The sequence below is a fragment of the Triturus cristatus genome, chromosome 11, assembly GCF_964204655.1.
Source record: "Triturus cristatus chromosome 11, aTriCri1.1, whole genome shotgun sequence".
NCBI classification, from domain to species: Eukaryota; Metazoa; Chordata; class Amphibia; order Caudata; family Salamandridae; genus Triturus; species Triturus cristatus.
Window position 1 is genome coordinate 1,135,577,293 of NC_140594.1, and position 1,153,433 is coordinate 1,136,730,725.

The 1,153,433-nt window shown below is 46.3% G+C and overlaps 1 protein-coding gene and 1 long non-coding RNA gene across 3 annotated transcripts in view; both read right to left on the reverse strand.

Moving 5' to 3' along the window:
- Nucleotides 1-233,404: 233,404 nt before the first annotated feature.
- On the reverse strand, nucleotides 233,405-880,904 carry LOC146786204 (cytochrome P450 2J5-like). 2 transcript variants are annotated; one of them, XM_085635780.1, is made up of 9 exons: nucleotides 880,379-880,904; nucleotides 769,010-769,172; nucleotides 745,429-745,578; nucleotides 688,315-688,475; nucleotides 644,390-644,563; nucleotides 460,780-460,921; nucleotides 394,697-394,884; nucleotides 300,349-300,490; nucleotides 233,405-233,723 (listed from the first exon to the last, which is right to left on the reverse strand). In XM_085635780.1, the coding sequence occupies exons 1-9, from the start codon at nucleotides 880,553-880,555 to the stop codon at nucleotides 233,509-233,511; spliced, it is 1,512 nt and encodes a 503-aa protein (XP_085491906.1). In that variant the 5' UTR covers nucleotides 880,556-880,904; the 3' UTR covers nucleotides 233,405-233,508. The 2 variants fall into 2 exon arrangements, with proteins under 2 accessions (XP_085491906.1, XP_085491907.1); XM_085635781.1 differs by lacking the exon at nucleotides 880,379-880,904 and adding an exon at nucleotides 846,310-846,584.
- Nucleotides 880,905-1,079,983: 199,079 nt separating this feature from the next.
- Nucleotides 1,079,984-1,153,433, reverse strand: part of LOC146786205 (uncharacterized) — a 198,272-nt gene continuing 124,822 nt past the window's right edge. The window contains exons 2-3 of the long non-coding RNA XR_014970575.1: nucleotides 1,088,156-1,088,305; nucleotides 1,079,984-1,080,106 (exon numbers count right to left, since the gene is read on the reverse strand). This is a non-coding gene — a long non-coding RNA (uncharacterized LOC146786205). The remainder of the gene's footprint in view (nucleotides 1,080,107-1,088,155; nucleotides 1,088,306-1,153,433) is intronic.

Below are 1,153,433 nucleotides of genomic sequence, written 5' to 3' on the forward strand. Positions count from 1 at the left end.
AGTTTCCCTTCTCTCCTTTATGTCTTCTTCTAACTTTTTAGCGGCTAGGTGAGCTGCCTTTCGTAATTCCTTTTCTGCTTTTACTTCTTCCCTCTTTTTCCGTTGCGTCGCTTCTTTGCGCCACATGCCAATACTGTCAAGCATAGTAGGCGTCGTCTTATTGCTACGCAGAGCTACTTCTAGCGCTTCTATCTTGCGGTCGTCGAAGGATCCCATCAGTGGCCACTGACTTTCGGGGTCCTTCTTGGTATATTTATGCCACAGCTTGCTATAAGCTACGGCGACTAGTCCATATTTAGTGAACATGTCCTTATTAGGGGTGCCTTCCAGTGGAGCCGGATGGTTCACCTCTAATAAGCGGTCCGGGCAGAACCAACTACCAATCAGTGGGGAGAAGATAGGCATGACGGGTTTCAACGGGGACAAAAGTCAGCACTACCTATCTTTTCACTGCTTGCAAAGACTAGACAGAATATCTCTATTCTTCGTTATTTGTAAGCAGAGAATACCTCCAAAGAACCAATATCGAACAACTAGTGTTCGGACAATCAATCAATCAATCAATGGGGAGATAAAGATAGGCACGACGGGTTTCAACGGGGACAAAAGTCTGCGTTACCTACCCTTCACCATCTGCAAAGGGAGAGAGAGAGAGAGTATTTCTACTCCTCCCCGTTTGTAGACAGCGAATATCTCAAAGAGAACAATCAATGAGCACAATCAATGAGCAATACTAGTATTCAAACAATCAATCAATTATTTCGCACTTTTGTCGTATTTCACGACCTTACCCGGACCGCGTGGACAGTTTCTCGTCTTCCGCCTCCAGCGCCCGATCGTCCTCTATTCTCCGTATTTGCCGCGGCACTCCTGATGGTTCCCAGTCAGGACCGTAGATCACTCGAGAGAGGTCTGCTCGGAACCAGTGAAGTTCGGATGATCGGCTGCCAGACGAGGGTCTATTGGGCAGGAGCTCTCCCGATCGTTGCAGTCGTTCACTCTGTCGTCGGGACCTCTCCCACTGGATCCACGTGTCGCTGATGGGCCCCACGTTTGGGACGCCAATTGTTAAATGGTAGCGGCAGTTTCAGTCGATAATCTTTCAAGTATTTGCCCGGCGGTAATCGCCTCTCATACCACTCGATAATTTACCAATAAAAGAGGCAGGCGCCGGAGACTGGAAGGCAGGAAACAAAGTTTTATTCCGTCGGAGCAGAACACATCAGATCAGACAGCAAGGTATCGTCACGAGGTGCTCTAACTGCATCTCTGAGACCTGGTCTCTTATACACTGGTTTATTGCTTTATTACACATAGTATATTCTTGTGATTCCCTTGATGTGCGGGGAAATATCCCCTGAAGCCCCGGCTCAGATCCGATCCCACACATGGTTACAGTAGAGGTTCCCACCCTACCCGCAGTGGGAGATGGCTATCGCGCAGCAGGGAATTCCGCTAATTCCCGGGGGTGTGTGCAACCGGCCGGGTCTCAGGGGGTAGGGGCTTTGATTCTACTGTAATCCCTTTGATGTGGGGTGTTTCCCTTACAGTAGGGGCAATAAACTGCATCCGCAGGGCTAGGTGATGGCCTGGGACCAGTTCAGACAATGGGGCGCAGAGGAAGGGGGTTATCAAAGGAGAGGCATGACCATGTATGGGTTGTCGGTTGGAAGTGGTTCCGTAGCAGGGTCGCGCAGAAGGAGAGGGTTTATGGCCTGTATGAGAGAGCGGGGGTGGCCGGCGCGCGGGGGATGCTTGCAGCGCCAAGGGAAAACGCTGGCGGTCGAGAGTGAGCGGGGAGAGAGCGGGGTGCCTAAAATGGCGGCCGTGCATTCGTTGTGCGTGGCGCTGGGGAGAGGCAAGATGGCGCAGATAATGTTCAGTTTGCACGCTAAATTTCCACAGTGGGGCCAGCAAACACTCACTGAGAGACACCAGCAATGCCTTTAGGCTCCGTGCCAAAGCTCTCAATCATGGCTTATTATAACAGTGCTTATAGCGAGCCACGACCGAGATCTCTGGACTTGAGACTGAGGGCAGTGCGAGTTTCTCGCAGTGCCTATCAGATGGTCAAAAAAGTAAAAAAAAATATTAACTTACCCATGCGTCCTCGTCCTCAGTGTCCTCTTCTGCAGTTTCAGCACAAGACTTGGCGCCTCAGCCGACTCTCCTGTACCACTTCAGATGCTTTTCTCATGCTGCTGATAATGTTAGCAGCATGAAAAAAGTGCCAGGATAGGTTGGAGCTGGCTGGCTTGACGCTACTTTAGGTAATGGTGATCTGTGCTTTTTTTTCACCCAGCTCGGATTGGAGAGGTTTAAAGTGTACATGTCAGGCTGGCTGTCGCAAGACAGCCAGCCACAGTGACATGCAGCCTTTAAACTGCTGTTTCCACTCTTCTCTGGTGCCAATCTGTAGCAATGACCCCATCCTGCCCTCTCAGCTTGGGCTGCTAGAGGAAAAAGTTAAATGGTAATACATTTATTACCATTTTGTTTTTCACTTTGGCTCCAGCGAGGCGACACTCATTTGTCCAGACACATTTGTTCTGGATGTTATCCAGTGCAGGACATGTTGAAGTTTATTCAACATCTCCCATCAATGCCACCTGTCAGAGTAAGTTATATAACAATGGGGTAACCCGAAATACCACTGGACCCGGGTAAAGTAGAGTACAGCAGAAGATGGTCACAGTGGAAATACATTTTGCATGAAAAGAAAGTAAAGCATTAAAGCATTACCACGACAAATCAAATAAATTCAACGTATTCTCTAATCATCGCATGATTATAGAGGACAGCATGATTGTACGTTTCTAAAAATGGTGCTCGAAAAAATGGGGATAGAGTGCTCAGGAAGGAATGTGCTTTACTCGCCCTCTCTGACATAGGAGCCTAAGGGCCCACCTTCTCTGATTTACCAGCCTGATTCATCTCGCTGCTGCTAATCGGTAAACATCTATTGTCATTAGGCATCTTTGTTTAGAATAGCACTCTTCATCACTATACTAATATGAATCATTTAATTATCTCTAGGTGCTTCCCCCCTACCCATTTTCGTCCTGATGAAGACCCAGGGCTAAGGAACACATAACCTTTATCTCACATAGGGGTTGAAACATTGATGGTCCTTCACAACCCTTCAAGCACAGACGACAAAAATTAACTATCTGTGTTTGCATAATGGTATGTTTGTTTTGTATTAATTTGCCTTCACTAGGCTGGATAGATTCCCGCAATCTTTGATGTATATATTGCACATTGCCTTTCCTTTTCTACAACCCTCATAAGCACACATTCCTTCCTGAGCACTCTATCCCCCCTTTTTTCGAGCACCATTTTTAGAAATGTACAGACAATCATGCTGTCCTCTATAATCATGCGATGATTAGAGAATACATTTTATTTATTTGATTTGTCGTGGTGATGCTTTAATTTCTTTCCATGCAAAATGTATCCCGACTGTGACCATCTTTTGCTGTACCTCTCAGAGTAAGGCGCAAACACCTACATTTGTTGAAGGGAGAAATTTTAACTATGCTATGAAAGATGGCTATAGAAATAGCCTGAAAACATCATCAAAATATAGGTTTTTACTCCGGGTGCTTTCTAGTAAAGACCAACTGCAAAAGAATGGAGGTCCTTCTTTTTTTTATCTGTAAAAAACAGGCATTCTAAATGGTTTTATTCCAAGACATTGTGCCCCCTTTTAATGAAAACGAAATAAATGGCATCATTGGATCTCAAAGTCGCATACTTCCATAATTCCATTTCCAGAAATCATCAAAATGCCTATGATTCGAGATTGCTAGTTGCTACTACCAACTCCAAGTACTCCTGTTCGGCCTCTGATTCTCAACCAGAATATTTACAAAATATGTCACTCCAGTAGCAGCCCACCTTTGTTGTCTAGGTCATCAAGTTGACCCTTGCAAAGATGACTGGATGCCCAAAGGCTCATTAATCAAGTCTATCAAAATCTCAGTCAAAGCCTTATCGAGCTCTTCTGGCCCTTAGGCCTTCAGCTAAATGAAAGCAAGTCACTCTTAATTCTAACAAAAATTATTCATTTTTTAGGCACTAAAATAGATACAACAACCGCAAAAAGCATTCCTGTCATAGGACAGACATGTATCTCTATAGCCACTAGCAAAGCCAATACTTAAACAAAAAGAAGCAAAAGTATGCCTCATCAAGAGATTATTGGGCATGTTGTCTTCTTATATAGTGCTAATACTGCAATGTAGACTTAAAATGAGGCCTTTATAAGAAGAGCTGGGCAATCGATGTACACAGCTATTAGTCCTGCCCCTTGATATACCTCCGTATAAAACTGTTGTCCAGAGATTTTTATTTTTGATTTGTGTTTTTGTATCATTATAGAAGTAATTTAGGTTGGGTAGACATTCCTCAATCCCTTTGGCCCTTGTTTTGGCTAAACCACAGATAACACATTGAAGATCCTCTGCTTTCTGATCAGTTGTTGTAGGTGGGTGACGGGTAGCCATTGATCTTGTACGTGGATGGGCATTGGGTTTGGTTGTCGTCGCTTTCTAGGAAGATTCAGATTCTTGTTGTGATTTACTGGTTTCTGCCATTTTTTGAAAAGTTTTTTCCAGGCTTTTTTCCATTGTATATGTCTTGTAGTACTTGTTGTTACAATGATAAAATATTTGATCCTATTCACCCATAGTTTCAATCTTTTGTGAATTTCGACTTGCCGTATTTCTCCAGCATCTAGAACTCTCTTGTGTCCAGCCACAGTTGATGTTAGCTTTTCTTTCGGATCAGGAACACTCTGTCAGTCGGTAAAGATCCTCTGCTACCACCTGCTTCGCAAATGTTTAGGAATTTGAACAAACGGAAACCTGAAACAAAAACAATATTAAAATAAATTACCAATATGGTGTCTAAAACACATCATTATAGAGCTGCCAGTTTGGAAAATGGCAGACGGGTTGCTCTGAGCAGTTATCTTCTGTCTCTATAGATTACTTTACCACCAAAACCTATGTTTTGACACCAGCATGTAGTATATAGGTCTCATGGTTCCTGAAATATTACATCATCACTGTAACATACGCCATTTTAAAAAATGTAATCCAGGAAAATTTAGCTCGGATCAGCAATGTCATCCTAAGTTAAATTACTTTTCTAATGATCCAAAAACACAAATCAAAAATGAAAATCTCTGGACAACAATATTTTTACAGAGGTATTTCTGGGGACCGAGATTATATCTGGTTCCTTCGACGACAGTAGTAATAACAACAAGATGGAAACAAGCACTTCCTTGGTGGACAGCTTAGACAAACAGGCACAGGACTTACATTCCTTTAACTAAACTTGAGAATCTGCACCCACCGGCAACTAAATACTGTACTTTCACAACTTATGTTGGGTCCTTTCGAGCGGATTCATAAAGCTGCTCATGTTATTTTGGAAAACTGGAAACTCACCCAGGATTTTTAAAGAAAGTTTTGTCTTCAACTATTAGTACATTTTCGAAGAAACTGGTTGCACAGTTCAAAGGAGCTTGCTCTGTTTTTGTGTGCAATAGTACGTCGGCGTGCATCTCTTCAGAGGAGGAGACATGTTTGTACCTCTCTGAAGAAACCTACCATGCCTTGCTCCAGTTCCTTATATGGAGGTTAGGTTGGACAGAGGAAAACACAGGCTCATCTCCTCTTTCTCATTCTCTCCCTTCAGTTGTTTGCACATTCAGGAGGCCAGACAGCAATTACGTCTCTTTAAAGAGGTTTTACAAAGTTTAAAAACAGTGGTGGCCCTCAACATTTTAACAGGTGCAGCCCGAGGCTGGGACTGCAACCTGGTGAGAGCCCACATTCAGAACCTTTTCAAAAAGGTTGGCACCTGTGTTCCTGCCTGGAGCATAGTTACTTAGGCTATGGCTGGGCTGTCCCAGATAGACCTATTGGGTAATGGCTGCTTCCCAATATTTGGATAAACCAAGAATCAATGCGAACATCACGATTCTGAATGACAGCAGCAAGGATTTTGGAATGCTGACATAGAATATCACCGAAGTGAGAATGCTGTCAGAACTCACAATTCACTCACTACTCCACTTATACATTCCTCTCAGTGAGTTAACACCTGCCACTGAAATCTGTCTGTAACCTACATGTCAACCATGCTTAGGTGTACATGTTTTGTGTGCAATGAAAGCTTGCACTAGTCTGCCCAACTGGATCTGTTCTGCAGGGAATGGAAGATTTCACTTGCTGCTTTCTGTGAGAGAGCAAACTTGCTTTCCTACTGCCGTGCTGGATCAACTCTGTGCGGAAGAAAAAAAAAAAAGTGTTGCCCAATCAGTATGTGTCCTGTGATTGTAAAAGCTTGCATTGCTGCTGCCCTACCTGCATCCATCCTCTGAAGGAGCATGTGCACTCTTTCTGCCCGATTTGTATCTGTTCTATAAAGAGGGGTTGACCCCTTTGCTGTTGACTCATCTCTTGAAAAAAACAAAAGATATATTGAATACGCTCCATCCTCCAGTCTCTATTCTTCTGGTAGGGGGGTGCTAGTAAAAAACCTTTTCAGTACATCCATGAAACTTTATTGCAGGTTAAACAGTTTAAAAAAGGGAAAGATCGATGTTGAACATAATTTGACCCAGGGTAGAGAACCCACAAATAGAGAACTGTACAGGCAGTGAAGGGTAGCACTCTTGATGCTTCCCAGTGCCAGATGTGGAAACCACTGATGAAGCATACCACACTAGACAGGGAAGGCTGTGTCAACCTATATGAGTACATTAATGTTTTAGGATTCCATAAGATGCTTGGGATGTTTATCGAAGGGGTTTTGTACTTCTTGTACTTTTAAGTCTATTTTTGGAGAGCACACAACAGTCCTTTAACTCTGTTTGATTCTTTTTTAGTGTGTTAGCAACTATGTGTGAGAGAATAGTGTGTGATGTTGCTCCTGCTACTGCTACCTGTCCTTTACTTATTCTTTGTTTTAGAGAAGGTTTCACTGCAGCTGTCCATACTATATTTTTGCTGCGAAGCGCAGCATAAAACGTTCTACTACACAAAAGACAAAATTATCTGCATTTCCAGTACTTGCTATAATGCATGAAGTGGATCAAAGAGTGAACCTTCAAAAAATATGAGAACATTTAGTTTTACATGTGAACATTGTAAACAGACAAGAATACTTTGTGCAATTTTAAAATACAGCTGACAAGTGTCTCCATCCCATGTGTAACACCTTCGGCCAGTTCTAAAATTTTAGCCCACATTAGTTTGCCATCTAGTGTTCTGAATCCATAATGAAAGTGTTAAAAGCAAAGTTCTGAGCTCCATAGTGAAACATGCTGTTGGTTGAAAAGCCATGGATGGCTGATCGTACCATATATCATAGTGCCACCTGGCAGATTTTTGAAATGCAAAATAAAACATAGTTCCTAAGATAGTGCTAGTGCTGTCTATTTTAAGACACATTGTTAGCTTACAGTGGGCTAGAGCTCTTCCATTTCCTACTACAGGTTGGCTTCATTATTACTCTAATGTGCTTGTTTCTTCTTTGTCAGCTTCTTTAGGCTTTCCTTCCTCCCCTAGAGCTTGGATGCATTACTTCTGTCCTTCCACTGCTCATTTTTCACACGCTACTTTTTCCTTTTGCTTAAGCACTCTATGAGAGTGTGTGTGTGTTAACTAGCTGTCTACCTTGTGTACTTCTCTCCCCTCCACGTTGCTCCTTTTTGCCCTCCCCCAGTTGTCATTCTTACTTCCTACCTGCCCACCCTCCCGTGCCCTTCTTGCTTCCCCACTACCCGTTGTCCTTTTGCTCCCTGGGCCCCAACCCCACCTGCCCCACCCTTGGTTATCCATTTGTTTCCCCGGCCCCTCCTGCCCATTCTATGTTGTATGTGTGTTTCCCCATCCTCCCCACCTGTCTTTGTTCCTGTGCTTCCCAGTCCCCTTCGGCCCACCCACCAAGTGCTTCCCCAGCCACTCCCGCTCACCCTCCATTGTTTGTGTTCTCTCCATTTACCACTCAACCACCCTTTGTTGTCCATGCGCTCTACCACTTTCTCCCACCCACCCTCCATTGTCAGCTTGCTCCCCTGCTGTACACCCTCTGTTGTCAGTTTCCTCTCAGCATCTCCTGCCCACCCTTTGTTGTTAGCTTGCTGACCCATCTCCTCCCGCCAACCCCACATTGTCTGCTTGCTGCCACAGCCCTCCTGAGCACCTTCCATTGATAGTTTGCCACACCATCCCTCCCCGCCCACCATCTGCAGTCAGTTTGATACCCCATCCCCTCCTGCCCACCCTCTGTTGTCTGTTTGCTTTCCTATTCCCTCCAGCCCACCTTCCATTATTAGCTTCCTACCCGACCCCCCTCACCCACCCTCTGATGTCACCCTCCACTCCCAGTCTTCTCTATCAGCCCCTCCTGCTGACCCTCCATTGTCAGCTTGTTGCTCCATATCCTCCCACCCACCCTCCATTGCCAGTACACTGCAATATTGTAAGAAACTGGTTCTATATATACTACACCAAAGTGAGGTACAATGTGTATAGAGTCCAAGCGTCCCAGAGGTAGGCAGAGGTTAAAGTTAGATAGAACCTTACTCTCTAATAGTGGTAGCTTGGTCGAGCAGTAAGGCAGTATCAGAGGACAGTGTTAAGCATTTGCTGTGCCCACTCAGTCAGCAAATGAATTCACACACTCAAGAACTGAACTCTAGGCCAATTGTGTTTGTATAAAAATATACTGTTGTTTATTTTTAGAACCAAGCAAGCCTGGTACAGGTAAGCATTAAATACTTTTCAGTAATAAGTTACTGGATATAGAACAGTTTGAAAATGCAATAGTAATTGTACTTTATCCAGTATTGGGGTATCTTTCATAGATTCACATGCCTGAATCATTCCCCGTCGCCGAGGCGGGAGTCCCCGGTAAATAAAAAAGTAGTGCCAAAATGCTAGTAGTAGTAGTAGGCCCAAAGAAAAGGCCAAAAGCCTATATCTTAGCAGCCTATCTACCTCATTATCCAAAAAGAACCAAGAATTTGGTAACAACCAATCAGACACCAGCACCCTTCTAGAACCCTCTCAGCAGGGCCAGTTCTCCTCAGATTTTCACCGCACGTCGTGTGGAAGGGAGTCTCCCTTAGTGCCTCTCAGTTTTGTTTCAACTTGCTTCAGCATGTCAGACAAGAAGGCCTTGTTTAAGTCCTGCAGGACCTGCGCCAAGAAGAGAGTCCATGTTGATGATCAACATGTGGACTGCATCTACTGCCTCTACCCTAAACATGAGGCAAAAGATTGCAAGATTTGCCGCACCTTCCCTACAAAAACTCTTAGGGATAGGGAGGCGAGAGTGCTTTTGTGGCTTAAATCCTCTTCGGCTGAGGAGGATGACAGAGCCTCTACTTCTAGCAAGAGAGCTAGATCGCAGGACAGCTCTTCCAGTGAAGGGAAGAAGCGTCAGAAATCGCATCATTCTACTTCTGATGCGCACTCTCCTCAGGATTCTACAGTCAAGGCTAGCGCACAAACTGTGAGTAAAAGCCTTTCAAAATCTTTGGCTTTCTCTCAATCTTCAGTTTCTGTCACCTCGTCTGCTTCTTCATTGACGCAAACCTTCACGACGACGGCACTTACCTCTCCTATTATGTCTACGAGGATTACTATCCTCACAAAGAAGCCCGCCGTCGAGGTGTCGTCGACGAAGTCCTCGTCGACGAAGTCAGCAGTACCGCCGTCGACGATTCCGCCATTGAAAAGCCTGTCGACGTCGAGCTCGTCGACGAAGAGCTCGTCGACGAAGATTCCATCGTCGAAGACCCCGTCGACGTCGAGCCCGTCGACGAAGAGCTCGTCGACGAAGATCCCATCGTCGAAGACCCCGTCGACGTCGAGCCCGTCGACGACGGCTCCGTCGACGTTGAGCCCGTCGACGACGGCTCCGTCGACGACGATGACACCGTCTACGATCCCGTCGACGATCCCGTCGATGATCCCGTCTACCACAGCCCCGTCGACGATGGCCTCTACTCCAGTTTCCACCAGGACTTTTCAACTAAAGTCTTTTCAAAGGCAGGACATATCACCGCTTACTCCCTCGCATCTCCTGGAAACTTATGTGCAGTGTGATGATGATGATTATGTGGACGACGAGGACGAAGGGCCCTTTGGGATTGCTCGCCATCCTTCGGAACTGCACATCAAATGTCAGGAGGACGATGATGATGAGGAAGAAGACAATTATCAAGGGCATTACTATCAGGAAGACATAGTCATTCCGCATCATAGACCCTGCTACACACAACCTCGTAGGAACGAGATGTCACATCTGCCTCCTACTTTAATTCAAGACCTACAAGCCATGCTTGCAGATTATAAGCAGCGTTTTCCACCGCAGCCAAACGTTCCACAGGTTCCACAGACTGCGCCGCAGCCGGACACATTGCCTCTGCCTGAGGATCCAGCCCCAATGCCTCAACTGCCTGATCCTCCACAGGACCCGCATCAAGATACAACCTCGGAGGAGGAATACGAAGAGGGCGAGCTGCCAGACCCAGCAGACCCTTGGGATTCATATATAATCCCTATGCCTTCGCCACCTACCGCTCTACCATCTGATTCGCCCCCAGAAGATATAGGGGGGTTCCATAACCTTATGCAGCGAGCTGCGACCAGGTTCAACTTGCCGGTCACCATTGAGCAGTCTGACTGTTTTCTGCATGACTTTAAAGAAGAGTCAAGAAAGGTTACGAGAGCTATCCCTATCATTGACTATATTTGGAAAGAAGGAGTTAAAATCATGAAAAACCCGGCATCAGTGCCAGCGGTGCTTCCACGGATTGACAAAAAATACCGTGCTCCAGCCGACAGTCCCTCTTGTCTCATTGGCCAACCGCGTCCAGACTCGGTTATATCTCAGGCAGCCCAACAAAAGTCTAAGAATCCGGCAGCACCGGTCACTACACCACCGGATAGGGAAGGACGCCGACTGGATCTAATTGGGAAACATTTTTCAACTATGGCAGCTGCTTCCATAAGGGCAGCCAACTCCCTAGCGATAATAGGGCGTTATGACCGCCAGATGTGGTCAGAAATGGCAAGCTTTATCAACCTCATCCCAGAGGACAACAGGCAAGATGCTCGAAAGATTTTGTTGGAGGGTGAGCGTGCAGCCTCAGAGACTATCGACTGCGCTCTGGATATTGTGAATACTAACTTTCGCCAGTTGGCTGGGGCTGCGGTTCTTAGGCGCCAGGGTTGGCTGAAAGCTACCACGTTCAGACCAGAAGTCCAGACAAAAATATTGGACATGGCCTATGATGGCGAATCATTGTTTGGAAAACACATAGATGACGCACTCCAAGCAATTAAAACGGATACTGATACTGCAAGATTGTTGGGCTCCTTGCAATACAAAAGAGGTACCTTCAGAGGAGCAAGGGGCCGTGGATTTTCATCCAGAGGAAGTTATCATACCCAACAAAATGGGTACCAGCCTCAGTATCGGCAATCATATCAGTCTTCCTACAGACAGACCAATACATCTGGTTTCTCTCGTCAAGGCGGACGAAAAAGATCGCAGAATCAGGGAAAAGACACCTCACGGAAGCAATGATTTCTGCAGGGCGCCTTCCACTCCTTTTCCCCTCCCTGTGGGTGCGAGAATTTCAACTTTTGTGACCAAGTGGCAAGAAATTACGTCGGACCAGTGGGTTCTGGACCTGGTTCACAATGGTCATACCTTAGAGTTTGTCACCAAACCACCCAACAAACCACCCAAGGGACCCCCTCCCCCTCGTCTTCACTTACTATTCAAAGAAGCTTTAACGATGCTCCTCAAGAACGCAATCGAGAAGGTTCCTGCGCTTCAAAAGGGGACAGGTTTCTATTCCCGCTTTTTTCTCATCAAGAAGAAATCAGGGGAGTGGCGCCCAATCTTAGACCTTCGCAATCTGAACAGATTCCTCAAGAAGCAGGGATTTCGCATGGTCACTCTGGCAGAAATTCTAGGTTGCCTCAACGAGGGAGATTTTCTAGCTTCCTTAGATATGGAAGACGCTTACTTTCACATCCCAATACATCCAAAGCATCGCAAGTATCTTTGCTTCACAGTGGCTGGCGCCCATTACCAGTTCAAGGTGCTCCCGTTTGGGTTAAAATCTGCCCCAAGGATCTTTACGAAGTGCCTAGCTCCAGTGGCAGCAGTGTTGCGCTCCCAAGGAATCCAAGTCTTTCCGTATTTAGACGACTGGTTAATAAAGGGTCCTTCGGAAAGATCAGTCAAGACTGCCGTGACAACATCTCTTCGTCTGTTCCATTCTCTGGGGCTTACGATCAACAGGAGGAAATCTCAATTACAACCAAGGCAGATCCTTCTTTTTCTGGGCGCTCTGTTAGATACCGTCCGCTGCAAGGCATTCTTATCTCACGAACGGCAGGTTCGTCTTCAAAACTCAGCAATCCGAATTTCCAAAAGAAAGTCAGTTTCTGTCCGGATGTTCGCGTCGCTCCTAGGGATGTGCTCCTCTGCAATACACCTCGTTCCTCTGGCGCGGCTCCGCATGCGACCCTTGCAGGAGGAGTTACACCTTCAGTGGCAGCAGGTGATGGGCTCCTTCGACGACATCATCAGAGTCACTTCAGGCATGAAGAGCGCTCTACGTTGGTGGTCCCATATTCCCAACTTATCAGAAGGGCTTACTTTCATTCAGAAGATTCCAGACTTTGTCCTCACTACCGATGCTTCCATGGAAGGATGGGGAGGTCATCTCCAAGATTTACAGATACAGGGGAAATGGTCTCCAGAGTACAAAAACAAACACATAAACAGTCTGGAATTGCGAGCAATTTTCCTGTCTCTGCAAGCTTTCCTTCCAAGGATTGCAGGTTCTTCGGTTCTGATTCGAACCGACAATACCACCAGCATGTTCTACGTGAACAAACAAGGAGGAACAAGATCAGCAACTCTGTCCACGGAAGCTCAGGAGTTGTGGGAATGGGTCACACTCCACAACATAACCCTCAGAGCAGAACATGTCAGAGGTCTCTGCAATACATTAGCGGACACGCTCAGCAGATCCCAATCAGATTGCCACGAATGGGAGCTAGAGCAGGCTCAGGTGCTCAGAATATTCAGAGCTTGGGGAACACCACCGCTGGATTTGTTCGCCACGAAGGGGAACAAGAAATGCCGCTTCTATGCCAGCAGATACCCTCAACAGGGCTCAAGGGGGAATGCCCTGTCCATGCGATGGTCAGGGATTTGTGCTTACGCTTTTCCCCCCGATACCCCTGATACCGAGGGTCATACGCAAGATGAAGTTGGAGGGCTGTCGTCTCATCTTGATTGCACCCAGATGGCCACGCCAATACTGGTTTCAGGAGCTCCTATTGCTATCACAGGACCAGCCGATCCGTCTTCTCCCGACACCCACAATGCTGTCAAGGAACAGAGGTCAGGTTCTCCACCCTGACCCTCAGTCCCTACATTTACACGCATGGCTCCTGACTTCTTAGAGTTTAAGGACCTGGATATTCCTCAAGACTGTAGGGATATATTAACAAAATCACGAGCTCAGAGCACGATAAAAACTTACCGTCTAAAATGGAAACGGTTTTGCTGCTGGTGTGAAGCAAACCAGGTGCACCCGGTGGACGATCCTGCAGAAAAGATCCTTCCTTATTTGTTACACCTGGCAAGATCTGGACTTTCTTTCCCTTCAGTCAAGGTCCATTTAGCTGCACTTTCCAGATTCAGAAGGGGTGCTCATGGCCCTTCTCTTTGTTCATCCTCTTTAATTAAACAGTTTATGAAAGGACTATTCCGAGAGTTTCCTCCGGTCAGACTTCCGCCACCGGAATGGGAACTCAACACAGTCTTAATGCAATTAATGAAGCATCCATTCGAGCCCATCCACAAGGCTGACCTAAAATTCCTTACCTGGAAGGTTGCTTTACTTCTGGCTTTAACATCAGCTCGACGAGTGAGTGAAATTCAGGCGTTTACTGTAAAGGAACCTTTTCTACACTTCACTCAAGACTACGTGCACCTCCGAACTAATCCAGCGTTTATCCCTAAGGTGCCTTCACAGTTTCATCTTAATGAACCAGTGACGTTAAAAACTTTCTTTCCTAATCCATCTACCCCAGTGGAACGAGCCTTACATTCTCTCGATATCAAGAGATGTCTTAAATTCTATCTTCTGAAAACAAAGAACCTTAGAAAGTCCGATCAATTATTCGTGGCTTATGGCCAAACAACTCTGGGAAAGGCGGTTACAAAATCCACCATTGCCAGATGGATAGCATCTACAATACTTTTCTGCCATGACAAGGCTCACAGGCCTTTGTTGAGGAAACCCAAGGCCCATTCCACGAGGACAGTAGCAGCGTCTACAGCATTGTTTGCTGGTGTGACTCTAGAAAATATCTGCCGTGCTGCGACATGGAAAAATGTCCACACTTTTACAAGACATTACTGCCTCCAATCTACGCATCGTGATGATGCAGCAGTTGGGCAAGCTGTACTACGACATCTGTTTCTTTGAGATACCTTCAGGTCCCCTTTTTTCATATTTTAATATGTAAGATGTTGATATCTTTAGTATAACAATGCAATGTGTTACAATAATGATTTGCTTTCATTTTACATGCTTTTTCTCTTTATAGATTGCATGTTTCGAATTTTAAGATCTTTTCTTATACCTCTTGATAACAAGCTGTGGATGCAATTAGGGAGTATCAGCACTAGTCTCTCACCATCCGCAAACGACTGTATACTTGGTATACTGCTCGCTATTCTGATTCAGGCATGTGAATCTATGAAAGTTACCCCAATACTGGATAAGAAAACAAGTTACTTACCTGTAACTACAGTTATCCAGTATTGGTATCTTTCATAGATTCACATGCACCCACCCTCCTCCCCGTAGAGTCAGTTCTATATAATTTGGGACGTTCACTTCCCACTTGTGCTACGAAAATCTGAGGAGAACTGGCTCTGCTGAGAGGGTTCTAGAAGGGTGCTGGTGTCTGATTGGTTGTTACCAAATTCTTGGTTCTTTTTGCATAATGAGGTAGATAGGCTGCTAAGATATAGGCTTTTGGCCTTTTCTTTGGGCCTACTACTACTACTAGCATTTTGGCACTACTTTTTTATTTACCGGGGACTCCCGCCTCGGCGACGGGGAATGATTCAGGCATGTGAATCTATGAAAGATACCAATACTGGATAACTGTAGTTACAGGTAAGTAACTTGTTTTCTTATTTGATTTACTGGGGAGCAGTAGTATGCAACACTTAGCAAATACAGTACATTTAAATGAATAGGCTTTTTCAGGAAATTGCAGGTAAGTTACTTTGTACGTTACTTTTCTAACTCAGTGCTGAATACCTAGATTCAGCACTGGGACATTTCCTTGAAACAGGTAAGTAATTACATTTTGGTTATTCGCATGATTTTTAAAGAATATTTTCAGTTTTCAAAACTCCACACTTAGAAACTTTTTGGTGCAATACTTTGAAATGAATAAGCTTCTACAATAAGTTGCAGGTAAGTTACTTTTTACGTTACTTTTTTAACTCAGTGCTGGATACCTAGATTCAGCACTGGGACATTTCCTGGAAACAGGTAAGAAATTACATTTTGGTTATTCGCATGATTTTTAAAGAATATTTTCAGATTTCAAAACTCCACACTTAGAAACTTTTTGGAGCAGTACATTGAAATGAATAGGCTTTTACAGTAAATTGCAGCTAAGTTACTTTTCACGTTACTTTTCTAACTCAGTGCTGGATACTTAGATTCAGCACTGGGACATTTCCTGCAAACAGGTGAGTAAACACGTTTTGGTTATTTGTGCGATTTTTAAGGAATATTTTTAGATTTCAAAACTCCACACAAAAACTTTTTAGAGAAAAAGTGTCAATATTATCCTATGGAGGGAAAACAGGTTAACGGTTCTCAGGTAAGTAATCGGCTGTGGGAGTTAAGGTTCTGGGGTTAGACTCAGCGGTCTCCCAGGGTCAGTGATGTACTTTGTTGCACCCTCAGCTGCACTAGGGCGGCCGGGTGCAGAGTGTTGAGGCCCATTGTTATCCAATGGGGGATAGGGGGCCTCCGGTTGGTGGCTGCTGGCAAGCAGGCCACTGGGTTGTGGGAGCAAAGCTCCTAGGGTTAAGTTCAGGGCAAGTTGGGGACCAAAGTAGCACCAAAGGTGCACCCTCAGCGGCACTAGGGCGGCCGGATGCAGGGTGCTGTTTTGAGGTCGGGTGCCCCGTTTTCAATGGAGAACCTCTAGGACAAAAATACTGCAGGCTCGGGGACGAGGATCTTCTGGGTGCGACCACCACTTCGAGGGGTAAGTTGGGATGTCGTGAGTTGGTTAGCCACCGTTGGTTTGGGCACATAAGGCTGTGGGACGTCGGGTGCAGGGGTGCCTTGTGACGTCGGATTTTCTTACCCGCTCTGGTCGCGGTAGGGGGGTCCTCTGTATTGAGGCTGCAGGCATCGTCTGGAGGCTTGAGGCAGGTCAGGGGTCACCGGATCTCGTGTCAGGATTGCTGGGGGGACCTCCTCGTGGTGTTTTTACATTCGAGCTCGGGCCGGGTTCGGCTGGATGCAGAGTGGGCTTGATTCGCGGTCTCTGGCTGGCACCAGAAGCTGCTGTTTAAACACGTCTGGTGTTCTCTGGAGAAACAGTCTGGGAAGTGAAGGCAGGCAGGTCCTCCGGGGTTTGTGAAGTTGCTGGCTGCTGGACACGCCGGGATTTTGCAGGAGCAGGTCCGAGGGGAGACAAGCCTGTAGGGCTGGGGCCAAGTCAGTGGGCGTCATCTTCTTGTTAGCTCTGCATGCCTCTTCGTCCTTCTTCTTCTTTTCTTCCTGTAGGTAGGCTGGATCTGAGGAAGGAAGGTTCAGGGTGCCCCCTAAATACTAAATTTAGGGGCATTGCAGGTAGGTAAAGGGCAGGGACCAATGGGGGGTTCTGCCACTCTCCAGTAGGAGGGGGGCAGGACCCTGTCCCTGGTTGGCTGAGTCCCCCATCCTCAAGTTGGCGGGGACTCAACGTTGTGCTTCACCTCGCCTCCCCCACCTGAGGGGTGGAGTTGGCAGATGTGGCACACCTCTTTTCCTCACTTATTTTTCCCGCCGGTTCTCCTGCCCAAAGTGGGGGGTAGAACCAGTGGGGACCAGTTGCTGAAAGCAGCAAATGGTCCGGAGAGGCTCACAAAGGCGGCATGCCTTTGAAGCGTCTCCTTCGTGAACTCTGCCCATCATTGGGGAGGAGGCTTGGCACCTCGTCCCAAGATGTGCATTGTTTCAGGCCCCCGAGAGCAGCAAGCTCTCAACCCAGGGGTCCAGAAACATATCTGGTGGTGGTAGTCTAAGCAGCCAGTCAGTCAGGTCACTAGGAGTTGGTCGAGTTTCAGAAACATCTCTAAGATGCCCTCTGTTGTGCATTTTACATTAAATCCCACACTGGAAATGTGTAGACCTTATTGCTTGGTTAAAACAAGTGGTGCTACTAAATAAAAGGAGTCAGGTTTATAAATAATGTATGACTTATAGGTTTAGGTCGAATGACCTGAATACCGTACTGTTTTGCCAACTTCTGCTGGGATTTTTTGTTCCCTTTCTTTTTGTGAAACTCTTTAATCCTTTCCTACTTACTCTTATATTCTTTCTTTCTCTTTTTTATTTTGTGTGGGATTGTGGGCATGTCTAAATGAATTGTTTATGAATGTATCTTGTAAATTTTGTTTTATATGTTGATCATTATTGTTTTGAAGTGTAAATATTATTGTTAGGTCCATTGAAAATGTTTTTTTACATCTTTAATGACAAATAAAAGAGTCATAAAAAATATATTTGAAAACGAAATATAAAATAAAATAAAAAATATTTTTCTAATAAGATGGTTTCAATCACCATGAGGGGCACAAGTGATTGTTAAATTTGTTTGTGTAATTTTAATCAGTACTGGCACTTTTTTGTTTCTTGATTATTGAGTTGGCCTAGCCTTGCTGATTATGGGCCAGAACCCTTTATTGATTATCATGAATGGACTTGGGCACTGAAGGGGTACAGGGCTCATGCATCTGTACCCTCACCACTGACATAGGGCACCCAGGTAGAGGGGTGACTGATGTATGCCAGGGTAGTGGTTTGTGGGCATGGCACACAGGGATGTGTGCGATGTCGACTCTTCACTTTGTTCTGCACCAAGACATACAGCCTGCAAAGGCAGTGTGTGAGTGTCAGGGTACAGGGCCTCTAAGGGTGGCACAATATGTGCTGCAGCCCTTAGAGGTCTTCCCTGGTCACCGTGCCCTGGGTACCTGTGGTACCATTTACCAGGGGCTGACCTGTGGCCAGAGATGCCAATTGGTTTAGTTTGGGGGAAAGAACCCAGGCCCTGGGAACCTGATTGGCAGGGACCCAGGGCACACCAAGAAAAAGTGCATCAGTAGTCGGGCAAAAAGTGGGGGGGTTACTGCAACAGAAACCCACTTTGCTACAAATACAGTGAAGCACTTGGGTACACAAAGCGGTCACCCATGTTTATTGAGCACGTGGAGTTGCCACCCAGAGCTTGCAGACTCACTCTCCAGGTCCGAGTAGCTATAACCAGGTGTGCAGGAGGTGCTGTAGTAGAAAAGTGTATGTAGAAAAGAGTTCAAATGGAGAATGAGTGTGTGTTGTATTTTCAAAGAAAGACTGGAAAATATCAGGCCACTTCTTTTAGAAAAACTGTGTTTTATTTTCCTTTCTCTGAATACTAGGTGTGGGGATTTTGTACCTTGAACCTAGTAGCACTCTGCTGTCATGTGTGAAAGGAGAAGGCTAGAGCACGTGGAAGGTTTTCTAACACTTATATAAATAAATTCATTTGTTAGATTTCCAAACTAAATTTCAGAAGTGTTTTCCAAGACCTGAGAAGCACATGAACTACAAACAAAGGAAATGCACTCTTTGGGCCCAATTGAAAGTCATTTGTGTATGTGGGTCAAAATCAGTCCTGGATTGCTTGAGCTCTACTTCTGCGAGAACCTTGTCTGGCAGTTCAACCTGGACACTGTTCCTATTGTAACATGACCATGGCTGATGTGCATTATGCTGGGTCTAAACTAAAGTGGGATGGTGGGCAAGAAAATGATGGGTTGGATTGCTACTACAAGCGATTGCTAATGGTTGGACTGTTTGCAAACATTTCTACCATCACATTGTGTGTGTTTTTTTAAATTTACATGCACAGATGGCTAGACTTGTGAGGTAAAATCAGGGGTCTTTAACCTTTTCTGTAGTGACAGCTACTTCTGATCAGTGAAAATCATCATGAGCTACTGAAGGCTAAGCAACTTGTGCATTGTTACCAGACGCCACCACTCCCGCTCCAGTGACTTTAAGCCTAATGTCCATAGAATCAGATACTATGGTTTGAATAAAATACTTTGACTAGGGGCATTATAACAGGACTGCCATGTGTGTCAGTGACAGTGTGGTATTTGGGGATGTATGAATATGTGTGCCTATGAATGGGATAAATGTATATGGGTGACTTAGAGCCTATGTCATATGTGGCACCGTTACATGTATAATACAAACATATAAAAAAAAAATTAAATGGGAGAAATTTAAAGTTTAGAAAACGTTCTGCAAAAGTGTTCATGATATGGAACATTTTTCTGCACTTTACATTTCTCCCGCTCAAAATAGTGGCTGTATTTTTCATTTATAAATATGGTACACTGTCTACCAGCCACTGGGAGCAAGATGCCTGCTGTGTGTAAAGGTGAAAATTGGAAATGGGAGAAAATTAAACTGAAGAGTTAACTTTATGTTTATATGGATATGCAGATTTTTAAGTGCACAGCTCCCTGATGCTGCCACTCGGCAGCGCTGGCCCCGCCCCATCCTGACACTTAGTTCAGGACGGGTCAGTTACGAATAGGATAAGTTACAATGCAAACTTTTACAACGCATGCCTTAACAACGCTGTTATTACATCGCAACATCCATTACAATACTTTATTTTACAACGCATGCCATTACAAAGCATTTTTAGAAACTACACTTACAATTACAACGCATACCATTACAACGCATAATACTTTTAGGGCAACAGTAGTGTAAGTGTTGGATAGTGTAGGGGTAAACATTACTATTCCCACTCCAGTGAGTGCAACAGTAGGGTAAGGGTTGGATAGTGTTGGGGTAAAAATTACTATTTCCCATCACTTACCTTATAATGCGTTGTAATGGCATGCGTTGTAGTGACATGCGCTGTAATGGCTGCGTTGTAATGGCATGCGATGTAAAGGATGTTGCGATGTAATGACTGCATTGTAAAGGTAGTGCGTTGTCATGACTGAGTTGTAATGGTTATTTTTCGTCGGTTACTGAAAATAAAACGGTAATAAATTGACTTTATTGCCATTTTATTTTTCAGCTCTGGGGCTTGTTGGGCGACGCTTCTCCAATCAAACGGAGGAGCAGCCCCTGTTAATGGGGCCAGTGTTGTAGCAGTGCAGCAGTTGTAAAAGCACTGCAAAGTACTTTGTATATTCAGCAGTTTTCATGCAACAATAAAAGTGTCAAGATAACTGGTGATTAACGTATCTGCTGGAGAGAGATGGGAGTTTTGTCTAGTGGCACTCATCTAAGGTAGCACGCAACAAACGTGTACCATGAATATCAAAGAACAATATTTTATGTGCTTAGCTCAGTGGGTTACTGCTTTTGTCACAGAGATTCTTTTGTTACTGTGCAGTTCATAAATTACAATCGTAATCTAGCACAGTGAGCTATGAAATTCCATCAAAGAGCAGCATGCAAACTACATGGTACAGATTAGAAAGTTATGTTTTTTCCCAGTCTTTCGTTAATCTGATGTTGCTAAAAGGATTTGTTTGGGTAGAAATACATTCTTATTGTTAATGTCAACCCTAACCACTGTGTTATTTTCTGAATCCTGAGTTTATGTTTTTCCAGACAAAGCACTCCTAAAAATGTCTATCGGTATGGATGACATGTGAATCCTACACCGTGTAGTCCCCTTTGCCTTATGCAACTTTACACTAATTTACACACGTATGATTCATTGTCTCTCTGACACCCTACATTGGAATGAGAGGCACTATAAAGCAAATGAAATGCACGTGTGAGCGGCCATGGAGAGATGAGAGGCATTGTTGTAGGGTGATAGTGAGGGAATTATCGAAGAGCCCCAATAAAGATTGCGTATCCTGGGGCACTGTAAGGTCATCATTTACTATGTTTCAAAAGCTAATTCAATTGAATATATAATGACAAATGTTTTGTAGAAAGCGCCATTTTTGCCCCAGTGTTTCTTTGGGGGGAAGAACGTCCCCACCCAATCCCCCAACACCCCTTTTGCAGTAGTCAGGCTCGCTCGCTGTACTCACAATGCACCGTACGGGGCTGCTCTGCCCAAATTTGCAATGGCTGCTTTGGATTGCCAGTCCGGCCCAGAGGTTGTGGAGGCTGTTGTGCACCAGTAACTCCACAATACCGTGTGTGCAGCCGCTTTCAGCGTTAATGTTCCTGTTCTGTGTGCAACCACCTCCAAACATGGGACAGACGTTGAGTGTGTTGGTGAGTCGAGACTGAGCCACCCCACGCCCTGCTGTTCAAGGCTTGCCTTTCACCAAGAAAACCAATCCTCGCATGTTCTTCCTTCTAACTCTCCACAGATATTGCAACGTAGCTGACCAGTCACTGAGTATTCTGCCGCAAAAAAGTTACCGAGGCATCTTGGAAGGTTGGCACACCTGCTGCTTATGCGCTCGCAAGTGTGAGCGTAATGCAAATCCTGGGCTGTTGTAGTCCGGTCTGATGTGTTCAGTCATTGATCATTGTGATGCCGAATAATGCAATACGACTGCGTGCTACTAGCCCTCAGAGGTAGGCGCGTGATACTAGCGCTAGAAGTAATCCGTATGCAATGGGGGAAACTTTAAAAGTTCAGTACTGTTTTCTGAAGCAGAAAACATAGGCATCTGACGACTTGTTGAAAGTCCAGCGAGTTTGCTAAAGTGGCACCGGCAACTTTAAGGTAAAGTGCTAACAATGTTATATCAGTCAGTCCTAGGGTCCCTCCCTACCGAGTGAGTCGGTGAGCCTGTTGCCTAGGCCAATAATGTATATATCAATATTAGGACGGGGGATGTAAGTGGAGTACACTCCATTTGAGGCCCCGAGAGGGCAGTGCAGTGCAAGGCAGAGTGGGGAGCGGGCGTAGGAAGGAGGCTGAGCTGATGGGGAAATACTAGCATACGAGAGGATAGACTGTTTCTGCTGTGAGCGAGTGAATAACACAATGAATACATGGAAGTCTCAGACGTCTGGCCGAACTAGCATTTTCTCAGACCTTTAAGTGGGGCAGGTCCTGCCAGTGCTCTGGCCTAGTAGTAATTAAAAAGACATTGAACAACACTCGACCTGATTCTCTCCAGTACCTCCAGCATTGTCTTGTTTTCAACGTGCTACAGGCTCTGAAGATCAGGCTGTCTCTCCCCTCTGCCTACCTCTACTTCACAGACAGGGCCGGCCTTCAGCATGGGTAAGCTGGGCCCAGGCCGCCAATATTTTGAGGGGTGCACTGAGCTGTGTGCATTAGGTTATGCCAACAACAGCGCCCTTCTCATCTTGCTTCAGCTTTGTCCTTGTCCCTGCCTGTTCCTTGCCGTCTGATTTGCCAGTTTAAAGTTGTTTTAGTCCTTCATTATCATACGGCGGACCATGTTTTCAACACCGTTTTAGCCCCCTTCATTGCCATGCCCTCCCTGTACCCTCTGACCCCTGCTGGCACACATCAACAAATATCATGTGCTTGAGGCAGCCAAGCTATCGGTGATTTAGGTGAGCTGAGGGGATGTATGGATGTTTGTGTTCAAGGGCCAGTCCCTGCTTATCCAGGTACTGACCAGTGAACACAATGGGGCCCCTGTGCCTCATTTAATTCACTCTCCAGGACTCCATAGAGGACCTAAGCAACGCTTAACTGTGGGGCGCTCGGATGTACCTAGTGACTTGAGGGAGGATATCCCTGACTCTTTGAGGGGAACGCCAGTGGACCCGTGTCAGGTCAAACCACACAGGAGCAGGACAACGCTAATTTCCAATGCCCCAATTGAAACGTTCCTGCAAAGCTAGAGTAATCCTTCACAGGTAAGTTCCAATGGGGAAGGGGACTTGGGTCAGAGAAGAGAAATCTCCAAGCTCACTGTCTGTTCTGTTTCGTCTTCTTCTTTTGAGCGTTAGACAGCACTGAGAACATTAACATTGATGACTATTAGTATAGTACCAAGAATCTTTGACTTACTTTCTTAATGTAAACTAGCTTGCTCGCCTTACCTGTATATGCCTTGGAGCTACTTCTCTTCTTACTTCTCAATTAGTGTTTAATGTTATTTGAGAAGATGCCACTTAGTTCTCTTTTCTCTTTTCTTGTTTCAGGAACCACAGACGCAACTCCAGTTTCAGCTAAAACGAGGAAACACTTGGGTAAGTATTGCTTATTACCTACTTAGCTTGTATGTGCGAATAAGAATTAAGTACCCACTATACTCGTACTCACAGTGAAGGAACTAAAGTGGGCCTTGTAATGTAACCGTTGTCAGACTTCTCTTCTTTTTTCTCATTACAATTCTTTAGTTTATAATGCTCTATTTGGTAAGCGTTTAATTTTAGATCTTGCACCGTTTTTAAGGACCTTAGGTAACACTGTGCATGAAGCGTTGAGCCTGCATTACCCAAATCTAGCCATCATGACGAAAGAGTAAGAGGTTTAACCTAATTAGCGCTTGATAGAGTTTTATGAAGGAAACTGAAGACTTGGGTGTTTTCAACTTCCAAGAATTGGAAGGGAGAAACTTCTTCTTTTAATTTTTTATTTGGTAGCTTCAGATTTCTTTTGGTTTCTTTATGTGGGGAATTTAGGTTTTAGTCGAATGGTTAGTTACCTCATATTTTCTAGCCTGTACACGTATTCAAGAAATATTCTGAAGTAAATATATGCGAGGGGAATAACTGTGAGTGTTTCTTTTAATGTTCAAGAAATAGCACTGACCTCATCTCTGGAACGTTTTAACCGTCGGAACTAATCGCGTTTTAAATTTACAATCGCCACTAACCTGACTAAACATGCGCGATGCCCAAACAGCTCCTCTTCAGTTGAATTCTTCGGTGAAGTGCTCCTTAGAATGTTGGAGCGCACTTCACCAGACGGGGATTAGCAGTGAGAATTAGACCGCTGAACAGCGATGTGCTGGAGGATGTTGGCGGCCAAATTGGAATTCCGGCGATGCCAACAACCTCGCCAGCTCAAGGGAAAATCTGTTTGTGGGTAAGTTTGGTGGGTCACAAAGGAGGAAACTAGGCCACAGTCAGGTGAGAGGGAGGAAACCGCCCGCGATTCCTGAGAGTACCCCCTCTCAACGGGGTTTCCTCCAATCGTGGTTTTAAAGGATATTTGGCGTGGAAGGCTGCGAGCAAACGAGGAGCATGGACATCAGAACTTTTTTCCCATGAACGCTCATCCGGTCCATAGCCCTTCCAGTCAATAAGATAGAAAAGTTCATTACGGACCTTTTTAGAATCTAAGATACGCTTCACCTCGTATTCCACCTCATCATAAATTAGTAAAGGATCAGGAGGAGTGAGCCTACGCAAACATGGTTGAACTGGTTTAAGAAGAGAGACATGAAAGACTGGGTGAATTTTAGTGGTACTCGGTAGTGATAGTCGATAAGTTACTGAACTAATGACCTTTTCAATTTGATAGGGACCCATGAAACGAGGTTGGATTTTACAGGGGCCCTTCAGTTTGAGATTTTTTTGTACATAGCCACACTAAATCCCCTACATGAAGATCAGGTTCTTTTTTACGTTTTCGGTCAGCAAACAGTTTGTAACGATCTTTCGCAATCGACAAATTCTGAGTTACAGATTGATGAATCTTAGTTACATGTCGGGCAATGTCTTGGACTGCAGGAACTCCCACATCATCAAAAAGTATATGCAAATTAGGATGCCTGCCAGAGTTGATAAAGAAAGGGGAGTGTCCAGTTGACACGTTGAGAGCGTTATTATGCGCATATTCTGCAGTCCATGAATGGTCTGGCCAGTCCCCCTCGTCGTTCAACAAATAGAGGCGCAAGTACTGTTCTAACTCTTGGTTTATGCGCTCTGTCTGACCATCAGTTTCCGGATGGAAACTGGTGGAGTAGCGATGATCAACATTCAACCCCTTGATATACTCCTTTCAAAACCGGGATAGAAACTGGGACCCCTGTCTGAAATCAGAACCTTTGGAATGCCATGCAAGCGAATTATGTGCTGATTGAAGAGTTGAGATATTTGTTTAGCAGTTGGGGTGCCTTTGTAGGGTACAAAATGCGCCATCTTACTAAATGCGTTACAACAAACAATTGATGGACGGAATGCTGACCATGCAGACATTCTCCCCCAGTCAAGAGATCTGGGTTAAATCCATCGTTCTTTTGCCAACTACGCCACCCCAGTTTAGACATGGCCATATGCAAATCAGTCTTGACCCTGTGCCTCATGGGAACAGTCCAGCCCGAACTGCCAAGCCATGTCTTCCCTGGACCGGAATCAAGCATCCTAGGACCGGTTTCTGGCTATCAGCCGTCATCAGCCAGGATAGCTTGACTCCAGTGGCGTAGTGAGCACGGGTCCCACGTCTGGGAATACCCATCCCACTTAGGGCGAAAAGCGTTACAACAAACAATTGATGGACGGAATGCTGACAATGCAGACATTCTCCCCCAGTCAAGAGATCTGGGTTAAATCCATCGTTCTTTTGCCCACTACGCCACCCCAGTTTAGACATGGCCATATGCAAATCAGTCTTGACCCTGTGCCTCATGGGAACAGTCCAGCCCGAACTGCCAAGCCATATCTTCGCTGGACCGGAATCAAGCATCCTAGGACCGGTTTCTGGCTATCAGCCGTCATCAGCCAGGATAGCTTGACTCCAGTGGCGTAGTGAGCACGGGTCCCACGCCTGGGAATACCCATCCCACTTAGGGCGAAAAGCGTTAAAACAAACAATTGATGGACGGAATGCTGACAATGCAGACATTCTCCCCCAGTCAAGAGATCTGGGTTAAATCCATCGTTCTTTTGCCCACTTCTGCATTCTGTCCATCAATTGTTGTTTTTGCATTTGTCACCCCGAGTGGGACGGGTATGCTCAGACGTGAGCCCCGTGCTCTCCATGCCACTGGAATCAAGCTATCCTGGCTGAAGAGGGGTGAAACCCCGAAACCGATCCTAGGATGCTTGTTTCTAGTCCAGGGAGGACCTGGCTTGGCAGTTCGGGCTGGACTGTTCCCATGAGGCACAGGGTCAAGACTGATTTGCATATGGCTGGGTTCAAACTGGAATGGCATGGTGAGCAAAAAAACGATGGATTTAGGCCCAGATCTCTGTACTGGGGTGAAGGTATGACATTGTTCTGCATTCTGTCCATCAATTGTTGTTTTTGCATTTTTCACCCCAAGTGGGACGGGTATGCTCAGACGTGAGTCCCGTGCTCTCCACGCCACTGGAATCAAGCTATCCTGGCTGAAGAGGGGTGAAACCCCGAAACCGGTCCTAGGATGCTTGTTTCCAGTCCAGGGAGGACCTGGCTTGGCAGTTCGGGCTGGACTGTTCCCATGAGGCACAGGGTCAAGACTGATTTGCATATGGCTGTGTTCAAACTGGAATGGCATGGTGAGCAAAAAAACGATGGATTTAGGCCCAGATCTCTGTACTGGGGTGAATGTATGACATTGTTCTGCATTCTGTCCATCAATTGTTGTTTTTGCATTTGTCACCCCGAGTGGGACGAGTATGCTCAGACAGGAGTCCCGTGCTCTCCATGCCACTGGAATCAAGCTATCCTGGCTGAAGAGGGGTGAAACCCCGAAACCGGTCCTAGGATGCTTGTTTCCAGTCCAGGGAGGACCTGGCTTGGCAGTTCGGGCTGGACTGTTCCCATGAGGCACAGGGTCAAGACTGATTTGCATATGGCTGGGTTCAAACTGGAATGGCATGGTGAGCAAAAAAACGATGGATTTAGGCCCAGATCTCTTTACTGGGGTGAATGTATGACATTGTTTTGCATTCTATCCATCAATTGTTGTTTTTGCATTTGTCACCCCGAGTGGGACGGATATGCTCAGACGTGAGTCCCGTGCTCTCCATAACACTGGAATCAAGCTATCCTGGCTGAAGAGGGGTGAAACCCCGAAACCGGTCCTAGGATGCTTGTTTCCAGTCCAGGGAGGACCTGGCTTGGCAGTTCGGGCTGGACTGTTCCCATGAGGCACAGGGTCAAGACTGGCTTGCATATGGCTGGGTTCAAACTGGAATGGCATTGTGAGCAAAAAAACGATGGATTTAGGCCCAGATCTCTGTACTGGGGTGAATGTATGACATTGTTCTGCATTCTGTACATCAATTGTTGTTTTTGCATTTGTCACCCCGAGTGGGACGGGTATGCTCAGACGTGAGTCCCGTGCTCTCCATGCCACTGGAATCAAGCTATCCTGGCTGAAGAGGGGTGAAACCCCGAAACCGGTCCTACGATGCTTGTTTTCAGTCCAGGGAGGAGCTGGCTTGGCAGTTCGGGCTGGACTGTTCCCATGAGGCACAGGGTCAAGACTGATTTGCATATGGCTGGGTTCAAACTGGAATGGCATGGTGAGCAAAAAAACAATGGATTTAGGCCCAGATCTCTGTACTGGGGTGAATGTATGACATTGTTCTGCATTCTGTCCATCAATTGTTGTTTTTGCATTTGTCACCCCGAGTGGGACGGGTATGCTCAGATGTGAGTCCCGTGCTCTTCATGCCACTGGAATGAAGCTATCCTGGCTGAAGAGGGATGAAACCCCGAAACCGGTCCTAGGATGCTTGTTTCCAGTCCAGGGAGGACCTGGCTTGGCAGTTCGGGCTGGACTGTTCCCATGAGGCACAGGGTCAAGACTGATTTGCATATGGCTGGGTTCAAACTGGAATGGCATGGTGAGCAAAAAAACGATGGATTTAGGCCCAGATCTCTGTACTGGGGTGAATTTATGACATTGTTCTGCATTCTGTCCATCAATTGTTGTTTTTGCATTTGTCACCCCGAGTGCGACGGGTAGGCTCAGACGTGAGTCCCGTGCTCTCCATGCCACTGGAATCAAGCTATCCTGGCTGAAGAGGGGTGAAACCCTGAAACCGGTCCTAGGATTGATTGTTTCCAGTCCAGGGAGGACCTGGCTTGGCAGTTCGGGCTGGACTGTTCCCATGAGGCACAGGGTCAAGACTGATTTGCATATGGCTGGGTTCAAACTGGAATGGCATGGTGAGCAAAACAACGATGGATTTAGGCCCAGATCTCTGTACTGGGGTGAATGTAGGACATTGTTCTGCATTCTGTCCATCAATTGTTGTTTTTGCATTTGTCACCCCGAGTGGGACGGGTATGCTCTGACGTGAGTCCCGTGCTCTCCGTGCCACTGGAATCAAGCTTTCCTGGCTCAAGAGGGGTGAAACCCCGAAACCGGTCCTAGGATGCTTGTTTCCAGTCCAGGGAGGACCTGGCTTGGCAGTTCGGGCTGGACTGTTCCCATGAGGCACAGGGTCAAGACTGATTTGCATATGGCTGGGTTTAAACTGGAATGGCATGGTGAGCAAAAAAACGATGGATTTAGGCCCAGTTCTCTGTACTGGGGTGAATGTATGACATTGTTCTGCATTCTGTCCATCAATTGTTGTTTTTGCATTTGTCACCCCGAGTGGGACGTGTATGCTCAGACGTGAGTCCCGTGCTCTCCATGCCACTGGAATCAAGCTATCCTGGCTGAAGAGGGGTGAAACCCCGAAACCGGTCCTAGGATGCTTGTTTCCAGTCCAGGGAGGACCTGGCTTGGCAGTTCGGGCTGGACTGTTCCCATGAGGCACAGGGTCAAGACTGATTTGCATATGGCTGGGTTCAAACTGGAATGGCATGGTGAGCAAAAAAACGATGGATTTAGGCCCAGATCTCTGTACTGGGGTGAATGTATGACATTGTTCTGCATTCTGTCCATCAATTGTTGTTTTTGCATTTGTCACCCCGAGTGGGACGGGTATGCTCAGACGTGAGTCCCGTGCTCTCCATGCCACTGGAATCAAGCTATCCTGGCTGAAGAGGGGTGAAACCCTGAAACCGGTCCTAGGATGCTTGTTTCCAGTCCAGGGAGGACCTGGCTTTGCAGTTCGGGCTGGCCTGTTCCCATGAGGCACAGGGTCAAGACTGATTTGCATATGGCTGGGTTCAAACTGGAATGGCATGGTGAGCAAAAAAACGATGGATTTAGGCCCAGATCTCTGTACTGGGGTGAATGTATGCCATTGTTCTGCATTCTGTCCATCAATTGTTGTTTTTGCATTTGTCACCCCGAGTGGGACGGGTATGCTCAGACGTGAGTCCCGTGCTCTCCATGCCACTGGAATCAAGCTATCCTGGCTGAAGAGGGGTGAAACCCTGAAACCGGTCATAGGATTGATTGTTTCCAGTCCAGGGAGGACCTGGCTTGGCAGTTCGGGCTGGACTGTTCCCATGAGGCACAGGGTCAAGACTGATTTGCATATGGCTGGGTTCAAACTGGAATGGCATGGTGAGCAAAAAAATGATGGATTTAGGCCCAGATCTCTGTACTGGGGTGAATGTATGACATTGTTCTGCATTCTGTCCATCAATTGTTGTTTTTTCATTTGTCACCCCGAGTGGGACGGGTATGCTCAGATGTGAGTCCCGTGCTCTCCATGCCACTGGAATCAAGCTATCCTGGCTGAAGAGGCGTGAAACCCCGAAACCGGTCCTAGGATGCTTGTTTCCAGTCCAGGGAGGACCTGGCTTGGCAGTTCGGGCTGGACTGTTCCCATGAGGCACAGGGTCAAGACTGATTTGCATATGGCTGGGTTCAAACTGGAATGGCATGGTGAGCAAAAAAATGATGGATTTAGGCCCAGATCTCTGTACTGGGGTGAATGTATGACATTGTTCTGCATTCTGTCCATCAATTGTTGTTTTTGCATTTGTCACCCCGAGTGGGACGGGTATGCTCAGACGTGAGTCCCGTGCTCTCCATGCCACTGGAATCAAGCTATCCTGGCTGAAGAGGGGTGAAACCCCGAAACCGGTCCTACGATGCTTGTTTTCAGTCCAGGGAGGAGCTGGCTTGGCAGTTCGGGCTGGACTGTTCCCATGAGGCACAGGGTCAAGACTGATTTGCATATGGCTGGGTTCAAACTGGAATGGCATGGTGAGCAAAAAAACAATGGATTTAGGCCCAGATCTCTGTACTGGGGTGAATGTATGACATTGTTCTGCACTCTGTCCATCAATTGTTGTTTTTGCATTTGTCACCCCGAGTGGGACGGGCATGCTCAGACGTGAGTCCTGTGCTCTCCATGCCACTGGAATCAAGCTATCCTGGCTGAAGAGGGGTGAAACCCCAAAACCGGTCCTAGGATGCTTGTTTCCAGTCCAGGGAGGACCTGGCTTGGCAGTTCGGGCTGGACTGTTCCCATGAGGCACAGGGTCAAGACTGAGTTGCATATGGCTGGTTTCAAACTGGAATGGCGAGCAAAAAAACTATGGATTTAGGCCCAGATCTCTGTACTGGGGTGAATGTATGACATTGTTCTGCATTCTGTCCATCAATTGTTGTTTTTGCATTTGTCACCCCGAGTGGGACGGGTATGCTCAGACGTGAGTCCAGTGCTCTCCGTGCCACTGGAATCAAGCTATCCTGGCTGAAGAGGGGTGAAACCCGAAACCGGTCCTAGGATGCTTGTTTCCAGTCCAGGGAGGACCTGGCTTGGCAGTTCGGGCTGGACTGTTCCCATGAGGCACAGGGTCAAGACTGATTTGCATATGGCTGGGTTCAAACTGGAATGGCATGGTGAGCAAAAAAACGATGGATTTAGGCCCAGATCTCTGTACTGGGGTGAATGTATGACATTGTTCTGCATTCTGTCCATCAATTGTTGTTTTTTCATTTGTCACCCCAAGTGGGACGGGTATGCTCAGACGTGAGTCCCGTGCTCTCCATGCCACTGGAATCAAGCTATCCTGGCTGAAGAGGCGTGAAACCCCGAAACTGGTCCTAGGATGCTTGTTTCCAGTCCAGGGAGGACCTGGCTTGGCAGTTCGGGCTGGACTGTTCCCATGAGGCACAGGGTCAAGACTGATTTGCATATGGCTGGGTTCAAACTGGAATGGCATGGTGAGCAAATAAACGATGGATTTAGGCCCAGATCTCTGTACTGGGGTGAATGTATGACATTGTTCTGCATTCTGTCCATCAATTGTTGTTTTTGCGTTTGTCACCCCGAGTGGGACGGGTATGCTCAGACGTGAGTCCCGTGCTCTCCATGCCACTGGAATCAAGCTATCCTGGCTGAAGAGGGGTGTAACCCCGAAACCGGTCCTAGGATGCTTGTTTCCAGTCCAGGGAGGACCTGGCTTGGCAGTTCGGGCTGGACTGTTCCCATGAGGCACAGGGTCAAGACTGATTTGCATATGGCTGGGTTCAAACTGGAATGGCATGGTGAGCAAAAAAACGATGGATTTAGGCCCAGATCTCTGTACTGGGGTGAATGTATGACATTGGTCTGCATTCTGTCCATCAATTGTTGTTTTTGCATTTGTCACCCCGAGTGGGACGGGTATGCTCAGACGTGAGTCCCGTGCTCTCCATGCCACTGGAATCAAGCTATCCTGGCTGAAGAGGGGTGAAACCCTGAAACCGGTCCTAGGATGCTTGTTTCCAGTCCAGGGAGGACCTGGCTTGGCAGTTCGGGCTGGCCTGTTCCCATGAGGCACAGGGTCAAGACTGATTTGCACATGGCTGGGTTCAAACTGGAATGGCATGGTGAGCAAAAAAACGATGGATTTAGGCCCAGATCTCTGTACTGGGGTGAATGTATGACATTGTTCTGCATTCTGTCCATCAATTGTTGTTTTTGCATTTGTCACCCCGAGTGGGACGGGTATGCTCAGACGTGAGTCCCGTGCTCTCCATGCCACTGGAATCAAGCTATCCTGGCTGAAGATGGGTGAAACCCTGAAACCGGTCCTAGGATTGATTGTTTCCAGTCCAGGGAGGACCTGGCTTGGCAGTTCGGGCTGGACTGTTCCCATGAGGCACAGGGTCAAGACTGATTTGCATATGGCTGGGTTCAAACTGGAATGGCATGGTGAGCAAAAAAACGATGGATTTAGGCCCAGATCTCTGTACTGGGGTGAATGTATGACATTGTTCTGCATTCTGTCCATCAATTGTTGTTTTTTCATTTGTCACCCCGAGTGGGACGGGTATGCTCAGACGTGAGTCCCGTGCTCTCCATGCCACTGGAATCAAGCTATCCTGGCTGAAGAGGCGTGAAACCCCGAAACCGGTCCTAGGATGCTTGTTTCCAGTCCAGGGAGGACCTGGCTTGGCAGTTCGGGCTGGACTGTTCCCATGAGGCACAGGGTCAAGACTGATTTGCATATGGCTGGGTTCAAACTGGAATGGCATGGTGAGCAAAAAAATGATGGATTTAGGCCCAGATCTCTGTACTGGGGTGAATGTATGACATTGTTCTGCATTCTGTCCATCAATTGTTGTTTTTGCATTTGTCACCCCGAGTGGGACGGGTATGCTCAGACGTGAGTCCCGTGCTCTCCATGCCACTGGAATCAAGCTATCCTGGCTGAAGAGGGGTGAAACCCCAAAACCGGTCCTAGGATGCTTGTTTCCAGTCCAAGGAAGACCTGGCTTGGCAGTTCGGGCTGGACTGTTCCCATGAGGCACAGGGTCAAGACTGATTTGCATATGGCTGGGTTCAAACTGGAATGGCATGGTGAGCAAAAAAACGATGGATTTAGGCCCAGATCTCTGTACTGGGGTGAATGTATGACATTGTTCTGCACTCTGTCCATCAATTGTTGTTTTTGCATTTGTCACCCCAAGTGGGACGGGCATGCTCAGACGTGAGTCCCGTGCTCTCCATGCCACTGGAATCAAGCTATCCTGGCTGAAGAGGGGTGAAACCCCAAAACCGGTCCTAGGATGCTTGTTTCCAGTCCAGGGAGGACCTGGCTTGGCAGTTCGGGCTGGACTGTTCCCATGAGGCACAGGGTCAAGACTGAGTTGCATATGGCTGGTTTCAAACTGGAATGGCGAGCAAAAAAACGATGGATTTAGGCCCAGATCTCTGTACTGGGGTGAATGTATGACATTGTTCTGCATTCTGTCCATCAATTGTTGTTTTTGCATTTGTCACCCCGAGTGGGACGGGTATGCTCAGACGTGAGTCCAGTGCTCTCCATGCCACTGGAATCAAGCTATCATGGCTGAAGAGGGGTGAAACCCGAAACCGGTCCTAGGATGCTTGTTTCCAGTCCACGGAGGACCTGGCTTGGCAGTTCGGGCTGGACAGTTCCCATGAGGCACAGGGTCAAGACTGATTTGCATATGGCTGGGTTCAAACTGGAATGGCATGGTGAGCAAAAAAACGATGGATTTAGGCCCAGATCTCTGTACTGGGGTGAATGTATGACATTGGTCTGCATTCTGTCCATCAATTGTTGTTTTTGCATTTGTCACCCCGAGTGGGACGGGTATGCTCAGACGTGAGTCCCGTGCTCTCCATGCCACTGGAATCAAGCTATCCTGGCTGAAGAGGGGTGAAACCCTGAAACCGGTCCTAGGATGCTTGTTTCCAGTCCAGGGAGGACCTGGCTTGGCAGTTCGGACTGGCCTGTTCCCATGAGGCACAGGGTCAAGACTGATTTGCACATGGCTGGGTTCAAACTGGAATGGCATGGTGAGCAAAAAAACGATGGATTTAGGCCCAGATCTCTGTACTGGGGTGAATGTATGACATTGTTCTGCATTCTGTCCATCAATTGTTGTTTTTGCATTTGTCACCCCGAGTGGGACGGGTATGCTCAGACGTGAGTCCCGTGCTCTCCATGCCACTGGAATCAAGCTATCCTGGCTGAAGAGGGGTGAAACCCTGAAACCGGTCCTAGGATTGATTGTTTCCAGTCCAGGGAGGACCTGGCTTGGCAGTTCGGGCTGGACTGTTCCCATGAGGCACAGGGTCAAGACTGATTTGCATATGGCTGGGTTCAAACTGGAATGGCATGGTGAGCAAAAAAACGATGAATTTAGGCCCAGATCTCTGTACTGGGGTGAATGTATGACATTGTTCTGCATTCTGTCCATCAATTGTTGTTTTTTCATTTGTCACCCCGAGTGGGACGGGTATGCTCAGACGTGAGTCCCGTGCTCTCCATGCCACTGGAATCAAGCTATCCTGGCTGAAGAGGCGTGAAACCCCGAAACCGGTCCTAGGATGCTTGTTTCCAGTCCAGGGAGGACCTGGCTTGGCAGTTCGGGCTGGACTGTTCCCATGAGGCACAGGGTCAAGACTGATTTGCATATGGCTGGGTTCAAACTGGAATGGCATGGTGAGCAAAAAAATGATGGATTTAGGCCCAGATCTCTGTACTGGGGTGAATGTATGACATTGTTCTGCATTCTGTCCATCAATTGTTGTTTTTGCATTTGTCACCCCGAGTGGGACGGGTATGCTCAGACGTGAGTCCCGTGCTCTCCATGCCACTGGAATCAAGCTATCCTGGCTGAAGAGGGGTGAAACCCCAAAACCGGTCCTAGGATGCTTGTTTCCAGTCCAAGGAGGACCTGGCTTGGCAGTTCGGGCTGGACTGTTCCCATGAGGCACAGGGTCAAGACTGATTTGCATATGGCTGGGTTCAAACTGGAATGGCATGGTGAGCAAAAAAACGATGGATTTAGGCCCAGATCTCTGTACTGGGGTGAATGTATGACATTGTTCTGCACTCTGTCCATCAATTGTTGTTTTTGCATTTGTCACCCCAAGTGGGACGGGCATGCTCAGACGTGAGTCCCGTGCTCTCCATGCCACTGGAATCAAGCTATCCTGGCTGAAGAGGGGTGAAACCCCAAAACCGGTCCTAGGATGCTTGTTTCCAGTCCAGGGAGGACCTGGCTTGGCAGTTCGGGCTGGACTGTTCCCATGAGGCACAGGGTCAAGACTGAGTTGCATATGGCTGGTTTCAAACTGGAATGGCGAGCAAAAAAACGATGGATTTAGGCCCAGATCTCTGTACTGGGGTGAATGTATGACATTGTTCTGCATTCTGTCCATCAATTGTTGTTTTTGCATTTGTCACCCCGAGTGGGACGGGTATGCTCAGACGTGAGTCCAGTGCTCTCCATGCCACTGGAATCAAGCTATCATGGCTGAAGAGGGGTGAAACCCGAAACCGGTCCTAGGATGCTTGTTTCCAGTCCACGGAGGACCTGGCTTGGCAGTTCGGGCTGGACAGTTCCCATGAGGCACAGGGTCAAGACTGATTTGCATATGGCTGGGTTCAAACTGGAATGGCATGGTGAGCAAAAAAACGATGGATTTAGGCCCAGATCTCTGTACTGGGGTGAATGTATGACATTGTTCTGCATTCTGTCCATCAATTGTTGTTTTTGCATCTTACTAAATGCATCCACACATACAAGGATGGTATCGTAACCGTGGGATGAAGGCAGATCTACAATCAGGTCCAGGGAGACCGTGTGCCAAGGATACGGGGGAGTTGGCATACGTTGTAGGAGACCTTTAGGAGCCTGTCTGTCCGGTTTTCCCAGAGCACAGGTTTCACATCCCAAAACATATTGACGGGTATCTTTACACATATGTGGCCACCAGAAGCAACGCTTGAGTAAGTCTTCCATTTTCAATATGCCCTTGTGCCCAGCCAAAGGGTTGTCATGACATTCTTGCATTGCTTTCACCTGAAGTTCTTTAGTAGGTAAATACAAAGTGGTTCCTTGATAAGGTAGACTGTGGCGGATGAAACGTTGTGGATCTTCTGAGGCCCAGTTTTCCATGTCGAGAGTAGTCATTGCTTCTCGACCGTGCTTCTCAAAAGGTTCAAGAGAGATTGTTCCAATGAATTTGTCTTCAGGGATGATTTGTTGATTCTCAATGACTGAGGTTTGGTTTTCTGTGTCTAGTCTTGAAAGAACATCAGCTTTACCGTTCTTAGAACCTGGGCGAAAGGTGATTACAAAATCGAATTCCGTGAAATAAAGTGACCAACGCAGTTGGCGGGGTGTGAGTGTACGAGCAGATCATAGGAATTTCAGATTACGGTGATCTGTAAACACTGTTACCGTGTGTTTTGCCCCCATTAAATAATGTGTCCAATCCTTGACGGCATCTTTAATTGCCAGAAGTTCCTTCTTGGTGATGGTGTAATTACACTCCGCAGGATTGAGTTTACGGGAACGATAAGCCACCGGATGTAGTTGCCCTGTGTCCTTGTGCCTCTGTGAGAGTATTCCCCCTATGGCCAGATCCGAAGCATCCATCTCCAGATAAAAGGGTTGGGAGGGTCTGCATGGAGTAGAACCGGCGCCGTGGTAAAACTTTCCTTCATCAGTTTAAAGGCCTCTCTAGCTTTCTCAGACCACTCGAATGGTACTCCTTTCTTCAGCAAGCGTGTTAGCGGCAGGATTTTTTGGGAGAAACCATGAATGAATCGTCTGTAAAAGTTCGAGAATCCAATAAAACTTTGCACTTCTTTTACTGTGGTTGGAGATTTCCAATCCGTTATGGCCTTCACCTTCTGTTCATCCATTTTTACTCCTTCAGGTGATAACACGAATCCTAAAAACTCCATGGAACAGACACTTCTTCAACTTGACAAATAGGGAATTCTCCCGTAGACATTGAAGCAAGGCTCGAACTTGACCTTGATGTTCTTCCTTTGTGTTAGAGTAGATTAGTATGTCGTCTATGTACACTATGGCGCATTGATCTATGAACTCACTTAAGACATCATTGATAAAGTACTGGAAGGCCGCCGGCGCATTGCAAAGACCATACGGCATTACCAGATACTTATAAAGGCCGTATTTTGCCCTAAATGCCGTCTTCCACTCGTCACCTTCCCGAAGTCTAATCAGATGGTAAGCTCCTCGTAGGTCTAAACGAGTGTAAATTTTGGCTTCCTTCACCTGGTCAATCAAAACTGAAATGAGAGGTAAAGGGTATCGATTCTTGATTGTTATTCTGTTGATTGTTTTAAAGTCGATGCAAGTTCTGAGATCTCCCCCCTTCTTCAGTACGAAGAAAAGAGGGGATGAGACTGGGGATTGTGAAGGTCTAATAAATCTATTCTCTAAGTTTTTAGCCAAATATTCTTTCAAATGGACATTTTCCTTCTCCGTCAAGGCGTAAATATGACTGCACAGCAGATTAGCCCCTGTTTCAATTTCAATTTTGCAATCATAGGGTCTGTGGGGAGGTAACACCTCTGCCTTGACCTCATCAAATATATCGGCGAAATCTTGATATTCTTCAGGTATCATGACTGTTTAAATCACGCATACCGAGTTCTCATTTTCACATAACAGGGCTGCAGCTCTGGGTCCAGGAATATCCAGTTTTTTACTGTAGCAATGCGTTGAGCAATAGTCTGAATTTAACTTGATTGTGCAAGCTCACCAATCGATTAACTGATTATGCTCGGTAAGCCATGGTAAACCTAAAATCAGTTGGAATTGGGGTGCATCAATTAAATTAAATTGCAAAATCTCTTGATGTCCTTCTATGGTGGTCATCTGTATTGGCTCTGTGTGACTAGATATTGGTCCTGAAGTTAAATCCGTACCATCAACAGCTCTGACCTTTTCACTTTTTTCTATCTTGATAGACTGCAATCCAATATGCCTTGTGAATCTGTGGTCGCAAAAATTGCCTGTTGCTCCCGAATCTACCACAACCATGATTCCGGTCAAAAAATCTTCCCTGAATTTTAATGTCACTGACATGACCAAATGGGGCGAGGAGACCTGCAAGGTGTTGGCCAACTGATGATTAATTGGAGTTGTTTTCTTAATCGCATCCACCAGTCCAACTCCGTCTACCGGTAGTGCAACTAGTTTTCCTTCTCCTTCATAGATATCTTGGGTCTTTTTACACACGTTTTAACAAAGTGTCCGCTGCCTCCACAGTACATACATAATTTGTTTAATCTTCGCCTTTCCTTCTCCTCCTTGGTTAGCGGACCTCTGATAACGCCAATCTGCATTGGTTCAACTCCTGAAGATCCTTCTGTCGTCCGCGTGTTTTCGGATTTGGCACGATCAAAACGAGGAACACTGGACCTGAACTCTCTCCTTCGTTCTCCTTTTCGCTCATTTTGTCTGTAATCGATTTCCAAAACCAAATCCACCAAAGCTGAAATTTCAGTAGGACGATTAGGAATTTGGGACAAGGCATCCTTTAACTCTTCACGTAACCCTCGGTAGAAAACTGCTGCTCTCTTGTTTTCGGGCTAATTCGTCTCTACCACCAGTTGGGCTAAGTAAGCCACTAGTTCTCTGTTGCCTTGTTTTAATTCTAACAGTTCATTGTCTGAGGCTTAAGAAGCTGTTCTCCTATCGAAGATTCAAATAAATTCTTTTTTGAAGTCTTCGAGATTGTATAGGACAGGATCATCTTTGGTTACCAGTGGCATTGACCACGAAGCGGCATCCCACTGAGAAAGGACAAGATGAATGCTACACGGGATTGCAAATCGGGGAAAATCGTCAGACCTCACATAAAATGCAGAGCATTGCGTTAAAAAAATGTGTGCCTTCTGCGGGTCTCCATTGAATCGCTCTGGAGGTACGAGAGGAATTGCAGGGGATAAGGAATGAATGACTTGTGTGGGAGTCAAGGGTGAAGTACTGGTATTAGTTCTCTGGTTGTCAAAATAAGCAGTTCCTTGGCTAGTTCCCGGGAAAGCCCTTTCTGATTTAAAGCTCACTATCTCCTGTCTTGAAACTTTATTCTCCTCCCGAACTTCCTCAAGGTCTCTTTGTATATTTCCCAGTATGTCCCCTAAACTTTTTAAGTCTAGGCCCTCCGCCATTCTGCTCGGGTGCTTACACCAACGTGGGCACATCACTCTGTCAGGTCAAACCACACAGGAGCAGGACAACGCTAATTTCCAATGCCCCAATTGAAACGTTCCTGCAAGGCTAGAGTAATCCTTCACAGGTAAGTTCCAATGGGGGAAGGGGAATTGGGACAGAGAAGAGAAATCTCCAAGCTCACTGTCTGTTCTGTTTCATCTTCTTCTTTTGAGCGTTAGACAGCACTGAGAACATTAACATTGATGACTATTAGTATAGTACCAAGATTCTTTGACTTACTTTCTTAATGTAAACTAGCTTGCTCGCCTTACCTGTATATGCCTTGGAGCTACTTCTCTTCTTACTTCTCAATTAGTGTTTAATGTTATTTGAGAAGATGCCACTTAGTTCTCTTTTCTCTTTTCTTGTTTCAGGAACCACGGACGCAACTCCAGTTTTAGCTAAAACAAGGAAACACTTGGGTAAGTATTGCTTATTACCTACTTAGCTTGTATGTGCGAATAAGAATTAAGTACCCACTATACTCGTACTCACAGTGAAGGAACTAAAGTGGGCCTTGTAATGTAACAGTTGTCAGACTTCTCTTCTTTTTTCTCGTTACAATTCTTTAGTTTATAATGCTCTATTTGGTAAGCGTTTAATTTTAGATCTTGCACCGTTTTTAAGGACCTTAGGTAACACTGCGCATGAAGCGTTGAGCCTGCATTACCCAAATCTAACCATCATGATGAAAGAATAAGAGGTTTAACCTAATTAGCGCTTGATAGAGTTTTATGAAGGAAACTGAAGACTTGGGTGTTTTCAACTACCAAGAATTGGAAGGGAGAAACCTCTTCTTTTAATTTTTTATTTGGTAGCTTCAGATTTCTTTTGGTTTCTTTTAATGGGGAATTTAGGTTTTTGTTGAATGGTTAGTTACCTCGTATTTTCTAGCCTGTACACATATTCAAGAAACATTCTGAAGTAAATATATGTGAGGGGAATAACTATGAGTGTTTCTTTTAATGTTCAAGAAATATCACTGACCTCATCTCTGGAACGTTGTAACCGTCGGAACTAATTGCGTTTTAAATTTACAATCGCCACTACCCTGACTAAACTTGCGTGACGCCCAAACAGCCCCTCTTCAGTTGAATTCTTTGGTGAAGTGCGCCTTAGAATGTTAGCGCGCACTTCACCAGACGGGGATTAGCAGTGAGAACTAGACCGCTGAACAGCGGTGTGCTGGAGGATGTTGGCAGCCATATTGGAATTCCGGCGATGCCAACAACTTCGCCAGCTCAAGGGAAAATCTGTTTGTGGGTAAGTTTGGTGGGTCACAAAGGAGGAAACATTAGCCACAGTCAGGTGAGAGGGAGGAAACCGCCCGCGATTCCTGACAACCCGCTACATATTCGGTCCACTATTTTGGCCATTTCGATCTTGACTGGCCAGTCTAAATAATTTTTTGCATTGTAAGAGCACATTGAACAGAGTGACTAATAAATCAAGGTCCTGATGAATGCCCTGGAACCCCTTTTGAGGCCCGCTAGTGGGCAGAAACATGTTGACCACTGAGAGGGGAATATTTGGTTAAAAGAAAAACCCAGTCATCTTTTTAACTCTACCCCTTTGGACCTAAAGAATAAAGAGAATTTGGCCCTCTGGAGGTAGTTTCAACAAACACCACATATTATAGTTTCACATGCACTCTGTCCCTCACTGACTCTTTTTCCATCTCATCAAAACACCTCTGCTCCTCCCATTTTGGGAGTTGTAGCCCACACCATGGACCTTGCAGTCCGGGTGTGAGGAGGGGACCCAATGATGAAGCATTTCCCCCTTGGGTGAGTGAGGGTTCCTGTCCTTAAAAAGGATTCCTTCCACGGAAACAATTTAATTACATCACACACCTACTTATCCTTTTTGATAGGGCATATCTTTAGGCAGTGAGCTAGCCTCTAGCCCTCTTAGTATAACAACACCAGGCATACTTGGGTGTACAGGGTGCCAAATTTCTCTCCACCCACTCCCAGGGCACTATCTTACCAAAGGCCGGCTCTGTCCACAGGCACCTGTATTGTTCCTTCTTGGTCTGCCAATCCTTGCCCCTCTCATTGGGAGGAGCAGATGTGCATCGCCTTGTACTGGAACAGCAGATCTCGCTACCTGTGTACACAGCTTCAGATTTCAGTGGTCTTGGTGGGTGGAGCGCCAGGGGTCCAGTTCCTCATTTCTCTCTTCGGCCTCAGGAAGAATAGGGTAAGGTGGGCTTCCCAGCGATCCTTTGGCATTTCTGCCACGTCTGGTGTGTGTGGGGAGGGTTGGGGTTTGTGGCATCAGGCATTGCTGGCGTTGAAGGAATTAGGGCCCCACAGGAGCCTATATTCTGCTGAGGGGTTGTTGGCCTGGTCGTCAGGGCACGAGTTGCTCCAACACCCTTTGTCGGTAAAGAGCTGTACCCAGCACTTGGAGTGTGGTCTGCGTGAAGGGCCCAGCCTTCGCCCTGAGTGCGCACCGTGGGGGTTTTCGAGGTCCGCCGGGGTGGTTGAGGGGTACGAGGTGGGAATGGAGTGGGTGTACAAAAAGAAGAGGCAGGCAAAAGGGTTAATTCCCCATGGGGTGTAGGGTCAGGTGTGGGTGCTGTTTCAGGGGGCATGTCCAGGACAAAGAGGCGAAGGTGATCTATCCGCTGTCCTTGTCCCTGGCTACTCCGATGGCTAGTGTCCGGTTGCCGGATATTGACAACAATGCAAAAGACAAGCAAAAGACACACAGATGATGGATGGAATGCAGAGCAAATCAAACATTCACCCCCAGTCAATAGATCTGGGTTAAATCCATCGTTCCTTTGCTCACCATGCTGTGAGAAGTTGGCCTGGTATATGCTGTCCACTAGTTATAGGGGGCACCTTGCACCAGTTCAAACAACCCCTATTGATGATTAGGTAAAAGACAACCTTTATTGAAAGCTATCCTAGTGGTAGCTATGGAGAGCAGCCTTCAGGCTAAGTCTCGAAGGAATGTAAAGCAGCTTGGTTTACCAGATTATAACCTCCTGAATGACCAAATGAAAGGTGAACCATACAAGATATATACAAAATATATGTATTTATTACTAAACATTCTCTACTAACCTCTTTATGAGATTAGAGCACAAGGCACACAATATTACAGTACTAGAACGACAGTAAATAGCACAATACACAGTGGGCCCCAGGGGGAGACCAAACCATATATTAAGAAGTGGTATAAAAACCATGACTTGACTAGATACAGTGCCTAGAGCACGTAGAATCGCTGGGACCCCAAGGAACAACCCAAGGTAGTGACACAGGGGACCCAAGAGGGGCGCGTGCAGTGTAAGAACACAGTTGCGAGCTCCGTACAATCCTATAGGAAACTTGCGGTTGGAATTTTAACGATTAAGGACACTTAGGAGAGGACTTTGAGCAAACCCTTTCAAACTTAGAAGGTTCTAAGGCCAGCACCCATGTGAGCACCGGAGTACTCGTGTTACCTAATCCAGGGTAGCCGGGTGCATAGGTATCAAATGGTGTCTGGAATCTTCGTCGTTTTCAATGGCGTGATGCTGCAAAATGCTGCTGCCAGGAAGATGAGAAGTGTCCGGTGTGATCCAAGCCTAGATCCGAGCTGGGAAGAACCTGAAAGCAAAGGGGACAGAGTCTGGGTCACTTCAGGGTGACCAGGGGCTCGGTAGACGAATGCCCACAGATGTCGGGTGTTTCAGTTGCGAAGAGGTGAAGCTTGACTCTGTAGCCACTGGGACCAGGAGACATCGACAACAACCAAAGTCCGCAGGCGAGCTGTCCCACAAAGGATGTTGAGTGCTGGGGGGGGGTCAGTGTCCGGATTGGAGACCAACAAGCCTTGCCAACTGCAACCCACGCGGTCCGAGAAAAGATGCTTCGGTGTGGACCAGCAAGGTCCAGGGGACTCCCCAAGCAATGGAGAGTCAGGGCACATCTGGGGCAACCAGGAAAGCCCACTGAAAGTTAAAGTTCACAGAGACCCACAGGTCGACGGACCAGGGATCGCGAAGGGACCTTGAGAGGAATCACAAAATACCAGCCCACGGAACACTCGTGGAGTGTAGGCCGGTGATCTGCGGTGGAATCACTGCTTAGGGTCTGGACTACAAGTAGCCCAAAGCACAGCCTCAGGGATCGCCAAAAAGCATATGCTGCTGCAAATGTGCACGGTGTCCAGGGGTACGGGTTGCACGGTCCCCACGAGGGTTGCGGGTCTCAGGTTTGCTGAGATCACTAGTCGACCTCAGGGAAGCTTGGGAACCCACCTCCTGTGGTGCAAAATCTTCGGAGTCCTTTAAGAGCTGCATAGATGCAAACCGGTCAGATGCGTTTCAGGTGCCTGCCTTGCAGGGGAATAACTCCTTTACTCCAAGGGAGATTCTTCGGTCATTCAACGAAGTGTAGATAGTTGAAGTACTTGGTTCTGTAGCAGAGTTTCGTCCAGGTAAATTTAAAGTCCTGTAGCCAGGGGTTCCTACTTTATACCCAAGGAAGGGGTGGGACAAACTCTGGGGACCCACCTATGGGAGGGCCAGGACCCATGTCCTTTGTCCAGTTTCATGCCAGAGCAGGGGCTGACAGCCCCTGAAACCGGTTTGAGCTGGTCTATGCACAGGGACACCAAATGTGACCCCAGTGCAGACATCAAAGCACTCTTGGAGTGCACCCACCCAGCCCCAATCCACTAAAGTCTGTCTGGGAGGTGGTCACACCTCCGTCTGACAGGAAACCTATTGTCCAGCCGTACCCTGCCGGAGTTTCGTCCAGCAGCAGGAGGGCGGACTCGTGTCTGTGGCTGGCAGCATCCATTTTGTGATGCCAGGGTTTGTAAAGCTGGTACTGGGTGTACCGGTGTAGTCATATTTCTCCCTCTAGTAGGGTGGAATCATACCTCCCACACCAGTTACTGGTGTGGAGGTATGATTCCAAGGTGTTTGACACCAAACACGATATGTTTCCATGCAGCCATTTTAAAGTTATCATTTACCGCGAGGTTATAATGCACTTAAGAGTATATGGTTGGCTGCATCTCACACAACGCCGGAATCAAGTCTCTGAAAGTTGCAGAGGGGCCCTGCTCTTGCATGGGCACCCTCTCACATAAAACTCAGCACCTGGTCTTCAGGATTGATAAGGCCTGCCATAGGGGTGACTGATAGCTTTATATGTGCAGTGATATGGATAGATATAGTGAACCTATATCTAAGAAAGGGGTGCCTGCACCACCTTACACAGGCTGCTGTAGCAGAAGGATACCCCAGAATCCAATCTGAAGTGTACCTAAAGTAAATGCAATCAATTTAGAGAGAAAGCAGCTAGGCTGGTGTCCTGGATAGCAGGATCCCAGCCAGACTAAGTCGAAAACAGTGAAACATCTGCAAAAAGTGGGGGTAACTATAAGAAGCAGATCCTACTCTGCTACACCAACGTCATCTCTGCCTTCTGCTCCACTCACAGAGCGTCCAAGATCATCTTCTACAGACTCTGTAAGTTGAAAACACCTAAAAAAATCTGTGTCGACGACGACTGTTACCTCATCGTCGACGTTATGTGTTATGTCGTCGACGCCATCGTCGACGGCAACTGTTATTACGACGGCTATTTCCTCTCCTATCTCGTCGACAAGGATCACTATTACGACGAGACCATCGTCGAAGTCCGTCGACGACCCACCTTCGATGAAGAAACCGTCGACGAGGCTACCGTCGATGAAGATTCCTACGACGACGACGACACAGTCGACGGGAGAGACATCGACGACGGCACCACCGAGGACGAGCCCATCGACGACGAACCCGCAGATGACATCGTCTATGAACGCACCTGTTACTCTACCACCGATGATGGCAGGACCGTCGACGAGAGACCTTCCTACCATACTTATTTCTGCACCGTCGACTCCCCAGTCGACGCTAGTTTCTCAATTTAAGACATTTCCGAGGCCTTTTTAACAGACTTTTCAGGACTATAGAAAAGTCTCTCCTCTACTACCATCTTGCCTTTTAGAGGGCTTTGTAGAAGATGAGGATTATGATGATGAGGAGGATGAGGGTCCATACGGAGTGGCTCATAGTCCATCTGAGCTCAACGTTACATGCCAAGACATTGATGATGATGATAATTACCAGGAAGAGCCTTATTGTCATGAACACTATATGGCTCCACGTCATGTCTATCAGTTCCATCACAGGCAAGAATCTTGTCATAGAGAAATGGCTCATCTTCCTCCAGCACTTATTGGCGGATTATCGTCAAAGATTTCCTCCTCAACAAATTACGACAGAGAACCCACTTCCGCAAGCAGAGGTTCCTGTTCTAGTACCAGAGCCTACTTTACCTAGTACACCGGCTCCTGCACAGCGTCCACCTGACACTGGACACCAAGACAATTCCTCCTCGGATAAAGAAGTTGAGGAAGGAAAATTGCATAATCAGGCAAATGCTCCAGATCCTTGGGACGATTATATAATCGAAACACCATCTCTGCCTCCGCACTTACCCTCTGATTCTCCTCCTGAAGACATCGGAGGATTTCATAATTTGATGCAGAGAGCAGCCACTAGGTTCCAGCTCCCTATTACTGTCAAACAAACATACTGTTTTTTTGCATGATTTTAAGGAGGATGCTAGAAAGATCATACGCTCTATTGCTATCATTGATTACATCTGGCAGGAGGGGTAAAAATCATGAAGACGCCAGCATCCATACCGGTGGTGCTACCTCGTATAGAGAAAAAATACCGGGCTCCAGAAAACAGTCTATCTTACCTCGTTGGACACCCGAGGCCAATTTCGGTCATATCTCAGGCTGCACAGAGGCGTTCGAAAAGCCCTGCAACACCTATTACCACTCCTCCAGACAGAGAGGGACGTCGTATGGACCTTATGGGGAAGAAATTCTCTTCTTTGGCAGCTGCATCAATTAGAGCTGCTAATGTTTGGCAATCATTGGCCGCTATGACCGCCAAATGTGGTCTGATATAGCGGTATTGATTGATCGTATCCCGGAGGAACGATCCATATCTCGACGATTGCCTGCTCAAAGCTCCGTCGGAACAGGAAGCCAATATTGCCACTACAACTTGTCTCCATCTGTTCAATACGCTGGGGCTCACTTTGAACAAGGGCAAATCGAATTTGCTTCCAACTCAGAACATTTTATTCCTAGGAGCATCCCTGGACACCGTGCAGTACAAAGCATTCTTGTCTCAAGACTGTCAAGTGCGCCTTCAAAAATTTCAAAAAGAAAGTCAGTTCCTGTTCAAACATTCAAATCGCTCCTAGGGATGTGCTCTTCAGCAATCAACTTGATCCCTTTAGCTCGGCTCAAAATGAGGCCTCTTCAATAAGAGGTACAGAAACAATGACAACAAGCATTGGGTTCTTTCGAAGATGTTATCCAAATAACTGCACGTATGGTGGACGCACTCCATTGGTGGTCCCAAATAGCAAATCTTGCGCAAGGTCTAACCTTTCTGCAAAACATCCTGGATTTCGTATTGACAACAGACGCCTTCATGGAAGGATGGGGAGGTCATCTGCAGGATCTGCAAATCCAGGGAAAGTGGTCTCAGATACAGGAGCAGCAACACATTACAAGTTTAGAGCTTCGGGCCATATTTTTGTCTCTTCAGGCCTTCCTTCCACGGATAGCAGGTTCCTCAGTGCTGGTCCATACTGACAATACAACCAGCATGTATTACATAAACAAACAAGGAGGAACAAGGTCCATGACGTTTTCCTATGAAGTGCAGGAATTGTGGGAATGGACAACTTTCCACGGAATATCCTTGAAGGCCGAGCATGTCATGGGTCTGCACAATACCCTAGCAGATTCATTAAGCAGGTCTCAATCAGGCTACCACGAGTGGGAATTGGAAAAAACTCAGGTGAACAAGATCTTTCGGACATGGGGCAAACCAGCTCTGGATCTGATTGCATCTCAGGAGAACAAGAAATGCCAATATTATGCCAGCAGGTTCCCTCAGCCGGGGTCAAGGGGGAATGCCCTTCCAATGAGTTGGTCAGGGATCTATACCTAGGCTTTTCCCCCCTTTCCATTAATCCCCAGGGTGATCAAAAAGTTGGAACTGGAGGGCTGCCGCCTGATTCTGATTGCACCCCGTTGGCCTAGACAGTATTGGTTCCAGGAGCTTCTTCTGTTGTCACAAGACAGACCCATTCGTCTTCATCCAACAACGACCATGTTATCACGGAACAGGGGTCAGGTAGTCCATCCGGATCCACAATCCCTGCACTTGCACTCATGGCTTCTGAATTCCTAGATCTTAATATTTCACAGGACTGTCGGGACATACTGTCTAAATCCTGTGTTGAAAGCATTGTCAAAACGTATTGTTTAAAATGGAAAAGATTTTGTTGTTGGTGTGAAACCAATAAAGTTCATCCAGTTCAAGCCCCTGCTGAACAGATTTTACCTTATTGACTCTCACTGGCCAAGTCTGGACTCACTTTTTCTTCAGTCAAGGTTCACCTGGCTGCTCTTTCCAGGTACAGGAAATCTCTGCAGCTACCTTCTTTATGTTCATCTTCTCTTGTAAAACAATTCACGAGAGGACTTTTTCGCACTTTCCCTCCTGTGTGTTCACCTCCTCCGGAGTGGGAACACAATGTGGTTTTAGCACAACTGATGAGACAACCAGTTGAACTGGTCCATAAAGCAGAACTCAAATACCTCACATGGAAAGTAGCCCTCTTGCTGGCTCTTACTCCTGCAAGGAGGGTTAGTGAGATTCAGGCTTTTACGAACAAAGAACCATTGTTACACTTTACACAGGACTACCTAATCCTGCGGACAAATCCTAAATTCATTCCAAAGGAACCCACACAATTTCACTTGAATGAACCAGTAATGCTACAAACTTTCGTCCCGAATCCATCCAGTCCGGCCTAAAGGATCTTGTATTCATTGGATGGAAAAAGGTGTTAGAAGTTTTATCTTCAAAAGACAAAGGATATTAGAAAGATGGATCAACTGTTAGTGGCCTACGGTCAAGGAAAACAGGGAACAGCTGTAACAAAAGCCACAATAGCCAGATGGGTCGCATCTGCCATTCAGTTCTGCCAAGAAAAAGCCAACAAACCTCTCAAGGTGAAGGCTAAAGCACACTCCACCAGAACTGTTGTTGCATCTACAGCTTTGTTTGCTGGAGTTACATTGGACAAGATATGCAGTGCTGCGACATGGAAGAATGTCCACATGTTCACAAGACACTACTGCCTCCAATCTGCACAAAAGGAGGATGCAGCGGTTGGACAAGCTGTGTTACCCCATCTCTTTCACTAAGGTAAGATTCTTTACATTTCCTTAACGCATGTCTATTATTAACTTTCTTTACTGCGACATTGCTTACAGTGTTCATGCTCCTACGTTTCTCAATTTATACGTTTCTCATGCTCATATCCACTATCTCTTTTTATATGATTATTGCTTTTATGCTTTGTCATTGCAATATTTCAAGGTTGTGGATGTATATTGGGAGTTTTTAAATTACATGTCTCCCACCATCCGCTAACGACAGTACAATTCGGGTACTGCTTGCTATTCTGATTCAGGCATGTGAATCTATGAAAGATACCCCAATACTGGATAAGAAAACAAGTTACTTACCTGTAACTACAGTTATCCAGAATTTGTATCTTTCAGAGATTCACATGCACCCACCCTCCTCCCCGTGGAACCAGTTCTCAGTGATTTTAGGGATATTTACTTCCCACTTGTGCTTGGAAAATCTGAGGAGAACTGCTTCTGTTGGGAGTGTTCTAGAGGGTGCTGATAGCTGTTTGGTTGTAGCTCACTTTTAGTCCTTTTGCTATAAGGACGTAGATAGGATACTACGATATAGCCTTCGGCCTCTTTTGGCCTATTTATTACTTATGGCACTACTTTTGTATTTTACCGTGGAACTCCCATCTCAGCAGCAGGGAATGATTCAGGCATGTGACTCTATGAAAGATACCGATACTGGATAACTGTAGTTACAGGTAAGTAACTTGTTTTCATATCCCAGGGTATAAAAAAAAAAAATTACTTTTCTTCCCGCGAACGACCCATTCATATCTGGTGACGGTCGTCTACGACGGCCTCATCTACGACTGTCGTCGACGGCGACCTCATCTACGACGGTCGTAGTCGACGGCTTCATCTACGATGGTCGTCTATGACGGCCTCATCTACGACGGTCTTCTATGACAGCCTCATCTACGACGATCATCTATGACGGTCTCATCTACAACAGTCGTCTACGATGGTCGTCGGTGACAGCCTCATCTATGGTGGTTGTCTACGACGGCCTCGTCTACGACGGTGGTCTATGACGGACTCATCTATGATGGTCTCACCTACGAACGGCCTCATCTACGATAGCCTCATCTACAATGGCATTGTCTATGACAGCCTCATCTCGACGACAGCCTCATTTAGAATGGTCATCTACGACGGTCGTCAATGACAGCCTTATCAATGATGGCCTCATCTACGTATGGCCTCATCTAAGAATGACCTCATCTATGAATGGCCTCATCTATGATTGACTCACCTATGATTGCCTCTGTAATAAAAGAGCCACTCCTGTGGTTTGGCACCCTATGATGACCTTCAACTACCACCATTTTAACTGACTTTAGTGTGTTATTTTACCCTAGCCTGGATTTATGAGACGGTCCTGCATATTGTAAGAAACTGGCTCTATATATACTGCACCAAAGTGAGGTACACTGTGTATAGAGTCCAAGAGTCTCCAGAGGTTTGGCAGAGGTTAAAGTTAGATAGAACCTTACTCTCTAAAGTGGTAGCTTGGTCGAGCAGTAAGGCAGTATCAGAGGACAGCGCAAAGCGTTTGATGTACATACTCAGTCAGCAAATGGTCTCACACATTCAAGAACTGAACTCTAGGCCAATTGTTTTGTATAAAAAAATATACTGTTGCTTTATTTCTAGAATCAAGCAAGCCTGGTACAGGTAAGCATATAAATACTTTGCAGTAGTAATTTACTTGTATGAACACAGTTCAGAATTGCAGTATAACTTGGACTGGTTTTGGTTACAGTTTTAAGAAAGCAGTTTGCAACACATTGCAAGTATAGCACATTCAATTGAATGGGCTTTTTAAGTAAAATGCAGTTAATTACTTTTCAGATTGCTATGGCTAACACAGGACTGGATCCTAGATTCAGACCTGGGACATTTCCTGAAAACAGGTGAGTAAATGCGTTTTGGTTAAAGGTACGATTTTTAAGGAATATTATTGTATTTTAAATGTTGACACAAACTTTTTCACATTGAATGACCTATGTTATCCTATGGGAGGAAATTCACTTAGCAGGTAAGTTAGGTTATTGTTGCTTTTTCTTACTCAGTGCTGGATCCTGAATTCAGCACTGAGACATTTCCTGAAAACAGTTGAGAAAATGCATTTTGGTTAATCGGCTGATTTTCAAGGAATATTTGTAGTTTTCAAAAGTCGACACTTGGAAACTTTTTGGCAGAAAAAAGGCCAATGATATACTATAAGGTAAAATGAGTTATCGGCTTCAAGGTAAGTAATCGGTCTTTTGAGTTAGGGTTCTGGGGTTAGACTCAGGGGTCTCCCAGGGTCAATTGTTGCACCGTCAGTGGCACTCGGGCGGCCGGGTGCAGAGTGTTGAGGCCCAATATTATCCTATGGGGGATAGGGGGACTCCGGTTGGTGGCAGCTGGCAAGCAGGCCACAGGGTTGTGGGAGCAAGGCTCCTAGGGTTAAGCTCAGGGCAAGTTGGGGACCAAGTTAGCACCAAAGGGGCACCCTCAGCGGTGCTAGGGCAGCCGGGTGCAGGGTGCAGTTTTGAAGTTGGGTGCCCTGTTGAGTACAATGGAGATTCTCCAGGACAAAGAAACACTGCAGGCTCGGGGACGAAGATCTTCCAGGAGTGACCACCACTTTGAGGGGTAAGCTGGGATGTAAAGGGATGGTTAGGCACCACTGGGTTGGGCACACAAGGCCGTGGGGTGTCGGGTGCAGGGATGCCTTTGGGCGTCGGTTTTTCTTACCCGCTCTGGTCGCGGTAGGGGGGGTCTCCTGGATTGAGGCTGCAGACGTCGTCAGGAAGCTTGAGGCAGGTCAGGGGTCACCGGATCATGGGTCAGGATTGCAAGGGGGACCTTCTTGTGGTGTTTGTTCACTCAAACACAGGCCGGGCTCGGCGGGTGCAGAGTGGGCTGGCACCAGAAACTGTAGTTCAAACACGTCCGGTGTTCACGAGAGAAGCAGCTTGGAAAGTGAATGCAGGCAGGCCCTCCAGGGTTTTTGATGTTGCTGGCTACTGGACACGCCAGAGTTTTGCAGGAGCAGGTTCGATGGGAGACAGGCCTGTAGGGCTGGGGCCAAGTCAGTGAGCGTCGTCCTCTTGTTAGCTCTGCACGGCTTCTCGTCCTTCTTCTTCTTTTCTTTTCTTGTGGTTGCTGGATCTGAGGAAGGAAGGTTCAGAGTGCCTCTAAATACTAAATTTAGGGGCGTTACAGGTAGGTAAAGGGCAGGGACCAATGGGTCCCTTCCCTGGGGTGGGTACAACCCCTATTCTGCCACTCTCTAGTGGGAGGGGGCAGGAGCCTGTCCCTGGTTGGATGGGTCTCCCCATCCTCAAGATGGTGGGGACTAGAGGTTGTGCTTCACCTCGCCTCCCCCACCTTCGTGGTGGAGTTGGCAGAGGTGGCCAGGTCTCCCGCCCAAAGTGGGGGGTAAAACCAGTGGGGACCAGTTGCTGAGTACAGCAAGTGGTCTGGAGAGGCTCACAAAGGCGGTATGCCTTTGAAGCTTCTCCTTTGTGAACCCTGCCCGTCCTGGGGGAGGAGGCATGGCACCTTGTTCCAGGATGTGCATTGTTTTAGGCCCCGAGAGGAGCAGGCTCTAGACCCAGGGGTCCAGAAACATGTCTGGTGGTGGCAGCCTGCGCAGCTACTCAGTCAGGTCACTGGTAGTTGGTCGTTTTTCAGGGGGCATCTCTAAGATGCCCTCTGTGGTGCATTTTACATTAAATCCCACATCAGTGAGGGTTTAATGTGCTGAGAAGTTTGATACCAAACTTCCCAGTCTTCAGTGCAGCCATTATGGTGCTGTGGAGTTCGTAATGACAACCTCCCAGCACCATATACTCTTAATGGCAGCACTGCACTTACAGGGCCCAGGAATGGACCTGGGCACTGTAGGGGTACAGAGCTCATGCACCTGTACCCTCACCACTAGCATAGTTCACCCAGCTAGAGGGGTGACTGATGTAGACCAGGGCAGTGGTTTGTGGGTATGGCACACAGGGATGTGTGCCATGTCGACTCTTTGTTTTGTTCTGTACCCAGACACTCAGCCTGCAAAGGCAGTGTGTGTGTGTCAGGGTACAGGGCCTCTAAGGGTGGCACAATAACTGCTGCAGTTCTTAGGGGCCTTCTCTGGTCACAGTGCCCTGGGTACCTATGGTACCATTTACCAGGGGCTGACATGTGGCCAGAGATGCCAATTGGGTTTAGGCTTCAATGCAGTTTTAGGGAAGGAACACAGGCCCTGGGCACCTGATTGGCAGGAGCCCAGGGCACACTCAGTCAAAGCACATCAGCAATTCAGCAAAAAGTAGGGGCATACCATGCAAGAAATAGGGCACTTTCTCACACATATGCCTGCTTCTCTTCTGTCCTGTAATCTTGCTGTCTTTCAGTGGGAGCTGTCACGGAGTAGAATAATCTTGCCAAGAAAAGAAGGTGTGGCATATGCATTTGAAAGCGTATGAGGGAGAGAGAGGTGTGGAATATATTCTTTGGTTTCGAAGTGCAGTTTTGTGAGCGGTGGTGCACACATGTGCAATGTGTTGTACAATGGTGAGAATTATGAGTTCTGACTATTGGCTTTGGCATGGCTTCATGTCATCTTGTTCTCTGACTTTGACTATTGGCTTTGACATGGTCTCATGTCACTCTTGTTTTCTGACTTTGCCTTGCTTCTGCGTGCACAGAACTATGAGTTCTGACTATTGTCTTTGACATGGCTTCATGTCATCTTGATTTCTGGCTTTGACAGGGCCTCATGTCTGACTTTGCCTTGTTTCTCTGCGTGCACAGCAGTGGTTGCAAGTTGTTTGGGTTATTCACATTCAAGGTCTTGCTGTTTTCCTGAGCGATTGTTTTTGTTTAATGTACTCTTGAAGGCCTTGTGAGAGCTTCGTCAAGATAGAGGCTGGAAGATGTGAGAATGGAGGAAGGGACGTGAGAGCTCCTTACTGCCATGGGGATGCTTGCTTTGAACTTGACCAATTCTGGTAAAATTCCTCTGGCACTGGGAGGTCTTTTGCAAATCTTCTAGTGTGTTTAAAGCTGAGGGTTGCAGACTGAGAAACTGGCAGTTTGGAATCCGAGTAAGGGCCGGCGTGTCTATCTCGGAGTTACCCTGGTTGCTGAGCTCTGAACCCCGGCTGTGAACTTCCCCGGTCAGAAGTGGGCTAAGATGCAGATGCAGTGTTTGCACCAGGTGATGTATTAAGTTTTGGTTATTGCCATTGTGATGTATCCAGAGTAACCCTCTGCTGTATGTATGTATATATATATATATATATATATATATATATATATATATATATATATATATATATATATATATCAAACCGCACAAGTTGCCTGCTGAAGGAGAGCCCACACAAGGAGGTAAGTGTGCCTTTCTTTATTAAAGGATGCAGCTGAGGAAACAGAACGTTGCCTTTCAAAAATTTCAAAGTCCCGCCCGACGCGTTTCGTGCTTTCATCAGCACTTCTTCATGGGCTTCTGGCAATCACACTGCGAGATGGCACAACAGTCTTTTAAACACCTTGTGATTATCAAAGTTCCCGCCTCAGTGGGCGTGGCCACATCGTGTGGCATCATGGTACTTGTGGTGCCTCTTGTTCCCCAAGTGGGTCTTGTGTCATCTCAGCAGAAATAAGAGTTACGTTTTACCCCAGTGGGTTGCAAGGCACAACGAAGCTGACTCCCCGCCTCCGTAAACACCTTCAATGGCTTCCTCGTCTCAACGCCGCCTCGTAGCTTGACGGGGCAGCAAGACTGCACGAAGTGCAGCGGAGCGTCTCCTGCGGCTCAGGCGAAGCCGCAAACATCAAACCGCACAAGTTGCCTGCTGAAGGAGAGCCCACACAAGGAGGTAAGTGTGCCTTTCTTTATTAAAGGATGCAACTGAGGAAACAGAACGTTGCCTTTCAAAAATTTCAAAGTCCCGCCCGACGCGTTTCGTGCTTTCATCAGCACTTCTTCATGGGCTTCTGGCAATCACACTGCGAGATGGCACAACAGTCTTTTAAACACCTTGTGATTATCAAAGTTCCCGCCTCAGTGGGCGTGGCCACATCGTGTGGCATCATGGTACTTGTGGTGCCTCTTGTTCCCCAAGTGGGTCCTGTGTCATCTCAGCAGAAATAAGAGTTACGTTTTACCCCAGTGGGTTGCAAGGCACAACGAAGCTGACTCCCCGCCTCCGTAAACACCTTCAATGGCTTCCTCGTCTCAACGCCGCCTCGTAGCTTGACGGGGCAGCAAGACTGCACGAAGTGCAGCGGAGCGTCTCCTGCGGCTCAGGCGAAGCCGCTAACATCAAACCGCACAAGTTGCCTGCTGAAGGAGAGCCCACACAAGGAGGTAAGTGTGCCTTTCTTTATTAAAGGATGCAACTGAGGAAACAGAACGTTGCCTTTCAAAAATTTCAAAGTCCCGCCCGACGCGTTTCGTGCTTTCATCAGCACTTCTTCATGGGCTTCTGGCAATCACACTGCGAGATGGCACAACAGTCTTTTAAACACCTTGTGATTATCAAAGTTCCCGCCTCAGTGGGCGTGGCCACATCGTGTGGCATCATGGTACTTGTGGTGCCTCTTGTTCCCCTAGTGGGTCTTGTGTCATCTCAGCAGAAATAAGAGTTACGTTTTACCCCAGTGGGTTGCAAGGCACAACGAAGCTGACTCCCCGCCTCCGTAAACACCTTCAATGGCTTCCTCGTCTCAACGCCGCCTCGTAGCTTGACGGGGCAGCAAGACTGCACGAAGTGCAGCGGAGCGTCTCCTGCGGCTCAGGCGAAGCCGCTAACATCAAACCGCACAAGTTGCCTGCTGAAGGAGAGCCCACACAAGGAGGTAAGTGTGCCTTTCTTTATTAAAGGATGCAACTGAGGAAACAGAACGTTGCCTTTCAAAAATTTCAAAGTCCCGCCCGACGCGTTTCGTGCTTTCATCAGCACTTCTTCATGGGCTTCTGGCAATCACACTGCGAGATGGCACAACAGTCTTTTAAACACCTTGTGATTATCAAAGTTCCTGCCTCAGTGGGCGTGGCCACATCGTGTGGCATCATGGTACTTGTGGTGCCTCTTGTTCCCCAAGTGGGTCTTGTGTCATCTCAGTAGAAATAAGAGTTACGTTTTACCCCAGTGGGTTGCAAGGCACAACGAAGCTGACTCCCCGCCTCCGTAAACACCTTCAATGGCTTCCTCGTCTCAACGCTGCCTCGTAGCTTGACGGGGCAGCAAGACTGCACGAAGTGCAGCGGAGCGTCTCCTGCAGCTCAGGTGAAGCCGCTACCATCAAACCGCACAAGTTGCCTGCTGAAGGAGAGCCCACACAAGGAGGTAAGTGTGCCTTTCGTTATTAAAGGATGCAGCTGAGGAAACAGAATGTTGCCTTTCAAAAATTTCAAAGTCCCGCCCGACACGTTTTGTGCTTTCATCAGCACTTCTTCATGGGCTTCTGGCAATCACACTGCGAGATGGCACAACAGTCTTTTAAACACCTTGTGATTATCAAAGTTCCCGCCTCAGTGGGCGTGGCCACATCGTGTGGCATCATGGTACTTGTGGTGCCTCTTGTTCCGCAAGTGGGTCTTGTGTCATCTCAGCAGAAATAAGAGTTACGTTTTACCCCAGTGGGTTGCAAGGCGCAACGAAGCTGACTCCCCGCCTCCGTAAACACCTTCAATGGCTTCCTCGTCTCAACGCCGCCTCGTAGCTTGACGGGGCAGCAAGACTGCACGAAGTGCAGCGGAGCGTCTCCTGCGGCTCAGGCGAAGCCGCTAACATCAAACCGCACAAGTTGCCTGCTGAAGGAGAGCCCACACAAGGAGGTAAGTGTGCCTTTCTTTATTGAAGGATGCAGCTGAGGAAACAGAACGTTGCCTTTCAAAAATTTCAAGGTCCCGCCCGACGCGTTTCGTGCTTTCATCAGCACTTCTTCATGGGCTTCTGGCAATCACACTGCGAGATGGCACGACAGTCTTTTAAACACCTTGTGATTTTCAAAGTTCCCGCCTCAGTGGGCGTGGCCACATCGTGTGGCATCATGGTACTTGTGGTGCCTCTTGTTCCCCAAGTGGGTCTTGTGTCATCTAAGCAGAAATAAGAGTTACATTTTACCCCAGTGGGTTGCAAGGCACAACGAAGCTGACTCCCCGCCTCCGTAAACACCTTCAATGGCTTCCTCGTCTCAACGCCGCCTCGTAGCTTGACGGAGCAGCAAGACTGCACGAAGTGCAGCTGAGCGTCTCCTGCGGCTCAGGCGAAGCCGCTAACATCAAACCGCACAAGTTGCCTGCTGAAGGAGAGCCCACACAAGGAGGTAAGTGTGCCTTTCTTTATTAAAGGATGCAGCTGAGGAAACAGAACGTTGCCTTTCAAAAATTTCAAAGTCCCGCCCGACGCGTTTCGTGCTTTCATCAGCACTTCTTCATGGGCTTCTGGCAATCACACTGCGAGATGGCACAACAGTCTTTTAAACACCTTGTGATTATCAAAGTTCCCGCCTCAGTGGGCGTGGCCACATCGTGTGGCATCATGGTACTTGTGGTGCCTCTTGTTCCCCAAGTGGGTCTTGTGTCATCTCAGCAGAAATAAGAGTTACGTTTTACCCCAGTGGGTTGCAAGGCACAACGAAGCTGACTCCACGCCTCCGTAAACACCTTCAATGGCTTCCTCGTCTCAACGCCGCCTCGTAGCTTGACGGGGCAGCAAGACTGCACGAAGTGCAGCGGAGCATCTCCTGCGGCTCAGGCGAAGCCGCTAACATCAAACCGCACAAGTTGCCTGCTGAAGGAGAGCCCACACAAGGAGGTAAGTGTGCCTTTCTTTATTAAAGGATGCAACTGAGGAAACAGAACGTTGCCTTTCAAAAATTTCAAAGTCCCGCCCGACGCGTTTCGTGCTTTCATCAGCACTTCTTCATGGGCTTCTGGCAATCACACTGCGAGATGGCACAACAGTCTTTTAAACACCTTGTGATTATCAAAGTTCCCGCCTCAGTGGGCGTGGCCACATCGTGTGGCATCATGGTACTTGTGGTGCCTCTTGTTCCCCAAGTGGGTCTTGTGTCATCTCAGCAGAAATAAGAGTTACGTTTTACCCCAGTGGGTTGCAAGGCACAACGAAGCTGACTCCCTGCCTCCGTAAACACCTTCAATGGCTTCCTCGTCTCAACGCCGCCTCGTAGCTTGACGGGGCAGCAAGACTGCACGAAGTGCAGCGGAGCGTCTCCTGCGGCTCAGGCGAAGCCGCTAACATCAAACCGCACAAGTTGCCTGCTGAAGGAGAGCCCACACAAGGAGGTAAGTGTGCCTTTCTTTATTAAAGGATGCAGCTGAGGAAACAGAACGTTGCCTTTCAAAAATTTCAAAGTCCCGCCCGACGCGTTTCGTGCTTTCATCAGCACTTCTTCATGGGCTTCTGGCAATCACACTGCGAGATGGCACAACAGTCTTTTAAACACCTTGTGATTTTCAAAGTTCCCGCCTCAGTGGGCGTGGCCACATCGTGTGGCATCATGGTACTTGTGGTGCCTCTTGTTCCCCAAGTGGGTCTTGTGTCATCTCAGCAGAAATAAGAGTTACGTTTTACCCCAGTGGGTTGCAAGGCACAACGAAGCTGACTCCCCGCCTCCGTAAACACCTTCAATGGCTTCCTCGTCTCAACACCGCCTCGTAGCTTGACGGGGCAGCAAGACTGCACGAAGTGCAGCGGAGCGTCTCCTGCGGCTCAGGCGAAGCCGCTAACATCAAACTGCACAAGTTGCCTGCTGAAGGAGAGCCCACACAAGGAGGTAAGTGTGCCTTTATTTATTAAAGGATGCAGCTGAGGAAACAGAACGTTGCCTTTCAAAAATTTCAAAGTCCCGCCCGACGCGTTTCGTGCTTTCATCAGCACTTCTTCATGGGCTTCTGGCAATCACACTGCGAGATGGCACAACAGTCTTTTAAACACCTTGTGATTATCAAAGTTCCTGCCTCAGTGGGCGTGGCCACATCGTGTGGCATCATGGTACTTGTGGTGCCTCTTGTTCCCCAAGTGGGTCTTGTGTCATCTCAGCAGAAATAAGAGTTACATTTTTTTTACACGAAACGCGTCGGCTTTGCGGACTAGATGCTTGTGATGCCAAGATGTTTCCTCGTTGTGCCTTTCAATAAATGATTTTGGCTACAGACTTACCTGGCGTGGGCTTCTCTACAGCAGGTGTTCTTGATGGATGGATTTATAGCGGCTTACGTCTGAGTCGCAGAGAGAGCTCCAGCGTTGCTTGCAGCGCTCCTGTGGCGACACCAACCGATGCCGTTTGTCAAGGGCCAGGTGCCGATTTTTTGAAAGCAAGAGTGCCAGCGGGGACAAGATCTGGTGCACCACCACCCACATGGGATTATTTGTGAACTAATCATGGGTCTGAACACGGCAACTCACTGGAGTATGAAATCGGCACTACTAGTACCAGCAGGCCACGGGAGTGGTCACGCCCACGGAGGCGGGGTACATCATTGGATAAAGCTGGTGCCGAGATACTGCTGTGTGTTACGACTTCACATCCGCTGCCTTTGAAGAAGTTATACACGAAACGCGTCGGCTTTGCGGACTAGATGCTTGTGATGCCAAGATGTTTCCTCGTTGTGCCTTTCAATAAATGATTTTGGCTACAGACTTACCTGGCGTGCGCTTCTCTACAGCAGGTGTTCTTGATGGATGGATATATATATATATATATATATATATTTCTGATCTCTTGCAGGACCTCCGATGTGTCTTATCTAATATCTTGTTTATTAATCAGTATTATTCATACATTTGATGAGTATTAATCAGTATTATTCATGCATTTAGATTATAGTTTGCTTCATATATTTGAATCCTGTGCATTTGGCATCTGAGACACCCTTTGTTTAGAGAACATTGTGTAATAAACCCCAAGCCTTATTCTAAAAGAGAGAGAGTTCCTGTATTGTATTTTATTTGTTCATTTAAAAGTGTTTGATACCTAATGAATCTGCATTTCCTGATATATTTGGCTTACCGTTCATTAATAAACTTGTTTGTGTTATTTCAAAGCACCTGAATGTATCTTTTGCCTCCAAAGTGGGAGTGCTGTGCAAACGTGTATGATTTAAAGGTGCAGTGATACATTTGCCTCTCTTTAGGGGAGCGCAGGGTTTAGGTGCGTCCTTTTTGTGAAAAGCAGACTCATTACATCTTGGCGTCATTCTCACAGGATTCGAACATTGATTTAAAAAGGGAAAGAAACATATTTTTTTAGAAGTTCAGGGCAGATTCACAGATACAATTGATATATTTGGATAGGAGGTAGTCCCATATGGTGCACTAGGCCATGACTGGGCTAATTGTGCTGGATTAAGTGAGAATTGGAGTGTGTGTTTAGCTGATGCTGAGCCAGCATAATTGTTTGTGTGTTTACAAAAAGTGCCTATAAATAAAGGAGAGGAGCTTGCTACATTAGGCAGAAAGGGGCTGGATCCCCTTAAGTGTTTATTATAAAATGCATACAAAATATGTTCAGCTGCAGCATGGATTTTAAACATTAGAGAAAGTTTGTTGAAGCTAAACATACCTCTACACAAGAAAAGTTGGAAACCTACCAGACTGTGGCAGAAAAGGCTGCAGTTCGTATTGTGAGAAAAGTGCGTTTAGCTATTACAAAGGTAGGAATTGACTGGGACCCTGAAACGTGGGCAGACAGAGACAGCGGTGTCATTTTGAATGCTTTCTTTAGCATGTATCACAAATGTGAACACTTAGAACAAGAATGTAGTGAGTTGAAAGGAGAGTTGGCTGATGTTCAATTTGAAAATACGTCTTTGAAAACAGATTTATCCATGTATCAGGCTCTGAAGCCTTTTGCTTTGACCAGCGATGAGTCATAGGTGGAGAATGTGAACTTAGAGAATGTGACAGTTAATCTGCAGGCTTCACAGACGTTCTTAATTAATTCTTTTGGAAGGTAATTCAGCCAGAAAGGAATGTAAAGGGAGATAAACAGACCAGTTTTTTAGATTTAGCGATTGCTGGTTCCAGGTATAAATCAGACATGGCAGTGAACGATGAGTTTTAATTTACATGGAAAGATGCTATTTTAAAAAATGAAATGCAGCAATGTGTTTTTGACTCTGCACAGCATTTTGTGCAGAATATTTTTAAGACATGGTCCTGAGGGAGTGAGCCTTTTCAGGGGCCCACCTGTGCAAGGGATTCACCCTTCTTTATGCTTAAGTCCTTAGACTAATAAAATAGAGGTTGGCACGGAAGCTGTAATATCAAAGAAATAGTTTATTATCACTCATAAGTGGGACTACATCGACACAGAGCCCTCAGGCAATGTATGAGGTAGTACATGGAGTACAGAAACCATGGACATTTTATGGCCAGTTTGTAGCATGAAGACTCAAAAAGAGGCAGTACAAGTATACACAAGAATAGCTATTCAAATATATGGACAATTAAAAACTACTTAGTCAACAGAATGGGAGGAGTAACAAAAACCCTACCATCAGTTGGAATAGCCTGACAGTTCTATTCTAAAACAGGTGTATTCTAGCAGCTACACGCCTTTCTGATCATACATTGCTCTGGCTCAGTGCTGAAGGAGTTAACTGTAACTGATGACTCAAGCAGAATTGAAAAGCAGGCAACAGTAAAGAGACATGAAGCACATGGGCAGCACATGGCTAACTAAAATGGCTGCCACAACCAAAATGTCTTCAGCTCACGCTAACAGCGATTTCTGTCGATTCCCACAGATACCCTTTTAGCATTAGCTGAAGACATCTCTATGATTTAGAAGGAACAAGGAAAACATCTTGCACATCAATTTTCATCTTATCGCTAACTTCTTGGTCTAATACATATTGGGCGTTCTCATTCGTAACGTTGCGTTTGGTGGGTATACAAGTAGAGACACAAAGGGAACAAACCATCAGGCCACATTGTATACATAGACAGCATGACAGTAGGATCGCAAAGAATATACATAGAATTGTCAACAGTTTCCATCCCCAAGTAACAAACTCTGGGGATTATCAAGACAGGCGATAGCATTATCGCCGCTTTAGCGGCAGAAAACTGCCGCTAAAACGGCGATAATGGGCTTGATAATATGCTCTATGGAATTCCAATTGAAGCCCATGTTAGATGTGAAGGACGTCTAACATGGGCTTCAATTGGAATTCCATAGAGCATATTATCAAGCCCATTATCGCCGTTTTAGCAGCAGTTTTCTGCTGCTAAAGCGGCGATAATTTTATCGCCTGTCTTTATAGTATGCCCCAATGTCCCTAACCAGCCAGTTAAAGTCCAAGTTCCTGTATAGGGATGAATTTCAGTGGTTGATATAGGCCGATTGGAAATAGCCAACAGCACATGTTTGATTAAATGTATAAATAAAAACATTTTTAATAAACCTTCCATTGTTGTTCTTTATGAGGGCTAGGGTACCAATGATATGTTCAGGAGGAGGGCAGAGTAGTATTTATCAAAGTATGTACAAAACGTTTCTCTTGCAGAAAAAACAATATTCCAAATCCGAATATTAAAGAGAATACACAGATTATCACAAAAACAATTTTCGCTTCGGGGGACCAGGAGGACCAAACGACGCCATGGGAATTAGGACGAGGAGCCGCAAAGGGCTGCTCCTCTTCTAAAATGAGATGACCAAAGGGATACTTTGCTAACAAAAAAAGGTACTTGGGGAATTGAAGCCGCTGTACAACCAGCCAGAGGGGAGTCTTCTCCCTGTGTCCGTCTGAGCCTCACAGGCAGGCTCTTATCGCTCATCAAGTGTTCACTTCTCCCACGGTGGAGTTGCACAACTTGCAACTCAGGAAAAACAATCATGGCCCAGGCTTAAGGGAAAGGTTTCTTCTTTCAGGATAGGGCAATCACCTTCCAGGGCAAACACCCTCAATGATCCTGTCCAGTGTCTCAGACAGTGCACCAGTTTTCTTCACTTTAATCTAACAGGCACCAGAGACACAGCACCTGTACCCTAAACTCAAGTCCTTCCCTAGCTCCTGTGTTGGTCCGCTGGCTCACTGTTCTTTCATCAGGGCCAAAGATTGTACCTAGTATGCCCAGGCACCTATTGATCAACAAACAGAGGTGCAGACTTGCATTCACTTGGGGACCAGGACTCAGAGGCCTGATGCTGGAGTATCTGAAACAACCCTTGTTTCAGAGGGGGTCACCTCAAGCAAAGCCTCTTTGCCGTCCTTGTTGATCTGTGACTCTCTCAGCTGGGCATCCAAAAACTGGATGAACACTAAGAATTTTCCGTCCTGATTTGTGACCCCGTCTTTCGCCCAAGACAGTGGTAGGGGTACACACTTCACACCGTTTTCATGGACCCAGTGCTTCCGGCCTTCTACCTTCACTGCGTTCCTAGTTGCCAGCAACGCCTGTGCTGGTTCCCTTTACCTCGGCTCCAAGCTGGACTGGAGCTGACTCCCCAGGCTGGATCTGATGTCCGAGCCCCTCTGGCAATGGTTGTAGGGCAGCAGATATCTATTGGTGAACAGAACAAAAGATCTTTAGACAAGACATACAAATAATCTATCAACAGAGAGGATACTCTATTTCAGAAAACTTCTTTAGTCTCGGGCGCCCCATACATTAGCAGGACACCCAAGAACCACTTCATCTATCTGTGAGTAAAAAAAACACTCTGGACCTATTAGCGAGTATAAAAGGAATTTTTGGTGAACTAACAAGAGTAAAACGTTACACAATTTGATTTGTTTCTCTCAATTCAAAGCCGCCAAGGAAGTCTGTGTTTATTTACTAAATTCTGAGGGAAAAAGAAAAACAATACGGACATACTCTGAATCCTTACATTTGTGTATTCCTATATTATTCATCTGAAGATCCTCAAAAAAGGGAATTTTCTGAACTATTCTTTTGTGCTTCTTGTCTTAGCCAGCTTGTGTTTCATAAGTCATATAGTTCACAACATTTCTACTTATGAACCTTCCACTACTTGTACAGGACTGCAGACACTTCTAAAATTATTTTTCGTATGTAAAAACACCCACATTTTAGACTTATAACCATGCTCTCATGTTATAGGCACAGTGCGAAAATCTAAAAACTGCTAATTTAACAGGGATCCTTACTACATAAATAACTAACAAACCCTCAACATAGTGGTCACATGAATTTCTCCAGCAGAACTTGTTGTGGCAAACAAACTCCTATAAAGCTATATTTTCCTTCCAAATGTTTGCTGAGGATCACACAGGCATCTTTCCTAACATTGTGAACCTTGTGCATTCCACTTTTCACAATCTGGACTATGTGATGTCATATTCAGAGAAAAACAGTATTACTTAATTGCCAATTAGACATACACTGGTGAGGTGCTTTGTCTCTATTGATTCAAGAACATATTCACAGCATCTTGTGAAATGAATGACTAAAGCGAGCCAAACCAATTTGTCTCATGGCCGTTCCTAGACAGCTTAGACAAGCTCAAGAGAGAGTAAGAAAAAGAGAGAGAGAACACAACAGCAAGCTTAATTTTGCTTAGCCTTAATTTGTCCAGGAGCTAGTCTACCCCCCTTTGACAGTAGGTGACCTAAACAGGTGACCTCCTGTCGACAATATTCACCCCCCTTTTTGGCAGCTGGGCACAAACAGACTTGTAGGAGGTAAATAGCTAGGGGAATCCATATCAAGGAGGCTATATCCAATACTATCGGACTGTACCACTTTGTAAATTTTGGTGTACAAGCATATTGAGCTAACTAGAAATCATTAATAACCAACTATCAATTCCTGTAGCAATTGTACTAGTTAAACATGAGGGCGCATGAATGCAAAGTGTCATTGCCTCCTTATTTAGCCCTTGCACAGTAATCTTTAAACTAAAACCATTATTTCTGCATATATGGCAGAGCTATTCTCTGCACAGGGCCCACAGACGCTACTGCCTCTCCTTCTCTCATGACTTTGCAGAAGCTGCCTGGTCTTTTGCCAAAAATAATAAGCAAAGCTTCTCTTTCTCGCTCTGCGCTGTCATCCCCTCCTTCGGAATCTTTTCCGAGGTCGAAGTGCCAGAGCAAGCCTTGCCTTTAGTCCTGCTAGTTTGCTAAATATAGAACTCGACCTCTGACCCTTAAACCGGCTGTCCCTTTTCTGAGCAAAGTCATTCCCACGTGGCCTTTACAATTCAAAGTAACTCTTGAGAAGCATGGCTGAAGAGCATTCCTGCTCCGTGCCTGTGTGCTGATAATTTAAAGGTAGGATGTAACTTGTACTCTTTATCATTTATTCATTTCTTGTGCACTGTGCGTTCTAGCACCTAAAGAACTAGTTTTCATAATGCCATAATGCGCCCAGAATTCTTGTGTATAAAAGATTGCATAAATGCTTGCAATGTAATTCACATGTCTGTACAGCTACTCTTTACATAACTTGTAAGTGCATTTGAGACTGCAGCCAGTAGGCCATACTAGGAATCATATTTTAAGTTTGTCCCCGAGATTCAGTAATATTGTCATTGCTAGAGAAACTAATATTCACCTTTTTAATTTTGATGCACAGTATATTTAACCATTTAGACATTGAAATTTTAATGCACACTTTGCACAGGATAATTTTCTACAGTGCTAAATATTATTGAATTTTCACAATATTGGTATTGGACATTATAAAGATCATAATAGTGCAAAAAAGATTTTAATACAATGACTTTTAACAAAACTTTTCATGTAGTCATTTTTCTTGAATAATGATCACTAAGGGCCCGATTCACAGAACTAATTTAAGACAAAATCCTAAACTTACTACTTTTGATATTCACAGAAGTTAGGATTTTGTCTTAAGTTTGTCTTAAGACAAACTTTAGACAGACTTAAGACAGACTTAAGTTAGGATTTTGTCTTAAGTTTGTCTTAAGTCTGTTGTGGAAATATGGATTTTTCTGGTCAGTTATGTCCCCTATCTTGGACCCCAACGGTTCTATGTGCATGTTACAAGTACATGTATGTCCCCTCCAGTTCCAGTTATGAAGACGCAAATACATGTGCGTCCACCGTTAACATGTCCTCTTTCAGATCCGCCATGAATGGGCCGGATATTCCATTCCTAAGTACAAAAGGCCACCGCCTTTATATGGTTCACTTATGCCATTTTTACAGTCCAGGCAAGTAGGCCCTGATTCTGTCATCAAGCTTTTCTTGCTTTCTGTCTCTGAAGCTCCAGTCCGAGCCTGCATCTGTGACCATGAACTTTGTCTCATTCCCTGCGCGGCTCACGAAGCCTGACATCAGCTTGCTGCCTGCCAAGAACTGTATTTCACCTTCGAAATTATCTGCTCCGATCCCTGCCCAATGCATTCCTGTCTAGTAGTTTAAGTAAACATTCTTCCAGCTACCGAGCAAAGGCCCGGTTTCTCTGTCTTCATGCAAGTAATTCATAGCCCTGTTACTATGGAAGATTCCTGCCCTCGCATCTAGTGTACACACTTAGACGCTTGTACACGCACTAACAGTCAGTATAGTCAGTATAGAATAAGATTCTACTCTAAGAGACCTCTCTTTTGGATAACATAGTTCTTTAAACATAGGATGTTAGATATGATTTGGGATTAGGTTGACTTGACCCTCCAGACTTCTGTCGCCACATGTAGAGCTAAATGTCAAGTCCCCTCCACCCCCTAGATGCACGTCAATCACACGTCATGCTGCTGCGCGCGCATTTCTGTCAAGTATTTCTGCTGACATTGCGAAATTCCTTCATGTAACCGCCCTCTTATGACATCACATCTGATGACGTTCTTTAAATCACTCCCAGTTACGCCTATTTTTGCTACGCATGTGAAATGTTATCTTTGCTATCAATTGTTACGCCTCTTGTATTGGCCTCACTGTAATGCCTATTGTATAAAAGTAATTGATTGTCAATAACGTATGTACTTCACTTCCTGAACCTTCGTGGTAATGGAACCTGGAGCAACCGATTATAATCGACCATTGGAATAAAGCCCATTCCGAACCTCTAATACCACGGATTCTGCCTCTTATTTACTGAGCTATTTTATTATGTTTCTGTATCAAATTAAGTCCCGGTAATTAAATTATTTACCACATGAATGGCGCCCGAACAGGGACACTTTCTCATCTCACGCGCCGGCGGTGCGTTGCAGGCCCGGTCTCCTGCCACAGCTGGACGGACAATAACGCGTACCAGCAGGATTTCCTGTATCTCCCTCCGGTCAAGCGGGGGCGACTGAGGCTGCAATCAACACCCAGACGAGGCGGTGAGAAGTGCGAAGTATCCCGACCAGAGCCTAGCTGAGAGAGCAAGATCCGAGGTATACAGAGGCCCACCAGTTTCCGAAGTCCCAAGTCGAGTCCGGTGTCCGAAGTTTTCGAGTCGAGTCGAGTCCAGTCCGGTTCAAGTTCAGTTCAGTTTCCGAGGCCTTCCGTTCCGAGCTACCCGGTGAGTACCATTACTGGGGAGGCGTTCTGGCGTGCACATAAGTTGTGCCGGTCCAGACGGGTTTGGGTACACAAATCCGGTCTGCACTGTTTCAGCAGTGTATCTGTACTGTTTAGCAGTATATCTAGTATATCAAGTATATAAATTCAGAATAATTCAGATAATGCCGAGTATTATGTTTAAGTGATTAAGTTTTCCTTAGATCGTCATCATCATTGTTTGCTCATTTAAATGTTAAATGTTAAATGTGTTAATACGTTCTGCATATTGTGGTATGAATGACTGTTCATTATCGTGTTTATTGTATTAAGTTTGTTCAAGATCAAGTATCAGATCAGTTCTCAATATGCCGCTCTTTTCGAAATTAAGACAGATCACAACTAGAAAAGGGGTACTCGAAGAAGCTGTTCCTATTCCTCCTAGGGACACTCCAGGGTACTTCATGTATCATAAACATGGCCTAGATGCTATATTATTTCTTGATTTATGGGTAGACTACACTAAGGAATTACCAGAAAGTCAGAGGTGGCCCGCAGCTGGGACCTGGGATGCAGAGTGCATCGTGAAAGTAGAGGAAGAATTATGGAAAAAGAAAGCTAGACAATCACAGAAAGACGCCATTGAGTTATGGCGTAAAGAATCGTATAGACGTACAGAAAAAGCACGTAGACAGGAAGAGAAGAGTAAAGAGAATTCAAGTGAAGTCCGAGAAAATCTATTAATTGAAGAAGGTGCACGAGTGAAATCAGAACAAGTAGACAGACAAAGACATGCCCTTATGAAAGGTATGTATCCCCTTCTGGCCGAAGGATTACCTAAGGCTACTGCGGGGATACCAAAAGACTTGCCACCCCCATTATTTCCAATAAAAGTACATCCCAAGGGGCATCCTAGAACCGCAGAAGATGTTTTTCTTTCCTCATATTTAGATGACGCAGCTCCCGAGTATGCTAACCCCGCCCCACATAGACCGTTGGCCGGGGAGGTTCAACGCCAAGATCCTGTATCTGTATCTCTACAGCACCAAATTCCGACACAAGTTCCGGCAAGCACATCTGTTTCCACATCTGCTCCTACAGCTACTTCCATAGCTGTGTCCACACCTATAGTTGCTGTATCACATTCAACGAATCCTTTCACGCCCGATACCCCAGATGGGGCTACGGGAGGTGCTACCAACATTTTTTCTACGCCACCCAGAATAAATAAACTTACCTTTCAAGAGTCAGCACATTCACGTACCCCCAAACTCATAAATGCCCGTACGCTTAAGGAACTTCTTATAGATTGTAGATATGACCCTGTGCCCGGCAAAGAGGACGAAATGATCATGGCATCATTACGTATCAGACGAGCCGCGGTGTATTTAGGGAAGTTACCAGGAATGACTATGCATCTAGATAATATATACCATTTTGTCCAAACAGGGCGAGATTCTGAAAGTATTAACAGAGCTATGGAATACCAGAAAGTGGAAATACAGGGGGAACTGTTACGTTTCCTCATAAATTGTGTGATCAGAAATCAAGACCGACTGGGGGTAGACCCGGAAGCAATGCAAATTCTTACCAGATGGAGCCAGAATATATCAGAAGGGAGACATGATAAGCAAAATTGTATAATAGCCATGTGCCGAAAGATCCGTAAAGAAATAGAACGCTTACACGAAGAAAGATTAGCGGTAGACCAGTTCGAGCAAAGCGAGGAAGAAGGATCAGGACTGCCCACAGGACAGTCAGAAACTATAGCCTATGTAGGTAGAGGAAGATCTTGTAATAATACTAGATGTCTTACTGACCCGATACGTCCGATATGTCTAGAAAATAACAGGAATTTTCAAACACCTAAAATAAATATAAGGTCCCCCGAGCATTCGTTCCAAGTCGCTGACAAATTACTGCGAGAACGAAGGGGTTATCATTTTCTTGATTCTATGGATGAACAAGAATTAGCCAGGTCAGCCGTTCATTGGATTGACAGTCCCGGAAAGTATGATGATGATACAGTAGCACACACATTTTTGAATCTCATCCCAGATGAACAGCGTTTAGCTGGGATTTATATGATTCAACAACTTCTTATACTATATAAAAGCCAACATTCAGATCCTGGTCCCTTACCTGATATATTGACTGAATTACTCACGAATAGATGGAGAGGTTCAGGTACTAAGTTAATTAAAGAAATACTAGAATCAAGAAAGCAGTACATTCTTTTTATATGCCCAGAACATGTCTCACTGCCCATCAAGGAAAGAACCACGTATTACATGGACAGACAGAATCCCTTACGAGAAGTGCACCCAATAAAGGGCGAGGACAATGAGTTTAAACGTGTATATGTATATACGCCCATATCGAAAATAGAATTGTTAGAAATGAAGAAAGTGGTACCCAGTCATGACAAAGACCCAGCGGGTTTCCACCGAGAAATTAAAGACATGTTACTCATGGGAGAGTATACCTATCCCGACATTATGACCATATTAAAGGTATTGATGCCTGCTGGCATTTACGAAAAACTCAAGGAAAAAGAGTGGGAAGTGGGAGACCAAAAGATAGATTGGACAGCATTAGAAAATGAAGAAAAGGCCCGAGGTCCAGGTTCGGGGCTTGGGGACAAAACTAAAGCACTACCAGGTTTACTAGTACAGGTACTGCCACGTTTATTAACCACGAAAAAGGAAGACTGGGGTGCAATCTCAGCCTGTAAACAAAAGCAAGACGAAGACACTAGTGATTTCTATGCCCGATTCGAAAAATGTTTTGGTATAAATAGTGGTATAAAAGCAAGTAGCGAGTCATACCCACATCTGTTTGTGACAAAATTAGTTGAAAATTCTTTGCCCCAAGTGAAGAATAGAGTATTAAAATTCGAGAGTACCTGGCAAGGTAATACCCCATCACAAATGTTACAAATGTTACAGTACCATTACAATAGAATTAGAGAAGAACAAGATCATGAACAAAGACGCATGAAAGACACGAAAATGAAAATGCTAGTCTCCCAGACAGTTCCAGCTGAAGGACATAAAAAGGGTACGACACATTCCGGTGATTCAGCAGGACCTGTAAAAGGGACATGCAACTATTGTAAACAGCCAGGTCATTATGTACACGATTGTCCAGTTCTGAAGCGTAATATCGCCACAGGTATTACAAAAGAAAGACCACGGCCACCTAGACAGGATCAGAATGAACAAGGAGCACCGCAGCATGCACAGACCATGCCAGCTCCACAACAGTCTATACAGTTTGTGCCAGCCGCACCAGCGTTGCCTGCTGCTGCCACACAAACCACGACACGACAGCTGTACCAGACCGCACAGTATGACTATCCTGATTACCAACGATATGCATGAACAAGCCTAGAGAAGGAAATTGACTTACCCCTTATCGAGGTCCCTGTAGACCAAGAAGGACCTTATGTACATAGTGAATTATTAGGTCAAGACAGAAAATTTTTACTCGATACAGGGGCAAGTCGAACAACTATAAAACGTAGTGAAGTTCCAGGGGTACCCCTCTCAGGCTCACAGAATATTTCCCTTGGTTTTTCAGGAAAACCTATTGTTAATGAAGTGTCACAGCCTCTTCCACTTACGATAGGACCTTTGACCCGAACTACAGATTTATTGCTTACTAAATCATGTCCAGAAAACTTGTTAGGAATAAAAACACTGAAAGCTCTAGGAGCTATAATATGTTGTTCCCCGGAAGGAGTAAGATTGTTTTTACGTGATTTTAAAGGTCATTATGTGTCTAGAGACATGGATCCCCGATTGCAGACCTTACCTACACATCTATGGGCACAAGGCCCTACTGATGTTGGTTGCATGAATATTACACCATATCGAGTCACACTGAAGGCAGGAGTGGTACTACCACGAATGCGACAATACAAGTTACCCCCAGATGCTGTAATGGCTTTACTGCAAATCATTGACGAGCTCATTGCCCAAGGAGTGGTTGTAGAAACAGACTCCAATGTATGTAATTCACCGATAATTCCGATTCTTAAACGAACAGATCCGAAGGCCCCGCCAGTATATCGATTGGTTATTGATTTGCGCGAATTAAACAAATGCATTGTGCCACAATTCCCTGTGGTTCCAGATATCTCGTCATTACTGACAGCTATTGATTCCGAAGCAACATTCTTTACTGTAATTGATCTCAAAAATGCCTTTTTCAGCGTCCCAATAGGTCCGGAAAGCCAATATTTGTTCGGATTTAGTTTAAATGGACGTAGCTTCAAATTCTCACGCGCACCTCAAGGATTTACAGAAAGCCCCAGCATCTATAGCCAAGCACTGAAACGAGAACTCGACAGTATACACATGCCAGTCAACACTGCTTTGCTTCAATATGTCGATGATCTGCTGATCACCGCGAGAAGCGAACCCGAATGTGAGAAAGCATCACTGACAGTTTTACGATTTCTAGCCGAAAAGGGGCACAAGGTGTCCCCTTCTAAGCTGCAATTCTGTGTCCAGCGAGTTGTTTATCTTGGACACTCGCTGTCCAAGGAGGGAAGGCAGCTTACACCCGACCGCATTCAGTTAATAGCTAACATGCCAATACCCAAGACACAAAAGGAGGTGCGGGCTTTTATAGGCCTCACTTCATATTGTAGGCAGTGGATCCCTCAGTATGCATTTCTAGCAAAACCACTCATTCAGTTGACAACACAGGAGGCAGCCACATCGACTGTTCTCCCTTGGACTCAGGAACATACACAAGCTTTTGAAAGCTTAAAGAAAGCTCTATGCCAAGCACCTGTTTTAGCAACACCATGTTACAGTAAACAGTTTACACTCTTTGTTACAGAACGCGAAGGTACTGCTTTGTCAGTACTCACACAGGAACAAGCAGGATCACACAAACCATGTGCTTATTTTTCTAGTACATTAGATCCCGTAGCTCAGGCTCTGCCTGCGTGCCTGAAATCAGTGGCAGCGACAGCTTTAGCAATCAGACAAAGCGATGCCATAGTGTTAGGACATCCATTGACAGTACAAGTACCACATGCAGTGGAGGTTCTTGTGAATCGAACGCAAACACAACATTTGACTATAGCAAGACTTACAGGGTACGAACTCACATTGTTTCAGCCACATATAGAAATCAGACGTTGTAACACATTGAATCCTGCCACACTTTTACCTGTAAATGGAACAGACCCACTAGCTCATGACTGTATTGAAGTTATTACAATCACGACGAAACCCAGACAAGATTTAACCGATGTTCCATTGTCAGACCCAGAACTGACGTTGTATGTAGATGGTTCATGTATGAGAAAAGGTACAGGAGAACTAGTGGCCGCTTACGCAGTCACAACAGACACTGAAATTATTGAAACAAATTGCATAAATACCTTGTCCGCTCAAGCCGCAGAGCTCGTCGCTCTGACACAAGCCTGTATTCAAGCCACAAATAAAAAAGTCAACATATACACTGATTCACGTTATGCATTCGGAGTTGTACATGACTTCGGCGTGCTGTGGCGAGAGAGAGGTTATTTAACTTCTCACGGTGCCCACATTCAGCACGGACCCCTCATTCATGCTTTATTAGATGCAATACATCTACCCACTGCAATATCAATTATGAAATGTAAAGCTCATACGAAAGTTACTGATATCATTTCTCAAGGCAATGATTTAGCTGACAGAACAGCTAAACAGACTGCTCAAACTCAAACATCCGACATGACAAAGACAATAGTCCCGACGCCAGCACATTGTATGACGGTTAAAGATCCTACTCTTGACGTAATTGATATACAGACACATGCTACACCAGAAGAAATAAGGAGATGGACTGAATTAGGAGGGATCCAAACGGATCAAGGATGGATGATGAAGGAAAAGTCTGTGTGGTTCCTTCCTGATTCAATGGTCCAAGTCATTATTAACACTGTCCATAGTCCCGCACATCTAGGAGAAAAAGCTATGCTAGATAGCATTCAACACATTTGGTTTAATAAACATTTACGAGCAGCAGCCAAACAAAAAGTTCGTACCTGTATGATCTGTTGTCAGTTCAACCCAGGAAAAAGCGTTCCCGTAGAACAGGGTGGATTTCAGCCTCCTGATCACCCTTTTGAAGTCCTCCAGATGGATTATATCCAGATGGAATGATGTCGAGGATTCAAATATGTTCTCGTAGTTGTTTGTGCTCTTTCCCGTTGGACGGAAGCATACCCGGTTTCAGATTACACTGCCCCGACTACTGCCAAACAGTTAGTTCGAGAATTCTTCCCACGATACGGTTTACCACGTGTTGTTCACTCAGATAACGGCCAGCCGTTCTCATCCGAACTAATGAAACACGTTTCACTTTTGTTAGGATATCAGTGGAAGTTTCATTGTGTCCGACACCCCGAAGCAGCAGGTCTCGTAGAAAGACATAATCAGACTCTGAAAATTAGATTGTCCAAAATATGCAGGGAGAAAGGTGTCGACTGGGTAGTAGCATTACCAGTTGCGCTCTTTTACATGAGAATGGTAGCACACTCTCGAACAGGGCTATCCCCGTATGAAGTGATCTTCGGCAGACCACCAAATATGTGGGGGACGCCTATACCACGTAAAATAACTGATATTGACTGTAATATGCTGACAGATTATTTGGCTTCCTTGATGTCTGCACTACAATCTTGTCGTTCACAGGTAGCTGCAGATTTTCCTGACAACACTGAGGTGAAACCCCATGACGTAATTCCGGGGGATCTCGTTTTAGTGAGGAACTTTGATTGAAAGACTCAGCTGGATCCTAGGTGGAGGTCGCCTCAGCTCGTGTTATTAACGACAAGGACAGCCGTGAAGATCGAGGGCAGAAAAGGCTGGATTCACTCAAGTCATATCAAGAAATTTCATGGACTACAATCAGATGTGAATACCACACCTCGTGTGTCTTCACCCATTGACTCAAAACTTCCTCTTGTTGAAAGAAGTAATTCCGAACATTATAAACTAAAACTCAGGCCCAATCAGTCAAGCAATTTGATTGTTTAAGTCCTCTCCGAGGTGAAGCGGTTGAATTGTCTCTGACATGTATCCCTTGGACCTGAATAGAGATAACACCCGAAAAATGTTGAAACGACAGGCGTACTGTAAATCACTGCGTAGTCATTGTACAGTGACGTTATTAATTTTATTTTCCTTAAGTCTTTTAATAATTACTGCAAGTATATTGTTGCACATATATTATCCTATTTCTAGACATGTTTATAATGTTACTGCTGAACATTCTTTTAGTGAATTACCTCCGCATGAATTGTCATATAGATTTGCGCTGCGCAATAACACGTTTATCAAAATGTTACATCATTCCCATCAGGTTAGCAATGCTACAAATTGTTGGATATGTGGCCGACTCCCTCCCTATCAGAACTATAAAGGAATTCTACCTCTCTTTCCATATCCGTTCACACACAACGGCTCCTGTGGAGCATGGTTTAGCTTAATCAATTCCCTAGATTCGAATTCTGCAGTTTATCAAGATAACTGGGTATGGGGAAATCTGAACTTAGTTTTACTTAAAGTCTGCCACCCCAACAAGGAGGGACTTCCCCAGAGAACAGGAACTGATCTAGAAAATGAAGTATATGGATTAGGTAATTTTACGCTTAATCTCCTGATCTTGAATGTCGAATCCGAAGCTAATCCAAGTTTGCCCGCCATGTCAGTATTTTCAGTAAAAGGTGAATTATGTGTGAGAAAGAATGGTTCCATACATATGGGCCATAGTAGATGCACCACTGTAATAGAATTTAGTGATCAAGGCAAGTCTACATTTAGAGCTTCCCGCCATTCCTATTTCATATGTGGTCAGACGGCATATGTACGTTTGCCTCTAGATTGGGATGGTACCTGCTACATTGGATTTCTTTTGCCACCTGTTTTCCTAGCTCCTCCTGATTATCACAGAAATACTCATTTAGTACACAATAGAGAAAGGAGAGATCTCCCAATAGTCGATTACACTGAAACAGCATGGGAAAAATACACAGATTTCAATAAAGGTCTCTTTCCCTATATAGGTACCGTTACTAATAGTAAACTGATACGTAGATTAACTAGAACCCTTGAAGCAGTAGTGAACGAAACTATTTCCGCCTTAGGCAATTTAACAGAAGAGCAGTCTGCTATGCGGATTGTTGTGCTTCAAAATCGTCTTGTCCTTGACGTCATCCTGGCCGATAGGGGCGGAGCTTGTAGGGTCATCGGATCAAGCTGTTGCATTTTCATACCAGAAAATTCGCCATCTGTATATAAAGCCATAACCCGCCTCCATAAGATTGTAAGCCAGATACACCAGAATCCAGGCACCTGGACTTGGTCCGGTTGGTTTTGGAGCGTGTTATCAGCCTGGGGATGGAGAGTTCTATCCTTCCTAGGTATTGGCCTTCTCATACTATTCAGTTGCTGCTTATGCCTGCAATGTGGACCAGCGATCTGTGGTCTGTGTGCCACATCGTGCATTCCACATCAAGATTTTCGTTCAAAATCTCGGAAGAAGAAAGAAGAACAAATGATGCTATACGAACAGATCAATGGATTGATGAAGATTGATGTCTCTTGACGGGCAAGTAGGGGACAAGGAGGGAATGTGGAAATATGGATTTTTCTGGTAAGTTATGTCCCCTATCTTGGACCCCAACGGTTCTATGTGCATGTTACAAGTACATGTATGTCCCCTCCAGTTCCAGTTATGAAGACGCAAATACATGTGCGTCCACCGTTAACATGTCCTCTTTCAGATCCGCCATGAATGGGCCGGATATTCCATTCCTAAGTACAAAAGGCCACCGCCTTTATATGGTTCACTTATGCCATTTTTACAGTCCAGGCAAGTAGGCCCTGATTCTGTCATCAAGCTTTTCTTGCTTTCTGTCTCTGAAGCTCCAGTCCGAGCCTGCATCTGTGACCATGAACTTTGTCTCATTCCCTGCGCGGCTCACGAAGCCTGACATCAGCTTGCTGCCTGCCAAGAACTGTATTTCACCTTCGAAATTATCTGCTCCGATCCCTGCCCAATGCATTCCTGTCTAGTAGTTTAAGTAAACATTCTTCCAGCTACCGAGCAAAGGCCCGGTTTCTCTGTCTTCATGCAAGTAATTCATAGCCCTGTTACTATGGAAGATTCCTGCCCTCGCATCTAGTGTAGACACTTAGACGCTTGTACACGCACTAACAGTCAGTATAGTCAGTATAGAATAAGATTCTACTCTAAGAGACCTCTCTTTTGGATAACATAGTTCTTTAAACATAGGATGTTAGATATGATTTGGGATTAGGTTGACTTGACCCTCCAGACTTCTGTCGCCACATGTAGAGCTAAATGTCAAGTCCCCTCCACCCCCTAGATGCACGTCAATCACACGTCATGCTGCTGCGCGCGCATTTCTGTCAAGTATTTCTGCTGACATTGCGAAATTCCTTCATGTAACCGCCCTCTTATGACATCACATCTGATGACGTTCTTTAAATCACTCCCAGTTACGCCTATTTTTGCTACGCATGTGAAATGTTATCTTTGCTATCAATTGTTACGCCTCTTGTATTGGCCTCACTGTAATGCCTATTGTATAAAAGTAATTGATTGTCAATAACGTATGTACTTCACTTCCTGAACCTTCGTGGTAATGGAACCTGGAGCAACCGATTATAATCGACCATTGGAATAAAGCCCATTCCGAACCTCTAATACCACGGATTCTGCCTCTTATTTACTGAGCTATTTTATTATGTTTCTGTATCAAATTAAGTCCCGGTAATTAAATTATTTACCACACTGTCTTAAGTCTGTCTTAAGTTTGTCTTAAGTTTGTCTTAAGTCTGTCTTAAGTCTGTCTTAAGTTTGTCATAAAACAAACTTAAGACAAAATCCTAACTTCTGTGAATACCAAAAGTAGTACGTTTATGATTTTGTCTTAAGTTAGTTCTGTGAATCGGCCTCTACCTCTTTTGTTGTTCCACATATGAAAAGCAAACCTTATTCCTTTCGTTTTGCCTTTCCATGCATTTATTTATAACACTCAGCACAGAAGCTTTACTGAAACATAAAAAGTTTGTGTCACTTTTCAGAGGGCAGTAATTATTTACCATCAGATCCACAGATGTGCTTATTAGGAAAACAACAAGAAAGAAAGTCCTTACTTGTTATCCTTTCTCTTTTATCCAAAATAATGAAGCTGTATTTCTAACTTTCAAAATCAGTAGTCTTTGATGCACGTGCCTTCATACCATGTTGTATAACTTAAAACCTAGTCCCCACAGCTTCATCTGTAGCTTGTGCCTGGGCATAGCCATGTGTTATTTACTCAGCTGTCTTTTACGACCAGCAGGTGTTAGCTTCTACGCTTTTTCAGGAGAAAAAGGCCTTGCTGTATCCTAATGTCCTCACAGAAACCCCAAAAAGTTGATAAACCATTTATTACCTCCGTCTGTTCTGCCAGACAGCTTCCTTCAGACAGACAGCTTTGAACAGCTGCTAAAAGCTCTCTTTCTGGTGTTGGGAATTGAGCACAGTTCAGTCTATTTAAAACCCAGGCATTCCAAGCCAGTCAAAATCTATCGTTTTGCAATGTGGTAAAAGAGACACTTTTATTTTAGCAGCAACTAATTACTCAGATAATATGAATGCCTTTTAATATTTAGTATAATGTATCTAAGTAGAATGCTGTAACATTTTGGTGCTGATTCCGATCCTGTAAAACCCGGGTACGAATGGTCGTACGGAGCGTATTCTCCGTCCGACTCGTACCCGGGAAAACCACCTTACAAACCCGCAAGTACGATTCGTACAGAAATACCATTTCCGTACGAGTCGTACAAAACACCGACCGGCAAAAAATACCCACAATTCCGATCCGGAACATCGCGTACGTGATGTCCGGACGGAGTCAGGCAGCGTTTTACGGACCAGCAAGTACGATCCGTGCCCACGTCACTCCGCACCGCTCATTTTTTACGGCAGCCAAAAACTCCCGGGAAATCGAGGACGACGCGAAGAAGGAGCACCGGTACGCGACGGACAGCCATGGACCCCATCCTACGTGTCATCCCGGCCCTCCTAGCCTACGACCTGGTGCACAGAAACCGACGCAGACGCGCACCCGTCACCACTCCAATGGTGGTACGGACCGTACCAATGCCCCTAGAGCGTGGGTACGGCCCCTACCACCATTGGAGTGTTGATGTAGGGGTACGTGCCGTACCCACGCCCTCAGAGCGTGGGTACGGCCCCTACCACCATTGGAGTGTTGATGTAGGGGTACGCGCCGTACCCACGCCCCAAGAGTGTGGGTACGGCCTGTACCACCATTGGAGTGGTGACGTAGGGGTACGCGCAACGGAAGTGGACGTGGATGCGTACCCGTCACCACGATAATGGTGGTACGGGCCGCACCCATACACTGGGGGCGTGGGTACGGCGCGTACCCCGACATCAACACTCCAATGGTGGTACGGGCCGTACCCACACTCTGAGGGTGTGGGTACGGTGCGTACCCCTACATCAACACTTCAATGGTGGTACGGGCCGTACCCATGCCCCCAGAGCGTGGGTACGGCCCGTTCCACCATTGGAGTGTTGATGTAGGGGTACACGTGGTACGGACCGTACACACACCCCCAGAGCTTGGGTACAGCTTGTACACACCATGAATGTGGGGGTACGGTCCGTCCCACCCGTACCCTTACGGCACTAGTACAGAATGGATACAAGGCGTACACACGCCACGAATGTTGGCTTAGGGCCTGGTGCAGCATATACGCAGTATATTGGTGTGTGTGTATGCACAGGACAGCAGTGTACTGCACCAAGGGTGCGGGTGGGTGGGTGGCTGGGTGGCTGCAGAGGACTCCCAGCAGTGGACAGAGACATGGGGGTGGGTGCCCAGGACTCCCAGCAGTGCCCAGACATATATGGGGTGGGTGCAGAGGAACACCCAGTAGTGGACAGAGACATGTGAGGGGTGGGTGCCTATCACTCCCAGCAGTGCCCAGACATATGAGGGGTGGGTGCAGAGGAACACCCAGTAGTGGACAGAGACATGTGAGTGGTGGGTGCCTATCACTCCCAGCAGTGCCCAGACATATGAGGGGTGGGTGCAGAGGAACACCCAGTAGTGGACAGAGACATGTGAGGGGTGGGTGCCTATCACTCCCAGCAGTGAACAGAGACATGGGGGTGGGTGCCCAGGACTCCTAGCAGTGGACAGAGACATGTGAGGAGTGGGTGCCTATCACTCCCAGCAGTGCCCAGACATATGAGGGGTGGGTGCAGAGGAACACCAGTAGTGGACATAGACATGTGAGGGGTGGGTGCCTATCACTCCCAGCAGTGAACAGAGACATGGGGGTGGGTTCCCAGGACTCACAGCAGTGGACAGAGACATGTGAGGTGTGGGTGCCTATCACTACCAGCAGTGCCCAGACATATGAGGGGTGGGTGCAGAGGAACACCAGTAGTGGACAGAGACATGTGAGGGGTGGGTGCCTAACACTCCCAGCAGTGCCCAGACATATGAGGGGTGGGTGCAGAGGAACACCCAGTAGTGGACAGAGACATGTGAGGGGTGGGTGCCTATCACTCCCAGCAGTGCCCAGACATATGAGGGGTGGGTGCAGAGGAACACCCAGTAGTGGACAGAGACATGTGAGGGGTGGGTGCCTAGCACTCCCAGCAGTGAACAGAGACATGGGGGTGGGTGCCCAGGATTACCAGCAGTGGACAGAGACATGTGAGGGGTGGGTGCCTATCACTCCCAGCAGTGCCCAGACATATGAGGGGTGGGTGCAGAGGAACACTAGTAGTGGACAGAGACATGTGAGGGGTGGGTGCCTATCACTCCCAGCAGTGCCCAGACATATGAGGGGTGGGTGTAGAAGAACACCCAGTAGTGGACAGAGCCATGTGAGGGGTGGGTGCCTATCACTCCCAGCAGTGCCCAGACATATGAGGGGTGGGTGCAGAGGAACACCCAGTAGTGGACAGAGACATGTGAGGGGTGGGTGCCTCTCACTCCCAGCAGTGCCCAGACATATGAGGGGTGGGTGCAGAGGAACACCCAGTAGTGGACAGAGACATGTGTGGGGTGGGTGCCTATCACTCCCAGCAGTGAACAGAGACATGGGGGTGGGTGCCCAGGACTCCCAGCAGTGGACAGAGACATGTGAGGGGTGGGTAATTATCACTCCCAGCAGTGCCCAGACATATGAGGGGTGGGTGCAGAGGAACACCAGTAGTGGACAGAGACATGTGAGGGGTGGGTGCCTATCACTCCCAGCAGTGCCCAGACATATGAGCGGTGGGTGCAGAGGAACACCCAGTAGTGGACAGAGACATGTGAGGGGTGGGTGCCTATCACTCCCAGCAGTGCCCAGACATATGAGGGGTGGGTGCAGAGGAACACCCAGTAGTGGACAGAGACATGGGGGTGGGTGCAGAGGATTCCCAGAATAGTCCTGACATATGAGTGGTGGGTGCATCATCCTCAGATGACCACACCTCCATGGGTTCATTAACGCATCCCCAATGTGTGAAAATTTTGAGAGTGCCATATCAACACATCACTGACAGCACTGTCCCACTCCCATGAGGATGGACGTCTTTCCCCCAAGGCATGACACACCACATGTGGGTGTGAGGACAAATGACACATGCATACCCACCCCTGGCGGCTGCAGCACAATACACACACAGAGAACATGTCACAAGACAGCATAGTTATGTGAAAGCCCACTAAACTAAGAGAGCTAAAGGGAATACACACTGTCACGCACATTCCAGGACTGATAGGAATGTACAGGTGCTGGCACAGCCACCAAGTAGTTGTCTCCCATGGAAGGAATAGGGTGGACTTCCCACAGATACAATGACCACAATTGTCAGTCAGGTGACCAAATACCCTGCAGAACAAGTACCAATTGCGTGCTAGGCTGGGAGTACACACATGCATAGTGTGGAAAAGTGACAATTTTAACATGGAGGCATGGCAACATACTCTATACACAAGTACAGTGACTACCAAGGATGGCACAGACGATGCAGCCGGAGACATTGTTGAGCAGGCATGGGCCTAGTTCAAGTGATCCGTCTGCCACCAAGGAAATGTAGACACAGGTCAGCACAACAATTTTGCAACTCCCTGCAGGGAAGATGTCAGGTGCCACAGAGGAAGGAACACTCCTTGGGACAATGTCTCCAATCACAAAGAGCATACACGAGCAAAGAATCTTTGCAGAGACCTTGTGATGGCACGCAGATACCAGGGTCCACCCCATGAGCACCATACTACAACATTTCCCAGACACCTAACACATGATCACCACCTCAACTCATGGAGCATCAGCACCAACATCAATACCTGAAAAGCAATCGTGTTCAAAGGGGAAAACAAATGCTTTATTCAGCAGTAAAATAAAATGTATGAAAGGACCCTATGTACAAAGGCCATAGGCCAGTCCAGATGCGATGTCCTGGGGGGGGGGACACATGTCCATGCATCTCCCCTAGCTTGCCTGCACATTCGAAACCTCTGGTTCATCGACTGGGGTGGGGGCATCATGTGGGGAAGGACCAGGCACCGCAGGGACAGGAGGGGGAAGGGTAGGTGTTGTGGGTGCAGGGACGGACGACTCCACCACAGGGGGTGGGGCAGCGGCAAAGGTGGAGGTCAGTATAGCGCTGCACACGTCCGCAAGCTCTGCCAGCGTCTCTCCTGCACCCGAATGAACCACAGGCCCCAAGGAGGGGGGGGGTGCGGAGGGATGGGTTGCAGCGCTACTGGGGGAGGTGGTGGACAGGGGGAGGACTCAACTCCCCTACCCGTGGAGTGCCTTGCCCGTTTTCGCGCGATGGTGAAGCTGTGGGGCTGAGGCCCAGCACAGCCAAGTAGGCCTCCTTCTCAGACTGTGGGGCAGGGGAGCCGAGGGGAGTGACATTGGAGGGACTGGGGAGTGAGGCATGCGGACTCCGACTGTGGCTGCGTGTCTGCCTGTGTGCCCTAGACCCAGTGGGTGTGCCTTCCACCCCCTGAATGTGCGTGACTGGAGTTGTGCGCTTGCCCTTCCCTGTTGGTGTGCTGGCTGTGTCTGGTGTGGTGCCAGGCTGGGAATGTGTGTGTGTGCTTGGGACAGGCATGGGAGTGGGAAGTGTGGATGGTGCAGGGGTAGGTGGGGGGACCAAGCACTGCAGGAGACCCACTGCTGCCATCAGTGACGAGTCCATGGACCTCAGCAACATCCGTTGGTCAGACATCACTGATGACATGCCCTCCATGTACGACACCATCTGTGTCAGCAGTGTGGTGTGGCCATGGAGGACAGTCAGGATCGATGTCTGCCCAACCTGCAACTGCCGCTGAATGTCCACAGGCTCGGAAGTGAGGGCAGCAGGGGAGACAGGGGCAGGGGGTGCGGTGCCTGGCACGAAGGAGACACGTTGTTGCCGTACATGGACAGAAGGGACCGGAGCAACTGGGAGGGCGGTGATGGGAGTGGAGGGGGCGGTGACAGTTGTAGTGCTGCTGCCAGCTGTTGGAGCAGCCTCCGCCCCCTCAGGGAGTTCAGCCTCGGACCTGTCAGCGTCGTAGTCTGTGTTGGTACTACCCAGGTCCTCCGCCACACTCCCCTCGCCCTCCGTGCCACTTGATGCTGCCGACTCGCCAGGAGTGGAGGCACTGGTGCTGGATCCCTCCTCCACGTCCGTGCAGGTGTCTCCCTCGGTGTCCCCCGATGATGCTGTGGGCAAGGTGAAGAGACAGGAAATAATCAGTCACCTGTGTACATCTGACACATGAGTCCAAACATAATAGGTCACAGTGCATATCATGAAATGCATCATGAGTAACATCTAGATGACTCCGCACATATGTAAGCCCTGCACTCCCCAGTTGGTTCACCCACCATGCCACCTTAAATAATGAAAATCAGGACACAGCAGCAAATAACTGGAGATCAAATTATACAGAGAAGCTAGTGTCTGTGAACAGTGGAGCACAGCCAGACTATGAAGGCATGCCACCCCTTGCTCACTGTGAACGAAACAGTATTGGTGCACCCAATGCCAAATTACATACGCCAATGCTGAAGGTCTACCCACACTCATAGACCTGTGAGTCCTTTAGAAAATCCAAAGAAATACTTTCTGATTCATTGGGAATCACAAAACATCCCAAAATTGACAAGTTTGGAATGTGTGAATGTTCCACTTGTGGAACTGAACACACATGTGCATGAATATCAGAAGTCACACAAGGAGGTACACACAAAACTACATTTACACAGTCATTGTATGAGCTGCCAGCCTAATGCCAAGAAGCCATTGTTAAGAAGAAATGTGGTATCAGGAAGTACATATACATGGCACCACCGTGGTCCGGATGACTGGACACCGGTAAGTTGGCATCAGCAACAACCAAGGACTACCCCTAATGCAAACACACTGTGGGAACATGGACATGTATAATTCCAGAACAAAATTTGGACAGACATGTGCCTTTGTGTGAAATGTGCCAGCGTGTTCCTCCAAAGTGTAAAGGTGGTTTCTTGTGCACTTCCTTGGGAGACATCTGTCATGCAGGCACATTATTGCCCTTCACAATGATCTGACTGTAACTGGAACAACCGTCCCGGCCCTATGCATATCTCCCACTCATGCACATCATGTCTGAGGCGACTACATTGGTCATGCATGCTGCAAGGGTGTGTATTTAAAACCACACACTCCTATGTGGAGCCTCAGGACAGTGCCAACAATTAAGGACCCCCAAATGAGTGGACAGGACAGGGCACAGGCAAGGTACCAACACATGTCACAGACCACCCCCACACATGATGCAGAAAGCATTGTGCACCGTGATGAACTTGCAGCTTAGATGACAATGTGCAATATTGATTACACACAGACCAGGGAACACATGTCAAGGAGGGGAAGGGAGGAAGAACAGCAGCGGTTGACTAGGGGGAACAGGAGATGCACTGCACATATAAACCCTGTGAGTGTATCCATGCAACTGAGCACTTCCAAAAGCTTGTGACACACAACAGACACACATGTACCTACCCCCTTGCTGCTGCTGCTTCTCCTGTAACCCGCTATCCATGTCAGGGAAGACCACCGCCAGGACACGCTTCATTTGGTGGGTCAGGCGCCGGCGCCCAACGTGTTTTCGTGCTGGTGAGTCCCCCAACAGGACCCGGGCGATCCTCCTGGTCCAGCACCGGATGTCCTGCCAGCGTTTCCTCACCTGGGCCAGGCGCCGACTACGACCCTCCACGGAGATCACGGCCCTGACGGCCCGCTTCCATATCTTCCCCTTCTCGTAGGCGGTTACCTGTGAGGATGACAAAGTGAGAATAGATCACTACACCTGCTCCATGTCACAGAGACACACATTAGAACATCTTTGATTTGTTGAACAGGGCATAGCATGCTGCAAACTAATAGCACCTTCGTCATAGGGAATTTCGCCTCTGTGTAAGCCCCAATGCACTACATGGCATTGAAAGTACACAGGTGGCATGAGGGGTGCAACACACTCCGTGATCATGGCACACACTGTACATCACAAGCAACACAAGGCTGATGGACAGCACCTCCAAGCAGTCACATGCCCCAGGCCACTGACCCAACCTCAGCAGAGTACACTGACACACACAGGCACAGATAAATCACCTGCCAGTGGCAACAGCGGATACAAACCTCACTCTGTACATGTGCCACTTGCCTGGAGGGTGTCACAGGCGTGGGGCTAGCCCAGTTAGTCAGACACACAGCACGGCTTACTACTTACATCATATGGTTTGAGCAGTTGCCTCCTCCATGCAGCTGTGGTGCAACACTCCACATAGACACTCACCCACATGACAAGGAACATTCACACACATCAATGTCCAGGGGGCGTACACATCATTTGGTCACTCTCACCACAGCTCCACTAAACTCACACACATCTGTGGGTACAGTCACCTGTCACACCGGGGGGAACACTGAATCACCTCAGGACTATAGAACAAGAATGGCCAAGATGATTAGGCATGCAGAATGTGCCATGCACCATGCAGTGAATGTCACAGTAAGCACAATGCAAGTGAGGAGTGCACACATGAACCACATCATGCTCTGCATGACACACCTAAGCCATTCCCCCCCCATCCCCCCCCCCCGGGACCCACTCTAAACAACATTGCATGTCTGTCACACCTGTACACAATGCCAGAAGTGCCAGTCACAAAAAGAAGGGGCACAGTCAAAGGGAGCGGAGTCAGCACTCACCTGCTGCCCTGGTCTACCATACAGGCAGGGGAACTGTGGGAGGATGACGTCCAGCAATGCCTCATTCTCCTCCTGGGTGAAAGACTGGGCCCTCTCCACAGTCCTTGACATGGTGCCAGGGGAAGCCAAACAGCAGGAGTGGTGTCGATGAAAGGTTGTGCAGGCAAGTGCCCTCTCATGGGTTGTGGCTGACTTATATCTGCCTTGCCTACAGTAGTACCGAGTGATTGGTCAGACACATTAGCATCCTACGTTTCCTCCAATCCCTTTGAATATACACCAGTGACAGCATTAGCACTTTTTCAAATTTGATGCATCATGTCAAGTCAACAACCACTGCAACAATGTATAAGCTGGCCAACTGCTTTTTCCAGGCCACATGATGGAAAATGTTGATCTTGAAACTGGGCATCCATGACAACCAGCATGCATTTTGGCCCTAATACTTGTCCCTTATGTGTCCCCATTGTGATTTTGAAATTCCCACACCGGTACGGTGCGTTTCACACGTACCCCTAGGGCATCACTACTCTAGTGATACGGCCCGTACACGCGTGTGTAGGGGTCGTATCCCTATGGGAGTGTTGCCGTAGGCGTACGCCATAGAGATATGGCCCGTACACGTGTGTGTACGGGGCATATCTCTATGGCGTATGCCTACGGCAACCCTACCATAGGGATAGGACCAGTGTGTACACGTACGTGTGTACGGTCCGTACACACACGCGTACTCCTGCCCAACCCCTATATAGTGATACAAACGTACACACGCACTCAGAGCGTGTGTACGGCGCGTTTCACAGCTTACACTGGTGATAGGAGGCGCACAGGAAGGGAATGGAGGTGTCAGACTCGCCCAGGAATGGACATCAAGTAATTGTCAGTGCAGTCCTTCATGTGTAGGGCCTAGGTGTGTTAGGCTGTGATGTGGCACATGTCTCCTCATGTTTTAAGCCAACAGTTGTGTGATGACCTGTGTACACATGTCATGTGTGATGGGGCACTATGTGGCACACTTCCCCTTCACACCTTTTACATGTGTGCATATAGTGCAAACTTGTCAAGCACTGCATCACTGGCATGGCACAGTCACCAACACCCGCAACTGTCCCCTGATGCCAGGTACACGGATGATGACACCTGACATCTAACTACCAGCGTGCCACGATGTGAGTATGTCATGTGTGTGTCATGTGTTCCCATGAGCTTGCTGTTGGTGTTCCGTCAACTGCATCTGCTGTAGCTGCATCCAACATGTGTCTGTGTGTGGATGCCCATGTCACACTATTACGCACACCAGGCCACATGTGGAATCACACGTAACGTGTGTCTGTATGCATCGAACAGGGACTTGCGAGCTGAGGAAATATCTGCGTAGTCTCAATGTCTGTGTGATCAGTTTTGACATGTACCCCTTCATGGCAAGGTGTGTGGTCTTTCTTTTTTCAATGACATGTGACCTGTGCGTCTAGCTTGCCGCCAGCTGTCTGTATGAGATAACATCCTTCAAATGCACATATGTGGATATATGTCACTCCTGTAATGTGTCTGGCTGTTCACTCACACTGGCCCACAGCTACTTTCATGGCATGTCATGTAGACCTTGACAATCCACGTTTGTAGCTGGCTCTTGGTAGGAGTATCACCTGGCTGGCATACGTGTGCAGGATGTATTGCACAGAACAGACTCTGTATGTAGCATATGTGTATTAGCTGTTGAACATGTTCTCAGTTCATTGACATTGGTGTAGTAATGTACTCAATCTTCGTTATTCCTTCAAAATTTCTGCAGGGCACCGCCTCTCCCCCGACCAATGCCAGACTTGGCTGCCATGAGGGAACGTGACTGCATACACCGCTACAGATTCCCCCAACAGTTAATTGAGGACCTGATAAACAGGCTGGCACCACACCTCCAACCGCGACACAGTTATCCGACTGCGCTGACCCCCAAGATGAAGGTGATGTCAGCCCTACATTTCTTTGCCACCGGTACGTTTCAATTCACCATAGCTGATGTGGGTGGCATGTCCCAGACCATGTTCAGCCGTGTCCTGCATGATGTTTTAGAAGCCATGTTGGAGCACCTGGATGAATTCATCCATTTTCCAACTCGTGGCAGTTGACAGGTAACAAGGGTGAGTTCTATGCCCTGGGAGGGATGCCCCATGTAATTGGGTCCATTGATGGGACACATGTGGCTTTGGTACCACCAGAGGCACAGGAGGTAGCCTATCGAAACCGTAAACATTATCACTCCATTAATGCCCTTGTGGTGTGTCTTGCTAACATGCTGATTTCCCATGTCTGTGCACATTTTCCAGGGTCAGCACACGATGCCTACATCATGAGGCGTAGCAGGGTGCCAGAAATGATGCTGCAGCTGCACAACGAACGAGCATGTCTTGTTGGTGAGTAGACTCTGTTTGTCCAGTATTTAGCGGTATCTTAGTATGTGACGGCATCTCCTGACCCACTTCTTTACATGATGTTTCCATGTAGGGGACTCTGGCTATCCCAACATGCCATGGCTGGTGACGCCTCTCCGCAACCCGAGAACAGCTGCAGATCACCGTTACAACAACGCCCATGGGCAGACCAGGCGAGTGATTGAGAGGACGTTTGGCCTCCTGAAGAGCCGATTACGTTGCCTCCACACGACAGGCGGGTCCCTCCCATATGCACCGGTGTAGGTCTGCAAAATCTTCCTCGTGTGCTGCATGCTGCACAACATGGCAGTGGAGAAAGCTGTGCCACTCATCCTGGATCCCGATGAGCAGGAACATCCACCCGTGGAGGATGACGGCCTTGGTCACGAGGCAAGTGAGGAGGAGGAGGAGGAGGAGGAGGACATCCGGAGTCAGCTCATACGCAACTTTTTCTCATAATGGTGAGTCCCTGGGTCTGAGTGTGCACGCTTGGAGCCTTCTGTGGCATGTGTTGCAATGTGTGTGTCCAGCTGACTGTATGCTAAGTGACTTTGAGGTGTGTTCTGATGTGTCACTCGAGTGCTGATGTTATTCCACACATTTTAGCTGACACACTCAATTGACAACTAGCATGGTGTCAACCTTAGTCATGTAGAGTACATGACCATGCATGCGGATGACTATGTTTTTCCTCACTTCTTGTGTGTCTCTCATCCCCAGGTAGTTGCGCATGCTGTCTGCTCGTGGCATCGTTGTGCTCCTGCTATTCCTCATGAGTAATGCAACGTGTGCTGAATCAGCGTTACATGCACGGACATGGTGAAAAGTCTCCTTTGGGTAAGGATTGCAGCAAGGCCGTCAACACCTTCTGGGGTGTGTTTCCTGTGCGCAGCTCGGCCTTCAGTTTCATGATCCGGTGTCAGTCATCTTTGGTGATTGTGCATCCTTTGTCTCTGGGTGTGCCATTGAAAACCGGTCACTCCTTCCTTGACATACACCTGTTGCAGTAGTCCTTTCTGACATCCTAGTCTTTGTGTGGAAATTGAGGCATAGTTCCCAGGACATGCCGCCTGCTGTTGCATCCACTGCAGCAAGGGCACACAAAGTTTCCTGATTTGGCAACACACACACACATCAAAGATGCTCCTCCCTTCCTCCCTCAACCCATTCATTTGGCTGTCATCAGCTTGTTTGTGCCACAGTTGCGGCCACGCGGTGCCAAAGGCTGGACCGTCTGCACATGCAACGTGCACATTGCACGAGCCTCATGTCCTTGCATGACCCACATCACACTACAGTCTGATGTTGCAGCCACCCTCCAAGCAATGTCCATCCACACATCTCCCGCCAGCTCTCAGGCATACACTAAGTGCACACACAACACCTTTGCAAGATGAGTGTGCAACTCCGACTGCCTACACAGTGCTGCCACGCCTTCCAGGCCCTGTCACACCCACCAGGTCATGTCCCTCCTACTCCCCACCGGCTCTGTACCCCGGCAAGGCCATGGGAGTGGGACTCAAGGCTTCTGCATGTAGTATGCTGTTGTCGTGAGGCACATGGCACAGGTATCATCTCTCAGCGTGTCAATCTACAATGTGTCCAGGACCCCCCTCTCCACCATCACATGCGCACACAACCTCATCATCAACTCGTATACCATTGACAGCCAGGTGCTCCTCACCCTCACCAAGGACGCAGACATTGCCAGTTCCAATATTCAAGACTGCATGAGATCCATTGATGAATGGCAGAACAGCAGCCACCTGAGGCTGGACTTGTACAGGACTAAGGTCAACATCTGAGGATTGTCCCCTTACAGCTGGGTCAACTGCTTGTGTCCCACCCGCAGAAGCCCCGCACAAGCACCCAGTGTCCACGCACACAAGATGGTGTGCATCATGGATTGCTTGCTCACATATGCCATGGTAATCACCAGCATCTGTACCTCAGACTGCAACACCCTCTGCATTATACACATGATCTCCAGATAGATCCACTCCAAGGAAAGACGGACCATCCCCCAGGTCCACGACAACATCTGTGTCAAATACTGCCCTGCCCACTACGGGGCAGCCGCATCCAAACTCCCGGGACACTTGTCCACATCGGGGCTGCATCTGCACACCTCAGCTGCAACATCCCGTGCCCCAGCCACATCACTGTCCAGCAGAGATAGCTGCAGTGGATCACTGTGTACTGCAGGATGACCTTCAGACTCCCCACCCACACTCAGGAGGCAGGCTACAACCCCGACCCAACACCAACCTTGTACCACTGTCATCCGAGACCCCGTAGTGCCATCTCCGTGCATCCAACCTTGACCTGGCCACCATTCTTCAGATCCACCATACTCCAGCATGCAGGACATAGTTCTCCCACCTGGGAAGACATACCTGGGACTCCCTCCCCGGGAACCTCCAAATGAGGCATGACCTCTACGCCTTAATGATACTCTTCCAAATAGATCTGTCCGCACAGTATTGCAAGCACCCCATCAGCAGCTTGAGGCCATCACAGGTGAGTATTGTGCTCCATGTCTGCATTGACTGATAAATTGTGACCCATGTGTGTCCTGTACCAGACTCAGATCCCAGGGTATGGGTGGCTGGAGTTAGTTCAACACTAGTTTGACATTTACACACACATATGTTGTGGACTAATGCCAAATGACAGCAACATCTCATGACAAAAAATGAGATTTTATTTTTGGTGGGGTAAGTATTTTGGTAGATGTACTAAGGTGCTCTACCGGGTGCATAGAATCCAAAGTTCACAGGGGGAGATGGCATCCTTGTCAGTTGGAGTCATCAGAGTCCAGACCACAGTGTTGGTCATCATTGGTTAGACTGTGACCAGCAAGTCCATGTGGCAGAGAATGTCATTGGGTGAGGTGCTCCTGTTGCGCCAGTGGGCCAGGTGCCAGGCCAGGTGACCTGGGAGATGTGGATGGTCCGCTGACTCTCACGGTCTTTTCCGTGGACGACCCACCTTCCTGGGGGGACCCTCAGATGCAGGCCTTGACGATGTCTGTGATGCTCCGTCGGACGAATCCTCCTCCTCCTCCCTCCCTGTGGCTGGTGGTGGTCTTCGCCTGGTGTCACAGGGAGGGTTGCCCATGTTGTCGGCGATCCGACGGAGTGAACGGCTCATGTCCGTTTGCACCGCCAGGAGCTCAACCAGTCTTGCCTCCATCCGTCCTTGGTGTTGTTGTTGACTGGCATGTTGCTCGGCCTGCAAGTTCTTCATCTCGTCGAGGGTGCCCTTCATCTCTGTGAGGCTCGACACTACCTGGCTGATGCCCCTGGTGTCACACCGGTAGTTGTCCAGGATGTGGCGTATGTGTGACATACCGGTTCCCTCAGCTGGCTGGTCAGGTTCTCGTCTCCGCCTGCCTCCACTCCCACCATCCCTGCCCACACGAGCCTGGCCTGCCGTTGTGGGCACATCGGGTCTACGGGACCCCTGAGGGATGGCATTATCGGGGTTGTCTGCCTCCTCCTGGGTGCCCGGAGAACCTTGTCCCTCCTGATCAGACTGGCTGTGTTGTTCAGTGCGAGCAGGGCTCCTGGGTGTCTCCTGGGATGTGGCAGGAATGGGGGTGGTGGTTGGCACAGATGTACCTGACGCAGGTGCTGCAGGGGCTTGGGCACCAGACGGTCCAGGTTGGTTGGGGTCATCCACGGAGTGGTGAGAGTCGTCGTTGCCGGTGGGATCATCTTTACGCTGAGCCTGGGACTGTGATTGTTCCCCCCCATTGTTGGGGGGAGGTCGATGATGTTGCCCTGTGTGTGAGAGAGAGACAATGTTAATGCTGTTTCATGCCACATCCATGTTTCGTACATATTCAAGTTGTCACAGATCCTCCAGGTATTTGGATTTGCCTAGCATTCGTCTCAATGTACACTTGGGGATGGGTATGTTGCGGGGGACAGATTGGTATGTTCTCCTGAGTGTTTGACCAGTAGAATTTGGGCTCGGATGCTTATTTGGCGATGGATTGGTCTTGTTGTGTCACATGTCCATTGTGAGAGTGGGTAAATCCGTTGCCTGCCCCTGGGGTGTGTGCTTGTGTGAGGGGGGTGTGACCGGGCCTGCTGTTGGGTGTAGTGTGATTTATCATTGGGTCTCCCAGGTGATGTGTCTGTCCCCTCATGGTGCATGCTGGCATGACAGTGAGTTTGAGTTCCTGTGCTAGATATCTGAGCTTGTGGAGGTGGTGTTTGAGTGTACAGTGGTCACAGGACAGGAGGGCCTTGTGCTGCCTACAGCAGGGCCAAGTGTCAGCTACGTTGTCAGTACTTTGCCAGTCCCTGTGCATTGGGCATGGTGCATGGGTATGTACCTAGGCCATATGGGCTGAGGGCATTGGTGTCTGCTTCTGAGTTGCACAATGTGTTGTGTGAGCCCCACCCTCCCAGCATCCCGGACATCCAGTCTTGGGTTTGTGGTTGGTGTGGCCTGGGACATGGCATTGCCTTTATTTGTGAATGGGGCATGGAGACGTTAGTGGCATGAGCGTGGTTTTTGAGTGTGGTTGTGTGCGGTGAGGGCTTGGGGGAAGTTGCATGCATTTGGTGTATTTGTGGTGTGAATGCCATTCCCCCATGTTACGTGAGTAGTTTGTGTACTCACCAGGCTCTGCGACTCCTTCGACTCCGTGTACTCCCACCGGCGGAAGCATGGCCATCACCTTCTCCTCCCAGGGATGGTAATGTACTTGTCTGCGGGGCAGCCCACCTACAGTGATGTTACTCTGGGCGTATTCCTCGTTCATTTTCCTCTTGACTGCCCTGCGCAGATCGTACCACCTGGCTTGGCATTCATGCCTGGTCCTTCGGATGGGCGCAACAGCATTCACCTTATCGACGATCCTCTGCCACAGGCTTGTTTTTTGGGCTATGCTGGTCTGTCTGACCAATGTTCCAAACAGCTGTGGCTCGACTCTGATGACTTCGTTGACAAGGAGGTCCAGCTCCGCCCTTGTGAACTTTGGATTCTTGTCTGTGTGGGTGTGAATGTGACGGTGTGTGTGTGAATGTGAAGAGGGGGTGTTTGTGAAGGGGGTTGTGTGAAGGTGTGTAAGTTAAGGTGTAGCTAAGGTGTAAGTAAGGTGCAGTTGTTTGTCTGTGGGGTCTGGCAGCAGTGGGTCTGTTGCAAAGGCTCATGGGTTGTGTGTGTGGGCCCTTTTTATTGGTCCATTTGTGGGTGTGGCTGGATTTGAATTTGTGGTGGGTGTGTTATAAGAGGTGGTTGTGATTTAGGGCCTCTGTTTGCCTGTTTGGATGTGCCAGGTCAGTCATAGAGATGTATTTTGTTATGTAGGCGTGTTTTGTGGTGTTGTGCGAGTCGAATTGACCCTCCTTGTGCTGTTTTACAGTGTCCTGGTTCTGTACGAGTATTTTTCGCGTAGGTAAGGTCTGTACCTACGCGATGCTGGGTGAGGGTGCTGGGGTATGGTGTTGGGGTACGGTGCGTACAGGTAGGGGGCTGGGGTACGAGCCTGGGGTGCTGCGCATACAGTTGGGGGGCTGGGGTACGGTGTTGGGGTACGGTGGGTACAGGTGCGGGGCTGTGCTACGGTGTTGGGGTACGGTGCGTACAGGTGCGGGGCTGTGCTACGGTGTTGGGGTGCGGTGCCTACAGGTGCGGGGCTGTGCTACGGGGTTGGGGTACGGTGCGTACAGGTGCGGGGCTGGGCTACGGTGTTGGGGTACGGTGCGTACAGGTGCGGGGCTGTGCTATGGTGTTGGGGTACGGTGCGTACAGGTGCGGGGCTGGGCTACGGTGTTGGGGTACGGTGCGTACAGGTGCGGGGCTGTGCTATGGTGTTGGGGTACGGTGCGTACAGGTACGGGGCTGGGAGACGGGCCTGGGGTGCGGCGCGTACAGGTGGGGGGCTGGGGTACGGTCCTGGGGTACGGTGCGTACAGGTGCGGGGCTGGGAGACGGGCCTGGTGTGCGGCGCGTACAGGTGCGGGGCTGGCGTACGGTCCTGGGGTACAGTGCGGAGGGGGGGTACGGTGCTGACATACGGGGGTACGGTGCTGACATATGCGGGGTGAGGGGGGGCTGTACGACTCATATCCGGGCACAAGTTTACCCGTGTACATGTGTGCTACAGCGTTCGCTCCGTACGAGGCCTTTTACATGCGGTTGTGTATTCAGACGGGCGGTACGTATCGTACTTGCGCGCTCTGACTTGTTTTACGATTTGCACGTAAAAATATCCGGCTCCCTATCGTACACTTTTCCCGACGCTATTCGGACGTAAACATTTCTGGCTCCCTCTCGGACCATTTTCCCGACACAATTCGTTTGTATTTTTCACGTACGAATCGTACTTCGCAGTTTGTACGGTACTTTTACGATTCGTACGTGAAAATATACGGATACGAGTCGTACACAAAAAAATTTTCCCCGATCGGAATCGGCACCTTTGTATTGAGTCCTAGTTATGTAAAGCACACGAATGCATTTTTTTTTCTTTCTGTAAGACCTATTTTTTTTCCTATTCAGTTTTAATTCTAATCATTTTTTTACCATTGTGGGAACATAATAATTGAACGTTTACACATCTTATACTTTGTTACTGCTTTACTTTTAATAGTAGCGTGCAGCTACTTAACATATGTTATATAATTAATTCCTTGAATTTTAAAGCGTAATTCTTCCAATGGCATCTGCAGAACACAATGACGACAACAAACCAAATTGAGCTTATTCCAGACATTTTCAAAAAAGGGCCACACACTCAGAACACACAACACTGCTTGCTAAGGCAAGCCATTCTTACACAAAAAACACAGTCGCTACTCACTCAAACAAGTACTTCACAAGCATCACCACCGGTGTCAGTCCACAAACGACAAAGACACTTAAACACAGACTCAACCCACAAATCAACACTTAGGACAAAAACAGGAGGCAGCCCGCAGACTGTACTCAAACCAAACAAATTGTAAATACCAATTGTAAATCATATTTACAAAAAGAACTCTCAAAAGTAGTCCAGAGACTGCACCAAAACAAGCAAACAGCCCAAAGACTGGGCCATGTTAAAAAAGACAGGCTCTAGCCCCAGACCTTTTCCAAAGTACACCGAATTACCAATTGAGCTGGCGGAACACTCAAAAGCGCTCCGTATCACCATTTACAAAGTTTACTATGTGCGTAGATCAGGATCCTTTTTTATATATATTTGTCCCACAGTATACTATACATTATGGAAGAAATACCGTAGTTGACATACATATGTCTGTTGGGTATCCCCTCTGGGGGAGCAGGCTGATTTTGTTTTTAAATCCATTGTGGTACCACCAAGACAGCGACACATCCTACGAAGTTCGCTACTAGCAGGCATGCCAAAAATATTTTAATAAATATAATATTATCAGTTAAATAGTACTATCCCCAAATATAGTTCCTATCTGAATATACCAAAAATAGAAAACAATCTCCTCATTACCTGCCCCTTTTTATTGCAATAAAAAGAACCAAACCAAACCAAAATCTTGGCCAAGCAAATCCAAACTCAAGAGTGTCGCATCAGCGACCTTACCAAACAAAAGTCTCCAGCTTCCAACTGCCAAGCTCTGGGTTGACCTAATGGTCACTGTAAAACGAACGCCAAAGGGATCTCAGTTGGGACCGGTCACCACCTGGAGGGTCAAATCGGGAAAATCGGAAAAGCACTTTGGTCTGCAAAGACAAAGGTCTCCTTGTGCAGTATACATTCTCAGCGAGATTCCAAACCTCTGTCAAGACCACTCCTTCGGGCGACCGCGTCTCCGATGAATCCCATGTTGGGCGCCAATTTGTGGGAGTGAGCCTTTTCAAGGGCCCACTTGTGCAAGGGTTTCGCCCTTCTTTATGCTTAAGTCCTTAGACTAATAAAATACAGGTTGGCACGGAAGCTGTAATATCAAAGAAATTGTTTATTATCTCAGATGAGTGGGACTACATCGACACAGAGCCCTCAGGCAATGTATGAGGTATCACATGGAGTACAGAAACCATGGGCCTTTTATGGGTAAGCAGACATAATATCGAATTAAAAATATCGACAGGACAGAATATCGAGTTTTTAATATAGAATGGACAGAATATCGAATTGCCAAAATATAGTGGCGAAGAATATCGAAAATCAGATGAGAAATATCGATTTAAATAATATCGAAGTAAGTAATATCGACAGTAATAATATAGTTGTTAAAAATATAGAATTTTTTTATAGTGTTTTAAGTGTTAGTATATGTGTTAAAAAATGTATTAATTTTGGAATGTATGTTTGAATATTTTTAAAGTAATTAATTTTGTTATTTAATTTTTGTGTAATTTAATTTGTAGCGGGTTGTGGGTTTACAGGGGATTAGGGTGGGAAGTAATTTAATTATAGTACATAAAATAATAATTTTTAGGAATTATTCATTATTTTTCATGTAATTTGGTGTTTTAATTCTGTAGCGGGTTGTGGGTTTATAGGGGAATAGGGTGGGAAGTAATGTAATTATTTTGAGGTAATTATTAATTGGTATTGAAAATTAATTGGTTGTTGATTAATTATTAATTGTTAAATAATTTGTATTAATTGGTAATTAATTTGTATTAATTGTTTAATTGATAATTATGTTAATTGTATTAATTTATTATTTGTAGCGGGTTGTGGGTTTATAGGGGAATATGGTGGGAAGTAATTTAATTGTAAATAATTAATTATCTAAATATTTTTTGTATATTGATAATTAATTTATTATTAATTAATTATTAATTGGTATTAATTGTATTTATTAATTTTTGGTATTGAAAATTAATTGGTTGTTAATGAATTATTAATAGGTCATTGATAAAAAAAATATTTGTATTTATAATTAATTAATTATTAAATATTGTGTAATTGGTAATTAATTTTAATACTTTTTTTGGTATTAATAATTAATTTATTTTTTAATGAAATATTAAATTATTATTTTCCCTACTATTGCACTCACTGGAGTGGGAATAGTAATGTTTACCCCTACGCTATCCAACGCTTTCCCTACTATTGCATTCACTGGAGTGGGAATAATAATTTTGACCCCTACGCTATCCAACGCTTTCCCTACTGTTGCACTCTTTGGAGTGGGAATAGTAATTTTTACCCCTACGCTATCCAACGCTTTCCCTACTATTGCACTCACTGGAGTGGGAATAGTAATTTTTACTGCTACGCTATCCAACGCTTTCCCTACTATTGCACTCACTGGAGTGGGAATAATAATTTTTACTCCTACGCTATCCAACGCTTTCCCTACAGTTGCGCTCTTTGGAGTGGGAATAGTAATTTTTACCCCTATGCTATCCAACGCTTTCCCTACAGTTGCACTCACTGGAGTGGGAATAGTACATTTTACCCTCCCGCTATCCAACGCTTTCCCTACTGTTGCACTCTCTGGAGTGGGAATAGTAATTTTTACCCCTACGCTATTCAACGCGTTCCCTACTGTTGCACTCTTTGGAGTGGGAATAGTAATTTCTACCCCTACGCTATCCAACGCTTTCCCAACTGTTTCACTCACTGGAGTGGGAATAGTAAATTTTACCCTCCTACTATCCAATGCTTTCCCTACTGTTGCACTCTCGGGAGTGGGAATAGTAATTTTTACCCCTACGCTATCCAATGCTTTCCCTATTATTGCACTCTCTGGAGTGGGAATAGTAATTTTTACCCTCCCGCTATCCAACGGTTTCCCTACTGTTGCACTCTCTGGAGTGGAAATAGTAATTTTTACCCTCCCGCTATCCAACGCTTTCCCTACTATTGCACTTACTGGAGTGGTAATAGTAAATTTTACCCGCCCGCTATCCTACGCAAAAAATATTGAATATTTTTAATTATTATTACGTTAATATATGTATAATACATTTTTTTTAACTTACATTAAGGTTCCGATTCCGATCCGTTAAAACCCGGGTACGAACCGTCGGACGGAGCGTTTTCTCCGTCCGACTCGTACCCAGGAAAAATACCTTACAAACATGCAAGTACGATTCGTACGCAAACACCATTTGCGTACGAATCGTAAAAAACACAGACCGACCTAAAAATACCCACAATTCTGATCTGGGACACCGCGGACGTGACGTCCAGACGGAGTCAGGCAGCGTTTCACGAACCAGCAAGTACGATTTGTGCCGACGTCACTCCGCACGGACAATATTTTACGGCAGCCAAAAACTGCCGGGAAATCAGGACGACGTGCAGAAGGAGCACCTGTACGCGACGGACAGCCATGGACCCCAACCCACGTGTCATCCCGGCCCTCATAGCAGTCCACCTGGTGTACAGGAACCGACGCAGACGCCGCAGAAGGTCAGAACAACACCCAGGGGCAAATGGGGGGCAGGGGCATGAAACATAACCCCCACCCAAGTCCAAAATCACACATGCCCTGTACATACCTGACCCCCAGGGCCTGGTCACTTCGGGGGTGGGGGTGTCTCCACCAAGGCCTGCGTCCGCCACAACGGAAGTCAACATGGACGCGAACCGGCATCACAACAATTGTGGTACGCACCGTACCCACGCCTTAAGAGCGTGGGTACGGGTCGTACCACGCCCACCCCAACGTCACCCCAACAATGGCGGTACGGCCCGTACCCACGTCCCAAAGGCATGGGTACGGGCCGTACCGCCATTGTTGGGGTGATGTAGGGGTGGGCGTGGTACGACCCGTACCCACGCTCCTCATGGCGTGGGTACGGGCCGTACCCCTATGGCACCCCAACAATGGCGTTACGGCCCGTACCCACGTCCCAAAGGCATGGGTACGGGCCGTACCGCCATTGTTGGGGTGATGCAAGGGTCCGAACCGTACCCACGCCTGAAGAGCGTGGGTACAGCCCGTATCACGCGTACCCCTACGTCACCGCCACAATGGTGGCACGGCCCGTACCCAGGCCCCCCGAGCGTGGGTACGGCCCGTACCACTATTGCAGTGGTGATGTAGGGGTACGCTTGGTACGAGCCGTACCCACGTCCTAAAGGCATGGGTACGGTACGTACGTCCTAAAGGCCTGGGTATGGGTCGTACCTCTACGTCACCGCCACAATGGTGGTACGGCCCGTACCCACGTCCCACAGGCATGGGTACGGTCCGTACCACCATTGCAGTGGTGATGTAGGGGTACGCTTGGTACGAGCCGTACCCACGTCCTAAAGGCATGGGTACGGTACGTACCCCTACGGCACCCCAACAATGGGGGTACGACCTGTACCCACGTCCAAAAGGCATGGGTACGGGCCGTCCCGCCATTGTTGGGGTGCCGTAGGGGTAGGGCCCATACCCAGGCCGTAGGATGTGGGTACGGCTCGTATCACGCCAGTGGACAGACACATAGGGGTGTGTGGCCATCAGCCCCAGCAGTGCCCATACATAGGAGGGGTGGGTGCAGAGTCCCCCCAGCAGTGCCCAGACATAGGAGGGGTGGGTGCAGAGTCCCCCCAGCAGTGCCCAGACATAGGAGGGGTGGGTGCAGAGTCCTCCCAGCAGTGCCCAGACATAGGAGGGGTGTGTGCAGAGTCCCCCCAGCAGTGCCCAGACATAGGAGGGGTGGGTGCCTATCACTCCCAGCAGTGCCCAGACATAGGAGGGGTGTGTGCAGAGTCCCCCCAGCAGTGCCCAGACATAGGAGGGGTGGGTGCAGAGTCCCCCCAGCAGTGCCCAGACATAGGAGGGGTGGGTGCAGAGTCCTCCCAGCAGTGCCCAGACATAGGAGGGGTGTGTGCAGAGTCCCCCCAGCAGTGCCAGACATAGGAGGTGTGGGTGCCTATCACTCCCAGCAGTGCCCAGACATAGGAGGGGTGGGTGCAGAGTCCCCCCAGCAGTGCCCAGACATAGGAGGGATGGATGCAGAGTTCTCCCAGCAGTGCCAGACATAGGAGGGGTGGGTGCCTATCACTCCCAGCAGTGCCCAGACATAGGAGGGGTGTTTGCAGAGTCCCCCCAGCAGTGCCCAGACATAGGAGGGGTGGGTGCAGAGTCCCCCCAGCAGTGCCCAGACATAGGAGGGGTGGGTGCAGAGTCCTCCCAGTAGTGCCCAGACATAGGAGGGGTGTGTACAGAGTCCCCCCAGCAGTGCCCAGACATAGGAGGGGTGGGTGCCTATCACTCCCAGCAGTGCCCAGACATAGGAGGGGTGGGTGCCTATCACTCCCAGCAGTGCCCAGACATAGGAGGGGTGGGTGCAGAGTCCCCCCAGCAGTGGACAGAGACATGGTGGTGTGTACACCATCCTACAATTAGCAAAACACCATGGGTGCATGAAGGCATACACAAAGTGCGAAAATGTTGAGAGTGGCATGCCAACACATCACTGACAGCAGTGTCCCACTCCCATGAGGGTGGATGTCCATCCCCCACTGCATGACACACCACATGTGGGTGTGATGACAAATGACACATGCATACCCACCCCTGGTGCTGGCAGCACAATACACAGAATGAGAGCATGCAACAAGACTGTATACTCATGTGCCACCCTACTAAACTAAGAGACCCAAAGGGAACACACACTGTCACGCACATTCCAGGACTGATAGGAATGTACAGGTGCTGGGGCAGCCAACAAGTTGTTGCCTCCCATGGAAGGAAAAGGGTGGAGTACCCACAGATACAATGCCCACAATTGTCAGTCAGGTGGCCAAAGACCCTGCAGAACACGTAACACATGTGTGCGAGGCTGGGAGTACACACATGCATAGGGCGTAAAAGGGAACATGTCCACATGAAGTCATGTCAATATACTCCATACACTAGTACAGTGACCACCATGGATGCCACAAATGATGCAGGTGGAGACATTGCTGAGCATGCATGGCCAAAGTTGAAGGGATCCGTCACACACCCAGGATATGTAGACACAGCTCAGCACAACAATTGGGAAACAGCCTGCAGGGAAGATGTCAGGGTCCACAGAGGAAGGAACACACCTTGGGACAAAATCACCATACAGTAAGAGCACACATGACCAAGGATTATTTGCAGAGCCCTTGTGATGGCACACAGATACCAGGGTCCACCCCATGAGCAGCACACTACAACATTTCCCAGACACCTAACACATTATCACCACCCCAAATCATGGAGCAGCACCACCAACAGCAAGTCCAGGAAAGCATTAGTGTGCAAAAGAAAAACAAAATGCTTTATTCAGCAGAAAATAATATTTGCTAAATGAATGTCCAGAATATAGAGGGCCCATAGGCCAGGCCATGTGAAAAGTCCTGGTGGGGGACACTTAGGGACGTGTCTCCCCTAGCTTGCCCACACAGTTCACTGTTCCATTTCATCCACAGAAGGGGGGGCATCATGGGGGGGGGGGAAGGACCAGGCACCGCAAGGACAGGAGGGGCAAGGGTAGGTGTTGTGGGTGCAGGGACGGACGACTCCACCGCAGGGGGTGGGGCAGCGCCAAAGGTGGTGGTGAGGATGGCGCTGCATACGGTGGCAAGGTCTCCCAGCGTCTCCCCTGCACCCGAATGAACCACAGGCCCCAAGGAGGGGGGGGGGGGTCGGAGGGATGGGTTGCAGCGCTACTGGGGGAGGGTGTGGACAGGGGGGGGACTCAACTCCCCTGCCCGGGGACTCTCTCGACCGCTTGCGGGGTGGTGTCACACTGGGGCTGAGGGACAGACTGGCCATGAAGGACTCCTTGTCCGACTGTTGGGCAGGGGAGCTAAGGGGAGTGGTTTTGGAGGAAGTGGGTCTTGAGGACTGCGGACTCCCACTGTGGCTGCGTGCCTGCCGTTTGCCCCCAGACCCAGTGGGTGTGCCTACTTCCCCCTGTGTGCATGACTGGAGGAGTGCGCTTGGCCTTCCCTGGTGGTGTGCTGCCTGTGTCTGGTGGGGTGCGTGCATGGGGACGTCTGGGTGTGCGTGGGACAGGCATGGGAGTGGGAAGTGTGGATGGTGCAGGGGTAGGGGGGGACGCAGCGCTGCAGGAGATCCACTGCTGCAGTCAGTGTCGAGTCTATGGACCTCAGCAACTGTCGTTGGTCAGACTGCGCAGCTGAGATGCCCTCCATGTATGCCTCCATCTGGGTGAGCACACGGGTGTGGCCATGGAGGACATTAAGCATCGCAGTCTGACCAACCTGCAACTGGTGCAGGATGTCCACAGACTCGGCATTCGCGGCAGCAGTGGCGACAGGGGCAGGGGGTGCGGTACCTGGCCCGAAGGAGACCTGTTGGCGCCTAGCACGGAGGGAAGGGACCCGAGCAAGTGGGAGGCCGGTGATGGGAATGGAGGGGTCGGCGACAGATGGAGTGCTGCTTTCAGCTCTGGGAGCAGCATCCGCCCCCTCTGGGAGCTCAGCCTTGGACCCGTCAGCGTCATAGTCGGTGGTGGGACTGGACAGGTCCTCCGCTTCACCCCCCTCGGCCTCCGTGCCACTCGCTGAGCCAGACTCGCCAGCACTGGTGGCACCGCTGCTGGATCCCTCCTCAAGGTCCGTGCCAGTGTCTCCCTCGGTTTCCCCCGACGATAATGTGGGCAAGGTGAAGAGACAGGACATAATCAGACACCTGTATACATATGACACATGATTCAAAACTACATAGGTCACAGTGCAAAGCATGAAAGGCAACATGAGTAACATCTACAATACTACGCACATATGTAGGCCCTGCACCACGCAGTTGGTTGACCCACCATGCTACTGAGAAACAATGGAGAGCATGACACAACAGCAAAGAACTTGATATCAAATTAGACAGAGGAGCTAGCCTCTGGGGACAGTTGAGTACTGCATCTGGAGCACACACCGTAGCCAAAAAAGGGATGAGCAGGAACCATGTATTTTAACTTTTGGCACATGCTGCTTAGCAAATAAATTAAACCCTGCCCAACATGACTGGGTCACTGCATGTTGAGTGTATGTTCAGACAATCATCACACACAGGCCAGACCTGGCAAGGACACATACGGTTTGGACATGTAGGCCTTGCTCGCACAAACCCCCCCCCCTACCTGAGACAATGTGAGTGACACAGAGAAAGTACTTACACCTCTTATTCGGGGATTACTAAAATGCCCTTCAATGAATCCTGAATGTACACGAACTAACCCTCGTGCGCCTGTCCACACATATAATTGACAAACAACCATCATCAGATAGTTGTACCAAAACACACAGGCACCGGCCACTGTGAGTATGCACAAGCCAAATTGGGTCACCCTATACAGTGGACACATGTAGCACACTTAACGTAAATACAAATGGGGCCAGGGTACAATGCCACAGAGCCCAACCTATGCTGAAGACACAGAGAATGTCCACATTGTTGGATGACACACATGATACCTAGGAAAAGGTGCCCCAGGGGACTGTAGTGGCCACACTCCTCCATGGTCCTGGATGGATATGACTGCAACAGAAGCAAACGTCCCTGCACTATGCATATCTCACACTCATGCACATCATGTCTGAGGGCACAATATTGGTCATGCATGCTGTAAGGCAGTACACTTTTCAGACACATTCCTATGTCGGGACAGCATCAGTGCCAACTAACATGGACCCCACATTGACTGAACTGGCCAGGGCACAGGCAAGGACCCAACACATGTTACACACCACCCCCACACATGATGCTGCAAGCATTGGGCACTTGGATTAACTGGCAGCCTAGATAACCTTGTGCAAGAGCGACTACACACAGACCAGGGAACACATGTCAAGGAGGGGAAGGGAGGAAGAACAGCAGCGGTTGACTTGGGGGAACAGGATATGTACTGCACATATGAACCCTGGCAGTGTATCCATGCAACTGAGCACTTCCAAAAGCTGGTGACACACAACAAACACACATGTACCTACCCCCTTCCTGCTGCTGCTTCTCCGCTAAGCGCCTATCCAAGTCAGGGAAGACCACCGCCAGGACTCGCTTCATCTGGTGGGTCAGACGCTGGCGCCCACGGTTCTTATGGCTCTCTGGTGAGTCCCCCAGCAGGACCCGGGCGATCCTCCTGGTCCAGCACCGGATATCCTGCCAGCGTTTCCTCACCTGGGCCAGGCGCCGCCTCCGACCCTCCACCGACCTCACGGCACTGACGGCTTGCTTCCAGATCTCCCCCTTGGCATAGACGCCTACCTGTGAGGATGACAAAGTGAGACAACATCAATACACCTGCTCCATGTCACAGTGACACACATTTGAACAATTTGGCTGGTTTGAACAGGGCATAGTATGCAGCAAACTCATTGCACCTTTGTCATAGGGACATCATCCTCTGGGGACGGCCAAATGCACTACGTGGCATTGAAAGTACACAGGTGGAATGAGGGGTGCAACACAATCACTGATCCCGGCTCACACTGTGCATCACAAGCTACACCACGATTATGTACAGCACCTCAAAGCAGTCACATGCCCCAGGCCACTGACGCAACCTCAGCAGGGTACACAGACACACACAGGCACAGGACAATCACCTGCCATTGGCAACTGCGGGTACAAACATCACTCTGCACATGTGCCACTAGACTGGGGTGTGTCACAGGTGTGGGGCAGGCTCAGCACGTCAGACATACAGCACTGCTCCCTGCACACATCATATGGGTAGGGTATATGCATCCATCATGCAGCTGGGGTGCAACACTCCACATAGACACTCACCCACATGACAGGGGACTTACACACACACCAATGTCCAGGGGACGAACACATCATTTAGACACTCTCACCACAGGTACACTCAACTCACACACATCTGTGGGTACAGTCACCTGTCACACTGGGGGGACCACAGAATCACACCAGGACTGTAGAAACAACATTTCCAAGAGGATTAGCCAGGCTGAATGTGGCATGCACCATGCAGTGATTGTCACAGTAAGCACTATGCAAGTGAGGAGTGCAGACATGCACTACAGCATGCTCTGCATGGGAGACATGAGGCATTCCCCCCCTGGGAACCACTCCAAAGAACATTGCATGTCTGTCACACCTGGACACAATGCCAGAAGTGACAGTCACAAACAAGCATTGGCATAGCCAATAGGTCTCGCCTTTGGGACCTTGTAAGTGTTTAGCCATGCAACAGTTGTTGTTGCACCAAGGATATTGTGCTGCATAACTAAATACTTATAAGGTCCCAAAAGTGAGACCTTTTGGCTATGGCAATGCTTGTTAATAATAGGAGGTGCACCCGTGGAGCTGGTGAGCAGGACGTTTAAGTGACTTGTAGGCTGTCTGGGAACAGTATCAGTGGTGGAAGGAGAGTCACTGGTGTACATTGTGATATCTGAGATATGATGATGTAGAACTATAAAGTTGTTATTCGCCTCATTACTTTGTAAGTCTTATTATTATATTCAACATTTTGGGACAAGCGTCCTGTGCAACAGCATGAATGGAATTTAATTAGAGTAGGAGCTGCAACGTTCATCACCTAACTCCGAGAGTGGGAGTTGATCTGATGACGGAAAAAGTGGGTGAAGACTGAAGAATTAAAAGCATACCCAGTGGTGCAAACCATGAAATGCGAAGGACAGACCTCAGAGAGAGTCGCAGAAGTGACATGAAAAGAACATAGGACCAGGAGAGCTGCAAAAGAAACACCTTCCCGTCGCTAACTGATGCTCTGCAAATGAAGCACGCTACAAACAAAACAGAGGGGGAAACCTCAGGGGCTGAAGAGAGAAGAAACACCTTCCAGCAGTTATGAACAGAAAAGGAAGTGCACAAAAACCTTACCAGAAAAACAAACCTCAGAGGCGGAAGAGGCACACAAAGCAAGTGCCAAAATAAAGTGGATGACAAAGACAATTGGAGGCATTATTTTCAAATAAACGCATCAGAAACTAAGTAAAGTTAATCAAATAAAAAAATATTAAATATCAGACAACTGTGTACTTTGAAGATGGGGCCTCTATCAGCTCGTTGGATATGCCCCACAGCGCATGGAAGGGTTACTACTCCACAATGGCAGAGAGGAGTGTTGCCGCACCGGCTCAGAGCCAGAAGCAAACAAGCATTGGTCGCGGGGAATATAAAGATCGGGGCTGCAGTGGGAGAGAGAGGCGGAGGTGCGCGCGCCGGCAAACATGCGAGTGGTGCGCACGCAGCAGCGCCCAAAGTGAAAGTAATTGCACGTTCACGCGAGCGTGAACGCAATCATTAGGCCAGCAAATGCCAGTGGGAAGCACTTTTGAATCCCACTTACAAAAGTCGAGCAACAGCGCATGCGCTGCTGAAGGCTCGACCTAAAAAGGGGCACAGTCTAAGCTAATGGAGTCAGCACTCACCTGCTCCCCTGGTCTCCCATACAGGCAAGGGTACTGTGGGAGGATCACATCCAGCAGGGCCTGGTTCTCCTCCTGGGTGAATGGCTGTGCCCTCTCCACATACCTGGACATGGTGCCAGAGGAATCACGAGCAGCAGCAGTGGTGTAGAATGAAAGGTTGTGCAGGCAAGTGCTCTCTCATGGGGCCTGGCTGCCTTATATTTGCCTTGCTGGCCAGTTTCATTTACAGGAGTACAGAGTGATTGGTCAATCTCATTTGCATCCTACGTTTCCTCCAATCCCTTTAAACCTACCCCAGTGGGTGCCTTTGCATGTTTTAAAAATGAGCATGATGTCAAGTCAACAACCACTTTCCAACTTTGTATATTGTCTCCAACCGACTTCTGCTGGCCACCTGATGAAAAAATTTGAACTTGAAACTGGGTCTCCATGACAACCAGCCCTTATAATTGTTCCTCATGTGTCCCCTATGTAGTTTCACTATACACACACAGGTACGGAGCGTTCCACGCCCCTAGGGCACCACTACTCCAGTGATACGGTCCGTACAGGCGTCTGTAGGGTCCGTATCACCATGGTTGTGTCGCCGTACGCGTACGCCATAGGGATACGGTCCGTACACGCGTGTTTAGGGGCCGTATCACTATGGTTGTGTCGCCGTAAGCGTACGCCATAGGGATACGGTCCGTACACGCGTGTGTAGGGGCCGTATCACTATGGTTGTGTCGCCGTACGCGTACGCCATAGGGATACGGTCCGTACACGCGTGTGTAGGGGCCGTATCACTATGGTTGTGTCGCCGTACGCGTACGCCATAGGGATACGGTCCTTACACGCGTGTGTAGGGGCCGTATCACTATGGTTGTGTCGCCGTACGCGTACGCCATAGTGATATGGCCCCTACACACGCGTGTACGGACCGTCTCACTATGGTTGTGTCGCCGTACGCGTATGCCATAGTGATACGGCCCCTACACACGCGTGTACGGACCGTCTCACTATGGCGTACGCCTACGGCGACACAACCATAGTGGTACGAACCCTACAGACGCCTGTACGGACCGTATCCCTATGGCGTACGCCTACGGCGACACAACCATAGTGGTATGGACCCTACAGACGCCTGTACGGACCGTATCCCTAGGGCGTACGCCTACGGCGACACAACCATAGTGGTACGAAACCTACAGACGCCTGTACGGATCGTATCCCTAGGGCGTACGCCTACGGCTGCACTACTATAGGGATACGGACCCTACACACGCATGTACGGACCGTATCCCTATGGCGTACGCCTACGGCGACACAACGATAGTGATAAGGATCCTACACACGCCCTCAGAGCGTGTGTACGGTGCGTTTCACACCTTACACTGGTGACAGGCGGCACACAGAAAGGAATTGAGCTGTCATACTTGGCCGAGGCTGGACATCAAGTCATTGTCAGTGCAGTCCTACATGTTATGTTATGTTAATGGTTTTTGTACAGCGCACAGCTGCCCCAGCAAAGGGGCGTCCTGGCGCCAAGAAAGGTGAACACAACATCACAAAATGCAGCAAAGTCAGTTAATGTTATTAAAAAGGAGCGTTTTGATGACACGTCTGAACCTGGTTAAGTCTTCCAAAGCACGGATGTCATTAGGGAGGGAGTTCCAGAGCTTGGCGGCTACTACTCGAAAGGAGCGGCCTCCAGTCCTGCTCAACAGAAAACGGGGAACAACAGCTAAATTCTGGCCCATCGATCTCAAAGAGCGAGAGGGGATATATGGAGTCAGGAGATTCATGAGAATAGGTGGAGCCAGGCCTTTCAAGATTTTAAAGGCCAGGCAAAGCACCTTAAACTCGATCCGCCGCGCAACAGGCAACCAATGGAGTGTTTGCAGTGTTCCGGACACTGAGCAACGCTTGGGCAACCCAAATATCGCTCTTGCGGCGGCATTCTGCACTCGTTGTAACCGCAAAAGTTCAGCCTTGTTCGTGCCTGCAAGCAGAGCACTGGCATAGTCTATCCTGGATAGTACCGATGCCTGGACCACGAGCTGTCTAGTGCTGGCATCAAAAAATTTAAGCACCGGCCTGATGCTCCTAATAATGCCAAAGCAAGACGCAGCCACCTTCTTAGTATGGCAAATAAAACTAAGTGAAGGGTCCAGCCAGACCCCGAGGTTTTTTAACTCCATAGCAGGAGAGGGGATCATTCCTAACTCGGGGGGCCACCAGCTGTCATTCCAACATCCAGGTTGCTTCCCAAACACCATCACCTCTGTCTTCTTTGTGTTCAATTGGAGACAATTCTGGTTCATCCAATTGGCCACCGAGCGCAACCCCTCACAGAAGTTGAGGGCGTCCAAAGCTGAGTCCCCACTTAGTGTGACCGCCAGCTGCGTGTCATCAGCATAGGACACCATTGTCAAGCCCCAGCCTTTGACTACCGCAGCCAGCGGCCTCACGTAAAGATTGAAGAGAGTGGGGCTCAGAGATGAACCCTGTGGGACCCCCAGGGTGAGCGGGTGAGAGGTGGATTTACCGGGAGGTATCGCAACCTGAAAGGATCTGTTGGAAAGGAAGGAGCGGAACCAGCCTAATGCCGACCCCCTAACCCCAGCTTCCTCTAAGCGCCGCAACAGGATATCGTGTGACACCGTATCAAAGGCGGCACTCAGATCTAACAGCAAGAGTGCCGCTGTTTGTCCGGTGTCCAGCACGGAGCGCAGATGTTCAACCATGTATAACAAGGCAGTCTCCGTGCTGTGGGCTTTACGAAAACCATTTTGCGTGGGATCCAAGATGTTAGCTTTATCGAGATGGTCAGCCAGGATCCCATTCACGTGGGCTTCGATGACTTTAGCAGCCCACGGCAGCAAAGAGATGGGACGATAGTTTTCAGGTTTTGTGGGGTCGAGGGTAGGCTTTTTTAGGATGGGGGTGACTACCGCTTGCTTCCACTTGGTGGGTACAGTCCCTGAACCCAGTGACATATTGATAAGGGCATGCAAGGATGCACGACATATGGCCTGCATGTTTTTAAATAGGGCCGGTTTGAGGGCGTCTGCAGGGGAGCCAGATTTAATTTTTTGGCTCAAAAAGTCAAAGCCCTCCTCAGATAGGGGGGCCAAAAAATCCAGGATCCTATCATTGAACTTAGGACAATCAAGTGAGTCCAAGCAGTGCACGGTAGTTGGAAAAGAGTGGTAAATTGCTTGCACCTTATGAACAAAAAACAGAGCCAGACTCTCGCAATGAGAGTCAGTGCAGATTTCAGCCGCGGAGGCCCTCTTAGTTATAAGGTCCTTTAGGACCTTAAAGATTAATTTGGAGGGATTAGGGCTGTTCTGAAACTCCTGCGCATAAAATGCGGCACGTGTTCGACACACCGCCCTGTGATATGCCTTGGATAGAGTGAGGTAGCAGGTCTTAAGCGCGGGATCATAGGCTTTCCTCCATCGCCTTTCCGCTTGCCTACACTCTCTCTTAAGAGACGCCAAGGTCTCATCATACCACGGGCTATGTGCCTTGGTCCGGCACTTAGAACGTACGAAAGGAATAAAGACGTCCAAGGCCGTGCCAATCCAAGTGCAGAATGACTCATACCCACCGTCAACATCAGCGAGGAGAGGTAGGGGTGTTTTTCTTAATAAAAGGTAGAAGTCTTCAAGTTTTAGTTTACTCCACTGGCGGGAAACAGACGTTTTGTTCAGTGCCACAAAAAGAGGATCTACCACAGTGAGAGCTGCTTTCACCAGCATATGGTCTGTCCAAGTCAGCTGAACAGGTTGGCATAAGGTAATCTCCTCTAAGGAGGAAAAAAACGGGTCCAGAATATGTCCACCCGAGTGGGAGGGGGACGTCACTCTCTGTGTGAGCTGCAAGGCTTCTAGATCTGCTAAGCAGCTCTTAATGGAGGATTGGGAAGGACAGTCGAAGTGCAGGTTGAGATCACCTACCACATTAAAATTTGTACAGCCAAGAGCTTCTATACTAATGACGTCCGGGAAAGCGTCCCTAAAGGCCGCATCGCAGCCCGGAGGCCGGTATATTAGAAGACCTGAGAAGCTAAAGCAATGAGACAGAGAGATTCTAAAACGAGCACATTCACAACCTGGGAGTTTCAGTTCTTTCCATTCACAAGGAAAGCGACGTTTCACCGCCATTGCAATTCCGCCCCCTCTCGAACCACGGTTGAGAGTAGCCACGGTATAGTCAGGGGGGAAGGCGAGGTTTAAAATCGCAGTATCAGCATCTTGAAGCCATGTCTCGGTCATAAAAAACACATCAGGGGAGTCATTGGTGGCAATATCAAAAATCTCCGCCTGATGTTTGACCAGAGATCTGACATTAAGGCTATATATACTGACAATATTCACCCCCGACACGTTAATCTGCCGGGACAAAATTTGCATAGAGCGGGCGCGAGACGGGGGAGGCAGGCGCCAGCAGCAACAGGTGCACCGATAAGGGCCCCTTAGCGGTGCTACAAGTGGAAGTGGACAGATGGGAAAATGGTCACGTACGGTCAGTAAGTCTGCTCTACCGTACCTGAGAGAGAAAGTAGCCATAGTGGTGATGTAAGAGTCTGCCGCACCCCGCACTTCCTTAGCGCTGACGGGCGCAGACGGGCAGACTCTGGCTTGACTCAGGCGAGAATCAGGCGCTACCGCTGCGCGGCCCGTACGAGCATTAAGTACCGGCTCACCTGGAGTCCTGGCAAGCGCTAGAGCGCTCGAGCCGATGGCCCAGTAAACAAAGCACCCCCCAAGATGGCGGCCAAGCGCCACGCGAAGGAGCACAGGAGCTACCAGAGGAGGACTACAGACTCCGCAAAATGCGGTGAGGGCACAATTTAAATGCAAGAGTGTGGGCAGAGTAGTTGCAGTATTGCAGTTGCAATATTTAAAAGCAAAACGTTTTACAGAAAACAAAAAAACGCTGTCTAAAATGTAAATTAAAAGCGCACCACGCTTCACTAACTAGCAGCAGAAAGCGCGAGCATGCACCTTTCGCCAAGAGCGAGCTAACCGAGTGCTCGACTTAAGTACCGGCTCACCTGGAGTCCTGGCAAGCGCTAGAGCGCTCGAGCCGATGGCCCAGTAAACAAAGCACCCCCCAAGATGGCGGCCAAGCGCCACGCGAAGGAGCACAGGAGCTACCAGAGGAGGACTACAGACTCCGCAAAATGCGGTGAGGGCACAATTTAAATGCAAGAGTGTGGGCAGAGTAGTTGCAGTATTGCAGTTGCAATATTTAAAAGCAAAAAAAACGTTTTACAGAAAACAAAAAAAACGCTGTCTAAAATGTAAATTAAAAGCGCATCACGCTTCACTAACTAGCAGCAGAAAGCGCGAGCATGCACCTTTCGCCAAGAGCGAGCTAACCGAGTGCTCGACTTAAGTACCGGCTCACCTGGAGTCCTGGCAAGCGCTAGAGCGCTCGAGCCGATGGCCCAGTAAACAAAGCACCCCCCAAGATGGCGGCCAAGCGCCACGCGAAGGAGCACAGGAGCTACCAGAGGAGGACTACAGACTCCGCAAAATGCGGTGAGGGCACAATTTAAATGCAAGAGTGTGGGCAGAGTAGTTGCAGTATTGCAGTTGCAATATTTAAAAGCAAAAAAAACGTTTTACAGAAAACAAAAAAAACGCTGTCTAAAATGTAAATTAAAAGCGCACCACGCTTCACTAACTAGCAGCAGAAAGCGCGAGCATGCACCTTTCGCCAAGCATGTCTCTGGCCTAGGTGTGTCAGGCTGTGATGTGGCACAAATCTCCTCATGTTTGAACCCAATAGATGTGTGATGAGCTGTGTACACATGTCATGTGTCAAGGTGCACTATGTGCCACACTTCACACCTTTGACATGTGTGCATGTAGTACAGACTTGTTGAGCACTGCGTCACTGGCATGGCACAGTCGCCAACACCCGCAACTGTCCCCTGAAGCCAGGTACACGGATAATGACACCTGACATGTGACTACCGGCGTTGCACGATGTGAGTATGTCATGTGTGTGTCATGTGTTCCCATAAGCTTGCTGTTGGTGTTCCGTCAAATGCATCTGCAGTTGCTGCATCCAACATGTGCATGTGTGTGGATGGGCATGGCACACTATTATGCACACCAGGACACATGTGGAATCAGACGTAACGTGTGTATGTATGCATCAAACATGGACTTGCGAGACAAGGACATATCTGAGTAGTATCAATGTATGTGTGATCGGTTTTGACATGTACCCCTTCATGGCAAGGTGTGTGGTCTTTCCTTTTTTCAGGGACATGTGACCTGTGCCTCTAGTGTTCCGCAACCTGTCTGTATGATAAACATCCTTCTTCTGCACACATGTGGATATCTGTCAATCCTGTAATGCATCTGCCTGTTCACTTACACTGGCCCACAGCGAGTTTCATGCCATGTCATGTTGAGCTTGTGAATCCACGTTTGTAGCTGGCTCTTGGTAGAAGTGTCACCTGCCTGGCATACGTGTCCAGGATATATTGCACAGACCTGACTCTGCATGTAGCATATGTGTATTGGCTGTTCAACATGTGCTCAGTACATTGACAGTGTTGTTGTACTGTACTCACTCTTCGTTGTCCCTTCCAAATTACTGCAGGGCTCCGCCTCTCCCCCGACCAATCCCAGACTTGGCTGCCCTGAGGGAACGTGACTGTATACGCCGCTACCACTTCACCCAACGGTTGATTCTGAACTTGGCAGCAAGGCTGGCACCACACCTCCAACCGCTACACAGGTATCCTACTGCACTGACACCCAAGATGAAGGTGATGGCAGCCCTACATTTCTTTGCCACGGGTACGTTTCAAGAGACCTTAGCTCATGTTGGTGGCATGTCCCAGACCATGTTCAGCCGTGTCCTGCATGATTTTTTAGAGGCCATGTTGCTACACCTGGATGAGTTCATTCATTTTCCAACTCCTGAGCAGTTGACAGGTGTCAAGGGTGACTTCTATGCCCTGGGAGGGATGCCCCATGTCATTGGGTCTATTGATGGGACACATGTGGCTTTGGTACCACCACAGGCACAGGAGGTAGCCTATAGAAACAGGAAACATTACCACTCCATTAATGCCCTTGTGGTGTGTCTTTCTAACATGGTGATTTCCCATGTCTGTGCTCGTTTTCCAGGATCTGCACACAATGCCTACATCATGAGGCGTAGCAGGGTGCCTGAAATGATGCTGCAGCTGCGCAACGAACGAGCATGTCTTGTTGGTGGGTATACTCTGTTACTCCTGTATTTAGCGTCATATTTCTGTCTTACTGCTTCTCCTGACCCACTTCTGTCCATGATGTTTCCATGTAGGGGACTCTGGCTATCCCAACATGCCATGGCTGATCACGCCTCTCCGCAACCCCAGAACGGCTGCCGATCACGGTACAACAACGCCCATGGGCAGACCAGGCGAGTGATAGAGAGGACCTTTGGCCTCCTGAAGAGCCGATTCCGGTGCCTCCACAAGACCGGCGGCGCACTCCCATATGCACCGGTGAAGGTCTGCAAAATCTTCCTCGTGTGCTGCATGCTGCACAACATGGCAGTGGAGAAAGCTGTGGCACTCATCCTGGATCCGGATGAGCAGGAACATCCACCCGTGGAGGACGAGGGGCTTGGTGACGAGGCAAGTGATGTTGAGGAGGAGGAGGAAGAGGACATCCGGAGTCGGCTCATACACAACTTCTTTGCTTAGTGGTGAGTTGCAGTGTCTGAGTGTGCACGCATTGAGCCTTGTGTGGCATGTGTTGCAATGTGTGGGTCCATCTGCATGTATGGGAAGTGAGTCAGAGGTGTGTTTGGATGTGTCACTCGAGTGATGGTGTAATAACAGTATGTTTTACCTGAGACACTATTTTCACCTAGCATGTTGACAACCTTATACATGTCGAGTACATGCCCATGCATGCGGATGTGCTTCTTTTGGCTCACTTCTTATGTGTCTCTCATCCCCAGGTATTTGCGCATGCTGTCTGCTGGTGGCATTGTTGTGCTCCTGCTATTCCTCATGAATACAGCAACGTGTGCTGAATCAGCGTAACATGCACGGACATGTCGAAAAATCACCTTAGGGTAAGGGATGCACCACGGCTTTTTGGGTGTGCTATTTGTTTGGAATGTGTGTGCACTGCTCCTATTCATGTTTGGTTACTTAGCATACATGTAGAATCACCATGGGTCATATGACATGGAGCTGGATTCACCTGAATTGATAGTCACACTTGGTGACAGTCATCTGTAATGTGATTGTGGATTGTGATGAAGGCATCAAAGTGTGTAACACTGCCCTTGGAAACATACGGGATGAACCGGGTTGACATAGTGTGGGACATCCCCATTAGTGGCTCAATGGTGAATTGCAGCCTCTCCGTGAGCAGCACGGGGTGTTTGCCTCAAACCCGTCACTTGTGTGCCAGTTCTATGGGTTTCCTGCATCTGTGGTGCAAAGGGGGGTGCCAGTGTAGGTTCCACATGTTCATCCACATGACCTGTGCATCTGTTAATATAGATGCATTTGCCTTCCGGCAAACATGACTAATAAAGGTGTCCCCCAGCCTCCAAGGTGCCTCATCTCTGTCAATGCAGGTCTCTTGCCACTGTGCATTCGGCATGTCTGGCATAGTTGTCACAGATTGTGCATATGAGTCTATGTGTAGAGTAGCAAGATGCAAGCTGTTTGTCAGGGATTATGATATGTATTGTGCATGATGTACATGGCTGTGTAGGTATTTTGGCATCTCAGTCCCCACAACGGCCACTTTGCTGCATGTGCATCCATTGTCTGTGTGTGTGCCATGTTGAACCAGACACTCCTCCCTTCTCATACACCTTTTGCAGTAGTCCTTTCTGACATGCTTGTGTTAGTGTGCAACTTGTGGCATGGTTTTCAGGACATGGTGCCTGCTGCTGCAGGCCCTGCAGCAAGGGCACACAGAGTTTCTATATTTGCCCTCACACACACGCCTCTAAGGCGCACCCCCCTTCCTCCCTCCACCCATTCATTTTGGTGTAATCTGCTTGTGTGTGACACAGTTGCGGTGGGAAAGGCTGGACCGTCTGCACATGCTACGTGCACATTGCACGTGCCTCATGTCCTTGCATGTGCCACATCACGCTACACCATGATGTTGAGGCCACCCACCAAGCAATGTCCATCCAATACATCTGTTGCATGCACTCAGGCATGCACTCATCGCCCACACAACACCTTTGCATAATGAGTGTGCAACTCCAACTGCCTACACAGCGCTGGCACGCCTTCCAGGCCCTGTCACACCAACCAAGTCATGTCCCTCCTACTCCCCACCGGCTCTGTACCCCAACATGGCCATGTGAGTGGTACTCCAGGCCTCTGCATGTAGTATGGTGTCGTTGTGGGACACATGGCACAGGTATCATGTCTCAGCGTGTCAGTCTACAATGTGTCCAGGATCCCCCTCTACACCATGACATGCGCACTGCATCTCATCATCATCTGGTGTCCCATTGACAGGCAGGTGCTCCTCACCCTCCCCAAAGACGCAGTCCTTGCCAGTTCTCATATTGAATAATACATGGTATCCATTGGCAGATGGCTGCACGTTGGCCACCTGGTGCTGGACTTCTACACGACTGAGGTGTTCATCTGCGGATTGTCCCCTTACAGCTGGGTCAACTGCTTGTGTCCCACCCACAAGGGCCCTGCACAGGCACACAGTGTCCACGCACACAAGCTGGTGTGCATCATGGAATGCTTGCTCACATGTACTATGCTGATCACCAGCATCTGTACCTCAGGCTTCAGCACACTCTGCATTATGCACAAGATCCACAGTTCAATCCACCTCAAGGCAAGACACACCATCCCCCAGGTCAACTTCCACATCCGTGTCTAATCCTACCCTGCACTCTAGGGAGAAGTACGTTACAACTCCCATGAGACTTGTCCACATCCAGGGTGCATCTGCACACCTCTGCTTCAACATCCGGCGACCCAGCCACATCACCGTCCAACAGAGATAGCTGCAATGGATCACTGTCAGCTGCAGGATGACCTTCACAATCCACGCCCACACTCAGGATGCAGCCCACGCCCCCAACACAACCTTGTGGCACTGTCATCCAAGACCCCATTGTGCCATCTCCATGCATCCAACCTTGGCCTGGCCACCATTCTCCACATCCACCTGACTCCTGCTTGCAGGACATAGTTCTCCCACCTGGCTACACATACCTGGGACTCCCACCCCAGGACACTCCACATGATCCCTGACCTCTGCGCATGACTGTTGCTCTTCGAAATAGGTCTGTCCGCACAGTTGTGCAGGCACCCCCTCAGCTGGTTGGGCCCATCACGGGTGAGTATGGTGCTCCATGTCTGTATTGGATGATACATTGTGACCCATGTGTGTCCTGTGCCAGACTCAGTCCCCAGGGTATGCATGGTTGGAGTTACTTCAAAACTCAGGCATGGTTTGACTTTCCAACACACACATGTAATGGAATAATGCTAAATCACGGCATCATCTCGTGATTTCTAAGATTTTTATTAGTGGTGGGGTACGTGTTTGGGGGATGTAAAGTGGTGCTCGCCGGGTGTCTGTAATCCAACGTTCACAGGGGGAGTTGGGATCCTTGCCATTGGAAGTCATCAGAGTCCATGCCACAGTCTTTGTCAACATTGGTCAGACAGTGACCAGCAAGTCCATGTGGCAGAGAATGTCATTGGATGAGGTGCTGCTGTAGCGCCAGAGGGCCAGGTGCCAGGCCAGGTGACCTGGGAGATGGTGATGGTCCGCTGACTCTCACGGTCTTTTGCGTGGACGACCCACCTTCCTCTGGGGACCCTCAGAAGCAGGCCGTGACGATGTCTGGGATGCTCCGTCGGACGAATCCTCCTCCTCCTGATCCCTCCCTGTGGCTGGTGGTGATCTACGCCTGGTGGCACAGGGAGGGTTGCCCATGTTTTCGGCAATCCGACGGAGTACACGGGTCATGTCCGTTTGCACCGCCACAAGCTCAGCCAGTCTTGCCTCCATCCGTCCTTGGTGTTGCTGTTGACTGGCATATTGCTCGGCCTGCACGTTCTTAATCTGATTGAGGGCCTCCACGGCCTGGCTGATGCCCCTGGTGTCACGCCGGTATGTGTCCAGGATGTTGCGGGCGTGTGACATAACCGGTTCCTCAGCTGTCTGGTCAGGTTCGCGCCTCCGACGTCCTCCACTCCCACCACCCCTGCGCACTTGAGCCTGGCCTGCCATTGTGGGCACATCGGGTCTCCGGGACCCCTGAGGGATGGCATTTGCGGGGTCGCCTGCCTCCTCCTGGGTGCCCGGGGTACCTTGTACCTCCTGGTCAGACTGGCTGCGTTGTATGCGAGCAGGGCTCCTGTGTGTATCCTGGGATGTGGCAGGAATGGGGGTGGTGGTTGGCACAGTTGTACCTGACGCAGGTGCTGCAGGTGCTTAGGCACCAGAGGGGCCAGGTTGGTCGGGGTCATCCACAGTGTGGTGAGAGTCGTCGCTGCCAGTGGGATCATCGTCACGCTGAGCCTGGTCCTGTGATTTTTCCCCCCCAGTGTTGGGGGGAGAGCGACGACGTTGCCCTGTGTGTGAGAGAGAGACAATGTTAATGGTGTTACATGCGTCATCCATGTTTCATACATATTCAAGTTGGCACAGTTCCTCTGGGTAGTTGGATATGTCTAGCATTCCTCTCACAGTGCACTTGTGGATGGGTATGTTGCGGGGGACAGATTGATATGTACTCCTGGTTATTTGGCCTGTCTGATGAGTGTTGGGATGCTTATTTGGCTATGGATTGGTCTTGTTGTGTCACATATCCATTGTGGGAGTGCCAATTTGCGTGTGCTTGTGTAAGGGGGGGGGTGTGTGTGACCGGGCATGCTGTTGGGTGTGGTGTGATTTGTCATTGGGTCTACCAGGTGATATGTCTATCCCCTCATAGTGCCTGCTGGCATGACAGTGAATGTGAGTTCCTGTGGTAGGTAGGTGGCATGTGGAGTTGGTGTTTAGTTGTACAGTGGTCACAGGTTTGCCTTGTGCTGTCTACAGCAGGTCCAAGTGTCATCTACCTTGTCTGTACTTGGCAAGTCCCTGTGCATTGTGCATGGTGCATGGGCATGTCCTTTGGCCACAGCTGTCAGCACTTGTCCTATGTGTGACACACTCTTTGTTGTTGTATCAGTTTTGAACGCAGTGAGCAGTGTAGCAAGCGTGCGTAGCGAGCGCTGCAGAGCCGACGTACGTGTTGCACTGTACGTGGCCAAATGTTGCTTTGTCATGTCTTTTGGAGAATGCAGGTAGGTAACTTATGCATTTGTGACTGGGTTCTAACAAACACAGTGAGTGGGTATACTGGGTGTGAGGTTAGGTTTGTGCCTGCAGTAAGGATCGACTCGTGCACAGTTTGACACATGGCCCAGTGCTTTCCAAATGAATGAGGGGTGTTTCACGCACTGCCAGACCTTGTCAACATGCACACAGTCCACCTGCTGATGAGGGGACATTGTCACACCACCCAAGGGTGATTTTGTCTCCCTCTGTCTCCCTCTCTCCCTCCCTCTGTCACCCTCCTCCCTCCGTCTGTCTATCACCCTCTGTCGCCCTCTGTCACCCTCTGTCTCCCTCCCTCTCTCTCCCTCTCCCTCCCTCTGTCTGTCTCCCTCTGTCTCCCTCCCTCTCTCTCCCTCTCCCTCCGTCTGTCTGTCTCCCTCTGTCTCCCTCTGTCGCCCTCTGTCTCCCTCCCTCTCTCTCCCTCTCCCTCCCTCTGTCTGTCTCCCTCTGTCGCCCTCTCCCTCCGTCTGTCTGTCTCCCTCTGTCTCCCTCCCTCTGTCACCCTCTGTCTCCCTCCCTCTCTCCCCCTCTCCCTCCCTCTGTCTGTCTCCCTCTGTCTCCCTCCCTCTCTCTCCCTCTCCCTCCGTCTGTCTGTCTCCCTCTGTCTCCCTCTGTCGCCCTCTGTCTCCCTCCCTCTCTCTCCCTCTCCCTCCCTCTGTCTGTCTCCCTCTGTCGCCCTCTCCCTCCGTCTGTCTGTCTCCCTCTGTCTCCCTCCCTCTGTCGCCCTCTGTCTCCCTCCCTCTCGCTCCCTCTCCCTCCGTCTGTCTGTCTCCCTCTGTCGCCCTCTGTCTCCCTCCCTCTCGCTCCCTCTCCCTCTGTCTGTCTGTCACCCTCTGTCGCCCTCTGTCTCCCTCCCTCTCTCTCCCTCTCCCTCCCTCCGTCTGTCTGTCTCCCTCTGTCACCCTCTGTCTCCCTCCCTCTCTCTCCCTCTCCCTCCGTCTGTCTGTCTCACTCTGTCGCACTCTGTCGCCCTCTGTCTCCCTCCCTCTCTCTCCCTCTCCCTTCCTCTGTCTGTCTCCCTCTGTCGCCCTCTGTCTCCCTCCCTCTCTCTCCCTCTCCCTCCCTCTGTCTGTCTCCCTCTGTCGCCCTCTGTCTCCCTCCCTCTGTCTCCCTCTCCCTCCGTCTGTCTGTCTCCCTCTGTCTCCCTCTGTCGCCCTCTGTCTCCCTCCCTCTCCCTCCCCCTGTCTGTCTCCCTCTGTCGCCCTCTGTCTCCCTCCCTCTCTCTCCCTCTCCCTCTGTCTGTCTGTCTCCCTCTGTCGCCCTCTGTCTCCCTCCCTCTCTCTCCCTCTCCCTCCGTCTGTCTGTCTCCCTCTGTCGCATTCTGTCGCCCTCTGTTTCCCTCCCTCTCTCTCCCTCTCCCTCCGTCTGTCTATCACCCTCTGTCTCCCTCCCTCTCTCTCCCTCTGTCTGTCTCCCTCTGTCGCCCTCTGTCTCCCACCCTCTCGCTCCCTCTCCCGCCGTCTGTCTGTCACCCTCTGTCACCTCAGCCCAGCTTCCTGGGCACACACACTTTGCAGGTCTTTCAAAGGCCATTGGCTTGTTCATGTGGCTTTGTTTAGAATCTCCCGGACCCCATTGGGCAGAGTGTCTGTGAGTCTGCGCTGCAGCGGCGGTGTGTGCTGACACTCTTTCACAGTGATGCGTCTTCATTAGCTGCTGTTATGTGCAAATTGGGCCTTCATACCCATGTCATCCTGCAACGCGGCCGCCATTTGCAGGCGACACAGTACAGTGTCGGGACACACTGTTTGTATAGCTGTGCCCTAGGCCATATGGGCTGAGGGCATTGGTGTCTGCTTCTGAGTTGCACAATGTGATTTTGGAGGCCCCCCCTCCCGTCATCACGGACATCCTGTCTTGTGTTGGTGTTTTGTGTGGCCTGTGACTTGGCATGGCCTTGCTTGGTGCATGGGGCATGGAGCCGCTAGTGGCATGTGCGTGTTTTTGGAGTGTGGTTGTGTCCGGTGATGGCTTTGGGGTAGTTGCGTGCATTATTGTGAGTTGGGTTGTTGATGCGGTTCCCCCCATGTGGGGTGAGTTGTTTGTGTACTCACCAGGCTCGGCGACTCCTCCTTCTCCGTGTACTCCCACCGGCGGCAGCGTGCGCATTACCGTCTCCTCCCAGGGAGGGTAGTGTACCGGTCTGCGGGGCGGGCCACCTCCAGTGATGTTCCCCTGGTTGTATTCGTCTGTCATTTTGCGGCGGACCGTCCTCCGCAGATCGTACCACCTGGCTTGGCATTCATGCCTGGTCCTTCTGATGGACGCAACAGCATTCACCCTGTCGACGATCCTCTGCCACATGGCTGATTTTTCGGATATGCTTGTCTGTCTGACCAATGTTCCAAAGAGCTGTGGCTCGACTCTGATGATTTAGTTGACAAGGATCTCCAGCTCCGCTGTTGTGAACTTTGGATTCCTGTCTGTGGGCATGGTGTGGGGTGTGGGTGTGGATGGTTGTGGGTGTGTGTGTGTGGTTGTGAAGGTGTGTGTGTGAATGTGATGAGGGGGTGTTTGTGAAGGTGGTTGTGTGAAAGTGTGCAAGTGTAAGGTGTGGGGTCTGGCAGCAGTGGGTCTGTTGCAAAGGCTCATGGCTTGTGTGTGTGGGCCCTTTGTATTGGTCCATTTGTGGGTGTGGCTGTGTTTGAACTTTGGGTGGGTGTGTTATAAGGAGTGGTTGTGTTTTGGGACTCTGTTTACCTGTTTGGCTGTTGCAGGTCAGTGTATTGGATGTATTTGGGCTTGTTGGACGTGTTTTGTGGTGTTGTGCGATTTGAATTGACTCTCTTTGTGGTGTTTTGCAGTGTCCTGGTTCAGTACGTGTGTTTTTCGCGTGTGTGAAGTGCGTACATCGGCCATGTTGTTGTACAGTGCTCACATTTGCTATGGCTTGGTAGGACTCGTACATGCGCAAGGCTGGGTGAGGGTGCTGGTGTAGAGGCCTCGGGTAGGGTGCGTACAGGCACGGGCAGGGTGTAGGGGCCTGGGGGTACATGCCGTACATACGTGAACCGAGGGTAGGGCACGTACATGGGGGGGCTTGGGGTACGGCGCGTACATATGGGGTGCTGGGGGTACAGTGTGTGCCCCCACCTCCGTATGGTCGGTGCGTACCCCCAGCCCCCGTATGTAGGCACTGTCCCCCAGTCAATACCCCCCGTATGTACGCGCAGTACCCCCAGCCCCCGTATGTACGTGCCGTACCCCAGCACCCCCCCCATGTCTGCACCGTACCCCCACCCCACCCCGTAGGTACAGAGCGTACCACCACCCCCGTAGGTACGGAGCGTACCCCCACCCCCCCCAGGTACGGAGCGTACCACCACCCCCGTAGGCACGGAGCGTACCCCCACCCCATAGGTACGGAGCGTACCCCCACCCCGTAGGTACGGAGCGTACCCCCACCCCCGTATGTACGGTGCGGGGTCCACAGCGTACCTACAGGGGTGGTGGTACGCTCCGTACCTACGGGGTGGGGGTCAGAGGTCAATTAAACAAAATGTGATTTGTCAAGGGGATGAAGCAAATGTTATTAAATGGTGTATACAGACAGAGACTGTAGTTTTGTATAAACAGTTTGCGCAAGTCTCAATAGAGGGTCCAGGGGTAGAGTTTGAGACACAGAATTCCCCGGTGGAGTGGCAGACTGTACTGAAAAGCGCAGCTACTATGACAGAACATTTAATTTCCCTACAGATGAAAAGGCTAAAATCTTGGAGACAGATGTGGTGACACACGATTCAGATTTGGTGTACATGATTAAATTCGAGGACCTATGAGATAAAGACCATACAAACAGGTGGGCTGAAAATGAAGGGATCCATATCCCCCTAGATTTACTCAGAACTATGATTTCTATGTGTCAGGATGCACAAGTGCAGACTCAGTTAGACAGGATTGTGGAGCATTTGTAGAGCAAGTGATGGGAGGTAAATCCCGCCAAATTACAAGGACCCTCTCAAAGTGTGAAGTTTTTGGGTATTCAGTGGCATCAGGGACACCGAGAGGTGTTGCATGAGCAGGTGGTGCAGCTGCTAATGGAAGAGACCGAGGTGTTGCATGATGTACCTGAAATACAGGTGTCTTCTTTAAAGTGGGTTCAGCCATTTAGTGAATTATCCGTGGAGGACAAGAAGCATGTGTGGTTTACTGATGGTGCAGCCAGGTATGTAGGGGCTAAGAGGCATTGGAAGGTGGTGTCATACAATCCTGTGACCCAGAAATTGTTGACTACTACTGGAGAAGGAAAGAAGAGTCAGTTTGCAGAACTATATGCTGTGTATCAAGCTTTGAAACAAGAATTGCCAGGAACATGTCACATTTACACTGATTCGTGGTCCACTGCCAATGGGTTAGAAACTTGGCTTCCTATGTGGCATGCTCATAGTTGAAAGGAGGTGTGGGGCAAGGAATTGTGGAAAGAGTTTTGGACCATGTTGACTCAAAGTACTGTTACTGTGTATCATGTAGATGCTCATTGCTTCACTGACTCACTTGACCGCTGGTTTAATTCCCTCACAGATGAAAAAGCTAAGATTTCAGAGGCTGAGGTGACAATGCAGGATTCTGACTTGGCTGGGATTGTGAAGTGGGCACATCAGAAGTGCGGACACTTTGGAGAACAGATTAGTAGCAGGTGGGCAGAGAATAGAGGGATACACATTCCGCTAGATTTGATTAAAACTGTGACTTTAAAGTGTCCTGTTTGTCAGAATACACAAGCCAGACCAGTCTCATGGAAGGTGAAGGGCGAGTTAAAGAAATGAAAACTACCAGAGCAGACAGAGAAGATGGAGTGCCTTGGGCTTCTGCCAATTGATAAAGGGAGCACTTATCCAGCAGTGAGTGGAGAAATCGTCAGGAAGGAGACTGCCCCAGCCCTTCTTACTGTGCAGGGAAAAAGAGAGTTTCACTCCAATATCAAGAATGCAGAGGCTAATGCATGGGTAGAATTCTCAGACAATTCCCCAGAGCCAGCAGTGAACCGTGCCGACAGGAATGATAATATTGTACTTTCAGAAATGCAAAACAGGGACAGGAAAAACGTGTGCTTTTTGAAAAATGTTCTTTTCAAGAAGAGTGATGCTTGTCTATTTTTCAGGTCATCATACTGCGACGTGTTGATATGCCTGCCCGTGTCCCTGTATTGGTGGGACCCTCCCCTCCCCTCAAGCCTAAAGTGATCACCGGACGAAGAAAGCTGACATCCTGTGGCTGAACGAACCAGATGGGAACTTACGTTGCCAAAACCGGACAGAGCAATGAACTGTTTAGTGACGATGAAGTTAAAATGCGAGAAGGCTGTGTGTCTTTCACACAGAAGGACTATTTGTTTAAAAGAAGGAGAACGACAAAAATGTGTTGCTATTGAAGAAAATGCTTTCTGAGTTTGAGACAACAAAGAAAAGAAACTGTTGATGTGGCTTTTATTTTTTGGTACAAAATATATAAGTTTGGCTGCTTCAACAGTAGAAGTTCCAGTATTAACCATTAGAGACATTAGGAGCATTACTGAGTTCATATGCTTGCATCATTTATTTTGCGTATCCATCAAAACATGTATTCTTGCTGAGTAGTGATTATCACATGCTTTTATAATTTCATAGTTTTATATTTGTGTCTTTCAGTTATGAAATTAGGTTTTTCACTTGTAGTTGTGTTTTCAATTAGGAAATGTAGTTTTGAACAGTTTTTGTGTCTTTCAATTAAGAAATGTAGTTATTCTGCTTTCAGTTACGAATTGCAGTTTTTCACAAGTAGTGGTGTCTTTAGGTAAGAGGTTCAGTTTTTGATATATGTAAATTGTGATAGTCAAAGGTCATGGGGTGGAATGTAATAAAAGAGCCACTCTTGTGGTTTGACACCCTATGATGACCTTCAACTACCACCATTTTAACTGACTTTAGTGTGTTATTTTACCCTAGCCTGGATTTATGAGACGGTCCTGCATATGCCTGCTTCTCTTCTGTCCTGTAATCTTGCTGTCTTTCAGTGGGAACTGTCATGGAGTAGAATAGTCCTGCCAAGAATAGAAGATTTGGGATATGCATTTGAAAGCATGAGAGGGAGAGAGAGGTGTGGAATGTACTCTTCGGTTTCGAAGTGCAGTGTTGTGAGCGGTGGTGCACACGTGCATTGTGTTGTACATTGGTGAGAATTATGATTTCTGACTATTGGCTTTGGAATGGCTTCATGTCCTCTTGTTCTCTGACTTTGAGTATTGGCTTTGACATGGTCTCATGTCTGACTTTGCCTTGTTTCTCTGCGTGCACAGCAGTGCTTGCAAGTTGTTTGACTTATTCACATTCAAGGTCTTGCTGTTTTCCTGAGCGATTGTTTTTGTTTAATGTACTTCAGAAGGCCTTGTGAGAGCTTCGTCAAGATAGAGGCTGGAAGAAGTGAGAATGCAGGAAGGGACGTGAGAGCTCCTTACTGCCATGGGGATGCTTGCTTGGAACTTGGCCAATTCTGGTAAAATTCCTCTGGCTCCGGGAGGAAATCTTTTGCGAATCTTCTAGTGTGTTTAAAGCTGAGGGTTGCAGACTGAGAAACTGGGAGTTTGGAATCCGAGCAAGGGCAGAGGTGTCTATCTCGGAGTGACCCTGGTTGCTGAGCTCTGAACCCCGGCTGTGAACTTCCCCGGTCAGAAGTGGGCTAAGATGTATTAAGTTTTGGTTATTGCCATTGTGATGTTTAGCCAGTGGCTTTGATCATTTGAGGTGTTTTCTTTGTGGTGTGGGAGGTGCACATCCAGAGTATTCCTCTGCTGTATGTATGTATATATATATACCAAGTGGTGGGAACAAAAAGTTTTGGCCAAATATGTGGCGGCAGGAAGAGTCCCACGAAGTTTAAGGATTTTATTGGCACCGAGCTACGAGAGCCCCAACCCAAGCATGTTAAGGGAATGGGGTGAAAGTAACTTACAGGCATCAATGAACTTGGTTAAAATTTTGGTGAAATATGCAGACATCGACAGAGAAGCCCTCATGTGAGAAATTGAACAAATTAACGAAAATTTGAGCAAATTAGAACCCAATGAGTTTATTTCCAAAACACGAGCGGAGATAAAAGATCGTTTAATCAAACAAGAAGACAAAATGAAGGCCCATAAAGCTTCCAAATTTGCCAGAGATTAAGCTGACTATGAACAAGGCCGCATCTTCACTTTTGCTCGAAAATATGAGACAGCCAAAAAGGTTAAGTTCAATAACAAAGGAAACAAGCCGCAAGAACAGGGCGCAAGTATAAATCCCAACATTGAAACAAGTGAACTAACATGCATTTCAGATGTGGACTCACTGACTAGTGATGTCTCATCCGACAGAGGAAGTAGTCTGGAAGATCAAGCACACAACAAAGTGTTAGATCTTGGAGAGGAGGTGGATTTTTTAGCACTGGATCATCGCCAGACCCGAAGACCGAGACAACCAAAAAGGAAAGAAGAAGGAGAAAAAACATATGAATGAGGGAGAGGCGCAAAAACAGGAAACGCAAAAGCGCCAAAAAAAACATACTGGCACAGAAAATGAAAATGAACGATAACACTATTATCAATTTGTCCACCATAACTCTCACGGAAGCTGAAAAACAACTATTAGCTTTAGGACTTTCATTCTGTCCCATCAGTGATTCAATTATACTCGCACCAGAGTTGATATTTTCTGCTTCATTCGCAAGCTCAAACTAAAAAAGTTCTATTCCATAAAGGAGGGCTTGAAGGAAAGACAAATCGATGAGAATATCACCAAGGTCAATGCGGAGCTCGAAGCAAAGGATGTTCCTGCCCTTTTAACCTTGCATAATTTGTTTGAAGATAGGCCCAATGTAGTATCAGAGAACATTGAAACACCAACTACACAGGAAAGACTTGCCTCATTTCAGATTCAACAAAGTGGAGCAGGTATTAGTCCTTTCAAGCCCAAATCACATTTTATTCCGATGATGCCAAAGGATGCCATCGATATTTTCCACGAGGTTATAATAGAGGATATTAAAAAATTGCATCATCAAATCAAACATAAAAAGCGCCATAAGAGCAATCATGAAGTACAGTACTGCCAGCTAATGAAAAAACTTGGGACCAACCATGAAATTATAATTACCAAATCAGATAAAGGGGGCAACATTGACATCTGGCCTCAAAAAGACTATAAAGTAGAAGCTCATAGACATCTCGAGGACCAGTCTTGTTATGAAAAAGTAGACTTGAAGAAATACAATACAGCCAAAAACAATTAAAAAAAAAATTGCTGCAATGGAAGAGAGATGGGTGTATTTCATCTGAGGAATACCATTTTTTACATGTAGAACACCCAATATTACCAAGGCTGTATTTAATTCCCAAAGTCCACAAACAAACACCCCAGTTCCAGGTAGACCTATTATAGCAGCAGTTGGCAGCGTGGGGGACCACGTAACACAATACGTGGACTTTTTTCTACAAGATTTGGTGAAAGAACTTCCTACTTTTATAAAAGACACCGAAGCATGAAACGGGTCTGAATGCCTTATCTCATTTCTTAGGCACCAGACCATTGGTACTATATACTCACAACAAGATTGTCTTAGACTTAACAACTTGGTGCCTTTTTAATAATTTCTTTATGTTTGGTAATGAAATCTTTTTGCAAAAGAGGGGCGTGGCGATGGGGGCCTGTTTTTCCCCCAGCTATGCATGTTTACATGTTGGCTGGTGGGAAGAACAGGTCCTGAAGCACACTTTTCATTCTGAGTTCTGTAACCATGTAGTACAATGGTGGCATTACATTGATGATGTTTTTATTGTTTGGAGGGGAAATGAGAAGAGTGCTAGCGATTTTATTGACAAAATTAACATCAATACTGTCAATCTAAAATTCACTTCACAGATAAGTAAACAACAAGTGGATTTTTTGGATGTTAAAATTTACATCAAAAATGGACACAAAGCAACCACTTCATAGGAAGGTCACAGCTGGCAATACTATCTTACACGCCAGCAGTGCACATCCTCAGCACACAATAAAAAGTATCCCATTTGGAGAATTAATATGCCTCAAACGTATATGTAGCACAGAGGAGGATTGCGCTGTATGCAAACATGAGGCCCTAGAAAGATTTAGAGATAGGGGCTATAGCGAGTCCACCCTGGCAGAGGCAGTACAGAAAGTAGATATGAAATCGAGGGAAACACTCCTATCTACTAATGACCAAGTGGAACAGAGTGATACCACTATTAGTACGCCAAGACTCATTACTGCCTTTAATAAACAGGAGAGAAAAATCAGATCTATTGTTGGACTTGGCCCTTCTGGCAGGTTCACCCCCGAAACTTTTTGCTTTTTATTGGTGACCTGGTGTAGTGATTTTTGGTTTCTGCGCACTTTACCGCTGTGTCCCAGGGTAAAGTGCGTGCGTGTAGTGAGGTTGGCCTGCCCTCCCATAGGAATGAATGGGGGAATGTATGTGTCCTGGTAGTTTCTGATGCGTGGGGTGTGCAGGCCCGAGTTTGGTATGTGCGGACTCGTGTGAGTGAATGCTGCGCGATGATGTGTGCGGCGTGCATGTACCTAGTGTGGAAGTGCCACTTCTAGACGTGGGCACTTCGGTGTGCAGTATGAAATGTGTGGCTTGTCTGGCGATTGGCTGGTTGAGGTCATGTGACGGGCTAGGGATTCCCCAGAGTCAGGAGGAGTCACCCAGTGGTGAATAGGGAGCTTAGCATACTGATGGCTGGGGAGGAGTACACCTGGGTCCTGAATAGGGCAGGGCTTTCCCCACACAATGCTGGCTCCGGCCCCTGTGGTGCGTCTGATGACCCTGGCCTGTCCAGTGAATAGGGAGAGGGGCTGAGCAAAACAAAGTGCTCAGGAACCTGTTGTAACTGGTTCGCCCCTTCCCTGCACCTTCAGACAAAGGGTTTTTTACTGTATAAAAATGGGGCTGTGTCCCCACAGAAACTGTTCTCTTCCAGGATCCGATCTGAGGGGGCCTGCTGCTGCTGGGCGCCAGGAGAGACCGCCACTGGGGACTGCCTCCCTGCTGGAGGGCCCCGTGAGCTGGCCCCTGGGCCCAGTCTGTGCCCCCCTGCTTCTGAAGACTTTTTGGTTGCTGGACTTGTGCTCCCTAAGCGCCTGGGAGCGCTTTTTGGCTTTATAGCGCTAGGAGCGCTTTGATTCTGACAGCGGGTGCGCACCCCGCCATTCTGCCGGTTTCTGCCAAGTTCGGCGGGTGCCCACCCCGCCGTTGTGCTCGTTCCCGAGGGAGCCCACCCCTCTCATTGCCGACAAAATCACCGCCGCAGCCGGGCTTCAGTCGGAAGTCAGGCAGGCCGAGGGCGGTCCTCCGGGACATCCGCAACTTAAAATAGGAGGGCGGGAGCCTACCCCGCCTCCTACCGAAGCGTCGCGGCTGCTCAGAGCCCCGGAGCAGGCAGGAGCCTACCCTGCGCCCCGGGGCACTCTGCCCAAGAGAGAAGCCGACGGGAGCCCACCCCGTGCTTCGCTGCAGCTGCGCAAGGAGTGAGGATCCAGGCGGGAGCCCACCCCGCGCTGGACTGTGGGGAGGAGTGCGGCCGGAGCTGGTGCGGAGGGGGCGCGAGGCACATTGTCGGTGCCTGCCCCTCCGCGACACTAGAAGCCTCGGAGTCCCCCCCCCCCTCCAACCCAGAACAGTCGACACGGGAGTCTCCAGAGCAACAGCCCGGTGAGTGCAGAAGGGCTGGGGGACTGGGCATTTTCCTTTCTGCTGAGAAGAGCGGCCCCGGAAGGCAGCGGTCCGCTCCAACGTTGCCCCCACATTGGTTACGGAGCCCCCCGAGGCTCTAGGGGGCAGATTATTGCGTGGCTGGAGCCCAGAGAGGCTCCACGAGAGCGACAGATTTGTTTGGAAGGGCACAGTGGTGCCCACGCTCATGCCTCCAGCTGCCCAGCACTTAGTGGGCAGCTGCCACGTTTAGGTTGGGGTCTTACGCTTGTGGCTTGCGCAGCTGGCGCAGCCTTACTGGACAGGGAGTCCTAGCCCCGACAAGGCCAGTTGACCTAGGGACTGCCACAGATGGTGGCTTATGTGAGTTCTTGCGCAATTGTGTTCCTACCTGCACCTCTGAATGTGTTTTTATGCGTCATGTGCCATTCTTTACACCGCTGAATGTATTTTATGCATCATGTGTTTTCCTTCCCTACACCTCTGAATGTTTTAGGCATCATGTGTAATGTGCGTTTACCCCTACAGGTATTGTGATACTTAGGTGGTTGTTTGTTTTCTCCTAGTACAGGAGGTGCTAGTGAGGTCCTAGTTCCCTGCGTGCCATTTTCCTAAGGTGATTAGGGTTGCGTAGGTGGTACTTACCTGATACCAGTAAGTACTGGTTGTGTGCTATATATGTTATTTTGTGCTACAGTAATTTTATTCCTATGTTCTAAGTGCTATTTCTAAAAAGGGCTAATTCCTGACAGTGGTCCATGTGGCCCTGTCCCCTGTACATATAATCCCTTGTAAATTCTGCCCGTGCCTGTTGGCACATTGTAAAGTGTGTGTTTTTATCTAATGTGTTTTGTATAATACAAAGGCTATTTTTAGAGAATACCTTGTGTGGAGTTTCCTTTGTGGTGGGCCTTGGGTGTTGTTGCTGGGTGCGCGCGCAAACGCTTTACACCTTGCCTCAGAGATAAGCCTGACTGCTCGTGCCAAGCTACCAAGGGGGTGAGCAGGGGTTATCTTTGGCGTGTAACTTCCTTGCCCTGACTAGAGTGGTAGTTTCTGCCTGACTTTGGCGCAAGCCTTAGCCAACCAGAAATCGCCATTTCTAACATTGGTATCAGCGGTGGGATTTGGACTTGCGTTTGCGCTGTACCGCAGCAGCGACTGGCTGCACTACAAAACTCTGCATTAGATAATCACATTTTAGGGATTATTGTTTTGGAGTTCCATTATTTCCTCTCCTAAAGGTGTCCTTTGTGAATTGTGTACTCCTGTGTTAGCTCAGATACCTAGGTCCCTTGTGTTGCACATGTCCCTGAGCGTCTTGCCAAAATGGAGTCTGCTTTTAATTTCTGTGGTCTGTTTAGATACAGTAGGTTAGAGTTGGTTGAGTTTTGTGAGGAGAGAGACATAGCAGTGAGTATGTCAGACTCCCAGTCAAAACTCAGGGAAAACTTGATCAATTGCCAGAAGGATGAATGGGAACGTGAGCGCAGTGAGGAAGATAGGGCCCGGGCCGCACGCCGAGAGGGTGGTGGGTCTGAGGGGAGTCCTGAGGAATCTGAAGAGGAGGAAGATTACCTGACAGGGACGCCAGTAGAGAGTGAAGACCCATAGATAGGGAGTCCCTTGCTGGGTCCAGTGTCAGGAGCAGCACCCCATCCCTTTCCCTGTCCCCAGAGGAGTGGATAGATAGGAGGGAGGAAAGGGAGCATCAGCTGGCCATGGAGAAGCTCTGGTTAGAGCATGCCAAGGAGATGGCGCAGCTGGGGGTGGAGGAGAGGATGGCGGAGGCTGAGAGGGCCTTCGCCAGGGAGAGGTTAGCTCTGGAGGGTAAGTTGTCCCCTGAGCGCAGTTTTAATTTTCTGGGCTCCCCAGGGAGGGTTGAGTCCAGTGGTGGCAGCAATAGAGAGACCAGTGCAGAGAGTCCCATTCCCCATTCCCAGAGTATGGTACCTGTTTTCCAAGAGGAGGAATGTAGGTTGAAATTCAGGGGCAGTAAGAAACTGCCTCACCAGTCTTGGGAAACGTTTGTGGGTGAATGTGAGGATGCACTGGATGATTGGTTAAGGGTAAACACGAAACAGGATTTTGACGGACTGTATGCTCTGGTTATCAAAGAGCAGCTGCTCGGTAGTTGTTATCCCGGGTTGCGCCAGCACCTGTTGAGGTATGGCTCTTTTTGCCCATGGGAGCTGGCAGATGAAGCAGACCGTTGGGAGAGTGCCCAAGGTCCTGATAAGGTATGGGAGAGTACTTCCAACAGCAGTGGCTTAGGTATCTTCCCGTCCTGGATGGGGGTGGAGGCTCAGAGTAGCCCAGCTAGGTCCCAGAGTAGTGAGAAGGGTGTTGGGGCTCACGGCCTATCTCAGTGGAGTAGGAGTGAGCGGGTGACTTTGAGTCCCCAGAGGCCCGAAACCCAGTCTCAGAACCTGGATGGTTTCTTCAGGGAACACCAGGTTGGGGGCCTAGGCTGTCCTGTTAGGCCACTTAAGGAGGATCGCCTAGTGTATGGCGGACCAGGAGCGTCTGTAAGCAGGGCTCCTGTGGTTCTAGAGTCTGGCAGTACAGCTCCGGTAGGGAGGGTACAGGAGTCCAGCGTGAGGAGTGATTCGGGGATGAGTTTCCCAGTGGATGCACCAGTGGACCAGGGACTAGCTAGTTGGGCTAGATCTTCTTGGGGGGACCGGGGTGGCGCCACTTCTGTTCTGGGGGATCTTCGCGCACTGTCAGGTGGACAGGAGACGGGAGATCTGTGCCAGACAGACAGTCACACAACACATTGGTCATGTGTCAGCCTCAGGGGGATGGTGTGTAAGTCCCCAGAAGTCCTGGAGTGCCAGGCAATTATTCCACCGAAGGTTCTAGACCAGAGGTTGGGAGGCCAGGTTCAGGGTCAGCCTGACCTGAAGGGTAGGACGACTGTAACCAGTGTCCTGACCGGTTCTTCTTCCAGAGGTACCACCCCAGTTGGTAGGGAGCAGGACTCTGGAAGGGGGTGCAGAGGGTGGGAGAGCCCACCTCTGACCCCGGTGCAACCTGAGGGGTTAAACCCTAGGTTGGCAGACCAGTTCTCAGGGAGGGGTCCTGAGCTGGTAGGTGAGTTGCGTTACGGGGTCGCCTCTCAGAGGAAGAGAGGGCGGAACCCTAGAAGAAGAGGTAGGGGGAGGAGAGCCTCGCCCGTGACTTTTGGTCAGCTTGAGGGTACAGACCCTAGGCTGGAGGATCAGTGGCAGTTTAGAACTGCCCTGATGAGGGGTAGAGTGGAAAATGGTCACTATGTGCCAGGGGTTACTACCCCCCACTCTGTGGTTGGGCAAGGACCAGTGGCGCCTAGATGGTCTAGGGCCTGGTCCTGGCCACGGACAGCTGAGGAGTACCAGGGGGGTAGCCCTGTTGGTCCGCCGAGTTTTTTCAGAGGAAACCATGTGAGTTCAGAGTGGCGTAAAACCGGAGAGTGTCCCTGCCGTTGCGGGCCTGCGTCCGTGTTTTATCGCCCAAAGCAGGAAAGACCATCACGGTGGTGATTGGTCTGCCTGCGTTTTGGCTGGAAGGGGGTTGTGTTGGACTTGGACCTTCTGGCAGGTTCACCCCCGAAACTTTTTGCTTTTTATTGGTGACCTGGTGTAGTGATTTTTGGTTTCTGCGCACTTTACCGCTGTGTCCCAGGGTAAAGTGCGTGCGTGTAGTGAGGTTGGCCTGCCCTCCCATAGGAATGAATGGGGGAATGTATGTGTCCTGGTAGTTTCTGATGCGTGGGGTGTGCAGGCCCGAGTTTGGTATGTGCGGACTCGTGTGATTGAATGCTGCGCGATGATGTGTGCGGCGTGCATGTACCTAGTGTGGAAGTGCCACTTCTAGAAGTGGGCACTTCGGTGTGCAGTATGAAATGTGTGGCTTGTCTGGCGATTGGCTGGTTGAGGTCATGTGACGGGCTAGGTATTCCCCAGAGTCAGGAGGAGTCACCCAGTGGTGAATAGAGAGCTTAGCATACTGATGGCTGGGGAGGAGTACACCTGGGTCCTGAATAGGGCAGGGCTTTCCCCACACAATGCTGGCTCCGGCCCCTGTGGTGCGTCTGATGACCCTGGCCTGTCCAGTGAATAGGGAGAGGGGCTGAGCAAAACAAAGTGCTCAGGAACCTGTTGTAACTGGTTCGCCCCTTCCCTGCACCTTCAGACAAAGGGTTTTTTACTGTATAAAAATGGGGCTGTGTCCCCACAGAAACTGTTCTCTTCCAGGATCCGATCTGAGGGGGCCTGCTGCTGCTGGGCGCTAGGAGAGACCGCCACTGGGGACTGCCTCCCTGCTGGAGGGCCCCGTGAGCTGGCCCCTGGGCCCAGTCTGTGCCCCCCTGCTTCTGAAGACTTTTTGGTTGCTGGACTTGTGCTCCCTAAGCGCCTGGGAGCGCTTTTTGGCTTTATAGCGCTAGGAGCGCTTTGATTCTGACAGCGGGTGCCCACCCCGCGATTCTGCCGGTTTCTGCCAAGTTTGGCGGGTGCCCACCCCGCCGTTGTGCTCGTTCCGGAGGGAACCCACCCCTCTCATTGCCGAGAAAATCACCGCCGCAGCCGGGCTTCAGCCGGAAGTCAGGCAGGCCGAGGGCGGGCCTCCGGGACAACCGGAACTTAAAATAGGAGGGCGGGAGCCTACCCCGCCTCCTACCGAAGCGTCGCGGCTGCTCAGAGCCCCGGAGCAGGCAGGAGCCTACCCTGCGCCCCGGGGCACTCTGCCCAAGAGAGAAGCGGACGGGAGCCCACCCCGTGCTTCGCTGCAGCTGCGCAAGGAGTGAGGATCCAGGCGGGAGCCCACCCCGCGCTGGACTGTGGGGAGGAGTGCTGCCGGAGCTGGTGCGGAGGGGGCGCGAGGCACATTGTCGGTGCCTGCCCCTCCGCGACACTAGAAGCCTCGGAGTCTTCCCCCCCACCTCCAACCGAGAACAGACGACGCGGGAGTCTCCAGAGCAACAGCCCGGTGAGTGCAGAAGGGCTGGGGGACTCCGCGCATGTGTTGGGGGTGCGGGGGCAGTGCTCACGAGCCCCGTGGGGCTCCATCGGAGGGGGGCTGTACGTGGTAGAGCCTGTGAGGCTCCAACGGGGCACATTGTTTTAAGAGTCCAAGGGGACTCCAACGAAGGGGGCATTTTCCTTTCTGCTGAGAAGAGCGGCCCCGGAAGGCAGCGGGCCGCTCCAACGTTGCCCCCACATTGGTTACGGAGGCTCTAGGGGGCAGATTATTGCATGGCTGGAGCCCAGAGAGGCTCCACGAGAGCGACAGATTTGTTTGGAAGGGCACAGTGGTGCCCACGCTCATGCCTTCAGCTGCCCAGCACTTAGTGGGCAGCTGCCACGTTTAGGTTGGGATCTTACGCTTGTGGCTTGCGCAACTGGCGCAACTGGCGCAGCCTTACTGGACAGGTCGTCCTAGCCCCGACAAGGCCAGTTGGCCTAGGGACTGCCACAGGTGGTGGCTTATGTGAGTTCTTGCGCAATTGTGTTCCTACCTGCACCTCTGAATGTGTTTTCATGCGTCATGTGCCATTCTTTACACCGCTGAATGTATTTTATGCATCATGTGTTTTCCTTCCCTACACCTCTGAATGTTTTAGGCATCATGTGTAATGTGCGTTTACCCCTACAGGTATTGTGATACTTAGGTGGTTGTTTGTTTTCTCCTAGTACAGGAGGTGCTAGTGAGGTCCTAGTTCCCTGCATGACATTTTCCTAAGGTGGTTAGGGTTGCGTAGGTGGTACTTACCTGATACCAGTAAGTACTGGTTGTGTGCTATATATGTTATTTTGTGCTACAGTAATTTTATTCCTATGTTCTAAGTGCTATTTCTAAAAAGGGCTAATTCCTGACAGTGGTCCATGTGGCCCTGTCCCCTGTACATATAATCCCTTGTAAATTCTGCCCGTGCCTGTTGGCACATTGTAAAGTGTGTGTTTTTATCTAATGTGTTTTGTATAATACAAAGGCTATTTTTAGAGAATACCTTGTGTGGAGTTTCCTTTGTGGTGGGCCTTGGGTGTTGTTGCTGGGTGCGCGCGCAAACGCTTTACACCTTGCCTCAGAGATAAGCCTGACTGCTCGTGCCAAGCTACCAAGGGGGTGAGCAGGGGTTATCTTTGGCGTGTAACTTCCTTGCCCTGACTAGAGTGGTGGTTTCTGGCTGACTTTGGCGCGAGCCTTAGCCAACCAGAAATCGCCATTTCTAACATCTATCGTCAGACGTAATTGGCCCATCATCATGACAGATGGAGTTCTGGCTCCTATTCTACCATCTCAGCCCACGATCACACATAGGAAGGGACCTTCCATGACAACACAAATTGTGAAGACTTTTCCCGAACTTGCTACAGCAAGAAAATGGTTACAGCCAAAGCAGGGGTGCACTAAGTGTTCCTCCTGCAGAGCGTGCAGGTTCGGTGTTAATACTGCCTCATATTCCACTCCTTTCAGTCCAGACTTGGTTATGATTCGGGGCAGTTTCAATTGCAAAACTGAGTTTGCAGTATATGTTCTGAGGTGCACCTGTGGCTTAAGATATGTGGGTAGTACCAATCTGCAGGTGCACGTCAGAATTTTGCAGCATTTGCGGGCCATTGTTAATAACGATTCCACGTATCCAGTGGCCTGGCATTTTAAATCTATGCACAACAATGATCTCAGTTGCTTGCAATATTTTGTCGTGGCAGCCATTCCCAAACCCCGTCGGGGAGGGAATAGGGAAAGGAGGTTGAGAAAGTTAGAATCTAGAATGATTTTAGAGCTGGACAGCAAAACACCGAATGGCCTCAATAACACAGAGGATCTGTATCATTGCCTATAAAACATTCTTATGGACATAGGAACCACCTAAAATATGAATGGCTAGATTGTGTTTCTTGAATTAGGACTGAATTAAAAACACCTTTAGTTTTTATGGCTTTAGCCCTGTTTTTAACTTTGTTGAATAGGGTTTTAACCTTTTTTACTTAGGTGATTTGAGCCGCAGCACATTTTAACATATAGTTATAAGCACCAGCACTTTATGGGGATCTATTAGGATCTTTTCTTTGCACTTTAGAATACATAGGCAGTATTTTTTGCGAGTTTTGCACATTCCAGCCCTATTATTAGACTTGGCAATATCCAGCATTTAAGCTACAATTTGAAGATAACTCAGGTCTATGCAAAATTGCAATAAGAGGGTATTAAATATAATGTTTACACAACAATTGTAGCTTTTTGCATAGCCATAATTTGTATGAAAAATAAGGAGCTTCATGTCTCTATTAAGATTTAAATATGGGGTACATGATTCCTGTTTGCTTTATTTGCACTTTTATAATGTGAATTTTTAAGCATTTTTTATGGCTCAGGTATATATGTTTTTATATATATATTTTATTTATAATGTATTTATACATTTATAATATATATTTATTTCCTGGAAAAGAAACTGCAATACTTTTAACATTACATTTTATGCATCCAAGCAGCAATTGTATGTCTTTTGTCAGACTATGAATTCTTTGTTGGCTGTTTTCTGCAATGTTTGAAAAACAGACTCGCAAATGCCTTACAACAGCTTAGTAGTATTTTTTCTATGTTGTTTAATCACATGGTGTTGGCACTTGAACACTGTTATGCATTTAAAAATGGCGACTTACGTGTTTCAAATGACTTGTGAGCAAGGGTACTTGTTACCCGAAACGCGTCAGGTTCGAGGTCCTTAATAAATTATCATCTGGCCTCACATCGCTGGGTTTGTGTCTCTGTTCGCCAGTTGCTTGGAAGTGCAGAGAGTCAGTATCATTTTATGTATATATATATATATATATATATATACATATATATACATATATATATATATATAGCAAAAACAAGGAGTTCATGGTACTCCCAAGGTCCGGTGCACTCACGGGGTATGTGTCGGCTATAAAACATCCGCTGACGCGTTTATATATAGATATATATATACATATACATAGATATGAAATCCACAACATTCTATTTGGAATAACTTTGGCGCCGGTTGACGAATCCTCGCAAAATTTTCAAAATAAGTGGGGCGCTCCGCTCCGCTCCTACCCTAAAAGTCTCGGGGTGATTCGTCAAGCGGGGGCCGAGAAAAAAGGGGGGTCCCAAAACGCGTTTTCCCCATGCATTTTTCCATAGGGAACTTTAGTCCAAGGTACAGCCCGAACGGCTGAACAGAATTACTTGAAATTTGGTAGTCCTCAGGTCAGGGAAGTGCCTTTTGCAGGTCTGGTGTCAATCTGTTCAGTAGTTCCTGAGAAAATCAAAAGTAAAATCATATATATATGTGGGCGGAGCCTAACCACACATCTCATCCTGAGATCTGATTGGCTGTCAGCACTTCATCCAAGAAGTGTTGGCAGCCATCTTGGGACCAATATACATGATAGCACCTGTTAGACCTGTCAGCCCTTTGGGTGGTCCCTCCTCATCATTATTTATTTTGTCCCACTTTTGCCTCAAACCCTGTTAGTATTTTTTTCCTTTTTGGGAACCACCAGACTTTTTCGTATTGATGCAGATTCAGGGAGCCATTTTATCTACCTCTGGAACTTCTGTCTGAGGGCCTGGAGCACAAAATGGTGGCCACCTGTGACATCATCAGAACCCACTGGAACCTACCAGCACCTTCCAGAACATTCCAGAACCCTATGACAGTTGGAGGCGGTTTGGAATGTTGGGAAGCTAAGCCAGAGTTGACAGTTGGAGCTGGCAGTTGGCACCTGACTGGTGAAGAGAGAGGAGCAGAAACCTGAAGGAGGAAGGAGTGAGGCAGCAGGGGTGGAAACTTGTGCCTGGAGTGGGGTCCATAAACCCACCCTTGATACTAGTCCCTACTGACTGAGCCCAGCCTGGAGCCCTGTGTGGGAAAAAGCAAGAAAAACCATCTTAAGGACCTGGACAGCAGGAACAGGCCTTAGAAGTAAAGAAAAGCAAGAATCTGACCTGTTTATTGGTTTCCCTGGAGTCCGACGTCGAGAAGCCTGAGACCTGGAGCCCGAGGTGGAGAAGCGGCGCTGACTGGAAAGCAGACGTCGTACCCGGAGCCGCCAGAGGTCGAGAGAGGGCGCCGACGGAGGTCGTGGAGAGTACCAGAGGTCGAGGAGGAAGTCACCCGAGGTCAAGTGAGCGGCGTCGACGGGGGAGTGAAGTCCGCCCTCCGGAGTCGCCGGAGACCGAGGTGAAGCGTGCCGGAGGTCGGGAGTGGAGATCGCACTCCGGAGTCGCCGGAACCTGAAGGGAATCGTGCCGGAGGTCGGGAGTGGAGATCGCACTCCGGAGTCGCCGGAACCTGAAGGGAATCGTGCCGGAGGTCGGGAGTGGAGATCGCACCCCGGAGTCGCCGGAACCTGAAGAGAATCGTGCCGGAGGTCGGGAGTGGAGGTCGCACTCCGGAGCCGGCGGAAGTCGACATCGAGCCAAGACAGCCCGACGTCATCGAATCGGAGATCAACATCGAGCCGAGGCCGCCGACATCGAACCGGAACCGCCTACCGGCGTCGTCAAGAACTGACATTGTGCCGAGGCCGCCGACATCGAACCGGAACCGCCTTACGGCGTCGACACGACTCCAGCGGCGTCTGAGCTTCATAAAAAAGGGCAGTAAGTGGAGTAGAGGGCGCCTAAGGCCCTGTGGAGCTCTAAGAGACCATCCGAAGGGATAAAGAGGTGTTAGAACCAGCCTGGAAGTGCCAGGGGTGGACTGAGACTGATACAGTGACCTGTGTGAGGGGTTGTGTAGTTTGGGAGAGCCAGATTCCTAGATTACCCTTGATCTACCTCAGTTTTAGCCTCAGCCTTACCCAAGCTAGGTGAGACACCCACAGGCCATCCACCTAACCACAAGCTGTGACTGGGCCAAATCAGCCCATAGTATTTTAAATGTGATCTGATTTTACAAATGTCATTGTTGGCTGGTATTATTTATTGTCCTGAGCTAACTTATTCCTGTACAGTATTTATTCCCTCACAGTATTTATTTGACCTGAACCTATTTATTGCACCTGTAAAGTATTACTATTTATTTGACCTGCACTTTTTAAGGAGAAGCTTGTGTTCTGTGATTGTATTATTATTTATTTAATCAGCAACTAAGAGAAAAGAAGATAAACACAGAGATATTTTTCATAATTTTTAAGGTGTAGTGTCGTTTTTGGAATCGATGCACGCATGGTTATTGTATGGGTATTGCGTATGCTTAACACGGTGCCTGACCCCTGACCACTCGAGCCAAGCTACCACAGTGTATGTCTGGGAAGACCCCATTACCACCACCCTTTCCGGTGTGGGAGTGGGGTTTTTCTAACATAATTGGTGTTCAGCGGCGGGATAGAGCTGTGCCTACGCATACTCGACAATAACTGTGGGTAGTCCATAGGCCTACACCTGGAGTTTTCTCAAAGCGGCCTTCCTAATTGTGAGTTTTTGTTTTTTCCAAATTTACTCTGGTGGTGGGAGGAGGTATTATTAAAGGTACCCCCCTGCATTGCTTCTGTAAAAACCTGTCTTCTGTTCTGAGTGGGCAAAATGGAGTTTGTGCTAGAAGACCTAGAAACGTACACTGTGGCCCAACTCAGGGAGTTTTGTCAGCGGGAGGGGGTGTATTGTACCCCAGGAGCAAAGAAGGGTGCACTCCAAACCAGCTTAAGGGCTTGGGGGGAGGCACGACGGGAAAGCAAGGCTGAGGAGGAGGACAGGGATAGAGAGCCCGACAGTGAGGGAGCTGGTTTGTACCAACCTGAGGTGGGGAACCTAGTAGCGGGGCCCAGAACCATTTCCAGGAAGGGCAGCAGTGCCTCTAGCGGTGGCTTGTCTGAAGTGGAGTTAACAGACCGGAGGGAGAAAAGACAGCTCACATGGGACTTAGCAAGGCTGGAGAAAGAGAAGGAGGAACAGAGGATGGCTCATGAGCTAAGGCTGAAAGAGATAGATCTTCAGATCCTAAGAGTCGGGGCACACACTGTTCCTAATGGTGGCAGCAAAGACCAAGAAAGAGAGTTCACCAGGGAACCAAAACCCTACCTGCCAAAGGACATAGTAGCTAGCTATGGAGCGGGTGACGATATCGCCAAGTGGCTAGCGGCCTATGAGGTCTCGTTAAGGGCCCATGGGGTTCCAGAGAAGTACTGGGGAGCGGGATTGTACAAGTACATGCCTCCAGCTGGTAGGGATGCTTTATTGGCCCTAGAGGAGGATGAGCAGACCCACTACCCCACCATGAAGGTGGCGCTCATAAGAAAGTTTGGACTAACACCCGAAAAGTACAGACAGAAGTTCCGGGGTAGTCACAAACTGGGCACACAGAATTGGGTGGACTTCCTGGACTATGCAAAGAAGGCACTAGAGGGTTGGATTCAGGGCAGTGAAGTAAGGAACTACGAGGGGTTGTTTGATTTAGTACTGAAGGAACACCTGCTCGAAAAATGTTTCCCTGAACTGCGTCAACACCTGGTGGATAGCAAGCTGACCAATCCCCGGAAGCTTGCTGAGGAGGCGGACATTTGGGCTAGTACCCGGGTGTCCACAAGGGGGACTGGAGGGGATACTCAAAAGGCCGGACAGGGCGCCCCCCAGAAGAAAGAGGGAGGGGAAAAGAAAAAGGAGTTCTCCAAAGGCCCCCAAAATAATTTCCAAGGGAAGGGAACAGGATTCACCCCTAGGGCTAACCCACCCAGAAACCCTAATCCTGGCCAGAGTCAGCAGCCAAGGGTTGTCCATTGCTACGAGTGCGGTGGCGTTGGACACTACAAGGGAGACGCGAAGTGCCCGAAACGACCACCCCCTCCCATTGGAGGAAAGACCCCCGGAGTAGCTAGTGTAGTGCTCGGGGAGGAGATGCCCTTAACTAAGGGAAGGGAGTGGGCGGGTGTCACTTTAGTGTCCCTGGGAGAACGGGAGATGGTTCCTAAGATCCAGGTGCCCGCAAATACTGTAAAGTATGGGCAGTGGGTCACCATCAACGGCCAAAGAGGGAAGGCTCTGAGAGACACAGGAGCCAGTATGACTATGGTGCGTAGCCAACTGGTGTCTCCAGAGCAGGTACTTCCCGATGTACTCCACCCAGCCGCGATGGCTGACGGCAGAACAGGCCACTATCCAGTGGCCGAGGTTCCCTTTGAATGGGGGGGGGGTTGCAGGTTCACTTCGAGTTGCCGTAAGCCCTGCCGTGCCAGTCGATTGTCTACTGGGGAATGACATGGAGCACAATGCTTGGAAGGAGGTGGAATACCGGACTCATACTGAGATGCTGGGTACACCTGACTGGGCCTGTGTGAGCACAGGCTCCGCGACTACCCGGAGAGGGAGTTCGTTTCGGCTGGAGCCTGGAACAAAGGCCCAGCCAGCTGCCAGTCAAGGGAAGAACCGAGGACAGGAGGAGCCTGCCTCGGCGTCCACACCCCGTAGGACGGATAGGCCACCGGAGGTGGTGGACCAGGAGTCTGCGGTGGGGGACGATACCAAACTGGAGGACCTACCCATCCCGGCCGAGTGGCACGTGGAGGGAGGCCCGTCCAGGGAGGAATTCTGCCAGGGCCAGAGGGAGTGCCCTACCCTTGAGGGGCTGAGGCGACAGGCCGAAGCCCAGGCAGCAGGGAACGTTGAAGGGAACTACAGTGTTTACTGGGAGGATGGCCTCCTCTACAGTGAACCCAAGGCACCCCTACATGGATCGTCACGAGCCTTGGTAGTCCCTCAACGTTATCGAGCCTTCCTTCTGGAGTTGGCTCACGAGATACCATTGGCAGGACACCTGGGGCAAGACAAGACCTTCGCCCGTCTTGTTCCGCACTTTTATTGGCCTCAAATGAAAGTGTCGTCCGATACCTACTGCCGGACATGTGTGTCTTGCCAAGCCAGTGGGAAAACAGGGGTGAAGCTGAAAGCTCCCCTGGAACCACTTCCTGTCGTTAGCACCCCCTTTGAAAGGGTGGGCATCGACATTGTGGGTCCGTTAGATCCGCCAACATCAGCTGGTCACAGGTTCATCCTGGTTCTGGTGGATCATGCCACACGGTACCCAGAGGCAATACCTCTGAGGACCATAACATCACCTGTTGTGGCTAGGGCCCTGATGGGAATCTTTACCCGAGTGGGTTTTCCCAAGGAAGTTGTGTCCGACAGGGGGACCAACTTCATGTCAGCGTACATGCGGGCGATGTGGAAGGAGTGTGGAGTGACATACCGGTTCACCACTCCTTACCACCCCCAGACCAATGGTCTGGTGGAGAGGTTTAATAAAACCTTGAAAGGCATGATCAGAAGTCTGCCTGAAAGCCTGCGGAGGAAATGGGACATCCTCCTACCCTGTTTACTCTTTTCTTACAGGGAAGTGCCACAGAAGGGAGTGGGCTTCAGCCCCTTCGAGCTCCTGTATGGGCACCCTGTACGTGGACCTCTCAACCTGGTGAGAGACGGATGGGAAAGAACTCCCAGAAAGCTTCCCCAGGATGTGGTGAGCTACATGCTGGCCTTCCGGAGCCAAATGGCTAAGTTGTGGAAGCAAGCTTCTGACAACTTGGAAGCCAGCCAAGCAGTGATGAAGGCGTGGTATGACCACAATGCTCACCCGGTGGAGTTGGAGCCTGGCCAGAAGGTGTGGGTGATCGAACCAGGAGAGCTTAGCGCCCTCCAGGATCGCTGGTCAGGACCCTTTGAGGTGTTGGAGAAGAAGGGTAAGGCTACCTACTTGGTGGACCTGAAGACCCCTCATCAGCCCCTGCGGGTGCTGCATGCCAACCGCCTCAAACCCCACCACGAGAGGCCCGAAGTCATCTTGATGATGGTGACTGACGGAGCAGAGGACGCGGAAAGCGAGCCTCTCCCCGATTTGTTTGCGTCTCAAGAGAAGGATGGGTCGGTGGAGGGAGTGATTCTCTCCCCATCTCTAACTCCTGAACAGCGGGAGGACTGCCGCCAGGTCCTGGGGCAGTACTCTTCGTTGTTCTCCCTTGTCCCGGGTAGGACTCACCTGTGCGTCCATGACGTGGACACAGGAGACAGCCCACCTGTGAAGTCCAAGATCTACCGGATGTCAGACAAGGTGAAGGCCAGCATTAACAGTGAAGTCACTAAGATGCTGGAGCTAGGAGTGATCGAACCTTCTAGCAGCCCCTGGTCCAGTCCGGTGGTGTTAGTACCAAAAGCTGCACCACCGGGTGCCCAACCGGAACTGAGGTTCTGTGTGGACTACCGGGGACTGAATTCAGTAACCAAAACTGATGCTCATCCGATCCCTAGGGCGGATGAATTGATTGACCGGCTGGGAGCTGCCCAATATCTAAGTACCTTTGACCTTACTTCTGGGTACTGGCAGATCTCTTTGACTGATGGAGCAAGGGAAAGGTCAGCCTTCTCCACGCCCAATGGCCACTACCAGTTCTGTGTGATGCCCTTTGGGCTCAAGAACGCACCTGCCACGTTTCAGCGCCTGGTAAACCAGATCCTCACCGGAATGGAGAGTTTCTCTGCTGCTTATCTGGATGACATAGCCGTCTTCAGTAACAGCTGGGAGGATCACTTGCGTCACCTGCAAGCTGTTCTCCAGGCCCTGAGACAAGCTGGATTGACGATCAAGGCCAGCAAGTGCCAGATCGGGCAGGGGTCGGTAGTGTACCTTGGACACTTGGTGGGTAGGGGAGCGGTGCAACCCCTCCAGGCGAAGATCGAGGCCATCATGGCCTGGGAACCCCCCAAGACACAGACTGAGGTCCGAGCTTTTCTGGGCCTCACGGGATACTACCGCCGCTTCGTGAAGGGGTACGGTACCATCGTAGCCCCCCTCACGGAGCTTACGTCCAAGAAACAACCTCGACGGGTAGTCTGGACGGAGGCTTGTCAGCAGGCCTTCGTGAAGCTGAAGCAAGCCATGTGCGAGGCCCCGGTCTTAAGGGCCCCAGACTTTTCCAAGGAGTTCATTGTCCAGACAGATGCATCAGAACATGGCATTGGGGCAGTGTTATCGCAACTCAATGAAGAGGGTCTGGATCAACCCGTGGTCTTCCTATCCCGGAGACTACTTCCCAGGGAACAGAAGTGGAGTGCAATAGAGCGTGAAGCCTTTGCAGTGGTATGGGCTCTGAAGAAGTTGCGGCCATACCTGTTTGGCTCGCACTTCCTGGTTCAGACCGACCACAGACCCCTTCGTTGGCTGATGCAGATGAAGGGGGAGAATCCCAAGTTGTTGAGGTGGTCTATTTCCCTACAGGGAATGGACTTTCAGGTGGAACATCGGCCTGGAGTGGACCACGCCAATGCAGACGGTCTCTCAAGGTATTTCCGCCTTAGTGATGAGAACTCCCAAGGGGTTGGGTAGCTCTCCCCACTTTCAGCTGGGGGGGACGCGTGTTAGACCTGTCAGCCCTTTGGGTGGTCCCTCCTCATCATTATTTATTTTGTCCCACTTTTGCCTCAAACCCTGTTAGTATTTTTTTCCTTTTTGGGAACCACCAGACTTTTTCGTATTGATGCAGATTCAGGGAGCCATTTTATCTACCCCTGGAACTTCTGTCTGAGGGCCTCGAGCACAAAATGGTGGCCACCTGTGACATCATCAGAACCCACTGGAACCTACCAGCACCTTCCAGAACATTCCAGAACCCTATGACAGTTGGAGGCGGTTTGGAATGTTGGGAAGCTAAGCCAGAGTTGACAGTTGGAGCTGGCAGTTGGCACCTGACTGGTGAAGAGAGAGGAGCAGAAACCTGAAGGAGGAAGGAGTGAGGCAGCAGGGGTGGAAACTTGTGCCTGGAGTGGGGTCCATAAACCCACCCTTGATACTAGTCCCTACTGACTGAGCCCAGCCTGGAGCCCTGTGTGGGAAAAAGCAAGAAAAACCATCTTAAGGACCTGGACAGCAGGAACAGGCCTTAGAAGTAAAGAAAAGCAAGAATCTGACCTGTTTATTGGTTTCCCTGGAGTCCGACGTTGAGAAGCCTGAGACCTGGAGCCCGAGGTGGAGAAGCAGCGCTGACTGGAAAGCAGACGTCGTACCCGGAGCCGCCAGAGGTCGAGAGAGGGCGCCGACGGAGGTCGTGGAGAGTACCAGAGGTCGAGGAGGAAGTCACCCGAGGTCAAGTGAGCGGCGTCGACGGGGGAGTGAAGTCCGCCCTCCGGAGTCGCCGGAGACCGAGGTGAAGCGTGCCGGAGGTCGGGAGTGGAGATCGCACTCCGGAGTCGCCGGAACCTGAAGGGAATCGTGCCGGAGGTCGGGAGTGGAGATCGCACTCCGGAGTCGCCGGAACCTGAAGGGAATCGTGACGGAGGTCGGGAGTGGAGATCGCACTCCGGAGTCGCCGGAACCTGAAGAGAATCGTGCCGGAGGTCGGGAGTGGAGGTCGCACTCCGGAGCCGGCGGAAGTCGACATCGAGCCAAGACAGCCCGACGTCATCGAATCGGAGATCGACATCGAGCCGAGGCCGCCGACATCGAACCGGAACCGCCTACCGGCGTCGTCAAGAACTGACATTGTGCCGAGGCCGCCGACATCGAACCGGAACCGCCTCACGGCGTCGACATGACTCCAGCGGCGTCGGAGCTTCATAAAAAAGGGCAGTAAGTGGAGTAGAGGGCGCCTAAGGCCCTGTGGAGCTCTAAGAGACCATCCGAAGGGATAAAGAGGTGTTAGAACCAGCCTGGAAGTGCCAGGGGTGGACTGAGACTGATACAGTGACCTGTGTGAGGGGTTGTGTAGTTTGGGAGAGCCAGATTCCTAGATTACCCTTGATCTACCTCAGTTTTAGCCTCAGCCTTACCCAAGCTAGGTGAGACACCCACAGGCCATCCACCTAACCACAAGCTGTGACTGGGCCAAATCAGCCCATAGTATTTTAAATGTGATCTGATTTTACAAATGTCATTGTTGGCTGGTATTATTTATTGTCCTGAGTTAACTTATTCCTGTACAGTATTTATTCCCTCACAGTATTTATTTGACCTGAACCTATTTATTGCACCTGTAAAGTATTACTATTTATTTGACCTGCACTTTTTAAGGAGAAGCTTGTGTTCTGTGATTGTATTATTATTTATTTAATCAGCAACTAAGAGAAAAGAAGATAAACACAGAGATATTTTTCATAATTTTTAAGGTGTAGTGTCGTTTTTGGAACGGATGCACGCATGGTTATTGTATGGGTATTGCGTATGCTTAACACGGTGCCTGACCCCTGACCACTCGAGCCAAGCTACCACAGTGTATGTCTGGGAAGACCCCATTACCACCACCCTTTCCGGTGTGGGAGTGGGGTTTTTCTAACAGCACCTCATTAAAAAGCATTGCAGTTAATAGAAGGTTTTAAGACTTTAGTTACATTATAAATCATTTGTTGATGGTACCATACTCATTTTAGGAATTGTGGTATGTTCTAAGGTGATTTCACCATGTGAAAAAGCATTCTGCTGGGATATCATAATTGAGAGAAAACTATTTTCTCATGCTTTTCCCACAGAGGTTTGGAAGGTGATCTATAAGCTAAACTGAGAGCATATTTTCTGTAAATTCACATTATCTTTCTCAGTCATGTGAGAATGAAGTCTGACATTCTCAGTAAAACATGTACATCCAACAAGGGCAGAGACTGTCAGTTGATTCCTTTGTGTTCTACTGCAGCTTCCCAGAGTGTTCCAAAGAACAACTAGAGCGCTAACAGTCCTACTTGTGATAAACGTATGGCACACCTGAAGCCATCTTGCTTGGATTAAAGTGGTAACTCTTAAAACATTTAATTTAAAAAGGAACAAAATGAGGGGGTTCATTTTTCCATAAAAATTATGATTAGTGCTGCAGAAAGAAAAATTAGGGCACATTTTGAGTGACTTCTCAAATCCTCTTCTATTTCATTAAAAAATTCTGACATGCAGACTGAAACATGCACTTTCAATACCAGCAGCAGTTTTCCCTGCTGAGCAGTAGCGTTACTACAGTGATCTAATGAGCAAAAAGAGTGCTAACATTCTGAATTTATGGCAAATGTGTGACACATCTGAATCCCTTCTTGATGGAATCAAAGTAAAAAACTGAAAGTATTTTCTACTGAGGAGACTGCAGTAAATGAGGAAATTAGGAAACTTCATAACAAATAAGTCTCCCAAGATGGCCACCAGAGACAAAAGAGCCCAAATGTAGCCCAAATATCACCCAGATGTAGCCCAAGTATAGCCCAATGACAGAATGTCCCAGAGTGTTCTTAAAAACAACTAGAGCGCTTACTGTCTTCATTATGACAAAAGTATGGCACACCTGAAGCCATCTTGATTGGAATAAACTGGTAACACTTAAAACATTTAATTTAAAAAGGAACACAATGAGGGAGTTCATTTTGCCATAGAAATTATGATTAATGCTGAAGAAAGAAAATGAGGGCACATTTTGAGTGACTTCTCAAATCCTCTTCTATTTCATTAAAAAATTCTGACATGCAGACTGAAACATGCACTTTTAATACCAGGAGCAGACTTCCATGGTGAACAGTAGTTTTACTACAGTGATCTAATGAGCAACTAGAGTGCTAACATTCAGAATTTATGGCAAATGTGTGACATATCTGAATACCTTCATGATGGAATCAAAGTAAAAAACTGAAAGCATTTCCTACTGAGGAGACTGCAGTACATGAGAAAATTAGGAAACTTCATAACAAATAAATCTCCCAAAATGGCCACCGGAGACAAAAGAGCCCAAATGTAGCCCAAAATCACCCAGATGTAGCCCAAATATAGCCCAATGACAGAAGTGTGCAAAACACTTATTATTTTGTGTTTTTGCAGTGTTATATAGTGCAGACTTGTCAGGTATTGGAGTGCTTTACATGAGCATTGGTTACATCACACAAGAACAAATTCATTTTGGTTGTAGACATGGGGAGACTAAGTGATTTGACCAGAATCACAGAATGTCGAGCCGAAGCAGAAACTCCAACCGGGTCCCCAGTTGCAAAGTCTGCAGTTCTGGAAGTAACACCACATCCTCTCCCCAAAGTGCAACATTTAATCAAGTGGTCAACTGGATAAAAAATCATAAAGATAACAAATAATTTAAAAGTGCTTTGTCGCTATTTGAAAACTCAGAAAATATGTCCTTATTTTAGTCTTTTAGAGCACTAACCATAATTTTGATGCCAATAAGACCCTCTCATATATGTAATTTCTAAAGGAAATGCTCTAGGTATTACAGTTTTGATTACATCAAGATGACGTCAGGCATTCCACACTTTTGTAATAAATATAGAATGTTAGCAATCTAGTTGTTCATTAGGATACTGTTGAGAGGCAGAGGCCAGGGGCACGGACTCTGAAAATTGAAGGCAGGTAGGAGGGTGCAAAGGCAACAATTTAACCACACTGAGCAGGCAGGAAGGGCCGTGGCAGCACAACAGACTATGGAGGGCAGTGGAAAGGGGGGCAGGGGCAACAAACCAACAATACAGGACTTGCAAGAGAGGCTGTGGCAATGTAATAGACCATTGTGGGCAGAAGGAAGAGGCAATGGTAGTACAACCATACATGCCAACAGACCCGATTCAGCCAGGAAACGTCCAATGTTTTTAAGCTCAAATGGGCTTTATTTGATCTGCCTCCTGTCTTAAATCTCCTCTTTTTCAATGTAACTCAAAGGGGAAAATCAATACCCCAGTTTTTTTTCAAAATCTCCCTCTTACCAAGTTCAAAATGTTCGCAAATATGGTACATTGGATCATGGAAGGAAATGGGGTACGGACATGGACTTGGATAACAGAGGACAGGAGGGACATGGAGAGGAGCACCAAACTGACCCTGCAGGGCAGGCATCAGGGTTTGCAGCAGCACAATACATCACACAGGGCATGCGGGATGGGAGTGCAGCACAACAATCCATAGAAAGCAAGAGGGAGGGGACAGGACCATGCACATGGACAACAGAGAACAGAGGGGCAAGAGGCAATGGTAGCTAGCTGACCATAATGGACAGACAGGAGAGAAAGCTGCAGCATAACAGACCATAAAGGGCAGGAGGGACGGATCAGGGGCATTACAATGGAACAGACAAGCCAGGAGGGAGGGAGTAGGGGTCTGCACATGTAAACAGAGGGCTGGGGACAAGGGGGCAGGGCAGGAGCAGCAAGATAGCCATGGAGGTCAGGCAGGATGGGCACTAGAAGCAAGACACACCATGAAGAGCAACAGTGAGACTGTGATGGCATACACACAGACCATGGATTGTAGGTGGGAGGGGGTCAGGGGCAGCTAACTGACCACACAGGGAAGGTGGGAGGGGCCATGGCAGCACAGAAGACCATGCATGGCAAGTGGGAGGGTTAGTGGCAGCACAATGGCTATGATGGGCAAGAAGGAGGGTGCAGGGGCATGCACAAAGGACGATGGAGGATAGAAGGGAGGGTCAGGACCTGTGCACAGACAAGAAAGTTCAGGGGAAGGGGCCTCACAACAGACCGCACGGGGCAGGCAGGAGGAGCAGTTGCAGCACAACAGACCAGGGAGGGTAGAAAGGTGTGGCAGTACAATGGACCATGTGGACAGGAGGAAGAGGATAGGGGCATGGCATGTGGACAGGCAGGGTGGAGGTGGCAGGGACAAGTTACAGCCATCTGACAATGCTAGGCAGGTGGGAGGGGAGTGGCAGCTCAACAGAACACTCAGAGTAGATAGTAGTGGCAGGTCCATGGAACATGGTGGGCAAAAAGGATGGAGCAGGGGCATGCACAAAGACATCGGAGGGCAGGGGGAAGGAGAATAGGGGCAGCAAGCTAAGCACAGAGTTTAAGCAGGAGGTCAATTATGGGACATAGAATTGGGCAATGGAGGGCAGGAGGAGTGGACTGGTACATCATACTAAATTGAGGGCAGTGGCAGCACATCAGACCATGCATGGCAGAAGGGAGGAGGCTAGTCCATGGATTCACACAACAGAGGAAGGGAGGAGGGGGATGGGGCAGCAAGCTAACTGTTCAGAGAAGGCGGGTATTAGGAACTTTATTGTTTTTAAAACGTGTGTCTGTGCGAACTACTTAAAATATGAACAAGTATGCAGCATAATCTCACTTTTATTCAGGAAGAAGAGGACGTTTGTGACTGTGACTCCGGGCTCACTTGGCAGAAACACCCCCTGACCCTCCACCCCCTATCGCATAATGTAATGCCCGTGAAAAGGGTAGGTGAACACAGTGTTATATAGAACATAGTCCTGAGAGCACGATTGAAAATGAAAACTAGATATAGTGTATGGTATAAACTATGCACCAAAAAATGTGATATAAGATGAACCGGGCGTGAAATATAATATGCAATACATTGTGCGCTATGACAGATTCATTGGAGAGCGCGAGATAGCACAGGCACTAGCGTGTGCTATGCGATATGCGCCTTGGAGTGTAATATGCACAGGGCAGTGTTGTGTAACCTAACTAGTCTCTAAAGTTGTAATATAAAATATGTGCTGGGGAGTGTAACGTTGCATATGCACTGTGACAAAGATATGGATCCCAGATTGTAATATGTATGGCATAGCACTGTGCGTTATAACATAGGCATCGAGGAAGGCACGTTATATGGGGCAATATAACCCGTGCGAAGACAAGTGTGGCATGACATATTCACGGGGTGGTGTTACAGTGCACATGGGCTAGAGAGTGTCATAGCATATGCACTAGCTAGTGGAATACAACACAGAGGTGTGTGGCACTCAGCAGGCAATGGTGGGTGTAACACAGCATTGGGCTCTGCCAGGAGTGCGCTGTGACTCTCAAGTGATGTTCGTCCCCTTTCCAGAGAGTAAAATAAAAAGTATTACACATCCGGCAGTGGATGTGTGTTTTATTAATCGTGAGGGGGGTTTCTTGCATAGTTTTGGTCGAAGTTTTGTCGAATCCCCTTTGAATGGCTTGGTGTGCATGTGTATTAAATGTGCCCGTCAATAGCTACCCATGTTTGTATAAATAAACGACAAGGGTGTCTACCGGGATTAGGCACGGTAGGGCATCAGACATGTCAGAGCTTCACTAGTGGTGTAAATACATTCCACGTGGATTCATTGTATGCATAGTCGCCTTTTAATCAATATCACGCAAATCGTCATGGTGATAGGTACGTACGGTTTGTCCAGCATGTCCTAGGTGTGTCTATAAATATATATTTTTTAAAAATAATAAAAAACAGTGGCCGGCCCTGGGGATTGGGGTCAAAAAAATATAATTAGGAGACAGGCCCTGGGGGATGGAGTCATCAGGGCCAATAAATTAGAATAAGAAGGGGAACCACACAGCCCCCCTTCTTAAAAAATTAAAATAAATAAAAGACTGGCATCGTGCCGGAGTCGACGCCCCCTCCTTGCAGCACTCTGCAAACGCGCCCCCTGGCGAGTTGTAAGTTGAGGAATTAATTACTCTTCAATACTGAGGGTCCCTGTGGGCCAACTAGCCCAACAGGCATCTCCAGTATGCGCCAGGGAGCTGCGCTGCAGACAGGTGTTCTGAGGCCAAGCCCCTTTTTACACCTCTCTGCAACGCAGCTCTGTGGCGCTTACTGGAGGTACCTAGTGGTCTAGTGACCCTAGGGACCCTTAGGATTCAAGGGGACTTAATCTCTCAACTTAGAACAGCCACAGGGCGCGTTTACACAGTGGTGAAGGGAGGGGATGGGGCCTGAGGTGACGTGTGCAAACACGCACTGTGGCACGTTTTAAATTGGGGATATAATTTCCCTTCAATACTGAGGGCCCCTGGGGGCTAACTAGCCCACCAAGTGCTTCCAGTAAGCGCCACTGAGCTGCATTGCAGAGAGGTGGTCCAGGCCGTGCCACTTTTTACACCTCTCTGCAACGCAGCTCTGTGGCACTTACTGGAGGTACCTAGTGGGCTAGTTGGACCCTAGGGACCCTCAGGATTCAAATGAACTTAATCTCCCAACTAAAAACGGACACAGGGCGTGTTTACACAGTGGTGAAGGGAGGAGACGGGGCCTGAGTTAACATGTGCAAAAACGCCCTGTGGCCTGTTTTAAGAGGTAGTTTTAATCCCCCTGCCCTATTATATACTAGGGGCTTACAGAGGAGGTCATGCTAATCACAGGGGGACCCCAACGCATAATGTTCCCTAGTGTATGTAGGTGTTTTCACTGTATTCTAAGTGTCTTTTAACATAGCACTGGCTCTAGGACTGGTTAGTCAGACTCAGTTACCACCAGTATCCGTCTGAAAAAGTTGAGGGTACAGGATGATTTTGCAACAAGGCTTCTTTCTGCTCTTCTTTTTGTTCTTTCTGCACGTTATCCTTCTTCCTGCACTTTTCTTCGTCTTTGAGGACTTCTGTTGCTTCTTTCTGCACTTCTTTTTTTTCTTTCCGTGCATCTTTTCTTCTTTCTTCACATGTCCTATCTCTGTAGGCATAGTTAGAAATGAGCATTTAAAAAACCTTTGAAATTCACAGAAAAAACCATAGGTTTTAGGCACGTTATAGTTAGGAATTAGCATTTGAAAAACCTCAGAAATTCACTGAAAAAACCATAGGTTTCAGGGGTGTTATAGTTAGCTGGACTTTTCACTTGTACAAAACCATTGAAATTCCCCTGTTATAGTTAGTTCAGCTAACTATAACTCGCGCGCCCGCAATGCACTGCTGATGACGTCACATATTACATCACTCATGACATGGTCAGTGACATCACTCATGACATCACTGATGACATCTCAAATGACATCACTGATGACATCATCCAGTGAATGTGTGTTTTTCTGAAAATGAAATATGTTTTATATATGTATATCTCAAGGTCGATGGAAGAATAAATGGGTATATAAGTGTCTAAATGGATGATTTGTTTTTGAAAAATTGATTGTGTAACTGACTGATTAAGTGTATCATAGTGAATACATGGCTTAGTGAGTAATGTTTAAATATGTAAATATCTGTATCAGTCTCTCACTTTGTGTATAATTGGCTGCACATATATATATATATATATTTCTACCTAACTTTGCCCAGAGACGAAGCCGCACTCCGCATCATGTAAGTGACAGACTTTATTGATTCAAGGCATACAGCTACTCATCCCGTTTGTCTTCTTTGGCCCTACGCGTTTCAAAGCCTCTTCGCTTCTTCGTCAGGGGCCGTGTCAAAGGTCCATTATCACTGCTGCTGCATTTTCCCACGTGTGCCTTTCGAATTTATGGCTTCCGGTGCACCTTTGAGAAAGTCTCCATTTTCTGTTGCACCTTGGGAAATGCAGTCTATTGCATGCTCATACCCTCCAGTGGGCTGGAACTCTGGCACATGCTGAAAAGACAAATTAACCCTCCATTAGGCTCCTGGATTGGACTCTGCACGCCTAAATTAATGTCCTGTTGCGCCCATATTCAAGTAATCAATTCACCATCAGGAACCCTTTCACTGGTGTGTGGGCGGTGCGTCGCTTCCGCGGCCTGGAGCCGCCGCGATTGTATTTCTACCTAACTTTGCCCAGAGACGAGGAGGAGCCTAGCGCGCTACCAAGATGGCCGCGTAGGCACAGGGCTCCCGAGGGCCTCCGCAACCTCTCTCGTCTATCCTGAATAAATCCTGATTCTATCGACGGGCTTCTATAGGCGAACATAAGCGGAGGTGATCCCCGTTGTCCAAATTTAAATCGGACTTCAGGAACCGGGATAGCATTGGCTTCAAGTTGGCGGCCTACTCCTGGCCTTGCCCCGGATTCGAATTGGCGTGGTGCCCGGGCAGAAAGTGAACAACAACGGCATTCAGGACCTGGGCTGGTGTGCACCCCGCACTTTCACTTTCGGTTTTGGGTCTCCTCGCTGAAACTGGCCGAGAGACCCTGGCTTGTCAACGACACGTCGATAGTGGGAAGATTGGGAATCCTGACTGGATCTTGGACACTAGCCTGGCCTTCACTTCGTGATCGCCGAGGCTCATCAGATCGGCTGTCCAGAGATTACTGATCGTGTTGGTGGACGACAACCTTGGTGGCCCTCCGACAATGGCAGCTAAATCGGACGGAGATAAACAAAAATCCAAGACGACTAGGCGGGGAGGCTATACCCAAGCAAATAACATGGACCGCTATGCTCAGTCAAAAGGATCCCCTAGTGGACTGCATAAGTCACCGGAGAGATCCAAGGAGGACCCGGGATCGTCCACAGAATTAACGTTGCAGGAGGTCATGGGTGCCATCGACGAGATGAAAGCTGCGGTTAGTCAGCAATTCGACACCTTGGCCCATAAATTGGACACGGTTTTGATCGACGTTAATCTAGTCAGAGCGAACCTTTCCAAAATGAATGAAAAGGTCAAATCCTTGGATCTGCAAACGTCGAGCCTGACAACAGACGTGTCCGACCTGCAAACCGAGGTCCGTAATCAGCGGACATCCAATGATTTATTTGTCCGTCGGCTGGAGGACTTTGAAAGTAGGGCTCGGCGGAATAATGTGCGCATAATAGGGGTGCCGGAGAAATCGGAGGTTCCTGCAGCCGACCGCTTCGTGGAAGACCTCGTGATCAACCATCTTGCACCCAAAGGGCTGAGTAAATTTTTTGCGGTCGAGCGGGCCCATAGAGTTCCAGGTGGTAAGCCGAAAGCGGGCGCTCCCCCACGGCCTATTATTGCCAGAATTTTTAATTTCAGGGACAGGGACGCTATCCTGCAGGCCTCGAGGGTGAGTGGGCCGACGAAGTTTGAGAACACTAATATAAGTTTCTACCCGGACTTCACACAATCAGTCCAAAAGCAGAGACAGGGATTCATGGGTGTTAAACGGCGCCTGAGGGACATGGAGCTGAAATATGCGATGCTCTTTCCGGCCAGGTTGCGTGTTGAGTTTGATGATCGGTCACATTTCTTCGATTGGCCGGAGGTGGTTGGAGATTGGCTTGATACTTTGACCCAGCGACGCAGTCGAGAGGAACAGACTGAGGAGAACGGAGGGGGCTTGACGGGGCAGAAGGTTCCCGGTGACTGAACATTGCGATGACACTTCAATACCTTGGTTCGATGTTTCTATTCAGTGCCTTATTCTTACATGCCCGGGCGTTGTGGGGTGCTTAGTGGGACTCTTTCCTCTTCTGGGGTTTCTTTTTGTAGATTAGTCAATGGTAGGGCGACAGGCACACTGCAAGTTGGGGGGGCTACATGGGCTCACGCAGGGGTGCAGGGAGGGGGGAGTTGTAACGGGAATGTTGGTGGGGAGGGGGGGGTTGGGGAATGTTTGAATGTTTTACAAGGCAACGTAACGCTATATGACTGGTGGTTGGGGTCGTGTTCTCTGTGCGCGAGGCTGGGATGGGGGGTAGGGGATTGAGAGTACTCTCATGGAATGTGAATGGATTGGGGGACAGGCTTAAACGTGGGGTAGTGCTGCAGTTTTTGAAACGGCTCTCGCCAGACATTGTCTTTCTGCTGGAAACGCATCTAATTGGGAATTCTTGCCATGCTATGAATAGGCGGGGATATCGTCTCGCTGTTCACTCCGGTTTCACTTCTGGCTCGAGGGGGGTGGGCATCTTGGTTAGAGCCTCTCTCCCGCTGGAGGTGGACGATATAATCCATAATGACAGAGGGCGGTATGCTGCACTCGTAGGACGGTGGGAGGGTAGAACTGTCTCGCTGGTTTCTGTGTATGTCCCACCAGGATTGCAGACTGTAACATTTGCTGATTTAGGGCGCATGGTCCTGGGACTCCCGGGGGGGGTTTCTGGTGATGGGGGCGATTTTAATTCTGTCGTATCCGGTAGAGCGGATCGTCACCCCCCCCAGGGATCTCCCTGGGGCGCAGACCTGGCTGAGTGGGTTTATAGATACCCTCGGACTTATAGACTGCTGGAGATTACTGCACCCGGGTCAGGCGCAATACACTTTCCACTCAGGGGCTCATGGAAGTCTATCGAGACTTGATTATGTCCTTATGCCGGCGGCCCAAGCTGTGATGGTTAGGGAAGTAAGACATCTGGCCCGGGGTATTTCTGACCACTCCCCACTATTGTTGCATATGGAGGTCGCCCCCGGGGCTGAGGGGAGGGTAGCGCCGATTAACCCTTGGTATCTGCGTAATCCTAAAATCCGGGCGGAACTGGTTAAGTCTCTCGAACACTATTTTAATGAAAATGTGGGGTCAATATCATCTGCTGTCTCGTTGTGGGAAGCCTTCAAAACGGTGATCCGTGGGCAAGCCCTTTCCCTAATTTCCCACACCAAGAAAAGCAAGATCGAGGAGGTGGTTCGCCTTGAGACTGAAATACCTGAGTTGGAAGGGGACCTGGAGCGGGGTGTTACGAATGATAAGTTGCACGTTCTCAGTCTCAGGCAGCTTGACTATAGAGCGTTGGTCACTGATGCTGCCAAGGTGATGAGTAGAGAGCAACAAGGGCGCTTATACGATGTGGGGGATAAGGCTGGTAAGTTGATTGCATGGTTAGACAAGAAAGAGAGAGCGAGTCGAGTGGTACCGGTCATTGAGAGAGCGGATGGTGCGCGTGTGACTGACCCTGTGGAAATTGTTGAATGTTTCGCGGATTATTTCCGCGAAGTATATTCTCCAGTCTCGGATCGCTCTGAGGATGACTCTCAACTACTGCTGAGAGATATTGCGTTGCCGTCTTTGTCAGAGGAGGACAGGATACTGCTGGACGCGACGTTGACGCCTGATGAGATTGCTTTGGCCATTCGCTCGGTCGCTTCCGGCAAGGCCATGGGTCCTAATGGCCTTCCCATCGAACTGTATAAACTGCGTCCGGACAAGATGGCGCCTCATCTACGTGCAATGTTCCTTGAAGCACGAGAAGTGGGCTCCCTCCCCTATGATCAGCGTCTTGCTACAATAGTCGTGATTCACAAGGAGGGGAAGCCGCGGGATCGATGTATTTCTTATCGACCAATCTCACTGTTGAATGCGGAGCCCAAAATTCTAGCTAAGGTTTTAGCTAATCGTCTGATTAGGGTCGTTGGAGACTTGATCCATCCGGATCAGTCTGGTTTCATACCTCACCGTAACACGGCTCTGAACCTGAGGCGTCTCCATGGAGTGCTCGCCAGAGTGGCGCACATACGTGAGCCTGCCATTTTGGCTTCTCTGGATGCGACAATGGCGTTTGACACTCTAGAATGGCCGTATCTTTGGACGGCACTCGCGAAATTTGGTTTTGGCCCTGGGTTTATCGGTTGGGTGAAGTTGTTGTATGATGAACCATTGGCTCAGGTGGTAGTGAATGGCAGAGTGTCGACACCCTTTGTGTTGGGAAGAGGCACGCGGCAGGGTTGTCCGTTGTCGCCTCTTCTCTTCGCACTCGCCTTGGAGCCTCTGGCTGCCTGGCTCCGATGGCAGCCCTCATTGCGGGGCATTCAGTGGACGCCTGAATTTGAGGACCGCATCTCTCTTTACGCGGACGACATTCTCCTGTACCTCACATCTCCCCGGCAGTCTTTACTTGTGTTAGTCGATGTTCTAAACTCATTTGGTCGTAACTCCGGCTTGGTCATCAACTGGACTAAGTCATGCGTCTACGTTCTCTCGGGTGATGCTCCTCTCCTCCCGCGTGGCTGCCCTATCCAGATTTCGCAATCGGGGTTTAAATATTTGGGAGTCTTCATAACATTAGACCCTGTGGCCCGTTATGAGCGGAACTTGCTCCCCCCACTTCAGCGACTAAAGGCCGACGTTTTGGGTTGGCGACGGCTTCCGCTTTCACCGCTCGGACGTGCGGCGTTGTTTAAAATGATGTCACTACCACGATTCCTGTATGCACTACAAAACACGCTTGATGTTATACCGGCCCGCTATTTCCGTGAGGTGGAGAGTTTGTAGAGGCAATTATTCTGGGACGGGCGATCGCGAATCGCTCTCACAAAATTGACACTCCCTTGGTATGATGGGGATATTGCACTCCCCGATATCAAGCGATATTATTGGGCGTCCCTATTGGCGGCGGTGAATCACGAGATGTACGGACCGGCCCTGAACCCGGCGTTTGCGATCGATAAAATGTTATTGCCTGGTGGGGATTACAATAGGGCACTTTATTCGAAGTCTCCTCGTGTGCAGTTGACAGGCCCAACAAAGATAGCAGTACGTGTGTGGCATGCTGCGAATGCTGCGATGGGATGGAAGGACCGCCTGACTCGAGCGACCCCGCTGTATGCTTCAGAAAGGCTGGGCCGTTTGTGGAAAACAAAAGGATTTGAGAAATGGGATATGATTGGCATATGTAAGGTAAGTGATTCTTGGGTGAAAGGGTTGTTTAAAACGTTTGACATGCTGAAAGTAGAATATAAGCTGAACGATAGGGAGTACTTCCGGTATGCTCAGGTCCGCCATGCGTTGTGTTCGGTTTTTCCTGATGCTACTGCTATCCAGGAATTTTCCCCATTGGAGGACAGGGTGCTAGATGGCTACGTGCCTGACAGCACAATCTCCTTGATTTATAAAAAGCTTATAAACGACCGGGCGGACCTGTTGACCCACCTGAGGGAGGTCTGGGTAGCTGACGGTTTGGTATCAGACGATGAGGACTGGGTATCGGCGGTGGCCTCCCCGAGGGAGGTGGCATTTCCGGCCCACCTTCGGCTCGTACAATTGAAGATACTCCATAGAGTGTATATCACTGGACCCCGCCTGATGCGCATGGGTCTTTCCGTGGATGGTCTGTGTAAGCGTGGCTGTGGTTTGCTGGGTACTTTCCTTCACGTCATATGGGAATGTCCTGAGGTGGCTCGCTTTTGGAATCGGGTGCATGCGGTAATGGAAGAGGTCACACACGTCGCTCTGTTACCAGAAGCTAGAAGGTGTCTGCTGAACGTGTGGGAGCCAAATGATTATGATGTGGCGCAGACGCAGTTGGCGACTCTGGGGAATATGGTGGCTAAACGCGACATCGCACAGTTATGGGGTTCTCAGAGGTCACCCACGATCTCGGTATGGAAGGCGAATATGGACTGGTGCATGTTTAGAGAAAAGACGGTGTATGTGGCGAGAGGCAAGCTCAGTAAATGGTCTAAGGTGTGGGGCCCGTGGAATTCTTATCGCGGAGACATCTGCGCCCCTCCTCTTGTGATAGTATTGGATGTTCCTTTGTCCCCCTAGCTGAACATTCCTAATTCGCTATGTCATGAGTATGTTACAGTTTGACTTTTTCTCCACTCCCGGGCCCCCCCCCCTCCTCTGTCACAGACCAGTCATGATTACTATATGAGCGGGACTTTCCTACCCCGGGGAGCACGTCCAGATACTTATAATTCTTATTGCCTTGTTCGTGTGAAATGTTTATAAGTTTTTGAAATTAAAAGTTGAAACTGTTTTTATATTGGTATTCGGATACAACTGCTGCCTTCACTTAGAGTGCAGACGGACTAACGGGATCTCTTGATTGACATGTCTGTATAACAATAAACTACCTCTTCTCGTACTACTTAGCGGCCGGCCCAAGTGGTTGTAGGCCCATGTCTGTAACTCTTTGAAGTCAAATAAAGGTTTCTTTTTAAAAACAAAACAAAAAAAAAAAACTTTGCCCAGAGACGAAGCCGCACTCCGCATCAGGTAAGTGACACACTTTATTGCTTCAAGGCATACAGCTTCTCATCCCGTTTGTCGTCTTTGGCCCTACGCATTTCAAAGCCTCTTCGCTTCTTCGTCAGGGGCCGTGTCAAAGGTCCATTATCACTGCTGCTGCATTTTCCCACGCGTGCCTTTCGAATTTATGGCTTCCGGTGCGCCTTTGAGAAAGTCTCCATTTTCTGTTGCACCTTGGGAAATGCAGTCCATTGCATGCTCATACCCTCCAGTGGGCTGGAACTCTGGCACATGCTGAAAAGACAAATTAACCCTCCATTAGGCTTCCGGATGGGACTCTGCACGCCTAAATTAATGTCCTGTTGCGCCCATATTCAAGTAAACAATTCACCAGCAGGGACCCTTTCACTGGTGTGTGGGCGGTGCGTGGCTTCCGCGGCCTGGAGCCGCCGCGATTGTATTTCTACCTAACTTTGCCCAGAGACGAAGCCGCACTCCGCATCAGGTAAGTGACACACTTTATTGATTCAAGGCATACAGCTTCTCATCCCGTTTGTCTTCTTTGGCCCTACGCGTTTCAAAGCCTCTTCGCTTCTTCGTCAGGGGCCGTGTCAAAGGTCCATTATCACTGCTGCTGCATTTTCCCACGTGTGCCTTTCGAATTTATGGCTTCCGGTGCGCCTTTGAGAAAGTCTCCATTTTCTGTTGCACCTTGGGAAATGCAGTCCATTGCATGCTCATACCCTCCAGTGGGCTGGAACTCTGGCACATGCTGAAAAGACAAATTAACCCTCCATTAGGCTCCCGGATGGGTCTCTGCACGCCTAAATTAATGTCCTGTTGCGCCCATATTCAAGTAAACAATTCACCATCAGGGACCCTTTCACTGGTGTGTGGGCGGTGCGTCGCTTCCGCGGCCTGGAGCCGCAGCGATTGTATTTCTACCTAACTTTGCCTAGAGACGAAGCCGCACTACGCATCAGGTAAGTGACACATTTATTTATTCAAGGCATACAGCTTCTCATCCCGTTTGTCGTCTTTGGCCCTACGCGTTTCAAAGCCTCTTCGCTTCTTCGTCAGGGGCCGTGTCAAAGGTCCATTATCACTGCTCCTGCATTTTCCCACGTGTGCCTTTCGAATTTATGGCTTCCGGTGCGCCTTTGAGAAAGTCTCCATTTTCTGTTGCACCTTGGGAAATGCAGTCCATTGCATGCTCATACCCTCCAGTGGGCTGGAACTCTGGCACATGCTGAAAAGACAAATTAACCCTCCATTAGGCTCCCGGATGGGACTCTGCACGCCTAAATTAATGTCCTGTTGCGCCCATATTCAAGTAAACAATTCACCATCAAGGACGCTTTCACCGGTGTGTGGGCGGTGCGTCGCTTCCACGGCCTGGAGCCGCCGCGATTGTATTTCTACCTAACTTTGCCCAGAGACGAAGCCGCACTCCGCATCAGGTAAGTGACACACTTTATTGCTTAAAAGCATACAGCTTCTCATCCCGTTTGTCGTCTTTGGCCCTACGCGTTTCAAAGCCTCTTCGCTTCTTCGTCAGGAAAATGCAGCAGCAGTGATAATGGACCTTTGACACGGCCCCTGACGAAGAAGCGAAGAGGCTTTGAAACGCGTAGGGCCAAAGACGACAAACGGGATGAGAAGCTGTATGCCTTGAATCAATAAAGTGTGTCACTTACCTGATGCGGAGTGCGGCTTCGTCTCTGGGCAAAGTTAGGTAGAAATACAATCGCGGCGGCTCCAGGCCGCGGAAGCGACGCACCACCCACACACCAGTGAAAGGGTTCCTGATGGTGAATTGTTTACTTGAATATGGGCGCAACAGGACATTAATTTAGGCGTGCAGAGTCCCATCCGGGAGCCTAATGGAGGGTTAATTTGTCTTTTCAGCACGTGTCAGAGTTCCAGCCCACTGGAGGGTATGAGCATACAATGGACTGCATTTCCCAAGGTGCAACAGAAAATGGAGACTTTCTCAAAGGCGCACCGGAAGCCATAAATTCGAAAGGCACACGTGGGAAAATGCAGCAGCAGTGATAATGGACCTTTGACACGGCCCCTGACGAAGAAGCGAAGAGGCTTTGAAACGCGTAGGGCCAAAGACGACAAACGGGATGAGAAGCTGTATGCCTTGAATCAATAAAGTGTGTCACTTACCTGATGCGGAGTGCGGCTTCGTCTCTGGGCAAAGTTAGGTAGAAATACAATCACAGCGGCTCCAGGCCGCGGAAGCGACGCACCGCCCACACACCAGTGAAAGGGTCCCTGATGGTGAATTGTTTACTTGAATATGGGCGCAACAGGACATTAATTTAGGCTTGCAGTGTCCCATCCGGGAGCCTAATGGAGGGTTAATTTGTCTTTTCAGCATGTGCCAGAGTTCCAGCCCACTGGAGGGTATGAGCATGCAATGGCATGCATTTCCCAAGGTGCAACAGAAAATGGAGACTTTCTCAAAGGCGCACCGGAAGCCATAAATTTGAAAGGCACACGTGGGAAAATGCAGCGGCAGTGATAATGGACCTTTGACACGGCCCCTGACGAAGAAGCGAAGAGGCTTTGAAACGCGTAGGGCCAAAGACGACAAACGGGATGAGAAGCTGTATGCCTTGAATCAATAAAGTGTGTCACTTACCTGATGCGGAGTGCCGCTTTGTCTCTGGGCAAAGTTAGGTAGAAATACAATCGCGGCGGCTCCAGGCCGCGGTAGCGACGCACCACCCACACACCAGTGAAAGGGTCCCTGATGGTGAATTGTTTACTTGAATATGGGCGCAACAGGAAATTAATTTAGGCGTGCAGAGTCCCATCCGGGAGCCTAATGGAGGGTTAATTTGTCTTTTCAGCATGTGCCAGAGTTCCAGCCCACTGGAGGGTATGAGCATGCAATGGACTGCATTTCCCATGGTGCAACAGAAAATGGAGACTTTCTCAAAGGCGCACCGGAAGCCATAAATTCGAAAGGCACACGTGGGAAAATGCAGCAGCAGTGATAATGGACCTTTGACACGGCCCCTGACGAAGAAGCGAAGAGGCTTTGAAATGCGTAGGGCCAAAGACGACAAACGGGATGAGAAGCTGTATGCCTTGAATCAATAAAGTGTGTCACTTACCTGATGCGGAGTGCGGCTTCGTCTCTGGGCAAAGTTAGGTAGAAATACAATCGCGGCGGCTCCAGGCCGCAGAAGCGACGCACCGCCCACACACCAGTGAAAGGGTCCTGATGGTGAATTGTTTACTTGAATATGGGTGCAACTGGACATTAATTTAGGCGTGCAGAGTCCCATCCGGGAGCCTAATGGAGGGTTAATTTGTCTTTTCAGCATGTGCTAGAGTTCCAGCCCACTGGAGGGTATGAGCATGCAATGGACTGCATTTCCCAAGGTGCAACAGAAAACGGAGACTTTCTCAAAGGCGCACCGGAAGCCATAAATTCGAAAGGCACACGTGGGAAAATGCAGCAGCAGTGATAATGGACCTTTGACACGGCCCCTGACGAAGAAGCGAAGAGGCTTTGAAACGCGTAGGGCCAAAGACGACAAACGGGATGAGAAGCTGTATGCCTTGAATCAATAAAGTGTGTCACTTACCTGATGCGGAGTGCGGCTTCGTCTCTGGGCAAAGTTAGGTAGAAATACAATCGCGGAAGCGACGCACCGCCCACACACCAGTGAAAGGGTCCCTGATGGTGAATTGTTTACTTGAATATGGGCGCAACAGGACATTAATTTAGGCGTGCAGAGTCCCATCCGGGAGCCTAATGGAGGGTTAATTTGTCTTTTCAGCATGTGCCAGAGTTCCAGCCCACTGGAGGGTATGAGCATGCAATTGACTGCATTTCCCAAGGTGCAACAGAAAATTGAGACTTTCTCAAAGGCGCACCGGAAGCCATAAATTCGAAAGGCACACGTGGGAAAATGCAGCGGCAGTGATAATGGACCTTTGACACGGCCCCTGACGAAGAAGCGAAGAGGCTTTGAAACGCGTAGGGCCAAAGACGACAAACGGGATGAGAAGCTGTATGCCTTGAATCAATAAAGTGTGTCACTTACCTGATGCAGAGTGCGGCTTCGTCTGTGGGCAAAGTTAGGTAGAAATACAATCGCGGCGGCTCCTGGCCGCGGAAGCGACGCACCGCCCACACACCAGTGAAAGGGTCCCTGATGGTGAATTGTTTACTTGAATATGGGCGCAACAGGACATTAATTTAGGCGTGCAGAGTCCCATCCGGGAGCCTAATGGAGGGTTAATTTGTCTTTTCAGCATGTGCCAGAGTTCCAGCCCACTGGAGGGTATGAGCATGCAATGGACTGCATTTCCCAAGGTGCACCAGAAAATGGAGACTTTCTCAAAGGCGCACCGGAAGCCATAAATTCGAAAGGCACACGTGGGAAAATGCAGCAGCAGTGATAATGGACCTTTGACACGGCCCCTGGCGAAGAAGCGAAGAGGCTTTGAAACGCGTATGGCCAAAGACGACAAACGGGATGAGAAGCTGTAGGCCTTGAATCAATAAAGTGTGTCACTTACCTGATGCGGAGTGCGGCTTCGTCTCTGGGCAAAGTTAGGTAGAAATATAATCGCGGCGGCTCCAGGCCGCGGAAGCGACGCACCGCCCACACACCAGTGAAAGGGTCCCTGATGGTGAATTGTTTACTTGAATATGGGCGCAACAGGACAATAATTTAGGCGTGCAGAGTCCCATCCGATAGCCTAATGGAGGGTTAATTTGTCTTTTCAGCATGTGCCAGAGTTCCAGCCCACTGGAGGGTATGAGCATGCAATGGACTGCATTTCCCAAGGTGCAACAGAAAATGGAGACTTTCTCAAAGGCGCACCGGAAGCCATAAATTCGAAAGGCACACGTGGGAAAATGTAGCAGCAGTGATAATGGACCTTTGACATGGCCCCTGACGAAGAAGCGAAGAGGCTTTGAAACGCGTAGGGCCAAAGACGACAAACGGGATGAGAAGCTGTATGCCTTGAATCAATAAAGTGTGTCACTTACCTGATGCGGAGTGCGGCTTCGTCTCTGGGCAAAGTTAGGTAGAAATATATATATCTATATTCACTTAAAAGACCATAGGTTTCACACATGTTATAGTTAGCTGGACATTTCACTCGTAAAAAATCAATGAAATTCCCCCGTTATAGTTAGTGCAGGCAACTATAACTCACGCGACCGCAATCCTCTGCTGATGACGTCAGATATTACATCACTGTATTTAGACACTTATTTACCCATGTCTTCTTCCATTAATCTTTAGCTATACATATATTACAAATATTTATTTTTCATAAAGACACATATGTCATCAGTGATGTAATATCTGACGTCATCAGCAGAGGATTGCGGTCGCGTGAGTTATAGGGCACAAGGGCGTTTTGGTGGAAGAAGTATGCGCGGCTGCCTGAGCCGCGATAACAGGCGGTGCACCATTTCTTATTGTGAAAGACTGGGAAAGGCACGAAAGCCTTTCAGAATGGTACGATGTTCCTGGGCTAAAGAGAGCACACAAAGCCATAAGTCACTCCCTACTAAAGGATGTTATAACGCTGTAAAGGACACGTAGAGGCATGGAGCCTACTAAAGATGGACACTGTAACTCACTTGTTGAACTGCAATTACCAGCATGCAAACGTGGCAGCTACTGTGAGCCACGCCCACTGTAGGAGGTTGCTCTTAACAATAATAAAAAGGAGTTAACTAACAAGTGAGCTTTTTCATGCCTCTACGTGCAGCTCATGATTAAGAGGCGTTGTCCTCGAAACGCGTCGGGCATGGTTTCATTTAAAGACAGAGGTAATGTGTGCAGCCTCGAGGAGATTACTGAGGGAGCATCGAGTGCAAGCCTGAGCGCAAGGGCGTTTTGGTGGAAAAAATTATGCGCGGCTCCCCGAGCCGCGATAACAGGCGGTGCACCATTTCTTATTGTGAAAGACTGGGAAAGGCACGAATGCCTTTTAGAATGGTACGATGTTCCTGGGCTAAAGAGAGCACACAAAGCCATAAGTCACTCCCTACTAAAGGATGTTATAACGCTATAAAGAACGCGTAGAGTCACGGAGCCTACTTAGGATGGACACTGTAACTCACTTGTTGAACTGCATTGGCAGCTACTGTAGGCCACGCCCACTGTGGGAGGTTGCTCTTAACAATAATAAAAAGGAGTTAACTAACAAGTGAGCTTTTTCATGCCTCTACGTGCAGCCCATGATTAAGAGGCGTTGTCCTCGAAACGCGTCGGGCATGGTTCATTTGAGGACAGTGGTAATTTGTGCAGCCTCGAGGAGATTACTGAGGGAGCATGGTCGAGTGCAAGCCTGAGCGCAAGGGCGTTTTGGTAAAAAAAATAATAATATATATATATATATTTTTTTTGATCAAGCTCCCTGCGTGGAGCGAAACGCGTCATGGAGGACACTGGTCCGAATTTATCTTTGTTTTCTAACTTTGGGTATTAAATCTTTGCTTTACCCACTTCTGATTGTGGACTGACTAATTTTGGGATTGGAGGCGAGAGGTCCGTGCCTACATCTCCGCCGTGAGAAGAGCGGATTGGACTATTTCTATTTCTATATATATATGTGTGTATATATATATATATATATATATATATATATATTTATATATACAAAAGATTCCGCAGGGGTTGAAACCTCCTTATCAGTAAATATATATTGTGCTATAGATATAGCCTCAAAAGGTATTTCACAACTGGCAGGGCCAGTGGTCCTTAGACGCCAATTCTGGTTCAAGACCTCTGAATATAGAACCTCAGGTGCAAATATATCTAATATTTTTACCATACCATGGCGATGTTCTATTTAGCAAGCACATGACGACGCCTTGCAAGCAGTCAAGAATAACTCTGACACCGCAAGATTTTTTGTCACATTCAATTTCAAAAGAAACACCCTTTTGAGGCACTTGTGAAAGAGATACTCATCTGTATCAAGAAGGATGCCAAAGGTATCAGACTCAACAATGCTATCAGTAGCCCTTAAGCTAGCTTACCTACAGTGACAACGTTCTAGTGCTGCTTACGCCATCCTGTGGGAGAAAAAGTTCCAAAATGTTGTCATCTATGGCGGAAAATAGTTTCGGATAAATAAGACCTGGCTCTCAAAACTTATGGTCAGACGTTAGAGTTCACCAAGATTCCGCCCACTACTCCACCAAATGATGGTGCCCCCTCCCTTATCTGCATCTGCTTCACAAAGGAGTGATGGCTACGCTAACTAGAGGTTCCATAGAGAAGGGAATACTTTTTAAGCAAACAACAGGCTTCTATTCTCGTTTTTTTCTTCATAGGCACAAAAATAAAGGATTGGCTATCCATCGTAGACCTCTGGAAATCAGGTATTTCTGAAACCAATACTGTTATGTGGTCACCCTCTCCAACACCACATGACAACTCTGAATTTATAGGATTCATACTTCCACATTTCCGCCCACGCATTAAAGCCCTCCCATTTGGCTTCATTTAAACTTCCTACATTTTACCTACTGGCAGTTTTTTTTTCAGGATGAAGGGTCATCAGGTATTCCCCTACCTCGGCAACTGGTTGATTAAAGTACCGAAGGCATTTTAATCGTCCACGGCCACAGAAGCTTGCCTAAAGTTGTTTCACAAACTAGGTCCCCTTGTAAACTATCTAAGATCATCAACTCATTCATCTCAGAAGATTCTGTTCCTAGGCCGCAACACTTGATACCGTCCACGACAAAAGACTTTTTATCTTAAGCCAAGCAACTAACGCTGTAGCAACTGGCTCTCAAACTAAAAAAAAAGAAGAAAAAAAAAATCAGTGCGGTGGTTCAATTAGCTTCTGGACATCTTGTCCTCAGCTATCAAAATGATCCCTCTTGCGCACCAGAAAATTAGACTCTTACAGGAACAGCTACAAAACAATAGATTCAATCTAAAGAATCGTTCAGGGACCTAGTGATCTTTGCACATGTATGATGAAAACTCTAGACTGGTGGTCCCAGATCTCCCACCTATTAGAGGACCTCATGCTCTTACCCCAAATACCTCACTTTGTGATAACTATGGATGCCTCCCTGGAGAGCTGGGGTGGTCATCTACAGACCCTACAAATTCAAGGAAAGTGGTCTCTGCTCCAAAAGAACATGCATATCAATCGCCTGGAGCTCAAATCCATCTAACTCTGTCTCCAAGCTTTCCTGCCAATGATATTATTATTATTTTATTTTATTTAGTGAGCTTATATAGTGCAACAGCTACCCGTAGGTTTCCCGGCGCTCTGGACCAACGCTAATTTAGGAGGGATCAGGAGGAATTATTGATTGAACAACCATGTCTTAATACCTTTACGGAATTTTACGTAGTTCTGTTCCAACCATAGCTGAAGAGGTAGTGAATTCCACAGGGCAGGAGCCAACTGAGCGAAGGAGCGGCCACCCATCCCATTTAAATCTGGGGACTACAAATTTAGCCTGATTGGATGAACGAAGATGACGAGAAGGAATGTATTTCTGGACCAGCTTACAGAGATAGCTGGGCGCTATTCCTGTGTTAATCTTAAGCCAGTGTAGGTCGCGTAAATAGTCAGAGATATGGGTCCTTTTAGGGAGGCAAAATAGTAGTCTGGCTGCGGCATTCTGGATTACTTGCAGCCAACGAGTGACCTCTTTGTTGATTCCTAAGTATAAGATGTTCCTGTAGTCCAATCTGGAAACAATAAGGGCCTGGACTACTGTCTTTTGGGCCCCTTCTGGTAGCTACCAAAGGATTTTCCTCAGCCATTTTAAAATGGCAAAGCATATAGAGGCTGTCTTTGCTACTTGTTGTTGCATGGACAGTTTGTCATCAATCATGATGCCCAAGTTACGAACAGCCTGCACTGGTTGAGGGGTAGGACCCATTTCCATTGGCCAATGCATAGGGCCCCAAAGCTCTTTTTGTTTGCCCAGGATCAGAAGCTCTGTTTTGCCGCCGTTGAGCTTCAATTTATTGGAGTGCATCCAATTCGCAATCCTCTGGAGTCCATTAAGAAGGGGCGACACCTCAGTCTTGTCAACTGCCGATAAAGAGAGGACAAGCTGGGTGTCATCTGCGTAGGAAAATATAGTAAGTCCGGCTTCCTCTGCTATTGTTGCCAAAGGACTTATATATATATTAAAAAGCAGCGGACTTAAGATAGACCCCTGAGGTACTCCATAAGGGGAGATCAAAGTGCTAGAGTTGTTATTCTTAGAGAAGACCTGAAAGGAACGATTAGATAGAAAACTCACTAGCCATTTCAGGGCGAAACCACCCACACCCTTAGATTCTAGAGTCTGGACAAGGGTTGCATGAGAGATGGTGTCAAAGGCGGCACTCAAATGCAGTAATATGAGTGCCACCGTGCCGCCCCCATCCAGTCTCTAGCGAATCGTTTCTGTCACTCCCAGGAGTGTAGATTCTGTTGAGTAACCTACTCTGAACCCGGATTGAGACAGGTGCAAAAGATTGTTGGCATTGACAAATTCCGACAATTGGCTATTCACGTGTTTTTCCAATATTTTGGAAAAAGCCGGTAATAGTGAGATGGGGCGAAAGTTAGAGAAAACTTCTGGGTCCCCATTAGCTTTCTTCAGTAATGGTAGGACCATGGCGTGTTTCCATGAGTCTGGTATCACTGCTACCTCCAATGAGGCATTAAGTAATTCCCTTATTTTGTCTAATATGCGTGAATTCAGTTGATTTAGAATGCCTACCTGAATAGGATCCATCGGGGAACCTGACTTAATGCTCTTTAAATTCTCCAAAAAGGATGTTGGATCTAGCCGTTGCCGACTGGTGAGTAGATTCCCGGATGATTCTGCCAGCTCATTAATGTCAATGGAAGTTGTGAGCGTGGGTACAGAGCTCTGTTCTTCATTAGTCCTAAGGTCAGTGTAAATTTTTGCGATTTTATCATTGAAATATTTTGCCAGCTGGTTACATTGGGTTACCGATAGTTTAGGGGGTTCTGGTTGAAGTGTTGCGCCCGACAAATCCTGTACCACCTTAAAAAGGAGTTTAAGATTATTTTGTGCTGCCAAGATGTTATTTTTCGTAAATTCTGCTTTAGCCATCTTGCATGATAGTTGGTAGTCCTTAACAGCTTGTTTATATGCCGCTTTTTCTACCGGTTCATAATGTGTCCTCCATTGCCTCTCCAGCACCTTGCATCTACTTTTTTGGGTTTTAAGTGAGTCCGAAAACCAAGGAGCTGGAGGATGACAATACCTTATTTTGTTCTTAGTTAGTGGGATGATCGTATCTGTTGCATCAGTTAACCACTTATTAATTATGTTCATATCTGCAACTTTAACCTCATCTAAATCTGGCATTGAGTTCAATAATTGAGCATTTAAACGGTCCAGGTTAAGCCTTCTCCAATTTCTGGACCAGGTGACATCGGCACCAGCTAGCACAACATTCTGCGGCATTGGTTCACATATGAAGTTGTAAACATTGGAAAAACGGGGTCTAGCAAATGTCCTGCTTTATGCGTGGGGCCGAGATTACATAAAGGTAAGTTAAGAGCTTCAAGATCTGAAATAAGAGTCGAACTGGTGGAGCAGTTTTGGTCCTCCAGATGAAGGTTAATGTCTCCTAAAATCGAGAAGTTAGTGGCTTCCAATAAATATGGAGCAATAAAGTCTGGAAATGCAGCCACCCATGCTCCTGCTGCACCCGGGGGGGCGGTAAATAAGCATCCCTGAGAGCGTGAACTGGGGTGTGGGAGTGAGTTTAAATAATCCGGCTTCACAATTATTTAGCGGTAATTCCTCCCATTTGCAGATGAACTCCTTTCTAAAAATAATGCCTATACCTCCCCCAATTCTATTCTTACGGTCCATTCTAATGATCGTATAGTTTACCGGGATTGCAGTGGCTATATCAGGTCCAGAGCTCTCATTAAGCCAAGTTTCCGTCAGGAAAATGGCATCAGGTTGGAGCTCATTTATTAGATCATGAATATCCTCTTTATGTTAAGACAACGATCTAAAATTTATATTAAAAAATCGATATTCTCTGAACGTAGTGTTTTCTTTATGCTTGCCATGAAGATTGTTATTGTTATGCAACAGAGTACTCCCTTTCAACATTTGCGAATACAGAGAAAAGGAGAAGCTGCAACCAGGACAGGAAATCGAAGAATTTTCTAGATTCAACAACTTACAGTCCTGGTGGCTATTGGGTCTCCATTTAATAAGATCTCCCTGCGAGTAGCTAAGCGGAAGCATATTTCGAGCAGGGGGGGAGGCCCCTGGTCCCGGTCGGGCACGGACGGACGCAGATGGGCTTGCCTTTGGCGTGCCTTCGGCGCACGTCCGCTGCGCGTCGCGCTCATGAGCCCTCTAAGTACCGAGGCAGAAGTAGTCCCGCCCCCTGTCCTCTAATCCGGAAGAAGACTGTACCGCCTTCACTCCCTCCACAACAACCGGGAAAAACCCGTGGTGGACCGGGGAGTTGGCGGACTGAACTTCGGGAGTCCAAGGAACAATGATAGCAGAGTCTTAGGTGTTAGTTCGCACAGGCAATACCACCAGCATGCAATGAAGCAGCCTCCACGAAAAAAAGTTTGATCGGTCGGCACCAAATATGATCTTCTCGTTCTGGGACAAACTGGCTCTAGATTTCTTTGCAACAAATGAAACACGCAAATGCCAATTCCATGCAACTTGTCATCCACATCCATGATCATGAAGGAAAACTTTTCGACACATGGTCCAGGATCTCTGTTTAACCTTTTCCCTGATGCCTTTAATATATAATTATGAAAGCGCTATTACAGCACACCCTTATTAGTTACAATAAATCCAAGATACGTGATCAAATACTAAAGTCCAAAGGCAAGTATAGTATATTCCACTCCCATACAGGTTTTCAGGGGTAATCCACGAACATCCTCTATAGAAAAATTATTTTATTGAAGTAAACAAAGTTCCCAGCAATTACTGAAGCCAACACATGTTTCGTCTGAACATATCCGTATTCAGACTTTCTCAAGGCAATGTAGCTATGTTGCAAGCCAAAGGTCCAAGGCAAAAACGAGTACTCCGTATGAATAGTCTTGTGGTGTGTACAGTAAGTTCCTAAAGACAAGTCGCAACTCACACGAAATTACTGGCGAGTCAAGAGCTATAACACGTCCTCAAGCATCCGTTGAAATCCGTGCCCTGTTGTTCTTAATTAATTACACCATAGTCCCCAAATATCAGGCAATAATTTGATGGGGACTGATGTGAATCGGTCGTGGTGACGTCCTAAATGAAATACGCAAATGGTAACCCTTACTCAAGCGTCCATTTCTAAATTGACGATGTAACATCAAAAGGGTCTGACCCTGATAAGACAAAATAGTGGACACCACACTGCTCATGTGTGACAGTCCGAAAAACGACTGGTTTAATATATAAGGTTCTCAGCAACCGGAAAGTGGAGCGGGGTCCTCTCATCTTGATAGCCCCCACTAATTTCATGCGTGGCTCCTGAATTCTTTCAATTTAAAGATTTGACTATTACACAGGAGTATGAAGACGTTATTGCCAGGTCTTGTGCGGATAGCACCAACAAGACTTACAGACTGAAATGTAAGCAATTCTGTCTCTGGTGCCGTCAAAAAAACGTGCATCAGTGTATCTCTGCTCCAGAGCATATCCTACAATACCTTCTGTCCTTGGCAAAATCTTCAATTAGAGTTCATCTAGCAGCTATATCTCGATATAAACATCTGTCTCTTTGTTCTACCAGAATTGTACAGCAATTCATGAGGGCTTGTTTCGCACTTATCCACCTGTTAAGACTGTCGCAATTGATGAAGCAACCCTTTGAACAAATCTATAGGGCTGACATCAAATACCTGACGAGTAAAGTGGCTCTTCTACTTGCCCTAATATCAACCGGAAAGGTTAGTGAAATTTAAGTGTTCACGATAAAACATAATTTTCTTCTTTTTTCAAATAAATGAATATCCTCAGGACGAATCGAATCCCAGATTCTTCCCTAAGGTTCCTTCACAGTTCCATTTAAACAAACCTGTCATTCTCAGAACTTTCTTTCCTGATCCTACTACTCCTGCGGAGTGAACTATACACACTCTAGACATCAACAGGTGTCATAAATTCTACCAACGAAAAACGGAGTCTATCCGTAAAACAGATCAACTGGTTTTAGCCTATGGGCAAGGTCGTCAGGGCACTAAAACTACCATCGCAAGATGGATAGCAGCCACAATTCAGTTTTGCCACACAAGCCAGACAAGCTTTTGACAAAACCAGTGAGAGCCCACTCCACAAGAGCAGTCTCTACATCGTCTGCTATGTTCGCAGGGGTGCCACTAGAAAAAATCTGCAGAGTTGCGACGTGAAAAACAACGCAGACATACACGCAGCATTACTGTCTGAAGTCAACGCAACGTGCTGATGCAGCCATGAGACAGACAGTGCTACGTCATTTGTTTCAGTACGGTGAGCCTCTTTAATTAGAGGATTTCTTTTCTGTTTTCAATATTGACCTACATTTTAAAATGTCCCATAATTGTTTATAGAAGATGGTATGTATGTTTAAGTTTATGGTAGAAATGTTTATTCTACATGTCCATGCGTTTATATGCATATAATTATACACCAGCGCTTTCACAGAACATTCCTTTCTGTGAATACATTTTGATATGCTATTGCTACTACCCACCATCCACTTAGGGTACTTGTTTTAGATTACTGCTTGTTACTCTGATTCAAGCATGTGAATCTATGAAAGATACCCCAATACTGGATGATAAATAAGTTACTCACCTGTAACTGCAGTTATCCAGTATTGGTATCTTTCATAGATTCACATGCAACCCACCCTACTCCCCGGAGAGGCTCCTTTGGCATTACAGTACTACTAACTACACTTGTGCTGGAAAATCTGTGGGATTCAGCCTCTCTTGGTAATGTTCTAGAGGGTGCTGGTTGCTGATTGGTCGTGTTATGAGTTTGGTCCTTTTTTATAGAAGGAGGTTGATAGGGTATTGAGTGCATGGTTACCTCCATGATAGCCTATGGAATTTACTATTTACTGCTTTATTATATGTACCGCGGGACTCCCACTTCGACAACGGGGAATGATTCATGCATGTGAATCTATGAAAAATAACAATATGGGATAACTGCAGTTACAGGTAAGTAACTTATTTCTTCTTTCTGAAATTTTGCTTTCTCTTGCGTCCTGCAGCCTCCTTTGCCGTCTCCTGTGAAGCCATACTGGGTATTTGTGCCTGTCTCTGCACTCTGGATGTTATCCAGTATTGGGGTATCTTTCATAGATTCACATGCCTGAATCATTCCCCGTTGCCGAGGCGGGAGTCCCACGTAAATACAAAAGTAGTGCCAAATAATAATAGTAGTAGTAGGCTCCAAAGAAAAGGCCTGAGGCCTAGATCTTAGCAGCCAATCTACCTCATTATGCCAAAAGAACCCAAAAAATGGTACCAACGAATCAGCTAGAGCCAGTTCTCCTCAGATTTTCACCGCACGTTGTGTGGAAGGGAGTCTCCCTGAGTGCCACTCAGTTTTTTCATCTTTATCCCATGATGTCTGACAAGAAAGCCTTGTTCAAGTCCTGCAGAACCTGCGCCAAGAAGAGAGTCCATGTTGATGACCAGCATATGGACTGCATCTACTGCCTCTACCTTAAACATGAGGCAAAAGATTTCAAAATTTGCCGAACCTTCCCTACTAAGACTCTTAGGGATAGGGAGGCGAGAGTGCTGTTATGGCTTAAATCCTCTTCGGCTGAAGAGGATGATAGAGTCTCAACATCCAGCAAGAGAGCTAGGTCTCAGGACAGCTCTTCCAGCCCCAATATAGACAAAATTACCAATCTTCATACCGGCAATCCAACACGTCTGGTTTCTCTCATCAGGGCGGTCGAAGACTATCTCAAAATCAAGGACGGGACGCCAACAGAAAGCAGTGACCTCCGCAGGGCGCCTACCACACCTATTCCCCTTCCCGTGGGCACAAAAATGTCAGCATTTGTGGACAAGTGGCAAGAAATTACCACAGATCAATGGGTTCTAGACCTGGTGAACAACGGTCATACCCTAGAATTTGTCACCAAGCCACCCACCACTCCACCCAAGGGACCCACTCCCCCTCGTCTTCACTTATTATTCAAAGAAGCTTTAACGATGCTCCAATAGAGAAGGTTCCATCACATCAGAAACGGACAGGTTTCTATTCCCGATTTTTTCTGATCAAAAAGAAATCAGGGGAATGGCGCCCGATTCTAGACCTTCGCAATCTGAATAGATTCCTCAAAAAACAAGGATTTCACATGGTCACACTTTCAGAGATTCTAGGTTGTCTCAACGAGGGAGATTTTATGGCTTCTCTGGATATGGAAGACGCTTACTTCCACATCCCAATACATCCCAAACATCGCAAATATCTTCGCTTCACTGTGGCTGGCACCCATTATTAGTTCAAAGTGCTCCCGTTTGGACTAAAATCGGCTCCAAGGATCTTCACAAAGTGCCTAGCTCCTGTAGCAGCAGCGTTAAGATCCCGGGGAATCCAAGTATTCCCGTATTTGGACGATCGGTTAATCAAAGGTCCTTCGGAACGAGCAGTCAAGATGGCCATTACAACGTCTCTTCATCTTTTCAACTCTCTGGGGCTAGCTGTGAACAGGAGCAAATCTCAGTTACGCCCGATGCAGGTCCTTCCATTTCTTGGAGCTCTGCTGGATACGGTCCAGTGCAGGGCGTTCTTATCTCACGAACGACAGGTTCGTCTTCAAAAGCTGGCAATTCTGATTTCCAGAAGAAAGTCAGTTTCTGTCCTCATGTTTGCTTCACTCCTGGGGATGTGCTCTTCGGCAATAAATCTCGTCCCTTTGGCAAGACTCCGAATGAGACCTCTACAGGAGGAGCTACACCTGCAGTGGTAACAGGCCGTGGGTTCCTTCAACGACATCCTCAGAGTCACACCACGCATGAAAAACGCTCTGCATCGGTGGTCACAGATGCCCAACTTAGCAGAAGGACTCACTTTCATACAGGATATTCCAGATTTTCTTCTCACAACGGATGCCTCAATGGAAGGATGGGAAGATCATCTCCAAGATTTACAGATACAAGGAAACTGGTCTCCAGAGTACAAAAAAACAACATATCAACAGCCTGGAATTGCGAGCAATTTTCCTTATCCTGCAAGCTTTCCTTCCAAGGATTGCAGGTTCATCAGTACTGGTTCGGACCGACAATACCACCAGCATGTTTTACGTAAACAAGCAAGGAGGGACAAGATCGGCAACTTTGTCAAGAGAGGCTCAGGAGTTGTGGGAATGGGTCACACTCCACATCATAACCTTCAGAACATGTCTGGGGACTCCAAAATACCCTGGCGAATATGCTCAGCAGGTCCCAATCGGATTGCCATGAGTGGCAGCTAGAGCAGATTCAAGTGCACAGAGTGTTCCGAGCTTGGGGCAAGCCGGCATTGGATTTGTTCGCAACGAAGGACAACAAATATGCCGATATTACGACAGCAGATACCCTCAACAGGGATCAAGGGGGAATGCCCTGTCCATGCGATGGTCAGGGATTTGTGCTTACGCTTTTCCCCCAATACCTCTAATCCCGAGGGTAATACGCAAGATGAAATTGGAGGGCTGCCGTCTCATCCTGATTGCACCCCGGTGGCCACGCCAGTACTGGTTCCAAGAGCTTCTGTTATTATCCCAGGACCAGCCGATCCGTCTTATTCCGACACCCACAATGTTGTCGAGGAACAAAGGTCAGGTGCTTCACCCGAACCCTCAGTCTCCACATTTACACGCATGGCTCCTGATTTCTTAGAATTCAAGGACCTTAACATCCCTCTGGACTGTCGTGACATATTGACAAAATCGCGAGCTCACAGCACAATTAAGACTTACCGTCTAAAATGGAAGCGTTTTTGCTGTTGGTGCGAGGCTAACAACATTCAGCCGGTGGAAGCTCCTGCGGAACAGATCCTTCCTTATTTGCTACATCTGGCAAGGTCTGGGCTCACTTTCTCATCAGTCAAAGTCCATTTAGCCGCACTTTCCAGATTCAGAAAGGGTGCTCAACTTGCTTCTTTATGTTCATCCTCTTTGATCAAACAATTCATGAAAGGACTTTTCCGAGCGTTTCCTCCGGTAAGGCTTCCTCCACCGGAGAGGGAACTTAACACTGTCTTAACTCAACTAATGAAACACCCATTCGAGCCAATCCACAAGGCCTCACCTGGAAGGTTGCCTTACTTCTGGCTCTGACATCCGCTAGAAGAGTGAGTGAAATTCAGGCCTTCACTATAAAGGAACCATTTCTACATTTCATACCTAAAGTACCGTCACAGTTTCACCTCGATGAACCGGTAAAATTAAGGACTTTCTTTCCAAATCCGTCTACACCAACGGATAGAGCCTTACATTCTCTTGAAGTGTGATGTTTAAAATTCTACCTTCAAAAAACAGAGCATTAGAAAATCCGACCAGTTGTTCGTGGCTTACGGCCAAACTACTCTGGGAACTGCAGTCACAAAAGCCACAATTGCCAGATGGATAGCATCAACAATCCATTTCTGCCATGACAAGGCTAACAGGCCATTGCTAAGGAAAGCCCAGGCCCACTCCACAAGAACGGTGGCAGCGTCTACAGCGTTGTTTGCTGGGGTGACTCTAGAAAATATCTATCGTGCTGCGACATGAAAGAATGTCCACACGTTCACTAGACATTACAGCCTTCAATCTACACATCTGGCGACGCAGCAGTTGGACAAGCTGTCCTACGTCATCTTTTTCTTTGAGGTCAGTTTCAGGTACCTTTACTGTCTTTTAAATGCTATCTATGGCTCGCATTTTTTCATGACGCTGACATTTTACTGCAATGATGACATGTCTGACATAGAATGTTATTACGGTGCATGTTTCATTTCCCTGTGTATGTTACATGTTTTTTGAATTCTGAAGTTTGGTTTATTATACCTTTTGTTAACAAGTTGTGGATGCAATTGGGAGTTTATCAGCACTGGTCTCCGACCATCCGCAAACGACTGTATACTTGGTATACTGCTTGCATGTGAATCTGTGAAAGATACCCCAATACTGGATAAGAAAACAAGTTACTTACCTGTAACTACAGTTATCCAGTATTGGTATCTTTCATATATTCACATGCACCCACCCTCCTCCCCGTAGAGTCAGTTCTCTATGTTTTGAGACACTTACTTCCCACTTGTGGTAAGGAAAATCTGAGGAGAACTGGCTCTGCTGAGAGTGTTCTAGAGGGTGCTGATAGCTGATTGGTTGGTACCAATTTTTTGTTTTTTTTGGCATAATGAGGTAGATAGGCTGCTAAGATCTAGGCCTCAGGCCTTATCTTTGTGGCCTACTACTACTATTATTATTTGGCACTACTTTTTTATTTACCGTGGGACTCCCGCCTCGGCGACGGGGAATGATTCAGGCATGTGAATCTATGAAAGATACCAATACTGGATAAATGTAGTGACAGGTAAGTAACTTGTTTTCTTCTCCTGAATGGTGTGCTCCTGATCTCAGCCTCCTACACAGCCTCAGGCACTCAGAAATAGCATGGGATTGCTCACTTCCTGGTTGTGAGGTCATCAAGCTGCATTGGCTTTGCAAATTCACTATTTTGCTATTCTTTATTTACCAAATTCGCTATTACAGAATCGCTAATTCGGAATCTGTATTTGCGAATAAGAATTTTACCGAATTGCTGTCTTTTTGCACTTTTTTACCTGCATTGCAGTTTGCGATTACCAAATAGCAATTCAGTAATAATCGCTATTTGGGAAATGCTTTTATGATACATCTGGCCCTTAGACATCTTTAGAAATTCAATGAAGCCTTTTTGCCAAGAGGGGCTGCTGATTAGCCTTCCTCTAGCACTGCCATTTGGTAGAAGGTGGGGGTAAAGGATGGGACTGTGTCCTCTGTTGGTAAGGTAAAAGGGACACCTACCTTCAGGTGAGGCCACCTTTTAGACTCTTCATTCATCACTGTTCAGTGTGGTTATTGATAGACAAGAGGAGAATGCCCACACCTTTGTTATGGGTACTCCAAGCTGGAGAATACCCTGCAGTGAGGAACATCACTCAAATCAAAAGGCAGTGTATGGCAAGCAGCCGGGAAAAGACACGTGAAAGAAGAACCACCCCAAAGTGGTTCTGAAAATGCAGATATTGAATCCACATCTGTCTGCTTTCTCTGTATAAAAGTGGGAGGCACTGATCCACATGTTGTTCTAGTTCCAAATTCTCGCTTACCAAGAAAGGGAGTGCTCTTCAGAGTACTGAGGGCGTGTCACCTGAAGACTACTGTGGCTGGAAGAATGTATTCCTCTGATCTGAAGTTCCTAGAAGGTAGATTGCCTGCTGGAACATGAAGTCAGCCTGCTAGCCGTGCAGGAGGTGTGACTGTTCAAGGAGTGTCAGCAGCAGTTTGACCCCGGTGGTGTGTGGGTCAGCCAGAAGAAGGAAGACTGTGCAGAGCAATCTGCATGTCCTAAGGATTGTGGGTGCAGTCTTTCTGGGCTAGTGGGTCTGGGTGGGAATTGAGGACAGCAGTTGTTGCTGCTGTGCACAAGAAATGTGCCCCGAGCGGATTGTGAAACCCCATCCAAGAACTATTTCTGGGGCAGACAATACCACTTCCAAAAAACTATGCCCAAGGCGGACTGTGGCACAACCCTCAATAAATGGGCTGAGGCAGATTGTTCTGCCACAACCAAGGACTGCACTTAAGGTAAACCCTGGTGCTGCAACCAAAGATCCTGCTGTGGCCGTCCTCATGCTGCTTTGACGCACAACTTTTGGCGACCTATCTTCGGCACCTCACGTGAGATCCATAAGTAGGTCTATGGACCACTAAAGTCCTCAGCTTATCCAGAAATCAGCGCCTTTTGGAAAGAACATGGTATCCCCCACCACAGTTTGCCTGCTGTGGCCCTCCTTGGGATCACGGACTGTACCTCCAGCAGGCATGTCTTCTTCCAGAAGTGAGAGATAAGAGAGACACACGCAGTAGGTCTCCACCAGACATCGACAAAGGACTCCACACTGTAATGAGACTGATCCTAAAGGGTCCTTTGGATTAATTGATCACTATGTACTAAACTAAACGGTAATCTTCACCTTAGACAGGATATACACCAAGCGAAACTCTAAACTTAGGTAATTTGTATATTAATCAGTGGAAGGACCTGCCTACATTTACTAAAAGGGTGAACGTCCATGAGAAGCAGCAAGCTGAAGTAGAGTTAAAGGTGTGGTAGCTCAGGTACCAGAGTGTTATTTGTTACCTGTTCTGTGGAGTATTATGTTTCTTTACCTAAAGTAATGCACTGGCTTGAAGTCCTTATAATGTGAGTGGGCATTCATAGTGTAGTTCTGTAGTGCTTTCTGAAAAGGCTGTGTGCTCACTGCATTTTACCTTGTGGGCGAAATCGGTGCCACTGCACAATTTTGCTGTACTTAGGCCTAGAGGTACTTGCTTGGTTTGAATCTTAGGGTGAACATGTAGCCCGAGTGCAGACCCACTGTTACTTTTATGATAACTATATTCCATATAGCAGTTTGAGAATTATCATATTTCCTAGGTTCAGCCATAATCAGATTCCAGGTGTTTGTCTCCTCTACTGGGCTAGTTAGTTAATTTGCTGGGCAGCAGGTGACTCAATGGCCTCCCCACACAATAGCGCCATTTGGTAGTGCTTGGCCAATTCCTGGAAGAGGAAATGGCAGGAAGGAAATCTTCTTGTGCTAATTTACTCTTCACACTATACCTTGCCTGGGCAAGCCCAAGCCCACAGATACAAAGGTGGAAGGCCAGACCTCTGGAGACAAACACAGGAGGGGACGCACCTTTGAGGTTTTAGTGGGGAGATATCAGGCAATAGTGTCAGCTAGGAGAGGGCTGAGGGTCTTTTGATAGACCACTTGAAGTCACCATCTTTAAATGTTCCAGAATGCTGTGTATGAGGGTTAGGATAGGGGAGGAGTGATAATGTGGCACCCTAAGGTTCGGCAGAGGTGCCGACCTTCCAGAATTTTCCACTCCCATTTAAAAAACCCTCTACATGGGAGAGACACTTGAAAAGATGGGGTCTGCCAGGTACAATTCTCAATGCAGGGCCCAATGCATCAAGAATTTCCTGGGAAACCCCATCCCCCTGAAACCTAGGAGCAATGCAGGTGCTCTCCCACCCCGCTGGTGCCTGTGTCTGGAAAGGGGCAGGTAGTTCCTGCGACAGCACAGTGTAAAGATAGCTGGGCAGGGACCCGGCTGGCCAGTGCTGGAATAGACTATCCACACTGCTGAAGAGCAAGCACATGCATGTTACCCCAATAAAGGAACATGTCACATGAGTGCAGTAGAAAACAAATGCCTGTGGTGATGCTGCCAATAAGTTATTTACTGTTGAGGAAAAATGAGAGCCCCAGAATCCTCTGGGGTGCTTCCAAAGTGTGACTACTTGCTTCTTGTGGTGCCCCAAGAGTGACAGGGAGATAACCAATGGTTTGAAAGTTCGTTTAGAGTGGCTGTCTGAGGTACTGCAGACCCCAGGAGATTACCCTAAAAGTGGCCCTAAATCTCCCAGTGGCTTACAATTATGCCGCTACTAGATGTTTCGATTGGATGTAAAGCTCTCCATGAGCCTGCATTTCCAGACATGGGCTCTGGAGTGCAGGTACCATTGTTGGTAAGTTCTTAAGCTGAAGTAACAGCAGTATAAAGGTATAAATAAGACTCTTGTGCACATATTATTTAATATAACGCTGTATTGACAGTCTTGATGATTGGCAATACAAGTTTTTATATTACAATGAGTAGTATTGAATGATGGTATACTCCCATTTGGTTACACTGAAAATCAGTCTTTACAGAGCAGGTCTTTACCCGGCATGCTGTGTGAGTATTACAGCTCGTTGATATTTTCAACTTATTGTAATACCTGGCAGAACTTTACAACATATACCTTTATCCCACGTTGTAAAGGCCGACTGATGTGGTCCTGATCAGTAGTTATTTGATGGCCAATACAGGTACCACTCATGCATGCTTGATATCAGTTCCTTTCTTTCCGCGTCACCAGATATAGATCTGGAGCATCTCTCATCTCTCAGAGACTGTTTCCTCATCATTTTTTCCACAAAAATTCAAATTCATTTCTATTCAGGGTGCAAAGGATGTCACGTCAAAATCAACAGCTATTAAACCCTGTAGGGAGTGTCGCAAGCAGATGTCAGTGATAGATTCCCACCAGGTATTCCTGTGGTGTTTGGAGACGGACCATGACACAAGACCTGCGTAGACTATGTGTCAATGGATCCCAAGGCCATCAGGACATGCAAGGGGAAATTCTAGGTGGCCAAGCACACAGAAAAACATTGCATCGGATCCATACCAAGTCCCGCTACAAGTCAAAGACCCCGCCCTCATCTCATTCCTGGAGTCACAGGGGCAGCTTTCAAGGCCATTTTTGACCATGCTCAAAGTCTTTGGGTAAGTGCAGGAAGAACAATAAAGCCTTCCCTTCTATCTCACTCCCCTGACGTTTCGTAGGGGCCGGTGACTTCGGAGCTGATTCCGAAGGTGGTTCCAGCACGACCCAATTTCCTGGGGCCTTAAGCCATGCTACACCAGATTGAAGAGGTTTGCGCAGCCATGCTGGGGCTCTTTGGATATTTCTGACTCCCTCTGGCATGCCTTTGGGCTCCACCAGATCTGAGGGGCCCTCCATCTGGGTTACCGCCAGAGGGTTTTCCTTTGGTGCCAGCTGGACCCTCCAATCCTATTATGACACCATGCCCGGTGCCTATTCCCACCTCAGACACACAGTTTGATGCTGATACCAACTTCCTCCCCTGCGAAGGTGGCCCTGTTTATCCCATCTGAAGTCGAGTCAACCCCACTCCGAATCTGACTGACGTTGTGCTTGATTCTGACCGAGGTGCAGTTGACTCCCCTTAATTTCCCACAAGGCAGGCACCATTCCTTGCATTAACTCTTTGGCACAGATTCAGATAACGACTACGACCCAGGGGATGATTTGGCTTAACCCTAAACCGAGGATAATTGGTTTGAGGAGTTGCAAGAGGCAAGTTGTCTTGACACCTTGCTCTAGACACCTCTTCCTCCCCCGCTGGCCCAGCCACAGAAGACGACCAAGGTCCTCGACCTCTTGCTCCCCACCATGGAGGTGAAAACAAATGTTCTCATGAAAGTTCTCTAGCCAGGTCAGACCAAGCCCTGTGCCAGCTCCCCCCACTCCATTTATCGGTTCTGTCTCTTCCCTGTGTTGGCACCCTGTGCACCGCTGTGCACTCTTCTCTCTCACCTCCGTTCGCTGCCTTTGCTGATTAGTATTGCTGCTGCCGGACTACAACAGCCCTCTGTTCCTGTCTAGCACAGCGTCAGTCAGTCAGCCTCTATTCTTGTATTAGTTAGCTCATCCTGTTGATTTTCTGAGTGTATTTGTGTACTATTTTCCTGCTCTTGTGCTGCATTTACCTGTGTAATAGTTTTTTGCATTTCTTTTCTCATGCCGCTTTTGCACTCAGCTCCCGCCTCCTGCTTCCCACCACCCAGCACCATGCCCCCTTCCCAGGATCTACTTAATGGAGGCTGCAGTGTGGCCACACTGCCGGTGTTCCAAATGTGCACCAAAGGCATGCCCGTCTGTACCTGAACCGCACCCAGCACCAGGAACCCTGGTCCTCCAGCCACCCACAGATACTCCTCTGCAGAACTCCAAGCCCTGGACCCTGGACACGGACACCTCAACAATTGCTGCCTCATACTCTCACACTTTGCAGCAGGACCATTCACCTGGCACCGCTGTCTCTTTGCCGGCAACTCAGGAACTCCCGCCCTCAGAGAAACCTGTGCCACGCCCACTTTACTGACTGCAACCTCCCCTGAACTACTCCGACGCCTCCTGCTCAACGCCGGATCACGTTGCAAACACTCCACCGAAGTCTGGGACACCATCTCCACCCTCTCCCCCAACATGACCTTCATTACAGAGACTTGGCTCAACTACTCCTCTGCAATCGCCATCGTAATGCCCAACGGCTACAAGATGACTCACCGGGACCACGCCAACACAGAGGACGCATTACCATCATCCACAGAGAAACAATCCGCTGCACCATCACTGAAGACGACACCACACCAATTATGGAGCACCTCAACTTTGAATTCCAGACCGAATATAGAACAATCATCAGAGGCAACGTTGCCTACAGACCCCCAGGACTACGTGCCGGTTCCTGCAATGACATCACTGACTTCATCTCCCCTCTGGCCATCAAATCCACCCATTACATTTTCCTCAGAAGCCTCCCACGACCAGCCAATCACCGCATGGGAACAGCTCACCACACAGAACACCACAGCCATCATGAACTACGTCCACTTGGGAGCACCCATGGCCCCTACCCCACCACCTCTTCAACCTCAAAGGTAAGAACATCAGCCACACTCACCACCATCCACAATGCTTCCATCGCCATAGCCACCAGTCCCAACTCACGGAAACACGCAGAAGTCAGACCTCTCCTTAAGAAACCCTCTGCATACCCCTGCGAACTCCAGAACTACAGCCCCATATCGCTACTCCCTTTTCCCACCAAAGTCCTCGAGAAGGCCATCAACCAGCAGTTCACAGAACACCTGGAAAGAAACAACCTGCTTGCCTCACAATCCGGTTACAGCGCCAACCACAGCACTGAGACTGCCCTGAACACAGCCTCTCATGACATCTGCACCCTCCTCGACAGGGGAGAATCGGCACCCCTGGTCCTCCTCAGCCTGTCTGCAGCAGTTGATATCGTATTCCCCCACACTCTCATCAAGAGACTGCACCACATTGGGAATCCAAGATACGCCCTCTGATTAATTGCATCGTTCCTCACGGGCAGCACTTAGAAAATCTGCCTAATGCCCTTCAACTCAGAACCCAAGAGCACCACCTGCAGCATCCCTCAAGGTTCACCCCTCAACCCCTTCCTCTTCAACAAGTACATGACACCTCTAGCCAAAATTGTCAGAACCCATGACCTCAACATCATATCCTACGTCGAAGACACCCAGCTCATCCTCTCGCTCTCTGCAGACCCCACAACCAAGAAGACCTACTTCCATAACTGCATGAAGAACGTTGCCAACTGTAAGAAGACCAACTGTCTAAAGCACTACACTGACAAGACTGAAGTTCTCATCTTTGGCATCAAAATTTCTTCTTGGAATGACTTCTGGTTGCAAAACTCGGGCCCATTCGCACACAGACAGATCAAACCCACAACCTCGGCATTAACCTGGACAGCAAGCTCACCATGAAGTGATAGATAAACACAGTCTCCTCCGCCTGCTTCTACACTCTCTGCATGCTCCAAAAAATCTTCAATGGCTCCTCATCGACATGAGGAAAACTGTCACTCAAGTCGGAGTCCCCAGCCGGCTGGACTACGGCAATGCACTGTAGGCAGGAACCACCATCGAACTCATGAGGAGACTGCAGATGATACAGAACTCAAAGGCCAGACTCATCCTCAACCTGCCTAAATGAACTCACTTCTCCCCACAGCTTAGGAACCTCCACTGGCGTTGCAGAGTGGTGGTCCGAGGCCACGCCCCTTTTTACACGACTCTGCAATGCAGCTCTGTGGCGCTAACTGGAGGTAGCTGGTGGGCTAGTTGGCCCACAGGGACCCTTAGGATTCAAGGGGACTTAATCACCCAACTTAAAATGTGCCACAGGGCGCGTTTGCACACTTGTCACATCAGGCCCCACCCCTCTCCCTGCACCACAGTGCAAACGCACCCTGTGGCGTGTTTTAAGTTGGGGGATTAATTCCCCTTCAATTCTGAGGGTCCCTGGGGGCCAACTAGTCCACCAGGTACCTCTTGTAAATGCCACAGGGCTGCGTTGTGGAGAGGTGCTCCGAGGCCACGCCCCTTTTTACACCACTCTGCAAACGCGGCTTCTGGTGCACTGCTGGTGGGGCGATAAGGTCCTCTTGTGTCCTGAGGACCTCAAGACACAAGTGAACTTAATCCTCTAAGCAGCAGTGCACCAGAAGCCGCGTTTGCAGCGTGGTGTAAAAAGGGGCAGCTCTGTGGCGTTTACTGGATGTACCTGGTGGGCTACTTGTCCATCAGGGACCTTCAGGATTCAAGGGGACTTAATAGGGATGTCATAGTTAGAAATTAGCATTTAAAAAACCATTGAAATTCACTGAAAAAAACCATAGGTTTCAGGTACGTTATAGTTTGAAATTAGCATTTAAAAAACCTTAGAAGTTCACTGAAAAAACCATATGTTTCAGGGACGTTATAGTTAGCTGAACATTTCACTCTTACAAAACCATAGAAATTCCACCGTTATAGTTAGTTCAGCTAACTATAACTCGCGCACCCGCAATGCACTGCTCATGACATCACATATTACATCATTCATGACATGGTGAGTGACATCACTGATGCCATCTCAAATTACATCACTGATGACATCAGTGATGACATCATCCTCGTGAAAATCTGATGCACCTCCTCACACTCTAATATAACCTTTGATACACCCACTGTAAAATACAGACTACTATTTTCTAAATCATTAACACACCAATACCAGTTACTACATACACACTCACTGATTCCTAGGTCTACACACACATCCACTCATACATGCAGTCACTCATCAATATAATAACATCATATGCACTCATACACCTAGACAGACACACACACCGCCACTCATCCATGCAGTTACTCACACACCTAGTCATGCAAAGAATCAATCACACTTCCATTTACTCACCTATACTATTATACACACACCACCTCACTTATTCATATAGATACGAACGCATACTTACTCTCTTATATAATCAGTGATACAAGTACACACTCATCCATCCAGCCAGTCTCACAATCACTGACTATCATGTATAGACATTTATATACTTCAACTCACAGATACACTGCCTTTTACATATGTAGTTACTTGGACATGTACCACTGAGACATCCATTCATTCACCAATACACCCATACATACACTCACACACCCATACAGCTGTTTCCACATGCACTCTTGAACCCATACACCCAGTGAATCAACCACTCACATCTATGCACAGAGTCAAACACCTCCCACCCACCCACACACACTCAATCTCCCGAAGAAATACTCAGACACCAATCAATAACCTATATAGACACTGATGTAGCTGCTGACCAACCCATGCAGCAGCTTGCACAACAACAGACAGACTGATACAGAGATTCACACGGTTTAGTCACTAACCCATGCATTCAGTAAGACACATTTAATCACTCACTTATACAGTTAGTCACGCACCTACTGAATCTTCCATCCAGACACTTATACACCCACTCATTCTTCAATACACCTTGGAATATATATAAAACATATTTAAACTTTACAGAAACACACAGTCACTGGATGATGTCATCAGTGATGTCATTTGAGATGTCATCAGTGATGTCACTGACCATGTCATGAATGATGTAATATGTGACGTCATGAGCAGTGCATTGCGGGTGCGCGAGTTATAGTTAGCTGAACTAACTATAACGGTGGAATTTCTATGGTTTTGTAAGAGTGAAATGTCCAGCTAACTATAACATCCCTGAAGCCTATTTTTTTTCAGTGAATTTCTAAGGTTTTTTAAAAGGTAATTTCTTACTATAAAGTACCTGAAACCTATGTTTTTTTCAGTGAATATATATATATATATATATATATAATATATTTTGAAAAGATCGCAAATATGGAAATGTTCAGGTTGAAATACCTCTGCCGACTGATAAGAAGGCTGATACAGTTTGAAATGCCGATATGTATTTCATTAATGAATTGTTGCATGTTACAAGATGGCGCTGGACTTTATGTAAATTTAAGTCCTTTAACACTGTCAATTCCCATGTTGGAATACTAATGAAATTGACATTAATATGGCTGTTTCCGGCGCGCCTGGTTACCATCGAGAAAGGAGTCCGTAAATAAATGGATTTTGGACTCACCCCCGTGAATGCTTTTCCTTTGTACTAAAGAGTGCGAGGTTGGAAGCGGTTACTATAGCGGGTGCACCTCCCGCTGAAAAGCACCCGTTCTTGAGTGCACGAAGCCAGTGCAAAGGTTTGGAGCTACGATATATATATATATATATATATTCACTTAAAAAACCATAGGTTTCACACACGTTATAGTTAGGAATTAGCATTTAAAAAACCTTGCAAATTCACTGAAAAAACCATAGGTTTCACACATGTTATAGTTAGCTGGACATTTCACTCGTACAAAACCAATGAAATTCCCCTATTATAGTTAGTTCAGCTAACTATAACTCGCGCGCCCGCAATGCACTGCTGATGACGTCACATATTACATCACTCATGACATGGTCAGTGACATCACTCATGACATCACTGATGACATCTCAAATGACATCACTGATGACATCATCCAGTGAATGTGTGTTTTTCTGAAAATTACATATGTTTTATATATGGATATCTCAAGCTCGATGGAAGAATAAATGGCTATATAAGTGTCTAAATGGATGATTTGTTTTTGAAAAATTGATTGTATATCTGACTGATTAAGTGTATCTTAGTGAATACATGGCTTAGTGAGTAATGTTTAAATGTGTAAATATCTGTATCAGTCTCTCACTTTGTGTATAAGTGGCTGCATGGGTTGGTGAGTAGCTACATGATTGTCTATATAGGTTATGAGTTGTTTTTTTGAGTATCAGTACGAGTGTCTGAGTGTCTGTATGGTTCGGTGGGGGGTATTACGTAGTGCATAGGTGCATGAATGAGTGACTCACTGTTTGTATGTGTCGAAGACAGCATGTGTGCAGGACTGTATGGGTGGATGAGTGTGTGCATGGGTGTGTTAGTGAGTGAATGACTGTCTCAATAGTGTCTTTATGAGTAACTACATATGTTTTAAACTAGTATATGTGACTATTGGTGTATATAAGTGAGTATATGTGAGAGTGAGAGATTGAAAGAGTTCCTGTATGAATAAGTATGTGTTTCTATAAGTGATTGTTTAAAAGTCTAAGTATGTGTAAGTTTCTGTAAAAGTAAGTGTGGTGGTGTGTGTATAACTGTATATGCAAGTAAATGGATGTTTGATTCTTTATTAGCATGAGTGACTATGTGTGTGAGTAACTCAATGGATGAGTGGCATTGTGTAACAGGATTTATAGGTGTATGAGTACATATGATGACTGAGTGCATGTATGAGTGACTCTATAGGACTGTTGGTGAATGAGTGGATGTGGATCTTAGAATAATGAATAGGTTGTTGTAACTGATATTAGTATGTTCATTGTTTTGAAAATTTTAGTTTCTATTTTTGAATGTGTGTATCAAAGGTTATATTAGGGGGAGAGGAGGTCTGCCACTCTATCACAAGGATGATGTCATCAGTGATGTAATTTGAGATGTCATCAGTGATGTCATGAGTGATGTCACTGACCATGTCATGAGTGATGTAATATGTGACGTCATCAGCAGTGCATTGCGGGCGCGCGAGTTATAGTTAGCTGAACTAACTATAACAGGGGAATTTCATTGGTTTTGTACGAGTGAAATGTACAGCTAACATGTGTGAAACCTATGGTTTTTTCAGTGAATTTGCAAGGTTTTTTAAATGCTAATTCCTAACTATAACGTGTGTGAAACCTATGGTTTTTTCAGTGAATTTGCAAGGTTTTTTAAATGCTAAGTTATGTATTTTTTATTTATATTTTTAAAATATTTGTTTTTAAAAAAAACTCCTATGTATTCATTTATATATTATCTTTATCCTTTAATTTTGTTTGGCTCATTTTTTAAAAAATTTACAATTAGGATAAAGTTGAACAGCATAGTTAATATTTTCTATTAGGTTATGTCCTTTTTTTTGTTTTTTTTTTATTATTTCTTAGGGTGCGCGCTCAGAGCGCGCACCTAGTACGTTTGCGTAAGTTTATTAAGAATTCTGTTTTACGTTAGTTACGTACCCATACATACGTTTTCTTTCACGCTCGGAGCGCGCACCCAGTACGCATGCGTACGTACGCGTAAGTACGCATGCGACCGTACGCATGCGTGCGTACGTATGCGTACGTACGCATGCGTGCGTGCGTTGTACGTGCTCCACGCGGTACACTTCCGTATACGCGTAGAGTACGCGCGCTGTCGTTCGCGTATACGCGTGTGCTACGTATGCGCGTTACGTACGCGCATACCACGTATGCGCATGCGCTCGTACGCGTTTGCGCATGCGTAATTGCCGGGTGCGCGCTCCGAGCTTGCTCCGTGCGCGCACCTCGGGTTATGTTCATAATAAAACAACACTTCTAATTGGTTTTCATTACTTTCAGTTTCTGATTGTTTCAACACCACACCCAATCCCCTCATTGCAAGTCATGTGATCCACAATAATGACTTTTGATTGGTTTGAAGTACTTTCAGTTCCAGATTCTTTCAACACCACTCCCACTTTCTTCATTATTAGTTCTGATTCCCTTGGAGAAGGAGCTAATCTGTTGTTGAGAGACAATGGCTGAGCAGCAACCATCTTCAGACACTCTTGAGAAACAGAGGAACAGGAAGCAGAAAGACAGCTTTATATGGCAGTTTTTTACTTTCCCTGAGGGACAAAAAAAAGTGAATGCACCGAAAGTTACTTGTGTATTGTGTCAAAAAGTCTTATCATGTGGGAATGCTAACAAGAAGTATTCTTTTAGCATACACACAATGACGAGGCATGTTGAGGCAATGCATCCAGTATCTTTTCGTCGAGCTTCTGGAGCAAACCCTTCACCTGCTCAGCCGATGACATCTGCAGCAGCTCAGCCGAGCACTTTTTAGGCAGCTCAGGCAAGAACTTCTACTGCGATGGTGCCTTCACCTTTTTCTACTCCTCTTGTTGGTCCACCTTGTTTGGCGAGGTTGTCTACACGGTGCACTGATTGCGGTAGTCTTATTTCTGTGGGGGAGACCAGTCTTGATCTCCTTCAACGAAAATTTGATGCGCATCACTGCATTAGGCCATAGATGTTTTTTCTTTTTTTCGTTTTTCTCTTCCTGTTTCCCTACATTAACTCAAGGGCTCTTTTCAGAGCCACCTAAAAACTAAGCCCAAAAATATTTTTGGGGGATTTTTGAAAAAAATTTTTTTTTTGGGGTGCGCGCACACTGCGCGCACCCAAGGAGGTTTTTTAAAATTATTATTTTTTTTTTTAATTTTAATGAACAAAGAGAGGTGAAGAAAAGGAATCATGAAAAGGAAGGATTAAGAAATACAAATATTTTTTACTTATCTTATTTTAAAAAAAACTTATTTTGATAAAAACATTTTTAATAATTTGCAAGGAAACAGAATTTCATTTTTTAATTTTTCTTTCAAGTTCTGAAAAAAAAAGAAAAAAAATATTAATATTCAATCATACATTTTATAAAGCAGTACATGTTTTTACATATTTTACAAAGCAATTTTGTGCCCTTTTTTTCTGTTTTCAGAATTTTTTAATTTTCACTTAAAATAGTGAAAACAATTTTATTCATCATTTAACAGCGGGCAAAAACCTTTCTAGATTAATATTTTTTTTTTAGATATTCCGTCTTTAAACCTTGTTGCAAAAGCACATATGCCAAAATAATATCTATCAAAGAAGTCCACAATTGTTTTTATTACTTTTCCTTTAGGCCAAATAGTAATTTCAAAATCCTTTTATTACTTTTCCTTTAGTCCAAATAGTAATTTCAAAATCCTTTTTAAGTGATATCTTCAATTATAATCCTTTAAAATTGCAAAAAATGCTTTCTTCAGATGCAGTTTTTATTTTTTAAAATTTAGGTTTCAGAAAAATTAAGTAAGAATTGGGTAAATCATAAGGCAAACGTTGCTTGAAAATCAATTGGGAATCATTACACAATGTCCAGCCTTTTTCACATTTAAGATAAACTGTGTAATGTCCCGAAGTTACAGTAGGTCCTTCATGAAAAATTATTGCAACTGTAACAAAAGTTTTTCCAGAAATTGATAATTGTTGTCCTATAAACTTCTTTATTAAAGTATCCAATTTAGAACCATCAGCTCTACAACGTTGCATCATTAAAATAACATACTGACCGTATTTCTGTAAAAATAACGTGGAAAACATGTCAGATTTACATTCAGAACATTCCATGTTCTGATTGGCATCTTTAACTAATTTACTAAAAGTCACTGATTTACTTTGTGGTAATGGTAAATATATGAACCTTTCAGAATCAACATTACTACTGCATGTGTTCATACAGTTTTCACAGCAATGTTCCCATTTATAAGAGACACCAAATAAGTTTTCTACTTCTACTCCTTCATCTTCAAGTACCATCAGCATATATATTAAGAATTCCTGTGCATCTTGCTGGACATTTTGACTAAACTGTGTACTTCCTGAACATACATCTAAAAGATTTCTAACATCAGAAGCACTTTCTATTTTAGTTTTATCATTACTCAGCTTCTCATAGAGGAGACTCAGCAAAGAACAGAATCTTTTTTCATGATTTAGTATTATCTGCTCTTGCAAAAAATCAAGATAAAATACAACATTCAGCACTACATTTGCGTAGCAGTTGACACCAGAGCTATTTTCAAAATGACAACCAACAACCTCTTCCACACTGTCCTTTTTCTTTTTGCTTGCAGTCTCATCACTCTCTTTTTGTTTTCTCTTCTGTACATCCTCATTACAGATATTCTCAAATCTCCTTTTCCGACAAACAACACGTTTTTCAAACACAGGATACTGACCTAAATGAGGAGCATAGCTCCTTCTTAATCTATTATACTCCTTTACACAGTTTGCATCAGCACTTACTTTTGAATCATCAAAGTCTATCATGAATAACCCAGATAATTTTTTCACGCGTGACAAAGCAACATATGCCATACCTTCTTTAAACACAGTAGATCCAATGTTTACAAAAGCACTGTCAACAGTTAATCCTTGAGATTTGTGAATAGTTACAGCATATGCTAGAGAAAACGGAAACTGCTTCCTACGCACATATAAGTCTTTCACAAGCAAGAAACGAACTGAACAACGACAAATGTCTTTAACCTTTTGTGTCTGATCAAATTTTATTTTTAAACATTCAATTCCAACTTTTTTCTGGTAATTAATAAAACCCACAACTCTTCCCATAGCTCCATTCACTAAACCTTTCTCTACATCCAAATGACATCTTAAAATTACTCTACAGTTCATACACACATAAAGATTCTTTTCCAAACCAGCTGTTTTTGAAATGTTTTTCTCCAGAGAATCCAATTTAGTACCCAATTTGCCTGTCAATATAACAGTTATTCGTTCATGTTCTATTTTATCCACAGCTTCCAGTTTTATGATCTCTTCATTTTCCAATTTCAAAAGTTCTTCATTGAATACAGAGCATTCATGTAGTGTTGGCATTAAGCAGATTACAGTATTTTTTTCCGCAATTTCCTTGTATATTTTCTCTGGAACTATTTGTTCTGTTGGAAACAAATTACTCAGCAATCGACTCTGTAATGCTTTTCTGCCATGTTCTGTGAGTAGTCCAATTCTTATATCTTTCAGAATACTTGCATAGTCCTCATCATTGGCTTGCCTCATATTGGTAATGAGTTCCTTATACTCAAAATATGTCCAAATATTTACATTGCCTATACTTCCTAATGACTTTTTCGTGTCTTCATGTGTAAGAGTATGGAATACTGGTTGTCCTTTAACTGGAGTAAGTTGCAAAAGATCTCCAAAAACTATGACGTGTTTTCCTCCAAATAGGACGTCAAAGTCTGTCTTCAGAATTTGCTGCATTCTTAAATGCACAAAGGCAAGCATTAAGTTTGATACCATGCTTACCTCATCAATAATAAGTACTTTCATTTTCTTCAATACTCTTGAAACTTCCAAGCATGCTTCTCCTGCTAGTTTGTGGTACTGTATTTTGTTCTCATGCTCTACTGGTAACATTAGCAAACGATGTAAGGTAACTCCTTTGATGTTATACGCTGCTAACCCAGTTGGAGCAGTAACAACACAAGACAAAATGGATTCCATTTTCTTCTGTAGGTAGCTTCTAATTACATTAATTAAGAAACTTTTTCCAGTTCCTGCTTGTCCACTTACATACATTCTCATTGGTTCAAAAGATGTACATGAGCACTCTTTATTTTCATGTAGTAATCCGTGATCAATTTATTGTCTGACTTCTTCATAAATTTGTTTTTGTTCTTCATTCAGTTGCTCCTCCAAATATGTTAAGTCTACTAAATCTTCTTGAGCTTGATTCATAGCTGTTTCCACTTCGTTCATAGCTATTGCTGCTTCATTTTCGATGATCGGTTGTCCTAGAGGATCTTGACTGAATGTCCCAGAACTTTGACTGTCTTGAGAACTGTCTCTAGCTACTTCAGCTGCAATTGTTGCTTCTTGTTCAATTTCTTCATTTAACATTTGAACATAAGTTGTGAAAGTACTACATTCGATGCTGTCTTTCCTAGCATTGAAGGAATCTTCAAGGCTCTGAAATTCTCCAAGAAGTTCGTCCTCTGAACGCCATGGTTTAAACAGCTGCAAAAGTGCCAAGTAGTAAAATTCCTTTTTATCAGGGGTGTCGCAACTCAGCTTCCGGTGATTTATCAAACTTCCTTTTGTTTGCTTCACCAAACATCCTTCCTCACCAATGACTTTATATTTTCCATTGTTGATATCTTCTGTGACATTCCGTTTAAACATAAAGTTCTGCAGCACTTCATAGAGACACATGTTCTCAAGGTGATGACTTCTTTGTGGGTAATATGTGTCCAACATGTTTGTTCTTAAAATGTCTGTACTTTCTGGTTCAAACTCTGCTAGATATTCAATTTCTCGAATATATTTCAGTACCCGATTTCGCATTCCTGCAAGACCTACACTTGCCCAAATTATTCTTCTGGATTTCGAGTAAACACTTGCAGATGATAACCTATCTGAACATTCGTAGGATCCAATTTCTCGATGCGATAACATCTTTAAACTGAAACTGTATAGCTTCTTACTGACAGTCTTCTCATGAGAAATCTCTTCCCACATTTCCTTCAATTCTGTTTTCTCAGATTTAGTGATGTATGATGTGACATACCGAGCAACAGCAATAGAATTGTCTGCCACATACTGAATATCCATGTTAGCATTCCACATGGATAAAATGACTGGGTTGTAGTCATTTATGTATTTCGACTCTTCTTTTCTTCTTAGGTTATAGGTATTTTTTGGCGATTTTCTTGTAATAGTATGTTGCACAGCTGACATAAAACTGTTTACCCTTCCTTTTGAAAGGACAGGTCTTGGAAATCCAAATCGACATTTTGTGTAGAATTTTTCTTTGCTCTTGTACTTTCTTCGACAGTATTTTCCACACCGATGATTTTGAAAACGTAGAACTTGCTCTTTTAACTTTTTCTCTTGTGTGCTTTTAGGTATAGCACATGTTGCATATTCTTCAATAAAGCTTAAAACTGCTTCATCTGCATCTGTTCCAAATTTTGGGGCATCCTTGATCCACAACAGCATATGAATATGAGGAGCACCTCTTGCTTGGTACTCTTTTCTCCAAAAGAAATCCATAACTTCTCCAAGAGGTGGATTTTTTTTATTGCAGATGAAAGACATCATAGCCTCAAATCTGTGATTGAAATATCTGCAAACATTAACCGGATCCAATGAGCACAATTCTCCTGCTATCTTGTATTGGATGTTTTTAATGTTAGAATTTGCCTCTCGAAGAAAATCCAGTAAATCATCCCAAGCATACTCGGCACAGCTTAGGGTAAGAAACCATTTTGGAGTTCCTAAATTCCGTAACATGCATTTTAATTCTCCATGGCGTCGGTACCAATATTCATTCGTCCCACGCTGACAAGCCATCAGATTGATCAATTGTGTTTCCAAATGATCATCTCGGTGCTGCACTTTGTCCATAAAATCCTTAGCAGACACATTATGTAGATGTACTCCACTTTTTAAAATGTGATTTACTGCATAAGATAGTGCAGACAAGTCGCTTTCAAATAAAAGATGAAACAAATAAGGAATACTTTGAAGAAATCTTGAATCTTCTGCATATAATCTTGTAGTCTGATACTCAGAAGCTGGAATCTGTTCTGGGCGATCATCGTATCGTCCACCTTTTCCTGTAGGAAACAGCTGGGGAAAACATCGAGCTTCCAAGCTCTTCTCCCATACACTAACGGGAGTTCCTTTTGCTTTCTTCATCTGAAACAGATCAATAGTGTCTCCCATAACTTCTTTAGAATGAAGAGGATGTATGCTAAAATGTTCATAAATTTCTTCTTCTTTTGACATGTCCACTTTTTCAATTTGCCCAGTTGGTGTTTCTGTGTCTTCTTGTAAATCTTCTTCGTCTTCATCTATATAAATTGATTCATACCATTTATTATTCCTTTTCAAATATACTTTTGCTCTTTGTACTTTCCGTACATCTACCAGCTCCTGCCAAATCTTCTTATTCTTTGTAGGTACACCATTAACCAGAATAACTAATGGTTCAGTTTCCAAACTATCTACATCAATAGTTTCCATATTTTTTTTCAAATCCAATGGCAAATACACCACTCTTCCTTTTAAACCTCTCATTTAAATCTGAAGGAGGTAATTTACCAGTTTTGGGCTCCATACGTACTATGGTCTGGAACGGATGAACACATTGAATGAGTATAGACTCATATGTATTTAAATCAGAAAGTTCGGCAGGAATAGCATCCAATTCTAAATTATTATGTACAGCTCTGGTCGGCATTCTATTTTCTTCTAACTTATTATAACAGTATTTACAAATACGCTGATCTTCACCCAATTCAAAACAATTTTCCAGAAATATATATGTTGCAAAATCCTTCCACTTATAATTATCTTCATTTTCACTTTTTTTATACAGATCAACATTCCTTGTTTGAATTTTGTAATGGCTTCTCCGGCAACAAATACAAGTAATATTTGGTCTTTCATTGGAGATGATAGTAAATTTTGTCATTTCATCTTCAAAATGTTTAGTAACAGTGAGTTCTACATTCTCTTCCACATTTTCCTCATTAACTGTGTCCTTTTCTGCACTTTCTTGTTCTGGACCGAAGTAACAAAACTGAATCTCATCAGTAACCTTCACTACATCTGATACAGATCCACGGAACAGAGCATTATTTAACTCATTTAACTTTACTGCTGGACTTTTAGCAAAATACAATGTTCTCACAAACTTTCTCATTTCAGTATGATGAACAGCCAGCATCCTAAAATGGTGAAAAACCCTTTGACACACTTTCCTAGATAGACAAGCCAGAGAATGTCCTTGCAAACCAGTATTCTCTCTCACTCTGCATGGATCTAGTCTTTGAAGAACCTTAATCTTCTGTTTTACACTCTTTTTACTATATTCTTTTAGAAACTCATGTAATTTATCAATAGATTCCTGACGCACAGTACAAATACTACTACAATTCCAAGTGTACACTGGGGCTTTTGGACGTCTCCCCATAGCCTCAGCAGCCATCACTTCTTCCTCATTTCTTGGAACCATTTTCTCCTTTTCCATCACACAACCATCTCTAACTTCATATGCTCTACCATTGGTGTCAACTGCAAGCAGCAAGCTATTACTTTGAAGATAACTCTCTTCATTAAAAAATGGTTCAGTACTTGATCTGTGCTTCCATTCTCCCAAGAACACTTTACAAAAGTTACTTTTTTTCACTTCTCTTTTCCTTTTGCTTTGTGACTTCATTGCATTGACTAATTTATCTAATCTACGCATCCTATTCAAAATTAAAATAAAAAGTTTTCTTTTTATTTCCAAAGCCTTACTTACAATATTTTCTATAAATTTTTTTTCTTAATAAATGTTGTTTTTTTCTTATATTTTTTCACATCCTTTAGCAAATTTAACATCACTCTTCTCTGAAACATTTTTCGACAAATGTTTTTAAAATCTAATTTTCGTGTTAAATCACTTTTACTTACTTCTGATTGTACATTAGCTTTTGTTTTTTGCTGTTGACTCTGTTGTTGCTTTGTACCTAAAACACTGTTTGTTTTACATTTATTTTTTCCATTTTTTTGTTTTTTGAAGATCTTTTTTAAGAAATCTCTACTCTGCTTACCAGTAGACTTTTTCTTTTTGCCATCACCAGCTTTTCCTCCTATTTTTTTTTTCCAGTTTTGTCCAGATATAGTTGTTGTTGCTTTTCTTTCCTCTTTCTTGTCCTTAAAGGCATTTTTTTATTTTTTCACTGTTGCTCAGCAATACCTGCAAGAAACTGTAAAAAAAATACCTTTTTGTAATTATAATTCATTTAATTTTTTTTTTAGCTTTTCAATAATTTAAAATGTTTCAGCATTTGACTCTCATTTGTGATTTACTGATTTCTGCTGAGTGCTAACCACCACTTTTGAAGAAAACAAGCTGTCCCTTTCCTGCAAGTGCATGTTTTACAGAACAACTGCAACACAAATTACAACTCTGGCCACAATTCCTGTGCGCACACAGCCTCATGGTGTGATTCTAAGCAGAAAACAGAATTTGATTGGCAATTTCAAAGCACATTTACTACTGTGGTAGAGCAAGTGATAATTACTGTTACAGCCTGACACATTTTCCTTGTAGATTACAGAGGCAGAAAAGAGCACATGTCCTAACAGCTACTTCATACCATGAGCATGTGCAACCTGGGTGAGTGACTACACTAGAGCAAAGGAAATGAGCCTTGGTGACGTTGAATGTGTTTGCGTTACACAGTGCTATCTGAAACAGCACACAGAGCTGAGTACTACGCATGGGAGTGTTAGAGAAGCTGCTGCGTGTGTGCCAAGAGTGTGTTTCTGGAGACTGTGTATTGTCTGGTGCAAGACAGATGAGCAAAGAGACTTCCAAAACTGCATGAAGACTGCTGGGATGTATGTAACAGTGCATGTGTGCTAAGGGTTATTTTCAGTTTTGAACATATGGCAACTACCTGTGCCTTTGCTATTTTGAAAGGAAAATCTACCCTGTTGGTTTCAAATGTTTTAGCTTTTGCCTCTCATTTGCGATTTAGTGATTTCTGCTGAGTGCTAACCACCACATTTGAAGAAAACAAGCTGTCCCTTTCCTGCAAGTGCATGTTTTACAGAACAACTGCAACACAAATTACATCTCTGGCCACAATTCCTGTGCGCACACAGCCTCATGGTGTGATTCTAAGCAGAAAACAGAATTTGATTGGCAATTTCAAAGCACATTTACTACTGTGGTAGAGCAAGTGATAATTACTGTTACAGCCTGACACATTTTCCTTGTAGATCACAGAGGCAGAAAAGAGCACATGTCCTAACAGCTACTTCATACCATGAGCATGTGCAACCTGGGTGAGTGACTACACTAGAGCAAAGGAAATGAGCCTTGGTGACGTTGAATGTGTTTGCGTTACACAGTGCTATCTGAAACAGCACACAGAGCTGAGTACTACGCATGGGAGTGTTGGAGAAGCTGCTGCGTGTGTGCCAAGAGTGTGTTTCTCGAGACTGTGTATTGTCTGGTGCAAGAGAAATGAGCAAAGAGACTTCCAAAACTGCATGAAGACTGCTGGGATGTATGTAACAGTGCATGTGTGCTAAGGGTTATTTGCAGTTTTGAACATATGGCAACTACCTGTGCCTTTGCTATTTTGAAAGGAAAATCTACCCTGTTGGTTTCAAATGTTTTAGCTTTTGCCTCTCATTTGCGATTTAGTGATTTCTGCTGAGTGCTAACCACCACATTTGAAGAAAACAAGCTGTCCCTTTCCTGCAAGTGCATGTTTTACAGAACAACTGCAACACAAATTACATCTCTGGCCACAATTCCTGTGCGCACACAGCCTCATGGTGTGATTCTAAGCAGAAAACAGAATTTGATTGGCAATTTCAAAGCACATTTACTACTGTGGTAGAGCAAGTGATAATTACTGTTACAGCCTGACACATTTTCCTTGTAGATTACAGAGGCAGAAAAGAGCACATGTCCTAACAGCTACTTGATACCATGAGCATGTGCAACCTGGGTGAGTGACTACACTAGAGCAAAGGAAATGAGCCTTGGTGACGTTGAATGTGTTTGCGTTACACAGTGCTATCTGAAACAGCACACAGAGCTGAGTACTACGCATGGGAGTGTTGGAGAAGCTGCTGCGTGTGTGCCAAGAGTGTGTTTCTGGAGACTGTGTATTGTCTGGTGCAAGACAGATGAGCAAAGAGACTTCCAAAACTGCATGAAGACTGCTGGGATGTATGTAACAGTGCATGTGTGGTAAGAGTTAATTTGTGTTTTGAAAACAGACTGCCCCTTTCCTGGGTCTGCAATTCTTACAGAACAACAACTTCACAAATTAAATCTCAGACAACAATTCCTATATGCACACAGACTCATGCTGTGTTTGTAGGCACAAAACACAGACTGCCCCTTTCCTGGGACTCCAATTCTTACAGAACTAATGCTAATTTCAAATGTGTTGCCATTTTCCTCTCTTTTCTTTCAAAGTGATTTCTGCTAAATCCTAACCATCACAATTAAAAAAAAGCTGTCCTTTTCTTTCAACTGCAAGTCTTACTTTTCAACAGCAACACAAATTAAATCTCTGTCAACAATTCTTCTCTGCACACAGACTCATGGTTTGATGGTAGGCACAAAACAGTATTCCTCATTGTTACCACTACACATTAACTTATGGTGAAAACATACTCCATAATATTTAACTAGTTAAAGACAGTTAAATATCTCCCAAACCTCAAAATGTAAAACATAACTTTTGAAGAAGATTCACAATTCTAATATTTATCTAAAAAATCACCACATACTTCCCCTCTCAAACTCATAACTCACCTTTAAAATTAGTTAGTTGTGAAAGAAATGTGCCACTCAAACAGCAGACTATCAGAGTCAGAATATCAGAGCTCTACACCTCTCTCCTCTCTCCAGAACCAGTAAATGGCAATGTTTCCCTCTCTTTTTTCACACATATACATGTTAATTTCAAATCTCAGTGCTTCCCACTTTTTTTCAAATGAAATCACACATTTCTATTGGTTGAAAACTTCAACCCCTTTCCAAATGTACCCTTCCCCCAACTTGACTTCTGCCTGCTACCATAGCAACAGCTCATGGAACACTGCTGTGAGGAGAGAGGTCAGAAGTTCAGCACACAATGTTTCAAATCCAAAGAGCAAGAGTGGTTCACCTGTCCAACCTAACAGCAAATCCAATCTAATCTTCTGTGGGAACACAATTTTCTGAACCAATACAAAACATGCTTCTAAAAATATACACATACAGCCTACTTTTTCTGTTAAAAGATTTGAATCAGCCAATGTGTTCTTTTTATGTTAAAAAAATATGTATGCCTCCATTTTACAACTGTCTTTCATTTCATATTGCCTTTCTATTGAAAGACACCTCCTGAGTGCATCCAGATCTCCTTGGAAGATGTTCACAGTGTGGATTGTAGGTCACAGCTATGTCTTCTGGAGTGAAAAGTTTGCAGAAAAAAGAGGTATGGTGAGAGACCTTGCTTTGCCAAATGTAGACATTAAATGGATTGGTCAGAGAGGGTTAAAGTGGCACCAATTAATGCCTTTGGTGAAAACCTTTCTACATCTCCCACAGCCTAACGTTATTATTGTGCACTGTGGTGGTAATGACCTAGGCACTCTAACTGGGGTAGGTCTGGAAATGCTTATTAAGGACACCTTTGTGCAATTGATGTCGCTTTTTCCACAAACTGCCTTTGTATATTCTAATATATGCCAAAGGCAAAAGTGGAACTGGTCCAACCAATTTTTTCCACAGATTGACAAAGCAAGGAAGCACGTCAACAAATCTATTTCTGCTTTCCTCAGAGACTATGGTATGGGTTCTATATACCACAACAACTTGCGTTACAACATGCAAGACATTTATAGAGGAGATGGTGTACACTTCACTGATGAAGGCAACAGAGTCTTCCTCTTGAACTTTAGACTCTGCATCGGTACTTACTTGTAGGTACCAAAAAACACACAATGAACACAAGGGCTCTTTTTAGAGCCACCTTATATCTAAACACTTAAATGCGATTTTTTATTCTTTTTTTTATTAGTTTTTTTTTCGGGTGCGCGCTGGGTGCGCGCACTCGGCGAATTTTTTTAAAAATATTAATCTTTTTTTTTGCCCTACAAGGTCCTACTGTGACCCCCTTACAATGCCTAGTGGGTCAATATCTCCCCACTCTGCCCCCTTTACACGTTCTCCCCCTTTGTTTCTCACCCCCTCTTTATGCGAGAGACAAAATGGCGGCCGCCGCTTCCTGATTTCCACTGATTCGAATGTTTACTTACTTCTAACAACCAATCAGAAGTGCGCTCGCGCTCTGCCGAGTACGCGCACCCAGCGCGTACGCTGCGCGCTTACAGATATATATATTGTTTTAAATGCTTTTTTCTCTGGAAATACTGAACAGATTTACACCAAACCTGCAAAAGGCACTTCATGGACCTTTTAGCTACCTCTCTGCCAAATTTCACATAATTATGTTAAGCCGTTCAGGCTGTAGCTGCGACTAAAGTCCCTATGGAAAAATCCATGGGGAAAACGTGTTTTGGGACCCCCCCTATTTCTCAGCCCCCGCTTTACGAATCACCCCGAGACTTCCAGGGTAGGAGCTGAGCGGAGCGCCCCATTAGTTTTGAAAATTTCGCGAGGAATCGTCAACCGGCGCCAAAGTTATTCAAAATAGAATTTTGAGATTTCCTATGGAAACTCGGTCCTAACTATAACTATCTACTGGCGACCGCCAGTAGATAATATATATATATATATATATATATATATATATATATATATATATATATATATACACACACACACATATATTTATATATATTTCACTGAAAAAAACATAGGTTTCAGGGGCGTTATAGTTAGCTAGACTTTTCACTCTTACAAAACCATTGAAATTCCCCCGTTATAGTTAGTTCAGCTAACTATAACTCATGCGCCCGCAATGCACTGATGATGACGTCACATATTACATCACTCATGACATGGTTAGTGACATCACTCATGACATCACTCATGACATCTCCAATGACATCACTGATGACATCATCCAGGGAATGTGTGTTTTTCTGAAAATTAAATATGTTTAATATATGTATATCTCAAGGTCAATGGAAGAATAAATGGGTATATAAGTGTCTAAATGGATGATTATTTTTTGAAAAATTGATTGTATAACTGACTGATTAAGTGTATCTTAGTGAATACATGGCTTAGTGAGTAATGTTTAAATATGTAAATATCTGTATCAGTCTCTCACTTTGTGTATAAGTGGCTGCATGGGTTGGTGAGTAGCTACATGAGTGTCTATATAGGTTATTAGTTGGTTTTTTGAGTATCAGTATGAGTGTCGGAGTGTTTGTATGGTTCGGTGGGGGGTATTACGTAGTGCATAGATGCATGAATGAGTGACTCACTGTTTGTATGTGTTGAAGACAGCATGTGTGCAGGACTGTATGGGTGGATGAGTGTGTGTATGGGTGTGTTAGTGAGTGAATGACTGTCTCAATAGTGTCTTTATGAGTAACTACATATGTTTTAAACTAGTATATGTGACTATTGGTGTATATAAGTGAGTATATGTGAGAGTGAGAGATTGGAAGAGTTCCTGTATGAATAAGTATGTGTTTCTATAAGTGATTGTTTAAAAGACTATGTATATGTAAGTTTCTGTAGAAGTAAGTGTTATGGTGTGTGTATAACTGTATATGCAAGTAAATGGATGTTTGATTCTTTATTAGCATGAGTGACTATGTGTGTGAGTAACTCTAAGGGTGAGTGGCGTTGTGTAACAGGATGTATAGGTGTATGAGTACATATGATGAGTGAGTACATGTATGACTGACTGTATAGGACTGTTGGTGAATGAGTGGATGTGTATGTAGATCTTAGAATTACTGAATAGGTTGTTGTAACTGGTATTGGTATGTCCATTGTTTTGAAAATGTTAGTTTCTATTTTTGAATGTGTGTATCAAAGGTTATATTAGGGTGAGAGGAAGTCTGCCACTCTATCACAAGGATGATGTCATTAGTGATGTCATCAGTGATGTCATTTGAGATGTCATCAATGATGTCATGAGTGATGTCACTGACCATGTCATGAGTGATGTAATATGTGACGTCATCAGCAGTGCATTGCGGGCGCGCGAGTTCTAGTTAGCTGAAGTAACTATAACGGGGGAATTTCAATGGTTTTGTACGAGTGAAAATGTAATGTAATGTAATGTAATAGTGTCTTATAAAGCGCACTGCAACTCAACGAGCATCCTGGCGCTAAAGAGGGAAAAGCAAGGAATTAAAAAGCAGATAGAAGGGCATTAAGTTTTAGGAAAGAGCCAGGTTTTAAGTTGTTTACGACAGACCATAAGGTCTTTCACCTGCCGCAGCTCCAGGGGCAGTGTATTCCAGAGTCTCGCAGCTGCGACACTAAAAGCTTGACCCCCAAGCCTAGCTCTATTAATTCGAGGTACTCCCACGCAGCAGGCTGTGGAGGATCGAAGGCATCGAGAAGGTGTATACCAGCGAAATTTACTCTGCAATGGTATGGGACCCAGACCATGCAGTGCCTTAAACACGACACAGAGGGACTTAAAATAAATCCTCTGTGCTATGGGGAGCCAATGCAGCTCCGCAAGGGCCTGATTGGAGGAAGAATGACGGGGGTGCATCAGTGCCAACTTGGCTGCCATATTCTCAACTCTCTGCAATTTCCCGATCACAAATCGAGGGGATTCCAGCAATAGTGAGTTACAATAATCCAATCTGCTCAGGATCACACTCCTAACTACCAAGGGGCGCACATGAGCTGGGAGCTGGGGGAGAATCTTCCTTAAGATTCTTTCAAGAGAGAAACAAGTCCCCAGAGTCTTATTGACATGTGATTCCAAAGACAGCTTTTCCTTAAATATGACTCCCAAATTGCGGACTGCCCCAGCAAGTTGTAATGGGGGGTCTGCAGGAAGAGGCCAGAAGTTGACCGGGAGGGGAAAGGGAACTTTCCCACCCTTAGTACAAAGGATTTCAGTTTTGTCTGCATTAAATTGCAGCGAATTAGTTCTTAGCCAACAAGCCACACTCTGCATACATGCGTGAAAATTCTCCAGGGAAGATGACTGCTCTCCCTCCAGTGATAAAATCAACTGGGTATCATCTGCATAGTTTACCATACCTATGCCATAAGATTTAATAATATCCACCAGGGGACGCATGTAGACATTGAACAGAATGGGGCTTATTGCAGACCCCTGCGGTACACCATGCTGGATTTTGGTGAACTTAGACTGAAAGGGGGGGAGAGCTACGGCCTGGCTTCTATCCGAAAGATATGAGTGGAACCATTTCAATGCCAGACCAGTCACCCCCACTCCTTCCAACCGCTCCAGAAGAACCCTGTGATTGACTGTGTCAAATGCGGCAGACAGATCTAATAGGATCAAGATGGCACGATGACCCTTGTCTGCATGCAAACGAAGATCATCCAACACGGTCAGAAGGGCAGTCTCTGTCCCATGCCCCGGGCGGAAACCAAACTGGACCTCGTCCAGTAGGTTATTTGCCTCAAGGAACTGGGAAAGTGCTCGACTCACATGATTTTTACTGGGTAAGGGAGGAGAGAGATAGGTCTGTAGTTTTTGAGACACTCCGGATTAAGTGAAGGCTTCTTCAGGAGGGGGGAGACAACTGCTTGCTTCCAGCAGGAAGGGACCGTCCCATTAAACAGGGATTGATTACACAGCTGTCTAAGTGGAGGAAACAGTTCAGATTTGAACGCTTTCCAGACCTTATGTGCAAAAGGGTCTAAGGGTGAACCGGAAGAAACCCCCATAGCAAGTTGCTCAAATACCTCCGTGGAAAGAACATCAAAATGGTCCAAAACGGAAATGACAACCGGAGCCTTTCTCAGCGCTCTTGTTTCCTCCTGTTTATCCTGTATGGGACCATCGGTCTTAGCAGACCTATTATTTTCTTCCAACCCTTCAATAATTTTTCTAATCTTATCATTAAAAAAGTCAGCTGAGCTGTCACAGAGTTCCTGTGTGGGAAGGACCTTATTTTTTGTGCATATCGGATTAGCAATATCGTTCAGAATATTAAAAATGCTCTTGGAGCTATTTGGAGCCTTCAAAATTATCTCAGCAAAGTACTCAGCTTTAGCAGCAGCAATACTTTCCTTGTAACTAGAAATGTTCTCTTTCCAGAGAATTTTGTCTACATCTGAATACCCCTTCCTCCATTTTCGCTTAGCCTGTCTACATCCCAATTTTAACTTTTTCAGGGCAATATTATACCAGGGCGCAGAGGGTTTACCACCTCTTCTGATCATTTTCTGCGGAGCGATCCGATCAAGATGATTCTTTATATGTAGACAGAAAGAAGTGTAATTATCATCCACATCTTTTCTAGGATCGGACAGACCTTCCAGACGGAATATCGGGGAGGAGCTAATATTCCTCAACAGGCCTTTCCAGTCCCTGCCAAAAAAACATCTTACCTCCTTCCTAGCCATATTACTGCAGTTAATATTAAACACATCAAATTTTATCAAATGATGATCAGACCAGCCAACTGGGGTCACACTTACAACTTCCATTGAGTCTTCCCTGGCAAATATCAGATCCAGGATATGCCCACCCCCTGTATAGGCTCCACCACCCACTGGGTAAGGGACAAATCCATACATGATTGTAAAAGATTGTTATATCCTGGATCCATACTTCCATTGGCCCATAGATTAAAATCCCCCAGTATAAGGAGCCTAGAATGCGCAAGAGCCATATTACAAAACACATCTACCAGGTTTTTTTGTTGCAAGAGACTGGCTACTCCAGGCGGCCTATAGCAGATAATACCAGTCAACACCTGGTGCCCAAGAGTGTTTAGGGCAAAGCCCAGTAATTCGACCCCTTCAACCATGTCAATATCTATGGGCGACACATTCCAGAACTCCTTAAAGAAAATCCCGACCCCTCCGCCTCTACCGCTTGGACGAGATTTATGGAAAGCTTTATAGCCCTGCTGGCAGGCTAGGCCGAGTTCTAGATCAGAATCCAGATGGGTCCAAGTCTCCGTCACTACCAAAACATCCAAATCATGGAGTTCCAGCAACATCTGTGTTTCTAAGTGATGTTTACAAAGAGACCTGACATTAATCAGACCACATCTTAAGGAACTTGTTCCAGTCGGATCAGTTTCCGTCTCTGCACCTACTAAACCCACTAGTTGAGCATCCCCTTCAGCCCCTTCAACCTCGACCTGTGCTCCCATTACCTGAGAAGATGCAAACAGTTCTCTGGGAGCAGGAGCAGCGGAATGTTCTACCCCTGCATCAACATAGTGTCCGGCGCCGGACGCGAACGAGTCGCGGACGGGCGCAGGCGGGCTTGCCTTAGGTGCGCCTTTGGCGTGCCGACTGCGCATGTCCGCTGTGCGTCGGCGCCATTGTCAATTTTTTTGTCTGCAGTGGGTAGGGAGAACTAGTCCGTCACTTCACCAAATGGCTACCCCAGATATGGCCAACCGGAAGTGAGGATGAAATGTATCGCAATGCCAATCCCTCGACTACAATCAGCACGAGCTGCGGTGGAACGGGGAGGAAATGCGGGCTAGACATAAAGTGAGTGCTAGCGCTGTGCTTCAAACAATAATAGACTGCCCCAGCATATGAAAATTAACCTAAATAAAGCGGCGCAAATTAGGTTTAAGTTTTAAGTTTTTAAAAGAAATAAAACGACAAGAATGCCAATAATCAAAGATTTAGCCAGTACAAGTGCTGCCTGTGCACAAAAACCCACAGTAGAGACTCAATTACCGCTTTTACCAGCTAACTATAACGCCCCTGAAACCTATGGTTTTTTCAGTGAATTTCTAAGGTTTTTTAAATGCTAATTCTTAACTATAACGTGCCTGAAACCTATGTTTTTTTCAGTGAATTTCAAAACTTTTTTAAATGCTAATTTCTAACTATGCCTACAGAGATAGGCCATGTGAAGAAAGAAGAAACAACGCACAGAAAGAAAAAAATGAAATTCAGAAAGAAACAACAGAAGTCCCCAAAGACAAAGAAAAGTGCAGGAAGAAGGATAACGTGCAGAAAGAACAAACAGAAGAGCAGAAAGAAGCCTTGTTGCAAAATCATCCTGTACCCTCAACTTTTTCAGACGGATACTGGTGGTAACTGAGTCTGACTAACCAGTCCTAGAGCCAGTGCTATGTTAAAAGACACTTAGACTACAGTGAAAACACCTACATACACTAGGGAACACTATGCGTTGGGGTTCCCCTGTGATTAGCATGACCTCCTCTGTAAGTCCCTAGTATATAATAGGGCAGGGGGATTAAAACTGCCTCTTAAAATGCGCCACAGGGCGTGTTTGCACACGTCACCTCAGGCCCCGTCCCCTCCCTTCCCCACTGTGTAAACACGCCCTGTGGCAGTTTTAAGTTTGTAGATTAAGTCCCCTTGAATCCTGAGGGTCCCTAAGGTCCAACTAGCCCACCAGGTACCTCCAGTAAGCGCCACAGAGCTGCATTGCAGAGAGATGTAAAAAAGGGCATGGCCTAGACCACCTCTCTGCAACGCAGCACAGTGGCGCTTACTGGAAGTACCTGGTGGGCTAGTTGGCCCCCAGGGTCCCTCAGGATTGACGGTGAATTATTTCCCCAACTTAAAACGCGCCACAGGGCGTGTTTGCACACGTCACCTCAGGCCCCGTCCCCTCCCTTCACCACTGTGTAAACACGCCCTGTGGCAGTTTTTAGTTGGGAGATTAAGTTCATTTGAATCCTGAGGGTCCCTAGGGTCCAACTAGTCCACTAGGTACTTCCAGTAAGCGCCACAGAGCTGCGTTGCAGAGAGGTGTAAAAAGTGGCACGGCCTGGACCACCTCTCTGCAACGCAGCGCAGTGGCTCTTACTGGAAGCACCTGGTGGGCTAGTTAGCCCCCAGGGGCCCTCAGGATTGAAGGGGAATTATTTCCCCAACTTAAAACACGCCATAGGGCGTGTTTGCACACGTCACCTCAGGCTCCGTCCCCTCCCTTCACCACTGTGTAAACACGCCCTGTGGCCGTTTTAAGTTGGGAGATTAAGTCCCCTTCAATCCTGAGGGTCCCTAAGGGCAAAATAGCCCACTAGGTACGTCCAGTAAGTGCCATTGCAGAGAGGTGTAAAAAAGGGCACGGCCTGCAACACCTCTCTGCAACGCAGCGCAGTGGCGCTTACTGGAAGCACCTGGTGGGCTAGTTGGCCCCCAGGGTCCCTCAGGATTGAAAGGGAATTATTTCCCCAGCTTAAAACACGCCACAAGGCGTGTTTGCACACGTCACCTCAGGCCCCGTCGCCTCCCTTCACCACTGTGTAAACGCGCCCTGTGGCCGTTCTAAGTTGAGACATTAAGTCCCCTTGAATCCTAAGGGTCCCTAGGGTCAAACTAGCCCACTAGGTACCTCCAGTAAGCGCCACAGTGCTGTTTTGCAGAGAGGTGTAAAAAGGGGCGTGGCCTCAGAACACCTGTCTCCAACACAGCTCCCTGGCGCATACTGGAGATACTTGTTGGTCTAGTTGGCCCTCAGGGACCCTCAGTATTGAAGGGGAATTAATTCCCCAACTTACAATTCGCCAGGGGGCGCGTTTGCAGAGAGCTGCAAGGAGGGGGCGGGCCGGTCTTTTATTTTATTTTATTTTTTTAAGAAGGGGGCTGTGTGCCCCCCCTCCCCTTCTTTTTCTAATTTATTGGCCCTGGGAACCCCATCCCCCAGGGCCTGCCCCCTAATTTCTTTTTAGAAAAAAAAAAATTTGGAAGGGGGCCGCGTGGCCCCCCTCCCAAGGCCTTTATCGGCCCCAGGACCCCAACCCCCGGGACATGGCCTTTGTTTTATATTTTAATTTTTTTAATATATTTATAGAAACACCTAGGACATGCTGGACAAACCGTACATACCTATCACCATGACGATTTGTGTGATATTCATTAAAAGGCAACTATGCATACAATTTCTCCACGTGGAATGCATTTACACCACTAGTGAAGTTCTGACGTGTCTGACGCCCTACCGTGCCTAATCCCGGCTCCCGCGCCGGAGGGTCCTCTCCAAGTAGACACCCTTGTCGTTTATTTATACAAACATGGGTAGCAATTGACGGGCACATTTAATACACACGCACACCAAGCCATTCAAAGGGGATTTGACAAAAATTCGACCAAAACTATGCAAGAAATCCCCCTCACGGTTAATAAAACACACATCCACTGCCGGATGTGTAATACTTTTTATTTTACTCTCTGGAAAGGAGACGAACCTCACTTGAGAGTCACAGCGCGCTCCTGGCTGAGCCCAATGCTGAGTTACACCCACCAGTGCCCGCCGAGTGCCACACACCTCTGTGTTGTATTCCACCAGCTAGTGCATATGCTATGACACTCTCTAGCCCATGTGCACTGTAACACCACCCCATGAATATGTCATGCCACACTTGCCTTCGCACAGGTTATATTGCCCCATCTAACGTGCCTTCCTCGATGCCTATGTTATAACGCACAGCACTATACCATACATAGCATATGCAACGTTACACTCCCCAGCACATATTTTATATTACAACTTTAGAGACTAGTTAGGTTACACAACACTGCCCTGTGCATATTACACTCCAAGGTGCATATCGCATAGCACGCGCTAGTGCCTGTGCTATCTCGCACTCTCCAATGAATCTGTCATTGCGCACAATGTATTGCATATTATATTTCACGCCCCGGTTCATCTTATATCACACTTTTTGGTGCATAGTTTATACCATACACTATATCTAGTTTTCATTTTCAATCGTGCTCTCAGGACTATATTCTATATAACACTGCGTTCACCTACCCTTTTCACGGGCATTACATTTTGCGATGGGGGTGGAAGGTCAGGGGGTGTTTCTGCCAAGTGAGCCCGGAGTCACAGTCACAAACGTCCTCTTCTTCATGATTAAAAGTTAGATTATGCTGCATACTTGTTCATATTTTAAGTAGTTCGCACAGACACACATATTAAAAACAATAAAGTTCCTAATACCTGCCTTCTCTGAAAAGTTAACTTGCTGCCCCATCTACCTCCTCCCTATCCTCTGTTGTCTGAATCCATGGACTAACCTCCTCCCTTCTGCCATGCATGGTCTGATGTGCTGCCACTGCCCTCCATTTAGCATGATGTTCCAGTCCACTCCTCCTGCCCTCCATTGCCCAATTTTATGCCCATCATTGACCTCCTGCTTAGCCTCTGAGCTAGCTTGCTGCCCCTATTCTCCTTCCCCCTGCCCTCCGATGTCTTTGTGCATGCCCCTGCTCCATCCTTTTGCCCACCATGTCCCATGGACCTGCCACTCCTATCAACTCTGAGTGTTCTGTTGAGCTGCCACTCCCCTCCCACCTGCCTAGCATTGTCAGATGACTGTAACCTGTCCCTGCCACCTCCACCCTGCCTGGCCACATTCCATGCCCCTATCTCCTTCCTCCTGTCCTTCATGGTCCATTTTACTGCCACACCCTTCTGCCCTCCCTGGTCTGTTGTGCTGCAACTGCTCCTGAACTCTCTTGTCTGTGCCCAGGTCCTGACCCTCCCTTCTATCCTCCATGGTCCTTTGTGCATGCCCCTGCACCCTCCTTCTTGCCCATCATAGCCATTGTGCTGCCACTAACCCTCCTGCTTGCCATGCATGGTCTTCTGTGCTTCCAAAGCCCCTCCTACCTTCCTTGTGTGGTCAGCTAGCTGCCCCTGACCCCCTCCCACCTTCCTTCCATGGTCTGTGTGTATGCCATCATAGTCTCACAGTTGCTCTACATGGTGTGTCTTGCTTCTAGTACCCATCCTGCCTGACCTCCATGGTCATCTTTCTGCTCCTGCCCTGCCCCCTTGCCCCCAGCCCTCTGTTTCCATGTGCAGACCCCTATTCCCTCCCTCCTGGCTTGTCTGTTCCATTGTAATGCCCCTGATCTGTCCCTCCTGCCCTTTATGGTCTGTTATGCTGAAGCTTTCTCTCCTGTCTGTCCATTATGGTCAGCTACCTACCATTGCCTCTTTCCCCTCTGTTCTCTGTTGTCCATGTGCATGGTCCTGTCCCCTCCCTATTGCTTTCTATGGATTGTTGTGCTGCACTCCCGTCCCGCATGCCCTGTGTGGTGTATTGTGCTGTTGCAAACCCTGATGCCTGCCCTGTAGGGTCAGTTTGGTGCACCTCTCCATGTCCCTCCTGTCCTCTGTTATCCGAGTCCATGTCCCTACCCCAATTCCTCCTGCCTTCCATGATCAAATGTACCATACTTGCGAACATTTTGAACTTGGTAAGAGGGAGATTTTGAAAAAAAAACTGGGGTATTGATTTTCCCCTTTGAGTTACATTGAAAAAGAGGAGATTGTAGACAGGAGACAGATCAAATAAAGCCCATTTGAGCTTTAAAACATTGGACGTTTCCTGGCTGAATCAGGTCTGTTGGCATGTATGGTTGTACTACCACTGCCTCTTCCTTCTGCCCACAATGGTCTATTATATTGCCACAGCCTCTCTTGCCAGTCCTGTATTGTTGGTTTGTTGCCCCTGCCCCCCTTTCCACTGCCCTCCATAGTCTGTTGTGCTGCCACTGTCCTTCCTGCCTGCCCAGTGTGGTCAAATTGTTGCCTCTGCACCCTCCTACCTGCCTTCAATTTTCAGAGTCCGTGCCCCTGGCCTCTGCCTCTCAACAGTATCCTAATGAACAACTAGATTGCTAACATTCTATATTTATTACAAAAGTGTGGAACGCCTGACGTCATCTTGGTGTAATCAAAACTGTAATACCTAGAGCATTTCCTTTAGAAGTTACATATATGAGAGGGTCTTATTTACATTAAAATTATGGTTAGTGCTCTAAAAAACTAAAATGAGGACATATTTTCTGAGTTTTCAAATAGCGACAAAGCACTTTTAAATTATTTGTTATCTTTGTTTTTTATCCAGTTGACCACTTGATTAAATGTTGCACTTAGGGGAGAGGATGTGGTGTTACTTCCAGAGCTGCAGACTTTGCAACTGGGGAACCAGGTTGGAGTTTCTGCTTCAGCTCGACATTCTGTGATTCTGGTCAAATCACTTAATCTCCCCATGTCTACAACCAAAATGAATTTGTTCTTGTGTGATGTAACCAATGCTCATGGAAAGCACTCCAATACCTGACAAGTCTGCACTATACAAAACTGCAAAAACACAAAAAATAAAAAGTGTTTTGCACACTTCTGTCATTGACTACATGTGGGCTACATCTGGGTGATGGTTGTGCTACATTTGGGCTCGTTTGTCCATGGTGGCCATCTTGGGAGATTTATTTGTTATGAAGTTTCCTAATTTCCTCATTTACTGCAATCTCCTCAGTAGGAAAATTCTTTCAGTTTTTTACTTTGATTCCATCAAGCAGGTATTTAGATATGTCACACATTTGCCATAAATTCTGAATGTTAGCACTCTAGTTGCTCATTAGATCACTGTAGTAAAGCTATTGCTCACCACGGAAGTCTGCCGCTGGTATTAAAAGTGCATGTTTCAGTCTGCATGTCAGAATTTTTTAATGAAAGAGAAGAGGATTTGAGAAGTCACTCAAAATGTGCCCTAATTCTTCTTTCTTCAGCACTAATCATAATTTCTATGGCGAAATGAACCCCCTCATTGTGTTCCTTTTTAAATTAGATGTTTTAAGTGTTACCAGTTTATTCCAATCAAGATGGCTTCAGGTGTGCCATACTTTTGTCATAAGTAACACATTAAGCGCTCTAGTTGTTCTTAAGAACACTCTGGGACATTCTGTAATTGGGATATACTTGGGCTACATCTGGGTGATATTTTTGCTACATTTGGGCTCTTTTGTCTCTAGTGGCCATCTTGGGAGACTTATTTGTTATGAAGTTTCCTAATTTCCTCATTTACTGCAGTCTCCTCAGTAGGAAATTCTTTCAGTTTTTTACTTTGATTCCATCAAGAAGGTATTCAGATATGTCACACATATCCCATAAATTCTGAATGTTAGCACTCTAGTTGCTCATTAGATCAGTGTAGTAAAGCTACTGCTCACCAGCGAAGTCTTCTACTGGTATTCAAAGTGCATGTTTCAGTCTGCATGTCAGAATTTTTTAATGAAATAGAAGAGGATTTGAGAAGTCAAAATGTGCCCTAATTTTTCATTCTGCAGCACTAATCATAATTTCTATGGCAAAATGAACCCCCACATTTTGTTCCTTTGCAAATTAAATGTTTTAAGTGTTACCACTTTATTCCAATCAAGATGGCTTCAGGTGTGCCATACTTTTGTCATAAGTAGGACAGTTAGCGCTCTAGTTGTTCTTTAGAACACTCTGGGAAGCTGCAGTAGAACACAAAGGAATCAACTGACAGTCTCTGCCCTTGTTGGATGTACATGTTTTACTGAGAATGTCAGACATCATTCTCACATGACTGAGAAAGATAATGTGAATTTACAGAAAATATGCTCTCAGTTTAGCTTATAGATCACCTTCCAAACCTCTGTGGGAAAAGCATGAGAAAATAGTTTTCTCTCAAACATGATTCATGATATCCCAGCAGAAGGCTTTTTCACATGGTAAAATCACCTTAGAACACACGACAATTCCTAAAATGAGTATGGTACCATCAACAAATGATTTATAATGTAACTAAGGTCTTAAAACCTTCTATTAACTGCAATGCTTTTTAATGAGGTGCTATCATGTATATTGGTCCCAAGATGGCTGCCAACACTTCTTGGATGAAGTGCTGACAGCCAATCAGATCTCACGATGAGATGTGTGGTTAGGCTCCGCCCAGATATATATGTGATTTTACTATTGATTTTCTCAGGAACTACTGAACGGATTTACACCATTTAACCAAAATGCACGACTCTGAACCAAGGGCTACCTTTTTGCCAAATTTGGTGTAATTCCGTTCAGCAGTTCGGGCTGCAGCTGCGATAAAAGGTTCCTATGGAAAATTGCATGGGGAAAACACGCTTTGGAACCCCCTTTTTTCTCGGTCCCCGCTTGACGAATCACCCTGAGACTTTCAGGATAGGAGCAGACCGGAGCGCCCCACCAGTTTCTACTGGCAACCACCAGTAGGTAATATATATATATATATATATATATAGATATATATATATATATATATATATATATATATATATATATATATATATATATATATATAGATATATATATATATATATATATCTATAGTTATACCTGCTGCTCAGTCAGTGTGACTGGAGCGAGGAATGTTGGTGTGTGGTGATGCTGTGGAATGTTGGCTGTGAGAGAGTCAGTTGGAGAAGGGGCTGAGCAGCAGGAGGGCTGCTCCTGGTGGGGCTCTGGATCTTAACATCTTTTCTACACTTGGACTACTGGACTTTATTTCATTTATAACATTTTGGCGACAATTTGGCAAAGAAACTACGTGTGCAAGGTGTTTAATGAAGCTAACCTACAAAGAGGAACTGAAAAGACTACAAGGAAATATTCAAGAGAACTGTTCTTAATGCGAAAAGTATCAAGATAGTGGAGCCTGCATAAACCTACTTTGCTCTGGTGATTGCCCCACCAGTGTTATATTTCATCTAACAGCCTTCCCTCTAGGGTATTAGTACAGGCATCCACATAGTTGAGTCTGTTAGCAGCCACGCTAACTGTTTCTGCCAATCAGATCTCACGATGAGATGTGTGGTTAGGCTCCGCCCAGATATATATGTGATTTTACTATTGATTTTCTCAGGAACTACTGAACGGATTTACACCATTTAACCAAAATGCACGACTCTGAACCAAGGGCTACCTTTTTGCCAAATTTGGTGTCATTCCGTTCAGCAGTTCGGGCTGCAGCTGCGATTAAAGGTTCCTATGGAAAATTGCATGGCGAAAACACGCTTTGGGACCCCCTTTTTTCTCGGCCCCCGCTTGACGAATCACCCTGAGACTTTCAGGATAGGAGCAGACCGGAGCGCCCCACCAGTTTTGAAAATTTCGCGAAGATTTGTCAACCGGCGCCAAAGTTATTCCAAATAGAATGTTGCGGATCTCCTATGGATAATAGGTCCTAACTATAACGACCTACTGGCAACCACCAGTAGGTAATATATATATATATATATATATTCACGCTCCGTAGCCAGTCCCACCAGGTGAGCAGCACTCGAACACGCACTAAGGTGGCAAGCCTTTAATTCAGGGTACAAGCAGGTTCAGTTTGCAGTTCCAATCAAACAGCCAGAAAGCGATTCGCCTGACGCGTTTCTAAAGTCAATCTTTCTTCTTCAGAGGCAGTCGCTGTAATGAATGTGTGCTCCGGTCTCCATGCTTAAATGCCAAAATCACGCCCCCAGATGGGCCGGCCAAATGACCCTCGGCATTGTGGGTGATGGAGTCCCGGTCAATCAGACCTCAGATGGTGCACCAATTTCTGTTAAAATATTTTCAGCCCACAGATGAGCCACCGCAAACAGTGCCTGCCATCAATCCCAAGCGCATGCTCCCACTTTACGGCTTGACAGATGCTCTGCCGTGTGGCCCCCTCTCTTCACGGGGTGGTGCAAGCTCGACGGCTGGGTCGCCGCCTAATATTCACGCTCCGTAGCCAGTCCCACCAGGTGAGCAGCACTCGAACACGCACTAAGGTGGCAAGCCTTTAATTTAGGGTACAAGCAGGTTCAGTTTGCAGTTTCAATCAAACAGCCAGAAAGCGATTCGCCTGACGAGTTTCGAAAGTCAATCTTTCTTCTTCAGAGGCAGTCGCTGTAATGAATGTGTGCTCCGGTCTCCATGCTTAAATGCCAAAATCACGCCCCCAGATGGGCCGGCCAAATGACCCTCGGTATTGTGGGTGATGGAGTCCCGGTCAATCAGACCTCAGATGGTGCACTAATTTCTGTTAAAATATTTTCAGCCCACAGATGAGCCACCGCAAACAGTGCCTGCCATCAATCCCAAGCGCATGCTCCCACTTTACGGCTTGACAGATGCTCTGCCGTGTGGCCCCCTCTCTTCACGGGGTGGTGCAAGCTCGACAGCTGGGTCGCCGCCTAATATTCACGCTCCGTAGCCAGTCCCACCAGGTGAGCAGCACTCGAACACGCACTAAGGTGGCAAGCCTTTAATTCAGGGAACAAGCAGGTTCAGTTTGCAGTTTCAATCAAACAGCCAGAAAGCGATTCGCCTGACGCGTTTCGAAAGTCAATCTTTCTTCTTCAGAGGCAGTTGCTGTAATGAATGTGTGCTCCGGTCTCCATGCTTAAATGCCAAAATCACGCCCCCAGATGGGCCGGCCAAATGACCCTCGGCATTGTGGGTGATGGAGTCCCGGTCAATCAGACCTCAGATGGTGCACTAATTTCTGTTAAAATATTTTCAGCCCACAGATGAGCCACCGCAAACAGTGCCTGCCATCAATCCCAAGCGCATGCTCCCACTTTACGGTTTGACAGATGCTCTGCCGTGTGGCCCCCTCTCTTCACGGGGTGGTGCAAGCTCGACGGCTGGGTCGCCGCCTAATATTCACGCTCCGTAGGCAGTCCCACCAGGTGAGCAGCACTCGAGAAGAGAGGGGGCCACACGGCAGAGCATCTGTCAAGCCGTAAAGTGGGAGCATGCGCTTGGGATTGATGGCAGGCACTGTTTGCGGTGGCTCATCTGTGGGCTGAAAATATTTTAACAGAAATTAGTGCACCATCTGAGGTCTGATTGACCGGGACTCCATCACCCATAATGCCGAGGGTCATTTGGCCGGCCCATCTGGGGGCGTGATTTTGGCATTTAAGCATGAAGACCGGAGCACACATTCATTACAGCGACTGCCTCTGACGAAGAAAGATTGACTTTCGAAACGCGTCAGGCGAATCGCTTTCTGGCTGTTTGATTGAAACTGCAAACTGAACCTGCTTGTACCCTGAATTAAAGGCTTGCCACCTTAGTGCGTGTTCGAGTGCTGCTCACCTGGTGGGACTGGCTACGGAGCGTGAATATTAGGCGGCGACCCAGCCGTCGAGCTTGCACCACCCCGTGAAGAGAGGGGGCCACACGGCAGAGCATCTGTCAAGCCGTAAAGTGGGAGCATGCGCTTGGGATTGATGGCAGGCACTGTTTGCGGTGGCTCATCTGTGGGCTGAAAATATTTTAACAGAAATTAGTGCACCATCTGAGGTCTGATTGACCGGGACTCCATCACCCATAATGCCGAGGGTCATTTGGCCGGCCCATCTGGGGGCGTGATTTTGGCATTTAAGCATGGAGACCGGAGCACACATTCATTACAGCGACTGCCTCTGAAGAAGAAAGATTGACTTTCGAAACGCGTCAGGCGAATCGCTTTCTGGCTGTTTGATTGAAACTGCAAACTGAACCTGCTTGTACCCTGAATTAAAGGCTTGCCACCTTAGTGCGTGTTCGAGTGCTGCTCACCTGGTGGGACTGGCTACGGAGCGTGAATATTAGGCGGCGACCCAGCCGTCGAGCTTGCACCACCCCGTGAAGAGAGGGGGCCACACGGCAGAGCATCTGTCAAGCCGTAAAGTGGGAGCATGCGCTTGGGATTGATGGCAGGCACTGTTTGCGGTGGCTCATCTGTGGGCTGAAAATATTTTAACAGAAATTAGTGCACCATCTGAGGTCTGATTGACCGGGACTCCATCACCCATAATGCCGAGGGTCATTTGGCCGGACCATCTGGGGGCGTGATTTTGGCATTTAAGCATGGAGACCGGAGCACACATTCATTACAGCGACTGCCTCTGAAGAAGAAAGATTGACTTTCGAAACGCGTCAGGCGAATCGCTTTCTGGCTGTTTGATTGAAACTGCAAACTGAACCTGCTTGTACCCTGAATTAAACGCTTGCCACCTTAGTGCATGTTCGAGTGCTGCTCACCTGGTGGGACTGGCTACGGAGCGTGAATATTAGGCGGCGACCCAGCCGTCGAGCTTGCACCACCCCGTGAAGAGAGGGGGCCACACGGCAGAGCATCTGTCAAGCCGTAAAGTGGGAGCATGCGCTTGGGATTGATGGCAGGCACTGTTTGCGGTGGCTCATCTGTGGGCTGAAAATATTTTAACAGAAATTAGTGCACCATCTGAGGTCTGATTGACCGGGACTCCATCACCCATAATGCCGAGGGTCATTTGGCCGGCCCATCTGGGGGCGTGATTTTGGCATTTAAGCATGGAGACCGGAGCACACATTCATTACAGCGACTGCCTCTGAAGAAGAAAGATTGACTTTCGAAACGCGTCAGGCGAATCGCTTTCTGGCTGTTTGATTGAAACTGCAAACTGAACCTGCTTGTACCCTGAATTAAAGGCTTGCCACCTTAGTGCGTGTTCGAGTGCTGCTCACCTGGTGGGACTGGCTACGGAGCGTGAATATTAGGCGGCGACGCAGCCGTCGAGCTTGCACCACCCCGTGAAGAGAGGGGGCCACACGGCAGAGCATCTGTCAAGCCGTAAAGTGGGAGCATGCGCTTGGGATTTATGGCAGGCACTGTTTGCGGTGGCTCATCTGTGGGCTGAAAATATTTTAACAGAAATTAGTGCACCATCTGAGGTCTGATTGACCGGGACTCCATCACCCATAATGCCGAGGGTCATTTGGCCGGCCCATCTGGGGGCGTGATTTTGGCATTTAAGCATGGAGACCGGAGCACACATTCATTACAGCGACTGCCTCTGAAGAAGAAAGATTGACTTTCGAAACGCGTCAGGCGAATCGCTTTCTGGCTGTTTGATTGAAACTGCAAACTGAACCTGCTTGTACCCTGAATTAAAGGCTTGCCACCTTAGTGCGTGTTCGAGTGCTGCTCACCTGGTGGGACTGGCTACGGAGCGTGAATATATATATATATATATATATATATATATATATATATATATATATATATATATATATATATATATATATATATATATAGTTATACCTGCTGCTCAGTCAGTGTGACTGGAGCGAGGAATGTTGGTGTGTGGTGATGCTGTGGAATGTTGGCTGTGAGAGAGTCAGTTGGAGAAGGGGCTGAGCAGCAGGAAGGCTGCTCCTGGTGGGGCTCTGGATCTTAACATCTTTTCTACACTTGGACTACTGGACTTTATTTCATTTATAACATTTTGGCGACAATTTGCCAAAGAAACTACGTGTGCAAGGTGTTTAATGAAGCTAACCTACAAAGAGGAACTGAAAAGACTACAAGGAAATATTCAAGAGAACTGTTCTTAATGCGAAAAGTATCAAGATAGTGGAGCCTGCATAAACCTACTTTGCTCTGGTGATTGCCCCACCAGTGTTATATTTCATCTAAAAGCCTTCCCTCTAGGGTATTAGTACAGGCATCCACATAGTTGACTCTGTTAGCAGCCACGCTAACTGTTTCTGCTCAAGTTTTGTTATCAGCTGCCTATGGGTCAGCAGGCACTCATTATTGGAGGAGACCTGCAGTATTATCAATTTTATTAAAGAATTCGGGAACCGGGTTAGGATCAACCCTTATTCCTGGCGTTCTGGCTTTCAGCTTTCATCTCAATCATTGAGTCAAATAAGTACGTGCAGGTGATGGTATTCCTACAGCATGTATTTAACTTTAAACCTGCTGCATTCGCGTGCTATCTCAGCAGTCATGCGCAGTGCATCAGCTCTGAACTGGCAGCTATTGTAATGGGGGAACCGGCAAGTGCTTCACTTTCATTCTACGTGACTTGGACTGAGGTAAGGAGGGTTTTCACTTATCCTGAACCTGCACTATTACTTTGGAGTATATGGCCTGCTTTTGTTCGCGAGTACAAGGCCTTCGGGTGCATTGATCGGGCACCAGTGAGGGTTTGATTTAATTTTGAGTCAGTTGCTCCGGCCTGATGCGCTGGAGAGTTAACCGTGTTCTAGTTGTTTGTAATTCAAAATTGTGCTTGTGGACGGTTTCCGCCTGCAACATAGAATGTTAATTTTTCCTGCCTACTCTTGTTTTGTGCACTCTACCTGACCAACCGTTGCGGCGGAGTTACACGGCCGTGAGATGTGGGTGGATTGCGCACCTGCGCATTTTCCAAGGCGTCGCTTGAAGTTGTGAGCGTGCTGCGGTGAGCTCGACGGCATCCTCCTCTTCGTTTCCAGGAGTGCAGCATTTTTGCAGCAAGTACATGCCCGGAGCCATCCGGGATATGTCCTTTTTTTTACCTAAGTGCTGCCATCTAGTAGTTTTCTCCTTTTCTTCCCCGATGCTGTACCCAGCGGGGGATATGTCCCGCGCTATTCTGAGAAATCATCCAGGGGGCACCTTTTGAACACATGCAGTGGACTGTCAGTTTCTCTGATTCAAATGCAGTCAGTCAGCTCAGTGGCATGTGTTACGCACATTAGGTATTTCATTTATTTTGCGAGGTGAATAATTTATATTTTCGAAGTACAGTGACTTTGGGGCGCTTCAGGTGAGAAGTCGCTCATTTAATATTTGAATGTAGTGACTTTGTATATATCTAATGCCATGAAATTGTTGTACATATTGTCATGAAGTTTCCTGGTTTTTTATGCTTACCACGCTTAGGGGCTATTGTCTGTGGTAGTGAGTCTTGGAAGGAATATATGACTTTGAACAAAGCTGGTGTATCAAATTTATTGTGATGTCTCCTTTTGACCTTGCAGTTCATTTTGTGCCTTTTAGCAGATGAGCTGGAGTCATGTTTCATGCTCAGAGTCATTTCAGAGTGAAGCTTATGTGCGTTTTGTAGTTCATGGTGTGGCTACTGAATTTGTTCTGTAATACCCTTTATTTTGTGTGCGGAGTAGCTGTGTCTTTGTACGTCACCCATTTTCTTGTTTTTTTTTTCGAGATGGCTGTGCCTGGATAGGTCACTCATTTCTAGGTGTTACAGTTTCTAGGTGCTATGGCTGAGATGACTGTACGTGTATAGGTCACTCATTGCTAGGTATTACGGTTGAGATGGCTGTGTGTGTATAGTTCACTCATTTCTAGGTGTTACGCTTGAAATGACTGTGTGTGTATAGGTCACTTATTTTCCAGGTGTTACATTTGAGATGACTGCATGTATATACCACTCACTTCTAGGTGTTGCAGTTGAAATGACTGCGTTTAGCTCACACATTTCTAGGTGTTACTGTTGAGTCACCATTTATGGTGTGTTGTACGTGGTTAAGTCGCCCGTTTCTGTGTGTTGTGTGGGATGTGTAGGTCATCCTTTTGCTTTATGTTCTGTATGGATATTTTGGTGTGGTGTGATCATGAGGGCGTAACCCTTCTGTGTTGCAAGTTTGAAATTTGTGTTGGTCCCTACTGCACCTTCGGTGGTTGGTTCTCTTGGCGGTGTCTTCCGTGCCAGCCTGGCCAGCTGGTATGTGTGTGGCATATAGGGTTTGGTAGTTGAGGTGGGGTGTGGTAGAGTGTGTGATTTGTTTTTTGTTTAGTGGAAAGGGAGAAGATGTGAGGGTTGTTGTGTTTATTTACGTAAAGACCTTGCGGGTTATGTTAGGCTACATTGCGCTTTATTCATGTCCTGATTTTTATATTTATCTTTGCATGCTTGGACTTTCACCATCTTTACTTGTATTAGATTGCATTTAATTTGTTGACATTTGCCATCCTTACATTTAATATGTTATTTATATGTTTTTACTCTATTTGCATTGCTAGTCTTTTACCACCGTTACATTATATATGTCAACATACACCATCCTTACATTTACTACCTCAACATGCGAGGCATCCATGAAGTTGTAGCAATGTTATTCTTGCTCCTGTGCATGCATGATCGTTTACCATCTTTACATTTTATAAGTTACATGCATGTTTCCTGAACTATATTTTGCATGCATGTCCTCTTTTATCATCTTTAAATTTTTCACATGTTACATGCCTGTACATCTGATATTTCTATGCAAGGGTCTTTCCCTCTTGATATGCACTTGTGAGATGCATGGGGTAGAAGCAATGTTATTCTTGCTCCTCTAAAGAAAGCAGATGTGTTATAATTGCTGCTCAGCCAATGTGACTGAGGCGTGGAATGTTGGTGTGTGGTGATGCTGTGGAATGTTGAATGTGAGAGTCAGTTGGAGAATGGGCTGAGCAGCAGGAAGCCTGCTCCTGGTGGGGCTCTGGATCTTAACATCTTAATAAAGTATGTTGCCTTTTCCACACTTGGACTACTGGACTTTATTTCATTTATAACATATATACATACAACACTGAAGGAATCAAAAGGATCAGGTGCAAACACCAGATCACTCTCCAGAATTTAATCAGTCGATTTCGCCACAATCCTCCCTGATGTGTTTTGACCAAAACATTTGACCTTGTTCACATATGCGCAACACCATTATTATTCCATTTAAGCAGTGCCCATGTGACTAAATGTGATGAAACAAAGACTATACCTTTCATAGTTCAAAGACACTGCCGAATTCTAGTGTAGCATTTCATTCAACTGTTACAAATAGTGCAAAAACATTTTTAGTGCAAATGAATTTTGTCTCTCAACTTCAACAATTAGAGCTCATTTACAACAATGCAAATAAATCATGATTTCTGATGATTTTTTTCTCTCATTTAGCACATCAATTTCAGCACATTAATTTCAATTCTTGATTCGTATAATATGCAAATATTTCATTCTGTTATGTCTCGGTGTCATTCACCTCTGTAAACATCACAAGAAAATATAGGCCAAGTAGGCAAAGTGCATGTTTCTACAATTACGCACCAGTGGGCTTTACACTCTAAAAATGTGAAATCCCTGATAAAAGTGCATATTTCCAGGATTTATAATCAAACAGAACCAAAATACCCTCTAATTTAAAAAACAATCTCAAAATCTTAACGCAAAATAGAAACTAAATTAGAACCCAAAATACAAAATCTAAATTAACAAAACCAGTTCTCCTCTTATCCCTGCCAACAACCATAATCAGGCACTTTATTACTGATAGTGAATACAGCAAATTCTAAATTACAAAAACGTTTATAGCTCTTCTCCAAGATTTAAACCATTTGGTGACTGGTAGTCTAAGCTGATAATGTACCTTCTCTCTGATTGCCTAAGCAACCGCTCACAATTACCACCTCTAAGTTGTTTTGGAATTGTAGGAGTGATCTCTTTTCTAATCCCCCTCGGGTGCTGCAGGATTCTTTTAAGTACCTGCAGCATTGTGCTACCAATCAATTTGCTCTCTTACGAAAATACATAGACCACAAAATCAGTCTTACAATTTTAAGAAAACAACAATCTTGATTGGTTTATCGTGGAAGGGAGTCATGTATTCTACGGTGTTTATCCCAAAACCACAGGCTTTGCATCTCTTGCACTTACGGAAGCCGTTATCTTGTTGTAACCAGCATTTCTGCTCTATAACCTCTGGAGTGCTCTTAACCAGGGCATCCCTCATGAAGTATTCTCTCCTGTAAGTGGTAGAGGGTGACCTGGGGGTAATGGGCCCAAAAATGTAATCCCATGGATTAGATGCCTGTGTTTACAGATGACAACTCACAACTCCCTTTCCTGTGTGCTGTATGTACTTATTAATCTGATAACTGGACAACATTTCTTAATTTTTTTTCAGATGTGTATTTGTAAAAAGTAAGAACTCTACTCCTCTGATTCACTGGAACCACGGTTTTCTCTAAGGAATCTCTCGGGTATCCCCGTTCCATAAATCTAAATACAGACTCATCATGACATCTCTTTAAATCCTCAGCATGGCTGCAGATTCTTCTCATACACACACATATGTATTTATATATATTTGTTTTATAGTGTTACTCTCAAACACCCCCTTTCATTTGGCCTGTTTTGGGGGGCAACTACCCCAAGCCCCCATTACAAAAAAAAACCTGATACCTTCCTTTACCTTGACCCCCTGCTGAACTCTAATAAACCATTACCGCCTTTACCTCTACCCACGCCTTACCCCTAAAATTACACCTGTACCTCCCTCTGTACAGCCCTAATCACTACATTCCTCCTTACTCTCCTTTACTTATAGCCAACACTTAACCCCAAAACCACCCATACCCCCATTGTCTCTAGCCACCCCTTACACCTAAAATCACCCTAACCTTCATTTACATCTGCTCATCCCTTAACACTAAAATCCCTCTTACCCATATTACCTCTACCCAACCCTTAACCCTAAAATCACCCATATCTCCATTTACCTCTACCCACCCCTTAACCCTAAAAACACCCCACCTCTAACCACCCCAAAACCCTTAAAAAGACCCTTACCCCACGCTTAACCTCTACCCACCCATTAACCCTAAAATCACCCCTAACCGTTTACATCTACCTGCACATTTACCCCTTTTGTCTTTAAAATAACATCAAACTAGTGTTATCATTATTATTTTTAAATACTTGCAAAGTAAATTACCACATGTGATTTTTAGTGTGGTGACACCTTGGCAGAGCCAGTCGGCCACTTTATTGATTATGGCACCCCTTTTGGTGTTTTATTGTATCTACTATAGGTGGAAGGATTCATAATTATGTATTCTGTGCTTGCTGGGGTTGTGAACTGCACCAAATATGTAATCTACCTGATTATATATATTTGTAATTAATGCATAGTATTTAATGGTGTGTGTAATATTTTTTTTTTCCTTTTTTATAACAAAGTTGTCGGTTCCTAGCCCACACTACCTCCCCTGAGTAGGCCTTCGACTGCTCTGCTTCACTAGCCTGAGAGAGTCAAGTACTACAGTGGGGTACTTGGTTCCCAGCAAAGAAAAAATGGTATCGCTCACAACACATGCCATAAATTGCACTACCTGCCATGCTCAAAATACCAGTTAGGCAAAGGTACAGTAACAAACAACATAGTGATGAAAAGAACAACAACAAGTGTTTTTTTAAACTGAATTTCATTTTTTTTCTTATGATTCACCCGCTGCAGTGGGGCTAGCATTCAGGCTCTGTTTCTGCCCCACTTCCGCCATCCTAAGCATGCTGCTCATCTCCTATTGCTGTGCACTGCTAGGAATGGCGCAGGAGAAGGTCCTGCGTCGAGCCCAACCCCCACAGCACACAACCTTCCATGTACCCAATCTGCTTGCTGCAGAGCCTTCGGCCAGGCCCTTTGCCCAACTACCTTTAATAGTGTGCAGCGGGGTTGGTTGCAGAGCTTCTCTGGACTTGTATTGGGCTTTGTTTACTAGCTGCCAAACGTCATGGAGCTTAATTGTATGCCATCCAAGTTGTCAGTGGGGAAACTCTAATTAACCTGACCCATTCATCTCCGCCCCACGCTCCTGATGGATCTACTCAAAACTTGGCATAACCAACAGTAAGCTAAGCCCACTAAACTTGTGCCACATTTTGTTTGTACACATTCATCAAACAATGTCAATTTTACAATCAGATGAACACTTCTTTTACCCCTCCTTGAAATTCCCTCCCTTGATGGTCCTGCTGAAATCTAGAAAACCAAAAGTAGGCTAAACATGTTAAGTCTCTGCCACATCTTGTGCAGATCCATCAGATGGGGTCAAGGTTAGTAGTAAACAAAATAATGCGTTGATCACCTCTTTAAATGCTCAACCCCCCCATTGGATCTGCACACAACCAGAAATGCCTGCACTGATTGTAATTTTCTAACTGCTTGCCACAGTGGGTGCAGATTAATAACAGTGTTAATGTTATAAGCAATTGAAATTTGTATTACTCCTCCTCCCCTTAACTCTGCCCCTTGATGGATTAGCGCAAAACCTGACATTGCACTCGAAATCCACAGCTTCTAGCTTCTGCCAAATTCTGTGCAGATTCATCACAGAGTGCCAATGTTATTAGCAAATTAATATTTTTTTGACCCCCCCCATTTATAACTTGGGTCCTCGTGGTGGATCCGCATGAGCTTAAAAACACTAAAAGAATGTTAAACATGGGAAGACCCTGCTACTTTTAGTGCAGCTCCATTAAACAGTGCCAAAGTTATTAGCAAATCAAAAATATACCCCGTTTTAACGTAGCTTCTGATTGGAAACCTGATGTACCTGCTCTGGGCATCACTTGATAAATTCTTGGCATACTTCACACAGATTGATCAAACAGCGCTAAGTTGTAAGCAAATGAACATTGTATTGACCCACCCCCTTTTTCTATGTCCACCCCCATATGGATTGGCAATAAACTTGCAATAGAAAATTAATCCCTCCTAGCTTCTGCCAAGCTTTGTGCAGATTAACACACAGTCCAAAAATGTATTAGCAAATTAAAACTCCCCCCCCCCCTTTAATTGCCCCACCTTCATGGACATGCACGAAGTTGAAAATACTAATAATAATTTGAACTTCCTTAGTGTCTGCCGAATTTTAAGCATATTCTTCAAAAGGTATCAAGGTATAAGCAAATTAATAAATGGCTTTTACTGACAAGATCAAAAGTGTTGACATTTTAAATCCTGACTATCACCTTTCTTGAATGTGAATATTTAAAAAAACTAGGGAACAGATTTATATGAAATCTAACAAAGCACGCTTTCTGAGAGAAGTTTTAATTTCATGCCAAGTTTGGTTTAAATCTGTTCAGCAGTTTTTCCTCCTATCTTTCAGAAAAATGTCCTATGGGAGCTAAAATTGGAAATGGTACAGTTTCACACCCGCTTATTTTTCCCGTAGACGAATTTTAATGAAACTTGGCATACCTAAACAAAGCTGACTGAATTAGTATACCGGCAAGTTCCGTGCACATCCATCCACGTGGTCAAATGTTATAAGCAAATCAAGAAATGACTTTTCAATGGCAAATGTGGCTGAGCCATAACTACACAAGAAGCCAGAGACTACGACCTACACCATTAACTCAGAGTCCAAGGGATGATATTTGCATGCATGCATCCTTTATAAATATACATGAGACATCCTTTTACAGGACAAATCACACAAGGATAAACTAGGCCCACATCCAGCCATAACATACAGGAAGGGCCAATCCATCAAAGACAGATTAGTGAGGAGTCACATGGAACTTCAGCAACTCACTTGGCTTGAAAAGAGGGGAGGATTCCACAAATGTGGGAAATGGAAAGCTTGTAGTCACAGTGAGAATGTGAGGGAAGTAACACTACACAGAACTAACCGGAAATGGTGTATTCGAAAAAACATACAGTGCAGCACAGAATTTGTAATCTACGTTATCACGTGCCCATGCTGTAAATGGTACATAGGTTCAACTACCTTCCCGGTAAAGAAAAGGATACTAGAACACTGGCGAGCCATTTCTAACAAAGACTTCAGTTATAGTACAGCTAGACATTTCTTTCAAAATCATGAGAGTGATTGGACCAAGGTGAAGTACTTCGCACTAGACACTATCCCCAAAAATCCCAGAGGTGGCAATAGGGTCCTAGCCCTACGTAGATCAGAATCAAGATTCATCCTACAAGCTGGCAGTGTCGTTCCGCGCAGGATGAACAATGATGAAGAGATGCACTTAGTACCTCCCACTGTGCACTTAGGGAACTCAAGTTCCAAATAGGTTTTTTAATTTGGATTTACTCACTTTTATGTATCATCTATATCCACCTTATACTGTGTATTTTCACAAAGTGCATACCATCTTTATTATGTATTTTTTCATAAAATTGTTTTAACATGTTTCATGCAGTATTTGCGTAAACTCGAGCCATGTTTTGACTAAACTGAATGTACAAATTTTTTCAATTTTGTGCTTATAAATGTTATTTGAGTGCTTAATAGTTGAAAAGCTATCATTGAATGATATAATGATAATAAGTATAATTATGAGACTTGATCTCTTTTTAATAAGTCTGGAGACAAAATATAACTAACCTTCTCTATCTCCCTTTTTGCATTAATATAGATTGGACCAGATGGAGTGTGTGGGGCACCAACTACTGCTTAAAGCTACGAGCGCTGAGTTTTAGGTGCTTGTGTATACAACCACGTTCTCCTTTGATAGACACTATTCTGGGCAACTCTACTATAGATACGTTATAATCAGTTATTTGACTTATTAATACATTTAACACAATTGAATTTTATATTTATTTCTATATTTACTTAGTTTCATCTACACTATAGGTACTATACCTAAAAAAGGCATTTAATCTATCCTGTAGTAAATGCTGGGTATTCCACCCATCCCAGACTGTGTTCTTTAAATACAAAGCATAATAGATGATTCAATCTATAACCAATGGGTACAACACTCGGGTTCAAAAGTCTAAAAAACAAAAAAACATCCACTGTCTAAACATGTAATAGGTTATTATAAATGGTACTAAACGTAGGCACCCCTGCACAAGATCTCTTTTCTTAAAAATTAGTATTACTTGTCCACAATTATATGTATAGGAATACTCATGTTAAAGCTGGATGATGATGTAAATCCAGAGTATTTTCTTTATTTTTCCCCTCACTATATATAAACCTTGAACTTTGAACTGTGGTCATGTGACCAAGAGCTGGATAGCTCGAAATGCATCTTTTTTGCCCGGTAAAATAGAAATATTTTCACAAATTTGGATTGGTGTGGCTCGTGCTTGGTGAAAACTAAGAAGCCTGCTGGTATATATATATATATATATTTAGTCGGCGGAATCCACTCGAGGATTTTAATTGTTTAGTGGAAAAACTACGAGTCCCAGAACACTGTCATTGATTGAGACCCACCAGAGGGCGTAACCTACCAGAAGGATGTTCAAAAAGACCAATGAAGTGACTCGGTTTCCACTAATTTCCAGCTTACAGACATCGCATGGAGCCCGTGAGCAAGGAGCAGGAGCTCTGAAACGCGTAGGGCTGTTTAATTGAATGAGCACAGTGATGTTCGGTTTTAGAGAAATAAAGGAAACTGCCTCAAAGTGCAGGACCTGCCTGTTTCTTCAAGTGCAGCCTCGCAGGGGGACAACCTTTTTTGAAGATTTAATCCGGCCAGTCCCAGCCGGGAGGCTTGCACTACCACCAAATTAAATGATGGGCTGCTTCACACGAATTGTTTGTGTTTGAGCTAGCGGGACTAAACAGGTATCTGACAAAGCAAACCGGAATCCGGTACTTGTGGCTCACCTGAGAGCATGATTTTGCAAAGACTGATGTTTTAGTCGGCGGAATCCACTCGAGGATTTTAATTGTTTAGTGGAAAAACTACGAGTCCCAGAACACTGTCATTGATTGAGACCCACCAGAGGGCGTAACCTACCAGAAGGATGTTCAAAAAGACCAATGAAGTGACTCGGTTTCCACTAATTTCCAGCTTACAGACATCGCATGGAGCCCGTGAGCAAGGAGCAGGAGCTCTGAAACGCGTAGGGCTGTTTAATTGAATGAGCACAGTGATGTTCGGTTTTAGAGAAATAAAGGAAACTGCCTCAAAGTGCAGGACCTGCCTGTTTCTTCAAGTGCAGCCTCGCAGGGGGACAACCTTTTTTGAAGATTTAATCCGGCCAGTCCCGGCCGGGAGGCTTGCACTACCACCAAATTAAATGATGGGCTGCTTCACACGAATTGTTTGTGTTTGAGCTAGCGGGACTAAACAGGTATCTGACAAAGCAAACCGGAATCCTGTACTTGTGGCTCACCTGAGAGCATGATTTTGCAAAGACTGATGTTTTAGTCGGCGGAATCCACTCGAGGATTTTAATTGTTTAGTGGAAAAACTACGAGTCCCAGAACACTGTCATTGATTGAGACCCACCAGAGGGCGTAACCTACCAGAAGGATGTTCAAAAAGACCAATGAAGTGACTCGGTTTCCACTAATTTCCAGCTTACAGACATCGCATGGAGCCCGTGAGCAAGGAGCAGGAGCTCTGAAACGCGTAGGGCTGTTTAATTGAATGAGCACAGTGATGTTCGGTTTTAGAGAAATAAAGGAAACTGCCTCAAAGTGCAGGACCTGCCTGTTTCTTCAAGTGCAGCCTCGCAGGGGGACAACCTTTTTTGAATATATATATATATATACATATTACCTACTGGCGGTCGCCAGTAGGTAGTTATAGTTAGGACCACGTTTCCATAGGAAATCCGCAACATTCTATTTTGAATAACTTTGGCGCCGGTCGACGAATCCTCGCGAATTTTTCAAAATAGGTGGGGCGCTACGCTCCGCTCCTTCCCTGAAAGTCTCGGGGGGATTCGTCAAGCGGGGGCTGAGATAAAAGGGGGGTCCCAAAACGCGTTTTTCCCATGCATTTTTCCATAGGACCTTTATATATATATATATATATAGGATGATATTATTGATATTAATGTTGTCTTGGATATTTATGACTTGTATTGATATTTATTGATATCCATGTACTAATGAGATAGTACATAACGGATAATGGAGAGATATACTCATTGTGTATATGGAATAGGCATATTCTATTACCCTCTCCAAGATGGCCGCCACTTTCATTGTTGGTAACATGCTCCTTTGAAAGTCCGTTTTCCATGTTGTTGAAAATAACCAGTGAATGACTTGTTTTTAAACCTTATGAAACAATTGTTGCATTGACATTGACGAAGGCCGTGAGGCCGAAACGCGTTTATCAAGCCATGGGACAAGAATAAAGTAATTTCGATATTTAAAGACTCAAATGTGCGCCACACTTTGTTGTTACAGAGTGTACGGAGTAAAAAATAAATAAATAAAGATATATATGCACTCCACTCCTCGGTATTATATTCCTCACCAAAGAAAACCGAGCCCAGATCCGTCAGCGTGATTCAAATGATTTATTAGCTAAATGGCAAAATCGCCTGATGCGTTTCGAAGCTGTCGCTCCTTTCTCACGGGTCATAAACATATGTATATATATATATATATATATCGCTGCTCCGTAGGTCTTGCCTGCTGCCGCACTCGTGAGCGGGTGCCCGGTCCAGCGGTGGCAAACCGCTATTTATGAAGCTCCTTACTTGCACAGTAAATTAGGGCCAGCACTCACGTTAGGTATAAACCATTAAGATTTATTAACGAGACTCGATGATAACAACAAACGCGTTTCGGCGTCAGCCTTCGTCAGTGTCGACGAGCGCCGTTGTCGTGGCAACTTAAATTCAAAACAATTGCGTGCAATGGACAAAGGACTTCTGCTCGACTTCGAGCGCCATCTTAGAATATGTTATTATTCACATATCATGCCTTGAAATAGTTCAACCTAAATGTAATCATCTGGTCAGATTATACAGTAATTCAATCATAACCACAAATTAATTAGCGAGTTAATTCACAAGCCATTTGTATTAGCGCATAAATTAAACAAAATTATACAATTTGCTCGTACTCTATAGATGACAAGATTTCGCCCTAGATGGGCTCGCGCTATCACTTCAAGCACCAGTTTATAACATGTTAGCGTATACGTTTCGATTGTGATAGATCTAGCACATAATTAATTAGAGGAATCTTTCTCAAACTTTTTGTGTTGGCGCAATAAAGTTGTGTGGTTCAATTACATTTTATGAATAACAAAATAACGCCCTAGATGGGCTTGCGTTAAAAGTTCAAGCTTCCTCTTGGGACATGTTTACATACATATATTAGCCGTGATCAATCTATCACATAGCGTATAGTGTCACTTATGTTTCTTAGTCCACTGGTGTCTGCATATCGCCCTATATGGGCATTCTATGGTCTTATCGGCATTATTTCTTGTACAGTATGACCAGATCTTTTCCAGTTCAATAATCGCATGCAAAATTGCACAGAGTGTGCGTAACCAATTTCTATTCACATCACAAATGAACTGCAAGTTCCTCCCCACTATTAAGACCACCCGGATGTTTTGTTTGTAGGTCTATAATATAGCGAGATTCCAATCTCCTCAGACTCCTCTCTCTGTAACCTCCCCTGATGCTCTTCGGGACATGATCGAGACAGAAAAATTGCAACAGAGATCTATTACTGTTGTGCTTGCTCGCAAAATGGCGTGCAACCGGATAGCTCGTGTCTCCACTAGTTATTGCCCTTTGGTGTTCTAAAATTCTCATCTTCACAGGATTTATAGTGCTCACGATATATCTTAAACTGCACGGACATTCCAAGCAGTAAACCACATATGGGGTACTACATGTCATAAATTTGTTAATCTTTCGCTGTCTCAATTCGTTCAAAATTTTATATGTCGTGACTCGTTTGCTCGTGGCACAGGCTCTGCACTTGTCACAGGGAAAGGAGCCATGTAATCTCTGTAGACCTGTGTCAGATTTGTTGGTTCCCAAATGGCTCTCTACTAGCTCATCTTTTAGAGATCTGGCTCTCCTGAAGCTGATACTTAGTTTCATAGGTAGATCTCTGCCAATGATAGTGTCAGATCTCAAAATTTTCCAATTACTCTGTAAGATACGTTTGATATCAAATGCAGCATTTGAGTAACTGGTGATCATGCGAAATTTATTCTCAACATCTGTTTTTCTCGTTCGTACACTTTCCTGAACCAAGAGCTCGGACCTTTCTTTTTGGGCTACCTTAGTTTCAGCCATTCTTAGAATATCAATAGGATATCCCCTTGCTCTGAAACGTTGAAGGCTCTCTGACGCTGCCATCATGTAGTCCTCATCCCTAGAGCTGTTCCGTTTAATTCGAAGTAATTCCCCGTAGGGGATACTCCGGATCAAACTAGCGGGGTGACTGCTCTTTCTGTGTAATATAGAGTTCCCTGCTGTTCTCTTTCTATAGAGTGCAGTATGTAATGTGATGTTCTCTACAAATACTCGCAGGTCTAAAAATGACACTTCCGTAGTACTCATCTGCCCAGTGAATCGAATATATGGAGCACAATTTCTTCTGTTACAAGAAAATTCCAGGACGCTCAGGGCTGCTTCATAAGTTTATTGGCAAGGTTGCTCAATACCAATGCGTTTCACCCCTCGGCTTTTTCAGGTTATTTTGAGGCAATGAAGTTAGATGGAAGCGACCCTCTACTGAGGCTCTTCTGCAGGGTGGTGACTCGGAGCACACCTTGGAAGAGCGCATATTTGATAAGGCAGTGGTTGCAATGTGCTTCCCATGATGAAGTCGCGGTTCACTGTCTTCAACCCCTCCGGCAAGTGGAACTTAAAGTGTCGTAGAAGATTGGAGAAGAAGATGAAGAGCTCAGTCCTCGCCAGCTGTTCTCCCAGGCAGATACGAAGCCCTGCAAAAAGAATTGGCAATCGTGGTCAGACCTGAACACATGTGATCGGCTGAGATATCAGAGTCCATCCCAAATGACTAGTGAGTGACTTTTATTTTGTTATATCATGCTCATGCCAAGAGATGTATTTTTTTAAGTTTCATTACCTCAGGATACAAAAATCTCCATATAATTCAATTGAAATAACAAAGATGTTAGAAGTGAAAAGAAGAAGAAAGGAGCAGAAATAAAACATAGTTGAGGTTAAGTAAAAAGGGAGAAGGGATTAACTTGACAAGAATTGGCAAATCCAATTGTTCTCAGTTTTTGTGAAATGACCCAGTGGTTTGGCAACTCTGGTGATGAAAGTTGTGTGAAGAAAAGTGTGCAATGAAACTGTATCTGAACAGAATGCAACGGTGTTATTTTTACTATTTATTTTTGATTCTGAGATGAAGGTGGAGTAGATAATCGTGGATACAGAGCCCCTAGGGCAGTAAGCTTTGCTGGTTACATTCGCAATTTGCTGGTAATTCAGTCAAACGGGAGGTGTCTTTGTATCTGACTCACAATTGTGCTAATTTCACTTTGCGCTACCCTAGTTTTTAGGTCGAGCCTAAAAATCACTTGTGCTGTCAGGCGGTCTGTTGTATCTACTTTGTGGGGTCTGACTTCTCTTTTGCTTAGTAATGGCTTTTGTGTGTGCCATTTAAAAATGGAAGGGTTGGGGGGGCGTGGCTGGCTGCCAGACAAGATGGCTGCTGCCTAACGGAGCTCCGGGGGTGAGGCTGATTTCCCCGCCATCCGCTCAATAATCCGCAATCAAAACGAGCGCAAAGTCCAAGCGCATGACACCGAATCGAAGCGGTGCCGATTGATGTGATCTGGCTGTCCCCCCGTGACCCACAACACAGCCCCCGCCGGATCATCCGCTGGGGCCTGCACCCTCGGCCGGGAACCGGGGCCTCGATTTTGGAGACGCGGCCCGGGTGATGTGCGCGAGACCCGGGGCCGCCGGGTGAAAAGTGCCGGAAACCCGGAAAAGCGGCGGAGGAGTCTAAAACAGGAGCGGACTACTCGGCGGCCTAGAGACGGCCTGAGGGAGGTGCCGAGGGTTGCAGCCCCGATGGAAGCCTCGGCGTAGGACTCAATGACGGCATAATAGCAGTGAGTACTGGGCAGAGAGATCGGCAAGAAACAACGGAAGGAAGGTGCATGACACATTAGACGCTGCTGTGCGGGGCATTGGAGTTCGACGGCCTGAGGGAGGTGCCGAGGGTCTGCAGCCCTGATGGGAGCCCCGGTGCAGGACTGAATGGCGGCATAATAGCAGTGAGTGCTGGGCAGAGAGATCGGCAAGAAACAACAGAAGGGCGTTGTATGACACATTAGACGCTGCTGTGCGAGGCATTGGAGTTCGACGGCGCCCGAGATGATCCGATTTGACATTGCACTGCGCGCCCACACCACCCTCGAGGCTTAAGTGCGGAGTGGAGCAGAGGTGGCCTGGGAAGAGGTGACATCCTGAATGCCCTCCCCCCCCTGCTGCGTAGGGCACGTTCAGGAGAGGCGCACGTGCAGGAGTAGCTGTGGGGGCCTTGGAGGACCAGTGAATGACCCAGAGGGGCGCCTATGAGCGAGCCTCCTGAAAAACAGCGGCGCTAACGTCTCTGGAGTGGCTGCACATCGTTCTGAGCAGGGTGCGAGGTCGCCCTCCTGGGGTTCTGCGCTCCATTACTACTGTGCGCCCCGACAAATAAAGAGACTGCTAACCGGCCTCATAATGAGCGGCAAGGGGAATCGGGCGCACCAACAAGGAACACTGGCCAAGTATGCCTATGCTAAGGACTCTCCCCTAACGCCAGACCACGCTGGGCGTACGGAGAAGGTCTCGGATGACGCAGTAACGCCGAAAGTGACATTGGAGGATATCATGGCCGCCCTCCATAGCATACAGACGACGGTGGGGTCTATCTCCACAGATGTGACCTTCCTCAGAGCTGACTTCCAGAAGATGTCTGCTGGAGTCACGGAGGTTGAGCAGACAACGGCTACCCTGGCGAAGGATTCTCGTCTCCTGATCCAAAAAGTGTCGCAACTGGAGGCCGAAAACAAGCGCATGGCGGAGAATGCTTGATGATCAGGAAGGGCGATCCCGCCGCAACAACGTGCACATCACGGGCATTCCTGAGAGCGAAGGGAATACGGCCATGGATCTGTACGTTGAAAACCTCATAAAAACCGGGATGCAGCCCAGGGGACTTTCTGCCTGTTTCTCGGTGGAACGGGTGCACAGGGTGCCCGGGGGCAGGCCTAAGGTCGGGGCCCCTCCCCGGCCAGTCCTAGCCCGCATCTTCAATTTTCGCGACAGAGATGCCATTCTCCAGACGGCCCGGGTGGCGCCGCCCTTGCGCATACAGAACTCGGCGGTGTCCTTCTTCCCGGACTACACGGCGGCGGTGGCGGCGCGCCGAAGAAGCTTCCTAGAGGTTAAGAAACAATTGAGAGCCCGGGAACTGCCTTACTCCATGATATTTCCGGCCAGACTACGGGTAGTGGCGGATAAACAAACTCGGTTCTTCGAATCGCCCGAGGAGGCCCACGAATGGCTTGAGGGGTGGCAGCAGGTGAAGAGCTCTGGACGCTCGGACAGGCGAAAGCGGCCTCCTGAGGGGATGGAGGTCCCTACTGACTATGACCGCAGCGTGGAGGATGAGGAACGATCGAGTCAGGAAGTTTGATAATGAGGCGCTGTCCGCCCACCCTTTATCAGAAAAGGTGCAGGGTAGGGGGGAATGATTGCCGGGCAGTTTGGAGTCCGTATGGCAGGGAGGCAGGGAGGGGGATGGGGGGAGATGGATTAGTTCTTAAGGGTTCTTTAAAAGTTACTGTTCAAGTTGAAAGTGATGATCCAAAATGCAGTATATACCCCAATGTGGAACGTGCTATGTGTGCTGCTGCTTCTGCAGTGTCAATTCTTTTCAGCACCCACCGCCATAATGTCTGATACTACAGGCGGGACATCTGGGGCGGGCTCTGTTGCCCGAATACCGCCTCTCTCCCTGCTCACGTGGAACGTGCGGGGCTTGGGCGACAAAATTAAACGTGGTCTAGTCCTACATAGTCTTAAGAGGTGTGCCCCGACGGTGGTCTTGCTACAGGAAACCCATCTTATTAGCACCACTAGCAAAGCCATGGACCGGTGGGGGTACAAAATGGTGGTACACTCAGAATTTTCCTCGGGGTCTAGGGGGGGTAGGTATACTGGTGCGAAAACACTGCCCACTAATTATACATCAACTTAAAACTGACGGGGCAGGGAGGTTTGCAGCGATAGTCACCCAATGGGAGGGGCGGCCCCTAAACATAGTATCAGTTTACATTCCTCCTGCACTGCACGCCACAGCGCTGCCGGCGCTTAGCAGGTTCCTCCTAGATCTGCCATCGGGAGACCTGATCCTTGGCGGGGACTTCAATGCAGTTGTAGACGAGTCGCTGGACAGGTACCCTACACGATTGGGCGGTGCAGGAGTGTCCCGCTTTGGGAGCTTTATCGAGGTGCTGGGTCTGTCGGACTTGTGGCGGCTGGATTACCCAACAACGCAGCAGTACACATATCACTCTGGAGTGCATAATAGTCTAACAAGGATAGACTACTTCCTGGGCTCAGCTGGGAGTCTTAGTAACATAGATAGCATAGAGATCAGACCCAGAGGTATATCTGACCACTCTCTGATACTCCTGCAATACACGCACTATCATCTCGCACGTCGACGTCTCCCTCCAATACACCCCGGCTATCTCCAGGTTCCTGCGGTCCGTAAGGCACTCATGAAAGCAACCAACCAACCTTTATTTTCTGGAAAATGCCCCCTCAGTTGCTTCACCGACAATCCTATGGGAGGCAAATAAAACAGTCCTTAGGGGACAGGCTATTGCTGCCATCGCGGCGCACAAGCGTGAAAAACTGGCGATATTGCAGTCGATCGAACAGGTGTTGTGCGCGGCGGAGGCTCAGCAGGCCCGGGACCCCACCCCTGGCACTTCTTGTGCTCTACATGTTGCACAAACACGATACAAGACGTACCTCATGGAATACACTAAGCACCAGCTGGCAGCCACGCGACACAAGATATATGACCTCGGTGATCAGACGGGGAAGCTACTGGCATGGCTGGATAGACGGGATACGGGCGCCAGATGGATAGCGCAGTTTAGCTCTGGGGAGGGTCAGCTGACAACCGAACCGTGCAAGATAGTGCATACTTTGGCACGCCACTTCCAAACAGTCTACACTTTCGCCTCTTCCATGACAGTGGATGAAGCACGGACGTACGTGAAAGATTTAGCGATGCCTAGACTTACCCCGGAGGCGGTGAGAGCTCTGGAAGCTGACATTACAGTGGAAGAGATACAAATGGCAATCGGTGCGCTGCAACCGGGTAAAGCAGTGGGACCAAACGGTATACCGATCGAGCTCTATAAACGGACAGCCGGAACTATTGCCCCTCATTTGCTCAATATGTTCACAGACAGTCTCCGAGTGGGCGCACTCCCGCCGGATGAACGAACAGCCACCATAGTGGCTATATTGAAACCGGGCAAACCTGCTTCCAAGTGCTCATCCTACCGCCCTATATCACTGCTCAACGCAGAGGCAAAGATCCTCGCTAAACTCCTGCCGTCTAGGCTAGCACCACGATTGCCAGAGATCGTACACCCGGATCAGTCTGGTTTTATGCCCGGTAGAAGTACAGCCCTTAATTTGAGGCGCTTGCACGGCGTGCTGGCTCGAGCGGAACGGTTACTGGAACCGGCGGTATTGCTTTCATTGGATGCGCAAATGGCGTTCGATATGGTTGAGTGGCCCTTCCTGTTTGCAGTGCTGCTGCACCTGGGCTTTGGGCCCAAATTTTGTGCCTGGGTCCGGCTCCTCTATACCAAACCGAGGGCCCACGTTACTGCTAACGGACACATGTCTGACGATTTCCCCTTGGCACGGGGCACGCGACAGGGATGCCCCCTGTTGCCCCTGCTCTTTGCCCTGGCACTGGAGCCCTTGGCGGCGTGGATACGCTGGGAACCCATGATACGTGGACTCCAATGGTCGAATGACTGGGAAGACCGCGTCTCCCTCTACGCGGACGATGTGGGGCTCTATATCTCCTCCCCGCGACGCTCTATACTGACACTGCTTAATATTTTCAAAATCTTTGGAAGGGCATCCGGCTATACCATAAACTGGTCCAAATCGATAATGTACGTACTGCGCGGCCCTCCTCCTCTACTCCCAGCAGACTGCCCACTCCAGACAGCGGAGGGGTCCTTTAAATAACTGGGTATTTGCGTCACTGTGGATTCGACAGACTTCCTAAAACAGAATTTGCAACCCCTGATGGACCGCCTTAGGCGAGACGTGCGCCACTGGGGTGCGTTGCCGTTAACTCTGCTGGGGAAGGCGGCCCTATTCAAAATGATGGCCCTGCCCCGATTCTTGTACGTACTGGAAAATACGCCATGTCACATACCACCCGAGTACTTTCGCACAATTGCGGCGCAGGTAACTAGTCTTCTGTGGGGTGGTAGACCGCCACGTATTGCGCAGGCCAAATTAACCCGCGGCTAGTACGACGGAGGGATAGCGCTTCCTAACATCCAACTCTATTACTGGGCAGCGCAGCTGAAGGTAATTAATCAATGGCTTCACGCCCCGCAAACAGACCCCGCATTCAAGGCAGATAGGGATATACTGGGCGCCAGGGGTGTGCTGTCGCCCCTATATGATGTTAAACTGGCCCCAACGCTCATCGGCCCACTCAGACAGACTGTCACCATCTGGCATGCCGCGCAGGCCAGGCTGGGATGGCACGGGGTCCTGACCCGACTTACACCTTTGTGGGACACAAAGCAACTCGGAAACCTCAGAGGCTCCAGGGGGTTTGATAATTGGGACAACATCGGGATCTCTACGGTGGGAGACATGTTGCACAAGAGTGAAATAATTACATTCACACATCTTCAGCAACAATACGAACTGGCGCCCTCAGAATGGTTTCGCTACACACAAATTAAACATGCCTTGCTATCGAAACTACCTCCTGGCATGGAAGTACCCGAAGCATCACCTTTGGAAGACAGATTATTGATGGACCACATGCCAAAGAAGGCCATGTCACTCACATACCACAAACTGGTAAACAACCTGCCGACCCAATGGGTCCCCTCCGGGAGAAATGGTCCCGCGATATGGGCGAGTTTGACAACCCGGAATGGCGGGAGGCATTGGCGTCGCCGCGAGAGGCGGGTATACCCTCAAGGCTCCGGCTGGTACAGCTCCGCATTTTGCACCGCTCATACTACACTAGACGCACTCTGCACAGCATAGGTAGCGCACTACACCCGTTCTGCTTGCGAGGCTGCGGGGAGGTGGGGAACTTTTTTCACACCATATGGGAATGTCCTCTAATTCAAGAATACTGGAGGCAAGTGATGCGCAGTCAGGGGGAGTATCATTAGTACCGGAACCTAGACGCTGCCTATTGAATGTATGGGAACCTAATGACCTCACTCACCAGGCACAGAATTGGGCTACGTTGGGGATCATGATAGCTAAGCGCAATATAGCCCAAAAGTGGGGTGTAGGGGAGACACCAACGTTAGTCACATCGGGAAAAGACATGGACGAGGCCATGCTAGCGGAAAGATCGGCCTTTATTAGGCGGGGATGCCCTCGTAAGTGGAGTAAAGTGTGGGGGGCATGGAACAAATTCAGAGGTGACATATGTGATCCGCCCTCGGATCAAGACGATGAAACCTCGGACTCGGACTGATGGGGGGATGCCTCGGAGTGAATGTATGAGGTGTTGCTGTAGAAGATGTACATTTTCAAGCGCATGTTCTTGTGGAATTGACCATAGCATCCTGTACTGTATTGTTTTATACTGTGGGGAAAACTGCATGTCCAACTGCTATTTTGGATTCTGTTATTTCAAAATAAAAAAAATTAAAAAAAAAAAAAATGGAAGGGTGCAAATGGCTGATGGTTGATGTATGTCCCACCTTTCCTTACCAGTTAACTCCCATGGAGTACTGCTGCGGGAATGAGCAGGGACGAGCACGCTGCTCAAGTGCTTTTATGTTCTTTTTGTTTGTTTGTTTTTACCTGAACGCACTTTGGCTACAAAACATGTTCACCCGATGTGAGAATACATGGGCTTTATTTGGTAATGTACTTGTGAGTGCATTTTTTTCCTTCTATTGCGTAACAGTGTTCATTGTATATTTCGTCTGGTGTAATGTAAAAATTGTTGCTAAGGTCCGTTGGGGCGAGTGCGCGCTTGTTACTATTCCACTGTACATCTGTTATTAAGCCACCCACACTTTAGGCATGCTGCTATGCTGTCTATCCGTTTGTAGCATATTTTAGTGCCTGGTAGCAAACCCCCACTCAGCCCCCACTCCATAGCATCACCGGCCTAACGTAGCCGCTGCATCTTTTCATGGGTTTAAACACAGAATGTTGTTCACCTTAAGTCACTTTATGTAAATTAATATAAAAGAAATCCCTACCTTACAGCTGAATTTCTGACTTTATGTGTATATTTTGTTTCATGTTTTAGCATTCGCTGAACACAGCACCTGTCCCGCCATAACATCAAACAATTCTGGTGATTACTACTTGCTGGAAATAGTCAGTCAAGTTTATGCGATCAATACCATGATCATACACATACATAAAAACACATAACATACAATAATTCAATGATAATAAAAACAAAAAAGTGACAACATCTTCATAGTCCTGTACATCATTCATGAATGGTGTTATAGGATCATAACTAAAATAGATTACTTTTAAAATTGCTTTAAAACCTAGAGTAAACATTAAAACATAAAAAAATGCATCAGCAATAAGAAATCAGGCCATGGCCGTCATTTTTACACTGCAATCCCTGACTAACCTCAGTGCATACTTTCCCTATAGGTTCCAGAGTCTTGATCCACTAAATTATTTTACCAATTTGGACCTCTGCCACCAGGCATAGAGCAGATATCTGGACAGTGTAAAGACAAGCCGCCTTTTCGTATCCGATCTAAATACACGTAGAGCGTCTGAGGGGCGTGAGAATGACAGCAACCGATAAACTGGGATAATCCATGTTTTTCTCAGGGCAGCATAGGCAGGACAATAGTTTCTGGATAATACTACAGGATGGACACAAAGGAGTTACAGTAGCGTTCGCCCAACTACTTTTCTTAACATTCAATGGGAGAACCCCAATCCTAAATTGTAAGTAAAGTGCTTGTGCTAGTGCCAGTTCAACATCATCCATGTAAAAATCAAACTTGAAACAACTTTTTACATTTAAGAATCTGGTGGTTAAAGTGCCAAGTGACCTAGTATCAGTGCAAGAAGAATCAATACAATTCCAGTATCTTTTTTTGATCTGGGGAACCATTTTTTTGTAATTAACTGCGGATCATCCCACATTGTCCACAGCCCCAATTTAAAAAAAACACCCCTTAACCTTTTCAAACCAAACCACACGCCCTGACTGTCTTTGAAGGGCTAATAGTTCTTCCACAGCGTCCTTTACTGGAATCTGGATATTACTAGTCCAGATTCTTATCCAAAATATGAGCACCTTGAGGACAGCAAAGTGGTTAATAGACCTTAGTCCGAAATCAAGGTATAGGGGTAATAAAGGTGTATTCACTGGAAGATTAAGAATCAATCTTATAAATGTATTTTCCGTCACCTCTAGCTGATTAAGATGCTCCAGCCGCAACAACTCCACACCATAAAGGGCTGCTCCTAATCCTTTGACCCAATATTTTTCTAAAGTGGGAGAATTTGGACAGAAGGCTGAACGTTTAGCTCTCCTAACTATTCTGCAGTCCACTTGCTAAAGTGTGAGCAAACTCTTCTGGATTTGGGAAGTCCATACCATATTGTTGCTAATTCTAATACCCAAATAGTCAAAGTCCTTTTAGCTCTCCAAACTATTGCACAGTCCACTTGCTGAAGTGTCAGCACACTCTTCTGGATTTGGGAAGTTCATACCATATTGGCGCTAATTCTAATACCCAAATAGTCAAAGACCTTGACCTGCTCTAGGAGTTGGGTACCCAACCTAAGTTTCCCCTTGGTGGATTTATAGGGATTAAAAACCATAAACTTTGTTTCTAACAGTTTATTTCAAGTCCCCAGTCTTTGTATGCTATTACAAACTTAGTTAATACGTTCTGGATGCCCATTGGGGTTTTAGAAATGAGCAGCGTGTCGTCTGCGAATAACAGAAAGGGCATCAACTTGCCTGCTAGTTTTGGTGGATCACCGCCACAATCATAAAGATCACATATGAGCCTGTTCATGTACAAGGTAAACAGAGTTGGGGCCAGCACACAGCCCTGGCGCACCCCTTTGGCAATAAGTAAGTTACTTGTTAAACTGCCATCGGAGTTCCGCCTGAGTTTCGCATAATTATCTTGATGTAAGCGGACCTGAAGTTGGAGCAAGCCATAGGGAAGTCCATGGTCCTTAAGGGCAGCACAGAGCCTAGTGCAATCGATGGAATCGAATGCCGTTTTAAGGTCGAAAAATACGACATACAGATGGCCCCTCTTGATCTTAACTTCCTTCCAGATGAGCAGGACAAATCAGAACACCTGATCTAGGGTGCTTGTGGAGGCCCTGAAACCTGCCTGCAAATGAGAGAGTATGCTGTTTTCCTCTATCCAGCTATGGAGATGGGACAGGATCACTTTGCTGAAGACTTTCTGGGATACATCTATAAGGCTAATGGGCCTGTAATTCGCAGGGTCTCCTTTATCCCGTTTTTTAAATTTTGGGGATTATTTCGGCACCCTTCCAGGTTGCGGCAATGTCCCCCCCTCGTATGATGGCATTAAAAACTGTATGTAACAAAGGACCCCTTATGTTGTGTTCAGATTTGTACAGATCACCCGGTAGTCTGTCTAACCCTGGAGCTTTCCCTGTCTGTAGTGAGCTAATTGCATTCTTAGTTTCCTCTAGGGAAAAGCTGAGCACATCTTCCACTGCAAGCTCTGAGTTACTATCCCCAGCAAACTCTGTTGGCTCCCCCACGGACTCACAGTCCTTTCCAGAATATAATTCCTGGAAGTACTCTTCCCAGACATGCGGTTGAATATGAAAATCATCTTCATTAACTGGCTGGATTGGCCCTTTAGAGAGAATGTGCCAGAATAACGGACTGTGCTTCATTCTAGACGCCTCAAGTAAAATACGGCAATTCTCTACCTCCTAGCTTCTTTTCGCTTCGACCTGTATTCTCTTATATGATCTTCTTTTGCATATTATATCTGGCCTTAACCCTTTCTTTACTGTCATGAATAACTCAGTTCTGGCTCGCCTGCAATACTCGTTGTACCATGGTACAGTATTCCGTTTGGTTAAGCTACACTGTCTACTAAAAATAGGGCTTAATACTATTAGTTAAATGCTGAAAGCCAGTCATAATGCTATCATTGTTAACATTAGGACTACCCAGTGCCATAAGAGTCTGGGTCACCTCTTTGTAGATATGAAAGAGCAGCTTCCCAACAGAGTTTACCTGGGGCCATTTGATTCTCATATTGTTATTAGTGGTAATAATAGGAACCAACGCCCGAGTGACCTGGGGGTACAGAATACGAAGGCCAGATAACCTCAGAAACAACACATTATGGTCACTGTCCTCACGGTTTAGAATAATATCAATGACTTTTGGCCAACGGTCAAGTTCTACCATAATGTAGTCAATTCTACTTTAACATTCCCCCTCTTAAATGGGAAATTTGCCTCGGCATCTGAGGGTGTCCGCCCATTACAAGCGCGCACCCCAAAAGCGAGGGTGAACGATTGTACTTGCTGTCCGACCTTAGTGCATCTTTTGAGGGCTGGTATCTGAAGCCTTTTAACTCCTGACTTGCTCTTCCTCCTGTACTATTTCCTGTATATGATCTACGGGCTCATATGTCGTATTAAAGTCAATGGCTACGATGAGATAATACTCTTTTTGTGAAGTGTCAAGGAAGTTAGAAAACATTGTCATAGTTTCTGAGGGGTTGTGGCGGCTACTAAACTGGTTGTATACATTAATTAATCTGACATGGGTATTCCCTTTAAGTGATATCAGATCTAAGCCAAGGATCTCCTGTGAACCTATGTCTAGGTGTTTGATTTTGCAAGCAAAACTAGTCTTAACCCAGATCAGCAAACCACCAGCAGGTCTACCTGCAGTTAGTGTCTAGCTTTGATACTAAACGTGGTGTACCCCACCTTGTGTTTTGGTTCCCTTGCCCAAGTTTTTTGAAGCAGTCATATGTGGCTGGAAATATTTTTTCATTAGATCGAGCCTAGTTTTTTACCTGTAAACTCTGTAAAACGCACAGCATTTGGGATATTTAGCCTTTTTTATGTTTTTACATCTGTATTTTTGAAAAATAGAAATAAAAATAAAATGTATATATATCACCAACACTATATTTTTACTACTTTATTTGGCTCTATATATAACTACAGCCGCATTTATTTAGATATTTTAAACAAATACACTGCAGCCACTTCCCACCATGGCGCATGCTCTCTAGGCTTACTGCCATGCTGCCCATTTGTCTCTAGTGCATCTAGGCACTAATTTAAAGCCCCCCCACCGATTGCACATCCAAAGCCCATACCTTTTATAGCACATACACTAGCATATCAAACTCCCACACCATTTCCCCATGCCAGGAGCTAGCTCAACACAGACGTTGCATTTATTTATGACCCAAAACAGGTCACAAGGAAAACCCATTATAACAACCCTGCCAGCCCCGCTCCCTGGCAAACACAACATCAGCAGCATGCTTCCCCAACACTCCGTTCTCACGCGGCCACATTATCAATACAGCATGTCTTCCTTTCATACAGCCATCCTCACAATAAGAGCAAATATTACCCTTGCATAATCCAAAAGTATCTCCAAATTAAAGAACAAATTACATTTGTAATATTAGCAGCGCTGTTTATATGATTTGTATTCATAAAACATATATTTATCTGTGGGCATATTAGCCTACATAAAACATATTTAATATTACCCAACAGTACTTATTATATCAATATCAGGAGGATAAAAGTCTCATTTAACCTGTCGGGACTTGAACAACTTATTTTATCAACCTTAGAAGGATAAAAGGCTCAGTCAACATGTCAGGATTTGAACCTAGGACCATGAGGTTAAACACAGGGCCCTACAGTGAGCACATTACTCCACTAAACCACCAAACCCTGCGATTACTTCTTTAAAAAAAAATGCATTACGATGTATTTGTTACTACAGTTCCATATTTGGTAATATTTTAAAGGGAATACACAAGGTCTGAATTTTATGTTTTTGCATTACATAATGCATACCTTATGGCTGTCCTTTTTTATCTTTCACTATTGTATCAGTTTTAGGCAACATTATTTTAAATCACAATACTTTACTTCATACAAGCTGCCATGAAGAATATTTGAACACATTGGGGCCGATTCCGATCCTGTATTTTTTTTTCCCGTCCGACTCGTATCGGTAAATTTTTCCATACAAATCGTACAAGTCCCGTCCGAACCGTGAAGTACGATTCGTACGGGAAAAATACAACTTTTCCCGATCCGATTTAATCGGATCGGGAAAAGTTGTACCAGACGGACCCGGACACTTTTCCATACAAATTGTAAAAATGCAGTCCAACCGTACTAGTACGATCCGGACCGGCTTTCCGATTTACGATTTGTACGGAAAACGTCCCTTACACGGGGAATGCCATTTCCCGCTAAGAAGCGAACTTTGTACGACTTGTATCCCGGGAAAAGTTGTTCCCGGGGTGCGAGTCGTACAGGGGTACGAGTCGTACAGGCATACACCCCCGTGCGTTGTGTATGTACGGTGCGTACCCCAACATCGCGTATGTACTGTGCGTACCCCAACATCGCGTACCCCAACATCGCGTATATACGGTGCGTACATACGCGATGTTGGGGTATGCGATGTTGGGGTACGCGATGTTGGGGTACGCGATGTTGGGGTACGCACAGTACATACGCGATGTTGGGGTACGCACCGTACATACACAACGCACGGGGGTGTATGCCTGTACGACTCGTAACCCTGGGGACTCTGCTTTTACAGCTGTTTTTGGCTTCCGTAAGAAAAGAGCCGTACGGAGTGCCGTAGGGACAAATCTTACTTGCTGGGCTGGAAACCGCTTTTTAAATACATACAGACGTCGCATGCAAGCTGTTCCGGATCAGAATTGTTGGTTTATTTTAGCTGTATGGTCTTTTGTACGATTTGTATGGAAAGAGGCTTTCTGTACGAATCGTACTTCCTAGGTTGTAAGAAAAGTTTACCGGGTACGAGTTGTACGGGAAAAACTCTCCATACAACGATTTGTACAGCCTTTTTCCAGGATTGGAATCGGCCCCAATATGTGACCATGGTTGTATTTATTTGTGTATTAAAAAAAATATACACTACTCTTCATATTTTAGCACAATCATATATCTGCTTGTGTTTTAAAAAAACACACCAGGCTTTATGCATGTATTTGTTTTAATTGATCTCATGCATTCATTTTCCTTTTTTTGTGTAACGCTATTTATCGTCCTATAAATGTTGCCAATTTAAACATACCTATTAAGGTACAAATCTTGATGACACTGTCTTTATAATCTGTATTTATAAAGCTTTATCACTAGTCGGTGGTCCAGCAGTCACAGAATCGTAAACAATATGTTCGGTTAGTGAGAGTTCGGCATATGTTCACCAATGATTTGAACTGAAGGCACATCCTGTTTGCATTTTTAGCGTCTGACTATATGTTTTTGCAACATCGCTTAAATGATCTGTATGAAGGACGGTTTTCTTCAACCCCAAAACTTCTCATCCTTTGAACAATTTATTTAGTTCCATCCGGCTCAAGTTGTCAGACTGGGACTTTTAGATTATATTGACTAAGCTTCTCTTTTTAGGTCGAGCATTCGAGCCCTCTTGTCAATACTTTAGTATATACTTATATGTGTATGTACTTTGTGGGCTCTGGAGATCAGCCCTAGGACTTGTCTGCTTCCGCTTAGGGACTTTTTTTTCTGTTCAACTTACTCTATTTAACTTTCTTGATAGAAAACGACTAGCAGAGGTCAGTAAAATACCAGAATCACTTTAGCATTCTCTAGATTACAGTCCATATTAATTGTCTTCCACGAGCACCCGTAGACAATAATCTTTTTTTCAAATCTTTTATTTTCAGTGATATGACCACCGAAGGCCCTGCTTTTATATTAAAAACAGAGCTTTGGACTATACCATTTCCCGCTGAAAGGCAATATTTCTCTCCATGTGTTCCCATCCCCGGCATGTCATGCAGTTTGGTGCTTACTTTCTGTCCATATTAAAGAACAGTAGATGTTCCAGCATCCAGGCTAATGTGCTGCATAGCTAAATACATAGAAGGTCTCAAAGGCGAGACCGATTGCATTGCAAATGCTTGTTTACATATGCCGAAGCGATACCAAAGAGGATAATGGACGGAGCGTTTGAGCAAATCAAACACTCACCCCCAGTCAACTGATCTGGGTTTAATCCATCATCATTCTTTAGCTCACTCCACCACCCCAGTTCAGACATGGCCATATACAAATCAGTCTGACCCTGTGCCTCATGGGAACAGTTCATCCCGAACTGCCTAGCCATGTCTTCCCTGGACCGGAAACAAGCATCCTGGGACCGGTTTGGCATGGCATGGTGAGCAAAAAAACGATGGATTTAGGCCCAGATCTCTGTACTAGGGTGAATGTATGACATTGTTCTGCATTCTGTCCATCAACTGTTGTTTTTGCATTTGTCACCCCGAGTGGGACGGGTATGCTCAGATGTGAGTCCCGTGCTCTCGATGCCACTGGAATCAAGCTATCCTGGCTGAAGAGGGTGTAAACCCCGAAACCGGTCCTAGGATGCTTGGTTCCAGTCCAGGAAGGACCTGGCTTGGCAGTTCGGGCTGGACTGTTCCCATGAGGCACAGGGTCAAGACTGATTTGCATGTGGCTGGGTTCAAAATGGAATGGCATGGTGAGCAAAAAAACGATGGATTTAGGCCCAGATCTCTGTACTGTGGTGAATGTATGACATTGTTCTGCATTCTTTCCATCAACTGTTGTTTTTGCATTTGTCACCCCGAGTGGGACGGGTATGCTCAGACGTGAGTCCCGTGCTCTCCATGCCACTGGAATCAAGCTATCCTGGCTGAAGAGGGATGAAAACCCGAAACCGGTCCTAGGATGCTTGGTTCCAGTCCAGGGAGGACCTGGCTTGGCAGTTCGGGCTGGACTGTTCCCATGAGGCACAGGGTCAAGACTGATTTGCATATGGCTGGGTTCAAACTGGAATGGCATGGTGAGCAAAAAAACGATGGATTTAGGCCCAGATCTCTGTACTGGGGTGAATGTATGACATTGTTCTGCATTCTGTCCATCAACTGTTGTTTTTGCAATTGTTTACATATGCCGGCCATTTTATATTGGCGTCTGTGCACATCTTAAAAACTCAGTCTCTGACATTGAATGCCATATAGAAATGCCCGAAAACTAGGTGATGGTCTTCACAGAGATATAATGCACCTGCCAGTATCAGAAGTGACTATGATCATTGATACACTTTGCTTATATGTCTCGTTTCTTGAGTCACTTTGTGACAGCTCATTATAGGATGGCGCTTGTTGACTGTGCGTAATAGGTCCCTACTTATTCATAATTGGTCGTGTCTCTAAATATACTCTTAGTGTGTATTCTTTTTAATATTAGGTCACATGCAATGTCCTAGTATTACAATTAATGGACTTTTTGTTTTTTAATAGAATTAACATACCACGCAGAAGGATTGAATACTGTAAAATCTCAGAACATATTTCGAAATTGTAATGAAAGACCTTTGTATACATATTGGAGGTATGATTCAATATAAGACTTCTCTCTCTGAAATGTATTAACTATGCCTATCTACAATTTTCAAAAAAAGTTACTTGAATAATAACATTGACTGTAATATGTGAAATGTATGAAAAGAAATGTGACTTTGGAATACCCATTAGGAAAGTTTTCCAACATGCATAAAATTTGTGTTTAGAGCTTCCAGTATTAATATGAAGAGAAGATGTCTAATCTTGATAGCACGTTCGGCTAGTTGTGTTACTGTGTATAGGTTTGTATTGTACAAACCCTATGACTACTTATATGTGGCACTTTCTGTTTATAGAACTTTGAGTAAATTAAAATAAGTATGTAGAAATACAGCAATGCCTGTTTAAAAAAAATTGTATATAGTTGTACATCTTGTAAATATTTTGTAGGTATTTATTATAGCCCTGAAGAAGTCCGTGTAGGATGAAACGTGTTGGCTACTATATCTACTTTGCAATGGCGTTTTTTTAAATGAAGAACAGGAATAATTGATCTGAGACACTTTCGTCAGACGCACTGATTTACGTTGTGTATCAAATAGTTAGATATATCTTCAGTACAAATCATTGGTGAACTAATGCCGAACTCTCACAAACCGGGCATATTGTTCACAATTCTGTGAGTGCTGGTCCACTAGTGATAAATGTGTTTTGAAAGTATCTTTCAAATTGGAGTAGAGAAGGGTTGTACTCCTGGTTCTGTGCACCACACATAGATTAAGAATTAACCCCACTTATTTGGTTGTTAAGTGCAAACTGTATTGTCTCAATCCCTCTGTATATAGCTGTTTCATGTATCAATAAAGGATACAATCACCCGTGGGCATTTTTGGCTAAATAAAACTTATTTAATATTGCCTACCAGTAAATATTTTATCAACCTCACAAGGAGAAAAGGTTCAGTCAACACTTTTGGATTTAAAACTATAACTATAAAGAATACATCTCACCATGGCGTGCTTCTCCTAATGTTTTAGAAAGAATATATGGACTTTATTTGCTAATATAGTTGCCTTTTTAATAATGTTTTATACAAAGCTGACCACAGTATAAGTTTTACATTTGTTATCAAATCACCTAGGGGCATATGTATCAACAACACCATTTGCGATTCTCAAATAGCGATTTTTAAAGAATCGCTATTTGAGAATTGCAAAACGGGATGTATTCAAAAAATTGCAAACTTTTTGCGATTTCTTAAAATTCCTTAATTGCGATTAGCAAATTGCGAAATCGCAATTAAGGAATACCTGCCCATTCATTTCTATGGGCCAGGAGACCCATAGGAATGAATGGGAAGTAATTCTCAAATAGCGAATCGCAATTTGCTAATCGCAATTTGGGAATAATTTCAAAGGTGCAAGGGTGTCATGATGACACCCTGATGCACCCCTGAAATGAGCATGTGTGTGCATATGGCGCACATACATGCCCTAAGGGCATGTATGAGCGCCACGTGGCACTTTGTAAAATTTAAAAAAGTGCATTTTGAAAGGAAATCGCAAATTACCATCAACTGGAAGTTGGTGGTAATTTGCGATTTCTTAAGGATAATTCGCACAACTTGGGTGCTTTTTACATCTCATTTAAGAAATCGCAATTTGCGATTTCTTAAATGCTTCCGCAAAATTAAGAAATCGCTAAATTAGCAATTCCTTAATTTTGCGATGGGATTTGTCTCATACATCCCGATTACCGGTTTTTTAATCGCAAACGCTGTTATTTTGCGAATCGCAGCGTTTGCGACTAAAAAATCGTTTGATACATATGCCCCCAAGTCACTCCGGCTGAATTTATATAAACAAACCCCTATCCCAAGGCTGCATTTGTTGCTTTATGCATACATTTCTTTTCTTACGCTATAATACACCGTGTTTAAGTTATCATGGCCGCCCACAATTATATCTATGTTTTAAAAAAACACACCAACATAAAGCTAATTTAAGCTTATAGTACTGATACAACATTAAGTTAATGTAAGCACACAGTTCCGATGCACTCCTAGAATAATTCTTTAAGATTTAATATTAGTGTGTGGGATTAGGGTGTGGTAACTGCCACAGCCAAAGGTGTCAATCTTGAAGCTGGGGAACCACCTTTAAGTTTGGGTGTTAGCTGAACTACCTTTAAGTCTAGGTGTTAGCTGAACAGCCTGTGATTCTGGGCAAATCACTTAATCTCTTCTTTCTATGGCAGGTTAACTTCTTGTAATGTGTACTAATTAACTTTGTCTTCCTTCCTAAACAGTGCACATATGCAGGTTGTAAACGCGGTATATATCTTTATTGCTATGGTGATGTCTTGCCTCATGTATCAAAGCAAAAACCAAAAGCTGCTGGTATTCTTCCATTTCGGCCTACGTCTGACTCCACCTTGGTGCTAGGTTTAAACAAAAGGTGTAAATGGTTTAAAATCTGCCAAGGTGCTCAATGTCACCTTCAGATGTTAACTCACACATTGTGCTGTTTACCACCTGCCGCAAATGTTTTCAGTTATTTTTAACTATAAACTAACTGGGTTAGACTGACAATGGTTGGGAAGATTTAGCTTTTTTGTATATACTTTTGTATTTTTGCTGAACTTTTAAAACAAATACAGTTTGCTAAATATGTATATATCTCAGCAAGGTAGCATTTTTGTTATCAAACGTTTATTAATTGTTTAACAGGTCATGCCAGAGGTGATACACAGCTTATGCGCCTACAACCTTATAGGCCGGCAGCGAACAACTTACACACAGCAGAAAACAATTTCAGAGTCAGGGAAGCCTGGGGGACTCCATGATGCCCCGGGGGTAGGTGTATGAGCAGGCGGCCCCATGCCCGGATCCCCGGTAGAGGCCCTATACCCTGCTCAAGCCCTCCATCTGACAAGAGAGTGTATAACATTGCAATATTCGCTAAGCGGAGGCAAGCTAGTCGAGCAATACTAAGCACGTCCTTAGGGGCCAATGGTCCTGTCATTCTAGAGACTTCACTTGACACCGTTGCTATGTATTTCCCTGCAAACACATCTACATACACATGCAGTCCGCCTCGTATATTATACAGTTGGGTCACGACAAGCAGTACATTGTTACATATCCCGCCCGTCTAACGGACAGCGTGTAGGGATACCCTCCATCGCGCCTTCCATGATTCCCCATTTATGGCCTGCAGTGAGTATAGCATGAGAGGGCTGGCAACCGCCAAGCGCTGTGTGGCATAGGCTCGCTAGCATCCAACAGGGTCGTATCGGGTATGGCATAGGGCAACAACCAGCATGCAAGTCATGGCACAGTAACAACATATTAGGAGCCCGTCCATCTTCCCCGTGCTGTGTTCGTGTTAAAGCTATCCACTACCGCACCTACATCAAATGGATAGAAAAGAGGCGACCAACCAACTAATGGGGAAGGGAGACAGAACGAAGGGGTAAGAAAGAGGGGGTGTGGAGTCTAGGGGAGGAGGTTCAGCATGGGGGGGGGGGGGAGTGTGGGTTCCACCAGTACCACAGGGCACATGCCGAAGGTCAAGGCCATCCAGGGGCAGGTTCCCCCCTAACCCGGGGGTGTCTGGAAGAGTCGGAGACCCCGAATTGTTTGGTTGCCTCCATAAATTCCCTGGATCAGTAGGGTCCACCACGTCATCAAAGAGTTTCAGGGCTCGGAGCCGTGGAGGCTGCAGTCTCGTATGCTCTAGTCTCCCCAGGTGGTCGATCAAGGGCTTCCAACGCTGGCGATACTTGGTATCAAGGAGTTGAAGGCGTGCCGTGAGGAACTCCATCGCCACCACATGCCACAGGCGGGTAAACCATACATTGATTGAGGGTGTGTCGGGCTTCTTCCAATAGAGAGCCACTGTTTGTTTCGCAGCACCCAGCATGTGGAAGCTAAGGTGTCTGTCACGGCCCGTCATGGCCCGTAGAGTCGTCGGCCGAAGGCCCAAGAGTACCACCAGCGGGTCCTCCGGGAGAGGATACCCCAAAACCTTTTTTATGTGACTGAGGACTTCCTTCCAAAAGGTGATCAGGAGAGGGCATGTCCACCAAATGTGGATGAAATCTCCCGTCGCCTGAGTGCAGCGCCAGCAGAGGGGGGATGTCGTAGGGAACATTTTTTGGAGCCTAGCGGGAGTGTAATACCATTGGGTCATCACCTTGTAGGCCGATTCCTGTTGGGGAATGCTACGTAGGAGCTTGGGAATGTCGCTCCAGAGCCGAGACCATTGGGAAGGGGTAACACCTGAGCCAGTGACGTTGTGCCATCTCTCCTGGTAGGGATGGGAATCCGGTCGCTGTGCGTGTTGGAGCACCTTGTATATGCGGGAAATCAGCCCCTTGTAGGTGCAGAAAGTACGCGCCAACCGCTCGAACGGGGTGTAGGGCCGCGTGGCCGCCTGCGCCAAGGCAAAGCCCTGTATCCAATGGCGTAGTTGTATATATTGGAATTTGTCCCTCTCCATAAGCCCAAACTCCAGCTTACATTGAGCGAAGGTTTTGAGACAGTCCCCAATGAACAGGTCACGAATCGTCCTGCAGCCGGTTTCCGTCCAATTCGCGAAATATGGAGGGCGATCCGCCGGCGGGAACTGCGGATTACGGGCTATCGGGGTGTGGGGAGACGGAAAAGTGGTCAGGCCCCGACGAACTGCCACCTTGTCCCAGATTTCAAGGACCGTTTTGGTGGGAACCGCCATGTAAGCGCTACGGTGACGAGCCTCCCGGGGTAGCCAAGCATGGTCCCAGAGTGGACGACAAGTGACTGCCCGATCCATGTGGAACCACACTTTTTCACTCTCCCACGCCCCCCATTCCAAGATATAGCGGAGATGGGACGCCCAGTAGTAGTCTAAAAGGTTGGGGCAGGCCAGCCCTCCCCGATCCCGAGGGAGTTTCAGGATCCGATTGGAAAAGCGGGGTTTCTTCCCCCCCCCATATGAATGTGGTGAGGTCACGCTGCAGCCCCTGAATGCAGTGCTCCGGAATAGGAGTCGGCAAGGTTTGGAAAAGGTATAATATCTTCGGCAAGATGGTCATTTTAACCGTGTTCAGCCTGCCAAGCCAGGAGAGGGGCAGGGCCTTCCATGTTCGGAGGTCGGCCATGACTGAGAGCTTGTATTCCTGCCAGTTGGCCTGCGTCCAAGTATCCAGGTCCGGAGTTATGTTAAGGCCCAGGTACCGCACCGACTTGCTCGCCCATTGGTATGGAACGGAGGCCTGGATCGCCGCAAGCTCCCCGTCCGGAATCGTAAGGTTAAGGGCCCAGGACTTCGTATGATTGATTTTCAGCCCAGAGGCACTTTCAAAGGTTTGGAGTAACGAGTGGACCGCCGGTAGCGAGCGCGGGGGGTCGGAGAGAGTAAGGAGGAGGTCGTCTGCAAAGAGAGCGATTTTGTGCTCAACCCCCCGAAGAGATATGCCACCTATATCCGGCGACTGGCGTATCCTAATGGCCAGAGGTTCCACCACAAGGGCGAACAGCAGGGGTGACAAGGGGCAACCCTGCCGAGTACCTCTGCAAATGGGAAAAGGCTGCGTGAGTTGGCCGTTGACCCGCACTCTGGCAATTGGTGAGATATAGGGGGCCATGATGCGTGCCACCATCTTAGGGCCCAACCCCACCTTCCGCAGGACCGCCCTGAGGAAATTCCAGTCCACTCGGTCGAAGGCCTTTTCCGCATCGAGTGATAGTAAGCATGCTGGGATCTTCCAGTGTTTGGCCTTCCCCACTATGTGCGCTATGCGGCGCACATTGTCCGCCCCTGGCGTTGGTGGATAAACCCCACCTGGTCGGGATCGATGAGGTTCGGGAGGTGGGTGCTAAGCCGTTTAGCCAGGATTTTGGTGTACAATTTCAAGTCGGTGTTTAATAGTGCAATAGGCCTGTATGAGGAGCAAAGGGTATGATCCTTCCCGGGCTTCGGGATGAGGGCTATTTCAGCCATTGCCATGTCCGGCGAGGGCCCCACTGATTCCGCGAACGAGTTGAAGAGGCGCAGGAGATACGGCTGTAATTGCGGCAAAAAGGCCCTATAGAAGGACACCGGCAGCCCATCCGGGCCTGGCGTTTTGCCGAGCGGAAGATCCTTCAGGGCTTCTGCCATTTCTGTGCGGGTGATAGAGTCCTCCAGGGTCTCAGATTGCCGCTTGCTCAGCGGTTCCCATCCACAGGCGTCTACGGTTTCCGATATCAGAGCCGCCGCCGGCGGGTCACTCGCATATAGAGCCGCGTAGTAGTCGCGGAACGTTTGGAGCTTTGCCGGTTCTGCAATGGCCCATGACCCGTCCGTCTTTTGCAGCTTGGCGATATGGGCTCGGGCCGCTCGTGTTTGCAGGCGCCGTGCCAAAACAGCACCCACCTTATCTCCGCCCTCGTAGTACCGCTGCTTGAGTGAAAGCAGGGCGTGCTCAGCCTTGTTGGTACGGTGCGCGCGGAGCTGCCCGCGTAGGACGGCCAAGCGTCTCTTACGCGACGCCATCGGGCGCTCTTGGTCCAGCTTCTCTAACGTCTTTACTTCACGCTCGATTTTGGTTTCATAGAGCCTGGCTTCCCGCGCCCTGGCGGCTGCTATTGCCGTAAGGGTACCCCGTATCGTAGCCTTTAAGGCATCCCAGAGGAGAGGGAGGGGAGTCCCCGGCACGTCGTTATCCGCGAAATACGCCAGGATGGCCGCCTGGACCTCCTCTCTATCCACCGGGTCGCGAAGGACGTGATCCGGGAATCTCCAGCGGCTCAATCGCGTCGGGCGAGTGGAACACTCCCGTATAAGCAATTCCACATGAGCGTGATCCGAAATCGAAATGCTGGAGTGTGACACCGATATGATGTCTTTAAGCAAGGAGTGCGATGCAAAGAGAAGGTCGATGCGGGAGTATGAGTGGTGTACATGGGAGTAGAAGGTGTAGTCCCGAAGTCCCGGCGAGTAGTACCGCCAGGTGTCCACCAAGTTTAAGGAAGTGAGGGAGCTCTTCACCGCCTCAGACATAGCCCCCGTCCCGTGGAACGCCCCCCCACAGCGATCCATCTCCACGTCCCACACCAAATTGAAGTCACCTCCAACTATGAGGTCGGTGTCTACTGGCTCAAGGTGCTCCCTAATGATCCCGCGTATAAAGGCATCCTGACCCTGGTTGGGGGAATAGATATTGCACAAGGTCAGTGGGTGGTTCCCTCTCCTGAGCTCCACCCGCAAGAACCGACCCTCGGCATCTCTGCTGACCCCAGTGTCTCCCCGGAGGAACCCTGCCCTACAGAGGATGGCTACTCCCGCCGACTTAGTGTTGGCCGAGGACCAGAACTGGTGGGGGAAGCGGGGGTGCGCCATTCGCACCACATCCGATTTGAGAAGGTGGGTTTCTTGGAGGAAAATGACGTCGGGGCTCTGCAGGAGCAAATAGCGCCATATTTGGCGTCTCTTATTGGGTGAGTTAAGCCCTTTCACATTGAGGGATACAATCTTCCAAGAAGGCGAGTCAGTCATTGACGCAGAACCACTAGCAAGACATCTTTCATGCCGTCGTTCCTCTCAGACGTTTGTCCCCCCCACCAAAAGGGTACAGAAGGAGAGGGAGAGGAGAGAAGGGAAACATGGCAAGAAGAACAACCAAAACACTTAATCGGCCAACAGGGCCAGCAAGACCTATTCCAGTCTAGGGAGTAGCCAGGCACAATGGCACAGGCTGTCCCGGAGATGTCACTCTCCCAGAAATAGGAGTGGGGGTGAATCATCGCTTATCTGTAGATCCATGATGTCGAGGGTCCGCTCCGGACCACCGCCGCAGCCGTACAGGTGTCACGCCAGCGACCAGGCAGGTGTGCGCCCCCCAGGGGGACTCCCCGGGCGTCGTGAGAGGCAGGGCCAGGGCCGCCACAAGTAGTCCAAGCCCACAGCCATCTCAGTGTCCAAGCTGCCACCAGAAAGGAGGTACCACCAAGAAACATTCATTTGGAGGCGAGCGCTTGCGAACCAGATGGTGACGGACCGCCCTCCAGGGATTTGATGTGCTCTATGATGTCTTGCTTGTCCCGGGAGGATCGGCTGCCATCCGGTGAGGAGGGGTGCCTAGGGCGGCGCACCGTGGACCACTGCGGCTTCAGAGGGACGCGGAGACTAGCAGGTCGACGCGATGGGCTAGCCGGCGGGGAGTCCGGGATTTGAAGCAGCTGAGCCGCTTCTCGATAGGAACGCAGCACACGTCGCTTAGATTCCCACTGGAACATGAGGGCAAAGGGGTGGGCCCATTGATATCGAATGTTGAGTTCCCTCAGCTTGTCCGTAATGGGCCGGAAGTCCCGCCGGCGCCGGAGGGTAGTAGGGGCCAGGTCTTGAAATAGCTGGATGGGCTTGCCCCCACAGAGGATTTCAGGTTTGCTTCTAGCCCCTTTGAGAATGGCTTCTTTCTCGACGAAGAAGTGGACCCGCGTCAAAATGTCAGGGATGAGTCCTGGCCTTCCAGACGGTCCTGAGACCCTATGCGCACGGTCCAATGTGGGCGGTGAAGTGTCATCGTCACCTCGAATATCCTGGAGTAGGTCCGCCACAAATTACATAATGTCTGCTCCTTCTGCTCCAGTTGGCACCCCCCGTATGCGTATGTTGTTTCGGCGCCCCCTATTTTCCAAATCTTCTTGCTTGATTTGCAGCTCGACATGTTGTTCTTCTAGAGTGGCGATCCGCTGCCATAGGCGTTCCTGGTCTTCCGTACGTGCGTCTAAGGTTTTCTCCAGGTCATCGACCCGGCCACCGAGCTCCCCCACGTCTCGCCGCAGCTCCCTGACACAGGCCTTGACCTCCGTGCGAAGTGACCCAATTTCTGTTTTGAGCTCCTGCATGAACGACGCCATGAAGGACTGCGTGACTGGCGCAGCAGCGGCCCCAAGGTCCGATAGTGCTGCACTCGTCGACGGTGCGTTCGGCTTGCCCCACAAATCCTTGACCGAGGCGTCTTTGGGGGCCGCGGGCGGCTCCTTCCCTGGCTTTGTGCGTGTCATGCTGTAAGAGGGTCAGAGGGCAGCGTCTCAACAGGGGGGAGCAGGGACCCCGGCACTCCGGAACGCACACTCAGCGTAAAGCTCAGGTCACTAGGTCACGCAGTCCATTAATGGCAGCGGGGCCCCGTTTCAAATGGCCCTCCAGGCGCTGCGCAGCCGGGAAAGGGGAGCGTCAGGTTCTCAAGCCCCCGCGTGGTGCCTGGCTGCCGGACAGGCGATCCGCCCCCCAAGGGGGGTCCCACCTGCTCAGTCGAACGGGGGAGGTGCGGTGGGGGCGCCGCAGCACCCGACGGCTCGCCGCTTCAGTCCCGGTCCACCCGGTGGGGCCCCGATCAGTCCATCAGCCGTGCCGGGGGGGGCCTTCACGCGGAGGCTAGCCTCTCTCCCCGCCCCCACCAGTCCGGGCAGGCTCCAAGCAGGTCTAGGCCACCGCGCCCCAGGCAGAGGCGCACTCCCGCCGTCTTCAATTAGGCCTCAATACGAGCCGGTCGGGGGTCCCAGAGCAGCCCCCAGGGACAGCGCGGCAGCGCGGGGCTCCGTGATCCCTCTCCAGCAGCTTGCTCTCTCGTCTCAGCTCTCCCCCGAGCACCACTAATCGCAGGTCTCCTGGGCTCAGCGCAGCAGGCGCCAACTGGGGTGCAGTGAGGCAGGGCACCGGACACTCCCAGGGTAGAGGCCCAGCAGGCAGCCAGCGCCAGTTCACCGGAGCCCTGCTCACCAGGGGCGATGCTTTCCCTCAGCCGCCAGCCACACCAGGCCGCCTCGTGCGCCAACCTCACCACCAGGCCGCATCCACGTAGCAGAGAAAATGGCGGCGGGCGCTCTTCAGCTACTACGCTGCGCCCCCAGTCACACCAGCCAGCCAGGCGTCCCCCTCAGGAAGCCGTCACTCTCCCTCCTCAAGTTCGGGTCGCTCCGCACACCCAGCGCCATCAGCAGCCGTCTCCGGGCCCGCAGCGAGCCCCCAACACACCCGGGAGCGTCCCGGCCTACCAGGATCTGACGCCGGTGATCACCGCCTCCGCTCGGGCCTCGCAGTCGTCACTCTCATCACCCACGCCGTCCGGGGTCGGGGGGTCCTTTACTATCGGTGCCTTCCAGCAAGGAGCCTGCAGCAGTCACCAGTGCGACGCCTCCTCAGCTCCGGACTCGCAGATCGGGTGTAAAGAAAATGGCGGCCAGCCTGGCCGGCACCCGGCTCCTCGTCTGCGCGGTATATGCCAGCCTCAACAGCCACCGCCGATCGCCCAGACCGGTGCCCCCAGTGTTCCGCTCTCCCCGGGCTGTGTCCCCGGTCTAAGCGTCGCCGTCACACCGCTGTAAGTGGCAGTTTACAACAGCGGTGGTCTGGAGCGGCCGCGACCTGCGTCCTACTCCATTCCTGGCGAGACCACGCCCCCAAGGTAGCATTTTTACTGCTTTTTTATCAGACTTAATATGTGACTATGGGCACATTTATATAGATATTTCAAAAACCATTCACCTGCTTTATATTTAGTTGTATTTATATTTCTTGCTTTATGTGTCCTCCACTACTGGTGGCTGCCTAGTCCTTTCATACAAGCACCCCCACAATAAGGAGCAAATGTGGCCCTTAGAAAATGCAAAAATGCTGCTAAGTTCCAAAATATGGACCAAAATAAAGATAAATTGGAGCACATTGCTTCACCTCCCAGCACAGTTCACCACCTAGCATTATAGTAATAGAATTTCATCAAGGGTTAAAAAGCTGTCACAATGCACCGATAAAAAATGTATCTATACTGATAACGGATAATATCCAGAAACACCTGTGTCTATAAATACACAGCACTAACCTGCACCAACATTCAAGTAAGCATTTACTATGAACTGCACTTACCATAATGCTATGAGGCGAACTGTGCTGGGAGATAAAGCGGTGCACTCCTATACCCCTTCTCTTTCTTATAAAACTGGCTAAACAGAGGTATAATTAATTGTCCCTGTGGAGTTATAAAACTACCTTTATTTGTCACATAAAGTACTGCAGCCTTAATACAATCTTTCTCTTTATAATTGAATTAATAATGCAGTACCTTATAACACTAATAAAATTGCCTTTACAACTCCACAAAAACACATACTAACAGCTTATACTACTGCGCACTTTCATTGTGTTATGCCTTTTCATTTATTACTTATAATGCTACTGCTAGTATATTTTTTAACAAACAACAACAAAAATTAACATTTGCAACGCCAATTGCTCAAACGTTCCCTAATGTTGGACCTATTGCATTGCAAATGCTTGTTTAACAAGCAGCGATTTACAGGCTAATATTTCTAAGTCCAAGCATACAGTTAAATGATAGATGCCCTGTGTCTGCCTAACCCCTTTCATTTGAATAGAGTGTGTCTCTGCATCATTTGGTTTACCTGATTCCTTTGTTATTTGCTATATCTGCTATTTGTTGGCCTTTCCTGTTTTTTGCCTCCACCCGCACCTTTGCTTACTGCCGTTGTATTATCCTATTCAATCCAACTAACAGACTTGCATGTCCATCACTCAAAAGCAACTCTTATTTCCCTATACTAATCCACCACAAATCCTCTTTAGGTTGCGGAGTAGCGTGCTACTTGCCAAAAAGCACTTCAACGCCTCATCAGGGCTAGTAAGTGCTATATAAATACAATTGCAATACAATTCAATGCATCCTAGTACACACCGTTTTTTGCCTTCCATCATCTCCTGTAGGTTCAGCCATAACTTGAAAATCTCCAATGTGAGGGTCAGATTGGGACCAAACATAGGTCCGGGCCTGAAAAAAGCAGCCCATATTTGGGGATCATGGAATAATTCTTGCTTCGGTGGTGTGACCTTTGCTCCAGTGGTGTGGCCTTCCACTAACCCTTGCTCCAGTGGTGCGACTACTACTGACTCTTGCTCAAGTGGTGTGACCTTCCACTGACTCTTGCTCCAGTGGTGTAGTACATGTCACCCCTTTAGTGTCCAACACCTCTCCAAGTTGGTTTAGATTGGAGTGGGAATAGGAAATGTCACCCTTTTAGTGTCAAATACCTTCCCTGAGTTGTTTTAGATTGGAGCGGGAATAGTAAATGTCACCCCTTTTAGTGTTTAAGATTTTCCCCACATTTAGTATAATAAAAAGATGTCATTCTTTTTAAATTTAATTTTATCTTTTGACAATTTATATTACTGTATACTTTTACATTTTGTCAAATATATTTTTAAGATAATAGCAATTTTAAAGTGAAGTAAATAAAATATTTAATTTATATATTTGTAAAAAACTGAAGTTTATACATGTTTGTATACTGTACATTCTTACGTTATTTTACAGACAATATAATTTTTACTCATTTTTTTATACATTATTTAAACATATTTATCATTAGTATATATGAAATAATTGTGTATATGTTATGCTATTATTAATTTATACTTCTCAATGTTTGTAATATTCTTTACAACATTGTTTGACAGGTTGAACATTTTTAAATAATTTTGTACATTTTGTTTAACCTTTATTAAACATTTTTACTATATTTCCCACTGATGTCTATAAGGAGATAGTTTTTTCTTTTTGTTTCATTTAGTTGCCATTTCTTTTACTGCTAGATTCTGTTTGCAGGTTATTGGTGGTATTTGGGTTGTTTTTATAGGAGGCAAGTCGCAGTTAGGTGCTACTGTTCGTTGGAACAGGGAAGTCCTTTTTTAGGGCTTTTGTAAGGGTTTTGAGGGTAGAGGGGATGCAGAATGGATGTTTAAAAATTGGGTTTTTGTTACTGCTTTGCACTATGTTGTGTCAGGTTTTTTAAAATGTATTATTAATGTATGATTATGTATTTTGCTAAAATATGCAATATTACTTATGTTTTGGTGATACTGGGCCCGATTACGAGTTTGTTGGTCCTTGAGCGTGCCGCCATCGCCCCACTCCAAGACCGCCAAACAGGTCCTCCGCCTGCCCACCAGATTATGAGCTAAATTGTGGTTGGTGGGCGGCGGGGTGGTGGTCCCACAACAGCATCTTTCAAAGGCTCCTATGGACTTCAGGAAAGCCTTTGACCTGGTGGACTGGGAGTATTTATTTACCCTTCTGCCTCGTCTAGGGATCTGGCCAAAATGTACTAGTTATGTCTGTCTACTATACACTAACCTAAGGGCCAGGGTGTGTGTCATAGGGGTGACTTACACTGGTTTCCGATTGAAAAGGTCACCCGAAAAGGCTGCCTTCTATCTCACTTGCTTGCCCCTAGGTGGCATGACTGTGGGTGGATGTGCTGTTCAGGGTCTTCCAGTGGTCTCCTGAAATTAGTGGCATGCAATGGGGTGGGGTTCCTCTTCAAATATCCTTTGGGAAATGCTGCTGGCCTGTATTCGATGGATTGATCGCTACTCCCGAGATTCTCTTGTAATATAAGGCAGCACACTTGCTCATAATAAATGAATGGTGGTTTGAAGGATTTGATGACCCAGCATATGCTATGGAAGGATGGGCGATGTGTCACTGCAACCTCCCTCACTTACTTTGAAGAGGGGATCCTCCGCAAAACCTGCCCCCTGCCAAGAGGACTGCACTGGCTGCGAAATCCATGAGTTGGGCTGACGCTGAAAACTCCACTGTGGCAAGGTAACAGACTTCCACAAGTCGTGGCTGTCCGAGGTTACTTGGCATGGCACACTGTTGGCATCTCTACATTGTGTGATGTGTTACTATAAGCGGCACTGAAGTCCTTTCAAGAATTGCAACCAAAATATCACATGCACCACACACAATTTTTTAGATACTTCCTGCTCCGTCATGCCTTCTTTCCGATTTTTCGGTCTGAGGAAGACATCTTCGAATACGCCCCTCTTGAAGCAAAAATTCTCCTTACGAAATTCAAGACCATAAACTATCTGACAATTATACAGTGCGTCTCCAAAATTGACCAGATCCGATGACTGGGGTGAGGACGGCATGGGAGGGCAACAACCAACCAATGGACGATGATGATTGACAGAAGGCGGTTGAGGCCCCCAGAGAGGCAATTATAGCCCCTCAATTTTGATTAACACAGCTCAAATTACTGCACCGCAAGTATCTGACTAGAGTTGGATTGCACCGCATGGGATTGATTTCTAAGGGATGTTGCCTGTGGTGTGACAACCCAAACGGGAATCTACCTCATAAATTCTGGCTTTGCCTCACACTTTCTCATTTCTAGAACGGGGTGTTGAGATGCTTGGAGGAGGTGCTGGGCTGGAACATACTTAGAAACAACAAATGTATTCTCCTTCATGTTATGGACAGTTTAGAGGGAAACCGGTATCAGAGGGCTTGGCTTTGGTTGGGTTTGATAGTCGCAAAACATAATATTGCGCAAGCCTGGAAGGGTGCTGAGTGGTGGGCAAAAGGCATGGATTTCTGTATGGCATGGAATGCCTGATTTGCATGGCTAAAGGGTGCCACCAGAAACACCAGAAGACAGGTGAAAAATGAGCAGGATACAGGGGTATACAATTGGAGCCGTGTCCACATGGTCTATTTTCAGGGATATGTGCTCAAATAGATCTGAAGTACAAGAGTTGCATGTGGGATCGGAGACTTCTGGCTTTACAAACAGTCATGATTGTGACATCATATTTTGAGACTTGACGCTTTGATTCTCAATTGCTCTGTTGGCTATCTGTTTCATGTTCTTTACTACTATTGGGAACTATTTGAAACGTTAAAAAAAATATATATTTTTATTATACCAGCGATTAATAATCCTTCTATTTATATAATTTTTTCACTGATGTAATAAAATATATTATTATTAAAATATATATAATTGGTTTGTTGTGTTAGAGTATGTTAAAGTCTTTTGGGTTTTTTGTAGATTAATATTTATCTTGCAAAACAACGCAAAATCAGCAGAGGAGCGCGATGACCGCATTATTTAATGTTTTGGCCACAAAAAAATGGTCTCCGGCAGACTGCCAAAAAATGGTGACATCTGATCGGCTGTACGTACTAGCGAACTTAGAGGTGGTGAATAACTGAACAAGCCTTATGGATTAGAGGGGTCAGGACACCTCATGGCTCCAGTGAGACTTTAACCTTCAAATGGGGGCACTGTTAAAGGCGGGCTTCTGACACCAAGCCTGAAAGATAAACTCGTCTGAGTTTGGCTAATGTGACCTGGGCGGGACTAAACACCAACCTAGGGGTCTATTAGGATGGCGGTCGGAAAAGACCACCCGCAAGGACCGCGGCATAACCACCGGTCCAATTAGGATGCTCCGCAGTAGAAATCTGACCGCAGCGGTCGGATTCTTGCGATTAACATTGCGGCGATTACTGCTGCCAGCAGCACCACCGCGGTGTGAAAAGGAGCATGTCATGCATGTCACGGCACTGCGTGGCAGGCACTGCACAGTGCCTGCCACCAGGTACAGGGACATGTAGGGGGTACTATAGGTACCCCCCAGTGCCAAAAAACACAATTAGTTAGAGGGTCTAAGGGAGTTTAAAGACCTGCGCGGACAAATCCCCAAATAACTGAGACTTAAACAACACAGAAGTCCGCGGGTCTACAACAGTCTACCTGAATCACGAGAGCCACGCACCAGCAAAATTCAAATATGCAAAAGTCCTTTTAAAAGGGACCAAGTCCCATCACCCACCGAAGTGGCATGCTTCATCATCTGGGACCTCCCTTAACCGCACCCAGTGCACCTACCCCCCCAACACATTGGGGGCCCGCAATGGGCCCCCGGAGACATTCTCTGCATGCCTTTCCATGGCGGTTCCACCACAGCAGAATGGCTGGCTACCGCCGGCATCATAATCGTGCCGGCGGTGCTTGGCCCTGATCTGCAACAATTGCAGTGGTCCAGCTCCGCCCGCCAGTCAAGCGGGCGGACTGCAACCAGCGGAAAAGTGGTGGGAGGAAAATCGCACCGCGGCGATCATGACCGCGATGCTAATCGGACGGGCGTTTTTCCGGGTTTCGATGGCGGGCGGATGGCCGCCCGCCATCCTAACAGACCCTCTAGTGAGTAGAGGCCCTGGGCTCACAGCACACACTTCTATAGCGCTGCATTACAGCAACCACAACCAACAACGTGCTTCCAGTATAGCACTCATGACAATGTCTTGCAGCTTCACTGCACTGTATTTAACTCGCACAGTTGAAAAGATGAAAGGCGGAGTTAGATCCAAAGATCAACTGCAGCAGCCTGCACACATCTCTGTGGCAGGCAGATCTCCCTTCTGTGCAAATTGAGACTCACTTATAACTCCACTCATTCCGGTTTCAATTAGGTCCTCGTGCTTCAGTAATATGTGAGTATTTCTACATTTTGAGGCATCCATCTCTCTCCTAACGTACCATGTAAGATGTTAAAAACAACGCACAGCCAGCATTTCTAAAAACAAACGCACCACATCAACAATCCGAGCCACCGGCATCCAAGAAACCTTCTCTTCTGCATGCAAAACATGTTCTTGAAGGCGGCACAAACACCATTGTAAACTGTGTAGAACAGAGTCTAGTCTAGTTGGAACTGCTTCCTCTTGCATCGAGGCAGCCTGATCCTGCTCTCGCCTTCCGATGTGTATAATGGGGCTGAGCAGGTCGCAGGTTAGGCCAGTTCATTGGAAAGAGGTCTGTCTGTATGTGACCAGATTTTATTTTGAGCTGTGCTAACTCGCTCTTTTATCCTACCGAGAGCGATTATAGGACTGAGTTTCAATTGGTTGATACGGAAAACCTCAAGCAAGCACCAAAATACACCTGAGTAACTTTACGAGTCATTTTAGCTGAGAGCTGTGTTACCCTGTGAAACAGCACTGCTTTCGGCATTGAAACGCTTAGTAATATGAAGGGGATCTACAAGGTCGCAAATAAAATAATATTTAAGGTGAGTGCACCGGGCACAGGTCATGTTTTGTTTTTGTTGTGACAGTGATTTAGATTAAAAGCAACAAGTAACTCATTTTTTTCTCAACTGTGTAGCACCTGTACTTTCTGATTAATTTCTCTTATTACTGACAATTTTATCTCCAGGTTCCTACCTCACTTTTACAGTTTTTGAAAATGTCTTTTTTATTCAGAATAAAAGTATTTGCCCATGCAAGTCGACTAGAGATAATGCTGTGGGACTGAAGGATGGTTGGGTACACATTTAGGAGTGAGATTTTGGGGCAGAAGAGGGAGAAGTGTGATCCATGATTTTAGTCAAAATATCAACTTTTCCAGTAAACGTGGTTTATCTCTTTCCTGCATAGGACGTATCGGCGTGGAAGCCCATATTTATGTTTTGTAATTTTTGGGGTCATCTCAGCCGAAAAGTGATTGTGTATCCCAGTCCAGTATTCACATTTCAAATTTGCATACCCTCTCGAATCGTGTACAGACCAGCACAGTAATTGTATTTCTGGCACAATTCAAGGTTGACTATGGTGGTTAGAATATCGATATAACAAATATTGAAAAAAAAAGTTAGAATTAAAAAATATCGACAACCATACCTACTCAGGTAAGTACAAAAATATTGAATCAAAAATATCGATGTTAAAAATATAGATGTAATAGATATCGATGTTAAAATATATATAAAATAAAATAATGTATATTAAATATATTAAATATTATTATTAATTTTAACAAAATTAATTACATTCAATATAATTTTTTGCAAAATATTACAAATAAACTTTATAAACTCAAACATAATAATTTATACATATATATATATATCGACTTTCAAATAATTGATAAACTATTATCTCTCATTTATTTAAAAACTTTAAAATTATAGAAAAATAATACATATATATAAATAATTAAAAATATGAAAAAAACATTCTACAAAAAATGTAAACTTAAATTGTCCAATTCAAGCAGTGTTACAGTAGGAAAAGTGTTGGATAGCGGAGGGGTAAAAATGACTATTACCACTCCAGTGAGAGCAACAGTAGGGAAGGTGTTGGATAGCGGAGGGGAAAAAATGACTATTCCCACTCCAGTGAGTGCAAAGGTAGGGAAAATGTTAGATAGCGGAGGGGTAAAAATTACTATTCCCTTCCAGTGGATGCAACAGTAGGATAAGTGCTGGTTAGCGGAGAGGTAAAAATTACTATTCCCACTCCAAAGAGTGCAACAGTAGGGAAAGTGTTGGATAGCAGAGGGGTAAGAATTACTATTCCTACTCCAGTGAGAGCAACAGTAGGGAAAGTGTTGGATAGCCGAGAGGTCAAAATTACTATTCCCACTCCAGTGAGTGCAATAGTAGGATAAGTGTTGGATAGCGGAGAGGTAAAAATGACTATTCCCACTCCAGTGAGTGCAGCGGTAGGATGAGTGTTAGATAGAGGAGAGGTAAAATTTACTATTCCCACTCCAGTGAGTGCAACAGTAGGATAAGTGTTAGGTAGAGGAGGGGCAAAAATTACTATTCCCACTCCAGAGACTGCAACAGTAGGGAAAGTGTTGGATAGCGGAGAGGTAAACATTACTATTCCAACTCCAGTGAGTGCAACAGTAGGGAAAGTGCCGGATAGCGAAGGGGTAAATATTACCATTCCAACTCCAGTGAGTGCAACAGTAGGGAAAGTACTAGATAGCAGAGGGGTAAAAGTTACTATTCCTACTCCAGTGAGTGCAACAGTAGGGAAACTGTTGGATACCCTAAAAAAAATATTACTATTCACATCAACACTTAAAAAAAAAATTCTATATAAAAAAATCAAAACAATAATAAAAAATTAATAAACAATATTAAATTATTTTTAAATAAAATGTATTAAACATATAAAAAGAACACATATTATAATATTAATTACATATAACAAAAACTTTTAAATTCTATAATAAAATAATAAATACGTTTAAAAAAAATGTTTTCTTTTAAACTAGAAAGTATATACAAACAAACTATAACACCACACCAATAACAAAACAATTCTTTATTTTCATTTATTTACATAATTAACATAATTATTAATCAATTTAAAGAATATTGGTAATAAAAAAACTATAAACATTAGTTTACTACACACACTTTAACACTAAAATTTCCACAACACAAACCTAAATTAAACTATAAATAATAAAACACAATTAAAACCAAGGGGTCTATTAGAAAGTCGGGTGGATCACCACCGCCCACATGGTGGTGGCGATCCGCCTGACATTCTCCTCCGTCCGCATGCCATTTCCCCATGCATAATTAGTATGGCAGAGGAGACCCCGGCGGACGGAAAGACCGTCCGACGGTTTTGCGCCGGTCACATAGGTGACCGGGCGGAAAAGGGGCCTGATATGGTGGCGGTGTCTGCTAGACACCGCCATCCATATTAGGATGGCAGCGGGAAGCAGCCTTTTTGTGGAAAAGGCATGCAGTCTTTGCTTTTGGGGGCCCGTAGTGGGCACCCAGGAAGTTGGGGGCATTGGCATGGGCAAAGTGGCAAGCACCTCGCGGTGCCTGTCACCTTGTGCATGCCAATACACGACGTGCATTCCCAGCATTGTGGTGGGCGGTGCTGTGATCACTGCCCGCCACAATTCCGGGAATAGGGGATGCCACGGTGGCATCCTAATTGCTGGTGCGGGACTGCCGCACCACTGCCGGCCGGTCCCAGCACTGCTAGGGTGCCGCCCGCTATCCCAATAGGACCCCAATTTTAAAATTAAAAACAATTACTATTAACAACTAATAATTAAATAATTAAAATGTATTTAATACCCACCCTTTACTCCTTTAAAAATAAATATAACAAAAAAGATTCTCAAAATAATTATCTCTTAATTAACAACTATGGTGCCGATTCCGATCCTGGAAAAACCGGGTACGAACCGTCGGTCGGAGGGTTTTCTCCGTCCGACTCGTACCCGGTAAAATAACCCTACAAACTTGCAAGTACGATTCGTACGGAAACACCATTTCCGTACGAGTCGGAAAAAACACAGACCGACTGTAAAAACACATACCAATGTGATCCGGGACAGCGCCGATGTGACGTCGGGACGCATGCAGGCTGCATTTCACGAACCAGGAAGTACGAATCGTACCAACACCAATCCGGACGGCAATATTTTTACGGCACCCAAAAAGCGAAGTACGGCGCGATGCGAGCGGAATTGGGGGCCCGGTACGCGCCGAACCCCCCCCCCAGACCCCGCGGATGTACGTGCCGTACCCCCACCGTGTATGTACACCCGTGTATGTACAAGTCGTACCCCCACCCGTGTATGTACGAGTCGAACCCCCACCCGTGTATGTACAAGTCGAACCCCCACCCGTGTATGTACGAGTCGAACCTCCACCCGTGTATGTACACCCGTGTATGTACGAGTCGTACCTCCACCCGTGTATGTATGAGTCATACCCCCACCCGTGTATGTACAAGTCGAACCCCCACCCGTGTATATACGAGTCGAACCCCCACCCGTGTATGTACACCTGTGTATGTACGAGTCGTACTCCCACCCGTGTATGTAAGAGATTGGTCCCCCCACCCGTGTATGTACAAGTCGAACCCCCACCCGTGTATGTACGAGTCGAACCCCCACCCGTGTATGTACACCCATGTATGTACGAGTCGAACCCCCACCCGTGTATGTACACCCATGTATGTACGAGTCGAACCCCCACCCGTGTATGTACACCCGTGTATGTACGAGTCGAACCCCCACCTGTGTATGTCCACCCGTGTATGTACGAGTCGAACCCCCACCCGTGTATGTACACCCGTGTATGTACGATTCGAACCCCCACCTGTGTATGTACACCCGTGTATGTATGAGTCGTACCCCCACCCGTGTATGTACGGTGCGTACCCTGCGCTGGGGGTATGCACCGTACATACACGAGTGGGGGTACGACTCGTACATACACGGGTGTACATACACAGGTGGGGGTTTGACTCATACATACACGGGTGTACATACATGGGTGGGGGTTCGACTCGTACATACACGGGTGTACATACACGGGTGGGGGTTCGACTCGTACATACATGGGTGGGGGTACGACTCGTACATCCGCAGGGTCTGGGGGGGGGTTTGGCGCGTATGCGGGCACATGTTTCCATGGTTGCTATTGCAGTTTGGTCCGTACGGTGTATTTTCCATACGGTTGTAAAATTGGAAGGACGGGACGGATCGTACTTGCACGGTCAGACTTCATTTTTCCGATTTGTAGGGTAAATCGTCCGAGGATGTGTCGGACACATTTTCCGACCCGAGGACGTGTGGGGATATTTTCCCAATGCGATTCGTATGGACTTTTTCCCATACGAATTGTACTTGCCAGTTTGTACGCTACTTGTACGATTCGTACGGTAAAAATCCCGGATACGATTCGTATGGGGAAATTTTTTCCAGGATCCGAATCGGCACCTAAATATTAATTAATTAAACACCAATTTCTTCCCACCCTTAATTCCTATAAACACCACAAAACACACCTAAAATTAATTACACAATTACCAAAGTTAATTAACAACCAATTATTAATTCATAAATTAAAAATAAATTACTTCCCACGCTTTACACCTATAAACACCACAACACACTCTTAAAATTAATTACACAATTACCATAATTCATTAACAATTAATTAACTAAAATAGTTAACTATTAATTAATTAATAATAAATTACACATTTAACACTATAAAATACTAATTAAACAAACACATATATTAAAAATACAAACAATTCTTATACACAAAAGAATACATCACATACATATAAAATATAATAAAAAACGGTATTTTTAACAACTATATATTTTGCAGACGATATTAAACACTTCAGTATTTTTAAAATCAATATTAATTAACTTAATTTTATATTCTTGACCTCTATATTCTTGCTGTCAATATTTCTGACCCACGATATTTGCAACTCGATATTTATGCAACTCGATATTTTGTACCTGCCCCGGTGATTACATTCTTTTACTTGCCATTGTTCTATTTAATCTGTTGATGTGTTGGTTTATGTGAGATACATTAGCAGTTTGTAAGTCGCTGTAAGAAGGGAAATATTTGCTCAAATGGTCATTTTAATCCTGTTCAATAGGGTTATTAGACTTCTTCCAAAGGTGGTTGCCAATCTTTTTTTACGTTCTATTGCATTTGTTTTTGGGCATCCCTTTTTTAAATGAGAACTGAAAATCATGTACGTCCTTACAGAACATTTAGGGGCATGATGTTTATTTGCCAAGAATTTGCTCTTGCTGCAGGAGTTTGGAGAGGCAGAAGATGATCAGTTAAGGATGGCACATTTGCAAGATGAGTTACATGGGCAAAAGTTGTTAGGAGCTTGCCCGTGTCCTTTAACAAAATAAAACTGATTCCTTTAAGATCTTCAGGTACTGTGTTGTGCTGAGCTTATTTTCAAGTACTGCTATACACGTATTAATGCCATAAAAACAAGCCTTCCTAAATCCTTCCGTATTGTATCCATCCTAGACTCATCCAATACCTCACCTTTCTCCCTAATCCACTTCTAGAGAATCTTCCCTCCTCCATCTCTCCTTAAATCATCCCAAAACACCTCCTACTGCTATCATCTCCAAATAAACACTTTTTAGATCCTTCCCTTATCTATCCCTCTACTATCCTTTTCAATCCAACTAATACTCACTTGTGCACTTCTCAAATTATTCCTTTATTTCCCTATATTAATTCACCACTAATCCTTTTTGGGTTCCGGAGTAACCAGCAATTTGAAAAAAGTGCTTTGATGCCTCACCTGGGGTAGTAAGCGCTATATAAATGCAATTACAATTACAAGTCCAAGGTCCCTTCCCTTCCAGTGACAGTTCCACCTACCCACTACTGCCACTATCAACAGACCATGCCCTATGCCAGGCTGCCCTCCGAGGAGTCTGTAGACGTGCTCAGCATGCACCAGACGTCGATAGGCCCTTCATTCCTAATTTAAAGATCCCTTCCATCTGTCCCACTTCCATCCTCAATCACCCACGCCTGATGCCAGGTTGCACTCCGAGGAGCCTTTAGACATGCTCTGCATGCACCAGGCTTCCTTAGGCTGGCCCTTCATTCGCAAGTCAAGGGGCCCTTCCATCTGTCCCACTTCCACGCTCTATCACCCACCTGATGCTAGGCTGCCCTCTGAGGAGTCTGCAGACGTGCTGTACATGCACCAAGCGCCTACAGGCTACTTCTTTCCCTTTTGGGCTTGGACTCACTAGTGCCAAGTCAGCACAGTGCACAGAAATAGGATGACTAGCAACCCTGTGCTATTGTGCTTGGCTTAACCTATGATCCAGAATGTTACCACTAAGGAGAATATAGCTAACAAAAATTCAGACACTTTAAACCAGCCTATTTCAAAGTGGAAAACTTCTAAAACAGTTTCCATGATTTAAGGCTGAAAAGGAATGATTACAAGTAAAATAAAGGGTTGCAATAATGCTGAAGTATTTCAATTTTTGTGCCGCAAAATGTGCAAATTTATGCTGCAATATCCTGGGGGGGTCTGTTGTTATTTATGTAAATTCAGACTTTACTTTGTAGGATTTTGTACCTTTTTATTAGTTTGGTTACGTTTAGGGCCAATTTCGGTAACAGCTTGGTCCATTCTCAGTTCTTGGTAGCTTGTTCTTTTTGTAATGCTTCGATAAATTTGTATAATGTACATTGAGTTCTGTCTATAGAGGATTGGAAGGCATTATGCCATCCTTCCACTGCGTTGTTTGTTATTGTATTTTTGTATTTATTTTTAAGCGCAACATTCATCCAAAGGATATCACAGTGCTAGAAAAGCCATGACATAAATGACGGTGGTGTGATATTAGGGGCCTCTGTGTCAACAATTACAACCTGGGGAACAGATAGGTTTTCAGTTTACTTCTGAATGACATATAGTCATCAGTAACATGAAAGTCCAGAGGAGGTTAATTCCAGTGAGCTGCTACCAGATTGGAAAAAGAGCGGTCCCCGCTCTAGCTTTCTTAATGCATCTGGTTTTAGCCAGTGCCTGGTAGAATGACCTCAATTTCTGTGTGGGGGCAAAGAATTTGATTTTATCTTGCAGGATTCTGGGCCTATGTTTGTGTAGAGCTTTGTGTGCATAACCCAAGAGCTTGAATTTGGCTCTCTGGCGCACAGGCAGCCAATAGAGCACCCTTAGACATTCTGATGCCGAGCTGTATTTGCCTTTGTTACACTCAAGCTTGGCAGCTGCATTCTGGACTACCTGCATACGAGAGAAGAGGTAGTCTGCCATGCCCCGATAGAGCGCATTCCCATATTCAAATTTGCTTAAGAGTAAAACCTGAGTGATGGTTTTTCTGCAATCCAGGGGGATCCATAAGAAGAATCTTTTTAATAATTTTAGTGTAGCAAAGCTTTTCCCACACAGAGATCGAACTTGGTCCTGCATGGTTAGTGCATTGATGATGACTATGCCCAGGTTTTTTATGACCTGTTTGGGCTCGGGACAGATCCTAATGATTGAGGCCACCAGGTTGCATCCCAGATTAGGTGAGCTCCTCCAAAGAGTAAAATCTCTCCCTTCTCAGCGTTCAGTTTCAAACAATGGTCTGACTCCAAGTTGCCATTTCTGAAAGGCAGTTAATCCGTTTTTTCCTAGTGTCCTCATGCCTTTCTGCGAGGGCTATCAGCAGTTGCGTGTCGTCCGCATAAGAGCAGATAATAAAGCCCCATTTCTTGCTAATTTTGGCCAAGGAGGATAGATAGGCATTAAAGAGGGTGGGGCTGAAGGAAGCTCCCTGAATAATTAATAGTTTTTGGGTTGGAGGCGAAAGGGCCCATTTGCACTCTTTGTGTGCCATTAGTTAAAAAGGAGCTGAACCATTGAAGGTCTTTGGAATGTATACCCTTTTCCTGTAAGGTGCTCAGCAGGAGGCCAGTATCGAAGGCCGCCAACAAGTCCAGAAGGATCAGGGCGCCGGCTTTACCCTGGTCAATTAGGGATCTGATATTATCTAAGACCGCCAATAAGGTGGCTTCTGTGCTGTTAGTGGCTCTGGAGCCAGTCTGAGATGGGTCCAGAATCTCATTAGTTTCTAGAAAGTCAGACAGTTGTTTGTTAACCAGCCTCTCCAGTACTTTGGATAGATATGGGAGCTGAGAAATTGGCCGGTAGTTAGCTGGATTGTGGACGTGTGTGCCTGCTTTTTTTAGTAGTGGAAATACAATGGTTTCTTTCCAAATCCCCGGGAACACAGCAGAGTCTAGGGATTTATTGAATAATTGAGTTACATGAGGACATAGGACCGGTATAAGCCAAGAAAAAATAAAGTGTGGGCATGGGTCAACCGGGGATCCCAACTTGACGTCGCTCATTGCTTTAGCAACCTGCTATTCTGAGAAGGCGGCAAAATTACTGAGGTGGGAACGTGCCTCAGGGTGAGGAGCCAGAGTTTCCCAGTCTGGCTCAGCTGAGGGGGATTGGTTTCTAAATCATGAGTAGATTTCAGAGATTTTGTCAGCAAAGAAGTTGCTGATTTTCTCACAGTAGTCTACTGAGGGGGGCAGAGTTTGTGACATGCTGGCTGGTTTGCATAGTTCCTTTACTATTTTGTAAAGCTCTTTGGGTGAATTCCTGTTATCATTTATTCACTTCACAAAATAGGTTTTCTTAGCACATTTGATGGGGTTGTGGTACATTCTCATCTCTGCTTTATATGAGTGTCTATCCTTGTCGTATTTAGACAGTCTCCATTTATGTTCTAGTGCTTTACACTTTATTTTTTAATAGCCTACGTTTGTGCGAATGCCATTTCTTGGATGGTGTTTTCCTATTAGGTTTGTTTCCTAATCTGGGGGGACATTGATCCAGTGTGTTAGTGATCTCAGATTAAAGGCTTTCAGCTTCCATTTGCACAGAGATTGTCCTTGAGGCACTTGAATCTCTTAAAGAGAAGTGGGACATGAACGAATTAGGAGTGATGAGTCTCCATGCCCTTTTTACCACTGTTGAAGATGTAATCGGGCCAGTCAATTTTTCCGGCAGACTAAGGGTAAAGGAAATTAAAAAGTGGTCGGTCCAACAAAGAGGCCTGACCTCCGAGACATTGGTAGATTCTATATTAGAAAACAAAAGATCTTATGAGGAATGGCATGGGTGGTCTGAAACGCTTTAAAGTAGATCAGTATGGCAGATGGGTGATCATTGAGATCTGCATTGATAGTAAAGTGTGGACTATATGCTCAATATATGCTCCAAATACTGATGATCCGGATATATTGAATTTTTTAAGTTTAGAATTAGCTGATTGGCCGTCTCCTTTAATTATTTGTGGAGATTTAAATATTCATTTGGAAGGGGGCCTGGATATACGGGGCACCTCAACATATTTAGGCCTAAAAAAAAAGACATTTAAGGCATTAAGAGCTTTAATTTTGGAATTTGGTCTGTGTGATGTGGGGTTTGATAAAAATCCTTTGTCACCGGGGTACACCTTTTTCTCTGCCCCCCACCAGAAGCTCCGCCGTCTGGACTATTTTTTTGTCACTTTAGGGCTTAATAACAATACCGGGTTTCAAATTTTTCCTCGAATAATCTCCGACCATAACCCGGTGTTGATAGAGGTTAAAATAGCTGTGCCAGGCATACCCTCGACGAGAATTTGGTCTTTTGAGCGGAAGCTACTTGCGGATCCCTTATACATAGAACATATGGGGAAGTGGATCAGGTATTTTCTGGAGTTTAATAGAGGGAGTGTTTCGACTCGAATAGTCTGGGGAGACATTGTCTTACTCGATTAGAAAGCAAAAAAACATTCGGAATAAGTTAGATACCTATTATAAAGCAATACAGGAATGGGAGGAAAAATTAACTACTACTATTAGCATATCACAAGATATAGAGCATATTAAAACCATCTTAGATATACATAAAGCTAGACTTTATGAGGTTCTAGCAACTAAAGTGGCTGAGCAGGCAGCAATATTTAGATCACAGATGTATGAGATGGGGGAAAATTCAGGCAGGATTCTGGCGAAACAAATTGGACAAAAAGCGGCTTTGAATGCCGTGACTGCCATAGAGGATGACACTGGTCAGATCTATAATAATTCTGAGGAAATTCTAGCGGTATTTCGGCAGTTCTATTCACAGCTCTATGAGCAAGATGCTTTACCGTATTCTAATGAGCGATTTTTGAACTATTCCTCTCTGGATAATGTCGTAAAATTAACCACTGTCCAAAGTCAGGCATTGGATACTGATATTACGTGGGATGAAATTGAGCTGGCCTTACTATCCCTTGCTGTTGGTAAAGCGACGGGACCAGACGGCATCCCTCTGGAGTTCTATAGAATGTTCAGGCATTTACTGAAACAAGATATGTTGGCCACTTTTTTAGAAGTACAGAAAGGGATAGCTCCACCTTCCTGGAGACAATCGACAATAATGGCTTTTTTGAAAAAAGATAAACCTGCAACCAACCCGGCCTCTTATAGGCCAATATCATTAATTAATGCAGACAGTAAAGTTTTTTCAAAAATTTTAGCCTCATGAATATCAGGGATACTTTCTACCATAGTCTCCAGGTGGCAACATGGGTTTATACCTGAGCGGGATACCACGGATCACGTTCGTAGGGTTATTGCTTTAATGGATTGGGCTCAAGGCACTAATAACCCATAGCAATCACCCTGTTGGATGCTGAAAAGGCATTCGACAGGGTGGCTTGGCCCTATCTTTGGGATATGCTCTCTTTTAAGGGGTTTGGACCTGTGATGATCATGGCTTTGAAAGCTTTGTATCAATCCCCCATGTCTCGTATTAAATTTGGGATAAATTCATCTGCCCTGTTTTCTATCCACCGGGGAACTAGACAGGGATGTCCAGCCTCACCGCTACTTTTTGCCATTTATATTGATCTTTTTCTTAAAGAGCTGAATCAAACTGAGGATCTATCTCTTGTTCTGGTTGCGGGAGTAAGTTATAGAGCTCTTGCCTATGCTGATGATGTGGTGGTGATTACTACAGATATTGAAAAAGCTATTCCAAAGGTGGAAGAGCTGGCAACCAAGTTCGGTGTTTTTTCTGGGTATAAACTTAATATGTCTAAAACGCAAATTCTTTTAGTGGGCCAGAATCCTCCAGCTCATCTTAATATTGTTCCTGTGGCGACATATTCGGGCATTAAGATTACTGCTCCAGTGTCTGCCATCCCGGAACTCAACTACAAATCAGTTCTTGAAGAGGCTAACTCTACACTGGAACATATTAACCATTTGCACTTGTCTTAATATGGGAGGAATAATGTGTTGAAAATGTTAATTCTCCCAAAATTTTTAAACTTATTCCGATCTGTGCCTTTAGAATTTCCTCTCACTTTCTTTAAACAACTTGAGAGAATGACGACCAGATTCCTGTGAAGTTACAAACGTCAACCCAGAGCATATAAGAAGAGGATTCTCCCTAAGGATTAAAAATCCCGGCTTAGCCACTCACGCCCAAAGAAACTGGAACAAACTGGAGAAATCTCTTTTCTTCGATTTTCTTCTGAATACCGCCCCATTGGACAACCCCATCCTTGACGCAGCCAGCGATCAGCTTACTAGTTTGCTTTTGACTGCCACTGACAAGTTTGCTCCCCTTAGGAAGTCCCCTTCCCTCCGTCCTCATGACGCTCAAAAATGGTTCTCCAATGAACTTAAACTCCTTAAACTTACCCTCAGGCAACTAGAAAGGAAATGGCGCTGCGACTATAAACCTGAAGATAAACTACTATACCTCAACTTTCGGAACTCCTACAAAAAATCCATGGCTACGGCCAAATCTACCTACTTCTCCATAAAAATCCAGTCTGCTACCAACCGCTCTAAGGAGATCTTCCGTATTGTCAACGAGCTCTCTAATCCTGAAAGAACTCTATGTAGCTCCCCACCATCTCAAACCTTCTGTAATTCTCTAAACACTTTTTTAATTGATAAAATTAAGAAAATTAAGTCCAGCATCCCTGCTACCCTAGACTTGTCTCCTTCTTCTCCTCATAGTACTAACTCCTGTTCCTTATTGCATTTCCCCTTACTAACGGACCATACTCTCGCCAAACTCCTCTCTAAAGTCAAATCTGGCTCGCCCACTGATTGCTGCCCCCCCAGCATTCAGAAAGAAATTTTCACTACACTCCCACATCCCGTTCTCAATCTCTTAAATAAATCCCTTCTTCAAGGTACCGTCCCTGCCTCTTTCAAAGAGGCCATTGTTATACCTCTTCTGAAAAAGACTGACTCAGACCCCGCTATCCTCACCAACTATTGTCCCATTTCTCTTCTTCCTTTCCTGGCCAAGTTACTGGAAGCCCATGTTACTAGCTGCCTCACCGACTTTCTGGAGAGATCTGAATTCCTCGACCCCCACCAAGCTGGCTGCTTTCGACACGGTCGACCACCACCTCTTGGTCGATCGTGTCAGGGAAGCAGGAATCTCTGGCCCCGTCCTAAGCTGGATCATCTCCTTTTTGGAAAACCGCTCTCAGGCAGTTCGAACAGCTCAGTTCACTGCTCGCAGTGTCCATACTTCTTGTGGCGTCCCCCAGGGCTCTTCTCTTTCCCCTCTACTATTCAACCTCTATCTCCGTCCTCTTGTCCGTTCCCTGCAGGAGCGGAAAGTTTGCACCTTCAATTACGCCGATGATTTCCAACTTATCTTTTCCATTAGTAACACCCCTGAATCGGTCCAAGCATTTCAATCCACCATGCTGTTTATCAGCACTTGGATGAACAAAAATCACTTGAAACTTAATCCGGATAAAACAGAAATCATCTTAACTGGTGGTACTGCTAAAAATCCCTGGGGCCCCCACTTCTGGCCCGGAGAACTGGGTCAACCTCCCATCCCCTCCAGCACAGCTAAAAGCCTGGGGGTGCATATCAGTCAAGACCTAACTTTGAAGCCCCAGATTAGCTCTGTGGTATCCACCTGTTCTCTTCCAGGGGATCCTCATCAAAGTCATAAGCACTGAATATTCCCGCCCATGTGCGGGGACCCCGGAAATAATAAAATTATATATGTAAAAAACATACATATATACAGCTCTGTATATGTATAAACATATATCATTTTTTCCAAGCAAATGCAGCTCCCATAAAAGGCTAGGCAATGTAAATATACACATCCAATAACACATATATATATATATATATAAAGGTATAACAATACACCTAAATCTCTTTTTTTTTTTTTTTTTTTTAATGAGGTAAACACTCATGAGAAAGCAAAAAATAAAGAGAACAAACTGTGGAAAAACACAGATGTATAACACATTGCCAGCCTGCAGGCTGCATTGCAATACAATACCATAGAGACTAAAAAGCCCTGTACAGGTAAAAACTGGCACCGTGCCTTTAAGGCAGCCCTGACTTCCATATCCCATCATGCCTCAGGGGTGACAGTTAGGTCAGTTGTTCTTTCCGGCTCCTTCAGTCAGGACCCTGGAATTCAGCTCTCTTCTTTTTTGACTCTTTAGTCAAGAATTATAACAACTTTAAGATTTTTTTTGGACTTCTTCTTACAATTTCTGTGAGGAAGTCAGTATCCTGTGTTTTTCTGACTGATTTTTCAACCATTTTGTCAGAAAAATGCCTTCTTTATTTGTTCCATGCCCATCTTGTGGAAAAAAGAAGGCTGCGTCAGACACACATGAGGTGTGTATCATCTGTCTGCCGGACTCTCACTCTCCAGCAACATGTCGTCATTGTGAAGACCTTTCCAAAAGGACTTTAAAGGAGAGGGAGAGGATTAGGCTGTATGGCCTAGCAGAACGGTCGACGTCGAAGCAGTTGGTCCCTGTTTGCTCCCCATCGACGTCGGGCTCGGCGTCGAAGACTCCAGCGGCGGGATCGTCGCGGAGAGGTGAGGAGTCAAGGGGAAGTCATGTTGCAAAGAGAAAATCGTCGTCGACTTTAGATTCAGCGTCGAAACGGAGGCGTTCGACGTCGACGGCGTCTAAAAGCTCGGCGTCGAGGTCTCGGCGCCACAGTTCAACGTCGAAAAAGCATCTGTCGACGTCAAGAGAAGATCGATCGACGTCTGCACAGAGATATCGTTCGTCGTCGAAAGAAAGACATCGTTCGACGTCGAGGTCGGCGAGACATCATTCGACGTCGCGAGAAGTACGTAGGCGATCTCCACAGTCGACGTCGAGACCAAGATCGCCGTCAAGATCAAGATCGCCGTCGAGGAAACATCGTTCGACGGCGAAGAGACTTTCGTCGTCGTCGGAGCATTCGACGTCGAGACAAAAGTCTCCGTCAGGAGTGACGTCGAGGCAGACGCCTCCGTCAGGGCCGACGTCGAGGCAGGAGCCTCCGTCGGAGTCGACGTCGAGGCAGAGGCCTCCGTCGGAGTCGACGTCGAGGCAGGTGCCTCCGTTGGAGTCGACGTCGAGGCAGGTGCCTCCGTCCTCACAGGTCTCCAAAGCTTTGGTGAGGTACATGAAGCCTCCGTCGAAGATAATCTCGACGTCGAGACAGGAAGCTCGGAGCCTCGAAGATTCGAGTCAAAGATCTCCGGTGATAGGCCTATCACCGTCGAGGCAGCCCTCTGTTGAGGGTACGCAGGAGGTTTCACATATTCGCCTCACGATTCGACCAGTCTCAAGGCGAAAATCTCCTCATAGACTGATATATACAGCTCCGGAGTCACCGCATATCATTTCTATCTCGCCTTCAGGGTCAGAGGGCTCAGGTTCAAGGTCAGGATCACCAGAGCCTGTACATCAATCTCCAGTTCCTGCAAGAGAAAGTTCGCAGGAGGAGGACAATGCTGTGCCTCAAAGTCCCGTAAGGGAGATGCCTCAGGACCCTGCTATGACAGACACAATAAAGGCATCGCTAACAAGAATAAGGGGCGTGGTATTCCCAGCGACACCGATCAGACCAAGATCTCGAGAAAGAGAATCCCGAAGTCACTCTCGAGCACCAAGAAGGCGATCCAGGTCTGCCTCCCTCAGAAGAGAGTCGACCAGATCAGAGAGAAGGCGCCGTAGGACCCCTTCTACCTCCCCTTCTTCCAGATCATCCAAAAGGGATTATTCACCGACACTCTCGGAGACGCCACCCTCTCGGGTATCTCCGGTAGATGACATTTCTACATTTCAAGAAGTGTTGTGTAGAGGAGCTACAAAATTAAGTATCCCTATGCCGGTTCAGGAGACCACCACATCCATAATTTTTGAAACTCTTCATGAGCGCACAGTGACACGCCCGTTGTTGCCATTAGTCCCCGGTTTGCTACAACCGGTAATGGATATCTTTCTCACGCCAGCAACCACCAAAACGGCGCCGGCGAGAATTCTAAAAAAGTACCGTCCAGCTCCGGAGGATCCGCTATTCCTTAAAACAGATCCTCCACCGGACTCTGTCATCACCGCCGCTGCCAGAAAGACGCATGCAGTAGCTGGATCTTCAACGGTGCCACCAGATAAGGACAGTAAAACGCAAGACTCCTGGGGGAGGAAAGTTTGCGGCTCAGCATCCTCAAGCTTGAAGGTGGCAAGTGCCTCGGCGCTTCTGGGGCGCTATGATAGGTCACTATGGGACTCTCTTCAGAGGTTCGTTGAAAAAGTTCCATCAGAGGACAGACGGGACTTTGAAGAGATTTTGCATGAGGGGAGTCTGGTTTCTAACCAGATCATAAGTGCAGCGGCGGATGGGGCAACACTGGCAGCGCATGAATATGCACATGGAGTCACAGCCAGAAGATCATCCTGGCTTAGATTGACGGCCCTGAAACCGGAAGCGCAGGCAAGAATTTTAAATCTGCCTTTCTCCGGTAGTTCTCTTTTTGGGTCCCATGCAGACGAGGAAATGGCCCGTATGAAAGCAGAGCTGGAGACCATGAAAGCAGTCGGGCTTGAAAAGAGGAAAGAGTTTCGACGCCGCAAGGGAAATGACAGGCGCAATTACCAACAGAGGGTTCAAACCCCTCATTGGCAAAAGAACCAGGACCAGCAAGGTCAAAAGAAACAGCAATACCAGTCCCGCAAGCCATCCAGGGGACGAGGTAACAACAGGCAGTCTAATGCTGGAAACAAAGCACCGGGGAAGCAATGAGAAACCGCTTCCTCCGATGCTGTCCACCGCTCCGGTGGGAGGAAGTGTTGCGCATCATCTTCCAGAGTGGCAGACAATCACAAAGGACAAGTGGGTACTCAATATACTGCGTCATGGGTACTCGCTTCGTTTCAGAAGTCACCCCCCATCGATTCCTCCTGTCAAGTCATCCCAGCATCTAAAGCAGCTCAGAGAAGAGGTAGCGACGCTACTACTCAAATCTGCAATAGAGAAAGTGCCCATAAACCAGAGAGGAAAGGGAGTTTACTCCAGATATTTTCTCATCCAAAAGAGGAGTGTGAAGGCGGAGTTCAGACCCATTTTAGACCTACGGATACTGAACAAGCACATAAGAAAGGAAAAATTTCGCATGCTGGCGCTCCACCAAATATATCCTCTTCTCCGGATGGGCGATTGGATGTGTTCACTGGACCTTCAGGATGCATATTTCCATATTCCCATCCTAAGGAATCATCGAAAATTTCTCAGGTTTGTGGTAGGCAACGCTCACTATCAGTTCAAAGTCCTCCCATTTGGCCTGAAGTCAGCTCCTCGAGTATTCACAAAATGCGTGGCAGTAGTTGCGGCTGCTCTGAGGCGCGCAGGAGTCTTCGTCTATCCCTACCTAGACGACTGGCTAATAAAGGGCTCATCGCCACAGAATGTGCGGACACAGCTGTCGCTATGCCTGAACTTATGTCGCAGGTTGGGTCTCAGAGTGAATGTCAAAAAGTCCAATTATTCACCAACGCAGAGGATCCACTACCTGGGTGCAACTATAGACTCCGTAGTAGGAAAAGTGTTTCCTTCGGAGGAAAGACAGTCATCCATTATGTTAAAAGGCAGACAGATTATGACCAGCAATCTGTCATCGGCAAGGCAAATCTCATCTCTGCTAGGGGCCATGGCATCCTGCATCTTCCTAGTGCCCAATGCCAGGCTAAGGATGCGTCCTCTCCAGCAAGATCTCGAGGACAAATGGGATCAAAGGAACTCTCTGTGGGAAGAAAAGGTTTGCCTCTCCTCTGCAGCCAAACAGTCAATCAAGTGGTGGCTGAAGCCAAGGAATCTGCAAGTGGGCATTCTTTTCCATCAAGAGCCCCCAACTCAGACCTTAATCACCGACGCATCCCTTCAGGGATGGGGTGCGCATTTTGGGACTCTGCAAACTCAAGGACGGTGGTCCAGCAGCGAACAGTTGTACCACATCAACATGCTGGAGCTCAGGGCGGTCCACCTAGCCCTCAAAGCGTTCCTACCTGCGATAACGACGAGTACCATTCTAGTACAGACGGACAATACCACCACAATGTACTACCTGAACAAGCAGGGGGGTACTCGATCCAGAACGCTCTCGCTGGAAGCTCAGTCCCTGTGGCACTGGATCCTAGCAAGGAACATCTCATTGAAAGCGGTGCACCTACCAGGAGAACTCAACGTGCAAGCAGACTTGCTCAGTCGGCATTTTCAAGAGCCAGAGGACTGGGTAATCAACAACGAAGTGTTAGAAGACATCTTCGGGGAATGGGGGCGCCCGCAAGTGGACCTCTTCGCGGACGAGCAAAACACAAAATGCCGAGGCTTCGCCTCAAGATACCATCGACCAGGATCCCTAGGGAATGCCCTTTTGATCAATTGGTCAATGACATTTGTGTACGCTTTTCCGCCTCTCCCACTAATTCCCAAGGTGGTGACCAAGCTACAGAATTCATCTGCCAAGATGATACTCATAGCACCGGACTGGCCGAGGCAGTGGTGGTACACGGATCTCCTACACATGTCGATCCGCCCCCACAAGCGGCTGCCGTGCAGGCCGGACTCGTTATCCAAGATGCAGGGGAAGATTTACCATCCCAGCCTTCCCTCGCTGAGCTTAACAGCATGGCTCCTGAAGTCCTCCAGTATGGCCATCTGAACCTCCCTCAAGAGTGTATGTCCATACTGAAGGAAGCCAGGAGGCCTTCGACAAGACACTCCTACTTCTGTAAGTGGAAAAGATTTTATATATGGTGTGCTCAGCATCATTATGATCCCACTAAATGCCAGGAGGATGTAATTTTGCCCTATCTTCTATATTTAGCAAGGGCAGGGTTGAAATTTTCATCCATAAAGGTTCACCTAGCAGCCATAACAGCATACAGGCGTTCGCCTTCACAGCAGTCATTTTTTAAAGTGCAGGTAGTGAAGGATTTCTTGCAAGGGCTCAAGAAAGTCTATCCCCCTGTTAGACCTCCCTCTCCTTCCTGGGAGCTAAACTTGGTTCTGTCAAAGCTCATGGGTTCGCCTTTTGAGCCTATTCATAAGGCTACCCTACAGCACCTCACATGGAAGACAGCATTTTTAATAGCCATCACTTCAGCACGGAGGGTCAGTGAGATACAGGCCCTCTGTTCTAAAGAACCCTACACTGTTTTTCATCTAAATAGGGTGGTGATGAGAACTCACCCTTCGTTCCTACCCAAGGTGGTATCGGAGTTTCATGTAAACCAAGCCATCTCCTTACCAACCTTTTTTCCCAACCCCTCCTCTCCGGCAGAGAGGGCGTTGCATTCTCTAGATGTCAGAAGGGTCCTGAAATTCTACCTAGATAGGACTAAGAATATCAGGAAATCTGACCAATTGTTTGTGAACTATGGGATTGTCCGTATGGGCTTTGCTGCATCCAAACGTTCCATTGCTAGGTGGATTGTTTCTAGTATTACTTTGGCCTACCAACTGGCTCAGAAACCATTGGGGGCGCGCCCTAAAGCGCATTCGACAAGAGGAAAAGCGGCTACCGCGGCTTTTCTCAATAATGTCCCACTCTCCGAGATCTGCAAGGCAGCCACTTGGAGATCTGTCCACACTTTTACCAGGCATTATTGTCTGGATTCGGACACCAGGGCAGACACTCAAGTAGGACAAGCCTCCTTGAGGAATCTGTTCCAAACATAATCATTTTCATGATTCTTTTTCTCCATGGGTGATACAACCTTAGTTTCATTTGCCTGCTGGTGGAAGGGGAGCTTGCTACTCTATTCAGTGCTTATGACTATTGATGAGGATCCCCTGGAAGAGAAGGGTAAGTTACTTACCTGTAATCCTAGTTCTCTTCCAGGGGTATCCTCATCAAAGTCATAAGCAACCCACCCACCTCCCCAGGCAAATGAGAAGAGGTGTATTATTCATTATGGAAAGGGTATATCTTTGTGTTTAGGACTACGGTCCCGCAAAGAACAACTGACCTAACTGTCACCCCTGAGGCATGATGGGATATGGAAGTCAGGGCTGCCTTAAAGGCACGGTGCCAGTTTTTACCTGTACAGGGCTTTTTAGTCTCTATGGTATTGTATTGCAATGCAGCCTGCAGGCTGGCAATGTGTTATACATCTGTGTTTTTCCACAGTTTGTTCTCTTTATTTTTTGCTTTCTCATGAGTGTTTACCTCATTAAAAAAAAAAAAAAAAAAAAGAGATTTAGGTGTATTGTTATACCTTTATATATATATATATATATGTGTTATTGGATGTGTATATTTACATTGCCTAGCCTTTTATGGGAGCTGCATTTGCTTGGAAAAAATGATATATGTTTATACATATACAGAGCTGTATATATGTATGTTTTTTACATATATAATTTTATTATTTCCGGGGTCCCCGCACATGGGCGGGAATATTCAGTGCTTATGACTTTGATGAGGATACCCCTGGAAGAGAACTAGGATTACAGGTAAGTAACTTACCCTTTTTTCCAACTCCGGAAAATCAAGAAAATTTGCAAATACCTTACCCATGATGCTCGCATCCAAGTCATCATTGCCATGGTCATGTCACATATCGACTACGCCAACTCATTGTACTTTGGCATTCCCCTCTATTTATCTAAAAGGCTCCAGCTTATACAAAACCAGGCAGCGCGTCTAATCACCCACCAACCTAGGCATCACCATATCACCCCCGTTTTGAAGCATCTTCATTGGTTGCCTATTACTCAGCGTAGTGCTTTCAAGATCGGCTGCCTCATTTTCAAATCACTTAATGGACCCAGCCCTAAATTTGTCAATAACATGATTACAAAATATGCCCCTGCGCGCCATCTGCGCTCTGCTCGCAAAAACTTTCTTTTGACTCCCACTTTCAAACTCAAACGCACCGGCGGCACCAGGTTTTCGACCTTGGCCCCCCCGTTTTGGAATTCTCTCCCTTCTGAAATTCGTCTCTCTCCCTCTCTTCTCATTTTCAGACGCCTGCTAAAGACCTGGCTTTTCCAACAGGCTTTCTAACTGTTCTTTCTGGACCAGATTTCGGCTTAATTCAGCGCCATGAAACCTCCCCGGTGAACGTGCGCTTTACAAATTCTTATTGACATGACATGACATGACAAGGATAGGGGTGGGTGGAGCACACCACATTTTTTGTTCTATTATCTGGCGTCTGTATTGCAGTTTATTTCCCCCTTAATAATTGGTGCTAAGACGCAGATACTAGAATCCCATACCCCGTCAATCTATGACTTTGGTTTGGGAGTTGAGGCACGTGGATGTTTGTTAAAAAATATAGAGCCTAGTTATTATAAAAAAACTAAATTTAAGATTTTGAAAGCTGTGTTTTTTGCTTGGAATTTAATCCGGCACCATGCAGGGATTCCTCAAATTTCGAGATATACTCCCTTGACGTCTTCACACATTTTTCCTTCTATTTTTAGAGATTATACAATGTCGAGATGGCGGAATAGTGGTATCAATTCTTTAGGTGACTTATGGCACAATAATCATATCATAACATTTACAGAATTACAATCTCAGTTTAATCTTATAAACGCTGACTATTTTAATTACCTCCAGCTACATAGTTTTTTAAAGAATATGACTTCTTTTGTTTGTTCTGGACTTGGGGAGATCTCTCCTATTGACTCCTTATATACTAAAAAAAGGATTGGTATTCACTACAATCTATTATTATCATTTTGCCCAGATGATATGCTAGAGGTTCAACTGAGATGGGCACAGAAGATAGACTGCGATAATAATATGTTTAAGAGTTCTATCTTGCTTGCTAATTCTGTTTTGTTGATGGGTAGAATGCGTTCACAGCACTACATGGCTATTTTTGATTTATATTATACCCCTGCAAAAATATCGAAATGGGGGTCAACAGCGGGAATTGCATGTAGTAGATGTGGGTTGTTTGCTGCTGACGCAATTCATATGTTTTGTCGTTGTCCACGATTAACATCTCTGTTATATGAAATCCAATCCTTTCTTACTGTAGTACTTGGATCTGCATTTACAATAACACCAGATTTAGTACTGACAGGAGTATCCTCGGAAATACCGAATGAGAATAACAGAAAACTGGTATTTATTTCCATGGCAATTTTTTTGGGGGTGTATTACTCAAGGATGGATAAGTCCAGAACCACCATCCTTTTGCACCTGGAGGGCACGCTTACTAGCAATGTATAATCTGGAACAGGCTATTTATAGAACAAAGGGGAGTAAAAAAAAAGCTATAGGAATGAAAATCTGGATGCCAGTCTTGCAATGGATTCAGGGGGAAGTGGGTTAACTTTTGGTCCTCTGCCTGTCCCCTACCCAGTTGAGCATATTTTTTTGGGGGTCTTTTTTTTCAGATTTCTCTTGGCTCCTGTATGTTTGTATATTGTCTATATATGTATATTCAGATTCATTTTCTTACTGGTTGTTTGTATATGCTTTCCGGCTTAAGGGCTTACTGTTTGTATTGTAACTGGCTTGCATTAAATCACTAAAATCGATAATAAAAAAAAAAAGAACAGAAAACAAAAGATCCAGTGTGTGCCCGGCAGTGTGCGTTGGTCCTTTAATCCACTGTTTTAGCTGCAGGATTTGCATTTAGTTTTCCAAATGTTTTTCCACAGGGTTAGCAGTGTTCTCAAAATGGACGTTAAAATCGCCTATTACTATGAAGTGCTTATGTTTTAAGCATGAGGGGAATAGTTGGAATAGCAGTTGAGCACTTAATTCCGGCTTATATCCTGAGGAACTTTCGATTACTGCTCCTCCAAGTGGTTTGTGGTCACCACTGGATACTTGAAATGCTGAAATCTTGTGTTCCCCTAGTGGAGTCACTGATTCGGGAAGACAGGTGAAACAGTCTTTAAAAAGAATGGCTATTCCTCCTCCCATCCGTCCCGGTCTATCCCGTTTTAGTAGTTTGTATCCAGCAGGCAGTGTGGCAGCGATATCGGGAGAATTGTTAGCGTCTAGCCAGGTCTCTCTGATGAAGGCTAGATCAAGTTTTATTTCTGCTAGAATGTCCCAGATCTCAAGGGAGTGTTTGGGCAGCGACCTTGAGTTAACGTAAATGCAGTTCAGTAGGAGCCCAGTTTTGCTGTCAGTTTTTCTGTGTGACAGTTCTGTCAGTGGCTTGCTGTCCCACTTGCAACTGAGTTTTTAAAATTATGGGCATTGATTCAGTTAAGGAACATAGAGGCTGGAATCTAGAATATATTGAAATGAAGTCATGCCTCTATGACCATAGATTTCGTTACATTGATTTCAAACTTGGGAAGAACCTCTTTCCTAAGTTGTTATTCAACTAATGAACTGTTCATTAGTTTAACAACAATGTAGGAAAGAGGTTCTTCCCACGTTTGAAATCAATGTAACGAAATCTATGGTCATGGAAGCATGACTTCATTCCACTTGTAACTGAGGCATGAGAAATTACCCTCCATGCCTTTTGGGGAGGCTTTAGCACAAGACACCTTGTTGTATAGCAGGGGCTTGGCTAGCTCAAGGAGCCTTTCCATGGAGTAGTAGTGGTGACAGCCAGGTTCTGAAACAAAAGGAACTGGGTTCCTGGCCCCTGGTACAGTTCAGGTGTGGATGGGCTTGCCTTTGGCATGCCATTGGTATGCCAGTGGTGCGCCCGCTGCACGCAGCTGCCCCGCGGCCCCGTTTTAAGGCTTTTTCCGCTTCCTGTGCCAGGGTGCTGTTGTAGACATACCACCACAGTACCCGGAATTGTCCTTGCCGTCTGTGTCCTAACCGATGCAGTCTGCCAACACATGTATATTCGAAATAGTCCATTAGGGGAGAGTTTATCTTCATTTTGTTGGTAGATAGGGCTTTCAATTAGTAAGTTATAGTGGTAGACTACCTCTGTGACAGAGACATCGGCTAGTGCAATCATTTTTTTCACTTCACAGGCGTATTGGCTGTTAGTGGCATATTCGGAACTTAGGGCCTGATCGTGAGTTCGGCGGTCCGACCACCTGACCACCGCAGCCTCTAGAAGACCGCAGTGCTGGCAATCTTCTCACCGCCGTATTACAAGTTGACCGTGGTGCCCGCGGTGTGGCTGCAGAGGTCTTGCGGAGGTGGTGATTGGTTTTCCATGTATATCAATGTCTGTGTGAGCATTCTGACTTCATATGTGCCGAATGCACATATGCATGATACAAGTGAAAAAATCCCACCTACTTACTGCCGGAGTTCGGCCATATGTGGGCAGTCCAGGCAATGTGCATATGGTACAAAAAGGACTTACCTGTACATCGCAGCAAACAGGGTCGTATTCTTCGGGGTAAAGATGCTGCTGTGAAGGAGGGACCTGAAGAAAGTGGTCGGCGTCGAACACTGATGGGAAGAATAGGAAAGGGGTGAGTGTGCCCCCCCCCCCAAATCCTTTGTTTCCGCTGACCTTCAGACTCCTCAATACCGCCCTATGGCAGCTGCTTTTCCCCGACTGCCGCGGTGGTGGTTGGCAGATGTGTTGGTGGTTCAACCGCGGTCTGTGCAAAGGCAATCCAACAATCTCGTAATATGGCAGTTGGACCATGACCGAAAGTATGGCAGTTCACAATCCGCCGAACACGTATTCAGGCACTTAGGGGCTGATTACGATTGTGGAAGGCCCGTCCCCGCCGGCCATGTGGTAGCAGTCCTTCCGCAATCGGACCGCGAAATTCCCTCTGCCACATTATGATGGCAGAGGGAATCGAGCTCGCACCGTGGCGGACGCAAAGACTGTCTATCACGGGACCGCCAAAAGCAGTCTCAAAGATTGCCTGGCGGACGGACCACATAGCCAAAAATGGTGGTGGTGCCTAGCAGGCACCGTCCACCAAATTAAGATGCTGGCTACAGCCTGCCTTTCCATAGCGACGATGCCACCATGGACAGGCTGGTGGGGATTTGTTACGGAGGCCAGTTGCGGGACCCTCTTGTGTTGGGGGGAGGTGAGGGTGCACTTGGGGGGTACATTTCACAGCACTACGTGGCAGGCACCATGTGGTGCCTGCCACGTAGCGCTGTGAAATGCACAAAATGGCATTTTCACATTGCGGCGGGTGCTGCTCTCAGGTTTAGTTAATGACTTATTAGGATGTCAATCAACTGCAAGTAAAATGTACCTATCCACATGAAGGGTAAAGACGCCCTTGCGACCTTTTCAACTTTTAGAGTATCAGATTTAACAGTAATATTAACCAGGAGCAGGAGATCTGGTTTAGCACATATGAGTGCCTCAACTTCTGATATAGCCTGTGCTCAGGATCCTGCCTGGGGTTAGTTACCGTGGTACTAAGCTGTACAGTAAGTGCATCTAAACAGATTTTTCTTTGTAACATTTACTTACCCCAGGGAGAGTAAATATTAATACTTTGAGAAAGGGTTTGCCTGGCGGTGTGCGTTGGTCCTTTAATCCACTGTTTTACCTGCAGGATTTGCATTTCATTTTCCAAATGTTTGCCCACAGGGTTAGCAGTGTTCTCAAAATGGACGTTAAAATCGCCTATTACTATGAAGTGCTTATGTTTTAAGCATGAGGGGAATAGTTGGAATAGCAGTTGAGCACTTAATTCCGGCTTATATCCTGAGGAACTTTCGATTACTGCTCCTCCAAGTGGTTTGTGGTCACCACTGGATACTGGAAATGCTGAAATCTTGTGTTCCCCTAGTGGAGTCACTGATTCGGGAAGACAGGTGAAACAGTCTTTAAAAAGAATGGCTATTCCTCCTCCCATCCGTCACGGTCTATCCCGTTTTAGTAGTTTGTATCCAGCAGGCAGTGTGGCAGCGATATCGGGAGAATTGTTAGCGTCTAGCCAGGTCTCTCTGATGAAGGCTAGATCAAGTTTTATTTCTGCTAGAATGTCCCAGATCTCAAGGGAGTGACCTTGAGTTAACGTAAATGCAGTTCAGTAGGAGCCCAGTTTTGCTGTCAGTTTTTCTGTGTGACAGTTCTGTCAGTGGCTTGCTGTCCCACTTGCAACTGAGTTTTTAAAATTATGGGCATTGATTCAGTTAAGGAACATAGAGGCTGGAATCTAGAATACATTGAAAAGAAGTCATGCCTCTATGACCATAGATTTCGTTACATTGATTTCAAACTTGGGAAGAACCTCTTTCCTAAGTTGTTATTCAACTAATGAACTGTTCATTAGTTTAACAACAATGTAGGAAAGAGGTTCTTCCCACGTTTGAAATCAATGTAACGAAATCTATGGTCATAGAGGCATGACTTCATTCCACTTGCAACTGAGGCATGAGAAAGGACCCTCCATGCCTCTTGGGGAGGCTTTAGCACAAGACACCTTGTTGTATAGCAGGGGCTTGGCTAGCTCAAGGAGCCTTTCCATGGAGTAGTAGTGGTGACAGCCAGGTTCTGAAACAAAAGGAACTGGGTTCCTGGCCCCTGGTACAGTTCAGGTGTGGATGGGCTTGCCTTTGGCATGCCATCGGTATGCCAGTGGTGCGCCCGCTGCACGCAGCTGCCCCGTGGCCCCGTTTTAAGGCTTTTTCCGCTTCCTGTGCCAGGGTGCTGTTGTAGACATACCACCACAGTACCCGGAATTGTCCTTGCCGTCTGTGTCCTAACCGATGCAGTCTGCCAACACATGTATCTTCGAAATAGTCCATTAGGGGAGAGTTTATCTTCATTTTGTTGGTAGATAGGGCTTTCAATTAGTAAGTTATAGTGGTAGACTACCTCTGTGACAGAGACATCGGCTAGTGCAATCATTTTTTTCACTTCACAGGCGTATTGGCTGTTAGTGGCATATTCGGAACTTAGGGCCTGATCGTGAGTTCGGCGGTCCGACCACCTGACCACCGCAGCCTCTAAAAGACCGCAGTGCTGGCAATCTTCTCACCGCCGTATTACAAGTTGACCGTGGTGCCCGCGGTGTGGCTTCAGAGGTCTTGCGGAGGTGGTGATTGGTTTTCCATGTATATCAATGTCTGTGTGAGCATTCTGACTTCATTTGTGCCGAATGCACATATGCATGATACATGTGAAAAAATCCCACCTACTTACTGCCGGAGTTCGTCCATATGTGGGCAGTCCAGGCAATGTGCATATGGTACAAAAAGGACTTACCTGTACATCACAGCAAACAGGGTCGTATTCTTCGGGGTAAAGATGCTGCTGTGAAGGGGGGACCTGAAGAAAGTGGTCGGCGTCGAACGCTGATGGGAAGAATAGGAAAGGGGTGAGTGTGTCCCCCCCCCCCCCCAAATCCTTTGTTTCCGCTGACCTTCAGACTCCTCAAATCCGCCCTATGGCACCTGCTTTTCCCCGACTGCCGCGGTGGTGGTTGGCAGATGTGTTGGTGGTTCAACCGCGGTCTGTGCAAAGGCAATCCAACAATCTCGTAATATGGCAGTTGGACCATGACCGAAAGTATGGCAGTTCACAATCCGCCGAACACGTATTCAGGCACTTAGGGGCTGATTACGATTGTGGAAGGCCCGTCCCCGCCGGCCATGTGGTAGCAGTCCTTCCGCAATCGGACCGCGAACTTCCCTCTGCCACATTATGATGGCAGAGGGAATCGAGCTCGAACCGTGGCGGACGCAAAGACTGTCTATCACGGGACCACCAAAAGCAGTCTCAAAGATTGCCTGGCGGACGGACCACATAGCCCAAAATGGTGGTGGTGCCTAGCAGGCACCGTCCACCAAATTAAGATGCTGGCTACAGCCTGCCTTTCCATGGCGACGATGCCACCATGGACAGGCTGGTGGGGATTTGTTACGGGGGCCAGTTGCGGGACCCTCTTGTGTTGGGGGGAGGTGAGGGTGCACTTGGGGGGTACATTTCACAGCACTACGTGGCAGGCACCATGTGGTGCCTGCCACGTAGCGCTGTGAAATGCACAACATGGCATTTTCACATTGCGGCGGGTGCTGCTCTCAGGTTTAGTTAATGACTTATTAGGATGTCAATCAACTGCAAGTAAAATGTACCTATCCACATGAAGGGTAAAGACGCCCTTGCGACCTTTTCAACTTTTAGAGTATCAGATTTAACAGTAATATTAACCAGGAGCAGGAGATCTGGTTTAGCACATATGAGTGCCTCAACTTCTGATATAGCCTGTGCTCAGGATCCTGCCTGGGGTTAGTTACCGTGGTACTAAGCTGTACAGTAAGTGCATCTAAACAGATTTTTCTTTGTAACGTTTACTTACCCCAGGGAGAGTAAATATTAATACTTTGAGAAAGGGTTTGCCTGGCGGTGTGCGTTGGTCCTTTAATCCACTGTTTTACCTGCAGGATTTGCATTTCATTTTCCAAATGTTTGCCCACAGGGTTAGCAGTGTTCTCAAAATGGACGTTAAAACCGCCTATTACTATGAAGTGCTTATGTTTTAAGCATGAGGGGAATAGTTGGAATAGCAGTTGAGCACTTAATTCCGGCTTATATCCTGAGGAACTTTCGATTACTGCTCCTCCAAGTGGTTTGTGGTCACCACTGGATACTTGAAATGCTGAAATCTTGTGTTCCCCTAGTGGAGTCACTGATTCGGGAAGACAGGTGAAACAGTCTTTAAAAAGAATGGCTATTCCTCCTCCCATCCGTCCCGGTCTATCCCGTTTTAGTAGTTTGTATCCAGCAGGCAGTGTGGCAGCGATATCGGGAGAATTGTTAGCGTCTAGCCAGGTCTCTCTGATGAAGGCTAGATCAAGTTTTATTTCTGCTAGAATGTCCCAGATCTCAAGGGAGTGTTTGGGCAGCGACCTTGAGTTAACGTAAATGCAGTTCAGTAGGAGCCCAGTTTTGCTGTCAGTTTTTCTGTGTAACAGTTCTGTCAGTGGCTTGCTGTCCCACTTGCAACTGAGTTTTTAAAATTATGGGCATTGATTCAGTTAAGGAACATAGAGGCTGGAATCTAGAATTCATTGAAATGAAGTCATGCCTCTATGACCATAGATTTCGTTACATTGATTTCAAACTTGGGAAGAACCTCTTTCCTAAGTTGTTGTTCAACTAATGAACTGTTCATTAGTTTAACAACAATGTAGGAAAGAGGTTCTTCCCACGTTTGAAATCAATGTAACGAAATCTATGGTCATAGAGGCATGACTTCATTCCACTTGCAACTGAGGCATGAGAAAGGACCCTCCATGCCTCTTGTGGAGGCTTTAGCACAAGACACCTTGTTGTATAGCAGGGGCTTGGCTAGCTCAAGTAGCCTTTCCATGGAGTAGTAGTGGTAACAGCCAGGTTCTGAAACAGAAGGAACTGGTTTCCTGGCCCCTGGTACAGTTCAGGTGTGGATGGGCTTGCCTTTGGCATGCCATCGGTATGCCAGTGGTGCGCTCGCTGCACGCAGCTGCCCCGCGGCCTCGTTTTAAGGCTTTTTTTCGCTTCCTGTGCCAGGGTGCTGTTGTAGACATTCCACCACAGTACCCGGAATTGTGCTTGGCGTCTGTGTCCTAACCGATGCAGTCTGCCAACACATGTATCTTCGAAATAGTCCATTAGGGGAGAGTTTATCTTCATTTTGTTGGTAGATAGGGCTTTCAATTAGTAAGTTATAGTGGTAGACTACCTCTGTGACAGAGACATCGGCTAGTGCAATAATTTTTTTCACTTCACAGGCGTATTGGCTGTTAGTGGCATATTCGGAACTTAGGGCCTGATCGTGAGTTCGGCGGTCCGACCACCTGACCACCGCAGCCTCTAGAAGACCACAGTGCTGGCAATCTTCTCACCGTCGTATTACAAGTTGACCGTGGTGCCCGCGGTGTGGCTGCAGAGGTCTTGCGGAGGTGGTGATTGGTTTTCCATGTATATCAATGTCTGTGTGAGCATTCTGACTTCATATGTGCCGAATGCACATATGCATGATACATGTGAAAAAATCCCACCTACTTACTGCCGGAGTTCGGCCATATGTGGGCAGGCCAGGCAATGTGCATATGGTACAAAAAGGACTTACCTGTACATCACAGCAAACAGGGTCGTATTCTTCGGGGTAAAGATGCTGCTGTGAAGGGGGGACATGAAGAAAGTGGTCGGCGTCGAACGCTGATGGGAAGAATAGGAAAGGGGTAAGTGTGCCCCCCCCCCCAAATCCTTTGTTTCCGCTGACCTTCAGACTCCTCAATACCGCCCTATGGCAGCTGCTTTTCCCCGACTGCCGCGGCGGTGGTTGGCAGATGTGTTGGTGGTTCAACCGCGGTCTGTGCAAAGGCAATCCAACATTCTCGTAATATGGCAGTTGGACCATGACCGAAAGTACGGCAGTTCACAATCCGCCGAACTCGTATTCAGGCACTTAGGGGCTGATTACGATTGTGGAAGGCCCGTCCCCGCCAGCCATGTGGTGGCGGTCCTTCCGCAATCGGACCGCGAAATTCCCTCCGCCACATTATGATGGCAGAGGGAATCGAGCTCGCACCGCGGCGGACGCAAAGACTGTCTACCACGGGACCGCCAAAAGCAGTCTCAAAGATTGCCTGGCACTGTCCACCAAATTAAGATGCTGGCTACAGCCTGCCTTTACATGGCGATGATGCCACCATGGAAAGGCTGGTGGGGATTTGTTACGGGGGCCCGTTGCGGGACCCCCTTGTGTTGGGCGGAGGTGAGGGTGCACTTGGGGGGTACATTTCACAGCACTACATGGCAGGCACGCTGTGAAATGCACAACATGGCATTTTCACATTGCGGCGGGTGCTGCTCTCAGGTTTAGTTAATGACTTATTAGGATGTCAATCAACTGCAAGTAAAATGTACCTATCCACATGAAGGGTAAAGACGCCCTTGCGACCTTTTCAACTTTTAGAGTATCAGATTTAACAGTAATATTAACCAGGAGCAGGAGATCTGTGGTAGCACATATGAGTGCCTCAACTTCTGATATAGCCTGTGCTCAGGATCCTGCCTGATGAGGGCTGCGGATCCTCCATTATCTAAAATGGCTCTAAGGTCTTCAGAGGGCGCTAAGAGTGCTGTCTCAGTACTATTTCCTACTCTATAACCAGTTTGAGATGGGTATTCTTTTCCTCTAGGTAGGAAGCCAAGGTATGATTTACATATTTTTCCAGAATTTTACTAGGTCCTGGGAAAAGGGAAATCGGGCTGTAATTTTTAGTTGTCAGTGGATTAGCGTGGGCCTTTTTTTAACAATGGCTTCACTATGGCATGTTTCCATGCTACAGGTAGAGTGCCTGAATTAAGGGAAAAGTTAAAAATATTGGTACGGGTACATAGGAGTAGTTCGCCTCCTTTAAATAAAATGTCTTGGGGGAGCTGGATTAATTGGTGACCCTGATCTGAGAAAAGAGAGAATCTCTGTTGTTTTCTCAACCATCATTTCTAAAAATGTACACCATTTCCCATGAGTTGGGTGGTGTGTAAGTAGATTCTCTTTGACTCCTTCCAGGGTTTGACGCATTTTATTAATCTTTTTCAGAAAAACAAAAATGCTAATTCATTACAGCGATCTTCTGATGGCAAAGGCCTATTGATATTCTGAGGAGTTGTCATTAGGTTATTTACTATTTTATATATTTATTAAGATTGGACGGTGAACACCGCTCCGCTTGCGGGGTTTGAAGAGTTTTCCACACTCTGCAGTACGCGGAGCTTGCAGAGCTCCGAAAAACTCAGCTTCACGGAAAGCGGAGTTTTTTCCTCGCTCGCGTTTGTCAACGTTAAGTTGGCGAGCGAGGAAAATCCACCTCCCAGAGAGATTTTACCTCATTCGCGATCGTCAACATCAAGTTGGCGAGCGCGAGCTGGGAAAATCAATCTCCCTCCGAGATTTTTCAACACGGGCGGTCAGATTTCTCATTGCGAGTGGTCGTGTATGCCTGCGACCGCTCGCGTTGAGAAACCATCTGTTCGCGATGAGAAAGCTGCCGCTCGAGTAAAAATCGACTTGAGCGGCAGAAAGGAAGCAGCTGCCACTTGCTCTGAGCATGGTGCCGTTCACGATGATTGCACAGTGCGGACAAGCACCTGGCACTGAAAATCACCGCGAACGGCATTTATCTAACGCACTGCGCTGCTCGTAGAGCTTCGCATAGGGCGGAAGAGTTTGTTTTGCACTTCGCAGAGATCCGTGTAGCATAACTCCGTGGACTCCACCCAGGCTTAATATTTATTTTGAAAAGTGTGGGGCAGTCTCGATTTTTGCTGTGAAATATCAAGTTTTGGCATCCGATTGCATAAGGATATTTTCTAACTGCTTCCTTGTAAGTGAGTTTCATGGTCCCATCAGGAGTTTTTTCTCCAAGCTCTTTCTAATCTCTTAGTTTCTTTTTCCAATTGCAACCCTCTAAATCTTGGTTGGTATTTGCAAGTAAAGTTTATCAATCTCTCAGGTTAAGCTTGTACCAGTTGCGCCTGGTATTGGCCTTATGGAATCTGACGGCTTCAGTATTGGGTTTAATTAAGCAAAAAGGTATTAAATTATAGTCTGATCAGAGAACCTCAATTGGAACTCCTAATGTTAGGTCTGGAGAGTTAGAGAGTTGGAAAAGATGTGATCTAATAAATAATCTTGATAGTGGGTACAAGGGGCGAGCCAGGCTTCGAGATCAAAGATGCAATTTTTGATAGTGTCAACCTTCTTGTTGTCCAAGTGTAGATCACTGACTCCTAGGATAGAGAAGTTGGCTAATTATAAACTGTATTCTGCCACATTTTCAGGAAGGGCATCTAGAACCTGAGTGGTGGGGCCAGGGAGGGGGGATGAGCGATGGGGGGGGGGGTGATATATGAGGAGCCTTGAGAAGGTGGAGGTAGGTGCCAATTCTAGCATGAAGCTACACTGAACACTTACACCCCGGGAGAGTTGTAGGTTTACATTTTGCCTTTATTTCTTCTTTATAACTGACAGCAAGGCCTCCTACTCTCTTCTAACCTTCTCTATCTTTTCTAGCCAGATAGCTGTAAACCAGTTTTACCATGTTTGAAGCAGAGAGCACAAGTATTTTAGCACTGGTGAGCAGTGATTAAGTTCACAGAGTTCTAATGCCAACAAAACGTATTGAGCAAACAGGAGATGTGTAGGCAAAAGGTTTGGAGGTGATCCTGCAAAGAGGGCCACGTCCTACAGCACTTGTTAAAGTGAATTAACTAATAGAATAAGCAGGCTATTAAACTGGTCAAAACTGCTTCCCTTTCACATGTACTTGCTGCAGGTTTGTTTCAGAAGCTCAGACCTGCACTGACAGGATTTAATTCATGCTTTTAAATTCAATTGGGGTGGTGTAAATCTACCCTGTAGCCCACCTCTGCTATTTACCTTTTAAACCATTGGTGCAAATCCTGCGCCATAATACAGTAACGTTATTTAAAAGTAAACTATGCCAACTGGGTTTAGTTGATCCTTCACCATGTTTAGTGTTTGGGGCACATACACTGGGAACTATTTAGCACTTTCCCAGTGCTCAAAGTTAAAGCAGGCCAGTAAATTCAGTCATAAGAGGCAGAAATACAGGTAGATCATATAGAACACACTTCTCAAGACTGCTCATTATAATGGACTTCATGGGGAACCATAGGATACATATATGTGTCCATGTAGTGGTCAGAAGAGTTGTGAAATAACATTTTGGGGACACATTTTGAATGCTTTATACAATTCGAAATTAAATATATTTACTGACGAGAAGCCTGGCAGAGAGTATGGGAAATGCACTGTGCAGCTCAGTACTCTGGAAATCATGCGATGCTCAGTAGTAGATGCTGGCATCTTTGCAGGGTCTTTCTCATCACCCAGCCTGCCTCTCCTCACTACAGCCCCATTGTGTGGAAACCGAACTGCAGACAGCTAACAAGAGCACAGAAGCAGCTTCTCTTTCCTATTTGTCACCATACTCATCTGGTCTCTCACTCTCATGTCAGACAGTGCCACTTCTGTAGATCTGAGGGTCAGAGGCAAGTGCTGACACTCAATTTGGATGTCCCACATGTGGTCTCTTTGTTCATAGAGGCAAGAGACTTGGAAGAGAATCCTCTAAAGGATGTCTGGGAATAAAGACATGGCATTGGCAGCCTGCTATCGGCTCTCCTGTGATCCTTCGAATCGACTGCACCGGCTGTCTGGGAGCCTGAACGACAAAATTAAACATCTCTACTTAGAGGAGGTAAAGATAGTTCTTAGGGCCTAACTAAACGTCAACATTCCTTAACATAGCTCTGTATTATTGGCAGATGAGTGTGTATTGATACAAATCAGTGGAACTCATATTATCAACATCAGAAGGATGAAAGGCTTGAACCTGGGACAATTGGGGTCAAATACAGAATCTCAGCAGTGTGCGCTTTAGTTCATAGAGCCACCAGACGCCGGATGGTGCTATTGGCTGTACTGTGATACATTCAACCGATATTATAGAGAATGCTGATAATTGTCAAGTAAGATATCATTACCTGCAGAGAAGGGTATAAATGCTTCCTTCTTCACAAAGTTTCCTTCTTTGTCCAGAAAGCGACTTGGGTTAAACTCTTCAGGAACCTCCCAAATAGTGTGGTCATGAAGGGCAGAGAAGAGGTTGGAGATAACAATGGTGCCCTTAAACAGAAAACAAAAGTTTGTTTATTCAAAGGAGTTGGATGAACTGGGTGAATGATGAGTAACCTAACCAGTCAGTGAACGGGCAACTGGTGCGCAAATGGGATGGGCAAATTGAAAAAATAGAGGACGGACTGGCAGACGAGTACACTCAAAGGCATGGGCGAGACAAAAGTACAGGCAAGCTGTACAGAATGCAGATGCTTGGAGGGCAGGCTACTGGACAGATAAATGGACGCACAGAGGGCAGCAGGTGCCCAGGCACGTGGGCAGGCAGTCACAGGTTACACTGAACAAGTCATTAGCAGCGGTGGACGGTGACATTTGAAAGTGGTGGGGCGTAAAATGTTTGGCATACTTCAGCATAGCGAGCGAGCGTACCTAGCGAGCCCGAACAACCTAAGGGGGATTCGGGGGGGTTCTCCCCCCCGAGAAAACTTTGAAAAAAGAGTGGAAAAATGGTGCATTTGCAAGCAAATTTGAGAAAGCAGAAAGGTTAATAAAGCAATGAAGAAAGGCACAGATGCACAGATACGGGTTATGTTAGCGCCATATAAAACTCCTCAAATCAAATAAATACTACAGAGTTACTTGCTACATAATACATGTTATGTATTATGCACCCCCCTTACATGCCTGCCAGAAAGGATTTCCATCACACATGCATTGTTTTTTGCTTATTCCTTTTTACATTTGTATGTTTAACATGTTTTCTGTTGACTGTTTGTACAGTGCACAGATATGGGTTATGTTAGCGCCATATAAAACTCCTCAAATCAAATAAACACTAAAACAGAGCCTGCACACTACCTCTAGGAGCCTCCAAAAAAAATGAAATGTGTAGTATATTCAACTGTAGCACAAAGGTGTTCCCCTGTAGACAAGACAGTGGTGGTAGGAGCAGGCAAGCAGATTATGCTGAGTGCATAATAGATACCTGCGACTCTGTTGAAAAAATATGAGAAAGTCTGATAGAAAAAAGAAGAAAAACAGGTGAGAGTCCCCCTCCCCTCACTGTTACCGTCAGAAATCAAGGCACACCACGGGGGAGGGACTCACTCACGCACACCAGCTCTGCTCTATACTGCTTAGCTTTTCTTCACCAAGGTCTCCAATTTGCTCTCAGCTAACCAAACTACCAGACTGCTGGACATCTGAGGTAGCAGAATACACACTAGGGCCGCACTGCCTTGCTCTCCACAGGTGACTCCACAATAGACAACTGCTGGGGCTTAGGCTGTAGCATGGTTGCGGTGACTCACTCACTGTGTCTGTGTCTCGTCTCTGCTCGTCGTCGGACGTGCTCGCTCCGACTCCTCGTCGTGTGAATGTGTGACTCTCTCTGACTCTGTCTCTCTAGTCTCTGACCGTGACTCCTCGCCTCGCACCTCGTGGTCGTCGTGTCGTCTCCGTCTCGTGTGGCAGGCAACAACAGGCACTGGCGCGGTGACGTGGTGCGCCGAACAGCATAGAGACTGGAATGGCCAATCACTACTGCATGGCTTCACATTGCCGCAGTGTGATTGGCCATACCATACGCACGGCGCACCATGACTGACTCACTCCTCAACTGCTGCACTGCGCGCGCTGCGGACCGCGGTGAATAAACTCAGCCAATCCTGGCGCTGCATTACCAGCGCCACTGTGCCAGCAGCGCCAGGATTGGCTTAAGAGCAGGGTTAGTCCCTGCCCATAATGAGACCCGGGGGCCTGCGTTAGGACTAGGAGAAGCACCCTCGGGTCCCAGTCACGTCGTGTAGTAGTCAAATTAAGTGCCACACACACGTCGTCTGCGCATGTTCGGGCCAGGATCCCAGAATAGAGCCCAAAACATGACATGCGCATTGCCCACCACTGCACTGCTGTCTGCTGGACTACTGCGCACCGCTATCCATGTGACGTCAGCAGCAGCCCGGCCCCGCCCCCACCCCCCACACACACCGACCCAGGCACAGACAGACTGCGATGCTCGGCTGCAAAATTTATTCAACCACAGAAGCTGCTGTGGCGGTGCGTCCATTGGCGTGGGGCTGTTCCAGCTTAGTGGGGCAACGCCCCAACGCCCCCAATGGACGCACCGCCACTGGTCATTAGACAGAGCAATGGAATATAAAGACAGGGGAAATAGTGCTAAAAAAAGAAAGCAATAAGTAGGTGTTAGGAGGATAGGCAGATGACTAGTTGGCTGCAAGAATAAAAGGATGGGAATATGAATGAAAGAAGAGGCCTGTACATATGAACAAAGAGAAAGCAGACTGCTGTTAGATGTATGCTGACAATACCCAGCATCTGCTTAACCTAAAAATATTCCCATAAAGCCGAACCCACATATATGGTCATATTCTTCCAAACACTAGACAAACAGAGCATTCATGTGGGATCTCCAGTGCCACGCTCTTCTTTACCGTCTTCAAACGGGGCTTCCAGATTGTTCCTGGCACCTCTTGTGGCTTCACCGAAAATATCTGATGTAGCTCCACAACGTGTGCCACTATGACATCACCTACCCTTATCGGCTCTGATCTCCATCTAAACATTAATTTCTTTAGCAGAGGATGAAGCCTCTAAAGGAAATGTTGAAACCCCCAAAAAACATCCTCTGCCATCATGCCTTTTTCTCAGCCGTTTTCAGCACTAGACACTTGTTCGAACCTGACCCTTCATCACTACTGCATAACTTGTTTCGACAAACTAAAGAAGAAGGAACATTTGGCAAGATTCCCTTGGAGGTGGACTGTCCCATCAAGAAGTTCCCTACTGAAGAATGATGTAGTATGTGTGAGGACACATGAAGGGACTGCCGAACGCTACTTCTTGGGTGAGGTGAGGAATTCTTTCTCTGATGGTTTGCATACACAAGAAGGCTGGGCTCCATTGCATGTACTGTACTTTCTGAAGATTTTTCTTCTTTTCTCTCCATTTCAGGAAAGCAGTAGGGTCTTGGAAATACCCCTCCTTGGGGAACACAAAAACAAAGTTTTTGTCTTGAGTTGTTTTCATACGTTCTCAACATCATCCAACTATGTTTCATTTCGTAGATAGAACAATCATATGTTAGAGAGATTTATTTTGCTTGCTTTCACACTACTTGTAATGTTTGTTTAGTTGGTAAAGTGAAGTTGCAGATGTTTTTAAAATGCAAGGATACCAAAGAGTCTTCCAGGTATTTGCTCCATGGAGTCTTATTTTTTAAGACCTTGATTGATTGCCACAGTAGGTGTTTGGAAATCCTGCTGGAGCTGCTCCTATCTTTGCACAATAGGCTAGGAAAAGGCTCTCAGGATATACTCTTGTTTAAAAAGATTGAATTCTTGTCGCACCTGGACTTGTGATGAGCAGTCTGGTGATCTGAAAAGCTGCCTATATGCATGCACTGAGCTAAATCTAGCGATGTCAATGCATTTCCCATGGAAAACTTTCTGGCCAAAAGTTAATGTGGGCATGACTTTGCTTTAGATCACTTGCAGGAATGGATTGAGGGATGGGCCTGAGAGTTTACTAAGTAGCCTGAGAAAGGATGTTTTTATTGCCATAGCTGCTGTCTTCATAGTCTAGAAGCCGAGATACCATGAGGAGCTCTCTCCCCATTGTTTGCAGATACATGAATTGCCGACTGCTGGATTTAAAAATAATGAGATATTATGGCATTAAGTACTGGTATAAAGGTGCTTGCGAAAATCTATGTTTTACTACCGAGGACTGAGCTTGATTATAACTTATTAGACCCGATGAAGTCGGTGGAAATTATCCACGAGAGGAAACATGTGTTGTCAGCATTCTGTTCTGACTGGCTGTGATAATACCTATTTGGAATTCTGACGTTTGGCATAAAACAAATAAATTACCATAACTACGGGCTGCTGGATTTACTTTGCAATAGACATATGCTCAGGGTAAGATTTTGTCAGTCTTCATAGTTGCTAACTGCCTCCTATGACCTCCTAATCTAGCCGTATACCTAGATATTTGTGTCTGAGGTGCAGTTAAGTTGGTTACTATTTACTTACCAGTTTACTTTCTTGAGAATATTTCAACTGAAGAATACCACTTTTGTCTTCTTACTGTCAATACTCAAGTTATGATTTGTACAGAATTTGCTCAGCTCATTTAGTTTCTTTGCAAGGCTATTTCCATTTTGTCTAAGATGACACATCTGTGTACTGTCGTACTGTAGTATATTAAGTGGATGTCCAAATAATTTTGGAGGTTAAGGGACCATATCATCAACGGCTGCTCCTAAATTGGTTATGTACAAATGGAAGAGTATGGGGGCTAACACACAGCCTTGTTTCAATCCCTTGTATATGCTCATCTTCTCTGTGGTAGTCATGTCAGGGGCCAATCTAATTTTCACCTAAGTGCTCGAGTACAAGGTGTTAATGGTATTCAGAAACGTTGTGGGGATACGCCAGACCAGCAGTTTCCCCCATATTTCTTTTAATGCTTTATTCATTACAATTTCATATATGTGAGCATGTCCATCTGTTACACAAAGATTCATGGTGGTAGTACATATGTGGTGCAGTTCAAATGCATAATGCACCCGACAATGCAGTACAACAGCTGGGCTGCCTCCAACCAGTACTATACCAATCTCACATTAACAAACTACAGCACAAGTTAAAGTCAGATTATAACCACATCAAGTACACCTATGAACCCATACCCTGGAACGAAGCTGCCCATTCACGTACTTTACCGATTACACCTTCCTGTCCTCTCTACCCTCTTCCCTTTATCCATATTTAATGTGCAGTGTATGTTCTGACACTCCCCTTTTGGTGCTCTCTACATTAATATTCATCCGCCCCCCCCCCCCCCCGAGTACTGGCTGTCCTCTATCGAGACTTACTCCTTTCCACCAGCTAGGCAGTGCAGCATGTCCATCCAGTCCCTGAGGTCTTCCTCTTCGTCCACCCATACCCCCTTGAGGTGGACCTTTTACGCCAGTGTGCACTCCAACATATCCGGTCGCCATTTATCCACCATGAGCCCCATAATGGCCACCCAGCGCATCATACTGTTATGCTAGCAGAAGTCGTAGCTTTACAAATCTATGTTACATCGCCATATTTTTGGGTCTGGTGATTGTGCCTAGCAAACAGTGTTGGATTGTCAGTTGGATACCTATTCCAGTCATTCGTGCCAGTCTCTCAGTCACTTCGTCCCAGTATCTCAACAACATCTTGCACATCCACGTCATGTAGGTAAATGTGGCTTCTGATTTGTGACATCTAGGACAATCTGACTACCTCTTATGATAGATGTAGCCTATCTGGGGCCATATAAGTCCTGTGAAAGTGAGTAAGTTTAAACCATGCATTACTGGCAATTTTTTTCACTTGAGCTGAAGCCATTGCCCATTGCGCATCAGTTAGGGGACTTTGCAAGTCTGTATCCCATGCTTGTCATGCTTTAATCATTGGCGTCGGTCGATCTGCAGTCAGACCCTGCTGTAACCCCAAAGCTCTCCATGGCCTCCTCAAAGATGATGATCGCTCCGCTGGATAGAGGTCTCCTAACAATAGGCAGACCCCGTCGTCCACTCCCTAAGTGTCATTATGTCTGCAATTTGTTGGTATGGCTGTAATCAGTCCAGCGGGAGGGATCTATTAAATGGTGAATGCCCAAGCACTCCACGGACCACCATCACCTGCAACCCCTCGGTCTGTCTCTAATCTCGCATTATCAAGCTACTCTCCACTATCAAGCTACTCAGGAGACATGTCTTCCAGTTGGTTTCAGATGCACACCACATCACTGCATGCTGCAGCTGTGATGCAATATGATACAGTTCAAGATCCGACAGACCCAGCCTCCCTGTCTCTGCTCAGCTTCAGTACTTCCAATCAGAACCTGTTCTGTCCCCCGGCCCACACTAAGATGATTAAGAGTTAGTCTAGCTCCAGCAGATCAAGCGTGGGACTGGATGCAGTGTGCTTTGGAGCACATAAAGGCACCTAGGAAGCAGAACCATTTTGGCAAGCGCCACCAGTCCCATTATGGAGAGGGGAATATATTCCAAAATGCGATGGAAGACCGAAGCCCCTGCAGTGTCCTTTACATGTTTAGTCTGTGATACCATGGCACTTCATCAGTCATCCAGATGCCAAGATATCTAAATGTGCCATATTTCCAGGGTATCCCCACCTCAGTCAATTCAGCAATTGGGATACTAGTCAGGGCCACACACGGATAAAGCAAAGTCTTTTGCTAATTAACGCGTGGGCCTGAGAGTTTTTCAAAAGCAGCCAATTCTAGAAACAGAATCGGCAAAAATTCCTGTGGTCGGACCAGGGTCATCAGGGTGTTGTCTGCATATATGAATTCAGCATGTGTCATGCCTCCCACCTTCATGCCCCAAAGTTTCAGTATGGTGTGCAGTCTCATGGCCAAAGGCTCCATTGCTAGAGCAAAAAGCAGTGGGAATAGGGTGACATCCCTGCATAGTATTGCGTTCCAAGGACCATACCGGCGAGAGCCGTCTGCCTGTGTGGATCTTTGCCATGGGGCTATATATAAAAGCCAAACCATTTTAGGATTTGCAGTCCAAATCCCCTCCTGGTCAAGACCTCGATCATGTCATCCCAAGTGAGGCAATCAAAAGTCTTTTCAATGCCTAAGGCCACTAGAGTGCTACCCCAAAGGGTATCTCATGCATATTTAAGGATGTGTCTAATGTGCCACAGGTTCATCATGGTGTTCTGCTCTGGTATGAACCCGCATTTGTCCTCATCCACTAAGGACTAGGGTAGATAGGAGCCTGTTGACTAGCACCTGAGCTAAGATCTACATGTCTCTGTTTGATAAGGAAAGAGATCTATGTGAGGTTAGTTCTGCCAGGTCCCTGTCTGTCTTGGGTACCCTAATAATGATGGCTTCTCGCATGGTTGAAGGGAGACTGCCATCATGTACCGCCTCCATGTAAACTTCCAGGAGGCGATCCGTGAGCATGTCCTCATAGGCCTGGTAGAATTCAGGGGGAAAGCCATCACTCTCTGGTAGCTTTCCCATTGTCAGGCCTTGAATAGCAGCCAACACTTACTCTTGTGTGATCGCAGTTTCCATCCATGCTCTGTCTGTGGCTGGGAGTGTCGCCATGAAGAGCTCATCCAGAATACCCACATCCCACCTGTGGTCAGTGTCGAGTGGTCTCTTATAAAGAGTCACCAGATATTTCAACAGTTCTGCGTTCATATCTGGTGGCATCGCTACATTTGTCCCGTCTGCTTTTATTTAGGGATTGAATCAGATGGTGTTGGTCCTCCTGCTGCAGGAGCCACACAAGCATTCGGCCCGACTAGTCCCCCTCTGCATGCAGTCACTGTCTATAGTCACGAATAGTGTGTTTATCTAAGGTGTTCCACAGATCCGCAATCTCCCCATGCAGCACTATAAAGGGCTTCAATGGGGGCCGGTCAGTTCCACTCTGGCACTGCAGTTCCATCTGACATGCCTCTTTCTGTTTTAGGTCATGCGTCATGTGCTTTCTAATACCATATGTTTTCGACATGAATTCTCCCCACACCACTGCCTTCAGCACCTCCCACTCAGTCACCTTTGTCTGTTCTGATCCCCAGTTAAGCCCAAGGTAATCCTCCAGTTCCACTTTAATGTCCTCCTGAAACAGCTGATCCATCAGCGCCTCTGATGGCAGTTGCCACAAGAAAGAGCTGGACACCTCACTGCATGCCACATACATTATCAGCAGTGGTGTGTGACCTGAAAGAAATCTGTTTGAAAACTGTGCTGCATGTACCTGTGGGCCAAGGTTGCCAATATGTGGTCCAACCTAGTATATGTATGGTGGGTGGCTGAGTCACAGGAGTACTGCATATGTGTGGGGTATAAAGTGGACCATATGTCTATACATCCCAATCGAGTCATTATTTCTGTCAATGCTGACATCATCCCTGGCTTTGTATTGTGTTATGGGGGGCACCTATATACAGTCCCATCTAGTATGCAGTTAAAGTCAACCCCCCAAATGAGATGTACAGGAGTAAAAGATCCATTAAATACCAACAGAATGTCTTGTCGTCTGTGTTGGACACGTAGGAGTTCAGGAAACATATCTCCCTATCATCTAGCAGACCATAGAAGAACACATATTGGCCCTCCACATCCGCATGAACATAACAATGATATGCCTGGGGCCAACTAAATCAGAGCTCTCCTTGCAAAGGAGGAATATGTCAAGGGATTCATTTGACCCCTCCATTTTTTATTCAGCTTACGTGCTTCCTTCTCAGTAAGGTATGTCTCTTGCTGCAGGGCCATACATATACCATGTCTGCAAAGGTAAGTCTGCACCCTTAACATTTTGTGTATGCATTGAGGCCCCTGACATTCCAAGTTGCTATGTGTAGCATATTAGTGCTTTCATTAGCCATTGCCTGATGGTATCCTGCATGCTGCCCATCTCACCTCGCCATTATAAATAGTCGAGAGGGGGTCCAGTTGTGCCACATTCAGAATCAATTTCCACCTTCACTCCCTCAGCTGGGTTCCATTTGGTGTGCATGTGTTCCCCTCTCTCCCCGTACCTTACCCAGGTAAACACCCATAAAATTGAGACTTGGTGCTTCCCCATATTATTCCCAAACACAGGATACTACAACAGGTGTATGGTAATTACAATGCAGCCCAACAGCAACCACCTAATTAACAGACAAAAAGTAGGAAGTCATGTGACCACCTCATCTGTCCAACAATCACCTGCCTACTGCAGCGGCCAGGCTACAGCCACATCCCTACCGGCTTTTCCCAGGTCTAGTGAAACCTCTCACTATCCAGGTCCACAAGCTTGCCACTGTGTACCGCTCCCACCGGCCAGCCCGCTCCTCAGCAGTTCATGTTCTCAATTACCCACCATTGTTGTTTGCTACAGGTCCTCCCCACCAAAAGTGTGAAAATAGCAAGTTGCGCACAGGGGTGTGTGACACACATGCCTCCTCCCTACCAAAACTGAGGCAGTGCCTTATAGCTTACATACATTTAATCTACAGATTACAGACCATTCCTAGTGCAGAATGGGTACATCCACACTCTGACTTTGTTCATTCGGATCACTGCTCCAGGATGTCCACTTCAGTCCTCTCTTCGCTCATAGTGGCATCTGTTGCAGTCAGTTCTGGTTCCGAGGTATCTGGGAGCGCTAGTGTACCATCTGGTTGCACCTCCACTCAAGAGCCAGGATGCTCCGTCACCATGCCCCACCTGCACCTCTCCTCCAGCTCAGTTGCCAGCACCTGCTCCCAGAAACTATCTCCCAGCATATACGTGGCTCAGTTCCACCTTTGCGGTCAGTGCCCTCAAACCAGTCCCACACCTCCCCTGGGGCTCTAAAGAAATGTGTCCAGCCATTGTATACTACATGTAGCTTTGCTGAAAAATGCAAACTGCCTCAGTTTTCGTGTTACTGCGAGGAAGGATTTCCATTCCAATTGCACTCTCTTAGTGTAGTCAGGGAAAATGCGGATGAGCTCTTTCAAACCGGATGACCCCTTGCATTCGGACCTATTTCAGTATAGCATCTCTGTTCCGGTAGTTCAGGACCCAAGCAATCATGGCTGTAGGCTGCTCCTCCAGGGGGGGCTGAAGCACCAGGGCTCGATGAGCTCTCCATAACAAACAGCAGAGAAAGTTCCTCCAGTCAGAATGTGGCCCTGAGCCATCCCTCTAACAACTGTTGTGGTGCCACTCCCTTCGCACCACCTGGAAAGCCCACTAATCTAAGATTGCATCTCTGTGCCCATACTTCTGCATTCTCCATGCTGGTATGCAGCTTTGCCTGTAAGGTTGCGGACCGCCAAGAGATTCACATATACAGATAGTGCATCCATTTGCTCTTCTAGTGTCTTGGAGTTGCGCAGTGGCTCTCTATATCTGACCATTCGAGGCCATAGTTTGCATCGGCGATTGTGTTGTATCTTCGTCATAGTCCAGTTGCGCAGGGACTCCAATCTGCTCTGTACATCTGTCCATCTTGGTTTCCTGTCCTGTGCGTGGTGCTCTGTTGCGACTCATCTTCAGCGTCAGTCCAGCTGCTTAAGGCACTCCCTGCATGGTAGGTGGCAAAACACCCCCACAGGCACCTATGTTGCAGCAGCAGTCGTGCGAAGATCAGGGAGAGGGCGCTTTCCCCTCTGACGGCTCTCAACCAACTTCAGTGCCACTCTACCTCCCTAAGATACAGTTGGCTGGTGGGGATGTTAGGCCATTGCCGACCAAGCTCAGCCCACCAAGGCCCAGGAGAAGGTATCTAGTGTATACCATCTCCTCTACTCCCTTGTGTCGTGTTGGATGGGCCCCAGTCCTACCTCCAGTCTCTCAGGTTTATCAAAGCCCAGGGTCCTCAGTGCCCCTGCCTCCTCAATGCATTGCACCATCTGCACCCAGAGCCCGTTTAATCTTCAGTCAAGTCCCCGACTGACCTCACTGCTATCCCTGCACCTTGTGGAGCCGTCGCAGCAGCACCTTCATACGCGGTAGTCTTCAACCCCGCTCAGGATCCTGCACAGGAGTGGGGAATCATTCAACACTGGTCACCTTCAGGCCCCCAAGGCCTACCAGTCAGGTCAGGATGGGTGGGGAGATGAGGAGGCCCCCCGCCGCTCTACACCCATCATTTAACCTTCTACTTCGCTTTCTGGTCCATTTCAGGCCAGGTAAGTGCTTTACTTTCTCATCACGGCAATCCCCTGGGCCACTAGCAGGCCACCTGGCCCATGGCGCTGTCTCAGGACGTATGCTTGTCAGGGCAGGGGGCACCAGTCCCCTGGCTCCGGGCACGTCCAGCGCCATGCAACCCTACACGGAGGGGGTCAAAGGGAAACCCCTGCCCTGTCGCCGCCACAGCTCCTTACAGCCCCCGGTTCACAGTGCTTTCTTCTGTCGCTGGGCCACACACTGCCAGCAAGTCTCTGGTGCTGCTCCTCACAACGGAGCCAGCGCTGACACTTCTCAATTCATCCGTGGCATCTTGATCCACAGCAAGACCATGCCTCGCCTCCTCTCCCAGTGCCACATTCTAGTTCAGGACTCCCCTGGTCTCCAATTGACTCAAGTGCATGTACGGATGTGGGGCATACCATATCTGCTCTGATTATCTGGGGACAGTTCAGGATACTGAAGAATCCAGAAGGACAGCCAGCGTAACTCTTGCTTTGTGCATCAGCCATCTTGCTTTGGCTTCCCCCATAATTTACCATAGACTCAAACACTATTTGAATAAATATAAGCTGCATACAAAATACCAGCTGATTTATTGATAGTTTAGTCAAAGTGCAATAACAGCAATGACAATATTCGAATGTCGAATCCCGTTTGGTAAATAGGTATGTTATGTTATTTTAATTTATTTAGCACACAGCTACTCGGAAGTGTCCCGGCGCTATAGACTGCTGGGGAACCCGTCCTGGCTATCCCTGTGAGATGGTCCCTTTCTGGGTATCTCCAATGTGAAACCAGGCATCCTCGGGGGGCCATTGTAGAGATGAGGCAAGCTTAATGCCCAGAGTTGCCAAGTGTGTTCCTGGTTAGAGTAGGTATCGAGGCAAGAATTATCAAGTCTGTTTTGACCCTGGTCCACGACCCTGCCGCGTCAGGAATTGAACCCTGGTCCCTGGCCGATTCTCTGCTTACGGATCTGTCGCCTCTAACCAGTGAGCCACACCACTCCACAATTATTTGTATCAATTTATTGTTCTCTTCCAGGGGATCCTCATCAATAGTCATAAGCACTTGAATATTCCTGCCCATGTGCGGGAACCCCAGAAAATATATAAAAAGTTTAAACAATCTGTTAGAATCCGGGTTCTCTGGTTGGCACAGGTAGGTACTTGTGACAAGCAGGGAACCTTTCCTCTAGTCAGGGTAAGGGGTTACACTCCTAAAATAACCCCTGCCTACCCTCTAGGTAGCTTGGCGCGAGCAGCCAAGGCTTATCTCAGAGCGTTATAGGTTAAGCATTTGTGAACACATACAGTAACCAAGTGACAACACTACAAATGGACACCACACAGGTTTTTATATTAAAAATAAGGATTCTTTATATAGAGTTACCACAAGACCATTAAACGACAAAAATACACAATACTGTTACTTTAGATGGTAGAAGTTTGCTTAGTTCTCTTAAGTTCTTAAATGCGACACTTTAAGTCAACGTACCTTAGATGCGACACGCAGGGCAACGAAAGTGTTGCAACGATGCTGATGCGATGAAGTTTTTGGTGCAAAGAAATAAAGACGTGAAGATCTTCCAGATGCGTTACGCTTCTCCGATGTTGCGAGAAGACTCGACTCGATGCGTCAGCTACAGCGGCCTTGGCAGCGGCACTCTTCTCTGACGTTTGCGAGACGCTTCCGCTCGATGCTATGCTGCAGCGGCGTCACCCCTTTACGCGCTTTTCTTGATGCGGTGCAATGCGACAACTACGATGGCTGCGATGGCGACACGCTTCTTCCTCGATGCGAGACTCTTCTCTTGATGCGGTGCAATGCGTCAGCTACGATGGCTGCGATGGTGACACGCTTCTTCGGCGTTGCGAGACACTTCCGGAATGATGCGAGACGCTTCCGTTCGATGCGATGCTGCAGCGGCGACACCCTTTGCGAGATACGTTGGCAACAGCTCCGATGGCGGCACGCTTCTCCTTCTCGAGTCGCGCTTTCAGCTCCTTGCGACACACAGTCCCTCAGAAGGCCCAACAACAGCAGCAGGCACTTCCAAAAGACTCTGGAGAGCTGGGGGTGAAGTCCACTGGTCCTGGGACTTCGTTCAGGGGGCAAGCTCAGCACAAGCCCTTGGAGATCTCCTCTCCTTTCAGCAGCAAGGCAACCACTGCAGGCCAATCCCCCAGGTCAGGGACAGTACTCCTCCTTACAGCTTTCCCAGTTCTTTATCCTCAGGCAGAGGTTCTTCTTGTCAAGCAGGATCTAATTTCTTGGGAGCAGGGTCCCAATACTTATACCCCTAATTCCTTTGTTCCTCTGGGGTAGAGGGGCCTTTGCCCAGTCCAAACCAGTTCTTGAGCACTTTGTTGACATGACTCTGCCTTTCTATTCAGGGTGCAGGGCAGAGACATCCGCCGCTCCACAGGAGGTGGAGCCAGCATTGTGGTGGCAGAGCACAGCCCTATTCAGAGTCCAGGTGCACTCCTCCCACTCATCTGGATGTCAATCTCTCCATTCACCACCAGGCTACCTAGCCCTGCCCCTCTGGGTTTCCCCAGCCCTGTCACTCACACAAACCAGACAGGCAGATACACATCATAGCAGAGGCGGGCTGAAATGGTTATTCAAGCAAATACCAACTTTCTAAAAGTGGTATTTGCAAACATAGAATACTAAAATAAACTTTACTAAAAGATATATTTTATTATTCTGAGTTCACGCATACTAAACTCGATTTTCTACCATGTTCCCTGGGTCTGTTAGGATCATAGGATGTAACAATTCTAACAGCCCATTCTGGCCTATGGAGAACAGGTAGCCTTACAATAGTGAAAAACCAAAATGGCTGTAATTCACTATTAGGACATGCCACACACATCAGGGCTTGTCCTACCTTATGCTTACAATGCACCCTGCCCTTGGGCCTACCATTGGAGTGACTAATATGAAGTTAAGGGAACGTTTAGGGACTGGGAAGTGGGTGCACTTGCCCAGTCAACATGACAGTATCAGACTGCACGCAGGTTCTGCAATGGCAGACCTTAGACACATTTTACTAGGCCGCTTCTGTGGGTGGCACAACCAGTGCTGCAAGCCCACCAGCAGCATTTGTATTTACAAGCCCTGGGCACTCCTGGTGCACTTTACTGGGGTCTGACAGTAAACCAAATAAGCCAATCATGGAATCCAACCAACATATACATTTTTAAATAGGGAGCACTTTCACTGTGGCACTGGTTGGCAGTGGCACAGTGCTCTGAGCGGCCAACACTATAAAAACACATGAGGCACAGCGACAAAAAGTGGAAGGGAAATTCACGCCAAGGTGCCAGGTCTAACACGTGTCCCCTCCAGCTGAAAAGTGGGGAGAACTACCCTACCCCAGGGAGTTCCTCATCACTAAGGCGGAAAAATCTGGACAGACCGTCAGCATTGGCGTGATCTGTACCAGGGCGATGTTCCACCGTGAAATCCATACCCCGTAGGGAAATTGGCCACCTCAACAGCTTTGGATTCTCACCCCTCATATGCATCAACCATCTAAGGGGCCTGTGGTCTGTCTGAACCCGGAAGTGAGACCCAAACAGGTAAGGTCTTAGCTTCTTCAGCGCCCAGACCACAGCAAATGCCTCACGCTCAATAGCACTCCATCTCTGTTCCCATGGTAGTAACCTCCTGCTAATAAAGGCTACAGGTTGATCTAGGCCCTCCTCATTGATCTGTGAAAGAACAGCCCCCACACCATGCTCTGAAGCGTCTGTCTGAACGATAAACTCTTTGGAGAAGTTGGGAGCCAAAAGCACGGGCGCCGTGCACATAGCAGCTTTCAGGGCCTCAAAAGATTTCTGACAGGTGTCAGTCCAAATCACCTTCCTGGGCTGCTTCCTTGAAGTCAGCGCAGTCAAGGGGGCAACAATGTTGCCATACCCCTTGACAAACCTCCTGTAGTACCCGGTGAGACCTAGGAAGGCTCTCACCTCTGTCTGGGTTTTGGGCGACTCCCAATTCAGGATGGTTTCTATCTTGGGTTGAAGGGGTGCCACCTGGCCACTCCCAACTTGGTGCCCCAAGTACACCACTGAACCCTGCCCGATCTGGCACTTACTCGCCTTGATCGTGAGGCCTGCCCTCCGCAGCGCCATCAACACTTCCCAGAGGTGGCGCAGGTGTTCCTCCCACGTGGAGCTGAACACTGCAATGTCATCCAGGTAGGCTGCACTGAACTAATCCAGCCCAACCAACACCTGGTTGACCAACCTCTGGAAGGTGGCAGGGGCATTTTTCATCCCAAAGGGCATAACTCGGAACTGGTAATGCCCATCAGGGGTGGAAAATGCTGACCTCTCTTTGGCCCCATCGGTCAAGGCGATCTGCCAATACCCAGACGTCAAATCAAACGTGCTGAGGTAGTTGGCAGCCCCTAGCCGATCCATGAGCTCATCAGCTCTGGGGATGGGGTGTGCGTCAGTCCTGGTGACCGAATTGAGTCCTCTGTAGTCCACACAGAACCGGAGTTCGGGTGTGGCTCCTGGCGCTGCACCCTTTGGGACCAAGACCACTGGGCTGGCCCAACGACTGCTTGAGGACTCAATTACCCCAAGGGCAAACATCTTGGAGATCTCCTCCTTGATGCAGGCCCTTACCCTGTCAGTCACCCTGTAGGCCTTGTGCCGCACAGGTGTACTATCCCCAGTGTCCACATCATGGACACATCAATCAGTGACACCGGGAATCAGGGAAAACAGGTCAGAGAATTGTCCCAGTAACTGGTGACAATCGTTCTGTTGCTCAGGGGTCAGGGTGGAAGAGAGGATGACACCATCTACTGACCCATCTTGCTCCTTGGCTGACAGGAGGTCAGGAAGAGGCTCGGTCTCCTCCTCCATCCCAGTATCTGTCGCTAAGAGCATGCCCACTTGGGACCTCTCCAAGTGGGGCTTGAGGCGGTTGACATGAAGGACCCTCAAGGGGTTCCTTGGAGAGCGCAAGTTCACCAAATAGGTGACAGGGCTCTCGCGCTCCACAACCTCAAAGGGACCGGTCCACTTATCCTGGAGCGCACAGGGCTCCACTGGGGCCAAGACCCATACCTTCTGTCCAGGCTGAAGCTCTACCAGAGTGGCATTCTGGTCGTACCACCGCTTCATCTCCTCCTGGCTGGCTTCCAGGTTTGTCTCAGCAAGTTCCCTGAAACGCCTAGTCTGGTTTCTGAAGGCCAGCATGTAGCTATATACATTCTGGGGAGGTTTCCTGGGAGATTGCTCCCAGCCTTCCTTGACCAGACTTAGAGTTCCTCTCACTGGGTGTCCGTACAGCAGCTCAAAGGGACTGAACCCTAGAGACTTCTGAGGCACCTCTCTGTAAGCAAAGAGAAGGCATGGTACATCGTGAGCCAGCCCCAGTAGGAAGGCTCTGAAGCGCTGGGGAACCACCAGCACACAGGCTGACCCAGGCTCAGCAACCTTAGGCTCAGAATACAGGAGGTCGTTCTCCCAGTAAATGAAATGTGTTCCAGACTGATCACCGTTGGCCTGGTCTGCAGCCTGCTGCCGCATACCCACGAGAGAAGGGCATTCTTTCTGCTCCCTGCAGAATTCCTCCCTGGAGGGTCCTCCTTCTTGCTGCCAATGGGTCAGCTCAGGCAGGTCCCCCAGTTCAGCTATCTGTTCCCCTGTAGGTTCCAGGGCATCCCCCTCAAGGCCTGCTTCCTCCTGGACCGTGGGAACTTCGGGGGCTGGTTTCCTGCGCCCCCTGCCTCTTTTTCCTAATGCCGGTTCCTGGGCCTCCCGCTCAGGCTCCAGGTCCTCTTGAGCACCTCTACTCGCTGTCATGGACCGTGTGGTGACACACGCCCAATCTGGCATACCCAACATCTCCAGGTGAGCACTCCGCGCCACCTTAGCCCAAGGTGAGCTCTCCAGATTGTTCCCTAACAGACAGTCTACAGGCATGGCGGGCCTCACAGCTACCTGAAGAGTACCAGAGACACCCCCCCCCCCCCCCCGCTCAAAGGGAACCTGAGCCACCGGGCAGTGACTCTCGGTGTTGTCGGCGGCAACAACCGGATAGAATGCTCCTGGGACAACCTGCTCCTGAGACACCAGGTGGCGCTTGACAGCCGTCACACTGGCTCCTGTGTCTCTGAGAGCTTCAACCCTATGGCCATTTATGGTCATCCACTGCCTGTATTTTTTAGTGTTCTCAGGCAGCTGGGTTTTGGGGACCACTTCACGGTCTCCTAATGAGACCAGGGACATTTCTACTGAACCCCACCCACCTTGGACACCCATCTCTCCACCCAGGGCTACACTAGCCGTCTGCCGGGGGGTTGCACCAGGGGTTGCTGGTTTACCAAACTGGCAACACTTGGGATCATTGGCAAAATGACCCGGCTCACCACATCTGTAACAGGTTGGGGGCCCTCTTTGAACAGGGGTACCTGTCGGGGCCCCAGTCGGTTTCTGGGGTGGGGGAGGCTGAGAGCCTTTCCCTTGGTTCCCTTGGGGATTACTTTGGGGCCTCCTCTGGAACTCCCTCTGTTTACCCTTGTCCCCCTCGCTCTTCTGCTGGGGACCCTGCCCACCTTTGGCGGAGTCTCCCACGGGACCCTTGTGGACCCTGGTACAGACCCAGCGGTCCGCCTCCTCAGCAAGCTTCCTAGGGTTAGTCAGCCTACTATCAATCAGGTGCTGGCGTAGCTCAGGAAAACAATTACTGGACAAGTGCTCCCATGCCATTAAATCAAGAAGCCCTTGAAAATTATCAACCTTGCTACCCTTCACCCAACCATCCAGTGCTCTGCAAAAAAAAGTCACATACTCCACATACGTACTATTGGGAATCTTAGTGCAACCCCTGAACCTCTGTCTATACATTTCAGGGATTAACCCATACCTAGCTATTAAAGCTTCCTTCATATGGGGGTAAGAGTTATACACTTCTGAGGGCAAATCTAGCAGTGTGTCCCGCCCTTCACTCAAGAACCGTCCCCACAACCCCGCTCCCCAATCCTTCTCAGGGACCCGGTGGGAGGACATGGCTACTTCGTAGGCTTTGAACCACTGCCCTATGTCATCATTTTTTTTTTATTCTTTCACTACATCTTTGGGTATGTACACTCTGGACTCTACTTGCACTGGGGGTGTGCTGCCACCAGAGGGAGTGCTTCCCAAGCCCTGGGCTTTCAACTCCAGCTCCCTCATTTTCATTTCATGCTCCATTTGGATTTTTTTCTCTTCCATTTCCAGCCTTTTTTATTCCATTGCCAGTTTTCCATTTAGTTTGGCCATCTCTATTTCATGAGCTCTGGTTCCCTTCCTGTCTGCCAACTCCTCTGGAGATAAACTTTTACTAGAAACACTGCTACCTGCAGGGGAAGGGGATCTCCTTCCTCTTGGACCCACTGGCCCATCCAGCTGCTCATCTGCATTCTCATCATCAGTGGCATTCCTTGCTTCTACCCAGGCCCTCAGCGCCTTGTAGAACTCTGCCTTGTTTTTACATCCAGTTGTAGAAACATTACATTTCCTGCAGAAGAATTTCAGCTGCTTTGCAGTGTAGTTATCCAATTTCTCTTCTTCCCATTCAAATTCAGTATTGACAGAGACTATGGATGCTGCTTTCTCCACCATGGTTTAGCTTGGCAGTGCTCAAAAATAGACAGTCCCAAAAGAAATCTACCAACAAGTATTGGTTGCGTTTAAGCTCTGCACTCACTAAGTAGTGTTCACCAATTACTGTACATGAGTCACAAATGCAAGTCCAGAATCCTCACCGCTGACCAGCAATGTTAGAATCCAGGTTCTCTGGTTGGCACAGGTAGGTACTTGTGACAAGCAAGGAACCTTTCCTCTAGTCAAGGTAAGGGGTTACACTCCTAAAATAACCCCTGCTCACCCTCTAGGTAGCTTGGCGCGAACAGCCAAGGCTTATCTCAGAGCGTTATAGGTAAGCATTTGTGAACACATGCAGTAACCAAGTGACAACACTACAAATGGACACCACACAGGTTTTTATATTAAAAATAAGGATTCTTTATATAGAGTTACCACAAGACCATTAAACGACAAAAATACACATTACTGTTACTTTAGATGGTAGAAGTTTGCTTAGTTCTCTTAAGTTCTTAAATGCGACACTTTAAGTCAATGTACCTTAGATGCGACACGCAGGGCAACGAAAGTGTTGCAATGATGCTGATGCGATGAAGTTTTTGGTGCAAAGAAATAAAGACGTGAAGATCTTCCAAATGCGTTACGCTTCTCCGATGTTGCGAGAAGACTCGGCTCGATGCGTCAGCTACAGCGGCATCACCCCTTTACGCGATGCGACGACAGCGGCCTTGGCAGCGGCACTCTTCCCCGACGTTTGCGAGACGCTTCCGCTTGATGCGATGCTGCAGCGGCGTCACCCCTTTACGCGATGCGACGACAGCAGCCCTGACGGCGGCACGCTTCTCCGTGGATGCGAGGTGCTTTTCTTGATGCGGTGCAATGCGACAACTACGATGGCTGCGATGGCTACACGCTTCTTCCTCGATGCGAGACTCTTCTCTTGATGCGGTGCAATGCGTCAGCTACGATGGATCCGATGGCGACACGCTTCTTCGGCGTTGCGAGACACTTCCGGAATGATGCGAGACGCTTCCGCTCGATGCGATGCTGCAGCGGCGACACCCTTTGCGAGATGCGACGGCAACAGCTCTGACGGCGGCACGCTTCCCCTTCTCGAGTCGCGATTCCAGCTCCTTGTGACACGCAGTCCCTCAGAAGACCCAACAACAGCAGCAGGCACTTCCAAAATACTCTGGGGAGCTGGGGGTGAAGTCCACTGGTCCTGGGACTTCGTTCAGGGGGCAAGCTCAGCACAAGCCCTTGGAGATCTTTTAAGCACAAGTTGAATTAAAGTCTTTGTAGTCTTTTCTCCTCTCCTTTCAGCAGCAAGGCAACCACTGCAGGCCAATCCCCCAGGTCAGGGACAGTACTCCTCCTTATAGCTTTCCCAGTTCCTTCTCCTCAGGCAGAGGTTCTTCTTGTCAAGCAGGATCTAATTTCTTGGGAGCAGGGTCCCAATACTTATACCCCTAATTCCTTTGTTCCTCTGGGGTAGAGGGGCCTTTGCCCAGTCCAAACCAGTTCTTGAGCACTTTGTTGACATGACTCTGCCTTTCTATTCAGGGTGCAGGGCAGAGACATCAGCCGCTCCACAGGAGGTGGAGCCAGCATTGTGGTGGCAGAGCACAGCCCTATTCAGAGTCCAGGTGCACTCCTCCCACCCATCTGGATGTCAATCTCTCCATTCACCACCAGGCTACCTAGCCCTGCCCCTCTGGGTTTCCCCAGCCCTGTCACTCACACAAACCAGACAGCCAGATACACATCATAGCAGAGGCGGGCTGAAATGGTTAGGCAAGCAAATACCAACTTTCTAAAAGTGGTATTTGCAAACACAGAATACTAAAATAAACTTTACTAAAAGATATATTTTATTATTCTGAGTTCAGGCATACTAAACTCAATATTCTACCATGGTCCCTGGGTCTGTTAGGATCATAGGATGTAACAATTCTAACAGCCCATTCTGGCCAATGGAGAACAGGTAGCCTTACAATAGTGAAAAACAAAAATGGCTGTAATTCACTATTAGGACATGCCACACACATCAGGGCTTGTCCTACCTTATGCTTACAATGCACCCTGCCCTTGGGCCTACCATAGGGGTGACTAATATGAAGTTAAGGGAAGGTTTAGGGACTGGGAAGTGGGTGCACTTGCCCAGTCAGCATGACAGTACCAGACTGCACGCAGGTTCTGCAATGGCAGACCTTAGACACATTTTACTAGGCCGCTTCTGTGGGTGGCACAACCAGTGCTGCAAGCCCACCAGCAGCATTTATATTTACAAGCCCTGGGCACTCCTGGTGCACTTTACTGGGGTCTGACAGTAAACCAAATAAGCCAATCATGGAATCCAACCAACATATACATTTTTAAATAGGGAGCACTTGCACTGTGGCACTGGTTGGCAGTGGCACAGTGCTCTGAGCGGCTAACACCATAAAAACACATGAGGCAGAGCGACAAAAAGTGGAAGGGAGACTCACGCCAAGGTGCCAGGTCTAACACAATCAATGCAGCCTTCCAGACACAGCAGGCTAAGCAATGCTGTAAAATATTGTCTTTGCACATAGACAAACAAACCAGAAAGAACGAAAGCCACTTGAACTGCTTTTAATGAACAGCAGAAAAGTAGTCCTGCAAATAGAAAAGCAGGCATTGTTAGCCCATAGGCTGCATTGTAACTCCCAATGGCATAGAAACTGAAAGCAAATGTAGAGAATTAAAAAACTGGCACCGTGCCTTTAAGGGAGCCTTGACCCCTCGCTTCCCATCATGCCTCAGGGGTGACAGTTAGGTCAGTTGTTCTTTCCGGCTCCATCAGTGAGGACCCTGGTTAATCTTCACCACAGATTTTTGAATTTTGTGTCAGAAATGATCTACTATTTTCACTTAAAACCATTTACTTCAACATTTAACACCTGTTGGGGTATTCCTTTACTTTTTATCAGGCAGTTTGGTATTCTTTCTCTCTAAGAAATGCTTTCTCTGTTTGATCCTTGCCCTTCCTGTGGCAAAAAGAAGGCCAAAACAGATTCTCATTCTGTCTGTATTCTTTGCCTTCCGGATTGCTCATGGTCCTGAGACTTGCCAACACTTCCAGTCTTTATCAAGACGCACTCTCAAGGACAGAGAGAAGATTCGCCTTTATGGCCTCTCTGAAAAAGGTAAAGCTTCTACTTCTAGAGGCAGGTCTCCTGTGAGACAGAAGAAGAAGAGACCAAGATCATCTACCAGAAGCAAAATCCCAATCGGCGTCGGACTCGGTGTCGAAAATGCCTCCACTGGTGAAGAAAACGTCGACGACAATCCCATCGGCATCGAATCCTCCGCCACCGTCAACCCGGCGACAGTCGGCATCAAGGAGTTGCTCTCCATTGGTGCGGGATCGCCCAACGCCGAGACATCGCTCTGCATCATTGCCGTCGCTACGGCGTTCGACGTCAAGGCGCAGCCCTCCATTGCTGTCAACCAGGCAGCGGTCAACGTCGAGACCTAGGTCATCAACAACGTCAATGAAGGGCTCTCCGTCAAAGCAAACCCCTCCGTTGCATCCCTCAAGACGGAGCTGAACGTCGAGGCCCAGATCTTCTGCGACGTCGAGAAGGGATTCAATATCGAGGTGGACTCCTCCATTGCAGCCCACAAGACGCTCAACGTCAAGACCGAGATCGACGATGTCGAGAGATTTGACGTCGAGAAGGATTTCACCATCACCTTCTCCTCGAACGACGTCGAGGCTTGGTACTCCATTCGGTACTCCTCTTCTGACATTGAAACACAAGTCTCTGTCGACGGTACATCGGTGGACATTGAAGCAGAAGGAATCTACACGGCCAACGTCGAGACCGAGGTCTCCTTCAATGGACTCCAGGTCTTAGTGGCGCATAGCTGCTCGATGTTGACACATTCACAATTATCAACGTTGTCACATCATTCTACCTCAGGGAGCCACCATTCCATGTCAAACGACCTCTCAGGACCTTCAGTGTCAACTGCAGGACCTCCACAAGCCATTCGAAGCTCATAAGCTTGTATTCTCCGTCTCCAGAACGGCAGGTGCAGAAATCCACCCTGCAGATCACGCCTCTGCCTACGCAACGAGAAGACCATAGATCTCCCTCTGTTCATCTCTCTTCCAGGTGGCTTCCCCCAGTCCATCACTGGCAGAAAGAGACTTCAGCACAGGTGCTGCAGCCTTTGGACTATTCAAGTCCTCTGCATAGATCTCCTCTGTCTCGGCTGGTGCAGGTAGTTGACCGATCACCCACCACATCATCCAGAGGTCCCCTCACCATAGGGACAAGTCTCCATCATGTAAATCCGCTCCTCATGGCCGTCATAGGAGACGAAGATCACCTTCTTGGTTGTCGTCCTCGACCTGCACTTCCAAGAGAGATCATCCTCCCACTATAAGGGACAGTCCACCCTCCAGAGTGTCACCTGTTGACAACATCAACACCTTCCATGATGTCTTTTCAAGAGAAGCACAAAAGTTAAACATAGAGATGTCCGCACCTCAGACATTTACATCTGTTATATATGAGACTCTGCATCAGAGGTCCGCATCGAGGCCTTTGCTGGCATTGGTCCTGGTCTTTTACAACCAGTCATGCACATTTTCCTTACCCCAGCAACAATAGAAACGGCTCCGGCAAGTATCTTAAAGAAATATAGACCAACAGAACAAGATCCCCTGTTCCTCAGGTCAGATCCTCCACCAGATTTGGTGATTATTGCGGCTGCAAAGAAGACCCATGCAGTGGCTTCTTCTTTGACAGTTCCTCCGGACAAGGAGAACAGAGCCCAAGATTCTTGGGGGAGAAAAGTTTGCGGCTCTGGAGCTGCAACTTTGAAAGTTTCTAGTGCTCCAGCCCTGTTGGGCCATTATGATAGAGCGTTGTGGGACTCCCTAGAATGTTTCAAAGAAAAACTACCCAAAGAGGACCCCCTGGATTTTGGGGAGATTCTCCAGGAGGGAGCCCTCGTTGCTAATCAAATGATCAATGCGGCAGCTGATGGCGCATCTCTAGCTGCTCACTCATACTCGCATGGCATATGTGCAAGACGATCCTCCTGGTTGCGACTTACAGCCCTAAAACCGGAAACCCTACAGCGCATCCTGAACCTTCCATTTTCTGTAAATTCCCTTTTCGGTACTCACACTGATGAAGAGATGGCCAGGATGAAGTCTGAACTGGACACTCTTAAAGCTGTGGGTGTATAGAAAAAGAAGGAGTTCAGACGTCCGTACTGGCCTTACGATCGTAGGGCGTTCCATCAGAGGGTTCAAGTCCCTCAATGGTCTCAAAGGCAGTATCACCAGTCCAAGTCTCACTATCAGGGACGTCGGCCTTCCAGAGGTAGAGGATCGCCCTGACAGTCCTCTGCAACAGCCAAGAACACCGGCAAACAATGAACATTCACTTCCTCTGATGCCGTTGTCCACTACAGTGGGAGGAAGTATCGCTGGATATGTAAAAGAGTGGCGCAACAAAACAAACGATCAGTGGGTGCTGAATATACTATGGAATGGATATGCACTATGTTTCATGCTCCTCCAAAGTGCATTCCCCAGGATAAAGTCAAGAGTTCACTAATTGCTGTTGTTGTGTCGGGAGGTATCCACTCTCCTACAGAAATTGGCCATAGAGGAGGTTCCTCCTTCACAATGAGGAAAAGGGGTATACGCCAGATACTTCCTAGTTCAAAAGAAGGGTCAAAAAGAGATTTTCAGGCCTATTCTAGATCTTCGTTCCCTCAACAAAGTCATCCAGAAAGAAAGGTTTAGTATGCTGGCACTCCATCAGATATATCCACATCTTCAGGAAGGGGATTGGATGTGCTGGATAGACCACCAGGATGCCTATTTCCATGTTCCAGTTGCACCACGGCACCGGAAGTTCCTGCGCTTCATGGTAGCCTCCAAGCATTATTAGTACAGAGTCCTACCGTTCGGCCTGAAATCTGCACCTCGAGTATTCACAAAGTGCATGGCAGTGATAGCCGCTACTTTACGTCGCCAAAGTCTGTTCGCCTATTCATATCTCGACGACTGGCTTCTAAAGGGCTCATCTCCTCAAATTGTGAAAAACCACTATCAAATCTGCCTGAACTTACTTCAACACTTGGGCCTTCATGTAAATATGGAGAAATCAATCCATCAGCCCCTCTCAAGGAATTCACCACCTAGGGGCTACTCTGGACTCCAGCACAGGAAAAGTGTTTCCTTTGGAGGAGAGACTGTTATCAATCAAGCTGAAGTGCAATCTCCTTCTTCAAGTCCTCAGCCCTCAGTTCGGCAAGATGTATCACTACTGGGATCGATGGCATCTTTCATTTTCTGGTCCAGACTGAGAACGAGACTTCTGCAGCATGACTTGGAAGACAAATGGGATCAGACGTCAGCACGATGGGAAGACCAGATTCTTCTTTCCCAGTATGCGAGAGCATTAATTCTCTGGTGAACTCATCGAAAAAATCTCCTGTTGGGAGTCCCTTTCCACCAACCTCATCCGATGCAATCTTTGATCACAGACTCCTCACTTCAGGGTTCGGGAGCACACATGGGTCTTCTGTATACTCAGGGCAGGTGGTTAAGCAAAGAACAAACATATCATATAAACATGCTGGAACTAAGGGCAGTAAATCTAGCCCTCAAGGCGTTCTACCCGTCGATACAGTCAAAGTCAATATTAGTACAAATGGACAACACGACCACAATGTACTACCTAAACAAGCAGGGGGGAGCTGACTCTCGCTCGCTGTCCCTGGAGGCTCAGGTGATCTGGCATTGGCTCCTGGCCAGGCAGCACTAATCACAGCAGTCCATCTGCCAGGGGAACAGAATTTACAGGCAGACAATCTAAGTCGTCACTTCGAAGATCAACAAGACTGGGTATTAAACGATGGAGTGGTGGTGGACATTTTTCAACAATGGGGTCATCCAACCGTGATCTCTTTGCGGACAAGTCAAACAAAAAATGCCACTCCTTCGCGTCAAGGTTTTGCCGACCAGGGTCAATAGGGAATGCCTCTTTGATTGACTGGTCAGGAACCTTTGTTTGCGCTTTTCCGCCTCTTCCCCTCATCCCGAAGGTTATAGCCAAACTCACACTCTCCAGGATGAGAATGTTTCTGAAGCACCAAACTGGCCAAGGCAGTGGTGGTACCCGGACCTGCTACATCTATCGGAGTGTCCACACGGGAGGCTTCCATGCAGACTGGACCTTCTGTCCACAATCAATGGGAGGACCCATCTTCCCAACCTTCCCTCGCTGAAGTTAGCAGTATGGCTCCTGAGGTCCTCCAGTACGGCCACCTACATCTTCCTCAAGACTGTATGAAAATTTTGAGGGAGTCCAAAAGACCTTCCACAAGACATTCCTATTCTTTTAAATGGAAAAGGTTTTATTTGTGGTGTATACTTAATGGTTTACAGCCTACCAGGGGGCAAGAGGAGGTCCTTTTACCTTATCTCCTACATTTGGCCAAATCGGGTCTAAAATACTTCCATTAAGGTACACTTGGCCGCCATTACGGCTTACAGAAAGTCTCCAAATCAATCTTCTTTCTTCCAGCTCCAGGTAGTTAAGGATTTCCTTCAGGGTTTAAAGAAAGTTTTCCTCCCTGTCCAGCCTCCTTCTCCTCCTTGGGAGTTGAACCTGGTTCTTTCCAAACTGATGGGTCCCCCTTTTGAACCTATTCACAAAGCAACCCTTCAGCACCTTACATGGAAAGCCAATTTTGGTGGCGATTACTTCAGCTCGTAGAGTAAGCAAGGTTCAGGCGCTATGTTCGAAAGAACCGTACACAGTTTTTGATCACAACAGAGTAGTTTTAAGAACCCACCCCTCCTTCCTTCCAAAGGTGGTGTTGGATTTCCATGCCAACCAAACGATCTCTCTTCCTTCTTTTTTTCCCAATCCATCTCCACCAGCAGAAAGGTCTCTCCACTCCCTAGACCTTAAGAGAGTTCTGAAATTCTACTTAGATAAGTCCAAGACCATTAGAAAGTCTGATCAGTTATTTCTAAACTATGGTGTCATCAGAACAAGTTTAACAGCCTCCAAGCATTCAATTTCCAGATGGATAGTGTCTTGCATCAAGCTGGCTTATCATTTGACAAACAAACCCCTTCTGGCTCCTCCCAAAGCATATTCCATTAGAGGAAAAGCAGCTACAGTGGCTTTTCTACACAATATACCGATGGCTGAGATCTGCAAGGCAGCCACTTGGAAATGGGTACATACTTTCACATGACACTATTGTCTCGATTCTGATTCCAGGGCAGATACTCAAGTAGGCCAAGCTTCCTTGAGGAATTTATTTCAATGCTAAAGTCATTTGAATCCTCGTCGCCAATGAAAAGAAGAAGGCACGTAGATATTGATGAGCTCCTTTATTTCAGTCCAGCAACACAGCTCCCCCGGCAGCAACTGCCATCCCGGTCCATTCCACATTCCCTGCACGGAACCTACATTCCAGGTTCCGTGCAGAGAACCCGGCCAGAACACTATACTAGAACACCCAACACATTCTTTGATGTTACTGTCTTTTATGGTACTCATTTGCCCGCAGGAAGAGGGGATGGGCTTTCTACTCGATTCAAGTGCTTATGACTATTGATGAGGATCCCCTGGAAGAGAAGGATAAGTTACCTGTAATCCCAGTTCTCTTCCAGGGGTATCCTCATCAAAGTAATAAGCAACCCACCCACCTCCCTGGGCAAATGATCCAAAATTGTCATCTCTTTGTGCCCTGACCTCCGGGTCTCCTTAAAGAACAACTGGCCTAACTGTCACCCCTGGGGCATAATGGGAAGCTAGGAGTCATGGCTGCCTTAAAGGCACGGTTCCCGTTTTTTGATTCACTACATTTGTTTTCAGTTTCTATGCTATTGGAGTTACAATGCAGCCGATAGTCTAACAATGCCTGCTTTTCTCTTTGCAGGACTACTTTTCTGCTGTTCATTAAAAGCATATCAAGTGTCTTATGGTCTTCCTGGTTTGTTTGTGTATGTGCAAAAGACAAGAATTTACAGCATTGCTTAGTCTATTGTGTCTGGAAGGCTGCATTGATTGTTTAAAAAAAGAAAAGAAAATTATATGTGTATATATATATATATATATATATATATATATATATATATATATATATATATATTCCAAAATACTTAGATACCGTGCGCTCTCAGGAACAAACAGTTCAACACAAATAGCGGAGAAACGGGTGTTTATTCACTACGTGTTTCGACTTTCACAAGTCTTGATCACGTGAATGTCAGTGCTACAGTGATAACAAATTAAATAAAGTAAAAAAAGGGCTGTGAGTACAAACAAAGGACCAAAAAACATGGTATCAATAATGCAACCCAATGCAGCAGCCATCTTGGAGTGGTCAAATTACCATCTCAAGCATAGATGTGGTCACTTGCATGTTGTCAAAATGCGGCATAACGATCAAATTGATGAAATTAACAACAAATCTTGTAAAAAATAATAACTTTCATATGATATGGCAACGTAATAACTGGCAAGTGCCTATGACGTGTTGTTCAAACCACCCCCTGTAACTCCAATTGGAGGGACAAATGTAATGTACGGAGGCAGAGATCTTCACCCGTATGTGCGAGATGTCTAATATCAGACGAGCAGAGCAACAGTAATGTTAATGTACATTATCCAGACAACAATCAAAAAAGGTTGTATGTGTTCCCCAAGTGGGGCTAACCGTGTTGACCAAGAGATGGACCAAAGTTTCTCACACGCCCATGTGTCCAGAACTGGTGATGACATCGGTGAAATGAAGGGGGAAAGAGGGTAGGCTGCCCGTGCAAAGTGAGTGTCAGTGTTGGGGCCCCTTCCTCTCCTCCTGAAAAGAAGTAAACAGAATCAAAATAAGAAAACATTGTTAAACAACAGATGCATTTGAATCTGCATCTTAACAGTTCTAGTACATGTTCTAAAATTGGAAGAAGGGAAGAACTTGCACACTGGTTGCAAAGACATGACATAATGCAACCCTAAAGACATCGTATACAAACAGGCCAGCGACAGGATCTAAATTCATCACTCTCTAAGGTGTATGGCTAGTTCTTCGTCCTGATTGAGACCGCCAGGATCCTAACTTGGAAAGTCAACAATATATTTGGATTCCCTCTGTCTCAACCTCAGTACCCTATCTCCTCCCCTGGGATTGCTGAGGACTTGTTCCAAGATAAAGTATCTGAGTAAAGTGGAGTCAGAGAAATGATGGTCCCTGTAGTGACGTGCGACAGGATATTTTTCGTCTCTATGTGTTATGGCTCTACTATGTTCAAGTACCCGTTTTTTAGCCTGGAGGGTAGTACTCCCTATGTACCACTTGTTACAAGGACATACGATCACATAGATGGCAAATGTGGTGCTGCATGTTAGAAATTGCTCTATCTCCTTGTCAACTCCATTATACGTGGTCGTTTTGAGGTATGTGCTCTGTTTACACGCCTTACAATGGCCACAGGGAAAAAATCCCTGAAGCCCATGTGTGTGTCTTTCCGGGTATATTGTCACATCACTACGTACCAACATGTCCCTAATGTTCTTCCCCTTCCTATACGTGATACTAGGTCGTTTAGGGATACTGGTGCCAATAACATTGTCAGTGGTGAGAACGTTCCAATGCTTAGTCAGGATGTGTTTGATGTTATCGGAGTTGGTGTTGTAAGTCATAATGATGCGAGTAATATCGTCATCATCCTTAGATGTCTGAGTGGGTTCATTTGCCAACGTAAAAGTTCTGGAAATACCGTTGGCCCTCTCTCTGGCTCTATCGAGTACCCAATTGGGATAACCTCTGTCCCTGAAACGTTCAAACATCTCCTCACTCACTTGCAAATAGGCTTCTTCTGAATTACAATTTCTTTTGGCCCTCATGAGCTCACCAAAGGGGATGCTCCATTTAAGGGTCTCTGCGTGACTACTCAATGCATGCAGGATGCTATTGCCAGCAGTGGCTTTTCTGAAGAGAGTGGTGCGCAGTTGGTTGTCAATGATGTCAATCTTGACATCCAGGTATTCGGCCCCTGTATTGCTGACATGCCCCGTGAGAACAATATTATTGGAATTCCGATTGAGGCATTGGATAAAATCCAGGGCTTCATCTTCATCACCCTCCCAGATAATAAACAGGTCATCAATATAGCGCATCCATCTAATGACATGCGCGAAATGATGGGCAAGTTCCTGCTTAGCCAGTATGGTCTCTTCCCAGTGACCCATAAATAAATTGGCAAAGCTAGGGGCAAAACAAGATCCTATCGCGGTACCTGTCGTTTGTCTGTAGAGTGTGCCATCAAATAGAAAAACGTTGTTGGAGAGACAGAACTCTATCATCCCCAACAGCATCCTGCTATGTTCCCTAAGTCTAAGAGGTCTTTCGTTGAGGAAATGTTCACAGGCCCTCAATCCTTGTCTGTGATCAATAATAGTATAGAGGGATTGTACATCAAGTGTGATGAGAAAGAATTTCTCATCCCACTCGATGTCTTGGATCTTAGTGAGAAAATCTTTAGTATCCCTCACATATGTTTATTATCTGGGAGGGTGATGAAGATGAAGCCCTGGATTTTATCTAATGCCTCAATCGGAATTCCAATAATATTGTTCTCACGGGGCATGTCAGCAATACAGGGGCCGAATACCTGGATGTCAAGATTGACATCATTGACAACCAACTGCGCACCACTCTCTTCAGAAAAGCCACTGCTGGCAATAGCATCCTGCATGCATTGAGTAGTCACCCAGAGACCCTTAAATGGAGCATCCCCTTTGGTGAGCTCATGAGGGCCAAAAGAAATTGTAATTCAGAAGAAGCCTATTTGCAAGTGAGTGAGGAGATGTTTGAACGTTTCAGGGACAGAGGTTATCCCAATTGGGTACTCGATAGAGCCAGAGAGAGGGCCAACGGTATTTCCAGAACTTTTACGTTGGCAAATGAACCCACTCAGACATCTAAGGATGATGACGATATTACTCGCATCATTATGACTTACAACACCAACTCCGATAACATCAAACACATCCTGACTAAGCATTGGAACGTTCTCACCACTGACAATGTTATTGGCACCAGTATCCCTAAACGACCTAGTATCACGTATAGGAAGGGGAAGAACATTAGGGACATGTTGGTACGTAGTGATGTGACAATATACCCGGAAAGACACACACATGGGCTTCAGGGATTTTTTCCCTGTGGCCATTGTAAGGCGTGTAAACAGAGCACATACCTCAAAACGACCACGTATAATGGAGTTGACAAGGAGATAGAGCAATTTCTAACATGCAGCACCACATTTGCCATCTATGTGATCGTATGTCCTTGTAACAAGTGGTACATAGGGAGTACTACCCTCCAGGCTAAAAAACGGGTACTTGAACATAGTAGAGCCATAACACATAGAGACGAAAAATATCCTGTCGCACGTCACTACAGGGACCATCATTTCTCTGACTCCACTTTACTCAGATACTTTATCTTGGAACAAGTCCTCAGCAATCCCAGGGGAGGAGATAGGGTACTGAGGTTGAGACAGAGGGAATCCAAATATATTGTTGACTTTCAAAGTAAGGATCCTGGCGGTCTCAATCAGGACGAAGAACTAGCCATACACCTTAGAGAGTGATGAATTTAGATCCTGTCGCTGGCCTGTTTGTATACGATGTCTTTAGGGTTGCATTATGTCATGTCTTTGCAACCAGTGTGCAAGTTCTTCCCTTCTTCCAATTTTAGAACATGTACTAGAACTGTTAAGATGCAGATTCAAATGCATCTGTTTTTTAACAATGTTTTCTTATTTTGATTCTGTTTACTTCTTTTCAGGAGGAGAGGAAGGGGCCCCAACACTGACACTCACTTTGCACGGGCAGCCTACCCTCTTTCCCCCTTCATTTCACCGATGTCATCATCAGTTCTGGACACATGGGCGTGTGAGAAACTTTGGTCCATCTCTTGGTCAACACGGTTAGCCCCACTTGGGGAACACATACAACCTTTTTTGATTGTTGTCTGGATAATGTACATTAACATTACTGTTGCTCTGCTCGTCTGATATTAGACATCTCGCACATACGGTTGAAGTTCTCTGCCTCCGTACATTACATTTGTCCCTCCAATTGGAGTTACAGGGGGTGGTTTGAACAACACGTCATAGGCACTTGCCAGTTATTACGTTGCCATATCATATGAAAGTTATTATTTTTTACAAGATTTGTTGTTAATTTCATCAATTTGATCGTTATGCCGCATTTTGACAACATGCAAGTGACCACATCTATGCTTAAGATGGTAATTTGACCACTCCAAGATGGCTGCTGCATTGGGTTGCATTATTGATACCATGTTTTTTGGTCCTTTGTTTGTACTCACAGCCCTTTTTTTACTTTATTTAATTTGTTATCACTGTAGCACTGACATTCACGTGATCAAGACTTGTGAAAGTCGAAACGCGTAGTGAATAAACACCCGTTTCTCCGCTATTTGTGTTGAACTGTTTGTTCCTGAGAGCGCACGGTATCTAAGTATTTTGGAACACTAAATTTCCGGTGTGCTCCGCCGGCGTGTGCGCCAGCTCCCTTGGGTCCCAGCAATCGGAAGGAGCGTTTTCCTTGGAGTTTATATATATATATATATATATATATATATATATATATATATATATATATATTATCTACTGGCGGTCGCCAGTAGATAGTTATAGTTAGGACCGTGTTTCCATAGGAAATCCGCAACATTCTATTTGGAATAACTTTGGCGCCGGTCGACGAATCCTCGCGAAATTTTCAAAATAGGTGGGGCGCTCTGCTCCGCTCCTACCCTGAAAGTCTCGGGGGGATTCGTCAAGCGGGGGCTGAGAAAAAAGAGGGGTCCCAAAACGCGTTTTCCCCATGCAATTTTCCATAGGGACCTTTAGTCCAAGGTACAGCCCGAACGGCTGAACAGAATTACTTGAAATTTGGCAGAGAGGTAGTCCTCAGTAGGGGTGGGCGGAATTTGCGTAATCGCGTTACGCAAATCTCCGCGAAACGGTAAAAAATCTCCGCGAACACGCAGAAATTCCGCGAACACGCGGAATTGCTTGTTCGCGATACTTTTTGCCTGTTCGCGATCGCTGTTTGCGTGCTCGGGGTGAAATATCTCGAGAACACGCATATTGAGAACGCGAACAAGCAAAAAATTTCGCGAAGTCGCGGAACGCAGATTTTTGGGCAATTTCGCGTTCTCCGCGGAACGCGAAATTACAAAAATTCCGCAAATTCCGCGAACGGAACGGAATTTACCGCCCAGGCCTAGTCCTCAGGTCAGGGATGTGCCTTTTGCAGGTCTGGTGTCAATCTGTTCAGTAGTTCCTGAGAAAATCAAAAGTAAAATCATATATATATGTGGGCGGAGCCTAACCACACATCTCATCCTGAGATCTGATTGGCTGTCAGCACTTCATCCAAGAAGTGTTGGCAGCCATCTTGGGACCAATATACATGATAGCACCTCATTAAAAAGCATTGCAGTTAATAGAAGGTTTTAAGACTTTAGTTACATTATAAATCATTTGTTGATGGTACCATACTCATTTTAGGAATTGTGGTATGTTCTAAGGTGATTTCACCATGTGAAAAAGCCTTCTGCTGGGATATCATGATTGAGAGAAAAATATTTTCTCATGCTTTTCCCACAGAGGTTTGGAAGGTGATCTATAAGCTAAACTGAGAGCTTATTTTCTGTAAATTCACATTATCTTTCTCAGTCATGTGAGAATGAAGTCTGACATTCTCAGTAAAACATGTACATCCAACAAGGGCAGACACTGTCAGTTGATTCCTTTGTGTTCTACTGCAGCTTCCCAGAGTGTTCCAAAGAACAACTAGAGCGCTAACAGTCCTACTTATGATAAACGTATGGCACACCTGAAGCCATCTTGCTTGGATTAAAGTGGTAACTCTTAAAACATTTAATTTAAAAAGGAACAAAATGAGGGGGTTCATTTTTCCATAAAAAGTATGATTAGTGCTGCAGAAAGAAAAATAAGGGCACATTTTGAGTGACTTCTCAAATCCTCTTCTATTTCATTAAAAAATTCTGACATGCAGACTGAAACATGCACTTTCAATACCAGCAGCAGTTTTCCCTGGTGAGCAATAGCTTTACTACAGTGATCTAATGAGCAAAAAGAGTGCTAACATTCTGAATTTATGGCAAATGTGTGACACATCTGAATGCCTTTGGAATCAAAGTAAAAAACTGAAAGTATTTCCTACTGAGGAGACTGCAGTAAATGAGGAAATTAGGAAACTTCATAACAAATAAGTCTGTCAAGATGGCCACCAGAGACAAAAGAGCCCAAATGTAGCCCAAATATCACCCAGATGTAGCCCAAGTATAGCCCAATGACAGAATGTCCCAGAGTGTTCTTAAAAACAACTAGAGCGCTTACTGTCTTCATTATGACAAAAGTATGGCACACCTGAAGCCATCTTGATTGGAATAAACTGGTAACACTTAAAACATTTAATTTAAAAAGGAACACAATGAGGGGGTTCATTTTGCCATAGAAATTATGATTAATGCTGAAGAAAGAAAATGAGGGCACATTTTTAGTGACTTCTCAAATCCTCTTCTATTTCATAAAAAAATTCTGACATGCAGACTGAAACATGCACTTTTAATACCAGGAGCAGACTTCCATGGTGAACAGTAGCTTTACTACAGTGATCTAATGAGCAACTAGAGTGCTAACATTCAGAATTTATGGCAAATGTGTGACATATCTGAATACCTTCATGATGGAATCAAAGTAAAAAACTGAAAGCATTTCCTACTGAGGAGACTGCAGTAAATGAGGAAATTAGGAAACTTCATAACAAATAAGTCTCCCAAGATGGCCACCAGAGACAAAAGAGCCCAAATGTAGCCCAAATATCACCCAGATGTAGCCCAAATATAGCTCAATGACAGAAGTGTGCAAAACACTTATTATTTTGTGTGTTTGCAGTGTTATATAGTGCAGACTTGTCAGGTATTGGAGTGCTTTACATGAGCATTGGTTACATCACACAAGAACAAATTCATTTTGGTTGTAGACATGGGGAGACTAAGTGATTTGACCAGAATCACAGAATGTCGAGCTGAAGCAGAAACTCCAACCTGGTTCCCCAGTTGCAAAGTCTGCAGTTCTGGAAGTAACACCACATCCTCTCCCCTAAGTGCAACATTTAATCAAGTGGTCAACTGGATAAAAAAACATAAAGTTAACAAATAATTTAAAAGTGCTTTCTCGCTATTTGAAAACTCAGAAAATATGTCCTTATTTTAGTCTTTTAGAGCACTAACCATAATTTTGATGCCAATAAGACCCTCTCATATATGTAATTTCTAAAGGAAATGCTCTAGGTATTACAGTTTTGATTACATCAAGATGACGTCAGGCGTTCCACACTTTTGTAATAAATATAGAATGTTAGCAATCTAGTTGTTCATTATGATACTGTTGAGAGGCAGAGGCCAGGGGCACGGACTCTGAAAATTGAAGGCAGGTAGGAGGATGCAAAGGCAACAATTTAACCACACTGAGCAGGCAGGAAGGGCCGTGGCAGCACAACAGACTATGGAGGGCAGTGGAAAGGGGGGCAGGGGCAACAAACCAACAATACAGGACTTGCAAGAGAGGCTGTGGCAATGTAATAGACCATTGTGGGCAGAAGGAAGAGGCAATGGTAGTACAACCATACATGCCAACAGACCCGATTCAGCCAGGAAACGTGCAATGTTTTTAAGCTCAAATGGGCTTTATTTTATCTGTCTCCTGTCTACAATCTCCTCTTTTTCAATGTAACTCAAAGGGGAAAATCAATACCCCATTTTTTTTTCAAAATCTCCCTCTTACCAAGTTCAAAACGTTCGCAAGTATGGTACATTGGATCATGGAAGGAAATGGGGTAGGGACATGGACTTGGATAACAGAGGACAGGAGGGACATGGAGAGGTGCACCAAACTGACCCTGCAGGGCAGGCATCAGGGTTTGCAGCAGCACAATACACCACACAGGGCATGCGGGATGGGAGTGCAGCACAACAATCCATACAAAGCAAGAGGGAGGGGACAGGACCATGCACATGGACAACAGAGAACAGAGGGGCAAGAGGCAGGACCATAATGGACAGACAGGAGAGAAAGCTGCAGCATAACAGACCATAAAGGGCAGGAGGGATGGATCAGGGGCATTACAATGGAACAGACAAGCCAGGAGGGAGAGAGTAGGGGTCTGCACATGTAAACAGAGGGCTGGGGGCAAGGGGGCAGGGCAGGAGCAGCAAGATAGCCATGGGGGTCAGGCAGGATGGGCACTAGAAGCAAGACACGCCATGAAGAGCAACAGTGAGACTGTGATGGCATACACACAGACCATGGAGGGAAGGTGGGAGGGGTTCAGGGGCAGCTAACTGACCACACAGGGAAGGTGGGAGGGGCCATGGCAGGACAGAAGACCATGCATGGCAAGTGGGAGGGTTAGTGGTAGCACAATGGCTATGATGGGCAATAAGGAGGGTGCAGGGGCATGCACAAAGGACGATGGAGGATAGAAGGGAGGGTCAGGACCTGTGCACAGACAAGAAAGTTCAGGGGAAGGGGCCTCACAACAGACCGCACGGGGCAGGCAGGAGGAGCAGTTGCAGCACAACAGACCAGGGAGGGCAGAAGGGTGTGGCAGTACAATTGACCATGTAGGACAGGAGGAAGAGGATAGGGGCATGGCATGTGGACAGGCAGGGTGGAGGTGGCAGGGACAGGTTACAGTCATCTGACAATGCTAGGCAGGTGGGAGGGGAGTGGCAGCTCAACAGAACACTCAGAGTAGATAGGAGTGGCAGGTCCATGGAACATGGTGGGCAAAAAGGATGGAGCAGGGGCATACACAAAGACATCGGAGGGCTGGGGGAAGGAGAATAGGGGCAGCAAGCTAAGCACAGAGTTTAAGCAGGGGGTCAATGATGGGGCATAGAATTGGGCAATGGAGGGCAGGAGGAGTGGACTGGTACATCATACTAAATTGAGGGCAGTGGCAGCACATCAGACCATGCATGGCAGGAGGGAGGAGGCTAGTCCATAGATTCACACAACAGAGGATAGGGAGGAGGGGGATGGGGCAGCAAGCTAACTGTTCAGAGAAGGCGGGTATTAGGAACTTTATTGTTTTTAAAACATGTGTCTGTGCGACCTACTTAAAATATGAACAAGTATGCAGCATAATCTCACTTTTATTCAGGAAGAAGAGGACGTTTGTGACTGTGACTCCGGGCTCACTTGGCAGAAACACCCCCTGACCCTCCACCCCCTATCGCAAAATGTAATGCCCGTGAAAAGGGTAAGTGAACACAGTGTTATATAGAACATAGTCCTGAGAGCACGATTGAAAATGAAAACTAGATATAGTGTATGGTATAAACTATGCACCAAAAAGTGTGATATAAGATGAACCGGGCGTGAAATATAATATGCAATACATTGTGCGCAATGACAGATTCATTGGAGAGCGCGAGATAGCACAGGCACTAGCGCGTGCTATGCGATATGCCCCTTGGAGTGTAATATGCACAGGGCAGTGTTGTGTAACCTAACTAGTCTCTAAAGTTGTAATATAAAATATGTGCTGGGGAGTGTAACGTTGCATATGCACTGTGACAAAGATATGGATCCCAGATTGTAATATGTATGGCATAGCACTGTGCGTTATAACATAGGCATCGAGGAAGGCACGTTAGATGGGGTAATATAACCCGTGCGAAGACAAGTGTGGCATGACATATTCACGGGGTGGTGTTACAGTGCACATGGGCTAGAGAGTGTCATAGCATATGCACTAGCTAGTGGAATACAACACAGAGGTGTGTGGCACTCAGCAGGCAATGGTGGGTGTAACACAGCATTGGGCTCTGCCAGGAGCGCGCTGTGACTCTCAAGTGATATTCGTCCCCTTTCCAGAGAGTAAAATAAAAAGTATTACACATCCGGCAGTGGATGTGTGTTTTATTAACCGTGAGGGGGGTTTCTTGCATAGTTTTGGTCGAATTTTTGTCGAATCCCCTTTGAATGGCTTGGTGTGCATGTGTATTAAATGTGCCCGTCAATAGCTACCCATGTTTGTATAAATAAACGACAAGGGTGTCTACCGGGATTAGGCACGGTAGGGCATCAGACATGTCAGAGCTTCACTAGTGGTGTAAATACATTCCACGCGGATTCATTGTATGCATAGTCGCCTTTTAATGAATATCACGCAAATCGTCATGGTGATATGTACGTACGGTTTGTCCAGCATGTCCTAGGTGTGTCTATAAATATATTTTTTTTTTAAATAATAAAAAACAGTGGCTCGCCCTGGGGATTGGGGTCAAAAAAATATAATTAGGAGACAGGCCCTGGGGGATGGGGTCATCAGGGCCAATAAATTAGAATAAGAAGGGGAACCACACAGCCCCCCTTCTTAAAAAATTAAAATAAATAAAAGACTGGCATCGTGCCGGAGGCCATGCCCCCTCCTTGCAGCACTCTGCAAACGCGCCCCCTGGCGAGTTGTAAGTTGGGGAATTAATTCCTCTTCAATACTGAGGGTCCCTGAGAGCCAACTAGCCCAACAGGCATCTCCAGTATGCACCAGGGAGCTGCGCTGCAGACAGGTGTTCTGAGGCCAAGCCCCTTTTTACACCTCTCTGCAACGCAGCTCTGTGGCGCTTACTGGAGGTACCTAGTGGTCTAGTTTGACCCTAGGGACCCTTAGGATTCAAGGGGACTTAATCTCTCAACTTAGAACAGCCACAGGGCGCGTTTACACAGTGGTGAAGGGAGGGGACGGGGCCTGAGGTGACGTGTGCAAACACGCACTATGGCACGTTTTAAATTGGGGATATAATTTTCCTTCAATACTGAGGGCCCCTGGGGGCTAACTAGCCCACCAAGTGCTTCCAGTAAGCGCCACTGAGCTGCATTGCAGAGAGGTGGTCCAGGCCGTGCCACTTTTTACACCTCTCTGCAACGCAGCTCTGTGGCACTTACTGGAGGTACCTAGTGGGCTAGTTGGACCCTAGGGACCCTCAGGATTCAAATGAACTTAATCTCCCAACTAAAAACGGACACAGGGCGTGTTTACACAGTGGTGAAGGGAGGGGACGGGGCCTGAGTTAACATGTGCAAAAACGCCCTGTGGCCTGTTTTAAGAGGTAGTTCTAATCCCCCTGCCCTATTATATACTAGGGGCTTACAGAGGAGGTCATGCTCGAATCTTGCCTGCTTTTTTTAAATAATTATACTTTGTGTTGAATTGAGTATTGGCACCTGCTGTGTACCTTTAAATCTCTTTTTAATTCACTTACCCCAACAAACAGCTACCAGGGCACCGACATCCCTAAACGCCATTCCGGAGAGCTCATTGGACACTCCCCTCTGAGGCCACGCCCCGTGCCCATACCATGTGCTACTACCAGAAGCGCAGCGGACGAGCGCAGCGGGAGCGCCTATGGCAAGCCAGTCTGCGCCCGTCCGCGCCAGACCGTGCCTCGTGCCACGGACCCCTGCCTCATCACCCCCGGCAACTCTGAGATACTCTAGGGAAACCTTACTTTCACTCAAGAAATCCCCCGTCCCTTCCTGCTATAACAGTATCTCCATTCCTGATGGCCACTCAGGATGTACAAGCTGTTCCTACACACTTACTCCTCAGTTCCCCCCGAAGCCACGTTCTTTGAATATGGCTCTGCTTAATTGCAGATCCCTCCCGAAACACCAAGTCGAATTACATATGTTGCTCCTGGAGTCTGAGATCGACATTCTCTTTCTCACCGAAACATGGATCAATCCAAACTCGGACCCAGATATCATTCAAACACTCCCCCCGGGCTACCGTATAAAACACATGGACAGGCCCTCCGGAATGGGAGGGGGATTGCAATTATCTACCGCGACCAATTATCGTGCCATCTTAAGGACAGCCCAATCCCTGACTGTGAAAATGCCCAATTTTCCATTCACTTGCCCCCCTCTACTACCCTCTCGGGGATACTTATTTACCGTCCACCAGGTCAACAGCGATGTTTCTGTAATTCCCTTGTGGAATCCATCTCTGCCCTTGCGTGTCAAACCCCTAACTTCACGGTCCTAGGGGACCTAAACCTTCACTTCGATGATCCTACTGATAATACAGCCATGGATCTCAAAGATGACTTAGCCTCCCTTAATCTTCACTTAAAAAATTCTGAGCCCACGCATGCGAAAGGCCACTTGTTAGACCCGATATTCACAAACCTTACGAGACTAACAGTGAACACTCCTATACCCATCCCTTGGTCAGATCACTTTCTTATCTCTTTTAAACTTCAACTTTCGGTGGATACCCCGAAGAAACCACCCCCCCAAGCTCCATCTCGTCCGTGGCACAAACTGGACCCTACCTCATGGGCCCAAGTACTGGCTGCCACCGAACCAGTGATCGACTCAGATCCCTCCAGAGCGGACATCCAACTACACGACTGGATTAATTTATCCCTCGATACCATCTTGCCTGTTAAAAATCTGCCTAGCAAGAAGAGGACTTTCAAATCTCCTCGGTTCACCCTAGAGCTACGCCTTCTTAGAAAAAAGTGCAAAAAACTCGAGCGCCTCTGGTGAAAGGATTGGACGACTGACAGCAAAGCTGATTATAGGTCCGCCTTAAAACACTACAAAACCTGTATAAAAAATACTCAGGCTACCTTCTTCGAGGGGAAAATACAGACCGCAGCAAACTCCGCCAAAGAAACCTATCGTATCGTCCGCCTCCTCTCCAAAATCCCCGACCCCCCACCCTTACCAGACCCACTAGGCACGAGATGCAACCAGCTTGCTGAGTTCTTCACGACAAAAATCAATAAAATCCTGAATTCCCTCCCCCCGTCCTCCACGTCTCAACCTCCTGATACCTCCCCCCCAGGCCCAGATGTCCCCTGCCTTCAGGCATTCACCAAGGTCACCACGGAGCACTTTCTTTCAACCATACAATATGTAAAAAGCGGGTGCCCCTCAGACCCGGCCCCGATGAGCAAACTCAAGCTGGTCGCCTCCACGTTAGCTCCGTCCCTTTCCCACCTGATTAATGCTTCCTTTGCATCAGGCATTGTCCCAGTCAACTGGAAAAGAGCTATAGTTAGAGCACTCCTTAAAAAACCTCATCTCGATCCATCTGACCTTTCCAACTTTAGACCCATCTCTCTCCTCCCGGCCTTTAGTAAAGTGGCCGAGCGAATTGTCAACCAGCAACTATCCCTGTTCCTTGAAACTAATAACCTCTTACGCCAATCCCAAACTGGGTTCAGACCAGGGCAGGGAACAGACACTGCACTATTAGCCGTGGTCGAGGAAGCAAGAACCATCATAGACGCAGGAGGATCAGTGGCAGTGATCCTCCTTGATCTCAGCGCTGCCTTCGACACAGTGGATCATGACATACTGACCCACCGGCTCAAACTGACAGGAGTGTCTGGGACCGCCCTTACCTGGATTAAATCCTTCCTGGACAGCAGAACCTACCAGGTGTCAGATGGCACAGTCACATCCAGAGCGATCCCGCTACAGTGTGGGGTTCCCCAGGGATCTTCCCTTAGCCCCACTCTTTTTAATGTATACATGTCCCCGTTAGTGGACATCACTGCCCCATTCGGCATAAAAACTGTCATGTACGCGGATGACACTCAATTGGTCGTATCCATCAATCAGTCAAGTAAAAGCCTGGACAACCTGGCAGCATGCCTAGAAAGCATCTACCATTGGATGTGTGACTCACGCCTAAAATTAAACGGAGAAAAATCTGAGATCCTCCTTCTAGGAAATACACACATACGCCCCCCTGCCCTCTCTTGGCCTTCCTGCATGGGATCACCCCCCACACCCAAACCGGAAGTCAAGAGTCTGGGCATTTGGTTGGACCAAGAGCTTAACTTTAAAGTACAGGCTAGAAAAGCGACAGGCATCTGCTTCGGCCTAATCCAGACAGCACGGAAGATCCTCCATCTTATCCCCTTCCAATCCAGGAAACTGCTCATGCAAGGGCTGGTGAACTCCAGACTGGACTTTGGTAATGCTCTTTACCTTGGAGCCCCTTTATCGGTCATCAGCAGATTGCAACGCGCCCAAAACGCAGCTGCTAGAATGTTAACCGGGACCAAGCTGAGATGCTCGGCCAAACCTGCCCTCAAAAGCCTGCATTGGCTCCCGATTAGGGAAAGGATCTCTTTTAAGACCCTGTGTATTACCCACAAAATATTACAAGGTAGAGGTCCTCCAATCTTGAGATCCCTTGTCAAACCCCATCTGTCTAACAGACATCTCAGATCAGACGCCCTTTCTCTGGCAGAAGTCCCCAGAATAAAAAAGGCCCGCTCAGGGGGGCGGCTGTTCTCCTATAACGCCTCTAAATTATGGAACTCTCTGCCACTCCCCCTGAGAAGAGAACACAATTTGCTTGCCTTTCGTAGGCAGCTAAAAACTTGGCTTTTCCCATTATAAGCCCCTTCCTCCCCTCCCCACTTGGAGTAATAGGCTGTATCAGCGCTGGGACGCCCAAGGGTAGCTACGCGCTTTAGAAATCCAAATCCAAATCCATCCATGCTAATCACAGGGGGACCCCAACGCATAATGTTCCCTAGTGTATGTAGGTGTTTTCACTGAATTCTAAGTGTCTTTTAACATAGCACTGGCTCTAGGACTGGTTAGTCAGACTCAGTTACCAGCAGTATCCGTCTGAAAAAGTTGAGGGTACAGGATGATTTTGCAACAAGGCTTCTTTCTGCTCTTCTTTTTGTTCTTTCTGCACGTTATCCTTCTTCCTGCACTTTCCTTCGTCTTTGAGGACTTCTGTTGCTTCTTTCTGCACTTCTTTTTTTTCTTTCTGTGCATTTTTTCTTCTTTCTTCACATGTCCTATCTCTGTAGGCATAGTTAGAAATTAGCATTTAAAAAACCTTTGAAATTCACAGAAAAAACCATAGGTTTCAGGCACGTTATAGTTAGGAATTAGCATTTAAAAAACCTCAGAAATTCACTGAAAAAACCATAGGTTTCAGGGGTGTTATAGTTAGCTGGACTTTTCACTTGTACAAAACCATTGAAATTCCCCCGTTATAGTTAGTTCAGCTAACTATAACTCGCGTGCCCGCAATGCACTGCTGATGACGTCACATATTACATCACTCATGACATGGTCAGTGACATCACTCATGACATCACTCATGACATCTCAAATGACATCACTGATGATATCACTGATGACATCATCCTTGTGATAGAGTGGCAGACCTCCTCTCACCCTAATATAACCTTTGATACACACATTCAAAAATAGAGACTAAACTTTTCAAAACAATGGACATACCAATACCAGTTACAACAACCTCTTCAGTAATTCTAAGATACACATCCACTCATTCACCAACAGTCCTATACAGTCATTCATACATGTATTCACTCATCATATGTACTCATACACCTATACATCCTGTTACACAATGCCACTCATCCATAGAGTTACTCACACACATAGTCACTCATGCTAATAAAGAATCAAACATACATTTATTTGCATATACAGTTATACACACACCACCACACTTACTTCTACGGAAACTTACACATACTTAGTCTTTTAAACAATCACTTATAGAAACACATACTTACTCATACAGGAACTCTTTCAATCTCTCACTCTCACATATACTCACTTATATACACCAATAGTCACATATACTAGTTTAAAACATATGTAGTTACTCATAAAGACACTATTGAGACAGTCATTCACTCACTAACACACCCATACACACACTCATCCACCCATACAGTCCTGCACACATGCTGTCTTCAACACATACAAAGAGTGAGTCACTCATTCATGCACCTATGCACTACGTAATACCCCCCACCGAACCATGCAGACACTCAGACTGATACTCAAAAAACCAACTAATAACCTATATCGACACCCATGTAGCTACTCACCAACCCATGCAGCCACTTATACACAAAGTGAGAGACTGATACAGATATTTACATATTTAAACATTACTCACTAAGCCATGTATTCACTATGATACACTTAATCAGTCAGTTACACAATCAATTTTTCAAAAACAAATCATCCATTTAGACACTTATATACCCATTTATTCTTCCATCGACCTTGAGATATACATATCTAAAACATATTCAATTTTCAGAAAAACACACATTCACTGGATGATGTCATCAGTGATGTCATTTGAGATGTCATCAGTGATGTCATGAGTGATGTCACTGACCATGTCATGAGTGATGTAATATGTGACATCATCAGCAGTGCATTGCGGGCGCGCGAGTTATAGTTAGCTGAACTAACTATAACGGGGGAATTTCAATGGTTTTGTACAAGTGAAAAGTCCAGCTAACTATAACACCCCTGAAACCTATGGTTTTTTCAGTGAATTTCTGAGGTTTTTTAAATGCTAATTCCTAACTATAACGTGCCTGAAACCTATGGTTTTTTCTGTGAATATATATATATATATATACATATATGTTTTCACATATAATTGTTATATATTTTCCAGGTTCCCCGGCGCATGGGCGGAATTATTCAAGTGCTTATGAGACTTTGATGAGGATACCCCTGGAAGAGATCTAGGATTGCAGGTAAGTAACTTATCCTTCTCTGCCCTTTCCTTTAAATGCTTTACTAAGGCTTTGGGAAAATATTTTCCATCTACATCCTGTAAAGCTTTTAGCCGATAATTACTTTGAGAAAAATGATGGTCCTTTTTGTGAATGGTCATCAGAAATGATCCTTACCAGATATCTTGAATTGTGAGCCTGATTTACGAAGGGCTTCTGCAGTCATGGCAGAGGCCCTGCAGTCGTGGGCACGTCTCTGCACTCGGGTGGAATCTCCGTAATGAGAATTCATATTGTGGACATTCCGCCCGAGTGCAGAGACTCCCTCATGACTGCGGAGGTCCTTTGTAAATCAGGTTCTCAGTTTTTAAATAATACATCTGAAAGAAAAACGTTAGTTAGATTCCTTACCTTAGAATATGCCCAGGCGTCAGGCTGGATCCGGAATGATTTTTCGTCAGCAGTACCCTTACGCGTGGGTAAGCGTCGTCTGCGACTCCGCGTCCGTCATCGGCGTCGTGATCGCCGGGATGACGTCATCGGAGTACTTAGATGCCGCCCTCGTGAACTGACGTCATTTTTTCTTTTTTCCGCGCCAGTAAGCGCATATCCGGGAAGAGCGTACCCTTAGTCATTTTTTGACTAACTTTTTGGACATTTTTGTCTCCCTTTTCGAGTCGACTTCGACTCCTGGTGCCGGTAGGGATGCCCAGGTTCAAGCCGCGTGACGTCTGTCACCGACTGATGTCGGTTACTGACCCCCACCATCGGTGTCTCTACTGCCTTGAGGTCGACCACGATGACAAGTCGTGCCCCGACTGCCGGGCCTTGACCTCGAAGGCTCTTCGGGATCGAAGTTCTCACATTCAGGTAAGTCTAGGCACAGTAAAAAGAAGTTGAAGAAGCGACATCGCTCTTCTGACTCCCCTCGCCGGTCGCGCGACTCGGCTGAGGGTTCGGGTGGCACCACCCGCGCGGCTCCGCCGGAGCCGCAAGAGTCGCATCCGGCCCCATACCCTCCGGTCCCTGGGCCTCATGCGACTCCGGGTGAGATTCGGGACATCCTCGTGGCCATGAGGAGTCTCGCTCTGCCGTCGAGGCCTAACGGCGCACCTCCGGGCCCCGCAGGTCCGACTGGGGGGCCTAGCGAGCCGGCAGCTTCGGCCCCGGCACCGTCGTCGACTTCGGTCCCGACGCCGCAGGTCCCCGTGGGATCCAGGCCTGAATCCCGGTTGACACCGGTTGACCTTACGACCCCTCCACCGGCGCCGACCCCCATGCTGCCGCTCCCAGCGCTGTCTTCGGACAACGCCGTCCCTAGTTTCAGTCCGGGTCCGGCGTCGGAACGGCGCTGCTGGGTGAGCATTTCATCTATAACCCGGCTCCGTACGTTCTGCCTGTTTACCAGGAGACGGATGAAGGGGAGGACTGGGAGGGGTCTGAGGACCCTCTGGCACAGCAGTGCCAGTTAATTCAGGACAGGGCAGACGAGTTGGGGGATGTCAGTGGTCTAGACACTTCGCCTGACACTGGTTTCATCTCTCCTCCCTCCGTGGCTACGGAGGAGGGTGCGACTTATTCTGTGGTGCTGCACAGGGTTACCGAGGCCCTACACCTGGAGCTCCCTGCAGCGGCCGTGAGGACTAACCTCCTCACTGAGGTGCTTCAACCGCCCGTAAGCTCTTCGGAGCCTCTACTGCAGTTTAATGAGGCCCTCACGGACGTTCTGATGGGCACGTGGTCCAAGCCCTCCACAGTCTCTCCTGTGGATCGGAATGTGGCCCGGCGCCACCGCCCTTTTCCGGGCAACCCCAGCTTTCTGTCGGTACACCCCACCCCTGAGAGTCTGGTTATCCAGACCTCTACGTCCCAAACCGCCTTCCCGTCCGCACCTCCAGATCGGGAATCCAAAAGGTTGGAGCAGTTTGGAAAGAAACTGTTTTCCTCCCTCAGTCTGGGGTTGCAGTCCAGTAATACTGTGTGCATTTTGGACCGTTACACCCACTCTTTGTGGGATACGGTGGCGGACGTGCTGCCCCAGTGTCCGGAGGGGGCCAGGACACGGCTCGCCCAGGCTCTTGCTGAGGGCAGGACGCAGCACGGTACTCCATTCGATGTGGACTTGACACCACGGACTCGCTGGGTAGAGCGATTGCGATGACTGTGGCAATTCGTCGTCACGCCTGGCTGAGGTCCACAAACGTGGGAGGCAGAGTTTGCCATCACCTGCTCCACTGGCGTACCATCACTTCGGACAGGTGGGTTCTGCAAATCGTCCAAAGGGGCTACACCCTCTCCTTCGAGGCGACCCCTCCTGCCATGTCACCGCAGTACCACCTCATGTCGGGGGATCACTTGCGACTTCTGCAGGAGGAAGTTACGGCCCTCTTGGCCAAGGGGGCCATCGAGCTCGTTCCTGGCCCAGAAGTAGGACGGGGTTGTTACTCTACTTTCTGGTTCCCAAGAAGGGCAAAGGGGGCCTACGCCCTATCTTGAACCTCAGGAGCGTCAACGTCTTCCTCCGGAAGGAGAAGTTCAAGATGCTGACTTTAGCTCAGGTTCTGGCTGCCCTAGACCCTGGAGACTGGATGGTAGCGTTGGACTTGCAGGACGCTTATTTCCACATCTTCGTCCTGCCGGCCCACCGGCGTTACCTGCTGTTCACAGTAGGCCACGAGCACTTTCAGTTTACCGTGCTCCCCTTCGGCCTAACCAGTGCCCCTCGGGTGTTCACAAAAGTGATGGCGGTGGTCGCAGCTCAACTGTGCAGATTAGGGGTTCCAGTCTTCCCCTATCTCGACGACTGGTTGTTGAAGGCGGGCTCGCCTCGAACCGTTGTCTCCCACCTCCAGACTACGGCCGACCTCCTGCATTTGCTGGGGTGCTCCATCAACGTGCCGAAGTCACATCTGAGTCCCTCCCAGAAGCTCCTCTTCATCGGAGCGGTTCTGGACTCGACGCAGTTTCGGGTCTGTCCTCCCGAACAGCGGGTTCGGGATATTCAGGCTCTGATTCCGATCTTTCAGCCTTTATCCAGAGTTTCGGTCAGGATGGCCCTACGGCTGCTGGGTCTGATGGCCTCCTGCATCCTGCTGGTACATCACGCCAGGTGGCGGATGTGGGCTCTGCAGTGGGACCTGAAGTTCCAGTGGGCTGAACATCAGGGCAACCTGTCCGACCACGTCCTGATCTCGGAGGGCTCTGCAAGACAGTTGCAGTGGTGGCTCACAGACCACGATTGGGTCAGTGGCAGATCCCTCTCCCTACCCCAACCGGAGCACGTAGTGGTGACGGATGCATCCCTCCTGGGATGGGGGGGCCACATGGGAGAGGCGGAGATCAGATGCCTCTGGTCTCCGGCGGAGTCCCGGCTCCATATCAACCTATTGGAGCTGCGGGCGATCTGGCTTGCACTGATGGCATTCCTCCCCTCTGTCCGGGGAAGTGTAGTGCAGGTGTTCACGAACACCACCGCCATGTGGTATTGCAACAAACAGGGCGGGGTGGGGTCGTGGACCCTTTGTCAGGAGGCTCTGTGCCTCTGGACATGGCTGGAACATCAGGGCATCAACCTGGTGGTTCAACACCTGGCGGGCTCTCTGAACGCCAGGGCGGACAAACTCAGCCGCCGGTGCATGATGAATCACGAGTGGCGTCTGAACCCAGGCGTGGCGCAAGGTCTCTTTCGGCAGTGCGGAGAGCCTTGGTTAGATCTATTCCCCACCGAAGAGAACGTGCAATGTCATCAGTTCTGCGCGTTGGAATTTCCAAGGCGACACTCGCTCAGAGACGTTTTTCGTCACGAGTGGAGTTGCGGTCTGTTGTACGCCTTTCCGCCTATACCACTTCTGCCCAGAGTGCTGAAGATCAGGAGCGACCGGGCCCAAGTCATCCTTGTGGCTTCGGATTGGGCACGAAGATACTGGTATCCCGAGCTACTCAGTCTGTCAATCGATCCCCCGATTCGACTGCCTCTTCAGGAGGACCTTCTGTCGCAGCAGCAGGGGAGGGTCCTCCACCTGAACCTGTCCAGCCTCCACCTCCATGCGTGGTGATTGAGCGGCGGCAGTTGATGACATTTGATTTGCCTCCTGAAGTTAGTGATGTCATTCTGGCAGCCAGGCGTCCATCCATTAAAACGGTATACGCCTGCAGGTGGAACAAATTTGTAGCATGGTGCACAGCAAAGGCTGTGGATCCCCTTTCCGCCCCTTTTTCTGAGGTTCTCCTCTTTCTTTTTCCCTTGCCCAGCAGGGCTCTGCTCTGGGCACCATCAAGGGATATCTTTCAGCTGTTTCTGCCTTCTTACGGCTTCCTGATTAGCCTTCTCTTTTCAAGTCCCCTGTTGTAAATAGATTCTTAAAAGGCATTACTCACATGTTTCCTCCTGTCCACTTTGTAATGTCTCAGTGGGACTTGAATCAGGTGTTAACCTATCTGATGTGCGCTCCTTTTGAGCCACTTCATAACTGTCCTCTCCGTCTTCTGACTCTCAAGACTGCTTTCCTGGTTGCCATCACCTCTGCCAGAAGAGTGAGTGAGCTCCAGGCTCTTTCTTCTAAGACTCCTTTCCTCTCTGTCCATCCGGACAAGGTTGTTCTGAGGACTCGCCCTTCTTTTCTTCCTAAGCTGGTTACTGCCTTCCACATCGGGCAGTCTGTTACCTTGCCCACCTTCTTTCCGCCTCCGCCTCCGCATCCCTCGAAAGAGAGGCTCCACCGTCTGGACCCAAAACGTGCGCTCTCCTTCTATCTGGACCGCACAAAACAGTTCCGGGTGGACGACCAACTCTTTGTTGGCTACGTGGGCGCTAAGAAGGGACGGGCAGTGCACAAGCGGACCATCTCTCGGTGGGTCGTTTTGTGCATTGAGGCCTGTTATTTCTTGGCTAAGAAGGATCCTCCTGTGGGCCCATTCCACTCGGGCCACAGCGGCTACTGCTGCCTTGGGACGGGGAGTCCCTCCGCAGGACATTTGTCAGACTGCAACGTGGGCCTCGCTGCACACGTTTGCCAAACATTACTGCCTGGAGAGACTGCTTCTTTGGCCGTTCCGTTCTCCAGTACTTCCCGGTGTGATCTTGGTTCGCAGACCCACCACCGGGGTTGGTATTGCTGGGGTATCTATTCTAAGGTAAGGAATCTAGCTAACATGTTTCTTTCAGATGAACAAGTTACTTACCTTCGGTAATGATATATCTGTAAGAAACATTAGTTAGTTAGATTCCTTACCGCCCCACCCATCCACCCGTTCTACGAACTGATATCTAGAGTTAAGGTCCTCCCTTTCAGGGCCCTAGTTTCATGGCACCAGTGTCGGTATCTTGCATGGCTCTGTGTTCCTGGCGCGGAAAGCTATGTACAGAACTGACGTCAGCGCTCGAGGGCGGCGTCTAAGTACTTAAACGACGTCATCCCGACGATCACGACGACGGACGCGGAGTCGCAGACGACGCCTACCGACGCGCAAGGGTACTGCTGACGAAAAATCTTTCCGATCCAGCCTGACGCCTGGGGATATTCTAAGGTAAGGAATCTAACTAACTAATGTTTCTTACAGATATATCATTACCGAAGGTAAGTAACTTGTTCGTATCCAAAGGTGTTAATATACCTGCTCAAGAATCTATGCTGCCCTTACAGAGCAGAGCATATCCGCTTATGGCCTGGTGCCAAATCATTGAGAATTGAAAATAGTTTTTATTTTGGTTTTAGGGATATCAACCACCTGTTGCTCAGAAATCTTAGTTGTACAAGAAAGGACCGTTGTTTGTTCCATGCAGGTGTTTTTTATGTATCTCTTCCCAGATTAAATTTCTTATATCAAGCTCCTGGTTTTTCTATTTTGAGTCTTTTGCTTTGTTAAGTAACTGGTTAGCTGTTTTCTTTAGAGCCCTTCTTTCATTTGAAGATCGAATTTTCATCAGACATCCACTTTGTACTTTCAGTTTAGCATCACCTGTCAAGCTATCTAGTGCGAGAGACATAATCCCTTTTCACCAGTCCAGGGTGTTAACTACTTCTTCCCATGAGGCTCAGTGCATTGAGAAAGAACATTAAGGGCCTCATGTAGGTAAATAAATTTTACCGGTTCTTAAATACCGAGCCGTACCGAATCGGTAAATTAGAATCGGTAAGTTATATGTAGGTAAAAATTCGGTAACAGTTACCGATTCGGTAACATTCGGTAAATACGAATCGGAATTCACCGAATCGGTAAATACCGAGGTGATAATTACCGAATCGGAAAATACCGAGGTGGTATCTACCGATTCGGAAAATACCGAGGTGGTATCCACCGAATCGGAAAATACCGAATCGGTATGTACGGATTTGGTAAATAACATCACATGACTTGACGAAACAGCTAATCCTGTGCAACGACAGCCCACCCAACCAGGAACTGCCCACACCCAGGCAGGTGTACACAATTAGCCGACGTGGCCACACCCAGGCAGGTGTACATAATTAGCCGACCCTGGAGAGGCTTGGAGTGCAGACGAGAGGCAGGGAGCAGTTGCATGTGCGAGCGGGAAACGAACAGCATGTCCAGCCAGAGAACACAGAAAGACGTAGGGGAAAGGAGGAGGAAGCTCAAATTCAGCCCCAAGGAACTCCAGGGGCTGGTGGAGGAGGTGGTGAAGCAGCACCAGAAGCTGTTTGGGAGGCAATCCCTGCAAGTGCCTGAGGCCGAAAAGCGCAACATATGGCTGGCCATCCAGGCGCAGGTCAATGCTGTGGGAGTGACCCACAGGGACATTGAGGTCCTCAAAAAGCGCTGGTATGACCTGAGGATTGTGACCAAGAGGAAGATGGGCGACATCCAGAAGGAGGCCAGCCAGACCGGAGGTGGAACCAACAGGGCACCTGCCCTCACCGAACTGGAGGAGCTGGTGGCGGCCACAATCGAGCAAGAGAGCGTCGTGGGTCTTGGGGACGCCGACAGCTCTGCCAGAGCCGCAACACACCAAGGTAAGACGAAAGCACAGCAATGTAGCCCCCCCTACCCCTATCCCACATCCCCCATTGTGAAACGAGAATCACACTGCAGTCCACACGTGTCAGTGCAGACAGGCAATGCATTCCGGGAGATGTAGTCAGGGCAACACTAACCATGACGTAAATGTCACAGGGCAACAGGGCATGTCACGCACTCGAGGCACAAGGAGACAGAGGACAGATTGGAATGTGAAATGATTTATTGTGACGCTTGCAATGCAGCCCTTCGGGGACACTGAGCCAATGTTGTTTTTCTGTCCACAGATGTGACATCATGCAGTACAGGGCATGCTGCAGGGGAGACGGCACACCTGCCACAAAAATCACCTCTAGCCAGCACGAGTTCAGACCAGGGAGCAGGCCCACTGGCAGCCGCACCACCAACACAGCCAGCCTCGCCGCACACAGAGCCAGCATCACCTCACCGAGAGCCAGCATCACCACAACCACAGCCAGCATCGCCACTCATGTTCGAATCACCGGCCACATCTCCGCTTGCAGGTGTGAGAATGAGGAGGCGTCCAGCAGCCAGGCTACGAGCCTTCGACACCTCGTCAGACGACAGCATGGGCCCAGAAGACCGCACCGGGCACCAGGAAGGGAGCCATCCCACTGTGCCCCACACCTCACAGGCAGCACAGACGGGAGCAAGAGGGCGCCGCAGGTCGCGTGTCCAGAGTCCACCAGCACCCACTGACGGCCATGGTGTCTTCTTGGGGCTCGAGGGCCAAATGTTGAAGCAACAGCGCCTGCAATCAAAGGCAGTTATGTCAGTCCAGAGGCACATGCGGGTGATGAAGACAAGCTTAGTCAACATGGACACAAACATTGGCGGCATGGCTGCGGGCATTCGGGACATGTCCCAGTCAATCCAGCAGTTGTGCAGCAAATTAGATGCTGACATCGAAGCACGGCGCCGGGAACGCCAGAGAAGGGACACTACCAGCAGGGCACTCAACCGTCTGGCAACTGCGACTTCCCTACTTTGCCGGCGCTCTGTGACGATGCAGGAGGGCCTAACACAGTGCTGCAGCGACCTGTCTCGGGGGATGGTGCAGGTGACAAGTGCACTAGGGGTGCTATTGACTAGTCAGGCGTCGACAACTGCTGCAGGGGATGCTGCGGAGCGCATCGACACCAGCAGCAGCATCACACCCCCCGTCCCAGAAGCACGCAGGAGCAGCAGGCGGCTTGGGGTTGGCTCTAGTGAGGATGCACAGGCCGTGCAATCCACCACTGCAGCGCGTATGCGCAAACATTGATGTGGCCCTGCTTAGCCACTTCCCATTGGGTGACGTAACCCTGGACATACTCCTTGTATAGATGGTATATTGCCAGATTGGCCTGTTCATGTGTTCATGGCGTGGTGCCACATTAAACTACGTCATGACTTCTCACAACTCGCTGTGTCCCCTCACTTACTCAGAAATAGTTGCATGTGATCTCTGCCCGTCTCTCTCTCCCATCGATTGCAGTTGGCACTCTAGCTGCGCTGCCCTCTGGCTGGCCTGACTCATCCTCGTTGTCCTCAACATATGTTAGTTCCACATCTGTACCTTTTTTCGTGGCAAGGTTGTGCAGCATTGCACAAGTGGCAATAATCTTGCAGCAGGTGATGGGTTTGTACTGGCGTGCGCCTCCGCTCTTGTGGAGGCAGCGGAACCTGCTCTTCAGTAGTCAAAACGTGCGCTCCACCACATTGCGTGTTGTTTTGTGGGCCACGTTGTATCGTCTCTCACTCTGGGTTGCTGGGTGTAGGTAGGGAGTGAGGATGAATGAACGGCATGCATATGCACTGTCGCCTGGATGAGTAAGAGGGAACCATCAGTTACATGCCTCTATACACTCTGATTTGCAGGTTTCAAGGGGCGTCACTGTTACTTACCCAGCAGGTATCCCTCTCCGAATTCGCGGGCACTCAGTCGTGTGTAGATCCCACTATTCTGGAAGATGTATGAGTCGTGGGTGCTCCCAGGAAACTTTGCAACAATATCTGTGATGATGTTCCCTGCATCACAGATCACCTGCACATTGATGGAGTGGGTGGACTTCCTGTTCCTGTAGATGTGCTCTGTATCAGCTGGTGGACAGATTGGGATGTGTGTACCATCAATACAGCCGATGACATGGGGGAACTGTGCCATGTGATAAAAGTCTGTTTTTGTTTTCTGCAGTGCAGCCTGTGTGTTTGGGAAGCTTATGTAGTGGTGCATTCTCTGCATCATGGCATCCAGGAACTTCCTGAAGAAACGGGACAGGCAACTCTGGGATACACCACCCACCGCAGCTATCACCACCTGATAACTGCCGGATGCCAGTAGATGTAGGCTGCAGAGCACCTGCACATGTGGTGGTATGGCGTGCGCCCTTCTTGTTGGCTGGTCCAGGAGTGGGTGCAGGTCCCTTATCAGGTCCATGATGGTTTCGGGGTGTAGCCTGTACCTCTCATGTATCTCTGCATCAGTCAGCTGTAATAGTGTGATGCGCTGTCTGTAGATTTGTTCCTCCCGTCGCCACACCCTCAGTCCTGCTGCCTGTAGACGTAGGCGCCTTGCAATGACGTACATGGCGGCCATGTTGTCCACGCTGTTGCATTTTGGGATTGCTTATGTGCATTGTTGATGGTTACCACCTGCTTTCAATCCGTGTTAATTACCGACTCTTATTTACCGATTTTCCTGGATTTCTTAATTACCGCCTACTCCTACATGTCATTTTAAGTTTTTACCACTTCATATTTACCACTTCATATTTACCGATTCGTTAATTATGTATTCGGTAAACATGAATCGGTATTTTGGAATTCGGTAACTATGAATCGGTATTTACCGCCTCATATTTACCGAAAAGTGGTTTTTGGACTCCTACATCTCACTTGTCTGAATACCGGTCGGTAACGGCATATTTACCGAAAATCGGCCGTTACCGACCGGTATTTCGCTACCTACATGAGGCCCCAAATATTTACCTATACTATCCAATCTGTAGGTAGGAGTAGCTAACTGGTAATCTTCCAGTAGACCTCACTTTCACTTTCTTTGAAAAGGTTCAAACTGAACTCTTGAGTTATCAAACAAGCACTGGCAAAGCCAATAAACAGGGTACTGGGCGCCAGCCTTTTGGCTGTGGACATTCTTGTTATGTTCTGTCATAGTTTTTAAAGCTTTATTGTTGGATAATCTGGCATGCCCTCATCAACCTTAAAGAAGTGGGTACAGGCAAAAAAATTTGTGGTCTCCAAAAAGCTCATTGCTATAGTCCCTGGCATCAAAGAGGACTACTCTGTGTGTGGATGTGCTCCTTGTGAAAAGGTAGCATGCCATAACTAACAGTGAAGTCAGCCAAGACCTGAAGATGACTGACCTATTGCCCCATGCTGCATGCTGGAAGAAAAATGTGAATGACACAACCATAGACCAATGGACACAACCACAGACTAATGGATGGGCTGAAAACCTATGTAGCTAACTGCGTTATACATATAATTTTAGTAAAATCAAAAGGTCTTGGATAGCAACAAACCTAAAAAAAGGGACAATTGGTCTGGCATTGGCTGCCCATCTCTTGCCTTTGCTAATTCTCTTTACTAATGTGTTTGTAAATCTGTATAACAAATAGCTAAAGAGGATTGAAAACTTAGATAAAGATGATTGTAAAGCCAGATAGAGAGGGTTGTATAGATAAACAGTTTTTCAAGGATAGATAGACAGACGGACAGACAGACAGATAGATAGATAGATAGATAGATAGATAGATAGATAGATAGATAGATAGATAGATAGATAGATAGATAGATCAGACAAGTAGATAGGCAAATGCAGGGGTAGAGAGACATGTAGAAAGACTGGTAGGGAGACAGATAGGTTGATAGATAAACGGGTAGCTAGACAGTAAGAGAGGTCCACATATAGAAAGACGGGTAGATAGGTAGACAGACTGGTAAATAGACAGGCAGTTCGATGGACAGGCAGCCAGCTGAATAGACAGACAGCTAGATAGACAGACACGTAGTTAGAAGGGCAGGTAGTTAGGCAGGCAGACAGATAGGGTTGGATAGACAGGCAGACAGACAGGTAGTATGGTTGACAGACAGATAGATAGATAGATAGATAGATAGACAGACAGGCAGACAGACAGACAGACAGACAGACAGACAGACAGATAGATAGATAGATAGATAGATAGATAGATAGATAGATAGATAGATAGATAGATAGATAGATAGATGGATCAGAAATTTTGAATCAAAGGCACAGCTTCAATTAGAAATATATTAGTTAAATGTCTATATGTGCATGGCAATCAAGAGCACTAAAAGCAAAAGCGAAAGTCATACAGCAGGCCAAAATTGGTTTACAAGTATAATTGCAGTGTTCAATTGAAATGCATACCAGCATGACGTACAAGAGTGCAAATATAAATGCACTTCATTGTGTGTGCATTGATAATAGTATACACTTATATAGAACAGTTTTAAAAGGGCACACTCTGGTATGTTGTGAAATAGCAGAAATAGCAGCAGTCAGGCAAACAAAGCCTGATCCAAAGGAATTTACAACAGCATTTGCAAGAGACAGGAACTGATAAGGTGGAATGTGCCCTTTGCCCATATCTAGTAGAAAGTGTTCTGCTTCCACATGCGAACACAAAGGCAGCACCAAAGTAAAAATAAACAAAACACTTGCACTGAATGGAACTATCTTGTGGACGGATGTGCCCCTTCTGAAGGCGCAAAATGAGCTACTCAAAATGACGGTAGCCAGTGGCTGAAGTAGGCTGACCCATTGCCTCATGCAGCATGCTGTAGTGGGCGGAGGCTAAATGTGAATGACACAACAACAGAACAATGGATTAAAAGGCCTGGCTGAACGCCCCTTAATTATGTATATTTTATATATATAATTTTAGGAAAATCTAAAGGTCTTGACTAACACTGGATCTGTAAAAGACTGTTTGCATAATGTGTTCTTAATTTACATAAACTGTCCAGGAGAGAATTCAGGTTTATCTTCTTACTTACTGCAGATGGTTGTTTGTAGATGTTACAAATGACCATTGTTTCTGTTTTGGTGACACTATTGATTATGTTAGGAAAGTCGATTCTTATGTATAACACGTAATTAACCAACCCACTTGGCTATAACTATATTGAAGATTGTTTCTAATATAAAATTTAAAAACATATCTGGCTCCGCTGTTCTCACTTATAGCCAATTGGGGTGTGAAGGTGATATCATACGCCGACGATACCCAGTTGGTGCTTTCTTTTAAAGAACAGTCGGAGGATTCTTTCAAGAGTTTTAAGGGCTGTCTGAAAGACAATGCCCTATGGATGAACAACAGTAAACTTAAACTCAATGCTGAGAAAACTGAAGTGTTGTTCTTCGGCAAGGACTCACCGCCAGCAGCGTATTGGTGGTGGCAGGAGAAAATAGGAGCTCCACCCGTCCCAGCAGCCACAGCAAAAAATCTGGGAGTGAAGTGGGAAGCATATCTTACTTTCTCAGCTCAAATTCGTCAGGTGACAGCCTCCTGTTTCAGCAAATTGAGAAATCTGCTGAAAGTTTTACACCTACTACCGGAGGACTGCTGCAGAGTCATAGTCCATGCCACTGTGACATCCAGACTGGACTATGCAAACTGCCTCTATTTGGGCCTGCCAGTGTACCTAGTTAGAAGACTTCAGATGGTACAGAATGCGGCTGTGAGACTGATTAGACATGTACCATTTTGTCACCATATATCTCCGCATATCAAAGAGCTCCACTGGCTGCCAGTGGCAAGAAGAATCGAGTTTAAGGCTTTGACCATGGCATTCCGGGCAATTCATGGTAAATGTCCTAGCTACCTGAAGCAACGGTTATGCCGCTATAAGCAGAACCGTCCCCTGAGGTCCAACTCTCAAAATCTGCTTTGTACTCCACGATTTATGAAAGCTCGCATAGTTGGTAGATCTTTCACGGTAAGGACGACCAAACTTTGGAACTCTTTGCCTAATAATATTCGTCATATTGAATCAGAGCCACTATTTAGGAAAGCTGTGAAAACTTGTCTCTTTAGCTCAGGCTAGTGTCTTTAGGGTCTGCTGTTCTGGTCACCTCGGCGTGCCGCCTACTGATAGAGCGCCGGGACACCTGTTTGAAGTAGCTGTTCGCGCTTTATAAATGTCGGTATTATTATTATTATTATATTTTAAGGTCTCTGGGGCGGGACTGCTGTTTAGTTTTTTCTGCTGAAATGGAGATTTTACTAAAACTCGCCGCAGGGGAAGGATTTCGCACACCAAGTTACCATTAAGCAAACTATGTCGTGATCTTTGATGTAATCCCACAGGACAGAAATGGTGTGTATGTTTGGTACTTCCGACGGCGGACGATGTGTTTGACAAGGTGTAACGGCGGTGTGGTGTCCTTGACGAATGTTTGACTACAGGACAGCACCTGAACACATGAGAGCTGCATGATGCTAGTAGGCATCAAACAGTAGAAAATCTACTGAAGTTGGAGGTAATACACGGACAGGTGAGTGCATTAGGCCTCACGTTTTGATGGGTTGCATGTAACACATGCACGGCTACACGGCAGGGACCTTATAGAATAAGGTACAGAGATATAACGCCCTGACGAAGGCCCTCAGACCCGACTGGGCTACCCATATGGGCCGAAACATGTTGGCACACAGCTGAGGGTATATTTGAACAGAATCAAATTCAAAACAACCCCAAGAATAAGTTTTTAGTGATACCATGAGTGCCCAGGAATAAAGGACTCAGAAAAGGGTACACTCATAGGTATTTTTAAATCTGATCTGGTTCCCTGCCTAACCAGTTACTCATTTATCTAAGCACTCCCATTACATCTTTGGTTGAGTCCGCCCAGAGAGTACCATCTTCTCTGGGTGTGGAGTAATTGCCTATGATGAAGCATGTCACTAGTATGTGAGTGAGGCTTTTACTTCAATATCTTTGATATTCCACCTGAGAAGTAGGTAGTTGAATAACATTCCAACACATCCTTGGATCTGGTTATTCTGCCAGTTTAACAGTGGTTGCTTTTTGTGAAAAAAAGTTGATTTGGGAGAACGCAACTACGTTGTTTATTCTCTCACTCTCTGTTTGTGAAAAATATGTTTGGTACTTCACTGAAATTCCATGAGGTAATGTGCAGTCGTCAGATCATTACTATCTTTTTCATGTTCAGGAACTAGGCTTTATTTCCTTTGACAGGCAAGGCCAGTTTTCCTCTGTATTCTGTTTGGGCAGACTCACCGTCCTCCAGTTAATTCTATTATTAACACCATTGATGAGCTAATAGCTTCTTTACTCAGTTGTACTTTCAGGCCTTTGGCCCCAGAAAGGTTGGACAGATTTGACGTGTGGCTTTGTAAGTTGAGCCTAGACAGCTCATGTGCTGTCTTCAAGACATGTAGAATATACTTTGTGGGCTTAGAGCCCACCGACTGTTTTTCATTTGTTCGTTTCATTTCAGTGTTATTTAAAATCCTTGCTTCTAAGTGGTTATTTTTCCCATTTGTCCCTCCTTTTTTATTTTTTGTTCCCTCCCACGGAGCAGGCCCCATTACTTATAGGCTTTCACTTGTCCCATTTTAGCAAACTGTAAAAGTGACTACTTTTTCCTTTGTGTAAGAGCACTGCACACAAGCAATGTATGTTTCCAGTTGCTCCAATGTCAGGCAGCCGCTTAATTCCCATTTATCAGGGCACGTAGTGTAATTACCCTCTGAACACCACAAACTCAGTGAGCGAGGCCAATTGAAGGGAGCGTAACTTAATTAATGCAGCGTTCACGATTCTCCATCCTTGTTACACAACTCTCCTCGCCGCACTTCCACATTGCTTGCCTGGTATTTGCTCTCTAGAGAGAGGCGCTTTCCATTCCATGACATTCAGGTGTCCATGGGGCACCCGCCAGGGAATATGTTCCTGCCGACCTGCTGTGTTCTTTTTTGTGACTCTTTGTAGGAGGCTGGCTCAGTATATAGTGTACACCCATGGTGAGGCACTGTGCACTGAGTCCAGCCAACCTTTAGTGATTGTGTTTAGGTCCCTGAAAACGAAAGCTCTCAAGGGGTAGCAGTGGAGAGCCGCTAATACTTATCCTGGAGGGTGTAAAGCAATTGCATGTACCAATATAGTCAATCAGTAAGCTTTTCACAGAGTTCTAGGGCCCTTCCCAAATGACCCCGTAGGAACCACTTGAATCAAGGAAGGTTGGAGAGTCACCGACCCATGGATATCCAGAAGAGTCAGATACCTGCACGTGGGAGCCCGGGTGCATGGGGTGAAGTGGTATCAGAAACCTCCATAGACACACATGGAGGGTCGTACAAATTCAGCAGCTACAGCATATCATGGATCAGGCCAATGGAACCAGAATGATGAATCCAGGCAAGAAGAACTTTACAGCAAAGGGGGCAGAGTCCAAACCATGCAGAGACGACCAGGGGGCACAGGATCACAATACCAGCCCTGGTGGGAAGTTCTTGCTGTTGCACGTTGAAGAAGAGACAGCAGATATGGAGACCAGGCAATGTTGCAGAAACCCAGGAGCCTTTCACGAGTTGTCCCATGCTGGTCGACGAGTGTAGGGAGCTCAATGGCCTTGGCAAATGCAAACAATGGTTTGTGGGAGAAGATGCTTGGTTGCAGACTAGCGAGGTCTGTGGGACTAACCCAGTAAGAGTAAGTCAGGGCCGGCCCTCAGCACGCACGCAAAAGAGCCACCAGGAATCGATGGAGCTCCTGGCAGCAGACACAGGGAGTCGCAGGGAAGCCTCAGCAGCACACAGAAGGTGAAGGCCCATGATGCAGAGGATGCAGGCAGGATAAGGTTCTTGGAGCTGTGCAGTGCTGGAGGCAGGGGCTACTTGAAGCTTGAAGATCTTCTGCGAAGAGAGCCAGCAATCCTTGGCAATGACAAAATGATGCGGTGCACAGAGAGACGGTCTACATTGGCTGGAGAGGAATTACAATCTTCCAACTTGCAGGGAAGACTGATCAGACCTCTGAAGAACCAACAAACCACCACCTGTGTTGCAGATTCGGGCGGTGTCCTTGGGACAACAGGATCAGCAAACCGGTCATGCACATTGAGGTCCCTGCGGATGCAGGGAAGTGACTCCTTCACTTTAAGGGAGATTCCTTCAGGCAGGGATGCAGGCTGAGTCCTTGGTGCCTCTGGGGATGCACGGCCACAGAGTTGCAGATCTTTGGAAAATCACAGGGAAAAAGATGCAGCAGGATTCTTCCTACCAGGAGCAGTCTTTTTGTGATTCCTGGCTTGAAGAACAGCAGTGTTCCAGTGTCCACCAGCACCAAAGTCTTTAAACAATCCTCAGATGACAGGCAGTCAGTTTCAGAAGTTGTTGTCGGGACGAATCTAAAGACCCACCCTCAGGGGAGCCCTTAAGTAACTCGATAAAGGGGAAGGACCTCTTCTCTGGCGGCCCAACTATCGAAGGGGATCAGAGACGCTACCTGGATGTCCTATGCAGTCAGATGCTCCCAGAGGCCAAGATTCAACATGGCAAAATCATGTGGCCACCTGGAGGAGCTCTGGGTCACCACCCTAGGGAACAGCTGGGCACGGAAGTGGTCACTCTCCTGTCCTTTGTGTGGTTTCGCGCAGAGTGGGAGCCAAGGGCTCCTGAACTGGGCCAAACTGGTTCATGCAAGGAGTACACCAAATGTGCTCTTTAATGCAGTCTCGTGGTGCTCGGAATGGCCCCAACCTACATAATTCTAAAGGAGAGATGGTCACACCTCTCATTTGCAGGATATCCTTTGTTCAGCTTCCCCTGCCCGAGTGAAGTTCATCAACAGGGGGGGCAGAACACTGTCTAGGGTTTGCAGCAGCGTGGGCTGGCACTCAGACCCTGTAAGGCTACATATGTAGGTATTGGGGGATCCTCTAAGGAGCCCCAAAGTACATGGTATCATGCAACTAACACTGGAATCGGTGTAGTTGCATGAATTCAACTGGTTTGATACCAAACACGACCAGGTTTGGGGCAGACATTATGTAGTTAGACATCTCAACTTGCCAGTGTCCACTACATACCTTATAATGGCTGTTCCGCACTTACAAAGCCCATAAAATTGAGTCCAGGATTTGTAGGGATACTTCTACTCATGCAGGGGTACCCACACACTTAGAACCATGCACCCTGCCCTTGCACTCAAGGGCCTACCTTAGGGGTGACTTAAAGGTTTTAAGTTCTGTGACCGGTATATAATGGGAACCATATATCTGAAGTGAAGGGTGCATGCCCCCTGCCATGCAGACTGCAATGGCAGTTATCCAGTATTGGGGTATCTTTCATAAATTCACATGCCTGAATCATTCCCCGTCGCCGAGATGGAAGTCCCACAGTAAAATACAAACGTAGTGCCATAAGTAATAAATAGGCCAAAAGAGGCCAAAGGCTATATCTTAGTAGCCTATCTACGTCCTTATAGGAAAAGGACTAAAAGTCAGCTGCAACCAATCAGCTATAAGCACCCTCTAGAACACTCCCAAGAGAAGCAGTTCTCCTCAGATTTTCACCGCACGTAGTGTAAGGGAGTCTCCCTGAGTGCTACTCAGTTTTCTTCTCTTCAAGCAAGTATGTCTGACAAAAATGGCCTCTTCCACTCCTTCAGGACCTGTGGGAAGAAGAGGGTCCATGTTGATGATCATCATAAAGATTGTCTTTATTTTCTCTACCCCAAACATGAGGCTAAAGACTGTAAGATCTGCCGTACCTTTCCCAGCAAGACTCAAAGGGACAGGGAGGCAAGATTACTCTTATGGCTCAAGTCTAAAGAACGTCCTCCTTCTTTGGCTGAGGAAGAGGACCGAGCTTCCACATCTAGCAAGAGGGCTAGATCTCAAGAAAGTTCCTCAGGTGAGGGAAGGAAACATCTTAAAACTTCCCAGGATTAACCTGTTCATAAAGAGAGGAGTTCTAAACATTCCTCTGAGCCTACCACGTCTCCGCCTTCTACTCCACTCACAGAGCGTCCAAGATCATCTTCTACAGCCGTCCCAGCAGCCACAGCAAAAAATCTGGGAGTGACGCGGGAAGCATATCTTACTTTCTCAGCTCAAACTCGTCAGGTGACAGCATCGTGTTTCAGCAAATTGAGAAATCTGCTGAAAGTTTTACACCTGCTACCGGAGGACTGCTGCAGAGTCATAGTCCATGCCACTGTGACATCCAGACTGGACTATGCAAACGGCCTCTATTTGGGCCTGCCAGTGTACCTAGTTAGAAGACTTCAGATGGTACAGAATGCGGCTGTGAGACTGATTAGACGTGTACCATTTTGTCACAATATATCTCCGCATATCAAAGAGCTCCACTGGCTGCCAGTGGCAAGAAGAATCGAGTTTAAGGCTTTGACCATGGCATTCCGGGCAATTCATGGTAAATGTCCTAGCTACCTGAAGCAACGGTTATGCCGCTATAAGCAGAACCGTTCCCTGAGGTCCAACTCTCAAAATCTGCTTTGTACTCCACGATTTATGAAAGCTCGCCTAGTTGGTAGATCTTTCACTGTAAGGACGACCAAACTTTGGAACTCTTTGCCTAATAATACGTATCATATTGAATCAGAGCCACTATTTAGGAAAGCTGTGAAAACTTGTCTCTTTAGCTCAGGCTAGTGTCTTTAGGGTCTGCTGTTCTGGTCACCTTGGTGTGCCGCCTACTGATAGAGTGCCGGGACACCTGTTTGAAGTAGCTGTTCGCGCTTTATAAATGTCGGTATTATTATTATTATATTGTAAGGTCTCTGGGGCGGGACCGCTGTTTAGTTTTTTCTGCTGAAATGGAGATTTTACTAAAACTCGCCACAGGGGAAGGATTTCGCACACCAAGTTTCCATTAAGCAAACTATGTTGTGATCTTTGATGTAATCCCACAGGACAGAAATGGTGTGTATGTTTGGTACTCCACTGAAATTCCATGAGGTAATGTGCAGTCGTCAGATCATTACTATCTTTTTCATGTTCAGGAACTAGGCTTTATTTCCTTTGACAGGCAGGGCCAGTTTTCCTCTGTATTCTGTTTGGGCAGACTCACCGTCCTCCAGTTAATTCTATTATTAACACCATTGATGAGCTAATAGCTTCTTTACTCAGTTGTACTTTCAGGCCTTTGGCCCCAGAAAGGTTGGACAGAAATGACGTGTGGCTTTTTAAGTTGAGCCTAGACAGCTCATGTGCTGTCTTCAAGACATGTAGAATATACTTTGTGGGCTTAGAGCCCACCGACTGTTTTTCATTTGTTCGTTTCATTTCAGTGTTATTTAAAATCCTTGCTTCTAAGTGGTTATTTTTCCCATTTGTCCCTCCTTTTTTATTTTTTGTTCCCTCCCACGGAGCAGGCCCCATTACTTATAGGCTTTCACTTGTCCCATTTTAGCAAACTGTAAAAGTGACTACTTTTTCCTTTGTGTAAGAGCACTGCACACAAGCAATGTATGTTTCCAGTTGCTCCAATGTCAGGCAGCCGCTTAATTCCCGTTTATCAGGGCACGTAGTGTAATTACCCTCTGAACACCACAAACTCAGTGTGCGAGGCCAATTGAAGGGAGCGTAACTTAATTAATGCAGTGTTCACGATTCTCCATCCTTGTTACACAACTCTCCTCGCCGCACTTCCACATTGCTTGCCTGGTATTTGCTCTCTAGAGAGAGGCGCTTTCCATTCCATGACATTCAGGTGTCCATGGGGCACCCGCCAGGGAATATGTTCCTGCCGACCAGCTGTGTTCTTTTTTGTGACTCTTTGTAGGAGGCTGGCTCAGTATATAGTGTACACACATGGTGAGGCACTGTGCACTGAGTCCAGGCAACCTTTAGTGATTGTGTATAGGTCCCTGAAAACGAAAGCTCTCAAGGGGTAGCAGTGGAGAGCCGCTAATACTTATCCTGGAGGGTGTAAAGCAATTGCATGTACCAATATAGTCAATCAGTAAGCTTTTCACAGAGTTCTAGGGCCCTTCCCAAATGACCCCGTAGGAACCACTTGAATCAAGGAAAGTTGGAGAGTCACCGACCCATGGATATCCAGAAGAGTCAGATACCTGCAAGTGGGAGCCCGGGTGCATGGGGTGAAGTGGTATCAGAAACCTCCATAGACACACATGGAGGGTCGTACAAATTCAGCAGCTACAGCATCTCATGGATCAGGCCAATGGAACCAGAATGATGAATCCAGGCAAGAAGAACTTTACAGCAAAGAGGGCAGAGTCCAAACCATGCAGAGACGACCAGGGGGCACAGGATCACAATACCAGCCCTGGTGGGAAGTTCTTGCTGTTGCACGTTGAAGAAGAGACAGCAGATATGGAGACCAAGCGATGTTGCAGAAACCCAGGAGCCTTTCACGAGCTGTCCCATGCTGGTCGACGAGTGTAGGGAGCTCAATGGCCTTGGCAAATGCAAACAATGGTTTGTGGGAGAAGATGCTTGGTTGCAGACTAGCGAGGTCTGTGGGACTAACCCAGTAAGAGTAAGTCAGGGCCGGCCCTCAGCACGCACGCAAAAGAGCCACCAGGAATCGATGGAGCTCCTGGCAGCAGACACAGGGAGTCGCAGGGAAGCCTCAGCAGCACACAGAAGGTGAAGGCCCATGATGCAGAGGATGCAGGCAGGATAAGGTTCTTGGAGCTGTGCAGTGCTGGAGGCAGGGGCTACTTGAAGCTTGAAGATCTTCTGTGAAGGGAGCCAGCAATCCTTGGCAATGACAAACAGATGTGGTGCACAGAGAGACGGTCTACATTGGCTGGAGAGGAATTACAGTCTTCCAACTTGCAGGGAAGACTGGTCAGACCTCTGAAGAACCAACAAACCACCACCTGTGTTGCAGATTCGGGCGGTGTCCTTGGGACAACAGGATCAGCAAACCGGTCATGCACATTGAGGTCCCTGCGGATGCAGGGAAGTGACTCCTTCACTTTAAGGGAGATTCCTTCAGGCAGGGATGCAGGCTGAGTCCTTGGTGCCTCTGGGGATGCACGGCCACAGAGTTGCAGATCTTTGGAAAATCACAGGGAAAAAGATGCAGCAGGATTCTTCCTACCAAGAACAGTCTTTTTGTAGTTCCTGGCTTGAAGAACAGCAGTGTTCCAGTGTCCACCAGCACCAAAGTCTTTAAACAATCCTCAGATGACAGGCAGTCAGTTTCAGAAGATGTTGTCGGGACGAATCTAAAGACCCACCCTCAGGGGAGCCCTTAAGTAACTCGATAAAGGGGAAGGACCTCTTCTCTGGCGGCCCACCTATTGAAGGGGATCAGAGACGCTACCTGGATGTCCTATCCAGTCAGATGCTCCCAGAGGCCAAGATTCAACATGGCAAAATCATGTGGCCACCTGGAGGAGCTCTGGGTCACCACCCTAGGGAACAGCTGGGCACGGAAGTGGTCACTCTCCTGTCCTTTGTGTGGTTTCGCGCAGAGTGGGAGCCAAGGGCTCCTGAACTGGGCCAAACTGGTTCATGCAAGGAGTACACCAAATGTGCACTTTAATGCAGTCTCGTGGTGCTCGGAATGGCCCCAACCTACATAATTCTAAAGGAGAGATGGTCACACCTCTCATTTGCAGGATATCCTTTGTTCAGCTTCCCCTGCCCGAGTGAAGTTCATCAACAGGGGGGGCAGAACACTGTCTAGGGTTTGCAGCAGCGTGGGCTGGCACTCAGACCCTGTAAGGCTACATATGTAGGTATTGGGGGATCCTCTAAGGAGCCCCAAAGTACATGGTATCATGCAACTAACACTGGAATCGGTGTAGTTGCATGAATTCAACTGGTTTGATATCAAACACGACCAGGTTTGGGGCAGACATTATGGAGTTAGACATCTCAACTTGCCAGTGTCCACTACATACCTTATAATGGCTGTTCCGCACTTACAAAGCCCATAAAATTGAGTCCAGGATTTGTAGGGATACTTCTACTCATGCAGGGGTACCCACACACTTAGAACCATGCACCCTGGCCTTGCACTCAAGGGCCTACCTTAGGGGTGACTTAAAGGTTTTAAGTTCTGTGACCGGTATATAATGGGAACCATATATCTGAAGTGAAGGGTGCATGCCCCCTGCCATGCAGATTGCAATGGCAGTTATCCAGTATTGGGGTATCTTTCATAAATTCACATGCCTGAATCATTCCCCGTCGCCGAGATGGAAGTCCCACAGTAAAATACAAACGTAGTGCCATAAGTAATAAATAGGCCAAAAGAGGCCAAAGGCTATATCTTAGTAGCCTATCTACGTCCTTATAGGAAAAGGACTAAAAGTCAGCTGAAACCAATCAGCTATAAGCACCCTCTAGAACACTCCCAACAGAAGCAGTTCTCCTCAGATTTTCACCGCACGTCGTGTAAGGGAGTCTCCCTGAGTGCTACTCAGTTTTCTTCTCTTCAAGCAAGTATGTCTGACAAAAACGGCCTCTTCCACTCCTTCAGGACCTGTGGGAAGAAGAGGGTCCATGTTGATGATCATCATAAAGATTGTCTTTATTGTCTCTACCCCAAACATGAGGCTAAAGACTGTAAGATCTGCCGTACCTTTCCCAGCAAGACTCAAAGGGACAGGGAGGCAAGATTACTCTTATGGCTTAAGTCTAAAGAACGTCCTCCTTCTTTGGCTGAGGAAGAGGACCGAGCTTCCACATCTAGCAAGAGGGCTAGATCTCAAGAAAGTTCCTCAGGTGAGGGAAGGAAACATCTTAAAACTTCCCAGGATGAACCTGTTCATAAAGAGAGGAGTTCTAAACATTCCTCTGAGCCTACCACGTCTCCGCCTTCTACTCCACTCACAGAGCGTCCAAGATCATCTTCTACAGACTCTGTAAGTAGAAAACACCTAAGAAAATCTGTGTCGACGACAACTGTTACCTCATCGTCGACGATATGTGTTACGTCGTCGACGCCATCGTCGACAGCAACTGTTACGACAACGGCTATTTCCTCTCCTATCTCATCGACGAGGATCACAATTACTACGAGACCATCGCCGAAGTCTGTCGACGACCCACCGTCTACGAAGAAACCGTCGACGAGGCTACTGTCCACGAAGATTCCTTCGACACTTCCGACGACGACACCGTTGTCAACGAGCCCGTCAACTACAACACCGTCGCCAGGAGAGACATCGACAACGGCTCCACCGACGACGAGCCCGTTGACGACGAGCCCGCAGACGACATCGTCTATTAACGTGCCTGTTATCCTACCACCGTCGACGACAGGACCATCGACGAGAGACCTTCCTACCATACTTATTTCTGCACCGTTGACGCCCCAGTCGACAAGAGTTTCTCAATTGAAGACATTTCAGAGGCCTTTTCAACAGCCTTTTCAGGACCATAGTAAAGTCTCTCCTCTACTACCATCCCACCTTTTTAGAGGGCTTCGTAGAAGATGAGGATTATGATGATGAGGAGGATGAGGGTCCATACAGAGTGGCTCATAGTCCATCTGAGCTCAACGTTAAATGCCAAGACATTGATGATGATGATAATTACCAGGAAGAGCATTATTATCATGAACAATATATGGCTCCACATCATGCCTATCAGTTCCATCACAGGCAAGAATCTTATCATAGAGAAATGGCTCATCTTCCTTCAGCACTTATTCAAGACCTACAGGCTATGTTGGAGGATTATCGTCTAAAATTTGCTCCTCAACAAATTACGACAGAGAACCCACTTCCGCAAGTAGAGGTTCCTGTTCCAGTACCAGAGCCTACTTTACCTAGTACACCGGCTCCTGCACAGCGTCCACCTGACACTGGACACCAAGACACTTCCTCCTCAGATGAAGAAGTTGAGGAAGATGAATTGCCTTATCAGGCAAATGCTCCAGATCCTTGGGACGATTATATAATCGAAACACCATCTCCGCCTCCTCACTTACCCTCTGATTCTCCTCCTGAAGACATCGGAGAATTTCATAATTTGATGCAGAGAGCAGCCACTAGGTTCCAGCTCCCTATTACTGTCAAACAAACAGACTGTTTTTTGCCTGATTTTAAGGAGGATACTAGAAAGATCATACGCTCTATTCCTATCATCAATTACATCTGGCAGGAGGGCGTAAATATCATGAAGACGCCAGCATCCATACTGGCGGTGCTACCTCGTATAGAGAAAAAATACTGCACTCCAGGGAACAGTTCATCTTGCCTCGTAGGACACTCGAGGCCAGATTCGGTCATATCTCAGGCTGCACAGAGGCGTTCGAAAAGCCCTGCAACACCTATTATACCTCCTCCAGACAGAGAGCGACGTAGTATGGACCTTATGGGGAAGAAATTCTCTTCTATGGCAGCGGCATCAATTAGAGCTGCAAATGCTTTGGCAATCATTGGCCGCTATGACCGCCAAATGTGGTCCGATATAGCGGGATTGATAGATCTTATCCCGGAGGAACAAAGAGATGAGGCCCGGAAGATTTTATTAGAGGGTGAGCGAGCTGCATCGGAAACAATTGATTGTGCGTTGGACATCGCCAACATGAGCTTTCGGCAATTAGCTGGGGCAGCAGATCCTCAACGCCAGGGTTGGGTTAAAGCGACTACTTTTAGACCCGAGGTTTAGACGAAGATCCTGGACATGGCGTACGATGGGGATTCACTGTTCGGGAAACATATTGATGATGCTCTTTTAGTAATTAAAAATTACACGGACACCGCAAAGTCTTTAGGTGCTCTACAATATCGACGTATACCTTTCAGAGGAGCCAGAGGGTGCGGATTCACTACATATCGGGGCGGCTATCAGTCGAATCAACAGTATCATCAATACCAGCCTCAATATCGCCAGTCTTACAACCAATCGTCTTACCGTCAGTCATCGACGGCTGGTTTCTCTTGCCAGGGAGGTCGTAAGCGAACATGGCAACAGGGTCGTGACTCTGTCAGGAAGCAATGAGCTTCTGAGGGTGCCAGTCAACTTTAACTCACTACCTATGGGTGCGAAAATTTCTGCTTATGCACAGTGGTGGCACGTGATCACTTCAGACCGCTGGGTACTGGACCTAGTCACCAGGGGTCACACACTGGAATTTGTCCAGAAACCACCTACCACTCCGCCAAGGGGTCCCCCTCCCCCTCGTCTTCACTTATTGCACAAAGAAGTCTTGATCATGCTCCTCAAGGAAGCGATAGAAGAAGTACCATCCACACAGAGAGAAACAGGTTTCTATTCTCGTTTCTTACTAATCAAAAAGAAGTCAGGAGAATGGCGACTGATTCTGGATCCCCGCAAACTCAACACGTTTCTCAAAAAACAAACATTCCGGATGGTAACACTTTCCAATATTCTGGGATGCTTAAACAAAGGGGATTTCATGACTTCTCTGGACATGGAAGATGGATACTCCCATATCCCTATCCATCCAAAATATCCAAAATATCTACACCCGCTATCAATACAAGGTGCTCCCGTTTGGCCTAAAATCAGCGCCACATATTTTCACCAAGTGCTTAGCAACAGTAGCAGCGACTTTACGATCCTGGGGGATCCAAGATTTCCCATATCTCGACGATTGGCTGCTCAAAAGCTCCGTCGGAACATGAAGCCAATATTGCCAAAACAACTTGTCTCCATCTGTTCAATATGCTGGGGCTCACTTTGAACAAGGGCAAATCGAATTTGCTTCCAACTCAGAACATTTTATTCCTAGGAGCGTCCCTGGACACTGTCCAGTGCAAAGCATTCTTGTCTCAAGACCGTCAAGTGCGCCTTTAAAAATTTGCGACAACCATTTCAAAAAGAAAGTTAGTTTCTGTTCGAACATTCAAATCGCTCCTAGGGATGTGCTCTTCAGCAATCAACTTGATCCCTTTAGCACGGCTCAAGATGAGACCTCTTCAAGAAGAGTTACAGAAACAATGGCAGCAAGCATTTCAAGGATGTTATCCAAATAACTGCACTTATGGTGGACGCACTCCATTGGTGGTCCCAAACAGCAAATCTTGCCCAAGGTCTCACCTTTCTGCGAAACATCCCGGATTTCATATTGACAACAGACGCCTTCATGGAAGAATGGGGAGGTCATCTGCAGGATCTGCAAATCCAGGGAAAGTGATCTCAGATACAGAAGCAGCAACACATCCACAGTTTGGAGCTTCGGGCCATATTTTTGTCTCTTCAGGCTTTCCTTCCAAGGATAGCAGGTCCCTCAGTGCTGGTCCGTACCGACAATACGACCAGCATGTAACAAACAAGGAGGAACAAGGTCCGTGACGCTTTCCCAGGAAGCGCAGGAATTGTGGGAATGGACAACTTTCCACGGAATATCCTTGAAGGCCGAGCATGTCAAGGGTCTGCACAATACCCTAGCAGATTTACTAAGCAGGTCTCAATCAGGCTGCCACGAGTGAGAGTTGGAACAAACTCAGGTGAACAAGATCTTTCGGACATGGGGCAAACCAGCTCTGGCTCTGTTTGCATCACAGGAGAACAAGAAATGCCAATATTACGCCAGCAGGTTCCCTCAGCCGGGGTCAAGGGGAATGCACTTTCAATGAGATGGTCCGGAATCTAAGCATACGCTTTTCCCCCCATTACATTAATCCTCACGGGGCTCAAAAAGTTGAAACTGCACGGCTGCCACCTGATTCTGATTACACCCCGTTGGGCCAGACAGTATTGGTTCCAGGAGCTTCTTCTGTTGTTACAAGACAGACCCATTCTCCTTCATCCAACAACGACCATGTTATCACGGAACAGGGGTCAGGTAGTCCATCCGGATCCGCAATCCCTGCACTTGTACGCATGGCTCCTGAATTCTAGGGGTGGGCGGAATTTGCATAGTCGCGCTACGCAAAGCTCCGCGACACAGTAAATAATCTCCGCGAGCACGCAGAGTTCCACGAACATGCGGAATTGCTTCTTCCGCACATTCGCAATGCTTTTTACCTGTTCGCGAACGCTGTTTGCGTGCTCGGGGGAAAATATCTGGCAAACACGCATATTGAAAGCGTGAACAAGCAAAGATTCCGTGAAGCCGCGGATCGTGGAATTTTTGGGCAATTCCGCGTTCTCCGCTGAATGCGAAATTACCCAAATTCTGCAAATTCCGCAAGCAGAATGGATTTTACTGCCCAGGCCTACTGAATTCCTAGAGTTCAAAGATCTCAATATTTCACAGGACTGTCGGAACATACTGTATAAATCCCGTGCTGAAAGCACTGTCAAAACGTATCGTTTAAAATGGAAAAGATTTTGTTGTTGGTGTGAAACCAATAAAGTTCATCCAGTTCAAACCCCTGCTGAACAGATTTTACCTTATTTACTCTCACTGGCCAAGTCTGGACTCACTTTTTCGTCAGTCAAGGTTCACCTGGCTTCTCTTTCCAGGTGCAGGAAATCTCTGCAGCTTCCTTCTTTATGTTCATCTTCTTTTGTAAAACAATTCATGAGGGTTCTTTTTCGCACTTTCCCTCCTGTGCGTTCACCTCCTACGGAGTGGGAACTCAATGTGGTTTTAGCACAACTGATGAGACGACCATTTGAACCAGTCCATAAAGCAGAACTCAAATAACTCACATGGAAAGTAGCCCTCTTACTGGCTCTTACTTCTGCAAGGAGGTTTAGTGAGATTCAGGTTTTTACGATCAAAGAACCATTCTTATGCTTTATACAGGACTACGGAATCCTGTGGACAAATCCTAAATTCATTCCAAAGGTACCCACGCAATTTCATTTGCATGAACCAGTAATGCTACAAACTTTCTTCCCGAATCCATCCAGTCCAGCTGAAAGGAACTTGCATTCATCGGATGTAAAAAGGTGTTTGAAGTTTTATCTTCAAAAGACAAAGGATATTAGAAAGATGGATCAACTGTTAGTTGCCTACGGTCAAGGAAAACAGGGAACAGCTGTAACAAAAGCCACACTAGCCAGATGGGTCGTATCTGCCATTCAATTCTGCCACGAAAAAGCCAACAAACCTCTCAAGGTGAAGACTAACTCACACTCCACCAGAACTGTTGCTGCATCTATAGCTTTGTTTGCTGGAGTTACATTGGACAAGATGTGCCGTGCTGCAACATGGAAGAATGTCCACATGTTCACAAGACACTACTGCCTCCAATGGACAAGCTGTGTTACGCCATCTTTTTCACGAAGTTCAGATTCTTTACATTTCTTTAACGCTTGTCTATTATTAGCTTTCTTTACTGCTACATTGCTTACAGTATTCATGCTCCTATTTTTCTCAATTTAAATGTTTCTCATGCTGATATCCACTATATTTTTTCATATGATTATTGCTTTTCTGCTTTGTCATTGCAATATTTCAAGGTTGTGGATGTATATTGGGAGTTTTAAATTACATGTCTGCCACCATCCACTAACGACAGTACAATTTGGGTTCTGCTTGCTATTCTGATTCAGGCATGTGAATCTATGAAATATACCCCAATACTGGATAAGAAAACAAATTACTTACCTGTAACTACAGTTATCCAGTATTGGTATCTTTCATAGATTCACATGCACCCACCCTCCTCTCCATGGAGCCAGTTCTCAGGGATTTTAGGGATATTTACTTCCCACTTGTGCTTGGAAAATTTGAGGAGAACTGCTTCTGTTGGGAGTGTTCTAGAGGGTGTTGATAGCTGATTGGTTGGAGCTGACTTTGAGTCCTTTTCCTATAAGGACATAGATAGGCTACTAAGATATAGCCGTTGGCCTGGTTTGGCCTATTTATTACTTATGGCACTGTTTTTGTATTTTACCATGGGACTCCCATCTCGGCGACGGGGAATGATTCAGGCATGTGAATTTATGAAAGATACCAATACTGGATAACTGTAGTTACAGGTAAGTAACTTGTTTTCTTCTGCAGACACAGTTTGCATGGGCACCTATGGGTGGCATAATACATGCTACAGCTCAAAGGGTGTACAAAGTTCTTACCAAGCAAATGTAGAGGGGATAGCACAGTCACTGGGGTCCTGATTAGCAGGATCCCAGTAAACCACAGTCAAAACACACTGACACCAGGCGCAAGATCATACTATCCTACACTCTTGCGTTTTTCCCAACTAGAATGTAGCTGGTAGCACCCCTACTCTGAATATTGTTTCGTCATCACTGTTTTGTTCCCCTTTTTATAATGTTTAATTATCCCAATAAAACATAAATGTATGGCAGGGCTGTAGGAGAGTAGGATCTGCTTCTTATAGTTACCCCCACTTTTTTGCTGATGTTTCACTGTTTTCGACTTAGACCGGCTGGGATCCTGCTATCCAGGACCCCAGCCTAGCTGCTTTCTCCTATAAATTGATTGCTTTTACTTTAGGTACACTCCCGATTGGATTCTGGGGTACCCTTATAAGTCCCTAGTATATGGTATACTATGTACCTAGGGCATAGGTACCCCAGAGGACTCTCAGGGGCTGCAGCATGTATTATGCCACCCCTGGGAGACCATTCAAAATGACACCACAGGTCTGCTACAGCAGCCTGTGTAAGGTGGTGCATGCACCCCTTACTTAGATATAGGTTCACTATATCTATCCTAATCACTACACATATAAACCTATCAGTGACCCCTATGGCAGGCCTTATCAATCCTCAAGGCAGGGTGCTGGGTTTTATGTGAGAGGGTGTCCATGCATATGCAGAGCCCCGCTGCTGCTTTCAGAACCTTTATTCCGGGGTTGTTTGTGATGCAGCCAACCATTTACTCTTAAGTGCGTTATAACCTCGCGGCAAATGCTAACTTTTAAACAGCTGCATGGAAACATGTCGTGTTTGGTGTCAAACACCTTGGAATCATACCTCCACACCAGTAACTGGTGTGGGAGGTATGATTCCACCCTACTAGAGAGAGAAATATGACTACACCGGTACACTCGGTACCAGCTTTACAAACCCTGGCATCACAAAATGGATGCAGCCAGCCACAGACACGAGCCCTCCTGCTGCTGGACGAAACTCCGGCAGGGGACGGCTGTACAATAGGTTTCCTGTCATAGGGAGGTGTGACCAACTCCCAGACAGGCTTTAGTGTATTGAGGCTGGGTGGGTGCACTCTGAGAGTGCTTTGATGTCTGCACTGGGGGCACATTTGGTGTCCCTGTGCATAGTCCAGCTCAATCCAGTGGCAGGGGCTATCGGCCCCTACCCTGGCGCGAAACTGGACAAAGGACATGGGTGTAACCACCCCTCTGTCCTGACCCTCCCATAGGTGGGTCCCCAGTGTTTGTCCCACCTTTTCCTTGGGTATAAAGTAGGAACCCCTGGCTACAGGAGTTTAGATTTACGTGGATGAAACTCTGCTACGGAAACCAAGTATTTCAACCATCTACACTATGTTGGATGACCGAAGAATCTCCCTTGGAGTAACAGAGTTACTCCCCTGCAAGGCAGGCACCAAAGATGCATCTGACCGGTTTGCATCTACGCAGCTCCTGAAGGACTCCGAAGATTTTGTAACACAGGAGGTGGGTTCCTAAGCTTCCCGAGGCCGACCAGTGCTCTCAGCAAACCTGAGACTCGCAGCCCTCGTGGGGACCGTGGGACCCGAATCCCTGGACACTGTGCAAATTTGCAGCAGCGTATGCTTTTTGGTGATCCCTGCGGCTGTGCTTTGGGCTACTTGTAGTCCTGACCCCGAGCAGTGATTCCACTGAAGATTACTGACCTACGCTCCACGAGTGTTCCGTGGGCTGGTATTTTGTGTTTCCTCTCAAGGTCCCTTTGCGATCCCTGGTCCGTCAACCTGTGTGTCCCTGAGAAGGGTACTTTAACTTTCAGTGGGATTTCCTGGTTGCTCCAGATGTGCCCTGACTCTCCATTGCTTGGGAAATCTCCAGGACTTTGCTGGTCCACACCAAAGCATCTTTTCTCTGACCGCGTTGGTTGCAGTTGCCAAGGCTTGTTGGTCTCCAATCCGGACACTGACCCCCCCCCCAGCACTCGACATCCTTCATGGGACAACTCGCCTGTGGACTTTTGTTGTCGTCGACGACTCCTGGTCCCCGTGGCTGCAGAGTCAAGCTTCACCTCATCTCACCTGAAACATCCAACATCAGTGGGCATTCGTCTACCGAGCCCCTGATCACCCTGAAGTGACCCAGACTCTGTATCCTCTGCTTTCAGGGTCTTCTCAGCTCCGATCCAGGTTTGGATCACACCGGACACTTTTCCTTTTCACGGCAGCAGCACTTTGCAGCATCACGCCATTGAAAACAATGAAGATTCCTGACACCATTTGATACCTATGCACCGCTTCCCTGAGTTAGGTAACACGAGCACTCTGGTGCTCACATGGGTACTGGCCTTAGAACCTTCTAAGTTTGAAAGGGTTTGCTCAATGTCCTCTCCTAAGTGCCCTTAATCTATAAAATTCCAACTGCGACTTTCCCATAAGATTGTACGGAGCTCGCGGCTGTGTTCTCACACTGCACACGTCCCCCGTGGGTCCCCTTTGTCACTGCCTTGGGTGGTTCCTTGGGGTCCTAGCGAATCTATGTGCTCTAGGCACTGTGTCTAGTCAAGTCGAGGTTGTTATACCACTTTCTTAATGTATGGTTTGGTCTCCCCCTGGGGCCCACTGTGTATTGTGCTATTTACTGTCGTTCTAGTGCTAGACTAGGAGGAGAGCAGCAGTTGTTAGTGCAGGTAATTGATTTTGCAACGGGGACTGCATGCCTCTCTGGGATGTGGGCATTTTTTCTTGGAAACCGTCTAAACCCTTTTTTTCAGAATGACTTCATGTCACAGGATAAAACCCAGCTGTAATTGCTGGAATTGTCCACCTGGCACAGTGATTTGGCTGTTGAGGACACTTGTCAGGTTCTGACTGTTTGAATGGGCCTTAATGATGTGCGTATTTGTATAAGGATTAGTACCCTTTATGAGGTGCTAATGCCCTTTGATTGGTGGCACTTTACTTTGTGGTAATCCAATCTTAAGCGATCAATCAGGTCTGGTTCTATTTTAGTGAGTTTGATCTGATAGGATGCTTCATCGTACATGTTAATAACCTTGTCATGCATGTGTGTAATACATTGACCTACCATTTGTGTATGGTTTTTAATCAGTATGCTGTGATGTCACAGTGATTTGATGCTATAAGTATATTTTTTACGTGTATGTCCCTGCCAAAATGTATTCAAGGCAAAGTTGAAAGAGCTCTTCCAAGCGAGTTATTGTAGTCAGAGAAACGTGCTTGCCAAGTGACTGCATGACTTGTGTCACTTTCAGGCACTATATTGCATTTAGGTCTTGTAATGTTGCTTGTAATTTAAAAGTATTAGCCTGTAACATTCTACTTGGTAAAATCAATAATTAGGACAAGTTCACCTTAATGTCACACATGGCATGTATCCCTTGGCCGTGGCAGCTCTAGAGCGTGTACACCATAGGAGAATATACACAACTATGAGTGCATTATATACTTCAGTGTGTTTTTGAACATGTTGATTATTTTGTATCGCTTTAATTTCTTTTACTTAGCACTTGTATCAGTTCCTTAGCAAAGATATGTCCTGCAATGGCATTTTCTTATCCAGTGGGGACAGAAAATCAAAGTCCTTGTTTATTCCATGACTGCAATCTCAAGGTAAAACACAAAATGGATAGCATGCAGCCCATCCACTGAAACCACTTCGATGCCTCATCTGGGGTTTGAAGTACTATATAAAACAACTAAAATACAATGCAGTACCTGGCAGCACCATGTAGTTGGATTTTTTTCTAAACTTAGTTCCTCAATTTGTGCTCTGGTGTCTGAATTGTCCAAAAGAGAGTGTTCTTATGCCAGCTGTAAGTGCAGTAGATGCCTTTGTGAACTCACTGTTTGTCGTAATTATACCTTATTTCCAGTCCTGGGCATGTGTGGTATTTCTATTGACTTAATATGCTTGCCCGTCACTTCACAAGTTCATCAAGAGATGAAACAGAAATAATTTTTTCAAACCATTTAGAAAAAGCAAGCATTTCAAAGGAATATATTTATGATACTAGCATAATAATGTGAGAAATCTGGCCTTCCTGGAAAGATATGTTGCGTTGTGTTCTAACTGCACATCTTTTCAGTACACTTTTGTAATGTATTGATGCTGTTTAGGTCTCGCCTATGCAGTGCGCATGCGATGCATAGGCAAAAAGACCTTTTCCGTCAAAAGCGTTCACGCGTTCCATTGCCTTCAATGGCAACGCGTGCACGTCTGGAGATTCACTTGCGGGAGCACGCAGCGCCATATGGTAGCAATTATCGCTCCTGGCGCTGCACGCTTCCCCAAGTGAAACGCTTTCACTTGCCCCCTCCTCTCACCCCTCCCCCTGGTGCTTCCTTTTAGCGCGAGGAACGCGCTTGTTAATGAATAGTCTCGGCTTCGTGTAATCCGTAACATTTATTAAAGACACGCTTGCTCTCTGGAATGGAACTGTGTCAGAAAAAACTACAAAATTCCCATAGCACCAGACGCGGGAGAGAAAAGTGTGGTGTTTCAAATCTTTATTTCAATTTGGCAGCCCTGTAACTCGCTGCCAGTGGTACCGCAGGACATATCGACTTCCCAAACAGGGCTGTAATGAGAGCCCTTTAAATTAGGCTGCGTGAACCACTGCGGATGTAATACTGCCCTCTGTTTCGCCTCCCAGGTGTGGGAAGGCAGAGAGGGAGGGGAGCTCTCTATGTTTTGGCAGGGTGAGCATCTTCCGCCTTTGACCCAGTTAACCTGGATTTGTGAAAGAGTGGTGTAGGAAGGTGGATATCTGACTATGGTTACCCCCAACTTTTTGCCTAGTGTCTAGCTGGTTTTTCGACTTAGTTGGCCTGAGATCCTGCCATTCAGGGTCTCAGGCTGTCTGCTCTCTCTTTAAAATGGACTCCATGTACCCTAGGTACATACCCAATTGGTAAGGGTCACCTTATTGGACCCTGTACAGTGTACCCTAGGTACCCAGGGCATCGGTGTACCCTAGGCCTCCCAGGGGCTGCGGCATGTATTATGCCACACCTGGCCTGGCCTTCCAATCAGACACAACTGGCTGATCACTCAGCTGGGGCAAGGTCGTGTAATCACCCCTTGCTTAGATATAGTATACCTATATCTACCCTTAAAATAGACACATGTGTACCTGTGAGCCGCTCCTATGGCAGGCCTTAACAATCCTGGAGGCAGAGTGCTTGGTAACATGTGAGATGGTGCTCCAGCATGAGCTGAGCCTGTCTGCAGCTTTCGGAACCATGTCCTTATAGCTGTTCTATGATATCGCCTACCATATACTCTTAAAGTGCCTTATAATCTTAAACGGTTATGGTAACTATGGTTTGGCTTCACCAAAACATGTTGTGTAAGGTGTCTAACACTTTGGAATAATACACCCATACCATTTCTGGTGAGGAGGATATTATTCCTCCCTTCTAGAGGGAGAGACATGTTAAAATCCTACTTTATTTATTTATTTCGCGATTTTTATTGCGCAAACAAATACCCGAAGGTGTCTCGGCGCATGTGACAAAAACGAGAGACCGAGCCGCAGGATTACTGATTGAACAGCCATGTCTTTAAGAGCCTACGAAAGCTTATCAAATTGGGGGCAGTTTTTATGGTGAGTGGCAAAAGGTTCCAGAGTTTAGGTGTGGCAACCAGGAAGCGCCTGTCTCCCCAGGTTGCCGTTCTCGTGCGAGGTAACGGAAGCAGGCAGGAGTTGGCGGATCTCAGCTGTCTCTTGGGGCTATACAACTGGAATGCTTCAATCAGAAACTTTGGACCGACGCCATGCACTGCCTTATAGGCAATGCAGAGGGCCTTGAATTTAATGCGGCCCTCTACTCTTAGCCAATGCAGGTGACGAATGGCTGGAGTAGTTGGCTGGCGGCGGGGGATGTCAAGAAGAATTCTTGCTGCAGCATTTTGTATGGACTGCAACTTAGATAGAACGAGTTTCTGAGTATTAAGGAAGAGGGCGTTCCCATAGTCGATTTTGGAAAACACTAGGGTAGAGACCAGGGTCTTCCCAGCTGAGGTGGGAAGGTAAGGCAGTATTTTCCTAATTTTCTTTGAAATAAAGAACGCAGATGACACAACCTTGTTGACATGAAGGTTGAATGACAGCTTGCTGTCAAAAATGACTCCCAGGTTTCTGGCCTTATCAACTGGGACAGGAGGAGAGCCCAGCTGGTCAGGCCACCAGACAGAAGACCAAACCGGGGAGAGATTACCAAAGGTCATGACCTCGGTTTTGTCCGAGTTAAGCCTCAGACAGTTGGAGGACATCCAGGTACTGACAGCAAGCATGGCGCTTTGGAAATTAGCTGCCACCGCTGGGCCGTCCTTGTGTATTGCCAGAACCAGTTGGGTGTCATCTGCGTAGGATGTAAGTCGCAGCCCATGGGCCTTTATTACCCTCGCTAAGTCTGCTACATAGATATTAAATAGCGTTGGACTTAGCGAGGAGCCCTGTGGGACTCCACAGGGGAGTGCAGAGACAGGAGAATAGAAGTTACCCAACTTCACTGTCTGGGTACGGTAGGCAAGAAAAGATGAGATGAGATTTCTAGCCATACCGTTTATCCCCAGGGCTGTGACAAGGTCGACCAGAATATCATGGTCGACCGTGTCAAAGGCTGCTGTTTAACTCTGACCAAAGCCTCAGCATCACAAAATGGATGCAGCTGCCACAGACACGAGTCTGACCTCCTGCAGCTGGGAGCCCTCCCAGCCAGGGAGGCCTGGACAATAGGTTTCCTGCTTGGGGAGGTGCTAGCACCTCCCCAGACAGACTTTAGTGTATTGGGACAGGGAGAGCTGAATCGAATGAGACATGCCTGGGGCACACAAGGTGCTCCATGCATAGTCCAGTTCAAACCGGTGCTGGGGCACTCCAGCCCCAGCTCTGGCGCGAAACTGGACAAAGGAAAGGGGGTGTAGCCACCCCCCTTCCTGGTCCCACCCATAGGAGGGACCTTGCAGGTAGCCCAGCCCACTAGCCTAGTATATTAGAAGGTAGCTGAGCCCTGCAGAATTGGATTATCCTGAACGTGCATCTTGAACAGAAACTCTGGACCTTCGACATTCGACTACGGAAGAAGACTGAAGAATCTCCCTTGTGGCTAAGGGGTGACCACCCTGGGCAGCCAGGCACCATCTAGCGACCGCTGCTTGCTTTGCGACTGATCCTATGAGGGACGACTGCAGAGACTGACCAGCGCCTTGACATCCAGACACCTCTGAACCAGATCCACCTCTACAGCAAAGCTGAGACCCGTGGAGTCGACGAGGGATGTGGGACCGGCGACTTGGGAAAAGTGGCTAGTAACTGACTAGCGCGGCTTCTGAGGCTTCCTCGAGGCTGTGCTTGGGGAATTGAGAAGCCCCAATCTCGAGCACTATCTGCAAAGAAGATCAGCTCCCCGCACTTCACATGTTCTGCGTGGGGCCCTTCTGCACCTGAGTTGCTCGACGTGTTGTCCGGTTGTTGGCCCGTTGGCTAGCGACCTCTGTGACGACGAACCTTTAACTTTGCTTTGCTGGTCCGGCTCCTCCAGACTGGCACTCGCTCCCCTGTGAAAGGGAAGCACCCCAGACATTCCTGGTCTGCGACAGAAGCAAGTCCTCCATCCTGCGTGGGTTACGCTTGCCAAGGCTTGTTGGGTCCTAACTCGACATCGACGCCGCTGACAGCAAGAGCCTTCGTGGGACAGCTCGCCTCCTGGTTCTGGTCGTCCTCGACGCCTCCTGGTACCCGTGGCTGCTGCGACAAGCTTCACCTCTTCACCTGCATCTTCACAACATCACCTGGTTCCTTCCTGGTTCCTTCCCGGCTCCTGGCTGGTGACCTAGACTCTGTCCCCTCTGCTTGCAGGTATCCTCCTTCCTGATTCCATCCTTGGAATCCACCGGACACTCTTCACTGACTGCCTGTCAGCAACTTTCTTCAGGCATCCATAGGAGTCGACGACGAAACCCGACGCAAGTTCACACCTATGCACCCGTAGTCCGTGGGCTAGGTAACTTGAGTACTCCGGTGCTCACAAGGGTATTGACTATCCAAGTGTCTAGTTTCCAAGTCTCTAACTCCTAGTTCCTTCCGAAGTGTCCTAAAACTCTTAATACTCATTTATTCTTTATTTCGGTCACACGGACCATAAAAGGGTTACAACATAAAACAACTCATGAAGATAAAATACATTTGTAATTTACAATCAATTGACCAGAATATAAAACAATCATTCGTTTGATGATGACTTAATGCATTGATTACGGCTGTGCCACATTGATGTTAAGAATTTTGCAACTGCAAATACAATTGGGGCCGACAAATCTCTTTTCAGGATCCTATAAGCAGGAAGATAGCGCCTGAAACCCAGATTTTTAAGTATTGGAACGAGCCAGTAGTTTCTTGCTCTTCTGTATGCTGGACAGAAGAATATTATGTGCAAGTCACACTCCTTCGCGTAGGCGCAGGCTGGGCATTGTAGTGAAGTCTCAGAATTTGTCCAGCGAGCAGTGTGCACTTTAAGAGGAAGGGTGCCATACCGCCATTGCATAAAAAGCTTCCTAGTAAGCGGGGGGCCAATGTTATCATATACAAGCTCCTGGAGATATGAGTCTTTTGTCCCCAAGAATTTACCCGTTAGGGACCTCTCCTCAGTGTTATTAATGTGAGTGCACAAATGATATTCATAGTAGGATTTTGATAGGGACTGTCGTGAAGTTCTAGGGCAGGTATTTTCTGGATCAGACCATAGATTCTGTCTGCCTATTGCCTCACATGTTAGTTTAATATGTCTGAGCCAAGGGAACCGTGCAGGATTACATAGTCTCATGATTTCCTGAAGCTCAGATCTGTAATTAGACAATTCTGGTACCGACCATAGTTTCCGCCAATTAATTAGGGGTTTAAGGCCCAATTCTTCTGTGATTGGTCTAAGGCCTAAATCCAATCTCAGTGGTAAAAGTGGGGTACTAGGCGGAAGGCCCGTTAGTTGCCTGATAAAATTATTCTCAGTGACCTGCATGGTCTGGGTGGCAGAATGCCCCCAAAGTTCAGCTCCATAGGTCACTGCCCCTTTTGCCTGCATTCTATAGATTTGTAAACGAGGGGAAAACGGCTGGTAAGACAATCCACGGGACATCCTTGCCAATCCTCCTGTCATTTGAGTTAATTTAAGTCTCGCCCTGGTGCGATGCGAATCCCAGGTCATAGACTCATTTAATGTTATCCCTAAGTACTCAAATGTAAAGACCCTCTCCAGCCTAGAGGGCCCAAGAGTAGGATTTGCGCGTGTTTTCGGGGGGGGGTTGAAGATCATGTACTTGGTTTTAGAAGCATTGATCTCCAACCCCCGAATCGCACAGAAATTTGCGAATCCGTCGAGGATCCGTTGGATGCCCATAGGGGACTTGGAGAGCAACAGGGTATCATCTGCAAAAAGAATAGCAGGTACCCCCGTGCCTCCAAGCCTAGGAGCATCAATATTTTCCAGTGCATTCAAATGGCTGATCACCCCGTTGACAAAAAGGCAGAAAAGAGTCGGTGCCAGCACACAACCCTGTCTAACCCCCCTGTCAACGGGGAAACGATCAGTAAGGGTGCCCCCCCTTCCAAACCTCACCCTTGCAAAATTACCCAGGTGCAATCTTCTTAAAATACCTAATATATCATTTGGGACACCAAGATCGTCCAGGACGACCCACAATTTATCCCTGGGCACTAAATCAAACGCGGCACGTAAATCAACAAAAATCGTATATAGAGTGCCGCCCTCTATTAAAACGGTCTTCCAGTGAATGCAATTTAAACGAAAAATCTGGTCAATGGTAGAGACTTTTCTTCTAAAACCAGCCTGGTATGTGCTCATAATGTTCGATTACTCGATCCAGTCTTGTAGGTGATTGAGAATGAGTCTGCCAAATAGTTTTTGGGAGACATCAATAAGACTGATTGGTCTGTAATTGGCTGGGAACAGAGGCGAACCCTTTTTAAAAATTGGGACAATCTCTGTGCCCAGCCAAGTGTCGGGCAGCTCCATGCCCTTTAGAATAGAATTAAATAAAAGCAAAAAATAGGGTGCCCAGACTTCGGGTTCCTGTTTGAATAGGTCTCCCGGCAGGCCATCCAAACCCGGTGCCTTTCCTGACGCCAGACCCATGATAGCTATTTTGACTTCTTTGAATGAAAAAGAGAGAGACAAAGCCGATGGTATGTCTGTTTCTACCTGGACAGGATCCGCTCCAGTCCCCTCAGGTGACATATATAGGGACTGAAAATGGTCCTGCCAGGTCTTGGCTGAGATGTTAGGTTCAACTGCAGAGACCAACTCCTCTGAACCTGTGTTTACACAACGCCAGAATTTTCGTGATTCTCTGCATGCCAAGAATTTCGTTAGTTTCTCCCATTTTTCATGTTCCCATTCAAGTTTTGCATTCTTGATTAGGGATTTGTATGCCAGTCTTCGTTCGCTAATTTCTATCCGACCTTGTCCTGTCTTAATTGTAGAGAGAAGATCGCTTTTAGCCTTCCTACATGCAGAATTATACCAGGAGGGACCGGGAGTGAACCCACAGGCCTTTTTGGATTTACTGGTTAAAATTCCTGATATAGATGTGATAAGATCTGCATGCAGCTGGCCCAACTTAGTAAATAATCCCAGCATGTTAGATTGGGTGTTTAGGACTTGGGCCTTCTCTAGCATGGGAGTAAGTAGGGTGTATAGCTTAGGTAACAGCCCTTGTTTGGCTACTAAGTTCTCCCATTTTATTCTGCGTCTATTATTTGAGAGAGATAGCCCCACAACAGGAGGCTCCCTATTCTTTTCCCTAGGTTCCAGACCGGAGCAGTGTAGCTCAAGCTCCAAAGCATGATGGTCACTATCTTCTCTTGGCAGTATGCGAAAATCACTTAATTGTGACCACAGGGCCAGTGGGACCAGAATGTAATCAAGTCTTGATGTTTTGCTCTCTCTGTGGAAGGTGCATTTTGGAGGAATATCTGATGGTAGCCTTCCATTATAGGCCCTGAGTCCGTGTTTAAGAGTAAGAGATGTGATTTGCACCGCCAGAGGAGACCACACTCTTGGGGCCGGTAGCTGGGAGGGTGGTATAGACCAGGCAAGATCCTCCTCCTTGGTCAAACCATCCAATGGACCCATGAGTGGCTCGAAATGACAGTTCAGATCTCCACCTATTATATAAGGGGTGCCCTCAGAAATTGTATTAAGGGCAAGATCGAGCTCATCGATAGTACAAGATTCTTTCGAGATACTAACTGGCCTCGAATAGACATTTATTACCAAGAGGCGATGCGAACCTGGCCACTCCAGTAATACAGCCAAAATATTCTCTGAATTTACTAGCAAAGGGGCAGCCCTACAACCTAATTCTATGGCTATCCAGATTGCAAGACCACCAGAAGGGCGGCCTTTGCCACTCCATTTAGCATTCTTAGAGAAAACGGCGAAGCCAGTGCGGGTAAGATCTTCCCTCATCCAGGTTTCTTGGAACAGACATATATTCTTATTCTCTATGAAAATGTTCCAAGCCGGGCAGTTTAATTTATTGGACAAGCCCGCCACATTCCAAGATAGAATATTTAGAAGGGGGGCTGAGGTCCTCACAGGGTTAGGAGATGTCTGTACAGTGGCCATAGGATGGACCTTCAAATTAGCAGACGGTTCATCCTGTGCTAGGCCCCCCAATACTGCACCATTAGATAGAATGGGAGCCACCACACAGGATTCCAGGTCGGTTTGTGTCTGCTGGGGTCCATTGTTCTGTATAGAAGTAGCTAACTGTACATCATATGATGTGGGCCTTTTACGATCCAAAGCCTCACCAAGGCTTTGCCTACCCAGTCAGTCCACCCTATCTAGGTGACTAAACCTGTTATATGTGGGAAAATAATTATCCTCCATGATTCTAGGGTTAGAGTAAATTTTATTTACATTGGGTCTCCACCTCCGATCCCTACTGCTAGTAGGCACGAGTTCCCAACCCCCTCCCTCCCCCTCGTGCCCCACCAAGGGGTAGAAAAAAGACAGGGGGAGAGTTTGAATGGGCGACCCGTGCATATTCCGAGGCCAGCTACAGATGTACTTGGCAGTTGTAGGGTCCCTGAAGTTGATCACAACACAGTCACCCTGGATAGACTTCCTAGTGGTGCCTACCCAGGGGACTCTTCTTACCATAAGGACCTCGCTATGTGTGCCCTCGGGCAGGGGTCTATTGATGGACAGCCAATGAATAATCTTGTTTTTTAGTGCACCCACTGGTTCTCTGGCTGGGGGGATTAATTCAGGAATACCTGCCAGAATCACCACATAAGGGATGGCCTGGGGTGGAAGATTAATTATCTTGTGCTGAGGATCCATCATTGGCGCCTCTGCAGGAGGTGCGACCGAGGCTTCTTGGCGAGTTATGTTTACACAAGTTGGATTAGGTAATGGTGGATTCTCTAATTCACTTACAGGGGATTCTTGTATTAAAATGGGCTGAGGTGGAAATGGGCCTTTTTTGGGGGGGGGGGCTCAGATTTATTCTCCCTCTCCTTGCTAGTCTTGGCACTAGATACCTCCTTCCCCTCCGCTGTGCATAGAAGACCCGTGTGGATTTTCAATAAAAGTGATTCTATCTTGGAGATGCGATCCTTCAAGGGATTAAGAATTTCCCTTAGGAGGACTCGAATGTCCAAGAGAGAGGGTGGCTCATTCCCTGCTGGACAATTAAGACTGGGGGATAGCTCAGACGTAGTTAGAGCGGGTGATAACCTGTTTTTCCCGTATTGGCTCGGTGTCTTAGTTTTGGAAGTCTTGTGAATCAACTCATTCTTAGGATTGCGTTTGAGAGTATTCACCTTGCGTCCTCCAATTGAGCCAACTTTTTTTGTAATTTTCCTTTTGGGAATTGCTCCTTCCCTCGTCCTCTGTGATGAGTCTAAATTAGAAATGGGGCACTCGGTAATTGTATCACCAATAGGGAGGGTTTGAGTAGCATTCGAGGGAAGTGATGGTGGCCTGGTACAAGGGAGAGGTAAAATGCTTAGCTCCGTGATAGCGGACATCTCGCAATCAGTAGTATTTGGAGTAGGACTGCACAGGTCGGCTAATTCAGGAGTAACATTTGACCCCCTAGAATCTACCATTTTAGGAGCACCAGTTTGTTCAGGCGTGGTAGCAAGTGCAAGGGGACCCAGTGAAGATCTTCTAACCCAGTCATTGGGATATTCGCCTTTCAAGAATGGATATTTCATCAATTATTAATGAGCCGGCTTTGGCAAAATAAGTGTCAAGAGTACCTTTAGCCGCTCCTACAGCCCGGGAGGATCTGCTTCTAGTTTCTCTGGCCGACATTCTCGTATAAGTCTTCCGATAGTAAGTGCTGGAATTTGTGATTCAATGAGGCCTTGGCCGTGCCTCGAACGGCCTCAAACGGCCTGCTCTTTGCCCGGTCTTCGCCCCGCTCTTCGTTCCGCGCGCGTTCCGCTGGCGCGACTGTTGCTGCGATATACGTAAGCCAAAATAGCTAAGGGGAGTGGCTAGGAAGAGGACCCAGCTGCGCCGATGGTGCTCCGGGCGCTAGGGAAGCTGGTCCTCGCAGTCCCGCCCTCCTCAGTATGCAGGTCCCAAACAGGCGTGGAGCGAAGCAAACAGGAATCAAAGCACACAAGAGCCAAAAGTCAGCAGCAATTTATGACAACGAGCAGCTCCCGCGAAGCGGGGGCCGCGAGTCGCTGCGCTGGTCAAGGGGAGTGGCTGGGAAGAGGACCCAGCTGCGCCGATGGTGCTCCGGGCGCTAGGGAAGCTGGTCCTCGCAGTCCCGCCCTCCTCAGTATGCAGGTCCCAAACAGGCGTGGAGCGAAGCAAACAGGAATCAAAGCACCTGGCCTATAAAACAGCAACGTAAAAACTACAGAGAATCCAGATCTATGACAGTATATAAATATAAATACAGCTGGGCAAATGTAGTGTAGCAATGTTTTTTTGTTTGAAATTGTGAAGGACTGAAGCAGGAGCGAGGACTTAGTCGAGCGGGGCTCCCAAGGTTCCCAAGGCTGTGATGCAGGCACTTGCTGTGACCGCCCACTAAAGGGCAGCTGCACTTGTCACCAAAAAGTCACTGTCAGCACCCTCTATCTTCAGCATCTATCTTCAACAAACCTCTAGCAGACCTCCAAAACGGACTTTCTCACTCCATATAAGACAGCTAATTGAAATTGTAGGATTAGCAAGGGGATTGGCGAGATTAGGCGGGATCAATTGGCAGGGTCTTTGGCGGCGTAAAGAGCAGAGCCGAGCCAAACCACAAGGAGAGGTGGAGGGTGGCAAGCTCCGCAGGTCTTCCTCGCTTGTATCCGCCCGGGCACGTCGGTGCCTTCCACCACCAGTCTCAACACACAGAATCCTGCAGAGACCCTCCTCGCTCTCTCGCTCAACAGGTCTCACAACTCCGTGGCCGCTACGCCAATAGCCTGCTCACACACTGTCTGCACACTCCGTATCAAAGTCACATGACCGGGGTCGCCCTGTCCCTAATGGGCTCCGGTAATGCAGCTCCTGTAGTGTAGCTGTAGGTGCGGTTCTTGCTCCGGAGGGTGGGGGGAAGAGTAGAATAGCGTGGTAGAATTAACAAATCTGGGGGGGCAGTAGTTAGGCAGTAGTTAGGCATGTATTAGCCTCGCAGCCTCGCACACTGCGGCACACACAATCCGTCTCCGTCACTCTCGACCCGGGACCGGTAACTCGTCCTATAAGTTAAATTAAGCTACGGGCTTTGAACTTAGGCTGAGGCTGTTCAATGTTCAGTGCTCCCAGCTGGTCAGGGGTGCCTCGGCGGGAGGTGCCTCGGTTGAAATTGAAGTGTAGCAGGAGTGCAGCCTGGGGTTTGGGACTCACCCGTGTCTCGTGGCCAATCCACTGCCCAAGCCGCCGAGCCCGCGACCTTCGCGGGTTCTGCAGGCTCCGTGCAGGGCCCGTACAGTCTCGGTTCTGCTCCGTTCCGCTCCCCCACCGCTGTGGCCGCTCTCCCCACGTGACTTCACTCTCAGTGCAATTACTAAATACTACTATTTCTATCGACTTTAACGCATTACGCGTGAGTGTTTCCACTCTGCACCTGAATCCCGTGGGCCTCCCACTGCCTAGCAACTGATAGGATAGTGTAGCCCCAGCGATTCCCTAGGCCTAGGCCTAGCCTGTGTTCGTGACAGTGGTCCTTATACCACTTACTTAGTATATGGTTTGCGTGGCCCCTAGGGCCCAACTGTATTACTTACCTGTGTGACTTATGTATGCTTGATTAAGACTGTGTTGTACTTACCTCGAATCTCATAAAGAGTGCTGAGGGTGTTTTGACGAGAATAAATACATTCTATTTTTATAATATCTGTTGTGGTGTCCTTTCATTTGGTATTCAAGGGGTTGCAAATGGTATAACAGCTGGCTTCACATGCCATACAGAGTTTAGCCTAAGACTGCTCTTGTCCATGCTACCACTAGGATAGCTGGTCTATAAGGTTGACTTTACAACCAATCACCATAAGGGTTGTTTAGACTGATACAAGGTGTACACTAGAACTAGTGACATCATATATCAGGCCCACTTCTCACAAGTGGGACATGCCGTTTGCAAATACTCAAGGAGAGCTTGTGTAGCAATACTTCCAGGCAACATAGGATTAATAGACATAGGTTTGCGAGCTATGTTTTAAAAGCCAGTATAAACCTTACAAAAAAGTTCGTACTCAATTTACGTTTCGAAAACGAAGGAAAACAACTGAAAATGTTTACCCTATTTCACCATCCAGGTTAATTCTATTAATTGTAAAAGGGGCTTTACATACTGCCCTTACTTATAATTTTGTTTGTGTGTTTCATCCGCTTTTGTGGAACTTCTTGTTTTGTTTGTCTCTTGCTCTTTACGTAATTTCTTTGTGGCTATCTTCTTGCTGTCAAAGGTAAGCGTTCTAGTATGTTTTCTCTCCAGTGTCTGCTTCGTTCTCTTGTTTCTGTTTCACTCTGCGCCAAAGGCCGCATGTGCGCCTTCCTGGAACGTTCATTTCTTCCACCAGGCTTGGAAAGCATTGTTCTCCATACCTCGCTTTCAGCCCTGAGCCCCGCCCCTGGTTTTCATTACAAAAATGTAGGCACATAGCTCTAACCCATACAGACTTCTGCTACGCACGTTAAGGAGGGTTCATGCTCCCACGTAATTCCTTTGCCCTGAAGTTTATTGACCTTCGGTGTAATGAAGCTAAGTACATGAGGGCGCGCTTTAATTTGGTTATACCTAATCCTCGCAGCAGCAGCAGCCTGGGCTCAAGATGGCAGTATTCATTATACACCCATGTTAAAACCACTCCAGCACTTTGTCCAGTTTTCTTTTTTGTTGTTGCATATTTATATAACGCGAATTCGACCAGAATGTATTGGAGCACTTTACACGAGCCCCGTATTTACATTACACATTCAGGCACGGGGAGATTAAGTGATTTGCCAAGATTTACAGGATATGGACGCGACCCCGAGGCTCGAACCCTGGTTTCCAGCACCAAATTCGGCAGTCTGGCCAACGGACCACGCCCCCTCCTCCTTGTTAGTGCTGCTTCTACAGCTAACACATGGCATGCTGCTGCAGCTAAGAGTTTGGTGCCTTAGATGCTGCTTTCTTTTGGGGTACTATACATTTTCCAGCGCGGCATCTGCTTTTATGGCGGGGATTTGTTTTCTCTTGATTTACTGCAGTTGATTCAGTTGCAAGATACAGATCTCAAACAGGACAGTACCCTGGCATCCAACTTTGTCATCTTCGAGCCCCGCTATTAACAATTAAACAAGCATTGACATAGCCAATAGGTCTCGCTTTTGGGACCTTATAAGTATTTAGTTATGCAGCACAATATCCTTGGTGCAACAACATCAACATGGCTAAACACTTATAAGGTCCCAAAGGCCAGACCTATTGGCTATGCCAATGCTTGTTTTAAGTGTGCCACGAGCTCATTATGTGCTCCAGACTTTCTCCTGAAGGTAGCTGAGGATTATCAGACCGTTTTCATTTAATTATTTTAGGCTGTGACACATTGGGTTGCCTGATGAATTTATTAAGTACTCTTCCATGGCACACTATAAGTTGAAAAGAGCCCCTTTAGGTCCTGCACATGGTAAAACCTGGTTAATAACGACTATTAAACACAATGCTAAATTACAGTAAGCATGTTGAAACTACAAAGAATAAGATAAATTAATCGTATATTTACTTGCACATTTCAGAAAGAAGTTGCAAAAATAATCAAGTAACATGCATGATATCACTCCTGCCATTAATCAGTAAAGGTTTGCTTTCATTGCATCACCGACTGGTGCAGTTAGTGAAGGCATTATTTGAATAGCATTATCTTTATTCATCACTTACATTCCTTTAGGTTGCAGACTTGTCCTATCTGGGCATGAAGCACATTTCCAGTGTTCATTAAATAGAGACGAAAGCCCAACCTTGCATGTGTGTGGCCGTTCACCAGTTGCACGTGAAGTAACAGTTTATGTTATAGCACCCCGATGTGCTGCATGGCTAAACACTTACAAGCGCCCAAAGGCGAGACCTATTGGCTATGACAATGCTTGTTATCTTTGAGGGATATGTTTTCTTAGGGCTTCACTTAGTATGTGTGGTTATCTTTCTGCCTCTGTTAGCTACCCCTTAACGTGTACATTGAGATGGAAATGAATTGGTTCTTGTTAAATCCACTGTGTTGGATTTTCTGCATTCTATTACATTGTCATTTGCACCTTCTGTTTCCAAAGGCCATAAACTAATGTTCCTTCCAGTCAGAGTTCTCTGTTTGTATTGTGACGTCAGCCACTTTCTTTGTCAGTGAGTTTAAGTTGAGTAGCACCTGTGACTGGTTTATGATCTCACTATAGCTGGGATCGGCTGATTCTGCTGTTTTTGATACTGCTGGTTTCCAGGTGAGATTGTGCTATTATTAGTGACGACTTTGATATGTTCTGTGTGACGCTTTATTTAAGATGGGCTACATTTAGTTCGACTGCCGGGGCACTTAAATTGTTACCTGTCCCCTCATCAGATTGGTGAAATATTTGCTGATTATTTCTGAAGTACCTACATCATGAGATGTCAGTAAATATCTTGTTTATTAAAGTCAGTATGTAACGTTGTTCCCTGGGCAGCTATTTCTTTTACTTCTTATTTCCCGCCTGTGGTTCATGTCAGGGACAATATGTGGTTGGGTACACCATTCTCATTATTGTAGCATATCCTTTGTGCTGATTGTAATTTTTCTTATTTTGTTGTGGTTGTCTTCATCCCGGGCTGAGCTTTTTCTTAGCTCTATTCTCGTTTTCATGCGTTGCTTTGAGCCTAGAACTATCTCTGGGAGGGTTATTAATTTGTCTAAGAGTGTGGGACAAGAGCAGTTGGCGCTTCTGTCTCTCACCTCTCCTTTTGCCCTCCTTTTTAGGTCGAGCCTGGCAGCGCACATTTGCTGTCTTCGAGACATGCAGTATTCACTCTGTTGGCTTTGAACACACCCAGCGATTTTCATTGGTTGTGTCGTCTGGTTTTCGACATTTCTTTGCTGTTGTTTGTGAATAACATTTGTCCCACTTTTTGGCTGTTTTACTCCTGGCTTTCAAAATTACTTTACTGTCGGTGAATAGTTTACATTTGTCCCACCCTTTGGCTGTTTTGTTCCCGCCCTGGAGACTGCCATTGCTATATGGATCATTTTACTAATGGCCATATGTTTAGTTTTGGCATACTCTTTTTAAAATTATTTATTTAGCCGTGGTTGCAACTTTGGTTGTCATCCGTCTGAAGTTGTCGAGTTTCCCATGATCTTTTCAAGTAAGGCAGCAGCGCTTTTCTTTTGTTCTGCATGGCCCGGCTCGCCCACCTCTTTTGTCAGCTTTTGTTTTGATCGAAGTTGTGTAAAAGACCCTATATCTTCTCCAGTTGTGATTTGTGTACTGTTAAGCTAGAACATATGTCTTCCATAGGAGGAACACACACCCTGCCAAAGCTATGGTGCCGCTGCTTGTTTTTGCCATCTCTTCCTGTTGAAATAATTAACTCTGTTGTTCAGCATGTGCACACGACCCATACATTTGCGTTTTCACATACCACTTCCATTGTATATGTCCTTGAGGCATGTTCTGATTTTATCATTGGCTCAGCAACAGATTTGCTGCAAGGCATGTAGAACACAAGCTTAATAGAGCCAGTGGTTGGAAGGCTCAAGGTCGTCCGCTAATTGCTGGAAAAAACAGAGACAGGAGCCATGAATTTGTTTCTTTGGTAGTTCTGCAGAAATAGACAAACTGATTGTCAGAATGCAAGTATGTGAGATTTTGTGCTCTAGGAATTGAGGTGAGGGGAGTTATCTAATAATTAACCTACTGGGTCATTGGAGTGGTTGGTGCCCCAACCGTGGTGATGGAGGCCAGAGACATACGCAAAAACTGCTTTTCCAAACACCCAACACTTCTCCATGTTGCTGCCACGCCCCTCCACCTTGTCGTCATTGCTTGCTGTAGCTCTGCCCTCTTACCCCTCCTTGCTTGCCTGTCCTGCCCTTCTCACCTGGAAAAAAAATCTCTATGATGCTGTACGAGCGCTTTCCCTCCTGGAAGACGGCGAGTGGGAATGTTATTGTGGAGGAAATTCCACAGTTGGATTCTTTGCTGGATTTACCACTTTCTCAGATATTGGTGGGTTTTCCTCTATTATCCAACTCTGAATCATGTCCTGCCATTACCATTGCACTAAACTGTGTTGCACCTCCCTCGCTTTCCAACACCACCACCCGTAACCTGTCACGGTCTGCCATGACTCACTATGGCGGGCAGAAGTGGACAGCAGTAGGCAGCAATAGGCAGTGATTAGTGCTACGTATGGAATTCCTTCTGGGGGCAAGTAGTGGGTGGTGGCAGCATCAGTAGCAAACTGCAGTATACTTTTCGGGGGGAAAGGTCCGAAGGGGCACACGTGCTCCCTGACACTTCTGCAGGCCTCTGCTTCCAGCCTCCTGCTACCAGATTCCCCTGCTTCAACTCCTCATCACATCAATCATTGCTTAGAGCAGCTGACAATCCTGTAAAATGAAATTTATACTTGCAGCCGTATCAGGTCTTCCCAAAGAAAACTGCAAAATACTGGAACCAGCAGTAGGGACACGTAAGCCTCCCTTGTCGGCTTCTTTCTACACTGCAAGCCAGACTGACTAGATATTAAATCTACTGACATCTCACTTTTTTCCCCGGAGTTTTATATAGCGCAAACTTGACAACAAAGGTATCAGAGCACTTTACATGAGCATCAGTTGCATTACAGACGAACACATTGTTTTTTTTGTTTTTTTGTTAGGCACGGGGATATTAAGTGATTTGGCCAGAATCACAGGATGTTGAGCGTCCCTTTTTTCCTACCCTTGGTAGAGAAAAGGGCATAAGGGAAGTAATTTGGTTATGCAGCTGAATCATGGTACAACCACTGGCCCCAGAATATAAATGGAAAATGCCTTCCTGTGCTGCAGGGGCATGAATCGCCTTCTTGGGAATGTCCCTGCGTATAGGAATCCCCTGATGGACCTGATCATCACATGGATGGAAATTTGATGTGGGATAAATCCATTTCTCCTCACACACAAATCTGTAGTTACCAAAGTCTGAGAGGCACATCAGAACTTTTTGACATTTCAGTTTTTTGCTGGGGCAAAAATAGAATAGGCTAACTTTGGACTCATTTTGCTGCTATTACAAGAGTAGAGCAGATATTTTTGCTCTGCTTTTTGATCTAGAACGGCAGGGCATGATTCAGAGTTGGATAATAGTGATAAACCCTCCAATATCTGAAGAGGTGGTAGATCCAGGGAAGAATCCACCCGTGGAATTTCCACAATGGAGGAAAATGCACCGGTGGATCCTCCTTTAAAGCATTTGCCTGAAATCAGAATCAAGCTTTAGTTTGAGCAAACTGGTGTGTCCCTTTCACACTGTGTAAGCAATGTTTTGCCCTCTGGATTTAGCACTTCTTCCATAAATGTGAAGATTTTACAGTACATCAGCACCCCAATGTTTTGAGTGAATGATCTGTCACCAAACTGTGGAGTCATAAAATATGCGGAGCAAAGCCAAAGACACAGACGCAAAGGCATGACTCAATCAAGGAGAACTAACCTTCCTGACAACTCAAGGACAAATGGCATTACCTTTTTTAGATGGAAGCCCTGAATAGTGGTGTCCTTCACACACAGATGTGGTACGCCAAGAGGAACAATACTTCTGTAGCGCTGTATCTCATGTATCACAGCATTGGTGTATGGCAGCTTCATCCTGTGTTCATATTGGATGATTTTGTTGGGTTCAAGGATGTCATCAACCTCTCTCTGGATTTTCTCTGGGGAGAGATATGCAATAGTTACTAGTGGGAGATGCACTAGAGACTACCCAGTCTCCCCTCTCCTCTCCCATCATGTTGAAGGGACTCAGAACTGTGGCATTCACACGCTCTGTAACTCCTGAATAGGAGCATATTCTTCAAGTGCAATTGTGGTTCTCTGAGAACTTGAGAAATTGTAATATTGAAAATCTAGACTTTTTGACAGAACTATCTGCAAGGTGGAAGCAGCTAATGAATCCCAGAGTCCTTCCTCATTGTCGCAACCACATAAATCCACCTCAACACCAAATGCATCTGATTTTCTTTTTTTTAAATATATATTTTTTTGTTATAAGAATTCAAACATGACATAGCATATATCATTTAGCATATTCAGTTATACAGAATATTACATATGTATGCATAAAGTTTGCAACACCTTATCTAACCCCAACTACTATCAATGCATCTTATTTTCTGATACAAAAGTAAGAGCAGCATATTTGGAATCAATAAATAAGGTGTTATGTGGCCCTTCGAGGATGGCCAGCCGTAACACCTTAATAAGGATGGACAGTTGTCACTGTGATCTAGTGGATATTGCGTGGATGACTGTCAACATCAGAGATTTATGCTGGCAGAGACAACAGTAGCTCTGCCACTGTGAACACAATGCTTCGCCCAACTCAAATTAGAGGAGAGGAACCGTGAGTGTGGCAGGCCGGATCACAGCTGGTTTGCGGTTATGGTGCCACTCTGTCAAACTCTAAATGAGGCCCTAGGTGTGTTAAGAATGTAGAAGCATATTGTGGGATCAGGTTGTGTTCCCAGCCCAACAGGACAGCTAAAGACTGCCACTTTACTGTGGTCACTGATCAAATTATAGCATAGACTCTGCTGTTAAAAAGAGGGTGGAACTTTGGTAATCCACGTGTAACCATCTCTAACATATGGACTGCATGGTTTTTCCATGAACACAAAGGCACTGTGAGGGTTGTACAATTTTCAGGCTATGTATATTAAATAGTTAACCCATGTAATGTGTTTTTTTTGTTTGAAAAAGTGCTAATAAAGCACAACAAGTTTGTACTCAACTTTGTACTTTGCACTTGTTAAACAAGTGCAGTTATGTGTCCTGGATGTGAATTACTAAAGCCTACAGCACTTTGAAATTTGCATTCAGGAGTTTTAGGGGCATTTTTCAATGTGGCTGGTTGGACCGCCAACCGCTATTGCGGTAGTCAGATGACCACCCGACAAGCGTCGACAGTCCGACCGCCAAATTAGGATGCGACCGCCATGCTGGCGTTCAAAAAGTGCACTTGAACACTGCAGCTTGTGCTGCGGCCCAGGAATAGTGGCACAGGGCACGCCGCAGTGTTAAAGGGCAAGAATAGGGCCTCAGCACAAGCCGCAGTGTTAAAGAGGTCTTTCTGCACATCCATACACCATGTGTCAGTCATCATGCGGTGCCTGGCACACAGTGCATGGATCTGTATGGGGACCCAGGGCCACTTCACAGGTGCCCACAGTGGCCCTGTGTTGCCCCCAAAGAACATTTCCGACAGCCTTTTATGGCAGTAACACCGCTATGAAAAGGCTGTTGGAAAGAGACATCATAATCCTGACGGCAGTGCCTGCCTCGGCACCGCAGTCATTAAAGATTGCGATTCCGACTGCCACCCTGTGGGGATCAGTAGATCCTATCGGAGGCTGTGTTCTGTCCCCCATCTGACAAGGGTCTGACTGCCTGCATCATTATGTGGGACCTGTCTGTCAGGGACAGTCCCACCGAAATCAAAATCAGGCCCTTAGGTTTAAAAGCATTGTGGCAAATATCGAAAAAGGATTGTGCAAGCATAAGTGTTATTTGAGCTTTAACCAATCTAAACAATGCAGTTGTTAAACTACAGTCATATGTTTATGGACATCTGGCAATGTGTATATCAGACACCAATATGACTGAACTGTTTATATATGTCCTCCAAAAAGTATGGATTTGGGCATGGTTTTGCCCATGGTCTGTACATCCCTTATTTATCAAATGATACTACACTCAACATTTGAATGGAACAGCCTCACAGTGTTGGACATTAGTTACTAAAGCACACTTTCTTCTTTATTGGGGGTATTTGTGCATCACAAACTTTGCCTCAAAGGGCCGCAGGATGCTGTACATAGCAAACACATACAAAGCAAACATGGGAGGCTAGAGGGATGGGTAGGTGAGGCAGGCACAGGTAAGAGAGGTGGGCGGGGGGGTTTGGAGGGAGTTGACATACGACGACGAGGGAAACTTAAATAAAAAAAAAAGAAAACCATGGTTTTCTTTTTTTTAAATTTAAGTTTCCCTCGTCGTCGTATGTAGAATCCCCTCCACCCCACTGCTGTTACCTGCACCGGCTGTGCCTGCGGTGAAGATGAGATAAGGGAAATGTACAAGCTAGGATTTGAAAAAGATTGTATTGTACTGTATTGTATTGGTATTTGTATAGTGCACTATCACCCTACGGGTATCCTGGCGCTCTGACAAAACAGATATCACTAATGCTGAGGGAGGGGGCAGGTCGGGGGCCATCAAGCTGCTGGAAAGAGCCAGGACTTAAGGCTCTTTCTGAATTCCATTAAAGAATCCATCTGTCTAATCCTCAGTGGGAGCTCGTTCCACATCCGAGCACCCACCACACTGAAAGCCCTCCCACCCATCCTAGTCCGTTTAAATCTAGGTTGTGCCAGCAGGTTAGCGTTGGAGGAGCGCAACTGTCTCGGGGGGAGATACCATGTAAATCTTTCCTGAAGAGGGACCGGGCGCATCCCGTGTATTGCTTTATGAACCAGACAAAGGGATTTAAAAAGAACCCTTTCTCTGACTGGCAGCCAGTGAAGCTCTCGCAGCGCCTGAGTGGAGGAAGAGTCGCGCCTACGATTTAACGCCAGCTTCGCTGCAGCTGACTGAACTCTCTGTGGCCACTGCAGGATGTATTGGGGGGCTCCTAAATACAAAGAGTTACAGTAGTCCATTCTGCTTAGTACCGTGCTCCTTATGATCGTGGCTCGCATGTCTTCGGGCAGAAGCGGAAGGATCCGGCGTAATAGCCGTAGTAGCCCAAAACATGCGCTGGCTGTCTTACTTGCCTGCAAGTCCAATTGGAGATTACTGTCAAACAGAAAGCCGAGATTACGTATTGTACTTGCTGGAACCAGTGGGACCTCATCCGGAGCGAGCCTGAGATCCTCCGGTAGATGTTGAATTTGCCTTAGCGGCGAGTAGTACAATAGCTCAGTTTTTTCTCCATTGAACTGCAGGCAGTTTCTCCGTAGCCAGTCTATAGTCAGGCTCATGCAGTTTTGAAATTGTTCTAGGGAGACTGCCTGTTCTCCTTCCAGTGAGAAAGCCAGTTGCGTATCGTCTGCGTAGTTAACTAGATCAACCCCGAACGCCTTGATGATCGAAAATAGTGGCTGTAAATATATGTTAAAAAGAATGGGGCTGATGCTGGAGCCCTGCGGTACTCCAAAAGCTACGGGGGTTTTTTCCAGAGGAGAACAACCCCAGAGTTACCACTTGATGTCTTCCCACCAGATAGGAGCGGAGCCACTGCAGTGCCCGGCCCTTTACCCCTATTTCCTCCAAACGCTCCAGCAGAATTGGATGACTTACTGTGTTGAATGCGGCTGACATATCCAGGAGCACCAAAACAGCGGTGCTCCCGTTGTCGGCCCGCATTCTCATGTTGTCCATCATAGTGACCAGGGCTGACTCCGTCCCGTGACCGGGACGGAAGCCGAACTGGTCCCTATCCAGCAAGTGATGTTCCTCTAAATAATCTGAGAGGGATCTGCTCACAGCCTTTTCCAGAATTTTAATAGGAAAAGGGAGGAGAGAGATAGGCCGGAAATTAGCCGGATTAGTTGGATCCAGGGTGGGCTTTTTAATAAGGGGGGACACCACCGCCTGCTTCCAACCCTCTGGAACTGAACCCACTTCCAGAGATTGGTTGCAGATCTGACGCAACCAAGGAAAGGTCAGGTGGCTGTATGACTTCCACACTTTCTGAGGCAGGGGGTCAAGGGGTGAGCCAGAGGAGATACTATAAGCCATAGTGTCGAAAGTAAGATCCGTGAAAAAGGGAAAGGTAGCCAGGGAACAGTGCCGACCCGACATCTCCCTGGTCACTTCTTTATCAGAATCCTGAGCAGCCACTTGGTTGCCCTTGAAAAGGTCGACGATCTTTGCCACTTTATCTTTGAAGTGAGTGGCGATCTCGTCACACAGCTTTTGTGAGGCTACTACTTTGTTCTCCAGGCAATTTGGCGCCGAAATAGTTCTTACGATTCTAAAAAGTTCCTTAACCCCATTTGGTGCTTGCACAATGGATTTGGCATAAAAATTAGCCTTACTTTCCAGAATAAGCAGCTTATACCTGCTTTGTGCTGACTTTAATACAAGCTTGTCCCTGTCCAAATATCCGTTCCTCCATTTCCTTTCGGCCTTTTTGCAGTGTAGCCTTAGCTGTCTCAGGTCTTCATTGTACCAGGGCGCTGAGATTTTATTCCTATTTTTTATTTTTTTCAACGGAATTAAGTGATCTAAAGCATCAGTGATAAACTCCTTATAGGTGTTATAGTTTGCCTCCACCGTGCTAGAGGCCTGAAATGGGCTCACTGTGGGTGGTGTTAAGAGGGCACCTGTCCTTGCTAATTTAATCCAGTTCCTACCTTTCCTACCAGCAGTTTAAGCGTGGACAGGATAATCGGCTAACTGTATTTTAAAATGGATAAGGTAGTGGTCTAAGGTAGTGGTCTAAGGTAGTGGTCTGTCCAGATTTGGGGGGTGATGTTTAAGAGTTCCGCCTCAGATTCATTTGCAAAGAGAAGATCAAGTATGTGACCTCCCTGATGAGTCGGGGAGGTGACTAATTGTTGGAGACCGAGATTTTTACATGTATACTTCAAATCTCTCAACTGATTCTTCATACTGGCGTTCTCCCACCAATTAAAGTCGCCCAAAATGACCATTTTAGAATGTGATAGAGATAGGTTAGCAATAGTGTTCAGGAGAGGCTGCTGTGGAGTGTTGCTCCCTGGGGGGCGATAGCAAAGCAGTCCTGTAAAAAGATTACCTCTAGCTTCGTGAAGCGAAAAACCCATCAATTCAAATCCTTCTAAATCATCTACCTGTAAGAGGGTGAAATTAAGTTCCTCCCTAAAAATCAATCCCACCTCTCCTCCTATGCCCCCCATCCTGAGTTTATGTATAATTTTAAATCCGTCAGGACAGGCGAGGCCAATCTCTACAGCTGATTCTGCTCTGATCCAAGTTTCTGTGAGAAACAGAGCATCGAGCTTCATATCATCGATCAATAGCGCAATTTCAGTATAATGCTTTACTAATGATCTACTTTTTATCAACCCACAGTTAAGATAGTTCGGCGTCTTCATACCCCTACTTCCTATACCCAATCCCGAGTCGGTAGCATTGTCAACCATCTCAGTACAGGCAGCGACATCAATTTCTGTCCTGCTACCTTTCTCCAGCAGCTATTTTCTAGAATAGGAATGACATACCTTATTATTTTTAAAAACGCCGCGCATCGTCCTGGGCTCGTCCGGGACGCGAACGGGCTCAGACGGGCTTGCCTCTGGCGCGCCATCGGTGCGCCCGCTGCACGCGCGCGCTGCGCGCTTGCATTGGCCTGTTTATATAGTCTGCCGCCTTGGAGTACTAGCGCACACACCAATATGGTGCCTAACTTCAATCCCAGACTGTCCCAAAAAGGCGCTCGCGAAGCGCAAATGAGGGTGGGGTCCCGCTCTAAGCAGCAGGTGAGTGAATCTGTTTTTTAAGATGCGAGTATGCGGGGGGAGAGGCCGATGAAAATTTAAAATATACACACAATGATGATGAGATAAGGGAAATGTACAAGCTAGGATTTGAAAAAGATGGCCAGCAGGAGACATACTGAGACTTTTCCTGCTTTACAACTCTGAAGGAGAAGGGTTGTGGTGCAAAGGGAGATCATTCAAGAGTCATCACACACACACATGCATGTAAAAAAGACCTGTTGGAATGTGCATTGTTTGAGAGCCTTGGATATCCAGCCTGGCAATTGAAGTGCCCTTAACAGTGTGGTTGACACTGGGCACACTGTATTTAGAAGCTAGGTAGAGCCATATATATATAAGACTGAAGTGGATTCTGGCAGAAAGAGGAAGCAAATCCGATTATTTTTTGGGTAGGCAAGATTTGCTCAAACTTACTTGGTTGGTGATTGGTAGAGATTCTGCTAAGATTTGAGGGTTTTTATTATCGACTGGCAGATGGGAAGTTGTCATGTAGGTTTATATTATTGAATCAAACACAAGGAGATTTCAGCACTTCGTCCATCATCTCCTTGTGTTTTCTTTGTTCGCCCTAAGTTGGCAGGGTATGCCCAGACTTGGCTCCCTTGCTCACTTTCCCACTGGATTCAAGCTAGCCTGGCTGGTGAGGGGTGTTAACCTAAAACCGGTCCCAGGATGCTTGTTTCTGGTTCAGGGAAGGCCTGGGTTGGCAGTTTGGGCCAGGCTGTTCCCATGAGACACAGGCTCAAGACTGATTTGCTTATGGCTGGGTCTGAACTGGGGTGGCCAAGTGAGCTAAAGAACGATGATGGATTCAACTCAGATCTGTGACTGGGGGTAAGTGTCTGAAAAGTTTCAGGCTCCCTCCATCATCTCCTTGTGTTTGCTAGGTTTATATTATTGTGCCACTGTTGGATGAGGGACTTGGGGGTTCCTCCATTTATAATGACAACTCATTCATTGCTGGTATGAGTTGTTGGCTTCATACACATAAGCACTCAGAGGTTTGAATGACATTCAGGGAGAATCTGAGTTAAGGATGGTTTGACAATGACACTGCAAAGTATACTGGGGCATCCTCAGCATACTGGGGATAGCAGTGCTGACTTGGCTGAGTTTTACTTCCAGAGCCTGTAGGTTCAGATTACATGTCATGCTATGGGACTGAGGATCAATCCTTGTGGAACTCTGCAGAAGATAGGAATCAATAGAGGGATGGAAGATTCAACCTGTACAAATAGTTTTTTTTGCCAGCGACTTATGAGGTGAACTAATGCAAGTCGGAATTGTTGGTGCTCATTGTATGAATAGAGACTTTGAAATATGACCTGGTGGTCATCAATATCAAAAGAAGCTGACTGCTCAAATAGCACCAACATACCAGGTACACTCTTATCAGTGATTGATAGAATGTTACCTACTATCAGGATGGTGCTGTGAGGGTAAAATGCAAATGAGCTGAGAAGGAGGCGGCTGAGAGGCTCAAGGTCCTCATGAGGCTGATCAGCTATTGCCCTTTCAAAAACGTCCTCTTTGAAGGGAAACGGTGTATTGGGGCAATAACTAGTAAACTTACCGAGGACTAGATAGTATTTCTTTTTAGGAGGGCCTTTTTTACCAGTTTTCAAGAATAAGGGAAAGCTACCTGTGAGAAGAGAGGACTTTATGATGTCCAAGTCATGTGCACAAGCATAAGAAGGCAGGTATTTTATAATACATTGTGCAATCAGTTCGTCAGCACACGAAAATGCTTTTAGCGATCTTAGACTAATCCTCAAGTATTGTGTTGTCAAGAGTTTGAAGGACTGCCAGGGTGAGGTAAGTTGAGAGAAGAGTGACTGAGTTTTTGTAGCATTTGTGGGGGATTCCCCAATGTTAAATCTGATTGTGTGGATTTATTATATAAACTATTCATTCATTTCAATTGATTTCTCTATGGAATGAAGGATGAGGGTGTGGAGGGGAGCTGTGTTTGACCTCTTTGAATAACACCTTATGTTCTTTGTAGCGTACCTAGATTATTGAGTGGTAGCAAGAGCTGTATGGGCCACAGGCTGCTTGTACCTGGCTAGGTCCTAACAGAGGATCTGCAAATTGGAGCTTTAGCCCTTAGCTTCCATGGCCGAACCAGAGACCCAGTGAGGGAAGGGCAATTGTGTGGGGGAAGAGTGAAAACAGTTATAAGAATGCGCCCTCTTGAAACAGTTGTACTAATGTTTGGACTGATGCACAGATGGTTGCCTCTGCTAGTACAAAAGTTCATGCAGGTGAGAAGTGGAGTAGGTTGCACACCCTGTCTGGGGTTTCAGGTGCCTCCTGTTGCAGGATGGCACTGTATCAATTTTAGTAGGCCCCATGGAGCACAAGAGGCACCTCCATCCGCCATGTGGTGCAATTTTAAAACTAAAACTAAGGAACAAAGTCCTGCTCTCTCTTGACCATCCCTTGTCAGTGATGTGATGGGCAGCCAATGACATGACAATGACTTGTGCACCCAGAAAATGTGCGAGCCAAATGAACAAGTAAAGAGTAACCATGCACCTTGTATATATTGCTTGGACCAGAATGAATCTGCTTGACCAAGGGCTGGAGAACAGTTTTGCTAGTTCAATTGCAGCCAGTAGCAAACCCATGGCAAAAGGTGTGCCATCTCACCTGCTGGATGGAAAGTACTAGAATGTTTGAGAAAGCAGATAACTTACAATATATGACCAGCTGCGGTGATTGCTAAACCGACCTCTTTCATTAAAGCTAAACATGCCATATTTGTGAGCTATTTTCTAAAACCTCACCAACTTCACGAAATTGGCTATTTTTTAACAAAATAAATCAACTGGACAAATTATGGGAAAGCAAGTTCTCTTCCGTGGGATCCTCATCAAAGCCATAAGCACTATATATTCCCGCCCATGTGCGGGGACCCCGGAAATAATAAAAAGTATATATGAAAAACATGTATATACAGCTCTATATATATATATATATATACATATATCATTTTTCTCATTCCAATGCAGCCCCCCTAAAGGAGGCTAAACAATGCAATAATAAATAACAGCTTTTGTAATCACATATTACTTATATACATATACCAAGGATAAGTATAACTTGAACTCTTTTTAAGGATTAGACTCGTGAAAGCTGCAAAAAAGCAAGCATTGGAAACCAATAGCATAGAAACTGAAAGCAAATGTAACAAAAACTGACACCGTGTCTTTATGGCAGCCATGACCCCTAGCTTCCCATCATGCCTCTTGGGTGACAGTTAGGTCAAGTGTTCTTTCCGGCTCCTTCAGTCAGGACCCTGGAATTCACAGCTCTGACTTTTTGACTTTTTTGTCAAATAATTCTACTCTGATTGTGGTTTTCTACCTTTCACTCTACGTCTTTTAGGCTCTAGAGTGAGGTACAGCCATTTTTTTGACAGAAAGTTATTTATTTTCTGTCATAATGCCATCTCTGTTTGACCCTTGCCCTTCCTGTGGCAAGAAGAAGGCCAGGTCCGGCGGTAGGGGTAGGTCTTCGTTCCTACGCGTCCTTTGACGCAGGACCCACGTTAGGAGTCCTTTATACCCGCCGGAGACTGTTGCAAGATTACCTTGCTTACAACAGAGGTGACTCCTGAGCACCTCTTCGGTACGTAGACCACACATACCTTGTTGTAGATAGTTTTCCCTGATCCTGATGAATTGCCGTGACCGATTACTGGCCTGAAGGGCAAGAAACATGTCGATCCTCCAGAGAGTAGGGCATACACAACTAGAATCATAATCACTAGTAGCTATCCCCACCTCACTTTCCTTTTAATTAGGCTGTTTACCACTTTATTAAACACAATTCTTGTGGACTAACAGTACCTATTTTATTCATACACCACATCTACACATCCTAGGGCCCCTTACCCCCACAGCACCCTTCGGCAGGAACAAAAGATCCCCGCCAAAGAGCCCCAATCTTGGGAGCCCGTCAGGAATTGCAGCGCCGACCTGACGAGGGGCAGGCTCAAATGATGAAGCATGACACCTAGCTTGCTGGGTGTGTGAGGGCCCTAGTTCCAACTAAAGGGTTTCCCCCTCCGTTTTCATGGCAAACGACAACTTGTGCTGAAATCACTACTATTTTTTCTTTACTTATCTGAGGAACTTTTTACCCTTTTTTGTCTTACAAGAAGAAGGCCAGGTCTGGCACACATTGTGTGTGTATTCTCTGCCTCCCTGATTCTCAGTTACCAGAGACCTGTCAGCATTGCTAGAAGCTGTCCAGGAGAACCCTCAAAGACAGAAAAAGAATCCGCCTTTATGGGCTCTCTGAAGGATGTAGGTCTCCAGTGAGACAGAAGAAAAAGAGAGCAAGATCAACGTCGAGAAGCAAAATTCCAGTCTGTTCTCCTTCGGGGTCGGCGTCGAACTTACTAGCGGCGAAGAAACAGAGGTTGGCGTCGAAGTCTTTCATGGTGCAGGCACACCACTTGATTTCAAGACTGAAGACAACGGTTCCAACTTTGAGTCACCAGGTAACGGACCCTCCGTTGACGTCAACCCGGTGACGATCAACGTCGAGGAGCAGGTCTCTGTCAGCGGTGGGTGAACGTTCGACATCGAGACACGACACTCCGTCGGCGCTCTCCTGCAGGCGATCGGCATTGAGGCACAAGTCTCCATCGACGTCGTCTCATAGATGATCGGCGTCGAGGCACAAGTATCCGCCGATGTCGTCTCATAGACGATCGACGACGATGCACAAGTCTCTGTCAACGTTGTCGCGACGATCGACATCGAGGCATAAGACTCCATTCGCAGCTTTGCTTACAGGCTCAGCGTCAAAGAAAAAGTCTCCGTCGCCGACGTCGAAGCAAAAGACTTCATCGGTGTCGTCTCTTAAGAGGTCAATGCCGAGGCACAAGACCTCACCGCAGAGGCAATCGACGTCGAGACAAAGGGCTCTGTTGGTGTCAACAGAGAGACGCTCAACGTCGAGACGAACTCCTCCGTCGTCTTCGACCAGGCTGCAAACGTGGTCGAGGCACAGATCTACCCTTAGAGAAAGATTGACTTCGAGGCATCAGTCTTGAGCCGACTCACGTCCACTGAGCATTTCTCGTCTCCATCACGACAACAAGGGTGGAATCTCCAGTGCTGGTTTACTTGTTGACTCCACGTTCAACGTCAAGACACTCTCACCAGTCGGCATTGACCCATCGCACTGTTTTAAGACGCTCTTCGTCGTCATCCTCAAGATCACTGGAGTTGGTTATCTCAACGCTGAATAGTCCAACGTCTTCCCCTGAACGTCCCGTTCATCTGAAGTTCATGCACAGGAAGAGAGGCAGAAATCTCCATCTATACACCTCTCTGCTAGATGGATGTTGCCTCTACACCACTGCAAAAATCTGGTACTGCACAAGTACAAGGAAATCAGGACTACTCCAGTCCTCTACACAGATCCCCTTTAACCCGGCTGGTGCAGGCGGTGGATCTTTCTCCTTCTACTCCATCGAGGGGTTGAGATCACACACATGCTTCTGCACCCTCCTTTAAGAAGGAGATCCAGGTCTCAAGGTCGGAGGAGTAGACACAGATCTCCTACACGTTTACCCTCTTCCACCCATTCTTCAAAGATGGACTACTCTCCTATGCTTACAGACATCCCACCGTCGAGGGTCTCTTTGGTGGATGACGTCAGTACCTTTCAGGACGTTCTGGCCAGAGGGGTGAATAACCTGAACATCGTTATGCCTACTCAGCAGAGTTCATCCTCAGTGATCTTTGAAACCTTGCGTCAGAGGTCAGCAGCCAGACCTTTGTTGTCATTGGTGCCGGGGTTACTTCAGCCGGTGATGGACACTTGTCTAACGCCGGCGACTCTCAAGACCGCACCTGCAAGGATCTTAAAGAAATATAGACCCCCTGAAGAGGATCCATTATTTCTCAGATCTGATCCACCTCCGGACTCTGTAATTATTGCTGCTGCTAAAAAGACCCATGCAGTGGCCTCCTAATCAACAGTCCCACCTGATAAGGAGAGCAAAGCACAGTATTCATGGGGGAGAAAGGTCTGTGGCACGTCAGCCTCCATGCAGCAGGTCTCTAGCGCCTCGGCACTACTAGGTTGCTATGATAGATTCTTGTGGGGCTCGCTCCAAAGATTCACAGAAAAGCTGCCCAGAGAAGACTGCAGGGATTTTGAGAAGATATTGCAGGAACGCAGCTTGGTGGCGAACCAGGTTATCTGTGCCGCAGCTGATGGAGAAATGCTGTCGGCACACTCCTACGCGCATGGAATCTGTGCCTGAGGGTCATCCTGACTCAGACTAACTGCTCTAACACCAGAAGCACAGTCTCGAATTCTCAACTTTCCTTTCTCAGGCTCACCCTTGTTTAGCACTCACACAGATGAGGAATTGTCAAGGATGAAGACGGAGCTTGATACCCTGAAGGCGGTCGGGCTTGAAAAAAAGAAATAATTTAGGCGCCGTTACAGGCCATAGATCAGCGGCCCTTCCATCAGATGGTTCAAACCCCTCACTGGCAGAGACAACAACATCATCCGGGCCAATCGTGATCGCATTACCAGAGACGTCGTGCCCCCAGAGAAAGAGGAACCCCTCGTCAATCTACCGCCTCAGCGAAGACACCTTCTAAGCAATGAGTTTCCGCTTCCCCAATGCCGTTTCCCACTCCAGTGGGGGGAAGTATTGCCAACCATCTAGAAGAGTGGCGTGGTATCACAAAAGACCAGTGGGTGTTAGCTACGCTGCAGAATGGGTACTCTCTATGTTTTCAGCATTGGCTTCCTTCGATCCCTCCAGTAAAAACAACGTGCCACCAGATGAAAATACTGCAACACGAAGTTTCCATCAAGGAGGTTCCTATATCACAACGTGGTCGAGGGGTATATTCAAGGTACTTCCTGGTGAAGAAGAAAGGTCGGAAATCAGAATACAGATCTATTCTAGTTCTTCGGGTCCTCAACAAATCCATCAAAAGAGAGAAGTTTTGCATGTTGGCTCTCCATCAAATATATCCACATCTGCAGCAGGGAAATTGGATGTGTTCGCTGGACCTGCAAGATGCATACTTTCACGTTCCGGTCAGTCCACATCACAGGACATTCTTGTGTTTTCTGGTGGGATCAACCCATTATCGGTTCAAGGTTCTGCTTTTCGAGTTGAAGTCAGCTCCTCGAATATTAACAAAGTGCATGGCAGTAGTGGCAGGCTCTCTACCGGCACAGAGGCATCTTTGTGTACCACTATCTCGACGACTGGCTTCTGAAATGTCCCTCTCCTCAGAGCATAAGGAAACATTTTCAACAATGTCTAGAACTCTGCTAGCAGCTGGGTCTCCACTTCAACTTCGAAAAAACGACTCAGCAGCCCACACTAAAAATTCACTATCTGGGTTCAACAATAGACTCCGCAATAGGAAAAGTGTTTCCTTCAGAGGAGAGACTGTTATCTATCACACTGAATGGCTAGCAGATTCTACACAGCAACTTGCCTTCGGTCCGTCAGGTTGCCTCTCTCCTAGGATTATGGCATCCTGCATCTTTCTTGTCCCCAATGCCAGGCTGAGAATGCATCCTTTACAGCAATATCTGGAGGACAAGTGGGATCAACGAACGGCTCAGTGGGACGACAGGATACAGCTGTCAAAAGCAGCCTGAGCATCCATTCCATAGTGGATGCAGCAGGATATTCTACTGGTAGGGGTGCCATTCCGTCAGACTCCTCCCTCTCAATCAGCCTGCCCTCCTTCTGCTGGATGAAACTCCAGCAGGGGACAGCTGGGCAATAGGTTTCCTGCCACAGGGAGGTGTGACTACCTCCCAGACAGGCTTTAGTGTATTGGGGATGGGCGGGTGCACTCTGAGGCTGCTTTGATGTCTGCACTGGTGGCACATTTGGTGTCCCTGTGCATAGTCCAGCTCAAACCGGCTGCAGGGGGCTTTCAGCCCGTGCTCTGGTGCGAAACTGGACAAAGGACATGGGTGTAGCCACCCCTCTGTCCTGACCCTCTCATAGGTGGGTCCCCAGAGTTTGTCCCACCCCTTCCTAGGGTATAAAGTAGGAACCCCTGGCTACAGGACTTTAGATTTACCTGGACGAAACTCTGCTACAGAAACCAAGTACTTCAACTATCTACACTAAGTTGGATGACCGAAGAATCTCCCTTGGAGTAAAGGAGGTACTCCCCTGCAACGCAGGCACCAAAGACGCATCTGACCGGTTTGCATCTTTGCAGCTCCTGAAGGACTCCGAAGATTTTGCAACACAGGAGGTGGGTTCCTAAGCTTCTCCGAGGCCAACCAGTGCTCTCAGCAAACCTGAGACCAGCAGCCCTCGTGGGGACCATGCAACCCGAACCCCTGGACACCGTGCACATTTGCAGCAGCATATGCTTTTTGGCAACACACTAAGGCTGTGCTTTGGGCTACTTGTAGTCCCGACTCCGAGCAGTGATTCCACCAATGATTACTGGCCTACACTCCACGCGTGTTCCCTGGACTGGTATTTTGTGTTTCCTCTCGAGGTCCCTTTGCGATCCCTGGTCCGTCGACCTGTGGGTCCCTGAGAAGGGTACTTTAACTTTCAGTGGGCATTCCTGGTTGCTCCAGATGTGCCCTGACTCTCCATCACATGGGTAGTCCCCAGGACCTTGCTGGTCCACACCGAAGCATCTTTTATCTGAACGCGTGGGTTGCAGTTGCCAAGGCTTGTTGGTCTCCAATCCAGACACTGACCCCCCCCAGCACTCGAAATCCTTCGTGGGACAGCTCGCCTGTGGACTCTGGTCATCGTCAATGTCTCCTGGTCCCCTTGGCTGCAGAGTCAAGCTTCACCTCATCTCACCTGAAACACCCGACATCGGTGGGCATTCGTCTACCAAGCCCCTGGTCACCCTGAAGTGACCCAGACTCTGTCCCCTCTGCTTTTAGGTTCTTCTCAGCTCTGATCCAGGCTTGGATCACACCGGACACTTCTCATCTTCCTGGCAGCAGCACTTTGCAGCATCACGCAATCGAAAACGACAAAGATTCCCGAGACCATTTGACACCTATGTACCCGGCTTCCCTGGGTTAGGTAACACAAGCACTCTGGTGCTCACATGGGTGCTGGCCTTAGAACCTTCTAAGTTTGAAAGGCTTTGCTCAAAGTCCTCTCCTAAGTATCCTTAATCTTTAAAATTCCAACCGCGACTTTCCCATAGGATTGTACAGAGCTCGCAGCTGTGTTCTCACACTGCAAGTGTCCCCCATGGGTCCCTTGTGTCACTACCTTGGGTGGTTCCTTGGGGTCCCAGCAATTCTACGTGCTCTAGGCACTGTGTCTAGTCAAGTCGTGGTTGTTATACCACTTTCTTAATATATGGTTTTGTCTCCCTCTGGGGCCCACTGTGTATTGTGCTATTTACTGTCGTTCTAGTGTTTTAATATTGTGTATCTTGTGCTCTAATCTCATAAAGAGGTTAGTATAGAAGGTTTAGTATAAAATACATATATTTTATATATATCTTGTGTGGTTCTCCTTTTATTTGGTTATTCAGGAGGTTATCATCTGGTAAACTAAGCTGCTTTACATTCCTTTGAGACTTAGCCTGAAGGCTGCTCTCCATAGCTATCAATAAAGGTTGTCTTTAACCTAATTATCAATAAGGGTCGTTTGGACTGGTGCCAGGTGCCCACCATGACTAGTGGACAGCATATACCAGGCCAACTTCTCACACTGACCTGCTGTCCAAGATTAGCGGGTGCATTCACCACCCCAACCTTCCCTCACTGAACTTGGCAGCATGGCTCCTGAGGTCCTCCAGTCTGGTCATTTAGGTCTTCTGCTGGACTGCATGACCATCTTGAAGGAAGCTGGAAGACCCTCTAAGTGGCACTGCTATGCCTGTAAATGGAAAAGTTTTTATTTGTGGTGTGTACAAAACAATTGTGATCCTACCAAGGGGCAGGAGGAAGTGATGTTGCCCACCTGCTTAATTTAGCTAAGGCAGGCCTAAAATTGTCTTCCATCAAGGTACACCTAGCTGCCATTAAGGCATATAGGCGTTCTCCTTCTCAGCCTTCCTTTTTTCAGCTGCAGGTAGTAAAGGACAGCTTGCACAGTTTAAAGAAGGTCTATCCTCCTGTTCGGCCTCCTTCACCTCCCTGGGAGCTGAACTTAGTTCTATCTAAATTGATGGGTCCCCCATTTGAGCCTATCCACAAAGCAACTTTGCAACACCTTACGTGGAAGGTAGCTTTCCTAGTGGCAATTACTTCAGCTTGCAGGGTGAGCGAGATCCAAGCTCTCTGCTCAAAAGAACCATACACATTGTTCCATCTCAATAGAGTTGTTTTGAGAAACCCATCCCTCCTTCCTTCCGAAGGTGGTGTCAGATTTCCATGTCAACCAAACCATTTGACTTCCGCCTAACCCTGGGCGGACAACTACGCTACGCTCGCGAAGTTTGCGTAGTTTGTGCTACTTCGCGCTACGCGAATTGCACGTAGCACAGTGCAAAATCGCGTAGCGTAGTTGGCATTTTTTGCTCGCTCGCAGTCCTCAACGTCAAGTTGGCGACCGCGAGCGAGCAAAATGACATCCCGGCCAGACTTTTTCCTCGTTTGCGATCAGCAACATCAAGTTGCCGATCGCGAGCGTAGAAAATAAACCTCCCGGCGAGATTCTCAATGCGGGGAGGTCAGGTTTCTCATTGCGAGTGGTCGCTTGCGATGAGAAACCAGTCTGCGTTGAGAAAGCTGCCGCTCGAGGAAAAATCTACTCGAGCGGCAGAAAACGACCGCTTGCACTGTGCAAGATGCCGTTTGCAATGATTGCACAGTGCGAACAAGCATCCGGCACTGTGTTATCATCGCGAACAGCGTACTACGCAGTTCGCGCAGTGCTACGCGTATCTCGCGAACTATGCCCAGGGTTACTTCCGACCTTTTTCCCTAATCCCTTTATTCCAGCTGAGCGGTCACTCCACTCCTTAAACCTAAAAAGGGTTTTAAAATTTTATTTAGACAGGTCTAAATTGATTAGGAAATCTGATCAACTATTCATTAATAAATGAGAAAAAACAAAGACCCCCTGAACAATGGATAGTTTCAATTCCTAGGACAGGGACTTGAATAGTAATGACAAAAACTCCTAGGCAATGAATCCTACATGTTTGACACCAAACACGATATGGTTCTGTGTAGCCATTCTCAAGTTATCACGCTATTGCGATATACTTATAATGCGGTTAAGAGCATATGGTATGGCTACACTACAAACAACCCAGCAATGATTTTTACGAGGGTTGCAGAGGGGCCCTATTCAGGTAGGGGTCCCCCCTCACACATATCCCAGCACCCTGCCTTGTAGGATTAGCAAGGCCTGCTTGAGGGGTGACCAATGAGAATACATGTGTTGTACATAGGTGGGATACAGGGTACCTGTATCCCTGTAAGGGGGTGCAAGCACCACCTTACCCAGACTACAGTAGTGGTCTGGTGGTGTCATTTGGTATGGCTGTCCCAGGGTGGCACAATAAGTGCTGCAGCCCTGGTAGGCCTCTGAGGGACCCATGCCCTGGGTACCTAGGGTACCATCTACAAGGGCTGACAGGGTATCCTCAGTATCCAATTGGGTTGTACCTAGGGTACTCACATCAGTTTTAGGGAGGATGCAGATAGGCTGGGGTCCTGGATAGCAGGATCCCAGCCAGACTAGTCAAAAACCATCCAAATACCAGGCAAAAAGTTGGGGGCAACCATATAGTCAGATTCCACCTTCCTACATCGCGCAAACACCAAAGTGGGTCAGGCCTCCTTAAGGAATCTGTTTCAACACTGGTTAATTCTGTTTTTTTGTTGGGTCATTCCTTCTCATTTGCCCGCAGGCGGAGGATGGGCTTGCTATTCTATTCAGTGCTTATGACTATTGATGAGAATCCCCTGGAAGGGCAGGATTAGTTACTTACATGTAATCTTAGTTCTCTTCCATGGGTATCCTCATCAACGTCATAAGCAACCCACCCACCTCCCAAGGCAAATGAGGCTGTTTTACTGTTAAGCTATATCTTCGTGCACTGACCTTTGGGTCTCCGCAAAGAACAACTGACCTAACTGTCACCCCTGAGGCATGATGGGAAGCTAGGGGACATGGCTGCCTTAAAGGCACGGTGCCAGTTTTTGTGTTACATTTGCTTTCATTTTCTATGTCATTGGTTTCCAATGCAGCCTGTAGGCTAACAATGCTTGCTTTTTTTTGCAGTTTTCATGAGTCTACTCATTAAAAAGAGTTCAAGTTATACTTGCCTTCCTTGGTCTATGTATATACGTAATATGTGATTACAAAAGCTGTTATTTATTATTGCATTGTTTAGCCTCCTTTAGGGGGGCTGCATTGGGATGAGAAAAATGATATATGTATATAGAGCTGTATATATATGTGTTACATATATATTTTTTATTATTTCCGGGGTCCCCGCACATGTGCGGGAATATTCAGTGCTTAGGACTTTGATGAGGATACTCCTGGAAGAGAACTAGGATTACAGGTAAGTAACTTATCCTTCATTGTGAAAAAACCCTATGTGTGCGTGAGTGCAGGCCTGCGCTGATGGTGAGGGCAGTAGGAGCCCGGATGGAATGCGACTGAAAGCTGCCAGGAGCCCAAGGTGGGATGGCGCAGCCTGAGGACAAGTGCACGAGGTGCCTGGTGCATATCTGCTAACTCACATGGTCCACAGTGTGACATGCGATATCGGCTCACATCACACGCTCACCCGGTGAGGAAAAGATATCACACTGTGGCACGGAAAACGAGCTGAAAACCACTGTACATAGTGTTTTTCCACCACGTTTTTGAGAGGCTTTGAACTGTCGACGTCCATTAAGGGGTGTGAAAACACCCCAGGACATCGGCACCAGCCTCAGCAAGCTTGTTTTTGGGAGGAGTGGCTGGGGGGTTCAAAAGTGCCTCCTAATTACTTCTCGGCACGAGGGCCCACCCCCTTCAAGGCCCCGCCCCTCCTCAAACTGTAAGATTGTTCTTCAAGCTAGCAGGTATGCTGATGGGACACTGGAGACTGAGTTACGGAACCAGCAGCTTAGAAGTGATGGAGGTGGGGGCTGGCGTAGCAGTTACAGACTCCCCCAGTAAAGGTAACAGAGGCTGTAACTAACAAGCACTGGCATAGCCAATAGGTCTCACCTTTGGGACCTTATAAGTGTTTAGCCATGCAACAGTTTATGTAGTTGCACCAAGAATATTGTGCTGCATAACTAAATACTTATAAGGTCCCAAAGGCGAGACCTATTGGCTATGCCAATGCTTGTTCCTTAAGTAACCAAAAACAGTATATGATCTCTCTACTTAATATTCAACATTATAGGGTTGTTAAGCCCTAGAATCGATTTAGTGCTTACATGTACCACATCTTTGCCTTTTACATACTACAAAGGTTGCTGCCAGGTTGAAGATGCCCTACTGGACAACCTGCTTTGAAAGGTCAGTGTGTGGACACATTTATGCAGTCTGCCATACCTGCCAAACCGCCTATGCGCCATGTCTTTACAAGTTCAAAACAGCCCAGTCGTGCAAATGTGGGTCACTTTTTTAGCTAATTCACTAATGGGGGGCACTTTTTTTTTTGGGTGCCCAGGTCTAGTTTCTATCCCAGTCCCTCCCTAATTCCTGCCCACTGGCTTTCAAACCTCTGATTTCAATTATATATTAGTGTGGCCCTGAGCATGCAAATGGAATTAAAGCGGTAAGTTTTTAATTTTAAGGCCCTAACATTTGGAATCTTTGAAGACACAAGGGCCAATTGTATGGCAAAAAGATGAAAGCTGGAAAGTTGCCCAAGGCAACTTCACGTGCTCCATGCGTAAAAAGTGACACATTTTAAACCATCACGATGGAAGCGACCGTGGACAATATTTAAATGTATAATAGATGTGCCCTCTTTTAAATGTATAAGAGATGTGCCCTCAGGTACAAAATCATGTACGATACCATCTCAATGCATTGGGTTGGTTGACAGAGTGACATTTTCTACTTGAGAAAAAGTGTAAACGCAAATGACGTGAAGCCCAATAATCGGGATTTATGCAGGAATATGATTGTGTAAAAAATATTTGCTCTGGCCTAATCATTTGATAGCAAATTTTAGAATAAGTACCTTGCTCACCCAAATGGATTGTTACCAATACTGGATTAAGTTCTTAGCTGCATATCTGAAGTAGAAAAGAAAAGTATTCACCTTGAGGACATTTTTCCCAGTTGGCTAGACTTGGAATGTAAGCAGCGAAGCTACAGCCATGAGTTAAGACCCAACTTTTAATGTATTGTATCCTAGGGCTTCCACAGATAACTGAAACTGGCAATCTGAAGGATTTTTTGGAGACACTTATTTATTTTATACTGATTTACAGCTTTATAGAGTGCAATATATTATCTTTTGATTACCATGGAGATCTATGGAATTCAGCACATGGACACCTTGAAGAAAGATGACGAGACCAAAGTCTAACATTTTTCGATCTAGACCCCTACTCCCTACCTGGTTTGATTAAAGAGGAGGTGTAAATAGTTCTGTTTGCATGTCTTTCCGAAATAAATTGAATTTGGGCTCAAACCTCAAGGTCAAGAGTGTTTCACAGTCTTCAACCATGCTGTAGGATGCGCTGTTCACATGTTCTCTCTATTTCTTGTTGAGAACGTGCATCTGTTCCTTAGCTGCTGACGAGCCCCGCAAGTCAAGTGTAACTTAAACAGCCAAACCTGGGCTTATATGCCACTAATCTGCAACCTGGAACCTGCAGGTCTGTCCCTATAATGGTACATTTGCAGATAGGGTCACTTCCTCGAAGCTGAGTCGGTTACATGGCAGGATTTGCCAGGCTCTGTTCATATCGGATGTGAATGTTCACTGCTGGATTCGGCTTGTCACTGGATACAGTGAAAGGATCGGCCTCTTCACCGTGAAGACACCAGTAACCTACACACGAAAGAACATCGCACGAGTGTACTTGGGGATCAGGGCGGTGCCTCTGCCTCTGAGTATGGGCAGCTTTCAGGAGGTCCAGAGGCAGGTCACTCATGGGGTTGGAGGGGACACCCGTTATGTGCATGCTCAGCTTGCAGCGGCCCCTGGAGGCAGGTCACACATGGGGTTGGAGGGGACACTCGTTATGTGCATGGTCAGCTTGCAGAGGTCCCTGGAGGCAGGCCACATATGTTGGAGGAGGAGAACCTGCCATGTGGACATGTTTCCCCAGGCTCCATAGGTGAGAGTTCACTAATGTATGTCACTCCAGTGGTCTGTCACTTTAACAGCCACTGAGCCCTCAGATGACAAGGCGCCTCTTGTAGTGCACTCTGTATAGCAGCGCTGTGTACAAACAAGAGGCATTTGTGCGCCTCTAGCTTTCGCACCACCACGTGTGCACCAGTAGGGGCCTTTCACGCTCAAAGATCGCTGTATTCTCACCACCGTCTGATGGGATGTATGTAACACGATCTTTTGTGGGTGCATCAAACACCTCCTGGTGAGGTCTGAGTGGTCTGATCTCTCCCGGACACAATTCACACCACAGAGACGACCCATTTTGCAGGCGCTAAACACATTTACGACACACTGCTGCTGCTGCTGGGGATGCAAACGCAAGTTTCATGGACATTTGAATTCCAAAAGGTTCAGTTTCATAATATAAGTAGCGGAATTATAGTTTTACATTGTTTCGCATGAAAGCAGATCAGATATGTAGAATTCTTAATGTTGCAGATCAGAAGCTACAAATACTTAATATAATTTTACTTTAAAGTAACCTGCGTTATATAAATAAGCACAATAAAATAAAAACTAAAACGGGGCACACGCGGTCACCTTGCTGCTGTAACTTGAGATCAGAATAATAAAAATGTTACTTTTCAGGGGACATTGCTGCGCGCCCATCCCTCGCATGCTTAGCACGTCATCCCGATCGCGGTGAGAACGAAAGTGATCGCGATGACGTGCTAAGCACGCGAGGGATGCGAGTGCAGCAATGATTGGAGAGGTGGTCAAGCGAGGCGCGCGTGCTTGTGCACGTAACCGCAAGCTGGTGGCCGGCGGGTAGCACTTTGAAAAGCCCCTTACTAAAGTCGAGCAAGCAGCGCATGCGCTACTCTAGGCTCGACCTAAAAACAAAAGGCCTCAGAAGCGGGTAAAAGGGCTTTCATCTACGGTGTGGAGGCTAGGTCTGTCTCTTGGGCTGGAAGCAGGGGCCCACATGGAATGCTGCAGATACAGTTAATTGCTCAACGCTTGACAAAAACAGCATTTAAACCAGCAAGCTACGACCTAACAAAAGGCACAAAAACTGTAGAAGCCCAGGGTAACAAAGGTCAGTGCACAAATAGGATATGGAGTGAGAGAGCATTGGATAGTTGACCGCTTTAATCTACGCATGCTCGTTTTGTATAAAGGATAATAGCCTGTAACAGGAAAAACATAAACTTTACTTTATAACACTATACTATCTTTTCCTTGTGTAAAAATGATTAAATTGAATGAAGGGACAAACAACCCACAACAAATAACATTATCACACTTACCAACATTTTAGAAGAGAAAATTGGGAAATTTAAAAAATGCAATCAGAAGAATGTATTTCTCTTATTGACTTCTATTGAGGTGTGAATCAGGCCTATTGGCATGTATGAGACGTTCTAGTGTGCTTCTTCGGGTTCTGAAATGAGAAATACAAATATACGTTTTTTCCTTACCTGTCCGGCGCATGGAGAAAGCGCTATGGCAGGCAGATTGAGTGTGACAAACATGTTGTGCACTGGCTCGCAGGAGCGAGTTACAGGCAGTGCAAACTCTGAGTCACACAAGTCCAGTCCCTGTTGGATGAAGCCCGTTGAGGAATCGGGCTTGCATGCAGGAATCAGGAGGCGGGAGACTAGCCTTGAAATTTGTAGTCTCCTGCCTGAATCAGGACGGTTGGCATGTATGCATTATTACTATAAAACTAGGATGATTGAAGATCATTATTTAACAAGCACTTTAAGTTCCAATAGATTAACGACTGAGCAAGTGGAAAGACACTCTTAATCAAAAAATGTTATCATTAAGAAAACAAAACTTTTTCATGTCAAGTCTCACGCATGCTATCCTAACTGGTGCAGCCCACTATGGGGGTCGGAGATGGCTTCTTGAGGTGGATCCACTTAGTCAGGGCTTTTAGTGGGATGAAAAAACTGGGTGGGGGTCTTTCAAAGGGGCGTGGCCAATGTAATGGAGGGTGTGGCTTAAAAACACATAAGCTAAAAACCTGTGCTTAGAATAGTGTGTCTCCCGACTGGTATTTGCTGTTTCTGTCATTGCATCCAGATCAGGTCCTGTTCTAGAGGGTGGACCAGACCAATTACAAAATGCACATGTTAAATTCCTCTTTCTTTTTGTTATCGGGCCGAGCGTTGTGGTGCTCTTGAGCCATTGTGGGCGCAGCTGGGCAGTGCCTGGCGTTCTATCTAGCCACACCTGAGTTTTTCACAGGTCTTTAAAAGGCCAACTTCATGCCCTTGTGAACTGGTTAACGAGGCTTTTTTTTTTTTCTTTTCACTGGTTCCAGTATCCCTTGAGTCCCCACTCTGCCTAGTCCTAACATTTCTATTTTGCTTTTACTGCCACAGAGGGAGAATGCATTAGGTGAAAAGGCATATCAGCAGTAGTGTTACCACCTTTCCAAGAGAAAAATATCGACCATTTGTTGTTTAAAGTGTCTGCATAGGCCTAGTTCTGTTACTAAATAGGGCTGTAAATAAAATCGTATGTATTCATTTGTAACATGACTCTTCTGTCTGTGTTTTCTTTAATTATTAGTTATGGCTCATTAATGCAGCTCCAGAACACATATAAAAGTACTTTCTATTTATATGTGCTGTTTGAAGTATGCACAGATAAGGGTTAAAAATGCCAGTTTTTGTGCTATTTTTACTGGCCAGGACATCAAAATAGTGGTGGTGCCGGCAGAGATCCGGTCAGCCGGCAACCCTAGTCACAAGATTGTGTTTGTTGCAAGATCAGCTAACTATTTATTTCCTTCACCCTCCATCCCTGGTTGATGCCATCATAGCAATAGTTTAACATATCCAAAACCCTACTCTCCAACCATCAATAACATGTTGAGTTACTCCAAGTACATCCTGCATTCAGGCGACTCACTTCTCATTCTCACTGCTCACCCTGCACTCACTTATTTCACTGTTTTGATACAATGTATGCAATTTTCGGACTAGATACGCACGCTTACCACCATGATTATTTCTTCCGTTGTATTTACTTTCTCGTTTCACCTTTTTTGTATACATACTTTGCTTACTGCTGCGCCAAGATAGGAATCTGTTACCTAAGTTGATACACTTACCAAGCTATCCCTCTTTTTCCTCTGTAAATATTTTTGTCTCCCTCTATAAAATATATATGTCTATGTGTATATTTGTAAATATAAGGAATACATTTTGTTTATTGTAGGTTTCCTTTTACCCGTCCTGATGAGGCCCTAACTAATGGGGCTGAAATGTGTCGACAGCACATTTTGGAGAAGCCCCCAAAATAATTGAATTAAGTGCTGAAAGGAATTGTTTAGCACAGCCTAATGATTAAAGAGGGTTTACGAATATTCTCTCTTGTTATGCCTATATAGATGGGCTATCTTCGTTAATACGGATTGCAAAAGATAATTATTGTGTTCCGAAAAATCTGGTTTTGCATCCACAATAATAGGGTAAACAGGAATTGTATATATTTCTGTACAGATATGTTTGTGATTGTTTATGTATATTGAATTTAGTGTATATATATATATATATATATATGTTGTATGTTGATTTTTCATATGTTCTATATTGATCCTTAAAAACCACTGTGTTATCCCTGTGCACTCTCAACGATTAGACAAGGTTCAAAGAATTTATGTTGGTGCTCCTTGTGTCACGCGGAGTCCTCCCGCGTCTTTAAAAGAATAATTCGTGTGTAGTGAGAAGGATCACCTTCTCGCAAGACAAGGGCACTCAGTAAACCATGAAACTGATAGAGTTTCTTCAACAATTTATTTACTTCATAGATTGAGTTTCGACAAATTCATCCGATTGAGTCTCTCGTTGAAATATCATTTCCAAATGTAATCATACATAACAAAAATTGTTCTTCTTGAGCACATTAGACATCCACCCAATGCATTTCGGGTCAATAATATCTGACCCTTCTTCAGGGGTCTACAAATGAAATGAAACAGGACCATTAAGTTCACTATCCCAAACAAATGAACAACTCTAGACAGTAAAATCAATGCATACAAAATAACGCATACAGGCCACAATACATAAACTATAATGAAGACAAACCAAATAGAAGAAAGTTAATGAAACGTGCGGGAAATAAATATTTAAGCAAGAGAACAGAAAATGAAAGAAAGTTAACAAAACATGCGGGAAATAAATGTATAATTGAGAAAATAACGAAGCGTGTACTAAGGAAAAATGCAGATAACCCAAGTCCAAAATTCAGTAAGAAAAAAACCCGCAAGCATGAAACGAGTGGAAGAATGTACCGAAAGATCCCTTTAAAACCCGGAAAGAGCGTATTTGACGTGAACTTACTGGAAACCGAACGGTTTTCACATGACTAAAGCTCTGCAGACGGCGTGAAAGTTCAACGTCGAATTTGATAACAGATCTGAATCACCCTGTGATAGGTCAGTATATATGAGCTGAAGTGACGTGATGTGGGAATGGACAGTATAAGCCAATCGGTTACGTGTTAACGTAATCACAACGAATGAGCGTCGGGCTGACAGAAATGAAGACGCAAACGGCCAATGAAGCGGCCAGATAAGTAGAAACCCAAAGAAAAGACCAAAATTTCAATAAAGTTAATGAAGAAAGAAAAAGTTTGAGAAAGGAAAATATACATAGAAATGGAAAATAATAAGTGAAAAATATAAACGAGAACAGAATATATGAATAAACATCATCATCCCGTGACATAATTAATGAATTATAAACAGTGAATTACGGGACCGGATAACACTATTTACCAGTGCAACTGTAATCAGCAGACTAGAGAAAACAAGCATATTCTATGCGGTCATTCAACCCAATCGGGTGAGAACAATTTAGCTTTTTAATCCAAAAGTATTCAGTCCTTAGTCTTTGTTTTGCAGGATCCATGTCTCGACGTTGTGTGATCTTTTCAAGTATTGTAAAACGCAGTTGGGAGATTTGGTGACCAGCTTCAATCCAATGTGATGCCACAGATGATTTTAAATTATTAGTTCTGATGTTGCTCTTGTGTTCTGAGATGCGAATTTTTACTTTCCTCTCAGTTTACTGTGGTAATGTAATGATCGGCAACAAATTCAATCACCCTACAAAAGGTTACTCCATAGCTCTACATCACACTAGCACTTGCGATACGACTAATTGTATATATGCCATTAAATGCCCCTGCGGAAAAATATATGTAGGTCAAACTGAGAGGAAAGATTCCTAGATTACCCTTGATCGAGTGGTCAGGGGTCAGGCACCGTGTTAAGCATACGCAATACCCACACAATAACCATGCGTGCATCCGTTCCAAAAACGACACTACACCTTAAAAATTATGAAAATATCTCTGTGTTTATCTTCTTTTCTCTTAGTTGCTGATTGAATAAATAATAATACAATCACAGTACACAAGCTTCTCCTTAAAAAGTGCAGGTCAAATAAATAGTAACACTTTACAGGTGCAATAAATAGGTTCAGGTCAAATAAATACTGTGCAGGAATAAGTTAGCTCAGGACAATAAATACATTACAGGAATAATTTAGATAAATACAATAAATACAGTACCCTCAATAAATAATACCAGCCAACAATGACATTTGTAGAATCAGATCACATTTAAAATACTATGGGCTGATTTGGCCCAGTCACAGCTTGTGGTTAGGTGGATGGCCTGAGGGTGTCTCACCTAGCTTGGGTAAGGCTGAGGCTAAAACTGAGGTAGATCAAGGGTAATCTAGGAATCTGGCTCTCCCAAACTACACAACCCCTCACACAGGTCACTGTATCAGTCTCAGTCCACCCCTGGCACTTCCAGGCTGGTTCTAACACCTCTTTATCCCTTAGGATGGTCTCTTAGAGCTCCACAGGGCCTTAGGCGCCCTCTATTCCACTTACTGCCCTTTTTATGAAGCTCCGACGCCGCTGGAGTCGTGTCGACGCCGTGAGGCGGTTCCGGTTCGATGTCGGCGGCCTCGGCACAATGTCAGTTCTTGATGACGCCGGTAGGCGGTTCCGGTTCGATGTCGGCGGCCTCGGCTCGATGTCGACCTCCGATTCGATGACGTCGGGCTGTCTTGGCTCGATGTCGACTTCGGGCAGCTCCGGTTCGATGTCGGCGGCCGCGGCTCGATGTCGACCTCCGATTCGATGACGTCGGGCTGTCTTGGCTCGATGTCGACTTCCGCCGGCTCCGGAGTGCGACCTCCACTCCCGACCTCCGGCACGATTCTCTTCAGGTTCCGGCGACTCCGGAGTGCGATCTCCACTCCCGACCTCCGGCACGCTTCACCTCGGTCTCCGGCGACTCCGGAGGGCGGACTTCACTCCCCCGTCGACGCCGCTCACTCGACCTCGGGTGACTTCCTCCTCGACCTCTGATACTCCTCACGACCTCCGTCGGCGCCCTCTCTCGACCTCTGGCGGCTCCGGGTACGACGTCTGCTTTCCAGTCAGCGCCGCTTCTCCACCTCGGGCTCCAGGTCTCAGGCTTCTCGACGTCGGACTCCGTGGAAACCAATAAACAGGTCAGATTCTTGCTTTTCTTTACTTCTAAGGCCTGTTCCTGCTGTCCAGGTCCTTAAGATGGTTTTTCTTGCTTTCTCCCACACAGGGCTCCAGGCTGGGCTCAGTCAGTAGGGACTAGTATCAAGGGTGGGTTTATGGACCCCACTCCAGGCACAAGTTTCCACCCCTGCTGCCTCACTCCTTCCTCCTTCAGGTTTCTGCTGCTCTCTCTTCACCAGTCAGGTGCCAACTGCCAGCTCCAACTGTCAACTCTGGCTTAGCTTCCCAACATTCCAAACCGCCTCCAACTGTCACAGGGTTCTGGAATGTTCTGGAAGGTGCTGGTAGGTTCCAGTGGGTTCTGATGATGTCACAGGTGGCCACCATTTTGTGCTCCAGGCCCTCAGACAGAAGTTCCAGGGGTAGATAAAATGGCTCCCTGAATCTGCATCAATACTAAAAAGTCTGGTGGTTCCCAAAAAGGAAAAAATGCTAACAGGGTTTGAGGCAAAAGTGGGACAAAATAAATAATGATGAGGAGGGACCACCCAAAGGGCTGACAGGTCTAACATGAGGCTTTTTACATTTGTGTTTCGAGTTTTATATTATAGCCGAACACTGTAATTTTTACTGAACTATTGAAGCTCTCATGACGTGCAAACACAGTGCACCTTTCTTAAGACTGCAGAGGGGTCGGCAGATTGGTGTAGTGGGATCGCCTGGACCCTGGAGCCAGATCATTCCCAATGGCTTACCCTAAAATGATTGGGCCCTCTTGCAGATTTTGATGAGGGGCCTCTGAGCTGCCCATATTTCACAGATATTCATTGGCCTTGGGATGACTGGGGCCCTTTGAAGGGTTGAAAGGCCAGCTAGAGGGTTTTGTGGGGGGCTGCACCAAAAGGCTGCCTTGTTACAACTCTGAGCATTCTATTATAAGCTATAACCAGTGTAGAAATATGCAGAATTAAGGTGCTCTGGGACACAGCTCTCAAATGTAAATTACAAAAGGAAATTGGAGTTTATCAATGAAATGTTTAACATACTGTGATAAGGAGAATAGACACATTTTAATCAGCTTTTTGGACTTTGATTGGTGGAGAGGCATAGATCATTTAAATCATTATCAGTTGTCACCATTTGTATGTAATTGTATATTGGAGGTGGTTGCTCGAATTTGGAAGAAGGATCCTAGCTCCTGCTTAGGGGCATAGTGTTTGATCTCCAACATTAAGCGGCAGCCAACTCTTGTGAAAGAGGCAAGCACCTTAAAGTTGATGTAAGCTGACCTGCAAGCCAGTTGCAGGCCTGATGCTTGTGTTGATGAGTTGCTTTTGGCTCTACTCCACAGCCAGCATCACTGCAAAGTGTTTTTTGTAGTTGCACTAAGAGACTAAATGAAAGATTAACCCAGAAAAAGCTACCATGCATCAGATGGCTGTGTGCTAAGCTGCCCGCAACCAGCTTTCATTCTGTCTGGGATGAAAGGTGGCATCTTGTTGAAGGGCCTCATCTTGAAATTATGATTAAATGGCTTATAGTTTAATGAATCTCATGGGATAGGAGCTTTTTTTTTTTTTTTTATATAGCTCAAACTCTGTTTTTTGTTTTATATAGCTCAAACTCGACCCGAAGAAATCAGGTATCAGAGCTCTTTTTACATGAGCACCCGTTTCATTACAGATGAACAAATTCATTTTTGTTAGGCACAAGGAGATTAAGTGATTTGCTCAGAATCACAGTATGTTGAGCGTTGTTGCCGAGGTAGACCATTGGGTTCACTATCTTCTTTTGAACTCTCAACGTTCGATCTTGAGGACTTTCTTCTGTACATATTCACTTGTTGAGTCTCTGCTTTGCCACCTGTTCTTGTAGCTTTCTGTTATTTTAACCTACTGTTGCTCATCTTCCTTACTCCTCTTACTCAATTATTTGAGATGGTTGAACTGCGGTTTTATCAGTTCCACGTGATATGGTGTCGCCAAACAGCTGTGCAAAGGACATGAGGATTGCAGCCAGAAAAATTGGTAATTTCAGTCCCAATTCCAGAAATTATCTCTAGACGTCATTCCATTTAGGAAGCTTTCTGGAGGTACCAGAAGCATTCGCTTGTGTGTAGGATGATAACTTCCCACCATGTTAACACAGACATTGTTTCCAGTCATACACTTCAAACTCACAAATCATTGGTATTCAGTGTTTGTCTAATTAATTTGATAGAAGCAAACTAAGACTACAACCCACACAATGCTTACATTCCTGTACCACTACCCACTCCTAAACCCTAAAATGAACCTTAGCTCAGTTTACCACTAATTCACCCTCTATATGCTCTGTATATACACAGAATCTACCGTTTGTTTCGTGTTGCCTGTTTGGATGTAGATATGATGCGATCTAGGACTTGGAAGCTACCTCCATAAGGGCCAAAAATCGGGCTTGCCGTAGCACACCCAAAGTCACACTTGGCCCACCTAGATGAAAATTCCTGGGGCCGGGTCTGATCCAGATATACGATACAACAAGTGACATTATACCTACAACAAGCCAGGACTATTGGCTTTGTCAATGGTTGTTAGTTGCATAGGATAAATAAGCAACAACTATGGCTTTGTTGTATATAATATTGAAAATGTTTCAGTTCTGAAATGATAAGACTGTGAAAGAACTAAAACGAGTCTCTTTGAAGTTACATGAAAGGCTTTGAACAGTGGTACTTCTGCAGTTAAAAAAAATTTCTTCACCCTGACTGTGAGGACAGAAATGGAGAGCCCGATAGAGACCCATCTCAGCACCTGCTTTTAAGAATTGCCAGTGCTGAGCAGGATCCAGTCCTCTTAAAGCCCTGCACTTACTGTATGCTCAACCTCTGGCTAGGGTCCACACAGGCAGGGTTTATTCAGACAGGTGGCAACTGCAACAGGGCACCATTATACCCAATTCTGTTTGTCCTTGCTTTTGAGCCACTGGCCTGTTTAATGAGAGCAAAGGGCCCCGAATGCCACTGGGGAACAAATATCACACAGCAGTGTGGCATGCAGACAATACATTAATATTTCTGAGGGACGCGGAGCGGTTGATGCCACTACTATTACTGATATTGTCAGAATTTGGACAGGCATTGGGACTTGAAGTTAATTGGGAAAATACCTGTGTATACCTGCTGAGAAAGCCTCCAATGGCAGACATACCTCCATATCTTGGGGGCACTCTACAATGGGAACCCACCACTTTCAAATATCTGGGTACCCAGGTTTATCATACAGAATCGGACCTGAAGGGCTGCAATTTTGATAAATGTATTGCAGGGGTGTTTGACGCCCTTCCGTTCTGGCTCCAGGTGCCATTCTCTCCTTTTAGCCGGAGGGCCACCATAAAAATTGTTGTTCTTCTCTGCCTACAATATTTCTTTATGGCTCTACCCCTATCACTTGCCAAAGACATTCTTCTGGGAGCTGAGATCCTTATTCTCAGAACTGATATGAGGGACACAAAATAAACATCTGGCACTTGATAAGGCCATGCATTCCCTGGATGGTGCCAGAATGGGAGTACAAAATCCAGAAGTCTATTACATAGCCTCTCAGCTAGGGTGGATCATGAGATGGCTGGCGATAGAGACTAACCCAGAACGACAGGACCTAGAACATCTAATAGAGGAGGGGAATCGCTTGAAACCACTCTGCGACAGGACTAAACAGAGACACACCCTAGAGCAGTAAGGGTCATTAAGGTCTGCTGGGACAAATAAATAAACAAGAGATTGGGAGTGAAATTGCCATACTTCTCTTCCAGGGGATACTCATCAATAGTCATAAGCACTGAATAGTCCCGCCCAAATGCGGGGACCCTGGAGCAATAGCCAATAATATGCATATATCTACATATATATATACATAAATACCCATATATATAGATAATATGCATATGTATATATATATATATATCCAAACGAAAATTGCCTTTACCACATCACAGAGACAACACCTTAGCCCATATCTGCTTCAAACGTGAGTTTATTATCACGGAAAAGAAATCACCCAACGCGTTACGAAGCATCACGGGTTCACGGGTAGTGGGCAAAAGAAAACAATAAAGTTAAATACAAATCATGTGACACTCAAATTCATAGAAAGTGAACACAGATTGCATCCACGATGTCTCAGTATCTCTTAGTAAATAAGACTGGTGGTAATTTCTTTTTTTTTTTTAATTTTATTTAATAACTGATAAAACATGATGACATACACAGTTATGCTACCAAGACAAAAACGGGACACTGTTCCAAGGGCAGAGTGCACACAATCACACTTGCGCTTTCAAGAAGAAGACAGAAAAAGAAAAAAGGTAATCCTAGGTGAGATGGACACATAAATCAGGGGGAGGGACACATGTTACCTCCTGTTGCCCTCACACACCCCAAAGGGTGTCATGCTTCATCATCGGGCGTTTTGCTCCTCGTTGGGCCGGCGCTGCAATTCCCAACGGGGCCCCCGAAGGGTCACTTTATCGGAGTTCTTTTGAGGTAAGCCGGATGGTGCATGCGGGTGTGTGGGGGGTTAGGTCCTAATGAGGGTCAACAAGTGTGTGCATACTAATAACTAGTGAGGGGTGACCTCAAAAAGATAATTCAACGAGGTAACAACCTTCACAAAATAAAAAAACCAAGACTAAGGTTTAATCCCAAAAAGGCTCAATGTGCCTAAATAACGTAAAAAGGTCAACATGTTTCACGCCTGTGTTGCCCTAAAGGTCGTTGGCGTTTCTTCAGGACCGGGATTAAAAATGTGGTGAAGTGCACATAATAATAAAAGTAAGAGTAAATACCCACAATGCATGTCAGGGCGGGCCATTATGCAGCTCCTGAACAAGACCTAGGACAGAAAAGAAAATGAGAAACTCAACGGATGTGCATTAGCGTTGCTTAATGCAGCATAGTGTGCCACAGTCGTGTGCACTACATACCATTGAACAAAGAAGAGACAAAAGACACGAGACCTCTGGGGGAAAGAGCGTGTCCTTGGTGAGCTCAGGACATCTGGGATGGCCAAAGACCGTGTAAGGGCAGATCAAATCACAGTGGAACCCACGTGATGGACAAGATGAAGTGCATCCATAGCTTCGTTATTACCAAGCAAAGTGGCCTCATTAACACAAAAGTGTCCAGGAAGTCATACCCCATAACTCTGTAAGTAAGGACCAGCATCTCTCACAGTATTCTTACCTCCTAGTAGAGGGAAAGTAGCTCCAAATGACTGTACAGGTTGGGCGCCCGCACCTTGCCGGGCTGGTCGGGGATATATAATAGAAGTCAGTATGAGCAAACGAATGCCACAAGGCAATCGTAATATTAAGAGCTATATGCTCCGTAGCTTCCTCCCCAATGTCCAACACATACTCACAGTATTCTTCAGGTGCCTCAACTCTTACACCTAACCTGTCCAACCGCCAGCCAATAATGCCAGAATGGCAGCGGAAACACAGACTACTTAAGGTCAGGACTGTACGTGCCTGGGCGGTCCCTCCTTCCTTGGCGCTCCATAATTCCTGTAACGGAAGTGCATGTAGGCGAACTCGCCTGTGGAGCGCATGCGCATGTGGGAAAAACTACTCCCCGGCGCATGAGCGTACCGCTAGGAGGCATGCTGTCATGGCAACCTGTAGCGGAAACTGTGGTGTGAGAGACTGTACATATGTTCCGAAGACAGTTTCACCTTCAAAAAAGGGGTAATTAAAGCCTCGTGTATGAAAGGAAAGGAAAATTAAAAAAGAAGGGATAGAAAAGACATAAGATCCCTCGGCTGAACCGCCGTGCTTATACTATATCAAAAAAGGGGGGGGGGGGGATCTGAGAGCCAGTTAAAGGTCCAGTGTCCATGCTCCAAATAATGATACCAAGACAAAAACGGGACACTGTTCCAAGGGCAGAGTGCACACAATCACACTTGCGCTTTCAAGAAGAAGACAGAAAAAGAAAAAAGGTAATCCTAGGTGAGATGGACACATAAATCAGGGGGAGGGACACATGTTACCTCCTGTTGCCCTCACACACCCCAAAGGGTGTCATGCTTCATCATCGGGCGTTTTGCTCCTCGTTGGGCCGGCGCTGCAATTCCCAACGGGGCCCCCGAAGGGTCACTTTATCGGAGTTCTTTTGAGGTAAGCCGGATGGTGCATGCGGGTGTGTGGGGGGTTAGGTCCTAATGAGGGTCAACAAGTGTGTGCATACTAATAACTAGTGAGGGGTGACCTCAAAAAGATAATTCAACGAGGTAACAACCTTCACAAAATAAAAAAACCAAGACTAAGGTTTAATCCCAAAAAGGCTCAATGTGCCTAAATAACGTAAAAAGGTCAACATGTTTCACGCCTGTGTTGCCCTAAAGGTCGTTGGCGTTTCTTCAGGACCGGGATTAAAAATGTGGTGAAGTGCACATAATAATAAAAGTAAGAGTAAATACCCACAATGCATGTCAGGGCGGGCCATTATGCAGCTCCTGAACAAGACCTAGGACAGAAAAGAAAATGAGAAACTCAACGGATGTGCATTAGCGTTGCTTAATGCAGCATAGTGTGCCACAGTCGTGTGCACTACATACCATTGAACAAAGAAGAGACAAAAGACACGAGACCTCTGGGGGAAAGAGCGTGTCCTTGGTGAGCTCAGGACATCTGGGATGGCCAAAGACCGTGTAAGGGCAGATCAAATCACAGTGGAACCCACGTGATGGACAAGATGAAGTGCATCCATAGCTTCGTTATTACCAAGCAAAGTGGCCTCATTAACACAAAAGTGTCCAGGAAGTCATACCCCATAACTCTGTAAGTAAGGACCAGCATCTCTCACAGTATTCTTACCTCCTAGTAGAGGGAAAGTAGCTCCAAATGACTGTACAGGTTGGGCGCCCGCACCTTGCCGGGCTGGTCGGGGATATATAATAGAAGTCAGTATGAGCAAACGAATGCCACAAGGCAATCGTAATATTAAGAGCTATATGCTCCGTAGCTTCCTCCCCAATGTCCAACACATACTCACAGTATTCTTCAGGTGCCTCAACTCTTACACCTAACCTGTCCAACCGCCAGCCAATAATGCCAGAATGGCAGCGGAAACACAGACTACTTAAGGTCAGGACTGTACGTGCCTGGGCGGTCCCTCCTTCCTTGGCGCTCCATAATTCCTGTAACGGAAGTGCATGTAGGCGAACTCGCCTGTGGAGCGCATGCGCATGTGGGAAAAACTACTCCCCGGCGCATGAGCGTACCGCTAGGAGGCATGCTGTCATGGCAACCTGTAGCGGAAACTGTGGTGTGAGAGACTGTACATATGTTCCGAAGACAGTTTCACCTTCAAAAAAGGGGTAATTAAAGCCTCGTGTATGAAAGGAAAGGAAAATTAAAAAAGAAGGGATAGAAAAGACATAAGATCCCTCGGCTGAACCGCCGTGCTTATACTATATCAAAAAAGGGGGGGGGGGATCTGAGAGCCAGTTAAAGGTCCAGTGTCCATGCTCCAAATAATGATACCAAGACAAAAACGGGACACTGTTCCAAGGGCAGAGTGCACACAATCACACTTGCGCTTTCAAGAAGAAGACAGAAAAAGAAAAAAGGTAATCCTAGGTGAGATGGACACATAAATCAGGGGGAGGGACACGTGTTACCTCCTGTTGCCCTCACACACCCCAAAGGGTGTCATGCTTCATCATCGGGCGTTTTGCTCCTCGTTGGGCCGGCGCTGCAATTCCCAACGGGGCCCCCGAAGGGTCACTTTATCGGAGTTCTTTTGAGGTAAGCCGGATGGTGCATGCGGGTGTGTGGGGGGTTAGGTCCTAATGAGGGTCAACAAGTGTGTGCATACTAATAACTAGTGAGGGGTGACCTCAAAAAGATAATTCAACGAGGTAACAACCTTCACAAAATAAAAAAACCAAGACTAAGGTTTAATCCCAAAAAGGCTCAATGTGCCTAAATAACGTAAAAAGGTCAACATGTTTCACGCCTGTGTTGCCCTAAAGGTCGTTGGCGTTTCTTCAGGACCGGGATTAAAAATGTGGTGAAGTGCACATAATAATAAAAGTAAGAGTAAATACCCACAATGCATGTCAGGGCGGGCCATTATGCAGCTCCTGAACAAGACCTAGGACAGAAAAGAAAATGAGAAACTCAACGGATGTGCATTAGCGTTGCTTAATGCAGCATAGTGTGCCACAGTCGTGTGCACTACATACCATTGAACAAAGAAGAGACAAAAGACACGAGACCTCTGGGGGAAAGAGCGTGTCCTTGGTGAGCTCAGGACATCTGGGATGGCCAAAGACCGTGTAAGGGCAGATCAAATCACAGTGGAACCCACGTGATGGACAAGATGAAGTGCATGCATAGCTTCGTTATTACCAAGCAAAGTGGCCTCATTAACACAAAAGTGTCCAGGAAGTCATACCCCATAACTCTGTAAGTAAGGACCAGCATCTCTCACAGTATTCTTACCTCCTAGTAGAGGGAAAGTAGCTCCAAATGACTGTACAGGTTGGGCGCCCGCACCTTGCCGGGCTGGTCGGGGATATATAATAGAAGTCAGTATGAGCAAACGAATGCCACAAGGCAATCGTAATATTAAGAGCTATATGCTCCGTAGCTTCCTCCCCAATGTCCAACACATACTCACAGTATTCTTCAGGTGCCTCAACTCTTACACCTAACCTGTCCAACCGCCAGCCAATAATGCCAGAATAGCAGCGGAAACACAGACTACTTAAGGTCAGGACTGTACGTGCCTGGGCGGTCCCTCCTTCCTTGGCGCTCCATAATTCCTGTAACGGAAGTGCATGTAGGCGAACTCGCCTGTGGAGCGCATGCGCATGTGGGAAAAACTACTCCCCGGCGCATGAGCGTACCGCTAGGAGGCATGCTGTCATGGCAACCTGTAGCGGAAACTGTGGTGTGAGAGACTGTACATATGTTCCGAAGACAGTTTCACCTTCAAAAAAGGGGTAATTAAAGCCTCGTGTATGAAAGGAAAGGAAAATTAAAAAAGAAGGGATAGAAAAGACATAAGATCCCTCGGCTGAACCGCCGTGCTTATACTATATCAAAAAAGGGGTGCGCCTACAACCCTGAGGCCGGCTGCATTAGCACTGAAGGTCGCGTCTCCCCTCAGCTTATCCCACATCCCGGAGGCTGGGCATCACTGTATACTGAAGTAGCAGTGCATTTTATTTAACAAATGTTACATTAGGGTATGTCATTTCTCGTTTTCACCTCCCTATTGGGGACACCTAGGTTTCTTTTTAAATAAACACCTTAACTCAACACCCTCCCCTCCCCTTGACTGATGGTAATTTGTTGTTTATAACATCTTTGTTCATTCCGGGCGAAAATTCATATACATTGCGGTATGTTCAGCAAGTGTATCAAATGAACATAATAATCGCAGCCTACGCGCGGTAAAATGTCATATTGCCGCGCAAGTGTCTCCTATACAAACGTGAGGTGCATTGAGCTTGCCAGTTAGTGATTTTTTATCACTATTTTTCTGGTTGATGTGAACTTTTTTTGTTTCACTCGACGTCTTTAGTACTTAGCTTACTAATTCTGTTGTTTTTTCTGGCTTTTGGCTATTTTTTCCTGTCATAATGCCGGCCTTATTTAATAAGTGCCCAGCCTGTGGAAAAAAGATGGCTAAGTTAGACCCTCACTCAGTCTGTATTGCTTGTCTACCTTCATCTCACAAGCCAGACCAGTGTTACCACTGCAGCAAGTTTTCAAAAAGAACCCTTAGGGAAAGGGAAACGATTAAGCTGCACTCCATGCAGGAGAGAGGAAAAGAAACAGCAAGTGGGCGAGAAGAACATCCCTCAAAGAAGCCCTCCTCTCAACCAAGGCTGGAGCGCAAAGAGAAAGGTGAGAAAAGGAAACATCGGTCTCACACGCCGTCGAGGGACAGATTGACATTCAAAATACCTTTGTGCTCCGAGTCGGCGTCGAAATCGACGTCGAGGTGTCCTTCGCCGTCAAAGCAACCGACTTCAGGCGAGAAGACCCATAGGACGAAGTTGAAACCAATGCATAGGCGGTCCAGGTCTGGCTCGCCCACAACGTCAAGAGGCCATGGCTCGACTTTGACCAATTAACGTCGAAGCCCGACGTCGAGAGGTCCACTTGCATCGATGTCAAGCCAAACACCGAGGGCCTCGACGTCGGTGAGGCACAGTCGTTCGCCTACGACGCACCAGCACAGGCATTCGCCGTCGAGACGCATCGCATCGACGCATCCATCGCCCTGGAGGTCGACGTCGAGAAGGTCACCATCGAGATCTCTAAAAACACCCTCTGTATCTAGGAGGTCAAGAAGATCGTGATCTAGGTCGACGTCGAAGAGATTAACGTCAAGGAGATCTCCTCCTGCAAAGAGACCTAGGGTAGCGTCGAGAGACCGCTCGACGCGGGACGCCCAGGTGGTGACGTCAAGGAGTGCCTCTTCTTCCCCAGGACTTCAGATATTGCAAGTCACTCCTGAACCCTCACAAGTGCCGACTCCAGCCCCTGCAACTAATATCTCCCCGAGATGGCTAGGGGACATAAGAGAGTGGAAGATTCACAGGATTACAAGACTGCCACGTTCCTCTACAAGATCTAGATCTCCTATAATTCAATCAGTACGCTCATCTGAAAGACATGAGTGACTTGCCACTCCACAAAGGTCCCTATCTTTGAGAAGGTGCTCATCACGTTCTCCCAGGAGTCGGGGATCCAGATCTCGCCACCGCTCTCCTAGAAGACGAAGCCATAGATCTTCCTCGTGGTCTTCAGATTCCAAGGCAGATTACTCTCCTACTCTTTCTTCCTCTCCTCCGAGTAGAATATCGCCCATTGATGATATCCTGACCTTCAATGAGGTTCTATGTCGAGGGGCTACGAAACTTCAGATTGAAATGCCTGTTTCCACCACTAAAATGTCAGTCATCTTCAAAACACTTCACTAAAGTGCTTCCTCTAGACCATTGCTTCCCCTAGTGCCTGGCCTGCTAGAGTCTGCTCTTCAAAAGTTTCTTACTCAAGCATCAGTGGGGGTAGCCCAATCTCGGATCACTAAAAAGTACAAGGCTCCTACAAGGCTCCTGAAAAGGACCCCTTTTTTCTGAGGGCTGATCCTCCACCAGACTCACGGAAGAACCAGATGGGGGTAGCATCATCTGCGGTACCCCCGGATAGAGACAGTAAGGCCATGGATTCGGTTGGCAAGAGAATGTGCACCACCTCGGCATCTTATATGAAGGTAGCCAGCGCCTCGGCCTTACTGGGTCAGTATGACCGCTCTTTGTGGGACTCCCTTTCACGCTTCACTGAGAAGCTCCCAAAAGAAGACAAGCAAGATTTCCTGGAAATCCTTCATGAAGGTGACTTAGCTGCCCATGGCTATGCACATGGGATTTTTGCCCGTCGCTCTGCCTGGCTGAGATTGACGGGTTTGAAGCCAGAGGCACAACATCGTATTCTCAATCTCCCCTTCAATGGCACATTGCTCTTCGGCTCTCATGCTGATGACGAAATGTCCAGGATGAAGACCTAACTGGATACAGTGAAGGCGGTTGGGGTCGAAAAGAGGAAGGACCTCAGGCGACGCTACCGCCCTTACGATCGGCGCCAATACCAACAGAGGGTTCAAACCCCTCAGTGGTCCTCCCAGCCACATCAAGGAAGATCACAGTCCTACCAGCGTCGTCCGGGTAGAGGTCGAGGAGGGAACTCCAGACAGTCCACACCTGCTGCCAAGCAACAACAGAAGCAGTGAGTGCTTGCTTCCCCTATCTCCGTTACCCACTTCGTTGGGGGGAAGTGTCCGTTTCTACCTGGAAGAGTGGACCAAAATCACACTAGACAAGTGGGTGCTCCATATTGGGAGGAATGGGTATTCCATCAGGTTCAAGTCCCCTCCACCTTCTATTCCTCCTCATCCATCGCATAAATCTTCTGAGAGAAGAGGTGTCCTCTCTACTCCTAAAGGAGGCCATCGAGGAGGTCCCATGGCATCAATGTCGACAGGGGATCTACTCCCAAAGAAAGGTCCAAACAAAGAGTTGAGGCCTATACTAGATCTCAGGCTTCTCAACAAGTTCATTCTGAGAGAGAGAGGTTCAGAATGCTGGCATTACATCAAATAATTCCGCATCTACATCAAGGGGACTGGATGTGCTCTATAGATCTTCAAGATGCCTATTTCCACATCCCAATCTCTTCAAAGCAGGTTTCTTATCCAGTCAGACCACTTCCAGTTCAATGTCCTGCTCTTCGGTCTGAAGTCGGCTCCTCGCACATTCTCAAAGCGCATGGCAGTAGTAGCTGCTTTCTTGAGGAAGATGCAAATTTTCGTCTACCCTTACCTAGACGACTGGCTTCTCAAGAGTGCATTTCCAATTCTTCTACAGCAGCACCTCGCGTACTGCATGCAACAACTACATCAGCTGGGTCTCCATGTCAATTTAAAAAAATCCATCCTCAATCCAACACAGGGGATACATTACCTGGGCGCAACTTTGGACACAGTAAATGCAAGAGCGTATCCTTCACAGGAGAGACTGTCATCCATTCTCCACAAGTGTCAGACTCTCCTAAAGATACCCCAGCCCACGGCCAGGTAGGTCGCATCTCTACTAGGTTCGATGGCCTTGTGCATTTTTCTAGTTCAAAATGCCAGACTTTACATGAACCTCTACAGCAGACTCTAGAGGATCAGTGGTCCCAGATCTCCAATCGCTGGGAGGACACTTTAACTCTACCTCTGTCTGTCCGGCTCTCCATCAGATGGTGGATGCGACAGACTCATCTCATCGTAGGAGTCCCCTTTCAACAAGAGCTGCCCAAGCAGACTCTGGTGACGCATGCGTCCCTTCAGGGATGGGGCGCTCATATGGGACCACTACAGATCCAAGGAATGTGGCCAGAGAAAGAGCAACTATACCACATAAACATGCTGGAGCTCAGAGCGGTGCATTTGGCTCTCAAGGCATTTTTTCCTTCCATCAAATCGACTGCTCCAGGTCCAGACCCCTGTCGCTGGAAGCACAGGCGATTTGGAAGTGGCTTCTGGCATGAGACATGAAAATCTCCGCAATTCACTTACTAGGCGTCCTTAATGTCCAAGCGGACGGCCTAAGCAGGAATTTCGCAGAAGTACACGACTGGGTGCTAAAACAAGAAGTGGCGCAAGACATCTTCCACAACTGGGGAACACCAGACATCGATCTCTTCGTGGACGCACAAAATGCAAAAAGGGGAATGCTCTGTTGATAGACTGGTCAGAGACATTACTCTACACCTTTCCACCAATTTCCCTCATTCCCATGGTGATCAGGAAACTGTACTATTCCAAGACAGAGATGATCCTGGTTGCTCCAGAGTGGCCTCGCCAGTGGTTGTACACGGACCTTCTTCATCTGTCCAAAGTACCACACAGGAGTTTGCCATGTCATCCGGATCTGCTGACCAGGGCGGGCGGCAAGGTGTTCCATCCCAACCTGCCATCCCTGAGGTTAGCAGCATGGCTTCTGAGTTCATCCAATATGGACATTTAGGTCTCTCTCAAGACTGCATGCAGATCTTGAAGGAGGCTAGGAGACCTTCTACGAGGAAGTCTTATCCTTTTAAGTGGAAGCTTTTTACATGTGGTGTACTGCTGAGGGTCTTGATCCTATTCGAGGTCAGGAACAGGTACTGTTACAATACTTACTATATTTGGCCAAACCAGGGTTGCAATACTCCTCCATAAAGGTTTACCTGGCAGCGATAAAAGCATATAGAAAATCTCCCACTCAGGCTTCTTTCTTTCAAATGCCAGTTGTTAAGGATTTCCTGGAGGGTCTAAAAAAGGTCTACCCACTCGTTAGGTCTCCATCTCCTCCCCCATTCGAACCCATTCACAAAGCTTCTCTTCAGTATATTTCGTGGAAGACTGCTTTTCTCGTGGCAATCACATCTGCCCGCAGGGTGAGCGAGATAAAAGCCTTATGCTCTACAGAGCCTTATCTCGTTTTTCACGCAAACAGAGTGGTGTTACGTACTCACCCGAGGTTCCTTCCTAAGGTGGTCGCGGGGATTCACATCAGCCAGTCGGTTACTCTTCCTACTTTCTTTGCAAACCCTGTCACTCCTGCGGAGAGAGCTCTGCACTCTCTAGATTTAAAAAGAGTGTTAAAATTCTATCTTGACAAAACAAAAAGTGTACGAAAGTCTGACCAACTGTTTGTGAATTATGGTCCATTGAACACTGGTTTCCCTCCCTCTCAAAGGTCCATTTCTAGATGGATAATGTCATATGTCATGTTATCTTATCAACTGGCACATAAGCAGCTCCTGGGCAAGCCGAGGGCGCATTCTACAAGAGGCAAAGCTGTTACGATAGCAATGCTTAGGAATGTACCTATTCAAGAAATTTGAATAGCAGCCACATGGCGTTCGGTCCATACTTTCGTACGCCATTACTCCCTTGATTCTGACACTCAAGCAGATGCTCAATTTGGTCAAGCATCCTTGAGAAATTTGTTTGGGTAGTATATGTTTTGGTAACATGGTTTTGATATGCTGGTATTCGTCCGCAGGGTACGGGGATGGGCTTACTACTCTGTTCAGTGCTAATGACTATTGATGAGTATCCCCTGGAAGAGAAGGATAAGTTACTTACCTGTAATCCTAGTTCTCTTCCAGGGGTATACTCATCAAAGTCATAAGCGACCCTCCCTCCTCCCCGGACGAATACCATGACCATATATATGTATCTGTTACCCATTCTGTGATTAAACTGTTATACGCGGTCCAAAAGAACTGACCTAACTGTCACCTGTGGTGCATGATGGGAGCCTGGGGGTTCCTGGAGGTTTTAAAGGCACGGCGCCAGTTTTCCAATTGTTTCTATATGCAGCCTTTCTAGGCTAATCTGCCTCTATGATCTTGCCTTTTTACCTTTGAAAATAAAGGTTGTGTGTTTCAAAGCAAACTCAAGGCAGTTTTCTTTATATGTATCATAAGTATGTCATGACTTATATGTCTTTATTGTTTCAAATGTAAAAGATTTACAATGCAATTGTGGCAGTTTTGAGCCTAGTAACATGTTTTCAGGCTGCATATGTATGTATATATATATGCATATTATCTATATATATATGGGTATTTATGTATATATATATATGTATATGTAGATATATGCATATTATTGGCTATTGCTCCGGGGTCCCCGCACTTGGGCGGGACTATTCAGTGCTTATGACTTTGATGAGTTTACACCTGGAAGAGAACTAGGATTACAGGTAAGTAACTTATCCTTCCCCTACCTTCCACTGTGGCTGATACTGGGATTATCAGACGTACCAGATCACCACGCTACGCAGATGTTGACATAGATGGGCATGGACACACTGGGTGACATTTACTGTGGCGGTAAACTACTTATATTTGAAACACTTCTGGACGATCTTGGCCTGCACAGAGGACTGTCCCTAACCTTCGAAGCAGTGAACAGTGTGTGGTGCGCTCTAACATTTATGGGACACAGAAGTGGTGGAACGGCCATATTTGGAGTTTCTAACTGTATTCCTGACAGTTGGGACACATCACAGGGCAGTGACATATGTGCACCATGCCCTAGCTCCCTCCTTCTCAATTTTGCTGGAACCCCTGACACTCAAATGGAACAAACACTTGGACATGCCATATCAGACAAGGAATGGTGGAAAGTACTGGATTATACTAAAACAGTGAACAGAAACCATGGTTCAAATAGTCGTAACTCAATTATTCACTCTGTACCTACCTATGCCTGGCACATCTGGCTAATATATATCCAGGGCTCCCTTCAGAATGCCCTAGATGTTGAACTGAGATGGCAGATCTTTTCCACATGGTGTGGGACTGCCCACGCATTGTTCCCTACTGGACTACTATCCTTACACTGCTGACTGAAATGTCTGTCAGTCCACTGTTTAATACGGCAGCTGTGGTACTGTAAAAATCGGAACCATGTAGGTGGCATGGTCCCACCATGCCAAGTTTGGTATCAGCGAACCGCAAATGAGCAACGCGGTATGTATGAGTGTTTTCATCATGTTCCACTGATGCATTCACTGTGTATACGATACTATCCATGGGTTCCATTTTACAGTAGTAGCCATTATTGTGGTTGCCCTCACATAGGCTGCGCACTAAGGCCATGCCTAGGCTTAAAGGACACGTACACCTTCGGTGACTTCTCTCTGACCTGTGCAAGCCGACTCCGCTGCCCGAGGTCAATCCTGTCCGGCCGGTTCCTTTCTCGCGGCCTAATGTGATTTGCATCAGGGCTCGACCCATCATAAAGCCCCTGTTCGCACACGATCCCTGACTAAGCTGTTTTCACACCTGACTCTGTTTCCTACTTTATGGCTTGTTTTACGAGCAGGAGGTGCCCGTGTTTATTGGGGTCTGCTGATATCTGATGAGGGATCTGAGCCTTGCTGGGTAAATAATTGTGGGCTGGCTGAACTGAAATGTGTTATGGTCATCATGACTCTGCCTTCTCGTTTGTAATGAATACATATGAATGACCATATCGTAAAACGAGGAATGTGTGCCTGAAGCATGATATTTTGTATATAAGAAGAAGACTGGTTTTGTAACGGGAGCAGTCTCCTGAGAGCATACATCGCGTTGTACTTCTCGGATATCTGTGATTGGTCTGCAGCCAATAAAGACGTTCTTTGAATTCACCTAGAAGACTCTGTGTTTCTGTGGGTCTGAAACAGGAAGAATCCGAAGTCTTAGGGTGTGTTCCCCTGCACCGCTGGGTTCTAAAAACCCGGTACTTCAGTTGGCGCCCAACTCGGGGCGATTTCAGTGGTACCGGTCCAAGCCAGAGGTTCGTGTGGAAATTCTGGTGGAAGGCCACCACTTCATCGACCCCTGCATGTCGACGTGGTCCGAAAGTGTTTTCTGCGAGGTTCTCCGCGTCCCGACGGCTACTAAGGACTGCTGCCCTGTTTTGGACCCTTGACGATTTGGTAGAGCGAAACAATTGAGAGAGTCTTCTGGTGAAGTCATCGATACCTCAGTTAAGTATAAGTGGAGCGTCTCCCAGTTTGTTTGGTATCCTTCGGGATTTTGGTATCCTTCGGGATCGCTTTGATTTGGGTCTTGCAAGTGCCAAAGCCAGAGGACTCGTGTATTCACGAGACTATCGTATTCGATAATCCTTTGAAGTTTGAAACTAGACTAGTGAGCAAAGATGCCTGGTTCTAGTATATTTGGAAATTTGTTTTGTTTTGGTTGTAAAAGGGACTCCCGATTGGAGGATTTGTGTCCGGTTCCTCCAATTGGAACTCCAACTTATGAGCTTTATGTGAAACATGGCGTGGGCCCCATTACGTATAATGAAGTATGGGTCCGATACACCAGAAAGGATGGTGTTTTAAAATGGCCCCAAAATGGTAGTTTCGACACAGAGATTCTAGATAATTTAGAAGTTAAATTGTTCAAGAAGAAAGCCCGGCCGGCAATGTTTGATTCCTTCTGCCTATGGCGAAAGGAAGCCAAACAAAAAGAAATTAAATTAGCAAAGAAACATAAAAGAGAGAGAGGTATGTCGATCATGCAAGCAGCTTTGCAGTTTAAGGATAATGAAGAGGACCGAATGGATGAGCAGTTGCATAGGCAACGCAAACTAGTCATTGATAAATGTTACCCAGTGTTGCCACCCCTTCAACAAGATGAGTCAAAAGAGAAAGAGAAAGATTCCCTAATGTCCCATTTGCTAAGTTCGCCACCCCCTTATGCGCAAAATGCTACAGCGCCTCCACAGCCCGTCAATGTGCAGCCTCCAGCCAATGTGCAGCAAGCTTTCCCGCAGCCGCCAGCTCCTCCCCAGCCAGCTCCTGTCCCGGTAGCACAGCCTTCCCAAGGGCCGCCGATTTTGCTACCTACCACTTCTGCGCCCCTTGCGACTTTTCCGAGCACATCAGCTGCCTCTCTTGGTGCCCTACCTACTGCTACCCCTGTATCTGTATCTGCACCCGTTTTTCTTGCCTCGACTTCTCCTTCTGCACGACAGCGAATAGCTAGTGCAGTCACTAGCCTTATACCACCCCTCTTCGGGTCGTCTACTACGACCCCTGGTCCACAGCGTAAGCAGTTACATAGTCAAATACCTGGTCCTAGGGAGAAAGAAGAACTGGACAGCATGGCACGTAGATGGATTGTTTATCCTTCTAGATATGATGTAGAGTCTGTTGTTAATGTTTTTCATCAGTGGGAAGCGCCACAACAGCGGTACGTTTTTGAGAAAATGTGTGAAATTCTATGTGAGGAATTGGAAGATAATGATGTAGACTCCAGTCCGCAAGAGTTGTGTCAAGTGCGATTTGAATTTGGAAAAGGTACGATTGTGGGTTCTGATGTTGAGAAAGCAGTTGCGACACTGCTGTCTTTCAGGAATGGGGATTGTCAGCAATCGTTGTTTGGACTGGAATTCCCTGAAGGGAAACAAGTAAAAGCGCGACAATATCCGATGCGTGAGGTTCCTCCAGTTTGGAGACCTGGTGATGAGAATGCTAATCCACCTGTTCTGGCACATTTTCAGCGTGTTTGGGTACATGTTCCCTGGAAACGATCTGAAGTTTTAGCCCTTAAACAGACATTGCCTGACCCCCGTAAGAACCCTGCAGGATATTATAAGGAGTTATCACAGACTGCAGAATCGTGTGTCATGAACCTGGCAGACATAGATATGTTGTTCGGAAATGTTGTTCCGCAGCCTTTGTGGGGATTGATTCGCAATGCAGATCATGCTGCAGAATTAGGTGACACATGGGATAATATGACTAATGTGGACAATGGACAGGTCGTGGTGCCAAGCCTGATCCCGTGGTAGCAGAACTCCCTGGTAGAATAATTAATTATATGAAAACTTTAATGCCCTCGATACGTGTAAATTGGGATAAATTATCCGCGTGCAAACAGAAGAAAGATGAAACAGTGTCCGATTTCTTCACTAGGTTTGAAGAAACATTTGTCGACCACAGTGGTCAGGACATGAGTACAGAAGGTGGCCAACGGTTATTTGTCGATAAATTTGTGCATAATTTGCTTCCAGAGTGGTGTAAGAAATTAAAAGATTCGGAGAGTTCTTGGGCAGTTTCCTCCTCAGCACAAATACTGGCTACTGCACAGTATTATGAAAATAGGGATAAAGATGAGAAGGATAGAGCAGATAAGAAAACGAAAGAGTTGAAAACGAAGGTTCTTTTACAGCAGGCTTATCCGCCACGTGCAGGTCAGAATAATTATAGGCAAACACAGGGTATCTATCAGCAACCCCAACAGTTTCAGAATAATCAGCAAATGTATGGGTATTATCAACCACGTGTCCCTATCGATCCCAATCAATGTTCGTATTGCAAGGAGGAGGGTCACTTTAAAAATAATTGTCTCAGATTGTTACAACGCACGAATAATGCTTATGGCACAAGAGGTAGAGGTGGCCAGCAAGCCCCAAGAGGTAGAGGGCGTGGAAATGTTCCCCAGAACGCGTGTCCTCTTCCGCCTCAAAATACGATGAATAGTTTTGATCAGCAAGCCAATGCGACCGGCAAGACAGCGCAGTACTGTAATAATGACTACTATGCAGAAGATGATAATACGGAAGGGGATGATTACTAGGACAGCCGTAGACAGAGAGAGGGAGTTGTTGCAGTGCCAGTGGACCAGAGCAGACCGTATGTTAAGGTGACTACAGCGGGTATAACAGAGCCCTTTCTGCTGGACACTGGTGCTGCAAAAAGTTCTATTATGCGCTCCAAACTCCCTGGCGCGCCTTTGTCTGGTGAAATGAATGTTTCCGTAGGTTTTTCTGGCGCCCCGGTTAGGAACCCGATCTCAAGTCCTATGGCCCTTTCTGTTGGACCTTGTGAGCTGAAAGCACCCCTCATCCTAACGACAGGATGTAATGAAAACTTGTTAGGATTAGACCTGTTGAAGAGATTACATGCGACATTATATTGTTCTCCCTCAGGAGTACAACTTACGCTGGGTAAGGAAGTAATTTCTCCCATGTATTTGTCAAAGAATGAATTGCCAGCCGAATTGACGTCTCTTCTAGATGCCCTTTGGGCCACTGGCCCTAACGATGTGGGCCTTTTGGAAATACCGCCTTACGTTGTCACTTTAAAAGCCAATGTTAAATTGCCCCGCATTCCCCAGTACAAGATCTCTAAGGAAGGTGAAAAAGCGTTGTTAGCAATTATCTATGATTTAATTGAGAAGGATGTCATGGAAGAGACAAGAGGCAACGTTTGCAATAGTCCGGTTCTGCCTGTTTTGAAACGTACTGACCCTTCACAGCCACCTGTTTATAGATTTGTGATCGATCTTAGAGAGGTCAATAAGGTTGTTGTGCCACAGTTTCCAGTGGTCCCTGATATAACCGCCTTGTTGACTATGATCCCAGCTTCCGCTACTTGGTTCTCAGTAATTGATTTGAAGAATGCTTTCTTTAGTATCCCGATTGCAGAGGAGAGCAGAGATATTTTTGGCTTTTGTTTAGGAGGTCGAAGCTTCCGTTTTAAACGTGCTCCACAGGGCTACTGTGAAAGCCCATCAATATACAGTCAGGCTTTAAAAGCACAGCTTGATGCCCTTGTTTTACCTAAAGGTGCTACCCTTATCCAGTATGTTGACGATTTACTAATCGCCGCAGATACTGAGGAGATTTGTAAGCAAGCTACATCATCATTGTTGCGTCATTTGTCTACCTTCCATCACAAAGTGTCTCTCTCTAAGCTGCAATATTGTCGACAAGAGGTGACTTATTTAGGTCATCTCTTCTCGAAGGAGGGAAGGAAGCTGACCCCAGAAAGAATCCAAGCCATTGCACAATTAAGCGTGCCAAAGACAAAGAGAGAAGTGCGTGCTTTCCTGGGCATCACTTCATATTGCAGGCACTGGATCCCGAGTTTTTCTTTATTGGCAAAACCATTGCTAGCATTAACATATAAAGATATACCAAATCCTGTCCCATGGTCTGAAGAGTGTCAGAAAAGTTTTGTGGAATTACGAGAGGCATTATGTTCAGCTCCTGTGTTGGGTACCCCCGACTATAGTAAGCCTTTTACCCTGTATGTTTATGAAAGAGACGGTTGTGCATTGTCAGTACTGACACAGCCTTTTGGAGACAGACCGCGCCCATGCGCGTATTTTTCATCGACTTTGGACCCTGTAGCGAGGGCATTGCCAAGTTGTTTAAGAGCTACAGCGGCAGCAGCTGCGTCTATTCGACAGTCTGCTGGACTAGTGATGAATAACACATTGATTGTAATGGTTCCTCATGTAGTGGACACATTGTTAAATAGGACCAAGACACAGCATTTAACTAATGCTCGATTGTCAAGTTACGAGTTGACGCTGCTAGCGAGTCATGTACACATAAAGAGGTGCAATACGTTGAATCCAGCCACATTACTGCCAATTTCAGCAGACACAGATGAGGTTGAACAGCATGATTGTCTGTTCAGAACAGAAGAAGAAACAAAAGGGAGAGTGGATCTTAAAGATACTCCGCTGGTTGAATGTGATGGTACCTTGTGGGTGGATGGTTCATGCTTCAAGCTTCCGAATGGTGATACGACTGCTGCGTATGCTGTCACGACTCTGCACACGATTGTTGAAACTGCACGCATACAACATAATTCGGCTCAAGCAGCAGAATTAATTGCACTCACAAGAGCATGCGTGTTGTCGAAAGGAATGAAAGTGAACATATATACTGACAGTCAGTACGCGTTTGGTGTGGCCCATAGTTTTGGGCGTTTGTGGAAAGAACGTGGGTTCCTGACTTCGCATGGAGCTAAGATTCAGAATGGTGAGTTAGTGAATGATCTCCTTGAGTCACTGACCTTGCCATTACAAGTTACGTTTGTGAAATGCAGCGCACACAAGAAGGTTACCGATGATGTTGGGCGTGGTAATGCATTTGCTGACGAGATCGCGAAAGAAACAGCAAAAGATGTGACAACCCGAATGTATGTCGCCGGCCCCGCAAGATGGGTTGGTGATGTTGGAATATGTGAAGACACGATAGGGAGTGTGAAGTCCCTTCAAGCTGAAGCCACAGAAAAAGAATTAAGTGTGTGGAAAGAGAGTAAGGGTAAATTAGATGAAAACGGTTGTTGGATTGATTTGTCAGAACACCGGCGTTGGTTGTTACCTGATGCGTATGTGCTTCCAGTGGTTACGATGGCGCATGGAATGGCACATATCAGTGTGAAAGGGATTTGTAAGTTGTTGGCTCCAGTATGGCAGAATGCTGGAATCCCTAAATGTGCAGAGAATGTAGTCAAAAATTGCATGGTATGTCTGAAATACAATCCTGGTAGGGGAACCCCAACTCCACCTGGTCATTTTGCGCCTCCATCATATCCTTTTGAAGTTCTGCAACTAGACTTCATCCACATGGAAAGGTGCAACAATTTGAAATATGTACTGGTTGTTATTTGTGCCTTTTCAAAATGGATAGAAGCATATCCCCTAAAATACAATACTGCCTTATCCACAGCTAAAGCCCTAGTTAAAGAATTTTTTCCTAGGTTCGGAATGCCAAGGATGGTATGGAGTGATAACAGGAGTGAATTTGTAGGCCGAGTGATGAAGAATGTGTGTGAGGGACTAGGCATTAAGCAAAAGTTTCCCGCTGCAAATCCCCCCAATCAGCTGGATTAGTAGAGTGCTACAATAGCACCTTGAAGCTTAAATTGGCCAAAATTCAGGCGAGCTCCGGCCTTAAATGGCCTGACGCTCTGCCCTTAGCACTCCTGTCAACAAGAATGACTGTACATTCGCGAGTGGGACTTAGTCCCTATGAGATAGTGTTTGGCCGTCCGGCCAATTTATGGGGAGTGCCAAGGCCGACAAAGTTCAGTGAAATTGAATATCCAGTACTGCTTGATTACCTGTATGAATTGACGGCTAAATTGCGTGTCTTACACCAACAGGTTCACGATACTCTGCCCCAGGCCTCTGAAGCTCCAGGACACCCTATTAATCCTGGAACGTGGGTCCTAGCTAAAAATTTTCAACGTGTAAAGAATGATGAGCCCCGTTGGATCGGCCCCTACCTAGTACTGCTATCAACAAGATCGGCAGTTCGAGTGAAAGGGAAAAAGAATTGGATACACGGCATACACTGTAAAAGGATCCCTTTGCCCCTACCGTATGATCGGTGGGTCCAGGAGGGGATCGCTGACTCCGAGGCTGAGACTGTGCCTCGTTTTGTGCCATTTAGCGATGCACTTGTAAAGGGGACAAATACAGAGCGAGAAAGTGACGACATTCTGCAGGAAGCTATATCGCCATCAATTCGATTGGATACCACAGAGCCTGAACTTTTGTTTCAAGACCAGACAGTGTCTGGCAGAAATAGGTATAATTTGAGGCCAAGAACTATGGACAAATAAAAATTCCTTTTTCCTTTGATATTTTCAAAAGTGCAGCTCTCATCTGAGAAACTTTTCGACTTTTTGTTTTTCGAACCACCATCCGGGTTCAGCTGCAGGGTCGCGGTGCCAAGACTTTGGCGTACAAGCCGAAGACGTTAGGTCAACGGTTCTGGTTGGTCTAGGGCGTTCCCTGAACTGACAGGTGTACTCCTTAGCAGAAGATACTCATCCGCCGCGAGCAGCACGATTAGAGGATGGAGTTTTTCAGGATGAAGAAGCCCACCGAGGAAATTAATTTCAAGAGCAGAATATGTAAAATAATGAATAACAAATGTTTTGTAGTATTATGTCTGTTTGTACTCTCTAGCATAATGATGTTTTCTGTAGGTTGCGTATTATTATCTTTCCAAGCGTTACTTGCACCCACTGTACAGCCCACACCACTTCCTACTGTTTCCCAACACTCTTTCCACCCTCTGCCAGAACACGAACAAGCTAGACGTGCTGAATTTGTAAACAATTCGTTCATTCAACTCCTGCACCAGCACCAACTAGTTATGAATACAACGAACTGCTGGGTGTGTGGTTTGATGCCGCACACCATTAATAAGGGCATCCCATCTCTAGTACTGCCATTCAGCTATAATGGTTCATCATGGGCATTCCAGACCATGTTTCTTTTTGCGCTTGAAACCTACTCCCAGCGACCACCGTGTTCCATTAGACCTAACTCGAATAATAAAGCCTTGATGAAAGGAGTTGCAGATATGAGTAGAGATATCGATGCATATACATCTATTCCCAAGGACGAGTTGCGAGCTTATGTAGGTTGGAATGCGACTGGGTATAGCATCAGTTTGGGTAAAAAACAGCGCAAAAGTTCATCTCCGATTTGGGTCGTACCCCACATAGGTCGGTTCTGTCTACAAGGTAATGTTCAGAATCCAAGAGCTCAACTAGGGAAGAGGAACTGTACTGAAACATACACTTTTCCATCACAGTTTTCCCCTGCGTTTTTGGCTGCCAAGGGTACATACTTTATCTGCAATGATCGAGCATATACATGGTTGCCCCCTGATTTCTCGGGCACATGCTATGTTGCGAATTTGCTACCGCCAACATTTACTGCCGCCTCTGATTATCACAAGACAAGAGTTGTGAGAGGCGTTGTTAGTAAGGAGGATACTGACGGTCAGGAAGCGGGAGACTTTTTCCTGGGTTTCCTGCCGTTTTGGGGACCAATGGTCAATAGTCGGAACCTGAGACAACTGACCCGTGTAGTTGAATCCACTGTTAATGTGACGGCTGGTGCCCTTGGTAACTTGACAGCTGAGCTTCAAGCGGATCGCCTCATGACGTTACAGAACCGTATGGTTCTAGACGTCATACTTGCAGACCGTGGTGGGGTATGCAAGGTCATCCAATCAAGCTGTTGTATTTTCATACCGGATAACGCTCCGACAGTCTACCAGGCCATTTCCAAACTGCATAAGATTTCCGAATCCATTCACGTAGACAAAGGAGATTGGTCACTGATGGGGTGGTTCTGGGGACTGATATCAGCTTGGGGATGGAAGATTCTAATAGTCATTGGAATGATCTTAGCCATTCTTTTCCTGTTCTGTTTATGTATACAGTGTGCTCCTGTAATGTGTAGCCTCTGTGTTACATCATGTGTAAGGAAACCTATATCGAAGGACGAGCTAAGCAATAGGATGATGGTACAGCAACATCTCCATGACTTCATGAATGTAGACTTGGACTCAGATTAGTATAGTTCTTGCCTATGTAAGGGCAAAAGGAGGGTCTGTGGTACTGTAAAAATCGGAACCATGTAGGTGGCATGGTCCCACCATGCCAAGTTTGGTATCAGCGAACCGCAAATGAGCAACGCGGTATGTATGAGTGTTTTCATCATGTTCCACTGATGCATTCACCGTGTATACGATACTATCCATGGGTTCCATTTTACAGTAGTAGCCATTATTGTGGTTGCCCTCACATAGGCTGCGCACTAAGGCCATGCCTAGGCTTAAAGGACACGTACACCTTCGGTGACTTCTCTCTGACCTGTGCAAGCCGACTCCGCTGCCCGAGGTCAATCCTGTCCGGCCGGTTCCTTTCTCGCGGCCTAATGTGATTTGCATCAGGGCTCGACCCATCATAAAGCCCCTGTTCGCACACGATCCCTGACTAAGCTGTTTTCACACCTGACTCTGTTTCCTACTTTATGGCTTGTTTTACGAGCAGGAGGTGCCCGTGTTTATTGGGGTCTGCTGATATCTGATGAGGGATCTGAGCCTTGCTGGGTAAATAATTGTGGGCTGGCTGAACTGAAATGTGGGATGGTCATCATGACTCTACCTTTTCGTTTGTAATGAATACATATGAATGACCATATCGTAAAACGAGGAATGTGTGCCTGAAGCATGATATTTTGTATATAAGGAGAAGACTGGTTTTGTAACGGGAGCAGTCTCCTGAGAACATACATCGTGTTGTACTTCTCGGATATCTGTGATTGGTCTGCAGCCAATAAAGACGTTCTTTGAATTCACCTAGAAGACTCTGTGTTTCTGTGGGTCTGAAACAGGAAGAATCCGAAGTCTTAGGGTGTGTTCCCCTGCACCGCTTGGTTCTAAAAACCCGGTACTTCACAGCTGTGTGCCTGTTGGGTGTTTCTCCTGACCGAAGATTCATAGATCTGGCCCTTTCTAGGGAAGCAAGTGATTGCAATGCACTGGAAGGGAGCCGAGCCCCCATCGAGGGTAAACTGGCTACGATAATTAATTAAATGTAATGTAGCAGAGATAAATGTAATGGCACACCTCCATCAGCAGAGGAGTTGATCCGCCACCACTAAATGGTTGTAGCACTGGGTCCCATAGAGCAGATGATGATAATTTAATATGTTATGATACCTGGAAGTCACTTATAGATGATCTTTATGCTAGCATTATGTTCACCACTCCTGATCTTTCTAATTACTCAAATGTTCTGCCAATTTTCCAAATGGAATTAGAAGCATTGATTAAGAAATCTCAGTCTTTGAAAGCAGCTGGCCCGAATGGGATTCTGATTGAAGCTGATCCCTGTCTTTGGAGCTTAATACACCATAACCTATTTATATGGCTCTAAGAATCGGGCAGCGTTCCATCTTCATGAAAAGTGACTGTAATGCTTCCCATATATAAAAAATGATAAAAAAGGAATCGAAAACATTACTGCCTCATTGCTCTCTTTGACGCCTATGAAAGCTTTTTGCAAAATACATAGCGGATGATTTTTATACTTCAATCAAACTAGCTGTCCCATGGCCGACGATATTATAGCTGTTAAAAACGGGGTCTCTAGTTGGCAGAGGTGTGTACCCTGTCCAAGAAGGGACCCACACTCTAGTCAGGGTAAGTGTAGTACGCACAAAACTTTTACCTGTGCTCACCCTCTGGTAGCTTGACACAGAGCAGTCAGGCTAAACTAAAGAGGCAATGTGTAAAGTATTGATGCACGCACACACACACACACACACACACACACAGTAACACAGTGAAAACACCACAAAAGAACTCTACACCACTTTAAAAAATAGCCAATATTTATCTGAGTAAAACAAGACCAAAACGACAAAAATCCAACATTAATAAGTCACGATATGAATTTTTAAATATTAAATTGATATGCAGTGTTTAGAAGTCTATAGCTACTAAGATGATGCTTACTCCCATTATTTTATACTCTCTTTCTATGATCCCTGTACCTATCCCAGGCTATTATTTTAAGAGATTAGATCGCATTTTATTAAAATTTCTCTGGAAAGGTAAACCTCCTCGAATAGCTTTATCTACTCTTAAAAAAGATAAATCAAATGGCGGGCTTAAGTTTCCTAACTTTAAATCTTATCATTATGCGTTTTCTCTAAAACAGGCCTCTTGCTGGCTTTCTTCTGACTCTCCTACCTATCCTCCGATCTGGTTACGCATAGAGAAATACTTCACTTCCCCCTTTGGCTTTCCAGAATCCCTTGCTTTCTCTGCTAACACCTCCTCTTTACGTCATTCTGTCCTCATTTCCATATCTGGGGCTGGTTTTCGCTGCGAACGGCTCATGGAGTGGGCATTCTGCCCACGCCATGGGCAAGTTCTCGAAAGCCACCAATTCTATATTGATTCTTTCACGCCCAAAGAAAATGGGCGCCACTAGAGCTATTTTAATTTTTTTTAGATTACAGTGCATTTCTGTAGCCACATATGGGGCTGAAGTCTGGGGATTGTGGAAAAGTCCCGGAATTCAGCGTGAAGAAAGTCGTTTTTGTAGGAAAATACTGGGCGCCCCAATCTCATCCTCTGAATTTACTTGTCATAAAGAACTAAACCTCCCCTATGTTTGTGACTTTATCAGAACTAGACCAGCTCTATTCTGGATTAGGATCTGGAGGAACAACTCAGCAACCTTAACACAATATATTATAAAAGACTGCCTCAAATGTGACCACGGCTTATCAATCCCTTGGCTTGCGGGAGTTTCAAAAACATTGCGTGCCGTGGACAGAGGCGATCTTTTCTCCGACCCATCCAGAATTGAGCTTAAAGACAAGGTTGAGGTCAAACAAGCACTATATGCACTTTTTTACTCAGAAAGAATGGGAAGGGAAATATTTAAACCCACTGTTGTTACATATATAGGGAATGATCTGTGTAGGCAACCACTTCCACCCTACCTTATCCTCCCCATGTCCATCTGGGAAAGATCTTTGCTATTTCGTCTTAGGGCAGGCTCTGTGAAATTTCTATTGGGCTTTCCCCTGGGTTATCACCACACAATACAATATAACCCATGTCCGTGCGATGGCACTAGTACACAGAACGATCTGCACTTCCTATTCTTCTGTAAATTTTACCTAAAATATATTAATTGTTTTTTAACCCCTTATTTTAAAAAACAAAGACCCCTCTCTTTGGGGGAGTCTTGCTCAATGTTATTTTCCCTGGATACAGATGAATTAATTTTTCGCACTAGCATTTTTTTGAAATTGATAATACGCGCACGTAGAATGATGGAAAACCCCTGAAAATTGTCTGATGAGAGCTGTATTGGTTTTTAATAATTATGAAAATGTATTTTGATTTATTGCGAAAATGAATTGTTCTTATTGTTGTACTTTTATGATTTTATGAAATTCGAATAAAGGTCTTTTGAACTTGAACTTGAACGTCATTCTGTCATTTCTTACACACACAAACTCTTAACTCCTCTTCTGCCATCTTCCTATCCTTCGCTTAATTCACTTTCTCAACAACCTATCTGGCACAATAAATTACTACGCATTAAAAATCGTGCTTTCTATTGGAAAGCATGGTATTCCAAGGGGCTGGTATGGATTTCTCAACTCTTGTCTGATAATAAACCCTTATCTTTTTCAGTCCTCAAATCTAACTTTGCTCTTCCTAATTCTTTCAAGAAACAATATGATCTTCTACTCCCTTCTCTCCACCAATATCTTTCATTACTTCCACCTTTTCCTGATCTCCCTACAACATGTTCTACATTGTTTCCATTATTAAACGCCTCCCCTTCTGCATCTTCCTTTTACAAATGTCTATTATTTTCTTCAGTAAGGTGCAAAACGAAGACTGAATTGGCATGGGAAAAGGACTTATTACAATCCTGGTCTGTCTCTGTGTGGGATAAATTATGGTTAAAGATCCACAAAACCTCACGGGCGGCCAACACTACTCAAACTCTTTATTTCGTGTATCAACGTTCATTATATTCACCTGCAAATTTAGCTTCCTTCTCCTCTAGCACCTCATCACAATGCTGGTCCTGTCCCTGCTCAAGGGCTGATTTAAAACACATGTTATTTGAATGCCCCAATATTGATAAATGTTGGCATTTAGTTTGGTCTCAAATTAACAAAATATTTAACACTAAGGTTTCCTTTTCCCTCCCAAATATTTTTCTAGGTTCTTTATCCCCTTCTTGGCCTCAATCCCCATCACATTTTCAGCTAATTGATTTGTTACTTGCTATAGCCTTACACTTAATCACCTCAAATTGGAAACATGCGGATAAAGTTACTTACAGAGCCTGGTGGAACGCCCTCTGCTTTCATCATACGCTTGATACCAATTATGTTACCCCTGTATCATTAGCAATTAAAAGAGATTTGCTATGGCTCCCTCTCACTACATATTTATCTACTTCCGCTTCTTCAAATACGTCAATTGATACTATTGTGAGAACGTCAGATGATGTTCGTAAACCGCCCTGATTTTGTTTCGTTGTCTTTTTGTCGAACAATCTAATGCTGTTTTACATATTATATTTGTACAATTATATAATTATATCTTTTTTAGAGTTTTAATTAACCCTGGGGGCGACACTACGCTTCGCCCACGTAGTGTACGTAGCGCTGCCTGCTTCGCAGTTTTCGAAGTAGGCGAAGCAGGCAGCGCCTACGCACACGCGAGGGCAAAGCGTAGCTGCCTGCCGCCCACCACCCGCCTCCCGCCCGCCCTACTTTTAAAAGCTAAAATAAATTTGTAATAAAGCAAATTAAAGGCACTTACCTGACGCGCGGCGTCTCCCGGGGCTCCCTCTTCCTGGTTTTCAATTTTCCTGACAAATGCGCATGCACGGATGTCCGCGCATGCGCATTTCTCGCAAGAAATGCGCATACGCGGGCCTCCACGCATGCGCATTTGTCAGGAAAATTGAAAACCAGGAAAAGGGAGCCCCGGGAGACGCCGCGCGTCAGGTAAGTGCCTTTAATTTGCTTTATTACAAATTAATTTTATCTTTTAAAAGTAGGGTGGGTGGGTGGCGCGTAGTGGGGCTACGCGAAGCACGTAGTGTGCGTAGATTCGGGCACACTACGTGCTGCTTCACGTAGCCCCACTACGCCCACTACGCCCACCCTTAGTTTTAATCACATACAATGCTCCTTTTTATTGTTTACATTTTATTTCAAACTCTTTCTAATGACATTTATACTGCTTCCCTCCCCCCCCATTTTTCCTCTTTTTCTTTTTTATTCTAGGATATAGTGTTTATTGTAACCAGTATGCTTTTTATCCTTTATTGTATATATTATGGTTACTTAAGTTTTCTTAATGGTTTTTGATTGCGTATTGTAATGTCTTTATGGTCTCAATAAACTCAAACTTAAAAAAAAAGAAGTCTATAGCTACAACTGGGGCTATCTGTCTGCGCTTGACCAGGACTAATCCAAAAGTTCAGTCTGACTGTGAGGGAGCATGGTTGGAAACACACAGAAATGGTACAGTACCTTGGATGCGGCAGAAATCAAAGAGGATCCGTGGTGCAGAAGAGGTGAGACGTTGTGGATGCGGGTGAGGCGTAAGTTCCTTAAGGTGGTGCAGGTTAGTTGAAGCTTTGCTGCTCTGGGATGGTGCATTACGCAGAGTAGGTGATGCGTCGGTTGCTTGTGTGAGACCTCGGTTCCAGAAGGCGACGCAGTGTTGATGATGCGTGGATGTCGAGACCACGCTGCATCGATTCTTCAGTGTTGATTTCAAATCGCTGGGCTGAAGGCGATGCATCGGTCGAAAGCCACGCAGGCTGAATCTGAGTTGGAGTGGGGCATCACAGACTTCTGTGAGGTCTTGCTTGAAACTCACGTCGCAGCGGTTCTTTGGAGGCATTGCAGCAAAGTCGGGGCTGCGTTGAAAGTCGAGGTTGCTGCGTTGCACACTCAGCGAGCGGTGTCCATGGCGCCGGTGCAGGCAGCAGCGATTCAGCAGATCTCGTAAGGTTGCGCCAGGTCCGGACTGACTCTTGGAGTCAATGCGTCAGTTTTTTGGTTGCAGCACCAAATTCACCTCCAAAAATGTGTTTTTAAATTGTGAGTCCAGAGACACCAAACTCCAATTTTCTATCTGCATCCAATTGGAAGATACACTTGTAAGGTGTTACAAGGCAGCTCCAATGTTAACCTATGAGAGAGATAGGACTTGCTATAGTGAAAAACAAATTTAGCAGTTTTTCACTACCAGGCCATGTATAACTCACAAGTATATGTCTTTCCTTTAAAATACACTGCACCCTGCCCATGGGGCTACCTAGGGTGTACCTTAGGGTTGCCTTACATGTAGTAAGAGAGAAGGTTTGCACCTGGCAAGTAGTTGAACTTACCAGGTTGAAATGGCAGTTTAAAACTGTGCACACAGGCTCTACAGTGGCAGGCCTGATATGTGTTTGCCGGGCTACTCATGTGGGTGGCACAATCCGTGCTGCAGGCCCACCAGTAGCATTTGTATTGCAGGCACTGGGCACCAGTGGTGCACTGTATTAGAGACTTATTAGTAAATCAAATACGCCAATCATGGAGAAACCAAAAGGTACCATGATATTTTAGAAACAGAGCACACGCACTTTAGCACTGGTCACCAGTGGTAAAGTGCCCAGAATCCTAAAACCAGCAAAAACAAACTTCAGCACACAGTCAAAAGCCGGAAGCTAGGCGTAAAAAGACAGGGGAAACCACGCCAAAACATTCCAGGTCTAACAACAGCCCTTAAAGTTTTGATGAGCAAAGCTTTAAAAGGAATATTACTCTATAAGCATGTTCTATCGACTATTCTTCCGCATTTGATAAAGTCAACTGGAAAAAACTCTGGGGAATTAGCCTGACAATATTCCATTTGTCGAGATCTCTGCATTATAAAACTTGACTTCAAATCTAATTAAGAAGGAGAGTTTTGTCACCTAAACCACCAACCCCAAGCAGGGCCGTATTCTAGCCCCTCTACTTCTTTTATTGTACATTGCAGATTTGTCATCATTTTACAACCACACTGAAGGCTTATCTTCAAAGCCAGGAGGAACATTAATTAGCTATCTGACATATGCTGATGATATAATTATCTTCTTGTTGACCTAATCTGGTCCACAACTTTAGTTACTGAATCTACAGGAATTCAACCCTAAATGACTTGAGAATCAAGGGGAGGTAAACAATTATATCATTTGGCAAGTCTCTAAATCAATTAGGACTAGAAATTGATACCTACAATTTATTCAAAAGCTATAACTACTTAGGGCTAACAGTGGATAATAATTTAACATGGTGAAATCCCATTTCAAACATGAAAACTAAAGCCTATGATATTACAGAATAAGTTAAGAGGTTTTCCAGCGTTTAGGGAGGTCTGCCCTTTTGTCAGTTTATTATAGCAATTAACTCTAAACTCGCACACTCTTTTTATATGCTTCAGTTGCCTTTCAGGAAAAGTCAATAAATGACCTGAATAAAATGTATGTAAAAGAAAGTAGATTTTTTTTAACCTTGTTTCATTTACTACGCACAGTAAATTAAGATTCTTATTATCTTTGACATTGATTACCGCAAGTCATACTGCTGCAATGTTGAATTATGTGTGTGATTGCATTGTGGCTGATGAAAACTCTCTAAGATTCCTGATATATAAGGAATTAATAAATATGAATGGATATACCACTGAATTGAGCATTACAGCTGCAAATAAGTTCACTTCCTAGAACAGTTTCCCGCCATTATCCGTACTTTCAAAGTTTCACTCGACCTGAGCACATAAGGCGGACTATGAGAAAGAATAGGAGACTAGTCAACCTGATAACTTTAGAGAAGTATAAACATGCACACAAGAATCATATAGCCACCTAAATCAGGAATATTTATCCTATAATGAGGAACCTGTTTGCAAACTTAAATATTTAAGATTTTGCCCGCTATTAATTCCAATATATTAATTCGAAGGGTTATGGAATACAAACCTATTTACCTTTGAAGACATGTTGCCTCTGTGATTATAAGGATGAATTTATCATTTGTCAGTGTGCTGCACTATTGAACTTGAGTAAAAAATATTTGAAGTCTGAATTCATTATTGCTAATTGCAGGACCGTTAGAGAAGCTATTATGTACTGTTTTTCAACAAATTAAAGGCAATTCATTGGGAAACTTGAGTACATTTTTAGATCTTAGATACCACCACCTTTTGAAATTTACATTTTTCAATACAATAAAAAATTACTTGCAATGGGAAAAATAAGCAATTAAACACATGATAGCTATATGAAACTAAACGTGTGAGCAGACAATCGACTATGGAAGAGGCACATTGGGACACTACCCTACTGCAACGGGAGTCAAAAGCGGTAGATCAAGACATTAAGGGCCAGATGTACGACCGTGGAAATAGCACATCGCAAATTGCGAGTTTTTTGCGACTCACAATTTGGGAGGCGCTATTTCCAATGTACAACAGTGTATTTCACACTGTTACCGATTCCCAATGGGGTCGCAAATTGAGAGGCTCATTAATATTAATGAGCCTCTCACAATTTGCAACTCAATTGGGAATGGCAGGCCCTCCTAGGTATGGTGGCCTGCTGGGATCAGCAGACCATCATGTCTGGGACTGCTTTTAAATAAAGCATTTTTTTTTAATGCAGTTCGTTTTTCTTAAAGGAAAACGAGATGCATTTAAAAAAAAAAAATTAAACGGTTTTGTTTTATTTTTTAAGGGCAGGCAATGGTCCCTGGGACCACTGCCTGCCCTTAAAAAATATTTGTGCATTACCACCCTCTTGAAGAGGGTGGTAATTTGCAAGTGTTTTGCGCCCACAATTGCGGACGCAAAACATTCTTACATAGGGTTGTTCTCGCTATTAGGAAGGGAACGCCCCTTCCTAATAGCGAGTCGCAAAACAATATTTTGCGAGTCACAAGGAATTGCGAGTCGCAAAATAGGGTTTGTACAGTCCCCATGCTATTTTTGCATGCGCAAACGCGTTCGCAAACCAGTTTGCGCATGCAAAAATGGTTGTACATCTGGCCCTAAAACACTTGTCAGGAGTGTGCAGCAAAGACTTATTTCTAGAGAAAATAAAATATATGCATTAAATCAGTGAACTGACATAATAGCTCAAAAAATTGACAAGAATGAAGGTTGCATCATATCTGCGGTACAAAGAATCTTTGATGCTGAGGATGAACATCAAACTACAAAGAAGAAATGGCTACAGATGGATAACATTCTGGCTCTCATAAAGGCAAAAAATAAGGACTTGGAGGCCAGCTCAAGAGGCAATTACTTAACCATCATTTGCATCACTGAGTCTTCGGACATCGGCAAATTGGAGACCTATGTAGAAAACATGCGAAACTCCCTATTTGAGGCAGATTAGTTCTCCAAGCTATCATCGGGAGAGTACAAAGGTCACTGGCCACTTATCCTCCGCCGGGCACGCCTGCAAAACTGATAACAGCAAGTCTCTTAAATTATAGAGAGGGGGATGCTGCCCTTACACTTGCAAGAGAGGAAAAAGATCTAAACCTTCAAGGCAACACTGTTTCTATTTACTCTTATTTTACAATTGCGATGCAGGAAGCATGGCGTGCCTAGACAGGGGTAAAAAAAGAAGCTACAGCAGTTGGAAATCTCTTATGCCCTGTTATATCTAACTCACCTGCACATTACTTACAGGGGGAAAATGTGACTCTTTGCTAGTCCACACTAAGCACCGCAGTTCCAAAAAGGCTACAACGTATGAAATGGAAATATAATCTCCAAATACAATGAGCTAACTGAGTGGGAGGTTACCTATATGGGAAAATATAGAAGGGTGCACATTTTTGGTAATTGGGAAATGCTCAAGAAAAATGCCAGCAAGCGTAATTAAAAAGTCCTCAGCAACTAACAGCATCACTTAGGGGCTAAGCAAAGATACTCCTAAGCCCAGCACTGCAGACATCATAGGGGAACTTGTAAATTATTATAGAATGCTATACTGATTGTGATGACCATCTATGTCCGAAAACATAAATTCATACTTTGAGATCATGGCCATAGCCTGGTTGGGAGAGGGATACAATTAATTTCTTTTAGAGCCCCTCACACAAGGGGAGATAAGGAAGGTGATAACTGAGCTGCTCAATGGAAAGGCCCCCTAGTAGGACAAGCCAGGGGGTCCACATTTTATAAAACATTTCCATCTGTTAGCTCTACAACTCCTCGCGGCCTTTGAAGTGACCACACAATAAGGCAAGCTACCGTCTCCTTGAACAGAGCAATACTTATCACATTACTGAAACCGGAAAAGGCCACAGATAATTGTGTTTCTTATAGAACCTTGCCTTATAGAAAGTAATTGCTAATCAGCTCCTACCAATACTCCCGAAATTGGTCCTGGCATAGCAAGCGCAATTTGTTCCAGGGAGATCAACCCTATTCGCTGTTCTCTATCAAATAAAATCTGAAACGAATATGGCCGCTATTTTTCTAGGTGCCACCAAGGCATTCAGTTCACCTGGGTGGAGATATTTATTTACCATACTAAATCAGAAGGGAATCCCTAATCGATTTGTGAACTGGATCAGCCTCCTATGTACCTTGCCTACTACCAGGATCTTTATTAATGATCAAACTACTCAAGCAATTGTAAGTGAGTGGGCACAAGGTAAGGCTGCTCTGTCTCACCAATCCTATTTGCACTGCTGGCATCGCCAAAACGGCTATTACCCCCAAGTTCTTTTACTGTTTTGTCAATATTCCGATCCCCTGACTAGACACTACTGACCAAGCTGATGTAGGCAGGCAAGCAGCCCAGATTATCCTGGAGCACACTAAGCTGTACTGGATGGAGGGCTTCGCATTCCCAGACATGGAACTATTGTGTGTGCACACAAGTGCAGTTTGATTACTACTCGTTTCACCCCCAACGTTATATTGCTCACTTAGCAGTTGATATGGATGTTGTGCACCCCACACTTCCTGCATCTGCACTTAGTAAGCTAATCAATCCTAAAACTAATTAAATCAGTACTGCACGGCGCACTATTAGAGAGTGGAAAACACTCAGAAAAAAGGTGAGAATGGAGATTTTGCACTAAAATAGATTCCCACTTGTTCACGGCCAGATCTTTACTATGAATGAGTGACGATAAGGCAGTCAAACAACCGAGTAAGCTGCATCTTAATAAGTGGCAAGATCTTTATGATGAGGGTAACTTAATCAGTGTCTGGACAAAATATTGAGTCCAAAATATCTTGTGGACAAAATATTGTGCCAAGAATATCGAGGACAACAATATTGTGAACGTAAGTTTCTATAGATAAGCAAAGTTTTACTATTCTATACTCCAAATATATGTACCTTGCCGATATATTGTCAAGGTACGTAGATGTAGAGGTAAGAACAGTAAATCTATACTCACCTATTTGCACTTACCTTCTCGAAATGTTGATCCTTCATATTTCTGACACGATATTCTGTTTGCATAATATATTTGTCCTTGATGTTCTGTCATTGATCCACCTTCATCACAACCAACAAAATTAAGTTAAATGTTGCCTTGACCCCATTAGATGTGTATATGTACCATCGGCTCAGGCGAGAGTGCAAACAAGTAACTCCAGACTCCTCTAGAACTACCCACGTTTCAAACCACTCAAGTTAAAATGGCCAGTAAGACACCCAAGCGACTAGTAACAATATTGTATTGAAAGAGGCAGAGAGTCAGCCCAAATAATACACCGCAAACCAGAAACAAATGGTACAAAGACCTAGACATCCTGTTTACAGATAAAATATAGGAATATGGTTACTCTCAAACAGGGAAGTTACTACCAAGCAGTAGGCTCAACGTAATTCGCTATAGACACTTCCACAGAACATACCACACACCCCTGCATAATTAGGGCCTCAGACAAGATTCAAGATGTAACTAATGCCGAGCAACAGATGCGTACTTTATGCATGTTAAACAACAAGAAAAATTCCAATACTGATCTCCAATCACAACAAGATCACACAAACCAATTGCTATGACCCACAAACTGAATTGTGCATTTAATTTGTCTTCAATTTTTGTTTTTTAAATAAAGTTTCTTTGATTTTTTTTTTATTTGATATATATAAAAAAAGAAATGTTTTATTATTCAATTCACACAGGAATCACAACAGTGACATCAATGTAAATAACGTACAAATCACATCACATAATACATATACAACATAAAACTAAAACAACATATAAGCAGTTTTTTGGCTCAGGTTCTTTATAATGTCAAAACTTTAATAATTTCATAGTACCCCTGACTGCTATCTCACTGGAAAATATTTTTATAAGTATTAGCAAATTACTTTATGCATGTAGCATGAGACTGTCCCTGAGTGCAGATCAAAAGATATCTGGTCACCAATTCTACAGTACCTGTTGCAGTCTTAGGAGAAACTAGCCCATAAGGAGTAATGAAAGATATATGTATCACTCAAGTGTTAAAGACAGTTACACAAGAATGTAACATTGTGTACAGGGGAATGATGTGGGGGTCTTTTAGGAAATGTCAGCTGTTTTGCAAATATTCGCATGTGTTTGTTGATGTAAAAAATAAAAGCATAAATTAAAAATAAATAAATCACTATAATAAAATATTCCTTAAAAGGAACCACCCAGTGAAATGAAAAGCAGCTATTTACTTTACCCAGTCCTGCATCTCTATCACCAATAATATGTATTCTAGAATGTCGCCTTGCTTGACAGCACCTGTTGAGTTTTGAAATGTCCTGCAATATGCTATTTCAAATGCTATAAAGGTTTTCTGTGATTGAATGTAATTGTCAACATGTTTCTAACTACAGTATCTTTTAGGTCAAATATCAATATTCTATTTCTATATCATGTTGCTTAATAATGGTTGTACTCACGTCCATCTCAAAGCTGCAATCACAGAGTACTTTTTCTTCCATGTGATAGAATTAATGATTATGCATATTGGTATACTTGAGTTTTTCTTTACTCTCAAACTCACCTTGTATTTCTTGATATTTCACCACATAAAGCAGGGCCCAAAGGAGTGTTACGGAAGCTGTGTCTGAGCCTCCATATAACAAGTCCAACACAACTTGAACCAGGTTGGCCTCGTCAAATGCAGAGCTTGGATCATTTTTGGTCTGCAGAGGAAAGAGTTTCACTCAATAAGTTGCTAGTTAAAAGTCACATAGAGCACCAGCACTGCCAAACAGCTATCTCCTGTCTTACTGATTGTGTGCCTATCATCCACAATCAGGACTTCACACTGTATAATACACTGACACCAGGCTGGCACACTTACTTCAAAACTCCTGCACCACTAAAACCCACATGCTGTTCTGTTCTTCAGCTCCAGTAACAGCAACTCCATCCAAGCAGTACCAGAGGGATCTGCACTGCTGCAGACAGAGATACTCAATGAAAAACCATTTATGTAGGATACTGCAGCAGTGCATAGAGTTAGTGCGCCATTTTGGCCTGATGAACGTTTCAAGTACCTACCATCCCCCACCACTCTCCAGCTGAAGTCAATTAACACTAACTGCAAGGCCAGCACCATCATACATATAAAAGCAGCATACATTGAAGGAACAGGTTTGGCCACAGAGAGTTCGTGTTTACAATGGCTGTACATCGCCAGAGGAAAATGGAACAAATGAGTAGGAAGAAGAACTTTACCACTGAGGAGAACAACATGCTTATGGATTACATAGTGAGGCACCAAAAACGCCTATATGGACTCCCACCTTACTGCACCAGTGGCACACAGAAGGCAGCTCTATGGCAGCAATTAGCCTCTGCTGTCACAGCATTGGGGGAGGAAAGGCGCACAGTCCAGGATATCAAGAAGAAGTGGCAGGATGAAAAGCAGGGGGTGAAGGAGAAGTACTTCAGGATCGAATTGAACAGGATCCTCCCTGCCCCACACTCCGGACCCCGCCTCTGGCTCACCCCACTAGAGGAGGATATCCTCACCACAGTCCACCCCACATGCTCCATGGGCTGCCTGTGAGTGATGTCCGCAACGTGGTACCAGGTAAATGGGATGACAAGAAAAAGTGCATGAAAAGCTTGTCTGTGTTGCACTGGCTTTGTGAGTAAGGAAGTTGTCCAAAGTGTATATAAAAATATAGTCAGTCAGAGACTCATGTGTTACCCTCTGTATGTTGCACCACATGTCCCAGAACCCTTTGTAACAGAAATGGCCAATCCCTCTCCCACTATTGAAAACATGGGCACAGTACTGCTGCTGTGTATTCCTAACTCTGCTAAGTAGCAATTGACAAAGTGGCCTTTCCACTCATCCAGATGTGTCTGAGTCAGTCAAAAATGTAAGGGGTTGCTGAGCATATGAAAATCAACTGACAAATGAATTGGGGCAATACAAGGGGGCAGATTTACAAGGACTGGCGCATCCCTGCATATTAGCAGGGATGCGCCAGCACCAATGCGACACGCAATTCTGCCCTTGCGCGACCACGGATGCGTCGCATTTATAATGTTGCGCACCGTGGCCCAGGGATAGACAGATGTGTGTCACTTCTGATGGCGTAAAGGTGGCGCTTTTCTGGAGTTGTGTCGCAAGTGCAACGCAACTCCAACAATGTTCATGGACCGCCCATATCTAACGTGCTGCGCCACTCCTTACGTCTGCTTCAAGCAGGCATAAGGTTTCATCGCAGCGGCCTCTGAAAAGTGACTCAGTGAAATCTTGTAGATTTCACTGCATCACTTTTACGAGGCATTTCACAGAGGAATGCCCACCCTGCTTACATTAAACCTGACGCAGATTTGATGTTGCACAGGGCTTTACAACTTGACGCATCTCCCTAGATGTGTCATATTGTAACTAAGTCGCAACGTGGCGCATGGTTTCTGCTGCCGCTGTGTCACGGAAGTGACGCAACGACGGCTTAAATGTCTTGCAAGGGGCCTGTAAATCTGCCACAAATTATCCAAGAAGTAACTCACCCTGTGCCAGCAAAAATCACAAAGCAGGAGGTGAGAGAATCCTCAGATCGAAGTATGTCATTCACATATTCCGTTGTTCATTTCCCACCCTGCCACACCATTACATCCCCAATGCCCCACTGCACCTACCTGCCCCATCTGCGGCAGTACTTCACAACACTGTTAGCATGCAGAAGATATGGGGAAATGCCTGAAAAGTTCCACATCTACATTTCGCATTTGGTTACTTTTCTCTCTTCTCACCTATTGACATATTCAGCCAGAGCATAGACAACCGCAGTAGCAGAGGTCTCTGCATCTTCTGGGAGGAAACGACATCGTCCAGAGCAAGGCATACCACCCTCACAAACTGGTAAGTCAAACTGGTCAGGAGGTGGTCAAAAGGTATACATTGTCAGGAGACAACAGAGGGACAAATATTGCCCGAATATGAAAGGTAACCAGAGATGAAAAACTAGCTTAATAACTATTGGATTTGTCAAAGGAAATTCACCTTTAGCAAATGACATATGTGAATAGGGAAAGATAAAATATAATATGTCTTGGCTCATCATACCTTTGTAATTGGTGAACATATCATGTATTCCACCAACAGTCCCAGACCTGGGAATTCAATCCTGCAATCGAGTGCCACAACAAGTCAAAAGGGTGTCCCCACTATATTGTAATAGTGTCTGTAGACATAATCAAGAATTCCAATGTTAACAAATACGACAATGATGAACAAGAAGTGAGCTACCATTGTCAGTAGTATTGACAATGCATCCACTGTCCAACTTAGAATGTTTTCACTATACATGAAATCGCCCAGTCCACCCAGCTGGTCATGTACTTCTTACATTGGATGGCTTGTTTGTTGGCCATCAACAAAACACGATAGTGGACCTTAGTTCAGGATTCGGAGTCATGTAATTTTGATATACGTCGCTTCTAGGTAGTGGGCCCATTATAAGTTATATGTGGAATCACTCATGATATTAAGTGACACACAATTCTGCAACGGTGGTGCCCACAACTGCTTGTGCTTATCCTTTGGGCCTGAAATTGAGTGCATCACATGTGGCAGCAGAAATGTAAAGTTGCAAACACACTTATCACTGTAGGTACAATGAGGTCCTCCCAGAATCATAGACACACACTGACTTCTGCTACAAGGTTGGCTGTGACATCTGGCATGGGACCACACACTGTGCTGGTGCTGTGCCATGGTGAGTAAACCCAATAATGATGAACTTGAATGCTCATTAAATGTAAAACCAAAGGGGATGATGGACGGAGTGTTGAACATTGCAAGCACTCACTCCCAGTCAACTGATCTGGGTTTAATCCATCATCATTCTTTAGCTCACTCCGCCACCCCAGTTCAGACATAGCCATATGCAAATCAGTCTGACCCTGTGCCTCATGGGAACAGTCCATCCCGAACTGCCAAGCCATGTCTTCCCTGGACCGGAAACAAGCATCCTGGGACTGGTTTCTGGCCAATTAGCCGTCATCAGCCAGGCTAGCTTGAATCCAGTGGCAAAGTGAGCAAGGGACCCACGTCTGGGCATACCCTGCCAACTTAGGGCTAGCAAAGCAAAACCAAAGGGGATGATGGACGGAGTGTTGAACATTGCAAGCACTCACCCCCAGTCAACTGATCTGGGTTTAATCCATCATCATTCTTTAGCTCACTCCGCCACCCCAATTCAGACATGGCCATATGCAAATCAGTCTGACCCTGTGGCTCATGGGAACAGTCCATCCCGAAATGCCAAGCCATGTCTTCCCTGGACCGGAAACAAGCATCCTGGGACCGGTTTCTGGCTAATTAGCCGTCATCAGCCAGGCTAGCTTGAATCTAGTGGCAAAGTGAGCAAGGGACCCACGTCTGGGCATACCCTGCCAACTTATGGCTAACAAAGCAAAACCAAAGGGGATGATGGACGGAGTGTTGAACATTGCAAGCACTCACCCCCAGTCAACTGATCTGGGTTTAATCCATCATCATTCTTTAGCTCACACCGCCACCCCAGTTCAGACATGGCCATATTCAAATCATTGAAACCGGTCCTAGGATACTTAATTCCGGTCCAGGGAAGACATGGCTTGGCAGTTCGGGCTGGACTGTTCCCATGAGGCACAGGGTCAAGACTGATTTGCATATGGCTATGTCTGAGCTGGGGTGGCGTGGTGAGCAAAATAACGATGGATTAAACCCAGATCTGTGACTGGGGGTGAATGTTTTGCCAATGTGCAACATTCCGTCCATCATCTTGTGTGTTTTGCTGTTCGCCCTATGTGGGAAGGGTATGCCCAGACGTGAGTCCCGTGCTCACTACGCCACTGGAGTCAAGTTATCCTGGCTGAAGAGGGGTGAAACCCCAAAACCGGTCCTAGGATGCTTGATTCCGGTCCAGAGAAGACACGGCTTGGCAGTTTGGGCTGGACTGTTCCCATGAGGCACAGGGTCAAGACTGATTTGCATATGGCCATGTCTGAACTGGGGTGGCGTGGTGAGCAAAATAACAATGGATTAAACCCAGATCTGTGACCGGGGGTGAGTGTTTTGCCAATGTGCAACATTCCGTCCATCATCTTGTGTGTTTTTCTGTTCGCCCTATGTGGCAAGGGTATGCCCAGACGTGGGTCCCGTGCTCACTACGCCACTGGAGTCAAGCTATCCTGGCTGAAGAGGGGTGAAACCCCGAAACCGGTCCTAGGATGCTTGATTCCGGTCCAGGGAAGACATGGCTTGGCAGTGTCGGCTGGACTGTTCCCATGAGGCACAGGGTCAAGACTGATTTGCATATGGCCATTTCTGAACTGGGGTGGTGTGGTGAGCAAAATAACGATGGATTAAACCCAGATCTGTGACTGGGGGTGAATGTTTTGCCAATGTGCAACATTTCATCCATCATCTTGTGTGTTTTGCTGCTCCTTAAATGTGCCTTTGATCTCCACCGTATGTTGTATGTGTTGTACAACACTGTTGTCCTGCATCACAATATGCTCTCATATGGCATTTAATCACATACCAGATCAGACTTTGGTGGCTAATGAAAGGATGACACAAAATGTATGCTAAGTGAGAGCAGACTGGAAATAAAATAGTACAATGTTTCATATGAAGTGTCCAAAACACAACTGGCTTGCAATTCAATGATATGAAAACTTCTTAGCAAAATATCTATGGTAAAATCATATTGATATTGGTATGGATGAGGCTCACACTGATGCCAGTTGTGTACCTTTGAGATGGGTATATGGGCTGCTAAGCTGAATCTCCATGCAGTTACATTTTCAAATCACTTGGCTGAAAAGCAACACGCTAATCCATGGCAGGCGGAAAGCATCAAAGCTTCTCAACTTAGCCCCAATGTAGGATCATTACTAAATGTTGCATTCTGCTTGCCTCCTTTTCTACGGTATTCACATATATAGGTGAGTGGTTGACATATGAGGTTAGGATGTCTGCTGTACAAGACACCATCCGTTGTCAGCTAAATACTACCATGATGTTGGAAATAGGGTATGCAAACAAAGGACCTCCAAAGTATGGACATAAGAAATCTGTGTTCTCTCAGTCAGAAATGAGCTTTGTGACTTCTTGGGTAAGGAAGCACAAATGACCAACATTATGTTCCTGACTATTGCACATCTCACACATGAACACCTTTTGACTTGTCAACAGACAACATTACACTCATGAAATCTGTTGGTCTTAATGGTGAAGGTGAAATCAGTGTAATGCGGAAGAGTCCGGGTCATTTATCCCCTTCCTTGCAATATCAGTAACCTTCTCATGCAAGTTTGTCTGTTGATGTGTCATCTTATTGATGTCAGTGCTGCGTAGAGGTAACAGCTGGCAACTGCTGCATGTGAGAAGGGGCCCACATGTAAAGTCCATAAGGCAAACATGCCGCACATTGTCCTGGATAATCCGGTAAATGTTTATTGAGAATGACATGTTAGCTCATAGCTATCATCTGTTGTAATGAAATATGGACTTGTATGTCTCATCACAGCTGCTGACAGGATGACACCAGTGCAGCGTCACCATCCCGGGAAATGCATGACATCCTGGCTGCGGCAGTGAAACCCTCTCACACATGTCCATCAGGTAATTCTGGCATAAAGTGTGTCACTAGCTTAGATTACTAAACCATGACAGAGATCAACATCCCATTCTGTATGGAATCAGCAGTTGTTGTTTACAAAGTGACATACATGCTATGAGTGTCACATGTGCCTGTTTGTCAATTAGTAATGCAGATCATTGAGAATGTTGCCACTTCCCTCTACAGCTGCTGGATAGGGGACAGCTATGTCAACAACATCAATGAGCAGGGAGGTTCACCAGTTGACATTAAGTGGGATCGCAAAGGGACAGAAAGTTGCAGCTGGAGCTGGTGAGTTTGCTTGTATTATGTACATCTCTGTGTAACACCTCTGTGCTATGGTGTAAGCTGTCATTTGTGGTGGTACCCTAACCAGGTCACATGATCCTCATCTGTTGATGCAAAGTACTGTTAACCACATGTAATACCAGGTCAATCACTAACACAGTTGCAACCTCTGTGTTCCAGGGGATGAAGAGGATGAGGATGACGGACCTACAACCAGTGTAGGCCGACAGGCAATCAGATGGGAAAATCCACTGATCCTCCAGGCAGTAATGTTGGCAGCAAGTACTGCGCAAGAGGAGGAGGAAGTTACTGAGGACGAAGACTTGGAAGACGAAGGCGACTATATGTCCATCCACTCCGGGGATGACGATTCGGATGCCATTGACAGCAATCGTACCACATTGCCAAAACCATTCATGGCATCACATCCTCCGCCAAGCAACGTTCATCAGCCTCCTCCAAAACAAACAATTTCCTGTCCCCAGCATAGAGCTAACCAGCCACAGCTCTCAGGCCGCCCAACACAGACATCACTCCCTCACAGCCCTCACGTCCAGGACCGACATGGTGGTTCCCCTACACGTTCTTCCCTATACAGTGTATCCCCGGCATCCTCTCCACCATCTGGAGGAAGTACCAACCCTGTTCTGATGCAGATATCCTCTGGGCACCATTCTCCTGCCCACAGGCTTCCACCTGTCACCCCTCCTGCTGTTGGACCTGCTGGTCCCATCCATGGCAGACACCTGCAGAGAGGGCCTGCACCTGGCTATGGTGGCCAGTGGGAGCAGGACTTTGTTGTGTGTAGATTTAGATTCCGTATATAGGTTTCCCGATTTATGCCCTTATATAGGTACAATTCATATTGTCCTTATTTAGGCATTGAAAATCCAGCCCTTATTTAGGGATTGTCTATGCTAACCAAATACAGGAATGGTCTCCTACATCCGTCCATCCATGTCACAACAAATTTTTGGAAAACCAGACTCTTAAGCCTTTAGGAATTTCCCTTGCTTGGATATTGATTTCTCCAAGAACTCATTTAGGAGGCATGAACATCTATTCCTTAGGGGTTCATTCATGACGTTCCGATGCCCGACTTTTACGACAATACAGGCATTCATAAACACCTTCAAGGTATAAAAATACCTGCACTTGCCCTGGTAAACCACAGTTCTCATCCAGGGGATACTCATCAATAGTCATAATCTATGAATAATCCCCGCCCATGTGCGGGATCCCGGAGCATATAGAAAATACATATATATAAATATATATATATATACATATGTGAAAACATATAAATGCAGCCTAATAATGTTCAAAACATGGCAATGCTGTAAATTACATATTTTTGCATAGTAGTGCCCCCGTAACCCGTAAGGAAAAAAGGAAGCATCAGGCAAATTATAACACAGCACTGCTTTATTGCCATAAAGCAACATGTAATTGTAGGCATTCGCCAGTAGGCTGCAGTAGAGTATCAAGAATACAAGAAAACTGACACCTTGCCTTTAAGGCATTAGAGTAGGGGGACCGTGCCTTTAAGGCCTGCCCGTGACCCCCTGCTCCCATGATGCACTACAGGTGACAGTTGGGCCAGTTCTTTTTTCCGGCTCCTTCTGTGAGGATCCTGGAGCTTGAGCTCTTCAGTTTTTTGACTGAAATTTTGAATTACAGCTTTTTCTAGCTTTTTTCGACGTTTTCTGGCTTATAAGGGCTAATTCTGCTGGTTCCAGTGAATTTTCCAATTTTTTTCCAGTCAGAATGTCTCCTTTATTTAGGAAATGCCCTTCTTGTGGTAATAAAATGGCACTGCTGGATCCACACTCGGTGTGTATTGTGTGTTTACCATCAAAACACGATCCTGACCAGTGTCCCCACTGCCAGAAGTTCTCAAAGCGCACTCTGAGGGACAGAGAGCGCATTAAACTGCATGCAAGACTGGAGAAGGAACGAAGCCGTCGTGAAGGCGAGCATTCCTCATCAAGACCACCTTCTTCAGCTACGCAAGTACAGAAACGGCGACATACCAGCTCCCCGGGCTCCAAGAAGACCAGGAGTCCAAGAGGTTCGCCGTCGACGTCGAGGATGCCGGCGAAGAGGCAGAGAACTTCGGCGTCAAGGGATTCATCCCACCATCAAGAGTCTCCGCCGCGCAAAAGTAAGTCGGCGTCGAGAGGCGGCCCTTCGGGCTCGAAGGCTGCTAGTCTGGTGACATCTGAACTGTCTCCGTCGACGTCGAGGCTTCCGTCGACGTCGAGACACTCTCCGCCACCCTCGAGGGGGTCGACGTCGAGAGATGCGGCGACGTACATTCCGCCGCGAGTGGGCCGGTCGCCGTCGATGGTTACCCCCACTCGGCGACATAGAAGGTCGACGTCGAGAGGAAGATCGACGTCAAGAAGTCGACGTCGAGAGAGGTCGCCGTCAAGATCACCACGTCGACGTCGAGAGAGGTCGACGTCGAAGTCGCCCAGTCGACGTCGAGAGAGGTCGACGTCAAAGAGTCGGCGTCGAGAGAGGTCGACGTCGAAGTCGCCCAGTCGGCGTCGAGAGAGGTCGACGTCGAAGTCGCCCAGTCGACGTCGAGAGAGGTCGACGTCGAAGACACGGCCGACGTCGAGGTCATCTAGCCGACGTCAGGTGCCAGAGAAGAGGAGATCGACATCGAGGTCTCCACGACCGGCGTCGAGACCAGAACGGCCACACTTGCCGATGGTGACGCAGACGTCGTCGACGTCAAGGGATTCGACGTCGAGGGCGAAGACTGGACCGCCCGCGGAGAGGTCCCCAGGAGAACAGTCATCATCTCCGGGACTGCACATCGTGCAAATATCTCCAGAAAGATCACCCGAGGCTCCAGAGCGGTTTGGACTGTCACCGCGCTGGTTACGAGATGTGGGCGCTGCCGCATGTCGGAGTCCGGGATCGGACTACTCCCGCATGTATTCCCCACCGCGCAGGAGTAAATCGCCTCCGAGGGATCCACGGCCAATTTCACCACGCCGGTCTCGTTCCAGGGACCGTCGCACCGCGCCAAAACGTCCAAGATCTCCGTCCAAGCGCAGATCAGGATCAAGGGCTCACCAAAGCGAACGCTCCCACAAGAGGCGACGCACCAGGTCGTCCACTGGGACTGCATCCACAAGATCCTCAGTCCGGGACTACTCTCCTACTTTTTCATCCACGCCTCCATCGCGAGTGTCCCCGGTGGATGACATTATAACTTTCTCGGACGTCCTGGGTAGAGGGGCGCAAAAGTTGAACATCGCACTGCACGCCCCTCAGGCACCCACTTCTGTGATCTTTGACACTTTACACCATCGGTCAGCTCCCAGACCTCTGCTCCCGTTGGTGCCAGGATTGTTAGAACCAGCGATGGCCACGTTCCTTACACCGGCTACAGTGGGCTCGGTCCCCTCGAGAATAGCAAAGAAGTACAAGGCTCCGACCGAGGACCCTTTATTCTTGAGGGCGGACCCGCCAGCGGATTCGGTGATAGTGGCGGCGGCCATGAAGTCTCACTCAGCCTCAATATCTGCTTCTGTCCCCCCTGAGAAGGACAGCAAGCTGATGGACTCCTACGGCAGGAGAATGTGCAACACATCTGCCGCGCACATGAAGGTCGCTAGCGCTTCAGCCCTGCTAGGGAGGTATGATCGTTCCCTATGGGATTCCCTGGCCAGATTCGTGGAGAGATTGCCTAGGGAGGACAGGCAGGACTTCACGGAGATCCTACATGAAGGCGGACTGGTGGCAAACCAAGTAATAAGCGCAGCGGCGGATGCATCAGACCTAGCCGCGCATGGCTACTCCCATGGCATCTGCTCCCGCCGTTCGGCCTGGCTCAGATTAACAGCCCTCAAACCAGATGCGCAGAAAAGGATTCTTAACCTGCCGTTTAATGGATCATCGCTATTTGGAGCTCATGCGGACGACCAAATGAGCAAGATGAAAACGGAATTGGACACTGTAAAGGCTGTGGGACTGGAAAAACGCAAAGAGTTCCGCAAGCGCTTTCGCCAGGGCGACAAACGTGCCTTTCACCAGCGCGTTCAAACGCCCCAATGGTCCTCTCAAAACCAACAGAGGTCCCAGTTTCAGCAAAGGGGCCGGGGCAGAGGAAGAGGAAATGCTAAACAGCAGCAGTCCTCTAACAAGCAACCTCCCAAGCAGTGAAAACTTACTTCCTCCGCACTCGTTCGCCACTCCGGTGGGAGGAAGTGTCACCGCTCACCTGGCAGAGTGGAATACAATTACAAACGACAGATGGGTGCTGAGTATTGTAGAGCGTGGCTACTTGCTGAGGTTCAAATCTCCCCCTCCGCAGGTACCCCCACGGAAACAGCCACTCCCTCTCAGCCAAAACAAGCTTTTAAAGGACGAAGTTGCCACTCTCCTCTCCAAAAACGCCATAGAGGAAGTTCCAAACAGGCAGAGAAATCAGGGAGTGTACTCCCGGTATTTTCTTGTTCAGAAAAGAGGAGCGATCGGAGACTACAGACCCATCCTCGATCTCCGCCTACTCAACAGATTTCTCAGAAGGGAAAAATTCAGGATGCTAGCACTGCACCAGATCTTCCCACATCTACACCAAGGGGACTGGATGTGTGCCATCGATTTACAGGATGCATACTTCCACATTCCTGTCTCAGCGAAACATCGGAAGTTTCTCAGATTTCGCATCTTTCACCAACATTATCAATACAAGGTCCTGCCATTCGGCCTCAAGTCCGCGCCACGAACGTTCTCAAAGTGCATGGCGGTGGTGGCTGCATTTCTCCGCAAACGGAAGATATTCGTCTACCCATATCTAGACGACTGGCTCTTAAAAAGTTCCACCCCGGTTCAACTCCAGAGTCATCTCTCGTTCTGCCTAAACCTTCTACACTCGTTGGGCCTTCAGGTCAACTACCGGAAGTCGATCCTCAATCCAACTCAGCGGATCCACTACCTGGGCGCCTCTCTAGACTCCTCAAGCGCAAGCGTGTGTCCTTCGGAGGAGAGGTTATCCTCCATGCTGCAAAAAAGCTGCACGCTTCTCAGCACGGAATATCCCACAGCCAGACAAGTGTCATCTCTCCTGGGATCCATGGCCTCGTGCATCTACATCGTGCCCAACGCACGTCTGCACATGCGTCCTCTGCAACAAGACCTAGAGGATCAGTGGTCGCAGAGGACCGGCCGCTGGGAAGATCACATTACCCTTCATCAAGCCGCCAAAGATTCCATCCGGTGGTGGATGAAGCGCTCCCATCTGCTTCACGGCGTCCCATTCCATCAGGCGCCTCCGACACAGACGGTGGTCACAGACGCCTCCATGCAGGGCTGGGGGGCTCATATGGGCCGGCTTCAAGTACAAGGTCTCTGGTCCGCTACCGAGCAGAGCTATCACATCAACTTCTTGGAGCTACGAGCAGTCCACCTCGCTCTCAAGTCCCTGTACCCATCCCTGCAGACCGACTATGTTCAGGTTCAGACGGACAACACCACAACTATGTTCTATCTGAACAAGCAAGGAGGGACCAGATCACGGGTCCTGTCTCTGGAGGCCCAGTCAATCTGGAAATGGCTTCTGGCGAGAAACCTGACGATCGTCGCTGTTCACCTGCCAGGGACCCTGAACGTGCAGGCGGACGGCCTCAGCAGAGACTTCGTCGAAGCGCACGACTGGGTGCTCAACGAAGGCGTCGCTCAAGACATCTTCCGCTTGTGGGGCATACCAGACATCGATCTGTTCGCAGACGCGGACAACAAAAAATGCCCCGTCTTCGCCTCCAGGTTCCCTCAACGGGGGTCGCAGGGGAACGCGCTGTTGATCAGCTGGTCGAGGACATTGCTTTACGCTTTTCCTCCTCTCCCTCTCATCCCGGCTGTGATTCAGAAGTTCTACAGGGCCAGAACTCGGATGATCCTAATAGCACCGGAGTGGCCCCGGCAGTGGTGGTACCCGGATCTACTCCAGCTGTCGGAGGTACCACAGAGGAGGTTGCCATGCCTGCCGAACTTGCTGACCAAGGACAAGGGGAGAGTGTTCCACCCCAATCTCCCCTCCCTCCGCTTGACGGCATGGCTCCTGAATTCATCCAGTACGGACATCTAGATCTTCCACCGGACTGTATGAGCATTCTTCGGGAGGCGAAGAGGCCCTCCACGAGGAAGTCGTATGGCTTTAAATGGAAAAGATTCTGCTTCTGGTGTAGAGATAACACCCTTGATCCGATCCGGGGTCAAGAACAGGTTATTCTTCCCTACTTACTGTACTTGGCGAAGTCTGGGTTAAAGTACTCTTCCATCAGAGTACACTTAGCTGCTATTACAGCCTATAGGAAGTCTCCTACCCAGACCTCATTCTTTCAGATGCCAGTGGTAAAGGATTTCTTAGAAGGGCTTAAGAAAGTTTACCCACCTGTGAGGTCTCCTTCCCCTTCCTGGGAACTGAACATCGTTCTCTCTAAACTGATGGGAGGTCCTTTTGAGCCGATTCATAAGGCTTCCTTGCAACATCTGACCTGGAAGGCTGCCTTCTTAGTAGCCATCACTTCGGCCCGTAGGGTTAGTGAAATTCAGGCCCTCTGCTGCAAGGAACCTTACACGGTGTTTCATGCTAATAGGGTGGTGCTCCGTACTCATCCGAGCTTCCTGCCCAAGGTGGTTTCGGACTTCCATATTAATCAGGTGATCACGTTGCCCACCTTCTTTCCTCAGCCGACCACACCCCCGGAGAGAGCTCTACACTCTCTTGACCTCCGGAGGGTTTTGAAATTCTATCTAGCTAAGACCCTTAATCTTAGAAAGTCAGACAGGCTCTTTGTTAACTATGGACCCACTAATACCGGGCTGGCTGCGGCCAAGAGATCTATCTCTAGATGGATTGTCTCTTGTATAGCTTTGGCTTACCAACTGTCCCACAAAGTTCTGCAGGGTAAACCTAGAGCACACTCTACTCGGGGGAAGGCTTCTACGGTAGCACTCCTTCGCAACGTTCCCATGTCTGAGATCTGTAAAGCGGCTACATGGCGCTCAGTCCATACTTTCACGCGCCATTATTGCCTAGATTCAGACGCACAGGCCGACGCCCAGGTGGGGCAGGCCTCTTTGAGGAACCTATTTGCATAACTGTAATGCAAGATGTGTCTTTTAATGTATGTTTTAACTGCTTTGTTGCTCGTCCGCGAGACTTTGGGTATGGGCTTGCTACTCTATTCATAGATTATGACTATTGATGAGTATCCCCTGGATGAGAAGGATTAGTTACTTACCTGTAATCCTAGTTCTCATCCAGGGGTATACTCATCAAAGTCATAAGCGACCCACCCACCTCCCCGGACGAGCAATGTTTTCTCTTTAAATAAGTGATGTATGGAAGACAGATCTACTCAGGTGCGGAGGCACCGCCAAAAAGAACTGGCCCAACTGTCACCTGTAGTGCATCATGGGAGCAGGGGGTCACGGGCAGGCCTTAAAGGCACGGTCCCCCTACTCTAATGCCTTAAAGGCAAGGTGTCAGTTTTCTTGTATTCTTGATACTCTACTGCAGCCTACTGGCGAATGCCTACAATTACATGTTGCTTTATGGCAATAAAGCAGTGCTGTGTTATAATTTGCCTGATGCTTCCTTTTTTCCTTACGGGTTACGGGGGCACTACTATGCAAAAATATGTAATTTACAGCATTGCCATGTTTTGAACATTATTAGGCTGCATTTATATGTTTTCACATATGTATATATATATATATTTATATATATGTATTTTCTATATGCTCCGGGATCCCGCACATGGGCGGGGATTATTCATAGATTATGACTTTGATGAGTATACCCCTGGATGAGAACTAGGATTACAGGTAAGTAACTAATCCTTCTGGCACGATCAAGCTCGACTGCCTACCTGCGGTTCGCCACAACAAGTTCAGAAGGAAATCGAGTTCCAGCCTGACGCACTGACCAGACGCTGTCATCCTCTTCGCAGAGAATCCAGCTCTAGTGTTTCTGACTCCCCTTGCAGGGTATTAGATATCGAGTCCCGGAAAGAGATTCCAACCTTGCACATTATAAAGGTATGGAGCAAACTAGAACTTAGAGAAACTTTTGGCAACTCTTGGCAAAACTAAATCTATAGGTATAGTTAGATATACTTTAGAAAACAGCACCTACTTCTTACCTCGTACCACACTTAGGGTAGGTACACTGGGGTAGAACTATTTAGAAGCATCAGATGAGTAGTCACATTTTAGCCTGTTATTTATATATGTATTTTAATGAATATATGTCATAGCTACAAACCATGCTATTGCAGTATTATTTTATCTTACTGCTAGCTCTGTACATATTGTACTTCGCAGCCTGTCTTACGATTGTAGCAGTTCATATCTCTTGCATGAGAAATACGACTGTTCAACAAACCCTTTTTATTGAAACGCCTGTCTCTCTATTTCTGTGCAACTCCGTAGAAACAAAGCATGCACGATTGACTGAGTGAAACTGTTATCTATTGTTTCCACGATTCTGAGATTGTTCCGACTCTAAGGGAAACAAAGTTTTCATGTTTATACGGTTGTCATAGACTAATCCCTTCTTGTATATTCGAGAAGTTTCTAGTGACCTCTGAGTTAGCTGGCACACACAAGTAATTAAGTTTAATGTACTTGATAGAGACATACTGACCTCAGTACTATGTCAAATCTATAGTGTATATTATTCCAATGCGCAGAGCCTATCAGGGATATAGGAACTACACTACATGGCGCCCGACTTTTAGTAAGGCACTAATTTAACGCTACATACTGAAGTAACTCAGTCGTGCTTTTCTCAGAGACTCCTACTTATAATACTCCATAAGACGTCTGGAGTGGGTAGGGATAATATCCGCCATAGCTGAGTAGGACAAAAGTCCTATGTATTAGCTGTTTGGTTTGTTCAACGTTGAAGGATACAGTGTTCCAAAAATGTTGTGCACCTTATCTTTGTTTTCTTGAAACTTGCTCTGAAACTTTCATTAAACAATGACCGAAAACGGCACAAACACCAATACTGGTGGAACTGTGGCTGACCAAGTCACAGCAGCTTTTAATCGCACAGGTTGTCAAGAAACTGAAAAGGATGCTATAACCATCCATCCAAATTTAAGGAGAGCCATCACTCTAAAACATGGCCTAACACCTAAAAGGTGGTAGATCAGTGTCAGGAAGGACATGGATGGGGACTGTATACCCCACGATCGGGGGCCCGACCCTCACCTGTTGAAGAGAAAGAAGCTGGCATCCGTAGGGTTAATGCATTCCTCCCGCCCTCTCCTCTGCAGGATGACGCGGAAAGCGTTGAGGCCGACGACCAATCAGAGATAAGGGAGGCGTGGAAAAAGGACTCCTCACGAGAAGACGGCGCGAACCAGGAAGTCAAGGAGTATGGAGGACCCGAGGACGCGAAGGAAACAAAGCGGGCGGAAACCAGGACGCCGGATTACCCTGTGGAGCCGAACAAGGAAATCCGAGGACCGCCCAATCGCCGACGCTGCCGAAGAACCGGAAACGTGGAGTGAAGACTGGTGGACGCCCCCATGAGACGCGAGTGTGCCGCCGTAACTCTGGGGAGTTACGGCTGTAGCAGTAACCGGGGACAGTTAACGGGAAGACAAGGGGTAGAAAAAAGGGGGGGGGCGAACTGAGGGTGCATGGTGAGGCAGAGACAGGCGAGGTGTTGTGAACTGTAGTTTAAATGGCACCTACCTATGTCTTTGGTTTCATTTACTTTTGGCCTCGTGACTTTTCACGGATTGTATGGTTTCTTTTGTTGTTTCTCCACATTTATCTCTGAGTATATATATATATGTTACAGCGACACAGACCCTCAAACCCCAAACCCACCACCCTTCCCAAAAGCAAAGGAAAAGCACTATTTGTCACTCAGTCTCTTATTTCGTCGATCCGCTCTATCCCTGCACCCCCTTCCAATCGTGTCTCACCGTCCTCCTTATTGTACAGCACTTTGAGCACTCATAACGGTGAAAGGTGAGAGGAGGAGCTCTATAGAGCAGCCAACTTACCACCGCTTGTTTCTTGTTCTTTTCTTTGAGTATCCCGGGGACACACCAGTGGACCTAGAGGCATCCCATATCTGAGAAACGAAGGCTCTCCATCTACGACGGACCGCCCACATCTGTATCTGGAAGGACTGCACTACAAACCCACAATTCCAACAGCGAATCAATCGTTTACTCTTTGCTTTCTTCACCCATCACGATATCTGTATTGTGAACTACAATAAATACCTTACCACAACTGCACACCCAATATGGCCTCCTAGCTTTCCTTTCCGACCCTCCCTCCGACAGGTGGTGTCAGAAGTGGGATCGGCGGAAATGGAGGCCGTATTAAAGAGAATGGCAGAAAACCTGGAGAAACTGGGTCAAGTCGTGGAGAGATTCCTCGCGGTGGCCGAAGAGGATCGTGAAAAGCTCCACAAATCCCTTATAGAGCAGAGTCAAATGCAGGAAACAGTGGTTACAAGGCTGGCCGAAACCCTAACACAACAGAGAGGACATCCAACCCTCCCCTCAGTGGTATTACAGAAATATGTACCCGGGGAGGACCCAGATTTTTTTTCGCCAATTTTGAACGGATGGCTCGCGTCGCCGCCTGGTCAGAAGATAAATGAGGTCAGTATTTAGGACCCCTTTTGTCAGGTGAATTGCAAGCCGCCTACCAGGCCGCAAACCCTCTTGGGGTCACCCCATACAATGACATTAAAAAGACCATTCTGGAACTAATGGGTTTGGACCAAGAAACCTACTGGATCCGGTTGCACCAGATTAAAGAAGGTCCCCAAGAGACTCCATGCGCACTTTATTACCGAGTACGTGATATGACGGATAGGTGGTTAAGACCCGAGCATTCCACCAAAGAAGAAATCACGGAAAGGATATACCTTGAACAATTCCTAAACTCCCTTCACCGCCCGATTCAGCGATGGGTCAGACAGCACACAGACCTCACATTGGAGAGAGCGGTGGAAATAGCCAGCACCGATAGTCGTGCACAGGATATCCAAAAGGGAAGGGACGAAGGACAATGGAAACACGGAGGGGGGAGCTCAGCTCCTCGCACCCCTCGACCTCCCCCCATGAAGAAATCCGAAACCATGACCTTGTTGCCTGGGCCTCTACCACTTCCCCCTCGACCACCCTCTTCCCTAGGCCCTCAGTGTTTTAACTGTGGGGCATATGGACACATCGCACGTGTTTGCCCCCAAAAATAGGAGCCTATGGAGGTGGGACTCACCAGGTCTTTTGTTTGTAACCAAGTTCCCCGTGGGTCCCTTCCCTATCACAGAACCGTAAGGGTGAATGGAGAAAACGGGGAACCCTCATAGATGCTGGATGCCGGCAAAGTGTCATCCAACCCCAGACTATTCCGGGGGGGGGCAGTCAGAAACAGGTACAGTGACCATTCAGTGTGTACATGGGGACCAAAAGCCCTACCCCACCACTGAGGTGCATATTCAACACAATCCAGAAGTGGAGCCCGTTCCCCTCAAGGTGGGGCCTCATCCCCCGGTTGCCAGAGCCTTTTGTTCTAGGAACAGACTACCCCCACATGAACCAGCTATTCTCTGATACAGTCCCCGAGGAAACAGAATGGAGACAAACCGCCCCCTTTTCACGGGTATCCGATCAAGAACTATGCCCTGGGAAATCACGCAAAAGCAAGAAACAGAGGAGAATAGAGAAGCGTCAGTGGGCTCCGGTGGCATTAACACACACCGCCACCACCAAGGTATGGGAACATGATCAAGACTTTAGGGCTGCACAAAGAGATGATTCCACATTACCCGAGGCCTGGAATAGGGACTCAGAACAAGAAGACCCAGATCAGATAGGCCCTCAGTTTTTCAGGAACAAGGGTCTGTTGTATGGGAAGGGAGGGAAAGGACTGAATCCTCAGTTAGGGGTTCCACAGTCCCATAGGAAGAAAGTCCTATATCTGGCACATAGCCACCTGTTAGGCGGCCATTTCGGAGGTGACAAAACCGAAAAAGCAATCCTTGAAAACTTTTATTGGCCGGGGGTGTATCATCAGGTCCGAAAATATTGTAGAGAGTGTACAATATGGCAAAAAAATAGCAGGACTATGCCCCTACGGGTACCATTACATCCCCCCCAGTAATTGAAGAACCATTTTCCCGGATAGGGATGATATTATTGGACCCCTACTTCCCTCCCGTAGCGGGTGTAGATATGCCCTAGTATTAGTAGATTATGCCACCAGATTCCCAGAAGCAGTAGCATTGAGACAGCCAAATGCTACTCAGATAGCAAAGGCAATGATCAATATTTTCTCCAGAGTTGGATTTCCCAAGGAAATCATAACTGATCAAGGTACCCCCTTTGTGTCGAATCTAATGAAACAGGTTTGCCTACAACTAAATATAAACCAGATCAGAACCTCCGCATATAACCCCAGACTGATGGCTTATGTGAAAGGTATAACGCTACACTGAAAACCACTCTTAAAAAGTTGTTGGAGTTAGAGGCCCGGAAATGGGAGGAAATGTTGCCCCTAACTCTATTCGCTCTCCGCTGTAAAAAGCAGAAGAGCACTGGGTACTCCCCTTTCGAGTTATTGTATGGAAGGCAACCCCGCACCCTTCTCGACATGTTGGAGAAAGAATGGGAGGAGGAACCCGAAGGCGCAAAACCTCTCCCTGAATATGTCCTAGGATTAAAAACTAGACTGTATAAGATCAGAAACATAGTAAAGACCCATCTGGAACAGGCCCAAGAACAGCAGAAAAAGCAATACCGCAAAAGAACAAAGGAACGGGAATTGAATGTAGATGATTTAGTATTAGTGATTAGGCCCACTTCAGAACATAAAATGTTAGGACAATGGCAGGGCCCTTTTAGGGTCCTTGAACAAATAACCCCTGTGACATACCGATTGGAACTCAACCCAAAGAGAAAAGAAACACCCAGATTTATCATATAAATCTCCTGAAATTGTGGGAGGGACCCCGGCCAGCTTTTTTAGTCAGCCAGGGCAATAGTGAACCCCTCTTTGTACAGAGCATAGACCCCGACCTCCCACTTCCCGAACAAGAGGAGTTAAGAAAGAGGTTGAAATCCCTTGAAGAAGTATTTTCCCTAACTCCTGGAAAGACGTCCCTCATCAGTCATGCTAGTCACACTGAACCCAACAAAACAATACGGTTAAGACCATACCGCATACCTGAGGCCAGGAGAGGAGCTATTGAAACGGAGGTGCAACAAATGCTAAAAATGGGCATTATTGAACTGTCCAAAAGCGAGTGGAATTCTCCAATTGTCATTGTACCAAATGGTTCCATTCGCTTTTGCATAGATTTCAGGGAGGTCAATAAAATATCTCGTTTTGACGCCTACCCTCTACCACGCGTAGACGAGATGATTGAAAAGTTAGGAAAGGCCAAATACATTAGCACCCTCGACCTATGTAAGGGATATTGGCAAGTCCCTCTTAGAGAATGTGATACAGAAAAAAACGCTTTTTCCACTCCAGGAGGGTTGTTCCACTTTAAAATGTTGCCATTTGGTCTCCACGGGGCCCCGGTCACTTTTCAGCACCTTATGAACCTGATCCTCAAGCCCCATCAAGAATATGCTTCAGTGTATATAGATGACATTGTCATCTATAGCGAGACATGGGATCGTCACTTACTTCACCTAGAGAACACTATTCAGGCCTTAAAAAAGGGGGGACTCACTATAAACCCTGCCAAAAGCCATCTGGCCACCAGGTCCGTAAAAAGTAACTTGGGTACCTTTTAGGAGAGGGATTCATCAAACCCCAAGAAGAGAAGGTGGCCGCAATATCCAAAATACCATTCCCTACCACAAGTCGAGACCTCCGAGCTTTCCTGGGTATATTGGGATACTACAGGAGATTCATGCCTGATTTCTCTGAAGTTGCAGCCCCCTTTACCGATTTACTAAAAAAGGATGTGTATACAGAGAAGCAGTTGAAGAATCCTTCTCCCAGTGTCCTGCAGGCTTTTTCCCACCTAAAGTCCCTACTCACCACCAAGCCAGTCCTCTTAATTCCTGACTAAACACTCGGCCGTTCATCTTACAAACTGACACCTCAGAAAAAGGACTCGGGGCAGTCTTGTCACAAGTAGACTCGATGGGCCAAGAAAAACCCGTCATCTATATTAGCAGAAAACTGTTCCCTCGAGAAAGCAAGTATGCAGTTATAGAGAAAGAGGCACTCGCTATTAAATGGGCTGTGGAAAACCCTGAAATATTGTCTAGAGGCAAATTAATTAATTCTGTACACAGATCACGCTCCCTTGGAATGGCTTGCCCGAAACAAAGGACACAATGATCGTATCTTACGTTGGTTTCTGGCCCTTCAGCCATTTCAGTTCACCACTCAACATAGAAAAGGCAAAGATCAAACGAATGCTGATTACCTTTCTAGATATCCTCTTGAACAGTATCCTGCTAGCAGGAATGTTAGGGTAGGGAAATGTCAGGAAGGACACGGATGGGGACTGTATACCCCACTATCGGGGGCCCGACCCTCACCTGTTGAAGACAAAGAAGCTGGCATCCGTAGGGTTAATGCATTCCTCCCGCCCTCTCCTCTGCCGGATGACGCGGAAAGCGTTGAGGCCGACGACCAATCAGAGATAAGGGAGGTGTGGAAAAAGGACTCCTCACGAGAAGACGGCGCGAACCAGGAAGTCAAGGAGTATGGAGGACCAGAGGACGCGAAGGAAACAAAGCGGGAGGAAACCAGGACGCCGGATCACCCTGTGGAGCCGAACAAGAAAATCCCGAGGACCGACCAAATCTCCGACGCTGCCGAAGAACCGGAAACGTGGAGTGAGGACTGGTGGACGCCCCCGGGAGACGCGAGTGTGCCGCCGTAACTCTGGAGAGTTACGGCTGTGGCGGTGAGTACAGCAGTAACCGGGGACAGTTAATGGGAAGACAAGGGGAAGAAAAAAGGGGGGGGGCGAACTGAGGGTGCATGGTGAGGCAGAGACAGGCGAGGTGTCGTGAACTGTAGTTTAAATGGCACCTACCTATGCCTTTGGTTTCATTTACTTTTGGCCTTGTGACTTTTCACGGATTGTACGGTTTCTTTTGTTGTTTCTCCACATTTATCTCTGAGTATATATATATATATGTTACAGCGACACAGACCCTTGAACCCCAAACCCACCACCCTTCCCAAAAGCAAAGGAAAAGCACTATGTGTCACTCAGTCTCTTATTTCGGCGATCCGCTCTATCCCTGCACTCCCCTTCCTCACGTGTCCCACTGTCCTCCTTATTGTACAGCACTTTGAGCACTCATAACCGTGAAAGGTGACAGGAGGAGCTCTATAGAGCAGCCAACTTATCACTGCTTGTTTCTTGTTCTTTTCTTTGAGTATCCCGGGGACACACCAGTGGACCTAGAGGCATCCCATATCTGAGAAACAAAGGTTCTCCATCTTCGACGAACCGCCCACATCTGTATCTTGAAGGAGCGCACTACAAACCCACAATTCCAACAGCAAATCAATTGTTTACTCTTTGCTCTCTTCACCCATCACGATATCTGTACTATGAACTACAATAAATACCTTACCACAATTGCACACCCAATACGGCCTCCTAGCTTTTATTTCTGACCCTCCCTCCGACAATCAGTTTTTGTGATAGAGGCACATGAATCTCACTAGAGGTATTCTATTCATGGATAGTATTCCCAGAATCAAATCCAGTAACACACTTGTTTCACTACAACGAAGATGATCCACCTGAGGAATATATTCCTTTCGAGGATATTGAAATTCCACTCACATACCAGGAGCATGAGCTCTGGCTTAAAGGCGCCCTAAAACATTACAATCACATTACCAAGCTCGGTACACTAGGTAGACCAGGAGCGACATGGCCAATTTTAGCGAGCTACACACCTCATCCTAACATTGAAGAAATGTCAGATGTAGAATTACTAGCTCAACTCAAGGAGCTAATTAAAATTTATAGACAATTGGTTCAATATGTCATGCGGAAATTCACAGTCCAACCACCATTAACCATTCAAATCTCCAGCCCCTCATCAGGGGAATACACTAAAAATCACTCCACAGACTTTACACACAGTCATGGGTAAAATGCCCACAAAACGTAAACAGATCGAAGCGGTATTTCCTAATACTAGCCCTTATGAGAAACACAGAATTCTAACAATCTGTTTACCAATGGGGATCACACCACATCTGGAAGACTGCACCACTTGGGGCACAGTCTTTGCTGCAATCTACACAAAAACACATGGTGTTCGGTCTATGGCGGTAATACCTGATGTCCTGAAACAGATTCAAAACGAATATGGGGCAGAGGCTGCTCTGTATTTAGGTATGAAGTTACTTAAAAATTTCGACCAGGTCTCAACAAGGAGAAGCAGCATCAGTGGCTATCCGCCAGAAATTAAGGGAATTCGATGTAACAGAACAACCACAAGAACTAGCCAGAATAATTGAAAAATCCTAGGAAGAATTAGGCAGAGACAGTTTGGGGGGGGAAACCAGTTAAATCACAACTGTCTGAAAGTCCGGATAAGGTCTTTGCTAAAAACAATACTACCTCTTCTAAAAAAAAGTGGGAAAATAGCAAACAGCATTCCAAAGAGAAGCATTCCTCAAAAGGAGCCCTCTGAAAGGAGGTACAACCTCAGGAATAGGGATAATTTGAGAAAACCTGACAGATATCAAGATACTGATACACGTTCCTCTTGTACCTTTCAGATATCATCACAGACATCCGAAAGAAGAGGACGGTCAGAGAGCAAAGAAGAACGCATGGAGGCCAAAGACGATCAACACGTTCCGAAACACAAACAAAAACCTCAATTCTCCAAGAAGAAGGTAGCAGGTCTAAGATCAGACATACCGAGGATTCTGAGAATGCAACTCAAGAACGGAGAATGGGCTCAGACAATGTTAGACAGTGCAGCAGAAGTTACAGTAGCTCGCCAGAACCTGAAGGGGCTTCTGGAGACAGTGGACATGAATGACGACATTCAAGTTAAAACTGCAGACACCAGGGTTAGTTCTCCATATAGGTTATATGAAATAACACTACGGATGGAGGGAGACATACCAAGAAAAGTGAAAGCACTCTTTTGGGAGCAACTTTCAAGGGGTTATGATATACTTCTAGCAGAACGAGACTGGCCACCAGAATTTGTCAGGGAGTGTCCACATGGCGAAGACATCATTATGCCAGCCTTCTCCAACAATGTTCCAATACATTTAAAATACACTTATGCTAAGAAATGGGCAGTGCCCAAGCCCCAGCATTATACAAGAATCATGTAGGATGGGATGAGGACTCACCTCAACACAAAATTCAGTTAAAAAATCAACCAACTGCACAAAGGCAGTACCCAGTTAAGCAAGAAGCTAAAAAACAAGCCAGGGAGATCTTAGATCAACTTGAATACCAGGGGGTGATTGAAACATGCACCTCATCAATCAACAATCCTTTGTTTCTTGTTTCCAAACCAGACAATACATATCGTCTAGTTTTGGATTACAGACACCGAAACTCATGTTGTAAAACATTTGCAGTGCAAAATGCACACAGCACAGCATTAATGAACAACATTGTGCGTAAAAAGTATAAAACCACATTAGACATTTCAAATGGTTTCTTTTGTCAACATATTGCACCTGAAAGTAGATATTTGACCGCTTTCTCAATAATGGGGACACAGCGTCAATTTTGTTGACTCCCACAGGGGTTCAAGAACAGCCCAGGGTTATTCTCAGCAAGAGTAACAGAGTTACTACAAATTATCATGACGACGCATTGTCATATGTTGATGATATATATCTGACAGACGATGACCTGGACGGACACTTGAACAGGGTGAACACCATTATATTGGGCTTCACCTCTGAGTCCACATCTCAACGTATTTTTCCTAGGATATGAACTTTCAAGTGAAGGCAAAAGCTGGCAGCCAACTTTTTAGAAAAGTGTGCGCTGCTCCAACCTCCGAAAACGCTGAAAAACTTACAGTCGATTCTAGGTTTCCTGAATTTTGGAAGAACATGCATTCTAAACTACGCAGAGAAGGTTAAACCTCTCTATGAATTAATCAAACCTGATTTCAAAGCCACAACTTGGACAAAAGGACACACAGAAATTCTGCATTCACTTCAGACATGTTAGCAACAACACACTTGCAAACACGTGTTAATGTACGCAACTTAGTGATCTGCATCATTCCGAGTCAATGCGGATTCACCTACTTAACTTTTAACGAAGGTGAAAAAATACCAATTGCATACAAATCACACGTGTATATGTGAGAAGTTGGCCTGATATATGATGTCACTAGTTCTAGTGTACACCTTGTATCAGTCCAAACAACCCTTATGGTGATTGGTTGTAAAGTCAACCTTATAGACCAGCTATCCTAGTGGTAGCATGGACAAGAGCAGTCTTAGGCTAAACTCTGTATGGCATGTGAAGCCAGCTGTTATACCATTTGTAATCCCTTGAATACCAAATGAAAGGACACCACAACAGATATATATAAAAATAGAATGTATTTATTCTAGTCAAACCCTCAGCACTCTTTATGAGATTCGAGGTAAGTACAACACAGTCTTATTTAAGCATACATTAAGTCACACAGGTAAGTAATACAGTTAGGCCCTAGGGACCACGCAAACACAGGATAGGCCTAGGCCTAGGGAATCGCTGGGGCTACACTATACTACCAAAGGTTAGGAAGTGGGAGGCCCACGGGATTCAGGTGCAGAGTGGAAACACTCATGCGTAATGCGTAAAAGTCGATCGAAATAGTAGTTATTCGAATTTAACAGTTTTAGGACACTTCTGGAATAGCTAGAAAGTCGAGACTCGGAAACTAGACCCTAGGATAGTCAATATCCTTGTGAGCACCGGAGTACTCAAGTTACCTAGCCCACGGGCTGCGGGTGCATAGGTGTGAACTTGCGTCGGGTTTCGTCGTTGACTTCTATGGATGCCTGAAGGGAAGTTGCTGACAGGCAGTCAGTGAAGAGTGTCCGGTGGATCCCAAGGATGGAATCAAGAAGGAAGGATACCTGCAAGCAGAAGGGACAGAGTCTAGGTCACCAGCCAGGAGCCGGGAAGGAACCAGGAAGGAACCAGGCGATGTCGCGCAGATGCAGGTGAAGAGGTGAAGCTTGTCGCAGCAGCCACGGGTACCAGGAGGCATCGAGGATGACCAGGACCAGGAGGTGAGCTGTCCCACGAAGGCTCTTGCTGTCGGCGGCGTCGATGTCGAGCTAGGACCCAACAAGCCTTGGCAAGCGGAACCCACACAGAATGGAGGACTTGCTTCTGGTGCAGACCAGGAAGGTCTGGGGTGCTTCTCTTTTACAGAGGAGCGGGTGCCAGTCTGGACAGCCGGACCAGCAAGATGAAAACAAAGGTTCGTCGTCGCAGAGGCTACTAGCCAACGGGCCAGCAACCGGACAACACGTCGAGCACCTCAGGTGCAGAAGGGCCCCATGCAGAACACGTGATGTGTGGGGAGCTGATCTTCTTTGCAGATGGTGCTCGGGATTGGGGCTTCTCAATTCCCCAAGCACAGCCTCGAGGAAGCCTCAGAAGTTGCGCTAGTCAGTTACTAGCCACTTTTCCCAAGTCGCTGGTCCCACGTCCATCGTCGCCTCCACGGGTCTCAGCTTCGCTGGAGATGTGGATCTGGTTTAGAGGTATCTGGAAGTCTCGGCGCTGGTCAGTCTCTGCCGTCGTCCCTCGTAGGATCAGTCGCAAAGCAAGCAGCGGTCGCTGGATGGTGCCTGGTTGCCCAGGGTGGTCACTCCTTGGCCACAAGGGAGATTTCTTCAGTCTTCTTCCTGAGGTCGAATGTCGAAGGTCCAGAGTTTCTGTTCAAGTTGCAGATTCAGGTTAATCTAATTTAGCAGGGCTCAGCTACCTACTGATATACTGGGCTAGTGGGCTGGGCTACCTGCAAGGTCCCTCCTATGGGTGGGACCAGGAAGGGGAGTGGTTACACCCCCTTTCCTTTGTCCAGTTTCGTGCCAGAGCTGGGGCTGGAGTGCCCCAGCTCCGGTTTGAACTGGACTATGCATGGGACACCTTGTGTGCCCCAGGCAGTGTCTAGTTTCTTTCATCCCTCCCTGCCCCAATACACTAAGGCCTGTCTGGGGTGGTGCTAGCACCTCCCAAGGCAAGAAACCTATTGTCCAAGCCTCCCTCGCTGGAAGGACTCCCAGCAGCAGGACGTCAGACTTGTGTCTGTGGCAGCAGCATCCATTTGTGATGCTGGGGCTCTGGTTAACTTTAACCGGGTAAATAGGTTTCAACATGTCTTCTCCCTCTAGAAGGGCGGAATAATATCCTCATTGCCAGAAATGGTATGGGGGTATTATTCCAAAGTGTTAGACACCTTACACGACATGTTTCGATAAAGCCAAACCATAGTTACCGTAACCGTTTAAGATTATAAGGTACATTAAGAGTATATGGTAGGCTATATCATAGAACAGCTATAAGGACATGGTTCCGAAAGCTGCAGACAGGCTCAGCTCATGCTAGAGCACCATCTCACATGTTACCAAGCACTCTGCCTCCAGGATTGTTAAGGCCTGCCATAGGAGTGGCTGATAGGGACACATGTGTCTATATATAAGGTAGGTATAGGAATACTACACCTAAGCAAGGGGTGATTACACGACCTTGCCCCAGCTGAGTGATCAGCCAGTTGTGTCATAATGGTAGGCCAGGCCAGGGGTGGCATAATACATGCTGCAGCCCCTGGTAGGCCTAGGGTACACCTATGCCCTGGGTACCTAGGGTACACTATACAGGGGCCAATAAGGTGATCCTAACCAATTGGGTTATGCACCTAAAGTACATAGTATAAATTTAGAGAGAGAACAGCTGGGCTGTGGGTCTGATTAGCAGGCCCACAGCCACATCTAAGTCGAAAACCAGTGAAGCAAAAGCAAAAAGTGGGGGTGAACATAGAAAGCAGACCCTACTCTCCTACACAACCCCCCCCCCCCAAACTTAGGGACATTAAACTAACCTTGACCAGTTGAGTCTTCATGTTCTAAGTGGACATATCTGGAGAGTCCATCTGCATTGGCATGGTCAGTCCCAGGTCTATGTTCCACTGTGAAGTCCATCCCCTGTAGGGAAATGGACCACCTAATAAGTTTGGGATTTTCACCCTTCATCTGATTTAGCCACAAGAGGGGCTTATGGTCTGTCTGAATCTTGAAGTGAGTGCCAAACAGGTATGGCCTCAGCTTCTTCAGGGCCCAAACCACAGCAAAGGCCTCCCTCTCAATAGCTGACCAACGTTTCTCTCTAGGGGTCAGCCTTCTACTAATAAAAGCAATGGGCTGGTCTTGACCATCTACATTCAGTTGTGAAAGAACAGCTCCCACACCCAACTCAGAAGCATCTGTCTGGACTATGAACTCTTTGGAGTAGTCTGGACTTTTCAGAATAGGTGCACTGCACATGGCCTGCTTCAGGTCATCAAATGCTTTTTGACAGCTTACTGTCCACTGAACTTTCTTTGGCATCTTCTTAGAGGTCAAGTCATTAAGTGGTGTCACAATGGACCCATAATTCTTAACAAACTTTCTGTAGTACCCAGTCAGGCCCAAGAAAGCTCTGACCTGAGTCTGGGTAGTTGGAGGAGTCCAGTCCTTTATGGTCTGGATCTTGCTCTCCAGTGGTTGAACCTGACCCCCACCGACTAGGGGGCCCAGGTATACAACCTTGCTCTGCCCTATCTGGCACTTAGTGGCCTTGATAGTGAAGCCTGCCTTTTGCAGGGCCTCTAAAACATTCCTCAGGTGGACCAGGTGATCCTCCCAGGTGGAGCTAAAGACAGCAATATCATCGAGATGAGCTGCACAGTAGTCATCCAGGCCTGTAAGGACTTGATTCACCAACCTTTGGAAAGTGGCAGGTGCATTCTTCAAACCAAAGGGCATTACCACAAATTGATAATGTCCTCCTGGGGTCGAGAAAGCAGTGTTGGCCTTTGCATTCTCAGCTAGTCTGATTTGCCAGTAGCCTGCTGTCAGGTCAAATGTACTCAAAAACTTGGCAGCTGCCAATCTGTCAATGAGCTCATCTGCCCTAGGTATTGGGTGGGCATCTGTCCTAGTGACAGCATTGAGACCTCTGTAATCCACGCAAAACCTCATCTCTCTCTTACCATCTTGGGTGTGAGGTTTTGGCACAAGAACTACAGGACTAGCCCAAGGGCTCTCTGAAGGTTCAATGACTCCCAGCTCCAACATCTTTTGTACCTCAACTTTTATGCAGTCCCTGACATGGTCAGGTTGCCTGTAGATTTTACTCTTCACAGGCAGACTGTCACCAGTGTCCACCTCATGGGTGCACCAGTTTGTCTGACTTGGGGTCAGAGAGAACATATGTCTGTAGGATTGCAGAACTTGTCTGCAGTCCTGTTGCTGATGATCAGTGAGGCTGTCAGAAAAGACCACACCATCAACTGAGCCATCATCAGGGTTCTGAGTCAACAGGTCTGGGAGAGAGTCACTCTCTTCCTCCTGCCCCTCATCTGTAGCCATGAGTAAGCCCATGTCTGCCCTGACAACATATGCCTTCAATCTGTTGACATGAAGCACCCTGTGGGGGCTTCTGGGAGTCCTAAGGTCCACCAAGTAGGTGACTTCTCCCTTTTTCTCAACAATAGTGTGGGGTCCAGACCATTTGTCTTGGAGTGCTGCTGGGGCCACTGGCTCCAACACCCACACATTCTGCCCTGGCTGGTACACAGTCAGCACAGCCTTTTGGTCATGCCAAGCTTTTCGGAGTTCTTGGCTTGCCTCAAGGTTTTTAGAAGCCTTCTTCATGTACTCTGCCATCCTGGAGCGGAGACCAAGTACATAATCCACTATATCAAGTTGGGGTTGTCTGAGAGGTCTCTCTCATCCTTCCCTTACTAAACATAGGGGTCCTCTTACAGGATGCCCAAACAAAAGCTCAAAAGGGCTGTAGCCAACCCCCTTTTGTGGGACCTCTCTGTAAGCAAACAGAAGGCAGGGTAAAAGGATGTCCCATCTTTGCCTAAGCTTGTCTGGTAAACCTTTTATCATCCCTTTTAGGGTCTTGTTGAATCTCTCAACAAGCCCATTGCATTGTGGGTGGTAGGGGGTAGTGAATTTGTAGTTTATACCACACTCCTTCCACATTGCAGTCAGATATCCTGACATGAAGTTGGCACCTCTGTCAGACACAACCTCCTTTGGAAAACCCACTCTGGAGAAGACTCCAAGTAGGGCTCTTGCCACAACAGGTGCTGTTGTGTTCCTCAGGGGTATAGCTTCTGGATACCTGGTGGCATGGTCCACTATCACCAGTATAAATCTGTGCCCAGATGCTGTAGGGGGGTCCATTGGTCCTACAATGTCTATCCCCACTCTCTCAAAGGGAACCCCCACCACAGGTAGTGGTATGAGGGGGACCTTTGTGGTGCCACCTGATTTGCCACTGGCTTGGCAGGTGACACAGGAGCGACAAAACTCCTTGGTATCTTCTGACATATGAGGCCAGTGAAAGTGAGGGACAAGTCTGTCCCAAGTCTTATTCAGGCCTAAGTGTCCTGCAAGGGGAATATCATGGGCCAAGGTAAGAAGGAAGCCTCTGAAACTCAAGGGTATGACCAACCTCCTGGACGCACCAGGCTTGGGGTCTCTAGCCTCTGAGTACAGCAGCCCTTCATCCCAATACACTCTATGGGTACCTTGAGCATTCCCTGCAGCCTCAGCAGCAGCCTGCGGTCTGAGGGGTTCAAGAGAAGGACAGTCTAATTGAGCCTGCCTCAGATCTGCCCTTGAAGGTCCCCCTGTCCCAAGAAACTCAACCTGATCAGGTTCCAGTTCTTCCAGGACAGTTCCTTCAGGGCTCTCAGAATCCTCCTCCTGTGAGGGCTGATCCACCACCTGAGGCAGGGGGGAAGGCACAGCCTTTACCCTACTGCTCTTTCTCTGTGGTTGTGTCTGGTCCATTGTCCCAGAATCCAGCACTTGTTCAGTGTTACACTTTTTGGCCTGTGACCTGGTCACAGCAAGGACATGTGCATCTATCCCCAGCATTTCTGCATGGGTCCTATACTCCACTTCAGACCAAACTGAAGTTTCAAGGTCATTTCCAAACAGACACTCTACAGGAAGGTCTGAACTTACCACAACTTTCTTGAGGCCAGTTACCCCTCCCCAGGAGAAGTTAACAATTGCCACACTATGGGAGGTAGTGGCATTGCTAGCGTTGGTCACTAGGTAATTCTCACCTAGCATGATCTGTCCAGGGTCCACAAAGGCAGGTGTCACCATTGTGACACTAGCCCCAGTGTCCCTGTAGGCCTGAGCCATTCTATTATTGATAAAAGGAGTCTGTCTGTACTTGCCCAGGTTACTGGGACCCACAGTGGAGGACAAAGCTATGTCCCCATCACAGATCAGAACTGCCTGAGTAGGTATCCTGACTAGGCCAGAATCCTCCTCAGTTCCCAGGGTTAACCCTACTACACCCTTTTGCTGGGAACCACCACTTACAGCTGGACTAGGGGGTACAGTTGCCTTAGGGGCAATGGTGGCTGTGGGCTTATCCTTTTTGGTGCACTCACTAAACCAATGTGAGTTTGACTTACAATAGGGATACCTTGTTTGCCTGGACTTCGCCGTAGGCTGTTCCCTGCACCTGTGGTGTTTTTCTTCTGCCGCAGCTCCTCGCCGGACCCGCTCCGCGGGTCCCGCTTCGCGGTGTGGAGAGAGGCGCCTTGAGCATAGAGGGGCTATGATCTTGGACACCGGACTCTGGGCTTTGGCAGGCAAGTACAGGGCTGCGAGCGGACCCGCAGGGACTCCAACTCCCAGGAGCCCCTGCGTGAGGTCAACCCACAACACCTGGGTCGCTCTCCCTGACTGCCACGCCCCCCGCCCCACCTCCTTTTCTTTTATTTTTGCACTGGGATCCCGCTGCGCGGGAGCGCGCGGGAGGGCGCCGGGAGAAGCCCGGGACAAGGGCGGGGCCGTCTGTGGCCGTCATAGGCCGGAGTAGGCCGGGCTGGGCCTACCCTCTTGGTTCTGCCGTTTGCCATCAAGTCCCTAGCACAACAAGCTGATAAATTGCCCCATAGCTATCATCACACTCTAAGATACCATGCCGTCCCCGGTAAAGGAATGTACCCCCATAAGGCAGGCAGGAACAAAAAATATGACCTTAGAGAATTACTTTCCTCGGGCAGGGGGAGATGGGGACAAGGAGAACACATTAAGCCGGCTCAGAGCTGAGCGGAGACGCTCTATAGATAATTTGAAAGGTAGACCTCTAGGAGACTATCCTCCTACACCTAGCGAAGACTTGACACTAAATGAAGATGTTCCGATCCTGCTTAGGGATGTTACAAAAACGCCCCCAGTGGTACTTATGAGCTCAACCCCAGTGAGTAGCACAAGCCCAAGTAGGGGGACGATTGACTTAATTTCTCAACCGCCCCCAGCATCAAAGTCTAGGAAAGCCAAACCTAAAATAGCTGTAGCACAAGGGTTTTTTGGGCCCCCACCAAACAAACGTAGGAGGAAGTCGAGGGGTCCCCAGGCTAAAAACAAACCAAAGATCCCTCATTCTGATTTTGGGAAGTCATCCAAACCCTCCATATCAACTGTGACAACGGTGGCTGACTTACATTCTAAACCCGCTGCACAGGATGGTGTGGCTCCCGTCCTGACTAAAGAGACGGCTAGCAACATTGTTAATGCCCCCCTCTCTGTTGCTCCGCTGGGTAATTTGGAATTCCTGCTTAGGTCACTTTTGTTACCAATTAGTGAAAGCATCAAAAAAGTGGAAATCAGACTAAGCATTCTTGAGGCTACACTAAGCAGTATGAAAAATCCGGCCAATTCTCATGAGAGGGCTCCTAAACCTATTGCCACCCCAGCAGCTCCAAAAAGTGTTATGCATCTTGCTCCCTCACAGGTTGCAACTGCGGCCGCCCCACCACAAACCCAGAGGAATAACCCTGCCCCAAATAAGCCACCTAACCCCATAGGACCTATACCCCCTGCAAATGCTGTTCCCCCGGTACAGCCCCCAGATAGTGTTGCACCGACTCCACTAATGAAGCTTCCCCCCAGGCCACGTAGACCCAATTTACCACCAGAGGCGAATGACTTTACAGTAGTCATGGCGGGCGTCCCACCACTAGAGGCAGGTGAAGCCGAGGATTTCTGTGCTCTGTAGGGTGATTAAGTGGCTAAATTTGAATAGACCCTTACCCGTACACTTAAGCAATGAGATCATAATGGTCAGAAGGGTGCCTTGGATAGGGAGAACACGCAAATCCATCATAGGGGATTGCATATTGGTGAGCTTCAGGGATGCTGGAACAGTTGCTCACATATGCCAGGGAAAGAATAGATCACAGGTAACAACAATTAAAACACTTCATGTGTCTTTCTTCTTTCCCCCCACCCCAGCCCCTGTACACGTGACCCGTTCATATGACAACTGGGAAAGGGTGGGTCGAAGGGGTGTTCATCACGAGTTCAATCCCAGGCCATTATTTAGCCGCCCAGAGCTACCCTTCCATACATTCAATAGGTTCCACTGCCTGGATGGTCTTGAGGGGGTAGATTGACAAAGAGATAATGGTATATGGGGTATAGGGGGTAGAGGGGTTCCAAATGCTGAGTGGGAGAAGCACAGCCCCGAGGCAAAACAAAAGTCATCAAGTTGCGCCCGGAGTTATGTGCTGGATGAACCTAGGGTTGTAGATATTGCATGTATAGGTGACGCACAGGGACCGGAATTGGGAAAACAAGTGCGAGAATCACCTGGTGGGTCACTGGGAGGAGGGGTCCAGGGGGGTGAGGCACTAAAAATCATCTCATGGAATATAGCTGGCCTGGCTGGGAAATTTAATAACAAAGAGTGGCTTGACTATATCAGAAAATTCCATGTAATTTGTCTGCAGGAGACCTGGGCCCAGGAGAATAATTTCCACCTGCAAGGGTATAAGTGTTTTTTTGTTCCTGCTCAAAAATCAAGATCAGGGAGAGCCATGGGAGGTTTAGCTATTTATATAGATCTGAGCCTTCCGGGAAGTTACACTTGCCTTGATTGGAATTCCCACAGGATTCAGGCAGTCAGGTTCACTGGGAAAGGTCTTAGATTTGTTGCAGTAAACCTTTATAACAACGAGATAGCGGGATCTAACATCTCTCTTGTTACTGAATTAGATAATAGGTTGGGCCAGGTCATAACAGGCCAAAAAAATGGGCAGCCACATGGGTTGGTGGTTATGGGAGATTATAATTGCCACTTGTGCCCGGCACTGGTCCAAATAAGCACAGATTGGTCCCGATGCCCTATGGAGAAGGGACCGCATTTCTCTCATACGCCGTTGGGCTCAGCTTTCAGAATGTTACGGTTTAAATATGACCTTGAACACACCATTAATATGGTAGGGATGCAGGAGGATGGCACACTCCCCCCCACATTTAAGGGTAGAGGATGCTCTTCCTTCATAGATTACATTCTGGTCTCAAGGTCCTTAATTAATAAGACAACTAGTGTAGGGATCGAATGGAGTGGCTTTAGTGACCATAACCCTCTTGTTTTGGAGCTGCAGTATATGGTGGGTCTAAGTATTAGAGTTCAACGCACCTTCACTGAGAGAGCAACAGACCAAGGCAGGAGACTAAAATGGGCTAAAATAGACGGGGAAAAGTTCTACAAGGGCCTGGTGGACGCAGGCATACTTGCTATTAATGATTGTTTGGACACAGAAGTCCGCGGACCGAGGATAATGGAAGCTTTCGACCAGATCGCTAATCTGGTCGATGGTTTGCTAAAGACTAGTGTCCCATTTAAGAACCACGGGAATCCCCGATGGTTCGACAAAGACTGCTCTAAAGCTTTGAGGGAGCTGAAAAGCCGCCTTAAAACTAAACCAAGGGTCCCCCACAAAGTTAAGGTGTGCAGAGAAATTTATAAAAAGGAAATTAAGAGGAGGAAACTTGCCTTGCAGGCGGAAGCATGGGCAGATTTACGAGAAGCGGGGGAAAGAAAGGACCTAGCAGGCTTTTGGAAAATAATTAATAACCCAACTTTCCAGGAAAAAGATACCCCGGATATAGGGGCCAATATTCTCCCAGAGCAGTGGGTCAACCACTATAGGGGCCTGTACAATCATGAGCCTGGTTCTACTGTAGACCTACCGGCCATTCCAACTGAGGCTCCACTGGTAGAATTCTCCATTAAGGAGATCATTGTAGGGATTGAGGGCCTGACCAAAAATAAAGCTCCGGGGCCTGATGGAATCCCCCCTGATCTGTTTTTGAGTAACATCGAACTTTGGGCTCCCCTAATGACAAGGGTTATTAATACTGCTATCATCTGTGGCCTGCCCCCGTCTTGGTCCACGGCAGTAATTGTGCCGATTTTCAAAAAGGGCAACAGGGATGACCCAAAGTGCTACCGCCCGATCTCCCTGATTGATGTGTCAGCAAAACTTTTGGGAGGGCAATTCTTAATAGACTGTCCGAGTGGACCGAGGAAAAAAACATCTTCTCGGACACTCAATACGGATTTAGGGCAGGGAGGTCCACTAGTGACCAGTGCCTGAACCTTTATTTGCTGACTGCCAAGTATACCATGGCTAGTGATGAATCCATTTACATGGGTTTCATGGATCTGGCAGCAGCATTTGATCACGTCAATAGGGAAAAATTGTGGGGCATGATGCTTAGTATGGGGATAGAGAGTGGTCTAATTAATATATTGAGGGAACTGCACAGTGACACCACCGCCAAAGTCCGCTTTAATAGGGAGGGGGGGCTGACTAGTTCTTTTCCCTGTAAGAGTGGAGTCCGACAAGGCTGCATTCTTGCTCCCTTTTTGTTTTCCCTTTATATTAATAATTTGGAGCAGTTTCTGTTGGGTCTGAAGGCAGATTGCCCAAGGGTTGGGTCGCGTCATATTCCTGTTCTGCTTTATGCAGATGACGCGGTACTGATCGCACGGACACCAAGGAGCCTACAAATCCTGATTGATGGTTTTGTTAGGTTCATGAGTGCCTTGGACCTTTCTGTAAATCTGAGTAAATCCTATTGCTCCTGGCGGGGAAAAAAACCACCTCTAAATTTACATACAAAATAGGGAGCCACATTGTGGAAGAGGTCAAAACGTTTCCATACCTTGGTGTAACATTCGATGGTGCCCTGCGGTTTGATACCCTGGTGGAGGAACGTTGTGGTAAAATGATTGCATCTAACGGGGCAATTGCTAGCTATGGCAGAAGGCTAGGAAGATGGTCCCCGGAACAGGTGATAAATCTGTACAGCTCAGTATCATGCTCCAAGGTAATTTACGGGGCAGAAGTATGGGGCTTTGTCAATACCACTAGTATCCAACGTGAAGAAAATAAATATCTGAAATCACTCTTGAGGGTACCACAAAGTACTGCTGGTTTGATTGCCCATAGGGAGCTAGGGAGACCATATATAGAAGATTTGATAAAATTGAGGCCTATTATCGCTTGGTTAAAAATCTGGTACAATCCTGATGCGACACTTAGTAGAGAAATCTTATTGGACTGCCTAAAAAGGGACAAGTGTATGCGCATCCCCTGGCTCCTTTATGTGAAGAATACCCTGGAGGAGCTATGTTTTGGGAACCTCTTTACTCATCCTGTAACTATTGTAGCCCAGAATAAACTGCATGTAGGGAGAATTTTTCTAGAGCGGAAAAACCTACGCAGAGATGAGGCTGAAGGGTGTAAAAAGACAGTGAGGGCCCATCACCTAGTGAAGAGCGTGGAAGGTATGGAGCCATACTTGTTCCTCATGTACAATGCACAGGATAGGTTCCTGATGTGCCGTTTCAGATTGAACCTTCTCCCATTTATGTTGGCATCACCAGCGGGGTTTGCTATATCAATAGAACAGAAGGGGCCCTGCGGCTGCGACAACAGGTCTCCGCAAGACTCCCTTCATTTTGTTCTACTCTGCCCCTTTTACTCAATGCCCAGACGCAGATACCTTGTAAATATTTTAAAAAATGCTAATTTGGTCCACGCTAGGGAGGCACTTGTATTCTTACAGAAAGCTGAGGAACCCCAAACACTGTGTAGTATTATGAACTTTATCAAGGTAGCACTTCGTTTAAGGCTTACTAGAGGAGAAGACTGAAATGTTTTTACTTTAACTTTTAAGTGTTAAATATGGCTATATTGTTGTATTTATGTTTTGTTAATTCACTGTACAAAGAACCCTGAAATGTTTAATGACTTTTTAACATGTAAATATGAGTGTGCTTTTATGGTGTTTTTTAATCACCGAATAAAGATTCTTTGACTTGACTTGACTTGACTTACAATAGTTGCACCATGGTTTCTTTTGGCCATCTTTCTTTTTATCCTTTTTGGGACCACCCTCCCCCTGAGCCTTTTGGGGGCCTGGTGAAGACTTCTGGTCTTTTTGTTTCTGATCATTACCCTTCTGGTCTGCCTTTTTCTGATCACCGCCCTGGTTCTGGTTTTTCTGCTTAACTCTAGTCCTGACCCACCTATCTGCCTTCTTTCCCAATTCCTGGGGAGAAGTTAGGTCAGAGTCAATCAAGTGTTGATGCAGCAGCTGGTTTTGACAGTTATTAAGGATTTGTTCTCTCATGATCAAATTATACAATCCTGTATAGTCCTTACCCTTACTACCCAATAACCAGCCTTCCAAAGCCTTAGTGGCACAATCTACAAAGTCAGTCCAGTCTTGAGTCTGTGTCTTCCGGGTATCCCTGAACAACAACCTGTATTGTTCAGTGGTTAGGCCAAACCCATCAATCAGAGCACTCTTCAGGACAGTGTAATTGTCAGCATCCTCATCACTAACTGTGAGGAGCTTGGCTCTACCTTTCTCAGAGAAGGAGAGCCACAAGATAGCTGCCCACTGACTTTGGGGTACCTGCTGTACTTTGCAGGCTCTCTCCAAAGCAGTTATCCATTTGTGGATGTCATCCCCACACTTGTAGAGAGGGACAATCTTGCTCAGGTTTCTATTATCATAGGTCCTGTCTCTATCCTTAGGGATATTGCTGCCACCAGTGGGATCTAACCCACTTAACTTTTGCTCTCTGTCCAGAGCAAGCTTCTCTTTGGCAAGGACAAGTTCTTCCCTTTCAATCCTCAGATTGGCTTCCCTCATTCTGGCCTGATGCTCTTTTCTCTGTGGAGAAGTCATTCCCCTGTGAGAAGAGGCATGGGAGCTATTAGAGACATGGGAGTGGATTGGTTCCCTTGAAGGGGATCTTCCTCTCCTGCTTCTCTGCTTAAGTCCACCTGAGGGTCTGAATGGGGGGACCCCATTCAGACTCCCATGTAGGCTTAAGTTAGCCTGGCTAATTCTTCCTACTTTAACCTGGCTTTCTACCTCTTCTTCTGAAGTCTCCTCCGACTCATCTGTATCAGTATGGTGAGGGGAATCCCCTGTAGAGGGTAGGCCCTCATTGGTACTTAGGGTACCATCTTGGGAGGCTTTCTGAATATCATATTCTTCTAGGAGCTCCACTAGATAGATGAGGGTAGGGTTTGCACCCTGTTTTAACTTTCTGGAGGTATACAATTGTCTCATCTCCTGAAAAGTTAGGGACTCATATCTGGAGGGTATCTTTCTAGGAAGACCCTCCCCTGAGAGAGTATCATCTTGATCTCCTCTCAGAGACATGATCTAGTGAGGGTGTGGTGTGTGCACCTACCTACACTAGTTGTATCTACTAAACCTCTCTAGTAGTTGTAGTCAGGGTGTGCTAGGCCCTTCAACCTACAACAACTAAGTCCAGTAGGACTTAAGTATTTATAATCTATGTTATATGTACCTAACAATATCTGTGTGATCTTTCAATTTAGTATCTCAAGATTACAATGGTATTAACAACAGCAAGCTCAGATCCCAACCGCTGCTCACCAATGTGAGAAGTTGGCCTGATATATGATGTCACTAGTTCTAGTGTACACCTTGTATCAGTCCAAACAACCCTTATGGTGATTGGTTGTAAAGTCAACCTTATAGACCAGCTATCCTAGTGCTAGCATGGACAAGAGCAGTCTTAGGCTAAACTCTGTATGGCATGTGAAGCCAGCTGTTATACCATTTGTAATCCCTTGAATACCAAATGAAAGGACACCACAACAGATATATATATAAAATAGAATGTATTTATTCTAGTCAAACCCTCAGCACTCTTTATGAGATTCGAGGTAAGTACAACACAGTCTTATTTAAGCATACATTAAGTCACACAGGTAAGTAATACAGTTAGGCCCTAGGGGCCACGCAAACCATATACTAAGTAAGTGGTATAAGAACCACTGTCACGAACACAGGATAGGCCTAGGCCTAGGGAATCGCTGGGGCTACACTATACTACCAAAGGTTAGGAAGTGGGAGGCCCACGGGATTCAGGTGCAGAGTGGAAACACTCACGCGTAATGCGTAAAAGTCGATAGAAATAGTAGTTATTAGAATTTAACAGTTTTAGGACACTTCTGGAATAGCTAGAAAGTCGAGACTCGGAAACTAGACCCTAGGATAGTCAATACCCTTGTGAGCACCGGAGTACTCAAGTTACCTAGCCCACGGGCTGCGGGTGCATAGGTGTGAACTTGCGTCAGGTTTCGTCGTTGACTTCTATGGATGCCTGAAGGGAAGTTGCTGACAGGCAGTCAGTGAAGAGTGTCCGGTGGATCCCAAGGATGGAATCAAGAAGGAAGGATACCTGCAAGCAGAAGGGACAGAGTCTAGGCCACCAGCCAGGAGCCGGGAAGGAACCAGGAAGGAACCAGGCGATGTCGTGCAGATGCAGGTGAAGAGGTGAAGCTTGTCGCAGCAGCCACGGGTACCAGGAGGCGTCGAGGACATCCAGGACCAGGAGGTGAGCTGTCCCACGAAGGCTCTTGCTGTCGGCGGCGTCGATGTCGAGCTAGGACCCAACAAGCCTTGGCAAGCGGAACCCATGCAGAATGGAGGACTTGCTTCTGGTGCAGACCAGGAAGGTCTGGGGTGCTTCTCTTTCACAGAGGAGCGGGTGCCAATCTGGAGGAGCCGGACCAGCAAGATGAAAACAAAGGTTCGTCGTCGCAGAGGCTACTAGCCAACGGGCCAGCAACCGGACAACACGTCGATTAACTCAGGTGCAGAAGGGCCCCACGCAGAACACGTAAAGTGTGGGGAGCTGATCTTCTTTGCAGATGGTGCTCGGGATTGGGGCTTCTCAATTCCCCAAGCACAGCCTCGAGGAAGCCTCAGAAGTCGCGCTAGTCAGTTACTAGCCACTTTTCCCAAGTCGCCGGTCCCACGTCCCTCGTCGCCTCCACGGGTCTCAGCTTCGCTGGAGATGTGGATCTGGTTCAGAGGTGTCTGGAAGTCTCGGCGCTGGTCAGTCTCTGCCGTCGTCCCTCGTAGGATCAGTCGCAAAGCAAGCAGCGGTCGCTGGATGGTGCCTGGTTGCCCAGGGTGGTCACTCCTTGGCCACAAGGGAGATTTCTTCAGTCTTCTTCCTGAGGTCGAATGTCGAAGGTCCAGAGTTTCTGTTCAAGTTGCAGATTCAGGGTAATCTAATTTAGCAGGGCTCAGCTACCTACTGATATACTGGGCTAGTGGGCTGGGTTACCTGCAAGGTCCCTCCTATGGGTGGGACCAGGAAGGGGAGTGGTTACACCCACTTTCCTTTGTCCAGTTTCGCGCCAGAGCTGGGGCTGGAGTGCCCCAGCGCCGGTTTGAATTGGACTATGCATGGGACACCTTGTGTGCCCCAGGCAGTGTCTAGTTTCTTTCATCCCTCCCTGCCCCAATACACTAAGGCCTGTCTGGGGTGGTGCTAGCACCTCCCGAGGCAGGAAACCTATTGTCCAAGCCTCCCTCGCTGGAAGGACTCCCAGCAGCAGGAGGTCAGACTTGTGTCTGTGGCAGCAGCATCCATTTTGTGATGCTGGGGCTCCGTCCTTCTAGCGGGAGAAGACATGTTGAAACCTACTTACCCGGGTAAGTAGGTTTCAACATGTCTTCTCCCTCTGGAAGGGCGGAATAATATCCTCATTGCCAGAAATGGTATGGGGGTATTATTCCAAAGTGTTAGACACCTTACAGGACATGTTTCGATAAAGCCAAACCATAGTTACCATAACCGTTTAAGATTATAAGGTACTTTAAGAGTATATGGTAGGCTATATCATAGAACAGCTATAAGGACATGGTTCCGAAAGCTGCAGACAGGCTCAGCTCATGCTAGAGCACCATCTCACATGTTGCCAAGCTTTCTGCCTCCAGGATTGTTAAGGCCTGCCATAGGAGTGGCTGATAGGTACACATGTGTCTATATATAAGGTAGGTATAGGAATACTACACCTAAGCAAGGGGGGATTACACGACCTTGCCCCAGCTGAGTGATCAGCCAGTTGTGTCATAATGGTAGGCCAGGCCAGGGGTGGCATAATACATGTTGCAGCCCCTGGTAGGCCTAGGGTACACTTATGCCCTGGGTACCTAGGGTACACTATACAGGGGCCAATAAGGTGATCCTAACCAATTGGGTTATTCACCTAAAGTACATAGTATAAATTTAGAGAGAGAACAGCTGGGCTGTGGGTCTGATTAGCAGGCCCACAGCCACATCTAAGTCGAAAACCTGGGAAGCAAAAGCAAAAAGTGGGGGTGAACATAGAAAGCAGACCCTACTCTCCTACAGTATACACAAGCAGAAATGAAATTCACTTCTACAGAAAAGATTCTGACAGCAGTTTAAACCGCTGTAGCAAAAGAAAGAGCCCTAGCACAGGGGAAACGTATAATGGTCGTGACTCCTGTACCAGCCTTAGAGGCAGTTACTAAAGCTAGCATTCCGAATGCAAAAGCTTTACATCCGAGATGGATACAATGGGTTAATTCTCTTGCTGCAACTGATGTTGAATATGTTTTTGATCCTTATTTGAAGACACAATCATTCCTGCAATACGAACACGAATGTCCTCTGCCTACTGAAATTCTCCCACTTGACCAGTACGAATTTATAATTTATAATGACGGATCTGCACAACCTGCTATGGAGAGTAAACAAACTTACAGTGCAGTATGCGCAATAGTTAAAGGTCGTATGCGCGATGGCAAATTCAGACCAATGGTCACAAAAACGCAATCTCTAGGAGATTGTAGAGCTCAGCGAGCTGAACTACAAGCATTCAAGGTGGCACTTGAAAACACGGATCGCGAATTCCCCACACTCATAGTGTGCGATTCTTTTTACTGTGTTCAATCTTACAATGAATATTTACAGAATTGGCTTCAAAATGGTTTCAAGGATGCAAAAGGTGGCACAATCAAACATAAAATGCTTTGGGAATAAGTAGTTCAGTTGCGAAACGGACTCCAAAACACTCATGATGGTGTTCACGTTGAAGGGAATTCATTGACTGATGAAGCCGCGAAAGGGGCTGTGCAAACGGCTTCCGTAGCTGCAATCACTCGTTCAAAAACAAAAATAGACAGTGAAATATTAGACATTGTGAAATAATGCTGGCTGTCAATGCTTCAAGCAAAGGCAGCGGTGCAGCATTACCTAAAAAATGTCCACTCAAATAAGCATATATAATTAATGCGAACAATGTTCCGTTTGCTTGAACCCCTGGAGTGGGGGATATGGTAATACCAAACAAGGAACATAGATTAGGACTAATCCTAGCAGCACATGAAGGGATCGCCTCTGCCCATGCAGGTGCTTCCGCCACAGTATCGTTATTAAAACAGAGATACTGGTGGGCAGGCATTAGGAAACAGACCAGGAATTATGTTTTGGAATGTGAAATATGCCAGAAGATGAAAGTCTCTACTGTGAAAAGTCCTGCGCAGACGCCCCTGTTAATTTCAGATACACCATTAGCATGTGTTTACCTGGACCACTGCTGTCCCTTACAAAGGGATGGTAACTATAAATATATCATGGTCGCAGTGGATTTGTGTTCTAGGTTCCTATGGATGTGGCCTCAGCGCTCGGCTGATGCTCGAACTGTTATAAAAGATTTGCGAGTCTTTATCGGCACATACGCAATTGGCACACTATATTCTGACCAGGGTCCTGCGTTTAGCTCTCGAGCTTACAAAGAAGCCATGGCCAGTTTGGGCGTAGCATTGCGGCATTCTTATCCATTCCATCCTGAGGGAAATTCTGTTGTGGAAAGAAAAAAACGGGACATACAGCAGTCTATAACAGCTAGGGTATTAGGTTAGAGTGATGGGTGGGTCAAACACCTTTATGTGGTCCAGCGCTCATTTAATAACTTGCCAAGAAGTTCTCTAGAGGGAGTCACTTCGTATGAAGTTCTATTTGGAACTAGAATGTTGGCACCGGACCTTGATATGCAAGGCACAGTGATGGAAAGTAAAAAGTTTGATATCAAAGATCGTTTGGCTGTTTTACAGGACTTAAATGAACTAAGAACGAAACAAAGCAATGTGCTCCTGAAGCCAACCATCACTGGGAAAAAACCGGCCGTCCCCGCAAGGCCTGTCTGGATCCCAAAGCTTGGTGATCTAGTCAGAGAAAAGATCGCGGACAAGAAGGAATTTGGGCCTTCTTACAGACAACCAGAACCTGTCCTAGCAATGCACGGATCAAGAACAGTACTTTTGCTGCCCCTTCCTGGTAAAAAGGTGAAAAGTTTTGTCTCCATCGACCTGATCAAACCACACTATGTGGCCGATACTAAGCAGTAGGCCAAGTGGACTTCGCCAATGTAGCAGACACACTCCTCTAGCTACAATCCAAGAGGTTCAAACTGAGAGACTCATCACCTTTGAAGATTCTACAGTGAGAAGTAAAGGACTAAGCAACAAAGCTATGGAACTTGTCCCTCTTGAAACCCAAATAACAGTTCGTCCTGATACACAAGTCTACAACGAAGTAACACGTGATCAACTGGTTACGGCGAATTCAACACATCCTGATGCAATTCCAACCATTGACAGAACTGCCTCTGGCTATTTCATTAACTTTGATACGTTTTCTGAGGATCTTAGCGAACCTGAAACGACGTCAGCACAAAGAACTTTCAAAGAGCAAGCACAAGACTTCTCCTGAAAAAGACTTATCTGGTTTCACCATGGATTGAACTATGGATTGTTTTGGGAATATTCTTCTTTCTACTTTGTTTAGCTCTGGTATTAACTCTGGGTATGCTGATAAATGAAAGATATATTCAACTGGACACAGCAAGTATAAGAGGGTACTTACTTCTCCAGCCACACAAATCATCCAATCGTGAAGCAAGAGACTTGTCAGCAGTGAACATCACAGCCGTTCCTTTACATGATGGTATAGTTTGGGACCAAATTGAATATGAGATTTTTGGCCCATCGGAGCTTTTGAAGAGTCCACATTTATTTAAGATTTCATTAAGTGACTTTATTACCTCTAGTACCTTTTCTGATGATTGGCACTTCGAGACTGTTAATAACATGATGTCTGATCTAGAGATGTCTACAGTATTCACAAATCATGAATATTTAGAGGGTTCATTAGACTATGAACAAATGTATTGTTATAACCACTATGGTCATCATTGTGTGCATAAAACTGCATCACCTAGAAATGTATTTATGTATAACCAATGGGAACAGTGTCCTACACCTCCAAAGGGTAGTTCGAAAATGTTTGCAATGAAGTTTCCATATTTTTCAGGCAACAATTTGTCTAATCCAGAATCGTTTTACTTTAAAAATGTGAACAAGACAGGAACGAAAAATATGTTAACAAATATGAAACAGATTTATTCTGCAGCCTTTATTGCCCAACTGTCTAGACAAGGTTTCGACTTTTGGAAAGACAACATTGAGACAAAATCTGTCTGCGGTACAAAAGATTGGCAAGTGCAGGGGGTAGAAGCTTTGTTTAGAGCCTGTATCATCCCTGAGCAAATTATGTTTTTGAATGACACTGTCCAGCAAACGTCTTGCCTGGGATTAGCCAGGATCAAAGACATGAAACACATCGACCATACCAATACCTGCAAGTAATAGAACTACACGGGGGGAGGTCGACGTACATAATATTTTGCATCACAACAGATAAGATCCAGAATGGAAAAAATGGTTGCTCTGGCCCACAGACACAAACAACTGTCAAGATCGATTTCTGAATAAAACACAGGGTTTCACTATCAATAGGCCATACACTCGCTATGTTCAAAGACAGCATCCAGGGGTAGTAACAACATACAGTGTAGGGAAACTTTGCCTTGATTGGCTACAGAAAGCTACACTGAAGGATGTAAAACAACACTTGACTCTACTTCAAGAAGGCGCAGACCTTAGGGAATTCTTGCTAGGACCAAGAAAACCGCGTCAAAAACGTTTCATATATGCCGGTATCTACGCTGCTTATAATGAAGCATGGAAGATTACCCAAGCAGAGACTGCAGAACGAATAAGAGAAATTGATCGTATTAATTTAGAGAAAACTGTCTCTGTAGTAGACAATGGGTTAACGACTCTGTCATCCAGAATATATTCATTGGACAGCATTGTGTCTTCTGTCATAGTCATCATGGAACAAGACTTGGTCATGTTGCAACATGGTCAGTCTCAGCTACGTTCAATCATGCTATTGGGCTGGACGCTACAAACCTTGCGTGCAGGCTATGTGCCTTGGCTTTTAATCAATACTACGTCACTGTTTTCAGAATTCAGTCTCACTGATAAACAGATCAGACTGGCACAAAGGGAGCAGACTATACTATGCTGGGCATTGAAAAACTGGAAAAATTACCATACACGGTGGCAGAAAAAACAGCTACTGAGTGGATCATACATGGTAAAATTACTCTGCCTGTTACAACTTTCCATTTTCAATATTGCCTAAAACATATACCAGTGGACAAATATGAAAGGTTGGGTAAAGGATACATAAAGACATCTTGGGATTTACCTTACACACATAGATGTTAGAGTGGGGAACGTGAAGTGTTTCTTAGCGGTGAAAACTGTGAACACACACTAAGCGGTTCTCTCCTGTGTCAGGGTATTAACTTACACGGTGCCTGTGATGGTTCCACTACAAACTTATCCTGTCACTTGCAAGGTTCACCGGCTGCAGTGATTAATCCAATTTTTGGACAGCTTTCTAATGGGAGTTACATTATGTTGAATGATCACAGCTGCTGTGGCATGTTGCCATGTATTCCATATCTAGTTACGGTTACATCCAGGTCACTTGCTGTATGCAAGTCTTGTTTCCGCAAATATACACAGTCAGGGAGTCGCCTTTGTAGCCTTCACTGAATATCTCGTCTATATGAATTGATACTCTAAGCAAAATGAAAGCCATTCTTTTGCTAAAAACAGTGCCACTGACCTCGGCCAGAGTAACCTATGATCTCCAAGTCGTAAGGACTTCTGCGGAGATACATACCCTTTTGTATACAAACTGCCCTGTGCATTTCTCAGAAATGTTAGGTCATAACTTAAACATGTCTGATACGAGCAGGATTATACAGTTATTTAAGAACGTGTGTGCAGGACTGTTAGCACCTTTTCAAGCAGTCCTCTGAATTTTTCCAAACTTCGTGCACTCTGTGTTTGGCGGACTGCCGCTCCTTTTAGCTGTCGTTACAGGGATCCTATTTTTGCTCCTACTGCTACAATATGGCAAGCCTCATCACCGGCGTCACTCCAGGCACCATAGAGAGAGAGCTCTATTGGAGATGAAGTGTCGTGAGCGCATCGTCCAAATTTTGGGTTTACCTCGTCTACGAGAATTGAACACCACATGGTTTCTGTCATTCAGGCCAATCTGGAAAGATTGCATCTTACCTGTTCTACGCTGACTGCTCTGCAGTGAAGAATGCGTGCTAGACATCTGTCTAACACTCCCATCAGTCATGCCTACGGATATCGATACTCTGCTGGACCCAGTAACGGCCCATGCTCTGTGTTGTCCCCAGCGGCTACCAATCCTGATGACGCCATTCATTGAGATCTCACAGACGCAAATTGCTACTGCTGAGGTACGTGAGGAAACAACAGGCATGCAGGTAACATCCGATTCGAACATTGCTGATGCGACCAATGCTGAAGGCGAAAGTTCACATCTATGTGCAGTTAATCTTCTAAACGAGGTATTCCAACTTTCACCTACAACAGTAGATGACTTTTTGTCTACAGGATTAGATGATTTCATGTTTTCTCCAGATCCACCTGCTGACTTTTGATTCAGGCACACAGTGTTCCAATGAGACTCTGAATTTGGCCTTCATTCTTTTCAAGACAAGGGACTAACTTTGGAACTTTTTCCTATGATTAATTTTTTTCCCCAAATTTGTATTTTTTAGCACACGTACTCTGCTTATAGTAGAACTATTCATAGAGAACAGAATTCTTTGACAAACTTCCAGGGACATTATGCCACCTTGTCACATCATCAATTGATTTGTGTTAACCTGATATGAAATGGTTTCGGCCCTTCTTTTTTCTCTATTAACGAGCCATTTCATCATATGTATATATTTCTGGCTCATTCTTGTTGGCATTTTCAATGCACGCATATACGTAGAATGAAACATTGCTTTTAATATGTACAGCACCTTATGCATAGCAATGGGTTTGTAATGTATTTTTAGGACATATGTTTTTAGATATGTTTTAACATGTTTCCGATTATCATGCGAGATTCTCTTTTATACATGTTTAGTATGTTTAGGATTTAGTAATGTCATTTATACGAAACTGGCGTGGGTGTTATGTGTAGATTTAGATTCCGTATATAGGTTTCCCGATTTATGCCCTTATATAGGTACAATTCATATTGCCTTTATTTAGGCATAGAAAATCCAGCCCTTATTTAGGCATTGTCCATGCTAACCAAATACAGCCATGGTCTCCTACTTCCGTCCTTCTACGTCACAACGAGTTCTTGGAAAACCAGACTCTTAAGCCTTTAGGAATTTCCCATGCTTGGATATTGATTTCTCCAAGAACTCATTTAGTATGCATGAACATCTATTCCTTAGGGGTTCATTCATGACGTTCCGATGCCTGACTTTTACGTCAATACAGGCATTCCTAAACACCTTCAGGGTATAAATACACCTGCACTTGCCCTGGCAAACCACGGTTCCAGCAAGATCCAGCTCGACTGCCTACCTGCGGTTCGCCACGACAAGTTCAGAAGCAAATCGAGTTCCAGCCTGACGCACTGACCAGAGGCTGTCATCCTCTTCGCAGAGAATCCAGCTCCAGTGTTTCTGACTCCCCTTGCGGGGTGTTAGATATCGAGTCCAAGAAAGAGATTCCAACCTTGCACATTCTAAAGGTATGGAGCAGACTAGAACATAGAGAAACTTTTGGCTACTCTTGGCAAAACTAAAACTATAGCTATAGTTAGCTATACTTTAGAAAACAGCACCTACTTCTTACCTCGTAATACACTTAGGTTAGGTACACTGGGGTAGAACTATTTAGAAGCATCAGACGAGTATTCACATTTTAGCCTGTGTTATTTATGTATGTATTGTAATTAATATATGTCATAGCTACAAACCAAGCATTGCAGTATTATTTTATCTTACTGCTAACTCTGTACATATTGTACTTTGCAGCCTGTCTTACGATTGTAGCAGTTCGTATCTCTTGCATGAGAAATAAGACTGTTCAATGAACCCTTTTTATTGAAACACCCGTCTCTCTATTTCTGTGCAGCTCTGTAGAAACGAAGCATGCACAATTGAAACTGTTATCTATTGTTTCCACGATTCTGAGATTGTTCCGACTCTAAGGGAAACAAAGTTGTCATGTTTATGCGGTTGTCAGAGACTAATTCCTTCTTGTATATTCGAGAAGTTTCTAGTGACCTCTGAGTTAGCTGGCACACACAAGTAATTACATTTAATGTACTCGATAGAGACATACTGACCTCAGTCCTATGTCAAATTTATAGTGTATATTATTCCAATGCGCAGAGCCTATCAGGGATATAGGAACTACACGACAACTTCTTCCAACAGCAGACAGATGTGAGGCAGGATATTTGTGCCATAGGGGCTACCCTGTCAGACACGTCTGAGTCCCTGCAGGACATGGTCCAATTCCCTGAGGTGGTGGACAGACTGAGCCATGTTTTTGATAGGATGGATCGAACTTGGCAGGATATGTCCAGGAATATGAGAGACATGATATCCATCCAAAGGGAAGAGTGTGCAAGACACCATGCCTTGGCCATGAAGATGATGGAGGGCATGCTGAAAGTGATCCAAAGTCACACTTCACGGTCAGCGCAGGTAGGGGAGCCATCATATCTGCCTGCAGGACAGCACATCCACACACCTGTACCACCAACCGCCCAGGACCACAGCAAAGGTACACATCCACACCGGCACCCTGAACAGGCACTCCCACCACCTGCACAACCACCACCAACCCCTGTACAGGCACTCCCACCACCTGCACAACCACTAGCAACCCCTGTACAGGCAATCCCACCACCTGCACAACCACCAGCAACCCCTGTACAGGCACTCCCACCACCTGCATAACCCCCAGCAACCCCTGTAGAGGCACTCCCATCACCTACACAACCACCACCAACCCCTGTACAGGAACTCCCACCACCTGCACAACCAGCCCTTGTCCAGGCACAAACACCAACTGTGCATACACCATCGGCCCCTGCATATGTAGGTCACCCTGTACAGGCACATGGACAACACCCAAATACACGTAGGCAACAAGCCAGACCTGATCCCTCACAGTGATCATCACCTCCAAAAGTGTGATGTCGCAAGCACGATCGCCATTGACAACATCCCAAAAACAAATTGACCACTGTGAATATGTGTACAGAAAAAGTAAAGATCTTCCCAAGTAAGATTCTGTTGTGTATCATGTCCTGTATAATGATGTAGATGGCCTGGAGATGTGAGGAGGTATGTGTGTGTGTGACACAGTTACAAGTGTTACCCATCATTGCAGAAAGCCTTTATATGCATAGCAGATGACTCACCAGATACGTGTCCATTTTCTGTACCAGACATTCACAATGAAGTCAAACAAGTTAAAGTAAGTAGGGTTCCTCAAAGATATTTATATATAATTATAAGAACAACCGTCCGTTTGCAAGGGAGAAAGGAAAACAAATGATGATCTTAATGCAGATGGAGAGGGGATCTTGGGTTGGGGTGGGGCAACAAAAATATAACACGTCAGGGAGCATCAGGGGAACCAGTCTATTTACAAGGGGAACATACATTTTTGTCCACAAAGATGTATCAGTCTGGTCATCCTTTACTACCACAATGTCCAGATACTCTGAGTCTGATGCAGGCACACAGCTGGCTGGTACAGGAACAGGCACCACATGGGTTCAGGACACACAAGGGGTACGGGGGAAACAGTGTGGGCCAACGGACAGGGGGAGACATTGACGGTGGTATGGGATGGGAGTTGGGAAACAACAGACGACATGGCTGTGGCCAGGGAATTAACACAGGTGGTGAGGGTGGCTAGAGCTCCGACAATCTCCGCTCGCATCATGCGTATCTTTAGACACACCTGCAGCATGATGCGAGCAGACATGTCTGGCTGACCCTCACACATCCACCTCAAGTCCTCTGGGACAGCCACAGGAGGAACAACACAGGGAGGAGCCTGGGTTGGAGAGGAGGATGTGGTGCCTCAGGTCCGGAGCCGATGTTGTGGTGGAGCAGGCAGCTATGATGAGGGGGACTGGTTGCAGGGGATGCAGCTGGAGTCCCCATTTGAATGGGGGCCTCTGGAGGTAGGGAGGGGCCAATGGCAGGCCCTGGTTGTGCATTGGCTTGCCCCGGGGACACCTCGACCGAACCCACAGGTGAATAGTCTGGGGAAGAGTAGCTCTCCACCACCCCATGGCCAGAGGTGTCGGGTTCTCCCCCCCACTTCAATGTCCACAGCCTCCACCCGGGCTGTAGCACCAGATTTGTGTTCCTTGTCACTCCGGGTCGGTGCAATCTCCTTGCCTCCAGATGTTGAGGGTCCCTCCTCATCCTCTTCTTCGTCACTGGTCGAAAGAGGTCATAGCCACCGGCGCACTGATGGCCTCCCGCTCCGGACCTGGTCCTGCTGTTTGGCCATTTGGCCAGCTGTGCCCGCTGAAATGTAAGCAAAATCATGATGCAGTGGTTGTTTCATTCAGGACGAGACACATACATAGATGAGCCAAGGTCAGACTTTGTTTTCCTCTGATCACACTATACAGTTGTCAGTGTTTATGAGCTTACATTAAGTGTATGTTCACTGTCATTTCCTGAATTGAGTCTGACATGGACATCTCACGTGAATATTTGTGGCTTACACAACTGTGTTGGTCAGCCCTCAACTTTGTCATTCTTGTGATCTGTGTGTCCTGTCACTGCTACATGTGCAGGTTCCAAAACCAGCCCACCAAAGGAGAACAAAGAGAGTCAAGATTTAATCGAAATTGGGCAGTGATATGTAGTCGCAGCTCTTTTACTTCTGGACAAATGTCATCTGCTGTGTAGCATTGTATAGGACAAGACAAATGCCGAATGTGGGTCACATATCCACATAGGGTCTGGGCTATTTGTTTTGCTTCATTGTGAGTCTAGCCTTTTGATGTCCCCTCACAAAATCTGACAATCCAGTGCCACATAGTGGTTTTGGTGACTGATGAGGCAGTGCAGTACACCGGTGACCAGTGGTGGGTCGTTGTGACAGCTACCTGTACATGTGAAATGTCATACAAGCCACTGAGGGTAAGACGTGTGTCAGTGGACACACTTTGCAAATTTAGAAACACTTAAGAGCGAGGCAGGGATCTCAAAGTCTGTCTTGCCTCCATGGCACATGATGATCTGTCTCAATTAAAACCCAAACTCACCAAATGCAATGCAAGTCACAGCATCCAATAGCCTTTGGCCTGCCATGCACACACTGGACAATGTCTGTACCATTGCTCACCCAATGCACACATCAGTTATGATACCCTTGGTTCACTGGTAGTGGTGCTGGCAGAGCAAATTTTTAAAAAAATGCACAAGTGTGGCTCATTTACCCAATTGTCATGAAGAAACTACAACTCCCAAAATGCACTCTGCCCTGTACAGTCCATATGCCACAGTGTGCCTTTTTATTCTTGATGACTGCTGCATGGACATGGAATAGATGAATGGGGGCATGGGACACACAATGGTACAGCACTGTCTCCACTCACATCATACTCCCAGACACATATTGCATATGATGCACTTACCAGGTCTCTGCTGCTCATGCTCCTCCAGCTGAGCATGGAGGGTCGGCCAAGCTCCTCGCAGGACCCTCTTGTACAGTGGGGTGAGGCGAGGACGATGCACATGGTGCTGGTAAGACTGGCTAACCAGCTCCTCAGCCTTGTGCCGGGACCAGCGTTTTAGGTCCTCCCAGCACTTGCGTCATGTCCTAGCACTCCTGGTGTGGACTCCCACTGCACTGCAGCGCTCCCCAATGTAGGCCCATAGCCTGGCCTGGGTTGCTTTGCTCAGCTGGTGTTTTGGGTCCCCATATAGCTGAGGATATTTAGATAGCACCCCCTCAGCTAAGATGTCTAATTCCCTTTCAGTGAAAGGGGGTGCTTTCTCCCCATAACCCTCAGCCATTTTCAGGAAAATAAGTTAGAAGAGAGCAGCAGGATGTCAGAGGATCTAATCTGTGATAGAGGATGACTCAGAATGAACACAAAATGGCTGTCAACAACTTCCTGTGATGTATTTACTGTCTCTAACTTCCTGTAAATTATTTCCTGTATGGAATAATGTGTTCCGGTTCATTTTCGGAGATTACGGCCCGAGAATGTCGTTTACGGTTCCAGAGCGGTGGGTCCGCATCCGTGCATTATGGTCCGAAATCGGAAATTACGTTTTCGGGCCGTAACCTCCGAAAATGACTTGGAACACATTATTTCATACAGGAAATGTTATACAGGAAATGGGAGACAGAAAATACATCACAGGAAATTGTTGGCAGCCATTTTGTATTCATCCTGATCCATTCACAATCACTAATCAAATCCACTGGCATCCTGCTGTTCTGTTGTGGAAAAACCTGAAATGACATTGCAGGTGAGAATCATGCACATGTAACAAAAGGGGGAACAGACCATTTAATGACATTTCTGCGCGGACGGTGGGGCTGTCACAACATCAAACCCCAGTTTCGTTTTCTCCTCCTTTGCATTATGGTACATGAAGTCCATATTGAGTGCTCATTACAAGAGTTGTGTGATGTGTTATGTAACATTGGGGTGGAGCAGTGGGGGAGTCAAATCTGTTGAGGCACAGGCCTGAGAATGCAATGGTTATGGCCTTTTGTGATTACGTGACCCATCCTCATAAGGTAAAGGTAGGTCTCTCAGAACATGTATCGTTTTTCATCTGCGTGAATAGATTTTTTAGGGACATCCACTATACTGATCGCTGACATGACCTGAGGCACAATCAACCTTTTGACTACTGTCAACAGCTGTGATTTACATGCAGTTAGTGTGGCTTGCAAAGTAGTCTCAGGTTGGAATTTATTGACACAGTTGTGTATATCCAAGTTTCATCATTGACAACAGACAGCAAACCACATTTTGTCCATGATACTACAGGTTGCTCATGTGAAAAACGTGGCAAAGAACTGATAAGAGACTTGCATACCCTGACCTTGGTTATGTGGAATGGCCTAGTTTCCCAGATTCTGAGATAGCCGAGGTTCCAGAGTTATGTGTAAGCAATGCGTTAAAGCGATGTTGTGCAAAACACAACAGGCTAATATGATCTTGCACACGGCTTCAGGGGAGTACAGCAGCACACTCCCTGTACGGTCAAGACATCTGACTCGTGACTTCAACAGACCAAAAGTGCGCTCTATGATGGCTCTAGTCAGTATGTGTGCCCTATTGTACCTACGCTGAGGTACAGTGTTTGCACGCCTGTAAGGGTTGTGGAGATGTGGGGAGAGTGCATACCCAGCATCGCCTGAGGAGGGAAGAAAGGGCAGTTGGTTACATTTATCCAGTATTGGGGTATCTTTCATAGATTCACATGCCTGAATCATTCCCCGTCGCCGAGGCGGGAGTTACCGGTAAATAAAAAAGTAGTGCCAAAATGCTAGTAGTAGTAGTAGGCCCAAAGAAAAGGCCAAAAGCCTGTATCTTAGCAGCCTATCTACCTCATTATGCAAAAAGAACCAAGAATTTGGTAACAACCAATCAGACACCAGCACCCTTCTAGAACCCTCTCAGCAGAGCCAGTTCTCCTCAGATTTTCACCGCACATCGTGTGGAAGGGAGTCTCCCTTAGTGCCTCTCAGTTTTCTTTCAACTTGCTTCAGCATGTCAGACAAGAAGGCTTTGTTTAAGTCCTGCAGGACCTGCACCAAGAAGAGAGTCCATGTTGATGATCAACATGTAGACTGCATCTGCTGCCTCTACCCTAAACATGAGGCAAAAGATTGCAAGATTTGCCGCACCTTCCCTACAAAAACTCTCAGGGATAGGGAGGCGAGAGTGCTTTTGTGGCTTAAATCCTCTTCGGCTGAGGAGGATGACAAAGCCTCTACTTCTAGCAAGAGAGCTAGATCGCAGGACAGCTCTTCCAGCGAAGGGAAGAAGCATCAGAAATCGCATCATTCTACTTCTGATGTGCACTCTCCTCAGGATTCTACAGTCAAGACTACCACACAAACTGTGAGTAAAAGCCTTTCAAAATCTTTGGCTTACTCTCAATCTTCAGTTTCTGGCACCTCGTCTGCTTCTTCATTGACACAAACCTTCACGACGACGGCACTTACCTCTCCTATTATGTCTACGAAGATTACTATCCTCACAAAGAAGCCCGCCGTCGAGGTGTAAGAGTTCATCGACGAAGATTCCATCGTCGACGAAGATCCCGTCGACGAAGATCCCGTCGACGAAGAGCTCGTCGACGTCGAGCCCGTCGACGAAGAGCTCGTCGACGAAGATTCCATCGACGAAGACCCCGTCGACGTCGAGCCCGTCGACGACGGCTCCGTCGACGTCGAGCCCGTCGACGACGGCTCCGTCGACGACGATGGCACCGTCTACGATCCCGTCGACGATCCCGTCGACGATCCCGTCTATCACAGCCCCGTCGACGACGACCTCGTCGACGATGACCTCTACTCCAGTTTCCACCAGGACTTTTCAACTAAAGTCTTTTCAAAGGCAGGACATTTCACCGCTTACTCCCTCGCATCTCCTGGAAACTTATGTGCAGTGTGACGATGATGATTATGTGGACGACGAGGATGAAGGGCCCTTTGGGATTGCTCGCCATCCTTCGGAACTGCACATCAAATGTCAGGAGGACGATGATGATGAGGAAGATGACAATTATCAAGGGCATTACTATCAGGAAGACATAGTTGTTCCGCATCATAGACCCTGCTACACACAACCTCGTAGGAACGAGATGTCACATCTGCCTCCTACTTTAATACAAGACCTACAAGCCATGCTTGCAGATTATAAGCAGCGTTTTCCACCGCAGCCAAACGTTCCACAGGTTCCACAGACTGTGCCGCAGCCGGACCCATTGCCTCTGCCTGAGGGTCCAGCCCCAATGCCTCAACTGCCTGATCCGCCACAGGACCCGCATCAAGATACAACCTCGGAGGAGGAATACGAAGAGGGCGAGCTGCCAAACCCAGCAGACCCTTGGGATTCATATATAATCCCTATGCCTTCGCCACCTACCCCTCTACCATCTGATTCGCCTCCAGAAGATATAGGGGGGTTCCATAACCTTACGCAGCGAGCTGCGACCAGGTTCAACTTGCCGGTCACCATTGAGCAGTCTGACTGCTTTCTGCATGACTTTAAAGAAGAGTCAAGAAAGGTTACGAGAGCTATCCCTATCATTGACTATATTTGGAAAGAAGGGGTTAAAATCATGAAAAACCCGGCATCAGTACCAGCGGTGCTTCCACGGATTGACAAAAAATACCGTGCTCCAGCCGACAGTCCCTCTTGTCTCATTGGCCAACCGCGTCCAGACTCGGTTATATCTCAGGCAGCCCAACAAAAGTCTAAGAATCCGGCAGCACCGGTCACTACACCACCGGATAGGGAAGGACGCCGACTGGATCTAATTGGGAAAACAATTTTCAACTATGGCAGCTGCTTCCATCAGGGCAGCCAACTCCCTAGCAATAATAGGGCGTTATGACCGCCAGATGTGGTCAGAAATGGCAAGCTTTATCGACCTCATCCCAGAGGATAGCAGGCAAGATGCTCGAAAGATTTTGTTGGAGGATGAGCGTGCAGCCTCAGAGACTATCGACTGCGCACTGGATATTGCGAATACTAACTTTCGCCAGTTGGCTGGGGCTGCGGTTCTTAGGCGCCAGGGTTGGCTTAAAGCTACGACGTTCAGACCAGAAGTCCAGACAAAAATATTGGACATGGCCTATGATGGCGAATCATTGTTTGGAAAACACATAGATGACGCACTCCAAGCAATTAAAACGGATACTGATACTGCAAGATCGTTGGGCTCCTTGCAATACAAAAGAGGTACCTTCAGAGGAGCAAGGGGCCGTGGATTTTCTTCCAGAGGAAGTTATCATACCCAACAAAATAGGTACCAGCCTCAGTATCGGCAATCATATCAGTCTTCCTACAGACAGACCAATACATCTGGTTTCTCTCGTCAAGGCGGACGAAAAAGATCGCAGAATCAGGGAAGAGACACCTCACGGAAGCAATGATTTCTGCAGGGCGCCTTCCACTCCTTTTCCCCTCCCTGTGGGTGCGAAAATTTCAACTTTTGCGACCAAGTGGCAAGAAATTACGTCGGACCAGTGGGTTCTGGACCTGGTTCACAACGGTCATACCTTAGAGTTTGTCACCAAACCACCCAACAAACCACCCAAGGGACCCCCTCCCCCTCGTCTTCACTTACTATTCAAAGAAGCTTTAACGATGCTCCTCAAGAACGCAATCAAGAAGGTTCCTGCGCTTCAAAAGGGGACAGGTTTCTATTCCCGCTTTTTTCTCATCAAGAAGAAATCAGGGGAGTGGTGCCCAATCTTAGACCTTCACAATCTGAACAGATTCCTCAAGAAGCAGGGATTTCGCATGGTCACTCTGGCGGAAATTCTAGGTTGCCTCAACGAGGGAGATTTTCTAGCTTCCTTAGATATGGAAGACGCTTACTTTCATATCCCAATACATCCGAAGCATCACAAGTATCTTCGCTTCACAGTGGCTGGCGCCCATTACCAGTTCAAGCTGCTCCCGTTTGGGTTAAAATCTGCCCCAAGGATCTTTACGAAGTGCCTAGCTCCAGTGGCAGCAGTGTTGCGCTCCCAAGGAATCCAAGTCTTTCCGTATTTAGACGACTGGTTAATAAAGGGTCCTTCGGAAAGATCAGTCAAGACTGCCGTGACAACATCTCTTCGTCTGTTCCATTCTCTGGGGCTTACGATCAACAGGAGCAAATCTCAATTACAACCAAGGCAGATCCTTCCTTTTCTGGGCGCGCTGTTAGATACCGCCCGCTGCAAGGCATTCTTGTCTCACGAACGGCAGGTTCGTCTTCAAAACTTAGCAATCCGAATTTCCAAAAGAAAGTCAGTTTCTGTCCGGATGTTCGCGTCGCTCCTAGGGATGTGCTCCTCTGCAATACACCTCGTTCCTCTGGCGCGGCTCCGCATGCGACCCTTGCAGGAGGAGTTACACCTTCAGTGGCAGCAGGTGATGGGCTCCTTCGACGACATCATCAGAGTCACTTCAGGCATGAAGAGCGCTCTACGTTGGTGGTCCCATATTCCCAACTTATCAGAAGGGCTTACTTTCATTCAGAAGATTCCAGACTTTGTCCTCACTACCGATGCTTCCATGGAAGGATGGGGAGGTCATCTCCAAGATTTACAGATACAGGGGAAGTGGTCCCTAGAGTACAAAAACAAACACATCAACAGTCTGGAAGTGCGAGCAATTTTCCTGTCTCTGCAAGCTTTCCTTCCAAGGATTGCAGGTTCTTCGGTTCTGATTCAAACCGACAATACCACCAGCATGTTCTACGTGAACAAACAAGGAGGAACAAGATCAGCAACTTTGTCCACGGAAGCTCAGGAGTTGTGGGAATGGGTCACACTCCACAACATAACCCTCAGAGCAGAACATGTCAGAGGTCTCTGCAATACATTAGCGGACACGCTCAGCAGATCCCAATCAGATTGCCACGAATGGGAGCTAGAGCAAGCTCAGGTGCTCAGAATATTCAGAGCTTGGGGAACACCACCGCTGGATTTGTTCGCCACGAAGGAGAACAAGAAATGCCGCTTCTATGCCAGCAGATACCCTCAACAGGGCTCAAGGGGGAATGCCCTGTCCATGCGATGGTCCGGGATTTGTGCTTACGCTTTTCCCCCGATACCACTGATACCGAGGGTCATACGCAAGATGAGGTTGGAGGGCTGTCGTCTCATCTTGATTGCACCCAGATGGCCACGCCAATACTGGTTTCAGGAGCTCCTATTGCTATCACAGGACCAGCCGATCCGTCTTCGCCCGACGCCCACAATGCTGTCAAGGAACAGAGGTCAGGTTCTCCACCCGGACCCTCAGTCCCTACATTTACACGCATGGCTCCTGACTTCTTAGAGTTTAAGGACCTGGATATCCCTCAAGACTGTAGGGATATATTAACAAAATCACGAGCTCAGAGCACGATAAAAACTTACCGTCTAAAATGGAAACGGTTTTGCTGCTGGTGTGAAGCAAACCAGGTGCACCCGGTGGACGATCCTGCAGAAAAGATCCTTCCTTACTTGTTACACCTGGCAAGATCTGGACTTTCTTTCCCTTCAGTCAAGGTCCACTTAGCTGCACTTTCCAGATTCAGAAGGGGTGCTCATGGCCCTTCTCTTTGTTCATCCTCTTTAATTAAACAGTTTATGAAAGGACTATTCCGAGAGTTTCCTCCGGTCAGACTTCCGCCACCGGAATGGGAACTCAACACAGTCTTAATGCAATTAATGAAGCATCCATTCGAGCCAATCCACAAGGCTGACCTAAAATTCCTTACATGGAAGGTTGCTTTACTTCTGGCTTTAACATCAGCTCGAAGAGTGAGTGAAATTCAGGCGTTTACTGTAAAGGAACCTTTTCTACACTTCACTCAAGACTACGTGCACCTCCGAACTAATCCAACGTTTATCCCTAAGGTGCCTTCACAGTTTCATCTTAATGAACCAGTGACGTTAAAAACTTTCTTTCCTAATCCATCCACCCCAGTGGAACGAGCCTTACATTCTCTCGATATCAAGAGATGTCTTAAATTCTATCTTCTGAAAACAAAGAACCTTAGAAAGTCCGATCAATTATTTGTGGCTTATGGCCAAACTACTCTGGGAAAGGCGGTTACAAAATCCACCATTGCCAGATGGATAGCATCTACAATACGTTTCTGCCATGACAAGGCTCACAGGCCTTTGTTGAGGAAACCCAAGGCCCATTCCACGAGGACAGTAGCAGCGTCTACAGCATTGTTTGCTGGTGTGACTCTAGAAAATATCTGCTGTGCTGCGACATGGAAAAATGTCCACACTTTTACCAGACATTACTGCCTCCAATCTACGCATCGTGATGATGCAGCAGTTGGGCAAGCTGTACTACGACATCTGTTTCTTTGAGATACCTTCAGGTACCCTTTTTTCATATTTTAATATGTAAGATGTTGATATCTTTAGTATAACAATGCAATGTGTTACAATCATGATTTGCTTTCATGTTTACATGCTTTTCTCTTTATAGATTGCATATTTCGAATTTTAAGATCTTTTCTTATACCTCTTGTTAACAAGCTGTGGATGCAATTAGGGAGTATCAGCACTAGTCTCCCGCCATCTGCAAACGACTGTATACTTGGTATACTGCTCGCTATTCTGATTCAGGCATGTGAATCTATGAAAGATACCCCAATACTGGATAAGAAAACAAGTTACTTACCTGTAACTACAGTTATCCAGTATTGGTATCTTTCATAGATTCACATGCACCCACCCTCCTCCCCGTAGAGTCAGTTCTATATAATTTGGGATGTTCACTTCCCACTTGTGCTACGAAAATCTGAGGAGAACTGGCTCTGCTGAGAGGGTTCTAGAAGGGTGCTGGTGTCTGATTGGTTGTTACCAAATTCTTGGTTCTTTTTGCATAATGAGGTAGATAGGCTGCTAAGATACAGGCTTTTGGCCTTTTCTTTGGGCCTACTACTACTACTAGCATTTTGGCACTACTTTTTTATTTACCGGGAACTCCCGCCTCGGCGACGGGGAATGATTCAGGCATGTGAATCTATGAAAGATACCAATACTGGATAACTGTAGTTACAGGTAAGTAACTTGTTTTCTTCCTTCTTTGATTTACACAGGACATGATCTATACTTTAGTACATGCAGTGTCTGTTGGGCCATGTATGTAGTTGTATGATTCTTATTTTACAATGGTTAATGGTGGGTGGCATTCAGACATTTCAATAACATATATCCCTCATTTTTAGGGCTTGGTACTTACCCAGTAGCCACATGTTGCCAAATTCTCCCACAGCCATCCGCCGGGCAAGAGGTGACATGCGGAATACAAAGCTGTCATGGGTACGGCCTGGGAACACTGCATGCACATTAATGAATCTCTCACTGGCATCACAGACAGCTTGCACATTGATGGAATACCATCGGTGTCTGTTGCAGAAGATGTATGCAATGCGGCGAGGTGGCTGAAGGGCCACATGGGTACCATCAATTGCACCCAGCACACGTGGGAAGTGTGCAATGAGATAGAAATCTCATGCTGCCCTTTGTCTCCTGGCCAGTGTATGGGGCATTTGTATGTGGTTGTGGGGTCTAGCAGTGATGCATCTCAGTACCTGATGCAGGCACCGCAACTGGCTTGCCTGGGAAATGCCCACTTGGTCACTGGAGACCCTTTGGAAAGACCCAGTGGCAAAGAAATGGAGAGCAGAAAGGATCCTGAGATATGTTTGTATTGCATGGGAGCAGCAGGTCACAGAGTCAAGTCCCTGCTCACACTCACATACCATATCCAAGATGACTTCTGGAGGGAAATGGTACCTGGCCCATACATCTTGGATGGACATTTCAAATAGGTTGATCCTCTGTCTGAAGATCCTCTCTGCTCTCCTTCTCCTCCTCAAGTAGTTTTGCCGCATGGCAAGGGGCAGAGCAACAAACACAATCAGCGACATGTTGAAAGGGTTTGTGTGTGTCTGCTCTGCATTCATACATGCTGCAGGGCTGGGATTTATTTTTATTTTATTTTTTATTTTGACAGTTTTACATAGCGCGAACAAGATCCTTGCGGGTATCAGAGCGCTTTACAGGGTACATACAGGTGAATGACATATACATATACATACAATGAGTTATGCGAATACATTACTGGTAACTAATAGATACTAGCACATATCAACAAGAGTGTATAGATAGTTCAGGTGAATTTGGACAAGAGAATTGATTTCACTTCTTTTTTTAAGAAAGCAGCGGACGGATTAAGTTTCGTTTCTGAGGGCAAGGCATTCCAAATCCTGGGGGCCATTCCTGAGAAGGTCCGATTGTATGTTTTTACCTTGGAGAAACGTTGTGGTTTAAGTAGAAGATTATCAGTACTCCTAGTAGATCTGTTACCACCCGATAGTACTAGCTTCTCCGCCAGGTATCTCGGGGTTTTGTGGTGCAATGCCTTATGTGTCATACAGGCGATTTTCAAATGGAACGTTGAGTTAAGGTACTTGATGTCTTCAAAAGAGTGGACCTTCATGTAGAGTTGTGTGTCGTCTGCGTACATGTGATATTGGATGTTTGAGGAGTTGAGAGGGAAGATCCCTGGGGTACTCCCAAAGTGACTGGGGTGGGGTTAGATAAAGATTGGTTGATCTTGAATCTTTGTGTTCTGGTTTGGAGGAAGGAAGTGAACCAGTTTAACACCGTTCCCGATAAACCCATTCTATGTTTCAAGAGGTCTAGTAGGTTGTCGTGTTTGACTGTGTCGAAGGCTGAGGATAAGTCCAGTAGGATTAACAAACAGGCTTTGTTTTGATCCAGTATTTGTAGTGCGTCATCTATTATGTTGGTCATGGCTGATTCGGTACTGTGCCCTGATCGAAAGCCAGATTGGAATTGATCGAGCAGGTTGAAGTGGTCAATGTGGTTACTAAGCTGCATGTGGACACATTTTTCTAGTAGTTTGGACATGGTCGAAATGTTTGATACTGGGCAATTATTATTCAGGTCTGACGGGTCTGCTGATACTTTCTTTAGGATGGGTGATACCTGACCAGCTTTGAGGATGTCTGGGATGGTTCCTTGCAGAAGAGAGGTATTTATAATCCTGGTCCATAGGGGCACTAGCAGTGAAATGAAGGTCTTTACGTGGGTTGCTGGGAGAGGGTCTGTGAAATGATTGGAGGCATTGAAAGCCCTGAGCGTGTTTAAGATAGTTTCTTCGCTGTAGATATTGAAGGTGGTCCAGAAGGCGTTGTTCTTGAGGTCGAGCTGTAGAAAATAAAACCTTTTTAGGGGTTCACTGATGCACCTGGTCCTTAAACCAACAAAGAAGAGATTGGCACGGAAGCTGGAATATCAAAATAATAATTTATTAACCTCCCATGAGGGAGACTGTGTCAATACGGTACCCTCAGGCCACTGTATGAGACAGTCCAAAGAGTACAAAAACCAAGGGCCTTTTTTGGCCACTTTATTGTTGAGTTAGCATGAAGACTCAAAAAGAGGCAGTACAAGTGTGCACACAAATAGCTATTACACATATAAGGACTAACAGAAAATACTTAATCAACAAAGTAGGAGGAGTAACAGAGTTGCTGTCATCAGTTAAAATAGCCTGACAGTTATACACTAAGAGCAGGTGCATTCTACCAGCTAGGCCTTTCTGAGCATGTGCAGTGCTCTGGCTCAGTACTGAAGGAGTTAACTGTAACTGATGACTAAAGCAGAATACAAGGGCAGGCAATAGTAAAGAAGGAGAAAGCACATGGCGAGCACATGGCTAACTAAAATGGCTGCCAAAAACAAAATAGCTTCAGCTGATGCTAACAGTCATTTCAGCTGGTTACCACAGAGCTTTGCAGAGCAGTTAAGCGGGGTCGCTGGTGTGGTCAGTGAGCAGTTCATGTGTGGGTAGGTATGGGATAATAGGTCGTTAAGTAGGTCTGTCTTTAAGTTTTCAGTCTTTGTTGTGAAAAAATAGGCAAGTTCCTATCAATTGGGGAGTGTTTCCGGATTAGCTGGGGGGGAGTGGGAGACACCCTTGAATTGAGCTTTGATTATTTTGAATAGTTTGTTGGGGTGATTCTTAGCTTGGTCTAATTGTTTACATATGAAGTCAGCTTTTGAACGTCTAATCTTTCTGTATTAGGAGTTTCTGGTGCTTCTTAGTAATTTGAGGTGGGCAGCGGATGGAGCGGCTCTCCACTGTCTTTCAATTGCTCTCAGTGATCTTCTGTCTTCATTTAGCTTACCATCATACCAGGGGTTTGAGTCTTTTGTGGTGACTCTTTTCAATTGTAGAGGAGCTAGGCTGTCAAGTACCCTGTTCAAAGAGTGGAAGTAGTGATTGGTCAGATCCTGTACATCCTTTAATCCATCCGGTGAGGGTGCGAGGATGTGGCTAGCAGTTGCGAGTACGGCAGGATTTTAGTTTTCTAGGTTCCTCTTCCAGATTTTCGTTCTTGTAGGTTGGACAGAGAGTAATGTAACTACTTCCTTGATATGGAAAGTGATTATGTGATGGTCAGACCAGTCGGAAGGGAGAATTGATTCCTGCTGGGTAGAGTCTGCTTTGGAAATAACTAGATCAAGGGTTGAGCCTTTTTCCTGGGTGGGGCTATCACAGATTTGGGAAAAGTTGAGGTCGGACAGGAAAGCTTTGAGGCTATTGTCCTCTGGGTCATCGAGATCGTTTCAGTGGAAGTTGAAGTCCCCCAGGAAGATCTGAGTATTCTGTTGACCAACATTTGTGGCTAGAATATCCATTATGTGTTCGATGAAGGTAAGGTTGTTACCAGGAGGATGGTAGAATGCATGAAGTGAGCATATTGGCTTGTTATTGCTCGTGATGTCTAGGCAAAGGGAGTTGGAGCAGTTTACAGAGAGTTTGCTCCTATGAATGCAGGCAATGCCACCCCCTAGCCTATTGAGTCTATCTAGTCTTGTGATGTAATAGTTTGGGGGAATTAAAATGTCTAAGATGGGCGTGGATGGTTCGTTTAGCCAAGTTTCCGTTAAAATTATACGGTCGGGTTCATTGGTTATAATGAGGTCAGCTATATCAGCAGCATGACATGCTGCTGATCTACAGTTTAGTAGGATACATTTTAGCTGGGCCTTGGTCAGAGTGGTGTTCTGGTCGTGGGAGATGGGTATTCTCTTGAGGTTATTTTCCACAATACCTCTGGGAGTGTATCTTGTAATTCTAGATGCATTGGAATGGATGGGTTGGATTAAGGACAGTTTCTGTGTGTCATCCGTGTGTGCAGGTTTAGATGGTAGGGAGGGGAGTTCGTAGGAATGAAGTAGGGAAGTGAGCTCATTCTGTGATAGGTTTTTTTTTTCCCTGATCGGACGGGATGAGGCATTGGGGTAAGGTACTGTTTTCCATTTGGGGAATTGAGGTGGGGGGCTAGTGCATGAATGGGTTTCGCTTGCGGCTTGGGTTGTTTTCGGATCAGGCCGTGAAGAGTTTGGATGTCCTCTTTAAAATGTTGTAAGGATAACAGTATCTTATCGAGTCTGGGGTCGGGTGTAGGAGTTATCATATTGATAGCCTGTACTGTGGTTAAGTTAGGAGGGGTTATTGCTTGTGTGGTGTCCCGGGGCGTGACATGAACTGGTTCGACGAATGGTGGTTTTTCAGTGAGGAAGTCCGTGGGAAAGGGAGGGGTGGAGAGGTGACGTGAAGGGGTATTGATGTGTGCTTTAGGAGGATCTGATTAGTTGTGTGGCATTCTTATAGAGTGGTAGTTACTCGAAAGGAGGGAGTAAGGAGGGGACGTGAGGGGGTATTGGTGTGAGCTGTAGGAGGAGGGACGGTGAGATTTGTAGTGCAGGGAGAGGGAGATGGTGTGACTGCGGACTGATCTGGAGTAAGTGTGTACGGAGAGATTGGAGCAGAGTCCACAATGGAGTTACTGGGGATGGCGAAGGAGGTGGTGAGGGGTATGCTAACTAAAGGGTGGGGACGGGTGTAGTTGTGGAGATGGTGAATGGTAGTGGAGGACCAGGGGACGTGTGGGAAGGCTAGGGGTGAGGTGATGAGAGTGTGAGGGGAGGTGGGTATAGTAGAAATTGTGGTGGTGGTGCTGGGTGAGGAGTAGGGATTATGGAAATGTATGACATTCGATGGGGTGTCGGTTCGGTCTGGGGTGGGTGTATATGAACTGTGGGATATTGAGGTGGGTATAGTAGAAATTGTGGTGGTGCTGGGGGAGGAGTAGGGATTATGGAGATGTATGTCATTTGATGGGGTGTAGGCTCGGTCTGGGATGGGTGTATATGAGCTATAGGATACTGAGGGGAAATATCTGGATGGGGAGTCAGGTAGGAAGTCTGTCAGAGGGTTAGGAGACTGGTTTATTGGGGAGGTGGGATAGGATCTTGCAACCTTTGCTTTGATGGTCAGGAAGATGTTGTCCAGTATATTCAGGTTATGGTTTGATGCCTGCATGAGGATGATCCCAGTATGATAAATGGTAATTGTAGCAGTCGCTTTGTAGAATGGGGAGGGAATGATAGCTAATGTAAGACCGTGAATTGGGATTGGCTGCAGTGTGTCAGCTGATGCATGGCAGGGGATGGTAGGCACTTGGACACGTGTTTACCCTTGAGGAAAATGATTAACGGCCACAGTGCGTAGATTACGGTCTGGAATCAGAGATTCCGGCCCGTTAGCGGAGATTCCGGCCCGAGAGCGGAGATTCCGGCCCATAAGTGGAATTCCCGCTCCGGTGCGGAAATTCAGGCCCAAATCCATTCTGTGAATACCGAAAGTAGTTAGTGCATTCTGTGAATACCAAAAGTAGTAAGTGCATTCTGTAAATACCAAAAGTAGTAAGTGCATTCTGTGAATACCAAAATGGTAGTAAGTTTGGGATTTTGTTTTAAGTTAGTTCTGTGAATCGGGCCCTATGTCAGTGACTGTTTCTCAAAGACAATAGTGGCTGTTCACAAAGGTATATTTTATTGCAAATGTACTTTTATGACCCAACTTGACTTTTTATGCCTGTCAGGAATTAACAAATGGATTCTGGGCTCCTGTAAATCCATTTACAGGAGCGGATACCTGCACCACATGTTGAGAGATCTCTGCAGCTGTTAATCTCACTGAAGGGATAGAATGTGGGCTTTCAAAAGTGTTGTTTCTTGTATTTTTGGGAATGCAACAAAGATGTACATTTGTGGCCATTCCCAATGTCCAGCCCACCCCCATTGCAACCTGGAAAGGGCCATAAATCTACTACAGCCTAGGGTTGGCGTAAATCCCAGGCTAGGGAGGAAAGAAGAACGTATCGCCCACACATTATTACTGGTGGTGGAGGAAGGAATCTCTCTAATATGATTGGTAGATTTATAACATGACAGGGAGATGCCTACGTTGAAAGGAAGATGCATAACATGATAAGGAAATGTATGATATACTAAGTAGATGTTAAGATGAGAGAAACATAAGTGATATCATAAGCGGAGGCGTAAGGCGATAAGGGAGATGCATAACATTATAAGAATATTCTAGCGGGGCATGGAGATGTAGTAGGTGAGAGGCAAATGCATTATACAATAAAGGGACACACAAGAGAATAGGGAGATGTGTACATTGTTGGGTAATGCACAGAGGTACAAAATATGATATGGAAATGCATGATATGATCGAGAAATGCATAGGGTGAGTGGGAGATGCCAATGGCGATAGGGCAATTCATAATATGATAAGGTGATACATAAGGAGACGGTAATACATGACATCATAGGGAGAAACATCTGATGATACCTGGATGCATAATATGATAGATGCATGGGGGAGGGAGATGCATATGGTGACAGGAAGAACCATAACATGATTGGCAGATGATAAAGTATGTTAGACTGATGTACAGTAAGATAGGGGGGTGCGTAAGAGAAGATGCACAATGTGTCAGGAAGATTTCTAATTTGACATGAAAGTGTACAGATACTTAGGACAGTGATTAGCAATCATTTGCACAGAAACAAGTGGGACAAAAATCATTAATTGCAGATTTAGAACAATGCAAAAGAGCAATCATCATAAATGGGTAGAGAGCAATGGAGTTCTCATTAAGAAATACAACCACAGATACATAGGGTACATCAGTCAGCAATATTGGCCACAGACCCATGGAAAGCACAAATCAGTATTTGCAAACACACACTCAACTGGCAATAATGTAAATCTTGTTATACGGGACGCAGTTCACAATAACTGTCCAAGAAATGTTAAGTAAAGCAATGTTCAATAAGAAGCTCAGAAGCAGACAGCTATAAAGTAAGCAATGGCAAAAAACAGTAGGTCTGGCATTGCTTACAGATCTTGTGACTCTCTATGTGCGTTATATTTTCAAAGGTTTTTGTGTTGAAAAATAATTCCATGCGGATGATATAATTTTGACAAATCAATCATCAGTGATTTCAACAATTAACATCTCAATTAGGGATGTAATATGTGCGCCCAACCGCCTGCTAGTGACTACCATATGGCAAGGTCCTGCACCCATCCACAAGTGGGCATCTAACCCTCCGGCCAGTGTCCAACCTCTGCATGTGGTTGGGTGCACACACTGTCCATTCCCCCAGGGAGGCGCAGACCCAGTGCATGACATTCGGCTGTGCATAATGGGGTTAGCCAAAGGACATTGCATCCAGCCTGGCTCTGCACACTTCCCTAGTGGGTGGCCAACCACAGCTTTGTACATGGCTTGTGGCCTTGAACCGTGGATGATTGGCCACAGGGCCTGCTTCTGTCCAGGACCAGCAACAATACCACCACGGTGTGAAAACCTCCAGGGAGCCCATCCGCCCCTCACGGGAGCCCCAAACCCCCTCCCCCACCATAGCGCAACTGCCCAAGGTCACTCAACCCCCTCTGTGTACAGCTTTCAGCCCTACCAGCGGTGGCTTGGCTCGGGCCCAACACACTGTAGGCTGCCAACCCACAATGAACATGCCTTACGACCTACAAAATGGAGGTTGCAAATAGGGTCTGGTCAATGACCAGACCCTTTAATTTTTTTTTAAGGTTTGGGTGGTACCACGTTATCGCTGCTTCGGTACCACACACGCTACCCAAAATAGAGGTTGAGAGCAGCTATTTTATATGGAATACTCTACAACGCCACAGACACTTCAAATCAGCCTACAACATATGTCTGTTTTTCTAGCAGAGATGTTATGCATAAGATTAGCACAATTAAATCCATGTTGAGTTAGAAAAGTGTCAAAGCCTTTTGTCATTTTAATGCAAAGTCCTTAGGCATAGGATTAGCGAGTGCTGTCGACGCCGCGCTGAAAAGTGTCTAACGCCTTTTACCATTTCAGGCACAGTATGACAGCTTTGGACAGGTAAAATACCATCCAAGCTAGGCTAAAAGCAGTCCCTGACACTCGTTTTGCTCTTATTAGAGCTCATCAGAGAGGCATGGCTTTGTCACGCTTGTTATGCTAGTCCTATGATCCAAATAGACATATAGAGTTATTAATATTGTTGTTCATTCCAAGGTGATAATTTATTCATGTTTATTTCTGCATAGTTTGAATTGCTTTTCCAGTTATACGTTTTTGAATAATGAGCAAGTCTTCATAGAAATTCATATCTTGATTTCACAGATATTGTTTTTATGCACTGTTTCACGGAATATAAGTAGGTGAAATGTTAGCTGAGCCTTATTTCTAATTGTTTATCTTGAAAATGTTCAACAATACTCCAACAGAGTATATAAAGTAAAACAAAGCTTTATTAGATAGAAAGTAACTTTGCTCCAGGGATGTATTATTGAGGGTCATCCAGCAGCTTTAAAAATGTTTCCTTGCTGAAGGCTACGGGGAAGGCACATCGAGTCCTCTGCCGGGCTTATCTGTCAAGTCAAGGGTGTAGCCGCCGAGAAGAAGACAAAAACAGCAGCAGGTGTTTCTTTACTGATCATTGCTTTCATTGTTAAGAAAAGGTATGAGAGTGTGAACCATTTTTGAAACTAGAGTAAACCTCATTTTGTTGCTAAGTTTGGCTTAGCTAGCCTGTGGAAGTAAGGGTCTGGGATATTGATATAAAGAAGCTATAGAATTCTGTCAAAATGTTACAATATTTTCTATTGTTCTGCCTTCTGACAAGTATTATTTCCACGATTGTTATTACTTTTATAATAACTACTATAAATATTGTGTGCACTAAGATAGGATTTTGATTTAAATAAATCTTGAAAAATGTGTCTTAAGTTCTGTGTGTTTGTGAATGTTCCTATTCATGATTTAAGAGGGTTTAGATACTACTGACTATCTCTAAAAATCATACATGACCTAAAACGGACCTTACTCAATAAATGCTGAGTGGGTTGCGTGGTGGTTGCAATCCAGCGGATTCAGTGTCTCAGGTTGGCGCATTGACTAGGTCCTCAGCACCAGAGAGTCTAGAAACCCAATTCGGGGCGTTGTTCTGTAAAGAAATACAGAAACCTTTTAATTGGTGTCCCTGCATGGGGCACAACCTTTTAGTAATCTTGGATGACACACATAAATAGTTGTCGATTATTACTAGCAGTAGACGTCCGTTGTAATACTGGGTTCCTTCTTCAGTTCAGATAGGTGCTACCTGTCTGCTGTGGGTGTGTAAGATGCTTGATGTAAAACAAATGTAATTCCTCATTTTGAATTCAGTTTTGAATTTCAGGTTTTGAATATGATTTACAATGGCATAGCAATCTCTTCCGATAGGAGTACATTTCAGGGCTCCAATAACACAACCTCTGTTGGCTAAGGATTTTCCTAACACAAGGGGTCCGGTAACTGTTTTTGTAAATGCACATGCTGCATACCGTTTTTAAATATTTTACTTGTGGATCGAGATTCATCATGTAGATCCCAATACAGTAATTTTTCATACCTACAGAGGTGCTGGAATACCTGCCAATTATAAACCCTCGCATGACGTAGAAGTCCTGGAAGCATGGTTTGATGGACAACTACCCTATGCAGGAGAGATTGTAAGAAAGGGCCCCTTGAGTAATGAATGGGCTACCTGACCTGTGTTCGCTGGGAATACACCATATCCTGACTCCATAAATCCAACAGATTTAGAAATTTGACACTTAATAAACCAGTTAGTGGCCATCTACATATTGGAGACTTTGACACTTAGCCTTACAGTCAACTGCTATGGGGTTTTTGTTCTTGGGCTTGCACAACAAGCATATCTCCAGGACAGGCAATTAATCCACAAGCTATTACTGCAGGAGAAGCAACTACAAAGCAAGATGAGATTTCATTTTGAGCCCCTCGTAAAACTAACCAGCTAGAAATAGTCTATCTTCACATAACACTCCCGGATAAGCACAGTAATGACTATTATGTGTGTTCCACTTAGTATGGTACCACCCATGTAACAGTGTACAACATGGGGAAAAATCTTTGTGAGTATCTATACTACTACTCATGGCACATTCTCACTAATGGTGTTACCAGGGGTGTCAAAACAAATACAGAAGAAGCTCGGAGGTGTGCTGGCTCTTTATTCAGGAATGAAATTAAAATGGAATTTTCAGACAGTTTAGTCAATAGTTCTGAAGAACATTTGAAGGGAAACATCAGTGCTGACAGTGCTCCAGCAGTTATCATCTGTACCTGTTTAAGATCGTGAACAGGAGCTTCCTGGAATTTTTTCAGAATGTAAATCTCTGTGGTTGTTAATATTTAGGTTCTTGTGCCGCACTGCCTCAATGAAAGCAAAAAATTAGACTGAGGGTTTTGATAAAGAGAAAGCTGCACCGGAATCTAAGAAAAAACAGAGAGTAAGCCAGACGGTAAAAGAACAGGAAGGAGTAGACATACTGAATATCACAGAAAGGATGAATAGGTTAAACAGAAAAGTGAACCGCCGTGTGTAGTTGAAGTTAGTATAAAAAAGGAAAAAAAGAGGATTGAATTCAGAGTCTCATTTTAGAAGATGAAAGTAGACGGTTTAGCAAAAAAAATGCATTGGCAACTACGGATACTTCTGTAGGACAGTACTTGGCAATTGTGCTTCTGCATCACCCAGCAGACGTGGCAATAGTTCACAAGACTCTCAAGGAACAGCTGGTGGTGACTCCAACTAAAGAATATATACAGGTTGAGAGCCCAGATGAACACTTAGTCCTTCAGACAGGTTTTATAATGTAGAAATACAGATTAGGGATGATATAGTGCAGAAAATCAAATCTTGTCTCACTTATCAGATGCTTATAACATCATCCCTACAGAGGATGACTTGTGTTGGACTTGGCCGTCTCTGCAGTGCCACCCCCAAACATTTTGCCTTCACCCCTCCTATTTTTCTGAATTTGTTTTTGTTGGCCTAAGGCTCTATGCACTTTACCACTGCTAGCCAGTGCTTAAGTACTTGTACTTACTCCCTAAAGCATGAAAAAAGTGGCTTACATCTTATTGGCATATTTAATTTACCTATAAGTTCCTTTTAAAGTGGTATACCATTTAACCAGGGCCCATAACCTAAATGCTACTAGTGGGCTAGAAGCACTTATTGTGCTTCCCACTGAAGTAGCTCTTTAAAACATGTGTTAGGCTTGACATTGCAGCCTGTCAGCAGTTTTAAACAGCCAGTTTGACTTGGCAAAATAAACCCTCTGCCAAGCCTAAAACTCTGTTTTGGACACATATAAGTCACCGGTAGACTGGCCCTAAACAGTCCATAGGCCAGGGTGCACGGTATTTAAAAAGTTAGACTTGTATTTCTTAAGTTTTCTATGTCCTGATAGTGAAAAACGCGTTTTTCACTCCTGTGAGGCCACCTCTCTCATAGGATAATATTGGGTTATTACATTAAATAAGGAATAACGTTTGATTGGGAGCAGGTAGGAAAGTCAGGTTTTGTGTCCGTGGAATTTTAATTTAAGATCCTTTTTAATCGTGAAGTCGGATTTTAGGTCACAATTCTGAATATTCCACTTTTAGAAAGTTGCCATTTTTCTGCCCTAACCATTTGGTGCCTACATCCTGTCCCTAGGTCACATGTCTAGGTGTTGGTGGCTGTTGACCTTTGTCTATTCCTCCCAGACAGCTACTCAATAGAGGGACTAGGTGTGCCTGAATGTGCCATATCAGGCACAATGGGGAGCGGAGCTATGAGCATCCCAACATGCACTTCAAAAGACCTTGACTTACATGCACAAAGAACTTCAGACTAGAGTACTGTTCCTATAGACAGACTTGGACCAGGGCAGGTGAGCAGGAAATTCCTGAAACTTCTGTGGGGGGAACCTCCAGACGTTTCTTCCACTTTAAAGTGTGCACCAGGCAAAAAAAGGGGTCCCTAAGAACCACTTTTCAGTTCACTTCTGGAGATGCAGAAGGACTGTCATAGGACTGCCTGCTGCTGTGGCCTGTTGAGTACTTTAGTGGACTAACTTGCTGCACCAACAGTGTCTGCTTTGTTGCCTGAAGCCTGCAATGTGCCCTTAGAAGTCTACGCTGCTGCATGAGACAACCTTTTCTACTTGAACCAGGACTTCCAGAGTGACTCCAAGGGCATGTTAGCTAGCCTCCTGATCAGTGCGGCAGGGACAGGAAAGGCTCCAACCATCTTGATCCTTCACATGGACTCAGACTGAGTAAGTCTTGACCCTTTAAGCGGCCCCCCTCCACTCCTAGGCCGTTGGAAATGGTGCTGAAGGTGCCCAGATAGCTGGATTTTGAAGATTGTTGACCAAAAAGTGCTCTGAGAACCGAGAGGAAACTATGACCTACCTGCTCGTCAATCCGCCCTAAGTGCATCACCGGTTGGCCTGACTTTGCAGCCGCTCCCGCTACACTCTTCTACGCTGCAGCATAGCCTGTTAGGCGGCTACTTGCAGAAGGGGTATCCGGCCTCATGGATCCTCGTCAGCTACAGCTTGTGGCTTCATTCCACTGGAAATCTTCCAATTCCAAAAAATAGACTAGGTCAGAACAAAGGAATCTTTACCATGACTCCACCCAGCGGCTCCTCGATGATGCCTTCTCCTCAGACACTGCCAGCTGCCTTGCCCTGTGAAACTTTACCTTCTCAAACATTTTCTTTCCAAATTTCTACTAAATACGAAGGTAAGTGGAGATTTGGCCCAATCCATTTCTTGCATCCGACCTGCGCTCTATTGCGGATGGCATTAATTTTGAATTTGTCCTGGTCATGTGCGACTACATGTCCGCAGTTGGTTCTTTGATCTTTTAGGAGCTAGTTTTCACTTTAAACTTTAAAAATGAATACGTTTGGTTCTGCGGATTGTTTTTTTATCAATATATAATCTATTTTTCTAAAATCCTAATTTCCTAATCTCCTTAACAGAATATTCGACTCGACCTTCCATGCAGCAGTTTGATTATCCTTAACAGACTTATAACGATAATCAAACTGCTGCAGAGGTTAAAACACTTCTTGAAAAAATTGATAAAGACATTACTACGTTCAGAGACCATACAATCAATGTTATGATCAATAAATTCATAAAAGACAAAAAACTTTTAATATTGAGCGTGTTTATCCCTACTTGAAAGAGGATTATTGTACAAGAATTGAATTCAGGCGAGCACTGGTTGGCTACCAAGGGAGATCTAAAAACCGCTTCTTGACATATTCAGACACATCCTCATCAGAATCAGCCCAAGACCTCACAGAGTCCCTACCACATTCATACTTAGAATGGCAGAACTGGAATTGAAAAGGAACTATTTCACATTTGAAAATGAGTTTTATTTTCAAGTGAAAGGGACAGCCATGGGCTGTCCCTTCGCGCCGGAAATGGCAGTCCTTTACATGGCACAGTTTGAAGAAAAGTTCATCGGAAACAAAAATCCTTTTTCCACTCAAGTAGTTCAGTGTTTCAGATACATTGACGACGTGTGGTGCCTGTGGAAGGGAAGAACAACTTAATAGGTTTTACGATTGGCTCAACAACAGATGACCTGGCATCCAATTCAGCATGTCAAAAAGCAAATCCACCTTAACTTTTCTGGATGTTGAAGTGCGGGTATGCAATGATACTCTTTATACAACTTTGTTTCGCAAACCAACAGACAAAAATAAATCATTGCATTATAAAAGCTTCCACCCAAGGAACTTGTGTGATAATTTGTCGTATGGGCAATTCTTGCGTATAAGCAGGAACTGCAGAAGAACAGACGATTACTTCTTACATGTAGAAATACTGTAGGACAAATTAAAGCCAAGAGGGTATCCACGCAAGCTCTTAAAAAATTAAATGAAGAGAGCTTGGTTCACTCCACGTGAGAGTCTTCTTATAAAAAAAGCCAAAAGATCCCAGCACTAAAATAGTCTGTGTGTCAACATTTTCCCCGCACACGACACAGTTAAAAAAAATCATAAGCATCAATTGCCATTTGATAAAGAATTCAGAATGCGGATTTGACCATCCCATGTTTGGAATGAACAAATGTCCAAGTGTGGGCTCACAAATAGTACGAGAAAGCTTGACCAAGCCAAAGAAGCACAGTGATCTTCGTGCAGCATGGAACTTGAAGCCACTTCAAGGTCATCACAAATGTGGCCAATGCAGTGTCTGAAACCAGACTATAGAAGGACGTACTTTTACTGATGGGAAAACAAACTGGATTCACAATGAATTTTTTAACTGCAAAACAAAAAATATAGTTTATGCAGTTGTTTGCCCATGCAATAAATTCTACATCAGCAAGACCAATCAAGAAGTAAGACAACAAATTGTTCAACATAAGTCCAGAATTAAAACGAGCACTGCTGCAGCACCTACGGGCAACCATTTTAATCAAATGGGCCACAGAGAAAAAGAGTTCCACTGGACAGTGCTAAGTGTCATCCAAGCAGACCCTAGAGGAGGAGATCTTGACTGCAGACCTATGCGCAAAGAAGTGTATTTGATTATTAAATTCACTACACTGTTAAGTGGCCTTAACGAAATGTCTGAGACAAACAAGCTGTAGTAGAGACACTTTTCCATTTCCTGAAATATCTCACTGTCCCTTTTGTCAATAAAAGTTTTTTTGGGTCACAATACTTCATATTTCTGAGAGGCACCTTCTGACCTCGATTGAGCTTGCCTCAACTCAAAAGCCACAGAAGTAGACCACCATTTTTATGAATCACCTTTCAGAGTTCACCAAGCCCTTGTCCTGAGGAGAACCCATAAAGGAATTTGGGGTTTGAAACGCGTAGACCATTACCCACGGGGGATCTCAGCACAATGAACATCAATATGGAGGACTAAAATTAATTTTTATGGAAACCACAATTTTTCTTAAGACCATATTAGAAAAGTAGGGACCCCCCCTACTGTCGTTTTACCAAGAGCGTTAGCTGAAAATTCATCGCTCTGGTTCGTCAATTGTAGAGCTGGTGAACATTGTGAAATCTTTGTTTGTTTTTTTCACATTATTTTCTGCAAGTTTCTCTTGCTTTCAAATATGTTTTTCTACTTCACACCGAGCACAATGTTTATCTAAAATTATTTTTTGTACATTCTAAGATTTGATTGGTGGTATTTTCTTTCTTACTTGCAGTAATATTAAAGTTTGAAAAGTGTTTAAATCAAATGCAAAAAAGGAATCTGAGGCCATGTTTATTAATTAAAATGTCCCTCATGTAAAAGTAAAAATGTGTATGAACCACACAGCCACCTACTGTTGTATTGTGTTTATAACTTTTAGAAAGTTGGCATTTTTCTGCCCTAACCATTTGCTGCCTACATCCTGTTCCTGGGTCACATGACTGGGTGTGAGTGGCAGTTGACCTTTGTAATATTAATAATAATAATAATGATAATTTATTGTTCAGTTAGTTAAAACCATAACAATATCACATACACTATTTCCCAAAATTACCTAAAAGTTACATTATTCTAAAAACATCATAAGATATACACAATTGTTAAAATATTCTTTAGCTTTTCTCATTGAGCTGCTTTAGCTTTCAGTTCTTGTTCATGAATGCGTAAAAACTTTATCATTTTGCAGTTCATTTGGGAATCGGTAGAGTCCAGTCCTCTTATAATTGCAGTTCTACACAATTTTATGCCTCTGTCCAAAAACACTCTCCGTAGAAATCTAAATCGCGCTGGTTGCAGTATCTTACAGTGGCATACAAGATGAACCAAATCTTCCTTTTTATTTCCACAAAGCTGGCATTTTTGGTTCTCCGTATGCTTCCAGGGCGGGGCGTCAGCAAGAGTGGGGGGTATCTTACAGTGGCATACAAGATGAACCAAATCTTCCTTTTTATTTCCAGAAAACTGTCATTTTTGGTTCTCAAGTGACCTATGTATATTCCTCCCAGACAGCCACTCAATAGATGGACTAGGTTTGCTTGAATGGGCTATGTCAGGCAGGATGGGGGGGGTGCGGAGCTATAAGCATCCCCACATGCACTTCAATAGACCTTGACTCATATGCACAAAGAACTTCAGACTAGACTACTGTGCCAGCAGACAGACTTGGACCAGTGTAGGTGAGCAGGAAATTCCGGAAACCTCTGTGGGGAGGACCTCCAGATGTTTCTTCCACTTCAGCGTGGCACCAGGCATAAAAAGGGGCCCCCCCAGAACCACTCTTCAGTTCACTACTGGACCTGCAGAAGGACTCTCAGAGGACTGACTGCTGCTGTGTACTTCAAAGTGCTACCATCCTGTGCCAAGGAGGACTGCTTTGCTGCATGAAGCCTACCTTGTGCCCTCAGAAGTCTACGCTGTTGCTTGAAATGACCTGCCATTGGCCATAGCTTTCAAATTTGCCCTGGTCATGTGTGACTAGATGTCTGCAGTTGGTTCTTTGATCTTTTAGGCCTTGGTTTTCACTTTGAACTTTAAAAATGAATAACTTTGGTTCTAGTGATTTTTTTTTTAATCGGTGTCAATTAATTTATCAAAATGTACTCTATTTTTCCAAAATGGTTTGGTATTTTTTTCTGTGATGTGTTTTTACTTTATTACTTTTTGAGTGTTGCAGAAATATTTTACACGTTGCCTCTAAGTTCGGCCTTCCTGCTTTTGTGCCACGCTATCAGAGGGTTAAACACAGGTTACTTTAGTGACTTTTTGTGTTCTGCCTGACAGGAATTGTGGCTGTTGTTTGACAAGGGCTCATACCCCCTCAATCGACAACCCAGTTTTTCACACAATCCTATGCTTTTCATAAGGCATGCCCCTTGAGGCAAGGAGGTAATATTGCAAGAGTTTTCCTCCTAGCTACCTGAAGAGTTCAAGGAAAATATGCATGTGAATGGGCCTTAAAACAGGTTCTAGCATTGTATAGAAACCAATCGGGGTTGGACGAAGTATCTATTCCATATGTGATTGCCTTAAGGAGTGAGCCCCAAGTCCAGGAACAATATTGTTAAGCCTAAATAAGAGTGATATAAAAGACATGCTGGATCAGTTACTGCACCAAGGTACAATAGTACCTGTCATTCCACCATGAACATTCCTCTTTTTCTGGTATTAAAACCTGACAATTCATATAGAACAGTTTTAGATTATAGAAAGTTAAGTAGACATGCATGCACACACACACACACACACACACACACACGCTATTCAAAATGCTCAGAGCACTGGACTAATGATGAATCTAGTCAGGAAAAATATAACAAGCATTTGCAATGCAATAGGTCTCGCAGTTACACGAGTTAAAGCTATTGGCATTGTAAATGACAATGCCAATAGGCCTTGTTATTAGAAATGTCAATAGCGTAAATGCGAGACCTAATGCATTGCAAATGCTTGTTAATGCTTGTTTTCTGGTGTATTCTGGTGGTGATTTGGTCAGCCCAACCACATGCTTTGTTGGTAGTGTCTGGAGGGGGATAGGTTATGAAAAATGGATGTGTGCCACTGAAATTTGTCAGAGTGATTTATGTTCGAAAGACTGCCCCATCACTTGCTGAGTGGTTCCCAAGGAAGGGGACAAATCGCAGCTAAAAGCTAAAACAAACCAGTGACTATCAGAGGTGAAGGTGCCCCGGGGCCCCACCACGGGCCCCGCCAGGGGCCAGCAGAGACAGAACTGCAAGCTGGTCAGATGCCTCGGTGTGCGGCCTCGTGCTGGCTGGGGTGGGAGGGAGGGGTTGGCGGAGGCACTAGGGAAGGCATATCACAAGGCACCTTAGAGTGAGGGGGACCATGGGGGCGACAAAAGCTGGGCAGCAGGATGAGAGAGAGCAGGAAAGAAATAGGAGTCCAGAAAGTGTGAAATACAGAGAAAATTGAGAAAAGGAGGGATGGAGGAGAGGGAAGCAGAGCGAGAGAGAGGATAGACGTGGGAAAGGGATAGACGGGAGAAGAGAGAAAGAAAAGGAGAAATATAGAGAAGATGCAACAGGGAAAACAGAGGGGGGAGAGAAAAAAAAGGATGAAAATAGAGAAGATGTAAGAGAAAACAGAGAGCGAAGTGGGGGGAGAGAGACAGAGTAAGGTGAGAGGGAGAGCGCAAGTGAGAAAGAGGGAATGGTGGAGGGGGCAGGAACAGTCAGGAACGAAGCAGTATGCTGCTGTGTTCTTTGAAGTGACGGTTGTTTCCAAGCACATTCGACCTCAGAGCACACAATCAGCAGCAGTTGCCGCCGCAGTCGCCGCCGCAGTCCACGCGAGCTGCTGGGAGTGAATTGTGCAGAATTCCATGAGCCCGGGTATGTCCTGCTGCTCGCCCTCTGGAAGTCGATGTTTGCACCATCACGACCGGTTCTGTGCACGCAGACCCGGGGGGAGGGAGGGAAAGCGAAAGAACGCCGCCATGCGTGTGCGAGAACCACGCATATCAACATTTTGAAACAGGAAAGTCGGGAGGGAAAGCGAAAGCACGCCGCCATGTGTGAAATGTGCCGTAGCTCTGTTGAAAGGAGTTGTGGGGCAGCCAGGGGGACTCGCCTGCCCATGAAAGGATGCGGACACCTCTCGTGCCCTTCTGGCAAGTAACGCAACTCATGCAGCTGTGCCATCAGTGTCGCACTGACGCTCAGCCTTTTGTCAATTTAAATTGGGAACCCAGACTTTAGTTTTAATTATTATCAGTTACTGAGGGGCATATCAACAACAACCGGCAATAATTATCGCTCAGCGCTCTTAGCGTGAGGATAATTATCGCCGGCTAGCGTGAATTTTTATCGCTGAGATAGCGTGCTATTAGCAACGCTTATCTCAATAGCGATAAAAATCCTCACGCTAACAGGCTAACGTGAGATTATCGCTGGAAACCCAGCGATAATCACACGTTACCTTGTTGATAGGGACAGGCAAACTTAGCCATGATATCCTCCTTCCATAGGATATCATGGCTAAGTCTGAAAATTAGCAGACGTAAAAAAGCAGCGTTAACCGCGGTTAGCGCTGCTTTTTTTGTCTCTAACAGGGTTAGCGACATTCTTGATAATAGGAGAAATGTCGCTTAGCGACATCTCTCCTATTATTTTACTCTGGAACGCCCCCTTTGCATCTCATTAGAGATGCAAGGGAAAGCGTAGAGTAAAAGGGTGCTAACATGCAAATTTGCGTGTTAGCACCCTGTTGTTGATAGGGCGCTAGTTTTATCTCTGCTTTTTTGGCTTTTAAAGCCAAAAAAGCAGAGATAAAGCCCTTGTTGATATGCCCCCTAGTTCTTCTGGGATGTGCATTTAACATTTGAAGTCTGTTATTGCAAGGCCTCTGTCTGGACGTTAGAAAGTATATGAAATATGATTGAATTCGGCACATTCGTAGAGGCCCAGTTTTCCTGTAACGCCACTCGTAATAGGTAGGTAGGTAGTTCGCCACGCAATCTGGGATGCCGGCACCCTTCTGGAAGATGCATGCCGATCACTAGGAGTTAGATGTACTACTCACTGCTCACAAAATTCTGATCACATTATGCGACCGTTTTTTCCCCGACAAGTAAATACTTTTTAAGAACCAATGTACGTACAATTAAGTTGATTGTAAAAAAACACAAGCATTGAAAATGCAATAGGTCTCGCATTTGATTGAGTTAGAGCTATTAACCTTGTAAATGACAATGTGTTTTACCTTTGCATTATGGAGGGTATGTGTGTGGTGTTTAGTAGAATTATGTGAGCTGGATTGAAATTGTTAGTTGTGGACTTGTGTGGTGTGGAATTAGATAGTAAAATGATGTGGTATGGTATGAAGTTGCATTATGTGGCTAGTAACTATGTGGTATTTGGTGTATTGGAATTGCATGGAGTGGGACTGTGTGCTATGGACTGTAATTATGTGGAAAAGTATTTTGCGGTATTGAGTGGTATGCAGTGGAGTTTAATTATGTGATGTGCTGTTGAATTTTGGGGCATGCTGTGGAATTCTGTAGTGTATTTAAAGTATGTGGTGTGTTGTGTAATTGTGTTGTTGAATTGAATTATGTGGTTTGGTGTTACATTATGTGGTGTGGATTGGAAATGTGTGGAGTTGAATTGCGTGGGGTGGAACTGTGTGAATAATGAACGCCAACTGTTCCCAGTCCTTAAACTGGAAATATAGAAGTGCAGGTACTCTGTCCCCTTTCCCCTTCACACAGGCACCAACAGCTGTGGGGTTTGTAATCAATGGTGGTGCAAGAAGGAGACACAGTTGCAAAAGAGGGAGGCACAGCGGCAGAAGAGGGAGGCACAGCGGCAAAAGAGGAAGGCACAGCGGCAAAAGAGGAAGGCACAGCGGCAAAAGAGGCAGGAACAGTGGCAAAAGAGAGGCACAGCGGCAGAAGAGAGAGGCACAGCGGCAGCAGAGAGGCACAGCGTTAGAAGAGGGTGGCACAGCGGCAGAAGAGGGTGGCACAGCGGCAGAAGAGGGTGGCACAGCGGCAGAAGAGAGAGGCACAGCGGCAGAAGAGGGAGGCACAGCGGCAGAAGAGGGAGGCACAGTGGCAGAAGAGGGTGGCACAGTGGCAGAAGAGGGTGGCACAGTGGCAGAAGAGGGTGGCACAGCGTTGCAAGAGGGAGGCACAGTGGTGCAAGAGAGAGGCACAGTGGTGCAAGAGGGAGGCACAGAGGCAGAAGAGGGTGGCACATCAGAAGAAGAGGGTGGCATAGCGGTAGAAGAGGGTGGCACAGCAGCAGAATAGGGAGGCAAAGCAGAGAAAGAGGGGGCACCGCGGCAGAATGACGCACGGCGGTGAAAGCGGGGGGCACAGTGGCAGAAGAGGGAGTTAATTTCATCCATACTTGCCTATCAGTTGATACACGTGTACAGTTTATATGATGGTGTCCGTGGACTAGTGCTCTTCTCTTTATTAGTGTACGTCCAGTCTCACCACCCCCTTGCAAAAATACAACATATAGATAGCTATGTCAAATATGATGTGCAAATGTTTAGTCCCTGCCCTCAAAAGTTTAGGTGAAATGATGTCCCAATGTAAAAATGTCCCGGATGCTTGAGCAGTAATACGATTTTCAATTGCTTAAAACAGTTAATATATTTCCCAAAAAAATGATTCTCCACCTAAATTTGTTCCAGCAAAAACTCTTGCCAGCACAGCTCGCCATGAAATGAGAAGTTTTGTGCATGTCTTTTGTTTGGTTTGGTGTACATTTTCACATTTGTCTATTGACTCGTCTTTTAAATCTCGTAATGTAATTGCCTGAAGTTTCCTTAAAATATTTTATAGCTGCCCTTGCTTTTCATGAAAGGAGCGTTTGGCAAATAAAATTTGAAAAAATGAAACAAAAAGGTCGGTTTAATTATTGTTTGCGTCTGTCGCGTTCCAGCTAAGAACAAAGCTGCATTTTTTTCCTGCTGCCCCTTGTCCTGCAACCTTTATAGGTTTATTTTTGAGGGCACTCAAATCCAATTTACATACAGAAAGGAGAAGGATTTTGTTGACCAAAATGGCCTTTGGCAGTGCTCTGAAATACATAGATAAATGTAGGTGACCATGTGTAATGTAATGCGGTACTTATGCAAATTGCTCCAAAGGCGTGGAGCTGATTTTGCAAAAAGGTGAATGGGATATAAGGGTTGGGGGATGGGTGTGTTGGGCAGATGGCTTACAGGAGAAGAAAGTCTGGCAAATGAAATCACAGAAACATTACAATAGGGTGACTTCAATAATTAGCTGTGGCTGTCGCATTTCAGCTGAGTTACAACAAAGCTGTATTTTTAAAGTTATAAATCAGTGAAACAGCTGTGGTATAACGTAAATTGGTACTAATGCCCTTGGGGAGATTTAACACCGCTATATTAAGTAAATTGCGAGCGGAGTGAGATGGTGGATGGATTAAAAGAAAACGCTCTGCAAAACTTTACATTCCTATGGAGTGCTCCATTGGAAAATAAGGAACACGTGATTGCAAATAGAAGCTGTGGCCCACGTGTGGGGTTAGGGGCCGTGTGAGATTAAAAGAAATGTACAACCAAGTTGAGTCACACATTCAAGGTAAGATTAAAGTAGTTGGGCATTACCAGTTCGGTCGCAGCCGTGATGCACTACATAGATAGTGGGAGTCATGATGCAGAGGAGAACCAGATGGACAGCAAGGAACAACAGAGAAAAGGGTTGCCAATCCTCTGTTCACACTGGAACGCAATCACGCCACATTAACAAGAGCCAACCCCCGCCTCTTGCGGAAGACCGAAAACCCAATTCGAAGTCAGCTGTACTTATTTACAAAATCCTCATGTGAGTGCTTGGAAAGTAGACATAAACAAAGGACACCAATTCCTATCACTTTATTCAAATTTGGAACATGCTTTAGCAACAAAACGTCACATAACGAGTACCGAGCGCAGAATCATTGTGTAATTTGCTCACATTTCTTAGTGATTTTGGGGCATATTATCAAGAACAGTGTTAAAAATTATCACCAGTTTATCGGCAGAAAACTGCCGATAAAGCGGCGATAATGGGCTTGATAATATGCCCAGGAGAATTCTCATAGAAGCCCATGTTCTGGTGTCAACATGGGCTTCTATTTGAATTCTCCAGGGCATATTATCAAGCCCATTATCGCCACTTTAGCGGCCGTTTTCTGCCGCTAAACCAGCGATAATGTTTAACGCCGTCCTTGATAATAAGCCCCATAATACCGTAAATGGCACAAACTATTGATCTAAAATGTGAAAAAGATAGTTTTAGTTATTCGTCATATTATTAAGTTGGAAAGGAGTGAACTACTTAATTAAAACAAGATTCTGAGAATGCCAGTCACCAGATCCCTGTACGGCTATCGTCCGCTACGGACGTCAGTAAGGAGCAGAGCGTAAATGAAGGTCCATATACACTATGGATCAGAGGCGCAACTAGAGCCAAATTTCGGGGAGGTGGCTGAACTTTAAGCAATAGGCAGAGTGGAGCTGCAGGGGCTCTTAGAAGGGGTGAAACAACAGCAAGGCCTCATTAACATGCAAATGGTCTTTTAAAGACCTGTGAAGTGCTCGGGTGCGGCTGCTTTTTTGCCCGGGAAGGTGTCTCATCCCGGGCTGCCACACACGACGCGGGGGGGGGGCGAATTGAGTCTAATGGGTGTTGCGCGCCTGCTATGGATGCGAGTGCAGGAATTTGGTTAAGTGTATTAATAATATATGCTGCTGTGTAGTGCTTAGAGGGTAGCGGTTTGGCTCAGTATTATGCCTTGTGAGCCTCACAATGAAACTGAGAATCACAATCTTAGGGGTGGGAGGAGCCAGGTGGCTTGGGGTTCTGCTGGAAAGCTGTATGTGTAGAAAGGGGATGGGTGTGTTTTGTTAACTCATACGGGTTACTGCACCGTCTTCATATCGGGTTACGCAAAACAATTGAATGTCTGGTTCTCGTACTTGCCTGAAGGGGAGAGAGACAGCCGTTTTTACACCACTGGGCAGGGACCGTTGACCCCGCCTTCGGGGATCACCACAGGGAGATTAAGTCCCCCTGCAGGCATACGCAGCAAACACACGAGCATTTACCGAAGAATTAAAAATTTGCGAACATTCGTGACAAGAATTTTCAATTCTATTAAGGACAACGGAGGCGAGGATTATGCTTCTCAATCTTTACTAGGAAGCTCACAGCAGCCAATAAAAACAAAGATAAAACCACGTGACAACCATAGAGTCTCGTCCATAAAAGGTCCCTGTCAGCACATAGAGTCCTCTTTCTTTGTAACAGTACATAAGTCCATGCACGACCTGTTCCTGAGGATCACCGACAGCTAGGGTCTTCTCCCACCAACGAACTGTGCGCCCAACGGGGCCGAACGTCGCACTGGATCCCGGTCCAGACAACTTGCTTGAGAGCGAAACAACAAACTGTGAAGCGTTCCATCGCCGATAGACCACAATCAGGTTTACTTGTTGTCAGTTCCTGAAAGAAAGGAAACAGCCCGTAAAAACCGTTTGAGGTTGTAAAATTAACAGTATTACATCACGAGAGATTTGGGTGGGGAAAAATACACAGCAATGCAAAATAGCATGATCCAATACATACAGTATCATAATCTTGAAAGCAAATATGCAGTCAATAGCAGTACGTTAGACAATGTATTTCTGGGCGGGATAATCCTCGCCTCCGTTGTCCTTAATAGAATTGAAAATTCTTGTCACGAATGTTCGCAAATTTTTAATTCTATGTCAGGACCGGAGGCTCCGAATATGCTTGTTCAAAGCTGAGCCACCACCATTGAAGCAACATTGACAATCGGCTTATAGTAAAACGTTTTAAAAGTACTTTCATTAGACCAGTCAGCTGCACTCATGATATCCACTAGGCTTACACCCGTTACAAATGCTTTGGAAGCCATGGCTCCGCGCGCAGAGTGAGCCCCAAACTTGGAGATATCAATCCCTGCCTCGCTCATGAGCCTGCGCATCCACCGCGATAAGGTAGCTGGCGTCACTGGGCGAAAAGGCTTTTGCAAAGCAATAAGTAGTTGCCCCTGCATATCAGCACGAAACTCCTCAGTACTCACCTCGTAATCCTTAATACATTGCACCACGCACAGTTTAGGATTGTTAGGAAAAACCGGGTATGTGATTGAAGTAGTGTTACACTTCGTCCTCCTGGACAAGGTGAAAGACACCCCTTCCGGGGTAAATCTACGCCCCGCTAAATCCAAAGCTCGGACGTCAGAAACCCGTTTGCAAGAAACGAGACACAAAAGCATAGTCAGCTTAGCTGAGAGTTGTTTACGAGACAAGAACCTATTGGATGGCCAAGATTCCAGGAATCAGAGGACAAGAGAAACATCCCACAGATGAGAGTACTTTGGGCAAGGGGGTTTCACCATCCTGACTCCCCTCAGTAATTTACAAACTAAAGGATGTTCCCCAATGGGCTTACCATCTACAGGTAAATGCCCCGCCGATATGGCGGACCGAAAGTTGTTGACCGTCCTGTAGGCCAACCCGGAGGACGCCATAGAAGCCAAAAAGTTGACCATTAAAGACACATGTGCCTTAGCGGGATCCACGTCCCGTTGAGTGCACCAATCACACCACCTTTTCCAAGATGAGGCGTATCGCTTGTGAGTATTGGCCGACCAAGCTTCTTTGATGAAGTTACTAGCTTCTCGCGAAAGGCCCGGGACACTCCACCTGTCCCTGAAACCCGCCAAGCAACGAGAGGAAGTTGGCCCGAGGCCACCAAAGGATGGGGATTCTGAAGAGGGTCCAGCAATAGGTTCTGCAACTGAGGAAGGAGGATCGGAATCTCGCAACACATGTCCAGTAACACCGGAAACCAAGCTTGAGCCCTCCATAGAGGAGTGATCAAAATGAGTTCCGCCTGAAAAGTTCTTGTTCGTGCTAGAACCCGTGGGATCATGAGAAACGGGGGCAACGCGTAACAGAGGGACTTCGGCCATTCCTGCAGGAATGCATCTGTGGCTAACGCCTCCGGGTCCGGCCTCCAACTGAAAAACTGGGGAACCTGACTGTTCAGTCGAGACGCAAAAAGGTCTATCTGGCAAGGGCCCCAAAGGTGGGTTAGGTGTCGAAACACTGTGGGCAACAGCCTCCAATCGCTGGAGTCCTGTAGGGAATTCCAATCGGCCACTTGGTTGCTGGAACCGGGCAGATATTCCGCAACCACCGAAATTCTGTGTTGCAGACAGAAGTGCCAGAAGTCCTTGGCGATCTCCGCCAACATCCGCGACCTGGTACCGCCCAGCTTGTTGACGTAACGTACCGCCGAGATATTGTCCATCCGAAGGAGTATACAACAATCTGCTTTCTGCGGTGACAGACATCTGATCGCAAAGGAACCAGCCAACAGTTCCAAGCAATTGATATGCAAATGAAGTTCGTCTGGCGACCAGCGACCACCCGTGGACAACGTGCCGCACCGGGCTCCCCAACCCCACCGGCTGGCATCTGATTCGATCACCACATCCGGGGTCGATCCGAATAGCGCTCGGCCGTTCCAGGCCTCCATGTGGTTTAACCACCAATCCATCTCCAGTCTCGCCTCCTCTGAGAGAGGTATCTGTTCTGAATAACTGAGACCTTTCCGAAGATGGCGGATCTTGAGCCTCTGAAGGGCCCGATAATGAAGGGGGCCCGGGAAGATCGCTTGGATGGAAGAAGCCAGGAGCCCCACTATGCGGGCTAAAGATCTCAAGGACGTCGTCTGCCTGAATAGGATGGACCGCAACTCTTTCTTGATTGCCCTGACCTTTGTCATCGGCAGTAAGAGTTGACACGTCACTGAATTGATCGTAAACCCCAGAAATTCGATGGATTGAGAGGGGATCAACACTGATTTCTGCGGGTTGACAATGAACCCCAAGCTCTGCAATAGTTTGATCGCCCAATTGAGGTGCGTTTGTACCGTTTGAGGGGAGGATGCCAAAATAATTATGTCGTCCAGGTATATAATGAGGCGGACTCCCCGGGCCCTGAGAGTTTCCACCACCGGTCTCAGAAGCTTCGTGAAGCACCACGGTGCTGACGACAGACCGAACGGGAGGACCTTGTACTCGTAGCATACCTTTCCCCAGACAAACTGCAGGAACCTCCTGTGAGGTGGAAAAATGGGAATGGAGAGATACGCGTCCTTCAGGTCCAAACGGACCATCCAGTCTCCTTCCTGGAGAAGGTCGCGCAGTAGATGGATCCCTTCCATCTTGAAGTGCCTGTAAACAATCCACGAGTTGAATTCTTTGAGGTTTAGCACCAAGCGGGAACCGCCCCCTTTCTTGTCTACGAGAAAGACAGTACTCACGAAACCGTGAGGGTGAACCTCGGAGGGCGCCACTGCGCCCTTCTGTAGCAAGGAATTGATTTCTGCTGTGATAAAGCTCTGATCTTGTCGGGAAAAATACAGAGGGGGGGGCGGGAGTGTTGCACAGGGGAGGCGTACATCTCCAGCCTGTACCCCTGCACCGTCTGCAACACCCATGCATCTTGCGAAATTTCGCGCCATTTGTCTAGAAAACATGCCACTCTGCCCCCCAATGTCACCTCCGAGAAGGGGATGAGGCTCACCTGAATTTCCGGCATCATGCTGGTTGTTGGAGTTTCCTCCAAATCTGCCACCTTTGCGGAACCTGTTCCTGGAACGTCGCGAGGGGTAAAAATTGGAGGTGTTGGCTGAGTTGTCCTGATAACCACCTCTCTGCTGTCCACGTTGGGTGCCTTGGTTATATCCCCGGCCGAACGAGCGCCCCCGGAAGCGTCCGGCCCTGCCAAAAACCGGGCGGAAAGCCCGCTTTAAAGAACCCTGGGCCTTGTCAAGCCCACTAAATGTGGCAACAAACTTGGTGAGCTCCTTGAGAAAGGGTTGACCAAACAGGAGGCCTTGGGCTAGTGGGCCCGACTCCGACGTAGATAATTCGGCCAGCCTGGGATCTGACTTTAGGAGAATGGACCTGCGTCGTTCCGTCGACAATGCACAATTAGCATTGCCCAGCTGGCACACTGCCCGCTGTGCCCAGCCGATCAACTCATCAGGGCTAATTGCAATGGAGGATTCTTTGGCCCTAAAGCCGATCTCGAGAATCTTGGTCAGGGGGCCTATGACGTCTAGTAGTTTATCCTGGCAGGATCGCCAGGACCTGTCCAAACCTTTCTTAGGATCTTTTGAGTACTTTTTCAAGTACGTCAACATGGACGGGTCCACCTCCGGGGTAGCCGCCACCTTGTCTGCTAGCTCCGGTCGCGGGCATTCCGACCGTAGTCGTGCCCGTACGTCCGTATCGAATGCTTGACGTAGATGGGTTTGAACATAATCTGCTACCTCTTGCGGTGGTAGCCAGGAAGATGAGTTAGGGTGGATAATGTCCGCTGGTTCGAACGTGAGCACTTTAGGTGATGCGGACGGGCCAGAGTGCTTCTCCTTCCGTGTTTTCTTGGAAGGGCGAGGAGATTCTTCCTCGTCCGTTGTAGGATCAGGTGTGGTATCTTGGCCATCATCCTCCTGGGAGATCTCAGTAATTGTCGCTTCTCTAGGAGAAGAACGTTCCTGCTCCGCCATCGAGCGTGCGAGCCTAGCGAAATCTGCAGCATGGGGATTCGTTCTTACCTTACCCCCAGGTGTAGGACGGGAAGCTGAGGATGGAACCCAGCCTTGTTTCTTTGCGTAAGAGCAAAGATGGCGCTTCAATGGCGCAATCGCCCTCACCAATGCGGAATTGACAGACTGCTGCACACCTGCGTCCAATGCCTCAACGAGGTCATATTCCATAGACCCTGAAGGGTCCTCGTCATCATAATAATAATAATCCTCTTCATAATATTCAGACATAGTTGCCACACAGTGAGCAATTAACGACCCTGAGGATTATTTGTGAAGTCCGTCAAAATTCACAATCAATATTCTCACACAGGAGATCAGGGGGAGTGGTAACCCCAGGCAAGCCCTCAATACAGGCACCAATGAAGACACCGACTGATAAAGTTTAGATGTGGAGGGAGGGAGGGCTTGCACAACACAAATCACCAATCCCACTCTAGGCAAAGCCTATGCTGAATTATACAGCCCCACTGACTGTAGAAACAGAAGGGCGTCTGGGGAGCCAAAACGAGCCTTTTCCGCCGAAAAAACGGTACAAATACGGGTCTTAAGCAGTTAAAACACACTGCTCTGTGTTCGATTCAAGCCCGACTAATTTTCGCGGGCAAAATGGCCGCCGCGCATGCGCGCTGGCTCAGGCTCGCACAGATAGTAAAAGAGGACTGCGCGTCAGACAGACGCGCGTCCTCGCTCCCCTACCTCCCGCTCCACAAACCCGAATGACGTGAGACAAACTCACCGACGGGATACGGAAACGCCCGCAGCGCTTCGCACTACTGAAAAGGAAAAAACAATCAACATACACACTCGATGAGGCTAAGACCTCCGTCCACACAACTCGCCCTGACTGCGAACGCGCATCAAAGGCAGCGCCTCAAAATAAGCAATAAATCAATCAATAACAACGAACAAATCGCGCAACAAAGCAGCGCTTCGTAATAATCAATCAATAACAACGAACAAATCGCGCAACCAAGCAGCGCTTCGTAATAAACAACAATTACAGCGTATGAACTTTCAATAAACCAACACTGAAGTAATATCACACTGTAAGAGAGAAAAATGCATAAGGTACTTAACTGGCTGCGGAGCAGCAAAGAAAGAGGACTCTATGTGCTGACAGGGACCTTTTATGGACGAGACTCTATGGTTGTCACGTGGTTTTATCTTTGTTTTTATTGGCTGCTGTGAGCTTCCTAGTAAAGATTGAGAAGCATAATCGGAGCCTCCGGTCCTGACATAGAATCAGCCCGGATCACAGCAGCCCCGATTTAGAGGCGCAGGCAAAGACAATCAGAGATTAAAAAAACATGGGAATAACAGGGTCAGGGAGAGGAAGAGGTCGACATGGGGGGGAAGAGGGGGATGTGAAGAAAGAGAGCCCTGTGCTAAAACATGTGTTGCGGTGCCCGGGCATAACCTGCAGCAGTAGGTGTGCTGAGAATGCAAGGACTCTGGAGGCTGCAGCCAGGGAAATGCAATGGAGCACATAAGCATAAACATGAAACAGTGCGCCGTGGTAGGGGCTGTTGTGGGCTGCACGAACACAAATGGAAACAAGCATTGGAGGCGCCAGACGAGATGGTGGGGGGGTGGGGGAGAGAAGCGGGAGTTCTGATAAACTGGTGTGAAATAGCAGCAGGGAAGGGGGCGGAGAGGGGCTACGAGGGAGAGCGACGTAAAGCCATATGGCTGCTTTGCGCGCGTGCACGCCTCGTGCACTGTAGCTCTATGCCAGGGGAAGCACTTTTAAAACCCACTTACAAAATATCTCAAAGAGACAGCTTTCGCTGTCTCAGCGAGACCTAAAAAGGTTGGATATATCTAATGGATTCTTCGGTGAAACTACAGCACCTTAATCCCAGTTTCTAACTGCTTTTTTCTTTGGTAGTTTTCAGTACGCTTATACAAGATAGCTATATAGGTATAGGAACAGCAAGGATTAAGGAGATCTTATAAGATGTGTGTTATATATTGCAATCTCTAAACACAGTAAGGTAGTTACAAACCTTACTGAGGTTTCTTAACTTTGGAAGAGCTTACTTACCACATTATGCTGACTGAGTTAATGTTATAATGAGCTCATTGATGTTCTGCCCTGTGATGACATTGAGGTGTTCTGCTATGTTTCAAATTTGAAAGGGTCAGTTGTTGGTTGTGCCTGGCCTGGTTGTGTAACGTGGATTTTGCTGATGAAATAAACTCCTGTCCAAACCAAATACTGTAGAGCACAACTATGCACACTACCTCATATTTGGCGACAATTTGCCAGACACAAGCCTAACTTTAGTGGAAACCCAGACAATGCTCCCGGACTTCTGTCTAGAGTCACTCGGCAGCTGCACTATCATGTATCGGCACCTTCGGTGTCAAAGTCCTTTGATGCCCAGGTAACCCGTCGTGTTCAGCACTCTTCACCCACATACATACAGAGCAACCCAGGTGTAGGAAGGAAGGATCATTCTAACATAGTTACCCCACGTTGTTTTGCCTGGTGTCAGTGTGTTTTTGACTTAGTCTGACTGGAATCCTGCTAATTAGGACCCCAGTCACTCTGCTTTCTCCCTAAATTGACCATGGCAGGTACTTCTGCACATCCACAATTAGCTACTGGTTTACCCTTGTAAATCCCTAGTATATGGGCTGCAGCATGTATTGTGCCACTTGTGGGAATTCACTTAAACTGTGACTACAGGCCTGCCATTGCAGCCTGTGTAAGAGGGTACTTGCACCTCTCACAACAGATTTAATTTTCCTTATGCCTGGGGTCACTACACTTAAAACCTAAAAGTCACCCCAATGGCAGGATCTTCATTCCTGAGGGCAAGGTGCTTGGTTATGTGTGTGAGGGTCCCCCAAATGAGCAGGACACCGGTACAAACCCCTGAGTTGATTCTCCTGGTTTTGTAAGGGCGGTCAGACATATAGTGAACATCAGTCATTACGAGATGTCTAACTATATAGTGGTTGCACCAAACCCAGTCATGTTTGGTATCAAACATGTTGAAATCATACCCCAACATGATTCCAGTGTTGGAATTATGATCCCATGTACTTGGGGGCTCCCTTGGGGTACCCCCCTGCACTACCGTTAGCAGCCTTAAACTGATAAAACAAGCTGCTTGCCACTACTTCAATAGAAGCCTGAAGGCTGTAATCCACACCTACCAATTTGAGAACTCTCTATGGTTATCAAAGACCACTAAAATCACCATAAGGGTTGCCTGGATTAGTGCAAGGAGCATCACTTAAATAATTGAGCACCATACACTAAGCCAGCGTCTACACCGGTCAACTGCCACTTCAAGCATGCGCTGCGGTCCAGAGCAGATACTAGGCCGCACTGCATCGCGCGAGCACCAAACCACTGCTTACCTCCTAACGCAGCGGCGCATCGCTTATCGGCTTTCCATTGACAGCTTCACCCGCTCACCTCTTTAGCACCTGTCAAATTAACCACTCACTACAGCAACAGTTTGATTTCTTGCAGCACAGCAAGTCATTCAATTCAACAGCAGTGGTTTTCTCCACCCACTGGTGGTCACGTAGCGCCACCTACCACATCTGCATTATTAAACTGGGTTGCATTGGGTTGATAGTGTTACACTGCCTGCTGCTGATCTTCCAAATAAGTACCTTTGCATCTGACTTTTGAGATGTTTCCTTTTGATCCACCAATTGAGTGGGAATATTGGATTGATATTTTTGAGAACTGTTTGCTGGAAAATTCTTCTACATTCAAATCGTGTCACCAGTAAATTCTTCTTGGGAATCGTGGGATCGTGTCGACTCCACTCGTCCCTGTTTTGTTGACAATTGTGTGGCAGCACCTCTTAACTGCAGGGACAAGTCCTCATTACTCCGTGAGCCGCTTCATTTACACTGGCTGCGGGTTGCAAAGAATTTTCCAACAAGCATCAATATGGCAGTTTGAATTTGCTAGATCGGCTGATCTAGACTAGGGTTGAGCTTTTAGGTCCTGATGAGAACCCCGAGAACTGAGGGGGTTTGAAACACGAAGACCTTCTTTTTCGGCCATAAGAATTGTTAACCAATTGAAATTGTTTTGGTTCATTGTACATATGATGTAATGTTCTTTCTATGGCTTGTTTTTGAACGAATCTAAGAGAAAAAATCGTTGTTTTGTTTTGTTTATAGTGTGAATGCTGGGTGATGTGGTGAGCGAGTGACAACAGGGAATGAGTATGTATGGAATGGTATGAAGTTGGGGGAATGAATGTGAAGAATGCTAATAATAATGTCTTTTAACTAGAGGTTTTTTGTGGTGTGATATATAAGGGTTTGAAGAATTGTAGATTTTTTGGTAAATAAATGTGAGAAATAATTTAAATAAAGGAAAGGTTTTGGATTCATTCAGACGGAAAAAGAGGTCTGAGGTACATGTTGTTTCATTTCAATATGGCCCCTCGTGAATAACTGAGTGTGAATAGGCATCGGTACTGGCAATTGTTTAGTTCTTTGGTTAATTGAGGCTTGGCCTTACTGATTTGAGCCCAAACCCAGTTTTGGTATTGGTGTTTTAAGACAGCATTGATGTGCAAAATAGGACTTTTGGTGAAGTGTTGTCCCGTATTGCTATGGTTGGGTTGACATTACAGAAAGATAGGCAGGTATTTTTGTAAGTGCAATTGTGAATGCTGAAGTGCTGACTGTCAAGGACAAGCATCTGTCTTTTATGGGTTTGATGGAATATTATCCAACATTTGTGCAAGGTTTCACCCATAAAACAGAAGCTTTGAGGGTGTTGTTGAGAAAGGTAAGGACATTCATTTGGGGTTAGGAACAGCAATCTGCCTTTTTGCTGATTCAGGACAACATTGCTAATGCAGGTATTTTCATTGGTGTTTGAGATGGGCTTGAAAATGATTATTAAGGTGGATGCCAGTGCAGTTTGTATTGGTGCGGTGCTGTCAGAAAGGCATGGGAGAGTGGGGAGGAGAGTGCCATTTGCGTCTCGCTCGTTGTCGGGTGTGGAGAGGAATTACTTGAACGAGAAACATTGGCTGGTGCTTCGGTAACCAATTATTTTCTGACTTTTATTTGGGGAGGTACAGTGTATTGCGGACAGATCACAAGCCTTTGCTCAAGGTCTTTGGCCCTGCAGGAACAAAACATTGTTCTGGGAGGATGTCAAGATTGCCAGTGAATCTGCAAGATTATGATTGTAGGGCTGAAAACGTTCCAGGTTGGAAAAACAAGATTGCTGATTGTTTATACAGGCTTCCTGACAAGGCAGCAGGGGAATGTGACTTATATACATAGGAGGTGGTTGCAAATGTGAAGGATGCCGCTCAATTAATCGAACAGCACTTGTAAAGCACAACACTGTCACCCCTAGGTGTACCTGGGTGCTGTATCTCCGTCGAAGAGCCAAGCCGTGAGTCTCTTTCTGAAGTCTGCCAGCAAGGGGGCGGTACAGAGCTGGGGTGGAAGGTTGTTCCAGGTCTTATCAGTGGGGGGGTGTGCAAGGGTGAGTGAAGAGGAGCACAGGTGTCTAGCAGGTTGGTGAAAATTCGGTCGATTTTTGATGTAGGCAGGTCCTAGGTCATGGAGGGCTTTGTAGGCATGTGTGAAGATCTTGAACTGCCATCTTTTCCGGATGGGGAGCCAGTGGAGGACTCTCAGGTGGGGGTGATGCAAGTTCAATTGGGGAGGTCTAAGATGAGTCTGGCTGCAGCGTTCTGTATGGTCTATAGGCCTGGGAGGAGCTGGGAAGAGATGCAGGTGTAGAGGGTGTTGCTGTAGTTGGGGGCGGCTGGGGACGAGGGCCTGAGTGACGGTCTTTCTGGTGTTGGTTGAGAGCCATCGGAAGATTCTGTGGAGCATGCAAAGTATGCGGAAGCAGGAGGAGGCGACTGCGTTGACTTGTCATTTCATGGTTAGTTGGCTGCTGATGCCAAGGTTACATGCATGCATGATCTGTCGGTGTGGGCGCAGGTCCGAGTTCTGCCGTCCACCAACTGTGGCCCCATGCAGAGGTGTTCTTCCTGAAGATCAGTACTTTAGTTTTGTCAAAGTTGAGTTAGAGGCAGTTGTCTCTCATCCATTTGGCTACATTGGTCATGGCGGTGCAGAAGTTGGTTTTGGCGTTGGAGGGTCCTCTTTGAGAGAGAGGAACTTTTGAGTGTCATCTTCATAGGAGATTATGTTGAGGCCATGGGATCTGACGACGTCTGCGAGCTGGGTCATGTAGATGTTGAACAGGGTGGGGCTGAGGGATGATCCTTGTTGCATGGCGCACATGATGTCTTTATGTGCAGAAGTTAAGAGAGGCAGTCAGATGATTGGTTGGTTATGAAGGGGAATGTGTTATAATGAGCTCATTGATGTTCTGCCCTGTGATGCTCTAGGGAATGTTGAGCATTGAATGCCTTTTTGACATTGAGGCGTTCTGCTATTTTTTTAAACGTGCGAGGATCAGTTGTGGTCTGTGCCTGGCCTGGTTGTGTCACAGGAATTTCACTGATGGAAAAAACTTAGGTCCAAACCAAAACCTGTGATTGACACCATTACTTACTAATATTAAGCCTTTTTATGAATTAATTACTTCCATACTTTCTGAAAATAATAGGATGAAAATCCAATGATCCGGTTATTGATACAGGTATTCTTAATGACTGGCTGACAACGTTAGCTAACCAAATGGCCCTGGTGGTCACTTGTAGTAGAGCCTTCCTGGGAAAAACCTCTGCACCTTGGTTCACCCCTCAGCTCAAAGAGATGCAAGGCAAATGCAGGAATCTCGAGCGCAAATGGAGGGTGCACTATAACAACAATGATCTTACTATTTTTAGAACAGCATTGAAAAATAACCACAGGATGATCAAACACGAAAAGAGGTTTTATTATACTAATCTCATTGAACAGGCAGGATCTGATCAGAAGATGATTTTTAAAATTGTTCAGTCTTTTACCCACCCTAAGATATTTAATCAGGAAATTCCCCCATTACAACAATTATGTGATCAAATAGCGGACTATTTTGATGACAAGGTCAGTGACCTTAGAAAGGATTTTCCAGTGGAACACCATCTTCTGAAGAGTCAATTTATAATCACGAAAATATGCCGCTGCTGGATCACTTTAGTGAGATCACCCTTGACCAGTCCAGACAGGCCATCCTGTCTTGTAAATCAGGTTCCCCAGGCGATCCCTGCCCTCCCAAAGTTTTACATGCACTGATCGAAACTGTTAATCCCATTATTAATCAGATTGTTAATTTCTCACTTAGACAGGTAGTGGTACCAGACAGTTGGAAGGTTGCATTGGTTAAACCTCTTCAGAAGAAGCATCTTACGGATCCAACCGTTCTGACAAACCTTAGACCTATTTCATTATTACCCTGCCTAAGTAAGATAACAGAGAATCTTGTAAACAAGCAATTAAACGAGTTCCTCCTACTAAATAATGTGCTACACCCCAGGCAATCGGGTTTTAGGGCTAGGTTCTCAACAGAATCAGCGCTGCTACATACTGCGGAAACGTTAAAATTCGCACTTGATCAGGGAAAAATGGCAGTGCTGATTCTATTGGATCTCTCAGCCGCATTTGATACTGTCTCCCATGCTGCCTTGGGTAAACAGCTAGGAAAATAGGGATCTCTCAGAGGGCACTGGCCTGGTTATTGTCTTTCTTGGAAAATAGAAGACAATCAGTTACACTAGGTAGCTATACCTCAACTGAGAGGCAGCTGTGTTCAGGGGTACCTCAGGGCTCGATTCCGAGCCCCACACTTTTTAACATTTGTATGGTACCCCTGCTTGAGCTAATATCATCCTTTGATATTGAGACGGTATCTTATGCTAATGATACACAGCTTATCCTCACCCTGGTCAAAGAATCAACTGTAGCCGAGGAAAACTTCCAACACTGCCTTTCGGCTGTCTTTGAATGGATGAACATCAACCACTTAAAATGTAATAGCCAAAAGACGGAGATTTTGCTATTGGGAAAATGTAATATTTTCTCACCCAAAATGTGGTGGCCAACTGACGCAGCCCCCCCCGCCCCCCAATACTGTGGACACTGCAAAAAATCTCGGAGTACGATTTGATACCTCTCTCTCTTTTCATCAGCAGGCCATGTTGGTTGCAGGAACTTGTTTTTATTGGAAAAAAATCTGAAAAAATTATTTGAATTTCTACCTGCCACGGCCCGCAAGTCCGTGGCAGTAGCCACAATCCTTTCACGGTTGGACTATTGCAACAGTCTCTATGCCGGCATAAAGAAAAGTACTCTAAAAAGGCTGCAGACTGTGCAAAATGCAGCGGCTCGAATGGTACTGAATTTACCTAAAGGGTCATCAGCATCTGAGGCTCTTCAAACCCTCCACTGGTTACCCATACACAAGAGAATTCTCTTTAAAATCATTGTGATTACCTTTAGAGCTGTAAAACAAAGTGGCCCTAAGTACCTCAGGTCCAGATTAAAAGTTCATGTACCTGTTCGTAATCTGAGATCATCTAAAGAAAATCGGCTTGTACCCCCACATTTCCGTTTGAAGTCCAGAGGAGGAAAGTCCATGGCTGCCCTAGGAACTAAAGCCTGGAACAACTTACCCTCTTACCTGAGACTTACACTGAATGGTCTTGTTCCCAAAACTTCAGGTTACAGATGTGTAGTTTATAAAGAGGGAATGACAAACCTCATAGAATATAGGTCGCATTTGTATTATTCTGCTGTTGAATGATCTACTGCAACAGAGAAAATTCTCACAGCAGTGTAGACAGCTATACTGATGGAGCGCCCTCTTGCACAGGGAAAACTAATTATTACAGTTTCTCTCATGCCTACATGAGAAGTATCAAAACAAGCTAGTATTTTTAATATGCATGCTCTACACTTTTGTTGAGTGAAGTGGGCTGCTTCTTCAAATGTAACTTGTGGAAAAGTGCCCTTTTTGTATAGTCAACCCCCCCCCCACACACACGTTTTGCTCCTGTACTGATGGTTATGACTCTGATAGTACACTGGAGTCTGCTTCCCAAACCCTTGTGCCTGTGCTCTCTCCCTAAAACTGCTATGTTCAAATTGGTTATCCCAGTTGATAAGGACTTTACCCCCTTATAAGTCCCGAGTATAGTGTACCAGTGGTACCCAGGGCATGGGTGGCAAAGTGGTGCCCAGGGCTTGTAGCACTGTTTGGCCACCCTGAGTGACCAAAGTAAACTACTGATAGCAGGCCTGCCACTACAGACCACAGGAACAGTGTAAATTGCTGCATTTCGACTTTGCCCTGACCATGTGTGGCAAAGTTTTTTTAGTTTTTTTTGTTTTTAGTTATTCTGGTCAGCGAGAAAGAAAACATGGTTGCACAGCATGACGTTATGTATTACATACAAGTCTATATCACAGAGGTCTTACATTCATGTCCGTACATAGATTATACAGTATAATATTCGTACAGCGAGCACCCAACAACAGATTCATTGCTTGTCGCCTTTACATATTGCGTACCACCCACCTTCTTGTCGCAAAGCCTCCCCTGAGCTAATCAAGCATTATCTATACACTGTGGCATTAGTTCATTCAGCATCTTGTGTGGGCCTAAGGTATGGTATTGTACAAAGGGTTCCCAGAAATCCTTAGGTCTAGAGGCCTGTGGTATTTCTTCTGCGTATGTTTCCACTGTCTCTTTGCAGTAAGTCATATCGGATATCCAATCTTTGTATCTTGGTAGGCGTTTACTACCCCATCATAATGCGACCCCGCGTTTAGCTTTTAATAACGCCACAGCCAGGTACTTTTGCCTTCTAGCCAGCCTAAGCTTGTAGAGTCCCAGCAAACAGACTAGTGGAGCGTTTGGTATCTGCTCAGATAGCATGGCCGCAAGAGTACAAATAACTTCCTGCCAGTATGGTTGGAGCTGGGAGCATGCCCATGTCACGTGTAGAAAGTCTGCATTCGGAGCGCCGCATCTATGGCACTTATCGTCTGGTGTAAGTCCATATTTATGTAGTTTTGCTGGAGTGTAATATGTTTGATGTAGAAACTTAAAATGAATAATGTGCAAATTGCAATTTGATGTTAGCAAATGCATTTGTGTACAACTATAGTCCCAGTCTTCCTTGTCTAAGGGTTTCTGACTGCCTCCTCCCACCTCTGAAGCGATCTATTCTGGGCTTAACTCTGTTTCCCTTGTGATGCATTATACAGGCGTGTTACCAAGCGTTGGCTTGTGGGTGCTGATAGCATGATTTGCAGTGCGTTTAGCTGTGGTGGTTCGTTCGGGAAAGATGAATATAGTTCCCTGACTGCCATACGCAGCCGCAGGTACGCAAAAATCTTCAGTGGTGTGCAATGTGCACTGAGGGACAGGTCATCGTGCGGAACAAATCGGTTATGCGGAAAAATATTGCTCATAGTACATAGGCCCATTTCCCCCCTGTAAAGTTAGCATATTCTTCTCTTGTGTGACTGTGATTCGCGGATGGGGAGCAATGGGCATCGCCGGAGCATATATTGGGAGTTTCTGTGCATGCTGTGCTAATGTGTACCATGCTAATGATGTGCAAGTTACAGAGTGTATTTTATCCCTCGGGGTGTGTCTCTTTGGGTCAGAAATGTAAGTGATTAATGTAGACGGAAACGCTCTCTCATGTTCCACAATAATGTGCGGTATGTGTGCATGTGGATGTAGCCAGTAACGGGCATGTTGTGCTTAAGCGCAATAAAAATACAGTTGTAGATCTGGTGCTCCAAAGCCCCACTGATAATATGGTTTGGTGAAAACTTCCCATCCAACTCTTGCCTGCTTCCCGGCCCATGTTAGTCGTTGCATAGCTGAGCGCAATTTAGAAAATAGCGCTTGTGTGAGCCAGATTGGAATGTTCATAAATAAGCATAAAAATCTTGGCAAGACCACCATCTTTTGTATGGCAATCCTATCAGCCAGGGACAGAGGCAGTTTGATCCACCTGTCTACCTGTTCTTCTAATTTCGTTATTGCTCTGCCATAGTTCACTCGAACCACCGTCTCTGGATTTCGGTGTATCCATACACCAAGGTATTTTACTGGTTCAGTCTTCCATTGTAGTGGGAATTCCAAATTGGGCCGTGTAGTAGCTAGTGTAAGTTGGATTTGTCCCAATTGATACTGAGTCCCGAGTAATGTTCAAACTTAATGTATTCCCTAATGAGTGGGTTTAAATTAGTGTCCGTATAGCGGGAATACAAAACTCTATCACCGGATTCAGCGGATTCAAGGTGCCTTTGGCGAATTATACAGGCTTATGGTTCTAGTGCTGGTGTAAAGAGAAGCGGCGAAAGCGGGCACCCGTGCCTGGTTCCGTGGCTAAGGTTAATCGGGTCAGATGTATTCCCATTTATTCTAATGTGCGCACTGGGTTCAGCGTACAACAGCGCAATCCAACACAAGAAATGTTCCGGGAAACCCATCCTGCGCAGTACCGTAAACATAAATACCCACTCCATGAAATCAAAAGCCTTAACCGCATCCAATAAGGCTGCGGCTGCTGGCAGATCAGGATTTAATTGGTGAAACATTGCAAAGATAGTCCTAAGGTTTTGCGTAGTGGATCCGGCCTGATCTGGCAATATCAGGTTCTGCAACAGAGGCTGTATTCTTGTTGCGATAATTCTGGCTAAAATGTTGGCGTCTATATTTATTAAAGATAGTGGGCGGTAGGATTCTCACTTAACTGGGTCCTTATCTGGTTTAGGGAGAGTGATTAGTAGCGCCTCTCTCAACAAGGCCGGGAGCATACCATCCTCGTAGGCCTCTTCATACATCTCAGCTACATGTAGGATTAGCAAGTCTCCAAATTCTTTGTAGAATTCCCCCGGTAGCCCATCCATACCGGGAGCTGTAATATTGGGGAGGGAGTTAATTGCCTCTTTGATCTAATCTTCCGTAATGTGATGGCAAAAGTGTTCACGATGGTCATCAGGCAGCCACGCCAATGCAATGTCGTCTAGATAGTGGCAGATTTCAGGTGGGGACACAGTCATTTGTGTAGAGTAGAGGCAGGTATAATATTCTGCGAAGCAGTCTAAAATCGACGGGGTGTCTTATGTAAGTTGGCCTTGCATGTTTGTTATTTGTGTGATATATGCAGACTGATGTACTGGTCATATTCTATGTGAGAGCACGCATCCTGGTCTTCCCCCGCACCATACTTTTGTGCAGTGCATCTGCGTGAGATATATTTGAGCAAATCCATGATAGGTGTCGACCTTCTGCCTGATGCCCGCTAGTATTTTGGGGTTCTGAGTGGCCGCAAATTCCGTCTCTAGCTGTTGGATATTTCTTTCTGCCACAGATAATTGCTGTTGAATGTCTTTCAAGATGCCTGCATGCTTTACAATACAGTGACCCCTGATAGTGACCTTAAAGGCCTTCCATAATGTTTTCACGCTACTAACAGACCCTGCATTTAAATCAAAGTATTCTATTATAGCCTGATGCAGCTCAGAGCAGTAGACCTCGTCGAGAAGTGCGCCCTGTTGCAGACACCTTGTGAACTGACGTGGGGTATTTGTAGGAATGGCAAGCGCTAGACGGACGGGTGCATGGTCCGACGGTGTCTTAGGCATATGGTCTACCGAGGTTGTCCATGTACAAACATCTTGTGTAGCTAGCCAGTAGTCTATTCTTGACCATGTATTGTGCACTGTGAATGTGCAAGTGCCCTCCCTGCGACCTGGGTGTCTCAAACGCCATAGATCAGTCATTGCGCTTTCTTCCATACCTTCCCTAAGCGTCCTTGCCGATTGTATACCATTATCGTTCATTGCCTGTGGACTTATCTAAAGCAGGATCTAGACATGTGTTAAAATCCCCACCCCATATGATAGATGTGGATGGTAAATTATGCAATTTTGCCCATATCTGAGCAAAGAAACACGGATCATCAGTGTTTGGACCATATGTTGTGACTATTGTTAAGGCAGTGCCACCAAAGTTGCCCTGTACTATAACATATCGCCCCTGGCCGTCCTTGAAAGAGCTCATACGTGTGAAGGGGGTGCCACGTTGAACAAGGAGCATTACTCCTCTGGCATAGGTAGAATAGGAAGATGCCATACGGTAAGAGCCCCACCTTACGCCTCTTCGCCTCTCTGTGAGGTGTGTCTCTTGCAGACAAGCAACGTCTACCTTATGTCGAACCAAGTATGCCAGGACCTTGTGAATTTTCTGCGAATTATAAAGGCCTCTTACATTCCAGGTCATGAATGTTAGTGGTCTAGTATAACTTGTTCTTTTATCCATACGCAGTGTTGCCCCTAAAGTGGACTTGCCAGTGTCTTGTGCATGAGTCTCTGACACTGTCTAAGAGGTGTGGCGCAGCGGCCAGGGCGACTGATTTCGGAACCTGGGGGCTCACGGTTCGATCCCCAGCACCAGTGGCAGATCAGCCCAGCACCATGCGACTCTGGGCAATACCTCGCTTAATCTTTCCGATGGCCCCCAGCACCTTGACACCTTCGGGTAATTGTTTGCGCTTTACAAATACTGGATATTTACATTTACATCGCCGTGTGAGATGATATCCACTACTGCAATGCTGACCATGTTTTTCGAATTAGCATCCCACCACCCCCACCCACTTCCACAAACCCTTTACAGCGAAGACATTCCCCAAAAAAACTGGAACATACCCTATCACCCTCCCCCAATTCCCCAAACAGAAAATTATCTAAGTGTGGTGTACACAGGTGGGTGGGAGCTGCCATCCTGGGTGCCCTGTGGAAAAAAAGAATTCCACTTGGGTGGTCGCAGTGATGACATAAAGTCTGATGCACTCCTGAGCCTGCAAATTAACATCTATAAAACAGAGTTTACCACTTACATCAGTGGCCATGTTGTCTCTAGTGCATGTGGTTCAGATCAACACTTACATACAGACATATAATACAACAGGAGCTTTCTCACAAACCACTTATTAGCACTTATCTGTGTCCATCGAAGACCTGTTCTTGGGTCGGCCATCAGGATGGTCGCAGTAGTAATGATCATATTTGAAGTAGTGTACATTTGGCATCCTGAGCAACCCTGCTTACCATGCCCTCTGTATGTCACTGTCCGTGTTTGGGCATATAACTACAACCTGCACCGCCCACGTGTGTCTTCCTGTGAGTCCACTGCGTCATCCTGCTATGCACAGTTCAAGAAGTGTAAATGTTCTGTGGATTCTATTGCGTTATTCAACATTCGAAGTGTTAGGTTGTTCTTCCAGTCCTCCTCTCGTGATCTTCTGCATGCGCTCTGGAAACCTTTCTGTGGCAGGTACTTAAGCACCTCTTTTGGGTCACTGTATATCTTAGACTTTCCATCTTCGGTCACTCAGAATCTGGCATAGTATAGCATTGCATATAAAATAATTAGTTCGCGAAGTTTCTGTTTCACCGGCACAAACTTCTTCCTCGCCTCTTGGACAAGCTGTGTGAAGTCAGGGTAAATAGATATATCCATGCCCTCATGCTTCAGGCTGCCCATGTCCCAGGCTTTACGGAGGGCAGCATCCCTGTCTCTATAATTTAAGAGTTTGGCTATTATTGGCCTCTGTCTTGTTCCAGGTGGCGGTGGCGGAGCTAAGGCTCTTTGTGCCCTCTCGATAATGAAGACATCTGAGAAGGTTTCCCGCCAAAGGAGCGTTATGAGCAGTTGTTCAACATATCGATCCATAGGACCTGTGTTTGTTGTCTCCACTATTCCCATCGTGCTATGTTATTTCGGCAGGAGAGCACCTCCATATCTTCAGCCTTCATCAACAATGCTGTGAGTTGTTTATCCATTTTTCCCTGTCTGGTCTCCATCTGCGTGTAGGAGTCTTTAGCTTCAGAAATGCGGCATTCTGCCATATCTATCCGCTCCGTGTGCCGGTTCAGGCGCTCAGTCATGCGGTCTACTCGATAAGTTAAAGAGTCAATCTTACCATCTATACTAGAGAGGGCGGCTTGCATCGTTAAAAACATGGCCTGCACATCTCCATTAGTCACTCCGTTCGCTGTCACGGCAGCCTGCTGCGTAGCCTATTGGTCGTCCGAGCTGTGGTCTGCTGTTTTTTTTAATTGTTCGAAGGTGAGTTTAGGTTGATTCCTGTATGTTTTTCCCATGGCTGGACTATAGGCAGCAATCGGTTCTTGCCTTCTTAGCTGCACCTTAGATCACGTATGTTGCGCAAATTTTGCGTGGTTGTGAGTGATTCTTCCTCGCGTGGTATTATAGGCAGGTTAGTGCTATGGAGACTATGGCAGCAGGTACATGCCAGGTAGAAATCAGGCAGAGACTGCAGGCACTCTATGTGGGTTGGTCTTCCCGTATAGAAGCCCATCACCTGCACTCCAGTTCACCACGGTAGCAGTTTATAGGAGCACTCTGCCTACACCAAGCAGACACTATGGGCCACGTGGTGGAGAGGTTGTGGAGCGTTTAAGTGGTTTGGGCGATATCTTGCAAATCTGTAGTAGTAATACACAGTGTTCGATACCGGAGAGCAACCTCGCCTCAGTAGAAAAAAGGTGCACATCAGTCGATAACAATGTTCAGGTTGTGTAATATTTTACTGCGCAGTGACGCAGCTCGGACGTAGCGTCTATCTGCTCAGCAGGAGTCTGCAGCTCTCTCCAGCACCCCCCCCCCCCCGAGGTGTGCGCTATGAGGGGGGTCAAACTCCATCTGGTGCAGGCCTTGTAGCGTAGAGCACGAGATCCCACTGTTTCGCAATGTGAGCATTAAAAGTCATCCGGCCTGCCACAGTTGATGTACCCACTGCAGCTGTATCAGCAATGTGGGGCCCGTCGAGACCCCGACCGCAAAAACGCAGTCATGGGCCCCCGGCAGCGTCACTCTGACCCGCAGCCAGTACTTGTTGCAGGCACAATTCCACTGTGGCGCGTGAGCTCCGGGAGGCCCAGCAGGTGTTCCGCTATCCCCAAATGGGGCCGACCCACAGACGGCACCACTCGATCGTGGCCAGGGATCCGCGGCCGCCCACAGCAGGATGGTCCTGCGCGGCGTACATGCCGTGCGTCACGGCCTGCTCTCCACGCAAGCCTGCCGCTGCAGCAGTTCATGCTCACGCAGCAGGCCTCACCAGCACCGGCCGCCAAAGGCTTTCCCGCATCAGTTCTAGGTCGTTTTGTGGCGCAACAGAGGAGTCTTCGGACAGCTCTTGTCTTCCGATGTTAGTTGCACTTAATTTAAGTGTTTTACAGGCTCATTTCGTGCAGGATAATGTGAGGATAGATTGGCAGCCAGAGGAGCACGCTTAAGAAGCGACCATCTTCCGATGTGGCTATCTCCATCCCCTACCATGTGTGGCAAAGTTAATGCACTGCTTTTAATATATGTCAATCACCCCTAAGGAAAGCCTCCTGAGCTCAGGAGGCAGGGTGCCTTATATTAAAGGAGTTGGCATGTAAGTGAATGCTTATATGTCCCTAGAGTGACCTTTAAGATAACATGGGCTGGCACCTGGGCAACCCTGAGGTTGGCATCTCCATTCTGGTACTGCCTAAAAGTGTTGTGTTTGGTATCAAACAACGTGCCTTCTCACCCCTGACGTAATGTGGCATGCTCTCAGGTGGCTACCTTAGAGGTTGCCCCAGCATCTCTGTGCTCTGACTGGCTGCCCTAGCTCACTGCTGCCAAGATAGGATTCTGACCTCCTACCAGGCAGTGTAATCACTTCCAGGAGTCAGGAACAAAGGCCTAGGCAGAAAGGAGGACACATCTCCTCCCTCCCAGGAAGGCTAGTGAAATGGCGCACCAAGGCGGTGAGCTTGAAAGGCTACACCTCTTCTGATATGCATCAGAGCTGACTCCCAGCGGAGGAAACAGCCCTTTACCTGCCCCAGGCACATTTGCACTTGGGCAAGCAGGAAATTAGGTAATCTTGGAGGTGTATGCCCCCAGAAGGCTAGCCACACCTCCAGGGTGAGCATCCCCGTCTTTACACTGAAAGAACTGAAAGAAGGGCTCTGCCATTTTTGGAAGTGGCAGAACAGAGGGTTCTGGGTAGTAAAGGTTGCCAATACCCCCAGATGTGGTCATCTCCGGGGCGGACTACCTGTAGAGACTAGCAGCCCATTGGCTACTTGCTCCCACAATACCTAACTACCCTAAATCTAGCATTTAAGGGGCCACCCTGACACCGGAACTGCAGTTCTGAACAACCTGCATCGAAGAGGACAAAGGAGCTGCTCTTGTCTGTGACACCATGACTTGCACAAAGCAAAAGAGGAATACTCTGCACCTGTGGCAGCACTCCTGGAACTGCCTGATGGAGGCTCGGGCTAGGCTAACTCTGGGTTCCCACAGACAGAGAGACCCCGGTGAGAGCCAGAAGCTCCCTCATACTCCCCTTGACTAGTGGCACTAGTCCCCTGTAAACTCCAGGTAAACCAATGCTTAGGATCCAAAGAATCACTGGACGTCGGGCTCTCCGAGGGATCGCCCAAATCCAGATGGTCTAGTACATTGTGAGAACTGTAGTCCTGCCTTCCATGAAGTTACAGGCATTTCCCTGGATGCCACCGGACGTCAAAGTACGTTTTTCCAGGGATTAGCACTGCCCAGGCTTGTTGGTCACCAGTCTAGCATTCGACCTCTGCACTGAACACTGCACCTAGAGGGAACTCCATCCAGCCATCAACAAACATCTCGTTATTGTGTTTTTGCACCTTGATTCCTGCAGCACTGTGTAAGCGGTACAACCAGCTCACCCGCAGTTCTCATTCAAAGCTAGGGACAGCCAGGACAACTGTATATCCAGGCTCCACAGGCCAGATGAAATTGAACTGACTGTCGTGGCCTGGCCCTGGAAAACCCACATCACCTTTACCTGTAACCCGATCTGCAAGTGACTCATAGTCACTAGTGGGTTTTTCCCATTGACTGCAATGATAAAGTTTCACTGTATTGTTTTGCACTGATTAAATATTGCTTCATAAATCTGTAACTCTGATTATATGTATGCTATTCCGTTTGTTTTGCTGTCTGAACTAAGTTAACTATACACTCTATTTTTATAAATTGTTGTTAGATTTCTCTTGAGTCATGTCAATTACTTAACGTCCATCTTGGTACTCTGAAATGCTTAACACTTGTTCCTCTAGTAAATCCTGACTGCTCTTTGCCACACAACCAGGACTGAGCTAGGGAATTATTAGTGTGAATTCAAGGACCATCTTTGGGGTTTGTGATAGTATTCCATGGTGAAGTCTAACAAACATCACCACTTAATACTCCACCTTCTTACACTGCTGATGTAAAATTTTAAAATGATTCAACACTTCGGACTCAGGAATTTTTAGCAATATACACAAAATAATCCACAAACTCCCAATATACATGAGTTTAAGAGCGTCTTCTTCATGGATGACTCTTTACAGCCTGCGGTTGGCCCTAAAAAGTACTCTGTGTCTTATGCTGCAGTATAGGGAGTTATACAGTATTGGGGCATCTTTCATATATTCACATGCTTGAATCATTCCCTGTCGTCGAAGTGGGAGTCCCAAGGCACCATAATCAAGCAGTATGACAAAAGTATCATAGGCTAAAATGGTCCTAGGCCATCAATTTAATATCCTATCTATGTCCTTTAAAAAAAGGACCAAAGTTTAATCTATAACCAATCAGCTGTTAGCACCCTTTAGAACACTCCCAAGAGAGGCTGAGTCCTTTAGATTTTCACTGCACATCATGTGTGAAGGAAGTCTCCCTGAGCCCTGCTCAATTTTTTCTTCTCAAACAGCTTTTTCAACCTTAAATATACTATGTTGGGCAAAGAAGGTCATTTCTGCCCGTGCCAGACCTGTGGGAGGAAAAGGGTTCATGTGGATGATCCACATAGAGACTGCATCTACTACCTCCATCCTCAGCATGAGGTAAAACAGTTCAAAATCTGATGCACTTTTTCATCTAAGGCATTAAGGGATAGAGAGGGCAGACTACTCGCGTGGCTTCAGAAAACAAAATCACAAAAACATCTTCAGACGAATACAGTGATGCCTCTTTCAGGTCTTGCACAAGAGCCAGGTCCCTGGATGGTACGTCTGAGAAGACCAAGAAATTGAAGACCTACCAGCAGGCTAAAGACTCTTAAAAAGGAGAAACACAGAAAATTCTCCTCAGAGCAAGCCATATATTTACAATCTTCTCCTGCTAAGGAGAAAAAAACCTTCTTCTGCCTCTACCAGATCCCACCCCCCTGTGACACTGAAGCAAATAGACTGCTTCCTTTATGACTTTAAAGAACAGTCAAGTAAGTCGGTATGCTCCATCCCTATTATCAACTATATTTGGCACGAGGGGTTTAAAGTCTTGAAGACTCCGGCCACAGTGGTGGCTGTCCTGCCTCGAATTGCTAAGAAGTATAGGGCCCTGGAGGATTCCCCTTCATGCCTTGCTGGGCACCCCAGGCCTGATTCAGTCCTATCTCAGGCAGTGCAGAGGAGATCAAAAAATCCATCGACCCTTATTACTTCACCACCTGACAAGGAGGTCGCCATTTAGATAATATTGGCAAACACTTGTCCACCATATCTGCCATAACCATACAAGCAGCTAACGCTTTAGCGATTCTTGGCCTTTATGACCAGCAGATATGGTCCGATATGATTTCCATGTTGGACCTCATCCCAGAGGATAGCTGACAGGAAGCTAAGAAAATGTTGATGGAAGGAGAGCGCGAGGCCTCTGAGGTGATTGACTGCGCTATGGATATAGCCACCACAGGCTTTAGACAACTGGCCGGCGCAGCGGTTTTACAGTGCCAGGGATGGCTTAAGGCAACCTCATTCAGACCTAAAGTCCAACCTAAGATCCTGGACATGACGTATGATGGACATACTTTATTCGGAAACCATATTAATGACGCCTTGCTAGCCATTAAGACAGACACTGATAGCGCTAAATCCCTTGAAACCCTACAATATCGAAAGTTGCCCTTTTAAGGAGCACGTGGACAGGGCTTTTCGAGCTATAGAGGTGCATACCAGCGCACCCGGCAGTACCAGGCCTACCAGTCACAGTGTAGACAGGGTTACCAGCAGCCAGCAAATTGCCAACCATCTGCAACTGGTTTGTCCAGGCATGAGCCCCGCAGAAAACCACTGTCCCAGGGCCTGGACACAGGTTGCAAATAATGACCTCAGTCAGATACTAACTACTACCCTCTCCCGACCCATTGGTGCGAAAATCTACAACCACAGCCATCAGTGGCAGAAAATCACAATGGACAGATGGGCTTTGGGTTTAGTCAGCGATGGCCATACCTATAACAACCGCCACACACTCCGCCTAGGGGAGCACACCCCCCTCGTCTTCACTTAGTAGAACAAGAGACCAGGATAATGCTCACCAAGGGTACAATAGAGAAGGTTCCTGTGACTCAAAGGGAAAAAGGATTCTACTCCAGATTTTTCCTTATACACAAGAAATCAGGGGAGTGGAGACTTATTTTGGATCTCGGGAAACTCAACAGATTTCTCAGGAAGCAAACCTTCAGTATGATTCCACTCTCAATCATCCTTCAGTGCCTCAATAGCAGAGATTTCATGACATCTCTAGATCTGGAAGATGCCTATTTTCATATTCTATCCACTCCAAGCATTGAAGATACCTCAGATTCACTGTAGCTGGTGCCCATTACCAATTCAAGGTCATTCCCTTTGGCCTGAAATCTGCTCCTCAGATATTCACCCAGTGCATAGCCCCAGTAGCAGACACCCTAAGAAAGCAAGGTTATCAAGTATTCCTTTACTTGGACAACTAGCTCTGCAAGCAATCAGAGCTACAGAAGCTTGTTTGGCACTTTTTCACAAGCTCGGCTTTACCATAAACTTCTGTCATTCCCAGTCAAACAATGACATTCCTTGGAGCCGAAATGGACACAGTCCAGAACAAGGCTTTCCTCTCTCAAGACAGACAAGTGCGGTTGGCAAACGTAGCAAGAAACATTGCAGGAAGACAGTACGTTTCAGTGAGGATTATCAAATCGCTCCTAGGCATGCTTTCTTCAGCAGTCGATTTATTTCCACTGGCTCACCTCAAAATGAGATTCTGCAGGAAGAGCTTCAACTGCAGTGGGTGCAGGCAACAGGGTCTTTGGAAGACTTGATCTTCATCACCCCACACAAGAAAGAAGTGTTGAGATGGTGGCATCTCAAACCGCATCTCTCAGAAGGCCTCACCTTTCTACCATTGGTTCCAGATTTAATCGTCATAACAAACGCCTCAATGGATGTCTGGGGAGGCTATTTTCAGGACCTCCAAATCCAAGGGAAATGGTCTTCACCTCAACATCTAAGGCCATCAACAGCCTGGAGCTCAAAGCCATATTCCTCTTCCTGCAGGCTTTCTTACCAAGGATCTCAGGATCCCCGGTGCTGACTCATACGGACATGGCCAGTTTGCATTACAACAACAGACAGGGAGGAACCAAATCTCTAACAATCTCCCAAGAAGCCCAAGAGCTTTGGCATTGGCTTATGAATCTCAGGATATCCCAAAGAGCCAAACACATTACGGGACTTTTGCAATATGCTCTTAGCAGGACAAAGGACAGTTGCCACACGTAGGAACTGGAATAACATCAGCTAGACATGGTGTTCTCGAGATGGGGGATACCAGCAGTGGACCTCTTCCCTACGGACAGCAATACAAAATACCAGTTTTGTGGCAGCAGATTTTCTCTCCCAATATCATGGGTTAATGCCCTATCGATGCGATGGTCCAGGATATATGCATATGCTCCCCCCCTCATCCCACTGATTCCCAAGGTCCTCACCAAGATGAAGGTGGAACGCTGTTGTCTCCTGCTGATCGCTCCCAAGTGGCCCAAGCAGCACTGGTTTTTGGAGTTTCGCCTCCTCTCAAAGGCCAAACTCATTCACCTTCCATCAACTCCATCTCTTCTGACCATGAACACGGGTCAAAAATGTCACCCGGAGCCATCATCGCTCCAAATGCATGCATGTCTCCTGAATTCTATGAAATTCGAATCTAAAGATCGCCCAGGAGTTCTGACATATTTTCTACAGGTCTAGAGTGGACGGCACCAACAAGACCTACAGGTTATAATGGAAAAGATTGTGCATTTTGTGCCAACAGAACAATCTACATCCATTTACCACTAAGGAATCTTTGCTTCGCTTCACGGATGACTCTGTAGTCCTCAGGACAAATCCTGAATTCATCCCAAAGGTTGCTTCACAATTTCATCTAAATGAGCCTGTTGTTCTCAGGACTTTCTTTCCCAATCTGGTCACGCCGGCTGAAGAGGCTCTCCACTCTTTGGACATTAAACAATGTCTCAAATTCTACCTGCAAAGAACTAAGAGCATCCGCAAAACTGAACACCTATTGCTGGACTATGTTCAAGGCCATCAAGGTATCGCAGTGACAAAACCAACCATTGTCTGATCGATCTTGGGAGCAATTCAGATTTGCCATCTCAAAGCAGGCTTTGTCGAGAAGGGCTAAAGCGCATTCGCCTAGAGCAATCTCTACTTTGGATGCTCTGTTTGCAGGCATTTCACGAGAGAAAATATGCCCCGATGCGACATAGAAGAGCACCCACATGTTCACACAGTACTACTGCCTAAAATCAGTGCAGCGTACTGACACAGTCGTGGACCATTCAGTAGTATGTCATCTACTCCAATAAGGTGAGCTTCTTTAAGTAGACGTTTTTTTTCCTTATGTTCAAGATGTTAAATGTTTCCTGACCTTGGTATGTGACTGCTTACAGTTTTCTCAATTTAGCTTAGTTAAAAGTTTTACACATACCTCAATACTGGATCAAAAAAAGAGTTACTTGCCTGCAACTGCAGTTATACAGTATTTATATCTTTCATAGATTCACATGCGACCCACCCTCTTTCCTGGAAAGCCTCCCCTTATGTCTGGGATATTACTCATACTTGTGCCAGAAAATCTGATGGAGTTAGCCTCTCTTGGGAGAGTTCTAAAGGGTGCTAACAGCTGATTGGTTATAGTTTAAACTTTGGTTTGTTTAAAAAAAGGAAAGAGATAGGTTAATAACCTGAGGGCCTAGGGCTATTATAGCATATGATACTTTTTTTCATACTGCTTGATTATGGTACCGTGGGACTCCGACTTCAACGACGGGGAATGAATCAAGCATGTGAATCTATGAAGGATAACTATTCTGGACAACTGCAGTTACTGGTAAGTAACTTATTTTCTTTTTGATGCTGGCAACTTTAAGCACTATGTATACTCACTTAAGACTCCATTGCACAGCTAGCAGAAATACAAGTCCTTCAGAAAGCTGATCCATCAGTTCCCCCATTTATTGTGTCTAATTCAGCATTCTATGTACATGAGTATACTGTAGATTTTCTGCACTTGCACCTAAACTAATTCAGGTTCTTGTACAGCACACCATGCCCATAAAAGTGAAGAATTCTGTGCAGCATATTGGGCTGCAAAGACAGCAGAGCAGACCTTTAAGGTAGCTTCTTTAACTCGATCTCAAACCAAGATCAATGCAGACATATTAGTGGTAATATAGGCAGCATTGACAAGAGAAAACCCTCCTGACTGTTAACCCTCTAAATATTCCTATCCTCTTACTAAAGTTAACTTTTCTATGGTTTTTGTACATGGGATTGGCAATTGACATATTCCAAACGAGTGACCTAGATCAGATTTAGCCATGGTCACTCATGAAGGAATAAGTTATGCTCATGCTGGCATCAACGTTATATTATCAAACTATAACAATGGTACTGGTGGCTATACTTTCCAATGCTTATGGAAAAATATGAGCAGCAATGTCACATTTGTCAACTGATAAAACATCCAACTAGGTAAGACCAGCACCTACTCCACTTACTAGCTCTAAAAAAACATTCAGGGTAACTTTCCTTGACCATGTCGCGCCACTACTTAATGTCATTCAACATAAGTACATGTTGGTTGTGGTCAATTCCTCGTCTGGATCCCTTTGGGTTTGGCCATGAAAAACTACCATCTCCCGAGCACTCATTAAAATCTTGCAGTGCCTATTTGCAATTAAAGCAGGCTATACCTATAATTCAGACAATGATCCTGTGTTCCCAGTAAGGCATTTATGGATGCTGTGTTTGCTCCAAAAGTACGACTGCTATATTCACACTCATTCTGCCTGGGATTGAACAGTGATGTAAAGTGAATAAACACTTTTGATTGCTTTCGGTTATTGGATACAGAAATGAAATGGTTACCTAGACTGTATGGTGTTGAGATAGCACTAAATAATTTGCCTAGAGTAAATGGTAGTCACACTTATACAGATTAGTCTTTAGAGTACTAATGTTTGTACCTGATATTAATTTCCCTGGAAAGGTAGCAGAGTCGAAAATCAAATCGCCAGACCCTCTTTCACAGTTGACCCTTTTGCAGGCTTGGCAAGAAATTTGAACTAAATTGTTAAACTTGAAGAACTGTCACTCTTCTAGCAACAAAGATAAACGTACTAGACTGCTGAAGGTTGGCACACCAAGGTGGGGTTACTTGACAGATGCCTTTTTAATCATATATCTGTGTTGCTCCTGGAGTTTTCTCCATTCTAATTTGGATTATAATATTGATTAGAATTAGCTCTTGGTACATGGGAACTACCTTCCTGATAAAACAGGACCTTTTCCTGCGGCTCAGAAATTGCAATCATATTCTTCTACTCAAAGAGCAAAAAGGATTATCACACTGTTAACATCACTGCGCACCCTGTTTTGTACTGTGTTGTTTGCTTTAAACTTTTCCCTAGATGAAATTGGGATTACCGGCTTTTTTGTCCATTTTTAGGACATAACTGCTAATAAACAACTAATTAATGATTTGAGTTCATATCTTCATTGAACATTGAGGATCTGTATTTAAATGTAGAAAATCACCAGGAGCTGTTTTCTTTTCATGATTATGTCATGTCAATAAGAATTTATAAAGCGCACGTTCACCGGGGAGGTCTCATGGCGCTGAATTAAACTGAGGACTGGTCCAGAAGAACAGTTAGAAAGCCTGTCGGAAAAGCCAGGTCTTTAGCAGGTGTCTGAAAATGAGAAGAGTCGGAGAGAGACGAATTTCAGAAGGGAGAGAATTCCAAAACAGAGGGGCCAGGGTAGAAAATCTGGTACCGCCGGTGCGCTTGAGTTTGAAAGTTGGAGTCAAAAGAAATTTTTTGCGAGCAGAGAGCAGATGGCGCGCAGGGGCATATTTTGTGATCATATTATTGACAAATTTCGGGCTGGATCCATTAAGTGATTTGAAAATGAGACAGCCTATTTTAAAAGCGCTACGTTGGACAACGGGTAACCAATGAAGATGCTTCAGGACAGGGGTGATATGGTGATGCCTAGGTTGATGAGTGATTAGACGCGCTGCCTGGTTTTGTATAAGCTGTAGCCTTTTAGATAGATAGAGGGGAATGCCAAAGTACAATGAGTTGGCGTAGTCGATATGTGACATGACCATGGCGATGATAACTTGGATGCGAGCATTTGCAAATTTTCTTGATTTTCCGGAGTTGGAAAAACAGGTGGATACCACAGAGCTAATCTGGAGCTTCTAAGTAAGGTCTTGGCTGATATGCACCCCCAGGCTTTTAGCTGTGCTGGAAGGGATGGGGCCCCAGGGGTTTTTAGCAGTACCACCAGTTAAGATGATTTCCGTTTTGTCCGGATTAAGTTTTAAGTGATTTTTGTTCATCCAGGTGCTGATAAACATCATGGTGGATTGAAATGCGTGGGCTGATTCAGGAGTGTTGCTGATGGAAAAGATAAGTTGGAAATCATTGGCGTAATTGAAGGTGCCAACTTTCCGCTCCTGTAGGGAGCGGACAAGAGGACGGAGGTAGAGGTTGAATAATAGAGGGGATAGAGAGGAGCCCTGGGGGACACCACAAGAAGTATGGACACTCGGAGCAGTGAACGGAGCTGTTTGAACTGCCTGAGAGCAATTTTCCAAGAAGGAGATGATCCATCTTAGGGCGGGACCAGAGATTCCTGCTTCCCTGACACGATCGACCAAGAGATGGTGGTCGACCGTGTCGAAAGCAGCCGAGAGATCAAGTAGGACCAAAGCCTGTGGGGAGCCCTTGTCAACCTCCCCACGGAGAATGTCCAAAACAGTAAGAATGACCGCCTCGGTGGAATGTGCTGGACGGAAGCCAGCTTGGTGGGGATCAAGGAATTCAGATTTCTCCAGAAAATCGGTGAGGCAACTAGTAACGTGGGCTTCCAGTAACTTGGCCAGGAAAGGAAGAAGAGAAATAGGACGATAGTTGGTGAGTATAGCGGGGTCTGAGCCAGTCTTTTTCAGTAGAGGTATAACAATGGCCTCTTTTAAGGAGGCGGGGACGGTACCTTGAAGAAGGGATTTATTTAAGAGATTGGGGATGGGATGTGGGAGTGTAGTGAAAATTTCTTTCAAAATGCTGGTGATGCTGGACTTAATTTTCTTGATTTTGTCAATAAAAAAGGTGTTTAGAGAATTGCAGAAGGTTTGAGAGGGAGGGGTGCTACATAGAGTTCTCTCAGGATTAGAGAGCTTGTTAACAATACGGAAGATCTCCTTGGAGCGGTTGGTAGCAGACAGAATTTTTGTGGAGAAGTAGGTAGATTTGGCCGTTTCGATGGATTTTTTATAAGAGTTCCGAAAATTGAGGTATAATAATTTGTCTTCAGGTTTATAGTCGCAGCGCCATTTCCTTTCTAGTTGTCTGAGGGTAAGTTTAAGGAGTTTAAGTTCATTGGAGAACCATTTTTGAGCGTCATGAGGACGGAGGGCAGGGTACTTCCTAAGGGGAGCAAACTTATCAGTAGCAGTCAGGAGCCAGCTAGTAAGCTGATCGTTAGCTGCATCAAGGATGGGGTTGTCCAATGGGGCGGTATTCATAAGAAAGTCGAAAAAAGGTGATTTAATCATGGCCTTAATAGAGATAGAGAAATGAATAAAATGATGATCGGACCAGGTGCATGGTGCTACGGAGACAGTAGGCAAAGGAATATTCATGGTCCAGATCTAGTCGAGAATGTGTCCTTTAATGTGAGTGGGCGTGGATATGTGTTGGGTGAAGTTGAGCTCGGTGAGTAGCTCGGTTAGCTCAGCCGATTTAGGGCCGCCGAGAGTATCATTGGCCCAGTAATTGAGGTCGCCAATAAGTAAGACCCTCCCATGGTTAGTAGCTAAGTGGGCTATTTGTTCAGCCAAGGAGTAGGGAAAGTGAGGCATGCCTTAGGGGGGCCTGTAAAGCAGGACACAAACAAGTGAAGGAGCCCCAGGTTCGAGCTCCATTTTTATTACCAGATTGTCAACCAGGGGCAGGTCAAGAGGGGAGAGAGTCTTATATCTAAGGTTGCGACGAGAAATAATGGCTACTCCTCCTCCAACTTTCCCCAGGGGGAGATTAGCCTAGGTAATACAATAGTCCGAGGGTAGTGCCGCCAGGATATCAGGAGATGCCTCTTGGGACAGCCAAGTTTCAGTGAGCAGGAGAAGATCAGGCTGCTCACTTTTAAGTAGAAGGAAGATATCCGATTGATGTTTCACCATAGAGCGAGTGTTGAGGTAGATGGCAGAGATTTTGTGGGTATTGTGGTCCTGTCTCAGCTGCAGGGTCGGTGGTTTATTTATGTTAGCCCTGTGTATTTCAGGGAAGGTTGTCCTGTATGCCAAGATACCCTGTTCGAGCATGCTGGAACATATGAGGGAGCTAAGTGCAAAAATAGCAGAGGCAGAATGAAGTTCCAGCAACGCATCATACGTATAGGTGAATCGCTGGGCATGGCAACAGGCCCCAGGGCCCGGAAGTACGCGGACGGGCGTAGACGGGCTTGCCTTTGGCGCGCCCGCTGCGCACGTCCGCTGCACTTCCGTGCTGCTACCGGCATGAAATAGCCGATGGTAGCCTTTGCTCCGCCCACCTGCGCGCTGATAGGCTGAATGAAAAATGAGCCAGCCAGCAGCTGTGGACCGGGGGAGAGCGGGCGGGATAAGTAAACAAAGTGAGTATGACAGGCAAAGCACATAAAAAGTCACAATCACGATTTTCAAGTTTTTTAAAAAAGATTAAGAATAAACGGTCTAGCAGCTTCTAACAGTTCTAAAAGTAGCAGCGTTACAGCTAAAGTGGATTTCCCGTGCTACAACCGGCTTGAAATAGCCGATGGTAGCCTTGGTTCCGCCCCCCTCCGCGCTGATAGGCTGAATGAAAAATGAGCCAGCCAGCAGCTGCGGACCGGGGGAGAGCGGGCGGGATAAGTAAACAAAGTGAGTATGACAGGCAAAGCACATAAAAAGTCACAATCACGATTTTCAAGTTTTTTTAAAAAGATTAAGAATAAACGGTCTAGCAGCTTCTAACAGTTCTAAAAGTAGCAGCGTTACAGCTAAAGTGGATTTCCCGCGCTACAACCGGCTTGAAATAGCCGATGGTAGCCTTGGCTCCGCCCCCATGCGCGCTGATAGGCTGAATAAAAAATGAGCCAGTCAGCAGCTGCGGACCGGGGGAGAGCGGGCGGGATAAGTAAACAAAGTGAGTATGACAGGCAAAGCACATAAAAAGTCACAATCACAATTTCAAGTTTTTTAAAAAAGATTAAAAATAAACGGTCTAGCAGCTTCTAACAGTTGTAAAAGTAGCAGCGTTACAGCTAAATTATGGACTCCATTATATTCTCCGATTTAACAACCCTAGAGAAATACATAGTTGGATCATTGTTGGACCACACCTATAAATAATACTAAACATTTTCAGAGGACGTGTCCCTATTTTAATGATAGGTCTGATCGATCTGCTTTTTCTTATTCTAAAGAATAAGAAAAATTGAAAAAGAGACTAATTACGAACCACACGTTTATTTATTTTATCCAGTTTATTGATTCATTTGCAGAAAAAGTTATGCATACTGGAAGGAAAGTATAAATGAAAAACATGTATAGGGTTCTAGGTTTTGGCAAATTAAGGGCACTGCTAACCCTTTTTAGGCCTTGAATGATTTCCAGAAAACATTATATTCCTCAATGAGACAGGGATACATGTTTGAGCTTTGCATCGTTTAAACATTTAAAAACATCATCAATTGTAAAAATGTATTTGACAAACGTTACAGATTAGAAAGGGAAAATGTTGCTGACAATGATAAAACTGAAGTGGTGTAGTATGGAACATACAGCTGTTGAAATGAAATTGCCTCTGCTTGCGTATTATTCTATGTAAGTTAGCATTCGCGGCACCATTTTGTGTTAAAATGCCATTTTGAATCATGATCGTAACTAATCCTTTGCTATTTCTTAGAAAAGGGTTCTGCTGAGTTCCACTTTTCCAAGGTTGGGTTTTGCTTCACTAATGAATAGACTGTTCTTAGTAGCGCATACCTTTCTCACTAGATACAGGCCTTCTACCACTTGTCTGGAGATGGCCTCGCCTGCAGTGGCCTTGGACTCTGCAACTTTATAAGATATGAGATTGTTTTTTTTCTCTCGTTTCCATTGCTTTACAGCACCTGCCTAGAAAATTCCACTAAGGGCGTGTTCTAAACCAGTTACAAAATGTACTAAATGTATCTCTATGCTTGTTGATTTCAGTCCCTCTGCAGCACTCCTAGAGACTGAGCAGACTTGACTCCACTATGAGTCTACCTGAATAAATAGATATTGGTTTGTATTCTCTACTGTCTGACCGACTCTTTATTTGGTATGGAAGGCTGAGAGGTGGTCATTATGACCCGAATCGGGTCATTTCCTTCAGTTGGCACCCGAACAGGGTTCGGGCGAGTGACCCATCCATTTTCCGCGGACGGAGGGGAGGTCGAGGCAATTTGCGGGTCGAACTGACGGTTCAAGGATCCCTGCATGAGGAGTACTGAATTGCTCGCAGCTGCCAGATGGTGCCTCGCCCAGTGGTCATCCCAACTTGAGTCCTGAATGGCAAAATCCTTGCATCAGACCATTTGGTCTGAAGAGTCGGCAGTGGAGAATCGGTTTGTGTGTTCTACTCATACCAGGTGTGTTTGTTTTGGTTCTCAGTGGATATGGTACTATTGTGGTTTGAGTTTGGTACGGTCCGAGGACCGTTTTTGATAAAAGTGATTGCAATTACTTTGCTGGGTAAAGGTAACAAACTTGTTTTCTTGTTTAAAATGAGTAGTTTTAGCAAACGTTTGTATTTGTGTTGTTGTGTCTGTTCTGCAGATGTTCGATTGGAAGAACCTTAGCCGGCGGCTCCTTAAGGAACCCCTAATTTTGATATGTATGTGAAACATCGTCTTGGCTCTATTATGTTTAGTACATTATGGCACAAATATACGAGGGACAATTCTGAGTTACAGTGGCCCTAGACGGGTAATTTCGATGAACAAAAGATTGGGTTTTTACAGGAACAGCTATTTAAAAGATGAAGTAGACAGTCTATTTGATTCCCTCAGAACATGGCAGAAAGTAGCTAGGCAGAGAAGATGGGAAAAGATGCACGAAAGGGAAGATGCAAACACTGATATAAGATTGAGAAAAGCAAGAAGCAGGAGTTGAATGTGAAGATAGGAGGTTTCAGTTGCATATTGCCAAATATTATTTAGCTCAGGAGGAAACAGATACTTTTGTGGAGGAATTGTTAGACACTTGACCCCCGCCTCCATATGCTCCACAGACGATATACCCCACTGTTCCTTTACAGATGCAGTAGCCTGTTGTGTCTGCTCTGATTATTCCTGTATCTATAATTGTTGTTTCAACAGCTTTGGCTACGGTACCCCATGCTCCTTCTTTGTCTTCGTCATCTTTGACAACTGACTATTAGCACCGCTACTGTCTCGACTCCTGTAACTTCTGTTCTCTCTCCTCCAGTACAAGCGCCAGTGAAGATTGTATTCAGCATTTCTGTTGCTTCTCCTTCTATGGTTTTTCATCTTCTGATTTATTTGAGTACTGAGATGCCAGTACGTGGATTTGAGGATAGAGATTGTACGAAATTTAAAGAGTGAATTGGCCAATTAGTGCGATCTGGGGTGGGGGCCGAAGAAAAACAAGTAATAGCTAATTAAGGTATGCGAGATTTTGAGCCCTTTGTACAACAGCATGCTCTTCAGCATATGTCTGCTACGCTGATTGGTCTTTGGGAGCACCACTTTGGGAATGATGCGCCGCAAATATTGTATGATATTAGAGATCATGTGTATGCTAGCGGCTTGGAGCACGGCCAAGTTTTCAGGAATGTTACAACGTAAATTGCTTATAGGGGAAGGTAGCATGAGAAGAGTCATACTCCTGTGTCTCTACTTCCTATGCGAGAGGTTCATCCTATATATCACCCAGTAATACCAGAGTTAACGGATCAGCGAGGTATTGTCACCAGATCGGGTGTGGCGGCCCGTTTTCAGGAACAATGGGTTTACACACCGTGGAAAAGAAGTGAGGTTTTGTCACTTAAAAACTAATTTGCCTGATCTGAGGAAAAATTACACTGCTTATTATAAAGTGTTGACCAAAGCTGCTTCTTCTACTGTAATGACCCTTGCTGATATTGAAATGTTTTTTGGTCTTCTTGTCCCGGTTGATATTTGGAGACTTGTTCATACCCAGGATCATGTTGTGGAGTTGGGTGGTACCTGGGACCGGAATAAGGGATGGGATCAGGAAAGGAAGCCAGGTGATAAGCCTCGAGCTGGGATACTCACTTTGCCTGGTCGTATTATTACATATATGCATTCTCTTATTCTGCCGAAGAAGGTGAGTTGAGATAAATTGACAGCTTGTCGACAGAAGAAGGATGAAAGTGTGTCAGATTTCTTCAATTGGTTTGAAGATATGTTTCTGGACTTTAGTGTGCAGGATATGTCTATTGAGGGCGGAGTTCGGTTGCTTGTCGATAGATTTGTTTCTAATCTACTGCCTAAAATTGTGAATCGCTTACAGACGTCTTAGAGTACTTGATCCACTTCTTTCCCTTCTGTCATTTTGAATATTGCTCAATATTATGAACTTCGTGATCAAGAGGAGAAGGACAGGACAGATAAAAAGCATAAGGAGTTAAAGACAAAGGTATTGTTAAAGCAAGCGCTTAGGGGTAATGGTAGAGGACATGGTGGTTCTGCTAGGCAACTTCCACGCACCAGCAGACAGCCGACCACGACTCCTTTGGGGCCGAATCAGTGTGTGTATTGTAGGGAGGAGGGCCATTGGCGTAGCGAGTGTCCTATGCTTTTGCAAAAGGTGGCAGTCTCTACAGGGCGAGGTCCTTGTGGACGAGGTTGTGGAACTGATAGAGCTCAGAGTGCTGCGGTTTCGCTGGGTCGTTCTGATACCAATTATTTTGATGACCCTTGTGATGGACAGTATTATCATGATGATTACGATATGGATGAGGTGACAGGGATGTCGTACAGCTAGGATAGCCAGGGACAGAATGAGGGACCAGTCCCTATACCTGTAGATCAGAGTGGTCCTTATGTCACTGCGGATTTGCAAGGCTCGACTGAGGAATTTTTGGTGGTTACAGGTGCGACAAAGAGTTCTGTTTCTCGACAGTTGGTCTCAGGGGCAGCTCTGTCTGGCCATAATAATGTTTACAATTGGTTTTCCAGGTTTACCGGTTGTAAGTCCCATTTCTCGTCCCCCTGCATTGACTGTTGGTCCTTTTACTGCAGATTCTCTGTTTTTGTTGACATCAAATTGTGGTGAAAACTTGATGGGTTTGGATTAGTTGAAGACATTGCATGCTACTATTTATTGTTCCCTGGAAGGTGTCTATATGACGATGGGCCCAAATGTGAGTTCTAAGCAGTGTCTGTCTCACCCTCTTCCTGTTGAATTTGCTAATGTGCCATCCACTCTATGGGCGACAGGTGAAATGAACGTAGGATTGTTGCACATACCGCCAGTTTCGATACAGGTTAAAGACAATGCTATTTTGCCTCGTATTCCTCAGTACAAGATACCCCAGGCAGGAGAACGAGCCCTTCTACACATTATTCAGGATTTGATACAAAAAGGTGAAGTTGAAGAGACATCTGCTAATATTTGTAATAGTCCCATTCTTCCGATTATTAAACAGACATCCTCAGGTTTCCCGGATAATCAGGAGGATATTTATCGTTTTGTGATTGATCTGCACGAAGTTAACAAGATTGTGGTCTCCCAGTGGTTCCTGATATTACCACCCTTTTGACAGTGATTCCTTCTACTGCTGCATTATTTTCTGTTATTTATTTTAAAAATTCATTTTTTAGTATTCCTATTCATCCAGATAGTAAATATTTGTTTGGTTTCATCCCAGCTGGTAGGAGCTTTAGATACTGTTGAGCTCCCCAGGTCTATAGAGAGAGTCTGGGTATTTATAGTCAAGCTTTAAAGAGTCAGATGGATTCCCTTTCGCTTCCCTCAGTTAATGTATTGGTGCAGTATGTTGATGACTTGCTTATCGCTTCTGGCACAGAACAAGGTTGTAAAGACAGTACTGTTCAATTGTTGTTACATTTAGCTCATCATGGACATAAGGTTTCCCCATCTAAATTTCAGTATTGTTGAAAGAAGGTCACCTATTTAGGTCACCTACTGCTGAAGGAGAGTAGGAGGTTGACCCCCAAACGTTTCAGTACTTTTGTTAAAATGCCCCTTCCGCAGACTCGAAAAGATGTGCGCGCTTTTAAAGGTATCACTTCCTACTGTCGGCAGTGAAAACCTAATTACTCCTTACTAATTAAACCCTTGCTTGCACTAACAACTAAAGAGTACATGAGCCGTTGCCTTGGATGCCTGAATGTCAGCAGTCTTTTGAGCAATTGAAAGCTGCGCTTAGTTTGGCTCCTGTGCTTGGCACACAAATTACATTAAGTAATTTGTGTTGTACGTGCATGAAATGGCTGGTTGTGTGCTTTCTGTCCTTACACAAACATTTGGGGATAAGCAACGGCCGTGTGCTTATTTCTCTGCCGTGCTTGAACCTGTCACGAGAGCCCTCCTAAGTTGTCTTAAGAGCGGTCGCGCTGTGGATATGCTTTTGAATATGACAAAGATACACCAGTGCACTTCTTACTGGCTATGAACTGACATTGTTTGCTAAGCATATCACAATTAAAAGATGTGCTACTCTGAATCCAGCCACGTTACTACTGCTCCCTCCTCAGAGTGATGAAATGGACAAACATGATTGCATCTTCCGAACGGAGAAAGAGACGAAAGGACGGGTAGACTTAACTGATGTTCCCTTATCTGACCCCCAAGGGGAACTATATGTCGATTGCTCTTGTTTTAAGATACCAGATAGCACTACTACTGCAGCCTATGTTATTACCACAATGTGTACTGTAGTAGAGACATCACGGGTCGCTTATCAGTAAGCTCAAGCTGCTGAGTTAGCGGCCCTTATCCGAGCTTGTGAATTAAGCGAGGGACTGGTTGTCAATATCTATATCTATATGACAGCCAGTATGCCTTCGGGGTCGTGCATACTTTTGGGAGCCTCTGGACAGAAAGGGGGTTCCTTACTTCCCATGGCACCAAGACTCAGCATGGGCACCTCACATTGAGGCTTTTGTTTGCTTTAACGCATCCTAAGAAATTGGAAATTGTGAAATGTAGTGCCCACCGGAAGGTTACTGATGATGTAGGTAGGGGAAATGCTTTTGCAGATTAGACAGGTAAGGAAATGGCCCGGACAAAGATGAAAAGAATGTTTGTAGCAGGTCCAGCTAGATGGGTTCCTGTGTTTGTCATGTTTGAAGATACCCTTGAAAGCGTAAAGGAAATACAGAGTGAAGCTATGATAGAAGAGTTGGCGGTGTGGCAGGAGAGTACAGCACAGTTGAATGAGGAAGGATGTTGGATTGATAAATCAGTGAAGTAGAGATGGATGTTACCAGATGCATATGTTCTTCCGGTGGTTACTATGGCCCACAGTCCAGCTCATATTAGTGCTAAAGGCATGCGTAAACTGTTAGATCCCGTATGGCAGAATGACAATATTTCTTAGACAGCTGCACACTTAGTGAAGTACTGCATGGTATGCATGATGTATAATCCTGGGAAGGGAACCCCTACACCGCCTGGTAATTTTGCATCAGCCACTTTTCCTTTTGAAGTCCTTCAAATGGATTACATTGAGTTAGAAAGATGCAATAATCTTAAGTATGTGTTGGTGGTTGTATGTGTCACTAAAAATAATACAGCCATTACGACTGCAAAGGTGCTCCTAAAGGAGTTCTTTCCATGTTTCGGCTTGCCCCGGGTGATCTGGAGTGACAACGGAAGTCATTTTAATGCAAAAGTGATTCAGTTGATTCCTGAGGGTCTCCACATTAACCAGAAGTTCCATGCCGCTTATCATCCCAGTCAGCGGGTTTGGTTGGGAAGTACAATGGTACTCTTAAACTGAAATTGGAAAAAATTAAGGAGACTACAGGGTTAAAATGGCCAGATGCTTTACCGTTAGCTCTTTTGTCAACAAGAACTACAGCACATTCTAGGACAGGATTGTCTCCCTATGAGGTCGTGTTTGGGTGCCCCGCAAATGTCTGGGGCATCTCACGTCCTCGTAAATTCTCAGACATTGAGCACCCTGTGCTAATTGATTGCCTTGGCCAGTTAGCAGTTTGCTTTCTATTCATCAACAGGTTCGGGACTCTCCACCGCCAATACCAGAGGGGCCCGGACACGACATTCAGCCTGGAGACTATGTGTAGGAAAGTAGGATCTGCTTCTTATGGTTACCCCCACTTTTTGCTTGATGTTACACTGTTTTTGACTACTCTGACTGGGATCCTGCTAATCAAGACCCCAGCCTGTCTGCTTTCTCCCTAAAATGTTATGTCATGTACTTAGGTACACTCCAGATTGGATACTGGGGTACCCTTGTCAGTCCCTAGTATATGGTACACATGTATCCAGGGCATAGGTACCCCAGAGGCCTCCCATGTGCTGAAGCATGTATTATGCCACCTATGAGAGGCTATGCAAAATGTAACTACAGGCCTGCAATTGCAGCCTGTGTAAGATGGTGCATGCACCACCTACTTTAGATGTAGGTTTACTATATCTATAGGTCACTACCCTTAAAACCTATAAGTCACCCCTATAGCAGGCCTTAACCATCCTGAAGGCAGGGTACTGGGTTCTACGTGAGAGGGGGCCCCTGCATGAGCAGAGCACCCCTGCAGCCTTCGGAGACCATTCTGCCGGGTTGTCGGTGACGCAGCCAGACATATCGGTAGAGTTGCATTATATGCTCTTGTAAACTGCTATCTTGAAAACTGCTGCAACTAACCATGTCGTGTTTGGTATCAAACACCTTGTAATCATACCTCCACACCTGGAAGGTATGATTCCACCCTTCTGAAGCAAGCTTCTTGGGGTCACTGGTCTTCCCAGTACCAGCCTTCTTGACCTAGGCAGCACAAAATGGTCCTTCTGCTGCTGAGCCAAGCTCGTGCAGGGGAAGGCAGGACAATAGGCATCCTGTCACAGGGAGGTGTGACCACCTCCCAGACAGGATTTAGTGTATTTGAGCTGGGTGTGTGCACTTCCAAAGTGCCTGAAAGTCTGCACGAGGGGCACATTTGGTATCCCTGTGCATAGTCCAGCTCAAACCAGTTCTGGGATCCGTTGGCTCCTGTTCTGGCATGAAACTGGACAAAGGACATGGGAGTAACCTCCCCACTGTCCTGACCCTCCCTTGGGAGGGTCCCCTGAATCTGTCCAACCCTCTCCCGTGGGTACAAAAGGGCTTACCTGGCTGTAGGACCCTAGATTCGGCGTGGGCAAGATTCTGATCAAGAAACCACTGACTTTTGACCGTCTGGACACTCTGGACTTCGCAGGACTTCGACTGGGCCCGACTTGTCTCCCTCTCTGTCCAAAGCATTATCTGTTCCCGTGCACCATAAGGCTCCATGCAGGACCTGTGGAGCATCAAGGACATCTGAAGTATCTCCCTTGGGGTGAAGGAGTCACTCCCCTGCATTCGCAGGCACCGTAAAGCAACTGACCGGTCTGCTGATCCTGAGCTCTTGCGGACTCCAAAGACTCCAGCAACACAGGAGGTGGGTTTCTAAGTTCCTTGAGGTTGAGCTGCCCTCTCACCGAGTTTGAGGCCAGTATCCCTTGTGGGGAAGCCCTGTGCACTGCGTACTTTTACAATTGCATATGCTTGTTGGTGTTCCCCAATCAAGTGCATTGGGCTATTGATAGCCTCAACCTCTGCGCACATTTCATATAAAGGACTTTGGCCTTCTCGCACTCTGCCCTGCAAGCTGTTGTTTTGTGAAACTGCCAGAGGTCCCCTCGTGACTCCTGTGCCTTTGGCCTGTGGGTACATTTGAGGGACAATCCTGATTTTCTTGGGCTCCCCTGGATGCTCCAGGCGTACTCTGACTCCCCTTGCTGTGGATAGTCCTCTGGCTCTTGCTGGACCAGACCGTATAAATTCTTTGACCTTCTTCGTGGGTTGCAGTTGCCAAGGCTTGTTGGTGCTCCCGCCAGACACCGACCCCTCAGCACTTGACATCCTTCGTGAGACAGCTCGTATCTGGCTCCTGGTCATCCTTGACGTCTCTGGTCCCTGCAGTTTCAGAGTCAAGGTCTACTTCTTCACACTTGAAGCACCCGACATCGGTGGGCATTAGTCTACCGAGCCCCTGGTCACTCCTGAGTGACCCAGACTCTGTCCCCTCTGCTTTCAGGTTCCTTCCATCAAGAATCCACCTGCGGATTCCACCAGACACTTTTCTTATTTCCAGCAGTGGCATTTCTTTGAAGACTCCCATTGAGAACGACCGCGGTTTCTGATGCCACTTCAGCCCTATGCACTCGGCTTCCCTGGGATAGGTAACTCTGGTACTTTGGTATCTACGGGTGGGGAGGCTCTCCAACCTTCTATGTTCCAAAGGGTTTCCTCGTAATCCACTGAGAAGCGTCCTTAAACTTTAAAATTATAACCGTGACTCTCCCATTGAATTGTGTGTAGCACGCGGTTGTGTTGTCACACTGCACCCGTCCTCTGTGGGGTCCCTACTTACTCACCTTGGGTGGTTCCTTGGGGTACCAGCAATTCTACACTCTCTAGACTTTGTCTTGACTTGAGTTGTGGTTCTTATACCACTATTTTAGTATATGATTTTGTCTCCCCTGTGAGCCCACTTTGTATTAGTGCTACTTACGATTGTTTCTGTGCTACAGTATTGTGTGCTTTGTGTTTATCTGCGTGTAGTAGATACTGTGAGGTTTTAAGGTGTGTTATAATAATAAATATATGTTCTTATAACTACTCTGTGGTTCTCCTTTCATTTAACCAATGCAATAAGGTTGCATTCTGGTAAAACAAGCTGCTTAACAATCTTTCAAGATTAAACCTGAAGGCTGCTCTCCACAGCTACGACTTGGATAACTTTCTAAAGTTATCTTAGACCTCTTAAATCACTGTAAGGGTAGGTTCGACTAGTGCAAGGTGCCCACTAAAATTAGTGGACAGCATATACCAGACCAACTTCTTACTCTATATTTTGATGAAGAGCTTTCAAAGAAAGAAAAGTTTAGAGCTGGGTTGGAAGGGGCCAAAGCGGGTCCTATTGGTGACGCGCACCACGGTGAAGATTGTTGGCCGTAAGAATTGGGTCCACGCCACCCATTGTTGGAGGGTGCCTCTACTTATACCCTACGACCAGTGGGTTAAGGACGCATTGGGGACTTTGAGTGTTAGCCGGGTCCTCGGTTGGCCCATTCAGTGACGCCCAGCTCATGCGATGCAGACGGATAAAGAGAATTCAGAGGTGTTGAATGAGGCTGTCCCCCCAGAAATACGAGCTGCTCAAGAGTATCTGTTCACCGATCATACAGTGCCTGGGGCTACCAGGTACAATTTGCATCCCTCGGCTGAGGGAAAGTGCATCTAGGGAGAAAAAAGAATAGGGATGGACTGCGTAAGATAGGTTGTACTGAGTTATAGTACCAACGGAGATTTATTGAGCTTTATGAAAAATGTGCTTGCTTTAGTTTATTTCTTTGAACATTAGATAGGGAAGACATCAGTGTACCGTGGCGGTATACCAACGTGACCAACTTGAGATACGAGCATAGGATAAAGCAAGCTCCACCACCGGTGCTCAAGAGTGCCAATGTATTGATGGACAATAGGAGCCTGTACCAGTGAGGCTCTGACGGATACTGGGAGCTTACTTACAGATTTCCTTTTGCATTTGGCCCATATTTTATCATTCATTAAGCATCCCTTTGCCAGGTTGGTTGCAGAGGAAGAGCAGCCGATACTTTTTAATTCTCAACGTAATGTGGTGTGGACCCGTAAAAGAAAATTGATGTATGTGATTTCTGCAGTTTTGTTCATGACAATCCTATGTGGGGTATTAGGGTTTGGAAAATGCTTACAATGTACATTCACGCAGTGGAGGTAACGGTCTTTCTCCGAAAATAAATAAGAGAGTAGTTTTGAGTAATATATTCATGGAGATGCATAAGAGATTCTTCGTTAATGGTACAGCATGCTACCCCGCTGACTCTGTTACTAGTTTATGGACTGCATATCCATTGTCCTTACTTAATTATACATATACTGAACCCCCTGATTTTGTAGAGATAAAAGGAGTATTTGTATCTGGCTATTCAGGACCATGCCTGTACTATCAAAAACCACTGGGGGAGGGTTATCCTGGCTGTGATAACAACACCTACTGTGATAATTTCTATATGGAAGAACAGAATATAACCTTGGTAGGTTGGCATTACAAAGAATTGACGATCTCCCGGCAAGCTGGTTATTATCCTGCTTGCTGTGCTATTATCAATAGTACTGACACATCATTGTATATACATTGTTCAGGATTAATGATGTATAAGGAGACAAGATTTTTGGTGAGAGCAGACGATCCAAATATCGTCGTAGTGAATACTCGATATTCTGCAGTGGATTAAGATGGGCCCATTTATGCACACCCAGGGTTTTTCTTTTTGTCTAATGGGACTTACTCTAATGTTCATAACGAGACAAATGATGTGGCCCTTGGGATGGTGTTGCACTTAGGCGTGCCCTGCAAACGTGCAAGACCTAAGGTAAAATGGGTAAAAAGAACGTTGATGAAGGAGTTTTGTGAGGGAGTCACAATTATCAAAATCAAAAATTGCACTAATGGTGTTACCTTCACATAGATCATGTCTTCTATTTTTATATTAGGTGTAACTACCATGTCAAAAGGTGAAAAGGCTCGAAAATACTTTGGGTATAAGTTACTAATTTTATCCAACACTACTGTGGCAGCTCTGCGTGATATCACCACTCAGTTAGAAAGTATGCAGATTTGTTCCGAACAGACTCGATATGCAGTGGATTTAATTTTGGCGGAGAAGGGTGGTGTGTGCATAGTAGTTGGTGACCAGTGTGTAGTCGGAATAACAAATATGGAAAAGAATATTACCAAGCATATTTTAGATATTCTAGAAAATGTCAAGGGGATGGAAAGCGGAAATTGGAATTGGTCTCTTTTTGGTTAATTGGGTTGGATTCTTGAAAAAGTGATTTAACTGATTGTGGTATTAGTACTTTGCTGTGCCCTTATTCAATGCTTCCCCTTCTGTTGCTCTTATTGCACCACCTTTTTCGTTACTAAGAGAAAAATATCAGTTCATGATACCAATGCTGCGATTATGGCCCAGAAAGAGATAGATGACTTAATGCATATAGATGAGGGCATTTTCGAGACTTCTTTCCTCCATACAGTTTACCTTCCAGATACTGAGCACATGGAATGTTCATAAAAAGTTCTCCTAATGTTATATTTTTCTTATTGCTGTCACTTAATATTTTAGCTTATGCTAAATGGAGGGTCTGTTGAAATGAAATTGCCTCTGCTTGTGTAATATTCTATGTAAGTTAGCATTTGCATACCATTTTGTGTTAAGACGCCACTTTGAATCATGATCGAAACTAATCTTTTGCTATTTCTCAGAAAAGTCTTCTGCTGAGTTTCACTTTTCCAAGGTTGGGTTTTGCTTCACTAATGAATAGACTGTTCTTATTAGCAGCCGCGGTCGGTAGTAGGAGTAACTGCAGGGTGGTGACGTGGGGAGGGGCAGGGTGGGGGGTAGTAAACTATGGATTACGGCGGTTTACAGGTAAGTTAACATATAAATTAATAAAACGAATTCCGTTGCGTGCACAGCATCGCATTTGGGGATGCAGTGCACACAACGAAATTCGTTTTATTAATTTATATGTTAACTTACCTGTAAACCTCCGTAATCCATAGTTTACTAACCCCCACCCTGCCCCTCCCCCTCCCCACGTCACCGCCCTGCAGTTACTCCTACTACCGACCGCGGCTGCTTATTAGCGAATACCTTTCTCACTAGATACAGGCCTTCTCCCACTTGTCTGGGGATGGGCCAGCCTGCAGTGACCTTGGACTCTGCAACTTTGTAAGATATGAGCACTGAGATTGTTTTTTTTCCTCTCGTTTGCATTGCTTTACCGCACCTGCCTGGAATATTCCACTATGGTTGTGTTCTAGCCCAGTTACGAAATGTACTAAATGTATCACTATGCTTGTTGATTTCAGTCCCTCTGCAGCACTCCTAGAGACTGGGCAGACTGGGCTCCACCCTAAGTGTACCTGAATAAAGAGATATTGGTTTGTATTCTCTACTGTCTGACCAACTCTTCATTTGGTATGGAAGGCTGAGAGGTGGTCATTAGTGATCCGGATCGGGTCATTTCCTTCACAGCTAAATGATATTTGGTTCAGAGAAAATAGCTTTGTGTCCAATAGACACTCACATATGTCTGCACAGATATCTGTCTGAAGCCACAGTTCCAGTGAAAAAAGACAAGATCCCCAATATAACATATGACTATGACTGTAACTGGGAGTAGTGTATAGACAAATTGTGCCAGAGATGACTTTCTCATCCCAGTTTGAATGCCTTGAATGAACACCTGTAAAAGCTTAGCAAAGACGTGGATTTAAGTGATTGTTTTCTGGAGCCACATTCTGTGAAAAAATACTTGAATGTAATCTTTGATTTATGCTGATATATGCTTCTATAAAAGAAGAGCAGGCATACTCTCAAACACAAGGTGCAGAAATAGGTTGTATAACAAATTATTGCCTACAAAAATATTGTAACACCAAAATATGGTTTCTGATAGATACTTCTAACAGAAAATTCTTCACCTTTTGAATACTCCTCAGAGATTAAACTGGATCTGGAAACATTTGAGCAGTTTCTTTGTCCACTTGTAGGTTGTGCTCTGTGGCTTTGCACTAATTCGTTCTGCTCCGTAAATGGCACCCAAAGGCACATATGGTTGCAACTTTTGTGAGCTGATGTCAGTTTCTTTCTTTCCGCCCCACCAAATGCAGACCAGGAGTTACGTTTTGTCTCTTTGAGACAATGTTTTTGACAAAATTCTTTTAGTGTGCAAGGAAAATGTCACCTCTCAATATGACAGGTTTCAAGCCCTGTAAGGACTGTTGGAAGCAAGTGCCTGAGACTAAGTCTCACCAGGTCTGCCAGTGGTGGCTGTGGTTGAGCTACAACTCTAGGGCCTGCAGTGACTGCACGTCGATGAACCCAAAGGTTCTACATCGCCAAGCATCTTAAGACCCCGTGTCATAACCGGCCCAAGTCCAAGAGTTGGTCTCGATCCACTTCCTGTCTAGGATCCACAGTAGTCAATCCATGGGTTTATTGTCTTTGCACTCCAAATCTTCAGGGGAAGTCAAAGAAGGAGCACAAAAAATGGATCGCCTTCCAGCCCCGTAGAGCCTTGAGATTCTCCATCTTGGTTACCACAGGCAGCTTTGCCTTTGGTGCCAGTTGGACCCTCCAAACCTGTTCCCAATGTTCCGTTTAATTTTTTTCTGTGTGTGCGGCAAAGAGGGTTCTCTGTGCACTGCAGCTAAGCTTATTTGCACTTAAGACATTCAATGATTTCTATGGAAGTGTGCAATCTACGAACATTAGTGGTTTAAATAGCAGAATAGGCAAATTAATCCTTAATTCCTCCCTGGCCTATTCACAGATCTCCTACTATGAATCTCCTGTTTCTTCTTTCTTTGCGGTTCTGCTATCTTTCTGTCTTCACTCTATCCCCTCTCCTTTACACATCTCACAGAAAACTTCGGCTTTACTCCTGTTTCTGCTTTGCTCTCTATCTTTTTACAACTATCCCATTAACCTGCTTCTCTGTCCTACACACTATCACTTTGTAGCCTATCTCACCTATCAACATCCTTTCCCTTACCTTTTACACCACTTACTAATCTTCTCATCTTGTGTTGTACCCTTTTCTTTTCTCTGTGCTACCCTTTCTAACCCCTTTAAATGCCTCCTAATATCATGCTCCTCTGTCTTACACACTATCCATTTCTCTCCTATCTCTCATATCTTCCCTCATCTATGATATGTTTCTTACTAATCTTCTTGCCTTAAATGTTGTACCCTTCCCTTTTCATGCTATCCTTTCCAACCCCTTTAAATGCCACCCACTATCATGCTCCTATGTCTTACACACTGGCTCCCCACCAAATTGCATCACCTCTAGGCAATTCTGTAAATGTAGGGCACAAATGACACTGTGCACAAAAATGCTCAGCAAAGGGACTATTCAAACTCCATCCTCATTCAGGGCTAGGAGAGGGCAACACTAACATTGTGCCCAAGACTTAAGAAGCATAAAGGCAGCAAGGCTAAAGAGCTGTAATTCTAACTCAAGAACCTTTGAGCATCAATCTCAAGGTATTGGGGAAGGCAGCGTAAGCCAGGGCTGTCTACCACAAAGCTGCTGTGAGATAAGCCTCCTGCCTCTCCATGGAAATAAAGACATTGGGTAAATTCTTACATGAGCTAACAGTAGCCTCTTCATTTGTCCTGAATAAAGGAAACAAAACACACACGGGTGCTCATTAACAACCTGAGCCTGCTCAAAACTAAATTTAACATTTGCGACTAACACTTTCCATTTAGTACATGCCTTTCGACTGAATGGTTGATTGAATACAGGCCATAACAGAATCACCTTTTCTTGCTACCATTCATGAACTCTTACTGTACCACCAGCAGTGCTCCAAAGAGAGAAACCATTTTTCACACTGTCCCATTTTCAGTGCCTGTAGCTGCAGGCAGACTGCCACTAACTCTCTGTGCAATGGAACAGAGAAGGCTGAGTATGCTCACAGGAAACCATTCCCATTACCAGGACCCTTCTAGTTCCCATACCAACTCTGCCTCTTGTGCCATAATCCACATCAGTCCATGGAACATCAACGCCAATGCCGACTTCATCGACTCCGGAGGAGGAGGTGCTCATTGTGCTCACCGACTAGGTGTCGCAATAACCGAGAACGTGGTGCTCTGCTGCCGTCAAATCACAACCTGCACCGCTCTACACTCACAAAGAAGATCCCACACATTATGTTCCTTGTTTGGGCACAGATTTGGATAAAGATTATGACACAGGTTATGAAAGTGGCAAACATTACCATGAGGACAACTGTTATGATGACCTATAGGATGCCACTGTCTTTGATACCTCTCCTGACTCTGGCCTCTTCACTTCCCCAGGTCCTGCTACTGAAGAGAGTGCTTCTTTCACGGTGGACATGGGGAGAGCAGCCAAAGTTCTTGACCTCCAGCTTACCACCTTAGAGGTATAAAAAATGTCTTGACTGACGATCTTCAGCTGGTGCAAACTTCTACCGAGCTCCTATTACCCTTTAGTGAGGCGCTCATTGGTAAACTTTTAGGGGCCTGGGCCAAACCTTGTTCCAGGCTATTGGTAAACCCCAAATTGCACAATGCCACTGACTTACCACGGGTGACCCTGCATTGTTGTCTTAGCACTCCTCTCCTGTGTGCTTAGTGATGCAGGCTGGACCAGCCAGGCTAACCATATTACGTTCCTGACTGCTCCCCCCAATAAGGAGTCCAAGACAGTAGAAACCTGTGGGAAGAGTGTATTTTCTTCCACCAGTTTGGCACACAAGGCCCTCAATGTGAGTTGCTTGCTGGACCACTATATTCATGCTTTTTGGGATTCAGTTGCTGAAACCCTCCCAGGAACTGCAACCTGGCATAACCCAAGCTATACACAATAGTCATGATGTGGTCAAGTTCACAATTTGTTGTGGCTTGATACGACTAAGTCTACCGGGTGAGCCATTGGCAACAGCGTGGCGATGCGCAGGTTTTTCAGGGGATGCTCAATTGTCCCTCATGAACATATCCTTTGACAGGACTGTCTTGTTTGGAGAGAAGGAAGACTCTGGAGTGGTTCAAAAAGAGCAGACTTGGATGCAATGCATACTGTTCACAAACAAAATTCCAAATTAGGCTTCTTTTATACCATAGCACTGATTTTTTCTGTCTGAATACTTATTTTTATTCAATCAGTATTTATTAGTATTTCTGATAAATTGTGTCAATAAGTACCACATGTAAATTTAACACACAGTGACTCAATTTGATGAGTCATATAATAGCATGATTTAACAATAAAGAAACATTACAACATTACATAACGTACAATATAACATATACACCAACCTCGGCACTCTAATTAATTCAAAGACAATTCTTTTTTTTCCTTTATTAGTGTAACTCAATTCAAAACACCAGCAGACAAAGAATTGTTGACTTGCTGTTCAATTAAATATACAAATGGAACAAACAGAGCATTGTGTTTCAACGATGGAAAACTTGATACAATGATCCTTCCGTGTGATGTTGGACCGGCAGCCGACATGTGTTTCGTTTCAAAAGAAACTTTTTCAAGGCTGCAATTGTTGCCATAAAAAGAAAACCAATATTTAAAACACAGATGTTTAAAATTTGACGTGAAACTGAGGAAACAGGAACATGAGTTATTTTTTAAAAAAACGAAAAGGAGAGAGTAAGATTATATATTACAAATCAGCTAAATTTCATGACCATGGAGTAGAAGTGAAACGCTAAGAATGAATTGTTTGAGGAATTATTAGAGATGAACCAAAAGCAGCCAGTAGTGGGATCACATAGTTTATATAGTGCTCATAAGTCAAGATATGGGTAAAGAACAGTTCCAAAGAGACCAATAGAGTGGTGGCAAACAAATTATCATGCTGTGCTTCTATACCTATATTAAGTGCAAGAAGTGATGAGGACTTGATAGAACCGATCAGTATATAATACCTTCAGTGGATAGTGGATAGTAAGCAAATTCTCAAAATATTCCATAAAGTATTCTGATCTTCCAGCGCGGATATTCAGTCCTTAACATACATAGTGGGAACAAAAACAGAAAACTCTTGTAAATGAGTCTTGTTCCGAGAGTAAATAATTAGTCTCCTGTAACTGACCATTCTTTCATAAAGAGTATAGACAAAATGAATATATACCTATTAGATATAGTATTTTTATCCGGAACGAAAGTAGTGCCCCATATTTCAATTAAATATTGTAATGAGTATCTGTAAGGAAAAAGAAAAAGCAAGTAGTTTTCCTAAAAATCTAATATGCAATAACTTCACAGTTCCAACGATTAAAAGATACACTGCGTGATGGCATGGTTAACATCTACCCAATATCTTTGTATCTATTCACAGTAACCACAATTGGTCATACAAAAAAATGTAGAAGTTAGCCTTAGAGTGAAACTTTAAAAAGGATCGCTACTAAACGCCCATTGTCAATAGGTCCTCTCTATATTTAGAGTAACTCCAAGTAGCCTTTAAAAGTAGTAGGGCGGTTAAATTCCAACCGAAATGTTATTGACCGTTCGTATCTGTAAAAGAGCCCGAGAGACAAATATATTTACTTAGTATCAATCAAATAAAAATGTTCGTTGTTGCCAAAAACGAAAGAAAGAACACCTACATGTAAAGTCTAGTCTCAATTCATTAAGCCAACAAATGTGTAAATGGTAATTTACAAGTTAATCAGCGAGGAACGTAGGACTATGATATGCCCCTGAAGATATGAGAGAAACAATAGTATATCCATTAGCCCAGGATATAAGGTATGTCATTTATATATAAAAATTAATTGTATATATCAGCTGCATCTCTACTATTTCAATGATAATCCGTGAGATTTTATTTAAAAAGTGGTCCGTTCTGGCCCATAGCTCATATAGTATTGACTATACGTGTATAATACTTAAAAAGTTATCAGGGACCCCAAAAAACATTTTTTAAGATTCAAGCAATAGCGGTCTCTGGTAATATCAAATAGCAGCACTTTAAACAGCCCCTGGCCCGTAGAAACTAACCTGTCTTAGCGAGTTCCGTCGCGTATCGAGGCAGTCCCGAGTAGGTCAACAAACATCCTTTCAAATCCTCAGTCCCCTTTTAAACATCTTCCGCCAATTACATATGACGGCCTTTCCAATAGATTAACACTTCCGTTCCTGTCACTGAAATAAAAAGTGGACTAATGCAACCAAATTCAGCATATTCTATTGAAACACCGGCGGCCATTACTACACGGTGTTCATTCGAGCGAATTTTGTCAAGCTAGAATCCTCAATCTATTACTTACATCGTCAAATTGAAAGCAGTCTATTAAATAGGTACACGAAAACTTATTTGGTACACTATATATATTAGTAAAGTTAGAGAAGGAGAGAGAGATGAATTCAAATAGTTATTAGTAAGTGTGGTTTATAATGGCTTAGATACCCATTATTAGATCGATATATATATATGATGTTTTTTACAATTGTAATTGATATTATGTAATAACATAGAATAAAGAGAAACTTTCCCTACAAGTCTTATAACGGATTGTAAGTACAGATATTTGTATGATCATTTGTCACATTTCTAACATATATTCGTCCAATCCTTTAAATATCCAACAACCAATCTTTAAAATTGTAGCTGTAATAATTACTACATGACATAGTCCTATAAACAACAATAAGTACATAAACAGTTGACAGAAGTCCCGACCACATGGTGCAATTGGTATCATATAATTTGACATACTTTAACTTCTAAAAAGAGAAAACTAAACAGTAAAATTATAACATATATCAGACAATCTGTGCATCTGCAAAATAAGTATTTCCATGATTTCACGGCTTAGGAAACAGATATTATATATATTTGTAATGCATTTGTTCAGTAGGCGATGGCTTGTCAAAAAAAACGGTCTATTCTTTCAGGAAAACATGTAATTCTTTATCGATATTGATTAAGAGTGGGCGCAGTGCTCCGCTCCGCCCGTGGAGTGTGCGTAGTGCCGCCTACTTCGCGCTTTGCAAAGTAGGCGTAGCAGGCAGACTACACACACGCGCATCGGAGCAGAGTGCCCGCCACCCGCCTCCCTCCCGCCCTCATTTTAAAATTGAGGGAGTAATGCTTCACGTAGCCTCACTACGCCCACTACGCCCAGGGCTGATATTGATGCCCCATTCTACCGCATGTCAAATTATATGATACCAATTGCACCATGTGATCGGGAATTCGGTCAACTGTTTATGTACTTATTGTTGTGTATAGGACTATGTCATGTCGATAATCCTTTTGATCCTAGTAAACTGTGAGTAGGGTAAGTTGTTAATCAAACTCCTAGGCGGAAAACTTGAGAAAGCTAGTGCATTGTTCCGGTCCGTTGGTTTTGTATATATTTGTGTGTCAAATCCCTGTCCCATGGGTTTTTTATGACCAATACATCCAAGAAGTTAATTTGGTTGTCTTCAATGGTGTGAGTGAATTTTATCCTTGGGTTACACATGTTCAGTGTTTGTATCATTTCCTCTAGTGTGGTTCTAGTATCTGACCAAATCAAGAAAATGTGATCTATGAACCTACAGTACAAAGCTATTTTGAACCACCAGCTGGAGTTTTGCATGATATGTTGATCTTCAAATCGGGCCATAAACATTTTAGCATACGCTGGTGCCCCTGAAAATCCTATAGATGTTCCTGTGAGTTGTACGTAAAAATTACCTTGTCATGAAAAGAAACTGTGGTTCAAACAGAAGTGTAACAACTTCAGTAAAAATATATTCTCTGCCTTGATGTCATGTGATCGTAGTAGCGCCCACTCTACTGCTTTCATTCCAGCTTCATGGGGTATCGATGTATTTGGGGCTGTCAAATCAATGGTACACAGCAGCCAGTTGTCCTGCATATTCATTTGCATGCTCTGTAGTTTCTGTAAAAAAATAGTAGTATCCCCTATGTAAGAATGCCAATTCTGCACAAATTGTTGAAAAAAGTGATCAAGGTATCTGCCAAGATGGTCAAATAGCGATCCACACCTTGAAACAGTGGGTCTGAACGGGGGATTTGCACTGTTCTTGTGTATATTTGGTATCATATACAACCTAGGTCTGCGTGGGTTACTCGTTGTTAGACACGATCTGGTTTGTTGGTCTATCCAACCCATGTCTTCTGCTTTCTGCAAGATCTTGTTTAAGATCCCTGTAAGTTGTACAGTAGGATCACTACCCAATGCCATATATGTGTCGTCATCCATCACATGTTGATTAACCTTAGAGTGATAATAGGTGGTGTCCATCACTATTAGGGCTCCTCATTTGTCTGCTGGTTGCAGTGTGATGTTCGGATTGTTGGCTATAGACGGTTGTCGTGTTGGGTCAGGTTCTGTCCTCTGTTGGTTTTGAAATTCATTTTTCTGATGTCTTTTTTATCATGATTTCTAACGTATCATACATCTTATGGGAAACTGGTGCTTGATAAGTGCTTTTAGGTTTAAATGTAGTCTCATCTCCTGATTATGCGTCACCTATTATGTTGGTAAAGAAATATCGTAGTCGTAAGGTCCTCATGAATCTGAAAAATATGGCTTCTACTTCCAATTCATTGGTTGAAGGTAGAGGGTACAAAGGACATACCCCTGTTTGACACGTTGGTCTGCTGTTGTGTCAATTGAGTTGAGAATATGTTGATTATTAGGTTTTGTTTTTGCCAATGCGCAATAATTTCTCTCCTTTTTCCTTGTCCTCGCCTGTGTTTATAGTTGTTCCCGTTGTCCCTCGTACGCTTTGGGCTGGTGGTTGTCCGTGATCCGGAGCCTGTGACAAAAAAGACACTGATGTTGTGGGTTGGATTGATTCTCCAGATTCAGTTGATGGTCCTAGTTGGTCCAAATCAATGGCCACTGAGTGTACTAGTGCTCTGTTTGAAGCTATACCTTTATCAGTGGCTATGCTCTCTTCAGATGATGTAGTTCTTCTCTTCTGGTCAAATCTTCATCATGCATAGATCTCTGCCCACATGTACACCTCGTTCAATTTATAATCAATGGTATCCCTTTCATATTTTCTTAGGTTTCCTTCTTGTAGTTCCTTGCTGTATTTACCCAGTTTTTGGTTAAGACCTTTCAGGTTAATTTGCCATTTGTTGCTCTCCATCCTTAACTCCAGTTCACTTTTCAAGGTATGTATCTTTTCCTTCAGTTCTCAAATCGTTTCGGATAGTTGCTCGATGAGGAGTAATCTTAGATCCAGCGAACATTTATTCAAAATAGAATACCATTTTTCCATAAACGCGGTGTTCAAGTGGAAATAAAATAACATGGGTTTAATTGACAGTCTCAATCCTCTAGGAATGAGTTTGGCTTTATGGTATTGTACCAGAGTTGAAGAATGTAGTCTTTGGTTTACGTGACATCTAGTTAGATACTCCAGTTGTTTGAGTTGTTGGGAGGTTGAGCTTCCATGGGTGTCCGGGAGTTTTACTTCCTGAATTAAGGCATATATCTCTGATGTTTGGTCTGCTGTGTAGACCATAGTGGTTACCCTGTTCTCTGTTATGTTAGCAATTGATTCATATCGTTTAGTCGACTACCGGCATAACGCATTTTATGTTTCACGATTACATTATTTCATCGCTATATTTCCGTGATCACACAACAGCTTTTACCACATTCCAAAAGACATGAGGTCTAGTTTTCACAGGGACCCACAATTTTTAACTATCTACTTGTGGTGACTATTGGAATCTTTCAATAGAGGGAAACACATTTGTACGTGGTGGATCACACTGGTAGAGCAGTGTTTTTTTAAGGATATTGACTCACATTTTGCTACTCTTAGATAGGTTACACCACTGGCCTTATATGGTTCCTACGTCTAGAAGGACCCCCTAAGGTAGGATGGGATTATTCACAAGCAACCAATGACACAGTTTTAAACACTGGGTGTATTAAAATAGTGTCAAACAATAACGTCATTGCATGCTCGTTAGCCAGCATGCATACTAATAACACCATTACATTTCATCATTTGATTAGGTCATCATAGACCCTTAACATTAGCACAGGAGTATGGGCGATTGAGAAGTTCCATGCATTTTAGCTGTTTAATATTGCCAATTTCTTTTGGGTTTTCAGATATGCCCCTGAGGAAGGAACACTGACGTCCCGAAATGAATCGGGCATGAATTTGAACATGATCACTATATTGTACATTATGTAATGTTGTAATGTTTCTTTAATGTTAAATCATGCTATCAAATGACTCATCAAATTGAGTCACTGTGTGTTAAAATTTATACTCATTGACACAATTTATCAGAAATACTAATGAATACTGATTGAATAAAAATAAGTATTCAGACAGAAAAAAATCCAAAAGTGTTATGATATAAAAAAAGCTTAATTTGGAATTTTGTTCGCATCCAAGTTTGTGTACTTTTCATAATCTGTCAATGTGCATATGCGTGTGTTGTGAGTACATGCATCGGTGCAGCAACATTTAGTTAATAAGCATCAGCTAGCAGTTCAAACGTATAGTAGGAAAATCAGGAGTGCACCCCCACAATCTAAAAATGGTTCAAAGAGAGCAGATCCATACCATGCTCCTTGGGATTGTATGCCACACCACGACAGCTGCATCAGCAGTACAGTACACCATAGTCCAATTCAGACTCATTAGATGCCTAGCAGTCATGGCCCACCAACCCTGCAGTCAAGGTCAGCAAGCCACTCAGCCCACTGCTCTCCCCAATAGCTCCACCTGCTAAGCCTCCTTGGAGTATGGCCACCCAGATGGAGTCAGGATCAAACGATTCTTGCCGTTTTGTCAGATTACAACACTAGACTGGTGGGTCCTACAAATTGTCCAGAAAGGGTACTCTCTGCCCTTCATTGCCACTCCACCACACCTTCCACTGTCTCCGGAACCAATGTTGGAGGACCATCTGCCATCTTATTCTAGGAAGTTCAAGATTATTTGTCCAAAGGGCTATAGAGGAGCTGTCTGTGCCAGATGTAGGTCATGTTTTTTTTCCTGCTACTTACTGGTGCCAAAGATGAATAGGGGCGTCATCCTTTTTTAAACCTGAGCCCTCTCAAAGACTTCCTCTGGAAGGAAAAATTCAAAATGCAACGACACTGGAGAATGGATGGTGGCTTTGGATCTGCAGGACACCTATTCCATATACCCATCCTGCAGGCCCATTGATGCTACCTGTGGCTTGTAGTGGGTCAGGGGGATCTTCTGTTTGCCTTTTCCTCCTTATATTGCACCAGCGCCCCTTGATAGGGGTGGTAGCAGCACACCTTCAAAGGTCGCGGTTCCAGTCTTACGCTACCTCGATCACTGGTTGTTGAAGGTGGACTCACCACAGGTTGTCGTTAACCACTTTCAGACTATTGTGAACCTCCTGTTATCTTTGGAGTTCATTATTTTTTTAAATTTTTTTATTTTTATTTTTATTTTTTTTATTGTAAGAAACCTTTATTACACATTAAAAAGATACAAACAAGGGCCTACAACCACAAGGGCCGGCCGCTAGAAAGCTCGAGAGCCAGCAAGGCAACGCCATACATTCAAATGAGCCAGAAGCAAAAGCTCCCGAAAGTTCGTAAGCACATATAACAGGCCGCGGCCATAGTCTAAGGGCGATCAAAAAGGACGGTTTCATATTTTCTATTAAAAAACACACAAACAAGGCAATGAGAGTCCGAAATAGCAGCGTGCGCTCCCCAGGACGGGGGAAGATCCACATTATCTGGAATAACTCTTGACAGGAGGTGGTAGTGGGGGGCGGCGGAGAAGAGGACAAAGCACACACAATCACGTAGAATGCGCGGCTAGGGGGACAAAGCGACGTTGACCTCTCGCGGCAGAGGCGGAGCGCAGATATTTCCACGATAGGAATTCCATGGACCCCACACCTTAGTCCACCTCCCCGGCTTGCCTCTCGCCACATACACTGTCTTCTCCCTGAACATACACCAATCCATATTCTCCTTCCATACCGAAATCGTAGGCGGCCTCGGGGAACCCCACAACTGTGCGATATTGCGCTTAGCCACCATGTACCCCAAAGTCACCCACTGCGTCTGCGCCGCATTATAGTCATTTGGTTCCCAGACATTCAACAAACACCTCCTGGCCTCTGGTAACAAAGCGACATGCGTGACCTCCTCCATTACAGTATGTACCCCGTTCCAAAAGCGTACGACCTCCGAACATTCCCAAAGGATATGAAGAAAGGTACCCAACAAGCCACAGCCACGCTTACACATTCCATCCCTCGAATAACCCATACGTATCAAACCAGGCCCTGTGACATACACTCTATGGAGTATCTTCAGCTGCACAAATCTAAGGCGGGCCGGGATCGCCACCTCTTTCGGGGAGGCCACCGCCGATACCCAATCCTCATCGTCCAGTTCCAATCCGTCGGCCGTCCACGCCTCCCGCAGATGGGTCAGCAAGTCCGTACGATCATTAATAAGTTTTTTATAGATCAGAGAAATAGTGCTGTCGGGCACATAGCCATCTAACACTCTATCTTCCAACGGGGAATATTCTGGGATAGCAGCAACATCCGAAAAGACCAAACACAGCGCATGGTAGACCTGTGCATATCGGAAGTACTCCCTATCATTTAATTTGTATTCAGTTTTGAGCATTTCAAACGTTTTAAAGGACCCTTTCGCCCAGAGGTCACCCACCTTACTTATACCAATCATATCCCATTTCTCAAAGCCTTTCGTTTTCCACAGACAACCCAAGCGCTGGGAGGCATACAACGGTGTCGCTCGAGTCAAGCGATCCCTCCACCCCATCGCAGCATTCGCCGCATGCCACACGCATACCGCAACTTGCGTTGGTCCTGTCAACCGTGCATCCGGAGTCGCCGAATACAGTGCCCTATTGTAATCCCCGCCCGGAAGTAATAACTTATCCATCTTGAAGGCCGGATTCAAAGCAGGACCGTATATCCCGTGGTTAACAGCCGCCAACTGAGACGCCCAATAGTATCTTTTAACATCGGGGAGGGCAACACCCCCATCATACCAAGGGAGTGTCAACTTGGCGAGAGCGACCCTCGGTCGCCCGTCCCAAAACAGTTGGCGCTGAAGACCCTCCACCTCACGGAAGTAACGGGCCGGCACGACATCTAGCGTATTTTGTAAAGCATACAAGAAGCGAGGCAACGACATCATTCTAAACAATGCCGCCCGTCCGAGCGGCGAGAGCAGAAGCCGTTGCCACCTCGCGACTTCGGCCTTCAATCGCTGGAGTGGAGGGAGAAGGTTTCGCTCATAGCGGACCGCGGGGTCCAGTGATATGAAGATTCCCAAATATTTGAACCCCAATGTAGCAATCTGAATAGGGCACCCCCGCGGCAGGAGGGGGGCTTCGCCCGAGAGGACGTAAACACATGACTTGGCCCAGTTGATAACCAGGCCAGAATTACGACCGAAGGAATTCAATACGTCCACCAATACAATTAGCGACTGTCGAGGAGAGGTGAGATACAGAAGGATGTCATCCGCATAAAGGGAGACACGGTCCTCAAATTCCGGCGTCCATCTAATGCCCCGCAATGACGGCTCCCAACGCAACCAGGCAGCAAGAGGTTCTAAAGAAAGTGCAAAGAGGAGGGGCGACAACGGACAGCCCTGTCGCGTACCTCTCCCCCAGCGCGAAGGGAGCCGACACCCTACCATTCACCACAACCTGCGCCAATGGGTCAGCGTATAGTAATTTTACCCACCCAATGAATTCAGGGCCAAACCCGAATTTCGCTAACGCAGCCCAAATATACGGCCACTCTAAAGTATCGAACGCCATGGTAGCATCCAAAGAAGCCAAGATGGCCGGCTCACGCATAAACTCCGCTCTAGCAAGAACGCCATGCAACCGCCTCAGGTTCAGGGCGGTATTACGATGAGGTATAAAACCGGACTGGTCCTGATGAATCAAGTCGCCCACGACCCGAACCAGACGATTGGCCAATACCTTAGCCAGAATTTTGGGTTCCGCGTTCAACAACGAGATAGGCCTGTAGGAGGCACAGCGGTCTCGCGGCTTCCCCTCTTTATGTATCACAACTATGGTGGCAAGACGTTGGTCAAGGGGGAGGGAGCCCGCCGCCCGTGCAGCGAGGAACATGTCACGGAGATACAGTGCTATCTTATCTGGACGCAACTTATATAGTTCAATGGGGAGACCATTGGGACCCATGGCCTTACCAGAAGCGATCGAGCGAATGGCCAGAGCAATCTCATCCGGCGACAACTTCGCCTCCATCAATATGCTATCAGCCTCCGAGAGGGACGGCAATGCAATGTCTCTAAGCAACAGATGGGAGTCCTCCTCCGAGCGCCCAGAGACCGGAGAGTATACCCCACGGAAGTAATCCGCGAAGCAGTCAACAATTTCTACCGGGTCAGTCACACACACGCCATCCACTCTCTCCACAACCGGCACCACTCTACTCGCTCTCTCCTTCTTGTCCAACCAAGCAATCAACTTTCCGGCCTTATCTCCCACATCATACAGTCGTCCTTGTTGCTCTCTACTCATCATTTTAGCAGCATCCGTGACCAGCGCTCTATAATCTGACTGTTTAAGGCTGAGAACGTGCAATTTCTCATCCGTAACACCCCGCTCCAAATCCCTCTCCATCTCAGCTATGTCAGTTTCCAGGCGAACCACCTCTTCCCTACCGCACCTCCTAGCATGGGAAATAAGAGACAAGGCATGCCCCCGGATCACCGTTTTATAACCTTCCCATAGGGAGACAGCAGACGACACTGACCCTACATTATCGTTGAAGTAGTGATCAATGGACTTAACCAGTTCCGCGCGAATATTAGGGTTACGTAAATACCAGGGGTTAATTGGCGCTACTCTTCCCTCTGCCCTAGGAACAACCTCCATCTGCAACAATAGAGGGGAATGGTCAGAAATACCTCGGGCCAAATGACGCACCTCCCCGATCATTCCAGCCTGGAACGCCGGCATAAGTATATAATCAAGTCTCGAGAGACTCCCGTGGGCCCCCGAGTGGAAGGTGTATTGTGCCTGCCCCGGGTGCATCAGTCTCCAGCAATCTATAAGTCCTAAAGTATCTAGAAAGCCACCCAGCCAGGCCTGGGCTCTAGGGAGATCCCTGGGGGGGTGACGGTCCTCTATACCGGATACAACAGCGTTAAAATCACCCCCTAACACCAGAACCCCCCCAGGGAGTCCCAGGACCAAACGCCCCAAATCAGCAAATGTAGCAGTCTGCAATCCCGGTGGCACATAAACAGCAATGAGCGAAACAGTTCTACCCTCCCATCTCCCCACCAATGCTGCATATCGCCCTCTATCATCGTGGAGCACCTCGTCCACCTCCAACGGGAGAGAGGCCCTGACCAAGATACCCACTCCCCTAGAGCCAGAAGTGAAACCAGAGTGAACAGCAAGGCGATAGCCCCGCCTATTCAGGGCATGGAAGGAGTTCCCAATCAAATGCGTCTCCTGCAGGAAAACAATGTCGGGCGAGATCCGTTACAAAAACTGCAACACCACCCCGCGCTTGATCCTATCCCCCAGTCCGTTCACATTCCACGAAAGTATTCTCAATCCCCTACCCCCCACCCCGCTCCCGTACATGATGCCCACATTCCGGAGAACACAACCAGGACAAATCAGCAGCTAACCTCACATTGCCTTGTGAAACAAACAAACAGTCCCCAACACCCCCCCTCCCCCACAATATCCCAACCACAACTCCCCCCTCCCTGCACCCCTGCTTGAGCCCAAACAGCCCCCCCAACTTGCAGTGTGCCTGTCGCCCTAACATATACTGAACCACCAAAAGAACCCCTGAAGGAGGAAAGGGCCCCAATATGCTCCCCACAACCTCCGAGCATTTGAAGGGCATATTGCACCAAACTTGAGTCCCATAGAGCTAAGGTACAAAACGTCCCCAGCCTAGTCCATCACCGGGAACCAAAGTTCTATTCCTGTTCCGCCGAACCCTCGCCACTCTCCGCCGTCTGACCATCCCGACCTCGACTCCGAGGCAGGGTATCCAACCAGTCTCCAACCGCCTCTGGCCGGTCGAAGAAGTGCGAGCGATCCTCGAACTCAACCTGCAACCTGGCCGGAAATAGCATCGCGTACTTCAGCTCCATGTCCCTCAAGCGCCGTTTGACGCCCAAGAATCCCATTCGTTGTTTTTGGACCGCTTGCGTAAAGTCTGGATAGAAGCTGACGTTAGAGTTGTCAAACTTCAGCGGCCCATTCACCCTCGACGCCTGAAGGATAGCATCTCTGTCCCGAAAGTTAAAAAGTCGGGCAATTATAGGCCGCGGGGGAGCACCCACTTTCGGCGCACCACCCGGAATTCTGTGAGCCCGCTCCACCGCAAAGAATTTACTCAGCCCCTTGGGTGCGAGATGGTTGACCACCAGATCCTCCACAAAAAGGTCAGCAGCAGGGTTCTCCGATCGTTCCGGTACCCCAATTATACGAACATTGTTCCGCCTGGCCCTGCTTTCGGAATCCTCAAGTCGACGGTCAGTTAGGTCACTGGCCAGCCGTAACCTACGAACCTCCGTTTGCAGGGCGGCCACGTTCACAGTTAGGCTCGACGCAGTTTGGTTCAAAGCAGTGACCCGCTCATTCGTTTTAGACATTTCCGCCCTGACCAGATTTACATCGATCAGGACCGCATCCAATTTACGAGCCAGGGTATCAAACTGCTGACCCACTGCAGCCTTCATCTCCTCAATGGCGCCCATGACGTCTATCAAAGTCAAGTCAGTAGATCGGCCCGAGACAGCCTTGGACCTTTCCGGCGATTTATGCGACCCACCAGGGGATCCCTTTGTCTGCGCATAGCGGTCCATGTTATTAGCCTGGGTGTAAACTCCCCGCCAGGTATTCTTGGGTTTCTGCTTGTCTCCGTCCAGTCTCGCCGCCATCGTCCGGTGACCACTGAGATCGGCACCTGCCAGCACAGGAGTAGGGACCAGCCAGCTAATTCAAGGGACCACAGCCGTCACGGACTGTAGCCTGTGTATAGTCCGAGATCCAGGCCAAACACTCCGCCATCCACGCTCCTCTGGAACATCAAGGTCCCTCAGCCGATGTCAGCAAACAGGTTCGAAAACGAAAGTGAAAGTGCGGGGTACGTGACAGGCCAGGCCCTGCATGCCGCTGTTGTTCACTTCGTACCCGGGCACCTCACCAACTCGAGTTCGGGACCAAGGCAGGAGCAGGCCGTAAACTTCAGATCGCAACCATTCCGGTTCCCCGAGCCCGATTTGAATTTGGAGAACGGATGGCACCTCAGCTCAAGCTCATCAACAAAAGCCCGTCAACAAAACCAGGATTAATTCAGGATAGACGTGGGAGGTTGCGGAGGCCCTCGGGAGCCTTGAGCCTACGCGGCCATCTTGGTTACGCGCTAGGCTCCTCCCCCCTGGAGTTCATTATTAACATGCTGAAGTCACACCTGACTCCTCTTCATCAGAGCCATCCTGGACACAGTTTGGGTTTGTGCCTTTCACCCAGTGAGGAGAGTTCGGGACATTTCAGGCTATGATCCCGATCTTTCATCCTCTGTCCTGACTTTCATTGAGGTCATCCCTGTGACTGTTGGGACTGACTGCACACGTCATTCTGGTGGACAAACACACCACTTGGCTCATGCAGGCTCTGTAATGGGACCTGAAGTCTAAGTGAGCTCAACATCAAGGGAAAATTTCAGGATACTTCGATTGTTCTGAATTACACAGGAGCAGACCAATGCTAATTTCCCGATACCCCTCTCAGAACAACTCAGCACAGGTTCTACAACTACTTCCTGCAGATATGTTCCAGTGGGGGTAAAGGCATGGGGAAAAAGAAGAGACAGCCAAAAACTGTGGTTTTCACTCCTAGGGGCCTTGCATATGCATTACCACCTTCTGACAGTTGGATAATGTCCTGGGCCTTTTTTGAGTAGTGTCTGAAAACTGTAAACAATAACAAGTCTAAGCTTATATGTAAAAATATTTTCTTAACACAAAAATATGTCATAATAATTTGATTTATTAGAACTGCTACTCATTCATACCCAAAATATTCTTGGCTAAAACTCCTCTTCTATATTTTGTTGTTGTCTTTAATGTAACACTTCTTCTTAATTGATCTTCACTTTATGTAAGCATCATTATTAACAATTCTATGTCTTTTACTTCCAGAGGAAGTACTTGAATGACTGAAGGTGGAATTAGAGACTGGATCAGCTGTTCCTTCGATTTGCCTCCGTACCGTTGTCAGGTAAGTTTCTTCTCTTCTCTTTAATGTGTAGGTCTTTCTATTCCATTTAGAAAGATAACTATTCTTAGTTCTTTAATGATGAAATCTTTACGATTTATTCTTTGCTGAATTTGCTTGCTTATTCAAAACAAAAAATAACCTGCTCTCTTCACATTTCACATGCGTCAGGCTGAACCGGAGTCACACAAGACCTTTTGACCTAAAAGAAAAGAAGGTCTGCCAAATGCTGTACGCGTCCGGTAGACAAGGCGAATTGTCTTTTCCTGCTTTGTCTTTTGACAAGATGTTTTATCTCAAAAACCAATTACTCAGTTCTTCCGCTATTAACAGTACGAGTTGACTTGCTCAATAGTGAGACACTTTCTTTTTAACTCTGAACATGCACGATAACCACTACTCTAGAAATCAGTTATTTCTGTAAGTCTGGTTCAGGTGCTAAAGGACACCACCTTAATGTGGTATTGCAACAAATTGGGCAGAGTGAGGTCCCGGACCTTCTGCTAGGAGGCACTGCACCTCTGGCAATGGCTGGACCAACAACCACTTCCTGGTGGTGAACTATAGTGGCAGGATCTTTAGATGCCAGGGCTGGCAAACTCAACTGGAGACGCCTAGTGGATCTCGAATGGCAAGCAGTGCAAGGTCTCTTCCATGAATGAGGAGCACCTTGGCTTGATCTATTTGCCACCTCAGGCAACCCACAATGTCAGCAGTTCTGTGCACTCGAGTTACCAAAGCGTCTCTCCTTGGAGACAGGGTCCGACTAGAACTCGGGACTCCTGTACGCATTTCTACCGATACCTCTTATGCTTTTAGTTCTGAAGACAATCAGGACTGACCGGGCCCAATTAATTTTAAGGGCCCCAGATTGGGCACAGAGAGTATAATATGGAGATTTCCCCGGCTGGATCATCTGTCCTCCAATCAGGCAACCCTCCAGGCAAACCTGCTGTCACAGCAACAGGTCAGGGTTCCTCACTCGGGCCTCTAAAATTGTGTGGTGGATTTCATCTTGGCAGGCAGGTGTCCGTAACAAAAAACTGTATACACCGGTTAATGGTTCAAATTTGTGGTTTGCTGCTGCACACACCAGATTGACCCCCCTCAGGACCAGGTTATCTGCCGTTCAGTTGTTTGTTTTGTCTCTCACGCTGCAAGTCTTTGCTTTAGGCTCAGGTTAAGGGTACCTTTCAACTCCTAGGGCATTCTTGTGGTTACTGGACCAGTCCTCATAGTTTAAATCCCTGGTAGCGATGCATATTTTAAAAGGTCTAGAGACTAACTATAGATTCCTTCCTGACGCTTCTATCCTCCCAGTTCTGTGAACTGGGCTTTATCTATTAATAAGATCACAAGTTTAGAACTCTGCACAATACTCGAAGATAATTTGCTCTAAATCCGGGGGCGTGGACAGCCTTGAAAGCAACTGGCGTGAGCCCCGCCAGTCAATTATTCAGCGGAATTGCATCAATGAGGAGCCTCATTGTGCCACCCACTGACTCACACAGGCACTCCTCAAAAGATTCTGGATCTAGTGAGACCCCTGAGGAATATTCAAAAGGTGAGGAATCTGCAGTTAGATAGAGTCCCTATAAGAAAGAGCGTTACTGAAAAATATAATATAAAACTTAGTATTGAAACTACCAAAATATAAAAACAGGATTGTGGAACACAATATCGGAAATGAAAGGTAAGATAAATTGAAATATACATATTTATAGTATTATATATAATTTATGTAAAATACAAATAAATAGTTGTAATCATTATTAAAAATGTGTGTGTGTGTATACATATATACTTTAAATATATAAAAACATATATTTAAGCAGGCACACAATAGCATAATAGAAAAATAGAAAGTTCCGTGTGTGTGTATATATATATATATGTATGTATGTATATGTGTGTGTATATATATATATATATATGAAGATTAGCGTTCTTGACTCGCTTCTTTTCAGCTACAAACAGGTACGGACCACAGCGTGCGTTTTCAGTGCAGATTTATTGCATCCTTAATCAGCTACATTCTCATACAGCAAGTGCCCAGCATGACGCGTTTCGACAGCAGGACGCTGTCTTGATCACATGACGCCCAAAGGGCCAATCCACATTAAATACTCTTGTTGGTGAAAAAAACTGGTAAGACATTTTTTTCTACATTTCAGAGAAATAGAAAAAATACTGCGGTTATATAAAATACAATCATAGTCAAAGTTTGTAAAATAGGACAACGCAATAAATGCGAATATTTTGTGAAAATTGTCAACACATAAAATCATGGTTTCATTGTCACATAAACAAACAGTTTTTTATAATAATAATAGCTGATGAATCAATTTTGAAAAAAGAATGCCGTGAAGATGCTTTCACATTGAATCATAAAAATTATGTAAGTGCAAATAATTAACTTACTTTATATATCAAGCATAAAGTGCAGAGAGTACGCTAAAGTACATATCATAGCCAATCATCACAATTTAAAACTCATAATAAATATCAGAGTTTAAATAATGAATATAGATAATATAAAAAATAAAGTGCAAGTGCATCAAGATGAGTGGATATCAAGCTTATAGTGCAAGGACTACGCTAGAATGAATATCACTGCCAATCATCACATATGTATCACTCATTATTGTTGTCAGAGTTATATGATGATCACAGAAAATGTCAAGATAAAGTGCAAGTGCATCAATATGACATTGAAATAATGAAATACATAGCAAAATGGTGTGGAAAATAAAATCCAAAAAATAGGATAAGACTAGTTGTATAAAAAAAGGAAGAAACTCTAAAATTGCTCACAAAGCTACCCCCAACCATGCCCAGTAAAAGCCAAGTAAAACCACAGGTAAAAGCCAGAAAATCCAGATAAAACCAGTAGTAAAACCTAGCTAAAACACGACAAAAATTGGGAATAAGAACATGAAGCAACATATCAGAGTCGAATTACTGGACAAACCAAATTCAGGTCAATACACAATAGATATTTAGGCTGCAGGGGAAATGTCAAAATACACAATTATATATCATAATTTATAAAAACGTATAAAAAATTGTGTAGGTCCTCCCCTGTGTTTAGACCGTTGGGCATTTTCGTATCAAGTGTGAGTATATAATGAGACTCCAACTGCCTAAGCTTTTTCTCCTTATTGCCCCCTCTTAGTGATCTTGGCACAGAATGTAAAAAATGTAAATGTTGTAGACTTGTAAAGCGCACAGCTGCCCCAGCAACGGGGCGTCCCGGCGCTGTAGACCGCTGGGGAACCCGTCCTGGCTATCCCTGTGAGATGGTCCCTTTCTGGGTATCTTCAAGGTGAAACCAGGCATCCCCGGCGTCTGTGGGGGGCCGTTGTAGAGATGAGGCAAGCTTAATGCCCAGAGTTGCCGAGTGTGTTCCTGGTTAGAGTAGGTACCGAGGCGAGAATTATCAAGTCCGTTTTGACCCTGGTCCACGACCCTGCCGCGTCGGGAATTGAACCCTGGTCCCTGGCCAATTCTCTGCTTACGGGTCTGCCGCCTCTAACCAGTGAGCCACACCTCTCCACGAATCAATTACATAGTAACTCAGATCTTTAAGATCATTTTTATGTACATATTTAAAATGTCTGGCCACTGGGTAGCTAGGGTCAGAATTCACAATGGCTCGTAAATGTTGTAATATGCGATTATAAACTTGAAGTTAGGTACTGCCTACGTATTTTAATTTGCAGGAACATTCCAACACGTAGACAGCATACTCTGTCCGGCAGGTTAGCAGAGTTTTGATTTTCAAAGGTTTAGACTCAAATGCTGTAATAATTTCGTGAGTATTTTTCCCAAACTTACAAGCTCGGCACGAGCTACATTTGAAAAAGCCTGTTCTTTTACTAAGCCAGTTAGAAGAAATAGTAACTTCAGGACTAGTTCTCACTAGTGCATCTCTCATAGAGGGTGCACGTCTAAATGTGAGAACAGGTGGATCAGGCACCATTAGCGACATAGTCAAATCAGTTTTGATAATGGGCCAATTTTTGTATATTATTTTCCTGAATTGTTTATCCTGGCAGCTAAATGTGGTAATGAGTCTAACCATATTGTCACCTCTAGTTTGTTCGGAATTGTACATATTAAGGGTATTGGCATTCAAACTGTCTAGAGATCCATCTTCTTGTGTTTGACCATTGGCTTTGCCCATAGCTAATGTTAAATCTTTAGCCTTATACCCTCGTCTCATAAATCTTTGGAATGCTTCATTTTGACAGAGTGTACGATCATTTTCAGAACTACAGATACGCTTTATTCTTAAAAACTCCCCATAGGGGATGCTTTTTATTAAATGGTTAGGGTGCAAACTGCTAGCATGAAGTACTGCATTACCTGCAGCACTTTTTCTGTGCAATTTAGTGTGGATTGTGTCTTGTTTGATATAAATTTCTACATCCAGAAATTGCACAGATTCATTACTGACTGTAGCAGAAAAATGCAAGTTCAAGTCATTGATGTTGATCTCATTGATAAACTGATATGCTGATTCCATTTACCCTTCCCATATAACACAAACATCATCAATGAAACGGCACCAATGTTTAACATGTGCATCATACAGTATCCCGTGGGTGGTTCTGAGGACGTGCTCCTCCCACCAACCAACGTGGAGACAAGCTTAGCTGGGAGAGAAGCACGCCCCCCATCGCCACCCCACTTAACTGCTGATACACTTCTTTGTTGAATAAAAAGTAGTTGTTATGCAAGCATATTTCGATCATTTTCAACAACATTACATTGTGGTGATAAAATTCCATGTTACGTTTGGATAGAAAATATTCAACTGCTGTTATTCCATCCGAATGATGTATGCTAGTATATAGGGAACATATATCCATAACAATCAGAACATACTCCTGTTTCCATTTGATTCCTTGAATTTTTGATAAAAAATTACCAGTGTCGCGTATGTACGATGGTAGAGTTTCTACAAATTCATGTAGAAAAAAATCCACATATTTTGACATGGGTTCTAATATATATATATATATATAGATATATTATCTACTGGCGGTCGCCAGTAGATAGTTATAGTTAGGACCGTGTTTCCATAGGAAATCTGAAAATTCTATTTTGAATAACTTTGGCGCAGGTCGACGAATCCTCGCGAAATTTTCAAAACGAATGGGGCGCTCCGCTCAGCTCTTACCCTGAAAGTCTCAGGGTGATTCGTCAAGCGGGGGCTGATAAAAAAGGGGGGTTCCAAAATGCATTTTCCCCATGCATTTTCCCATAGGACCTTTAGTCGAAGGTACAGCCCGAACGGCTGAACAGAATTACTTGAAATTTGGCAAAGAGGTAGTCCTCAGGTCAGGGATGTGCCTTTTGCATATATGGAGTCAATCTGTTCAGTAGTTCCTGAGAAAATTGCAGTTAAAAGTACATAAATATCTATAGGCGCGCACCGTGCATGCACCGAGCGTGGACGGTGCGCGCACCTTAACGTGCACGAGCGTAATTCTGATTGGTGGTTACATGTCAGTCAACGTTCGAATCGGTCGGAATCAGGAAGTGTCGGCCGCCATTTTGTGTGTTTTGTGTCTGACAGTGAAAAAGAAAGGTGGAGAACGTGAAAAGGGGGCAGGGTAGAGAGTTCCTGACCCCCTAGTCTTTGTCAGGGGGTCCCTGAAGGACCCCGAAGGGTGAAAAAAACATTTTAGTTTTTTTTTCAAAAAATCGCGGGGTGCGCGCACAGTGCGCGCACGGTGAAAACCCTTAAAAAAAAATATATATATATATATATATATAATAAAACATACATAACTTAGCATTTAAAAAACCTTACAAAGTCACTTAAAAAAACAATAGGTTTCACACACGTTATAGTTAGGAATTAGCATTTAAAAAACCTTGCAAATTCACTTAAATTTCACTCGTAAAAAACCAATGAAATTCCCCCGTTATAGTTAGTTCAGATAACTATAACTCGCGCGACCGCCACTCTATCACAAGGATGATGTCATCAGTGATGTCATGAGTGATGCCACTGACCATGTCATGAGTGATGTAATATGTGACGTCATGAGCAGTGGATTGCGGGCGCGCGAGTTATAGTTATCTGAACTAACTATAACGGGGGAATTTCATTGGTTTTTTACGAGTGAAATGTCCAGCTAACTATAACATGTGTGAAACCCATGGTTTTTTAAGTGAATATATATATACATATATATATATATATATATATTCACTGAAAAAACATAGGTTTCAGGGACGTTATAGTTAGAAATTAGCATTTAACAAACCTTCGAAATTTACTGAAAAAAACATAGGTTTCAGAGACGTTATAGTTAGTTGGACATTTGACTCATATAAAACCAGAGAAATTCGCCTGTTATAGTTAGTTGAGCTAACTATAACTCGCGCGCTCGCAATGCACTGCTGATGATGTCACATATTACATCACTCATGACATGGTCAGTGACATCACTCATGACATCACTGATGACATCTCAAATGACATCACTGATGACACCATCCAGTGAATGTGTTTTTCTGTAAACTGTAAATATATTTCTTATATATCTATGCCAAGATCTATTGAAGAATGAGTCGATTTATAAGTGCCTGAATGGATTATTTAATAGATGCATGACTGACTCTATAAGTCACTGATTGAACGTATGTTACTGAATGCATGGATTAGTGACTAACTGTGTGAATGTCTCTAGTAGTCTGTCAGTTGGTGTGTAAGCAGGTGCATGGGTTGGTGAGGAGCTACATCAGTGTCTATATGGATTATTGATTGTTTGTATGAGTATCTGTATGGGTGTCTGAGTGTCTATCTGGGTGGGTGGGAGGTGTCTGACTGTGCATACATGTCTGAATAGCTGTTTCACTGGTTTTATATATTCAAAACTGCATCTCGGAAGGGCTGTATGGGTAGCTAACTGTGTGTACAGGTGTGTTGATTTGTTAATTGATGTCTCAGTTGTATATATGTGAGTAACTGCATATGTTTTTAGACAGTATATGTTTTGGGGTGTATAATTGACTATCCGTGAGAGAGAGTGATTGCAAGAGTGTATACATACACAAATGTGTACTTGTATTAGTGATTGTATAAGAGAGTAAGTATGCGATAGTATCTATATAAATAAGGGAAGTGGTGTGTGTATAAATAAGTCATGTGGTGTGTATATATCTGCATAGGTGAGTACATGGGTGTGTAATTGATTTTTGGTATGACTGAGTAGATGTTTGAGTACCTCTATGGATCAGTAGCACTGTGTGAATGTATGTATAGGTGTATGAGTGGATATTATACTGATGTAATGATGAGTGACAGCATGTATGAGTGACTGTATCAGTGTATGTCCGGCTCACAATATATAGATAGGTATCAGTGGATGGGTATCTAGTACCTGGTATTGGTGTGGCTATGGTTTCGAAAATGGTAGTCTGTATTTTAGAGTGTGAAGAGGTGTGTCAGACTATTACGTGGATGATGTTACCAGTGATGTCATCAGCGAAGTCATTTGAGATGTCATCAGTAATGTCACGAGTGATGTCACTGACCATGTTATGAGGGATGTAATATGTGATGTCATCAGCAGTGCATTGCGAGCGCGCAAGTTATAGTTAGCTCAACTAACTATAACAGGCGAATTTCTCTGGTTTTATATGAGTCAAATGTCCAACTAACTATAACGTCTCTGAAACCTATGTTTTTTTCAGTGAATTTCTAAGGTTTTTTAAATGCTAATTTCTAACTATAACGTCCCTGAAACCTATGGTTTTTTCAGTGAATTTCTAAGGTTTCTTAAATTCAAATTTCTAACTATTACGTCATAAAACCTATGGTTTTTTCAGTGAATTTCAAAGGTTTTTAAAATATCGAACTACTATTGTGCTATTTGTCATTACTACTGTTTTTTCTAACTTTTCAACTACATAAAACAAACTGCAAAACTACTATGTAATGTAATATATTTCACAAATTACAGGGAGTTTTTAAATAATACAAAATAATTTAAGATTCAGAAAACAATTTTTCTCCCTTTTTTTACTGTCATCAGCTACTACTTAACTTCACTATTCACAGTGATGTCAGAGTAGTTTCATCATAAAAAGCAGGGAAAAAAAACAATCAACTAGATTGGTAAAAAAAAACAAATCCCTAATTCTCACAAATATAATACAAAATCAACACAAATAAGACATCCAATACTATTTCCAATCTTCAAATCTTACCTTTACTTCGTAGTTTCTGTGAACATTTTCCCAATACATCAAATAATGTATAAAATATTTTGCTTTGAAAGCATCCAGTATGAATTGCTTAAAGTATTTTTACACCTTCCCATGATGCCGAATGGTGTATCTAAAATCTTTGTTTCAGAAATATCAAGTATGAGTTGGGTAATTCATAAGGCAATCTCGGTTTTATTTCCAGCATGGAAAACAATAGCAACTGTTACAAAAGTTCTTCCAGAAATAGATACTTGACTAGCAGCAACATTTTTAATTTTGGTTTCCACTTTTCTTACATTTGGTATACAGCATTGTAGCATTATAATCAAATATTTTCCATATCTTTGTAGGCATAATGTAGATAGCATTGTTGATTTACAACGAGGACAGATCATCTTGTGATCTGCTTCTTTTAGTAATTTGGAAAATGGTACAGATTTGCAGTCAGGTATTGTCAAATATAGAAATTGTTCTCTGTCAACTATAGTGCTTGAAGTTAACGAACATTGTTCACATTTATGTTCCCATTTGTAACTGAGTCCAAATAAACTCTCAATCTGAATTCCTTCATCTTCTAGTACTTCAAACATAACTACCAAAAATGCTTGTGCATCTTGTTGTATATTAGCACTGGACGTTAAAGATCCAGTACATGTATCCAACAGTTGGTGAATACCAGAAGCAGAATGGATCTTACTTCTATCAGTTCTCAATTCTTGAAATAAAGTATAAAGTGCTGAACATAATCTTTTTTCCTGACTTTCCATAATTTCACCATAAACATCTTCAAGATAAAATATAATGTTTAGAATAACGTTACCATAGCAGTTGACAGCGAAGCATTTTCTTATTGGAATCCGACAACATCAACACTTGCTTGTATTTTCTGCTTCTTTACATCGTATCTTTTCTCTTGATTTTGTTTCTGCTTTCCAACCATAGTTGATTCTTCACCATGTTTGTGTTTTGAACACACAACACGTTTCTCATAAATAGGATATTCACCTAAACTTGTATCATAAATCCTTCTCAAATGATTATATTCTCTTACACAATTAACATCAGCACTAACCTTGTTCTCACTAAAATCAATTAAATACAAACCAGACAACGTTCTAACTCGAGATAATGCAACATATACCATTCCCTATTTAAACACAGTTCTTCCTACATTTATCAAAGCATTATCTACACTTAAGCCTTGAGATTTATGAATAGTTATTGCATATGCTAGACAGAAGGGAAACTGTTTTCTTCGAACATACAAGTCTTTTACAAGCAAAAAACGTACAGCACAACGCGCAATCTGTCTTACCTCTGTAATCAGATCAAATTTAACTTTCAAGAATTCAATTCCATTTCTATTTTAGTATTTCACAAAATCAACAATTTTCCCCATTGGTCCATTCACTAAACCTTCTTCTACATTCAGATTACGCCTCAAAATTACCCGACAGTTTAAACATACATCTACATTTTTTTCTAAGCCAGCAGTTTTTGATACAGACTTTTCCAAAGAATCCAATTTAGTCTGTAGTTTTTCTGAAAGAAGAATTGTTATTCCTTGATGCTTGATTGTATCAATAGCTTCAATGTGAACTATTTCTTCATTTTCCAATTTCATAAGCTCTCTATTAAATGTATAACACTCTTCCACTGGAGGCATTAAGCAAACTATAGACTTTTTTCCTTTCATTTTCTTGTTCATTACTTCTGCTGGTGTGTTTTCATTTGTAAACAAGTTCTTTTGTAGACGACTTTGAAAAACTTCTGTACCATGTTTGCTTAGAACACCAATTCTTACATCTTTTAGAATATTTCCATAATCTTCATCTCTTGCTTGTCGCATATTCTGAGCGAGTTCTTTATATTCAAAATTTAACCACAGATTCACATTTCCAATACTTCCCAGAGATTTCTTTGTGTCTTCATGTAGAAGAGTTTGAAACACTGGTTCTCCTTTTACAGATGTTAGTTATAGCAGATCTCCAAATACAATTAAATGTTTTCCTCCAAAGAGAACGTCATAATCTGTTTTTAATACCTGTTGCAATCTTAAGTGTACAAAAGCAACCATTAAGTTTGAGACCTTGCTCACCTCATCAATAATTAATAGTTTCATTTTCTTCAGCACTCTTGACACTTCATGAGAAGCTTCTACTGACACCTTCTGATATTGTAATTTACTATCATGCTCAACTGGTAACATCAGTAATCTATGCAAAGTAACTCCTTTAACATTGTGTGCAGCTAATCCAGTTGGAGCTGTTACCACAGAACATAAATGTGAACCAGTAGTTTTTTGAAGATAATTGGTCAAAACTTTAATTTAAAAACTTTTACCTGTCGCAGCTGGACCACTAATGTACATCAGAAGAGGTTTAAAAGATGAACACACTGTTGGACCTAACGTCCTATAGGTAGCTTGGCTCCGCTCAATAGGCTTTCATCTCAACATGGCATTTCGTGCTTGCATCACATCCAGCTCACAACCTAGCGCAACACCACTTAAAAAGGACACTACACCGATTACATTTTAAAGTTTACTAGAAGTCTTCAACTTTCCTTTTTTAACGGGGTTACTCAGTTTAACCTAACAGAGGAAAACATTACATTTGCATTTAAATTGACAATACCATTCCAACGTTACTTTTTGTTCAGCAGTTACTTAAACACCCTCTGAGCTTCTCCTCCCGCCTCGAGGCAGAAGACCTAGGTTAAATTCCCACAGGGAGTGCTCCGAACCACATTTAAAATTTCTACAATTTCAGAAGAGCATTTAGTCCCACCGGAATCATTCGGTCAGAGGGTTTCCCTCCCGGCTATACTTCCTGACTCTTATACTGTCAACACTAATCAATCTCTTCCTTTTAGGTGCTAAGTTGGATATTCACTGCTGCTGGCAATTAATTGGTTACCTCTAAACAGTCTACATGTAGTCTACTTACTACCTAGCAAATAAGCCATTACATTTTAACATTGTACTTGAACTTAGGCGGTTACTGGTGTGGAGACTGCTCTTCTCAACACTATGCTGGTGATCTGTATCCCCCGGATGTCAGTCTCGTGTATAATTAAGTCAATTTACCCGCACTATTCGTCTAGAACTTGGGTTCCTCAGAGACTGTCACTAGGGTACAACAAGACAACGCCTGCCCGCAACTGCGTACTCTCCGGTGCCCTCCGGGAGCTCTCTCCCCCTCCTTCTTATGCCCCGCTTACTGTGTAATCACGGTGGTCTTCTGACGAGCGGTTCAGCATGAACCGGAGCTGAATGACTCTGTCATCGGGTGTGCCTGGACTCACAGCGCCAGAAAGGAAATCTTGTCACCGGGTAGGAGAGCGAAAAGCTAGACACCCCCACCGAAGCGCTTCCCCCAAAGATTACCCTTCGGGAGGGTCCCCTCCGTTGTTGTCCGCCTTACTCTGATGCTCCCCACAGCCGCGGGCCTCACTCCCCCGCGGACTTGGCCAGCCGCGCAGACTCGGATTGACCCGGTTTCTGTTGCAGGATACGGCCGCCACCTCAGGAAACAGCGTGTCTTGCGGGGGCGCGGCCTTCCTCGGCTACCGGCAACAGAGAGGGGCGGCGCTTCGGCCCCTCTCTGATCTCTATGATCTCCATAGCTGAGATATTGAACGCCTCCATTGAGCAGGCCAGAGTTCCTGCTCTATGGAAACATGCTATGGTCAGTCCTCTACTTAAAAAGCCGGCCGCAGACCCTATGATATTGGCCAATTACCGCCCTATTTCATTACTGCCTGCCTTCTCAAAAATTTTTGAGAGGCACATCCACAAAGCACTCTCATTCTATGTGGAAAATAACGAGCTTCTTCACTCGTCCCAATCTGGATTTAGGAGTGGTTATTCCACCGAGACGGCCCTACTTGGGGTCACAGAAAAAATCAGGGAGCTCATGGATGACGGCCAAACGGTAGCATTGGTCTTGTTGGACTTAAGTGCGGCCTTCGACACCATTTCTCACTCCATACTGCTTGACAGGTTGGGGGAGAATGGTGTCGAAGGCAAGGCACTGGAGTGGATTAGATCATACTTATCCCTCCGCACTTTCCAGATCTCCTCCTCGGAGGCATGCTCTGAGATATTCCACTCTCCTCATGGTGTGCCACAGGGATCGATCCTGAGCCCTTTGTTTTTTAATTTGTACCTACGTCCATTAGCCAACCTTGCAGAAAATTTTGGTCTTACTTTAATGACTTATGCAGATGACTCTCAAATTCTGTTCTCACTTTCTAAATCTGACTCATCTGCTCCATCTGCATTGAAAATAGGCCTTCAGGAAATATTTAACTGGATGTCAGCTAACCAACTTAAATTAAATGGGGAGAAAACAGAGGTCCTCCTTTTAGGAAACAGTAAAGATCTCTGGAGTGATCCCCATTGGCCATCATCATTTGGTAAACTTCCACCTCCAGCCTCTCAGGTTAGAAACCTTGGGGTCATCATAGATGATAGTTTATCTATGACTCAGCAAGCCAACAGAGTGGCAGGCACATGTTTTGCCATTCTTAAATGGCTTCGCAAAATTGCCTGGATGTTACCTCCTACCACCCAGAAGACCGTAGTCAATGCCTTAGTGACATCTCGGCTTGATTACGGAAACATCTTGTATCTGGGCTCAAACAAAGCGGTAATAAGACGTCTGCAATTGGTGCAAAACGCTGCTGCCAGACTGCTTTGCAGAATCCCTAGATCCGTTAGGATCACCAAACATCTTAGGGACCTGCATTGGCTGAGGGTCGAAAACCGGATCCGTTTCAAAACCCTGACCTACCTATTTAAAATCAAAGCTGGAACTGCCCCTAAATATCTACAGGACCTTGTTAAACCCTACCTCCCCAATCGCAGCCTCCGTTCTGGTACTGCTGCGAATTTTGTGGTACCAAGGTTCAAACGGGCTAGAATAGGCGGAAGATCATTTTCCTATTTGGGCCCAACTCTGTGGAACACTTTACCCATTCATATACGCAAGGAGGAAAACTTCATGACTTTTAGAAAAAGTGTAAAAACCTGGTTGTTCGACAAATAAGTGCTTTAATTGTTTTCCATCCAGTTGGTTTGTGCGATTCGCTGGTCCGGCGCCGGGAAACCCTTTGTGGGTAGCTGTGCGCCTTACAAGTGTTATAAAATAAATAAAAATAAATAAAATAGGTAAGCCCTCCAGCGAAGTTACATCCCCCTCCGTAGACTCCGGGACCACACCAGTCGCCCCATCCACCTTCGGAGGTTCCGATGCCGGGGCAGGCTTCCCCCGTCCCCGTTTACCCATTCCGGCAGCTGGTTGGGCCTTTGTCCCAGGCTCCAACCTCTGTGAACTCCCTCTTTGGGCAGTCACGGACCGGGTGTTGGCACACGTCCACTCAGGGGTCCCCAACATCTCCATGTAGGCCCTGAACTCGACCTCCTTCCACGTCGAGTGTTCAAGGTCATTTCCCAACAGGCAGTCGACCGGCTTGGCAGGGCTTATCGCAACTCGTAGAGGACCCGCAACCCCTCCCCACTCAAAGGGAACCTGGGCCACCGGATAGTGACCCTCTCGGTTGTCAGCCATCACAACCGGGTGGACTACATTGGGAATCACCTGCTCTGGGGACACCAGCTGACTCTTTACCATAGTCATGCTGGCTCCTGTGTCCCTCAGAGCCTCCACCCTCTGGGCATTGATGGTGACCCATTGCCTGTACTTAGTAGTATTCGAGGGCACCTGGGTCTTAGGAACCATCTCACAATCCCCTAAGGACACTAAGGTTAGCCCTGCCCACTCACCTCCCCTATCTAGGGGCAACTCCTCCCCAAGCACTACACTCACCAACCCAGGGGTCTTTCCTCCTATGGGAGGGTGTGGTCTCTTGGGACACTTGGCATCCCCCTTATAGTGCCCAATCTCACCACACTCATAACATCGGACAACCCTAGGCTGCTGACCACGGTCAGGATATGTGGGTTTGTGGGGGCCAACCTTAGGAGGGAATCCTACTCCCTTCCCTTGTGAACTCTTTTGGGGGCCTTTGGAGAACTCCTTCTTTTTGTCTCCCCCCTCTTTCTTCTGGGGGGCGCCCTGTCCAGCCCCCTGGAAATTCCCTCCAGTCCCTTTTGAGGATATCCGGGTACTTGCCCAGATATCCGCCACCTCTGCAAGCTTCCTAGGATTAGTAAGCTTGCTGTCCACCAGGTGCTGACGCAGCTCCGGTAAAATTTTCTCGAGGAGGTGCTCCTTTAAAATCAGGTTATACAACCCCTCGTAGTCCTTTACCTCACTGCCCTGTACCCAGCCCTCTAAGGCCTTTTTGGCATAGTCCAAGAAGTCTACCCAATTCTGGGTGGCCAACTTTTGACTGCCCCGAAACCTCTGCCTGAATTTTTCAGGGGTCAACCCAAATTTCCTGACTAGGGCGACCTTCATGACGGGGTACTTGGTCTGATCTTGCTGTTCCAAAGCTAACAAGGCATCCCTCCCCACCGGAGGCATGTACCTATATAGACCACCCCACCACTGAGCTTCGGGGACCCCATGGGCTCTTAAGGAGACCTCATAGGCAGCCAGACATTTAACGATGTCATCCCCGACACCATAGCTGGCGACTACATCTTCTGGCAGGTAGGGCCTGGGCTCCCTGGGGATCTCTCTAGGTACGCTGCCACCAATGGGACCGCTGGGGGTTCCCAACTGTAGGGCTTAGAGTTCCAATTCCTTTAAATGGAGCTCATGGAGGAACCTCCTCTCCTCCCTCTCTTTCTCCAAATGGGCCAGTTCCATTTTAAACTGCCTCTCCTCCCTCCTGTCAACTAAGTCAGCTGATGACAGGCTTCCCCCCGAGGCGCTACTACCTGCTCTTGAAGGGGCACTAGGTCCTGCATCCATGTGTCCACTCTCAGGGGGGAAAAGTAATTCTGGTTCCTCTGTGGTGTCCAGTTCTGGTCCCTCCTCCCGTTTCCCGCTTGGGTGGGCCATGACCCAGGCTCTCAAGCTAGTTTGGAGTTCTATATTCCTTGCTCCCTGCTTGAAAAACACTTCCCTCTCCTGGCAGAATTCTTTTAGTTGAGTTACCGTATATTCTTCCAGCGTACCCAACTCAAACTCTATCCTACCAGGGGGGGCCCGACCCTGCAGAACAGTTTACAACAGGGGAACTTTCCTCTAAAAGGGAAGTACTCCACCAGATAGGACAATTTTAAAAACAAAAATTTCCAATTAGGGAGGCAACCTGGAGAAAACTCCAGTAAAAAAACAATCAGGTGTAGGTTGTGGCGCGCGCCAAACTGCTACTGAGTGGATGCAAGCACAGATTCAGGATCCCACCGCTGAGCACCAACTTGTTGGACCTAACGTCCTATAGGTAGCTTGGCTCCGGTCAATAGGCTTTCATCTCAACATGGCATTTCGTGCTTGCATCACATCCAGCTCACAACCTAGCGCAACACCACTTAAAAAGGACACTACACCGATTAAATTTTAAAGTTTACTAGAAGTCTTCAACTTTCCTTCTTTAACGGGGTTACTCAGTTTCACATAACAGAGGAAAACATTACATTTGCATTTAAATTGACAACACCATTCCAACGTTACTTTTTGTTCAGCAGTTACTTAACCCCTTCTGTGCCCCGCCCTTTCCACGCCCTGTGCCGGGCGTTTCATTAGCGGGCGGGGTTCATGACGAGATAGTCTCGTCATGGGCACAGCGCAACCGCGCTCCATGACAAGACTATCTCGTCATGGGCACTGAAGGGGTTAAACACCCTCTGAGCGTCTCCTCCCGCCTCGAGGCAGAAGACCTAGGTTAAATTCCTACAGGGAGTGCTCCGAACCACATTTATAATTTCTACAATTTCAGAAGAGCATTTAGTCCCACCGGAATCATTCGGTCAGAGGGTTTCCCTCCCGGCTATACTTCCTGACTCTTATACTGTCAACACTAATCAATCTCTTCCTTTTAGGTGCTAAGTTGGATATTCACTGCTGCTGGCAATTAATTGGTTACCTCTAAACAGTCTACATGTAGTCTACTTACTACCTAGCAAATAAGCCATTACATTTTAACATTGTACTTGAACTTAGGCGGTTACTGGTGTGGAGACTGCTCTTCTCAACACTATGCTGGTGATCTGTATCCCCCGGATGTCAGTCTTGTGTATAATTAAGTCAATTTACCCGCACTATTCGTCTAGAACTTGTGTTCCTCAGAGACTGTCACTAGGGTACAACAAGACAACACCTGCCCGCAACTGCGTACTCTCTGGTGCCCTCTGGGGGCTCTCTCCCCCTCCTTCTTATGCCCCGCTTACTGTGTTATCACGGTGGTCTTCTGACGAGCGGTTCAGCATGAACCGGAGCTGAATGACTCTGTCATCGGGTGTGCCTGGACTCACAGCGCCAGAAAGGAAATCTTGACACCGGGTAGGAGGGCGAAAAGCTAGACACCCCCACCGAAGCGCTTCCCCCAAAGATTACCCTTCGGGAGGGTCCCCTCCGTTGTTGTCCGCCTTACTCTGATGCTCCCCACAGCCGCGGGCCTCACTCCCCCGCGGACTTGGCCAGCCGGGCAGACTCGGATTGACCCGGTTTCTGTTGCAGGATACGGCCGCCGCCTCAGGAAACAGCGTGTCTTGCGGGGGCGCGGCCTTCCTCGGCTACCGGCCACAGAGAGGGGCGGCGCTTCGGCCCCTCTCACGTGATACGAGGACGACGGCCTCCAAGCCTGTCACGTCCCTCTCTTCCTTCAGACGATTCTCCTCACCCGGACAGCGGCGTCGCTTGCTCACTAGCCCCCTTTATGAAGCCTCTCCACAAAGCTCTCGCCAGCAGCGAGCCACCTCCAGAGGACAACAGGAATCCTCCAATCTCTGGGTGGCGACGGTGATCGTTTCAGGTAGGGACTCGTGGAGAGAGATAGGGGGGGGGGGGCAAATTAAGGGTGCCAGGAATTCTCCGGTGCAGCTTGTTTGGATTCCAGAGCTCTCTTATTTCCTGGGGGTGGACATCGCCTCTTCAGCTAGGGACGAGGGGTAATCGCCGCAGCCAGTTGAATTCCACACCTCCGGCCAAGAAGGGATGAGGGAGGGGGGCTGGTCACAGACAGTGATCCTGGACCTCCTTCAAGGATTCTGGAAACCGGTGAAACCCCAGGATAACGCTGTTCCACCAGATCTCTGACGGCGTTCAGGGACCGGTCACAAGGTTAGGGGTGATGTCATCAGGTTTGGAAATCTGTGCAGACCCTTAGACCTGTCCGTTTCCTTACAAGCACAACCACCTCCTCACACAGGTGCCTTACTCCTGATTACCACGCAGTGCACTCTATCCTAAAATGGCCGCCCGCCTGTCACGTCTATTTATGACCTGGGGCCTGACTGGCCAGAGGGGCCCAGAAGGTTCCGGAACCTCTCATGGCAGTCATGGCCCAGGTGCTGAGGTGACAGTTGGAACCACCATTTTGTAACTCTACCCTTCCTCTATCTGTCTCTTCAGTGAAGCACCTTGCGCCTCTCCCTCAGGTTTGAGGATGAGGCGCCCAGAGCCTCTACATCAGCACCCAAAAAGATGTTAGTGGACAGAAAAAAAATGAGGAGGGAGAGGGAACAAAAATTTAAAATGAGGAGGGAACTGCCAAAGGGCTGACAGGTCTAACACACACTCATTCTTTTTTTTCATGCAACAAACCATGTTCTATCTGTTCTCTCACTTGTACATATATTTCTTTCTGTTTAACATTTAGTTGTTCTTCTAACTTTTCGAATGTAATATTCTCCTCGTGTGCTTGTTGCATTGCAATTTCGACTTCATGCATAGCAATCGCTACTTCATTTTCCAGTATTGGTTGTCCAAGAGGATCTTGACTACATTGACCACTACTTTGACTATCTTGAGAACTTGTATTAGATATTTCAGCTGTAATAGTCTTTTCCTGTTCAACTTCATCATTCAACATTTTTAAATATGCAGGGAAAATTGTACATGCAATGCTATCTTTACATGCATTAAAAGAAGCTGTAATGTTTAAGTACTTCATACAGACATAGCTGTTCCAGATGTCCACTCCTTTTCGGATAGTATGTGTCCAACATATTAGTTTTAAGAATGTCTGTACTGTCTGGTTCAATTGCTGCTAAGTACTTAATTTCTTCTAATGATTTCAACACTCTATTCCGTGAGCAGGCAAGACCTAAACTTACCCAAATGATTCCTCGAGACTTTGAATATAAACTTGAAGAGCACAAGCTGTCTGAACATTCATAGGATCCAATTTCTCGGTGGGAAAGCATTTTCAAAGTAACGCTGTAAATTTTTTTGCTGACGCTTTTCTCTTGGGCAATTTCTTCCCACATTTGTTTCATCTCTGTTTTTTCTGATTTTGTTATGTACGATGTAAAATAACGGGCAACAGCAATTGAGTTATCTGCAACATACTGGATGTCCATGTTTGCATTCCACATTTTTAAAATGACTGGATTGTATTGATTGATATACTTTGACACTTCTGTTCTTTTTAAGTTGTAGGTATTCTTTGGAGATTTCCGAGTTATTGTGTGCCTCACAGAAGAAAAAAAAGAATTTACTCTTCATTTACAAATGACTGGACGTGGAAAACCAAACCGACATTTGGTGTAAAATTTTCCTTTAGACTTGTATTTTCTTCTGCAGTACTTTCCACAACAGTGACTTTGGAAACGTAAAACTTGCTGTCTCAAGCTTCTATCTCCTTCTTCTCTCGGAATCTCACATGTCACATACTGTTCGATGAAAGACAATACTGTTTCATCAGAATCAGTTCCAAATTTAGGTGCATCCTTGACCCATAGTAGCATATGTATATGAGGTGCACCTCTTGCTTGGTACTCCTTGCTCCAAAAGAAATCGGTAACTTCTCCAAGAGGTGGATTCGTTTTATTGCAGATAAAAGACATCATAGCTTGAAACCTATGATTAAAATATCTGCATACATTTACAGGATTCAATGAACACAGTCACCAGGAGTCTTTATTTCAACATTTTTAATATTGGAATTCACTTCTCTTAGAAACTCAAGCAAATCTTCCCATGCGTACTCTGCACAGGTAAGTGTGACAAGCCATGTTGATGTACCTAAGTTTTGTAACATACACATGTGTTCTCCTTGACGACGATACCAATACTCATTTGTTCCACGTTGACATGCCATCAAATCGATTAACTGTGCTTCTAAATTTTCATCTGTTTTTTCAACTTTCTCCACAAATTCTTTTGCAGAAAGAAGTGATTGATGAACTCCAGTTTTATGTATGTGGTTCACTGCATACGACAGAGAAGATAAATCACTTTCAAGCAAAAGGTGAAATATGTATGGAATGCACTGTCGAAATCTAGGATCTTCAGAATATAATCTTGTTGACCGATATTCTGAAGCTGGAATACGTACAGGTTGGTCATCATATCGTCCACCTTCTCCAGTAGGAAACAGCTGTGGAAAACAACGAGCTTCCAAGCTCTTCTCCCATATACTCATTGGAGTTCCCTGTGCTTTTTTCATTTGAAATAACTCAATGCTGTTTCCTATTACTTCTTTTGAATGCAAAGGACATATTGTGTAATGTTCATAAATCTCTTCAGTCCTTGACTTGTCCACTTTCTCTATTTGACCACTTGAAATTTCACATTTATCTTCTAAACTTATTACCTGTTCATCCACATTTACAGTTTTGTAATAAATATTGTTCTCTATAAGATATAAGGTAGCAATTTCAACTTTATTAACACCCACAAATTCTTGCCATATTTTCCGACTCTTTGTTGGTACAGCATTTACTAGAATGACTACAGCCTCATTTTCCTCTTTCTGTCCAGCAATAGTTTCAATATTTTTCTTAAAATCCAAAGGTAAATACACAACTCTTTCTTTCAGCCCTCTTTGCAAGTCTGTTGGTGGCAGTTTACCTGTTTTAGGCTCCATCCAAATTACAGTTTGAAAAGGATGAACAGATTGAATTAGAACCGACTCATATGTATTCAATTCTGCTAGTTTCTCCGGAATAGCTACTAATTATAAGTTATTATGTACTGCTCTAGCAGGCCTTTTGTTCTCTTCTAATTTGTTGTAACAATATTTACATATACGTTGATCACTACCTAACTCAAATCGACCTTCCACCAACAAGTAAGTTGCACATTCTTCCCACTTACTATTGTTCTCCTTTTCACTTTTCAAATACAAATCAACATTCCTAGTTTGACTTTTAGAATGAGTATGTCGACAACAAACACAAACATAGTTTGGTTTTTCAGAGCTCACTACATTAAACCTTCCAATTTCTTCCTTAAACTGATCAGTGCTAATCACTTTCCCATCTCCTTCAACATCTGTAATTGTCAAACTTTCACTTTCTATTGACTGCTCTTCTGCACCAAAATATTGCATTTCAACATCATCACACTTTTTTTGAACATCTAATAAAGAACCATATAAAAGAGCTGTATTCAGTTCACTTAAACAAAATGCAGGTCTTTTTACATAGTACAGTTTCCTTACTAACTTCCGCATTTCTGAATGGTGTATTGCTAACATCCTCAAGTGATGAAAAACACTTTTACACACTTTTCTTGAAAGACAAGCCAGAGAATGCCCATGTTTCTCAGAATATTTTCTTACATTACATGGATCTAGTCCTTGCAACAATGTAATCTTCTGTTTAATACTTTTCTGTGTATATTCTCGTAGCAAATTTCGCATTAAATCAATAGATTCCTGTTGAATACTACAAATACTGCTACAACCCCACTTATATACAGGAGCTTGTGTACGTTTCTCTTGCACTTCTTCAACTATTAACTCTTCTGCACTTTTTCCAACCAATTCCTCTTTTAGAAGGGGACAACCATCCTGAACTTCGTAGCAACGACCTCCAGTATCAACTGCAAATGGTAAACTATTTTCCTGGAAGTAACTTTCCTCATTAAAAAAAGTCTCACTACTAGAAGTATGTTTCCAATGTCCACTAAAGATTTTGTAAAAGTTGGTTCTGTTCACAAGTCTTTTTCTTATACTTTTCTCTTTCAACATTTTGATTACTTTATCTAATACTTTGATCCTCTTCAAAATCACAATGAATAACTTCTGTTTTAAAGTAAAAGCAGTATCCACTATACTTTCGATACGCTGCTTCTGTTTGAATTGCATCACTTTCTTTTTATATTTGCAGCATGTTCTCATTAAATTGTCTAGTGTTTTTACCAGAAGAAACTGTTTGTGTAGTGCTCTCATTTTTTTATAATTGAAAATCTTTTTTTATCTGCAAATATAAATGCTTCTTTTCTTGTCTTTTTTTCTCAGTTCTTCTAGGCGCTTTCAAATTTTTATCAAAACGAAATCATTTTCTGAAAAAAAAAATAGATTCAATATATTACAATAATAACATACAATTACATCAATTCTACTTGACGGCTTCCAGAGGCAGTGCTGCAACGTGATGGAGCACGGCAGGGGAGCAGTAGAATGGCGGGTAGTGCCATAGAACATACAGCAAGTATTTATTTAATTATTTACATACACCTTTACAATTTACATGTAACTGCACTACCTCGTACTTTTCACCTCTCCACTGTACCCCACCACCCCACACACTCCCTCTGCAACCCACCGCAGACAACATTATAGGTAATATTTTTTTTAAATTGTAATCCTTATACTTAGGATTATATTATCAACCAAACGGCACGCAGAAAAATTACCATTATTAACCTAACAATTTTATATACAACTTCGCAAACATAACACTGCATCCAAAGCTTTAATTGGAGGGGAGGGAGTCTGAGCACAAGCAGTTTATTTTTGGGGGCCTCGAAACGGATCTCTATGGGGCTATATTTTCGGGCCTCGCAAAGGTAGTCCATTGTGTTTTTTTTTATTGGACTATAGTGAGACAGTGAGACCATGCACATTGCTCACTACTAAAAAGTGGAGACATCATGCCAGGTGAGTCGCGTTGTAGGAGAAAATAATTCCTTTAAAGAGACCCATTTTCTCTCACGATTTCCCTTCTCTTTTTGCAGCGCAGGAGCAACATCATCACGGCGTGATTAGCAGAGAGACGACCAGGCGCACAACGCCCATTGCCCCGGACTCTCTGAGACAGCTTCCCAATAGCACACACAGAGCCGCACCTGAGTACTTCACAGGTCTTCAAAAGACCATTTGCTTGTAAATGATGCTCTGTTTTTTTCCATCCCTTTTTTAGAGCCCCTACATCGCCACTCTGCCTATTGCTGAAAGAACTAGCCTCCCCCGAAATTTCGCTCTGGCTGCTCCTTTGGAGACGACCACACACAGCCAACTTCAACACAACCCTGCTCTCACCTTTCCCAGGGTGTTGTAGATGTGCTACGAAAACACACACTTTGCCTGGCTCACTTAGGGGCATATTATCAAGAACAGCGTTAAAATTATCGCCACTTTAGCGGCAGGAAACTGCCGCTAAAGCGGCGATAATGAGCTTGATAATATTCCCTTGTGAATTTCCATAGAATCCCAGCTTCACACCACAACCTGGCCGGCTATGGGAATTGACAAGGGCATATTATCAAGCCCATTATTGCCGCTTTAATTTTAACGCCGTTCTTGATAATATGCCCTGCTATTTTTCTAAATTAACGTCTTACACTGAAAAGCTGCTTTACATTTCTTTCCCTACATCAACTTTTGTTTAAAACACCACCAGAGAAGGGTGGTGAACTCTGGTTCACAAAGAGCAACTCAAAGCTTTCTTGTTCTTTATCAGAAACTTCATCTGCCTCTCAATGAGTATCGGCAGCCTTTTCGGCCCCTTAATAGGCCGGTTGGATGAGTATAATATGCAGTATTTAGGATCGGTGGCGGATAGTGCACGAAAATAAGGACGGATGGCTGAATAAAGGGCGACTGGATGGATGGCCAGATGGATGAGTGGATAGCTAGATGGATGGATGGATGGATATATGGATGAATGGAAGGATAAATGGATGCATGGACCAGTACTTAGGATACACGGGTTGGCTGATAGATGCGTAGGATTGGTTCTGGGACAGATGTATGTATGAATATATGGGCATATAACTGGATGGATGGCACAGTGCTTACCATAGGCGAGTGGGCTGATAGATACTTAGAATAACTGCAGGGACAGATGTATGTAACGTATGTAGGTAGGAATATCTGAATGAATTGAAAGACGGTTGGATGGCGCAGGGCTTAGGATGAATGCATACAGGGCTTTAAGTGGGCCGGCTCTGAGCACCGGCAGTTATTGTCAGAAAAACTCGAAACTGGTCTCTATCGGGCTCTATTTTTGGCCCTCTCAAAGGTAGTCAAGGTTTCTTTTTTTTTAATTGGACTGCAGTCAGAGCATACACATCAATGTGCGCATGCTCATTTTGCTCACTACTGAGAAGTGGAGACATCATGCTACGTGAGCCACGTTGTAGGAGGAAGGGCAATCCTTTAAAGAGCGTGTTTCCCGAACGTAGGATAATTCGAGGGGATTTTCTTAAGCATACAATGCTAGTTATCTTTATGTAGACCACGCCCCTACTTCGATAGCCCACACCCCTTTAACAGGTTTGCCCCGCCCCTTTTAGAGCACCCCCAGTTTTTTTCCCACTTAAAGCCCTCACTGCACCATAGTAACAAACAAATGGTCCAAGCTTCCATTTAAATGAACAATGCCACCAAGTTTCATAATTTGCCATCAATGCTGACAGCCTTCTACCACAGTGCACGAGTGTCTATCAGCATGAAGATTTGTTATCCACAGAAATGTTATGTGATTTGCGTAGCTGTCTGCTGGAAAACTCATCACCAAAGGGTATTAAAACATGCAAATTTGCAAGAAAAACGTATACCATACCATAAACCGCTTCATACATGGGCCCAGTGCCACTACACCACCCTCATCCCCATTCTTGCTTAACCTTACAAAATCAAAGAAAGACCCCAGCAAACCTGGTAGAGCCACAATAGCAATACAGGGAATTAATTTGAACAAGTCTCTGCCGGAACGCCTAGCAACAAAAGGTATTAAAACATGCAAATTTCCGGATAAAACATGTACCATGCCATAGAGCTCTTTATAAATTGACCCAGTGGCACTACATCACCTTTACTAGCTACACATATGCACGTTACTAATGTCTGTGTTATAATCAGCAACATACCCACCTCTCCTACCCCTTCCCTTGCTTACCCTTACGAAATCAAAACAACAAGCCCCAGCACTCCCGTTCGCATCACTATAGCCATACATAGCCTTAATGTCAATAGGTGTGTGCCGGAACGCTCATCAGCAAAAGGTATTGAAACCTGCAATTTTCCAAGTAAAACATACACCATACCATAAGGCGGTTTATAAATAGTCCCAGTACCACTACACCACCTCAACACCCGCCCTTGCTTAACTTTACGCAATAAAACAAAGAGCCCCAGCAAACCTGGAAGCGCCACTATAGCCATACAGAGGCTTAATTTCAACAGATATCTCCCGAAACACTCATCAGCAAAACGTATTAAAACATGCAAACTTGCGGGTAAAACATATACCATGCCATAGGGTGCTTTATAAATGGTCCCAGTGGTACTACATCATCTTTAGTAGCTAGACATCTGCACGTTACTAAATTCTGTGTTTTAATCACCAACAGAACCACCTCCCCCACTCCCGCCATTGCTTAACCGTACGAAATCAAAGAGAAACCGCCACCATTCCTAGTAGCGCCACTATACCCATACTCGGGCTTAATTTCTAAAGGTGTCTTCCATAACGCTTATCATCCAAAAGTATTCAAACATGCTAATTGGCGGGTAAAACATAAACCATCCCATAGCATGGTTTATAAATGGTCCCAGTGGCACTACACCACCTTTACTAGCTATACATCTGTATGTTAATAAAGTCGTTTAAACACTGTAGAGTGTATAGCAGAGGATGGGGAGAGTAAACAAAGTTGTAATTCCCAAACTTTTGATATACCGTCCCTTTACTGTATGTATATTAAGGACATTAAATTGAATGAAAAAATTGGCGAGTGTCTCAAAAGAGATAGTGAAACTGAGCACCGGTAAAACCCGGACCACTTAAACACCTATGTATATTCAGCACAGGAACACAGCCTGACAATTACTATCACTTGTAATGACATGTACTTTACTAATGTCAAGAAAGTCTTACAGAAAATATACCGAACATTTTAATTTCTTTTTTTATCTCTCACACATTTATAAAACATCTCTTCTAAAGAAACACTCCCCAACCACTTCTATTTCATAAGAACAGACAATAAGTAATACGTTTACTACCATATGTTTTAGTATATCTGCCTTTTTATTATTCACTAGTCACAAACTACTAAAACTATTAACTATACCCAAATGCAAACCAGAAACCATGTTCATTTAATATCTCAACCTATATTCAAATGATTCAAACTATGCGTACATATAAAAGGAACGTATCACTTTTAATATCTCCATCTCCTCTCCATGTAATCTCCAAACACTGTAGATGGCCTCACAGTACTACAACCTACCTAGACTTATATTCAAATCTACCTCTCACTGTCAAAAATGAGACCACAAACTGTCCACATAACATTTCTGGGTTTGGTTTTATCGCTTTTAACTTAATAACACATACATCTCCTACCCCCCCCCCCCCCTTCCCCACTACTTCCACAAAAAGTATAATTTGCAAATGTGGGACATTTTGTTTATCTTGCCTGAATACATTAAGAAACCCAAACAGTCCTTTAAAGATGACAAACGACATTTCTTCTTTGTGAAAAATTCCTAAACATATATAAAGTACTTATATAACAACAGGTCAAACTTCATGCATATTTTATAACCAATATGAAACACCACACTTTACTAACAGGATATTATTTTGAAATAAAAAATACTTTCAAACTTAAAAATATCACCTCAAATACTTAATCACTACTACAGAACACATAACACACCTTGTTCATTTCTACCTCACCTTTATAGTTGGTATGCAGATTTCAAATGTCACACACGCATTCAATTCTTTCTTTCTCACACAGTACATGTAATGCACCGCTTTCATCAAGAATGAAACCAGTAATGGCACAATTTCTTTGTCGCTCCACATATAAATACATGTAAACAACAAATCAGAATACTTCATTCCTTCATCGACATTCCAAAACTTATCTCCATTGGTTATTTTTTAATTTTGCATCTGAAAAGCTACTTAATATTCAGCGCCACACACAGGTCAGAAGTTCAACCTATTTTACCACCACTCTTTCTGGAACATTCTACGACACCTGCAGGTTAAAAGTTCATGATTTTTTTAAACGTAACCTTTTCTTTTTCAGCATATTCTCGAACATTTAACACCACCTGTGGGTTAAAATTTCACCATTGTTTTAAGTTACAAATGTACCTTCCAAATGCAAGTAGCACATCTGGTTGAGCTTTGCAAATTTCATCCTATCGTATGTACTCCACGTTTAGACTGCTCTTTATTAACCAATGACAAACATGCTTTTTTACGCAACTAATATGCACCCTAGTTTTTAGTACCCAATGCTTCTTATCTTCCAATCAATTATCGGTTTCTGTGTAGTTTGCACTTTACAAATACCGTATTGATTTACCTTCGCACTCCCTGTATAACACCACCTAAGCACCATATACAAATTACTGTGTTCCAAACAAAACTTCCTCCTACTATGTATAAAATATTACTGACACTACTTAGACAGGTGTGGCACAGCGGCCAGGACACATGACTTCACACCATAAGACACACAGTTTAGGCTCACACTTTCATCCCCGACTCCCGCACCAGCTCACCTTAGCAGCATCAGACTCTATGCAATACCTCACCTAATTTCCGTACCCAGCACTTTCAGACCAGTAGCTATGAGTAGTTTGCATCGCACCCCCTCTATAGCACACCCTAAACACCCCCACAAAGGTTACAGTGCTCCTACCGTCCTCTTTCCTACTTTTTTTGCCCTTTTTTACCCTTACTCACTTAGACAGAATCACAAAATGGCGGCCAACACTTCCTAGTTGCAACCGCTCGCAGCGCTCCCTATCAATAAGCAGCAAGCTCGTGCTCGTAATGCCTCAGCCAATCAGATGGCAGAATTCCCAAATATCAATATCTGTAAATTTCGCTATTTCTCAAAAACTACTGAACGGATTTACACCAAAAGCATGCTTTCTAGACCAAGACCCTTCTCCCTGCCAAATTTGGGGTAATTCCGTTCACCCGTTCGACCTGTAGCCTTGTCTAAAGTTTCCTATGAAAATTAACATGGAGAAAACATGTTTTGGGACCCCCCTTTTTTCTCGGCCCCCCCTTGATGAATCACCCCCAAACTTTCCACATAAGAGCTGATATGAACAAAGAATTAGTTTGGAAAATTTCATGAAGATTCATCAAACGACGCCAAAGTTATAAGCAAAACACAAAATGCTCTTCCTATGGACACTTGGTCCTAACTATAACTACCTACCGGCGACCGCCAGTAGGTGATATATATATATATATATATATATATGTATATATATATATATATATATATATCACCTATTGGCGGTCGCCACGAACTTGAAGAGACCACTCCCGGTGAGTAAACCCATTTATTCTGACGGTTGCACAAACCCTCTGCGAAGCACATGCAGAGCACAAATGTCCAGTCAGACGCGTTTCGGGCATTTCCCGCCCTTGTTCACTGGCCCAGGCACACTCAACAGCAAGCGGACCACCTGCACACAATTAAATATCCCGCCCCAGTGGGCGTGTGTGCAAGTGCATCATGGTCCTCGTGGTCCGCTTTAAAATAAAACCCTTGTGGGTGCCGCTGAATGTCCAAAATAAAACACTTCTTCCCATGTGGGCACGCTCACAGTGTACAAGGCATCAAGTCCGTGCCAATACATGCCCTCAGAACGGACTCACCGCACATGCAGTGTCTCTTTGTTTCTGCCGCTACTGTCCCGCATAATCTGCAGTGGGGCTCTTCGCGACCTGGACGGGCCGCTCAACATGAAAACACGATTGCCACAAACTTGAAGAGACCACTCCCGGTGAGTAAACCCATTTATTCTGATGGTTGCACAAACCCTCTGCCAAGCACATGCAGAGCACAAATGTCCAGACAGACGCGTTTCGGGCATTTCCCGCCCTTGTTCACTGGCCCAGGCACACTCAACAGCAAGCGGACCCCCTGCACACAATTAAATATCCCGCCCCAGTGGGCGTGTGTGCGAATGCATCATGGTCCTCGTAGTCCGTTTTAACCCCTTCGGTGCTCATGATGGAACGGTTCCGTCATGAGCGTCGGTTGAGCTGTGCTCATGACGGAACCGTTCCGTCATGAGCCCGCCCGCGCAAGAAACGGTCAGCACCGCGGCGGAATTTGCGCCGCATGGAAGGGGTTAAAATAAAACCCTTGTGGGTGCCGCTGAATGTCCAAAATAAAACACTTCTTCCCATGTGGGCACGCTCACAGTGTACAAGGTATCCAGTCCGTGCCAATACATGCCCTCAGAACTGACTCACCGCACATGCAGCGTCTCTTTGTTTCTGCCGCTGCTGTCCCGCATAATCTGCAGTGGGGCTCTTCGCGACCTGGACGGGCCGCTCAACATGAAAACACGATTGCCACAAACTTGAAGAGACCACTCCCGGTGAGTAAACCCATTTATTCTGATGGTTGCACAAACCCTCTGCCAAGCACATGCAGAGCACAAATGTCCAGCCAGACGCGTTTCGGGCATTTCCCGCCCTTGTTCACTGGCCCAGGCACACTCAACAGCAAGCGGACCACCTGCACACAATTAAGTATACCGCCCCAGTGGATGTGTGTGCGAGTGCATCATGGTCCTCGTAGTCCGCTTTAAAATGAAACCCTTGTGGGTGCCGCTATATATATATAGATATATCACCATACAATCCAGTACAAGATCCTTCTTTTTGAGAAAACACACTGGTGCCGTGGCCTCGATAAAAAAGACGTGTTTATTGATACAACAAAAGTCCCTATGCATTTCGGAGTTTCAAATCACTCCTTGTTCACGGGCCCGACATCCTACCATGATTGACCCCCGCCACATTAGGATGGCTGAGGGGTCCGCAGCAGACGGAAAGACCGTCCGCCGCTTTTCCGCCCGGTCGACTCGTCGACCGGGCGGAAAAGGGGCATGATTTGGTGGCGGTGTCTGCAAGACACCGCCATCCATATCATGATGTTGGCGGAGATGTGCCTTTTCATGGCGGCAATGAAAGGCATGCGGTTTCTGCTTTTGGGGGCCCGTTTTGGCCATCGCGGGACCGCTGCACCTCTGGCGGACAGTCCCGTTCACCGTTACGGTGGTGGGCGGACTTTGTCCGTCCACCATCGTAATAGGCCCCTAAATTTAAAATCCCTAATTCAATTTAGAAAAATTTTAACTATACCTTAAAAATTGCAAACTGTACTAAAATAATTTTAAAAACCCAAATATTACCATAGTACTAATACCTAATAATATCTTAATACCTAATATAAATTAGAATATTTACAAAATGATATTTAATGCCACTATATCGAAGAAAAAGATATATGATAGAGTTAAAAATAATTCGTCCTGCTGTCTACATTCTGGGAAAAGATATTCTTTTATCACAATATTTTCTCTTTAATATATTTGCTTAATACCACAGAAGATTTTAGGGAAACTGACAAGGAAACAATGCAGAGCACATTTAAAATTATCAATGGTGGTTTTTAAACACTTTCAAAATGTATAAACACAATCTTAACCATTATTTAGTTCGCTCTCAGCCTTTAAAAAGAAAATGTGAATCTTTTGCAACAACAACAGGGCCAGGTGCAGGCAGTAACACAACTGAATTATACATAACAAACTCTGAAAATTAATCAAGTGCCATGGAAGTGCTTAAACAAATCAGCTGGGTTTTTCCCCCTATAATTTCACCTAAAAATAAAAACGATTTCCAAGAAGAAGGCATTGTATAATTGTTTGTTAATAGAAAAGATAGAAAGCACTCTGTTTCCTTTAACAGAAGATCCACATCTTATGTGGCTCATGCATGGAATAATCTCCTTGACAATCACTGCTTTCCATGTTTATGATTGTTCAAAACACACTTTGGTTTAGTATGAGAAAACACACAATGCTTTTCTTCCACATATCTGGAAATTTCCTTACAAGTTCAGCTGTTGAAAAAAAGAAAATGTTGACAGTTCAACTGAATGCACCAAACAACTTGGACATTCACGCCTGTGTGATTCTATCACTTTGCATGGCGCTTGTAACACTTTGAAGTCTGGACTTGTTTTTATACTCCTAGGAGCACCTGTCTACTTTATTCCTTCTTATCATACATGCCTAAGAAATTGTTCCTATCTAATTATAACAAACGCATCTTGCAGTGGGTTGAGCGTGGATTTCCTATATATATTTACTGTTCAGACAACAGTGAAATGTTGTTGAAGAAATTATTTCAGAGTATTCCTTTGCCAAAAGTAGACATAATAAATTATGCACTTTGATAAATTAAACACGTTTGTTCAAGTTCTGACAGAGAAAGAGGTGCTTTTAACCTCTACAGTAGAAAAATTTGCCCTTTAAACAATCCGATCCATATCTGAAATTCAACAGCTTCTTCCGACTCAGTTCATGACATAGTTTGTTGATTTATTGCTCAACATATTCCATGCATCAAACACAACAGGCACAGTCAATATTTTTAAAGCAATCTGCTCTGGACAATTAGCTGGCTTTAAAACATGGATACAAATGTGGATGAGAATGAATTCTATCCGACTGCACAACAATATTGCGAAGCAATGGCATTCTACTTTGGAGGGGACATGTCGAACATGTTAAGTGAGAACTGGACATTGGTATTTTACAGATTTCAAACTACCCAAGTGAGACCTGCTTCCTGGTGCATTATCTGTTTTGAAACACTTAATCTGCACATTCTGATGTAACAACTATCAATAATGTCCTTAGAAATTTAGGAAATATTTGACCGATCAGAGTGCATGAAGTGTATTGCATCACAATGCTATCACCTGGTAGACCATGGTAAATACTAGACCACCAACAGTGTCTTCATTTTCAGATTCAATTGCCGTTGACTTGCAGAACGCTTCAGCGTCGTATTCAATAACACAATTTTTACCTGTGGTTTCGCCATCCCCATTTTTCAAGAGACTTATAACTACATCACTATCATCTAGATCTGGAGAAAATTCCTGAATTTGCATTGAAGTCTGAAAATGTTTGGTCACTTCCACTTCATTACTGATGAACCATCACTGGTCTCATCCAAGTACTGTTCTCTTTCCAGGGATCCATGTTTGAAAATATCCATATGCTCTGATACCAAATTGAACCTATATGAAGCAGTCAGAAGCTGCTAACTTTTTCCTTATATATATAAATATTTTAAACAATTTTACACTATTTTCCTTTCTTTATTTTTTAGATGTGTTTGTATCCAGTCACAATAATTGAAAAAGAAATAAGATATAATAGCCTAGTTTTTTCATGTATTATGTGTAAATATAAGCATATATATTCATTGAATAGGTGACATTATCATTGCAGGATGCTATAATCCTCAAACATATTCTATTCTAGGTATCCCGCTTTTAAATGCTATATGTTTGTTTATTTATATATACATTTCAAATATGAGTGCACGAATAGTAATGTTGGCATTCATTGAAAGGGAATAATTTAGCTTCCGTTCATGTTTATTTCTGCACCTTTTGAATTGTTTTTCCAGTTATTGTTTTTAAATAATGAGCAATGCTTTATAGAAATTGATATAATGATTTCCCAGATATTTTTTCTAAGCAATAGGCAACATTTCATTGGATTTAAGTTAGTGAAAGGTTAGATGGGCTTTACCCCTAACTGCATATTCTGAAAATGTTCACTAATGCTCCAACAGAGTATATAAATTGGAACAAAGCATAATTAGATAGTGAGAAACTTAGCTCCACGGATACAAGATTGAGGGTCACTGAGTAGTCGTAAACACCTTTCACTGCTGAAGGCAATAAGGAAGGGACATCAAGTTCTCCACTCGGATTATCTGCCGACTCGAGGACATAGCAACTGAGAAGCAGGCAGAAACAGCAGCTGCTTTTTCTTCACTGAACATTGCTTCTATTGTTCAGAAAAGGTATTTGGGTGCAAACCATTTTTAAAATTCGAGTAGGTCCCTTGTTGGTGCTAAGGTTGGCTTAGTTAGCCTAGGAAAGTAGGGCTTGGGTACATTGATGTACAGAAGCCTCATATAACTGTCATAATGTTATTATATTTTCTATTTCTCTGCCTTCTGACAGGCATCATTGCCACCATCTTGTTTGTTTTGTATAATAGTTAATATTCATATTGTGTGCATTAAGATATAATTTTAATCTTAATAAATCTTGAAAATATATTCATAGCTCCCTAGTGTTCTTTAGTGTACCAATTTATGCTGAAAAGGGATTTAGGCTCTAATTACAATCCCAGTGAAAACTCAGAGGACTGACTGTTAGATAAAACCTACATCCCTCAAGTAATGCTTAGTGGGATGTGTCTCAGGTTGGCAAACTGACTAAGTGCATAGCACCAGAGGCTGTAGAAAACCCATTTCTGGACCATGTTTTGTGGAGAAATCCAGAATATGTATCAGCCACGTAAAACAGCGGTCTGCTGCAATAGCTACGGCGTCATGAGACAGAACAATCAGGAATACTTGACACAATGCCATGAGAGACAGTAATACAGACACAAAGGCATATCAGATAGTAATCAGCAATCACAGGGCACTGTGAAAAAGCAATGAATAATAAGGAGAAAGCAAAGAACAATAATCTGAATACAGCAATCTGAGTTTGCAAGCACCAATAAACACCACATAGTCACAAGTCACAAGGGACATCAGTTAGCAATAATATGCACAGAGGAATGCAAGACTGCAATCACACCAACAGGCAAAAGCCTCAAAAGACATCAGTCAATTAATGACATACAACCATGCAAGTCTCAGCTGTCCGTAAAGCCAAGTAAGTCTTTATTCAGAATTTATAAACAAATTAATAAAAGATGTATAACTATAAAAGAGTGTGAAAACACTTAAAAAATTCATACGAAAGGCATATGACAATGCATTTCCTACAGTGAAAAGACAACACAGTATAAATAACCTCTTCCATGCGTCACGGTGGGCGTGTGCGGAGGACGGCTGGGGGCCGTCCGTTCCGCGCATGCGTGAAATTCTCCTGCACAGCGGGGGAATTCCAGCCGCATTAAAAACACTAAAATCTTAAATGTACTACGTTTGTGATACATTTGTGGAGGAATCTCTAACAATATAGTCCCACTATCGATTTATTTTCATCATATCTGATATCATCTGTCAATATTAGCAACAGTAGTCTGTTGCAAGGCCCTAGGGCCTTATTATGAGTTTGGCGGTCTTCCTATAGGACTGGCGCCGAGGCAGTCCCAGGAAGATGACCAAGTTTGGCTAAGAGGAGAGCCTACAAAGCATACAGCCGCTGTGATGTGACAACGCCTCCAGCATGTCCGTGCGCAGTGTGGCATACACCATGCTGTGCATGCCACACAGTGCACGCAGGACTGTACACCTTTGAGGGGGCACATCATGTGCCTCCGCACACACCCCATGTGCAGATTTGCCAGGGCGCCCTTTTTGGGGGACCTTTACATGCCCTTCTGCCAAGCATTTCATGGCAAGGTCCCTGCCATGAAATGCTTGGTGGAAAGGCAGGTCATAATCTGCTTGGTGGGGCTAGCAATGGCACCTCCATGATTCCCACCTGATTTCTGTACTGCTGCCGCTGCTGGATCCTGGGTCCTGGCAGTGGCGGTGGTCTTGTGGCGGTCCCACCACCACCACTGTAATCTGGAGGCCCGACGCGATGGGGCGGTAAGACCGCCATCCATGGATCCAGCGGTCCAAGTACCTGGGCACTCGTGATTAGGCCCAGAGTCATGAGACAGCAGTAAGAGGCGTAAATCCAGCAAGCAGCAATGACTGGTGCCTAGCTATGCAGAAGCATGATTCATAACAGGAACAGAAGCATACAAGGCAAATACCAGACAAAAAACATGGGTTATGGTTGCACAGTGGTGTGAGGCAGCAATCAGTTATAAGGAACCCAGACCCACGTGAGACATTAATTATAGGTAGAAGATACAGAACAATGCTAAACAGCAGTTAGCATTAATTAGCATGGAGCTACGTGAGGCACAATCAGCAGTAATAGCCACAAAGGCATGCAACTCACCAATCAGCAGGGAGCCAACTGAGATGGCATTGCGCTGTAAAAGCCATAGCTCTACATTACACATCAGTCAGTAATAATGCATGGAGAGCCATGTAGAACACCAAACATTAGTGGTATCGTGTGGCCTAGACATACCGACAGTAGCCACCCACACTAATAAAAGTTATAAAATGGAAATTTGATTTGCAGTCCACTGGCACAAATAATAGCTAATGCACTGGGCAGAAATCACTTTATAAACAACTGAAGATTAAAAAAATTAACATTCATCATTACATAAAACAATATTACAACATCAACAAAACATGGCACACTGACAAAGAACAGGACCATACATATTGAACATAGCAGTCCCAGGCAGGAAAAATAGCACTGAAGACTAGCTGGTCAAAAACTAGACTACTGCAAACTCTGTAAACCTCGGTGTTTCATTTTGGGACCTGGTCAGGGTTTATGTGGGGTCTGTGTTAGTGTGCATTTTGAAAGAAATTGGGTTACTGGTTGGGGGTGGTGAAACCAAATTTTCTATGGGATATCATTTGCATTTCTATCTGAAACTGGCTGAAATTGTCAATTACCTCCATCCATACATAACTGCTGAGTATCCAAATGATCATCTTTAATATAAGCATTTTCCGCCTGTAGCAATAGCTTTACTTAAGGTAGCTAGGGAAATTAATTCTCAATGTCAGGATCCATGCCACATTTGCAGGATAGTCACAAGGGATAAAAATCTATGTATTAATTCAGCTAAATGTCACACAAAAAAACACAAATTATTCTAACATAGTTTCTAAGCAGAAACAAAATAGGTCAGCTTAAAAACATAACTACTTCAAAGTACATAGAAAACACAAGTATTATGATTATTGTTAGGAAGCCAATAGTAGGTCCTTTCATGTCTCCCCCTTGTGAGTAGCCATGCTGACCCGGTGTAGGCTCCAACTGGGAGAACAATATATGGCATTTAAATCTGATTGTACAGTTCAATTGCATCACTAGTGGTATTAGCCCCACATTGTTTAAACAATGGGAAGAGTATTTGCTTTCATAAGGCATAAAAGCAAGAAGAGGCAAAACATCTCTAGCCCTCCCAAAGAGCAGGTGTTTTGGCCAATGTTTGCTTTAGTTGACTACTTAGCAGTGAAAGCCCCAATAGGCAGGGTTCCAAGCCTGAATTTAGTATAAAGAAGATCATATTTCAGGTTTAATCAAATCAAGGTAAGATTTTTCGATTTGGTATTCTTTTTAAAAATCTGTGAAAACGCCTGGGAAATATGAAGCAATTGCATACTTCATCCAAAATCTTATTAGTAAGAATGTCCCAAGAAGGTCACAATGAAAATATCCTATACTTAGGGCCACTTAGTCCACACCCATCTACTCACCTTTTCGATCTGGTCGATGTAGAGGTCAATAAAATCTTGGTGTTCATCCTTAGGGCTCTCCTGGTGATCCCTTACCTCCTTCTTCACATAATTACGGGCAAACTCCAAGAGGTCAAAGACCTTCTGGTGAGGGCCTGGAAGGAGGCGTATCAGCTGTGGGAAGGTCTCGTACAGCTGAAGAAAAATACAATAACTACTATACTAGAAATAACAAACACATTTAATGCAGTACTGAACAAGTATCCAAATACCCCACAGTCTCTATTGGAAATCACATATTTTGCTTTCCAAAATGAATCAAACACATTCAAAAGACACGAATTGTAATTTTATGGTCGTTCTGTTTATGCATGTGCATCCCTTCTGTACAGTCTCCATCAATTTTTCACAATTCAGAGGGTTCACTGAGAGATGCTCTGTGGTCATGATTATGAATCAATATTTTTGATGTTTAAAAACATGGCAGATTTTGAGCATATGCAGAAACCCTTAATCCATGTCAGAAAAGAAGTGGTACATTTAAGACATACCTATGTGGATGTACTACATTGGCCATATGTGGGGTTCAGAAATCATTATAGCAATGCATTTACTTTGCAAAATGTGACATTAGAAAATATGTTTCTAAGTGTTCTGATATATTTTAAGACGTACCTTGTTTTAAGCAAAAGGTTATGTGTACAGAATTATACAATGCAGTCAAAGTGGAGAAATATAAGTTTAAAATATTGTTTTCCAAAGGTCTTCATTAGACATGTGGATTTTCAATGCATTTCTATGATACTACATCTGTCTTTGTGTTGCAGACAACAAATTCATTACTCTAAGTTATAAAGTTGCATTGTCTAAGTGGAGTCTGCCAGACCCCATGCAAGCCTAGCTTTTAGCAGTCAAGTCAGAGTTTGAGAACCAAAGCTGAGAAGGAAGGGTAACATGGGGACAGGAGTTATGGAGCTGACATACAAGAGTTCATCTGTAGTGTATAGAAAGGGGTTCAGCATCCCGGAGGTGTCCATCCTCATCCAATGAGGTCTTTTTTGCTGTGAGCCAAAGGTCCAGAAGTGGGAAGGCTGCAACCCATTACGAAGGAAACTGGAAGTAAAATTGATCGACAGAGGTGGTGCAGAGATTAAATGGACAAGGCTCAATTCCCACCAATTGATCCACATCAGTAGTGCGGTTAGACCTAATGTTCCTCTTGCTTATGGTCATTTGTAACGAGACTATACTAGCACTTATGTACATATGTAATGATATGGTATTTTGCACAATATAACGTTCCACCTTCTAACTCACAATATGCCCCCTCATCTAGTCATGGATAGTGTCTTGACCACCCCATTCCCTACCTTATGTGCATAATGCATGGGGACCTCAGCACATCATGACTAATATTATATATTATTTTTTAAGTGCTTGGACTATAATCGGCCATTTGTATCTTTTTACTCGTCTACTGTTCCTTCCTGTGTACTTTTTGACCATGTGGCATTTACTATTCGTGGTTCGCCAACGCCCACATGATCCTAGACTGGATCAACCATGGCCCATCAATCTGTATGTGCAATTTGAATTTTTTCGGTTGTTTCTAATGTTGATGATCTTGATTAGTTTGCCTTTATTAACATTGCTGCTTCATGGTCATTAACTTTATTTCTTACATCTTCGCCTTGTTACCTGGTCTCATTCAGGCGAACTATGGGGCAATCTATTATAATATTTTTTTTTTCTGATTATGGCATTCTCTTTTGGGTGCAGTCCATCTGTATATGTATGCTTTATACAATGTGCCTCCTTTCTCTGTATATTGACTTTTAAACTGTACGCACAATTGGTGATTGTGTTTTGGTGTTTAAGTTTATAGACTACCTCCAGCCTTGAGAAAGTCCCAAGCCTACGCGCCACAGAGGGCGAAACACATGTTGGCTGCACTTTCATTGTGTTGCACTTTGGTCTACCTAAACCACTTGGATCAATAAACTGGACTTTGTCCTGCTAAAGACTTGTGTTTTGTTTACATTTGCTATCCATTAGGAAAGAGAATTGTCCATTTAATCTCTATACCTGAGTTTGTGGCAACTGCTGATTTAAAAATATATTTCTTCTTCAGTAAGAGAATAATGTGTGTCTCCACTCAGTTACATTTAAAACTTGCGATGTATTTATTCCCACCAGGCTCAGAAACCATGAAAAATGACCAGCAGCAATATCACGTTTAAATGCAAGACCTTTTTTATCTAAATGACAGCCTAAGCGAAAACTTATTTTTCAATTGAAAAAGAAAGAGGATGAACACAGGAGGGATTGTGTAGGAAGGTAGGATCCTTCTAGCATCGTTACCTCCACTTTTTGCTTGGTGTCAGTATGACTAGGATCCTGCTAATCAGGACCCCAGTCACTGTGCTTTATCCCCTACAGTTACCATGGTAAATACTTTTGTACATCCACAACACGCTACTGGTGTATCCTTCTAAGTCCCTAGTGTATGTCACTAAGGTACCCACAGCATAGGTACACCAGGGGTCTCCCATGGACTGCAGTATGTATTTTGCCACCCATGAGAGTCCACTTAAACGTGGACTACAGGATTGCCGTTCCAGCCTCTGTGAGTTGGTGCTTGCACCTTTCACGACAGATATAAGTTTCCTTATATCTGAGGTGATTGCACTTTAAACCTATATGTCACCCCTATGGCAGGCTCTTCAGTCCTGATGGCAGCGTGCTTGGTTATAAGTGTAAGGGTACCCGTGCATGAGCAGCACACCCCTACAAACCCCAGAGTCAATTCTCCAGGCTTTGTAAGTGCGGTCAGCCATTTTAATACATATAGTGGACATCAGCTATTACAAGATGTCTAAATATATAGTGGCTGTACTGAACCTCGTCATGTTTGGTATTAATCATGTTGGAATCATACCCCAACACAGATTCCAGTGTTGGGGAGGCTCTCTTGGGTACCTCCCTGTACTCCCGGTAACAGCTTTTCAGGGTCTTCCAGCAAGCTAGTGCTGCTGCCGACCACAGACGCAGTTCTGCCCTCCTGCTGCTGAGCCAAGCTCGAGCAGGGGAAGGTAGAACAATAGGTTTCCTGTCACAGGGAGGTGTGACCACCTCCCAGACAGGACTTAGTGTATTGGGCTGGGGTGGGGGTGCTTGCTAGCACCACCAGACTGCTTAGAAGGGCACATTTGGTGCTTTCCTTGCATACTCCAGTTTGAACCAGTCCAGGGAGCCCTGCTCTCCCGCTCTGGCACCTAACTTGACAAGGGAAATGGGAGTATCTTCCCCTCTGTCCAGCCCCTCCTCTGGGGGGAACCCCTAAATTGATCCAACTCTTTCCTTAGGGTACTTAAGGGCTTACCTATGGGTGGGCCCTTAGATTTCTCGTGAGACAAGACTCAAGCCTGAAACTATTTCACTCTTCGACCGTATGGGCACTTGGACTTCAGTGGACTTCAACTGGAGTTGAGACTGCATCAAGGAAGACTCCTGCTGCTACTGGGCTTACTGTTCTTCAAGTCTTCTTCGTTGACTGTGCCTGTGCTTCTTCCAGGTTCTTCAACAGATCTGTGGACATAAAGGAAACCCAAAGAAATCTCCCTTGGAGTGAAGGAGTCACTCTCCTGCATCGCAAGGAAGCTGACCGGTCTGCTGATCCAGACTATAGACTTCCTGAGGCTCAGCAACACAGGTGGTGGTTCTGTAACTCTTTCGAGGCCTGATGTGTCCTCTCTGTAATTTCGAGGCCAGTATCCCTTGTCGGATCTGCTGGCACCTAACCCCTGTCCACCGCATCCATTTGTCGTTGACAAGGCTTGTTGGCTCTGCACTCCAGCAATCTTCGAGCTACAAGAAGCTCTAACCTCCAGCATCTCTTCCCTCCAAGATTACCAACCTTATTGCATCTTCTGCACCATGGGCCTTCATCTTTGGTGAGCTGCTCAAGGTCCTCTTGCGAATCATATGCCTTCGGCCTGTGGGTCCTCCTGAGGGTCTTCTATTGCTTCAGCGGCCTCCCCTGCTTGCTCAAAGCCTGCTCTGACTCCCCTGCTGTTGGTAAGTCGCTTGGACCTTGCTGGTCCCAACATTGCTCCTTCTTCGTCTTCCATGCCATTTGCGGCTACCAAGGCTTGTTGATGCTCCCTCCAGACTCCGACCACCTGGTCACAAATATCCATCATGGAACAGCTCATTCACGGCTCCTGTTATACCCAGCTGCAGTGATAAGGTCACCATCGACTCTTTAGAACCGCATTGTGGCTTCGTGCCCCCTGGTCAGTTCTGAGTGGCATAGACTCTGTTCCCTCTGCTTGCCGGTTCTTCACTTCCAGAATCCACCCTTGGATTCCACCCTTGGATTCCACTGGACTTCTTCACCGTCTTCTCCAGAGGCATTTTCTTCAATTATTGTCTACGGAGGTTTCCAACATCTCCTTCCCCCATTGCACCTGCCTTCCCTGGTGTAGATAACCCCTGGGCATCCAAGGGGTGGGGTGACTCTCCAACCGTCTGTCCTCTAAAGGAATTCTTCAGGGTTCTCTGGGAAGGGTCCTTCTTCTGCAAAACTGCAACCGCGACTTCTCCACTGACTCCATTGGTCACGCAACTGTGTTCCCACTCTGCACACAGCCTCTTTGAGGTCCCTGGGTATTTACCTTGGATGGTTCCTTGAATCCCTGCCTCCTCTGCGTCTTCTGGTCCAAATCCCATTCTCCTTTACAGTTCTCATTCCACTTTCTTAGTATATGGGTTGGTCTCCCCCTGGAGACCACTGTATTTTTGCTACTTACCTGTTTACATTTGAAGTATTCTTGCGTATTGTTTTGATATCTCCAGGTGGGAGATGTACCAATGTGCTAGTGAGTGTTGGGTAATAAATAGAAGTATTTTTATATAAATACTGTGTGGTTCTTTTTCATTTAACTCTCACTATGTCGCATGTCACAAGATGGATTAGATACTAGCAAACTAAATCAGGCAACATCTGAAACTCCACCTGCTCAACCCATTCTCCCTATAATGAAAACAATATGCAGGACTTTGGATATAATAGGGTGGGCCTTGACCACACAGACCTCAAAGTTAAATGCCCACACTGTGGTTATGCAGGCAACTGCATCTCATATTGCTGCCACCCGTAAAAGAATGGAAAGATGGAGGAGGTAGTGGTAGAATAATTGAAAAACCATCCAACCATGCAACTATTCAGCAATCCTAACTGAGCTAGGAGAAGTCCTAGGTGGTGATACAATCAATATTAATTGATTATAAGAGGAATATTACAGCTAGAGGGACATGTCAGGTAAATCACTCACAATCTTAGATTGGTAAATTTAAATGGAAAATCTCTCTCATTCCAGAATTTATTCTGAATTGAGACCCAGGTCAACTGGAGGTAGTCTGTGAGAAGGATGTTCACAGTGCCAATACAAAGACAATCACTCGAGCTATAGCAACAAACAAAGCAGCCCCCACAAATGAAAGGTAAATTAAAGAAACACAGCCATATATAAGATTTAAAAAATAATTGGAAATATCAACATGTGGGAGCTCTCCCCAAAAAAACAGGCAGGGCCATTAAATCTCAGCCTGTAGCTGTGCAAGAGGGGAGTACTTAGAAGAATGCTTGAATGTTGAGCCAGGTAATAAACTCTTTGCTTTCTGAACATGAACCCTGTGATTCTTATATGGCAAGTCATGTACAAAGCCTACTGGCATCCTGAGAATTTACACTGCCCAAAGAGATACAGGATCATAGTACCAGCTGCTCTACCTCCAAATCCAGTCTATATTGTTGCCCATACTAATCATACTAATCCCCCCACATTGGAGCCCATTCAAGGCCAGGTAAAGGTGCAAGTAGAGGAAGAAAGCACCTGTGGGATTGTCAAAGTCAGCTCTGACTGTATTGTTACATCAACTTCCATAACTGGGAGCCACCCTGCACCATTGTCAATCCTCAAAAACTAATAGTATGACTACCTCTAACATATTACCTTCAAAAGCAGTGGTAGAACCTCCCAATGCTAATATGAAACCATTAGTTCAAGTTCAAAGCAGCTTTATTCGGAATAAAATATACATCCATAAAAGCATTCTAAAATAAACCAAGATTGAGTTGATCCAAAGTACAATATGTAAATTTAAAAAAATTCAGACAATTTCCCTTAGTATTTACAAAGCAACCACATGATCAGTAATCAAGATAAGCGGGGGACAAGTTACAAAAAATTAATTTACTACTTTTCTAAAAACCTTTTTAGATACAAGCAATATTGTTGTGTATTAAAACAATTCTATATACAATATATTAATCTAGGGAGTTGTGAAAGTCTATATTTCATATTTACACTCAGTCTGATTGCATATTATAAGTTTTCACAAGAATGTAATAATTATGTAGTATGGAAAGTCTTATGCAACTCAAATACATAATGTGCAAAAATCGCATATAAATAAAATCACTGTAAAATACAATTTACACACAAACGTTATAACAGCTCTATTTGTCCTCAACAGTGCATTCATATGATAATGTGTCTAAATGCACCAATTCCTTTCGTTTCCTAATTGCACATACAATAAAATGTACAACGGTGCACATAGTCTTCATGTTATCCAAGCTACATAAATAATTAAAAACATTTTTATAATTATACAATCTATTAGCAAGAAAGAGGGGTTTTATCATTAATTTCCTTATATCAATATACAAAGTGCAAAATAATATAAAGTGTAGCGTAGACTGAGGGGTTTTCCCATTACAGGGGCAATTTGGTAGCTTATGGAAACCTTTTTCCCTGTCACGAAAAGCTACAAGATAATGTACAGTACCACTTCTTAACCTAGTCAAATAAAATCTGTGCTGGGCATTTGCTATCATTATAAGGTATCTTTGTATACCTGGGACAGAGGAAATTTGGTAATGGGCAGTAACGCTATTTTTGTGTTTAACTTCATCAGTTCTAGCACGATCCATAATCGAGATATATCTCAGCTTCAAATCATTTTTACTAGTATCTCGTATGGATATTAAATGCCCTTTGTTAAAATCTATCTTGCAATCCCTCAATACATTTTGGATGTACTCAAGCCATGGGATTTTCTTTCCAATTGTCAAGGGCCATACAATCTTTTATTATATCAGTCGTAAATTTTCCCTCATCCTTTGCCCACAGCCTTCGCCAGAAAGTAATACCTGCTATTCTAATAGTGTCACTTATGTATGGTACGGCCAATTCCCTATGTACAATATAGTTGGCTGTGGAGCTAGGTACTGCCAGCACTCTTTTCAAAAATGTATTTTTTTGTATTTGTAGAGAGTCAGTACTTGCTCTTCCCCGTATTTCAGCTCCATAGCAGGCCCCAGTCACACACTTTGTTCTATAGAAAGTAAGTATCTCCCTGATGGTCTTGTTTCCCATTTTGGATGAAAATCTAAAAATTCCCTCAACTACTCTTAAAAAATTCAAGTTACTAGTATCGATATGTGGTCTCCAGCTGCACAGTCTATTAAAACGGAGGCCCAGGTAGACAAAGTTTGGCACTCTACCTATAACTACTCCCCCCACACTGTGTTGTCTACTTTTCAATCTGGTCTTACCACATGTCATGACAAAGGTTTTAGTGAGGTTTAATTGCAAGTCCTTTTCTGTCATGTGCTGAGCGAACTTCTTGGTTAAACATTGTAATCCATTCACTGTCCTTGACAAGAGGACAGCGTCATCCGTGTAGAGTAGTACTGGAGTAGTACGACTTCCTACTTACGGGCAATCAGCTTTTTGCTTTTGCAAAAAAGAGTCCACATTATTAATATATAGGGAGAACAACAATGGAGCCAATACACATCCTTGGCGTATGCCTCTTGTAACCATAAAATCCTGTGTACATTCTCCTTTATGCCCAAAACAAACTCTTGAGGTTCAAAATTTATAAATTTGGGATAGGAATGTGATAATTTCATTTGGTGCTCCTAAGTCTTTTAGAGTTTGCCACAACTTCGCGTGGTTGACAAAGTCGAAGGGGCTTGTGAGGTTGACAAAGCAGAGGTGAAGGACCCCCTCCTTCGCCAATGTATACTTTCCAATAAGGAGTTACAAATTTAGGCACTGTTCCACAGTCCCAATATCTCTTCTGAACCCAAACTGGGCTTCTGAAAGAATGTTATTCTCGTCCACCAAGTCTTCTAGTCTCCCAGGAGAACCCTTCCCATTAATTTTAGGGTAGAGTCCAGAAGAGATATTGGACAATAACAGTTGGCCTTACCTCTATCTCCCTTTTTAAAAATGGGTACAATAATGCTTTGGGACCATGATGCGGGTATGACTCCTCCCATAGCAGCATTTAGAACATTCACTAAGATTGGGGACCAAAATTCCATATTACTTTTAAAAACATCAATCGGTACACCATCCGGTCCAGCGGCTTTCCCGCTGGCACTCTTCGAAAGGGCTAATTTAATTTCTGCCAAAGTGTTGGATATCGAGTTTATGGGTTCTACTAATATGAGGGTACTATTTTGCGTTAATGAAGCTTTACACGCACCTGGATTAAAAATTGACTCAAATGGTGTAATACAGTCGTGCGGAGGGATCGCGATTACAATTTTCAGTGTTCTATTGTCTTTAAAATAAGAATGGTCAATAGTATGCCAGAATAAACTTGCGTTTCTACTCTCTGCTGCCTGGATAAGTCTCACTCAGGCATCCTCTCGGATTTCGCTTTTCCTATGACTTAAAGTTATTTTATATTCTTTCCTCAGTATTCCTATTTTCCTGCAATTCCTAGGTTTAGCTTTTTAAAGCCTTATTTAACTTTGAAAATTTTTCATTAAACCATCTAGGGTTATTAACGCAGAGTTTTTCCTTCTTTTTACTAGTTAGATCTTTTGCTATTTCCGATGTAATACTGTGGAAAGCTTTTACAATAAGCAAATCTGAGGTCGAGTTATTTAGGCAGATATCAATATCCTTTTGATTTTTCCCTTTTAGATTTTCTAAAAATAGTGTTGGATCTACACCAGCCCATTTAATAGATACTCCATTACTTCCTTGTAATGTTATGCTCGTTTGTATGGGCTTACCCCTTTGTTGATGACCCAAGCCAATTCTAAGTTTCAAATTAAGAGGGTGGTGATCACTAAACAGATTTTCGCTAATTATAATATTGTCAACCAAGCCTTTACAATTTTCTGTTATAATAAAGTGATCTATATTTGACAAACCTATCTCGCCTACATAGGTTGGAATAGCAATATCACCCTCTGCATTTTCTGGTTCCAGGACAATTAAGTTATATTTAGAAATAATAATATTTATAGCTTCACCATATGACTCATGAGGAAAATGGGGAATCCGATCCCCAAAACTATCAATAAATCCACATTGTTCTCCTATTGGGGTACCACAAATTTCAGAATTAAAATCCCCCCCCCCACAGAATTATATATGATCCATCCAGTTCTCTCACAAAATTCTCTAGATCAACCTCTAAATCATTGATCACCCTTGATTTGGTACCGCCAAAAACATTACTATAAAAATTAATCAAAATAATTAATTGTTTACTTTCTGAATATAGCTGTATCAACTGATAAAATTATGAATTAGTGTTAACGACTTGTACCGACAGCGGAGCAGTAAGGGCTACTGATGTTGCTAAACCACCTTTAGCTCTCCCTCTTCTTGATGGTTTAGAGTTAGTGCAAATTACTTTAAAACCATTTACAAAAAAAAGGCTCCACATTCCATGTTTCCTGAATCATGATCATACTAAACTTTTCTAGGGATTTAAGCCATGCATCATTATTTATCTTATTCTTAGATCCTGCTATATTCCAGGATGTGATAGTCAGGGAGCTATAGTCTTTAACAGTTAAGCATTGTGCGGCCATTACTTCTCTTTCACAATCCACAATGTCACTGGTATTGTCTAAATTTTCATGGTAATGCCTGCAAATAGTTTGAGGGCATTGACTACCAGCAATCTTTTTAGCAGAGGAATGTAGCCCTTTATATATATATATCATGCTCTACCATATTACTGCAATCCTTAAATGATGATTGCAAGCTCATGTATTCAATCAGTCCATTTACTCTTTCATTACCTACTCTCCTACATATAGGTGGAATTTCATCAATAATTCTCTCCACAACACGCTCACTGTTTCTATTATGTCAATCAATCTCACTACATAATCTGAGCGGTTCATACTTATTGTGTATGGGGATATTTCAAAATGATTTACGCGAGAAAACACCATTAAACTTCGGGTGAACCTGGTTTGACCTGTAAAAATAACAGAACAGCAGTAATATATTCAGTCCTCACAAAATTACTTTCCATGTTGTTATTCATGAGTATCTCTAACAAGTCTTCTACCAATTTTCTATTACGAAAATTCACCACCACACAATCTTCTGGGGTGTGTTTCTTAGAACTGCCCACCCAACTCACTCTCCTCAGCATTGTGATATTCTGTTGTAGAACAGTAGTGTCAATATTCGTGTTTACATTTAACCAGTGGATCACTTGGTCCTTTAGCTTCCCATATGGTTCGAAGAACTTATTTTATAACCTAGGGACGTTTTTAAGTACAATAACATAGGGTGCCCCTTACTTATATTGCTACCTGATAATGCTATCGCCGATTCCGATACAACCTCAGTTACTTCAGGAATCAGTGTTTCTTGCTTATCTTCAGGGTCCGGTACCATTAAGGCAGCATCTAGTGCAGTTTTCGTTGCTGCCAGCTGTTCTTTCACCACGACAATCTTGCTGTCAATCATTCCCACTGCTGTCTTTAAATATTTAGTTATAGGTGTATTAGTAAATTGGGTTTTTCACTTGAATTGTGGTTGTTTCCTCTTGCCCATCCTATTTATATGAAGAAATCAGGTGTATATAATGATGCAATTTATAATACTCCTTACCAGTATATTACAGGAGATCCTTTGTCACACCCAAAGGGGGTGGCCCAGCCCAGTCTCCTCCTGTCGCTGACGGGTGCAGACAGGCCCGTCCTTGGCCCGGGCACGTCCCGCGCTGCGGGATCCCTTGCCGGTACTTAAGCGCCTCCCGGCGCGTGCGATGACGTTGTTGGGAAGCGTACCGCTTGGCACGCTGGGAACTGGAGTCCCACTCCGGTCCTCGCCGTCAGTGTGCTTCACGGGCAGCAGGAGGACTCAGGGACTATGGCAGCAACACTACCTCCTGGCAGGAAACCGGCAGCTGTTGGAACAATCAGAGTTGCAGGTATGAATGAGATAAGACTCCCGCGCTGCGGGAGCCCTTGCCGGTACTTAAGCGCCTCCCGGCGTGTGCGATGAAGTTGTTGGGAAGCGCGCCGCTTGGCATGCTGGGAACTGGCAGCAACACTACCTCCTGGTAGGAAACCGGCAGCTGTTGGAGCGATCAGAGTTGCAGGTATGAATGAGATAAGAATCCCCATTAAAAACCATTAGTACTTGGACTACTTGTTGAAGACATGTTGTAAGGTTATCAAATCAAGTTAGCAAAACCTAAGTTGCCTACGAACCCCAGAAAAGGGCTCTCCAGAAGCTGAATAATTGTCAGTTACATAGGCAAGTGGAAATCTCTAATAATATAATGACAAAAGATATACATACTGGCATGGTCCAAGATGTGTCCAGCAGGGCCAGTTTAGGGCAGTTCTATGGGTGCGGACACACTGGGCGCTGACCTGGGGCGTGGCACTTTGTTTAGCAATACCCTACGATTTAAAGGCACCTGCTGCAGAGTTCCTTTTGCGTCCAGCTTTCAGGTAGCAATACAAATGTCACAAAAACTCCTGTGAATAATGTTCCTGTTGTAGTTTATGCTTTTACGTGTTAACTCCTTGCAGGCAAGGAGTCAGCTTTGTTGCCCACTCTTAAAGAAACATAACATAAGGCTTCACAGAGAGGTTATGCTACCCAAAAGACTCAGATGACTTTTTTATGCCAGTAGCCTTACATATTTCCCTCACCTGGAAGCTTACATGATTTGGTTTTCTTTTAGACCTTAAGCATTAATTTCTTATAATTCTGTTTGTACTATATACTACTAGCTGGTTAATCGACCAAAAGAGATCCAGTTTTTTATGGCTGGTTTTAAGAATTTTGACTATCTATACATATTTCTAATGTAAATATTTTTAGTATATGCTCTATTTGTACAGTTTTTTTTAACTGAAACAAATAAAGTTTGTCATATGAAATAAACAAATGTCATTCATTACAGTCAACCCCCCAAAAAAGCTGTTAGGATGAGATGAAAATATTTATATGATGCACTATGAAGATATCATTTTGGAGTATGATATGAGGAGTATATATTGAAATAAACTACAACAAAACAAGTTCAAGTTCAAGTTTATTTATTTTATTTGTTTTGGTACTCTACTGAGGACCACAAATTTTATACGATAAAATTCAGTTACATATACTTTTAGAATTTCATATTAATACATAGCTAAAAAAGGTTTTAAAAATTTATAAAAGTTATAACAAACTAATTCATTCGGAGGAAATTTGCATACTGTGATCAAATCCTTTACGGTGGTGATACGGCAGTTAATGTATATAGGATACAGATGTTTTGTCCTAGCTGCCACTACTTTTGGGTTAGGGCATATGAATAAAAGATGTTCTACATCCTGCTCCCCTCCGTGGCAGAAGTTACATAATGAAGATCCATTTGGGTGCCATCTTGATGTTGTGGTTAGCACTGGTAAGATGCCGAGCCTTAACAGGATAATTGATCTCCTTGCTCCGTGCGAGAGATTGAAGTATATGTATTGTTGCACTTGCTTAGGTGCGATTATTTCCGTGAAACTTTTATACAGAGTCAATTTCCATCAGTGTGAAAAATCGAGGTCATAACTGAGTCTGGGGGTGAAACATTTTTTAAAAAGTTTCAGTTGTGACGGAGTCCATGTGAGCAACAGGTTAGCATTGATCTCAGCTAGTTTAAATGCAGTGGACATGTTGCTGAAGAATACTTGTTTCGGAGCGTCACAGTCAAAGGTCTCGATTTTGAGTAGTGAACGGAGAGTTCCAGCCTTTGCGTGCAGCAGATTATATACCCACCTGATGACGTTTGCGATAGCTCTTGAGTAGGAGCTCGTGATAGAGAATTCGAGGCGAAGAGCTTGCACCGGGGTGGAGTGTGATACCTTCAGCATTTTCCTCAGTATCTTCCCTTCTTTTTGGTCCAGGAATGACCACTGTTTTATTGGAATATATTCCAAATCAAATGATAAAACTGGAGGTATCTTTGTACTATATACTTTGAGAAGGGATGAAAAATGTCTGTTGCCTGAAGCCGCGTATAGTCTTTGAAGGGCTCCGGCATGCACCTCGGATTTCCTAGTCAGGTTATTAACCTGTAAATTGTTTTTTAATGTCTTAGTGAAAATCCTGCCCAGGTATGTGTATTCCTCTGTCTCTTCTATTGTTCCAACGCCGAGTCTCCAACAGAATTTGGTGCTTCTTTTTCTTCCTGAGAAGGAGACTATTTTTGTCTTGGTGAGATTCGGAATTAAGAAGTTTTCCTGACTATATTTGTTCAGAGTGACTAGAAGTCTTTGCAGGCCAAAGGGCGTAAGATCTAACATTACGATATCGTCTGCATATAAGAGGGCATGAATATTCTGGGCTGCGATCTTAGGAGGCAGACTTGGCGTTTGTTGCAGGTACTGAGGCAAATCACTAAGATATAGTGAGAATAACAAGGGGGCTAGGAGACACCCCTGCTTAAGACCATTTGCTGTTGGAATTATGTTGGTCAGGCCCTTTTCACTCCCCATTTGCACTTGACACCACGTGTGCGAGTGCAGTGTAATTATAATTTGTAATAATTGTTCAGGGATTCTTAACTTCCTCAGTTTTTTCCAGAGTGATGGTCTATCTACTCGATCAAATGTGGTAGAAAAATTGATGAATGCTGCGTATACCGGTTGGGATTTTCCTACAACGTATTTGTCGAGGATTGTTTGTAGTATCGCGATATTATCGATAACCGAATGGTTAGGCCTGAAGCCGGCCTGATATAAGGGGATTAGATCCTGAGAAAATGCCCAATTTTTAAGTTGGTCCAGCACTTCGGCGGCGAAGATTTTCCCCGTAGCATCTAGTAATGCTATTTGGCGATAGTTGCCAGCCTGATGTCTTGACCCTTTTTTGAAGATCGGTATTATGATACTCCCCTTCCAGGATTTTGGCACTGATCCTGTTTTAAAGATGAAGTTAAAAAGAGGAGAGAGCATCTTACTCCAACCCTTAGGATCTGCCTGTAGGACCTTGATTGGAATTTGGTCTGGGCCGGAGGCTCCTGTGGATCTCGCCTTTCGGATGTGCATTTCTATTGAGAATGGGGAGGTTGTTCCGATCAGAACGTTGTTTCCTTCGCTGTTATTCCCGGTATTTACAGCCTCTTCATTACTCGTGTTTGCTCTGTACAAAGCTGTCAGGTACATTTCCCATTCTTGAGGTGGAACTGGAATGGGGTGCAGGGCCTTTTTTGTTCCGGTTTCCTTTGCGATTAATGACCAGTATGATCGTTGGTTGCGCTGTTTTGCCGCGATTTGTAGATCGACCCAGTTTTTGTCCTGTGTTATTCTTTTTAAGCGACACTTTTCTCGCTTGAGTTGATTTTTCAGTTTGTTAATTTCTACCTGTCTTGTGATTGAGCGGTCCACATATTGTGCTCTGATAAGTTTGTTTAGTCTTTTTGCAGTTGCAGAATTTGAGGTTTTATTTTTGTTTTTATTCGTTACTGGTACGACTTGTTGCAATTTGTTTCGAAAAAATTGCTTTAAGTTCTCGATAATGGATTCAAAGTTTGTTATTACATCAGCGGAGAATTCTATAGTTAGAAGATGATTTATATCGATTAGAGTAGTTATTTTATCTAACAACAAAACAAATAGCGGCTTTCCATTTAACACAACAAGACTGCCCACTCTCGCCCAGACTATGTGCTTTTTAAAAATTGAGCTACTAGATTATTTATTAGGCTATATTTAAATATTCTAAATGGATCAAGAGGTCCACAAGTGAAACTATGCAGATGATCTAGCTATTGTTACATCACTTTCACGGTCTGCATTGAAAGAGTTTTTGAATATTATGGCAAATTCAGAAACATCTCAATACATACATTCAGCCAGAATAAGATGGATTTCCTAGCAATTCACTTTAAAGGTAATCCTGCATACCAAGAGGAATCTATAATGTATTTTGGAATAAACAATTTCAATAACCTATCAAAAATCTATTATCTTAACTTCTGGTCTTAAAATACATTTTGATACAACCTAATCCAGATGAAAAAATCTATCCACAATATATAGAAACAACTATGTAAAAGTACATATTTCTCAAAACTATTGTATATATCTTCCAACAACATGCACCAACGATATACTTGAGCACTTGTTTTAAAGAATTGGAACAATGTTTCTTAAAATGTAAGTGGACAAATAAACAAGTAAGTTGTTAGACCTGATACCATTGGCGTGAGTCTCCCTTCCATTTTCTTTCTGTTGTCTCCTCTGTTTTTGATATATTTTGCTGGTTTTAGATGCTTTGGGCACTGTGCCACTGCCATTCAGTGCCACAGTGCAGGTGCTCCCTATGTTAAATTGAGGTAAAGGATTAGTGAATCAATGGTTGGCTTATTTGATTTACTTGTCAGACCCTAGTACAGTGCACCATGTGTGCCCAGGGCCTGTAAATCAAATTCTGCTGGTGGGTTTGCAGCACTGGTTGTGCCACTCCCAGAAGCAACTTGTAAAGTGTGTCTCATGCCTGCCATTGCAGAGCCTGTGTGCAGTCTAGTACTGCCATGCTGACTTGGTAAGTGTACCCGCTTACCAGTCCCTAAACCTTCCCTTTTCTACATATCAGACACCCCTATGGTAGGCCTACGGGCAGGGTGCATTGTAAGTAAGAGGTAGGACATGCCCTGATGTGTGTAGCATGTCCTGATAGTGAATTACAGCTAATTTTGTTTTTCTTTTTTTTATTTTTTTTATTTAAATGATTTTTATTAGCAATTTTCAGAAAAATTATAATATTTACATAAGCCCCCCACACCCCTCTTGGACCAAGGTATTACTTCAAATCTTACCCAACCACAAGAGAGAAAAAAAAACACTTCGGTAAATCTGTACGATAATACAGCATGTGTTGTCAAAATCTATATAGTTACAATGAATATTCTCCCAAGTGAGACCAAATTAAATTATAGACCAAGCATTTTAGGTGTGATCTAGTTGCCAATGCAAGAGCGGACCCCAGATCTGTATCCCTCTTCTCTTTTTTCTCCTCCCTTTAGTTTTATATATGGATACTTCCAGGGTACAAATTTCTAATAATCTAGTCCTCCATTGTGCAAAGGCCGGTGAAGTATCATCCAGCCACGCTGAGGCTATACAGAGTCGTAGGACAGCCATGGCTACAAAAATAAGGCCCTGCATATGATTAGGTCTTTGATTATTAGATACTCCTAACACGATTTCCTCCCGGGTGATTAATACACTTCGCTTCCTGGATAGAACCCGGAGCGCAAGACTGACGAGGTGAGACTGATAGCGGGCTGGGTGTGGTAGACTGTACACAGAATAGAGCAAATGCATACTCTTAGTTCCTGTTAGTGGCCGTCTAATACATCCAATCTCCCCGGTTTCGGAGGGCGGGGCAGTGTCATCGGAGAGCCCACATGGTGTGCACCCCGCCATCACAACTTAACCATATACAGCTAGCACAACTTGGATAGGACCATGAATACAACGAGGAAGCGAAGCGTATTAATTTATGTGGCCATCCTAATGTGATGGGACGTGTTAGGCATTAAATGATACATGTGTGTTAGCTATATGGGGAAATCACAGGATCCTGGTTATTACATGATAGCGGTCCTACACATAGTTACTAACATATGTGTGTAAGGTGTTCAATACTGGTATGCAATAAGATAACTCTCTGTTCCTATGCATTTTAGATATACGAATCCGCGGTTTGCGGGCAAGCAGCTCAGAAGCACCCGAGGTAGCACAGACGCTCCTACTCTGAGGGTTGAGGTATGCTGTAAATGAGCAACCCCAACGGTAAATATGATTGATACAGATGATACAGGCACTGTGTCCATTGCAGTTAATCAATGCAAACTGCTAAAGTGCCTGATTATATGTGTGTTACCCTTTAAAGGTAACTGGGGTGCTGTATTGAATGTGTGTGTTTGTATTTTATGTTTCCCACAGGTCCTGACAGATACTATACTGGTCAGAGCTATTAAAGCAGAGAGGCTAGTCGACCCTAGCCCTGAAGAAGTTGCCGCCAATCCATACAGGCAACGAAACATGTTGGTTTTAGTGGACAGCCACACAGCACTAAATAAAAGTCTGATTTAGCTAGTGTGGTCTTGCCCGGTTTTAATTGGGAGTGTCTTGGGTCCTGATCAGACTCACTCTCCTCTTTCTTAGGGACGACACCCACTTTTTTGTTGTTGGAACATAGACACAGTTTAGATTTTTAGTTCCACTTCACATTAGGTATTAGAATAGACACAACTACTTTTGATTTATTCTTTATCTTCATTTGGGACGGCAGTCGCCTATGATGAGAACGTGAGGTAGCGGGCGAGTACCTGTCTGCATAAACCTCGTTGGGGTTACGTCCGTGAGGTACTGCCGTCCGCCTCACTTTTTTGCACTTCTTTCTTTTGAGGTATTGGAACAGAGACTATACTCGATGGTTCTGTTGAATTTGAATTTGAACTTGCTTTTTCTTCCTCTTTTCTTCTCACACATAGTGGTGGGGATATAATAGCTTTTTAGGGGAAACACTTTTCTAAATATACCTAGTTTCAGGCATTTACATAGCCAGTGACACTAGAATTCCTTAGCGAATGGCAATCAGGGCCGCAAAGACGGCTAAAGAGCAACAGTTTGTGCAGAAGTCAGTACGTTGAGTATAAAGTGTTGAGTGTGTACACTGTGCTTAAAACAAGGATTAGTATGAGGCAGGTCCTTTTTTGTATATGATGGAATATTCAGACTGGAGGTCGGAGAAAGTTTTTAGGCCGCTAGAGTTATAAAAACAGCCTAATTGCAGAATGCCATTCTCGATCCATCTCGACATAAAAGTATCGTGGAATAGTGCGGGTAGCTCATGATTAAGCTTAATTGGGGTGTAGCATGAAAAACGGCTCAGTCCTAGCAGTTTTCTTACATTAATCCAAACTTTATATATATTGGAGATGGTCTTGAGTTTTACTTTCTTAAAATAGTTGTCGTTCATGTGTAGCCAAAGACAACCCTCACAGCCTGTCCCTAGGATCAATTCTTGTGGAGTGGTCCCATCGGAGTTGTGGCCCTTTTCTAATGATAAAAGCACGATACTATATCTAATTACCGTAGCCCAATAGTATAATTTAAAATTTGGCATTCCGAGTCCACCTCTTTCTTTGGGCAGCATAAGCCATTTGAGTGCTCGGCGAGGTCTCTTATAACCCCAAATAAATCTAGAAAAGATATTCTCTATGTTTTTAAACTGTTAGGGAGTGAATTCCAGGCATATTGTGTGAAAGAGATACAGAAATCTAGGTAAGAATAGCATTTTGATAACATTGCATCTACCGCCAATAGTAAGATGTAGGTTGTCAAGTCGGATTAGCTCTTTCTCGGTGTGTTTAACCAGTGGGTCTAAGTCTAAACTCACTATCCTATCTATATTTGCGGTTATATCTACTCCTAGGTAGACAGCATGTTCCGTTACTCTATAGTCATCCATCTTAAGCTTGTTATTAATGACTATCTGTGTTTTAGTTGAGTTCAACTTACATCCGGAGAACTTACCAAAACTATTCGCTTCCTCTTCTATCGCTGCCATTGCTTGGATAGGATTACAGGTGACTATGGCTATATCATCGGCATACGCAAGGAGTTTTGTATCAGTATTAAATGCCTTTATCGGGGTCACTAATGGATGATTTTCCAATTTCCGTATGAACGCATCTATATAGACTGCAAATAACAGGGGAGAGCATGGGCATCCCTGTCTTGTTCCCCTAGTGATCTTAAATCTCTCTGAGAGTGTCCCATTGATCATAACGCTGGCTCCTGGGTCAACATATAGTCCTTGCATGGCTTTGATAAATTGTGATGTAATTCCACACCTAGCCATAGTTTCCCAAAGGAACCTGCAGGAGACACTATCGAAGGCTTTTTCTGTATCCAATAGTATTAGAGCCATAGGGTCTCCTGTTTTTTCTACGAAATCAAAAAGCGATATCACCCGTTGTACATGATCCGATGTTGATGTCCCTGGGATAAACCCGTGTTGACTAGGAGACACTATTTTATCGATGATAGGACTAAATCGGGCGGCCAGTACTTTTGAATAAATTTTCGAGTCCCCGTTTATTAGTGTGATCGGTCTGTAAGAACCCATTTCCATGGGGTCTTTATTTTTTTTCGGAAAAACCATGATTTTCGCTGTAGACCAAGAGGGAGGTGACTTCCCGCCACTAAAAATGGAACTAAACAATTCAAGCATAATTATTCTAAGTTGTATTGCAAATTTCGCATAAAATTCTGAAGGGATTCCATCTAACCCAGCAGCTTTTCCATTAGCTAATGATTTCAGTACCATCTGAATTTCATCCCACGTAGGGGAGCTATTTAGATTAGCCTGTTCCTCCTCGTTAAGGCAGAATCCCTCATATTGCTCCAAATATTCATCCATGTTCTCTGGTTCCCTATTAGGCTCTTTATCAAGATCTTCGTAGGATCTCTCAAACGCCCTTTTAATCTCAGAGGCTTCCGTTCTCACCCTTCCATCTAAGTCTATAATGCTCTTTATTGTATTAAATATCTGTTCTTCTTTTGTACGAACAGCTAGGTGGTGTCCAACTTGTTCGCTAAGTTCGTAAGTTTTTTTTTATAGATCGTAGCTTTACTAAAGGCTTTCTCAATAAACACTTCCTATATCCGGTTTCTTGCCACAGCCACCCGTTCTAATTCATCAGTTACCTGGCCATTTAGTGTTGCTTTGGCTAATTCCGCCTCTGTCATATTCAGGTTCTGTTGTAGTCTATCAAGATGAGCCTTTCCTTCTCGGTTGGACCTAACAGAAAACTGGAGAGTTTCTCCTCTAATTCCAGCCTTCAATGCGTCCCAAACTATCTCTATCGGAGCACTACCGATATTTACTTCCATGAAAGCCAAGATCCAATCCCTCATATGGTTATTATAGCCCTCGTTATTTAGAAAGGCCCTTTCAAACGTCCAACTCCTCCGTGTGGAGCTGCTTCTATTGCATACCAAATTAAGTGCTAACGGGTTGTGATCCGAGAGTATCCTAGGCAGTTTATTGATTGTGCACCTAGTCTTCAGGGAGTTGGAGATAAGAAAATAATCAAGGCGTGCATGGCATGAGTGAGGAAAAGAATAAAAGGTAAATCCATGATCACCTGGGTGATTCATATGCCAGGTATCAATCAGCTCATGCAGTGAACACAACTCCTTAAAAGCCCTGAAGACCCTGGGTTTTCTCCCTTGATATATAAATGTCGGATTTGTTGACCATTCTCCCGGAAGGTTTAAATTAAAATCCCCACAAATAATTAAGGGTAATGGCCAATGTACCAACTCTTTAGTAATGTAGTTCAAGGCTTCAGGGTCATCACCTACATTTATATTCAAAAAAGGAGTTTAAGGGGGCATGGCCTGCAGCCGAGGAAGATGGCCGCAATCTAGCGCGGCTCCGGAGCCCGGCGCCTGATCCCGCACCGATCCTGCATTAATCCTGGCCAAATACCGGCAAATAAGCTAGCGGCGCATCCCCTGCACACCCGGGGCTTCGGACGGGCGGGGAGGGTGCCCGGCAAGGCGCGACTGACCTTGGGGCTGCCTCGCAGCGGACACGCGGCCTGAGAACGGCGGCGGAGCCGGGGCCTCGAGTGGTGGCCGCACTGATCAGGTACAGCCTGAGGGGGTGTGGCCTAGGACCCGAGGCGTCGGCAGTCGAGCGCCGAGAAAGGGGCCCCCGATGCGGTGGATTCAGTAGGGCATCTGGCCAGGGAGTGGGACGTCCCCTGCTGCTCTACACGCTCGAGGCATCTGGCTGTGGGGTCACCGGCACGTCGGCGCCACTTCCGATGTAAACGAAGTGTGGCCTAGGCATCGGCAACCGGCTTGCATGGGGGCCGCCTGAGACGCAGAGACCCACCGGCGGAGAGACAGGGGCGCCACCCCGGTGGTGCAACCCCCCCTGTGGGAAGATCCTCGACATCCCCCGCGGCCTCGTGTGGCCACACGGGGGCGACGTGAGGAGGCTGAGGGAGAGGCGCTGAGGGAGCCGGCGGAGCATGGGCAGCGACTGACCCAGTAAGGCGCCGGTGCACGGCTGGAGTCCTGCGTGGTGTGGGGACTAAAGAGTGGTGACGACTGGATCCCGGGAGCGGCGGATAGGTGGTGAATCTGTGTCCCCGGGACGGGCGGCGACGTCTGCCGACCCTCCGCTGACTATTCGGACCATCCCCAACTCCCCCCTGGACGTAGCAGGAGGGGTGCGGACACAGCCTGCGCCGGACACCATGGGGGGAAAGGGCCACCGCGGGGTAGCACAGGCGAAGCTGGAAAAGTTTGCATTTCTAAAAGACCGGACTGCATCCCCCCCCCCTGACAAGACTAAAGAGATTACTCTGGCGGATGTCATGGCCACGCTGACCCAGATGCAGGCTTCCATCGGCACGATCTCCACTGACGTTACGCTGCTCAGAGCTGACGTCGCCAAAATTAATTCGAGACTGTCCGAGGTCGAGGCGACTACGGCGACCCTCACCCACGAAGCGGCCGAGAGTAAGAAGCGAATACAATCTCTGGAACTGGTGCAAAAGCAGCTGCTGGTCAAGCTGGATGACCAGGAGGGCAGGTCCAGGAGGAACAACGTGCGTGTCGTGGGGGTGCCGGAGAGTGAGCGCGGCCCGGCATTGGATCTCTTCGTGGAAAAACTCATCACGGAACAGTTGCAGCCACGTGGGCTCTCAAAATTTTTCTCGGTAGAGAGGGCACACCGGGTGCCCAGTGGGAGGCCTCGACCTGGGGCCCCCCCGCGCACGATCTTGGCCCGCATTTTCAACTTCCGCTACAGAGACGCGATCCTCCAGGCAGCACGTACCGGCACCCCCGCTAAGGGTGGACAACTGCACGGTTACCCTCTATCCGGACTACACCGCGACAGTAATGCGGCAACGAAGAGACTTCCTTGCGGTCAAGGCGGAACTCCGCACTCGAGAACTTAAGTATGTGATGCTTTATCCGGCGAAGCTTCGGGTGGAGGCTGAGGGGCGCACTTGGTTCTTTGCAACGCCGACGGAGGCCACGGAGTGACTGGAGGGGTGGCGTCCGGCGAGAACGAAGGGCCGAGCGGAGCGCGCCCCTCGCAGCTATTCTGCCTCCCCCGAGAACCTGCAGGTCGATGAGTCAAGAGCGGAAGGCGGCGCGCCGCGGAGCTGAGGCTGCGATGGAGCAACCGAATTTGGCGACAGAGAGGTGCCCAATGCCAGAATGAACCAGGCGATCACATGAAACTCGGAAGTGGCAGGGGCACTGCTGTCTTTGAACTTTATTATCTCCTGACAGTCGGTATCTTGAATGGACGAACACATGGTGCGGGGATCGGCAGCGGGACTGTGAGCGGCTTCCCCCCCATACGCAAGTAGCAAGTTATGGGAACTAAGCACTCTGCTAAGTTGGGATGGCAGGTAGTTCTAAATCCGCTGGGCAGGGAGGCAGGGAGGGGGGTGGGGGGACGGGGGCAGTTTGGTAACGTTGGTTTGTGTTTTGTTTTAGGTTTAGCAACTACTCATTGGCGTATTTGGCAAGCTAGGCCTGTTAGGGACCAAAGGAAGGGTGCACGGCAGCGAACACTTTCCATATTCATACATGATAAGGGAAACACAAAGCGAGACCCAGGGGGCCACCGCTAGCTCAGGAGAGGGACAGGCACAGCAGCACAGCCCCTCTTTCAGTGTTCTTTCCTGGAACGTGAACGGATTAGGAGACAAGATCAAACGAGGGCTGGTATTACAGTATCTCAAGCGCAGAGGGCCGGCGGTGGCACTCCTGCAAGAAACGCATCTAGTGGGCACAACCACGAAAGCGCTAGACAGATGGGGATTCAAGATGGCGATACATTCTGAGTTCACGACTGGGTCCCGAGGGGTGGGCATATTAGTCAACAAACGCTATCCCCTGATCATGGTTGACTCTCGTAGGGAGGAGCATGGCCGCTTCGCGGCGCTGACCTGCCAATGGGAAGGGAAGTTGTATAATCTTGTGACAGTATACATCCCCCCGACACTCCACCAGGCTACTTTCAGGGCATTGGGTGAGTTCCTGCTGGCGCTACCACAAGGGGAGCTCATCATGGGCGGGGACTTTAATGCAACCATGGACCCGCCACTGGATAGGTCTTCATTCAGGGACCATGGCAGCGCCACCCCCATTCTGCGAGATTTCACGGAGGCACTCGGCCTCATAGACACCTGGAGAACCTGTAGGCCGGGGTAGAGGCAATACACATTTCATTCGGGGGCCCACAACACTCTTTCCCGCATAGATTACATTTTCACATCACCCTCGGGGCTAAAGGGAATGACTGAAGTGTCGCACCTACCCAGGGGTATTTCAGACCACTCTCCGGTGGTCATTACGTTTGTAACCTTCGACCCACGTAAACGCAGGGTATTCCTAGTTCACCCGGGTTATCTCAAAATCCCTAAAATTGGCAAAGCCCTTCAGGCGGCGACCAAACAATACTTCGCTGAAAATAAAGATTCCGTGGGGAGCCCAACGACGCTCTGGGAGGCTTATAAAACAGTCCTTCGCGGACAGGCTAGCTCCATGATTGCCGATCACAAGAGAACCCAACAGCTGGCGGTGCTGGAGCTGGAGCGGGGGGTGAGTGAGGCGGAGGCAGACCATGCAGCACAAGCGGATGAAGACTCGGCACATAGAGTCCGCATGGCGCAGCAGGAATATAAGTCCCATCTTTGGGAGGACGCCCGAGCTAAACAGGTGGCAACTCAGCATACGATTTATGAGCTGGGGGACAAAGCAGGTAAACTGCTGGCCTGGCTTGAAAAGGGGGAGCGCGCGGCGCGATGGGTGGCGCGGATTAGGCTATCACTCGGGAGACTATACGTCGGAGCCATGGATAATAGCGGGGGCCTGGGCGGCCCACTACAGAACGATATATACGCCTGAGGCCTCATCTACTGTTGCGGATAATGAGGCCTTCCTTCGGGACGTCGCAATGCCGCAGCTGACCCCATCTGGGGCTGAGGCCCTGGAGGCGGACTTGACGGCTGAGGAGCTCACATTCGCAATACTGGCCCTTCGCGCTGGGAAGGCGATGGGGCCAAACGGAATTCCGGTTGAATTCTATAAGCAGAACGCCACTCTGGTGGTCCCGCACTTACTGGCCATGTATAGAGACAGCCTATCGACCGGGATCCTGCCCCGAGATCAGAGAGTGGCTACCATAGTGGCAATCCCGAAACCTAACAAACCCGCGCACGAGTGCGCTTCTTATCGCCCAATTTCTTTGTTGAACGCAGAGGCGAAGATCCTAGCAAAGGTGCTGGCGACGAGATTACAGCCGTACCTCTCGACCCTGATACACCCGGACCAGTCGGGATTTATGCCTCACCGAAATACAGCTCTGAATATACAGCGTCTCCACGGGATTCTCGCGTGCCGCTCCTCGATAGAGGAGGATGCGGCCATCCTGTCATTGGACGCCCGGATGGCGTTCGACCGGGTGGAGTGGCCATTCCTCTTTGCCGTTCTTCGCCACATGGGACTGGGTCCCAAGATTTGCGCCTGGATTCAGCTTCTTTACACCGAGCCACTGGCACAGGTGGTAGTAAACGGGCATGTCTCGGACACCTTCCCGTTGGGACGAGGGACGCGACAAGGCTGCCCTCTTTCCCCGCTCCTTTTTGCTCTGGCTCTGGAGCCGCTGGCGGCGTGGGTGCGGCAGGACCCGGTGATCCGGGGCCTAAAATGGACGATGGGATGGGAGGATCGCATTTCCCTATATGCGGACGACGTTCTGCTGTAACTGGCCTCGCCGGCGCGCTCAATCGCTTGCCTCCTGGACATCTGTGCGTCGTACGGGAGGAGGTCCGGATATGAGATAAACTGGGAGAAATCTATTGTCTACATGCTCCGAGGATCCCCGCCTCGGCTCCCGAAGGGATGTGAGATTCGGGTGGTGGAGGACGGATTCAAATACTTTGGCATCTATGTAACTGCTGATAACGACAGGTTTGTGGCTGAAAATCTAACGAAGCCCCTGCATAGGCTTCGCAGCGACGTCAAGCACTGGCGTTCCTTGCCCCTGACACTGCTGGGGAGGGCCGCTCTCTTCAAAATGTTGGCCCTCCCTAGATTCTTATACGTACTCCAAAACACTCCTTTCCCGGTTGCGCCTACGTATTTTGCTGCCGTCAACGCGGAGGTCACCGACCTATTGTGGGAGTATAAGGCGCCGCGGATAGCACTCCATAAGCTCACCAGTGGGTGGTACGATGGAGGTATAGCCCTCCCGGACATGAGAACGTATTACTGGGCATCGCAACTTATGGTTGTAAATCAGTGGCTTCATGTGCCTGGAGACGACCCGGCATATCGAATGGATCGGCAACTGCTGGGGGTCGAGGGGGTCATGGGTGCGCTCTACAACCCCAAGAGTGGTCGCTTTCCGGCAGGTCCCACGGCACATACCCTCCGGATATGGTTTGCGGCACAGCGGACTCTGGGATGGGCAGGAAGGATTACCCAGGCTACGCCTCTATGGGAGACGAAACAGCTGGGGGTGCTACGCACCACCAAAGGGTTCCACCAGTGGGATCTAATTGGCATCTCCAGGGTCGGTGACCTATGGAAGAAGGGAAAGGTGGTCACGTTTACCCAACTGCAAGCAGATTACGACTTGGCTGACACTGAACATTTCAGGTACTTGCAAATCCGTCACGCACTTCAGGCGGCAATCCCGCCCGGGACCCGGCTCCTGGAGTCGTCGCCACTGGAAGACCGGCTCCTCACGGAACATCTAACACAAAGAGCGACGTCCCTAACTTACCGGAAAATGATAAACAATCGACCTGACCCATTTGCGACCCTTAAGAGTAGATGGGAGGCAGAACTGGGGGACTTGGATGAAGCGGATTGGCAGGCGGCGCTTTCCTCCCCTAAGGAGGTGGGCATATCGTCCAAACTACGGCTGGTCCAACTTAAAATTCTGCACCGCACGTATTACACCCGTACACTCTTATTTAAACTGAGGCGGGCGGACTCCCCCCAATATTTCAGGCAGTGTGGGCTGGAGGGAACTCTTTTTCACACCCTCTGGGAATGCCCGGTCATAACACCGTATTGGAAGGGGGTGCTGCACACACTCTCCCATGTGACCAAAGTCCCGACGCTCCCGGAGCCGCGGAGGTGTCTCCTCAACATCTGGGAACAGACAGACCTTAAGAGAGTGGCACAACTCTGGGTGACACTGGGGCTCATGCTGGCGAAGCGCAATGTAGCCCAGCGATGGGGATTGGGGCAGCCACCGACCCTTGCTCAGTGGATCCGGGACATGGACTCTGCAATGATTGTTGAAAAAACTGTATATGTGCATAGAGGCTGCCCCAGAAAGTGGACCCAGGTGTGGGGTGGGTGGAATGTGTATAGAGGAAATATATATGAGCCCCCACGCGATGCTTCAGACTCTGAACTCAGCGACCAAGAATAGCCAACCTATCGTTTGCTCACGGAATGAGGTGGATACTATTGTATGATACTGATGGGGCATCTAAGTATTTTAAATGTGCCCGTACAGATTCGTTGCACTACCAATGGGCTGATTTCCTGCTGAACTTGATACCAATGTATGTTGCTTTTTGTTTGCAAAACTCAATAAAAATATTTCAACAAAAAAAAAAGGAGTTTAAGAGGGAAAATATACCAGGCCACCCTCCACTCAGTCAATAATACAAAACACAAGACCTGGTAATGTTAGGGCACTTCTTTTGATTACATGGGATTAATAGAAGGGAAATGTGAACAACTATTACACCATCAGCAGTAGTTCTTATCATGAACTATCATTAAATCCCTCGTGCCATGAAACATAATATTTATAGATTTCCAAAAGTGAAAAACAACCAACCATGTGAAAAATTATTCCACCAACTTCTGTGGAAAACAGAAACAGAAAAAAGGTGTGAAAAAAGAGAAAGCATCTCACGTGCGCAACACCAGAGGAGCTGCCGGCAGGTTCTCACCAGTTTGCTCGCGATTTTCTCATCATCGATATCTTTCTCATATAAATAATTATGTGTCCCAATCAAAGAAAGAGAAAACAGGGAGGTTTTTTTAGGCAGCCCAAAACCAAAAAAAGGGGGAGAAAAAAGGAAAGACCCGTGAAGTCTTACAAATAAAATTAGGTCTGGCTCACGTATATGATTCCAATTGCTTTATTCCTTTCCGTGAGTCATCCCAAGGTTAAAAACACGGTCATGTTATGTAACCACATTCAGGAATGGCCAACATGTTTCATTGCCTTCTCATCTTTGCGGCAAATTCATCAGGGCATCAAGGGTCTGCAATCACTTCCCTGGATTTTTTCTATTTGAAAAAAAGAATAACTTCACATATGCAGAAAACATAATAACACAAGGTTGGTAAGTGCATGAAAGAGACCAACTACTCCCCACTTTAAACTTCAGAGACATGTATTCAGATAAAAAATGACAACCACAAGGTCATCAATGCACATTACCTAATGAGAGCCACGGGCCCGCATACCAGCTCTCAATTGGTTAGGGAGATCAGTGCTAATCGCACTCCTTGTCCCAGTTAAAAACACATCTGTTGCTTACACCTTCATCTGGAGAAACAAATATGTCGAGTGAGTGAATACAGGTTTGTATACTAAGAAATGTCCCCCTACATTAGCCTTTATCCACACAGACTCTTAACACTCACTATCAACAGCAAGGCGACAGTGTCCACTATTCATTGCCAAACCCTTGGCGATAACACCATCTCATTATCATTAATAAATGGCAGTATCCACCAGTACTGATGTAATTCGTTAAGTCCCTAGACAGCATGCATTCGTCAGTATCTTAATGGCGACGAAATTCACCATGGTCTACACTAACTAATTGGTACCCCTTCACAAAATTTCTTCACAGAATTTCTCTCTCGCTGGTTCCAATATCAAATAGTACCCGGGATCTGCACTAACTCATTGTTACCCCTTCACAACATTTCTCTCTCGCTGGTTCCAATATCAGATAGTAGCCGGGAATTTCAGCGTTTTTCCAAAGGGTCCTTTTCCATACGATATTAGAGACCCTGTTCAAAGCTATCTGTTCTCACCGTAAGGTTTCCTAGACAACGCCGTCACTCGTTCCGGGATCAACGTGAATAAAAACGCGGCCGGAATTTAAACCGGCAGCGAGTATCAAGATCTTCTGGTCACGACTCGAAACCGAGGCTCTACACCCGTGTCAAACAAGCACCACAGTCAAACGGACCACCAGGGCGGCCATCTCAGAGTGGCAAAACCTGTATGGATCATTGATAGAAAGCTCAGCATATAGAATCCTCAACACACTCACACTGCCGACATTTTTAGAAGTAACGCTCTATGAACAAAATCTTAGTTCACTTGGAGGCCGTCTATTCAATTTAGGAAACAAATTGTGAATACGTAAAAAACGTGAATTTAGCACATAGCTTAATTATTTCATACAAAGCTGAAGGTAATTACTCAAAGGTGTCATGCCTATAAAATAGCATAGATCAGCATACAGGGAAAACGGCCTGAAATCGCCCGGCTATCTTAATATAAATAACAAGGCATAAAGAACAGCTTCATCAGACACTCTCACTGCCTGGAGATCTTATTCCATTCAATCTGATCATTTAAGCCAATCTGATCAACTTTTTCTGAATAAATCCATTGTGCTTTTTTTAATGCGAGTATATTCTCAATCTGACTCGCATCACCCAGTACTTTTTCTAGCACCACCTATTTCACTGCCTTGCAGTTATGTTGGCTATCTTTATAGTGTTGGACCAACCTCGTAGTCAATTTACCATTCTTAATGGTACTGAGATGCTCTTGTATCCTCACTTTAATTTTTCTTGTAGTAAGGCCAATATAATGAAGCCCACATGGGCAGGTTAATCTGTAAATAATGTTGGTCGAGTTACAATTACTGAACTTGTTCAAATACCAAGTTCGTCCACTCTGCAACTGTACACTTGTTGTCTTCTCAGTCAATTCACACACTGAGCACCCACCACATGGGTAGTGCCCAGGGGGAATGGACGTGTTTGTTACTTGTAATGGAGGCCTCGTATGAACAAGTCTGTCTTTGAGGTTCTGAGCTCTTTTAAAAGCAAAGCGGGGTTCAGGCATTTTATACTCACTAGTAGAGAGCAGCGACCAATGCTTCCTAATGGCCTGACGAATTTTCGTAGCTAGAGGACCAAAGGTCAGTACTATAGGTAAACACTCAGCTCCCTCTTTCGAGCTCCTTTCCAAAAGGGCCTCCCGAGGGGTATTGTGAGCCCTCTTACGAGCTCTGTTGAAATTTTTCTCGGATCAGCCAGTTGTACCAATTTCGCCGTGAGACCCTCAGACTGTTGCAGAAAGTCAGCAGTCGAAGAACAGTTTCTGCGGTAACGCAGAAACTGTCCTACTGGGAGATTATCCCTCAATGCTCTGGGGTGAAATGATTGATAATGTAAGAGAGAGTTTTTATTTGTAGGTTTCTGATGGACACTCGAGGTTAACTTGTTACCAGTCACACTGATGTCCAAATCCAAATAAGTCACCTTTTCGGTGCTCATACTCCACGTGAATTTCAAACATGCATCACGATTATTCAGCCAATCCAAGAACTCACAAAGATGGCTCCGGGTACCTGTCCATATACAAAGTACATCGTCAATATACCGCTTGAGGAGGCTAATATGCCTCTGGAAGGGATTAGACGGATGGTATAGGTGATGTTCTTCAAACTGGCCCACGTAAATGCAGGCCAGACTAGGTGCGAAGGTAGCACCCATTGAAGTACCGGATATTTGTAAGAATAGATCATTTTTGTAGGAAAAATAATTGCGGGTTAACGCAATCTCAGTGCATTGCATCGACTGCTGACTTTCTGCAACAGTCTGAGGGTCTCACGGAGAAATTGGTACAACGGGCTTATCCGAGAAAAATTGTCAACAGAGCTCGTAAGAGGGCTCACAATACCCCTCGGGAGGCCCTTTTGGAAAGGAGCTCGAAAGAGGGAGCTGAGTGTTTACCTATAGTACTGACCTTTGATCCTCTAGCTACGAAAATTCGTCAGGCCATTAGGAAGCATTGGTCGCTGCTCTCTACTAGTGAGTATAAAATGCCTGAACCCCGCTTTGCTTTTAAAAGAGCTCAGAACCTCAAAGACTGACTTGTTCATACGAGGCCTCCATTACAAGTAACAAACACGTCCATTCCCCCTGGGCACTACCCATGTGGTGGGTGCTCAGTGTGTGAATTGACTGAGAAGACAACAAGTGTACAGTTGCAGAGTGGACGAACTTGGTATTTGAACAAGTTCAGTAATTGTAACTCGACCAACATTATTTACAGATTAACCTGCCCATGTGGGCTTCATTATATTGGCCTTACTACAAGAAAAATTAAAGTGAGGATACAAGAGCATCTCAGTACCATTAAGAATGGTAAATTGACTACGAGGTTGGTCCAACACTATAAAGATAGCCAACATAACTGCAAGGCAGTGAAATGGGTGGTGCTAGAAAAAGTACTGGGTGATGCGAGTCAGATTGAGAATATACTCGCATTAAAAGAGGCACGCTGGATTTATTCAGAAAAAGTTGATCAGATTGGCTTAAATGATCAGATTGAATGGAATAAGATCTCCAGGCAGTGAGAGTGTCTGATGAAGCTGTTCTTTATGCCTTGTTATTTATATTAAGATAGCCGAGCGATTTCAGGCCGTTTTCCCTGTATGCTGATCTATGCTATTTTATAGGCATGACATCTTTGAGTAATTACCTTCAGCTTTGTATGAAATAATTAAGCTATGTGCTAAATTCACGTTTTTTACGTATTCACAATTTGTTTCCTAAATTGAATAGACGGCCTCCAAGTGAACTAAGATTTTGTTCATAGAGCGTTACTTCTAAAAATGTCGGCAGTGTCAGTGTGTTGAGGATTCTATATGCTGAGCTTTCTATCAATGATCCATACAGGTTTTGCCACTCTAAGATGGCAGCCCTGGTGGTCCGTTTGACTGTGGTGCTTGGTTGACCCGGGTGTAGAGCCTCGGTTTCGAGTCGTGACCGGAAGATCTTGATACTCGCTGCCGGTTTAAATTCCGGCCGCGTTTTTATTCACGTTGATCCCGGAACGAGTGACGGCGTTGTCTAGGAAACCTTACGGTGAGAACAGATAGCTTTGAACAGGGTCTCTAATATCGTATGGAAAAGGACCCTTTGGAAAAACGCTAAAATTCCCGGGTACTATCTGATATTGGAACCAGCGAGAGAGAAATGTTGTGAAGGGGTAACAATGAGTTAGTGCAGATCCCGGGTACTATTTGATATTGGAACCAGCGAGAGAGAAATTCTGTGAAGAAATTTTGTGAAGGGGTACCAATTAGTTAGTGTAGACCATGGTGAATTTCGTCGCCATTAAGATACTGACGAATGCATGCTGTCTAGGGACTTAACGAATTACATCAGTACTGGTGGATACTGCCATTTATTAATGATAATGAGATGGTGTTATCGCCAAGGGTTTGGCAATGAATAGTGGACACTGTCGCCTTGCTGTTGATAGTGAGTGTTAAGAGTCTGTGTGGATAAAGGCTAATGTAGGGGGAAATTTCTTAGTATACAAACCTGTATTCACTCACTCAAAATATTTGTTTCTCCAGATGAAGGTGTAAGCAACAGTTGTGTTTTTAACTGGGACAAGGAGTGCGATTAGCACTGATCTCCCTAACCAATTGAGAGCTGGTATGCGGGCCCGTGGCTCTCATTAGGTAACATGCATTGATGACCTTGTGGTTGTCATTTTTTATCAGAATACATGTCTCTGAAGTTTAAAGTGGGGAGTAGTTGGTCTCTTTCATGCACTTACCAACCTTGTGTTATTATGTTTTCTGCATATGTGCAGTTATTCTTTTTTTCAAATAGAAAAAATCCAGGGAAGTGATTGCAGACCCTTGATGCCCTGATGAATTTGCCGCAAAGATGAGAAGGCAATGAAACATGTTGGCCATTCCTGAATGTGGTTACATAACATGACCGTGTTTTTAACCTTGGGATGACTCACGGAAAGAAATAAAGCAATTGGAATCATATACGTGAGCCAGACCTAATTTTATTTGTAATTTTCACGGGTCTTTCCTTTTTTCTCCCCCTTTTTTTGGTTTTGGGCTGCCTAAAAAAACCTCCCTGTTTTCTCTTTCTTTGATTGGGACACATAATTATTTATATGAGAAAGATATCGATGATGAGAAAATCGTGAGCAAACTGGTGAGAACCTGCCAGCAGCTCCTCTGGTGTTGCGCACGTGAGATGCTTTCTCTTTTTTCACACCTTTTTTCTGTTTCTGTTTTCCACAGAAGTTGGTGGAATAATTTTTCACATGGTTGGTTGTTTTTCACTTTTGGAAATCTATAAATATTATGTTTCATGGCACGAGGGATTTAATGATAGTTCATGATAAGAACTACTGCTGATGGTGTAATAGTTGTTCACATTACCCTTCTATTAATCCCATGTAATCAAAAGAAGTGCCCTAACATTACCAGGTCTTGTGTTTTGTATCATCACCTACATTGCCATATACAGTACAGATAGTCATCCTATTTTCCCCATTATTATATAGACATTCCGAGATGGCCCACCTACCAAATTTGTCGGAGATTGTCTTTGTAAATTGAAGATCTCCCCCTTTAGCTAAGATTGCAACCCCTTTAGTTCTAGTAGCTTGTGTAGAAGCAATTATCAGTTTATACCCTAGCGTTTTTAAGATATATAGTTGTCCACCTTCAATGTGGGTTTCTTGTAAGCATATAATATTTGGTTCCATGGTTTGTAAGCCAATAGCAACTTTTTGTCTTTTTTTTAGATCATTTAGGCTGCATATATTCAATGAAATAATTCTTATCCTATTCATTAAATATATATTTCCGTATTTCTGAAAATATGCCCTCTTGTTTGCTAAATAGCTTGGTCTTTATTTTTCCCCCTGATTGTGGTCCATTACATTCTACTCTTGTTCCAACCTTGGTTCACAATCCCCCCTCCCCAAAACCCCTCGTCCCCCATGGTCCCCACCCTCCTCCCCCCCTTACCACCCAATGAGGCGTCCTGGGTCAGCAAGTACCCAGGTGTGTGCGTCAGCTAGATCAGCACGTTTCAGCACCCTCTGTGTACCGGCCTGGTAAGATTGGTATGAGCTCTATAGTCAAGTTTACAGATTTTGATTGTAGTTTTCGTTGTTGATAAAAGTTTTTAAACAATTTGTCCTTATATCATTTTCCTGTCTTAGTTATTTCTTTTAAGTAGGCCTCTGCTTGAATTTCGCTTGTGAAACTTCTCGTTGTGCCATTATAGATTGTTTTCAGCCGCTAATTTTGTTTTTCACTATTGCAAGGCTACCTGTCCCCATAGGCCAGAATGGGCAGTTGGATTATAACATCTTATAATCCTAACTATCCCAGGGAACATGGTAGAAAAACGAATTTAGTATGCCTGAACTCAGAATGATAAAATACATCTTTTAGTGAAGTTGTTTTTAACATTCTGCGTTTGAAAATACCACTTTTAGAATGTAGGTATTTTCTTGCCTAACCATCCAGCCTGCCTCTGATAGGTTGTGTATTGCATGTCTGGTTTGTGTGTGACAGGAGGGCTTGGGATCCAGCAGTCTGATGGGTCAGGGCTGGGCTGAATAGGACTTTGGCTGAATAGAGACTTGGGGGCAGAGATTTCCTTTCAGTGCCCCCAGCATTCATAGAATAGAGAGTAGGGGGAGGAGATTTCCTTTCAGCTACCTGGGCTAGGTCTGCCTTCCACAATGATGTCTCCACCTCCTGCCAGGAAGCTGCAGAGAGCTGGTTTTGGCTAGGTACAGGCACCCTCTGCCTTCGGAGGACAAAGGATTTACTGGTATAAATATTGAAGCCCAGACCCCAAGACTTTAGATCACTTCTGGGAACAAGACGGACCTTTGCCAAGGAGAAGAACCAGAGAAGCTGAAGGAGTTGACTGCCCCTGTGCCAGTGTGCTATTGTCTGGGGTTGGCCTGCAGTGGTTTCTTGATTACCAAGGAAAGGGGAAAGACTTTTATTGAAACTTTCATCATCTTGAAGAAGAATCTCCAAGGCCTTGAACTGTGCTTGCCTCCTGCTGAAGTCTCAGGGATAAAAGACTTCACCACCAGCTCCCCCCTGAATTCCCTTACTGGGGATTCTGTCTGCAGAAGCCTCCGTGTCACTGGGAGCTGGATGCGTGACTCAATAAAAAGAAGCGTGCCGCAGCTGTTGCCGTCACATCACCGGAGAAGTGTGCCGCCACCGCAGAGGCCGCAGTCGCATCACTGAAGAAGCATGTCTCCGTCACAGCTGCTGGTCGTCGCATCATCGAAGAAGTTGGTCACCACCGCAAGGGTCACCGTCGCATCACCGGAGAAGCATGTCTCCACCGCATCTGCTGATCGTCGCATCCCTGGGGAAGCGTGTCGCCACCGCAAGCGTCGCCGTTGGATCACCGTAGAAGCGTGTCGCAGGGCCTGTCGCATCTCAGAAGTTACAGAGTTCACGGTACGGCCGCCAGGTGTGCACACATCGTCTTCATGTCGTCGCATCGCATCAAGGGCGCCATCTTCTCGCATCGCATCGGATCGTCGTAACACATCGAAGAGCCATCTTGTTGCATCATAACCGGAACGCAGTAAGAGCTCGACCCATCACCTCCTCTCCGGTAAGGAACAGACGCATTGCCTACTTTGCACAAGCATTGAGGAACAGACACCTCGCATACCCTGAAGCAAGGTACCAACGCATAACCCTCCCTGTGAACCTTTTGTGTGTTTTGCGTGACGCATTTAAGGTACTTTTGTGGGAAACATGTCGCATTTACCATCAACTTGAACTAAGCTATTTCTACCATCTTTAAGTCTATTTTTGATTACATTATTGTGGATTTTTGCCATTTGGGTCTTGTGTTAAGTGTATATAAAGAATGCTTATTTTTATAAAACCTGTGTGGTGTCCATATGTAGTGTTTTCACTGTATTGCTGTATGTGTTCACAGATGCTTTACACACTGCCTCTGAGATAAGCCTGCCTGCTCGTGCCAAGCTACCAAGGGGGTGAGCAGGGGTTATTTAGGAGTGTAGCCCCCTTACCCGGACTAGAAGCAAGGGTCCCTACTTGGTCAAAGGTACCTACCTCTGCCAACTAGATACCCCCAGTTCTAACATTGGTGGCAGCGGTGGGATTCTGGACTTGCATTTGTGACTCATATACAGTAATTGGTGTACACTACTAGTGAGTGCCGACCAAACGCAACCACATACATTTTTAGTAGAATTCTTTTTTTCCTTGGAACTGTTAGTTTTTGCTCAAGACTACCAAGTCTTATTGCCATGAGACAAACAGCTTCCAAAACATCTTTGGATCTAGATTTTGAGTAAGATAGGGTGGATGCCAACACTGTGAAAATGCTGAAACACTTCTGCAGAAACTTTAAAGTTGCTACTCAAAGCCTCACCAAGTAGGATGAGTTCCAAAAGGCACTGAGGGCCTGGTTGGAAGCTAGAAATTCCTCTGGGAATGTGGAACACCCTGTGGTGGAGGCAGAGGAGCAACTAGATGGGCCATTGGGTCCAGCAGGGGAGAAAGTACCTTTCCCGCCAGGCAGAAGTGTTTCTTCCAAAGACCTGTCCCCAGGAGGGCTGGAGGATAGGTAGAGAATTATAAGGCACAAAATGGAGATGGCCAGGCTCAAAATGGAGGGTCAGAAGGACCTAGAGAGTAAGAAACTGGAGTTTGAGAATAACAGGCTAGCCTTGGAGAGAGAGAGAATGAAATTAAAGCATGAGAGAATGTTGATGGAGTTGGAGATCAAAGCTAAAAACGTAGAAATTCCCCCCTCTGGTGGCAGCGCACCATCTGTGCCTGCAGAAGGCAGGGTATATATTCCCATGGATGTCATCAAAGATTTCCACAAAAATGAAGATATTGGGCAGTGGTTTGCAGCCTATGAAGTAGCAATGGTGGCCCACCGGGTCCCTGAGAAGGATTAGGGATTGGGGTTGTGGGGCCGCTTTCTGAGTGAAAGGTGGTATACCTTGTTAGACCTGTCCAGTGAGAATAAGATGTCTTATGCCCACATGAAGGAAGCCCTGAGGACAAGATATGGTTTTACCCCAGAACTCTATAGACAGAGGTTCAGGAATTGCAAAAAGCTGGAGACAACCACTTGGGTGGAATATGTGTCTTTCTTTTGCAGAGCTATGGATGGTTGGTTGAAGGATAGCAAAGTAAACACTTTTGAGGAGCTCTATGATTTGTTTGCATGGAATCACTTGTCTGGTAATTTTTTTCCAGAGCTATGCCAGCACCTTATTGATAGCAAGTTAACTAACCCTAGGAAGCTTGCTGAGGAGGCGGACCACTGGGTCTGTACCCGGGACCACAAGGGTCATGTGGGAGACTCTGCCAAAGGTAGGCAGGGTCCCCAGCAGAAGGGTAGGGGGGACAAGGGTAAACAGAGGGAGTTCCAGAAAGTGCCCCAAAGTAATCCCCAAGGGAACCAAGGGAAGGGTACCCAGCCTCCCCCTGAGAAGAAGTCAGAGGCCTTGACAGGTAGACCTGTTCACAGGGGCCCCCCTAAATGTTTCAAGTGTGGTCAAGTGGGCCATCTCTGGTATGATCCCCAGTGTACCCAGAGGGATCCCAGTGCACCACCCCGTGCACCACCCCGACAGATGGCGAGTGTAGCCCTGGGAGGGGAGGAGATGGGTGCCCAAGGTGGGTGGGGTCCCGCAGAAATGCCCCTTGTCTCTTTAGGAGATTGTGAGGTGGTCCCTAGGACCCAGCTGCCTGATAACACTAAGAAATACAGGCAGTGGGTGACCATCAATGGCCATAGGGTGGAGGCTCTGAGAGACACCGGGGCCTGACAGCTGTCAGTTGTCGGCTGGTCTCTAAGGCCAAGTGATCCCCCATGTATTCTTCCTTGTAGTTGCCACGGACAACTCAGAGAGCCAGTGTGAGGTGGCTCAGGTTTCCTTTGAGTGGGGGGGTCTCAGGTACTCTTCAAGAAGATGTGAGGCCAGCCATGTCTGTTAATTGTCTGTTGGGCAATGATTTGGAGAACTCCCCTTGGGCTAAGGTGGAGAGAAGGTCTCATTTGGAGATGTTGGGTCTGCCTGAGCGGGCGAGTGTGACCACTCGGTCTATGGCAGCCAGTAAGGGTGTTCAAGAGGACCTGGAGGCTGAAAATATGACTCAGACATCTGCCTTAAAGAGAAGAGGTAGGGGGCACGGGCAGACAGCCCCCACGGTCCAGGAGGAGGCAGACCTTGAGGGGGATGCCCTGGAGCTTACAGGGGAGCAAGTGGCCGAACTAGGGGACCTGCCTGAGCTGACCCTTTGGCAGCACGTAGGAGGACCCTCCAGGGTTGAATTTTGTGAGGAGCAGAAGAAGTGCCTTTCTCTTTAGGGTTTGCGGCAACAGGCCACAAACCAGGCAGCAGGTGATCAGTCTGGATCACATTGGATTTACTGGGAGAATGGTCTCCTGTATAGCGAGCCTAAGGTTGCTGAGCCTGGGTCAGCCCGTGTGCTGGTGGTACCCCAGCGCTTCAGAGCCTTTCTACTGGGTTTGGCTCATGATGCGCCTTTGGCAGGGCATTTGGGGCAGAACAAGACCTTTGAAAGGCTTGTTTCCCACTTTCATTGGCCTCAAATGCGCAAGAGTTCAGATACTCATTGCAGGACCTGCCAGACTTGCCAGGCAAGTGGTAAAAGTGGAAGGAAGCACAAGGCTCCTCTCCAACCTTTTCCTGTAGTCAGAACCCCCTTTGAACTGGTGGGCATTGACATTGTGGGGCCTCTGGACCCCAAGACAGCCATGGGCAACAGGTCTATCCTGGTCTTAGTGGACCATGCTACCCGGTACCCGAAAGCCATCCCGCTCAGGACAGTGACGGCCCCCGTGGTGGGACGTGCACTGATTGGGATTTTCTCCCGTGTGGGATTCCCCAGAGAGGTGGTGTCAGACCGTGGTTCAAACTTCATATCTAAGTATATGAAGTCCCTGTGGCAGGAGTGCGGTGTAACATACAAGTTCACAACTCCTTACCACCCCCAAGGTAATGGGCTGGTTGAGAGATTCAACTGAACCCTCAAAGGCATGATTATGGGTCTTGAGGAACCTATGAGGCTTAAGTGGGACGTCCTCTTGCCATGTCTTCTCTTTGCATATCGTGAGGTGCCACAGAAAACCCTGGGGTTCAACCCCTTTGAACTGCTGTTTGGTCACCCGGTAAGAGGACCTCTGAGTCAGGTTAAGGAACGCTAGGAGAAAGCTCCCAGGAAACTTCCCCAGGATGTATATAGCTACATGCTGGCCTTCAGGAACCAGACTAGGCGATTCAGACAACTCGCTCAGGCGAATCTGGAAGCCAGCCAGGAGGAGATGAAGCGGTGGTACGACCAGAATGCCACTCTGGTTGAGCTTCAACCTGGTCAGAAAGTTTGGGTCATGGCCCCAGTGGAGCTCTGTGCGCTCCAGGATAAGTGGACCAGACCATTTGAGGTGGTGGAGAGCAAGAGTGATGTCATCTACTTGGTGAACTTGCAGTCTCCCAGGAACCCCTTGCGGGCCCTGCATGTTAACCGCCTGAAGCCCCACTTAGAGAGGTCTGAAGTGGGCATGCTCCTAGCAACAGACGCTGGAATGGAGGAGGAGACTGAGCCTCTTCCTGACCTCCTGTCTGCAACAGAGCAAGATGGGTCAGTGGATGGTGTAATCCTCTCTACATCGCTGACCCCTGAGCAGCAGAATGATTGTCGCCAACTGTTGGGGCAATACTCGGATCTGTTCTCCCTGGTTCCTGGTGTAACTGAGTGGTGTGTCCATGATGTGGACACTGGGGACAGTCGTCCTGTTAAGCCCAAGGCTTACAGAGTGACTGACAGGGTCAGAGCTTGATCAAGGAGGAGGTCTCCAAGATGTTTGCCTTAGGGGTGACTGAGTCCTCTAACAGCCCTTGGGCCAACCCAGTGGTCTTGGTCCTGAAGGCTGCCACGCATGGTGCCACACCTGAACTCCAGTTCTGTGTGGACTACCGAGGACTCAATTCAGTCACCAAGACTGACGCGCACCCTATCCCCAGAGCTGATGAGCTTATTGATCGGCTAGGGGCTGCACTATACCTCAGCACGTTTGATTTGAGGTCTGGGTACTAGCAGATCGCCTTAACCGATGGGGCCAAAGAGAGGTCAGCATTCTCCACACCAGATGGGCACTACCAATTCTGGGTTATGCCCTTTGGGATGAAGAATGCCCCTACCACCTTCCAGAGGTTGGTCAACCAGGTGTTGGCTGGGCTGGAGAATTTCAGTGCCGCCTACCTGGATGACATTGCAGTGTTCAGCGCCAGTTGGGAAGAACATCTGCGCCACCTTTGGGAAGTGTTGATGGCACTGCGGAAAGCAGGCCTCTCGATCAAGGTAAGTAAGTGCCCGATCGGGCAGGGTTCTGTGGTGTACTTGGGGCACCAGGTAGGAAGCGGCCAGGTGGAGCCCCTACAACCGAAGATTGATACCATCCTGGCATAGGAACCCCCCAAAACCCAGACACAGGTGAGAGCCTTTTTAGAACTCACAGGGTACTACAGGAGGTTTGTCACGGGGTATAGCAACAATGTTGCACTCTTGACTGAGCTTTTGTTGCCCTGAAGACTGCCATGTGCACAGCACCCGTGCTTCAGGCGCCCAACTTCTCAAAACCATTCATTGTTCAGACAGACACTTTAGAGCATGGTGTGGGGGCTGTTCATTCACAGATAAATGAGGAGGGCCTAGACCAACCTGTAGCCTTCATCAGTAGGAGGGTACTTCCACTGGAATAGAGGTGGAGTGTAATTGAGCATGAGGCATTTGCTGTGGTCTGGGTACTGAAGAAGTTGAGACCATACTTGTTTGGGACTCACTTCCTGGTTCAGACCGACCTCAGGCCCCTCAGATGGCAGATGCAGATGAGGGGTGAGAATCCAAAGTTGTTGAGATGGTGCACTTAACCAACAGGAGATGGACTTCACTGTGGAACACCACCCTGGTACAGAACACGCAAAATGCTGATGGTCTGTCCAGATTTTTCCACCTTAGTGAAGAGAACTCCCAAGGGGATGGGTAGTTCTCCCCACATGTCAGCTGGAGGGGACACGTGTTAGACCTGGTACCATTGGCAGGAGTCTCCCTTCCATTTTTTTGCCATTGTCTCCTCTGTTTTTGATATGTTTTGCTGGTTTTAGATGCTTTGGGCACTGTGCCACTGCTATTCACTGCCACAGTGCAAGTACTCCCTATGTTAAATTGAGGTAAAGGATTAGTGACTCCATGATTGGCTTATTTCATTTACTTGTCAGATCCTAGTACAGTGCACCATGTGTGCCCAGGGCCTGTAAATCAAATGCTGCTGGTGGGCTTGAAGCACTGGTTGTGCCACCCCCAGAAGCTGCTTGTAAAGTGTGTCTCAGGCCTGCCATTGCAGAGCCTGTGTGCAGTCTAGTACTGCCATGCTGACTTGGTAAGTGCACCCACTTACCAGTCCCTAACCATCCCTTTTCTACATATCAGACACCCGTAAGGTAGGCCTACGGGGAGGGTGCATTGTAAGTAAGAGGTAGGACATGCCCTGATGTGTGTAGCATGTCCTGATAGTGAATTACAGCCAATTTCGTTTTTCACTACTGCAAGGCTACCTGTCCCCATAGGCCAGAATAGGCAGTTGGATTATAACATGGTAGAAAAACAAATTAAGCATGCCTGAACTCAGAATTATAAAATACATCTTTTAGTGAAGTTGGTTTTAACATTCTGTGTTTGAAAATACCAATTTTAGAAAGTAGGTATTTTTTTGCCTAACCATCCAGCCTGCCTTTGCTAGGTTGTGTATTGCATGTCTGGTTTGTGAGTGACAGGAGGGCTTTTGCTCCAGAAGTCTGATGGGTCAGGGCTGGGCTGAATAGGACCTTGGCTGAATAGAGAGTGCGGGGCGAAGATTTCCTTTCAGTGCCCCCAGCCTTTAAAGAATAGAGAGTAGGGGAGGAGATTTCATTTCAGCTACCTGGGCCAGAGCTGCCTTCAACAATGCTGTTTCCACCTCCTGCCAGGGAGCTGTACAGAACTGTTTTTGGCTAGGTTCAGGCACCCTCTGCCTTCAGAGGACAAAGGATTTACTGTTATAAATATTGGGGCCAAGACGCCAAGACTTTAGATCCCTTCTGGGAACAAGACAGACATTTGCCAAGGAGAAGAACCAAAGAAGCTGAAGGAGTTGACTGCCCCTGTGCTATTTTCTGGGGTTGGCCTGCAGTGGTTTCTTGATTGCCAAGGAAAGGGGAAAGACTTTTATTGAAACTTTCATCATCTTGAAGAAGAATCTCCAAGGACTTGAACTGTGCTTGCCTCAGGGATACAATACTTCACCACCAGCTCCCCCCTGAATTCCCTTGCTGGGGATTCTGTCTGTAGAAGCCTGAGTGTCGCTGGGAGCTGGAAGCACGACTCAACGAAAAGAAGTGTGTCACAGCCGCAGCTTTTGCCGTCGCATCACCGGAGAAGCGTGCCGCATCACCGAAGAAGCGTGTCTCCTTCGCAGCTGCTGGTCGTCGCATCATCGGAGAAGCGTGTCGCCACCGCAAGGGTCGCCGTCGCATCACCGGAGAAGCTTATCTCCACTGCATCTGCTGATCGTCGCATCATCGAAGAAGCATGTTGCCACCGCAAGGGTCGCCATCGCATCACTAGAAGCGTGTCGCAGGGCCTGTCACGGCTCAGAAGTTACAGAGCTTGCCGCACGGCCGTCGGGCGTGCACGCATCATCTTCACGTCGTCGCATCGCATCAAGGGCGCCATCTTTTCGCATCGTAACTGGATCGCAGTAACAGACGCCCCGCATCCCCCGAAGTAAAGAGCCGACGTATCACCCTCCCTGCAAACCTTTTGTTTGTTTTGCGTTACGCATTTAAGTACTTTTGTGGGAAACGTGCTGCATTTACCATCAACTTGAACTAAAATATTTCTACCATCTTTAAGTGTATTTTTGATTACAGTATTGTGGATTTTTGTCGTTTGGGTCTTGTGTTAAGTCTATATAAAGAATACTTTTATAAAACCTGTGTGGTGTCCATCTGTAGTGTTTTCACTGTATTACTGTATGTGTTCACAAATGCTTTACACACTGCCTCTGAGATAAGCCTGCCTGCTCATGCCAAGCTACCAAGGGGGTGAACAGAGGTTATTTAGGAGTGTAGCCCCCTTACCCTGACTAGAAGCAAGGGTCCCTACTTGGTCAGAGGTACCTACCTCTGCCAACTAGAGACCCCCAGTTCTAACATAAGTGTTACTGGAAATCAGTAATCCAGTCAATCAAGAAAGGAGGATTATAGTGACAGAAACACCACAAACCACTGGCTCAAATCTCAGTGTTTAGAAATCTCATATGTTGAAAATAAGCAAATAGGTTTGAGTATAGGTTTGTCTCACCTAGAAAACGTTAAACAACTAACACTCCTGCTGATTCTTTGTCACATTTGGAAGTATTTTTTTCATAAGTGCAATATGCCTCAAATAATATGCAAAGCACTGATCCTGACTAATCTAAGATTCTCACATATATTCAAAATATCATCAATATCTGTACAGAAGTTGGTGGATATCAATAGCATTGACAGCCCTATCAATGCAGCTGACTCTTTAAAATCATCTTGACAATGCCAGAATGGGTTTTCAGTACTTCCAGATCCTTCATTTATTTAAACCATTGAATAAGGAAGACTGTTTGAAAGAACTTAGTGCAAAATAATTAATAAAAAATTAAAAGCAAAATGTTATTGAACATTAATGGACAGAGAAGCGGACATAGCTAACCAGGCAACAGAGAATATCAAATAACAGCAATATTACTGGGGAGGAATGGTATCATGTGGTTAAACATTCTCTGGCCTCTCTACTGCCATGACATTTCAATGTCAGTATTTATTTAGAGCCTGGTGAAAAGGTAATTTTAGTGAAAATAAATATTGTTGTATATGTCAAACAGATGCACCTGGTCATCTTCATATGTACTCATAATGTCTGCCTTTACAACACTTTTGTGAAAAGTTTCTTAGAGGTAATCCAACATAAAAGGCTGCAGATTGATGCAAAGTGGATTATTAATATCAGTTGTTGTGATGATGAGAGTGCTACTCTAACGATAAAAACTCTAAATTTGTTTATGTTGCTTTGCTATTGCCCACAATAGCCGAATAGTGCAGTTTGAAGTATGGTTGGAAGAATTTATCAACTATACAGCCGAGGAGAAGACTAGTGCAAATCTGAAGGTTACAGGAAATCAGTACAAACATTGCCACCAAGATATTCTTACTAATTATTATTAACTGTTATTTATTTTTTACCATCAAAGCAGATATGTACGACTGCCTACTCACATCTTAAATTATCTGGCAATGTATTTGTTGCCTTAAAGTATATGATAAGTATACAATAAATCAGAGAGATAAAATGAAAGTACAGTATCTTACCTGGCCCCAGAAGGAACTCAGAAAAGGTACAACAGCTTTTGTGGCTTCCATGAGGCTGTGCAGAACATCATCCTCCAAGGAAAAACGATGCCCAAACACCACAGTACAGATGACATTGGTTACACAGCTCCGGATTAGGTGTTCAGGATTCAGAGGTCTTCCTGAGAATACAGACAGCAAACGTCATGTTAGAAAATAAGGGTCTGACTTAGAGTTGGAAGGTAAAGGGAAAGACACTAATAGCTGAAGGAACTGGTATATTTACAAAGAAATTGTGGACTTTTTCAACTTTAAATGTTCTACATATTCCATGTCTTGTTTAGTTTTACTTTCCAATCTACAATCAGGCCCCTAACGGTTTCTTTGTGTATATTTAGAACATTCCCTAGAAAGTTCATTGATGGTCAGATTGAATACAGTTAGGAATGGTGAAGGTGTCTGACTGCTTGGGTGGCGTTTATTTTAATATAATAAACTGAATTTCCACAAGTTAAAGCAGTGTACACCTACCCTTTGGAGAACACAACATTAGTGATGAAGATGACCAAAACTGTTCAGGTGACAGCGCTGGACATTATGACCCTTGATTTTTATTCTTAGCAGCGTTGAGAGGATCCTTTGCAGCTTCATGACATAATCTGTATCTTTGAGGTCATTGTGTTGCTTCAAAATGCATCTCTCACTCTCTCTCTGTTGTGTCCTTGCTGATGCCTTCTCCTTTTTTAGGCGAACCAGGCCGTGAAATGCACTGGCTGAATGAGACTTCATGAACACCACTGAGACACTTACTTCAGCCCATTTTCTTCAGAGAGAGTGTTAGGGCCAAACTACCCAGAGTCTTATGTAGAAAAAGTATTGCACTGACAAGAATATGATAAATGTGCTAACTCTGCTATCTAGGACAGTGTTTCCCAAACTGTGGAAATGTGGAGAGCGAGTAAGTGAATGTGGCTACAGCGACAGTGGGTTCTATTTTGTATTGTGGATACATAGCAAGTGTACTTTGTTAGATCTGCTATACTTGGGTGATAATCCAAGGTGAGCGACATCCGGACTGCAAGGCTGACGAGAAACGTGAATCCGCGGCCAGTGGGCAAGCAGTCCAGGACTATTTGATGTAATACACATCTACATACACCAAGGGTTGAGGTATGCTGAAAGACAACAACCATAACGGTGCAGACAGATAAACTACTGGTCTGAACTAGCAACGCAGAGAGGCCAGTCGACCCTAGCCCTGAAGAAGTTGCCGCTAATTTAAACAGGCAACAAAACATGTTGGTTTTAATGAGCAGACACACAGCATAGAATAAAGTCTCACACAGCCAGTGTAGTCGTGCTCGGTTTTAACTTGGAGTGACGTGGGTCCTGATCAGACTCAGTCTTCCTGCTTTTGGGTCGACACTTCCATTATTCTTTGATTATAGACACACAGTAGAGTATAAGTTTCACTAGACACCAGTTATTAGGATTAATATGAGTTTCTTATGTATACTTTCCTTTCTGTTTTGGCGGCAGTAGCCTATGATGAGAACGTGAGGTAGTAGGCGAGTACCTGTCTACGCATCCTCGTTGGGGTTACTTCCGTGAGGCACTGCCTGCCCCCTCCACCTTTTTTCCATCTCTATGGTTGAATAGGTATCACACTAGTGGTTCTTTTTAGCTTTCCTTATAGCACATTATTTCAGGGAAACACTGAGACATATAGGAGTCTTTATTCAAATAGCCTGTGATACTAGACGCGTTTGGCGAATGGTAACATTTTCCACACATGTGGCAATAAATACAATAGTTTTGAACGAGCCACAGGTATTGATTATAGAGTGTTCACAGTGCTATTAAAAATAAAAAAATTCATTCTGGGTAGGTCCTTTTTGGTATATGATAATCCCTCAAACCTTTTGCCTTCACCCCACCCATTTTGCTGAAGTTGTTTTTGTTTTCTTTAGAATTCTGTGCACTTTATCACTGCTAACCAGTGCTAAAGTGCTTGTACTCTCTCCCTAAAACATGGTACAATTGGCCTACGCGTGATTGACACATTTAATTTACTTGTAAGTTCTTAGTAAAGTGGTACTACGTGTATCTAGGGCCTATAAATTAAATGCTAATAGTACAGCTGCAGCACTTATTGTGCCACCCACTACACTGCCTTTTTGAAACATGTCTCAGGCCTGCCATTGCAGCCCATGTGCAGTTTTAAACTACCATTTTGACCTAGCAAAATAAACCTTTTGCCAAGTCTAAACTTCCTTTTAAGTACGTATAGGTCAACCCTAGGGTGGGCTCAAAATAGACCATAGGGCAAGGTACATCGTATATTTAAAGTTTGAAAAACTACTCTTAAGTTTTACCTATGCTAGTAGTGAATAGTTTTTAATTCGTTTTTCACTACTGCAAGGCCTGCAAGGGATAACGTTTGCTTGTGAGCAGGTTGAAATGTCCTGTTTGGGCTCTTAAGATTTGTTATTTAACATTCTCTTTATAGTAAAGTCGAATTTAAGTCACAATTCTGAAAAAGACACTTTTAGGACGTTGACATTTTCTTATCCTAACCATTTGGGGCTTGCAGCCTGTGTCTTGGGTCACATGACGAGGTGTAGTTGTCAGTTGGCCTTTGCCTTTTTGTATTCCTGTGTGTTGATAGGAGGGGCCATCCGAACGTGATGGGAGGAGAGGCGGAGCTATCACCTCCCACACTTGCACTTCAAAGGAGCTGCCTCAGTATAGACACAAAGAACTTCATACAAGCCTTTTCTGACTCCAGACATCCTGGGATCAGGACCGGGGGAGAAAGGAAATTCTATAACCGGGTGTGGGGCGAAATGTAGAAGTTTCTACCACTTCATAGCAATCACCAGCAGTAGCGGTCCGTGGAGGGAGTTCCGTGGGGCAGTGAGGCGGGGCGGCGGAGGGGCAGGGTGGGGAAATGTAAACACCAGAATATGGATGAACGGAGGTAAGTACACATTTAAATAAATAAAACGAATTCCTTTGCGCGCGCTGCATCGTTTTATTTATTTAAATGTGTACTTACCTCCTTTCATCCATATTCTGGTGTTTACATTTCCCCACCCTGCCCCTCCCCCTCCCCCGCCCCACAGAACTGCCTCCACGGTATAAATACTGAACCCTCAGAGCAACTCTTCAGATCACTTTTGGATCTGTGGGAGACTCAGAAGTAGAACTGCTCTGCTGCCCTGCTGCTGGAAGGATGACCCTGCTCCCCTGCTGCAAGAAGGGCTGCCTTGCTGCCTGAGGAATGAAGGTTGGACCTGCTCTTTTACCTGAGAACCACCAGAGTGCAGTGGTCGCTTCTACACTAAGGCAGAGGAGCGTTGCCCCACTGCTCTTTGAGCAGTGCAAAAAAGGAAGTCAAGTCAAGTCAAGTGAAAGGCACTTTTATAGCGCAAAACATATCACTCCGAAGAGTCTCATGGCACTTGCAGCGACTCTGGTCGAAACGGAAGGAGGAATTACTGATCAAACAGCCATGACTTCAGGTTCTTCCGGAAACAGCTGTGAACAGGAATGGATCGTAGGTATACAGGCATTTTATTCCAGGAGGACGGTGCAAGATACAAGAAAGATCTACCACATTGTCTCGTTGTGTTTATTCTGAAAGGGGTGAGCAGTGACATAGTACTGGACCTAAGTGTCCTCTGAGGCTTATACCAGCAAAGCTTTTTGGACCAATATTGTGGGCCTTTCCCATACGGATGTTTATGCGCAAGGCAGAGGACTTTAAAAAGAATTTGCTTTCTCACTGGAAGCCAGTGTAAAGCTTTCAAGCATGGAGTGGAAGATGTTCTATGCGGCAGGTTCAGGATCATTTTGGCTGCAGTATTCTGTAGAATCTGCAGTTTATTTAATAAAGTTTCATTTATGGACTGCAAAAGCGCATTACCATAGTCCATTCGATTAGTGATAAGACCCTGAATCAGTGGATTTCTAGCCCCCATGGGAATCCATTTGAAAACTTTCCGCATAGTACGCATTATTTCTAAGCATGAACTGACAATATGGTTTATTTGGGCTTTCATGGACAATTGATTGTCCATGTAAAAACCCAAATTGCGGACCACCTCTTGCCAAGGTCGGATGGCCACCAGTCGGGCGACCAGTGTTCAGACGCTTTCCCAAAAAGCATAATCTCTGATTTAGTACCGTTCAATTGGAGATGGTTACTTTTCATCCACCTATCAATGTGGGACATGCAGTTTTTAAAGCGTACCTTGGTTTCAATCGTATCAGGACCCAGTGTAGCTATGATTTGAGTGTCGTCAGCATACGATATGACATCAAATCCATAATTTCTAATCACTGAGACCAATGGAGTCATGTACAGATTAAAGAGTGTAGGACTCAAGATGGAACCTTGTGGTACTCCCATCGTAACAGATCTTGCGGAGGAAATACTGACTCCAGTCTGGACAATAGTTATGCGGTCTGATAGATAGCTTTTGAACCATTTCAGGGCCTTGCCTCTGACACCAGTCTCCCAAAGCCGTTGTTCTAAAATACTGTGGGAGATGGTGTCAAATGCAGCCGACAGGTCGAGGAGGACGAGAATGACTGATTGGTGTCTGTCCAGAGCACGTCTGATGTTATCTGTGACCTCGACCAGTGCCATCTCTGTGCTATGCGCAGCCCAAAACCAGACTGTGAGGGGTCCAGAAGATTGTAACTCTCCAGATGGACAACAAGCTGCTGATTGATAAGGGATTCCAATATTTTCCCTAGGTAGGGAAGTAAAGAAATTGGACGGTAGTTTGAGAGGAGTTTAGGGTCGGCCGTAGGCTTTTTCAGGATAGGCTTCACACGGGCAATCTTCCAACTCGAAGGAAAGACAGCCTCCGAAAGTGATTTATTAAATAGGTCCGTAATATTTTCTACCAACACAGGAGCAATAATTAAAAATAGCTTAGGAGAAATCAGGTCACTGGGAGAGCCGGACTTTATCTTTTGCATGGCGCTAGAGACTAGTTTAGCGTCACATTAAATGAATTAATCGAGAAAGTGGGAGGAAGCAGCGAGAGCGCCAGGCTCGTCAACTGGATAGGAACTGTTACCGTGGAGAGTTAGAGATTGGTGAATGGCTAAAATCTTTTCTTAGAAGAAGTTAGAAAGGGAGTCTACCCAGTGTTGAGAAACGAGTTTGGTATAATTCCTTAGTGGAATTTTCAGCCTTATTTATCCTATCCGTTAAAAACGATTTCTTAGCCACTGTAATTTCAGTCATATAGCAATGGTGAGCATGCTTATAAGTTGCGCGGTCACCCAAGTTTTTACTCTTACGCCATTTGCGTTCTGCTGTACGACATGTGGTCTTTATAGTTCTTAATTGGTCAGTAAACCATGGGGCGGTTCTAATCTTGGTCTTTACCTGTACAGAAGGAGCGATTCCATCCAATTTGGTTAAAACTGCCTCCTCTAGGATCTGTAGCGTCTGATTTACACCCATATCAGGACTGATTGAATCAAGGGAGAAATGCTCTAAAAAGAGAGGCAAAGTAACTTTATGCCATGGTCTGCGTAAAGAAGAATCTATTTTCAAGGTTTTTTTTATTAACATGATGGGAATCGAAAATTTTAAAAGGTAATGGTCGGTCCACAATAATGGAACTGGAGATATTACAGTAATCTCGACCCGATTGGTAAAAAGAAGGTCAAGGGTATGACCGGCAGTATATGTGGGTTCATGCACCAGTTGGGCGAGACCTAAAATATTCATATTAGAGATCAATTTCTCTGCATCGGAGTCGGACAATACATCTACGTGATAGTTAAAATCTCCAATCAGGAGAAAGTTGTCTGATGCCAGTACATGGGGAGCTAAAAGCTCCAATAGTTTATCTGAGAAATCGCCTTTGGGTCCAGGGGGACGATACATTAAAGCCCCCCTCCAGGATCCGTTTTGGCAGCCCTTTATCTTGAAAATGCAGATTTCTTGATGGTTTTCAACATGAGCTTCTACACAGATTATCTTATATTGGGGGGGGAAGGCAACGTATATGTCCGGAAGAGCATATTCGTGTAACCAGGTTTCTGTAATAAAACAGATATCTGGGGCCTCTTGGTCTAATAGACTCCATATCTCAATGGAATGTTTGGCAATAGAGCGCGCGTTCAGATGGATGGCACTGAGTTGCCGAGGAGTATCTCCATTTTTAATGCTAGGGGGTTCGGCCTTTTGAGGTTTAACTATGTACGGAATTCCTAGAACTTTAATAGAATTTGCTGCATGATCGTCAATAATGACAGAGCTAAGGATATTTAATTCTATAAGATCATTTCTAGAATATTTTAAGATTGTCATGTCGCCTCACCAGATCGGCAGTTCTAGGATTTTCTTCAATCTTTACAATGGAATGGAGATTTCCGAAGTGTCAGGGGTCCTGGTGTCTGGCGGCGGTCAGGCGCGGACGGGCGCAGAGAGGCCTGCCTTTGGCATGTCTTCGGCACGCCGCCCGCAGGCATGCCGCTGCGCGCGTCAGCACCCTTTCCCGGCTTAAATAAAGATGGCCGGGGAAAAGCTGCAACCCTAACCTGCCACTTCCGGTAACCGGAAGTATGTACTGCTGACCGACCCTCCGCTCAATCGGCACAAGCCGTGACGGAACGGGGTCTGGGCAGTTTAGCTGAGAGGCCAGATAAGATCAAGGGGTGAGTGCGGCACAAGGAGTGATTACAATTTTAAAATAAACAGTTTGTTATATCAAAAGCACAGGGAAAGGCAATACCATTACCCAGCGATAGTGAAAAGCAGCGGAGGCACAGATTAGACGCAAGCGCCGCTGCGCGCGTCCGCGCCCTTTCCCGGCTTAAATAAAGATGGCCGGGGAAAAGCTGCAACGCTAACCTGCCACTTCCGGTAACCGGAAGTATGTACTGCCGACTGACCCTCTGCTCAATCGGCACAAGCCGTGATGGAGAAATAAAATGATAACACAATGTTATTATCATTTTATTTTTCAATGCAGACTTATTGCCAGGTTAGGGCGGGCTGGCCTGTCAGAGCAGAAGTAGGAGCAAATGTGTGCACCATAAGTGCGCATGTCAGTTTGGTCGGCTGTCTTGGGCCGGCCAAACAGACATGCGCACTTAGCATTTCGCCACCAGGCTGCGTTCCATAGCCGAGTGAATAATTGTCCCAGACTCCCAGGCACTGTCTGGCTGGCCAAACAGGCCGCTCAGACAAATCACAACGCTTTTGATAGCGGTGGCATGAGTGGCTTAGGGAATCTGGGAACCTGTGTGCTTTTGTTCCGTGCTGCCTGGAAGAGAATAGGACGGAGGAGAGGTGGCAGCCATTCACAGGTAAGCACCTCACCACCCTGTTACGTAGCATCCGCCACTGCCAGAGTAACTTCAGGGTCTAGCCTCATGTTCTGAGCTACAGGGACATGACACACTTTAGAGACCTGTCCTGCATCTAGCCAGCTGCCCAGACTCAACTGAACCTGTCTGTTCCCTGCTGCTGGCTTCTCCTGGAGTGAATCCTGATTCCCAAGAGTTGGCCTGAGGTTCTGGACCCTTGGCTGGCATCAGAGTGTACTCCTCCTGGCCCGTTGAGGATACCCTCAGAACCGACACAACTCGACACAACTCAACACAGGGTGACACAGGGCTTCGCATCGCAGCACCTTGCAACTCCTGATCGGTGGCCTCATCAGAACAGAGGCAGCATGCTGCATCTAGATACAGGACCTTACATTGCAGCACCTTACAGCTCTGGATCAGTGGCCTCATCAGAACCAATGCAGCGCGATGCATCTCATTTTTTAACCTTGCATTGCAACACCTCACAGCTTCTGAGCAGCAGGCGCAGGATTTTGTATCCCAGTCCAAGTACATCCAAGCATATTGTCCAGCAGGCCAAAGTCACCCTGTTCCTGTCGTGCATTCTATCGCAGTTGGCTTGAACTTGTGACGTTGTGCTGCTCCTGTGCAACCAGATAACCCCAGTTATCTCTTTGTGCTTTTTTGTGCTATTTGTACTTAAGCATGTGAAATTGCATATCTACAGTCCTAATAATTGGATTTTTGTCCTTCTGATATAATTGTATTTATTAAAGATGACTCTATTTTCCTAGATTTGTGTGGGATTTCCCTTGTGATATGTTTTCACTGTTTGAGTGCTGCATAAAAACTTTGCACATTGCCTATCAGTTAAGTTTGACTGTTTTTGTTCCAAGCACCAGAGGCTCAAGCAGAGGTTAATTTGCTGGATTTTGTGATTCACCCTGACAAGGATTGTGGATATTGCTCGAGACGGGCTCACCCTCCTCCTCAACCAACATCCCAATTTCTCACATACATTGTGGGTTTCTGTCAATAACCTTCCAGTGATCTCTTTCAGTAGGCCTGACCATAGAGAAATGCTGAAATTAGGAAAGGAGCCAGAGGATGCCTTTGAAGCTAGGGAGTCCCCCATGTCCCTTCCTGACCCACTGTAGCTTGAGATTGGCTATAACCCACAGATTAACAGTAAGTTGAGTGGGGCCACCTCCTGTGTGCTCTTCTTTTGTGTTGTTCCTCATTGGAGCTCGCAGCTCCCTTTGCCTTACCACTCACGCTTGTCTCAAAGACCATAGCTGGATCTGGCTACGTAAATTCACAAAAATGCATAACTGGGGGCGTGGTCTGGCCACGAATGGAGCTGGCCGCTCTACTTGGAGGCTCCATGCAGCGAAGGGCCCTAGACGGCGGTCGTGGTATCTCTTAACAAGCGGGTATCCCCTCAATAGATCCCCCTACCTTTAGCAGTGATGGTGACTCTTACAATCAACATTGCTGTGGTGGGGACGGCTGGGGACAGCCGGCGCTGAGCGTGCGGACCTCCTCCTCTGGACCCGCGCAGCCCGTGTCGCGTGGGTCCTGCTCAGAGGGGTTGTGGCCTGCTATCAACAAAGAGGCCTGGCTCCTGCACCGCAACTTTCCACCTCTGCTGGGGGCAACCGGCTTCCCTTTCGAAGCGGTGGGAGCCTGAGGTATGGCTCTTCCCTTTCCCACTCCCACCACAGCCAATGCACAAGGGGACGCGCTATCTGCTGGCACCGGGGGCCGCTCGATAGTAAACACCTCGCCACCCCCCCTGTACTAGCGATAACTGCCTCCCCTACATAGGCGTCAGGGGCCAACTTCGCAACGCTACCCACACCCCAGCGTACTGGCCGTGCCCAACCCAGGAGCTGTGACCCACGCTGTCCACCAAGCTACCCTGCCCGCATCTCAGGCACTACAGGCCTCCAATTGTCTTAACAAATAAAGTGGCGGGACTCTGAATGGTGCTGCATCCCAACTGGTCTCCCTACGCACACTGTCCACTGGGCACGGCAATTGGACCCCGCAAAACCACCACCTGGGAATTACTTGCACCCACGAGCGCTCTGCCTGCCGGTGCCTGGGGCTCACCTCTGGGGCGGCACATTTGCTAGATACCGTCCGCTGCAAGGCATTCTTATCTCACGAACAGCAGGTTCGTCTTAAAAAATTAGCAATCATGATTTCCAAAAGAAGGTCACTTTCTGTCCGGATGTTCGCGTCGCTCCTAGGGATGTGCTCCTCTGCAATACACCTCGTCCCTCTGGCACGGCATCGGTTGCGACCCTTGCAGGAGGAGTTACACCTTCAGTGGCAGCAGGCTCTGGGTTCCTTCGACAAAATCCTCAGAGTCACTCCAGGCATGAAGAGCGCTCTAGGTTGGTGGTCCCACATACCCAACTTAGCAGAAGGGCTCACTTTCATACAGAAGGTTCCAGACTTTGTCCTCACTACGGATGCTTCCATGGGAGGATGGGGAGGTCATCTCCAAGACTTACAGATACTGGGGAAATTGTCTCCAGAGTACAAGAACAAGCACATCAACAGCCTAGAATTGCGAGCAATTTTCCTGTCTCTGCAAGCTTTCCTTCCAAGGATTGCAGGTTTTTTGGTTCTGGTTCGGACCGACAACACCACCAGCATGTTTTACGTGAACAAGCAAGGAGGGACAAGATCAGCAACTTTATCCACAGAAGCTCAGGAGTTGTGGGAATGGGTCACACTCCACAACATAACCATCAGAGCAGAACATGTCAGGGGTCTCTGCAATACGTTAGCGGACACGCTCAGCAGATTCCAATCGGATTACCACGAATGGGAGCTAGAGCAAGCTCAAGTGCTCAGAGTATTCAGAGCTTGGGGCACACTAACACTGGATTTGTTCGCCACAAAAGAAAACAAGAAATGCTGCTTTAATGCCAGCAGATACCCTCAACAGGGGTCAAGGGGGAATGCCCTGTCCATGCGATGGTCAGGGATTTGTGCTTACGCTTTTCCCCCGATACCTCTAATACCGAGGGTCATACGCAAGATGAAGTTGGAGGGCTGTCGACTCATCTTGATTGCACCCAGATGGTCACGCCAGTACTGGTTTCAGGAGCTTCAATTATTATCCCAGGATCAGCCGATCCGTCTTCTCCCGACGCCCACAATGCTGGCAAGGAACAGAGGTCAGACCCTCAGTCCCTACATTTACACAAATGGCTCCTAACTTCTTAGAATTTAAGGACCTGGATATCCCTCAAGACTGTAGGGATATATTAACGAAATCACAAGCTCACAGCACGATAAAAACTTACCGTCTAAAATGGAAACGGTTTTGCTGTTGGTTTGAAACAAACCACGTTCACCCGGTGGAAGCTCCTGCAGAACAGATCCTCCCTTATTTGTTACATCTGGCAAGATCTGGGCTTTCTTTCCCTTCAGTCAAAGTCCATTTAGCTGCACTTTCCAGATTCAGAAAAGGTGCTCATGGCCCTTCTCTGTGTTCATCCTCTTTAATTAAGCAGTTTATGAAAGGGCTTTTCCGGGAGTTTCCTCCGATCAGACTTCCGCCAACGGAGTGGGAACTCAACACAGTCTTAATGCAATTAATGAAGCATCCATTCGAACCTATGCACAAGGCGGATCTCAAATTCCTTAGCTGGAAAGTTGCCTTACTTCTGGCCTTAACATCAGCTAGACGAGTGAGTGAAAGTCAGGCGTTCACTGTAAAGGAACCTTTTCTACACTTCACTCAAGACTACGTGCACCTCCGAACCAATCCGACTTTTATCCCTAAGGTGCAGTCACAGTTTCATCTTAATGAAACGGTGAAGTTAAAAACTTTCTTTCCTAATCCATCTACCCCAGTGGAGCAAGCCTTTCACTCTCTCGATATCAAGTGATGTCTTAAATTCTATCTTCAAAAAACAAAGAACCTTAGAAAGTCCGACCAATTGTTCGTGGCTTATGGTCAAACTACCCTGGGAAAGGCAGTGACAAAATCCACCATTGCCAGATGGATAGCCTTAACAATCCTTTTCTGTCATGACAAAGCTCACAGGCCGTTGGTACGGAAACCCAAGGCCCATTCCACGAGAACAGTAGCAGCGTCTACAGCATTTTTTGCTGGAGTGACTCTGGAGAATATCTGCCGTGCTGCGACATGGAAAAATGTCCACACTTTTACGAGACATTACTGCCTCCAATCTACGCATCAAGACGATGCAGCAGTCGGACAAGCTGTCCTGTGACATCTTTTCCTTTGAGATAATTTCATGTACCTTTTTTCATACTTTTCACATGTAATATGTTGATATCTTTTAGTATGACAATGCAATGTTTTACAATGATGAATTGTTGCATTTTTCAAGGTTATTGCTTTACATGTTGTTTTCTCTTTGTAGCTTACATGTTTTGAATTTTAAGATGTTTTTCTTATACCTCTTGTCAACGAGTTGTGGATGCAATTGGGGAGTATCAGCACTAGTCTCCCACCATCCGCAAACGACTGTATACTTGGTATACTGCTCGCTATTCTGATTCAGGCATGTGAATCTATGAAAGATACCCCAATACTGGATAAGAAAACAAGTTACTTACCTGTAACTACAGTTATCCAGTATTGGAATCTTTCATAGATTCACATGCACCCACCCTCCTCCCTGTAGTCAGTTCTCTATATTTTGGGACGTTTACTTCCCACTTGTGCTAGGAAAATCTGAGGAAAACTGGCTCTGCTGAGAGGGTTCTAGAAGGGTGCTGGTGTCTGATTGGTTCTTACCGAAATTCTTAGTCCTTTTGCATAATGAGTTAGATAGGCTGCTAAGATATAGGCTTTAGGCCTTTTTCTTTGGGCCTACTACTACTACTAACATTTTGGCACTACTTCTTTATTTATCGGGGACTCCCGCCTCGGCAACGGGGAATGATTCAGGCATGTGAATCTATGAAAGATACCAATACTGGATAACTGTAGTTACAGGTAAGTAACTTGTTTTCTTCACTGCCAAGCTAAGCATCCTCCGCCAATAGCGCTCCCCTCTCCTTCCTTCTCTGGAAGCCTGGATGGTGGCAACGATACTGACAGCGTCCTATGAGCATGTCATTTATGGCATGCAAGATCAGACTGACATGTTCACCCAGACCTGGGCGCCTTTCCTCCTGGATGCTCCATGAAATCGCCTATACCAGCGCTGAATCCTTCCCTTTCTCCCTGCCCAAACGAACACAGCAAACAGCCTAGATCCTTCCTCTTACCCCACACCCCCCACTGGGCAGCATTCCTAACCTTCGCAACTGCTTTCTCAGCCTCCCCACTGACAACCCCTCCCCTCCCCCTTCTTCTCCCCATCTCGCCCCGTCTCACCTGCCCTATCTCTCCCCTCCTTGTACCTACCCTCCCAACCTCCCCCCTCGCCCTCCCGCTGGGCACACAGACTCCAATACTCCATTCCCCCCCCCGACAGAGACCCCAAATCCCACACTTTTGCACGCTGGTCGCGACCCCGCCCTAGGACCACAGACCAGGACATACTGCTTTCTCCCCAACCCCGACAGTTTTTTGCTCTACCCCACTCTCCCCTCTCCTTCCTCTCCCCCCAGTTACGACACATCTCCACATAGGTAGACACCTGTGAATTACTCCACCTCGCCATACAGCCAGCAATCATTTCCTTCCCCACCTAGGCCTCTCCCCTCCGCCCTGGCACCTGCACTGCGCCCTATCCTGGACAGTCGACCCCTACTCCCCACCCTTCCTCCACCCCTCAAATTATATTTCAAAAGGGTTATCGCACCAATAGTGCAGGCTGAGAGTCAATACCCAACATGCCGTGGTCAACAAAGGAGCCCCGGCGCACCGTAACAGAGTGAAGGGACGAAAGGCCGGATACCTGTTCTATATTACTGCATTACGCTAATCCCCTTGCATCCCAGTTACTCCTCTTCCCACCCCAACTCTGCCCTGACCCTCCCCCTCCCCAGGAGTCTTATTTATATTGTTCTAATCATTATTGCTGTTCCTTACTATGTTTCAATTGGATTTGACTTCATGTTGTGTACCTTTCATGCAACAATAATAAAACAAATTACAAGACAAACCAAATGCATAACTGCCCAGAACCGGTCATAAAGCTGAACTGTTGAAATAAACTTGGACTGTCTGCAACTTGGTTATAAAGATGAGACTGGAACTCCCAGTCACATGCCATTATTTCTGTTCAGAAGCCTGGGTTTCCACTCCTGTGGTGATTGGGAGATTACCTTTAGCTCCATGGTTGGCTTATTGACCGCTAACTCACTTTGCCAGGTTTGGGGCAAACAACCTGAGGAGGAAATTCACTGAAGTTGCCAAGAGAGGCTGTCTGATTCCTAAATGGAGCAAGAGGGAGCTGACTGACTGCAAAGGAGGAACTATATAGGTGTCCTTGCATAAATAAATGTATAGTCAGATGGAAAAGAGACAGATGATGGGATTGCAACCACACAAGACAGGGCGTGACCAACATTGAGAGACTTAGAGAGAGGTTCTGAGGCCCAGATGTGCCCCTCGTGTTATCCCCAAGGAGAATTCCCCACTAGCACCAAGACTTACAAATGTGGTGTGACAACTGTGACTGTCACCATGGTCAGACTTTAATGAAAGGTCCCAGTGTCTAAGAGAAGCCCAAAGACGTCTGAGGAATGTCAGTGCTGTGACCCAGGTTTGGCACCAGCTTGTTAAAGAAAGCACCGCTCATTAGATGTGAGAACTGGTCTTTATTAGGAGCCCATATACAGTGATGTAGGTCAGATAGTAAACTAGTACAAGCTGACATGTAACTTAGAATATCAAGTACAAACAAGATCACTTGCAGAACATGGAACACACTGTGCTGTATAGTACAGAGATGTTCTATGCTTAATAGGAGAGTATGCAATAAAGAGGGGAAAAGAAAGTGAGATGAATACAGACACAAGAAAGTACCACACAAGGTACCACACATCTCCTCCCTTACATGAAATAGAAAGAAATTAAAATAAATGTGAAAAACATATTTGCTTAAACTTTCAAGGCAAGAATGTGTCGCTCCCATTACAGAATTAGCAAACGTCCCAAGAATCAGAAGGTGAAAGGTCAGATGTTACTGCAGGCGATGTAAAAACCATAGCCACATTTTGATTAAGATCATGATTCTCATAAAATATTTAACAATTACTAAAAGATTGTGAATCACAACTCCATTCTTGCAACAGGCCTCATCTTCTGCCAGAAATAGCTCTTAACTGCCACCGCAGTCTTGCTGCATTTTCACACAAGTTCTTAAACCATTGAACAAAATGTTGAAGTTCAATGGCAGAGTCGGTAACTTCTTTATTTTGTTTTTGGCCCTAGGTCACAGCATTAGGAAGAAGGTCCTGTCAGAGCTCCATTCACCCTCCAACTGTCATGTTCTGCTAGATTCTACTCTACCCACATACACCATCATTCTAGTACATCATTCACCTTTAGCATTCCAGACAATATCTCAGACACACAGGGAATGGGAAACCATACTCCAAATCACAACTCCCAAAGTCAGGATCCACCATTCTTGAATTTACATAGTGCTCATCAAAGTCCGTATTTTGAGTGTCCCCTTTAAATATTTTTTTAGGCTACTTCTGGGCTTCCTTGTGCCAGATCCGTCGGGCGTTTACCTGTTCTTTTGGGCTGGGTCTAATGTTGTGTACTTGAGGTAGTCAGGGATTTGTTTGTGGCCCCTCTATGGCTCTGCAGGAGAGTAACTGGGATTGTGCCTATTTACTGTGCTTTAGACGAGAGTTGGGTGTACGGTTAGGACACGTCGTGATCGGCCTGATGCGGGTAATTCTAATAGATTCTCTTTATGGACTGGGTGTCATGTGGTTGCTTGCTTTGGTGTTTTGAGGGCATCTTTTGTCCTAGGTTTGTGGGAAACCTGGCTCCCAAAACTGGAGCATGTGCTTCATTTTGGAACTGTAAGGCTGCCTCCATTTGGTGGAAATCCTAAGGCTGGTGAGACATAGTTTGTCCAAGGCTGGATTTGGATGAATGGACCTGGGTGCTGTTTTTTTTTTTGCACCAGTCGGGGGCCGCCCTGCCCCCTCGTTAGACTGTCTTTCCCCCCAGGGGTGTGGCCGTCCAACCCCACCCCGGGGGATCAACAGCAGAGGGATACCCAGGCCCCTGACGGGCATTTGGATGGCGAATTCTAGTGCAGATTCCTGATCAATATAGTGTACTGCAGCCCTAAAAGTTGTTCGCGAATGCAGGCAAGGAAATGTATCTGGAAGTTGTATGGAGGGCTTACATCATATTGGGGGGTGGTTTTGGACTTATTGAGTGTTTGCATTCTGCGATTGTGCAAGGGCATTACCTCCCCAGACTGTCACCCCTCCCTGTTGATACTGTGGCTCCCGCCTTGTTGGGCTAAGCTCCTTGTTTGCTGTGGCTGTTGCCATGTGCTCGGCTATCCACCCAGTCCCTGCTGAGGCGGGGTGGCTGTTGCCTGATTTCGCTGAGGCTGATTATACAATGCATTTGCGTTGCTCTGGGCTTGATTTCGAGGATGGGTGTTCTGTGGGTACTGTCCTGGGATTATTCTTTTCTGCTTGTGATGTGTTTTGTAGGTGGTATTGGTCAGCCATGTGGCTCATTCTGTGACAATAGTAGCACTCTATGAGGCCTGGCTGTAGCCAGCTTCCCTGACCTTTGCCTTTAGGACTAGGTGGATACCCTCTGAGGTTCAGAGGCGGAGCTCCTTTCAAGACTGGCTCTATTTGTACGTTTGCGGTCCCTCAAGGGCTGTCTTTTTACATTTTTGTTGGACCAGCTTATTGGTGTCTCTTTGGGCTTGCTCCTGATTTTCCCTGTCCTTCTCCTGTCTTCTTTGGTAATAGTGTATATTTTTATTAGGTGTAGTGTGATATGTGGGCCTGTATTTTTCACTAAGGTTTAGTGTCTAGCCCTACTGCGTCATCTAGTCCACTCTGTATCTCAGTGGCTAGTCCAGTTTTGTGGATGTTGTAGAAGAATGCAACCTGGGGACATGTGTCAGTCTGGGCTCTCCTGTCTCTTGTCCCTATTGTTCCCTCATTCTATTTAGGATATGAGTCACTGTCTCCCCAGGCTGTCTGCCATCAATCCTACGTCTGGGCTGTCAGAGAATATCTCCTTTAGAGCCATCCATATCTGATGTCTAAATGAATGGAGTGCGGCCCGTTATGCTTGTTGCCGATCAGCGTGACTGCGGGGATGCAGGCTCAGGAAAACATTGTTGGTCTGCTCCCTGATGAGGCTGCTGAGCAGACTTTTGACGTCACCTATAGTTAAGTTAATTACTGCAGTGGTTTTCTCAAAGCATGAGATCCACTTTGCACATAGATGGTTCCTGACACACCATTCTGGAGCATCATGGGGCAGCTCAATTGGTTTCTCCCTGATGTAGCTCTCCCATCTTCTCAATGGTCATGTCTTCTGGTTTGAAGGATCCCTCCTCTGATCAAGGTGTATCACACTGGCCCTCCCTTACGATCTAGCAGGCTAGCAGGTGGCAAAATGGTCGCCGCCTTCTCTGGACACTGTCTCTCTTGGGATCAGTTTGCCTGATCAGCGCTTATGAGGGAAGCTGCAGAAATCCTCATAGTCACTGTCCTCGTGCGTGCATAAAGGTGTCATTCTACTTCTCCTATGTCTTAATTGTGTTTCAGTTAGGCTACCCTGATCTCTTATCTCTTGGTGTGCAACTTTCTTATGCCGACAACCAGATGGAGTTTGGTTTTCTGTTAGGGGCCTCTCTTCTGACTCTTTCCAGGGCTCATCCTCATGTGGAGCCCAGTGCCTAGCTCTGGCTTCTTCTAGGGAAGGGTGCGTTGTTCTTCCTTCCCTTTGGACTTTCAAGGCAAGAGTTCTTTCTCTCTCTATTCTCAACTCGAGCCTCTCCTCTAACTCCCACCTAGGCTGTCTTTTTTGCTCAGTGCTGTGTGCAGTTCTCCTCGGTAGCGTTTTGACCTCAAGCTCACTCCCTGATGCTTCCTCCACTGCCTGAGCATACCGTGGATGAGCATATCCTACAGCTTCCCCCTCATTGCTCCATGTGGGTGCTGTGAGTAACTGCAGCTCCATACACTGGAGTAACTAAACTTGAGGGGGCCTCCCTGCAAGGCACGTGAAGGGGCCCCCTCTGGGCTCCATCAGGAGCTCTGCAGCCAGAGTGCTGTACTGAGGGGGCCCCCTGGAGCTTGGGGCCCCCGCACTGCAGGGTGCTGCGGGGGCCTGTGTTACGCCCCTGGCTCCATACAGGGTATATCTGGGGATTCATGGCGCTCCGTGCCCTCTTTCAGAGATGTACCATCTAGGGGGATACTAACTTGTTTCTGGCACACAGTCAGTGTGCCTCCTGATCGCTTCTTTGCCTCTGCATTCATGTTTATAATACCATGTACAACACATGACCCATAGAACTCATTTATGATACAACCATTTAAAGAATTCACTGGTATTGGAATAAATCTGTTGGACAAATATATATCAAAACTATATTTAAAAATGTATATATGAGCCTCTTTTCTTTTCAGTAGAACTACATCTAGGTCATAGATCAATCAAATACTGTACAAGTAACTATTATAGTGAAAATGGTGCTGTTCTCCAAATCTTATGTTTATGTACAATTGTGCTTAAAACACTCCTGCACCCGAGGTTGTCATGAACATTATAAATCCACTTTTTGCACTAAGGACCAGCAGCCGGTGTCTACAACTCTCCGTACTTCAATATCAAGTGACGCCTTTTTATCACCAATATCAATTGGAGGCATCGATATCCAGAAGAGCGTGCAATTCAGTGCCTGGGTTTTAAGCAACAAGGAGCTCTGGAATAGATTATTCTCCCAGGCCCTTTGAGACGCACTGAATAGTCTGATTTTTCATGACCAAGGACTCTTCATCCACGCCGTTCTAGTATGACATCATCAGTAGTATATCCTGGCATTAAGGGACAAGTGCATTGTCAGAACTGATTGAACAAGTGCGAATATTCCTATTGTCGGAGCGATATGGGAAATGTGCAAAAGTGAAACTGCAGCATGGTACTCTCCTGAATTGAAAATAAATCAATCTTATATACCCATACTATTCCCCAACTACAAGCCTTTATATTCTATATTAGTGGTCCTGAAGAAGGTGGTCCCAAAGTGATAATAACCACTGAAATGTGCATTAAACTGGATGTTTGATACCCAACCTACAACACCGTCATAGAGACTGCTGTATATCTGTCCTTACTGTGACCCTTGTAATATATGCGATCTAGGTAGGGTATGGTATGTCTTGATGAGAGAGTGGGAATGTATGTTGGTGTGATAGGTTAGTATGCAATTGTGGTCAATAATCAGGGGATGTATAATTATAATGAAATGATACAGGCATTATTGTTTATGAAGAAGAATAACACACATTTTCATCTTTTGTAATAGATTAAATTGTTGGATACTTAAAAAATGCGGATACAAAACATTTAAAAAAAATGTTTTTTACTCGTTGTATGTTGACACAAATTATAAAAAATGATTTTAAATAATTTAATTATAAAAAAAAGAAATAGAAATTATGAGTTTGCCATGTCATAACTGTGGATAGCCCCATAGAGCTGTAGTCAGCCTACATAAAAGCAATATAGGACTAGTGAGAGTTCTTTGCGCGGATTTATTTTTGTCTTCCCCCTTCTCCCAGACCTCAAAGTAACTTACCTTTGGATTGATATTGTGTCATGAACATTATATACATCAAGATCCTTCCAAACTCTTTATGAGGTTTTCAATGATAGCAAATCAATTTACAACCAAGGATGTTATAATACCATATAAAATACCAAGAAAATAATGTACCAATCATTGTTATAAAAAATGAGAAATTGAATACAAATGTAGGTTTATATCCAGAAATTGCTCAAGATTCTTGTGACGGAGTTGACAGGATACTAACACAATGCTGCAAAGAGCTGGTAAACACATGAGCTTTATTATCAACACCCCAGCCGTTAGCCAGTAGGAAGACCAAGGGCCAGATTTAGATCTTGGCAGAGGGGTTACTCCGTCACAAAGTTGACGGATATCTCGTCCGCCGAAATATAAATCCCCTTATATTCTATAGGATTTATTGACCAGGCTTGACTGAAGAAGCGGAGCATGAAAGAGCAAGCGGGCGAATGGAGGCAAGCGGAGGAAAAGCAGAGCGTTCTTGCGCCACTGCTGACTCTGCCGCCCAATCCGGCCTGGCTGAAAAATTCAACGTAAGTCAGAACTGGGATTTACACCGGGGAACAAGCTGGGCCCCAGCCACAGCCCCAGCCCTGAACCGAGAACCGAGCATCACTGCTGTCACGAAGGCAAGACTGCGGTAAGGCGGTGACGGTGATGTTGTTGCTGGCATGCCAGTGACTGCTTTGGGGCTCAGCCCAGTAAAAGAGAGCAGCTGGCGGGGTGCAAGGCAATGCAGTAAAAGTTGCAGAGGCCGCTTGTTGCCTGCACCGTGCAGGTGGGACATTGCAGGGATTTTGTTGAACTGCTCCTGCTCCTGTAACTGCTCCTGTATCTGCTCCTGGGGACAGGAACTAGGGTGACGTGTGCTCAATGCTGAAGAGTGCAGAGGGCAGGCAGGCAGACAGGCAGCAAGGCAATAGATTGTGGAGCCTGTCTGCTGCTTGCTGCTTGGTGTATCGAACATTTGTCATTGGGGCATTCAATGGAACACTTGGGTACTGCCCACCCCTATATACCCCCTATGTACCACAACAAACGCGCAACAAGCTCACAGGTCACATTGCGCACGCTGTGTACACTGCAGGGGTGCGGTAGCAGAGAAGAACGCAAACACAAGGGAGGGCTGCCACCTGTAGCCCTTGAGGAGGAAAGTGGTCCATCCAGGTGTGGCGAGCAGTGACATCAGGGCACCAGGAGGCCCAAGAAGAGGAGCAGGCAGTGAGTGACAGGGGACAGGGGGCATGGAGCAAGGCAACTCAAAGAAACCCATTGAATCCTCTGAGCGCCCGAGCCCTCCGAAATTAGCGGCAATTAAGGACAGGGATAACATTAAGGACAACATTTTCTCGGCACCCACTCAAAGGATCAAGTAATAATAAACAGAAAGTACTAAAAAACAGTGCATACAATATACTATACTTTGAAATGTGAGACTACCGCGAGTTTCTAGTTCTCTGTGGTTGTCACCAGTAGACTAGACTAGACTAGATTATGACAAAACTTGACAATCTTGGTGCACTTGGATACAAGGGCATAAGGAATATTAACATTAAGGAAATTCTAAGGATAAACCAAGTTACCAGGATTTCCAAAAATCCAAAACTAAAATTACAAATCTACAAAAAAGGGGTACAAAAAAATCGCTGAGGCATAAAAAGATAGTTATAGTACTGTAAATTATGAGGTCAGGATGTGTGCGTGGAGGGCCTACACTTACGAACAACATAAGCAAGTGTAAAAGGAAGCTGAAAACATCTGCTGGTACAGTGGGCCAACCGCAGGCAAAGACTAGACTTGCTACGCAGCAAGTTGACACTATAATTGAAATAACTCCAGATACAAGGAAGACAAGCAATACAACTCCAGAAAGCAAAACTTTAAAATACCGTCTTTTTCAGCCCAAAATAGATGCAAAATTTTGTTTCCTAAAAAACACAGGTGACACTCTTCTTTCATGCCCTACAGCAATAATGGGCCTTCGGACCCCACTCCGGCCCTTTCGCCAAGCGGATAGTGGCGAGAAACAAAGGCCAAAGTAGCGGGGTGGAGAACTCTAGGCCAGCCAGTCTAACAACAATCCTACAGTGCCAAACTATCTCTGCCTGCCGGACTCTCCAGACCTGGGTAAAACACCCAATGGAGTAGATACTGAGACAACTCAAGAGACAAACAAAAAGAAAGGAACTAAGGAAGCATGGGAAGCCTCCATAGAAGGATTAGGTGATTGCAAATTTGATGCATTAAACGTCCCAAATGATCCAACGCCCAGGCGCATATCCCGTAACAAAAACGATGGAGGAAACTGTGTTATAACAGAGGCATTAACTATTTGCGAGTTAGACAGCCCCAAAGAAAACCCGCAGTCGAGAACTAGAACAGATATACCTGGGAACGAGATGGAAGAAATAAAAGCCACAGCGGTATCATCTGCAATCTTAAAGGAAAATCTGAGCTCAGAGTATAAAACACTGCTCGCCCTATCACCAATACACATTAAACCAGTGACACCTCAAATTAGCGAGATTGAAGACAGCGAAGATCTGGCCCAATTCTCATATCTTGATAAGGAGGAGTGGGAGGGACTCCTTGAAACCTACTAGCTGAATAAGTGCAGGAATGACACCCCTGTAGACTCAAAAATAGAGGGGCCCAAGGAAAATAAGGATTATCAGGCAGCCGAGGGGAAGTAAAAGAAACGAAACTTATCCGGATGCATGAGTGGTGCATCTGGAGATCAACAAAGAAACACGCAACAAACAGACTATGGGAATGCCTGGGCAAGTCTGCTAAAAACAGTGCAATTCTTGGTGATGGCCCTGCAATATCAATCTGATAAAATGGATACACAACTAACCTTATTGAATACTTTGTCAATCTTTGTGGTTGCAATCGACGGCAAGCTAGGCACGTTGAACACCTCTCTGCAAAGCATACAGGATTATGCTCTAGCTAACAGCCGCATCTGTGGATGCAGCCTGATTGTCGATAAATTAGCTACTCTTCTGACAATGTTGAGTGACTTATGCTTACAAAATCAAAAAGCCTTCAAATCATGTTTATACACAGCCTATAGTTGAAAAACCCTTATATGCAACCAAAAAGTTACGGCAACTCAACTGAATGTGATCGCTAAGGAAGAGTACCCATCTATTATGACCAAACCAATACAAAACAACTAAAAAAACGAGAACAGCAAAAAACACTGATCCCAAGTCAAGTGTTGGATCTTTTAGAAGAAGACAAAGGGGACACAAAAACAGAAAGGTCGGGATCAAAAACTAAGTTACAACAAAAACGGATTTTTGCGCCTTTTTGGGGCAACATCATCCCAAAAAGAAATAAATCAACAAAACACATCTATACTAGAAATAACAAACATAAGCCTCATTCAAAAGCAAATAGTACTGCAAATCGATATAATGATACTGCAGTAGAAACAATGAGAATCCAATTGCCGGATGTAAAGCAGGACCATATGCTTACTAGAAATTCCCGAACATCAACTCCAAACGATCAAGCCACCGAGGGAAGCAAGGTAAACATGGGAAATCTGGAAAATCAAATGCATGGATAATAAGGGAGCGGAGAATACAAGGATCAGCCAATTTCTCCATAAGGGCACGATTGATACACAAACATCCTCCTCTATAAATATAGAGTATCACCGGGGGCAATATCTTGAGGCGTCACCAGAACACAACCAAATTAGCTTTGGATCAAATCGGCAAGGAAGTGCAGGACGATTGTCAGGAGCAGAACAAAATGCACAATTGAAAAGCGTAGAAGGTAACCCGCTGGAAACAGGACAACTACGCAATGAGGCTGCCTTTCCATCCACAAGAAATAACAAAACAGACTCTCAAGTGACAAGTTGGATGGAAACAAGTATCCTATGATTTATACCAGGATACACCTCCAAAGGAAGGCACGACATAATGAATCGAGGTAGTATATTGCGTCTGCTATCCCACATACCATCTTTGACAGAGATAAAGACAGACTTAAACTCGATAGAATTCATCAAATGCAAGGACTCCATGGTTGGAGAAAAAATGAGAGCAACATGGATTTCATCAACAATTGCACAAAAAATACTCTTAGAAAATAATATTTTTAAGACCTGGGGGATAACCATTATTCCATACATCAAGCCAGGATACCCTGATTTGTTAAAGCCAGTGCACACAAGGGAAAATGAGGTGACTGCAAACAGACTAGTTACATCGGTGCTGAAAGGAGCCGTGGGGCACTGTCAAATGAATAGGGATACCCCATAAGCGGAACCTTGAATCCGTCATCTCTGCCCGTTGCAAAGGACCAGCACAAAAGGGTTTGTACGGATATGCTCATGGAATGTGAATGGACTTGCAAATAAACTATAATTCTAAATGTTGTCACCTATATCAGGGCGTTTGTCATTGTGGCGTTACAAGAGACTTGGCTAATTGACCCTCCTCCTTTGCAGGGTTTTCTACACAAGTGCAATTAAGGGCAAAGTATGGACACCTGCAAGGAGGACTGGTCATGTACGTTGTGAGCACAATCACTCTCATTGCCCGTGACTTTGGTCCCACATCACCAGCAACCTTAGCAGTAAACGTATTTTCCCCTCCATCATCAACACACGCAAGGGATACCAACATCATGATAATAAATGCTTACATTCAACTGAAACGAAAAACCAAGCTAGCAAAGGAAATGTGCAATTTTGTAGAAGCATGTATAAAAGAAGGGCCCACAACCGACCTCATTCTCACTGGGGACCTAAATTTCAATCTAATGGGTTCCTCCTCGGATGAAGAAGTGTTACTGCAAAACACAATCTGTAATATCCCACTACAAGGGAAATCACAATTATGCAGACAAACTAAGGCAGGACAGTTGGTCCTGGAGGAACTGGAACATCTTGATTTAGGAGCAATGAACGGCAGATCAGCTGGCGATAACCCTCCTGTAACAACACACAGCTCAACAAGAACAAATACAATGCTGGACTACACCTTTGTCTCCCTAGATTTGTTTCGTCAAATTACTTTGTTCCAGCTGGGTGACAAAGGGGATAGTGTCCACCGGCCTCAAGAAATTGAGCTCAGAACAATCGTCCCTATGTTTGAGTGGTGCCAGGCTCCCCAAGGATCAGAATTCACCATTAACCTTAAAAGAATCAAGGTCAGGATCGCCGCAAACAGCAGGATGCTGGAAATTGCAAAAATACATTTTGAATTGAGGGTTGGACAAGGTGAAGTTGCGAAATGAGAAAACTTTACTACAACTATGGCAGTATATGCAACCAAGATCAAACCACAAAATCAGCAGAGATTTAGCAGCGTGAAGCCCATATCACAAACTGCCAAGCAAGAAATCAAGATCACCAAAAATTCCATCTATCGCTCACTGAAATAACTTCATCACAAGCCAAATGATAAAACACAACTACAATTACTACGAAAGCAAAAGGTTCTATTGAAAAAACAAAAAAGGGATGCGAATAGAGATGTGGAGAACGAACTCTGGGCAAAATTGCACGCCGACATTAAACAAAATAACAGCACCAGCTTGTGGAGCACCATAAATCAATTCATTCGCCCTGACCACGATGGGATCTCTTCGAACATTTTAGAGGAAGCATGGGTAAATTACCCTCGGTCCCATTTCCACCAAGATACTGAGCTCAGGGTGCGGGGACAAGAATCTCAGAATGCAACAGGATGGCAAAATACCATCAAGACCTGGGCTGCAAGTAACCATACCGTACTTGGGAAATTGGAAGGAGATTTTTTAACAGAGGACCTGTCAATGAGCCAAATTAGTATCCTTCAAACGGCAAATAGGTAAGGGAAGGAGAGAAAGGGCACCCGGCCCAAATAGAATACCACCGGTACTTTATAAACAAGAGACAACTTTTTGGGCAGAAGTGCTTGAACCACATTTCAGAGAAATAAGGATGTCGAACACTCTGCCGGGCTCTTGGAGAGGATCAATTATTTCTCCAATTTACAAGTCAGGTGAATAGTCAACACCACAAAACTATCGGCTAGTGGCCCTAATGGACAATGAAGCTAAATTATTTGCTGAAATGTGACTAGAGGAGCTTCAGGCATGGGCTAAAGAGAAATCCACAATTGCACCAAACCAGACTGGATTTGCAAAATCAGTTGGGACAATCACAAATATACTAACTATGGCAGAGCTTATGGATAAGCCTAAATCTGCAAGGATGCCCCTTTATCTATGTTGTATTGGTTATAAGACAGCCTTCGACCATGTCAATCGCAACAGACTATGGTCCAAATTGCACATTTGGGGGCTGCCACAGCCCCTATTAAACCTGCTGATAAATCTGCACACTGATGCATGGGTTTAGATAAAGCTGGGCGATGGGTCATTCTTGACGTATACCAACGGAAAAAGGGCTTAAACAAGGATGTGTTTTAGCACCTACACTTTTTAACTTGTTTGTATCTAACCTCGTTCCACTACTGAATACTTGTAGCTCACACACCCCAAAATTAGGAGACATTTTATTGCCATGTCTCCTATATGCGGACAACATAGTCCTGATCAGCCAAATGAAAGTAGGCTTACAACACCTTTTAAATGCTACGCAGGACTTTTCTAAACCAAATGGTCTAACAATAAATCTGGACAAAACAAGAACCATGAGGGTCAGCAGCTTGGTTCTGGGGAGAGACCCGAATTGAGGACGCACTGGAATACAAATATCTTGGCGTGAAGCTAAATAAAAGTGGCCGATTTTTGGCACAGAAAAACAGCATCAGGCATAAAGGCCTTGCCCAGGCAACTTCTTTAAAAACATTAAACTCCAAATAAATGGGCCATCGATTCTGCCCCTGGTATAGGTGGTTCGTGCAAAGCTACTGCCAACAATTACCTATGGCAGTGAGGCGCAGAAAGGAAGAGATGCTAAAATAATTGACACTACAGTAACAACTACATACAGGGTCTTATTTGGGCTGCCCAAATATACCTCGCCTGCACAGATCAGATTCGAGTTTGGTATACAGAAACAATCTCTTGCAAGACAAGGGGCATACATCATCACCTGGGACAAAGTGCGGAAAGCCCCTCAGGGAACTCTAAATGAACAGCTATGGAAGGAGCTACAACAACATACCGCTACACCTGCTACAAATTATCTTAAAAGCAGCTAAAATAATATGGGGCTGAATCAGCTTTGGGAAACACCTACAACTACCACCACGTTCAAAAAAATGGTTTGGAAGACAGTCAAACATCTCTCATGGCTGGAGGACAAGGCATCTCTTTCGGAAAGAGCTCATGGATGGATGACTCTGAATACCTACACGGAGCCAGCTGCTCAAAACTACTTTAACCTGGGCTATGCCAAAAATATAAAAATCAGGTTCTTGAAGTATAGACTTGGTCTGCTACCCTGCATAAAGCATCTTCCACCCTGGCAAAAGGAGAAAGCAGCCTTTACGTGCCACTTATGCGGTACAGCACCAGCAGATCTGCTGCATTTACTATGTTCCTGTAAAGAACTTTTACAAGAACGGAAACAACTGTTAAAACATACATTTAATCAGCGAGGGGTACACACCAGGAGGCAAGCAGTCCTGGCATGTTTTGCATCTAACAACCCACAATTGAATTGCTCCTTAGTAAAGTTCCTGAGGCTTTGTGAAAAGAAAATGCCAGCAACGTAGTTACTAAACAACCTAGTCGTATAGAGTAAATGCAAGATCATGCGGAGGCTAGAAGAGGTCCTTTCCATATACCATCTCTTCCTGGCACCAAAGCACTTTTTTGAAGTTTAAAGTACTTCTAACAGAATATGGGCATAACTAAGGAAAGGAATTAAGGACTGGAATTAAGTATCGTTTGCTTCTAATGAACTACAACCGAGCTGTTGGCCAGTATAGTTGCTGTGGTTATGTCAAAAGGAACTGCCAGTACAATAGCTGATAAAGATTACAGTTAGTTATAAACAGTTGCAACCCTAAATATGAAGTCCTTAAGAGAATGCTCCATGTTTGGCACTAATGTACTTTACTCAAGCCGAAGACACTTTATCTGCATGTATAGAACTCTGTTACAGTCAATGAAGAAAAGCACGGACTGGAATTAAGTACCTTAACATATAAATGATAAGCGCAAAGTCAAAAACAATGTGGCTAAGAAATTTGTCCTCTCACTTGTTTAATTATAGCACAGTTTGTAGAAAGAATTTTAAACACAAGATATATGAAGTATGGAGTTTTATATGTATATTTGATTTTAAATTACATATTATTGTATTGCAACAGTTTTAACAAACTATGCAAATAAATAAACTTGACTTGACTATGGGATTTATATTTTGGCGGATGGGATATCTATCACCATTGTGATGGAGTAACCTGTCCGCCAAGATCTAAATCAGGCCCTTACTGCCACTGCAGTAAAACCACTACAATCCTTTTTCTGCATTCCATGAGCTTGAAGCAGATGCGCAGGTTTCTTATATAGAACAAGCGCGGATCAGAGAGGGAAGTGCCCCAATACTGGATGGTATTGTATTGTACATAGCTACAGCATTTGAGGTACTAGTAATTCTTAGACAACAAATTGCTGGTCTTGAGGAAAGGATTAGGAGAGAGAATGCTGCTGAAACACAAATGCAGCCCTTGATGATCTACAAAAAGCAATTGATGACTTTCACTCAGTTAATGTAGGTAAAAATAAATATATCTTAGCAGTGATTGTTCCCTGCTGGCAGCACTGATTACAGTGATGGGGCATATACAATATTATCCTCTTTCTGATTCCTCTTTGGTTTTTGATGATTAAGATAAACTGGTACCAAGTGCACTTGGTCTGACTTATATTTCCTCGGGCCCACAACCTCTTTTAGATTACAACACTCAGAGGGTGAGGATGGCAAAGAGGTCAGTATCATCCAGGAGAGAGATAGACATGCAACCAATACTTTTATTGGTAGAAATATCCTTCAAAATAGATAAAAGATCATAGTCCTAATGATATTGAGCAATAATATGGACATTACATAACACCTGCTGACTATCCGGTAGCTATCATAATCCAAAACTATGTGAATATGAAAACAACATCATTAGACACCTAAGTAATGCTGCTCACTACAAAAACCCATTTGGCAATCCAGTATATGAGTTACAGGATGAAATGTGTTAGATTACTGACAGAATTATATGCACGTACATTGGAATAGATATGAATAAAACAGTGTTCCTCCTCTTGTGAGGTTAGTTGCAAGAGGTCTAGCAGGGCTTCGAGATTTAATAGGAGCAGCCCTGTTTCTCATCTCTTTCAGTCAAAAGAAGTGGGCTCAAGGCAGTCCTCTGTTCTGCCATCTGTTCCTGCCTCATCCTTAAATTAGACTTGCTAAGTGATTGTTGAAAGTTCACCTGCTCCTGGACCCGAGGCTAGTCTATTTTCTTCTGGCAGGCCGTGTTGTTAACTCTAGCTAAGACTGTGATTTGCCCTCTAGAGGTGTGATGAGTGGAAGAACTAGTTTTAAGACAGTTCTGGCTGAGGCAGAACGAAGTACATTTTATAAAGATACCTTCCACTAAAGTTACTGAAAATCTGATTTCACCATTAGATCATGGTTTGAAACTAAGGGGACTAAACCCTTGAATTATTTGCTAGCATTGTCGTAGTCACAGAAATTATAATTTGAAGCATACCTATGCTTGTTCTTGGGGAAGGCAGCCTAAATCTACACAGTGGAAAATAGTCTTTAGGTCTTCAGTTAATGAAAGGGCCCCTATTTCAAATAGGTAGTGTGCCATTTTAAGAAACTGTTCTATGCAACCTTCCCTGCCCCCTCCACGTGAGCTTACAATGCATGCTTTATGAGTGAAGCATGTGTCCCTTCCTGGTACCTCTGCAGTGCTTTCAAAATGCAGCCAGCCAAAGCACAATGGCACTCCTGTCAGCCATATGTTTCGGCGATGTGGTTAACAAGGGGGACCCGATAAAGGTAGCTTAGGACCACGGGTATTCATGTATTTTAAGAACAATGGTCCTTAGCATAATTTAAATTAAGGTAACTTGTTTCAGCATAGACTTCAATGAGACCTATGTGTATTCCTCCTGTGTCCAGCCGGACAAAGGAACATTTATTCTTGAATTTCACAAAGTTTGAAAATAGGATAGTGAAGAGTGATGAAACAAGGGCACAATCCTGTACCAAGTTTTCACCAAAAGAAAAGAAAGTCAGATAAAAGTACAAAGAAATGGCAGGCAAAAGGCTTTGGGAGCAAACATGGGGGCTTACAATAGAATAATCGACTTAAGTAAGCTCAAACCAACAGAAACCACAATACATTTTCACAGTGGATACAATGTGGTACTGTTCTAGAAAGTCGACGTTTCGATCCCTAGCTCCTAGTACAGTGGGATCATCATCAGGACTCAAAATTAAGAAAAAATTGCCTGGTATAAATACAATGCCTGTTGAAATGAACAAGGGAAGGAAGGGGAAAAACAACAAAATTGATCAGCATTTCAACTGGCGATGTACAAAACAGCAACAGTTGTGCGGTCCTAGGACGTGCCTCATGCATTGAGTGAGGTTTTGCCGCTCTTGGATCGGTGAGCGATTTTGTGATCGCGGGTGTGAGGGAGAAAACCATCCGTGTAGAGTGCATGCCGAAAATGCTGAAAAGCATTGAGTACGAGGCTGTGACTATGGTGAATAGCCGTCAAGGTAGTGGTAGCGTGCGTGTCAAGGTTGAGCTCATGAGGTGATGTGATGGTCAACCACGGTTTCAAAGCTTCTGTGGTGAGATGGTGCCTTTGAATTGGACAACAGAAGAACGCAATTGTGAGGAAACCATTTACCTAAGATTCGGCGGGAGAGTCTACTCGTAGTAGCGGCAAGGCGGCAGTGAGAAAAGCGGTCGGTGGCTCCTGGTGAACACTGTGGGAGGGAGGAGGGGCGTTATACGGAGGAAGCACCCATGGGGAGGTAGCCGAGAGTAAGAAGTTGTCGGCTTACCGTAGGAACACCTTAGAGTGTGTTCCGAACGAGGGGTCAGACGCGATCGTCCGCGTGAGGTGCGGGAAGTGGGCGGCAGCTGCGACGGCTACTTCAATTTGAAACTGAGCTTGAAGTACCGGGGATTTTAAGACCCCAGCGGTGCCAGGGATAGCACCCTATGACTTCGGGTTATCCTGTTGCTGTAGTATTATAAAAGACCACTCTCATGGTAATGTAACAAAGAACTTGGCAAAAGAAGCTGAAATATGAAAAAGACATCTTTATTAAACTTAAATGAGTGAGACTACGTCGCACAGAAGCCTTAGCAACTGAATGAGGCAGTCTGCAGAACAAAAACCAGTCTTCTATTTTATACAGAATATTGCGCTTTGGGCAACACCGCCCCTGTTTTACAAGTGGTCATTCACATATTTTGGCTTCAAAGAAAAGGCAGAGTCATGGTGACAATCCCACATTCCTGTTCAACCAGCCCACAATTATTTACCCAGCGAGGCTCAGATCCCACATCAGATATCGATAGGCCCCAATAAACATGAGCATCTCCTGTTTGGGAAACAAGCCATAAAGCAGGAACAGTCAGGTGTGAAAGAGATTAGCTGGAGGCTCGTGTTTAATGTAAAGGCTTTATGGTGTGTCAAGCCCTGATGCTAATCACAGGTGGCCAGAGGACGGGGAGCTTGTGAGACCGGACTGACCTGGGGCAGCAGAGCCAAGCTGCCCAGGTCACAGAGAAGTCAAAGGAAGGCACATGTGCTCTAAAGGCCCGAATTTGCTTCATAATATATAGCCTATGTGAGGGCAACCATAAGATGGCCACCGCTCTAAGATGGAACCCACGTAGTGATGTATAATATCGTATACATAGTGCATTTATCAATGAAACGTTATATAAAGCACTTGTACATTCCGCATTGGCCATTCGCGGTTTGCTAATACCGGAAGAGACAGGGGTAGGGCCCTGCCTCCTACGCAGTCCCAAATTTTAAAGTACCCCAGACCCTCCTTTTGCCCTTACATAGGCAATAACTATACTCTCATCAATCCGAGTCTAGGTCAATATTTATGAAGTCATGGAGATGTTGCTGTAGCATCATCCTATTACTTAGCTCGTTTTCTGATACATGTTTCCTTACACATGTAGTAGCACAAAGGCCACATATGGCGGGACAAAATAAGGAATACCTCTGTCTGTAGTAGGCGGCATAAGATCACACACTCAATAATTAGTGATGTTCACTACTAACTAATGTTGATGCAGAAGCTGTACAAAAGAATTGCTTACGAATTCTAATCTTTTAACCTGCCCATGTTCAGGATAGGGTGAAAAGAGTACAAAGAAGCAGTGGTAGGAAATGACATAGGTTGGGAAGCGGGTGCAGAAGTCAATTGAGTAGAGAAAAACGATCCCACCCATAAATGACAATGTCATGCTTGAAAAGACACTAGAAAACACGTTATTAAGAACATATAAACAACGGGAGAAAGTAGTAACCACTATTGCAAATGAAATAATAGTTTTTCACAACCCTAAGCAAAAAGCAAATCCCAAAATTATCTAGTAACATTTTTAGGGCTCAGTAATTTCAGTAATTCTTGTATGTTCAGGTGAAACAGTGGTGACCCTCATCAATGCTCTAAGGTGAAAAGGGGGTACTCTTTCCACAGAAAATGGACTTTATTCTGCTTATACTAAACAGAATAGTACTTTAAAACAATGCCAGCAAAACAATCTGTCTCCTTAACACCTACTCTATACAATCACACGGAAACCTCTTGTGGAACCACCTATGCCCAGAGTCCATTCAAAAAGCCTCTCTGGCAGGCTTCTATTGTCCATCAAATCTTCTTCTGTTGTTTTCTTTTGCATGGGCCTCTTCATTCAAGCCTTACATGAGAAAAGTACTGCTTAGTTGGAGTGCCCTCCTGGCAAACACCCACAGCTCACTCGAGAGTCTCAATGTCTCAAGGCAGTGCACCTGTGTCTTTCCTCTGCTGCAGACACTACAAATAATATGCTCTTCATTGGTCATGGGCACAGATCATCTTGTGCAGACCCGGGACCATTCTCAGGATCCAACACTCATCATTCGGTGTCAGAGGACGCTCAGGCTGCTCTTTCATGGGCCCTAGAATTAGTGCCTTTTGTCAATCTTGGATACGCCGGTGCACTGCACTTCCATTGGAGCAAAGGAAAAGAGGAGGTGTGTGTGGCCAAAAACTCAGGCCAAGGGGCTCAAGGGACTGCACACTGTCAGAGGTTACCAGCACATGACAGGCGCTCTTGTGCACTGAAATTCTGATTCTGTGGCAAAACCAGCTCCTCCTTCTTTTCTGATGTTGAACGCCTTCTGATGAAGCAAGTGTGATGCTTTAAACAGTTCATTGTATAACAAGGGGACTGCAAACAGGTGGTCTGCGAGTTTCAAAGGAGTGGCCACACGCCATGGGACAATTTTGGTCTAGAATATACTGTCATTCTCAAAAAGCAATACAAATATAAAGACAGTAGGCAAAACAGTGTCTCTAATCTTTTCAATTTGGTTTCCGTGTGAGAGCCTCCATCATCTAAAGGTAGATAACTACACGAGAACTCTATCTAAATGGATGTCTTCACATATGGTGGCATTGTCTAACGGGGCAAACACATTTTTTTTCTGAATGATTACATCTAGGTGTTCCTAAATTCCTTATCTAGAACATCTCAATAGAGAAATCACATGGTACAGATTATCATGGGCATGTAGAAAACTTTCACATCAGGTGCAATATGCAATACACAGGCTAATAGTCAAATATGCAAACAAAAGACAAGAACTAGAGGGTCCTGATATTTGCATGATTAGAACACATCTGATCCCACCAAAAATTAAAGCAGCATGGAGCAAAAGGGCAAAAAAACACATTTAAAAATAGACATTGAAAATTCGTCATGTTCAAAAAGTAAACGTAAGATATCTCCTTTTGAGATGGAAAACTTGTCTTACTATAATATTGAGTCAGTTAACCAGTCTATCGCTACTCTGACAGTCAGGCTGGAAAACATTGAAGCAGGCCTAAGGAAAATTCTTGGAAACCAGTCTGGTCATACAAAAGGGAATTATACATAATATGGGGAGCCCTGGTGCATCACTGCAGTCTGGAAGTGTGTACAATACACCTACAATAATAAATGGGCTGACTGGTGAAAGGAATACGGAAAAGGGAATTGGAACTAGGACACAACTAAAATCCCCAATAACTAAGCATGATGCGACATTGGTCAGGGGAGAAGCATCAAGAACAAGAATTTACTTGGGTGATAGTCAGGCATGTGACACAACACCAGGAGTGCGGGTGATTCACAAAAGGCCAAAGTTACACAAATTTTAACTCTACCGCTGGCGACTACACCATATATGATACTCCTAGGTAATATTCCAGTTCCTTCTTCAGGAAAAAATGAAAACCTAGTTTTCTTTTAAGGAACAAAAGCCATCGGCTACTTAGGAAGCAAAACATCATTAACTAATGTAATATAGAAATAAGGCCACCTTGAGTCACAGATCTATAATTTCATCCTTAGGTCCAATCAAGGATACCTAAACGTAGGGCTGCCTGTTCCTTTAAGGGAAGGGGCAGTATCGTGACTAACTACAGGTGACACACTTCGATCCTGTATATCTCTTTTATTTTCCTCAATACCATTATAGCCAAATAGATATGCACTGGTAAAGTGTTGTCTCTCATGTTCACAGCATGAAATATCATTAGCTGTGGAATTTAGTAACCAGAACAAGTTCAACCAACTGTTGCGTAGCGATGGGCATCGTCATGACCATCCCCTCACAACACAGGTAAACTTGTAAAAGTATCAAAAGCAGCAACAAAAACAACGAAAACATGCAAAAAAAAATAAAAAACGCACAAAACGTCAAGCCATCAGATATACTTGCTGTATATCAAGCACAAAAAGCATAGACAAAACAATAGCATATGTAAATAAGCGGTGACACACAACACCATGTCATGTACTTTTATGCACTGTAAACCTGCAGCCCAAAACCCAATATACGGGCCTGTTTAATTTATCAGGTTTAAAATCCTTACCCTCCTTTTTGACAGTAGATCACCAGGCAATGGAAATCTGCTGTCAAATATAACTTTACTGTCTCTCTTCTAACATACAGGACCAGCAAGAACAATTCATGATAGAACCAAATACACAAAAAATACATTTCCATTACTTAACTGTTACCCTCTTGTCAGTCCTTGCAACATCCAGCCACTTTAGTTTTACCTTTCTAAAAATAAAAATCGTTACACTGACACTCCATATTAATTTGGCACCTACAATTTCCACTGTGAAAAAGAAGTCTTAATTGGCGATACGTTCTCACTTAGGCATGTAGCCTTAAAAATTTTAGAAGTGGGCTGTATCTTATTTTTTGTCTAAGACTTAATGCAACACTTCGTTTTCTGTTAAATAACACAAATGTATCTGTTCTGCAAAGCATTTAACATGATGTTTGGGCTTTCAAAGAAACCCCTTTGCTATATTTTCCCTTTGGAATTAAGTTCTTTAGTTTTAGTGATGTTGCTATGGAGAAACCAGAAACCCCAGCTTTAGAGGCCCGTGTAGCAAGGTCATTCTGCATTCCACAGAGGCAAGGCCCTAATTTAAAAGGTCATAAATGTCAACTCCATTGTTTACGGGAAAGATAGCATCTCAGCAGCGTGACCGAGCCAGCCTCTGCAGCTCTCCCAACCCCCAGCTTCTGCCACTCTGAATTTGTCAAAGCCAGAAGGCCTTCCTAATTCCTCCTAACTTGCAATAATTCACTCTATTTTGAAAAATAATTTCTCCTTTTTAGGCGCTAAAAAAATTATCCCTATTCCCAGATTGTTAAACTACATGTACTGTGAATAATTCACAAAACTTAATAACACACATACCAGTTTTTAGAATAAATGCTTGCTGCAATCCTATGCAATGGTACACATTTCATCAACTTTAAATGAATGAACTTCTCAGTAGGCCCAGCTGAAGTTAGAACCTTCAACCCTGATATTAAAACAAGCCGTTGTACTGGCATATTAACTCATTGAATCATAAGGAGGCACAACCTGTAAATATATATCAAACCTAAATGTATGTATTTACTGAAGCCTGAGACACTTTAAAAAGTACTCTGAATGAAAGAAAATGCAGTTTAGAACAGTGTTTTTACCCAAATTCGACTTTCATTTTTTAGGTATTAAAAAATGAGTATCCTACAATTTTCTTGCATAATATGCATTACCAGAATGTTTATTACATAACCCATGAGTCAGGCATTGGAAATAATAACTTATACTTTATAAAAATGAGCTTGTTTGCGCCTGCGCCAAGGGAAAATTGTACACACGAATGCTTGTCATTTTAGTGATGCAACACAACTCAAATCAAATTTTAATGCTAGGAGGTCATAGTATGAGTATTAAGCTTTATAAATATCCAAAAACGATTTTGAAAAGCACTTATTTTTTTAAAATAATTTTTCCATGATTAATAATTTTCTTTAAAAAAAAATCCCAATTATTCGTTTTTGTGATAATTCTATGTATAAAAAACAAGCTGCATCCCTTGCCTATCATTTTGGACACATTTAACTCACAAGCCTAAGCGCATAAGCCCAATTTGAAACACGTCACATTTTTGCGCCACTTTCATTTAAAAGGATGGTTATGCAAAATTCCACCCGTGTTTAACTGGGAAAGTGCTGGCAAATATACTGCAGCTGAAAAGTTTGCCTGTGAACATCTAATACAATGCATCTAAGGAAAATGCTGTAAATTTATTTACTTTTGCAAAAATAGATAATTTCGTTTTTGGGGCCTTATTTATATCTACTGAATGTGTTTCTAATTTTATCCTTTAAGCATTTAACGGCAGTTTTGTATATGTGCACAACTGCTCATTCTATAAATTAAATAGCAACACATAGCTATTTTAGCACATCACATTGTTCATTTCTGGATTTTTCCTAAGTTTCTACTTAACATTAATTAACCAACATTTTGCTTAACAGACTGAAAACATCAGAAGACCCACAAACACACATTGAGCTCATTTCAGACATAAACGGAAAGGGGGTCAAACAGACAATACAGCGCGCTTTAGCCATTTTTCAGAAATAGCGCCATCTCAATTTACTTACAGAAGTTGCACTAATGAGAAAACCACATAGACATTTAAACACACAGTTGACTTACAAATCAATATGCATGACAGAAAGAAAGAACAGCTCACAGACTATACTTGAACCAAACCATTTGCAAATACTAGTTGTAAGTCATATTTACAAGAAACGCTTCTCAATAGTATTCCAAAAGGCTGCATAAACAGCCCAACAGACAGATGTATGTCCAAGAAGTAGTGAGTGCGCTCAATTCACTAGCTGTGGCTAGCAGAACACCACACAAAATCGTTCTGCATATCTTTATTCATGAAACTGCGCAGAACGAAGGATCCTTGTTTTGTATTATGTCATATTTTAATTCCCTGGGGATACAAAATCACCAAGGAAGAAATATGTTTTCAAATCTAACCGATTTTAACTATGGTACCGTCCAAAAAAGCAACACATTTTTCCATGTGAGCTTACAAACAGGCATGCAACTAAACCAAATGGAGAAATATCTCCTCATTACCTGCCTACACAAATTGCAATTCGCATATCCAAACCTATACAAACCAAAAGTTGGCCAACACAAATTTCTACATTTCAAACTTGCTAAGATCAGGCATCTTATAGCTCACTAATCTAACTTCAAACTTCAAGGGGTTATCTCTATCAATACACTCGCAAATATACGAGACCCTTGGCTATGGTAATTGCAATGACCAAATTAAAAACCAAGAAACCAACCCCTCGGCTTTGGTAATTGCGATAACCAAATCAAAGACCCAAAGAACCAAAGGAGTGGGAGCGACCCACTTGTACTTAACTCTTACTTTTATTAATCAAAAGGTTATCCAAATTCTAACTTTCAAGTTCTTCATAACAAAACGTCTTTTATAATACTCACGCCAAAAAGGGTTCTAATCGGGAGTGACATCTTTTGGAGAGTCAAAGACAGAAAGATCAGAGATATACTGGGCTGCAGAGACAAAGAATCCCCCAGAACCTCGGTACCTGCTTAGTGGATTTCTGTCCTGTTCTCCCCAGTAGATTTCTGTCCTCTGACAAGATCGCTCCTCCAGATAGTCACTTGTATTGATGCCGCGCTGTCGGGCGCCAACTGAAGTACCGGGGATTTTAAGACCCCAGCGGTGCCAGGGATAGCACCCTATGACTTCGGGTTATCCTGTTGCTGTAGTATTATAAAAGACCACTCTCATGGTAATGTAACAAAGAACTTGGCAAAAGAAGCTGAAATATGAAAAAGACATCTTTATTAAACTTAAATGAGTGAGACTACGTCGCACAGAAGCCTTAGCAACTGAATGAGGCAGTCTGCAGAACAAAAACCAGTCTTCTATTTTATACAGAATATTGCGCTTTGGGCAACACCGCCCCTGTTTTCCAAGTGGTCATTCACATATTTTGGCTTCAAAGAAAAGGCAGAGTCATGGTGACAATCCCACATTCCTGTTCAACCAGCCCACAATTATTTACCCAGCGAGGCTCAGATCCCACATCAGATATCGATAGGCCCCAATAAACATGAGCATCTCCTGTTTGGGAAACAAGCCATAAAGCAGGAACAGTCAGGTGTGAAAGAGATTAGCTGGAGGCTCGTGTTTAATGTAAAGGCTTTATGGTGTGTCAAGCCCTGATGCTAATCACAGGTGGCCAGAGGACGGGGAGCTCGTGAGACCGGACTGACCTGGGGCAGCAGAGCCAAGCTGCCCAGGTCACAGAGAAGTCAAAGGAAGGCACATGTGCTCTAAAGGCCCGTATTTGCTTCAAAATATATAGCCTATGTGAGGGCAACCATAAGATGGCCACCGCTCTAAGATGGAACCCACGTAGTGATGTATAATATCGTATACATAGTGCATTTATCAATGAAACGTTATATAAAGCACTTGTACATACTGCATTGGCCATTCGCGGTTTGCTAATACCGGAAGAGACAGGGGTAGGGCCCTGCCTCCTACGCGGTCCCAAATTTTAAAGTACCACAAGCTGCAATAAAAGGGAGTCTCGTTGGAGGGAATGAAGCGGAAATAACAGTGAAAGGCGAGAGTTGGTAACAGTGGGGTCAACCGTTGGGAAGGGTAGGTTTTGGGGCAGGCTTACCTTGGGATTTTTTGGGAATAAGTAAATCCGCGTCTGGAGTGGAGGGCGGGTGGCAGCAGTAATGGCTGTCCGTTTGATGATTCGAGCTGGATGGGGAGGGAAGAGCTCGTTAAAGGGCGGCAGGGGTGGAAATTGATCTAAGGTGGTGCTCGGGGTTGGGAGCTTACCTCAATAGAGTCTCGGCAGGACGATGAATGGCATCCGTGGTAGCCTACAACGGGGACTGGGCTGGGAGGCATTGGTGCAGTTAAGGTACCGCGAGGGAGTGAAAATAGTAGTAGGACTGTGCCTGAAAGGGGAAGACGGCGCAAGTGCGGGGGCCATTTTGAAGTGGGGAAAAAACAACCACGAGTATGTGAAACATTCCTTTTTTTGTTGTTGTTTTTTTTTGAAATTTTTTATTGAGATCAGGACAGGAGAACGGGACAACACATAATAACTAGAATAACAGGTAATTAAACACACTGATCAAATCGAACAGGCATTACAATACAAAGCATGTATATTCAGATCAGAAACCGTATCAGTTTTATCAGAATCGACTCAATGGCATAATAAAAAAAAAAAAAAAAAAAAAAAAAAAAAAAAAAACACCCATAGAAGCCCCCTCAGTCTTTACTTAGAGTTGATGAGCCCCAGATTCTATTAGTTTTTTGTAAAAATTTGTGGCCTCTGATCTTAGCTAAAGAAGTTTCCATGGTGTGAATTTCTTTGACAAGAAGCCACCACTCCATCACATGTGGAGGGTTGCAAGAGATCCAGGTCCTAGCGATAGTAAGTCTGGCACAACCAATCAAGATATTAATAAGATCAGTTTGTGAGGCTAAAGATGGATGATTCAGCAGGGGAATGCCAAGCAAAACATTGGCCAAGCTTAATATGATTGGTTGTGTCAAGATCTGCGTAATACCCTGGCTAACTTTAGACCAAAATTCAGTGAGTCGGGGACACATGAACATCATATGTTCGAGAGTAGCGGCTAGCAGGTCACATTTAGGGCACCTTGTCCGGTCACTGCTGGAACTGTTACTAGACCATTTTGAAACTTTTTCCGGAGTATAATATAGCTGAAATATCGTTTTATACTGTTGTATACGTAAGCTGGAAGATTGGACCGAGCGGTTAAAACTAGTAAGTGAAGATGATATCTGATTAGCGGTGATATTCAACCCCAAACGGGAGCTCCATTTATCCGCGATATTCCCGCAATCGTCCGGTTTGAGCGATGTGAGAACTTTATAGCCTAAACTGATGAGTGATCTAACCTTAACAGTGTAAAAGCAATTCCATATATCTGAATCTTCGATTTTAAGTAACTTTATTTTGCGTATTAAGTAGTCATGTATCTGAATGTATTTAAACTGTGCAACTGAAGGTAATTTGAAGATTACTCTTAGTGACTCAAAGGATAGTAGTCCATCATTACCATAAAGGTCACCGAGTGTTTCAATTCCGGCAGCCTTCCACTTATGAAATACACCGTCATGAAATATGTCCGGAAGACCGGGATTCGCCCATAGAGACAGCTTAGGATGAAAAAAAGACGTAGTACATTTGGCTAAAATAAGTTGCCAAATTTTAACCGTGTCTCTGATCCTCTTAAATTTTACCCGCTTTAAGTAGTTTGGGTCAGTAGATTTGGCTAGAAACATATTGGAGTCCTCGCCGAGGGCGAATTGGTAACAGTATATCGTTTGTATGTTGCGGATAAACAGGCCACGGAGACGGCTCAGAAAAGCAGAAAAATAATAAACTCTGAAATCGGGAAAGGTCAGGCCACCTTGGTTAAGAGGTAGTTTAAGAAGACTAATTGACCTGCGGGCCTTCTTGTATCCCCAGATGTAGCTGCTAAAGCTCCCATCAAGCCGTTTAAAGTATGCATTACTAACAAGAAGAGGTATGGACCTAAATAAATATAAGAATTTTGGTAGTATGTTCATTTTAATTAGGTTGATCCTACCAACCATGCTTAAGGGAACCTTGTGCCATTTTTTTAGAGTTGTAGCGGTTTCTTTAAGAAGAGTCTCATAATTAAGTTTGATAATCTCATTAGTGTCTGAAGCGATTTTAATACCAAGGTACGTGGCTGTTTTGCAAGTCCCTTCTATTTGAATCGATGGTTTATAGTTAAGAATAACTTGTGTTTTATGTGAGTTAAGTTTATAGCCGGAGACTAACCCGAATTTGTTAGCCTCCTCAGTAATTCCCAGTATAGCTAATGGGATATTGGTTGAATAGACCGCAATATCATCGGCATACGCCGTTATTTTTAGTTGTTTCTGACCGTGTATGAAAGGGGTAATTTTAGGATTCGTTTGTAATGCCACGAGAAATGGTTCAAGCGATAACGCGAAGAGCAAGGGTGATAACGGACACCCTTGCCGAGTGCCACGAGAGATGAAAAAGCTAGAAGAAGTTAGCCCATCATAGCAGAGCGTAGCTGAAGGACGGTTATATAAAGCCTGGAGCCATTTAAGAAATCGGCCATGAAATCCCATAGTGATCATTGTTGACCAGAGAAATTCCCACCCCACTCGGTCAAAGGCTTTTTCAGCGTCCAAGAGAATCATACCGAGTGGGGTGGGTCCAACCCTGGCAACATCGAATGCAGTGATGGCCATATTAATATGGGCAGTAGTATCTCTTCCCATAACAAAACCATGTTGGTGAGGGGACACCAGAAGAGGGATGAGTGGAGCTAATCGGGAAGCAAGTACCTTGGCAAAAATTTTGGCATCTGCATTGATGAGTGAGATGGGTCGATAGGACCCACATTGATCCGCCGGTTTACCCTTTTTTAGGAAAAAGACCATCCTGGTTGTGTTCCAGGATTTAGGAGCCTCCCCATTTATCCCAACATTACTGATCACATCAGTGAGTAATGGGAGAATTTCCTCCGAGCATTTTTGATAAATGTCTAGTGGGATAGTGTCCTCTCCAGCAGCTTTTCCTAGGGGTAGTGAAGCAATTGCTTTCCTAATCTCTTGCTCAGTGATGTTTTCCGAGAGCAACTCCTGGTCTTCGATCTGGTTTCCTTTAGTTATGTGAGTATCTAAATATTCTTGTATCTTATTCATATCAGGATGATCCTCTGGAGTGTATAATGTACTATAAAATGCGACGAATTGCTGGAGAATCTGTTCCGGTTGGGTGTAAACCAAGTTGTTTGGGCCCTTAATTTCCTTTATAAGGGTTTTAGATCTGTCATCAGCAATTTTGTATGCCAAAATTTTGCCCACCCTATCCCCATTCTCGTATTGAGATATATGGAATTTTTGCAAACTATTTAGATTTTTCTCCATAAGTCTTGTTTTAATATTGAGCTTAGATGAAGCTAACTTTTGACATATGTCAGAAATATTTGGCACATCCTGTATCAGCGCCTGTGACAGCTGGTTTTCAAGCATAGTTATAGTGTTGCTCAAAGCCGTCCAGCCACGTCCATTTAATGAGTTTTGTTTGAAGACAAACTGTTGTGTAAACCCACGGACACTTGCTTTAACCGTATCCCAAACTATACTCAGAGAAGCAGAATTAATATTTATAGCAATGAACTCGCGTAAGTGTGCTTTAAGTTGGGTGATGTAGTCCGTATTAGATAGTAGATGTCTGGGAAAGGTGAATGTCCTAAGTTTCCGATTGGTCCGTGGCGGGGTAAATGATATCACTATTGGATTGTGATCCGATGTGACTCTTGGGCACAACTCGATAAGGCTATTCTTTATAATATTGTCTGATGCCCAAACCATGTCAATTCTTGAGCAGAGTTGATGGGGGGCAGAGTAGTATGTAAAGTCGGCAGTAGAGGGATGTATTGTTCGCCAAACATCTTTTAAATTATGAATACGTCCAAGTTCGATAAGTGCGGCTCGTGAGCGGCGCATCCTCTGAAAAGCTCGTTGTCGAGTAGTATCGATATTATAATCCATGATAAGATTGAAGTCCCCCATTATGATAAGTTCCCCACAGGTATCCAATAGTTCAATATTTAGCCTATCTAGGACAGACGGGTCATCAATATTCGGCCCATAAAATACACAAAAGGTAAAATTATTGTCATCCCAGAGCACTTGAGCCGTAGCCCAACGGCCAGCTTTATCAACCTTTGTTTTAGTCAATTCTATATTTAGCCTTTTCTGTGCCAAAATAGCGACACCTCTAGTTGGAAGACTACATTCTGAACAAATAAGCACATCGTATCCTAACTGCCCCAAAAGCTTGCGGTCAGAGTAAATAATATGTGTTTCAGTGAGCAAAACGATCTGTGGCTTATACAAATTAAGCTCCTCGGAGACAAGCCGTCTCTTGTTCCTGCCATTGAGTCCTGATACATTCCAAACCAAACATCTGATTCTGTGTGTCATTTCAGTCTATTAAAACGCTTTGCCTGTTCTTGATTATACTTTTTCATACTGCATAACAACATCAAATACAAATTATAGTAACCAATAGCCTTCCCCTCCCGCCTGATCATTTTAACATTTTTACCCCCCCCAAACCCACCCCAGTAGGACCACCCTTGGGGGTTCAGGTGAGAACCCCTATCCCAAAGAGGAGGGAAACCTCTTATACCCAGCTGCCGGTGGTTGGGCAGCGCAAGAGAGGAGCAGCAGAGGAGGTCAGCCTGCTAAACAAAAGTTGGGTCTTACTCTTAAAGCAAATTTAAAGCAATTTAATTACAATTAGTACACCAGAGTTATGTAAGTGTATAAAAGTGCACGTGCTCCTATCCCCTTTTTTTTTTTTTTAATTTTAAATTTTACCCCCTGATTATATATTGAAGGATAGTAGGATAGTAGTATAATTAGTAGTATAATTCGCAGCTCTAAGGTATTAAGGTGTTAAGGTGTTAATTTCGTTAGAACCTGTTCTGCCTCTTTTTCGTCTGTGAATGCATAAGTCCGCCCACCGTGGATGACTTTTAGGCGAGCAGGCTCCTGTAGGAAGGCCTGGCCACCCAGAGCCTTAAATGGATCAATGAGCTGGCGAAGCCTCCAGCGTCTATCCATGGTAGTTTTGCTAAGGTCTGATCTTACAAAAAATGTTACAGAATTAATTGTGACAGGTGAATTGGGCCTAGCTTTGAGTGAGACAGCCTGCCTAAGAAGGAAGTTCCCAAAATAAATCAGAAAAGGACGAGGAAATCTATTCGCCTTATTAACTGTGAAAGAAGGGAGTCTATGAACTCTCTGAAGCTGAGAGTCCCAATCCCAATCTGAGAGTTCCGGGAAAGCTTTCTGAAAGAGTGATACCATATACGCCCTAGGGTCAGCCCCTTCCGATCCTTCAGGTATGTGAAACATTCCAGTTACGCATATTGTGATGAGTGTTAATTGGATGATCAAGCATAATTGTTGAAGGAAACACATTTACACGAAGATTACAGAGTACTGCCCAGTCAGTTAGGCTAATTGTGAAGCCATAGTCAAAACACGAATAACATGGAAACCAAATTAGAAAACCATGAAGCATCATTAAAAATCATTAAAAAAGTAGGACCGGAGTGTAAAAAAGATTTCTCAAGTTATCAGTCTTGATGTATCTAGAGTGTGAATTCTAGGAGAGCAAATCAATGTTATTTGGTAAGTTCTTAAAGCAGCGTTGCCCAATCCTCCGTCCTATTCAGGCCATTGCGAATTGAGTCATAGGTGATCATTGATTTAAGTTCCTCTCGGTTCAATAGTTGGGCCATATTACCTCCGCGCTGTGGTAGTTTCAGGACTTTTAGAACTGTCCGACGAATTTCGTCTTCATTGTGATTGGCCTCTGTAAAGTGGTCGACAAGAGGCGCGTTTGGAGTCCTGCACCGGATTCGGCTTCTGTGTTGGCAAATTCTTGTTTTTACTCTTTGCGTAGTTTGCCCAATATAGATTTTTTGGCATGGGCAATTGATGAGGTAGATTACATTCGCTGTATTACAGTTGGAAAAAGAGTGGCTAAGTGAAGTGATGTTATTAAAAGTGAAACTTTTGCCCTCAATGGTAAATGCACAAACATTACATCCACTACATTTGAAATGACCAATGATAGGGGAAAGGCCCCAAGCAACATCGAGAGTGGAAGCATTGACAGGAGAAGGCTACCTCCCCATGGGTGCTTCCTCCGTATAACGCCCCTCCTCCCTCCCACAGTGTTCACCAGGAGCCACCGACCGCTTTTCTCACTGCCGCCTTGCCGCTACTACGAGTAGACTCTCCCGCCGAATCTTAGGTAAATGGTTTCCTCACAATTGCGTTCTTCTGTTGTCCAATTCAAAGGCACCATCTCACCACAGAAGCTTTGAAACCGTGGTTGACCATCACATCACCTCATGAGCTCAACCTTGCCACGCACGCTACCACTACCTTGACGGCTATTCACCATAGTCACAGCCTCGTACTCAATGCTTTTCAGCGTTTTCAGCATGCACTCTACACGGATGGTTTTCTCCCTCACACCCGCGATCACAAAATCGCTCACCGATCCAAGAGCGCCAAAACCTCACTCAATGCATGAGGCACGTCCTAGGACCGCACAACTGTTGCTGTTTTGTACGTCGCCAGTTGAAATGCTGATCAATTTTGTTGTTTTTTCCCTTCCTTCCCTTGTTCATTTCAACAGGCATTGTATTTATACCAGGCAATTTTTTCTTAATTTTGAGTCCTGATGATGATCCCACTGTACTAGGAGCTAGGGATCGAAACGTCGACTTTCTGGAACAGTACCACATTGTATCCACTGTGAAAATGTATTGTGGTTTCTGTTGGTTTGAGCTTACTTAAGTCGATTATTGTATTGTAAGCCCCCATGTTTGCTTCCAAAGCCTTTTGCCTGCCATTTCTTTCTACTTTTATCTGACTTTCTTTTCTTTTGGTAAAAACTTGGTACAGGATTGTGCCCTTGTTTCATCACTCTTCACTATCCTATTTTCAAACTTTGTGAAATTTAAGAATAAATGTTCCTTTGTCTGGCTGGACACAGGAGGAATACACATAGGCCATATGTTTACGTCATGTCTGTTGGTGGTATAAATATTCACTGTGGCCCACATACAACATTCGACTTCCATGCCATTGGTGCAGTTTCTGAGCATCTACCATGGTAGTCAATTTAAATAGACCAATTAGCTGAAACCAATTTTACCAATGTCATTTGGGAGCCTGAGCACTCACACTCCACTGTCACACTGAATAGCAGTGTCACACCAGGGTCCAGAAAAGGTGAAGTATCAGGGGTTGTCATGCAGACAAGGGGAGATTTCCTCCACATTGCTGCCGGAATCAAATCAACATAAGCAACTAAATGTATGGAATGCACCAAAAGAAGGTTGTTAGACCTGTCATTCTTAGGGTGTTCTTCCCCCAAACTTTTGCTTTTCACCTCCATGTTTTTCTAATTCTTGTTGCTGGTCTTAGGACTCTGAGCTCGTTACCACTGCTGTCCAGTGCTAAAGTGCATGTACTTCTTAACTAATCGGGTTTGTAATTTGTGAGTACATAATTGGCATATTTAATTTACCTGTAAGTCCCTTGTAAAGTGGTATTCCATATACCCAAGGCCTGTAAGTTAAATGCTCCTAGTGGTCCATCAGCACGCATTGTGCCACCCACACAAGTAACTCTTCAACCCTGTCTCAGGCCAGCCATTGCAGGGCCTGTGGGTGCAGTTTACGACCACTTCAACTTGGAATTTAGAACTACTTGCCAAGCCTTAAACTCCCCTTTTACTACATATAAGCCGCCCCTAAGGTAGGCCCTAAGTTGCCCTACGGGCAATGCGCTATGTATGTAAAAGGTAGGTACTTTTATATTTTGCATGTCCTGCTAGAGACAATCAGCTAAATTAGTTTGTCACTATTGTGAGGCCTACTACTCTCATAGGTTAGCATTGAAAATTTCTTTATACACTTTTAAGTGGTAATTCCTGATCAGAAAGGGATAGTTACTTCATGTTTTATATCTTTGGAATGGCAATGATCGATTCTCCTTACTGGTGAAGTTGGATTTTAGAAATGCTACTCTTAGAAAGTATCCCATCATTAAGCTGTGGCACGCGTGTCCCGTGTCACAGAAGAGTTGCACAGTTATATGCACATTTGAGATATGTAATCACTCGTACTCCTTAGTATTACCAAAGTTCATCCAAATTTTATTCTCTTGTTACAACCATTTTTAATCCATCACGTCGAAGAAATGAAGTCCAACTTTTTTTCCGCTTTTAAATTGCTCAAGAATTGCCCATCCGGGCCTATTCGCTGGCATGTAAATAAACTCCATTCCATTCAGTATACTTTGATGTCACCCAATGCATTTCAGTTTTAATATAAACCTTCCTCAGGGGTATCTAAAAACAATTTAAAAATGATCATTAGCCCCATGTATATTACTCAAAAAAACATATAATAAACGAAAAAATACCACTGCTTGTTACATCTCCCCATCTCATGTTTTGAAAAAACACACCAAAATCGTGCTTCCATCCCAAAAACCACATCCCTTGTTCCTAACAAAATCACTCTTAAACATCCTATTGTGTAAAGCAGAATTGTAACTCCCATTAATAAACGTACTTCTCAAATCCACCTTCCCTCTCATCACTCCCCACAGTGCATTACCCGTATGTGACCACCTCATCTGTAAACTGATCTTCACATCACTTGCAGTCTAACTTACAATCACACCATCATTTAGCCCCTTAGTTATACAGCCCGTTTCACTCGGTTCTCAACAACCCCATTTGTACCTGCCATCTTCGTGTAGTTGCTTAACGACCTGTATAGCCATCGGACTTTACCGCCTTTGCTCTAACCCCGCCTTTTCCTCCTCCCTGTTTTTAAACCAAACATTACCTTCTCCAGCTGTGTGCCCTCAGTGACGTAGAGCTCTAATCCCGCCCCCAAACAAACTGAAAGACAAACTGAAACTTATCTAAACTAAAACTAAATAAATGCTACGCAATCAATAATAAATAATTTAACAACATGGTATGATGAAGTGAATCATTTCAAATCGTATTTCCTTGTTGATACTGTTGTGCGAAGAACCTTCGACGTAATCAAAACAATGTCTTCATGAACTGTTATGTATTTTTCGTGGGTGCTTACAGGGTCGGAGCGGGATGTAATATGTTCAATCTGAAAAAAGTCTGAAGCACACCCTCTATTTTGCCTTAATTACGTCTTCTTCATTTTAATCAAGTTCAGCGTGCATGCACTCATGCTGCGCCCCGTTCCTTTGCGCAGAAAGTTAATATCACATCATTAAGTTGTGGCACGCGTGTCCTGTGTCACAGAAGAGTTGCACAGCTATATGCACATTTGAGATATGTAATCACTCGTACTCCTTAGTATTACCAAAGTTCATCCAAATTTTATTCTCTTGTTACAACCATTTTTAATCCATCACGTCGAAGAAATGAAGTCAACTTTTTTTTCCGCTTTTAAATTGCTCAAGAATTGCCCATCCGGGCCTATTCACTGGCATGTAAATAAACTCCATTCCATTCAGTATACTTTGATGTCACCCAATGCATTTCGGTTTTAATATAAACCTTCCTCAGGGGTATCTAAAAACAATTTAAAAATGATCATTAGCCCCATGTATATTACTCAAAAAAACATAATAAACGAAAAAATACCACTGCTTGTTACATCTCCCCCATCTCATGTCTTGAAAAAACACACCAAAATCGTGCTTCCATCCCAAAAACCACATCCCTTGTTCCTAACAAAATCACTCTTAAGTGTAGACAATGGTCTGCACTTACTGCTCTTTGCGCCTTGCAACTTGTGACCAATACACATCTGGGACGGGTGACAGCTAAACTCTGTGCATTCCCTCTAGACAGCCACAAACACAGAAAGGATAGGTGTGTCTGAGTACCCATCTACATGTATCTCCATTCTGATAGCCCTGCCTGGGCACTATGAAATGGAGGGGATAACACTTCATTGAATAGGTAGTATCCTGTCCCCACACACAGAGCTTATTTACTCCCATAGATAGCCTGGCAGACAGGGCTGGATTGGAAGGTGGGCTAGACTTGTAACTAAAGCTCTGCCAGACCAAGTGCTGTGCTGCTTAAAGGACTCAACTGGACTGCTGATCTGGAAGGAGGCCTGCTTTTCTGCTTTTTGGCCTGTGCTCTCTGACTTTTTTGAGGAGAGCTGGACTCTGCCTTCACTCCAAGGTGCTCCAAGGGCCCATTGGCTTGCCACCTGGTCTTTGAAGCTCAGGGATATCAAAGTCGCTAGACCTGCTCCTGTGTTGGCTCACTGGAAGTGGCCCAGATACTTGCAGCATGGACTTCAATGCATACCCTGCCTACTTGTAGCAAACCGGCACATCGACCCGCTTACAGGAGTAAATTTGGCACATTGCATCGGAACTGACGCTTTACCTCCCATAATCAGTGCATCTAACAATGTATTGTCGTCTGCAGCTTGGAGAGATCGACACATTCCCTCAACTGCATGGAGATACCAGGTGCATCACTCGATGCCTCTGGAGTTTGGCACCCGTCTATGGAACCAACCCATCTCCATCAGCACATGGAGAAAATCGGCGCATCCTTGACTTGCGGGACCCGCATCGATGCATCTCACGCCACATCATGCTGTTGTGATCAGAAAAGGTACTTTGTTCACCAGCACCAGCATGGGTTCTGTAGCCGGCTGGCGCTACATCCCAGTCAGCCTGAACTTTGATTGTGCCCAGGTCCAGATCAACCTCAAGTAACCTCTAAAGCGCTATTTGCTTCTAAATGCTATTTTTGCTTATTATTTTGAAATTAAATATCTCAACTTCTATACATTGGATTTTGTTGTGTTGTTTTGTCCAGAATATAACAATCTATTTTTCTAAACTTGTGTTGAATCTTTACGTGGTGCATTAGTTGTGTTACTGTCTGTGAGTGGTGTACACATACTTTACACATTGCCTCTTTAGATAAGCCTATCTGCTCTGTGCCAATCTACCAGGGTGAGCAGAGGCTATTTCAGTGTGTATACTTAGTTACCCTGACTAGAGTGGTGGTTCCTGCCTGGCCTGGGTGCATACCTCAGTCAAGCAGGAATGTCAGGTCTAACATTGGTGGCAGCGGTGGGATAGGACTTGCGTTTGTGCAATAACATATAGTAATTCACTGTTCACTACAACTCTATACTGAGACGAAGTCGAGTTTTTTTTATTCTCCCTAATTGCCCTTTTCTCTTTTTCTTCTAAATTATGTCTCAATCTAGAGAACCAGCACCTGCACCTACACCTGAACTTGCAGAATTTCTTATGGCCCAGTTACAGTCATACTGTGGCTAAGATTAAGATATTTTGCAAGGAGTTTCAGGTCTCTATGAGAGGCTTCACCAGGAAGGTGGCGGTGCAGAAAGCCTTAAGGGCCTGGATGAAGATCCATGTTTCAGGTGATGATAACCTAGATGAGGAAGAGGATGACCTGCTTTTGGAGCTTGAAGTGTCTGTGGAACTGCCTGTGGGAGGGACAAGCTACTTTCTGGAAGCATTGGTGGTTCCCAGAACAGGGAGCAGTGTCTCATACATGAACCTGTCCCCAAAGAAGCTGGCAGACAGGAGGGAGGAAAGAAAGTTGAAGTTGGAGCTTGCTAAGCTTGAGGAAGAGCAGGGTCTGACTGAGAGGTAGGTTAGCTCTGGAGTAGAATAAGCTCTCTGATGAGTTGAGCCTCAGAGAGAAGGATGTCAGAACCCTGAAGCAGGTGCCAACAACAGTAATGGTGGCACCATACCTGCAGTGTCTTCCCACAAGTCAAAACTCAGAATACCCAAAGATTTAGTGTCCATTTATGTGGTGGAAGATGATGTGGACAAGTGGTTTTCAGCCTATGAAGTGGCTCTAAGAGTGCATAAGGTCCCAGAGGAGTCTCTATGGTGGGAGTCTATGGAGGTACATGCCTACAATGGGTAGAGACACTCTTCTTACACTAGACCAGACTTGACCGGACATGCTACACTGCAATGAAGGCCATCTTGACCAGTACGTTTAGACAAGCATAAGACAAAGATTAGGGCCAGCCACAACCTATCAACACAGAGCTGGGTTGATTGCTTGGACTATGCTGGTAAGGCACTGAAGGGCTGGGTGAGGGGCTGCAAAGTAGATGATTATTCAGGGCAGTACTACTTAATTTTAAAGGAGCACATGTTTGCTATTTGTTTTATAGAGCTGCTCCAAAACCTGGTGGATAGTATGCTTTCTGACCCCAGGAAGCTTGCTGAGGAGGCAAGCATCTGGGTCTGCCCCAGAGTTTCTAAGAGATCATCTGGGGCAGTGGGGGGTATTCCACAAGTGTGGTCAGTTTTTCGCACCAGAAGGAGGATGGAGATAAAAAAACAAAGTTCTCCGACGCCCCCCAAAACAACTTACAGGGAAAAAGGGGCCGGTTCTCATTTCCAAACTGGCCACCAGAAAGAACTACCCTGACAAAGGTACGCAACCCATCCCATTAAATGCTATGAGTGCTAAGAGTATGGACACTACAAGAGGGAATCCAAATGTACAAAAAGAGCCCCCCCCCTCCCATGGAGGAAAGATTCTAGGGGTGGCTAGTGTAGTTCAAGGGGGGAGTTTGTCCGCGTTTTTGCGAGGGAGTTTAGTGTAGTTACCGAAGTGTCCTCGGGTGATAGTGAGATGGTTCCTAAGATCCATGTGCCATCAAATACTTCAAAGTATAGGTAATGAGTCATCATATCAATGGGCAGGGTGTGAAGACTCTGAGGGATGCAGGAACCAGTATGAATATGGTAAGGAGTCAGCTGTTTTCCCCAGAGCAGGTAATTCCCACTGCATTCCACCAGGTTGTGTTGACTGACTACAGAGAGGGTCACTATCCAGTGTCCCTTGTCCCATTTGTGTGAGGGCGATTTTCAGGTCTTCTGAAAGTTGCAGTGAGCCCTGCCATGTTTGTGGACTGTTTGTTGAGTAATGACCTTGAGCATACTACCTAGACGGAAGTGGAGATCAAGGCTCATGTGGAGATGTTAGGGTTACCTGATTGGATCTGTGCTATGACATGGTCCATGGCTGCTCAGGATGGGAGTAAAAAGGGCTGGAGTCTGGAATAATGGCCCAGCCAGCTGCTAAGAAGCAGAAAGGCAGGGGACGTGAGAAACCAGCCCTGAATGTACTCCCAGTGAAGTGGATGGGGAACCTGCAGTTGCAGCCCCGTAGCCCACTGAGGAGGGCATTGCTCCCCTTGGTGGTCTGCTAGTCATTACTGGCATGTAGACGGAGGACCCACCAAGGGGAGTTCTGTAGGGGACAGAATGTGTCCAACCCTTGAGGGCATGAGGCAACAGGCAGAAGTCGAAGCAGTAGGTGATGCCTCAGCTAGTAACTGCACTTACTGGGGGACAACCTCATTTACATTGAGCCAGAGGTTACTGTGCGTGGAACAAGAAGGACCCTAATGGTCCCCCGATGCTACAGGGCCTTCCTACTGGAGCTGGCTCATGAAAGTACTCTGGCAGGACACCTGGGCCAAGACAAGACCTTTGCAAAGCTTGTCCCACACTTTTGTTGGGCCAGGCACAAGGCTTTCTCAGATGTATCTGTAGGACTTGTGTGACCTGCCAGGGTTGTAGGAACACAGGGCAGTGACTTAAATCCCCCTTAACCTACTGCCTGTCATTGTAACACCCTTTGAGGTGGTTGACATTGAGATTGTAGGGCCAATGGACCCCCAGATGCTTCAGGCAACATGTTCATCCTGTTTTTGGTGTATCACGCGACTCTGTATCCAGAGGCAATCCCTCTGAGAACCATGACTGCACCTGCAGTGCCAAAGACCTTAAAGGGGATTTTTACCTGAATGGGTTTCCCAAGGAAGTTTTATCTGACAGGGGCACAGACTTCATGTCTGGATATAAGCAGTCCATGTGGGAGGAGTGTGGGGTAACTTACAAGTTCTCTACCCCGTATCATCCACAAACCAATGGGCTTGTTGAGAAATTCAACAATACCCTGAAAGGCATGATTATTGGTCTACCTGAGGTCTTGCGGAATAAGCAGGACACCCTCTTACCATGCCTGTTGTTTGCCTTCAGGGAGGTACCACAGATGGAAGTGGACTTCAGCCCCTTCGAGCTTCAGTTTGGGCAACCTGTTAGGGGACCTCTGAGTTTGGTCAAGAAAGGCTAGTAACTTAGAAGCTAGCCACGCTGTCATGAAAGAGTGGTATTAAAACAATTCTACCACTGTGGATTTGCAGCCTAATCAGAAAGGGTGGGTAATGGAGCCTGTGGAGCCCAGCGCCTTCTAGGACCACTAGATGGAGCCCTATAATGTGATTGAGAAAACGGGTGAGACACCTACCTTCTAGATCTCAAGGCCCCTAGGCAACCCCACTGGGTGCTGCATGTCAGCCGCCTTAAACCCGACTTTTGAGAGGTCTGAAATGACCATTCTGCTGGTGACAGATGGCGGGAAAGAGGAGGAGAGTGAACCTCTCTTTGACCTCTTCGCCTGCAAGGAGTAAGATGAATCTGTGGAGGGGGTAATCCTTACCCCCACTCTTACTCTTGAACAACAGAGAGACTGCCTTTAAGTGTTTACACATAACTACTCTCCATTCTCCCTTATCCTTGGGACTACTCACCTGTGTACCCATGATGTGGACACTGGGGACAACCACCCTGTTAAGAATACATGTTACAGGTTGTCACATAAGGTGAGATCCAGCCTTAAGGCTAAAGTGTCCAAAATATTGGAGTTAGAGGTGATATAACCCTCTAGTAGCCCCTGGTTCAGTCCTGTGGTTCTGGTACCAAAAGCTGCCCCACCGTACTCCACACCTGAACTGAGGTTCTCTGTGGATTATAGAGGGCTAAGCTCAGTCACAAAAACATATGCTCACCACATCTCCCAGGCTGATGAGCTGATTGACCGGTTAGGGGCTACCCGGTATCTCAGTACCTTTGATCTTACATCAGGGTACTGGCAGATTGCCCTGACAGAGGGAGCACAGGAGAGGTCAGCCTTCTCTTTTCCAGAGGGCAGCTATCCGTTCAGGGTGATGCTCATGGCCTGTCATCCCCAGAAAACCCAGACTGAGTTCAGATCATTCTTGGACATCACTGGGTACCATTTAAGGTTTGTCAAGGGCTATGGCACCATTGTTGCCCCTCTTTACAGAGTTAACTTCCAAGATGCAGCCCAGAAATGTGAGTTGGACAGAGGTATACCAAATTGCATTTGGCAAGCAATGTGCTAAGGGCCTCCGCCTTCTCCAATGAGTTTATCATTCAGACAGATGCCTTAGAGCGTGGCATTGGGGACAGTACTATCTCAATTTAACGAGGAGTGACTAAACCAACCTGTGGCCTCCATCTCCATGAAGCTTCGTCCCAGGGAACAAAGGTGGAATGCTATACAAAGAGAAGCTTTTGCTGTGGTCTGGGTGCTGATGCCATACTTGTTTGGCACTCACTTCCGGGTTCAGACAGACCACAGGGTCCTCAGATGGTTGATGCAGATGAGGGGTGAAAATCCCAAACTGCTGAGGTGGTCCATCTCCCTACAGGCTACAGGAAATGGACTTTACGGTGGAACAGCGCCCTGGCACAGAACACGCCAACGCAGATGGTCTGTCCAGGTTCTTCCGCCTTAGTGAAGAGAACTCCTAGGAGGTTCAGATTGACTACAGGCCTCTCAGGTGACTCATGCAAATGAGAGATGAGAATCCAAATTTGTTCAGGTAGTCCATTTCCCTACAGAGCATGGACTTCAGGGTAGAACACAGACCAGGGATAGGCCACTCCAATGCTGATTGTCTATCCAGGTTTTTGTGCCTTAGCAAGAACTCTCTATAAACTGGGTAGATCGCCGACTTTCAGCTCAGCTGGGGGGACATGCGTTAGACCTGCCATTTTTAGGGTGGTCTTCCCCCAAACATTTTGCTTTTGATCTCAATGTTTTGCTGAATTTCTTTGCTGCCCGTAGGACTCTGAACTCTTTACCACTGCTGTCCAGTGCAAAAATGCATGTGCTTCTTCCCTAAACATGTGTGTAATTGGTATATACATGATTTGCATATTTACTTTTTTCTGTAGATCCCTTGTAAGGTGGTATACCATATACCCAGGACCTGTAAGTTAAATGCTACTATTGGGCCTGCATGCACTGATTGCGCTTCACACACAAGTAAGCCTTCAATTCTGTCTCAGGCCTGCCATTGCAGGGCCTGTGTGTGCAGTTTACTGCTACTTTGACTTGACAGTTAAAACTACTTGCCAAGTCTTAACCACCCCTTTTACTACATAGACGTCATCCCTAGGGTAGGCTATCGTTAGTCCTAAGGGCAGAGTGCTATGTAAGTAAAAGGTAGGACATGTACTTTTATATTTTGCATGTTCTGATAGAGACAAACAGCTACATTAATTTTTTACTACTGTGGGGCCTACTCCTCTCATGGGTTAGTATTGGGAATTTCCTTATACACTTTTAAGTGGTAATTCCTGATCAGAAAGTAGTAGCTACTTCTCGTTTTATATCGTGGGAATGGTAATGATAAATCCTCCTTACTGGTGAATTTGGATTTGACATTGCTGTTTTAGAAATGTCACTTTTATAAAAGTAGACATTTTTGTGTACCTTGCAGCTTGTCTCCAAAACACGTCTTGGTTGGGTGTCAGCTACACTTTGTGCATTTCCTCTAGACAGCCACAAACACAGGAAGGATAGGTGTGTTTGAGGACCCATCTACATATATGTCCATTCTGATGGCCCTGCCTGGGCAGTGCGGAAGAGAGGGGCTAACACTTTACTGAATAGGTAGTGCCCTTTCACCACACAAAGAGGCAATTTACCTCCATAGATAGCCTGGCAGACAGGGCTGGATTGAAAGGAGAACCTGTGCACTTTTAGGAGCTGCTTTGAAGTCACTCCCACATCAAAGGCACTTTTGGGTAAAAGCATTGGGTCTTTGACCCCTAAAATCAGAACCTACTGGACTTGTGACTAAAGCTCTGCCAGAAAAACTGCCGTGCTGCTTAAAGGACTCAACTGGACTGTTAACCTGGAAGGCCTGCTTTTCTGCTTGTTACCCTGCGCTCTCTGACTTTACTGAGGTGAGATGGACTCTGCCTGATCTCCAAGTGTGCTCCAAGGGCTTGATGGCTTGCCTCCTGTTGTTTGATACTCCGGGATATCAAAGTCTCTAGTCCTGCTCCTGTGCCTGGTTACTGGAAGTGGCCCAGGTACTTGCACCATGGACTTCGATGCATCCCCTGTCTGTGTGCAGCAGAAGTGGTGCATCAACCCGGTTGCCGGAGTAAAATCGTCGCATTGCATCAGAAACAGCGCTTTGCCTCCCTAGATTTACAATGCCACTGCCACTGCAGCTTGGAGAGATTGATGCATACCCTCAACTGCATGAAGAAACTTGCCGCATCGCTCAATGGCTCTCGAATCCAGCACCCATTCACAGAATAAACTCATCGCCATCAGCGCATAGAGAAAATCAATGCTTCCTCGACTTGTGGAACCCGAATCGATTAATCTCATTACGCATCTCGCTATTGCAACCAGGAAAGTTACTTTGTTCTCCGGGGCCTGCATAGGTCCTGTAGTCAGCCTGTGCTACTTTGTGGTTGGCCCAAACTTTGATTTTTCTCCAGTCTAGTGTTGCCTCATGTAACCCCTATAAAGCTATTTGTTTCTAGGTGCTATTTTTCGACTTAGACTTTTGAAATTCAATATCTTCTATAAATTTTGTTTTTGTTGTTTTGGTCTATTTTGTTCACAGTATAGCAATTTATTTTTCTAAACGTGTGTGGAGTCTTTCTTTTGTGGTGCATTCACTGTGTTACTGTGTATGTGTTGCACAAGTACTTGACATATTGCCTCTTTAGATAAGCCTGAATGCCCTGTGCCAAGCTACCAGAGGCAATCTTTAGTGTGTACTTACTTAGCCTACCCTGACTAGAGTCGTGGTTCCTGCCTGGCCTGAGTGCATACCTCAGCCAACCAGGAATCTCAGTTCTAACAAAAATGTAGACATTGTTTTTCTAAATCAAAAACACGTGCTTTTGTCCTTGACCTAACTTCGACACCCACTTGCATATAGCCTAATTATATAGGAAATATTCTGCCAAATCTGTCCTTGGTTCATGGGGATAGATTCACAATAAAGAGTTAATCTATAATTCACACTTACGCTTTCAATTTTCAACTATATGTCCCTGCTTTGTGATTCACCACACTCCCCAGGAATAAGCAGTGATTAAAAACACAAGCCTCTTTCTGTCAATCCTCATCCTGAATTTTCTCAGCCTTCAATCAAAGCATGTAACATTAAGGTAGAAACTTATAGTAGCCTGGGGTAACATTATATATGTGCATTTGAGATTGGAAAATGCACAGTGAATCTTTGTGACTATTCACAAAGTTGTAATACTATGGCTTGACACTGGTTCCCTATAAATGTATGTCCACTTTTTTCAAAGGGCACTTGACTTCCTATTCCCTGACAACACACATTTTCCTAACCCTTTCTTAAAGGTACTATAGAGGAACACTCACAAATCCTGAATTGGTGTAAAAAGTCTTGAGAATCATGAGCTATATTAACTTACAAATTTCAATTTTTTTGCATTGTAAAATAGCTGGTTCATCCATCTTTAGTTTACAAAAAAACGAGTGTGCATGATTGTAATAGTCTCTAAATTAAACCTTCTAAATGATCCAGAAAATTGCCAGGTGCAATTTAAAACGCATAACATTTTAGAGATTTATTAAATTAATATATCCAATTGATCCATATACTAACCTTCTTGAGAGGTGAGGAACTCTACCATGTGTTGCACCTCCTCTTGTATTTGGTTCCCCATGCTCTTCTGTCCAATGCCCAGGCTGTGCAGCATGATTGTACTTGCATGTCTCTGCTGCTTCCAAGTGTGACCAGTGGCCGAGACAACACCTGCAGATACATGAATTCATTAATGGGGATATTTCTGCATGGCTGTAAATTGTAATGGCAAAGGTCAATGGATTTATTAGGAAGAGATGCAGACAAGCACACTGCAATGAATGAATGGCATATCAGTAATACAGTTCATGCTTGAGCAGGTTATTCACTCTACCAGCCTTTGGACTTACAATGGCCTTCGTCCAGCCACTTGCTGGCTTTCCCCCACATCCATTGTATCTGCTTAGGTGGGATATGTTTCTCTTACTTAGCATGAAGTGGCCTAGTGTTACAAAAATTACTAGGACTGCAATCTGCACTGCTAGAGAAATCTTTCTAACATTTATTACAATTTCAAAACATAATGATTCTCACAAGTGGTGTACATTCTATTCAATGTGTACATTCATCTGTACATTCATCTGTATGCGTGTTTGTACATGAACATAATCAAAACATATTCACAAACATTACATGTATCTTGAACAAAACAATTATAATTTCATAGAACACCCAATGCATTTCGGGACATTGTCCCTTCGTCAGGGGTATGCTGTGGGAAAAAGGAGAAAATTTCAGAATCTGCACTTTATGGGATCGGATAATCACAACAACACACTTTGTGATTTATGTGTGTTCGTGCTCCCCTCACCAAAGTGGTCAATGTGTTCAGTGATTTACAATTCCTTGTAGATTAGATGTCAGTTTTCTTGAGTTCGCTACTTCAACCACTAAGAGAAGAAACACTGAGGTAAGAAAAAATATGTGTCTCTGCTATTTTCTAGCAGATCTAAAAAGTACTTAAATCCACTGTTCGTACCTGGCCTTTTCGTGTATTGCCAGACGTGGTCTTCCCTGTTATCTTGTTAAAACCTGAAGAAACGAGCAGAACTAAGTCATAATGTACGATAATGAGGAAACAGACAATATAGCTGTTCCGTTCTATAAATTGTGGCTCACCTTCGTGTGGAATACACAAGAAATGGCACTTTGCCAAGTTGCGTATAGTTGAAGAGGATTTGTTCGAGTGGAATCGCTAACGGTGATCATAAGCAATCTAAGAACGAAGAATAGAATATCAGATTACCTGATGTAGGTAGTAATTCCTAGTTTAAGTAGAAGGGTGGTATTTAATAAGAAGCGCGTTAGCTTACCGTGTCGGTATACGAAAAAGCATCGTTTGCGTCCGAGTTTCGCTATCACTCCGCGAGTGTAGTTCCTGGTTATAACGTATACGTAGTGACGTATTCAAGCAACAGTAAAGACAGACTGTAGTCTCTTGTGGTGTCGATACTGAAAGTGGACTACTGTTGGCGAGTGCTCTGCCAAGTATAACCATTTTTACGTGATCTCATAATACCACTGGATTCCTATCAAGAACTGGTTCTATTGTTCAAAAAAGAGTATCCTAATAAACCTAACCTGTTGTGTCCTCTCGTTCTGTCTGATTTATAAGAGGTTGAAATAAAGGGTTTATGTGTGTGTTAAAGTTTCACAGTTATGACATTTGGTTCATTAAAATTAAGTACTGACATGCGCATTAGATCTTCTTTTGTTAACATGTACTCGCACGATAATTCGTCAATCAAAAGTACAGAAATATCGATTGTAATATGTCGTTCATATAATACCACTAATATAGCTGTTCAATGTTTGTTCTATCTGTAGATAAAACAAAATCAATATCTATATTGTACATAAGGACTTCACTTTGTGTTTCCAGTATACATGCTCTAGTTTCTTTGCATAAATTAAAATCGTTATATGAATCAGGTACTAGTGTGGATCTAAGTGAATTGTAGTGTTAATGTATGTCTTTGCGGTGTGAGGGTCCCAGAGTGGAAATTCAGATCAATATATCTCCATATTTTTTTCAAAGGAAGCAAGCCATCTCGAGTTTATCATTAAGCCCAAGTGGAGTCAGGGTCTGCAGTCTTTTTATCCAAAACACCTCTCTTTGTAGTAGGTGCTTCGAATTATCTCGGTCTGGGAATTTTGGTACTTCTTCAATAATTTGAAATTTTAATTGAGCAATGTGATGACGCGCTTCATCCCAATGTACTGCTAGGCTTGAGGTAGTGCTTTTGGTGCGTATTTTACTTTTATGCTCCGTCAGTCGGATCTTCATTTTTCTCTCAGTTTTTCCGACATACAACAAACCGCATGGACATTTAATGATGTAGATTACGTTTTCCGAATTACATGTTGTGCTACCCAAGATTTAGATTTTATGACCCGTACGAGGGTGTAATAAAGTTTCTCCTGTGATTGCGTTGTTGCAATGGATGCAATTCCAACATTTGTTTGTGCCGTTTGTCTTAGTTGAGGATTCAGATGTTGTTGGTGATTTCTTTTTCCTTGATAACATTTCTTTCAGGTTTTGTGCTCTTGTATATGCAAACAGTGGTTATTCCAAGAACAATCCTTTAAAATCCGTTTCAGATTCAAGTAAGCCCCAACGTTTGTGTATGATCTTTTTTATAGCCAAAGATGCAGTGGAATATTTGGACACAAAAACTGTACGGGAGCTAGGTTTTTTTGGAGACTTCTTTAGTAACTCATCACGCGGTCGATTTTTTACTTTGTTTAGTTGCTCATTGAGTACATTTTCAGGGTACCCTCTGCTTGTGTAATTCTTAATTTGTTGTTGCCAGGTTTTTTCACAAGCCGTGTTTGTTGAAGAAATTCGTTTAGTTCTTAAGAATTGGGAGACTGGTAAATTCCAAATTAGAGAAGAAGGGTGAAAGCTGCTGAATAATAAAGCGTTATTATTCAGCAGCTTTCACCCTTCTTCTCTAATTCGGAATTTACCAGTCTCCCAATTCTTAAGAACTAAATGAATTTCTTCAACAAACACGGCTTGTGAAAAAACCTGGCAACAACAAATTAAGAATTACACAAGCAGAGGGTACCCTGAAAATTTGCTCAATGAGCAACTAAACAAAGTCAAAAATCGACCGCGTGATGAGTTACTAAAGAAGTCTCCAAAAAAAACTAGCTCCCGTACAGTTTTTGTGTCCAAATATTCCACTGCATCTTTGGCTATAAAAAAGATCATACACAAACGTTGGGACTTACTTGAATCTGAAACGGATTTTAAAGGATTGTTCTTGGAAAAACCACTGTTTGCATATACAAGAGCACAAAACCTGAAAGAAATGTTTTCAAGGAAAAAGAAATCACCAACAACATCTGAATCCTCAACTAAGACAAACGGCACACACAAATGTTGGAATTGCATCCATTGCAACAACGCAATCACAGGAGAAACTTTATTACACCCACGTACGGGTCATAAAATCTAAATCTTGAGTAGCACAACATGTAATTCCGAAAACGTAATCTACATCATTAAATGTCCATGCGGTTTGTTGTATGTCGGAAAAACGGAGAGAAAAATGAAGATCCGACTGACGGAGCATAAAAGTAAAATACGCACCAAAAGCACTACCTCAAGCCTAGCAGTACATTGGGATGAAGCGCGTCATCAAATCGCTCAATTAAAATTTCTAATTGTTGAAGAAGTACCAAAATTCCCAGACCGAGATAATTCAAAGCACAAAGGGAGGTGTTTTGGATAAAAAGACTACAGACGCTGACCCCACTAGGGCTTAATGATAAACTCGAGATGGCTTGCTTCCTTTGAAAAAAATATGGAGATATATTGATCTGAATTTCCACTCTGGGACCCTCACACCTCAAAGACATACATTAACACTACAATTCACTTAGATCCACACTAGTATCTGATTCATATAACAATTTTAATTTATGCAAAGAAACTAGAGCATGTATACTGGAAAAACAAAGTGAAGTCCTTATGTACAATATAGATATTGATTTTGTATTATCTACAGATAGAACAAACATTGAACAGCTATATTAGTGGTATTATATGAACGACATATTACAATCGATATTTCTGTACTGTTGATTGACGAATTATTGTGCGAGTACATGTTAACAAAAGAAGATCTAATGCGCATGTCAGTACTTAATTTTAATGAACCAAATGTCATAACTGTGAAACTTTAACACACACATAAACCCTTTATTTCAACCTCTTATAAATCAGACAGAACAAGAGGACACAACAGGTTAGGTTTATTAGGATACTCTTTTTTGAACAATAGAACCAGTTCTTGATAGGAATCCAGTGGTATTATGAGATCACGTAAAAATGGTTATACTTGGCAGAGCACTTGCCAACAGTAGTCCACTTTCAGTATCGACACCACAAGAGACTACAGTCTGTCTTTACTGTTGCTTGAATACGTCACTACGTATACGTTATAACCAGGAACTACACTCGCGGAGTGATAGCGAAACTCGGACGCAAACGCTGCTTTTTCGTATACCGACACGGTAAGCTAACGTGCTTCTTATTAAATACCACCCTTCTACTTAAACTAGGAATTACTACCTACATCAGGTAATCTGATATTCTATTCTTCGTTCTTAGATTTCTTATGATCACCGTTAGCGATTCCACTCGAACAAAGTCTCTTCAACTATACGCAACTTGGCAAAGCGCCATTTCTTGTGTATTCCACACGAAGGTGAGCCACAATTTATAGAACGGAACAGCTATATTGTCTGTTTCCTCATTATCGTAGATTATGACTTAGTTCTGCTCGTTTCTTCAGGTTTTAACAAGATAACAGGGAAGACCACGTCTGAAAATACACTAAAAGGCCAGGTACGAACAGTGGATTTAAGTACTTTTTGGATCTGCTAGAAAATAGCAGAGACACATATTATTTCTTACCTCAGTGTTTCTTCTCTTAGTGGTTGAAGTAGCGAACTCTAGAAAACTGACATCTAATCTACAAGGTATTGTAAATCACTGAACACATTGACCACTTTGGTGAGGGGAGCACGAACACACATAAATCACAAAGTGTGTTGTTGTGATTATCCGATCCCATAAAGCGCAGATTCTGAAATTTTCTCCTTTTTCCCACAGCATACCCCTGACGAAGGGACAATGTCCCGAAATGCATTGGGTGTTCTATGAAATTATAATTGTTTTGTTCAAGATACATGTAATGTTTGTGAATATGTTTTGATTATGTTCATGTACAAACACGCATACAGATGAATGTACAGATGAATGTACACATTGAATAGAATGTACACCACTCGTGAGAATCATTATGTTTTGAAATTGTAATAAATGTTAGAAAGATTTTCTAGCAGTGCAGATTGCAGTCCTAGTAATTTTTGTAACACTAGGCCACTTCATTAGAGTATCGCACATGCCTCGCTAGCATATTGCAACACTGCACGCATATCAAAAAAACTTTGTCTCATATTTTGATAAAGTTGAGTGCGTCCACCACCCATTCCTATATTCTCTTACTTAGCAGCCATATATTGGAATTCTTTTTTGGGGGTGGAAATCAAAAATGTGGATGATACCATTCATTAAAAAAAAAAAAGTGTAAGACCTGGATCTTTGCACAAATTTGAGGTCTTTAGCTAGTACACTCTGTATTAGTGTCAGGAAGCATGTCACATAGGCAAATATTGCACTATATAAACTTTTTAATGCAATATGACATTCTTTGATTACCCCTTTTTGGGTAAAAAGAAACTGAATCTTTGGAACCGAATATAAATCAATTTCTTCTTTGATCTTTCCCGCCTTCGTCAACGACTGCACCCGGACCACACTATTCAGCCACCCAGTATCATCAAACCTCAACTCAGATCCAGCTTCCACAGTTGACGACTGGTCGACAACCACCGTTTCTCCAGAAAAATGTCCAAGTATGAAGGTAACTCTTTGAACAGGACCTACCTGGGCTTAATACCTGACCCACGCTCCATATATCCCCGTCTAGCATGGCCAGTTGTACGCAGTTGGCACTTAGTGCTTTTTGGCATATAAATTGAATTCAAACTTTAAAAATCCATGTTGGTTACTCTTGTTGGATTTTTGTCATTTTGGTGTGATTTTGGTCATAAAAATTCGGTATTTTTATAATTTGGAGTGTAACTTATGTTATGTCATGATATGTTATGTTATGGTTTGTTTGTTACGTTATATTATGCTATGTTGTGATTTCGTTTTTTTAACTGTTTTGGTACTTCTAAATTCTTTACACATTTTCTTCCTCAGTTAAGCCTGTCTTCTCTGTGGCATAGCTCCCAGGGATTCAGATCAGGTTTAAGTTACTGAAATCCTTATGGGATTACCATCCATCCCAAATAATAATCCAGTTTCTCACATTTTTGAAAGCTGTTTGTATGGATTGTAACATCGGAGACCTCGTAGTTAAAGTTGAAACACGAATTATACAGCATAGTGATGCGTCCTCTCCATGTCGTTGCACTCCAGCAACTGTCTCCTCCAAGCCCTGTCTAGTGGAACATGGAATACAGAGCATGTGCATAGAATGGAAGAGACTTACAAAGGTAAACACAAAATGACACAATATACACACCAACATTTCCCAATCTCTCTGTAAAGGCTCTTCAGGCATTGTGTATATGGACTCTGTGATCCTTTTTTTCATTAGGGAGTGAAAACGATAAAGTGATGATATCTTCATGATCTGGTCTGGAGATGGGCAAAAATCTATCCAGACTTATTGACTTGCTCAGCAACTCAAAACCTAACTTTTGCTTCACATAGCATAGCAGTAACAAAGGCGTTGATTACCGAGACCTTACTGTAATGATCAATGACAACAAACTTTACACCACATTATTCTGAAAATCCACAGAGAACTCTCTGTTAGAATTTCATAGTTACCATCTCGTGCCTTTGAGGACTTTCTTTTAGACAATGTTTTAGACTTCAAATAGGTCAATACCCTTTAATGAAATGACTAGAGAAAGGATATTCCAGCTATCTAATAAGATGATACATGAAAAGAGTATGGTATTCCCAGAGGGAAAGTCTTCTAGTACCCACAAACAAACCGCCTATGGACAAAATACCCCATGTCATTACTTTTTTATGCTTAACCAACAAGATTGTAAAAACCATCAAGACAACTTTGAGGGTAAGGTACTCAGGTGATTATGCCCTAGACATCCTGTGAGGAAATGTGGTGTATTATATAGTATAGTTGTGACCTCACCATGAAATATGCTACCGACTCCTTTATGACCAGTCAGGTTTCGCTTGTTAAACCTTACCTCAACCCTGGATAACTGTGGCTCTCAGCAGTCAGGCTTACAGAAAGGAATATGTGCAAAGCATTTAAACAGCACCAAAACAAACTAAGAAGAAAGAAACTATACACTCAAGAAAATCGATACCAATCTATAATAACGTTAGTATATTTTTATTATTTTATGGACATCAAATAAAAAAATATCAAAGGAGGGTTCCGGAAGTATGGATTTTACAAAAAACAATAAATCAGGACTTTTCACTTAACCACAAACAAGCATTGGAAAATTCAATGAATTTGACACTTAGAAACTTTTTCAAGAAAAATGTTTAGAAGTTCGAATGTAGTTTTTTAGTGTTACTTTGGCAAACTAACTGCGGCAGGGAGCCAGTCAAGGAGACCAGCAAGGTCCAAAGAAACAGATACCTTCTCAAGGAAAGCAGTCTTCAGTCCAGTTCCAGCATCAGTGGTCCCTTGCATGTGACTTCTATTGAGTGGTCCTGCTGCAAGAGACACAGGTTGCTGAAGAGGCTGAAGGATGCTGAAGATGCTGTGGAGTCAACGGGGCTCCTCCAAGGGCTACTCCTCGGTCGATGGTCCTGGTGGGGTGGTTCTGGTAACAGGGGTGAATGTCCCTCAAATTCTTTCCAGGTTCAGCAGAAGTCCAGTCATCACTGGACTGCCAGTTGCCCGGCACAGTGGTTGCAGCGTTTTCAATCTTTTGGCACTAACTCTCTATCTAGGCAACCAAACTGCAGTCTGGCAACTTTCCGGGCTCCAGCAGACTTGGGTGCAACTTTGAAGTGTTGGGTCCTGGTCTCTTGTCTACACAGCGGCGATCAAGTGATCTGGGTTACTAATTCAGCCCCAGCAGGCATCTATAGCTTTTGTGGCCCTGTGCTGCGAACAAGAAGTCAGCCAACTGACTCTTGGAGTTTCTGCTTCTGGCTGGGATTGGGGGGGTGACTTCTCCAGTAGCAGGACACAGCGGACACAGTCCTTTTCCTTGCTCACCCAAGGATCAGCAGGTGCAGTCCGATTTCGTAGCAGCCTGTTCCAGGGTCAGCAGGGCAGTCCTTCTTCAGTCCTCTTCTCCAGTCATATGAGATCTGAGTTGTGGGTGCCCCTTTTATGCCCAAAAGTGCTCTTAGGGGAGTTAGTGGTCACTAGCCAATGGACTACCAGGCTCCCTCCAGCCTGATGACAACTTCCTGTGAAGTGTGACATCTACCTATCGCAGAGTGTTGTATTCTACCCACGCCCAAAATATAGGGACCACTCTCTTGGTGTGTGGTCCTCAGTAGCCCATCCTTATGGTCTGGCTGTCTGTGGGCTGCACTTCTATGGAAAAAACTTTTTGGCTAGTGCTTCCCCCTCTCTGTCCCACAGACCACTGGAAAAACTGGACAACAGGGTGGCAACCTTCTAAAAGTTGCATGTTGTAACAAGTTTCATTAATTTCAACTTGGGTAACCTTACCGGAATCGGCACCACAAGTTAGGTCCTCAGCCGAGTGGGCGCGAGTTTCTGAACCACGTGGATTAAACATGCCCATTCGATGCCGCCAACTGATGGGGCCAGTCTTGAATAATATTTAGATTGGCTACCGCACCTACGGACACCACACGCCACTGGTGCCAACAGACTGGTAATATCTAGGTTATCGCACCTCATTACCAGCCACTTAGTGTAGATTCCAACTATCATTTTTTGGTCCTGAAGAATTGCCTTCTGATCCTCTTTGGGACAACCTAGGCAAGAAACATGTTGACCACATGAAGCTCAGAGCAACTGCATATAACATCACTATAGACAGTCACCATCACTCCTTTTAATCAGGGTGGGAGACGGGATTATTAAATTAGTTGCCCTGATCCTCCCTTTTCCTGTTTTAACTCACCTGGTCCTTTCTAGTAACCACAACACTACACTTCTACACTTTAGGGCTCCTCAAACACACTCACCATACGGCAAGGATAAAAGATCTCCGCTAAAGAGCCCCCACTGAGGGTGCCCGTCGGGTATTGCAGCGCCGACCCGACGAGGAGCATGCCCAATGATGAAGCATGACACCCAGCGGGCTGGGTGTGTGAAGGCACTAAATCCGAAAGGAGGAATTCCCCATTCTCCTTCTGGGTAAGCCAGTCATATGCACTTAGTTCTTCAGTCACTTTTAGCCTCTTTAGGAACTGCATACTCCTTCTTTGTTACTAACTTGGGTATCAAGCCAGGCTTAATGTAACAAGTTGTATGGTATCTTGAAGAACGAACTTTGGTAGTCTTATTCAGATAGGCCTGCTTTAGGGATGCCTTTCACATATTAAAAAGGGAGTTTAGGCATTGCCATTGATTAAAATGGCAAAGTGGAGCTAGCAGTTTTTTTAATTGCCCTTTCTGTCTGCAGTGTCCGACCGGGAGCCGTGTTGTACCTGGTCACACTCAGTGATTTCACAATGAGTGCTGCAATCCCATAGGGAGCACTCTTACTTACAGGCCCTGGTTACCCCTGGTACCATATACTAAGGATTTAGCACTATGTTAGCTTGTGCTAATTGGGTATAAACCAGTAGACATGTTTTACGATTAGGGCACTTAAATTGAGGCCTGGTTAGCAGGCCTCAGCACACTCTCAAAGTAGATAAACCAGCAGCATCTGTCCAAACCTTTAGGGGTGACCCACAAAAAGAGGTTTTTCCATACAAATACCTCTTTTGTCTTTCAAGCATTGCTGCAGTATCAACATATCAGACCATCTAGCGCGAGCTTGCAAGTTTCCATCTAATGATATTTCCATTGCCTCCACCGGTTACTAGTCACCCTAAATGTGGGGACTGTGTGGCTAGTAACTTTACCTCTAATTTCAAGGTATTGCATTATCAAATGTTTAAGGATGATCTTATTTTTTCTAACTGTAACTCCACTTTTGTCTTTATTTACTTTATTTATTAACCAGGGGGAATTTGGTCTTCCGTCGCATCAATTCACGAATTATACTCAACTTCATCTCTGTCTTATCAAAGTCTTGGGGGCATGCCCATGGTCTCTCCAAACTTCACCAATCCTATCCTATCTACTTCCTAATTTCCTAACAATTTCAACATAAAAAAAAAGAAACTGTGTGAGGTGTGAGGAGGAGAGTATTTATACCATGGCAGTTTAATTGGACTCACGTGCAGACTTTATCTAAAATGCTCAAACCTGCGTTTGAGAGGTGGACAAAGGCTGCATGGGACAGCCGAAACGCATTCCAGATTATCAGGATTAAGCTGCTGTGAGGCTTATACTAATAAAGATAAAAGCAACTTGCGCCCAGAGTGCAGAATTCTTCTTTACTGAGTGGAATAAGAGAATATATATATATATATATGTATATATATATATGTATATACCATAGGTTTCAGGGGCGTTATAGTTGGGATTTGGCATTTAAAAAACCTTAGAAATTCACTGAAAAAAACATAGGTTTCAGGGGCGTTATAGTTAGCTGGACATTTCCCTCGACATTTCCCTCGTACAAAACCCTAGAAATTCCCCTGTTATAGTTAGTTCAGCTAACTATAACTCGCGCCCCCGCAATGCACTGCTGATGATGTCACATATTACATCACTCATGACATGGTCAGTGACATCACTGATGACATCACTGATGACATCTGAAATGACATCACTGATGCCAATTCCTAACTATAACGCCCCTGAAACCTATGGTTTTTTCAGTGACTCTCAAAGGTTTTTTAAATGCCAATTCCTAACTATAACGCCCCTGAAACCTATGTTCTTTTCAGTGAATTTCAAAGGTTTTTTAAATGCTAATTCCTATCTATAACTTATCTCTAAAGATATCATGAAAGGCATTCTTTTTTAAAAGTAGGGTGCATATTAGTTTTGTGGAAAAGCATCTTTGTGAAAAAGCAGTTTCAACGTGGAGTACATATCATAGGATAGAATTTGCTCAGATCAACCACACCTGCTACTTGCATTTGGAAGGCACTGTTGGAACTTAAAACAATCATCAACTTTTAACCTGCACGTGTCGTTAAATATTCAAGAAAATGTTTCAAAAACATATCGTTAAGTTTTAAAAAATTGATGAACTTTTAACCTGCACGTGTTGTAGAATGTTCTAGAAAGTGTGTTGATAGAATACGTTGCCCTTCTGACTTCTATGTGTAGTTGAATATTAAAAAAACGGTTCATATGGAAAATTAAAAAGAAACCAATAGAGAAGTTTTCAAACTTAAAAGAATCAAGGAACTATTCTAATTTATTGTTTACATGTATTTATGTGTGCAGCAACAAAATGATAGGCACAACAGCATTAGGAAGAGGAAGAAGCAGGGAGTGGGGGGAGGGGGGGAGATGGGCAGAATGGCACACATGCACAATTAAGTACAACACACACATAGACTAACAATGTCCAAAATGAAACACACCAACAAGGAGCACAAGTCACACAACCCGCCAACATCACACCACTGAACGAGCATAGAAGTGAAAACCACGCTGCATTCATACAGGATGTGTACAAAGGCCAGTCGTTGGTGTTGTGGGATGTCTGCGACCGTGGCCATCATGGATGAGATGCCCAGCATGTGGCACATGGTCGAGTTCACTGTGTGTTATGTTGCCAAACGGCTTCTCCTCCCTCCCACGAGCCCCCACACTTTTGTACGGTGAGCTGTTGTATCTCGTGCACTCGTACGGCACGCCATTGTAATGCCTATTTGCGCATGTCCTGCAACATTCCAACTACAACATCACAGTGCCGTTTGGAGGTGGTGCATGCCACTTTACAACATCGACTGCTGCAGCTCTTGCAACAGGCCACACCAGAACACAGAGACACACTTACTGCACTTCCTGTACACGGACATGTCCGAGACACCCGTTCCCCTTGCCGGATAGGCACACCCCTGCACACCCTAGACCAGCACACGCCAGGTTTGTGCATGCAGGAGAATGCGTACGTAGCTACACATCCAGGCTCACTGTCAGCGCTGAGGTGACAGCACACTGTGATGTTGCAGGGCTCGTGCCTATCATGCTAAGACAATGACCACAGGGACACACTTACTAAGATATGGGTTTGGGGGGCATTGGTGGTCCTGGAGTTGTTGCGATGAGTCTTCTGGCCCTCATGGGTATCCCTGTATCATGCTTATTGACTCTATGGCACCTGTGGGTGTTCTGTTGTGGCTCTTGGCTGTGTTCCCTTTCATGGTGCAGGTAGTTGTCCTGCTTAACACCTGCAGAAAGCAGGTGTAAAATCCCTGGTGCTAACGTGTCTTATCGCCGGAATTTGTTTCGCATTGCAATTGCTGTGAAAGTTGTGATGTGATTTTCTTCATGTGCAGAACAATATACGAACTGAGCAGTGTATCTCGTCAAGATCCAGCACCTGACGCACTATTCCCAATCAATATAAATACAATGAGATTTCTTAATAGATTTCGTGTGTACACTGTAAGTGCAGCCAATACCTCAGTGCAATACAATACAGGATTTTAGTATTTAGAATAAATCGCAAACGTGCACCTCATGTCTTTTTGCACGGGAACGGCTACTCTCTATTTCATTATCAGCACTTTAACGGAAGTAAAGTTCAGAAAAATCTAAAACACTATTCAGAAGTTGGTGCAAACTGCAGATATCACTAGTATTCCAGCGATAAGTGCCCCAAAATGTAACACCATGGTGGACTCCATCAAATAACAGTAATAAGAACAAGAAAGAGTCACACAGCACTTAAGAGAACAACCAAAAACATTATGAATTTTTTTTTCAAACTTTATTTTTTATAATAATAAATATATAAACGTTAAACTATTTTCAAACTTTATATTTTTATTAACATAAATATAAACAATAAACTAATAAACAAAATGTAACAACCATAATACAAAACAACAAAACGGAACACTCCTGTGGGAACCACGGATGTCGATGACAGACGTGCAAAATCAAAAAGATTGTTAAAAAAAACCAACATGGTATCCTTAACAAAATACCACAAGAAACAAATCACAGATATATAAAATGTATACAGCTAACAAAATTTTATAAGTTTAACTTACAAAAACTGTAATTGTTGCCGCTTTAAAATATTTACCGAATCTGAGGATTTTTTTTTGCAGAAGGCACCACGCCCACAACGTTTTCCTTCAGTGGTGTTGAAATATTTTACTTTTCCCAAGGGGCAAACAAAGATCAATGCCACCTTGGTCACGTGCAAGATTTGCAAAAGAGTTCTGTTGCGAGGGGATCCTAACAAGAAATACTCGTACGGCACGGCAAGTATGATGAAACACCGAAGGACCCTTCATCCAAACAATCTTGCACGAGAAGAGTGCAAACGGATGAGAAACACTCCTATTCTGTATCTGTAAAAAAGAATCACAAATAAATGTATATTAATAACTTTCAAATGTATACTTTTTCATTACTGTACAAACACATTTTATATAAAAACTGACTAAGAAACTATAGCCCTGAACCACAAGTGTGACGATCATTAAAACACTACATGCATAGTGCATACTACTTTGAAGCAGTTAATGCCCTAAAGCCTACCACACTAAAAGACTACATGCTAACTGACTAAATGATTACAGTACTATAAGGAGACACACTGGGTGAGTGACAGGGTGTTTGCTAGAAGAGTATGAATACTAACTAGGGAATTCAAGGAGTGAAACACCAACTGTGTAGGTGATTAGAGGACTGCATCAATACTGCATAGGCATTTAAAGCAGTCCATGTGCTAAGGCCTGGCTCACTGCATGACTACTTGGGTACTGACTGAATGATTAGACTACAACAAAGAGAGTGCCTAGGTTAATTTATTAGTGCTAGGCTTTTCGCACAGGGAATGGATTAGTACTTGGTACTGAATGACTCACTAGAGGAGTGCAAAGGCAGTCACAAGTGCTGGACTGTATGGATACTGACTAGGAAATTGAAAGTGTGAAAGACAAGTATCTAGGTGGTTAGAAGACTGCATGCATAGTGCATAGGGGCTTGAAGCAGTCCATGTGCTAAGGCCTGGCTCAGTGTATGAATACTTAGGCACTGACTGAATGACTAGAGTACTGCAAAGATAGTATCTTGGTGAATTTATAAGCGTTTGGGTTTTAACACAGTGAATGGATTAGTACATGATGCTGAATGGGTCAGTAGAGGACTTCAAAGGGAGTGACAGGGTATTTCCTGAAAGTGTATGGATACTGACTAGGGAATTGAAGGTGAGAAAGACAATTGTGTAGGTGGTTAGAGGACTGCATGTATAGTGGATAACGGTTTGAAGCAGTCCATATACTAAGGCCTGGGTCACTGAATGAGTACTTGGGTACTGACTGAATGATTAGAGTACTGCAAGGAGAGTGCCTGGGTGAATTTATTAGGGGTTGGCGCAGTGAATGGATTAGTACATTATGCTGAATGGGTCACTAGAGGAGTGCAAATGGAGTGACAGGGTGTTTGCTGGAAGTGAACGGATACTGACTGGGGAATTGAAGGAGTGAAAGACAAGTGTGTAGGTGCTTAGAGGACTGCATGCATAGTGGATAGGGGTTTGAAGAAGTCCATATGCAAAGACCTGGCTCTGGGCATGAATACTTAGGCAGTGACTGAATCATTAGAGTACTGGAAAGAGAGTGTCTGTGTGAATTTATAAGTGTTTGGGTTTTGGCACAGTGAATGGATTAGTACATGCTGTTGAACGGGTCTCTAGAGGACTGCAAAGGAAGTGACAGGATGTTTCCTGGAAGTGTATGGATACTGACTAGGGAATTGAAGGTGTAAAAGACAAGTGTATAGTATGTTAGAACACTACATGCATACTGCATAGACATTTGAATGGGTCACTAGAGGAGTGCAAATGGAGTGACAGGGTGTTTGCTGGAAGTGAACGGATACTGACTGGGGAATTGAAGGAGTGACAGACAAGTGTGTAGGTGCTTAGAGGACTGCATGCATAGTGGATAGGGGTTTGAAGAAGTCCATATGCAAAGACCTGGCTCTGTGCATGAATACTTAGGCAGTGACTGAATCATTAGAGTACTGGAAAGAGAGTGTCTGGGTGAATTTATAAGTGTTTGGGGTTTGGCACAGTGAATGGATTAGTACATGCTGTTGAATGGGTCTCTAGAGGACTGCAAAGGAAGTAACAGGATGTTTCCTGGAAGTGTATGGATACTGACTAGGGAATTGAAGGTGTAAAAGACAAGTGTATAGTATGTTAGAACACTACATGCATACTGCATAGACATTTGAAGTAGTCTATTTGGTACTTAGATTCTGACTAAATAATCAGACTACTTCTAGGACAGTGCTTAGGTAAAACTTTAAAATTTTCAGTTCTGCTACAGTGAACAGAATAGTACATGGTACTACACCTTAGTGTCAAACCCTGACTCATTTTATCAATGCATAAGCAAAGACTAGCTTCTAATGCTACTAAAACTTGACAACATAACAGGTTTTAAATTAGTTATCTGTCAGCAAATACACAATGTTACCAAATGCCTCTCTCACAGTGGTTCTCAAATGCACACAGACTCACAGTGTGATTCTACACAACAACCACTATACCTAGAAGTTTACCAAAAATCATTCACTACTGTGGAAGTGGTAAGCAAACTGCACACAATCTTCATATTTCAGGACTGCACTTTTATGTCAAAGCCTGACTCATATAATCAAAGCATAAGCAAAGACTGGCTTCTAATTCTACTAAAACTTCACAACATGACCGGTTTTAAAACAGGTATATGTCAGCAAATACACGATGTTACCAAATGCTTCTCTCACAATCCTTACCCAAATGCACACAGACTCACAGTGTGATTTTAGACAAGCAACACTATCCTAGGAGTTTACCAAAACGTATTCACTACTCTGGAAGTGTTAATGGTACTGCACACAATCTACATATTTAAGTACACAACATCAGTGTCAAAGCATGACTCATTTAATCAACGCATAAGCAAAGACTGGATTCTAATCCTACTAAAACTTCACAACATGACAGGTTTTAAAACAGTTATCTGTCAGCAAATACATTTTGTTACCAAATGCTTCTCTCACAGTGATCCCAAATACACACTAACTCACAGTGTGATTCTAGACAAGCACCACTATTCCTATGAGTTTACCAAAACTCATTTACTACAGTGGAAGTGGTAAAGGAACTGCATACAATCTACATATTTCACGACTACACTTTAATGTCAATGCCTGACTAATTTAATCGACGCATAAGCAAAGACTGGCTTCTAATGCTACTAAAACTTCACAACAATACAGGTTTTAAAACAGTTATCTGTCAGCAAATACACGATGTTACCAAATGCTTCTCTCACAATCCTTACCCAAATGCACACAGACTCACAGTGTTATTTTAGACAAGCAACACTATCCTAGCACTTTACCAAAACTCATTCACTACTGTGGAAGGGGTAAGGGGACTGCACACAATCTACATATTTAAGTACAGCACATCAGTGTCCAGGCATGACTCATTTAATCAACATATAAGCAAAGAGTGGATTCTAATGCTACTACAACTTCACAACATGACAGATTTTAAAACAGTTATCTGTCAACAAATACATGATGTTACCAAATGATTCTCTCACAGTGGTTCCCAAATGCACACAGACTCACAGTGTGATTCTAGACAAGCACCACTATCCCTATGAGTTTACCAAAACTCATTCACTACTCTGGAAGAGTTAATGGTACTGCACACAATCTAAATATTTAAGTACACCACATCAGTGTCAAAGCATGACTCATTTAATCAACGCATAAGCAAAGACTGGATTCTAATCCTACTAAAACTTCACAACATGACAGGTTTTAAAACAGGTATATGTCAGCAAATACACGATGTTACCAAATGCTTCTCTCACAATCCTTACCCAAATGCACACAGACTCACAGTGTGATTTTAGACAAGCAACACTATCCTAGGAGTTTACCAAAACGCATTCACTACTCTGGAAGAGTTAATGGTACTGCACACAATCTACATATTTAAGTACACCACATCAGTGTCAAAGCATGACTCATTTAATCAACGCATAAGCAAAGACTGGATTCTAATCCTACTAAAACTTCACAACATGACAGGTTTTAAAACAGTTATCTGTCAGCAAATACATGATGTTACCAAATGCTTCTCTCACAGTGATCCCAAATACACACTAACTCACAGTGTGATTCTAGACAAGCACCACTATCCCTATGAGTTTACCAAAACTCATTCACTACAATGCAAGTGGTAAGCGAACTGCACACAATCTACATATTTCACAACTGCAATTTACTGTCAATGCCTGACTCATATAATGAATGCATAAGCCATACATGTCTTCTAATGCTACTAAAACTTGACAACATGACATGTTTTATAACACTTATCTGTCAGCAAATACACGATCTTACCAAACACTTCTCTCACAGTGGTTCCCAAATGCACACAGACTCACAGTGTGATTCTAGACAAACACCACTATCCCTAGGAGTTTACCAAAACTCATTACTATGCCAGTAAATACACGATGTTATCAAATGCTTCTCTCACAATCCTTACCCAAATGCACACAGACTCACAGTGTGATTTTAGACAATCAACACTATCCTAGGACTTTACCAAAAATCATTCACTACTTTGGAAGGGGTAAGGGGACTGCACATAATCTACATATTTAAGTACAGCACATCAGTGTCAAGGCATGACTCATTTAATCAACATATAAGCAAAGACTGGATTCTAATGCTACTAAAACTTCACAACATGACAGATTTTAAAACAGTTATCTGTCAGTAAATACATGATTTAACCAAATGATTCTCTCACACTGATCCCAAATACACACTAACTCACAGTGTGATTCTAGACAAGCACCACTATCCCTATCAGTTTACCAAAACTCATCCACTACAGTGCAAGTGGTAAGGGAACTGCACACAATCTACATATTTCAGGACTGCACTTTTATGTCAAAGCCTGACTCATTTAATGAAAGCATAAGCCATAACTGTCTTCTAATGCTACTAAAACTTGACAACATAACATGTTTTAAAACAGTTATCTGTCAGCAAATACACAATGTTACCAAATGCTTCTCTCACAGTGGTTCCCAAATGCCCCCAGACTCACTGTGTGATTCTAGACAAACAACACTATCCCTTGCACTATATCAAAACACATTTCTTCATCCAGAAGTAGTACTACATTTCAGTATAGAAATATAACATAACTCATTTCACAAATTCATAAACAATGACTGGTTTCTAATTCTACCAAAATATGAAAACTGCACAGTTATCTGTCTACAAACACATGAAAAACACAAATGCCTATCACAGAATGGTTTCTACATGCACACACATTGTAGAGAAAAAAAGTACTCCCTACACTTTAGCAGGAAAAATACATTAGTCTGATTAAAATAGTCCACATACATTCCCTCACAATTAAATAACTCATCTTTCAAGTTCTTTTGTAGATTAAGGAGTATATCAATCACTCACCATATTTTCTTGTACAGAATCTCTGCACTGTGCACCTCTCAGCAAAAGCAAAGAATGAAAAAGTTTCCCTTTCATTTTCCACACATATACATGTAAACATCAAATCACAATCCTTCGCACATAAACTCAAAAGCAAACACACATTTCTGTTGGTTAAACATTTCAACCCTTTCCAACTGAAATACATTTCAACCCTTCCCCCAATCTGCCTTCTGCCTGTTACCATAGAAACAGGTCATGGAACACTGCACTGAGCTCACAGGTCACAAGTTCAGCACACAATGTTCCTACACAAGACAGGAAGTGTGCTTGACTTTTCAACATATCAGCTTATCATATATAATGTTCCTTACAATCTGTTTTTGTTAACCAAGAACAATCATAGCTTTAAAAAACAAAAATATACACCCTACCTTTCAGTGTAGAAAGTTGTTATACAACCAATGATTTCTTGTCGTTTTTCAAAAAACGTTGCCGTGGATCCGCGCACCCACCGCGAGAGAATCAATGCCTCCAACGCGATAGGATGCGCGCAACGTGCGCGCATTTCGCCGCTTTTTTTTTTAAAAGGGGGGCCCCAGGGGGTCCCTCTGGGACCCCCTAAGCACCATTAGAGGGTCAGAGTATTTTCACTCTTCCCCCTTTATATGTTTTACGCACTTATTCCCCTTGCTTCTTCAGCCTCGCTTCTACCGAGGCAGAAAATGGCCACCAACAGTTCCTGGTTTCGAATGTAGAGAGACGCTCGACAGCCAATTAGCATTCAGTGCGCGATCGGGAGAGTGCGCACTCCGTTCGGGAGGGTTCGCTACCTCGTGCGGGTACGGTCCGAGGATCCTCCGTGGCCATAGATATCACTAACTTTTTTACTCTAATTTTTCTCAGGAACTACTGAACAGATTCACACCAAATATGCAAAAGGCACGAGTCCGAACTGAGGACTACCTCTTTGCCAAATTTGGTGTCATTCCGTTCAGCGGTTCGGGCTGTAGCTGCGACAACATATCCTTTGGGAAATTGCATGGGGAAAACGCGTTTTGGGACCCCCCTTTTTTCTCGGCCCCCGCTTGACGAATCACCACGAAACTTTCAGGGTAGGAGCGGAGAATTTCGCGAAGATTCGTCAATCGGCGCCAAAGAAATTCCCAATAGAATGTTGCGGATTTCCTATGGAAAATAGGTCCTAACTATAACTATCTACTGGCGACCGCCAGTAGATAATATATATATATATATATATATATATATATATATATATATATATATATATATATATATATAAAGAAAGCTCGCCTTGCAACTCCGCTGGAACAGAACGAGAATGGACTCAAGTAGGTGCTTAAATTGTTTTTATTACAAGCAACACTCCGCCTTGACGCGTTTCGGCAGCTCCTCTGCCTTGATCACATATATATATACACATAGTATTTGATAGGTGCCCTGTGGTCCCTGTGCGTAGGCAGGACTATTCAATACTTATGACTTTGAGTATTACCCTCAAAGAGAACTATGATTACAGGTGAGTAATGTATCCATATTCAACTGCTGGCCTAATAGTACATAATCTCTGCTGTTTAGCCGACCACCTTGTAAATATGAGAGATAATTAACTAGTTACCTGCCAGCCGGCTTAATTGCATCCACCATTGCATTAATCATCTCCATATCTCTACTTACGCCCATGCTTTGGAACACCTTGGCCCTTTTTTAAAAGTGAGTCAAAAACTTGGCTGTTTGATTGTTAGACTCATTCCTTGATGTAGTTGTATGATATCAGTCTTTGCTTTGAGTGCCAGGGCACCTCAGCTGAAGCAGCCACATGCTTGACAAATGCATTTGATTGATTAAGGTAAAGGTTTTGCTCTGAATTCTGCATTGAGGAAACAATAGATGTAAGCCGTCCCATTTTGCAAGGGATAGATGTTGGTAGATGAAACAATAATTCAGGCTCGAGCAGCATAGGCCTGGCAGGACAGGCCTTTCTGGGTTGGGGCCAGATGTCAAAGGCAGAGTCTATGGACTTCACTAAATAGGATTTAAATTAGGTTACAGTGAATGGTTACCAGTCCACACGTTGCTCATCATAGCCCATCATTGTCTATTGTGGTGGGAAAAATTCTAGCCATTGCCCTGAACAGCCACTAATCATGTCCTTTACTTAAAATATTATTTGTTTTTCTTTGTAAAGTGTGAAGCTTTGAAATGTGAAATAATGGTGTGTGATTGTACTACTTTGGACACCCCTAATCTGTATAAAGTGGAGAGTAGTGAAGACTTTGACAGAGCTATTATTTCACACATATATCGAAATATTTACACAAAGACAAGAAATGCAGTGGGGGAGATAAACCAAAAAGAGGATGAAGATAGTTTTTTTTTTTTCAGGTAGAGCATTTACTGTTAGGCTAGCTTTTGAGTTGGGCTTTAAGGCCCCTCATGAATCGAGGTATTGTGGGTCTTGAATTGTGCTGCTTCAAGAATAACAATTGGAAGTCGCACAATCTGAAGTTTCAGAAGGAAGTTTGTGGACTGGTTATATAATTTGTTTCATCTGGATGTTTGAGGTTGTGAGGAGCTGCTAAAACTAAAAAGGTAAAAACCTATAGGTGTTAAGCCCAACGGACCGGGGCCAGGTAGGGCTACGCAAAATTCAGAAAACGAAACAATGAACCCGGCAGAATATCCGGTCCATTTATATGAAGCCCTGATGATAGTCCCAGTACTAATCGCCTGGGTTTTGAAACGCTTTGGCATTTTGGGAGGCATTGAGTTAATTCTGAATGCGGCGAGCGTTGAAGGAAATTATTGGATAAAGGATTGATATACTATTCAGACACTCTTTTGATGCTGGAGTTGGAATAACACATGTGGTTCATAACATTGGATATTTTCATGTTTATTACTAATTTTTGTATATGATGTAAATTTTCCTTAAAAATGTGTTTTGCATCAGATTAATCTATGCATTTATTTGCTGCTTTTGTCATGTTGCAAGCTGTTGCCAATAATTTTTTCACAGTGTCCAAGTCCATTTTTGTCTTTAAGTGTATGTTAATGTGAATTGTATATAAGTGTAAGTTCATGTGTGAATTTGAAAAGTCTGTGTTTCTTTTTCAGTCCAAAAAATAGTTTTGATCAATATTTAAATTAATAAGAAACAGGAATGGTCTAATAAAAATTCCATTTGGGCAGATAAAAGAGTTGACTGTTCGTTACTCCATGAGTAGTAGGAGTGTACGGTAGTACGGAGCCGGGTTCATTGTTTTGTGTTCTGAAAACTAAAAAGGTGGCATGCCATGCAAAACTCCAGATCCAAATATTGGTAATTTATGTATGTCTCTATCGTTACCAGAAGGCAACTAAGACTGTTGATTGTGGGAAGACCTAACTGAGAGTCTATCTGGTAAGGGTGAATTGTGTCATTGCATAACAGTTAGTAGGGGAGAAGTACGGAAAAAGTTCCACCGGTGAGCTACTGAATTAATTAAGGCTACCCATGACATAAGCATCTAACTATGTTTTGTTCACCAGAAAGGAGATTAAATGGAGAATTTTTCCTCAACATAGAAACCTGGTTCTAACGTCAATTGGCATGATCAATGACCCAAGCCACTTGGTTGGATTAAAATGAGGTTCCTGCCACAGGGGGACACTAGCATGCCGTCAGATGGAAAGATGGGAGTGGAAGAGGCAGGAAAGTCCACCATCTGTACTCTTAGAGACTGAAGCCTTTGAGAGCAGAGAGCTGTGCATACCAGAAAGTTGTGAGATAGTCATATTTGCTTGTTTAGAGGAGTATTGTGAGAAAAGAGAAAGAAAAAAAACCTTCTAATCATCCCTAGAGTAATTTTAGAAGAAGCCTAAAATGACATGATATTATAGGGGGTCGTGAACTGTTGCTTGAAGTTGGTTCTGCTAAACTCAGCACCATTGAAACCACCAGACTTTGACTTGTGATTCTCAAGATGTCACTTTTGGAAAGTTGTTGCATCTCATTCTAAAACCAGTTAGATCTGTATTCTCCTGTGATTATAAGTGCAGCTGTTGCTCCTTCAACTGTGAGTGACCATCACTGCAAAATCATGATCATGACCAACAGGAGGTCATGAAGGTCAATCTTCAGGTCTGATTAGATGAAGAGGGCTAAACAAAGTCATGCTGATACGGTGATGTCGGTGCAGTAAGGAATGAGTGCTAAATGAAAACAAGGAAATTGCAAATGCAGTGAAGCAGGAATATACAGTCTGGATAGGTTCAAGGGAGCTTGAGTGAGGTTAGAGTGGCTGAAATACAGGAGGTTGCCAAGAAGAACAGTGAGAATCTGTTCACCAAGCGAAATAATGGCACAATGGTCATGAGGCTCAAATTGTAGTTGCCCACCATCTTGGAGTAGACAGTTTAGTGCTATCAAGAATAGGAGGGCTCTTCTCAACAGTGGCCAACTGTGAAAGTATGTGTTTAGCTCTTGTTTCACTCTGTCTTCACACTGGAGCACAATGATTACATGCTGTTACTTATTTATTTTAGGAAGTTAATAGTGTGTTGACTTTCAGAAAATAAATACATTTAACACAGCCACATTGCCATTTACTGCATGTGGCATTGGCAAAAACTCACAAAATGTAAATATCTGACTAATCACAGTGTAAGAGCAAAGATAGGTCTTGGGATTAGCGAAGAATCAAGGATATAGCAACATGTGTTGACATAAAGGGGATGGATTGGCTGGAGATCCTCCATACAACATAAATTTGCTTTCAGTGTGCTCAGGAATATACCTTTTCCATGTCCAAATGTCTGCACGAAAGGTGTCTGAGGTCGTCCGGACGTTTCCTCTGACTTGGACACCAGCATGTCTCTCACAGCTTCATATCCATTGGTTATAACCAAAGGGGTATGGCCCACCCACAGGGTGAATGTATTTCCGTAGGTCTTTGCAAGCTGTTGATACAAAACACATAAATGGAGTCTCTAAGGATGGGAAACATAAATGACCACAACACATCAAAAAAATTGTTTAACATTACCCTCAAACACTGTCCTATCTCCCTTCATCTGCTGTCTTTATTTAGCAGTCACCTCTACCAACCATCCTAAGTTCAATGTCCTTTGTAAGATGAACTGTGCTAGCAACCAAGCCCAAATGTAGGTTTCCTGAGATTTTTTTTCTCCTTCTTTTTAAGCCACTTTTGCAGTTTGAAGTCACACAGCTGGTTCACCTGTAGTCACCTCAAACTCACAGCCTCTTACCAAAGTTAGTATGTGCTGGCAAGCTGCTTTTGAATTTTGGCCAAAGTCTGACTGTTTGCCATGAGAGTTGGTAGAAAGCAAGCATAGATAAGAGGACAAGGGAACTCTGGATCTGGGCCAGCAAATATGGGAACTTTGTCTTGACCTTCTGCTTACCCAGCTATAAATTAATCAAATCAGGGGCATCAGCTTTGTATGATGCTCAAAGTGCATTAATCATGCTGAAGATGCCTTTAAGACATTTTGGCGGAGAGTCGAGTTGCCAGAAAATAATTTCACGTATCATGCAGTAGGGTACTAGTTACAGGGTCCCAGGAAGATTCCCTAGGAAACAACGCTTCGGATGTAAATATGATAAATATTGAGTCTAATCAGAAATTGATCAACCATGGTCAAAATTGTCAGCTGGATGAGGAAAGGCCTGAATTTGGGGACAAGACAAATACTTGTGAATCTGAATCAAGAAGCAGAGACAAGGAGTTGGCCTAACGGCTAAGGGCGGGCGACCACAAATCTGGGGAGCTGGGTTCGAGTCTCTGCAATGAAGCTGCACATCCTGTGATTCTGGGCAAATCACTTAATCTCCCCGTGCCTAACAAAAAAATGAATGTGTCCTCATGCAACACAACTGGTGTTATGTAAAGCCCTCTGATAGCTTCGGGTCAAGTTTGTGCTATACAAAACTCTGATTAAAAAACATAAAAAATGCTTTAGAGCCAAGATGAACAAGGAAATGGCCATTACTTACTATATGCATTTGCGAGGGGAAAGGTCACTCCTATCAAGAACCTCCCAACAAGAAAATAACCTGCCCTTTTTAACTATTTAAGGGCAACAAGACTTACATATTTCCTGTTCTTTTTTGTGTGCACTCCGTGGACACACTCGTCACAGTGCTAGGGCCTGTGATTCACTTGGGGGTGGTTGGCGCCTGGGCCCGACATCCTCTACATATATATTACATCTAATGCTTGAACCCCATGAGTCGTTATATGAACAGAGTCTGCCATGGGGCTCTTTGTAACATAATGGAATCCTCTTACTATAAATCAGGAGAAACACACACTGAATGTATTATTTCAGTAGCCTAACGGATGTTCTCATTAGGGTTGCATAAAACAGACACTGAGATAACAGACACAGTAATGCGGGTCGAAAATAATCACAGAAGCAATGGAGATGTATGCCATACATCTCCATTGGGTCTGTGATTATTTGTGATCTGAATTGTGCTATGCTGTGCGCACATGCTTGTTTGTACAACTTGACCTAGGAACCAAGGATGATTTATTGTGTCTTTTTTGTTTATTTGTATGTTTATGCACACAATTAGGCACTGCGTCGTCTGCACTTTGTATGATGGACCATTATTTGCATTTGTATTGTAGGAGAATAAACAAAAGTGTTGTGCATTTCCTTCAGGCCCACAGTGTTTTCTCCCTTATGTTATCCCAACTCCACGCAGTATGCTGCCTTCGCTTTGCACACGTGTTAGAATTGGGGATCTCTGGTTGGCACAGGTAGGTACTTGTGACAAGCAGGGACCCTCTCCTCTAGTCAGGGTAAGGGGTTACACTCCTAAAATAATCCCTGCTCACCCTCTAGGTAGCTTGGCACGAGCAGACAAGGCTTATCTCAGATTGTTATAGGTTAAGCATTTGTGACCACATACAGTAACTCAGTGACAACACCACAAATGGACTCCACACTGGGATTATCAAAAATAAGTATTTTATATTAGGCTTAGCACAAGACCAAATAATGATAAAAAGGCCCACAGTACTATTAGCAATAGGCAGTTCTTTGTTACAGCGTTTAAAAGTTCTGTGCGCTTCGTTCTTCTTAGTTCGGCCCGTACGGGGATGAATTGGCCTTCAGAATGAGTCTGTAAGCGCTGCGGACGCTCCGGTGCGAAGCATACACGCTACGGTGCAAACGTACACAGTACCTTAGTTTTGGAGAGTTCGTCACGGACGCTGCGGTGAAAGCAAAGCGTTGTACGCTGCGATGTCCTCCTTTCGCGGTGCGAGCTTACGGCTCGTTGGGGCTCTGAGTTGCGTTGCTTGAGGGGACGGGACGTTGTACGGTGCTTTTGTTCGTTGCGGCGTACGAGCCGTACTGCGGGAGCAGCTTCCAGTCTTTCCTCCCCTTCGATGCGAGCAGCAGCCTTAACTTCAGCGGCAGGGTGCGGTTCGCACCAACCAAGATAACTCGATGAAGCGCAGCGTTGTACGCGGCGAAGTCAGCCAGTCACGGTGCGATCTACGGGACGTAGGACGCGTTGTTTGAGGCGGACAGGCGGGTACGGTGCGTTGCTGGATACGATTTGGTGGTACGAAGCGTAAACAGCTCGCGGCCTCGGAAAATGCTAAAAACAGCGTTTCTAGCAGCGGATTGCGAGGCGGATGAAGTCCACTGGTCCTGGGACTTCGGTCAGGGGGCAAGCTCACTCACAAGCCCTTGGAGATCTTTAAGCACAAGTTGAAGCAAAGTTTCTTTGTAGTCTTTCTCCTCTCCTTCAGCAGCAAGGCAACCACTGCAGGCCAGTCCCCCAGGTCAGGGACAGTACTCCTCTTTACAGCATTCCCAGTTCCTTCTCCTCAAGCAGAGCTTCTTCTTGTCAAGCAGGATCTAGTTTCTTGGGAGCAGGGTCCCAATACTTATAGTGCAATTCTTTTGTTCTTGCAGGACAGGGGGCCTTTGCCCAGTTCAACCCAGTTCTGGAGTACTTTGTTTACCGGACTCTGGCTTCTCCTTTCAGTGTGCAGGGCAGAGACATCAGACGCTCACCAGGGGGTGGAGCCAGCATTGTGGTGGAAAGGTACAGCCCTATTCAGAGTGCAGGTGTACTCCTCCCATCCATCTATATGTAATCTCTCTATTCACCACCGGGCTGCCCCAGCCTGTCTCCTGGAATTCCCCAGCCCTGTCACTCACAGAAACCAGACAGCAGATACACATCCTAGCAGAGGCGGGCTGAATTGGTTAGGCAAGCAAACACCAGCTTTCTAAACGTGGTATTTGCAAACACAGAATATTAAAATAAACTTTACTAAACAATGTATTTTATTATTCTGAGTTCAGGCATACTAAACTCGAATTTCTACCATGTTCCCTGGGTCTGTTAGGATCATAGAATGTAACAATTCTAACAACCCATTCTGGCCTATGGAGAACAGGTAGCCTTACAATAGTGAAAAAACGAAAATGGCTGTAATTCACTAATAGGACATGCCACACACATCAGGGCTTGTCCTACCTTATGCTTACAATGCACCCTGCCCTTGGGCCTACCATAGGGGTGACTAATATGAAGTTAAGGGAAGGTTTAGGGACTGGCAAGTGGGTGCACTTGCCCAGTCAGCATGACTGTACCAGACTGCACGCAGGTTCTGCAATGGCAGACCCTAGACACATTTTACTAGGCCGCTTCTGTAGGTGGCACAAACAGTGCTGCAAGCCCACCAGCAGCATTTGTATTTACAAGCCCTGGGCACTCCTGGTGCACTTTACTGGGGTCTGACAGTAAACCAAATAAGCCAATCATGGAATCCAACCAACATATACATTTTATACAGGGAGCACTTGCGCTGTGGCACTGGTTGGCAGTGGCACAGTGCTCTGAGCAGCCAACACCAGCAAAAACACATGAGGCACAGCAACAAAAAGTTGAAGGGAGACTCACGCCAAGGTGCCAGGTCTAACAACACGTTACAAAAGAACAAGTTTGTTTTTGTGCTACACTTTTATTTTACAAATAGGCTGCAAATTGTTGTCGTTAAGTTCATGAGCTGGGACTTAAACAGAACATTTCATACAAGGTCTAAAAATAATATGCTCTGTTTTCCCTGTAGTCAGACACTAACACATAGCCATAATAGAAAAATCCAGCTGCTGTTTTGAACATGCAACTCCTATCATAAGAACCAGAATTTGTCGTTTTGAAAATAGAGAGGACACATTCACACAAAGCAAAGGTCCTGAGACGAGAATGAGCTCATTGCGTGAAATGTAGAAGAACTACCTATGTATGCCAGGTATGGGGTCACCCATTAATCACAGAGATCTATAATATATCACTGTGCTTTAATCGTTAGGGTATGTTTTAAATATTTTTTTTATTGATAAGCTGTTGGCCATTTCAAATAGTTACCACAATCATTAACAGTGGACATGAATGCACTTCTAATATGCTCATTGCATTGACATTTTAATTTTGTGCGATAGCTTAGACCGTGCCCTCCCGCCGACTTGTACACCATACAGCAACACAATACCCTCCTCATTCCCCGAATTGCATTTCCTGTAGCCGACATCTGGCATATCCCATGTACATTAAGAGGTGGCGAGTTGGGATTATGAGAGCCATGTTACATCCCATCATGGGAGTGGAGTGTCCACAGTCGTTGCAGCAAAGGAGATGTCACAACGTCGGAGTTAGGATATGAATGGCTCCCATAAGTCATGGGGGCAGCGGCTCCCCTGCAGCATCAGGTCCCAATATGCAGCTAATTGTTCATGGCAATATGCAATGGCTATGAGCCAACCATGGGATCTAGGAGCTCGCGTTCTCCCCCAATGCATTGCCACCTGACGCTTTGCAAGGAGGAGTAGTGGCGCGACCAGTAACAGGACTCCCGGGCCACATCTTTAACATATCCCAATAGCCCCAATAATGGTGAGAATGTGACAGACATCCTTATAATTTCTTCTAGTGCGTGAAAGACCTCGCCCCAGTAAGCTGTAATTTCAGGACAGTGCCATGCAAGGCGTATAAAGTCTGATTGCGTTGTATGGCAGCGCAGGTAGTGGGAGTCAGTAGCCAGCCCCATCCGAAATAATTGTACCGGTGTAAGATACAGTCTATGTAAAAATTTAAAATGGATCAAGCGCAATCAGTAATTGGGAGGCAGCAAAACGACTATTGCACGTTGGACATGATGAGTGCTAGGTCTGCATTCCAGGCCTTGCGTGTCTTTGGAGTAGTCACTGGCGCGGTCTGTTGTATGTGTCGAAAAAGAGATGTTATCATCTTGCGCTGTGAGGGAGTTGTGTATATGTGTTCCAGGGCTTGCTGTGTCCTTGGAGGGGCTGGAAAGGTGTCATGAAGTGCGCAACATGTTGCCGTATTTGGAAATAGAGAAGAGAGTCTAGTGGCGCTAGTGTAGCATGGCTGGATGCCCCTGGGGAGTCAAGGAATTGACCGTCTGGGTGCAAGTCTGCAAACGTGTGGCTGTCTAACCTTTTTGCACGGCTAATTGCTCCATTATCCTGTAGAGGAGGCAGTGAGGGGTGATTAGCTACTGGGACCGATGGGGCAGAGAGCTGTTTAGTGCCAGCGTGCCTCCTGAGGCCCTCCCATGCCCAGCGCATACATTGTGCAGTGGCAATGCCTGGGCCAGGCGATTTGTATAGAAGAAACAATGCTGTGGCTAGTGGCCAAGGGGAAGCCCTATCCGTCTTGATCGCGACATGGGGCTGGAAGGGTGTGGGGTGGGTCCAATAATATAAGAAGTGTGCCTGAGCACACAACACGTATAAATAAAAATCACGTGCACCTAATCCACCCTGTGACTGTGGTAATGTTAATAGTTTGTATTTCACCCGCGGCTGCTGGCCAGCCCATATCAGCGTAGTCAAGTTAGATCAAAGTCGCTTAAAGAAGCTAATGGTGAGTGGGATTGGAATATTCACAAATAAATAAAGGAATTTGGGTAGCACTTCCATTTTTGTAATGGCTATACGCCCTGCCATAGACAGGGTTAATTTAGAACAAATCGGGATTCGCTCCTCCAGCCAATTCATGGCCTTTCCGAAATTACACTGCCTTAGCTCTTCGATATTCCTGCTTACCAGTATGCCTAAATATTTGACTGGGCCCTCATCCCACTGTAGTGTGTAGTCCAGAGTGAAAGGGGCAGTCCCTTTTGTCAGGGGGGAAGGATAGATTTCGTCCAATTCACCTGCATGCCAGAGAGGTCGCCAAATCGGACCACTTCCCGGATAGGGGTCTAAATTGATCTACGGTTCTCTTACATACAAGGTGACGTCATCAGCATATTAAGATATAATGAGTCCCGAGATGTATATCCCAGCCCTCTGTTGGCATGATGCTGCTGTAGCTGCTCTGCCAGGGGATCCATGGCTATGGTGAAAAGTATGGAGAAAGAGGGCATTCCTCCCTTGAGTCCCCCGTGACAGGGAAGGGATCTGAAAGTAGTCGATTGAGGCGTACTCGGGCAGTGGGTATTTGTGCAATAAAGGGGGAACCTAGGCCAAGCCTCTGCAAAAAAGGGAAAAGATAATCCCACTCCAGTGAGTCAAAAGGTTTGGTTGCGTCAAGTAGAACTGCCCTGCTGGGGTTGGTGGATGCAAATACTGCTTGATTGAAAATAGAGTTTGGAGATTCTGGGCCGTTGACCTTCCGAAACGAAGCCGTACTGATCCGATCTGATCATCACCGGTAATAGCAGTTGAAGTCGGTTTGCCAGTACTTTGGTGAATATTTTGTTATCAGTGTTTATTAGGGATAATGGCCGGTAAGAATCACATTGATTGGCCGATTTATCGGGTTTAAGCAATGTGATTATGACAGCTTCTCTCAGGGAGGGGGGCAGGACGCCCTCTTCCATAGAATCTTGGTACGTGTCCAGTAATTTAGGTGCTAAAAGCTGGGAGTACTCTTTGTAAAAAGCAGCAGGCAGGCCGTCGAGGCCAGGAGCCTTATCAGGGGAGAGGCCTGCAACTGCAGGACTCGCTATGGGGATGGCAGAGTAAAGCTCCGCGAAAAAGGCGACCATGGTTTGTAAAATGTCAGTGGTATTAGAATGATTTTGACTTTACGCGTCTAAAAAGGCAGATATATACGTTGAAGCGTGGGGTTTCTGAAGAAGTTGAGCAAGGGTTCTACCTAGCCTGTGCCCCTCCCCATACCTACGGGCATGAGATTCCTTATCTAGAAAATGTGTTTCCTGAAGAGCTTCTTCCTGATATGCGGCCATATTATCTTGGATACTGGGAAATATGCCTGGATCTTCAGTGTGGAAGAAATTGGTTTTCGGATCTGTAATATCAGTCTCGGGTTTCACCAGTTCCACAAATAGATATAAGAATACCATGCTGTTTAGCTAAGCAAATGCCACTTATAACAGTTTTAAACTCGCACCAGAGTACTGAGTGAGAGCTTACCTCAGCCCGAAGTATTCTAGTATAGCTGCGTGTATCTCTGCTCTAAAGGCGGCATCCCGGAGAGCTCGCTGAGGCTGTCGCCACGCGAACGCACGAGGTAAAGTGTGTGGGGCCTGAAGGGTTAAGAGTACTGGGGTATGGTCTGAGAGTGTATGGGAAAGGTGAGTGACAGACTATAGGGTGGTTAAATAATATTCCTGTTAATATGACATATTGGCCGTCTGTGTCACTAATCCACTGAGTCGTTTTCCAAGCAAGGTCCTTTCGTATGAGGACACATATCCCTTGCGCATAATTTGAATAAGTCAAAGTGTACAACTTCCACCAACCCGGGTAAGCAAGTTTGGAAGACATGCCCTGGATAAGTGTGTTTCTTGGAGTAAACAAATGTCGATTTTCTGTCTGGTCAAGTAAGCATGTACTAGTCGAACCTTCCTGCCATCATTTAGCCCGCGTATATTCCACATAAGGAAATTAACCGCGGCCATTCACTTCAACTTTGGAGGAAGAAATGAGGATCTTGTAGCAAGGAGGTCACAGCTTGTGTGTGTGTTTGTTGTCTCATTATCTGATCCATGATAGTGACAAATGCTAAGGCATTCATGTTGAGATGCTGGCCAACAAAAGTTTCAAACATTTCTACCCCCCTCCCACCCAAATCCCTAGGAAGTAACTTACCGCCCTCCCCCAACCCGCACCAACCTCCCAATCAGGTTGTGATTCCCAACGCCACAACATTTATATCCGGGAATAATCCCTTGGGGCCATGGAAACTTCAAGCTAACTTCCCGCCGTAGAGGCTGCGTGGCCGAGTTTAATTATACTAGGGTGTCCCAATCGTAGCAAAGAAGATAAATAGACATTGTTATATAAAAACCGGGGGTCATACTTCCCGGGATCAATGCGACGGGTGCCTAAAACAACATTCCGTATCAAAGTAATATTGCAAAACAGATACTGAATTAACTGTACATTTTCACATTGCAGACTACTGCTCACTGTGGTTTAACGTAAACAATTCTTGATTGCTAGTCATTATCACTCACTCGTGCCTCCGCCGAGGAGTGCGGCGAGCCCGCCTGAGATCTTGCTGGTTTAACTTTCTGTTTGGCGAATTTAAAGGCTTGCTTTTTGTCCGTAAAGTAATGGGCCTTCCCCTCTTGCATGATCTTGAGTTTGGCTGGGTAGAGGAGGGCATACTGCACACCTGCCTGTTGTAAAAGAAGCTTGGCCGGTAGGAAGTCTCGACGGGTGACCTGCACCGCCACTGTGAAGTCAGGGTAAAAGAATATATTATCTCCTTTATACTGGATCCATCCCTTTCCTCAAGTAATGCATTGCGATCTTTATAGTTCAGTAGTCGTGCCACAATAGATCGGAGGGGGGTGCTCCGGGAGGGGGTCTTGGGCCGAGAGATCTGTGGGCCCTTTTGACAATGAATACCGATGATAGGTCTGCTCCAAAGAGGTCTCTGAGCAGGGTGTCCACGCAAGCCTCCATTTTGGTTATCGTGGCACTCTCTGGCACCCCCACAATGCGGATGTTATTTCGCCTCGATCGGGTTTTGAGGTCTTCGTTTTTAAGCTTTATAAGCTCCAGTACTTTGTCCATACGAAAAAGTTCTTCTCATGCGACTGCCTGATTGTCATCAACGTTAGAGACTCGAGTCTCCAGCTGGTCGAGTCTAGCATCATGATCATCCACTCTTCCTTTTACTTTGTCTAGACGCCATGTAAGTAGGTCTAACTTGGAGTCTTTGTTTTTCAGACTCATTTTACCATCTAGAAGTATTTCTTTCAGGTCCAATTCTTCATCGGAGTCCTCCGCCTGGCTAGACGACGCCCCATTATCTTCTACGTGGTCCGCATGTCTGGCGCTGCGCTTTTTCTCAAATCTAAGCTTGGTTTGGCGCCCCTCGTGTTTGCCCATATTTAGCGTGATTGAGAGCCAGCAGTTCTTATATTGATGGGGCAGCCTATTAGCTTGTTTGTCAAACATGTAGATAACCTCGGCACTCTGATCAATTCAATATTGTTTCATAGATAGTTCACAAATCTATTTCGACAATCAGAAAACAATTTTTGATTTGTTGTTCAATTTAATATAAAATATGGAACATACAAGTTTAGCAGTGTACTAGATAGCAAAGAATTTCGATAACATTATATTTCACAAATGGAGGGCACAAGTCAATAATCCTCCTGTAGGGCATTGGACCAGCAGCAGACACGTGTTTCATTACAAAGTAACTTTTTCAAAGCTTAAATGAATATTGAATATGGCTCAGAAGTATTCCATACGTGTTCATGGTCTTCCAATTAAAAGATAACCATTTGTCTATTAATCTGTTTGATATCTCTTGCCCGGAATGGAAGTGACAGCACACACTTTCAGTGAATCCAAATAGTTGCCTTATTTTGATAGATGAAGAAAAAGGGCTTTGATATGTCCCTGTCCGTGCGAAGTCCAGCCGTATGTAGCGACCGTCCCGAGTAGGTCATTAGCTTGTTTATGGCGCTCTGAGGTTGCTTGAGAGCTCCACAGGGCAAGCTCCGGCCCTATGCACCGCACACCCCTTACACTGCTATGTGTATTTGCCAATGCCCTAGCGGCTCAAGGGGACGTTGTATTGTCACCCGACCACTCACGTTGTAGTCCAAAGCTAAGCCTCGACCTTTGCCGTGCCGCAGCAATTAGTGCTTGTAGTGGCACACCTCTGCCAGGGACTGTTAATGCCTTGAGGGAAGTTTACAGGCCTTACCTCCAGACAAGGGGAGTGCTTGTGACTGGACCAATAGGGTCTACACGACCGGTCCCCAATATCATCTGAGTCTGAGCAGCTTATTTGGTTCTCTTGTGCTCTCCAGCTGATTCCCTTCATCACCAGCCAAGGGTTCTGCCCGCCTAAAACATGGTGGGCATGATTCTGCTCTTTCTCACTGTGGCCACCGCGTGCGGCAGGGCGCTCCCATCCCGTCAAGGCAAGCGTAGCATCGGCAGCCGGCAAGAAGGTAAGGTATGTGGATAGGTGGTTCACTGTGCTCCCCCCTGTTGCCGGCGTCGGCTCCTTACCCGGGACTCAACGTCAAGCAATGCCTCAGAGACGAGTGGGCGGATCTCCCCAACCGCACTCCGCTTGTCTGTTCCAGCCAGGAAAGAGTGGGGTCTCCGCTTGTGAGCCAAGCACGTCACCGGCCCAGGCTGCACCTCCACCTCTCCGCAGCTGCTTCCACAGTGCCGTCTAATCGAGCACAGCAATATTAGGTTCCACTCGGTCGGATCGCCTCCCAATCAAGACTGCTTGTGTCTACAAGTGTCCCGTGCATGTAGATGCTGCCAGTGAATGCCCTGGGATCGGTTTATCAGTCGGATCCCTGACTCAGCTGGCAGAGCTTGCTTACTGCGCGGCCATCTTGCAGCTCGGCGAGACCACACCCAATAGTTAGGGTAGGTTTAGGCAGAACTGTCTTCTAATATGACATGCCATTTCATTGTATACAGTTTGTTAATTATGCTAATCACATTTTTGACTTGCATATGTCTTTTACTTGCAGCACTTTTATTGCAAAATGGAGCAAAATAGTTTCAATAAATATCGTAAGCTTTCCTTGTGTTTCTTTTCTCTTCATTGTGTATATGTATGAGTGAGAGAACGAAAGCTGATGGCCTACTACCGCGAGCCCAGAGAAGGTCGAAAGTGTGTCACACTGGGGTGCCTCATTACTTGTTTCTCTGGAAAGGTTAGGAGAGCAAGAAAGGCACTATAAGCTAGCCTGGATTTGAGCCCGTAGGTACTGATGTGGTATGGGGACTCAGTTCCGACATGCTGATGTTCTGTGGTCCCAGGCATACTTTTGTTTCTAAGTACAGTTCCTGCAACAACAGCAACAGAAACCTTTCCAGTCTCAGTGTCTTTTTATGAAAGCCGAATCAGGCTGACAAAATAATACATTCATTGTGGATTTGCCCTGATTAATACTAAGAACACTGCATTATGTTACAAAGAGCCCCACGGTGAACACCAAGAGTGGCAGCCCACCGGGTCCACTTTATTTTGAATGTTAAAGATCATTTGATGCACCTCCCCTTTTTCCTGTTTTGCCTCATTAACCTGCAGTAAATGAAACATGGTATGGTACTCAAACTTCCACTGCAAACTATGCAAATAAAAACTCACAATAAACACAAGCAAACATGAATATGAAAAATACTTATTTATTATTATCATGACTTTTATCTTCTTAACAATGATTAAATATCTTAAATTTCATGTTTCCAGACTTTATGACAACATAATCTTACTAATAGCCTAAAATCGTCATACAACACAACAGTCATACCTTCACACAAACATTCAATCAAACTACGTATATTCACATAAATAAACAATAGTGACCTTTCATTGGTGAGCCAAAACTAAACTAAACAAGACGGGCCCGATTCACAGAACTAACTTAAGACAAAATCCTAAACTTACTACCATGTTCGTATTCACAGAAGGCACTTACTCATTTTGGTATTCACAGAAGACACTTATTCACTTCGGTATTCACAGAAGTTAGGAGTCCTAACTATAGGACTCCTAAATGCCTTCTGTGAATACCGAAAGTCTTAAAATTATTTGTTTTAGGAAAATGTTGTGGCTTGTATTGTTGATTCTTTCATCACAAAATATATCTACGCGTGTTTCGGTGAACAACACACCTTTATCAGGAAAGCCACGGCATATTGTTGAAGGTACCGCTTTAACAACGATCACTTAAACACATATGGCTCAGCCTGAAAGTATGGACAACCACATCTACCTCACGAGCTGGTTGAAACGGGCAGAAGATTAATGTTTTTTTTCTCTTTCATTTAAGCAGTGCATAAGGCCTTTTTGTGAAGGAGAGATGAGTTCTGGATCACCTACAGCCTGGTTTTCGTGCTACATCGGCACAAAAAATGAGGGGGGGCATAGTCTAATTCCTATTTATAGGGACAGTTCTTTTAAGCTTGTATTTAAAGATTGAAATGTTTCACTTACCTGCTTCTGTGCCACTGTAATGATTCCATCTCGGAAGCCGGTTATCTTGTCCTTTCTTTTTAAAGGAAGTGAGGGTGACAAGGATTCAGCAAAAACAAGCATTGGCAAAGCCAATAGGTCGCCGCAATGCGAGAGCTATTGGCTTTGTCAATGTTGATGTCATAGACAAAAGCTCAGGATTTAAGTGTGTAAGTACGTTTTTGGCATGATACAGAAGTAACTTTCTTCTATTTAAAACGATTCTTGATCTAAAAAGGATGGCAGAAGGTGTAAAAATATATCATAGTTCATATAACTTCCATGTCATCAAGTGAAATGTTTAACCGACTCCAGAGTTAACCAGAACTTTGATACCTGATCAGAGCAGAAATAAATAAAGGCACTATTAAAAATTATGAAATGCAGTCGGGTCTCTTAATGGGGGTGGGCAGGCAAACAGTGGCTACTCGTACCTTTGAAGAATCCAATGAGTGTGAGATTTGTTTTGGAGAGCGTGCCCAATAAAATCAAAGGAGAGTAAAACTATTTTGGAGAGCGATGATGGTTTTCAGGGCACCCCGTGTGTCATTATGACCCTTAGTCAACAACAGCTAAAAACAGCATAATACTGCATCTATGGGTTAAGCTGTGTAATTTTTAACCGCTTAATAATTAAAAACATTGGTGGTTAATCAGGAAACAATTGGCTAAATTTAAAAGGAAAAATGTTCATACCTAAAGGTATCACAACATGCAAACCAAGGTAGTACACAGTGTTCTTCTTTAAGCCTGTACTATTGTTATAACTGATGCTGACCTTTTAATCGAGGAAATTAATTGGTAAACATATGTTAACTAGTATAGTTTTCACAAGTAACATGGTCTACTGAGCCACCTTTATTTTGAGTTTCATGGCGTATATATCAATACAAAATCTATTGTGAAGACTGTATGCAGACAAGTATTAAAAGCAGGCAATTAGAACATGTTTCAGTAAAAAAAAAAATGGGTAAAGCTTTCTCAGACAGGCTGCTGAGGTTTGCAAAAGTACATGTTCACATCCTGACAGCTTCCCAGGGTTGAATAATTTATTTACTTTGGGCATCAGTATTTACCTAATATTTGAGATACCAGCAAGCAATGTGATTAAAAAAAAGAATCACCCCTGCAGTGCAAGCTCTTAGCATACCCCAAAACAAGGCTATAACCCATGGTTAGCCCAGTTCTAACAAAAGCTTGGTGTGAGTCACATGTATGGCAATCAGACGCCAGGTCACATCAGCCCATAAAAGTACTACAAGGAGACAATGGAATGAGTCCACAGCTTCTAAGGGGCTGGAAGGGTTGGGTAGTGAACGTAATGCACTGAAGAGAAAGTCATTGATCAGCAGTAGCGTGACATGTTCTAATCCAGAAGTAGAAGATTATCGTCAGAGCAGCAGTATCCAACATACCCGTTTAGAACATAGGAAACACTGGGACATTCATTTAAAGAAATCCTCTCACTTTGAAGTCAGAGAAAGAAAAGTAAACATGCGCCCTCAGCAAACAATGTCTTACATTTGATCTCGGTCTTTGAATGCACAGTAAATGTGATGAGATAAGAACAAGATTTATAGGCCTGTTTACAGAAGCAGAGTTCGAGCAAGTGAAAACACGATCACTCTTTCGAAGTGCTCTAAGATAAAAAAGTAGTTTCTAAAATGGGTGCAGTGGATGGATAGTAGTAATTTGTCCATGCACTTGGGGAGGGCTAAATGCAGGAAGAGGCATGACGCATGCATGCCATAGACAAATGGGTAGAAAGAATGCGAGAGCGAGGATGGAACCAGCAAATGGGAAGCCTACGGGCAGACTGAAGCCCACATATTGAATACAACATGTCTCTTCGAGACAGCACACGTGCTGTCTAGCCGAGATCTAAAAAAGGAAAAAAAGGTGTAGGGCTGCCTTTATTGCTTGTAAAATATTTTTGCTTTTTCATAAAAGAATAATATATTTTTTGTTGCCACACATATCAGAAATTGATTTTTTTCTTAATAGTGCTTTGATGTTCACAATGGGTAAACCCAGTAAGAAGTGTAGACACCTGTCTCCTTCTTCCTTTGGAGAAGGGGTCCTCTGATTCAGCTAAGAACCTGTTCAAAAAGAGCTCTTCGGGGAGCTCAAAATGTTTCTGATAAGAAGCTCGAGCTGATGATTAAATCCATTTCTGATTTCTTTAACAGACAGCAGAAGGAAACCAGCTGTCTGTAGCTAGATAGAAGTGATTCCTCTCAGGTTTCCTGTCCATCTCCAACTTCATTCTCTTCATCTTGGCCTTTCCTCAGCTTTGACAATGATGAGTTTGAAATTGGTGCTCCGAGAGGATCATGCTTACAAAAAGAAGAACTGAAGGTACTGGTTTTTATTTCTCCTCTAATGTGCATCTCCCTATGGATGAGGATGAACCTTCTACAAGCAATGCTTGATTTGAACTGATGGTTTCTGGTGGGGGCCACCTGCACTCCTTTTTGGGCACTAGCACGTTTTTCCACATTTAGAGTGGACCGGGAAAAACACAAAACGGAATTGCAGAGGAAGAGGAAGATGGATAAACTGTAACAAAGGGAGAAAGTAGGAGCCTACAATATTGAGATAATGGGGAAGGCTGTGTCTGGTGGTGGATGAAAGAGGCATGAGGTGGATTTTGGGCTACACAGCCTTTGTATTCAGCATGCCAAAATTCCATTGCACTGGCCACAGGCTTCTGAGCAGAGCCCTAAGCGCCGTCACTCTTTCTTTTACCAGTTTAGCACTGCATACAAGTGGTGACTGTTCGAGGCAGTTGAAGACACCCATCTTTCCTAGATTCCCTGTGAATCCTCCAGCGCATGGTCTCTTAAAAAGAGAGAATAGAAAGATCCAGAGAAGACTTATGTTCCCAGGTTTATGGGAAGGATTTATCCTTTAACTAAAGGAGAACTGGAGCTTCCCCAAAACTCTCTATAGACTCCTTATAAGCTAACTTTAAAGGTAGCATTAAACACATTTTAAATATTAGCACATTATTCATGCCAGTCAGTCAGTCAGTCAATTACTTTTATTCGATCAATTAAGGATCAAAAAAAGAGACAATACAAACAGATAGTCACATTACATAAAATACAAAATACATATTCATCAATTACAAATATAATAGCATTGACAAAGATTATAAATTTGAAGAGAACTTATTTCATAGGTTCAATTCTAAGATAAAAATAATAAATAGGATATAGAAGTAAAATTTCCAATTAAAATGTCTAACAGGGATAGAAAACTCCACACCTAAAGGCCACCCTCCGTCACAACCACATCAGTTATGCTAGAACTAGGCCGTACACTGAGACGCTTCTTGCTAATGCGTACGGCTGCCACTAAAAAGTTTGCTACGTGGAAAGCAATAGTAGTATTGGGCAGCAGTTGAAAGAACAGAAGCGCTGGCCTAACCTGAACAAAGCCAGCCCCTTTAAGTATAGGTGACAAATATTTTGCCCTAATCTGTGCATAATGTTCACAAAACATAATAAAATGTAATGTGTCTTGACAGGAGAAATTGTCACAATCACATGGGGTAGCATTATCAGGAGTAACCCATGTGGGATAAAATCCTAGCACAAAATGTATCAAGTTTAAACGAAACTTGGTAAGGAGAGACCTATGAAGTGAGGTGGTTACAAATGTCAGGTAAGGTTCAAGACCGGGGACAGTTATTAGCCCGTAGTTCCTTCTCACTAACGGCTTATTTAATTCTGTGTCCTCCCTATCGGCCATAAAACGTGTCAGTAAAGTAGTCTTGATCCCCATGATGTCCTTTTTATTAATACAATCCGGGGAATTAAATAACTCTGGTCTACCTGCTGTTACCAACATCTTTTTAACATATACTAACCATGGGATTCTCAGTGCTCTATCCAAGGCAAGGCAATCCTTGAGTATCCGATGTGTTAGAGGAATCTCCTGGTTAAGCCAGGATTTTGCTTTATAAACTTTCAGAATAGCCTCCAGAGGGCGAGCTCCCAACCTTTTGGCGAAACCAAGTATAGCTACAGCCGATCTAGCCAGAGAGTTGCCTTTTAATTTGTGTTGTGGGCCCCATGTACCTTTCTCATCAAAAATGACACCCAGGTAAGTGAAAATTGGAACCCTTTTGACCTCGTTACCGAGACAAAAAAAGATTTTAGATTTCTTTTTCCTACTGGCCTGACCGGTGACCATAACCTGTGATTTTTGAGTGTTAATTTTCAGGTCTAATGATGACATAAAATCACCGAAAGAGGCCAGTAGTCTGTCAAGAGCTACCCCTGAGCGCGCCAAAAGCACGGCGTCATCCGCGTATAGGAGAACTGGGATCTTAGTGTCTCCTACACGAGGTACATCCACCACTGCATTGGCCAGGACTGGACCCAAGGCATTTATATATAATGTGAAAAGGAGAGGTGCCAATATGCACCCCTGCCTTACACCCCTCTCCGATTTAAAACAGCTGGTGCACCTTCCCCCCTGGGTAACTCTCACTGAGGATAGTAGGCCGCGATGGAGATCTGCCAGAAATCCAACTAGAGGTGGATCAACCCCTATATCCAAAAGAATCCTCCACAGTTTTGACCTGTTGACCAGGTCAAAAGCTGAGGAGAGGTCCGTGAAGGCCATATACAGAGACCCCTCCTTAGCAATCGTGTATTTGGAGATAAGTAAGTGAAGATTTAAGCATTGATCCTGTGTGCTCCTATTGGCCCTAAAGCCATATTGGGCGTCTGATAATATGCCGCTACCCTCGAGCCAGGTATTCAATCTACCCAAAATGACTCTGCCTAGAATTTTAACGGAAGAGTCAATTAGGGAGATAGGCCTGTAACAGGCCGGATCTTCCCTCTGGCCTTTTTTGAAAATTGGGATGATTATAGATTTTGCCCAAGACTCGGGGATATACTTATATCTTGCTGCATTAAAGACATTTGTTAATATTTTGGCCCACAATTTAGGTGCAGACCTATATAGATCTGAAGGAACACCGTCCGGACCTGGCGCCTTACTCTTAGATGTCTCTAGGATAGCTTTTTCTACATCCTCCTCCTTGAAGGCCGCGACTGGATCAACCTGGTTCAAGGGTAACAGCCCCTCTAAATGCCCAGACGAGACTGAACTATAGATTTTTCCAAAATGGGCTAACCACTGCTCGTCAGGAATACAACATTCCATAGCCTGGTTCTCGCTACCGGAAAAAAAAGAGTGGTTTATCACTCCCCAGAATTTGGAGCTATCCCGCATGGTATCTGGTGATAGTAGATCGTTCCATGCTTCTTCCTGGATCTCTTTTTTACGAGTTTTAATTGCCAGTTTATACTGTTTTCTCAAAAAAGCAATCATATGTCTATTTCTTGGTTTACCCTTAATTGCCTTCAAAAGGGCAGAATGGGCCTTGGTACATTTGGTATCAAACCATTTTTTGCCTATATGGGAGCCTGACTTGGAATTAACCAAGAGGGCCGCATTTATATGTAGGCAAATGGTAGTGAAGGCCTCGACTATACTGGAATTGGTATTCGCATGGTCTAGGCAAGTACCCATCTCCGGTTCAACCTTAGACAGAACTTCTTGTAAGAAAGTGATCGGAGTCACCTGGGCCCATTTTAACCTCCTGCCCTGATCTTTAGCTACAAGGGCTCTGGTACCCAAATTTCTTGAGTCTTTAAAGACCCAAAACCCTTCCGAGGCAACCTCAGCTATCACTGGATTGTGGTCACTAAATGCGGAGTCCTCCACCCTGTAATTTAAAATCAAGGAAAAAATCAAAGAAGAAACAAAAATGTAATCGATGACTGACCCTGAGTCAGGGCCTTTAAAAGTACACATTCTCTGCCCATACGTGCAGCAACCAGGTTCAGAGAGGTCTGCGGAAGCCAGTAGACTCTCCAAAGCCTCGCCTTGTTTGGTATGTTCAAAATGTGTGAGTAATGAATAGGGAGATCCATCCTCGTCATTCAAAATACAGCCTAGGCTGCAGGGATGGATATTTAAATCACCCATTAGGATGACTTCAAAACTGTCGTGTGACGCTCTGTAATTATCCAGAACCTCCCCCAGAGATTCTAGGTGCTGGTTTGGACTGACAGAATCTTTAGAATTATAAAAATTAATCAAAAGCAAAGAAGGGGAATTTGCCACCACTAATTCTACAGCCAAGCAATGTTGGGAGCCAGAGTCGACCTGTTTGGCGGATCCTTTCAGACTTAATGAAACCAATAATGCGAGGCCCCCCTTTGCCCTCCCCACCAAGCTAGGTGTAGCTGGGATATAAAAATGGGCATAACCGTCCAGAAAGAGGCTATTTGCTGTGTCCCAGGTTTCCTGCAGTGCAATGATATCATGGGACACAACGTAACCCACCCATAGCTCATCCTTACTTTTCAGTCTGATACCGGCAACATTCCAGCTTAAAATTTTACAGGTATTTTTTTGGGAGGAGTCATACGGCTCTATAGCTGCAACTCCCTTTTCCTCAGTTCTGGCTATCAGAGTGTTTAGTGGGGAAGACATACTAAGAGATGACCCCTCCTGGCCCGGTCAGGCTAAAGCACCCGGGTGGTATATATTCTCGCTAAACTCGCAGGGGAGTGAGGGAGAGTTTGGGTTAAATCCCCTACCTCCCTGGGTTTGACCAAGGCTTCCCATGATGTTTGAATGGAAATTATAAAAGTGCCTTAAATCATGAGCCCTTATTTCCGACCTATCTCCACTAAATGAATGATCACAAATAAAACGCACCACTCGAGTGTCCTTGAAATTAATAATAATACAATCCCCTGAAACGTTTTTTGGTCTGGGACCCACCCAACTGACTCTTCTGGCAAAGAGAATCTTCCAGTCCAAGAAGTTCGGGATTGGTCTCTTTTTATTAAGCCAGAAAATAACTTTATTTTTGAGTTGTTGATAGGATTCCTCTATACCAATTTTCAGTTCCGGAACACCAGTCAAGACAATGACATAAGGAATGGAATCAGGTGGTAGGTGGATATGGATATTAGAGGGTTTAGTTGTTCTATCCCTGGTATCTGTCTTTAATCCTATGTGTGTACCCCTACTAACAGATTTCATTCCTGATGAATCCCTTAAGCCGATCCTGACCTGCGTATCACCTCGAGAGGTGGTATTATCTGAAGGCAGGGTTCTAGGGGGAATTACCCTAGAGTTAGCTATAGATGGTGTGTCAATAATGGAAGGGGAAAGTGACGGGGCGGGAAGAATAGGGTTCACTTTGATGGGGATAACACTATCCTTGTTGGCTAATTTAATGACATTTTTTAATGAGCAAAAATTGTCTAAAATAGTTTGCTCAAGTCGATCAACTTTATCAGAAACCACCTTTACCCTTTCTAAAAGTGGCAATAGTAGGGAGCGGACTATTTGTTCGATCTGAGACGTCAAATCACTAAGTTGAAACTGGTCCAGAGGCCTGTTAGAAATTTCATCCACAGGGGAATTATCGACAACCTGAACCTCTTCGGTCTCTAGAGGTGGATATGTCATGGTATTAGAATGCTTAGCCTGTCTCCCCCCCTGAGTCAGTCTCTCTCTCTTCCTCTTTGAGACAACACTTTTAGCCCCCTTTTTGGTAGCTCTTGTCTGTGGGTGAGTTGAAACAGGTTTAGGGTGAATTATAGCGTTAGTGACTAAAGGGGCAACCTCACTCGGAAGATCATTTGGATCATTATGGCCGAGTGATATAATAGTACTGTCCCCTATGTCCCGCTCCTGCACAACATTTCCCACGGGCTGCAAAACTAAATCCCTAGGGGATTTTGCTAAAGCAAGTAATCCCAAAGATGAACGCCTGGCTTGTATTAACTCGGAGGATAGCCTCCGCTCTGTAATTGCCATTTCATGTTCTAGAACAGAAACTGCTCTAGTGATAAAATGATCAAGTGTGCCAGACACAGACCCACCTCCTCCCAAGCGCTTCCCCTTGCCTGCCATCCTATACTGTATACGCCCCTATAACAGCGCAATCCAGATAGTAATGTCAATGAGCTGAAACAATAAAGCAGTGATCCAAATGTCAAAACCCAAAACTGCCTTCCAATGAACTATGCAAAAAGATCACAAGCCTCAGCTAACATATCCGTTATACACTGCTCTTGTATCCAGAGCCAACTCGACAAACAAATATACCTTTCCTGGTGGTGCACGTATAGCAGTGTTAAGGAGGTGGCCCAGTCCAGTCCGCTCCGGGCAGTGACGGGCAAGGACGGGCCCGTCCTTGGTCCGGGCTTCGGTGTCACCAGGCGGCCTATGTAGTGTTCCGGCGCAGCCTGGTGACGTCACCGCAAGCGCCGATATCAGGGTGGTGCTGGGAGTTGTAGTACGTGGGGGCCGTTCACCTCACGGCAGCAATTGGGAATCAGCAATATCGAGGAGCGTCCAGCGGCAAGGACCGTCTCATTCCCCTCGAGAAACACCCTTGTGGCGATTGTAGGGCACCAGGAGCAATTATGGCAGCAAAGCGTCCCGCGCTGCGGTGTCACCAGGCGGCCTATGTAGTGTTCCGGCGCAGCCTGGTGACGTCACCACAAGCGCCGATATCAGGGTGGTGCTGGGTGTTGTAGTACGTGGGGGCCGTTCACCTCACGGCAGCAATTGGGAATCAGCAATATCGAGGAGCGTCCAGCGGCAAGGACCGTTTCATTCCCCTCGAGAAACACCCTCGTGGCGATTGTAGGGCACCAGGAGCAATTATGGCAGCAAAGCGCCCCCAAAAAACACATTTCTCAAAAACATGACAGACATACAGCAGTCTCAGACAAACAATGAAAGTAAACAATGTAGTTGATGTGATTTGTATTGTCCCTCGATGTCCTGGATGTACAAGAAACACACAATATCCTATTATGTAGTGGTCTGCCATGCCGTGTTATAGGGTACCATGCTAGGTTATAGCATGTTATACAACGTCATGCTCTGTCATTGCATATTATGTTTATGTTATGATACGTCATAACATCTTACAGGATACTCTGAAAGGCTATTTAATGCAATTATATGTCTTACTATATTGTATCAAATTATAGCATGCCATGCTGTGTCATGAAGGATTAATGGAGTGTATCCTAATGCTCTGTACATTCGCTATGCACTGGGGCGTAGCTATCATTGTAGCTGTAGGTGCACTGGGGCTGGGGCCTTGGCTCCCGAGAGGACCACTGAAACCTAATTATTGTGCACATTTGCTAACTAACAGGCAATCAGTGGCTCCTTTTCCTTGCTCGCACTGTCACCCAGGACACCCATGCTATGCCTCTGGCTAGACTGCATAGTATTGAGATATTTGAAGATTGACAGTAAATGTATTGGTCAGGCCAATGTACAAGCTCTTGCAATAGTTGAGGTGGGAAATTCAACAGTAAGGATAATAGCAATTGTTTTGAGGTGGGTAGAGGAGGAGACGGACCACCTGCACGAAATGAAGGCGGATTTGTTGACAGCAGTTACCTGAATTAGGAAGGAAAGTATGCTGTCAAACAGAACACTGAGGTTTCAAGCTCAGAAAACAGGTTGTGGAGGGGAAGCCAAAGGATTCTGTTGAACCAATGGAAAATTGTGAGGCTTAGCAATGCCCATGAGGATAATATTTGTTTTGTCACCATTCAAATTAAGTCAGTTTTCCTGTATCCATTGGAGAACATGGAAGAGGCATAGGAATTGCTTTGATTGGCTGTGGGAATTACCTTCTAGCTTTAGGTGGAGTTGCATGTCATCTACACATATGTAATAACCAACATCATGGGATCCAAGAATCCTAGTGAGAGGATGCATGCAGATGAAGAAAAGGATTGGAGATTCAGCTGAACCCCAAGGGACACCAAAGGTTATGTAGGTAAATCTGGATATGTATGCTCCTAATTTGACTAAACACAAGTTATTAGATAGGAAGTTAGTGAACCAAGTGAACTCAGTTCCGTTAATGCCAGTAAAACACTCCAATCTTTTGAGTAGGATTTAGTTGGTGATGGTATTCAATGCAGTCGACAGGCCCAGTCGTTTTAGGGCACTGGGTGATCCATTGTCCATGTAGGTAAGAAGCTCTTCTCTGATGTTTTGTAGCATGGGTTCCTTTCCCATTGGGGTCTGATGCCAGATTGGAAATCCTTTAGAAATCTATTTGCTTCAAGGTGGGATGACAGTTTGCAAGAGAGAACAGAAGAGAAACAACTACTATTTTCTGGTAAAAGTATGCCTGTCTAATGCTCATTCATTGAACTTCCATATCTTGTTCAGGAATCTGTAACTATCTGTTCCAAGCAATCTGAACAGCCAGCTGGGGTTTCATTGTTATCGCTTTAAGGTTCATATCTCAGGACAATGACAAGAGTGATACAGTCCTAGAATACATTAAGCATGGGGCACAGGAGCAGCAGATGATACACAGAGGGATACAAAATGATGCAACATGTCTTCCTTCCCTCTCAGATCATAAGTAAGCATTTCCATTATTATTGTTGTCCATATCATTTTTGTCCAATCAGTAGTCGTCGGAGGGAATGGTCTCTTCCATCTGCTCTGTAGTTCATGTTTTACCCTTTGAGGCAAATTAACAACCAAAGACCAGTCAGATCTAGATATTGCTTTCTAAATGATCAGGCCTTGATCATTGCATAATGGGTGCCCTGAGATCATTTTTTATAGTGTAAAACCTCTTTCCCGAAGACCTATAGCTTTGGACAGGCCAACCAAATGTGTCCTTTGTCCTCATACCCACCACATCTTCTCCTGCATTTACTGTTGGTGTTCGAATACCAACTTTTAAGTTTCCTTAGGTTCATGTAGCAGTTGTACATCTATTTATACTCAGTTTTCTGATTTTGTACCCTTCTCGCATTTACTGTTTAGTCTGGCACAGCTCCTACCACTGTTCTATACTACTAGATCTGCTTATCTAGTGCCAGTCCCAGATATTGAAGCCTCCATGTCTCATATAACCAAACTCTTCTTTTGAAGCCATCGAAGGATTTAATTTTACTTTGATGAAGGAGATCCCTGAAATTCCATTTTGTAAATGTTCAATCCTCACGGGTGGTGTGAATTCCAAATTGAGATGGGTAGGTCTGAACAGATGGTGGAAAAGAAATGATCCTAAGTCTTTCAAAATGTCATCCCACACCACCACCAATGGGTGTAGATTATCGGACACATACATAATCTGGGGCAATTTCTTTTTGGGATCCAGAAGAGAGCCCTTAATGATCCTACCTATAACAGTCAGTTCAATGTGAAGCCATTGTTTCTTGGCCTCTCTCAAAGACCATTCAAAAGCTATCCATCACTGACCTGCATTGTAGTATTGTTCTATATCATTTAGTGCCAGTCCTCAACCACATCTGGATGCCCTTAGTAATTTTGTAGCTGCTCTCGAATGCTTATTCCCCATACACATTTGTCACAATGTAACTGTATTTTACACATATGTAATCTTGGCATTGCAGCAGAGATTGCCTAAAACAGCTAAAGTAAGCAAAACAATATGTTCAGTTTTAATGTTGCAATCTACCCAGCGAAAAAATTAACAGCTGATGACATCTAGCAAGATCTCTTCTGATTTCTTCCAATAGCAGCAGCTAGTTAGCTATATACATGGTTTGAAGTGTTGGTGTTATATGAACACCAAGATATCAAACTCAAGGAAAACATAGAGGAGCTATCACCCTTTAGGTTGGCCATAAAAAGCATTTGATATCTTGTTGTTTATGGCCTCCCTAAAAGGTGATAGCACCCCTTTTTTTCCCTGGAAGTTGTGACCTGCTCCTACCCTACTTATCCAGGCTGAATGTATAGCCTGATAGTGCCCTGTGTTGTCTGCACTGCCTTTAAGGATTTGTGTTGGTCAAGGTCAACAGAATATTGACCACAAAGAAGGAAATCATGAGTAGGCTGCCCTCAAATTCCATCCCCTCCACTTCCTACAAATGGTTAATTTTCTACGCTAGCAGTTCTACAGACACTACAAATGACAGTGTGGATGGGGGTATCCCAGTCGAGAACCTTTATACAGCAACAAAGGCAATGTTTAGTTCTTGTTAAATCAGAATGTTCACTCTTGGACCTGTGTAGCTTTCCCACATATTCGCCTGCTTGATTTGGCTGAGTCCTATCATTTGATAAAAATTTGTCAAATAGACCAATCAACCCAGTCAAAGGCCTTCTTGTCATCAATGGGCATTACCACCATGGGCATCTTTCTCCGCTCTGATTTTCCTTTCAGGTGTAGTGCCCTTCTTACATTGTCAAAAGTATTCTTATCTTTTATACATTTTGACTCAAGTAAGTAATTGGTCTGTAGAAAGAACATTGTTCTTTGGGTTTCTCTGATTTATATATTTAAGTGGTAGCCTTTTCCATTATTGAATCACAAGCAGTGCTCACATATCTCAAATAAATTGACTCCTCAGCTATTAAATATCACTTTATCGGGTGTAGTTTACTCTAACGTTCATGCATCCTCAGACCCGAAATAGCCCTGATTATATATCGAAACAAGCCAGCCAATGTGTCAGCTCTTTCTTTATCATTTTTGTGTTTAAACTATGGTTTTAGATTTCAGTCCTTCAGAGCTAATACCACTTTATCTTTGCACCAATAGGTTTCAGTTCAGTTAAAAAAAACTTTATTTCGGTCATTAGAGACCATAAAAGTATGCATTCAATACAGTAAATATCTTAACAAGCTAAAATTGATTTTAAAAAAATTCTTCCAACATACAAAAATACATGTACATCTTCTTTAAGTACCAGGCCAACAATCTGCTGTAACATCTGCGCAAGGTCAGTACCCTCAAAAAAGTTCATGTGCGTTGATAGGGGAATAACATAAAAAAGAAAACTGAGCATAAGTCCAATAAAAGTCTAGCTTGTTCTGGGGGACCGTGGAGTGCTTGGCAGAAGTCATGGAATCAATGAATCCAATTAAAACACTACTACTCGCATTGTGAATAAAAAAGTTGTACATGCAGTAAGGGTTTAAAACACATTACATATACATAATTAAAATTTACAACAGTAAAGTAAAGTTTTTTAACTGTTAAAGGCTAAAAGGAATGTAAGCATTTGCATCTAGTGTAGCTTTTTTAAAGAAAGTTCAGCGCCTACGCCACAATGCGTTTAAAAAACGAGAAACAGCAAAGACAATGGGCTTGGTGGTGCCAAACTTCAGAACTCTGAATGCCTCCTGGCAATGCACAAACCCTAGGTTCCTGCACAACTCTATGAGCCAGCACTGTCTTGCAAGTTTGTAACCTGGGCAAAACAATAAGACATGAAGCTCTGACTCCTCCTGGTAGTTACAGGCTGGGCACCCTTGGGGGGCAGTTTCAGACCATTTACAGGTAAAAGGGTCCAATAGAAAAGGTGACCCAGGCAGGGTCACTTGTTTTTTAAGATAAGTGAAATCAATTCCGTAGGGAGCAGGAGACAAAGTACGTAAAGGGTCATGTAGGTCAAAAGATAGCAGGTATTTATTTAAACAAAGTCAATTTTAGAATGCTCACAAAATAAGAAAAGCGTGGTGTGAAATAGTGATAGTAGTTTTAAAAAGACATCGCATTGACAACAATATAGTAGTTGAATTCCATAATTGATCTTTACAAGTTATAAAGAATTCATGTTGTGGGGTGGTCGACGGCGTTTCGAACCCAATTATTGGGGTTCATCTTCAGGACAGTGGTGAGCATGTATTTTGAAGTTAAACTGCCCGTAAAGTTCCTAGAGTCTCCAAAGTGGGAGGCAGGGGCTTCAAAGGTTAATTATTTGAAAACAAGCCGCATTCATCAGCCAGCCCCAACAGCTGCAGGACGTCTCTGACTGCTCGGCCTCAGGCTCCCATTCACTGCCCTGTCGCCCCTCTAAAGAAAATTACATTCTCCAGGCGGATCTATGTACTGCCAAGCTGCTTGTTTTCAAATAATTAACCTTTGAAGCCCCTGCCTCCCACTTTGGAGACTCTAGGAACTTTACGGGCAGTTTAACTTCAAAATACATGCTCACCACTGTCCTGAAGATGAACCCCAATAATTGGGTTCGAAACGCCGTCGACCACCCCACAACATGAATTCTTTATAACTTGTAAAGATCAATTATGGAATTCAACTACTATATTGTTGTCAATGCGATGTCTTTTTAAAACTACTATCACTATTTCACACCACGCTTTTCTTATTTTGTGAGCATTCTAAAATTGACTTTGTTTAAATAAATACCTGCTATCTTTTGACCTACATGACCCTTTACGTACTTTGTCTCCTGCTCCCTACGGAATTGATTTCACTTATCTTAAAAAACAAGTGACCCTGCCTGGGTCACCTTTTCTATTGGACCCTTTTGGGCCATCCTTGAACCATTGTTCTTAACTCTTCATTATCACCCCAGGTTCACATATCGGGGTACCCTTGTCTCCTAAAACCTCATTTACAGGTAAAGGCACGGAATGGAAGGGTACCAAATCTGAACTGGACATATAGTTTCTCGCTGAAAAACGTAAAATGTCATCCAGGAAGGGCTCAAATTTGTACTGGTCTTTTATTAGGAGGAATTCGGCTGTCCCATGACCTGTGGCCGAGTTCCCATGGATGACTGCCAGTTTATATATTCGCTACGTTTTCACCAAATCAGCGCGTGAGATTACAGAGCATGCTTCCTCGGGGTTAACTCCAAAGACTTTGTTTTCCTAGCCTGCTACACTCTTCCCTAATGTATGCAAACCAATGGATTTTTTCCACCCCCAGAAAACCCAGGAACTCTTTTGTTTCTGACCGATATTCTGTCAGTTCCGGGGTCACCCACAATCTGTGCCAGAAGGTTAAGGGTTTATGGCTAATCTCATCTCCAATTGGTCTAATTCCTAAATCTAGCCTCAGTGGGATTAAGGGGCTACTAGAAGGAAAGCCCAGGATCTGTCTCAGGAAGCTGTTCTCTACTTTACTCACTTGACTAGAGGAGCAATGACCCCAAAGTTCGGCCCCGTACATTGTTGCCCCCCTGGCGTATGCCTTGTAAATCTCTACTATCGGGCCAGAAGGTTTAGAGGAGGAATTTCTAAGTAATTTTGCAATTCCTCCAGAGGTCTGAGCTAGTTTAAGCTAGGCTTTGGCGATTTGTGGCCCCCACTCCATATTTTTGGTAAGAGTGACACCCAGATAGTCAAATACAGAGACCCTTTCCATCACAATGTCATCTAAATGGGGATTATTTTGCGTTGTCTTGGCTGGGTTAAAGACCATAAACTTGGTCTTCAAGGTATTTATCTCCAGCCTCCTTTTGTTACAAAAGATGACAAAGCTGTCCAGGACCCTCTGTATTCCCATCGGCGACTTAGACATTAAAAGGGTGTCATCTGCAAACATCAGTGCCGGGACCTTTGAGTTTGCTAACTTTGGGGCATCATTATCCTTAACCTCAATAAGTTAGCCAATCAGAGCGTTGACAAAGAGGCAGAACAGGATAGGTGCAAGCACGCACCCCTGCCTCACTCCTCTGTCAACTGGGAATCGTGAAGTTAATTCTCCCCCTTTCCCACATCTTACTTGGGCAAAGTTAGCTTCATGCAACCTCATAAGCATGATTAAGAGGTAAGAGGGGATCCCGATATCTCTAAGTACCCCCCATAATTTACCTCTGGGCACCAGATCAAAAGCCGTCTTTAGGTCCACAAAGATTAAATAGAGGCTGCCACCCTCCATTCTCACAGTTTTCCAAAATATAAGTTGAAGTCTATTTATTTGGTCGACTGTGGAGATGTTCTTCCTGAAACCGGCTTGATATGGGCTCAGAATTTCATTGTCTTCCATCCAGCCCTGACGGCGGGCTAAAAGGGGTACCTGTGCAAACAATTTTTGCGTAACATCGATCGAGCTGATTGGTCTATAGTTTGCAGGGAGAAGTGGGGAGCCCTTTTTAAAAACTGGGACAATTTCTGCCCCGCCCAGGTTTCGGGGATCGACATACCTTTCATTATGGAATTAAATAATACCCATAGGTAAGGGCCCCAAATTGTTGGTTCTTCCCGAAAGAGATCCCCAGGAAGCTTGTCTAGACCCAGTGCTTTACCGGGGGGAAGTTTCTTTATTGCATTTGAGACTTCAAGAAGGGTGATCTCAGCACCTTCTTCATGAATGGGCCTTGATAGGATAGTAATTGTCTCATCTGCACATGTGGTCCTTGGGGAGATTATGCGTGTGTCATTGTGGGAGCCGAATGCTGCCTTTGTACTATATAAGGCATGGAAATGGTCTACCCACTTTTCCAATAGGTATCATATTTCCGTTTGATGTGCTTCATTATATACCCATATACCTGCGAAGTGCACCTGACCACTAGTAGGCGCATTTTCTAGTCTATCAAAATAATATACAGTGGTTATTATTAAAAATTTTATTGCAAGCATGTATTTGTCATGTTTATGTGTGGCATTTTTTCTTAAATGCAACATAAGCCTGCAAAAAAAATCTGATCCTTGCACCAGCTTGTCAAAGCCAGACAAATTGGCTTTGCCACTGCTTGTTATATATATTGCTTACCTCTTTTGCATTATGAGAGTCAAACATGTTATTCAAAGTTCGAGATTATTCTGAATACACAAATAATTAAAATCATAGCAAACATTACAATTTAGGGGAAAAACACAACAGTATGAACAGAGTGCCCCATACATTATCACATGATTAAAATGCAAACATTCATTCATACTAGCAGCGGATAGAGAGCAAGGGCGGGCTAAGGCAAGTACTAATAAACATGCACATGCATATCAGGGCCAGCAGCAAGGAAAGAAAAGGCCCTCGTCCGAGATATTCCAAAGTTAAAGGGCATGTCAGAGCCAATAAAAGACATGACTCTCATCCTACCTATGCCAATGTTAAAGTGCAAGATGCATCAGTATCAATTGACCATTGAAACAATCAGGTCTACAACGAAGAAAGCATGCCATGCCAATGCTTATTGAAGCAGACGCTGCATCTTTAAACTTCACTTTCCAGAATGCTTTACTTCCAGGTAATTAAAGAATATTAAACACCACACAATTCACAGTAGCAGCTCTAGCAACAGTCTGCAGCACTTCTGGCCAGTTCTCTATATTTCTGATGGGCGTCTCCAATTTAATACCCAATGCAATCAATACAAAGGCTTGGAGTGCACTCATTCAGTAAGTACCTTTATGATCATGCAACACTTAGACAACAGTCAGTGGGGCAGATTTATGAGCCCCTTGCGCCACTTTTGCGTCACTTTTCCCATGTTAATAGTGACGCAAAAGTGGCGCAAGGGGCTCATAAATCTGCCCCAGTGTATTTACCAAGAAATGGTTGTCGCTCTGTATATACTAATTTAAAAAGATGTTTATGTTTTTAAACACAAAACGCTATAAAAAAATAAACCTTTAACATAAAAATTGTGGTGAACTATACAATAAGGGGCATATTTTCAAAGAATTGGCGCAGGTCAGCGCTGCAGGTTATTTTGCTGAGTTTCCTTACGTCAATTCGAAAGGGCAGGAATGCACGGTATTTACAAAATACCGTGCATTCCTGTCCTTTCAGCCAGCGTCAGTGCACAGTTAGCAGCTGTGCACCAACGCATGCAACCTTGCACCGTGGCGCAAGGGTGCTTGTGTTGTTGCCAGGATTGTTTTTGTGCATGAAGGGGCACCTTCCTGCACAAAAACAATCAATTGAGGCGTTGAATGCAGCACACATGGTAAGAGGACAAACCAAGGAGAAATGTTTAATCCTAGTTACACCTGCTGTAGGGATGTGCAAGGGTTTGGCTCTGACCCAGGTTTACAGCATCAAAGTCCATGGGCGCTGCGTGCGATAACCCATTGAACGCTTCTTTAACGCAGGGTGGCTTTACCTGGCCTTGTAGATAGGGCTAAGCCGTGTGCGCCACTTAAACGTCACAAAAAGTGCTGTTCCGGCGGCACACAGGCCCAATAATATGCCCCTAAATGTCTATTGGTTTGAGTTTTGTATGTTTATGTTTCCCACAGCCCTGAAGAAGTTCCACCAAAGAAAAGGAAAAGAGCTGGTTTGCTGTTTTTATTTCACACTGGGATGATGGCTAATGGAAGGATCTTAAAATTGAATATGGCACTCTTGAGCTGATTACTGTATGACGCATATTGAATGAGAGCGCTCCAAAATTTTGATTTGAAAAAATAATTCTACCTCTGGCCTGGAAAGACAGGCTAATTCATTTATGCAGTTGGACCTGCCTTTTCGCCTGCTCTGACCTGCTAATAATGCAGCCGCCATAATAAAGCGATGTGGAGGAGCTGCCCGTCATCTTTCGTGGTCTTTGGATGTGGTGTGGTGTCAAAAACCTCTGTCACTGGTACATTTAGCCATGGTCCTTTTAGGTGTTCTGTCTCCCCTCTCTAGGAGGACATCTACCTGTTACTTAGCAGAAGTCTGGATATTTGTGTATTTGACTCAATGAACTCAGGTTCAAGGGGAGGGTCCACTGCCTACTGACCAAGATGGACTTTTCCCTTCTAAGAATGTTTCCTCGGCCATGAAGCGAATCCCACAAGATGACATCCCACTGCAAGAGGTGAAAGTGGGGGTCACGACGGACACGTCTGAGGAGAAGAAGAAAGAACATTGCCGCTTTTACCTGTAGAGAATGTCCCCCCCGTCCCTCCCCCCCCATCTCCTATCTCGAACAAATACAAGGAGAGCTGACCAGACCCTTCACTGAAGTTCGACAAGCAAGGGCTTTATGCATTATTGCAATTCCCTAGGACCATTTGTGAATAGGTACTCAGGGCCAGGTTTTTTCCTTGGATTCGGGGATTCTTACAATCTTGTTTATCACATTATAAAACAAAGAACATAAATCCCCAAAAGAGAAAAAACAGTGCAGTGGAGCAGCTAGTCAGACATTGAAACTGAGCGACTATGGGGCAGATTTATGAGCCCCTTGCGCCACTTTTGCGTCACTTTTAACATGGGAAAAGTGACGCAAAAGTGGCGGAAGGGGCTCATAAATCTGCCCCTATGTGTTTAGTGCGAACCTAGCTGGGATGGCAGTGTGAGCTGCACATTAGAGGGCAGATGAGGTGGGAAATGTTGCCTTTCTGGTTGGATTTATATTGTCAGCAGGCATTTTTAAGTAGTTTTGTCAACACTCTTGTTCTCAGCAAGGATATGTTTATGCATTTTACCGGATGCAAACATCCCTCTGCACCCACATACATATAGTAAACACACCCTTACTCTTTTTTGGCACACACAGTAGGCGCCTCATTGACATCAGCATTGCATCCCCAAGTAATCTACAAACAGAATTATGCACAGATATTTTTTGTGTGTGTGTTGTCCGTTTGCACTGCTGACTGTGTTGTTGTCATATGTCACAGAGTATATGTTGGTCTGCAATGCCCTTTCTTGTTTGGGTTTTATGTGCTTGAAGGCAGTGGATGACACCATTGCGACCACTGGGAGTTCTGAACAGGCAGCCATGATGCCCAGCAGTTGTCACCCATCCCCTTGGATAGATCTGCTCTCAAGAGGGACCTGGACTCAGTGTTGCCTGTTGAGTGGTGATGGTTTCTGGTCACGCTCTAGCGCCTGGAGCATGGCATAACCAGCAGCAGCATATTGTTTCTTCTATGTGGATATCCAGGCATGGAAAGCACACCTTTGCTCTGAGGCGGGTATTGCAATATTCAACACTCCGTCCATCATCCCCTTCGGTTTTCCTTTGTTCACCCTAAGTTGGCAGGGTATGCCCACACGTGGGTCCCTTGCTCACTTTGCCACTGGATTCAAGCTAGCCTGGCTGATGACGCCGGCTGATTAGTCAGAAACCGGTCCCAGCATGCTTGTTTCCGGTCCAGGGAAGACATGGCTTGGCAGTTCGGGCTGGACTGTTGGCATGAGGCAAAGGGTCAGACTGATTTGCAAATGGCCATGTCTGAACTGATGTGGCGGTGTGAGCTAAAGAATGATGATGGATTAAACTCAGATCATTTGACTGGGGGTGAGTGCTTGCAATGTTCAACACTCCGTCCATCATCCCCTTTGGTTTTGGGTGTTGGTCATTACCATTCCTTGGTGGCGTTGTTGAAGTAATTGACAGGCTCTGTCCTGGAGATCCGCTGCTATAACAAGTCTGTTACCTCTCAAAAGAATGCGCTTTTCACTTAGTCTGTGTTCAACGTTGCATTGCATATAGATTGCCTTGTATGGTGGTCTCTGCTTTGGTGTTTTTTGAGGAATATTCCCCACTTGTTTTTGCAGGTGCTATCAATGCTAGCTGATTGGTACATCTTCATCTGATGACAGGCACTTGTGTTATGACCATACAAAGACTTTCGTAGATGTGCAATGCTGTGGGTCTACAGACTCGCGGCTAGCTGGATGGCGCAATGGGTAAAATGCTGACTGAGTTTGTATTTCTGGAATTGGATCGCCAATTTTTCAATTCTTTGTGATTGATTTCTATTTTTGCTTGCGAATTAAATAAGATATTTCAATATTTGAGCGTTTGCTTGGCATATACTTGTCTTTGTATTTCTATGCTTTATTTTGTAGTTCAAATCACAGAAATTGCTTAGGCTGGGTGTCCCTTGCTCCCAATAATACTCAGCGGGGTCGCCGGCTTCCAATAATGATTCAGTAGGGTTCATACACGCCAAAAGGTTAAGAACTAATGTGGTAATGCATGCAAACACAGCATGTACAGCATGCAAACAAATGATGGTATAAATGCTGTTTGCCTTTGTTAGCAAATTAAAGCCAGACCTTTTGACTTTTCCAATACTTGTTTGCTTCTGACTGTCCTCTGCGACCCCAGGGTTTGCTCTTTAGGCGAACAGAAAAAGAGGTAACGTCTGCATTACCGGGACCAGTGACACAATTCATTTAAACCTGCTGGATCCATTTTTGCCTATTTTGGCCTAATTACATAAGGAGTCAGCAAACATATCGCCTGATTTATAAGAGATTGTGAAGTACTCAAAAACTCCAGTACCAAGTCATAAAGTTAGTTTATATTACAAAACATTAGATTGAAGTACATAATTGCATAACTGACATATCTTATGAAGCTTAGGATGTGACGTAATTGAAGTGCTTGAAAAGGTTTTGCCTGTAAAGGTTTACTACTGTGTGTTCTGTAGTTTGGCATACATCAATGTCCATTTATTTATGTGATATTTGTTTTATTTGGCTTCGATGGACAGCTGAAGAGAAAGAAACTGCTGCAACCAGCTGACTTTTCATTTAAAAAGTATTTCAATCATAGCAAAGTCGCAGTTTTGCTAAAAACAAGTAAGCATGGATAGTAGAGTGCAGTCACAAGGTCTCACTATGATAATCCTACTGTAAAAAAGTTATTTAACAACGTAACACAGTGTATACCACAGCACAGAATCCCTGTCCCTGTAAGCAGGCAATCCGTCACCTGCGAGGTACACCACGAGTGGATCACATCAGGTTTCACAAGGATGTCCTGTTTATAGCGAGCACTATATTATATGATAAAAATGTAGGAAGAATTTCTGAACTCCCACAGTTAAAACTAAAGATCTTTTATATTGAAAACACTTCAGAGTGTCTTAAAAAAAAAGTTTTTTATGATGTTATAAATATGGATGGTCATTATCCTTTATGTTTGGATGACGAGGCAGCAAGTGCACCACCTAGCGGGTGCCAGACATAGCACACCCTGCCTGCGCTCCAGAGACCGGTGTAATTCATAATGGACTCTGCTCAGCAACTCCGACGGTGGCACCCCTGGCTGGTTTTGGCAGAGCACCGGGTTGCCACGGTGAAGTTTGGAAACGACTGCCCCATGAGATGGGGTCCCTGGGCTCAAATTAGGCTCGTATAGATGGGACATGTAGCCCCCTCTCCTTTGAAAAAATAGTCACACTTCTCCCTTTTAGTTGCTGCTGAGTATGCACAGGCTCAAAATCACCTACAAGCTCCGCTCGTATGGACCCACACCTTCCAGTTAGTAGTATGCAGCGGTATTCACACCAATTTCCAGGCTGATGGACAGTGTATCTTCTTTACAATTGCACATTGAGAATGATCTGAAATCTGTGATGGAGGTGAATGCATTGTTGATTTATTGGAGCGCAGTCTCTTCTGTAGTAACTGTCCAGGATGAGTGGGTTCTTTCTTGTCATCACCTGGTCTGAGAGTAGAATCCATAGTTCTCCCTTTTAAGTGCTGCTGAGTATGCAGAGGTGCCAAATAACCTACAAGCTACGCCTGTTTGGCCCCACCCCTTTCACATTAGTAGAACGCACCGGTGTTCCCACCATTTTCGAGGTTGATGGACAGTGTGTTTTCTTTACAACTGCAAATTGAAAAACGATCTGAAATACTTGATGGAGGTGACTGCATTGTTGATTTATTGGCCCACAATCTCTTCTGTAGTGACTGGTAAAGATGTAAGGTGTAGTATACGGTCAAGATGTAAGGAGTAGTAAACACAGTGCTGGCTCAAAGTGGGTTGACTACAGGCCCTGGCCACATACAGTGCACAGTATGGGTTTGGCTGCCTGTTGGGGGGTTTGCTGCAGGCAAAACCCAGCATGCAGGGCCAAAGGCCGCGCTAGGAGGTGGGGTTGGTGTTACGTATAGTAATAAAATATTACTTTACGTTAAAAAGCCCTAGAAATTAAATGAAAAGAACAAAGGTTAAAGTAACATAATAGTTACTCCAGTTTTGGAGCTTTCATAGATTTACATGCCTGAATCATTCCCCGTCGTCGAGACGGGAGTCTCCGGTACATAAAAAAGCATTGCTTAGTAGTATAGCAAACTGAAAAGAGGCCTAGGCCCATTTCCCTTATGCAACCCATAACCTTCATTATGTAAAAAAGGACCAAACTAGTCTCTGAACAAATCAGAGCCTCTCACCCTCTAGAACACTCCTGAGAGAACCTCTTGACCCTCAGATTTTCTACCGCACGTTGTGCTAGGGAGTCTCCTTTGAGCTCTGCTCAAATTCTACAGTTTATTTCTATTTCATTCAAGATTTGAGAGTTTCTTCAACTGCTTTTTTTCTTCACCAACTCCTGAGAATGGCTGACAAGGAGAAGAAAGGTTTATTTAGAGCCTGTGCTACCTGTTCAAAGAAAAGGCTATATACAGACGACCCTCATAAAGATTGCATATACTGTCTTTACCCAGACCATCAGGCAAAGGACTGTAAGGTATGTCGTACCTTTTCTAATAAAACACTGAGGGATCGTGAAGGAAGGCTTTTACTATGGCTTCAAAAACTTAAAACCAGTAAAGACGTCATGTCTAGTGACAGTGATGAGGCGTCTACAACTTCTAGGAGAGCTCAGAAAAGAAGCAGATCTCCTCAGGCTCATACCTCAGGGGAAAGACCTGAGAAGGCCCTTAAAATGACCACTATTCGGTCTTCAGGGCGCAGTCCCTCAAAATCTCCTCCACGTAAGGAAAAGGTGAGCAAGGGTCATGCTTCAGGGGTAAAACATACAAAGAGGACAAGTTCAGAGACCTCAGAATCACCCCCTAAGTCAAACATTCTCTCAAGAAGCCGGCCTCCACACCTCCTGAGGAAAAATTGGTAAAATCTACGGGAGCGTCGACGAAGAAAATAGCATCATCGAAGAAGAAAACTGAGGTTAAACTAACTTCTAAAGCTATATCTCCATCGACGATGGCATAGTCGACGGCAGTGTCGACCCGAGACCTTCAACTACGACGGCATCGACTACGACGACCACCACAATTACGTCGTTGACGGGATCGTCGACGGCAGCAACAACAGGATAGTCGACGGCAACGACGACGAAAGTAACAGCAGCGTCGACGGCAGCATCGACGACGATAGTTTCGTCGGCGGTTTCGACGGCGATCTCGTCGAGAAAAAAAACGGGAATTTGCCAGGAAGAGTTGAATTACTCCAGAACTTACCTCTCCAAGCAAGGTGACACCTCTAGTACCATCCCACCTGTTAGAAGAGGAAGAGTCACAGGAGGAGGAGGATAATAATTGCCCTTTTGGCTATGCCAGTAGCCCGTCGCAATTACATGTAAAGTGCCAAGAGGATGACTGGGATGATGAGTATGAGGGGTTTCAGGATTGTCCCCAGCTACACTATCACAAGGAATACCAGGAAGAGATGGTGAGCGTTCCGTCTTCATTGCTAACGGATCTGCAGTTTATGTTAGATGATTATAAAAGGAGGCATCCTATACCTCATACTTCTCAAAAGATACCGGTGACTACATCTCAGCCACGCTCTATTCCATGTACGCCAGTGCGAAGGCAAGAGGTTTTACCGGAGTCCTTGCCTATATCACCACTACCAAGGCCTCAACAATATCCAGTGACATCTGATGATGAACAGGAAGAGGGAGAGATAACGGACCCTAGTAATGAGTGGGACGATTATCTCATTCCGTCGCCTTCGTCTCCTTCACCGAAACCTGTCGATTCTCCAGTGTCCGGAGGACATCGGGGAGTCCCATAATTTAATGGAGAGAGCTACAAAGAGATTTGCGCTCACCATGTCATCTGACAAGATGGAATGTTTCTTGTACGATTTCAAGGAGCCATATTGCAAGGCAGTTCGATCTCTCCCAATTGTCAGTCATATATGGGAAGAAGGTGTCAAGGTCATGGAGACTACTATTATGAGGCCTGGAGTTACCCAGGTCTGTGAGATGCACAGCTGATGTCCCTGTGGGTTTCAAAACTAATCGTTGAATTCAACGATTAGTTTTGAAACCCACAGGGACATCAGCTGTGCATCTCACAGACCTGGGTAACTCCAGGCCTCATAATAGTAGCTTATTCCCCAGGGGTCAGGGCTGTACCTCTTCGTGAGGTAGCACGCAGACATCACTAAACACTTATTAAGCTTTTTGATCAGCACATTTCTGACAAGGTGTGCAGGCCCACTTCTACACAAAGGTCATGGAGACACCAGCAACGGTTACTCCAGTACTCGCAAGACTGGACAAGAAATATAAAGCGCCCTCAGATGCTCCAGCTTGTCTACTAGGCCACCCCAAGTCGAACTCAGTTATAACCCAGGTGGCACAGCAGAAATCAAGGAATCCATCAGCTCCAATTATGACGCCTCCCAACAGAGAGGGTAGGCGCTTGGATAATGCGGGGAAGAGATTTTCTTCCATGTCTGCACCTCTAGTTAAGGCGGCAAATGCCCTGGCTATTCTGGGCAGGTATGATAGACAAATGTGGTGCGACCTCTCGCCTTACAAAGACAGCATTCCAGAAGCTGATAAACAGGAGGCCAGAAAGATCCTCCAAGAAGGAGAAAGGACTTCGGCTGAAGTTATAGATTGCGCAATGGACGTTGCGACCACGGCCTTCAGATCTTTGGGAGGAGCGGCAGTCTTACGCCGGCAAGGAGAGCAACAGCGTTTAGGCCTGAAGTCCAGAATAAAATCTTGGACCTTCCCTTCAATGGAGAGGATTTGTTCGGGAAACACATCGACGAGGCTTTGCAGAGTATCAAAAAAGATACCGATACCGCAAAATCACTGGGAACGCTGCGATATAGGAAGGTGCCTTTTCGAGGCTCTAGAGGTAAGGGCCAATTCTCCTATAGAGGAGGTTACCAACAAGGCAGATACACTTCTTACTCCACCTCATCTCAGCCCTACCGTCAACAGTATACACAATGACAAACAGGAGGTTACACAAAATCTACTCCTAGAGGTCGAGGAGGTAGTCAGGGGAAGGACAATACCAGACAACAATGACAACTTTCTGACTCCGGCTACACCTATTCCTCTTACGTCACATGTTCCCGTGGGTGGAAAAATGTCTTATCTTCAAAATTGGCAGCAAATAACTACGGACCAATGGGCCCTCAACATAATACAATTCGGACACACTTTAGAACTTCTACAAACGCCCCCTTGTACACCGCCAAAACATCAAGAGGTCAAATACTTACATCAGATGCGTCGGGAGATTCGGACAATGCTCCGAAAGAGAGCAATAGAACCGGTACCAAACTCCCAGAGAGGAAGGGAATTTTATTCCCGGTATTTTTCTAGTCAAGAAAAACGTTCTCCAATGGCGTCCTATTTTGGACCTCAGGTCCCTAAACACCTATCTCAAGAAACAATCTTTCAGAATGGTTTCACTCCAAGATATTCTGCTGCTCGTAAACCCAGGAGATCATATGACCAAATTGGACCTACAGGATGCGTACTTTCACATCCCCATCCATCCTTCCCACAGGCAGTACCTTCGGTTCATGGTGGCCGAAGAGCATTACCAATTCAAGGTACTACCTTTCGGCCTGAAGTCAGCCACGAGAATTTTTACGAAATGCCTGGCCCCAGTGGTAGCTATTCTAAGGAAACAGAAACACCAAGTTTTTCCTTACCTCGACGACTGGTTAGTCAAAGCGCCATCAGCAGCATCGGCCCGGTCGTCAACAATGGCTTGCATGGAACTGTTTGCCAGGTTAGGTCTGACTTTAAACAAAGAAAAATCATCTCTTCAGCCGACACGAAACATCACCTTCTTGGGAGCGATACTAGACACAGAGGTAAACAAAGCGTTCCCCTCCAAGGAAAGACAGCTGGGAATAATATCTCTATCCCAGAGTTTTATCAAAAAGAAAGTGTCTTTCAGCACGCAAGTACAAATCATTGCTGGGAACGATTTCATCTTGCATTCCCCTTGTACCTTTGTGCAGGCTAAGGATGCGTCCGTTGCAAGAATAACTGGATCTACAATGGCATCAGGCGGAAGGATCCTTCGACGATATAGTCAGGGTAACGCCCACCATGGTCCACGCTGCAACATGGTGGACCCAAAAGCGGAACATCTCGCAGGGTCTTTCATTCCTTACACAACCAGACCCACTGGTGATTACGACAGATGCGTCCTTAGAAGGCTGGGGAGCGTTCCTTCAGGACCTCCAAGTCAGTGGTCACTGGAAGTTGCACAAACAGCAAATGCACATCAACCTCTTGGATCTCAGAGCCGTCTGCTTAGCATTGTTAGCATTCCTACCAAGGATACAGGGATCAGCTGTGTTAATAAGAACGGACAACACAACAGCAATGCACTATTTAAACAAACAGGGAGGTACAAGATCACTCTCCCTGTCTCAAGAAGCCCAAAAGATATGGGAATGGGCGCTGCAACACAAGATATCCATAACAGCGGAACATCTCCCAGGGGACCAGAACGTCAAGGGGGATACTCTCAGCAGGCTCAAATCCACCTGCCACGAATGGGAGATCGACCAAGGGAGTCTAAACAGCATCTTCCAAAGATGGGGAAAACCGACAGTAGACCTCTTCGCAACAGTGGAGAACAAAAAATCCCAGTTCTTCGCAAGCTGGCCTCCCCAACGGGGATCTTGGGGGAATGCGTTATTGATGGCATGGTCAAGTGTCTTTGCCTATGCCTTTCCTCCAATTCCCCTCCTGCCACGTGTTCTTATGAAGATCAAAAAATAACCTTGCAAGATAATCCTGATAGCACCATGGTGGCCCAGGCAACACTGGTTCGCGGAGCTTCTACTACTGTCGGAGGAACTTCCCATTAGCCTCCAGGCAATACCATCACTCCTGACGATGTTCCGGGGGGAAGTACTTCATCCGGACCCAAAATCACTGCACTTAGCGGCCTGGCTCCTGAACACTGCGAATTTCAGCATCTAAATATCTCAGCGGAGTGCAGAGAGATACTATCTAGAGCCAGCGCGGATAGTATGAACAAAACGTACAGGATGAAGTGGAAGAGATTTTGTTTATGGTGCAAAAGATGTAACATTCATCCTCTGAACTCGGCAGCACACAAGATTATTCCATACATTTTGCTTTTGGCAAAGTCTGGTTTGGCTCATGCATCTATAAAGGTACACCTAGCTGCAATATCACGCTACAGAAGGACTTCCTCTGGACCATCTCTGTGGTCCGCAAGAGTCATCAAACAATCCATGAAGGGATTGTTCCGGGTTTTCCCTCCAGTAAAGCCTCCACCACCTCTCTGGCAATTGAACATTGTTCTTTCCCAATTAATGAAACAGCCCCTCGAGCCAATACACAGGGCAGATCTTAAATTCCTGTCGTGGAAAGCTGCACTTCTCATCGCGCTCACTTCAGCCAGGAGAGTGGGAGAAATACAGGCTCTCACGGTCCAAGATCCTTTCTTACAATTCAAAGAGAACAGAATGATACTCAGGACTAATCCAAAATTCATTCCAAAAGTACCAACTGATTTTCATTTAAATGGGCCACTAATTCTCAAACGATTCTTTCCTCAACCAAGAACAGCGGCGGAAAGAGCTCTCCACTCGCTGGATGTCCAACGCTGTCTAAAGTTCTATTTGCAGAAATCTAAACCTTTCCGCAAGTCTTCACAACTTTTTGTCACCTTCGGCGCACCCAGGAAGGGTTTCCCTTTGTCAAAAAGGGGAATTGCCAGATGGATTTCCAGTGCGATAGAGTATTGTCATCAGGCGGCTGGACGACCTCTGAATGCACAAGTCTGTGCCCATTCGACAAGAGTAGTGTCCACCTCCACTGCTTTGTTTGCAGGAGTGCCGATCCAGGATATCTGCAGGGCAGCGACCTGGACAAGTACGCACACCTTCACCAGGCATAACTGCTTGGATGCAGCCACAGGAAGAGATGTGGTGGTGGGAGAAGCGGTGCTGAGGAACCTTATCCAGTAACGGTGAGCCCTCTTTACCATCCCTCCTTCCTTTATTGGTTACATTTGCACCTTTTATTGTTGTTTATTGTATTAGATGCAATTTGCAGAGTATTTTTTATGTGTGCATTGGTATAGGAAGACCGCTTTTATCACACTACATATGTTCCCTTGTTCCAGGTCTTGGGTAACAAAAAATGTGCTATGATTTACTGCTCGCTATTCTGATTCAGGCATGTGAATCTATGAAAGCTCCAATACTGTAGTAAGAAAACAAGTTACTTACCTGTAACTGTAGTTCTTCAGTAGGAGCTTTCATAGATTCACATGCAACCCACCCTCCTCCCCTGAGAGGCTCACCCCGGATTTAGCACAAAAGGTGTTATGGCACAAGTGCATGAAAATCTGAGGGGAAAGAGGTTCTATCAGTAGTGTTCTAGAGGGTGAGAGGCTCTGATTGGTTCAGAGATAAGTTTGGTCCTTTTTTACATAACGAAGGTTATGGGTTGCATAAGGGAAATGGTCCTAGGCCTCTTTTCAGTTTGCTATACTACTAAGCAAGGCTTTTTTATGTACCGGAGACTCCCGTCTCGACGACGGGGAATGATTCAGGCATGTGAATCTATGAAAGCTCCAATACTGGAGAACTACAGTTACAGGTAAGTAACTTGTTTTCTTAGGTGTGGTAAAAAGACCTGTTTTTGTTTTTAAAAAACATTAGAAATTCACTAAAAAAAATAAAGGTTAAAGAAACATTATACTTAGTTGAATATATCAGTGCCAACATGACCATTTTGAACTAAAAAAAACAAAGAAATTCACAGTTATAGTAGCAGAACTAATTATAACTTGCGCTCTGCCATGCACTGCTAATGACCTCACATATTACATCACTTATGACATGTTATATGGTATAATTTATTTTTAAAAAACACTGCACTTGTCTAGCTACTGAGGGTCATAACTACTCTCAAGCAGCACAAAACATTTTGCTTTTTTTAAACTATGACAGAGGGATCCCCCTCATTAAAATTAGTCTACCTTAGATACCCTCTAGTCATTTTTAATTGTCACCTCTCATATAGCACTGCACACTGACCTGCACACACCATACGGCTAGATCACAAAAAAGATCTCCGACAAAGTGACCATTCGGGGGACCCGTAGAGCATATCAGTGCCGGCTCAACGAGGAGCACCGCCCTGTGATGAAGCATGACATCCTTCGGGGTGTGTGAGGGCATCAAGTAAAAGTCTCTCCGACTCATATCCATTTGTCTAACACAACTTATTTCCCAATACTTATCTTAGGAATAGTGACTCTCTTTGGTGACTTAACAATGTAAATGCTTCATGTTATGCAACACTATCCAGTGGCACTCACTCTCGCTCAAGCTACGAAAGTAGAAGGGTCATGGCACCTGACTGTCCCTGTACTACCCAACTGTCAGAGATGTGACTGTGCCCGCTAAACACCACCACACTGTTGTACAGGAATGCTAAAGGGCTGAGAGACTGGAGAGGGGGAGTCGCAACCTGAGCCCGAGAAACACATGGTAAGATGGAAGGAGGTTTTTGCTGCAGGAAGCATGCTTCTTATGCCGTCTTGCCACCAGCTGTTATGCTAGGTTGTTGCCATGAGACAGCGATACTGTAACCCACCAATCAGCTGACCATTAGTGCTGCTGCTGCAGTTTTGCTGCTTCTGCCATCATCGCTGTACCCGGACAGCTCGTTGGGATGGCCAGGCACAGGTGTATGGCAGGGTGGGTCTTGTGGTGTGCAGTGGTAAGAGCGTGGCACTGGTGTGTTGGCATGATAACCTTTGGGCCTCTTGATCTGCCGCGGCACCCTTTGTGTTCATGTATGTAGCTGCGGGGGCATGTCGCAGGCGGGGTTAAGGGCTTCAGCTGATAGTAGAGCTTAGCCCTCAGCTTCTAGTTCCTGAACTCAAGCTGTTCTTGAACTGAGGTAATAGACTAATTATTGCATATTTGGATGTTTGAAAGCCACGGACCTGGGAATGTATTCCGTGGAGGCGGCAGCCCACAAGACCAGGCCCACAAATCCACGTGGGCCCGCCGAGCGGCAGAAGCATTATCTTAGCCCGTTAGAGGCCGGACCAGGCCACCCCCCTTTCAAGTAGCCTACCAGCTTTCCCAGGGACTCTTTTCCTAGCCTTCGACTGCTCAGCAATCATCCATTCCATTGTGTAATGTTGGGCCTCAGGCCCACATAGTGATGAAGGACTGACACAGACACTCTGCAGGGTGGTGTAATAACTGCCCCGGGCACGTGTGCCCGGCCCCTTTTATTGGCAGGATCACCTGACTGGTGACGCCTGTGGTGGGTGGGTGTAAAGTGTGTATTACATCACAGGCGGAACACAAGAACGTGTCTAGCTAGACACTACATCCCCCCCAACCTTTAATGAAAAGAAAGAATAAAAGTCCAACCTGGAAGAAAAATAAACAAACAACGGATAGTACTAAATCAGTTTCTTCAGGCCGTCAACTAGGCAGCGCTGGAGCCTTGGACTGCAAGGTCATGATGTTTTTGTTGGCCTTGGCAACGTGCTTTAGATCGGCCTTGTCTTGCAGTGTCGAAGTCCATGTATGAAGGTCCAGCATCAGTTCATTGAGAGCTGCGGTGAGGTCCACTCTGGAAGATCTCTGTATGCGAAGCCTTTGCCTGGAGGCGACGTGGTTGATGGTCTTCCTTGCTTCTGACTGCCGAGCTACTTTCGATTTGCCTCTCACTCAGACTCTTCTCCCATTGGAGCCTCCTGGAGAGTCTTCCCGCTGGGCTGCCATGCAACCGTGTGGACCGTGGGTGTGCTCTACTTCGGTATGCTACAGGTTGACAGTGGCACACAGACGGGTCCTGGGTGGCTCGCCTAGTGGAGCTCCGGTGATTGCTCTTCAGTTGGGCAGCAGGCAGCGGTCTGATCCTGTGGAGCTTGGAGGACTGGAGGGGCTTCACAGTTTTATCTTGCTGAGGTTGTCCGTCACCCGTGGCATCTGCAGTGGGACGCAGGGATGTCATCTGATTTGGACTGCTGATGCTTGGACTGAACAGTCGCGCGTGGAAGCATTGAGAGATACTCACTTCGCGCTGGTTGCGGCTTACGTTTGGTTCTTTTCCGTGGGCTGTCTCCCGGGACGTCGGTCCAGCGGGTGACTGTCTGGTGTCTCGGGGTGCACTCATACTGTGGTGATACGAGCCCTCTGCCCTGTCGCTCTGTTCCTTTTCTCCTGCACACCTGTAATGGTTGTCTGCCCTGTGGCGCTTTGTCGCTAGTCCTTCTCCCTTTGTGAAGTGGCGTTATGCCACTCTCTTCTCCTCCATTCGATCAGGATCTCACTTGGAGGTGGCATCCTGCCACACGTCTCATGTTGATGTCACATGGACATCTTGCTGGTCACGTCGTCGTCCAGACGGTCTCACCTTCCCTGTGGACCTGTCTCAGGTCTGTCCTGTCAGTAGGACTTGTACCTCCTCTTGGGAACTTTCGTTGGCCCCATCTCTCTGAGAAGGTCTTGCTCTTCTGCCCTCTTCGGGGGTCTTCTTCAATTCTGCCCTCTTCGGGGTCTTCTTCAATTCTGCCCTCTTCGGGGTCTTCTTCGATTCTTCTTCGATTCTGCCCTCTTCGGGGGTCTTCTTCAATTCTGCCCTCTTCGGGGTCTTCTTCAATTCTGCCCTCTTCGGGGTCTTCTTCAATTCTGCCTTCTTCAGGTCTTCTTCAATTCTGCCCTCTACAGGGCGTCCGTGATTCTGGTGGTCTAACCGACAACTTCTTCGACCTCTTTCTGGTCGCCTCTGCTTGGTGCGCTTCCGACTGCGCCCTTCGTTTTCTTCACTGGGTGCACTTGCTGCGCATTCTGTTCCTGTGCTGCTGCTCACTTGCTTGGTGCTGTGCTCTCCTTTCTGACGTCTACACGTGGCTCTGACTCTCCTTTCGCAGTCTCGGCCTGGCGGTCTTGGCTGTGTGGTGGCAACGGGTTGCTATCTTTTCCTCAAGGTTTTAAGCATTGCTTGCGTGATGACTGCAACTCACAGCACTCAACTTGTCATCTGGTGGGGAGGTGTGAGTGCCTCACCACTGACACTGGTTACAGGCTATGACAGACAGTCCCCTTTACTTCCAGGCATGTGCTTTCAGTCTTTTACCTTCCGTAAGCGTGTTACTGAGCAACAGCCACTAGATGGCAGTGTTGCTTCTCCTATCCACTAGCCTCGGCATTGTCTCTCTGAGGGCCTCGTAACCTCTCGTGTTTTGGGCAGACTGTGCAGCAGGCTCATCCAGGCCGGCTCCAGTCAGTCAGTCAGTCAGTCAATTATCTTTATTCGATTATTAAAAATCATAAAAGAACGAGCAAAAATACATGTCATCATTTCATCAGATTCAAAATTTTTTTTACAAACAAACATAATAAAAAACACTAAATTTTACAATAGGACATACATAAATATTTAAAAAGATAAAAAGAAGGGTTTAATAAAACACCGTTTTTTCAAAAGAATAAGAATAGAGGAAGTTCATTTTTCAGAAATAAAGTGCCCATGCCTTGTACGATGCTTATTTAAACGTGCTCCTGCAACCAAAAAACTGGCAACGGAAAAAGCAACTTTCGTATTAGGGAGATGTTGCAAAAACAGCAAGGCTGGTTTTACCTGAATAAATCCCTGAGGGCGCAAAATAGGGAACAAGTATCTTTTTCTAATCTCGATATAATGACCGCAAAACATGATGAAATGCATCGTATCCTGTATTGAAAAATGGTCGCAGTCACAAGGTTCAGCGTCATCAGGTCTAGCCCAGGTTCTGAAATTGCCCAATATAAAGTGAATTAAGTCGAAACGAAATCTCGTTAGGAGGAAGCGGTGGTAAGGATTTGTCACCAAAAAGAGATATGGTTCCATTCCTGGAACGGAGGTAAGCATACAGTGTTTCTTTACCATGGGTTTTTTCAACTCTATTGCTTCCCTCTCCAAAGCATATATATTTGTCAAGATATTTTTAACTAATTTTAAGTCTTCATATACTATTCCATCTGGAGATGAGAAGAGCTCCGGGCGACATGCTAGAGTAAGCTGAGTTTTCACGTATCTTACCCAAGGGATGTCAAGGGCTCTATCCAGGGCTAAACAATCTTTTAAAACAGTATGATTTAGAGTGAGCTCCTGGTTGAGCCAGGTTTTTAGCCAGCCAATCACTGGGGCTAATTTTAGAGTGTCAGATATATAGCCCAAGCCAAGCTCTGTGTGCAATGAAAAAGTCGGGGTTGATTGGGGAACAGAAAGCAGAGATCTCAAAAATTTATTTTCTACGTTCTGTATTTTAACCGAATTAGTGTATCCCCAAATGACAGAGCCATACTGGGCAACTGACAAACATTTTGCTTTGTAAACTTTGATGATGCTTTCCATAGGACGGACACCCAGTTTTTTTGCAAAGCCTAGCAGCCCTGCGGCCGCTCTAGCAACAGCGCTGCTTTTGACCAAGAGCTGGGGGCCCCAAGTGCCCTTTTCATCAAAAGTTACCCCTAAATAAGGAAAAGAAGGAACTCTCTTAACCTCCTTCCCCGCACAATAAAATGTTAACAACTTTCTTTTCCTACCAGCTGATCCAGCAATCATTACATGTGATTTTTCTGTATTGATTTTCATATCCAGAGATGACATAAAGACTCCAAAAGATAAGAGAAGTTTTTTAACGCAACTCCAGAACGTGCCAAAAGAACAGCATCATCCGCGTACAGGAGGACAGGTATTTTTGTTTCACCTGCACGCGGAATGTCACTATGGGATGTTGCCATTACTGCCTCAAGGTTATTAATGTATAAGGTAAAGAGGAGGGGTGCAAGTATACACCCTTGCCTCACCCCCCTCTCTGACCTAAAATGACAGGTACATCTTCCTTCCCTAGTGACTCTAACAGAAGTCACAAGATTCCTATGTAACTCAGCTAGATAAGCAACCAGAGGGGGGTCAATGTCCATGGCCAAAAGCATCCCCCACAGCCTCGGCCTGTTAACCAGGTCGAAAGCTGAGGAAAGGTCCATAAAGGCCATGTACAATGAACCCCCCCTGGCAATCACATATTTATTTAAAATTAGTTCCAGGTTTAGGTACTGATCTAAAGTTCCTCTTTTGGCTCTGAAGCCATACTGTGCATTAGATAAAATACCCTTACTTTCTAAAATCAGGGTCAATCTGCCTAAGAGGACTCTCCCCAAAATTTTAACACTCGAGTCAATAAGAGAGATTGGCCTATAACAGGCCGGGTCTGTCCTCTGTCCTTTCTTGAAGATTGGGACAATAGTCGAAATTGCCCAGCTAGAAGGGAAAATAAATTCCCTTGTGGCGTTAAAAATGTTAGTTAAGATTTTTGAGCTAAGTTCAGGAGCGCTCTTAAAAAAGTCTGCAGGGACCCCATCTGGCCCCGGTGCCTTTTTGTAGAGTGTATCTTTGATTGCTTGTTTCACCTCTTCCTGGGTGAAGGGAGAGATGTGAGTTAGCGGTTTTAGGAGAGGTGTTTCGCATTCTGTAGTGGAATAAGTATGACTGTAAATATTACTAAAATGTGTCACCCACTGTTCATCTGGGATAATGCAGTCAGCTCTCTGATTATCTATACCCACGAAATATGGATGATTTATAACTGCCCAGAATTTGGCACTATCTCTCTGTGTCTCGGGCAGTAGCAAATCATTCCATGCCTCGTCTATTATCTCAGATTTCCTCTTCCTAGTAGCTAGATTGTATTGTTTCCTCAAAAGCGCTATCAAGACTCTGTCTCTAGGTTTAAGCTTTAGGGCCTTAAAAAGGGTTGAGTGGGCCTTAGAGCAGTTTGTATCAAACCATTTAGGGCCCTTTGGATTATTAGACTTTGCCTTTATGGTCAAGTCTAAATTGACTTGATGGCAAATGACGCTAAAAGCCTCAACCAAAGTGACACTAGGGTTTTTATTGTCTAAGCAGATGGCTATTTCACCAGCCACTTTGGCCATTGTTTCCTGTAAAAAGGTTATTGGAGAAACTTGATCCCATTTGAGCCTCCGGTTTTGATCACTTAGCACAAGATCTGTCACGCACACTATGTCCGTCTTTCTATTTCCCAGGACCCCTTGAGCTAAAACCTCTAAAATCACAGGATTGTGATCACTAAAAACAGTGGTTTCAACCTTAAAAACAAGTATTTCAAATAAAAATTTTAAAGATACGAAAATATAATCAATGATTGTACCCGAGACATTACCCACATATGTCGAAGACCTCAGATCATTTGGGCAAGTGCATGTATCATAAAGGTTGAGGGTAGCCAGGAGCAATTCCAAAACCACTCCGCTAGGTGTGTGTTCAAAATGCGGCGAGGGAGAGTAAGAAAGAAATTTCTCAGCTTCCCTCTGACATCCCGCCTGACAAGGGTGAATGTTAAAATCTCCCATAAGGATCACCTCATGCCCATAACGACTATTCTCATTTTGAGTTAATAAGAGATCCTCTAGAAATAGCAAATGCTCGTTAGGAAATTGACTGGTTGAGGAATTATAAAAGTTAACAAGTAAAATAGAATTACAATTTGGTGAAGTCAGTTCAACCGCTAGGCAGTTTTTGGATTTAGACTTAATATGTCTAGGTTTGCCTTTAACGTCAAGTGAAATATATACAACCAACCCACCCCTTGCTCTTCCTGCTTTACTGGGATCTGCAGGTACGGAAAAATGAGAATAGCCATCTAAGGCCAAACAATCTGACGTTTCCCAAGTTTCCTGGAAAGCAAGAATATCATAATTCCTAATTTTATCCAACCAAATCTTATCTTTGAATTTGGATCTAAGCCCAGCAATGTTCCAGCTCATAATTCTGCAGGCCCTAGCGCCTGCAGAAGGCTGAGCTAAAGGGCCAAGAACAGAATGTGATCCCTCCCCATCATTGTCTTGATTTGGCAAAAGTCAATCGTTTTGATCCATAAAAGATAGAGGCGCAAAGCGGTTAAACAATTTCAAAGGCTGTGTAGCAGAGTTAGACATAAAGGGTTGATGACGATGAGCTGGTGCGCTGTTCCTTGAGTCTTGTCCCCATCTGAGGTGGGAATCCCAGTTGACGTTCCACCCTGTTGCGGGAGTCCTTGGAATAGATACATTTTGCTGTTCCCCATAAAAGAATTTTAATGTGAGGGGGACCACGGTACCTTGTCTTCGTTGAGGGGGAAAGATGTTCGCAAGAATATTGGGGAGAACATATTGATTCGAAAAGCTTACAGCCACACAGTCACCTTTAAATCTTTTTGGCCGATTTCCCAGCCAGGGAACCCTGGTTACTGATTTAATTACACTTGCTAAATGGTGCTGTCCCCCCTGGAGCTAGCCGCATATTACTAGTTAGCCAGTGTAAGGATTTGCTACGCAAGGAATTAGGACTTTCCGCCGTGCCTCTTTCCGGCGGGGGGACGTTTGCGAGGACTAGGACCACAGGTGTTGCTTCAACGATAAATTGCAGGGGATCCGTAGTAAAAGTTTGGGCTTGTGCTTGTATTTCCACTGGGGGAATGTTAGCCGGAAGGGTTGGGTTTATTGGAGGGCATGGTATCGTAGAGCCCTCGGTGATGGCAGACAAGGTTGAAGGCAATGGGTTCTCCCCAAGCAGTTCTATTCCTTCCCTGACGCCCAAGTCACTACCGGTGACAACTCCCCTAAAATTATTGCCCAAACAAGAAACTAACGTAGTTATATTTTCAATGCCGCTTGCAAGTGTGTTTTGGAGGCCACCCAGCTTCTTGACCTCTACTTGCAGTTTATCAATCTTGGATATGAGAGGTTTAACAATGGTGTTGATTTTAATCTCAATGAGATCTGCTATTTTTTCAAGAAGAACTTCTTCATTAGAACGGGTAGGGTAATCCTCATCATGAAGCGCTTGTAAGTTTTTGGGGGTAATAGCTCTCTTCCGTTTTGGCCCTGATCGTAAACCACCCCGCTTTAAAGGAATCTTTGTGCATTGACACTTAGGTCTAACTATATGGCCTGTAGGAGATTGGTTGAAAACGGAGACCTGAGACTGTATATCTTGGTCAGAGTCATTATCATTGTAATTATCTGTAGTGTCCTCAACGGGCAAGCCCACAGAAGCCGGGGATACATGATCCAAAGAACCAGGTGTGACTTGGGAAGCAATGTCAACAATCATAGTGGCACAGTGAACGTCCTGCATGATAGTTTCATCAGTCAGAGTGGTAACAAATGTGGGTGGTGACGGGCAAAGTAAGTCAGGTGATTGGCTCAGCCCCAGCGACTCCCTCCTTTGCATGTTGATCTTTTGAACAGTCTGAACAAGATAATTATTTATCTTGTTTTGTTGAGCTCCAGCAGGTTTTTTAGGCATGGCTTGTGATATTACGAATATTTGAAGGGAATGCAAATACAACTAGAAATGAAATAATGAATGGGCTTAGCTTACTTACACGATGATACGAGGGTCCAATCCAGCAGCGTTTCTGGCCCTGCCCCTGCCTCCTCCTGCCGATGAGGGCCGTAGAGGGCCCGCCCTTTGCCCGGGCTTAGCCCGGCGCCGCCCGCCCGCGTCCCGCGCTGCGGTGCACCCACGAGGACTAAATAGCTCTCCGGCGCTGCCTGATGACACCCTCTGCTTGCGCCTAACACAGGGGTTGCTGGGAGGTGTAGTTTTTGGCAGGAACCGTTTCCCTCACGGTCGCGTTGAATTCGCCAGGAAGCGGGAAGGTACGTGCTCCCCAACGGTGATAGCCGTTCCCCTCACGGCGGTGCTCTGCGAACTCTAGCAGGGTATTCGCCTGTGTCACTCCTTTGTTTGCGCGTCCCGCGCTGCGGTGCACCCACGAGGACTAAATAACTCTCCGGCGCTGCCTGATGACACCCTCTGCTTGCGCCTAACACAGGGGTTGCTGCGAGGTGTAGTGTATGGCAGGAACCGTTTCCCTCACGGTCGCGTTGAATTCGCCAGGAAGCGGGAAGGTACGTGCTCCCCAACGATGATAGCCGTTCCCCTCACGGCGGTGCTCTGCGAACTCTAGCAGGGTATTCGCCCGTGTCACTCCTTTGTTTGCGCGTCCCCGGCTTTTGCCGGCTCCAGACTCCTGATGGTCTCACACTCGCCCCCCCACCCCCACCTCCTGAACAGGTTTACTGTGAGGAAGTGTGAGCAGCTTCACACACGCTGCAGGCTTTGCTCCTTTACTTCTTAGTTCTCGCGGCCGCTCCTGCCGCTATCTTACAATCTCTTTACTCGGCTGCCTGGGACCATGCAGCAGGTATGTGTGGCATACTCTCCTGTGCTTGCTGGCCACGTACATGCTCTCTCTCTAGGTTGGGGCACTGTCACCTCTGGCCGTTCTCCTGCGCATGCATGCTGCCGGAGACTTCACCTGCCCAGCAGCCTCCAAGGACTCGGACAGTCGGCAGGAGCTCCCCGGAGACCTCCGTCATCGCTATGGTGCGTGCCCTGTTCCACTCCATCTATTTCTGTTGGGAGTCAGGCCTCGCTGCTACACGTCTTTCGCCGCGCGTTCACGGCTGCTGGCTCTCTTCATCGCAGGGGCAGGAAAGTGAGCAGCTACTTCACTCTCCCTCCTCATCGCGGTGGGCTCACCTTCTTCATCAGATGAGGGGTGGGCTCCCGCGGACCTCCAGCTGTTCGGGCTCCCTCTTGTGGGCCGGTGGCAGAGGCATGTCACGGCTCCTTTTACTCTCCCCACAGTGAAGCACCTGCTGCCCCTTACTGGTCGGGTTTCATTCGCACGCTTCTTTGTCTGCAGTTGCAGGGCTTACTTCGCACCGGATGGCGCCGCAGCAGGCTCTTTGATGCGGGATGGGCTACCGCTCGGCTCTTTCACCCTCGGGGCTCTTCACAGGGGGTGCATTCGGTGCATGCACATCAGGTGCGGGGTGGGCTCCCGATCACGTTCTATTTTCCTCAGGCCCTTCTCATGCCCGCAAGCCTCTGGGTGTGTCCAGCGCCGGCTCGCAGAGGACTGCACTTGACATGGGCAACACTTCTCCTCGCGCCGGTCAGCTAGGCTGTCGCACACATGGGCCTATCCCATCCTCGTCACCAGTGAAATGTTGGGCCTCAGGCCCACATAGTGATGAAGGACGGACACAGACCCTCTGCAGGGTGGTGTAATAACTGCCCCGGGCACGTGTGCCCGGCCCCTTTTATTGGCAGGATCACCTGACTGGTGACGCCTGTGGTGGGTGGGTGTAAAGTGTGTATTACATCACAGGCGGAACACAAGAACGTGTCTAGCTAGACACTACACATTGCACCAAGAGAAGCCAATCCCGCAGCCGTGGGTCAAGGGTTATTTTCTGCAACCACTACATCTAGGCCAAACCATCACGACCCTGAACCTAGAGCTCCCTGTAATTCATTTCCCACCAGCGGCCTTTCCTTATGAGGTGGTCCTTTCGAACACCCCCCCCCCCCCCCCCCCTCACCAAGACAACACAGTACAGTAAACTACATCGTTAATGAACAAGGTTATTCATTAGCTAACCCAAAATGTTAGTAGTAATTCTTTTTTGCTCGATGTGTGGGGGGGATTGGCCCATTCAAACATACCGCGCCAGGTGACGTAATTGTTATAAAATTAAAAAACTTAAAAGACAGTAAAGGATGTCCTGGACATAGTGAACTCTGGGATGATATGAAACCCCAGGATACAAATCCTGCCCCTCTGCTGTTTTTACAGACACCTAAGTTTGTCAACTAGTTGGACCATAAAAAAACAGCAGCACCAATTTAAGGATCAGAGAAAACACCTTGATCTGGGGGTTTTAGAAGGGAATAGATTTATGACTGTCGCCTATCTGGATCAAAATGATTGACTTCCCCCAGGACCTGCCACCCAAATGTTAATACAGCTGTTAAAATATTTCTTTAGAGGTGGAAAATGACCCCTAGGGGCGGGCATCCTCCCTTTTTCAAACTGTAACTAGGGTCCATATTGATACAGAGGATGAAAATTCAGCCCCTTGCCAGAACTCTTGCGAGGTATCTACTACTCCCCTCTTGCCTAGAAAGGACTCTGGTACATGAAGTTTAGAAACATCAAACTTTGCTTCTGACTCCACATTAACTACACATGTCTCCAACAAAGGTTTAAAAGTTGCCACTCCAGATTGGCTAAATTTCATGCCTTCTTTCAGTTTAATCTATGTGCAAGAAACTTGGATTTAAATGGTTTCCATGCGGTATTTCAACCTGCTGTGACATCACTGGCAGGCAGATCAAGTGGGCGACTAGCTACTTTTAGCCATGTAAAAATTGCTAATGTACAGGTTGTCCTTAAATGGTCTTCACCACAGTTTCTAGTAGTACAAATTTCTCTCCCTGTTGAATTGGGTATTTTGTTTGAAGCATTTTAGACCGCTTTTTTGTGCACTTAAATAGAAAAATATTTGTGCTCTGGGTGGGGATTTCAACCTGACACTTTGCACCCAGGGTGATATTAAACTATGCGTTTTTCCACGAGAAGATGAGGGTTTGGATAGGGCCGATTTTAAACATGACACACTGGACATGACGTTATACTCCCTAATTCTTGAGCTAGATCTTCTAGTTTCCCTCAGAACCCTAGGCAAACGCCGATGAAAATATCCCTACATACACAAGAGCACAAAGGGCAGCATAATAGACTTTAATTTTATCTCATCTGAATTGTAGATCACAGAATTAGCCCAAATTGCTTAAGGGGTCACAATCCTACCTGTATTACCCTCGACCTAAACACAAACAAGAGAGCCCTGGGGGAAAGGGCAAAACCAGGTGTTAAACAAAAATAGGGGGATTGAGGATGAATTGGAAACATATTGACTCGCTAAACTTTACACATAAAATAGTCAGTGAGAACATGGAGTCTCTAAACATATGTCCCTGCATCAGGCGGTACTAGAGGGTTTGCAATTAGCAAAGGTTTGACAGCAGGAAACCATCAAAAGATGCCCCCCTGCATTGCTGGTTCAATAACTCATGCTCCAGAACCCATAAACTCCTACAAAAGACACTAAATGGTGTCCCTAGGTGCTCTTTGAAGGTGAGAAATGTCCGCCGCCTATATAAGGAAACACTAGGTAAAAAGAAAAGATAGTTAAAGCTTGGAGGACTTGTCTGAAGCCACCACGTTTAAGAACAGCACAACATTTTGGAAAATGATAAACAACCCTTTCTTCTCTGACCACAATACCCTCAAAGTGGAAGCCCTGAACCCCAAAGCTAATTGGGTTATTAATTTTACAGGTATCTTCCAGTATCATGGGGCATTCGGGTCATCGACTACTAAATCCAGAGAACTCCCGATTAGGGACTTAACTCCTGTGCCACTATCTAATCCCATATATTAAGACAAATTAAAAAGGGCTCAAAAAAGATCAACACCAGGGAAAGCTCCTTGTCCGGAAGGGGTTCCAGTAGATTTACTGGACAGGCCAATCTCTTTAATAGATGCTACTGCTGAACCCTGGGGGCAGTTAATCCAAGCGTTTTTAGAAAAATAGGCAAAAGAGAACAAGATCTTAACCCCTGTACAATACGGGTTCCATCCCGGTATTGGGACTACTGAACATGTTCTAAATGTGCACCTTATTATTAATAAATATGTTAAGGCCAACAAAGGGGGAATTTACATGTATTTTATTGATCTTTCATGCGAATTAGACCTGGTCAATAGGGAAAAACTATGGGTAATAATGCAGAAAATGGGTTTTGATTTGGACCTCATTACCGTCTACATTTTGATAAAAAAAATTGCAGTGTGCTTTGGCCCCCATGGGGAACAAACCCAATTAATTGAATCTCATAGAGGAGTAAAAAAAGGCTGCATTTTAGCCCCATTCTTATTCTTGATTTACATAAATAGTATAACAGAACATCTATCAAAACCTGGGGTGGGTGCAGCAAGGGTAGGTGACCCTTCACTACCAATACTCTTACAAGAAGATGATGCGGTTCTCATTGCCTGCCCACCCATAAGCCTCCAGGAACTTCTTGATTATTTTACCGAGTTTATGGAGGCACAGGATCTTAAAATAAACCAGTTAAATCCTATACCATGACATGTGTACCCTTAAACATGAAATCAGTTTTTTTTAGCATGGGGGACCATGCTCAGTAAGGCCAAAGGTTTTAATTATCTGGGGATTACTTTTGGTTCTAACTTAAGCTGGAAGGCATATATTCGAATGAAAACCCAACATATGGGAAGAAACACAGAAGCTATTTTCAATTTTTCAAGGATACTAAAGCAAAAACCATTGCTAGAGATGATTACTTTATTTAAAACAAAATGCATCTCAGCTGCTATTGATGAGGCGGGAGTATAGGGGTATTATAATTTAGAAACTCTCCAGCGTACTGAAAATGGCTTCGTACACAGGCTGCTGGTTGCCCCATAAAATATCGCAAATTTCATCTGTCATGAAGTTGTGGGCCTTTCATTTTTAGAGGACCAAATAAAATTGGCGCCACTTTTGCTTTGGTTGAAATTTTGGCTAAATCATGAGGTGGGTGAGACAAGACCGTGTATATCTGATTGTTTGTCTCTCCAAAACATGTCCAAGACACCAAGGTATATGTAAAAATATGTTTTGATAAATTAGGCCTCCAGCAAATGTTCACTGACCCATCATGAAGTAATGTCCATGCAAAAGACACTGTAAAGTAGCACTCTCAGAAATGTTGTGTCAACAAAAGATTATGTAAGATGTTGAATATAAAGACTGTGGAAGCTTATATCCCCATTGGGACAGTAAAAAACACTTGAACCATACTTGTGCTGGACCGAATACCCTTTTAATTGTTTGCTTTTGACCCTTTTTAGACTTAATCTTATACATTTTAAAGTGGCCTTCCCCATTCAATGTACCTGAAAGCTCGATTTGCCACCATGTCATTGCAATCATGTATCCAAACTAAGCACGTTTCAATGTATCTTGTTTTGTCCCCCGTATGCAAGCTCTAGATCTGTTGTCCTAAAACCTTTACTGCGTCAAGCTGATTTTAAAAATTATTTGCCCACTATGGAATTTATTACAAAGGCTATCCTCTTTTGAAATATGCACTGGAATATTGAATTTTATTAAGGGCGCCTTGAAAATAAGAAAACGTTATGAACAACCAACACTTTAAAACAGATACTTTTAGCTTTATGCGCCGGATTTTATTTCTCGTATTTTTAAGATTTTAATTAGATGTAGTTTTAAATTATTTTGACTTTTTTTTTTATTGAACCTTTGCATGCCTGTATTTTATCAATTTACACTTATATGGCAGTTTTAAGTTTCAAATAAAGAAGATTTGTATTGGATAGGACTGTGTGATCGGATCTTCTTTAGACTTATCAGCCTATCAAGGGCTCATCTAACATGTGACTGATGCTTCTCCACTGCTATTGGACACTTGGCGTATGATTGCCTCTGCTTTAGTCCCACCTGAGAGTCAATAATGTGTGCTTGGCATATGACTAACTCAGCTCCAGCTCTCCTGCCCTGTCAGAGGAGCACCTGTTAGGTGAATAACTCTTCTGCAACCCTATTGTTCTATACATACAACTTGACTTACTCTGCCCCAGCACCACAGGCTTGTCATAGTCTTGCCTGATATGTGACTGATTCTGCCCCTGTCTTCCATCAATCATGATTTTGCTACTGAGCATTTTTTTAAGCTCTTTCAGTACCTTTGAGTTGGGTGCATTAAATAACAGATTTTGACTTCCCATTCTATCATGCTGTCTGTTTAAAGAAAATATTAGCTGCTTAATAGAGACAAACCCCTGCTTATGCAGATTGTTGGTAGCATAAGGCAGTCCTGTAATCCTCTGGGAAATGGGAGTAATTATATCTGAAGATAGGTGGTTTGTATGGTATTGTATCGTATTGTAATACTTTTGGAAAATTGCAAATGTAAACAATATTCAGACTTCACTATAATAACACCCTGACCACACTTCTTGTTTTGTATACATCACTTGAATGTGATTGTCTAAATATGTTAAATTAATCATTACGGCACACAAATCGAGTTGTTAATTTTTTAAGTATATTAAGAATAGCTGTTCATTTTATAGTTTCAATATTGAATCTGTTTCTCTGTGGTGCAGTTCAGCTTATGCGTGTTCACCTAAATGGTGCGCCAATCAAATTGGCATTTTTTTTTTGTCAGGGCCCCTAGAATTCTGCAATTCTGCAGCTGCTGTGTTTTCTGCATAAATATGGATTTGCTGCATTTGCCACAGAATTAATTATCTGCTGCATAATTTGCAGGTTTTGCTAGAAAAAGAGAGTCTCGCTTAAATACATCAAAAGCTACTAAAAACGCCTCTCAGATGTGAAAACTTTGTCCAGGTAGAGGGAACGTGTAAAATCGACTAAATAACGCAATAACACTGTCACAAAATGTGCCTCATTGTGTCACATAATTTGCCTTTGCTTGACGCATAAACTAGTGAACTCTGCTGCAGAGTTTAATACCCCACTGTTGCATAATTCGAGGGACCTTGGCTTCCTACAATGACAAAGCTCAACGCATCCTGAATGACAGTGACAATTAGCCAATGCCGGGTGAAATGATGAATGACACAGCCATCCAAGGCAGAGCTGATCCCCTCCATGCACTCATTCCAGGAGCTCCCTCCATGAGAGCTAAAAAAGAGACCCTGGCGCTTATTATTTTCAAGCCTGGCATTAGCCAAGTCCTTTCGATTTTAGTAAAAATATGTATATGCACATTAGTTATTTACTTACTTCTAGCAATTTACGTGCTGGCAGAAGTATTAGCTGGATCTGGTGTAGAGAATAAAGACCTCAGCCAGCTATTGTCTTGTCTGTGAGACCCGTGCATAGAGAGACCCCCTCTGATACCTTCTAGTAGGAAGTTCTGCGCTTCTGCTCGGCTTGGGTCCTGTTATCCAGCCCTGTCCACAAACAAGTCGATACTGAGATGCAGCTCCAGCAAAGATCTCTTGTTGTTCTTCAGGGTCCACTCCAAGAAGTTGCTGAAGGTGTCAAAGGCCTCACAAGCCACTCAGCATCACATGGGCATTGCTATGTTTATGTAGATATTTCCACAGAATAGTATCTCCAATAGATAGAAATCATCAGGGCGGAGTAGCAGTAACCAGATTCCATACTTAATGTCACACACTTTTAATTTGGACCCTGTCCTAAACCCTCTCACTAGCTCAGGTACTATAGCTATCTTTGAATAAGATTCAGAGCTCTTCCTCTGATTGATAGAGTTCTTCTCTGAGCTGCCCTCTGGGTATAAGATGCCACGAATCAGTCTGAAAACCTCTACTGCCTTTTTGGGTAGTTTGTGCAGAGCCAAGATGGGCAAATAGAGCATGAGTATCACCGGGGATGGTCCCACCATTTTCCTGTCACATATTTACTTGTCCAAATGTTTAACACCAATCCCTCGTGTTCGATAATTGATTTCTGATTTTCTACCCATTACCTTTCAATGCCTCTTGTAAATCAAACGTAAATCACTCCACAATCAATTAGATCTGCAGACTGCCTGTCAAGGCGGAGACATCCATTACAACGCGGGCATTGCATTGCAATGCCTTTAGATCGCCGTTATTACAACGCAAGTCATTACAACGACTTGCGCTGGATGGTGCTCTAATCTAAGGAATAATATCATTTACTATTCAAACACCTTCCCTACTGTACGTAGACTGGAGTTGGAATAGTAAATCATACTATTCCTAAGTCCAGCGCCCTCCAGCGCAAGTCGTTGTAACGACTTGCATTGTAAAAACCGCGATGTGACATTACGTGTTCCAATGGAACGCGTTGTATCGTCATACATTACTGTCAAGGTAATGTTGTAACCACCCCTACATAACTGTTCTTTTCACAGAAACCCACTCCTGTTCTCTAGCCTCTGGACAGGAAAGTCACTGTACCTGCTGGTGGAAGAGCAATGCACTAAGATATGTTTTGCCCTGTATTTATAGCATTCACATCAATACAGTTAAGGTGATCTGTAACATGCCCCTTTATTGAGTGACCAATATACTCCTCTGTGACTTAGTTTCTGCCCTCCTCATTCTTTCCTTGATGGGTCGCCCACAAAAGGGGCCATAAGAAATTGTTGACTACTTGCAGTGTGCACTGCCGGCATTAGCCACTAGATGTTGTTTACAGCAGTCAGAGGTTGTTATACAAATTACCATATTCCACCTTCTACTCTGCTTCCAACCCAGCCCTACAAATCTCTGTCATATCTAAGCCATGCCACTCCTCCAAAGATAATCAATCAGGGGTTTGTGAAGCGCAGCTACTCACCCCTGAGGGTCTCAAGTCACTGGGGGGGGGAGTGGCTCCGTTGGGTGCTGGGATCATCTGAAGAGCCAGATCTTGAGGTCCTTCCTGAACTAGCAGTGCAGGGCTTTGCCGGAGGTGGAGGTCATTCCAGGTCTTGGCTGCGAGGTAGGAGAAGTACTTTCCACCCGTTCTGTTCTTGTAGATGGTTGCCAGAAAGAGGTCGGCTAATCAGAGGTTTCTCTTGGGGGCGTGGAAGGAGATGGGGTTTATTTATTTATTTTATTTTGAAGGTTTTGTATAGCGCGAACAAGACCCTTACGGGTATCAGAGCACTTTTCAGGGCGGATGTAAGTAACAAAAAACAAGCATAGAAAAATTTAGGTGAGTCTAATACAAACTAGTGACTAAAACAAACTATCAAATATATTGCAGGTAAATATAAATAGTTTAAAGTAAATTTAGCCATGAGAATAGCTTTCACTTCTTTTTTGAAGAATGCAGTAGAAGGATTCCTCTTTCTCATTTCTGTGGGCAAAGAATTCCAAATCCTGGGAGCCATTCCTGAGAAGGTACGGTTGCATGTTTTCTTCTTGACAAATCGTTGTGGTTTCAGTAGAAGATTACTGGAACTCCTGGTGGATCTGCTACCACAAGAGAGCACCAGTTTCTAAGCTCGATAACTCTGAGTTTTGTGATGTAATGCCTTGTGCATCATACAAGCGATTTTCAGATGAATTCTAGCCTCAAAAGGTAGCCAATTGAGGGCTCGAAGGTCAGGGGAGATATGACTGTTTCTTTTGGAGCCTGTGATGAGTCTAGCAGCTGAATTGGGACCGTCGTCGATCTGGGAAGGCCGCAGAGAGTGACACTCCCATATTCAACTCTAGAGATTACTAGAGCTTGAACTGCCTGTCTAAAGTCATTTGCGGGCAGGAAGGGTTTCAGTCTTCTCAAGGTGTTCATCTGAAAATGTGCTCCTTTTGTAGAGGCGCTGATGTTTTTCTGCATGTTTAGATTTCTGTCCAGCGTCACTCCCAATGATTTCGCTGAGTCGATAATGAGAGGTTGACCTTTGAGTGCTGTTAGGTGATTCATCCAATCAATGATGGTGGTCGATTGGTTGGGGGGAGCGATTAAGAGGAATTCAGTTTTGAGGTTGTTTAGTTTCAAATGGTCTCGGTCAGCCAGGTCCGCATTTTTTTAAGCGTTGAATTGAGAGATTTGATGTCCTCCAGTGAATGGATCTTTATGTAGAGTTGTGTGTCATCTGCGTAATTGTGATAGTGGACATTCGAGGAGCTGAGAAGTTCGGTGAGTGGTTCCATGAGAGGGTTGAAAAGTGTAGGTGAAAGGGATGACCCCTGTGGTACTCCTAAAGTGACTGGGACGGGCTTGGATAAGGATTGATTAACCTTGAATCTTTGTGATCTATTTTGGAGGAAAGAGGTGAACCAATTTAGAACAGATCCAGATAATCCCATTCTGTATTTCAGGAAATCTATCAGATTGTCGCGTTTGACGGTGTCAAAGGCCGAAGATAGGTCAAGCTAGATTAGTAAACAGGCTTCGTTTTTGTCCATGATTTTTAATGCATCATGTATTATGTGGGTCATGGCTGATTCAGTACTGTGACCTGCACGGAAGCCGGGTTAGTATTGGTTGAGCAGGTTGAATTGATCTATGTGTTTGCCAAGCTGCGTGTGAACACATTTTTCTAAGAGTTTGGCCAGACTGGGGATGTTGGATATTGGGCGATAGTTATTTAAGTCCGACGGGTCCGCAGATGGCTTCTTCAAGGTAGTGGATACCTGTCCTGCTTTAAGTATTTCTGGGATGGTTCCTTGAAGGAGAGAGGTGTTTATAATCTTGGTCCATAGAGGCAATAACAGTGGAATGAAGTCTTTTATGTAGTTTGCGGGTAGAGGGTCTGTGAAGTGACTGGAGGAATTCAGGGCCGTGAGCATTTTCAATATGGTTTCTCCACTGTAGGTGTTGAAGGAGGACCATGATGCATTGTTTTTGAGGTCGAACTTTGCGGAGCATATGAGTGGAGCTCCTAGTGGGGGCAATGAAATGTCCATGTGAGAGTGGTTATGGGATATTAGGTCACTGAGCAGGTCCGTCTTTATGTTTTCTGTCTTCATAGTAAAGAAGGAGGCCAATTCCTCGCAATTGGGTAGTGTATTTGGGTTAGCTTGTGGGTGGTGGGGTACACCCTTAGATTGCAATTTGATTAGTTTGAATAGCTTTTTGGGACGGTTCTTGGCTTGGTCTAATTGTTTACTGAAGAAGTCTGCTTTTGATCGTCTGATCTTTCTGTAGTAAGAGTTTCTCGTGCTTCTTAGTAACTTGAGGTGGTCAGAGGATGGTGCTGATCTCGTTATTAATCTTAGGGATCGTCTGTCTTCATTTATCTTACCATCATACCAGGGTTTTGAGTCTTTTGTGGTGACTCTTTTCAGTTGTAAGGGAGCTAGTTTGTCTAGTAACGTGTTCATGGAGTGGAAGTAATGGTTAGTCAAACCACAGGGGGAAGCAGGATGTAAGGACTGGAGATTGTGAGTAAGTTGGAACCGACATTTTTTAGATTCCTCTTCCAAATTTTCGTTTTAGTGCGTTGGGTAGAAAGTAATTTATCTCATTCATTGATGTGGAATGTAATGATGTGGTGATCAGACCAGTCACAGGGGCGAATCGAATCAGGCTGAGTAGAGTCAGCTTCGGAAATTACTAGGTCGAGGGTTGAGCCTTTATCATGTGTGGGTCTGTCACAGATTTGGGTATGGTTAAGGTCTGATAGGAAAGCTTTTAGGCTATTGACTTCTGGGTCGACAAGGTCATCCCAGTGGAGATTGAAGTCACCAAGGAATATCTGAGTATTTTGTTGTCCGTCATTTGTAGCTAGAATATCCATGAGGTGTTCGATGAAGGTGAGGTTATCCCCTGGCAGATGGTAGAATACGTGTAGTGAACATATTGGTTTATTATTACTAGTGATGTCTAAACAAAGGTATTCACAGGATGATAATACCGGGGAGTGGGAGCAGTTCACTGAGAGATTGCTTCGATGTATGCAAGCAATACCACCACCTGGCCTATCAGTTCTATCAAGTCTTGTGATGTCATGGTTTGGGGGTACTAGTATGTCAAAGATGGCCGTAGATGCTTCATTTAGCCATGTTTCAGTCAAAATTAGTAGGTCAGGTTTATTAGTGAGTATGAGGTCAGCTATATCAGCTGCGTGTCTTGAGGCCGACCTACAGTGTAGAAGTATACATTTTAGCTGAGTCTTGATGGGTGTTGTGGTGTGTTTGTGTTAGATGGGGACTCGCATGAGGTTGTTTAGTTTCAAATGGTCTCGGTCAGCCAGGTCCGCATTTTTTTAAGCGTTGAATTGAGAGATTTGATGTCCTCCAGTGAATGGATCTTTATGTAGAGTTGTGTGTCATCTGCGTAATTGTGATAGTGGACATTCGAGGAGCTGAGAAGTTCGGTGAGTGGTTCCATGAGAGGGTTGAAAAGTGTAGGTGAAAGGGATGACCCCTGTGGTACTCCTAAAGTGACTGGGACGGGCTTGGATAAGGATTGATTAACCTTGAATCTTTGTGATCTATTTTGGAGGAAAGAGGTGAACCAATTTAGAACAGATCCAGATAATCCCATTCTGTATTTCAGGAAATCTATCAGATTGTCGCGTTTGACGGTGTCAAAGGCCGAAGATAGGTCAAGCTAGATTAGTAAACAGGCTTCGTTTTTGTCCATGATTTTTAATGCATCATGTATTATGTGGGTCATGGCTGATTCAGTACTGTGACCTGCACGGAAGCCGGGTTAGTATTGGTTGAGCAGGTTGAATTGATCTATGTGTTTGCCAAGCTGCGTGTGAACACATTTTTCTAAGAGTTTGGCCAGACTGGGGATGTTGGATATTGGGCGATAGTTATTTAAGTCCGACGGGTCCGCAGATGGCTTCTTCAAGGTAGTGGATACCTGTCCTGCTTTAAGTATTTCTGGGATGGTTCCTTGAAGGAGAGAGGTGTTTATAATCTTGGTCCATAGAGGCAATAACAGTGGAATGAAGTCTTTTATGTAGTTTGCGGGTAGAGGGTCTGTGAAGTGACTGGAGGAATTCAGGGCCGTGAGCATTTTCAATATGGTTTCTCCACTGTAGGTGTTGAAGGAGGACCATGATGCATTGTTTTTGAGGTCGAACTTTGCGGAGCATATGAGTGGAGCTCCTAGTGGGGGCAATGAAATGTCCATGTGAGAGTGGTTATGGGATATTAGGTCACTGAGCAGGTCCGTCTTTATGTTTTCTGTCTTCATAGTAAAGAAGGAGGCCAATTCCTCGCAATTGGGTAGTGTATTTGGGTTAGCTTGTGGGTGGTGGGGTACACCCTTAGATTGCAATTTGATTAGTTTGAATAGCTTTTTGGGACGGTTCTTGGCTTGGTCTAATTGTTTACTGAAGAAGTCTGCTTTTGATCATCTGATCTTTCTGTAGTAAGAGTTTCTCGTGCTTCTTAGTAACTTGAGGTGGTCAGAGGATGGTGCTGATCTCGTTATTAATCTTAGGGATCGTCTGTCTTCATTTATCTTACCATCATACCAGGGTTTTGAGTCTTTTGTGGTGACTCTTTTCAGTTGTAAGGGAGCTAGTTTGTCTAGTAACGTGTTCATGGAGTGGAAGTAATGGTTAGTCAAACCACAGGGGGAAGCAGGATGTAAGGACTGGAGATTGTGAGTAAGTTGGAACCGACATTTTTTAGATTCCTCTTCCAAATTTTCGTTTTAGTGCGTTGGGTAGAAAGTAATTTATCTCATTCATTGATGTGGAATGTAATGATGTGGTGATCAGACCAGTCACAGGGGCGAATCGAATCAGGCTGAGTAGAGTCAGCTTCGGAAATTACTAGGTCGAGGGTTGAGCCTTTATCATGTGTGGGTCTGTCACAGATTTGGGTATGGTTAAGGTCTGATAGGAAAGCTTTTAGGCTATTGACTTCTGGGTCGACAAGGTCATCCCAGTGGAGATTGAAGTCACCAAGGAATATCTGAGTATTTTGTTGTCCGTCATTTGTAGCTAGAATATCCATGAGGTGTTCGATGAAGGTGAGGTTATCCCCTGGCAGATGGTAGAATACGTGTAGTGAACATATTGGTTTATTATTACTAGTGATGTCTAAACAAAGGTATTCACAGGATGATAATACCGGGGAGTGGGAGCAGTTCACTGAGAGATTGCTTCGATGTATGCAAGCAATACCACCACCTGGCCTATCAGTTCTATCAAGTCTTGTGATGTCATGGTTTGGGGGTACTAGTATGTCAAAGATGGCCGTAGATGCTTCATTTAGCCATGTTTCAGTCAAAATTAGTAGGTCAGGTTTATTAGTGAGTATGAGGTCAGCTATATCAGCTGCGTGTCTTGAGGCCGACCTACAGTGTAGAAGTATACATTTTAGCTGAGTCTTGATGGGTGTTGTGGTGTGTTTGTGTTAGATGGGGACTCGCATGAGGTTGTTTTCCACTATACCTCTAGAAATGTGTTTTGTAACTCTATGGGTATTGGAGGGAATGGATTGGATTAGGGAACGTTTGTGCAAGTTATCTGAGTGTGCAGTATTAAGGGGGAGAAACGGCAGCTGATAGGAACGGAGTAGGGAGGTTAAGTCTTTAGCTGATAGAGAGTTTTTCTTCCGGACGGGATGAGGCATTGGGGTAGGGCACTGTTCTCCACCTTGAGGGCTCATGTTTAGGGGAGCTTGCGTGTATCTGATGGGTGAGTTTCGAATGGTTGATGTGGAGGTATGTCCTGGATTCTAGTTTGGAGCCTGCGAACTTGGGTTGTTTTAGAATTAGGTCATGTAGAGATTGGAGGTCCTCTTTGATTTTTGTGTAGAGATAGCAATATCTCATTGAGTCTGGGGTCTGGTGTCAGAGGTAACATATTTAATGTATGGACTGTGGTTAAGGGAAGTGTGGTTGAGCCATGAATGTAGTTTGGGGGGGAATCGTAGTCTGGTTCATTGTATTGCAATCTTCCTGTGTGGTTATCAAAAGAGAGGGGGGTGTAGATGCAGGATGTGAGGAGGTATGGATGTGGGTTATATATGGGACAGTGGGATTAGTGGTGAGGGGAGAAGGGGCGGGTGGGTAGAGGGGATGCGAGGGGGTAAGGGTGTGGGTTGAGATTGGAATAGTGTGAATATTGGTGGTGCTGGGGGCGGAGAAGGAATTGGGGAGATGTGTGTTATCTGGAGGATGTGAGGAGGTATGGATGTGGGGTATGAGTGGGACAGAGGGAGTATTGGTGAGGGTAGAGGGGGCGGGTGGGAAGGTGGGATGAGAGGAGATCGGGTGTGGGGTGTGATTGGAACAGTAGGAATATTGGTGGTGCTGGGGGATGAGTAGGACTTGGGGGGGATGTGTGTCATCTCCAGGGGTGATGGTTAGGTCTGGGGTGGGTGTATATGCAAGATGGGACACCGGGGGAAAATGTCTTAATGGGGAATCAGACAGGACATTGGGAAGTGAACTGGGATTGTGATCGGCTGGCGAGGTGGGATGGGGTCTTACAACTTTTTCCTTGATGAGAGGAAAGATGTTATCCAGTAGGTTTAAGTTACGGTCCAATGATTGCATAAGGATTATCCCATTATGGTAGATGGTGATTGTTACTGTGGCTTTGTAGATTGGGGAGGGGATTGTTACAAATGAGATCACTGGTTGGCTAAGGCTTGTGCCAAAGCCAGGCAGAGACCACCACTCTAGTCAGGGCGAGGGAGTTACACGCCAAAGATAACCCCTGCTCACCCCCTTGGTAGCTTGGCACAAGCAGTCAGGCTTATCCCAGTGGCAATGTGTAAAGCATTTGCGCACGCACACAGCAACAACATCCCAGGCACACCACAACAGGAACTCCACACAAGGTTATATCAAAAATAGCCTTTGTATTCTCATAACACATTAGAATAGTACTCACATAATATACATGGTGCCACTTGGCACTAGGTCATATTTACAAGAGATTATTTACACCTGGCAGGGCCCACTGGACCACTGTCAGAATCATCACAAAGCGAACTTAGTAAAAGTAAAACATATCATAAACGTACAACCAGTAACCACTGGTAATCACTGTACTTAGCATCAACCTGTAAAATAAAATCACATTATGCACCTTATCACATTAGGTGCAGATTACATTCTGCGCCAACCTCACCAGCATAAACACATTATGCAATCCTCTCATGATTCTAAACACATTAGACCCTAACCTCCTAAGTATAACTCACATTAGGAGATAATCTCTGTGGGACATAATCTCACTAGCATAAACCATAATATGCAAACCAACCTCATAATCACAAAAAACACATTTAGAGGTATAAAACAGGGTGCGTAAATCATACTACATGAATCACATTTCCTAGCACCACATAAACCACATTAGGGCCTGGCGCCCTGTTACCCTCACAGTCCCCCTAGCCAACTGGCCTTCTAAAAGGGGGCTCAAAATGCCCTGTGTCCACAATGTCAGGGCGGCTGCCAATGCAGCAGAGCCTCAAAGTGCGCCATTGCGCTAGGGCAAAGGAGTGCATCTCACTCCTATCTCATCTCTCATTAATGCCCCCAAAGAATGAATGGCCTAAACGTTGCAGCTACCCACTACCTGCCGGGCAGCTGTGAATCAAATAAGGCCTGGCACCACTGTGCCTCTTCTGTCCCTCTCAGGGACTCTCTCTCACAAGGTGGCCAAATGGGCATGGGCCGCTCATGGCCCTACGAACAACTGTGCCCATGTGGCAGCTGCCGCTACTGCGGTGCAGCTGTGAAATCACTCCAAAAGGGGTGCCTGGCACGTCTGTGCCCTCTGGACCCCCACGTGGCTCTCAAACCATGCCACCGTTGTTGGGGCGGCCCGCTCTCTTGCGAGACTACCCAGGCACCGACAATGTGCCTCGATTTGCTCCTACAATTCTGGGGCCCACTGGGGCTCTCTTTCACCAAAGGAACATGCCTCCCAACCGTTGGAGCGGCCCACTGCCAGACGGGGTCGCTCTGACTCTGTGCCTCGCATTGACACGGAAACCAAGCAACATCACGGAGACCCACTCACCAGCTGCGGGTAGGACTTCTGTCGTCGCTCTGGGTCTCCTCGCAGTGGCAGCACTTCTCTCACAGGGCGGGGCTTCCCTGCACTCCTGGGAGTTCCCTTCACCCGGGCCCCCTCTCGGGTCCCGGGACTTCTCCTTTCCTCGGCCGTCACCGCGGGGCTCTCCCTCACGCATGGGAGCCCTGCGTCACCATTCACTCCGGCCTCGTTACTCACGAGGCTTCCCTTCCTTCCCGGAAGCCCCGCCTACTGAAACACAGCCTTCCGGGTCGCGCTGGGCAGCGGCCCGGAAGAGATTCTACGAGCAAAACGGGCCGCGGCCGTGCTTCTTTTTGCGGCCAATATGGGTTAGGCTCCGGTTAATTCTCAAACCAAAAGCGGGGTGGGTACCTGCTTTTCTCCATCCATGAGCGGGGTGGGCTCCTGCATTCCTCTTCTTCAGCAGGGGGAATCCCCACATCGGGATTCCCTCAAGGAGATTGCAGCTCAGCGCGGCAGAGCCCTCGTGCTCCTTTTGCTGGGGGGATAATTAAAATAAAGCGCTCATAATGCGCTGGAACAGGCAAAAGGTCCTGTAGACAAAAGAATCAGTCCTCAGTGAAGAAGGGGGCAATGCAGGGCCCAGGGAGGCAAGCCCTCCTGGCAGCCTCCCCCTGGGCCCCAGCAGCAGCACGCCCCGCAGGTTCAGGAACAAATCCAGCACAGAACATTTTCATGGGGTCACAGCCCCTATATTTATATCAGTAAATACCTTTGTGTCACAGCACAGGGCTTGGGGATACCAGTTAGGACTGGTTTAGAAGGGATTTGGAGCACATTGTTTTGCCCAGCTCCTCTCCCCTTTGTCAGGTGGGGGCGCAGTGATCAGACACACGCCAGGGGGCGGAGCCAGCATTGTGGAGGGAAGGCAAAGCCCTATTCAGGTCCTAGGTGCAACTCCTCCCTCCCATCTAGATGCAGATCTCTCTATTCACCACTGGGCTGAGCCACCCTGTCTCCTAGAGCCACCCACACCCCTCAGCTCCTGTCAATCACAAGCCAGACATGCAATTCACATCAGGCAGGCAGACACACAGTACACAGAAATGCCAACTTCTCAAAGTGGCATGTCTCCACCAGTCACCATAAATCTGCGTGCACCATTGCGCAGCATTTATTCTCACGAGTTCATACATACTAAACTCGACCCTGCACTCCTCTCATACCCGGAATTACCATGGACACACATATGCCCCATGCATTCCTATGGGAGGGCAGGCCAATCTCACCACACGCACTCAGAGAGCGCCCGCACTTTACACTGGGCCACAGTGCTAAAGTGCCCAGAGGCCTAAAACCACTACCACTATGTCAGAGCTTAAGGCAAAAAGTTCAGGGGTGAACCTGCCAAAAAGGGCCAAGTCCAACAGGGATGATAGATATTGTGAGACCATGTGCATTTTTCCTAGTGGAGGCAATCAAGAATAGGGCGAGAAAGGCTTTCCTCCATTGGGCCCTTCTTTTAGTATAAAAGATGATGTCATTAGTTATATGTCCTTTGTTAGTAGAGAAGTAGGGGTCAGAGATTGGGGTTTCAGGGTGAGATTTTAATAAATTGTGTTTAAAGCCTTTAGCTGCTTTTTTGTAAGCTTGGGAGGGTATTTAATGGAAAAGGTGTGTAGACCAGTGAGCTCCATAGTGAAGTGGAAGCTTGTAAGATGGGGTAGAGAAGGGTCAGGGGAGTAAATGAGGTAGTGTGCACTATGAGGTTGAGGTGGAGGTAGGTCAGAAGGGAAAAACTCTCACCTGTGAATTAGTTGAGTGGGGAATCAAGGACGTTGCCTGTGTTGTCTGAGAACCAAGCCATTCTGAATGAGTCAGTCCAAGATGGCTGCCCCATTTACTACAAAGATCTGTTCCGGAGAGGAAGTCCTCTCACACTTTCCATTAATTGGTCCTATTGGGGTGTAGTCCTGTTTCCATTTTTATATGCACTGTGATGAGTGGTCCCTTCTTTGTTTTCTGTGGAGTGATTTTATGGAGAAGTCCTCTGTCTCTTCCAAACTAGAACCAGGTCGTGGTTAGTCTTTTTTCACTAGTTAAATCTATAGCTGCCATTTTGTATAACTTGTGGAGGCAACTACATGCAGGAGATCACAAAATGGGCTACCCACTGTGTGTACGCTGGTCTATGGTAAACAGATCAAGAGCCCAAAGGTCACATAAAACCCCGATGGGCTCCCCTTAGTGTGCACAGAAGACTGCCCTCTATAATAGAACTTGCACGAGCATAGAGCAATCGGTAAATCTGTAAATGTTGTTTAGGTATGCTGGTCCGATGTTGTGGATAGCCTTGTATGTGTGTGAGGATCTTGAAGGTTATTCTTTTTTTGATGGGGAGCCACTGGAGGTTGCAGAGGTGTTGGATGATGTGGTTGTGACAGGAGATGTCTAGGATTAGTCTGATTGCGGCGGGCTGGAGCTTGCAGAGGAGTTTTTTGTTGATTCCGGCATAGAGGCCGTTGCCGTAGTCCAGTATGCTAGTGATGAGGGTGTGCGTGACCGTTTTTAGGGATTTGGAGGGGATCTATTTGAATGTTTTTTGGAGTATGCGGAGGGTGTTGTAGCAGGCTGAGGATACAGCATTGATCTGGTTGTTCATAGTGAGTGATGAGTCCAGTATGATGCCGAGGTTTCGGCCATGGTCTGTCGGGGTAGGCAAGTTTCCGAGGGCATGGGGCCACCAAGTGTCCTCCCATGCTGAGGGGGTGGAGCCTAGGGTAAGGACTTCTGTTTTCTCTGAGTTAAGTTTCAGGCAGCTGTTCTTCATCCAGGTTGCGACTGCTTTTTTCCCTTTTGAAAGGTGTGCCTGGTGAGGTTGGGTTCCTTGGTGAGGAAGAGCTGGGTGTTGTTAGCGTAGGACACAATGTTGAGTCCATGGTTTCTGACAATGGTTGCGAGCGGGCCATGTAGATGTTGAAGAGGGTGGGGCTGAGGGAGGATCCCTGGGGTACTCCACATCTCGTCTCTGTTGGTTCTGAGAGGTAGGGCGGGAGTCTGACTCGATGTGTTCTGCCTCTGAGAAATGAGTGTGTCCAGTCTAGGGCCTTTCCTTGGATGCCGGCATCGTGGAGTCTGGTGGCTAGTGTGCGGTTGGTGGTGCTGTCGAAGGCAGCTGAGAGGTCCAGGAAGATGAGGGCTGCCTTTGATCCTGGTTGGGGACGATGCGGATGTCATCTGTGGCGGCGAGTTGAGTGGTCTCGGTGCTGTGGTTGCCGTGGAGCCTTGATCGAGAGATGTCCAGGACGTTGTTAGTTTTTCAATTACGTTTGCTTGCTTTGTGTTTACGGCCATTTCGATGACCTGGGCTATGAATGGAAGTAGTGAGGTGGGCCTGAAGTTTTTAAGGTCAGTCGGGTCCGCGGTGGGTTTCTTCAGGAGGGGGTTGACTTTGGCTTGCTTCCAGTCATCAGGGAATTTTGCAGTCTCGAGGGAGCAGTGGATCGTCTGGCGTAGTTTGGGTGCGATGGCTGTGGCGGCCTGTGGAAGATGTGGGGGGGGGACAGGGATCTGAGGGTGCTCTTGAGTAGATGCTCTTCATGGTTTTTAAGGTGTCTCCTGTTATGAGCGGGGACCAACTGAGTAGGGTCTGTTGGGTAGCGTCACTGGGGGCTGGGGCGGTGCAGAGGTCTTGGTTGTCGAAGTTGTCTTAGAGCGTCTTAATTTTGAGGTGAAAGAAGGAGTTGAGTCTGTTGCTGAGGTATTGGGAGGGTGGGACATCTGTTGTTTCGCTGCTGGGTTTGGCAAATTCTTGTAAGACGGAGAAGAGTTCCTTGGAGTTTTGGGCGTTGGTGAGGATTCTGTCTTGGAGTAAGTTCTTCTTTGTGGATTGAATGAGTTGGTGGTGTGCTGTGGAGGCTGTTCTGTAGGCAGTGCGTATTTCAGGGTTTTGCTGTTTCTCCATATCTTTTCAAGTCATCAGCAGGGGCGCTTGGATTCTTGGAGTGCAGGGGTGAACCAGTTTGCTTTCTCTTTGTGTCGTCCTGTAGCTTTCTTGAGGGGGGCGAGTTTTTCGGCACAGTTGGTGATCCAGCAGTGAAGGTTTCTTGCCGCTGTGTTGGCATCTTGCGTTGTTGTAGGTGGAGTGCTGGTGAGGGTAGAGGTGAGCTGTTCATCGGTGACTTTGTTCCAGCTTCTTTTGGGGGGCAAAGTGCGTGCTTGTGTATGATGAGTTTTCTAAAGGAGAAATGGATGCAGTGGTGGTCCATCCAGAGAAGTTCCATGGTGTGGATGTAGGAGACACTGTTTCCTCCAGCCAAGACGGGGTCGAGTGTGTGTCCTGCTGTGTGCGTAGGGAAGGTGACAAGTTGCTTCAGTCCTATGTTGGCGAGGTTCTGTAAGAGGGCAGTTGTGTTGGGGTCGTAGTGGTTGTCCAGGTGGAATTTAGGTCTCCAAACAGGATGTAGTCTGCTGAGGCAAAGGTGTGGGGTACGATGAGGTCTGCGATGGTGACGGTGAAAGGAGCGTGGCGGCCGGGTGGCCTAAAGATAAGAGTTCCGTGGAGAGTCGTTTTGGCATTGGTCTTGCTGTGGTCGGGTCGTTGATGGGGACAGACGGGCTTACCTTTGGTGCACTTTCAGCGCGCTAGCAGAACAGCCGCCATTAAGTAGGGGTAGGGGGGTCAGCTGGGAGGCAGGAGCGGGAAGGACACGCTGGATGGGAAGGGGCACTGGGGAGCACTGGGGAAAAAGAGCACAAAGAGAAAAAAGGATTAAAATAGAAAGAGTGGGCAAAAAGAGAAAAAGGGAGAACAAAAAGAGAAAAAAGGGCACAGAACGGAGCGGACCAGCAGAAGAGCAGAGTGCACTCCCACTGGACAACCAGGGATGAGGCGCAGGCAGGAGCCTGCCTGTGGAGGAGGGCTTAGAACACCTACCTGGCACAGAGACCTGGGGCTCAGAGGGCAGTACCTCAACGGTGGAGCTGAGTGAGGTAGAGCAGTCACACTGACCAGGTCAGTGGTCTTGCTCTTCTTGCTGTTCAGCCGCCATCATTAAGTAGGGGTTGGAGGAGGACGGACAGCAGGGAGGTGGGAGCAGGAAGGACATGCTGGAGGGGGAGGGGTCACAGGGGCAGCAGTGGGGAGCATGGAAGAAAAAGAGCAAAATGAGAAAAAAGGATCAAAATAGAAAGAGGAGGAAAAAAAAGAAAAAGGGAGAGCAAAAAGAGAGAAAAAGGGCACAGAATAGAGTGGATCATCAGAATGGCAGAGTGCTTGCCCACTGGACCACCAGGGATGAGGCGCAGGCCGGAGCCTGCAGGAGGAGGAGAGCTTTGAACACCTACCTTGCACAGAGGCTGCGGGCTCAGAGCGCAGTATCTCAAGGGTGGAGATGCGCGGGGGAGGGCAGTCACGCTGACCAGGTCAGTGGTCTTGCTCTTCTTGCTATGCAGCGGCACCTTTAAGTAGGGGTCAGGGGAGGGCAGTCAGCTGGAAGGCGGGAGCGAGAAGAGCACACTGGAGGGGGGAGAGGCCGGGGAGGCAGCAGTGGCAAGGAGCGCAGGACAAAAAGAGAAAAAAGGATCAAAATAGAAAGAGGGGCAAAAAAAGAAAAAGGGAGAGCAAAAAGAGAAAAAAGGGCACAGAACGGACCAGCAGAAGAGCAGAGTGCTCTCTCACTGGACCACTTGGAATGAGGTGCAGACAGGAGCTTGTGGGTGGAGGAGGGCCTCAAACAGGGCTTCAGAGGCTCCAGGCTCAGATGGCAGTACTTCAACGGTGGAGCTGTGCGGGGGAGAGCAGTCACACTGACCAGGTCAGTCAGTTAATCTGGGTGGTCCTTATAACATCCATATACTTTAAAAGCATAATTTTGCATTCTGGGAATTCCTCGCAATAAATATTAGGATATTTTGGAGATGCTGACACATATGCATCTATATTCGCGCCTCACTTTGCACACCCATGCTCCTTCCTTTTCTGCTACCTTTCCTGCACGTCATCCCAGTCTCTGATGTACTCACTGTCTGCAGCATGTCTACCTTCTGGCAGCCCAGTGGTTTACATGTCTCTAGCCGCCTGTCCTTACTGTCTTCTGATATTTATCTTTTGACCCTCCAGGTCATGTACCTTTGTCTCTTTTGGAGTTACTGCTTACTGTCCCTTTCCAACCTTTTCTCCATAGAGTTGAACAGTCACCTCCACTTCTCCTTCTTTGGAATAACTGTAAAGCTGATGTGGTCAGACCTCCTATCTTCTATCCTCTGCAGCTCCCCTTGTTCCTCCAGAGTTCTCCAGAGTTGCCTCTTGTTGCAACTCTTCTCTGTGGATCGTCATCCCTCACCATGTCACGTGACTACTGTCACATTCGCATTTTACCACCTACTTCAAGTAGGTGGGAACACATTCACAAATGGGAAGGGGTCACCTTGCTGCATTGTAGCCACAACATGCTTACCAGCCTCTGCACCTCCTGCCCTTTGCAGCATCTCATCGGGATATACCAAGGTCAAGGCACTCACTGTCTTTGAAATATGGATCTCACATCTGTTAACTACGATTGTCCCTGTGAGGTTCTTCTGAGAAAAAAGGGCTCCGCCATTATACTTTTTCTGAGGTGGGCTGCCCTCTCCTTCATTCTGTCCATCTTTCCTCCCTCCGCCAGCCTCTGAGCTCCCTTCTGTTGGCAGCCTACATCCACTGCCTTGGGAGGTGGTGCACTCATTGTCTCTGCTCCTGGAGCATCTCTGTTGCATTTCCTCACCGTTTTTAGGTCACCTACGCAGCGCGCATGCGCTGCACAGGAGTGGACCTCATGTAATCGATTCCGTTTTGGCCCTAAAAACAGGCATGCCTTGCATTGCTTATAATGGCAACGTGTGCACGTATGGCGATTCCCTTATGGGAGCGAGCGGCGCCATATGGTAGCAATTATCTTGCACACTCCCGCAAGGGAAACGCTGCGCGTCCCTGCTCTCGGCCGGCCGCACTCCCCCCACTTGTTTTGTAGATGCTGATGCCTGCTTTGAAGGTGGCGCGTGTTGAGCGCGAGGCTGTGCGGAGACGAGGCCTCGCGCGGTTCACGGCACTCACGGTGTTGTTTCTGGGTGATTTTCATACTCAAGCGACCCGGACAAAGAGAGCCCAGGCTGCAAGAGGAGGCAGACCCGCACCAATTTCACGGGCTGGCAGCTGGAGGAGCTGGAGAAGGGCTTAAATGAGAGCCACTACCTGGATGTGTTCATGCGGGAGGCGCTGGCGCTGCGGTTCGACCTAGTAGAGTCCAGAGTGCAGGTATGTGGCGTCCTGAGATAGGACACTTCCCGGGGGGCCCGCGCCAATTTAGAGCACTCTGCAGTAGGGCCTTGAAGGTAGAGACAGGTTCCTTGGACCACAAGCACTCTCAAAAACCCATAACAGGAGCTCAGGCCGCACTGAGAGTTCAAATCAGCCCATGGGAGGCCGAGCTATGACCTCCTAGGAGCATGGTACATTCGGAGATGTGTCCCTCTCCTTAACACCCAGCCTGTGTTAACAGACCTCACATCACCTAGTAGCTCTGACCTTCCTGGAGCTCGCTGCCTCTAGCAGCTCCCTGCCTCTTGGACCACCCAGTGACCCGAGGGTGTGTCTTGAGCCACCACCAGCCCTCTCAGGGATCCCTTCCTCTAGCTGCGGCCGACCCCTAGCAGGCCCAGTCCTCCCACAGCCCATGTCTCCTAGCATCCCCGTCCTCTTAGTTCATGTGCCCTAGCAGTCCTAGTCTTCTCGGAATCCCCTTTCTCTTTACAGCTTGCCCCCCTCAAAGCTCCTGTTCTGGCCCTTCAAGCTCTCACGCCCTAGCAGTTCCAGTCGTATCTGAAATCCCTTCCCATAGCATCTCGGGCCTTCCCCCAGAAGCCCTGCCATTGTTAGCTCCTGTCCCATAGCCGTCCCGGAGCTTCCAGGCCCTCGGAGCTCCCGTCCACTAGCATCCTCGGCACTTTCAACACCCGTCCCCTAACAGTTTCAGCTGCCTGAACTCACGGACCCTTCAGTTCCCGTCCCCTAGCAGTCCCTGCCTTCTGAACTCCCGTCCCATAGCAGCTCTAGTCCCGGGCGCCAGGCCATTATCAGCTGTCCTTCAATTAATTTCCATCCCAAAAATATGCTGTTTAAACATTTACTTTTATATTGTAAAAAAAAATTCTCACAGAAAAGGCACTGGAAATATAGTGAAAATAAGCGTCTAGTCTCCTGCATTTTTATTTAAAAACATTTTCATTCTTGGTGTTAAAATAATTTTTAACAGATGATTCAGCATTATGGTCCTTTATGCCAGCAACGTTGACCACAATACCCCTATAATCCAGGTTCAAATGTAAAAGAAATAAAAATATAAGACGGGGAAATGCGATATCTCGATTTAGTTGAATGGATGTATTGGCATTGAGTGAGTCTCCAATCATTGTGGCGCATGCCACCAACACGTAGTTAAAACAGAACGGCTCCAGGAGCCCAGAGATTGTATAATGCGTCTTCTGTTACGGTATTCTCCCACTAATTAATCGCAAACATTTTGAAATTGCGCAACTGCATACCATCTTTTGATGTAATTAGAATTTCCAGCAGTCCTGCTGGCCTTGTGTCAACAATGAGTGGCAATAACGAGACAATCTTCACTTCACACTTAAGCAGTAGCCAAAAAATCGATCTTTAATACAAACGTCATGAGCAGTTGTTTCAGAATAAACATTTTGTTCTGAACAGCCTTCCAACGCAATTTGGGATATTCCTTTTATTAATTTGCAGGAACCACGTAGTTGTGTAACCTTAGGCCATTTTGTGAGTAAACTACAACCCCCAGCAGTCCCCTTGATGGTTCTCAACGAAAACGGAGCAGAATTCATCAAATAGTAGGCATCTCGTACTCACAAGGTTCCAAAAGGATCGTATTTTGAATTAAACGCTAATGGTAGATGGTGCTTTAAATGCACATCCTTTGCAAAATATCTTCTTACATTACACTCAGTGACCAGGAAGTTAAAAAAAAACCCGATTAAGATCTCAGCAAGATGGCAAAGTACGTTTTTCCAGCAATTGCTTTGTGTCTTTTGCAATATTTACAATGTTTGTTAGCTGCTGCTAACTTAGGGAGTGACGGCCACACTCACGACTCGCTCAGCTGTTACACCAACGCATAGATCGTAAAGTATATTTATTTATAATAAGTTCCTCGCAAGGTGTTTGAAGTGCAAGTGAGTTTTTACGATGCAGCTAGACATGGTCACAACTTGGTGTCCGTAACCACCGCGACCTGTCCTTTTGGGAAACACCGCGATTAATCACAGCATTTTAAAATGGTGGTATTCTTACAAAATCCCCTGCACTAAGTGTTCACCTCAAACAAAGACACACTAGGTTTACATTTATCATGATTGCAACTGGCGTATATATAAGCATTTTATGCATGTATGGTTCAACAAGTATAAGCTCCTACGAGCCGGCTCTCACTGCCAATGTCCGAGGGCCGACTTGGCATTTACCGGGGCAGTGCGGTCTCTTCCGTCCCTCCTGGCAGGCAGCAGTTGAACGGGGGAGTAGGTCGGGTTGCTTGGCGACGCCTTGCTCTTCCTGGAATTCACTGCAGCTCCTCTCTGAGACGAGCCCATTGTTGCCGGGCAACCCCCGTGCGGGCACCAATCCCAGCGCGGCTCTTCCCTGACGTCAGCGGTGCAGCGCACTGGGTTCCCGAGGCTCCTGAGCTGGCGGCGGTGATCCCAGGGGCGATTGGAGTGTCGCTTTAGGTCGGGGCCGCGGTGGTGATCTCGGGGCAAGTTTTAATGGCGTGAACACAAGCCTGCGGTGGTGATAACACGCAGTTCCCACAGAGTCACAAGCAGAGGCGATCCCTCGGGCCCGTGGCGGTGATCTCACGATGAGATGTGTGGGGGTCTAGAGAGAAGGCTTGGACAGCAGGATGGGTGGCACGGGAACAAAGTAGTGCTCAGCAAACTCGCAGTAAAGGGGCCAATAGCCGTGGAAGGAGACATGGCCGTCATAAGGCAGGACTAGCAGCCTCTAAACCAATCAGAAGGTGGCAGCATTTAGAAATGACAAAGCCATAAGCCAATGAAAAAGTGGGCGGGGGAGTGGGCGGAGCTTCCCTCACCTATAGTGTATACTGCATGCCTCGCAAAGCGAGCAACGCATGCGCTGCACTGCTAGGCGAGACCTGAATGAATGAATGAATGAAAGGAGACTTATAAACGCGCTACTTTGTACTGTACATTAATGAAGAGAGATATCCTGCTGCATGTGGCATACAGCGCAGACGTGCATTTTTTAGACTCATGGTTGTAAATTTCACTTCTAATAAACAGGCAGGCCCGGTTCTAGAAGGTGGGCCGGTTGGGCCAGGCCCACCCAGGGAAGATCCTGGCCCACCCAAGACCATTTAAAAGTGGAAGAGCAGGTCCACATACATGGGCCGATTTTCCTGCTGGCGGACAAACGGAAAGGCTGCTTCAGTTTGCGTGTGACTCTCAGCAAGCCACAGAGTGAGTCTGGTCCATTGTCATTTACAAAATGACAATGGACCAGCAGAGGAGGCACAGCATGAAGCATCTCCTCCCATCCCAGGCCTCAAGAGGTGACTTTGAGTCCTTGAGGAGCTGCTGATGCATTTGGCGCAGCGCAATTAACAAGTCTTAGGCGGGGGACATTGGCTTTAGTCCCTCACAGCAGGCCACAGCATTCGTTAAGAAAAGCTACGGCGGGGAGTTGGGGGGGGCTAGTGCCAGCATTCTTTGTTTAAAAACTGTGCAGTGACGTACCAGACTGAGATTGGAAGTTTCATTCTAATGAAATTCCATCCATTTATTAAATGGGGGGAGTGCTGTACATAGCTAAGTGTGATGGAAATTAAAAAAAACACTAAGGACTGAAAAAACTTTACATTTAAAGAAAAATATGATTAGAAATGGGTAAAAGGAAAATTTGATTTTTGCATTGAAAAAAGTTGCAGTGAAAAAATGAATTATTCACCTCTTTATTTGGGCAAAAGGAGAGGTAAGAGCAGAGTAGGGCTAAAGAGAGAGACAGAGTCAAAAGGAAATAAGAGACGGAGTGGGTATTAGAGACAAACGGAGAGGGGAAGAGGAAAGAGGGAGAAATGATTGATGAGAGAACAGAGGAAAAGAGGCTAGAGGGAATGGAAATAATTATAGATAAGCACAATGAGAGAGTGAGATGGGGGAAAGGAATGAGGGAAACAGCCAAGGAAAATATAAAGTGAGGACAGTCTAAGTGGAGAGAAGGGTAGAACAAGAGATTGGTAAAGGTAGGATAGGAAACAAAAGTGGAGAGAAGGGTAATGGCTAAGGGAGAAAAAGAATAATGAATGACAAAGCGAACAATGGATGCAGAAGAGGAAGAAAGGGATATTCTCTTCCAGGGGATCCTCATTGTGAGAAGTTGGCCTGATGTATGATGTCACTAGTTCTAGTGTACACCTTATATCAGTCCAAACAACCCTTATGGTGATTGGTTGTAAAGTCAACCTTATAGACCAGCTATCCTAGTGGTAGCATGGACAAGAGCAGTCTTAGGCTAAACTCTGAATGGCATGTGAAGCCAGCTGTTATACCATATATAATCCCTTGAATACCAAATGAAAGGACACCACAACAGCTATATATATAAAATAAAGTGTATTTATTCTAGTCAAACCCTCAGCACTCTTTATGAGATTCGAGGTAAGTACAACACAGTCTTATTCAAGCATACATTTAGTCACACAGGTAAGTAATACAGTTAGGCCCTAGGGGCCACGCAAACCATATACTAAAGAAGTGGTATAAGGACCACTGTCACGGAAATAGAATAGGCCTAGGAGGCCTAGGCCTAGGGAATCGCTGGGGCTACACTACCCTACCAACAGTTAGGAAGTGGGAGGCCCACGGGATTCAGGTGCAGAGTGGAAACACTCACGCGTAATGCGTAAAAGTCGATAGAATCACTAGCAGTTAGAAATAAGCAGTTTTAGGACACTTCTGGTATAGCTAGAAAGTCGAGACTCGGAAACTAGACCCTAGGATAGTCAGTACCCTTGTGAGCACCGAAGTACCCAAGTTACCTAGCCCACGGGCTGCGGGTGCATAGGTGTGAACTTGCGTCGGGTTTCGTCGTGGACTTCTATGGATGCCTGAAGGAAAGTTGCTGACAGGCAGTCAGTGAAGAGTGTCCGGTGGATCCCAATGCCGGGATCAAGAAGGAAGGATACCTGCAAGCAGAAGGGACAGAGTCTGGGTCACTAGCCAGTGACCACGTAGAACCTGGAGGGAACCAGGCGATGTTGTGAAGATGCAGGTGAAGAGGTGAAGCTTGTCGCAGCAGCCACGGGTACCAGGAGACGTCGAGGACGACCAGGACCAGGAGGCGAGCTGTCCCACGAAGGCTCTTGCTGTCGGCGTCGTTGAAGTCGAACTAGGACTCACCAAGCCTTGGCAAGCGGAACCCACGAAGAATGGAGGACTTGCTTCTGGTGCAGACCAGGAAGGTCTGAGGTGCTTCTCTTTTGCAGAGGAGCAGGAGCCAGTCTGGAGGAGCCAAACCAGCAGAGGAAATTCAAAGGTGTGTCGTCGCAAGGCCGCTAGCCAAAGGGCAAGCAACCGGACAGACGCGGCAAGCAGGAAAATGCAGAAGGGCCCCACGCAGGACTCGTGGAGTGTGGGGGGCTGATCTTCGGTGCAGATGATGCTTGGGGTTGGGGCTTCTCAATCCCCGGTGCACAACTTCGAGGGTGCCTCAGAAGCTGCGCTGGAAGATACTCGCCCCTTTTCCCAGGTAGCCGGTCCCACGTCTCTCGTCGCCTCCACGGATCTCAGCTCGGCTGTGGATGTGGATCAGGGTCGGAGAAGTCTGGAAGTCAAGGCTCTGGTCGGGCTCTGCAGTCGGTCCCTCGTAGAACTTCAGCAAAGCAAAGGGTAAGTCTCTTGATGGTGCCTGTTTGCACAGGGTAGCCACTCCTTGGCCACAAGGGAGATTCTTCAGTCTTCTTCTTTTGTCGAATGTCGAAGGTTCAGAGTTTCTGTTCAAGTTGCAGGTTCAGGATAATCTAATCTCCTGGGGCCCAGCTGCCACACTTCTACTAATCTGGGGGGCTGGGTTGCTTGCTAGGTCACGCCTTATGGGTGGGACCTGGGAGGGGGGTGGTTACACCCCCTTCCCTTTGTCCAGTTTCGCGCCAGGACTGGGGCTGGAGTGCCCCAGCACCGGTTTGAACAGGACTATGCATGGGACACCTTGTGTGCCCCAGGCAGTGTCTCGTTTCTTTCATCCCTCCCTGCCCCAATACACTAAGGCCTATCTGGGGTGGTGCTCGCACCTCCCAAGGCAGGAAACCTATTGGTCAAGCCTCCTGTGCCGGGATCACTCCCAGCAGCAGGAGGTCAGACTTGTGTCGTGGCAGCAGCATCCATTTTGTGATGCTGGGGCTCTGGTTAACTTTAACCGGGTAAGTAGGTTTCAACATGTCTTCTCCCTCTAGAAGGGAGGGATAATATCCTCATCACCAGAAATGGGATGGGGGTATTATTCCAAAGTGTTAGACACCTTACACGACATGTTTTGATAAAGCCAAACCATAGTTACCATAACCGTTTAGGATTATAAGGCACTTTAAGAGTATATGGTAGGCTATATCATAGAACAGCTATAAGGACATGGTTCAGAAAGCTGCAGACAGGCTCAGCTCATGCTAGAGCTCTATCTCACATGTTACCAAGCACTCTGCCTCCAGGATTGTTAAGGTCTGCCATAGGAGTGGCTGATAGGTACACATGTGTCTATATATAAGGTAGGTATAGGAATACTACACCTAAGCAAGGGGTGATTACACGACCTTGCCCCAGCTGAGTGATCAGCCAGTTGTGTCATAATGGAAGGCCAGGCCAGGGGTGGCATAATACATACTGCAGCCCCTGGTAGGCCTAGGGTACACCTATGCCCTGGATACCTAAGGTACACTATACAGGGGCCAATAAGGTGATCCTATCCAAATGGGTTATGCACCTAAAGTACATAGTATTAATTTAGAGAGAGAACAGCAGGGCTGTGGGTCTGATTAGCAGACCCACAGCCACATCTAAGTCGAAAACCAGTAAAGCACCCTACTCTCCTACACAACCCCCCCCCCAAACTTAGGGACATTAAACTAACCTTGACCAGTTGAGTCTTCATATTCTAAGTGGAAATATCTGGAGAGTCCATCTGCATTGGCATGGTCAGTCCCAGGTCTATGTTCCACTGTGAAGTCCATCCCCTGTAGGGAAATGGACCACCCAAGAAGTTTGGGATTTTCACCCTTCATCTGATTTAGCCACAAGAGGGGCTTATGGTCTGTCTGAATCTTGAAGTGAGTGCCAAACAAGTATGGCCTCAGCTTCTTCAGGGCCCAAACCACAGCAAAGGCCTCCCTCTCAATAGCTGACCAACGTTTCTCTCTAGGGGTCAGCCTTCTACTTATAAAAGCAATGGGCTGGTCTTGACCATCTATATTAAGTTGTGAAAGAACAGCTCCCACACCCAACTCAGAAGCATCTGTCTGGACAATAAACTCTTTGGAGTAGTCTGGACTTTTCAGAATAGGTGCACTGCACATGGCCTGCTTCAGGTCATCAAATGCTTTTTGACAGCTTACTGTCCACTGAACATTCTTTGGCATTTTTTTGGAGGTCAAGTCATTAAGTGGTGTCACAATGGACCCATAGTTCTTAACACACTTTCTGTTGTACCCAGTCAGGCCCAAGAAAGCTCTGACCTGAGTCTGGGTAGTTGGAGGAGTCCAGTCCTTTATGGTCTGGATCTTGCTCTCCAGTGGTTGAACCTGACTCCCACCAACTAGGTGGCCCAGGTATACAACCTTGCTCTGCCCTATCTGGCACTTAGTGGCCTTGATAGTGAGGCCTGCCTTTTGCAGGGCCTCTAAAACATTCCTCAGGTGGACCAGGTGATCCTCCCAGGTGGAGCTAAAGACAGCAATATCATCAAGATAAGCTGCACAGTAGTCATCCAACCCAGTAAGGACTTGATTCACCAACCTTTGGAAAGTGGCAGGTGCATTCTTCAAACCAAAGGGCATTACCACAAATTGATAATGTCCTCCTGGGGTCGAGAAAGCAGTTTTGGCCTTTGCATTCTCAGCTAGTCTGATTTGCCAGTAGCCTGCTGTCAGGTCAAATGTGCTCAAAAACTTAGCAGCTGCCAGTCTGTCAATGAGCTCATCTGCCCTAGGTATTGGGTGGGCATCTGTCCTAGTGACAGCATTGAGACCTCTGTAGTCCACACAAAACCTCATCTCTCTCTTACCATCTTGGGTGTGAGGTTTTGGCACAAGAACTACAGGACTAGCCCAAGGTTCAATGACTCCCAGCTCCAATATCTTTTGTACCTCAACTTTTATGCAGTCCCTGACATGGTCAGGTTGCCTGTAGATTTTACTCTTCACAGGCAGACTGTCACCAGTGTCCACCTCATGGGTGCACCAGTTTGTCTGACTTGGGGTCAGAGAGAACATATGTCTGTAGGATTGCAGAACTTGCCTGCAGTCCTGTTGCTGATGGACAGTGAGGCTGCCAGAAAAGACCACACCATCAACTGAGCCATCATCAGGGTTCTGAGTCAACAAGTCTGGGAGAGGGTCACTCTCTTCCTCCTGCCCCTCATCTGTAGCCATGAGTAAGCCCATGTCTGCCCTGTCAACATATGCCTTCAATCTGTTGACATGAAGCACCCTGTGGGGGCTTCTGGGAGTCCCAAGGTCCACCAAGTAGGTGACTTCTCCCTTTTTCTCAACAATAGTGTGGGGTCCAGACCATTTGTCTTGGAGTGCTGCTGGGGCCACTGGCTCCAACACCCACACTTTCTGCCCTGGCTGGTAAACAGTCAGCACAGCCTTTTGGTCATGCCAAGCTTTTTGGAGTTCTTGGCTTGCCTCAAGGTTTTTAGAAGCCTTCTTCATATACTCTGCCATCCTGGAGCGGAGACCAAGTACATAATCCACTATGTCTAGTTTGGGTTGTCTGAGAGGTCTCTCCCATCCTTCCCTTACTAAACATAGGGTTCCCCTTACAGGATGCCCAAACAAAAGCTCAAAAGGGCTTTAGCCAACCCCCTTTTGTAGGACCTCTCTGTAAGCAAACAGAAGGCAGGGTAAAAGGATGTCCCATCTTCGCCTAAGCTTGTCTGGTAACCCTTTTATCATTCCCTTTAGGGTCTTGTTGAATCTCTCAACAAGCCCATTGCACTGTGGGTGATAGGGTGTGGTGAACTTGTAGTTCACACCACACTCCTTCCACATTGCAGTCAAATATCCTGACATGAAGTTGGCACCTCTGTCAGAAATGACCTCCTTTGGAAAGCCCACTCTGGAGAATACTCCAAGTAGGGCCCTTGCCACAACAGGAGCTGTTGTGGTCCTCAGGGGAATAGCTTCTGGATACGTGGTGGCATGGTCCACTATCACCAGTATGAATCTGTGCCCAGATGCTGTTTGTGGGTCCATTGGTCCTACAATATCTATGCCCACTCTTTCAAAGGGAACCCCCACCACAGGTAGTGGTATGAGGGGGCCTTTGTGGTGCCACCTGATTTGCCACTGGCTTGGCAGGTGACACAGGAGCGACAAAACTCCTTGGTATCTTCTGACATATGAGGCCAGTGAAAGTGAGGGACAAGCCTGTCCCAAGTCTTGTTCTGGCCTAAGTGTCCTGCAAGGGGAATATCATGGGCCAAGGTAAGAAGGAAGCCTCTGAACTTCAGTGGTATGACCAACCTCCTGGATGCACCAGGCTTGGGGTCTCTAGCCTCTGAATACAGCAGCCCTTCATCCCAATACACTCTATGGGTACCTTGAGCATTCCCTGCAGCCTCAGCAGCAGCCTGCTGTCTGAGGGGTTCAAGAGAGGGGCAGTCTAATTGTGCCTGCCTCAGATCTGCCCTGGAAGGTCCCCCTGTCCCAAGAAACTTAACCTGATCAGGTTCAAGTTCTTCCTGGACAGTTCCTCCAGGGCTCTCAGAATCATCCTCCTGTGAGGGCTGATCCAGTACCTCAGGCAGGGGGGAAGGCACAGCCTTTACTCTACTGCTCTTTCTCTTGGTTTGTGACTGGTCCATAGTTCCAGGATCCAGCACTTGTTCAGTGGTGTGCTTTTTGGCCTGTGACCTGGTCACAGCAAGGACATGTGCATCTATCCCCAGCATTTTTGCATGGGTCCTATACTCCACTTCAGACCAAACTGAAGTTTCAAGATCATTGCCCAGTAAACACTCCACAGGAAGGTCTGAAGTAACAACAACTTTCTTGAGGCCAGTTACCCTTCCCCAGGAGAAGTTAACAATTGCCACACTATGGGAGGTAGTGGCATTGCTAGCGTTGGTCACTAGGTAGTTCTCACCTAGTATGATCTGTCCAGGGTCCACAAAGGCAGGTGTCACCATTGTGGCACTAGCCCCAGTGTCCCTGTAGGCCTGAGCCATCCTATCATTGATAAAAGGAGTCTGTCTGTACTTGCCCAGGTTACTGGGGCCTACAGTAGAGGACAAAGCTATGTCCCCATCACAGATCAGAACCGCCTGAGTAGGTATCCTGACTAGGCCAGAATCCTCCTCAGTTCCCAGGGTTAACCCTACTACACCCTTTTGCTGGGAACCACCACTTACAGCTGAACTAGGGGGTACAGTTGCCTTAGGGGCAATGGTGGCTTATCCTTTTTGGTGCACTCACTAAACCAATGTGAGTTGGACTTACAATAGTTGCACCATGGTTTCTTTTGGCCATCTTTCTTTTTATCCTTTTTGGGACCGCCCTCCCCCTGAGCCTTTTGGGGGCCTGGTGAAGTCTTTTTGTTTCTGATCATTACCCTTCTGGTCTGCCTTTTTCTGATCACCGCCCTGGTTCTGGTTTTTCTGCTTAACTCTAGTCCTGACCCATCTATCTGCCTTCTTTCCCAATTCTTGGGGAGAAGTCAGATCAGAATCAATCAGGTGTTGATGCAGTAGCTGGTTTTGACAGTTGTTAAGGATTTGTTCTCTCATGATCAAATTATACAATCCTGTATAGTCCTTAACCTTACTTCCCACTAGCCAGCCTTCCAGAGCCTTAGTGGCACAATCTACAAAGTCAGTCCAGTCCTGAGTCTGTGTCTTCTGGGTATCCCCGAACAACAACCTGTATTGTTCAGTGGTTAGGCCAAACCCATCAATTAGAGCACTCTTCAGGACAGTTTAATTGTCAGCATCCTCATCACTAACTGTGAGGAGCTTGTCTCTACCTTTCTCAGAGAAGGAGAGCCACAAGATAGCTGCCCACTGACTTTGGGGTACCTGCTGTACTTTGCAAGCCCTCTCCAAAGCAGTTATCCATTTGTGGATGTTATCCCCACACTTGTAGGGAGGGACAATCTTGCTCAGGTTTCTATTATCATAGGTCCTGTCTCTATCCTTAGGGATATTGCTGCCACCAGTGGGTTCTAACCCACTTAACTTTTGCTCTCTAGCCAGAGCAAGCTTCTCCTTGGCAAGGGCAAGTTCTTCCCTCTCAATCCTTTGATTAGCTTCCCTCATTCTGGCTTCATGCTCTTTTCTCTGGGGGGAAGTCATTCCCCTGTGAGAAGAGGCATTAGAGATGCTAGAGACATGGGAGTGGATGGATTCCCTTGAAGGGGATCTGTCTCTCCTGCTTCTCTGGTTAAGCCCACTTGGGGGTCTGTATGGGGGAAGCCCATGCAGACTCCCATGTAAGCTTAAGTTTGCCTGGCTAAGTCTTCCTACTTGGCCCTGGCTGTCTACCTCCTCATCTGAAGTCCCATCTGACTCATCTGTAGGGGCTAGACCCTCCCCTGTACCTAGGGTACCAGCCTGGGAGGCCCTAAGAGCATCATATTCCTCTATGATCTCTACTAGCTGAAGGAGGGTAGGGTTTGCACCCTGTTTTAACTTTCTGGAGGTACACAATTGTCTCATCTCCTGAAAAGTTAGGGTATCATATCTAGAGGGGATCTTTCTCAGACCTACCCCTCCTGGGAGAGAATCTCCTTGATCTCCTCCCAGAGACATGATCTAGTGAGGGTGTGGTGTGTGCACCTACCTACACTAGTTGTATCTACTAAACCTCTCTAGTAGTTGTAGTCAGGGTGTGTTAGGCCCTTCAACCTACAACAACTAAGTCCAGTAGGACTTAAGTATTATAATCTATGTTATATGTACCTAAACAATATCTGTGTGATCTTTCAATTTAGTATCTCAAGATTACAATGGTATTACAACAGCAAGCTCAGATCCCAACCGCTGCTCACCAATGTGAGAAGTTGGTCTGATGTATGATGTCACTAGTTCTAGTGTACACCTTATATCAGTCGAAACAACCCTTATGGTGATTGGTTGTAAAGTCAACCTTATAGACCAGCTATCCTAGTGGTAGCATGGACAAGAGCAGTCTTAGGCTAAACTCTGAATGGCATGTGAAGCCAGCTGTTATACCATCTATAATCCCTTGAATACCAAATGAAAGGACACCACAACAGATATATATATAAAATAAAGTGTATTTATTCTAGTCAAACCCTCAGAACTCTTTATGAGATTCGAGGTAAGTACAACACAGTCTTATTCAAGCATACATTAAGTCACACAGGTAAGTAATACAGTTAGGCCCTAGGGGCCACGCAAACCATATACTAAAGAAGTGGTATAAGGACCACTGTCACGGAAATAGAATAGGCCTAGGCCTAGGGAATCGCTGGGGCTACACTACCCTACCAACAGTTAGGAAGTGGGAGGCCCACGGGATTCAGGTGCAGAGTGGAAATACTCACGCGTAATGCGTAAAAGTCGATAGAATCACTAGCAGTTAGAAATAAGCAGTTTTAGGACACTTCTGGTATAGCTAGAAAGTCGAGACTCGGAAACTAGACCCTAGGATAGTCAGTACCCTTGTGAGCACCGAAGTACCCAAGTTACCTAGCCCACGGGCTGCGGGTGCATAGGTGTGAACTTGCGTTGGGTTTCGTCGTGGAGTTCTATGGATGCCTGAAGAGTGTCCGGTGGATCCCAAGGCCGGGATCAAGAAGGAAGGATACCTGCAAGCAGAAGGGACAGAGTCTGGGTCACTAGCCAGTGACCACGTGGAACCAGGAAGGAACCAGGCGATGTCGTGAAGATGCAGGTGAAGAGGTGAAGCTTGTCGCAGCAGCCACGGGTACCAGGAGACGTCGAGGACGACCAGGACCAGGAGGCGAGCTGTCCCACAAAGGCTCTTGCTGTCGGCGGCGTCGAAGTCGAACTAGGACTCACCAAGCCTTGGCAAGCGGAACCCACGAAGAATGGAAGACTTGCTTCTGGTGCAGACCAGGAAGGTCTGAGGTGCTTCTCTTTTGCAGAGGAGCAGGAGCCAGTCTGGAGGAGCCAAACCAGCAGTGGAAATTCAAAGGTGTGTCGTCGCAAAGGCCGCTAGCCAAAGAGCAAGCAACCGGACAGACGCGGCAAGCAGGAAAATGCAGAAGGGCCCCACGCAGGACTCGTGGAGTGTGGGGGGCTGATCTTCGGTGCAGATGGTGCTTGGGATTGGGGCTTCTCAATCCCGGTGCACAACTTCGAGGGTGCCTCAGAAGCTGCGCTGGAAGATACTCGCCCCTTTTCCCATGTAGCCGGTCCCACGTCTCTCGTCGCCTCCACGGATCTCAGCTCGGCTGTGGATGTGGATCAGGGTCTGAGAAGTCTGGAAGTCAAGGCTCTGGTCGGGCTCTGCAGTCGGTCCCTCGTAGAACTTCAGCAAAGCAAAGGGTAAGTCTCTTGATGGTGCCTGTTTGCACAGGGTAGCCACTCCTTGGCCACAAGGGAGATTCTTCAGTCTTCTTCTTTCGTCGAATGTCGAAGGTCCAGAGTTTCTGTTCAAGTTGCAGGTTCAGGATAATCTAATCTCCTGGGGCCCAGCTGCCACACTTATACTAATCTGGGGGGCTGGGTTGCCTGCTAGGTCACGCCTTATGGGTGGGACCTGGGAGGGGGGTGGTTACACCCCCTTCCCTTTGTCCAGTTTCGTGCCAGGAATGGGGCTGGAGTGCCCCAGCACCGGTTTGAACTGGACTATGCATGGGACACCATGTGTGCCCCAGGCAGTGTCTCGTTTCTTTCATCCCTCCCTTCCCCAATACACTAAGGCCTGTCTGGGGTGGTGCTCGCACCTCCGAAGGCAGGAAACCTATTGCCCAAGCCTCCTGTGCCGGGATCACTCCCAGCAGCAGGTGGTCAGACTTGTGTCGTGGCAGCAGCATCCATTTTGTGATGCTGGGGCTCTGGTTAACTTTAACCGGGTAAGTAGGTTTCAACATGTCTTCTCCGTCTAGAAGGGAGGGATAATATCCTCATCACCAGAAATGGGATGGGGGTATTATTCCAAAGTGTTAGACACCTTACACGACATGTTTTGATAAAGCCAAACCATAGTTACCATAACCGTTTAAGATTATAAGGCACTTTAAAAGTATATGGTAGGCTATATCATAGAACAGCTATAAGGACATGGTTCCGAAATCTGCAGACAGGCTCAGCTCATGCTAGAGCACTATCTCACATGTTACCAAGCACTCTGCCTCCAGGATTGTTAAGGCCTGCCATAGGAGTGGCTGATAGGTACACATGTGTCTATATATAAGGTAGGTATAGGAATACTACACCTAAGCAAGGGGTGATTACACGAACTTGCCCCAGCTGAGTGATCAGCCAGTTGTGTCATAATGGAAGGCCAGGCCAGGGGTGGCATAATACATGCTGCAGTCCCTGGTAGGCCTAGGGTACACCTATGCCCTGGGTACCTAAGGTACACTATACAGGGGCCAATAAGGTGATCCTATCCAAATGGGTTATGCACCTAAAGTACATAGTATTAATTTAGAGAGAGAGAACAGCAGGGCTGTGGGTCTGATTAGCAGGCCCACAGCCACATCTAAGTCAAAAACCAGTAAAGCAAAAGCAAAAAGTGGGGGTGAACATAGAAAGCAGACCCTACTCTCCTACACTCATCAATAGTCATAAGCACTGAATATTTCGGCCCATGTGCGGGGACCCCGGAAATAATAAAATTATATATGAAGAACATATATATACAGCTCTGTATATGTATAAACATATATTATTTTTTCCCAAGCAAATGCAGCCCCCATAGAAGGCTAGACAATGTAGACACAAATATCCAATAATGCACCATAGGTATAATAATACACCTAAATCTCTTTTTTTTTTTTTTTAATGAGGTAAAAAACTCATGATAAAGAAAATAGAACACTGTGCAAAACACAGATCCACAAAACATTGTTAGCCTGCAGGCTGCATTGCAATACAATACCATAGAGACTGAAAAGCCTTCTACAGGTAAAAACTGGCACCGTGCCTTTAAGGCAGCCCTGACTCCAATATCCCATCATGCCTCAGGGGTGACAGTTGGGTCAGTTGTTCTTTCCGGCTCCTTCAGTCAGGACCCTGGAATTCAGCTCTGTTCATTTTTTACTTTCCAGTCAAGAATTGTTACTTTTATAGTAATTTTTTTGGCTTCCTCTTGTTGAATTCTGTCGGGGAAGCGTATTTCCTGTGTTTTCTGACTAGATTTAAAAAAAATTTCTGTCAGAAAAATGCCTTCTTTATTCTTGCCGTGTCCATCCTGTGGCAAAAAGAAGGCCTCTTCAGACACACACGATGTGTGTATCGTCTGTCTACCGGATTCTCACTCTCCTGCATCCTGTCGTCACTGCAAGGACCTTTCAAAGAGGACTTTGAAGGAAAGAGAGAGAATTAGGCTTTATGGCCTTTCGGAGCGGTCGACGTCGAAGCAGCTGGTCTCTGCCTGTTCTCCATCGGCGTCGGGCTCGGCGTCGAAGACACCAGCGGCGGGATCGTCGCTGAGAGGTGAGGAGTCCAGGGGGAGTCATGCTTCCAAAAGAAAGTCCACGTCGATGCTCGATCCCGCGGCGAAGCGCATTTGTTCGTCGTCGGCAACTTCGACGTCAAGAAAACATCCTTTGGCGTTGAAGGAGGCTCATCGCCGATCGACGTCAAGAAAACATCGTTCGACGTCAAAGGATAGACATTGCTCAACGTCGAAATCGACACCAAGAGAAAAGTCGACGTTGCATGAAGAGCGCAGGCGTTCGACGTCGAAATCTACATTGACGTCGAGGCAAAGATCGCTGTCAAAAGATCCGGGAAGATCTTCGACGTCGAGACCTGATTCGCCGTCAAGAAAAAGGCGATCGTCTTCGAAAGTGCTAACGACGTCGAGACAAAGATCATCGTCAGAACATTCGACGTTGAGGCGGGTGCCTTCGTTGGAGTCGACGTCGAGGCGGGTGCCTCCGTCGGAGTCGATGTCGAGGCAGGTGCCTCCGTCGGAGTCGACGTCGAGGCAGGTGCCTCCGTGGTCTAAGGTCTCCAAATCTTCGGAGAAGATAGTGACGTCGAGGCGAGATTCCCCGTTGGGTTCTAGGCCTCCGTCCAGGACAAGTCCTCCGTCGACGACAAGGCTCTCGACGTCGAGGCAGGACACATCGCCGATTATCCACTCTGCGTCGAAGTCCAGATCTCCGGTGATAGGCCTATCACCGTCGAGACGGTCCTCCGCGGTGGGATACCAGGAAACGTCACTCATTCGTCTGACTTTCAGACCAGTATCGAGACGCAAATCTCCTCATAGATTGGTATATACCACATCGGAGCACGATTCATCTCGTCCGATTTCAATTTCACCTTCAGCCTCTGAAGGCTCGAGATCAAGTTCTGGATCACCGGAGGTGTTGGGTCTCTCTCCAGCTCCTCCAGTGGAGCATACGTCTCAAGACGAGGACCATACTCTGCCTCAGAGCCCCATCAGGGAAATACCTCAGAACACTTCAATGATTCAGGCAGTTAATGATTCCTTAACAAGATTAAGGACCCTGGATCAACCATTACGACCAGCAAGATCCCATTCTCGAGGAATAGAATTCCAAAGGCGCTCACGCACGCCCAGAAGGCGATCCAGGTCCACCTCTCATAGAAGAGAGTCAATCAGATCGGGGAGAAGGCGGCGGAGGTCCCCCTCATCCTCTTTGTCAAGTCGTTCGTCCAGAAGGGATTACTCACCTACACTCTCAGATACTCCACCATCTAGAGTATCGCCAGTGGACGACATCACCACCTTCCAAGATGTGTTGTGCAGAGGAGCGACAAAATTGAACATTCCCATGCCTATTCAAGAAACCACCTCCTCTGTCATCTTCGAGACCCTTCATGAGCGAGCTGTGTCTCGTCCACTGTTGCCTTTAGTCCCTGGGCTGCTTAAACCAGTAATGGATATCTTCCTCACGCCAGCGACTATCAAATCTGGGCCTGTGCGGATTCTTAAGAAATATCGTCCGGCCCCTGAGGATCCTCTATTTCTCAAGGCGGACCCTCCACCGGACTCTGTGATCACGGTTGCTGCTAGAAAAACTCATTCAGTGGTTTCGTCATCCACAGTGCCGCCGGATAAGGAAAGTAAATCACAAGACTCTTGGGGAGAAGAGTATGTGGCTCGGCGGCCTCTAGTCTGAAAGTGGCCAGTGCCTCAGCGCTTCTGGGGCGCTACGACAGATCACTATGGGACTCCCTTCAGAGATTTATAGAAAAAGTACCTTCCGAAGACAGAAAGGACTTTGAAGAGATCTGGCATGAGGGCAGCCTAGTTTCAACCCAGGTGATAAGCGCAGCAGCGGATGGAGCAACGTTGGCAGCACACTCGTATGCTCATGGGATTTCCGCCAGAAGATCCTCTTGGCTAAGGTTGACGGCTCTGAAACCTGAAGCACAGGCAAGAATTCTGAATCTGCCTTTCTCGGGTAGTTCGCTTTTCGGTTCTCATGCGGATGACGAAATGGCTCGAATGAAGTCAGAACTCGAGACCATGAAAGCCGTGGGGCTAGAGAAACGGAAAGAATTCCGTCGCCGTAGGGGAACCGACAGGCGTAGCTATCAACAGAGGGTTCAAACCCCTCACTGGCAGAAAAATCAAGACCAACAAGGGCAGAAGACGCAACAATTTCAGTCCTGCAGATCATCCAGGGGACGTGGAAATAACCGCCAGGCCGGCAGTGGAAACAAGGCTCAAGGAAAGCAATGAGAGACTGCTTCCTCCAATGCTGTCCACCGCTCCGGTGGGAGGAAGTAATGCAAACCATCTTCCAGAGTGGCAATCCATCACAAAGGACAAGTGGGTTCTAAATATACTGCGACATGGATAGTCGCTTCGTTTCCGGAGTCCCCCTCCCTCGATCCACCCTGGACAATCATCTCAACACCCCAAGAGGCTAAGAGAAGAAGTGGCGACCCTTCTGCTCAAATCAGCAAAAGAAAGAGTTCCCAGGGCGCAGAGAGAGAGAGGAGTCTACTCCAGATATTTTCAAATTCAAAAAAGAAATACAAAAGCAGAGTTCAGACCCATCTTGGACCTACGGACACTCAACAAGCATATCAAAAGAGAAAAGTTTTGCATGCTTGCGCTTCACCAAATATATCCTCATCTCCGGCGAGGCGATTGGATGTGCTCGCTGGATCTGCAAGACGCGTACTTTCATGTTCCCATCGTACAGAGTCATCGGAAATTTCTAAGGTTCGTAGTGGGGACCTCTCACTATCAGTTCAAGGTTCTACCATTTGGCCTGAAATCGGCCCCTCGAGTATTTACAAAATGCATGGCAGTAGTAGCGGCTGCACTGAGGCACGCAGGAGTCTTTGTCTATCCCTATCTAGACGATTGGCTGATAAAAGGTCCATCGCCTCAGAGTGTACACTCACAGCTGGCACGCTGCCTGCATTTGTGTCACAGATTGGGACTCAGGGTGAACTTCAAGAAATCCACCTTCACACCGACCCAAAGGATACACTACCTCGGTGCAACTATAGACTCCGCAGTAGGAAAAGTGTTTCCTTCGGAGGAGAGACGGTTATCCCTTATCCACAAAGGCAAGCAGATTATCACCAACAATCTGTCTACAGCACGACAGATATCGTCTCTGCTAGGGGCCATGGCATCTTGCATATTCCTGGTGCCCAATGCCAGATTGAGGATGCGTCCTCTCCAACAAGATCTGGAGGACAAATGGGACCAAAGGAATTCACTGTGGGAGGAAACAGTCTGTCTTTCCTCAGCGGCCAGGCAGTCAATCAAGTGGTGGTTGAAGCCACTCAATCTACAGGTGGGTCTTCCCTTTCATCAAGAACCCCCATCTCAGATGTTGATCACCAACGCATCCCTGCAGGGTTGGGGTGCGCATCTGGGATCTCTGCAGACCCAAGGACTGTGGTCCAGCAGCGAACGGTTGTACCACATCAACATGCTAGAACTCAGGGCAGTCCACCTAGCCCTCAAAGCGTTCCTACCCGCAATCAGGACGAGTCCCATTCTAGTACAAACGGACAATACCACCACAATGTACTACCTGAACAAACAGGGGGTACTCGATCCAGGACGCTCTCGCTGGAGGCTCAGTCCCTCTGGCACTGGAGCCTAGCAAGGAACATTTCAATAAAGGCGGTGCACCTGCCAGGAGAGCTCAACGTCAAAGCGGACTTGCTCAGTCGTCATTTTCAAGATCCAGACGACTGGGTACTCAACGACGAGGTGCTAGACGACATCTTCAAGGAGTGGGGACGTCCGCAAATAGATCTCTTCGCGGACAAAAACAACGCGAAATGCCGAGGCTTCGCCTCAAGATACCATCGGCCAGGATCCATAGGGAATGCCCTTTTGATCGATTGGTCAATGACATTTGTGTACGCCTTTCCGCCTCTCCCACTGATCCCCAAAGTGGTGACCAAACTGCAACACTCGTCTGCCAAGATGATCCTCATAGCACCGGACTGGCCGAGGCAGTGGTGGTACACGGATCTCCTCCACATGTCGATCCGACCTCACAAGCGTCTGCCGTGCAGACCGGACTTGTTAACCAAAATGCAGGGGAATATTTACCATCCCAGTCTTCCCTCGCTGAGCTTAACAGCATGGCTCCTGAAGTCCTCCAGTATGGCCATTTAAACCTTCCCCAGGAGTGTATGACCATACTGAAGGAACTAGGAGGCCTTCTACAAGACACTCTTATTTCTGTAAGTGGAAGAGTTTTTATGTATGGTGTATTCAACATCAGTATAACCCTACAAAATGTCAAGAGGAGGTGATTTTGCCTTATCTTCTTCACTTAGCCAGGGTGGGGTTGAAATTTTCATCCATTAAAGTTCACCTAGCGGCCATTACAGCATATAGGCGCTCCCCATCGCAGCAGTCATTCTTTAAGCTGCAGGCGGTGAAGGATTTTTTGCAGGGGCTCAAAAAGGTTTACCCCCCAGTAAGGCCTCCCTCGCCTTCTTGGGAGCTGAACTTGGTTCTTTCAAAGCTTATGAGTTCCCCTTTCGAGCCCATACATAAAGCTACTTTACAGCACTTTACGTGGAAAACAGCTTTTTTAATAGCTATCACTTCAGCACGTAGGGTGAGTGAAATACAGGCCCTCTGTTCTAAAGAACCCTACACGATTTTTCATCTGAATAGGGTAGTGATGAGAACTCATCCATCTTTTTTACCAAAGGTGGTGTCAGATTTTCATGTTAATCAGACTATCTCCTTACCAACCTTTTTTCCCAACCCCTCCTCGCCAGCTGAGAGGGCGTTGCACTCTTTAGATGTTAAGCGGGTTCTAAAATTCTACCTAGATAGGACTAAGGCTGTCAGGAAATCTGACCAATTGTTTGTAAACTATGGTGCTGTCCGCACAGGTTTTGTTGCATCTAAGCGTTCCACTGCTAGGTGGATTGTGTCAGGCATTAAATTGGCTTACCAACTGGGGCAGAAGCCACTGGTCGCTCGACCTAAAGCGCATTCCACAAGAGGAAAAGCGGCTACTGCTGCTTTTCTCAATAATGTCCCACTCTCCGAGATCTGCAAAGCAGCCACTTGGAGATCTGTCCATACATTTACGAGGCATTATTGTCTGGACTCGGACACCAGAGCAGACACTCAAGTAGGACAAGCCTCCTTGAGGAATCTGTTCAATAACTGAATTTGTCAATGGTTTTACTCCATGTATAGTGCAGTTCTCATTTGCCTGCAGGTGGAAGGTGGGCTTGCTATTCTATTCAGTGCTTATGACTATTGATGAGGATCCCCTGGAGGAGAAGGATAAGTTACTTACCTGTAATCCTAGTTCTCTTCCAGGGGTATCCTCATCAAAGTCATAAGCAACCCACCCGCCTCCCCAGGCAAATATGAGGAGTGGATTATTTAACATGGAGGAAGTATATCTTTGTGTTTAGGACTACGGTCCCGCAAAGAACAACCGACCCAACTGTCACCCCTGAGGCATGATGGGATATTGGAGTTAGGGCTGCCTTAAAGGCACAGTGCCAGTTTTTACCTGTACAAGGCTTTTCAGTCTCTATGGTATTGTATTGCAATGCAACTTGAAGGCTAACAATGTTTTGTGGATCTATGTTTTGCACAGTGTTCTCTTTTCTTTATCATGAGTTTTTTACCTCATAAAAAAAAAAAAGAGATTTAGGTGTATTATTATACCTATGGTGCATTATTGGATATTTGTGTCTACATTGTCTAGCCTTCTATGGGGGCTGCATTTGCTGGGGAAAAAATAATATATGTTTATACATATACAGAGCTGTATATATATGTTCTTCATATATAATTTTATATTTCCGGGGTCCCCGCACATGGGCAGGAATATTCAGTGCTTATGACTTTGATGAGGATACCCCTGGAAGAGAACTAGGATTACAGGTAAGTAACTTATCCATAGTAGACCCTTCAAGAAAGGGATAGGTTGGTAAAAGAAATGCCATTTGTGGATCTCCACTGTTTCTAATGATTCCTCCAGAAATAGGTGGATTTTCCTTTACCACTCAACAATAAAATATACTTTTGGTGTAATCTCTACTAAAGGTAGAACAAGGCCCCTCCACTTTCCTGAATAACCTTTGAAAGCATGCAGAACTGAAAGCACTTACAAGGACAGGAATCTACTTATTGTCTACAGAGAATGTTCTTCTGCAAATGTCAAAGTTTTATAAAGTAGGTAGATACTGACAGCAGCAACTCAGTAAATTGACACAACGAAATATAACATTAGGTGTAGGACAAAGACAATTTCAAGGACCAGAAGGAAATGAGGGAAGGGAAAATTTTCAAGACAGGAAAAAGAACTGAAGTAAAACTCAAAGAGGCAAAAGGAATTGAGAGAGAGGGGAATAAGGGCATGGAAGGTAGAAAAATAGCAAAGTATGGAGTGTATATGGGAGACAGGAGTGTTAAAGAGGGGAAAATTATAGACTAAGAGAGAGGGAGGGAAATAGTGCTGGGGCAATAAAATTGGGGAAATTCAGGGCATCTACAGAGAGAGCAAGAGAGAGACAGGAAAACAGAGATGGATAACGAGAGAGATGGAATAATGGGAGGGAGAATGTTAAAGATGGGATTAAATTAGAAAGAATGGTTTGTAGAATGAGTGGAAGACAGAGGGAGGGAGACGGAATGAAGGTTGGTATGATATATGGACAGACATACAGGAGCATAGAAAATCTGCAGATGTGTTCGGTGAGAATGTAAGAGTGCAGGTGACATGAGAGAGTGAAAAAAGCATAGTGAGGGCTAAACACTAGCAGGAGGCGTGAAGGGCTGTTCATTCATGTGGGGGGAAAAGAGAGAGGAAGAGCACAGGCAATATATACATTGTTTTAAAGAACTGCTGTAGTTGAAGTGATTTCCTCCAGCATGTCGAGCAGATTCAGATCATGTTTCTTCTAAAAGTATAAATGTCTCCAAGTACCAAGCTGTGTTATACCCTCTATAACATTACACACAGAGAGACTTCAGAGTGACATCCAAAAGGGTCCATGAAAGACTTGGATGTGTACAGCCCCTGAAGCCTGAACAATAGCAGTGAGTTTTGTGACTTATGAAAGGTGTGCAGAGATAATAGGAAACCTGAGGGTGACCAGGAAAGTCAGTGATCTGAAAGTAAACTAGATCTTCTGGTCAGGGAAATTGAGAAGCAGATTCAGCAATTTGAGTATGGCATGTGCCCCAGGGGTCTAAGGTGGACCAGATCTTCAATGATTAATGTCCCTGAGAAGGAGCCTTTGGGCACTGGAGCGTGGCCAGGACCCCCAGGTAAATGACACTGATCAGGAACCTTAGCATCCCCTGGTGAGCCAGAGCCTTGGGACGAGCAGGAGCCTTGAAGACCTTGTAGTGAGCAGGCTTTTGGGCAACGTGGAGTAAGCATAAACCTCAGGACCCCAGGGTGAGCTTGAGGCTCAGGGACCAAATCTCAGCTGTGGCTCTGAAGCATATGTTCACCCCAATGCCCACTGTGAGGATTTAGGGCGAGCAGAAGCTTTAGCCATCTGGTGTTGACAATATACCTCATGCCCTTAGTGTGAGAAGTTGGCCTGATGTATGATGTCACTAGTTATAGTGTACACCTTATATCAGTCCAAATACCCTTATGGTGATTGGTTGTAAAGTCAACCTTATAGACCAGCTATCCTAGTGGTAGCATGGACAAGAGCAGTCTTAGGCTAAACTCTGAATGGCATGTGAAGCCAGCTGTGATACCATATATAATCCCTTGAATACCAAATGAAAGGACACCACAACAGATATATATATAAAATAAAGTGTATTTATTCTAAGCAAACCCTCAGCACTCTTTATGAGTTTAGAGGTAAGTACAACACAGTCTTATTAATGCATACAGTAAGACACACAGGTAAGTAATACAGTTAGGCCCTAGGGGCCCCGCAAACCATATACTAAGTAAGTGGTATAAGAACCACTGTCACGGAAATAGAATAGGCCTAGGCCTAGGGAATCGCTGGGGCTACACTACACTAGCGTTAGTTAGGAAGTGGGAGGCCCACGGGATTCGTGTGCAGAGTGGAAACACTCGCGCGTAATGCGTAAAAGTCAATAGCAATGTTACAGGTTAGAAATAGATAGATTTAGGACACTTCCGGAGTAGCTAGGAAGTTGAGACTTGAAAACTAGACACTAGGATAGTCACTATCCTGATGAGCACCGGAGTACCCAAGTTACCTAGCCCACAGGCTGCGGGTGCATAGGGGTGAAGATGCGTCGTTTTCGTCGTCGACTCCTATGGATGCCTGAAGAAAGATGCTGACAGGCAGTCAGTGAAGAGTGTCCGGTGGATCCCAAGGCTGGGATCAAGAAGAGAAGAAACCTGCAAGCAGAAGGGACAGAGTCAAGGTCACTAGCCAGTGACCACGTGGAACCAGGAAGGAACCAGGCGATGTCGTGAAGAGTTGCAGGTGAAGGTGAAGCTTATCGCTGCAGCCAGGAGGACCAGGAAGCGTCGAGGACGACCAGGACCAGGAGGCGAGCTGTCCCACGAAGGCTCTTGCTGTCGGCGGCGTCGAAGTTGGACTAGGACTCACCAAGCCTTGGCAAGCGGAACCCACGAAGAACAAAGGACTTGCTTCTGGTGCAGACCAGGAAGGTCTGGGGTGCTTCTTCTTTGCAGAGAAGCGGGAGCCAGTCTGGAGGAGCCAAACCAGCGCAGAAGATTTCAGGGTGCGTCGTCACAGAGGCAACTAGCCAGCGGGCAAGCAACCGGACAGACGCTGCAAGCAGGAAAATGCTGAAGGGCCCCACGCAGGACTCGTGGAGTGTGGGGGGCTGATCTTCGGTGCAGATGGTGCTTGGGGTTGGGGCTTCTCAATCCCCGGTGCACAACTTCGAGGGTACCTCAGAAGCTGCGCTGTAAGTTACTAGCCACTTTTCCCAGGTAGCCGGTCCCACGTCGCTCGTCGCCTCCACGGATCTCAGCTCTGCTGCAGATGTGGATGAGGGTCGGAGAAGTCTGGAAGTCAAGGCTCTGGTCGGGCTCTGCAGTCGGTTCCTCGTAGAACGGTCGCAAAGCAAAGGGTAGTCTCTTGATGGTGCCTGTTTGCACAGGGTAGCCACTCCTTGGCTACAAGGGAGATTCTTCAGTCTTCTTCTTTCGTCGAATGTCGAAGGTCCAGAGTTTCTGTTCAGTTTTGCAGGTTCAGGATAATCTAAAGTCTTGAGGCCCAACTCCCACTCTTATACTAATCTGGGGGGCTGGGATACCTGCTAGGTCACGCCTTATGGGTGGGACCTGGGAGGGGGTGGTTACACCCACTTCCCTTTGTCCAGTTTCGCGCCAGAGCTGGGGCTGGAGTGCCCCAGCGCCGGTTTGAACTGGACTATGCAAGGAACACCTTGTGTGCCCCAGGCATGTCTCATTCCTTTCAGCCCACCCTGCCCCAATACACTAAAGGCTGTCTGGGGAGGTGCTAGCACCTCCCCAAGCAGGAAACCTATTGTCCAGGCCTCCCTGGCTGGGATCACTCCCAGCAGCAGGAGGTCAGACTTGTGTCGTGGCAGCAGCATCCATTTTGTGATGCTGAGGCTTTGGTCAGAGGCTAACAGTTGAAGTATGATTTTAACATGTCTTTCCCTCTAGAAGGGGGGAATAATATTCTCATGTCCAGAAATGGCATGGGGGTATTATTCCCGAGTGTTAGACACCTTACACGACATGCTTTGATAAAGCCAAACCATAGTTACCATAACCATCTAAGATTATAAGGCACTTTAAGAGTATATGGTAGGCTATATCATAGAACAGCTATAAGGACAAGGTTCCGAAAGCTGCAGACAGGCTCAGCTCATGCTAGAGCACCATCTCACATGTTACCAAGCACTCTGCCTCCAGGATTGTCAAGGCCTGCCATAGGAGTGACTGATAGGTACACATGTGTCTATAGGTAAGTTAGGTATAGGAATACTACACCTAAGCAAGGGGTGATTACACGACCTTGCCCCAGCTGAGTGATCAGCCAGTTGTGTCAAAATGGAAGGCCAGGCCAGGGGTGGCACAATACATGCTGCAGCCCCTGGTAGGCCTAGGGTACACCTATGCCCTGGGTACCTAGGGTACACTGTACAGGGGCCAATAAGGTGATCCTATCCAAATAGGTTATGCACCTAAAGTACATAGTATCAATTTAGAGAGAGAACAGCGGGGCTGTGGGTCTGATTAGCAGGCCCACAGCCACATCTAAGTCGAAAACCAGTAAAGCAAAAGCAAAAAGTGGGGGTGAACATAGAAAGCAGACCCTACTCTCCTACACAACCCCCCCCCCCAAACTTAGGGACATTAAACTAACCTTGACCAGTTGAGTCTTCATGTTCTAAGTGGAAATATCTGGAGAGTCCATCTGCATTGGCATGGTCAGTCCCAGGTCTATGTTCCACTGTGAAGTCCATCCCCTGTAGGGAAATGGACCACCTAAGAAGTTTGGGATTTTCACCCTTCATCTGATTTAGCCACAAGAGGGGCTTATGGTCTGTCTGAATCTTGAAGTGAGTGCCAAACAAGTATGGCCTCAGCTTCTTCAGGGCCCAAACCACAGCAAAGGCCTCCCTCTCAATAGCTGACCAACGTTTCTCTCTAGGGGTCAGCCTTCTACTTATAAAAGCAATGGGCTGGTCTTGACCATCTACATTCAGTTGTGAAAGAACAGCTCCCACACCTAACTCAGAAGCATCTGTCTGGACAATGAACTCTTTGGAGTAGTCTGGACTTTTCAGAATAGGTGCACTGCACATGGCCTGCTTCAGGTCATCAAATGCTTTTTGACAGCTTACTGTCCACTGAACTTTCTTTGGCATCTTCTTGGAGGTCAAGTCATTAAGTGGTGTCACTATGGACCCATAGTTTTTAACAAACTTTCTGTAGTACCCAGACAGGCCCAAGAAAGCTCTGACCTGAGTCTGGGTAGTTGGAGGAGCCCAGTCCTTTATGGTCTGGATCTTGCTCTCCAGTGGTTGAACCTGACCCCCACCAACTAGGTGGCCCAGGTATACAACCTTGCTCTGCCCTATCTGGCACTTAGTGGCCTTGATAGTGAGGCCTGCCTTTTGCAGGGCCTCTAAAACATTCCTCAGGTGGACCAGGTGATCCTCCCAGGTGGAGCTAAAGACAGCAATATCATCAAGATAAGCTGCACAATAATCATCCAACCCAGTAAGGACTTGATTCACCAGCCTTTGGAAAGTGGCAGGTGCATTCTTCAAACCAAAGGGCATTACCACAAATTGATAATGTCCTCATGGGGTCGAGAAAGCAGTTTTGGCCTTTGCACTCTCAGCTAGTCTGATTTGCCAGTAGCCTGCTGTTAGGTCAAATGTGCTCAAAAACTTAGCAGCTGCCAGTCTGTCAATGAGCTCATCTGCCCTAGGTATTGGGTGGGCATCTGTCCTAGTGACAGCATTGAGACCTCTGTAATCCACGCAAAACCTCATCTCTCTCTTACCATCTTGGGTGTGAGGTTTTGGCACAAGGACTACAGGACTAGCCCAAGGGCTCTCTGAAGGTTCAATGACTCCCAGCTCCAACATCTTTTGTACCTCAACTTTTATGCAGTCCCTGACATGGTCAGGTTGCCTGTAGATTTTACTCTTCACAGGCAGACTGTCACCAGTGTCCACCTCATGGGTGCACCAGTTTGTCTGACTTGGGGTCAGAGAGAACATATGTCTGTAGGCCTGCAGAACTTGTCTGCAGTCCTGTTGCTGATGGACAGTGAGGCTGTCAGAAAAGACCACACCATCAACTGAGCCATCATCAGGGTTCTGAGTCAACAGGTCTGGGAGAGGGTCACTCTCTTCCTCCTGCCCCTCATCTGTAGCCATGAGTAGCCCCATGTCTGCCCTGTCAACATATGCCTTCAATCTGTTGACATGAAGCACCCTGTGGGGGCTTCTGGGAGTCCCAAGGTCCACCAAGTAGGTGACTTCTCCCTTTTTCTCAACAATAGTGTGGGGTCCAGACCATTTGTCTTGGAGTGCTGCTGGGGCCACTGGCTCCAACACCCACACTTTCTATCCTGGCTGGTAAACAGTCAGTACAGCCTTTTGGTCATGCCAAGCTTTTTGGAGTTCTTGGCTTGCCTCAAGGTTTTTAGAAGCCTTCTTCATATACTCTGCCATCCTGGAGCGGAGACCAAGTACATAATCCACTATGTCTAGTTTGGGTTGTCTGAGAGGTCTCTCCCATCCTTCCTTCACCAAACACAGGGGTCCTCTTACAGGATGCCCAAACAAAAGCTCAAAAGGGCTGTAGCCAACCCCCTTTTGTGGGACCTCTCTGTAAGCAAACAGAAGGCAGGGTAAAAGGATGTCCCATCTTCGCCTAAGCTTGTCTGGTAATCCTTTTATCATTCCCTTTAGGGTCTTGTTGAATCTCTCAACAAGCCCATTGCACTGTGGGTGATAGGGTGTGGTGAACTTATAGTTAACACCACACTCCTTCCACATTGCAGTCAAGTATCCTGACATAAAGTTGGCACCTCTGTCAGAAATGACCTCCTTTGGAAAGCCCACTCTGGAGAATACTCCAAGCAGGGCCCTTGCCACAACAGGAGCTGTTGTGGTCCTCAGGGGAATTGCTTCTGGGTACCTGGTGGCATGGTCCACTATCACCAGTATGAATCTGTGCCCAGATGCTGTTTGTGGGTCCATTGGTCCTACAATATCTATGCCCACTCTTTCAAAGGGGACCCCCACCACAGGTAGTGGTATGAGGGGGGCCTTGGTGGTGCCACCTGATTTGCCACTGGCTTGGCAGGTGACACAGGAGCGACAAAACTCCTTAGTATCTTCTGACATATGGGGCCAGTGAAAGTGAGGGACAAGCCTGTCCCAAGTCTTGTTCTGGCCTAAATGTCCTGCAAGGGGAATATCATGGGCCAAGGTTAGAAGGAAGCCTCTGAACTTCAGTGGTATGACCAACCTCCTGGATGCACCAGGCTTGGGGTCTCTAGCCTCTGAGTACAGTAGCCCTTCATCCCAATACACTCTATGGGTACCTTGAGCATTCCCTGCAGCCTCAGCAGCAGCCAGCTGTCTGAGGGGTTCAAGAGAGGGGCAGTCTAATTGAGCCTGCCTCAGATCTGCCCTGGAAGGTCCCCCTGTCCCAAGAAACTCAACCTGATCAGGTTCAAGTTCTTCTAGGACAGTTCCTTCAGGGCTCTCAGAATCATCCTCCTGGGAGGGCTGATCCACCACCTGAGGCAGGGGGGAAGGCACAGCCTTAACCCTACTGCTCTTTCTCTTGGATTGTGACTGGTCCATAGTTTCAGGATCCAGCACTTGTTCAGTGTTGCACTTTTTGGCCTGTGACCTGGTCACAGCAAGGACATGTGCATCTATCCCCAGCATTTCTGCATGGGTCCTATACTCCACTTCAGACCAAACTGAAGTTTCAAGATCATTGCCCAGTAAACACTCTACAGGAAGGTCTGAACTAACAACAACTTTCTTGAGGCCAGTTACCCCTCCCCAGGAGAAGTTAACAATAGCCACACTATGGGAGGTAGTGGCATTGCTAGCGTTGGTCACTAGGTAATTCTCACCTAGTATGATCTGTCCAGGGTCCACAAAAGCAGGTGTCACCATTGTGACACTAGCCCCAGTGTCCCTGTAGGCCTGAGCCATTCTTTGGTTGATAAAAGGTGTCTGTCTGTACTTGCCCAGGTTACTGGGACCTACAGTAGAGGACAAAGCTAAGTCCCCATCACAGATCAGGACAGCCTGAGTAGGTACTCTGACTAGGCCAGAATCCTCCTCAGTTCCCAGGGTTAACCCTACTACACCCTTTTGCTGGGAACCACCACTTACAGCTGAACTAGGGGGTACAGTTGCCTTAGGGGCAATGGTGGTTGGGGGCTTATCCTTTTTGGTGCACTCACTAAACCAATGTGAGGTAGACTTACAATAGTTGCACCATGGTTTCTTTTGGCCTTCTTTCTTCTTATCCTTTTTGGAACCACCCTCCCCCTGAGCCTTTTGGGGGCCTGGTGAAGACTTCTGGTCTTTTTGTTTCTGCTCATTACCCTTCTGGTCTGCCTTTTTCTGATCACCGCCCTGGTTCTGGTTTTTCTGCTTAACTCTAGTCCTGACCCATCTATCTGCCTTCTTTCCCAATTCTTGGGGAGAAGTCAGATCAGAATCAATCAGGTGTTGATGCAATAGCTGGTTTTGACAGTTGTTAAGTATTTGTTCTCTCATGATCAAATTATACAATCCTGTATAGTCCTTAACCTTACTTCCCATTAGCCAGCCTTCCAGAGCCTTACTGCCACAATCTACAAAGTCAGTCCAGTCCTGAGTCTGTGTCTTCTGGGTATCCCTGAACAACAACCTGTAGTGTTCAGTGGTTAGGCCAAACCCATCAATCAGAGCACTCTTCAGGACAGTGTAATTATCTGCATCCTCATCACTAACTGTGAGGAGCTTGTCTCTTCCTTTCTCAGAGAAGGAGAGCCACAAGATAGCTGCCCACTGACTTTGGGGTACCTGCTGTACTTTGCAAGCTCTCTCCAAAGCAGTTATCCATTTGTGGATGTCATCCCCACACTTGTAGGGAGGGACAATCTTGCTCAGGTTTCTATTATCATAGTGCCTGTCTCTATCTCTAGGAATGTTGCTGCCACCAGTGGGTTCTAACCCACTTAACTTTTGTTCTCTAGCCAGAGCAAGCTTCTCTTTGGCAAGGGCAAGTTCTTCCCTCTGAATCCTCAGATTAGCCTCCCTCATTCTGGCTGCATGCTCCTTTCTCTCAGGTGAAGTCATTCCCCTGTGAGAGGAAGCATTAGAGATGTTAGAGACATGGGATTGGATGGATTCCCTTGAAGGGGATCTGTCCCTCCTGCTTCTCTGTGAATGTCTACTTGTGGGTCTGTATGGGGGGATCCCATGCAAACTCCCATGTAAACTTAAGTTAGCCTGGCTAAGTCTCCTTACTTGGCTCTGGCTGTCTACCTCCCCATCTGAAGCCCCATCTGACTCCTCTGTGGTGGGTAGACCCTCCTCTGCGCCTAGGGCACCTTCCTGAGATGCCCTCTGAGCATCATACTCCTCTAGGAGTTGTCTTAACTGAAGGAGGGTAGGGTTTGCACCCTGTTTTATTCCTCTGGAGGTACACAATTGTCTCATCTCCTGGAATGTTAAGGTATCATACCTAGAGGGGGTCTTCTGCAGACCTGCCCCTCCTGAGAGAGCATCTACTTGATCTCCTCCCAGAGGCATGATCTAGTGAGGGTGTGGTGTGTGCACCTACCTACACTAGTTGTTTCTACTAAACCTCTCTAGTAGTTGTAGTCAGGGTGTGTTACTCCCTTCAACCTACAACCACTAAGTCCAGTAGGACTTAAGTATTATAAACTATGTTATATGTACCTAGACAATATCTGTGTGATCTTTCAATTTAGTATCTCAAGATTACAATGGTATTACAACAGCAAGCTCAGATCCCACCGCTGCCACCAATGTGAGAAGTTGGCCTGATGTATGATGTCACTAGTTATAGTGTACACCTTATATCAGTCCAAATACCCTTATGGTGATTGGTTGTAAAGTCAACCTTATAGACCAGCTATCCTAGTGGTAGCATGGACAAGAGCAGTCTTAGGCTAAACTCTGAATGGCATGTGAAGCCAGCTGTGATACCATATATAATCCCTTGAATACCAAATGAAAGGACACCACAACAGATATATATATAAAATAAAGTGTATTTATTCTAAGCAAACCCTCAGCACTCTTTATGAGTTTAGAGGTAAGTACAACACAGTCTTATTAATGCATACAGTAAGTCACACAGGTAAGTAATACAGTTAGGCCCTAGGGGCCACGCAAACCATATACTAAGTAAGTGGTATAAGAACCACTGTCACGGAAATAGAATAGGCCTAGGCCTAGGGAATCGCTGGGGCTACACTACACTAGCGTTAGTTAGGAAGTGGGAGGCCCACGGGATTCGTGTGCAGAGTGGAAACACTCGCGCGTAATGCGTAAAAGTCAATAGCAATGTTACAGGTTAGAAATAGATAGATTTAGGACACTTCCGGAGTAGCTAGGAAGTTGAGACTTGAAAACTAGACACTAGGATAGTCACTATCCTGATGAGCACCGGAGTACCCAAGTTACCTAGCCCACAGGCTGCGGGTGCATAGGGGTGAAGATGCGTCGTTTTCGTCGTCGACTCCTATGGATGCCTGAAGAAAGATGCTGACAGGCAGTCAGTGAAGAGTGTCCGGTGGATCCCAAGGCTGGGATCAAGAAGAGAAGAAACCTGCAAGCAGAAGGAACAGAGTCAAGGTCACTAGCCAGTGACCACGTGGAACCAGGAAGGAACCAGGCGATGTCGTGAAGAGTTGCAGGTGAAGGTGAAGCTTGTCGCTGCAGCCAGGAGGACCAGGAAGCGTCGAGGACGACCAGGACCAGGAGGCGAGCTGTCCCACGAAGGCTCTTGCTGTCGGCAGCATCGAAGTTGGACTAGGACTCACCAAGCCTTGGCAAGCGGAACCCACGAAGAACAAAGGACTTGCTTCTGGTGCAGACCAGGAAGGTCTGGGGTGCTTCTTCTTTGCAGAGAAGCGGGAGCCAGTCTGGAGGAGCCAAACCAGCGCAGAAGATTTCAGGGTGCGTCGTCACAGAGGCCACTAGCCAGCGGGCAAGCAACCGGACAGACGCGGCAAGCAGGAAAATGCTGAAGGGCCCCACGCAGGACTCGTGGAGTGTGGGGGGCTGATCTTCGGTGCAGATGGTGCTTGGGGTTGGGGCTTCTCAATCCCCGGTGCACAACTTCGAGGGTACCTCAGAAGCTGCGCTGTAAGTTACTAGCCACTTTTCCCAGGTAGCCGGTCCCACGTCGCTCGTCGCCTCCACGGATCTCAGCTCTGCTGCAGATGTGGATGAGGGTCGGAGAAGTCTGGAAGTCAAGGCTCTGGTCGGGCTCTGCAGTCGGTTCCTCGTAGAACGGTCGCAAAGCAAAGGGTAGTCTCTTGATGGTGCCTGTTTGCACAGGGTAGCCACTCCTTGGCTACAAGGGAGATTCTTCAGTCTTCTTCTTTCGTCGAATGTCGAAGGTCCAGAGTTTCTGTTCAGTTTTGCAGGTTCAGGATAATCTAAAGTCTTGAGGCCCAACTCCCACTCTTATACTAATCTGGGGGGCTGGGATACCTGCTAGGTCACGCCTTATGGGTGGGACCTGGGAGGGGGTGGTTACACCCACTTCCCTTTGTCCAGTTTCGCGCCAGAGCTGGGGCTGGAGTGCCCCAGCGCCGGTTTGAACTGGACTATGCAAGGAACACCTTGTGTGCCCCAAGCATGTCTCATTCCTTTCAGCCCACCCTGCCCCAATACACTAAAGGCTGTCTGGGGAGGTGCTAGCACCTCCCCAAGCAGGAAACCTATTGTCCAGGCCTCCCTGGCTGGGATCACTCCCAGCAGCAGGAGGTCAGACTTGTGTCGTGGCAGCAGCATCCATTTTGTGATGCTGAGGCTTTGGTCAGAGGCTAACAGTTGAAGTATGATTTTAACATGTCTTTCCCTCTAGAAGGGGGGAATAATATTCTCATGTCCAGAAATGGCATGGGGGTATTATTCCCGAGTGTTAGACACCTTACACGACATGCTTTGATAAAGCCAAACCATAGTTACCATAACCGTCTAAGATTATAAGGCACTTTAAGAGTATATGGTAGGCTATATCATAGAACAGCTATAAGGACAAGGTTCCGAAAGCTGCAGACAGGCTCAGCTCATGCTAGAGCACCATCTCACATGTTACCAAGCACTCTGCCTCCAGGATTGTCAAGGCCTGCCATAGGAGTGACTGATAGGTACACATGTGTCTATAGGTAAGTTAGGTATAGGAATACTACACCTAAGCAAGGGGTGATTACACGACCTTGCCCCAGCTGAGTGATCAGCCAGTTGTGTCAAAATGGAAGGCCAGGCCAGGGGTGGCACAATACATGCTGCAGCCCCTGGTAGGCCTAGGGTACACCTATGCCCTGGGTACCTAGGGTACACTGTACAGGGGCCAATAAGGTGATCCTATCCAAATGGGTTATGCACCTAAAGTACATAGTATTAATTTAGAGAGAGAACAGCGGGGCTGTGGGTCTGATTAGCAGGCCCACAGCCACATCTAAGTCGAAAACCAGTAAAGCAAAAGCAAAAAGTGGGGGTGAACATAGAAAGCAGACCCTACTCTCCTACACTTAGGATGAGCAAAACTTCAAGAAAGCTAAATTAATATATAAGACTTATGGAATCTCATGGTAAACATGACCGTCAGGGAAACGAGGATGTCCTGGAGCTTCCAAGTAAGAGTGAACAAGAGGTCAAGGGTCTGACAGTGAACAGGGAAATCAGGTGACCAGATGATGAGCTGGAACCCAAAGGCACCGCAGCGTGAGCTGGAACCTTAAGGATCTGATCCTGAGCAGGAGTCTCAGCGGACCGGAGAGTGGAAATGACCTTCAGTGTCCTTTTAATATGTGGGCCATTAAGAGACCAACTGATGGTGAGAAAGAGTCTGAAGGTCTTAGGATGAGCAGCACCTGTCGGTTCATCAGTGTGAACAGAAGTCGGAAGACAAGAGGATCCACATGAGCTTCTGGGGTCATGTTGGTCAGGGCCAGCAAGGATCCATAAGAATGATCATGAGTTTTAGGACCAGAGAGAGGACTTAGAGATCAGAGGGCGAGTAAGGGCTTAGAGGATCTAAGAGTGAGCAACTGTTTCAGGGACATATTCATTGGAAGATGTGTGAGTGAGCTGCAGAGAAATAATATGGATTCCAGCAAGTGAATAATGCTAACTGTCCTAGAACATTTGAAAAGTTTAATTATTGCAAATGTCTCCCCAGATTAGCTCCCTGATACTATCCAAACAATGTTTCATGAAAGGTTGAGATCTGCAAAGGTGGGCCACTTGCTTTTGGGTGCCCGGGCCAATTTTTGGTCTTGAGTCAACCCAGAACATAGGCTACTTTCAGGCCTGGCGACAAGTGTGATGTCAGCTGGGATGGTAGCTGCTACATGCACAAATGAACAGCATAGATATCCTGAACACTGCCACTCACTCTCACAGATGAGGCTGAAGGCTCCATTGACTTCATACCACTATGATTTTTTTCAAAAGAACCTTACCTGATGTATTACCGTGCCTTAAAGATAGGTGTTTTAAAGTTCATAGTGCACACCCGTTGGACCATTAACTCCTGTGAAAGTCTTTTTCACATGAGTGGCTAGGCAGAGCTCTGTAGTGCACAGTATAGTGTTGTCTAGTCTGAATATGTTTGTTTAGTACAGGGCACTGCAGTATTGTTTACCTCAAGGAAGCGTCTTTTATGACATGGTACAAGTTAATTACCATTTACACATCACAAACCAAATGCACACTACAAAACAAGCAGACAACTCAATGCTAGCAGTTCAAGCACGTTGTTACTTCTTCCACTAAGAGGGGAGATGTGAATGCTGGAAGTATTACCACTACAGGGAACACTGCCAGAAGGCTAGAAGAGCTAAAATAAGCAATATCTCTGAAAAAGCTTGTATGGCCTCAAAACAGTGCGACGGACACGCGTGAGTTATGGCCTGTATTGTGTGTGTTGGTTACCATAACTGGTGAGTTTCCTTCGTTTGCATGTTTGTCAAAACCATCACTGAGATTTTAACTGTTTTTTAATGAACATGTGCACAGAAACGGCGGATAAATATTGGTAAAGTCTGCATTATTTTATTAGTTAGGGGTGTGCAAAGTTGTCAGAGGCCTTACTGCACCGCAAACGTCAGTGCTTTAAGCGGACAGTTTTGTTTTTTTTAAAACATGAAAAGCTGCAAAGAAATGTGTGGCAACAGGAATGTTTCTGCTGCTGCACATGGCCAGGACCAGGCTGCAGCCAATCTTGATGCTGCGACCCTCCCAATCCACAAAGCCAGAGGCGAATGAAGGGAAAGCGATGGAGGTACCGCGTTGGTTGGTGATTATGGTGTTAAACTATCAAAAGCTGACAATATCAATACCTAAAATATCAAATCTCCGCAATCCTTTGTACCACTGCCCATTCATCTTCGTGGCCCACCCATCCTTGTTCATGCCCCCCCCCCTCCCCCCCCCAGCAAGAATCCTAGAAGCGGGCCTGTAAACAGGGGGCTGCTTTTAGCTTCACAAACATTTCTCCTGAGCTCATGCCACCATGGCAACCGATAATACACATACAGGCCGGATTGGCACAAGGATTTTTGCACCGTCGCCAAAGTGACTTCTTGCCATAATTCTGATTTCCCAACCAATCCCCATTTGGGTGCAAGCAGGGGGCTGTGTCTGCCTCAGATGGTCATTCATGCAGTGATTCCATATAAAGTGGGTTCTTAAATGCATACATTTTCCAAAGCAAAATCGTATGGAATCTGTTCAATGCACATTCCCAAGTTTGTGGACCTTGGAATAGGTGAGAATACAGTTTTTACCCTTTAGCCATCATTTCGAGGGCCGAGGGGCACAACCCCAAAATGGTGGGGATACTGCACCCTGTGGTATGAGTATTTTCCAGGTGTGGTATTACCCCAAATGATGGAAGGCAGCTTAGAGTAAGCCCCCTGTGCCTCGCTCCATATTCACCCCGTTTCCCAGCATACCTGCATGAGAGTTTCATGGTGTAGTCTGAAGTTCAGGGCCCACATGCCTCCAACGATAGGGAGTGGAGTCGGTCCTGGTGGAAACTTCCTCGCCACCCACTGTAGATTTAGAAACTGGCCCAGGAGCAGGACCACAGCCAGGGCGACAAGCGCCCACGTGCCCTCCATCGCGTCCATCCTGTGGGGAGCTTTATCCGGAGCTGAACCTGCAAACTCTTTACCTGTCCGTCTCTCAGTCAGGTGTGTCAGGTGTGTCTTGTGTGGATGTAACGCTCTTCCTGCTTTGTCTCCTAATGTCAAACAGTCACAGTGCACACTGTGTACATGGACTGGAGACGTCAGGAAGAGGCGCCAGTTTGCACAGAGCTGCCTTCAGGCCGTACCGAATGCTGAATTTAACCTCTCTTCTCCCTGGGGCTTGCAGCAGAGCGATGGAGCGTGCCTCTGCGTGCACGAGTATTATATTAAGATTGACTCCTTGAGGTAAAGGCAGTATAAGTGAAAAGAAAAACGTCAAGCAACAGCCACATCCCTGTCAGGGTGAACCACAAAAGTCACAAAATAAACCTGTGCTTACCACTGGGTAGCTTGGCACAAAAGCAGTCAGACTTAACTTAGAGGCAATGAGTAAAGTATTGTTGTGGCACAGAAACAGCAGTACATTGAAAACATAACACAAGAAAAATACCACACCAGTTTAGAAAAATAGAGTAAATTGTAATACCAATCAATCAATATTCTTTATTCGGCTGAGTACCAGCCATAAAAGAGAACATCTTAAAAACATTTCATGTGAAAAAAAGTACAATATAATCAATGGCAGTATCAATTAAAAGTAGCCCGGTGTCAAATCACTTGTAACAAGCTGATCACTGATAAGTATATAATCAAAACTTAGCAGCGTTTTAGTCTGATCAAGACCGGGCACACGATTTAACATCTATGTACAAGACCATTTAAATATTACTACTAATTCCCATATGACAATTTCATCATGAAAGTATACAATAAAATACTAATAAGATGATAACAAGAACCCACCGGCCTTACTATACGTACAACATCATATATGCACAATAACCAGATTAATGAGAGAGTGCATAAGCAGCTAACGAATACCATTGATGCTTCCTGTCCAGGAACCCTCTAACCAGTGGGTTGAATAATGGAGGGCTTGGTTCTTCTCATGCGTATCAGCCAAGCACTACCCAGGAATTTTGCTACTCCACACACCATAGCTGAAGAGGTCGTGTCGGTGCAAAGAACCCGCAGGGCCATTATATGACATCTTAAACCCATCCCCTTGCATAAAGGTTTTAACCATATCCTCCTGGGCACCCTGTAGGCGGGGCAGGCAAAGAAGAAGTGCGCCACGGACTCGCTTGGGGCTGCACAACCCGGGCAAGCCTTCACTGTACCTCTTTGGTTATTCCACCCGGAGGTGAAGTCATTTACTGGGAGAATCCCAAACCTGGCTTTTAGGTAGAGTGATCTGTCCAGGGGTTTCTCTATAAAATCGAGGAGCGGTTCGAGTAACCTGAACCATTTAAACTCCAAGAACCGCTCTGTGAGTATACCCCCTTCACCTCTACGAGTATCCTCCATCTGAACCCAATCCCAGTACAGCTTCTTAATAACTAGCTTGGGAGGCGGTGTTTGGCTCTTCCATGAGTCGCTCAAGCCCAGTTGCACAACCAACTGCCTCAAATTACTCAGCCATTTGATCCTATTACCTGTGTTAAGCAGAATAAGTTCATCTAAAACAGCTGCGTAATTTTTAAGCTCCCCGGTCCTTCTCAATCGAACCCAAAAAAGTAATGGGCGAGGGTGCACTAAGTCCCTGAGGGGACGCCTACCCATGTCAAGACGTAATGGAATTAACAGAGTGGAAGCAGGTAGAGCTACCAAGTCTCTCAAAAATGTATTTTCTAAAATAATTAGCTCCGGTATGTTCTCGAACCCCCATAGTTCGGAACCATATAGGGCGGATGGTAATACTTGGCCCTCGTAAATTGCGAGAGTTGGTGCCACGGGTTAACTCAATTACTCCCGCTGTTCTCTCAAGACCGTCCCTGAGACTCTTTTAAAATTTAGTGACAATTTGGCCAGATGGTGACTCCAACTCATCCGACTATTTACCCTGACACCCAAATAATCAAAGGAGTCTACCATCTCCAATAACTCGCCATTAAGCGAGAGATTATTCCTGAATCTCTTGGAGGGTGAAAGGGCCATAAGCTTAGTTTTAGAGGTATTGATGGTAAGACCTCTGTCACTACAAAACACACTAAAACGGTTCAGGAGCTTTTGGAGGCCTGCTGGGGATTTAGAGATCAAAATGGTATCATCCGCAAAGAGTAGGGTAGGTGTTTTTTCCCCTGCCAGGGAGGGCGCGTCTGCCGGTTCCTCTCTCAGATGATCCACCACACCATTCACAAAGAGAGAGAACAGGGTTGGTGCCATGACACATCCCTGGCGAACTCCCCTCCTCACGGGCACCCTCTCAGTCAGTTGTCCCTGGGTGCCCCATCTGATCCTCGTGTAATTCCCCTCATGAAGCCTCACAATATAATCCAAGAATGGTCCTGGGAAGCCCATCTTCTCTAAAATATACCAAAGCCTTGCACGAGGGACCAAGTCGAACGCCATCCTGAGATCTATGAAGGCCAGGTAGAGACTACCATTGTTGATGGTCACAGACTTCCAATAGATAGCAAAAAAACGGAAGACCTGGTCCATCGTGCCCACCTTTTGACGAAAGCCGGCTTGGAAATGAGAAAGAACATGCTCCTCTTCCATCCAGGCACCCACCCGCAGGATAATGACCCTGCCAACCACTTTCTGGATCACGTCAATCAGACTGATCGGTCTGTAATTGGCAGGGTCATCTCTGTCACCATTTTTGTACACGGTTATCACCTCTGCTCCCTTCCACGAATCTGGCACTGGGTGTCCCTTGGAGATCAAATTCATTATTAGGGCAATAAGTTTGGCCCAGGCTGTGGGTTCTTCCAGGAGGAGATCTCCCGGGATTCCATCGGGCCAGCAGCCTTCTTCGGAGTCAGATGTCGAATAGCCGATACTACCTCAGAAGCCAGAAATGGCTCTTCGAGCAACTGTAAGGGAGAAACCATACTGACTGAATGGGAAAGAGAAGAGCTCATCTCCTCCCCTCCGCCATACAGAGCGAAAAAGTGCGAATACCATTGTTGACTGGTTATATGATTAACTAATGGTGGCTTGGTGCGCTGCCTGGCCTTATTAATCAGATCCCAAAAAAGCGATGCATCCTTCCTACTAGATGCACATTTGAGGTCCTGCCAGTATTGTTCCTCCCACTCTCTTTTAGCCCGCACCATTTCCTTCGCATACTCCTTCCTGGCTACTCTGACCAGAAACTGATTCTTTCTGCGTAAGGCAACGGTTAACTCCTTCCTTTTTACCTTGCACTGGTCAGAGTACCATGGATTACTGGTTTTGGGCGGTTTTTTACTCAATCTGCCACTTTTACCCTGGATTAGAAAGTATTTACCAACTTCCTCAATAGCATTCTTATAGACCAGGGCGAAAAGGGGCTCCTGGGCACTACCTGTTCCCGAATCAAGTCCCGCCAACTCTACAGTCAGCTCTTCTATATGCGCCCTAATCCTCGCCAGGTTGTCAGTCTGTAAATGGACCTTGTCCCATTTCAACCTACGGTTACCATTATAAGGGACCACCTCATTTGTTAGCCTCAAGGGGGCACTCTTCAAATCTCCTTTTAGATTACCCCACCTTAGCTTCATACATAGGGGGTTGTGATCACTATCCTGTGAAGGAACCACCTCCATATCTATTAGGTCACGCCACAAAGTGACATCCAATAAAATATAATCAATTCTGGACGGGCCACTAAGCCTATTGAAAGTCATTGCTCCGTCCCGGTCAGAAGGTGACCTACCATTTAGAGCTCTTAGGTTATATTCCACAGTGAGGGCATTAATCTGTATTGCCTTAGATGACCATTTTTTAATTGGGGCTAGTGACAAAGCAGGAATAGACCAGCTAGAGTCCTCATCCTCTGTACCCATGGGATCATCCCCACTAAGGGGTTCAAATGTACAATTAAAATCACCACCCACAAGAATTTTAGAGGATGGGGGGCAGTTAGCTAGTGCCTGTTCTAGAGTCGTAAAAGTACATGGGGTTTTGTCTCCCGGGGACCCTCTAGAGTAGATATTAAATAAATCAATCCTGCTGTCCTTCTTTTGGCCTGCAAATGAAAGGTGTTGAATGTCCCTGCTTGCTAATTCATGGGTAGAGACATCCCAATTTAGTTCAGTTTTTACCCATACATGTAAACCACCTGCAGGTCTGCCCTTCCCACAACTGTAAGCAGGCAACCAAAAGGTTGCATAGCCAGATTTGTGGACGGGGAGCAGGCTCCACGTTTCTTGGAACAAACATACATCAAACTTTTCAATAAAGTTGTTCCATTCTGGAAGAAAAACAATAGTGAACTGGTGGTCGTGCAAAACGAGGAAATGAATATGAAGAACAGATAAAATATAGAGAGTTACTACAATCAACTATTCTAAGTGTGGTTGATAGAGATAGAACATTGTACTCTAGATGCGGATTCCCATCAACTGCCAAGGGAGGCCAGTGTCATCACTTGGTAATCCTTCCTTCTTGTCACTACTCCTCTTAGCCAAGAGGCAGATGTAGTAGGCAAGATCAGAGCAGAGTACAAGTTCAAGAGAGAAATCGACCAAGAGTGGCCATATGTATTCCTGTTGAAGGGTACTGTGTGTAATAAGTGCAGTGCAAGTGAAAAATTTAAAAAGGGAGTTGGACAGGGAAAACTATGTTTATTAAATATCTCTGTTCCAATCCTATTAAAAAGACATGTAGCGGCAACTTTTAGCAAATAGGTTGCGTCATATAGGGGTCGACTAGTTTCAGCCAGAAGGGAATGTGTTCCCGGCTTTCTTCACGACCATTCTGGAAGAGCCATCTTTTTTTGCAACCCGGCCACATTCCAAGATATCAAGTGTAAAACCTCCTTACCTCTAATAGGCTTAACAGGGATAACCCCCTTATTACCACCCGACACACTTAAGATAGGGTCGATGGTAACTTCAATACGATCTAATGAGTTTAGAGGTTGACAACTAACACGTCTACACCCCAAGGACAATGAGTGAATGGTGGTTGGGGTCTTACTAATAACAGGTCTATTGGGAACAGGTGAAACCTCGTTCCCAACATCGGAACCAGTGGCCTCTCCATAAGCCTCAAGATCACTACCCACTAGTCTGGCAACTCCTACACTTCCCCGTGTACCCAGCATGGACTGTGAACTTCAATCACAATCATCCATACCGGCAAACACATCGAACCTATTCCCTGTCTCTAAGGGGGTAAAGGGTCTCATGTGGTCCATTCTCCAGTAGGTATTTCTATTAAATCTAGGGGGAACAATGTTCCACCCTTGGGGGTCAAATACAGAATGCCTAGTGGTGGGTGCTATAGGGATCTTTGGATAAAGTGCAACCTGTTCGTTAGTGTGGGTTGGAGGGAACACCAGGGATCTAGGATAAAAGTATGTCAAGGCACGGGGGCTGATGCAGTTGTTACCATTTCCCGAGGGCCAGTTCAGAATATAATCAAACTGTACCTGGATCTCTGAAATTAATCACAACTATGTCACCCTCGATATCTTTGGATCTGCCTCCAAGCCAGGAGAGTCGCCTAACGTGCAGTATCTCGCCGTTGATGTTCTTATTGATTGGTCTATGTATACTTAACCAGTGCATAATTTTGTTTTTCAACTGGGTAAATCATTCCCTCTTGTTATCTACCAGAATAGGGACCCCCGTCAGAACAACCACCAAGGGCACAGCTTCTGGGGGTAGTTCTACCTGAGGCCCATGGTTCGCTAGAACCCTATTGTGACTGGTGTTACCCCCCTCTTCCCACGTATTCTCTGTGGGTGCCATTGAGTTCCCCCCCGAATGATCATTAACAGGTTTAGCAACCGAATTTATTTCATTCATAGGAGGCACTAGCCTATGTTGATTAAGTACTAACTGATTAGTTGGTTGTGATGTGGCTTTGCTGGATTGAGGGATGTCCTTGGGTACATTGAAGGTGGGTAGTGTAGCAAGGGAGGAACGAGGGACAGCCTTGTACATCTGGGCCTCGACCGAGTTAACCTTACAGCTTAATACGGACTCAATGTTCGTCAGCCTTTGCTCCACCCTCTTCAGACTCTCGATAATAGGCGAAATGATGGATCTGATCAGGTCACCCAAATTGACTAATGAAGCAGTGGGGGGTACTACCAACTGCGACGGTTTAACTGATGTAGAGGGGGCCTCAGAACTGATCACTGCTTTTACCAGGCCTACAGAAGGGAAAGAGGAGACCAATTTAGGCGGGGTTCCTGATGCAGCCACTAACCCCGATTCAATTCTATCGGTAGTCTTTGTGTGCTTCCCAAAATCAGAGTGACTGGTCTTGGGTTTAACCATGCCCGCCCTCTCCTTACATCTTATTTTACTTGGTGGTGGGCCATGAACCTTACCCATGTCAAATTTCTTTGACTTCTTCCTAGTCGTTTTACCGCGGCTAGGGAACTGTGATTTAGAGACAACAAGTGTACTACTAGAACTATGGGGAGGGGTATCACTAATATCCTGAATAATCAGGGCGCCGTTTGTTGAGGAACAATCAGGCGGCAAAAGTGGGACCCTCTCCTGTAAAAAGGAATCATCATTACCACTATAACTACTTCCATCACGGGGAGAGGCCTGGGGAGTAGATTCTTTAGGAGCCCTGAGTTTTAGGTTTTCAACAGAACGCCGGCGCTCTGTTCTACGCTCGGCCATTAGAGTATCCCTCTCCTCAGCCGACTGGACCCGCTTAAAATAATTAACCAGGGAGCCATTTAACAAACCCCCCGGTTTTACCACACTGACTTTATCAGGGCTCTGGGCCATAACAGCACTTAAATCCTCAAGAAGGGGCGAAGTCAGGGGTGCAAGGCAGAATAGTGACAGGGCCCAGCCCAGCCTCACTCGGCCTCTGAGGGCCTAAGAGGGCCCGCCCTTTGCCCGGGCTTCGCCCCGGACTGCGCCCCGCTCGAGTCCCGCTCGCACGGGTATTGGATTGTCTTAAATAATTAGGGGAGGAGTCAGGAAGAGGACGCCAGGTGCTGGTGATGGTGTTCGCGCTATGCGCCCTGGGCCTCGCAGTCCTGAATATTAAAACCCCAGAGTCCGTAGCACAGGTTTGTGCATTAAAAGTCCAGCAGCTCCACACCTCACCACACGAAGGACTCAAGAACAGCAGCAAAGACCAAAGCCTGCGAGCGGTTCCCGCAAAGCGGGGGCCGCGAGGCGTAAAGTGCCTTAGGGGGGAGGAGTCAGGAAGAGGACGCCAGGTGCTGGTGATGGTGTTCGCGCTATGCGCCCTGGGCCTCGCAGTCCTGAATATTAAAACCCCAGAGTCCGTAGCACAGGTTTGTGCATTAAAAGTCCAGCAGCTCCACACCTCACCACACGAAGGACTCAAGAACAGCAGCAAAGACCAAAGCCTGCGAGCGTAAATTGTAATACATCATTTGACACCAAAACAACAAAAATCCAAATGGTAGAACCGAAGTTATGATTTAGTAAAAACCAGCACCTACAAGATCAAAGATTAAAGAAGTGGATTACGCCTGGTTGGAGCTTACCTTCACACTTAAAAGAAATTTTGAATAAAATGTTCTAAGAAGGTAAAATTCAGCATGGCAAGGCTGCAGGTCGTGTCCGAGCAGGGAGCGTCGTCGTTGGGGAGCCACTTGTCTTTTTTTAGTAATCGAAAAAATTCATCTGGACAAAGCTGGTGGCTGAGGCTGATGAGAGTTCTGGGAGGCCGGATACCCCTTAGCTGGCAAACTGCTGAAGAGGATTTGCTGCTGCGGAGAAGAACGTGTGAGGAGCTACTGCGAAGTCAGGCCGGCCACCAATGCACCTTGGGCGGATAGGCGAGGAGGTTGGTCCCAGTCTTCCCTTGAATCTCGAAGCAGCTTTACGCGAAAAATTCCCAAGTTTCAGATTTTGTCTATCTGGGCTTTTTTATTAGCTTTGCATGCTCTGATTTTTCAGCAAATACACTGCTTACCAGTTCTTTACTGGGGCTGACACGGTGGGGGTTTCTAGGAGTTGCAGCATATGAAGCATGGATAAGAACCATATACAAAAGGGATGGCCTAGACTCACATAGTGTCCTCCTGCTCCAGGTCTTCTTCCTTCTCTTCCAGGCCCTTCTGTGCCTTTGAGCATTGGTCGTCCTACTAATCCTGTTCCAAAGTTCCTTTTTTGGCTGTTTTGACTTTCCTGATTCTCATCCTGGACCTGGTCACGGTGGTACTGGTTTTCTTAATGTGGTGCTCCTGGCTGTAGTCGTTCATGACCCTCGTCTTTCTGGTCCTGGCTCATCCTTGTATTAGGCCTTCCTGGGTCTCCTGATCCTGGTACTTCTGATCCCCACTCTGATCCTGCTGGTCGGCTGGGTCTCTATCTACCTAACTTTGTTGCCCTGAGTCTTCTAGGGCTGGCACTCCTAGTCTTCCCAGTTCGGGTCATCCTGATTATCCTTGTACTGATCCTTGTGGTCCACCTGGTAATGCATCCAGTGGTCCTGGGACGTCTTATTAGATCCTTTTGGGCTGGGCCTGGTCATTTTGTTTCTGGACTAGTTCCATTGGTCTTTGTAGTTCTGGTTCTCCTGGTTCCCCTGATCCTCACCATCCTGGTCCTAATAGGTCAGTTTCTAGTCCTCCTGCTCTACTTAGAACTTCAGGTCCTGGTCCCCTTGGTTCTGACCACTCTGGTCCTCCTAGGCCTGTTCCTGGTCCTGCTTATTCTGATCATTTTAGTTCACTTAACCCTCCCCCATCTGATCTCTTGTCCTAATGGCTATAGTCCACCTATCACTGACCTGACTAGTTCTCTGAGTCCTCCTCCAACATGTCATGATTCTCTTGGCCCTAGTCCTTCTGCTCATTGTCATCCTTGACTAACTTTTAATGTGAGGTGGATTTGTAGAGCGTTGCTTATCACCCACCAGTGTATCCAGGCACTTGTCTTAGTCCTCCTTTACATCCTTGTCTCAGTCTGGTTTGTCCAGGTATCCCAGTCCTGATACTCCTGGATCTGTAACGTTAGCTTCCATTTCCCCTTGGTTGGGTTCCTATTGGTCCTTCATACCCTGGTCTTCTTAGTTCTTGTCATGCTGGCTCTGTTTACCTGGCCATCTCCTTATGATTCTAGAGGTCTTGTTCTCCTAGACTTCCTCAGTCTGGTTTGCCTAGCAATGGTGTTCCTATCCTGGTCCTCACAGTCCGTGTTCTCTCCTGGTTTTGTACCCACTTGCCCACTAGACTGGATCCTTATGTTTCTGGTCCTCCTTGTTTATGTCTATGTATGCCTAATCCTCTTTGTTCTGAATCTCCTGTCCTTCCTGGTCCTTTCAGTCTTCCTTCTGCTACCTCTTCCTTTCCTTACCTGATCCTCTTGACCATAGACTATTTGATTTGGTCCATATGATTCTTCTCATTTTGCTCATCTAATTCCTAGCCTACCTGGCCTCTTGTTTCCTGGTTCTCTTAGGCCTTCCCTCTTAACTCCTGTCTTTCTAGTTTGGGTCATCATTGTCCTCCTGACCCTGTGACTTGTCATCATGGCCCTTCTGGCATTGCACCAAATGATCTGGACACTCTTGGTCCTGGTTCTCTTTGTCTGGGTCCTTCCGAACCTCATCATTTTGGTTATGGTCCTCCTGGACATTCAGGTACAGTAGCTCTAGTCTTCCTGGCTCTGGCTTTCTCATCTTCCTGATTTTCTTCTGGTCCTGTTACTACCAGGTCCTGCTCTTTCTGCTCCACTTTAAACTCTGAGCCCTGGTCTTATGATTCTTCAGTATTGAAACTTTCATAGATTCACATAGTTGAATCTTCCCCGTCGTTATGGTGGGAGTCTCACAGTACTTAGATAAGCAGTACTATAGAAGTACATTAGAGGCCATTAAAAAAGAAAGGAAATTTTAAAACCCATCTGCATCTTTGTTATATTCAAACTTTGACCAATCAGAGACAAGCCGTAGTCCCCATCTCCCCTGCAGAGCCACCATACCTCAGATTCCTAACCGCCGTTGTGTGTGAGGGAGTCTGCCTGAGCTCTGCTCAGTTTGTCAGTTAGTGAACTTCCTTATTGTGGTCCCTTTGTCCTATTGGCCAAAATCCTCATGCTCCCAATCGTCCTAGTCTTCCAGGATCTGGTCCTGATCCTCTTGCACTTTGTCCTCATACTTCTACACCAGCTGATCATGGTCCGCTCTGCTCTTGTCATCTTGCTCCTGGCAATTTTGTTCCTCATTTTCCTGGCATCTTTTTCCTAGCCCTATGGTATGGACCTCCAGGGTGTGGCATCCCGGTTCTGATCTCACTGGTCCTGATCCTCTTTTTCCTCCTCATCCAGGTCCTCCTAGCCGTGATACTCAAGGTTATGATTCTGTTTGCCCTTATTTTCCTGGTCCTGCTAGACTTTTGCTTTTTGGTCCTCTTAGAACCTGGTTGCCTGATTCCCTGGTCTCATCTCCCTTGCACTCCTTGCCATGGTCCGACTATTCTTATTTTTCATAGTTTTTGTCCTTCTTGAGATTATGTGCCCATTGGTCCTGTTAGTTGTGGTCCTGGTCCTTATAGTTTGTTTTCATCTGGGCTTAGTTCTCATGGACCTGACCTTCTCGTTGAATTGTGCTTGTTATCATAAACCTTGCCTTTTGGTCATCCTGGCCCTTCTTGGTTTCCCTAGTCTTGGATCCTCTAGCTCTGTTCCTTTATGGTCCTCTTGGCCTTGGTCACTTTTTCCTGGCCCTTCTCTCTCTGAAACTCCTAGCCTTGGTACCACAGTTCCTTGTCCATCTGGCATCTTGTGTCCTGACCCTCTTAGTCTTTGTCTTCCTGGTTGGGTTGTCTGGGTCCTCCTGATAGTTCATTGTCCTTTTAGTCCTACTGGCACTGCAGTATCATAAAAGAAATTTCTTTTGGACTGTACTTCAGGACTCGTTATAGTATTAACTATGTGCACCGATGTTCACCTTAATCACACTCGTTCAAGCTCACATCACTCATATAAGGGAAATATAACCATATACCCCAAGGTTAACAATGCAAACAACGTTTTTACTAAAAAAGTAAAAATCTATTTATTAATCAAATATCATAAAATACATAAGTCTTTGAGTGTGTAAACATTCAATTATACTTATCCCTGACATAACATCTGGAATTGATTCAAAGTAATATACACTTTATAGACACATCAAAATTAAAAACATTCACATTAAAAACATGTTACAAGTTAACAAGAGAGTGCATACCAAAGACAGAAAAATATGTCATTAAAGTGACACACTTCCGTGATCTCACAATATTTAGGGCTGAAACCTGGTACTGTAGTGTTGATAAGTACTCAGTGGTCCCAGCATTTTCACGGATTATGTTTCTAAAATGGGGCGTCGACGCCTTTCAATGGAAAACCTTATAATACCATCTTTATCAAAACTGAATTTGTGACTCTCAAAGAAAACCTGGTTTTAACTGGAACCATTGAAAGCACCTCTTAATGATTGTGGGAGGATGCAAGGGCGTTCGATAAAAAGGAATTGCAGTGGTAATCAGGGGCTGATACCTCTGTCCTCTTCACTAATGTCCTGATTGAAGTTGTGGGATATATCTTTTTATAACCCTTTACAAACACCAAAACTGGGTGGTTGACGTGGAGCTTCCCTATGTCGTTGGCGTAGTTATCACCAGCCTAGTTGGTACAGCGGTTCTTCAGGATAGGAACTGTTGTATTTTATTTTATGTTTAACATATGGATGGTATCGGACTGACGACGTCACGCTCCTACACGCCGACAAACCCTAATTATAAAAGGGATCACCGAGGTTGCAATAAGAAACTAATAAGTCTGAAGGGAATACAACAGTTCCTATCAGGAAGAACCGCTGTACCAACTAGGCTGGCGATAACTACGCCAACGACATAGGGAAGCTCCACTCCCAAAACAAATTGCTGATGCAAAGAGGTATGTTATGCACTGTGAATCTATAGATTGGTCAACATGTTTCTGCCTTCCTGTGCCAAGCTTGGGTCACTCTGCTTTCATCAGGACCAAAGTTTGCTCAAGTTTCCTCTCAAGGTAAGTAGGGTATTACTTCTTATGTTGGCACCTATTTGGTGCCTACAGCATTCATTCCCACATACAGCTCTATCAATAGAATTATAAATCTTTCCCTGCAGACCTCTACGGTTCCTAGTAGTTGGAAGCAGGCTAAACTTCTTCCTCACCTGAAAAACCCCTCACTCGACCCTTCTATTTTGACTAGCTATCGTCCTATTTCTCTTCTCCCTGCCATGGCCAAAATTTGTGAGAAGGTTGTTTTTCGGCAACTGGAAGCCTTCGTGGAATCCTCCGGCCTACTACACCCTGCGCAGTCTGGTTTTAGGTCAGCCTACAGTACCGAGACTGCGCTGGTGGAGGTGGCCGAAGCTATTCGGGGGTGCCTTGATGCGGGCGGCAGAGCAGCTTTAGTGCTACTCGATCTCTCTGCCGCCTTCGATACGGTTCCCCATCAGCTCCTTCTATCTCGCCTGGCTAACATTGGTATTGGTGGCCATGTGTGGAACTGGCTAAAATCTTTTCTAGAGGATCGGTCCCAGCAGGTGTGGATGCCGCCTTTTTCCTCGACGGTGAGGAAGGTTTCTACGGGCGTCCCGCAGGGATCCACCTTGAGCCCCCTGCTCTTCAATATCTATCTTACACCTTTGATTTTTTTGGCAGAGGAACTTGGTGCAAAAATAATGGCCTATGCGGATGATACTCAACTTCTTTTTACATGGAAGGATTCAGATTTGTCTACTGCGTCCGCCCAGAACTGCCTTTCGGCATTTTTAAGTGGCTGGCCGCTGCGCATCTAAAATGTAATGAGGACAAATCAGAAGTTCTCCTGTATGGACAATTTCCCTCTGATTTTAGATCATCTCTATGGCCTTCTAATCTCCCCCGCCTTGACTCTGAGGGCTCTCCTGCAAAAAATCTTGGGATTTGGTTCACGGAGGACTTACGGTTTACTTATAAAATTAATAAACTGGTCGGTCAGTGCTTTGGCACTCTCAAGGTTCTGAGAAGATTTCTCCCGTTGCTGCCTCAGTCAGCTAAGGAAGCCGTGATTCGTGCCCTTATTCTCTCTCGGCTTGACTATGCTAACGCTCTGTATTTGGGTATCCCTAGATACCTAATTAATAAACTACAGACCATTCAGAATGCCGCTGCTAGACTCCTGTTTAACATCTCAGGACGATCTAGCGTCAAAAAACACCTTTGTGACTTACACTGGCTGCCAGTCCTCCAAAGAGTGCAATTTAAATCCCTGATTTTGGCCCACCGAGCGTTGCACAATACTGGTCCCCTTTACATTCAAAAGCAGTTTGCCTTCTATACTCCTAATAGACTGTTGCGATCCGCCACCTTACGTCAGGCGACGGTTTCGCGCTTCCATAGGGTTCGTCTGGGTGGCCAATCTTTTTCAGTCAAAACAGCCATTGCCTGGAATGCCTTACCTTTGAAGCTTCGCGCCATTCAAGACCTTAGGCTTTTTAAGAAGCAATTGAATACTTTTCTATTCTTAGGGGTACTCTAATGGTCTCTACTCAAGGTTTTGCTTGCAGCATTCGCGCCAGGACACTTTTTAAGTATTAGTGCACGCTATAAGTATTATATAACATAACATAACATAACATGCTACATACTTACAAAGACACCCTGAGATGCTTCCTCTGTCTGGTTCTTGTGGGTGAGAAGAGCACATCAAGAAATCATGGTTACTTTTTACCATTCTAGTGACTAGGGGGCATATTTACAAGCCCCTATGGCCACAGGAATGTCACTTTTACCATTCCTTCTGTCATACAGAAAAGAGTAACTCTTACACTGTACACTCCAAGGGAGACATGTTTTATCCGCATAATTCATTTAAGGTGATCTTACTAATACTACATTACTCATATGTCCCTATTTGTAATCTTCAGGATTCACCTATCAATGTGGGTATATAGTCTAGTACTGTATTAATGGGTTACTGTGTGATTTCATGCTTTCATTGATCCCGGGTACTCCTACACCACTGTGGTGGGGGCAATCCCCCAGGGGCACGGAACATACACGCACTAGTGTTTTGCTCCTTGGTGACCCAGAAGGAACCCTGCATGCCGACGTGTCAGAGAGGTCGGAGTCGGAAGACGGAAAAGCAAGAGTGGCGAGAGGACGTTCTGGTTGGGAGGCGTCGGAGGACAGGGGAACTCAGACAGAAACAGTCCTTGAGAAGGAAGCAAGAGTGACAGGTGGAGTCCTGAGGAGGGAACATGAGTGAACCGAAGAACCAGACCTGGAGAGCGTAGGGAAGGCCTGGAGCGTGAGATGTCGTCAAGAGAACCCAAGCAAAGGAGTTCTGGACGGGGCTGATGTGACTCCAGTCGGGAGTCACAGCCTGAGGCAAGTACCCTTAATGAGTGTGTGTGTCTTCTGGGAGTGGGTCTTGCACTGTGGGCCATTGGGACTATGTTGGAGATAACATACAGGGAGTGAGGGCATGGGGTTTAGGGGTGAAGAAGCAGTCGGAAGAGGAAAGTGGTAAATTATCCCTTCCATCTCCTTCTACTGAAATAAGAGGATCCAGGGTTTGGAACACAGGGCTCTGTGCAGAAAATGATGTCCATAATGATGGTAGCAGATCATCTCAGAGTAACTGGCAGAATTAAGGTATAAGTCTACTGATTCAAAAACAGTATAATATTCTAATTCAGAGAGCATAGAATTTACAGTATCCACATCCCGATCATCTGAATGCAACCACAGTACTATTACATCACCCATAAAAACTTTGAACTCATATGGTATTTGCAGGATCTCCCTCGGATCAAATATAACCAATGGCCCTTTATCCTGAACAATTCCATCAGTCACAGGAATGGCTGAAATGTTGACAATGGCCAAGTCTCTTTTCATTTTATGTGATGAAGAATGGTGGGCCAGCATCCCGTTGATCAGTTCTGTAGCAGAACATTCTGGGAGGTAATGACCATAGATTAGTAGGAAAAACAAAGTCACACATCCAATCCACAGAAACAGGAAAATCAAGGAAACTATGATCCAGACATATATCCAAGGAGGGACCAAATAAGTGCATTTTATCCAAGAAATTAAATAACAAATCTGTGCTGGAGATGGGTGTAAAGCAGTAGAACTATCTGAAGAAAAATAATCTTGATCCATATAGTACTCGGAAGTACTCAACTGGAAAAGAGGATGCTGTGACTCGGCAGGAGGGCTAGAAACATCCAAGCCAGAATGATTCTCTGATGGTAGATCATTGTATACAGTATCCAATGTAGAAGACAGGATAGAAGAATAGGCACCGTGTCAGGGAAATCACTGACAAAATATCGACTACAACAATATCGAGGTACAAAAAATATTGTGACAAAAATATCGAAGTCAAGAATATCGACGTCCTATCTACAGCATGGTAAGTACAAAAATATCGAGAAAAAATATCAATGTCAAAAATATCGTTGTAAAAAATATTGTTTTTTTTAATGTTAAAAAAATAGTGTAAAATAAATAATACATATAATTAAAAGAAACATAGTTAAAATTATTTTAAAATGTTTAAAAATAATAACTAATACATTCTGGGGCCGATTCCGATCTCGGTCGGAAGGGCACCGAATCGGGTTCGACATTAGCGGATCCGATTCGGAGGCTGATTTTCCATCGGAGTCTTATGCGGGTCCGGAAGTCGAAGTACGAAGCGAACAAGCGTGAAATCTCCGTCCGAATCGTTTCCGGGTCCGAACCGCCCCATACGACTCGGTCACAAGCAAACCATGGCGCGCAATGGAGACGTTTCACGACCGAGCTAGTACGATGCTCGATTCGGACAGCCGGATCGAGTCGGAGCGTCCGGCTCGCAATAGCTCCCGGAGTTTGACTTCAGGGGTCTGCTTCGGACCCCCTGTCACCCGCAGCCTTACGACTCCGACACAGGAAGAGACCCATGGTCTCCCCAACACAGGCATGTACAGTGTGGATGGCACCGACGTGTACCCACTGTAGGGGGCACACTTGTCCACGACGTACCCACTCAGTCATTGGGAGCCCATGTACGCGTCGTACGACCAGCTCCCATTGACTTCTATGGGAGTCCGACCGAACGAGTCCGACAGCATACGGCCGCATCGTACTCGCTCAGTCGGACTGCAGGAGTCCGGATTGGTCGGGAAACACCCCGGATCCGGGGCGGTCGGAGTGCTTTCTGACCGAGATCGGAATCAGCCCCGTAATGTTACTATAAATTAAACGTATTCATATAAAATATAATATATATACGTACTTAATAATATTCATAAATAATTATTTTAATAAATTATAAATTGTTAAAAACATTGTATAAATTATAAATACATATATACATATACAAAATAATACAAATATAAATACGAAACGCGTCAGGCTAGAAGCGGCTGTCATATTGATCGGAGAGAATGCTGTTTCCATACCTGAAATAAAGCGTGTAGCGAAAAATGCTGTCTCTCGAGTGCGTCTCACCCGGATGGGTAACCTTGAGCCTATATATGTGTGTAGCCACCCTGCTACAGAGACTGCACCACCCCTGGTGGGGGCCACGAGGTTAGGAAATCGCCGAGCCTTAATGTGGGGATACAGCCAAGGATTGAGGACACTGCAATCTCGCCGAGGCTCATCCAGAGCTGTGTGAACTTTCAGACAGTAATCGTGCAATCCATTTGAGGAGTGATATCGTTTTGGCACTACATCGCCCAGAATGCCTGTCTCATTCGAGCAGCCAATTAAGGGCGGGCAATCTAATTAAATTGGGAGAGCGTGTCAAGCACAAACCAGCTTCCGCCAGCCTCTGAAGAAGTGAATACGAAACGCGTCAGGCTAGAAGCGGCTGTCATATTGATCGGAGAGAATGCTCTTTCCATACCTGAAATAAAGCGTGTAGCGAAAAATGCTGTCTCTCGAGTGCGTCTCACCCGGATGGGTAACCTTGAGCCTATATATGTGTGTAGCCACCCTGCTACAGAGACTGCACCACCCCTGGTGGGGGCCACGAGGTTAGGAAATCGCCGAGCCTTAATGTGGGGATACAGCCAAGGATTGAGGACACTGCACTCTCGCCGAGGCTCATCCAGAGCTGTGTGAACTTTCAGACAGTAATCATGCAATCCATTTGAGGAGTGATATCGTTTTGGCACTACATCGCCCAGAATGCCCTTTCTCATTCGAGCAGCCAATTAAGGGCGGGCAATCTAATTAAATTGGGAGAGCGTGTCAAGCACAAACCAGCTTCCGCCAGCCTCTGAAGAAGTGAATACGAAACGCGTCAGGCTAGAAGCGGCTGTCATATTGATCGGAGAGAATGCTGTTTCCATACCTGAAATAAAGCGTGTAGCGAAAAATGCTGTCTCTCGAGTGCGTCTCACCCGGATGGGTAACCTTGAGCCTATATATGTGTGTAGCCACCCTGCTACAGAGACTGCACCACCCCTGGTGGGGGCCACGAGGTTAGGAAATCGCCGAGCCTTAATGTGGGGTTACAGCCAAGGATTAAGGACACTGCACTCTCGCCGAGGCTCATCCAGAGATGTGTGAACTTTCAGACAGTAATCGTGCAATCCATTTGAGGAGTGATATCGTTTTGGCACTACATCGCCCAGAATGCCCTGTCTCATTCGAGCAGCCAATTAAGGGCGGGCAATCTAATTAAATTGGGAGAGCGTGTCAAGCACAAACCAGCTTCCGCCAGCCTCTGAAGAAGTGAATACGAAACGCGTCAGGCTAGAAGCGGCTGTCATATTGATCGGAGAGAATGCTGTTTCCATACCTGAAATAAAGCGTGTAGCGAAAAATGCTGTCTCTCGAGTGCGTCTCACCCGGATGGGTAACCTTGAGCCTATATAAATAAAAAATATGTATAACAATTTAAAAAACGACAATATTTTTAATGTTTTTAAAATAAATTATACATAACATTAACTAAAACAATACAGAAAAATATTGGTAAGTGGAGGAAAATAAATTACTATTCCCACTCCAAAGAGTGCAACAGTAGGGAAAGTGTTGGATAGCGTAGGGGTAAAAAACTACTACCCGTGCAATACGATGCAACGCGAGGGAATTACAACCGACACGCACGGAATACAAGCCGTACGACCGAGCCGGAGGGAAAATAGTGATCCGGCTGGAAAACCGACGCGATTTTTACCGACCGACACGAACCCGAAATCAACCCGACCGACCCGTACCCGCGATGTACGATTAGCGCAGTACGATGCAATGCGTGTAAAACCAGACCGACTCGCACAGACAACCCGGCACACAAGCAATAGAGACCGCCGCGAACGACGCGTACCAAACAAAGAAGACATGCAGCGTGAACGAGGTGGAGAAGCCCGCACGAGACAACAGCAGCGTCTGTTTCCGTCACATGAACGTCTCCTTCATCCCTACAGAACACAAAGGAAAAAATACAAAAAAAAGACCAAACAAGCAATGACTAAGCCAATAAATACCACAAAAATAATAATGGGACAAAGACACACCCACAACTCCAACTATATAAAGGACTACAATCACTACCATCATCCCTTGCAAACAGGAGACACAGCCAGCAGAAAACACCAGTACACAGCAACCACAGACACACTCATAACTCACCCATCACACAACCCAAACACCATCAGCACCTCATACAAAAGCACACACACATACACACAGCAAAACCAACACCAACACAACATCACTTGCACCCTCACAATCACATCCCCCATCACCACCACCCATCACCATGCCTCCAAAGAAGAATCCAAAGTTCACAGATAGTGAGTTAGAAGTGCTAGTAGACGAGATCATCAGAGTAGAGCCACATTGGTTTGGTACATTGGTTCAAAGGACCCCCATCTCACAGAAAACCAAGATGTGGGCGAGGATTGTGGACAAGGTGAACGCACAAGCACCAACGTTGCGCACAAAGGATGATATCCAGAACCGGTGGTATGACGTGCGCAGGAGGGTCAAGAAACTCATCAAGAAAGATCAAGCCTTGAGTCAGCGCACCGGCAGTGGCCCTCCTGCCAAACCAGTCTACTTCAGGACCTGGGAGGAGAAGGTGCGGGACATCCTACCACCAGAGAGCGTCCATGGCCTAACACACATCCCAGAGCCTGGTGAGTACACAAACTCGTACTCTTTGTCATTGAATCCAATGAGTTCCGACGCGGGTGACAATGTGTACGGATTGCACGGTTCATGACCGAGCCATGCGTACGCTTTGTCATTGAATCTAATAAGGTCCGACGCGGGTGACTATCATGCATGCGCATTGGACAGGCATGGTCCGAGACAGGCGTACGCCTTGGCCATTGAATCGTATGGAGACGGGTGCATGTACATATGCAAAATACGCTTTGTACAGTCAGTTGAACGAGCCGGGCGCACCCATTGGCTCAGGACTGTCATGGAGACGGATACAGATTCAAAACTTGTACGAGTTGTGCACTGTAAATTCAGTTGGATGCCTACAGCAATGTTGCAATTTCAAGTGTTCCATGAAGGTGAAGATTTGAACGATGTGGAAGGCGTGTACGAGTCGAACTTTTGAATGGATTGGCCAGATTCATAGAATGCAACCGTGTTGGACCTATCACTTGAGACACATGGCACAGATTCTGCCTCTGCAGCACAGATATAAGGCTGGCTGGCCCCCAGGGAGCTCACTTGCCTGCACTACATGCTGCTGGACCACATCCCTGCTACCACTGCTGCTGTCTCTGCATCCTCTGGCTCCTGCAATGGCACGTACTCTGGAGAGGGCCCCAGCCTTCACTGAGGAGGAGAACCAGGCCCTGCTGGACGGGCTCCTTCCAGAGTACAAAAAGCTCTATGGGACACCAGGGGAGCAGGTGAGTGTGTTGTCCACTGCCTTCCTAATTATGCATGTTGTCTGACTAGCAGTACTAGCAGTGTGTACACCAGTGGAAAGCATTCTCACTGACTACTTTCATCCACCAAAGTGTGGAGGTACATGTAATGAATAGTTTTCCTGCTGCTAAAGTGCATTATTGCAAGCTTAAACTATCCAGGTATTGTTAACATGTCAGACATGCATGTGAGTCTTCATTCCCCATGGTTGCACTACCTGTGTAATGTATTTCCCTTTGTGATGATGACATGTCTATCCAATTGTGTGCTGCACAAATCTGGGGCATGTGTGTTAATGTACTTTTCACTTTGTCATCCTCCCAGTTTGATGCCTACCAGAAGCAAGAGATCTGGCTGACCATCGCCCAGGCTGTTCGTTCTGTGGGGGTCTACAAGCGCCGCATCCGCAACTGCCAGAAGAGGTGGCAGGACCTTCGGGGCTGGACCCGGAGGATAGCTAGAGTCCAGCTGAAGCTGTCACCTCCACGCAGGAGGGGCGGACACCGGACCCTGACTCCCCACATGCTCCGGATACTGGCGGTGGTCTTCCCGGACCTGGATAAGCAGCTGAAGGCCAGACAGCAGCAGGAAGGGGGTAAGTCCACACCTGATCTGTGTACTATGTCTGACATGCAAATAGCAGTCTTTTGTCCTGGTCACACTTCCACATTACGTAGGTCTTGTAGTCCCAAACTCAGGTCCCTCATTTGTGTGATGCACCCTCCTCATCTGTTCCACAGGTGTGGCTCCTACAGTATGTTGCTTGTGTCACTAGGGCACTGTGTCCCTGCAGTCAGCTATGCTTCAGGTACCGATCAGCATCAGTTCCCGTGACTCTGTTGTGTGTTTCATGTGTGGGTCAATTGTTTACACAATGCCTGAGATCTGACATGTGAACTGTGTGTGCCCTTGAGATGTGTACCAATTGCTGGTCTGACTCGTAACATGTGTCTGGGGTATTCCAAACAAACCCATGCAGCAGGGGACTCCAAATTTTGGGCATCAGGAGTATGTATATCAAGTATGTCACAATTGCTTAGCCACCTGACTTCTGCCCGGGGCAAAACACTGTTTCACTTAGTCCTGCCCAGTCATGCCCCCTCAAGGGCATTCAGAAACACTCTGTAATCCCAATCCTGGGTATGAAATTGCAGGTTGTGCTTAGTGACATGTGCCGTCAGGTGTCTGCCTCTGTGTCATTAGGGTGTGGCTTGATGCTACGTACAACTGGGGTGTCCATGATTCAGAGGGTCAGTATGACATCTGCAATGTGACTGTGGGAGACAAGACATGTGTGACATATAGGTGTGTGATCATCTGACAGCGCACAATGGTGTATGCAACTGTGTCCTTCATGCAGCTGGGTTACATGCATGGCAGACTGTGATGTGTTAATGTACAGGGAGTTGTGATTGCTGAGACTCATATGAATGATTTGCATGATGTGGGGTCTTCTGGGTCCTGTATATGTTGTTTGCCTGGGATGGGCAAGTGCGCTGGTCATCTGCAGAGTCAGCTTTACCCCTGAGCTAGGATTGTGAGTCAGTGCATATTGTTGTTGTCTGGATGCCCTGCCCCTGTGACAGGAGACAGTGTTGACTGACTTTCAGGGCACCCCAGTGCCATGGCATTTAACTTGCTATGAGTGATCCTGCATTGTGTTCAAGTGTGCACCATGCACCCCATTGTGGCCTTGCCCATCAGGACATGAGTACATCATAGTGTGTGTTGCTGGCATGCATCCCAAGCATGTGAAATGAGTCTCTGCCCATCCCTTCATCCGGACACCTGTACTGAGTCAGTCGCAAGAGATGTGCTGTGTGTATAGTGACATACTCCTACATGTTCACTTGCATGTCCAAATAATGTGTGGGTGGTGCATGTTGGCACATTGGTGTGTTAGCATCCAACATGCAACGGACATATGTCTGAAAGTCAAGGAGGGATATGTGTGCCATGGTTGATGTTGAGAATGACAATTGTCTTATCCTAAACAGTGTTGGCACTTTGAGCTGTGTTCAGCTGATGATGCCAGGGATTGTCCTGTGATGTGATGTACTCACTGTGGTATGTGCAGTAGGTGCAGGTGACTGATGTAGTCCTGTTACTTCCTATTCTTATCCAGATACAATCACGGCCACAGGAGGGGACAGCTCCACGGACCAGGAGGAGCCACAGAGCCTTACAGGGACAGAAGGAGAGGAGTCAGGTGGACCCAGTGGCATGGAGGGCGAGTTGAGCCACACAGAGGAGTCGTCAGCACCATCCGCCCCAGCTGAAGGCCACAGCAGCCCTGAGGATGACTCCCTTGTGGAGGCGGGTGTCAGCAGCCACCAAACCCCTGCTAGTGAGGCTGTCTCCGCCACCGCCACCACCACCACCTCCACCACCACCCCCGCCCATCGGCTCCCATTCCCAGAAGTCCCTGTGGACTCCCGTGTTCGTGAGCATGTCCCCTTTGTGCCAGGCACCGCACCCCCTACCCCTGTGTCCCCTGCTGCCCTGAGTGAGGAGTCTGTGGACTTACTTTGACAGATCCATGTAGGGAAGACGTCGATGCTGAAGGTCCTCCATGCACACACAGGTCTGTTGACACAACTGGTGTCATTCATGGAGGGCATTTCCTCTGGCATGTCTGCCCTACAGAGGACCAACCAGTCCGTGGCCTCCTCCCTGACGGCAGCAGTGTCCCTCCTCCAACAGTCCCGCACCCCTCCTACCCCTGCACCACCCACAATTCCTAGCACCCTACCTGTCCCAAGCACAGAAACCCCCAAACCAAGGGCTAGACGTGCACACAAGCAAGTGCAGAGGACTGATTCCACACTCACAGGGGTTGGTTTGCTGACACACACACAGTCATTCACAACCACTCCACAGTCCCCCGAGACCTCTCCCTCCCAGACCCCTTCCCTTGCCTCACCTGCAATCCCATCCCCCCAGAAGCTCTTCCTCTGTGACGATGGCCTATTCCCCACCGACCCAGCAGATCCTGATTACAAGGGGAAGTCCCCACACACAGAAGGGAGTGCCCCTCACACCCAGACACCCTCCCCCAGGCGCAGTCAGACCGAGGCACCCACCCGCAAGTCCCTCCGGCGCAAGAAGAGCAAGAGCCCCCGCCACCACGCAGCGCCAAGGCAAAGTCTCCGTCCTCCATCCCCCAGGCCACCACTCCAGAGGTTCCCCCGCCACTCCCTGCCCCGGGTTCCCCCACACACAGATACACCATCCCCAAAATGCTAAGGCCATCCCCCCCTAGCACTTGCTCCTCCACACCTGGTCAGACAGTTGGTGCCACTGATGTGGGGACCGTGTCCCTGCCCTGCCGACCTCACCTGTCCCCCATTCCGCTCCCATGGATGTAGGCACTGCTTTGGAGTCCACAACCACCCCGTCTGACTTGGGCACTGCAGTGGTGAGCCAATCCACTCCATCTGACCTGCCCACTGGAGTTGTGCCGGCACCCACCCCATCTGACTTGTGCCCGACAGTTGTGCCAGCACCCACCACTTCAGTCATCTCCACTACAGTTGCAAGTGTCTCGCCTGCATCCCCCACCTCTTCACTGCCTCCTTGTGCTGCGCCCTGATCCTGGCCCTGCAGTGCCTGGCCTGCCCCCATGTATGCCCCTTCGAGGGGATGACCCTGGTCCTTAGCAGTGCAGGCAAGCAAGGTGTGACAGTTGTCACTCTAGTTCACTCCTTGGCATATGGACATGGACTGGCCATTGGCCTTTTGGTTGCACAGACGTTTAGAATTTCATATACTGAATTTGTCACTCTAGTTCACTCCTTGCCATCTGGACATGGACTGATCATTGGCCTTTTGTTGGAACAGACGTTTCACTTTTAATATGCTGAATAAAGCTTTTTTCTTTGTCCCTGTGAACTTGATTTAGCTGCACATCATGTTGATGTTGTTTTACATGCCCTTGCACCTGTGATGCTTGGTTAACAATGTTGCATACTGATGTGTTGATGTGAGGTACTCCCTGTGGTCCATGAGATATGTATCCTATTCTGGTGGGTATCCATGTCATCCTTTGCAGCTACCTGGGTGTGTCAGGATCAACTATTTATGTACATCTCTCTGTGAGCATTTCATTGGCATGGTCACATCTGTGGCTCCCACCCCTGCACATATGATGTGCTTCCCATTGTCCAAATTGTCACTTCCACATACTTCGTGCTCATCAAGACTGAACCTACAGGTGTTGGCATCATTGTAACAGGAGCAACTGGGGCCTCTGTGCAACTTGCTAGACGTATGTTTTGGGTATGTGCAGATGACTTAGGGGAGACTCACGTAGCCAGGCTGTTGTGACCAGAGCCTTCATTGTGTGGTAACTGATGGCTGACTGACCAAGTGTTCTGCAGACATGAGTGGGACTTGCGGTGAATATGTTTGGCACAGCTGGGCTCCCACAGGAGTTGTGTCCCCTCAAGTTAGTGTGTTGTCCAGTGACATGGCCTGGGCCCATAGTGTGTGTTGTATGTGCATGTGTGTGTGTCCACATCCCTGTTCATACACAGACAGTGTTCCCTTGATATGTTCCTGTTGTTGATGCTTGCTGAGTGGTACTGGGTTCATCCCACTACTTTTCCAATGGGCTACCAGATGTGTGGGTGCATGACACACTACTGTTAATTGGTGTATCATCATTGGGATTTGTCAGTTCTGAGTGGTGATGATGTTGTCAGACACAGATGGGACATAGTCAGGGTTCCTCAAGGCACTTGTTTGTTCACAATATCATGTAGTTGTCCCTAGGTGGTAGTTTTCAGTGATTGAGACATTGGTATGTGTGTGTGACTGCTCTCACTTGTCGGGTTCACGGCTGAGATGCTGGGACGTGTCAGCATGGGTGCTTTGTGTTTCTCCTTGGCATCTGCATAGTCCTGGGACTGTGGCAGGGATTCTGAAGGTTACATGAGCTTTGAGGTCATGGCCATGTACCGCATACTGTGCAGTATGTCTGTCATTCCCCAGGGTTGTAAACAGTCCTTGTGTGATGTGTGTGTGCACCTTAGTTCCTGCCAACATTCCTGTGTTTGTCATGGGTGCATGTGCAATGTCACCTGTCCATGTGGACTTCACAGATACACATTGTTGCAGTTCAGGTTTGTGGTGTTGAGGGTGGACTGGTGTGAATGTTTGCATGGATGGTCCCCTAGCTCCCGTTTGTCCATGGATGAGGGGCCATGCTGAGTGATTTGTGTTTGTGTATGTGTGATGTACGTTTGTGGCACAGGACACATGTCTGGGTTTCCCAGTTTGTATGACATCTGCCTTTGTCATCACAGGGGAGGTGTTATGCATGCTTGTGTCCCCCCACTGTCTGGTCCCTGGGGGTAGGGGTGTTGTGTGTCTGTCTCTTGCTGTGTTAGTTGGTGTTCATTCCAGCTTGTGTCACATGTGTCTGTTGTGCTTCCTCTCATCTCCCAACGCCTGATTGTCCACTGAGGGTGTCCCAATGATGGTTTACTTTTGTATGGCACTGTGTCCACATCTGTGTCACTGTGGTTCAGCCCCCCTCATGTGTTGTGTAGTTGCCTGGGGATACTGTGACACACACACACACATGTTGTGTCTGATGTGCAGTGTGAGTTTGCCTGTTTGTGCATCTGCACCAGTGCATTGGTATTGCTGTTGTGGGCCTTTGTCTGGATGCTGTTTCTGTGATTTTGCCTGCTGTCCCTGTGAGTCATTTCACATCATTGTGCACATTCATCCTGGTTGTTGGGTGCCAGTGCTGGCATAGAATGTGAGTTTGTGAGCTGACACCTACAGTCTACACATGTTGTTTTGATTGGTGTGTCTATTTTCGAGATGTGTGCATGCTTGGTGATGGTCACTTCTGCTGTTGTGTCATTGTACGCTGTATGCATTGTCAGCCCCCATGTGTGGTGCTTGTCTGCACATGGCCGAGGGTGTTATGTTTTCACAGCACTGTTAGCCTCACCACATCTCTGTGTGTATGGGACACAACCACTAGTTTGCCCAGAAGTGTTTGATGTGTTGGGAGCAGGGATCATACATGCTGTTTGTTATTTGCAGCTTTGACCATGATGACACTTACCTTTTGGTCACTGTGATGAGGGGGTTTTGGTCCCCATCACCACAATGCTCCACATCTGCTGCATTTTGTGAGCCCCCACTTAACTTCTGCTCTACACAGTGAGGGGGTGTTCTTTTTACATTGCCACAGTGCTATGGTGATGCTTGCCTTGTGTATGTCACACTCATGTGTTGGTCACACATGTGCTGTTACTTATATTGTATGCTCGTAGCCATAATCACTGTTGTGGGCATTTGTCACAGACTACACACTGTTGTCATGATGTCATGGGGGATGTATTTTGCGGACATACCTGATGTTTGCGTATGCTGGATGTGTTGCGCATCACCCATCCTATGGCTGGGGGTGGCAGGGGTGATGGGCACTATAAGCACTATGGGTGTGGGTGGCAGAGGTGATGGGCAACAGGTCCCCTGTGAGTGGGGGTGGCAGGTGTGATGGGCAACAGGTCCCCTGTGAGTGGGGGTGGCAGAGGTGATGGGCAACATAAGCACTATGGGTGTGGGTGGCAGGGGTGATGGGCAACAGGTCCCCTGTGAGTGGGGGTGGCAGGGGTGAGGGGCAACAGGTCCCCTGTGAGTGGGGGTGGCAGGGGTGATGGGCAACATAAGCACTATGGGTGTGGGTGGCAGGGGTGATGGGCAACAGGTCCCCTGTGAGTGGGGGTGGCAGGGGTGATGGGCAACATAAGCCCTATGGCTGGGGGTGGCAGGGGTGATGGGCAACATAAGCCCTGTGAGTGGGGGTGGCAGGGGTGATGGGCCACAGGTCCCCTGTGAGTGTGGGTGGCAGGGGTGATGGGCAACAGGTCCCCTGTGAGTGGGGGTGGCAGGGGAGATGGGCAACATAAGCACTATGGGTGTGTGGTGCCAGGGGTGATGGGCAACAGGTCCCCTGTGAGTGGGGGTGGCAGGGGCGATGGGCAACAGGTCCCCTGTGAGTGGGGGTGGCAGGGGTGATGGGCAACATGTCCCCTGTGAGTGGGGGTGGCAGGGGTGTTGGCAACATAAGCCCCATGGCTGGGGGTGGCAGGGGTGATGGCCAACATAAGCCCTGTGAGTGGGGGTGGCAGGGGTGATGGGCAACAGGTCCCCTGTGAGTGGGGGTGGCAGGGGTTATGGGCAACAGGTCTCCTATGAGTGGGGGTGGCAGGGGTGATGGGCAACATAAGCACTATGGGTGGGGGTGGCAGGGGTGATGGGCAACAGGTCCCCTGTGAGTGGGGGTGGCAGGGGTGATGGGCAACAGGTCCCCTGTGAGTGGGGGTGGCAGGGGTGATGGGCAACAGGTCCCCTATGGGTGTGGGTGGCAGCAGTGATGGGCATCAGGCCCCCTATGGGTGGTGGTGTTAGTGGTGCTGGCCATGCAACCCCTATGGTGGGCTGTTGTTAGTGGCCAGGATGTGGATCCCCTGTGTGTGTTTGCCATTTTGCAGGTACGTGTTGTTTGTGTTGTAGGTGTCTGACTTACCGTCTGCGCCGTTGGCGTCGGTCCCTGATCCGGTCATAGATGTAGAGTACTGGTATGACCTGCGCGATGGGATTCATGATGTGTTTGTGTCGTACATGCTGCTTGTTGCTCCGTCTCGTACCCGCTGCAAGCTGGTCCGTCTCGTAGCCGTGTATTGAGTTGTGGCGTGAATCGTAGCTGATATGCTTCTTTTCCGGATTCTGTGACGTGCCGTACGTGACGACCCGTCCAGCGCATAGAAAGTACGCATCGTACTTGTCATGCCGGAAACTGCTATGGATACTGCTTCCGGGCGACTCGGTTCCTCTTTAGGAGTTACGGCTCCCACGGAGAATGGAGCTTAATTCACAGCCTACATGTCGGTTGTGTTTTTGGCACTTATGCGCATCGTACTTCCTCTGCAGGGCGGACCGGCTCCGGGTACGTGTCGGTCGCACGGTAAGGCTACGGACAGCTGTCCGACCGGCCATCGGAATCAGCCCCAAAGTGTTTACCTTGAGCAAATGGCTGTTCTTTGAGGATGGCTATCTGTACAGCATTCAGATCTTTTCAGTGGAAGCGAAACACATTTCTGCATTGGAATATAGATGTGATTTGTATGCTATGGGTACCGTTTCACCCTTGCTAAATGTTAAATATGTAAATCCAATGCCACCCGGTAAAACACGGAAGACTAAGTTAGTTCTGTTAACATGGGTATGAAAACTACGTGTCTCAAGCAGATCAGAATGTAAAGATGTGAGTGCTAATGTGTGTTCTGACATCCAGCAGGTAGCGGAAAAATCTGAGAGTATTAAGGCATTAAGGGGCTTAATGTGTTGGGCATAATCAGGTATATATATGCTGCCAAAATGTAAAAATCCAAGAAGAGGCTGCAATTTTTTAAGTGTGCTCGGAGGCTGCAGTTAGCACCCTTTTAGGAAAGACTCTTTTCCTCATTGGACACTTCGGGGCAGATTTATGAGCCCCTTGCGCCACTTTTGCGTCACTTTTCCCATGTTAAAAGTGACGCAAAAGTGGCGCAAGGGGCTCATAAATCTGCCCCTTCATATCCTATACATTTTCAACCAAGTTCAGCAAATTGCAGAATATTGCGATGCACTCTCGCCAAGTAGGGATTCAATTAATTGTCTCTCAGGTAGATATCATCAAAGTAGAAAAGCGCATCAGGGTGAATTTCATGAAGAATTGACAAAATGCATGCCGCAAAGACTCCCGGGCTGTTTTTAAAGCCAATAGGCAATTGGGCTTAGCCCCTCTGAAAACCGAGGGCCCTAAATGCCGACCAGGCGTAGCTCTCAAGAGACAAATTCTGACAGAAAAAAACACTGAAAATGTCTAAGGTGGTTTGGTATTTTTAATATATGATATTGTTAATCAGTGCCAGACTATGGGTATTGCAGTACAAAAGGGGGTGGTGATGGACGGAGCATCAGAACCAATCAAAACTCACACCCAGTCAACAGATCTGGGTTTGATCCATCACCGTTCTTTAGCCCACTCTGCCACCCCAGTTCAGACATGGCCATATGCAAATCAGTCTGACCCTGTGCCTCATGGGAACAGTCCAGCCCGTACTGCCAAGCCATGCCTTCCCTGGACCGGAAACAAGCTTCCTAGGACCGGTTTCTGGCATTTCAGCCGTTTTCAGCCAGGCTTGCTTGAATCCAGTGGCAAAGTGAGCAAGGGACTCACATCTGAGCATACCCTGCCAACTTATGGCGAACACAGCAGTACAAAAGGGGGTGGTGATGTACGGAGCATCAGAACTAATCAAACACTCACACCCAGTCAACAGATCTGGGTTTGATCCATCACCGTTCTTTAGCCCACTCTGCCACCCCAGTTCAGACATGGCTATATGCAAATCAGTCTGACCCTGTGCCTCATGGGAACAGTCCAGCCCGAACTGCCAAGCCATGCCTTCCCTGCATGGAAACAAGCTTCCTAGGACCGGTTTCTGGCATTTCAGCCGTCTTCAGCCAGGCTTGCTTGAATCCAGTTGCAAAGTGAGCAAGGGACTCACGTCTGAGCATACCCTGCCAACTTATGGCGAACAAAGCAGTACAAAAGGGGGTGGTGATGGACAGAGCATCAGAACCAATCAAACACTCACACCCAGTCAACAGATCTGGGTTTGATCCATCACCGTTCATTAGCCCACTCTGCCACCCCAGTTCAGACATGGCCATATGCAAATCAGTCTGACCCTGTGCCTCATGGAAACAGTCCAGCCCGAACTGCCAAGCCATGCCTTCCCTGGACCGGAAACAAGCTTCCTAGGACCGGTTTCTGGCATTTCAGCCGTCTTCAGCCAGGCTTGCTTGAATCCAGTGGCAAAGTGAGCAAGGGACTCACGTCTGAGCATACCCTGCCAACTTATGGCGAACAAAGCAGTACAAAAGGGGGTGGTGATGGACGGAGCATCAGGACCAATCAAACACTCACACCCAGTCAACAGATCTGGGTTTGATCCATCACAGTTCTTTAGCCCACTCTGCCACCTCAGTTCAGACATGGCCATATGCAAATCAGACTGACCCTGTGCCTCATGGGAACAGTCCAGCCCGAACTGCCAAGCCATGCCTTCCCTGGACAGGAAACAAGCTTCCTAGGACCGGTTTCTGGCATTTCAGCCGTCTTCAGCCAGGCTTGCTTGAATCCAGTGGCAAAGTAAGCAAGGGACTCACGTCTGAGCATACCCTGCCAACTTATGGCGAACAAAGCAGTACAAAAGGGGGTGGTGATGGATGGAGCATCAGAACCAATAATACACTCACACCCAGTCAACAGATCTGGGTTTGATCCATCACCGTTCTTTAGCCTACTCTGCCACCCCAGTTCAGACATGGCCATATGCAAATCAGTCTGACCCTGTGCCTCATGGGAACAGTCCAGCCCGAACTGCCAAGCCATGCCTTCCCTGGACAGGAAACAAGCTTCCTAGGACTGGTTTCTGGCATTTCAGCCGTCTTCAGCCAGGCTTGCTTGAATCCAGTGGCAGAGTGAGCAAGGGACTCACGTCTGAGCATACCCTGCCAACTTATGGCGAACAAAGCAGTACAAAAGGGGGTGGTGATGGACGGAGCATCAGAAGCAATCAAACACTCACACCCAGTCAACAGATCTGGGTTTGATCCATCACCGTTCTTTAGCCCACTCTGCCACCCCAGTTCAGACATGGCCATATGCAAATCAGTCTGACCCTGTGCCTCATGGGAACAGTCCAGCCCGTACTGCCAAGCCATGCCTTCCCTGGACCGGAAACAAGCTTCCTAGGACCGGTTTCTGGCATTTCAGCCGTCTTCAGCCAGGCTTGCTTGAATCCAGTGGCAAAGTGAGCAAGGGACTCACGTCTGAGCATACCCTGCCAACTTATGGCGAACAAAGCAGTACAAAAGGGGGTGGTGATGGACGGAGCATCAGGACCAATCAAACACTCACACCCAGTCAACAGATCTGGGTTTGATCCATCACAGTTCTTTAGCCCACTCTGCCACCTCAGTTCAGACATGGCCATATGCAAATCAGACTGACCCTGTGCCTCATGGGAACAGTCCAGCCCGAACTGCCAAGCCATGCCTTCCCTGGACAGGAAACAAGCTTCCTAGGACCGGTTTCTGGCATTTCAGCCGTCTTCAGCCAGGCTTGCTTGAATCCAGTGGCAAAGTAAGCAAGGGACTCACGTCTGAGCATACCCTGCCAACTTATGGCGAACAAAGCAGTATAAAAGGGGGTGGTGATGGATGGAGCATCAGAACCAATAATACACTCACACCCAGTCAACAGATCTGGGTTTGATCCATCACCGTTCTTTAGCCTACTCTGCCACCCCAGTTCAGACATGGCCATATGCAAATCAGTCTGACCCTGTGCCTCATGGGAACAGTCCAGCCCGTACTGCCAAGCCATGCCTTCCCTGGACCGGAAACAAGCTTCCTAGGACCGGTTTCTGGCATTTCAGCCGTTTTCAGCCAGGCTTGCTTGAATCCAGTGGCAAAGTGAGCAAGGGACTCACATCTGAGCATACCCTGCCAACTTATGGCGAACACAGCAGTACAAAAGGGGGTGGTGATGTACGGAGCATCAGAACTAATCAAACACTCACACCCAGTCAACAGATCTGGGTTTGATCCATCACCGTTCTTTAGCCCACTCTGCCACCCCAGTTCAGACATGGCTATATGCAAATCTGTCTGACCCTGTGCCTCATGGGAACAGTCCAGCCCGAACTGCCAAGCCATGCCTTCCCTGCATGGAAACAAGCTTCCTAGGACCGGTTTCTGGCATTTCAGCCATCTTCAGCCAGGCTTGCTTGAATCCAGTTGCAAAGTGAGCTAGGGACTCACGTCTGAGCATACCCTGCCAACTTATGGCGAACAAAGCAGTACAAAAGGGGGTGGTGATGGACAGAGCATCAGAACCAATCAAACACTCACACCCAGTCAACAGATCTGGGTTTGATCCATCACCGTTCATTAGCCCACTCTGCCACCCCAGTTCAGACATGGCCATATGCAAATCAGTCTGACCCTGTGCCTCATGGAAACAGTCCAGCCCGAACTGCCAAGCCATGCCTTCCCTGGACAGGAAACAAGCTTCCTAGGACCGGTTTCTGGCATTTCAGCCGTCTTCAGCCAGGCTTGCTTGAATCCAGTGGCAAAGTGAGCAAGGGACTCACGTCTGAGCATACCCTGCCAACTTATGGCGAACAAAGCAGTACAAAAGGGGGTGGTGATGGACGGAGCATCAGGACCAATCAAACACTCACACCCAGTCAACAGATCTGGGTTTGATCCATCACAGTTCTTTAGCCCACTCTGCCACCTCAGTTCAGACATGGCCATATGCAAATCAGACTGACCCTGTGCCTCATGGGAACAGTCCAGCCCGAACTGCCAAGCCATGCCTTCCCTGGACAGGAAACAAGCTTCCTAGGACCGGTTTCTGGCATTTCAGCCGTCTTCAGCCAGGCTTGCTTGAATCCAGTGGCAAAGTAAGCAAGGGACTCACGTCTGAGCATACCCTGCCAACTTATGGCGAACAAAGCAGTACAAAAGGGGGTGGTGATGGATGGAGCATCAGAACCAATAATACACTCACACCCAGTCAACAGATCTGGGTTTGATCCATCACCGTTCTTTAGCCTACTCTGCCACCCCAGTTCAGACATGGCCATATGCAAATCAGTCTGACCCTGTGCCTCATGGGAACAGTCCAGCCCGAACTGCCAAGCCATGCCTTCCCTGGACAGGAAACAAGCTTCCTAGGACTGGTTTCTGGCATTTCAGCCGTCTTCAGCCAGGCTTGCTTGAATCCAGTGGCAGAGTGAGCAAGGGACTCACGTCTGAGCATACCCTGCCAACTTATGGCGAACAAAGCAGTACAAAAGGGGGTGGTGATGGACGGAGCATCAGAAGCAATCAAACACTCACACCCAGTCAACAGATCTGGGTTTGATCCATCACCGTTCTTTAGCCCACTCTGCCACCCCAGTTCAGACATGGCCATATGCAAATCAGTCTGACCCTGTGCCTCAAGGGAACAGTCCAGCCCGTACTGCCAAGCCATGCCTTCCCTGGACCGGAAACAAGCTTCCTAGGACCGGTTTCTGGCATTTCAGCCGTCTTCAGCCAGGCTTGCTTGAATCCAGTGGCAAAGTGAGCAAGGGACTCACGTCTGAGCATACCCTGCCAACTTATGGCGAACAAAGCAGTACAAAAGGGGGTGGTGATGGACGGAGCATCAGGACCAATCAAACACTCACACCCAGTCAACAGATCTGGGTTTGATCCATCACAGTTCTTTAGCCCACTCTGCCACCTCAGTTCAGACATGGCCATATGCAAATCAGACTGACCCTGTGCCTCATGGGAACAGTCCAGCCCGAACTGCCAAGCCATGCCTTCCCTGGACAGGAAACAAGCTTCCTAGGACCGGTTTCTGGCATTTCAGCCGTCTTCAGCCAGGCTTGCTTGAATCCAGTGGCAAAGTAAGCAAGGGACTCACGTCTGAGCATACCCTGCCAACTTATGGCGAACAAAGCAGTACAAAAGGGGGTGGTGATGGATGGAGCATCAGAACCAATAATACACTCACACCCAGTCAACAGATCTGGGTTTGATCCATCACCGTTCTTTAGCCTACTCTGCCACCCCAGTTCAGACATGGCCATATGCAAATCAGTCTGACCCTGTGCCTCATGGGAACAGTCCAGCCCAAACTGCCAAGCCATGCCTTCCCTGGACAGGAAACAAGCTTCCTAGGACTGGTTTCTGGCATTTCAGCCGTCTTCAGCCAGGCTTGCTTGAATCCACTGGCAGAGTGAGCAAGGGACTCACGTCTGAGCATACCCTGCCAACTTATGGCGAACAAAGCAGTACAAAAGGGGGTGGTGATGGACGGAGCATCAGAAGCAATCAAACACTCACACCCAGTCAACAGATCTGGGTTTGATCCATCACCGTTCTTTAGCCCACTCTGCCACCCCAGTTCAGACATGGCCATATGCAAATCAGTCTGACCCTGTGCCTCATGGGAACAGTCCAGCCCCTACTGCCAAGCCATGCCTTCCCTGGACCGGAAACAAGCTTCCTAGGACCGGTTTCTGGCATTTCAGCCGTCTTCAGCCAGGCTTGCTTGAATCCAGTGGCAAAGTGAGCAAGGGACTCACATCTGAGCATATCACATCTGAGCATACCCTGCCAACTTATGGCGAACACAGCAGTACAAAAGGGGGTGGTGATGTACGGAGCATCAGAACTAATCAAACACTCACACCCAGTCAACAGATCTGGGTTTGATCCATCACCGTTCTTTAGCCCACTCTGCCACCCCAGTTCAGACATGGCTATATGCAAATCAGTCTGACCCTGTGCCTCATGGGAACAGTCCAGCCCGAACTGCCAAGCCATGCCTTCCCTGCATGGAAACAAGCTTCCTAGGACCGGTTTCTGGCATTTCAGCCGTCTTCAGCCAGGCTTGCTTGAATCCAGTTGCAAAGTGAGCAAGGGACTCACGTCTGAGCATACCCTGCCAACTTATGGCGAACAAAGCAGTACAAAAGGGGGTGGTGATGGACAGAGCATCAGAACCAATCAAACACTCACACCCAGTCAACAGATCTGGGTTTGATCCATCACCGTTCATTAGCCCACTCTGCCACCCCAGTTCAGACATGGCCATATGCAAATCAGTCTGACCCTGTGCCTCATGGAAACAGTCCAACCCGAAATGCCAAGCCATGCCTTCCCTGGACCGGAAACAAGCTTCCTAGGACCGGTTTCTGGCATTTCAGCCGTCTTCAGCCAGGCTTGCTTGAATCCAGTGGCAAAGTGAGCAAGGGACTCACGTCTGAGCATACCCTGCCAACTTATGGCGAACAAAGCAGTGCAAAAGGGGGTGGTGATGGACGGAGCATCAGGACCAATCAAACACTCACACCCAGTCAACAGATCTGGGTTTGATCCATCACAGTTCTTTAGCCCACTCTGCCACCTCAGTTCAGACATGGCCATATGCAAATCAGACTGACCCTGTGCCTCATGGGAACAGTCCAGCCCGAACTGCCAAGCCATGCCTTCCCTGGACAGGAAACAAGCTTCCTAGGACCGGTTTCTGGCATTTCAGCTTTCTTCAGCCAGGCTTGCTTGAATCCAGTGGCAAAGTAAGCAAGGGACTCACGTCTGAGCATACCCTGCCAACTTATGGCGAACAAAGCAGTACAAAAGGGGGTGGTGATGGATGGAGCATCAGAACCAATAATACACTCACACCCAGTCAACAGATCTGGGTTTGATCCATCACCGTTCTTTAGCCTACTCTGCCACCCCAGTTCAGACATGGCCATATGCAAATCAGTCTGACCCTGTGCCTCATGGGAACAGTCCAGCCCGTACTGCCAAGCCATGCCTTCCCTGGACCGGAAACAAGCTTCCTAGGACCGGTTTCTGGCATTTCAGCCGTCTTCAGCCAGGCTTGCTTGAATCCAGTGGCAAAGTGAGCAAGGGACTCACATCTGAGCATACCCTGCCAACTTATGGCGAACACAGCAGTACAAAAGGGGGTGGTGATGTACGGAGCATCAGAACTAATCAAACACTCACACCCAGTCAACAAATCTGGGTTTGATCCATCACCGTTCTTTATCCCACTCTGCCACCCCAGTTCAGACATGGCTATATGCAAATCAGTCTGACCCTGTGCCTCATGGGAACAGTCCAGCCCGAACTGCCAAGCCATGCCTTCCCTGCATGGAAACAAGCTTCCTAGGACCGGTTTCTGGCATTTCAGCCGTCTTCAGCCAGGCTTGCTTGAATCCAGTTGCAAAGTGAGCAAGGGACTCACGTCTGAGCATACCCTGCCAACTTATGGCGAACAAAGCAGTACAAAAGGGGGTGGTGATGGACAGAGCATCAGAACCAATCAAACACTCTCACCCAGTCAACAGATCTGGGTTTGATCCATCACCGTTCTTTAGCCCACTCTGCCACCCCAGTTCAGACATGGCCATATGCAAATCAGTCTGACCCTGTGCCTCATGGGAACAGTCCAGCCCGAACTGCCAAGCCATGCCTTCCCTGGACAGGAAACAAACTTCCTAGGACTGGTTTCTGGCATTTCAGCCGTCTTCAGCCAGGCTTGCTTGAATCCAGTGGCAAAGTGAGCAAGGGACTCACGTCTGAGCATACCCTGCCAACTTATGGCGAACAAAGCAGTACAAAAAGGGGGTGGTGATGGACGGAGCATCAGGACCAATCAAACACTCACACCGAGTCAACAGATCTGGGTTTGGTCCATCACCGTTCTTTAGCCCACTCTGCCACCCCAGTTCAGACATGGCCATATGCAAATCAGTCTGACCCTGTGCCTCATGGGAACAGTCCAGCCCGTAATGCCAAGCGATGCCTTCCCTGGACCAGAAACAAGCTTCCTAGGACCGGTTTCTGGCATTTCAGCCCTCTTCAGCCAGGCTTGCTTGAATCCCGTGGCAAAGTGAGCAAGGGACTCACGTCTGAGCATACCCTGCCAACTTATGGCGAACAAAGCAGTACAAAAGGGGGTGGTGATGGACGGAGCATCAGAACCAATCAAACACTCACACCCAGTCAACAGATCTGGGTAGATCCATCACCGTTCTTTAGCCCACTCTGCCACCCCAGTTCAGACATGGCCATATGCAAATCAGTCTGACCCTGTGCCTCATGGGAACAGTCCAGCCTGAACTGCCAAGCCATGCCTTCCCTGGACCGGAAACAAGCTGCCTAGGACTGGTTTCTGGCATTTCAGCCGTCTTCAGCCAGGCTTGCTTGAATCCAGTGGCAAAGTGAGCAAGGGGCTCACGTCTGAGCATACCCTGCCAACTTATGGCGAAGAAAGCAGTACAAAAGGGGGTGGTGATGGACGGAGCATCAGAACCAATCAAACACTCACACCCAGTCAACAGATCTGGGTTTGATCCATCACCGTTCTTTAGCCCACTCTGCCACCCCAGTTCAGACATGGCCATATGCAAATCAGTCTGACCCTGTGCCTCATGGGAACAGTCCAGCCCGAACTGCCAAGCCATGCCTTCCCTGGACAGGAAACAAGCTTCCTAGGACTGGTTTCTGGCATTTCAGCTGTCTTCAGCCAGGCTTGCTTGAATCCAGTGGCAAAGTGAGCAAGGGACTCACGTCTGAGCATACCCTGCCAACTTATGGCAAACAAAGCAGTACAAAAGGGGGTGGTGATGGACGGAGCATCAGAACCAATCAAACACTCACACCCAGTCAACATATCTGGGTTTGATCCATCACCGTTCTTTAGCCCACTCTGCCACCCCAGTTCAGACATGGCCATATGCAAATCAGTCTGACCCTGTGGCTCATGGGAACAGTCCAGCCCGAACTGCCAAGCCATGCCTTCCCTGGACAGGAAACAAGCTTCCTAGGACCGGTTTCTGGCATTTCAGCCGTCTTCAGCCAGGCTTGCTTGAATCCAGTGGCAAAGTAAGCAAGGGACTCACGTCTGAGCATACCCTGCCAACTTATGGCGAACAAAGCAGTACAAAAGGGGGTGGTGATGGATGGAGCATCAGAACCAATAATACACTCACACCCAGTCAACAGATCTGGGTTTGATCCATCACCGTTCTTTAGCCTACTCTGCCACCCCAGTTCAGACATGGCCATATGCAAATCAGTCCGACCCTGTGCCTCATGGGAACAGTCCAGCCCGAACTGCCAAGCCATGCCTTCCCTGGACAGGAAACAAGCTTCCTAGGACTGGTTTCTGGCATTTCAGCCGTCTTCAGCCAGGCTTGCTTGAATCCAGTGGCAAAGTGAGCAAGGGACTCACGTCTGAGCATACCCTGCCAACTTATGGCGAACAAAGCAGTACAAAAGGGGGTGGTGATGGACGGAGCATCAGAAGCAATCAAACACTCACACCCAGTCAACAGATCTGGGTTTGATCCATCACCATTCTTTAGCCCACTCTGCCACCCCAGTTCAGACATGGCCATATGCAAATCAGTCTGACCCTGTGCCTCATGGGAACAGTCCAGCCCGTACTGCCAAGCCATGCCTTCCCTGGACCGGAAACAAGCTTCCTAGGACCGGTTTCTGGCATTTCAGCCGTCTTCAGCCAGGCTTGCTTGAATCCAGTGGCAAAGTGAGCAAGGGACTCACATCTGAGCATACCCTGCCAACTTATGGCGAACACAGCAGTACAAAAGGGGGTGGTGATGGACGGAGCATCAGAACTAATCAAACACTCACACCCAGTCAACAGATCTGGGTTTGATCCATCACCGTTCTTTAGCCCACTCTGCCACCCCAGTTCAGACATGGCCATATGCAAATCAGTCTGACCCTGTGCCTCATGGGAACAGTCCAGCCCGAACTGCCAAGCCATGCCTTCCCTGCATGGAAACAAGCTTCCTAGGACCGGTTTCTGGCATTTCAGCCGTCTTCAGCCAGGCTTGCTTGAATCCAGTTGCAAAGTGAGCAAGGGACTCACGTCTGAGCATACCCTGCCAACTTATGGCGAACAAAGCAGTACAAAAGGGGGTGGTGATGGACAGAGCATCAGAACCAATCAAACACTCACACCCAGTCAACAGATCTGGGTTTGATCCATCACCGTTCTTTAGCCCACTCTGCCACCCCAGTTCAGACATGGCCATATGCAAATCAGTCTGACCCTGTGCCTCATGGGAACAGTCCAGCCCGAACTGCCAAGCCATGCCTTCCCTGGACAGGAAACTAACAGGCACATGCATCAAGCAAAATACCGGTCGCAAACGGGCAGATTCTCAGAATCTGACCCTTTGCTCCCGGTATTTTTGCATTTGGGATGCATCATCCCAAATGCAAAAATCGCTATTTAAGGAATCTCAAAATTGGGATTCCTTAAATAGCGATTGCATTTAAGGAATCCCTAATTGAGATTCCTTAAATGCAATGCATTACAGTTTAAAAAATAGCGATTTCGCTATTAGCGTGAGCAAATTACCATGAGGCTGGACCTCATGGTAATTTGCGAAAACTGAGAAAAATGCACTTCTTTGCATTTTTCTAAGTTACATGTTGCCCACACACATGCCCTTAGAGCATGTGTGTATGCAACATTTGTGCAGAGTGAACATACATGGGTGCAATAGGGTGTCATTTTGACACCCTTGCACCATCGAAATTGCGGGAGCAATTTGCGAGTACCTACTGGTACTCGCAAATTGCTCCCGCAATCTCTAATTCATTCCTATGGGCCTGGAGGCCCATAGGAATGAATGGGAAGACATTCCTTAATTGCGACTCGCAATTTGCTAATCGCAATTAAGGAATTTGTGGGAATCGCTATTTCTTTAGCGATTCCTACATGCATAGGGTTTTGCTATTCCTTAATTGCGATTCCTTAATAATCGCAATTAAGGAATCGCAAAACCCTATGATGATGCATGTGCCTGAAACTTCCTAGGACTGGTTTCTGGCATTTCAGCCGTCTTCAGCCAGGCTTGCTTGAATCCAGTGGCAAAGTGAGCAAGGGACTCACGTCTGAGCATACCCTGCCAACTTATGGCAAACAAAGCAGTACAAAAGGGGGTGGTGATGGACGGAGCATCAGAACCAATCAAACACTCACACCGAGTCAACAGATCTGGGTTTGATCCATCACCGTTCTTTAGCCCACTCTGCCACCCCAGTTCAGACATGGCCATATGCAAATCAGTCTGAACCTGTGCCTCATGGGAACAGTCCAGCCCGTACTGCCAAGCCATGCCTTCCCTGGACAAGAAACAAACTTCCTAGGACTGGTTTCTGGCATTTCAGCCGTCTTAAGCCAGGCTTGCTTGAATCCAGTGGCAAAGTAAGCAAGGGACTCACGTCTGAGCATACCCTGCCAACTTATGGCGAACAAAGCAGTACAAAAGGGGGTGGTGATGGATGGAGCATCAGAACCAATAATACACTCACAACCAGTCAACAGATCTGGGTTTGATCCATCACCGTTCTTTAGCCCACTCTGCAACCCAAGTTCAGACATGGCCATATGCAAATCAGTCTGACCCTGTGCCTCATGGGAACAGTCCAGCCCGTAAAGCCAAGCGATGCCTTCCCTGGACCGGAAACAAGCTTCCTAGGACCGGTTTCTGGCATTTCAGCCGTCTTCAGCCAGGCTTGCTTGAATCCCGTGGCAAAGTGAGCAAGGGACTCACGTCTGAGCATACCCTGCCAACTTATGGCGAACAAAGCAGTACAAAAGGGGGTGGTGAAGGACGGAGCATCAGAACCAATCAAACACTCACACCCAGTCAACAGATCTGGGTAGATCCATCACCGTTCTTTAGCCCACTCTGCCACCCCAGTTCAGACATGGCCATATGCAAATCAGTCTGACCCTGTGCCTCATGGGAACAGTCCAGCCCGAACTGCCAAGCCATGCCTTCCCTGGACCGGAAACAAGCTGCCTAGGACTGGTTTCTGGCATTTCAGCCGTCTTCAGCCAGGCTTGCTTGAATCCAGTGGCAAAGTGAGCAAGGGGCTCACGTCTGAGCATACCCTGCCAACTTATGACGAACAAAGCAGTACAAAAGGGGGTGGTGATGGACGGAGCACCAGAACCAATCAAACACTCACACCCAGTCAACATATCTGGGTTTGATCCATCACCGTTCTTTAGCCCACTCTGCCACCCCAGTTCAGACATGGCCATATGCAAATCAGTCTGACCCTGTGCCTCATGGGAACAGTCCAGCCCGAATTGCCAAGCCATGCCTTCCCTGGACCGGAAACAAGCTTCCTAGGACCGGTTTCTGCCATTTCAGCCGTCTTCAGCCAGGCTTGCTTGAATCCAGTGGCAAAGTGAGCAAGGGGCTCACGTCTGAGCATACCCTGCCAACTTATGGCGAAGAAAGCAGTACAAAAGGGGGTGGTGATGGACGGAGCATCAGAACCAATCAAACACTCACACCCAGTCAACAGATCTGGGTTTGATCCATCACCGTTCTTTAGCCCACTCTACCACCCCAGTTCAGACATGGCCATATGCAAATCAGTCTGACCCTGTGCCTCATGGGAACAGTCCAGCCCGAACTGCCAAGCCATGCCTTCCCTGGACAGGAAACAAGCTTCCTAGGACTGGTTTCTGGCATTTCAGCCGTCTTCAGCCAGGCTTGCTTGAATCCAGTGGCAAAGTGAGCAAGGGACTCACGTCTGAGCATACCCTGCCAACTTATGGCAAACAAAGCAGTACAAAAGGGGGTGGTGATGGACGGAGCATCAGAACCAATCAAACACTCACACCCAGTCAACATATCTGGGTTTGATCCATCACCGTTCTTTAGCCCACTCTGCCACCCCAGTTCAGACATGGCCATATGCAAATCAGTCTGACCCTGTGCCTCATGGGAACAGTCCAGCCCGTACTGCCAAGCCATGCCTTCCCTGGACCGGAAACAAGCTTCCTAGGACCGGTTTCTGGCATTTCAGCCGTCTTCAGCCAGGCTTGCTTGAATCCAGTGGCAAAGTGAGCAAGGGACTCACATCTGAGCATACCCTGCCAACTTATGGCGAACAAAGCAGTACAAAAGGGGGTGGTGATGGACGGAGCATCAGAACTAATCAAACACTCACACCCAGTCAACAGATCTTGGTTTGATCCATCACCGTTCTTTAGCCCACTCTGCCACCCCAGTTCAGACATGGCCATATGCAAATCACTCTGACCCTGTGCCTCATGGGAACAGTCCATCCCGAACTGCCAAGCCATGCCTTCCCTGCATGGAAACAAGCTTCCTAGGACCGGTTTCTGGCATTTCAGCCGTCTTCAGCCAGGCTTGCTTGAATCCAGTTGCAAAGTGAGCAAGGGACTCACGTTTGAGCATACCCTGCCAACTTATGGCGAACAAAGCAGTACAAAAGGGGGTGGTGATGGACAGAGCATCAGAACCAATCAAACACTCACACCCAGTCAACAGATCTGGGTTTGATCCATCACCGTTCTTTAGCCCACTCTGCCACCCCAGTTCAGACATGGCCATATGCAAATCAGTCTGACCCCGTGGCTCATGGGAACAGTCCAGCCCGAACTGCCAAGCCATGCCTTTCCTGGACCGGAAACAAGCTTCCTAGGACCAGTTTCTGGCATTTCAGCCGTCTTCAGCCAGGCTTGCTTGAATCCAGTGGCAAAGTGAGCAAGGGACTCACGTCTGAGCATACCCTGCCAACTTATGGCTAACAAAGCAGTACACAAGGGGGTGGTGATGGGCGGAGCATCAGAACCAATCAAACACTCACACCCAGTCAACAGATCTGGGTTTGATCCATCACCGTTCTTTAGCCCACTCTGCCACCCCAGTTCAGACATGGCCATATGCAAATCAGTCTGACCCTGTGCCTCATGGGAATAGTCCAGCCCGAACTGCCAAGCCATGCCTTCCCTGGACCGGAAACAAGCTTCCTAGGACCGGTTTCTGGCATTTCAGCCGTCTTCAGCCAGGCTTGCTTGAATCCAGTGGCAAAGTGAGCAAGGGACTCACATCTAAGCATACCCTGCCAACTTATGGCGAACAAAGCAGTACAAAAGGGGGTGGTGATGGACGGAGCATCAGAACCAATCAAACACTCACACCCAGTCAACAGATCTGGGTTTGATCCATCCACCGTTCTTTAGCCCACTCTGCCACCCCAGTTCAGACATGGCCATATGCAAATTAGTCTGACCCTGTGCCTCATGGGAACAGTCCAGACCGAACTGCCAAGCCATGCCTTTCCTGGACCGGAAACAAGCTTCCTAGGACCGGTTTCTGGCATTTCAGCCGTCTTCAGCCAGGCTTGCTTGAATCCAGTGGCAAAGTGAGCAAGGGACTCACGTCTGAGCATACCCTGCCAACTTATGGCGAACAAAGCAGTACAAAAGGGGGTGGTGATGGACAGAGCATTAGGACCAATCAAACACTCACACCCAGTCAACGGATCTGGGTTTGATCCATTACAGTTCTTTAGCCCACTCTGCCACCCCAGTTCAGACATGGCAATATGCAAATCAGTCTGACCCTGTGCCTCTTGGGAACAGTCCAGCCCGAACTGCCAAGCCATGCCTTCCCTGGACAGGAAACAAGCTTCCTAGGACCGGATTCTGGCATTTCAGCAGTCTTCAGCCAGGCTTGATTGAATCCAGTGGCAAAGTAAGCAAGGGACTCACGTCTGAGCATACCCTGCCAACTTATGGCGAACAAAGCAGTACAAAAGGGGGTGGTGATGGATGGAGCATCAGAACCAATAATACACTCACTCCCAGTCAACAGATCTGGGTTTGATCCATCACCGTTCTTTAGCCCACTCTGCCACCCCAGTTCAGACATGGCCATATGCAAATCAGTCTGACCCTGTGCCTCATGGGAACAGTCCAGCCCGAACTGCCAAGCCATGCCTTCCCTGGACCGGAAACAAGCTTCCTAGGACCGGTTTCTGGCATTTCAGCCGTCTTCAGCCAGGCTTGCTTGAATCCAGTGGCAAAGTGAGCAAGGGACTCACGTCTGAGCATACCCTGCCAACTTATGGCGAAAAAGCAGTACAAAAGGGGGTGGTGATGGACGGAGCATCAGAACCAATCAAACACTCACACCCATTCAACAGATCTGGGTTTGATCCATCACCGTTCTTTAGCCCACTCTGCCACCCCAGTTCAGACATGGCCATATGCAAATCAGTCTGACCCTGTGCCTCATGGGAACAGTCCAGCCCGAACTGCCAAGCCATGCCTTCCCTGGACTAGAAACAAGCTGCCTAGGACCGGTTTCTGGCATTTCAGCCGTCTTCAGCCAGGCTTGCTTGAATCCAGTGGCAAAGTGAGCAAGGGACTCACGTCTGAGCATACCCTGCCAACTTATGGCGAACAAAGCAGTACAAAAGGGGGTGGTGATGGACGGAGCATCAGAACCAATCAAACACTCACACCCAGTCAATAGATCTGGGTTTGATCCATCACCGTTCTTTAGCCCACTCTGCCACCCCAGTTCAGACATGGCCATATGCAAATCAGTCTGACCCTGTGCCTCATGGGAACAGTCCAGCCCGAACTACCAAGCCATGCCTTCCCTGGACCGGAAACAAGCTGCCTGGGACCGGTTTCTGGCATTTCAGCCGTTTTCAGCCAGGCTTGCTTGAATCCAGTGGCAAAGTGAGCAAGGGACTCACGTCTGAGCATACCCGGCCAACTTATGGCGAACAAAGCAGTACAAAAGGGGGTTGTGATGGACGGAGCATCAGAACCAATCAAACACTCACACCTAGTCAACAGATCTGGGTTTTATCCATCACCGTTCTTTAGCCCACTCTGCCACCCCAGTTCAGACATGGCCATATGCAAATCAGTCTGACCCTGTGCCTCATGGGAATAGTCCAGCCCGAACTGCCAAGCCATGCCTTCCCTGAACCGGAAAACAGCTTCCTAGGACCGGTTTCTGGCATTTCAGCCGTCTTCAGCCAGGCTTGCTTGAATCCCGTGGCAAATTGAGCAAGGGACTCACGTCTGAGCATACCCTGCCAACTTATGGCGAACAAAGCAGTACACAAGGGGGTGGTGATGGACGGAGCATCAGAACCAATCAAACACTCACACCCAGTCAACAGATCTGGGTAGATCCATCACCGTTCTTTAGCCCACTCTGCCACCCCAGTTCAGACATGGCCATATGCAAATCAGTCTGACCCTGTGCCTCATGGGAACAGTCCAGCCTGAACTGCCAAGCCATGCCTTCTCTGGACCGGAAACAAGCTGCCTAGGACTGGTTTCTGGCATTTCAGCTGTCTTCAGCCAGGCTTGCTTGAATCCAGTGGCAAAGTGAGCAAGGGACTCACGTCTGAGCATACCCTGCCAACTTATGGCGAACAAAGCAGAACAAAAGGGGGTGGTGATGGACGGAGCATCAGAACTAATCATACACTCTCACCCAGTCAACAGATCTAGGTTTGATCCATCACCGTTCTTTAGCCCACTCTGTCACCCAGTTCAGACATGGCCATATGCAAATCAGTCTGACCCTGTGCCTCATGGGAACAGTCCAGCCCGAACTACCAAGCCATGCCTTCCCTGCATGGAAACAAGCTTCCTAGGACTGGTTTCTGGCATTTCAGCCGTCTTCAGCCAGGCTTGCTTGAATCCAGTGGCAAAGTGAGCAAGGGACTCACGTCTGAGCATACCCTGCCAACTTATGGCGAACAAAGCAGTACAAAAGGGGGTGGTGATGGACGGAGCAGCAGAACCAATCAAACACTCACACCCAGTCAACAGATCTGGGTTTGATCCATCACCGTTCTTTAGCCCACTCTGCCACCTCAGTTCAGACATGGCCATATGCAAATCAGTCTGACCCTGTGCCTCATGGGAACAGTCCAGCCCGAACTGCCAAGCCATGCCTTCCCTGGACCGGAAACAAGCTTCCTAGGACCGGTTTCTGGCATTTCAGCCGTCTTCAGCCAGGCTTGCTTGAATCCAGTGGCAAAGTGAGCAAGGGACTCACGTCTGAGCATACCCTGCCAACTTATGGCGAACAAAGCAGTACAAAAGGGGGTGGTGATGGACGGAGCATCAGAACCAATCAAACACTCACACCCAGTCAATAGATCTGGGTTTTATCCATCACCGTTCTTTAGCCCACTCTGCCACCCCAGATCAGACATGGCCATATGCAAATCTGTCTGACCCTGTGCCTCATGGGAATAGTCCAGCCCGAACTGCCAAGCCATGCCTTCCCTGGACCAGAAAAAAGCTTCCTCGGACCGGTTTCTGGCATTTCAGCCGTCTTCAGCCAGGCTTGCTTGAATCCCGTGGCAAAGTGAGCAAGGGACTCACGTCTGAGCATACCCTGCCAACTTATGGCGAACAAAGCAGTACAAAAGGGGGTGGTGATGGACGGAGCATCAGAACCAATCAAACACTCACACCCAGTCAACAGATCTGGGTAGATCCATCACCGTTCTTTAGCCCACTCTGCCACCCCAGTTCAGACATGGCCATATGCAAATCAGTCTGACCCTGTGCCTCATGGGAACAGTCCAGCCTGAACTGCCAAGCCATACCTTCTCTGGACCGGAAACAAGCTGCCTAGGACTGGTTTCTGGCATTTCAGCTGTCTTCAGCCAGGCTTGCTTGAATCCAGTGGCAAAGTGAGCAAGGGACTCACGTCTGAGCATACCCTGCCAACTTATGGCGAACAAAGCAGAACAAAAGGGGGTGGTGATGGACGGAGCATCAGAACTAATCATACACTCTCACCCAGTCAACAGATCTGGGTTTGATCCATCACCGTTCTTTAGCCCACTCTGTCACCCAAGTTCAGACATGGCCATATGCAAATCAGTCTGACCCTGTGCCTCATGGGAACAGTCCAGCCCGAACTGCCAAGCCATGCCTTCCCTACATGGAAACAAGCTTCCTAGGACTGGTTTCTGGCATTTCAGCCGTCTTCAGCCAGGCTTGCTTGAATCCAGTGGCAAAGTGAGCAAGGGACTCACGTCTGAGCATACCCTGCCAACTTATGGCGAACAAAGCAGTACAAAAGGGGGTGGTGATGGACGGAGCAGCAGAACCAATCAAACACTCACACCCAGTCAACAGATCTGGGTTTGATCCATCACCGTTCTTTAGCCCACTCTGCCACCTCAGTTCAGACATGGCCATATGCAAATCAGTCTGACCCTGTGCCTCATGGGAACAGTCCAGCCCGAACTGCCAAGCCATGCCTACCCTGGACCGGAAACAAGCTTCCTAGGACCGGTTTCTGGCATTTCAGCCGTCTTCAGCCAGGCTTGCTTGAATCCAGTGGCAAAGTGAGCAAGGGACTCACGTCTGAGCATACCCTGCCAACTTATGACGAACAAAGCAGTACAAAAGGGGGTGGTGATGGACGGAGCATCAGAACCAATCAAACACTCACACCCAGTCAACAGATCTGGGTTTGATCCATCACCGTTCTTTAGCCTACTCTGCCACCCCAGTTCAGACATGGCCATATGCAAATCAGTCTGACCCTGTGCCTCATGGGAACAGTCCAGCCCGAACTGCCAAGCCATGCCTTCCCTGGACCGGAAACAAGCTTCCTAGGACCGGTTTCTGGCATTTCAGCCGTCTTCAGCCAGGCTTGCTTGAATCCAGTGGCAAAGTGAGCAAGGGGCTCACGTCTGAGCATACCCTGCCAACTTATGGCGAAGAAAGCAGTACAAAAGGGGGTGGTGATGGACGGAGCATCAGAACCAATCAAACACTCACACCCAGTCAACAGATCTGGGTTTGATCCATCACCGTTCTTTAGCCCACTCTGCCACCCCAGTTCAGACATGGCCATATGCAAATCAGTCTGACCCTGTGCCTCATGGGAACAGTCCAGCCCGAACTGCCAAGCCATGCCTTCCCTGCATGGAAACAAGCTTCCTAGGACCGGTTTCTGGCATTTCAGCCGTCTTCAGCCAGGCTTGCTTGAATCCAGTTGCAAAGTGAGCAAGGGACTCACGTCTGAGCATACCCTGCCAACTTATGGCGAACAAAGCAGTACAAAAGGGGGTGGTGATGGACAGAGCATCAGAACCAATCAAACACTCACACCCAGTCAACAGATCTGGGTAGATCCATCACCGTTCTTTAGCCCACTCTGCCACCCCAGTTCAGACATGGCCATATGCAAATCAGTCTGACCCTGTGCCTCATGGGAACAGTCCAGCCTGAACTGCCAAGCCATACCTTCTCTGGACCGGAAACAAGCTGCCTAGGACTGGTTTCTGGCATTTCAGCTGTCTTCAGCCAGGCTTGCTTGAATCCAGTGGCAAAGTGAGCAAGGGACTCACGTCTGAGCATACCCTGCCAACTTATGGCGAACAAAGCAGAACAAAAGGGGGTGGTGATGGACGGAGCATCAGAACTAATCATACACTCTCACCCAGTCAACAGATCTGGGTTTGATCCATCACCGTTCTTTAGCCCACTCTGTCACCCCAGTTCAGACATGGCCATATGCAAATCAGTCTGACCCTGTGCCTCATGGGAACAGTCCAGCCCGAACTGCCAAGCCATGCCTTCCCTACATGGAAACAAGCTTCCTAGGACTGGTTTCTGGCATTTCAGCCGTCTTCAGCCAGGCTTGCTTGAATCCAGTGGCAAAGTGAGCAAGGGACTCACGTCTGAGCATACCCTGCCAACTTATGGCGAACAAAGCAGTACAAAAGGGGGTGGTGATGGACGGAGCAGCAGAACCAATCAAACACTCACACCCAGTCAACAGATCTGGGTTTGATCCATCACCGTTCTTTAGCCCACTCTGCCACCTCAGTTCAGACATGGCCATATGCAAATCAGTCTGACCCTGTGCCTCATGGGAACAGTCCAGCCCGAACTGCCAAGCCATGCCTTCCCTGGACCGGAAACAAGCTTCCTAGGACCGGTTTCTGGCATTTCAGCCGTCTTCAGCCAGGCTTGCTTGAATCCAGTGGCAAAGTGAGCAAGGGACTCACGTCTGAGCATACCCTGCCAACTTATGACGAACAAAGCAGTACAAAAGGGGGTGGTGATGGACGGAGCATCAGAACCAATCAAACACTCACACCCAGTCAACAGATCTGGGTTTGATCCATCACCGTTCTTTAGCCTACTCTGCCACCCCAGTTCAGACATGGCCATATGCAAATCAGTCTGACCCTGTGCCTCATGGGAACAGTCCAGCCCGAACTGCCAAGCCATGCCTTCCCTGGACCGGAAACAAGCTTCCTAGGACCGGTTTCTGGCATTTCAGCCGTCTTCAGCCAGGCTTGCTTGAATCCAGTGGCAAAGTGAGCAAGGGGCTCACGTCTGAGCATACCCTGCCAACTTATGGCGAAGAAAGCAGTACAAAAGGGGGTGGTGATGGACGGAGCATCAGAACCAATCAAACACTCACACCCAGTCAACAGATCTGGGTTTGATCCATCACCGTTCTTTAGCCCACTCTGCCACCCCAGTTCAGACATGGCCATATGCAAATCAGTCTGACCCTGTGCCTCATGGGAACAGTCCAGCCCGAACTGCCAAGCCATGCCTTCCCTGCATGGAAACAAGCTTCCTAGGACCGGTTTCTGGCATTTCAGCCGTCTTCAGCCAGGCTTGCTTGAATCCAGTTGCAAAGTGAGCAAGGGACTCACGTCTGAGCATACCCTGCCAACTTATGGCGAACAAAGCAGTACAAAAGGGGGTGGTGATGGACAGAGCATCAGAACCAATCAAACACTCACACCCAGTCAACAGATCTGGGTTTGATCCATCACCGTTCTTTAGCCCACTCTGCCACCCCAGTTCAGACATGGCCATATGCAAATCAGTCTGACCCTGTGCCTCATGGGAACAGTCTAGCCCGAACTGCCAAGCCATGCCTTCCCTGGACAGGAAACAAGCTTCCTAGGACTGGTTTCTGGCATTTCAGCCGTCTTCAGCCAGGCTTGCTTGAATCCAGTGGCAAAGTGAGCAAGGGACTCACGTCTGAGCATACCCTGCCAACTTATGGCGAACAAAGCAGTACAAAAGGGGGTGGTGATGGACGGAGCATCAGAACCAATCAAACACTCACACCCAGTCAACAGATCTGGGTAGATCCATCACCGTTCTTTAGCCCACTCTGCCACCCCAGTTCAGACATGGCAATATGCAAATCAGTCTGACCCTGTGCCTCATGGGAACAGTCCAGCCTGAACTGCCAAGCCATGCCTTCTCTGGACCGGAAACAAGCTGCCTAGGACTGGTTTCTGGCATTTCAGCTGTCTTCAGCCAGGCTTGCTTGAATCCAGTGGCAAAGTGAGCAAGGGACTCACGTCTGAGCATACCCTGCCAACTTATGGCGAACAAAGCAGAACAAAAGGGGGTGGTGATGGACGGAGCATCAGAACTAATCATACACTCTCACCCAGTCAACAGATCTGGGTTTGATCCATCACCGTTCTTTAGCCCACCCTGTCACCCCAGTTCAGACATGGCCATATGCAAATCAGTCTGACCCTGTGCCTCATGGGAACAGTCCAGCCCGAACTGCCAAGCCATGCCTTCCCTGCATGGAAACAAGCTTCCTAGGACTGGTTTCTGGCATTTCAGCCGTCTTCAGCCAGGCTTGCTTGAATCCAGTGGCAAAGTGAGCAAGGAACTCACGTCTGAGCATACCCTGCCAACTTATGGCGAACAAAGCAGTACAAAAGGGGGTGGTGATGGACGGAGCAGCAGAACCAATCAAACACTCACACCCAGTCAACAGATCTGGGTTTGATCCATCACCGTTCTTTAGCCCACTCTGCCACCTCAGTTCAGACATGGCCATATGCAAATCAGTCTGACCCTGTGCCTCATGGGAACAGTCCAGCCCGAACTGCCAAGCCATGCCTTCCCTGGACCGGAAACAAGCTTCCTAGGACCGGTTTCTGGCATTTCAGCCGTCTTCAGCCAGGCTTGCTTGAATCCAGTGGCAAAGTGAGCAAGGGACTCACGTCTGAGCATACCCTGCCAACTTATGACGAACAAAGCAGTACAAAAGGGGGTGGTGATGGACGGAGCATCAGAACCAATCAAACACTCACACCCAGTCAACAAATCTGGGTTTGATCTATCACCGTTCTTTAGCCTACTCTGCCACCCCAGTTCAGACATGGCCATATGCAAATCAGTCTGACCCTGTGCCTCATGGGAACAGTCCAGCCCGAACTGCCAAGCCATGCCTTCCCTGGACCGGAAACAAGCTTCCTAGGACCGGTTTCTGGCATTTCAGCCGTCTTCAGCCAGGCTTGCTTGAATCCAGTGGCAAAGTGAGCAAGGGGCTCACGTCTGAGCATACCCTGCCAACTTATGGCGAAGAAAGCAGTATAAAAGGGGGTGGTGATGGACGGAGCATCAGAACCAATCAAACACTCACACCCAGTCAACAGATCTGGGTTTGATCCATCACCGTTCTTTAGCCCACTCTGCCACCCCAGTTCAGACATGGCCATATGCAAATCAGTCTGACCCTGTGCCTCATGGGAACAGTCCAGCCCGAACTGCCAAGCCATGCCTTCCCTGCATGGAAACAAGCTTCCTAGGACCGGTTTCTGGCATTTCAGCCGTCTTCAGCCAGGCTTGCTTGAATCCAGTGGCAAAGTGAGCAAGGGACTCACATCTGAGCATACCCTGCCAACTTATGGCAAACAAAGCAGTACAAAAGGGGGTGGTGATGGACGGAGCATCAGAACCAATCAAACACTCACACCCAGTCAACAGATCTGGGTTTGATCCATCACCGTTCTTTAGCCCACTCTGCCACCCCAGTTCAGACATGGCCATATGCAAATCAGTCTGACCCTGTGCCTCATGGGAACAGTCCAGCCCGTACTGCCAAGCCATGCCTTCCCTGGACCGGAAACAAGCTTCCTAGGACCGGTTTCTGGCATTTCAGCCGTCTTCAGCCAGGCTTGCTTGAATCCAGTGGCAAAGTGAGCAAGGGACTCACATCTGAGCATACCCTGTCAACTTATGGCAAACAAAGCAGTACAAAAGGGGGTGGTGATGGACGGAGCATCAGAACTAATCAAACACTCACACCCAGTCAACAGATCTGGGTTTGATCCATCACCGTTCTTTAGCCCACTCTGCCACCCCAGTTCAGACATGGCCATATGCAAATCAGTCTGACCCTGTGCCTCATGGGAACAGTCCAGCCCGAACTGCCAAGCCATGCCTTCCCTGCATGGAAACAAGCTTCCTAGGACCGGTTTCTGGCATTTCAGCCGTCTTCAGCCAGGCTTGCTTGAATCCAGTTGCAAAGTGAGCAAGGGACTCACGTCTGAGCATACCCTGCCAACTTATGGCGAACAAAGCAGTACAAAAGGGGGTGGTGATGGACAGAGCATCAGAACCAATCAAACACTCACACCCAGTCAACAGATCTGGGTTTGATCCATCACCGTTCTTTAGCCCACTCTGCCACCCCAGTTCAGACATGGCCATATGCAAATCAGTCAGACCCTGTGCCTCATGGGAACAGTCCAGCCCGAACTGCCAAGCCATGCCTTCCCTGGACAGGAAACAAGCTTCCTAGGACTGGTTTCTGGCATTTCAGCCGTCTTCCGCCAGGCTTGCTTGAATCCAGTGGCAAAGTGAGCAAGGAACTCACGTCTGAGCATACCCTGCCAACTTATGGCAAACAAAGCAGTACAAAAGGGGGTGGTGATGGCCGGAGCATCAGAACCAATCAAACACTCACACCGAGTCAACAGATCTGGGTTTGACCCATCACCGTTCTTTAGCCCACTCTGCCACCCCAGTTCAGACATGGCCATATGCAAATCAGTCTGACCCTGTGCCTCATGGGAACAGTCCAGCCCGAACTGCCAAGCCATGCCTTCCCTGCATGGAAACAAGCTTCCTAGGACCGGTTTCTGGCATTTCAGCCGTCTTCAGCCAGGCTTGCTTGAATCCAGTTGCAAAGTGAGCAAGGGACTCACGTCTGAGCATACCCTGCCAACTTATGGCGAACAAAGCAGTACAAAAGGGGGTGGTGATGGACAGAGCATCAGAACCAATCAAACACTCACACCCAGTCAACAGATCTGGGTTTGATCCATCACCGTTCTTTAGCCCACTCTGCCACCCCAGTTCAGACATGGCCATATGCAAATCAGTCTGACCCTGTGCCTCATGGGAACAGTCTAGCCCGAACTGCCAAGCCATGCCTTCCCTGGACAGGAAACAAGCTTCCTAGGACTGGTTTCTGGCATTCGCCGTCTTCAGCCAGGCTTGCTTGAATCCAGTGGCAAAGTGAGCAAGGGACTCACGTCTGAGCATACCCTGCCAACTTATGGCGAACAAAGCAGTACAAAAGGGGGTGGTGATGGACGGAGCATCAGAACCAATCAAACACTCACACCCAGTCAACAGATCTGGGTAGATCCATCACCGTTCTTTAGCCCACTCTGCCACCCCAGTTCAGACATGGCCATATGCAAATCAGTCTGACCCTGTGCCTCATGGGAACAGTCCAGCCTGAACTGCCAAGCCATGCCTTCTCTGGACCGGAAACAAGCTGCCTAGGACTGGTTTCTGGCATTTCAGCTGTCTTCAGCCAGGCTTGCTTGAATCCAGTGGCAAAGTGAGCAAGGGACTCACGTCTGAGCATACCCTGCCAACTTATGGCGAACAAAGCAGAACAAAAGGGGGTGGTGATGGACGGAGCATCAGAACTAATCATACACTCTCACCCAGTCAACAGATCTGGGTTTGATCCATCACCGTTCTTTAGCCCACTCTGTCACCCCAGTTCAGACATGGCCATATGCAAATCAGTCTGACCCTGTGCCTCATGGGAACAGTCCAGCCTGAACTGCCAAGCCATGCCTTCCCTGCATGGAAACAAGCTTCCTAGGACTGGTTTCTGGCATTTCAGCCGTCTTCAGCCAGGCTTGCTTGAATCCAGTGGCAAAGTGAGCAAGGGACTCACGTCTGAGCATACCCTGCCAACTTATGGCGAACAAAGCAGTACAAAAGGGGGTGGTGATGGACGGAGCAGCAGAACCAATCAAACACTCACACCCAGTCAACAGATCTGGGTTTGATCCATCACCGTTCTTTAGCCCACTCTGCCACCTCAGTTCAGACATGGCCATATGCAAATCAGTCTGACCCTGTGCCTCATGGGAACAGTCCAGCCCGAACTGCCAAGCCATGCCTTCCCTGGACCGGAAACAAGCTTCCTAGGACCGGTTTCTGGCATTTCAGCCGTCTTCAGCCAGGCTTGCTTGAATCCAGTGGCAAAGTGAGCAAGGGACTCACGTCTGAGCATACCCTGCCAACTTATGACGAACAAAGCAGTACAAAAGGGGGTGGTGATGGACGGAGCATCAGAACCAATCAAACACTCACACCCAGTCAACAGATCTGGGTTTGATCCATCACCGTTCTTTAGCCCACTCTGCCACCCCAGTTCAGACATGGCCATATGCAAATCAGTCTGACCCTGTGCCTCATGGGAACAGTCCAGCCCGAACTGCCAAGCCATGCCTTCCCTGCATGGAAACAAGCTTCCTAGGACCGGTTTCTGGCATTTCAGCCGTCTTCAGCCAGGCTTGCTTGAATCCAGTTGCAAAGTGAGCAAGGGACTCACGTCTGAGCATATCCTGCCAACTTATGGCAAACAAATCAGTACAAAAGGGGGTGGTGATGGACGGAGCATCAGAACTAATCAAACACTCACACCCAGTCAACAGATCTGGGTTTGATCCATCACCGTTCTTTAGCCCACTCTGCCACCCCAGTTCAGACATGGCCATATGCAAATCACTCTGACCCTGTGCCTCATGGGAACAGTCCAGCCCGAACTGCCAAGCCATGCCTTCCCTGCATGGAAACAAGCTTCCTAGGACCGGTTTCTGGCATTTCAGCCGTCTTCAGCCAGGCTTGCTTGAATCCAGTTGCAAAGTGAGCAAGGGACTCACGTCTGAGCATACCCTGCCAACTTATGGCGAACAAAGCAGTACAAAAGGGGGTGGTGATGGACAGAGCATCAGAACCAATCAAACACTCACACCCAGTCAACAGATCTGGGTTTGATCCATCACCGTTCTTTAGCCCACTCTGCCACCCCAGTTCAGACATGGCCATATGCAAATCAGTCAGACCCTGTGCCTCATGGGAACAGTCCAGCCCGAACTGCCAAGCCATGCCTTCCCTGGACAGGAAACAAGCTTCCTAGGACTGGTTTCTGGCATTTCAGCCGTCTTCCGCCAGGCTTGCTTGAATCCAGTGGCAAAGTGAGCAAGGAACTCACGTCTGAGCATACCCTGCCAACTTATGGCAAACAAAGCAGTACAAAAGGGGGTGGTGATGGCCGGAGCATCAGAACCAATCAAACACTCACACCGAGTCAACAGATCTGGGTTTGACCCATCACCGTTCTTTAGCCCACTCTGCCACCGTAGTTCAGACATGGCCATATGCAAATCAGTCTGACCCTGTGCCTCATGGGAACAGTCCAGCCCGAACTGCCAAGCCATGCCTTCCCTGGACCGGAAACAAGCTGCCTAGGACCGGTTTCTGGCATTTCAGCCGTCTTCAGCCAGGCTTGCTTGAATCCAGTGGCAAAGTGAGCAAGGGACTCACGTCTGAGCGTACCCTGCCAACTTATGGCGAACAAAGCAGTACAAAATGGGGTGGTGATGGACGGAGCATCAGAACCAATCAAACACTCACACCCAGTCAACAGATCTGGGTTTGATCCATCACCGTTCCTTAGCCCACTCTGCCACCCCAGTTCAGACATGGCCATATGCAAATCAGTCTGACCCTGTGCCTGAATGGTGATGGATCAAACCCAGATCTGTTGACTGGTTGTGAGTGTTTGATTGGTTCTGATGCTCCGTCCATCACCACCCCCTTTTGTACCGTTTTGTTCGCCATAAGTTGGCAGGGTATGCTCAGACGTGAGTCCCTTGCTCACTTTGCCACTGGATTCAAGCAAGCTTGGCTGAAGACGGCTGAAATGCCAGAAACCGGTCCTAGGAAGCTTGTTTCCATCCAGGGAAGGCATGGCTTGGCAGTTCGGGCTGGACTGTTCCCATGAGGCACAGGGTCAGACTGATTTGCATATGGCCATGTCTGAACTGGGGTGGCAGAGTGGGCTTAAAAACGGTGATGGATCAAACCCAGATCTGTTGACTGGTTGTGAGTGTTTGATTGGTTCTGATGCTTCGTCCGTCACCACCCCCTTTTGTACCGTTTTCTTCGCCATAAGTTGGCAGGGTATGCTCAGACGTGAGTCCCTTGCTCACTTTGTCACTGGATTCAAGCAAGCCTGGCTGAAGACGGCTGAAATGCCAGAAACCGGTCCTAGGAAGCTTGTTTCCATCCAGGGAAGGCATGGCTTGGCAGTTCGGGCTGGACTGTTCCCATGAGGCACAGGGTCAGACTGATTTGCATATGGCCATGTCTGAGCTGGGGTGGCAGAGTGGGCTAAAGAACGGTGATGGATCAAACCCAGATCTGTTGAGTGGGTGTGAGTGTTTGATTGGTTCTGATGCTTCGTCCGTCACCACCCCCTTTTGTACTGTTTTCTTCGCCATAAGTTGGCAGGGTATGCTCAGACGTGAGTCTCTTGCTCACTTTGCCACTGGATTCAAGCAAGCCTGGCTGAAGACGGCTGAAATGCCAGAAACCGGTCCTAGGAAGCTTGTTTCCATCCAGGGAAGGCATGGCTTGGCAGTTCGGGCTGGACTGTTCCCATGAGGCACAGGGTCAGACTGATTTGCATATGGCCATGTCTGAACTGGGGTGGCAGAGTGGGCTGAAGAACGGTGATGGATCAAACCCAGATCTGTTGACTGGGTGTGAGTGTTTGATTGGTTCTGATGCTCCGTCCATCACCACCTCCTTTTGTACCGTTTTGTTCGCCATTAGTTGGCAGGGTATGCTCAGATGTGAGTCTCTTGCTCACTTTGCCACTGGATTCAAGCAAGCCTGGCTGAAGACGGCTGAAATGCCAGAAACCGGTCCTAGGAAGCTTGTGTCCATCCAGGGAAGGCATGGCTTGGCAGTTCGGGCTGGACTGTTCTCATGAGGCACAGGGTCAGACTGATTTGCATATGGCCATGTCTGAACTGGGGTGGCAGAGTGGGCTAAAGAACGGTGATGGATCAAACCCAGATCTGTTGACTGGGTGTGAGTGTTTGATTGGTTCTGATGCTCCGTCCATCACCACCCCGTTTTGTACCGTTTTGTTCGCCATAAGTTGGCAGGGTATGCTCAGACGTGAGTCCTTTGCTCACTTTGCCACTGGATTCAGCAAGCCTGGCTGAAAACGGCTGAAATGCCAGAAACCGGTCCTAGGAAGCTTGTTTCCATCCAGGGAAGGCATGGCTTGGCAGTTCGGGCTGGACTGTTCCCATGAGGCACAGGGTCAGACTGATTTGCATATGGCCATGTCTGAACTGGGGTGGCAGAGTGGGCTAAAGAACGGTGATGGATCAAACCCAGATCTGTTGACTGGGTGTGAGTGTTTGATTGGTTCTGATGCTCCGTCCATCACCACCCCCTTTTGTACCGTTTTGTTCGCCATAAGTTGGCTGGGTATGCTCAGACGTGAGTCCCTTGCTCACTTTGCCACTGGATTCAAGCAAGCCTGGCTGAAGATGGCTGAAATGCTAGAAACCGGTCCTAGGAAGCTTGTTTCCATCCAGGGAAGGCATGGCTTGGCAGATCGGGCTGGACTGTTCCCATGAGGCACAGGGTCAGACTGATTTGCATATGGCTATGTCTGAACTGGGGTGGCAGAGTGGGCTAAAGAACGGTGATGGATCAAACCCAGATCTGTTGACTGGGTGTGAGTGTTTGATTGGTTCTGATGCTCCGTCCATCACCACCCCCTTTTGTACCAGACTATGGGTATTTTGCACCTCAAATGGGCGAGTATGACTATTGAAAAGTCTATGATCTAAAACAATGAGAAAGGAATGATGAAATTTCAAAACAGTAAAAAGAGGATTATTCATTTGAGAGACACAGGGTTCAATTACTCCCTGGTACTCAAGTTGGGAAAGAATTTAATTAACAAGAGCTCTAGCATCCCATTTAAGAGGATACTGAGGCTGTACTTGAGGTGTAGACCGTATAGGAATATCATGGTAAGGGGGAATCCTTATCCCAACCGGTATGATTATGATAAAGAGCAGGGGCCAAAGCTAGGGCCCATTCAGAAGCATAAGCATGTTTGACCTTGTCTTGGATGAGGTGCGAGAAAGAAGGGACAATTATATCCTCACCCTGGGGACATACAAGGATAAAAGGTGGGGGCCAATCGACATCTGTCGCGAGAATATCAAAAGAAGCAGTCAAGATGTCCCACAAGATCACTTTATTGGTGTGTTTAGCGTCACCCTAAATTTGAATATCTACTGATATAGTCTGTCTGGAGGGGCAATGCGGGTATCCGCGGTTTCTACTGTAACAAAGGTATCAGTTGCTTTCATTACCAGAAATTGGTGGAGATTCTGGCATACTAAGGTGACTTCTGACACGCTGTTGAGGAAAATCACCGCCCAACTCCTGTTCAGGAGGAGGGTTCTCATCGCCTGTGGCATATCTAGCTGTTAATGCTGCAGCTTTCTTTTTCTGGAAAGGGGCTTTATATGGAGGAGGTCTATCCTCCTTTATCTTCACGTCAGACGGGCGTTGTGTCTTGCTTTTCGGTTGCACGTACTCTCCTTGTCTGCGATCCCTCTCCACTGTCATACTGTTGGCCAGATTATTCCTGAAAGGACCGAGGAGAACGTGTATCAGGAACCTGATACCTATCAGGAGTTTTGATTTTCAGGGGAATCCGGGTCTTGAGTACTGCCACGTTGCTTTGGTAGAGAACTGGTGTTGACATGCTTGATCCATTTCAGATTTTAGTTACACCTAATAGGTGTATGATTGTTTTGATATATCTTTTATCCAGTATTAGGGGTGTCTTTCATAGATTCACATGCCTGAATCATTCCCCGTCGTCGAGACGGGAGCCTCCGGTACATTGAAAATTAATGTCCTATAGACATATATAGAGAAAAATAGGCCGAAGGGCCTCCCCTTAGTAGCCTATCCTTGTCCTTATGTAAAAAGGACCAAACTCTTAGAGCCAGCCAATCAGCTATCACCTCCCTCTAGAACCTTCCTGACAGGAGCCTCAGTCCCTCAGATTTTCTACCGCACGTTGTGCTAGGGAGTCTCCAGCCTGAGGATTTCTTACAAACCAGATTGTTCACTTTTTAAGTGACTTGCTTCTTCAAGGACTTGAACAGAGATTGCTTCAGGCCACTTATTACTGCAGTGAGTGATTATTTCTTCTAAACTCCTGGCATGTCTGAATCCCAGAAGAAAGCCCTTTTCAGGGCCTGCTCTTCATGTGGGAAGAAGAGGCTACATGTGGACGACAAGCACGACCTCTGCCTATATTGCCTTTATCCTGACCACGTGCCTAAGGACTGTAAAATATGTAGGTCTTTCCCTCACAAGACCTTGAGAGACAGAGAGGTTCGTCTGCTTATCTGGCTGGACAGGCTTAAGGACAGGGAGAGTGTGGTATCCTCAGAGGGAAGCTTTTCCAGAACCTTTGAAGTCTCCCTGAAGAGGCCGAGAGTGACATCTCCTGGCCCCTCAGACGCTCCTCCTATGAAGACGTACAAGAAGTCTTCAGAGGCAAGATCTTCAAAATCTTCAGTGTCTGACAAGGACTTTCTGACTTTTAAGAAGCCTACCCTGTCGGCCAGCAAAATTGCGACACCCTCCTCAGCGCAAAAAAGGGTTGGGGCACCAGGTCATGTCTCCACAGCGACGACAACTGTGTCAACAACGACAGCGTCGTCAGTCTTCTCGTCGACGACGACCACCCCTTCATCGTCGTCAGCAGGTACACCTATTTCGTCTGTTATACTGCTAAAGCCGTCGTCGACGTCTAAGATATCGTCGACGACGAAGATTTTCCCGTCGACAACGACATCGTCGATGAGGAGCCCCCCGTCGACGGAAGAGTTGACGACGAAGACGTCGACAACGAAGGCGTCGACGACGAAGGCATCGACGACGAAGATGTCGACGTCGAAGGCGTCGACGACGAAGGCATCGACGACGAAGGCGTCGACGACAAATGAATCGTCGACGAGCGCATCGTCGACGAAGACATCGTCGACGAGGAAAACATCGTCGACGGGGACACCGTCGACGAAGGCCATGCCGTCGACGACGGTATCGTCGACGGGGACGTCGTTGTCGTCCATGGGTATTTCTGAGCCATGGAAGAAATCCGAACTAGTAGGAATGTCGTCTATGGCCCTACCACCGTCAACAACAGCACGGAAGACTGCAGGGGATCCTGTACAGGGTTCTGGATCTGGCAAACTGACCAGAACACAGATTACACCGGAAACAACGTCTCCAAGTAAGGTGCAAACCAATTTGCCTATGGAGATTCTTCAGAGTGAGGAGTCGGAAGAAGAACTCTTTGATCAGGCTACTTCCCCTTCTGAGCTGCACGTCAAATGTCAGAGCACGGACGAAGAACAGGAGGAGATGAGCGGCCAGGAACTCCCCATCCGGGAGCAGGTTCGCACGGAGGTCACCCCGATGGTATGCCTTCCCCTGTCGATAGTTAATGACCTCAAATACCTTATCCGGGACTACAAGCAGCGTTTCCCGGAATCGCCGGCACTGGAAACAGGGGGCCCGGTGCCTACTACAAATCCACCAACGACAGCCCCAAAGCAAACACGACCAGCTACACAGGTCTGCCAGGAGAAACTGCCACCTCAGGTGATAGAGTCATCGGATGAGGAGGCTGAGGAGATGGAAGAGGGGGAAGTCCAGGAAGACCAGACGGATCAGGATGAGGAGGAGGAGTATGTGGCATCCTCCCCAGCTTCCCCACAACCGCGCCAAGCTGATTCACCGCCAGTGGATATTGGCGGTTTTCATAAGATAGTTGAACGAGCAGCGACGCGGTTTCATATGGTCATGGAATCGACGGAGACTGAGTGCTTCTTGCATGACTTCAAGGAGCAGATGAAGAAGACGACGAAGTCAATCCCAATTATTGACTTTCTCTGGGACCAGGGAAAGAAACGAATGCTGACGCCTGCCTCCGTACCTGCGGTTGTTCCACGCCTGGATAAAAAGTACAAGGCTCCATCCACGGCGCCAGCTTGCCTTAATGGGCACCCGAAACCGGATTCGGTCGTGACCCAGGCGGCCCAGAAGAATTCCCGTAACCCTTCCTCTCCTCTGTCAGCCCCACCAGACAAGGAGGGCAGAAAGTTGGACACGATTGGCAAAAGGTTTTCGACCACATCGGCAATGACCATCAAGGTGGCCAACTCCATAGCCCTATTAGGGCGTTACAACCGCCAACTTTGGGAGGATATAGCCCCATATATAGCGGAGCTGCCAAGCGCAGTTCAAGAGGAGGTCAAGGCACTACTTTCTGAGGGCCAAACCTCGGCGGCCGAGATCATCGATTGTGCCATAGATGTGGCCATGACAGGCTTTCGTCAACTGGCTGGGGCTACAGTCCTGCGCCGTCAGGGATGGCTTAAGGCAGGAAGTGCAGACGAAGGTGCTGGACATGCCCTTCGACGGACAACACCTTTTCGGGGATAAAATTGACGAGGTGCTACACGCTATCAAGAAGGACACTGATACGGCTAGAGCGCTTGGAACTTTGCAGGCAAGGAATCAGTCCTTTCGGGGCAACAAATCCAGAGGCCAGTCCTCCTACAGGGGATCCTACCAGAATAGGTCCTCGTATTCCTTCCAGAATAAACCCCAGTACCAGCAGAAGCAGCAACAAGGTCGGCAGTCTTCTTATGGAAGATCTAACTTCAGGGGTAAAAACCAGAAGAGGGGCACCGGCGGACGCCAGTGACCAGTTACTCCAGCCAGTCCAGCATCTATCTCCCTCATCAAAGATTGGAGGAAAATTGACCCATTTCCTGGAAAATTGGCACCTCATCACCACGGATCGATGGGTACTCCAACTACTAAGATTCGGCCATTCCCTAGAATTTACCACCATCCCACCTGCAACCCCTCCCCGCAGGTTCCCACACAAACATCTGCGACTGCTACTCCGAGAAATATCTGCGATGTTGAAGAAAGGAGCGATCGAGCGGGTTCCATCGGCTCAGAGGGAGAAAGGATTCTATTCCCGCTTCTTTCTTATACGCAAGAAGGAGAAGAAGTGGAGGCCCATTCTAGATCTCAGGGCACTCAACTCTTTCCTGAAGAGTCAGTCGTTCAGGATGGTGACGCTCCAAGAAATACTAGGCATTCTAGAAAAAGGAGATTTCATGACATCTTTGGATCTTCAGGATGCCTACTATCACATCCCGATACTCAGGGGGCACAGGAAGTTTCTACGTTTCGAGGTGGCAGGACAGCACTACCAATTCAAGGTCCTGCCGTTTGGCCTCAAATCCGCTCCGCGGATTTTCACCAAGTGCCTTTCACCTGTGGCAGCTTTCCTGCGTCAAATGGGTCACCAAGTCTTCCCCTACCTCGACGACTGGCTGGTAAAGGCACCGACAGCTGCAGGCGCAACCAAATCCTCCAACGCCTGCACCAATCTTTTCCAACATCTAGGATTGACTCTCAATCTTCAGAAATCCTATATGTCTCCAACAAGAAGCATCACCTTCCTTGGGGCGACCTTGAAAACGGAATGCGCGAGGGCATTTCCTTCAGAAGAAAGGAAAAACAAGATAATATCTCTGGCCACGGCGGTGGCATCAAGGAAGTCCCTAAGAGTTCGCACCTACAAATCACTCCTAGGAATGATGTCTTCTTGTATACTCCTCATCCCTCACTGCAGACTTCGGATGCGTCCATTGCAAGAAGCCCTCACGAACCAATGGACTCAGAGTACGGGTTCGTTCGAGGACATTGTGAGGATCACACCGCGGATATCCAAGAGCCTCGAATGGTGGAAAGATTACAGGAATCTGTCTATGGGGCTGCCATTCCTGCTTCCAGCAGCGCCGCTGGTGATCACCACCGATGCATCTCTGGCAGGCTGGGGAGCTGTCCTTCAGGACCTCCGAGTAAGCGGCAAATGGTCAGATCAGGAGCAGCATCTCCATATCAATCTTCTGGAGTTGAGGGCTGTGTATCTAGCGCTACGAGCCTTTTTACCACGCATCCAGAACTCCCAGGTGCTCGTCAGAACGGACAACACCACGACGATGCACTATCTCAACAAACAGGGAGGAACGCGTTCGCTCACTCTATCACGCGAATCGCAAAAGATCTGGAACTGGCTTGTTCTCCATGGGATCACTCTCAGAGCGGACTATGTCCCGGGCAAGGACAACATCATTGCAGACGCCCTAAGCAGACAGAAATCCCTCTCCCACGAATGGGAGCTCAACGAGAATACGCTAGCTCACATATTCTCAGAATGGGGAGTCCCAGGAATCGACCTGTTTGCCACCAAGGAGAACGCCAAATGCCCAAACTACGCAAGCTGGCATCCCCAACCAAGGTCACTTGTAAATGCCTTTTCCATAGGCTGGTTCAGCGTATTTGCGTACACTTTTCCGCCGTTTCCGATGATTTCCAGGGTCCTCAGGAAGATGAAGGCGGAGCCCTGTACCCTGATCCTAATTGCCCCGTTCTGGCCGAGGCAGCACTGGTTCTCGGACCTTCATCGCCTCTCCATCAGGACACCGATTCGTCTCAAACAGCACCCGAACCTGCTGACAATGTCCAACGGACAGGTGCAATTCCCGAACCAGCAATCGCTCAGGTTATCGGCCTGGCTCCTGAGCACAGAGAATTCTGTCATTTAAACATCCCGCAGGACTGCAGGGACGTGCTGGCAAAAGCGAGAGCGGACAGTACCAACAAAACCCACTCTCTCAAATGGAAACGCTTCTGCGTATGGTGTTTGGGGAAAGGCCTGAGACCACTCCATATCACACCTGAACAGATATTGCCATATCTATTACACTTGGCACAGTCGGGATTGGCGCATGCATCCATAAAGGTGCATCTGGCGGCCATTTCACGTTTCACCAGGACTTACAAAGGCCCGTCTCTCTGGTCCAGTAGGCTTATCAAACAGTTCCTAAAGGGACTATATAGGTCCTTCCCAAGACCTAGACGGGTCCCACCGACGTGGCACCTCAATTTGGTCCTTAACCAACTCATGAAGCACCCTTTTGAGCCCATTCATCGAGCTTCCATCAAGTACATCTCATGGAAAACGGCTCTGCTGCTCGCTCTAACATCTGCCAGGAGAGTCAGCGAGCTACAAGCTCTCTCCATTCAGGAACCCTTCATGCAGTTCAAACAGGACAGGGTGGTGCTGAGGACAAATCCCAAGTTCATACCGAAAGTGCCTTCATACTTTCACCTCAATGAGCCGGTGGTTCTGCGTTCCTTCTTTGCAAACCCTACCACGGCAGCAGAAATGACGCTCCACTCTCTGGACCTCAAAAGGTGTCTTAAGTTTTACATAGACAAAACAAAGACCTTCAGGAAGTCATCACAGCTATTTGTGGCCTACAGTAGGCCAAGGTTGGGTATGCCTCTAACGAAACAGAGCATCTCACGGTGGATCTCCTCAGCGATAGCATTCTGCCATGACGGGGCCGGACGGCCTTTAAGAGACAGGGTGGAAGCGCACTCCACCAGAGCGATGTCCACATCAGCAGCGCTGTTCGCTGGAGTGCCGATTTTGGACATCTGTAGAGCGGCGACGTGGAAGTCACCGCACACCTTCTCCAGACACTACTGCCTGGATGCTGAACTTATGAAGGATGCGGCAGTGGGCCAGGCGGTGCTTCGCCATCTATTCCAGTGAGGTGAGCCTTCCAACATCCCGCCATCCTGGTATGCACATCTTTTGCTGATATACTGTATTGACGTATGCCAATGTTTCAAACTGGTATGGTAATATGTGTATTACCTAAAATGACTATATGGCATGTTACATCAGAAATGTTCATAATGTATTGCTGACTACTCTGATTTAGGCATGTGAATCTATGAAAGACACCCCTAATACTGGATAAGAAACGCGTTACTTACCTGTAACAGCAGTTATCCAGTATTGGTGTCTTTCATAGATTCACATCCAACCCTCCCGCCTCCCCTGGAAGGACTCACGTCTCTCTCTAACTATATTACGCCTACCTAGCTTGGTGCGTACGAAAATCTGAGGGACTGAGGCTCCTGTCAGGAAGGTTCTAGAGGGAGGTGATAGCTGATTGGCTGGCTCTAAGAGTTTGGTCCTTTTTACATAAGGACAAGGATAGGCTACTAAGGGGAGGCCCTTCGGCCTATTTTTCTCTATATATGTCTATAGGACATTACTTTTCTATGTACCGGAGGCTCCCGTCTCGACGACGGGGAATGATTCAGGCATGTGAATCTATGAAAGACACCAATACTGGATAACTGCTGTTACAGGTAAGTAACGCGTTTCTTCTGGAGATCTTTTGAGGCCAAATGTGTGACTGACCCAACCATAGAAACATGATTAAATTCTTCCAAGATGTTTTTGCTAAAGAGAGTGTTCCTGAAGAGAATCTTGCAGACAATGGATTGCAATTCACTTCAGGCATGAATGAGTATCTGGGTAGGTGCGGTATAATACATTTGAGAAACAGACTTTTTACCAATAGTCCAATGGGAAGATTGAAGGTTTCAACAAAGTTATTTTTGAGTGTACCCAAACTGCCTTTAGTTTCCAGTTGATATGTCTGATGCTTTTAGGGAATTGTTATAAGTCGTGTACAACTTTGCAAAATTCAGCTATTAGTAAATCACTGCTTGAACGGATGTGGAGTATGTTTGTACCATCACAATTCTGCCATTTTTGGATGGTGAAGATGTTGGGTAGGAGGTATGGGATGAGTTCTCTCTGGATTGGTGCTAAAATGAAGAGTGAAGGGAAACAGGAAGGAGATAAAAGTAGCAGATCTAGACATTGGCTTTGAATACACATTACTGATTCAGTGTTGAATAAGAAGAGGATGTCCAAGTTTTGTGAGTGTGGGCAGAACGTTGAAGGACATTCTGTACATGTTTTTGTCTATCAGTGTGTAGTAAATTGCCACTCTTGTGGTTTGGCACCCTATGATGACCCTCAACTACCACAATTTTCCCTGACTTTAGTGTGTTATTTTACCCTAGCCTTAATGTAGGACGGTCCTGCATATGCCTGCCTCTCTTCTGTTTTGTAATCTTATTGTCTTTTAGTGGGAATTGTCATGGAGTAGAACCGTTCATTTATATTATAAGTGCTTACTATTGGCTTTGACGCGGCTTCATAGCATCTTGTTCTTTGACTTTGACTATTGGCTTTGGCATGGACTCATGCCATCTTGCTTTCTAACTTTGCCTTGCTTCTGCATGCACGGAATTATGAGTTCTTACTATTGGTTTTGACATGGCCTCATGTCTGATTTTGCCTTTCTCCTGCCTACACAGCAGTGCTTGCGATTCATATGCAAGGTCTTTCTGCTCCCCACTTGTTTTTCGCACCTCATTGACTAGAGAGAACTGGATATTATCTGTGGAATGTGCATACTCTGCCTCGAAGCCATAATACAGGGCCTGGCCAGCCACTGTTTTTGGCCTTGACACAGACTGGTACAAGCCAGCTCGGTTCTTTCTAATGAGAAAGGGGGCGAGCTTTGCTAGAAGCTTCGCCTCACATTGAATAGTATTAAAGCTAGAGGCTTTGGCAGCCTAAGGGGAAGTTCACCACAGAGTAGACGTACTGCTGTGACGGTGTCGGAACTTGGGTCCCGGCCGCTACTTCTTCCTGGGCTGTTGAAAGGGCTTCCCCAGCTGACGAGGGAAAGAATGTTGCATAGCCAGTCGGTGAGGTGTTCCTAACCACTCTCTCTTTCTCTCTCTCTTGTATATATATTTTCTACTCTCTGCTACCTGTACATATTGCATTTTATTCTCATGGTGTATTGTAGGTAATTGGCATCTGGGAATCTGCATTTACTGATATATTTGGCTTACCGTTTTCATTAATAAACTTATGTATGTTATATTCCATACATTTGGATTTGTTTTCATGCCCCGCCATAAGGAAGTGCTGCGTAATTGCCTTGTCTTTTGGGGGTGCTGTGCAAAGTGTACTATTTAAAAGGTGCAGTGGTGAAAGGTACCTCACCTTAAGGGAGTGTTGAGTTTTACCTCCTCTTAAGGAAGTGTTGGGGTATTGGGTGTGGCTTGATGGTGAGCAACCACATTCATTACAACTTGGTCAAACATTTGGATTGGTTTATTTATCTTGCCTTAAGTAAGTGTTGTGTTTTACCTCTGTCTTAAGGGAGTGTTGGGATAATGGGTGTGGCTTGATGGTGAGTAGCCATATTCATTACACAGTGGTAGAATATATTAAAACTGGCTAAGACCGAGAGGATGGAATGTAAGAATCCTTTGGATGGGGCAGGTGGTCCTTTGATTACGTTCAATGGCATTAAAAGAGAGGCAAGAATGCCACAAAAAGGTGATTTGTGTGGTCCTCTTCCATGAACTCATTTGGAGTTGCATAACAGTGCTCGTCCCAAAAGTCTGATGCAGAAGTTTTGGGGAACAAAGTGTTTAATATGCCTGCATTTTTTTTCTCTTTCTTTAATTTCATTTTAGTTGTTGTATATGTTTTGAAATGACACATTTTCTTATGTTCTGAGTGAGAGACGTGTAGTATTCTAAACCTGAGGTGTCAATTATAAAAATTTCAGTTGTATTATTGAATTTCCTGAAAAGGAGGTTCCAATCATCTTGTCAGCCCTGAATCATAGAGGCGTTTTTATGTAACCCGCAGGTCACAGATTACAATCCTGGAAAAATAGCTCTGTGAATTGTGCACCTGCTGTAAACAAATGAATTTAGAGTCCAAGGGAAATCATTATTCAGTTATTGTAAAGCTAGTAAAAGGGATTCTCACTGGTGGTATCAATACTTCTTATTAAGGTCAGTTTGTAAGGCAGCTCCATGGCTCAGTAAGTTGATCACTTGCTGCTGAAACATGTAGGTCTCAAGTTCCAATCTTGAGACTCTGTCTCCCAACCATCTGGGATCAGAAAATTGAGTACCATCATATTTGGCAATACTAAAATCTTTAAGGTGTTCTCAAAGCAAATAGTGAACATGCTACCCGTGCTGTGAAATATTTTACGTATGACTCCAGGAAGAGGTGTGGCGCTGCGGCCAGGGTGACTGACTCTGGAAATCTGGGGATCACGGTTTGATCCCGGGCGGCAGATTAGCCCAGCACCTAGTGACTCTGGGCAATAGCTTGCTTAATCTTCCCGACGCCCCCCAGCGCCTAGAGACCCTTCCGGGTAATTGTTCGCGCTTTACAAATGTGGATATTATTATTATATTGTCACATTCATAAACTAGATTTGCTGGTGAATGAGGTGCAACAAAATTCTTCCAAGTTCCTAAAAAAGGCTTGGTGTTCCTGAGAGTGTCAGTATAGTTAATAATACGATCTCTCTTCTGGTAGTGCAAACACAATATGTATTCTGTACAGAAATTCCGAAGATTTAAGGCCAGAACTTTGAATAAGTCCGAGCTTTGCTCACATGCATTACGTTTCTAATGCTAGGTGACGCAGAAATACTTGTTATGCAAACCTGCAACAAGGATATGATTGTGTAAATCTCTTAATGAGACTTAGGACCACTGTAATTTTTAAACAGTGTATCTTGCATTTATTTACATGAACTATGAAAGTTTAAATAAAAGCACATGTTTAAAACAAGCATTGGCAAAGCCAGTAGGTCTCCGCTCCGCAAGAGCTATTGGTTTAGTTTATTTTAGCTATGTTGTTCAGCACTGTGGCTGTACATTATGTTTAACGTTTCAGTCTAAATTGCTATGAAACAGCCATTATTATTTAGTTATTGGGGGTATGAGCTTTGAATTAAAATGTGAAATGGAAAAGAAGTAGCAAAACGAACAATGACTTTCTGAAAAAAGTATTATGATATAGTGACAAATGTACTTTTTTATGGGGGGTTGGCAGTGTTTAATAAAGAGAATGGGATGGATAGAGGTAGGTAATAAGCACGGTAGATAATGGAAAGTTTGATAGTAAATATGCATCATGTTTAGCGGAAAGGACTGTTTAATTTTAACTTATGAAATAATTTAATTTAAATTGATGGAAATGGTGCAAAATAATTAACGTGCACGTGGAAAAAGGTCATGAAATGTACCCCATAACATTGCAAGTGCAGAGAGGTAAGAAGCACATTTTATTTATCTCAACAGAAGTAGAATGCAACAGAGTGTGTGTATAACAGGCAAGCAGGTCCCTTAATAAGTAAATAACATGTGTGCTTGAGCTAAGGATGAATGCTATTTGTTTTTAAAAGCACAGCAAACATGTCCTTGAAGCTGGTTTTTTGGCATAGTAAAATTGAAAATAAAGCTTAAGTTGTGGTTGAGGTGGAGTTGCAAATATTGTTTAAATCTGTCTGATATAACAAATAAAAGGCAGCATTGTCCGGGTGGAATAATGGTACATTTAAAGCTGGTTGTAAAGTTTGCCCTCTTGTTCAGTTTTTTTGGACACCCATAAGCTAAAATAAGTGAAGGGTCACATACCTTGCACACATCCTGTGTTTTTGCAGTCACAACTATTGTTTAAAGCTGTCTAACGCAAGAATCGAAAGGAAGCATTGTCTGAGGTGCAATAAAGGTAAATGTATAGCTGAATGTAAATGTTACCCTGTTGCTCGCTTTTTGAACACCCATAAGCTAAAATAGGTGAAGGGTAACATTTTCCTGTGTATCGTGTGCACCTCCTATGCTTTTGCAGTCACAACTATTGTTTAAAGCTGTCCAACAGAGTAATTGAAAGGCAGCCTTGTTTGAGGGTAATAAAACATATGGCCTGATTATGACTTTGCCACAACAAAACAAGCGTTCCCAGAGAGAAAAAGCATATATGCAAAACAAGGCTTCTGCTTCGCCTACTATTCCGTTAATGCTATTTTTTCAAGAACGATCACTATATCGTGTGGGGTTACTAAAATAGAGACTTTTGTAATTATAACACAGTACAGTATGCAGTTTCAAAAGAACATATTATTCAATACAATCGCAGTTAAAAACGAATTTTTATTAAAAACATTTTGTATAGTTAATCACGTACTACATGTGATTTTCCTCCCATGAAGGTTACAATCTAACATTAAAAATGAAAACAGACAGTCGACGCGGCGTTTCGGTGTTCAATTCTATGGTTTCACCTTCTTCAGGACCAAGAATTTTCGTAAAATCTTAATTTTATAAGGGATTAAGTTTTCTTAGTTACATAATCCTGTTGGGCACCTTATCATCGACTTTATGGTCTTGATATAGGTCATTTCTATAGATAAATAGTTGTTTTTCTCGAAATCCGTTGACGCCACCGTTTTTATGGTTTAAAAGTAAAGATGATATCAGTCCAAACTCTTTTATCAATTATAAGAGCCGGATGGAAACTAATTTCATTTCTTAGAGTGGTTTCTCTTTGTTGTGATGCTTTCGATGTCGCATTCACGATCTCATAGTTTTCTGAGGATGTGTACGCGGCCTCCCTGCGTCAACGGATATCCGGGGTTCTGATCAGAACCCCGAAATGAAATTAGTTTCCATCCGGCTCTTATAATTGATAAAAGAGTTTGGACTGATATCATCTTTACTTTTAAACCATAAAAACGGTGGCGTCAACGGATTTCGAGAAAAACAACTATTTATCTATAGAAATGACCTATATCAAGACCATAAAGTCGATGATAAGGTGCCCAACAGGATTATGTAACTAAGAAAACTTAATCCCTTATAAAATTAAGATTTTACGAAAATTCTTGGTCCTGAAGAAGGTGAAACCATAGAATTGAACACCGAAACGCCGCGTCGACTGTCTGTTTTCATTTTTAATGTTAGATTGTAACCTTCATGGGAGGAAAATCACATGTAGTACGTGATTAACTATACAAAATGTTTTTAATAAAAATTCGTTTTTAACTGCGATTGTATTGAATAATATGTTCTTTTGAAACTGCATGCTGTACTGTGTTATAATTACAAAAGTCTCTATTTTAGTAACCCCACACGATATAGTGATCGTTCTTGAAAAAATAGCATTAACGGAATAGTAGGCGAAGCAGAAGCCTTGTTTTGCATATATGCTTTTTCTCTCTGGGAACGCTTGTTTTGTTGTGGCATTTTACGTACCTCGTCCCTAAAAAACTTTAAGGGGTACCTCCCTTTCTTGGTTGGATCTGATTATGACTTTGCCACGGTGGCGGTGCTGGCACCGCTGCACTGGCAGTCCGACCGCCTTATGAAAAGTTGGGCAGTTGGTGTGCTATGTGACAGCCTTGAGGCCACAACGTGCTTGGCGGGCCCTTTACGGCACCGCCAAGCATATTACCAGTTTCTTTTCTGCCATGATTTTTATGGCGTGGAGACGGCCCTGAAAACTGTGACAAAGAGGAAACAAAAGGGGCCCTACAGGGCCCCCTGCTGCCTCAGAGCCATAGGGTGCATGCAGGGGAGCACATGTTGTGCCCTCCTGTGTGTCTGCATCCCAGTTCTTGCACGGCATAGGACTGCACCAGTCCATCCTGAGCAGGAACAGGCTTTGACTTTCCCATTGTGGTTCCTTGTTGATAGGCACCACTGTGTGAATGGCACAGGGCCGCCCTCTAGACCAGGAGAAAACTCCTAATCTGGCGGGCAGTCTGACTATGGATTTGGCAGTCCTGGAGCCAGGCGCTGGCGTGGCGGCACACTCAAGGACCACCAAACTCATAATCAGGCCCTTAGGCTGTGTTTCAGATACAGTTGCAAAGATTGTTTAAAGCTGTCTTAACATAACAAATGAAATACAGCATTGTCCAAGGTGGAATAAAGGTAAATAAACAAGCCCTTACATGCAAGGTCAATTTTTCTTGAGATAAGAAAATGTGCTTCCCATACTGGTTTCAATTGAAGCGTTAAGGGTGGGGCTGTATTATTCTGTCTTTTACTTGTCCACATTAAGTAATTTGCACCACAATCACAAGAAGTTGTGGCGCCGCTGGGACTTGAATTGGGTTCCCCAGCTTCAAAGGACACAGCTCTGCACATAACAAAACACATAGGAACACGGGTCTCCTTATTTGCAGATCAGTGGCCTTTGAGCTGGGGAACCGGTAAAAGTCCTGTAAAAAAGATTAATGAAATGTCCCCCGTGAAGAGAGCATTGGAAGCACATTTTCTTATCTCAAATGAAACGGACTGCGACAGATGAATGTGATAACGAGTGCTTAAAAATAAACAAACACTCATGTGCAAGGTCCCCTCACAGGCATGCGTTAAACACATAAATCCAGGCGAATGAAAATGGTCTAAAACAAGACGTTTAAATTCTGAGAAAATTGGTTAATGTCCCTATTTGTGAAAATGGAAAAAAAAATCCATTTGGCTAATCATCCTATCAAATAAAGAAAGCAGTTGTGCGATGTATTAATGGAAAATAAACTTGGAAGAAGAAAACATCTGTTGACACAATAAAAGCAGATAACAACTGGTGTCACAATAAACATAAATTCCAAAATAGGAAAGGGCTTCTTTGAAGTTTGTGTGGCACTGTAAAACCTAGCCACAAATGGCAAAAAGTGCACCAAGAATAATAGGGAAGAAGCAAAACAAGCGCAACAAACCTGTGCGTTCCTTATGCGGTAATCTGAACATTTGTTGTGAGGCCCTGTGCTAAGGCAACATGGCAAGGTTTGTTTGCTTAACCTGTTCATGTTTTAGATTGTGGTGCTTCAGAGATGAAGGTACAAAGGGGGGGGAATGTACAGTAAAGGGAGAGGTGGGGCTGAATGGGATAGGGCAAGTGGGGACTCCTCCTCAGTATGGGGAAAACGTTTTAAAAAGTTCATGTTGGGTGAGCAACATGTTTTAAAGCTTTAATAAGCAAACACACGCTGCCTTGCAGCCATAAGCAAAGAAATATGAAAATAATTGACGATGTTTTAAAGCTTACAAAAAGCAACACACTGCAGTGTAAACAAAAATACTAAAATAACTTTTTTATAATGCAAGTTGTGTTGAAGCTTTAAAAATGCAACACACACTTCCTCACAGTCAGCAAGCTAAAAAATAAAAAATAATGGACGTTGTTTCAGAGCTTATGAAAGGCTACACATGCTTTCTCTATAAAAAAAACACAATAAATCAATTAAAATGAAAGATGGTATAAAGATTTAATAAAATGGCGCCACACACTGTCTTGCAGACAGCCAAGAAATAACTTTAAAAGGTGCCACATGCAGTCTTGCAGAAACAGCTTGAAAATGGTGACACATGCTGCCTCAAAGACAGAAAGCAAATAAATAATAATAATATGGGAACAGGCCTGAGGTTTTAAAGCTGTACTGACGACATGCTAACAAAGCATTACCGGAGATACACTAACAAAGGCTGGCTTCCAGAAACACTTGCAGAAAGCAAAGAAAAAAAGTTTGCCTAAAAAACCTGCACGAAAAAAGTGTAAGGCTACAAGTAATTGGGCTATGCACTTTGGGAGGGAACAACACATGACAAGGAGGGACATTTACAAACGAATGACCACATAGAAGCAAGTATTTACAAATGAAGCTCGGAATAACAAATAAAAAGCAATGGGAGTGCTGTAAGCCCACAGAGTGTAAACAACATGTCTCAAAGAGAAAGCACATGTGCGGTCTAGGAGAGACCTAAAGAGCAGTATGGGAAGCTTACTTTAATGTGCCACCAAACAGTTGATACTGATATCGGTTTGAACAAGGACAGGATGGGACGCAGCCCAGGCAAGTACCACACATCTGGGGTTAGACTAATCCATTTTATGGAGGGTGCCAGAATCACTCCATTAAAATGCTTAGTCATGCATAATTAGAGCTCCTGAGACTTTGTGAAATCAGGAGGTTCTGCATAATTGAATGACAATGAAGGCAGCACGCGCAGCTGCTCCGGGTGCTGTCAGGCAATGTTCCGCAGCCGGCCGAGCATGGGAGTCACTCGTTGGTGTGGTTACACAACTTTGAATTAGTGAATCCTTTGTTTAGTTACTGTTTGTCCTGATGCAGCCAGAGCAAACGCTCCTTGAAACAAAATGTGATTTGAGATCAGGCCAGGTCCCCCGGGCCCTGTGAATCGGGCAGCTTGGTGTCTCCAATCAGCAAACATCAAGTACACCAGTCCCAGCTTCACACGTATATCCAACGCCTTGTTCTTTTTCCGGACTGGGACCCATGCACACCCAGGGATGTAGCGCAGGTCCCTGCAGCCTCTGTGGCAGAGGGTGGCCCAATCAGCCCAAGATCAATAAATAACTGTGTGACATGTGAGACTCAGGACATCACATTCTGCTGGGGGGCATGATTTAGCGTTACTCCAATGCTCACGCTCCAGCACAACCAAACAGCAGCTAATTTGTTTCCTTTGCTGCTCAGACCTGCTGGCCCCTGCTCAGGCAAGGTAGTGCTGTGGGTCTTTGTGAACCCGAGTGGCTTGGCAGACAGATGTGTAAAATAGTCTTTCTCTCTATTGCTGCTCACCTTGGCCGCTATGGGTGCCCTCCCTCTAGTCCAGAGCTGAGGGAAGCAGGTGAAAGCAGCAGTCATTCCAATACAGGAAGGAAGATGGGCTCTGTGGGGCTGCAGAAGGTGTCTAACCTCTGGTAGCCTTTGGCTTCGAGCGCCGTGACACGTGCCATTGACAGAGAGGCGCTGTATAAGGTAAAGGTTGAGAGAGGAGCGCAGAGAGCTCAGTGCCTGTCCAAAGATGAAGACGCAATCAGTTTATAGAAGATGCCCAGGCAGATGGTCTGCAGAGCTGAAAAGAAGTGCAAGGCTTAACATATTGTAAAGATCATGCAGGTGTGATGTAAGGAACTGGGTGACAATCCGAGAAAAGTACCTGCCTGTCCTGATGCAGACACTGAACTCGGAACATCAACACTACATGCTGAACTAGGTAGCGTGATTCGATCTGAGCGGATTTCAGGGCGCTGGACTGTGATCATTTATAATAAAAAGTCAGGCATATATTCACTATGTCAGCAACTAATGAGCATATTTACACATATAGCAAAAATAAAGCATTTTCATTATTTTTACAGAGGTAATTGTGAATAGCGCCACTGATATGTACATATAATATAATAGAATCACTAGCTTCTAGCAGCGCCTCGAAGCACTGCAGGCAGCCCTGTGGATTATTTTGAATGTACCCAATGCATAAGCTCTGTGTGCTGCTACCTCAGGCAGGAACGAGCGAGCTCAGCTCATGGAGAGGTGATTGGTTTTTATGGTGATCGCCTCGACCTGACTAAACTGTTGTCAGAATACCTTTCAGCTTTAAAGGTGCTGCCCAGCACCTCGAAGCCGAGAGCACTAGCAGCGGAGGTCTCAGCAGCAGCTACTAATGGAGCTCTGTTTTAGGTCAATCCTGGCAGTCCAGGCCCAGCCTGTAATCCCCACTGCCCGGTGCCCCCCAGCCAGGCCCGAAGACGCTCTGGCTGAGCCTGGCAAACAGTCAGGGCCTTATTTATGAGAAGTGTTGCATCGCTGCGACAAAGCAGCGATGCAACACATCTCAGTGCGCCCTGTTTGTGACACCATTGATGCGTCATATTTACTGTATGACGCATCATGTCGCAAGGAATGACAGATATGTGAGGTATAATGTGGCGCAGGGATTTACAAAGTGACGCCTCTGCCTAGATTCGTCACTTTGCAAATATGGTGCAGCATGACGCATTTTGTACGCTGTCGGTGCATCACAAAAAGTCTCGCACCGACAGCGCAAAAGTGTTGCAAGGCCTCATAAATAAGGCCCTCAATGGGCGGGACTTCACTCTTGACACAGGTGAGTCTGTGCAAAACTGGAATGATAAGAACTTATGGCTTGAGAGTCTTGGTCACCTCAAAGACCCGGGCTGGGGCTGTTAATTAATAACGCGTGTGGTCACTGGTGGCATGTCATCCATGCTCCAGTACTTGCTTTTACTCGGGAGAAAGTGTTTTTCAATGTGTCTCTCAATTAGCAGAAGAATGTCACTCATAAATGCACACAAACCATTGAAGTTTCACACATAAGCAATGTTGGTGGCTCTGGGGAAGTCAATATTTGGGGCTGGATTTAGTAACATTTCATTTAACGCAGGTCAGCAAGTGAAGTTACTGTGATGCACTGTGAAAGGGAGAGAGCAGAACAGATCCATATCTTCAAACGAATGGGGCAGTACTACTCTCTTCTTGCACTGGCGCACCTTTTACTGCCTAGTACCAGCACAGGCACCCTTGTGCCACAGTGCAAAGGTGCCTGCGTTATGGAAAGGATTATTTTTGTGCCAGAAGAGGTGCCTTCCTGCACAAATTATCCTTTTTGGGTAGTTCCTCTTTGTATGTATGCTGCAGAATGCAGCACACATGCAAAGAGGAAATAACGAGGATAAATATTCTACAATACTTTGTAAATATGGGTTTGTGTCATAATCCATGGGTAGATGTATGTGGACACCCATACACCACCGATGAAACACCTCCCTAACGCAAGACAGCACAATGCACTGTTTTGAGTTTCCATTTATTTTTACAAAGCCACACAAATCAACATATGAATGACTTTGTAAATCCCCAAAAAGATTTTGTTGTAAAGTACTGGATCAGAAGTAAATACTGACATCCTAAGCACCCAATGGCCATCAGACGGGCTGATCTCCAATTTGACTGACACTGCCAGCAGGGCAATGGCTGAAGTGGGCTAATCCATTACGCCATGCTGCATGCTGTAGTGGATGGTAGAAATATGTGAATGGAATAACAACAGACCAGCGGATGATGAGAGCTGGCTAATCACCCATACATTTAAGTATATTATATATATAAATTTAGTAAAATCATATGGTCAGACCTACTAATAATAACCCATAAAAAATAATTTGAACTTGACAGCTGCAGATCACAGCAGGTTACATCACTGGTGTTCATTCCTGCACTAACATTCAACATTCCCTCCAGACTGAGTCTCAGATCACATTGAAACGCAATGTAATTCAATCCCTAATGATGAATCTATCACCCAAAAAATTGTATAATTACAGCATATTCTAATATAGATTAATGTATTCCTACACTGTGAGGCTGTGGACCTCATGCAGGCGCATAAATTGATAAGATTACAAAAACTTTCCTGGCTGCCATTCCTGGGCGGGCATCAAATGTTGCATGCAGCCCCTATGGCAGATAATTTGTGGCCGCATGCAGTCAACAAGGTACTTTTCCTTACAGTCACTAAAGTACTGGTCCATAAAGCTAGCAAACACTATAAAAGTATCTTTAAAGTATGTAGCTCAATCACTCCTACTTAACACAAACTAGGACAGGTTATATTATATCAAAACACTTTGGGCCTCATTTATGAAAAGTGTTGCATCCCACTGTGAAAACAGCGATGCAACATTATTCAGTGCGTCCTCCTTGCGACACCGAGGATGTGCCGTATTTACTGTATGGCACTCCATTTGGCAAGGATTTACAGATATATTAGTATTCCTGATGTATCTGTCTGCGCAAAATTGACCCATTGCTGGAGTGTGTCGCAAAAGTGACCCAACTCCAGCAATGGGTCATACACATGGGGCAAGCCCCATATAAAAAGGGCCTGTGTCAGTCTACGCCTGCTGTGAGGCAAGCGTAAGGATTTGACAAAGTGGCGTCCTAGAAGTGTCGTAGTGAAATCTGATCGATTTCACTGCGCCACTATTACGACCCTTTTTTGTTGGGCAACGCCCACACTGCATACATTTTATCTGACGCATATATAATGTAACACAGGAGTTTACAAAGTGAAGCATCTGCTTCGATGCGTCTCTTTGTAAATATGTCGTAGTGTGTTGCATATTTTACACTGCCTGTGCGTTGCAAAAAGTGGCGCACCAGGAGTGCAAGGGGCTCATAAATAAGCCCCTTTATTTATTTGTGCGCCCACAAGTAATTTAATTTGGAGCCCGATCACATTAAGAAAAGATAAATTGTGTTTTTTAGATTCCCTGGAGAAAAATCACCTGCTAAGTGGTGCATTCATTTGTAAATTGTGAAGTTAATCTAATTCTGGACGTAAGTTAATGCTGTTAGAATGATAACATTAAATTGCTGTAATTTTCTAATAAGTCGAATGTTCAGTTGTAAACATTTTCATTAGTATATAATTAATGTGCATTGCCCAATGAGTCACTAATGTAGTCATGGAGTGGGCCATGATCTTTCAGCTAGCTCGCATAGCGTACTCTGTACTCAAAGTCCTCTGTCTGCTCTTAATAAGTGATCCATTTTAGAACATTTTTGAAGCTGCACAGAAAATATTACAAAAAACATTACAGTTAGCCCATAAACAGTTAAAGTTAGCCCTACCCGAACGCTTTGTATGTCGGCCTGCCGGGTTACCTTCTCAATAAACTACAGGTTGTCTAAAATGCTACTGCAAGACTTGTTTTTAAAATCCCGATGAGAAGCAGTGTTCGACTCCATTGGCTGCCTGTGGCCTAACGAGTCAAGTTTAAAGCCCTGACCGTGGCCCATCGTGCTCTGCATGCCTGCGGCCCCACCTATTTACGGAATCGTTTCCTGTTCTACACCCCCGCCAGACATCTCCGTTCATCATCCCAGCTTCTGGCCCACATCCCTCGCTTCCGGCTCACAAAAGTGGGGGGCAGTTCTCTTGCTATTAGAGCTGCCACAGCTTGGAACTCACTTCCTCTGGCTCTTCGTAGTATTCAAGACTTCTGTCTATTCAAAGAAAAATGTAAGACTCCTCTTTTTGTTTAATTTTTGGCACTCTTCCCCTCTCCAGGCTCACGCCGGGATACTCCACGGAGTATCTGTGCGCACTGCAAGTTTAAATAACAGAACATAACATAATAATTCTTAGGAGATTTTAAATAGAGCATGATTTAGATCTTGGTGGATGGGTTACTCGACACAACGGTGATGGATATCCCATCTGCCGTAATATAAATCCCATAGGACCTGACTGGGTGTGACCTTTTAATTACTTACTGTAATATAATTGCAAAATATTTATAAATAACATTTAAACTATTCTTTTTAAAACAGAGTTTGAACACTGTTTTTTCAGGTGCTCAGATCTTTCCCAACTCTGGTTTGGAATGAAAGCAGTACTGAATGAATGGAGCAGGGATTTATCCACACATTAGCTCAAAACATATGCTTTGGTTTTGCTTTGTCCGTCATAAGTTGGCAGGGTATGCTCAGACGTGAGTCCCTTGCTCACTTTGCCACTGGATTCAAGGAAGCCTGGCTGAAGACCGCTGAAATGCCAGAAACCGGTCCTAGGAAGCTTGTGTCCGGTCCAGGGAAGACATGGCTTGGCAGTTCGGGCTGGACTGTTCCCATGAGGCACAGGGTCAGACTGATTTGCATATGGCCATGTCTGAACTGAACTGGGGTGGCAGAGTGGGCTAAAGAACGTTGATGGATTAAACCCAGATCAGTTGACTGGGGGTGAGTGCTTGCAATGTTCAACACTCCGTCCATCATTCCCTTTGGTTTTGCTTTGTTCGCCATAAGTTGGCAGGGTATGCTCAGACGTGAGTTCCTTGCTCAGTTTGCCACTGGATTCAACCAAGCCTGGCTGAAGACTGCTGAAATGCCAGAAACCGGTCCTAGGAAGCTTGTTTCTGGTCCAGGGAAGACATGGCTTGGCAGTTCGGCCTGGACTGTTCCCATGAGGCACAGGGTCAGACTGATTTGCATATGGCCATGTCTGAACTGGGGTGGCAGAGTGGGCTAAAGAACGGTGATGGATTAAACCCAGATCAGTTGACTGGGGGTGACTACTTGCAATGTTCAACACTCCGTCCATCATTCCCTTTGGTTTTGCTTTGTTCGCCATAAGTTGGCAGGGTATGCTCAGACGTGAGTCCCTTGCTCACTTTGCCACTGGATTCAAGCAAGCCTGGCTGAAGACGGCTGAAATGCCAGAAACCGGTCCTAGGAAGCTTGTTTCCGGTCCAGGTAAGACATGGCTTGGCAGTTCGGGCTGGACTGTTCCCATGAGGCACAGGGTCAGACTGATTTGCATATGGCCATGTCTGAACTGGGGTGGCAGAGTGTGCTAAAGAACGGTGATGGATTAAACCCAGATCAGTTGACTGGGGGTGAGTGCTTGCAATGTTCAACACTCCGTCCATCATTCCCTTTGGTTTAAATAGTGGAATTGACTCAGTTCAGTTTGTGTTACATGTTCCAATGGGAAGGCCATCACGACCCTGTATCAGTTGGGCTAGATTTGATGTTAAAGCTTGGTTCATTATCTTGTGCTGGACATTAGTGTCAGTTGCATCTTAAGCCAAATTAATGTTAGGGATGCCTCATTTGGGTTCGGGTACACAGCCTGATTTGTTTTTTATTGTATAAAGATCGCTTGCATGAAAATGGCAGTCTGCATTACATTTAGAGATGTTGTCCTATTTTTCATGATTGCTCACCAGAATTCAACTGCTTGCTCATTTTCAGGTGTCCCTAGGCAGCAATTTGTAGCTTTTTGCTCTATTTATGTCTTGACCTCAGTTGTTAGTTTTTTTACTTGCAGAACACTGTCTTTTGAGCTAATCTGTCCTCTTCAATGTTTGACACAGGCCAGGGGGAGACACCAAATCAATTCAAGCCAGGCCATTTCCTAGACAAGGAAGAGAACTTTGTCACAAAGGAGGCCTTCTTACCCTTCTCTGCTGGTAAGGCTGGTTTGTTCCTGTCCTTATGACATATTAGCCATTACTACCCAGAGGGAATCAGCCTTTACAACAAGGTTTTTACGACGTTATGCCTTTACAACTCACTTTTTACCACACATGTTTTTACCACGTATATGCCTTTACAGACAATGCATTTAAGGTACGTTGGAGGGTGTGGGGTTCTCCCAGAACAAATATATTGTTTTTATATATATATATAAACAATGTGTGGTAATGGCATGCGTTGTAAAAGCATACGCGTTCTAAAAAAATGCGTTGTACAGGCATGCAAAGTATTTCCCTGCCTTGTTCCTTCATACTACCTTACCAGGATGCATTCCTAATGGGTACCAGTTACTGGATTAATACCATCCATCGATCTATCTATCCCTTTTTGGTTGTCCTAGCCAGTCATCCCAAGTGAGAGGATAATGACCAGAAGTGGGTTTTGAGCTTTCTGTGTCCAAAGACTCACCTCCTTGAGGGGGGTCAGTAAATACAAAATGTTTGTGAGGTTGATGGCCTGGAAATGTGGATGGGGCATTTATTTTATGCTCGGGCCACATTTGATTTTCATATTGTTGCTTACCTACTACATTGACACAGACAAAATAAAAGACAGTGGAATAGAATTTTATGGATATGATGTCACAATGACTGGGAGATATCTACTCTAGTATTTCCATCCATAGCATTTGAGTTTTCTCATTGGAATGGCAATGTACCACCTCAAAATATACAAAGTGACGATTGACCATTTTCTCTCCGTGCACAGAACAATTTTTTCAATGGAAAGTGTGCATCCCAGGCGTATGATTTTAGCTATTATAGATTAGGCTTTTTCATTAATTTGGAAGTGACATTCAACTTTAAGTATCTTTCGTAGCTAACAGTGTAAATATTTTTGAAACTCCTAAATATCTATTGTAAGATAATAAAATATTTTAAATGCAGCTTTTAATAAAATGTGCTACCCAAACAAGTGATGGACGGAATGCTGAATACAACATACATTCACCCCAGTCAAGAGATCTGGGTTAAATCCATTGTTCTTTTGCTCACCATGCCACCCCAGCTTATACACAGCCGTGTGCAAATCAGTCTTGACCCTGTGCCTCATGGGAAAAGTCCAGACCAAACTGCCAAGCCAGGTCCTCCCTGGACCGCAAAAAAACATCCTGGGACCGGTTTCTGGGTATTACCCTTCATCAACCAGGCTAGCTTGAATCCAGTGGCACAGTGAGCAAGGGACCCATGTCTGGGCATACCCATCCCACTTAGGGTAAAAAGTGCTACGCAAACAAGTGATAAACGGAATGCTGAATAAATCATACATTCACCCCCAGTCAAGGGATCTGGGTTACAATGAAAACATTTACAACGCATGCCTTTACAACAGCTTTTACAACACATGAGTTTACATCGTATGCCATCACAATGCACACCATTACAACACATATTACTTTTAGGGCAACAGTAGGTTAAGTGTTGGATAGTGTAGGGTTGAAAATTACTATTCCCATTCCAGTGAGTGCAACAGTACGGGAAGTGTTGGATAACGTAGGGTAAAAATGACTATTCCCACTCCAGTGAGTGCAGCAGTAGGGTAAGTGTTGGATAGTGTAGGGGTAAAACGAACTATTTCCCATTAATTTTCTTATATTGTGTGGTAATGGCATGCGTTGTAGTGACATGCATTGTCATGACATGCGTTATAGTGACATGTGATGTAATGGCTGCGTTGCAATGGCACGCGATGTAAAGGATGATGTGTGGTAAGGACTGCGTTGTAAATGTAGTGCGATGTAATGACTGCGTTGTAAAGGTTATTTCCCCCCCCAGCTTAGACCCAGCCATATACCCTTCAGTCCTGACCCTGTGCTCCATGGGAACAGTCCAGACCGAACTGCCAAACCAGGTCCTCCCTGGACTGGAAACAAGCATCCTGGGACTGGTTTCTGGGTATTACTCTTCATCAGCCTTGCTTGCTTGATTCAAGTGGCACAGTGAGCAAGGGACCCACGTCTGGGCACACCCATTGCACTTAGGGTGAAAAGTGCTACGCAAGCAAGTGATAGACGGAATGCTGAATAAATTATACATTCACCCCTAGTCAAGAGATCTGGTTTAAATCCATCGTTCTTTTGCTCACCATGCCACCCCAGCTTAGACCCAGCCATATGCAAATCAGTCTTGACCCTGTGCCTCATAGGAACAGTCCAGACCGAACTGCCCAGCCAGGTACTCCCTGGACTGGAAACAAGCATCCTGGGACCGGTTTCTGGGTATTACCCTTCATCAGCCAGGCTAGCTTGAATCCAGTGGCACAGTGAGCAAGGGACCAACGTCTGGGCATACCCATCGCACTTAGGGTGAAAAATGCTACGCAAGCAAGTGATGGATGGAATGCTGAATAAATCATACATTCACTCCCAGTCAAGAGATCTGGGTTAAATCCATCGTTCTTTTGCTCACCATGCCACCCCAGCTGAGACCCAGCCATATGCAAATCAGTCTTGACCCTGTGCTTAATGGGAGCAGTCCAGACCAAACTGCCAAGCCAGGTCCTCCCTGGACCGAAAACAAGCTTCCTGGGACCGGTTTCTGAGTATTACCCTTCATCAGCCAGGCTAGCTTGAATCCAGTGGCACAGTGAGCAAGGGACCCACATCTGGGCATGCCCATCCCACTTAGGGTGAAAAGTGCCACGCAAACAAGTGATGGACGGAATGCTGAATAAATCATACATTCACCCGCACTCAAGAGATCTGGGTTACATCCATTGTTCTTTTGCTCATCATGCAACCCCAGCTTAGACCCAGCCATATGCAAATCAGTCTTCACCCTGTGCCTCATGGGAGCATTCCAGACTGAAATGCCAAGCCAGGTTCTCCCTGGACCGGAAACAAGCATCCTGGGACCGGTTTCTGGGTATTACCCTTCATCAGCCAGGATAGCTTGAATCCAGTGGCACAGTGAGCAAGGGACCCACATCTGGGCATACCCATCCCACTTAGGGTGAAAAGTGCTACACAAACAAGTGATGGATGGAATGCTGAATAAATCATACATTCACTTCCAGTCAAGAGATCTGGGTTACATCCATAGTTCTTTTGCTCACCATGCCACCCCTGCTTAGACCCAGCCATTTGCAAATCAGTCTTGACTCTGTGCTTTATGGGAACAGTCCAGACCGAACTGCCAAGCCAGGTCCTCCCTGGACCAGAAACAAGCATACTGGGACTGGTTTCTGGGTATTACCCTTCATCAGCCAGGCTAGCTTGAATCCAGTGGCACAGTGAGCAAGGGACCCACGTCTGGGCATACCCATTGCACTTAGGGTGAAAAGTGCTACGCAAGCAAGTGATAGACGGAATGCTGAATAAATTATACATTCACCCCTAGTCAAGAGATCTGGTTTAAATCCATCGTTCTTTTGCTCACCATGCCACCCCTGCTTAGACCCAGCCATATGCAAATCAGTCTTGACCCTGTGCCTCATAGGAACAGTCCAGACCAAATTGCCAAGCCAGGTACTCCCTGGACTGGAAACAAGCATCCTGGGACCGGTTTCTGGGTAGTACCCTTCATCAGCCAGGCTAGCTTGAATCCAGTGGCAAGGTGAGCAAGGGACCCACGTCTGGGCATACCCATCGCACTTAGGGTGAGAAATGCTACGCAAGCAAGTGATGGATGGAATGCTGAATAAATCATACATTCACCCCCTGTCAAGAGATCTGGGTTAAATCCATCGTTCTTTTGCTCACCATGCCACCCCAGCTGAGACCCAGCCATTTGCAAATCAGTCTTGACCCTGTGCTTAATGGGAGCAGTCCAGACCAAACTGCCAAGCCAGGTCCTCCCTGGACCGAAAACAAGCATCCTGGGACCGGTTTCTGAGTATTACCCTTCATGAGCCAGGCTAGCTTGAATCCAGTGGCACAGTGAGCAAGGGACCCATGTCTGGACATACCCATCCCACTTAGGGTGAAAAGTGGTACGCAAACAAGTGATGGACGGAATGCTGAATAAATCATACATTCACCCGCACTCAAGAGATCTGGGTTAAATCCATTGTTCTTTTGCTCACCATGCAACCCCAGCTTAGACCCACCCATATGCAAATCAGTCTTCACCCTGTGCCTCATGGGAGCAGTCCAGACTGAAATGCCAAGCCAGGTTCTCCCTGGACCGGAAACAAGCATCCTGGGACCGGTTTCTGGGTATTACCCTTCATCAGCCAGGATAGCTTGAATCCAGTGGCACAGTGAGCAAGGGACCCACATCTGGGCATACCCATCCCCCTTAGGGTGAAAAGTGCTACACAAACAAGTGATGGATGGAATGCTGAATAAATCATACATTCACTTCCAGTCAAGAGATCTGGGTTACATCCATCGTTCTTTTGCTCACCATGCCACCCGTGCTTAGACCCAGCCATTTGCAAATCAGTCTTGACTCTGTGCTTTATGGGAACAGTCCAGACCGAACTGCCAAGCCAGGTCCTCCCTGGACCGGAAACAAGCATACTGGGACTGGTTTCTGGGTATTACCCTTCATCAGCCAGGCTAGCTTGAATCCAGTGGCACAGTGAGCAAGGGACCCACGTGTGGGCACACCCATCTTACTTAGGGTGAAAAGTGCTATGCAAACAAGTGATGGACGGAATGCTAAATAAACCATATATGTCACCCCAGCCAAGAGATCTGGGTTAAATACATCATTCTTTTGCTCACCATGCCACCCCAGCTTAGACCCAGCCATTTGCAAATCAGTCTTGACCCTGGGCTTCATAGGAACAGTCCAGACCGAACTGCCAAGCCAGGTCTTCCCTGGACCAGAAACAAGCATCCTGGGACCGGTTTCTGGGTATTACCCTTTGTTACACCTTAGAACCTGCACCCGTTCCTGAGCCCCGTTTCGGCAGTACACTACAAGACCCAGAAGGCTGTGGGAAGGGGGAGGAGGTTGTGTGCTCTTGTAAACATCACCTGATCTGAGAGGCGTATATCCACCACGCCTCTGCCTGCTATCAGTGCTTGACAATCCTTCATTCGGATGGACCACGCCTCCCTGCAGCTGCTTCGGTAAACGCCGTGACTGCCTTTGCTTCGTGTAGCTCGTTTGCTACTGGAATTGTTCTTGCCCCGTGTTTGTACCGCGTTTGGGAAGTTGCTTATCCGCAGTACATAACCTCAGTACTCTGGTGCCAATTTTTCCCGCGGCACCGGCGTACGCGTACTTCCTTCACCACTCCCCTTGTGCTTGAACCCGTCAGACGCCCGGCGTTTGAATTGCCGTCCCCCGCCACCTCTCCACCTATTGAGTTCGCTGTTCTGCCTTCACCCTCGGCATCTCCTCAGACGGCCGCTACTGCCTCCTGAACATTTCTCCATGAATACACTGTGCTGTGCGTACTCAGATTTGCTACACGTACAGCCCCCAACTTTCTCCCGCCATCATTACAGAGCCAGTTGTGCTTTTGGGACAAACAGTGCTACGATCCTCAAGAACTTGTGCCCGGTACCGCCTCGAGCGTGAGAGACTCGTGTGAGGCAGTTCTCTTACGTTCCTTAAGGACTTTGTATCAGACACCGGAGCCAACGCCATTCTCTCTCCGTTTGGACTCTGGGACCCGCTATTATCAGAACGCTATTGTCTCTAAGAGTCTGGACTGCTACCCGCACAGTTATCAGCCCTTCCTCCACGGTGAGTTTGCAAAAGCACACATCCAGGGAAAGAGTTCAGGGGCGAGTATAGGTACTAGGGAGAGGGGGAAAGTATACACTTGAGCCACCTACGTATACACTTATTTACTGTTCCTCTCTCTTTTTCTATAGGAACTCCTCATTCCTGAGACCGTGCTTCCTATTCACCCCCTGCTGCTATTTGATGGTCCACACTGGCTCTTCTCTCCCAGTGGGGTAGTTTATCTGGTTTGGTTGCACATACGAACTAGGTGGTGCCCTACAGGGAGAGTAGAGACCTGTCTTCGCTCCCGAGGTTGGAACCTCTGCCTGGAACCTCGAGTCCTGACACCCTTCATCAGCCAGACTAGCTTGAATCAAATGGCACAGTGAGCAAGGGACCCATGTCTGGGCATACCCATCGCACTTAGGGTGAAAAGTGCTACGCAAACAAGTGATGGACGGAATGCTAAATACATCATACATTCACCCCAGTCAAGAGATCTGGGTTAAATCCATTGTTCTTTTGCTCACCATGACACCCCAGCTTAGACCCAGCCATTTGCAAATCAGTCTTGACTCTGTGCTTCATGGAAACAGTCCAGACCGAACTGCCAAGCTAGGTCATCCCTGGACCAGAAACAAGCATCCTGGGACCGGTTTCTGGGTATTACCCTTCATCAGCCAGGCTAGCTTGAATCCAGTGGCACAGTGAGCAAGGGACCCACGTCTGGGCATACCCATCCCACTTAGGGTGAAAAGTGGTACGCAAACAAGTGATGGACGGAATGCTAAATAAATAATACATTCACCCCAGTCAACAGATCTGGGTTAAATCCATCGTTCTTTTGCTCACCATGCCACCCCAGCTTAGACACAGCCATATGCAAATCAGTCTTGACCCTGTGCTTCATGGGAACAGTCCAGGCTGAACTGCCAAGCCAGGTCCTCCCTGGACTGGAAACAAGTATTCTGGGACTGGTTTCTGGGTATTACCCTTCATAAGCCAGGTTAGCTTGAATCCAGTGGCACAGTGAGCAAGGGACCCACGTCTGGGCATACCCATTGCACTTAGGGTGAAAAGTGCTACGCACACAAGTGATAGACAGAATGCTGAATAAATTATTCATTCACCCCTAGTCAAGAGATCTGGTTTAAATCCATCGTTCTTTTGCTCACCATGCCACTCCAGCTTAGACCCAGCCATATGCAAATCAGTCTTGACCCTGTGCCTCATAGGAACAGTCCAGACCGAACTGCCAAGCCAGGTCCTCCCTGGACTGGAAAGAAGCATCCTGGGACCGGTTTCTAGGTATTAGCCTTCATCAGCCAGGCTAGCTTTAATGAAATGGCACAGTGAGCAAGGGACCCACGTCTGGGCATACCCATCTCACTTAGGGTGAAAAGTGCTACACAAACAAGTGATGGACGAAATGCGGAAAAAATCATACATTCACCCCAGTCAAGAGATCTGGGGTAAATCCTTCGTTCTTTTGCTCACCATGCCACCCCAGCTTAGACCAAGCCATATGCAAATCAGTCTTGACCCTGTGCCTCATGGGAACAGTCCAGACCGAACTGCCAAGCCAGGTCCTCCCTGGACTGGAAACAAGCATCCTGGGACCGGTTTCTGGGTATTACCCTTCATCAGCCTTGCTTGCTTGATTCAAGTGGCACAGTGAGCAAGGGATCCACGTCTGGGCATACCCATCCCACTTAGGGTGAAAAGTGCTATGCAAACAAGTGATGGACGGAATGCTGAATAAATCATACATTCACCCCCAGTCAAGAGATCTGGATTAAATCCATCGTTCGTTTGCTCACCATGCCACCCCAGCTTAGACCCAGCCATATGCAAATCAGTCTTGACCCTGTGCCTCATGGGAACAGTCCAGACCGAACTGCCAAGCCAGGTCCTCCCTGGACTGGAAACAAGCATCCTGGGACCGGTTCCTGGGTATTACCCTTCTTCAGCCAGGATAGCTTGAATCCAGTGGCGCAGTGAGCAAGGGACCCACGTCTAGGCATACCCATCCCAAGTGCTATGCAAACAAGAGATGGATGAAATGCTGAATAAATCATACATTCACCCCCAGTCAAGAGATCTGGGTTAAATCCATCTTTCTTTTGCTCACCATGCCACCCCAGCTTAGACCCAGCCATATGCAAATCAGTCTTCACCCTGTGCCTCATGGGAGCAGTCCAGACTGAAATGCCAAGCCAGGTTCTCCCTGGACCGGAAACAAGCATCCTGGGACCAGTTTCTGGGTATTACCTTTCATCAGCCAGGATAGCTTGAATCCAGTGGCACAGTGAGCAAGGAACCCACATCTGGGCATACCCATCCCACTTGGGGTGATAAGTGCTACACAAACAAGTGATGGATGGAATGCTGAATAAATCATACATTCCCTTCCAGTCAAGAGATCTGGGTTACATCCATAGTTCTTTTGCTCACCATGCCACCCCTGCTTAGACCCAGCCATTTGCAAATCAGTCTTGACTCTGTGCTTTATGGGAACAGTCCAGACCGAACTGCCAAGCCAGGTCCTCCCTGGACCGGAAACAAGCATCCTGGGACCGGATTCTGCGTATTACCCTTCATCAGCCTTGCTAGCATGAATCAAGTGGCACAGTGAGCAAGGGACCCCCGTCTGGGCATAACCATCCCACTTAGGGTGAAAAGTGCTATGAAAACAAGTGATGGACGAAAGGCTGAATAAATCATACATTCATCCCCAGTCAAGAGATCTGGGTTAAATCCATCATTCTTTTGCTCACCATGCTACCCCAGGTTAGACCCAGCCATATGCAAATCAGTCTTGACCCTGTGCCTCATGGGAATAGTCCAGCCTGAACTGCCAAGCCAGGTCCTCCCTGGACTGGAAACAAGTATTCTGGGACCACTTTCTGGGTATTACCCTTCATCAGCCAGGCTAGCTTGAATCCAGTGGCACAGTGAGCAAGGGACTCACGTCTGGGCATACCCATTGCACTTAGGGTGAAAAGTGCTACGCAAGCAAGTGATAGACGGAATGCTGAATAAATTATACATTCACCCCTAGTCAAGAGATCTGGTTTAAATCCATCGTTCTTTTGCTCACCATGCCACTCCAGCTTAGACCCAGCCATATGCAAATCAGTCTTGAACCTATGCCTCATAGGAACAGTCCAGACCGAACTGCCAAGCCAGGTACTCCCTGACTGGAAACAAGCATCCTGGGACCGGTTTCTGGGTATTACCCTTCATCAGCCAGGCTAGCTTGAATCCAGTGGCACAGTGAGCAAGGGACCCACGTCTGGGCATACCCATCGCACTTAGGGTGAAAAATGCTACGCAAATAAGTGATGAATGGAATGCTGAATAAATCATACATTCACCCACAGTCAAGAGATCTGCGTTAAATCCATCGTTCTTTTGCTCACCATGCCACCCCAGCTGAGACCCAGCCATATGCAAATCAGTCTTGACCCTGTGCTTAATGGGAGCAGTCCAGACCAAACTGCCAAGCCAGGTCCTCCCTGGACCGAAAACAAGCATCCTGGGACCGGTTTCTGAGTATTACCCTTCATCAGCCAGGCTAGCTTGAATCCAGTGGCACAGTGAGCAAGGGACCCACGTCTGGGCATACCCATCCCACTTAGGGTGAAAAGTGCCACGCAAACAAGTGATGGACGAAATGCTGAATAAATCATACATTCGCCCGCACTCAAGAGATCTGGGTTAAATCCATTGTTCTTTTGCTCACCATGCAACCCCAGCTTAGACCCAGCCATCTGCAAATCAGTCTTCACCCTGTGCCTCATGGGAGCAGTCCAGACTGAAATGCCAAGCCAGGTTCTCCCTGGACCGGAAACAAGCATCCTGGGACCGGTTTCTGGGTATTACCCTTCATCAGCCAGGACAGCTAGAATCCAGTGGCACAGTGAGCAAGGGACCCACATCTGGGCATACCCATCCCACTTAGGGTGAAAAGTGCTACACAAACAAGTGATGGATGGAATGCTGAATAAATCATAAATTCACTTCCAGTCGAGAGATCTGGGTTACATCCATCGTTCTTTTGCTCACCATGCCACCCCTGCTTAGACCCAGCCATTTGCAAATCAGTCTTGACTCTGTGCTTTATGGGAAAAGTCCAGACCGCACTGCCAAGCCAGATCCTCCATGGACCGGAAACAAGCATACTGGGACTGGTTTCTGGGTATTACCCTTCATCAGCCAGGCTAGCTTGAATCCAGTGGCACTGTGAGCAAGGGACCCACGTGTGGGCACACCCATCTTACTTAGGGTGAAAAGTGCTATGCAAACAAGTGATGGACGGAATGCTAAATAAACCATATATGTCACCCCAGCCAAGAGATCTGGGTTAAATCCATCATTCTTTTGCTCACCATGCCACCCCAGCTTAGACCCAGCCATTTGCAAATCAGTCTTGACCCTGGGCTTCATTGGAACAGTCCAGACCGAACTGCCAAGCCAGGTCTTCCCTGGACCGGAAACAAGCATCCTGGGACCGGTTTCTGGGTATTACCCTTCATCAGCCAGACTAGCTTGAATCAAATGGCACAGTGAGCAAGGGACCCATGTCTGGGCATACCCATCCCACTTAGGGTGAAAAGTTCTACGCAAACAAGTGATGGACGGAATGCTAAATACATCATACATTCACCCCAGTCAAGAGATCTGGGATAAATCCATTGTTCTTTTGCTCACCATGACACCCCAGCTTAGACCCAGCCATTTGCAAATCAGTCTTGACTCTGTGCTTCATGGAAACAGTCCAGACCGAACTGCCAAGCCAGGTCATCCCTGGACCAGAAACAAGCATCCTGGGACCGGTTTCTGGGTATTACCCTTCATCAGCCAGGCTAGCTTGAATCCAGTGGCACAGTGAGCAAGGGACCCACGTCTGGGCATACCCATCCCACTTAGGGTGAAAAGTGGTACGCAAACAAGTGATGGACGGAGTGCTAAATAAATAATACATTCACCCCAGTCAAGAGATCTGGGTTAAATCCATCATTCTTTTGCTCACCATGCTACCCCAGGTTAGACCCAGCCATATACAAATCAGTCTTGACCCTGTGCCTCATGGGAATAGTCCAGCCTGAACTGCCAAGCCAGGTCCTCCCTGGAGTGGAAACAAGTATTCTGGGACCACTTTCTGGGTATTACCCTTCATCAGCCAGGCTAGCTTGAATCCAGTGGCACAGTGAGCAAGGGACTTATGTCTGGGCATACCCATCTCATCTTAGAGTGAAAAGTGCTACGCAAACAAGTGATGGACGGAATGCTAAATAAATCATACATTCACCCTCAGTCAAGAGATCTGGGTTAAATCCATTGTTCTTTTGCTCTCCATGCAACCTCAGCTTAGACCCAGCCATATTCAAATCAGTCTTGACCCTGTGCCTCATGGGAGGAGTCCAGACCGAACGGCCAAGCCAGGTCCTCCCTGGACCGGAAAGAAGCATCCTGGGACCGGTTTCTAGGTATTAGCCTTCATCAGCCAGGCTAGCTTTAATGAAATGGCACAGTGAGCAAGGGACCCACGTCTGGGCATACCCATCTCACTTAGGGTGAAAAGTGCTACACAAACAAGTGATATACGAAATGCGGAAAAAATCATACATTCACCCCAGTCAAGAGATCTGGGGTAAATCCTTCGTTCTTTTGCTCACCTTGCCACCCCAGCTTAGACCAAGCCATATGCAAATCAGTCTTGACCCTGTGCCTCATGGGAACAGTCCAGACCGAACTGCCAAGCCAGGTCCTCCCTGGACTGGAAACAAGCATCCTGGGACCGGTTTCTGGGTATTACCCTTCATCAGCCTTGCTTGCTTGATTCAAGTGGCACAGTGAGCAAGGGACCCACGTCTGGGCATACCCATCCCACTTAGGGTGAAAAGTGCTATGCAAACAAGTGATGGACGGAATGCTGAATAAATCCTACATTCACCCCCAGTCAAGAGATCTGGATTAAATCCATCGTTCGTTTGCTCACCATGCCACCCCAGCTTAGACCCAGCCATATGCAAATCAGTCTTGACCCTGTGCCTCATGGGAACAGTCCAGACCGAACTGCCAAGCCAGGTCCTCCCTGGACTGGAAACAAGCCTCCTGGGACCGGTTCCTGGGTATTACCCTTCTTCAGCCAGGCTAGCTTGAATCCAGTGGCGCAGTGAGCAAGGGACCCACGTCTGGGCATACCCATCCCAAGTGCTATGCAAACAAGAGATGGATGAAATGCTGAATAAATCATACATTCACCCCCAGTCAAGAGATCTGGGTTAAATCCATCTTTCTTTTGCTCACCATGCCACCCCAGCTTAGACCCAGCCATATGCAAATCAGTCTTCACCCTGTGCCTCATGGGAGCAGTCCAGACTGAAATGCCAAGCCAGGTTCTCCCTGGACCGGAAACAAGCATCCTGGGACCAGTTTCTGGGTATTACCTTTCATCAGCCAGGATAGCTTGAATCCAGTGGCACAGTGAGCAAGGGACCCACATCTGGGCATACCCATCCCACTTGGGGTGAAAAGTGCTACACAAACAAGTGATGGATGGAATGCTGAATAAATCATACATTCCCTTCCAGTCAAGAGATCTGGGTTACATCCATAGTTCTTTTGCTCACCATGCCACCCCTGCTTAGACCCAGCCATTTGCAAATCAGTCTTGACTCTGTGCTTTATGGGAACAGTCCAGACCGAACTGCCAAGCCAGGTCCTCCCTGGACCGGAAACAAGCATCCTGTTACCGGATTCTGGGTATTACCCTTCATCAGCCTTGCTAGCTTGAATCAAGAGGCACAGTGAGCAAGGGACCCCCGTCTGGGCATACCCATCCCACTTAGGGTGAAAAGTGCTATGAAAACAAGTGATGGACGAAAGGCTGAATAAATCATACATTCACCCCCAGTCAAGAGATCTGGGTTAAATCCATCATTCTTTTGCTCACCATGCTACCCCAGGTTAGACCCAGCCATATGCAAATCAGTCTTAACCCTGTGCCTCATGGGAATAGTCCAGCCTGAACTGCCAAGCCAGGTCCTCCCTGGACTGGAAACAAGTATTCTGGGACCACTTTCTGGGTATTACCCTTCATCAGCCAGGCTAGCTTGAATCCAGTGGCACAGTGAGCAAGGGACTCACGTCTGGGCATACCCATTGCACTTAGGGTGAAAAGTGCTACGCAAGCAAGTGATAGACGGAATGCTGAATAAATTATACATTCACCCCTAGTCAAGAGATCTGGTTTAAATCCATCGTTCTTTTGCTCACCATGCCACTCCAGCTTAGACCCAGCCATATGCAAATCAGTCTTGACCCTGTGCCTCATAGGAACAGTCCAGACCGAACTGCCAAGCCAGGTACTCCCTGGACTGGAAACAAGCATCCTGGGACCGGTTTCTGGGTATTACCCTTCATCAGCCAGGCTAGCTTGAATCCAGTGGCACAGTGAGCAAGGGACCCACGTCTGGGCATACCCATCCCACTTAGGGTGAAAAGTGGTACGCAAACAAGTGATGGACGGAGTGCTAAATAAATAATACATTCACCCCAGTCAAGAGATCTGGGTTAAATCCATCGTTCTTTTGCTCACCATGCCACCCCAGCTTAGACACAGCCATATGCAAATCAGTCTTGACCCTGTGCTTCATGGGAACAGTCCAGGCCGAACTGCCAAGCCAGGTCCTCCCTGGACCGGAAACAAGCATCCTGGGACCGGATTCTGCATATTACCCTTCATCAGCCTTGCTAGCATGAATCAAGTGGCACAGTGAGCAAGGGACCCCCGTCTGGGCATACCCATCCCACTTAGGGTGAAAAGTTCTATGAAAACAAGTGATGGACGAAAGGCTGAATAAATCATACATTCACCCCCAGTCAAGAGATCTGGGTTAAATCCATCATTCTTTTGCTCACCATGCTACCCCAGGTTAGACCCAGCCATATGCAAATCAGTCTTGACCCTGTGCCTCATGGGAATAGTCCAGCCTGAACTGCCAAGCCAGGTCCTCCCTGGACTGGAAACAAGTATTCTGGGACCACTTTCTGGGTATTACCCTTCATCAGCCAGGCTAGCTTGAATCCAGTGGCACAGTGAGCAAGAGACTTATGTCTGGGCATACCCATCTCATCTTAGAGTGAAAAGTGCTATGCAAACAAGTGATGGACGGAATGCTGAATAAATCATACATTCACCCCCAGTCAAGAGATCGGGATTAAATCCATCGTTCGTTTGCTCACCATGCCACCCCAGCTTAGACCGAGCCACATGCAAATCAGTCTTGACCCTGTGCCTCATGGGAACAGTCCAGACCGAACTGCCAAGCCAGGTCCTCCCTGGACTGGAAACAAGCATCCTGGGACCGGTTCCTGGGTATTACCCTTCTTCAGCCAGGCTAGCTTGAATCCAGTGGTGCAGTGAGCAAGGGACCCACGTTTGGGCATACCCATCCCAAGTGCTATGCAAACAAGTGATGGACGGAATGCTAAATAAATCATACATTCACCCCCAGTCAAGAGATCTGAGTTAAATCCATTGTTCTTTTGCTCTCCATGCAACCTCAGCTTAGACCCAGCCATATTCAAATCAGTCTTGACCCTGTGCCTCATGGGAGCAGTCCAAACCGAACGGCCGAGCCAGGTCCTCCCTGGAGCGGAAAGAAGCATCCTGGGACTGGTTTCTAGGTATTAGCCTTCATCAGCCAGGCTAGCTTTAATGAAATGGCACAGTGAGCAAGGGACCCACGTCTGGGCATACCCATCTCACTTAGGGTGAAAAGTGCTACACAAACAAGTGATGGACGAAATGCGGAAAAAATCATACATTCACCCCAGTCAAGAGATCTGGGGTAAATCCTTTGTTCTTTTGCTCACCATGCCACCCCAGCTTAGACCAAGCCATATGCAAATCAGTCTTGACCCTATTCCTCATGGGAACAGTCCAGACCGAACTGCCAAGCCAGGTCCTCCCTGGACTGGAAACAAGCATCCTGGGACCGGTTTCTGGGTATTACCCTTCATCAGCCTTGCTTGCTTGATTCAAGTGGCACAGTGAGCAAGGGACCCACGTCTGGGCATACCCATCCCACTTAGGGTGAAAAGTGCTATGCAAACAAGTGATGGACGGAATGCTGAATAAATCATACATTCACCCCCAGTCAAGAGATCTGGATTAAATCCATCGTTCGTTTGCTCACCATGCCACCCCAGCTTAGACCCAGCCATATGCAAATCAGTCTTGACCCTGTGCCTCATGGGAACAGTCCAGACTGAACTGCCAAGCCAGGTCCTCCCTGGACTGGAAACAAGCATCCTGGGACCGGTTCCTGGGTATTACCCTTCTTCAGCCAGGCTAGCTTGAATCCAGTGGCGCAGTGAGCAAGGGACCCAAGTCTGGGCATACCCATCCCAAGTGCTATGCAAACAAGAGATGGATGAAATGCTGAATAAATCATACATTCACCCCCAGTTAAGAGATCTGGGTTAAATCCATCGTTCTTTTGCTCACCATGCCACCCCAGCTTAGACCCAGCCATATGCAAATCAGTCTTCACCCTGTGCCTCATGGGAGCAGTCCAGACTGAAATGCCAAGCCAGGTTCTCCCTGGACCGGAAACAAGCATCCTGGGACCGGTTTCTGGGTATTACCTTTCATCAGCCAGGATAGCTTGAATCCAGTGGCACAGTGAGCAAGGGACCCACATCTGGGCATACCCATCCCACTTGGGGTGAAAAGTGCTACACAAACAAGTGATGGATGGAATGCTGAATAAATCATACATTCCCTTCCAGTCAAGAGATCTGGGTTACATCCATAGTTCTTTTGCTCACCATGCCACTCCAGCTTAGACCCAGCCATATGCAAATCAGTCTTGACCCTGTGCCTCATAGGAACAGTCCAGACCGAACTGCCAAGCCAGGTACTCCCTGGACTGGAAACAAGCATCCTGGGACCGGTTTCTGGGTATTACCCTTCATCAGCCAGGCTAGCTTGAATCCAGTGGCACAGTGAGCAAGGGACCCACGTCTGGGCATACCCATCCCACTTAGGGTGAAAAGTGCCACGCAAACAAGTGATGGACGGAATGCTGAATAAATCATACATTCACCCGCACTCAAGAGATCTGGGTTAAATCCATTGTTCTTTTGCTCACCATGCAACCCCAGCTTAGACCCAGCCATATGCAAATCAGTCTTCACCCTGTGCCTCATGGGAGCAGTCCAGACTGAAATGCCAAGCCAGGTTCTCCCTGGACCGGAAACAAGCATCCTGGGACCGGTTTCTGGGTATTACCCTTCATCAACCAGGACAGCTTGAATCCAGTGGCACAGTGAGCAAGGGACCCACATCTGGGCATACCCATCCCACTTAGGGTGAAAAGTGCTACACAAACAAGTGATGGATGGAATGCTGAATAAATCATAAATTCACTTCCAGTCGAGAGATCTGGGTTACATCCATCGTTCTTTTGCTCACCATGCCACCCCTGCTTAGACCCAGCCATTTGCAAATCAGTCTTGACTCTGTGCTTTATGGGAACAGTCCAGACCGCAGTGCCAAGCCAGGTCCTCCCTGGACCGGAAACAAGCATACTGAGACTGGTTTCTGGGTATTACCCTTCATCAGCCAGGCTAGCTTGAATCCAGTGGCACAGTGAGCAAGGGACCCACGTGTGGGCACACCCATCTTACTTAGGGTGAAAAGTGCTATGCAAACAAGTGATGGACGGAATGCTAAATAAACCATATGTCACCCCAGCCAAGAGATCTGGGTTAAATCCATCATTCTTTTGCTCACCATGCCACCCCAGCTTAGACCCAGCCATTTGCAAATCAGTCTTGACCCTGGGCTTCATAGGAACAGTCCAGACCGAACTGCCAAGCCAGGTCTTCCCTGGACCAGAAACAAGCATCCTGGGACCGGTTTCTGGGTATTACCCTTCATCAGCCAGACTAGCTTGAATCAAATGGCACAGTGAGCAAGGGACCCATGTCTGGTGTAGGAGAGTGGAATCTGACTAATGGTTGCCCCCAACTTTTTGCCTGGTATTTAAGTGGTTTTTGACTAGTCTGGCTGGGATCCTGCTATTCAGGACCCCAGCCTATCTGCTTTCTCCCTAAAACTGTTGTGAGTACTCTAGGTACAAACATAATTGGATGCTGGGCATGCCCTACCAGTCCCTTGTAGATGGTACCCTAGGTACCCAGGGCATGGGTCCCCCAGTAGGCCTACCAGGGCTGCAGCACTTATTGTGCCACCCTGGGACAGCCACCCAAACTGACACCACCAGGCCACTACTGTAGCCTGGGTAAGGTGGTGCTAGCACCCCTTACAGGGATGTAGGTACCCTATGTCCCATACCATACAACACATATACTCTCATAGGTCACCCCTATGGCAGGCCCTGGTAATCCTACAGGGCTGGGTGCTGAGGTATGTGTGAGGGGGGACCCCTACGTGAGTAGGACCTCTCTGCAACCTTCGTAAAATCGTTACTGGGTTGTTTGTAGTGTAGCCACACCATATACTCTTAACCGCATTATAAGTTATTGCGTCATCGCTGTAACTTAGGAATGGCTACACAGAACCATATCGTGTTTGGTGTCAAACATGAAGGAATCATACCCCCAGTCCAGCCATGGGCATGGGGGCACGATTCCCCCTTGCTAGGAGGGTGATATGGGAAAAGCGGTAGAATTTGGACACCAATTTAAAAGTGCACATGTACCACAAAATGGCTACTGTTCGCCACCTACACGACTCTGGCTGGCTGTTGCTGGGGAAAACCCCAGCCTCGCCATCTGGACAATAGGGCTCCTGTGGCAGGGAGGTGCCAGCACCTCCCCAGACAGGATATGTGGATTGGAACAGGGTGGGTGCACCAAATGTCCTTTCAGAGTTGCACGTAGGCAGCTGCAGAGCCCCAATTCTGCATACACCGCCTGGAACCGGTTCAGGGGCGTCCTGCCCCTCGCCCAGGCGGGAAACACACAAAGGGGAGTGGGTGTAGCCACCCTTTCCCGCCTCTACTCTGATTGGTAGGCTCTCTTTTGGACCATCCCCTAATCTTGGGGATATATGGGAATAACTTTGCCCTAGAGCCTTAGATTCGTACAGGACTTCACAGAACTGACCTTCGACGAGCTGCTGCCCAGCTGACTGAAGAAATCTCCCTTGGGATAAAGGAGTTATCCCCCTGCTTGGCAGGCACCTAAAAGACTACAAGATACCTGGTTGGAACTTCGTTGCTCTCACGACCTTCGACGCCTTCCAGCAACCTCGAGGTGGGTCTCCAGTGCATCCCAGCATCCTGTGAGTGTGCCCAGCAAGTCTGAGCACCCTGGACCACGTGGGTGTCGAGATCCCCGCATACCCCGAGACACCGGCCACCTCTTGTCCAGCACACGACCCCGACCAGTGGGGAAGTTGTGCTTTGGCCCATTCTTGAGCCAACCTTCAAGCAGCATTTGTGCCGACTCTCAGCTCCCTGGCCCGCTCCGGTGGCCCGTGGGAGCCCTTTTACGCACTCCATTTTGCTGCCTTCCGCGGTCCCTTGTCTCTCGACTTGTGGGCCCTGACGGAGGACAATCTTCTTTTCTAAGAGTTCCCCTGGTTGCTCCAGGCCTGCTCTACGCTCCCTGCAAAGGAGAGCACCCTCAGACCTCGTGGGTCTGCACCAGCAGCTGCTTTGTTCATCTTGCGTGGGTTGCGGTTGCCAATGCTTAGTGGATCCAATCGGGACACTAACACCGCAGCGACCCTCAGCCGACGTGGGACAGTCGTCCTCCAGAAGCTGGCCTTCCTTGAAGCCTCCCGGAGCCCGTGACTGCAGAGCCCAGCTGTACCTTCCACACCTGAAGCACCCGACATCCACGAGCTGCTTCCTGTGAGCTCCCTGGTCACTGTGCTGTGACCCAGACTCTGTCCCCTCTGCTTTCAGGTTCCTCTTTGTCTTTTCTTCAACTTTAATCTTCACTACTTCAACGACACTTCCAGCTAGCAGCAGTTTGGACTCCTTTTCCATAGAAAATCAGCCCGCGACCCGACACCAGAATCGACCTATGCACCCGGCTTCCCTGGGGCAGGTAACAGTGGTACTTCGGTACTTCCGTGGTGGTGGGCTCTCCAAAGCCTTAAGTCTCAAGCCTTAACTTTGTACTGTTGTTAGAAGTGTCCTTAAACCTTAATTATTCAACCGCGACCTTCTCCATAGGCTAACATTGCGATCCTGATAGCAACTTCTCGCACTGCACACGCCTCCCGTGGGTCCCCTTCCTCTTAACTGTGGGTGGATTCTTAAGGGGCCAGCGATCCTGAATGCCCTAGGCATTGCCTGTAGAATTGTCGTGGTTCTTATACCACTATTTTAGTATATGGTTTGGTCCCCCCCTGGGGCCCATTGATTTCTGTGCTATTTATTGTGTTTATAAATGCTTGTTTGAAGTGTAACTTTGCCACTAGCCACATAAAGTGACTGTGGGATTCTGTCTAGAATAAATACATATATTTTATATATATACCTGTGTGGGCTACTCTTTCATTTGGTTATTCAAGAGGTTATTATGGTAAAACAATAAGCTTAACACTCCTTCAAGACTTAGCCTGAAGGCTGCTCTCCACAGCTACCACTAGGATAGCTTTCTTTAAAGGTTGTCTTAAACCTATCATCAATAGGAGTCGAATTGGACTGGTGCAAGGTGTCCCTATAACTAGGAACAGCATATGCCAGGCCAACTTCTCACATTGGTGTGCAGCGGTTGGATTCAAGCTTGCCATTGTTTTACCAGATAACAAATTGAATTTCTAAAGTGAAAGCCACAAGGTACCAAAGGTACATATAAATTCAAGCTAGAATACAATAAGTTCTACTGAACTTGGAGTTGTGTGTAGAGGGTTTAGCACACCTTGACTACAACTCAAGAGAGGGTTCAGTAGGCCACACTTAGTGTAGGTAGATACATCACTACACTAAACATGTCTTCAGGTGGCACTAAGGCTATGGAAGGACCCCAGAGGGTCCCAGTAGATAAGTATGATAATTTCACCTTTGCAGAGCTCAGGGAAATGTGCACCCTTAGAAAACTGAAGACAAACAAAGGTGCCAACACAAAACGTCTCAGGGAAATCCTGCTCATAGCAGACTTTATGGAGTCCATAGGGTCCAGAGGGACGGACAGAGTGGGTGGGCATCCTTCAGAAGAGGACACTCCCAGAGTGGACTCTGATGAGGAATAGGAAGAGGATGAAAATCCTGACCTGGAAGAAACAGACCACTCACAGCATGGAGGTGATGGCTCAAGAGGCACTCCCTCCACCCTTAAAAGGAGAGTGGTGGATCCAAGAAGGAACAGATCCCCCTCAGTGGGATCCAACCATTCTAGGAGATCCAAAGGGTCCTCTGCCTCTTCTCAGAGAAGAGAATCCTCCCAAGAGAGGAAATGCAGACTGATCAAATTTGAGCAGGCTAAGCTTGAGCTTAAAAGAGAACAGTTAGCATTGGACAGGGAAACCCTGGAGCTTCAGAAAGCTTCAAGAAAGTGGGGTCTAGAGATCCCTGGTGGCAGTAATGAAACCCCTAGAGTTAGAGAGAAAGTCCCTGACAATAGGAACCTCCACAAGATTGTGCCCCCCTATCAGAATGGGGATGATATCCACAAATGGATATCTGCTCTTGAAAGGGCCTGTAGAGTACAGAGGGTCCCTGTAGAGCAGTGGGCAGCAATCCTGTGGCTCTCCTTTTCAGATAAAGGTAGAGACAAGCTCCTCTCTGTAAGAGAAGAGGATGTTGATGATTATTATATCTTGAAAGCTGCTTTAATAGATGGGTTTGGCTTAACCACTGATCAATACAGACTTAAGTTCAGAGACACCCAGAAAGCACAGAATCAAGATTGGGTAGACTTTGTGGATTGTGCAACCAAGGCACTGGAAGGTTGGTTAAATGGCAGTAAAGTTAATGATTATCAAGGATTGTATAATCTCATTATGAGGGAGCAGATTCTTAATAATTGTCAGAACCAACTTTTACACCAGCACCTGGTGGACTCTGATCTGACCTCTCCCCAAGAATTGGGAAAGAAGGCAGACAAATGGGTCAGAACCAGGATTAGGCCTAAGAACCAAGTTGGTGACCAGAAGAAGGATTCCACTAAGCCCAAAGAGAAAGGTGGGGATGATAAACAAGAAAAGTCCTCTGAAGGGCCCCAAAAACCCAGTGCTGGGGGTGGGTCCCAAAATACTTCCTCTAATAACAAGAAACCATATTGCCATGTGTGTAAGGAACCTGGCCACTGGAAAACTGACTCCAGCTGTCCAAAGAATGGCAATAAAGAGAATGTTCCTCCAAAACCAGCTCCAACACCTCCTGTTACTACTAGTAGTAATCCCCCAGGTGGTGGGAGTGCACCCAAAAACTTAGTTGGGATTTCTTGGGGAACTCAGGGGGACTCTGGCCTATCCAGGTCCCCTACTCAAGCAACTATGGTCTGTGATGGTGGCATGGGGTTTGCCAACTTTACCATGAGCCCCAGTATTCTGGGCAGGTACAGACAAGAACCAATAATCAATGGTCAGAAGGCTGTGGCCTACAAGGACACAGGGGCCAGTGTCACCATGGTGACCAAGAGGCTAGTGCCCCTAGATCAGCTTTTACCTGGGTTTAGCTACCAGGTGACCAACATAGATGGAATCAGGACAGATCATCCCATGGCAGTGATAAATCTCAGCTGGGGAGGGGTCACTGGCCCCAAGAGAGTGGCAGTGTCCCCAAACTTGCCTGTAGATTGTCTACTGGGGAATGATCTAGAAATCTCAGCCTGGGCTGAGGTTGACCACAAGGCCCATTTGAAAATGGTAGGAATCCCTGAGAAAGTGGATGAGACCCTGAGGGCCTCACCTCCACCCCAGGAGAAAATAGAAAGAATGAAGCCTGAAACTATGGATCACTCTACCCAAACAGAGAGCATAGGGGAAGAGGAACAATCCTCCCCCCACCAGACTACAGGTAAGGGTCAAGTTTCTCAGGGAACTGATCCTGCCCCTTGTGAAGTAACTGCCCCAGAAGTGGACAGGCCTGACCTGCCCACCTCTCTGATGGCAGGGGATCCTTCCAAGGTGGTACCCAGTCTGGAGCAGGTATCCTGCCCCTCTCTACCCTGCCTCAGTCAGCCCAGGGCTGCAGAGGTCAGGGAGGTCAGTAGACCCTTATTGGGCCCCTGCCCAGAGGAACCCCCTCATCAACAGATTAGGGACACCCAGCAGAGTAGTTTCAGCCAGGTGAATATTCCTCTACAAACTGAGGGATCCCCCTTACCCCTAGGTATAGGCACCCCTCAAATGGATGTTGTTGAGCACAGGGAAACCTGGGGCCTAGCTGCCCCAAACCTTCCAGTGCCCTCCACTATTCCAGCCAAAGGGATCCAACCCCCTGCTGTAGGCAGCCAGAGGTTGACCCTTAGGGCCAGATATGACACAGTCATGGGCAGAAAGGCTTCCATAGTGGCCAGTGATCTGAGGAGGTTGAGACCAACCCAAGTAGGGTCTCACTTCCAGACTCAGACACCCCACCAGCCCACCTCTGACCCAAAAACCAATACAGGTAATTTCCCTAGACTTTGGAGAAACTCTAGAACCCCTTGGGGTAGGATTTCCCAAGTGGACCATGACACAGGGAGCAACCATGTTAGTACAGGTTCTTCCTTATATGGCCACTCAGGAAATAAAGGCTTATCTGGACAAGGTTTGCCTTATCTCCTTTCGTTTGGGGGGGGGGGGGGGTTATGTAGGAGAGTGGAATCTGACTAATGGTTGCCCCCAACTTTTTGCCTGGTATTTAAGTGGTTTTTGACTAGTCTGGCTGGGATCCTGCTATTCAGGACCCCAGCCTATCTGCTTTCTCCCTAAAACTGTTGTGAGTACTCTAAGTACAAACATAATTGGATGCTGGGCATGCCCTACCAGTCCCTTGTAGATGGTACCCTAGGTACCCAGGGCATGGGTCCCCCAGTAGGCCTACCAGGGCTGCAGCACTTATTGTGCCACCCTGGGACAGCCACCCAAACTGACACCACCAGGCCACTACTGTAGCCTGGGTAAGGTGGTGCTAGCACCCCTTACAGGGATGTAGGTACCCTATGTCCCATACCATACAACACATATACTCTCATAGGTCACCCCTATGGCAGGCCCTGGTAATCCTATAGGGCTGGGTGCTGAGGTATGTGTGAGGGGGGACCCCTACGTGAGTAGGACCTCTCTGCAACCTTCGTAAAATCGTTACTGGGTTGTTTGTAGTGTAGCCATACCATATACTCTTAACCGCATTATCAATTATTGCGTCATCGCTGTAACTTAGGAATGGCTACACAGAACCATATCGTGTTTGGTGTCAAACATGAAGGAATCATACCCCCAGTCCAGCCATGGGCATGGGGGCACGATTCCCCCTTGCTAGGAGGGTGATATGGGAAAAGCGGTAGAATTTGGACATCAATTTAAAAGTGCACATGTACCACAAAATGGCTACTGTTCGCCACCTACACGACTCTGGCTGGCTGTTGCTGGGGAAAACCCCAGCCTCGCCATCTGGACAATAGGGCTCCTGTGGCAGGGAGGTGCCAGCACCTCCCCAGACAGGATATGTGGATTGGAACAGGGTGGGTGCACCAAATGTCCTTTCAGAGTTGCACGTAGGCAGCTGCAGAGCCCCAATTCTGCATACACCGCCTGGAACCGGTTCAGGGGCATCCTGCCCCTCGCCCAGGTGGGAAACACACAAAGGGGAGTGGGTGTAGCCACCCTTTCCCGCCTCTACTCTGATTGGTAGGCTCTCTTTTGGACCATCCCCTAATCTTGGGGATATATGGGAATAACTTTGCCCTAGAGCCTTAGATTCGTACAGGACTTCACAGAACTGACCTTCGACGAGCTGCTGCCCAGCTGACTGAAGAAATCTCCCTTGGGATAAAGGAGTTATCCCCCTGCTTGGCAGGCACCTAAAAGACTACAAGATACCCGGTTGGAACTTCGTTGCTCTCACGACCTTCGACGCCTTCCAGCAACCTCGAGGTGGGTCTCCAGTGCATCCCAGCGTCCTGTGAGTGTGCCCAGCAAGTCTGAGCACCCTGGACCACGTGGGTGTCGAGATCCCTGCATACCCCGAGACACCGGCCACCTCTTGTCCAGCACACGACCCCGACCAGTGGGGAAGTTGTGCTTTGGCCCATTCTTGAGCCAACCTTCAAGCAGCATTTGTGCCGACTCTCAGCTCCCTGGCCCGCTCCGGTGGCCCGTGGGAGCCCTTTTACGCACTCCATTTTGCTGCCTTCCGCAGTCCCTTGTCTCTCGACTTGTGGGCCCTGACGGAGGACAATCTTCTTTTCTAAGAGTTCCCCTGGTTGCTCCAGGCCTGCTCTACGCTCCCTGCAAAGGAGAGCACCCTCAGACCTCGTGGGTCTGCACCAGCAGCTGCTTTGTTCATCTTGCGTGGGTTGCGGTTGCCAATTCTTAGTGGATCCAATCGGGACACTAACACCGCAGCGACCCTCAGCCGACGTGGGACAGTTGCCCTCCAGAAGCTGGCCTTCCTTGAAGCCTCCCGGAGCCCGTGACTGCAGAGCCCAGCTGTACCTTCCACACCTGAAGCACCCGACATCCACGAGCTCCTTCCTGTGAGCTCCCTGGTCACTGTGCTGTGACCCAGACTCTGTACCCTCTGCTTTCAGGTTCCTCTTTGTCTTTTCTTCAACTTTAATCTTCACGACTTCAACAACACTTCCAGCTAGCAGCAGTTTGGACTCCTTTTCCATAGAAAATCGGCCCGCGACCCGACACCAGAATCGACCTATGCACCCGGCTTCCCTGGGGCAGGTAACAGTGGTACTTCGGTACTTCCGTGGTGGTGGGCTCTCCAAAGCCTTAAGTCTCAAGCCTTAACTTTGTACTGTTGTTAGAAGTGTCCTTAAACCTTAATTATTCAACCGCGACCTTCTCCATAGGCTAACATTGCGATCCTGATAGCAACTTCTCGCACTGCACACGCCTCCCGTGGGTCCCCTTCCTCTTAACTGTGGGTGGATTCTTAAGGGGCCAGCGATCCTGAATGCCCTAGGCATTGCCTGTAGAATTGTCTTGGTTCTTATACCACTATTTTAGTATATGGTTTGGTCCCCCCCTGGGGCCCATTGATTTCTGTGCTATTTATTGTGTTTATAAATGCTTGTTTGAAGTGTAACTTTGCCACTAGCCACATAAAGTGACTGTGGGATTCTGTCTAGAATAAATACATATATTTTATATATATACCTGTGTGGGCTACTCTTTCATTTGGTTATTCAAGAGGTTATTATGGTAAAACAATAAGCTTAACACTCCTTCAAGACTTAGCCTGAAGGCTGCTCTCCACAGCTACCACTAGGATAGCTTTCTTTAAAGGTTGTCTTAAACCTATCATCAATAGGAGTCGAATTGGACTGGTGCAAGGTGTCCCTATAACTAGGAACAGCATATGCCAGGCCAACTTCTCACATCTGGGCATACCCATCCCACTTAGGGTGAAAAGTTCTACGCAATCAAGTGATGGACGGAATGCTAAATACATCATACATTCACCCCAGTCAAGAGATCTGGGATAAATCCATTGTTCTTTTGCTCACCATGACACCCCAGCTTAGACCCAGCCATTTGCAAATCAGTCTTGACTCTGTGCTTCATGGAAACAGTCCAGACCGAACTGCCAAGCCAGGTCATCCCTGGACCAGAAACAAGCATCCTGGGACCGGTTTCTGGGTATTACCCTTCATCAGCCAGGCTAGCTTGAATCCAGTGGCACAGTGAGCAAGGGACCCACGTCTGGGCATACCCATCCCACTTAGGGTGAAAAGTGGTACGCAAACAAGTGATGGACGGAGTGCTAAATAAATAATTCATTCACCCCAGTCAAGAGATCTGGGTTAAATCCATCATTCTTTTGCTCACCATGCTACCCCAGGTTAGACCCAGCCATATGCAAATCAGTCTTGACCCTGTGCCTCATGGGAATAGTCCAGCCTGAACTGCCAAGCCAGGTCCTCCCTGGACTGGAAACAAGTATTCTGGGACCACTTTCTGGGTATTACCCTTCATCAGCCAGGCTAGCTTGAATCCAGTGGCACAGTGAGCAAGGGACTTATGTCTGGGCATACCCATCTCATCTTAGAGTGAAAAGTGCTACGCAAACAAGTGATGGACGGAATGCTAAATACATCATACATTCACCCCAGTCAAGAGATCTGGGATAAATCCATTGTTCTTTTGCTCACCATGCCACCCCAGCTGAGACCCAGCCATATGCAAATCAGTCTTGACCCTGTGCTTAATGGGAGCAGTCCAGACCAAACTGCCAAGCCAGGTCCTCCCTGGACCGAAAACAAGCATCCTGGGACCGGTTTCTGGGTATTACCCTTCATCAGCCAGGCTAGCTTGAATCCAGTGGCACCGTGAGCAAGGGACCCACGTCTGGGCATACCCATCCCACTTAGGGTGAAAAGTGGTACGCAAACAAGTGATGGACGGAGTGCTAAATAAATAATACATTCACCCCAGTCAAGAGATTTGGGTTAAATCCATCGTTCTTTTGCTCACCATGCCACCCCAGCTTAGACACAGCCATATGCAAATCAGTCTTGACCCTGTGCTTCATGGGAACAGTGCAGGCCGAACTGCCAAGCCAGGTCCTCCCTGGACTGGAAACAAGCATCCTGGGACCGGATTCTGCGTATTACCCTTCATCAGCCTTGCTAGCATGAATCAAGTGGCACAGTGAGCAAGGGACCCCCGTCTGGGCATACCCATCCCACTTAGGTTGAAAAGTGCTATGAAAACAAGTGATGGACGAAAGGCTGAATAAATCATACATTCACCCCCAGTCAAGAGATCTGGGTTAAATTCATCATTCTTTTGCTCACCATGCTACCCCAGGTTAGACCCAGCCATATGCAAATCAGTCTTGACCCTGTGCCTCATGGGAATAGTCCAGCCTGAACTGCCAAGCCAGGTCCTCCCTGGACTGGAAACAAGTATTCTGGGACCACTTTCTGGGTATTACCCTTCATCAGCCAGGCTAGCTTGAATCCAGTGGCACAGTGAGCAAGGGACTTATGTCTGGGCATACCCATCTCATCTTAGAGTGAAAAGTGCTATGCAAACAAGTGATGGACGGAATGCTGAATAAATCATACATTCACCTCCAGTCAAGAGATCGGGATTAAATCCATCGTTCGTTTGCTCACCATGCCACCCCAGCTTAGACCCAGCCATATGCAAATCAGTCTTGACCCTGTGCCTCATGGGAACAGTCCAGACCGAACTGCCAAGCCAGGTCCTCCCTGGACTGGAAACAAGCATCCTGGGACCGGTTCCTGGGTATTACCCTTCTTCAGCCAGGCTAGCTTGAATCCAGTGGCGCAGTGAGCAAGGGACCCACGTCTGGGCATACCCATCCCAAGTGCTATGCAAACAAGTGATGAACGGAATGCTAAATAAATCATACATTCACCCCCAGTCAAGAGATCTGGGTTAAATCCATTGTTCTTTTGCTCTCCATGCAACCTCAGCTTAGACCCAGCCATATTCAAATCAGTCTTGACCCTGTGCCTCATGGGAGCAGTCCAGACCGAACGGCGAAGCCAGGTCCTCCCTGGACCGGAAACAAGAATCCTGGGACCGGTTTCTAGGTATTAGCCTTCCTCAACCAGGCTAGCTTTAATGAAATGGCACAGTGAGCAAGGGACCCACGTCTGGGCATACCCATCTCACTGAGGGTGAAAAGTGCTACACAAACAAGTGATGGACGAAATGCGGAAAAAATCATACATTCACCCCAGTCGAGAGATCTGGGGTAAATCCTTCGTTCTTTTGCTCACCATGCCACCCCAGCTTAGACCAAGCCATATGCAAATCAGTCTTCACCCTGTGCCTCATGGGAACAGTCCAGCCGAACTGCCAAGCCAGGTCCTCCCTGGACTGGAAACAAGCATCCTGGGACCGGTTTCTGGGTATTACCCTTCATCAGCCTTGCTTGCTTGATTGAAGTGGCACAGTGAGCAAGGGACCCACGTCTGGGCATACCCATCCCACTTAGGGTGAAAAGTGCTATGCAAACAAGTGATGGACGGAATGCTGAATAAATCATACATTCACCCCCAGTCAAGAGATCTGGATTAAATCCATCGTTCGTTTGCTCACCATGCCACCCCAGCTTAGACCCAGCCATATGCAAATCAGTCTTGACCCTGTGCCTCATGGGAACAGTCCAGACCGAACTGCCAAGCCAGGTCCTCCCTGGACTGGAAACAAGCATCCTGGGACCGGTTCCTGGGTATTACCCTTCTTCAGCCAGGCTAGCTTGAATCCAGTGGCGCAGTGAGCAAGGGACCCACGTCTGGGCATACCCATCCCAAGTGCTATGCAAACAAGAGATGGATGAAATGCTGAATAAATCATACATTCACCCCCAGTCAAGAGATCTGGGTTAAATGCATCGTTCTTTTGCTCACCATGCCACCCCAGCTTAGACCCAGCCATTTGCAAATCAGTCTTGACTCTGTGCTTCATGGAAACAGTCCAGACCGAACTGCCAAGCCAGGTCATCCCTGGACCAGAAACGAGCATCCTGGGACCGGTTTCTGGGTATTACCCTTCATCAGCCAGGCTAGCTTGAATCCAGTGGCACAGTGAGCAAGGGACCCACGTCTGGGCATACCCATCCCACTTAGGGTGAAAAGTGGTACGCAAACAAGTGATGGACGGAGTGCTAAATAAATAATACATTCACCCCAGTCAAGAGATCTGGGTTAAATCCATCGTTCTTTTGCTCACCATGCCACCCCAGCTTAGACACAGCCATATGCAAATCAGTCTTGACCCTGTGCCTCATGGGAATAGTCCAGCCTGAACTGCCAAGCCAGGTCCTCCCTGGACTGGAAACAAGTATTCTGGGACCACTTTCTGGGTATTACCCTTCATCAGCCAGGCTAGCTTGAATCCAGTGGCACAGTGAGCAAGGGACTTATGTCTGGGCATACCCATCTCATCTTAGAGTGAAAAGTGCTACGCAAACAAGTGATGGACGGAATGCTAAATAAATCATACATTCACCCCCAGTCAAGAGATCTGGGTTAAATCCATTGTTCTTTTGCTCTCCATGCAACCTCAGCTTAGACCCAGCCATATTCAAATCAGTCTTGACCCTGTGCCTCATGGGAGCAGTCCAGACCGAACGGCCAAGCCAGGTCCTCCCTGGACCGGAAACAAGAATCCTGGGACCGGTTTCTAGGTATTAGCCTTCCTCAGCCAGGCTAGCTTTAATGAAATGGCACAGTGAGCAAGGGACCCACGTCTGGGCATACCCATCCCACTTAGGGTGAAAAGTGCTATGCAAACAAGTGATGGACGGAATGCTGAAAAAATCATACATTCACCCCCAGTCAAGAGATCGGGATTAAATCCATCGTTCGTTTGCTCACCATGCCACCCCAGCTTAGACCCAGCCATATGCAAATCAGTCTTGACCCTGTGCCTCATGGGAACAGTCCAGACCGAACTGCAAAGCCAGGTCCTCCCTGGACTGGAAACAAGCATCCTGGGACCGGTTCCTGGGTATTACCCTTCTTCAGCCAGGCTAGCTTGAATCCAGTGGCGCAGTGAGCAAGGGACCCACGTCTGGGAATACCCATCCCAAGTGCTATGCAAACAAGAGGTGGATGAAATGCTGAATAAATCATACATTCACCCCAGTCAAGAGATCTGGGTTAAATCCATCGTTCTTTTGCTCACCATGCCACCCCAGCTTAGACCCAGCCATATGCAAATCAGTCTTGACTCTGTGCTTAATGAGAGCAGTCCAGACCGAACTGCCAAGCCAGGTCCTCCCTGGACCGAAAACAAGCATCCTGGGACCGGTTTCTGAGTATTACCCTTCATCAGCCAGGCTAGCTTGAATCCAGTGGCACAGTGAGCAAGGGACCCACGTCTGGGCACACCCATTGCACTTAGGGTGAAAAGTGCTACGCAAGCAAGTGATGGACGGAATGCTGAATAAATTATACATTCACCCCCAGTCAAGAGATCTGGGTTAAATCCATTGTTCTTTTGCTCACCATGCCACCCCAGCTTAGACCCAGCCATATGCAAATCAGTCTTGACCATGTGCCTCATGGGAAAAGTCCAGACCAAACTGCCAAGCCAGGTCCTCCCTGGACTGGAAACAAGCATCCTGGGACCGGTTTCAGGGTATTACCCTTCATCAGCCTTGCTTGCTTGATTCAAGTGGCACAGTGAGCAAGGGACCCACGTCTGGGCATACGCATCCCACTTAGGGTGAAAAGTGCTATGCAAACAAGTGATGGACAGAATGCTGAATAAATCATACATTCACCCCCAGTCAAGAGATCGGGATTAAATCCATCGTTCGTTTGCTCACCATTCCACCCCAGCTTAGACCCAGCCATATGCAAATCAGTCTTGACCCTGTGCCTCATGGGAACAGTCCAGACGGAACTGCCAAGCCAGGTCCTCCCTGGACTGGAAACAAGCATCCTGGGACCGGTTCCTGGGTATTACCCTTCTTCAGCCAGGCTAGCTTGAATCCAGTGGCGCAGTGAGCAAGGGACCCACGTCTGGGCATACCCATCCCAAGTGCTATGCAAACAAGAGATGGATGAAATGCTGAATAAATTATACATTCACCCCCAGTCAAGAGATCTGGGTTAAATCCATCGTTCTTTTGCTCACCATGCCACCCCAGCTTAGACCCAGCCATTCGCAAATCAGTCTTGACTCTGTGCTTCATGGAATCAGTCCAGACCGAACTGCCAAGCCAGGTCATCCCTGGACCAGAAACGAGCATCCTGGGACCGGTTTCTGGGTATTACCCGTCATCAGCCAGGCTAGCTTGAATCCAGTGGCACAGTGAGCAAGGGACCCACGTCTGGGCATACCCATCCCACTTAGGGTGAAAAGTGGTACGCAAACAAGTGATGGATGGAGTGCTAAATAAATAATACATTCACCCCAGTCAAGAGATCTGGGTTAAATCCATCGTTCTTTTGCTCACCATGCCACCCCAGCTTAGACACAGCCATATGCAAATCAGTCTTGACCCTGTGCTTCATGGGAACAGTCCAGGCCGAACTGCCAAGCCAGGTCCTCCCTGGACCGGAAACAAGTATCCTGGGACCGGATTCTGCGTATTACCCTTCATCAGCCTTGCTAGCATGAATCAAGTGGCACAGTGAGCAAGAGACCCCCGTCTGGGCATACCCATTCCACTTAGGGTGAAAAGTGCTATGAAAACAAGTGATGGACGAAAGGCTGAATAAATCATACATTCACCCCCAGTCAAGAGATCTGGGTTAAATCCATCGTTCTTTTGCTCACCATGCCACCCCAGCTTAGACCGAGCCATATGCAAATCAGTCTTGACTCTGTGCTTAATGAGAGCAGTCCAGACCGAACTGCCAAGCCAGGTCCTCCCTGGACCGAAAACAAGCATCCTGGGACCGGTTTCTGAGTATTACCCTTCATCAGCCAGGCTAGCTTGAATCCAGTGGCACAGTGAGCAAGGGACCCACGTCTGGGCACACCCATTGCACTTAGGTTGAAAAGTGCTACGCAAGCAAGTGATGGACAGAATGCTGAATAAATTATACATTCACCCCCAGTCAAGAGATCTGGGTTAAATCCATCGTTCTTTTGCTCACCATGCCACCCCAGCTTAGACCCAGCCATATGCAAATCAGTCTTGACCATGTGCCTCATGGGAACAGTCCAGACCAAACTGCCAAGCCAGGTCCTCCCTGGACTGGAAACAAGCATCCAGGGACCGGTTTCTGGGTATTACCCTTCATCAGCCTTGCTTGCTTGATTCAAGTGGCACAGTGAGCTAGAGACCCACGTCTGGGCATACGCATTCCACTTAGGGTGAAAAGTGCTATGCAAACAAGTGATGGGCAGAATGCTGAATAAATCATACATTCACCCCCAGTCAAGAGATCGGGATTAAATCCATCGTTCATTTCCTCACCATGCCACCCCAGCTTAGACCCAGCCATATGCAAATGAGTCTTGACACTGTGCCTCATGGGAACAGTCCAGACCGAACTGCCAAGCCAGGTCCTCCCTGGACCGAAAACAAGCATCCTGGGACCGGTTTCTGAGTATTACCCTTCATCAGCCAGGCTAGCTTGAATCCAGTGGCACAGTGAGCAAGGGACCCACGTCTGGGCACACCCATTGCACTTAGGGTGAAAAGTGCTACGCAAGCAAGTGATGGACGGAATGCTGAATAAATTATACATTCACCCCCAGTCAAGAGATCTGGGTTAAATCCATCGTTCTTTTGCTCACCATGCCACCCCAGCTTAGACCCAGCCATATGCAAATCATTCTTGACCATGTGCCTCATGGGAACAGTCCAGACCAAACTGCCAAGCCAGGTCCTCCCTGGACTGGAAACAAGCATCCTGGGACCGGTTTCTGGGTATTACCCTTCATCAGCCTTGCTTGCTTGATTCAAGTGGCACAGTGAGCAAGGGACCCACGTCTGGGCATACGTATCCCACTTAGGGTGAAAAGTGCTATGCAAACAAGTGATGGACAGAATGCTGAATAAATCATACATTCACCCCCAGTCAAGAGATCGGGAATAAATCCATCGTTCGTTTGCTCACCATGCCACCCCAGCTTAGACCCAGCCATATGCAAATGAGTCTTGACACTGTGCCTCATGGGAACAGTCCAGACCGAACTGCCAAGCCAGGTCCTCCCTGGACTGGAAACAAGCATCCTGGGACCGGTTCCTGGGTATTACCCTTCTTCAGCCAGGCTAGCTTGAATCCAGTGGCGCAGTGAGCAAGGGACCCACGTCTGGGCATACCCATCCCAAGTGCTATGCAAACAAGAGATGGATGAAATGCTGAATAAATCATACATTCACCCCCAGTCAAGAGATCTGGGTTAAATCCATTGTTCTTTTGCTCACCATGCCACCCCAGCTTAGACCCAGCCATATGCAAATCAGTCTTGACTCTGTGCTTAATGAGAGCAGTCCAGACCGAACTGCCAAGCCAGGTCCTCCCTGGACCGAAAACAAGCATCCTGGGACCGGTTTCTGAGTATTACCCTTTATCAGCCAGGCTAGCTTGAATCCAGTGGCACAGTGAGCAAGGGACCCACGTCTGGGCACACCCATTGCACTTAGGGTGAAAAGTGCTACGCAAGCAAGTGATGGACGGAATGCTGAATAAATTATACATTCACCCCCAGTCAAGAGCTCTGGGTTAAATCCATCGTTCTTTTGCTCACCATGCCACCCCAACTTAGACCCAGCCATATGCAAATCAGTCTTGACCATGTGCCTCATGGGAACAGTCCAGACCAAACTGCAAAGCCAGGTCCTCCCTGGACTGGAAACAAGCATTCTGGGACCGGTTTCTGGGTATTACCCTTCATCAGACAGGCTAGCTTGAATCCAGTGGCACAGTGAGCAAGGGACCCACGTCTTGGCATACCCATCGCACTTAGGGTGAGAAGTGCTACGCAAGCAAGTGATGGATGGAATACTGAATAAATCATAGATTCGCCCCAGTCAAGAGATCTGGGTTAAATCCATCGTTCTTTTGCTCAACATGCCACCCCAGCTGAGACCCAGCCGTATGCAAATCAGTCTTGACCCTGTGCTTAATGGGAGCAGTCCAGACCGAACTGCCAAGCCAGGTCCTCCCTGGACCGAAAACAAGCATCCTGGGACCGGTTTTTGAGTATTACCCTTCATCAGCCAGGCTAGCTTGAATCCAGTGGCACAGTGAGCAAGGGACCCACGTCTGGGCATACCCATCCCACTTAGGGTGAAAAGTGCCACGCAAACAAGTGATGGACAGAATGCTGAATAAATCATACATTCACCCCAGTCAAGAGATCTGGGTTAAATCCATCATTCTTTTGCTCACCATGCCACCCCAGCTTAGACCCAGCCATATGCAAATAAGTCCTGACCCTGTGCTTAATGGGAACAGTCCAGACCGAACTGCCAAGCCAGGTCCTCCCTGGACTGAAAAGAAGCGCCCTGGAACCGGTTTCTGGGTATTACCCTTCATCAGCCAGGCTAGCTTGAATCATTGGGCACAGTGATCAAGGGCCCCACATTTGGGCATACCCATCCTACTTAGGGTGAAAAGTGCTATGCAAACAAGTGATGGACGGAATGCTAAATAAACCATATATGTCACCCCAGTCAAGAGATCTGGGTTAAATCCATTGTTCTTTTGCTCACCAAGCCACCCCAGCTTAGACCCAGCCATTTGCAAATCAGTGTTGACCCTGTGCTTCATAGGAACAGTGCAGACCGAACCGCCAAGCCACGTCCTCCCTGGACTGGAAACAAGCATCCTGGGACCGGTTCCTGGGTATTACCCTTCTTCAGCCAGGCTAGCTTGAATCCAGTGGCACAGTGAGCAAGGGACCCATGTCTGGACATACCCATCCCACTTAGGGTGAAAAGTGGTACGCAAACAAGTGATGGACGGAATGCTGAATAAATCATACATTCACCCGCACTCAAGAGATCTGGGTTAAATCCATTGTTCTTTTGCTCACCATGCAACCCCAGCTTAGACCCACCCATATGCAAATCAGTCTTCACCCTGTGCCTCATGGGAGCAGTCCAGACTGAAATGCCAAGCCAGGTTCTCCCTGGACCGGAAACAAGCATCCTGGGACCGGTTTCTGGGTATTACCCTTCATCAGCCTTGCTAGCTTCAATCAAGTGACACAGTGAGCAAGGGACCCACGTCTGGGCATACCCATCCCACTTAGGGTGAAAAGTGCTACGCAAACAAGTGATGGACCGAATGTTGAATAAATTATACATTCACACCCGTCAAGAGATCTGGGTTAAAACTATTGTTCTTTTGCTCACCATGCCACCCCAGCTTAGACCCAGCCATGTGCAAATCAGTCTTAACCCTCTGCCTCATGGGAGCAGTCCAGACTGAACTGCCAAGCCAGGTCCTCCCTGGACCGGAAACAAGTATCCTGGGACCAGTTTCTGGGTGTTACCCTTCATCAGCCAGGCTAGCTTGAATCCAGTGGCACAGTGAGCAAGGGACCCACGTCTGGGCAGACCCATCTCACTTAGGGTGAAAAGTACTATGCAAACAAGTGAATGACTGAATGCTGAATAAATCATACATTCACCCCCAGTCAAGAGATCTGGGTTAAATCCATCGTTCTTTTGCTCACCATGCCACCCCAGCTTAGACCCATCCATTTGCAAATCAGTCTTGACTCTGTGGTTCATGAGAACAGTCCAGACCGAACTTCCAAGCCAGGTCCTCCCTGGACCGGAAACAAGCATCCTGGGACTGGTTTCTGGGTTTTACACTTTATCAGCCAGGCTAGCTTGAATCCAGTGGCACAGTGAGCAAGGGATCTACGTCTGGGCATACCCATCCCACTTGGGGGGAAAAGTACTACGCAAACAAGTGATGGACGGAATGATGAATAAATCATACATTCACCCCCCCCAGTCAAGAGATCTGGGTTAAATCCATCATTCTTTTGCTCACCATGCTACCCCAGGTTAGACCCAGCAATATGCAAATCAGTCTTGACCCTGTGCTTAATGGGAGCAGTCCAGACCGAACTGCCAAGCCAGGTCCTCCCTGGACCGAAAACAAGCATCCTGGGACCGGTTTCTGAGTATTACCCTTCATCAGCCAGGCTAGCTTGAATCCAGTGGCACAGTGAGCAAGGGATCTACATCTGGGCATACCCATCCCACTTAGGGGGAAAAGTACTTCGCAAACAAGTGATGGACGGAATTCTGAATAAATCATACATTCACCCGAGTCAAGAGATCTGGGTTAAATACTTCGTTCTTTTGCTCACCGTGGCACCCCAGCTTAGACCGAGCCATATGCAAATCAGTCTTGACCCTGTGCTTCATAGGAACAGTCCAGACCGAACTGCCAAGCCAGGTCCTCCCTGGACCAGAAACAAGCATCCTGGGACCGGTTTCTGGGTATTAGCCTTCATCAGCCAGGCTAGCTTGAATCAAATGTCACAGTGAGTAAGGGACCCATGTCTGGGCATACGCATCTCACTTAGGGTGAAAAGTGCTACGCAAACAAGTGATGGACGGAATGCTAAATAAATCATACATTCACCCCAGTCAAGAGATCTGGGTTAAATCCATCGTTCTTTTGCTCTCCATGCCACCCCAGCTTAGACCCAGCCATTTGCAAATCAGTCTTGACTCTGTGCTTCATGGGAACAGTCCAGACCGAACTGCCAAGCCAGGTCATCCCTGGACCGGAAACAAGCATCCTGGGACCGGTTTCTGGGTATCACCCTTCATCAGCCAGGCTAGCTTGAATCCAGTAGCACAGTGAGCAAGGGACCCATGTCTGGGCATACGCATCCCACTTAGGGTGAAAAGTGCTAAGCAAACAAGTGATGGACGGAATGCTAAATAAATCATACATTCACCCCAGTCAAGAGATCTGGGTTAAATCCATCGTTCTTTTGCTCACCATGCCACCCCAGCTTAGACACAGCCATATGCAAATCAGTCTTGACCCTGTGCTTCATGGGAACAGTCCAGGCCGAACTGCCAAGCCAGGTCCTCCCTGGACCGGAAACAAGAATCCTGGGACCGGTTTCTGGGTGTTACCCTTCATCAGCCAGGCTAGCTTGAATCCAGTGGCACTGTGAGCAAGGGACCCCCGTCTGGGCATACCCATCTTACTTAGGGTGAAAAGTACTATGCAAACAAGTGAATGACTGAATGCTGAATAAATGATACATTCACCCCCAGTCAAGAGATCTGGGTTAAATCCATCGTTCTTTTGCTCACCATGCCACCCCAGCTTAGACCCATCCATTTGAAAATCAGTGTTGACTCTGTGCTTCATGAGAACAGTCCAGACCGAACTTCCAAGACAGGTCCTCCCTGGACTGGAAACAAGCATCCTGGGACTGGTTTCTGGGTTTTACACTTTATCAGCCAGGCTAGCTTGAATCCAGTGGCACAGTCTGGGCATACCCATCCCACTTAGGGGGAAAAGTACTACGCAAACAAGTGATGGACGGAATGCTGAATAAATCATACATTCACCCGAGTCAAGAGATCTGGGTTAAATACTTCGTTCTTTTGCTCACCGTGGCACCCCTAGCTTAGACCGAGCCATATGCAAATCAGTCTTGACCCTGTGCTTCATAGGAACAGTCCAGACCGAACTGCCATGCTAGGTCCTCCCTGGACTGGAAAGAAGTGCCCTGGAACCGGTTTCTGGGTATTACCCTTCATCAGCCAGGCTAGCTTGAATCGAAGGGCACAGTGATCAAGGGACCCACTTCTGGGCACACCCATCCTACCTAGGGTGAAAAGTGCTATGCAAACAAGTGATGGACGGAATGCTGTATAAATCATACATTCACCCGCACTCAAGAGATCTGGGTTAAATCCATTGTTCTTTTGCTCACCATGCAACCCCAGGTAAGACCCAGCCATATGCAAATCAGTCTTGACCCTGTGCCTCATGGGAATAGTCCAGCCTGAACTGCCAAGCCAGGTCCTCCATGGACTGGAAGCAAGCATCCTGGGACCGGTTTCTGGGTATTACCCTTCATCAGCCAGGCTAGCTTGAATCCAGTGGCACAGTGAGCAAGGGACCCACGTCTGGGCATACCCATCCCACTTAGGGTGAAAAGTGACATGCAAACAAGTGATGGACGGAATGCTGAATAAATCATACATTCACCCCAGTCAAGTGATCTGGGTTAAATCCATCATTCTTTTGCTCACCATGCCACCCCAGCTTAGACCCAGCCATATGCAAATAAGTCTTGACCCTGGGCTTAATGGGAACAGTCCAGACCGAACTGCCAAGCCAGGTCCTCCCTGGACTGAAAAGAAGCGCCCTGGAACCGGTGTCTGGGTATTACCCTTCATCAGGCAGGCTAGCTTAAATCATAGGGCACAGTGATCAAGGGACCCACTTCTGGGCATACCCATCCTACTTAGGGTGAAAAGTGCTATGCAAACAATTGATGGACGGAATGCTGAATAAATCATACATTCACCCGCACTCATGAGATCTGGGTTAAATCCATTGTTCATTTGCTCACCATGCAACCCCAGCTTAGACCCAGCCATATGCAAATCAGTCTTCACCCTGTGCCTCATGGGAGCAGTCCAGACTGAAATGCCAAGCCAGGTTCTCCCTGGACCGGAAACAAGCATTCTGGGACCGGTTTCTGGGTATTACCCTTCATCAGCCAGGCCAGCTTGAATCCAGTGGCACAGTGAGCAAGGGACCCACGTCTGGGCATACCCATCCACTTAGGGTGAAAAGTGCTACACAAACAAGTGATGGATGAAATGCTGAATAAATCATACATTCACCCCAGTCAAGAGATCTGGGTTAAATCCATTGTTCTTTTGCTCAGCATGCCACCCCAGCTTATACCCCGCCATATGCAAATCAGTCTTGACCCTGTGCCTCATGGGAACAGTCCAGACCGAACTGCCAAGCCAGGTCCTCCTTGGACCAGAAACAAGTATCCTGGGACCGCTTTCTGGGCATTACCCTTCATTAGCCAGGCTAGCTTGAATCCAGGGGCACAGTGAGCAAGGGACCCACGTATGGGCATACCCATCTCACTTAGGGTGAAAAGTACTATGCAAACAAGTGAATGACTGAATGCTGAATAAATCATACATTCACCCCCAGTCAAGAGATCTGGGTTAAATCCATCGTTCTTTTGCTCACCATGCCACCCAAGCTTAGACCCATCCATTTGCAAATCAGTCTTGACTCTGTGCTTCATGAGAACAGTCCAGACCGAACTGCCAAGCCAGGTCCTCCCTGGACCGGAAACAAGCATCCTGGGACTGGTTTCTGGGTTTTACACTTTATCAGCCAGGCTAGCTTGAATCCAGTGGCACAGTGAGCAAGGGATCTACGTTTGGGCATACCCATCCCACTTAGGGGGAAAAGTACTACGCAAACAAGTGATGGACGGAATGCTGAATAAATCATACATTCACCCGAGTCAAGAGATCTGGGTTAAATACTTCGTTCTTTTGCTCACCGTGGCACCCCTAGCTTAGACCGAGCCATATGCAAATCAGTCTTGACCCTGTGCTTCATAGGAACAGTCCAGTCCGAACTGCCAAGCCGGGTCCTCCCTGGACCAAAAACAAGCATCCTGGGACCGGTTTCTGGGTATTACCCTTCATCAGCCAGGCTGGCTTGAATCCAGTGGCACAGTGAGCAAGGGACCCATGTCTGGGCATACGCATCCCACTTAGGGTGAAAAGTGCCAAGCAAACAACTGATGGACGGAATGCTAAATAAATCATACATTCACCCCAGTCAAGGGATCTGGGTTAAATCCATTGTTCTTTTGCTCACCATGCCACCCCAGCTTAGACACAGCCATATGCAAATCAGTCTTGACCCTGTGCTTCATGGGAACAGTCCAGGCCAAACTGCCAAGCCAGGTCCTCCCTGGACCGGAAACAAGCATCCTGGGACCGGATTCTGGGTATTACCCTTCATCAGCCTTGCTAGCTTGAATCAAGTGGCACAGTGAGCAAGGGACCCCCGTCTGGGCACACCCATCCCACTTAGGGTGAAAAGTTCTATGAAAACAAGTGATGGAAGAAAGGCTGAATAAATCATACATTCACCCCCCAGTCAAGAGATCTGGGTTAAATCCATCATTCTTTTGCTCACCATGCTACCCCAGGTTAGACCCAGCCATATGCAAATCAGTCTTGACCCTGTGCCTCATGGGAATAGTCCAGCCTGAACTGCCAAGCCAGGTCCTCCATGGACTGGAAGCAAGCATCCTGGGACCGGTTTCTGGGTATTACCCTTCATCAGCCAGGCTAGCTTGAATCCAGTGGCACAGTGAGCAAGGGACCCACGTCTGGGCATACCCATCCCACTTAGGGTGAAAAGTGCCATGCAAACAAGTGATGGACGGAATGCTGAATAAATCATACATTCACCCCAGTCAAGTGATCTGGGTTAAATCCATCATTCTTTTGCTCACCATGCCACCCCAGCTTAGACCGAGCCATATGCAAATAAGTCTTGACCCTGTGCTTAATGGGAACAGTCCTGACCGAACTGCCAAGCCAGGTCCTCCCTGGACTGAAAAAAAGCGCCCTGGAACCGGTTTCTGGGTATTACCCTTCATCAGCCAGGCTAGCTTGAATCATAGGGCACAGTGATCAAGGGACCCACTTCTGGGCATACCCATCCTACTTAGGGTGAAAAGTGCTATGCAAACAATTGATGGACGGAATGCTGAATAAATCATACATTCACCCGCACTCATGAGATCTGGGTTAAATCCATTGTTCTTTTGCTCAGCATGCAACCCCAGCTTAGACCCAGCCATATGCAAATCAGTCTTCACCCTGTGCCTCATGGGAGCAGTCCAGACTGAAATGCCAAGCCAGGTTCTCCCTGGACCGGAAACAAGCATCCTGGGACCGGTTTCTGGGTATTACCCTTCATCTGCCAGGCTAGCTTGAATCCAGTGGCACAGTAAGCAAGGGACCCACGTCTGGGCATACCCATCCACTTAGGGTGAAAAGTGCTACACAAACAAGTGATGGATGGAATGCTGAATAAATCATACATTCACTTACTGTCAAGAGATCTGGGTTACATCCATCGTTCTTTTGCTCACCATGCAACCCCTGCTTAGAGCCAGCCATTTGCAAATCAGTCTTGACTCTGTGCTTTATGGGAACAGTCCAGACCGAACTGCCAAGCCAGGTCCTCCCTGGACCGGAAACAAGCATACTGGGACTGGTTTCTGGGTATTACCCTTCATCAGCCAGGCTAGCTTGAATCTAGTGGCACAGTGATTAAGGGACCCACGTGTGGGCACACCCATCTTACTTAGGGTGAAAAGTGCTATGCAAACAAGTGATGGATGGAATGCTAAATACACCATATATGTCACCCCAGTCAAGAGCTCTGGGTTAAATCCATCATTCTTTTGCTCACCAAGCCACCCCAGCTTAGACCCAACCATTTGCAAATCAGCCTTGACCCTGTGCTTCATAGGAACAGTGCAGACCGAACTGCCAAGCCAGGTGCTCCCTGGACTGAAAAGAAGCGCCCTGGAACCGGATTCTGGGTATTACCCTTCAACAGCCTTGCTAGCTTGAATCAAGTGACACAGTGAGCAAGGGACCCACGTCTGGGCATACCCTTCCCACTTAGGGTGAAAAGTGCTACACAAACAAGTGATGGACGGAATGCTGAATAAATTATACATTCACACTCGTCAAGAGATCTGGGTTAAATCGATTGTTCTTTTGCTCACCATGCCACACCAGCTTAGACCCAGCCATATGCAAATCAGTCTTAACCCTCTGCCTCATGGGAGCAGTCCAGACTGAACTGCCAAGCCAGGTCCTCCCTGGACCGGAAACAAGAATCCTGGGACCGGTTTCTGGGTGTTACCCTTCATCAGCCAGGCTAGCTTGAATCCAGTGGCACTGTGAGCAAGGGACCCCCGTCTGGGCATACCCATCTTACTTAGGGTGAAAAGTACTATGCAAACAAGTGAATGACTGAATGCTGAATAAATCATACATTCACCCTCAGTCAAGAGATCTGGGTTAAATCCATCGTTCTTTTGCTCACCATGCCACCCCAGCTTAGACCCATCCATTTGAAAATCAGTGTTGACTCTGTGCTTCATGAGAACAGTCCAGACCGAACTTCCAAGACAGGTCCTCCCTGGACTGGAAACAAGCATCCTGGGACTGGTTTCTGGGTTTTACACTTTATCAGCCAGGCTAGCTTGAATCCAGTGGCACAGTCTGGGCATACCCATCCCACTTAGGGGGAAAAGTACTACGCAAACAAGTGATGGACGGAATGCTGAATAAATCATACATTCACCCGAGTCAAGAGATCTGGGTTAAATACTTCGTTCTTTTGCTCACCGTGGCACCCCTAGCTTAGACCGAGCCATATGCAAATCAGTCTTGACCCTGTGCTTCATAGGAACAGTCCAGACCGAACTGCCATGCTAGGTCCTCCCTGGACTGGAAAGAAGTGCCCTGGAACCGGTTTCTGGGTATTACCCTTCATCAGCCAGGCTAGCTTGAATCAAAGGGCACAGTGATCAAGGGACCCACTTCTGGGCACACCCATCCTACCTAGGGTGAAAAGTGCTATGCAAACAAGTGATGGACGGAATGCTGTATAAATCATACATTCACCCGCACTCAAGAGATCTGGGTTAAATCCATTGTTCTTTTGCTCACCATGCAACCCCAGCTTAGACCCAGCCATATGCAAATCAGTCTTCACCCTGTGCCTCATGGGAGCAGTCCAGACTGAAATGCCAAGCCAGGTTCTCCCTGGACCGGAAACAAGCATCCTGGGACCGGTTTCTGGGTATTACCCTTCATCAGCCAGGCTAGCTTCAATCCAGTGGCACAGTGTGCAAGGGACCCACGTCTGGGCATACCCATCCCACTTAGGGTGAAAAGTGCTACACAAACAAGTGATGGACGGAATGCTGAATAAATCATACATTCACTTCCAGTCAGGAGATCTGGGTCACATCCATCGTTCTTTTGCTCACTATGCCACCCCTGCTTAGACCCAGCCATTTGCAAATCAGTCTTGACTATGTGCTTTATGGGAACAGTCCAGAACGAACTGCTAAGCCAGGTCCTCCCTGGACCGGAAACAAGCATACTGGGACTGGTTTATGGGTATTACCCTTCATCAGCCAGGCTAGCTTGAATCCAGTGGCACAGTGAGCAAGGGACCCACGTGTGGGCACACCCATCTCACTTAGGGTGAAAAGTGCTATGCAAACAAGTGATGGACGGAATGCTAAATAAATCATACATTCACCCCAGTCAAGAGATCTGGGTTAAATCCATCGTTCTTTTGCTCACCATGCCACCCCAGCTTAGACACAGTCATATGCAAATCAGTCTTGACCCTGTGCTTCATGGGAACAGTCCAGGCCGAACTGCCAAGCCAGGTCCTCCCTGGACCGGAAACAAGCATCCTGGGACCGGATTCTGGGTATTACCCTTCATCAGCCTTGCTAGCTTAAATCAAGTGGCACAGTGAGCAAGGGACCCCCGTCTGGGCATACCCATCCCACTTAGGGTGAAAAGTGCTATGAAAACAAGTGATGGACGAAAGGCTGAATAAATCATACATTCACCCCCAGTCAAGAGATCTGGGTTAAATCCATCATTCTATTGCTCACCATGCTACCCCAGGTTAGACCCAGCCATATGCAAATCAGTCTTGACCCTGTGCCTCATGGGAATAGTCCAGCCTGAACTGCCAAGCCAGGTCCTCCATGGACTGGAAACAAGTATCCTAGGACCACTTTCTGGGTATTTCCCTTCATCTGCCAGGTTAGCTTGAATCAAGTGGCACAGTGAGCAAGGGACCCCCGTCTGGGCATACCCATCCCACTTAGGATGAAAAGTGCTACGCAAACAAGTGATGGACGAAATGTGGAAAAAATCATACATTCACCCCCAGTCAAGAGATCTGGGTTAAATCCATCATTCTTTTGCTCACCATGCTACCCCAGCTTAGACCCAGCCATATGCAAATCAGTCTAGACCCTGTGCCTCATGGAAACAGTCCAGACCGAACTGCCAAGCCAGGTCCTCCCTGGACCGGAAACAAGCATCCTGGGACCGGTTTCTGGGTATTACCCTTCATCAGCCAGGCTAGCTTGATTCTAGTGGCACAGTGAGCAAGGGACCCACATCTTGGCATACCCATACTCATTATTACGACGTTGTGCCTTTACCACTCACTTTTTACCACGCATATTTTTACCATGTAAATGCCTTTACAGAGCATGTGTTTACCACGCATTTAAGGTACGTTGGAGGGTTTGGGGTTCTCCCAGAACAAATACATTGTTTTTATATATATATAAACAATGTGTGGTAATGGCAAGCATTGTAAAAGCATACACATTCTAAAAAATTGCGTTGTACAGGCGCGCAAAGTATTTCCCTGCCTTGTTCCTTCATATTACCCTACCAGGATGCATTTCTAATGAGTACTAGTTACTGTATCAATAACATCCATCGATCTATGTATCCCTTTTTGGTTGTACCAAAGGGGATGATAGACGGAGCGTTTGAGCAAACCAAACTCTCACCCCCAATCAACTGATCTGGGTTTAATCCATCATCATTATTTAGCTCACTCCACCACCCCAGTTCAGACATGGCCATATGCAAATCAGTCTGACCCTGTGCCTCATGGGAACAGTCCAGCCCGAACTGCCAAGCCATGTCTCCCCTGGACCGGAAACAAGCATCCTGGGACCGGTTTCGGGTTGATAACCCTCATCAGCCAGGCTATCTTGAATCCAGTGGCAAAGTGAGCCAGGGACCCACGTCTGGGCATACCCTGCCAACTTAGGGCGAACAAAGCGATACCAAAGGGGATGATGGATGGAGCGTTTAAGCAAATCAAACACTCACGCCCAGTCAACTGATCTGGGTTTAATCCATCATCATTCTTTAGCTCACTCCACCACCCCAGTTCAGACAGTTCACTTTTTGGTTGTCCCAGCCAGTCATCCCAAGTGAGAGGATAATGACCAGAAGTGGGACATGAGCTGTCTGTGTCAAGAGCCTCACCTCCTTGAGGGTGGTCAAATAATTTAAAATGTTTGTGAGGTTGATGGCCTGGAAATGTGGATGGGGCATCTATTTTATGCTCAGGTCACGTTTGATTTTCATATTGTTGCTTCCCTTCTTCATTGACACAGACAAAGTAAAAGACAGTGGAATGGAATTTTAGGGAAATTATGTCACAATGATTAGGAGGTATGTACTCTAGTATTTCCATTTATCACATTTGAGTTTTCTCATTGGAATGGCAATGTACCACCTCAAAATATACAAAGTGACGGTTCACCATTTTCTCTCCATGGACAGACAATTATTTCAGTGGAAAGTGTGCATCCCAGGGGTATGATTTTAGCTATTATAGATTAGGCGTTTTCATTAATTTGGAAGTGACATTCAACTTTAAGTATCTTTCATAGCAAACAGTGTAAATATTTTTAAAACTCCTAAATATCTATTGAAAATATTTTAAATACAGCTTTGAATAAAATGTGGGCATGCTTGACAGAATGTAACTACAGATATTTAAAGCTCTGTGACATATAGGCCTACCTATTTACAAGATTTTGGTGTATATAGTTTAGATTATGGGGATTATTTATTAAGTTAAAAGTGAATCATCTTTAATGTTCCACATAATAGAAGCTACTTAGGGTTTTAGCAATGTTACAACTGCCTCAAACCTAAGCTAAAAATACTTTGTTTTTAATTTGTAAATTTTTCCATTACTTACTTTTGAATTCATAATTATTAACCTTTTTGAAACGTTTAGCTTATTTTGATAATTGTTATATAGGATATACACAATTTATCATTGTTGACTGGTTCCAAATGCCCTTTTTAAGTTTGAAAAATGTAATGTTTATTACACCAATTCCTATTTTTTTAATTGTAATATTTATTGTCTAGTATTCAAAACCTTGCAAGTATTTTCTTCGAGCTTTGGGAATTTGAAGCCTATGGTAACACTGCTCTTGATTGTAGTGGCGAGATCAGTACTTTTTGTTACCTTCTATCGCACAATTTTGGTGAACCATCTAATAGTGATTGGGTAGTATAGTGCTGGAATTGTGTTCATGTTTTAGCATCTCATAAGACCCCTGTCTCAATGCCTCCATTCCAATCTGAATCATGTAATAAGTGGCATCCTACAGGTCTCTGGGTATTTGCCCACACCAGAGTATGCATTCATGCCCTCCAGGAATGCCAAGTTTAATGCTAACATCTTAAAATTCATACTCACACATTTTAAGGTGGCTGTGTTCAGGTCTTTCTCTAGTCCACATGCTTGGGTCCTTGTCTCATATTTAGAAGTTCCTCACCATATCACTACTGCAAAACCCTTGCACCTATTGTACATCATCCAGAGAGAACACAATTGGCGGCTCAGTTGCTGGCATGTGTGACTGTATTCATATTTGGCCAACACTTTGTACCTAACAGATATGGTGAGGAACTTCTAAATATGAAACAAGGACCCAAGCATGTGGACTAGAGAAAGACCTGAACACAGCCACCTTAAAACGGTCTCCCATTTAGGGCCTCTCCCCTAGATTCCCAGTGTGTTATTGACATTAAAGAACCCTTGTCAGGGTGAACCCTCAAAGTCACTAAATGAACCTGAGCTGAACCCCGGGCAGCTATGGTATAGAACAGACAGGCTTAACTTAGGGCACCATGTAAATGATTTATGCAGTAATAAAACAGTAATAAATCAAAAGTTAGAACAACAATATTTCCAAAACTAGTAGAAGGAATTAAAGTTATAAAGAAAGAAAATCAAAGAAGAGAGGGCGGTAGGGAGAGTGGGGAAAAAAATAGAGGAAGGGAGGGAGAATTGTAAGGATCCGGAAAGGACAGAAGGGAGGGAGAAAAGAACAAAAAGACAAACAAACAAACAAAGATAGATAGAATGAAAGAAAGGGAGGGAGGTGGGGAGGGAGAAAGAAAGAGAGGGAGGGAAAAGGGAGGTATGGAGATAAGGAGTCATGAAAGATAGGAAGAAAGAAAGAGGGAGTATAGAATAAAGAACGAAAGAAAGAAATATAAAATTGGAAACAAGCACAAAAGAAAGAAATGGAAGGAAAGAAAGAAGGAAAGCAAAATGAAAATGTAAAGTGAGAAAAAAGGCAAGAAAAGAGAGAAAAAGGGACATAAGAGGAGATAAAGGGGTGAGAAAATTAAATGGGGAAGAAAGAAAAAAGAAATGAAGGCAAAGAAACAAAGAGGAAGGAGGAGAGAGAAATGTTTTGAAAGTAAAAGAGAAAGCATAAAGAATAAAAGAAATGTATCTTTTGTGCAATTATCAAAACGTTCTTTGTGATATTAGAAGCTCCTGAATATGGTATGTTTTTCACTGTGAAAGTTTTCAAACAGCAGTGCTCAATTTGAGGTGGTGTTTTGTGGTGCTTGGCACCTACACATAATTGTCAACACTGGTACTTATGGCAGTCTACGACATTGTGGTGCTATCTATCTAATTTAAAGATGAACAGTTGTTTTTTTAAATTTAAAACTACTACTATCTGCCATTCTTATAGCATTGGGAACCTGGAATAGTCTGAATTGTCACATTGTAGGAGTGTGATGGTTAGTGGCAGCAGTGCTTCGTGCAGGTACGCATGGTGAGGCGGGACATGGAGGGATGTCGACAGACGACAGAATAGGAATTATGCATTTATTTATTTTTCCATATTCCGTGGTCTGTCGACCATTCCTCCTCCCGCCCTGCAGCGCTTACCTACACGGACTGCTGCTGGTTTAGTAGTTGTGTTGTCTTGTCACTATCCTTGGCAGTATGGCAGCGGCAATGTGTGGTGCAGCCGCAGTGGCCTCCTGACTAGAGCCCTGGCACTAATTGTTTATTACAAATTAGGCACTCTCCAGCAGTGTTCTCCAACCTGATGCATTTCATGTTTTTCAGTCTGCTTATTAGGCTCAACTTGTTTTCACAAAAAGGCCTGCCACCTGCTGCTCCACACTGACAGATGACATCCCTCATAGAGCCAGAAGGACAGGATTTAGAAAGTGCTGCCACCTGCTGCTCCGCACTGACAGATGACATCCCTCATAGAGCCAGAAGGGCAGGATTTAGGAAGTGCTGCCACCTGCTGCTCCGCGCTGACTGATGGCATCCCTCATAGAGCCAGAAGAATAGGATTTAGAAAGTGCTGCCACCTGCTGCTCCGCACTGACAGATGACATCCCTCATAGAGCCAGAAGGACAGGGTTTAGAAAGGCCTGCCACCTGCTGCTCCGCACTGACAGATGACATCCCTCATAGAGCCAGAAGGACAGGATTTAGAAAGTGCTGCCACCTGCTGCTCCGCACTGAGAGATGACATCCCTCATAGAGCCAGAAGGACAGGATTTGGAAAGTGCTGCCACCTGCTGCTCCGCACTGACAGATGACATCCCTCATAGAGCCAGAAGGACAGGATTTAGAAAGTGCTGCCACCTGCTGCTCCGCACTGACAGATGACATCCCTCATAGAGCCAGAAGGACAGGATTTAGAAAGGCCTGCCACCTGCTGCTCCACACTGACAGATGACATCCCTCATAGAGCCAGAAGGACAGGATTTAGAAAGGCCTGCCACCTGCTGCTCCGCATTGACAGATGACATCCCTCATAGAGCCAGAAGGACAGGATTTAGAAAGTGCTGCCACCTGCTGCTCCGCACTGACAGATGACATCTCTCATAGAGCCAGAAGGACAGGATTTAGAAAGTGCTGCCACCTGCTGCTCCGCACTGACAGATGACATCCCTGATAGAGCCAGAAGGACAGGATTTAGAAAGGCCTGCCAGCTGCTGCTCCGCACTGACAGATGACATCCCTGATAGAGCCAGAAGGACAGGATTTAGAAAGTGCTGCCACCTGCAGCTCTGCACTGACAGATGACATCTCTCATAGAGCCAGAAGGACAGGATTTAGAAAGTGCTGCCACCTGCTGCTCCGCACTGACAGATGACATCTCTCATAGAGCCAGAAGGACAGGATTTAGAAAGTGCTGCCACCTGCTGCTCCGCACTGACAGATGACATCCCTCATAGAGACAGAAGGACAGGATTTAGAAAGGCCTGCCACCTGCTGCTCCGCACTGACAGATGACATCCCTCATAGAGCCAGAAGGACAGGATTTAGAAAGGCCTGCCACCTGCTGCTCCGCACTGACAGATGACATCCCTCATAGAGCCAGAAGGACAGGATTTAGAAAGGCCTCCCACCTGCTGCTCCGCACTGACAGATGACATCCCTCATAGAGCCAGAAGGACAGGATTTAGAAAGTGCTGCCGCACTGATCGCTCCCTCCCGCTGAGGGGGGGCTGGAGCACAGCACAGCCAGGCACGATCCAGCTTCTTGAGCTATGTGATGGACCTTGTCCAACATTAAAGGAAATTAAAGGATCAAAATATAGTGCAGTGATTTTTTGCTGTTGCGGTATTACTCTCCAAGTTTTTATTTCATCATGGAAAGTTTCACATGAGGCAACTCAGTCTGGCTCTGAGGGAAGCATTTGCGTTGTTTGTGGGCCCCTCGGATTTCTTTTTAAATTGCAAGTGGTTACCTGGTACATATGGTTAGGCCAAAGGACTCTACTTCAGAGTGTTTTCAGGGTGTAGGGCACATGTGAAGTGTACTGCGTGACTATGGGGAAAGAAGAGGCGCCTGCAAAACGGAATATGTTACGTTGAAAAATGTTGCTTCAGGTATGCACTAGCAGGTTCAGCGATCCGCCAGCTAACGTGTGCCAACAACTCCTGACAACATGCTGTTGCCATACTTGGAGAAGAGAGGGAGACAGTGTAACTTCTGCTTCAATGTTTTTAGGTCTCGCTGTGCCCAGCGCATGCGCTGGCTCGGAGAGACATTTTGTATGTGGCTTTTTTAAGTGCTGCTGGCTGGCCTAGCGCTTGCGTGCACGTGAAAAGTGCTGCTGGCTGGCCTAGCGCTTGCGTGCACGTGAGCATGCACGCACGCTGCCGCCATGCGCTAGGCCAGCCAGTAGCACTCAGGAACGCCATTCGCGCGTCATGACGATCACTTTCGCTTTCACAGCGCTCGTGATCGCGATGACTTTCGTAGCATTGGCCCCGCGCGCGCAAAACTCCCGCTTCTCCCGCCGCGCGCGGCCAATGCCTGTTAGGTCTCGTCTGAGACAGCCCAGGCTGTCTCTTCGAGACATTTTGTAAGTGGCTTTTAAAAGTGCCACCAGAGGCTTTTCCTAGCATGAAACTTAAGTGCATGAGCACGTGCACGCGCGCAGCAGCCATCTGGCCGTCATGGCTCATAAAGCACAGCGCTCTCCCAAGCCCTCGCTCTGCCCCTCCACCACCTCCTCTATGCTTCAAAGGGTTTCATTAACAATCCATTTTTTTTTTTTTTAGAGCTTTATGTTGGTTGCAGCTCGGAGCCGGTCGGTCCCTCCATAAAACACAGAATAAATAAGAACATTTATTTATGGTTAGAAAGCGCTCCACTGTTAATTCTTTGTTGGCAATAAAAAAACACGAGGTGTAGATTGATTAGGAGGGCATAGGATTAAAAAGATTAAGAAGCGATTAATAAACAGGCCCAGCACCATATACAGAATAAGAAAACAAAGATGACCGCCCCCATGCGAACCGTGTGGTACCGTTCGTGCATGATTTTGAACGTGAGGACATACCTCACATTGCGTATGACGTATAATGCAACGCAAATAGACGTGCCAAGAAAGTCTGCCCTCCTGTGGACCTCAGTGTAGGGAGGCGGAGTTTTTTTAACTACTTCACAGTGTTTCATGTAGCGCTACTCTGTAAACTTCGCCCAGGTCTAGACTTGGCACGCGCCACATTGTCATACCAGGTCATCCACCACTGCCTCCAGGCCGGGGAACCACACTTTCCCCCATAGGAAAGACTTCATTTTTGCAGTCCCTTAATGTCCACCATGGCCAACTAAGTGTGGCCACTTGCCGTTTTAGGCTCTTCGGAATGGCTAGCCCGTGGCCCTGCAGGATGAGGCCCTCTTGCGTGGCACTGAGTTCATGTCGTACCCTCCAGAGCTGCATTAGTCATACTTTGTCTAGATCACTCCAATTGTTTGCATCCTTGTCAAATGAGTTGCATTACCCTTGTTGCAGTGTCTCCAGAATCGCCTTAAGCGCCACCTTTCCGGCTGCCTCTTCACGGATGTCCTGGAGATTCCTGGCTCCTGCACAAGCCCCTTGGTTCAACATTTGGACTTCTCTGTGCCCACAGCTTCTTGTTCATGTCATTGTCTACTTACTGTGGGTGATGTGATAAGAAATCAGCAGGATTCTTGGATCCCTGTCTATATACTACATCCAATTGGTAGTGTTGCAGCTGTATTGCCCAGCTTAGGTGGCCGTTGAGGCGCAGTGTCCTTGAACAGGGGCATTAGTGACCACAAGAAATGAACGCCTGTATAGATACAGATGTAAATGTCCACAGGCCCACTTTGTGGAGAGGGTCCCACTTTGAAGTCAGGCATACCTTGCTTCTGGTGCCCTGCTTGTACAGGGGTGCCCACCTGTCAGACTGGATGTCTTGCATGAGTACTGTCCGAGTCCCACTGGGCTTGTATTCACCACCAGGTCCATCCTTTTCTTGGGGGCTGCCTTGCTCAGGAGTGACAACTTCACTTTCTGGAATGCCTCCTCCCCTTTGGGGTCCCAGACCCATCAAGCATCTGCATTTGTCAGCACCCTCATGGGTTCCGCAATGGTCATCAGACTGGGAATAAACCGTCCACAATAAGTGATCATCCTTAAGACCATCCTCTGAGGCATTGCATGGCGCTGGGGCATGTATGATGGAATGTGACTTCCTTGGATTGACATGTACTCCTGCCTGTGTGAACACATAGCCAAAGTACTCAATGTTAATCTGGAAGAAAGAAGATTTCTCCAGGTAAAGAGTGATTCCATAGTCATACTGACGTTTCAGGGTAGCCAATGCAAAAAGAACAGTTAGTGGACAGAATGCAGAACAATGTCATACATTCAACCCAGCACAGAGATCTGGGCCTAAATCCATCGTTTTTTTGCTCCCCATGCCATTCCAGTTAGAACCCAGCTCCTTCACGTCAGCCACCTTCCCTGAAAACTAGAAACACGCAGAAATCAATGCCCTTCTGAAGAAACCCACAGCGGACCCCAAAGACCTCACGAACTTCCGCCCCATCTCTCTTCTCCCCTTCCCGGCTAAAGTGATCGAGAAGACCGTCAATAAACAGCTGACTGCATTCCTCGAAGCAAACAACTCGCTCGACCCATCCCAGTCCGGATTTCGAGCCAACCACAGCACCGAGACCGCCCTCATCGCAGCCACCGATTTCATCAGAACCCTGATGGACAACGGAGAGACAGCCGCTCTCATCCTCCTGGACCTCTCGGCAGCCTTTGATACCGTCTGCCACCGCACCCTAATGACCCACCTCTACAACACTGGGATCCAAGGAAGGGCCCTGGACTGGATCACATCGTTCCTCTCCGACAGAACCCAGAGAGTCCGCCTCCCTCATTTCCGCTCCGCGGCCACCAAGATCATCTGCGGCGTACCCCAAGGCTCCTCACTCAGCCCAACCCTCTTCAATATCTACATGAGCCCCCTCGCCACCATCGCACGCAAACACAACATCAACATCATCTCCTACGCCGACGACACCCAACTGATACTCTCCCTCACCAAAGACCCATTCACCGCCAAAACCAACTTCTAGGACGGAATGAAAGAGGTCGCAGAATGGATGAAGCACAGCCGTCTGAAGCTCAATTCGGACAAGACGCAGGTCCTCCTCCTCGGACAATCCCCTTCCGCCTGGGACAACTCCTGGTGGCCCACGACGCTGGGCACCGCACCGACACCCACGGACCACGCACGCAACCTGGGATTCATCCTGGACTCCTCACTCACCATGACCAAGCAAGTTAACGCAGTCTCGTCCTCATCTTTCAACACCCTGTGCATGCTCCGAAAGATCTTCAGGTGGATCCCCACCAAAACCAGAAGGACGGTCACCCAGGCCCTCGTCACCAGGCGACTGGACTACGGGAACGCCCTATACGCAGGAACCACAGCCAAACTTCAGAAACGCCTTCAGCGCATACAGAACGCCTCCGCACGACTCATCCTCGACATCCCTCACCACAGCCACATATCCGCCCACCTGAGAAACCTGCACTGGCTCCCCGTCGGCAAGAGGATCACGTTCAGGCTGCTCACCCACGCACACAAAGCGCTCCACAACATGGGCCCCGAAAACCTCAACAACTGCCTCTCGTTCGACACCCCCACCCACCAGCTCCACTCCACCAGCCTCGCCCTCGCCCCCGTCCCACGGATTCGCATAACCACCACCGGAGGAAGATCGTTCTCCTACCTGGCAGCCAAGACATGGAATTCCCTCCCCGCACACCTACGACTGACGCAGGACCATCTCACCTTCAGGAAACACCTCAAGACCTGGTTATTCGAGCAATAGCGGCACCCCCCCTCCCTTCAGCGCCTTGAGACCCTCACGGGTGAGTAGCGCGCTCTACAAATGTATTGATTGATTGATTGATTGATATGCAAATCAGTCTTGACCCTGTGCCCAATGGGAACAGTCCAGCCTGAACTGCCAGGTCAGGTCCTCCCTGGACTGGAAACAAGCATCCTAGGACCGGTTTCGGGGTTTCAACCCTCATCAGCTAAAATAGCATGACTTCCAGTGGCATGGAGTGCACGGGACCCACATCTGGGCCTACCCGTCCCACTCGGGTGACGAATGCAAAAAGAACTTGGCAGTTCGGGCTGGACTGTTCCCATGAGGCACAGGGTCAGACTGATTTGCATATGGCATGTCTTAACTGGGGTGGCAGAGTGAGCTAAAGAATTGATGATGGAATAAACCCAGATCAGTTGACTGGGGCTGAGTGCTTGCAATGTTCAACACTTCGTCCATCATCCCCTTTGGTTTCAGGGTAGCCCTCAGGCACTGGATAATTCCATTGCTATGTATATCAAAATGTCATCATTGACATTCATTATACCTTGCAATCCTGATAGCACTTCCCTAATTTCATTTTGAAACCCTTTGCAGGGACGATATTCCTATACTGAGCTGTTTATAGCGTTTCAAACCTAAGTGCGTAGAGAAGGTGGTGATGTACCTGCTCATCCAGCTGGAGCTAGTGGTCACCGGCAACAAGTTCTAAGTTTGAGAACCACCAAGCCCTATTGAGATACACTATAATATCTTCCATTGTGGGGCTGATGTGCCTCTCCCTCTTAATAGCCTTTTGTGGACGGCGTATATCGATGCAGAGGCATACCTTGTCGAACTGTTTAGGCTTTTATGTGATCACCGTGGGTGATACTCACAGCATTGGGCCAGATACTTTTTCGATCACCCCCAGGCTCACAATTTGTCCAACTCTTCTTCCACCAGTGGCTGCAGGAGGAAAGGCACTCATTAATGACGTAGCACCACTGGTTTGACATTCTGTTCCATATGCAGGTGAATTGGCTGCACTCCAGACAGCCTAGCCCCTTGAACAGTCCAGGGAACTGATCCAGTAGCTTATCTACTTTGCCCACATGCACTTTCTGGGCGAATGGCACTAAGCCCAAGTCCTCTGCTGTTTGACACCCAAGCAGGGTATCCACTTCCTTGTCAATGACATAGAAGGATACAGTGATCTACTGGGTGTTTGATTGAACACACCTTCATTAGCCCTTTGAGTGGCAGTGGTATATCCCCACAATAGGTGTAGATCTTTGTGTGTGACATTGTCAGGGCTAGCTTTGGATGGAGGCATCTGTACCTCCCTTATATTTACTGATGCTCCAGTGTCTATGAGGTCCTTGAGGACCGAACCTGCTAATTCAACCATGCAGGTGGGTTTTGGCCTCCTGTATCATTTGATATGTTTTGTGAATGAAACGAGGAAGACCTCATCCTCAAAGGGTGAGTTTTCCTGCTGGCCACCTTCCTACGTGTGGCACTTTGCTGCTCCTTGGTGTTCCTGGTCATTCAGCAAGAGCTGACGTATGGGTTTTGTTGGGGTTTGGCTCGTAGGTCCTCCCCTGCACACTTTGGCTAAGTGATTAGGCTTGCGGCAGCTCGAGCATGTCCTCCCTTGAGCCTGGTAGTTTTTCAGGGGGTTTTCCTCTTGTTCACAGGTCCTGCATTGCACACCCAATGGTGCCAAAGCACTTGCTTTGGGTCTGGCTGTCTTTGCCCTTGTGGAGATGGCAGCTGCGTGCTCCACTTTCGCACTGTGTGCCTGGCTGAGCAGTTGCAACATGACCATGCCGATCTCCATGTCTCTTGCGGCTTACAGGTCATGCGACCTCATCATGATAAGGATGTCTTCCAAGCTGATGCTGGACTGGCATAAGATCAGGCCTCTCAGGGTTTGGTTCATGCACCCTTCGATGATCTGTGCCCTGATCTGCTTGGGCTGATCATCTGCCGTGCACATGCTTGCCAGCTCACGAAGGCGGGTATGGAAAGTGTCAGTGGATTCTCCTTCCTAAAAGTGATCCTGGCGGAGCTTAAGGTGTTCGAAACCGGGATCTAACTGTGGGTCAAAATGAACGTTGAGGACCCTCACCGTTGGTTATTACTATTAATCATGTGCTCTCAGAAAAGATTGCATGCATTTACTCAAGTTAGTTTGTGATAAATACAAGGGAAGGCGTGATCAATAGTGGAAGCTAAAGGTGAATGGTTGGGGAGATAGACTGGTGGGGTCTAAGACATGTTAGGCTAGGGTTTAAAGAGTAGAGGTTGTGGTGTATGAAATGAGGTATCGTCCAATTGCAAAATTTTCAATAAAAAGGATTGTGGCAGGCATGCATGGGTCTTAAAGGAGGCTATTCTTGGAAATTGAAGGTGTGCGGAGCATGGAAGGTAAGGAGAGGGCCACTATGATGAAATGAGAGGAATCTAGCATGAATAAGTCATGGTAAAGTTTCCATGCAGGATTTAGAAGTATAGTGGGAGACGGCTTTTTGTGTTGACAAGCAATAGGAGAATGTAAACTGTAAAAAGAAACAAATTTACACATAGTGCTCCATATCCGGGGCTTTGATGTATGTCAGCTGTTGTGTTATATATCTGGATGCAATAACAGAAAGCTCAGAGAAGCACGTTACAATAACAGTTGAGTGGTACGCAATGGGAATTACAAAAATTGTTTACATGTTTAAGCCACATTCTTAATCACATAGACCATGCCCCTTTTAGAGATCCCCCACTTTTTACATTCAATTGAAAGCCCTGCTTGTAATCCATACACCTCAGAGAAATACAACTCCATGTCAAAATCATGTTAACTCCTAATTATAATATTCAACCATGTTGAAATGTTAATATATTTTTTAATTTTTTACTATCAGGGGTGAGATTCTACAACCGCCCGAAGAATGGGCTTACTTACAAGAAATGAGGACATCACAGGTACCCATCTGAACAGTGTTCGGATTGCACTAGATGAATGCTAGTTAAAGCTCAGGTAAATACACAAAGTTGTTGAGATTCTCCAAATAATATTCACCTGCCATCATCCTCTGGTTTTGCTTTTGAGACCTAAGTGTGAAATTGAGCGCAGCCTTTCACCTCCATTTGGTGCTAGTAGGTCACATGCTGGTAATGCCTAACTCTCTTATATATAGTACACACAATACTACCACCAAGCTTCATGCTACACTGGGGGAGGGCTGCTGCATAATGCTGCACACAAAAACAGGCCTGCTGGCATCCCTGTAGAGCAACCTAGTAAGGAAGGCCAGAAGTCAGCATTTCATGTGTTCAACAGCATCATTCCAATGCATTGTGATGGTATACTGATTAAGATGCTGTGTTGGGAGTAACCATTGGTTGCCAACACCACCATTTGCATAACAATTTTCATGGTGTATATTGCAACCCAGGGTGCTGAGGGGAGGACTCTACTTCTTTACTGGTGCACAAAGCTGAAATTAATGATCACAAAAAGACCTGCCCTTGCTTTCTCAAGTCATCTCCCATTGCATTGCGCACGTCTACCTTTCTGTAGTAGGAAAAAGGCTCATAAAGTGTGTAAATCTCTGCAGGGATTAACACAAAGGATTATCTTTCTGTTGCAACTTAATTATTGCTTATTAAAATGGATTTGTGAAAAGCATGTCAACTATTACATCTGCTTAAACCTCATCACATTTTAATCTGAAAATTAGCATAACCCTTAGATTCTCTTTTGCAATTCAATATTTATGAAAGGTAATGTAAAGCATTATGCAAGAAAAAGTGATTAGACGTAGTATTATCCAAAAAGGCAAGTATGCAAGCATATATTTATATTAGTAAAAGATATATTTTATAATTAGTCTTTGATATATATTTAGTATGTATGAAGTAGTAGAGCAATGGCGATCAATGTTTTAGGTTGATAATACTCTGCTATAGCCAAAATTATGCACAAGAATAGAGCTAGAGAATAATTATTTAGTATGGTTAAAGACATAAGTCTTGGTGAAAAGTGCATAATGTGCGTGTGCCAGGCTAATAATTTGAAATGCATATTGGCTATTAGTAATTACTAGTTACCAATTTTTTTAACAAGCACATTGTATAGGAAACACAGTGAAACATAAAGAAAAGACAAATATTTTTGTTGCATCATTGCGCCAGCAAATGCATGCCAATTACATCTTATTTTTTGTCTCGCTTGTAAAAAAAGGACTACTTCACGACTCAACCCCAAAACCTAATGGGCCAAAGTAGTCTTTCATGAAAATCCAAGGCATTTATGACACTCCATACAAGTGATGGCAAAACATGACAAAATGAATTAAACCAGTGATTGAAAGGTGCTGACCCAAGGCATATTATCTCTGTTCTTCACATTATACATTTCTGAAGAATTTATTACATCCGCAAAGGCTGTCTGTAGCCAGACCTAAAATTGCTAGATGTAGACATGGTCTACTTTGACTTTATTACAGCATTTGATATGGTAGTACCTATAGTAGATGGAAAATTAATAAACACTTCTGAACCGGCCTCTGGGGGTGCATATCGTCGTACTGGTTAGGAACTGGTTGACTTCACCTCCAAGTAATAGTAAATAACTTTAGATGGGGAAAAGATTCAAAGTGATGCACCTTAGGGGTCAGTAATATAGCTAGAATGTTGTCAAACTGATAAATGAAAGTCCATATACTTGTGGTAGAACTGGTTGAGGTTGTTTATTTGTGAAATGGTGAAGCTGAAAAGTTTTGTCAGTTTTGAATTTTGGGCAGAATTGCTCATTATAGAGTGTGGCCCGATGGAATGTCATCTGTTTCATCCTATGGAATACAATTGGATATGATTCCCAGTTTCAGGCCTAGTTTCAGAAGATAGCTCGGCAAAGCTGCAACCAGTGCCATTACAATCATTGAATATCTATATGTATATAAATTAGGGCACATTTTGAGTTACTTCTCAAATCCTCTTCTATTTCATTAAAAACCTTTGACATGCAGACTGAAACATGCACTTTCAATACCAGCAGCAGACTTCCCTGGTGAGCAGTAGCTTTACTGCAGTGATCTAATGAGCAACTACAGTGCTAACATTCTGAATTTATGGCAAATGTGTGACACATCTGGATGCCTTCTTGATGGAATCAAAGTAAAAAACTGAAAGTATTCCTACTGAGGAGACTGTAGTAAATGAGGAAATTGGGAAACTTCATAACAAATAAGTCTCCCAAGATGGCCACCAGAGACGAAAGAGCCCAAATGTAGCACAAATATCACCCAGATGTAGCCCAAGTATAGCCCAATGACAGAATGTCCCAGAGTGTTTTAAAGAACAACTAGAGCGCTAACAGTCTTACCTATGACTAAAGTATGGCACACCTGAAGCCATCTTGATTGGAATAAAGTTGTAACACTTAAAACATTTAATTTGCAAAGGAACAAAATGAGGGGGTTTATTTTGCCATAGAAATTATGATTAGTGCTGCAGAAAGAAAAATTAGGGCACATTTTGACTTCTCAAATCCTCTTCTATTTCATTAAAAAATTCTGACATGCAGACTGAAACATGCACTTTGAATACCAGCAGCATACTTCCCTGGTGAGCAGTAGCTTTACTACAGTGATCTAATGAGGAACTAGAGTGCTACCATTCATAATTTATGGCAAATGTGTGACACATCTGAATGCTTTCTTGATGGAATCAAAGTAAAAAACTGAAAGCATTTCCTACTGAGGAGACTGCAGTAAATGAGGAAATTAGGAAACTTCATAACAAATAAATCTCCCAAGATGGCCACCAGAGACAAAATAGCCCAAATGTAGCCCACATATCACCCAGATGTAGCCCAAGTATAGCCCAATGACAGAAGTGTGCAAAATACTTATTTTTTGTGTTTTTGCAGTTTTATATAGTGCAGACTTGTCAGGTATTGGAGTGCTTTACATGAGCATTGGTTACATCACACAAGAACAAATTCATTTTGGTTGTAGACATGGGGAGATTAAGTGATTTGACCAGAATCACAGAATGTCGAGCTGAAGCAGAAACTCCAACCTGGTTCCCGAGATGCAAAGTCTGCAGCTCTGGAAGTAACACCACAGCCTCTCCCCTAAGTGCAACATTTAATCAAGTGGTGAACTGGATAAAAAACATAAAGATAACAAATAATTTAAAAGTGCTTTGTCGCTATTTGAAAACTCAGAAAATATGTCCTCATTTTAGTTTTTTAGAGCACTAACCATAATTTTGATGCAAATAAGACCCTCTCATATATGTAATTTCTAAAGGAAATGCTCTAGGAGTTACAGTTTTGATTATATCAAGATGACGTCAGACGTTCCGCACTTTTGTAATAAATATAGAATGTTAGCAATCTAGTTGTTCATTAGGATACTGTTGAGAGGCAGAGGCCAGGGGCACGGGCTCTGAAAATTGAAGGCAGGTAGGAGGGTGCAGAGGCAACAATTTGGCCACACTGGGCAGGCAGGAAGGGCCGTGGCAGCACAACAGACTATAGAGGGCAGTGAAAAGGGGGGCAGGGGCAACAAACCAACAATACAGGACTGGCAAGAGCAGCTGTGGCAATATAATAGACCATTCTGGGCAGAAGGAAGAGGCAGTGGTAGTACAACCATACATGCCAACAGACCCGATTCAGCCAGGAAACATCCAATGTTTTTGAGCTCAAATGGGCTTAATTTGATCTGTCTCCTGTCTACAATCTCCTCTTTTTCAATGTAACTCAAAGGGGAAAATCAATACCCCATTTTTTTTTCAAAATCTCCCTCTTACCAAGTTCAAAATGTTCGCAAGTATGGTACATTGGATCATGGAAGGCAGGAGGAATTGGGGTAGGGACATGGACTTGGATAACAGAGGACAGGAGGGACATGGAGAGGTGCACCAAACTGACCCTGCAGGGCAGGCATCAGGGTTTGCAGCAGCACAATACACCACACAGGGCATGCAGGACGGGAGTGCAGCACAACAATCCATGGAAAGCAACAGGGAGGGGACAGGACCATACACATGGACAACATAGAACAGAGGGGAAAGAGGCAATGGTAGCTAGCTAACCATAATGGACAGACAGGAGAGAAAGCTGCAGCATAACAGACCATAGAGGGCAGGAGGGACGGATCAGGGGCATTACAATGGAACAGACACGCCAGGAGGAAGGGAATAGGGGGTCTGCACATGGAAACAGAGGGCTGGGGGCAAGGTGGCAGGGCAGGAGCAGCAAGATGACCATGGAGGTTAGGCAGGATGGGGACTAGAAGCAAGACACACCATGGAGAGTAACAGTGAGACTATGATGGCATACACACAGACCACGGAGGAAGGTGGGAGGTGGGAGGGGGTCAGGGACAGCTAGCTGACCACACAGGGAAGGTGGGAGGGGCTGTGGTAGCACAGATGACCATGCATGGCAAGCGGGAGGGTTAGTGGCAGCACAATGGCTATGATGGGCAAGAAGGAGGGTGGAGGGGCATGCACAAAGGACCATGGAGGATAGAAGGGAGGTTCAGGACCTGGGCACAGACAAGAGTTCAGGGGAAGGGGCCTCACAACAGACCGCGTAGGGCAGGCAGGAGGAGCAGTTGCAGCACAACAGACCAGGGAGGGCAGAAGGGTGTGGCAGTAAAATGGACCATGGAGGACAGGAGGAAGGGGATAGGGGCATGGCATATGGACAGGCAAGATGGAGGTGGCAGGGACAGGTTACAGTCATCTGACAATGCTAGGCAGGTGGGAGGGGAGTGGCAGCTCAACAGAACACTCAGAGTAGATAGGAGTGGCGGGTCCATGGAACATGGTGGGCAAAAAGGAGGGAGCAAGGGCATGCACAAAGACATCGGAGGGCAGGGGGAAGGAGAATAGGGGCAGCAAGCTAAGCACAGAGGCTAAGCAGGAGGTCAATGATGGGGCATAGAATTGGGCAATGGAGGCTAAGAGGAGTGGACTGGTACATCATGCTAAATGGAGGGCAGAGGCAGCACATCAGACCATGCATGGTAGGAGGGAGGAGGCTAGTCCATGGATTCAGACAACAGAGGATAGGGAGGAGGGGGATGGGGCAGGAAGCTAACTGTTCAGAGAAGGTGGGTATTAGGAACTTTATTGTTTTTAAAATGTGTGTCGGTGCAAACTACTTAAAATATGAACAAGTATGCAGCATAATCTCACTTTTATTCAGGAAAAAGAGGACGTTTGTGACTGTGACTCCGGGCTCACTTGGCAGAAACACCCCCTGACCCTCCACCCCCCATCGCAAAATGTAATGCCCTTGAAAAGGGTAGTTGAACGCAGTGTTATATAGAACATAGTCCTGAGAGCATGATTGAAAATGAAAACTAGATGTAGTGTATGGTATAAACTATGCACCAAAAAGTGTGATATATGATGAACTGGGCGTGAAATATAATATGCAATACATTGTGCGCAATGACAGATTCATTGGAGAGCGCGAAATATCACAGGCACTAGCGCGTGCTATGCGATATGCTCCTTGGAGTGTAATATGCACAGGGCAGTGTTGTGTAACCTAACTAGTCTCTAAAGTTGTAATATAAAATATGTGCTGGGGAGTGTAACGTTGCATATGCACTGTGACAAAGATATGGATTCCAGATTTTAATATGTATGGCATAGCGCTGTGCGTTATAACATAGGCATCGAGGAAGGCATGTTAGATGGGGCAGTCTAACCAGTGCGAAGGCAAGTGTGGCAAGATATATTCACGGGGTGGTGTTACAGTGCACATGGGCTAGAGAGTGTCATAGCATACGCACTAGCTGGTGGAATACAACACAGAGGTGTGTGGCACTCGGCGGGCACTGGTGGGTGTAACACAGCATTGGGCTCAGCCAGGAGCGCGCTGTGACTCTCAAGTGAGGTTGTCTCCTTTCCAGAGATTAAATTAAAAAGTATTACACATCCGGCGGTGGATGTGTGTTTTATTAACCGTGAGGGGGGTTTCTTGCATAGTTTTGGTCGAATCTTTGTCTAATCCCCTTTGAATGGCTTGGTGTGCGTGTGTATTAAATGTGCCCGTCAATAGCTACCCATGTTTGTATAAATAAACGACAAGGGTGCCTACTTGGAGAGTGCCCACCGGCGGGGGCGCCAGGATTAGGCACGGTAGGGTGTCAGACACGTCAGAGCTTCACTAGCAGTGTAAATACATTCCACGTGGATTCATTGTATGCATAGTCACATTTTAATGAATATCACGCAAATCGTCATGGTGATAGGTACATACGGTTTGTCTAGCATGTCCTAGGTGTTTCTATAAATATATATATTTTTAAAATAAAAAATAAAAGACCGGCATTGCGCCGGAGGCCATGCCCCCTCCTTGCAGCACTCTGCAAATGCGCCCCCTGACGAGTTGTAAGTTGGGGAATTAATTCCCCTTCAATACTGAGGGTCCCTGAGGGCCAACTAGCCCAACAGGTATCTCCAGTATGCGCCAGGGAGCTGTGCTGCAAACAGGTGTTATGAGGCCATGCCCCTTTTTACACCTCTCTGCAACGCAGCTCTGTGGCGCTTACTGGAGGTACCTAGTGGGCTAGTTTGACCCTAGGGACCCTTTGGATTCAAGGGGACTTAATCTCTCTACTTATAACGGCCACAGGATGCGTTTACACAGTTGTGAAGGGAGGGGACGGGGCCTGAGGTGACGTGTGCAAACACGCCCTGTGGCGTGTTTTAAGTTGGGGAAATAATTTCCTCTCAACCCTGAGGGACCCTGGGGACCAACTAGCCCACCAGATGCTTCCAGTAAGCACCACTGTGCTGCGTTGCAGGGAGGTGGTGCAGGCCGTGCCCCTTTTCACACCTCTCTGCAATGGCGCTTACTGGACGTACCTAGTGGGCTATTTTGCCCCTAGGGACCCTTAGGATTCAAGGGGACTTAATCTCCCAACTTAAAACGTCCACAGGGCGTGTTTACACAGTGGGGAAGAGAGGGGACGGGGCCTGAGGTGACGAGTGCAAACACGCCCTATGGCATGTTTTAAGTTGGGGATATAATTCCCCTTCAATCCTGAGGGCCCCTGGGGGCTAACTAGCCCACCATGTGCTTCCAGTAAGCGCCACTGAGCTGCATTGCACAGAGGTGGTCCAGGCCGTGCCACTTTTTACACCTCTCTGCACCACAGCCCTGTGGCGCTTACTGGAGGTACCTAGTGGGCTAATTGGACCCTAGGGACCCTCAGGATTCAAAGGAACTGAATCTCCCAACTAAAAACAGCCACAGGACGTGTTTACACAGTGGTGAAGGGAGGGGACGGGGCCTGAGTTAACGTGTGCGAACACGCCCTGTGGCGCGTTTTAAGTTGGGGAAATAATTCACCTTCAATCCTGAGGGACCCTGGGGGCCAACTAGCCCACCAGGTGCTTCCAGTAAGCACCACTGCGCTGCGTTGCAGAGAGGTGGTCTAGGCCGTGCCCCTTTTTACATCTCTCTGCAACGCTGCTCTGTGGCGCTTACTGGAGGTATCTAGTGGTCTAGTTGGACCCTAGGGACCCTCAGCATTCAAGGGGACCTATTTCCCAACTTAAAACGGCCACAGGGCGTGTTTACACAGTAGGGAAGGGAGGGGACGGGGCCTGAGGTGACGTGTGCAAACACGCCCTGTAGCGCGTTTTAAGAGGTAGTTTTAATCCCCCTGCCCTATTATATACTAGGTGCTTACAGAGGAGGTCATGCTAATCACAGGGAGACCCCAACGCATAGTGTTCCCTAGTGTATGTAGGTGTTTTCACTGTATTCTAAGTGTTTTTTAACATAGCACTGGCTCTAGGACTGGTTAGTCAGACTCAGTTACCACCAGTATCCATCTGAAAAAGTTGAGGGTACAGGATGATTTTGCAACAAGGCTTCTTTCTGCTCTTCAGTTTGTTCTTTCTGCACGTTATCCTTCTTCCTGCACTTTTCTTCGTCTTTGAGGACTTCTGTTGCTTCTTTCTGCATTTCTTTTTTTTCTTTCTGTGCATTTTTTCTTCTTTCTTCACATGTCCTATCTCTGTAGGGATAGTTAGAAATTAGCATTTAAAAAACCCTTTGAAATTCACTGAAAAAACCATAGGTTTCAGGCACGTTATAGTTAGGAATTAGCATTTAAAAAACCTTAGAAATTCACTGAGATGTCATCAGTGATGTCATGAGTGATGTCACTGGCCATGTCATAAGTGATGTAATATGTGACGTCATCAGCAGTGCATTGCGGGCGCGCAAGTTATAGTTAGCTGAACTAATATATATATATTCTCACTGAAAAAAACATAGGTTTTACAGACGTTATAGTTAGAAATTAACATTTAAAAAACCTTTGAAATTCACAAAAAAAAACATTTGCTAATTTCTATAACGTCTGTAAAACCTATGGTTTTTTCAGTGAATTTCAAAGGTTTTTTAAATATTAAACTACTATTCTGCTATTTGTCATTAGTACTGTTTTTTCTAACTTTTCCACTACAGGGTAGCCCTCAGGCACTGGTTAAGTTCAATTGCTACTGCTGAGTATATCAAGATGTCATCACTGACATTCATTATACCTTGCAATCCTGATAGCACTTCCCTAATTTCATTTTGAAACCCTTGGCAGGGACGATATTCCTATACTGAGCTGTTTATAGCGTTTCAAACCTAAGTGTTTAGAGAAGGTGGTGATGTACCTGCTCATCCAGCTGGAGCTAGTGGTCAATGGCAACAAGTTCTAAGTTAGAGAACCACCAAGCCCTATTGAGATACACTATAATATCTTCCATTATGGGGGTGATGTGCCTCTCCCTCTTAATAGCCTTTTTTGGACGACGTATATCGATGCAGAGGCATACCTTGTCGAACTGTTTAGGCTTTTATGTGATCACCATGGGTGATACTCACGGCATTGGGCCAGATACTTTTTCGATCACCCCCAGGCTCACAATTTGTCCAACTCTTCTTCCACCAGTGGCTGCAGGAGGAAAGGCACTCATTAATGACGTAGCACCACTGGTTTGACATTCGTTTCAATATGCAGGTGAATTGGCTGCACTCCAGACAGCCTAGCCCCTTGAACAGTTCATGGAACTGATCCAGTAGCTTATCTACTTTGCACACATGCATTTTCCGGGCGAATGGCACTAAGCCCATGTAGGGTATCCACTTCCTTGTCAATGACATAGAAGGATACAGTGATCTACTGGGTGTTTGATTGAACACACCTTCATTAGCCCTTTGAGCGGCAGTGGTATATCCCCACAACAGGTGTAGATCTTTGTGTGTGACATTGTCAGGGCTAGCTTTGGATGGAGGCATCTGTACAACCTTATATTTACTGAAGCCCCAGTGTCTATGAGGGCCTTGAGGGCCGAACCTGCTATTTCAACAATGCAGGTGGGTTTTGGCCTCCTGTGTCATTTGATATGTTTTGTGAATGAAACGAGGAAGACCTCATCCTCAAAGGGTGAGTTTTCCTGCTGGCCACCTTCCTACGTGTGGCACTTTGCTGCTCCTTGGTGTTCCTGGTCACTCAGCTGACGTGTGGCTTTTGTTGGGGTTTGGCTCCTAGGTTCTCCCCTGCACACTTTGGCAAAGTGATTTGGCTTGTGGCAGCTCGAGCATGTCCTCCCTTGAGCCTGGTAGTTTTTCAGGGGGTGTTCCTCTTGTTCACAGTTCCTGTATTGCACACCCAAATGTGCCAAAGCACTCGCTTTGGGTCTGGCTGTCTTTGCCCTTGTGGAGATGGCAGCTGCATGCTCCACTGTCGCACTGTGTGCCTGGCTGAGCAGTTGCAACATGACCATGCCGATCTCCATGTGTCTTGTGGCTTACAGGTCATGCGACCTCATCATGATAAGGATGTCTTCCAAGCTGATGCTGGACTGGCATAAGATCAGGCCTCTCAGGGTTTGGTTCATGCACCCTTCGATGATCTGTGCCCTGATCTGCTTGGGCTGATCATCTGCCGTGCACATGCTTGCCAGCTCGCGAAGGCGGGTATGGAAAGTGTCAGTGGATTCTCCTTCCTAAAAGTGATCCTGGCAGAGCTTAAGGTGTTCGAAACCCGAATCTAACTGTGGGTCAAAATGAACGTTGAGGACCCTCACCATTGGTTATTACTATTAATTCTGTGCTCTCAGGAAAGATTGCATGTATTTACTCAAGTTAGTTTGTGATATATCAATACAAGGGAAGGCGTGATCAGTAGTGAGAGCTAAAGGTGAATGGTTGGTGAGATAGACTGGTGGGGTCTAAGACATGTTAGGCTAGGGTTTAAAGAGTAGAGGTTGTGATGTATGAAATGAGGTATCGTCCAATTGCAAAATGTTCAATAAGAAGGATTGTGGCAGACATGCATGGGTCTTAAAGGAGGCTATTCTTGGAAATCGAAGGTGTACGGAGGATGGAAGGTAAGTAGAGGGTCACTATGATGAAATGAGAGGAATCTAACATGAATAAGTCATGGTAAAGTTTCCATGCAGGATTTAGAAGTATAGTGGGAGAAGGCTTTTTGTGTTGACAAGCAATAGGATAATGTAAACTGTAAAAAGAAACAAATGTACACATAGTGCTCCATATCCGGGGCTTTGATGTATGTCAGCTGTTGTGTTATATATCTGGATGCAATAACAGAAAGCTCAGAGAAGCACGTTAAAATAACAGTTGAGTGGTACGCAATGGGAATTACAAAAATTGTTTACATGTTTAAGCCACATCCTTAATCACATAGACCATGCCCCTTTTAGAGACCCCCCACTTTTTACATTCAATTGAAAGCCCTGCTTGTAATCCATACACTTCAGAGACATACAACTCCAAGTCAAAATCATGTTAACTCCTAATTATAATATTTAACCATGTGTTTATCACTATATGACATGATAAAATATTAATATATTTTTTAATTTTTTACTATCAGGGGTGAGATTCTACAACCGCCCGAAGAATGGGCTTACTTACAAGAAAAGAGGACATCACAGGTACCCATCTGAACAGTGTTAGGATTGCAGCAGATGAATGCTAGTTAAAGCCCAGGTAAATACACAAAGTTGTTGAGATTCTCCAAATAATATTCACCTGCCATCATCCTCTGGTTTTGTTTTTGAGACCTAAGTGTGAAATTGAGCGCAGCCTTTCACCTCCCTTTGGTGCTAGTAGGTCACATGCTGGTAATGCCTAACTCTCTTATATATAGTATACACAATACTACCACCAAGCTTCATGCTACACTGGGGGAGGTCTGCTGCATAATGCTGCACACAAAAACAGGTCTGCTGGTATCCCTGTAGAGCAACCTAGTAAGGAAGGCCAGAAGTCAGCATTTCATGTGTTCAACAGTATCATGCCAATGCATTGTGCTGGTATACTGATTAAGATGCTGTGTTGGGAGTAACCATTGGTTGCCAACACCACCATTTGCATAACAATTTTCATTGTGTATATTGCAACCCAGAGTGCTGAGGGGAGGACTCTACTTCTTTACTGGTGCACAAAGCTGAAATTAATGATCACAAAAAGTCCTGCCCTTGCTTTCTCAAGTCATCTCCCATTGCATTGCTCACGTCTACCTTTCTGTAGTAGGAAAAAGGTTCATAAAGTGTGTAAATCTCTGCAGGGATTAACACAAAGGATTATCTTTCTGTTGCAACTTAATTATTGCTTATTAAAATGGATTTGTGAAAAGCATGTCAACTATTACATCTGCTTAAACCTCATCACATTTTAATCTGAAAATTAGCATAACCCTTAGATTCTCTTTTGCAATTCAATATTTATGAAAGGTAATGTAAAGCATTATGCAAGAAAAAGTGATTAGACGTAGCATTATACAAAAAAGCAAGTATGCAAGCATATATTTATATTAGTAAAAGATATTTTTTATATTTTGTCATTGATATATATTTAGTATGTATGAAGTAGTAGAGCAATGGCGTTCAATGTTTTAGGTTGATAATACTAGCCAAAATTATGCACAAGAATAGAGCTAGAGAATGATTATTTAGTATGGTTAAAGACATAAGTCTTGGGGAAAAGGGCATAATGTGCGTGTGCCAGGCTAATAATTTGAAAGGCATATTGGCTATCAGTAATTACTAGTTACCAATTTTTTTAACAAGCACATTTGTATAGGAAACACAGTGAAACATAAAGAAAAGATAAATATTTTTGTTGCATCATTGCGCAGCAAATGCATGCCAATTACACCTTATTTTTTGTCTTGCTTGTAACAAAGGGACTACTTCACCCCCCAAAACCTAATGGGCCAAAGCAGTCTTTCATGAAAATCCAAGGCATTTATGACACTCCATACAAGTGATGGAAAAACATGAAAAATGAATTAAACCAATGACTGAAAGGTGCTGACCCAAGGCATATTATCTCTGTTCTTCACATTAAACATTTCTGAAGAATTTATTACATCTGCAAAGGCTGTCTGTAGCCAGACCTAAAATCGCTAGATGTAGACATGGTCTACTTTGATTTTATTACAGCATTTGATATGGTTGTACATATAGTAGATGGAAAATTAATAAACACTTCTGAACCGGCCTCTGGGGGTGCATATCGTCCTACTGGTTAGTAACTGGTTGACTTCACCTCCAAGTAATAGTAAATAACTTTAGATGGGGAAAAGATTCAAAGTGATGCACCTTAGGGGTCAGTAATATAGCTAGAATGTTGTCAAACTGATAAATGAAAGTCCATATGCTTGTGGTAGAACTGGTTGAGGTTGTTTATTTGTGAAATGGTGAAGCTGAAAAGTTTTGTCTGTTTTGAATTTTGAGCAGAATTGCTCATTATAGAGTGTGGCTCGATAGAATGTCATCTGTTTCATCCTATGGAATACAATTGGATATGATTCCCAGTTTCAGGCCTAGTTTCAGAGGATAGCTAGGCAAAGCTGCAACCAGTGCCATTACAATCATTGAATATATATATATATATATATATATATATATATATATATATATATATATATATATATATATATATATATATATATATATATATATATGAATATATGTATATATATATATATATATATATATATATATATATATATATATATATATATATATATATATATATATATATATATATATATATATATATATATATATGATGGAGAGTATTTTGTGAACTGCCTGAACCGCCGCCACTTACCAGGAAGATGCTAAACATCGACACCACGTCGTCATTTACTATAAATGAAAGGAATCCAGTTACAAAACAGGAACCTGTGTTTTCATCCCTGTGTCAAGTGGAGCACGGCAGGGCGAGGAACATTCTTCAGTGGGCCCCCGTGTGGTGAGTGTAATTCAGCATGACATGTTAAAGAAAACTGCGTGCTCGTTCCCACTTAGGGACTGGGTTACTATAATGGATATGTACGAGCATGCAGCCAAGCTCACTTAGAGATAAAAAGTTTTCATGCTGACATGGGGCACGGAACAACAAACAGAACTACAATTACTGTTGTCCGTCTTCACTAACCTCGCTCCTCATAACCAATGGGGAAGCACATATGGACATTTAAACGGAGGCAAGGTGACTATAAATACAACATAATGGTCCAGCACCCAAGATACAATAAAGTGTGAAACAATATTAAGACACAAGTAAATGTCAACAAATTCTATTCCATAAGAACACACGAGCTTTCAGCAGAGGTATTTTCCATCAGATCCTTTTATTCAGTGATTTCTTTTCCAACATGTTAAAACAGACCATAGCCAACGCGTTTCATCCTTGCGGACTAATTTCTCAGACCATTATGTTGTATTTATAGTTATTATAGTTATTTGAGGCATTCTGCTTCAGGAGATTTAGGGGTTTTGGTTCTCCGGTCACTAGCACCATATCAAAACATAATTTCACTAGGGATAAGTGCAATTGCGTTTGCCCCAAACCTCGTTCTCTGCTTAAATAAGGAGGCAAGGTGACTACCAAACACTAGAGGCATTGATAAAGGCGTAATGCTGAAACCGGTCTGCCTGATAATAAAATCCTTGAAGCATGCAAAATCCGAGGAGTGCGTTGCTTATTCCTTTTGGAAATTGGTGAAGAATAATTTTACGTAAAAGCCACTTTCACGCCAACGGCACCCGACCGTGAGCTGTTCGGCAGTGAGTGGCATTTGATGGAGAGTATTTTGTGAACTGCCTGAACCGCCGCCACTTACCAGGAAGATGCTAAACATCGACACCACGTCGTCATTTACCATAAATGAAAGGAATCCAGTTACAAAACAGGAACCTGTGTTTTCATCCCTGTGTCAAGTGGAGCACGGCAGGGCGAGGAACATTCTTCAGTGGGCCCCCATGTGGTGAGTGTAATTCAGCATGACATGTTAAAGAAAACTGCGTGCTCGTTCCCACTTAGGGACTGGGTTACTATAATGGATATGTACGAGCATGCAGCCAAGCTCACTTAGAGATAAAAAGTTTTCATGCGGACATGGGGCACGGAACAACAAACAGAACTACAATTACTGTTGTCCGTCTTCACTAACCTCGCTCCTCATAACCAATGGGGAAGCACATATGGACATTTAAACGGAGGCAAGGTGACTAACAAACACTAGAGGCATTGATAAAGGCGTAATGCTGAAAACGGTCTGCCTGATATTAAAATCCTTGAAGCATGTAAAATCCGAGGAGTGCGTTGCTTATTCCTTTTGGAAATTGGCGAAGAATATATATATATATATATATATATATATATATATCCATGCTCGTGCTTGGTTGGTCGTTTGTTTGAAAAGCACTCGACAAGCACCAAGGTGTTCCAAGCATAACACCTTTATTAAGCGGAAAGGAAAACGTCTCTCTACTGCTTACACAGTTCCCACTACGTACGCCGACGCGTTTCGAGGCAATCCTCTCTTCAGGGCTGGTAGTGGAAAAATGCACCTCCGATCACTCCCTGCTGAAAGCACCATGTGATATACCATGTGGTCGGTTGTCACCTGTGCGATGAGCGAAGTATTCTGGGCAATGTAGTGTCGGCTTTAAATAAGAGTGCAACTTCCTGCTGAACGGAGCCCCCGAATGAGCCCCGGCAGATTAACGTAGTCCTCAATTCCTTGGTGTTAGTCCCCAATTAGAGGCCAGCAGATGTTAGCCCCTGGGGCCCCCAGGTTCTGGGGGTGGTGCTCTTCGACGGCACGACCGCCGCCAATAAATCCATGCTCGTGCTTGGTTGGTCGTTTGTTTGAAAAGCACTCGACAAGCACCAAGGTGTTCCAAGCATAACACCTTTATTAAGCGGAAAGGAAAACGTCTCTCTACTGCTTACACAGTTCCCACTACGTACGCCGACGCGTTTCGAGGCAATCCTCTCTTCAGGGCTGGTAGTGGAAAAATGCACCTCCGATCACTCCCTGCTGAAAGCACCATGTGATATACCATGTGGTCGGTTGTCACCTGTGCGATGAGCGAAGTATTCTGGGCAATGTAGTGTCGGCTTAAATAAGAGTGCAACTTCCTGCTGAACGGAGCCCCCGAATGAGCCCCGGCAGATTAACGTAGTCCTCAATTCCTTGGTGTTAGTCCCCAATTAGAGGCCAGCAGATGTTAGCCCCTGGGGCCCCCAGGTTCTCGGGGTGGTGCTCTTCGACGGCACGACCGCCGCCAATAAATCCATGCTCGTGCTTGGTTGGTCGTTTGTTTGAAAAGCACTCGACAAGCACCAAGGTGTTCCAAGCATAACACCTTTATTAAGCGGAAAGGAAAACGTCTCTCTACTGCTTACACAGTTCCCACTACGTACGCCGACGCGTTTCGAGGCAATCCTCTCTTCAGGGCTGGTAGTGGAAAAATGCACCTCCGATCACTCCCTGCTACATTGCCCAGAATACTTCGCTCATCGCACAGGTGACAACCGACCACATGGTATATCACATGGTGCTTTCAGCAGGGAGTGATTGGAGGTGCATTTTTCCACTACCAGCCCTGAAGAGAGGATTGCCTCGAAATGCGTCGGCGTACGTAGTGGGAACTGTGTAAGCAGTAGAGAGACGTTTTCCTTTCCGCTTAATAAAGGTGTTATGCTTGGAACACCTTGGTGCTTGTCGAGTGCTTTTCAAACAAACGACCAACCAAGCACGAGCATGGATATATATATATATATATATATTCCAAACGAAAAACGCGTACTATTTAGTAACGCAATACAGGCCACACCATCAGTGCTTCGCAAAGTTTTTAATCTCAGGGCAAACAGAATGCATAACGCGTTTCAACTCTAACGAGTCTTTGTCAAATGCTTACAATCGTCGGGCAGGCTCATTGGTTCTTTTCAAACATTCAAAGCCATCAACACTAAGAACGGACTGGTTACTCACATATTACGATTTACAGCAGTAAAAAGCATTTCTCAGATTTTAGATAAATTAACTTAGGCTATGATGTAAGGTATTCTTTTCAATTTGGTTAGTAAATGATCTTGTATACATATAGTATTTTCAATCTGCCATCAATAAATGCCTCCGATATCTTTGTTTGGTGGTCATCTAGACCACAACTACCATGATGCTCCATTTCTGCTGTTCGTACATAGTCAGTCATAGTTAGTTCCCAATTTAAATATAGCATTATTTTCCACTCTGTGACATAATCGCATGTTCCCGGACAAGTTCCATATCCTGGCAAAAGTCACATTAGCAGAATCAGAACCGCTCCAACTCTGTTCTTAATAAATTCATACTTGCCTCCGAGATAACGTTCGTGGAGGCACTGCGTGCAGATGGATTGCAAACTTCCAACACTGGCTGATTTAAAAGTCCATTTTCAAAAATAAAAGCGGGCCTCCTCACAGTGGCCCTGCCATCAATATTCCATTAATGTCCGATCTCCAGCCAGCGATGTATTTACATTTAAGGAAGCAGATATGCCCAGAAATCCAACTGCAAACCCTGGCTGATTCGAAGTCCATTTCACAGAATAAAAAGCGGGCCTCTCAACGATGGCCCTGCCATCAATACTCTGTTAATGTCCAATTCTACAGCCGGCGGGCGCTCCTTTAACATAAACTCCAAACGAAATTCTGACGTGAGGAGCGCCAGAGCCTCTCGGGTCGGGGCCCTACAAGGTGCGCCAGACACCTTCAATATTCCAAACGAAAAACGCGTACTATTTAGTAACGCAATACAGGCCACACCATCAGTGCTTCGCAAAGTTTTTAATCTCAGGGCAAACAGAATGCATAACGCGTTTCAACTCTAACGAGTCTTTGTCAAATGCTTACAATCGTCGGGCAGGCTCATTGGTTCTTTTCAAACATTCAAAGCCATCAACACTGAGAACTGTAGGGCCCCGACCCGAGAGGCTGTGGCGCTCCTCACGTCAGAATTTCGTTTGGAATATATATATATATTATCTACTGGCGGTCGCCAGTAGATAGTTATAGTTAGGACCGTGTTTCCATAGGAAATCTCAAAATTCTATTTTGAATAACTTTGGCGCCGATTGAAGAATCTTCGCGAAATTTTCAAAACTAATGGGGCGCTCCGCTCCGCTACTACCCTGAAAGTCTCGGGGTGATTCGTCAAGCGGGGGCCAAGAAAAAGGGGGGTCCCAAAACGCATTTTCCCCATGGATTTTTCCATAGGGACTTTAGTCACAGCTACAGCCCGAACGGCTGAACAGAATTACGTGAAATTTGGCAGAGAGGTAGCCATAAGGTCCATGAAGTAGGTCTGGGCAAAATTTCCGTTCTGTTCGCGGAATTTGCGATAATTTGGCATTTCCGCGTTCCACGGAGAGCGTGGAAATGTCAAAATTTCCGCATTCCGCAGCTTTGCGGTAATTTGGTACTTGCTCGCGCTGTAAAATAATACATTCTCGCGCGCGCGCGATCGCCTTACCTGAATCCCCGCGTTCGCCGACAAGTTTTCCCGATCCGGTCGCGTTCTCCATGAGATGTTGTATTGTTTTAGCCATTTGCGCTGTCTCGCGACAGTTCGCGCCCGCAGTGATGTCATGCGTCGCGCGATCACGTCTTTCTTCTCGCGATCATGCACCGCGAGAAGAGTGAAAACAAGATGGCTGCGCCCGCAAGCAACCGCATGGGTAAGTTGGCGAGCCGCGAACACGCAGAAAATACCGCGAACGGGCGGGAAAAAAACTTCCGCATCTTCGCGATATTTCCGCGTGTTTGCAAAGAGATTTTAAACATCTTCGCGATAATTTTCGGAAGTCGCTTCCGCGAATTCCGCCCACCCCTACCATGAAGTGCCTTTTGCAGGTTTGGTGTAAATCTGTTCAGTATTTTCTGAGAAAATAGCATTTAAATCAATATATATATCTATACGCGCGCAGCGTGCGCGCTGGGTGCGCGCACCTTGCCGTGCGCGAGCGCAATTCTGATTGGTTGGTAGATCTTAGTAAACATTCGAATCGGTCGAAACCAGGAAGTGTCGGCCGCCATTTTGTCTCTCGCACTCTGAGGAGGTGAAAAACTAATGTGGAGAACGTGAAAAGGGGGCAGCGTGGACACTTCCCGACCCCCTAGCCGTGGTCAGGGGGTCCCAGAAGGACTCCCAAGGGCAAAAAAAAAAAATATTTTTTTTTCGAAAAATCGCCAAGTGCGCGCACCCAGCACCAGCCAAACAAAAAAAAATCTGCGAAGTTCGCGCAGCGTGCGCGCACTCCGTGATTTTGTGGAAAAAAAAAAACACAGCCTGAACTGCGTAAAGTGGGCGCGCGGTGCGCGAAGCGCACCGAGCGCGCCGTGAAAAAGTTTTGTTTAAAAAAATATATTAATAAATACATAACTTAGCATTTAAAAAAACGTACAAATTCACTGAAAAAACCATAGGTTTCACACACGTTATAGTTAGGAATTAGCATTTAAAAAACCTTGCAAATTCACTTAAAAAACCATAGGTTTCACACATGTTATAGTTAGCTGGGCATTTCCTTCGAAAAAAAACAATGAAATTCCCCCGTTATAGTTAGTGCAGGCAACTATAACTCACGCGACCGCAATCCGCTGCTGATGACGTCAGATATTACATCACTGATGACATATGTGTCTTTCTGAAATTTTTTTTTTTAATATATGTATAACTAAAAATGAATGGAAGAAGACATGGGTAAATAAGTGTCTAAATACAGTGATGTAATATCTGACGTCATCAGCAGCGGATTGCGGTCGCGTGAGTTATAGTTGCCTGCACTAACTATAACGGGGGAATTTCATTGGTTTTTTTCAAAGGAAATGCCCAGCTAACTATAACATGTGTGAAACCTATGGTTTTTTTAAGTGAATTTTATATATATATATATATATATATATATATATATATATATATTTCAAAAGTAAAGCCCCACTCCGACTTCTGTGCAAACACAAAACTTTATTCGTCTGAAGCAGCATATATATAACTCAAGTCCTCACCGGTTTCGGCGTCACCACGCCTTGCTCACAGGTGAGTTCAATAATTACCATGTGGTCACGAGGCCATAGGATCAACTACAGCCCCCAGCATGCATCATCGTTGCTTTGTAATCACGAGGCATTGCTTAATATTCATGTTTTGCCCAAATAGCGTTTTATGAACAATGTCCCAACAACGTACCAAATTGTAATGTGCACGCATTCCTTCTCACAGCAAGTGCACTTTTATGCTGCCTCTGTCCATGATAAGGGTTAGCACTGCGGAGCTTCCAAGAGGAGAAAACTCCCCTATTCCCTTTCTCTCTGATGCGCTACCAATACTTCTGGCAATCCTTCGTTTGGTGCGCGAGAGCGTGTCATGCCCCCTCCATAAAATCCAGCACAACATCCTCCGTTTACTGGGGGCCACCGACTCTGCAGGGTGGGCTCAAAGGTTGCAGGAGCGGAGAAGCCTGCATGTTCAATGCTTCAAAAGTAAAGCCCCACTCCGACTTCTGTGCAAACACAAAACTTTATTCGTCTGAAGCAGCATATATATAACTCAAGTCCTGACCGGTTTCGGCGTCACCACGCCTTGCTCACAGGTGAGTTCAATAATTACCATGTGGTCACGAGGCCATAGGATCAACTACAGCCCCCAGCATGCATCATCAGTGCTTTGTAATCACGAGGCATTGCTTAATATTCATGTTTTGCCCAAATAGCGTTTTATGAACAATGTCCCAACAACGTACCAAATTGTAATGTGCACGCATTCCTTCTCACAGCAAGTGCACTTTTATGCTGCCTCTGTCCATGATAAGGGTTAGCACTGCGGAGCTTCCAAGAGGAGAAAACTCCCCTATTCCCTTTCTCTCTGATGCGCTACCAATACTTCTGGCAATCCTTCGTTTGGTGCGCGAGAGCGTGTCATGCCCCCTCCATAAAATCCAGCACAACATCCTCCGTTTACTGGGGGCCACCGACTCTGCAGGGTGGGCTCAAAGGTTGCAGGAGCGGAGAAGCCTGCATGTTCAATGCTTCAAAAGTAAAGCCCCACTCCGACTTCTGTGCAAACACAAAACTTTATTCGTCTGAAGCAGCATATATATAACTCAAGTCCTGACTGGTTTCGGCGTCACCACGCCTTGCTCACAGGTGAGTTCAATAATTACCATGTGGTCATGAGGCCATAGGATCAACTACAGCCCCCAGCATGCATCATCGTTGCTTTGTAATCACGAGGCATTGCTTAATATCCATGTTTTGCCCAAATAGCGTTTTATGAACAATGTCCCAACAACGTACCAAATTGTAATGTGCACGCATTCCTTCTCACAGCAAGTGCACTTTTATGCTGCCTCTGTCCATGATAAGGGTTAGCACTGCGGAGCTTCCAAGAGGAGAAAACTCCCCTATTCCCTTTCTCTCTGATGCGCTACCAATACTTCTGGCAATCCTTCGTTTGGTGCGTGAGAGCGTGTCATGCCCCCTCCATAAATTCCAGCACAACATCCTCCGTTTACTGGGGGCCACCGACTCTGCAGGGTGGGCTCAAAGGTTGCAGGAGCGGAGAAGCCTGCATGTTCAATGCTTCAAAAGTAAAGCCCCACTCCGACTTCTGTGCAAACACAAAACTTTATTCGTCTGAAGCAGCATATATATAACTCAAGTCCTGACCGGTTTCGGCATCACCACGCCCTGCTCACAGGTGAGTTCAATAATTACCATGTGGTAACGAGGCCATAGGATCAACTACAGCCCCCAGCATGCATCATCGTTGCTTTGTAATCACGAGGCATTGCTTAATATTCATGTTTTGCCCAAATAGCGTTTTATGAACAATGTCCCAACAACGTACCAAATTGTAATGTGCACGCATTCCTTCTCACAGCAAGTGCACTTTTATGCTGCCTCTGTCCATGATAAGGGTTAGCACTGCGGAGCTTCCAAGAGGAGAAAACTCCCCTATTCCCTTTCTCTCTGATGCGCTACCAATACTTCTGGCAATCCTTCGTTTGGTGCGCGAGAGCGTGTCATGCCCCCTCCATAAAATCCAGCACAACATCCTCCGTTTACTGGGGGCCACCGACTCTGCAGGGAGGGCTCAAAGGTTGCAGGAGCGGAGAAGCCTGCATGTTCAATGCTTCAAAAGTAAAGCCCCACTCCGACTTCTGTGCAAACACAAAACTTTATTCGTCTGAAGCAGCATATATATAACTCAAGTCCTGACCGGTTTCGGCGTCACCACGCCTTGCTCACAGGTGAGTTCAATAATTACCATGTGGTCACGAGGCCATAGGATCAACTGCAGCCCCCAGCATGCATCATCGTTGCTTTGTAATCACGAGGCATTGCTTAATATTCATGTTTTGCCCAAATAGCGTTTTATGAACAATGTCCCAACAACGTACCAAATTGTAATGTGCACGCATTCCTTCTCACAGCAAGTGCACTTTTATGCTGACGAATAAAGTTTTGTGTTTGCACAGAAGTCGGAGTGGGGCTTTACTTTTGAAGCATTGAACATGCAGGCTTCTCCGCTCCTGCAACCTTTGAGCCCACCCTGCAGAGTCGGTGGCCCCCAGTAAACGGAGGAAGTTGTGCTGGATTTTATGGAGGGGGCATGACACGCTCTCGCGCACCAAACGAAGGATTGCCAGAAGTATTGGTAGCGCATCAGAGAGAAAGGGAATAGGGGAGTTTTCTCCTCTTGGAAGCTCCGCAGTGCTAACCCTTATCATGGACAGAGGCAGCATAAAAGTGCACTTGCTGTGAGAAGGAATGCGTGCACATTACAATTTGGTACGTTGTTGGGACATTGTTCATAAAACGCTATTTGGGCAAAACATGAATATTAAGCAATGCCTCGTGATTACAAAGCAACGATGATGCATGCTGGGGGCTGTAGTTGATCCTATGGCCTCGTGACCACATGGTAATTATTGAACTCACCTGTGAGCAAGGCGTGGTGACGCCGAAACCGGTCAGGACCTGAGTTATATATATGCTGCTTCAGACGAATAAAGTTTTGTGTTTGCACAGAAGTCGGAGTGGGGCTTTACTTTTGAAGCATTGAACATGCAGGCTTCTCCGCTCCTGCAACCTTTGAGCCCACCCTGCAGAGTCGGTGGCCCCCTGTAAACGGAGGATGTTGTGCTGGATTTTATGGAGGGGGCATGACACGCTCTCGCGCACCAAACGAAGGATTGCCAGAAGTATTGGTAGCGCATCAGGGAGAAAGGGAATAGGGGAGTTTTCTCCTCTTGGAAGCTCCGCAGTGCTAACCCTTATCATGGACAGAGGCAGCATAAAAGTGCACTTGCTGTGAGAAGGAATGCGTGCACATTACAATTTGGTACGTTGTTGGGACATTGTTCATAAAACGCTATTTGGGCAAAACATGAATATTAAGCAATGCCTCGTGATTACAAAGCAACGATGATGCATGCTGGGGGCTGTAGTTGATCCTATGGCCTCGTGACCACATGGTAATTATTGAACTCACCTGTGAGCAAGGCGTGGTGACGCCGAAACCGGTCAGGACTTGAGTTATATATATGCTGCTTCAGACGAATAAAGTTTTGTGTTTGCACAGAAGTCGGAGTGGGGCTTTACTTTTGAAGCATTGAACATGCAGGCTTCTCCGCTCCTGCAACCTTTGAGCCCACCCTGCAGAGTCGGTGGCCCCCAGTAAACGGAGGATGTTGTGCTGGATTTTATGGAGGGGGCATGACACGCTCTCGCGCACCAAACGAAGGATTGCCAGAAGTATTGGTAGCGCATCAGAGAGAAAGGGAATAGGGGAGTTTTCTCCTCTTGGAAGCTCCGCAGTGCTAACCCTTATCATGGACAGAGGCAGCATAAAAGTGCACTTGCTGTGAGAAGGAATGCGTGCACATTACAATTTGGTACGTTGTTGGGACATTGTTCATAAAACGCTATTTGGGCAAAACATGAATATTAAGCAATGCCTCGTGATTACAAAGCAACGATGATGCATGCTGGGGGCTGTAGTTGATCCTATGGCCTCGTGACCACATGGGAATTATTGAACTCACCTGTGAGCAAGGCGTGGTGACGCCGAAACCGGTCAGGACTTGAGTTATATATATGCTGCTTCAGACGAATAAAGTTTTGTGTTTGCACAGAAGTCGGAGTGGGGCTTTACTTTTGAAGCATTGAACATGCAGGCTTCTCCGCTCCTGCAACCTTTGAGCCCACCCTGCAGAGTCGGTGGCCCCCAGTAAACGGAGGATGTTGTGCTGGATTTTATGGAGGGGGCATGACACGCTCTCGCGCACCAAACGAAGGATTGCCAGAAGTATTGGTAGCGCATCAGAGAGAAAGGGAATAGGGGAGTTTTCTCCTCTTGGAAGCTCCGCAGTGCTAACCCTTATCATGGACAGAGGCAGCATAAAAGTGCACTTGCTGTGAGAAGGAATGCGTGCACATTACAATTTGGTACGTTGTTGGGACATTGTTCATAAAACGCTATTTGGGCAAAACATGAATATTAAGCAATGCCTCGTGATTACAAAGCAACGATGATGCATGCTGGGGGCTGTAGTTGATCCTATGGCCCCGTGACCACATGGTAATTATTGAACTCACCTGTGAGCAAGGCGTGGTGACGCCGAAACCGGTCAGGACTTGAGTTATATATATGCTGCTTCAGACGAATAAAGTTTTGTGTTTGCACAGAAGTCGGAGTGGGGCTTTACTTTTGAAGCATTGAACATGCAGGCTTCTCCGCTCCTGCAACCTTTGATCCCACCCTGCAGAGTCGGTGGCCCCCAGTAAACGGAGGATGTTGTGCTGGATTTTATGGAGGGGGCATGACACGCTCTCGCGCACCAAACGAAGGATTGCCAGAAGTATTGGTAGCGCATCAGAGAGAAAGGGAATAGGGGAGTTTTCTCCTCTTGGAAGCTCCGCAGTGCTAACCCTTATCATGGACAGAGGCAGCATAAAAGTGCACTTGCTGTGAGAAGGAATGCGTGCACATTACAATTTGGTACGTTGTTGGGACATTGTTCATAAAACGCTATTTGGGCAAAACATGAATATTAAGCAATGCCTCGTGATTACAAAGCAACGATGATGCATGCTGGGGGCTGTAGTTGATCCTATGGCCTCGTGACCACATGGTAATTATTGAACTCACCTGTGAGCAAGGCGTGGTGACGCCGAAACCGGTCAGGACTTGAGTTATATATATGCTGCTTCAGACGAATAAAGTTTTGTGTTTGCACAGAAGTCGGAGTGGGGCTTTACTTTTGAAGCATTGAACATGCAGGCTTCTCCGCTCCTGCAACCTTTGAGCCCACCCTGCAGAGTCGGTGGCCCCCAGTAAACGGAGGATGTTGTGCTGGATTTTATGGAGGGGGCATGACACGCTCTCGCGCACCAAACGAAGGATTGCCAGAAGTATTGGTAGCGCATCAGAGAGAAAGGGAATAGGGGAGTTTTCTCCTCTTGGAAGCTCCACAGTGCTAACCCTTATCATGGACAGAGGCAGCATAAAAGTGCACTTGCTGTGAGAAGGAATGCGTGCACATTACAATTTGGTACGTTGTTGGGACATTGTTCATAAAACGCTATTTGGGCAAAACATGAATATTAAGCAATGCCTCGTGATTACAAAGCAACGATGATGCATGCTGGGGGCTGTAGTTGATCCTATGGCCTCGTGACCACATGGTAATTATTGAACTCACCTGTGAGCAAGGCGTGGTGACGCCGAAACCGGTCAGGACTTGAGTTATATATATGCTGCTTCAGACGAATAAAGTTTTGTGTTTGCACAGAAGTCGGAGTGGGGCTTTACTTTTGAAGCATTGAACATGCAGGCTTCTCCGCTCCTGCAACCTTTGAGCCCACCCTGCAGAGTCGGTGGCCCCCAGTAAACGGAGGATGTTGTGCTGGATTTTATGGAGGGGGCATGACACGCTCTCGCGCACCAAACGAAGGATTGCCAGAAGTATTGGTAGCGCATCAGAGAGAAAGGGAATAGGGGAGTTTTCTCCTCTTGGAAGCTCCGCAGTGCTAACCCTTATCATGGACAGAGGCAGCATAAAAGTGCACTTGCTGTGAGAAGGAATGCGTGCACATTACAATTTGGTACGTTGTTGGGACATTGTTCATAAAACGCTATTTGGGCAAAACATGAATATTAAGCAATGCCTCGTGATTACAAAGCAACGATGATGCATGCTGGGGGCTGTAGTTGATCCTATGGCCTCGTGACCACATGGTAATTATTGAACTCACCTGTGAGCAAGGCGTGGTGACGCCGAAACCGGTCAGGACTTGAGTTATATATATGCTGCTTCAGACGAATAAAGTTTTGTGTTTGCACAGAAGTCGGAGTGGGGCTTTACTTTTGAAGCATTGAACATGCAGGCTTCTCCGCTCCTGCAACCTTTGAGCCCACCCTGCAGAGTCGGTGGCCCCCAGTAAACGGAGGATGTTGTGCTGGATTTTATGGAGGGGGCATGACACGCTCTCGCGCACCAAACGAAGGATTGCCAGAAGTATTGGTAGCGCATCAGAGAGAAAGGGAATAGGGGAGTTTTCTCCTCTTGGAAGCTCCGCAGTGCTAACCCTTATCATGGACAGAGGCAGCATAAAAGTGCACTTGCTGTGAGAAGGAATGCGTGCACATTACAATTTGGTACGTTGTTGGGACATTGTTCATAAAACGCTATTTGGGCAAAACATGAATATTAAGCAATGCCTCGTGATTACAAAGCAACGATGATGCATGCTGGGGGCTGTAGTTGATCCTATGGCCTCGTGACCACATGGTAATTATTGAACTCACCTGTGAGCAAGGCGTGGTGACGCCGAAACCGGTCAGGACTTGAGTTATATATATGCTGCTTCAGACGAATAAAGTTTTGTGTTTGCACAGAAGTCGGAGTGGGGCTTTACTTTTGAAGCATTGAACATGCAGGCTTCTCCGCTCCTGCAACCTTTGAGCCCACCCTGCAGAGTCGGTGGCCCCCAGTAAACGGAGGATGTTGTGCTGGATTTTATGGAGGGGGCATGACACGCTCTCGCGCACCAAACGAAGGATTGCCAGAAGTATTGGTAGCGCATCAGAGAGAAAGGGAATAGGGGAGTTTTCTCCTCTTGGAAGCTCCGCAGTGCTAACCCTTATCATGGACAGAGGCAGCATAAAAGTGCACTTGCTGTGAGAAGGAATGCGTGCACATTACAATTTGGTACGTTGTTGGGACATTGTTCATAAAACGCTATTTGGGCAAAACATGAATATTAAGCAATGCCTCGTGATTACAAAGCAACGATGATGCATGCTGGGGGCTGTAGTTGATCCTATGGCCTCGTGACCACATGGTAATTATTGAACTCACCTGTGAGCAAGGCGTGGTGACGCCGAAACCGGTCAGGACTTGAGTTATATATATGCTGCTTCAGACGAATAAAGTTTTGTGTTTGCACAGAAGTCGGAGTGGGGCTTTACTTTTGAAGCATTGAACATGCAGGCTTCTCCGCTCCTGCAACCTTTGAGCCCACCCTGCAGAGTCGGTGGCCCCCAGTAAACGGAGGATGTTGTGCTGGATTTTATGGAGGGGGCATGACACGCTCTCGCGCACCAAACGAAGGATTGCCAGAAGTATTGGTAGCGCATCAGAGAGAAAGGGAATAGGGGAGTTTTCTCCTCTTGGAAGCTCCGCAGTGCTAACCCTTATCATGGACAGAGGCAGCATAAAAGTGCACTTCCTGTGAGAAGGAATGCGTGCACATTACAATTTGGTACGTTGTTGGGACATTGTTCATAAAACGCTATTTGGGCAAAACATGAATATTAAGCAATGCCTCGTGATTACAAAGCAACGATGATGCATGCTGGGGGCTGTAGTTGATCCTATGGCCTCGTGACCACATGGTAATTATTGAACTCACCTGTGAGCAAGGCGTGGTGACGCCGAAACCGGTGAGGACTTGAGTTATATATATGCTGCTTCAGACGAATAAAGTTTTGTGTTTGCACAGAAGTCGGAGTGGGGCTTTACTTTTGAAGCATTGAACATGCAGGCTTCTCCGCTCCTGCAACCTTTGAGCCCACCCTGCAGAGTCGGTGGCCCCCAGTAAACGGAGGATGTTGTGCTGGATTTTATGGAGGGGACATGACACGCTCTCGCGCACCAAACGAAGGATTGCCAGAAGTATTGGTAGCGCATCAGAGAGAAAGGGAATAGGGGAGTTTTCTCCTCTTGGAAGCTCCGCAGTGCTAACCCTTATCATGGACAGAGGCAGCATAAAAGTGCACTTGCTGTGAGAAGGAATGCGTGCACATTACAATTTGGTACGTTGTTGGGACATTGTTCATAAAACGCTATTTGGGCAAAACATGAATATTAAGCAATGCCTCGTGATTACAAAGCAACGATGATGCATGCTGGGGGCTGTAGTTGATCCTATGGCCTCGTGACCACATGGTAATTTTTGAACTCACCTGTGAGCAAGGCGTGGTGACGCCGAAACCGGTCAGGACTTGAGTTATATATATGCTGCTTCAGACGAATAAAGTTTTGTGTTTGCACAGAAGTCGGAGTGGGGCTTTACTTTTGAAGCATTGAACATGCAGGCTTCTCCGCTCCTGCAACCTTTGAGCCCACCCTGCAGAGTCGGTGGCCCCCAGTAAACGGAGGATGTTGTGCTGGATTTTATGGAGGGGGCATGACACGCTCTCGCGCACCAAACGAAGGATTGCCAGAAGTATTGGTAGCGCATCAGAGAGAAAGGGAATAGGGGAGTTTTCTCCTCTTGGAAGCTCCGCAGTGCTAACCCTTATCATGGACAGAGGCAGCATAAAAGTGCACTTGCTGTGAGAAGGAATGCGTGCACATTACAATTTGGTACGTTGTTGGGACATTGTTCATAAAACGCTATTTGGGCAAAACATGAATATTAAGCAATGCCTCGTGATTACAAAGCAACGATGATGCATGCTGGGGGCTGTAGTTGATCCTATGGCCTCGTGACCACATGGTAATTTTTGAACTCACCTGTGAGCAAGGCGTGGTGACGCCGAAACCGGTCAGGACTTGAGTTATATATATGCTGCTTCAGACGAATAAAGTTTTGTGTTTGCACAGAAGTCGGAGTGGGGCTTTACTTTTGAAGCATTGAACATGCAGGCTTCTCCGCTCCTGCAACCTTTGAGCCCACCCTGCAGAGTCGGTGGCCCCCAGTAAACGGAGGATGTTGTGCTGGATATATATATATATATATATATATATATATATATATATATATATATATATATATATATATATATATATATATATATATATATATATATATATATATATATATATATATTATCTACTGGCGGTCGCCAGTAGATAGTTATAGTTAGGACCCTGTTTCCATAGGAAATCCGCAACATTCTATTTGGAATAACTTTGGCACCGGTTGACGAATCCTCGCGAAATTTTCAAAACTAATGGGGCGCTATGCTCCGCTCCTACCGTGAAAGTCTTGGGGTGATTCGTCAAGCGGGGGCTGAGAAAAAAAGGGGTCCCAAAACGCGTTTTCCCCATGCATTTTTTTATAGGACCTTTAGACACAGCTACAGCCCGAACGGCTGAACAGAATTACTTGTAATTTGGCAGAGAGGTAGCCATAAGGTCAAGGAAGTGCCTTTTGTAGGTCTGGTGTAAATCTGTTCAGTAGTTCCTGAGAAAATAGCATTTAAATCAATATATATATCTGTGGCAGCTTACCGTGCGCTTACGGTAAGCTTACGGTAAGCTTACCGTACGCGTACGGTGCCGTGCGCGAGCGCGTTTCTGATTGGTTGTTAGATCAAAGTAAACATTTGAATCGGTCGAAACCAGGAAGTAGCGGCCGCCATTTTCTGTCTCTCGCACTGAGAAAAAAAGGTTGATAACACGAAAAGGGGGCCATGAAGAGATTCGCAGACCCCCTAGCGTTCGTCAGGGGGTTCACGAAGGACCAAAAAGTATGAAAAATGAATTTAATTTTTTTTTTTAAAAATCGCGGGGTGCGCGTACGGTAAGCTTACCGTACGCGTACGGTAAAAAAAAATTTAAAAAATAAAAAGAATTAACAATCACATTTAATATATAAATCTAAGGACACCAAGAGAGAAAAAAACAATTGATATTTTGTAAAAAATGGCGAGGCGTGCACGGTACGAAATGCGCCACGTGGGCGCTCGGTGCGCGAAGCGCACCGAGTGCCCTCAGCGCGCCCACGGTGCGCGAAGCGCACCGTGCGCGCAAAAATTTAAAATAAATACATAACTTTGCATTTAAAAAACCGTACAAATCCACTGAAAAAACCATAGGTTTCACACACGTTATAGTTAGGAATTAGCATTTAAAAAACCTTGCAAATTCACTTAAAAAACCATAGGTTTCACACATGTTATAGTTAGCTGGACATTTCACTCGTGAAAAACCATTGAAATTCCCCCGTTATAGTTAGTGCAGGCAACTATAACTCACGCAACCGCAATCCTCTGCTGATGACGTCAGATATTACATCACTGATTACATATGTGTCTTTCTGAAAAAAAAATATTTGTAATATATGTATAGCTAAAAATTTATCGAAGAAGACATGGGTAAATAAGTGTCTAAATACAGTATTAGCATCAGCAGAGGATTGCGGTCGCGTGAGTTATAGTTGCCTGCACTAACTATAACGGGGGAATTTCAATGGTTTTTCACGAGTGAAATGTCCAGCTAACTATAACATGTGTGAAACCTATGGTTTTTTAAGTGAATATATATATATATGTATATATATATATATATATATATACATGTGTGTGTGTATATTACCTACAGGCAGTCACCAGTAGGTAGTTATGGTTAGGACCTATTTTCCATAGGAAATCTGCAACATTCTATGTGGAATAACTTTGGCGCCCGTTGATGAATCTTCGCGAAATTTTCAAAGCTTTTGGCCAGCTCCGGTCCGCTCCTATCCTGAAAGTCTAGGGATGATTCGTGTAGCGGGGGCTGAGAAAAAAGGGGGGTCCCAAAATGTGTTTTCTCCATGCAATTTCCCATAGGACCTTTAGCCGCAGCTACAGCCCGAACTGCTGAACGGAATTACACCAAATGTGGCAGACAGGTAGACCTTGGTTCAGAGTTGTTCCTTTTGCTTAAATGGTGTAAATCCGTTCAGTAGTTCCTGAGAAAATCAAAAGTAAAATCACATTTATATTTGGGCGGAGCCTAACCACACATCTCATTGTGAGATCTGATTGGCTGTCAGCACTTCATCCAAGAAGTGTTGGCAGCCATCTTGGGACCAATATACATGATAGCACCTCATTAAAAATCATTGCAGTTAATAGAAGGTTTTAACATTTTAGTTACATTATAAATCATTTGTTGATGGTACCATACTCATTTTAGGAATTGTGGTATGTTCTAAGGTGATTTTACCATGTGAAAAAGCCTTCTGCTGGGATATCATGATTGAGAGAAAAATATTTTCTCATGCTTTTCCCACAGAGGTTTGGAAGGTGATCTATAAGCTAAACTGAGAGTATATTTTCTGTAAATTCACATTATCTTTCTCAGTCATGTGAGAATGAAGTCTGACATTCTCAGTAAAACATGTACATCCAACAAGGGCAGAGACTGTCAGTTGATTCCTTTGTGTTCTACTGCAGCTTCCCAGAGTGTTCCAAAGAACAACTAGAGTGCTAACAGTCCTACTTATGACAAACGTATGGCACACCTGAAGCCATCTTGATTGGAATAAAGTGGTAACTCTTAAAACATTTAATTTAAAAAGGAACAAAATGAGGGTGTTCATTTTGCCATAGAAAGTATAATTAGTGCTTCAGAAAGAAAAATTAGGGCACATTTTGCGTGACTTCTCAAATCCTCTTCTATTTCATTAAAAACTTCTGACATGCAGACTGAAACATGCACTTTCAATACCAGCAGCAGACTTCCCTGGTGACCAGTAGCTTTACTACAGTGGTCTAATGAGCAACTAGAGTGCTAACATTCTGAATTTATGGCAAATGTGTGACACATCTGAATGCCTTCTTGATGGAATCAAAGTAAAAATCTGAAAGTATTCCTACTGAGGAAAACTGTAGTAAATGAGGAAATTTGCAAACTTCTTAACGAATAAATCTCCCAAGATGGCCACCAGAGACGAAAGAGCCCAAATGTAGCACAAATATCACCCAGATGTAGCCCAAGTATAGCCCAATAACAGAATGTCCCAGAGTGTTTTAAAGAACAACTAGAGCGCTAACAGTCTTACCTATGACTAAAGTATGGCACACCTGAAGCCATCTTGATTGGAATAAAGTGGTAACACTTAAAACGTTTAATTTGCAAAGGAACAAAATGAGGGGGTTTATTTTGCCATAGAAATTATGATTAGTGCTGCAGAAAGAAAAATTAGGGCACATTTTGAATTCTCTCTATTTCATTAAAAAATTCTGACATGCAGACTGAAACATGCACTTTGAATACCAGCAGCAGACTTCCCTGGTGAGCAGTAGCTTTACTACAGTGATCTAACGAGGAACTAGAGTGCTACCATTCAGAATTTATGGCAAATGTGTGACACATCTGAATGCCTTCTTGATGGAACCAAAGTAAAAAACTGAAAGCATTTCCTACTGAGGAGATTGCAGTAAATGAGGAAATTAGGAAACTTCATAACAAATAAATCTCCCAAGATGGCCTGCAGAGACAAAAGAGCCCAAATGTAGCCCAAATATCACCCAGATGTAGCCCAAGTATAGCCCAATGGCAGAAGTGTGCAAAACACTTATTTTTAGTGTTTTTGCAGTTTTATATAGTGCAGACTTGTCAGGTATTGTAGTGCTTTACATGAAGATTGGTTACATCACACAATAACAAATTCATTTTGGTTGTAGACATGGGGAGATTAAGTGATTTGACCAGAATCACAGAATGTCGAGCTGAAGCAGAAACTCCAACCTGATTCCCCAGTTGCAAAGTCTGCAGCTCTGGAAGTAACACCACAGCCTCTCCCCTAAGTGCAACATTTAATCAAGTGGTCAACTGGATAAAAAAACATAAAGATAGCAAATAATTTAAAAGTGCTTTGTCGCTATTTGAAAACTCAGAAAATATGTCCTCATTTTAGTTTTTTAGAGCACTAACCATAATTTTGATGGAAATAAGACCCTCTCATATATGTAATTTCTAAAGGAAATGCTCTAGGTATTACAGTTTTGATTATATCAAGATGACGTCAGGCGTTCCACACTTTTGTAATAAATATAGAATGTTAGCAATCTAGTTGTTCATTAGGATACTGTTGAGAGGCAGAGGCCAGGGGCACGGACTCTGAAAATTGAAGGCAGGTAGGAGGGTGCAGAGGCAACAATTTGACCACACTGGGCAGGCAGGAAGGGCCGTGGCAGCACAATAGACTATGGAGGGCAGTGGAAAGGGGGGCAGAGGCAACAAACCAACAATACAGGACTGGCAAGAGAGGCTGTGGCAACATAATAATAGACCATTCTGGGCAGAAGGAAGAGGCAGTGGTAATACAACCATACATGCCAACAGACCCAATTCAGCCAGGAAACATCCAATGTTTTTAAGCTCAAATGGGCTTTATTTGATCTGTCTCCTGTCTACAATCTCCTCTTTTTCAATGTAACTCAAAGGGGAAAATCAATACTCCAGTTTGTTTTCAAAATCTCCCTCTTACCAAGTTTAAAATGTTCGCAAGTATGGTACATTGGATCATGGAAGGCAGGAGGAATTGGGGTAGGGACATGGACTTGGATAACAGAGGACAGGAGGGACATGGGGAGGTGCACCAAACTGACCCTGCAGGGCAGGCATCAGGGTTTGCAGCAGCACAATACACCACACAGGGCATGCGAGACGGGAGTGCAGCACAACAATCCATAGAAAGCAATAGGGAGGGGACAGGACCATGCACATGGACAACAGAGAACAGAGGGGAAAGGGGCAATGGTAGCTAGCTGACCATAATGGACAGACAGGAGAAAAAACTGCAGCATTAACAGACCATAAAGGGCAGGAGGGACGGATCAGGGGCATACAATGGAACAGACAAGCCAGGAGGGAGGGAATAGGGGGTCTGCACATGGAAACAGAGGGCTGGGGGCAAGGGGGCAGGGCAGGAGCAGCAAGATGACCATGGAGGTCAGGCAGGATGGGCACTAGAAGCAAGACACACCATGGAGAGCAACAGTGAGACAATGATGGCATACACACAGACCACGGAGGGAAGGTGGGAGGGGGTCAGGGACAGCTAGCTGACCACACAGGGAAGGTGGGAGGGGCTGTGGTAGCACAGAAGACCATGCATGGCAAGCGGGAGGGTTAGTGGCAGCACAATGGCTATGATGGGCAAGAAGGAGGGTGCAGGGGGATGCAAAAAGGACCATGGAGGATAGAAGGGAGGTTCAGGACCTGGGCACAGACAAGAGAGTTTAGGGGAAGGGGCCTCACAACAGACCGCGTGGGGTAGGCAGGAGGAGCAGTTGCGGCACAACAGACCAGGGAGGGCAGAAGGGTGTAGCAGTAAAATGGACCATGGAGGACAGGAGGAAGGGGATAGTGACATGGCATGTGGAAAGGCAAGATGGAGGTGGCAGGGACAGGTTGCAGTCATCTGACAATGCTAGGCAGGTGGGAGGGGAGTGACAGCTCAACAGAACACTCAGAGTAGATAGGAGTGGCAGGTCCATGGAACATGGTGGGCAAAAAGGATGGAGCAGGGGCATGCACAAAGACATCGGAGGGCAGGGGGAAAGAGAATAGGGGCAGCAAGCTAAGCACAGAGGCTAAGCAGGAAGTCAATGATGGGGCATAGAATTGGGCAATTGAGGGCAAGAGGAGTGGACTGGTACATCATGCTAAATGGAGGGCAGTGGCAGCACATCAGACCATGCATGGCAGGAGGGAGGAGGCTAGTCCATGGATTCAGACAACAGAGGATAGAGAGGAGGGGGATGGGGCAGCAAGCTAACTGTTCAGAGAAGGTGGGTATTAGGAACTTTATTGTTTTTAAAATGTGTGTCTGTGCGAATTACTTAAAATATGAATAAGTATGCAGCATAATCTCACTTTTATTCAGGAAGAAGAGGACATTTGTGACTGTGACTCCGGGCTCACTTGGCAGAAACACCCTCTGACCCTCTACCCCCCATCGCAAAATGTAATGCCTGTGAAAAGGGTAGGTGAACGCAGTGTTATATAGAACATGATTGAAAATGAAAACTAGATATAGTGTATGGTATAATCTATGCACCAAAAAGTGTGATATAAGATGAACCGGGCGTGAAATATAATATGCAATACATTGTGCGCAATGACAGATTCATTCGAGAGCGCGAGATAGCACACGCGCTAGCGCGTGCTATGCGATATGCGCCTTGGAGTGTAATATGCGCAGGGCAGTGTTGTGTAACCTAACTAGTCTCTAAAGTTGTAATATAAAATATGTGCTGGGGATTGTAACGTTGCATATGCACTGTGACAAAGATATGGATCCCAGATTGTAATATGTATGGCATAGCGCTGTGCGTTATAACATAGGCATCGAGGAAGGCATGTTAGATGGGGCAGTATAACCCGTGCGAAGGCAAGTGTGGCAAGATATATTCACGGGGTGGTGTTACAGTGCACATGGACTAGAGAGTGTCATAGCATACGCACTAGCTGGTGGAATACAACACAGAGGTGTGTGGCACTCGGCGGGCACTGGTGGGTGTAACACAGCATTGGGCTCAGCCAGGAGCGCGCTGTGACTCTCAAGTGAGGTTGTCTCCTTTCCAGAGATTAAATTAAAAAGTATTACACATCCGGCGGTGGATGTGTGTTTTATTAACCGTGAGGGGGGTTTCTTGCATAGTTTTGGTCGAATCTTTGTCGAATCCCCTTTGAATGGCTTGGTGTGCGTGTGTATTAAATGTGCCCGTCAATAGCTACCCATGTTTGTATAAATAAACGACAAGGGTGTCTACTTGGAGAGTACCCACCGGCGGGGGCGCCGGGATTAGGCATGGTAGGGCTTCAGACACTTCTGAGCTTCACTAGCAGTGTAAATACATTACACGTGGATTCATTGTATGCATAGTCACCTTTTAATGACTATCATGCAAATCGTCATGGTGATAGGTACGTACGGTTTGTCTAGCATGTCCTAGGTGTTTCTATAAATATATGTAAACATTTTTTTTTTTAAAACAATGGCCGGCCCCGGGGAATGGGGTCCCCGGGGCCATAATTGGCCTGAGGAGGGGGGCAATGCAGCCCCCCTCCTAAATATTTTTTTTTTTAAAAGGCCATGCCCCGGAGTTTGGGGTCCCTGGGGCCGATTAAGACCTTGGGAGGGGGGCCATGAGGAAGGCCCTGGGGGATGGGGTCCCCAGGGCCAATAAATTAGAAAAAGAAGGGGGGGGTCACACAGCCCCCCTTCTTAAAAAAATAAAATAAATAAAAGACCGGCATCGCGCCGGAGGCCATGCCCCCTCCTTGCAGCACTCTGCAAACGCACCCCCTGGCGAGTTGTAAGTTGGGGATTTAATTCCCCTTCAATACTGAGGGTCCCTGAGCGCCAACTAGTCCAACAGGTATCTCCAGTATGCGCCAGGGAGCTGTGTTGCAGACAGGTGTTCTGAGACCACGTCCCTTTTTTACACCTCTCTGCAATGCAGCTCTGTGGCGCTTACTGGAGGTACCTAGTGGGCTAGTTTGACCATAGAGACCCTTAGGATTCAAGGGGACTTAATCTCTCTACTTAGAACGGCCACAGGGCGCGTTTACACAGTGGTGAAGGGAGGGGACGGGGCCTGAGGTGACATGTGCAAACACGCCCTGTGGCACGTTTTAAGCTGGGAAAATAATTCCCTTTCAATCCTGAGGGACCCTGGGGGCCAACTAGCCCACCAGGTGCTTCCAATAAGCACCACTGCGCTGCATTGCAGGGAGGTGGTGCAGGCCGTGCCCCTTTTTACACCTCTCTGCAATGGCCCTTACTGGACGTACCTAGTGGGCTATTTTGCCCCTAGGGACCCTCAGGATTCAAGGGGACTTAATCTGCCAACTTAAGACGGCCACAGGCCGTGTTTACACAGTGGGGAAGGGAGGGGACAGGGCCTGAGGTGACGTGTGCAAACACGCCCTATGGCACGTTTTAAGTTGGGGATATAATTCCCCTTCAATCCTGAGGGCCCCTGGGGGCTAACTAGCCCACCAGGTGCTTCCAGTAAGCTCCACTGAGCTGGATTGCAGAGAGGTGGTCCAGGCCGTGCCACTTTTTACACCTCTCTGCAATGCAGCTCTGTGGTGCTTACTGTAGGTACCTAGTGGGCTAGTTGGACCCTAGGGACCCTCAGGATTCAAATGAACTTAATCTCCCAACTAAAAACAGCCACAGGGCGTGTTTACACAGTGGTGAAGGGAGGGGACGGGGCCTGAGGTGACGTGTGCAAACACGCCTTGTGGCGCGTTTTAAGAGGTAGTTTTAATCCCCCTGCCCTATTATATACTAGGGGCTTACAGAGGAGGTCATACTAATCACAGGGGGACTCCAACGAATATGTTCCCTATTGTATGTAGGTGTTTTCACTGTATTCTAAGTGTCTTTTAACATAGCACTGGCTCTAGGACTGGTTAGTCAGACTCAGTTACCACCAGTATCCATCTGAAAAAGTTGAGGGTACAGGATGATTTTGCAACAAGGCTTCTTTGTGCTCTTCTGTTTGTTCTTTCTGCACGTTATCCTTCTTTCTGCACTTTTCTTCATCTTTGAGGAATTCTGTTGCTTCTTTCTGCATTTCTTTTATTTCTTTCTGTGCATTTTTTCTTCTTTCTTCACATGTCCTATCTCTGTAGGCATAGTTAGAAATTAGCATTTAAAAAACGTTTGAAATTCACTGAAAAAACTCATAGATTTCAGGCACGTTATAGTTATGAATTAGCATTTAAAAAAAACCTTAGAAATTCACTGAAAAAACTATAGGTTTCAGGGGCGTTATAGTTAGCTGGACTTTTCACTCGTACAAAACCATTGAAATTCCCCCGTTATAGTTAGTTCAGCGAACTATAACTCGCGCGCCCGCAATGCACTGCTGATGACGTCACTTATTACATCAATCATGACATGGTCAGTGACATCACTCATGACATCACTGATGACATCTAAAATGACATCACTGCTGACATCACTCATGACATCATCCTTGTGATAGAGTGGCAGACCTCCTCTCACCCTAATATAACCTGTGATACACACATTCAAAAATAGAACCTAAAATTTTCAATGGACATACCAATACCAGTTACAACAACCTATTCAGTAATTCTAAGATCCACATACACATCCACTCATTCACCAACAGTCCTATACAGTCACTCATACATGTACTCACTCATCATCTGTACTGATACACCTATACATCCTGTTACACAACGCCACTCATCCATAGAGTCACTCACACACATAGTCGCTCATGCTAATAAAGAATCAAACATCCATTTGCTTGCATATACAGTTATACACACACCACCACACTTACTTCTACAGAAACTTTCACATACTTAGTCTTTTAAACAATCACTTATAGAAACACATACTTATTCATACAGGAACTCTTACAATCTCTCACTCTCACATATACAAACTTATATACACCAATAGTTACATATACTAGTTTAAAACATATGTAGTTACTCATAAAGACACTATTGAGACAGTCATTCACTCACTAACACACCCATACACACACTCATCCACCCATACAGTCCTGCACACATGCTGTCTTCAACACATACAAACAGTGAGTCACTCATTCATGCACCTATACACTACCTAATACCCCCCACGAACCATACAGACACTCAGACACTCATACTGATACTCAAAAAACCACCTAATAACCTATATAAACACTCATGTAGCTACTCACCAACCCATGCAGCCACTTATACACAAAGTGAGACTGATACAGATATTTACATATTTAAACATTACTCACTAAGCCATGTATTCACTAAGATACACTTAATCAGTCAGTTCTACAATCAATATTTCAAAACCAAATCATCCCTTTAGACACTTATTTACCCATTTATTCTTCCATCGACCTTGAGATTTATATATATAAAACATATTTAATTTTCAGAAAAACACACATTCACTGGATGATGTCATCAGTGATGTCATCAGTGATGTCATTTGAGATGTCGTGAGTGATGTCATGAGTGATGTCACTGACCATGTCATGAGTGATGTAATATGTGACGTCATCAGCAGTGCATTGCGGGCGCGCGATTTATAGTTAGCTGAACTAACTATAACGGGGGAATTTCAATGGTTTTGACACCTCTCTGCAACGCAGCTCTGTGGCGCTTACTGGAGGTACCTAGTGGGCTAGTTTGACCATAGAGACCCTTAGGATTCAAGGGGACTTAATCTCTCTACTTAGAACGGCCACAGGGCGCGTTTACACAGTGGTGAAGGGAGGGGACGGGGCCTGAGGTGACATGTGCAAACACGCCCTGTGGCACGTTTTAAGCTGGGAAAATAATTCCCTTTCAATCCTGAGGGACCCTGGGGGCCAACTAGCCCACCAGGTGCTTCCAATAAGCACCACTGCGCTGCATTGCAGGGAGGTGGTGCAGGCCGTGCCCCTTTTTACACCTCTCTGCAATGGCCCTTACTGGACGTACCTAGTGGGCTATTTTGCCCCTAGGGACCCTCAGGATTCAAGGGGACTTAATCTGCCAACTTAAGACGGCCACAGGCCGTGTTTACACAGTGGGGAAGGGAGGAGACAGGGCCTGAGGTGACGTGTGCAAACACGCCCTATGGCACGTTTTAAGTTGGGGATATAATTCCCCTTCAATCCTGAGGGCCCCTGGGGGCTAACTAGCCCACCAGGTGCTTCCAGTAAGCTCCACTGAGCTGGATTGCAGAGAGGTGGTCCAGGCCGTGCCACTTTTTACACCTCTCTGCAATGCAGCTCTGTGGTGCTTACTGTAGGTACCTAGTGGGCTAGTTGGACCCTAGGGACCCTCAGGATTCAAATGAACTTAATCTCCCAACTAAAAACAGCCACAAGGCGTGTTTACACAGTGGTGAAGGGAGGGGACGGGGCCTGAGGTGACGTGTGCAAACACGCCTTGTGGCGCGTTTTAAGAGGTAGTTTTAATCCCCCTGCCCTATTATATACTAGGGGCTTACAGAGGAGGTCATACTAATCACAGGGGGACCCCAACGCATAGTGTTCCCTATTGTATGTAGGTGTTTTCACTGTATTCTAAGTGTCTTTTAACATAGCACTGGCTCTAGAACTGGTTAGTCAGACTCAGTTACCACCAGTATCCATCTGAAAAAGTTGAGGGTACAGGATGATTTTGCAACAAGGCTTCTTTGTGCTCTTCTGTTTGTTCTTTCTGCACGTTATCCTTCTTTCTGCACTTTTCTTCATCTTTGAGGACTTCTGTTGCTTCTTTCTGCATTTCTTTTATTTCTTTCTGTGCATTTTTTCTTCTTTCTTCACATGTCCTATCTCTGTAGGGATAGTTAGAAATTAGCATTTAAAAAACGTTTGAAATTCACTGAAAAAACCCATAGATTTCAGGCACGTTATAGTTATGAATTAGCATTTAAAAAAACCTTAGAAATTCACTGAAAAAACTATAGGTTTCAGGGGCGTTATAGTTAGCTGGACTTTTCACTCGTACAAAACCATTGAAATTCCCCCGTTATAGTTAGTTCAGCGAACTATAACTCGCGCGCCCGCAATGCACTGCTGATGACGTCACTTATTACATCAATCATGACATGGTCAGTGACATCACTCATGACATCACTGATGACATCTAAAATGACATCACTGCTGACATCACTCATGACATCATCCTTGTGATAGAGTGGCAGACCTCCTCTCACCCTAATATAACCTGTGATACACACATTCAAAAATAGAACCTAAAATTTTCAATGGACATACCAATACCAGTTACAACAACCTATTCAGTAATTCTAAGATCCACATACACATCCACTCATTCACCAACAGTCCTATACAGTCACTCATACATGTACTCACTCATCATCTGTACTGATACACCTATACATCCTGTTACACAACGCCACTCATCCATAGAGTCACTCACACACATAGTCGCTCATGCTAATAAAGAATCAAACATCCATTTGCTTGCATATACAGTTATACACACACCACCACACTTACTTCTACAGAAACTTTCACATACTTAGTCTTTTAAACAATCACTTATAGAAACACATACTTATTCATACAGGAACTCTTACAATCTCTCACTCTCACATATACAAACTTATATACACCAATAGTTACATATACTAGTTTAAAACATATGTAGTTACTCATAAAGACACTATTGAGACAGTCATTCACTCACTAACACACCCATACACACACTCATCCACCCATACAGTCCTGCACACATGCTGTCTTCAACACATACAAACAGTGAGTCACTCATTCATGCACCTATACACTACGTAATACCCCCCACGAACCATACAGACACTCAGACACTCATACTGATACTCAAAAAACCACCTAATAACCTATATAAACACTCATGTAGCTACTCACCAACCCATGCAGCCACTTATACACAAAGTGAGACTGATACAGATATTTACATATTTAAACATTACTCACTAAGCCATGTATTCACTAAGATACACTTAATCAGTCAGTTCTACAATCAATATTTCAAAACCAAATCATCCATTTAGACACTTATTTACCCATTTATTCTTCCATCGACCTTGAGATTTATATATATAAAACATATTTAATTTTCAGAAAAACACACATTCACTGGATGATGTCATCAGTGATGTCATCAGTGATGTCATTTGAGATGTCGTGAGTGATGTCATGAGTGATGTCACTGACCATGTCATGAGTGATGTAATATGTGACGTCATCAGCAGTGCATTGCGGGCGCGCGATTTATAGTTAGCTGAACTAACTATAACGGGGGAATTTCAATGGTTTTGAGTGAAAAGTCCAGCTAACTATAACGCCCCTGAAACCTATGGTTTTTTCAGTGAATATATATATATATATATATTCACTGAAAAAAACATAGGTTTTACAGACGTTATAGTTAGAAATTAGCATTTAAAAAACCTTTGAAATTCACTAAAAAAACATTTGCTAATTTCTAACTATAACGTCTGTAAAACCTATGTTTTTTTCAGTGAATTTCCAAGTTTTTTAATTATTAAACTACTATTCTGCTATTTGTCATTAGTACTTTTCCACTACAGAAAAGAAAATAAACTGTAAAACTGTTGTGTAATGTAATATATTTCAGAAATTACAGTGCTTCTTATCAAATAATACAACATAATTTAACATTTTGAAAACATATTTTTCTCCCTTTTCAACTAGATTGTTAAAAAAAAAGAAATGACTCATTCCTTCAGCCACATTACGATATCAACACAAATAACACATTCAATACTATTTCCAATTTTTAAATCTTACCTTTACTCTGTAGTTTCTGGTGATCGCCAATCTACTATATGGGTTTGGGAGTGCAGCCGGGAGCAGAGACACCGAGAGCAGAGATGCCGAGATGCCGTGGGCCGCGGCGAACTTCCCAACTCTCTGCCCGGTCACCCGTGTCACCCGTGTGAGGTAGGAGCCGCAAAACCATTTCCCAAACGTGGCAGGAGGTGCCTCGGCGAGTCAGTTTCCAAATGCGGCAGGAGTCGCAGTAACATTTGCCATTTGCCTAATGGAGGATCCACAGTAGGAGCCACAAGTATTTCTCGTGGCAAGAACACTTGCCGAAGCTGCGAGTCAGTTTCTAACGCAGCAACTTGCCAAAACTTACAAAAACATTTTGCCTAACGCGGCAGGAGCTGCAGAACATTTGAATAACGCGGCCGGAGCTTCAAGAGTTTCCCTACGCTGTAGGAGATGCAAAAACATTTGCCTAACGTGGCAGGAGCCACGGGTCATTTTCGAACAAGGCATGAATTGCTAAATCTTTGCAAAAACTTTGCCTAACGGAGCTGGAGCCGCAAAACATTTGACAGGGTAGAAGCCACAAGTCTACACCTGAAGCAGTGTTACAGTGTTATAGTGAATTTCCAAAGTGGCAGGAGCAGCAAGGAGCCGCAAGTCATTTCCCAACGCAGCAGGCGTCACAATAATATTTGCCTAACGCGGCCGGAGCCGCAAATCATTTGGCAGAAAGCCGCAAGTCTTTACCTGAAGCGGCAGGAGCAGTGCTACGTTACGTAAGCAAGGGACAAGCGAGGAAAATCACTGGTGATTCTAACGCAGTCATTCTCCAATGTAATTTTAATCTAAATTTTGAATATTATATCAAAGGGAGGAAATTGCCATAGACGTACGGGCTGAGCTGGGTTGAGTCAAGTTGAGTTGGGCACAGCTCCTCTGTTCCCGCTTCTGCTCCCTTGCTCCCCTGCTCCCCTGCTTCGCTCCTCTCTGGCCCCCTCCTCTTCAACAGCACTGGGATTATCGCAATTCTACTAATCCTACTATCCTACTATCTATCCAGATACTAACGACTGGAATACAGACACGACGGCTAAAATACTACACGATACAGTAGGAAAACTGCTCAAAGGGTTCTCTCTTCCTGAATTGATACAGATAAACAGGCTTGGTAAAGTGCTGTATGAGGTCAGGCCGTGTTAAAGGAAGCCCAACGGTTAAAGGAATTATAAAAAAGCATAAGCAAGCCACCAAGACGCTAGAGGGCATCAGGGATGAACCACCATCTAAAACAAGGCCAGCAGTAGAGAGCGACTGCTCCTTAATTGAAATAACAACAGATATAAACACTTCAAGCAAACAAAAGAGCGAGCATCTATCAAAATCGGAAATAATCAATAAATCAAAAAATCGCCAAACCTCGCTTCAACCAAAAATCTACACAGAATTTAGCTTTTTTTAAAATGCGGGGTACACTCTACTTTCAAATACGAGAGAAGTGCCGGGTCTTCAATCGCCTCTACACCCAATACAACCGTTACAATTTACTGGCTCACAGAGAAACTAAACACTTACAAAGAGGAAAGTCCTAGTACGATAGTTAGCAGTTCATTGCAAGCAACTTCAACTCCACAATGTCACAAGATTCGGACTGCTCAAGATACTGAAACCACCGGTAAGATAGCTGCAATTGACACTAAACAAATTCAAGTACATAGGTCCATGGAAGCACAAGAAAATACTGCAGATGGTCAAGGAGAAAGACAAACAGACATACATGAAATAACTGGGGCCTAGAGGATCACTTCACAGCAAAAACATAATTGGCAATTGTGTCACAACTGATGTACCAACGATCTGCAAACTGAGAAGCCCAGAGGTAGCAAAGCAGCCTAGGAATACAAAACATAAACAAATGAGTGTAAGGGAGGAACAGAGAGGAAAATAACTTTTTCTGGCATCTCCAGTTTCACAACCGAACCAACAACTGATAGATTACAATACACTGTTGAGATCGGGAGGAAAGAAAGAGAAAGAAGACAGGCCAAGAATTCATTCCTCAGAAGACATAGAAGTCTCTTCATACCTGGGGAAGGAAGAGTGGGAAGATCTTATGTCCGCCTACTCCCAAGACAAGTGTAGGAGCGGGCCTTCCGCAAACACTTCGAATACGACAACTGGAGGCAATCAGGAACGAGAGGCAGCAGGGGCGACCAAGGGTGAGCAATATGCTACAACAAATTTAGGAAGTCAAGAAGGATCTCCAGAAAATACACATTATGGAAGTGCTTGGCCAAGTCTGTTAAAAACAGTGCAACTCCTGGTAGAGGCCCTTCATTACCAATCCCACAAGATGGACACTCAACTGACGCTACTAGACACTTTGGCTGTCTTTGTAGTCGCCATCGACGGGAACCTTAAACACGCTTCTACAAAACAAGTATGACCAAATGCAAGGCGTCAATTTGAGTTGTGGATGTGGTCCAATTATTGATAAATTGGCCTCCCTCCCAGTAATGCTGTGTGATCTGTGTACACAACTCAAAAGGACCCCCCAATGCCCAAATAACCAACCTTTTGAGGGCCACTCAGAAAAAGAAACATGCGACTCGACAAATACAGTTTCAATTAAAACCCATAAAAAGGGTTATTCTATTATAAACGAAACCCTGGTGCAACCGATTAAAGGAACAGAGGGCAGTGAAACTAAAACATTAGTTAGCCAAACGTCTGAAGCCTTATCGGAAGACAATGTAGACAAACAAATGAAAGCAAAGCAAAGGCAAGCAAAAAAATGGAAAGGTAGAAACCAAAAAACAAATTCAACCCGTGAAGGATAAATGCGTCTCTTCGGGACAATATCACCATCTGCACAAAGCGTATTTAAGCCTGACAACAACATCAACTCAGCAGGGACCCCTGACCGGAATACAGTAGGTGCGAAAGTAACAAATCAGACCGTCAACAAAGTGAAGCAAGTAACTGAGAAAAAGCAAGCCCTTGAGAACACAATGAACGAAGATTTAGAAACCCCACATCGAGAAAGGTCTAGCACGATCCCCCAATCAACCGAAGAGGAAAATATATCTCTCAAGCTTGATCAGAAGCAATCACAAAAGAGCAATACCATGACTCGTTTTATCGTCAATCGAACAACAAACGGCGAATACACCTCGGCAATAAAGCACGAGAAAGATAACGAACAATGTGCACAGATTAAGATGCCAGGAGAAACAACAAGGTGCGATCTTAAAGAGATAAATGGCAGTCAACTTGCCTCCGTCACTCAAGCAACTCCATCTATACGTATAAGGGCCCCTTGGCATGAAGAGGGAGGCAAATTGTTTATATCATGTCATCAAACAATTCATCAAAAAGAGAGAGATGAGGTAGAAACTTCCAACAATCACCATCAGAAACACATGGATATGAGCATACATTACTGAGCCAAAACAACAAACGGACCAGGAGCTCAGAGGAAATAAGGAATGAAGCAAGTGCTATATGGTTCAGTCCGGATCATATCTCGAAAGGAAGGCATGATATCCTGAACAGAGGTAATATTCTACGGCTGTTATCTCATATTCCCTCTCTGAAAGAAGTGACAACTTTGGATCTGGCTTCAATCGAATTCATTGTTAAGGATGGAACAGACGGTGAAAACACGAAAGCAACATGGACAACGTCATCTATTGCACAAAAAATACTAGTAGAGGTTCACACATTCAAAAATTGGGGGATAACAATAACTCCTTATATTTAGCCAAGATACCCGGATTTACTAATTCCGGCAACAATGGTGGGACCTCAGGCTACTGTAAACAGATCTGGAATATCGGTGCGGAGAGGAGCGGTGGGGAAATGCGGAACAAGTAATGAGCAACATCCTAGTAACATCAGAAGCATCCAAGATAGCGCAACATCACCAACTGGGCTAACAGATCTAAGATGGATCGCTAGAACAATAAACAACCAAACAAATTGACAAAAAACCGAATCACATTTGAGATCAAGAAAGCAGAATCATCTACGAATATGTTCATGGAACGTTAATGGGCAACACCCAAAATGATTGAGTCAGATTTTGTTAACTATATAAGATCATTTGACATTGTGGCACTACAAGAAACATGGCAAACAGACCCCCCGCACCTTCAGGGATTCTTGCGTTTTTTTACTTCTGCACTAAGGAGGGCAAAATACGGTCTGGTAACCTGCATTTCAGCCACAAGTGCCAATACGGTTCAGAAAGTCGGACCAACTTCTCTAGAGTCAATGGCAGTAAACCTTCTCACCTCGCAACTAAAACCAGGCAAAGGGGGCATTGATCTTACCTTGATAAATGCCTATGTCCATCCAAAAAGGAAATCAAAGGCAGCAAAAGAACTATGCAACTTTTTGGGGGAGTGTATAAGGGAAAAACCTACAACAGATCTTATGCTCACCGGGGACTTTAACCTTAATCTTATGGGAACCTCATCAGATGACAAGGTTCTAACTCAAAATTCAGCTTGGGATATACCATTACAAGGGGAGCCACAAATATCCACACAAACCAAAATAGGAAAGCAGATATTAGAAGATCTCACACATTTTAACATCAGAGCATTAAATGGAAGATTCGTTGGAGATAACCCCTAGGCTACAACATTTCACTCAACAAGAATTAATACTATACTGGATTACACTTTTATTTCATTACCTTTATTTCAACATATGATTTCATTTCAGATAGGTGAAAATGCTGACAGCGACCACTGTCCCCAAGAAGTTGTCTTTAAAGTTAGCAAGCCTAAATTTGAGTTATCCTCGGTGCCGAAAGAGTCAGTTTATACTATCAATTATAAAAGGATTAAGTACTCAGCAGTAACCGATGTAATTATGCTGGAAAAGGCTAAGCAGCACTTTGATGCTAGAACCGGATCTAGCGAAGTCGAGAAATGGGAGCAATTTACAACCTCTATGGCAGCTTACGCTACAAGATCTAAGCCACAAGTCCAACTGGGCCGCAGCAGCATGAAACACTTCACACAAGAGTATAAAGAGAAGATCAGGTGCACAAAAAAATCAGTTTATCACACGATGAGACAACTTCGACATAACCCTATAGATACAGCAAAACTTGATCTCTTACCGAGACTAAAGGCAAGGCTGAAAAAAATCAAATGGGAAGCCAACAAATCTGTGGAGGACAATATTTGAGCAAAACTACACGCTGACACCAAACAAAGTGATGGTGCAAGATTTTGGAAAACCATAAACCACTTCTTAAGACCTATACATGACAGAGATTCCTCTAATATTACAGAAGAAGTATGGGCAAGCCACCTCATGAATCATTTCAATCAGGATATGGATTTCAATTTGTGGACAAATCCTGACAATGTGACAAGAAGCTTTATCAAAAACAAAGCACAGACATTCCACAGGAACCCCGGCAATCCTGAAGGTCACACATTAACTATAAATGATAGCCTGACAAGCACACGAAACATCATTAAGCACCAAATTAAAAAAGGAAGAAGAGAGGGGGCGTCAGGTCCGGACGGAATTCCACCCATCCTTTATAAGCAGGACGAGAATAAACGCCCAGCAGCGCTCAAACCACTATTTCTGGAAATAAGACATTTTAACAGCTTGCCTGGCTCCTGGAAGGGTTCAATCATCTCTCCAATTTTGAAGTCTGGGGACAAGTCACTCCCACAAAATTATCGATTAGTGGCCCTAGTGGACAACGAGGCAAAGTACTTTGCAGGTACACTCTTGGAGGAGTTGCAGGAATGGGCCACAGAGAAATCCTTAATTCAGGTTAATCAGACTGACTTCGCCAAATCAGTTGGGACAACCACTAATATCCTGACCATGGGTCTGTTAATAGATAAGGCTGCAACAACTAAAATGCCCATTCACTTCTGCTTTATAGACTATAAGGCTGCTTTTTACCATATAATTCGGAACACCTTATGGTCTAAATTAAACAGCTGGGGGATATCAAGACCTCTGCTAGACTTGCTGATTAACCTTCATTCGGATACATGGATCCAGATAAAGCTGGGTGACGGATCACTCCTGTCAAGACACATACAAACCAACAAAGGCCTTAAACAGGGTTGTGTTCTGGCTCCCACATTATTTAACTTGTTTTTAGTGGACCTTATCCCGATCCTAAATAACTGTAACTCTCACGCTCCTAAGTTAGGTGGGCTATTATTACCGGGTCTTCTCTATGCGGACGACATAGTCCTAATCAGCCATACAAAAGTAGGGCTACAACATCTTGTGAATGCTACACGGGGCTATTCTGAAGTAAACAAACTGACCATAAACGTGGAGAAAACACAGACAAGGACCATTAGCAAGAAAAGGAAAAAATTGCCTACCTGGTTTTGGATCATTGTTAGTATCGAGGATACACCAGTATATAAATATAAATATCTAGGTGTAAAAATCGATAAAAGCGGTCTGTTCACTGTAAAGAAAACGAGCATTAGAGGTAAAGGTCTTGCCTTAGCAATCGCCTTAAAAGAACTAAACAGTAAACTCACTGGCCCATCTCTCCTATCTCTGGTACAAGTAACACGAGCTAAACTCCTGCCAACAATCACTTATGGGAGTGAAGTACAGAGAGGCAGAGATGCAAAGTCTCTTGATAATACAGTCATAGCTACATACTGGATTAATTTTAGCCTGCCCAAACATACCTCACCGGTTCAAATTAGGCTAGAGTTTGGCATCCAGAAACAGCTCCTGGCAAGACAGGGGGCATACATAACTACCTGGGACAAAGTGTGAAAATCCAAACAAGGAACACTAAATGATTTTCTATGGAAGGAGTTAGGGCAACACTCAGCCACACCAGCTGCCAAGTACCTCAAAAGCAGCTTGGCAAATACTGGCTTATATCAGCTTTGGGATACTCCCACAAATCATTTAACGCTTAAAAACTGGTCAGGAAAGCAATTAAACACCTTTCATGGGTTGAAGACAAGGCATCCCTCACGAAAAAGTCACATGGCTGGAGGACCCTGAACTCTTATTCCACTCCAGCACGACAGAACTACCTTGAATTGGGATATGCTAAAACTGCTAAAATGAAGTTCTTAAAGTACAGGTTGGGCCTGTTACCCTGTATTCTGCACTTTCCGCACTGGCTAAAGGACAAGGTGGGACCTCCTGTCGTTTATGTGGCTCAGCACCAGAGGATATGCTGCATTTGTTATGCTCCTGTGACGAACTTTTGGAAGAACGAAAGCATCTGCTAAAATGTCATTTTAATCAGCGAGGGATACGCTCACAAAGACACGCAGTTCTGGCCTGCTTTGCACCCCATGATCCACAACTGAACTGTAGCCTTGTGAAGTTTATGAAGGTGGTGGAAAGGAAAATGCCAGGACTTGATTCCTACTTGCCTATAACATTGTATTATAACACAAAACTGTACTCATTTCCACTTAAGGCTGCCCAAAAGTATACATTTTTATGATTTAAAAAAAAAAAACGAAAAATTGTGAATTATGTAATACTGTTTTTAAGTCTTGATGATTTGTATTGCAATGGTTTTAATTAACTATGTAAATAAAAATTACTTATTACTTATTACTGTAGTTTCTGTTCACATTTTTCCTCAAGGCCAAATATGACGATTTTTTTTTCAAATCATCCAGTATGAATTCCTAAATGCATCTTCCCATTTTCCTTCTAGGCCGAATAATGTATCTAAAATTGTTGTTTAAGAAATATCAAGTATGAGTTGGGTAATTCATAGGGCAATCTCGGTTTTATTTTCAAGTGTGTATCGTTGCAGTGACTCCAACCTTTATTAAATTTTAAATATACAGTATAATGTCCACATGTGGTAGTAGCTCCAACATGAAAAACAATAGCCAGTGTTGCTAAAGTTCTTCCAGAAATAGATACTTGAGTAGCAACAACATTTTTAATTTTCGTTTCCACTTTTCTTCCATTTGGTCTACAGCTTTGTAGCATTAAAATTAGATATTTTCCATATCTTTGTAGGCATAATGTAGATAACATTGCTCATTGACAACGAAAACATTTCATATCATGATTTGCTTCTTTTACTAATTTCAGTAAAGGTACAGATTTGCAGTCAGTATTGTCAAATATAGAAATCGTTCTCTGTCAACTATAGTGCTTAATGAACCCTGTTCACATTTGTGATACCATTTGTAACAGCCCAAATAAACTCTCAATCTGGATTCCTTCATCTTCTAATACTCCAAGCATAACCATCAGAAACTCTCGTGCATCTTGTTGTATATTAGGGCTGAACGTTAAAGATCCAGTACATGTATCCAAGAGTTGGCGAATACCAAAAGCAATATGGATCTTACTTCTGTCAGTTCTCAATTGTTCAAATCGAGTATAAAGTGCAGAACATAATCTTTTTTCCTGACTTTCCATAATTTCACCATAAAGATCTTCTAGATAAAATATAACGTTTAGAATAACATCACCATAGCAATTGACACCGGAAGCATTTTCTAATTGGTATCCCTCAACATCATCACTTGTTTGTATTTTCTGTTTCTTTGCATCTTTTCTTTTCTCTTGAATTTTTTTCTGCTTTTCAACCACACTTGATTTAACAACCTGTTTCCGTTTTGATCACACAACACGTTTTTCATAAATAGGATATTCACCTAAAGCTGACGCGTAGAGTCTTCTTAAATGATTATATTCTCTTACACAATTTACATCAGCACTAACCTTGTTTTCATCAAAATCAATTAAATACAAACCAGACAATGTTCTAACTCAAGATAGTGCAACATATGCCATTCCCTCTTTAAACACAGTTCTTCCAACATTTACCTAAGCATTATCTACACTTAAACCTTGAGATTTATGAATGGTTATTGCATATGCTAAACAGAAAGGAAACTGTTTTCTACGAACATACAAGTCTTTTACCAGCAAAAAACGTACAGCACAACACCCAATCTGTTTTACCTCTGTAATCTGATCAAATTTAATTTTCAAGAATTCAATTGCATTTCTGTTTTGATATTTTACAAATTCAACAACTTTCCCCGTTGCTCCATTCACTAAACCACCTTCTAGGCTGCTCCTGGGTAGTCACGTGATCAGGGGGAACATGGCGGCCGGGTAAACGCCGGTCGGGAGGATCGCCGTGGGGAGATGGAGTCATCTGGACGTTTTTGGTGCCTCAGCGCGATGGAATAATGTAAGGTGGTGAGAGCAGGGACTATTGTGCGATAATTAAGCTGTGTGAAATATCCGAAAATCGGGCGCCTAAGCCGGTTTTGTTTTTTGTTTTTTGTTTTTGATGGGACGCGACTCCGCCCCCTATTTCTCCTAAGCTGGTGCCGGGACTACGTGCCGTGAGGTACGGTAAGCTACGGTGATCAAGGATAGCCAGGGCTCCAATTTGAAGTAAGTGGATTATGAGAGACTTATAATAACTTGCCTGTTTGCTGGTTTGTTCCTTTTTCTGATATGTGGGTTACGGAGTATCTTCGGAATTTGTAGCGACTCGAGACCCCGTCCCCACCCTACAGGGAAGTTGGAGCCGGGCCGCAGCTTCTCTAAAAGTCGCTCGGTTGAGCCTGGTCAAGTTATATGGCTCATGGAGAGGCACAGTGAGGGAGGCGGGAGAGTCTGCTAAGACGCTCTCACAACCAATTAAAGCCGGTAAAGAGGAAGCAAAAGCCTTGATAAGAGGGGGCACCGGGGGCGGTTGTGGATCGCTTCCCTGCATAATATTTACCCCGTTGTGGGAGCAGTCCGTTGACCTCAGCCTTTTCCCGGGGTGGATGGAGCACGATCGGATGCCGTGTGTTACATCTCTACAGGGTAAAGTGAGATCGGACAATACAAAGTTTTTAAGAGCTACGGGGCCCTGTGTATTGAGTCAAAACCAGGAGCAGGTGCAGGATCAAAATATAGAGAAGATCTTAAATGCTGTGGGAGACCCCGGGGCTGCAGAGGAGTCTAAGGATTTACGGAAGGGGTTACAGCCCGAGTTGGCTACAAGAAGTAAATATCTTTTACGCGCGGAGAAAAAGAGCGTGGTGAAAATAAAGCAAGCAAGTACAGTTCAAGCTGTAACACCGGTCAAGAAACCACCGAAGGGAGGTAGAATAAAAAAGTGTAGGACAAAAGAAGTAGGGCTTGTACCCAAACCTCCCCCCTCTCTTAGGTCTTATTTTAACATCATGGAGCAGGTGGCAGGCTCAGTAGGATTGGAGAAGGTCTCAGAGGAAGCGGAGTGTAATGATCATAGTGAACGACTGAGGTTGGACAATCAGTTTGCCCCTCTTTTAGATATCGGGGCAGAGAGTCTGGAAGAACATGTTATCAGCCCTACAAGAGTTTTGACTACCCCGATGCAAAGTCCGTCTATGCCGATGGCGAGGAGTGACGACAGCCCCCCGGCTGGGGTTCCCTCAGCGACTCAAGTGACGGATTTATTACTTGGCATGAGACAGGATATCCTGCTTAGGTTTGAGACCTCTGAACACAATCAGAAAGAGATCCAAGTGAAATGTGCGATTTTGGAACAAAAGATTGATGGAATAGCTTAGCGCACGGTAGCACTGGAGGAGGAGGTGAAGGTGTTGGGGGAGGTCACCAGTGTAAATGCGAAGGAAATAACCTGCCTCAGAAAGGAGAATAAGTCCTTACAAGACGACCTGGAAAGGCTTGAGATACATGCTCAGCGCAATAATGTTCGTATTTTAGGGGTCTCCAAGAACGCAGAAGGATTGGACATTAAAGGCTACATATGTAAGCTATTGGGAGAATTGCTACCGGAAAGAATGGATATAGATTGGGAAAAAGAACTTCAGAGAGTACATAGAGACCCCTACAGGCTCCATCCAGGGAGAAAGGCTCCCAGAAGAATTTTGGTGAACTTTTTAACTTTTTCAGTGAAGGAGTTGGTGTTGGGGCGCGCATTGAAAGAACGCAGTTAAAATTTGGAGATGTAACGTATCAGATCCATTCTGATCTGGGGAAAAGGACTGCTCAGAGGCAGTGGGAACTTGGTTCTAAAATGAATGAATTACGCTCCAGGTGGGCTCAAGTACAAATTAAATTTCCTGCTATGCTTAAGATCATGTGGCAAAACAAAATGCATACTATTAGAGACCCCACGGAGGTCGATTGCCTGTTAAAATCGATGGGAAGCCCAGATTAGGGATTAAATGTATAGAGCACTATATATATAAATAGTTTAAGAAGTAACATGGGTAGTCACTATCTTATTTAGAGGTACGACATTATTGGGGAGTGCACCTTTGTTTAGTCTTTTTCTTATTTTTTGACTTCACACTCACATGTCGAGACCTCATAGGCTCTGCCGGTAGGATAGGATGGGGGTTCCCCGGGGGGGGGGGGGGGGGGGGAAGGGGGAGTACGGGTGGTTGGGAGCATGTGGGAGAAAAAATAAAAATATTGTCCTCATTCTGCTATATACTTGGCGGTCCTTTTTTAGGGAGTACTCATTTGTGGAATCTGTTAAATGTATAGTGGTAGCACACCAGATGAAGGATGTGGAAGGGATTGGTAGTAATTTGGTTCTAACGAGGGACAATTGAAAAAGAATTTAGTGCACTTTATGTCCTGGAACGTGAATGGTCTGAGGTCTAAGAGAAAGGTAGCTTGTGTAATGGAATTTTTGAAGAGAACCGAGGCCAGTGTTATTCTGTTGCAAGAGACTCATTTGCGGAGGCATGAATGTATTGACGCCTTTAAGAAATGGGCCTGGGTTCAGGATATGTTTTGTTCAGATCAGAATTGCAATACGAAGGGGGTAGCCATTCTTATTAGATGCAACAAGGGTATTATATTGGAAAGCCATCAGACAGACTCTACTGGGAGATGGGCGGTGATTAAAATTAGGATACAAGGAACACCAGTAGTTGTGGCTAGCTATCATGGGCCTAACGAGGATAACCCTGATGCTTTGATTAAACTGGAATCATGCTTATTGTCCTCTAGCGCTTCTGTGGTACTTGGAGGGGATTTTAACTTAGTTCTGGATAAAAGTTTAGACAGAACCTCCAAGGCTAAATATGTAACCCCCGGTAAAACCATGACAGTTCTTAAAACTATGATCCGGGAGGTAAATTTTATCGATATATGGAGATTTAAGATGGGGAATAAGAGAGGATTTACTTTTTTTAGTAAAAAATACGGGCACCATTCACGGATTGATTATTTTTTATTAGATCGCGAGTTGGTGTCAGGGGTTGAAATGGTTAATCATGTACCCGCCATAATATAGTATCATTCTGCCGTTCTTTTATCATTGAATATTCCATATAAGAGGGGAGAAATCAGGTGGACGCTGGATAGGACGATTTTATTAGATGAGAGGGGTTATAGTTAAATTGAAAGAAGAGGCAGTTGTTTTCTTTGAGGCTAATATAGGGTCGGCAAAATCTCAAATTGTGTGGGATGCCTTCAAGGCCTTTTTAAGATCTAATGGTACGGATATTATGGTGGGTAAAAAACGTAGTTTGAGGCAACAAGAAGAACATTTTTTGAAAATTATTAAGAATAAAGAACAAGATGTACAAAAAGCCTCACTTGAGTGCCCTAGTGTGGTGATCCCCCTTACAAAGCAATTAGAATTACTGCAAGCGGAATATCATGGAGCCCTTGATTAAATATTATTGGATAGATGGAGGGCTAGTAAATTACAGCATTTTGCATACGGGGAGAAGAGTGGTACACTACTGGCTTGGAAAGCAAAGACAGATAGAGCTCGAAATGTAATTAAAAGTCTCAGAGAGGAGGTGACGGGAGACATAGTTGACACCAATGCCAGTATAGGGCGGGAAATCTCGAGACATATGAGCCATCTCTATACTGAAGATATATTTCCTGGGATGGTCAGTATTGAAGGTTTTTTCAAGGATATTGAAGTTCCGAATCTAAGTGAAGATCAGATGAGGGTGTTATCGGCTGAGATAACAGAAGAAGAGATTAGACAGCAGCTCAGGAAAATGGCGAGAGGCAAGGCCGCAGGGCCTGACGGCCTTCCAACTGAGATGTATCATTGCCTCTCGGATGAAGTAATACCTGTACTAAAAGAGTTGTTCAATCTAATTTTAAAAGATGGAGAAGACCCTTCATTAACCTGGGCAGAGGCAACAGTGACATTAATTTTAAAACCGAATAAGGACCCTATGTTGTCTGACTCATATAGGCCCATATCTTTATTGAATACGGATTATAAAGTTTTTGCTGGGGTATTAGCTACGAGGATCGCCAAGGTTATTAAGTATATCATACACAATGACCAGAAAGGCTTTATTCCAGGGAGGCAGCTTAACGAACTAACTATTTTAATACTTGGAGTAGTTGATCTGGCGGAGACATATAAACTGCCAGTGACGGTTGTGGCAGTAGATGCTGCCAAGGCCTTTGACCAGGTACACTGGCCATATCTCTGGGAGGTCTTAAGGAGATTTGGATTTCCAAGTAATTTAATTAAAGCTGTCCAGCTCCTGTATCGCTTACCTAGAGCAAGGGTGCTTGTAAATGGTGAATTGACTGATTTGTTCAGTATTTCTCGTGGAACTAGACAGGGATGTCCTTTATCCCCCCTTTTGTTTGATATGTATATTGAACCACTAGCCATATTGATTAGAAAGGATGCTGCTATTGTTCCATTTAGATATAGAAATTTTGAGATTAAGTTATCCCTTTATGCCGATGATCTTTTACTTTATACCCAGAACCCACAGGTGTCTATCCCCCTATTAATGACCAAAGCTGAACTATTCGGGAAAATTTCAGGATATAAGGTAAACATAAATAAAACCATAATTATGGAATGGAACCAACCTAAGCAACAGCCGTTGGCAAAATCGAGCATGCGCTATATTGGCATTATTGTAACTCAGAATTTGACAGATGTTACCACGGTGAATTGGAAAAGGATTAGCCAGGAAGTAGGGAAGTTGCTGGTGAGATGGGCAAATTTACCTTTGAATTTATATGGTAGGGTGAATCTTATGAAGATGGTGATCTTGCCTAAAATTACTTTTTTGTTTAATTCTATTCCTTTTTTATTTGATAAAAGAGAGATAGCTAAGCTTCAGGGAAGGCTAGGCAGTTTTATTTGGGCCTCCAAGGGTACCCACATATCATGGAAGAAACTAAGGAGGAGGTTGGAGAAGGGCGGGCTGGCCCATGTAGATGTGTTGATATATGGGTATGCTTTTTTCTTCAAGAATTGTCGGATGCTTTTAAGTAAAGTAGATAGCTCTGCGGTAGGAACTCTTTTTGGAGTAATGCTTGGTGAACTGAGGGAGGGTCAAGATCAATTTTTGTTTAAGTTTGGGGACCCTACATATTTCAAAAAAGTAAGGTTGAAGATTTTATTGGGAACTTTGAAATTATGGGTCCTAATTCAAAAGAAATTGGGAATCACTTATTATTCATCTAGGGTCCCGATTTGGGAATCCCCCGGGACCCCTGAGTGTCTGGATGATTCCCTCAGTCTCCCCTTAAGGAACGCGGGAATTTCTTGTTGGGGTGACTTGAAGGTGGGAATTGAGCTGGTTGATTGGGGAACCTTGAATGCAATTACAGGAGGTCAACTTACCAGGTTCAAATATTATCAGCTTTCCGCATGGTGGGTGCGCCAAGAATGGAATGAAGAAGAGGATGAGTCCTGGTTAGATCAAGCATTAAAAACTGGTACAGTCAAGAAGGAGGTAGCTTTGTGGTATAATATTTTGATCAAGGCTGAAGACGATTTAGATAGTGATCTACAGAAACTATGGGGAGGAGTTATCCCAAGTATCAATTTGAGGGAAACCTGGGAAGTTTCTTCTACCCTACTCAGGGAAATTGTCAAACCTGCATATCTGAAACGTAATCATCCTTTTACTGCGTATGGGGTATATTGGTCTCCAGTAAAATTAGAGAAATTTTCAGGGACTCATTATGTATCCCCAAAATGTAGAAATACCGCTGCTGATGACTTTCATATGTTTTTGACATGTCCTTACATTGTGAATTTTTGGTCGGAGGTGTGTGAATTTATTACTGAAGTTATAGGTATTGTTGTGAGGGTAAGTCCTGTGGTGTTTTTTGGAGTTTGGCAAAACAATGATATTGCGATTAGCAGGTTGGGTGCAAGATTTATTTTTTATGTAATTCTTTTAGGGAGGCGGGAGATTTGTAAATTGTGGAAGTCGGATGCCCCTCCTCTTTCCCTGGATTGTAAAAGAAGCGTTATATATATAAGTAAGCAGGACTTGCTATGTGATGCAAGCAGCCGAGAGAAGGTATGGGTTAAGCTGGTGGACTGGTCGCAAAACCTGAGGTCCTATGATTAAGCCAATGTTTAGCCGTCGGTCCTGTTTCCTTCCGTGCTACGGGCACTCCAGGGAAGGATGGAAGCGGAAACGGCCTCCCTCTTGTGTGGAACGACTCTAACCTGGTTTGGATCACCAGAGAAGGATAAGAGTATTGCCAACAAGTGAACTGGCAGAATGAGGACTAAAAAAAAAAAAACCTTCTTCTATATTCAAATTACGCCTCAAAATTACCCGACAGTTTATACACACATCTAAAAAAAATCTAAGCCAGCAGGTTTTGATACAGACTTTTCCAAAGAATCCAATTTAATCTGTAGTTTATTTGAAAGAAGAATTGTTATTCCTTGATGCTCGATTTTATCAATAGCTTCAATGTGAACTATTTCTTGATTTTCCAATTTCAGAAGCTCTTGATTAAATATATAACACTCTTCCACTGTAGGCATTAAGCAAACTAAAGATTTTTTTTCTGCAATGCTCTTGTACAGTACTGCTGCTGGTGTGTTTTCAGTTGTAAACAAGTTCTTTAGTAGACGACTTTGTAAAGCGTGTTAACCATGTTTGCTTAGAACACCAATTCTTACATCGTTCAGAATATTTCCATAGTCTTCATCACCTGCTTGTTGCATATAGTGAGTTCTTTATATTCAAAATTTAACCAGAGATTCACATTTCCAATACTTCCCAAAGATTTCCTCGTGTCTTCATGTAGAAGAGGTTTAAAAACTGGTTCTCCTTTTACAGGAGTTAGTTGTAGCAGATCTCCAAATATAATTAAATGTTTTCCTCCAAAGAGAACGTAATAATCTGTTTTTAATACCTGTTGCATTATTAAATGCATGAAAGCAAGCATTAAGTTTGAGACCATGCTGACCTCATTAAAATAAAAAGTTTCATCTTCTTCACCACTCTTGACACTAAATAAGAAGCTTCTCCAGACTAAACCTGGGCGGCCAACTACACTACGCTCGCATAGTTTGCATAGTTTGTGCTACTTCGCGCTACGCGTATTGCACGTAGCACAGTGCAAAAACGCGTAGCATAGTTGGCATTTTTTGCTGGTCCTCAACGTCAAGTGGGCGACCGCGAGCGAGCAAAATGACATCCCGGCAAGACTTTTTCCTCGTTCGCGATCAGCAACATCAAGTTGGCGATCGCGAGCGTGGAAAATAAACCTCCCGGCGAGATTCTCAACGCGGGGAGGTCAGGTTTCTCATTGCGAGTGGTCGCGTATGCTCGCGACCGCTCGTGATGAGAAACTACCAGTCCGCGTTGAGAAATCTGCTGCTCGAGTAAAAATCTACTTGAGCGGCAGAAAACGACAGCTCGCACTGTGCGAGATGCCGTTTTCAATGATTGCACAGTGTGGACAAGCATCCGGCACTGTGCAATCATCCCGAACAGCGCACTGTGCAGTTCCCGTAGTGCTACGCGTATCTCGCGAAGTGCACTTCGCGTAGCTATGCATAGCACCACTACGCAAACTATGCCCAGGGTTACTCCAGACAACTTCTGATATTCTTATTTATTATCATGCTCAACTGGTAACATCAGTAATCTATGCAAAGTAATTCCTTTAACATTGTGCGCAGCTAATCCAGTTGGAGCTGTTACCACACAAGATAAATGTGAACCAGTAGTTTTTTTAAGATAACTGGTCAAAACTTTAATTTAAAAACTTTTACCCGTTCCAGCTTGACCACTGATGTACATCAGAATAGGTTTAAACGAAGAACATATGCATTCTTTTTTTTCATGTAACAAACCATGTTCTATCTGTTCTCTCACTTCAGGATATATTTCTTTCCGTTCAATATTTACTTGTTCTTCTAACTTTTCTAATGTAATATCCTCCTCTTGTACTTGTTGCATTGCAATTTCGACTTCATGCATAGCATCAGCTGCTTCATTTTCCACTATTGGTTGTCCAAGTGGATCTTGACTACATGTACCAGATCTCTGACTATCTTGGGAACTTTCATTAGCAACTTCAGCTGTAATAGTCTTTTCCTGTTCAACTTCATCATTCAACTTTTTTAAATATGTAGGGAAAATTGAACATGCAATGCTATCTTTACATGCATTAAAAGAATTTTCGTAGCAGTCGAAATCTCCAAGTAAATCATTTTCGCTACGCCATGGTTTGAACAGTTGGAGAAGTGCTAAATAGTAACATTCTCGCTTATCTGGAGTTTCACAATTGAGTTTCTTGTGATTAATAAGGTTATCTTTTGTGTGTTTTACTAAACATCCATGACATCCAACTACTGCATATTTTCCTTCTGTTTAACATTTCTTTTGAAGCTATAATGTTGAAGTACTTCATACAGACATAGCTTTTCCAGATGTCGACTCCTTTTTGGATAGTATATATCCAAAATATTAGTTTTAAGAATTTCTGTACTGTCTGGTTCATTTGCTGCTAAGTATTCAAATTCTTCTAATGATTTCAACAGGCAAGACCTAAACTTACCCAAATGATCCCTCGTGATTTTGAATATAAACTTGAAGAGGACAAGCGGTCTGAACATTCATAGGATCCAATTGCTCTGTGGGAAAATAATTTTCAAAGTAAAGCTGTGCAATTTTTTGCTAAGGCTCTTCTCTTGTGCAATTTCTTCCCGCAATTGTTTCATCTCGTTTTTTTCTGATTTCGTTATATATGATGTTACGTAGCGTGCAACAACAATTGAGTTGTCTGCAACATACTGGATGTCCATGTTTGCATTCCACATTTTTTAAATAACCGGATTGTAGTCATTAATATACTTTGACAGTTCTGTTCTTTTCAAATTGTAGGTATTCTTTTGAGATTTGCGAGTTATTGTGTACCTTCCAGAAGAAAAAAAAGAATTTACTCTTTCTTTAGAAATTACTGGACGTGGAAATCCAAACCGACACTTGGTATAAAATTTTCCTTTAAACTTGTATTTTCGTCTGCAGTACTTTCCACAGCGGTGACTTTGGAAACGTAAAACTTGCTGTCTCCAGCTTCTATCTCCTCCTTCTCTTGGAATCTCACATGTCACATACAGACAATACTATTTCATCTGAATCAGTTCCAAATTTAGGTGCATCCTTGATCCACAATCACATATGTAAATGAGGAGCACCTCTCGCTTGGCACTCCTTGATTCAAAAGAAATCGGTAACTTCTGCAAGATGTGGATTTTTTTTATTGCAGATGAAAGACATAATAGCTTGAAACCTATGATTAAACTATCTGCACACATTTACAGGATCCAAAGAACACAGTTCTCCAAGTGTCTTCATTTCAACATTCTTTATATTGGAATTTGCTTCTTCTAGAAATTCAAGCAAATCTTCCCATGCATACTCTGCACAGCTAAGTGTCACAAACCATGTTGGTGTAGCTAAGTTCCATGACATACACTTCAGTTCTCCATGACGACGATACCAATACTCATTTGTCCCTCGTTGACATGCCATCAAATTAATTAACTGTGCTTCTAAATTTTCATCTGTTTGTTGAACTTTCTCCCCAAATTCTTTTGCTGAAAGAAGTGATTGATGAACTCCAGTTTTAAGTATGTGGTTCACTGCCTAGGACATAGAAGACAGATCACTTTCAAACAAAAGGTGAAATATATATGGAATACACTGTCGAAATCTAGGATCTTCAGAGTATAATCTTGTTGAGAGATATTCAGAAGCTGGAATCCGTACAGGTCGGTCATCATATCGTCCACCTTCTCCAGTAGGAAACAGCTGTGGAAAGCAAAGAGCTTCCAAGCTTTTCTCCCATATACTCATTGGAGTTCCCTTTGCTTTTTTCATTTTAAATAACTCAATGTTGTTTCCTATAACTTCTTTTGAATGTAGAGGACATATTGTGTAATGTTCATAAATCTCTTCACTCTTTGACCTGTCCACTTTCTCTATTTGACCACTTGAAATTTCAGATTCATCTTCCAAACTTATTACATGTTCTCCAAATTTACACTTTTATAATAAATATTGTTCTCCACAAGATATAACTTAGCCTTTTGAAGTTTATTAACATCCACAAATTCTTGCCATATTTTCTGACTCTTTGTTGGTACTCCATTTACTAGAATGACTACTTCTTCATTTTCCTCTTTGTCGCCACCAACAATTTCAATATTTTCTTAAAATTCAAATGTAAGTACACCACTCTTCCTTTCAGCCCTCTTTGTAAGTCTGTTGGTGGCAGTTTACCTGTTTTAGGTTCCATGCGAATTTTAGTTTGAAATGGATGAAGAGATTGTATTAAAACTGACTCATATGTATTCAAATCTGCCAGTTCCTCTGGAATAGGTACTAATTCTAACTTATTATGTACTGCTCTAGCGGGCATTTTGTTCTCTTCTAATTTGTTATAACATTATTTACAAATACATTGATCACTGACTAACTTAACTTGACCTTCCACTAACAAGTACGTTGCAAATTCCTTCCATGTATCATTATTCTTCTTTTCAGTTTTGAAGTACAAATCACCATTTCTATTTAGAATTTTATAATTAGTACGTCGACAACAAATACAAACAGAGTTTGGAATTTTAGAGCACACTATGTTAAACTTTCCAATTTCTTCTTAAAACTGATCAATCCTAATCACTTTCCCATCTTCTTAAATATCTGTAATTGTCAAACTTTCACTTTTTATGCACTGCTCTTCTGAACCAAAATATCGGAACTCAATGTCATCACACTTTTTTTGTACATCTGATAAAGAACTGTGTAAAAGAGCAGTTCATTTAAACGTAATTCTGGACTTTTTACATAGTACAGTTTCCTTACAAACGTCCGCATTTCTGAATGGTGTACTGCTAAAATCCTCAAGTGATGAAAAACACTTTTATACACTTTTCGTGAAAGACAAGCCAGAGAATGACCATGTTTCTCAGTATATTTTCTTACATTACATGGATCTAGTCCTTGTAACAACCTAATCTTCTGTTTAACACTTTTCAGTGTATATTCTCGTAACAAATTTCGCATTATATTAATAGATTCCTGTCAAATACTACAAATACTGCTACAACCCCACTTATACACGGGAGCTTGTGTGCTGTTCTGCACTAATACCAACCATTTCCTCTTTTGGAACAAGACAACCATTCTGAACTTCATAGCAACGATCTCCAGTGTGAACTGCAAATGGTAAACTATTTTCTTGGAAGTAACTCTCTTCATTAAAAAAGGTTCGCTATTAGATGTATGTTTCCATTCTCCACTAAAGACTTTACAAAAGTTGCTTCTGTTCACAAGTCTTTTTTTTTTACTTTTGTCTTTCCGAATCTTCATCGTTTTCTCCAACAGTTTCATCCTCTTCAAATTCAAAATGAATATTTTTAGTTTTAATTTAAAAGCAGTATCCACTATGCTTTCAATATGCTGTTTCTGTTTAATTTGCAGCACTTTCTTTTTATATTTCCGGCATCCTTTTATTAAATTCTGAATTACTCTATTTCGAAAAAGTCTTTAACAAATTTCTTGAAATTGTTTTTGTCTACGGGTAACAAATACTCTTTCCTTATCATGATTTCTTTTCTAGCATTTTGAAGCCGAAGTCTGCTTCTCCTTAATTGAAAAATTCTTCTTTTTCCTTTGTGTGATGTTATTTTCATTAAATGTTCGTAATACTTTTTAAAATAATTGTCTAGTGTCTTTACCAGAAGAAAGTCTTTTTGTAGTACTCGCATTTACTTGTACTCCGCATTTTTAACTTTTCTTTAAGTAGATGGCCTTTTTGTCTTTCCTTTTTTTTCAGTTCTTCTAGGCATTTTTAATTTTTAATCTAAACAAAATAGTTTTCTGAGAAAGAAAAAAAAGTTTCAATTGTTTGTTATATCTGTTCATTATGTTAAAATAATCACATACAATTAGATAAGTTCCACTGGTGGCTTGCAGAGGGAATGCTGTATGGCAGTGGAGCGGAATACGGCAACAGTAGGGTGGCAGGTAGTGTCACCGGACATACAGCACATATTTATTTAATTATTTAGATTCACCTTCCCATTTTTTTTTCAATATCTTTTTATTGGCATATATATGGATATGTATATGTAGTAATCAACGTCGTTCTTGAGATAATACCCGATCTTACATAGTGCAGTATTTATCGTTGACATCCAACATAATAACACAAACGAGTACCTGCAAGGCAAGAAAAAAAGGTCATACAGAGCCGTAATATCATATATCCATTCCATTGCACGCAAAATAAGTAGTTACATTGGAGGCAGGTCCTCACTACTATAAATTAGAATTATTAAATTCAGTTCAGTGGGGAGGAGTTGAACATCTACTCCTGTGGCTGTTTAAATGCCTACCTGGCTTTATGAACTTCAACCTGTCTTCTGTCTAGTATTCTCAGCTAGTGCTAAGTCAATAAAAGAAATGCCACCCATAAAAAGAAAACCCAATAATACAAACATTCAACTATAATGAAATCTAACCCACCAGAGGTCCACACCTTTTACGAGCCACTGTCTGGCTGAAAAAAAACACTAACAGTGTGTGACAGTGGAGTAGGCGAGGGGGGGAGAGAGGGAGGAAAGGCCCCAAAACGAATGGGTGTAAAAAGAGGAACCATGGCATCTGAACTGGTGTCCCTCGTTAGCCTTCGTAATCAGTGAGGGTTGAAATCGGGGTCTGGTTCGGTGTGTGTCGTGCCTCCCATGTCTTTACTACATCTGCCCAGGGTTCAGCCAGCAGCGTACGCCTTTTAGTAATCCTGTCCTCCCGGAGTAAAGCTTGTTCTTCTGCCCTAACCCAGCACGTGAGATCCTCCTCCCAGGCCACCACCAGCGGGGCATACCTTGACTTCCAGCCCAATGCTAGCCTTCTTTTGGCCAGGACAAGACCCAGGTCAATAAACCTATTTCCAATTTTGCATGCTTTGGGTCTCGGGAACAATCCAAGTAGGCATATCTCTGGGTAACACTCTAGAGTTCTGGTCAAGACCTTATTAAGCGTGTCTACAATCCTCTGCCAGAAATCCGCCAGTCTGTCACAGGACCGTAACGTATGGTCAAAGTCTGCATCCAATTGTGAGCACCTGGAACAGGCCTGATCCTCCCTCCCATAGATTACATTTAACCTGTGTGGAGTAAGGTAGGTTCTGTGGAGAATGTTAAAATGTATGAACTTAAAAGTAGTGTCCCATTCCTTCTCAGTCAATTTTCTGTTCAACGTATTCTCCCATCTCTCTAACAGTCTGGGCAAAGAGTGTGGTGCTGATTCCCATATTGCCAAATACAACCACTTTATCAAATGCCCTGCTGAAACTAAAGTTAACAGTGCCTGTAAGGACTGATGGGTGCCTGGTTTCATTCCCGGCTATACCCCATAATTCTGTCATTGCCCCTCTAAGTTTATGGTAGTTTAAAAATTGCCCTGGTGGAAGTTTGTGGTATTCCAAAAACTCATTCAATGAGAGTAATTCCCCGTCTCTATAACATTTACATTTACATTTACATAACAGTCACCGATAGACCGTATTCCCGCCTCTCCCCAACCCACCAATTGTCGCCCAGTGAGGGGGGGACCTATTCCCGCCTGGGGATGCCTGTAAGCGGAATACTTGGTGCGTAAAGCATGGTTCCCTTGGAGCGTGCTATGCATCGATCCCAGCAAGTCACTGCCACGAAAAGCAGAACCCCTGGGGCCCCCAATCCCACACTCATTAAAGGAAGTTTTATAGTCTCCAGTGATACTCTGTGACGACCCCCATCCCGTATCTCATCCAGAGTTCTAAACCAGTGTTTGGCAATTATTACCGGTAGGTTGACAAAGTAATACAAAAGTTCCGGCAATATCACCATTTTAGACAATGCTACTCTAGCCTTGACTGGGAGTTTAACTGTGCGCCAAAAGGCTACATTCGCTCGAAGCCTTCTCAGGACGCCCGCTAGGTTACCCTCAGAGAGGTCGGTTTGCGTACGATAAATCTGTATCCCCAAGTATTTAAAGGAGACCGATGCCAAACTTAGGTTGGGTGGGAAAGCTGGCCACATAAGAGGAGTAGATTGAAGCAGGAACACAAAAGTTTTTGGGGGATTCAGGTGTAAGCAGGAAAGTTCCGCAAATTCCTCAAATATGCATAGCACCGTATGGATCTCGCTGTGGCCATCTCTATATTAACACATCATCGGCATAGAGCGAGATAATATGTGAGGTCCCATCAAGAGGTATCCCCAATCTACCCTCTTCTTGTCTAAATCACACCGCCAGGGGTTCCGTCGCCAGTTCAAAAAGCAATGGCGAGAGGGGGCAGCCCTGCCTGGTGCCCCTATGGATAGGGTATGGTGATGATATCACAGGTCCCGTAGGTACACGTGCCCGCGGCTGCGTATACAAAAGGCGAACCCATTTCAGTCACCCCTCCCCCATCCGCATGCTCTCCATACATGCCAATAGAAAATCCCAGCGTATGGAATCAAAAGCTTTCTCTAAGTCGATCACCACCACCACATCATCTGGGAAATCGCCTATCTCTGGCTGGAACATCACATGGAACAATCTCCTAATAATTATGGAGGTAGATCTTGTGGGAATAAAGCCATTTTGGTTCACATGAACCAGGTGTCGCATATGAGGCAAAAGCCGGTTGGCCAACGCGTTGCTCAATATTTTAAAATCCATATTTAACATGGACAATGGTCTAAACTCCGTCAAGCGGGCATGAGCATGTTTGGCCTTTGGCAGGGGTATCACCAGCGCCTCTCTGAGAGAGGGTGGCAGTTGCTGGTCGTTTAGCGCAATTGCATACATCTTTTTCAGCTTTGGGGCTAAAATATCCACATATGTGGCATAGAATTCAGCAGGCAGGCCATCCGGACCCGGCGTTTTCCCCCTAGCCATCTCTCTAATTGCCTTCCTGATTTCGCCCACTGTGACTGGCGATGCTAACGAATTTTCCGAACCTCGTTCTATTCTTGGAAGCTGCAGTCCAACGAGATATGACGGCAGATCGCCATCCCGAATCACTCCCGGTAATCCGCAAAGAGTCTCGTAATAAGCTCTAAAAGCCATATTAATAGCCCTTGGAGTGGAAAGTATCTGGTCTTGCTCATCAGTTACACTGGGAATAGGTGTACCTCTGCTCTCTGGTTTATTCAACCAGGCCAATAATCGTCCAGCTTTACCTCCCTCCATGTGTTGTCTCGTTTGATATGTTTTAAAATCCAAAGCTCTCAATCTATCCAAGGTAGAGTTATAGAGGCTTTTCACTTGTGCCAATTTACCGTGCGATCTAGACCCTCCTGCTATTTTCCTGTCAAGTGTCAGTATTGTACCCTCTAGATCAGCTAATTCCTGTGTCACCATCTTCCTGAGTCCCGTCTTCTGCCACAGGCAGTGCCCTCGGGTCACCACCTTCATGGCCTCCCATTCGACTAACGGAAAGCTGGCCGTACCGTGGTTGTCTGTAAAATAATGTTCCAGTGTTGCCGAAAGAAGCTGGCAAAAACCATCATCCATCAACACCAGGTCAAGCCTCATAAAGGTATGGGCGTCTTTTCTGGGTAGGGGTCGTGAATCGCAGTAGCAGGGGGCTATGATCTGACAGGGATCGACCCAGGTATTTAGCTCCCGCCATCATATTCGACAGTACAGCAGAGCAGAGGAACATATCCAACCTAGTGTGTAAGTCATATAAAGGTGAATAGTAAGAGTAGTCTCTGAGCTGCGTATTTTGTAATCTCCATATATCCAGCAGTTCCCACCCAGTAGCCCAACTCCTAACACCCTTTGCAGTATTGACGGCCAAGGTACCCATGAGTGGAGGGGTGGATCTATCCCAACCCACGTCCCACACACAATTGAAATCTCCTCCCACTATCAGGTTGTCACAAGATATTCCTGCCAGCTTACATGATAAACGGTCCAAAAAGGGAAGCTGGTCCCGATTAGGGACATAAACACTACCCACTGTTATCTCCTTCCCATGTAACACGCCGGAGATGAATACAAACCTCCCCTCCACATCTATGAGTTTCCAACTAAGGGAGAAGGGGACACCTGGGCGAATCCATTTCAGCGTTCCCCACACAAAGGCCGAATAAGCAGTTGCATATAATTGCCCTCGCCATCTGCGTCGAAGTCTGGTGACATCTATCTCAGAAAGATGAGTCTCTTGTAACAGTGCAATGTGGGCTCCCCTGCGTTTAATGTAAATCAGGATACTTTAACGTTCGGAGGGTGAACCCATGCCCCTGATATTCCACATCAGGAATTTATATTCCTCAGCCCGATCAGTGTGTACTGCCATCCGTCTGTGTGACACACGCCCTCCTCCCCCCCATCCCCGCCACCCGCACAAACCTTGCAGACCATCTGCTGTAGAAAACAAATCCCAACTGTGCAACTCGCCAACCCAAGAGTGGTCTGACAACTGTCAGCTGCCCAAACTTAAAGTAATACTGCATAACAGTTACTCACAACAAACAGTCAAGGAACAAGGCTACTCGCACTAGTTCCTGCAGGGGAGCGTGGTCCACGAAAGCTTAGCCAACAATTACCAATCCAACATAGCTTCACAGCCTAATGGGCCATTCCAGCCCCGCCCAGGGGCCCCACCCAGAAGCCTACCCAGGAGTCCCCCAATATTGCAACAACACAAAGTAAGAAAAAATAAAATGTCACTTATCCAGGAGGTCATCAGCAGATCTAGGAGTCACCACAGGTACAGAACCGCTCGGCAGGTATCTGTCTCAGAGTTCTCAGTTCCATACTTAGCCTCCGAGTCTCTGTCCAATGAGGCTTCCCTGCTACGCATCACGGCTGACACAGCTGCCAGTGCCTCTGCTCTCTCTAGTGCTCTCTGAGAAGGGCTTGGTGTCGTCGTTGTCTTCCGCCTCTGTCTTCTCCGCAGGTGTTTCTCTTGGATGCATACTACCGACTGGTGTCCATTGTGCGATTTAAGAGCACCTTCTGTTTTGTAGGCCTCAATCCAGTCCCAGGCCATCCGTGCTTATTGGATCCCCTCATCACGCAGTGCACATTTCACTTCCAGGAAGGAAGTGCGGCGTCTTTGCACTTCCATTGTATAGTCCGGAAACAAGGACACTTTACGATTTTCCACCATGTAGGGTCCGTCAGTTTGAGCTTTTTTCAATAGCAGATCCCTGTCCCGGAAGTGGAGCAATCTAGCCACTGTGGCACGAGGTGGTCACCCTGGCGCGGGGGGTCTAGCCGGCTCCCGATGTGCACGTTCCAGCATGTAGAATTGTGATAAACCTTCTTGCGCCACGACGTCTCGCAATCATGTCTCTAGGTAATGAACCATGTTCGTTCCTTCAACTTCTTCCGGCAGACCGAGCACTCTCACATTTTTTCTTCGATTGCGCCCTTCCGCATCCTCCGCCCGTTGTTCTAGTACATTAACTCTGGCGGATAAGTCCCCTACTAGTGAAGTGAGGGCTTGTTGCGCCGGTGTGATCGTTTCTAGAGTCATTTCCGTTTGTTTCACTCTGTCCAATAATTTTGCATGTTCAGCTCTTAGCAGACCCAGGCCCATTGCAACCTTGCTTATATCTTGATGTAAGGTTGCCTTAGTATCGGCAATGGCATCCAGAATCTTTGTGATTTGTTGTTGGAGGGGTATTTCCTGTTGGTCACTGGTATCGTCTGTCGGTACATGACTAGAGGCACTCTCCTCTTGGTCTTGAGGTGGACCGACTTGTTTCCCTCTAGGTTTCCCCATTTGTGATGCGGTGCGGGCCCTTGTGCGGGGTTGAAGGCGTTGTTCCCCAGGGGGGCCCGAAGTACTCGCCAGTGCCGCAAGTCGCCGCCACTCAACTATCCGGTCCGTGCACTCCAGGATCCGTTTACACCGCTAGGTAGTAAGTAACTATTCTCGGGCAGTACAGGGGTGGCCAGAGCACCATCGATCGTCACTATCCATTCCTGTGGGAGTGGCACAAGCAGGCATCGACCAACCCCAAAGTCTCTGAAGCGCCTACCCACCATGGAGCATTGACAGGCGCTGACAGCAAACCCAGCGGCGGCATTCTCAGGTGCAACTTCAGTACTCCCTTATCCGCAGTAAGGCATTATGCGGCTTCCCCAGCACCAAATCCACACAGTACAATCAGCTATCTTGGAGGCACATCTGCACATAAGGGACTCCACGCAGTCATCGAGGCTGTCCACTATTACAGGACAAAGTGCTTCACAGCAGTGGCCTATCTGTTACTTGCAAGCTCTGATGAACCAGTTGTTGCACCATGAAAGGACAGCCTTTCTGCACGCTTCACTTCCCGGCAACCAGTTAGTCCAGGCAGGTCAGGGAGGTTCATGCGGGGTGAACCATGCTTCATATAAGTAAGGAGCCCAGCACCATTCACCGTTCACTGACTGGGTTATGATGGTATGTTGCAGCCAGGATACACCACCCCACCTGCGGTGTGCCACCCAAAGTTGACGCTCACCAATCCACCTTTGACCCGTTCTCCTCCGGGTACTTGCACCCATCCCAGGTCCTGGCCACAGAGGTACACCCCTGCAGCAGATTTGTGCACCCGCTGCAGATCAGGACCGGTGTGCTTCCCACTGAGTGCCCCCCGTTCACTGCATCAATATCTGGGGCCCAACACTGCTCCGATCGTAATCTCACCGCAGCAGCAAATGGGCGGATCGTACCTCGAGGCCAGGTGTCTCCCAGGCCGCAAACTCAGTCATGGCACTGACGAAATTGCGAGATGAGACCTCCTCCTACTGTCGCTCCCTTGAGTCAGCAGTGCAGCATTCCGGTTCTTTAGACAGCCGGTACAAGCAGCTTCGGCCGAGGCCCAGTCCACCAGCGATCCTCAGGCCGCCATTTGCAATTACCGCCTCCACACTGTCGCAATCCTCCTGCAGGCCTCGGTAGCGTATTCGGGACACACCATCAGAGTTGCGCGTGGTTCCCGAGTGTCCGGCCCACCGCGGAGCGCCCCTGGGTCCGGGCGGATTCAACGATCAACAGGATAATTGCTTAGGCAGATGCAGGGCTCTCCGCTCACGCGTCTGCCATCTTTGGCCCCGTAGCCATGCCCCTCCATCTTCCCATTTTATATGTGAATCTACTACCTCCTACTTTTCCCCTCCCCCCGCCCCAATCCACCGTCCCACGCACCCCACCGTCCAAGAGCACTTCCTCTGCAACCCACTATAGATAACTTTGTAGACACTAAGACACTATTTTTAAAAAAGGTTATCTGTATAATTAGACTGATATTCTCAACTAAATGGCACATGTAAACGTTGCCATTATTATCTTAACACTTCTATCGGCAACTTAGCAAGCATAACACTGCACCATATTAACAAAGATATGGTACAGGCTTACATTTCATTCTGGATGGACATAACCAAAAACAGATCAACTGTTAGAGAGCAACAAAAACGACCGACATGCGGATGGAGAGGGGGTAGAGATTAAGTAAGGTGTCATTCCCATTTTGGTAATGTGGCAGCCCAGTCATGTACGGAGGTTTAACACCAGCAGAAAACCTCGTAATTACGTTAATTTACATATACGTGTCCTTAAGTACTGCAAACAACACTTTGTGCCCCTGAGAGTACTGCTTGTAAATATAAACAAACAGAGCTTTATTTAGTATATAAATAGCACACAGTGGGAGTGAATCACCGCCCCCCCCGATGGACTGGCTTGTACAAGGAGAGCTGCGGTGGCAACATGGCTCCTGGAAGGGGTTGCCCTTATCTCTGGCAAACAAGGACTGTGAAGACCTAGAAGTGTGGACCTAAAAATACCCAGACAGATTAATTCAGGTGTCGGGCCCGTGACAGTGGGAGCAGTGCATCTGTAAACAGAATTATGGACGATGAGTGGCCTCAATTGAATTTAGAGAAGCTCAAACCTTCCTATTAAACTCAACATTTTGTTTTTGTTTTTATATTTTTTAGTCAATTATATAATACATTTAATCATTTGTGTATTTGTTTTATGAATTTTTGTTTCTGGGTTTTTTTGTCTATTGTTTTGCAGTTCCAGCCATGGAAAATGGTTAGGCCCGGGGTCCCTGGCTCATTAATAGTGTCCCAGGATTATAATAATGATTAATTGTGGGTCCACAGATGTCCAGAGGTTAAGAGCCACTGTTCTAAATGATCCAGAAAAGTGTTTGATGCAAATCAGTATTCTGAACATTTTAAGAATTTCTGAAATGGACATATCTAATTGATCCATATACCAACCTTCCTGGGCGGTGAGGAACTCTATCATGTGTTCTGCCTCCTCTTGTATTCGGTTCTCCATGTTCTCCTGCCCAATGTTCAGTCTGCGCATCATGGTCATACTTGTACGTCTCTGCTGCTTCCAGGTGTGAGCGGAGGACGTAATAACACCTGTAAATGCATGTGGCCATTAATGGGGTTAGTCTGTATGGCTGTCACTTACATTGGCAAATGTCAATTGATTTATGGATCTATAACTATAATCTTATTAGGATTTATTAGGGCTTTAGAGATTTTAAAAGATTTTAGCGATTTACATTGCAAATCTACAACCAAATTGGCTGGACAGAGTGATATCAACTGATGTATATTGATAAATCTTCTCTAGCTGCTACTTGCTTATTTTATACTTTATCTAGTGACAGCAAAATGACCTAGACAACTCGTTGCACTTAAGCAGTGTAGAAGTACTTTGTGAGATAGCCCTGAAGATAGAAAAAAGAGCCGGGATGCTCTTGGTAAAATGCCTAACACACCTACAACTCTGGTTAATTCCAAGCCTGAACATTTAACCCCTTGTATGCCCATGACGAGCTGGACTCGTCATGGAGCACAGTCGCGCTGTGCCCATGACGAGTCCAGCTCGTGATGAGGCATACCCTAGGAAATCCCTCTGGTGCGGGCACCAGAGGGATTCCCTTTCTGCGAAAATAGCCTCGGGAGCTGGGGAAGAGCTTCCCCAGCACCCGAGGCCCCCCCCCTTTCACTGTAATGACGATCGGCGCGCACGTCGCGCCGACGTCATTACAGTGAAAGTGAAACTGAAATGAGCCAAGTGGCTCATTTCAGGTTTCACTTTGTACGTGCTCAGGGGGCTATCTCAGCCCCCTGAGCACGTAGAAAGACAGGGGAGGTATTGTATGAAAGGGGAGAATCTCCCCTTTCCAATGGTACTCCCAGTGGATCCCTGCTTGGGGATCACCACAGGAGGGCGATCCCCAAGCAGGGATCCACCCACTAGCCACCAGGGAGGAGGGAGCGGCCCCTTGGACAAGGGCCTTTGCTCCCCCCTGTTTATTTTTGGGAAATTTTGTCTTTTTGCCCCCCCTGGGGGGCAGATGGGGGCATTAGCCCCCAATCTGGCCCCCCGGGGGGGTAAAAAGCCCACTAGACACCAGGGAAGTTTTGTATAAAAAAAAATAGGGGTGGGGGCTGCCCAAAACGGGCAGGCCCATGCCCCCCCCAATTACTACAGTCTTTCTGCCCCCCCGGGGGGAAGATGGGGCATTGGCCCCTAATCTGCCCCTCCGGGGGGGCAGAATGCCCACTAAACACCAGGGATTCATTTTTATTTTTATTTTTAGGGTGGGGGCTGCCCGCAACGGGCACGCCAATGCCCCCACCCACCCACCACCATTACAGCCTTTCTGCCCCCCCTGGGGGGCAGATGGGGCATCGGCCCCCAATATGCTCCTCCGGGGGGGGGCAAAAATCCCACTAGACACCAGGGAATTGTTAAAATAAAAAAATAGGGGTGGGGGCTGCCCAAAACGGGCAGGCCCATACCCCCACCCCACCCCACCCCCCAATTATTACAGTCTTTCTGCCCCCCGGGGGTCAGATGGGGCATTGGCCCCTAATCTGCCCCTTTGGGGGGGCAGAAAGCTCACTAAACACCAGGGATTTTTTTTGCGCAATTGTTTTTAGGGTGTGGGCTGCCCGAAACGGGCACGCCAATGCCCCCATTCTCCCCCCCACAAAAATGTCAGTCTTTCTGCCCCCCAGGAGGCAGATGGGAGCTGTAGCCCCCAATCTGGCCCCCCCTGGGGGCGCAGAATGCCCACTAGAAACCATGGATTTTTTTGTTTTATTAGTGTAGGGGTAGGGGCTCCCCAAAATGGGCATGACAATACCCCACCCCACCCCCAGAGAAATTCCAGTCTTTCTGCCCCCCCCCGGGAGGGCAGATGGTGGCAGTGGCCCCTGATCTGCCCCCTGGGGGGACAGAAAGCCCAGTAGGCGCCAGCGAGTATGCAGGCTTTTTTTATGCGTGGGGGTGGGGGCTGCCCAAAATGGTCATACCAATGCCCCCACCCCCACAAAAAATAGCCACAGTCTTTCTGCCCCTTTAGGGGCATATCAGGATGAAACCCCCTTCCCCGATTCCCCCCCAGGGCAGCAGAAAGCCCACTGGGCTCCGATTTTTTTTTAGCAATTTGCATACCTGTGGATTTTGGGCTCTAGCGCAGTTGGCACGTAGGCAAACCTAGCAAAACTGTACATTCTTTAAAACTATCACCGTAAACTCCTCCAAAGAAAGAGAAGAGGCCACAGTAGGGGAGACCACGGGGGCATCTTTATTCAACTGTACGACAACGGCGAATGCATTTCGGCTGGATTAGCCTTCTTCAGCGCCAACAGTGTTCAGGAGGTGTGATTGACTTCGTGCATTTCAATGTCCTGCCACAAGATGATTAGTTGTGATCCGCTCCACCCCCAAAGCAATTGCCTTTCGCTCACCTGCTGCAGCTCACACGGTGCCTGTGAACCACAGTTCCCAGAATGCTGTTGTTTGTCCAGGTAGGTAAGGGGTGGAAAATCCAATGATTGCGCGGAATGCAGGGCACCACGATGTCACCAAGACCAATTTCCTGCTTTCAAAGTACTGGAAATAAGGCGTCCCCCTGGGTCCCCAGCCGCATCAACCCCCAAGGTTTCAGGAATCCATCCGGCGGGGGTAGGAATGGCGGTCCATACAACCCAAAGTGGAGTAATAACTCCAACGCCGCCTTCTCTTCTCCCGGACCTGGAGGTGGATACTGGTTCATCCAATTACTTGGAAACAAGAGAATTCCGCCGCAGCAGAGACCAGCGAAAACCAGACCACTTGACGATGCGGGGACCCCAGAAGCGCGTTGCTGGAAAGCGCGCTGAAATATCACCGTAAACTCCTCCAAAGAAAGAGAAGAGGCCACAGTAGGGGAGACCACGGGGGCATCTTTATTCAACTGTACGACAACGGCGAATGCATTTCGGCTGGATTAGCCTTCTTCAGCGCCAACAGTGTTCAGGAGGTGTGATTGACTTCGTGCATTTCAATGTCCTGCCACAAGATGATTAGTTGTGATCCGCTCCACCCCCAAAGCAATTGCCTTTCGCTCACCTGCTGCAGCTCACACGGTGCCTGTGAACCACAGTTCCCAGAATGCTGTTGTTTGTCCAGGTAGGTAAGGGGTGGAAAATCCAATGATTGCGCGGAATGCAGGGCACCACGATGTCACCAAGACCAATTTCCTGCTTTCAAAGTACTGGAAATAAGGCGTCCCCCTAGGTCCCCAGCCGCATCAACCCCCAAGGTTTCAGGAATCCATCCGGCGGGGGTAGGAATGGCGGTCCATACCACCCAAAGTGGAGTAATAACTCCAACGCCGCCTTCTCTTCTCCCGGACCTGGAGGTGGATACTGGTTCATCTAATTACTTGGAAACAAGAGAATTCCGCCGCAGCAGAGACCAGCGAAAACCAGACCACTTGACGATGCGGGGACCCCAGAAGCGCGTTGCTGGAAAGCGCGCTGAAATATCACCGTAAACTCCTCCAAAGAAAGAGAAGAGGCCACAGTAGGGGAGACCACGGGGGCATCTTTATTCAACTGTACGAACGCTGGGTGGTAGGAAATTTGTGTCAGCCCGGTGATGCCTCAACTTTCCCACACAAAAATGTGTGAAAAAGGTGATGTTTTCAGCTAAATTTGAGGTTTGCGGGGCATTCTGGGTAAGGGAACGTTGGGGGATCCACGCAAGCCATACCTCCCTGGAATCCCCCGGGTGTCTAGTTTTCAGAAATGTGTGGGTTTGGTAGGTTCCCCTAGGTGGCCGCTGAGCACCGGGCCAAAAACCCAGGTGACCCCCTTGCAAAACCAGGTCGTTTTGAGGTAGGCAATTTTCATGTCGCCTCAATACGTTTTGGGGCCTTGCCTGTCGCGGGTACTTGGGCCTCCCACACGAGTGAGGCACCGTTTTTATCGGGAGACCCGGGGGAACGCTGGGTGGTAGGAAATTTGTGTCAGCCCGGTGATGCCTCAACTTTCCCACACAAAAATGTGTGAAAAAGGTGATGTTTTCAGCTAAATTTGAGGTTTGCAGGGCATTCTGGGTAAGGAAACGTTGGGGGATCCACCATGCAAGCCATACCTCCCTGGAATCCCCCGGGTGTCTAGTTTTCAGAAATGTGTGGGTTTGGTAGGTTCCCCTACGTGGCCACTGGGCACCGGGCCAAAACCCAGGTGACCCCCCTTGCAAAACAAGTTCGTTTTGAGGTAGGCAATTTTCATGTCGCCTCAATACGTTTCGGGCCCTTGCCTGTCGCGGGTACTTGGGCCTCCCACACGAGTGAGGCACCGTTTTTATCGGGAGACCCGGGGGAACGCTGGGTGGTAGGAAATTTGTGTCAGCCCGATGATGCCTCAACTTTCCCACACAAAAATTTGTGAAAAAGGTGATGTTTTCAGCTAAATTTGAGGTTTGCAGGGAATTCTGGGTAAGGAAACGTTGGGGGATCCACACAAGCCGTACCTCCCTGGAATCCCCCGGGTGTCGAGTTTTCAGAAATGTGTGGGTTTGGTAGGTTCCCCTAGGTGGCCGCCGAGCACCGGGCCAAAAACCCAGGTGACCCCCTTGCAAAACCAGGTCGTTTTGAGGTAGGCAATTTTCATGTCGCCTCAATACGTTTTGGGCCCTTGCCAGTCGCGGGTACTTGGGCCTCCCACACGAGTGAGGCACCATTTTTATCGGGTGACCCGGGGGAACGCTGGGTGGTAGGAAATTTGTTTCAGCCCGATGATGCCACAACATTCCCACACAAAAATGTGTGAAAAAGGTGATTTTTTCAGCTAAATTTGAGGTTTGCAGGGCATTCTGGGTAAGGAAACGTTGGGGGATCCACGCAAGCCATACCTCCCTGGAATCCCCCAGGTGTCTAGTTTTCAGAAATGTGTGGGTTTGGTAGGTTCCCCTAGGTGGCCGCTGAGCACCGGGCCAAAAACCCAGGTGAACCCCCTTGCAAAACCAGGTCGTTTTGAGGTAGGCAATTTTCATGTCGCCTCAATACGTTTTGGGCCCTTGCCTGTCGCGGGTACTTGGGCCTCCCACACGAGTGAGGCACCGTTTTTATTGTGAGACCCGGGGGAACGCTGGGTGGTAGGAAATTTGTGTCAGCTCGGTGATGCCCCAACTTTCCCACACAAAAATGTGTGAAAAAAGCGATTTTTTCAGCTAAATTTGAGGTTTGCAGGGCATTCTGGGTTAGGAAACGTTGGGGGATCCACACAAGCCATACCTCCCTGGAATCCCCCGGGTGTCTAGTTTTCAGAAATGTGTGGGTTTGGTAGGTTCCCCTAGGTGGCCGCCGAGCACCGGGCCAAAAACCCAGGTGACCCCCCTTGCAAAACCAGGTCGTTTTGAGGTAGGCAATTTTCATGTCGCCTCAATACGTTTTGGGCCCTTGCCTGTCGCGGGTACTTGGGCCTCCCACACGAGTGAGGCACCGTTTTTATTGGGAGACCCGGGGGAACGCTGGGTGGTAGGAAATTTGTGTCAGCCCGGTGATGCCCCAACTTTCCCACACAAAAATGTGTGAAAAAGGCGATTTTTGTCAGCTAAATTTGAGGTTTGCAGGGCATTCTGGGTAAGGAAACGTTGGGGGATCCACGCAAGCCATACCTCCCTGGAATCCCCCGGGTGTCTAGTTTTCAGAAATGTGTGGGTTTGGTAGGTTCCCTTAGGTGGCCGCCGAGCACCGGGCCAAAAACCCAGGTGACCCCCTTTGCAAAACCAGGTCGTTTTGAGGTAGGCAATTTTCATGTCGCCTGAATACGTTTTGGGGCCTTGCCTGTCGCGGGTACTTGGGCCTCCCACACGAGTGAGGCACCGTTTTTATCGGGAGACCCGGGGGAACGCTGGGTGGTAGGAAATTTGTGTCAGCCCGGTGATGCCACAACTTTCCCACACAAAAATGTGTTAAAAGGGTGATTTTTTCAGCTAAATTTGAGGTTTGCAGGGCATTCTGGGTAAGGAACGTTGGGGGATCCACGCAAGCCATACCTCCCTGGAATCCCCCGGGTGTCTAGTTTTCAGAAATGTGTGGGTTTGGTAGGTTCCCTGTTGGAAGGCGTTCCCCGGGGAGGCTACGGAATGCGTTCCTGACCACCCGGAGGCCCACCTTTCCCAGAGTTAGGCCGAGCAAGAGCGGGGAGGCCCTTCCTGGAAGGGTCTCGTACCTAGGATCGCACACGCTGCGCTTACTCTCTTCGGATAGAGGGACACCACACAGTAATTCGTTGTAAGACAATAGACTTTTATCGTTAGTTGTCAGGGATCTTTATGATCCGGAAGGCAGGTGCAGAATTGATGCCACAAGCAGCAGCGATCTCGTGATGAGGGGAAAGGGGTAGCGGGACAGTCTTTGAATCAGTGTCTCTGCGAAGTATCCGGCGCACAGCTCTCAATCCTCGAGCTGAGGGGATGTTGCTTCTCTCGGCAATCTCTGCCGTTTCTCTTGGAGGAGCGGGCCGCGAGTCACTCAGCAGGCACCGGAGGTTCGTAGTTCGGGGAGCCGCGACGGCGTCAGCAGGGCTCCGATGGTTCAGAGTTCGGGGAGCCGCGACAGCGTCAGCAGGGCTCAGATGGTTCAGAGTTCGGGGAGCCGCGACAGCGTCAGCAGGGCTCAGATGGTTCAGAGTTCGGGGAGCCGCGACAGCGTCAGCAGGGCTCAGATGGTTCAGAGTTCTTCGGTTCGGGGAGCGATCGAGCCGCGACCAAGTCAGCAGGCTCTCGTCAGTCCAGGTCTTCTCTGCTCTCGTCCCTTCAGCACCCCGTGTTATACTCCCCTCCTCTTTGAAGTCCGGAGTCCTCGCGGAGAGGGGTCTGGTGCCTCGGGGCGGTGTGTCGGGGTTTCCTGTCGCTCGGCCCTTTGATCTGTTCAGGTGGGTCCGGGAGGGACTCCAGACACCCAGCGGGCGAGGCGCCTGCTCCCCGGAAGCCTGGTGGTCGATCGAAACCTCCCTCGGGGAAGAGACCAGAGGTGTGACAGGATTGGCGCCTCTCGGTCTGGTTTGGGGGGGTTTCGCTCTCCCTCGGCCGCGCATGTGTGTTGGGGATCTGGCCGGCCCTCGGGATGTTGGCCCACGGGGGCCGGGAGGCTGTATCATCGAGGTTCGGCATGGTTGCAGGGTAGCTTGCTGGTCGGGAGGGCCCACGCCACGAGGCCGGTCTCACACGTGCCCCCCCAGCTGAAAGGCGGGGAGAACTACCCATCCACTTGGGGGTTCTCCTCGCTGAAGCGGAAGAATCGGGACAGGCCGTCCGCGTTGGCGTGGTCCGCCCCGGGGCGATGTTCCACCGTGAAATCCATCCCCCGGAGGGAGATGGACCAGCGTAGCAGCTTGGGGTTTTCCCCTCGCATCTGCATCAACCACCGCAAGGGTCGGTGATCCGTTTGTACTCGGAAGTGTGTTCCGAACAGGTAGGGCCGTAGCTTTTTGAGGGCCCAGACTACTGCGAAGGTCTCTCTTTCAATTGTGCTCCACCGCTGTTCTCGGGGCAGCAACCTTCGGCTGATGAAGGCTATGGGCCGATCTATGCCTTTGTCGTCGAACTGGGAGAGGACTGCCCCGATGCCGTGTTCCGAGGCGTCCGTCTGGACCACAAACTCCTGGGCGTAGTCGGGTGCTTTGAGCACCGGAGCCGCACACATGGCGGCTTTTAGGGTGTCGAACGCCTTCTGGCAGGAGGGAGTCCAGTGTACTTTCTTGGGGTGTTTTTTGGAGGTTAGTTCTGTGAGGGGGCCTGCGATGCTGCCATAGTTCTTAATAAACCTTCGGTAGTAACCGGTGAGGCCCAGGAAGGCCCGGACTTCCGTTTGGGTCGTGGGGGGTTCCCAGGACAAGATGGCATCGATCTTCGGCTGGAGGGGGGCGACCTGCCCGCTTCCCACCTGGTGCCCCAGATAGGTTAAGGAGCCGTGCCCAATTTGACATTTGCTGGCTTTGATGGTGAGGCCGGCCCGGCGCAGAGCCAGCAGGACTTGTCGGAGGTGCTGGAGGTGCTCGGTCCATTGGGAGCTGAATACCGCTATATCGTCGAGGTATGCTGCGCTGAACCCCTCTAGTCCGGCCAGGACCCTGTTCACCAGCCGCTGGAAGGTGGCCGGGGCATTCTTCATTCCAAACGGCATCACCCTAAAGCGGTAGTGCCCATCCGGGGTGGAGAAGGCGGAGCGCTCCTTGGCTCCCTCGGTGAGGGCAATCTGCCAGTATCCACTAGTTAGGTCAAGGTGCTGAGGTAGCGAGCGGCCCCGAGGCGGTCAATGAGCTTGTCGGCACGGGGGATAGGGTGAGCGTCCGCTCGGGTGACCGCATTGAGTCCTCGGTAGTCCACGCAAAACCTCAGCTCGGGGGCGACACCCGGGGTAGCCGCTTTCGGAACCAGGACTACCGGGCTGGCCCAGGGGCTGTCGGAGGGTTCAATCACCCCGAGGCCCAGCATCTTCGCTACCTCGGTCTGGATGCAGGTTCGGACCCGATCAGGGACCCGGTAGGCCCGGTGTCTCACTGGCGGGCTGTCGCCAGTGTTCACGTCGTGGACACACCAGTTGGTGACCCCAGGGGTTAGGGAGAAGAGGTCCACGAACTGCCTTAGTAGCTGGCGGCAGTCGTCGGACTGTTGGGCTGTGAGGGTGGTTGATAGTCTCACCCCCTCCACGGAACCATCGGTCTCTTTCGCCCCCAGGGGGTCTGGAAGGGGCTCGGTGTCTTCTTCGGCCCCATTGTCGGTGGCCAGGAGTAAACTCAATTCCGTCCTTACAAAGTGGGGTTTGAGGCGGTTCACGTGGAGAACCCGGAGGGGGTTCCGCGGGGACTGCACATCGATGAGATAGGTGACTTGGCTCTTCCGCTCGACCACCTTGAAGGGTCCAGTCCATTTATCTTGGAGGGCGCAGGGTTTCACCGGGGCCATGACCCAGACTTGTTGGCCCGGCTGAAACTCGACCAGCGTAGCATTCTCGTCATACCAGCGCTTCATCTCTTCCTGGCTAACATCGAGGTTCGCCTCTGTGAGTTCTCGGAGTTTCCGGGTCTGGTTGCGGAGCGCCAAGATGTATCGGAACACATCCGGAGGGGTCCCCCGGGGAGTCGTTTCCCAACCCTCCTTGACCAGGCTCAGGGGTCCCCGGACGGGGTGTCCATATAGCAGTTCGAATGGGCTGAACCCCAGGGATTTTTGTGGAACCTCCCGGTAGGCGAACAGGAGGCATGGGAGGAGGACGTCCCACCTCCGGCGTAGGGGTTCCTCGAGGCCCATGATCATTCTTTTCAGTGTTTTGTTAAAGCGCTCGACTAGGCCATTCCCTTGGGGGTGGTACGGGGTGGTGAACTTGTATGATACTCCGCACTGCTGCCAGAGGGACCTCATGTATCTGGAGATGAAGTTCGTACCCCGGTCACTCACGACTTCGCAGGGGAACCCCACGCGGGAGAAGATCCCCATCAAGGCCCGGCCTACCACGGGGGCCGTCACGGTGCGGAGAGGGATGTCTTCGGGGTAACGGGTGGCATGATCCACCAGGACGAGGATGAACCGGTGGCCCTGGGCGTTCTTGGGGTCTAGTGGTCCCACGATGTCGATTCCTACCCGCTCAAAAGGGGTACTGACGACTGGGAAGGGTTGTAGCGGAGCCTTGTGCTTCCCCCCACTCTTTCCGCTGGCCTGGCACGTGGGGCAGGACTTGCAGTGGGCCTCCACATTTGCTCGCATCTTGGGCCAATAGAAGTGGGTGACGAGTCGCTGGTAGGTCTTATCTTGGCCTAAGTGTCCGGCCAGGGGTACATCATGGGCCAGGCCCAGGAGGAGACTTCGGAAGCGCAGGGGTACCACTAGTACTCGGGCCGATCCCAACTCGCCCGACTTCTGTTCGCTGTACAGGAGGCCGTTTTCCCAGTATACCCAGTGGGTGCCGGTCCGGTCGCCTGCTGCTTGGGCCTCGGCCTGTTGTCGGGGTCCAATGAGGGACGGGCAGGTGGATTGTTCTTGACAGAATTCTTCATGGGAGGGGCCTCCTTCGCAGTGCCACTGGGCCATTTCTGGCAGGTCCCCGAGTTCGGTCAGGGGTTCGGGGTCGGAAGGCACGGACCCCTCGTCGGGAACGGTCGTTTCGTCCGGAAGGGGGTCGTTGGCCCCTGGTGGCGCATTCTGGACCTCGGGGATGGTGGCGGTGCTTAGCGGCATGGCCTCTCCCCCCTCGGAGGAAGGCACTCTGAGAGTCATCGAGCGCGTGGTGGCGCATATCCATTCGGGTAGGCCCTTCATCTCGAGATGGGCTCTTCGTTCCACTTGTCCCCACAGGGAATTCTCAAGGTCGTTGCCCAGGAGGCAGTCCACAGGCTGGGAGGTTCGGACCGCCACCTTTAACTTGCCGGTGACTCCCCCCCATTCGAAGGGGACTAGGGCCATCCGGCAGAGGCTCTCGGAATTGTCTGATGATATGACGGGACAAAAGGCGCCGGGCAGGATCTGATCTTCGGAGACCAGGTGACAATGAACCGCCGTGACACTCGCCCCCGTGTCCCGGAGGCCCTCGACGCGGTGACCGTTGACCGTTACCTGCTGTCGGTACTTCTGTGGAAATATGGATTTTTCTGGTCAGTTATGTCCCCTATCTTGGACCCCAACGGTTCCATGTGCATGTTACAAGTACATGTATGTTCCCTCCAGTTCCAGTTATGAAGACGCAAACACATGTGCGTCCACCGTCAACATGTCCTCTGTCAGATCCGCCATGAATAGGCCGGATATTCCATTCCTAAGTATGAAAAGCCACCGGCTTTATATGGTTCACCTATGCCATTTTACAGTCCAGGCAAGTAGGCCCTGATTCTGTCATCAAACTCTTCTTGCCTTCTGCCTCTGAAAGCTCCAGTCTGAGCCTGCAACTGTGACCATGAACTTTGTCTCATTCTCTGCGCGGCTCACAAAGCCTGACATCAGCCTATTCTCTGCCAAGAACTGTATTTCACCTTCGAGTTATCTGCTTCACCCCTCAGCCGATGCATTCCTGTCTAGTAGTTTAAGTAAACATTCCTTCCAGCTACCGAGCAATGGCTCGGCTTCTCTGTCTTTATGCAAGTAATTCATAGTCCTGTTACCATGGAATATTCCTACCCCCTCGCATTTAGTGTAGACACTTAGACGCTTGTACACGCACGCACAGTCAGTATAGAATAGATTCTGTCCGAGAGTCCTTCTTTTGTGGATAACATAGTTCTTTAAACATAGGATGTTAGATATGATTTGGGATTAGGTTGACTTGACCCCCCAGACTTTTCGTCTCCACATGTAGAGCTAAACGTCAAGTCCCCTTCACCCCCTAGTTGCACGTCAATCACACGTCATGCTGCTGCGCGCGCATCTATGCCAAGTATTATCTTATAGATCCACCTATATATGACATCATAACCAATTATGTTCCTTTTTACTCCTTATTACACCCATTTTCGGTTACGCATATGAATCGTCATTTTCCTTATCAATTGTTACGCCTACTGCATTCGCTTCATTGTAATGTATGTACTATAAAAGTCATTTCTTGTCAATAAAGTATGTACTTCACTTCCTGAACCTCCGTGGTGATGGAACTTGGAGCAACCGATTATAATCGATCATTGGAATAAAGCCCATTCCGAACCTCTAATACCACGGATTCTGCCTCTCATTTTACTGAGCTATTTTATTATGTTTCCGTATCAAATTAAGTCCCGGTAATGAATTTTATTTACCACATGAATGGCGCCCGAACAGGGACACTTTCTCATCTCACGCGCCGGCGGTGAGTTGCAGGCCCGGTCTCCTGCCACAGCTGGACGGACAATAACGCGTACCAGCAGGATTTCCTGTATCTCCCTCCGGTCAAGCGGGGGCGACTGAGGCTGCGATCAACACCCAGACAAGGCGGTGAGAAGTGCGAAGTTTCCCGACCAGAGCCTAGCTGAGAGAGCAAGATCCGAGGTATACAGAGGCCCACCAGTTTCCGAAGTCCCAAGTCGAGTCCAGTCTCCGTAGTGTTCGAGTCGAGTCCAGTCCGGTTCAAGTTCAGTCCAGTTTCCGAGGCCTTCCGTTTCCGAAGCTACCCGGTGAGTACCATTGCTGGGGAGGCATTTCTGACGTGCACATAGGTTGTGCCGGTCAAGACGGGTTTGGGTACACAAATCCGGTCTGCACTGTTTTAGCAGTGTATATGTACTGTTTAGCAGTATATCAAGTATTCCGAAGTATCTAGTTATTGTCAAAGAATTATGCTTGGTGATTAGTTATGCAGACGATCATCATTGTTGGTTATTTTAAAGGTTAAAAAAAAATGTTTAATGTTTAATGTTTCATGTGTTAAACGTCCTGCATATTGTGGTATGAATGGTTGTTCATTATTGTGCTTTTGTACTAAGTGTGTTCAAGATTAAGTATCAGATCAGTTCTCAATATGCCGCTCTTTTCGAAACTAAGACAGATCACTACAAGAAAAGGGGTACTCGAAGAAGCCGTTCCTATTCCTCCTAGGGACACTCCAGGGTACTTCATGTATCATAAACATGGCTTAGACGCTATATTATTTCTTGATTTATGGGTAGACTACACCAAGGAATTACCAGAAAGTCAGAGGTGGCCCACAGCGGGAACCTGGGATGCAGAGTGCATCATGAAAGTAGAGGAAGAATTATGGAAAAAGAAAGCTAGACAATCACAGAAAGACGCCATTGAGTTATGGCGTAAAGAATCACATAGACGAACAGAAAAAGCACGTAGACAGGAGGAGAAGAGTAAAGAGAATTCCTATAAAATTCGAGAAAATCTATTAATTGAGGAAGGTATCCGAGTGAAATCAGAACAAGTAGACAGACAAAGAAATGCCCTTATGAATGGTATGTATCCCCTTCTGGCCGAAGGATTACCTAAAGCTACTCCAGAAACACCGAAAGACTTGCCGCCCCCATTATTCCCAATAAAGGTACATCCTAAGGGGCATCCTAGAACCGCAGAAGATGTTTTTCTTTCCTCATATTTAGATGACGCAGCTCCCGAGTATGCTAATTCCGCCCCACATAGACCGCCTATCAGGGAGGTTCAACGCCAAGACCCAGTACCCGTATCCCTACAGCAACAGATCGTGTCACAAGTTCCGACAAGCACATCTGTTTCTACATCTGTTCCTACAGCTGCTTCTATAGCTGTGTCCACACCTATAGTTGCTGTGTCACGTTCAACGAATCCTTTCACACCCGACACCCCAGATGGGGCTACGGGAGGTGCTAGTAACATTTTTTTCTACGCCACCCAGAATAAATAAACTTACCTTTCAAGAGTCAGCACATTCACGTACCCCCAAACTCATAAATGCCCGTACGCTTAAGGAACTTCTTATAGATTGCAGATATGACCCTGTGCCCGGAAAAGAGGACGAAATGACCCTAGCATCATTACGTATCAGACGAGCCGCAGTGTACTTAGGGAAGTTACCAGGAATGACTGCGCACCTAGATAAAATATACCATTTTGTCCAAACAGGGCGAGATCCAGAATGTATTAACAGAGCTATGGAATACCAGAAAGTGGAGATACAGGGGGAACTGTTACGTTTCCTCATAAATTGTGTGATCAGAAATGAAGACCGACCGGGGGTAGACCCGGAAGCAATGCAAATTCTTACCAGATGGAGCCAGAATATATCAGAAGGTAGACATGATAAACAAAATTGTATAATAGCCATGTGCCGAAAGATCCGTAAAGAAATAGAACGCCTACACGAAGAAAGATTAGCGGTAGACGAGTTCGAACAAAACGAGGAGGAAGGGTCAGGACTGCCCGCAGGACAGTCAGACACCATAGCCTATGTAGGTAAAGGAAGATCTTGTAATAGTAATAGATGTCCTATTGACCCGATACGTCCGATATGTCCAGATAATAACAGGAATTTCCAAATACCTATAATTAACATCAGGTCTAACGAGCATTCGTTCCAAGCCGCCGACAAACTACTCCGAGAACGAAGGGGTTATCATTTCCTCGATTCTATGGATGAACAAGATTTAGCTAGGGCAGCTGTCCATTGGGTGGACAGTCCCGGAAAATATAGTGATGATACAGTAGCACGCGCATTTTTGAATCTCACCCCAGATGAACAGCGGTTAGCTGGGATTTATATGATTCAACAACTCATTATACTATATCAGAGTCAGAATTCGGACCCTGGTCCCTTACCTGACATATTGACTGAATTACTCATGAATAGATGGAGAGGTTCAGGTACTAAATTAATTAAAGAAATACTAGAATCAAGAAAGCAATACATTCTTTTTGTATGTTCAGAACATGTTTCACTGCCCATCAAGGAAAGAACCACGTATTACATGGATAGACAGAATCCCTTACGAGAAGTGCACCCAATAAAGGGCGAGGACAACGAGTTTTAAGCGCGTATTTGTATATACGCCCATATCAAAAATAGAATTGTTAGAAATGAAGAAAGTGGTACCCAGTCATGACAAAGATCCAGCGGGTTTTCACCGAGAAATTAAAGACATGTTACTCATGGGAGAGTATACCTATCCCGACATTATGACAATATTAAAGGTATTGATGCCTGCTGGCATTTATGAGAAACTCAGGGAAAAAGAGTGGGAGGTAGGAGACCAAAAGATAGAATGGTCAGTATTAGAAGCAGAAGAAAAGGCCCGAACTGCAGGAGCAGGACTTGGGGATAAAACTAAAGCACTACCAGGTTTATTAGTACAGGTACTGCCACGTTTATTAACTACGAAAAAGGAAGATTGGGGTACAATTTCAGCCTGTAAACAGAAGCAAGATGAAGACACTAGTGATTACTATGCCCGATTTGAAAAATGTTTTGGTATAAATAGTGGCCTAAAAGCAAGTAGCGAATCATATCCGCATCTGTTCGTAACAAAATTAGTAGAAAATGCCCTGCCCCAAGTAAAGAATAGAGTATTAAAATTCGAGAGTACCTGGCAAGGTAACACTCCATCACAAATGTTACAAATGTTACAGTACCATCACAATAGAATTAGAGAGGAACAAGAACATGAACACAGACGCATGAAAGACACGAAAATGAAAATGTTAGTTTCTCAGACAGTTCCAGCTGAAGGACATAAAAAGGGTATGACACATTCCGATTCAGCCGGACCTGTAAAAGGGACATGCAATTATTGTAAAAAGCCAGGTCATTACGTACACGATTGTCCAGTTTTGAAACATAATATCACCATAGGTAAAACACAAGAAAGACCACGGCCACCTAGACAGGACCAGAATGAACAAGGAGCCCCGCAGCATGCACAGTCCATGCCAGCTCCACCACAGTCTGTACAGTTTGTGCCAGCTGCACCAGCGCTGCCCGTTGCTGCCACACACACCACGACACGACAACTGTACCAGACCGCACAGTACGACTATCCTGATTATCAACGATACGCATGAACCAGCCTAGAGAGGGAAGTTGACTTACCCCTTATCGAGATCCCTGTAGATCAAGAAGGACCTTATGTACATAGTGAATTGTTAGGCCAAGACAGAAAATTTTTACTCGATACAGGGGCAAGTCGAACGACCATAAAACGTAGTGAAGTTCCAGGGGCACCCCTCTCAGGCTCTCAGAATATTTCCCTTGGTTTTTCAGGAAAACCTATTGTTAATGAAGTATCACAGCCTCTCCCACTTACGATAGGACCTTTGACCCGAACTACAGATTTATTGCTTACTAAATCATGTCCAGAAAATCTGTTAGGAATAAAAACACTGAAAGCTCTAGGAGCTATAATATGTTGTTCTCCGGAAGGAGTAAGGTTGTTTTTACGTGATTTTAAAGGTCATTATGTGTCTAGAGACATGGATCCCCGACTGCAGACTTTACCTACACATCTATGGGCACAAGGCCCTACTGATGTTGGATGCATGAATATTACACCATATCGAGTCACATTAAAGGCAGGAGTGGTACTACCACGAATGCGACAATACAAGTTACCCCCAGATGCTGTAGTGGCTTTACTACAAATCATTGACGAGCTCATTACCCAAGGAGTAGTTGTAGAAACAGACTCCAATGTATGTAATTCACCGATAATTCCGATTCTTAAACGAACAGATCCAAAGGCCCCGCCAGTATATCGATTGGTTATTGATCTGCGCGAATTAAACAAATGCATTGTGCCACAATTTCCTGTGGTCCCAGATATCTCGTCATTACTGACAGCTATTGATTCCGAAGCGACATTCTTTACTGTAATCGATCTCAAGAATGCCTTTTTCAGCGTCCCAATAGATCCGGAAAGCCAATATTTGTTCGGATTTAGTTTAAATGGACGTAGCTTTAAATTCTCACGCGCACCTCAAGGATTTACAGAAAGCCCCAGCATCTATAGCCAAGCACTGAAACGAGAACTTGACAGTATCCACATGCCAGTTAACACTGCCTTACTTCAATACGTCGATGATCTGTTGATCACCGCGAGAAGTGAACCGGAATGTGAAAAAGCATCACTGACAGTTTTACAATTTCTAGCCGAAAAGGGGCACAAGGTGTCCCCTTCTAAGCTGCAATTCTGTGTCCAGCGAGTTATTTATCTTGGACACTCGCTGTCCAAGGAGGGAAGGCAGCTTACACCCGACCGCATACAGTTAATAGCTAACATGCCAATACCCAAGACACAAAAGGAGGTGCGGGCTTTCATAGGCCTCACGTCATATTGCAGGCAGTGGATCCCTCAGTACGCATTTCTAGCAAAACCACTCATTCAGTTGACAACACAGGAGGCAGCCACATCGACTGTCCTCCCTTGGACTCAGGAACATACACAAGCTTTTGAAAGCCTAAAGAAAGCTTTATGTCAAGCACCTGTTTTAGCAACGCCATGTTACAGAAAACAGTTTACACTCTTTGTTACAGAACGCGAAGGTACTGCCTTGTCAGTACTCACACAGGAACAAGCAGGAGCACACAAACCATGTGCTTATTTTTCTAGTACATTAGATCCCGTAGCTCAGGCTTTGCCTGCATGCCTAAAATCAGTGGCAGCGACAGCTTTAGCAATCAGACAGAGCGATGCCATAGTGTTAGGACATCCATTGACAGTTCAAGTACCACATGCAGTAGAGGTTCTTGTAAATAGAACGCAAACACAACACTTGACTATAGCGCGACTTACAGGGTACGAACTTACATTGTTTCAGCCACACATAGAAATCAGACGCTGTAACACATTGAATCCTGCCACACTTTTGCCAGTAACCGGAACAGACCCACTAGCCCATGACTGTATTGAAGTTATTACAATAACGACGAAACCTAGACAAGACTTAACCGATGTCCCATTGTCAGACCCAGACCTGACATTGTATGTAGATGGTTCATGTATGAGAACAAATACAGGAGAGTTGGTGGCTGCTTACGCAGTCACAACAGATACTGAAGTCATTGAAACTAATCGTATAAATACTTTGTCAGCTCAAGCCGCAGAGCTCATCGCTCTGACACAAGCCTGTATTCAAGCCACAAGTAAAAAAGTCAACATATACACTGATTCACGTTATGCATTCGGAGTTGTACATGACTTCGGCGTGCTGTGGCGAGAGAGAGGTTATTTAACTTCCCACGGTGCCCACATTCAGCACGGACCCCTCATTCATGCCTTATTAGATGCAATACATCTACCCACTGCAATATCAATTATGAAATGTAAGGCTCATACGAAGATTACTGATGTCATTTCTCAAGGCAATGATCTAGCCGATAGAACAGCTAAACAGACTGCTCAAGCTCAAACCTCCGACATGACAAAGACAATAGTCCCGATGCCGACACATTGTATGACAGTTAAAGATCCTACTTTTGACGTAATTGACATCCAGACACATGCTACACCAGATGAAATAAAGAAATGGACTGAATTAGGAGGGATCCAAACGGACCAAGGATGGATGATGAAGGAAAAGTCTGTGTGGTTCCTTCCTGATTCAATGGTCCAAGTTATAATTAACACTATACATAGTCCAGCACATCTAGGAGAAAAAGCTATGCTAGATAGCATTCAACACATTTGGTTCAATAAACATTTACGAGCAGCAGCCAAACAAAAGGTCCGTACCTGTATGATCTGTTGCCAGTTCAACCCAGGAAAAAGTGTTCCCGTAGAACAAGGTGGATTTCATCCTCCTAATCACCCTTTTGAAGTCCTCCAGATGGATTATATCCAGATGGAACGATGTCGAGGATTCAAATATGTTCTCGTAGTTGTTTGTGCTCTTTCCCGTTGGACGGAGGCATACCCGGTTTCAGATTACACTGCCCCGACTACTGCCAAACAGTTGGTTCGAGAATTCTTCCCACGATACGGTTTACCACGTGTTGTTCACTCAGATAACGGCCAGCCGTTCTCATCCGAATTAATGAAACATGTTTCACTTTTGTTAGGTTATCAGTGGAAATTCCACTGTGTCCGACACCCTGAGGCAGCAGGTCTCGTAGAAAGACATAATCAGACCCTGAAAATTAGATTGTCCAAAATATGCAGGGAGAAAGGTGTCGACTGGGTAGTAGCACTACCAGTTGCACTCTTTTTCACAAGAATGGTAGCACACTCTCGAACAGGGCTATCCCCGTATGAGGTGATCTTCGGCAGACCACCAAATATGTGGGGGACGCCTATACCACGCAAAATAACTGATATTGACTGTAATATGCTGACAGATTACTTGGCTTCCTTGATGTCTGCACTACAATCTTGTCGTTCACAGGTAGCTGCAGCCTTTCCCGACAACACTGAGGTGAAACCCCTTGACGTAGTTCCGGGGGACCTTGTTCTTGTGAGGAATTTCGACCGAAAGACTCAGCTGGAGCCCAGGTGGAAAGCACCCAAATTGGTCCTGCTCACCACAAGGACAGCCGTGAAGATCGAAGGCAGAAAAGGATGGATTCATTCAAGTCATATCAAGAAATTTCATGGACTGAAATCAGATGTGAATACCACACCTTGTGTGTCTTCACCCATTGACTCAAAACTTCCTTTTGTGGAAAAAAGTGACTCCGAACTTTATAAATTAAAGCTCAGGCCCAATCAGTCGAGCAATTTGATTGTTTAAGTTCTCTCCAAGGTGAAGCGGTTGAATTGTCTCTGACATGTATCCCTTGGACCTGAATCATGGAAAATTGCGAAAAATGTTGAAACGACAGGCGTACTATAAATCACTGCGTAGTCATTGCATAGTGACGTTATTAATTTTGTTTTTCTTAAGTCTTTTAATAATTACTGCAAGTATATTGTTGCACATATATTACCCTATTGCCAGAAATGTTTACAATGTTACTGCTGAACATTCTTTTAGTGACCTACCGCCACATGAATTGTCTTATAGACTTGCGCTGCGCAATAACACTTTCATTAGTATGTTACATCATTCCCATCAGACTAGTAATGCAACTAATTGTTGGGTGTGTGGCCGGCTCCCTCCCTATCAGAATTATGAAGGAGTCCTGCCTTTCTTTCCACATCCGTTTACACATAATGGCTCCTGTGGAGCATGGTTCAGCTTAATGAATTCCATAGACTCAGACACAGCAGTTTATCAAGACCATTGGGTATGGGGAAATCTGAACCTAGTTTTATTTAAAGTCTGTTACCCTGACAAGGAGGGTCGCCCCAAAGGAACAGGAACTGATCTAGAAAATGAAGTATATGGATTAGGTAACTTTACTCCTAATCTCATGGTTCTAAATGTCGAATCCGAAGTTGAACTAGTTTTACCAACCTTGTCAGTATTCCCAGCGAAAGGTGAATTGTGTGTAAGAAAAGTTGGTTCCATACATATGGGCCATAGTAAATGCACTACTACAGTAGAATTCAGTGATCAAGGCAAATCTTCATTTAGAGCTTATCGCCACTCCTACTTTATATGTGGTCAGACTACATACATGCGTCTACCTCTAGATTGGGATGGTACCTGCTACATTGCATTCCTTTTGCCACCTGTTTTCCTAGCTCCTCCTGATTATTATAGAAATATTAATTTAGTACACAACAGAGAGCGGAGAGATCTCCCAATTGTCGATTACACTGAAACAGCATGGGAAAAATACACAGATTTCAATAAAGGTCTCTTTCCCTATATAGGTACTGTTACTAATAGTAAGCTGATACGTAGATTAACTAGAACCCTTGAAGCAGTAGTGAATGAAACTATTTCCGCCTTAGGCAATTTAACAGAAGAGCAGTCTGCTATGCGGATTGTTGTGCTTCAAAATCGTCTTGTCCTTGACGTCATCCTGGCTGATAGGGGCGGAGCTTGTAGGGTCATCGGATCAAGCTGTTGCATTTTCATACCAGAAAATTCGCCATCTGTATATAAGGCCATAACCCGCCTTCATAAGATTGTAAGCCAGATACACCAGAACCCAGGCACATGGACTTGGTCCGGTTGGTTTTGGAGTATAATATCTACCTTTGGATGGAAAGTTCTATCCTTTCTAGGTATTGGCCTTCTCATACTATTCAGTTGCTGTCTATGTCTACAATGTGGACCAGCGATCTGTGGTCTGTGTGCCACATCGTGTATTCCACCACCAAGAATTCATTCGTCACGTAAGAAGAAAGAAGAACAAATGATGTTATATGAACAGATCAATGGATTGATGAAGATTGATATCTCTTAACGGGCAAGTAGGGGACAAGGAGGGAATGTGGAAATATGGATTTTTCTGGTCAGTTATGTCCCCTATCTTGGACCCCAACGGTTCCATGTGCATGTTACAAGTACATGTATGTTCCCTCCAGTTCCAGTTATGAAGACGCAAACACATGTGCGTCCACCGTCAACATGTCCTCTGTCAGATCCGCCATGAATAGGCCGGATATTCCATTCCTAAGTATGAAAAGCCACCGGCTTTATATGGTTCACCTATGCCATTTTACAGTCCAGGCAAGTAGGCCCTGATTCTGTCATCAAACTCTTCTTGCCTTCTGCCTCTGAAAGCTCCAGTCTGAGCCTGCAACTGTGACCATGAACTTTGTCTCATTCTCTGCGCGGCTCACAAAGCCTGACATCAGCCTATTCTCTGCCAAGAACTGTATTTCACCTTCGAGTTATCTGCTTCACCCCTCAGCCGATGCATTCCTGTCTAGTAGTTTAAGTAAACATTCCTTCCAGCTACCGAGCAATGGCTCGGCTTCTCTGTCTTTATGCAAGTAATTCATAGTCCTGTTACCATGGAATATTCCTACCCCCTCGCATTTAGTGTAGACACTTAGACGCTTGTACACGCACGCACAGTCAGTATAGAATAGATTCTGTCCGAGAGTCCTTCTTTTGTGGATAACATAGTTCTTTAAACATAGGATGTTAGATATGATTTGGGATTAGGTTGACTTGACCCCCCAGACTTTTCGTCTCCACATGTAGAGCTAAACGTCAAGTCCCCTTCACCCCCTAGTTGCACGTCAATCACACGTCATGCTGCTGCGCGCGCATCTATGCCAAGTATTATCTTATAGATCCACCTATATATGACATCATAACCAATTATGTTCCTTTTTACTCCTTATTACACCCATTTTCGGTTACGCATATGAATCGTCATTTTCCTTATCAATTGTTACGCCTACTGCATTCGCTTCATTGTAATGTATGTACTATAAAAGTCATTTCTTGTCAATAAAGTATGTACTTCACTTCCTGAACCTCCGTGGTGATGGAACTTGGAGCAACCGATTATAATCGATCATTGGAATAAAGCCCATTCCGAACCTCTAATACCACGGATTCTGCCTCTCATTTTACTGAGCTATTTTATTATGTTTCCGTATCAAATTAAGTCCCGGTAATGAATTTTATTTACCACACTTCTTCGTGTTGGCGGGCAGGGACGTTCCGGGGACCATCTCCCGGTCCCCTAGGGAGACCAAGGCCATGGCGGCTGGTTCCCATTCTTCGGAGTCTTCCATCTCTTCCCCCAGGGCTACGGAGGCCATTTGTCGAGCCGGCGGGGTTGTTGTGGCGGTTCGCTGGTACATGGGACATTGAGGGTCGCTGGCATAGTGTCCGGTCTGTTGGCAGCGGAAACAGGTGATCCTCACTCGGGGCCCCAGCCTCCCCGGTGGCCCGGTGCTGGCCGGAGGTGGAGCTGGAAAGGGCGGAGGTTGTCCTCTGGGGGGGCTGAGCGGGGATCCCCATGGGAGTTCCCTTGGCCGGCCTTGATTCCCTCCGCCCCTCTGGCGGGGGGGTCCCTGACTGTGGCGACCGTAGTCTCTCACGGGGCCCCGGGAGGCCCGGGTGTTTACTCACCGGTCAGCCTCGACGGCCAGTTTGAGGGTCTGTGAGTTTGCTGTCCAGGAGGTGCTGGCGCAGCTCTACAAAGCAATTAGCGGACAAGTGTTCCCATGCGATTAGGTCGAACAGCTCCTCAAAGGTGGAGACCTTGCTGCCCTTGATCCACCCGTCCAAGGCCCGGCTGTAAAAGTTCACGTACTCCACCCAGGTGGTACCGGGTATCTTCTTGCAGTCTCTAAACCGTTGCCGGTACATTTCAGGGGTGAGCCCATATCTGGCTACTAGGTCCTCTTTCATGTGACTGTAGGAGTTCATCACCGTGGAGGGCAGGTCCAGCAGGGTATCTCTCCCCTCGCCCAGGAACCGGCCCCACAGCCCAGCCCCCCAGTCTTTCTGCGGGACTCGGTGGGAGGTCATGGCGACTTCGTAGGCTTTGAACCATTGCTGGATGTCGTCGTTCTTATAGTATTCTTTCACCACATCTTTGGGGATGTGGACCTTTGGTTCCACGGTGGAGGAGAGGGGTTGGGTTTCCGAGGGTCTGGCCTCCGCATTCTTAGCCTTGAGCTCGATCTCTTTCAGGCTACGTTCGTGCTCCAGTTGGAGTTTTCTTTCTTCGTGTTCTCTTTGTCGTTTCTTTTCCTCGAGTTCTCCTTGTAGGCGTAACTGTTCCACCGCCAGCTTTTTTTCGGCCAGTTTTAGCTCTCCTTCGATTTTTAATTTTGCTAGTTCTAGTTCGTGGTTGCGACCTCTTTCTCGGTCCTCTAGTTCCTCTGGGGATAGGCCCCCCTCAGGGGCGCCGTTCCTCCCCGGGGGGCTTCGTGGTTCGTTAGGAGGCTCTCCTTCTGTTTGTGTCTGGGGAGTTCCCGCCTCGACCCAGGTTTTTAATGCTCCCTGGAAGTCCTCTTTCGTGCTTATTCCAGTGGTAGCGATTCCAAGGTCTTTGCAAAATTGGTAGTGCGTCAGCCGTCTACTGCACGATCTCTAGGTGTTGGCTCGAATCCCGTCGCCTGCCACCAAATGTTGGAAGGCGTTCCCCGGGGAGGCTACGGAATGCGTTCCTGACCACCCGGAGGCCCACCTTTCCCAGAGTTAGGCCGAGCAAGAGCGGGGAGGCCCTTCCTGGAAGGGTCTCGTACCTAGGATCGCACACGCTGCGCTTACTCTCTTCGGATAGAGGGACACCACACAGTAATTCGTTGTAAGACAATAGACTTTTATCGTTAGTTGTCAGGGATCTTTATGATCCGGAAGGCAGGTGCAGAATTGATGCCACAAGCGGCAGCGATCTCGTGATGAGGGGAAAGGGGTAGCGGGACAGTCTTTGAATCAGTGTCTCTGCGAAGTATCCGGCGCACAGCTCTCAATCCTCGAGCTGAGGGGATGTTGCTTCTCTCGGCAATCTCTGCCGTTTCTCTTGGAGGAGCGGGCCGCGAGTCACTCAGCAGGCACCGGAGGTTCGTAGTTCGGGGAGCCGCGACGGCGTCAGCAGGGCTCCGATGGTTCAGAGTTCGGGGAGCCGCGACAGCGTCAGCAGGGCTCAGATGGTTCAGAGTTCGGGGAGCCGCGACAGCGTCAGCAGGGCTCAAATGGTTCAGAGTTCGGGGAGCCGCGACAGTGTCAGCAGGGCTCAGATGGTTCAGAGTTCTTCGGTTGGTGGAGTGATCGAGCCGCGACCAAGTCAGCAGGCTCTCGTCAGTCCAGGTCTTCTCTGCTCTCGTCCCTTCAGCACCCCTTGTTATACTCCCCCTCCTCTTTGAAGTCCGGAGTCCTCGCGGAGAGGGGTCTGGTGCCTGGGGGCGGTGTGTCAGGGTTTCCTGTCGCTCGGCCCTTTGATCTGTTCAGGTGGGTCCGGGAGGGACTCCAGACACCCAGCGGGCGAGGCGCCTGCTCCCCGGAAGCCTGGTGGTCGATCGAAACCTCCCTCGGGGAAGAGACCAGAGGTGTGACAGGATCGGCGCCTCTCGGTCTGGTTTGGGGGGGTTTCGCTCTCCCTCGGCCGGGCATGCGTGTTGGGGATCTGGCCGGCCCTCGGGATGTTGGCCCACGGGGGCCGGGAGGCTGTATCATCGAGGTTCGGCGTGGTTGCAGGGTAGCTTGCTGGTCGGGAGGGCCCACGCCACGAGGCCGGTCTCACACGCTAGGTGGCCGCTGAGCACCGGGCCAAAAACCCAGGTGACCCCCCTTGCAAAACCAGGTCGTTTTGAAGTAGGCAATTTTCATGTCGCCTCAATACGTTTTGGGCCCTTGCCTGTCGCGGGTACTTGGGCCTCCCACACGAGTGAGGCACCGTTTTTATCGGGAGACCCGGGGGAACTCTGGGTGGTAGGAAATTTGTGTCAGCCCGGTGATGCCTCAACTTTCCCACACAAAAATGTGTGGAAAAGGCGATTTTTTCAGCTAAATTTGAGGTTTGCAGGGCATTCTGGGTAAGGAAACGTTGGGGGATCCATGCAAGCCATACCTCCCTGGAATCCCCCGGGTGTCTAGTTTTCAGAAATGTGTGGGTTTGGTAGGTTCCCCTAGGTGGCCGCCGAGCACCGGGCCAAAAACCCAGGTGTCCCCCTTGCAAAACCAGGTCGTTTTGAGGTAGGCAATTTTCATGTCGCCTCAATACGTTTTGGGCCCTTGCCAGTCGCGGGTACTTGGGCCTCCCACACGAGTGAGGCACCATTTTTATCGGGAGACCCGGGGGAACGCTGGGTGGTAGGAAATTTGTGTCAGCCCGGTGATGCCACAACATTCCCACACACAAATGTGTGAAAAAGGTGATTTTTTCAGCTAAATTTGAGGTTTGCAGGGCATTCTGGGTAAGGAAACGTTGGGGGATCCACGCAAGTCATACCTCCCTGGAATCCCCCAGGTGTCTAGTTTTCAGAAATGTGTGGGTTTGGTAGGTTCCCCTAGGTGGCCGCCGAGCACCGGGCCAAAAACCCAGGTGACCCCCTTTGCAAAACCAGGTCGTTTTGAGGTAGGCAATTTTCATGTCGCCTGAATACGTTTTGGGGCCTTGCCTGTCGCGGGTACTTGGGCCTCCCACATGAGTGAGGCACCGTTTTTATCGGGAGACCCGGGGGAACGCTGGGTGGTAGGAAATTTGTGTCAGCCCGGTGATGCCACAACTTTCCCACACAAAAATGTGTGAAAAAGGTGATTTTTTCAGCTAAATTTGAGGTTTGCAGGGCATTCTGGGTAAGGAACGTTGGGGGATCCATGCAAGCCATACCTCCCTGGAATCCCCCGGGTGTCTAGTTTTCAGAAATGTGTGGGTTTGGTAGGTTCCCCTAGGTGGCCGCTGAGCACCGGGCCAAAAACCCAGGTGACCCCCCTTGCAAAAGCAGGTCGTTTTGAGGTAGGCAATTTTCATGTCGCCTGAATACGTTTTGGGGCCTTGCCTGTCGCGGGTACTTGGGCCTCCCACACGAGTGAGGCACCGTTTTTATCGGGAGACCCGGGGGAACGCTGGGTGGTAGGAAATTTGTGTCAGCCTGGTGATGCCACAACTTTCCCACACAAAAATGTGTGAAAAGGGTGATTTTTTCAGCTAAATTTGAGGTTTGCAGGGCATTCTGGGTAAGGAACGTTGGGGAATCCACGCAAGCCATACCTCCCTGGAATCCCCCGGGTGTCTAGTTTTCAGAAATGTGTGGGTTTGGTAGGTTCCCTGTTGGAAGGCGTTCCCCAGGGAGGCTACGGAATGCGTTCCTGACCACCCGGAGGCCCACCTTTCCCAGAGTTAGGCCGAGCAAGAGCGGGGAGGCCCTTCCTGGAAGGGTCTCGTACCTAGGATCGCACACGCTGCGCTTACTCTCTTCGGATAGAGGGACACCACACAGTAATTCGTTGTAAGACAATAGACTTTTATCGTTAGTTGTCAGGGATCTTTATGATCCGGAAGGCAGGTGCAGAATTGATGCCACAAGCGGCAGCGATCTCGTGATGAGGGGAAAGGAGTAGCGGGACAGTCTTTGAATCAGTGTCTCTGCGAAGTATCCGGCGCACAGCTCTCAATCCTCGAGCTGAGGGGATGTTGCTTCTTTCGCAATCTCTGCCGTTTCTCTTGGAGGAGCGGGCCGCGAGTCACTCAGCAGGCACCGGAGGTTCGCAGTTCGGGGAGCCGCGACGGCGTCAGCAGGGCTCCGATGGTTCAGAGTTCGGGGAGCCGCGACAGCGTCAGCAGGGCTCAGATGGTTCAGAGTTCGGGGAGCCGCGACAGCGTCAGCAGGGCTCAGATGGTTCAGAGTTCGGGGAGCCGCGACAGCATCAGCAGGGCTCAGATGGTTCAGAGTTCTTCGGTTCGGGGAGCGATCGCGCCGCGACCAAGTCAGCAGGCTCTCGTCAGTCCAGGTCTTCTCTGCTCTCGTCCCTTCAGCACCCCTTGTTATACTCCCCCTCCTCTTTGAAGTCCGGAGTCCTCGCGGAGAGGGGTCTGGTGCCTGGGGGCGGTGTGTCAGGGTTTCCTGTCGCTCGGCCCTTTGATCTGTTCAGGTGGGTCCGGGAGGGACTCCAGACACCCAGCGGGCGAGGCGCCTGCTCCCCGGAAGCCTGGTGGTCGATCGAAACCTCCCTCGGGGAAGAGACCAGAGGTGTGACAGAATCGGCGCCTCTCGGTCTGGTTTGGGGGGGTTTCGCTCTCCCTCGGCCGGGCATGCGTGTTGGGGATCTGGCCGGCCCTCGGGATGTTGGCCCACGGGGGCCGGGAGGCTGTATCATTGAGGTTCGGCGTGGTTGCAGGGTAGCTTGCTGGTCGGGAGGGCCCACGCCACGAGGCCGGTCTCACACGCTAGGTGGCCGCTGAGCACCGGGCCAAAAACCCAGGTGACCCCCCTTGCAAAACCAGGTCGTTTTGAGGTAGGCAATTTTCATGTCGCCTCAATACGTTTTGGGCCCTTGCCTGTCGCGGGTACTTGGGCCTCCCACAGGAGTGAGGCACCGTTTTTATCGGGAGACCCGGGGGAACTCTGGGTGGTAGGAAATTTGTGTCAGCCCGGTGATGCCTCAACTTTCCCACACAAAAATGTGTGGAAAAGGCGATTTTTTCAGCTAAATTTGAGGTTTGCAGGGCATTCTGGGTAAGGAAACGTTGGGGGATCCATGCAAGCCATACCTCCCTGGAATCCCCCGGGTGTCTAGTTTTCAGAAATGTGTGGGTTTGGTAGGTTCCCCTAGGTGGCCGCCGAGCACCGGGCCAAAAACCCAGGTGACCCCCCTTGCAAAACCAGGTTGTTTTGAGATAGGCAATTTTCATGTTGCCTCAATAAGTTTTGGGGCCTTGCCTGTCGCGGGTACTTGGGTCTCCCACACGAGTGAGGCACCGTTTTTATCGGGAGACCCGGGGGAACGGTGGGTGGTAGGAAATTTGTGTCAGCCCGGTGATGCCACAACTTTCCCACACAAAAATGTGTGAAAAAGGTGATTTTTTCAGCTAAATTTGAGGTTTGCAGGGCATTCTGGGTAAGGAAACGTTGGGGGATCCACGCAAGCCATACCTCCCTGGAATCCCCCGGGTGTCTAGTTTTCAGAAATGTGTGGGTTTGGTAGGTTCCCCTAGGTGGCCGCTGAGCACCGGGCCAAAAACCCAGGTGACCCCCCTTGCAAAACCAGGTCGTTTTGAGGTAGGCAATTTTCATGTCGCCTCAATACGTTTTGGGCCCTTGCCTGTCGCGGGTACTTGGGCCTCCCACACGAGTGAGGGACCGTTTTTATCGGGAGACCCGGGGGAACGCTGGGTGGTAGGAAATTTGTGGATCCACGCAGATTCAGGAACTTTCCACCACAGAAATGTGGGGAAAATGTGTTTTTTTTGTCAATTGTTTAGGTTTGCAAGGGATTCTGGGTAACAGACCCTGGTGGGAGGCAGTCAAGTCACCCCATCCTGGATTCCCCTGGGTGTCTAGTATTCAAAAATGTATAGGTTTGCTAGGTTTCCCAAGGTGCCCGCAGAGCTAGGGTTCAAAAACTACAGCTAGACATTTTGCCAAAAAAGGGTCATTTTTCACTGCGAAATTGAGGTGTGACCACGTTGCGTTTTGCGCCGTTTCCTGTCGCGGGCACTAGGCCGACGCACACAAGTGAGGTACTGTTTTTCTCGTAAGACTTTGGGGAACGTGGGGTGGGTGGAAATTTGTGGATCCACGCAGATTCCGGAAGTTTCCACCACAGAAATGTGGGGAAAATGTGTTTTTTTTGTCAATTTTTTAGGTTTGCAAGGGATTCTGGGTAACAGACCCTGGTGGGAGGCAGTCAAGTCACCCCATCCTGGATTCCCCTGAGTGTCTAGTTTTTAAAAATGTATAGGTTTGCTAGGTTTCCCAAGGTGCCCGCAGAGGTAGGGTTAAAATACTACAGCTAGACATTTTGCCAAAAAAGGGTCATTTTTCACTGTGAAATTGAGGTGTGACCACGTTGCGTTTTGCGTTGTTTCCTGTCGCGGGCACTAGGCCGACCCACACAAGTGAGGTACCGTTTTTCTCGTAAGACTTTGGGGAACGTGGGGTGGGTGGAAATTTGTGGATCCACGCAGATTCCGGAACTTTCCACCACAGAAATGTGAGGAAAATGTGTTTTTTTTGTCCATTTTTTAGGTTTGCAAGGGATTCTGGGTAACAGACCCTGGTGGGAGGCAGTCAAGTCACCCCATCCTGGATTCCCCTGGGTGTCTAGTTTTCAAAAATGTATAGGTTTGCTAGGTTTCCCAAGGTGTCCGCAGAGCTAGGGTTCAAAAACTAGAGCTAGGCACTTTGCCAAAAAAGGGTAAATTTTCACTGCGATATTGAGTTGCGACCACGTTGCGTTTTGCGCCGTTTCCTGTCGCGGGCACTATGCCTACCCACACAAGTGAGGTACCATTTTTATCGGGAGACTTAGGGTAATTTAGTTTTGTAAATGAACTGTTATTATCTATTGACTTTCGATGCATTTCTGCCTTCCAAATGAAAGATATTGTGTAAAAAAGAAGTCATTCTAAAAAATGACTGATAATTGTCATGCTAGTATGAGTATTCCCAATTTCAGAAATGTGCAAATATCTACTGATTCTAAACTCTATATTTTGTTCCCATTTCAGAAATACATAGGTGTCTTTCATACCGATTTTTCCATGTACACAGTTTTACAGAATAATTACTATATACTCGGTACATAATAAAAAACCATTGCAAGTTGCTGCTCAGTTTTTTGATCTGGGTTCGTCGGGTTTTTGGTGAACCTACAAGTCCTATATATCCCCACAACCAGTAATGTCCAGCAGATGTAATGGTATATTGCTTTCAAAGAGCTGTCATAATTAGAAGAAGTTACAGGTGAAAACGTTGACACAAAAGGCTTTTTTTTTCAACTAATTTTCAATTTATCCTATATTTAACTGTTAGTTTCTAGAAAAAAACCTTGATGGATCTACACAAATGACCCCTTGCTGAATTCAGAATGTTGTCTTCTTCTCGAAAATGTATAGCTTTCCAGGATCCATTATTGCTTTTGTACCCATTTCTGCCATTAACTGGAAGGAGGTCAAAAGCACAAAAAATAGCAAAATTAGGCTATGTCCCAGAAAAATGCCAAAACTGTGTAAAAAATGTTGGGTTTCTGACAAAAGTATGGTATCCCCGAAAAGCTGGGAAAATGGTGATTTTAACCCCACAAACCCTTTTTTGATACCATTTGCAGGGAAAAACCCAGATGCTTTCATTTGCAGCCCGTTTTTCCAATTTTTCCGAAAAACCCCAAACTTTTGCTGTATTTTGGCTCATTTCTGTGACCCCTCTAGGAGAATACAGAAACCCTGAGTACCTTTAGAATCCCCATGATGTTGGAAGAAAAGGATGCAAATTTGGCGTGGATACCTTATGTGGTCAAAAAGTTACAGGGGCCTCAGCGCGCACTACCCCAAATAGCCAAAAAAGGGCGTGGCACAGGAGGGGAAAAGGCCTGGCAGCGAATGGGTTAAGCAGGACAGCAAATAGTACAGTCAATTATAAATGATATTTAAGAAATAAAGGCTTGGGCAATAAGTGTAGTAAAAAGTCACTACATCTTTAAAGAGTTAAACATATTTTAAGGCAGAGTGACCAGAGCTAAACCAGCTGCAGTCCTGCCAAGCACCACTCATCAGGTATTACACTAACACATTTTATTGTGGTGGCCCGCATCACCGCATTAAAATGCATTAATCACATATTTTAGCGCCTTGAACTCCTGCGCACTGTGAGGGGTGGAGCTGGGTGGCCACGACTGTAGCAGCTGCTTATAATGACAGCAGCGCGTGTCTGAGTCCTTACTGCTGAATCTAAGGAGCAGCCGTGCTGTGGCAAGGCTGCACAGCTGGCTCCTGTGGTAGGGCGGCTCTGAAGGGATGACAGGAGCAATGTTGTGAGCCGGGAGTCGGCCCCCGGAGCTGGCCTGCGGCACTTACAGCCGTTTGCCACGACTGCTGCGAGTTTCTGTCTCACTGTGCTCTGCAAAGACGGTGTGCTACTGATTGCGAACCAAGTCTGCAGCACTGTTTTTAATTATTTTAACTCTTACTCAGGCTGCAGTGCCTGATATATGATGAACACACCCAACTGATATAATGTAATTTCTTGCAGCCTGCAAGATCTGCTCACATCAGTGTTGTCCTCTGGCTTGTTCGGTGGCGGCTGGGCTCAGCTGACTATATAGCAGCAGCTCAGACCCGCCACGGCTGCCCCTGTAGTCTGTCAAGTGACCTGCAATGCTTTCTGGGTTTGACTAATTGAATTATCCAGGGGTGGCACAAGACCGCCTGGCTGTTGCCGTTTTTCGGGCAACAACTGGTGCGGCCACCCTCAGTGATCTTTCCTTCAATTTGTTCCGCATTCTGAAGAATGCTATGGTTGCCGTGGAATGATGAATGGCCTGGGCGACTTCAATCTAGTTGGGACCCACGTGGACTAAGCCAACCCGATCATGCCAATAGAAGGTCGGTGGCAGGAGGTTTAATTTCTTTTTCCTGCGCGCCCTGCCAGGCCCCCAGGAATTCTGCTGCTGCCCAGCGCCTGAGCGATTAAGGACAAGAGGATGGTCAAATGTAGGTGTGGAGGAGGCTAGAGCACGGAGTTGTTGCTGTCCTGAATTGGAAGTTTATAAAATATTTATTTCTTTGGTAGTAAGGTGATATTGTATCTCCACTGTCGCCAAATTGTAGCCATCTTAATCTTGTACATTCGTATTTGAAGGGGTGTGTGCCTATGGACAAATGGGTTTGCATTTTATGCACAAACACAATTCCAAGATGGCAAGCGATTTTGGAAGCAACACGTGAGCCATCTTGGAAAGGCACAGAATGATAAACTATAGCTGTGTTACAGGATGGCTTCATGTGTGTAACTGCACTGGTGGCCATCTTGGAAAGGACATCTTAGTATTAGTATTATTATTACAGTGCAAATCTTTTCTCACTAGGGTTTGTCAGAAGCAGTAACCAACACCACAATCGTTCCCTTCAAAAGTAGTCTGTGTCATTTCATGTTACAAAATACCTACCTCTAGGCCTTATAGCAATCCATCCTAAAATGCCCCTTGATTTTTACATATACGTTTCACAATCAATATATCGTGCCTAATGTGTGTGTCATAGCTTTTCATAATAAGCACATCAGACCTATGGCATCAGAAATATTTTTCCTAGTAAACCAATCGGGTCTGTAGCTGTCCTACAAAGCAACCATCAGGCATACAATTATGAGATTACACATACAAAATTAGAGTTGGAAAAGCAAAATACTATCCTAAGCGAGCCGAACCTGGATTCTCTTGGTACAAATCTTCTATAGCCATTGCTTGTCAGAACGTTTAACCAGCACCAAAATGCTTGCATACTGCTGTAATCTGTGGGATTCAGTTCGTCGCGGTGCGTCCATTAGGGCGTTGGGGCGTAGCCCCCCCGCCGGCAGCTCCCTCGGCGTCTTTGAACTTAAGTAAACTGAATCAGTTTACTTAAGTTCAAAGACGCCGAGGGAGAACTGACAATCATGTCAGTCAGCATGACGTCAGACCGCCCACCCCCTTCAGAGTCTGAAGGGGGTGGGCGGTCCGGCGTCATGTTGACTGACATGATTGTCAGATGGACCAGGGGCAACAGGCAGCAGCATAAGTGCGCATAAGTGGGGACGGAGGGCGAATTTTCGCACCGTGCCCAGTCATGCGCACTCGTGTCTGCTCTGGCTGGCGCATGCCCATTAGGAGAGCGAGGCTTGAGCAAAGGCTCAAACCTCGGTCTCCTAATGGGCAGGCAGGCGAGCAGTAACCGTGCCCTAAACCAATCCTAGCGCTGCTGGCAGCGCTAGGATTGGAGAGGGACTGTAGGCGCCAACGGACCCGATGCAGCGCGGACCTGCTCGGGACCTCAGGTAGGGTTTTCATTTTTTTATCGATTTTAACACGCCCCCCGGCCCCCACCCCCGTGCGACACCCCCTCATCCTCCCCCCCGCGTGCCGCGACTGTGCTAGCGGTTGAGGTTGTTTGAGGCTGATGTCGGTGTGAGGCGCTTGAGAGACATCCTCACAGTGCATAAAGCGTAGTGCTGCACCTCAGCCAGAGATGTGCATGTGAGGTGTGCTGGGCCTAGCTCTTGAGTTTGCTTGTGGCTGATGTCGGTGTGTGGCGTTTGAGAGACTTCCTCAAAGCTGGAGGCTGCTTTGGGCGACTGGTCACTTTGAGGTACCTCGGACTGTAGTCCATGTTAGAGCAGATTTAAGGGCGACTCGAGGAGCAAAGCAAGTACTTCAAGGGATCCGTGTAAAGGAGGAACGAAGGGGAGGCAATGTCGGGGATCTCTCTGAACCCCACAAGTCATCTTAAATGTTGGGAGAGAAGTTGAGTCTGTTATATAAAACAACGTCACTTCTAAAACGGCCCCTGCAGTCAACTTTCTTTTTTAATTTAGAACATTTATTGGCGCATATGGTGGTCACGTTTCAGTGCCAAGTGTTTGTTTCCTTTTATCTTGTGTCGTGCACTTGCAATAAAAACATTTAAATGTCGATCTCACAGGCTTTGCCAAGTCTAGTCTTAAAGTAAAACCCGTGTAAGGGATCCTTTGCAACCTCCAGTCTTGTAGACTGAGTTCTGTGGGGCAGATTTATGAGGTTTTGCCGTAGGGAAGCACAGCAGGCCTTCGTTGCTGCGATCCCGGACCTGCCGTCATCTTGCTGTATCATAGGAACAACAGTGAGTCTTGCTGCACCCACCCCGCCACGGCCCTGTCCCTGGGCGGTACCAGGTCGACGGGGCCCTGTGGCTCGGATGGCCACGGGCGGGGGGGGGGGGCGCAAGATGGGCCATGGCGGCTGGATAGGACGACGCTGCGGTCCGTCGTAATGAGCGTTAGTAGCGGTGTAGCAGGGGCGTAGCGCCATTAGGGGGCCCTGGGGGTACGCGGAAAATAGCGCAATAGAGTTGCGGGATTTAAATGGTCTAGACCACCCCCTGCCCATGCGTCGGGCGCAGCGAGATAAAGGTTGGCGGTCGCATCGGTAGACGTTATGACCTGCAGAGGTGGGGTAGACCGACGACTGCGAGTTGGACGCTGTTTAGGGAACTCAGGTTCCGCCCCTTGAGGTCGCGTCCGCATTATGCGATTACGGGCATTACTAAACCCCGCACCTCAATGGATAATCACCTCAATGGATAATCTGGTGCGGTGCTCGCGTGATCTGGTACGGGGATCGTGTAGTATGGTACGAATCTTTTAAGCTCCTCGTGCTTGAATGTGTAATGTGAATAGGTTGCTCATGTGAAGCGCTCCAATACCTTCGGGTCGAGTACGCGCTATATAATTATGCAACATGTATTGCTGGCTTCCTATAAGGCAGATACATGATACAAGTGCATGCATTGTTCACATTACGCGATTACGGGCATTACTAAACCCCCCGCACCTCAATGGTTAATCTGGTGCGGTGCTCGCGTGATCTGGCACGGGGATCGCGTTATATGGTACGAATCTCTTAAGCTCCCCGTGCCTGCAGGTGTAATGTAAATACGGTGCTCATGTAAAGCGCTCCAATACCTTTGGCGTCGAGTTCGCGCTATATAAATATGCAACATGTATCTGCTGGCTTCCTATAAGGCAGATACTTGATACAAGTGCAGGCATTGTTCACAAGATTTTGCTCCAATACCTTCGGGTCGAGTTCACGCTAGATAATTATGCAACATGTATTGGCTGGCTTCCTATAATGCGGATACATGATACAAGTGCATGTATTATTCACAAGAATTTGCTCGTGCCCACATTCGCGCGCATTATGTGATTCTGGGCATTACGGCACCCCTTGCACCTGAATGGGTTATTTGGTCGGTGCTCGTGTCCAGCGCTCTAATACTTTCGCGCGCATTACGGTTTAAAGGAATTTCGACATTCCACGCGCATGAATGTGTGACACGTTGCTCGTGTCCGGCGCTCCAATGCACGCGTGCTCATTACATGATCCCGGGCATGACTACATCTCCCGCACCTGAACTGATTAATGTGGTACGGTGCTCGTCTCCGGTGCTCAGTTACTCTGGCGCGCAGTTGCGCTATAGACAGATGCTTCTTCCCCCCTCAACCGGTGTCTCAAGAAGGCATCGTCGGTGTGCACACATGGGTTCCCGAGGGTCGCGGACCTGGCGGCTCATGATCTCACTCCCGTGCCCGAATATGTGTGTAAATATGGTGCTCATGCACAGCGCTGCTATACCTTCGGGTCGAGTTCGCGCGATATAGAAGTGCTATTCACAACAATGGTCGCGCAGTCCGATCCTGACCACACGTGACGCTTTGTAACCTGCATCCCGATCCCCCCCCCCCACCACCACAGGAACTGCACGCGGTGAGTGTGTGCATGCATAGTTTCTGCCTTTTCAGCTCATGCAACATACAACCATTGACAATCCAATAGTGCTAATTGACGTAGGTCCGACGTTACGTTGTTCATATGGCTGGATGCAATGTCAGAAACAGCATTATGCAAGGCGGCCGGCCCCCTATGGTTGGGCCTAATGGGGTAGTGGGAAAAGCGCGTAGGCATGTTACTGGTTCTATCCGGAGGTCGGAAGGAACAGTGACATACAGGTCAGGAGGCCCACCACTCTAAACTAAGTAAGCAAGCACACGTGTTAAGCCTCGTCCTTATTTATTTTGCCCTCGCCCCCCCCCCCCTCGCTCAGCCGACTCGAGGCCCGGGGCGGCGCGCCTGCTTGTCTCCTCGTGTGGCATGGACAGGGAGAGCCCGAGGATGCTTGGCGGCCGGGAGATAATTATGTGGGAGTATTTGAACTGGTGCTTATGCGGAATATCCCGGCCGATTGTGCGCCAAGAAAATAACAAATATATATTCATTATATATTCGCGCCACCGCCACATCTTTGCCTAGCAAGCACGGCTTTGGTGCTGGTAACCAGGGTAGAGCCTCGGGGTTGTGTCTGGTGATTTTGAGAAAATCGTTTAACCTCCCCGTGCCTGGATAGGAAATGAAATTACTGACCATGTGCAGTCGCCGACTTTAGTGCAGGAAACCAGGGTTAGGGCCTCGAGGTCGCGTCCTGTGATCCTGGGGAAATCTCTTATCTTCCCGTGCCTGCATATGTATTATAAATACGGTACTCATGTGCAGCCATCTACTCTGGCGCAGGAAACCAGGGTTCGAGCCTCGAGGTCGTGTCCTGTGAATTTTGGGCAAATCACTTAATCTCCCCCTGTGCCTGAGCATGCAATGTAAAGGCAGTTCTCATGTACAGCTCTCCAATACCTTCGGGTCGAGTCCGCATGCTTTGCGGACTGAATGTCGAATCTAGAAGGTGTCGCTCCTAGTACACATGACAGACACTAGTTTCAGGATTGCCCATGTTGCAAATGGTACGCCACCGGTTGGCACTGTGGCGATGCTGTACCAGCACTAAGCCCGAAATTAGTGGTATAGGGAGGAGATAGGATGGAATTAATTTTCGCTGCCACGTGCGGCACGGTTGACTAACATTAATGCATAGATGAGCATGTCTAGTTAACAACAGTCCCACAAGATTGTTTTCAGCACATTTTACTGCATGTGTTGAGCAGCCACAACAGGATTCAAGCTTCGCAGATGCCCCCACACATGCCAAGGGGAGGTGCGTCCCAATTAGGGAGTTAACTGTTGGAGCCATCGAGAGAATTCGAACTATACTGACAGATTGCATCACGTGTCCCTCGTCCCCAACCTTTTGCTGAAAGGGGGCTTGGGTCGTTTGTCATTGTTGTTGTTGTCTTGACACCCACCCCCATTGCTTACGGCATCGCGCTCCCAAGTACATCAGTCCTTGGGCAGGGCGGACCAGAGTGGGGATAGTCTTAACGTAGAACTGTCATTGCCATATTAGTAACGGTTAAACACGGGTCGCTGCCGACATTCTAAAAGAGGTATGCTTATGCCAGCAACTCTGCCCCGCCAACATGCTTATGTAGGCCACCTTCACCTGTCACTCAGAGTGGCACAGATATGGGGGAAATCACACATATCTAACTGTAACCTAGCCACCCAGGTGGGTGCCTAGTCGGGAAGGGCAACGCAACCGAGATAGAATGGTAGTTATTATCTAATGCTAAGGGAAGCCTGGATTAAGCCACTAGATGGGTGTAGATATGGGTGTAGCTCAGTGCCCCAATCGCATTGAATACGGGGACGCACTGACATAGCGGCAAAAGAATAAGTGGTCACCACATAGCGCCTCACTAGGGCCAAAATCGCGGCACAAGGTTACCGGCGTGATTGACCAAGTGGTTGCGGGTGCGCCGCTCGCAAGCGGATTGCAACCTGGCGCTGGTGCGGTCGTTCAAAAGTTTGGTAAACACCACGTAGAGCCTCATGGCGTCAGGGGATTATTGACCATGCAGCATTCGCAACATTCAGAATAGGGCTGGTAGTTGCACCAAAGTTTACGGTTGGTTCCCACAGACTTGTCTGCCCCCAAGGTTATCCTCTAGGGGTTAGAACTCGAGACTAAGGGGGCATCTCCTGCTTCGGCGTCACAAATAAGCGACAGCTACGCTGGGGTGGAGTTACCATGCAGGTCCTGCCACCACTGGGTTCCCCCCAGGCGATGGGATCAATCTAAGTGGGAACACGAAGTCTACGGTTCTTGGGAAACTTCCAGCTGTAGGGCAATTAGCAACAGATAAAGTATCAGCGTGTGGGCAACAGACATCTGCTCTCCAGCAGCACCGTGCCCTGGGAGCACGCGCGTTGCCCTAACTGTGAGGCCTACCCATAAGGGGGCCGTGTAGCAAAACAAGTAAATAGGTTCCATAGCTGGGTGAAACCACCATCATTTGGAGATAGGCCCAGGTAAAATAGGGTTTCTTAATGTCTAGAGGACCATTGCGGTTGGGGGTATCCCCCAACTGAATCACTGGTCGCGTACTGCAGCTGCAGGAGACTGGGATCCTGGTTTACAGACACTTTTACCGCGCTCAAGGGGCGCTGCCAGCCAACATATTGTGCTGCTGTCCCAATAACTGGGGTGTCAGCGGGGCAAACACAAGGGGACATTATGTCAATAGAACATTTGTCACGCCCAGGGTGCACTAAATCTCTATTTCAACGGAGCAGGAATTTGGCACCGCTGGGGATGCTCTGGGTTTGTGGGGGGGGCACCCCCCTGCCACCCTACTACTGGGGAGCATGATGGGAGGGGCGAAGTAGGACTTAGTCAATCCTCAATGCTTTAACTTTACAGACAGCGCGCAATGCTTAAGCCAGACAGATTCCCGAAGCTGGTATGCCTAGGGGGTTTCATCACTGAGGAATCTGTAGGGGCATAATTCCCATAAGGGATGGTGGGCAGGGGCAAGAGTCGCCCCTTGCCCATGGTCACGCGCGGGCAGCTAGGAGCACTCCGGTGCTCCAGGTTTAGCAATCAGAGGGGACTGGCCAAAGGTTAAGTAAAACCCTTCTCGCCTTGATAGCCAAAGAGGGCAGGCCCAGAATTGTGAAGAGGAGTAACCTTCCTGCAGGGGGGCGAATAGTTCTTGGCACATCTTCGCAGGCCCAACGGGTCCTTTATTTCAGCAGACCCTATCCGATTAGGATGGCGTCTCGGGCTTTGGGGACATAGATGGGGCCATCCACAACACCAGGAGCTATAGCTCACTGGTAAGTCTTGGGCCTGTGGATATAAGGGATCTCACAGGGTTTGAGTCCCGCTAGCGCTGTCACACTGTCATGAGGTGGCAAAATTTCAAACTCTTCTTTCTGCAGGGATGGTTCCCTTCTAGCTAGTTGCAGGAAGCCCTAGTCAGGAGAGGTTGCAGGTAAGACTATAGCGGGTTGGTGGGGGGCCCTGGCTGCGACGGTAAGCCGCCTCCAGGGCTGTGGCGGAGTTACAGGGTGATCTGGAAGCAGGCCGGTACAAAGGGTACCTCTGCGCGGCACCGTTGGGGGTGCCTGAGCCAAAACCGAGGAGCCTCATGGGAAGGTCCCGGAAGCCGTGTCGGCGCCCCACTAGTCCTGCGGGCGGTTGTGGGCCTGAACAACCGGGGGCTTGCTAAACGACGCTCCGCCCCGATAGGGGGGCATGAGTAGAAGTTACCAACGGCACGTGATCGTAGAAAGAATCACATGGATGGCAGCATCAGCGGGCATCGCTCCCGCACTGCCCGGCTCATCAGGCGGGCAGGCGGGCAGGCGACCCAGTTGGTTGCCTGCCCTTGGATCGCCCGTAAGATAACCCACCCATTACATATTCTGGAATTATGTAATAAACCTGCAGCATTGTTACCTAACACCAACTGTCTTGTGTGTGTCATTTGTGTAACCTACCATGGGGGAGGGGGGACAGCGGGGTGCCCCTGGGGGTACTATGCAGTAGAACGTTCTCCTTTTATTTTGGGTGGTTTTTTTTATCAACACCTAAGTCCGAATGGCCGGGGACCTTGTGCACACAATGGGGTAACATCACCTGCAGAATATGCATAGAGTTCCGGCATAGAACTTGGCCGTGTTTAGTGCACAGCTGAGACGTGCTTTGTCCCTGTTTGTATGGAATATCTATGTGCACTCCACTGAACATCTGTTGTTTTATCTGCTATTATTTCAGCTCAAAGAACGTCGGGTGGTTCCCAGATGCATAAAAGAACAATGGCTTGGCCCGAGCTAGTGCTGCTGCTGCTCGTTACACGCACTTCACCCATGAAAACTTCTGTATATTATATGTTTTGCAAGTAGTATTTCTTGTTACGCTAGCGTCATGAAAAGAGCAATACCAAATGAATTAATGAAGCTAAACAGACCCTTGTACCAGTGGGTTTTGTTTGTATTAGGCAATTACTGAGTGAAGTGAATTCATGTGGCTGATGGGTTCTGATGCATGTGGCTGACAGGTGACGTAACAACAGCTGTTCCTGAGTTTGTGCGCATCTTTTTCGGTTACACTTTTCAACAAGGCCAATGGACCGGGAAATTGGCCACTTTCAGAAGTTGTTAGCAGTGCAAACATGCTGATTGTGCGCTGCCATTTCTTTAAACGAGTCGCCTCTGCGAGTTGGCATTTCTCCTGATGGTATGTTGCCTCACTCAACACTCATAGGGGCAGATTTATGAGGTTCCTTCCTGCTGCGCTTCCCTATGGCAAAAGAAAAGGGCAGGGATGCGCCGTATCTATAAAATGCGGCGCATTCCTGTCCTTTTCCCCTGCGCCGGCGCACAATGGGATGCCTGCGCCAACGCAGGCACCTCTGCACCATTGTGCAAGGGTGCCTGCGTTGCGGAGATGAATATTTTTGTACAGGAAGGGAAACCTTTCTGTACAAAAATAATCACAAGAGGTTTTTCCTCTTTGTATGGGTGCTGCAGAATGCAGCACACATAGAAAAAGGAAAAACGAGGAGAAATGAAGATATTTCTCCCCGTTGCGCCTCCCTTACGCCTCCCCTGGGGAGGCGGAAGCTTTTGGCGCTGCCTCAGATTTACGATTTCTCGTAAATCTGGGGCAGTGTCAAAAGGCCATGGATGTTGCTGGGAACGCCCCCAGCAACACCCATTGCAAGCCCCTTTAACGCAGAACACTGCGTTAAAGGGACTGATATTTATGAGGCAGCATTAAGCCACAAAAAGTGGCTCAGTGCTGCCTGATAAATATCACGCAGGCTTCTGCGCCACGGAACGTCACAATAAGTGAGGTTCCGATGGCGCAACGGGCCTCATAAATCTGCCCCATAGTACCTTGTCTTATCAGACACCTTAGGAGCTCGAGGCATCAACCAGCCGCCGAGCCCAGCGCTGAATTCCTGAGCGGTTGCTGCCTTAATGTGCTCGGCATGGAGGGTTCCGGAAGCATTTGAAGAGGGGCCTGGGAGAAGTGACAGCATCTGGGTCAAGCACCAGGCCTGAGGACATTGAGAATCAGTGCAAAGGCTATGGGCACTTGGGAGCAGTGCAAGGGGCGCGCGTAGCCCGTACTTAGAGATTAGACCCGTGAGTCGCACTGCATACTCCGCAGACTGCTCTGGTATTTGATTCTCGGTCCCTTTTGTGTTTTATCTGGTAAGTTACTTGGAAAAGGTGTGGGCTCAGGGTGTTACTACCTTTCTTTTTATCGCATTTGCAATCTGGTCTTGAACACCATCATATTGCTCGAATCTACCTTAGCCTTGGCCTTGTCATTTGTAGGCAGCTCTTTGGTGACAGTTTAATTGCCCTCTCTGCTATGTTAGCCTTGTAACTTTTAAACTGCAAGTAACAAAAACATCTTTCTGACAAAAGCAGTAACCTGTTGAACTAGCTACATTATATGCACGTTTGTGATCTGCATGGTACAAATTCTTTGCATTACCATTACCATTGCCTTGGGTCCAGTTCCAGAGAGAGGAAGTGCATAGGCAGGTATTGGTTGAAGCATGATGAAGATCTATTTGATCACATTATAAAATCGAAAAGCCCTCTCATTTTTTTTAATCGTACTGAGTAATAGTAACCACACTTATGTCAATGCAGCATTTTATCGCAAAGTCTGTTGTGAAGCTCTGTGGTTATACTGAATAAGCAGCTACCTATGTTGTTATATGACATCTCTTTATTAATGTAATAACTGCACTTTCACAATTGCTTTATTAACCTTCCTGCTTTCTCAAATTTGCTTGAAAATGCCCACTCTTTTTTAAAAAATTTCACGGGGGTACTCTCGCTCGCCGCAGTGCACGCCGACACAAACTTTACGCCCTACCACTTTCAAATGTCACTAGCCGCCACTGATTATTTCAGTATAACAAAATACCTACCTGTACGCCTCAATACAGAATAATAACACTCTACCCTTACATGCCGAATCACTTTAACATACGTTTTTCACAATCAATATGTCATAACTTTTCATTATAAATAACTGAGCCTATCACCTTTATCATTGGCTTGTCACCTTAAGCAACTCGGACCTAGTTCGTTGGTTCATAAGACTTCCCACAAGGCAATCATCAATTATACTCTAATAAAATTACAAATATGTTCATAAAAGGGTTGTAGAAACAATTCAAAATCCCTACTAATAAATGCTAATAAGAATTATCATCGTGCTACTTGCCTTTCTCCGTGGTTTGTTCAAGTAGGTCACCAGCACCAAAGCCCTTGCCTAGTAACATAATCTACAAGATTTCATGTAACAGTGCCCACCTACAGGCTTTAGCACAGTGTAATAACAATCTGTCCTTAAAATGATGTGTAAGTGTGGTAGGTGACAGCTCCTATCTTTACCTTTAAAGATGGTTTTATATTACAATTCTTTAGAGACGAAACTCTTACCTAGCTGCTCCCAATTGAAAGTTATGTAATGTGGTAACCTAATGTTATCTTATCAGACAGGTAAGCTTTGCAGTAGTAACAACGAAATTGAAGGGTTTTACACTACCGGGACATTTAAAACTTTAAGGTACACGCCCCGCTTTTGAATACATGGCACCCTGGCCTCCGGGCTGTGTGGGGCCAATTCTGGGGGTGACTTAGATGTTTTAATAGGGAAGGTTAAAGCCTGGCAAAAAGTTTATTTGGCTGGGTCGAAAGGGCATTTTTAAAACTGCGCGCGTAGGCTGCAATGGCAGGCTTGGGATAGGTTTAAAGGTTATTTAGGTGAGTGGCACAATAAGTGCTGCAGGCCCACTAGTAGCATTTAATTTACAGGCCACGGGTACAGACAGGACAACATTACTAGGGACTTACAAGTAAATTCATTTTGTCAGTTGGGTGTAAGCCAATGTTGCCATGTTTTAGGATGAGAGCTCAAACACTTTAGCACTGGGTAGCAGTGGTAAAGTGTGCAAGTTCTAAGGCAAGCAAAATTGAAGCCTGCAAAAACAGGGGGATTGGAGGCAAAAAGTTGGGGAAACAACGCCAAAGATGTTGGGTCTAATAAACTGGAAAAAGAAAGTGATCTCAGTGTCAAGGGCGGAAGCCCACTTACCTATATAGAGGACACATCTGTGACCCGCATCTGTATGTAAAAATTATTTCATTTTGCTATCTAAAAATAAAAGAAAATAAACATTTTTGCCATCTATCCCATCCCTCCGCCCTCTCTCCCATCCTAATCCTTTCTTACTACTATAAACTCTCAAACATCCATCTCAAACTTTCACCACTCCATTTTAGTAATGCCACCCAACTAACAAGCAAAAAGAATGACTGCTACTTACAAAAAACATATTACTTCCCCTTTCAAATCCATTCCTTTCATTCTATCTCTACTTCAAATTCCCCTTTTTCAGTCCATTCCTATCATTTAATTCCTTCCCCAAACTCCACTAAACTCACATAAAATCAAGAGCACAAACCCACACAAGGAATGCTCAAGAAAGAGAAAGAAAATAATTCGTACTAACCTTCTAACTACTAATCTTGGGTTCCACAGCTGCGTGTTACTCAGAAAAAAAGCGCTTCAATGCCTGGTCAGGGGTCATAAGTGCTTTATAAATACATTTACAATTTTCAATTAAAAGCTGATTGCCTTTAACACATACCTTTCACAATAAGTAGGAAAGGTCAACTTTCTTTGTCACAACTTTGCATTATAAACAGATCACATCTAAGAAATCTGATATACCTTTTCCCAGGCGTCTTTCCTTTACCAACGGCTTGACATTATATATTCCACAGACCTACACAACCATCAGACCATCAACCATAATATATGAAATTACAAATATATACAAAATTAGAGTTGACAAAACAAAAAATAGTCCCTCTCAATTAGGCCTAAAAAGAATAATCATAGTAAAATTTCACTCCCAGGGTCTGTCAGAGTGGGTGACCAACACCATAACCGTTGCCTACATTGGTAATCTGTGCGATTACATTTAACCAAATACCTTTCTATTGTCTGACATCATGTGGCAGCAATCCACCGTTGGAGTCCTATTGGCTTTACCACACGCTTTTCACAATAAATAAGACAGGCCTACTGCATTTGTAATATCTTTTCATAACAAGCAGCCAGACATATGGCATCAGGTATAACATTTCCCTGCACACCAATGGAGCCGAAGGCTGTTATCATTTGACTTGTCACCACAACAAATTCAGGCCTAGTGTACTGAGAATAAGCTTTCCCCAGTGGTGTAGCTAGACCTGAGACAGTCCGGGGAAGTACCTGCGTTTGCCGCCCAGCAGCGGGACTCAATGAAAGCGGGGTGGGGAGGGGTCCTGGCGAATCCACGGATTGCCGCCCAGGACGATGCCACACTAAAGACGGCAGGTGAGAGCTGAGGGAACAGAATTTTTGCCATTTTGTCACCCCCCTCAGTGACATTTTGTCATCCCCTTAGGGTTGACACCTGGGGAGACCCGCACCCACCTTACCCCTCTTCCTATGTCACTGGCTTTCCCACAAGGCATCCAGCAGACATACAGTAATAAAACTACAAATATATACAAAATCACAGTTGGCAAAGCAAAACAGTATCTTTCCTAACAGGGCTTACCTAGGATTCTCACAGTGCAAATCTTCTATTCTCATGTGCTAGAGGGGGCAACCCTTTCCTTATACGGTAATCTATGAGATTCAATGCAACAAAAAACCTGTCTGTAGTCTTTAATTCATACCCAATATAACCCACTCTTAAATGCCAATTGACTTTAACGTGCTATTCAACGTATCAAGCTTAATGCCTTTTTCATTAATGCTCATGATAAAGAATGAGGTATGCAGCCTTTATCATTAGGTAGTCATCATAACCAAGGTAAGCCCATTATAGTGAGCATAAGCTTTCCACTAGGAAATCATCAGGCATACTGTAATACAAGTACAAATGTATACAAAATTAGTTGGCATAGCAAAATACCATCTCTGCTAAGAGTGTTTAACAAGGATAATTGTAATGCATATCTTTTATCCTCACAGTTTATTCGGGTAGATCACCAAAACCAAAACCCTTGCCTACTACAGACATCTGTGAAATTCCATTGAGCACAGTACCTGCCTACAGATTTTAGCACAGTGTAATCACAATGCGTCCTTAAAAGCCTATTGTCTTTAATACCTGCCTTTCACAAAAAGTAGGCCAGGCCTACTGGCTTTATCATAATCTTTGATAATAGACAGCTCAAATATATGAAATGCAGCATGCCTTTCCCAATGAGCTGATGAATCCTTTACCCTTCAACATTGGCTTTACACTTTACTCAGCACCAGCCTATTCAAGTGCACATAAACTGGCAACCATCATGAATACAGTTATAAACGTATAAATGATTGGAAAAATACATCTTGCAAAACAGTATACAACCCCTCTCAACAGAGACTAACAAGATGCATCACAGTGAAACCCCCTAGGGTTTGTGAGAGTGGGTGACCATCGTCGAAACCCTTGCCTACTACAGTAACCTGTGAAATTCCATGTGACAAAATACCTATTTGTAGACCTTAATATAGAGTAATGTTTGCACTTCCCCCACCTGTGGTGCTGCCAGAGAAAAATATCATAAATTATCTAGCTATCTAAAAAACTTTAATAGCATTACAATATCATGTATGTGCCCCTGAAAGTTCAAGGTGAGGCAGCTTGATAAACTAAATCATCGCAGCTGCATGGAGCGCAAGCACTTTTTTGTGGAAGCACACAACTTCTGCCCAATCAAAACTTGTACTCCTGACTTCTGACATGTGGGCGGAGCCGAAGCCCTTTTCCTGGTTATTCCTACATAATTGTCACACACTGACGTGTCAGACCAGCCCTTCTGGCAGTGCCAGATTGCCTATAGGCGAGTCCGACCCTGGCCTTACCTTTTCTCCACTGTAACAGCAACTCTTTTCAGCCCAGTAGCTGTTCACAAGTTATTCACCTCTCTACAATCACATTTCACCATAGCCCCTGTATCACGATACAGCCCAGCATTGCTTTACTGTCTCAACCACTCTCCACAGCATCAGCCTCTATTCCCAGTCCTAACTTCACTGGACTGTATCTCTCAACAGCTATGGTTTGTCTGTACAATTCATTCTCATTCCAGAAGCAGGTTCTCAACTCTGCTTTTTGATGGAGGACTGTGCTGTAAGCACCGACTGTGAGACAGCCTACAGCATGACTAACAGTGATCTTGCATGTGCTGTTGTCTCACCCGTTGTTTCTAGGTATCCTGCTGGTGTGAGTTGAGTGGATCTATTAGTGGATGATTATTGGACTCATCCAGTAACAACATCCTTCAGCCATGAGAGCGAACTGGTGCCTGTTTGTGACTTTCTTACTTGTGACACCCTCGCCCCTGTAAGTAAACCCACAGTCCGGCAAGTGCAGAAACTTGCCCACAAAAACAAGCATCGGCAAAGCATATTGGTCTGACCTATTTTAGGCATTTGTTGCTTTTTGTAAGCACTGCAAGATCAGTTACTGCAAAGCTTCATGCATCAACGGGTCTGCCAACTAATGTGCATGCTTCAGTGGGCCTAGTAGAGGTGGTGTGAGAGGCCCTATGCAATACATCCATGAAGAGCCTAGTGTCAGTGGAAGCCTCAGTTGGACTATCGACTGTGGCCACATATTGACCCATTGCATGGCTTGTGCACAGTTGCGTATCACGTTACACGACTATGCACAGAACGGATCACTGACAAAATATCGAAGGTTAAAAAATCGACCTACAAAAATATCGGAGCAAAAATATCGATGTCAAGAATATCGAAATCCTATCTACAACATGGTAAGTACAAAAATATCGAAAATAAAATATAGATGTCAAAAATATCGTTATTAAAAATATCGTTTAAAAAAAAAAAAATGTAAAATAAACCAAATAATACTTATAAATAAAATAAACATAATTAAATATATTTTATAATGTTTAAAATTAATATATATAATTTAATAAAACATTAATTAAACATATACATATAATATATACTTACTTAATAATTAGCTTTAATAATTATTTTAATAACTTATAAATTATTACAAAATATTATAAATTACCAATACATCTATACACATAAAACAATAACATGAATAAAAAATAAATAATTACGTATAACACATTGAAAAAATTACATTTAATTTGAATATTTTTAAAATTAATTAGATATAACATTAGCTAACATAATACAAAAAATATTAAATAGCAGAGAGAATAAAACTACTACTCCAACTCCAACAAAAACAACAGTAAGGAAAATGTTGGATAGTGTAGGGCTAAACATTACTATTTCCACTCCAGGGAGTGTAACAGTAGGGAAAGTGTTGGATAATGTAGACTTATAAATTACTATTCCCACTCCAGGGAGTGCAACAGTAAGGAAAGTGTTGGATAGCGTAGGGGTAAAAATGAGTATTCCCACTCCAAAGAGTGCAACAGTAGGGAAAGTGTTGGATAGCGTAGAGTTAAAAATTACTTCTCTTCCAGGGGATCCTCATCAATAGTCATAAGCACTGAATATTCCCGCCCATGTGCGGGGACCCCGGAAATAATAAAATTATATATAAAAAACACATATATATACAGCTCTGTATATGTATAAACATATATTATTTGTTCCAAGCCAATGCAGCCCCCATAATCGGCTAGACAATGTAGATATAAATATCCAATAAAACATATAGGTATAATAATACACCTAAATCTCTCTCTCTCCTTCTTTTTTTTTTTAATGAGGTAAACACTCATGAGAAAGAAAAGAAAAACACTGTGCCAAACACAGATCCACAAAACATTGGCAGCCTGCAGGCTGCATTGCAATACAATACCATAGTGACTGAAAAAACCTTGTACAGGTAAAAACTAGCACCGTGCCTTTAAGGCAGCCCTAACCTCAATATCCCATCATGCCTCAGGGGTGACAGTTGGGTCAGTTGTTCTTTCCGGCTCCTTCTCTCAGGACCCTGAAATTCAGCTCTCTTCATTTTTGACTTTGTCAAGAATTGCTAGTTTTCTAGTGAATTTTTTGCTTCATCTTAAATTATCTCCTGTTGGTGAAGCATTTTCCTGATTTTGCTGACAGATTTCAAAACTTTTTTCTGTCAGAAAATGCCTTCCTTGTTCATGCCCTGTCCATCCTGTGGCAAAAAGAAGGCTTCTTCGGATACTCAGGATGTGTGTATCCTCTGTCTACCGGACACACACTCTCCTGCTTCCTGTCGACATTGTAAGGACCTTTCAAAGAGGACTTTGAAAGAAAGAGAGAGGATTAGGCTTTATGGCCTTTCTGAAATGCGGTCGACATCGAAGCAGTTGATCCCTGTGTGTTCTCCATCGGCGTCGGGCTCGGCGTCGAAGACTCCAGAGGTGAGGAATCCAGGGAGACTCACGCTTCAAAGAGAACATCAACATTGATGCAAGATCCGGCTGCAAAACGCATTCGTTCGTCGTCGAAAACTTCGCCGTCGAGGAAATGTCGTTCGGCGTCGAAGGAGAAACATCATCATTCGACGTCGAAGTCGACATGAAGACCAAAGTCGACGTCGAAGGAAAGACGGTCGACGTCGAAATCTACACCGACGTCGAGGCGAAGATCGTCGACAAGAGAACACGGACGTTCATCTGCGTCGAGGCTTGGATCGCCGTCGAGAGAGAGACGATCGCGTCGAAGACATTGCCGACGTCGAGGCGAAGATCGTCGTCGGAGCATGAATCGACGTCGAGGCGGACGCCTCCGTCGGGATCGACGTTGAGGCAGGCACCTCCGTTGGGATCGACATCGAGGCAGGCACCTCCGTCGGGATCGACATCGAAGCAGGCGCCTCCGTCGTTACAGGTGTCCATGACGTCCCTGTTGGGAAATAGGCCTCCGTCCAGTGTGGAAATATGGATTTTTATGATCAGTTATGTCCCCTATCTTGGACCCCAACGGTTTCATGTATAAATCATAAGTACATGTATGTTTCCTCCAGTTCCAGTTATGAAGACGCAAACACATGTGCGTCCACCGTCAACATGTCCTCTTTCAGATCCGCCATGAATGGGCCGGATATTCTATTCCTAAGTATGAAAGGCCACCGGCTTTATATGGTTCATTTATCCCATTTTACAGTCCAGGCGAGTAGGCCCTGATTCTGCCATCAAGCCTTTTCTGCCTTCTGCCTCTGAAAGCTCCAGTCTGAGCTCGCATCTGTACCCATGAACTTTGTCCTACTCCCTGCGCGGCTAACGGTGCCTGACTCGACCTGTCTGCTTGCCAAAAACTGTATTTCACCTTCAAGATTATCTGCTCTGCTCCGCTCCTCACCCAATGCATTCCTGTCTAGTAGTTTAAGTAAACATTCTTTCAGCTACCGAGCAAAAGGCCCGGCTTCTCTGTCTTTATGCAAGTAATTCATAGCCCTGTTACTATGGAAGATTTCTGCCCTCGCATCTAGTGTAGACACTTAGACGCTTGTACACGCACTAACAGTCAGTATAGTCAGTATAGAATAAGATTCTATCCTAAGAGACCTTTCTTTTTGGATAACACAGTTCTTTAAACATAGGATGTTAGATATGATTTGGGATTAGGTTGACATAACCCCAGACTTCTGTCTCCACATGTAGAGCTAAATGTCAAGTCCCCTTCACCCCCTAGTTGCACGTCAATCACACGTCATGCTGCTGCGCACGCATCTCTGCCAAGTATTTCTGCTGACATTGCGAAATTCTTTCGTGGAACCACCCATTTATGACATCATATCCAATGACGTTCTTTAAGTTACGCCCAGTTACACCTATTTTAGTTACGCATGTATGTTCTTATCTTTGTGATTAACTGTTACGCCCCCTGCATCTGTTTCACTGTAATGCCTATTGTATAAAAATGATTACTTGTCAATAAAGATTGTTCTTCACTTCCTGAACCTTCGTGGTGATGGAATATGGAGTCCATCGATTCGAATTGATTTTGGAATAAAGCCCGTTCCGAACCTCTAATACCACGGATTCTGCCTCTTATTTTACTGAGCTATTATTATAGATTTTCCGCATCAAATTAAGTTCCGGTAATTAAATTATTTACCACACCAGGATAAGCCCTCCATCGACGACAAGGCTCTCGACGTCGAGGCATGACTCACCGCCGGTTATCCACTCGGCTTCGAAGTCCAGATCTCCGGCGATAGGCCTATCACCGTCGAGACAGTCCTCCGCTGTGGGGTATCAGGAAACGTCGAAACGTCAATCGACGCCCAGGTCAGCGTCGAGACGCAAGTCTCCGCATAGAGTGAAATATACACCGGATGCGGCATCGGAGCACGATTCAGCCTCTGGCTCTCCACCCATTTCTATTTCACCATCAACCTCAGCAGGATCAGGATCTCCTCATTAAAAAGATCCAGATCGCCAGAAGTGATACAGTCATCTCCAGCTCCTATGTCACCAGTGGAGCATCCTGGTCCAACTAGTCCTCCATTGACAGCGTCACCGGCACCACTAAGGCAGGAGGGTGATCATCCTCCGGGACAAAGCCCCATCAGAGTGATGCCTCAGGCCATACCGCCACGTATGCCTTCTATGGCGCATGCAGTAAGCATCTCCTTAGCCAGATTGAGGAATCTTACCCAACCTAGGAGACCAGCAAGTTCCCACTCTCGGGGAAGAGAGTATGAACGGCGCTCACGTTCGCCCAGGAGAAGATCGAGGTCTACCTCTCGCAGAAGAGAGTCGGTGCGATCTGAGAGAAGACGGCGTAGGTCTCCTACATCCTCTTTTTCAAGTCGTTCTTCCAAGAGAGATTACTCCCCTACACTTTCAGATACGCCTCCATCTCGAGTTTCCCCAGTGGATGACATCAGCACATTTCAACATGTTTTGTGTAGGGGAACGGCAAAGTTGAACATTCCAATGCCTGTCCAAGAGACAACTTCCTCTGTCATCTTTGAGACCCTTCATGAGAGAACAACGTCTCGTCCACTGTTTCCTCTGGTCCCTGGGTTGCTTAAACCAGTGATGGATAGACCAATCACAATGGACCGCACTCCGCTAGCCCCTCCTCCGGGTCGCCCCTGGGGAAGCTGGTACATGGAGTTCTGGAGTGGTTCACCCCAATGGGTGCAAGTAAGTACTTGTAGAACTGATGATCTCTGACATGGAGTTCTTGAGTGGTTCACCCCAGTGGGTGCAAGTAAGTACTTGTTGAATTGATGATCTCTAGACCCGATACATGTCCCGGGTTTTAGAATATCACCCGAGACATGGCTCGGGTTTCGGGATAACTTCCCTCCTCAGTAGAGAAAATAGTTAGGGGTGGAAAAGAGGGCCGCCAAACAACCGTCAAAGGCCTCGTTGCCCGCACAGGCACGCAGGTGCGTCGTCCAGGAGCTCGTCAGCTCAAAGCTCGAGGGAGCCATATTTGTAGACCAATCACAATGGACCGCACTCCGCTAGCCCCTCCTCCGGGTCGCCCCTGGGGAAGCTGGTACATGGAGTTCTGGAGTGGTTCACCCCAATGGGGGCAAGTAAGTACTTGTAGAACTGATGATCTCTGACATGGAGTTCTTGAGTGGTTCACCCCAGTGGGTGCAAGTAAGTACTTGTTGAATTGATGATCTCTAGACCCGATACATGTCCCGGGTTTTAGAATATCACCCGAGACATGGCTCGGGTTTCGGGATAACTTCCCTCCTCAGTAGAGAAAATAGTTAGGGGTGGAAAAGAGGGCCGCCAAACAACCGTCAAAGGCCTCGTTGCCCGCACAGGCACGCAGGTGCGTCGTCCAGGAGCTCGTCAGCTCAAAGCTCGAGGGAGCCATATTTGTAGACCAATCACAATGGACCGCACTCCGCTAGCCCCTCCTCCGGGTCGCCCCTGGGGAAGCTGGTACATGGAGTTCTGGAGTGGTTCACCCCAATGGGTGCAAGTAAGTACTTGTAGAACTGATGATCTCTGACATGGAGTTCTTGAGTGGTTCACCCCAGTGGGTGCAAGTAAGTACTTGTTGAATTGATGATCTCTAGACCCGATACATGTCCCGGGTTTTAGAATATCACCCGAGACATGGCTCGGGTTTCGGGATAACTTCCCTCCTCAGTAGAGAAAATAGTTAGGGGTGGAAAAGAGGGCCGCCAAACAACCGTCAAAGGCCTCGTTGCCCGCACAGGCACGCAGGTGCGTCGTCCAGGAGCTCGTCAGCTCAAAGCTCGAGGGAGCCATATTTGTAGACCAATCACAATGGACCGCACTCCGCTAGCCCCTCCTCCGGGTCGCCCCTGGGGAAGCTGGTACATGGAGTTCTGGAGTGGTTCACCCCAATGGGTGCAAGTAAGTACTTGTAGAACTGATGATCTCTGACATGGAGTTCTTGAGTGGTTCACCCCAGTGGGTGCAAGTAAGTACTTGTTGAATTGATGATCTCTAGACCCGATACATGTCCCGGGTTTTAGAATATCACCCGAGACATGGCTCGGGTTTCGGGATAACTTCCCTCCTCAGTAGAGAAAATAGTTAGGGGTGGAAAAGAGGGCCGCCAAACAACCGTCAAAGGCCTCGTTGCCCGCACAGGCACGCAGGTGCGTCGTCCAGGAGCTCGTCAGCTCAAAGCTCGAGGGAGCCATATTTGTAGACCAATCACAATGGACCGCACTCCGCTAGCCCCTCCTCCGGGTCGCCCCTGGGGAAGCTGGTACATGGAGTTCTGGAGTGGTTCACCCCAATGGGTGCAAGTAAGTACTTGTAGAACTGATGATCTCTGACATGGAGTTCTTGAGTGGTTCACCCCAGTGGGTGCAAGTAAGTACTTGTTGAATTGATGATCTCTAGACCCGATACATGTCCCGGGTTTTAGAATATCACCCGAGACATGGCTCGGGTTTCGGGATAACTTCCCTCCTCAGTAGAGAAAATAGTTAGGGGTGGAAAAGAGGGCCGCCAAACAACCGTCAAAGGCCTCGTTGCCCGCACAGGCACGCAGGTGCGTCGTCCAGGAGCTCGTCAGCTCAAAGCTCGAGGGAGCCATATTTGTAGACCAATCACAATGGACCGCACTCCGCTAGCCCCTCCTCCGGGTCGCCCCTGGGGAAGCTGGTACATGGAGTTCTGGAGTGGTTCACCCCAATGGGTGCAAGTAAGTACTTGTAGAACTGATGATCTCTGACATGGAGTTCTTGAGTGGTTCACCCCAGTGGGTGCAAGTAAGTACTTGTTGAATTGATGATCTCTAGACCCGATACATGTCCCGGGTTTTAGAATATCACCCGAGACATGGCTCGGGTTTCGGGATAACTTCCCTCCTCAGTAGAGAAAATAGTTAGGGGTGGAAAAGAGGGCCGCCAAACAACCGTCAAAGGCCTCGTTGCCCGCACAGGCACGCAGGTGCGTCGTCCAGGAGCTCGTCAGCTCAAAGCTCGAGGGAGCCATATTTGTAGACCAATCACAATGGACCGCACTCCGCTAGCCCCTCCTCCGGGTCGCCCCTGGGGAAGCTGGTACATGGAGTTCTGGAGTGGTTCACCCCAATGGGTGCAAGTAAGTACTTGTAGAACTGATGATCTCTGACATGGAGTTCTTGAGTGGTTCACCCCAGTGGGTGCAAGTAAGTACTTGTTGAATTGATGATCTCTAGACCCGATACATGTCCCGGGTTTTAGAATATCACCCGAGACATGGCTCGGGTTTCGGGATAACTTCCCTCCTCAGTAGAGAAAATAGTTAGGGGTGGAAAAGAGGGCCGCCAAACAACCGTCAAAGGCCTCGTTGCCCGCACAGGCACGCAGGTGCGTCGTCCAGGAGCTCGTCAGCTCAAAGCTCGAGGGAGCCATATTTGTAGACCAATCACAATGGACCGCACTCCGCTAGCCCCTCCTCCGGGTCGCCCCTGGGGAAGCTGGTACATGGAGTTCTGGAGTGGTTCACCCCAATGGGTGCAAGTAAGTACTTGTAGAACTGATGATCTCTGACATGGAGTTCTTGAGTGGTTCACCCCAGTGGGTGCAAGTAAGTACTTGTTGAATTGATGATCTCTAGACCCGATACATGTCCCGGGTTTTAGAATATCACCCGAGACATGGCTCGGGTTTCGGGATAACTTCCCTCCTCAGTAGAGAAAATAGTTAGGGGTGGAAAAGAGGGCCGCCAAACAACCGTCAAAGGCCTCGTTGCCCGCACAGGCACGCAGGTGCGTCGTCCAGGAGCTCGTCAGCTCAAAGCTCGAGGGAGCCATATTTGTAGACCAATCACAATGGACCGCACTCCGCTAGCCCCTCCTCCGGGTCGCCCCTGGGGAAGCTGGTACATGGAGTTCTGGAGTGGTTCACCCCAATGGGTGCAAGTAAGTACTTGTAGAACTGATGATCTCTGACATGGAGTTCTTGAGTGGTTCACCCCAGTGGGTGCAAGTAAGTACTTGTTGAATTGATGATCTCTAGACCCGATACATGTCCCGGGTTTTAGAATATCACCCGAGACATGGCTCGGGTTTCGGGATAACTTCCCTCCTCAGTAGAGAAAATAGTTAGGGGTGGAAAAGAGGGCCGCCAAACAACCGTCAAAGGCCTCGTTGCCCGCACAGGCACGCAGGTGCGTCGTCCAGGAGCTCGTCAGCTCAAAGCTCGAGGGAGCCATATTTGTAGACCAATCACAATGGACCGCACTCCGCTAGCCCCTCCTCCGGGTCGCCCCTGGGGAAGCTGGTACATGGAGTTCTGGAGTGGTTCACCCCAATGGGTGCAAGTAAGTACTTGTAGAACTGATGATCTCTGACATGGAGTTCTTGAGTGGTTCACCCCAGTGGGTGCAAGTAAGTACTTGTTGAATTGATGATCTCTAGACCCGATACATGTCCCGGGTTTTAGAATATCACCCGAGACATGGCTCGGGTTTCGGGATAACTTCCCTCCTCAGTAGAGAAAATAGTTAGGGGTGGAAAAGAGGGCCGCCAAACAACCGTCAAAGGCCTCGTTGCCCGCACAGGCCTGCGTGCCTGTGTGGGCCATGTCTCGGGCGATATTTTAAAACTCGGGACATGTATCGGGTCTAGAGATTATCAACGAGTACTTACTTGCACCCACTGGGGTGAGCCACTTAAGAACTTCATGCACCAGCTTCCCATGGGGCGACCCGGAGGAGGAGCTAGCGGTGTGCGCTCCATTGCGGTTGTTTATGAAAATGGCTCCCTCGAGCTTTGAGCTGACGAGCTCCTGGACGACGCACCTGCGTGCCTGTGTGGGCACTGAGGCCCTTGACGGTTGCTTGGCGGCCCTCTCTTCCACCCCTAACTATTTTCTCTACTGAGGAGGGAAGTTATCCCGAAACCCGAGCCATGTCTCGGGCGATATTTTAAAACTCGGGACATGTATCGGGTCTAGAGATTATCAACGAGTACTTACTTGCACCCACTGGGGTGAGCCACTTAAGAACTTCATGCACCAGCTTCCCATGGGGCGACCCGGAGGAGGAGCTAGCGGTGTGCGCTCCATTGCGGTTGTTTATGAAAATGGCTCCCTCGAGCTTTGAGCTGACGAGCTCCTGGACGACGCACCTGCGTGCCTGTGTGGGCACTGAGGCCCTTGACGGTTGCTTGGCGGCCCTCTCTTCCACCCCTAACTATTTTCTCTACTGAGGAGGGAAGTTATCCCGAAACCCGAGCCATGTCTCGGGCGATATTTTAAAACTCGGGACATGTATCGGGTCTAGAGATTATCAACGAGTACTTACTTGCACCCACTGGGGTGAGCCACTTAAGAACTTCATGCACCAGCTTCCCATGGGGCGACCCGGAGGAGGAGCTAGCGGTGTGCGCTCCATTGCGGTTGTTTATGAAAATGGCTCCCTCGAGCTTTGAGCTGACGAGCTCCTGGACGACGCACCTGCGTGCCTGTGTGGGCACTGAGGCCCTTGACGGTTGCTTGGCGGCCCTCTCTTCCACCCCTAACTATTTTCTCTACTGAGGAGGGAAGTTATCCCGAAACCCGAGCCATGTCTCGGGCGATATTTTAAAACTCGGGACATGTATCGGGTCTAGAGATTATCAACGAGTACTTACTTGCACCCACTGGGGTGAGCCACTTAAGAACTTCATGCACCAGCTTCCCATGGGGCGACCCGGAGGAGGAGCTAGCGGTGTGCGCTCCATTGCGGTTGTTTATGAAAATGGCTCCCTCGAGCTTTGAGCTGACGAGCTCCTGGACGACGCACCTGCGTGCCTGTGTGGGCACTGAGGCCCTTGACGGTTGCTTGGCGGCCCTCTCTTCCACCCCTAACTATTTTCTCTACTGAGGAGGGAAGTTATCCCGAAACCCGAGCCATGTCTCGGGCGATATTTTAAAACTCGGGACATGTATCGGGTCTAGAGATTATCAACGAGTACTTACTTGCACCCACTGGGGTGAGCCACTTAAGAACTTCATGCACCAGCTTCCCATGGGGCGACCCGGAGGAGGAGCTAGCGGTGTGCGCTCCATTGCGGTTGTTTATGAAAATGGCTCCCTCGAGCTTTGAGCTGACGAGCTCCTGGACGACGCACCTGCGTGCCTGTGTGGGCACTGAGGCCCTTGACGGTTGCTTGGCGGCCCTCTCTTCCACCCCTAACTATTTTCTCTACTGAGGAGGGAAGTTATCCCGAAACCCGAGCCATGTCTCGGGCGATATTTTAAAACTGGGGACATGTATCGGGTCTAGAGATTATCAACGAGTACTTACTTGCACCCACTGGGGTGAGCCACTTAAGAACTTCATGCACCAGCTTCCCATGGGGCGACCCGGAGGAGGAGCTAGCGGTGTGCGCTCCATTGCGGTTGTTTATGAAAATGGCTCCCTCGAGCTTTGAGCTGACGAGCTCCTGGACGACGCACCTGCGTGCCTGTGTGGGCACTGAGGCCCTTGACGGTTGCTTGGCGGCCCTCTCTTCCACCCCTAACTATTTTCTCTACTGAGGAGGGAAGTTATCCCGAAACCCGAGCCATGTCTCGGGCGATATTTTAAAACTCGGGACATGTATCGGGTCTAGAGATTATCAACGAGTACTTACTTGCACCCACTGGGGTGAGCCACTTAAGAACTTCATGCACCAGCTTCCCATGGGGCGACCCGGAGGAGGAGCTAGCGGTGTGCGCTCCATTCCGGTTGTTTATGAAAATGGCTCCCTCGAGCTTTGAGCTGACGAGCTCCTGGACGACGCACCTGCGTGCCTGTGTGGGCACTGAGGCCCTTGACGGTTGCTTGGCGGCCCTCTCTTCCACCCCTAACTATTTTCTCTACTGAGGAGGGAAGTTATCCCGAAACCCGAGCCATGTCTCGGGCGATATTTTAAAACTCGGGACATGTATCGGGTCTAGAGATTATCAACGAGTACTTACTTGCACCCACTGGGGTGAGCCACTTAAGAACTTCATGCACCAGCTTCCCATGGGGCGACCCGGAGGAGGAGCTAGCGGTGTGCGCTCCATTGCGGTTGTTTATGAAAATGGCTCCCTCGAGCTTTGAGCTGACGAGCTCCTGGACGACGCACCTGCGTGCCTGTGTGGGCACTGAGGCCCTTGACGGTTGCTTGGCGGCCCTCTCTTCCACCCCTAACTATTTTCTCTACTGAGGAGGGAAGTTATCCCGAAACCCGAGCCATGTCTCGGGCGATATTTTAAAACTCGGGACATGTATCGGGTCTAGAGATTATCAACGAGTACTTACTTGCACCCACTGGGGTGAGCCACTTAAGAACTTCATGCACCAGCTTCCCATGGGGCGACCCGGAGGAGGAGCTAGCGGTGTGCGCTCCATTGCGGTTGTTTATGAAAATGGCTCCCTCGAGCTTTGAGCTGACGAGCTCCTGGACGACGCACCTGCGTGCCTGTGTGGGCACTGAGGCCCTTGACGGTTGCTTGGCGGCCCTCTCTTCCACCCCTAACTATTTTCTCTACTGAGGAGGGAAGTTATCCCGAAACCCGAGCCATGTCTCGGGCGATATTTTAAAACTCGGGACATGTATCGGGTCTAGAGATTATCAACGAGTACTTACTTGCACCCACTGGGGTGAGCCACTTAAGAACTTCATGCACCAGCTTCCCATGGGGCGACCCGGAGGAGGAGCTAGCGGTGTGCGCTCCATTGCGGTTGTTTATGAAAATGGCTCCCTCGAGCTTTGAGCTGACGAGCTCCTGGACGACGCACCTGCGTGCCTGTGTGGGCACTGAGGCCCTTGACGGTTGCTTGGCGGCCCTCTCTTCCACCCCTAACTATTTTCTCTACTGAGGAGGGAAGTTATCCCGAAACCCGAGCCATGTCTCGGGCGATATTTTAAAACTCGGGACATGTATCGGGTCTAGAGATTATCAACGAGTACTTACTTGCACCCACTGGGGTGAGCCACTTAAGAACTTCATGCACCAGCTTCCCATGGGGCGACCCGGAGGAGGAGCTAGCGGTGTGCGCTCCATTGCGGTTGTTTAGGAAAATGGCTCCCTCGAGCTTTGAGCTGACGAGCTCCTGGACGACGCACCTGCGTGCCTGTGTGGGCACTGAGGCCCTTGACGGTTGCTTGGCGGCCCTCTCTTCCACCCCTAACTATTTTCTCTACTGAGGAGGGAAGTTATCCCGAAACCCGAGCCATGTCTCGGGCGATATTTTAAAACTCGGGACATGTATCGGGTCTAGAGATTATCAACGAGTACTTACTTGCACCCACTGGGGTGAGCCACTTAAGAACTTCATGCACCAGCTTCCCATGGGGCGACCCGGAGGAGGAGCTAGCGGTGTGCGCTCCATTGCGGTTGTTTATGAAAATGGCTCCCTCGAGCTTTGAGCTGACGAGCTCCTGGACGACGCACCTGCGTGCCTGTGTGGGCACTGAGGCCCTTGACGGTTGCTTGGCGGCCCTCTCTTCCACCCCTAACTATTTTCTCTACTGAGGAGGGAAGTTATCCCGAAACCCGAGCCATGTCTCGGGCGATATTTTAAAACTCGGGACATGTATCGGGTCTAGAGATTATCAACGAGTACTTACTTGCACCCACTGGGGTGAGCCACTTAAGAACTTCATGCACCAGCTTCCCATGGGGCGACCCGGAGGAGGAGCTAGCGGTGTGCGCTCCATTGCGGTTGTTTATGAAAATGGCTCCCTCGAGCTTTGAGCTGACGAGCTCCTGGACGACGCACCTGCGTGCCTGTGTGGGCACTGAGGCCCTTGACGGTTGCTTGGCGGCCCTCTCTTCCACCCCTAACTATTTTCTCTACTGAGGAGGGAAGTTATCCCGAAACCCGAGCCATGTCTCGGGCGATATTTTAAAACTCGGGACATGTATCGGGTCTAGAGATTATCAACGAGTACTTACTTGCACCCACTGGGGTGAGCCACTTAAGAACTTCATGCACCAGCTTCCCATGGGGCGACCCGGAGGAGGAGCTAGCGGTGTGCGCTCCATTGCGGTTGTTTATGAAAATGGCTCCCTCGAGCTTTGAGCTGACGAGCTCCTGGACGACGCACCTGCGTGCCTGTGTGGGCACTGAGGCCCTTGACGGTTGCTTGGCGGCCCTCTCTTCCACCCCTAACTATTTTCTCTACTGAGGAGGGAAGTTATCCCGAAACCCGAGCCATGTCTCGGGCGATATTTTAAAACTCGGGACATGTATCGGGTCTAGAGATTATCAACGAGTACTTACTTGCACCCACTGGGGTGAGCCACTTAAGAACTTCATGCACCAGCTTCCCATGGGGCGACCCGGAGGAGGAGCTAGCGGTGTGCGCTCCATTGCGGTTGTTTATGAAAATGGCTCCCTCGAGCTTTGAGCTGACGAGCTCCTGGACGACGCACCTGCGTGCCTGTGTGGGCACTGAGGCCCTTGACGGTTGCTTGGCGGCCCTCTCTTCCACCCCTAACTATTTTCTCTACTGAGGAGGGAAGTTATCCCGAAACCCGAGCCATGTCTCGGGCGATATTTTAAAACTCGGGACATGTATCGGGTCTAGAGATTATCAACGAGTACTTACTTGCACCCACTGGGGTGAGCCACTTAAGAACTTCATGCACCAGCTTCCCATGGGGCGACCCGGAGGAGGAGCTAGCGGTGTGCGCTCCATTGCGGTTGTTTATGAAAATGGCTCCCTCGAGCTTTGAGCTGACGAGCTCCTGGACGACGCACCTGCGTGCCTGTGTGGGCACTGAGGCCCTTGACGGTTGCTTGGCGGCCCTCTCTTCCACCCCTAACTATTTTCTCTACTGAGGAGGGAAGTTATCCCGAAACCCGAGCCATGTCTCGGGCGATATTTTAAAACTCGGGACATGTATCGGGTCTAGAGATTATCAACGAGTACTTACTTGCACCCACTGGGGTGAGCCACTTAAGAACTTCATGCACCAGCTTCCCATGGGGCGACCCGGAGGAGGAGCTAGCGGTGTGCGCTCCATTGCGGTTGTTTATGAAAATGGCTCCCTCGAGCTTTGAGCTGACGAGCTCCTGGACGACGCACCTGCGTGCCTGTGTGGGCACTGAGGCCCTTGACGGTTGCTTGGCGGCCCTCTCTTCCACCCCTAACTATTTTCTCTACTGAGGAGGGAAGTTATCCCGAAACCCGAGCCATGTCTCGGGCGATATTTTAAAACTCGGGACATGTATCGGGTCTAGAGATTATCAACGAGTACTTACTTGCACCCACTGGGGTGAGCCACTTAAGAACTTCATGCACCAGCTTCCCATGGGGCGACCCGGAGGAGGAGCTAGCGGTGTGCGCTCCATTGCGGTTGTTTATGAAAATGGCTCCCTCGAGCTTTGAGCTGACGAGCTCCTGGACGACGCACCTGCGTGCCTGTGTGGGCACTGAGGCCCTTGACGGTTGCTTGGCGGCCCTCTCTTCCACCCCTAACTATTTTCTCTACTGAGGAGGGAAGTTATCCCGAAACCCGAGCCATGTCTCGGGCGATATTTTAAAACTCGGGACATGTATCGGGTCTAGAGATTATCAACGAGTACTTACTTGCACCCACTGGGGTGAGCCACTTAAGAACTTCATGCACCAGCTTCCCATGGGGCGACCCGGAGGAGGAGCTAGCGGTGTGCGCTCCATTGCGGTTGTTTATGAAAATGGCTCCCTCGAGCTTTGAGCTGACGAGCTCCTGGACGACGCACCTGCGTGCCTGTGTGGGCACTGAGGCCCTTGACGGTTGCTTGGCGGCCCTCTCTTCCACCCCTAACTATTTTCTCTACTGAGGAGGGAAGTTATCCCGAAACCCGAGCCATGTCTCGGGCGATATTTTAAAACTCGGGACATGTATCGGGTCTAGAGATTATCAACGAGTACTTACTTGCACCCACTGGGGTGAGCCACTTAAGAACTTCATGCACCAGCTTCCCATGGGGCGACCCGGAGGAGGAGCTAGCGGTGTGCGCTCCATTGCGGTTGTTTATGAAAATGGCTCCCTCGAGCTTTGAGCTGACGAGCTCCTGGACGACGCACCTGCGTGCCTGTGTGGGCACTGAGGCCCTTGACGGTTGCTTGGCGGCCCTCTCTTCCACCCCTAACTATTTTCTCTACTGAGGAGGGAAGTTATCCCGAAACCCGAGCCATGTCTCGGGCGATATTTTAAAACTCGGGACATGTATCGGGTCTAGAGATTATCAACGAGTACTTACTTGCACCCACTGGGGTGAGCCACTTAAGAACTTCATGCACCAGCTTCCCATGGGGCGACCCGGAGGAGGAGCTAGCGGTGTGCGCTCCATTGCGGTTGTTTATGAAAATGGCTCCCTCGAGCTTTGAGCTGACGAGCTCCTGGACGACGCACCTGCGTGCCTGTGTGGGCACTGAGGCCCTTGACGGTTGCTTGGCGGCCCTCTCTTCCACCCCTAACTATTTTCTCTACTGAGGAGGGAAGTTATCCCGAAACCCGAGCCATGTCTCGGGCGATATTTTAAAACTCGGGACATGTATCGGGTCTAGAGATTATCAACGAGTACTTACTTGCACCCACTGGGGTGAGCCACTTAAGAACTTCATGCACCAGCTTCCCATGGGGCGACCCGGAGGAGGAGCTAGCGGTGTGCGCTCCATTGCGGTTGTTTATGAAAATGGCTCCCTCGAGCTTTGAGCTGACGAGCTCCTGGACGACGCACCTGCGTGCCTGTGTGGGCACTGAGGCCCTTGACGGTTGCTTGGCGGCCCTCTCTTCCACCCCTAACTATTTTCTCTACTGAGGAGGGAAGTTATCCCGAAACCCGAGCCATGTCTCGGGCGATATTTTAAAACTCGGGACATGTATCGGGTCTAGAGATTATCAACGAGTACTTACTTGCACCCACTGGGGTGAGCCACTTAAGAACTTCATGCACCAGCTTCCCATGGGGCGACCCGGAGGAGGAGCTAGCGGTGTGCGCTCCATTGCGGTTGTTTATGAAAATGGCTCCCTCGAGCTTTGAGCTGACGAGCTCCTGGACGACGCACCTGCGTGCCTGTGTGGGCACTGAGGCCCTTGACGGTTGCTTGGCGGCCCTCTCTTCCACCCCTAACTATTTTCTCTACTGAGGAGGGAAGTTATCCCGAAACCCGAGCCATGTCTCGGGCGATATTTTAAAACTCGGGACATGTATCGGGTCTAGAGATTATCAACGAGTACTTACTTGCACCCACTGGGGTGAGCCACTTAAGAACTTCATGCACCAGCTTCCCATGGGGCGACCCGGAGGAGGAGCTAGCGGTGTGCGCTCCATTGCGGTTGTTTATGAAAATGGCTCCCTCGAGCTTTGAGCTGACGAGCTCCTGGACGACGCACCTGCGTGCCTGTGTGGGCACTGAGGCCCTTGACGGTTGCTTGGCGGCCCTCTCTTCCACCCCTAACTATTTTCTCTACTGAGGAGGGAAGTTATCCCGAAACCCGAGCCATGTCTCGGGCGATATTTTAAAACTCGGGACATGTATCGGGTCTAGAGATTATCAACGAGTACTTACTTGCACCCACTGGGGTGAGCCACTTAAGAACTTCATGCACCAGCTTCCCATGGGGCGACCCGGAGGAGGAGCTAGCGGTGTGCGCTCCATTGCGGTTGTTTTTTAAACCAGTGATGGATGTCTTCCTCACGCCGGCTACCATCAAGTCAGCTCCGGCGCGAATACTCAAGAAATATCGTCCCGCTCCGGAGGATCCTCTGTTTCTCAAGGCGGACCCTCCACCTGACTCTGTGATCACTGCGGCCACCAGGAAAACCCACTCAGTGGCTTTGTCATCCACAGTGCCACCGGACAAGGAAAGCAAGACGCAAGACTCTTGGGGAAGAAGAGTATGCGGATCGACTGCCTCCAGTTTGAAAGTTGCCAGCACCTCAGCGCTCTTGGGGCGCTACGACAGATCACTCTGAGATTCTCTTCAAAGATTCATAGAGAAACTTCCTCAGGAGGATAGAAAGGACTTTGAGGAGATCTTACAGGAGGGAAGTCTGGTCTCTAATCAGGTCATAAGTGCGGCAGCAGATGGAGCAACGCTGGCGGCTCACTCCTACGCCCATGGTATTTCAGCCAGAAGATCTTCTTGGCTCAGATTAACGGCTCTTAAACCCGAGGCACAAGCCAGAATTCTCAATCTGCCTTTTTCTGGGAGCTCGCTTTTTGGTTCACATTCCGATGACGAGATGGCTCGTATGAAGTCGGAACTTGACACCATGAAAGCGGTGGGGCTAGAGAAAAGGAAAGAGTTCCGTCGTCGTAGAGGAACCGACAGGCGTACCTTCCAGCAGAGGGTTCAAACCCCTCACTGGCAGAAGAACCAAGACCAGCAAGGGCAGAAAAAGCAGCAATTCCAGTCCCGCAGATCGACTAGAGGACGAGGAAACAACCGCCAGTCCAACAGCGGAGACAAGGCTCAAGGCAAGCAATGAGCAATCGCTTCCTCCAATACCGTCCACCGCTCCGGTGGGAGGAAGTATTTCGCGACATCTTCGAGAGTGGCAAAACATCACCAGAGACAAGTGGGTTCTAACTATACTGCAACATGGATACTCTCTTCGTTTCCGGAGTCCTCCTCAATCGATCCGCCCAGTGCATTCGTCTCTTCAGCTCAAGATGCTAAGAGAAGATGTGGCAACCCTTCTACTCAAATCGACCATAGAAAGGGTTCCGAGAGCGCAGAGAGGGAGAGGATTCTACTCCAGATATTTTCTAATTCAGAAGAGAAGTACAAAAACAGAGTTCAGACCCATCTTGGATTTACGAACACTCAACAAACATATCAAGAGGGAGAAGTTTTGCATGCTTGCACTTCACCAAATATATCCACATCTCTGTCGAGGCGATTGGATGTGCTCGCTGGACCTGCAAGACGTGTATTTTCATATACCCATCTGCCAGCGTCATCGGAAATACCTAAGATTCGTGGTAGGAACCTCCCACTACCAGTTCAAGGTTCTACCATTTGGCCTGAAATCGACACCAAGAGTGTTCACAAAGTGCATGGCGGTGGTAGGTGCTGCCCTGAGGCGCGCAGGAGTCTTTGTCTATCCCTATCTAGACGACTGGTTGCTAAAAGGTCCGTTGCCTCAGGCTGTAAGTTCACAGCTGACACGCTGCCTGAATCTGTGTCACCGGTTGGGGCTCCGGGTGAATCACAAGAAATCCACCTTCACACCAACGCAAAGGATACATTACCTGGGAGCGATTATAGATTCCGAACTAGGAAAAGTGTTTTCTTCGGAGGAGAGACAGTTATCCCTCGCTCACAAAGGCAGGAATATTATAACCAACAGGCTGTCTACAGCGCGACAGATATCATCCCTGCTAGGGGCCATGGCATCTTGCATATTCCTAGTGCCCAACGCCAGGTTGCGGATGCGTCCTCTCCAACAAGATCTAGAGGACAAATGGGACCAAATAACTTTTCTGTGGGAGGACAAAGTGTGTCTTTCGACAACGGCCAGACAGTCGATCAAGTGGTGGTTGAAGCCGAGCAACCTACAGGTGGGGATTCCTTTCCATCAGGAACCTCCATCGCAAACACTGATCACCGACGCACGCTACAAGGTTGGGGCGCGCATCTGGGGTCTCTACAGACTCAGGGGCTTTGGTCCAGCAGCGAGCAGCTATATCACATCAACATGCTAGAGCTCAGGGCAATACATCTCGCCCTCAAGGCTTTTCTGCCCTCAATCAGGACGAGTTCCATTTTAGTACAAACGGACAACACCACCACGATGTACTACCTGAACAAGCAGGGAGGTACTCGTTCCAGGACACTCTCGCTGGAGGCTCAATCCCTGTGGCACTGGATCCTGGCAAGGAACATTTCCATAACGGCAGTGCACCTGCCAGGCGAGTTCAACATTCAAGCGGACTTACTCAGTCGGCACTTTCAAGATCCAGAGGACTGGGTCCTCAACGACGAGTTGCTGGAGGAAATTTGCGAGGAGTGGGGCCGTCTGCAAGTGGATCTCTTCGCGGACGAAAACAACACAAAATGCCGAGGCTTCGCCTCAAGGTACTATCGACCAGGGTCTCTGGGGAATGCCCTTTTGATCGACTGGTCAATGACATTTGTGTACGCCTTTCCTCCTCTTCCGCTAATCCCGAAAGTGGTGACCAAGCTGCAACACTCGACCACCAAG

Coding starts and splice junctions, on each gene's coding strand:
- LOC146786204 (XM_085635780.1), bottom strand. CDS start 880,555: ATGGACGCGATGGAGGGCACGTGGGCGCTTGTCGCCCTGGCTGTGGTC. Junction 394,885..460,779: donor GAAATATCAAGAAATACAAG/GTGAGTTTGAGA, acceptor ATCTCTCCCCAG/AGAAAATCCAGAGAGAGGTT. Junction 233,724..300,348: donor ATTTATACCCTTCTCTGCAG/GTAATGATATCT, acceptor TTCTTTTTGCAG/GGCTTCGTATCTGCCTGGGA.